The sequence below is a fragment of the Lichenostomus cassidix genome, chromosome 19 (assembly GCF_008360975.1).
Source record: "Lichenostomus cassidix isolate B80296 chromosome 19, HeHo_3.0, whole genome shotgun sequence".
Classification (NCBI taxonomy): Eukaryota; Metazoa; Chordata; class Aves; order Passeriformes; family Meliphagidae; genus Lichenostomus; species Lichenostomus cassidix.
In genome coordinates, this window is record NC_139499.1 from 7362528 (window position 1) to 8405261 (window position 1042734).

General features: G+C 45.7%; 52 protein-coding genes, 5 long non-coding RNA genes and 4 other non-coding genes across 140 annotated transcripts; 37 read left to right on the forward strand and 24 right to left on the reverse strand.

The window, feature by feature from the left end:
- Positions 1-582: 582 nt before the first annotated feature.
- ADORA2B (adenosine A2b receptor) lies at positions 583-16152 on the forward strand. The gene is made up of 2 exons (XM_085078788.1): positions 583-1224; positions 12508-16152. The coding sequence occupies exons 1-2, from the start codon at positions 860-862 to the stop codon at positions 13199-13201; spliced, it is 1059 nt and encodes a 352-aa protein (XP_084934914.1). The 5' UTR covers positions 583-859; the 3' UTR covers positions 13202-16152.
- Positions 16153-16628: 476 nt separating this feature from the next.
- Positions 16629-26562, reverse strand: ZSWIM7 (zinc finger SWIM-type containing 7). Of its 2 annotated transcripts, XM_085078794.1 has the most exons (6): positions 26380-26562; positions 25874-25974; positions 24160-24181; positions 21702-21804; positions 17421-17525; positions 16629-16902 (listed from the first exon to the last, which is right to left on the reverse strand). In XM_085078794.1, the coding sequence occupies exons 2-6, from the start codon at positions 25950-25952 to the stop codon at positions 16786-16788; spliced, it is 426 nt and encodes a 141-aa protein (XP_084934920.1). In that variant the 5' UTR covers positions 25953-25974; positions 26380-26562; the 3' UTR covers positions 16629-16785. The 2 variants fall into 2 exon arrangements, with proteins under 2 accessions (XP_084934920.1, XP_084934919.1); XM_085078793.1 differs by lacking the exons at positions 24160-24181; positions 25874-25974; positions 26380-26562 and adding an exon at positions 22103-23416.
- A 75-nt stretch (positions 26563-26637) lies between these two features.
- On the forward strand, positions 26638-29904 carry TTC19 (tetratricopeptide repeat domain 19). Its single transcript, XM_085078784.1, has 10 exons — positions 26638-26812; positions 26881-26957; positions 27067-27177; positions 27291-27329; positions 27818-27874; positions 28078-28139; positions 28285-28379; positions 28561-28715; positions 28992-29154; positions 29588-29904. The coding sequence occupies exons 1-10, from the start codon at positions 26638-26640 to the stop codon at positions 29719-29721; spliced, it is 1068 nt and encodes a 355-aa protein (XP_084934910.1). The 3' UTR covers positions 29722-29904.
- Positions 29905-31056: 1152 nt separating this feature from the next.
- On the reverse strand, positions 31057-86479 carry NCOR1 (nuclear receptor corepressor 1). Of its 4 annotated transcripts, none has more exons than XM_085078738.1 (47): positions 86244-86479; positions 72782-72959; positions 71256-71395; positions 69567-69762; positions 68400-68582; positions 66399-66512; positions 65076-65132; positions 64591-64643; positions 63803-63869; positions 63233-63405; positions 61489-61579; positions 60788-60966; positions 60268-60322; positions 59565-59666; positions 55395-55525; positions 54682-54899; positions 53012-53074; positions 52702-52841; positions 51913-52039; positions 50708-51260; positions 49884-50013; positions 49404-49599; positions 48689-48859; positions 48328-48488; positions 47836-47956; positions 47636-47737; positions 47052-47149; positions 46434-46602; positions 45858-45998; positions 44471-44554; positions 43708-43964; positions 43228-43588; positions 42498-42722; positions 41509-41718; positions 40683-40832; positions 39981-40154; positions 39406-39571; positions 38665-39161; positions 38091-38219; positions 37822-37979; positions 37353-37576; positions 36766-36903; positions 35634-35776; positions 35039-35092; positions 34554-34775; positions 34081-34263; positions 31057-33899 (listed from the first exon to the last, which is right to left on the reverse strand). In XM_085078738.1, the coding sequence occupies exons 2-47, from the start codon at positions 72887-72889 to the stop codon at positions 33712-33714; spliced, it is 7602 nt and encodes a 2533-aa protein (XP_084934864.1). In that variant the 5' UTR covers positions 72890-72959; positions 86244-86479; the 3' UTR covers positions 31057-33711. The 4 variants fall into 4 exon arrangements, with proteins under 4 accessions (XP_084934864.1, XP_084934863.1, XP_084934865.1 ...); XM_085078737.1 differs by lacking the exon at positions 86244-86479 and adding an exon at positions 86047-86173; XM_085078739.1 differs by lacking the exon at positions 86244-86479 and adding an exon at positions 85394-85809.
- A 1423-nt stretch (positions 86480-87902) lies between these two features.
- On the forward strand, positions 87903-138650 carry PIGL (phosphatidylinositol glycan anchor biosynthesis class L). Its single transcript, XM_085078790.1, has 7 exons — positions 87903-88241; positions 90872-90971; positions 120376-120466; positions 125660-125727; positions 132629-132660; positions 136796-136929; positions 138062-138650. Exons 1-7 carry the CDS (start codon positions 87986-87988, stop codon positions 138158-138160), a joined length of 780 nt encoding a protein of 259 aa, XP_084934916.1. The 5' UTR covers positions 87903-87985; the 3' UTR covers positions 138161-138650.
- Positions 138651-138949: 299 nt separating this feature from the next.
- Positions 138950-142089, reverse strand: CENPV (centromere protein V). The gene is made up of 5 exons (XM_085078792.1): positions 141842-142089; positions 140825-140923; positions 140007-140076; positions 139539-139653; positions 138950-139211 (listed from the first exon to the last, which is right to left on the reverse strand). Exons 1-5 carry the CDS (start codon positions 142072-142074, stop codon positions 139087-139089), a joined length of 642 nt encoding a protein of 213 aa, XP_084934918.1. The 5' UTR covers positions 142075-142089; the 3' UTR covers positions 138950-139086.
- Positions 142090-148384: 6295 nt separating this feature from the next.
- On the forward strand, positions 148385-151156 carry UBC (ubiquitin C). The gene is made up of 2 exons (XM_085078775.1): positions 148385-148528; positions 149457-151156. The coding sequence occupies exons 1-2, from the start codon at positions 148463-148465 to the stop codon at positions 150834-150836; spliced, it is 1446 nt and encodes a 481-aa protein (XP_084934901.1). The 5' UTR covers positions 148385-148462; the 3' UTR covers positions 150837-151156.
- Positions 151157-156038: 4882 nt separating this feature from the next.
- On the forward strand, positions 156039-170075 carry LOC146429187 (transient receptor potential cation channel subfamily V member 2-like). Of its 5 annotated transcripts, none has more exons than XM_085078755.1 (18): positions 156039-156474; positions 156661-156851; positions 157095-157212; positions 158078-158373; positions 158985-159118; positions 159419-159571; positions 160104-160244; positions 160726-161024; positions 161416-161592; positions 162019-162177; positions 162299-162394; positions 162900-162970; positions 163220-163385; positions 164060-164126; positions 164207-164514; positions 164830-164948; positions 165402-165496; positions 166207-170075. In XM_085078755.1, the coding sequence occupies exons 4-18, from the start codon at positions 158135-158137 to the stop codon at positions 166335-166337; spliced, it is 2355 nt and encodes a 784-aa protein (XP_084934881.1). In that variant the 5' UTR covers positions 156039-156474; positions 156661-156851; positions 157095-157212; positions 158078-158134; the 3' UTR covers positions 166338-170075. The 5 variants fall into 5 exon arrangements, with proteins under 5 accessions (XP_084934881.1, XP_084934880.1, XP_084934882.1 ...); XM_085078754.1 differs by having other exon boundaries at positions 156689-156851; XM_085078758.1 differs by having other exon boundaries at positions 156040-156474; positions 156689-156851; positions 166165-170075.
- Positions 170076-175010: 4935 nt separating this feature from the next.
- HASPIN (histone H3 associated protein kinase) lies at positions 175011-182050 on the reverse strand. The gene is made up of 3 exons (XM_085078748.1): positions 180340-182050; positions 179898-180219; positions 175011-179221 (listed from the first exon to the last, which is right to left on the reverse strand). Exon 3 carries the CDS (start codon positions 179197-179199, stop codon positions 176347-176349), a length of 2853 nt encoding a protein of 950 aa, XP_084934874.1. The 5' UTR covers positions 179200-179221; positions 179898-180219; positions 180340-182050; the 3' UTR covers positions 175011-176346.
- Positions 182051-182542: 492 nt separating this feature from the next.
- Positions 182543-196107, forward strand: P2RX5 (purinergic receptor P2X 5). Of its 4 annotated transcripts, none has more exons than XM_085078780.1 (13): positions 182543-182965; positions 183461-187051; positions 188942-189092; positions 189459-189578; positions 190160-190235; positions 190563-190659; positions 191029-191109; positions 191556-191694; positions 192286-192422; positions 192677-192770; positions 193255-193320; positions 193664-193746; positions 194146-196107. In XM_085078780.1, exons 2-13 carry the CDS (start codon positions 186915-186917, stop codon positions 194219-194221), a joined length of 1257 nt encoding a protein of 418 aa, XP_084934906.1. In that variant the 5' UTR covers positions 182543-182965; positions 183461-186914; the 3' UTR covers positions 194222-196107. The 4 variants fall into 4 exon arrangements, with proteins under 4 accessions (XP_084934906.1, XP_084934908.1, XP_084934909.1 ...); XM_085078782.1 differs by having other exon boundaries at positions 189459-189530; XM_085078783.1 differs by lacking the exon at positions 183461-187051.
- Positions 196108-196622: 515 nt separating this feature from the next.
- Positions 196623-197473, reverse strand: EMC6 (ER membrane protein complex subunit 6). Of its 2 annotated transcripts, none has more exons than XM_085078797.1 (2): positions 197274-197473; positions 196623-197173 (listed from the first exon to the last, which is right to left on the reverse strand). In XM_085078797.1, the coding sequence occupies exon 2, from the start codon at positions 197126-197128 to the stop codon at positions 196796-196798; it is 333 nt and encodes a 110-aa protein (XP_084934923.1). In that variant the 5' UTR covers positions 197129-197173; positions 197274-197473; the 3' UTR covers positions 196623-196795. The 2 variants fall into 2 exon arrangements, with proteins under 2 accessions (XP_084934923.1, XP_084934922.1); XM_085078796.1 differs by having other exon boundaries at positions 196623-197170; positions 197274-197472.
- Positions 197474-197557: 84 nt separating this feature from the next.
- TAX1BP3 (Tax1 binding protein 3) lies at positions 197558-201431 on the forward strand. The gene is made up of 4 exons (XM_085078795.1): positions 197558-197672; positions 199136-199255; positions 199545-199622; positions 199848-201431. The coding sequence occupies exons 1-4, from the start codon at positions 197634-197636 to the stop codon at positions 199983-199985; spliced, it is 375 nt and encodes a 124-aa protein (XP_084934921.1). The 5' UTR covers positions 197558-197633; the 3' UTR covers positions 199986-201431.
- A 280-nt stretch (positions 201432-201711) lies between these two features.
- On the reverse strand, positions 201712-208422 carry CTNS (cystinosin, lysosomal cystine transporter). 4 transcript variants are annotated; one of them, XM_085078779.1, is made up of 11 exons: positions 208307-208422; positions 207491-207564; positions 206627-206705; positions 206348-206432; positions 206153-206256; positions 205173-205304; positions 204472-204571; positions 204264-204383; positions 203044-203214; positions 202721-202838; positions 201712-202400 (listed from the first exon to the last, which is right to left on the reverse strand). In XM_085078779.1, exons 2-11 carry the CDS (start codon positions 207552-207554, stop codon positions 202270-202272), a joined length of 1104 nt encoding a protein of 367 aa, XP_084934905.1. In that variant the 5' UTR covers positions 207555-207564; positions 208307-208422; the 3' UTR covers positions 201712-202269. The 4 variants fall into 4 exon arrangements, with proteins under 4 accessions (XP_084934905.1, XP_084934902.1, XP_084934904.1 ...); XM_085078776.1 differs by lacking the exon at positions 208307-208422 and adding an exon at positions 207930-208233; XM_085078778.1 differs by lacking the exon at positions 208307-208422 and adding an exon at positions 207991-208116.
- Positions 208412-216103, forward strand: SHPK (sedoheptulokinase). Its single transcript, XM_085078773.1, has 7 exons — positions 208412-208624; positions 209755-209896; positions 212179-212362; positions 213468-213620; positions 214668-214843; positions 214940-215140; positions 215686-216103. The coding sequence occupies exons 1-7, from the start codon at positions 208412-208414 to the stop codon at positions 216078-216080; spliced, it is 1464 nt and encodes a 487-aa protein (XP_084934899.1). The 3' UTR covers positions 216081-216103.
- Positions 216104-216138: 35 nt separating this feature from the next.
- On the forward strand, positions 216139-228677 carry LOC146429194 (transient receptor potential cation channel subfamily V member 1-like). 4 transcript variants are annotated; one of them, XM_085078751.1, is made up of 18 exons: positions 216243-216972; positions 217868-218050; positions 218715-218745; positions 220255-220570; positions 221110-221276; positions 221565-221717; positions 222083-222223; positions 222694-222992; positions 223574-223750; positions 223955-224119; positions 224388-224483; positions 224793-224863; positions 225298-225463; positions 226170-226236; positions 226654-226970; positions 227538-227665; positions 227917-228032; positions 228369-228677. In XM_085078751.1, the coding sequence occupies exons 4-18, from the start codon at positions 220269-220271 to the stop codon at positions 228536-228538; spliced, it is 2535 nt and encodes an 844-aa protein (XP_084934877.1). In that variant the 5' UTR covers positions 216243-216972; positions 217868-218050; positions 218715-218745; positions 220255-220268; the 3' UTR covers positions 228539-228677. The 4 variants fall into 4 exon arrangements, with proteins under 4 accessions (XP_084934878.1, XP_084934877.1, XP_084934875.1 ...); XM_085078749.1 differs by lacking the exon at positions 218715-218745; XM_085078750.1 differs by lacking the exon at positions 218715-218745 and having other exon boundaries at positions 217907-218050.
- A 489-nt stretch (positions 228678-229166) lies between these two features.
- TRPV3 (transient receptor potential cation channel subfamily V member 3) lies at positions 229167-256697 on the forward strand. The gene is made up of 21 exons (XM_085078753.1): positions 229167-229530; positions 230011-230143; positions 233841-233985; positions 238049-238135; positions 242056-242178; positions 244827-244931; positions 246501-246587; positions 247265-247422; positions 247721-247897; positions 248082-248222; positions 248416-248696; positions 249338-249514; positions 249703-249864; positions 250298-250399; positions 250961-251034; positions 251651-251816; positions 252247-252313; positions 252639-252910; positions 253356-253468; positions 254065-254135; positions 254595-256697. Exons 5-21 carry the CDS (start codon positions 242060-242062, stop codon positions 254687-254689), a joined length of 2367 nt encoding a protein of 788 aa, XP_084934879.1. The 5' UTR covers positions 229167-229530; positions 230011-230143; positions 233841-233985; positions 238049-238135; positions 242056-242059; the 3' UTR covers positions 254690-256697.
- On the reverse strand, positions 256637-263316 carry ASPA (aspartoacylase). The gene is made up of 6 exons (XM_085078789.1): positions 262940-263316; positions 260910-261105; positions 259660-259753; positions 259114-259221; positions 258421-258530; positions 256637-257927 (listed from the first exon to the last, which is right to left on the reverse strand). Exons 1-6 carry the CDS (start codon positions 263164-263166, stop codon positions 257715-257717), a joined length of 948 nt encoding a protein of 315 aa, XP_084934915.1. The 5' UTR covers positions 263167-263316; the 3' UTR covers positions 256637-257714.
- Positions 263317-265416: 2100 nt separating this feature from the next.
- On the forward strand, positions 265417-271268 carry SPATA22 (spermatogenesis associated 22). 3 transcript variants are annotated; one of them, XM_085078786.1, is made up of 10 exons: positions 265417-265687; positions 266164-266205; positions 266293-266385; positions 266794-266922; positions 267650-267704; positions 267837-267941; positions 268374-268686; positions 269006-269135; positions 269498-269595; positions 269935-271268. In XM_085078786.1, exons 3-10 carry the CDS (start codon positions 266343-266345, stop codon positions 270124-270126), a joined length of 1065 nt encoding a protein of 354 aa, XP_084934912.1. In that variant the 5' UTR covers positions 265417-265687; positions 266164-266205; positions 266293-266342; the 3' UTR covers positions 270127-271268. The 3 variants fall into 3 exon arrangements, with proteins under 3 accessions (XP_084934912.1, XP_084934913.1, XP_084934911.1); XM_085078787.1 differs by lacking the exon at positions 265417-265687 and adding an exon at positions 266559-266653 and having other exon boundaries at positions 265775-266205; XM_085078785.1 differs by lacking the exon at positions 265417-265687 and adding an exon at positions 265777-266030.
- Positions 270614-328967, reverse strand: LHFPL7 (LHFPL tetraspan subfamily member 7). Its single transcript, XM_085078791.1, has 3 exons — positions 327314-328967; positions 317245-317383; positions 270614-273787 (listed from the first exon to the last, which is right to left on the reverse strand). The coding sequence occupies exons 1-3, from the start codon at positions 327599-327601 to the stop codon at positions 273561-273563; spliced, it is 654 nt and encodes a 217-aa protein (XP_084934917.1). The 5' UTR covers positions 327602-328967; the 3' UTR covers positions 270614-273560.
- On the forward strand, positions 277225-323481 carry LOC146429199 (uncharacterized). Its single transcript, XR_014855844.1, has 4 exons — positions 277225-277327; positions 305443-305558; positions 317896-318124; positions 319805-323481. It is a non-coding gene; the product is annotated as an uncharacterized LOC146429199 (long non-coding RNA).
- A 2996-nt stretch (positions 328968-331963) lies between the features above and the next one.
- AKAP10 (A-kinase anchoring protein 10) lies at positions 331964-350530 on the forward strand. Of its 2 annotated transcripts, XM_085078759.1 has the most exons (15): positions 331964-332310; positions 335777-335824; positions 337878-338060; positions 338333-338872; positions 340298-340396; positions 340826-340910; positions 341249-341372; positions 342420-342556; positions 343478-343622; positions 344326-344499; positions 345858-345967; positions 346783-346865; positions 347423-347475; positions 348055-348150; positions 349178-350530. In XM_085078759.1, the coding sequence occupies exons 1-15, from the start codon at positions 332151-332153 to the stop codon at positions 349181-349183; spliced, it is 2043 nt and encodes a 680-aa protein (XP_084934885.1). In that variant the 5' UTR covers positions 331964-332150; the 3' UTR covers positions 349184-350530. The 2 variants fall into 2 exon arrangements, with proteins under 2 accessions (XP_084934885.1, XP_084934886.1); XM_085078760.1 differs by lacking the exon at positions 335777-335824.
- A 582-nt stretch (positions 350531-351112) lies between these two features.
- Positions 351113-362740, forward strand: NLE1 (notchless homolog 1). Its single transcript, XM_085078774.1, has 13 exons — positions 351113-351147; positions 351420-351566; positions 351650-351867; positions 351963-352042; positions 352308-352384; positions 353628-353725; positions 355075-355267; positions 355418-355553; positions 355832-355878; positions 356014-356216; positions 357091-357250; positions 357338-357408; positions 357860-362740. Exons 1-13 carry the CDS (start codon positions 351139-351141, stop codon positions 357870-357872), a joined length of 1452 nt encoding a protein of 483 aa, XP_084934900.1. The 5' UTR covers positions 351113-351138; the 3' UTR covers positions 357873-362740.
- Positions 362741-364245: 1505 nt separating this feature from the next.
- On the forward strand, positions 364246-400570 carry ULK2 (unc-51 like autophagy activating kinase 2). The gene is made up of 28 exons (XM_085078741.1): positions 364246-364947; positions 366126-366218; positions 367426-367467; positions 375526-375558; positions 375932-375968; positions 377164-377337; positions 378427-378500; positions 379020-379121; positions 379464-379522; positions 379833-379915; positions 381898-381948; positions 382330-382415; positions 383010-383181; positions 384074-384134; positions 384379-384471; positions 387477-387614; positions 388610-388755; positions 388987-389067; positions 391777-392063; positions 392184-392377; positions 392866-392975; positions 393794-393946; positions 394585-394793; positions 395944-396122; positions 397010-397128; positions 397470-397627; positions 398482-398617; positions 398708-400570. The coding sequence occupies exons 1-28, from the start codon at positions 364855-364857 to the stop codon at positions 398773-398775; spliced, it is 3231 nt and encodes a 1076-aa protein (XP_084934867.1). The 5' UTR covers positions 364246-364854; the 3' UTR covers positions 398776-400570.
- Positions 400571-404421: 3851 nt separating this feature from the next.
- On the forward strand, positions 404422-411659 carry ALDH3A2 (aldehyde dehydrogenase 3 family member A2). 6 transcript variants are annotated; one of them, XM_085078765.1, is made up of 12 exons: positions 404422-404559; positions 405197-405370; positions 405749-405980; positions 406061-406146; positions 406991-407199; positions 407335-407452; positions 407570-407711; positions 407859-408025; positions 408158-408257; positions 408678-408913; positions 409806-409929; positions 410217-411659. In XM_085078765.1, the coding sequence occupies exons 2-11, from the start codon at positions 405209-405211 to the stop codon at positions 409884-409886; spliced, it is 1533 nt and encodes a 510-aa protein (XP_084934891.1). In that variant the 5' UTR covers positions 404422-404559; positions 405197-405208; the 3' UTR covers positions 409887-409929; positions 410217-411659. The 6 variants fall into 6 exon arrangements, with proteins under 6 accessions (XP_084934891.1, XP_084934892.1, XP_084934890.1 ...); XM_085078766.1 differs by lacking the exon at positions 404422-404559 and adding an exon at positions 404692-404728; XM_085078764.1 differs by lacking the exon at positions 404422-404559 and adding an exon at positions 404906-405046.
- On the reverse strand, positions 410308-413777 carry LOC146429204 (uncharacterized). Its single transcript, XR_014855845.1, has 2 exons — positions 413641-413777; positions 410308-413089 (listed from the first exon to the last, which is right to left on the reverse strand). It is a non-coding gene; the product is annotated as an uncharacterized LOC146429204 (long non-coding RNA).
- On the forward strand, positions 412880-416835 carry LOC146429205 (aldehyde dehydrogenase family 3 member A2-like). Of its 3 annotated transcripts, none has more exons than XM_085078770.1 (10): positions 412880-413041; positions 413252-413483; positions 413564-413649; positions 413737-413945; positions 414099-414216; positions 414323-414464; positions 414612-414778; positions 415334-415433; positions 415591-415826; positions 415917-416835. In XM_085078770.1, exons 1-10 carry the CDS (start codon positions 412880-412882, stop codon positions 415941-415943), a joined length of 1479 nt encoding a protein of 492 aa, XP_084934896.1. In that variant the 3' UTR covers positions 415944-416835. The 3 variants fall into 3 exon arrangements, with proteins under 3 accessions (XP_084934896.1, XP_084934898.1, XP_084934897.1); XM_085078772.1 differs by having other exon boundaries at positions 415591-415694; positions 416029-416835; XM_085078771.1 differs by having other exon boundaries at positions 415591-415694; positions 416033-416835.
- An 87-nt stretch (positions 416836-416922) lies between these two features.
- Positions 416923-423670, reverse strand: LOC146429206 (multidrug and toxin extrusion protein 1-like). The gene is made up of 18 exons (XM_085078761.1): positions 423304-423670; positions 422456-422615; positions 422275-422376; positions 422047-422115; positions 421630-421778; positions 421490-421532; positions 421341-421385; positions 420910-421007; positions 420658-420755; positions 420023-420136; positions 419868-419935; positions 419508-419616; positions 419292-419367; positions 419141-419210; positions 418726-418858; positions 418305-418399; positions 417801-417945; positions 416923-417457 (listed from the first exon to the last, which is right to left on the reverse strand). The coding sequence occupies exons 1-18, from the start codon at positions 423381-423383 to the stop codon at positions 417237-417239; spliced, it is 1875 nt and encodes a 624-aa protein (XP_084934887.1). The 5' UTR covers positions 423384-423670; the 3' UTR covers positions 416923-417236.
- A 134-nt stretch (positions 423671-423804) lies between these two features.
- Positions 423805-433028, reverse strand: LOC146429207 (multidrug and toxin extrusion protein 2-like). Of its 2 annotated transcripts, XM_085078762.1 has the most exons (18): positions 432863-433028; positions 430876-430977; positions 430356-430424; positions 429867-430015; positions 429680-429722; positions 429037-429081; positions 428559-428656; positions 428217-428314; positions 427832-427945; positions 427591-427658; positions 427212-427320; positions 426751-426826; positions 426393-426462; positions 425679-425811; positions 425322-425416; positions 425021-425102; positions 424772-424924; positions 423805-424655 (listed from the first exon to the last, which is right to left on the reverse strand). In XM_085078762.1, the coding sequence occupies exons 1-18, from the start codon at positions 432956-432958 to the stop codon at positions 424408-424410; spliced, it is 1848 nt and encodes a 615-aa protein (XP_084934888.1). In that variant the 5' UTR covers positions 432959-433028; the 3' UTR covers positions 423805-424407. The 2 variants fall into 2 exon arrangements, with proteins under 2 accessions (XP_084934888.1, XP_084934889.1); XM_085078763.1 differs by lacking the exon at positions 424772-424924 and having other exon boundaries at positions 432863-433027.
- A 5237-nt stretch (positions 433029-438265) lies between these two features.
- NXN (nucleoredoxin) lies at positions 438266-485210 on the forward strand. Its single transcript, XM_085078402.1, has 8 exons — positions 438266-438659; positions 471529-471646; positions 473011-473144; positions 473453-473553; positions 474019-474125; positions 479111-479290; positions 481782-481906; positions 484029-485210. Exons 1-8 carry the CDS (start codon positions 438342-438344, stop codon positions 484209-484211), a joined length of 1266 nt encoding a protein of 421 aa, XP_084934528.1. The 5' UTR covers positions 438266-438341; the 3' UTR covers positions 484212-485210.
- Positions 485211-486094: 884 nt separating this feature from the next.
- MRM3 (mitochondrial rRNA methyltransferase 3) lies at positions 486095-488557 on the reverse strand. Its single transcript, XM_085078403.1, has 4 exons — positions 488266-488557; positions 487361-487605; positions 486916-487083; positions 486095-486743 (listed from the first exon to the last, which is right to left on the reverse strand). Exons 1-4 carry the CDS (start codon positions 488532-488534, stop codon positions 486187-486189), a joined length of 1239 nt encoding a protein of 412 aa, XP_084934529.1. The 5' UTR covers positions 488535-488557; the 3' UTR covers positions 486095-486186.
- A 10-nt stretch (positions 488558-488567) lies between these two features.
- On the forward strand, positions 488568-492853 carry GLOD4 (glyoxalase domain containing 4). The gene is made up of 9 exons (XM_085078404.1): positions 488568-488703; positions 489010-489059; positions 489687-489807; positions 490245-490389; positions 490588-490724; positions 491018-491104; positions 491246-491359; positions 491441-491527; positions 491848-492853. Exons 1-9 carry the CDS (start codon positions 488614-488616, stop codon positions 491911-491913), a joined length of 897 nt encoding a protein of 298 aa, XP_084934530.1. The 5' UTR covers positions 488568-488613; the 3' UTR covers positions 491914-492853.
- Positions 492854-492996: 143 nt separating this feature from the next.
- Positions 492997-496417, forward strand: GEMIN4 (gem nuclear organelle associated protein 4). Its single transcript, XM_085078400.1, has one exon. The coding sequence runs from the start codon at positions 493102-493104 to the stop codon at positions 496333-496335; it is 3234 nt and encodes a 1077-aa protein (XP_084934526.1). The 5' UTR covers positions 492997-493101; the 3' UTR covers positions 496336-496417.
- Positions 496418-496862: 445 nt separating this feature from the next.
- Positions 496863-502480, reverse strand: TLCD3A (TLC domain containing 3A). Its single transcript, XM_085078405.1, has 5 exons — positions 502161-502480; positions 501500-501583; positions 499239-499452; positions 499051-499146; positions 496863-498697 (listed from the first exon to the last, which is right to left on the reverse strand). Exons 1-5 carry the CDS (start codon positions 502280-502282, stop codon positions 498428-498430), a joined length of 786 nt encoding a protein of 261 aa, XP_084934531.1. The 5' UTR covers positions 502283-502480; the 3' UTR covers positions 496863-498427.
- A 141-nt stretch (positions 502481-502621) lies between these two features.
- On the forward strand, positions 502622-561760 carry VPS53 (VPS53 subunit of GARP complex). 3 transcript variants are annotated; one of them, XM_085078407.1, is made up of 22 exons: positions 502622-502760; positions 505015-505095; positions 506091-506140; positions 506908-506974; positions 520131-520217; positions 520431-520546; positions 521665-521784; positions 526789-526867; positions 527754-527897; positions 529229-529371; positions 530009-530150; positions 531124-531228; positions 534304-534398; positions 538981-539223; positions 540636-540783; positions 541650-541732; positions 544675-544753; positions 549429-549577; positions 554397-554466; positions 556215-556352; positions 558895-558999; positions 559280-561760. In XM_085078407.1, exons 1-22 carry the CDS (start codon positions 502677-502679, stop codon positions 559448-559450), a joined length of 2499 nt encoding a protein of 832 aa, XP_084934533.1. In that variant the 5' UTR covers positions 502622-502676; the 3' UTR covers positions 559451-561760. The 3 variants fall into 3 exon arrangements, with proteins under 3 accessions (XP_084934533.1, XP_084934534.1, XP_084934536.1); XM_085078408.1 differs by having other exon boundaries at positions 531127-531228; XM_085078410.1 differs by lacking the exons at positions 549429-549577; positions 554397-554466; positions 556215-556352; positions 558895-558999; positions 559280-561760 and adding an exon at positions 545147-546068.
- Positions 561761-564534: 2774 nt separating this feature from the next.
- Positions 564535-570438, forward strand: RFLNB (refilin B). The gene is made up of 3 exons (XM_085078411.1): positions 564535-564832; positions 566225-566334; positions 567749-570438. Exons 1-3 carry the CDS (start codon positions 564629-564631, stop codon positions 568077-568079), a joined length of 645 nt encoding a protein of 214 aa, XP_084934537.1. The 5' UTR covers positions 564535-564628; the 3' UTR covers positions 568080-570438.
- Positions 570439-577073: 6635 nt separating this feature from the next.
- RPH3AL (rabphilin 3A like (without C2 domains)) lies at positions 577074-608872 on the forward strand. 6 transcript variants are annotated; one of them, XM_085078430.1, is made up of 10 exons: positions 577074-577205; positions 579971-580106; positions 583721-583837; positions 584878-585021; positions 586517-586646; positions 589745-589831; positions 596477-596648; positions 600940-601053; positions 601682-601837; positions 606496-608872. In XM_085078430.1, the coding sequence occupies exons 3-10, from the start codon at positions 583761-583763 to the stop codon at positions 606528-606530; spliced, it is 915 nt and encodes a 304-aa protein (XP_084934556.1). In that variant the 5' UTR covers positions 577074-577205; positions 579971-580106; positions 583721-583760; the 3' UTR covers positions 606531-608872. The 6 variants fall into 6 exon arrangements, with proteins under 6 accessions (XP_084934556.1, XP_084934560.1, XP_084934562.1 ...); XM_085078433.1 differs by lacking the exon at positions 577074-577205 and adding an exon at positions 577431-577451; XM_085078431.1 differs by lacking the exon at positions 577074-577205 and adding an exon at positions 578943-579079.
- An 84-nt stretch (positions 608873-608956) lies between these two features.
- Positions 608957-646742, forward strand: DOC2B (double C2 domain beta). Of its 3 annotated transcripts, XM_085078427.1 has the most exons (11): positions 608957-609039; positions 609292-617554; positions 618894-619436; positions 629444-629523; positions 634240-634314; positions 636362-636471; positions 641719-641845; positions 642028-642185; positions 643682-643763; positions 643954-644050; positions 644709-646742. In XM_085078427.1, exons 3-11 carry the CDS (start codon positions 619100-619102, stop codon positions 644843-644845), a joined length of 1203 nt encoding a protein of 400 aa, XP_084934553.1. In that variant the 5' UTR covers positions 608957-609039; positions 609292-617554; positions 618894-619099; the 3' UTR covers positions 644846-646742. The 3 variants fall into 3 exon arrangements, with proteins under 3 accessions (XP_084934553.1, XP_084934554.1, XP_084934552.1); XM_085078428.1 differs by lacking the exons at positions 608957-609039; positions 609292-617554 and adding an exon at positions 617602-617835; XM_085078426.1 differs by lacking the exons at positions 608957-609039; positions 609292-617554; positions 618894-619436 and adding an exon at positions 626754-627222 and having other exon boundaries at positions 644709-646740.
- Positions 646743-647402: 660 nt separating this feature from the next.
- On the forward strand, positions 647403-650144 carry LOC146429217 (pinopsin). The gene is made up of 5 exons (XM_085078879.1): positions 647403-647742; positions 648200-648382; positions 648828-648973; positions 649132-649371; positions 649810-650144. The coding sequence occupies exons 1-5, from the start codon at positions 647403-647405 to the stop codon at positions 649945-649947; spliced, it is 1047 nt and encodes a 348-aa protein (XP_084935005.1). The 3' UTR covers positions 649948-650144.
- Positions 650145-650349: 205 nt separating this feature from the next.
- On the reverse strand, positions 650350-680089 carry TEX14 (testis expressed 14, intercellular bridge forming factor). Of its 13 annotated transcripts, none has more exons than XM_085078420.1 (31): positions 679519-680086; positions 673688-673802; positions 673249-673414; positions 672778-672914; positions 672066-672147; positions 671493-671623; positions 670607-670720; positions 670199-670322; positions 669638-669816; positions 669051-669202; positions 668218-668408; positions 667898-668039; positions 666619-667553; positions 665865-665968; positions 664895-664974; positions 664057-664323; positions 663300-663400; positions 662907-663020; positions 662469-662559; positions 661656-661746; positions 660517-660579; positions 659380-659504; positions 658303-658490; positions 657621-657672; positions 657060-657131; positions 656260-656337; positions 654590-654707; positions 654316-654411; positions 653563-653672; positions 653180-653237; positions 651237-651370 (listed from the first exon to the last, which is right to left on the reverse strand). In XM_085078420.1, exons 1-31 carry the CDS (start codon positions 679694-679696, stop codon positions 651361-651363), a joined length of 4464 nt encoding a protein of 1487 aa, XP_084934546.1. In that variant the 5' UTR covers positions 679697-680086; the 3' UTR covers positions 651237-651360. The 13 variants fall into 13 exon arrangements, with proteins under 13 accessions (XP_084934549.1, XP_084934539.1, XP_084934541.1 ...); XM_085078418.1 differs by having other exon boundaries at positions 651242-651370; positions 653554-653672; XM_085078417.1 differs by lacking the exon at positions 651237-651370 and adding an exon at positions 651872-652912.
- Positions 674417-674630, reverse strand: LOC146429219 (small nucleolar RNA U3). The gene has a single exon (XR_014855883.1). It is a non-coding gene; the product is annotated as a small nucleolar RNA U3 (small nucleolar RNA).
- On the reverse strand, positions 675738-675951 carry LOC146429220 (small nucleolar RNA U3). Its single transcript, XR_014855898.1, has one exon. It is a non-coding gene; the product is annotated as a small nucleolar RNA U3 (small nucleolar RNA).
- LOC146429221 (small nucleolar RNA U3) lies at positions 677136-677349 on the reverse strand. The gene has a single exon (XR_014855897.1). It is a non-coding gene; the product is annotated as a small nucleolar RNA U3 (small nucleolar RNA).
- On the reverse strand, positions 678536-678749 carry LOC146429222 (small nucleolar RNA U3). Its single transcript, XR_014855884.1, has one exon. It is a non-coding gene; the product is annotated as a small nucleolar RNA U3 (small nucleolar RNA).
- Positions 680090-680274: 185 nt separating the features above from the next.
- On the forward strand, positions 680275-696958 carry RAD51C (RAD51 paralog C). Its single transcript, XM_085078451.1, has 9 exons — positions 680275-680430; positions 681102-681360; positions 681603-681769; positions 682795-682928; positions 685360-685491; positions 687593-687659; positions 690603-690663; positions 693044-693104; positions 696650-696958. The coding sequence occupies exons 1-9, from the start codon at positions 680313-680315 to the stop codon at positions 696755-696757; spliced, it is 1107 nt and encodes a 368-aa protein (XP_084934577.1). The 5' UTR covers positions 680275-680312; the 3' UTR covers positions 696758-696958.
- Positions 696959-697367: 409 nt separating this feature from the next.
- Positions 697368-705320, reverse strand: LOC146429224 (uncharacterized). Its single transcript, XR_014855740.1, has 3 exons — positions 704826-705320; positions 703727-703782; positions 697368-697516 (listed from the first exon to the last, which is right to left on the reverse strand). It is a non-coding gene; the product is annotated as an uncharacterized LOC146429224 (long non-coding RNA).
- On the forward strand, positions 705317-763890 carry PPM1E (protein phosphatase, Mg2+/Mn2+ dependent 1E). 3 transcript variants are annotated; one of them, XR_014855739.1, is made up of 8 exons: positions 705317-705795; positions 751413-751531; positions 755805-756004; positions 757369-757557; positions 758045-758188; positions 758435-758528; positions 758793-760517; positions 760768-763890. XR_014855739.1 is itself a non-coding variant. In XM_085078448.1 (7 exons), the coding sequence occupies exons 1-7, from the start codon at positions 705398-705400 to the stop codon at positions 759857-759859; spliced, it is 2211 nt and encodes a 736-aa protein (XP_084934574.1). In that variant the 5' UTR covers positions 705317-705397; the 3' UTR covers positions 759860-763890. The 3 variants fall into 3 exon arrangements, 2 of the variants coding, with proteins under 2 accessions (XP_084934574.1, XP_084934575.1); XM_085078448.1 differs by having other exon boundaries at positions 758793-763890; XM_085078449.1 differs by lacking the exon at positions 705317-705795 and adding an exon at positions 712039-712177 and having other exon boundaries at positions 758793-763890.
- Positions 763891-764668: 778 nt separating this feature from the next.
- On the reverse strand, positions 764669-786309 carry TRIM37 (tripartite motif containing 37). 10 transcript variants are annotated; one of them, XM_085078442.1, is made up of 27 exons: positions 786103-786309; positions 784790-784891; positions 783442-783482; positions 782782-782898; positions 782122-782209; positions 781155-781277; positions 779872-779995; positions 779098-779165; positions 778485-778609; positions 777754-777804; positions 777394-777475; positions 775937-776013; positions 775353-775532; positions 774691-774805; positions 774373-774585; positions 773848-773984; positions 773059-773156; positions 771847-772047; positions 769934-770245; positions 769162-769290; positions 768502-768685; positions 767699-767817; positions 766148-766300; positions 765954-766020; positions 765766-765809; positions 765525-765603; positions 764669-765259 (listed from the first exon to the last, which is right to left on the reverse strand). In XM_085078442.1, exons 1-27 carry the CDS (start codon positions 786121-786123, stop codon positions 765256-765258), a joined length of 3054 nt encoding a protein of 1017 aa, XP_084934568.1. In that variant the 5' UTR covers positions 786124-786309; the 3' UTR covers positions 764669-765255. The 10 variants fall into 10 exon arrangements, with proteins under 10 accessions (XP_084934568.1, XP_084934565.1, XP_084934567.1 ...); XM_085078439.1 differs by having other exon boundaries at positions 769934-770293; XM_085078441.1 differs by having other exon boundaries at positions 773848-773987.
- Positions 786310-787142: 833 nt separating this feature from the next.
- Positions 787143-796531, reverse strand: SKA2 (spindle and kinetochore associated complex subunit 2). Its single transcript, XM_085078456.1, has 7 exons — positions 796392-796531; positions 791692-791781; positions 790922-791098; positions 789640-789726; positions 788556-788595; positions 788021-788153; positions 787143-787605 (listed from the first exon to the last, which is right to left on the reverse strand). Exons 1-7 carry the CDS (start codon positions 796422-796424, stop codon positions 787479-787481), a joined length of 687 nt encoding a protein of 228 aa, XP_084934582.1. The 5' UTR covers positions 796425-796531; the 3' UTR covers positions 787143-787478.
- PRR11 (proline rich 11) lies at positions 795672-801500 on the forward strand. Of its 2 annotated transcripts, XM_085078454.1 has the most exons (10): positions 795672-795876; positions 797889-798000; positions 798415-798562; positions 798757-798879; positions 799172-799408; positions 799545-799643; positions 800148-800257; positions 800371-800430; positions 800518-800614; positions 800878-801500. In XM_085078454.1, the coding sequence occupies exons 2-10, from the start codon at positions 797891-797893 to the stop codon at positions 800941-800943; spliced, it is 1050 nt and encodes a 349-aa protein (XP_084934580.1). In that variant the 5' UTR covers positions 795672-795876; positions 797889-797890; the 3' UTR covers positions 800944-801500. The 2 variants fall into 2 exon arrangements, with proteins under 2 accessions (XP_084934580.1, XP_084934579.1); XM_085078453.1 differs by lacking the exon at positions 795672-795876 and adding an exon at positions 796470-796601 and having other exon boundaries at positions 799545-799655; positions 800518-801500.
- Positions 801501-801806: 306 nt separating this feature from the next.
- Positions 801807-806626, forward strand: SMG8 (SMG8 nonsense mediated mRNA decay factor). The gene is made up of 4 exons (XM_085078452.1): positions 801807-803532; positions 804278-804423; positions 804753-805628; positions 806186-806626. The coding sequence occupies exons 1-4, from the start codon at positions 801852-801854 to the stop codon at positions 806381-806383; spliced, it is 2901 nt and encodes a 966-aa protein (XP_084934578.1). The 5' UTR covers positions 801807-801851; the 3' UTR covers positions 806384-806626.
- Positions 806627-807693: 1067 nt separating this feature from the next.
- GDPD1 (glycerophosphodiester phosphodiesterase domain containing 1) lies at positions 807694-823409 on the forward strand. The gene is made up of 10 exons (XM_085078455.1): positions 807694-808135; positions 811947-811989; positions 815235-815370; positions 815964-816009; positions 816546-816664; positions 817271-817360; positions 818127-818260; positions 818753-818812; positions 819578-819629; positions 820171-823409. The coding sequence occupies exons 1-10, from the start codon at positions 808000-808002 to the stop codon at positions 820291-820293; spliced, it is 939 nt and encodes a 312-aa protein (XP_084934581.1). The 5' UTR covers positions 807694-807999; the 3' UTR covers positions 820294-823409.
- Positions 823410-827152: 3743 nt separating this feature from the next.
- On the forward strand, positions 827153-859019 carry YPEL2 (yippee like 2). The gene is made up of 5 exons (XM_085078458.1): positions 827153-827255; positions 838069-838381; positions 851828-851871; positions 852622-852730; positions 854039-859019. Exons 2-5 carry the CDS (start codon positions 838265-838267, stop codon positions 854126-854128), a joined length of 360 nt encoding a protein of 119 aa, XP_084934584.1. The 5' UTR covers positions 827153-827255; positions 838069-838264; the 3' UTR covers positions 854129-859019.
- A 10543-nt stretch (positions 859020-869562) lies between these two features.
- Positions 869563-887031, forward strand: DHX40 (DEAH-box helicase 40). 3 transcript variants are annotated; one of them, XM_085078461.1, is made up of 17 exons: positions 869563-869668; positions 875346-875491; positions 875764-875883; positions 876926-877156; positions 877375-877441; positions 877898-878029; positions 878595-878694; positions 879008-879094; positions 879554-879736; positions 880292-880372; positions 880974-881131; positions 882619-882733; positions 883005-883113; positions 883433-883527; positions 883762-883831; positions 884154-884382; positions 886104-887031. In XM_085078461.1, exons 1-17 carry the CDS (start codon positions 869578-869580, stop codon positions 886241-886243), a joined length of 2154 nt encoding a protein of 717 aa, XP_084934587.1. In that variant the 5' UTR covers positions 869563-869577; the 3' UTR covers positions 886244-887031. The 3 variants fall into 3 exon arrangements, with proteins under 3 accessions (XP_084934587.1, XP_084934586.1, XP_084934585.1); XM_085078460.1 differs by lacking the exon at positions 869563-869668 and adding an exon at positions 874565-874825 and having other exon boundaries at positions 886107-887031; XM_085078459.1 differs by lacking the exon at positions 869563-869668 and adding an exon at positions 874566-874825.
- Positions 887032-888558: 1527 nt separating this feature from the next.
- On the forward strand, positions 888559-917948 carry CLTC (clathrin heavy chain). 2 transcript variants are annotated; one of them, XM_085078462.1, is made up of 33 exons: positions 888559-888732; positions 896201-896408; positions 898485-898753; positions 899061-899222; positions 899983-900096; positions 900467-900640; positions 901248-901445; positions 902034-902234; positions 902805-902957; positions 903246-903368; positions 903544-903681; positions 903774-903938; positions 904025-904205; positions 904557-904720; positions 906395-906520; positions 907083-907225; positions 907598-907832; positions 908147-908269; positions 908357-908502; positions 908648-908831; positions 909131-909323; positions 909758-909915; positions 910114-910278; positions 910356-910463; positions 910569-910736; positions 910899-911048; positions 911144-911275; positions 911427-911537; positions 911863-912033; positions 912142-912363; positions 913428-913448; positions 916283-916358; positions 916916-917948. In XM_085078462.1, exons 1-33 carry the CDS (start codon positions 888691-888693, stop codon positions 917038-917040), a joined length of 5049 nt encoding a protein of 1682 aa, XP_084934588.1. In that variant the 5' UTR covers positions 888559-888690; the 3' UTR covers positions 917041-917948. The 2 variants fall into 2 exon arrangements, with proteins under 2 accessions (XP_084934588.1, XP_084934589.1); XM_085078463.1 differs by lacking the exon at positions 913428-913448 and having other exon boundaries at positions 888560-888732.
- A 1278-nt stretch (positions 917949-919226) lies between these two features.
- Positions 919227-920830, reverse strand: PTRH2 (peptidyl-tRNA hydrolase 2). Its single transcript, XM_085078472.1, has 3 exons — positions 920697-920830; positions 920354-920470; positions 919227-919862 (listed from the first exon to the last, which is right to left on the reverse strand). Exon 3 carries the CDS (start codon positions 919839-919841, stop codon positions 919329-919331), a length of 513 nt encoding a protein of 170 aa, XP_084934598.1. The 5' UTR covers positions 919842-919862; positions 920354-920470; positions 920697-920830; the 3' UTR covers positions 919227-919328.
- Positions 920724-979610, forward strand: VMP1 (vacuole membrane protein 1). 4 transcript variants are annotated; one of them, XM_085078468.1, is made up of 13 exons: positions 920724-920836; positions 924020-924150; positions 928282-928383; positions 930598-930733; positions 932812-932902; positions 934473-934583; positions 945531-945698; positions 949764-949895; positions 962558-962638; positions 965552-965668; positions 967720-967781; positions 977475-977577; positions 978815-979610. In XM_085078468.1, the coding sequence occupies exons 3-13, from the start codon at positions 928308-928310 to the stop codon at positions 978956-978958; spliced, it is 1221 nt and encodes a 406-aa protein (XP_084934594.1). In that variant the 5' UTR covers positions 920724-920836; positions 924020-924150; positions 928282-928307; the 3' UTR covers positions 978959-979610. The 4 variants fall into 4 exon arrangements, with proteins under 4 accessions (XP_084934594.1, XP_084934596.1, XP_084934595.1 ...); XM_085078470.1 differs by lacking the exon at positions 924020-924150 and having other exon boundaries at positions 920766-920836; XM_085078469.1 differs by lacking the exons at positions 920724-920836; positions 924020-924150 and adding an exon at positions 927729-927961.
- On the forward strand, positions 935103-939961 carry LOC146429236 (uncharacterized). Its single transcript, XR_014855814.1, has 2 exons — positions 935103-939244; positions 939721-939961. It is a non-coding gene; the product is annotated as an uncharacterized LOC146429236 (long non-coding RNA).
- Positions 979332-994539, reverse strand: TUBD1 (tubulin delta 1). 2 transcript variants are annotated; one of them, XR_014855742.1, is made up of 9 exons: positions 993580-994539; positions 993152-993299; positions 992750-992966; positions 991988-992219; positions 991176-991340; positions 990386-990517; positions 989709-989892; positions 989437-989620; positions 979332-988203 (listed from the first exon to the last, which is right to left on the reverse strand). XR_014855742.1 is itself a non-coding variant. In XM_085078467.1 (8 exons), the coding sequence occupies exons 1-8, from the start codon at positions 993749-993751 to the stop codon at positions 989518-989520; spliced, it is 1353 nt and encodes a 450-aa protein (XP_084934593.1). In that variant the 5' UTR covers positions 993752-994539; the 3' UTR covers positions 989287-989517. The 2 variants fall into 2 exon arrangements, 1 of the variants encoding a protein (XP_084934593.1); XM_085078467.1 differs by lacking the exon at positions 979332-988203 and having other exon boundaries at positions 989287-989620.
- Positions 994540-994803: 264 nt separating this feature from the next.
- Positions 994804-1009812, forward strand: RPS6KB1 (ribosomal protein S6 kinase B1). The gene is made up of 15 exons (XM_085078479.1): positions 994804-994992; positions 998269-998318; positions 998913-999033; positions 999359-999427; positions 999806-999953; positions 1000572-1000629; positions 1000943-1001043; positions 1001905-1001995; positions 1002196-1002286; positions 1002579-1002686; positions 1002975-1003037; positions 1003818-1003895; positions 1005176-1005283; positions 1005839-1005951; positions 1006486-1009812. Exons 1-15 carry the CDS (start codon positions 994921-994923, stop codon positions 1006721-1006723), a joined length of 1509 nt encoding a protein of 502 aa, XP_084934605.1. The 5' UTR covers positions 994804-994920; the 3' UTR covers positions 1006724-1009812.
- A 1687-nt stretch (positions 1009813-1011499) lies between these two features.
- On the reverse strand, positions 1011500-1019175 carry RNFT1 (ring finger protein, transmembrane 1). 2 transcript variants are annotated; one of them, XM_085078481.1, is made up of 9 exons: positions 1019080-1019175; positions 1016973-1017373; positions 1016576-1016652; positions 1015876-1015976; positions 1015128-1015281; positions 1013968-1014126; positions 1013141-1013206; positions 1012598-1012699; positions 1011500-1012411 (listed from the first exon to the last, which is right to left on the reverse strand). In XM_085078481.1, the coding sequence occupies exons 2-9, from the start codon at positions 1017331-1017333 to the stop codon at positions 1012277-1012279; spliced, it is 1155 nt and encodes a 384-aa protein (XP_084934607.1). In that variant the 5' UTR covers positions 1017334-1017373; positions 1019080-1019175; the 3' UTR covers positions 1011500-1012276. The 2 variants fall into 2 exon arrangements, with proteins under 2 accessions (XP_084934607.1, XP_084934606.1); XM_085078480.1 differs by lacking the exon at positions 1019080-1019175 and adding an exon at positions 1018611-1018704.
- A 291-nt stretch (positions 1019176-1019466) lies between these two features.
- LOC146429240 (uncharacterized) lies at positions 1019467-1041007 on the forward strand. 10 transcript variants are annotated; one of them, XR_014855745.1, is made up of 8 exons: positions 1019467-1020167; positions 1020912-1020987; positions 1022411-1022548; positions 1027380-1027550; positions 1033980-1034120; positions 1035782-1035984; positions 1036104-1036269; positions 1037834-1040023. It is a non-coding gene; the product is annotated as an uncharacterized LOC146429240 (long non-coding RNA). The 10 variants fall into 10 exon arrangements; XR_014855747.1 differs by lacking the exon at positions 1037834-1040023 and having other exon boundaries at positions 1019467-1019766; positions 1020128-1020167; positions 1036104-1037406; XR_014855751.1 differs by lacking the exons at positions 1036104-1036269; positions 1037834-1040023 and adding an exon at positions 1040037-1041007.
- The last annotated feature ends 1727 nt before the right edge of the window (positions 1041008-1042734 follow it).

Sequence of the window (1042734 nt, forward strand, 5' to 3'; positions counted from 1 at the left end):
TCTCTCTTCTGTGTTTTGATGGTGAACACAATATAAAGCCTGAAACCTCTGATGAAAAGGTAACCAGTTATTAAATTAGATTTATCGTCACATTCCCTGCTGGTTTAAGATCCACCAGAGCCGACAACCCCTTTCTTTGGTGATTGCATCAGGTATAATTTTGTTTTTAAGCTCCTTAGACCGAAACTCAACCACTTCAGCCCTTTGAGTAACAGCATTTGCTAATCCGTGGTATTTTGCCATTTCTTACATCAGGAAATGCCCCGCTGTGCGATAACCATCCCCAGACCGAGCGCTGCCAGGATTTTGTGAAATCCCTTACTTTTGGTCAGCGCTCTGCCGGTGGCGATTTTTTTCCATGTGGCAACTCCGGTGTGCCTGAGCAGCGGCAGCATCCGCAGCCCCCGAGTTTGGGAACACAAACTCTTGATTCCGAGTTGCACAAAGGGGTGCCCAAAGGCTCGGGGGAGCCGTGCGGCGCTGCGGGGCGCGGTGCCGGTGCTGCCCGGTCCCGGCCAATGGCTCCGCGCCGCGCTCTCCCCGCCCCGCTCGCCCCATGTGCAGAAATAGCCCCGCCGCCGCCGGCAGCGGCTTTTCCGCGGGGAGCGGGCGGCAGCGGCGGAGCATCCCGGGCCGAGCAGCCCCGATGGCCCCGCGGCGGGCGGCGGGCGGGCGCTGAGCGGGAGCCGCGGATGCCGGGCGGGGAGCGGGCGGAGCGGGCAGCGGGGGGCCGCGACCCGGGGCTCGCCGCGCCCCTCCGGCCCCCCAGCGCCAAGGGGAGCCCGGTCATGGGAGCTCGGCTGCCCCGGGGCGTGTTGGTACCTGCGGGAGATCGCCCGCTGGAAAGTCCCTTCTTCCCATGAGCAGCGCCTGCTCCTCGCTCCGGGCTCTCGCCATGGACACTATGAAAACCACCTACATCGTGCTGGAGCTCATCATCGCCGTGCTCTCCATCGCTGGCAACGTGCTGGTCTGCTGGGCTGTGGCCATCAACAGCACCTTGAAGAACGCCACCAACTATTTCCTGGTGTCGCTGGCCGTGGCTGATATCGCCGTGGGGTTGTTGGCCATCCCTTTCGCCATCACCATCAGCATTGGCTTCCAGGTGGATTTTCACAGCTGCCTCTTCTTCGCCTGCTTCGTGCTGGTGCTGACACAAAGCTCCATTTTCAGCTTGCTGGCGGTGGCCATCGACAGGTACCTGGCTATTAAGATCCCACTGAGGTAAGAGGTTGGAGAGGGAGCAGGCAGCCACATTCCCTGACAGCCTGGGCTCTGATCTTCCAGCTCTTAGCTTGCAGGAACTTCTGGTCCCTAGTGCTGCCCCAAAAGCTTTGCTGCTCACAGGTGATGAAAATACCAGAGGTTTTGCACTCACTCGCTGCAGGACTGGGATCAGTGTCTCACCTCTTGCTTCAAAATGCACCTGGAAGTTCAGTTTCTTGAGGATGTTTGTCTTGGGAGGGTCAGTGGCTTCTCAAGGGGGCCATGCAGTGATGTAATGCTGTGTTTGGGGTAGTTGTAGCTCATCTATGTAGGTATTTATACAGCCTCCTTTATTGTGGTGTCCAGGCATCTCCCAGGTACTTAAATACAGGAGCAGCCACTCTTTTCTCATTCCTACTGTGAAAGGAGAAGAGGGAAGCAGAAAAGATTCACACATCAGATTTTAGTTTTACAGTTCAGAGTCTCATCCAAGTGCAGCATCCAAGACAGGAGTTGGTTTCCTTCTAATTCATGGGAATTGAATTAAAATGGGGAAAACTGTATGGAATACAACTCACAGGCACCTCACTAATGAGCTGCTGCAGCAGCTTCATTAAGCTGAAGTGCACCAAACCCCTGGCTTTGCATTATGAACGATCTGAGTTTGTCAGTCTCAGTCTCCTTCACGTCTCATTTGTCCTTCCCTGAGAATAAGACATTGATGGAGCCCCCTGGGAGTGCAGGACAGCTCCAGGGACTGGCCAGGAGCAGAGGCTGGGGGGAGGCAGGGCAGATGTTGCACAGGGACCTCAGCTGAACTCTGGAAAGCTGCAGCTTTCCTGGATTCTGCTCATCCTCGGCATCTCCCTTGCACAAGCAATGAAGTCACCCTAAAACGACTTTAAAAAAATCCCCTTTCACTCTGTTCTGGCACCTTGCATCTGAGACCTCTCATGGGTTGAGCAAATATTAATTAGTCATCGGGCAGAGGTGGAAAAGTGTGGCTGTGTGTCATCAGAGCACAGCGCGTGGAAATTCCGGGGGATGTCGCGCAAGCCAGAGCAGACCTGCAGCAGAGCAGGGACAGGGACAGGGTGCTGCCAGCACCCCTCAGCCTGCCTCTGACCCTCCCATCCACCCAGCCAGGCTCACAGACCCTCCCTGGCTCCAGAAAATGCTTTGGTGCCTCTTCCATCCGTTCTTTTGGGGCTTTCTCAGGATGGGGGAGCAGCACAGCAGCTACAGAAGCAAGTCACATTTTCTAAGTTTCGGTTTAATCACACCCCTGGCCACGAGCTGTCAGGCACTGCTGTAACTCTATTTTTGTATCACAAGCACTTTCTGCAGCTGAGGAAACTGCTGTGAGGGGTTTTGCTCCACTGAGATCCGGGGGGGAAGTAGAGGATCAGAAATGCTCTGAGGGGATCGTTCTTCTGCTTGCAGAAGGGAAATGCTTTGCCAACTGACAAACCAGGCAGTATTTCCTCCACTCTTTTTTTCCCTGATTCTGGTCTCGAGCAGGTTTGCTCAGCTCTCCATGAGGGCAGTTCATCCCAGGGCAGTTTTGCCTCGCTTTGGGATTCTTTCCCAGCTTCTCTTTCCTCACCCCATCTCACGCCAAATCTTTTATTCCATCTGCACAAACTTCTTTATTCCTATGAGTGCTTTCAGCCTGGACACAAATGGAGACCAAGGAGTCCCATCCTGGGCTGGCTGAAGTGCGAAATTTGGATTAAACTCCACCTTGGCATTGAGGCCCATTTCACTGCTCTCAGGAGGGACCAGCAAGTAAAAAAACTCCTTTCAAAGGAGGGGATTCTCCCTCTGAGGAGAGCAGGACAATGGACAAGCCACTGCCTCGGCGACAGGAGATTTAGGGACTGACACTGAAAGGCTGATTTTAGTTGTGCAGCCAAGATCAAAAGGAGACAGAGGAGATTATAAAACTACACAGGCAAACCCCTTCTCTACTGCAGCAGGGTTTCCCCAGCAGGGCTTGGGTAGAGTTTTCTCATCAGCATCATTATTCCTGGGATGCTCCCCAGTGCTGCTGGCAGGGAGGGGAGAGGAACTTCTCCAACCACCCTCTCTGCACAGCACATGCTATGTCTGGGAGCAGGGTTGTGCTGTGGGAATGGGAACCTGGTCATCAATTTCTAGGAATGGAGACTGTAGGAAAAGCTTTTCTCATTAAAACACTCTTTCTGGAGGTCAGTGCAGAGGCTGATAGCAGGCCATGAAGTATTAAATGTTTAAGAAAATGATTTGTGCCCAGCCCTGTCCAGCAATCACAATAAATAATGTGGCTGTTGCAGAGCAGATGAGTGTCCCTGTCACATCCAGTGCTCCATCAGCTCCCTGTGGAAACCTCGGCAGGGACATGAAGGACTGGCTGTGCCACATTATTTAATACCCTTTCAGAGCTGTTTGAGAGGCTGGGCAGGCTGTGGGCTGGGGTGCACAGCAGAACTTTGCATTACAGCCAGGCTAATAATGGATTTTTCAGCTCTGTGGCTGAACCAAAAAATCCCATGGGGAAGAGGAAAATTGTTTCAGTGAAACTGGAACAGAGATGTTAGGAGGTTTCAGTGAAACAAAGTGATCCTGACCAACCTGACAGATTTTGGGTTGAGTTGCCTAACCCTTCCGATGGGGCAGTGCTGCTGTTTGAGGTCAAGACCTCCTCACTGGGGAAGGAACTGACAACTTCTCAGCTGGAGAATTGCAGAACAAAAATCTTATTTTAAAAATGGTGGTTTAGAACCCTCCCTCTTCTGGCTAAAAATATTTGCTGAATTTGACCAGAAGCCATGCATTCTTTCTGTCCCTCGAAACTTGTATTTTGTTCTTGTTTGCTTTTGATGAATCCACTGTTTGTGGAGAAGCCCCCACCCACGCTGCCCATTCTGTGCAGCTGCAGCTCCAAGCCCTTCCCTGGCTCCCTTCTCCCTTGGCCATCACCAGGATGCAGCTCCTTGCCCTTGGACATGCTGTGTCCCTGCCTCTCTTCCCACACCCTCCTGGACCCTGCTGCCTCTGTGTGCTCATCCCTGTGCCCAGGGCTCCATCCCAGCTCTCCTTTGCCAGCCTGACCCCCTCAGAAGCTCAATATTTAATATGCAAGCCAGGGAATCGAGCATCTCTCAGCAGCAAATCCATCCTGCAGAGAGCACTTGGCACAGAGGGTTTTGCTCTCTGGCTTCCTCCAGGGCTGGATTTCACCCCACAGTCCCGTAGCTGGGAGCCAAAGAAGATTTGTAGGTGGAATAAAACAGTTTCCTTTTATTTGCATTAACCCAAATCCTTTGGCCTGGCTGAGAACTGTAGGTAGGGATGGATGCCTGGAACAAATGTGTCAGGAGTTAGGGAGGGAGGAGAGAATTTGTATTTAGAGAGCAAAGGGAGAGTGAAACACTGAATAACATCAGGCTGTCCACTGGTAACTCCTGCAGGACAATTAATGTGCTGCTGCTGCCTTGCAAACATCCCAGCTGGGAACTGCTGAGGGAAAATATCCCCAGTTCCCTGTGATTTGAGCTGATCTGCTGCTTTTCCTTCCCCTCTGGATTTAATTCTCTCCCATCTTCAACTTTGTCCCTAGCAGAAGTGCAGGACTGATGTTCCAGGGAAGCTTTGCCATGACCTGGAGCAGGGTATCCATGGCCACATCCTGTCCCTTCCTGCACCTCTCTGAGTCCTTGCTGCCCCTCTGCAGCCAGAGGATCCCTGTATGGATTCACAGTCTGTTAATGGGATTGGGATCTGTTAATGGTGCTGCTCTGATCTGCCTCTGCTCCTGCCAGGAGCTGCTGCTCCCCTTATCTTTGACATGAGGAAGGCAACAGTGCTGCTCCTTCCTGCTGTCCTCCTGGGACAGATTAAATTTGGATTGTTGCTGCTTTTTCCTCATCCTTTCCAGAGGTAGCTTGGCTAATGCTGAGGCTCTGCCTGCCCTCCCTCTGTGCTCCCCAGCAAAGAATTGCTCTCAGATCCCTTTCCACTCCCAGCTAGTCACTCAGCAAAGCAGACTGGTGGGGTTTGGTATCAGGTGGGAAGGCTGGAGCCACTGGGGAGCAGAAAAAACCTCCTTGCTCTTCACCTGCCACTCTGTCATCACCAGCCAGAACTGCAGCTGCTCTTCCTCCTTGTGCCCTTGCCTCATTTCCCTAGTCCTTGCACTTCATCTGCACTCCCAGGTGTGTCCTGCTGCTCCTCTCACACTGTCCTGATTCCTGATTCCTGCTTCCAGAGCCTTCCCACCCATCAGGATGCTGTGCCTGGCCTTGGTTATCACTCACTGAGTTATAAACTTCAAGTGCCACAAACCCAAGAAGGGCAGGAGGGCTGGGGTGTTCTCTTGAGCAATGGAGCTGTCACATTTTAGGGAAGTTTGTGTCAGCCAAGCTGGACTCAGGGGACTTGGAGAGGTCCCAAAAGGCTGCCACTCGCTCCAGGCTTCAGATGCAGCCAAAACACAATAACAAAATCAGAAATAATCACATGTGCCCTCATGGCAATAAAGTGGAGAAGGGAAATCACAGCTATTTTTAGTTGTGAGCAGCCTGGTTTCCTTAAAATGCATGTCCCAGATTTTTATATCTTTCCCGCACCTCCTAGGCCACTTCCCTCCCAAAAAAACAAAAGTCCTGACAGGAAAAGGAATTGTCTTTGGGACCTCTGCCCTGACACAGCTCCTGCAGAAGCTGGGGGACAGCAGGGATGCTGGGCAGCATCAGGGATGTCAGGGTTGGTTCCAGGCTGTTGGCTGAGGGCGCTGATCTCCAGGCTGAGCCACAACCCAGACCTTTGGATTTAGGAGTTTTTTTCCATTTTGGCCAGCTCAGTCTGTAAGAATACAGGTTAATTTTAAGATTTTTTTTTTTAAAAGGCAGCTTTTGAAATCTGGCAAAATTTTGCTCCAGAAGATCTCTTGACCTCCCCTTGCAAAAAATACACAAAACCAAAATGTTTTGGCAGAAAGTGTCTTATTTTGGAGTTGCAAGTTTTTGCTTTGTTAATTATCGAGCTGCTGCTTGGAATTTTTATGAATTTGCTGTTTGTCAGAGCAACGAGCACAGACCACAGAACAGAGTCTTTGAGGAGTGTTCTGCCCCAGGCAGTGACGATGTGGGGTTTGGGGACTCCTCTTACTGTATTTGATCTGCAAGATGCCAGGAATTAGTGACTCCAGCTGTGCCTACAGATGTGTCAGTCCTCTCCCCACCCCATCAGCTCTCAGGCTTGGAGAAGTGACTAGGTTTAGGGAATTTGTGCACGCCAGAGAGAGGATTAACTCCTAATCCAATGGATGACATCAGGCCTGAGAATAAGCCACAAATAACCTGGGAGTGCAGCAGAGGGGGTGTGTCCCTTGTGTGTCTGTGTGTGTGTCCTGCTCTCAGAGCCTTCAGTGCCATGTAGGCACTGGTGGCACTGTGACCACAGCTGCTGGGCACACTGGGGACAAGGGACAGAGCACAGTCCCTGCAGGAGCAGCTCTCGGCCATGTCCCCCTTCCCAGTGCTCAAACCTTCCACGGATGTGTCCCCTGTGCTGCAGTGGCACAGCTGGCATAGGGGCTGGGTGCTCTGTCACAGCTGGCAGTGCCCAGGCCGGGAGGGGAGGACAGGATGGGCTCCTGGAGCTGCTGGAATAGGCTGGGATGAGGCACAGCTGGGCTCAGTGCTGACCCTGCCAGATCCCCCAGCCCCTGGTGAGGTTGGCCAGGGCTCTGCAGTGAGGGCAGGTGAGCAGCAGCTTGCTGGGGCTGGCAGGTGGAAAGGCAGCAGTTTGGAAACTTTGGGAAGGAGTTTAGCACCCATTTCGTTGCAGAAATAGAGATCCAGCAGAGATCTGCCATCTCCCAGCCTCATCTGTTATCAGGGCGAGCAGGGCACTGGGAGGGGCAGTGCTCAGCGCTGCTCTGGACACACACAGGATCACAGCCCAACAGCTGCCTCTCAATCGCAGTCTCTATCTCACCTCTGCCAGCCCCCTGGGGCTGCACGGCGAGCTCTGACCCTCGGGGAGCTTTGGAATGACAGCAATGCTCAGCCCCAGGCCCCAGCAGGCAGATAACGCTGCTGCAGAGCCCTGGGGGAGGTGCTGAGGAGGAGCTCAGGGAGAGCTGGGGGTTTGTGTTCTGTGGGACTCAGGAACACCTCATGGAGCACAGAGTGCTGCTGTCACACAGTATCACACACTCCTGCCGGCACAGGGACGTTTTAGGGCAGATGACAGGGGTTTTTTTTGCTGCTGTTTGGATGTCGGGGGATGCTGGAGTGTGAGAGCAGCGTGCGGGGGAATTGAGCTCATTTCCTTCCTGTGGTCCGGGGCTCTGCTCGCCTCTGTTTGCCCCAGCCCGCTCAAACCCCCGGGGTCTGAGTTCAGCTTTCAGTCACATTTTCTCACCCTGCCGGGCGAGCGAGCACAGCCAGGCACCGAGATGTCACATCAAAGCCCTCGGGGCTGCGAGAGGCGGGAGAGAGGCGCTCACACCTCGCCGGTGCTGCCCGCGCTCAACAAGCGCAGGGCTGCGAGCTCCTCCCAGCTCTGCTCCTCGCAGCATCCCCAGCTGCAGCTCCCCGCGTTAATCCCCCAGATTACCCAGCCATGTGCCATATGTAGGTTTTAGCCTAATCCCGCGCTGTCCTGCGTTCCTTCTCCCCACATTCCTGCACACCCTTTGGCTGCTCGCTGTCCTCGGGGCTCTGCGGGGATGAACTGCGCCGAGGCAGGAGCTGCGGGCTGCTCTCCTCTCCCAGCTCTCCCTCCCCACTCCGGCCAAGGAGGAGCTCACAGGGGGGAAAAACACAGATTTGGATATCTCAGATTTTAAACCCGCAGGTGTTTGACAGCCCCGGCTCGAGGCTAGGGACACGGGTTCCTCTCCACCCGCCCGGCTCATGCCAAGAGGAATCCCCAGGGCTGCCTGTGAAGCCCAGCCGGGTTTTGTCTATTTTTCCTGCCTCCTGACCCGTGAGCTCACCTGAGCCGGGGCTGGCGGGTGACAGTGGGACAATCCCCGCCCAGCGGAAGGCCGGGAGTGCTGCTGCTGTCCCCGCGCACAATAGGGACAGATGCGGGAGGAAGTGATTTGTCTGGCCGGGACAGGGACACTCGCAGATGTCCTGCTTCCCCAGCTGATAGCGTAACCATGATCAGATCTCTCGCCGCCAACTCCTTCCTGGTTAAACAGCACGGCTTTTTCTTTTTCTTTCTTTTTTTTCCCCCCTCCTCTCTAGGGTGCAATTTATGATTAATTTAAAATGTCCTGCCAGGTTATCACATCAATGATGTGATCACCATTCCGTGGCTGTGCATGGAGCTCAGTGGCAGCAATGGTGCTTATTTTGTTACAGCTCAAAAAAAATTTTTTTAAAAAGCGCAAGATGCAAAGTACAGCTGTGAGGAGGTGACAAGGACACAATGCTTGGCAGCCAAGCTGCTCTCACCCCTTGTGAATTGAGGTGTCTGTGTATTTCCCTTCACACTTAAAATAGAAATATATAAATTGTCACTGCTTGCTTGTAGCAGAGCACCTGCCTGGTCCGAGTTCTGCGAACTCCATGTGCTCATCTCCCTGCATCCAGCAGTCTGGGCACGGGGCAGAGTGGGCAGGGAGCAGGGAAGCACCAGTCCCAGGCTCCCTCTGCACAAGCCATGTGTGAGTTTGGGGTTTAAGCTCTGAAATTTTTCATCGGAGGCTGGTCTTGTTCTGGAGGCAATGGGAGAACCAACCCAAAGTCCTTGAGCAGCCTCTGCCCTGGCACAGTGACATGGATGGACAGGAGAGTGGCTCTGTGGCACCACAAGGCTTTGATCTATCCATCCTTCTCGGGACAGGCAGCATCCTTCCCCGTTCTGCTCTCTGAGATAAATCATGTGGGAATAACAGCCCCGTTCCAGAGTGCTTCCTCCAGGCTGCTGCTGGTTCTGCCCCAAGTCCATCACCCCAAATTCTGTATTTCTCCTGCTGTGCTTTCCTTGTGTGACAGAGCTCAGGGGCAGCAGGGCTGGGGTGACCTCCCTGGGGTGAGTGCAGGGGCTGGTGGCAGATGCCAGGGACGTGCAGGACATGACTCAGTTCCTGCCTTTTGGGAGCCAAACTCCTGCCTGGGAGAGGCTGGGCTGGCAGCGTGTCCTGCTCTGTGCCAGCTGTGCTTAGCACCAGCCTGGGCCACTTGGCTGCTTCCCAGCGCCAGGAAATAGCAGGAGAAATGCAAAAAACCCCAAACCATCCTGCTGACTGCCTGGAGAGCACAGCGAGCCTTCCTGCTCACTCCTTTTGGTGTTTGCTGGGATGCTCTCCCAGGAAAACTCTGGATTTTGGAGGGGCCACAGGGGATACCTGCTGTGGGAATGCCACCAGGAGCAGGGGACACCTTGTCCAGCCTCAGTGGCAGGGCTGTGGAGCCTTTGTGTCCCCTTTGGCTCAGGGCACAGCAGGAACAGCCCCAGCTGCCCACAGGGACACCTGGCAAGAGCAGCTGAGCTCTCCTTAAAGCAGTGACCTGCTGCAGTGCTTGGGACATTGGTGGCCAAGGCAGAGCTCCATCCATCAGGACAGAAACCTGACTCAGCCCATGATGGCATCAGGGCTCCCATGTGTCCACTGGGTGGGATTGGGATAATTAAAACCTTCATGGTGATTGCACCAGTAAAGAGGCTTTGCCTGGAGGTGTAAAAGGAACTAATGCATTGCCAGGTTATTTAATCCCAATAAATCATTTTAAAATATTCAGCTGTTATTTACATTAAAGCAACATTTGATGCCTCGGGGCAGAAATGCAGAGGTGATTCAATATTTGTTGTACATTAGTTGAGCAGACTTAGGTGAGTAAATTTACTTTAATAGGTTTTTTTTTTTTTGGCTAATAATATTAAGCCTAAAAGAGAATGAAGGAGGGGTTTGCTGGAGAATTCTGAGCCATAAAAATCTGTTGGTTCCTCACTGTCTGACCATGTTTTATAGAGACTAGGGAAGAGCTAGTGAAATTCTTCATACCTAGACTTGATGACAGTCATTAATTTCTTTTTTTAAGCCTGTGCTCGTGTTCACTTAAAGGGCAATACAGGCAGCCTCCCACCAAATAAGGGTATTAAGGCAGCAACAAGGTAATTAATGAACACTTCTAGGCTATCAGGCTATTCCAAATTTCACCTTGGGCTCTTCTGGCTGGCCACAGCAATGATCATCATCAATACCTGCCATCAGCTGAATGGAGAGATGGTGGGAGGGATTTGCAATGCAAATTCTGGGGAAATGAAGAGCTAACCTGAGCAGGGCAGTTGCTCCCTGTGAATAACCATCTCCACCTCTCCCTGGGCCTCCAGCCCTCCCCATGGCTCAGCTCTGGCCCTTGCAGACTGGGAACCCAGAATGTTTTTACATCTCCTCTCAGAAGATACAAAAATGCACGTGCCATGATCAGCTGCAGCTCCGCTGGGAGCGCTGGGAAGAGCGAGCAGCTCTAAAATAAACAGGCCACCAGTACAGCCACTGGAACATTGAGTGGCTTTTGACTGGTCTTGTAAACCTTCAAGCCAAGCCTAATCTTTGCAGAAGAGTTCAGGAGAAGAGCAGATGGAAGAAGTCTTATTTGGGGTCAAATGTTTCCAGCAAGAGGCAGCACCAAATGTCACCAGCCTGGGACCTCAGCATGGCCACAGAGGCTCCTCCTGCTCCTGAGCACACAAAGCCCTCCACTCTTTCTGTTTCTGAGCCATGGGCCCTTTGGCATTGTCCAGTCTCACCATGGTCATTTTTGGGATGGAGCAACTGGAGAGATCCTCTCAGCACATCAAGGATGAGCCACAGAGCCACCGTTTTCCCTTTCCACGTGCAGAGCTGAGGGTCAGCAGCAGCTCCTGGTGCCTCTGCAGCCCTGACTGACCTTGGCCAATGCTGGAGCTCAGGACTCAAACTTTGGAATTCTGTGGACTTGCTCAAACCTCAATGATTTCAGGTCCCACAACCCCAGAACAGCTCCAACTTCTGAAAACTTAATGGGGGCTTTCAAAAGCAACAGACTCGACCTCACTGATGCCCTATTTGAGAACTTCTCATCTTCTGAAGCACTGAAACCTAATAATAATGAGAGAAAAATTCAGGAGAAGCCCCTCAGTGGCTGGACCTGCCCTTTAGACATCAACCCATGGATCATGCTGACAATTCAGCAGTGCCCAAACGTGGCTGCTGCTCATGCATCCTCCCAGCCAGACCAGGTCATGCTTGAAGAAGAAACTGAGGGCTCTCCAGCTCCTCTTTGCCCCCCAGCTGGTGCTGGCAGACCCCCACTTTCCCCTCCTGTCTTTGCTCAGCTCACATGGAGGCAATGCAGTGATTCACAGGCACAGCTGCAGTTCTGTGGGAATAAAACCCTCCCCTGCCTCATGGGCCGGAAGAAAATCAGAACAAACGTTCTTAGGAAAGGAGGAGCAGGGTAGCCAAGCCAGAGTAAACAAGCACGGAGAGAAGGGTGTGGGAAGGAGGGACGTGTGTCAGCCAGCAGACTCTCACTGGCTGTGGACAGGACAGGAATGGGTTTCTCATGTTGTCTTCTGGCACTCGCTGGTTCCTCCTATCTCCAGGGTGATCTGACTGATGCTTTGATTTTGGCTCCTGCTCTGGTTGCACCCAACCAGACTTTTGGCTTCTGCTGCTTTAGGTTGCAGCTCTGCTTGTGTCTCTGAGCAGCTGAGGGCTGGAGGGGCCATGGAGGGACTCAGTGGGGTGAGGAAGGTGTGGGGAAGCAGAAAGCTCAGCACTGCACCCACTTGTCCCTGAGCCACAGCAGAGCTTCTCATAATTCCTGTGGGACTGAAGGATAGAATTTAGCACCAGCATTGCCCCAGCTGCACAGGGTCAGCCCAGGGGTTGGTGTGGCCCAGCAGCTGCCCCAACGTGCCCAGCAGTGGCTGCTCAGAGCCAGAGTGCATCAGGCACAGAGGGAGCCTCCCCTGTCCGTGCCCTCCCGGCAGCTGGTGGTTTATGATCACGCAATGATAGAGCCTTTTTTAAGACTTGGAGTCCTTTCCCTCCCCTTGCAGGGGGTTTGTGGGCTGGGGCAGTGCCTGGCACCTCTCAGGAATAGTAAATGAGTCACCTCCCCAAATCACTTGTGTGGGTGGAGAGCACAGGTGAGACTTTTTTCCCCCTCAGGTGATCACAGAGGTGAGGCCCCCGCGTGGGTGTGGGTGTGGCTTTTGTCTCATTAACACTGATGGCTTTCACTGCAGGGAAGTCACCAGTGCTCATTTTTGTAACATCTCTTGTGGTTTTGTCCCTGGGAACTGCAGGTACAACAGCCTGGTGACCGGCAAGCGGGCGAGGGGACTCATCGCCGTGCTGTGGCTCCTGTCCTTTGGGATTGGACTGACCCCACTCATGGGCTGGAACAAAGCCATGAGCGGCTGTCCCAACGCCACCAACGAGACAGGGGCCAACCCTGGCACAGAGCACCACGGCTGCTTCATCTCGTGCCTCTTTGAGAACGTGGTGACCATGAGCTACATGGTCTACTTCAACTTCTTCGGCTGCGTGCTGCTCCCGCTCGTCATCATGCTGGGGATCTACATCAAGATATTCATGGTGGCCTGCAAGCAGCTGCACCAGATCGAGCTGATGGGCAACTCCAGGACCACCCTGCAGAAGGAGGTGCACGCAGCCAAGTCTCTGGCCATCATTGTGGGTTTTTTTGCCTTCTGCTGGCTGCCGCTGCACATCTTGAACTGCATCACTCACTTCCACGAGGAGTTCTCCAGATCCAAGCCCGAGTGGGTGATGTACGTGGCCATCATCCTCTCCCACGCCAACTCCGTCATCAACCCCATCATCTACGCCTACAGGATCAGGGATTTCCGCTACACCTTCCGCAAGATCCTTTCCAAGATCCTCTGCAAGGCCGACGACTTCCCCAAGTGCCCCAGTGACAACAACCAGCACTTGACTGTCATCAACATCGACTCCCCGATGGCCTCGGTGACTGTATGACCCTGTCCCTCCTGCCCCCTGGGTCCCCAGCCTGTCCCTGGCACTGCCCTTCCCTGTGGGAACAGTCCCAGCGAGCTCCGACAGGAGTGCTCACAGATGACCACTATGCAGTTGTGCAGCTGTGTTTTTATTTTTATTTTTGTAATTAACGTAGTGCCTCGTAGAGGAGTGACCTGAGCGGGGACACTGAGTGCAGCTCACCCTCCTCTGTAACCCCAGGGGGTGTGAGAGCTGTGATCCTGTCGTGTTTCCTTTCCAGGTGTTTCCTTTCCAGGTTGGACACTGACTGGGGAAGACTCACCTGCTGGGGGGGTGTTTCCCCAATTGTGCTGCTCATGTCAAGTCATAGGATCTTTATTTTAATTATTATTATTATTATTATTTTTTAATATTTTTATTCATTTAGGAGTAATAATTTTGTGTCTGTTTTTTGAGTTGTTCTCTAAGTCCATACTTGACAGCACTTTGGTAATACCTTAATTATTCCATCAATTGTTTGATGCAGCTTGTATTCTCCGATGGGAAAAAGTCTTACTTAGCCCAGTTGCTGGTGTGAAACTGAATCTGTATTCCAGGCACTGAGGGGAGGCAGGGACTGTGTGGATGGGAAAAACAGATCAGAACTGGCCAGCCCAGCATGGAAACCCTACTTTGTGAAAGATTTGAGAAAAGCCTTGACCAGGGTTTTAGAGCAGAGGTTTTACTGCCTTTAAATCACTTGGGTGCACAGGATGGTGCAGCCCAGTGCTTCAGGTTTGCTTCCAGATCTGTCCTCAGCTATCAAAATGCAGGAGGCAGAAGTGCCCCAATGGTCTTGGCTCATCTGAACCAGAGCCACTGAGGTCAGTGTCACTCTGCCTGGGGACATGAGCTCTACAATTAGGTTTTTGCTCCCAGGTCAAAACTTGGCAGCCTTGCAGTGCTTCTAGAAGTGCAGATTTTAGCTGTGAGAGCTGGAGTTCATCTGATTCCTAAAGCTTGGTCTGGCCAGGGCTCCTCTGCAGCCCTGTAAGCCCCTGAAGCTGTGAATGCCTTTATTTTCCCCTAGTAGTAATTTTTATATTCTTATTTTTTCTAATGCTGGCCTGCATCAGTAACAAAACAAGAGACCAGAAGGGAGCTATTGTGTGTGAGAATCTAGAATGCCCTGGCTTGTGAGCCAATTTTGACCAAGCTCTCTGGGGAAGAAGCTCACCTTGCAGGTTGTCACTCTGAGTGAGGCCAAAGCCCACTCAACAGCAGAGAACTCTTAATTACACTGCAGGTTAATAACTCTGCCACCACAGCTCAGTAATTACTGCACCAATCCAATATAACTGTGGTATATGTATATGTAACAGTCAATATAACTGTGATATCCCAAACTAGGCAAAGGCAGAGAGAACAGTGCATTAATTTGGGAAGAAGAAGGTGATGGTGGAGCAGAGATGCAGCTGCTCTTGACTAGCTCAGACCTGCCACCACCTCGCTGTGGGGATGTCCAGCTCCCTCTGAAGCACTCGGTGCCAGCAGCATCACCATGCAACTGGTGACAGGCTGGAGTGCAAGAATTAAAGTATTAAACACACTTTTTGGCAGTAACTCGTGCAGGGAGGCAAAGAGAGGCAGCACGGCTTCTAGTGCCAGGCTGCAGGGAAGGAAGTTTAAACACAGCCAGTTACTGAAGAAAAGGGCCAGTGGATAAACTGTGATGCCTGGAGCAGTTTGTCCCTGAAAAATTGTACTTGAATCACACAGAAATCAACTTTATATTTTTTAAACTGTGTTGCACTAAAAGGGGGGGTAATACAAGACCCCAGGAGTTTCATTTCTCTGGCATATATAATGACAAATACAGTGTAAAATCAGTTGAAAAGCTAATCTGAAGAAATCTTGTTCCTGCAGCATTCCCTCTGCCAGCTGGCAAGACCTGCAGGCAGCAGCTGCAGGAATGACTTTGGGCCCACCATGCACAGGGAATGGTTCACTGGGAGTGCTGGATTTCACTGCCCTTGCAGCAGCTCAGCTGTGAGAGCCAGCCCCAAACCTGGGTGAAATCACCAGTGAGCTCTCAATGGCTTTGTCCATGTTTATGCAATGTCCAAATTTAGCTACAGCTCAGTGTATCTCCAATATGGGCATTCCCAACAAGAGCCTGAGTAGTTCAAGTCCCTGTCCCAAGTGCTTCTCCTTTAACAGCTCCATTCAGCTTTGCTGCATCTGCCTTGGTCAGGGTCCAGCTGACACAGGGAGCCACCTCCTGCCATTTGGGCAGGGCCTGACTCTCTCCTCCGTTCATTCCTTCCCTTCTGTGTTATCTTTGGCTGTGTTCCTCCTGTTAATCACGGCTGGAAACAAGCAGGGTTTCACCTGCAGGTCTGGCAGTGTTGCCAAGTGGTTGCAAGCCACATTTATCTTCACAACAAAAGATGTAATCACTCCCTCTGGCTGGCTGAAAACGACCCAAACTCTCACAGCACCAACAGAGTGAAACTCTCAGTGCTGTCACACCAAAAGAGAAGGTCCAGAACACTTGTCCACATATGAGAGCTTCCACTGCAGCTCAGCATCCACCACTGCTCCTCTCCTACACCTCTCATGAGCCAGAATTCCTGCAGATGGATGTGGTGCATCCTTAGTCCAGCTGTGCCATTGGGTTGTCAGGCATTAACTCTGGCTCAGGTCATGGTCACTGGGCACAGGATGTGCCTTTGTGGATCCGAGCCAAAGATATTTCAAGGCAAAATAAAAATAGGACACCTCCCTTGCCCCCCTCAATAAAAAGCTCTGAAGGTTTCTATAAAAATGTGAAGTAAAAATGGCAGAGGAACTTTCTGTAGCAAGTGCAGCTGTCACTGCTCACTGCTCTGATGTACATAGATGGATGTGTTTTCCTCATGTTGCTCAGATTTTGTATTTGCAGTAACTGTTATTTACATACAAAATGCTTAATTTACCACCCACACAACCTGGCTCAGCCTGTGCCCCTTTATTTCTCGTGGTTGATGCATTCACATGGTGCAGGATATGAGGCCACACTGCACTCAGGGAGGACAGAGCATGGACAGGGAATCACAGCTGGAAGGAGTTGGTTCCCAGCCCAGGGCTGGTGTGTGGACAGGGAAGCAGCCTTGAGGTGGTCAGTGTGCCTGAAAATGGTCGATTTAAAGCACAGCAACCACAATGGTGCTTCCCAGGATCCTGTGACAGTGGAAGCACAGAGCTGTCACAGTCTCAGGGTGCTGAGGGGTCCCTGCTCTAGGTTTTGTCACTGATGAATCACAAATTGCTCTAAGCTGCCACCTGCAAGGAGCCACAGCAGCTCTGTAATTTGAGGATCACTGCTGGCCTGTTTGCATCCCCACATCACAATTATTACAGATTAATTCAAACATCTTCAGAAATCCCAAGAACAGCATAAATCAATTAAACTGAAGTCAACACAGGCTTCTTAACACTTATTAATTAATTTATCAGTGCCAGACTGCTAATTAATGTCACGGCTGGCTGCAGAACAGGAAGAAATCTACCAGCCACAATGAGCATTTGACAGCCTTGTAAAAAGTAAAAATACCAGCTACACAGCCAGGAGTGATCCAAATCCTTCATCCCTCATCCTCTTGCTCCGTCAGTAGGATGTTTGCGAGCTGCTCCTCAGACACAGACAGTTCCTGGCAGGCTCCCATGGCCTGGCTGAGGTAGACAGCCAGGATGTGTTTGCACTGCAAAGTTAACAGCAGGAGCATAGCAGGGATGTCAGGCTCTGTCTGGAGCAGGAATCCATCCTCTCCAAAATGTGTTCAATGAAGTGCTTAGCCCTCCCAGGAACAAGACTCCCTCCTGGCACGCCCAGCCCTGGCACAGGGGGTGCTCAGTGTCCCCAGTTCTGCCACCAGGACAGTGCAAGACAGGGACCTGGTACACAGATCCTGACACTGTCCCCACCACTGCAGACCCCCTGCTTTCCCTGAGCCTTCCTCACCCCATCAGCCACACCACGGGGCAGTGCATTAGTGGCAGAACTTGTCGATTACAAATCTCTTGAAAGTCAGAACAGTAATGCATAATTAACAACAAAAGCACCTCCTAGGTCTGGATGGACCCAAACCTGGGGCTCTCAGAGGCCAATTACACTGTGTCAGGCTCAGCCAACTCCACACTCGTTTTTGTTTGGAAATTTCAGGTTCAAGAAGCAGAGCAGAACCTTGTCCCCAGTCCCAGTCTGAGGCAGAGAACTCACCAGAAGGCTCTCGCTCTTCTGCAGCACAGAAAACCCAAAAGCAGGACACGTGCAGAAGTGGCAGGAGCTGTAGCAGGTGTAGAGTTTGCCTGAGCTTCCAAGGACCTGAAACAAAGGAGATGAGGAGTCAGAGGCAGGATTCCCTTTAATTTCTCTGACTCAGGCTGGGTCTGGACTGACCCAGCAGTGACCAGGAGGTGTCACAGTACAGAAGTGTCCCCAAACAGTGCAGTGACTGCACCTAAGCTTGAAGCTCCTCAGGCTTCCCATGCTCTCTATAAGCTTCTCTCCCTGCAGGTGAGGAAGCATCCTGTACTGTGCTTTTTGGAGATCCCAGCTCCAGGGACTTGTCTGCTGCTAAGGGACCAGCAAAGAGGCCATGGCAGCACTCCCTGATCTCCCAGGACAGGTGGAAAGGACAAAGCCTCTCTTGTCACAAAGCCCAGGTATGAATCCAGAGCCACCACGGGCCTGGGGACAGGAGGAGAGCAGCACTGAGCACTTGCGGGGAGGCCTTTCCTTTTCCAACCACTGCAGGCTGTTCTGCTCCCAAACCCAGCTGCAGCTACTGGAATCCAGATTTGCCTGAATAAACAAAGCTGAAGTCTCCAGAGAAGCCTCCCTGCTCCATCTCTGCTTTGGGAACAGCACTGCCTGCTTTTCCCACATGCTGCTCCCTGCAAGGCTGGTACTGAGGCACATTCCAGCTGCACCAGGGGCATGGGGTGCAGCAAACAGGTGAGGGAAGCATTTGTTTCCAGCATAAAGCAATCTGTGAGCTGCTGGAGCTGATTGCAGGATATAGGAAAGCCAACCTATGGATTGTTATTTCTCTTTTGGTTTCTTCAAGACCAGAAAATAGCTTTTAGAAAACTACTTTAAGAGCCCAAGCAGTGGCAAGGAAAGGATCTGGAGGAGCAGAACAAACCTGCACTTGCAAGGGGAACCTTCCCCTGTCCCCTGGAGTTCTCCCTGCACCCTTTGCCCAACAGGAAACATTCAGAAGTTTAGGCTCTCCCACAGAAGTGCCAATGCCTCGAAGTCCCCCTCACTCCCAGCAGATCCAGGACACAACACTCACATTCCCATTTCTTTTTCAGTCTGGCCTTTACCCTGGGTCCTCCTTTCACTGCAGGCTGAGTTTGTTTCACTTGTGATAAGTTTGTTTTCCTCTAGCCCCTTTGATTGTTTTTTCCAAGATGAAGTATTCCGATGGTGCCTTTCCTTCAGAAGTGTTTTCCTTTGAGGAGGGGGGGAAGCCACAGACAGACACTGCCAGATTTGGGCTGAGTTCAGTGTTCCCCCATCCTGACCCAGATGGCAAGAACACAGCTTCTGCCTAATAAGGCAAAATCTAAAATCCAAAGACTGGGAGAAAAAGGTGCCTCTGTTCCTGGCCAGCTGCAGCCCAGCCAGGCACTGGGGTGCTCTCCTGGCCCTGAGGTGAGATTTCCTTCCTGGCTGCTCAATGAGGAAAAATCCCCCTGGAGGTGTCCCTGGCAGCCTGTGGGGACACAAGAGGGTCAGCTGAGGCACCAGCACAGGGACAGACAGGCAGCACCACAGCCTGTGCCAGGGCTTGCTGCTCAAACCCCTCATGGTAGGGCATCTGCTACACAGTTCTAGGAAATGAATGAAAAAAGACATAATAAAAAAGAAGAAGCCAATAAAAGTGCAGGATGTGAGCAGTGCAAGTGCCAGCTGGCAGGGCTAAAGCACCGCCTCTGCTCTGCGTCACTCCCAAATCTCAGCATTTCTGCCACTTGGACAGAGCTAAAGGGTGCCTCAAATGCTGCCTGGTCACCACTGTGCCCTTCTGCCTCATCCAGCACAGCTCCACCATCAGCCAGATCCACCATCCCTGCAGCAGGTAGGATTTATCCCCAGCCTGGGCTGACAAGGCTTGGCTTCAGTCTGCAGCAGGGCAGGTACCATCCAAGCTCTCTTGGGATAATTTCAACTCTGAGGCATTCAGCCCTTGGACTCGCCAGCAGTGCTACTCTGTTAAACAGCAAGGGCATTAATGCCCAGGCATTAAGAGACAAATCACAGCTTTCATTTGTCTGAGGGCTCTTTCTTCTCCCATCTCAGCTCCTGAGGGCAAGAGCTGCCTACACTACAGGGCCTGTCTGAGCAGAGCCTTCCTCCCTTGAAGCAGGACCTGAGATGTGCTGGGTGATATGGAATTATCAACAGCCCAGATTTGGCTATAATGACCCAAAGGAGTTTCACAACAGAACCAGCCCCGTGGCCTCAAAGAGTTCTCCAGACCCAGCTGCAAGTGGAAGCAGCACTTCACATTCCAGCTCAACCACATCTGGGTGCAAATGGCAGGGCTGACTTTCTGGGGGATAATTAAAAGGGATGATTGTGCAGTGTCCAGGCAGCCATGGATGCCCCTCTCCACAGGAGCCACAGCTGGGGTACATTTTACACATTTCTACACCACACAGGAATGAAGAGTCAATGACTCCAGTGCGTTGTCCTCACCCAGGGCTTCAGTTTCTAGACCCCAGCTCGTGTTCCTGTCATTGCTCCAGCCAGTGGCCTCAGGGTAGACTCTGCTCTTTGTCTTTGCATCTCAAACAGCTGTGATGAGGAAGAATTTCACAATGGAACCAACCTCACACCCCCGGAGAAAATATCTCCTCGGATTCCTCTGTTAATGAACTCATCAGTGTGGCCTTAATCAGCAATCAAGCTCCACTGAAGAGGAATGCAGCTGGAGGCACACAGGAACCTGCTTCCTGTAGGTTTGTCCTGCATTAACTCCTGGTGACCAGGGGTTCCTTCTCCACAGGGAAACCAGAGGCTCCCTCTCCCTGCAGAGGCAGGAGAGCAATCCTGACACTTGTTCCTTACCAGTGTGCACCAGCTGAGCCCATTATTAATATCAGGAGATATTGATGCCCAGCAAAGCTCTGCCTTAGCCTGCACGGCCTGAGAAAGCTCTGCAAGGAGAATGTGACTGTTCTCTGCCCAGGGGCACTTGCAGACAGGCAACAGTAAAAAAGGAAAAACCTTGGAGCATTCAATTAATCAGCAAGGCAGCTGCTGTCTAAGGGTGCTGGAAGCTTCTTAGGCTTTACCAAATATCCACAGGCAAGCCCTCAACTGGAATCCAAGGCTGTGTTCTTGAGCCCTGGGTATGATTCATGTCCCTCTGGAGGGGCCTATGTCCTCTCCATGGCCCCAGAAGTGATAAAGGCTCCATGTGCAAACCAAGCAATGCAAGCTCTGAACACGTGAGAGAGAAGGGTTTGTGCCATTAGCCAGGCCTGACTTCACAGCTTTCCTCTCACCCTACTCGACCCCAAAACATCTCAGCACGTCCTCAGTGGAGAAGTTCCTTTGCAGAGAGGATACTTGGAAATGTTCCTCTTGGCTGCTGCAACAGCGAGCAGAGACATTTCCCCTCCTCTGGTGCATGAAAAGCACAGAACCAGGCCCAGTCCTGGAGGGGCTGCACTACCTGAGGGGGTCTGGGGTGCTGAGGAGAAGGAATTGGGTGCTTCCTGACCAAAATCTTATGGGCACAAGCTCCCAATGCTTCGCCAGGGCACAGCAGGGTCTCTCTGATTCTGTGAGCCAAGGGCTGGATGCAGTTGGTCAATGGCTCCCAGCATGGACAGATTGTCCCAAAACTGATGTCACCAGTGCTGGGGGACCACAGAACAGGGAATTGTGCACAGCACAGAAAGGTGAGAGAAAAGTGTCAGTCGCTCCTCACCTGATTCCCACCCTGTGCTGTAACTGATCTTAGGGCTGAGGTGAACTCTTCTCCCCAGAATGCCATTTCATGGAGACATTTCTGTGATTCACAGACTTGGCTAAGTGAACCAGAATGAAACCCACAGCTTTGGCCTGCATTGCTTCCTCCCAGGCAGGAGGATCCCCTGCCAAGCAGGAGTCAAGAGGTTTGGTGCTCAACAGGGAGAGAAACTCAGAGATGGCAGATAACACTGAGCTGTGTACAACTGGTCAAGAGGAAGAACTTCCTTTGCTGGATAGGATGAGAGTAATAAAGCAAAATTAGCAATCCCTGGAAAACTTCCTCCTGACTGTGATGCCCACAAACACATAAATTGTATCTGGCTGGCTGGGATCCACAAAGAAAATGGTACTGAACTGTGCTGCTGTAATTGTAGCCCATGGCTGCTGCTCTCCAGTATCACTTCAGGAGTTCTCTTTGTGTTTATCCATGCTCTGCAAGTCAGGAAAATGCTGGCTCAAATACCAACTGGAAACCACCAGAAAGCAAGAGCAAAGAGGAGCATGTACCTGGTACAGAGTCCTTCCACTGGGGGATCTGACTCGGGTGACAGAACGCTGATCCACCAAATCCAGAGCTGGGACTGCACATGCGCCAAAAATGAACTTCAGCCTGGAAGAGAACATGTCTGTAGTTAGGGCACAGCAGAAAGGGAGACCACCTGGCTCAGCCTCAGTGAGCCCTGTGGAGCCCAGAAGGTGCCCATTGCAAATATAAGACATTTTTCCTTGTTGCAGCAACTGAAAATGTCCCCTGAGCACAAAAGGCACCAACAGGGATTTCAGTGGAGCACATGGAGCCAGACTTGCCAGTGCAAAAGGGAAAAGGGGCTCATGCTCTGGGACACCTCAACTGCACATCCAGGCTGTCCTGGATGTGTTGCCCTGGACCAGTTGGTCCTGAATCCCACCTCCAGGCATGGAGCACACATCTCCTTGGAGAGAGAGCAAGGATGAGACATAGTTCCTGGAGCAGTAGGAACTGGAGCTCCTTCCTCATCCCTTGGAAATCCGTTCAAACCCTGGGGAACGAGTGAGTCATTTTGTAGTGATCACATCTTGATCACAGTCACAACCGAGGGATGAAATATCCCTTCTCTACCCACCAAACTGCATCAGGAGGAAGCTGGAGAACAGCAGGGAATTACTTAAGACACTCCACTGCACATGGAGACACCAGATAGCATCAGTTTAACATCTGTAACAGCTACGAGCAAGGCTTGGAGACAGCCAAGTTATTCCACATAAACACCCAGGGGCAGCACGTGCCTCATGTCCCTCCACTCTCCCTAAAAACTCTTTCCCTTTCCTGCTGGGCAGGACACATACAGGGATTTATGGATGAGGGAGTGCCTGGGATGGGGATCACTGTACATCCTGCAAGGAGGATTTTATCTCCTGCTGATGCAGGGGTATGGGATAAGGTGTGTGTTAAATATAGACATCTGCACCTTCAGCCTATTGTCCAGACAGCTCATGGGCCTTGAAGTCATTCTAGACCTGTGAATGCAGCTGCTCTGAGTGTCTACAAGGAACTCAGGGGCAACTCAGTTAACTTTTCAGACCTTTCATCCACTGAGAAAAATCTGTGTAGTCTAGATTGGTTCCAAGGGTAAACAACAAGGAAATCAGCAGTGATGAAAAGATAGCACAGAACAAGAGCAGCAGACCGAGAGAAAGGGGAAAGTTTCCAAGCCCAGGGAGGACACAGCAAGGCTGAGTCAAGCTCATTGATAAGCAGCCAAGCAGACAGACAGATTCCAGGAAGACCAAAACTTGCACAAACTCAGGGCAAAAAGGTTTGGCTCCATCTGAGGGCTGCGAGGAGGTGGGTGGGGAACGCTTAACGTAAGACATTCCTTAATGATTAGGTTTGGAACTATAAGGGGGCTGAGTCCAGTGAGTTTCAGGAACTCTTTCAAATTTAGGGAATTCTTCTCTTGTGTATATAATTCAATCAGTTCAATAGGAAATGCCCACAGGAAGTTCAAGGACTTTGGAGATTTGCAAGAGATTTGGAAATTAATTAAGAATACTTCTGAGCAGCTGGTTGCAGGGAATTGATGGAAATCTGGCTGCCAAGAGTTACCACCCAACCATTATTAACTTAACAAGGGAATTTCTTTCCTCTTCTTTTCTTTAATGGTGAGAAGGAAACAAAAGCTTTCAGGAGGTTTGTCAAATCTAATTCCACCCTTCAAAGGCCACTGTGGTCCCAGGAGAGGAAGGCAGCACACCTTTCACAAGTGTTATGTCAGATAATTCTAACACAAGGCCATTAGGGCCTGGAGCATTCCTGGTGATCTCATCCTCTGACAGGCAGGAACACAAGGTTAAAGATGAATCTGAAAAGTCTCTTTCACCTTGACAGTGCCTTTTCTCCACCTTCAACACCAACTGGTGAGGGCTGAAGTTGTGAAACTTGGATCTCTTAGGTCACTGCTTGGGAATGACTGAAGTAATCAGGAGCTTCAAGGGTGACAAAGCTCATCTGAGACTTCTAAACAGAAGAAAACTCTCAATCTTCAAGTTAACAATTCCCTTGTGCAGGATGATGATAAGAACACTTCTCCCTCTCTATCACACGTGCCCATGACTCAAACAGCAGCAGTGACCTCAGGGTGCTCACAGTGATAGGAAGGCAGAGGGATGAATCACCCTGGAACAGTTCACTCTCACAGCAAACTCCAGATCTGAGGCTGGACTCAGAGCTCAGGTTAAATAGCCTGGGTTTAAATACAAGCAAGTCATCACAGGAGATTCAGTGGTACAGAGATAATTTCATGAATCTCTGGAAAAAACCCTTCAGAACCTTCATTTGCACTACCACCAAACCCGCACAGCATTTATGTGTTTCAGCAGCACTTGGTCAAGCACAGGAGAAAACCAGAAGCCTCATGATGAGAGGTGACCACCAAGTGTCCTTCAGCAGGACATGGGGACAGGACCTGGAGCAGAAGACACTCACCCCAGCAGCAGCTCATCAGGCACTGCAACAGAAAGAAAAGGAAACGTGATTTTGCAGAATTTCACATCATAGGGGAGTCAGTGTCACCCCAAGGTATCCCCAGAGATCACACAGGACTGCAGGGCTCTCATCATCCTCTCCAGCCACCAAAAAAGCAACAAGGAACAGCAAAATAATCTGTGATGGCAGTGCTAAGGCACTTACCCAGTACAGCAATCACAACCACAGGGATTAATTTTTAAAAGAAATGCAGAAGTCCAAATGTACTTTCTTTTATGACCTCCTACCTTTAAAAGTACACAACAAAAGGCATGAAGCTTCAACATCTTACTCTGTCACTTTAAGAAGCTGGTTAAAAATATATATATATTATTTTCCCTGAAACTCTTGGCATGAGTTGAGAACTCTGGCATCACAGCTTTAAAAATGTTGTTCTTTTCCCAGCACAGTCTTGCAGGGCGCCACTGGTTTATGGCTTTTAATACAGCCCACTGAAACACCATGTCTTCATTTATTGGAACTTCTTGTGAAAATGGAAAGTTACACTGAAGCAGAGCAGTGTGTTTATTGTAGCTAACAGCTCAGGCTCTGCTTGTCCACTCTGATCTTTGTGTTATCACCCAGGGGACACAGTGTACTGTGTCTCCAAATCCCACTGGAAGATCTGGATTTTTGACTTTAAAGTCCTTTTGTTCCAACAATTCAAAATGCTCTCTGTGACTTGCACTGTTGGTTTGAATTTTTCAGCTTTATTTGGATTTAATTCTGCAAAGGGATCAATAAGTTTGTCTCCACAGCTCTGTCTCAGTGTGTGCTTTAGTACCATCCTGGTGCTTTAAGAAGTACATCTTTAAAGGAATGTGAGCTTTTTTTTTTTTTTTTGCTTAGCTTACAACAGGATTCATAAAGCTCTTTTAAAAATCACATGTAGATTTTGGATCTACTCTAACCTGACAGGAGCCATACTGCAAGGGTGCCAAAAAGCTGTCACTGGAGTCACTCTGACAGTTTAGACATTAAGTTTCTGTCCATTCCTCACTCCCACGTAGTGCTCAGACAGATTTATCTGAACTCTTATTTGTCTGGGGTTTGTGCAGCTAAAAATATTCCTTCAACAGGCACTTTCCTTAGGAAGAGCCACTCTGTGTACCTCATCCAGTAAACACAAACATTAATATTCTCTTAGCACAGGTCACAGGTAATTGTTCTTAACTAGCTGCTGGAACTGGCCAGGATTTCACTGCTGGCTTGTGCTAACTTCACTGGAACACTGCGAAGCTGTTCCTTGCCCTGGGATCACCAGCACACTCCCTCTGCCGGTCAGTCAGGCAACGGGTTTGGGACATTTCCCTTTCCGACTCTACTTTTGGGATTGGTGAGTCTATAAACCCAGCAGTGCAGAGGGCACAGAGAAATTCCTGCCCAGAGGCATTAATTTATCACCCCTCAAGTGTGACCCTGCACACCAGAAGCTCTAAGAAGCAGCATTACCTCTAAGTCTCACACTCAGAAAAAGTGTCCAAACTGGTCTGATTTTTTAATTTGACTTTGAGAAGGGGCTGCTCCTCGTTATCTGTGCTTCACAGACAGGGACATAAAGGTGAAGGCCACATCTGAGACAACAGGGTTTGGTAAAAAAGGGGAGGCCAATGACCCTCGTGGCTCCCCGGGGTCTGACAGACCCCATTCCTGCCTGCTGGGATCCTTCACATACCGTGTGAGGTCTCCTGAAAAGCCTTTTTGATTTCCCTCAAAAGCTCTTCTGCTACTGCTGGCAAGGTGCTACTGTCCATCCCACTGGCACTGGGCTCACCCCTGGAAAGGAGACAGGACAGGAGACAGAGGGAAATCATCAGGGTCACCATGGATATGTGCAGCGGCACGGTTTATGTGGGCAGCGCTGCATTCCAACCCAGCAGCCAGGCCAAGAACGGCGTCCTCAGCAACTTGTCCTTTGTGGTTTTTCCACGTTCTGTAAACGCGGGATTCCTCACAGACACACGGGCTGAGATGCCCCACACAAACACAGGAAGGGGCTGATCACTGCACAGGGCAGATGTTCCTCCTGTCCAGGTGGCATTTCCTGGGTATCAGTTCCTGCCCGTTCCTCCTGTGCCACTGCCGTGTCACCCTCTGTCGCTATTCCCACCCACGGCTGAGGTGTCCCATCATGAGGGATGAGCTCCCCACAGCCCAGCTCCCTCAGCCTTTCCTCCTCACAGGGAAGCTCCAGCCCCTCGCTCATCTGTGCCTCCGCGCTGTCCCTGCGGCGGGCTCTCGGTGTCCGCCGTGCCCTGCTGAGCCCGCGGTGGGCAGGGCGGGCCGAGGGCCGCGCTCCGCTCCCGGCCGCGCTCCCAGTCCCTTCCCGCCGGGAGCAGCGCCGCTCCCGCCTCAGCCCCGGGGGTGACGTCACGGCGGCGCCCCGTACCCGCGGTGACGTCACGCGCGGCGCGCGCGCTCTTAAAGGGCCCGCTCGGGATGGCGGCGGCGCTGCCGCGGGCTCTGTCCCGGCTGTGGCCCCGGCGCTGCCCCGCCCTGCCCCGGGCCGCCTGGGCTGGGGGACACCGGGGACACCGCGGGGACGCCGGCGGCGCGGGGCTGGCGCGGCCGCGCTGGGCACGGCCGGCCGGCGCTGCGCTGGCCTTCCTGGGAGGTGAGAGGGGCGGCGGGCAGCGCGATCCGCGCCCCGTGCGCCGGGCACCCACCGGCCTGTCCCCGCAGGGTTCTCCCTCTTCCCGCGGGACGCCGAGGAGGAGGAGGGCGAGGACGCCATCGTCCTGCTGCTGAAGCGGGCCAAGGTGAGGCGCGGGGCCGTGCGGGCGGGGCGCGGGGCGCGGCGGTGACATCCCCGGTGCCCGGCGGTGACATCCCCGGTGCCCGGCGGTGACATCCCCGGTGTCCCCGCAGCTGAGCGCCATGAAGGGCGAGCTGGCCGAGGCCGATAAGCTCCTGCACCAAGCGCTGCGGCGAGCGCACCAGGACGAGAACAGGCAGGCCATCATCTACACCTACAGCATGGTGAGCAGCGGCACTTGGGAACAGTTCGGGGCACAGCGAGAGCGACAAGAAAAAACAGCTGAGGCTCGTCCTCAGTGCCTTGATGGAGCTTCAGCACTGTGTGTCTCTTCCAGATGGGGAACGTGGCCTTGATGCAGGGACAGCTGGACAATGTGAGTAACTGTGGTTTTTCCGTCTGAATTTTTAGAGGTTGACATCGTGTGCATGGTCTCGAAGGTGTGGGGTGCTGGCACAAGTGCACACTGAGAGCAGAGATCTCCCAGTGCAAAGCAGAATGATCCACCTCAGGACCCATGAGCACATCAGGTTCAGGAAGATGTTCTCACAGTTAAATTTTGAGCTCCAACACGATGTGCAAGGAAAGGAATACTTCCTACTGTGAAATGCTGCAGCTGAGCACAGAGCTGGCTGCTCCAAGGAGAATCTGGGAAAGGCCTGGCTGCTGCAGCAGTGCTCCAGAAAAAAACTGAAAGGACCCACTGGTTCAGTATCACTGGGCTCTGGTCAGCCTTTCACTTCTAACTGGTCTTGGTGTAGTACAAATATGACAAATTTAAGGCAGGTCCCTCCACCTAGTCTGCCTCTGTTTTGTTTTAAATGCCATCATTCCTGAATATCCTCTTCAAAATTCTCATTTCAGGCAGAAAAGCTCTACAAAGCAACTATGAGCTATATGCTTGCAGGGGACACGAAGGAGGTATGTTCAGAGAAAGGTTCCCAGTGGTACCAAATTCTGTTTCCTGTGCTGTAGTGCCTCTTCCTGGAAATTAGCAATACTGTAATAGATGCCAGGTCTGGAGGCAGCAAGATGGGGATTTTTAAGGTCTAAACTCTCAAAGTAATGTTGCTGTTGGGGGGATACAAGAAGAGTAACAGTTGCACTGTGTGTCCTCCTGGCAGGATGACAACGCCATCCTTGAGATGTCCCTCAAGCTGGCCAGTATCTATGCTGCTCAAAAACAGTGAGTCCTCAGCAAGAGGTGTCTTCTGCTTTCATCTCAGCTTTGCAGTGGTGGGGTGGCCAAGCAGAGGCTCTTTAATGAGGGATTTAAGGTGTTCACAGGCATCTCTTCAGGGATGGGAAGAGCTTTTCTTTGCACTTTGCAGGGACAAATTAGCTGTAGCTGGCTATCAGTTCTGCATCCTGACCTTAGAGGAGAAGGTTGCCAAGCAAAAGGACTTGCCTGAGGATGTCTTATCAGGTGGGCAGCCTTGTTTGCCAAAAGGCTTCTCATTTTTCTCCATTTCCCTGTCCCTGATGATGTTTCTGTATTGCTGTCTTCATGTCAATCCATTGTTTTCACACTGCCTGAGTTTCCTACTCTGGTAGGATGGAGGCTCATTCTTGATCTGTGGCAGTGATCACTTCTCTCCTCTCTGCAGCTGAAGAAAAGGCCAACACCCAGCTCCTGCTTGGGATGAGCCTGGACTCCTATGCCCGCTACCTCCTGAGCATCAAGGAGCTCCCAGCAGCCCAAAAAATGTATGAGAAGGCTCTGCACATATCAAATGATGTTCAGGGAGAGACTCATCCACAGGTGATTTGCACAGCAGTAGCTGGACACTAGGGAAGGAAAGGCTGATCTCTAGGGAATGAGGCAGCCTTAGAGCAGATCTGCTGACATCAGACATGCCCAGCACCAAATGAGGTTGTTTTCCTGCCAGGAAGGACGAGCATGCAAATACAGAAATACAAAACACTTCCTTACTGAAAGCTCTGGGAAATGCTGCTTTCACTAGCGTGACAGGGAACAGATGTGGTGCTTCTGCTGCCCCAGACTGCTCCACAAGCTTCCCTTTCCCTCCTGGTGCAGAGTGTGGTGCTGATGAATGACCTGGCGACAGTGCTGGACGCTCGGGGACACTATGAGGAGGCACACACCTATGTCAGGAGGGCAGCAGAGCTGGCAAGGGACACTCAGCACCCCGAGGAGCACATGGTGCTCAGCAACCTGGCAGCAATCCTGATGCACAAAGGTCAGTGAATAAATGCCCAGAGATCTGTATTGTATCTGAAGTATAGTGCTGGTTTTGGGTTTAATTTTAGTTTAAGCAGTGGGTGTGACTCTGAATTGCCTTCACAAACTGAATTCAGCTGCTGACCCTAAAGGTTGCCAGGGGATCTTGTTTCCCATGGCCTGTTTGTACAGTAACTGGTTCCATAAGGACAGAATATATGCATGAGATTTGTTTCTGTGAGATTTTAATGCTGAAGCAGCACCATGTCCCATCATCAGTGCTGCTCTCAAGCTGTTATAGCTGGCAACCTGTCAGGATGTTTTCTGAACCTCCCTAGATCTTGATGTGTTCCAAGTATTTCTTGTCATTTGGACATGATCAGCTTCAGGAGAGGGCTTGGAAAATGGGTAATGGAACTGGGTAGCCAGGCCTCTTTTCCTTCTTGCTACAGAAGACTTCCTGCAAGCAAGAAAAGTGTATAAAGAAGCTCTCAAGCAGGCACAGCAGAAGGGAGATGCTGCTTCTGTCCAGCATATCCAGGAGGAACTAGCTGAGCTGGCCAAGAGGAGAAAGGGCTCCAAATAAGTTTGGCCATGGAGTCCAACCTTGAGGTGGCTGAAGGAGCAAAGGTTGGTCAGCACAGGCAGCCTGGGACCAGCTTGGTGCAGTTCTCCAGAGAAACAGCCATGAGGAGTTTCAGGACTGCTTAAGAGGAAGGGCTGCTACTGCCTAGCAGCCCAAAATAAAGTGTGAAATCTTAACTGTGAATTTGTGGTGTAGTCTGTGGTTTGACTGACCTACTCTGCTAAGTGATTTAATTTTGGCTGCCTAAGTGCAAGTCTGGCCTGGCATTAATACCTTTGAGTTAGTCAAGGAGGAGTAGTTTGCTATTCCTCACTACTCACAGAAGTGTTCAGTTTCAAAACATGGCATGTTCAAAACATGTTCCTAGAGCAAATCGGGAAAAGGAACAGGCAGGAATTGTCTCTTTATATGTTGAGCAGCACAACAGGGGCTACACTTTCACCAGTTCAGCATCTTTGAATTTCTGTAGATCATTTCCCAGGCTGTACCTGCACTGCAGCAGAGCTGGAGCTCCCTGTCCTGGTCCAACAGGTTGCCTGAAGATCAAGTGTATTTCTTCATTTAGCATCCAAAGATAGAACTTGTCCTCGCAGAGGGGTGAGGCTGTTACCACAACAGAGCTGTTGTCAGAAATAAAACTCTTGGCTCCCTTAGGCCAGTGGAGAGGACACAGAGTGCCAAAGCTTCCTCCTCTCTTGGATAGGTCAGTGCTAGAATGCTGAGGCTTCCTGTTGGAAAAGATGGTGTGCACAAACCCAGCTTTGTCAGCTACATGCCTTCATGAATCGAGTATGAACAGCTGCTTTAGACAACAGAATTTCTCAGTTCTGCCCTGCCAGAAAGCCTGATGTTAAAGAAAAAGGAGAATTAAACCAGAAATTACCAAATCCATGTTTAGTTACAATAGTAAAATGAACTAATTCTGTCACTAACCAAACATAATTTTAACCTCTCAGCTGTCAGAACTTCAGCTGGCTGGTACAACCCTCAGTGTAATTACATCATTATTAATTTACTTACAGTAGCAACTCCATCTGCTGAACTTTGAGCTAAGAGGAGGAGGCACACAGGTTTTCTAGAGCAGAAGTTCATTGAAGCTGGAAAACCTCAAGCACGTACACAGCTTTGTTCTCAGCAAGCTAGAAAGCAAAAACATGGCTGTACTGACAGAAAGGCTCTGGCACATTAGAGCCAACCTTCCCTGAAGTGCTGGGTTTGGGGTTTGAAGTGGCAGAGCTTGGAGGGCAGCAGTGTTACCTGGGAACCCTGCAGCACCCCTGGGAGCTGGGTCTTGCCTGATGCTGCAAAACAAGAGGGAGACACAGGAAAAGCAAGTGGAGAACTGATCCCCTTTATTGATTGGTCTGAATCCAGAAGTCACTGTCTAGTGAAGACATTGTGTGGAAATTATGATGCATGGGTTTTTCAAGTCTTAAATGATTTCATATCAGAATCACGAACCATATCAAGATGAAAGCATTGTGAAAGCGCTGATCAGAAATCAGGTAAAAATTTGTAGTAAACTACACTTTGTAAACATGACTTACAAACACCTTCCTGTTTGAAACAGGGCAGATGTAATTCCATACTTGAAGATTACTGGAATTGTGGTAAACCCTAACTTAGGCTCTGGAGAGGTTTTTACACTGGAGAAGTTAAAACTCGGATAACAAACATAAAAAGCAGCAACATTTTATGTGCAAATGCCACTCAAGCTGTATCTCAGGAGATAGTGACTATCCTACTTTGGATATCTTGCTGCTGCTGCAGCAGTAACATGAAGCTTTGCAATGAACATGCTATACTTACTGTACAGGTAGCAAAGACATTTGTCTGTACATGCCTCTTTCACATTGTATTTGTTACACTAAGAAAGTGAGAACAGGTGAGTTTAAGAATGGAACTTAACTCTCCACTCCAAATTTAAATCTACAAAAAGGGCAGATCAACTTGTTTTCCAGTATATGTTGCTGTGGGAACAAAAGAGAAAGTTAAAATAATGAGCACAGGTCTACAAACAGGATGAAAACTTCACTGCTTCAAGCCAGAAGGGTAAAGGAGGGGAGGATGAGAGAAATCTTTCTCAGAGAAAGACTGCAAGGAGATTTAAGACTGCCAACGGATCTACTCTGGTGCAGTGTTTAAAAAAAGTAGCAAAATAGTTCTGTATTTTCAACAGTGTCAAGTTTCCAAATGAGTTCCTTTGGAATTTTGCTTCCCACACTTGGAGCAAAAAAGGCTTTCCTTAAAGGACTGAAAATAAATTTGCTACTGATAAATAGTTGTGTGCTTCTTCCTGTTTGTAAGAGGACATCACAGTCCCTCCATAGATGCAGAGCTCACACGACTCAAGGTTACACACTGCATTACACCTTCCATACAACGCATCACAAATACAGCGGCAAAATCCAAAATATTTTTCACTGGAAAATAACTCCAAGGCAAAGACTCTGTTGATCAATGAGATGCAAAAGCAGTTTGGAATCTGACAGACCACACCACCCCCCAGCTCAGTGCTATCTGTGAATCAGTCCTTCCACCCCGGAAGATTTGAATTCTCTTCCTGAGGGTCAGTGCAGCATAAAATAAAGATGCTTTTGGAGATGGATGTCAGGACACCCTGTGAAATTACTGCCCAGATGGATGTGTACATGAGCTACAAGCATACCATAGCAAGCATTGAGAGCTGAATGATTAAGGAGACTCTCCTAGTACCATATACAGTTTAAAAATAAAAATCACCCTAACAAGTATTGCACACTTCAGGAGTTAAGCCAAGCATTTGTAAGGACTTCCACCAAAAGCTTGCTTAGAGGGACAGGGACTGGGACGCCGACTTCAAAATAATTATTACATAAAGATTTTAAAATCAGATTGGAGGAAGGTAAAAATCACAGTACCTATTTCAAACTGGTTGTAACAGAAGCCAAGTAGTTGACTCGTGTGTTGCTCAATTATTCTATAAAAGCACTTTGTTTTATTTAAACTTGGGATGTAGAGGTTTTTCTTCTTAAAGGATTTATCAACCCACCCAGAGCCTCTGTTCAGAAAAGTCATTTGCTGTGGTTAAATACGACAGTAAAATTTAGTAGCCTGTTTTGACTGCATACAATGCAGAAACAGAGAACACTAAGAATAGGCTTTTAGGGCACAGTTAAAATTCCCAGTGTGCATAACAGTGAGGTATGCCTCCAGAAGCTGTTCTTTTTTTGTTTCTTTAACCTTTTAAAAATGAACCATAACATACCCATGCAATAATATTTCTGCAGTGTTGCTAAATAAAACCAACTGCACCAAAAATTTACAATGTGGCAGAATTTAAAATTCCGAAGAAATATATCATCTTATTCCAGTGAACCGGAGTATGTTAATGTACAGAATTCACTAAGGGGTCAGTCTTAAAAATCAACATTTTCACAAGAGCTTGAACACCACTGAGAAAGTGTGTCTAGGGAAAAAAAATTATATAAAAGCACAATGCCTGCAGGAAGTGGCATGGCATTAAATGGGCAATGATGGTTGGGAGGCTGGGGTTCTGGTTAGGCTAGGCTGAGAGGGAGGCTAGGGTTATGAAGAGTATTCTACACTGGAGAAAATGCTTAAAAAAAATTACAAAATGACCCCCAAAGTTTAGGCAATGATTTGAACATAAGTACACCAGATACTATAGCAAGGAAAAAAACACTGCAAAAAGTACTCTCTATTTACAGAAGAATGATTTAAAAGACATTATGGTTTTCTTTACAAATAGATGTAGAGCAGGAATAGTCCACATTTTTAAAAACTCTTTACATATTTATCTTTAGTAAGTCAACCTTCTCGACGACAATCCTCCAACACACAGCCTGTGCAGAAGGCATTTCATGGACTCTCCAGCAATTCTTCATTGTGTGGCCCTTGCTCTCTTGGAAAGTCTCTGTGGGCACAAGTCAAAAATAGATTTCTTTTTTTGACCCGCAAATTAAAAAAAAAAAAAATAATCTGCATAGTTCAGTCATCACTGTCAGACAGAGTCTCATATTGTGCTGAAAGCAGTGGTGCAGGCTCTCTCTCCCAGATCCTGTTCTGTGGGTGAGTGGTTGCTTGGCTCATGGACGGGGGGGCACAGGCGATGGAGGTCGGGGGGGTGCTGCTCAGCATCCTCATGGTCAGAGGGTTGTAGGGAAACTGGGTGGAACCTGCAGCAAAAGGCAAAAACATGAGCTGCTCTGAGAGATCTGTGCTGGTTGGGGTTGTGACAACTGGCAGAAAATCAGTTTCCAAAATCCCCACATGCTGGAAACTTCTAGCCAATATCCAGCATTGCAGAACAACATCTGAGCTCTCTGCGAATACCTTTGAAAGAACCCCATTTCTCACCTGTTGATGAGGGCCTGTCTTCCCAGGCCCACACTGGAGTCTGTCTGTGGTAGTCCCCTTCTGAATGTACAGATGAGACTGAAGAAGGTCTTTCAGTTCCCAAATATCCCTGCCCAGGAATTGGAGACTTTGACTTCCTACTGTTTGATTTGCCGATGAGCTTCTGCTTGCTGACTGCCCCACCTGGGAACAGAAGGGACAGATTTCACCAACCACATTTTATCCTCTGTGTCTTTGTTTCTACAAATTATCAGGTAGCACTGAGAACCTTCATGTATCCAACACACCCTGTTCTCCTTTTCCTGTTCCATCAGTGCTGTCACAGGCTCCTGGAAAAGCCAGGACAATAAATGCGAACACCACTTCCATCACTTCCAGAGGAAAGAAAGCGATTTTCAGTGACATCAAATTTATTCAAACCTTTGACTAATTAATTTTCTTTAAGGCCCTGGGATATTTGAGAGTTGCAATACCTGAATTTGGAGATGGATTGGCTTCTTCCCTCCGTGTCTCGTTAGTCGCTGGTACTGCAGCGCCAGAGCTGCCCGGAGCCACCGCGAGAGGTTGGGACATCACAACCCCGTGCTCCTCACTCTTGTCATCAAAGTTTCCCATCAGTGCTTTCCTAATAATGTCTTCCAGACCCAGATTACTGGCAGGATCTGCAAAGGAGTGACCCCTAGAACTGACTGCACCTGGGAGAGAAAAGAAAACACAGGGAAAAGTGGGAAGGGAGGCAAAAAATGCATCTCCAAGAAATTACAAAGGGATGTGGGAAAAGATTTGGTCATTTTGCTTTTCCTTACAGTGCAGGAAATAATTTTTCATGTAGGATGTTAGCTTTTAATTTTCCACCCTTTTCCTCTTTTACTGGACTCCCCAGAGAGTAAAAATGTAAGATATTTAAGACATTACATGTTTCTGAAACATATGTTGTTTCTTTTATTGAAGAACTTACCTGAGGTAGTGACTGCTGGCAAATTGAATATTTCAGTCCCTGGCTGAGCAGTTGCTGCAATTAAAACACAACATTTCATTGAGTTTTTCAGTACTGATGATCACTAAGTAATCACTAGTAGCCCTACTGCACAAGAAAAAAGAAAAAATACAGTTCTGGTATCATATTCCATCACATCAGTGTTCATTATTGGAACTATATTAAAATGTCATTTAACAGATAATCTTAAGGGCTGAGAAAACACAAACTATGTAGTTTCAAGACACCTTTCCAAATAGGAAAATGTATAGTATTGATACAAAGCAAATTACAGACACAGTTGGTTAGAATAATGTCAGGTTTGAACAACTCTCAATTATGTGGTTTTCATTTCTTAAACTAAGTATTACAAAGATGTGACAGTCTTACATACAAGATTTAAAAAAAAATCTAACAATCTTCTAGTTCTATGGTCATAAATTATTATATGTGTTTCATATCCATAGATTTATATTAATTTGCATTATATGATCACATTTAGGTCAGGACATCTGCAGGTGGAAGTCACATAAAGCTTAAGCTGGAAGAATTGAGTGAAAAGGCAAGTCCTGCATACCCATGTCAGAGTCACCTCCACCAGATGAGTTCAGCTTTCGAAATATCTCCTGTTTCTTGGATTTTACCATTGGTGAAGTGTTCTCAAGTTTGGTGAAAAACGAAGGCAGGTAACTGATACTGCCTGGAGAGCGAGAGTCAGTCCTGCCAAGACCAACATGTGTCAAAGAGACAGACCTTGTAAGATGTACATTTAAATCTTCCCAAAAGCAGTCAGGCAGAAACCATTTACAGTCATTAAAACATTGGGAGCTCAACAATAACTGAGTTTGCTTAAGCAGCAGCAATCTAAGAAATATGCTTCAATTAAAAAACCAAGCAACTTGTACTTAAATTAAAAAATAAAGTAAAAAAGAGTCTAGATTTTCTAGCCCAAGATCCTTGTATTTCTAAAAAGTACAAGATCCTCATGCCATGTTCCTGAAAATCCCTTTGCATCTACCTAACATCCATCATGGACTGTAACAGCCCTGCAGCAACTGCAGAGTGGAGAGGGGAAAAAAACTCAAGAAAATCAGAATCAATTTCACCAGCATGAGCCTTAAATAAATACTTTGGGTGCTCTTCCGTCCTCAGCAGGGCAAATACAGGAGCACCCACTCCAAAGTGCATCTCCTGTGAAGAGAGATGCACCCACCTTCACTCCTTCTGCAAATTAAGCTCCTTAGCCCTGTGATATTTCAAATTATTAGCTGCTCCAGCATCATGAGTGCTGGAAGCCTTGGTTGCTCCCCTCTCCACCAGAACAGTATCCAGGAATCCAATCAGGCAGGAGAAAACTGAACAATTTAATAAAAATCGTAGAAAATGGACCTTTCTCAAAACTCACTTCAATTTTACAGCACTGGCAATCACGAGGAGTTTCACTCCAACATGTTCTCTCAGATGTGACACAGAACACTCTGCTTGCACCAAGAAACTTAAGACAGAGCACCAACATGTGACCTTTCACTCAGCCTTCCCAAAGCACCCCCCAAATAGCAAGTTTTGGATGTTAGTGCAGAAGGATCAACAGTGATTAACAACTTGCCTGTGGCACCAGAGGAAGGTCACTTGAACAGCTCTTTAATAAAGACACTTTTTGCAGCACAGAGATTCAAAACAATATTTTTAAAAGTCAGTTTTACACCTACCTCTGTTCAGTAGGCTCAGTTCTTTGGGAAAGCAAAAGAACATTTTCCTGTTTCTCATGTACAACTGGGACCTGAGGTGGTGAGATTGGCTCGTAGGGCTCTGAAGGGACATGACTCCTCTCTGGAGATTTTCCAGGCCTACAGCACAATTCAAAGACAGATAATTACCCTAAATGCATGCACAGCAGTAGTTAATGAATGTAATTTTCCAGTTCCTACATAACTACTTCTGTGTAGTTATATATGACATGCTTTAGTAAGCTTGGATCTCAAAAAGATGACTATGAATTGTCCGTAACTACGTTTTGTTATGGTAAGTTTGGTAAGTTTTGTTTGTCTGGTAAATTTTAAGTAATTAAACATTTTCATCCCTGTAAAGACTGGAAATTAAGCAGAAGTAGCAAGGGGAAAACAGTTATGTTATGGAGCCCAAATATTGGCAAAACAGTAGGGGACAGACTTTGCCTAAAAATAAGACCAAAAGGCACCTTTACTTCCAATCTACACCAAGATTACTGCACTATTTTATATCAATATCCTATCTGGGCATCCATTAAACTTGCAGTTAGACTGAATGCATGCATTACCTTCCCCTGGCCTTGTCAGAGAGGTTCTCAGGGGACACTCTGGCCCCTGGCCGCTGGTGGTGCACAGGCTGTGACTGTGACTCAGGGCTGTAGCGGTTTGAGGTCTTTGCCCGGCCAGAAACAGGAGCTGGAGCAGGGGTGGAATTCTGGAATGTAGTGGTGGGAGGCTGCAAAGAGGCCTGAGAAGCTGCTTGGTTTCTAGCAAAGTCTTGTGTGATAATTTGCTGGACGCCACCAAAACAAAACAGAAAAGAGATCCTGGTTAGACATCAACCACAGTGTAGGTATTCATGAACTAGATGAGACTGATGGTAGCATATATAAACTCAGATACCATATTTTATAATACCCTCAAATAAAACTCATCATTCTAGAATTATGAGTTCCATATTCTATGTTCCAAAACATGTATTTTCATAATCATACCACAACTTTTCATATGGGAAAAGAGGCAAGTAAATAAACCTACACAGATGTGATCAGCAAGGGTGATGAGCCGATGGGTCCTGGGCACGTGTGCCATCCCCTCTGCCTGGGAAGAGGGAGGTGGAGGTTGTTGGGGTGAGGGGGGCTCCTGTGGTGTCCTGTAGCGGTGAATTGGGCCCTCATATGGCCTGTTGGGGTCAGCTGGTTGGAAAAGAAAAGGTCAGTCTGTTAAGCTTCAAGGTTTGAAACTTCTGTGCCGACAAATCTAAAAAAGGTATCTATGTATGCAAATATTCTCACAGTTAAACTTACTCTCTGCTGGGCTTGGTTTGGGTGTCTCTTGTTGATAGGGCTGTAGCTTTTCTTGAGCAGGTACAGGTGAATTTGCAGGGCTGATCACCTCAATGGCATCTCCAGGAGCTTCATACCGGTGTGAGGATACTGAGTATCAAGCACAGGTTGTGGAATAGGATGTAAATATGACAGAAAATTTTTGTTGCCTATATGTAGCAACACTGGTGCTTCCGTTAAAATGGCACCGTGAATGCAAGTCAAAAACACTGTTGCCTTCTCATGATAACCACAGTGATACAAATACTTCCATGAAACAGTGTTCCAACATAAACCAAGTAATTTTCAGTTTCCTGACTTCTGATAAGGTTACTCTTACAATCCTGCATTTCATGCTATAGCATGGAATCTGAATAAAGCGAACAACTCTGATTTTGCAACAGTCACCATATGCAAAACCTGTATTTGTCTTTCAAGTGTTTCTGCTTTACAGAGCTGAATATTTAATCATTAAACATCCAAATAATTTCACATCTTATTTCCCTAAAAGGCTAAGACAGACAGCAAAGAAGTAGAGAGTTACTAAGATACGTACAACTACTGGAAGAATCTGAACTTTGAGAGCCCCTATCTCGAGCATCCTTGTCTGAAGCAATCTGGCGAGTGATGATCACATCTATGAAGTTAGCAGCAGTAATTGTGGTCTTTCCTCGAGTTCTCAGCTCTTCCTCGTACCTGGATTTAGGAGGAGGTCCTTTCTCTTTACCAGCCTCTGAATAGACTACAGATGAAGTCTGTCCCTGGGACTTGCCACCAGAGTAATTTGCAGATGTATAGGGGCACTGCACAGGCCTCTTTTCTACCTCCAGGGTCTTCTGCTCCATCTGCTGCTGGTCAGTCACCACAGCTGACCGGCGTCCCATGTTCTCTTCTATCCTGGTTCCTTCGTGCTTGTTCTCCTTTGCTTTGGCAACTTCCATCTGAGGAGCAGAGGCTGCAGCATCCACGAGTGCTGCCAGAGCATCAGCAGCAGTGTTGTAACGGGAAGCTGGCAAGCCTTGAGTGATAGAGGGAGCTCCGGGGGTGAGCTGCCTGTGGGCAATCATTGAATAGCCTCAGTTACATCACATGGAAAGAAGAACTAAGGCCAGATCATGCAAACAATAAAGCAAAGCTTTTCTGACACTAATTTCTATCTGAAATGTATTGGTGGAAATGCTCTGATAAATCCAAGAGCAGTTATATAGTGGAATATCCTTAACCCTAAATGCACCTTTTAATAATAATCTCAAGTATTAGAACAGATATCCCAACAGCAGTAACTTGCAAAACATACATGATACGTAGCTGAGCAGCAGGATCCAAAGGTGTGATCACACTTGTCCCATTGGTTCCTTGGAAAATACTTGGCCTTTGCTGCAGGATGTTTTCCTGGCTTCTGACAGAGGGGGACGGGGACCGGACATATCCATGACTGCCAGGTCTGCCAGGCTGCTCTGCACCTGCAGGACACAGAGTGGAAGGGAACAAACAAAAATAAATGATTGCTCTTAAAAAATTGCAGCACTACATATGAGTGCTGTCTCCTCCACATCCCTTCGCAGTTGCCTCCACGACTCTGGATGTAATGGTATGTATAAAGATTTAAATCTGTGTACAATGCTCTACATGACATGCAAGCTGTGCCAATGACCACTGGGATTTAGTCCTTTTTAGGTGCTACATTGCTTGGGGAGAAAGTTCAAGAAGTTGCAGAAGTTACAATAATGACCAGAACTGCTCAGCAACAGGAAGCTGCCTGAGGAGTAGAGTAAAAGCAAACTGTAAACTGCATCTGCTAACAGTGACTGCATAAAATGAGCAGCTACAGTCTGTAAGAGAAGTGATCCAGGGGTTTCCATGGGCACTCACCTGGTCGGAGATAAAGTTCAGAAGGGACTGAGGTGATTCTCTCCCTCTCTCGCTCTCGTTCTCTTTCCCGCTCTCGTTCACGTTCCCTCTCCCTTTCCCGTTCCTTCTCCCTTTCCCTTTCCCGTTCCCTTTCAGCATTTGCAGCTGCAGAAGCTGCCAGGTGTGTGGGGTGTCCTGGAAGGTCCACAATGTGAAATAAGGGAGCAAAAAAATATACTTAAGTGAAGCATAATAATGCAAACACTTGCCAATATATTCTGCCCTCCACTTCCAGAAAAATTTCCCAAATACATTTTCATTTCACTCAAGACTATCCACTTATCTAGGAAGACAAATGTTTAATATATAGTGGAAGGCTCAACAGCCTTTTACTAAAGGGGTTTCTATACAGTTAGAAACTAGATAGCTTATAGACCCCAAATCCACCCTTCAACACATCTAAAAGGAGGTTAGTGAATTATAATCAAATTACTACAAATAAAGACCTGACAGAATGAGGCAAATTCAGAATTTGACAGTGCTCCTACTGTAACTATACAGGACATCATCAAAAACCCTTTGCTATCCAAGTGAGAGGTGCATGCAAAAAGCATCTCCTGAGAAAACATCAAAACATGGCATTAATGAGAGCTGAATAAAGATGGTCAATTATCTCAGCACATCAGACAATTAGAGACGTCACCAAGCCACGAGAACTCTTACCTGGTGACAGAGAAGCAGGATTGTAAGGCCTGGGGGGGAAGGTGAGCTGGGTGCCAGGGATATATGTGATTCTCTCCATGGGTGGGGTGCTTGTTCCTCCAGGATGAGGCACTAAGATAGTGGGAGCCATATTGTTCAGGTCAATAATTCCTGTCAGGAGATGACACACGTGAGAATGGTCACTCCAGGGCATGGTCTGCATGTTTATGTTCTCTTCATTGGTGACAGTCAGGAGTGAATGTTTAGTGGAGAAAATGTAAGAGCAAGGCAAGTGTAGAACTATACTCCAGCTGGTTATACTCTCTTAGATCTGGCAATCAGCCATTTAGGAACACACTAAGTCAGAATTTGCATTTGCAACACTCCCTTTAACTGCCCCTTGGAAAAATGCACTTCACCTCTACTCAATAATCCCATCTTTTAGCAATTTTGGGTATTACCCAAAAAATAAAACAATCAGCATAGTTTTTACAACATTACACTTTTAGATGTTGCTTTTATATTCTTTTTGAAGAAGCTGTCATTTTGATATAATTCTTCTTCCTGAAGTTTGACAATGAGCTAAATATGGTTCTGACCATCAATTTAAGTGAGCATAAAACAATCTGGCTCCTGAATACTAACAATTCTCAGAGCCTTCTCCTTAAAAATATTGATTACAGAGGTGGTTTTCCTTTCTATCCACAAAAGGCACTTTGCAAATGAGTTGTCAGACACACAGGATGAACACATTTATACACACGGCCTTGCATGTATGCATCCAAACCACAGCTGGCAAAGCCAAAACACACTTTTAAGAGCATCACAGAAAGACAGCCAGGCCCACCTCGTGCTCCTGCATAAGGGAGAGCTAAAGTTTGCTCCCTGGGGGACAATCCCCTGGTGACATCGGGCCGAAGGTTCACTTGCATCTGCTGGGAGGTGATGTAGTCGTTGAGGATGGTCTGGCGCGTGTTCTCCATGGCGTACAGCTGGTACTGGCTGGGGTAGCCTGGCGTGGGGGACAGCTGCCTTTGGAACAGGTAAGCAGCAGCAGCTGGGGGAAAAGAAGGGAAAAGTTGGCATTTAGGAGGCAGGATGATGCTGGATCAAATCAAACTTTCAGGTGTTTGTAAAGCTGCAATGAGAGGTGCTGTCAAGTCTCTCTAGCTGGTGCTAAACGAGTATAAATACCATTTTGATTCTGATGTTTTATTGAATTTTTGCACTGCATGTAGACTGAAAGAGATAAACAATCCAGATTGGAGAGACAACTTTAATAAACATATAAATTCTGAAATTCAGAAAATGTAAAAGGCTGAAATACCTAAAGAAGGTAGAAAATACCCCACAGAAGTAGACTGATGGATAGGTTAAAAGGAAATCTACTGTATTTAATATCACAAGGGAAAACCTGACAATCCCTCAGTGAGAATGAATCACAGTCCTGAACAGAGGACTTATACAGAATATATAAGTCTATATATAATTATACTTTTCTAGCCTCTTCCACATCCTTCTTTGCATAGCTTTCCTGAAAGCTTTTAATACATTTCACAAATACTTGTCTAAAAATAGTGCCTGAACTTTTTAACAAAACAGAAGCAAGTTGGCAGCTCTGAAGGGAGGTTACAGCATTATACAAGACTATTTTACTAGGCTGCCTGGTTAGGTATTAAACCCCCACTAAACTGAAATCAAACCACAACAATATATATATTTATAACCTTATAAATGGTATTTGGCCATCGATAATTGCCTTATAAGGTATCCTTTCTGTGCATCAAAGCACACAGTATTTCTAAAACTAGAAATAGCCAACATGAATGTATTTACCAGGATCCAGAGCCCTGTGAAATGGCATAGCAGGATCTAAATGAGGAGGGAGGTGACCCCTGTAGACTTCAGGAGTTGCTCCTCTGTGGTGAGGGTCAAAAGGACTGTGAGCCACGACAGGATCGACCCCTGGGACTGGAGATTTTGCTGGCACACTCTCCCTCTGTGTTGGAGTGAGTGTATTCTTCCTTTCATGATTTGCTGGCTTCCCAGAAGATATTCCAGCTAAAAGCAATGAAAAACTCCAAATTAATAAAATGCCTATTTTTCTATTGAAGATTTAACTGTAAAAATACACTGGGTCCCAAGGAACATTCTCAATGACTGCAATCTGACACAACAAAGCACAGACAACATTTTGTATCACAAAATACTTTTGCTGAAAGAACTATGTTTTGAATCTAAGATTGCTTATACTTCACTGTATCATCTTCCTCATCCTGAGTTAGACACCTCTAATTCAGGATTAGCTTCTGCCCTTAAAACATTACCCTTATAGGTACCACCTTCAATGTGATGCATAATCAAATGCAAATTGAGACAGAATTGCCTTCCCTGTTACATTACAGCAGATTTTCATTTTCTTATTTCAATTAATAGCTTGCAGCATTCTAAAATTCACTCTAGACAACTTCCAAATTGAGACAAGCCATTAGAATAAAAGAAAGAATGGAGTACATAAACATTAAAATAATAAAACTTTGTCTTACTGTTGATAGGAATGACATACCCTCACTAACTCTATTCATCATAGGTGAACTCCTGGACATTGGACTCTGATAGTTCACAGGTGTTCTCCGAGCATTTGTATCATCATAAATCCCAGGGCTCAGCTGTGATTTGGGAGTTTCATGAAGAGTTGACCTGAGAACAGAGGGACCAGAGCTGACTACTGACGTGTGACGGGACCGCACGGCATCCCCGGTCTTCACATCTTCGTATTTTCCTCGCTCCACCACCTTCACGTTTTCTGGCACCATTTCCAGCTGAGGCATTCCCCGGGGCAGCTTGCTTGGTCCAGTGATTAAAGATTTTACGTTGTGTTTGATGGCAGACTGGCCAGAGTTGCTTTCATATTTTATGGGTGTGCCCTGAAGAGGAGAAAAAGTTCAGGTTAAGGTCACCTCGTGGTAAAAAAATTCCCATTGCCTCACCTGATTCACTGCTGAGTCTGTAACTGTGTGAGTGTAGCAGTGATTTTTGTATTTACCTGAGATATGGAGCCTTCTATGATTGGCCTGGCTGTCTGCACCATTTCAGGAGTCTTGCGACTCTCTTGGCTTAGCAGGTCCTGCCTTGGGATCTCATGGATGGATCGACCCATTTCCTTTATGGTGGTGACCCCATCGTATGGTTTCCCCTTGGTGATGGCTCCTTCAAACGTCCTGATGGGAGGTGACTCCCTCTTGATCTGCTTGGGGTATTTCAAACCTTCTTCAAAGCTTTCAGCTGTTGCTCTTGGTGTGCCTTTTGTAGAAAGAAAGGGTCACATGAGTGGTATTAATAGCCGCTACATCTCTTTTTTTCATAAGCAGAGTAACTAACTACATATCATAAGGGTGGAACTTTGGTTTGCTGTAGTCTATGGTAAGACACTCTGAAGTCTAAAAAAATCATAACAAAAACAATACTGAACAAATACTCAATATATTACTCAAAACATCCCAGCTTATTTCAGATGCTGAAATAAAAGAATCTGCACAGTTGTTGGTGTTCATTTAAAAAAGAAGTGCTAATTGCCAAGTATTCATATTAAAAAGTCTATTTTCCAATAACAAATAAAATGCTATGTTTACAGACAAACTTTGAACACAGCATATCAGAAAGCTGCTGATTTATGCTCTGAAAACATGTTCTATAAAATAAGCTCCACCTTTAACACAGCTCCCACAGTCAGTAACAGCTTTAAGGTTCAGAAACCCAGATTTTTGAGGATTAATTAATGCTCCCTTTCTAAACCTGCAACACCTCACCTTGCATTATAGAGCCAGACAAGACTGTTCTCTCCTTTAGTTCAGCGTGTGGGCTACCCCGAGGCAGCGCTCGGCAGATCAAACCTGAAAATTAAAATGAAGGCAATTTAGAGAATTAAACAAGTGTTAAAAATTCCCAACCTCCAAACCAACAAACCCCCTCCTTCTTACACATGAGAGATAGTATCTGTATCATGGCAGTGCCCAGAGGGCCAAGCCTCAGTAAGTCAGGCATTGCAGCAACATGTCATAAACACCTCCTGCCCTAAAAAAATAATCTTTTGGTTCAAGTACTTGTGCTATTGCATAGTTGCAAGTTTTAACATATTTAGAAAACAGGAGGTGTTTTTTTATAATTAAGCTTAACCTTTGTTTCAAAAGCAGTCACTGCTTTTCTCACACTTCACTTTCCTTGCCTAGAAAGAAAGGTGTTCATAGTGGGAAGTGGAACAAAAAGAAAAAAAACCCAAAATACAACTTTGGCATCCTCCAAATTATCAAAGTTCATATTGAATCATTGGGGAACAGTGGAATTTACTGTTCCTACAGTATGAATCTAAACCAAGCCCTCAACACACTTGTAATTTTACACAGTTTGAGGACAGCAAATGTGCCAGTGATGAGACACAGCAAAAAAGTACCAGAGCAGCTTCTCAGACGCCAAAAGAGCCCAAAGATGAGCCAAATGCATCAGCAGCTTAGAGGCAACACTGAACTTCTATGTACAGCCTGCAAACCTCTTATTCACACTGTTCCATCTGATGAACATGTCCACAAAATAGCCTCTAAGGGCTCCCCGAAGATGGGACAAAATGCACTCAAGGAGCAAGACTCCATGGTAGAGGCAGGAAACATTTTCTTGCGTTTGTATTTTTACAAAACAATCAGAAAAGTTATATAATGACCTGGCTTGACCTCTGCAGGGTTTGTTTGATTACAGTTTATTAAAACACAACAGCACTAGGGATGCCCTGAAGCAGGATCCTGCAGTTCAAAGAGGTTTACTGCAGGAATGCAAAAGGTCAGGGCAGTGTAATACCAATATTTAACTAAAGGGTGTGGCAGAGTCTGTGGTGGTGTGACCCTGTGTTTGAGCTTGACAGGACCAGCTGGGACCATGGAGAGCCAGGGACACGTGTGAGATGTGCTGAGAGGAGGAAGTGCCACCTGAAGTAGCTGCAGTTGTGGTAACACCAGCAAAACAGAAAAGGGATCTACTCCAATTCTATTTCCAGCACACTTTAATTGCAGTGTTATTGCATGGATTTGGTCAGTAATGTGATTTAAATTGAACTTCTCTGTTAGTCTGCACCATAAGATAACTCTAAATACTCTTACATCGATGCAAAATGTTTGGATAAAACACCTTGGAAGCTGCTGTTTTTACCTTCCAGTGGTGCAGACCCTGGAGACTCCCTCAGTGACATCCCTTGCTTTATATTTCCTTCCATTGTATCATAAGTTCTCTTTAAACCAATTTCATGAGCAGTTCTTGGGCTCCTTGTTCCTTCACGGACATTTTTAATAGCTGGCAAATGTACAAGAGTTTGGTCAGGCAATGTGGACAATAAAAAAAAAGACACATGAATATTACATTAATGAGACCACAGGTCATTAATATTTAACACAACTTAAATATAATATTGCTATATTAAATATCAATCTTTAAAAGATCCTTTATAGTTTGTCAAAAATGTATTTGTTCCATTACTCATTCATCAGTATTTCAACTGAAGTTTAAAGTTACATGATACATTTATTTTTATTTTAATACAGGTCATTTAAAACTTGGTTATTTAACCTTTCACAATACAAACATTCCATGACAAACAGGAAATAAATGGCAAAGAAATAGTTTAACTACACTTTAAACACAAACATCCGCTTGGAAGCAGAAACACTTCAGCAATGGATTATCAAAGCAGAACCTGACTTTGACCAGGTAGAATACACAAATACTCACCATCATAAGACAAAATATGCCCACTTTTGCCTTCATAAATGACATGGCCCTTGGCTGAAGCCTCCTCTCTGCACTTCTCTGGGCTGCTGTCCTCTGTGGCCAGGCGGGTGATGGTTCCCTTCAGCAGGGCGTCGGCGGCGATGCCAGACTGGGACAGAGCTGGGGTACCCTGTGTTCAAACCCACCACATCAATAAACTCACAGGTTCTGAGTCATGACAGAATAGGGAGTAGTGAAGGAAAAGTAAAAAAAATTTTTAGGTCTGTAAAACCAACTGCTTTATCAGCAGAATGGCTTGAACTTCTGCCTCTGTTATAGACACTTAACATAAATATGAGTAAGGTTATTTCTGCTACCTTGTTAAAAAATACAGGAAGAAGAATAGGAAGGACAAGATTACCAGTCTATTTCACAACCTGGAACATTTACCCTATAAATACCATTTGGGAGAAGATAACATATAACATAAGGTGCCACATCTGATGGATTGAAAGTTCTTTTTTCAAAGCAGTTCCTATCCTGTGATAATAATTTACTTTTTCAGACATGAAAATACATTCACAGTGATAGTTTGAAGATGCTGTTTTGCTACAGCCTTCCCAGCAAAAGGCAAAATACCTGAGTTATGGAGCCTCTCAAAGAAGGAATGGTCTCAACTGAAACTTTATTGGTTGGAGTTCCTCTTGTTATACTTCCCTCCTGTATCGTTGTGGTACCTGATTTGAAATAATAAGATACCCTGATTAATAAGAGAATTTAAAAAATCCACCCCACTTGAAATAATTAAAAACTCTAGTGAGAACTGTTAGTTTACACTAAAATACAGCGGAAATTTCAGTTTAACAGCAGGTATTTGAGACAGTTAAGCTACTTTCTCTTTTAACATAGTCTTTTACAGACTATAAGTATTTCACAGCATTAATTCATGATAGCTAATTTATTTTCTTTTTAAGTATTTGCTCTAGTGAGCAACTTTATTTTGAAACTGGCATGTCTTGTAACAAATATTTTTAAATGAGCCATGCAGACAGGAAGAGCCAGATAGAAATACACATGCCTTGGAAAACAGGGAACAGATTAAACCTATAATCTTATGATACTTATATAATCACAGAATACTTTAAAATAACACTTCAGCAGTTAATTCTCTTGGTTTTCTCAGGCTCTGACAAGAGTTTCTTAATCTGTGCGCCTTCCTTTACCTCGCACCACACTTTCATGTTGTGCCCTGACCAGCAATCCTTCAGGTTGGGAATTCTGGCTTCTGGGTGAGAATTCTTCTTGTTTGATATAGGGCAGGGAAGCTAGTGAGGAGAAGAAAAAAGGTTGAGGTTTTTTAATTTTCTTTAATTATGAATCATTAAATGGCCTGTATAAAACATGTCAGCTTTTCTTTCCTTACCAGATTTGGCTGACTCCTGCTGCCTTGGCAGCCCAAGAGATATAGAACCCACTGATGGCTTTGCAGTTTCTTGGGCATAGGAAGCTTGACTGTGGGATGTTAAATAAGTGCCAGGTGTTCCCTGAAACAACAAATACATGTTAATTCTTGTTTCTAGAATGAAGATTCACATCTCTCTTTAAAGGAGAATGCTAAAACTACTATGATCCCATCTGGAAATGCTACAGTGTCCCAAAGCACAGAGCAGCAGGAGTGGAGTGTCACTGATAGTTTGGAGATGCAGCTCACCTAAACTGGATATCCATGCCCTTAAATGTGACTAACTGCAACGTTTTATTTTCTAAAGCTCCTGTAATTCCTGGACTTTTAGAAGTGGCAGGTACAGGTAGGTCTTAAGGGTTAATGCTGTGACTCCAGCACAAGAAGTTGAAGGTTGCAGAAAGGGAAAAAAAAAATGATGTAACACAGATTTTCAAATAATAATTCTCTTACTTGTGAGATCGAGCCTCCCATGATGAAGGAAGGTTTTTCTGATGGCACACTGGTTTTGGAGGATGGAATGAGTGGTGGTGGTGGTCTGGTGGGTCTGGTTGTGGGCAGGCGAACTCCTTCGGGAATATTGGTTATCACCTGGTGAGGGGCTGGCTGGAGAACTTGAGGGGAAAAATTGTACATTAAACATTGCAGTGTGCACAGAAATAGCACAGTTCAGTTGCAACAATAAAGAACAAAATACAGTCTCACTGGGCTAGAAAAACACCAAGCACCTCTTCATATGCACACACAGAAAATTATTTTTCTTCTATTAATTCACAAAGTGTTTAGAGAATAATTTGATCCTCCAAATCTTTACCTGGAGGGACACTGTAGCGAGCTGCATTCATCTCAGGCTGGGGAGAGGCTTTATTGACTTCTCTTGGAGATAACCTGTATGGTGATGCTGACCTTGTGGCTTGATTTTGCACTTGTGCTTCCTGTTCTATTCTCTTGACCTCAGCATAAGGCATATAGGCCACTGGCTTTCCTGGGAAGGTTGAAGGTATCAGAAAGAGAAGAACCCTGAGTTAGAAACTGGAGTCAAAAGGTCCAATTCACAGCAGTTTTAACAAAGGGCTTATTCCACTGCCAGATGTACCCATCAGGTACAAATGTTTCAATTACAAAGAAATATTAAAGTCAATCTGTCCCACCAAACTTTTCTGCTCTGTTTCAGTGCTCAATGCTCATGTATGAGCACAGTTAAAAGGAATGTTTTACTGCATGGAGTACATACTCCCACCTTCACCTTAATTTAAGGGCTCCCCTAGAATAGAGTCATCTGCTCCTCTCACCTGCATGCTCTGCAGGAACAATTTATTTTTGGGTTTGACCCAAATGGAACCAGTTTTCTGCCTTTATATAAACGGGCTACAAGGCAGCTCTTCAACAGTGAGTGCAGCAGAGTGCACAGGTTCCTTCCAGCAAGGAGTAGCTCATTATCAGTTCATCATCACACCAAACTTCCACTCTCCAATGAGGCAGCAGTGTAACACAGGGGGTTACCCCACCCCAGGGATGGGAACACTCACCTTCCCACTCCACACTGGGGCTCTTGGAGGTGCCACAGGGGCTCACAGCACTCCGATATTCCATGTCCAGCTGCTCCTGGCGCTGGCGCTGCTCCTCCAGCAGGGCTGACTCGTGCATGGCCTTGATGTGCCGCTGGTAGAGAGCATAGCCACTCACTGGGGTGCCCACGGGGACAGAGCAGGGGCTGCAGGAAACCTGGGGACAGACAGGGGACAGTGGCAGAGACACCCTCACAGACACTTCCTGGAGGAATTGTGGAGCTCAACTCCTCCCTGCAGTCTGGGTGTTCCAAAAGGTCCACACCACACTATTGGGTTTATACTCAGCTGTACTTAACCTACTTTCCCCCTGAAAAATACAGTAATAAAGCACATTTTATTTTTCTTCATTTGTGTAATGATTTTTTTCCTGCTTTAGTGTTGTGACTGGATTTAGGGGTAACAAACTCTCCTTCAAAGAGCACTGAAAACTGCCCTTACCATAGGTGGGATGACAGCAGCTCGGTGGTGAAGCTGTTGCAGGTCCATCTGCCCTTGCTTTATTGTGGATGATACCAGAATTGACCCAGTGGGATTTAACAGTGAGGGCTTTGACTCTCTGCTGAAGATACTGGAAAAAGAGATAGAAGGCAAAAATATCACCAAAAGGACCAAGATTACACACCTTAAAAAAATTCACAGGTAAAACTCTTAACTTCATAAAAAACCAACACATTTATCAGACTGGACAAATAGCTGAAAAGTCAGAATTATGCTGTGTTTTGTCCCACAGCACATCTGGTAGAAGAGGCAACAGATGCTGCTGTATTTTCATAATACACAGAAATATCAAAATATGAGCTCAGAATCTCCCACATCAGCAATTTATGTATGCAGTACTCCATCAAGTAAACCTTTATAAACAGTGCTTTGGAAAAACACAATGGATAGGAAGGACTACATGTATTTAGTGGACAGAAAATAAACAGTAGTCTACAACAGAATAATTTCAAATGGGGGGCTAAGACATTTGCAGAAAAATGATTTTTAAAGAGGCAAGAGAGTGCAGAAACACCATCACCTGAACTCTTCTAAAGCCCACATGCACTCCATGACACTGGATACTTTTGACATTTAAACATCTATCCCTGGTACTGTGTGTATATGAAACCACTGAGGGGGAGGGGGGCATTGGCTGGGGTGACACAGGAACTGCACCAACAGAACACTGAAAAGACTTCAAATACCCTCAGTGGTGTCAGCCATTCCCAAAAGAGAAACAGCTCCAAAGACAGGCAGCATTATCCATTTAAAGCCCTACTCACCCCTGTCTGTCAGGTTCTCCATCAACTTCCTCATCAGCACTACAGGTGGCACTGGAATCATTGTCTGAATGGGATTCTTGTCTGGCTGTAGTAACTTGCTGGGACAGACTATAATCCATTTCCTCTGGTTCTGACTTCTCCTTGGGCTTCTCCATCTCTCTCTCTTTGGTATCACTCTCTATTTTCACTTGAATATTCTCTGGTAGCCTCATTTCAGTCTCTACAGGTTCTACTTTGGTATGAACTGGAAGAGTGATCACAGGCTTAGCTTCAGCTGGATGGCTTCTATTGTCCACCTCCATAGGCTCTTCTGCCTCAGTGTTTATTTCTTCCTTGACCTGTGGCTCAGGGTTCTGAGTTTCAGCTGTTGATACACTTTGGGCTGTTAAGGAGGGAGATGTGCTGGTTGCAGGTTTAACAGATTCCTGCTCTGCTGGGGCCTCAGTGGTTACTTTTGGAGCAGCAGTCTCAGATGGAGTTTCTTCACTTGGTTTAGCAGGTTCTGCTGGAGTTGGAGATGGTGCACTTTCTGTATCAGAACTATTTTCAGCACCTGGGGAAAAAATGTTTTGCCATGAAGGTTCAACATTAATGAGATCTGACAAATTGGGTGCAATAAGGATCCATCAGTTTCAACCAACCCATCTGCTAAACAATTCATTTTGACTTATTATAGAAATGGACAATTTGCTGAATTACACACACACACTGCAACTAAAAAATACCACCTACTGAAAAAATGACACTTAGTCATATTCTCTCATTGTTTATGAATTCTATTGCCTTTTTCTCCACAAAAGACCAGCCAAGACTGACTGATGTAGAGTGTCTATAAATTAGCAGTTGCAACCAGCAAATATATATTAAAAAAAAACACAACACAGAAAGCACCATGTGAATTTGCTTCTCTGAAGCTTTACTGAGACTATCAACTACCAAAGGTTACATGTATTTGATTCAACTTGTTTCAACACTCTAGATGACAGCATAATCAAAGCATCTCAAAATACTAAGCAGTAACATCTTTAGGCTGCAAAATTCTAAAAATGCATCATCCCCTCCAGCAAGTTCAAATTGCTGAAATCCAACTGAAAGCATCTGAGCATTTCCACCGTGAAGTGGAACACAGCTTTCTGAGCATATAATTACCACAAAATTTAGGTTCCTTTCTGTGCACACACAAGTTGCCTTCCCAGAAAAGTTACCTTCACTGTCTTCTGGGTTTTCTTCTTCATTAGATGCTTCAATATCTTCATCCTCCTGAGCTGACACAGTCGAAGCCACACTCTCACACTGTGACACATCTCGCTCCTCTCGAGGTCTTCGTGAAGACTGGGAAAGACACAGCATTGACAATGCACTGAAAATTATTGCCTTTTACATATATTCTCATTTACCAATCTGAGGTTGAAATGAAGGACAGAGAACCTCTGTTGAGCACAGTCATTCAGAAGGGGCACTCTTCAACTTCAGGCCAACTTTTGCTGCTCCTGATCAAAAATAAGTTTGGGAACAAACCATGGAATATTTGGGGGACAACAGAACATCTGCAGCAAAAAGACCAGGAGACCACTGCAATTTAGAGGATTTCAACACACAGCATCCTACTTTAAATGCTCTCAGACTTTCAGTTCCTGGACTTCTACCACCTCTCCTGCTCTGTTTGGTAAGGTCAGTGATTGCTGTGTTTCAAGGTGCTGTTGTACATCTCATATACTGGTGAGAAACATGGCTTTCAGAGCACTGAAGAACTCTTCAGGCTCAAGTGTTTTAACTGGTACAAAGCCTTCTATTGCATTTTAAAGCAAGAAGTGGTTATTGTCACAGGTCAGTGAGCACCAGCCACCCTTTCTAGGAAATTTATGTACAACACAAAAACAAGTAGAAAAGGAAATGAGTGGGGGATTGCAAATCAGCCTTAGTAAAGTGTGATGGATGACTTCAGAAAGATACAAGTCTTCCCATACAAAATATTCAATGCCCACAGCACTCACCTTCTGTTTGTGCTGTTGGAGGAGACTGTCCAGGTTGTGTCTCCTTTTGTAGTTGAAGTAGAAGTTCTTACACTGAGCTTCACTTTTCGTCCCAACCATTTTGGCAATTGCTGCCCAGTTTCGCCCGTGTTCCACTAGACCTGGTCAAACACAAAAGAACCCATATTTACCACGATCAATAACTCAGCTATCCAAACCCCAATAAATGCAACACCAATGCCTATGGGAAGGTAAGACAGAGAAGTCCTGCTTTCCAGGACTTCTGGAAGTTAAGTATCCAGAAGGAAGTCAAAAGCTTTACAAGGTTTACCTTTCTTAGCAACTTCCATCTCTTCTTCTGTCCAGCGGGATGTCTCCACAGGCTCTGTAGAAGCTGAAAGAGAAACAAAGACACTGAGCACATTGGTGCCATTATGCATCCCACAGTCAAGAAATCTATTTAACTGATGGCTTGCTCAGGTCACTGGGGATGCTGCTCTTGTCAGAGAGAAGCAGTCAATCTCCATTAAACCAAGTTAGAGATACAGAAGGAAGCACCACAATTCTCAGCAGAGAAAACTGTCCAAAACTATTCTGTCTACAAAACTATGATTAATTGTCTGTCAAGGAAGATTTGTAAGTAACTTAGGTGTATTTATCACTAAAATTTTATTTAAAATGTCATTAATTGCCATCAAATACTAAAAGCAGCAATCCAACAGTTCAATGCTGTCTCACTGCTATGGAAGGGACTGGAATGGTTATTTATTGGTTAGTGGGGGTCAAGAAATCGACTGCTCCTGTGTTTACTGAGTCTCCAACTGGATAAATGGACAAAAAGAAATGAAAACAAAAAACCCCAGTAAGTAAAAGCAATCAGAAAACTAAGTATGATTCAGTGCAAAGTACTTTTCATTCACTCCTCTGGATTTTTGTCATCCTGTGTTAAATTTCTAAACAGCACCAAGCTGCATCAGCCTCCATTTCCTTTCCATAAAATCTGCCATTACACACAGCATATAACCCAGACCCTGCAAAAGCTTCCATTAACAAACAACAAAAGTAGGACACTACAAAATATCTGATCCACTGAATAGCTATTTTGGATTTTCCAGAAAACCCTGCAAAAATGTTTTAAAAATAAAACAAAAGCAAAACCCACTATTGCTTCAGCTTTATAAAAATCCACTGCTTACAAAACCCCAATGTATCAATGCAGCAAGAATGTTTATCACAATCTCTATTGTTTACAGTTATACAAGAACTGATGGTCCCACTTATTCTGCTCTTTATAGTCAGAATATCTGAGTAATAACTCTTATTACAAGCTCTAGAATAGCAGCTGCCTGGAACTACCCAGCTGAAGCATGAGGAGCAACAAATTTTGCCACAGCAGAGCATCACAAGGAAAAAAGAAAACAACCTGCCCTGCCATCCTGGATAATTATTTACCAGCCACAAGATATTCTGGTATTTCTGCACCACCACAAATTAGGTCAGCCTTTTCCAAAATACACTCAGAGACTGCATCGTCTTTTATAACCATACAAGCCAAGACAGTAACGATTTCTTTTAAAAAAAGCCTCTTGCCATCTAATGCAGAAACAACAACAACTTGCACAGATCTATTTCAGCTTATGAAACTCCCTGAAGTACTCAAATATCAGGCCAATTATTTAACAACATCCTCTGTGAGCTACAGAGTGAATCTGTGTCACAGGCACCTGGATCTCTGCAGACCCATCATTAACCTGCACAGCGAGACAAGGTGTTATCATAGAAGGGCTGAACTGCCTTTTCTCCCTTCACATCATTCTAACAGTCTAACTGCACATACACTATTCATGAAGTTATACTTGTGAAGTTTAACAGTTCCACACAGTCATAAAATTATAAGCAGCGCTAAGAATAAAGACGGAATATTAAACAGGAAAAAAGAAGTGCAGTGCATGCCTGGAAAACAGCCCTGTGTCACTTGGGAGTCCTGTAAATGCTACTCACAAGGTTCTGGTGGGGGTGGCAGAGGTGGTGGTGGTTCCTCAGTGGCTGCAGCTGCAGCAGCATTTGCTTGTGCAGCTTCATTTGTCATTGATCTGGTGATTCTGCCCTTACGCCGACCTTGGCTGTTGGCAGTTTTTCGGCCCCGAGGAGCTGCCTGCTCCCTTTCTTCTGTTTCCTCTGGTGCAACTTCAGTTTTGTCCTTTTCTTTGGTATTCTCTCTGGGAGTAGGTAAAATATAATTCAGTCACGTTCAGAGAGCCATTGTCTCTGAATGTGAAACTGAGATATTCCCAAATATCAATGTACAAAACAACCCCAAACCCCACAACCATAAAATCCAAAAGACAGCTTCAGTGAAACAGAATTCACTTATTGCCCACAACTTCCAGTTGCTAGAGAGTAACACAGATAGAAGATATTGTCATCTTCAAAGAAAATATGAACACTGTGATAGAACATATGAGAAAAGCCCACACCACCAAGATGTGGAAATCATTACATGTGCAAAAAAATCATCCCACTGCCTTTCCACCAGTTTAATTAGCAAGACAGAGAAATTTGTATGCCCAAAAAAAATTGTTTAATGCAAAAAACCCAACCTAAACAGAAATAGCTTTCAGTCCAGATTTCACTGTCAGCTAATACAAATTCTGATCTTTGCAAAAAAGTGCACTCTAGGGTGAATTAATGCATTTCAGGATGTATACACTTACTTAGACTCCTCCTTCTCATCCTTCTCCTCCTCATCTTTCTTTTCCTCCTCTTTTTTCTCTGATTTGTCTGATTTTTCCTCTTCTACCTTTTCTTCTACCTTTTCTTCTTGAGAAGGACGAGCAATCTGTTGCTGAAATGAAATGGGACGTAGATGATAACTTCATCACACAAAGGTGCAGCAACTTGTCCTCAGAGCAGCACAAACACTGATGCTGCCTTACCTCCCATTTGATAATATTTTAAGTTCCAGGCACTGCACAGTGATCAGCATAAGAACAGAATATCTCTGCCTTATATCTTATAAATTCCATGGAAGTACAGGAGGTTTCTGCAGCATGAGCATGGAGGTAATTGTGTAAAATCATATATTGGCTGCTGTGTGCCCCACTAAAAATGAACAGCTATGTTTTAAAAGTGCTTAGGGAGGTCTGACCCACATAGTAAGGGTGCTGCTCATCTCAAATTTTATTTTTAACTTCATGCATTTTATAGTGAAACATGATCTTACAACTGGGGAGCACGAGGTCTTGTAGCATGAAAATTATGGCCAACTCTAAGTCTACACTCTCAAAACTGTTCTTAGCATTTAAGAAATATAATTGTTTGACAAAAAATGGGTTAGGAATTTTAAATTTACATTTCCAGTGAGTTTACAGAAAGAATTATTAAAAAAAAAAAAACAAAAAACCAATAAAAACTCTTTTCTCTACTGAGATGACAGTTTTATAAGCACAGTAAGCATGGTGCTTGTATCAAACAGATACCCAGAGTACACTTGGCAATTCATGGAAAGACAAGGACACAGAACTACAAGACAAGGATAGAGAAGTACAAGATTGCTGTTCTAGCACTTCATGAACTCGGAGTTTACAGTCTACTGAAAAATTCCTCAAAATAGGCTTTTCTGTTTCACAGAGGAAGCAACCTCCCTGTGAGTGCAGCAGCAGCAGGTGTCACTGTTTCACTGACAAAACTGAGGCTGGAAATAAGTCACAAAACTGACTTGGTTTTGACATTTCAATCATGTGAACTGGAGCAGAAACCACAAACAATAACCACTATAATCTTGCTGCAAATTACTAGCAGTTAAGGTGCTGGTTATTGATTATGCAAAGACTTCTTTCAAGCAAGGTGTCAGAGACATGGTAAGATAAATTATTTCCATTGTGCTAGATAGATTGACTTGAAAAGCGTAGAGTTAAAACTGCATTAAAAAAAATTTAAAAATTATTTTACATCTAATCTATTTACAAAACAGTTGTTGAAAATCCTATTCTTACCTGGCCAACTTAACATCAGATGGTTCTCTGTTCCCCAGTAACTTTATTTAAGGTGCATAATCAATGCATAAACACAAACCTTAAAGGAGTCGAAGCCTCGGTCAGCGACGTTCCTGCACATTCATCTGCTGATTAAAACTTTGCCAGTCCACACAAGGGGATGGGCTTGAACTCAGGGAATGACTCGAAAGGACAAAACCCACCCCAGCAGCGACATCACAGAGCTCTTTAGCAGAGGCTGCCTGACCCAGCAACGTGTTTATTCCAGGAAATTGTGTCATTCTGCCACTTAAGCTGCCTGCAGCAGTGCTGCCCCTCTCACACAGCACCTCCTAATCTCCCCGGAGTCACCAGAGGTGATCCCCGTCACACACACGCAGCGAATTTCTGCCTGCTCACATCACTGCCTCCCACCTGCTGCCCAGCCACACACACTGCAGGAACACAGCCAGCACTGACCACTGCTGGGCTACCAAATCGAATTTAAAACTTCACCTAAAGAAACCTTCTTTCAGTGAGTTGAGGGATTCTCTGTAATCCTAGAATCACTGCATGGTTTGGTTTTGAAGGGACTTTAAAGAACATCTCATTCCAAACCTCCTGCCATGGGCAGGACACCTCCCACCAGACCAGGTTGCTCCAAGTCTCATCCTGAACACTTCCAGGGATAAGGAAATGAAAGCATCGTACAGCCATGGCTTTCTCTCAATTCTTGACAAACTTGCTCTACATTTGACAAGCTTTGGTTTAAGATGTGGTTGTTCAGTCACCTCTGTGACATTCTGGAACAGTTTAAGCAGCATTTTATAAAAAGTCCTTTTTAGAACTATTTTAGGACAAACACACATCACAATTTTATTAGCCTTGCATCTCTTCACTTCACATCCCTGATCCAGCACTCAGCTTCTCCCAAGTCAAAGCCCCCACACTGAAACCTGAGCCAAGTTGTGCTCACTGCATTCTCTGAAGGACTTCAACATCGTTACTGTGATTAATATCTCCTCCACTGCAATACTCCACTTGCTTGCCTTCTAATTTACAAAAATATATGAACTATTAAGAGTTTAAGCTGAAGCACCTGTTATTGGCCTAAGCCCATCCTGGAGCACCTCATAAATCTTACATGACTCATGTTTGCCAATCAGCAAAAAAGTTTCAAGTTGCTACTGAGAGATAGGAAAAATATCAGCTTCAAACAAAGCTGGGGCATGGGAGGAGGAAAGGGGTGAGTTGCTTTCTGCAACTGCAAGATAAAAGTTCTGGCAAGCCAGGCAGTTCAACCCTCTCAAGTTCTTTTTTACTAGCTGTTATAGATGTTGTTAATTAATCATTAATAAAATTATAAACACAAATATGATTTTTGGCACCATGTAGTTCCTTAGTATTAACACACTAACTGCAATACTTCTGTATTTAAACTTCCAGAAGTGGTAAAATTTCCCTTTCAGAGTGCTGAGAGTATTTCCTTGAGTTGGCAAGTCCAGCTCAACCCTCTCCAGAGCTAAAAACTTGGCACTTACTTGCATCCTTAACAGAGCACACATTAAGCCTGGCCAGCAGTTGCCCAGAGTTTAGGGATCTGCTGTAGCACTTAATGTGGATCAACAACCAGCAATTAAGAAGTACAACTCTGCTAAAATTCCAAGAGCAAGTAATCTGAGCTGAACAAACCTTCAGTGCTCCAACTGATGTATTTAGTTACTCCCACAAAAATCAGCACTCACAGGAGCAGTCACAAAGTCAGGCAGAGCACCTTGAGCTCAGCTCACCAAGCAACTCCATGCCCTTGTGTCTAAGGCTGGAATTAAAATCTTTCTGGTCTATATTCATTATCCAAGGAAAGCAACCATTTGTGGATTGAAAAGTCCATCCAAATTTTGAATTCTGCCAGTTCCAATATCTCTGAGTCGAATAATGTGGAAAAGACATTTAAATCTACAGTAATGACCTTCTAAATATCTCAAAATCTCCAGTTCCACTGCACTACAGCTGAGCCAGTTCTTTCTCCTCAGCCTTTAGAACAGCACCCAGCAAAGATATCCCTCAACATATGACACTTCCTATGATCACACCAATCTCCTGTTGATTTTCATCTTTTTTTCACTTGCCACACATCCAATTGCAATCCTTCCCCATCACTACTCCAACAATACCCTTTTCCTATTAAAAAAACATTATTAGGCTCAGAAAACTTTCAGTATTTGTGTATTTCAGTGCAATACTTATTGCATTTACAATTTTGCAGAGCAGCTTTCTGCAGTCCCAAAGTTTCAGGGTTATTTTGTTTTTCAATACCCACATTAACCCTGGTAGCCCAGCACATGTATTTATATGCTTTTGGTACATAAAATGCTGCTCTTTTCCTCTCCAAAGGAACACCTCCTGAATCAGCAGAATTTTTTTATTCCCATGCATTAAATTGGTCTCTTTCTTCTCGCTCTGAAGTTCCAGTTTGACTTTGAGCCTGACCACCAAATAAAGATCACTATTAATTTCTGCTCTTTGACAAACACTGACATTATGAACTGATTATATATTTTCCACTGCAAGTCACATGCTAAACCTAATTTCTCTTGGCTCCAACATAGGATTTAATGATGGATTCAACCTCAATGTCTGTGGCGGGTTCTCAAAGAAAATGAATTGTCATATGAAAACAAGTAATAAATGTGCAAAGGAAGAAGATATTTCACAGAATTAAAACCAAACTAACCAACAATACCTTTGAGGTCAGGATCACTTAAATTTTAAAAGGGCAAGAATGCAAAAAAGGAAAAATAATTGTTTCTCCTCCTTGCATATAATATGTTGTTATATCAGGTAATGAAACAGTTGTAAATATGAAGCAATAAAATAACAATACCCAAGTGATGAATAAATTCAAGATACCTGGTTTCTTCCTCTGCGTTTACCATAATTCCTTCGCACAAGGGCTTTATAATTTTCATTTTTCTTGGTCAAATAATAATATAATACACAGTCGGGAACATTCTAAAGTGAAAAAGCAGGAAAAAGTAGGGTTTACTCCTATTGAAAAAACAAGATTTTCGTTTTTAGTTTCTCTTAACACTTAAAACTATCCAGCCCCCAGATTAAAATAAAAAAGCTTCTGTTTATTACAAGAGGTGTACATATTCAAGGATCCTTAATCTCCAGTACTTCTTACACCAATTCTGCAAAACCAAGTTCTAAAGACTAAAATTAACTCCAAAGACTGAGCTGGCAGTAGGATCCCCCTAATTTGGAAGGTGGTGGGAAGCTTTCTCTGGATCAGCACAGCAGCTCAGCAGAGGCAATGATGTTCTTATGCTTGCAGAGGTAGTTAAAGCTTACCTGCTTCAATCAGAAAATATCTGAACTAAATGAGGTGCCACTGTCTTTTATCCCTGCCAATAGTGTCATTTCAATAATTTCTGTTGGCACACACTGATTGTGTTACTGATCAAGTATTATAAAATCCTGCCAAAGCAATAACTTTTTTGGACTTAATTTTTTTTTTCCAGAAAGAGAAAATGATGCTAGGGTAAGTGACTTACATTTGGAAAGTTAGAGATCCCACCCTAGGCTCTATTTATATTAAAAAATGTCTTACCTTTCGTTCCAAGTAGGAAGCAATTAGACCAAAGTTCTTGGGATGCTGGACAAACCTTTTACAAATCAGAAATGTAACAGTTTAACAACATAATCCATGATCAAACAAGCAAAACAATCTTGCAAACAATCTGTTCCCTTAGCAAGCCTTTCATTTGAACGACTGAAATTAGCCTAAAAAGCCCAGTTTTCAAACTGTGCAAATTTAGAACTAAGCATTTAAAATTACCTGATAAATTTATGATCTGATAAAATGAGATCATACCTCTACTCATTTTACTAAAGTAACTACAGGAACTAAAGTACTTCTGAGAGAATTTGGTATGTAAGGACTAAATGCATGTGAGCATACTCATTTGAAGAGTAAGTCTAAAACTTCTGCAATATTTATTAGAGCCAGCTAAGAACATTATCAAATATCATTGCACAAAAGCTTCATCATTCCTGATTTAGCTTTGAGGGGCTGGGCATTTAACTGTCACTTCAATGTAATAAAAAGAAAAGATAAGAAAGGCCATTACTTTTCCTTAAAAATCTCTTTCTCGTGGTCTGTCCAGACGTTCATGAACTGCCTGTCTTTATAAACTTTCATGGGATCCTCCATCAGACCATTCATGTTAATGAACTTCACCCGTCTCTGTTCTGCATCAAACATCATGGGAGGGATGACAGAGAGCTGACGCATTTGCTTCTCGTTATTCTACAGGCACAGAACAAAAGGAAAAGTAAAGAACACACAAAATGCTGCTACTGATGGTCACAGTGCTCGAATTACACAGCTCTTAAAGCTCCACATTCACAGTCAGCTTGGAACTTCTTTTTGTTCACATCTTAACTCTTGCAGAAGTTGTTGGTATCACAGTGAACATTTAGTCAGCTAAAGGAAACAGTGTCACAATTGATGAGAAACCAAAATGATGCAGGGGTTGAGAAGAGGAAGGGTTTTCACACGTTTGTTACAGATGTAAAAAACTAGGTTGCAGCGAGCCTGCAACGACAGCCACATGAGAAAAATCTAGGGCAGATACAATTAGAAAGCAAAACCCTCAAAAGGAAAGTATTTCTAAGACCTGCTACAAGCCACACTTCACACAGATTCTTTTAAAGAGAGAAGAGCTTTCTCTTATCAAAGAAACAAACCCTCTACAAGAGACCTTTCACTGCCAATGAAAGGGTATTTGCTGGCTGTGCTTCTATAGCAAAGTACAGCCATCAGCCTCACCTCCTGCTCAGAGAGTCCATCGATGATTTCTGAAATCTCATGTTCACTTCTTGCAATGGTTGCTGAAAGGCCAGCCCCTCTTTGGCCAACTCTGGGGTTAGGGGAAAACAGAAGGAGAAAGGATAAAGTAGGAATTAACTCTATTTGTAGGTTTAGCACACCACAACCTTCAAAATTCCTTATAATGTTGTTACCAGTCTCTCAAATCAGTTAGGACTGGTATTTCTTAAATAGTGTCAGAGCATAAACTCTGTCATGTCCTGCCTGGTTTTACAGTGAATTTTCAAAGCTCAGCAGGAAGGGCAAAAAAAAAAAAGGTGTTAACACCAATTTCACTGCAAAGTCAGTGCTTCAGATAAATGAATGTGCTTCTGCTGAGCGTGAGAAATGTTCATCAGTGGCAGAAAAATCATCACCCTAATTAGTACAACTGATACACCTCGCAGGAGCCTGTTGGGGTTTTTTTAAGAAAACCACACTGAATTTGCCTCCTATCCATTTGGTCAAGTTACTAATACAGCACTGAGACTTGTTACAACAAAAGAAAATTTTCCACTTTTGAATTGATGGGGAGAACTGTCATCTGGAAGAATTTTTCAGCTTGGGGTCTTTACCCTTAAGAACGTTGTATTAATATACTACAGCATGTGGGTCAAAAAGCATTTTAGAGGTAAAAATCACCACTAAATGGAGAGACAAAATACCTCAAAGATTTTACTAAATTAATCAATTTGCGCCAAATCTGAGGGAAAAAACCCTTAGTATTTACGTAGTAGTAGTATTACAGCACAGCTATAGACAAAGAGGCCTTTACATTAAAGAATGTAAATATAATGCAAAGAGATGGTCCCTTCCCAAGTAGTTTGCAATTCCAAAGACATTATATATTCTTAAAATGAAAACTTCTTATGCACAGGAATGCTGTTTCCATTCTAACAGTTTACCCTCTTCTTTTCTTGATTCCACAAAATCTTGCAGCCTTCACAATATATTGCAAACTCTCTGCTTTGCCCATGTTTTATGAGATAAGGTGATGTAGACAGATGGTTACCAGAGATGAGATTAAATCTTTATGGGGCTGGAACTCTCAAAGGTGTATTGAAATGATTTCAGATAACATCAGATAAACAGATTTCAACAGAACTGAATCAAACTTGACCTAATTCTAATTTAAATCCTATCTATCTACCTACAGTACTGCAAGGTGAACTCTCAAATGAATTGCACTTCACTCCTTTTAAGACTCCTTGGAGTTTCCATCTAACAAATGTCTGATAGATTAAAATTAAGTAATAGGGAATTAATTGTCGCACCTTGAATATTTTAAAATGCAAAAATGTCTGGAATAAAATTACCTGGCAAGTACAACAAAAGATCAGTCAAATTGTTAATTAAGAAGACAAATGGTTTTTAAGTGGGAGCTAATGAATACAGGGATCATGAAACACAGGAGTAACACAGACACCCAGTGACAGAAAAATACCAGTATAAATTAGGGTGTAAACCCAAAATGAACAGGCTCCAATTATCTTCAGACCAACTCCACAAACCCCTTTTTGAGCAGCTTAACTCTCATCTCACTGACACCACAATTTAACCAGCCTTTGCTAATTGGCCCTTTCTCAGTGTTTCTTTTGGAAAATATGGGGTTTGATGGCAGACCTAAAAAAGGCAGATGGGAAAGGAACCACATGCACATCACCACAGCAGCCTGAGAGGACACCAAGGGATGAGGCTGTAATACCTTTGGAATCTTTCCTGCTGTTCTCTCTGCTTCCGGATTTCTGGAAACTGTTTCTCATAGTACTCCCGGGTTTTGCTCTCCTTGGCTTTCCTGCGGGGATTATTTTCTATCCTGTCTACTTTCTTCTCCCATGCCTCCATCAGCTGATCATAACGTTGACAGATTTTCTGTTCCTGTTAAAATTCCAAAAGTAAACCTTGAACTAAGCCAAATACACCAAATGATCAGTACAAGTCACATGGAATGCACAGATTTTTCCTGCTCTAGTCCTTTCCATTTTGAAGATGACTTATACCAAATTTCCAGCACAGTGAAGGTGAGGAAGTGGATATAAAAATGTAGGTTTTGAATATTACACACTATTTCTTTGCTTTACTGATGCCAGTGCTATTTGGTAATTGTCATTACTGCCTTCCAGAAATATCCCATTTTTTGGTACCACACTTGTTTTAGCTTAAGGTCTAATTTTTCTAATCCATAGGAATTACATTACACACTTGGGAATGCAAGACAATGGTCCAGACAGAAAACCAGCCACATGCTCCTTTTAGAAAATCATGGTGGTCTTACCCGTTGTTTTCTTGCATGGTTCCTTCTTTTAAAGAAGAGGATCAGCTTTTTCCTCATCACCTGGTTTCTGGAGAACAAAATTAGGGGGAAAAAGTGAACTTCATAAGAATCAAGCACTTCAAAACTACTCAACAAAACCCATCTCAATCCTAGATGCCAGATCCTTATAATGAATAACAGTTTCAGGGTAAAAAATAGGGAAAATTCCCAATGAAGTCTAGATACAAAAAATACTGTATTTTTTCAGAGAGGAGACTCTTGAAGATGGCTGGAATAAGCAATTGAGACACAAAAGGTTCCAATTTCAAGACAGGTGCTCTCCTTTACCACAAGAGAGATAATATGATAAAATGAGAAAATTTGGTCTAAGCTATTATGCTTTTAGCAGGAAAAAAGTCTTTGCAATTCAGCCCCAAAGTTAAGAGTTTTCCAATCTATTATTCAAGAAATAAGTACTTAGGAATTGCTATATGAATCTATTTGATTAAGTGGAGCAAGAGTTACTTTTTTAAAGAGCAGTTTTTAAAGGACAGCCAACTAAAGTTTTACAAGATATTTTTTCTTCAAATGAAGTTGGAAAGCCAGGGCTTCCCTCTGCCTTCAACACACACAATGCATGTCTTGCAGAACTGTTTTACAACAAAAAAATCAGAAAGTTACATGGACTGGAAGCTTTCAATTATGGTTAAAACTCACACATCCTATTTGGAAATGACAGCAATGAAAAATGTCATGTTTATGTCCAGATCCCCTGACTAGCACAATGAACAGGATATTAAAGCACTCACGTTTTGATGTTTTCATGGTAGACCTTGGTGTCTGATGGCTGGTTGTAAAGTGGCTGCAATTTTGGATGAGAAAGGAACACTTAGCACTTTGCAATGCATGGAACTCTAAAAGTGTATGCTACACATTTAACAATATTTTAGTATTTTGACAACAGTGCACTCCATCAGAGCTGAAGGGACTACAAGATATTCAGCACAAGGTATAGATTTCATTACTTAAAATTAGATTATAACTAGTTATGTATGTAACAGTACTTCATTTCTTCATACTTCAAACTGTTCTCTTAAATAGATTCAAATCTATTTTAAAAATCACACTTAGGTAGCCAATGAACTCACTCAAGCCCCAACTCACTAGTGCACTTTAACACACATTTCTTCTATACATAACCAAAGAACTATAGCTATTCAGCACAACAGAATTAAAGTAACTGGCAACACAGGAAATAGAACAAAAGATAAAAAAACAGAATTCCACAACTTACCAATTCAACTTTTGGACCAAGACCTTCAAAAATCTTGTGAGCTTCTTCTGCTTTTTTCTGCAAATAAGATTTTTTTGGTATAGTCTGAGTAAATCCTCTGAAGTTCATGTCAAATGTGGATCTGAACTCTATGTTCTCTGCTAAACCCCTGCATGACCACACAAGATCCTTCTTAACCTACTTCTGCAATGTTGCCTCAGCAAAGAAAGAAACCTGGACTTGAATTGTGCGGTTACAACTCTGATTTCTGAGTCTGGAAGCTGATAGAGCATAAAAGCAGAAAAAGACCTCTGCAGTTCAAAAAATCCAACATTTAATAAGTAATACATGAATTAATTATAAAGTGGAAGAAATGTGCCCATAAAATGAAGTATAGTTAGCTTTGAAAAATGGAATTAAGGGACTAAAATTCTCCAATTGTCAAATCTGTGAGTGTGAATCCATGTGTACATATACACACACAGTGTGTCAAAGTTCCTGACTTCTAGCATGGAATGCTTGGGACACAGTTCTACTGTGTATTGTTTTGCAGGTATTTTTTTACCTCCTCAAATTTAAAAAAAAATCTATTTAATAGAACTTAGCTGCTCCTCCAAACTACAGAATAAAATTGGGAAATTAAACAAACATATACCACTCTCACTGAAGATCACAATACTTTCAGAACCCCCAGATATCTGATTCCCTAATCTCAAACTACCATGGGAAAAAAAGGCAGGAAGCATTTTTGCTATTACTGTTGGCAACATCACTGAGCTCCTGACTTTTCTCACCACTTAAACAGCACAAGCTCAAAATGCACCAATATATTACTACTTCATATCTGTAAATTTATAAAAATCTTAAATGCCAGAAGTCAGAGTTTATAAAGAAGGCACAAAATCCTAGAGAATATGCAGTTTTTTCCCTTCAGCTCATTTTAAAGTGGAGTCTTCAGCCAAGTTTGTCAGCTCATGTGAGAAAGAAAGAATTCAAGATAAATTTCTGAGGCATTTTTCATATCACACACTTAAAAATATATAGATGCGTGTGTGTATGTTTATATATCCCTACAATCCATGCATCTCAGCACAAGGGTCTAAGGATGAGTCCCACAGCTGCTTCCCTATCCTGCTTACAAGATAGAAGGAAGATTCTTGTGATCAAGAAAAAAAATGTCATGCAAGTGCCTTTCATTTAAGGAACCACAAGAAATAGTAAAAGAGGGGTGGGCAAATCAGAGAAACAGAAGCAGAATTTGCCCCAGGGAAGTAAATAAAGACCTAATGAATGTCAGCACTGTGTCAGTGAGAGCCAGCTTGGCGAGGTGCAGGGGACACTCACCCGATTCTCATCGTAAATAATCTGGACAATACTGCGGTGCTTCTGCTCCACGGGAGGAGGGGACACAGGCCTCTCTGGCTCGGGAGGCTTAGCAGCTTCTTCTTCGAGTTGTTGCTAAGAGACCAAAGAAAGAAAATCAGCCATCCATGTTCCCCCCACCAGTAATTAGTCACCAGAGATAAAATACGCAGCTGATCAGTCAGCACTGCCTCTTATTTTGCTTTTTCACTGGCAAGGAATGAATGAAATTGTTTTAATGCCCGCAGGGACAATAACAAGACTATTTTTTGTACTATTGGTAACCCAAATTACCTGTTTACAAGACTCACCTGCCTTGAATCAGACTTGTTTCAGCTTGACAGTTAAAGCCACTGTCAATTACTTTGTAATTTACAATTATTAACTTTAAACAAAAGTATCAACTTTGGAGAACAGTTACATCAGAGCTGCCTTGTCTCAGGGGAAATAAACCACAGAGCTGCCTTTCTGCACTGTAGATGTTCAAGTGTCACCATTACTGCTGTCTTATGGTTTCAAAAGGTACAAAAGTCCTTCTAACACTCCACAGAGAACATCATTCTAAAGGTACTTCAGAGCAAAAATAAACCACTCCACATGCATTAAAGTTCCAAGACGGTTACAATACCAAACAAGCAAAAAAAAAAATACCAAAAGCAAAAAACCCACCCTGTAATCCCTTCCCAGCTACTACACTGCTGTGATTTACTTGCACATCAAATAAATCTGGTTCAGTGATATCTTCATTTTTAAAATATCCTTCACTCATGCCTGCCACAAACATACAGCAAAGAACTTCTGACACCAGGGATCCATCCTGCCTTACAGGGATGTGCTACGTTGCTGTGCAAGAATTCAAACCCTAAAATTTTAGCAGAATGTCCTAAGAAATGGGCTCAAATATTGCAACAACAGTTTTGTAGTTTTTTGTAAGTCAAATCACATACAAATATGCACAAATGAACCTTCACAGCTGAGATGCACAGTACTTGCTGATTTTGTGGAAAAGTGAACAGAGAGATAAGCATCACTGACACACACACAGGTACTCAGTGACATCCTTTTTTGTTTTTCTGCTGGAGGTCACTTTACAGGTCATTAAAATTCAGACGTAATTCAATGCTTCCAGACCATACAAACACACAACTCCTATCTTGGACCTACAAGTTAGTAAATCCTACAGTGTAACTCTCATTTCCTCCCGAGTTCCACCTAAAACAGAGGAAAGCTGGCACTTTCTCTATCTGGATCTTTGAAAGTCAGAAAAGGAAAAGGAAACAAGGACTTTTTTTTTTGTCAATGACTAACAGATGCCTCGATTGAAGGGTGGGTTTACTTGGCTACAGCAGCTACTGGGAAAGCAACAACTTCTGCCAGCAAACACTTCCTTTGCTTCCAATGGCTGAAGTGCAGTTCTCTGATGCAAAGCACAGCCAGGACCATACCAAAAAAAAAAAAAAAGAAAAAAAAAAAACGTGGTATTTCCTCCTTTGTTTCTCTGCTCTCTGTGTTTATTCACACCCCCTCCTACTACACTTTCCCCCAAGGCTGACCTAGCACCACATATTAGGATCTCTTTCCCTTGGGAAAGCAGATGATCCAGGGACTTTTGTACAAGCTCTGGTTTTGGAGATGCATGCAAGGGGTTCTCCCCTTGCACAGACTGCAAAAGAAGAAAGATGATCCTCCCCTCAGCCAGCAAGCAGCTCTGAAGCTGAAATTACAGTCACAGTGCCCTTGTTTCACAGCAGTCTCAAATATAAACCCGTCTACTGCTGCCATTCCTATGTGGCTTTTTCCTAGTTTCAAAAATGTTCAAAACTATGTGATGGCCAACTTATTTAAAATAAAATCATACACATAACCTTCCATTTTGAACTTCTTCACCTAGATCATGTAACCAAAAAATTCACCACCACCAAATGAAGTTTTTCCACACCTTTTTCACTGGCACAAAACAAGAGCAGTGCCTGCTATGCTTACTTGCTTCTTCTTCAGTTTCAGGATTTGCTGTTCCACTTTCGCAATTTCACGATCTACACGGTCCATGCTCTGTATCAATTCTTCCTTTGACAGCTTGGAAGGTGAAGCATTTTGGTCCTCCCCACAAGGCTGACCAGAAATTGGAGAAGATGGTCCCTCATGCTTTCCTCCAAAAGCTGGGTCCTTCCATGGGGACAGGAGATCGGGGGGAGATGGAGAGAAATCAGTCATAACATGGGAATGAGTGCTCAGTAACCAAACACCCAGGAATTAACAACGATTTCCAGTTATCTGTATCTCTGTCAAGAGGCCAAGTTGAAGTTTTAATAATGCTCTAAATGTTTTAGAATTAACTGACAGCCTATTTATGATACTCTAATTTCAGAGTTCATCTTTTAAAAAAGCACCACACTGCAGTATTTACCTTGAAAGCAAAATATGATCAAAACATCTCCTTTTTAAAAATACATCTTCATAAATGTAAAGAGTAACTTTTATTTTTAAAGGAAGGGTTACTTGAGAGCCACTCCTCAATACTCTGCACCTATACTGAAAAGGATGTTCTTGAAGATAATCATGACCAGCCTGATAAAGCACATCTGGAGTTAGTTGTAGTCATAAATGTGAAGTTCTCTTGAATTTAGCTCTAATATTCAGTATCTACAATAGAAAATACCCACCCCAAACTAGATTGTCCTAGATTTAGCCAAAATGAGACAGTGACAAGTATAATTAGTGTTATGTAAATAAGCAGATTCATTTCAAAAGCTTAAAAGGGAAAAGGGGGTGGAAGGAAGTACTTTGACTATTTGGTATCAATGTTAATTACAGGAAAAAATGGACTTGCATTCATTTACCAGCAGCTTTCAATTGAAAAGCAGAAATATTTCATGCACCACACTATAATCATTTTACAACTGAGATTTGAGTGACTTAAGAGAGTAGTGGCAACTCAGAATTCCAGTCTATTTACTCTGTTTGAGTCAGACTGTATAAGAGAGTAACACTGACTCACAATCACAGCTTCTGATAATGTGTAAAAGTAAATTTTTGGGATTAAAGAAAGAACCTAAACAAATTAAAAAATTACCTAACACAAAAAAATTGATTAGCTCACTGCAACACAGAAACTTAAGTCCTCAGCATTGCAACAGAAAATGGCTTTACCTTCTTAATATCTGCAGATCTCAGCCCTTCCTGCAGAGGATGTACTAAAGGCAAGACAGTGGCTGCACTGACACGCTGGAAATGGGAATCAGACACTTGTTCAAGACGGGGTCGCTTAGATTCCAGTGAATCATGATCTGTCTGAGATGGACCTGGATGAAACTGCTGTTCATATCCAGTTCTCCTTTCCTGAGGCCTATACAGAAGAGATAAACTATTTAAATATACATTTTCAATACAAGAAAAATACTTGGGGCTCCTCGACCCTTTTCTATCATAAAGGAGATTCAATTTGGTGAAGCTCCTTCTAAGCAGTAAAGTAGAAAACTGTTTTTAAGTATGGCCTTCAAAAATACAACAGTTAAAATCCATTGGAAAAGAGAAAGAGAACTTGAATCTTAAATTAAAGGCACTCCTATCATTACAAACCCTTAAAGAAACTCAGCACTGCTACAAGGATATTGTTCAAATCAAAGGTCTGATTCAAATTATAAATACACAGAAAAATCCATGAGAAAAACACAGTACTATATTCAACTGAAGATGGCCACAACAGCTCCATTATTTAAATTTTGCAGTCAAATAATTTTTAAATATACACAGAACGCATGAGATGAGCCATGAGTCTGTTTGGAACTTGATCTCTACTAAAATGCAACTCCATGACAGAAGCAGTCATTGATTCAATCCATGAGTCATTTAAAGACTCCTCCTGCTCAGAAAAATGCTCAAGAACAGTTATCACTTACTGCTTCACAGTGCAGTGCACAGGATGTCCATAAAAGACCCTCATATGCTTCAACATCTTCCTATGAAGTGCCACTGAAGAGATGACAGCAGCAGTTTCCTGCAGTTTGCCAGAACTATCAAATAAGCTTTTACAAATTTACAGTCTGGGGGGGTGTGATTTACTACTGCTATAAACTCAATTTTGAGAACTCTAAAAGCTGCTGTGATTCTCAGCATTAAAACAGAGCCTTACTGACATTATGCTGACACAAGATGAAGGCAATATGGAAGCCCCAGATTTCACTACCATCAAGTTATTTCTGGGAATATCCTAATGAGATTTTAAGCCAGACCAGTATTTACATAACATTCATCATGGGTATTTGTTCAGAACCAGATCGGTCAGCTATAGCCAAAATAAACCTCCAGCAGTAATCCTGCATATAAAGTTGCTCCTAGCAGATATATTCACTAAGAGTCCAAGGCAAAAAAAAGGCTTTTACAAGCAGTGAGTGCAAGAAAAGAAAAGGTTGTTACAGGCACTAACACTTGCTCACAACTGGATACCAGCAGACTAATACACTAAATTGAGTACATAAACCATATTTTAATCTCTCCCCTAAACAGATGCATGTTCCTGCTAACTTACTACAATCCAGTTAATACTATTCTGATCTGTAGTGGGTTTTTAACCTCTAAATTTCATGCTCAGCAAACATTCAACATTCTTCAAATGAATGGTTGATGCTCTGTGAAAACTTTCTTCTACCAGCAATGATGATGCACATTGAACATCCCTCAGCATTCCCCATGCAGTGACCCATTTCACCAGGAAGGAAAATATTAGCAAACTGGAAGTAAACCCCAACATCTGATTCACTGTCCACTATCCTCAGGTAACCCCAGGGCAGCTGCAGGCACAAGATTGGTGTTCACACCCCTGCAGCTCAGCCTCCTCACCTGTCAGAGCCTGGGTGGAACTCGGAGAGCAGGGAGGGCCTGCGCCGGAGCTGCTGCTGCTGTTGCTGCTGCTGCTGCAGGAGCTGCGTGGCCTGACTGACTTCCAGGTGAGACGAGCGGTAATCGGGAACAGCAAATTCCTGCGGGAAACACCTCTCGTGTTAACAGCAGCAAAACCTCTCGTGTTAACAGCAGCAAAAGCATTCCGTGATCGTGAGCATTTCCACCTTCAAAGCCTTATTCCAGCTTAAAAAATGATGTTTGAAAATGGCAGTTCTAAGATTTAAATGAACTCTAAAGAGACTAAATATTTATATTGGGAATTCCACCTGACTTATTAACAACTTCTAACAAAACACAAGTGAGTCAGCAGCAGATGAATATTCTTTTAAAAAATATCCTTTAAAATCAGTGTTGCGCATCCAACTGCAAAGTGGTAAAACAAGAGCAACCTCGAGGCAATTACTTTTGTGATCACCTCAAGACATTTTTATATCAGACACTATTAATCAGAACTAAGAGTCACACAAGGTGCATCTTCCAGTTGATACAATTTACAATCCAAGTGTTACAATACAATTGACAAGACTATTTATTTGTATGCATGTGTCATCAACCACTTGCTTTTAAAAATTATATGCAGCTGGCACTAAACTGAAGAGAAGCTCTGCAAGACATGTAATAGATCATTACCCATGAGATTTAGTTTTCATAAGTTAGCTAAAAATAAACACAGAGCAAACCAAAAATCTTCGATTTTTGAATTCTTTTTGCTAACATGGAAGTAGAAGAAAACATCCAAAGTATCTGCAGCAGGAGGAGAATTTCATTCAAATGAGGGAAACCTGAACTGTTGTAAAGCCAACAGCTGGTCCTGCACACCCCACCACACCACAGAGCACAGGATGGCAGAATAAATGCTTGGCAGAAGGGACCAAGCAGGATATCCTTAGAAATCCTTTACTCCCATTTTGGCCAGCAGAACACAGCTGGAAGCACTTCTACAACTGCTTCAGAAAAAAAATCAGCATAACACACATTTTTATACATTCTCCACCTTGCACACAGTTTTGACAAGTGCCACATTTAACTTATAGTGATTCTAGCCTAATACTGCAACAAAAGTTTAGGAACAATCCCTACTGAATTTATTCAAACCATGAGACACCAATACTAAACCCAGGAAGTTTATATTAATAAATATAAATCTGTGGCGAAGATACAGAATTATAAAAGTCAGTTTTCTGTCCAGAAGAAAAAAAAAGGTAAAAAAGGAGACCAATACATAATCCTGAAGAAGCAAAATGCAGTGCAAGGAGGGCAAAACAAAAGAGAAGAAGCCATTCCACAAGTATTTATCTAAGCAGACCGGCAGCAGATCTCCCCAGCAGGGCACATGGATGTGTTTTCAAATGCAACCAGCTTGTGCCACCTTAGCTTAAAAAGCAAAAATAATCCCCTTTTGGCACTGCAAACAGCTGAAGTGCAGCCTGGCTGAGCCCCAGGCTCTGGGGTGTCCCCCTTACCTGCTGGTGGCGGGTGCTGGGGAAGGTGTACTGCACAGAGTGGGGCGGGTAGCGGCTCTGCTCCGTGCTGAAAGCTCCTTGGTTCGGAGGGTAGCCTGAACTTGACATTATCAGGGAAGGAGTCTCCACAAAGCTGTGAGATCAGGCCCAGCAAGCAATCATGTTTCTAGGAAACCGCCTAAAGGGAAAAAGATCGCTGATAAGCACTGAAGTACCAGATGTACTCACAATACATTACAGCCATAGTCACCTAAGCATAACAACCATTACCAGTAAAAGCTTTTTCCTGATGTATTTATTTAATAGGTTACTCCAGTCTGAAACATGTTAACGGGTCTTAAATGGGCTCAGAATGAGACGTGTCAGCATTGTCTACACAAAGATTTGAGGATTATGTTGTTGGAATACTTTTTTTTAAATATACATTGTTTTACCAGCTACCAGTTGAGTTAGAAGAATTTCGAAAGAAAAGTAGGTCACTTTAAATAAATGTTAAAGAGGTTATAATAGTCTATAGGTGCATTCTGCATTTACAGCAGGTTTCCCTAGCACAACATGAAGTTCACTTTCATTTCTTCTTCCAAGTTTTTGGATTCCATGAACTGTTGCTGACTTTCAGATTCAGGTAGTCTTAGGGCTGCTGCACTCAATGTCACCTACAGTCCATTAAATCCCAGTGTATTAGTCAGGCCCTGAATGCCATCACCATCCAACAGCAGCTTAACTGAAGTAGTCAGTAAAAAAGGCACTCACAAAGCAGAAAACCAGCTCAGCTTCAAATGCCAGCATAGTTTGGCTCCTACAGGATGCCAGAAACTGAATATACTACAAAGCCTTAAAACAATCCTGCTTAGTTGACAGTCAATGACTGCTTTGCCTCTATTGCATTCTCTAGCTGAAGATGAAGAGCAAACACTGAACTGCAAACTGACTGGGGAAAGATTTCAAATACTGCAAAAATCCAGACACGTTTCCATGTCAAAGTCTGAGCATGCCAGAGACTGGGTATAGTTTCAGCTGCTAAAGATCCAAATAAACTGATTAAACTCTGCACCCCCATCAGTGCTTTGAGCAGGTAGATGACAGCTCTAAGCAAAAAAGTAGGACATAGATACATTTTAAACAGAAAATATTTCTCTCTGATAGCTCAAAAGATATAATCCTTGGAGCCTATGTATTAAATACAGAATTCTATCAGATGTGGAGCAAACTCTCAATCTGTTGCCCAGAGCCCAGCAGACATATCAGACCTTCAAATAAAGTAACTGTTGATCCCTGCCTCAATGGCTACCTTTCAAAGCACATTAATCCACAACCCTTCACAAACGTCACCTGTAAAGTTATACTTCTGAACTGCATTTTCCATTAACAGTCAATAGACAAAACCAGCTCAGCAAAGAGTATGCTATACAAACAGATCTACAGTATATCTGACAGATTTTATTATTCCTGTTCTGGTCAAGGGATTTTTAGTCCTTAACTCTCCATCAAACAAAGCTTTATACACGTTGGACAACCAGAATAATGAGACAAATTGAGATGTACCTCTTAAACCTGATTTTCAGCTATGAAAAATCAAAGGAAAAACAACAGTTTCTCTTCCAAAGCAATAGTACAGCTCACTAGTAGTGTGCTTTATAGTACCTATACATCTATTATAGTACCTATAATTCATATCCAAGTGACAAGCTCTAACAGAATTCTTCACCATTAACATTCATTGTACTTCATCATTCACAGTGCATTCATTAGACTACAACTTTACCTACTATGTGATGGTCTAATGGGTCTGTCATATGATTTCCATTTAATCAAGGAGCAGCGTCAGAAAGGCAGCAGAGAGCTATGCCTGAGCACTCCAACATACCCCTAAACCCCAGCCAAAAGAAAACCTCTGATTTTCCTTTCTTACACGGACTTTCACAGGAATGAAAGCCATGGCACAGAGCTGTCAGCTCAAGCCAATGTTTACTGATGTGATAACTACTCCTGTCATGGCTGGTGCACATTCATCATTAAATGAACTGTTTCCATGGTATAGAGATGCTCAAATGCTTTAAGGTTACAAAAGTACAAATCTAAGTTTGATGAATTGCTGATGCCCCAACCTGTGCTCCCTAAGGAGCTTCATGTGCATAGATCTGAAGAACCTGAGGATGCAGAGGGGATCAGGAGAGCAACCACTTGAAAATCACACACAAATATAAGCCAACTACTGCATGATTCAAGGTCCTTTCTCCTTTCTCTCTGTCAAGTTACATCTACTCCTTATTTTCTCCATATTCAGTCAAACCTACAAGTTGATCATTAACCCAGGTGCTGAAAGTTCAAGTCACGCTCACTTTCTATGATGCTATAAAAGCAACTTCTCCATTCACAAGGACTTCAGTGTACAGTGTTAGGTTTGTGTTCATCTTGAAATCTTTCACAACCAGCTGCAGCGAGAGGGCCTGACCACCTCTGCAGATTCTGCACTGGACATGGAAAGATGAGAGAGAGGGCATGGAGCACAAGAATGTACATCCTGCATCCATCCAAAAATGTCAGCTTAAACCCCCTCATAACCCACAAGTTTTCCATAATACACAGGAAAACAATGAATCTGATGACTTTCCTACCGAAAACTACAAGTGTGATCATGTTCATGGTGGAATTTTTTTTAAAAGGGGAACAAAGAAAAGTTGCCAACAGAGGAAGGCAACAAGAAGCATCAGAGATTATAATCATGGTCAATATGAGAGGTGAGAAACACAGAGAGGAAAATAAGAAAACATGAAGTTATCAGCAGTGAGGGATCATTCTTCCTCCTCCCTATGGGAACTGGCACAACGACAGCAGAGATAAGGGGTAACAGTTGAGGAAATCACATGGTCACATATTGGCACATATTGGAAATCACACATTGGCAATTACAAGGTGTGGAGGAAACTAAAGGATGGAGATCCTGCATGAGATCTCATTTCTTTGAAGGCAAAATCAACCCTGAAGTACAACATGTAAAATGACACTGAAGAACAACATTCCCTCCCTCTAAGCCTCCTTTTCCTGTTACAGACACATCCACATGCCTGCACACTCTCCTGAACTGACCCCTCTATGTGCCCTGCAGACCCCCCTTATCTGCCAGGCTCCTACAGCATGAGCTTGTTTATCCTCTCTGCTGGGAGGCAGGAGGGATTTTTTACCAATTTTTGGCAGTAGAATTACCAGCAATATTCTGCTCATCTCTCCCTGTCTTACTACCTTAATTCTGCAATTGTGGATGTAAGTGCTTGACTTCAACTATTATTTCTCTGCAGGCAACCTTCTGACCTGTCAGCCAAAAGCATCTGCCTCTCTCTCTTCAGCATCTGCTCAGACCTTTGCAGCAGACACAGATTATTCTTCATCAATCCAGCTCTTGGTCAGTGAGGGCAGTGCCAGCCCCCTGCTGTAACCTCTCCAATTTCCATAGGTCCAGATGATGTTTAAATACAGCCATCCTTTTGCATAAAACTGTCACTGTGTGTGCAGACTGTAAACAACCTCATCCGGGCTTTCCTCCCTGCTCTATCCTTTCGTTAGTCATGACAAACCTCATCTTGCTCTACCCAAATCCAACCAGAATCCTCCTTTAAAGTTCCTCACTGTTTATTAACTCTCTCTGCCTCTCTGATTCTTGCTGGATCTCCCTCCTCTGCCAGAACAGAGGCTGCTCATCTTCATTTTCAGCATCCCTGACAAATCACACCATCAGAAATCAGCTTCCAACTCTGCTCAGTCAACGACAGCAAGATTCTATTTTTCACATGAGTATTTTCATACCTTTTCATATTATTCTGCAAATTTCACAGGTTAAATATAAAAACATTTAAAATAGCTGTTACAGACTTTGGAATTCTGCCTCATGTCTCACAAAAATAAAGTTAGGTCATGAATACTTTCATACAGCTGCCAACCAGGCTGGCAAATTGTCTGTCTCTCCAAATACTGACAATTAGAATGGGCAGAGAAAGAAATATTTCTTGTTTTGCAGTTCAAAACACAGACATTGTGCTATAATGTCCCATTTCACTGACATTCCCAGATGGGAAAACCCAGAGTATCATCAAATGCCTAACACTAAAAAAACAAAAATTACATTACATATAGGAACAAAGAATTAAAAAAAAAAAAAAAAAAAGCAGTTAAGTCTGAAGATATCGAGGGGAGAAAAAGCAACAACAAGAGTAATGGATTCAGGAACTGTGATGAGATACTTGGCCTTGTGTTAATTTGAGCTTCTTGGGCAAGGAAACGATTTAACAATGTTTATTTCTAAAGGTATGATGATATTTCTCTCTTTGGCCAGCTCCAACTACTGAACAGATCCAATTCACAATTCCCTTAAAATCTAATGTTCACACTTACATTCACCATATGCAGGGAATTTTGAGCAAGTTAGAAATAATTTGGAACTGAATATTATAATGGCAACAATCACAGCGTAATTTCAGTGTGATCTCCAGAACTCAAAATGTTTCAGAAGCAGAAGTGCAAACTATCTTCAGCAGACATGTGGGAAAATGAGTCACAGAAAGGTTAAAAAATCTATCAAAGACTCCCCAGGAAATAGTCAAAGTCTGAATCAGAAATAAGACTCAAGTCTTGCAGCACTTTGAAGGCACTGCCTGAGTAAAGTGGTTCTTCACTTGGAAAACACAGCAGGTTAAAAACTGGGACTATTTTTAGCAGGGCAGTTCCCCAAACCCCTTCACCACATGGCCACCCAGACCTGAGCCAGCTGTCCCAGGGCAGGGCAGTCACCTGCTGCCACTTGCTGGAATATCCTCTCTCCAACTCTTACCTTCAAGGATAAAAGACCAATCTCCTGGGTAAACTCAATTTTCCTTCAGCTATCCAAAACAAGCTGACATTTCTGCATTTAGAGTAATTTTCGTGCCATCTTGAAGTGCTTAACCAACATTTGCTAATTAAATTTCACATCCTTTTGGGAATTTTCCTCATCTTGTTTTTGAGCAAACTAAGTGTGATATAAAGAGTGCAAAGAATGAGATTACAGTCTAACTCAAGTTGGGGGATTTTGTTTTTAAATCAGCAGCTTTAGGAAATTGAGCTCTGATGTAACTAACCCATGGCAGAGCAAGGGAGGCTCTGCCTTGCACACGAGATCTACAATGAATCACAAAATTAATTCAGGGATATTTATTCAAAGTTTACTCTGGCGAGAAAATGAAGAGTGAAGGGAGCGTTTCAGCAGCTGGTTCGAAAGGCTTTATCCAAAGCATGATAACAATACTTGTGAATAATTATTTCTGTGATTTCACTTCATAAAATGGTAATGAAACTACCTCATGGAAAAAACCAAAATCAGGCTATATTTATCGACCAACCTATTAAACCACAGTAACCAGATTTCAGGAATTACAGACCCTGCAAGACACAACTCACACAAAACAATACAAAATTATTACAGTCACCTAAGTAAAACTCTGCAGTGTATTGCTAGATTTGCAAAACAAACCCTCCTAGTAGTATTTTTGTTTTTACCAGATAATCATTAACCTGCTCAAACACCCAAACAAAAACATCAACTTTGCATCCTGGCGATATGCCATACACCAGAAAATACTAACATGTCCATTTCTGACAGATTGCTAAAAACACCTTAATGGGTCCAACATCCATAGAAAAAGTTGTTTATTCAAACTCCTGGACACAGTACAAGGCTAGGTATCATCTCCCACCTGAAATCCCACTGCTCAGAACATTAACAGTAGGGCTGCAAGCTCAGACTGACTTAGCAGTGCAGAAAGTCTTCACTAACAAAGCACCAGACAATTCCAGAGCAGTCATTAGTCCTTCAGTCACTCCTCAGGGTCCACTTATCAGCAAAGTCATATGACAGTTATTCAGATGGCAAAATACAGTGACAAAGAAAAGAAGTTGGGGTTCAAACTGATCTTTGTCAGCCCTTAAGTCTGACTACAAAATCCTGCAAAGTATTGTGGGGTGGGATGGTGAGATACAAAATCAATAGAGAGGACAATCCTAAAAGATAGATTTTCATCCAAGAACATACCAGAAGGTTGATGCCTGAGCAGATTTAAGATAATGCTGTACTTTAAAACTGAACTGAAGGACGTGGATTCCAGCTACAATATCCAAGCTTACAGATGTATGAAAATCTGTTGAGCATCCCCTCCAAAAGATGAAAAATTCTTTGTGTGCTACAAGCAAAAAAATGTTCAAAGGTCAACACTAAAATTAAAGACAAGTTGACTAATGGTCATTTAAATACGTGTCAGAATACTGTGCTTCCCATTTCTGCAGAACACAGGCATCACCCTCAAAGCTCAGGGCCTCTTCCACACTTTTTCTAATCTTTTTTTCACTTTTTTTCACTCAGTTTTATGCTGCAGAATACTCAAAAACTTGTAGTCAAAGCACATGGACATATGCTACTGGAATGAATAGAAACAATGAATGTATTTTCTCCAAGTTGAGAACAACTAACTACTGAATTTTCCATGACAATTCCACATGTGCAAATGCCTTTTCTTCTTCTGTGACAGACAGAACCATAAATTCCCAAATACACCATAAATTCCCAAGAACTTTAATGTCACACAGTTGCACTCCCTCTACTCACAAGGTTATTGATGGAAAAATCATTATTTCTATCTTTGCTAGAAATACAGTAAAAAAGTTACATCTCTAAGGCTGTGTTTTACTACCAACACTGAACAACAGTCTCTCCATTAATTATTAACATAATATAAATCAAGCAATGGGAGTATTTGAAAAATAGATGCTAAGAAAAGGCCAAACATCTCAATTCAACCCTTTACACACCCTGAAATTTCCATCAGTGAACAATACAATTTTATTCCTAAACATCCAAAGCATTAACTCACAATGCCTGACATATTCTCCATGGCACATGGCAAACTTCAATTTAGCCAATTACAGACAAGTTAAGGAGCATTACAGCTGTCAATTCAAGATGTCACATTGACTCTGTACTAGGAAGACGTTTCCATTTCCATCAAGGGAGCCAAAAAATTAAAATAGATTTTTATACTTCATATTTTAATAGGAAAAGATTCCCCCTTCACAGGTTATGAGCTACTTAAAGTACTTCAAGTAATAGTTTTTGGAACATTAAATATTAAGTAAGTATTAAAGACTCATTCAAAGTCATTTCTGTTGCTATTCCAAAGGTGAAAATTGGATGTATCCTTATACATGTAATTTACACCCCAACTCTTGCAATATCTCAGGATCACATTGTTATGCTTCATCTTTAAATAACAGTTTCCCTCTCTCTCCTGCTACAAATACAAATAGAATTTGTGCTCTACCAAAACGGGGTTGATCAAATTCAGCTGACAAGATACTCTTCTCCTGGAAATTCTATTTTAATCCCTCCTGTAATTTATGATCTTGAAGAAAATCTGCTAATACATAATCTCGGGACCCAGGCCATGCACAACTTTGCTGCATTATATGGGGGAACATAACAGGAAAAACTAAGATCACATTAACATTTGGGGAATTTTCTGATCAATTACCCACTTGACTTACCAAAAAAAAAATATATATAGAGGGATGCTGAGCACATCCATTTCCAATAAGAGTCCATATTTCCAGCATCCACTCACCATTTACCATGTAACAGCCTGGGATACACAGAACCCCTGAGGGAGGAAACCTCCTCCTGGATTTTCATGGAGGAACAGCTCTTACACCCTGCCATGGAGCCTATCCAGCTCTCTTCTGCCAAGGAGGGTCACAATAACACCAAAACCAGCCAAAAGAGGTAGGAGGAAGTCCTCCCTTCAGAAATGGAAATTAAGGATGTAGACATTTCCTTGACTAAAAATACCACGGAGCGATGACTTAAACTGAGAAGGGTACAAACATTACAGGGTTTTCTGGTTTTAAAAGTATGTCATAGAAACAAAGATAGCTTCTTTCCTAAAGGCATTTTCCAAGGAACACCAGATTCCCGGTTATCCCAATATGGCAAATAGCATGCAGTTAACGCAGACCACAAAAAAATGTCATGAGCCAAAGAACCCAAATCTCTAGAACTGAATGTCCAAAGCAAACCCTACAAAGCCCAAACACTGCCCAGAAAGGGACTCTCATTCCCAAGGGGAGACAGTTTTTTTCTGAGGTGACTCCAGCAGTTCCCAAACCCCAGCCATCTCCCTCACCCCTTTTCAAGAGCCCTATCCCTGCCACAGGGGTAATTCCACTGGTTCTGAAACATCAACTGGAGCATTCAAATTTCACCCTGAAAACTGGAAAGTGAAAAAGAAACCAACCCAGGCATCCTCTGCACCAGTCTGCAGCAGGCAAGAGACTCAAGGGATGCTGCACAAAACCACAATGATAAGAACTGCAAAAAACCTTCCTCAGCAACTCATCCTCACTCATGAGTCTGTCCAACAACTCACTGAGGTTTGCTCCAATTCACCTTTCTTCTCACATTTCATCTATGACTTAGAAATGCCCATACCTCAAACTTCATATGCATCACACACTATGCATAAAATATTCTCCCAAAACAGCAACTTTTCTTCTCCTTTTTTGGACTGAAAGGGTAGATGGTTTAAGAACAGCTCCTGTGCGAGAATTTATTCCTTCACTGTTAATCCACCTGCAGGTAAAACTGCTTTTGACATCACCTAACATCCAAGCAATTCTGTGGTCACAGTTTTAAGTTTCCAGCATCTTCTTGTAGTTCATTGACTATCAAAAGTGGACCTATAGTGACAGCTTTTAAAAACAGCTTTGGTTTGGAAAAGGAAATATAACTTGACTAATCCATACTGACTAAATCCACAAACTATGATGGATTGTAAGAGAAAACACTTATAAAGAAAGGGTCAGGGCAAACCAAGTATCAGCCTCATAATTCCCCTCAGCTGACTGGGTTCAGATAAAATCAAGTCTAGATTTTAACTAAAATATATGAAAAGGTTAAAATAACTTTTTTTTAACTGTATCTATGAGCAATGCCTTGGTCCATTCTGATACTCCACAGGAAATGCACCAGGGCCTTCTGGAAACAAAGTTTATTGTTACTACATTTCTGATTACATGTAAGATACTCTATTTCACAGGAAATGCAACAATATATAAAGACATAACTCAAATTGGGACTCACACAACAGCCTCCAAGTCACAGAAAAAGGCATAGAATGGAAGAGATCTTGAACTACGAATAGTATAAATAATCTTTTAGAACTGGAGTAAAGCAAATTTAAAATAACACAACTTCAAGGTTTTAGATATGTTTCAGTCTGATCTTTGAGACCATAATGTAACACCAACACACAAAAAATAGCTATAATGGAACAGGTAAGTGACCCCATTTATTACAACAGGTTCTGGGAATAACATACCAAGAAAACTAAACCATAATCAGTGTAAACTGATCATATATTATTATATATAAGAATTCCCACCTTCCATATACCCCTTCTGTCAATCCAGCATCTCAGACACCATAAAAAACAGAACAAGAGTTGAAAAATATGACCCTGATGAGACAAAACTCTATAGGCAATTTTTAAATTTAAACTAATTTATCTCTTTTTTTCCCCCAGAATACTCCTGAAGTGAAGAGTGCAGCTGATCTGAAATCATATACCTGCCTCGTTTGCTGAACAGCACTTGAACTTGCCATGAACTTCTATGTTAACTCTCTAACACTGACAAACAGGACAGGAATCAGTTGGTTTCGAAGCTGATTTATATTCACATTTGTTAGACGTGTTCCCTGAAACGTGAACGCATTTTAATCCCTTCAGGAGAGCATTTGCTTCTGCAGGCAGCCCCGGGCTGTGCCCAGGAAGCCCAGCAGAGGTTTCACAGGGAGTGTGTGCTCTGTGCCCCACAGCCAGGGAATGCTCTGGGCTGTTTTCAGCTCGGGAGGGGACAGGAGCCCTCTGACATCATGAGGACATAAAAGAGAATTACCCAAACGCCCTTTCCCTGCAGCACAAGGCACAACTGAATGCGTGACACTAGAGGAGCACTAAAAAAAAAACATATTACTTTGAGCATATTTTACACTTAGCATCATCCTTTTTCATTTATAGGTGTCCTTTTGCTCAACATCTCTGTGACTGTATTTTCATTTTCAGTTTTACCCAACAGCAGTCACTCAACGTGCACAGAATTTTTAAGTCCTGACTAACAGTTTGTCCAGGTAATCTGTCTGCATTAAAAATTCATTTCTACATTTTTTACTGCTGGAAGTTATGAACAACAGGAATTTTCAGAGATGGCTGATGCATCTTTATACCAACGGAGTATCTTAATTTTGCAATAACCTTTGCAATCATAAGCAGGTGAAGTCACTGACTTCCAAACCACATAGACCAACATCTTCCTTGAGCCTGAAGAAAAAAAGAACATTTATCAAATCAGTCTGGGAGGGCAACATTATGAGTGGTTTAGACGTGGAGCTGGGCAAGGACATGGGAATATCTCTTAGGATACTGGGCAGAAACACATTTCCAAGGTAAGACTGAGCCCTCTGTCTCACACAACTCAGAGCTGAGCCCCAGCAGGCCCAGGCTGTGATTTAACAGATGGTGGGAGAGCACTGAATGAGCATGGAAGGGAAAGGGAACCTCCCAGAAGTTCATTACTAGATGGAGAATCACTGAAGGAGAGAGAAACTGAAATGCAAGATACATTCAGCACTATCCTGGCTATTTGCATAATTTAGAAGTATCACAGAGTAAATATTTATAGACAGCAGTCCAGCACAGGTCAGAATTTTTATCTGGACCAGTTAGAGTAGGGAGGGAAGGTACCATGTACAGTTAATAGCCCAACATTGAAACACTGATTCAGATTTGAGTAAAGAACATAAATGACTTGAAGAGCTCAAGACTGGCATCCAGGAAACGTTTGTTTGCATTATGAAACCACTGTCTGGTTACAAGTCTGTTCTTAAGATTGTTCTGTGTTGCACTGCACCTGCCTGAGGAATAGATCCATTCCAGCTTCAACAATTGTTAAAATCTTAAATGTAAGTCACTGCACACACTAGAACTCCAAATAATATTTTCAATCCTGCAAGATAACCTTCATTAAAACCATTTCGTAGGCAAAAGGCCATATGGAGGAATAAAACATTTCACCAAAACTTCGGCTCAGAGCTTTGAAAGAGTATAAATTTCTTACTTATAAGAAATATTGTTCTCTACTACAGAAGATTTTTTTCAGCTGCTTTCATGCATTTAACAGCAGCTGAAGCAGAGGCAGCTTCCCTTCCCTGCAAGCATCTCTCATTCAGGCTATAACTGAGAAATGAAAGAACTCAAAGGAGCACAAGAACTGGGGAAGGGAACTTGAGGGGGAAACTGGAAAGGAGCTTGAGGGTCTCTCCCTGCTTTTACCACAGTTTTTGGGAGACTTTTCTAAGTCCTTTTAGATCACAATGAAAATCATATCTGACCCAAAAGGGCAACTAAAATGAGTGATTATAGAAGACAAAGTATATTCAAAACAAAACAGCAGCAGCACAGTGTAGCAAAATGAATATACTCTGATTCTGTGCATGTAGTTTCAATCTGGAGAGTTACTTTTAATTGATGGGTGCAATGATTAACATGCTAGAGAAAAGCACCACTTGTAGAAGCAAGCACTTGTAACATCCTCTCCACACACTAAAAAAATCCACATTATAACTCTAAGAAACAAGATTCCAAAATGCTCCTCTTTCCCATGTTTTAGCAACAAGTTTAGGTATTTTAGTAACCAACATCGAACAGTGTACTTCAAACAGGCAAATTACCCTGCACATAAATCACAAAAGAGCTCTTTTTCCTCAGCAGCCCATACCATATCACAAAGAAAAGCGATGTAAAGAAAAAATTAACCACGCTTTCGCAAAAAGGGTCACTGCAGTTGGCTTCTTTCCCCTGAACTTTTGAATCCCTGGGCTGAGCACGAAGGTCTTTCATCCCCCAACACCAGACACCAGATCTCAGCTAACTAGAAATCCACTTCAAATATTACAGACTTCCTTTCCAAATGTCAAGGTTGTTTAGTTAATCAGGAATAACAACATTCTGCGGAATAAAATTCCAGTGCAAAACTGCAGCAGAGCTGCACGGTCCTCATGTGCAGTGACATAACTGTGTCCACTTCTTCATGCACTTACACTGTGCCTGAAGTGCCTCTCACCACCACAGTTTTTGTTATAATAGCACTGTTTTTTCCCTCTCAAACCATACTGCCTAGGATAAGAATCCGTATCTGAGCTCTAGCAGTTCGTAACTATAGTGCTGTACCAAAAATTAATAAAAGAATACTGTCACAAAAATCACATCATCAGGACTAGACATTCCCATTATAATAAGTTGCCTTAGGTTACAACAATATTTATAGTCATGGAAAGGTAACAGTCTTGTTAAAACCATATCTGTGAAACACGAAGAAGCAGGTTTTGGACAACAACATATTGTTCACAATATCTACTTGCTTACTCGAGCCTAACACTGACAGTTCACACATCCACCTCGAATCCTGCCTAACTGCAACCAACTCGATACCCCCAGGTTTTCCAAGCACACAAAAATCAGCAAGCACGAAGTTCTTTACCATCAAGTCAGAATAATTCTAGCAAAAGCCACTTCCATTGTGCCCTGCAGCAGCCCGGAGATGACAGAAGCCGGGGATGTTTACAGGTCCCATATGAATAATTCAGCGTCAGCATCAGCAACAACTCGGCACTGACAGCGGCCGCGATGCTCCCCCGGCACGGAGCTCCGGCCGCAGCACATCCTCAGCAACCAACGCCGAGCCTCCGAGGGGATGATTTTGAAGAACTGACCTTTTTTTTTTTTTAATTTTTTTTTTTTTTTTTAACTTGCACTTCGCCTGCCCGCAGCGCGAGGATGATCACCTAGCAGAGCGATGCTCTGGGATTTCTGCACAAAGTTCCCGGCGAGGGCGAGCTCTCCGCGCCCCGCCATCCCCCTGCACCCTCAGCGGCAATGGGGGAAAGCCCCGCGGGCACCGGGCACCGCCGCCCCCGACCCGCCCACTCCCCGCACCCCCGGCGGCTGCCCCACGGGCCCCCCCGGCCCCAGCGCCCTCCCCCCGGAGACCACAGGGCTCCGTCCCCGTGAGGAGGGAGGAGGACGGGATGGCCGGGCCCCCGCCTCTTCCCCCTCCTCCCCCTCCTCCTCCTCACGGCGGAGGCGCTCGGCCCGCCGCCCCCCGCGCCTTCCCGCCGGGCTCCCCGCGCTTACCGAGGCGCGGCGCGGGGGCGGCCCGGGCGGCGGGTGCCGGCGGGTCCCGGCGGGGCTGGGCGGGCGCGGCGTCTCACCTCACCCTCAGCGCCGCCGCCGCCGCCATCTTGCCTCCCCTCCCCCGGCCCCGCGCGCTCCGCCCCCTCCCGCCAGGTCCTGCCAGATACCGAACAAGCCGCAGCGCCGCGACTCCGTACCTTTCACCGGCTAAGGATGGCTTTCCCCTTCCTCCCGCTGTTCCGATGAGTGGTGATGCGCAGGCAGGAACGACCCGAGAGAAACCCTCTGAGAGCGCGGCGGTTGGCGGGCAGGGTGCTATGCCCCTTCCAGGACCGCTGGCCGGTGCGGCGGGGAGGGGCTCCTTCCCCCTCCCGCTGAGGGCCGGGGGGGGCGCGGCCGCCATGAGGCGAGCGGGGCTCGGCCCGTGAGGAGCCCGTGAGGGTTACCGGCGCTGCCGCGGGTCGGCCGCGGGCTGGGAGCGCGGGGGAGCCCCGCCGGACCGATGTAAATTGAGAATAACCCGTAACGTGCCCGCGCTGATGGACGCGGCCTCGGGAGTCCCTCACGGCAGTGCCGCCCCGTGCCCGGCCGGTCCCGCAGGGCTCTTCCCGCCCCGGCCGCGGTGCCTCCCGCGCTGTCCCTGAGGCCGAGCGACAAATGACTTCCGAAAATGTGAGAGAGGTTTAATTCTCGTTAACTGTCTGTTCATTCCTCCCCCGGAATGAGGGGTGTGTGATTTGTTCCCTGCGTTCTCAGGAGTTTCAAATCCGCACGGCGTTGGACGTGCAAATGTGTAACTCAGGCTGTGCTAGAATCACAAAAGAATCTCTGATTGTTGTTATTACTTACCACTAGGCAAGAATAAATTGCCTCATTGTCACAATTTCCTTTAAACGGAGAAGTCGTGCCCACATTTGCAGGTCGGATGCCCACAGAATTACTGGTTGTGACTAAAAAAGCTGGGGCTCACCCTGTGGCAAACAGCATCGCTCAGAATACTAAGGGTTGTGTTATTACACTAGTTAAAAGTGCCACGCTAAGGTGACACGGCACATCTCCTGGCTGATGTTTGCAGTCTAATCCCAACATAAACCAGTGACTCTTTAGGAAGTTAAATGTGTCTAAATAAGAGCCAGGGAAGGCCAGTCAGGCATACACCTGGTGAGGTCTGAGCTACTCTTCTGAATTGTTGTCGCCATTTATTCTTTAGCCCACCCAACTCCCACACTCCACTACTGCTCTGTACACTTGTGTTCCATATTGCCTGTTTGTCTGGAAAAGTGAAGTATCCAAGCCATTGTGCATCTGACTGACTGTTTTATGTTTATTTTAATGCTTCCTGTTTCCTTCTGCAGCTTTCTCCAGCCGTTGACTTTCCTTCTAAACCATATTCAAAAGTTTCTTGCCTTAAAACCACACTTGGGATAGTCCAAAGAATGTGTCTGAAAATAAGCTGCTCCTGCCCTGCTTTTGAGCTTCCCCTTAACCCACAGCTCTTCCACAGCAGGGGTAAAAGGTACCACACTCTGAAAAGCCCAACTTTTGTCACTATTAATCACTGCTGAGGTACCAGCAGGGTCAGGAGGTACGCCTTTAGCCAGAGGAACAGCCCGTGTTCAGCGCTCACCCTCAGCAGGTCTGAGCAGGGCAGGCTCCTGCTCCTCACGGGCGGCAGGACCGGGACTCGCTTCCCGCGAAGCCCTGGGGCGGCAGAAGCAGGACCCATTTCCCGGGTGCCCCAGAGCACCCCAGCCCAGCCGCATCTCCCCGGCAGCGGCGCAGCCCCAGCCCCGTTTCCGCGGCAGCGGCCGGGCGGCTCCGCCCCGAGGCGGGGACGGCAGGGGAGGGCCGTGGGAGCGGGGGAACCTTTCGTGCCCCGGAACCTTGCTGCCGAGGCTCGCGTTTCCTGGCGGCGCGGCGGCGGCGCGGGGCGGTCGCCATGGCAGCGGGCCGGTGGCGCTGGGGGACGCCGGTGGCGCTCGCGCTGCCGCTGCTGCTGCTGCTGCTGCTGCTGCTCGGGGGCGCGCGCCTCCTGCGCCGGGGGCGCGCGCGCGCGGCGACCCGCGTGGCCGCGCCGGGCGGGCGCGCGCTGGTGGTGACGGCGCACCCCGATGACGAGGCGATGTTCTTCGCCCCCGCCCTGCTCGGCCTGCGCGGCGCCGGGGCCTCCCCCGCCGTGCTCTGCTGCTCCGCAGGTGAGCGGGGACCACCCACCCGCCCCCGGGGCGCGGGAAGGCCGCCGGGATGTGTCTCCACGTGTGCGGCCTCGCGCGGTGACGCGGGGCGGAAGGTCCCCGGCTGCGGGGAAACTGAGGCACGGTGCGCCCGTCGCCCGTCCTTCCCCGTGCCTCGCTTCCCCTCTCCTTTACGAGAGCATGTCGTGACAGAACAGAGCGGAGTGCGTTCAAACTGAGAGCTGCAGCGCTGAGGCACTTCCAGACTGTGTGGCAGTTGCCAGTGGGGTGTAGAAGGTGCTGTCTAGCACTCTGTGTAATTCTGTCATCTCGCAGAAGCCTTTTTGGATGATCCAGTTTTAATGTCATGATCCATTCACTGTAACACATCCAAAACTAGCAGCTGCATTACAATCCGATCATGGAACAATAGCCCGGAAGGGAATGTGAGGCCGTGTTGTCCATCAGTTGACCTGGAGGCAGCAGTGATGTGTCTTCATTTGCTGCAGACAAATGTTTGTTCTCCAGAATGTCCGGGGAGGTGCCTCAGCGTGTGGGGTCTGTGTCAGCGCTGCTCTAGCTTTTCCTCAAATCACTTTTTCCTGAGTCACTGGTGTAATTTAAGCTTGTTTGTTTATTTTTTTCGTGTCTGACAGGAACATGGAAATCAGCATATCCCTTTGTAACAGCCTCTTACTTATTTTAGGACTGTTATCTGCCTCTTCTGCCTTATCTTCTCCAGACTAAACAACCTGATTTCTTGCAATCTTTCCTCATAGGTCATGTTTTCTAAACCTCTGATCATTCTCATCACTCTCCTTTGGACTCCTCTTGTTGGTTCACATAATTTTTTGAAGGGCAGTGAAAGCAGCAGTCCTGCTGAGGCCTTGCTGGAGCTGAATAAAGTGGAAAGATTCTTACAGGCTCTACTGTTTGCCCAGAACAAGAACTTTTCACAGCACATGACACTTTTGCATTCTTCTCATGATCTGCTAAAACTCCAGATTGTTCTGCAGAACTGACACCTGATCAGTTATTCCACTGTTCAGAATTTTGTGCATTAGAAACAACCTCATTTAAATTGATTTTTCAGACCATAATGCTGAAATAATGGCCATTTCAGTTTTGGGGACTTATACACTGCCTCTGTTAGAGAACTTCTAAAGAAGTGTTGTGTTTCTATTTTGTTGAATTCTCTTTTTTCTTTACTCCTGATTCAGTGACATGACACACAGAGTGTGCTTGACGTTTCCTTCTAGGTCCTCTCACTTATAAGGGAATGAGCAGCCCATGTAGGGGAGAGCACCTTTATGAGCTAATAGAGTTTTATTTTAAAAGCCTCCTATTAGTCTTGTGGGTGATTCAGATGGTTCATCCTCTCATTGTTTGAGTGATTGATGATGACAAGTGAGTTGATCAAAGTCACTGCAAATTGTTAACACTGAGACAAAATCATTACTTAAAAACCATTGTACTTGCAGTTTTCAGTTATCAATCAATTTGACTTAGAAATGAGTTAGAATTACAGCGCAGTGAAAAAAAAATCAGTCTTTGACACACTGAATAATCTTAGATTGAATTAATAACTCAGCCTAAATGTGCTTTGCTCTCTGTAGTAGCTGGCTCTATTGTGAGTGCTCCATGGATGAGGTCCAGCAGCATCAGCTATTCAGCTGGTTTTGCTCTCTCTCTCTGCCCATTTTTTCTTGTAAGCATTTACATATTCCTGATGTCCTGACACATCTGTCAAGCTGTGGAACTGTCCCTCTGACTTCAGTAGAAGTCAGGTATTTTGAGAGCAGTAGTGCTGTTTGGATAAAGCATCACCTGCAGTCAGCTATGACTCTGCATTGCAGCAAAATGTGTTGTTAATGGCCTGGTAAAAATCAGTCTGAAATGAACTCTCTTGGACTCATTGAGTCCTTCTAGAGAAGTTGCACACTTCAGTTCATTCTGATGGAGCTGGAACTTGCAATCCAAGGTTCATCCCACAGTCAGTCATTGTCAGTCTCCCAAAGTCATTCACTCACAGGCTGTGGGAAGAAGCTTTTTTTTTTTCCTAGTTACTCTTCCCCTCTTTGAAAATTTTACAAAGCCTGCTAGTGATGGCTCAGATTGCAACACAGCTCGAGAGAAATGCTAGATTTAGATGACTCACACCCACAACAATAAAAAGTTCTAGTGTAATTCAAGACAGCTGTCTACAGACTTGAATCACACATTAATACTCAAATGTATTTTTAAAATTTTATTGCTTCAAAGTTAAAATTGAGTTGCAAGTATTGCCCTGCACAGAGCAACATTCTGGAAGGGGCATCACAGCTCTGGCGGGGACTTTGCATGGCTGATGCCAAGAAAAAATAAGGAAATGTCAGGGCAAGATGAGAAGAAAATAATTCAGTGAAGAAGGAGGCAATATTTTAAGATAATGAATCCCATTTCCCTGTTAGCTGTTGATCTCTGTTACAACTTTTCCCAACTGCGTTATCTCGATTAGGTTTTCTATCTTTCATTCTGTAAGTTCTTTGCCATCTTGCCATATTAGTTCTGAGCTTCCTCTGTGAATGGAATGAGGAAGAGGATACTGGACTGTTTGGACCTCTTGATCTGAGCCTAAACTAAGGTGATGTTGCTTTGTTTGTTATTTTCAGGCAATTATTACAATCAAGGCGAGATTCGTAAGAAAGAGCTGGAACAGAGTTGTTGTGTCCTGGGGATTCCTGCTTCTGATGTCACAGTCATTGATCACAGGTAACTGGTTTTCAGTTCCAGCAGAATTCCACTGCAGTTTTAAATGGGAATGAAGTTCACTTTAATGTTCAGTAAAGCTGACTGTGTCATTCTAAAAAGCCTTGAGGAATCTCAAGAAAGACAATATTAGATAATTCTGTTAATTCTTCACATAAATCTAATTAATGCAAAAGACAATTCAAGTGTATAATGGGGATTAATTCCTTGGTGAAGCTCTCTTCATACAGCATTTAGAATAATGATAACCACATATGATGGAGTCTGGCAGGGTGTGATTGGACAGGATCATCACATTTTGTTGTGTAACAACTTTTTGCAGTGTCAGACAGACAGTTACAAATTCTCTGAATTGCCTGGGGCAGGTTTGTCTGTAGGTGGTCTTTGCAGGATTAGTGTGGAATTCTTTTATATTTATAATCTGATTTAGTCCTGGCTAGAGACAAAAGTGAATTGCAGTACTAAAGACAGTCCACAATAACATGACAGTAAGATTCTTGAAAATAAAGCCATGGAAGATTTGTTTTTCTAAGGTGTGGTGTTGTTTTCTTTAGCTGAGTGTAGCTGCAGAGGTAGGTGACAAGGCTAACATTTCTCTGTGCAGGAACTCTCTTCTGGGAAGATGATTTAACACTTTGAATCAGTGAAACTTGGAACTAACACTGTAAAGGCCTCTCAAATTGCCCAATCATGGTCTGTTTGTAGGAGCTGAATGAGATACTGATTGCTAGGAAACATGATACAAGTGGTTGTTTCACTTGTAAACAGCTATCACACAGCCTGTAAAGAATATTTCTGTTTATGAAGAAATAATAGCAACATATTGATTTAAAGCCACTCCAGCTAGAAGAGTCAGAGTTGAAAAAAAATCTGGCTCCAGGCAGGCCTTTTTCCCATGAACATATTTTCCCTTGAGCTAAGGCAACAGAAACCACAGTCCAGAGTATGAATCTTTTTGAGTCCTTTGCTTTTTTTAGCTTTAGGTTTCTCTCCAAGTTTTCAGCTTACTGAGGAAAACAGCCTAGGAGTTGTTTTTCCTTTGGAATGAAAAGAGATGTTTCCGTTCACTTCTTATGAGCTGGCTTTGGATAACTGCAAGTTTTGTACTACAAGCAGATGACAATGCCCAAAACATTCTGGGGAGGAATAAGGAAAAAGCTGCTAAGCTTTGCTAAGCATAAACTCTGCTCAATGAACCATCTTTTGAAGTTAACAGGGCCCAGAAGCCACTTGGCCTTTTATCCTCTAACACAATATGAGGTTGGTTAGTGTGTGATGCAAGTTCTGATGCTGCTCAGTCACCACACACACACACAGAGCCCAGAGAGCTGCTTTTTGCAAGTAAATCTTTGGTTTGCTCACCTGTGGTAGGAAGCTGAGGGCCATTTCAGAGAAGTATCTTGGATGATGCCTCTTTCTTACCTTCATTATTAGCATTGCACTCATTTCTGTGAGTAATGACTGATCTGTGATTTCTCCCAGTGAATGCAGTGCCTGAAATGACAGATCCATCCCATTGCCCAGAGCTGGGCTGGAATGTGCCCAAGAAACAGGCTCAGATTTGAGGTCTTTATCTCTGAGTTAGATTGCTGTGAGATAACCATCAAATCCTTCAACTTTGTTGTGCATTCAGGGAGTAAATGAAGTGAAGTTCTTGATGAATTTTGCTCCAAGCTTGTTTACACAGCGAAGTTAAGTGTGTTTACAGTGCATTACTCACTGTGCCATAACTCACCATATGGATGCTCTTTATGAAAAAACATCTGTGGGTCAGGTGTTAGCAAACTGGAAGAGGATCAGGATTAATTTCTAGATCACACTGAATTTTTAGTGTAGCTAATTTTTAGATGCTGTTTTCCGGAGGTTTAGACAAAACACTGGAACTCTGGGCTCTTGAAACTTACTCAAAGTTCTTGAATTCCTCAAGGTCAGTAGTTTTCCTGTGTCTGTTAAGAGTTATGTAATTTACATATTGTACAAAAATATTTGCTGGTATGGCATTATGTGAAACGTGCTAAAGTAATACATCATTTACCACTGTATTTCAATGTAAATTGATGCCTACAGAATACAGCTCAGGAGGCTGTTCCTCCTTAGCATTTTGTCTTCTGTAGGCACTGTTTGAGATCAGAGCCCTTTGGCTTTTTTGTTCCCTCCTGAACTCTTCAGAAGATAATTTGCCATCAATGTAAAGAAGGAACACATTGCTCTGGGAGAGCTGCTGGCCTGCTGCCCATCTACCATTGCTTACACAAATACTGCATGCTTTACATTAGCCAAGCTGCAGCTTTGTGTTTTGGTAAGGAAAGCCCAAAGGATTGCAAGGTCTGGATCTGCTCCAGCCATTGTAGTGTGGAGCTGAGTCATGCTGCTTCCTCTTTCTTTGTGTGATCTACAAGTGAGTGAGTAGAATTTTCAAGATGTAAAAGGGGAAATAGATTTGCACAGCCAGGTGATTGACTTGCTCTGTCATCTCGCTGGGCAGGCAGCTATAAAATCAACATGACATTTGGAATTGTGTGTGAACTTGTGAAGAGAAAGCTTCAGTCAGTCAGCCTATAATGAAGTCTGTGCTAAAGACCAAATCCTTATTAAGCTGTGCATTAAACAATTACTCTCTCAAGTATATCCAGGATTCCCATCAGGACCAGTTCAGTCTCTATCACACAACTGCTTTGCACTGATCCTTCAGGAGCTGTGCTTGATGCTGTCATTTTGTTTGTTATCTCAGTTAAAAACAACTCAAATATGGCTCCATACTGTACTGGCATTTCAGCCTTAGAGATTTGAGGTCCATACAAATCTCTTGCAGAAAAGATTTTTGCTGTATGGGGCATGTCCAGGAGTGGGAAGGGCAGGAATGTCTGGGCATGCAGATGTGTTCCAGACTAGTTTAGATTTGACTCTTCCTGCTTGTGACTAGCAAGATCAGGCACCAGATTTGCAGAGGTGTCCCCTGAGCTGCCATGTCATTATCATAGCTCCAACACTGCACCAACCAGCTGGTTTTTTGGGCAGAAAAGTTTCACAATCCACTTTTGTTACCTTTCTCACACACTTGGAGTAGCTCAGCTCAGAACTTGGACTTGTATTGTTCAAAGTTAATTTCTGGACTGTTATTCCTGCTGCTGGGTAAGGGAGGAGAAACAAGGGAGTGAGTTCTGAAATGCATGTAAGATAAAAGTCACTTCATTAATTATATAAATGTTAACGTAAACTCTGCGCTTTTGGTGTATTTTTAATATGTGCTTCAACAGTAGATTTTCTTTTAAGTTAAGCTCCCAGTAACACTGGGCACATCTGCCAATGCTCTGACTGTCTATTAGTCTGAAACACTGCACATAAACAGGAGATGATTTCTGAGCTACTTTCACTTTTTGAAGAGAAGCAGATAAAAGGAAGCCCAAATTATTCTTTTTTTTCTAATGTGTGTTTTGGGTTCATGGAAAGATAAATATCAGATGTTTTACTGCAGATTCTGAAGCTTTTGTGCACAGTTGTTCTGGACAGAAAGTAAAACTGAGTATTTGCATCTTTAATATGACAGAAAATATTTGGCCCAAGTTTGCACTGCAAAGAAAATAATAGCTGAGATCTGTGTAAACTGGAAAATTTTCCATTCACAGTCCGGCGCTTACGGCAAACAATGTTACATCTCTTTCCAAGTTTCCATGGAAATTGCACTCCCTTTGCTTTTTTATTATTATTTCACTGAAGTCCAAAAGGGCTCCGATCAGACACTGCACAGGAGAGAGGACATCTGCCCATGAACAATCACAGGCTATTTTTGTGAGGCTGCAGAGAGGCTCAAAATCTCTTTTTTTCACATTTTTATGTAATAATTCTGTGTTGTTGGACTCGGTTTTTCCTCCTATAAGATAAATAGGCTTTATTGCACTTCCTCATATTTAACTTCTAACAAACTTCCTTCCATGACCTCTCCATGACAGAGAAATGAGTCTGTAAGGTCATGGGAAAAATATATCCTTAAGTAAATAGTGTGTGTGTCTGGTTGTGATGATCACAAAGACAGAAAAACACTCAGGCCCTTCAGAGAATGAAATATGTAACTGGAAATCTGAGCCTTTTTTATTAGAATTTAGAAACATAGTCATTAAGTCCATCCCATTGATCCAGTTTGGATTTGCTGTCCTTGGATGATTTATTGATGGGAATTTGGTGAGTGCACGGAGCTGTGGGATTCTTAAAAAATGTATTTATCTTACTTATTAAGTGTTTCTATCACAAAGGTGATATTGTTCCCTAATATTTCTCCTTTCCTGTTCTCATTTCTCATAATTTGGGATCAGTATTTAATAGTTTTAATTCTGCTGAAGTAATTGTGGTAATGAGTTACATTTTGTCTTCCTAAGTTCCCTGTGGTATTATAGTTTGACATTTTATTTTATTGCTAATTCTAAAGAGCTGATCTGTGTGCTGATTAAAATTGCTGCCATGCTTTATTCTGGAAGAGCTGCATATTTCAGGAGTGAGTGATGGGATTCTCTTAATCTTCCTTATCCCAGCAATGCTGTAAAGGCCTTTATTTTTTTGCAGAATTTTCTTTAATTAAGAATGACATCTGTGGGACCAGAAATCTTACATGTAAATTGATCACATGCTCAGTGTGTATTGCAGGGAAATCAACCTACATCTCTTGAATCAGCCAAACATACTCAAAATCATCCTGAACACTAACAAGCTTCACCACGGCAAGAAGGCACTTTGTCAGTCAGGTGGGGACCTTGATATTTATCAATCTGTAGACAAATTTCACTTCTGTTTGGTATAATTCTGGAAATGTAAGTAGTTTTGGGGTTTTTTTCTGAGAAGACAATAAACTATTTGGTCACCTATTTTTATTTACATTTCTAAATAGATAATTTTTTCAAAATGCTTCCCCACATGGCAGCTCCTGCTGACATTTTAGGACCTCAGAACACTTTATAAAAAGGCTTATATCAAAGTCTGCCTTCAGGCATCTGCTTTAATAAATGTTGCTCTATGCAATAATTTAAGAGGAAATTCTTCTGGGGATTGAGCAGTCTCACAGCCCTTCAGGAAAGCTGCTTTCTGAAACAAAGTCTTGTATTTCACTGAGTTAGGTTTAGCTATTTTGTCCTCAGTTAGATATTTTTGTCAGTAAGCAAATCTGCCCTTTTGCTTTCCTGGAGCTTCCATGAACCAGATCCTTTCTCAGCTTTCCAGCAGGATGAACTTTTTTTGCTGTCCACAGAGAGGGGAGAATCTGTGGTGAAAGGGAAGATGATCCTTTCAGTGCCAGAGGGCCACATCCTCTGGATTCCCTCAGCAGGGCAATGGGCAATGGTACCTCTGAAAACACTCAAGGATTCTCCCTCAGATGTCAACAGAGAGCTGTCACAGTGAAGTCACAGCAGGGATTGATTTAGGGGAAGAGCCTGGCCAGAGAAGCCAAGGGCTCTGAATAAATGCAGGGGGAAATGAAGGAGTGCAGCTAGAGGACAAAATGTTTTATGGAAATCAAATCAAAATACTCTGCGTTGAAATTTATACTTTTAATGCTCAAGATGATTTTAGCAGAATAAAAACTATGAAATACTGATCTCAACACATGAAATATGAGAATAGGGATCCCTGCCATCCTCTGAAGCTGGTGAAAGTTTGATTTGACTTAAAAACCATCAGTACTCCTAAACTGATGGTAAGAAGAGAAATAAAGCTGTGATAATGGCTGTGTTTCAGGAGTCTGGGAAAACTGGCTAGGGCTGAAGATAGGGATATGCAGGAGAACAGGAAAATGCATTAAAAGTATTTTCTTTTGTTCTTTCTTAGTTCATTCAGAACTGCCTTTTACTATTCTTTCATGAATGATTTTTAAAAGTCCTCCACATACATTAAAGACAGGCATCATCTTTGGAGCAAAGAAAGCTCCAAGGAGCCATCCTGGATTTGCAGATGGTTCTTGTCCCAGCTTTGCTCCCTCCTTGGAGCATAGATTTGCTGGCTGGGAGCCATTCTGTCACTGAAACACTTGTGTCCAAGCAGAAGGAAGTGTCTTTGGGTTTGCTGGTTTCCTGTTAAACCATTTTGAGTGGACTTTCTTCACAGCTCTAGGAAGCTATAGAAAGATACAGTGTTTAGGTTAAAGCTATTTTCAACAGTTTTACCCAGGAGTCCCCTTTTAAACACAGCAAACTACAACAACCTCTTTATTTTGCTGGTTACACATGGAACAATTCAGTGTGTTTTGCCAACAATGACCCTGAGGAACTAATGGAGAATGACAGGCGTTTTCCCTTTGCTCCTGAAGGTTCCCTGCTTTGATAGCCCAGCAACATCTCTGTTAGTTCCTTTATTTGAACCTGCAGCTGCAAAGCCTTGCTGGTAATTATAGGCAGACCTAGGTCTTTTTCAGAGAAAATGCTTAACTCTTTCCCTTAAAGAGTAACAATTATATCAAATAGTTGCAGCAAGTTAATCAAAGAGGAGGAACAAGCAGAAAAAAAATCTAGCAGGGATTCAGCTTAAGCTTTTGAATCTCTGCATTCTTCCGAGCTTACTCAGGGAAAATATATTCTTATTTTTGCTGGGAATGCTCTTAAAAGCCTTCTCACAATAATGGATCGGGCGTTAACGCCTCGATCACAGGAACTGTGTGGTTTCTTTGTGGATTCTCATAATCTTATTTTAATTGTAGCTACAGTAGAAAATGTGAGTGCCTCAGTTAAAGTAAAGCTGTGAGATCTGAGGTTGTGACATGCTTTGGAAACATCCTGTTGTATCTGCAATGGACTTGCATTTTCTGCACATCAGGTAACTACTGGAAAACAGAGAAAGGGATTTTCAGTCTCTCTTGGACAAACTCCCCTTTGGGAACCAATCTAAAGAATTTCAGTTACATCAATTCCAGTGAGGGCTGACCATTGACTTCAGCACGCCCAGGAATTGTCACTGAAACAGTCAACAAGAGAAGACAAAGTCTTGTTTAAAAAAAAAAAGTCGGTATGGGGAAAGTTGGAAAGGGAACTGTACAATGGGTCTTGTGTAAAATGTGTTTTCTCTTAATGACCTTCCAGTTCAGATTGGCTCTGTTTACATACAAATCAAAAGCTGGTTTGTCTCTCTGCCAGCACAGCAAAGCTCAGTCTGGGATCTGAGTATCCAGCTGTGTCTTTTGCCTCTGACATCCTCCCAGTAATAAAAGTTGTGTGGCTGGGATTTGGCTGGAATTGCAGATGATGTGTGAGCCAGAACTGAGTTCAGCCTTCTTTTCCTCTGCAAGACAATGGAAGTTAAACTTGTTTGTGTCAATAAAAAAAGCATATACAACTCCTCTCCCCTCAGGGACCAGATTTGATGAATAAGACGCTCTTTTTCCATCATCACATTTCTAACTCTGACCAATGTTAGTAGTAAGTCTGTGGGAACTCAGATTTTCTCTTCGTCATTTCCAAGGTGGAGCAGAAGCTTTTGTGGAGTTTCCCTGTGAAGATGCAGCATCCAGAGAACAGATACAGTTGCAACAACCTTTGTAGTATTCCCTAAACCAGGTTCTTTGTTCACTTTCAAACAGCCCTGCAGGGTACAGTATATTAAGTGCTGTCTTTGCTCTGTAAGCCTGAAAGCTTCCCTGCAGACTGACAAAGTGACAGAGACAGGAACCTCTTCTCAGGTGAAGTGGCCTTGCTGACATGCCTTGTAGTTGTCACTTTCCTGTCTCCTTCTTTTCTCAAATGCTGTTGGAGGAAACTCTGGAGTAGTTGCAGGTCCTGGGTACTGTCTGCATGGAGGCAAAGGTCTCTCAGCTCATACAGGAGCAACGAGTGACTAAATTATTTAGTGCAGGGTCTTTCTTACATCAACTGAAAGCTCTGGCTGCAGTCAGCAATTTCACTTGCAGTTGCACATTGGTCGCCTCATTGTTAAAAGGCCACTTGTAAAGCTCCATAGCAGTTGTTTATCTCCACTCTTGTCTGAATAAAACCCTCTTTGACACGACTGAAAACTCCTCCAGTTGACAGTGTCAGTGTGAGCCAGCAAAGATGCTCTTACCAGTCTGGAATCTGAGGCTCCCCAAGTGCTCCTACCTGACTGCAGTGGGTTCTGCTCTGCAACAGCATGATCCAGAGCTGCCTTTGGAAGCATCCTGCAGCCAAAGAATTCCCATTTGTACTTTCTTGGCTGAGTTTGTTGTGACATGCCCTGTTATTTTTGCATTCTGGGTCCATTCTGAAGCTCCCCCAGGCATCTCTTCAAATGAAACATTGCATCACTGAGGAAGTGAAGCCATTACAAGTGAACACTTTCGCCAGACACTTGGAGCAAACACAATCAACTCTCATCTTCCAGAAACGGTCTTGCAAGTTGACATTGCAAAATTTGGGAGGAACAATGGTCCTTTCTTGAGTGGTTTGATGCAACTTTTCAGAAAGCAGAGCTGTGCTGTTGTTTTTTTGCCACATCATGAATGAAGGTTTTATATTTGCATAGAAGAAATGTTACCAAACAAAGCAGTTGCAGCATGCAGATTCACACTTCAAAATCTTTTTGAAGGATGAGAAATTTTAAGTTCTCCTGAATGCTGCTAAGGTCTCTGACCTTCTCTGTCTTTCTTTCATCCTGCAATAACCCTCCCTTTTGCAATTGCTGTTTACATGCTATTCTCATAGTGTGAGATGCTGTATGAGTGTTGAGGATCATTATTAGAGGTTTCCTTGCTAGTCAAAGGGTTAATTTTGAGATCTGATTTAGGTTTGGCACAGGAGGAGGGGAGACAGAGGATTTTGTTCTGCAGGAAACTAGGTCAGCAGGTTTTTATTATCGTGCTCACAGCCCAATGTGGTTTGCATTTAGGAATGAACTCGGCTGACATCAGGGATGGTCTGTTTCCCCTTCCCAGGACACAGCCTCAGCCAGTGCTCCATACATTACAGCTTTCCCAAATGGAATGCAAGGGAATGCTCAGCTGAAGAAGCTCAGGCCATTGTGAGTTTGTCAGTTATCTTTCTAGAGCTGTCTGTCAGGACAGCTGTCTGTCAGGAGTGCTCAGGGACACAAAATGAGGTCCAAGATGTTTTGGAGAGGAGGAGCAATAGCGTTGGAATATTTTGAGTCACTGAAGGGCATCGGAATCACAGAGATCTCAGTTGTTTTTACACCCTGTCACTGATGATTGTTCTTACAGCCTGTGGCATTGTCTGGTTTTTGTTTGGATCTGGTCAGATTCTGATCTTGGTCCTGCTGGTGTAAATTTGGAGTAATTCCCTTGCTTTCTGTGAAGATCCTGCTGTGTGTGGCTGAGTTCACTGTGTGGGCCTGCAGATAACCTTTAGGTGGGGAGTTTCCATTATAACTTTTGCACCATCATGACTGATGAAAGATCTGAATAATCCAGAACCTTTGTCACATCTTCCAGCTTTCTTGGCTGTATTTCCTGTTGTGTATTCTCTTCCCAGGCAGCTGAGAATACCTGTTTGTTCTTTACCTCTGCCTGTTGAAGACCAAATTGTGGCAGACATCATCTATATAGGACAGTTCAGACTGCCTTTCTTTGCAGATTATTTTGACTCTCCTGAATGATGAAAATCGGAGTAGTTATAACTTAAAAAAATATTCTACATTGTTTTGATTGTAAGGATCAGATGAGAGTGGTAGAGCTTAAAGAGAGTTAAGGTGGATCTTAAAAAGACATTACCAAAAGATTGGTAATGCCTAGGAAAATTTCTGAGTAATAGGATTTAAGGCTGAGCATCTATTTCCAGTTTTATGCTCTTGTTGTTTTATAGACTTTAATGTGAGTTAATGGCTTTTCAGCATAATAAAACCATCTAATTCTGTCCCGTTCTACTCTTTATTCCATTCTGGCATCAAGAAACCCAGACATTTTTGCAAACCAAGTTTGGCTTTTAAGGCTGAACAAGGAAAATACAGGCAATACTGAGAAGAACAGACAGCAGTAGGTTGCCAGCAATTCCTGGAAATAATGGAGTTTCACAACCATTGCCTGCAGATTGGACATTTAAGGAGGAAAAATATCCTTGTGGCTTCCATGGATAGAATAATGAGAATGCAAAGTCTGTTGAGAAAGTTTATTATGGTGAAAATTTAAATGCCATTCTTGGGTTTAAACCAAAGAGCAGCATATCAAATGCCTCAGAATGATGACTGCACAGAAATAACACAGGTCAGAAAATTGCATATGGTCTCTCCTGGATTGCTTTTAATGCTGTGGTAGCCTATACATTTTAATTGTCCAATTTTGAGTCTCTGTAAAACAGTTTCAGCTGCAATAAACGTGCTCACAGAATCATCTTTTGAAATAAGAACATGTTAAAGAGGGATGAAAAAAGGAGGTGTTTCTGCAATACCCCATTGTGACTGAGAGCCAAGAAAATGCCAGCGTGTGTCAGAATGAGAGGCAGTGACAGGACTTGTAGCAGGCAGACACGTCCACACAATAAACAGCAGAGCTGAGGCAGCATTCTCCAAATTGCCTCCTGCATAATGAAACAGAGGAGTTGTGGCAGAATCTCCACAGCTTCATTCAGCTTTGGCAAATTATTTCATTCAAATTCGGGAGCTCGGGAAATGTCATTGTGCTGCTGGAAGGCTTGGGTTGTGTTTCCTATTCCGAAATTGAACTAAGTTCAATTGAGCTCTCAGCTCAAGAAATGAGAGATGAAAAGGCTCTCTCTCTCCTGCAGTGGCTCTCCAGAATGTATATTATATCTCCTGAGGCTGTCAGCCGTGTGAGGCTTTCAGGATGTGACTCATAGGATAAATAAGTTTGGTCATTCTTGCTGTGAATAGAAAAAGGTAAAACCTTGTATTTTTATAAAAGCTTTTTCTTCCCTACAAGAGTTCAGAAACCATCCCGAGTTGTTAACATGCTGGAGCTGTCACTGAAAATCCAGTAGCTTCAGGGTTGAACAGAGCTGTTAATGGAGCTCAGCGATGCCATGTGTGTGAAACGTGTGCTGCTGAATATTTGTGCTCTTTCAAATGGATGAAGTCGAGTTTCCAGGCTGCAAACGAGGGTGGTAATGCAGAGGAGCAGCTCATGTGTGTCAGCACAGGAGCAGATGCTGGCAGGAGACTGGGGGATAAACAGATGCCGAGTAATGCTGGTGCACGGAATAAGCTGTTTGTGCCCGTTTGGGAGCTCTCTGCAGAGAGGATGCAGCCTGCAGATTTAAGTAGGTTATGATGTTCTCCCCTATGGCTGGGGCTGGAGGCTTGTCCAGTTAACTGCAGAGTGTCACTTTGTGGTACAAACATCAAAAAAATCATCTTTCGGAGACCAGTGGCTTCATATGGGTGCATTCCTTTTTTGTTTTTCAATGTAACCCTATCTTTACCAATTAAAGTAACTATTCAATGGTTAGAATATGATCTCTGAGCTATGAGCACAGATCCTGTTTATCCCTTTTGTGGGATAAAATATATTTAGCCTTGCTTGATTTGTAGTTATTATTCCTTTTTCATGTTTTACGTGGTAATTAACCCTCTCCTTTGATAGCTGTTTACAGCTGGAAACAGGCTGACAAGAATAGTGCTCTTTGTTCTGCAGTAGGCAGGGAGCTGTGCCAGGTATCCTGTGTCTGTTTCCCAAACTCAGGTAACCTTCTCCTGGTGCAATCCCAGTACCAGGAGAGAGGGAACAGCAATATCCCTAACATGGCGCTCAGTGCCAACCTTTTCAGAGAATGGGAATCAGCTGATGGATTTTATTGACAATTTATTACAGGCAAAAGGAGCCAGACTGGAAGTACTGGTGACTAGCAGACAAAGGCCCCTCACAGTAACTCTCACACCAGGGTGTGCTTGAGCTCTTCATCATTCCTGCAAGTTGATTGCTTGTATCTGCAAGAAGATTACTGCCCAGTGTAATACAACTTCTGGCCTCTTTCCTTGGACACCAATAAAAAGATTAATTAGAACTGGGCTAAAAATGTATTATTTAAGGGAGTTTTATTTTTGCTGTGCTGCCTCATCTCCTATTCCATCCCAATCCATTACACGTTGTGCTTAGAGTCCTCATCCAGCTTCTGCTGTTCAGTGCCCTCTGTACCTACAAGGAGGTAAGGAAGGACTTTTGTCTCCATTCTTGTACATCTTTATTTCAGGAGAATGTGTGAGTTCTGGCAAGAGCAGTCTGAGCCAGCACAGGATGTTTGATAGAGGAACATTCAACACCCTGTCCTACCATGGCTCACTGTGGGGCCACAGCTCACAGGTGCTCTGCTTCCACAGCAGCTCTAAGACTGAAGTGATTTCCAGCCAGGCTTGGCAGTTGGACTTTCCCAGTGATCTGTATAAACCAGAAGTGTCTTGGGAGGTTTCCCAGTTGCACCATCCTGCTTTTGGTGTTTACAGCTACAGTAACTAACTTCTGACATTTATACCCAGCTGGTGCTCTGCTTGCTGAGCTCGGTGCCTGTTTGCACATGGGGCCTTCTGATAAGGCAGGCATTTGACCTTTCTATTCTTAACCCATTAACATTTAGAAGAGTTGCTCTCCTCACCTCTGAGGCTGTGTTCCTCCCCCTCCCCCCAATACCCCTGTTCCTGCCAGATAAGATTACTCCTGGGTTATATATTGATCTAAAAGCAGAGTGCCAAATGCAGCCCACACCAGTTCAAGGGCAAACACTGAACCCGTGTGAGTGAGTCCACATGCTCAGCTCAGTCGTGGGAAGGAGATGACCAGAGGCTCTTTTTGCCCTCTTAGCAGAACCTGGGACAAGCACAGGGATCTCAGTTCATTGTACCACTGAAATGACCACTGTGACTGCAGTAGGAGCAGCCCAGCTTACTGATGCTGCACCTTTTTGTGCTCTCTCCTCTTCTCCCTCTGCACAGGAACACATGAATGGGTTGCAGTGATCCTTACCCAGGATTATCACATACTCATTTGCTTGATGCAGTGTATTCAGGAATCTGAATGTGCAAATGAGAGCCAAGTTTCCCTTGTTTTGAGCTCAAGGAATGCTCCACTGTGTCACTTGGACAAAATCTCTTCACTTGTGCATATGTATTTCTCAGTTTTTGAATATCAGACAGGAGTAAGGAGCTGTTATTGCCTCTTCAGGTGTTGCTTGAGAGTCTCTTGTTCAATATTGTGGTATAAAAGCTAGATATTGGCATTTGGAAAATACTTGGGAAGCTGCCACCAGAATGATGAAGGAAGTAGGAAAGAGGCTTAAAAATGGATGTGAAAAAGTCTTGAGCTATTTGCTTTATCCATGAGATGACTTGATGGTCATGCAGGAGGACTAGCGCGAGGAAGGGATTTGGTGGGTGGGGTCTGTTAAACTGTTACACAGCATTTTGTGTGAGAATAATGCCCACAGTGGTCCTGCTGGCTTTAAAAGTCTATGACATTGATAATAAGTACAATCAATCACAAGAATTAATTAGCTGGCAAGCCTGATTTTCCCCTGTAAAACCAAAAGCCACTGGAGCAGCATGGATCAAAATTTATTGCAATTATTAATATTTTATTATGTTACATTAAATGGTTTAAAATAAAACACTGTGATTTAATGTGCATTTATGACCATCTGTACTAAGAACTGAGCTCCATATAGTCTTAACATGATAACTTACATGAAATTAAAGAGGCAGGCATTGTGCTTTTTCCTGCCACTGTTTAAGAGAAAGTAAAACCACAGAATTGATGGAGTCCTCTCACTCAGCACTAGATTATTTTAGAGCGAGAGACTCCCTTTTAGTTGTCATATCAGACACTCAGTAATTCAGAGTTGAGAAGCTCATTCAAAGCTGAAGGAGGAAATCCTTTTTCATCTTGTGGTCCGTGCATAAAAATAGCTGTGAAAGTCTGTTCTACTAATTTTTTAGATGCCTGAAGAGCATGTGTGATCCAAAACCAACTGCTTTATCTCCTTAACTACAGTTAATATTATCTTTGTTTACTGCATGTGTTAGTTTTTAATACTGTGTTTTGATAAGCTTTTCCATGTATTTCTAGAAATTCTAATATAATTTACCCGGTTGTTAGGAAACAATTCTAAAATACTGTTATGATTTGGAGCTCCAGCTTCCATCTCAACTCAAAATTGCACAAACCATGACTAAAAGTTCATTTAGTAAGGAAAAACGCGTCTCTCCATGCCTGTTAATACAACAAAGCGGAGAAATTAAATTCTATCCTTAGAGAGAGAGTTGTAAAATGGGTGCATTGAAATCCACCTGTCCTGGGCTTGGGAATGCTCCTGCCAGTGCTTAGAGTCCTAATTTTCAGGGCTGTTGTCCTTTATTTTTTTCCCATTTCAAATGTTCCATGAAGTAAATTTTTTATCAGTGACTCAGAGCAAAAGAAAATTTCAGATTTCTCTGATAAGATATTAGATGTCTGGGCAAGCCTTCAACTGAAAATGTTTTTTTGGCTTATTCTGCATACTGTACTTGCTGAGATGGGAGTGTGTGAGCCTCTAGTTATGATTAAAACAGCAGAAGCATGAACATGGGAAGCAATGAAATATTATGTAGGAGAAGATTCATAACTTTTGAGACTTTGCTTTAAGAAAGCCCAGCTGTGGGAGCAGATACCTACTGAATCAATCATTTTCTAAGCCACAGATGACCAGAAAATTAATTAAACAGAAAGAAAACGAAGAGGTATTAGTAAAATAAACATGCAGAACTTAATGTTTAAACAATGTTGCCCAGACTAGTTTGGCCTGAAAGCGATCTGCATTAACAGTGATTTATTTGGGGATGTTTAACCCTCAGGATGTACATTCAGGAGATTGCTCAGTGGTTTCAATGACTGCATTGCTCCAGTTTGTTTCTGCTGCAGAGTCAGGAAACAGAATTTCTGCCATTGACTGCAGCTGTGCCAGGATTTTCCTGAGGGTGTGGGATGGATGAGGTTGTGGGATGTATGAAGGTGTGGGGTGGATGAGGGTGGGAGCTGCTCAATGCTGATGCAGCAAGACTGCTTTTCTCACAAGAGCTAATTATGCCATTCGAGTGCAGATCTCTGCACCTCCCTTCTTTGAGAGCTTTATGCATATTCTGTGTGGTCTTATGTGTCTGAGACATGCTCAGAAAATGTTCGTTTAGATGTTGATGTTGTGTTAGCCACAGGTAACCAGAGAAGTAAAATACTTGAAAATACTCAAACTTCCAGAACAGCACCAGGTTCAAGGTATTTTCCAACAGCTCAATAGAATTTAATTTAGTAATACCTAATAAACTTCCCTGGCTTCCTGGCCTATTTACAGTCCTTGTCCTTACCCCTAATCCATTTCAGAAGTTGTGTTTCCATTTTGACTCAGGGATTGCCCAGCAGGACATTTGTCTTAGCACACAGGGACAGCTGTGTTGACAGTCTCAGTGGCCTCGGGGCATTATAGGCTCTCTGTAATCAGATGAGACCTGTACATGCTTCAGTGCCTTGCAGTGAACTGAAACAACCTTTGTCTGCTTGGGATGATGAAGGAGGTGACCATGTTTAGGGGTTTGGCAGTCATTTTGTGAGACCTTCGAAAGGATACTTGAACTGCAAAACCAAGTGAAGGTGCAGGAGTCAGTTTTACTGCAGCAGTTCAGACAGGAAGAAAAAGGATGGTTTAGTGTTAGAAAAGTACATACAAGAAATGCAGAGGATTCAGAATTAACTTGTAAAATTATGTTGAGTTATTTTTTATATAATGTCTGTTCCCTGGATCCCTATCCACTGTTGTACATTTTCTGAAACGTTTCTTTGTCTTCCTTTGTACTGTGTGACAGAGGTAAATATGCAACTCTATTTGAGGAATTCTCAGAGTTACTGGTAGCAACAGTAGGTAAAAGTTAGACAGAAATGGCATTTTCAACTGCTGGCACACCATTTAAAATGCACTTTGCATAGCAATGACCAAATCCCTGTTGAACACTGGTCAGGAGAATCCATCAGTGTGTTTTATTCATGTGGTGTGACAGTGCAGTTAACTCAAGTCTGTATTGATTCTGTTTATTTCAATTTAGAGAACATCTCCACTGAGCATTCCATGTAATTATTATACAGACAAGGAGCAACATCTAGAGCTGACAGCCAAGCATATAAATACAAATCTCTTGCAAAACATTCTGTCATGCTGCTTCTGCAAGGAGAACAGGTCAGACTTAAACAGAAGCAGATTCTGCTGTCAAGATTTTTGCTGAAATTGCCTTTCCTCCAGCTCTGTTATGATTATATCAGGGCACCATTTGTTTCAGTCTCTCAGATGATCTCCAAAGCTTCATTATTGTACAGAGGGAGAGAAATAACAGGGTTTAAATGCGCTGAGTAGATAAAACATGCACTTTACATTGTAACTAACAGACTGTCAGTAAAACCCTCGATATTGACACAGTGTCAATAGGAGTTTATAACCTGCTGCTTCCTGAGATCCCAGGGAGTGGATAGGTACTGAACATACACAGATCCATGGTACAGAGTGCACAGTAAATGTCTGCAGGTGACTTGGTTGTCCCAGGGAGGTGCACAATCAAAATTGTTTGAATGCTTAGGCAGGCTAAAGGTTGTGAACGTGAGACACGAGCTTGAGGAAGTCCATTCAGGGAGGGAACCTACAGTAATTAGCTCTGCCACTTGTTGCAGTTGTTTCCTTCTTAGGATGATTAAGTCACACTGATCTGGTCAACCCAGGTCAACCACAATGTTCCCAAGACAACGAAGTAAACTGGTCACTGCCCTGGAGTGTTGCACAGCCCATGGAATGTGTCACAGATCCCTTCTCCAGCTTTGTCCTGATGTTGGAAAAGTGCTGTGGTGGAACACAACCTCAGTTCCTTGTACAAACCAACTCTTCCTACAGCTGGAGTGTTGTTCAGGGCTCCTCAGCAGCAACAACCAAGATGGATGAGACACTCAAAACTGGACACACTCCATCCCCTAACAGTGTCCTATTGAAACATCTCTCTGTATAAGTCTCAGTTCCTGCCTGCCAAGAATTTGCTTAATATCTACTGTTAGACTGGAAGGGGTGGGGGAAGGAGAGCCCTTGCTGTCATTATAAAGGAAAAGGAAAAAAAAGTCTAATCAAATAAGTCCCTGTAGTTCATTTCCTCTTACGAGCTCTGTGCTCTGTAATTATATTACCAAAGAAGTCTTTCTTCTCTGAGCTCACGTGAAACTTTAATGGTTTTATTCCCCTTGGCCCTAGTTCAATCAGTATACATGAAATTACAAAGTTTTTCCGTTCTAGTATGAGACTGAATTAGAAGGTGGTGGGTGTGGTACTTCAGATTACAGCAAACTACTAAAAAGAATTAATTCCTTAAAGGACATTTGGTAGGTTGGGAGTACATTTAACATAACCCCACGTACCAAGTAGGAATTTTATTTAAGAGAACCCAGCCTACCAACCAAGAGTGCCAGCAATACAGAATTCCCAACACACAGCAACTATTAATAGAACAAGATGTTTTGTTAGCAGGTAACTAGTGCTGGCAAGTTGTTAAACACATATTTAGGTATTTTCATATAATGAGTAAAACACTGTAAAAGATACTAGTATCTCAAAGTAGTGGGATGGATTTTACTAGTTTGCTCATTGAGTTTTACTGTTGCTCATGTTGGAGATACTGAATCCCATTTTCAGCACTTTAGATAATTTGTTCTGAAGGAAATGCTGTTCAGATGATGCAACACCAGCTTTTTAAAAAGGAGAAAACAGAACTTGATGAAGCAACTAGGAAGTGAATTTTTCATTTGTCACGTATTCACCTTTTTCCTGATGTGTACTAGATTAGCAAATGTGGGTGGAGTTTTATAATTTCAATTTTATTGCATCAGGAAGAAGGGAAATGAACACTTTGCGGTACATTGTTGAGCATCTTTTGCCTCTTGTAACTTCTTCAATCCATTTCAGTTAAAATGAAAAAAAGTATTTTTACTGCAGTGCAGGAAACTGAAATATCTTTTTAGAAACTGAAGTAGGATTTGGGGTGAATATTTTGTTATCTGATCCTTCTGAGCCAAGTGAAGCATTAAATGAAAACATTTTGATTACAGTTCCATGCCAAGTCATGCCCCCTCTTCTAACCAGTCACATATTAACTCTATGTCATTGTACCTGCAAACTCCTTGTACAGTAATTTCAGGACTTTCTCATTTCAGTGTTGCAGTTTATTTCTCTGCAATTGCCATTTGCACTGAAATAATTCATTACATATCCTCCCCTCTGTGGACATACATTCTGCATTCTTTTTATGTGATTGTAAGCATAACAAATCTTGTCTGAGTTCCATGCCATTTTTCTTCTTTAATTGTTAATAATTAACTGAATTTTGTTAAATGTAAAGTGCTTGGTCTCTTTTAAGATGAAGGATGGATGTTTTCCTATCAACCAGTTTTTAAATCCAAGCACTGAAAAGTCTGACGAACAATGCTTGAAAGAAGCAAATTTTGTTCCTATTTTTGGGGTATAAAATAGCAGGCGATAAAAGGGGGCAATTCAGAATTGAAGTTGGTTGAATTCTTCATTAAGTCCATTCTACTTCTTGTCATTACATTGCATCAGCAAGATTTAAACCCTTCATTTTGGAGAAAGGTCACATCTGTAATAAATTATGGTCTCCCTTATTTAAACAGTAGCATTGTTATAAATATTTTCTTCCTGTATTTCTGTTTCATAAGCCAAATACTCAGCATTTCTCTTCTTGTAAGTAGCCACACGAGGGGCTGCCAAGGCTGGTTTATCATTTGCCTTGGGAAAGGCATTGTATAATATTTCAGGATAAAACATTTGCAGGCAGAGGTTTGACCCGTGGGGGAGAGAGGTGAGGGGTTTGCAGGATTGGTGCCAAGAGACTGAGGCTTGAAGAACTCCCACAGCTGCTCTTACCAGTGAGGGTCAGAGAACTGCAACAAGCCTCTTCCTGCAGAAATGAGAATGAGCCACTGATTTAAACTGAAATTTGTGAGTGTTAAGGTTTTTAACCAGAGCTAACAAATTTCCTTTCTAGTTATTTTTAATGAAACTTTTATGTTTGGATGTAGGGATAACTGGATGAACCTGTCCAAAGGCAGTTCTGATATCAAGGCACTGTTTTCCAGTGCCATATCTGCAGGGCCCATTCTTGTTAAAATGAACCTGTCATCACAGCAAAGAAGAGAAATCCACACAACCTCTGACTGAGAATAACAAGGTTTTACTGGTAAATACAGTATTTTCGGGCAAGACATGATTTTTCTCCTAAAAGGAAGAGCCGCCAAGAGTGAGTCACCTAGAGCTCTGTCATAGCAGAGCACAATTAGGTGATGCAGAGGTCAACACTTTGGCCCCTGGCGAGTTTTGGGGGGTATGTTTAAGCAGCTCCTTTGATGTTGGTGTATCATTTGCAACTGTAAATGTGTTTTCTGCTCAATCCAAGTGCCCAGGAATACAAGAGGCTCTGCAGAGCACCAGTAAGAGGCCTGTTGAAAAATGGACTGTTGTTTGCCCCAGGCAGTGAAACATATTCCTGGAGTGTGTGTGGGTGCTGCAGCGCTGAGCTGGAGCTCAGGGCTCTGTTCCAGCCTCTGCCCCTGACTCAGCTCTGGTGCCTCGGGCTCTAGAGAGAGTTACCTGAGCTCTTCATTCTCTCATTAGAAAATGTGGAGGTTATTACTTGCTCACTTCCCCATACCAGCCTCACAGGGGTGTGAGTTAATGAACATCTGTTAATGTGTGGAAATAAATGCTGTGAAAGTGCCAGAGCAGTAGCAGCATTCACACAGTGATGTCTGCAGATTGGGAATCCGCAGCTTTTTCCTACGGGATTGTGCTGTACAACTAAATCACCGTTTTAGCAAGGCACCTGAGGAGCACAGCATCCTTGTCTGCAAATCCTGGTACTTGTAAGTGTTCCCGAACCCAGGGCTGAGATGGTTCTGTGCCACTCTGGGAGCTCTGTGCAACCTCATGTAACCCAGGTACGTGCAGCTCATAGCACACAGCTCTTGATGGGTGTTATGTGCCCAGCTCCAGTTCATTATCCTCACTCATCTGCCACTCATTAATGAAAAAATAAAGATATTGTTGTCTGCAAAAATCGTATTTGTTACCCGGTGTGCATCAAGCCAATAATGGCACACTCGAGACAGACATTGATTATTTATTTCAGAGCTGTGAAAGCCTCGATGCCCGGTGGAATTCCACAATCAACTATCAAAACTTTTTACTATTTATACATTTTATCAAACAAAGGAATTTTTACACATTCCACATTTTGCACCAATACAGTTCCATTCTTTCAAGCTTCTTGATTTCCCTGTCTCCTCGCTGGATGCCTTGCTGGGTTGATGTTGGGATGAACCCTTCCTTTCTCCAGAGCCCCCACTCTCAAGAGTTAATCGCTGCCAGCCTTTGGCAGTGCCGGCCGGTCCTAGAAATCCGGCTGGCTGCTGGAGCGGCTGCCAGGAGCCTCCCTCGGGCCGTCATGTGAGCAGTGTAAACAGCCCGGCCGGGCGAGTGGGCGGCTCGGCGCTCGCCAGTGGGGCAGAGTTCACTTGTGCGGCGGGGTCACTGCCGAGCGCCGCGGGTTGCCATAGCGAACCATTGCATAACGCTGGCAGCGGCCCCGGCCACCGAGGGCTCCTTCTGCTCCGTTGGTTCATTGTTGCCGAGGCCCACTTTGCTGTCGCAAATGGAGTTTCAGGCATAGCTCTTGGCTGGGCTGCTGTGGAAGGTTTTGCTGGGAGCAGGGAGGGAGAGGAGGTTGCTCGTGGAACTCTGTAATTGGGGCATTCGCATTGCAAGACGCTGCCTGCAGGAGGGTTGTTTGCATGAGCAGGAGCTTTGCATGTCAGTAAATTAAGATAGGTGTCTAACTTCCTGGTACATTGTCTTCTAAGAGGAACTCATCTGATGTAGTACTGAAATTTGTACCCAACTAGAGAGCTCAGGGCATCAGAACCTCAGTGGTTGAGAGGTGGGTGCTGCAGGACTGCAAGAAGTAATCATTGCATAGATCAAATGGATTGCAGGAGTTCGTGGGAGGCTGGGAAGTCAGGAAATTTTTTTGGATGGAGTTGGTAGAGGGAAGCTGGAACATTGCAACATGGGAAGCTGCATTTGGAATCAGGCCACCATCCTCTGGAGATCTCTGCTGAAGTTGCATCTGCATTTGCATAAGTTTTGGCATGAGAAATCAATGCACATGAAGTAGCTATTTTATGCTTTCCCTTTCTAGATGATTAATTAAAGTGGCTGAAGGATTGATTTGGCTACAAGCTGTCTCCTGAGGTTTCTGACTGTAGTATTTTTGTTTTGTGGAATAGACCAAGGTCTATCTCTTCAGTCACAGTGATTATGCTTTTGGCTCTCCTGCTCTGTGAGGGTCTGGCCACTGAGTCAGTGGCAAAGTCCTGTTTGGCTTCCCTGGGCCAGAATCAGAACTGCAGTTTTGTCTATACAGTGTGGTATATTTATCATTGCAAGAGCAAACATTTAATATTAAGGTTGTGATGAAGGGTCACCAAGTTTATTTGGCATATGAAGGTTGTGGTATTTCAGTCATTTGCCTCTGAAAGATTTTGCTGGCTGCTGTGAGAGACTTTTTGTTCCTTCCCCTTGGGTTTGTACTCTTTCCTCTGTGAAGTCCTGGGCATGTTAGGATGCATGTGTGACCTTTGTGTGGCAGAACTGCAGTGCAACTGTTGTTCCTAAGAACAGCAGGATATTGTCTTCTACCTGTGCTCTTACAGCTCTTCTGCCAGGAGAGTGAGACCTTCTGCCCCAGTTTGAAACTGGAAATCTGTCCTTTCGCCAGTGGTGCCAGGACTCATGTAAACTGGACATGGCTTCTTGGTGTATGGGTTAACACACCCTGTCCCAAGCTCTGTCCTGCTGAGCTCTTCTCTTTTTCAAAGCATTTTACAAAACAAAATAAAGTAAGGGAGGAGTGAAATCCTGTGGTCTGCTCCTCAGAGAGTCCTGGTTTTGCTGGTGATTTGTATTTCAGTCTTAAAACATCAGTTGTGATTATGGGATTGCTGGGCTTTTTGTTCTCAGTCAGGACGACTTAGACTGTCAGGACACAGATGAATTCCAAGGCTCTATGGCAAAGCCAACAATAATAATGAGGAAGTGAACATGGCTGTGAGCTATTCTGGGATCACTTCATATGGGCCTAGGGATGCTCATTCCTTACAGTGCAGATGGTGCTTTGGGAGAAATATGGTCTGAGTTCTTCTCCTGTATGTCTGAAATATCAGAGTGTCCAGAGGCATCCCCAAGTGGTACATAATGGAGCCCAGGGAGTTAGGTGTTAGTAGAGACCTTTTTTTGGAATCAGGTCAGTCTATCCCTGCTCTGGGAGATGGCACAGACAAGAGCAGATGGTTTGGGGAGTGTGGACCAAAATTCCCAAAGGTCACCAGCTGCTGTAGTCCATATCTTCTCTTCAGGCTTCCCACTGAGCATTTCCATCCATCTTCCTGGCCTTGGGAAGGTGCTGAACTGAAATGCTGCTGCTTTGCCCAGCAGTTGTGCTCCAAAGTCTCAGACAGCAGGATGTTTGAAGATGTTTCTTATTAGAGATCTACAGATGAAATTGCCAGGTGTTGCAAATAGATCTGTTAGTTTTCCGTAGTTTAGGACAAATACCAGAAATGCACTTTGCCAACACTCAGAAAAATGTTGGTGTATTCTTGTTTTCCTGAACTAGGCAGGGACTTCAATGCTTCAAGGTGTCCAGTCGGTGACACACCCAGCCCCTGTCACATGCTTTGGCAAACGGGGTCTCCATTGTTGGGATAACATTTGGCCCAAATGTCTCAGCTTTCTTATGTGCTCCAGAGAGCCTGGGGAATTTTAAACTTTAAATATTGCCGTGTTTTCTGCTAAAAAGGACAGGTTCCAAGGAGTATTCCTGGTATTTGCAGTAGAAATCAAAACAGTTTGTGATTACTTGATTTGGGAGCCCAATCACTGTTTGGCAGCAGCCCCTAAGGAAGTCCTGACTGCTTGGAAGTCCTGAAATGTTATCCTTGTTGCAGAGTTCCTCAGCTCCAAATGGACAGAACTGTCCACCATGCTCATAAATTTGGAGTTTTATGCAGTATTTTGTATATTTTGGGCCAGACAAGATGTTGAACTTGATTCAATACCCCAAGGGAAGACAATGCAAGGTTTGTGGAGTTCCCAGTACCCAGGATTGCTGAGACACGTTTTAGACTTCCATCCAGAAATCAGAGAACAGACATAACAGTTTTCTTAGAAGGATCCCAAACTTCTTTACATAGGGGTAAACATGTAAGTATTCCCGTTTCAGTGGTGTGAAGAGCAGAAGATACGAATGCTGTGACTAAATATAAATTCAGAAATAATTGAGTTGAATTTTGTTTCCTGTCTTACACAGCAGGACCTGATGCCCTCTCCAAACCGGTTTTTAAAAGCTACTTTTTAAAATTAGCTTTAGCCATTGTAGCTTCTATGCATTTCTGGTCTTGAAAGGAGCCATCAATTGTTTTTGTTTGAAGACATTGAATATGAACTTGTTCCTGCAGAGCTTTGTGCTGTAATTTATCAACAAGGCGCTGTGGCACAGACGTCAAATGAATACCAGATTTCAAATTATGATAAGCAATTGTGTCATCTCTGTGAATAGACATCAGTCTCTGCTGAGAAATCATCAATAATTCATTTTAAAAAATAAATGAGCACAGGGCCATTTGGATAGGTCTTTGCAAACAACCAGTCCTGTGTTCTGTCATAATTGCTTTGAATTGAAACCCAAAGGATGCTTATTTCTCAAAGAGAAACACATGATCATGCCCAAGTCAAAAAATGTGTGCCCTCAAGATCTAATGACCATTTACCTTCGGGGAGAATGGAGGAGATTGGAGTGTCACCTGCCAGAGGTGTGCTGGGTTTGTCTGTGGCTCAGTGGGCAACATGCAGAGCTCTCCCAGAGCATTTTATTGTTAATATTCCAGTCATTAACATCTTCCCCACTTCCTTTACCCTCTACCTACACCAAACCCTAAGATTATTATTTCCAATCTTAAAATACAACTCTCAGAATAATTTGTGTTTCTTTACTATGAGGAGGGGGAGGATGCTGCTGGTGTAAAAATTTCTTGAGCTTCCCTGCTGTAGGAGGCTTTTCATTTGACAGTTGGCATCCTGCTCGAGTCCATTTCTCTCCCAAATTGTAGGTTGTTACATTCCAATAAGCACACAGCATCTGTTCTCTGTAGAACATGATGTTGCAAGATGCTGATCATTTATCTAAGTGGGCTATTTTCAATTGAATCAGAGATGTACATGCAGCCTAACAGCAATCATTCCCCCCTGTCTGTAATTGCCCATTATAGGAAGAGAAATTTATAAATAGTTATAAAAGTCAGGATTTAGAGGCTCTGCTTCAAGACCTAGGGCTAGCCAGTCTTAGCTTATCTTAGCATAATCTCAAAAATAAAAATTCTCTGCTCTACTTTGGAGAGCATGAAATAATTTCTGTTTACACAGTTTTTTCAATTACTTTGATGCTGTGATATAAAGGTCACTGATTGCCTCTAGTCATCACATGGCTTTTTCACTAATTGTGCACTCACGTCATTTTGTTCTGTGGGATCTTTTGCTTCTTGATCCAGTTTCATTGCCCAGATGTTCATTTCATACAGTTATAACTTTATACAAAGGGCATCCTCTGTTCCAACAAACACATTGTGGTCGTTGTTCCCAGCTGGGAACCTTGTGCACAGCAGCTCACCTGCTTCCACCATCAGCCCACCGACCTTTGGGCTGATTTAATTTGAAATCAGTCACTGGGAATAAGGAGGAGAAGTTATGCAAAAATATTTCCTGGTCCCTAGTCTTTGACTGACTAAGGCTATGCTGTAGGATAAAGAGGCAATAAGAAGTGGGAAAGCTCTTTCATCCTGACCCTTTTGGTGGGTAGTGGGATGGAAAAGCACATCAGCAGCTTGAAAGTTTTGCTCTTGTGTCTTGGAATGTGTAAATGGAGACCTAAACATCTCCAAGAAGTCACTCTATTGCCCATTCCCTTCTCTATTGCCCACTCCCTATAAAAGCCACCCAAAAAGGTTTCATGTCAGGGCAGAGAGGTCCCTGCTGGTCCCCATGGGGTGACTCTCAGGTAACCAGAGGCCCCAGGGCCTGGGGATTTCCCAGCTCACAGATTTCCTCAGGGTCGGATCACAAGGTTATCCCATAGCCCATTTGCTGTTTGTGGAGCCACGTGGACATCACACAGACCAGCTGTTTGGTTTAACTTAACCTTTAGAGCAGTCATGGGAGCTTAGTTCATGAGCAGAATAAATTACATGGAAGGCTTCAAGAGAGGATTGTCCATCTGAATGCACTGGCTGCTGCTGAAAGGTCTGGGGAAGATGAGCAGTGGAAAATTGGACAGGGATTGAGCAGTCTATCATGCAAGAAGGGTATAACTTGGCAACATACATCTGTGAAGGTTTTTAAATCTCTGCCTTGGCCAGAAGTGACCTTCCAAATGACAGGGATCTGGTCATCTTGAGCCCAAACGTTCCTAGAAAGACGACCCTACACAACTGTGCTGGCTGCTGGCAGGGCCAGCAGTGCTGGCAAAGTGCACTGTGCTCTAACGGCCAGGCTGAGGTGGGAGAGGAGCTCCAGCCCAGGGCAGGCAGAGGAGGAGGCCTGGAGAGACGCTGGCACCAGGCAGTGATTTTTAACATCTCTCATTCTCAGCTGTAAGGCTGCTGGGCAAAACCTGCACAAGGTGGGATGGCGGCTTAACGTGCTGGTGTGATTTGCTGTGGGCTCTTGTAGCTCCCCAGAAGGGCCAGAATGTCCAGGACATCCACTGCACCCTTCCTGTGCAAACCTTGGGATGGGGAGCTGCAGGTGCCAGTGTCTGCTCTGCTCAGCCTGGCAGGGAGGAAAGCAAGGGAGTGAGATGGAGAAAACCAGGGGTCCTGTCTGGTTCTTGCTGCCGTCAGTAGATGGATAGATAGGAAGGTGAAGGGTTTTGTTTTCTGAATATAGAGGTGAAGGGTTTTGTTTTCTGAACACGATGTTTCCTGTGACTGCTCCTGCTGAAATCACTGAGCACAGACAGGCCCTTCTCCACACTGCAGCAACTGCAGCACCATAATTCTCCATTTCCCTCTCCTGAGGCTACAGATCCCTTGGCACAGCTGTAAATTCCCTGTACAGTCCACACCATGGCTTTCACTGAAAATTGCTGGGAAAACAGCTCTTCTGGAGCCTTATTCCATTTTTTTTTTTTGCTTCTTCTATGCATCTCCCCATTTTTCCCTACATCCAAGCAGCCACCTGCATTCAGTATCAGACACGTGGAATCCCATGAACATCCCTTCCAGACCATAATAGTTTGATGGAAATATGGCCAAGTGCCCAAACCCCTCTGCCCTTCCCACAGTCCCCTCCAGCAGCATGACCTGGGAGGCCTCCGGTGCAGGATTTATGTCTTGATCTGTGGCAGTGACTGACAGCAGCAGCAAGGAGCTCTCTGGGGCAGAGGACAGGGAGGGAGGGTGGGGAACGGTGTCTCCTGGGAAGAGCTCCAGTCTGCTCCAGGGAATGTGCTAATTTTCACTCCTTTATAGTCCTTTATCTCAGCCCTTCGACCTTGAGCTCAGAGGCATTATCAGCCTCAGCCAGAAAGGCAGCCTGGAGTTAACCATTGAAATGCTGAATGTTTCTTATCCAAAGTCCTGAAGGTAAAAGCACAATGAATGCAGCTTATTTCAATAGTGCAGCACATCAGGGGACTGTTCAGGTTTGGTGAGAACCTGTTCATGATATTAGGAAAAAGATTTTTTTCATATATGATTCTGTGAGCAGTTTTCAAAGTTTGATGTCCCTTCAGAATTCCCTGGGCATGTAGAGGCCTCCTGTAAGCCTGTGCTGTGTGCATGGCTGCACACTGTGTATGAACCCGATTTTCTTCATCACCTTTTCATTCTTATTGTACCCAATTACTGATATCTAGAACACAGGCAGAAAATTACTGGTCTCGTGTTTTCTGTGGGTCCCTACTATCATGGGAACACATTTCCAACTTCATAAAGTATTATACAAACTCATATCATAAAAGAAAATCACTTCCTGGAGCAGTCTAGATGAATGTATTTATTGCCAGTTCTGGTGCTGACTTCTCTGTGTGACTCTGGGTTTGTCATTTAACTGACAACCTGTAAGTTTTTGTGTTTGCAGAATGAGCTGGGAATATTTTCATGGGTCATCGTGGCTACTAATGAGTTAGGAATGTGCTTCTGTGCATGTGTCTCTTGTTTGGCAAGATCAGCTTCTCTTCTGTACCTGACAAATATGATGCAAGAAGAATATTTCCTTTTCCTTACTGAGAGTGAGTGGTCTCTCTGTAACCAGCAGTAACTGGGTAGAAGCAGAATTTTTGGTAGAATATTCCTGCTTAATCAGTTCAGTGTTGATGGAGTTAATTTGCTCATGCCTTCAGATTGTTTTGTTTCCAGGGATTCTAAACCGTTGCCTCCAGCTGTTCATTTCCATTGACGAGGATGATCTTTATCTGTCTAAACTAGTTAAAACCTGCTCCACTACCCAGCAGCCTTTTTGGAGACAGCCCAATAAAGCTGAGTGCAGTGGCTATGACACCAAAGCCTCCTGGACATCATAAATTCCAAGCCCTACTTTTTTTTCCTGACCTCTCACTGTTGGAGCACCCTTCCTGTTTTAATGGGACTCTTCACTTCCTCCATTTAACCCCTGTCCAAAAAGGGGAATGATATTTGCACTGTAAGTGATCAGTGTAAGAATCCCTGTTAGACTAATTTACTTCTTTAATATTATCAGATCAAGCCTTGACAGACCTCGAAGGTATCATTCAAACAACTGAAGCACTGTTAGACTTGCACTTGGACTCTGCTCAGTGTGTGTTGCTTGGGATTTTTAGGTGAATCATATTTTAAAATGTGCTCAGTTTGAGGCTTGTTGTGACATGCTGAGACTTGTCATACCTTCAGGGTCACCAGGGCCACTTCCTCCTCAGACAGGAGATGTGTGTGAGCAGATGAGATGCAGGTTTGTTAAGCTGATGAGACAGCCACCAGATGTACCAGGGCATCTTTCCAATGGTGAAATTCAGGTGGCTGGTGTACATCAGGCAGAGATGCTGTTTGTACCAGAGGGAATTGCCAACACCACAAAACTTTCTGTTGCTGTAGAACTGCTAAAGGGACCAGAGCTCCAATGTGTTCCCTGGGGTGGGAACTCCTTCCCTTGTATTGGGGTTTCTAATTCACATTATTTGGGCCTGAGCTGAACAGGAACACAAAACACAACAGGGAAAAGCTAATGGTCAGTTTGGACATCAGGCTCTTCCTTCCACTCCAACTACTGTTAACAGCAGTGGGAAAATTTGTGGCCAGAAGATCTCTGGTGAAGACCCAGGCTGAGCTTTATTTTGGAATGTGCCAAGGAGACATTTTCCGGTTGTTTTGTTGCAGATGTTACCGTCCCTGCAGTCTGGAGAGTGAGCAAGGTCTGAGCAGTGTTGGGATGTAGCTCCTGTTCTCTGCTGCAAACAGCTGGATCAGTTCAGTTCCAGGCCCCTGTGTCTGTGGGAGAATGCTGTGTAGTCATTTTGCTGCTGAACCACCTCACAGCAATTATCAGACTTCCAGAGGAGGAAGAAAGGTCTGAGAAAAAGACCAGTTTAACATGTCATTACTGGGCTTTAGCAGCTGTGTGTTATCCTATTGTTACTAATAACCTTTGCAACTCTGTGAGCAATGTTTTCTTGGCATCATTCAAACATAATGACTGGGGGGTCACATTCAGCTCTCAGTTGTGTAAATATGGAATGTTCTCTTGGCTGTCTGGTGCTATTTTGCATTTGGCTCATGCTCCCTGGCCCTAGAATCCTGCAATCCAAAATACCCAGGCAGGGAGTTCAGTCACAGTATGCTCTGCATACCAGCTGGGTATGCAAAGCAAAAAATAAACACATGAACAACTACTATCAAATCCAAGCCATATAATTACAACTCTGCTGTCCTCTGGTTGTGGTTAATGGATTATTCCTGAATAAATGAGAGCAGGAGTTTGCTTGGTACTTTCCCAATGTAGTTCACTGTTAGATTACAACTGGGAAGTCTTTCAGAAAAATGTGTTTTTAAAGGAGTTTTAAATTTGATTGGGATGAATCAAGAAAAAGAATTTACAAAATAGATGTTGATTGAAGTGAAGCAGTCACAAAGTCTGCCTTAATGGTAAGAGGAAAGGGAGACTGGCAAATCCATGAGGAGGGTGTTGGAACTGCTGTTTCCAGGCTTGTAAGACTTTTAGGTAAGGTTCATTGGTTTTGTATGGTAAATAAAGTTATCTTGATTTCATTCTGTGATTAAGAGGATCTCTTTTTCCAGCATGGTCTTTACAAAGTTCTCAGCAGTGGAGTGACTGATTGCTCTTCTCATTTTCAGGGATCTTCCGGATAATCCTGCTGTGGAATGGGACACACAGCTCCTCGCTACCCTTGTCCTAAAGCACATAGAAGCCAAGAACATCAACCTGGTAATGTGACACTTTGTGCAGCATAGGCAATTGCCACACTGCTTCTCAGTGAGTGTTCTGGGCTTTCCCTTTCCCTGTGGAAGCTTTCTTTGGAGTCTCTAAGGTTAGGATGTATCTTCTCCCTGGGGAGCTTTGCTTCTCAGTGAGAAATGAACAGTGGAGGAATTTTGCTTTTCTAACTCTTCAAATGGTTTCTATATTTTAAAGTCTGTGGTGATGGAGGGAGCCCATCTAGGGTTTAGACTTAGGTCTAGGCTTACATTTGAAGCCCATTGGCAGATGTGTGTTAGAGAGTTCGATTAGCAGGGTTATAGGTCAGGATTGAAGAATATTAAACTGGGGAGATTTCCTGGCACTGGTATAGTTTGGGGTTTTTTTCCCACAGAACAGGAATAAGGGCCTAAGCATGGAAAAGGTTGTGTTCTGTTCTTCTCTGTTGAACCCTGCTTTGATCAGGCATGGCACTGTCACACACTGATTAGCAGCAAAATCACAAAACTCTCAAAGCCTTTCAGCACTTCACAAAACGAGAAAACACATCTCCTGTAGCATGAAAGCCCCACGAGCACAAAACCAGCATCATGCATCCAACTTTGTATTGATTCTGAGGCTAATTTTGCATGAAATTCATTGCTGTGCACAGAGACAAATGCAGTTTTCCTGGACTCCTTTTGTGCCTTTTGGCCCCGTGAATAGATAGGTTTTAATCTAATCTGAAAGCTCCAAACACAGGAGGATTTGTATTGCATGTTTGTGGCTCTCAGGGGCACTGGGACAAGTGCACCAAAATCCCAGAAGAAATTCTGAAAACACCAGAACTCCTCTGGATGGTTAGGAAGAATTAGATCTTTGCCTCAGGGAAAATTAAACTCCAGCTGTTTGTGCTGGGGGAGGTTGGAGTCAGCCACTAAGAGAGCTGAGCTGAGCAGTGAAATGTGGGATTTGCAGAGCGGGAAACATTCCCAGGCATGGTGCTGTGGCCCTGTGAGGATGGGAGCTCCCTGCATTCCCATCAGCTCTTCCCTGAGCAGCACCAAGGACAAATCACTGCAGCAGGACACAGCAGCAGTACCAAGGGAACTGGAGCAGCTTCTCAGGGCTGCTGGAAATGTTCATTCTTTGAAGTGTCCCAAGCAATCACACAGGTCTCAGGTGTTTGCTGTAATACCATTCATTGCCAACAACAGCAAAAGAAGCACCTAATTGCCTTTGTTAAACATCCTGCAATTTAAAACTTCAGAGCTTGCTATCTGTGACATCTCTGCTGTCCTAAACCAACGGCCTTGTCTGGAAAGGTAGACTGAGTCCATTTTTCATTAATGTTGAAATCGATAGAATTGGCTGAACATGTTAAAAGAGCCTTGAAAAAACCAAAAACTAACAGGGTTTCAGACCAACTCAGTGGAGTCAACATGACTGGAAGATGTGTGTTATTTTAGCTCTCCCAGTGGGAAAACTTTCCCCAGTTCTCCCAGTAGTTACAGCATCAACAGTGTTATCTTTATTTACAGAACATGTTGTGTATCATCTGGCAGTGGAGCAAGGGCTGCAATTCCAGCATGTCTGAAAGGAAGGATTGCAAGGCAATGAGTCCCACCATGTTCTGCATTGTTTGCTTCTATTGCATGGTTACTCATTTGCTCAATTGCCCTGGAAGTCCAGGAGTAGCTCAATTTTTTTGGGACCTACAGGGACATATTTCATCCAAGCTCTACATTAAATAGTGCAGACACAGAAATTAATGGTTGGTGTACTCAAAGCCAAAACGAATTTATAGACTTTTTGGAAATTATTTCCTGCTTGCTGGATTTACAAGCAAAAGCCAGTGTTGAAGGGAGAGGCAGCCAAGGCTACTCTGTCTTGATCCAGATTAGAAAGTGTTTGGTGTGCAAAAAGAGAAGTTAGATAGTATTGTGGGAGCCCCAGGCAGGCTCTTGTTGCTCCTAAATCAGACACAAAAGACATCTCCAAACTCAGAAGAGGCTCAAAGGGAGTTTGAATCTCACTGGCCTCTGTGAGTGTAAGGAGTGATGCTCGGGGAAAGGCAGTGAGAAATGGGGTTGTGTGGTGTGGCATTTTAAGGGATGGCCCTTGTTAAAAAGCAGAGACCTTTGTGTCCCCACAGCAGATGTGTGCTGAGTTTGAAGCACTGCATGACACCAGAGGGAGGAGGGACACCTTCAGCTTTGAGGGCTGGTGTGGAGAGGGACCATGGACTCCAGACCTCTCAGGAGTTTTCTCTTCTGCTGGTAATTGAGTAATTTCCTCTGTGCTCTCCCCTCTCCGGAAGGAATTTCTGGACCTGTTTGTCTTGGCTGCTGCTCTGGCTTCCACCAGTGAAAGCTCCATTTCCTGAATACCAAGGTCACCCAGAAGAAAAACCAGCAACAGCAGCAGCTCCCATTTCAGAACAGGTGTGGGGAGGGAACTCCCTCTTGCCCTAAAGAGTTCATTGAGCAATAATTTCCACATGAAGTATATTTACTATTACAGCCTTTCTCTCCCAGAACTGGCTAAGCCTGTTTTTAATCCAGACACTTTCAAGATGTTCAGGTTTTCTCATCCTGGCCTGATTGTTTGCTTGATTTCATCATCAGCCTGGTTCAGGTTAGGAGTTAAAAGCCAGCACAGCAGGAGCTGCACTGTGTGGAAGGAGCAAATGCTCCCGTGTGAAAATACCTTCAGCATGTGAGAAAGAAATTCAAATTCCTTATCAATGAAATGAATCCCTGAAGCCAGAGGGATTGATTTACATGTGATTGCTGCCTGCTTTAAGTCATGAACAGCACAGTGGTGCTTTGGAATCAGAGCCCTGTTAGACACATATATGGATATTTAGATGATATATGATATATTTAGGGTGAGACATCCCTGCTGTCCCAGAGCCAGATGTGTGCTGAGAGGGATCAGATAAAGGGAATGCCACCGTGGCCAAGTCACTGTGCAGATACCTTGGGAATTGTACTTAAAAATGCCTTTATTTGAGGAGACAGGCAATTCAGGTGTAAATGTCCTAACAGTAAATTGGACAACAGCAATTGAAAATGAGCTCTGTGTAGTCTCTTCAGCTGGTTCAGATGTTACATAAGCTCAGCAGCTTCTATTTCAAAACTGATGTGGAGAAGAAAAGCCTCCAAAGGTGTTTCTGAACAGATGATTCCCATGTCAAGAATATTTCCTAACCCAGCCTTGTGCTCCCACAGTTGGCCTGAGCCAGTTTTGTGAAAACAATGATTAGTTTATTTAGTCTGCTCACTGTAGTCTCTTATCTCAGTCTTCTGGTTTGTTCTCTTGTAACCTCCACAGAAGGAAAAATGTGTGTTTTGGCTTGCCTGGGGTTTTTAGCTTGATTTCCTTAGGAAACAGGAATAATGCAATTGTATTTATATGTATGTGCATATGCATGTTTCAAAAGACTTCAGAGCCCATTGGCTAATTTCAACCACATTTGACAGCAGGGTACTACTCTTAAAAATGTTCTGTTTGTACAGGTTACATGAAAACCAGGGACCAGGCAGAAGAGACAAACCCTCTCTCTCTCCCCATTTATTAAAAAGGTTTAGTGCAAGTCCAGCCCTTATCAGACTCACACTGTTATTCACCTGAATAGGAATTTATTCTGCCTGCAGTGAGTGGGGTATGTTGTCATCTTAGGAAAGTGCCACTCTAGGTAGGAGTGACTTCAGAGCATGCTTTTTCTTATCTGCAAAGTACAGGGTGCTGTGTTCATTCCCTGTGCTGAATTTCATAATTTCCCAGATGAGCTCTTCCAAAAGCTGATATCCATAGGGAGGGCTCAGCACCCTGCAGAGCTCTCAGGCAGTGCTGATGGAAAAGTGGCAAGTCTAACTGTGGACTTGTCCAGGGTGGGTGGGTTTATAAGCAGGCTTGTCTGAAGTTTGTGGGATTTTAAATATTTTTTATCATTGCCTTTGTGTTTCCTCTCCCTCTTTACTCAATATCCTGTGTCTAAGAGAGCCTCTCCTGATGGAGGGTGGAGGAGCAAGTTGCGAGACGGGCAAGGTGGCTTTTGATCTTCCCTTGATCTCTAACCCAGTGCTCCAGGCCCTGCATATAAAACAGATTTTGAGATGGGAGGTGCAGTGAGTGAGCAAGGCTGTAGCATTTCCTTCCCTGAAGAGAGAACAAGCTGGCAAGGAAGCAAATGTTGCCTGTAACGTGGGAGTTGATGATTTCTTCCTGGTCCCAGGGAAGGGAACTGGGGAGAGCTCTGCTGCTGGGCCTCTCCCAGAGCAAACACTGAGCTTTGCACTGTGCAGGGACTGTCACCTTCACCACCTGGAAAGAGGATAGGTACACATTCCCTGTCCACTCTGTACTCTGTGCTGCCAGTTTGGCTGCTTGGTTGGAAGTGGGAGCCTTTAAGTGCCCAATGCACAACCCCACAGAGTGAGTGAGTCCCCAGGGTGATTCTTCACCCCTGACACATTGTTGGTGGGTGTGAGGGCAGGGAGCCAGGGCTGTTCTGTGCTCTGGACAGTGACTGGTCAGTGCTGTGTTCACCCTTTACTTCTGCATTTTGGAGTTCCCATTTCTCCCTGCAAAGAATCAATTAATACTCTGATCTCATTCAGCGAAAAGTCTGATTTGATTGCACAGAAGTGCAGTCAGCTGATTATTTAAAAAGGTTTGTTCTCCTATCAGATTATTTTATCACTGTGTTATTCTGTAGTGAAGCCTCATCACAACCAGGACAGTCGTACATGCTTGTGTGGCTCTTGTTGCAGCAATGTCCTGATTCACAGCACAGCAAGCTCTAGCTTCACCCTGTCATCCACAGGCACTGTAGGATGCTCTCACATCCAGGAGAGAGTGATTCATAGAGCTGGACCTCTCGGGTCAGGAACACATTTGCAACAGATCACTTTGGAAGTGACCTTTTGCCCTAGTAATAAGTAACAAGTGCATCCTGCCAGTGGGGACACGATCTTTGTCATCTCTCTGTTGTTCAAGCTGTTAGACTGTGTAGTCATCTAGTTCCAGAGTGGCTTGTTTGTTTAGTTGTGTTTCTGTGGCATGAGGAGTTCACACACAAGGCCTCATTGTGCAACTCATAAACAACTCATTAGACACAGCGAGCTGGGGCAGTGCTGTGTGAGATGTCAAACTTGGGGACTGCACAGGCTCCTCCTCCTTGTCCTAAATGCTTCTTGTTGTGTGGTTTTCTTGCAGGTGGTGACGTTTGATGCGGGAGGAGTGAGTGGCCATGCCAACCACATCTCTCTTTACACTGCTGTAAGGTACAGTGTCTGCACACCTCTCTGGGTGTCTCCCATGGGTGCTACAGGGTGAACGTGGTGCTGGTGTGCAGGCAGAACCAAAGGCAGTGTTGACTTCACTGCTCCAGCTGAGTGCCAGGCTGTGAGACACCACACTGTCTGGAGAAACTGCCACAGCTCTGGAAATAATCTACTGCATCTTTTAGTGTTCCATCAGCTGGTACTTTGTCAGTTCTCCCTTTCACTGGGCCCTCTTTGCTCTTGCTGTCCTTGATCCCACTAAAATATGCCACAGATCACTTTGTACTTCTGCTTTGAGGAGAGTTTGTGAATAGCTGGTGCCTGAGCTAGTGCCAGTTGGGTTTTGGAAAGTTCTGCACCACTGTTCCAGAGGATGTTGCCATCTTGCCCAGGTATCTGAATTTACCTCCCTGACCCAAGGACTTTGCTCTTTCACTAGAGCTTGCCCCTATTTTCCACTCCTAGGAAAAGTGAATTAGTTCCTTCACCATTTTATTCTGTACCTTATGGGACCCTCTGTCTCCATGCTGTGATGTGGTGAGATTGCTAGACAAAAATCCCTCTACTAAAATCACTCAAATTTTGCTGGTAAGACAGCCACTGGATTTTACTTTAACCCTCTGCTCATTCAGACCTTACTGTGCCCTAGAGAGATCTCCTCCAGAGCTGCCCCTGCCTTTCCCAGGCATGAGAAGAACTCTTTGCAAGTATAGCTTGTATTTATAGCACCCATTTGTTTTCTGAATCATCCGTGCAATTCAAATAAACAAATTCTTCTGGCTCTCCTTGCTTACAACATCACAGTGATTCGCCTTTCTCACTTGCCTAGAGAAAGCTGCAGTGCCACAGAACCCATACTGGGACCTCCAGCTCCTCTGGGGAGATGCTGAGAGCTTTGATGGCTGGAATTCAGAGTTAGAGGGGATCGTGGCTTTTCCCAGCAACTTCTGAAACAGCCTAACAGAGGAGAGGGGGTGGAGTGAAAGCAAACAGTGTCTTTGTTTGGGCTGAGTGGGGAGGTGGTTCCAGGCACAGTTGTTTGAGGAGTGAGCAGAGGTTGAGCAGAGGCTGATGACTGAGGGGCAGAGGTTGATGACCAGTGCTCACACCATTGGCACAGAGGGACTAGAGAGCTTCCAGCTGCCTGGACCTCTGTTTGCTCAGTCAATTGCTAAATGACCTACAAAGAGGAATGAAAGGCAGGTTGTTAGGTGTCCTCCTACATCTTGAAGAGATCATGGGAAAATAAGCTAGCAGCTGAGTTATGTAAGAGAAATGTAAGGAAAACTGTTGATTTTGATCCCAGTGTTACTGTTGTCTAACTCTCTGCCTGTGCAGAAATCACTTTCCCACCTTCATGCCTTAGCTTTCCCGTGTGTGCAGAGGGGTTTTAACCCTCTCCTTGTCCCAGAGCATCTTAGCAGGAAATGCTCATTGTCTACAATTCCCTTGAACTCAGAGCTTTGCATTGTCTGGGCTGATGAGATCCGTGCTGATAGGGACACCAGAGCACGAGCAATTCTCATTAACTAAGGGCTGGTTTGTGTCTTGTCTCCCTTCCAGTCCTGAATCAGCAGAATTAATCATGGTAGCCCCATCATCTGCATGTGGCAGGAGTGACACTGTGGCTGCTGAAAGGTTAAGTTTATTTTTAGTGGCTCGCTTGCCCTCATTATTTTTCAGTTTGTGTTATGGAGGAAGTAGAGCGTGACTGTATCACTCCTGACTGTCAGTGCCCTGATGAGTTCTCACATGTTGGCCAGTACAGGCAGCACTGGGAGCATAAACTGAGGCTTCTCCTGTCCCCCTGTGCCAGCAGAGCTCTGCAGAGCAGCAGTGGCTGCCCCTGGGGCCCCAGTGCTACAAGGCAAGAGAAAGGCAAACGACCTCTCCCTTCCAGGTATCATCTGCAATGTATTTATTAGCCATCTTTAAACAAGTCCTGCAGGGTTCTGCCTTCACTGTGAAAAGTGGGAGGAAGGATGGAGCAGAGGGCTGGTGTAGTGATCCTCAGCTCTTTTGGATGCTCTCTCTCTGGGAGACAAGCTTGTGCCCACTTCCCATGAGATTACTTTCTGCCAGAGCAGGGATAGAACAGGCTGACCCCTTCCACAACTCCTTGCTGCAGGAGGTACAAATTATTGAACAGCTTCAAGGAATAAAACCGTTCAGGAAGTGGTCATAGCTAAGCAGATGCTCAGTATTGTCTGCTAAGGGCATAAATATTCTTTCCAGTGTCTGGAACAGAGGTTATGTTCAAAGGAGCAGGAGCTACTCAGAAGAAATGAGCTCTTTCCCTTGCAGCAGCCTTCTTCCTGACAGCTTGCAGGAGTCCAGCTGCTGCTGTGTGCCTGCCTGGCCTTCAGATCTGGGAGGAACTGGGAAATGCCAAGGTTCGAGGGTGGATTTGTTCTTCTGCAAGGGAAAAATAAGAAAAAACAGGATGGGAGAGGAACACAAATTGCTATTTGATTTCTCTCTCCCCTGGGAGTATTTCAGTTCTGGCTTCCAGACGGACAAAAAACCCAACCCAAATCCAAGAAAAACCCACTGCAGCAAAGCAGGGAGAACTGGAAGCAATCTTCTGTAGCTTGATTTGGCAACATCATTCTCCCTTATCCTCCAAAACAGGAGCTTTCCCTGTGGCCAAGGGAGGTTGGATCCTTTCCACTCATCCACAAGGTAGAGCAGATCTTGAGTGACATCCAGGTCACTTTATTCCCCCCTCAGCATTAGCCAGTCACTAGGCTTGGTGGTAATGAGCTTGGTAAATATTGTGTACAAGAATATTGGAGACCCTCTCTTTCCTGCACTCTGAAATGACAGTGTCTACACTGAGATCACATGTAATATCAAGGTGGTTTAGTTTTGCATGAATCACTGTGCATTGTGATGTTAACAACCCCTCTTGCCCAGGAGCCTGGCAAATGGGGGGCTGTAGGGTTTGTTGTTTGCTTGCTTAGGATGGAGAGGAATCATCTTTGTGAGGAGGAGGAAGGACTGTACCACTTGTTTTCTTCAGTGAGCTATCAAATCCATTTCATCCCAGCTAGAACAGAAAAGAATAGTCTTGTCTGCTTAGGGCAGAGCAAACTGAGTGGAAAATAGGAGCTGCTATATTTAACCACTGTGCATTATGTTGTTATAGCAACTGCATCCATAAAACTTCTATCAATGATGCCATATAAAAAGCTACATCAAGGAATCATTAGCTGAGCCTATTCTTGTCAATTCCATTTGGAAAAACACCTCTCAGTCCTGCAGGATGTTTTTTAACATTTACCAGCTCTGTGCCAGGTTGGAAATGAGGCTGTGCAGAGATAATATTTGGGAGCTTTATCACTCAGCAGTTGATTAGGATGTAGCCTGAGTGCCACCAATGCCTTGTTGCACTTCCATGTCCCAGCCTGGCCATTGAATGTCCCATTCCTGAATGCCATGGACATTGTGCAGAAGGGCTGCACTGAGGCTCCCTGGAAGAGGAGGGTTGGTTAAATGCCAGTTGCAAATCTATGTATGGAAACAATGAGCAGAGCAGTGTCCAGCCAGTCCCACTCGGTGGGTGCCATTCTCCAAGGCCACCAACTGCATCACACCCAACAAAGCACAGTTCTGTCTCTGCTGAGTTCCCAAAGCCAGGCCTTAAAAAAACCATCTTTTGCCACTGCCCCATGTGTGAGTACAGAGTGCCTGAGCAGTGTTGTACAAATTGTTGCTCCATGGTGTAGTTCAGGGTGCATGGAAATGGAGCCAGAAAGTCCAGTTAGGGAGGGAGGAGGCGTTCCAGAGAGCAAATATCCAACATCTGGCAAGTATATCCTTCTAATGTCTCTGGGATTCCTAGGAGACTGCCTGTTCTTCCTCCTTCACATCTGTTTCATCAAATTAATTGGGCAGATTAGAGGCTGGGATTCTAAACGGAGCCCAAACGCAGCTTTAAGACATCCATTCTTTGCCATGCTCTTCAAAATTGTATTTCCCCAGTGCTCCACAGCAGCCAGCAGTCAGTTCAGAGAAGGGTTTTGCCTCTGGCTTGGGAAACTATTTGGAGAGTGAAGTCATTGAATTCAATGAACAACTTCTCATCAAACAGAACATCACCAAAACTGTAACACACCCACCCAGGCATGAGCCCCAGAGGAGTTCTGTTCTCCCCAGGACTGAGGTTTCGGCTCCATCTTGGCTTGTTCTTTCTTGGAACAGATTGGGAGATTTTACTGATCAGTGCCACATAGGAGCTGACCCACTCACACCTTTCCTGGAAGATGGCTGAGTAAAGACAGGGAATTTGGGAGCAAACTCAGTCCTGCAGTTTGCAGAGTGAGGGCATTGGACCATTTCAGTGTTTCTGCTGAGCAGATGGAGCTGATGGCTGCAGACAGCAATAGCCTTCAAAGCAGCTGGGCCTTGAGGGAGGAGCTGGGGCTGAGTTCTTGCAGGGCAGAAATGGTTGGAGCCTTTGGATGTCTCATGGCCTTCCCAAATTCTTCACTACAGAGTTTCACATGTGGATCTGAACCTACCACAGGCATAACACGGAGGGTGCAGGGAGAGGTGCCCTGTAATCACCAGCCTCTGGCACTTGGGGAGTGGGTGGGAACAAGCCACCTTAGGTCACTTTGTGTTTAAAAAGAATTATAAAAAGTCTCTCCGGGAAAAAAAAAAAACACCCACATGGAAAAATCTCCTGAAAAAGAGCCTGTTTGTGTTTTACTTTTTGAGATTTTATGCCAAACTCTTTCATTTCACCCAAACCACAGCAAGTCCAATCTGTAAAACAACATTCCCAAAATGGCAACAACTGAGAGCTGCAACCTCTCCCCTACTTGGAAGTGTCCCATGGAGACTCTCCAGCAGGGTGGAGATGGGAGCGAGACGGTGGATTTGGGAGAGGATTGGCTCATTTTGTGAACGTGTGCAGGAGGTAGAGCTTCGTGTTTCTCTCTCTCTCTGCAACCACAGAGAAATACAAATGAGCAAGGCTGCAATTCCTCTGCACACAGAGCTGGGTGGAGCCCATTCCCAGAGCTCTGCACTGAGCCTTGCTGAGAACTGAAGCATTTGGATTGGGACAAAAAGGATGAGGAGGGATGCAATTTCTTCATGTCTGTTCTTCCAGATGAGTGACAGCTCTGCTGGCAGCAGCTTTGGGGACCTTTCAGTTACCAAACACACTTTATGTCTCCCTGAACCTTTATACAAGCACAAACTCCTTAATTTGCTGCTGAATCAAACTTTTCTTCCCTGCTGAAGATGCTCCCTGCTCCTGCTGAAACGTTTCCATATGAGCTGGATCTCTCACTCCTGTTTCTAGTGACAGGAATGGTTATTATTAGTTCCCTCTTGCAGCAGCTCAGTGCTTTGAAGGTGCCTCTATGGCAGAGCAGTACATCCAGAACAGACACTGGGCCTTCAGAGAGTTTGCCAAATTTCACAACCACTCACTGCTTTATCTCTCCAAGCTTGTTCTAAAAGGTTCCCACCCTGCTAACTGTACCAAGTGCTGAATCACTTTTCTGGGTGGCCAGATTCCACTTGTGGGGGAAGAAACTTCTGGCAGAAGAGCAGTGCAGATATTAATGGAGATACTTAAATTACAAGGGAACATTTAAGAATCTTTGTTAGAGCAGTAAGACTTGAATGGTGGGGTAGAAGGTGGCCAAGTCAGTATTCCAAGGCCATTGTTTGGTAGGACATGGCATTGCTTTGGCTCTGGAGCAGAGGAGACCAGGGGCAGGAGAATCTGTTTAAGGCAAATGTTTTCTGATTGCTGTTTGAGTTCTGTCATGACCTGCATTTCTGGCTTGACTTTTGCTTTGTACTGCATTGGGTATTCATCACTCCGTGCTTCCTATTTTGTCTAGGCCTGTGTAGCTAATCCTTTTCCTTGAACTTAACCAATAGCCAGAGATAATCCTAGTTTGAAAGTGACTGGAGAAACACAGCAGTTTACATATAATGCATGTTTTATCCTGGTTGATTTACACATGAACTGGCACATTGTCCTTTGTTAGATACACCACTATAAGGTGATAACAATCTCTTTAAATATTACACAGGGTTAAATAACTTTTTTTTTATATTGTTATTTCCTTTCTCCTTTTGGCAAATGTTCCATTGTTTGGATTTCTTTTTCTCCTGGAAGAGCAGGACTGGGTGTGGGACAGCCCTGAGTGCCATCTGCTGGAGACCTGCTGCTTCCCAGCTCTGCCGTGGGCCAAATCCAGGCGATGCAGATGGGAATGGCAGCACAAGTGCTCCAAAGCCATGAGCAGGAAAAACAAGAGAATTAAAAAAGGAATTGAAGTTAACACCCTCTGATGCCTTCACCCTCTCAGGGTCACTTGCTTACACTTCTTGATGGAAGTGCCATCACCATTCACATCTTCCATACTGTCCTCTCATTCTGTTTTGCTGCAGAGACTTCCCAGGACCAAGTCATGAAGGGGTCAAAGTCTTGGTGAGCAAAAAGCCAGAGCAGCTTCTCAGATGTCCCAGTGCCAGCCTGGGTTAGAAAAAAAAGAGCTGGTGCCCAAATAGGAGCAGACAATGAGACAATGCCCCTGGCCAGCAGAGCCTCCTGGGCTTTAAACAGCCAGTGCTCCCAGAGGTGAACAGCCTTTGGCAGCCTCTTGTGTTTCCCTTGGGAAGTCTGAGAGTGAATTTGAATTATGGAGCTTATTTGTGATGTGGAGCAGCCAGGATGAGGAAAGGAATAGCAGGATAGTGTGGGGAATGAGGCTTAGCCCTGCCTGAGGTGCATCCAGTGTTGGCTCCTGAAGTTTCTCACAAGACTGGCTATTGTCAATGTGTGTGTGTTAGGGGAAAAGGGTTGGTTTAGTGTGCAGAGTTTATACCTGTAAAATCAGGCTTTGAATAACGCCACTCTCTTCTTTCACAGGTACCTGCATTCAGAGGGGAAGCTACCTGAAGGTAGGTGTGCATCACCTCACAGCCTTCACATCAATGTTGTGTCCAGAGTTCCAGCTGCCCAGCTCACCCATGCACTGAAATCTGCAGTGGCACAACAAATTGTAGGCAATGACTTCTTTCACCTGTAAACGAGCAAGAATCTCTGAGAAATTCTCTGTACAAGTAGGGAAAGGAAAGAAACAAAGCAGGGGAGCAGTTTGCTCCTGACCCCCTTTTCTAGAGTAGAGCTGCAGCCCTTATCTCTAGCAAACAGTGCCTGCCCAGGGACAACTGTGTGGATCTCATTTAGGCACAAAGCTGTCACTCAGCTGCTTGGACAGAGCATAGGAAGGTGGCTTAGCCAGGCCCACCCAGTCAACCTCCTGCTCCCTCAGCAACCATCCAGGCTGTGTTCCTTTAATGCTAATTCCCAAATCATTGTAGGATTTGAATGAGTCACAGCAAATCAGTTTTAATTCTCTGCTAGCAGGAAGTTGCAGACCTAATGAGAGAACATGAGCCAAGATGGCAGAATGCCCTTAAGCTGAGTTCTGACTCTAGTCCCTTCAATTCCCCAGTTTATGAAAGAGGAGTATTAGTGCCAGCTTCTTTCCTAGGACCTTTTCTTTGTTCAGCCTTGGGATGCAGCAGAGCTCTGTGTGCTGTGTGCAGCACAAAGGACAAGGACCTGCAGTGGTTGATGTCACTGCTGGCTGTCAGACCCCATCTACACTGAGCCACTTTCATGTGCTGCTCATGCAGGTTTGTGAGATTCACTCTGGTCCTGAATATGGGCTGTGCCTCCAATCTGTTCAGGTTTGAAACAGACCCACATATAGAGAACATTTCCATTTCTCCAGCAGCATCAAGAGGCTGCTGGAGCTCTGTGCAAGCCTTGCTGCTCTGATTACATCACATCTGACATGACCTACAAACACCAAAGGAACGGGGAGCTCCCATGCTGCTGCTTACGCTAAGCCTTTCCAAATATAGTTCCAGTCTCATTGAAATTCCCAGTATTTATAATTTGATCTGGCAGGCGTGCAGGGCTGTGCATCAGAGGGGCTTAATGAAACAAGAGTGATGCTGGGATTGAGGCTGTCTGGATGGAGCTGAAAGGCATGTTCAGGCCATGGAAAAGTGCTGCGCTGCTGTTGGTAAGAGGGAACTGTTTGTGGGTGAGCCTGTGTAAGCCCATGTGATCAGGGAATCCACAGAAAATCTCCCTGCAAATGCAAAAGCCAGCTAAGCCTTGCACTGCCTCACTGATATGCAAATGAGCACCCTAAATATCCTGCTTTCCTTTCTAATGCCTTTAGCCAGCATAAACACAACAGGCTTTTTATAATCTGTAATCAAATTCTCCAGCCCAGGCACAAGCACTTGTTTCAAGAAGCCAAGACAACTGCTGGATGTGCTTCCAGCTCTGCCATTGGCCCCTTCCAGCTATATCCACTGCTCTTCCAAAAAAACTGTGTTTCCTTCCATCAGGAGCAGTGCAGATCTGCAGCACACAGTGCTCACTCAGGAGCTCCTCGTTCTAAGCATCTTTGCTGCCTATGTGATTTGGAAGCAGCAAGCCTGAGCAGGCTGCAGGCTTCACACACTTCTATTCTCAGCCTAATCCATGAGCTATATTGATCCTGCCCTTTCTGCCAACCTGGAGAGGTTGCATTACACTCCTAATCCCATCCTGCCCAGGTCACAGGCACTACAGGCTCTGAAAATCTTCACCTGCTGGTGTCACAGGAGCAGATCCTCAATGGCAGCACTGCTCTCACCCTGCTTGGCAGGGAGCAACCTGTTTCTCTGAACCCTTTTCCATCTCCCCCTGGAGTGTACATTCCTTCCCTGCTTCATTTCATCTCACATTCCCATGCAGAGCAGGCTTTGCTGTCAGCACATGGAAATCCTGGTGGGATCACTGACACAGAAGGCTCTGAGTGCCCTTCTTTTTGGGGAGCTGAATGCCACCACTTTGCCTGATCTGACCGAGGACCGAGGAGGGCCCAGCAGGTCAGACCCATCCACACTGAAATCACTTGCCATGGTTTTGAGTGCTTATTGCTGAGCTTTGAGGGGAAAATGGGTGTAATTGCTGCATGAATTAATATTTCTCAGGGAAAGAAATTGAAGAAAGGGAGCATTTGGTTAACATATCAGCCCAGGCTTCAGAGAGCAGTGCTGGATAACCCCATGCCAGACCTCTCATCCCATCATTGTGAGTAGGAATTGATGTGGCACTGCCAGAGTCCATTAAAACCATCCAGGAAAGGAAAGATCCATTGTCCTGTGTTTGAAAAGCAAACAGGTGGTCAGTGGGAATGCTGACAAGAGCAGCACAGTACAAATTATTTCCTCTGAAATTACCCCAGCAGCAGCCCAGAGGATCTCTGCAGAGAAAGGGGAAGAGTGGTTCCCCCGCTCATGGCACATCACAAGTTTTCTTCCAAGTTTGATGTTTGGAAACAAGAAGTGTCTCCAGTGGGAGTAAAAGAAGTCTCAGGGCACTTCTGAGCGACGGCAGCACTTGTCCCTGCAGAACATCCTGTGGGATAACAACTGCAGCTGATGGCAGCTGAGCAGCTCTGCCTGTCCCTTGTCCCGGTGGGCTGTGAGCAGGACAGGGGCTCAGGTTCGCGGTCAGGAAGTGTCGCGGGCCATGCCTGTCGCACAGTCCCCGCATTCCCGCACGTCCCAGGGCTCTGCCGGGCGCTCCGCATTGCCCAGCTGCTTCTCCCGGCACCTTGCGGGGCTGGGGGCTGAGGCTGCGGCAGGGCGGCGCTGGGGACACGGCAGTGGCACGGCGGGGACAGGAGGCGCTGAGGGCAGCGGTGGCAGAAGGGCTCCGCAGTCCCGCTCTCCCGGTCCGTCCCGCGGCCGGCGGACGCCGCCACCTCCCGGCGGCTCCCGAGCACCGCCCGCCGCTTCCAGCGGGGATTTGCCCGGCACAGCACGGACTGTCAGCGTCTGGCCGCATGGAAGTGTCAGTGGTTGCCCTTGAGGGCTCTACCCTTGCCCACAGCAGGAGAAAATCACTCCTGCGAATGCTCTGTCCAACCTGCCGGGGGTCATGTCCCCTTGTCCCGTGTCCCATTCAATGGCAGGGGAGCATGGCCCTGGAGCCCTCTGTGATACTGAAATAATGAGTTACCAGTTTTGCTTTGGAGGGTGGGAGAGGCTGTTGAAAAGTTGGAACAACACCCTTGGAGAAAAGAAAAGAAAGAAAGGAATTGAAAGATCCTGGAGACATGCTGGAGGGAGTCCATGAGAGCTGTGTTGTCTCTTGTGTGTAATTTCACTGTTTCAGGGCTCATTGAAGGAAATCTCATTGCAAATTGAATTGCATCTCTGAACACCTGTGTAAACTGTGACTTTGGCCTCTTCTGTCGAACTTTAATACAATGTGGGAAGTGTGGAACATAATCACAGCAGCTTCCAAGCCCAGGAAATCCCAAAGCAGCTCCCTTGAGAGCTGCAGGCTCTTAATGGGACCATCAGTAGCTCTGAACTCATCAGTGAAGACAATTTAGCAATGGTAAAAAAAAAATAGCAATTAACTTTTGAGTTCAAGGGGATCTTTCAAACAGAAAAAAAACCCCTTCAACATCAGAATCTTTAAACATGTTACCTTCATCTTCTTCATCACAAACATCTGAACAATGAATTCAGGAACTCTGTTAAAATGTAACTTCCTGCCTGAGTTAATAGTTGATTGCTGAGGCTTGTAAATATTTATTCTGTAGCTAAGAATTGGAGTAGAAAGATGAAATTTCATTTTGGTAGCTGAACCAGAAACTACTGTTTTAAAATTCCATTATATGATACAGTGCCAGCATTCAGAGAATCATCTGCACTTTTTTTTCTTTTGAGCCATAGTATGTAGGAATTTAAATTATAAGCAGAAAAAAAACCCCACCCAGTTTTTGGGGTATTCATATACAGAGTAAGAGACAATACAAATGGTTGTAGATGTGTACTGGGCACAAAGAAATCCTGGTAGAAGCATCAGAAGTTGCCCCCCTTTAACACAAAAAAAAAAAAGACTCCCAAGGCCAGCAGCACAGGGAAACTGCACAGACCTGCTGGGCCTGGAGAAGAGGGCACCTTACAGAATGCTGTTGTTTTGAAATATTTATCCTCTTTCTCTGTGTAGGGTGCCGTGTGCTCGTGCTTGAATCAGTAAATCTCTTCAGGAAATACATTTCCTTCCTGGATGTCCTCATTTCCTGCCTCCTGCCCAGGGATGCACTCTTCATCCTCACAGAGGAGGAGACTCAACAAGCCAAGGTGAGATGTGTGGCACCTGCTTGACCTGTTTGAATGGCTCCTCATCATTGTGAACACTTTAGTCAGAAGGGTCACATTCCCAGGGAATGCCAGAAGTAGTTGTATCCACGGGTTATGTCACTAAGGAATGTCTGCAGTGATTTGTAAAACACGAATGGACAGGCCAGGTTACCTCATGTGCTGCGTGACAGGACAGGGCTGAGCAGATCTGCAGCCCAGAGATCTCCAGGAGTCACAGGGCACTGAGTTTAACACTGTCTCCAGGATGTAGGATGTATTTCAAAGGATGCCTTTCAAAGGAAACTGGATCCAACATAATACTCTGAACATGTGAGTGGCCTGTCAAAGACTGGTGTGATTGCATGCCAGGAACAGCATCCTTGGATCACAGCTCTAACTAAAAATGGAGACAGCCTGTGAACTTGTGGTCCAAAGCTCTTCACAAGTTTCCTTCACTGTATATTTTAAAACTATTTTGCTGCATGAGATCACTTAGCCCACAGTTCCCTGTATCAGAATCTGATTAGCTCCCCTTCCATAGCATGAAAATATTTACCCAGCAAACAGTGCTGTTCATGCACAAACTACAGACTTTTCCTGCTTCTGAGGCTGCAAAAATATTGAGTTACTTATGGAAACCACTTGGATAAAGGTGGTGATCAGTATTCCCATGTATTTTTGTTTCTAAAGTCTGACATTTCTAGGCTGGTGCCTATAAATAGACTCAGTTTCAGCTGGCAGTGTGGTCAGAAGGAATATGCAGAGATGTTCCCAGACACACCTATCAGGCTCCTGCTTCCCCAGCAGGTGAACACTCAGAGATATCACTTGGGGAGGAGGAGTTCAAAGTGGCACATAAACTGTCTCAGCACCAATGTGCAGCTCATAGTGTCCTTTCTAGCAGGACCCTCTGTACATCAGGCAACACAACCCCAGACTCAGGGGCAGACAGGCCTCTCCTGCCCTCCAGACCTGCAGCTTAGGCAGCCTCCCACCTCCCACTGCTTCTCCCTGCTCACTGAAAACAGGCTGTCCTAGAAATGGCACTGACCCTCGCAGCAGGAGAGGAAAGTGCCCTCACATCAGCTCTGGAAGGTTCCTGTAATGCTCTCTCCACTGTTTTGTCTCCTAGAGAGCCATGAGGTGCCACCGCAGCCAACTCCTCTGGTTCCGCCAGCTCTACGTGCTCTTCTCTCGTTACCTGGTGGTCAATTCACTGCGCCTGCTGTGACAGGACATCACTCACAGCTCCAGGATGAGCAAAAAAAGACTTTGCCAGGCCCAGGACTCAAGAAAACTCCTGTTAGGTGCTCAACAGGACGGGGTGCTCTTTTGTGTAGCATTCCCCACACTACAAAACCCAGGCTGGTTGAACTTCCTTCTGAATATCTTGTTGCATGATACATTGAGAACAGGGTTGACAACTGCTCTATTTTCTCACTGTAGAAGTTTAAATAAAATGAGAAATTTGGATTAACTTTAATTGGGAGTCAAGCCCAGGAGGATTCTGCATCGGAGAAGATATGGCACAAACTGTTTCCCCAAGAAGATACAGCTGCAAGGACTGCTTGGCAACTCTCTCTCAGTGCTTTTGTAAAATCCAAGTATCAGAGGTAACTTTTCAAAGAGCATGCTATCTCCACAGATACCACAGTCACAAGACCTTTGTTATTCAATCAGAACTTCAAAAAGCCAAAGCTTTTGAATAAAGCATCAGAAATGATGCAATTTTTCTAATAGCACTGATATTTGCTGCTGCTTCTTTTATACACATTGTGTTGCAGCCTCCACCTTCAGAGTATCTCTCCTGAAATATGAGCTCTTCTTCTTGATTCAGAACAGGGCTTGAGATCAACTCACAAGAGTCTCAGCAGGACATAGGAATTAGGTGCAAGAGACCCAGACTCTAACAAGGTCCTTTGTATTGTGAATTAAACTTTAGCACAGCTAAAGGCAAGGTGCCAACCCTGGAGTGGTTTACAGAGCAGAGGCAGTTTGAAAACTGAGCATCACAAAGCAGTGAGACAATCAGCATAGAAATGTTTATTTAAGAAACAGAGAACAGATAACAGTAATGTAGAGATTGATTTCACCAACCATCACCCAGGAAACCCCAGACTGCAGTTCCATGGCAGTGCTCCATGCTGGGAGGCTGTGTCAGGGTTTTGACATGTCTCTGATGGTCTTATGTTCACTCACTGCTTTCTCCCATTCCTTGCCATTGATATCCTCTGTGATAATGGTCTGCACGGTGCCATCATCCAGACAGTGGGGAGCTATTCCTGAAGAAAGACAGAGTACATAGAAACCTGCTTTTCATAAAATGTGGGAGATACCTGCACCACTCCGTGGATGGGGCATCTCAGGGAATAATAACTGCTGTAAGGCTGAGGAACTTGGATGAAAATCCTGTCACAGGCAGAAGCTCACACATTATAGGTAAGATTGTTTCTTATGGAGGAGCTACAGGGTCAGACTGCAGTTCCACATGTTTAGCACTTTAAGAACAAACATGCTGCTCACTGCTGTCATGCCAGCATCCAATGGAGTCTTTATCCAAGATTTGCTTGGTGGTTAACTCTGGTTAGCACAGCTTACTTTGTACCTACCATAACCATCGGGGTTAGAACGAGGAGTATAAAAGCTCTGAACACCACAGGTCTTGCAGAACGTGTGCTGGGCACGGTGTGTGTTGAAGGTGTATGTTGTCAAATTGTCAGCCCCCTAAGCAAAAGAAAAGCAGTATAAGTCTTCCAGAGAAATAGATGGATTCATTACTTTGGGCCTGTAGCTGAGAAATGAACAATTTAAAATGCCACCTTCCTGTTTTGAGACACAGAGTAGTGCATTCATGCTTTCCTGAATCCCCTTTTTGTATGTACATGTCCATAACAGTCAGGCCTGAGAAATGCAAGAGCTCTAAATAAGATGCACTAACACACCCACACCAGACAGCTTAAAATTCAGCCATTGCCCCCAGCCAGCCAAACTTAGGATGGAAAACTGGTTGTTCTTGGTTCTTTGAGGATAACACTGCTTGTGCTCATGGCCATGCTCTTACTGTGTTCTTACTCTACCTTCAGCAGCTTGAAACGCGACGCTGGCACAATGAAGTGTCTGTTCTGTTTCTTTGTGCAAATGCTGCAACTGTAAAAGAAAAAGCAGACCTTTCTAGAAGAAGTGGACAGGTTGTAGTGCAGCAATCGGACCTCTTGGCAACAGAAATTCCACTGACAGCTCGAATGGCTCAGAGGTAAGTGGCAAAAGTGCATTTATGGTGTCATTAATGTTTGGCTGAGCACACTCATGGAACAGACTGACCCTACACAGGTACCCCAATAAGGTATTCTCACACACAACACTTGAGGGCAAACTCTAGCCCTGAGAAATCCACTTAATGGTTCAGAGCACACTTGGCGAATTTTGCCAACATTCATTACCTTGCAAACAAGAAAGTAAAGTTCAAAAGTTCACTCATGAGCTAGAAGCAAACTAATTGCAGGCAAAGAGGGATCACTACTGAAATCAGAGAGTGTTTTAGTTTGAGGCACATGTGGTCAGAGCTGTAATGTCACTTGAGAAGAACAAGTTAAAAAAAGACACCAATGTGCTTTGAGCCCATTGCATGAGAGGAAACAGACAGCAGATGGCTGAGCACCTGGACTCATTAGATCTCTCCTGACACTTTCTGTGTGAGCCTGGCTGTGAGACATGAAGTCCTGCCCAAAGCAGCAGGACCAACACTGATCTCATATTGGATCAGGACATAATTAGGGGTAAACCCTGTGGAAACAGCTCAGAGGGTGTTCTGCAGCTGTCTCATCCTTTAGCTCTAAGGTTGGAAAAGCAGGTGAGATGATATTCATCTCTGGGAACAGGGAACAAAGTAACTCACTTGCAGTTAAACACGTGCAGATCTGCCGAAGCCCAGACCTCAAAGCGGACGGCTCCACAGTGACAGCCTCCTGTGTGCTTCACCAACCCCCTGTATTCACTGCACAGAGAGACAACAGAGCTTTTGGGATCATCGTCTCATTTTTTGGCCAAGAGAACAGTAAGGCTATATACAACGTTATTCAGTTCTGTCTTGAGCTGTTGCAGAACACCAAGAAATGTATCCACTCAAATGTATTTAATAACACATGTCAGAGTGAGGTAGAGGATGGCTTTTGTCCTCTGCAGCAGTTGCTTTTGTGGTTTAATTAGAATGGTGAAAAGGAAAGTACAGCACCAGTTTGAGGACATTCTCCTCTGTACCACAGTCCAGGTCACAGTCCATACACAACCCTACACAGAAACCAGGGCTATCACCTCAAGACAACCTGTTTGGAACTGAGAACTGAATTCCCCCACAATTTTCCCCATAGTTCCTCCAACACCAGTAATATTCCTCCATTTAAAAGCTGAGGAAAAGCAGAGATAAGCAGATTCTACGTAAAATTCGAAATGTCTTTTATTTAGGGTTAGAATTGCAGAGGAACTATGATCAAGGAATTTCTGAGCCTGTGCTTCTCCCTCTCCCCGAGCCGCCTCCACAGCAGCTGGGCAGGCACCGTGCGGGTCAATCGCAAAATGCAAAGGAAAAACATTTTTCTCCCCGATTCTGCCTCCCACGGACGGTTTCTGATGTGCCGTGCTCTGCACAGAGCGAGCACAGGAAATGGGTGGAGATTTAGAAGCTGATCCTCGCGGAGCCCCCAAGGGCATTTTTGATGGGAGAGCCGTAAAACACGGGAAGCTTTGGCACAGAAAGCCACTTTTTTTCCGCGGTGCGTGCACCCTCTCGCCATCCCACCCCCGGCCCCCTTCTCGGCAGCCGCCGGGAGCCGCCGTGCAGATGCCGCCCGGGGAACGATGCTCTTAACGGGACTGGGGCAGGAGCGCCGAGCAGCCGCCCGGCCAGGTTACTCACTAAGCGTCCAGCAGCAGCCGCGCCGCCTCCTCGCAACTCAGCCGGTGCCGCTCCTGGAAGGCGGCCCAGCGCCCGCTCTGCGCCCCCAGATCGATGGCGCCGGGCCCGGGGGCCTCCGCCTTGGCTCCGGCCGGGCTTCCCCCCGCATTCCTGCCCCGGGCCCGGCGCGTCCCGGCCGCGGCCGCGCTGCCCCTCCGGGAGCGCCGAGCGCCGCCCGCCGCGCCGCGCCCCATGCGCCGCCTCCGCCAGGGCCGCCGGGGGGCGCTGCAGCGGCGCGCTGGGCACGGGGGGCGGAACGGGGAACGGCGGCGCGGGGATGGGGGCGGAACGGGGAACGGGCAGCGGGGAAATGTTTGACTAACAGCTAATCGAAACCTCTCCGAGCGCAGCTTCAGGGCTCTCGGCCTTCCCTGTTAGCTAGGGAAGAGACTGATCGCAGCTCGCCGCACCGTCCTGGCAGGGAGTTGTGCAGAGCTACAAGGTCCCCCCGAGGTCCCTTTTCTGAGCCCCCCAGCTCCCTCAGCTGCTCGTGGTGCTCCAGCCCCTTCCCCAGCTCCGTTCCCTTCTCTGGACACGCTCCAGCCCCTTCTGTACAGAGCTGAGCCCCTCCAGCCCCCGTGTACTTCTTGTGCTGGGCCCAAAACTGACCCCAGGATTGCAGGTGTGGCCCCAGCAGTGCCCAGCACAGGGGACAGTCGCTGTCCTGGTCCTGCTGGCCACGCTATGGCATTGGAACAGGCTGCCGAAGGATGTGGTTGAGTCACCAGCCCTGCAAGGGTTCAAGAAACTGCTGGATGTGGTACCTGGGGACATGGTTTAGTGGTGAATTTGGCAGTGCTGAGTTAACAGTTGTGCTTGACAATCTTAAAGGTTTTTTCCAACCATAAAGATTCCATGACTTTATGATTCCAGGACTGAGGCCAGGCATGCCAGTTATCCACAGGCATGAACCTGAGGTTTTTCCCTCTCATTCTGAACATGATGCCTCACATATTCAAGGATGTGAAGGTGCTCAGCAGACCTGAGGTGTGCTGAAGTGTTTCATGTCTCTGCTATGAACATCCCTCATTTAGACACAGCATCACTGTGACAACACTGCCGTGATCAGGATGTGCCTTTGGAAGTGTATTTAGGCCTTCCTGAGCTTTGAAGTCATTGTGGCAGCCTTGCAGAGAAATGGCTTCTAACAGGATTGCCACTGGACAGCTGTTCACTAATGGTGTTACCAAAGTCTTGAAAATACGAGTGTACATACCTTAAAAAGCAAAAAACCCCAACCCAACCAAACGACAAAAAAAAACTCACAATCCCAAAACAATCAACCAAATAAACAACAACAAAAAACCCCTAGGACAATGTGAAATCACTGCTCTAGTGGCAAATATCTTGCAGGCTATTCTCGAACACCAAAATCCAGTGCTGTTTCTCAAGTAAAACTATCAACGCAGGGAAAAGTACAAAACTTGGAGGTGTCCAAGTCACATTTGGCTGGGGGAAAAAATAATCACTCCAAGGACAAATCTTTATTCTCGGTGTTGCAGGACTGGAAACTTCTTTTGTTTGACTTGTAATCAAGAATTTGTAGTCAACAGGACTTAATGTTTTGCTCTTTCCAAGAAGGGAAACTGGGAAAGATGTAAACAATAAACAAGTGAGCTGAGTCTTGAGAGGCAAAGAGGCACCAAAGGGTCCTGTCTCAGCCAGGAATAGGGCAAAGCAACAGGACAGTGATTAATAAACATCTATCAGCACTCTGGTCTGGAAAAGAGCTTTAAAAACATGTGACTCCAGTGTTCAGGCTGCCTCCTGCACATGCCAGGATTTGCATAAAAATCCTGTGGCTCAGCATCTCTTCTCCGATGATGGGAAAGGGCACTGAGTTACAATTTCCTGTTATCCCTGCTGTGAACCTCTGCTCTGGTTACTCATTCTGATGGAACCATGATAATACACCCTGCGTGACAAATTCATCTGGTCTGAGCCACTCCCAGACCTTTAGTCAAACCAGATTATATTTCAGTCACTTTATATTTTGGGAGGAAAAAGTCACTGAGGTGAAACTGGGAAGGCACTGAAACTGAGCCTGTGCTGGTTGCTGCAGGGGTTCATCTCCCCTCAGCCATGGCCAGCAGCACTGACAGGTTTCAACCTACATGGTCCTGTCCTAAAAACACTGAACTCAATACACTGAAAGCCAGAGTGAACTTTAGGAGCTCATTTTAGGAGCTCATTAGTGATCATTTCACAAAAATTACCCTTTCTGTAAGACAGGAGCCACCAGCACTTTGTACACCCTCAAAAAGCAGTTCCAGGAGAAAACTGGAGTGAATTTGTCCATGTAATATCTGCAAATCTGTCACTCTCAGTGCCTCTCCACAATTAGTTCAGTTTATTTTAAATGTAGAAGCTGTTTTGAGAAGCTAAATTCTGCTCCCCCGTGATGTTTCAGGATAAAGAACTGGAGGACAAAAATGGAAGTGCAAAATGCAGACTGGTTTCCTAAGACCTTAGTAAAGAAATTCTCTTTTTTAATTCGTTTCATATTTTATTACAAAAGACTCAGCACAAAACTGAGTCTCACATAAATAATCATTCTAAGAACCTTACAGTGGAACTCTGGATGATGATAAATGTCCCAGGCAGTCTGAGCTGAAAGCCCTAAATTTCAGTGATCACACCCTGTATTGTCAGTGTACCTGGGCAGGACCTTCTCAGTGCCCAGAGAGTTAACAGCTCTCATTTCACTGCTTCCAAAGCTGATGCAATGTTTGCCAGGCTTTAGGAGAGGCCAACAGCTTGATGAAAAATGCATTTGCTGTTAGGCTTGTGAGGCAAAATGGAAAAGGAAGAATTCTCCAGACAGATGATGGGATGGACAAGAGGAAAAGTCTAGTAAATTACAGTTGGTTCTGTGTAGGTGTCTTGTGATACTGAAAGGCCAACAGCAGCTGACGTGTTCAGTTAAAGTACAAAGGGGTTTTTCTGTGCCATCTCAGCTCTGCTTGTATAACAATGACTCAGCTCTGCAGCCCTGGCTCACAGCCAGCATTGAAATTCTGCCTGTAAGAGCTTTTTTATCCCCAAAGCAGCACTGAAAGCAGCTACATGTTTGTGGGTGAAAGAGAATTAGGAACTGTGGATGGTTTTTTTACATTTAAGAAGTAGGGAACTAGGAGTTGTTTACAGCTGACAACATACTTTAAAAACCTGAGGTAGTTAAAACTATGTGGTTTGTTCAGAGGAGAAAAATGTCAGTGCTTGGATTTTAGTCCTCCTGTGGTGGAGGGGGAAGCATTCTGGACGTTTTCCTCACCATCGAAGGACCCGAGGTGGATCTGAAAACAAAATGCAGGAGGTGACACCTCTGGGCTGTTCAGAACGGCCTTGACGGTGTTTGTTTTTGTTCACTGTTCCAGAGGTTCTGTTAAACATACTAACAATGATTAACAGCGTTACAGGGCTTGTTTCTTCTGTCTGCCTGTTTTCCAAGGTATTTCTTTGCTGTCGCGCTGAAAAACCTCACCCCAGAAAGCTAAATGTGCTCAGAGGCAGCAGAGAGGAGGTGAACAAAGAGCTCCCTCCCTGCACTGCAGCTTGGATCGAATCCAAAACATTCCCGGGCAGGAGGCAGAGCGGAGAGATGCAGACAAGGGAGCTTTAGAACAGACCTAGTTATTAGTTGGTGCTTTCACTGGCACAACACGCAGACACAAACCTGTGATTTCAGCCCAGTGTGGCTTTGTGAAATGCCCTTTGGATGTCTCCTTCCAGCAGAGCACAGGCAGTTGTCACATGTCCCTCTGGGTCATCCAGACCTTCAGGGAGAGACCTGCCCAGGCTTGTTTATCGTGGCAGCACAGATCTGAAAGCTGAATCCCATGTGTCCTACAAAGTTAAAATATGCTTTAGACAAACAGGGAGACAGAGGAGTATCACTCATTTTCCTCTTTTTACTACCAATCTGTTTCTCTTAAAAGTTATTTTTCTTCTTTCAGTTCCTGAAGTTGGTTGCTTCTTAAAAGCGTTGTTTAGTGAAGGTATTTTTAGCATAAGGCTATAAAAACAAAACTGAGGGAGTTGTCTTTTTTTGGTAATCTCATAATATCACAGTCAATCTCCCAGTACTTTGAATTATGACTCACTATTTGTGCAACCCTCGAGGCTGGCAGCACAGGGACAAGCAGTGACATGCCACTAGTCTGTTTGTCTCGTGGGTGGAACTGCAGCCAAGCCTGGGCCTTATTGCACTGGTCCAGGCTTGGGGAGACAATGTTTATCTCCTCAACTGTAAATAAGTAAATATAATCATGCTGTGTCATACACAGTGAGAGGTGTGACTAATGTTATGCGATAGGAATATATATGTATTTTTTTTCCCCTGTGGAAAGCAGCCTTATTTTTGTCTGAACAAAGATCAGTAACTGGACTTGCCACACAGCCTGACTGTCCCAAGCTAAACCTGGTAGCTAAAGATAAACAGATTGCCTCAGTCCACATTGCTCATGTAAAAGTGACACCTTGTTGCTAAGACATTAGCCTACATAAAAAACAGACCCAGCTTGTGTTCCAGAATGTACAGATTCCTTGGAAACATTTCCCTGACCCCAGATCCTTCTCTCCTGAAAGTAGGTTGCTCTGTACTACTGCCCAGTGACCTACTTCTGAAAAGAAGTGTGTGTTCCCAACTGCAGGCCCCACACCCTGGCAAAGGCCGGAGCCACCTGTGCAGTCAGAACAGTCACAAGATTCAGATTTCTGGGTTTTTCAGCTTTGCATTTATTTATATACAGCCCAGAGTCAGCTGCTCGATGGTTTTTATTCACCAAGAGCTACCAGAGGGAGAGTGGAATGTTTGTTAAATACATGGGCTTTGTGCAGCCCAAAAAGCTCACACATCATAGGATCTAGCCACTTTTAGGAAAAAACAGGGGAGGAATCCTGTGTTTTCTGGTTTACGTAGAAAAGAAAGAAAAAAATACAAAATTACTCCTTCTCCATCTACAGGGACATTAAAAAGAGAAATATGCACCCTAAAATCCTTAATGCAACTCTGATGTGCTCAAATACTGCCCATTAATCTCCAGTTTTACAGATGTGACCTTTCACATTGGTAAATATTAGTTACTCGTGGCCTTTCCTGTGGGAGCAGTGCCTGGGATGTGCAGCAGGCACAGGGCAGCCTTGGAGCAAACCCTGGCACAACCCAACAAAACCCATGCTGGAAACACTGAGCAGAACTGGCAGCACAAAGCAAACAAATGGGATATTGCCCAACTCTGCCTTTTGTCCTAAATTTATGTAGCCAAATAATATTTCCAAGGTTGGCTATTGCCATGGAGCTTTCTGAACTTTCCAGTTACAATTTTCCCCTCTTCCTGTTTCCACACTGAGAGCAGTTGTTGTTAGGATGATTTATTTCCTTTTTACTGCTCCAAACCCTGTTAGGAGAAAGGAAAGCGAAAGAGTTTTTTTGTTGCGGTGGGGGTTTTGTATTTTTGGATGGGTTTGAGGTTTTTTTAGGGGGAAATAGAGCAGCTCTGTACTGAGCCTTTGCAGTCACCCACGTGCTGATGCTTTGTGAGTGGAGGATTTAACAAGGTCATCTGTCTTTTCTGAAGGAGCAGCAGATAAAGCTGCAAAAATAACCACATAAAAACCATCTTGGATTTTGTGCAACCCAGTTTTAATACGATACGAGTTCAGAGACAGTCTGAAAGGTATCATGAAGCTTAATTAACCCGAGGCACGTTTCCACAGCAGTTCACAGAAGGTAGCTGCCCCATACCCCATCAAAGCTTCCTGTTCTGGAGGCGAGTAAACAACCATTTGAATTTCAAATGTCAGCATTTCATCACAGGGCTTGTTTTGCAGCCTCACATTAGAGAATTAACTCGTCAGCCAGCTCCAACCAGTTCCACAGGCAGCTGGGGAACCGGGCCGCGTGACTGGGCTAACTCGTGTGACGCACCAGGAGCCACCAATGCTCCTGAATTAAGCTGTTTTGCCAACTTTGCTAACTCAGGCCTGCTTTTCCCAGCTTTTCCTCTCGGCCTGACAGGCCAGGAGCAGCCCTGCAGCCTGATCCAGGCGTTCTCATGAAGGTTCAGCCATGCAGGGAAGAGGCTGGTCAGAGGCCCAGTGGGGCATAGAACACTGGCAACAAGGGTCATCTCGCTGGTTTTGGGGCACTTCTCCCCCAGTTGGTGCCAGGCTCGTTCCTCAGCACTGCTGGGGTTCAGGCACGGGCTGGAGAAGCCGCAGCATGGTCCCTGTCCCTATTCTCAATCCCAATCCCTCATGACCCCTGTCCCTGTCCCCTCACGGCCTGCCCCCCCCAGCCCAAATCTGCCCCGCCAGGCGCCTCCCCCCAGCAACAGCGTGACCTCACCGCGCACCAATCAGCGCCGAGCAGCGCCGAACCTTCCAGAGCTTTGCCTGCCCCCGCCCGCTCCGCCCTTCGCTAACTGACTCTCGGAGCAGCCAATCAGCGCCCGCGCTGCGCCGCACCCCGCCAATCACCGGCGGACTTGCCGCTCTTCCTACGAATGGGAGCCGCAGCGCTACGGTGAAAAACGGTCCAGATCCATCCGCGCCCTCGGAAATTTGCCGGTTTTTAAGGGTATGATCCCCCTCACTGAAAGTCTGGGACTCCTTTGCGCGAGGAAGAGGGAATCGAGCGGGGAAAAGGTGAGTATTTTCCAGAACAGCGACCTTTTCCTGGGGACTACTTTGGGAGGCGGAAGGACACGTTAGTTTGGTGGGCGGGGACTGTGTGGCCAAGCAGCCCATAAATAGGGGCGCGTGTGCGTCACTCGCCAGATCCCAGGTCGAGAACCAACGGATACATTGCTTCAGAGGTTATCGCTCAGGGCCGCAGACGTGAGTGCGCTGAGGGGAATTGGGGGTGCGGGGCGAGGGAAAGACGGGTTGGGTGTTCTGGGCAGGACCGCACCAGGCGGCGTGGGCGCTGCTGGCCTGGTCGCGGGGGGTTGTGGAGGGAGCGGGCGGCAGAGTTGCGCAGCATTGTGTGGCGGTCTGAACTGCGTCGGTGAGAGCTGCGGAGGAGGGGTAAAATCAGAATAATCGCTGTGCGGGAAGGCGGTTCGTTCCGGGGAAGATGGCGCGGGCTGAGCCCTCCTTCCCGGAAGGCGGCTGTGAGTCACTACCGGGGCGGGGAGAGGAGCGGCGGCGCCGCCGCAGGGCGGGTCTGTGGGGCGGGCTGAGGGCTCTCCCTGCCGCAGTGCGGGGGGGCTGGGGGCTCCATTGCCGCATCGCTGCCCTCAGGGGGGTCTGGGGCCTCCGCTGCTGCCCTGCGGGGGGAGAATGTAAGGGGGATCGGGGACCTCTGGTGCCGAAGTGCTGCACTGCGGGGATGGAGGCAGGGGAGGTCTGGGAGTCCTTCAGTGAGAGGAATCGGTTAAAAAAACTGAGCAGGCGGTGCCTCAAAACTAGAGTTAGTCACGCTGGGAAAATTCTTTTTTTTCCACTTTTTCTACAATCACTGTAGAAATTCTTAACTTGTGGGAAATAGCAACAGTAATCCTTTTGTTTAGGATTTAGTAAAGGGTTTACTTGACTAAGTGGCTATAGCTGAAATACTTGTGTGTCTTGGCAGGTCAACATGCAGATCTTTGTGAAGACCCTGACTGGCAAAACCATCACCCTTGAGGTTGAGCCCAGCGACACAATTGAAAATGTGAAGGCCAAGATCCAGGACAAGGAGGGAATTCCCCCAGATCAGCAGAGGTTGATCTTTGCTGGTAAGCAGCTGGAAGACGGGCGCACCCTGTCCGACTACAACATCCAGAAGGAATCCACCCTGCATCTCGTGCTGCGCCTCAGGGGTGGAATGCAGATCTTCGTGAAAACCCTGACTGGCAAGACCATCACCCTGGAAGTTGAGCCCAGTGACACCATTGAGAACGTGAAGGCCAAGATCCAGGACAAGGAAGGCATTCCCCCTGACCAGCAGAGGCTGATCTTTGCCGGCAAGCAGCTGGAAGACGGGCGCACCCTGTCTGACTACAACATTCAGAAAGAGTCCACTCTGCACCTGGTGCTGCGCCTGAGAGGTGGGATGCAGATCTTTGTGAAAACCCTGACTGGCAAGACCATCACTCTCGAGGTTGAACCCAGTGATACCATCGAGAATGTGAAGGCCAAGATCCAGGACAAGGAGGGAATTCCCCCAGATCAGCAGAGGTTGATCTTTGCTGGCAAGCAGCTGGAAGATGGGCGCACCCTGTCCGACTACAACATCCAGAAGGAGTCAACTCTGCATCTTGTGCTGCGTCTCAGGGGTGGCATGCAGATCTTTGTGAAAACCCTGACTGGCAAGACCATCACCCTGGAAGTTGAGCCCAGCGACACCATTGAAAATGTGAAGGCCAAAATCCAGGACAAGGAAGGCATTCCCCCCGACCAGCAGAGGTTGATCTTTGCCGGTAAGCAGCTGGAAGATGGGCGCACTCTCTCTGATTATAACATCCAGAAGGAATCCACTCTGCACCTGGTGCTGCGTCTCAGGGGTGGGATGCAGATCTTTGTGAAGACCCTGACTGGCAAGACCATCACTCTCGAGGTTGAGCCCAGTGACACCATTGAGAACGTGAAGGCCAAAATTCAGGACAAGGAAGGCATTCCCCCCGACCAGCAGAGGCTGATCTTTGCCGGCAAGCAGCTGGAAGATGGGCGCACCCTGTCCGACTACAACATCCAGAAGGAATCCACTCTGCACCTGGTGCTGCGCCTGAGAGGTGGGATGCAGATCTTTGTGAAAACCCTGACTGGCAAGACCATCACCCTGGAAGTCGAGCCCAGTGACACCATTGAGAACGTGAAGGCCAAGATCCAGGACAAGGAGGGCATTCCCCCCGACCAGCAGAGGCTGATCTTTGCTGGCAAGCAGCTGGAAGATGGGCGCACCCTGTCCGACTACAACATCCAGAAGGAATCCACTCTGCACCTGGTGCTGCGCCTCAGGGGTGGCTGTTAAGTTCTTGTGCATCTTGCTTGACACCAGGGTTGCCAGTGGCACTTGTGTTTGCACTGTAGTTCTTCAATGTCTTAATATTAAGTTAATGCAAGGTTAATGCAAGCTTGAGTAACTGCTGAACAACTGTCTGTTGAAATGCTAATAAAGTTTTCAGTTGCACATTACACCCTGTAGTCTGTCTCAGTTTAAGCAAGTAAAACTGGTGTGTTAAGTGAAATGCTTTGGCTTCTTTCTGTGGCAGTTTAAGCCTCTTTGCATGTATAATGAGGACCAACCTTGTGGTTAAAATGGATCTGGATTAAAATCTTTAAGAAGTGCTATTACCATGTTGTTTCTTCTTCCTAGAGTTTAGCAGCACTCTTTCCAGGTGGGATATAAAGACCCCACAAAAGGGCTTTGTCATTGCAGTGGGATGGGTTTTGCTGCAAGTTGTGAACTTGGAGTGTGTTTAATTTGTCCCTGCTGGTTCTGAGGGTGGGTGTGAGGGGTTCCAGTGCCTGACACTGCTCTGAAGGGACTTTTTGTGGGTGGGGGGTGTTTTGGACATGGGACATGGTCTGGGGGAGGACTGGTTGCAGTGGGAATTGTGTGGTGAGGGGGATGGTGCCCCTCACTGCCTCTAGTGAAACTTAAAAATGGTTGTGAGTGAGCAGTACAAGATCTGCCTGATTTGCTTAGTTCTATACAACCATTCAGTGCCAAAAAGGGAGGAAGTTCACACTGGAGGCTGGGTTGTCTTTTTTTTAGGGGGTGGGTTAAGGAAACTCAAACAGGAGGGGTTGGGCTGGGTTAGTTCAACTGCCCTGGTGGGGTCTTCAGAGGGAGATGTGATACCCATGTGCCCTTCCCTTGATTCTAAGGCTGCCTGTCAGTGTCTTCACCTGTTGAATTCTGGCAGCTGCTCACCTTGAAATGGGACTCCTGGCCCCATCCAAGCACACAGATTCTGTGCTGCTCCACCTCATTTCCCCCCCAAAATGTGTTAGGCACCATCTCGGTCCATTTCCTTTTTCCTACTGTAGTGCTGTTGGTAAACTTCATTTCTGTTTAATTTCATCACTGAGCATCTATGGTAAGTGTTGCACTTAATAGGAGATTAAGCCCAAAAAGTTGCTGTATTCATAGAAAACTGCACACTGGAACTAACTTCTGTGGGGGGTTATATTCATAATCGGATTTTTGATTTTGTAGGAACATGGCCTTCTTCCCTGCCTGCTGAGCTGGCAGAAAGTTCTGTTAACATTTCTCTCTGCTATGAGAGAGACTTCCCTTGGTTTGAGTTTCCCTGTGATTGCTGCTTTGATTTTAAGCCTTTTGCAGTTTAACTAGCTGCCAGGTGCCTAGAGAGGCTGTGCAGCACCTTCCTGTGAGGTACTGAAAGGCACTGGACAAGAACCATGGAAATGGTTCTGAGCAACCAACTCAGGGTGGCCCTGGCTGAGCAGGGGACAGCACAGGGTGACCTCCAAATGTCCCTTCCAGACCAAACCATTCCCTGCCTCTGGGTGTCTAGCCCTGCTCTGTGTTCAGCCCTGTCTGAAGTCCCTGAGCAGTTCATACCCCACAGGAGATTAAGGCACTGAATCAAGTGACATTCCTTACCTTTCTGCTGGGGTTTGGGATGCCCTGCAGGAAAGGGACCCTGGGGAGGTGACAGGAGGGCTCTGCACACACCCCACTGTTCACTCTGGTTTTTAGCCACAGCCTCCACTGCTAGCTGGGGTGTTCTATGTGTCGATGGTCCAGAGCTGCCCATGGAGCCTGCTTCAGTCTCCTGAGGTGTGAGCAGTGGGAAAAGGGAATATTCAGGCATTCTGTGGTTGTGGGGAACACTCAGGCTTGGCTGATTGTGTGACACTGAGTGTCCCTGGGCTGCCATGAGTGGTAAGAGATGACTGCAGGGATTTGATGACTGATGTTGTTAAAATACACCTTTTTTATTCTTAGAATATGGTGGTACCTCAAAAGTCTGCTTAGAGACAACTATTCATAGCTAAAATAAGAATTCAATAGGTTTTAGCCAGAATCTCTATGCTATTAAAATAATCTTAATGCTCCTATAATTACAACAGATTCTGGGGACAGCTTTTAATCCGGCTGTAGTCTGAGTTTTGCACCTGGCCTTTAGTTTTTTTCTTATTGCTTCAGTTAATTTCTAGTCTGCTCTCTCTTTAAAAAAATAAACCACAAATGGAAAGAAAAAACAGACAAGATTTCAGGAGTTTTGTCTTTAAAAAAATCACTTACACCTATAAGAGGAGAAATTAAATAACCTGTTAGGGTGGGGTTTGGATACATTTGGTGTTTTCTCCTTTAGCAACAGCCCCAAAACATAATCCTATAGGGCAAGTGAGGGTTAAGGCAGATAAACATTGGGAATAAACCCCTCAGTATTTCTGCAGCCTTGCCCACAGTAACAAAGGCTGTTTTCTAAGGTCCTTGGCTGCCCAATTTGGCTGCTCCAAAAGCAGCAGGAATTCAGATCGACTAGGTGGCCACAGGATGTCACTGTTTCTCCACAAATGGGTTATTTTCAATGTGCTGCTGGATTTCCTATTTTGCTGCTCTTTGATTGTCAGCAGAGCATTCCTACAGGCTGTGATCCTACAGAAAGGGATACATCAAGTAGAAAGATACTTCCATTTTAGGAATAGCAGAGCTGTATGGTTCCTTCAAAGGCCTGAGAAGAATATAGATTGCAGCCCTTATATGTTATGATAGGACTTGCAGTTCCAGAAATACTGTCATGTAGATTAATTGGGTTCTCTGGGCTATCAGACAAGTTCTGACAAGGGGATTATATTTAAGAATATTTATGTTTCAGATTGGGCACTGGCTGGTGTCTCTAGAGGTACAGATTTCCATCTGTAACTAAGAAATGAAGCTACTAAAATTCATCACTTCAGTGTGGCTTTTACATAACGGTTATGTGGAAAAAAAAAAGTCAGGCCTTGGAAAAACACTTGATATTTTACCAAGTGTGAAGGCACACCTTCAAAAGAAAAAAGGTTTTTCTTTTGCTGGCCTACCTGTTGTATTTGAGAAAATGTTAATTGTCCACTCTTGCACTTTACTACAGGCTTCCCTTCTCCTGTGAAGATGATTTTGAGCTGCTACACCTGAGAGTGGCCACAGATCAATCCTGTAGCTAAATTACAGACACATGTAAGTGACTTTGAACTTCTCTCTACAGCACACTGAAAACATGGTATTAATCATAAGACTATTATGCTTTTTGGTATTTGGTAAAAAATGGAACTTAGGTGAACACAGAATATTTATTTCAGGAAATGTGCTTTTTCCCATCTTTTCTGAACACCCTCATCCTCATGCTTCCTTTTGCCTCCTGCATAAGCAGTTTCCAGTTGCTTTTTCTGCTGTGAATTACTCATCTATAATCTATAATTATGAAAATATTTGATAATATTAATAAATTAAAAACATTTTATTTGAAATTTCACTTAGCAGTTTCACTTCTCTCTTCCCAGATTTCCACATAAATCCTGTCAGGATAAACTCAGGCACATTTCACGAGTAAAATAAGCATTTGTGAGATTCCTTCATGTTCCTCCACATAAAAAGCCTCAAAAAGCCAGAGGAAAATTCAGTTTGACAGACAGGTACAATGAAATTTCTGCTTTTATTCTCCCTACCCTGTGTTTCTGTGTTCCCCAGCAGCTCCGTGGTTCTGTTTGGCTGTTGTGACCTCTCAGCTGGCAGGGATTCCTTTCCCAGCAAACTGCACATTCCCCTTCTCCCTGCAAGCTATTAAAAGCAGATGTGCAGAGAGAGCTCTGTTATGATGCACTCCTGTGGGCTGATTTCATTCTTTGGCTGGAGTGGTGGGATGCCTCCCAGGAAAGCTGGAGAAGAAGCCCAAGAGGATTTAAATCCATAAGTCTGAGCTAAACTCCTGGGCCTGAAGCTCTGTTGATATCACAGTAAATGAAGTGTAACACAGCTAAAGCAAACTGAGCTAAATCAGAGCAAGGCTGGAATGAGGGAGGGGCTGGAGAGATTGGATCTGATCTTGCATTTATCTGTTTGTTCTTTATAGACTGTTCACTGGGTCTTAATAAATCATTAAGAAACCATCATGGAAAGAAAAAGCAACTTTGTGTAGTTCCTGGACCAGCTTCATTTTGAAATACGGGAATCTGGAGAAATAAGCTTGAAATCTCCTGCAAAACCATGAGGGGGAAAAGGCACTGTGCCATTTAATTGGTGTATTTATAGGGAGGTCGTCTCACAGGCTGCATCTGACTCAAAGTGGAAGCCATCTGGGAATGTTTCTGTGGGTGATGAGCACATTCCAGGGAAGAGTCACAGCATCCTGCAGTCCTGTGGGATGAGGATTGCTTCAGGCTCTGCTTTGGCTCAGGGCAGGTTTGGAAGAAGGAAGTCACAGCCAGAGTTCAGTGTGTCATGGTGTGACACCCCTCCCTCAGTGTTTTTGGGCCAGCGGTTAACAGCACTTCTGGGATTTCTCCTGCAATGTGCCCCTGCTATCGAGGTGTTGGTTGGAAGAGTTCTTCACTATTTTGTTCATCAATAATGTTCTCTAGTTGAACTCTAGATCACATGAATGGCTTTGTAAAGCATCAGGAGTATAGGTGAGAATCACTGGAGCAGCATTCCTTTGGGGAAGGCTGTCCAGGCAGTGGGTGCTGGGTGTTGTCCTGTGGGAAATGATCCTGCTGCCTCCTCTGGCCTTCAGGAGAGGAAGAAATAAAACACGAGGTGTGGGCTGATGTCCTCTGTTTCCCAGGGCTCCTGCTTAGTGAGGGGAAAGAGAAGCAGTTTTGGAGTTTGTGTGAGATCAAGGACAGTCATGAGAAGCCTCTCCCGGATCTGGCACTCCTTAGGAGAGCCCACCCCTTAAGAAAAGGGCTCTAGAGGCAAATTGAGTAACCAGTGGCCTGAGTGCTTGGGAACTGGAGCTGCTTTGTGCAGTCCCTGTGCTCGTGAGGAGCAGCTGACCCTGCACCTTGTGGGTTCTCTTTATTTGCTCACTCAGTTTGTGTAACTGGGGCTCTGCAGTCCTGTGGGCAGACCTGGCTTCCCACACAAAGTTTGCCCTCAGCTGTTCCCAGGCACTTCTGCTTGTCCTGGGGCTGCCTGGGGGAGCCTTGTGACAGCCTCAGGGGGGCTGTGGTTGGAAAGCACGAGGCGTTTCCTCCCCGTGTGCAGGCAGGGGTTAAGCATTCTGAATTTGCAATAGGCAGCCAGCTTTCCCATATAAGAGCACTGCACTCATTGGCTCTCCCCTTCACTGAGAAATCTATCTAGTCATTTCCTGTGCAAGCCCTCCTTCACTTTGCAAAAAGCCATACAGTTGGGTAAATAGCAGGAATCTGGGGTTCTCCTTTCTCACAGGCAGCTTGGATTCTCTCATGGACCACCAGCAACCAGGAGTTGAACACTGTGCCATTAACAGGCTGCTAAAATGATCATGGGCTTCTCTGCAGGAGGGGAGAACTCTCACCCATGGATGTAAATGATTTTGGGTCTGCCTTGATGCTAATTAACACTTCTTGGTACTTCACTTGGTGTCTGCTGGGAGGTTATTTCCCCTCTGAAGGATCCGTTGGGGCTCCTTGTCAGATCAGTTCTTGGGTGGAGCTTGCAGCAACTTCTGGTAAGTGCTGTGCTCTTCTGACAGCAGGGCTTGGTGCTGTGCTGCTCAAAATGGCTCGGGGAGGTCTCAGAGAGGAAGAACTCAGTTCTTGAGAAGTGGAAGTTGAGCTGTCACGCAGAGAGTGCTCCCTGTGCTTCCCAGGGATGCACAAAGTGGGTGGATTTATCACAGGGTCCTTTTTTATAGGACCGTTTTGCTCTTGCTTTTAACCCAGACGCTCTGTCTGTGCAAGACTGACAGTAAATAACTCTCTTGAGTGCTGTGGAGAGATGGAAACTGCAGCTGAGAGATGATTTTGGGGAGAGGAAGACAGAAAAGCACAAGCAAACTGTTATGGAAGTACAAATATCCTTCTAAAGGCTTCGGCAAATGTACCAGTAAGTGTTTTGGGGAGGGAAGTAAGTCTGAGATGGGATTAAAGGCTGAGTGCAGAGGAATGTTTGTCATTAGAGTGCAGACTAAACTGAGTGGCTGAATTATCATAACGGTTTGTCTTGAAATCAGCTGTGAGCAGCATGAAGATGTTTTGCTGCCGTTTTTTGCCTAGACCTGTTTTTTTTCACACCCTAACCTAAACCAAAATGCTTATGCTATGACCATTTACCTCTTTGCCTGTGCAGGCTATGGAGTCTGGCTGTAGTCCCAGCAAGGGAGATTTCTCTTCAAAGGAAACCTGTTAACCATTTGGAGGGAGTGCATGGGAGTAAGGAGGAGTTACTAACAAAAGCTCTGCTGCAGGTTGGTAATTGTGGATATTTAATCGCTGCCTCACAAACTGAGTGAATCTGTGACCACGCTGACTTCAGACAGTGTGCCTTGGGTGTGGTCTGAGATGTAACTAGACAGAGATGAAGAGAGGTCTCCAAAGAGTCAAAAAAGAGGGAAGGGAGCTGGCTGGGAGCTGTGCTGGGTGCTGATGCTCTCTGTGCAGCAAATCTGGTCGGGCTGTGCTCTGTGCAGGCTCCCAGGGCTGTGAGTGTCCACAGAGCAGGGGGAGTGTTTGCCTGAGCTGTGGAGCTGGGAGCTCAAATTCTGTGCTCCCATGGATAGCCAGCAGCTCCAAATGCTGGGGAGATCACACTCGTTTTGCCCCAGGATGAAATGTCAGAGTGCCTGGCGGGAATACGGTTTGTGCAGGTGTTTTCCCTGTATAAACAGCCTAAAGCTTCCCAGCAGGGAATGTGAGCACACTTATCACTGTTCCAAAGAAGGCCTACAGTGAACCTTTATCTCTTTGGCCACTTGGTGACCAGCCTGTGCTGTTGCACTGAGACAAGAACAGTGATCACAGACTCCTAAAGAGCCACTTTCCTTGCCTTTTATGTCAGGAGCCTGTGCTGCTGCCAACAGGTGAGGTCATCTCCCACAGGGGGTTCAGATGTGCTGCAGACAAGTTGCCTGTGCTTCATGAACTACTTTTGAACTTCTCTACTGGAACCTTGTTGAAGGTCCTGATCTTTTATTCAAATATTCCTTCTGTGCAGAGTTTTACCAAATTTCTCTCTCAGGAAATGCATGGTCAACCTGGGAATTTCCCTTGTGTCACACCAAACGCCTTTGGGGTTTGTGAAGGAATTATGTTAATTCTCTCCATCCCTCACAGGTTTAGTGCCCCAGCAGGGAACATCTTTGTGGATCTGCAGGACCATCTCTCCTGGCCATGGATAAGTTCACCAACGGGCAGCCAGGCCCAACTCAGAGGAACAGGCTCATAGGATTGCTAGAAACTGATGACAGCATCCAGGAAGACAAACCTGCTCCGAGTAAAAAGGAAGAAAGGTCAGGACATGGAAGGAAAGGACAGCCACAACCCTTGGAGACACCTTATCAGAAGGAGAGCAGTGACTTTGCCCCTAAAATCAAGGTTAATCTGAACTATCGGCCAGGACTTGTCAGCAAGTGAGTAACTTTTGGGTGTTTGATTCGGGTTGTGATCCACAGTGGTCCTGGCTGGTGGCAGCCTATGGATTTTCTAAAAGTGGCAATGTGTTAATATTACAGGCAGCTGGTGGGAGGTAATTCACAGCAGAAAGGGGATGTATCAGGGCCCTGCTGCACTGGAAGGTGTGCTGGGTGTGTTTTGGGTTGGTCTGAACTCCAATCAGCCACGTTGGGTGTCAGAGCAGCTTCACAGGGATCCCCGCACAGCCAAGCTGCTGCTGCCAGGCAAGGCAGTGAACCAACCCACAGAGAGCTCCCTCCATGTGATGGGCCTGACTCTGGTCCTGCAGCTATCTTGGGCTTCTCTCTCTCTGCTCTGGCTGTGTGCCAGGGCTGCACATCAGCCTGGATCTGGGAACAGCTCCAACTGATGGAAAGAGCAGCCACTTAGGAGAATTCTGGGAAATAACTGTCTCTATTTTTCCCTCGACTCAAAAATAAAATACTTGAGCTTTTTTCCCCAACAAACTCCTCTCTGTCTCCCTCTTTTCCACTGTCCCAGCAGAACTCATGGCACACTCTTGTCCCTGCTCTCCACAACTTCCTAACACTTTGCATTTGTCCCGCAGCCAGAAGGACCCAAATCGATTTGACAGGGAGCGGCTGTTCAGCGCCGTGGTGAGGGGCAGCCCCGAGGCACTGGATGGCTTGCTGGAGTACTTAAGGAGGAACTCCAAATTCCTCACCAATTCTGAATACACAGGTAGATTTCTGCTCGTGGAATTTTGTGGGATACAGGGAACACTTGTCAGTGTAGGAGGGGAGCAGGGGAGAACCTGCTTGTGGTTCTTTGCTTTCTCCAGCCCTCTGTCTTTTTTTATTTTCTTTGTGTCCAGCTGAGGATGGAAAATGCTATTAATTAAATATATTCTACTACTAAAATACTGATAAAAACCTTTCAAAGGATGATTGTATTTAATCCTAGAGAATTAAGTCCTGAATCAAATAATACAGTTGTGTGCAAAGCACACACACAACCCATTCAATACCCTCTCCCTACTAGATGCAAAGACTGGGAAGACCTGCTTAATGAAAGCCCTGCTGAACTTGAAAAATGGGAAGAATGACACAATCCCAGTCTTGCTGGAAATCGACCAAAAGATGCAGAATCCCAGGCCACTTGTCAACGTGTCATGCTCTGACTGCTTCTACAGAGGTAAGGATTCTGTGAGATGTGCAGGAACAAGGAAAAGGAGGGGAACTGGAGCTCCTGCAGCACTGCACCCCCAGGGTTCTAGCACAGCCCACTCACCTTGTAGTTCTGATTCTGGTGCTGCATTTTCTTCATACCCTCCTTGGTTTGTAAAACAGAAATGATACATGTTTAATAACCCAAGAAATGAGACAATTTGCTTGGGAAAGTATAAGAAGCACTTGTAAAAATGGAAAAAGAAGTGGTTAAATGAGTTTTGCTGTTTGGGCTTTGATCAGCAGCGTGGCCATGTATGTGTGTGGTTGTCTGAATCCTCTCATGGCTGCTAGGGATCTCAGTGCCAGGCAAGGGGAATTGCCTGCTCTGGTGTTGAATTTCTGGTGGTTTTGAGGCTTGTTGGAAGCCCTCAGTTGCCAGCCAGCCCTGCCCAGCCCTGAGGCTGCAGCTGCTGTGCAGAACACCAGCAGTCTCTGGTGCCATCCCATCCTGTCCCCTCTGACAGTGGCACAGAGTGACAAGTTTGCTCTTTCCTCAGGCCAGACAGCCCTGCACATTGCCATAGAGAAAAGGAGCCTTGATATGGTCAGGCTGTTGGTGGAGAATGGAGCTGATGTCCATGCCAGAGCCCATGGTGAATTCTTCAGGAAAAAGAAAGAAGGAGTTTACTTTTATTTTGGTGAGTCAGTGTGGAATATTTCCTTTGGGGTTTTTATTGCCCTGCTGTATGTGGTGCCACTAATTCTAGTTGGGTTTGCCCTTCTGTGCATGAGTTGCCATCTCCAGGGTCCTTTAATCAAGCTCTGGACTTACTTGAATGGCAAGATCCTTTCACATCTGGGGTGCCCATTGAGCATTTCCATCATCTTTGGGTTTATGTGTTTAATCCTGTCCGAGTGGCTTCAGACAAAAACCAATCCTTGGTTAGTTTGGATTTGAGAGATTAGTTTGAGATCTGGGAAAGTGTTTCAGCTGCCCCCAGAAACAGAGTACTTGTTTATAATAAAACCCTTTCTGAATCTAGAAACACTGAGAAAGAACTTGTTCTGTGTTTCAGTGGTAAAACTCTAAGCTGAATATAATTTTCTAGGATTGCTTTTGTAAATTCTTTTTCACCCCTTTCTGCTTCCCTCCCAAATGCTGTGTCCAAATCTCTTCAGGTGAACTCCCCCTCTCCTTGGCTGCTTGTACCAACCAGCTTGACGTGGTGGACTATCTCCTGACCAATCCCCACCAGAAAGCCAGGCTGCAGGAGCAGGACACCCAGGGCAACACAGTCCTGCATGCCCTGGTGATGATTGCAGACGACACTGAGGAGAACACCAAGTTTGTGAGCACAACTTACGTGGAAATCCTGAAGGCAGGAGTGAAGCTCGACCCGACGTGCAAACTGGAGGAGATTGTGAATTATGATGGATTAAACCCTCTGCAGCTTGCTGCCAAGACAGGCAAAGTGGAGGTATAGATGAGCAGAGGGGAGCCCTGGGGTTGCTGAGGAAGCAGGGAGAGTGTGACACACACCCTCAGTATGCAGGGGGTTTGGGGTTGGAGCAGCTTGGACACTGCTGACAGGGGCAGTGCCACAGGTGACAATAAAGGAGGCCACCTCCAAGCCACTTAGGCATGTCCTGCAGAGCCTCAGCTGCTGCTGCTGTCCCTGCCCTGTCCCTGTTCCCTGAACTGAAGCTATTTCCACTCCTGAGGGAGCCAGCTGTCATTGATCCCCTGCTTTTAGCCAGATCCAGGTGTTTGATGAGGCACACATCCAGCTGTGCAGCACAGGGAGGTGCTTTGGGCACATCATGCCCTTCTGCACCTTCCTCAGGTGAGCATTGTCCTGTTTGTGTCAGATCTTCAGGCACATCATCCAGAGGGAGATCAAGGACCCTGTGTACAGACACCTGTCCCGCAAGTTCACCGAGTGGACCTACGGCCCCATCCACGTGTCCCTCTATGACCTGTCCTCCTTGGACAGCTTCGAGGAGAACTCTGTGCTGGAGATCCTGGCCTACAGCAGTGACACCCCGGTGAGGCTCTCACCAACCCTCAGACAATTTTTTCCTGTCCTTGGTATGGCGGTGTTGTATAATTACGCAAATAATTTCAAGTGAATGTGGGCTTTCAGGTGATAGTATCTCTGGAAAAGAAATGCTTCATGGGAATGTTTGCGGATTTTGTTATTCAGCGTGGTTGGCATGGCTCTGATCATCTGTAATTTGAGGAAAATTTTGATCCTTTGGTTGTCCTAAGCCTTGGTTTGTCCAAATACCTTGATGAAGTGACTTCTATGCAATGGTTGATATATTTCATACTGAAAAGTCTGACTGAATAACCCCTTAATGACTCCCCAGTTGGAGCCACTCAGCTCCAGCCCTTAAAAAGACAATCTCCTGATGAATTCACATTCCTGTTGACGCACTGGTGCATTTTTTTTGCTTTTTTTCCCCCCACAGAATCGATACAAGATGGTGGTTTTGGAGCCACTGAACAAACTGCTGCAGCAAAAATGGGAAACATTTGCTTCCAAGAGATTCTACTTCAGTTTTGTCTCCTACTTGTCATTCATGATCATCTTTACAGCCATTGCATACTATCAGCCCTTAAGGGTAAAGGTAGGTCCAATATTTTTATCTGAAAGGCCTGAATGGATGGAGCAGAATTTTAAAGTTGTGAGTGGTTATCACTGCTCTGCCTGTCTTCACTGCTTTGGGTGTTTTTGGTTTTCTCTTGCAGCCTTCCTTTCCAGTGGAGTTCACAGCTGGAGGCTTCCTGTGGGTCTCTGGACTGATCATTATCTTGTTAGGAGGCATTTATCTGATCTTTGCTCAGGTAGGGGGATCTCCTGTCTGGTTTTACTGTGACACAGGGAAGAAAAAGGAAACTATCACTGGTATGGGGGCAGCAGATTCAGATCAGGATGTGCAGGAGGGAATCCTGCTCTGAGACACTCAGTGTGATCTGGCAGTGCCAGGGGCAGCCCAAGCCAGGTTGTTGGATAAGGGGAATCATAGTTCCACAAACAGCAAATAATTCTGAGAGACTTCTGTGATTTATGCTATTAAAATCCATCCCTGGCATTTAATGCAGGCTATTAATAAAGACATTGGGCTGAGCCATGATTCAGCCCTTGTTTATCCTTGCCCTTTATAAATAAAGCCTTTTTTCCTCTGGGAGGGATGATGTTGGGGATCTTGAAGATGAAAGCAGGAGCATATGGAGCAAAGCTTGCCCCTGAGCAAAAATCTATGCTGGGCAGGGCTTCCTCTCTCCCCTGGGCTGGTTTTGATGAATGGCCCTGCTTGTGCTGAGTGATGGATTGATTTTCCTCTCCCAGAGCCTGTACCTGCGGAGGAGACGTCAGTCCCTGAAGACCATGTGCTCTGACAGCTGCATCGAGATCCTGATGTATGTCCTGCAGGGGTTTGGCACAATCACAGCTTGGAATTGCTGCTGTGTGTGCAGCTGAGTTGCCCTAACATTGCTGCAGAGCTGGAAACAGTGATCATCTGCCACTCTTTCCACCCCTGCTGCCTTCACCTGCTGCTGCTTGTCTTAAACCTCTACCTTGTCCTTGTAGCCTCAAATGTCTTTGCTTTTCATTGCAAGGGGCCTTTTTGTTGAGCTGAGTCCCTGCCACTTTTTGTTTGTCTCCAGCTTCATCCAGGCCTTCTCCCTGCTGCTGTCAGCAGTGCTGTATGGAGCCAGCTCAGAGAACTACGTGGCAGTGATGGTGTTCTCCCTGCTCTTGGGGTGGGTGAACACCCTGTACTACACCCGGGGCTTCCAGCGCACTGGCATCTACAGTGTCATGATCCAGAAGGTCAGTGCTGGGGGGAAACCTCTGCAGGAGAAGATTTTGGGGTGTGAGGAGCTGGAATTGATGTCCTGTGGAAGCACAGATGTTGCAGAAGGAGATTAGTGTCTTCAGTTATAATTGCAGCAAACCACTCGTTTGCCATCACTGAACATTGCAGGTGACACCAGCTGACACTTGTGTGTTATAAACCAACTCCAAACTAGCACTGAAAACTAGTCTGAGTTCCCTGGAACTGCTCAGCTTGGCCTGAGAAGTGTCTCCAGATCTATGGAGAAATCTGTGACTAGAAGGGAAAAGCAGAAGTGAAATGAGGTGCCAGAGAAGAATTCTGATCACCACTCATGTAAAGCCAATGGAGATGGAAAGGAGAGGGATGTGTGTATTGAAACAATTTGGAAACAGCCATACTGGGGAGCCAACAGGATATTTATTTGTTTCAAAGATCTATTCATACAAGTATAGCAACAAATAAGTTCATAGTGCTGTCAGACTAAGCCGTCAATGACATTATTTACCTGTGGAAGTAATTTAACGTATATTAGTTTCTTAAACTGGATGAACAACACTTGCTGTCAGTGTTGTTCCTGGGGCTTGGTTTGTGATGTGTAACTACAGAGGATCACCCTGGTGATTGCATGCCAGATAAAGAGCAGCACTTCCCCTGATTTGTGTTTCAGACCATCATGAGAGACCTGCTGCGTTTCCTCTTGGTTTATATGATCTTCCTGTTTGGCTTTGCTGCAGGTGAGCCCTCTCTGTGTCACACCGTGGTTTGGGCTGCAAGAAGCAGTTTCCTGAGGACTCACATTGTGTTTTTCCCCCAGCTCTGGTCACCCTGATGGGTGATGCCCCCTCAGTGTCCCAGAACAAGTCCCTGGCTCACCTGGAGAGCCCCAGCAGCCACGCCATGTACGGAGGGCTGCTCAGTGTCTCCCTGGAGCTCTTCAAGATCACCATTGGCATGGGTGACCTGGATTTCCAGGAGCACGCCAGGTTCAGATACTTTGTCATGCTGCTGCTGCTGCTGTTTGTGATCCTCACCTACATCCTGCTGCTCAACATGCTGATTGCCCTCATGAGTGAGACTGTCACTGACATCTCTGGCTACAGCAAGAGCGTCTGGAAGCTGCAGGTGAGGCACAGAGTTCTGCTGGGGTCTCAGAATCAGAGGTGGCAGTCCCTGTCTGTCCTAAGCTCAGCTCTTAATGTGCCTTTTAGATAAATGTGTCACTCTGGGGGTACATAATGTTTAGGTGTATTTACAGCTCTCTTTGCATGATCCATGTGCACAGGGAGCTTGAGGCAGTAAGTGGTACCTTTAGGAGCACTTTGGGGTTGGGTTCCACAGTGATCCAAGTAGTTCTGACTGGGGAAGATTTAATTCAAAGGCTGGGCTGGGTTCTGCTGGTGCCCTGGTTTCTCTCTGACGTGGGTTTTGTTCTTCCAGAGGGCTATTGCTATTCTAGAAATAGAGAAGGCCTGGCTGTGGCGCCAGGGTGGGAAGAGGAGATCTGGCTGCTTCATGTCAGTGGGGCTCAATAAGAAAGATGAGAGGTGGTGTTTCAGGTAAGACAGATGCACCATTCCCCTCTTACACTCCAGCTTGGCAGTGGGGTCACAGCCTGGTAACCCTGGGCCACCACAGGGAATTTCAGCACTGACTCAACCACACATTTCTGGGTACACTCAAGTTTGTTGGTGATTGCTGGCTGGGGGTTTGAGAGCTGATTGACCCTCCAGCATTGTCCCCTTTGTATTAAAAACATTCCCTGAACTGAAGAATTTTAAATCAAACAAACCAGTGGACAATATGCAGGGGGAGAAGATATTTAACCTCATGGAGCTTAGATTACAGAAGATCTTTGCTCAAAGAAAAGCTCTCTAAGGTGCTGTTGGCTGCAGCCAAACCATTAGGGTGGTGTTGGCAGGATCAGCTGGGCTGGGATGCTGCAGGACAGAGATCTGGCTTGAAATGCTGCATTCCAGGCATCAGCGTCTTGTTGCATTTTGTCTCTCCAGAGTAGAGGAAATTAAATGGACAGATTGGGCAAAGGATGTGGGAGTGCTGAAGGAAGACCCTGGAAACACCAGTGATTCAGAAATAAATCCAGAAGGTAAATTAAATCATGAAGAAAGGTCTGCAGTATCTTTTTAGCTTCCTGCTCAGCAACTACTCTTGGCAGGTTGCTATGTCTTTGGCAACAGAATTTCAGGCAGGCCAACTTGAAATCGCTTCTCCAAAGTGGCAGCATCACTTGTGAGCTGAGAAAATAAAGATTTAGTGTAGGTCTGGACCTGGCCAGAGTTTGGGAACAAGCTGAGGATGAAGGAGATACCATTCCTACTGAGCTTTGGGAGAAATGGGCAGGAAATTCTGCTGGGGAAAAGCAAGGGCTGTTCTTCCTTTTGGCTCAGTAGCCCAAACACATGGTGCTTTTCCTAGGAAAGGTAAAATTCAGGCCCATTCATCCTGCACACATTAAAATCACAGGGCTTTTAGGGCATTAATATGAACATTAACTCTGGGAATATTGTCAGAATCTGACTGAGATAATTCTGTTTGCTTCCCTTGGTAGACCTGGGAGGAAACTCTGTGGAAAACAGAATTTTCCCTAGAAAGATCTTGTTCATCCTGGCAGAAGCTGGGCAGAAGCTCCAGTGTAGATTCTTCCTGGGTGCCAGTTTTCTGGGACTGGGGAGGTTGCAGTGCTTAAGACATTCTGTGGTGTGTGTTGGGTGTTCCCTGAACCTGCACCCTTCTGAACCTGGGTCCCTTTGTCAGCTTCCTGCTGATGAAGGGCTGTCCTTGTGTCCCCTGCTGCAGAGACAAGGTCCTGGAAACGGCCAGCACAGAAACCTCCCCGAGCAGCTGCCTCAGAGGAGCAATCCCTGCTGCAGCCACAGCCTCCAGCCACAGAGATGGTGCCTCTGCAGGGACAAGCCAGACAGCTTTGACAGGTTTTCTGAATTGCAACCTTGCTTCCATGTTCAAAGGAGTAGTTCTTCCTTTAGCAGCTGGAAGAATTGAAGGCATTGACAGTATTAAAGTGCATTTCGTGGAGGACTGTGGTTCAGCCTGTGGCTTTAAATATTGTCATGCACTTTAATGATTAATTTCCTCTGAAGAAACTCTTTTTACTCGACTTTCTCTGCCTGACACTTTCTTATTACTATGTGTAAAGATCCAATAGAGAGCAAGCTCCTGGGGCAGTGGGGAATGTTCTCTGGGAAGGCAGAGCTCTGAGCTGTGCAGGGATAATGCTCATGGAATGACCTAGCTGAGAATGGCTCAGCCTCTTCTTCTGTCACAAGGGACTGCACTGAAGTGCTTTGGAATAAAGAGCGTTGTAGAGTCATAAAAAGCTGCTCAGGGTGGAGTTGTGTTCTGTGCAAAGCACTGTTGGTGTGAGATGGGAGTGGACAAACCCTCACCCTGCCCTGGGCCTGGGGCAGCACCTGCAGAGCTCCATGGTGACTCCACATCAGGATTCCCATTTAACACTTTCAGAATTAAATTCTCTGCCATGATGGGGATTTCCTGGACCTAAATCTTCACATGTTGGATTTCTGGGACCTCTGTTTTTCCCAGGTTGCTTTGTCTCTGCAGCAAACAGCAGCAGGATCCTGCTTGTGGCCCCTGAGAGACTGAGGGGCCAACACTTTTCGTGTGGTTTTTGCTTCCTGTGACTCTTGATGAACATCCTGTCTTGCTGCAAATGTTTGCAAGGACCTCATCACTTTTTGTGACATGCACCCTGCCTCAGGCAGGAGGGACAGCCTGCTGTAAACTCTGTGGAAAAGAGATAAAAATGAGCTGTCTCACTTTTCACTGTATTTAACAGTAATAATATGTAATATTTCTGTAAACAATACAGCAAGTGTACTTAATTGAAAATGTTCATCTTTGGATATGTTTTTAGCCTTTCAGCCTTTCTCAGAAAGGGAGAGAAGGTATTTTAAGTGTGGACTGTAAGGTTTTATCAGATTCCTGATGGCTGCTGTGTGAGTTAACTCTTTTTTTTCAAGGCCTCATGTCAGTTGGTGCAGCCACATTTGAGCATTGATGCACCTTCCAATCCAGGGAAAGGTTGGTGACAATCCCAGGAAAGATGCAAACCACAAATGTTGGAAGCACCTTTCCTTCTGTAAGATAAACTATGCAACCTGAGCTCTCTGTCTCAATTCCACTCTGAGAGAGTGAGACTTGGAGGTTTTCCTTTTGGAGATCATCATCATCATAATCCTCTCTGCATGCGACTGGCAGCAAAATCTTGTTTTAATATTTCTTTCCTGCACTTCAATGGGTTCTTTCCCCAGTGCTGGGCAATTCCCCCTCCAGCTTCACTGCATTGAGGCTTTAAGTGGGAACTGCCTTTTCTTGCTCCAGCTTCTGTTGTTTTCTTGCTTTGTGAAGCCTTCAGCTGCTTTTTCCATCTATGGCTTTGTCCTAAGTGTTCCCAAGATTTGGCAAGGTGCTCATTTTGCACGGAAGGCTCGTCTGGCATATGATAAATCTATCGCTGTGCTTGGTGCTTTGCTGTGGTCTGAGATTCTAAAGAAATGCAGGATCAGATCTGCCATCCCTGCCTGGAGTCTTGATAAATTGACCTTGCTGGTGCTTTGGGGAAGCTGTGGGCACTGACAGCTTTCAGCATCACCATCCTCTTCAGGCACTCCTTGAACCTGCTTCTCTTTTTAAGATTGCACTTTCGTTTATCTTTTGATCTGCATCCAAAATGTCCTGCTGTGAGGCAGGGCTTTGGCATTCCCAGAGCTTCCCAGTGCCACCACAGCCCAGCAGTCTCATGGATGAAGGATGATGGGCAGCAGCCCCAACAGGATTTTGGGGTTCACTCTTAACAGCTGATAATGTTTTGTCAGGAAACACTTCAGTCATTTACACAAGTACTAACCAACAGATGAGCTGTGCTCTCCCTTCTCCCTCTGGTGCCAGGGACACCCTGCATGAGAACCCCTTCCTGGGCACATGGGGAGGCTTTGCAGGGCTCTGACAAAACAGAAAGAAGCCTTTCTCAAATGGCAGTGGAGGAACAGCTGCAGTTTCCTTCCTCTGTCTGAACCACAGAGGCTCTGGATGCCCAGCCATGCCATCACAAGACAGCAGCAACTCCCAGTGCTTCTCAAATGCTTTAAGGGGCTCAAACCCTCTGGATCTGCTTTGGTCAGAGTTCCTTGGCTCCTGGCAGCGTGTGAGATGAACTTTGGGCATCCAAACTTCTCCTTTAGCCCAGCACACTTTGCCTGGTCATTGCTCCCTGTGTCTTATGTGCAAGGCTCTGAGTGCTTTCCCCCTCACAGAGCTCCATCTCACAGCTTATCTGTGCAATTTTCCTGAAAGAAACTCCATGTCTGGTGTGTGTGCTTCCCAATTCCCCTTAAGGCCATTTTCTTCAGGGGCAGAGGTGGAATCAAGCCTTCCTTGTTACGCAGATCCTTTGCACAATTTTGGTTTTTTCCCCATTTTTCCAAAGCCTGCTCCAAAGCAGGAGCCAGCAGGAGGATCTGTATCCACGAGCTGATTCCCTCTCTCTTCATCTCCCTGTGACCCCACTTGCAACTGAACATACTTTCCATTGCCTCTGGAGCTCGCAGAGGGAGCCTTTGAAATGTGACAGCCCCAGGGCCCCGACAAAGACCAGATGCTTTCTGTAAGTCCCAGGAGCTGCCCAGGGCTGGCTCTGAAGAGCTGCAGCTGGTGGATTTTGCAGCTGGACTCTTCCTGGGGCTGCCTCTCCGTTTTGGGCTTTGCTGTGTTTAGGAAATTTCATTTCTTGCTCTGGGACTAAAAGAAGAATTATTTTGAGGTGGGGAAAAAAGCATTTGTAAAGAAAATTTTGACTTTGCAACCTCATATCTGCTTCAGCAGCACAAAAATAAATAAAAAAAAAAGGTGAGTCCAGACAGGACCAGGCTAAGGCTCAGAAAGATGTGACTGTGGCTGCCTTGTGGGTGGAACAGAATTGTTGCTAAATCTGAGTACAAGAGGGTTTTTTTTTTTTTGCTTCCTCTTTTGCCATGATCCTTTTTTCACTTCAGATTTGTGAGATGTGGAGGGTTACAGCATTTCTGGACTGTGAGGATTGTTGTCAAATGTTAAACACACAGAGGAAGAGAGCTGTGGAGGTAGCTAGAAAGTGCCCATGGGATTTGTTGCACTTTTTTCTGAGAATTCTTGGAAAATTTAAGCTTTCTGGGCAAGGAGAGCTGGGCAGAAGAGCTATTTCCAGTTGACAGTGTTGGTTTTGCTGGTGTTCACATCTCCAGCACACAAATCAGGGACTCCATCATTGCAGAAAAAAACCAATTCTACGCTTTTGGAGTCCTCTGGATTAAAATCTTGCTCCATCAGGACAAGAATGAATCCGCAGAGTGCCAGAGGCAATTTCCTTCTGTTCACCCCTTCCAGCTTGCAGTGTTTTACCCCTGCAGCAAATACATAGGAAGGAATCATGAAATTTGGAAAAAGACTGGGAAAAAAATTCAGCAAACTGGGCTGTGCTGTATTTCTGTCCCTCTCTCATGGGTCCCAGGGAGGGAGGTCACCAGCTGTGCTATTCCTTTTTCCGCTGTCAGGCTGTTGAATAATGATTTTGTTGCTGCTAAACTGGTTACAGGATCTGTCCCTGAGGATGGCTGGAATAAAATAAATAATAGGAAATGATCCACATATAAGTAGATATGTGATGTTTTGTTCTAAAAATTGCCCTTACTGCTGCAAAGGACACTAATTCTCCGAAGCTATATATAGAGAATTCCAGCGAAAGGGCTGCTTGTCTCTTTCTGGAGCACAGGTTGGGTCTTATTTGGGATCTGAGCTCTGCCCCTGGATGTGAAGGCTGATGGGCTGACAGATGTTCTCGTGGCTGCAGCTCCTTTTGATCCTGGCTGAGGGGAGAAGGGTTTACGTCCATCGCCTGGAGACAGAGGTGAAAACACTGGCAGCGTAAACACTCCATGTTGGGGATTTTCCAACCATGCCTAAGTAGTGACAAATAAAACATTCCTGCTTTGTGCTCCCTGCTGGATGTGCTCTCCCTGTATGGTAGAGGACTGTGCAGCCAGGGCTCCTGGCTTAGGCATTAGAAAATCAGAGAGAAATAAAGAAATCAAATTACTCTGTCCCTAAGGTGTGCATTTATCCCAGCAGGATCAAATACTGATTTTTTTGCCTGTGTGCAGGAATTTGTTGGTGCAGCCTTAGCCCTGCCAGGCACTTCTGTGCAACACACACGTGTTTGGGGAGTTGCTAAAACTTTGCTTCTGGGAGTTTTGTGGCCCTAAAGGATCTGTGACCCGATATCCAGGATAAAAGTGAATTATGTCATTTTGGACAGCCCAGCAGGAACGGCTTTGGTGCACTGCTGGGATTTGCTCAGGGTGGTTGGGAGCAGAAAGCAGCAGCCTGGGCACATCAGGATTCCCACAACAAGCACCCTCTCGTGGCTTATTCCTGTCACAGGGTGAAGACAGCAATGGGTTCAGTTGCTGGTAATTTAAGAAAAGATTGTGCAGTAACACTTATTTTATATTTTTTAAATGCAAGAGCTACTCATGCTCCATTTGCTATAAATCTTTCTCTGATGTTTTTTAGGCTGGTTCATTCACCTTGAGAAGCCACTTCAATGTGCAGGTGACCTCTCCTTAGGACAGTCTCTGATCATGGTTTGATTTCCCTGATGGGCTCCAGGACATTATAGGATCTCTGGAGGACGTGGTTGTGCTCTGGTAGGTAATAAATGTTATTTTTTAGTATGCTGGGGAAATGCTTCAAAGACAAATATAGAATCTGTGTTCCATGCAATGTGTCATTACTCTATTTTTAATTCAGCATCAGAGGGACATAAAAAAAAATCTTTCCCAGTGCTAGAAATTATCTAAAATATAAACCCTTCAGTCCAAGTTGCAAAGGCTTTTGCCTTTGTATGTCTAAAGCTTTGAACAAGTATGAGATAGTGAACATAAATTAACACAGATGTAAGGCTGATAAGACCTTGATGTCTGCAGTTCAGCACAGATAATTTAGGTTATTTAGACAAGGAATAATCTATTTACAAACTGTCCCTCATTTTCAATCAGACTTCTGGCAGCTGAGTGACTCGTGGGGTTCATAAAGGCTGAGGCAGGGCAGATGGATTTGATTTTCTCCTTGCATTTTGTATTTGAAAACAAATTCTAGATAAAGAATTGGGTAGATAATGTGTTTATCTAATGGAAACATAAATACCATGTTTAATTCTCCAGCTCTGCCCATATTGGTGTATTTTGGCTGTCTGCTCCTTCAGGCTCTTGGGATTTTGTGTGTTCTGAACATTCCCAGCAGAAACTGGAACTTCTGTAAATAGGCCAGCCTGGTCCAGGTGACACACCATGGAAACACTGTGCAGTTCTTGTTCTTGCTGCCAGGCTTCCTTAAAACGTTTTTCCTGTAACATTTCAGCTCCAAAATTTATATTTGATTCTGTTCCTTATCTGTTCTTTGCTGACTAACTGAAGACCAGCTGTCCCCTGTCTCTCCAGCATGAGATTCAAGCCTGAGAGAATCCTAATTTTCCAAAACAACAGCATTGTTGCAGCAAAATTGTGTTTTGATACAATCTGAGAATTCCCAGTGCCTTGGCAAGGAAAAAACTGGGAATTCTGGTCAAGTTGAAACGTGTTGCTGCTTTAGTAGCAATTAGGAGTCTTTAGCACAATTAAATATTTAATTAGGTGTTCATAAAGCAGAGGACACAGAAGGGAGGACAACATTCAGCCCTGAGCAGTAATGAACACTAATGACTGTAGCTGCAGTGCCCTCAGGAATTCTGATGTTGATGGTACATTTATTTCCTAAGAATAATTCATGAGATTCTGGAGTGTTGGTCAGCATTGTTTAGCACTTATGCACACAGCATCTATTTGTTAATTATCATTGAACTTCTCCAGAAACATCAGCCACAGACAGGAGGCGTTTATTGGTGAGTAGAAAAAGGAAGAAATCTCATCTCTACAAAGCTGTGTCCCTAAGCTGGCACAGCATGTGAATACATTTATTCAAGAAAAGCTTCCCATCACTGGAAAAAAAAATATTATTGTCCTGTGGCAATCCAGGGAAAAACAACTGGAGTTTCTTTAACAAGACCTTGTCCCCAGTGAAGACTTTTCATGTTGTTGCTTATAAACCTTTTCCTGGGAGCTGAACTCATCACTGGAGGATCTTTTAGCTTTAATTCTCCATTGAGGTCATGGAAATTTGGTTTTCAGAGGATGTATGTGTGCATGTGAAGATATTCTGAATCTGCTACCTTAGGAAAACCAGGAGTGTTTAATGTGGCCTGATCTGTGTTTGCTTTCAGTGCCCTCACAAGGGCTGCAGCAACAGACCATCTGCCCTGAGTCACAGGAGTTGTACTCTCCAGATTTGGCATTTAGAGTTCATATAAAATGTCATCTTTGTGCAGAAGGGCATTTTCTTCAAACCCTCAGTGGTGTTTGACTTTGCCTGCAATTCATCCTTTCCATAACATCACATCACTGTATGTGCTTTATCTCTGTGGCTATCCCAGGAAATCTCAGAGCACAGAGCAAGGTTTGAACAACTAGAATCATCCTAAAAATCCCAGTTCTGGCATTTCATTATGAGCAGATGAACAGCACAGCACTACAGCAAAGAGCTGCTCAGTTCACATCAAACAGGAGGCATCACTTCATTGTGAAAATCCACCCTGGAGATTGACTGAGGAGCTGATCGAGTGGAGCAGTGTTGAAAGTCAACCTTGAATGATAAAATGCTACATAAAACATGGAGGTGTCTGCCTTTGATACTGAAAAGGAAGCATTTCCATACACACCCTGAAGAACATTAAATAATTAATTTGGCTGTTGCATTATCCTGTGTGTGAAAGCATTTGGAGGGAGTAATTCCTCCAAATTCCAAGAACCAGGATGTTCTCTTTAAATAAAGACCCTTTTTCTGTCTGCTCCTAGGAAGGAATCAGTGGGGACCACACTGAAGTGACCACGAAAACACAGTGGAGATCACTCTGTGTGACAACTCTGGTCCTGAACTATCCCAAAAATCAACATTTTAGGAAGGTACCAGTCGAGGTGAGTTTGTAGAACAGCCCCACAGCTCTCAGCAAACTGCTGAGAGGAAACCCAGCACAAACACCAAGTAATTTACAACCTAAACAAACCTTGCAATGAGCTCCAGGGAAGGGAAAGAGCATTTCACTTGTTAAGAGGAGAGCCTAAATACTGGATTTATCTGATTTAAGACTCCCAAGCTTTTTATTGGGCTATTTGTACCTAATTTGTTTTATGAGAGCAGTCCCAGGCTGAGTTGAATTTCCCAGTCTGTTTTTATTCAGCTCCAAGGAGAATTCCTGCTCCCTTGGCAGCCTCCTCTCCTGCTGGGCACTGTGGCCAACCAGCACCATTAACTGCTGCAGTCTGGAAATGCAGAATTGGGCAGAAATTGCTGTTTTCCCTTTTCCCTGCCTCAGAATGATACTCTGAGTTGCTGCTCTTCATCCTCTCTCCCTACACTGAGGCCAGAGCTGCTCCTCCTCATTCAGCTCAGGTGCAGCTTCTCAAGGCAAGAGAGAATTTTCATATTCCTGCACTTAATGTCTCATTTTTTTCCAGAAGGGAATGAGCAAAAAAGACATGTTTTAACAATATCCTGGTAAATAACAGAGTATTCACAGTGTAATCTGTATTTTATCTGTCTTTTCCATCAGAATAGGCAAAAATTTCAGAGATTTGGCACTTAGATTAGTATCACCAAGTGAGTGATGCTATCTTCACCACACAATCCACAGTGACCTGGAAACACCAGAATTCCTATCTGGAATCCATCTGACTTTCCAGTTACACAAAACTGGGCTTGTTCTTTTCAGCCTCCTAGAGCCTTTGGTTCCATGTGAAAAATCTTTCCCTCCCTTAGGATAATTTTAGCTTTGCTCAAACTTCTTTATTTCAAAGATGGAGCACCCTGTAGGGCTCTAATTTAGGTGTAGTGTGTATTAAAAAACTTGTGTTTTCAGAAGGGGCAAACTGGGTTCTGGCATCCTCCTTCCTCAGCAGGGAGAACAGATCTTTAAAATGTAAAATCCAACTCTGTTCCAAGTAAAGCTTTCACTCAGATGAAAACATATGTTCAGGGCATTTTACTTGATTAGGGGAAATTTACTATTCCAATTCCTTTTTTGTCACCATCCTCCCATTAAAATTTATGAGGGCTGATTAGTACACACTATTTTTTCTGCATTTTTTTAATCAGAGAGCATCTTTAAAAAGGAAATGAGGGCTCAGCTCTGGCAGCTGCACTTCCTTGCAGGCACAGTTTAAGGCAAAGGTTTCTATATTAATTTAATGTCCAGTTTTATGGGGAGTAGAAGCTTTACATTTTGATTAATGAAAATTACTACCTGTTCACAAATCAGCAAATTGGTTTGCAGGGAAGCATTCCAAGGTTTCAGCTTTCAGAATCTCCAGCATTACTGCACCATGTCCCCCTGGGGCTGTCACCTCTCCTGGCTTTAATTCTGCCACTGTCCCTCCCTCCTGCACAGCCAAAATCACCTCTCAAACCACAGAAACAAAAGACCAAGGCAGGCAAAAAAATAACGTGGTTTCATCCATCCTTTTTTTTTTTTTTTCTTTAAAGCATAAATGGAATTAGCAACAGTGTGACTGAAGAACACTCCTTGATGTCAGATAAGCATTCACTGCAGGCCTTACCAAGTGGGCTTTAAGAATATTCAATTATAGTGCATTACTTTATTCAATTAGAGGGAAAAAAGGGTTGAGAGGATGCCTGGGAAGATTCCAGCACAATTTCCATCTTCATAATTTGAAGCACTGCAGATTTTCAGGTCACTTTCTGCAGTGTCTGGAAGGCAGAACAATAAAACCATCCCAGGGTCTCCTTGTTGGGTTTGTAAAAAGGAGACTTCAAGAGAGTCAGAGATGCATCTTTGTGATGCACATATAAAACATTTAATTATTAGATTGCATAGACAGCATTCCAGCTGTAAAGAATTTGATGATGCTGTCTCTTAATTTCCTAATGCATCTGCGTAATTTAATTCACTTTTCACTTTAGTTTGATTTATTGCTCTCCTTAGCCCAGTTTCTTTAATAAACATGAATGTTAGCAAAGGACTTCTTGAAAACTGGGAATTGGGATTTAGTGTAAGGAGAGCTTCCAGTTTAGGGCAGCTGGTCCAGCTGCAGGCAGGACTAAAGAACATTTATGACTTTGTGCATTTTCTTCTGCAGAAAAATGGAGAAATGGCTTCAGTGCTACCAACAGGTTACAGATTTGAGTTCCTATGAGAGTACAAGGTTATAACCATCAAAAATCAGGAATACAGGTACTTTGTCCTATTTTTTTCACAAGGTATCTCTTCCTTGGTTCTTAAGAAAAGTGAGAAAAATGATTAGTGCAGATTAGTGGGTTTAAAACCCTTTACAGAAACTTCACATATTTACATTTTGTACTATCATTCCAAGTACAAATTTTGGCAAAATTAAATCAAAGGGTGGGTTTTCCACTCTGTCTTCAGTGAGCCAAATATATTTACCCTTGTCCTCACTGTCCAGAACTAAAGGTTTTTTTTCCTTTAAAAAAAGAATTTTTAAGAAAGACAATACAGTAAGAAAAGAACTTTTAATAATCTAAGGCTAAAATGGTAAAAAAATGTATGTGAAATTCAGAGCATTGAGCCTGAAGAAGTCTTTTTTTCCCCTCCTTTCTCCAAAGTCAGCTCTGTTTTCTCCCCTCCAACATCCCTCAAAAACAGTAGATATGGAAACAGAGCAGAAGACATGGGGGGGATTTTTAAGATGTTTTTGGTATTTGTATTATACACATTGGGAACCAATCATCACACTTCATTGTGCCAACTCATACAAAAAGCAGATGAGAAAGGCAGTGGCTTAGTCCTTGGACTCCTGCTCACTGGAAGAGGCAGCTGTGGTGCAGAACATCAAGGGCAGACCCAAAGGTCAGCACTTCCTTGTGGAACTTGCTGAGCTGCATCTTTATTTTCTTCAGGGAAGTAGTTGATGCTTTTGTCTTGTAGCTCATGGCTTTCAGAAGTTTATCTGCCAAGTAGTGCAGCCAAAGGACGTTGCTGTGAGGGTGATAGTCAGTCCAGCTGTTGGAGTTCTCCTCTTTCATCTGCCTGTAGATGTCAAACTGGTAGTCCCCAGCACCTTGGAAGAGCTCCTCATCCGTGGAAAGGTCACAGAACACAGTTAATCCATCCTTCTCCAGCCGGGACAGGGTGTAGTCGATGATGTTGACTTGCATGCCTGCAGTGGGGATGCTGTGTGTTTCCCCATTCAGCACATAGTGCAGTTCTTTCTCATCTGTGTGTTTGACCAGCACGTTCCCCCAGTGCAGATCCCTGTGCTCGAAGTGCAGCTCCTGCTCTGCCACAGCCAGGGACGCAGTGACCTGCTGCAAAATGCTTCTGGCTGTTCCCAGCGAGGAGAAGCTGCTTCTCATGTGCTCCAAGTCCCTGCCTCCAAACTCAAACTCCAGAATCATGAAGAGCTGCTGGTCCCCGAAAAAGTCTGGCCGGTCGTTTTCTGATCCGGTTTCTGTGTGGAATTTGTCCCAGGCTTCCAGGAGATACCTGGGATAGGCTCCTTGGACACAGTGCACAGAGTACAGGCTGATGAACCCCACAGTTCTGTTCACAGACCCCTCAGACAGAAGACTGAGTTCTTTTGAAATTATAACCTCAGGCAGAATCTCCCCAAAGCTCTTCTGAGTTTCACCATTTACTTTCTCAGTCCCCTCAATGGGAATTATTTTTAAGGCCACAGGTCCTCTCTCGCTGTCAATCTGGAACACCTCTCCAAACACCCCTTCTCCAATTTTCTTGCAATCTTTCATCTTATCTAAAGGAATGCATTCCTCAAAAGCAATTGGCCCTTCCTGGTTGCATTCCCCAAACACCTTCTCTGCATCTGTAAGCAGCAGCTCCAGGACAGAAGAGGAATCCCTGGGAGCCAGCAGGACCATGGAGGAAGCAAACCAGGAGCAGCCCTGAGCTTTACCAGCAGACAGGCTGGCTTGGTACCCTGAAAGCTGGGATTTCCCTGAAGGGGTACACAGGATGCTGCTGCCAAAACTCTCATCTGTGGTCACTTTCTTCTTTTTATGGAAGGACAGAGATGCTCGAACTCTAGCCCAGGAATAAGAGCTATTGTGAAGTGAATAGTCATTGCCTCTTACATCTACAGACATCTCCAGAGCACTCTTCTGAGCTCGTTTTTGCCTTGCCTGGGGTCTGAAAAAGGAGTTACTGGGCTGCTGCTGTCTCTTGTTCTTGTGCCTTTTTGGCCGGAGCCTCGTGTGCTTGCCCCAGCGGCTGGCACTGAAGCCACTGACACAGGCCTTCCTGCAGGTGCTGCCCTCCCCAGGAACACCCTTGGTCCTTTTGTGTTTGTTCTCCAAGATCCCTTGGCGGCCCACGGGAGATGCTGGCAGCTGGCAGGCAGGTTGAACATCAGTCTGTTTGTTGAGCTTCATGCTCTTCAACCTCATCGGCACTTCCAGAGGGTCCAGGACCACCACTGGCACAAGCTGATACTCCTTGGCTATGTCTCTGTGACAGCTCGAGCTTCTTTTTGCTGAATCTCTCGTGACATGAGGTGGAACCTCACAGGGTTCCTCACAAGTGCCACTGCCACAGGGTGCAGGGGGCTGTGGCTCACCCTCAATGGGCGACAGTGCTGTCTCGGGAGTGCTTGGGGCTTTTTGTGCGGATGGGGGAGCTTGTGCCCGGCAGGATCCCCGCACCGACGACCTCAGACCAGGGCGGGAGCCCCGCAGCCCCGGCTCGGGCTCACGGCTCCCAGCCGCGCCTTCCGGTCGGAACCACTCGGGCACCTCCTCCCCAGCGCCCAGCAGCGACGGGCGCTGCCCGGAGCACCCCTCGGGCGAGCTGTGGGGCAGCCGGTGCGGCGGGGGAGCATCCTCCAGCGCCGAGCCGCTCTCGATGGTGGTGCTGAGCAGCAGCGAGCTGAGCAGCACGGCCGGGCCGCGGCGGCGGCGGCGGGGCGGGGGGCTGTCGCCGAGCCCCGAGGCGCTGTCGGCGGTGGAGCTGAGCAGGACGAGCGGCCCGAGGGCGGGCGGGGCGGCGCGGCGGGGCGGCCGGGCCCATTGCGGGGTGCTGCACAGCAGCGGCCGCCGCGCCGCGCACAGCGAGCCCTGCCGGCGGCACCGCCAGCCGCGCGGAGGGGACGGCGACGAGGAGGGCGAGGAGAGCGAAGGCGGCGACCCCCGGGGCTCCTCTCTCCGGCCTCGGGACTTTTTGCCCCGGCTCCGCTTCTCCTTCCCCGCCGGTTCCCGGTTCTCTTTCCCCCGGCTCCGGGTCTCCTTTCCCGCCGGTTTGCGGTTCTCCTTCCCAGCCGGTTCCCGGTTCTCCTTCCCTCGACGCCGGGTCACCTTCCCCGCCGGTTCCCAGTTCTCCTCCCCGGCCGGCTCCCGGTTTTCCTTCTTGCGGGTCCGCAGCCGCCTGGCCCCGGCGGGGCGCTTACCCAGAGCCCGCGGGCGGCACTCACCGGGCGGCGAGAAGTCGGGGTCGTCCGAGGGGTTGGAGAGAGCGCTGGAAACGGAAAGGGCGCTGGAGGCGGAGAGGGCGCTGGAGGCCGCTGAGGCCGCGCTGGAGGTGGTGGAGCTGAAGAGCCGCTTGCGGTCCTGCGGCGGCGAGATCCATCGTTCGGGCGGCGGCAGCGGGCGCAGGTAGCCGGCGCGGCGCGAGTAGGTGCGGAGCAGGCGCGGCTGCAGCGGCATGGCGGGCCGGGCGGGCCGAGCCCTGTGAGGGGAGCCGGCCCGTGAGGGGAGCCCGCCGCCGGCCGTTCGAACGGGTATCGCGAGAGCGCGCGAGAGCGCCGCGGCACCGCCCACACGGGGGCGTGGTTTGTGGCAGGACACGCCCCCTTTAGCCACGCCCATCGCCCGGTGTCGCTCCCGGCTGTCCCCAAGTGTCCCCAAGTGTCCCCAAGTGTCCCCAAGTGTCCCCAAGTGTCCCCGCGGTGCTGGCACCGGCTGATGCTGTGCGACAGCCGCCCCGTTGCGTTTCAGAGCCCCCGGGATGGGCGATGCCAGCGCCGCGCCGTGCGGGCTGTGACACGACACTGTGACAGCAGAATTAATAGTTTCATCCCTCTATTTTACACCTGTGTTCTATACCTGTGCGTGGGGTACACCTGTAGATGTGTACATATGTGGTATATCTGTGTACAGAATGTGTCACCTCGCTGTGAGGCTGGGGGGACACTGGCACACGTTGCCCGCGCTGGCTGTGGATTTTCAAAGCCAGGCTGTTCAAAGCCAGGCTGGATAAAACCTTGAGCAACCTGGGATGGTGAGAGGTGTCCCTGCACACGGCAGGGGGGTGGAAATAGATGATCTACCCTTCCAACCTCAACATTCTGTGATTCTATATATTCGTGTGTTCTATACACGTGTAAAAATACAGTGTATTTTACCTGCATTCAGCTGCCGTTCCCTGCACTGCAGAGGATTCTCTGCTTCACTGAGTGCTGCTATTTGCTGAGCCCGCAGAGCCAGAGGGATGTTTTATTCATGCCGCTGTCTCAGGAGGCACTCAGGGCTCAGCAGAGATGCTGCAGCTCTCCTGCTTCCTCCAGGAATTGCTCCTTGTGGAATGACTCTTAGAGCCCTCTAGGCTTTCGTGCCAGTGTCACAGCTGTGACACAGGGACACAGCTTGGTGGCAGCACGGCACCGGGTGGTTCTGACAATCCGAGCCAGGGGTTGCTGAAAAGCAGCTGTTTTGTTCCTGGTATTCCTGTATTGGTTTGAAAACAAACCAGCAGGAGAGCAAAAGTCAAGATTAAAATTAATAGGAAAAAAATTTAAAAATAAGTGAAATAACACAAGGAAAAGCAGTGATAGAGTCAGATACAACCTGACAGCCGGTTAGGGTGGTGGTAGCAGTCCAAGTGAAGGTGATCCTGTGAAGGTCTGGTCTCCAGCTGAAGGTCCAGTGGTATCTCTTGTCCTCTGGTCACTCACCAGACAGGGCTAGCTCAGGCAGTTCCCAGGCCAGGTTATATCCAGCTGGGAATGTTTGGCTTCTCCCTCCTGGGCAGAGCATCTCACAATAGGGTGAGATAATTCCATGAGTCATGTGGTGGGTCCTTAATGGCCAATTAACAGTTATCCGGGGTGGGTCATTAGCAGGTGATAACAGCTAACGGCCACAGCTGGTGGTAATAGAATACTTAAATATATTCCTGTATTGTATTTATTCCTATATTGTAACCTGGGACAATTCCTTTTCCCGTTGTTCTTAAAAAGCAGAACTGCTCTGCTGATCGCTGGAAAAATCAGGTTGAAATCACCTTCCACAGAGAACTCTACCTGGGACTAAAAGGAGGAAACCACAACACTGAGGTGTGAGGATCACACGGGAAGCTTGGTCCTTCCCTTGGGGCAGCAACAAGTGAGAAATCCAGATGGTTTTGCTGAGTCTAGAGAAGCGATCAAGTCCCAGATTAAATTCTGGACGTTTTGTTCTGCCACTGAATTTAGTTAAATCAGGTTTTGACTGTAGGACAGAAGCAGAGGGAGGATATTTGCTATTTCAGAGCAGATTTTTAGGGTTCTCTGTGGAACTCTTGTACTGATGCAGCTAAAGCAGAGACCTCCTGTTCTTTCAGGGATCTCATCATGAATACTCTCCTTTCTCTACTGAACACAGGGAGATCTTTAATTCTTTAATCTGAGAGATTGACACTGGTGATTGACCAGCTGCAGGTTATCAGGAATTGCAGTTTGGAGGGTTTGGGGGAAGAGGATGACTGGCCAGACCTTGTGTTCCTCCAGTGAAATGATCTCAGGACCCTCTTTCTGGATTCCAGAGAAGGTCAAGGATGGACAGTTGGTAATGTTCCTTTCTTTGTCCCTCTATTTGTGTGGTTGTTTTATTTATTTCTGTCACATTTGGCTGATCATAAACCCCACAGATCAAATGTGTGTTTATAGACAGCAGTAGATTAGACAAAGATTTCTCATTCAGACCTCCAGAAGACAAAAGAGTTCCTGTCTCCTTTGGCTTAACCAATATTGCCTTGTGGAAAAACAACAAACAATCTCTCTCTCCTTTGTTTTTCTAGCTTCTTCTCTGAATTAAGTTCCCTTCATTACTTGGATGCCTTTTGTTGTCCCTTATGGCTCTCAAGGAGGTCAGCCCTTGCAGTGGGTAATGCTATTTTCCTTTTTAGATGTTTTTTTCTCAAATGCATTACAGGGTTCTGTGACTTGTAATTTCCGGCGAGTGCCATCGACCATTTAATTCTTTGCAATGCCTGCAGCAGATGCCAAACACATTTGCACTAATTGGATGGCACTTAAGGGATTAGTCAAGACTGCCAAGACTCAACTCATCCAAACCACAGCTGGCTTTTTGTGCTGTTTCCATGGGAGCCTTGCCGGCTCTGCTTCTAAATTTATTTGCAAGCTCCATTTTAAATAAAACCCCCTGTGCAGAAGCCTCGTGGCCTGGCTGTGTGGCCCTGATTTGGGTGCACTGTGGCACAGCTGTGGCATCTCCCTGAATGCCAGAAGGTTTGCAAATGCTTCTTTTAGGGTCAGGAACCACCTGCTCCCCGCCAGGTGAAGGGGTTTTGGTGGCCAGAGGAGCTGCTGCAGATGGTTCATGACCTTTCTGCCTCATGCAAAGGTGGCAGAGGGTTTGCAGAGCCACAACTTCTCAGTTTCATCACCCCCTCACTTAGCCAGCTTTGCATTTCTTCACAGTTTAGTTCTTCCCACGGGAGGACAACACATGTTGGGTGATGCTGCTTTAATTAGGGCTGACACCAGCTGCTCATGGCTTTCTCCCACACCAGGAAAATTCCCAAACCTTGCCTTTCCCTCAGCACGTTCAGAAGCTGTCAGGTTTGTGTGTAGAACTGTGGGAATGCAGTGACCTGGAGGTTTGCAGGAGAAAGTGAATTCAGCTCATCAGGAGAAGCCATCAGTTGTTCTTCATTATTAAGTTCAGGGCACTGACATGATGGCATCAGAGATGAGCCATGGAGTGCTTTTCTGGGCTCCAGGGCCTGTTGGGGCAGCTTTATTTGGAGGGAAATTGAATTGCAGCTCTAAAGAGACATTTCCTGTCCCTCATTACAGCAGGGTGAATGAGCTGAAGGATGCTGCAGTGCCACAGATTGCTTTGTTTCCCCAAAGCTTGCCTAAACTGGCTCCAGTTGGTCTGTGCAGCACAGCTGGGACACACCAGCCTCTTGCAGAGCTGGTTCAGAGCATCAGGGTCACACTGGTTCAGAGCAGACCTGAGGTGAGCTCAGGTGCCAGGCTGAAGGGGCTGCTCAGGAGGCTTTTTTCTCTGGGAGTGACATCTGAGCAGGAGGTGGAGGTGACATCTGTGTTTTCCTATGGCTGGAACGAGTTAGCAGTTGGTAATTCCAGGGAGGAAAGGGTGGAGCCCTCGTTCTAGGCTTTCCAGCTGTTTCCATGAGGAAGGTGAAGGAAGGGGGTGAAGGTTTCTCCTCAGCACTTGCAGCAAGGTAAGATCTGGCAGATGTATCAAGCCAGGACCAATTTCATGTCTTTGTGTTACCAAAGAAGTAAATACTGATCTGTTGGGTACATTCAAGAGCAAGGTTTCACCTTTAAATCAGTGCTTAATGTGAAAACACATTTTATTAAACCCCTTCAGCCTTCAGGCTTTGATCTGGTGTTCTTCTCTTATTTCCCAGTGATGCTTTTATTGTCTTTATTGACTTTAGAAGGTGAATTCATTGCAGCACAGCACTGTTGGTCCAACTATCCTTGCACTCAGTCTCTTAGCAGCATTTTAGTGCACTTTTATTCATTTGTGTTACCTGATTCAGTGCCAGCTCTCCCACAGAACAGGGCATGATGGGTTGCTTTCATTAGATGTGCACTATTTTTCCTTCCTCTCTGCTCCTCTTCCTCAAGCACTTTCCCTTCTTGGGTAGGGGGAGAGGAGTGGATAAATGTTCCAGCTAATAATAACAGCACTCCTGCTCTCTGTGTAGGAGCTTCAGGACTTGGGAGGAGCATGGAACACAGACAGAGGCTGAAAATGGCTCTGCTGGAAATGGAGAAATGGAAAACAGAATGTATTCTGCAGCTTCAGGACTCTCCCATTTCCCTTCTCCTCCCACAGACAGTTCTGGATGCTCCTGGGGATAGTGACAGCAAGACTCTGCCCACAAGTTCCCTTTCCATGTGAGCAGTTGTTGTGGTCAGGAGGGCAAAAAGAGGCTGATTTACCCTGCTAAGTCCCAGCAGGATTACAAGAGAAGCTGAACAGAGCAGTTTTCACCGTGGGCTGCACACATTTCTTGGTTCTTGCATCCAAACCCATCACCTTCTGAGAGCAGCTCCTGCCTGATGTTGGTCTCCACATGCATGAACTGTGGTTTAAGAGCAACTTCCTCTCTCAACTTGTCTGACTCCTCACCTTGTGGTTTTGTAGATGTTGACATGATAGTGTGACAAGAAACCATTAATGTCTCCAGAGCTGACCTCTGCCTTTTCTCCCTTCATTTCCTTGCCAAATCCCCTGTTTACTTCCTCCCCATCTCTCTGCTATTTCAGGAGCTGCTCTGGCGCCTGTTTTGGAGAGATGATGGATTTGCATCACTCAGGCATTTGCTGCAGGAGCATTTCAGCATTTCTGAGTCAGCCTTGGGGAGCTGATGGGTTCTGTAGCACTTGGCAGCAGGGAGGATGGCAGGGTGGGGATCACAGGGACAGTCAGTGCCTGTGGGTGATCATTTGGCACTGGAAGTGAGCAGGACAAGTGCCTAAAACCTAAAACAGGCACTGCAGGAGCCGCTGGTGAATCACCACTGTCCTGGCCAGGGCTGGCTGACACTGTCAGGAAAGCACGTGCTCTGTTTGGGTGAAATTTAAAGATATTATTGGGCTGAAGCTTGAAATCTTTCCATGGCACAGCCTCAGATGTGACCTTGCTGTCACCTTGCTGCCCCCGAATCAGGGCAGGGGGTGGAAGTTGAATTTTCCCAGTGCCTTTAGGTGGCATTTAGAGGCTGAGATCAGCTCAGCACTGACAGGTGGAGGAAAAGTAGATGAGGAGCAGTTTGGGCAGACAGGATATCCTAGGAGTATGTGTGAATTATGAGAAGGCAATTACTGTCAGCAGTGTGAGGAATTAAGTACAGGTGTGACATGGCAGGAATTGTGGGGGGAAAAAAAGAGAGAAAAAGGAGGAGTTTCAGTCCTAGAGGAGAAATCCTCCCTGGGAGAATTTCCAGACTGAGCAAACAGCCCTCATGGGAATGGAGCAGAAGGGTTGCTTTTTTAAATGGGAAATTCGAAGTGTTGAACTCAAAAAGGGAAATACCTGCAGAGATTCAGCCTCAGTCCCTTGAGAGGGACTGAGACACTACATTATTTTTATCTTTAACTGATGACAACTAGGCTTCGTTGGGTTATTTACTCCCCTGCTGGGAACAAAACTGCTTTCATTTGAACCCCCACAGATACTTTGACAAACACAGCAGCAGACCTGATTTTCAGGCCAGGAAAAAAAAAACCCCAGGGTTGTGAAAACCGGGTGATAAAAACAATATCTGTAAGAGCATGCTACAAAGTACCAGCTAAATTGTTTTTGTGGCTCAGTACAGGCCGAATTTTTGCAGCAACAGCATTGTCAGCAAAAATTTGGCTTGTGCTGAGCAGTATTCAGACATTCTGGGGCACATTTTACACAAATGGAAACTTTTTATTCCAAAACAGCCATTGCAACTGTGCTTCTACTTGATGGCTGCAAAACCCCAAGAAAGTTTTACATTCTCTGTGTTTTTTCATTTCAGTGATCAAATGTGGTTTACATCTCCAGGTCACACCTTGTGCAGAACACTTCTCACTCTAAGGGACATTTTTTTTTTTCCCTAACCTGTGTGAATCCTTTCTCAGATTAATTGACCTGGAAAATAATTACAAAAGCTTAGGGCAGAGCTGCTCTGGCAGCCACCAGGTTACAAGGAGGCCACAGGCAGATTTGTGTTCTAGTTTTGCAGGTGCTGGAGAAAGGTTTCTGTCCCTTTGCAGAGGAGCTCTAGGGATGGCTCTGGGATGAGGCACAAAATGAGTGTTTTATTCCATATGACACTGATTTGAGATTCTCTTGTGATTTGGAGGAATTTCATTACAAACCAGCTCCATCTGTTTAAATTTGGTGTGGAATTTAAGGAGGACGAAGGACAAAATTTTCATAAAAGCCTGAGATGGTGAGAATTATTTTTCTAGGGAAGGGAGTTGTGCAGGGCAGTGGCTTAATTGTTCTGGCTAATAGAAATTAAAGGAGATAAAGTAACTGTTAATGGTAAACAAAGGTCAATTACAGGAAATTATATTCCTTCGAATGAATTTAGCCATTACTGGCTCCCTGTGTAATCCATTGCTGCAGTTAGCTGGAGAGCAAAGGCAGCTGCTGTGTCACTGGACTGGCAATGGCTTTGTGCTGTTGGTCCCTAATGCCCCAGGGTGGATTTGGGGAGCTCCAGGCGCCTCATGAAACTGAGATTTGGAGCTTTCACTGTATGGGGTAAGGTGAGACAGGCCTGGCTGGGAATACTTTTGCTTCCTGAGCCAAACCCAGGCTGCTGGTCCTGTCCCCTGTGTTTGTTTCTCCAGGTTCAGCTCCTGGAAAACATTGACTGATCCATAAGCAGATGCAGAATTTATTTTTAAGTTTCCTAATTTGGGTTTTGGTGGGAAGATGTGATAGCCAGGCAGGTATTTTGGGTGACTGTCGAGGACCTCATTGCTCATAAGAACGTTTAAAAAACTCAAAAATTTTATCCAAAGCATTGTCATTCTGTAAAGGCTGAAGAAAGGCTTTAATCATTAAGAAATTTTGAGAAACTATCACTGTGTCCCCTTGGATGCTGCAGCTGAGCTCTTCTCTCTGGTGACAGTGACAGGAGCTGAGGGAACAGCTGGAGCTGTGTCAGGGGAGAATTAGGATATTAGGAAAAGGTTTCTCACCCAGAGGGTGTTTGGGCACTGAACAGCTCCCCAGGGAATGCTCACAGCCTGACAGAGCTCCAGGGGTGTTTGGACAATCCTCACAGGCACTGGATGGGATTTTAGGGTGTCTGTGCAGAACCAGGAGTTGGGCTGGATGATCCTTGTGGGATCCTTCCACCTCAGCATATTCTGCAACTGTGTGACTTCACACTGCAAAATATTTCATTCCACACATTTTCTGGGGGAAACAATCAAACCTGGGGACAAAACTGAATGGGGAGAGGGACTTTCCCAAGGGCTGAATCAACTGGAAAGCAGCTCAGGAAGGATCTGACTTAGTGCAGCTGCTGAGTTCTGCCTGAGCTGCTGCCGGAGAGCAGCGCAGGGAGGAGGGAGGAGGAGATCAGGGCTGGTGGCTCAGGTTTCCAGGCGCTGCACGTGTGGGTGGTGCGAGCTGTGCCTGCTCCAGCCACCGAGCCAGCCGGGAGCATGGGGCAGGTGGCTTGGAAGGCTTTGTTTCTGTCTCTTTTCGATTATAAAACGGAGAAATACGTCATTGCAAAGAACAAGAAGGTCGGGATCCTCTACCGAGTGGTGCAGCTCTCCATCCTGGCTTACCTGGTGGGGTAAGAATCACCCTCTGCTTCACGTTTTGCTGTGATAAGGATGAGTTTTGCTGTGATAAGGATGAGTTTTGCTGTGATAAGGATGAGTTTTGCTGTGATAAAGGTGAATTAGGGTACTCTGCACACGGTGACAGTCTGCTGTGCCTCCTGATTTTAATGCAGATAATTAGACAGGTTGCTACAGCTGCATGTTGTAATGTCTAATAGATGATATCTGATTTTTCACCTGCTGGGAATCACTAGATTCAGCTCTACCTTTCAGATTAAGGTCGGATTAAAAATAGACCCAGTGACTATGGCTTTGTGCTGCATTATTTATGCCTTTATTTCTATATTCTGTGGGAATGGTGCCAAACCTTAACACCCCACTCACCAGGAACAATGAGCATTCATGGCCACGGTGCTGAGCCTTGGGCACACCTGGGGTTGTCTGCACAGCACCACGACCTGCTCAGGAATAGATTCAGGAATAGATAGGAGGGAAGCAAGCAGAAAGGGAGAGATTTCTTAGCTGGAGTGGGCTGCAGCAGCCGGGGCTGTGGGGGCTGAGGCAGCGGGAATGTCGGCTGCCTTGCATTCATTTTGGAGCAGGGAGACTTGGCTCAGGAATGGCTGGAGCACTCTCTGGAAAGGCCCAGTTCTGCAAGAGGCTGGGCATACTGGTGTGGAATGGGCACAGGGATGGTCCTTGCAGGCTCAGACCTGGAATTATCCAGCCTGTGCTGTTGCTGAGTTCCTGAGGCTTTTCAGAAGGCTATGCCTATGTCTGTCCCCTCACTGGCTGTGCTTCTGGGTCCCTTCACCTCGTGTTGCCACTGATTAAATATAGCAGAGTCACTTTTACGTGCTGGGTGTATTTATAGAAAGCTGTGCAGTCCCTGAGCCTGCTCCAGTGAAGCCTCAGCAGTCTGGCATGGAAAAACCCTGTGGATAACATTGCTGAGGACACATCCTCTGTCCAAGGGGGTACAGCATGGCCAGGGGCTGTGGGTGGATAGGGAACGGATATTTTCCTCCCTTGGCACTGTCACTGATGGTCCCTGCAGTGACTCCTCTGTGGCTGTTCCTGTCCAAAGGCTGCTTTGGGGGTCACCAAACCCCTCTGGGTTATTTCGTGGATGCAGCTGCCATTTCTTCATTGATTCACTGCAGAGAATGCAGGGGTTTATTTAGAGCCCTCCTGGGAGAGAAAATCAATGTTCTCAGGAAAACAGGAAAGTAGGGAACTTCCTGGGGTGGGGAATGTTCATGTGCAGGTTTGTCACACATGGCAGGTGCAGGGCTGTGGCTGCCAGTGCTGCTCAGCCCCTTCCCTGCCCTGTGTGCAGGAGAGCCCTGCAGAAGGGAGCTGTGCCACCAGGACAGCCTCTGTCCCTCTGCCAGCACCTGCCCCATCACACTGCCTTACAAAAGGCTGTAAGTATCCAGCTGAGAACATTCCCTGCAGGTTTCTGTTAGGGATACCAAACTCACCTGCAGAGGTTGAATCTCCCCAGCCATGGTATGTTGCTGTCTGGCAGCCGAAATGCTGGTGCTGAAATGAGAGTTCTGTGCTTGTCAAACCAACCACACTCTCCCCTGCAACCTGAAAAGTTTGTATCGTTTTTCATGTGAGAAATACACAGCCCTGCTCTTCGTTCCTTTTGCTGAGGTTGCTGAATGTGGCACTGAGGGAGGTGTGAGGCTTTGGGTTTTTTTTACCTCATGACCTGTTTTGACACGTTTCCCCACTGTGGACAAGCGCAGCTTGTGTCCAAGAGTTGATTCTGTATTCGAGGTAGCAGTTGCAGAGGGTTTGGAGCCATTGGCATGTTTTGATCTGACCTTGCTGTGACTCTTCTCTGTCTGACACCTTCCCTGCCTGCCCCTAACGCTGCTGTGTTCACACAGGTGGGTGTTTGTTGTCAAGAAAGGCTACCAGGACACAGACACGTCCCTGCAGAGCTCTGTCATCACCAAGCTGAAAGGGGTGGCCTTCACCAACACCTCGGAGCTGGGGGAGAGGCTGTGGGATGTCGCAGACTATGTCATCCCTCCCCAGGTTGGCATCACCCCCTGCTCCTTTCTCTGCCACTGTGGGTGCTGGACTGAGCTGTCCAGGTCTTCTTTGAATTAGCAGGAGCTGGGATACAAGGAAGTAATGCTGGGAGGGGTTTTCTGTTGTGAGGTTTTTATTTGGGGTGCTCTGCCTCCCCCCAGGGCCGTGGGCTGGCTCTCGTGGTTGTGTGAGCACCCACAGCATGAGGGAGCTCAGCCAAACAAACATCCACACAAAGGGTCATGTTGTGCCTCAGCCTGAAAAGCCTCTGGAGAGAGGGGGATTGTTCTCTTCTGCAGAGAGCTGCATCCTCCCTGGGACAAGGACTTTAAAAATAAACCAAATTTTCTACCTCTTTGTTTATTGCAGGGTGAAAATGTCTTCTTTGTCATGACAAATCTGATTGTGACCCTAAACCAGAGACAAGACACGTGTCCTGAGGTAGGAAGAACTGAGCCCCTTGACCCCCAGAACCCTCCAAAACCGGGGGTAAGAACTGACAGAGGACACTTCTGGAGCAACAAAGAAAGGAAGGATGAAAGACAAGTGTTTTTTTCCTGTAGTGTAATACCTCCGTTGGGAAATTACTGTAAACCTGGGAGGCTCAGCTGTCTTAATTTCCAGAGGCACTGATCATGTAGAGCCTTCCTGACTTTAGGTGGTGTTGGATTTCTGCCCAGCTGGAGATGAGACCAGGCAGGATTAGAAAAGGCCATGGGAAAATAACTTCGAGGTGACTTGGGGTAGTTATGGGTAGAGGAGACTTTTTAGGAGCCCCAGCTTTGTGGTTTAGATCCAAGGTATGGTTATCTTAAAGCACAGTGGCCTCCTGCCTGGTTTTGGTGAGTACCAATATTGTTTTTTTCCAGTCTGTCCCTCTCCAGACTGAGCAGAACCCAAAATCAGGACAGTGTGGCTGAATCCTGGTGCTGCTGGTGGTGGGATATGTTTGCAGGACCCCCATTCCCACTTGAGCTGCGTGCTTTTAGTGCTCACACAGGGAATTCACACCACTTTCTCACCCCTCTGGCTCTGGTGTCCTCTTAATTGAGTCCTTTTCCACTTTGCAGAGTGCCAGCATTCCTGATGCCCTGTGTGACAAGGACACTGACTGCCTGGAAGGGGAAGCAGTGGTGGCTGGCAATGGTAAGGGAAGGGTCCTTCTCTGTGCTGTGTCTGGTGTCCCTCAGAGGCCTCAGCCTCAGCCACCCCCTGAGCTCTGGTTCTACAGAGCACCAAGGCCTTTTTCCCTTTCCTCTCTTTTATGAAGATCCTTGCCTTGCTCACAACTCTGTGGTGGCTGGGCTGAGGCACCCTGGGCTGCCCAGAGACACGACAAGAGGGTGTTTGTTCCAGCTGAGAGGCCCTTTCACAGCTTGGAGGAGAGGGAAAATCCTCTATTTTCATGTGCCCTGTAGGCAAGGAGAGGAGGTGGCTGCTGGGTGTGACCTTTTCTGTGATGTCTGCTCGCAGGGGTTAAGACTGGCCGTTGTTTGAAAGACAGGGACAGCACCAGAGGCACTTGTGAGATCCTGGCCTGGTGCCCAGTGGAGAAAAGATCCAAGCCCAAGTAGGTGTCCTGTTTCCAAGCTTGAGCTGCTTGGCTTGTGTGTCACTCAGGGCAGTTCCTGTGTCCCCTCTGCTTGGGTGCTTGCTCCAGTGGTGGCTGTTCAGTGAAGAGGGAGCTCTGCAAGGCTCTCCTGGCAGGATTTGCCCTCTGCTCCCCCTGCTTCCCTCCCTGGCTGTTCCCAGCTCTTGGGGTGTCCCCTGAACCTGCATGTTCCTCACCAACCCCTTGCTGGCCCTTTGGGGGAAGTGGCACAGCTGGCCTGGTGCCATCCAACCTTCTGGATGAAGCTGCTTCTAAAATGGCAATTCAGGGTTCAACACTGTGGGCAGGGGATGAATGTGAGACAGAGAACAAACCCTTCTCTTCCAGGAAACCTCTTCTGGCCAGTGCAGAAAACTTCACTGTTTACATCAAGAACTCCATTCGCTTCCCCAAGTTTAAGTTCTCCAAGTAAGTGCACAGCTTCCTGAGCTGCTTCTGCTCAGCAGATATTCCCTCTCTTCATGAAGTGCCTGGACAAGGCTGGGAAAAATGCAAATTTAAAAATATTTGTTCACCTTTGCTGCTGCAACATGAACAAACTAAAGCAGAAAGGTGCATGTTCTGGCTCTTCTCCCATGCTCAGATAAGCATTTCTAGCATCCTCTTGTTTTTCCTTGAGAAAATCAGGTGGCTTTGGAGCAGTCTGGCAACCATGTGAGCCCAGATTCAGCTGGCCAAGTCCAGCCTGGAAGTAATTTTTTGGGGGACAGACTGCTTTCCCCAGGCCAGCAGCAGAGCCACTCTCAGGGTGACAAGGCTGGTGTGCCCAGAGGGTGTTGGAGAAGCCTTGTCTCTGCTGTCCTGGTGGAGGCTGTGGGGACACAAGGTGAATTTTTCCTATTTCCTCCATGCAGGATGAATGTGCTGGCAACTGACAACGAGTCCTACCTGAAGACCTGTCGGTACAGCCAGGAGCATCCCTACTGCCCCATCTTTGTGCTGGGGAACATCGTCCGCTGGGCTGGGGGCAACTTCCAGGAGATGGCCTCAGAGGTAGGAGTGTCCCTCAGGCTTGTGTGTCTTCCCAGCTGCTCACTGGGAGGCAATCAGGAGAATCACTGCCCAGGGAACTGCCTGCTGTCCAGGCTGCACTGCAGAGGTGCCAGGGCTTGAAGCCAAGCTGGTCCCATTTATCCTGACCCCAGGGAATGGGGGTCTTCTAAAAGAGCTGGTTGGGTCACTTATCTGTTATTCAGGGCTGCCCAAACTGCTGTTCTGCCAGCAGGGATTCTTTGTTTAATTTCAACATTACTGCAGCATTGGTTTAAACTCAGAACTCTGGAACTCCACCCTTCCATGAAATATCATCATCTCCACTGAAGCATGTTACAGCCACTTAAATGAATGAAATCAGAGTTCTGGGATGAGAAACTTCAGGGTACCAGCACAGGGGAAAATGGGGTTGTGGAGTAATAATGTGATTAATATCACACACCCAAACTCAGCCCAAACCTGTGCCCCTGTCTGTGACCAGAAGTGCAGCTGCTCCTGTCCCTGGGGAAAGCCTGCCCAAGGGTCTGAGAAATTTGAAGACACTTTAACTGAACTAAGCTTAAACAACTCACCCTGTCTCTCTCTTTTAAGGGTGGTGTGATAGGAATTCAGATTGAATGGAACTGTGATCTTGATAAAGCCCCTTCTGAATGTAATCCTCACTATTCTTTTAGCCGGCTGGATAACAAGTCTGCAGAATCGTCCATCTCTTCTGGGTACAACTTCAGGTGGGTACAGAGGAGGCCACAGTGTGGGACCAGAGCTGGTCTGGGCTGCTTGGGCTTGCAGGTTGGCAGTGGAGTGGCACCAGCCTGTGCCAGGCACTGCCACAGCCAAGCACAGAGCACTGCAGAGGAGGGAGGGAGGGAGGAAGTGCTCCTGGCAGGGTAAAGCTGATTTTGATAAGGGAATAAATCTGTTTGAAGAGATTTGTGAATTCAGAGGGGCAGATGGAGTGAAACCCAGCATTGCTGTATTCCAGGTTTGCCAAGTATTACCGGGATGCTGCAGGGGTCGACTACCGGACACTCATTAAAGCATACGGAATCCGCTTCGATGTGATGGTGAATGGCAAGGTGAGGACCCAGTCCAGAGTGTCCCAGGGCCTCCAGAGAAAAGTGGGGACATTCCTCAGTGGGAAGGCGGCTCTGGGGTGAGGACAGCCTCTCTGGCTTGCTGGAGGAAAGGGGTTTTCCCACTCATCCATGTGGAACTAACCCTGTGTAAGAGAGGAGATCACCTGGAGTGAGGCTGAGGCTGCACCTCTTCTGCTTCTGCTTCATGTAAAGCCCAACGTGCCCCAGAGACTCGTTTTCCATGTGTAAGCACTGCAGAAAAAAAAGAAGCCTAATCCAGGCATGATGCAAGCTCAGAAATGCAGCCAGGGACAGTCAGAGCTGAGACACACAGACCTTCAGCCTCCAAGATTATTCACTGCAAATCCCCCATGGTTATGTCTGTGAGCAAAACACACCCACAGGCAGCAGCAGCTTCCCTGTGTAGTACCACACCCTTGAGTTCGTTTTGTGCGTTGTGTTTTTATGACCTTTTTTTTTCCAGGCAGGGAAATTCAACATAATTCCCACCATTATCAATATCAGCTCCGGGCTGGCACTCATGGGAGCTGTAAGTGACTGTTATGCTTTGGAGTAGCCCGAGGGTTGATGGGGGGTTGATGGGTTGACAAATGGGATGAAAATGGGATGGGGTGTTTAAATCTTCTCCAGCAGAGTCTTTACTACTCAGACAGGTGTATGTCTGTGTCCTGTCTTAAAGGCATTAGTAATGTACCTGGCAGTCTAAACACCCCCACAGGGGGTATAGAATACATAAACCCCAGAAAATGCACGGAGAATGAAAGAAAATACAGCTTCTACAAGTTATACTTTAATTAGTGTTTATTGCTAACGAGATCAGAGGACTTCCTCTTCTGTTTCAAAGATAAAACACAAGTTCTTTTGCTTTGCAGGGAGCTTTCTTTTGTGACCTGGTGCTGCTTTATCTCATCAAAAAGAGTAACTTTTATCGAGGCAAAAAGTATGAGGAAGTAAAGTAAGTGGGCATGGCTTATTGTAATGAGTGATAGAAATTAAAGGAGATACAGGAGTCAATCACTATTAACGGCTAATGAAGGCCAATTCCAGGGAAATATATTCCTCCAAATTATTTTGGCCAAGTTATTGGCTTCCTCTGTAATTCATTGCTGCAGTGAGCTGGAGAGCAAAGGCAGCTGCTGTGTCATGGTTGGACTGGCAATGGCTTTGTGCTGTTGGTCCCTAATGACAGAGGATGGAATTGGAGCAGCTCCAAGAGCCTCATGAAACTGAGTTCTGGAGCTTTCACTGTATGGAGGCACCTTTGGGGTAAGGTGAGACAGGCCTGGCTGGGAACATTTTTGCTTCCTGAGCCAAACCCAGGCTGCTGATGCTGTCCCCTGTGTTGTTTCCCCAGGTCCAGTTCCAGGAAGTCCTTGTCGAGCCCCACGCTGAATGGGAATCAGAGCCCAGACCAGCTCGGTGGGCTCTAGGCACAGCAATGGCTCTGCCAGCTGGACTTGTGCTCCAGGAGAACCACAGAGGTGTGGAATCACACCAGCACTGGGGGTGGACATACCCCAGATCAGGCCTGCTATTATCAGGATTCCCAGAGGAAGAAACCTTCTACAAAGACTGCCCTTCTTCCCTGAGGTTTCTCTGGCATCCTGAGCTTGCAACAGTGTGTCATCACTATGGATTTATAAAAGGATTTTTATAAAAGGACGAAGAAGGCACCAAATGAATGTTTTTATATCCACTGACAGATGTATCTGTACTTATGCCAATAGCCAGCGTTGTCCTGTGGCTGTGCTTTGCTTCCACGTGCGGAAAAGCTGTGATGGGAACGACCACTGGCACTTTGGGAAGGGCTGAAGCTGAAATCCACCCTGTTCCCTGCTCTGCTGCCTCGGCAGCCACCACTTCCAGCTCGTGCCTGTGTGACGTGACATCAGGTGTGAAGCAGCAGGACTGCTCTGCTCAGGAAGGGCAGGGAAATGTGGCACTGGAGCAGCTCAGGGGCTGTGACCCTGCAGGGCCTGAGGCTGGGGAGGACACTCACTCTTATGGGGGTTAATGCACTGAAAAGCAACGTGGCCCTGGAAGCAGCTGCACAGGGCTGGGTTTAGGTTCTGCCTCCTTTGTTCAGTGCCTGGTTTCATTTGCTCAGGATTGTCCTTCCTGATTTCTTGTGGTGGGGAGATCTGGATGGGGCACTAAATGCTTCTGTTTCTCACACTACCCCAGGCTGTGCTGCAGACTGAAAAGGGCAGCTCTGACAGTGACAGGCTTTGCCAGCTTCTTCCAAATACACCAACGGCAGGAAAATTTAAAAGACATCAAAAATTTAAAAGACATCAACACCAGTAACTTCCAGGAAATCCAAGTGCTTCTTTGTTTCTCAGTAATCTATCTCTCTGCAGCCCAGTGTGTCAATTTATGCTCATGTGGGGATGTAACTCATCTCAGAAAAGGGCTCTGGAATATCATTGTATTCTGTAGATGCTGCCCCATCACCATTGACTGGGAGTTGTAGTGATGAAGATTAAATGAAGTTTCTGTGCACTCTTTGAATACCAAAATCTAAAGGGCTCCTGCTGCAGTATCTGGCCTTCAGGGAGCTGCTGCCATCGAGTGTCTGCACAAATGGCACCAGAAACTGCAACCACCTTTGCTCTAACTTCCTCGAGGTGGTTCCTCTAAAGTACAGGCTCATTCTAAGTTAAAATTCACCTCTGTTAGCAGTGGCAAACTCTGAACCCAGCCACTGATAGCAAACCCCACCCAGTCTAGTTCATTCCCTCTGCTTCTGTGCATTGAGTCAAAAATGGGGCTGGAAAATAGAATTAAACAGTGGAGTTAATTTAGGATAAGCCATGTACTTCTGGTGCTCTGATCTTGTCTAAAACCTCCTCTCCACGTCAGAAGTCTCCCCTCTTGGCAAACACAAGTCCCCCAGTGTGGAACTGCACAGGAGTTCCAACAGCCCAGGCTCCTGACTGTCAGGGTTTAACTCTTGCTGAGTAATTTCTAGATGGTGAAACAGATGGTGAACGTCCCACATGACATCAAGGCCTGGCACAACTCCTGGCGAGCAAGCAGCTCATCCTTACGTGCAAAGCTGACTGTGCTCTGCTGAAACCATTGTTTCAACTTCACAAAACATCCTCTTGTTAGAGGACCAAAGCTATTTCCTGAACCCAAGCCTTCAGGCCTCCCAGATTCCCTAGAATGTTTCCTTTCTTTATACTGTGTAACACAATCCCTACAACCCCTGCTGTTAATAAAACATAACCAGATTCCTTCTCAGGAGCTCGTTTCTTGAGTTTGACTTTTTTTTCTCCTTGTGTTTAATGTACAGCAATAAAATGTGTCACTTCAGGCCAATGCTCCCTGAGACTGTTCTCTACAGTGCTTTTTCAGGTCACACCACCTTCTCTCGGTGACACAGTGATGTAAGCAAGTCAATGAATCACTGTTTGTAGGAACAGGGCTATAGGAAAGGTATTACCTGGGTTGTGGGTGATGGAATTTTCCTCTTAAGTGACTTTTCTGATGAGCAGTGACAAGCAGCTGTGACAGTGTCATTTACTGATAGCAATTGTGGATGAGAATGGTTGCATGTACATTTCTGTACCAAACCTTTATGTACAGTTAATTACATTATCTTCTTGTGTAAATGGATTATTTTAAAGTAATTTAATTATTTCAGAGTGCTGTGTTACATACTGCTCCATCAATATTTGTGTGTACGGACAGACAGCAAATCCAGAAGGAATTGTAACTGTTGTATCCAAAACACAAATGCTACAAGGGATTACATGAACCAAATCCCTGCTCTTAGGGACAGAAATTACCCCTTAACACGGAAACAAATACAGGAGGCATCCAAGCGGTGCTTCACATTCAGTTTAATTAGAACAGTGCTACTGATTAATTTGTACTCGGACATAATTTACCAACAGCATTAACGACACGAGCCATGGACAACAGTTTGGAAGGTGAGCTGGCCTACTGTGTAGTGACTTTTGGCAACAGTCCTCCCGCTCCGCTAGCCGCGGAGCTGCTCAGTACACGTGGACCATTCCGTACAGGAAAGTCCAGAACAGCACGTAGGTGAAGAGCCCTCCCACCAGCCCCCCGGTGAACAGAGGCCTCCGCGACTTAAAGTACTTGTTCCACCGCCGGCCGGCCTTCAGCACCAGCAGCACGGAGAGGAGGACGGAGGCCAGGAAGTAGAAGATGAAGCCGTGCAGGCCGGTGAGGCCGAGGATCCCGGCCGTGGCGCCCGACAGCGCGGACACCGAGGTGCGGCAATAGTCCAGGATGGCCGCGTTGCCCCGCACCGCCGCCTCGCTGATGAACTGCGGCCCCTCGCGCTTGGCCACCACGGCGGCCATGGCTCCCGGCCGGGCTCGGGCAGCTCCTCGCTCGCACCGACACTGCTGAAGCAAACACACGCTGTACCGGCCCGCCCGCCCTCAGGCCGCCGGGACGGCCGGGCGGCCCCACAGCCCTCCCGCCCGGCTCCCCCTTCCTCCGTACCTCTCATCCACGGCGGCGCGCAGCCCCGCCGCTCCGTCAGGCCTCGCAGCGCGCCCAGGCACCCCGCACGGCACCCCGCACGGCACCCCTCACAGCACCCGTCACCGCGGGCCGCCCGCCGGGCCCGGCCTGCCCCGACCGCGCCGCCGGCACCGCCCGCCCGCCATCTTCCCGCGGGGGCCGACGGGACGCGGCCGCGCGGGCGGGGCGGCTCCGGATTGGCTGGCGGGGAGCGGGGGCGGGGCCGGGCAGGGCGCTTTTGTTCGGGCGGCGGAGCGGCGGGAGGGGCGGACATGGCGTTCGTGCCGGGCCAGCCGGTCACCGCCGTGGTGGTGAGCGGGGCGGCAGGGAGGGGCGGACATGGCGTTCGTGCCGGGCCAGCCGGTCACCGCCGTGGTGGTGAGCGGGGCGGGAGGGGCGCGCACCGGGCCGGTCTGTCGCCGCTATTCGCGGGATACCGTGCTGGGCGCTGCCGGCGGGGATGGCGAGCGGGATGCGGCGGTGCCCGGGAGCGCCCTGCGCGCTGTCAGCGGCGGAGGTGCCCGGCGGGGTGGAGGTGCCGCCCCGGGGCAGCTCCGGTGCGCGGCGGCGGGGAGGAGCCGCCGGAGGGTGCGGGACGGGACGGGGACACGGGTGGCGGTGGCGGTGCCGCCCGGCAGTGCCCTACGGGCTGGCACAGGGCGGAGGTCCCCGGGCAGTCCCGCCGGCGGAGGGTGCGGCCGCTCGGTCCGCAGCGCCGCCGGCCCCGCTTGCCGCCCCGGCGGCCGCTCCCCGCCGCGGGGCTGTCAGATTCACCGGCGAGCTCGGCAAACCCCGCCGCCCGTCCGCGATACCGGGTGGGAGAACCGAGGGGAAGATCCGCCGGGCGGAGGGAGCGATCCCCGCCCAGGGCTGCTCGGGCGGTGCTTGAGAAAACGGAGCGAGCCCCGCCGGGACGAGCGTTCTCCCGGTACCGGGAGCTTGCCGCAGCCAGGCTCGGCGCGGTGCTCTCTCTGCGAGGGCAGAGGAAGGATAAGCACCTGCTTGTCTGGGTGGGGTTTAGGAAGCAGAGCTTTTAAAGTGAGATAAGTGCTTCAATCAACACAGCGCAAGTGAGGGATTCTGTGCTTTCTCCTGGCTGGAGTGCTAAATGGAGTTGTGCTTGGGTGTGTGGCCTCAGCTAACAGCCCTGAGGATGCTGTGCTGCTGTGCCCAGGGAGTTTGGAATTTAGCGGGGAACTTCAGGGTGTGTGTGACAAGGCTGTGTGAGGAGAATCACAGAATGGTTTAGGTTAGAAGGGACCTTTGAAGGTCATCTCGTTCACCCCCCTGCACGGAGCAAGAACATTTTTCACTGGAGAGGGTAAAGCACCTTTTGAAGGGTTATTGTGTCAGTTAAGAGTGTGGATTTTCACCCTGGCTCAGGAATTGCACCAGCTGGCATTTCTACAATGCTGACATAATGCACAAAGCTTGTCAGATGCCTTTGTGCATCGGGCAGTGAGGAAGCTGCCCCTGGGTTACAAAAGTGTGTGGATAAGTTATCCCGAAAAAGAACCATCCTAATAATAGGTTGTTATTTCTGCTGATAGGACTAGCAGGAACATAAGGCATGTGGATAACGAGCAAGATGAGGCTGGTCATGAGTGACTGCTGGTTTATCAAGGCATGAGTCATGTTTAAAGAGACCTGCTCTGGTTCCAGTGTTGTTCCTTCCATCCCTGGGCAGGCAGGAAAGCTCTGAGTAATTGAAGTGCTGGGCTGTGTTGTGGGATCTCTGTGAAAGACAGTCTAACTGGATCTGAAGTATTTGTGTCTGAAATGCACTTGAAACTTCTTCCAGTCATCACAATACTCAGCTGTTTGATCTCTTTTTTTTTCAGCAAAGAATTGAAATACATAAGCTTCGTCAAGGTGACAATTTGATTCTGGGATTCAGCATTGGGGGTGGCATTGATCAGGACCCTACTCAGAATCCTTTCTCTGAAGACAAGACTGACAAGGTCAGATACTCTTTTTCTGTAGCAACTCCTTCTCCCAAAGGCTGAGATACCCAACTCAGCATCTGCCCTCTGTGCTCTACCACAGCCACTGCAGTTACTCTGTTGCCCCATTAGCACTTGCAGGCTGAGGTTGTTTAAGTGACTTTTTCTGTTTTCTGACATTGCACAAACATGTTTTTAACTAAAATCTCATCGTACACTACAAAGTTTTTTTTGCATTTACAGTCAAATGGCCCTTGAGTGCTCAATGCTCCCATATTTAGTAAATGAACACTTAATTTTTTCCCAGGGTATCTATGTAACAAGGGTGACAGAGGGAGGCCCAGCAGAAGTTGCAGGACTCCAGATTGGAGATAAGATCATGCAGGTAAGCACCAAGATAAGACAGTACTGATGTAGTGTCAGCTGCACACTGCAGAGAAACCTCTGCTGGGGGAAATAATCCTCTGGGTACTTCCCAGGACAGTTTGTGGGGTTCATAAATAAACTGTGGCACAAGCATATCTACCACAAGGTTCTGATACAACAGTTACAGGACACCTCTGAGTCCCTGCACCTGCCTCATTTCATGTTTGTTTGGTTTTTTTTCCAGGTGAATGGCTGGGATATGACAATGGTGACCCATGACCAGGCCAGGAAGAGGCTGACCAAAAGGAATGAGGAGGTGGTACGGCTGCTGGTGACCAGGCAGTCCCTGCAGAAGGCTGTGCAGCAATCCATGATGTCCTAATCCATCATCCAGCTGGGGAAGGGGTGGGGAGGGAGATGTATAGAGTGGTTATCAAAGAAAGATGCAAATACTAGACTGGAACAGGTTGTCTGGAAGGAGTGCATGTTCCTACCTGTGGTAAACACTACTTTTTTTTGTTTTAACTTCTGGTGTAACTGGCAGTAGTAAAACAATACTCCCCTCAGCAGAGTGCTTCTTTAAAGTCTGCCCTGCAGGTACATGGCAAGACTTTTGTAATCATGGCTTTCAGGGCAGGACAGACCCAAGTTATCTAAGAGCAACTGGAAAAGCCTTAACTTGGACAGGATTCTTCTGTAGCACAAAAGCCTCCTATTTTAGGGGGAAATGTGGTTTCTGCTATGGGAGACCAGAGGGTTTGCTGTGCCTAAGCTTTTAGAATTGAGCTGTCCTGTCCCCCCTGCTATCAAATTGAAATGCCAGAGTTAAGAGTTGCACTGTGCTGTGGGGAGGAGCACTGTACTAATTCCACACTGTGTGCAAAATAGAGTGGCTGAAGGGTTTGGGGCATTACAGTTTCCTGCAAAAATTCCCTGTACAAAGCAGCCTCTTCAGGCAAGAAATAACTGAGTGACACAAAAATGTTAGATCAATGCCTGTGAAGTACACTACAACTTCATGGACACTACAGTTCAACCTGACAGGCAGAATAAAACCTGAATTCTCCTTGTTCCCAATTTGTAACATCAGATGAATTAGGTTTTAATTTAAAGGAATATGGAGCAGGAAACAAAACAATGTTCCTGAACTTAGCACAAATACTACTTTTAGCTGTAGAGTTTTCAGTTTTCCATTCCACATCTATCAGACTTGAAATGGGAGGGATTTTGGTTTGTCTTTTAGAAGACTTTGCTTAAATCACTGATTTATTGGATGGAAGAGATGAATATGCCAGTAATTTGCAGAAGTGCCTCTTGACCAAATTTAACCTTCTAGTAGGATACTAAGTGGTTTAAATCAACATGCCACAGGACTGAAGAGTCTTGCTGCAACACTAAGTCCATGATCTAGCATCCTGTGGTTTGTTAGCCAGTTAGCTTTACAATTATCCAAAAACTGGAGTTTTTAATCCTCTTCAGTTGATCTATACATATCTATACTTTCCTTAAGCAGCCTTCAGGTAAGCTGTTGTAAATAGAGCATGAGGAGGTGGCAGACTAACTTATTCAGTACATTACTGCTGTGCCACGTACGTTGTGATTGATGCATCTCAGACTGTTCTGTGCACACCAGCAGATGCCTACTTACCAATTTTGTATCTCTGGAATTAATACAATCCTGCTTTGGAATTTTGTAACTTAAGGATTCAGTGGTAAATTTTAAGTCTTTCAAGTTGGAGTTATTTTTGTTACTATAAAGATACACTGCTATTTGTACTGCTTTTTTCACTTGATTTTACACACAATAAAACAAAGTTGGTTTTCCTGAGCTGTTTCTCCTTATGTTTTAGAGTGCCACATCACTTGGGTGCTTCCAGCTGAGACCTTTTTTTGGCTCAGAGTAGATTGTGGACTTACTGAGGTTAGTAAGGTCTGGTTTCACTGGGGTGGAGCTGTCAAACCTCACCTGGCCTCTAATTTTCCTTAGGTTAACACCTAAAAACATTAGGTTTTAAGCATTCAAGTATTTTTCAGGTTCAAATGCATAAATTCCCTTCTAATTCCTGTCTTAGCACCTTTGAAGAGCTTTCAGTGAAATAAGAATACAGTTTATTAATTTTTTTAATAAAGAGTTCAAATTCTAACATCTGTGCATTTGTTACAAACCTCATTACTGTGATGTACCACCCTGGCCAGCCTGAGTGGTGGTGTACTGTGAGCTGTCTGGGAAAGGTCAGCAGCAGCACTTGGATCCACAGACAGTCTTCAGTCATTACTTCAAGATATTAAGTGGTTGCTTAAATGTGATCTGAGATTTTTGGAAGACAGAATTCTGCTCTTTGTGCTTCACCTCCAATGAGAAAGACATCACTCTGGTCTTTCTCTTCCCTGTGGTTGGTGAAAGAAGAGCCATGTGTTGCTTGGACAGCTCCCCCTGAGCTGTGTGTGCAGCTTCAACATGTGCAATTGAGAGTTTGCTGTCCTTAAGGCATCTGGCAATCAGTGCTTGGCAAGGCAACAGTTTGTGTTCCATCCCAGAGAGGATCAAGTCATAGACAGAGATCAGAATCAGTATTCCTGGCAGCTGGCAGTAAGAATCTTGAAAGCCCTCATACAGGATAGGGACAAGTTCAGTTTAAAGTTTTGGTCTCCACAAGTGATGTTTGTTATTCACAAGGTTCATACCCTCGTCTCCTGTAAAGGCAGTAGTGCTGGACCATGAAAACAATGTCAAAGATGATGGAGAAGACACCCAGGCCAAACTTGGTTGGATCTCCAAAGACTAACTTCCACTCATCTGTCAAAATTAGAGGTAAGTTTGACTTTAGAGAAGTTCATGTCTATTACCCAGACTGCTTAGACACACCTGAGACTGACTGCAGTGCACATCTCATGCAAAGCTAATTAATAACTGTTCCTGTGGTTTCTTCAGAATAGCTACTTCATTTTATATCTTGAGGGAATATGGACAGATTCTTTATTCTTTCTGTAAGAACAGCTCCCCACAGCACAGCACAAACATCATTTTTCTGAGATAACCTACTGGTTTGTATCTGCTTTGTAGTGGGACCTCCCATCCCATGAAGAAAGGTTCCAGCACCTCAGTTCCAGGCTTACCATTGTTGTATGACTGCAAAAACATCTGAAGAAGGCTGAAGCTTCCCCCAGTGAAGTCCAGTAATACATTTCCAATACTCCATCCCACAGTACTCTTCCGACGGAAATTCATGTAGGCCTGGGAGTGTGACAACAAACCAGTCAATGTGTCATGAACAGGCATTTGGGATTAATTTTAAAGCAGCTTTCAGTACAATTCTGCTGCTTTTGTAATTATTAATAAATAATTATTGGTGGTTTAGTCTGTTCAGACTTTCAAGAACACACACTGCAGGCCTAGGGTGGTAAGGATATTGAATCCAAGCAGAATAGTTCAGATTTACCTGTGGGAAATATTTTATCAGTGTAACTGCTAACTTAATGTAGGAGAAGCAGAACAAGAACTGCAGCCACGTCATCTCCTCAGCTGCAGCAAGGAACAGTGTTGTGAAGGTGAAGATCCATGCAAGTGCCAGTAGTCCAACAACAACTTTGGATACTTTCTGCCCTGCTCTCTGAAATAGAAACACAATATATTTTGGCTTGGTCACACAAAGATACAGTTTGCTCAGGACTGTGCAAGATTACAGTCCAAACCTGTTTTACCAGTTAGGCTGGTACCACAGGAGAACTTTAAAATTAAGCAAGTGCTACAGCAACCAGCTGGAGGTCTGCAAGAGCTGATGAGCAATACTCATATCAATCATTCAGAACACTGCTGTCCCTGAGCAAGGTGGGATCAGTATTCTTGAGTATTTATGGTGCATAATCTGTAACAATCTCCAAAATTTAACCTGATGAGATCAAGAGTTCCTGTATGTGCAAAAAGCTGATAATGCCATTATGGTAAAAGATTTAAGGTTACTTTCTAATTCTTCACTAGAAAAGTCTATTGCACCTGGCAATGGTGACAGGTGGGCTGTTACAGTTTTAGGTTTAGCATGACCAAAGGAAAAACCCCGAGAGAGTTACCATCTAGAGAAAATTGGCTTGTTCTGATGAGAGGCTTTTACAAAGAAAATTAAACAAAGAACCACCTGCCTGGAACAATCAATAGGATTAAATAAGAACCACCTGACTGTAACAATCAGTCTCACTTGAAAAAGTGTGAATTCCAAAACGGCATTTACAGCTGTTTTAGCAGAGAAGAAGTTGAAAAAAGCTGCAAGTTTGAATTGCAGGGAGTCTCCAAGATGATGTCCTAGCTCGAAGAATGCTCCAAGCAGCAAGGAAACAGCAAAGCATTTGTGCTGTGAAGAGCTGTAATCTATGTGCTGGCTAGAAATCTGTTTATGAACTCCATGAACTTGGCTGTTTGCCTCTGTTGAGTCCCTAAGGAGTTTACTTATAATCTCAGAACATCCACGAGGCTGAAGCAGATAAGGTTAGCGGAGGTGCTGCTAGCTCAGGGAAGATGAAGGCCACTTGACTGTGAAGCCTGGCTTCTGGAAAGCACAGGAAAGAGGATTTTGGAGCCCAAAAGCACAGGGAGGAGGATTTTGGAGCCCAAAAGGAGCGGGGAGATGCCCGGCAGAGGGAGCTCTGGCAGAGCACCCAGACCTACCTCGTAAATGCAGCACTGAATGATGGTGAGGAGAGTCAGGGCTACTGCGTGGAGACTGAAGAAAACATCGTTGATAGCCACAGGGTTCACCCCGCTGGGATAATTGACCAGGAATTCCTCCTAAAGGTAAGAGAAAGCAAAACCAGCCACGTGTCTTCACTCCCTTCTCCACATAGCCAGCCCCCAGCAAGTGTTAAATCATGCTCACCTTAATCAAGGGAATCCAGAAGAGCCCAACATTAAACACACTGTATGCTATAAAGCCAGTGAGGTTTAATGCTATAAAGTCAAAGCTTAGTCCAACAACACTAGAGAAGAGGAAAGAAAAAAAAAAATAGAGAAACATGCATTAGAGTGTTACAGGCACTTCCAGGGACAGCTTGACCCTGGAATGTACTGATTTATAGTGATGTAAGCAAAAGCTTTAGGCATCATGAGAACACAACGCTGTGACTTGTGCATCATTGCTAGATCAAATAATTTCATTTTCATACATAATATTTATACTTAAAATCATTTAGTTCAAGGAGAGCTGGCCTAATGATGACTCTACAAAGGTGTCTGAGAAACAGCTCTCGAGGCTGGTTATCTTTGAAAGTGATCACCACAGTTGGCTCAGCCAGATGATTTACAACATGACACCAAAAGGAATGGGGAAGTATCTTCTATCACAAATTCATACTGGATGCCAAATCTTGGGATCAGGTGTCTGTAATATGCACTTAGTTCCCCTCTAACCTGCATGTGTATAAAAGCTCACTGGGGCTGCAATTATTCAGACCCTACCTTTGCCTTTTCCCCATCTTTCCATGGATGATTCCCAGTAACAAAGATGGATTTAACTGAAATTATGAACATGATTTGCAGAAGTGCTTTAGTGATTTGCAAACACATCTTAGGTCCCTTTACCTTTTCCGCCGCCAGTTCTCAAAGAGTTGAGGATAAAAGGAGATGGACCAGGCAATGAAATAGATCCAGCCAATCACTTCATCAGCATATCTCACTATGATGCTGTGGATCACATGGAATTGAATCCTAGGTCTGATGGGTAATGCAAAAAGAACGAGTTAATTCACACTTTTTTCAGGAGATCTTATCTTGTTCTGCTTTGAGAGAGGAAATAGTCTAGGTGTTGAGACAAGACAATAAAGATTCAGGTGGCTTCAGCTGAGTTGCTCCCCTTTTCTTTAGCAACCCTGTTATGTTTGGAACATCTCCCACTTCTACTTCCTTTTTGCCTGAGTCTTTCCCTCCCATCCTTTTACCACAGGAATGTTCCCAAAGATCACCTGGTGCCTATGGCTTCTACTCTGTCAGCACAAGGTCTGTTAGGCAAGAGCAGAGCTGAACTTCTCACGCCTCATGATTGTGCTGCCCTGTGAGCCTTCCACGTGCTCACCTCTGCCTTGGCCTTGAGTCTCAAAAGCAGAAGCAAAACAAGGAAGTAAAACAGGAGCATCCTGTTGCTCAGTACTGTCTAGGCTTTTCTTAGGAGGGAGAACTGGCATTTGTGGGAAGAGGGTTCCCCTAACTGATGCACCCCAGGAACTCCAGAACAAATCCTGCACAGGAAGAACAGTATCCCACTGGATACTGACAGCCAAATGCTTCCCAGATCAGAAAAGCTGACATGTAATTTTCATGCTTTTGGGAGGCACTATTAAAACCAGACTCAGGAGCCATGAGAAGTCATCTTGTAATTAAATCTAAGATACCAAGACACCACTCTGCTTTCATGCCCTCTATTTATCTGAATACCTGAGGATTTGCTGGAGGGTTACCACATCCTCCAAACTGCATCCACCCCCTTAGCTCCAAGGAGGGAATAGTTATCCCAAAGTTTAGGAAGCTACAGGATAGTAAGTGGAACAAGAAAACAGGTTTCTCACCTAGTTATGTTAGAATTATTGGCATAAAGGTAAACTGTTACTTGTCCCACATTGTCTGCTTTCACTTGAAAGTCTGCTTTACTGTGACCTGCAGGGAACTGTACCTGCAGGGCAAAGTGGAGGGAAGAAAGAGGAGTTGCATCAATAATAGCAGGAGCTTTTTGCAATAAGTCACAAGTCTGTTCTGCCACTTACCTCATCAGGCAGTTCAATGATGGTGCTGTTCTTTGAGGAGTGTGTAATATTAAGAGTTATCACCAGTGTCTCGTTTAGTGGAGCCCTGTGAAGGTACAAAAAACAAGTTAGGCTGGTGCCTGAGTTCAGAGGTTGCTCCAGGGCTGCTGGGGAGCATCTGCTGAATCCTCTCAGCAATGAGCAGCCCACACAATTTTTAGGAAGGAAGGAACTGTAAATTCACTTATGGAGGACAGCCCGTGTTCCAAAGGGAAAGTAAAGCTCCAATCACGATTTTACCTCAGAGAGATAGTGACATTTGTTGAACTTCCACTTTCTAAAGAAACCACTTCAGGGACTGACAACACAATGACTCCATCTGGGGGGGAAAAAAAACACCCACAGAAATCTCAATTACTATGGACAGCTCCTTCAGAAGAGCAACCTACTTCTTTTTTTGTGCCATAGACATTTTACCCATTGGTCTCTGCAGTATCAGATCAACCAGATTAGTACACATGATAAACAGCAAAAGGACTACAGCTTATTTCAAGGCAAACAAACAACTTAAAAGGAGAAGTAAATAACTGTCACTTGAACATGTTGCAATGAAGTAATTTAAATGCTTGAAGTGCAACAAAAGTTCATGCCAAGAGAAAGTTATAGGGTACTGAAAACCCACCCTGTTTCTTGATGTGATCCTAGTGATCTAGGAGTCATAAATGCCAAAAGTTTAATATAAAATTGTTTCTTGGGCCACAAATTCAAACCAGGTACCCAGATGTCCAAGGGAATGTACATTTACAGAAACAGAGAGAGAAACAGGTTGCACAGGTTGGCCTGGACACTTTTCTTTCTGTTGTCACATATTACAGTGTTCTCAAGAAATTAAATGCAGCAGAGCTCCCCAGTTCATCACTGACTGAACCCCAGGCAGCATTTAAACTGCAGAAGTGATTTTGGAGCATGAGGTGCACAGCAGTATCTCAGTATAGTCTAGGAGCACAAGAAGCCAAGGTAGTGTGTGAGAGAAGAGCCGATGGGAAGCGTGGCACAGATAGATATCCCTGGATAGATGTAACAGGATAACTGGAGAGCTGCCCTCTTCCTTCTCTCACCGGTCAGGAGCCCTGTGGGCCCAAGCTGGGCTCATCAAACACTCACCGCCAGGCCCCAGCAGCGCGAACGAGAGGCTCAGCAGGGCGGGGAGCAGATATCGCGTCCTCATGGTGGAAAAGCTGCAGGAAAAGCGGGGAGAAGCTTCGCTCAGCACCCACACGGCCACACAGCCCATCCCCTCCGCTGGCCGCCGCGGCAAACGGCTCTCGCCACAGCACCACGGCCCCAGCCCGGCCGAGGGACCCTCAGCACCCCTCTGAGGGCACCGATCCCCCCGTCCTTCTGTCTGCCCAGCCTCCCCGGGCACATCTTTACCTCAGCGCCGCTCCCGTGACGGACCCGCGCCACCCCAACGCGCGGGACTACAAATCTCGGCAGCCCCCGCGCCGCCGCCAGCCCCTTGCCGCTGGCGGCGCGCCGCGGTGCACGCTGGGATTTGTAGTCCAGCCGCCCTCCCCACAGCAACCCCGGCGGAGCAGGGCACCCGGTGCTTTGGGACGCGCCGCTGCTGAGGCGGCGGTACCGGGGAGCAGGCGGGAGCCCACCTCCTTCAGTGTCCAGCGCCGGTCCGGCGGTTCTTCCCTTTTCAGCTCTCACGTGAGGCGATCGCCTGTGGACTCCCCGCCCAGCGCCCACCGCACCGCCCCGGCCGCTCCCGGGGGCCATCTTGGGTGTGGCGGTGCGAGTTTGTGAGGGGAGCAGGGCTGTGCGGGGGACAGAGCGGCTCGGCGCCGCGGTGGTTTGTTTTTGATAAAAAGTATGGCTTAAAGCTGCGTCAGCGGGGAGCGCTGAGGAAGGGGCGGTTTGTCACCGTCAAGGTGGAGGGGTAGTGGCCAGGGAGCGCTGAGGGGAGGGACACACCTTCAGCCTGAGGGCGAAGTCCGGGTGGCACTGCTGCCCTGTCCCTGGCAAACCACACTGCAGGTGCCACACTCGGGGGGCACAAGGAGCTCTGCGGGGCTCGGCATGGTGGGTGTTGGTCCGCCTGTCTGGGCCGGGCAAGGTGACAGCCATCCCCTCATGGCCGGGCCTGGCACCACCTGGGTGCTGGGCATTGACCTGGGCACGACGTCGGTGAAGGCGACCCTGGTGACAGGGACGGAGCGAGGCCTGGCGGTGACCCAGAGCTGCTCCAGGGAGACGCGGGCATACAGCGATAGCCTGGGAGCTGCACCGCAGGTAAGGGCTGGCAGGGAAATTGCGGGAAACCCGCCTTGCCTTGTAGTGGCTGGGTTGTTTGGCACATTGGGCAGACTCCAGCGGCTTGCCTGGATTGTTTGTATGCCTAGATTGACGTCAAAAAGCAGAATTTAAACACCTCCCTGCTCACTGTTTAAGGAAGTCAAGTAGAGCTGCTTGATCTAAGAAAGACCCAGCTTTTGAAAAGTTGACTAAGACAATCTAAAGCTCTTCACCCATGAACCACCACATTGTCTTTGACACTCCCAGTCAGGAAACAACAGCCACTTGCCAACTGGAAGGGTATTTTATTTTGCACTTCAGTGTAGGGTGGAATCATAACTGGAAACTCCCCGTGGAAATAACCAGGAACACGTACTCCTGTTAAAGGATCTTTACATCCATTGTGTTGGTCAATTAAAAAAAAGTGAAGAATCATAAAAAGTATGGATAATTTCTGATACCAAACAGGCCAATCCTCCTTTCTGCAGCCAGTTTATCCAGCCAAAAGTACCTATGTACAAAGTTCACATTTATTTGTAGACTGTTTGAATAGTTTTGTTTGTAATCTTCATGCTGTTCTGTCACAAAGTAACCCAAACCTTTGAAGGTGTGAAAGCTTTTCCTGGGGAACAGATGGGTCAATTTGCCAGGTGGTTCTAGGAATAGAATATCCAGAAATGAGCTATCAGCATCATCAAAATTAACAGTGAGTAGACAGGGAGGAGCTTTAAGAAGATGTAGGGGAGACAGCACATCAGCCAGATCACATGAATAATTGTGAGGAAAATGAAGAGCAATAGATTAGGTGAACAAATGAAAGCATGTAGTCAGTGGTAATGGATTTTTCTTAAGTTATGGTTGAGTGTGGTAATTTAGGAAATTAAGAATTATTTATCCTTCAGTTTAAGAGGCTCAACTTGCTAGCATTGATTTTTAGTTTTTGTGGGTTTGTGGGTTTTTCTGCAATTTTTTTTCTTTTTACAGTTTAGTAGTGAATATTACTCTAATAAATGCTATTGAACTAAATGAATTCTGCCCTTCACTTCTGACTAAAGCAGCCTTGTTTAATAAATACACTGAGTGAATCCTAATGGCTTCATGCTCAGGACAATGCTTTGTGATTGCAGGGGATGGAGCAGAATGTCCAGAAAATCATAAGTGCATTGAATGAATGCCTTGCTGCTCTGCCTCAGGAGCAGCTTCAGCAAGTCACCCACATTGGTATTACAGGACAAATGCATGGGGTTGTGTTTTGGAAAAGTGATAAAGGTAACATTCGTTCTTTAACATTCCTGTTCAGAGTATTATGATGCAAAAAATCGAATTTTAACAGTGAAATGGTTCTAAGATTAAACTGCTGCATCAATGTGGTCTTTTGTAAAACAGAATTAAGATCTCTTATGGGAATTTTGCTTTTTTTTACTGAAATTTCAGCTCTTACTATAGTTAATGAAAAGGGAATTAGCATAATGATATCCCTGCAGAGTCAGCACAGTTATTAATATGAAGGAAGAGTAGCATATTTGTGTCTTAATTGTTTTTCCATCTGCTATCTGCTGCCATTTTAATTTCTGCATCATGTGAATAACTTGCAGGGGGATTTTATTCACCCCATGAAACCCTTACCTAAATGCTGTCCAGCATCTCAGTAACTTTCTGGGCTTTTCCCCCAAAAATCCCAAGACTTTTTCTTCCCTAGCAATTCACAGACTGTCATGTTGCCTTCATTTTGCTGCTTATGCTTCTTGCTTTGTTGCTTAGTAGGAGCTGAGAAAGGACTGTGGTCATGATTGTGGATGCTCAGCTGCTTGCCAAGACCTCAGAAACAAAATCAGCTGCAGTGAGGTAGTCATGTGAGGCTTCATTGTGCAAATACCCAGATAATCCTCGTGCTAGTGAGGATGTTTGAAGAATCCAGGCCTTGCATTGCCAGCCCTGTGAGATAGGGATGGATTACCTTCTTGGTCTAAAACCTTATAAACCTGCTGAAGTCTAAGGCTTCCAGAGTGTGGTTCCATGGCTTCTTTCTCTTAACCCTGAAATGTGCTCATCTGGACAATTCTACAAGTCTTATTATAACAAGAGTTATGCAGATTAACTAAAGATTTATTGTAAACCACAGAGTAGATTTCCCAGAAGTGCTGGTCAGAAGTTGTCAAGGTCTTAATTGCTTGAAGAGGCACTGGACTATTCATTACTGACTGTAATTTTACATTAAATACTAAAAGTGATTAGAAAGAAAGAAATCCAAAGGCTGATGGACTGAAGGAACTGTTGTTGCTTTCCAGTTGTCCCAGGAGCTGCATAACAAAGCCTTGTGGATTCATAAGCACATATTCTTATGTCATATTGCTAAATATTTTATGTCCTAAAGCCACATGCCACTTTTGTTTCATTTCTATCAAGTGAAAGAGGGTGTTTGCTCTCATTTGTTTTGAGTGGACTAAGTGAATCCAGGAGCTTTGGGACACAAATAAAAATTTTAATGGCATCCTTTAGGGTTCAATTTATGATTGATAATATTTCTTAGAATCCATTTAAAACTAGAAAAGCAAACCAATTGGAAATTCAGTTCAAAAAGATTTGAGAGAACAGGGAATTGAGGGAATAAGAAAAAGTATGTGTTTTGTTTTGCATGTTTCTCACGGCACCTCCCAGCTTTCAGACTGCTGTTTACTCTGTGAATGCAACTCCCAATCCCTGTACCAACCCAAGAATTACTCCTTTTAGCCACATTTGTGCAAGTCAGGCAGCCGAGTCTCTTCTCTGACCTGCAGGACAAATGGCACAGCACAGCTTGAAACTCTGCTCCCTGGCCAAAACCTGAGAGTTTGCCTCAGTTCCAGATTGAGTGGCCTGTCTTATTCCCTGCATTGTGTCCAGGGATGGCCTGGGAGAGGTCAGAGCTGTGCCGTGGAATGTGCTGGCAAACAGTGCTTGAGCCCAGCCTCCCCTCTTCAGTGAAAGAATGTGAAGGTTTCCTCAGAGGTGTGGTGTTCTTTGCTTGAAAGGAGCATGCTGGTCAGGGGAAACTGAATTAAACCCTCTCCTACCTTTGGTGAAGCTTTGTTGTAGTGCATGAGGATTTTACTCTTCAGTACTTTGCACTTTAGTCCATTGCTTAATACAGATCCAGGTTTCTTGTTGCTTTGGCTCCAAAGGTGATGCAGATTTGTGCTCTTTATCCTGGGCAGTTCTTTACTAATGCAGCATTCTCCAGGCCAGCTGAGGTTTTTGTGTGAGAGCTGCCATGTCAACTCCTTACCTCCCATAGCAGGACTGTGGTTAGAGTTTTTTTTGTGGCTCACCTGTTACTTAAGTTGTATATTTAATATCCCTCTTCAAGAGAAAGAAGGTTTTGGATACCATTCTCTGTTTAAGCAAAGGATGATTTGTATTATGACAGGGCTGAAAACTGAGTAATTTGAGTCTCTTCTGGTTCTGTTGCTGATGTATTTAACGAATTATCAAGTGTGTCCAGAAATGAGGAATGCTAAGCAGACTGTGCTGCAGGGATTCACTGGACTTCTTGGATTCTATTTTATTTTCAGGTTGCAAGTGGACAGAGAGTGGCACAGGCCCTGTCTTTGAGCCAGACAAGGTCAGTCACCTGGTCACTTGGCAGGATGGCCGCTGCAGCCCCACCTTCCTCTCTTCCCTTCCTCTGCCACAGTCACACGTGAGCTTGGCTACAGGATTTGGATGTGCCACAGTCTACTGGTATTTAAAGAACAGGTACATTGCTTCTCAAAAAGGCTCTTTCTCATCTTGAATTTATGTGACAATTAGTATTCCTGTAGCATGTTAATGCTGCTACGGGCTGAGGGGCTGCATTCCTGTGTAATCATAATCTTAATTAAGTAGTCAAAGAATATTTAAAATGGCAGTATTTCATATAAATGATATGCAATTGAGCATGCAAGAGTCTCTGACCTCATAAAAATACTACAGATCTCTAATAAAAAGAAAAGCTTATGACCATATAGGAAGAGAAGCCTTAAAGTATCATAGAATAATTCTAGTCTGTCATGCTGCTCAGAGGAGCTCTGCTAATGCAGTTTGAACACTGTCATTTTGTCTTGTGCTGCTTTGTGGAAAGTACAGACATGCCTAAAACAGTAACAGGGTTCCTTGGTCTGGTTGCTGCCAGATGCTGAAATGAAGAGTCTCTAATTTCAGTTCCTTCCTTCCTCAGACACTGAGACAGATCCTCACGAGGTGATACAAGTGCTCTGCTTTTGTGTGGCATGTTTGCAGAGGATATAATTTTTAACTTACGACTTGGCATCAGCAAGATTTGCTCTTCATTTTCATCTTTCTCAAAGAGCCAGTCTCTTCCTCTGTAATGAGTTCGGGTTCAATAAATGGGGAAAAATGTATTAGATCATGTTTTTTCCAGAAAATACGGAGCATGGTGTGATCATACTTTAGAGCTGCCTAACCCATGAGCCCAGCTACTTTTTTTTGCTTCACCAGTGGGAATTTCACTGCATTTTAGAAAATGCTCCAGAATTAACAAAGTGCTATTTTTTCTCATGCAAACAATCACTACTTCCCTGGTAACTTGCAGTGCTGTGCTTTTGAACATAGAAAACTCATTCCTTAAATCTGCTCTCTCTCCAGCTTCCATCTGGAATTAAATATTACTGCAGCTCAGAAAACAAATTCCATTTAAAAAACCAAAACAACAAAATGCAAGTAGATCACTGAGGTCGCTGTTTAATTTTTAGATGGGACCACATATCTGAGATTCCCTGTAGCAATGGAAGTTGTCTTGCTCTCACTGCCTTAAAGCAAAAAACCCTCACTGTTTTTGTTTTTCAAATGTCTTGTCTAAAAGTCCAGATTTTCTGAAAGCTTACGATGCAAGTGGCACTATCCAGGACTACGTGGTTGCCATGTTGTGTGACCTGAAGAAGCCACTCATGTCTGTCCAGAATGCTGCCAGCTGGGGATATTTTAACTGCAGGAACAAGAGCTGGAATACTGACATGTAAGTGCTAAAGTCATTCAGTGGGGTTTTTGCACTGCTTGTGTCAGGCAGTGTGAGCACCTCTGTGGGCCCTGAGTGTTGATGTGCTACAGATGAAAAGGGATTGAAAGTTACTCCTAATCAATAGAGGCCTGTACTGAAGAGCTGTTGGGGGTTTGCTCTGGCTTGCTCTGTTTAAATCTGGTCCAATGATTTTAGAAATACCTTCCAACAGCAGAGCTGAGAGATTCAGCAGTGACACCAAACTGTTCTCTCCACTTCTGTGGTGGGATGGGGTGGGGAAGTGCAGCCAGCAGTGTCACCTATGTGATGGTAAACACAGTTACCCCTCTCTAGTTCTTTGAACTGAGCTTCAAAACTGCTAAGACTTACTTGTGGGAATAGTTGAGCAATTAAGCTACAGGAAATCTTAGAATCAGTTTATTTATTTACTTACTTCTTTTAATGATTTGCTCTTTCAGGGCTGAGTGCTAAGGCCTTATATATTTCAGGGCTTAGGTTAGGCCAGGACTCCAAGGTGAAAGATCTTCTCATCAAGGTATGAAAGAGTGACAGAAATTTGCATTTTGCTGACTGAACTTTTACTAATGTGGTGGTGTTGCTGTAGCACCCACAGCTGATTGTGTAAGGAGTTTGTTGGACTTAACACTTTGTGATTTGGTTGTAAACCACTAATTGCATGACAACTTAAGTTCTTTGACACTTAGCTGCATTTTTTGCTGGTTTTGGGATTGTCCCTTTACCCAGGGCCTTCTTGTCCATGTGACATCAGTGGGCTAAACTTGCTGAACATGTACTGTATAATCTCAGGTACTCAGATTGCATAGAAAGGAAAACTATTTATTCTTCCAGACTGGTTTACCCAGCCCACTGGACTGGAATGCTGCCCCTGTCCAAGACAAAGCTTTCTGAATAGGTGAAAGCATCCATAAATCCAGCAGCCACAAATGTGTGGCCAGGTTCATCCGTGCCTTCAAAGAGTTTTTTGTAGTAATGCCAAACACATTGCCAAACTGCATTCCTCCAATAATGTTGTTCTGCTTCCAGACTGAAAAAATCCAGCTTTCCTGTTCACTTGCTTCCAGAGGTGGGAGAACCTGGCAGCATTGCAGGCAGCACAACCTGTGCCTGGCATGGAATACCCAAAGGAGCAAAAGTAGGAATTGCCTTGGGAGATTTCCAGTGCTCTGTTTATTCCTGTCTGACTGAGAGGACTGATGCAGGTATGGTCATTTTGGTATCTAGTTTGGTTTTCTCATTGTCCTCCTTCAGGGTAGTTTAGTAAAACACTCATTATTTTCTCTTTTCCTGTGTTTTAGTTCTTAATCTCAGTACCTCTGCTCAGCTGACCATCTCAATGCCCCTGGGTTTCCAGCCTCCAGAGGCACCAGATCCTTCCTCAGCTGTCACTTATTTTCCCTACTTCAGTGGTGACTACTTGGCAGTGGCAGCATCACTTAATGGAGGGAATGTGCTTGCAACATTTGTGGGAATGGTGGCACAGTGGACACAAGAGCTGGGTAAGTAATTTCAAGGAGAGTTGAAGATTAAAACTGAGATTGATCATCGAGGTAAAAGGAAGCTGAGGCAAAGGAACAAGCCTAGAGCTGTTCCATCATGCCATAAAGGGAACAAGGATGGAACTCCTGGGTGATGCTTCCCAGATCTCTGGAATTTCCTGCTGAGGCTTTTGAACATGCTGGAACAGTCATACTTGGACTCCACATTCACATTGCCTCTAGGTCTTCTATTGTTTCAAGAACAGAATTATTTTGTGCAAATTGATTTTCAAAAGGCAAGGTTGGCAGATTTGAGGACAACAACCTCTAATTTTGTGTGACTGCAGTCCAGAGGAATTATTTTGGTGCATATTTTGCAGCACTCTAATGGATTTTAAGACTCAAACTCATGGAATATCTTCTAAGTGCTTTAAGAGTGGCATTCAGAGTTTTTTTAGCAATCCCTTGGGTTTTGCCCTACAGAAGTAAGCTCTGAAATAATTCTTTCAGTAATTACTCAAGTAAGTACCCCTTCAGATCAGTAACATGATATTTCCCATCTGCAGGACTTCAGGTCCAGGAATCTGCCATCTACCCAAGGATAATCCAAGCAGCCTTGGCCCAAAAGCACATCAAACTCTCAATCCACCCAACCATATTTGGAGAGAGACACCTTCCTGAGCAGTTGGCATCAGTGACCAACATTGGTGGCTCTGAGCTGTCCCTGGGCCATGTCACCAGAGCCCTGTGCCGTGGCATTGTGGAGAACCTCTGCTCCATGCTCCCTGTGCAGCACCTGGTGGAGATAGGGGTGAGGAGGATCCTGGGCAGTGGGAGTGCCCTTGCCAGGAATGAGGTGCTGAGGCAGGAAGTGGAAAGGATTTTTCCATTCCCTGTGGTTTACGGGAAGGATGTGGATGCTGCTGTGGGGGCAGCTATGGTGATGTTTCGTAGTAAATAAAGTCATTATTTGGAATGGCCTGAGATGCAGCTTCTGGTTTTTTCCTGGCTGAACAGTGTTTTTTTCACTTTATCCAACAGGCACTCTCACTTGTTACAGAGGCACAAAACCCTCCCATTTAATGTCTGCTTCTCCTGCACATTTTGTTGCTCTGTCATTGCCATTTGTGAAATGAGAAGTAATTATCACATTAAATTTATCTGAGTGACTGGGAAAGATCCATTAACTTTCAGCATAAAAAGACAATTCTTGTGAGGCTCATTTTCCTGGTAGGAAATATGTTGGTAAGGATTGGGAGAGATGAGTTGCTGTCTGTAACAGGCTGATGCTTATGTGCATTCCCTTAAAATTTCCAAGTTTTTATTCCCTGTGTTATGCTCTTAGAATTTCTTTCTTCTCCTAATCTTTATTTTAGTGTTAAAACATTTCTATTTTTCTGTCTACATGTACTTTTTTTTGCTCAAATGACATTGGGAAGCAAGTAAGATGTTTCATGTTATCTGGATACAGTTTCACTCCTAGGAAGCATGTGTTTCCACTGGAATATGGACATGGATTCCTATTTTGCTCATTAGCAACATCAGGACTGACATTTTTATGGTGAGAAAGCTGTGCCAAGTTCTGAGATTTTAATTACAGAGATGCTTAATTTCCACTCCATGTCCTGTTAAGGGAAGTGTTGGCATATTCCAGAGAAAATGAAGACTAGATTAAAGGTGTTGTAAAAAGTCTGAATCTGTTATATGTTGTTTTCCCTCTTTCATTTATTACACATACAATTTTTATCAGCAGATCTGCTTTCATTTTTATTGAATAATAGGAAAGAGCTGATGATGCTGTTGCATCAAAAGCCTTTGGAGCATCTTGGATGCTGCTGAGGACCTTCCTATTGGTAATCTATATTTATGCATTAATAAATAGGCTTGTTACTCTTGAGTACCACAGGGTGTTCTAAGGAGCATAATTAGTTTGCTATTAAATAGGCAAATATATAATCCTTTTATACATCTGTGGATAGATGGCTAGAGTAGAGCAACAGCTACCTTTTCCAAAACAAAGGACAGATAATTTCACTGAATAATTTAATCATCTACTCAAAACCTCAGGAAGTTTGGGGAAGTTCCAGCCTAACATCTACAGCCTGATGCCTCTGGAAAAGCTGTTTCTCTAGACTGGTTTTTGTCAGATCTTATGTAGATTATATGTTTAACATTATATTACACAGCTCTGAATTTTTAAGGTTGTTAGATCCATTCTGGACTAGATATTTTTTTTTTCCTAATGACATTAGTATTTAGAAGCTGTTAGATTTATATATATATATACATGTATGTATATACATACACATAGTTAAAATCTGGGAGGAATGTGGAACAATAAAAAGGCTTTAGGACTTTCTGTCATTGGTTCTTCCTCAGCTCTGGTCTGAATCAGCTTATCTTTGAAATATTTATCTTTAAATCAGCCACTGAAGAAAGGTGTCCAGAAAGGTGACTGTGGCATATTTTACAAAGTTTTGTGAATTGAATTGAAACTCTGACCCCCAGAAACAATTGCTGTCTGGTGGTTTGAGTGGTTTTTTTTGCAAACTTGAGTGTATTTACAGAGAGGAAATCTGGAGAAGAATATCCATTACTAAATGCAATTAAAGGGGGGGGAAAAACAACAGCAACTTAGTGCAATTCTTGTAAAGAGCTTTGCTAAACCTCTGGGAATAGAAGCCACTGATGCTTCTGGTTCCAGAATTGTTCTTAATTACCTTATTGCTCTGTTCTCTGTTTTTCCAGTGAACTTCCCTTGGTTCTAAAAATCATTACATTTTGCAGACAAATGAAGAGGAGAAGCAACTCTGAGGGCTTTTCAGTCCAGGCACCGTGGAGGAGGAATATCTGGCACTAAATTCCTGTAGATCAGTGGGTGTTTACTGAGACTGGACTATTTTTCAGAAGACAGGATTTTTGTCAATATTTGTAAGTTCTGCATGTATATTTGAATAGCATGGTGATTAGTTATTTTTAAACTCTCTGTTATTTATTCTAAGTTGTGATGTGGCAAGGCATTCTATCAAAAATATTTCCTTATTTATAGTATCCAACTTCTGTGTACCTGCATTTCAAAGAGTTCAAATATGTTGGGCATTTTTTAAACTAGATAATACTTACTGTTTTTTTAAATAAGCCTTCCATAGATTTGTGAAGTTTATTTCCATTGCAAATTCATACTTGTGAGGAAATGCAGTTTTGTCTTCATTATCAAATATATTACCAACAGGGTTTAGAAAGGAAAGCACATATAATGTGGCTTTGAGCAATTGGCAGAGAGATAGGATTGAGCCTGTTTTGCACATTTTAATATTATATTTATTCTCTGGAAAATAAGTGATTCTATTTTCCAGAGCCATCTCGCTGATGTTTTTGGTTCAATCCGCATGAGTTTAAATAAGACGAAAAATTTAAATGATACATTACTATAGTCCCACTGTACTTTTTCCTGGTTTTTATATAACTGTTTTTATTCCTTTTTCATGGAAGTAATTATTCTACTGTAATTTTAGTATCTTATTCCAAATGGAAATATTTTTATTTCTTATTTATAGGACAGTTAAGTTAATAAGATACTACATTATTCTTTCAGAGTGTTTCTAAGGACACAAAGAACTTGAAAGGTGAGCAAGTTAAATTGCAGTCATTAGTATTTTGTGCTATGCTGGTTCGCTTCCAGTGGCCCTAAAAGTGCAAGCTTACAAATTGATATTTGCTTTATATGTATATTGTCCAAAATTATAGAAAATGCAAATGACAAAATTTTCTTTCCTGTCCTACTTTCACAGAAAAATGTGAGCCTTGATGTAAATATGAACTATTTCCATTGAACTGAAAATCCAACTTTAATGTACAATGTTTGCAGACAACCCTCAGAATGTTTCTCTTGTGGAGAGAAACAACCTTGAAGCATGTTTATGATGTTATTTTCACACTGACTGTACAGAAAAGATTACTGACCACTCTAATGTGGTTTATAATTTGAGACTTTTTAAAGATTTAGTGACATTCCTGTGCTCAAGGCTGTAAGATTTCCAAGCAATGTAGGATTTCAGAGTATGTCTCTCAGCCAGCTGTGCAGCAGTTCAGCTATGATCTGTTCCTGTCTCCACTGCTGGAGTTCCAGGATATTTTGCATTCAGTGGCACGAAGACAAAATTTGTCTGATTAAAACAGTTTGATAAGAAACCAAGCAAAAAAAAGCAGCCTGCTCTACCTTCAGTGGAGTGTGTTGTCTGTGAGGGTGGTAAGGCTCTGGCACAGGCTGCCCAGAGAAGCCTTCTGTGGCTGCCCCTGGATCCCTGGAAGTGTCCAATGCCAGGTTGGATGGGGTTTGGAGCAGCCTGGAGTAGTGGGAGGTGTCCCTGCCCATGGCAGGGGTGGAACAATATGAGCTTTAAGGTCTCTTCCCCTCCACACCATTCTCTGATTCTGTGTTTGTTGCTTGTGTCACGTTCTGTGTGGTTGTGAATCAGACAAGATCAGCTGTGTGGTGTTACAGTCACATCTTATCTGTGGAAACCTCTCCCTCTCTGTTTCCGTGCCTCATGTTTGAGGTGACACTCATCTCTCATGGATCACACACTCCCCTTTCCATCAGACACTGCCATAATTCTGGCAAAGCCCTTAAGGGATAATTTTCCTGGGTGCAGGAAGCCCTCTGTGCTCAGCATCCTGGAGATCAGGTTATGGCACAAGCAGAGCTTTTTCTATATGCCTGATAGAATCATGACAATGGTTTGTGGCACAAACCAGTCAGCAAGTAGAGCAGAAAAGCAGAGATTGTTGGGGTTTGAGGTTGTTCAGGCTTTACTGGAGGAGGATGAGGCACTGGTTTTAAGCAGAAGCAATCAGCTCTGCAGTGAGATGGACAGAAAGCTCTGGCATGCTCTGGTTTGCTTTCTCCATCCTGGAATGAGTAAGAGCAGTGGGAACAGGAACAAATGGGATAGAGGTAATGACCTACTAAACTGTTCTGACTGTGGGCACAGTGAATATGTGTCCATCTGCCTCATTTTTGGGATGAAAGCAACCAATCCACTCCCTGCTGTTTCTGGGAAACATTCCTAGGCAAAAGGGGACTCATGGTCCTGTAAAGAGCTGACTTGAAGTGTTTGTCTCCTTCCTCACAGACTGCTGGCTCATCATGTCTTCCATTCTTGGGAAGATGAAGAAATTTGGCAGTTTTGACATGGAGGAATCTGAAGTGACAGATGAGCACACGGATAGGGAGGACTCTGTTGAGGAAACCCCTGACAACCCCCAGGCCCCACTCAGCACCAAGGTGCAGCCACCCAAAAGCAACATCTTCGCAAGACGGGGCCGCTTTGTGATGGGGGACAGTGACAAGGACATGGCTCCCATGGACTCCTTTTACCAGATGGATCACCTGATGGCACCTTCTGTCATCAAATTCCATGTGAATCTGGAGAGGGGGAAGCTTCACAAGTAAGTTTGCCTTGTAAGATTTGGTGGTAATGAATAGTTTGATGACTGCAGGCTGTATTTCTCACACATTTGTTCTCTCCACTTGAGCCTGACCATTTTTTCAGTTTCACTATTTTCTATGCCAAATTAAGGAGTGTTGCAATTGAAAGTGACAATAACTGTTGTCTCTTCAAAAATTCAGTCCATGGATATTATGCCCAAAATTGGCAGTAGGCCTTAATTCACTTGCTTGGGGCTGCTCAGTGAATGGACATGGCTCAGAGTGAGAACAAGGGATTGCCTGGCTCCAGGCCTGCAGTTACATTGCCAAACTTCAATGTCTCTTTCAAGTCTTGTTCTCAGCTTTTCAGCAACAGAATCATAATTTTATCAGGAGAGTTGCTTGCAGGCTTTGTTGATGTTGTAGTCATTGCAGATCCATCTATTCTAATCTGCAGTGTTCATTGCTTCACCCAAGCAAATGAAAACCAGTATTCTGGTAGTTTAGCAAGAGCCTGCTAAATATCTGACTTTAACTAACTGACAGTTCCCCTTTTTAGGCTCCTATCTACAGATTCCATCACAGGCTGTTCAGAAAAAGCTTTCAAATTTTATGACCGTAGAAGGATCTTTGATGCTGTAGCCCAAGGCAACACAAAGGACCTCAGTGACCTGCTACTCTACCTTAATAGAACCTTCAAGCATCTCACAGATGAGGAGTTCAAAGGTACCCTTTAGTGTCACGTACCTTGAGTTGCCCTCTTCTTCTTCCAGTCGTGCTCCTGAGATGAAAACAAAAAAAGATAATTATGTTACATGTCTGCAGGAGGTCCTTTAATGGCCCTATTGATTGGGCAACATATTGATTGTAAGGTTACAGGAGCTGAAATTTTATGTGAAACACTAAATGAAGTTTCTTGTCTTCTGAAAAGAACCTCATTAATTCCTGCTTGCCTGGGTACAGATGGTAGGTTTGTAATCACTTCTATATACCTGCAATTTTTTTGTGTTACAGAGCCTGAAACTGGGAAAACCTGTTTACTGAAAGCCATGCTGAATCTACATGATGGGAAAAATGATACCATTCCCTTGCTGCTGGATATTGCAAGGAAAACTGGAACTCTGAAAGAGTTTGTTAATGCAGAGTATACTGACAACTACTACAAGGGTAAGAGAAACAGCTGCTGCAGTGAGTGCTCAGGGTGCTCAGGCTGAAATGGGGTCAGGCAGGGCTCTCAAAGTCTTGTGAATAAGGCCTTATGCACCCCAAAGTTCTAGTATGTGGTTAAAAATGTGTGCATTGTGCTGGGGCTGTGTCCTGTTAGGTGCATTATTCTGCCATTTTTTGGGTACAGTGATTTAATGACTTGAATTTGCAGTTTGTGTGGGTTTTTTCCTGTTCAGTTCTAGAGCTTTTTCGACTGCAGAGCTCTCAGTTTCACCATCGTACATGGAGCTGAGGGAATTGTAGTGCTGAAAGCTCTCAGTCTGTATTAAATGCTGAAGATTTCTGTCTGATGGGTGTCTCTGTAGGCCAGACTGCTCTTCACATTGCCATCGAGAGGAGGAACATGTACCTGGTGAAGCTCCTGGTCCAGAACGGAGCAGATGTTCATGCCAGAGCCTGTGGGGAGTTCTTCAGGAAAATCAAAGGGAAATCTGGCTTTTATTTTGGTAGGAGTGAGCACAGTATGGGCTTTATTGATTGAGTTGTCCTAGCAGCATCCCAAGTGCAAGCTGTTAAATAATCCTGTTTATGTGGGGCTAGAGGCTCAGAAGTACCAGATGGGCTGTTCCACCTTTGGGCCAAATATTTCCTCCCAAAGACTGAGCTTATAAAGAAACACAGTTGGTAGCTGATGGTGTTCAATGTGAGCTTGGTGTTAGCTTTCCTTTGTTCTCTGAGCACTCTATCCTTTGTAACCTTCTGCTCCTGTTCTGTCAGGGTTTTTTTAAGCAGCTGTGTTTCTGTGATGCAGTTAAACCAAAGAAAACGTTTTCTAACAGCTATCACAAGAATGGGTGCTGTTTCAGACAGAGAAATTAGTCTGTTCTCATGGTGAAACTGAAAACAATGTGTTATTTCTGTTTATGCACCTCTAGTACTGGACTTTCTGACAACTCCTCCTCATTGCTTGCCATAGGGGAGCTGCCTTTGTCCCTGGCTGCCTGCACCAACCAGCTCTGCATTGTGAAATTCCTCCTGGAGAATCCCTACCAGGCGGCCAACATCGCTGCTGAGGACTCCATGGGCAACATGGTCCTGCACACACTGGTGGAGATTGCAGATAACACCAAGGATAACACCAAATTTGTAACCAAAATGTATAATAACATACTGATCCTTGGTGCCAAAATCAATCCCATCCTCAAGCTGGAAGAGCTCACCAACAAGAAGGGGCTGACTCCATTGACTCTGGCAGCCAAAACAGGGAAGATAGGGGTAAGTGAACAAAGGTGTTTGACTGTTCCATTGTTGCATCACATAGAGAGAAGGTGTGAAACATTTATACAGGGTGGATTTTAGGATTTTTTAGTTAAGAGGAACTGATGCTGCAGTTTAACTGCACAGTCCTCAGAAGCTACAAAGTACAAGTGTGTCTGTGCCCAGCTGGTGTTATTCACACTTCACTGGTATGCAAGGCAGTCCCAGAGCAAACAGAAAGTGGGCTTTGGTATCATCTGAACCACTGGATCTCTTAATTTTGACTGGCTGATATAACTCATCTTCTGGCAGTCCCCATTCAAAGTGACTTGTGCTCAGAGATGTTACACATCTCTGCTTTTCTCTTGCAGTTTTGGAACAGACAATGCCAAGTCGTAAGAGGTATTTATATTTCTCATCTCCCAGCACACAGTGAGGAAATTAACTGTGTTTATTTCAGACTGTGATCTCTGCTCCAGTGGTTTGGCTTCAGCTCAGTTGAACTAGGGAGAAATTACCCTTCCTGTCTTGTGGAGAGGCTGAGGAATGAAAAGTCCATTAGCACTGAAACGTTGGTTGTATTGTTCTTTTGCAATTAGATTTTCGCTTACATCCTCAGACGAGAGATCAAAGACCCTGAGTGCAGACACTTGTCCAGGAAGTTCACTGAATGGGCCTATGGACCTGTCCACTCCTCCCTTTATGACCTGTCCTGTATAGACACCTGTGAGAAAAATTCTGTGCTTGAGATCCTTGCCTACAGCAGTGAGACACCAGTGAGTACTGCACCTCCTTGGCCAGGGGGGAGCTTCATGTTCCACACAGAGCAATTTTTGCCTCATTTCCCTAAAACAGCAACCTCCCACCCTGGGTTTAAGGGAACTAGAGGGATCATTTGCTGAAGATTTACACAATGTGGGTTTTTTCAGAGTCCAGTACATACTGGTCCCAGCAAAATTCTCTTTTTTTCTCCTGCTCAGAACCGTCACGAGATGCTGCTGGTGGAGCCCCTTAACAGGCTGCTGCAAGACAAGTGGGACCGGTTTGTCAAGCACTTATTTTACTTCAACTTCTTTGTCTATACCATGCACATCACCATCCTCACTGCAGCTGCTTACTACAGACCTGTGCAGAAGAATGAAAAGGTACATTGCTCATGTCATATGTCAGGGGAACCACCCATTGCATAACATCCCAAATTTGCCTGCCATTTGAATGTGTGTTCCCAACATCAGAATTTTCCTCTTTCCTGAAGGCAGGAGAGAGATTTGGACCCTGCTTGCTTCCCAGTCTTGTCCCCTTGCTGCACCACATTCAGAAAATTGAACTGTTCCCCCAGAAGTGGAGTTACTTCCAGCTGATGGCAAGGCCAGGTCTTTCTGATTAACATATCTATTTTGCTGTCTTCTACAGCCTCCCTTCACCTTTGGTTACAGCACTGGGGAATATTTTCGAGTAACTGGAGAGATCCTGAGTGTACTGGGAGGCCTCTATTTTTTTCTCAGAGGGGTAAGATACTTGAAAACTTCCCTTTTGCTGTTTGGGTAGGCATAGGAGAGAATCAAACAAGCTTTTCCTATTCATTAGCATTGGCTGCTAAGATAATCCATGTTTTAGTCAAGAGCTACAGATCATTGTCCTTGACCTGGTGTTACTGGAAGAGTCCTCCCTAGATCTTACACCAGTGTTGGTTTTGAGCTGTTCTTGTGAGGTGTTTTATGGGTACCAGCTCCCTGGTACAGTGGTCACTGCTTAGTTGATTCATTCACAATAGTTAGTATTTCCTTGATGCAAACCTGGTCTTTGTTTCCTTTTCAGATCCAGTATTTTGTGCAGAGGCGCCCATCACTCAAGACACTGATAGTTGATGGCTACAGCGAGGTTCTTTTGTAAGCTCCAATAGCTTTGATTGCATCTCAGCCTGAAACAGATGAGTTTGTGGGATCTGTAGTTTAGGCTGAAGCCACCTGTAATAGGCAGATGCTTTGCTGTAATTCCCTGGGTCTTTACAACAGAGTTGCCAGTGCATGTCATTAAACAAAAGGGTCTGGATCAGTGACCTCCAGTGGAGGTAAAGCAGATTAAATGTCTAAATGTTTAGTGACTGTGCCATGCAGCAGAGTTAGGAATAGATCTCCAGGCTGGACTTATGGATTGTTTATGCAGAAATCCTCCTATTGCTAAGGGAGCTTTGCCTCTCAAGAGCCCTTTTTGCTCCCAGCTGGAGAATCCCTTGTTCTGCTGGCCACCCCATGGGGCTCCTCTGTTCCCAGCACATGTGGCTAGCTCAGCCCTCTGCATTCACACCACGCTTCTCTTCCAGCTTTGTCCACTCCCTGCTCCTCCTGAGCTCTGTGGTGCTGTACTTCTGTGGCCAGGAGCTGTATGTGGCTTCCATGGTGTTCTCCCTGGCCCTGGGCTGGGCCAACATGCTCTACTACACCCGTGGCTTCCAGCAGATGGGAATTTACTCCGTCATGATCGCCAAGGTCAGTGCAGGGAACAGCAGAGTGCTCAGAGCTGCCAACAGCCTCATTTCCAGGACACACCTGGCCATATCTACCTCTCATATGACTCTGCTGTCCTTTGTTATTAGTTTCTGAGTGAGCAGATAAAATTTAAGTGATGTAGAAAAACCTCCTGCTCCTCATCCATATGTTTTATAGCAGTCTTGATAGGATGATGATGATGATTATTATTTTTATTACCTGCCATGCTTCAAAGTAACTACAGTTGGATAAGCATGGGTGAAAGGAGACTGTGAACAGTGCAGACTACTCTGGTGTGAAATCACCCAGCTTTCTACCAGCTGGAAATTTCTCTAGTTATAGTCAAAATGTTGCCAAACAGAGCAATTAGCTAAGAGGCAGTAGCTGGCTAATAAACCTCTCTGTGATGTAGCCAGCCAGCCCAAGAGGGGAAGAAAGATGCAACTGTCTTTATGTGGTTTGTACTCACAAAGAGGAAAATGTTCCCATGTGTATGTGTTGCATTTGTGTGAAAATTGTTGCATGAATAACAGAAAAATGTTTTCTGTATTAAAGTTTATTATCTGAGCAGGATAAACAGCAGTTTAATGCATCAACAGCCAGTTTACAGCAAATGCCTACTTGAGCTAAAGCAGTATTTTCTAGCAATTTTTGTTGCAGTTTACATTCAAGTTTTAAAATATTTTCATCTGTTTCCATGTTACAGATGATCCTTAGAGATTTATGTCGCTTCATGTTTGTGTATCTTGTGTTCCTCTTGGGATTTTCTACAGGTAATACTCTACTTGGAGTTACTTTTTGTTACCTTAAAGAATCTCAGAAAATTTCATTTTTCCAGTTGGTCAGACTTGTTGTTCCCAACTAAAAACTAACAAATTAACAAATTAACTTAATAAAGAAAAAAAAATCTCTTCAGCATAACAACTATCTATTGTAATTTCATACAGCTTTTCATCCCTGGGTTGCAAAGCTGAATGGAAAAACATTCATCCTGTTCTGTGTGGAGAAAACAGGGAGCACCCACTAAGGGGGTGTCAGTTATGGGGAATATTTTATTGGGCAATTTCCCTGGGTCAAGGTACCGTGTAGGGAACATGTGTCACCTTTCTGCTCATTTTCATTGCTTGCAATGAAATTATGATCTCAAACAGTGTTTTCCTCCTGTGAATGTGATTTTTCTTTTGCCACAGCTGTGGTGACTTTAATTGAAGATGACAATGAGGGGCAGGAGACAAATATCTCTGACTATGCCCGATGCTGCCACGTGAAACGAGGCCGCACCTCCTACAACAGCCTCTACTACACCTGCCTGGAGCTCTTCAAGTTCACCATTGGCATGGGGGACCTGGAGTTCACAGAGAACTACAGGTTCAAGTCTGTGTTTGTCATCCTTCTGGTTCTCTATGTCATCCTCACCTACATCCTCCTGCTCAACATGCTCATTGCGCTGATGGGGGAGACTGTCAACAAAATTGCACAGGAGAGCAAGAGCATCTGGAAACTCCAGGTATGTTGGTTCTGTGAGGCTGCTGTCCAAAAAAAAGGGTGTGGGGAATAATAAAATATTTCACAGAGGATCTTTAGGAGCTGACATGTTTTTAAATAACAGGTCACTGCTTTTTTCTGATTCACCTGAACAGCTCCTTAAAAAAAAGTGTATTAGTTCCTTTCCCATGTATATTTGATGTTTTGCCTAAGCAGATGTTCCCAGTGTTCCACAGATGTTTAGAATTTAAGAAAGGAAGTATTTTTGTAATAAGACAAAATTATTTGGGCTTTGTCTGATGGAAAATACTGATCAGACTATGAACAGAGGGATTATGCAAGGGGAAAATCTTTATCAGAATAATTTTTGTTTGAGGTAAGAAAGAGGACTTCGTAGTTTTATTCACAGGGCAGTAATTCTGCATTTTCAGTGACATATTAACAGAGGCTGATGTTGCAGAGTTACAGTATCCCCTCTAAGATGTTGGCTATGATAAAAGCTCAGGGTTTTTAAAACAAAGGCGGAATTCAGGATTTGTTTGACTTTGACCAGCTGCCTCTCAGTGCTCTGCTTTCTTTTATCTGGCAGAGAGCCATCACAATCCTGGATATTGAGAACAGCTACTTGAACTGTTTGAGGCACTCATTCCGGTCTGGGAAACAAGTCCTGGTGGGGATCACACCTGATGGCCAAGATGATTACAGATGGTGCTTTAGGTAACCTGTTTGTTTGTGTATCAAGCCAAGAATCTTTTGTAGACAAACAGCTTGAAGGTATCCAGGTGTGGGAAGCAGAACTCCCCCTGGAGGACTCTGGAAAGCAGATCACTAACAGTGTCTGTAATGGTCAGTTTAACCTGGTTTTGGGGACAAATTTGAGGCTTGACAGGTGGCAGTTTGTGATATGAACTGACCCTGGAGTTGCCTGGTGATCCTTAGAATAGATATTGGGTTTCTTGTCTCCCCAGGGTTGATGAAGTGAACTGGTCCACGTGGAACACTAATCTGGGCATAATCAACGAAGACCCTGGGTACTCTGGGGACCTCAGACGAAATCCCAGCTTCTCTCTTAAGCCTGGCAGAGGTGAGGCTTTCAGGGACCTAAATCCTGCTGTGGGCTGCACTCTGGTGATAGCAGCAGCATGGATTAATTGTGAAGTGCAAAGGATGAAATGGGCTCATTGCTCACAGTTTGGCTCTCTGGAATAAAACCAAGGAGCTGCTTTGGAGACCCCAAGCCCTGCAGGTTGGGAGTTCAGCATCCAGAACCAAAGCATTTAACTGTGCAGTCAAGAAAACCAAAAAGTCATTTCTTGCTTCTTGTTTCTTCTTCTTTCATCAGCTTCCTATTCAAACCATTTGTATATTTTCTTCTCTTTCTGAGGAGGAAAAAAAAATTAACCATTCTTTTATTTTTTAGTTTCAGGGAGACATTGGAAAACATTGGTTCCACTTTTAAAAGATGGAGAGAAGAGGAGAGAAGAGACTCACAAGCTGCCAGAAGAAGTCAAATTAAAACCTGTTTTGGAACCTTATTTTGAGCCAGAAGATTCTGAGGTGTTGAAAGAGTCAATTCCAAAGTCAGTCTAATTCTGGTTGCCTCACAAGCAGGACAATAGAGCACTTCATTGACAAGAACAGGGACTTCTGGAAAAAAGGTCAGAGGACTTAGGGAATTACCATGTGCAAGGATTCACTGAGTATGCTGAATAAACCACTTGTTGTTTAAGCTCATGTCTTCATGGTTATGTTAAAAATAGCCTTCTGTCTGCTTTCAGAGTCTCTTGTACTAAAAAATTATTTTTGTGAGCATGCACAGGCCCTGATTTTGTGGCTTTGCTGCCTCAAAAACCAACCAACCGAATTATTATGACATTGGAAAAGCACTCATAAAAGAGCAGAAAAAAATCACCAAGGGCCCAGAGAGATGTTCCTGTGGGGAAAGTTTCTTGGAAAGGAGATAAATAAATGGGGACATGGAAAGAATACAAAATCATGAATGATCTAAAGATGTTATTCTTTTCTCATAACACAAGAACAAATACTCTCTGTGAAATTTTAAAGGTTGAATGGTCAAAATCAATGAAATAAATGTTTCTCTTACACTGTCTGAGTAAACTCCAGAAATTCACAGTTATTTTACTGAAGCTAAAAGCTTAACAAGATCCCAAATTTGACATTTATTTAGATAACAGATGAACTTTGCACAAAGTAAGAGATAGTGGTTATAGAGAATATATGTTTCAAAGGTCAGATGTATAATAATGTACAACAATAATAATCTTGAAATTAGAAAGCTTTTGTTCTTGACTTTGGCAGCAACAGAGAAAAAAATCTGGTGCTGAAAATCCATCTGGCTGGATTTACAAGGAGAATCAGGAAAAATACCTGAGAGAGAAAATAGGCAGCTGTTCTGAAAATACAGATGGGAGCCTTGGGAAGAGAGGAAAGAATAGGAGGAACTTTGTCATCTTCTTGAAAAGTGACTGAGCATAGAGAAACTAAGGACAAGAGAATTTGTCTTACAGACAGCAGTTCATATTTCAGTGCTGGACCTGTGCAGCTGTGCTGGGTAAGAAAAGGTAAATAAATGGTTTTACCTTCTTTCCTTGTATCCCTAAAGAACACACAGTTAACAGCCTTTAACACCCCCTCAGTGCACACACAAGTATTCCTGAGGCAACAAGGTGTTTAACCAGGGCTGTCAGCTGTTCCTGGGGTTCCACCTGAAGTACAGATAGTTTTCATCAATAAATCTTAAAATTTTTCTGCATTTAATAAAATACAGGAACATTGACTGCTTTTAAAGAGAAGCAGTTGATGTGTTTGCATTCAGACTGCTCTGTGAGATGAAATCTTGGCTTGTGGGACATCACTTTTTTACTGGGGTCAGGATTTCTCACTGTGGTCCTTTTCATGGGGCACTACAGAATACATTCTTTTCAAGGAAATCGTCAAACATCCAGCTGCTTTATTTGAAATAGTAGCACCATCTAGAGGACTAATAATTCTTGTTTCTTTGGTTAACATCGCTCAGGACAAATGTAATTTTATTTTCACAGAGTTTGTAGGGTAAAACCAGAGAAACTTGCCAAAGGATTTGAAAGAATTGCTTGAAAAAAAGTCACAATTTGAACGGGAAATAATCAGAATTTAATGTCTCTGATGGACAAGAAACCACAGAAGATGTTTAAAGTAGGTGTGTTCAGTTTCATACCCTTACAAAGCTGTATCTCTAAACCCTTGGTAGCAGTCTCTACATTCCTCTCAAGGCTTCATTATGCTCCACACTGAACGTGGCAAGAGACAATCCACATGTCAAACAAGCACAGCCAAGTAGGCCAGACAAGCTGAGACAGTGAAATAATTTATTATTAAAATTAAGAATAAACATAGAAAGGAGCTGACCAGAAAAACAGTTGATTGTCTCCATGCCTTTGGAGCAGCCAGGGCAAATTTGTGCTTGGAGGGACACCAGGATTATGATATAGCTGGAAAGTATTAATGAAATTTCTGTTTTCCCTGGGAGGGATCCATTTTTCATGGAGATCTAATCTATTGCTTAAAGTCCACCCTGATTTATATCAAGTACCTGTCCTGAAAGATCAGTTGCCCTGGGTAACCTGGACACCTTCTACAGCTCTGCCTTCCTGTCCCTTCCTGCTCCAACAAGGTCACAAAGACTGTAGAGGACTTCTTAATGAAAACCAGAAATGCTGAAATTCAGGCTGAAAACATACATCAGAATAATGCTGTGGTTAAGAATGTAAATGCCCTATATTTGTGGGTTAGGGTGGTGCTGGTGGGGTTTTTGGTTGCATTTCTGAAATCCCTTAATCTTCTCTGGGAAGCAAACAAAATTATCCCTCTTTTCTAGAGGGAGTTATTACCAACCTCTCAGAATTTCCAGCTATATCATCACTTCAGTTTCTGCAGTGGGCACAGATTTATTTCCCACAGATGAGGAGGTTCAGCTTGGCAGTGACTCCAATTCAGGAAGTATTTGTCCTTTGGGAATAGCTCTGCCAGGACCAGAACATTTCTGCTTCTGCTGCTGACACCTCCACTGAGGAGGAGCGTGGCCTTGCAGTAAATTACCTTTACTCAGGTTGTTTTGTGGAGGTTCTGCTCACCTTGACATATTTTGCAGGTCATGAAAAGGTCTTTTAGTTTGAAGTTTGTATCATTATTTCACCATGAGCAGGGTTAGAGACAGAACATAGCTCCTGTGCTCTTCTTTGAGGCTTGCAGGTGGTAAAAATCTGTCCTCTCACAGTTACTAATTACATTAATTTGTGTCCACACTTAATATGAGATGATCAGCTTGGACAACTGGACATAAAGATATATATATATATAACCCCCAGCTCCCAATAACCACAGTGGAACTGGAGCAAGAGAAATGGAGGGTGTTGGTGTGTTCACCTCCCATCTGAGGGTGACAGCTGTAATTAGCAATGACTGCAAAGGTGTGTGGGATGGAGATGGCAGGAAGGGGTGAGCTGGGCTGCACTTCCTGGGAGGTGAAGATGGACCCATGAACATGTGGAAAAACAAAACCATGATCTCAGTCTTGACAGCATTTCCATACCTGAGAGTGGTGGAGTCAGCCATGAAAACTGAGCTCTTGTGCCTTTCAAACTCCAATAATTCCTGAATTAGTCGAGAAAAACACACATCCTGCCTGAAAACCTTGGAGCCACACAGGCTGTTGTTCATGCATGCCCTCTGTCCCAGCTGCCTTGAAGTCTGAATATCCCTTGCCCTAATTAAACATCAGTGTTAATCCCTTCTGAGGCAGCTCATGGGCAGTTTTTAGTGGGGTCCAGGGCAGAGCAGGGCCCACAAGAGGGCCCCCACACCATGTGTAGGGTGGCTGCTGGTCCCCCTGCCTTGGGGACAGCCTCCCTCTGAAGCCACTGTCTTGCTTTGCTGCCTCTGATCAAATTAATCACACAGAATCAGATTTATCTTTGCCAGGTGCAGCACAGACACCCTGGGTCTTCTTGATGTGGTTCTAGGGCTCTGAAGTGCTTTCCATCACCCACACCATGCAGACTGGGATTACTTCTCACTCTGGAATAGTTTCCACAGAGGAAATACGGACCCAGTTTCTCCTGTTAATCTTCTCAGATGTTAATATTCAAAATACATGGTGGGAAGCACTTATTTCTCTGGGAAGGAGGAGAAATCAACCAGCTGAGCTCACTGGACTTCTCTCTTCCTGCTGTGTTTGGGATGCTGTGGCTGAGCTCCCTCTCCATTAGTAACCCTCCCCATTTCCGTGTGCAGGGGGTGAGTGGGCATGAGGAGACGCCAACATTCACAGGATCATCGAGGTTTTTCAGACTCCATCATCCCCCAGAGCTGTGTTCCTCAGTCATGGCTATAATCAGCCTCTAACATCAACATTTTAGTCACCTGAATGTTGGTATGAAAAGTGGAATTGCCGTGTCAGGCAGCGGGAGCAGCTCCCAATTACAGGAACTGAAGGAAGTGTCCAACTCACTCAGCCAGAAAGAGCAGTTTCCAGCCATGTCACCAAGTCAAAGTCATTCCTTCCCAAGCTGACATAAGAGGTTTAGCCCAGGCAGTTCCTCTTCTTCCAAAGGAGAATGTGGATAATGAACCACCCAGGGAAAAGGGATCCTCAGTTCCTGTTAGTCAGAGCGGGAAAGCCTGGAGTTTTCAGCTGGCAAAGAGGAAGACACAAGGAACACAACATCCCTCATTACCAGACACAGGAGAGAGGAGTTTAGGGCTGGAAATAGGTAAAGCTCTCACAAGAGGATTATTTGCAAGATCAAACAGAAACTTTTTTTTAAAAAATAAGTGCTAAATAACTGAAAATTGAAGCGTTGAGAGAGAAGATGATGGTTTGCATAATAAAAGAGTTTTTAATTAGAATTATGGGTTGAAACTGAGGCAGGGAAAATGTATCCTGAAAAGATGCTGGGGCATAATATGTGTCTGCCCAAAGAACTTCCCTTTGGAATCACTGGAAGTTTCAACCACCAGCCTATGGAAGCAGATGTATCCAGTGTATCCTGACTGCAGCAGGTTTTAGAGCACTTGTTTTGGGGAAACAAAGTATCTGAGGGTTTGTTTCAACTGGTAGATGTTCACCTTCACTTCTGCTTCATTTATTTTCCAGAAAAACCTTGACAAATAGTGGAAGGAACTTGCAGGGATTTAATTTTGTTATAGTTCCTGAGCATCTCATATGCTGCTACAGCTGATGCAAAGTTTAGCTCTCAGTTTAAGACCTGATAGTGGGTGAATTTTTGTTCCAGTCATAGTTTTTACAGGTCTGAGCAGATCTTTAGAGAGGGAATGGAAATGAACCATTCCCTTGATTTTGATGGATGAGATAGATAAAAGTATTGCCATTCTAAAGAGGGAGGTTTGATGTTTTTAAAAATCAAATGACCGAACCATTAGTTCAGCCTGAAATCATTACAACATGAAAGTTCCTCCCCAGTTTTGGTGCTCACGCTCCAAAAACTATTTGAGTCAAACAGTGGCAGCACAAACTTGAGCCAAAAAAAAAAAAATGCAGCGTTTAGGTGGGGCCAAGCTTTCCTCACAGTGTATTCCTTGAGGCATTTTCATGTTGCTTCACTCCCTTGTGCTGCTCAGCGTTACCAGAAACTCTGCACCACAACTGAAGATTCACAAACTCACCCTGAAGTAGCTGGAGAACAATGCTGACCTAGTTGGGAATGTGAGGCTCAGCAGCCAGGAGAGGTCTGTGGTTTGGGAGATCTCACTGAGGTGTGATGTGCCACGCTAGAGACTTGGTTTCCTCCTGGGCCACTGAACCAAGAGCCAGTAACAGGAAAAGGTGGTCTTAAAACTGGTTTTAAAATTGGTTTTATTTTTGCCTCCAAAGGTTTTTTGCCCTTGTGAGACTCTCCCCTGCCTGTGCACAGCCTGTGACCCACAGCACCAGCAGCAGGACATCATCCCAGGACAGGGACAAGGAGCAGCAGCCACCACCCTGCACATCTGTACAGTGAGGGCTGGCAAAGGGCTTTGTGGGTTTGGGCTGTCACTTTTTGCCTCAAGAGTGGCAGGGGACACTAAAAGCAGCACAAATACAGAAAAAGACACTGGAAAAAAAGTAACAAATCCATTCTTCCCATTGCTGATTATTATCTCATGCTTAGGTAGTCCTGAAACTGTGCCAAGAGAAGGGATAACTATGACCTGAAGTCAAATATCAATGCCACTTATATAAAGTGGATTTTTACTGCACTTTTTTCAACTTAATCATTACAGAGCCCATCCCTGCATAGGGAATTGGCCACAGATGTGGGAATTAGGGAGATTCAGGTGGAAGTGAGCACTCTGTCAGGTGGGGAGAGGGTATAATAAGGGAGCAAGAGAGGGAGCTGTGGTTTTTATGGCTGGGGGGAGTAGGTAAAAGCTGAGATAGAGGATAAGGCTTTGCTCTGCTCTTCTGTTCTCTTGTGTATCTCTTAATGTGAGCCCTGGCTGTGATTCAGCAGAGCAGTGCTCAAATGGAGAATAAAAACGTTCATTTTCCCAGGCTCAGCTGTAGAAGGGAAGGCAACAGCAGAGACAGACTGAGGAGTGTCATGAGTGGAGCTCCTCACTGTGCTGAGCAGAACTCTCAGGGCAGCAGCTGGAGAGCTGCCTGAATTGGGTCCAGAAAATTTGGATGAATAGGAAATAATTGGGATAATTATTCTTTTGCCCAAGCAAAAAGAATAAACTGTACAGTGACACAGTTGCAGGGAGTATACTTGTGATGGAGGCTCCAGCAACCCTTCTCCATCCTCTTGTGCATGGGACTGTTTTTTCATGGCAGGGAACTTGGGGAATCAACTCTCCAGGCATGTGTGCTATGAAAATATGCATCACAGCATTGCTAAAGAGGCTGACTTGTCCCTGCAGTCCAGACTGCACCAACTGGTAAGTGATGTCCCAGTGTTTTCCTGGAATGACTTTCCACAAGGCTGTCTCCTGGTAGGTGATAGTCACACACTTACAGGCTAATTCATTTTCCTGTTGCTCAGCTGCATAAAGCAACCTCTTATCTTGTAATTTATGAGCATAACATACAAATATTTGCAAGTGCTACTCAGTTGTGTGGAGTGGTGTGAAAAGCTTTTTGTGTAGCAGCACACAGAGGTGAAACCAGGACAAGTTTAACTCCAAGGGGAGGGGTGAGGAAAGCAGAGTGAAAAATCATGGAAGACTCCTGTGAATCAATTAAACACTATGCTAAGGGAAATTGGGCTGCTACTGGTATGCTCAATGTTTTAATTTTCAAATTTTGAATTGTTTTTAAGGAGCTTGGGGAGCAGAATGATGAAAATAAGTAATTTACAATTATTCTTGCTGTTACCCAATGTTAAAAATGCATTTAGATAATGGCTTTTCCCCTCAGTGACTCTGTTGAGATACTGAAAATCACAGAATTGAGTATAAAATCTGAATAACTTCTAATGGGAGTTTGCCTGGGATGGTGTCATGTATCAGCAGAAGAGCAAATGCAGCTCTGACTCGCTGATGTCAGATGGCAGATTTCCAAATGCTCCTTCCCTCCCATCTGGGGCTTCCTCTATCTTGCTCATTTTAGTTTCTACTTAGTCTAACACTTGCTAGGAAAACAAACTAATGCCACACAGGGCCTTCTGCTGCTTATTTGTGCTGCACAGACTGTCCAAAGCTAAAGTTTTCAAGTAATTTTTAGTAAGAGATGCATGTTATTAATATTCTTGACCTTTATGGCATCTCTTCAGTAGCTGAAGCAGCTGGAGACTGCTATAAAACTCTATAAAATGGTCATGGTCATGACAGAGCCTCTTGCAAAACCCTCCACAGCTCCTGGAAAATGCTGGCCTTGTCAAAAACATCAGGGTGGAGCAGGGAACATAAAGGCTGAGCAGGTTAATGATTAAAACGGGAGGAAAATGTTTGCACAGATGTGACACTGTAGCTCTGCCTCTCATTTCCTGGCTCTTGAGTCTGTCCTTAGCAGCAGCTCAGCTCAGCTCCTTGCAGCACCCATGTGGTGTCTGTTTTCAGGGAGATCAGCCAGAAACAGGCAGGGCTCCTGCTCCCTAAATCTGAGAGCTGCAAAGGCCACACTGAGGTTCAGTGAGTCAGGGCTGTCCTCACAGTGCAAGGAAAAGCTGTTAGCACAGAGCAGGCAGGATGGAGAGGAGCTGCTGTGTGTGAGCTGCTAACAGCTCCTGCAGTCTCTGCACCTTTCCATGGGCAGGTTGGGCACAGGGCTCTGCCTCTCTTGCTGTAGCTTGTCCCAGTTTTTCCTCTTTGTATAACTGCTACTGCATTATAAATAGACCTTGCTGCTAGGTCCTGTATTCTGCTAAACTACACAGATCTGGGTGCTTTCAGATATAGCTGCTTTCTGAGTTCAAAGTCCTGCTTGCTGCCAAACTCATTTTCTCTCCTTAGCAAAAGGATTTCTATTGCTGTGCTTGATCAGAGGTAAAGCAAGTCCTCAAATGCACCTTCACCCAGATTTCGTTGGCTTTGCCTGTTTCCATTCCCAGAGTGACTTCAATGAAACAGTTTCTGGCAGTTTGTGTTGAGAACCAAGCTGGTGCTCTCCCAGGCAGGATGGAAGGGCAGCATCCAGTCCTTATTCCAGGTTGTTACAGCAGCAGCTAAAAGACCATCAAAGCAGTTCACTATGGGTTGTCACATTTTAGCTTAGGCACAGGCGTTTGGCAAGATGTGAACAGCATTTCCTGCCACAGGGTTTGGAATAGAACATGAATTTGTGTGAGGCAGAGCTGGATGTGTGCTCAGCACATCCAAGCAAAGGGATTCCCAGTGCCAAATGCAACCAGCCTGGACACAGCCCCTTTCCCCACACAGCTCCTGGGAAGCTGATTCATCACCAGGAACTGTGCAGTGCTCCTGGCATTTCACACAAGATCTGAGGCAAATGTAATACCCAGCAGACCTGTTTCTAAAGATACTTCAAGAACAGGAGGAGCTTACCTGCAATTTGTAGATGTATTTTAGTGCCATAGTCTTTGGATTAAAATGTCTGCATCTGTGCTGTAGTATCCAAAGATATTTTGGTTTTATTGCCAAATTTTTGAACTACCTCCTACCAAAAAAACTCACCTGAACTTATTTTTTTTTCTTTGTCTACAGTTGAAAAAACATTCCTGTTTTGCTGCTTACGTAGTTCCCCTTGAACTCCCATCTAATAATTAAGTCAAGACCAGCAGCTGTAAATACACCTTGCAAAGTCATACAATTTTTAACATTCTATTTCCGATGATAATGCAAAGACTCTATTAAAAGAGCAGAGGAACTTATGGTCACTCTTTTGGAATGTTCCAGACCAGAATTCTGCATTCACCATTGCTCAACAGCTCCAAAGTAGCAAAGCTGAAAAACACTGTGAAATGCTGAAAATGTCCCAAATGCTGAAAAATTCCCTGTCACAGGGATGTGAAACCCAACTGGTTGTGTTTCCACAGCCTCTATAGGGACATATTAATGAGAAACTACTACAGGCAGAGAACAATTTAAACATTTCCACTACATTTTCACTGACGTTGCAGTGAAAGCATAAGATTTTCTAACGTAGTTTGTAATTTTTCAAAGCAACACCAAAATTTTTTGCTTGCTGGAGCACCTAGGATCATTTCCCTGTTTCTGCCTTCTGAGCAGCTCCACGCTATATATTAAACTGAGCATGACATAAAGGGTGTAATTTACAACCCAAATTCAAGTGCATAACCATTTTCCTTTGAAAACAGCATGTAAAGTGCAGGAGCAGTGATCATCTGAGATACTCCACCGCTGCCATGAAGTCATCTGTGAGCAACTCAGCTTTAGTAATACCTCGGTGTGTAATTATTGCATGTGTGTCATCCCTCTTTGGCAGCTGGGAAGTAAAGAGTTGTTGTCTGGCCAGTTTCTCCCTGCTCCCTAATTTCAGATGGAGCAAACCCCGTACGGCCGCAGCTCCTCGGCACTTCTCCGGCTCTGCTTCCCAGCTGAGCGCACCGGATGCCTGGAGCAGGGTGGGTTTGTGTTTTTAGGGTAGTCTGGAGCCTGAAAGTGGTTTTGCTGCTTTGGCAGATGAGTTTTGGATGTTGGCAGAGGGGCACTGCTTTGATCTTCGCCGCAGAGATCTGTCCATGCCGGCATGGAGGTGTCGTGAGCAGGGTGAGTGCTCGGGGAGCTCTGGGGGTGTTTGGGGTGTGATGCTTCTGGAGAGAGGGAAATCTTCCAGAGACAAAGATGAAACCCATCCTCTACGTGGAGAATGTTTTTCTGTTGTGCTTGTTTCTGTTTTTCTGGTTTGGAAATCTCTCCCCTGAGCTATGCCACACTGATTCCTTGGGCATTCAGGAGTGAAGAGGGATAGGCCAATTTTAATTTGTATTTGTCAGCCTGGAACACTGTTGCACTTCCTAATTCCTGTGCTGAAGGGATCCAAAATATGATATCATACAAGCTAAACTTTACAGAATCACAGAATTAGCAAGGCTGGAAAAGACCTTTGAGATTGAGTCCTACCTAATATATTCATCTTCCACCAAAAGTTTCAGCTGCTGTAGTGACCATTGTAGGTAAAAGCACCAGCCTAGCAGAGCAAGTTTTTATTTCAACTCACTTAAATTTCTTCCTTTTATTTAATTCAGAAAGAGGTGGGTAAATCATCTCAAAGCATTTTTCTCTCAGCGAAAAATGTTGCTTTTCAGAGGTTTTAAAAATTTCTGTTAGGAAAAACCTTCATAGGAAAGTAAAAATTTCTCACCAAGAACAGTTTTGGTAGTGCCTGATGTCTACTGATGCCCCTCAAAAGTTCAAAAATCTTACAGAAAGATGAAACTCTCTATCAAGTGCAACTTCCTGCTGCTAGGTCTCCTAATAACGCAGAAAAGTCAGAATGAAGTTTTATCAGCTTTCCCCTCAGGGAGGGGATTTATTTTTTATGAGCCAATAAGAATTAGGTCGTAGGTGCTGGAAAGTGTCATGGTCTGTGAGGAGGCAGTGAATGAAACAGCTCTTGCTCCTGTGCCCCCAGGGAAGAGGAGACCTTTGTGCCCCAGTATCACAGCTGAGTGTTTCTTCTGATTTCTATGATTCTCTCTTTAGCCACATCCTGTGAACTGTTACTGAGATATAAAGATATAGATATGTATGATTTTTCTTCTTCTCAGATAAGCAGGTGAGTCTGTGATAGTGTTTCATGTGCCACTTGCTGTAGGAATGGCACAATCCCATTCACCATCACAGATTAATGTCCTTTTCTTATCCCCAGTGTGCTGGAGGTCAGATACCAAGCCCTCAGTGTTCTCAGATCCCCTTCAAAGTCATTCTTAATACTATAAATCAATGCAATGTTTTTGTCTTGCTGCCCACTTCAAACAAGCCACTTCTCTGGTGGCCTGTAAGTAACAATTAACAAGATGATGGGGGTAGAAAATAGTCACAACCAAAGACAACACTCTGTATCAGGTTACAAGCTGCACTACTTAGATCTGACACTTTTCAGGCTGTTGCACTATTTTTTCTCTATATGTCATAGATGACAGAAAATGATAATGCATTGGAAGCTGCTCATGAAAGCTCAGCTTAGTTTTCATCTTAGCACACAATTAATCATGATTAAAACTGAAACAGACGCTACCTCAGCAGTGTAACAAGGTACTTCTGCTGTTGTGCCTGCAGTTATTTACTTGGGCAGACTGAGATCTCCTTTTAAATAGACTTTTTGGCTGGGATACACTCACATCTCTGTGCTTTTGAAAGCACAGTCCCTCTATACTTAAGGAAATCTGTCCTCTTTTTCCTTCCCAAATTGCTTCATTACATCACTGATGGTCCTTCATCATCCAATACAACTCCAGTGCTATCTTTGATAATTTCCCACCTCTCCTCAGAGGTGCAGCCTGTTCTTGAGTCATTGCTAAAATCTCTCCTAACAGCAAATGGGGCTTGGAGCTGCTTCACTTGCAGGAAGGTGTTGCCATCTCTGAGCAGCTCCAGCATCACTCACAAATGTGAGGCTCTTCCCTGTGTGCCTTAGAAATTCAACCTTTATTCCTCCAGCTCCTCATTCCACTCTGCCACCCCTCTGACTTCACACACCTCCCAGCTGTGCCCCTCTCCACTTGGCAACTCTTAGTTGGCTTTTGGACTTTTCCATCTGTTCCCAACTCTTCTCTTCCTTTAAAGTCACTTCTTTTTTATATCTATTTCATGTCCATCACCACCATATTCTGATCCCCTTATATTTGAATTATGTCAAGTGTCCCATTTGTCTCTTCCTCAGGACGGGAAGTATCTTTGCCCACACACTGCTTTGTATTCTTTAAGTACTTGGAAAGAAGTAAATAGCAGAATTATTTATGAACTAAGCAAGACAACAGTCATTTGTTTTAGCTGTGTTTAGACTAAATGTTTATCAGTGTATTCACTGACACAACATGTGTCTGGGGACTATGTGAGTGGCATTTCCAGGGGCACAGACAAACCCCCTCTTCCCTCCACTGTGTAATCTCCAAGTTCAGCTCTTCTGTGCATTTACTAAAAGCTGTGGTGTACTTTGTATGCAAGTAAAAATATTTCCCTTTATAAATTATTTCTATGAAAGCTGTGATATGAATTCCAAGGGAATTCATCCAAACTAGGAATGTTTCCTAGTGTTGAACACACCTGCCAATGGTGGAAAACACAGAAAAATTTATTTTCATGCCTGTTTCTTAAGCCAACCTTTGCAAGGTAAGGAGTCCTTTCCAATGTTTCAAATTCCTATTCCATCCAGTGCCAAGAGATTGCAGCTGCACTTAAGAGTGTTTGGACCCTCTAAGTTCTCAGTTCTCTGTACTTGGGATTGAAAATTGCCATAATTAAACATTTGTTGTTTATGCATTAATAGACTTTCACTCAAATACCAATGTATTTGATATTCCTGGCTCCTCTCTCACACCAGGTGTCATGTCTTTTCAAACATTCTTCACAATCTGCTTTCTGTATCTTGATATTCCCATAATGAAGGAATCCTGGTGCTAAGGCCCACTTGACAGCACTGTGACAGGAGCAGAAAGTTTGTGTGTACGTTTGTCACATTAAGGAAAGTGGAGTAGGAGGGAAAAAATGTGTAGTTCATTTTGTTCAAGCTTGCAGGCAAATTATTTTTACCATTTGTCCTTGGGAATGGAGGGCACACCCCTGATTTCCTTGGGAATGGGTCCCTGACCTCATAAATCTTACTGGGTTTACCTTCAGTGAATTTTAATGTATCCTGAATTCACCTTCTTGCTTTCAAATTATCCTGGATGATTTAAAATGATGCCCTTGAGTATTAGATTGAGAAACAGGGAGAGAGTTATTCATTATTACTTACAGAATTCATGCTGTGGGTGTTCCTAGGCAAGTGACATGCATAAAGATCCTTTTGTGACATGTGCTGGTGGTCATTTCCATCCAGTAGTATCATAATTTTTTTTCTTTTTCCTGAACAAATGTTGAGAAATCACCAGGACCCAATTCCTGGATGTTATCCATTTGATGGTTTAGCTGAGCTCAGCCTGTTCATCATGTTCAGAGTCTGCTGCTTCTGCTGATCAAATGCAGTATAAACTTTCAGGCATTTTTCTTTGTTCACTTCTGGAAACTTCCTTCATGTGTTGTCTCTTGCACAGATCTTTGTGGAATTTACCCCTTTTCTGAAATTATCTTGGACAGGAGCAGACTACTCAGATTAACTGCAAAGATGCACAACTTGAGGGCTACTTATAAAAGTCATCGTGCTCTTTCTGTTTCTCTAAATAACACACACTGTCACTGTGATTGACAGGCTCCCTTCAGTTTAATTTAGGCTCACATTTATAGTTCTCCCGGTACCACTTTTAATGCCACTTTCCATAGACTGAAATTTAATGAGTCATGTATAACCCTCCAGCCTTGACAAATGAAATGGGGTCTGTGTGCTTAACATCTGAAAAATGAGAAACTGTGGGGGAAAAAGGATCAATATTAGTGTGTTTACATGGGAAGAAACTGTAAACAGGCAATTTGGTCACTACAGTTTCTTCAGGAGCAGGAGTCTAGTAACTGGTATCTTTCTGCTGCAGAAACATGATTAAAGAGAACAACGAAATTGTTCCACTAATGGGCAAGAAAACAAATCCACCAGGAATTCCCCCTCCAAACCAGCAAGAGAAAAAGGTGACTGAAGGCACTCCCACAAAGAAAAGGTAGGACTGCAGCTCAGTCTAAACCACTAAAACTCCCTGCTTTATCTCTTTTAGGAGATCTTTGCACTGAGATACCACCAACATCTTTGTTCTTGTTGCATTTAGGAATGAGAGAGACAAAACCACACTTACGTTGATTAGAAGTGGAAGAGTTAGGAAGACAGAGGATGGTGTTACCCTAATGGGACAAATATTTAACCCTCATCCCCAGAGAGGCTCATGCACCAGTGTTTAAAGTCAGTCTCACACCAGCTGGGCTTTCTGTACCCACTCCATGTACCTGTAAAACCTTACAAAAATGTGGTCTAATGATGTGGTTAATGTTTCACATCAAATGATCTGTTTTTAAGAGATCACATGCAAGAACACACCAGGTTTTATATAAGAGATGCTGGCCTGAAAAAAAGGGAGCATTTCAAAGTTAGCCTCCCATGGAAATATGACAGATTATGCAGAGGGTTGGGAGAGCAGGAGGTTTGAAAAATCCTATCACAAACAGAAACCTGGATTCACTCTATTTTTCATTATTCTGATTAACGAGACTTCTTTGCTGTTCTATAAAATATTCACTTTCATTCATAATTTATATTAGAGAATTAATAGAGGGATTGAGGGTCTGTATTTAATATGAATGGGGAAATAAAAGCTGTAGTTCCTGCCTGATATTATGCTATTGAAGTCAACCAAGTTACTGCAGAGCGAGGATGAATTTTCATTCATAAACTTTTCACTCTGGATAATTACTGGTTATTATGGCAATTTCTGAAACTCTAAAGGCTGGGCAATTGTGGGTCTTCTGACATTTATAATTCTCAATAATCAGAGGAATCACTTTTCACAGGAATGGTGCTATTAGTTATTTGAGATCCACTGCCTGGGTGGTCCAATTTGTCTTTTTGTCATTGGATTCAAAAACAGAAGCTCTTTGGTGGCACATGGGAGAGACAAGGTGTCTGAACAGCTCATGATACACCCAGCACTTCAAAAAGGGGCAATTCCATGTTCTTGTAGTTACAAGAACACTGCCAAACCCAAGCCCTCAATTACTTAACTCATATCTCACATTCATTGTGGCCTCAGGAATAGTAACCTTGGGGTTTTTCCCACCTCTCAACCCAGAGCTCAGGGTGTGGCTGACAGCATTCCTGTAATGCACAGCACCAAGATCACGTGGATTTTAATGCAGGGGTTTGACATAGTCTATTAATTATATGTTTCAACTCTGCTTTATCCTGTTCCTTCAAAACTCTCCTTCCAACTGCCCCACCAGCAGCTGCTGCACTGCCAGGGTGGCATTTCTCACTGTCAGAATGTGCTGGCAATAGTCACTGTCTTGAAAGACAGAAACATCCCCTTCTTGAAGGTCCCGGAATTCGGGTGGACAGCCAGTCTGTAATTAAGCACAGGAAATCCGAGGGGCAGGCGGGGAGGAGGCTGTCAGAGCCTGCTGATGGCTGTGGGCAGAGCACTTGGCCACATCAGCACCTGGCTATTTGGTGGCACCCTGCTTTGCACGGTGGCTTTTGGGGTGTTTTCTCCCCCTGTGACATCCCCAGGTGACCCTCAAGACAGGAGGGGTGAGGTCTGTCAGCCCCCAAACCAGGGCTCCTTTCCCAGCTGCTGCACAGCTGTTGGATGCCACAATGAACACCTGGATCCCCAATGAGATGAACTAGATCATGCTATTTTTAGCAAATATCAGCAGGTTGTTCTGTAGTGCCCTAATAATTCTCTGCTTTTTAGCATCAGTACAAGTATTTTACTTCAACAGGGTTCCTCGGGGAAGATGCAGTTAAAAAAAGAAATACCCTGTGGACTAAACCATAAATTGTAGGTGAATTGGAAAGGTTTTTCAGGTGACTACTGCAACATTTTAGAAATGTAAGACTTTCTGAGCAACAGTCCCTGTGGGAATTGCTGCATTCACCACTGAAACTCCTGTGCCTGTGGTGAACTGTAGCAGTGTTTTAGTGAGATCCAGTAGTACCAAGCCATTGATTTTTGCCTCTCAACTCTGCAGGCTTTTAAAAGATGAAATCTTTCTGTTCTGTTCGTGTTACCCTTTCTGTGTTGTTTCAAATTTTACTTGTTTTCACCATCAATATTTATATATGTAATTTACAGGGAGAATAGTTAAATGTCATGCACTGACAGGCAAGAGGACACATTCAGCCCTGGCTGGTGGAAATGCCTGATGTCACTTAACCATGTGACCTTTCAAACTTTCTGATTTAATCATTGTCACAGCTGATGGGTTTGAAATGACCCATCCTGATGGCTCCTGACTGGAGAAGCAGGAATTGGGATGCAGCAGATTAAGAAAGCATTTGTGTGTGGCTGGGCAGTGACAGGAGCTGGATGCAAGGCTGGTTCAGAGATTGCTGCTTACACATATCAGGATCTGATGCCATGTGTTCCAAAAATATATCTTGGGAATTTTGCCCATATGCCAACATGAAAGATCTGGGCACAGTGCTGGAGGTTGGGATCCCCTCAGGGGATAGCAGATAAGCCTCTGTTCCAGCTCAGTTAGGTTTAATGCCAGGAGAGATAAATTTTCAAGCTTGCCCTTGGTAGTTCTTTTCTTGGTTGATGGTTGGGCTTGCCTTTGATCACTAATATTTTTTTAAATGCACTGTCTTCAACAGTTCCCACTTTTTTCTGGAGATTGATGGTTTTGAAAGCAATGCAACTCCCAATAACACCTCTCCCCCTGTGTTTTCCAAACCGATGGATTCAAACATTCGCCCGTGGTAAGTTACAGATGCACAAGCAATGGTTCTGCTGCAAATATATCCATTTTCTTCCCAGCAGCTTCTCCTTAGTTCTCCTTGGACCTCAGTGCTAGGATTTCACATGACTTTTCATAGTTTTTGGTCACCTCAGAGACAGAACTTCCCTGGAAATTTAGCTTTGGTGTTATCTACTGCTATTGTTTGCATGGAATAAATCAGACCTCAGATTTGAATAAATTTAAAATCAGTATTTTTTTCAATCTTAGCCTCTTATTAATGATAAATTAGATCAAACTTCGTGCTCTCATTTGGGTGTTTCTGTGTGAAGACCACAGCTTAATTTGGCAAGCCCTGTTCCCAGCTGGCTGCTGACGTCTTCCCTCTATTGCTCATTAACAATCAAACATGGAAATGCTGAATCTGAAATATTTAAAGCAGCCATTTATGCTGGATGAATAGAGAAAAATTATGACTGGGGAGAATGCACTTAATTTTAAAAAAATATGTGGGGTGCTAACGGCCAATAATTATGAGTAAGGGAAATACATAAATCTGGCAGAAGCCCAGAATGGCCAAAGGTTTTTGTGTCTGATGAATGCCTGGTCAGCTTCTGGGAATTGGCTGACAGGCTGATTTTGGTTTCAGAGGAGTGGTGTCCAAGTTTCTCTCTCATTCAGGAAGTGAGCTGCACATGTGCTTTGTCACCACATCACTCATTTTTCAAGTGACAGATGGAAAAAAAATGGACTCAGAGCTCCAGGATTATTCCAAAGGAAAGGGAATACCTGCAGTGCTGAACCCTTGCTTTGCTGTCCATGCATCTGCTTTGGCAATAATGAATAGCTCAGATTCCCTAAATTATTAACCTGAGGTAGTTCATCAAACCTGAACCTTAGAGAACACAAAAGTACAAATAAGAAACTAATTTATTGTAATTTTTCTAAGTCAGATCTGCTTTTAGGACTGTGTAGAAATTATGTACAGCACTTACAAAATACCAATGCCATCTAAATCCTTTAAATATGTCCCCATAACATCTATTTAGGGTCCAGTCCTCAATTTCTTTCATTCAAGTCAGCCACAAAACACTCCTGAGTTGCCTACAGTGTTCTGTGTAGTAAATCTTTAGGTAAATCACTTTCATTGTGGGCTTGCAGCCCACTCACTGCTACTGATTTAGCACTTGTTTTGTGCCAGATGACAAATTAAGCATGTGAAAAGGAAGAATGTAAGCTTCAAGCATTAAGGATGATGCATAAAAAGCAGAGATCATTAAAAAAAAAAGAAAGAAAGAAAAAAGGTTCCCACAGTTTCAGGCTCTGTAGTGAAATAATAAAACACAAAGCAGATTGCTTTCCTAATGTGGTCTTTTTAAAAATATAATAAAATCCTGTGAGTCTCTTCATTTTTATCACTCGCTTTAAAATTCATGTGGGAGATAAAATGATGGAATGGAAATGCCATTGTCAAATTGGGCTAATTTAAGCTCTTGTGTAGATACTCTGTCCTACCACTGACTGTTTCTTCATGCAATTTGCCGAAATCTCTGCTGATATCTTAGCACATGGGCTTTTCTGTTCTCTGTAGTGCATCTGGAAATGGGGAAGACATGGATTCCCCACAGTCTCTTCAGGATGATGCCACTGAGTACAGCCCAAACGTCGACAGTTGTGGGTGAGTGGAGACACAAATATTTCTCAGTACATTTCCAACTATTTAAATCTGTGCTAGGGTAGATATTGCCTATTTTTCCTGCTATGTTTTAGAAAAAGGGTCATGTATGTGCATGCATTCTGATTCTTCAATAATTAAATGTTAAAATAAACAACTCTAATCGCTCAAATGTCATATTTAACGTGAAGATTCTTTATATAGAATGTGTGTTTTATATATAGTGGCAACACAGGACCTACACACCACAATTGAGCACAGAGTATTTCTGCTTGGGGAAATATGAAATAATTCTTTTTCTAGAATAAAGTATGATCAGAAAGCAGTGTGAGATATGAGGTGAAAAACTCTCTTCTCTTGTGAGAGCACCAGGTAACCTCAGCACTGAAGTCAATGGGCAGATCAAAGAATTATTTCTTAGCCACTTTCTAGAAGAATGGATAAACTGGAAAAAACACAAAATACTTGAAAAATGTGCTGTTTTATTATAAACCCCCTCTCAGTAGCCACTTACCTGCAAATAAGCAATGTGAGAAATGTTCAGAGATACTGATGGAAGCAGGGTAAGTTCATGTAGTCTGGGGCAAGTAATTGTATTTGTTTTTTTCCTCTCATGAAGAAAATAAAATAAACCCCAATAAATTGAACCAGCAATTTCATGATGATTTCTTCCAATTCAGTGCTAACACATCCCAAGGCCCTGAGCTGACAAGTGCCAGGAAGAAGCTGAAGAGGAATCTGTTCCGGGCAGTGTCCGAGGGGAACGTGGAGGAGCTGCAGCGGCTGCTGGCCGAGCTGAAGGAGAGATCGAGTGCCTGCACCAACCTGCCCGTGCCAGGTGAGCTCTGCAGGCACCTGGGGGAGGCTTGCCAGCTCTTCTGGCAGCTCAGGTGTAGTCTAAACCTGGGAAATAGCCTTATTTCCCTGTGAATTTGGGAGTTACAGCACTGGAAAATAGGAGTTCTCCAACAGGAAAACTAAGGGCATTGGTTGCCTTGGTGCTTGAATGTAAAGTTAACAGGATGGAGTGATGGTTTGCAAATAGTTCATGTTCATCTATATCCCTCAGGTTTCACCCCTAATGAACAGAAGGTTAATAAGTAACAATGATCCAATCTCAAAATTCACTCTTGCAGATTACCTGATGAAAAAGTTCACAGCTTCAGACACTGGCAAAACTTGTCTGATGAAAGCTCTGCTGAACATCAACGAGAACACAAACGAGATTGTGAATATGCTCCTGTCCTTTGCAGAGGAAAATGGCATTTTGGAGAGATTTATCAATGCAGCCTACACAGAAGAGGCATATAAAGGTATTGCCATCTGATAGCAGTTTCAGGTATATGGTTAAGCATACCATTCATAAAATAATGGTGGTTTAAATCCCTAAACCAACTTTTCTTCATTATCACTAGTGCCATCCATTGTGAGACATCATTTATGTTTCAGAGTGTGCTTGAGAGACTCAGTCCTAAATTCCTGTGTCTGTTTTTTCAGGCCAGACAGCTCTAAATATTGCCATCGAGAGGAGACAGTATGAAATCACCCAGAGCCTCATAGAAAAAGGAGCTGATGTCAATGCTCATGCCCAGGGTATTTTCTTTAATCCCAAACACAAGCATGAAGGCTTTTACTTTGGTAAGGGAATTGTGATATTTCTGAAAAGGTTAAGAAGGAATTCCCAAAACTTTCATAAAACAAGAGTTCCATCCATTACAATCAATATGTAGATATGCTTTCATATATTAAGATGCTTAACACAGTATTTTCTATTCTGATTTGAATGCTTGTAGCAAAACATGACCACATGTTGCATTTTATGATTCTGTAGGTGAAACTGCACTGGCTTTAGCTGCATGTACCAACCAACCAGACATAATTGAGCTGTTAATGGACAATGCCAGGACCAACATTTCCTCTCAGGATTCCAGAGGAAACAATATCCTCCATGCATTAGTTACTGTGGCAGAGGACTCCAAAACCCAGAATGACTTTGTAATCAGAATGTATGATATGATTCTGCTGAAAAGTAAAGACAGAAATCTGGAAACAACAAAGAATAAAGAGGGTTTGACACCACTGCAACTAGCTGCAAAAACTGGGAAATTAGAGGTGGGTGTGATTTCAGTAACAGTTAAGAGAAACGTGGTGCTCTGACCCATCTCTTTCCAGGCTGGTTAAGCTGTTTTGTATCAGTCTTTGATGAGCTATTTTTGTTCAAAACACAAATATTTCAATTGCAATGTTCTTTCTATGCTTCAAGGCTTCCCTGTAACTTCCCCCCCCCTGTACAAACTGCACAAGCTGTTTAAAACCAGCCTTCTGCTGTACAGAAATTCTGCATTTACCACCAAACAATTTCAGAAAACTCACTAGAACTTCTCTGTTATGCTGCTGTAGAATTTGGTTTTCAGAAATTAACTGTATTGTAAAGAATTGGACATGGGATTATTTAGAAAGTAATGAAGTTAAAGAAAGACATAATGAACACATGGGAAATTATGCTTTCATCCTTTAGAAAAATATCTGACAGAAAATCTGAAGGCATTAAAAGCACTGTCCTTATTTCTTAGAGGCTTTTGATCTCCAACACCCCTCACTGAATAACACAATGACAAACACATTAAATTGCACAACTGTACAAAATGTGATAAGCAAGGTAAAAGGTGGGAGTTTGGGCAAGTATGTTCATGTGCTGCCTGCTTTCCCATGAACAACACAGCTGCTGACAAATGATCCTGTTCATGTTTTAGATCCTGAAGTACATCCTGAGCAGAGAGATCAGAGAGAAGCCTCACAGGAGCCTGTCAAGAAAATTCACAGACTGGGCTTATGGTCCTGTTCAGTCTTCTCTGTATGATCTGACAGAACTGGATACCACTGCTGACAACTCAGTGCTGGAAATCATTGTCTATAATACCAATATTGGTGTAAGTTACCTCTTTTTCAAATACAGATACGTTTTTTCTAGCAGTACCCCCATTTCAGATATCAGCCTATGCAGCCAACTGAATTGCTTGTAAACAGTAATTTTTGCTTCTCAGTTTTTGTATCAGTTTCCTTACAGGCAGCAAGTTGAAACATTGCATTTGAAAAAATTTTGCTTTTTTCTCCTCAGAATCGTCATGAAATGCTGACTTTGGAGCCTCTGAATTCACTCCTGAGGATGAAATGGAAGAAATTTGCACGGCACATGTTTTTCATGTCCTGCTGTTTTTATTTCCTGTACAATGTAACATTAACTTTGGTTTCCTACCACAGGCCTAATGTGGAAAATGAAGTGAGTACAGCCGCTAATTCTTACCTAATTTTACTGATTTAAAAGGCAATAGTATTTCCTGAATTGTATTTAAAATGCTAAAACAAGACCAGATATAGGAATAGTTGAGTGTAGAGAGACCAGGTTGTCCCATATCAGGGTGAAAACATCAGAAAATTGTATTTGCATTTTGTGGAAGTGACCCAAAATACAAATATATGATACTAAGACAGGCTGTTAAATTCCTAAAGGTGTGGAGAGGGTATTTTGTTTTAAGAAAGAAACTTCTGATATTCCCAACACTGCTGTCAGGGGGCTGATTATGTAAATACATGAAGAAAATTCTCACTGGAAGGGAAGAAATTGTGAACCCAGAGAGTTACAGGTGTGAGGGTTGCTGTTGCTTTGCCTTTTACCCTTCAGGGAACTGAGATTTTTATTCTGGATCTTGCAGGCTCCTCCTTACCCACTCGCCCTGACCCGTGGGGTGGGGTGGCTGCAGTTGTCAGGACAGGTGATGGTGATGTTAGGAGCAATATTTTTAGCCATAAAAGAGGTAAGATATTTCTTTTTACTAACAATTATGCAGCTAAATTTGTAAAGAACTTTTCTAAATTTGTGAATATGCTGTTGATGATATTGGCAATACATGTGGGGTGTCTTTGATATGTGTAATTTTTAAGTCTTTGGCACAATACATCACTTATTCAGAGTAACCCTGGTTATAAATTTAAATACAGCTGTGACACAAATATGAAGGTGTTTTCTTTTCAAATTCTCCATGCAGAGATCTGATATTTGTATAATTTTTATAATATCCATATTGTCAAATTATTGGCTTTAAGGACAATTGAATTGCAAATTGTAATGACAAAACCCCATGGTATAATTTTGCCATGTACTGTAAGTAATTAAAAACAGCAACTTAAATTATGCCAGAGATGTCAGAATTTTAACCTTTGGATTTACAGCCCTATAAAAAAATAATTCTAGAAGTTACCATGTCTTATCCATAGATGGATTATTTTAGAGCACCTGTTATATTATTTTGAAAAACAGATTTTGAGGCCTGTTTTCTCTTCCAACCATGCCTGTTTTTCTGGATCTCTCTGCACAGAGTGTAGCCATCTTCCTGCTCAGGCCCTCAGACCTGCAGTCAATTCTCTCTGATGCTTGGTTCCACTTTGCATTGTAAGCCTGACATGCATATATATATATATTATACTCTATATAAAATCCTTTTGTATCTCAGGATCCCAGAGAATGTGCTCCTGTAGCAAATATTCACCATTTTCCTTGAAATTATCAGTGTTAGAGGGATGGATGTAATCTTATCTGCAGCTTCTCTGTAACACAAACTATCGGTTTCACTGTCAATAACAATACCAGGGTTGATGTGTAAAGAGTGGATTTTTCCCACCTGCCAATGTCTTCCCTGTTCTGGAAAATCTGTAATTGTTCTATCAATTCATTAAGATAAAGCTGCAATTAAATGGCTTTTAAGATGTTATTAAGGATTCTTAATTCTCTGACAGCAAAATCTGCATTGACCAGCTGTTTTGGGGAGAATTGTTTACTTAAATTAAGCTTTAATAAATATAATCTACATGTTAATATACTTATACCACTTGCACTGACCTATTTTAACATTAAACTATAATGCCAATTTCATGGGGAGAATAAAAAGCAGCATGAAATTACAAATTAAGCCTAAAGAGCAAAGAAATTTTGTTTACATAATTTTCCATTCTGTTGTTGGTTTTGTGCTAGTAATTTCTCTTTTACATATATGTTTGTTTTTTAACAGTTTTATACAAGCTTTGCTTGTGATCTTCTCTGTCTTTTTGTACTTGTTTTCCTACAAAGAACACCTGGTGTGTCTTGTTTTGGCAATGGCCCTTGGCTGGGCCAATATGCTCTATTTCACCAGAGGTTTCCAGTCCATGGGCATTTACAGTGTGATGATTCAAAAGGCAAGTTTTTCTTTTGTTTTACCTGCCTTGTTATGATATTCAATTGTTTTACAATCCAAATCAAGTATATTCAGCCATTATATCTATTTTGTAGATTGTTTTGAAATGTCTTATTTCCAGTTTTTGTGTATTATTTCAGCAGAACACACACTATGACATTAATGACATTAGATATGTGAGTAGCTTGTGTTTTTTCAGCTAATGTAGTTCTGCAATTTAATTGCATCATAATCTGTAATGTCTGTATTGTACAGAATTAGTCACTCTCAGAGAACACAGCAGGCATGAGATAAAAATTCAGATATTTGGGTATTTCAACCAAGCAAGCTAATGCTTTAGGGTGTTCTTCACCTATATCCCTGCAGAATTCATAAGCAGAAAACTAATTCTGCATTTTAATTTCTGTCAACTATTCCATTCCATTTTTTAGGTGATCCTGCAAGATGTGATAAAGTTTTTAGTTGTCTATATCGTGTTTTTGCTGGGATTTGGCGTAGGTAAATATTACTGGAGAAAAGCACTGATGCTCTGTGTGAGTAAAAATTTTAGCATTATTATGAATAAGAACCCTGTTTTCATGATGAGAGGTCACGTTGGGGTTTCTTCTGGATGTTAAGTTTAGATGTGAACAGATGAGTAATTTGGCTGGATTTTCATTTGGATGTGGGGCTCTTTCTGCTTCCTGGGACTCTCATCTGGCTGCTGTGTGTGGCTGGGCAGCTCTGGCTCTTTCAGGCAGCACACTTGGAATTCTTTAGGATGGAATTCCCTGTATTCCTAAACAATGATTGTGACTGAAATTTCCTTGTGCTTTCTTCTCAGCCCTTGCTGCACTGATTGAGACGTGCCAGGAGGATGGGGAATGCCATTCCAACAGCAGCCTGGGACCTGTCCTGATGGATCTTTTCAAGCTCACCCTAGGGCTGGGTGACCTGGAGATCCAGCAAAACTCCAAGTACCCTGTGCTGTTTCTCCTGCTCCTCATAACTTTCGTTGTGTTGACTTTTGTTCTTCTCTTGAACATGCTGATTGCGTTAATGGGAGAAACAGTGGAAGATATTTCTAAGGAGAGTGAGCACATCTGGAAACTCCAGGTTTGTTTGGGAGTTTGCTTGGTGGAGAACATCTGCTTGGGCTAAAATCCTCATGCTGACAGAACAGGTTGGGTATTAACAATGATCCCCATTTGTGTTTGTGTGCAAACAGTGGAAATTAATAATTCCAGTGTTAAAGGATTGTAGTAACTTTGGAATTAACAATTATTCTAAAGGTGATATCCTGGCTTGGATTTCCAACCCATGCACTGTCAGGCAACTTTATAACTTTCACTCCCTTGGATATGTCACCAGGGTGGTGTGTTTCACTATTTTCCCAGGAATCTGTGAATCCCACATTTGCACAAATAGTCAGTGCTGTGTTATTTGCTGTTGTTGGTGTTGGCTCTGGGTGGAGGCTTGACATGTGATAAACTGCTAACTCTCCATGCTGTGAAGTCAGACCATGGTTAATCATACTCATGTTACTATTTACTGTTAATAGAGAGCCAGGACTATTTTGGAATTTGAAAAATTCCTGCCAAAATGTCTGAGGAAAAAGTTCCAGCTGGGAGAACGGTGTAAAGTGGCTGAAAATGACACCAGAGTGTGTTTAAGGTAAAGCAAAGCTACAATAACGTGCTATTAATTCTGCTCTCTGTATGCTGCTTCAAGGGTATTTCTCCTCAAAACCCTCTTAAAAATATTTCTATTATCTCTAAAAATTATGCTAGGTATACAATTTTTTTTTTCAGTTGTGACCAGTTGTTTAAAAAGGGAAAATGTATAAATTTCTATGTAGACAATTTTTTTGTAAGAAAGCAGATTTTCATCTTCATATGTTTTTACTGTAGAAGCATCAAATCTGCTTGCAGTAAATGTCACTTTATCATAATCTCCTTTGAATGTCAACTTAAAAGCAATCATAGTTGATTGGTAATTGATGATTACCATAGTAAAGAACTGTGCTGTAAAATGAAAAATACTTTAATATTTCAAGACTGTATGAACAATGTGTGAAATTATAAAGGAGTCTTAGTATTATTCTCACCTTCATATAGTGAATTAACACTGCAAAAGACATTTAGCTTTTTAGTCCCAGGTGGTAAAGTGTGGCAATTCCAGGAAGGAATAAAGGGAAAAAAGGGGAAATGCAGTGATGTAGCTGGGAATTAATGCATAATGATAACACAATTTATATACAATGTAAACAGGATTAATGAAGTGAAATGGACCGAGTGGAAAACCCATGTTTCATTTATTAATGAAGATCCAGGACCAACAGGTACTGTGGAATATCATGACACTGTATTTGTAGAATCTTCTCTTCTTAGAAATGCTTTGAAACAGTTTTACACATTTAAAAATATTATACCATACTCTTATATTAAACCACACATTATTGCTAGAGAAACTGATAGTTAATATGGCAGTGGTGTTAAATTACTTTTAAAGACTTGGAGAGAGGATTGGCTACAAACAAGTTTTGTTATAAATATATTGGATAACATAAATGTTGGCCAGGAAATTCAAGACATCCATCTGCTGCCAGGGCAGGAGTGTCCTGGAGAAATGAGCTCCCTCTGGGGTGAACAATTTCTGTAGAAGATATGGTAGTAAACTGACAGCTTGCTATTTAAATAAATACTTTTTTTTAACAAAAAAAAAAAAAAGTGCAAAACTCTGATCTTGCCTATACAGTTTCTACCATATCCTGTTGTGTTTACAATGCATTTTTTTGCAGATCCAAGCAAAATTCAAGATAATTCAAGAACTAATAGCAAAAACACCCTGAATACGTTTGAAGAAATGGATGATTTGCCTGAAACTTCTGTATAGTTGTGCTGTGCTTGACACGTGGCTGTTCTGAAGGTGAAAAGCATCAGCAGTGGCTGAAAGCTTTGTGGCTGTTTTGGACAGCTGTAACCAGCTGGAACACAAACTTTCAGTGACACAGGCTGATGGCTTGTTCCCATTTATCAGAGCAGCTGAGCTGAAATAAATGGGACAATTCCACTGGTTCAGTTCTGAGCCTCTCAAACTGTTGCTGTCCAAGTTTGCCTGATGCTCCTCAAACTTGGCTCGAGCTGTTTAACTGGATGATAAAAAAGGTCAAATGTGAGATATTTCTTTCTTTTGTGGAAAGTTAAGGTCATCGTGATCCCAATCTGCTGGTTTTTGGAATCTCTAACTCATGAGAAACTGATTTCGTATACTGAAAAAAAGGTTAAGTTCTTGTTGTGGAGAAAAGCAAAGCATTTCAGTTCTGAAGACGACTAAATGAAGTATGTTATTTTGAAATAACCTTCTTCTGGGTACATTTGCAGCTTTTGCATTGACTGTCAGTGTTATTGGAGGCTTGATCCCACAAGTTGGAAAAAGCTTCTTCAGTTCCCAGTAGCTTTGCCTGATCTGTTTTCCTCTGTGCAACCCCCAGGGTGTAAATGTGGAGTTTACTGCTGTTTATTTATTATTGTGTGTCTATGGCTTCCCATCAAATAACAGGGCAGAAATATAATTCCTGATGGAGGATATTTCTGAGTTTGTTCCAGCCACATCTTTACTTTTCCTCCTTGGCTTTTCCATGCTGTTGCATCTTTCTACATAAAAAGTTACCACATTGAAAGTTCTTCTGAATTAATTTTTGCATTCAACCACTTCAGGAAAACAAGAAGTCAGTATTTCTTCCCAAGATAAACAAAACAAGTTCAATGCAATGCAATTCCAGACTTTATTTTTTATTCAGAGGACTTTGTAATGCATTTCTGCAGCTCTTATTTCAATACCTGTGATGACCTGGTACTATGAAATATATTTTTAGTTTTCTATCTTATGTGCATATACAAACATTTCTTCTGTGTACTTTTAAATTTCAATTAACATGTGATGTGTCTCCAGTGTCATGGCTTTTCATCAGGTCTGTTCACGTGGTGCCTGTTTTAAAGGTGCTATTTTAGGTAAGACTCAGGGCAATTCAGTTCTGTGTTTGAATGATAATAAGAATTGCATTGGATTTTGCAGCTGTGGGCAAAATGATCCACAAGACTTTCTTAAGACAGAAGAGAGCATGAGGGAACACTCCAGTGGGAAGGATAAAGCAAAGATATTTACAGGGATGGTGAATGTGTGTCCTGCTGCCCAACCAGCCTCCTACAGACGCTGTGTCCTGAGTTTCCAACCATGGCCTGGATGGATGGGAAGCCAAAGGAAACTTCAGTTGTGTTCTTACAGGGCAGAGGACTTTGAGGGGAAGGACATTCCTGTGTACCCACTGACCATGTAACACCCCAGCGTTGTTTGGCTTTCTCAGTAGCAGATGTGAGGATGAGAAGAAAAATTCCTGCGGTCTTGGAATCTTCCACCTCTGCTGGTTAATTTTGCACCGAAACTGCCAAGGAAGGACATTGCCTTAGGACTGCACAAGTCTGTTTGGATTCTTTTCAGTGCCAGTTTTTGTACAAAATAGGAAAATACCTCTTCACACATACTCAGGAAGCAGACTGAGCCACGGTGCTGTGGTCACTGCAAACACAGAGAGACCTCTGCGCTGTCCTGAGGTCACACTGAGCTGTGAAACAGGGAAGGCACAAAACCCCCTGAAACAATGTGTTGTGCTACTGTCCAGGTACAAAACTGTGAGGATAAACTCAGCAACAAGCTGGGGTTGTTTCTGAAAGCTCTTACTGAGGAAATACCCTCCTTGTGTGGCCACAGAGCTCAGCCCCATCACACATCTCCTGTCTCCAGGCTCTTACCAAGGATGCTATGAATAATGACTAAAGGTAATTCTGTGCTTTTTATACCATGTTTATTTAAATTAAGGAAATAAAGCTTGTAATTCAATAAACATTCTGTCCTGTTTTGTTTTTTTTTTTTATTTTATTGCCATAGGAGTTACACAAAGGCAAGGAAACGATACTTTAGTAGTAAATGAGGACAGTGTCACTTTAAAAATATATAATAATGGACAATTCACCTTTCAGTAAATAATTAATGTATCCTTATGTAAAGTTCTTAATGTTTATCACCAAATTGTCAAATACATTAAAAACAACTTTAGAAAATTAATTAAACCCCAATTTTCTTCTCTTTTTAAGATATTATGACAGACTTTGTCTCTACAGATACAGAACAAGTCTCCAAATCCTGAGAAGACTGCCCACACTGAATTCTTCTTAATTTCCGTTCTGAAATACTCAGGTATGGTTCGTGCACTGCTCTTCATCAAAACCAGAGTAATTGCCTAAATCTTGACTTAAATCAGAAACAGCTTGAATTAATTGTGTAATATACTAAAATGGAATGTAAAGCTTTTTAGAGTGTATTTCTCTGAAGTCCTGTTTTTAGCTTGTTTTTATCTTTGTAAGTATGAAAAGAAAACAAACTCCAAGGCTTCCACTTCAGCACAGTGGAGGTTAGTCACATATGCAGATAATATCATTTATTATACACATTCTTGCTCTGTTTCTCTCTCCCCAGTTCTTTCTTTGTCTCACGTTTTGTGTGTTTACCTGAGGAATTAATTTCAAGGATCAACCCATAGTAAAAAGTGTTGGTTATTGAGGTTTGGGGTTATGAAGTAGAAAAGGTGTAATTTTGATATATAATGTAGTATTGTGGATAAGTTTCTTCATAAAAACTTCATAAAAATATTTATAAATTCTTTCCATCTATAAGTCTATTAGAACAATAAACAGGAGTCATAATCGGCATTATGACAATAGGTCTCAAAGTGCTCAGCAAGGTTAATTAAATTACAGTTTAAAATTAGATTCTGCATTTATTTATCCCATGAGTTACTACTGAATGACTCTGGACTTCACAAAGAAACCCATTTTTTGCATGAAAAATCTGTAATAAGCTCTTAAGAAGTGCTCTGGTCTGGGACTGATGACCTGAGGTGTTTTGCAGTGAGTTTAATTTTCTCTGTTTTTACAAAAGCTTGTTTCTTTTCATAATATGCAGCTTCATTAATAAATGTTGGGTAGACTGTACAGTTCCCCTGATATGGAATTACTTCTCCATCAAGAGTCAAAAATAGAGGATCACCATTCTTCAGTGGCTGCCAGTCTTGATCCTTAGGGAAAGAAAATAAATAGAATATATTTACTTTTAAGTTTTTGTGTATTTTATGTGATTCCTGAGTTAATGCTAATTATGCTAATTTCTGCAGCTTATGGCAAAAGCTTTTAAAAAAATTCTTTTTAATTTTAATATATAATTTTGGGTGTCTGCCCTTTGTTCTCAGGCTTGTAGAGAATTCACTGGTAAAGTGAACTACACTCATTTTAGAATTTAGAATTAGATTTATATTTAAAAATATAAGCTATCCTACTGTCTTTTTCTTTTTAGTGGTTTTAGATTTAATGATTCCTAAGACAGTTACTGAAATAATGTCTGTATGACCTTAGTGAGAGAACTTGACCCTAGGGGAGGTCTAAAGCATTCAATAAAACCCATTGGCAATATTGGCATTTTAAATATTTATTACTAAAATATACAACACTGTAGCAAAAGCAACACAGGAATAAGCAGGAAATGTCACAAATGAAAACTATTCTAGAATTTACCTGCAGTTTAGGATGAATTATAGCAATAATTTCACCATTCTTATTCCTGGGATAATCTACTTTCTCCATTATTTTGAAAACCTCGATGGTGCATGGGGGAAGTTCCTTTCCTAGAAAGAATAAATGTAATTTAATGTCAAGATGAAAAACTGCCTGTTAAAAAGAACATTGCATTATTTATTCTCTGTAGAATGGCTCAAATCATCAGGTTGTCCCCTCAAAGCCAAGGTGCAGAACGATGGTCCAGTCATGGATGTGGGCATGTGAAGTCCAAGTCTAAATTTGCTACTGAAATGTAACTTTTCACTTTAAAAGACCTATTCTGTAGATGAAGAAATCAATGAAAGGTCTGTTTGCTAGTGTTGCACAGCACAGAGTGGTATCAGTGGTATTTAATCTTTACTATTCCAGCACAATAATGGAAATTCTGACATGCATAAACACATTATTTTCCTTCTGTTTCAAAAAAAACTCCAAACCCACTGACAAAACACACTCTGAAAGATTTTTAAATATCTATTTTGTCAGAATGTATTTTAGATAGTGCACAGGTCTAACTTCAGTTTTAGAGAACAATTCTCCCCCCACCTTTTACCTATTTAATAGTAAAATGTTACAGCCTGACCTTTTTTTTTTAATATTCTCCTGACATAGTAGACTGACATGATACAGGAGGCTATAAACTCTCATTACCTTCATTAAAAAGTTGCACAAAATCAAGGCCATGTTTGACAATCTTCCTCATTTTGTCCAAAACATCAGCTCTAGCAACACCTTGTGGCTGGGGCCCAACCTCAACACCTGTTTGGAGATGAGGGAGATTATTAATGTCACTTAATGTCACCATCAGACATCACATTCTTACACTGCACAGCAAAAACATGATGTCTGATAGTCAGTTTTTAATGTTTAAGAGGGATTGTAAAGCACAGAATTATGTGGGTTTTTTAAGGCAAGCAAGTCCTTTTCACATACAATAAATATTTTCTGCAAAAAATTGATTCATTGAGTTTAAGAATTTCCATCTGGCTCCTGTGTTTTGTAAGCCAGAACTCAGGTTCTGTAAAGCAGAACTCTTTAGAAGAATGGATAATCACATACATTTAATTTATTGTCACACAAACAGCTCCCGGTGATAAGAGCACCCTGCATAAGGCAGTGAACTGAACACATCTGAAAACAGCCATATCTCAAAATCATTTATGGTGGGTTGAAGGAGTCTTTAGGTTTCATATTTACCAACAGGGTGTTTTGCCACAGATCGAGTTGTTGCATATTTCAGGCTGGGGTGTTCAATCAGCAGAACAGGACAAGGTTCTGGAGCCAAAGCGTTCTGTGGAGATGGTTTAAAAACGCCTTTGTTATGCAAATGGTTTAAAATGTTGTGCCACAAAAGATTACTGATGCAGAAGTGATTTACACAATGTCTTCAATATGTTGCCTTTATTTCAGGGCCCTCAAGGAAGTAGGACATCTTTAGAAAATGCACAAAGCTGTGTTTGTTGGTGTCTGTTCCATTAACTGATGCCAGGCAACTCCACTGAACCAGAACTGAGCACAGTTCTAGTCTTGAACTGCCGGCAGAGAAAAAGTCTCCTCAGCACAGTTCCAAAACTGAGAATCAAAACACCATAAAGCAGATTTCAACTATTTTATTTGGGGTTAGACTCCAGTTCTCCTATGGGGACAGAGATTGTGAGATAAGCCTTATTTTAATAATCTTTATTGGCATTTTTGCTAACTTCTTTCTTGATGACTGCCCACCATTACTCTTCATATAATTTTAGTAATAAGCTTTCTAGATCTTCAAATATTTTTATAAGCATTTTAAATGAATATATGTAATTAGAAAAAAAAAGTTTAAAAAGACCTTGTTTCTAAGGAGAAAAAAAAATTAAAATTCTACACCATTGGCCTAACCTGGATTCCATCAGTCATTGTCCAGGTCACCAGAATTCAGCCAATTATGCTTAAACCAGCACTTCTGCAAACCTCACTCTGCCAAAACTTATCAGCTTCAGGGACAGCAGAATCAAACAGCTTCTAAAGACACATCACTGATAAGGGAACATTTGTCATTACCTACTTCCATTATTTTTTACGTATCTTTATTTAATGAAATTCATGTTTAACTATTTAGCATGTGTGACCCAAATCTATCCAAGTTCCTGACAGATCAGTGTGAAAGCAGATTAAACTGCATTAATTTTCATAGATGTTATTCCAAATATTCCTCTTTGCCCATCAGTCTTAATAATGCTCATTTTAATACATGAAGATATGATGAGTTTAAATCTGAATTACCTGATATTATCATCAAATTAATAATTGCCTCTGATTAAAAAAAACTCATCCTATGAGTAATGAAATATTTTAAACAGTTTTGCAGAAGAAAAAATAGTATATTTAAAGAAACTACAAAATAATATATAGTAACACAACATTACAACTAATAATCTATTTTAATAGTTCATTTAAATTAGTTTTACCTTGATATAATGAACCATTTGAATTGTAAAGTCATCCCTGGAGTTTTCAAGAATAAGGGTACCACCCATGTTAGAAGTGGTGTTGTGAAGGTCAAAAATAAGGTCATAGGCATCATCACTACCTTTGGGACCAAATATATGATTGATTTCCTGAGCCCTTCTCACTTCATATGGAATATCTTCCACCACTGGCCTGCTGTTAATATCAGCACAAAGAAATTAGTAAGCTCATTCCATGGCTTTACAGTCAACAAAATATTAGCCTTTTCTTTATATTTTAATTCAAAAATTGACTGGAGTTGAAATCACCTGTTTAATTACTAAACTTTAAATTGGCTGAATTTGTTGAAGAAAGGCAAGTATGATTGTGTTATAATTGTATTACTATTATGTGTCTTGTGCAGAAGGGTATTAGAATTATCTATCAAATTTTGGCTGGAAATTATTTATTTTTCCTTACATCCCAAAATCTCCATCTATGCATAAAACTAAAAACTTATCAACAACATAGAGCACCTCTAAGACTGGAGACCATACTCAGACATCAGTCCATGATGTTTTGCCTTAGACATCACCCTCAAGGTTTTTTGTCACTTGTTTTATTTCTTGTCTCCTCATAACCTGACAAGACTTCTACAGTCTGTTCCTTTGAGCCTCCTGATTCTCAAAGCTCAAGGAAGATTTTGTCACCTCAAATCTGCTCCTCCAAAGTTTTAATACTTGTAATTTCAGGTGGCTCTGTATATCACATAATCCACCTTTGTATTCTTTAGTTGTCACTTTGAAATTCAATGTTTCTCACATAAGATTGTTAATTAATATTCTTTATTGAAGCCAATAGGACTTCCACCATTGCTTTCAATAGTATCAGGATTTCACTCTCCTTTTTCTTATTTTGTAAAATCATTTGTAATCGTGAAGGTTCTATACCTAAGGGACTAGGGGATTGTACTCCAAACATGAACTAGTGCTGTAATAGGACCAAGCAACTTCATAGGATTTACTGAGAGATATTAGTTAAAAAACAAAGACAACCTGCAGGTGTCTTCATCCACTGTTTTCTCAAGTGTTCTGTGTTCAAAGCAGCAGAAAACAAACAAAACCACCTTCTTTTTGGTATGTTTTCCAAAGCAAACAACTAAAAGAATGGCCTCAATGCTTATGTGTTAACATCTGCTTATCTTAGATATAATAACAACAAAATTCTAAGATGAAAACCAGATGGAAAGATTCGTAAGGTAAGAATAACTGTGCCTGCAAAATACACACAGTAAGTATTTCTGTGATGTTCACCTTTACTATTAAAAATTTTTTGAAACAGAATTATCTGGTTAGCAACTATACTAAGAATGCTTATATAGCAAAGTACACCTCTGGAATAGATGTCTCAAAAGCACAGAAACACCAAATCCTATTAAAAATGTAAAATCAGTTACTATTTTACAGTAATTATAGATAGTATTTCTTTTAAAATAATGAGTAGGTTAAATTATAGAGGTTTTTGGCTACTCTTTTGCTTTAGAATAGATTATTTCTAACTTCAAGTTTTTCTAATTTCATGTTTTCACCTTTTACTGTACATAACTGGAATGAAACACACTTCCCTGATTTCTGTGCCATTCTTTCATATACTCAGATATCTATGTTTAAATTGCTTTTATCTGCTATTTCTTGTAAGTGTAATTGTATTCAGAAAAGCTCCAAAACTGAATTGCACAAGACATGAGAAATAATGACTTTGTGACTCTGAACGGTGATACTCGAATTCACACAAATGCAGCTCACCTAATCATAATTTAAAAAGCTGTTTAACATAATGTGTTGGTTTGAGATTCATTGTACCAGCAACAGAAGTGAATCTGTTAACACTCATGCAATTTGTTCTTTTTTTGGGTTAAAGGTCAGTAATTTCAGCTACGTGACTGCACTGTTAAAGTAGTAGGAGAACTTGCATTTAACATTTTAATCTGGGAAGGATTAAGTTTTAAAAAGGAGAAAAGCAAAACGACAGAAAGCACAACTGCTCTTACCCAAGATTCTCGGGGTCAAAAACCCGGTTGAGATCACAGTCAATGTACCTGGTGCACCTCTCCACAGCTCTGGGGTTGGTGAGGAATGGTTTCACTTCCACTCCTGCTCTGTGGATCTCAGCCCCGTCCTGCTGCCAGTGCCTGACCAGGAGCACCCCGGATAATTCATTGCCGTGGGTGCCCCCGAAAATCCCAACTCGTCTCACCGGAGCCCGCGGGGAACTCATGCTCTGCAGCAGCTCCAGCAATGGCTGAGGGCAAAACACAGAATAATGCTCAAGGAAAACTTCTGTCTCTGGGGGGAAAAAAAAATCTTTCCAGTAGGAGGTTCTATCTTCTGGTGAGGTCAGATGCAAAAGAAAGTGAATGAATTTCTCCCAACAGTTCTGGACTCTCGTTTCGAGGCGGGATTTTCCAACCTGACCCACCTCCCTCCCCAAGGAGCCTCCCCTTCAGTTTCCGTATTTAGCAACATCTCCAAGGCTGTTCATGGCACTGTTACACAGTCCAAAAGTTAACTCTGGACAGTCTTTATAATATATGATATGTAGGTAAATCCTCTACTAACGAACAGTATAAAAGGCATTTTTTTTAACACTTAAATATCTCTGGCATTTTTGCACTGCAAACTAGGTGTAACAGGTATTCTCCTGTATATTTGAAGTTACATAAGTATTACATTATATAAGGGCAGAATGACTTAAAGTGAGCAAAATAAGAATCATGTCTTGGCTCTAGTCCAGCATTCAATGCTGAAACATCAAGTATTTTCATCCAAAAAAAGCCAAGAACAGCTGAGTTCCTCAAAGCACGTCGTGGCTTGTACGACCTTTTTTGTTTTAGAAATCCGAAGAGCGGTGATTAGAAGGAACATGAGCTGAAATTACAGTGCAATTTATCCACGGCTGACTGACCCAGAGTTTTGGCTCCAGTTCTATCTCGGGATCTGCTAACACAGACCTCTAACACATTGAAACAACTTTGCCAGGGACAGCCCTCTAACTTCTGCAGTCTTTTATTAAAAAGGAAACAGATCTAGACCACGATGGGACAATAGTTCTGTTCTCTCCCAAAAAAACTTTAGTCAGCAACTTTTCTTCCATTTCCAAAAGCGTTCAAAAAGGCTTCTGAAGCTTAAGCCAGAGAGCAGCTGTAACTTCCATCCTGAGAATCAAAACATTTAGAATAAAAGGTCTTAATAACAGAAAAATATTGCTGTAAATGACACAAGTATTTGCAATTGGTATCCGACACATGATATAAACATAACAAATATTAGATTGCAAGAGAATAAAGAATGTTTATTGAACAATTCCTTTTTATTAGGATTATACTCCAGTGACTGAGAGAATATTTGGCTAATGCCTGGGAGAGGCTTTATAACCCAGACTGACTGACTGTAGTCAAGTTCTGCCAGGGAAATAATTTCTACAGAAGTTGCACTCTCTGTTTTGGTTTATGCTTTCAGATTTGCTGAACCTTACAACGAGTTAATACAAAGAAACTGTTTACTTAAACACTCAACTGTATTACTCTGTACTTAGGAGCTGTCAGATATTTAATCAGAGCAAGTAATTTATTAAACAAAGCAGTAAAGTTGCATTTTACAGCACTGGACAGTCTGTACTGTCCTTTGACCCCTGTCTCTTCAGCAGTGGTGCCAGAATGATGAGTGACACAACTGCCCCAAAACACAACTCACACTCTGAATCTGGGTTTGCTCAATTTAATCACGGCAGCAGTTAGAAGAGGAAACAGCAAAATGCAAACATGCAGGGCTGGAACATATAGTTTATCTTTTATTGCTGCTGGCACTGTAATGGTTGTAATTCCTTCCAAAGCACTGAATGAAACAGAGAGATCGCCTGTGCACTTTCCTCACTTAACATGCAAGAAGTTTGTCTCCTAAGGAAAGCGTTTTTAGGACAGAGACAGTGAATTTCCAAACATGAGTTTAGGAACTAAATCCGTGGAAGCTTCTTTTATCCCCTTAGAGCAGTTCCCATCCAAATACTTTTAACTCCTGCTCTCCCAATTCCTGCCAATTTGAGGATGGAAATTCACATGGAAAAGTTTTCACTCTTCAGGGTTAAACACTGGGAACCATCCCTTATTCCTGTGCTTCGCCAATACTCACACTCTGCAAAAGGATGTGGGATACTTAGTTTAGTAAGAACCCAGATTGGTTCGATGTGCTACATACAGATATTTGGGAGCACTTCTGAAAGCTTGGAGTGCATGCCATCAGATAGGAAACGTGTGCAGTTATAAAATTTAAGTGAAATGAAGCTTAGATATTAAAAGTCGTAAAGAGATAGACAGATAGATAGATAGATAGTGGATGGATGGATGGATGGATGGATGGATAGATAGATAGATAGATAGATAGACAGATAGATAGATAGATAGATAGACAGATAGATAGATAGATAGATAGATGGATGGCTATCTACACACACAAGAAGTGTAGCATGGCTCACCAAAGCCATCCAAGGCTGAAGGAAAAGGAGTACCAAAAGGATCTAATAGTGCCAAGCACTCAGATTTTGAACAAGAACCAGTCAGGAACCACACGGTTGAAGCCTGCCATGTATAAAAACCAGACTAGCGGCTGAAGAGACAAACAGCGTGAAGAATGCAGTTAGTTTTATTTACAGCCACGTTTGTGTTCACACGTTTGTAGAGATTGAACTCCTCTCCCGGCTTTCTCTGAGAGGGTGACACTGCACCAGCTCCTCGGGGGCGGAGGTAATTAACGAAATCCCACAAGGGATGTGATTAAAGGGTTCTTGTGTCTCCCGGCCGGGTCCGGCCGCTCTCACCGTCCCCTCAGCGGGTGGGAACGGGGCAGCGCCTTCCCGCCATTTCCGCACCGCCTGAGGGGCGAGCGCGCGGCCGAGTGTCCGTTATTTTTGGCGGGCTTCGCCTCAGGGCTGACCCTCACGGCTGCCCCTCAGGGCTGACCCTCAGCCCCGACCCTCACGGCTGACCCTCACGGCTGACCCTTAGCCCTGTCCCTCAAGGCTGCCCCTCAAGGCTGACCCCCAGCCCCATCCCTCACGGCTGCCCCTCAGCCCCGACCCTCAGCCCGGTAAGCGCTGCCCCTCAGCACGGCTCTGACCCTCAGCCCGCTCCTTCAGAGCCTACAATCTGCAAAGAGCACTTGCATTTTACGCGTGCACCTGTGAATCTTTAAATTCACTACAGCTACTTCTATGTTTTAGGGCTTGTGTTTGAAATGATGCCAGGCACTGGGGCTGCCAGAGGTAAGAGAAACTGCCATAAAATCACGTGAAATTTGGGGGTGTTCACAGCGCTAATCAGTTTGCTTTGTTTGTCTGACTTCCATGCAGCAAATTTGGAGTGATCAATACATTACTGGCTGTTAACATTCAGCAAGGAGATGAAAAGGAATTTAGCTGACACTTCAACTCGCAGCACAGCAGGTATCAGCCCTTCTTCTGCCCTTCAGCCCTTCCCGTTCACACCTCATTATACTTTTATATATATATGTATGTGTATATATATGTATATATACACACGTGTGTTATTCATACAGGACATTCAGTATTCAACCCTATATCCTCAGTGGACTTGCAGGGTTACCTGTTTATTACAGCACAGGACAAAATTTTGGATGGATTCGGGGTCACTCAGGGAAAGGTTTCATTCACGGGAATATGTGCAGGACAGAGGGCTGGGAATATAAATTGGGTAAGGGAATGGCCTTTTATGTGTTTATGAAATGTAATTCCTATGTGTAATGTAAAATAAGTAATTTTATTTACATGTTTTAAGTGTGGATTGTGTATCCTTTTGCTATTAATATTGTATTACTTAAATTTCAATTTCAGGTTGTCTGCCTGTACCACTGTTCAATCAGAAAAAAAGAACTAGACAGCCCCTCACTTCAAATCCACTTAAAAATGAGCCAGGTACTGGTTCTGGGACTCGTAGTTACGACTTCTCTCCCACATCATTCGGTAAATAAGATATATTTTATTTTTTTACTGGCTTTAAATCCATATAAATCTTAATTTCCTGATTGTATTCTATGAAATCAGGCATTGTCTCTATCAAGAACTGTATGCATCCTTTATATCTATTTGTGAAAAGTTCATCGTGTCAAAATTGTCCTCCAGGAAATGTCTTTCTCCTCTATACAATTGAGCTTTTTATACTTTGTGCCTGGAGGGAGTTTGACTCTTTGTGTGATGGAGAATGAAGTAGCACTGGCATTTAAATAGAGTCTCTTGAAACTGACCTTTTGTTTTCGGTTAATTTCAATCAACATTCAAGTCCTGTGTTACAAGAAGAAACATTTGTAAGATGTCTTTCTTGTAGGTCAGAAAGGAACTTCTGTTCTTCATACTGGGCTTGGAAAGAACAGTGCAGGATTCTGCTTTTAGTGCTTTCATTGGGTTTTACTCGTAATAAAGTAAAAAAGTTTTCTTGTAATAAAGTCTCTCTTACTAATAAGTCTAATGTTTGTAACTAAAGCATTGTCTGGAGAAGCAACCTACTTGTTAGAAGTTGTCTTATAATTGCAAATATCAAAGGATCACATTCCTTTTTTTACTTTTTTCTTTCTCCTTCCTGTGTGAGCCTGTTTGTGGGACATTAAGCAGAGTAGAAGGCCAACACAGACTTATTACCCTTCAGTCTTTTCTGTTTTTATCCATATTTAATCCTTTGTCTTTTGAAAATTAGGGTGGGGAACTGCAAACCCAGAACTACATCAACTGCAGAAAACAGTGAACAGTGGGTATGTAAGAAACAGCTTATTTGTTGCTTTTTTAATTTTTATTTGGATTCTGATTGTTTCACAAACAATCCATGCATGTCTTACAATGAAGTTGCTGCTGTGTCACTGATATTTTAAACTTGTCTTTGAAAGCTTTGAAAGCCAAACAGAACATCCAATGGCTCCTTCCCTTATGAAACCACCAAATGCATCAAAGTTTAATTTGGCAAATGCTGGAAAAAACTTGGCTGCCTGCAGGTTGGTGAAGCCTTTAATGTCTATTATCCTTCCTTTTTGTTCTTATGTGAAAATGCATCTTACATTTTCCCATATTCCTGTAGCATTCAGAGAAACCCTTTCCATATCACTCTCAAAGGAAACCTTGTTTATTTTATTTTAGAGTTAGGAAAATATGTGAATTTTGGGTCAGGAAAGATCCCTTACACAGGGCAGGATAATAGCTGAGCAGGGTTCTAAGGCCTGTTGAAGTTAGATGGATTTATGCACAGGTGTAATCACTGCCCTGTATATGGATAAATTTGGTGTATACTCAAGTGCTTTGAGTCTGGATTTATTTAAATATAACACAACAATATGTGGATTGCTTTTATCTACTTTAATTGCATATCTGAGTATTCAGAAGAGATACTGTGATACTGAATTGTGTCTGATACTGTATTGCTTGAACAGAAATGAGTATACTCCTTTAAGTAACACAGCAAATTCAAGATCTGATAATGGAACTACTCGAAAGTTTGAGAACTTTTCAAGCAGTTTGAAAACTGTCCAGCAGCAAAAGCATCCTGCCAGTCGTAACCCATCTCAGCTCATCAGAACAGAAACCAGCCAAACATACACATCCAAAGGACAGTGGCCAGGAAAACCCAACACTGTGTCAAGAAGTCTGCAGAAACATAGTCCAGCATATACATTTAACTGCAATGTTCAGCAAAATAAAATGGATGATAACCAATTTGATTGTTTCCCCGAAGAGAAAAGTCAGGTAAAACTTGTGGGGAGAGTTAATAGGAAAGACACAGTGAAAAAAGCAGTAAAGAAAGAAAACTGATGGAAATGAGGTCTTCATTAGCCAAAGCTGCCTTAGTAAAGCCTAAAGTTTCTGAAAATTTAGAATTGAGATTTTCATACTATAATAACCTACAATCCACCATGTCCTCCAATGCAACTTGTTTTTGTATTCTGAACAAATAATCTCATTTTAATGTAAATATTGCCTATTTAACATAATATATAAATGCCTGTGTGCCCTTTAAAATTGCAAGTGTGTATGTCTAACTTGAGCTTTTGTCTTCCTCTGAAAGGCAATTTCATCATCTCAAGTGAAAACTAAAATAAAAAAGAATTCTTTGCGAATCCTGTCTGCAGTCATTCAAAGTGTGAAGCACTGGAGCCAATATGCTTATAAAACTGCACTGTTATTTGAAGTTCTAGGTAAGCATAATAGATTATAATAATATAATCTGATAATAGTGGTAGGGCAACAACAAGAGAGAATTTTATAAACTGCAGGCACAGTAGCTGAAATACTTAAACCCACAAAATACTGCCATGAACACCATCTAATTTTCCTTCCATTCAGCTATCAAAGGTGACTGAAATAGGTACAAGATTATTAATTCAGTCATCCTCCAACATTTAAGTTTTTTCATCCTGTTTCTTTCCTTTCTTTCTTTTTCTAATGTGTTAGAATAAATTTTCCTGTTTAGTAGGAATCTTCCATAGAGGGATACAGTTTTACATAAATTTTTAATATAATTAATCTAGAAGAGATTAATTCTTGCTTAATGGAACAGGCACACTGGATTCTGCAGTCACACCTGGAAAATATGGGGCAAAGAACTTTCTTCTGAGAGATGGAAAGGAGACCCTGCCTTGCGTGTTTTATGAAATTGTGAGTATTTTGTGTCCACACATAACACAGACAGCACTAGCTCTGATCCTTTTTATGAATGCAATAATATGTTGTTATAAAAACAGAAATTTGCTGTGTAGAAGGCAAGCTGGATGTTTATACCAAATTGCTCCCAAATTAGATCAATAGTCACTGTTTAGGCATCCTCAGACTTCTGTTTCAGCAAAAAAGGTGAGTTTAGCTTTTAAGTAGTTGATAACAGCAACAAAGCTGATGTCAATGCCTTCTGTTTGATGTAGTCTTCAGAAAGCAGCCACGTAGAAAGCTTTTATGTTAGGTGATGTAATTGTTTTATGTGTTTATTATGCTTTGATGAAGGACCGTGAGCTTCCACGACTAATTAGAGGTCGAGTGCACAGGTGCATGGGAAACTATGATGCAAAAAGGAACATTTTCAAGTGCGTCTCTGTAAGACCAGCAACTGCTCAAGAACAGAACACTTTCCAAGACTTTGTTAAAATTGCAGATGTTGAGATGACAGAATATGTAAAAAATATGAATGAAATGTAAAAGTCAAAATGGTTGTCCAAACCCCAGTTTTAACTAATCCTTACCCATAAAGGCTGGACATGCTAAAACATTTACCAAAACTAGCAGTGAAAATCTGATTAAATAATTGAAAATATCACTGTGCTGTGTTATCCAACAAATGTTGTGTGGTATTCATGTTATCTGATTCATGTTTTCTTAAAAAAGTAAATAATCAGTATAATACCTGTATAAAGTAGTAACAGACCCTGAAGCTGTAGGAAGATTCCCAAGGACACAGAGGAAGTAGAAAAGAAAGAATTATTTTAACACAGAACTTCCTTGCCTTTGCTGTAGAAACATGAGGGATGGACCATGTACATGTTTATGTGCCTTTGCCTTCAAACATTAACTTTTGTAGGTTATTCCTGCTGTTTCTATTTCCTTTTCCCCTGTTCAGAAGCTTTGTAGCAGATCTCTTGGGAATTGCAAAACAAAAGAGTTGTCAAGAAAAATAGCAAACATAGTATGGATTTTTTTATTCTTTTATTATACAGTGTTGGCAATTGGAAATTTCACATTTAAAATAATTGAAATATTGTATCCAACAAGTCAAATACAGAAAACAGTTAATATTCTAAAAAGGAGCCAGCTAGTCAACGCAGAAACACATTAATGGAAAATACAGCTTTTAGTTACACTTAAAAAATTATATATTTAGAATAAAACTTGAACCTGGTCCAGCAAATTGTAACAGGAAAACGCTTTTACACAGTTTAACGCGCAGACAGTCTTTATTTAAAAAAAGTGATCTGTCAGTGTGAGCACAGGTATTGTCAGCAACAGCCCCCTCATGTTCCAGTCTAAAGGGTGTGCTTTACTAACTGCTGGAGGAATCACTGGCATCATCAGCTCTGCCTTCAGTGTGAAGTGGGTTCAGAGCACGGATGCTTCAAGGAGTTTTGTCAATTCAGTTGTAGAGGTCATGTACAAATGTTTGATTCCCTTTAGATATTATAAAATGTTAAAGGAAGTTCCAAATGGAAGCATTAGCTTGATTTATAAAGGTGCAGAATATTACAGGGTGCAGAGGCTGATGATTTGCAGAGCAGAAGTTGAGCTTTAAGAAGTAAAGGATTTGGTACAGCAGTGTTGTAAATTGTAAGACTCTGCTGTAATAGTAATTTAAAACTGATTCCAGTCAAGTGATTGATGCTTCCAGTTCTGCACATGTGCAACTTATGTTAATAAGTAATGACAGGAATAGGTTGTTTATCGACTAGGTGTGTTATGGCTGTTAATAAAAATCTAAAATAGTTTTACTTTTCAGGAAGTGTTTAGATCTTTGCAAAAAAAGTTTCTACTTGACACTAACAAATCACTTTTTCTAGTGAAACATTAAGTGAACAGTCGTAAACATTACACAAAACAGAAAAAAATCCTACTCAATACAGTTTATACACACTACTCAACATTTTTCAGTTGTTGGGTGATTTTTTTCCTTGACTATATTGATCCTGTCTTGTATAATGGTTCTAGTGTAAAGGCACAGGTTGGTTAGGAAAGAAAAGCCTGCATCTCTGTCTCTCTGCTTTGTGGTGATTATTTTCTTTTTGCATGTTGTTTGTTATTCCTCACTTTTCTGACTCTTACAAGAAAATTATCAATCTCAGCCATTCATTAAAAAAAGTGTAAGACATTACTGAAAAACACATTACTATACAGAAGTGACTGAAATATATTCTTCTTACTTTAGGGCATTCCTTCAACCTATTTTGTTAAATATTTGGAAGATTTCATTTCTCAGTCCCTGTGAGCAAAAGTGCAGAGCACCCATGCTCTCTTTCTTGGCGTACTTAATTCTGCATTGGAATCTGTATTTTTAAAGAACTTGCTAAGTTCATGTGCAGAATTTGCTTTTAGAGTGCACGGAAATATAACAGGACAATTATTTTGGAAAACAATGCCACATTCCATTGAAGTTTAGAAGGGTGAGGAACGTAAACAAGACTGCAGAAGTCTTTGATGTATAGTAAAATAACACAGTGATTGTTCTATCTGTTTGCATTTTCTTATACATCCTCAACATGTCTCCGTCTATCCCTTCATGTACACCTTCCATTAAAAAAAAAAAAAATTCAGGAATCAGTTGGACTCAGCTAAGTGAAGAATAATATATTTGATCACCTGGTTTGTGCCAAAATACAAAACTAAGAAGTACAGCTCTGAATTAAATATAATCTATGTGATTTTTCTTTTTAATAAATAATAGAAAATAAAAGATGATAATAGAATTAGAATTAAATTTTTATTTTAAATGAAAAAACACAACAGTGGAGTGAGATTAGAACCCAATGTTTCTTTTGCTTAAGGCAATCAAGTGCACTTATTTCAATGCTTGATAGTAATGAATTCAGTGCTTTTGTGGAAATCAGACCTCACAAAATTCCCATACAGACTAATGAAATATGGCCATTTTCTAGTTCTGACACAGCATCAGATTTTTATTAGTCATGTTCAATAGCATTTCAGTTCACTTTTTTTTTTTTTTCAAAATGGACTCTTAATTGCAATGGAAATACTGGAATTAGTTCATTCTGGCTTGTATTATCACTACAGATAAGGGCCATTGGGCACAGACATTTTTGTAAACAGAGATTTTTCTTTTCGGCCTTAAACAACAAAACCCAAAATCTACAATTGTAATAGTTCAAAACATTTTGTTAAAGTCCACCTAGAATTATAATTTAAGAAATACAGAAAACAAATTCTTAGGATATTTTTTTCCTGTTGTTAAACTATTAAATCATCATGAAGCCTTTGGAAGTACTTAGATCTCTCAGAAAAAAAATTTCAATTTTACCCAAGACTTCATGAAGATGTCTCTAAATCTTGGCAATTAGAGCAGAAGAAAAACTGTGCCCACAACTTACAATATGCAGGTGCTGCTAATATATATAGATTAAAAAGAAACTTTTTTCTTGTATACAATTCTTTTTAGCTATCAATCTTAATTTTAGGCTGTGGCTACTAGTAGGTGCTTTTTTCACTAATCAAAATAATTGTAACAAAATATCATTATTGATTTTAAAGTTACTGGGTTCATAAAAGTTCTGACCTTTAACAATATATCAAAAGTGAATTGAAACTTTTAAGACTCACAATTTTGAGACACAAAAGAAACTGGGAGGTAGACAGATGTTTTGAGGATAAACTGATTTTTTTTGTCTAAGGCATTATGCCATTTATATGTTTAGAGCAGTGTAAGGGCTGCTGATTAATCCTATTTCAATTCCAGAGTGTTCGCTGCTCGTGCTTACGGAAGACTTTCAATGCACTTTTGGTCTTTGTCAATGTGACCTTCTCTTCCCCATCTCCTTTCCTCTCTTTAGCAATACAGCCAACTGGAAGTGCTATAATAATTTCTGCCCGTTACTGTAGACAGGAATGTTCTGTTCTTAAACAGTAATAAAATACTATAAAATAGTAGGTATTGGAGTTGGAGATATGTGCTCTTTTGGTGCATATTTTGCAAAGAATGGTAAAAAGACAGACAACATGACCCCAACAATTGCCAGCATGTACCCCCATCCAATCTGGCAGTCTCCTGCATAGTAGATGTCTGAGTTCTCACAGAATCTCTTCACAGTAGCAGAGTTGAAACCAAAAGGGTAAACCAAAAGCCCAGAAGCCATTATGAACACTAGAGAGGAGAAAAAAAAATCACACTGATTATTATAAAATATTAATTCCTTTGGAAAAAAAATTTAGAAATACAAATATATATATTATATTAAAATCAATGGAAAAAGTCATAGCTTATAAAACCCCCTTGTGATTGGCAGATTATCTTCCTTTTCATAATTACCTCTTATGGACAGCAGTGGTGTGACAAGGCAGCAAGTTGGGATTTTTTTCATGAGAACTCTTGCCATTAAATAACTTCAGAAACGCTGTGATCCAAATTATGTAGCCATGTAAAAAGTAAGGTGGTTCAGATACAATGGAATCCAGAGGAGAAGAATTCCTAAGTTTGCAGATTCCAAACCAGCTTCACTTTCTTCTCAACAGCATTTTTGTGCTTGAGACAAACAATTACTTTGTTCTGCCAAATAGAAACTTTTAATGAAAGAGTTCAAATGTAGCTTTCCAGATTCTGCTGATGAGGTTCTGATAATGTGAGACTCATTAGTACAGACTCAAATTGTTTAAAACATCCTGCATTTGACCCATTGATGAAAAATGACATAATTTGTCTTGGTTTTGTTTATTTTATGTCTCTTGACATTGTAAAGCCAGGCTTGCCTCCTGCAGTTACCCTGCATTGGCTTTTAATAGAACATCACAGATTTTAGTCTTTAAGGCATCCATGTCATAATCAAATATCAACTTATGCAGATAATTGAATCAACAGCAGAACCACTTTTCCAACTTTGAAAATAAGACTGCCCAAGGTATAAATCATGACTACAATAAAGATGCATTAAAATCTTCCAAGAACAACTCTTGGAGCCTAATTCTGCCCACATTGGAAGTGAAGAGGGGCTGAGCCAGGCTGATGTGTGGGCTTACACCATCTCTTGTTTGAGAGAACGCTGAGAAACCATGTTTTCTTTATCCTTTCCACTAATCAATTACCTCTGTATTTAAAATCTCTACTGTATTTTAAAAGGCTTTATTTTATATACTGAAAAGGAGCATGGAGCAGTCCCTTTTCCTCTCTTCCCATTTTTCCAGGACAGTGTTTTGTTCAAATTCAGGGTAGTGAGTCAAGAATAGCAGCAATCAGAATTAACAGTTATGTTTGAGCTGATAGATAATTCATAACCAGCAAACATCTAATGAAACATTAGGATTATAAAACAAACACTACATGCTATTCTCTGTGTCTGTAATTGCCTTTCAGGTAGGGCATGTGCATATTACTCCAATTATAATATTGGAGAGGCTTAATCTTAAAAGTATCCACTAAAAAGGGTGGATATAATCACTGATTAATCTTTTTAAATTAAAAAAACACTTTAATAAGCTTGAGGGCTAGATGAAGTCAAAAAAGTTTAACACGCAGCCTGTAAAGTCCCTGAATAATTTGAATTAAACCTTTCCTTCTAGTCCAAATGGAACTGCTGAGTTAATCCCTTGTAGAAAACAAAAAGATGAAGAAAATGGAAATTCAAATGAGAGAAATTGGAGCAGCAGCAACCTTGCCAGTCTGTTTCCCTCTGGGTATCTCATGTATGGGTACAAAGAGAAGCTGCCTGCCAAGAAGTGGAACTCTCTGAAAGCCAAGAGTTTCACCTGTTCCAACAGTCACCCTCTTTCCTTTAAACCTCAGGAATACTTTTGCAGTGGTTGCTGTGGCCTTCCCCTCTTTCCAGGCATAACGTGGGTGAAGGTGCTGCAGGAGGCAGGAAGAGAAAGGTCCTTCCCAGCACAGCAGCATCCTGAGCCAGGCTCACAATTGCTGATCCTCAGGCAGATGCACCTGCTGGAAGTGCCCAGGGCAGGGGGAGCTCACAGATCTGAGCTCTGCGCAACTGCTGGGTAATAATTTCAAATTAAAAGAGGATGGATTCAGAGTAGATATAAGGAAGAAGTTTTTCATGAGGAGTGTGGTAAAATACCAGCACAGGTTGCCTTGAGAGGTGGTGGATGCCTCATCCCTGGAAGCATCCAAGGTCAGGTTGGGCAGGGCTCTGAGCAATCTCACCTAGTTGAGACATCCCTGCTCACTCCAGGGGGACCTTTACAGGTCCCTTCCATGGGACCCAAACTATTCCATGATTCTGTCATTTTATTCAGTAAAGGTCACTGAGCTTCCCAAAAGATGAAAAGCAGCTAAGGGCCAGCACAGCCTGAGAGTGATGTGACGTTCTTGCACACCCAGGAAAATTCATAGAGAAACATAGGAAACAACTCAAAAAAAGGGAAACATCTCCTACTGCTGTTGTAAACAGCAGTGAGAGTGTTCAACCATGGAGCTGTTCCACAAACTACACCCTGTGGATCCATGGACCTGTGCAGTTGTGGGTTCACTCTGACAGCTGGGATGTGGAACAAGGGGCTGCCCGAGAGCCTGTGGTGCACCCGGGGTGCTCAGCACAGCCCAGCTGCTCCACTGCACGAGGAATCTTGAAATAGCCCCAGGGTGCAAAACCTTCTGTGAAATGTTGGAAAAGTGAGCCGGTTTTGCTAGAAACAGCCACTGCTCTAAGCAGGAAGCAGGTCTAAAATTAAAATTTCAGTGTGTTCATATTTTCAAAATAGCATCTCATTCGGTGAAAAAAAATCCAGAATTGGAAATAATCCTTTTAGTTATAAAATACTTTCCTAACTGTTAAGTTTCACTGCTTTTCTAACACTGTCTCAACCCCTTGCTCTGCTTCACATATCTGTTCCATATATGTTTTCTTTTTGATTGGGTTACACAGAATTGTTTTGAAGGCTGTGTTTTACAGTGTTTTGATTACCACTCGGTGCTGATGTTGCATGTTGTGATTTAATGGAAGCAGCTTTATTTTTTTCCAAGGCTAGAAATAATCTGTCACAGCTGAATGTATGTGTTCACATATCAAACGGGCTAAAAAGTTACCCATGGTTTCATATCCTCAGGCATGTCATGGAATGACCTCATTATTCTCATTTAGGTGCCCTCTTTCTTACAAAGGCTCCGAATATTGAATAGCCCCGTTATTATCCGCAGAAGCCGAGCTTTCAGGCGTGGTGCTAATGACTGCTTAATGGTGCTGTCTGTCAGCAGCACAGTGAGCTGGGACAGCACACAAAGAAACAGTGGGGCTCCATTTAGGCTCCTCGTATAACACTTACTCCTCTGCACGGCTTCCCGACAACAAACATCACTTTCAAAGGTGTCAGAATACGGCAGTGAGTGCATCTCACTGTTCTGTGTGGTGTAATCCTGCTGTCACACAAGGTGATGAGGCCAGACAACATATTTGGGTCTGTTCTGTGGCATGAAGGCTCTGGAGTGTGAGGGGACTTGCTGGTAAAGTGCATAATTAAATTCTTTTTTAACATGATCATTGATTGATCATTTGATTAATCTCCCATAAGCTACTAGCTCTGGTTTTAAAAATGCTTTTTTTTGTTTATTATGTGCCACACAGGTGTTTGTTATTGTTGTTATTGCTGGGTCCTCCTCACCTGAGCCCTCTGCAGTAACTCACAGCTACTGCTGATGGCAGAGCAGCCCAGAGACAAGGCCAAGCACATTGGTTCAACAGTAAGTCATATTTTATTTCTGCTTTCTAATCCCAAACAGTTACAATCTCATCCTTGTCCTCTTTGCTTCTCTGGTGTTCTACAGCCAGATGGTAAATGGCAGTTTCTCCTCTGAAGGCTTTACTAGCCAAGGCAAATTTATCATTTTTAAAAAGTAGGTTTCTGAAATGGTTTATTTCTAAATAATATGATTTTAATAGGAATAAGATGTTATTTGAAAGGAGGACACTTCTTTTTAGGGAAAACAGGGCTTTTTGTAGGAAAAAAAAATTGTAAATTGTTGGTGAAAATACTAAATCGATGGCACTTCTAGTCGGGGAAAATAGCATTTTCTGCTATTTTTAAATTAATAATATATAACTCTTTGTCATTGCAATGGTTTATTGATTTCATTAAGCCCCCGTAATACTGTTTAATTATTTAAATCTATCACACCATTTTCAAGTTGGTTTTAAACCAAAGCAAAGCAATGCAGTTCTCTGGAGTGTGTGCAGAGGGCACCAATGTACAACACTCTTAGATACCATGACAAAAAAGACTGTTTCCATTCCACTTCTTTTGGCAAGACTGATGGAGTTTCCAACATAGGAAACACAATAATTGAATAGTTTTCTGTATTGTGAAGCAGGAATGTTTCAGCTTGGCTAAGCTGATGTTTATCCTTCCATACTGATGTTGAAATGGATGGAAATCCAAAGGTGGATCACGAATATAGAGAACAAAAAAAACTATTTTATTTCATTGTGTTCATTGATATGTTTAGGTGATGTGTAGTAGTAAAATATGCTGTGTGCATGAATTCTCCTCCTGAAATTACCTGCTGTAAGAAGATTAGTTTGTCTTAGAAATTTAATTTGCTTACTTTAGGAGTGTATTATATTCCTGATACTGGTGACAATGACGGATTAATTGCAAGCTTGTAGGAAATATCAGACAATCATTGGAATTAGGGCTGAATCATAGGCAAGCCAAGGGTATTATTCCAACCCTATTACAGATTATCACAGTCTTATGTCTTCTTGGAAGATTTTTATTGACAGAGCTTAATCTACCAAAGCAATTTTCACTCATCTCATCAAGAACTTTCCTCTTACATATAATCCATTACCTCCCTTATTAAAGCTGGCAGTTCTTCGTATGCACAATCAGTTGACTTGGAATAACACATTTCCTCTCAGGTTCATACATTTTATTAACCTAATAATTTTATTAGCTCCTCTCCAGCTTTTCTTTATGTTTATGTGATTTTACTTACATCATTTTAAATGAGAAAGCAGGTGCTGATCCCAAGCCATAGACAGCTACACAGCAAGCCAGAAATACAGGTAACAGGGAAAACCTAGCAGCCACTAACACAGCCAGACATCTTCAAAAAATCACCTCTTGTCCTACTGACCTGGCTACCTACACTCAATACTTCCCAGCACTCTTCCCAAGCAAATATTTTTGTAGTATGCCTGCAGGGTTTCTACATTTGGGGTATTTTGGATAAATTCTTTTGTACAAAAAGGACATACCTATATATCTCTTCTATGTATATCGCTTGAAGACGGTGCTAGGTAAGATCCAAGCTTTTTGTTAGTAATAGCTGCACATGGGTGTACAATAGAAACAAGATGGAATTTTAGGCTTGTCCAAAAATTAGTGATTTCCTTTTGACTACTTCAGGAAAGGAGGAATTACCCAGAGTAATCTGGGGAGAGCTGGAATATATCTAAAATCAGCAGGCATCGTTTTAAATGCCTATTACTATAAATAAAATAAACAGGAAAGTGACCTCTCAAAAGAAACAGACAAAATCCTACTGTTATAACAGCAGAACTTTGGAGGATGAGGCAAACAGGGACACTGTTAAGTGCCATTCTGCTCTGCTGAACTCGTGGCAGGTGCATGTCAGGTACCTGGAGTTCAAACTCTTGGAAGCAGCCCTAGCAATTACTCCTTCCAAGGAAACCAAAGGGAAGAGCAGGGAAAAGGGATAATAATGCCCATATGCTTGGTATAAAGATGTAGCTGCCTTCCTTTGTAACTGAATAAAGAGCTGGAACTCCTAATAATGGCACAGCCACTTCTAACATATCACAGTTTGGTTCTTCTTTGTAAAGAATTACTCCACTGGCGTCATTTCAGTCAAACATGTTGTGATTTGAGGAGCTTCTATCAGTGCTGGACTGTTGCCAAAGAAGTAGATATAGCAATTCCTTTTCTAGCTTTTCTAAATAGTGCAACTCACAAGTTAGCGCTTAGCAGCTGTAATATAAATGTAGTCATAACGAGAGCTGTGTAGCTTGTCAAACCCCTTTGTAGCTAACAAAGGCAATGGATTCATTTGTACAATATCTCCAAACTTTATGTTGAAAGAAATGCTGAGTCTGTGACTCCAGTTCACAAGCTAAGGAGCTGCATCAGACATAGTAACTTGTAGTTTTATATGTGTACATAGATGCAAAATTATGGGGAAATATGTGTATGTCAAAGGTGGGCAATGTTTTCCATTTCAGTTTCTTTGGCTTTAGCTGAGGTAGAGTAGGAACATATTAATTTAAATAAAGCTAGCACTGAAAGAAGGGTGTCCATGCACCTTTTTTACACAAATCTTTTTAGTGCCACTTAAATACCCTGTTCAGGTTCTGTTGGCACAGCTCCCTCACTCAGGCCCTCATTCTACAAATAGCCTCTTTCAGAAATGTCTAACAATTGTAGGAATAGCTGAATCTATCTCAGTTATTAACTGCAGGGAGTGGAATCTGACTATCCAGACTTTGGAAAAGAAATTCTCTGAAGCCATCACAGAGGTAATTGGGCTTGGTAATTACTGCATTAGCTGCAAGTTTATTAAGGGCCACAAAAGGAAATGCCATCCTGGTGACCTTTGAAGGCTGCATTTCACAGCGTGTTTTCTACATGAGAACAAATGATGAAACTTGGCTATTTCTGCCAAGTGAGTGGTAGCTATGGTGAAGATTTATAGCAGTAATCTGGTAATCTATGGGCCTAATCATACAGTTATAGAGTTGCGTGTCATTTACTCAAAAAGCCTGAAATGATCTAGCACTGTGTAGACTGTGGTGAAGGAGTGCATTTTGTCATCTGCAAGGTTAGGAGAAATACAGCCTCTTTAGCAGACTGTAAAAGAGAGACAAGAGCTAATGTTTCTCAAAATAGCAGTGTGTTACACAAAATTTTACAAGAGTCAGAGAGCTAAGAAATGGGGACTGTCAGATGCACTCTCATTTGGAAACCATTATGATTTTCCTCTTCTGTACTGCTTCAGTAATTACATAGATTTTCTATTTTTTTTTTTTTTTTGGAAATTATTTAAGTCATGCTCACTTCATCTCTCACAGAGTGGCAAACACAGAAGCAGACTAATAATATAATATTGACATATTTAAGTGTTGGATTCTTTAGCTGAGAGCAGCATGTTCAGAATGTATTGTGCCTGTAATGTGCCTGTATTCCCTTATCTTTATGTCACATTTTATTCAACAGTTAGGAAGTGCTAATAAAAAGTGCATATTTCAGTTGTTCTATTTTAGGTAAACATAACATGGTACACATTTTCTAAGCAATGCACATTGGCTAACTGTGTAACTCCATTTCTACAAATAGAAATAAGGGTGGCAAACGCTTTGCTTCTCTTCTTAATTAACCTATCCTTGCCAAAACTGGTATGTATTTCAGCACAAGCAGGGAATGAAACTGATGACTGAAAATTTAAATTAATGCCTTTTCTTGTGATCTTTTGGCTGAGAGGAAGAGCAGCTTCCACCCACCATCTGATGCATTCCCTAGCAAGGATCAGTGTCAGCCTGGGTCTGTGTGCAGCTGGAAGGAGGGAGGGAACAGACACATTTATATTGTCTTTCCTTTGGAGCCAGCTCACCTGGGAAGGGGAGATGCTGCCCAGCCTGCAGCAGGTCTTGGCTCCTGCTCTGCCTGTCAAATCCAAGTTCTTAAATAGCTATTTAGAACAGGGGCTGAGGTCCAAAAGACAGGCAGTGATGTGTAGATCACCTGAGATGTCATGATTTGACATGACACATTTGCTCCCTTCTTCTCCCCACCTGCTCAGCCCACAGGTCTGTTTTAAATCAATCTTTTCACCTCTCCCAAGACTCACAATTTAAGCAGAGCAGACGCTGATGAAAACAGATTTATAATGAAGCTTGTGGCCATTAAATACCAGCCTTCTACCAGAGGTGACCTTATTGTAAAGCGTTGTACAGTGAATTTATTTTGACTTTGCCCATTCTCTACCTTGTCTCGCACACTGGCAGCCGAGGCAGTGGTGGTGGGAGGTCTGAGAATAATGCCCACGTCTCACTTCATTACAGCTGCACTTCACATCCCAGCAGTCTTCAAGCCTCAGGGATGTCACATTCATTACCTCTTTCAGAGACATGTATTTTACATATATGGCTGAAAGGTGATTAGAATCCCTGACACAACAGCATTTTATCTGGAATGCAACCATGAAAAATATATGCCTAAAACAAAAAAGACATCCTACATCCTTCTCCTAATTGATTTAAGCTACAAAGACCAGCTTCAGTTTTCCCAGGGCACAGGGACTACCAGGAAGACACAAATTGCATGTTTTCAAATCTCCTCATAAAAACTGCTTGACAGGGGGTTGAAAGCTGAGTTTTCTGTTTCTCAGATGTCCTAGTCCTGTGAATGTCATCAGTCAGCAGAAGCTCACGTGCCACCACCTGATCATAAAGAACAGTTCTGTAACAACCCTCATTTCACGCTGCTGATTCCAGCCCACCGTAAATCAGCCACACCACGAGTAATGTTGGAAATAATTGTCTGCTCCAGAGCTCCCCTCTCTCCCAGCCCAGGTGCCACACAGCTGTAGCCATAAGTAGATCCTGTCCTGCTGAAGTGGGTTATAGCAGCACCTCCAGCAGTGATGCTCCCTGAGTGCCTGGAAGCTCTTTAATGCTGCACACTGGAGCAATGCAGGTGTACCCATTCAGTGCTTTTCCTGCCCTTTAAAAACGTTATAAATGGAATCAGCTCTGGCTTGAACTAGATGCTCTCTGCAGATGGAAAATGGGATAGCAACTGCTACTTCACTGAGAGCTGCCTGGAAATGCAGCAGGGCTGATCCTCAGGTGCTTGTTGCACTCTGATTCATCCTCTCCCACCCTCTTTCTAACATCCAGTTTTTTGTTTCCCTGAGCAGGATTTGCTGGCACTGATGGCTGGCTGTGCAAATGAATCAGCACAGCACACCTCATATTTTGACTCCAGCCATGTGTTTCTTAGCCAAGCCTTACACAGCAACTTTGAGGAATATCCTCTTAAAATGTGGTCAAAACTGTCCTGGGCTGGTTGTGCAGCCACCACTCAGTTAACAGCAAACAGATCTAACCTTAAGGAATCCTAGCCATGTCTCACACAAGAGGTTGATATAGTCCAAAGCTGCTGGAAAAAAAGTAGTGAAACAAAAAAAACCCAGTTGAGTTCTGAGGCAGAGCTACCTAGGTTAGAAAAGTCATGTAGAAATCCAGAGTGGTGATGGAAATGCTCCAAATTACCACCTAAATACAAGTGAATTGGGGTATCTGATCCTTCTTATCAGGTTGGCCCAGCTGCACAATTTCCCATCTCCAATTATACCAAAAGGCCCACACTTCCTCCTTCATTAATGCATTTGAAGGATTTAATGAATTACTTCATCAGGTTAATAAATCCCTTCAATAATTTTATTACACTTTGATACAATTATTCAAGTGATGCAGCTAACAAATGATCATCATTTATATTTCTTGACAAAATTAACTAAGTTAATAAATTTGGACCATGAAATCCAAAATGCATAAATAAACCATGGGGACAACTGAATGTCTGTGTGGAGGAGGGTTTTTTCCTATCTCTGATTAAGGTTGCATTACAAATCCTCTGTCTCTTGTGCAAGTAACTTCAGGCTAAGGAGAACTGCAGGAGATTGGTGCCTCCTGGCAATGTCCTGCTTCCCACTGAGTGCTTAGGGGGAGTCCAGCTGCTGCAGCACATGTGCCACTGGACACAACCCATATTAATTTGCTCCAGCACTCTCTGAGGTTTAAAATCCAGCTTCATAAAGGCTGTTCCATTCCTTGAGGCTAAGATCTTTGGCTGGTTTTGATCAGGTGCAGTGGCACCATCAGAAATTAGCATTCTATTCTGGAAATTATTTTAAAACTGAATTGAATTGGTTGCCATGCCATTTGTTTTTCCTGTGGCATCATAGTAAATGACATCATCAACAAAACAACCTTAGGGGCAAGGGTGTTTTCAGAATCTTAACCTCTGAATAGCCAGCAGTATTACAGCTTCCTATTACCAGATTAATAATATTTATGGTAGGTAGACTGCAAGAATGGGACCATACTATTTATTTACTTACACTTGAAAGCCACCTCTGGCAAGAACAAATTTCCCATTAATCACCACCTTATCTCTGTAAAAAAGAGTTACTCTCAAGGACATCTGTATTATTCCCATTGTTTTATTAATACAAGAATAGCTCTGCTGTGGATTTTTTTGACATTGAACTTTATTTATTTTCTAGATTTTCTTTTTTAAGGGGAGCTGAAATGCTTATATAAACATTGAACTTCCTTAATAAATGAACTACTTAAGACCCCAACAGCAGTGATAAGATCCCAATATTTCCCTGAATATATTTTTATGTAAAGAAACTGCAAATCAGTATCTTTCTTCTCTTTTTTATCTGCTGAAGCTCCAGATATGTATTCTGAGTTTCTTCTGGGAATGCAGATGACCTTGTTAACTTGTGAGAGTGCCAGAAAAGCAGTGCCCTTCAGTCCACAGGGTTAGGGAAGTGAAGCCAGTTTCTAAGCTCAGGTCTTGTAATCAAAAAATGCATATTTCTCTCTCCTTTCATGTAGGCTTGGGCAAGCATTTGAAACATTACCTATTATATTGAGCTCCAGGATGATTTGTTTTTTCTAATTTTTCAAGAGCACTGCATCATATATTTTCAATTTTAAAAAAGAAATCAATGTAGGCCCAGCAGAGGACAATATCAGACAAATTGTCTTTCATGTGAGAAAAGCATTAGTGGAAAGACTTCCATGAGCCTTATGCAGTACCAGAATAAGGTGGTTGTGCCACTAGAAGGGGGAGCCATTAATGTCAATTTGCTGTTTAATTAGGTGTCCAGTGCCATACAATGGTGAGACACTTGTTTGGGTGGGACAAACCCCCTGATTGTCAGGTTAGCACACAGTCACACCTCCCTCCTAAACTCAGGCACTGCTCCCACAGCAATTACTCTGGAGCCTGTCAGATGTGATTTAACCAGTAATTTGTTTGCAAAGTGAAAGGTGTGCTTTCAAACAGAGTAAAGGGCTCTATCCTCTGTCCTGGCCCTGTTCTGCTGCTCAGTCCCAGCCGTGGGGCTGTGAGGATGCTGTGGGAGGAGTGCCAGCCATACAGCTGGGTTTGGGTGACTCCAGCAGCCCAGCCTGGGGCAGCCCTGCTCAGCTGTGCCTGCCCAGCTCCTCCCCACCCTGCTGCGAGCTGAGACTCCCCACTTGCCATAGGCACTGAGACTGCCAATCCCACACCACAGCAGTGAGAAATGCCCCAGGCAGGCCCCATGACAGGGGCTTCCTTCAGCACTGACAAAAAAACCCCACAGCATTTCCATCCTCCTGCATTTAAATGTTTGAGTTAATAACATTTATGGGGCAGCATGAGAAAATGAACTTAAATACATCATTTGTCATCTCAGGGTACTGAATTACACCATTACTGAAAGAGATATGGAGAAATGTGTCCAATAAACAGGGCGTAGTTTGCACAATTTGCTTTGCATTTTCCACATCCTGCAACAAGCACAGGATAGTCAGGCTCCTTAATGATCATAATATATGTACAGAAAGAGCAGTTCCCTGAGGGCTCCTGATTAATCAGGGAAATACTCATTTGTTCTGGCAGAAGTGATGTGCATCTAGGCAGGGCAAATGACGAACCCTAAGTGCACACATCAGCCATCAGGGGCCAAAAGTTTCCATTCATTTAACTCATTTTCCCCACATCTCAGCACAGCACCAGGACACAACAGCACTTGTTCTTGGTCTCAGTTCCATTAGGGGTTTGTCTGACAAAGGCAGAAAGAGGCCCCACATCCATTTTAGAGACTACAAATGCATTGAGCTCCCAAACTAAGGCATCCCTGCTGCTTGCTCAGATGCACCATGCAGGGGAGGACACAAGGCCTCAGCTGCAGTATCCCTGACTTTGCAAGGGACTTGGGAACAAGTTAGAAGATTTGAAGGATTTTTCACCAGCTGATCTAAATCCCTGCCTGTGTTTTTAGTACCCCAAAAGCTGCCCACCGATTGCAATCCTTCCTCCACTCCATCAGAGCCATATTAATTCCGTGGTTTGGCACAGTTGCTGCCACCTAGAAGTTTGCAGTGTGGCATTTGAAATCTTTATTTCAGATTTTATTTCATATTCTGAGTTGGAAGTTTGCTAGTAATGAGGTGAATTCTCCGTGCCTGACACGTATTTCTCTTGGTGTTCATTTTTAAATTAGCCACAGAAAGGATAAACTAAAAGCAGATGTGCTATATTTTTCTCTGTGTGTTTGGAAGCTCAGCCATGGAAATATCTTTGTCAGATAAATGAATTCCAGGTTACTTGGATAAACAGATGCAATAAAATACTCGTGTGTAGAAGAAACCCTTACAAAAATGTGATCCAACAACTCTTCAAGGAAATTGCCATGTAAGAGATCCAGCTTTGAGGCTTACCTCAGGCTTTTGCATAACATGATAGTTAGTACTTTAAACTGGAGAAGATGTGATGGGATCTTTTGATATTTTTCCACTTGCTTTTTCAATTTCATGGGATCAGCAGAAAGGGAAGGGAACCAAAGCTGAACTAATGCTGTGCTTTTGCCTCCACCACTGCTTGAACATACGACAGGGATTTCTTGGTGGAGAACTGAGTATCAGTTACCCTTCTTATGGGCATCTCACAATTGCCAGAAAATGTGGATTTTGGACTTGTTTTCAACATAACATGAGAAAGAGGGAAACCAGAAATAAATAATCAAAAACCAGTAGTTATTTAGTCTGGCTACCGACTGATTAATGTATTATAGTTAAGCACTGAGGAATAAACCCTCACTTAAAAATGTTCCTCAGCTCTAGGCAGGATTATTTACAGGAAATAAAAACAGTTAAAGAATTAGAATGAAATCCTGCATGTACTGAGTCAACAGAAATGCTGCCACCAACCTCATTAGGCCAGTTTTCGGCCCCAGATATCTACAAAGAACCACAGTCCTCTTGCACTGTGACTGGCAGATTAATATTTGACAACACCAGTTTATCTTTCCCTACAGAATCTTTAATTTTTATGCAGCCAGCCTAAAAACTTTGCTCCACAGGTTTGTGTTTCAGTACAACACAGGCAATGTTCTATGCTCCTTTTAGGCTGTTTGCTCACTGTCACCATTCCCATTTGGCTTAAGCACCTCCTGAAATTATTATTTTGCCTCCATGTCCCTTATAAGTATATTTGTCCTCTGAGGTATCTGCTTTCTCAGCAGCAATTTTAAGGCATTTCAGGCTACAGAAGAAGTATAAAATAAACCCTGTGTTCATATATATCATAAAGAACATGATCCTTTAACCCTGTCCTCAGAAAGCCCAGAAGCATTTGCTGTACTTCAGTGACTCTCCATATGCTTTTGCAAGGAACATTTTGCACCTGCCACCAGAACACAGGACAAACGGCAGCTTTGCAGGAGGAAACATTAACTAATTTACACAAAGCCTTAGGTGGTCTATTAGCCCTGCATAAAAACAGGAACATGTAATTACTGGATCCACAGACAGAATAAAATTTGATGGACTACAAAGAAGCAATGAATGGAACAATTAACAACAAAGCCCAAGTAAACTCCTCTGATGAGAAGCCACGGCCTGGCTAAATGAGTCTGACAGCTCTGTGTTTACCTCTGCTGTCCCCAGGGAAGTGTCCACCCCTAACCTTTCACTCAGTGCAGACAGGTGAGCTCCTGTCAGAGTCCCTGCAGCTGCTGATCTGCTGTGGATCACGTAAGATACAACCAACAGCCTTACAACCTGCTCAGCACAGGAGTACCCTTCTAGCATCATTAATTTGATCAATCTGTTCTTTCTCCTGTGTCTCTGGACACGGTGGTTGCTCCTCCAAGCCTGATGCCATTTTGGGAGGATGCAGCTCAGTGGAGCACTCAGGCAGAGCAGCAGATGCTGGCCTGCAAGCCTGATGGAATAGCTGCTCCACAGGCTTTAGTTCATTAAGGTAATTGCAATTGGTCAGTGTCACAGTGCACAGCTAAATTTGGGATAGCAAAATCCATCCAAAAGCAAAGCATCCCCACTCTTGTTGCAGCTCTCCAGCCATGCAGGTTAATTGCAAGCACTTTGCAGTGCCTGTGGTAAGGCAGGAACCTGGGGGGTTTCTGTCACAGCTCCCGTCCACAACCTGATTTAATGCCCTCCATGAACAATTGCATCTCAGTGCTTGTAATAAGGAAATGTCATAAAGGTACCTGCTGCCTGGTCCAACAGCTTTTGGCTTTGACAGCTCAAATTTACAGCTTTAATTCAGCAGCCTGGAAGCTTGGTATTCTGTACACACTTAGTGAAGGGCTGAAGGAATAATGTTTTATAAAAGTTCACCTGTGTTCAGCGACTCATGGAGGATATAACCCCTCAGACCTTGTGAAATGACTTGCAGACAAATTCACAGTCCAGATTGTTCAGTGGCGAATTACAAGGTTCTAATCAAACCCCAGTGTGCCTGGATGTACTGACTGGAATGTTTTGCCTCTGTACCATAAAGAGTCAAACTTTCAGCAGCTTGAACAAGTGCTCAACTGGTTTCTCTCAGCTGTGAGCATCCACAGCAGGAGGAGGAAAGGGCCCTTCAGAGCAAGTCTGATCTCCCTGGTCCGGATACCAGGTGAGATAAATTCCCAAAACCAGCACAGCTGAAACACAGAGCTTAGTGTGCCCATATGAAAGGTGCTGCCTCACCAACACTGCTTGGGAGACTCTGGACAAAACAGCTGTGGGATTTCCTTCAGGAAAAGCCGCACTGTGCACGTGGCTGCCATGCCCAGGACAATGTCACCCTGCTGAGCCCAGCAGGGTGGCAGGAGCTGAGGAAAGCAGCGTTGAGGCTCTGCCCAGGCTGCTCTTTGACACTCTGCTCCTTTTGCAATCCAGTTTGCATCCCCCAGCTCTGTTCCTGCTGTGCTCCCAGGGGTCACGTTGGGGGCTGTCACAAGCTGCAGGCACTGCAAACGTCCCCAACGTGTGCAGGAGATGCAGCTGTTTAATGAGCCCTGCTGTCATTACAGCAAAATGACTCAAGGACTTTCTTAAAAAAGCCTCTTATTTATAGTATCATAGATTACCTTAATGCCTTTTAGCTGGGAGGTGCTTTGAAATACTGCGCAAACATTACAAGACAGTCCTGAAATAATGGGAATTTAAACAGAATCTAACAAGGAAAACATAAATATTGGATGGAAAGGGAAAGCATTTGTTGAAATGTTCAGCGAAGGAGTATTCTTAGGAAAAGTCTGCATTTCTGAACTGGAGTTTTACAGCACATCTTGCACATGGGAGTCAGTGCAAGTGTGTACTTTGGCACAACTTTTGTATTCTGCCAGTTTTTATTTTATGGCATTAGCTTTAGTTTGTTCTTTAATCTGTGATGGAAATTACAGATCACCTCTATGTGTGTTAGTGCAGGCTTTCTTGTGCCAGACAAACACAGTCTAGATGAGCTACAGCTACACATCCCTGTTTGAACAAGAAAAATATTTGAAGTATCTACATGGTGAATAAAGGAGATATCTGGGGCATGCTGATTTAAACCTGGCCAGGTCCTCATGTTCCTACAGGGGATAATTATAGGTGAAATCTTCAACGGAACTGTATTAATCAGAGTAAGCTCATCTGCCAGTGCCCTTCCCGTCAAAACTCAAACAGCAGTGAGGAAATGAAGCAGTAATGACAGGGCTTCCATTTAGCCTCTAAATCTCTTTTCTTAGGTATTCATATTTTAATGAAATTTATGTGCTTTTTAAAGTAGGAGACGTTTTGATGATCTTAGATAGTCTCTAATTAAACATTCTGTAATTAAACTTGGTTTATCGATGTCAAATGCCAAGGAATTTGAGCAAGCCAGGTTAAGCCCTACTTTAACTCAAAGACATTCTGGGAAGACAGAGTCTAACATCCAGGCTTTATAAAGCTGCCATGGAAGCAGAAGGATGTCCCTACACCACAGATCCCCCGTGAAACAGAGCAAAGCAAAGCCCAGACTGATGGAGGGCTGGATGTGCTAGCAGCCCAGCAGCCTCTTCCTCTAGCTTGGTTGGAAATTCTTGCTTCTCTTGACTCATTGAATTTTTTTCCCCAACCTTTGATGAGATTCCCATATGGGATGTGGCATCTGTGAGCCACAGATTACTTTCATCTGAAAAAGAACGCTTTGCAAAATATACAGATGACATAAGTATACTGAGTTTTGAATGTCTTCATTCTCACATGCCAATGTGTAACATTGCATCCCAGAAAAATACATTTAAAATAATAATTTTAATGAATTTGTAGAGGGTCTGGCTCCTGCCTTACAGACAGATCTGTGCCATACTTGCCTTTGCTTTGTACATTTGTGAAACATCCATTATTTTTCCGTGGTGTAAACGATCCCATTTCTGTTTCCCTGCAACACAATGCCACGTTCATTCCTCCTTCGAAAATTTCAGGAAGAGAAGCAATTTGTAAGAATGACAGGAAAATGGCTTCTCATCTGTGTACACCACAGCAATCTGACACACAGAAAAAGGCTCTGGCGAGATTCACAAATCCTAATTCCCACTGAGTTTCAAGCAGTCCAGATTAGAAAAAAAAAATTGTCATCAACCAATTTGATCATAAAGATTCTAATTCAGCACAGGTTAATTGAGAAGTCAGATTTACTGCTATCACTTCTGGAGAGGAGGGAGATAAGCGAACACAATGACTCTTTATCAACAATATGGGGACTTCATTTAAAGAGAGAGCATTAGGTTACAGGCTGGAAGATTAGTAGCAATCAGCCTGCTCTCAGAAAAGAAAATGCACTGGGTGATAAAGATAGAAGGCAGGAAGCTGGGTGCATAGAAATGAGGTTTGATGCCAAATATTACTGGTCAAATCTGAGCTATCTGTCAAGTTGGCACTGATCATTGCTGATGCACAATTATTACTCACCTGTGATCAGGTCATTTACCACTACCCAGTCAATGGCTCCTCCCACCCATTTCTTTTGTTAATGGCATTTTAATGAAAAAAAAGTCCATCTAATATCTCTTTGAGATGACTAACCATTGTATAATAGTACATAATGGTATATGAAATACATTTTCTTTTTCCCAATCACCCATAAAAAGATATCAGCTGTTATTCTGTTCCTTAGCCATAACCCCATAAATCTGAGTTCAGTTCTGCCTTTAAAGGTGGCAGGCTTATTTTTCCTTTTTCTTTGTGTGCCATGTGTTTTCCATACCAAAAAGTGCCTGTTTTGTTGCAACTGACAGAAGGAGAATTTAAAGGGATGCTGGAGGATCATAAAGACTCCCCTCCATCCAATCCCAAGCATGCATTCGCCTTATTGTTCTGCTGACTAAAGAATTAGAAACTATTAATATTGTCTCTGCTGGCAGGTCAGAAAAATACTTATTCTGTAGTTGAGCAGATTAATCCAAAGGGGAAAATAACCCTGCAAAGCCCTGCAAAAGCTGCTGTCTAACCAATCCACTTTCCAAAGCCAGATGTTTCCAATCTGTTTAACTGTTAATCTCACTAGATGTCTTTTTATGCCTATTGAAATGATTTCAACATGTATTGAACTACGAGAGGATTCATATAATTAGGGCAGTTCTTATTTATGAAGGAGCTTTTTGGATGAAGCCCTTACCAGTGAGTTTGTCAGTCCTGTGCTCATGTTAATTATTGAGGCGTGTTGGGACTTCTCCCCATTAGGTTTTTTGGTGGGGTCTGGATACTGCCCAACTTTAGCCACTCTTTTCAGAGACACTCACAGTGAAATCAGAGGCAGTATAATAGTGGGTAAATAGGCAGAGGTTGAGCAACTGTTTTTTAGAGCCTGTGATGGGTGCAGAAAATAGATTTGCAAATGAAGGCACTGCAACCCAGTCTGAGATCTACTCCAGCAAAAACAGGGTAACCATGAAATGTAGGTATAATTACCCATTCTTCCTGAAAACTGGAGGGATTTTTTCCTTCTTACACACACCTCCTTAGATCTTTTCTTGGCATGACTTTGTCTCCTCTGATAAAGAGCTGGTTTGAAATACAACAGCCAGACTGTGAGTTTTTAGCCAAGACCCTTTCCATGACAGGTGCTGATGGGCTCTGCTGCCAGGGCCCAGTGTGTGAAGAATAATGGCTTGTGAGAGGAAGGTTACAAGAAAGGTCAGGAGGCAGCTCAGGAAGCCTTGCATTTCACATCAAGGATCTTAAAGGGTCTGGTATGGCTGCAAAAACTTTCCTCTGGGGCTGCTGGCTGACAGATCAGTGTCGCAATTATAAACTGATTTTGATAAATCATGTTGATCTACTGTTTGCAAGTGGCTTTAGGAGAGCTGGTGTGGAGCCATGCGTTCCTATGGCATACTAGAGCAAATCCATAGGGAAAAAAAGTGGATTTTGCTTTCCTCTGTGTCCTGCTGGCATTTAGGACAGGAAGCAGGACCATCCAGGAGCAGGACCTCCACACCAGAAGCTGCCCAGCCTTAAAGTGCCGCTCTCTCTTCCCATTTTGTGAATCTCCACAGACATCCCAATTCCCCAAGGGCCATTTAACCCCAGAATCCTTCAGCAAAGTCCCTCTGCCTAATGAGCAGGCAGCAGATTTTGTCTGTGGGAACTAGCTGGCAGGGAATACGTGCAGTTGCAGACGTCTGGGCTTACCCACACAGGGTGAGGAGTTTATCGTGGGGCTTAAGGATGATTCCTTTATAAGTGTGCTCTGAGACGAGGAAGAGGAATTGGTTTAAAATTAAAATGAGGATTTTTCAACTCGTCCTTAATATTTATAAGGCTCCTTTTGCCTTACAGACAAAATCCTCGAGGAGAAGATGGAAAGCTGTTCATCCTTATTTCTTGTGCCTTTAGTTCAGCTTCTCATTGTTTATACTACTCTAAGCAAAATAACTGTTCTGGAAATGCAGTTATTTACCAAATCCAGCCTACTAAGCCTTAAACAGCAGAGACATGTCCTGCTATGTTTGTTCCTTTGTTGTTGCTATGGCATTACCACACATTTTTCCATGTAGGAAAGGAAATCCCGTGGAGACCAGATAATAAAGGCTTGAATTTCCAGGGCACAATGTCCGTCTCGCCTCTTGACCTGTTTGACACCCTCTTTCACCAAACCCGCATTCACTGAATCCAAACAAACACCCAGCCATCAAAGGAAATACTTTAAAAGGATTGCTCATGGTTAGCCTTGATGAAATATACATTGGAAAACCTGCATTTTAATCACGTTTGGAGTTCTGCATTTCAAAAATGGTTTTGTCTAACTACATCAGGCTTGTCATTCAGGGAAGTTTCCTTCCGTAGGATGCCTGTATTTAAAAGTCAAGTTAACCAAACCCAAACAAATTTCCCAGGAGGCTGCAACAAACCAGACAAGCATCTCATATGCTCAGCTCTGACCTCTGTGCTGTGGCAGGTGTATCCCTGTTATCTGCAAGATTCCAAGATGCTGCATGTTTATACAACATCACCAATTCTCAACAGGGTGTCATGAGGATTCATCAAAATCACTGCATGTCACTTGTTGGAACAAGCTTTAGCTGAAACTCCCCACTTGGCTTGACACTAGTTTGCAAAGATTAATCCTGTGTCCCAGTCAGTCTGCTCTGCCTAAATCCCCTGATCATCCTGGATTGCACAGAATTGTTGTGACTTTTTTTATCTTAAAATAACTATTTCATGGTGTTACCTGAAATTATTCTTTGCAAATAAGGTAAAATTGACATATCAATACAAGTTTGTTAAATGCTCCAGGATATTCATCCTATGTAAATTTTTCAGTACCATCATCTTCCACTTACTTTAATGAAAATCTAGCTATAACTTGAGCAAGTGTCACCTGTTGGTGCAGTTATTAGGGAAGAATATACAGTTCACAACTGACTAAAGAGCAAATGTCCCAGACAGAATTGTTCTGATGCAAAATGACATAGTTATTTTGAGCCAAACTTGTTGAGCTTCATTTGCTGTCTGTCTCCCACTGCTGTCATTTCTGTGTGACAGAGTCCAAAGGCACTGGCCTGGCCATCCAGGCAGATTGAAAGGGCCTGGTATCTTCTTCTCTTTCCAAAACACATATCCATATTGCACACAGGATATTGCAGCCAGAGGACACAGCCAGCCAGCATAGGATAATCTGCCACAGGCAACATACAGCTTGTGTCCTTCCAAATCATTCAGACAACACAGGAAAACAAACAGCAGCCTTACAGACTTAATGGACTTCTAATGGAATTGATGGATTCTGCATCAGCAGTTTCTAATGGAACATCTAAAGAAGAAAAATTCCCTTCCCATGGAGATTCTGAGGAGAACGTGAACTGACAGGGCAAAAGCTCCTCTTTGCAACACTTGGATGAGAACTCAGTGGCCAGACTCAAAGTCTTCATCTCTTGTGAAATATCACTGAGTTTTCCAGGGTTAGGAACTGAGCTGTGTCCGAGCCACAGGGTGGTCACCTACCACAGCAGGTAACAGAGGTAAAAGGCACAGGAAACTGTGACCTCCTTGATCAGGACCATTTAACTCAACTCCCCTGAGCTGCTGAAGGAGGCACAGAAACTGGAGCTGGAAGTCTGCTGCCATGCCCAGAGGGAAGCTGTGGCTTTAGACAGAGAGTCTTTCTTCAGTTATCAGGAAGAAGACAAAGCCTTAAATTCCTTTGTTGAATCCAGATAGGCAGCAGTGGTGACACATTCCTCCTAGTCACATATCCTTGACTTTGTTACTTTTGCATAATCTTTGAACTTCAGCTATTGATAAATAAATTGGTTTACAAAGCAGAGAGTAAATCACCATTCACTGCTGAGCTGCTATTGTGCCACTCATTTGTAAGGCAGCTTTCAAGCTTTTTTTTTAAATCAGTTTGGCTTGACATTTTGTTTTCCTACTATTATTTATGAGCTCTATCTTATGAATGGATTATGTAAAATAGTTTAATTCCAGTTGTTGCAGTTTCTCAGATGTCATCACACAAAAGTTTGCTTTGAGTAGAACACTCAGGTCCAGATTTTGTTCTCAGCCATGCCGATAACAAATTAGACCATCAGCCACAGAGATCTGCAGGGCTTTCCTCAGATTTACAACTGTTATGAGTATTTAGGAAAAACATCTGAGCAATGTTCTTCTCAGAGTAAGCAGAAGCACATCTCTGCCTCCCAGCAATGTTCTGCAGTCAGGGTCAACCTTAGCCACTGTCCTCAGCTCAGAAACTGAACCTGGTGATTCTTCTTGCAGGGAATTATGAGCTGCATTCAGCTGTGACTTGTCTGCTTTTATTATAAGGGCAGAAATGTGGATTTGGGTGGATTTTAGAACAGTTGCTTTCTAAGATGTTGGATGCACTCAGTTACTTTAAAGCAACTGAAACCTCGGCAGCTATTTAAAGCAAAGCACTTCAGTCCCCTTTGAATGGCAGGTGTTAGCCCTTCTCTGTGACAGCAGGCTACTACTGTAGTGAACCAACAGCTCTTAAGCCTTTGCAGATGCCAAAAATTGTGCCAATTATTACTCTCCATTTCACAGTTTTTTCTGATCTCTCAGCATCTGACTTTGCACCTGAGTGTGGAGCAGAGAATGTGTAAAAACAAGAGCTTTGTTGCTAAGGAGCACTGGGGATGTGCTATTGCTATTTATTTCGCTATACTAAATGCTACTTCATTTTCTGGGATGAAACGTGTGCTGTGGCCTGCAGCAGGTGTAGATAAAAGTGCAGGATCATGCAAGGGAGAGAGAAATAAGAATAACTACAAATTTCTGCTTTGTGTTGGCTTGCTTGGGTTGTTGCTCTGTGGTTGCCTGGACTTGGGGCACTCGGTCAAGGGCTCAGCTCCTGCACTCACCCAGTGTTTTATTGGAGCCCAGCCTGGCATCAGAGTAGGAGCTGCTCCCTGGGAATCCTCACAAGGAGCCAAACAGGTTATTTGTCATCTTAGCACACAGAACTGGCTGTTCTCATGGGAATGGCTCATTTCTGGGACATCCCTGTGACAGCACAGAGCCATGAAGATGACAGATGTCACCAAAGCCATTACAGGGCGGTTTTTCAATGGCTGCAAACACAGAGCAGGCAAAAGACACCCAGTTCTGTGTGTGTAAATGAAGCAATTACAACCAGAGGCATGGGGACTGCACCTTTCGATCAGCTCTCCTCGCTGAGCTCCGCAGGCCTTTCCAGGTGTGCCTGGCTTTGCATCCAGGCAAGGAGAGCAGGCAGGACCTGCATGGCCCAGGCTGATGCCTGAGGCCTCTCACTCATGGCCAACGAGTTTTGCTGGTGCTCTGCTGCACCCAGCACAGCTCTCCCTGTTTGAACTACAGAGGGCCCAAAGACCAGCCTGTTCTGGGAGCAGGGAGTAATCTGCACAAGGCCTTTAGAAGTAATTTATCCTTATTTAGAAAGGCATGTTATTCTAATGGCATCCCATGCTAGGCATGATACAGTTTAAATGTTCCTCACTGGTTACAAATGTGACCTTCATTAACTCGTCTTTGTGCGCAGAGTTCTACAGGAACAGCTCATTGCATTTTCAATTTAATTTAATTTGAATGATAATTTAAAAGTTGTTTGATGCAAATGCGACCATCTGCATCCTCGCAGCTGACACAGTTTTTAAAGATGGGTTTGGCAGCAGGGGTGGGGGGAGCTTGATGGGGAAGAAGAGCCACGAGCTCCCAGGAGTAAACTGGGAGTGCCTGGGGGCTGAGTTGGGAAAGGAGAGGAGCTGAGTCAAACAATTGCTGGTTATCAATGTTGTATGTGACTATTACAGTCTGGAGTGGTGATCACAAGTCATCAGACCATGCCAGCTCATGGTACTACTTGTCTGAGCCCAGGTATGTCCTGCTCAGACCTGTTGTGACACAAAACACAGGGAAACTCAAGTGCCAGGAGGGGCTGAGCCAGATCCTGCCTTGTGCACAGCAAAGACATCGGCTGTGCCTCTTGTTATGGCTTTAATTACTGCCAGTGACAACGCTGTCCTCAATCTAAGAGCTCACAGTGACTGTGATGGAGGGGAGGGAGGTGTGATGCACATAAAAGCTCTTGTTTTGCTATGACTAAATTTAAGCTGGAGGTTTCTGAGGACAAGTGCAAGCCTGTTCCTCCCCCCTGCAGCACTGGATGCTTGAGAGCAGTAAATAATAATAATAATAATAACAACAGTGCTAATGGCTGTTTGTTCACACATTGCTACTTGGCTGCCAAACTTTGCATAACTCGATAAAATTGAAACTCTGAAGTGTTGCACTGACTTTTCTAGAACTTGATCTGGGTTGACTGCTGATTTCCTCCTAAAGTGGAATGATAAAATGGGCTGTGTCCAATCCAGGCTTTTGAAAAGGAGCCAGGGGAAACATTTTGCCCCTAATGCTTCCCTGCTGGCAGCCTTGGTCAGGTAGGATGGGATGGAGCTCTTTGCTGTCCTCACTCTGCAGCTACAGTGCTTCTACCCCAGGGAGTCCTGCTTGGAGACTGGCACCAACAAAACCTGGTGAAGTCTGCTGCAAGGGAAGGGAGCTGCACCCCAAAAATCTTCTGTATTTTAAATAATGCTTTCTTTGGCACCTGTGTGCAACAGCCTTTGCACTGGTGCTTGTGGAAATGTGGTTGAAAGCTTTTAGCTAAATTTGCAAGCATCAACTCCCTTGCCAGTGTGAATGAGGAAAATGAGAAAAATGACCCTTTTTAATCAGGACAGGGGATTGGGTTGGCGCTGTCTGTGGCTTGGGAGAACTGGTTTTAATTCTTAGTACTACTCTGTGTTCCTGAGAGGCTGAATTCTCTCTTCTGATTTCTAGTGAAACTCAAACTGCTCCTGAAAGAGCAGACCATGCCAATCCCTGGCGCTCCCAAGGAAGACAGATCCCTTACTAAGATAAGCATGCAGGGTTTATTGTCTCACACCTAGGAACTGGATGAAATATTGTTGGAAAAACAGCACTTTCTGTTGCAGAGACTTAACTACTGGTGCATTTATCTAACACTTTCCTCACCCTTCATTTAAAACCATGTTTTCTGCTTTTTCTCTTTAGCTCCCTAAATTGGGACATGAGAGATCACAACACCTTTGAGAGCAATTGCCTAGAATTCCCCACAGGGCTCAGGTGTCTTATTTTGTTGTGTTTCAGGTGCCCCTGAGAGCTGTCTTAGCAGTCACTCAGGAATACCAAAGCCTGGGGATACTTGTGAGGATGCACAAATTGCTCTGTTAAAACTTGGTCCCATTTGAAGTTCACCTGACAAGCAGCCTGGTTCTCTGTCTGACAGTAGAAAACTAAATGTAGCAATATGATTTTTAATGGATGGGTTTCTCTTAAATATTTTGACTGTATTTATGGGCATTAGAATATTATTTAAGTCAGTTTTTGGGAACAAGCATGAGAGTTACCTGGTTTCTTACGAGAGATCAGACTGAGTGGATAATGTGAACAGAGAAGCTGGGAATAGAGGCTTTAAATTGTGACTGTAAGGCTGATTTCTGCTCTTTCTGCTCTGTGTCAGTGCTGCTTCTCTCCAAGCCCATTAGAGAAACACTTAACAGAAAAAGGCAACCCCCTGGGAGAGCCTTCCACCTCCTGGAGAGATTTGGAGGAGAGCTTGCATCTCTACCCATTAGAGAAAAAGTACTTTTAGCTTTTAAGTTCAAATGATGGATCCAAACAACATATGCTAGGAGTGAACACAGTCTTGCTGGGAGAGGACTTGCCAAATCTAAGGCTGCTCTAGCAATAAATAATAATCCTAATTAGGCTCTTTCCCTCAGGAGCACCCAATTTTGTGATATTGATACAACATGGCATTGGAGCCTCTCATCTTAACAGATATTCAAAACACCATTGAAGTGTTGAAAAAGCCCCACCACACAGAGAAAAACACTTTTCTTAAAAACAGACACTTAGAGAAAGCCACATTACTTATGACTGTATTTTCCTATCGCTGTACATCAGCTACTTCTGAAAAATAAGGGAAAAAATGAAACAGCAGCTGGTCTCACTACTGCATTGCTATGAAAGACAGGGAAAGCAGCTATTTTATATGGATACTGATTGCAGTGGGAGAAAACTATGGACACTTCAATTTTCTCACAACACTTGGTTTCCTGGTATCAAACATCTCTGTGATAGAAACCTTATAGTTTGGCTTTCAAGAGGCAAAATCTCTTTAGCTTGTGTGTTAGAAGGACTGCAGATTTCATCTGTCACTGAAAATCCTTCTGTGCTTCCTCTACAAACATACAAACATCAAATGGTGGAGCTCTTCCAAGGCTGTCAGCTCAAATATCCTTTTCTGGCCTGGAAGATGCTTAGAAAGGGAAGTTTCAGAAACAGAGATGAGAAGACTCATGTCCCAGCTTCTCCATGCTTCTTACAGAAACTCCCACTGCATGCATTACCCCTTGCTGCTAGTTCAGCTGCAAGGCTGGGAACTCATCTATTTTTTTCCCTCTGGATGTCTGAGCTTTGGCTCTCTGCTCCAGATAAACCTTGAAATGAGGGAGAGGAAATGAATGGTGCTTTTCCAGCGGCAGTTCTGCCAAGCCCAGTTGGGAAGCCGTGGCTGACATGCCATGAGCAGCCAGCAGTGCTGGAGCAAGGGGGCCTGTTAGTGCCTTTGTTGTAGGAGAATTTTAGCACTGCTGGGGTAGGAACCCCCCAACAGCTTGGTAACTGAGCCTTTACCCCCTCGTGTCCTCATAAATTAAACATAAAGCAGCCGCCCGCTCCTGCAGACAGCCATGTTCTAATAAATCATGTAAATAGTCTGGGAGATTCACTGCCCTTTATTTCACTTGAGTCCCGTAACTCAGCTGTTAATTGGATCTGGGATAAAATCTGTTTTACTGCGTGTTCCCTAAGCAGGATTCTGTGAAATTCTTTCTAGAATAACAGCCTATAGCACTGCCTGCTTTGTTTTGCTCCCATCCAGCACAAGTAGGAGAGTTGTAAAGCAGCACAGCCAAACTCAAGAGAATTGTCCTTGTGGCTCTCCCAGGCTGTTCCTGTTTGCCCTGGGAGTGTCCCAGGGAAGGTTCATCCTGGTTTTTGCAACAGCAGCACAGCTGCTGACACTGGGCTGCTTCTCCAGTCCCAAAGCAGTGGTTTCCAAGGGGCCTTGCAAAATGAAACCCCTTTGGAGCAATTATCCAAGGCTGTTCTAACCAGCAAATATTTCATCCTAATGGTTTTTCAGAAAGATCTCTGAAAATTCTGGTGGTTTAATTTATATGATCCACCTTTTCAGATGGGAATTTCATCAGTGTAACAGATGTGGGATGTACAACAAAAAAGGCATTTGGAGGGTTCAGTTTTTTTTATCTTGGGAAGGGGAACCCCAAATCTGTTTGTTCCTTGGTTTTCATGAATTGCATCACAGAAGAAATTTGAGGTCTTTTTAGGACAGCTGGTTAAAGAAATGAAAAAAAACCTGTACCTATGGAACTGAGGAAAGGTGAGCTTTTTTTTTTCCCCAGTATTTTCTCTCAAAACTCAAATCCTAAAAATTTTAGGAAGCAGATTTACTGTGAGGTCTCTTGTCTAGAGGTTGTCACCTCCCTGGTCCTGTCCTGTGTGTGGCATCAGCTCAGGATGCAGCCCCTATTCCCTGCAAAGCATCTGGTGTGTACCTTGCTGTGCACAGAAAGCATCGAGGGCACTGGCTACTGGGTTTATTGTTTACAGACCTAAACTGAACCAGTATCTAGGAGCAACAGCAACATAATTAGCTTTGGCAATTAACACTGCTTAACTGAGGCTGCTGCAGGACCAAAGGCACTTTTTTAGTCTGCAGAAGCAGCAATTAGCATTTCATTAAGGTAACAAGCCTAGCTAAGACTACTGAGCCTGCTGGGGTCTGCTGATCTAATTTTGGGATCCATTGATAAACCCTAGGGGCATTAAAGTGAGATGCATCAAGGCTTTCACCACCACCACTTTGGAAAAGCTGACTGGAAAGGGATGGGAAGGTTTTGTCTTTTCTGGGTTGGTTAACAGCCAGTGTGGGTTTGAGGTGTCACTGGGCAGCTCTGAAAAGCACATGTTGCAGTTGGGTCTCTTTGGCCCCAAGATTGAAACTTGGGGCCTCACAGGACCCTGGGAAGCAGAGGTGGTTCAGGGAGGCTCTTCCACCTTCAACTTTCAGATTTTACCTCTAATTTCCTGTCTTATCTGTATCCCCAAGCAAACATCCTTTTTGTTCATTTTCTGAAGGAGAATCTATTTCTGCACCAGCTTCACATTCAGTTCTTTAGTTTGATTCGAAAGAGATATCTTTATTTTTGGTGGCTTCCAGGGAGTTTCTGCCACTGAGCTGCATGGAGGGGAAGGAGCCTGGCAATGGGACACTCACTCACAAGCTGGGGACAGCTCCCTCCATGTGATGTTGGTGTTCAACGCCCTCTAAAACTCTGTGACCCCAGCCTGGTCACCAGCGTTTGTCACAGCTCATTACACAGCAGGAATGTGGAAGCCCAGTGACCTTTCCCAGAGGGACAGGCAGAAAAGCAGCGGCACAAAAGAGGGAAGAAAATGTTGTACAATTTAGAAGATAAATAACTGAATGTTACTGTGATGGAAAACACTGGGCTGACAAGGGGCAGGGACAAAAACGTTCCTTTTAGGGTGTTGGTTCTGAGATTTGGATTTCTATTTGTTCAACTGGGTGCAGCTTCCCTTGCTGCCCTGCTTGGTTATCAAGGAATTTTGGCAGGCTGGGGAATAACTCTGACGTCCAAGTTAAAGTGGGAAGTGGGGAATCTGAGCTCTTTGGTGTTGCACTGAAGCAAGGATCAGAGGTGGGAGAGCTGAGGATGTCTTTCATGGCTTCCTTCTGCCAGGCAAAGGAGGGAAGAGGCCTAAAGTGACATTTCTAAACCTATTAAAAAGTCAAGGCAAACTTTCAGCCTTTGTCCTCAAAGCTTCTGTAGTGGGAGAGTAGAGCCCCTGGGACTGCTCCCAGCTGTGACTCCAGAGTTTCTCCTTCAAACAGGTCCAGGTTTCCAACCATCTTGTTCCCCCTTTCATTTCACTTCCAGTTTTTATTTAATCTGACTTCTCCAGTCTCCTGAGACAAACTGATTAATTCTTTTCCCCTTCGTAGTCCCCTGAGTCCCTTGTTCAATCTTTCCTGCCTCAGTGAGATCTTAATAAATGCTGCCTGTGGCTGGAAGTGGGATTGGGTCTTGGCACTGTAATTAATTCTTTACTTCCTCCATGGCTTCAATATGCTATTTACAGCTGTCAGCCCCTGCAGGAGCAGAGGTTTCCAGACTGCCTCCAACTTTTGCGTCTGATTAATGTGTTACATCCACCTTGCTTTCTGCTTGCTCTTTTGCATTTCTTGCTTTGCCCTCTATCCAGTTTAGTGTTGACACAGGAAAACACTGATGGACTTCCAGTCAAAATGCAGTCTTGGAGACAACAATTGCCAGGCTTTTCTGTTTGCTTATGCTCTGTTATTTGAAAGCCTCTTAGTCCAGGCTGGCTGCTTGTGACAGGACATCCAGAGCCCTTGCAGCACCATGACCATGGTCTGACTGTAATCTCCCTAATTGCTTTCTGTAGCTTCCAGTAGCAGCTTGGGGGATTTTAACTCCATCACATGGACTGTCAGGGAAGTGAGGGAAGTGCCTTTGCCTGGGACCTGCTCAGGGTTTCAGCAGTGAACTGCAAAGCTGCATTCAATATGCCAGTGAGGAAGCGAATGCAAATTTCCTCCTTCTCTCTCTTTTGGGTGAGATTTATGCCACCTCCACATGCACAGCCTCCTGGCAGCAATAAATCACAGAGGGGGAGGGAATGCTGCAAGGAAATGGATACCCTGCAGTTTCTGTGTGCAGGGCAGGGAGATGGGTTGTGTGGGGATCAGCAGCTGCTTCCAGGCATCACAAACCTGGTGCAGCACACACTTCCACTCCTTCCCAGTACTACACTGGAGACCACCCACTAGAACCTGGGGAATTGCTTTTTAGTCATCCCCCTTCCCTCCCTCCTGAGCCAGGGTTGTATGTGACCAGTCTGGGATGGAGCTGTCAGCCTCATCTTGGCAGAGGGGACTGTTAGAGATGAGCCCTTCCCCTGCTCCATGCCAAAGTTCTCTCCAGCATGTGATAGATCCCCCAGGAGCCCAGGCCTGGGCTGCATAGCAGACCTACACCCAATAGTTATCCCCAGTCCCCTCACCCTTTGGGGTCCATGGAAAATACACATGGTGTCTGGGATCAGTCCAGGGGAAGCAGAAGAGCCACAGAAGCAAAACAAGCAAATGTGCCCTAAGAGTATTTCTTGTTTGGGGACTGGAGAAACTCCAGCAGCCCCCTCTCCTTGGGCACTGTCAGTGTTGTTGTCAGCTGTCTTCAGCTCTGCCCTGCACAAAAAGGCAGGGCAAGGCCATGGACAGGAGAGCTCTCTGCACTTGCACCAACCCTGCAGGGCAGCAGCTCAGTGCTCTGCCCCATTTTGCAACTCCTGCCAAAAATGCCCAACTGAGCTGAGAAACCTCCTTGTCTTTCCCCAGTAGCCTCAGCCACCTCCTGGCCTTACCTTGCAGCCCCTGCTCCTGGGACTCTGCTGGGCAGCTCTCAGGACTGGAGGCACAGGAGATGCTGAGTCCCTCTCACGCTGGCCACCAGCAGCGAGGACAGGAAGGCACAAGAGGAACAAGTTCCCTCCAGAGCATTGTGCCAAGCACCACTCTCCACCCCCCAGCACCCCTGCAGCTCGGCAGGGCTCAGCCAGGGGAATGAGCCCTGCTCCAGGGGATCTGGGTTCAACCTCTGGGAAAGGCATTTGGCTGCTGCCTAGGAGCACCTGACCGTGGTTTAATCCCCTTTCAGTGCAGAGCTCTGACTAGCCCCCAGCAGAACTAGGACAGCTGAAAATACTCGATGCACAAAGGAAGTAGTAATTTGGGCAGGATTGAACTGAGCTGATTGATCTCAAATCAAAAGGTTCAAGAGGTGCAAAACATGGTCTCATCAGGTCAAGCATCAGAAAAGGAGCAAAGATGTGACCCAGTCACAGAGCTCAACAAAAGAAGCAAAACCTGAAGATTTTGCTAAACTTCACAGCAACAGCAGCAGAGCCTGTACCAGCAGTGCAGGGAGGTGCCTGCTGATTCCCCACCATATGCTGACTTTACCTTTACTGTCAGTCTAAATTCTGCCAATTATTAAATTATCCAACTTGCAGCAGGAACGCAGTTAGATGTGATCCAAATGGTGTCACTACAATTATGGTAATTATCTGAAAACAAGCCAATTACTTCCCTCCTCCTCGTGCCAGTTGGTACCAAGATAGCAGCTGTTCGAGGCAAATTTGTTATCACGTTACTGTACATTTGTTAAAGGTTGAGGTTATAGATTCTAGCCTTTTAAATATTAAAGATGCTATAAAGTCGTGGAGTGTATAACATATTAGGATTTTTTTTAAATGTCGGGAAGGGAGAAATTTCTTTTATATGCCAAGAGAACCAGTGGGAAAGTGATTTACTCATGGTGGCTGACTGGAAATATGTACTTTGCAATCAGCATACAACCAAGCTATAAATTAACCTGTGTCAGCTTGTTACCTCTTCCCATGTAAAATGAACTGAATGCAGAGGTTTTCTGAGGATCTTTTACATTCTACATCTTCCTTCAGTTTTGGCATTTGGGATGCTCAACACATCCAGAGGAATCTTGCAGAATTGGCCCCTCTACTGGATGCACTTTCAGCAGTTTGTTCAGTTTGTCAAGTGTGTTGGCTCATTTAATCATGTGAGAATCAGCACCACTCCCTTATGGAGAGCGAAGGCAAAGAGAGTTGGGCCAACATTGAGCAGAGCCATGGGAAACACTTCACCCCTGTGAAGAGGCTTCTAAAAAGTCATGTTATCAAGGCATCTTTTACTTCTGAACCTGTTCATATTAAGGACAGCTTGAATTGCTGAAGGTGTCAACACAAAGATCACCACTTGCAGCTCCTGCAGTGGTGCAAATGACATGACCCCAGAGCACAGACCAGAGTGACCTCTTGTTTTGCACAGACCTTCCTTGTGGAAACCAGAGTCTTTCATCTCTTATTAGCCACCATATCCTCGCTTGGACTGACCTTAAGCTTTTTTCCATGTGATGTTTTGAAATCTTTGGCTTTGATGTGGGTAAAATACTTCTTTCAATAAATGTCAAGAGCAGATTAAAGAAAATTAAATGGCAGAAAGAAGAGATTCTGCCTTTTGGCTGGAACAGCATTTTCATGACAACTGACTGAATCGCCTCTGAAAAATGTGAATTTCCCTCTTTGTGCTCAAGGTATGTGCCAGTGGGATCTGTTTATATCCATGTGCATAACACACACCCCTATGCATCTGTAATTCCCTGCAGCTTGTGTGCAGCTATGGAGCCAAGGCACAGGGCAGAGCTCAGTCCCTGGGAGCAGGTTAGTGGCATTCGCCTGCTGCTTTGATTGAAATAATTAGCCATGCTCACAGATGACCTTCTCAGCAAGCCCTAAAGGCTGACAGATTTGGCTTATATTGGAGCAATAGAGGGAAGCACATTGCAGAGTGCTCCTCCTGGAGAAATCCTGCTGCTCACTCCCCCACCAGCCCCAGGAATGGAGCTGGGCATTGCAGCACCCACCCACCTGCAGCAAGGGGGTTTCTCCCTCCCACAGACAATGGATGCAGACACTGGGCTCCACCACTTCCCTGGGCATCCCTGGTACCTTCCACTATTCTTAACTGATACCATCTGCTTTTCTTTTCCTTTCCCAGAAAGTTCCTGTGGCTGTCAAAGCAACGTGCCATGACTCTTTCCTTTCTGCATATGGAGTTGTATCCAGTCCCTACTCCCTTGGAAACACATGAAATACCACCTCACACAGGACAGGGTAGGTTTTCTATTTTCTCCTGATCACCACTTGATTCTTCCTTAGTATCACTTAATATTTACTTATTATCTTTATCCTTTTACTTCAGGTTATTTTCATGTTTGTTTGTTACCCATTAAAACTGCCCAGTTCAGATTTCTCCCAGTTAAGCAGCAAAACATTCAGACAACAAGGATTACATTTGATAGGGGTTAAAAAAAATTTAAAAAATAATCCAGGCATCCCCCTGCCCAGTTGTAGTATTAGATGAGAGTAAGTGTGTAAACAGGTTTCTGCTTATCAGTCCTGCTGCTATCTGCTGCACACAAACTGCTCAGCCCCACAAAATCCAATTTCCAAGAGGTTACAGGAGGGAAATGTTTGCAGAAACACAGCAAAAGAAATCTCCAAAGCCACAGCCCTCATTACACTGACACTGAAGAAAGAAATGATGCTTGACGACTCCTGGCACTCAGAGTCGACATTTACTTCTGTGGCTTTGATTGGAATTGGCCCAGCTTTGCCACGGGATTGTTTCCTCCTGTTTTTCCCTGCTTGTGTGATGGGTGGGAGGAAGCAGCTGAGCAGACACTGGGCACAGGGGGTTTGCAGTGCACTGTGGTCCTGCAGCACAACCATCACCTTCTGTTTCCCCCTAAAAAGCTTGGAAACTCCACTTAGAAACACACTGGGCAGGAGAGACAGGGACAGAGTTGCTGCCTCCTGTGGAGTGCCTGTACCAGGCATGGAGAGAGTGAGTTTGTGTGTTCAAGGTACAATCTTTTGAGCTTTTTCCCAAGACCTGGATGTGGAGAGATGCTGCAGCTCAGTCTTGGAGGAGCTGAGCCCTCCACGTGGCTTCTGGCACTGGGGAGGAAGGAACACAGCACTGGGAATGCTGTGGGCTGGGCACTCTGGCCTGGCTTCTGTAGGTGACAGCAGGAAGGATGCAACAGCATCCAGTGGCAGCAGGGATGTGAGATGTGAAAGGAAAACATCCCTCAGCCCCTGTCACAGGCAGGAGCTCTTTGTTTATTCCCAGATAGAGTGATCGGGAGCAGCCAGCCCACCTCCCCTCCCCACACCTCCTGTAAAGGGCTGCTGCCCAGAAGTTCACTGCTTCAGTAAAACTGCAAACTGTGAGCTGATTAGATATTCATAGATACTCTTTCTTGATTAGCTCACCATTAATATTTCAATGTCAGAACTGGATGCATACTGCCTCCCTGCTCTCTTCCTTCCTGCTTAATTAATTTTGACCATCTCCAACAACAGCCTCCGACAGACAGCAGAAATTGAAGTTGGCTGCTCTGTGACTTTGCTTGCTGTAAACAGCTATTTGCAATTCCTTTTCATACATCACCCACCCGTGACAAAGAGATCACGGTAGCAGAAAATGAGTCTCCCTCGTAAGGACTTCAGAGCTCCGAGAGAACATTTGCTTATTCAATAAAAATAATCAAATAGACAATGCAGTAAGCACAGCTCAGCAACGAGATTGGTGTCTCACCTAGTAATCAGCTGGCTGTTATGCCATTAAATAAAAAGAAAGGGAGAGAATTGTTAATTTATCTTTAAAAAGAAAGGGTCTTTGATGTAGAGTAGCTCATAAAAGCTGTGGTGTGGCCTAGCTGCGAGGAGATGTGATAATCACTGCAGCCCCAGCAGTGGTAGGAGCAGCACTTCACAAAATGCAGGTTGCAATGGCTGCCTGATGCCCAGCACACACATCCATGGCTGATAACAGGACATGCTGCTAATAGTCTGTTTGATTTTATTGATGTGCTCGAGATATAGGGGGGCAGGAAGAGCAGTGAGGCAGAAATTATACAGCTGTATTTGTTCCAGCCCAGCCCATGAGACTGCCTGCCTTCATCCATCCTCCTCCTGGGCCTGGATGGATGGGGAGCTTTCCTATGTGACAGAAGGGAAGTTGTCACCTTCCAGATCCAGAGGGTGTTGACACAACACACTGGGACTGCTGTCAAGATGTGCCTTCCTGGGCCAAACCAGCACAGGATTTACAGAAACAAAATTTTTGCATTTCTGTGCTACCACCAGAGCTGCAAAACCAGCCCTCTGCTACTGGACATGCTCCACATCTCCATCCATTGCTGCAAACCATCCTGCCTCAGCCTCCAGCCTCTCCTTTTCCAGGGAATACACCAGGATGGTGACCCAAAGCAAGCAGGAAGGCAGGAGCAGCAGGTTGTAGCTCAGCTCCATCCCCTTCATGCCATAACTCAGGCTGTTAAATGCCTGGCCAGAGCTCGCCATCTGCTTCCAGTCTTCTAGGAATAACCACTGAGTAACTCAATCAAAAAGGAGAAGATCCTTGTTTCACTGAATCGTAAGTCACTCCTCAAGTAATTATAATTTTATACCCCTATCAGGAGCAACAGGGACTGTTCATTTTATGGGCTTTAGCAGCCAGAGCTGTGCTTCTGCCAAGGTTACGGCTGGGAGGAGAACCCAATTTAACATTTTCTCAGCCATCCAAGGCTTATCCATGTTTTTAGCTTTTAGGTTAGGCAAGTGAATAAAGCCCTGCAGGACCAAGGCCTTTGTTCAGGAGTGCTCTTACTGTAGAACATTGAAAATGCTCTGGCTTGGACCAAACCAGCAGCATGAAGCTGATTCCTGCTGATGTGAACATGCCAGTCTGCCCTTCCAGGGTTTCTGCAGCACAGCAGTATCTGCCTAACCAGGGACAAAAATCCTGCTTATCCCTCCCAGCAGCTGGAGGACACATGGGGCTGCATCCCTCACATGCTGCCTGAGAGAGGTCAGATGAGATTTGTCCAGGGGAAAAGCCTACCTGCTTGCTCCATCCAAAATGCCTGGGATGCAACTCATAGGGCTCAAAAAACCCAAGAGTCTTTAAAAAGATCCAAAAAGGAGCCTTTTCTCCTTTCTGTTATGCTCTTTGGGGTAATTTTTCCACTTAGACACTTCCCCTATCATGCAGTTTGTGTCCTCTCCATTAGCACCACTGTCCTTTCTGGGGTTAATGCTCCACCTGCTCTTTCACTGCCCCAGATGTTCAGTCTTTTAAACAGATTTATTCCCTTGACTTTGAAAAGGGCTTCACCACATTTCCATCTGTGTTTACACTCGGTGAAGGGTAAATTTCTCCTCCGAGCAGATCTGTTCCTTACCAGCAAAGGAATCCGGCTCAGCACACACTCAGACAGGAAGGCAGAGCAAAACATTTCCGAAGTAGAGCTCACATGGGAGCTGTGCTACGTGCCCACAGGAGGACAGAGACCTCTGCCAGACTCCCTGCATTCTCAGGCTGTGCAAAAAGGAAGTGGATCTGGCCCAGAGCCACTGCTCCTGTGTCTGTTCCCAGGGCTAGCTCCCCAGCTCACCCAGCACCACCTCCCAGTTACCCAGAACACTGAAGCCAAATCAGAGCAAGCAAAGCAGGACTGAAAGGCCCTGTGTCCCACCAAAGGGTCTGACCCAGGCAGTCAGGACCCCTACAGTCAGCTGAGGCTGTCAGCTGAGGTGTTGGAAAGACTAATTTGTCAAATCTTCATTGCTCCTTTCTCAGGGAAATCCTCTCTCTGTGCATCCCTGCTCCTAAAGCCAGACTGGCTGGTGCACGGACACAGCACTTCTAACTGCCTGGGCAATCTGTGACACAAAGGACAGCGAGCAGCTGCCACCCAGATTTATCACTGTGTTCACCAAGGCTGGGCCAACACATGTATGGCAACAGCCAGGCCCTGAAATTACTTCCAAGGTGCCTCTACAGAATGCATGAGCTTCATCTAATCTCAGGAAAACAGATTTTGAGGCATTGCGGGGCTCTCTGCTTCACCCTAAATTTGATATCAACCTTTAGGTTTGATATCAAACCTATGATAGAGAGCTGATGGCTTCTCTATTCACTGCCCTGCTCTGTGTCCTGACAGGTCCTTGTCCCCACCTTCAGGTGCCTTTTAAATTACATCTAGGATCCACCCAGCCCAGCATTTATGTCTCCTCCAAGGCCAAAGACTGCTCTATGCTGCTAATATTGGTATTAGCAACAGGCCAAAAACTTCCAGCATTGACAGAGAGAGGGCTGGGCACTGGAGCTGACCAAAACTCTGAAATGCATTCCTGAGCAGACTGAACTGCAAACTGCTCCTGACAGTCCCAAGCTCCCTGTCAGCACCAGAGAGGACAGGGAGGCTTTTTTCTCAGCGTTACGCCCTACGCTCAGTCCAGATGGATGAGTCAATAAAGATGATGTGGTGTCTACACAATTGCTCCAGGATGCATGAAATTCAGCTATGAGCTCCATCCCCACAGCAAGGGAGGACATTCAGGTGGCCCTGGAGGGGGGTTGTAGGGGTCTGTCTTCATCTTCTCAGCAACAGCCAACAAACATGAGCCAAGCAAGGAGGGAGAAAGGGAGAAGTCAAACCGTTTGTGAAAAGAAACATCAGCTGAACACATAATTACATAGCAAGGAGATAAGAGGATGTGATCCTTCTCAGCACTGTGGGCATGAAATGAGCAGGCTGGGCAGCCACTAATGACAGCTGTTAAATGATAAATGCTCTCAAGCTTTGCAGGATCTGGTTTATTATGCAACCTGAACTTGCAAGGGAAGGGGGACCCTCTCCTGCCTTAGTTCTCTGCTGCAACAACCAACAAGCTCAATTAAACATCATGAAAGGCAAGCCATTATCAAAGCCACCCCTCACCAAAAAATTCAAGAAGGAGACTGCTTGAAAAGATATGGCTTGAGGAGCCTTCTGGTAACACCCCTGAATTCCATGCTGGTGCCTTGAAAATGTTAGAATCCAAGTCAAAGTACTGTGTTGTAGAAGAAGGAACAACTGCACGTAACCTGAAGGGAGAGTCACAGGCAGAGGGAATCAAATGAAATATGGATTTTCCCATCTGAACCACGTGGCTCTGGCACAGTGCTGGGCTCCTTAGGCCTTGTATTTCCTCCGGGGGCAGCAGTGTTGGAGTCCCAGTGGCACTTGTTATTTGTAGTTTCCATTTATTACAAAGCACTGTTATTATTTACAGAATATACTTTTTTATGGACTGTTACTGTATCCAAGTGCAATAACCGGTCTAAGCTCAAATCCCTGGGAGAACTGTTGAAAGAGAAGCAATTCAGCCACATATTAATATGACAAGGATTTCCCCAGGTCTAGGGGAATAAAAAATATGTTTTGTACAAGTGAAATAGTTCTTTCTTGCAGTATAAAGCTGCTCTTTTCTGATGATAGCAATGAAAGAATATTGCTTCTGTCACTGATGCCACTGGAAATGTATTGCCCCTCTCAAAGAAACCAATGAAAGGACATGGCTGGTTTATTCTCTAAATGAGGCTACTGAGAAATACTCTGCTCCTGGCATTAGCCCAGGCATGCTGCTGCTGCTGCTGCTGCTGCTGAGACCTGGCCTGAAGGGAGGGCAAAGGCACCAAGTCAGCAGGTTTGTGCCAAATGGCAAAACCGACTTGGAGAGAATCAAAGCACAGTTTGAGAAGTGAGCAGAGGAGAGAAAACTGTCCAAATGTCAGATAGAAATGAATCTCTGTCTTTGGCTGGGGTGGAGCAGGCTCAGCTGCTCTACAGCACAGCCAGGATCTGACCCCTTCTCCTTCAGCAGCCCTGCACCTTGTATGAAACGAGCTGAAGCCCTGGGGAAGGCTGATCTGCACTTAACCTGTGGCAGGGAGCCTGGCTCTGAGGAGAGCTGCCAGCACCTCTCCCTTTCTCTGCTATGTTTAATGGCCTGGCTCTCCGATGAAGATTTTAGGTTTTGGAAGTAAAATCATGAAATTGTTCTCAAACCAAGATGATCTGTCACTCGAATGTATGCACTGGAGTGAGCACAGAGAAATTACTGTTTCAGCAGAAGTAAAAATTTCCTGAAAGGCTGAAGTTGATGTTTGTGGTTCCACTTTCATGCCTGTCGATCTGCAGATCTGACAAGTTCATTTTCCTCCCCTGCAACATCCTCCCAGGCGACACCTCCCAGCTGGGAGGTAGATGGGAAAAAAGCCAGTTGTTGTTTCTAAGACAGGAGTTCATCAAATTCTCAAGCACACAGAGATTGATGGAGTAACAGCACCTGGGCTTGGTGCTGGTGCCAAGCATCTCTGCAGGGTTCAGAGCAATCCCTGCTCCAGGACATGCCAGCCCAAGGCCCAGGATGGTCGTGGCTTTTACTGAGCTGAATTCTGGAGGAAATTGGCAAAAAATGCAGCAGAATAGAACTTGCATCAGTGCAAGGGAATAAAATGAGAGCACAGGTAAGTCAGGCGTGAGCAATACTGGCACTGAGCAAGCACTTCCCAGGCTGGGCTGTGACTGAGCCCCTCTCAGCTCCCTGGCAGCAGCTCCTACCCTCAGATACTTATTAGTTGTGTCAGGAATTAGTGAGAGTTCACTGACTGAATAATAACGTGCCAAAGGCAGTTTTTTGACTTTGCTAATGTAATTAAAGAAAGCAGGGGAAAAAAAGCCTTGCATCAGGAGAGGAGCCAGGGCTTCAAATGGTGTGAGTGCTGTGTCTATTGCAAGGACAAGATGTGAAATGTGGAGGGGACAGGGTGAGGATGGCAGTGAGGACCTGAGCAGGGAGGAGGATCATGCAGTTGCTCCCAGCTGTGATGGGAGCATTGCTCTTTCCAGAGAAAGACAAACGAGCTGCCCTTGCAATTCAGGAGCTGGACGTCTCCAGGCTCAGGTTTTATGCTGCTGTGTTCTGCTTTCATGCCCAAGCACCTTGCAGAAAGACCGGACTTTGCTTATTTTTGGAGCTTCTCTTGCTTAGCCAAATCTTGCTGTTTTGAGGAACCTTTCCTAAATGGGGAAACCGTGTTATGGCAACATTTTCTCTATGCTGCTCTGATGGTCGAACACATCCAGCAATGGCATTGCATCAGGACTGAGCATGTTTTTCAAGAATCTACTGCCACAAGAAGAGGGACTGCGTGGGCTCCACAATAAAAGCCAAGATGCTATTTTTAAACAGGGATGGGGGAAGCTTTGGGTGATTTTAAATCACATCAATGCCTGGACAACAGGGTGCTGCTTCCCCCCTGCCTCCACTGCCAAGTTCCTCTTCCCAATCCCAAGGATGTCTTCTGACAAACAACCCTCGGCGTCAACAGGATGGGGCTCCGGGGCTGCCGCAGCCACAAAAACGCCCATCAGGAAACTGGCTGTGGGTCTGCCCCGCCCCGGGCTGTGTGGGAGGGGGTGGGAAAGGCTGCACGGTGTGGGAACAGCTCCGACCCTCCTCTCCTTGGCCATTCCTGAACGTTTTTAGTGTCGGTTGCAGCACTGTCCTCCCGACCCCAAACTGTCCCCCTGCCTTGGGGAGTTGTCTGCTCCAGTTATGTCCGCTCAAAGTGGTGCTGTGACACTGCACCCAGGAGCAGAGCACGTCCCACTGCCCAGTGGCCCTGCAACATCCTTGGACATTGCTCTCCAGCATCCCCAACAGCTGCTGGGACCACAAGTGCAAGGAAAGGAATACTTGGCAGAGTTCCTTCCTCATGCCATTATTCCAATCAGGATTTCTTGGCGAGGGGCAGGATGGGAGAGATCCAAGACCTCGCAGGTAACTGCATGGGAGCAATGGCTGCAGGGAAGGGAAGAGTTTCAGTGTCTGAATGGCAGGTCAGCAATTAGCAGGCAGCCACGACCCCTCTGTTTGCTGCTTCACGGACACACTAGCAAAGGTCGGAGTAGCCAGGCAGCTCCCTCCTGGTGCTGTTTTTATCTAAGTTACTAATTACACATTACCTATGTGTCACCAGGCTGATCGATAGGAGTCTGAGGGATCAATAGGGATGTGGATGACGGTGCTGTTTGCCATTCAGAGCCTGCACAAGCTGCAGAAAACAGGGCACCATCGATCCCAAAGGTGGGCTGGGATGCAGGGTGGGATGGGAGGCATGGTGAGGGAGAAGAGCAAACGCTGCTTTCCTAAATAACACTGTGGCATAGTGACAGTGGGAAAGCCTCCTGGCCAGGAACAGCAGGTCAGATGCTTAACTGACCAAAAGCTGAGGCCATCTCTGTAATACCATCATGCTGCTGCCAGTAAGAGGGATCTTGGCTGCAGAATGCAATCAGATTTTCCAGGAAGAAGCTCTTGGGACTACTGTGAAACCTGGGATTATGGTGTGGCTAAATGAGGGAATTGCATAACTGGGGGTTTCTGCCTGTCTTGCTGGAGCCTTGTGACTGTTCTGATTCTGTCGTGGCGATGCTGGGAAATTGCTCTTTGAAACCAAAAGACCCTTAGAAAGGCACAGGCAGGTCAGGATCATTTGCCCTCAGCACTGGGTTTGTCTTGAGCAATGAGTTGATGGTGGTAGGATTAGACAGAGAGCAGCATGGGATGAAAGCAAAACTGTCCCCAAAGGCTTCCTGTGCTCGACTGTGCCTGTGCCCTCACCGAGGTGCAAAGCTCTGCAGCCTCCTCCTGTCAGGCCACTGCCTAGCCTTTGAGACCAGGGAAAGGAGCAGCAGCCATGGGGCCACTGGGGTGTTGGATCAGCCACCCCTCTCCAGCAAAGCAAGAGCCCTTTGCCTGAACAGCACACGAAGAAAAGCTTCCCAAAAGCAGCACAATCCTGGTTTGATTGAGGCTTTTAGGGCAGCAAAAGGAGCTGTGGAGGGAGGCTGCTCATCCTGCCTGTGAGGACTTGTTCCTAAGCAGCAGATGGAACCAGCTTCAGTGCTGGACCGTGGTCAGCTTAATCCTACAACACAGCCATAATCCTTCCCTTAGCCCCACGAGCCCCCAAAGCAGGAATCTGCCCAGATTTGCTGTTTGATGGGGTTTACTCAGCTATGGTTGCAATCTCAGTTTTTACCAGGAGTGAACCTCACTCCCCTGGCAAGGCCATTCCCATGGGACTGAGGATGCTCCTTGGCCATGGAGCAGACAGTCCATGCTGGAAACCTGTCAGAGGCTGCTCTGGCTCTCAGCACCTCCAGCTTGAGGACTCTCCTGTCAGGCAGTGACAGTGCTGTGACAGCTCAGAGCAGAGCCTTGGGGCTCCCCGGGGCATCACCCACAGGTCCTGTGGGTGAAGCTAGTGCCTGACACTCTGATGGCCCCATGCTCCTTCCTGCAGCTTCAGCACTGCCAGTCACTCAAAAGCTGCTCTGAGAGCTTCACAGAGATGAACTGTAATGTCCAGCCACACACCACAGGCCCCTGGCCAGCACCTGGCAGCCACCAGCGAGGTTGTACAGGCACAATCAACCCTGGAGAACATTCCCTGTCCTTCCTTTACAGCCCCATGCAGCAGGAGACATTTCTTCCTGGAATTAGCACCTATTTTTAAAACCACAGCAAAGAGGTCCCTCTCTCCCTGTTGCTCATTTAGTCTTTCATGAGGGATCATCCTCTTGTCATTTGTGTGGATATGTTGGTTTGTTGGGGTTTTTTTCTAAGGAATGGATGCCAGGCATCAGGACTCATGTGTTCAACGTATGGTGGTAATTAGCCCAGCTCTGAACCCTGATGGCCTGTCTGCTGCAATCTGCAATTAGTGCTCTGCTCTATCTGCGTGAGGATTTTATCTTCCTTCCTTCTGGGGCTGGAAAAGGCACAACTTGGATCTCTAAAAATACAGAAGCAAAGTGTTAAAGCTGTAGCTTGAACCTGATTGCTTTTGCTGTGGGGCTGCTGTCAGGATTGATTCCTGTTTGGCTCAGGAATCAGTCCTTGGCCTCTGCACCTGGATTTATGTGAGTGCAGCTTAGGGCATCTTTCTGAGATATTGCAGAGCCTGTGGGGCTGATTTTGGCTCTGCTGGTACCTCTGCTTGTGCACTTCTGGCATGTTTCATGCTCCTGGCTGAATGCACCTGGCTCTTTATTGGGGCATTGGATTGCCTGATGCTGTATTTTATAGTATTAAGCTTATTCACTCATGCCTTTGGTGCTCTTAAAAAATACCTCAAGTTGGCTTTGTGAAATAGGAAAATGGGAGCAAAATTTGGATTTCAGTGGGAAAATGTCTGGGCAGGCAGAAGAAAGGTGGCTGTGGGATCTGCTGTGCTTCAGGGAAACCTGGGGTTTGGGGAAAACAAAACCCCACTGCTCTGTCAGCATCTCAAGGGGTCCCCTGGCAGAGCTGCTCCCTCCCCCCATCAGAAAGCTACTCTACCAAACCTCCTGGGCTTGCTCTGCTTTCCTTCCCTCCCATACAAATTCATCTATCCTAAAATCCCTGTTTTTCTCTGAGATTATGTGATTTTTGGGGAGGAGTTTCTCTCCCTGTCACCTCGCTGCAGCTGATTTCAATTGAAAAGCTTCCTCCTAGGGAGGGAGGGGAAACAGGGAGAGAAATTATGGAGGGGCAGCATTTCTGAATCCAAATACATTAAACCATTTAATTCTGTTGACTCAGGGCTGCCTGGCTCTGAATGGGAATTAATCCACAGTGCACAAAATTAAAAAGCACAAGACAAAATGCTTAGCAGGCAATGCCAGGGTTTAAAGCAACCCATTAGCTTGCTCAAACGTCCCCAGTAAATTTTCATTTGTCAATAACGCTTAGAGCCTACAGTTTATTTACAGCCTGTTCAATATTACCAGAACCCCTCGCAGCGCCTCATTTGTATTTATCTGCCACAGTCAGTTTCCTTTCCAGGGACTCTTCCTAATCCTTTGCTTTGTATCTGCTCCAGACACAGCAGGGATGTGCCACGCCCCCCAGGCAAAGGTAATGTGGGGTTACCCTTTTCTCTACCCCAATTATCCCTTTCAGGGGAGACCACCTGCAAGGCCACCCTGAGCCACCTCCCAGTGACCCATCCCTGGGCTGGAGCTGAGATCTGCTGCCATGGGGCTCCTGAAGCCTCTGTCCCACACCCAGGGGACCCACTGGCCACCAGCCAGCATAGAGGGGTGATGGGAAACTGGGAGAAGGGGACAGGCACAAGCAGCTGTCTCTGTGGAGCCACAGCCTGGCTGAGCTGGAGCACTCATGGGTAACAGGCTCCTCCATCTGTCCCAAATCTGATCCCACAGGATGAGCCCTGGTGAGGAGAGCATGTAACAGGATTTCCCCCCAAAGCAGCTTGAATGCTTCCAGGCAGATAACAAAGCCTGGCTGGCCCTGAGAATTTCTCCAAGGAAAGGAGTTTATTCTTGGGCACAGACACGAACGAGCAGTTTAATCTCCTGTCATGGCTCCTGTCCAGTTGGGCTGGTTTGGTCCAACACTCAGACATGGCTCCCTGCAGTGGTAACCTGTCTCCAGTAGGGTTTGTTCCTCCCCAGCTTCCTGCCTTCTCCCTCTGCACTAGCATTCCCCCGAGGCAGAAGTACAGGCAATTGCAATGGAATTTTAAGTGGATGCAGCATCATGAGGGCTGCCTGGGGGAGATACAGGACAGGCTGGGCAACCACCTGTCTCAGGTGTAAAGCTCAGAGAGGGAAATCCCTCTAGAGGCTTACCCACAACGATGGAACTGCACACATCACAAGGAGCATCTACTGGACCGCAGGAGGTGCCACAGACCTGTGTATCTGGTTGGAGCTGATATTCAATACATTTTATGATGAATGCAGGAGGCAATTACTAAACTGAAGGCCACTTGCTTTTCTTCCACTGTTGATTAGGGTTTGCAAGCCCTTCACGTTGCTGAGCTCCAAGACACCATGAAAGGACACCCCACCTTTCCACCCCAAAGAGCAAAGCCCCCATCACTTGCCTGCTGCTGTCTGCATGTAGCCAGCCAGGGTGCAGACTCGGCGCTCGCAGGCTCCGCCGGGCAGCAGGACAGCGACGATGGCCAGCAGGGAGCTGAGGGCCAGCAGGGCACAGCCGCCTGCACACAGCACAGCACTCGTCTGAAAGGACACAGGGGGCTGTTAGAGAGCTCACCCCAACACCACACCTCCCCACAAATCCCCCTCTGCAAGTGGGAAGGGGAGCCCTGTCATGGGTGGCTTCTCCCACCTTTTCCCTTCCACCTGCTGTTGCTTCAATTCATCATTAAGTCTTGAGCCCACAGCTCGCCCACCCCCTGCTCCCAGGGGTTCCTGGCATTGGGGCTACAGTGATAACAGCAGGTGTATTACATGCATGAAGGCCCACTTCACTGAGACAAGTGCCATTAGATGTCTGTGATGTGTGTCAGTGCCTCTGCTGAGAGCTGAAATGGATCTCATGACAGCACCTGCCTCAGCAGGCCTGGCAATGAGGAGGTATTTTGGGGATCCCACTGCTGCTCTGCTGCCATGGCAGTCTGCTCCCCCAGCAGCCTGAAAACTGGGGAAAGCACTAATTCATGGCAAAACAGTTCACCCTTGGGTGCAGGTGCCCAATTGCTGCACTGTTGCTGTTTCTGTCTCCATTGCAGGTGACCACTTCTTCCAATGGGATGGCACTGGCAGCAAGGTGGTCCCCATACCAGAAGGGACCACCAGCCCAGCCAGCCCCAGGCGTGGCCAGGGACACTGAGGGGACCTTCCTTCTCCAGCACCCAGCTCTTGACAGCATTCAAACAGCGTGAGGACATCCCAGCACTGCGGCAGCCACGTCAGCTCCTGTCATTTCACAGCAAATTCCACGCAATGCTGCTGGCTCTGGTGAGTCACCCTGCAGTAACATTCGCCTCAGCTCCCTAAAGCAGCACAGCTCTAGGGCAGAGCTCACTCCCCTCTTCCTGAAGAGCTTTGCTTTTATAACCTGTGAGGGAGCTGCCCTGAGGAGGTCAGGTCCCACTTCCACGCTTGTCTTGCTTGATATATTCTGGTTAGAAATTCACAATTTTCCTTTTTTTATTTCCCTCCGTATATCTAAGCTTTTGGGCAGCCATGGTTATTACAGAAACTACCCCCAATACAGGTTTCCATGTACCTTCCCTCACCAGAGGGGTGACAAATCAGGAGTAAATAATCTGCTACATGTAAGTTATCCTGCAGGAACTAGAGACAGGCTGAACAGGGGAAGAGGAATCAGATTTACCCTGTGATGGCTATGGGGCTACAAACAGCTAAAAAAACCCTCCCATTAGTGGTGCTGCCCCACAGGTCTGGCACTGCCCCACATCTAGCTCTGTTATTTACTGCTGAACTGGACCAGCAGTATTTACCCAGCTGGACCAGCTGGTGCTGGGTGACACAGCCACTGCCTGCAGGGTCCTGCCCAGGAGCTGCCACTGCTTCAAGAAGGGACACAGTGGTGCTCGTGAGGGATAGGCCAGGGGAGCATGGGAATCACCTGACACCCTGGTGTGAGAGCTTCTCCTGGGGCTGTGCAGTGATTAGAAATCAGCATCTTATTTATAGCCTATTTATGCACCGAGCAATGCAAATGCTGTCCCAGCGATAAATTAATTCCTGACATGCAATGCAAAAGGAACAGCAGTGCAAACAGCTACCCAGGGAAATGGAGAGGCTGTTCCAGCAGGGATATCTGCCCCTCTCCAGAGCCTTCCAAGCCACTGAGACCTGAACAGACAAGTGCTGCTTCAGGGCTTAAGATTTGAGGTTGGGACACCCCCAACAGGGAACACCCTCCTGCCCTGACCCTACACCAGGAGGATCCCATGGGGTTTGGGATGGGATGGGTGACCCCATTGCACAGACACCCTCCCAGCCTGGGGCCCCATGGGGAAAGCAGTCACAGCCCTGCTCCCTCACTTCTCCCAGGGCAGCAGCATGGCCAGGAAATCTGGATTCATAACAAAAAAAAGGATTACTCTGCCTGGTGTCTGCATTTCACCTTCCGCCCGGCAAAACCATCCTCCTTTGCGAAGACCATTAATTATTTAGAGCAATGAATTTTTCAGCAGAAAGGGGTCTTGTGAAGCAGGCTGGTTCCTCTCTTGTGTGAAGCATATTATTTTTAATGATCTAGGTTCTCCTTAATTGTGGTAGCTCAAATCCCCTAAAAACTCACAGTTCCTGCTGGAAACAACTGATCAGCTGCTCCGACTGCTAATCCCCATGGAGAGGTGGGAAGGTCTTTTTCAGGACAAAGTGGCAGGAAAAAGGTACAATCAGGGAGGGTGTAGGTGAGTGTTACACTGATAGAAGAGCTGGTCTGGTTTGGGAGTTGCCATCAAGGTTTGGCAACAAAACTGAGGTTGTCAGCACCCTGATGTCCACAGGGGTGCCAAAACTCCACCAAATCCAACGAGGCCTTGGCAAAGGGAACAAAGGTCTCGTTGGGAATAAATGGGAGAAAATTCATGGGGGCAATATGTAAAGGTAAATGGTGAGGTTTGGAAATCAGAAATGTTGCTTTTGTCATAACCTTTCCAGGGCCTCGGCTGGGAATTATCCCAAGTGCTCCCACCCTGTACTGGAGTTGTTCCTGCAGATCAAAAAGCTGCTTTCAAAGAGAAATAATAAGGCTTAAGTTTGAAGAAGTCCATGGAGAAAAGGTACCAAAGAATAGCAACTAAAATTCTCTCCTTCCCACTGTGCTGTATCTCCCTCTCTCCACCCTGTTCGTGCCTGTTGCGTCTTGAGCAGAAAGGAGAGGATGCAGGAAACAGATGCAAAGGCTGAAACCCAAAAATAGACGGGGTGGGGAGGAATAATAGGGATGCAGGAGGCTGCCTGTGAGAGCCCAGCTCAGGCAGGGCAGGAAAAAGCCCATTCATCCCAGCAAGGAGCACAGCTCCTGGTGCAAACCCTGCCAGGGAGGAGCAGGGCTGCCCATGCCTGGGTACTGCAGACCCCATCAGTGCCCGGGAGATCCCCCAGGGAGCCCAGCAGCCCAGGGCTGTGAGCAATCCTGCCTCTGCCACGCTGGGAAAAGACATAAAACCGTGTCAGATTTTCTGCTCCCACTCCCAGGGAGATTAATTGTTTATCCCCAAACAAATTAATCGTCCCCTGGTGGGACTGTAAATATGCCTTTATGTAGCGTAATAAATTCCGATTAACAACAATCCCCTGCCCGTTATTTTAGTGTTTTACAGGTCTGACACACACCATGGCTGGGCCATTCACTAAGCAATAAATCTGCTGAAGATGCTGTTCCATTCACCAAAAAAATCAAAATTAAAATGTCACATAATGGCTGTCCTGGGAAGAATTCCTTAATATCCCTAATGAAAAGTTAAAAAAAGTTAACTCATCTTTAAAAGCCAGCATTAGAGCAGGAAGGGGGAAGGGAAAATAAACTGTCCATTCCAATGTTTAATGCTGAAAAACAGTAGCTGGTGTTTGGTTCAGCAGAGATAAACCCAGCTGGCAAAGCTCCTGCCATCACTATGAACTGGGTCATGATGCACATTAGTTTATTAATTCAATTTATTAATTGGCACTTGACCACCTCCCACAGCTGCCATCCTGGATGGGCCCTGTGGTACCCAGAGCAGTGGGCTGAGGGCAAGGTTACAGTCTGCTGGGGTGTTCCAGCCCTGCTCAGGTGCTTAAGCCTCTTTGGAAATAGGAGCAGAAAATAAATGCCCTAAATAGCTGGGAAATAAAGCCACAGGTTCAGTGAGAAAGAGAAAGTGAAGGTGAAAGTGTGTCTGGCTTTTTGGGGGTATCTGTTGAGAGAAAATGTCTGAGAAACCTCAAATGAGCTGGGGAAAAACTGTAAAGTCAACGGTAAGAGAAGAGGGGGCAAAATTAATCCAACCATTTTTATTTTTACATGCAGCCCTTTCCCATCAGAGCTCTGTGTGATTAAATATTCATTGTGGGAATATGTTTTGGGGTTAAACTGGATAGGGCTGTACCTGCAGAGGTAGAAACCGAATGGACACCGAGATTTTAACCTCGTTTAAAAAAAAAATCAGTGCTGGATGGAGGTGCTGAGTGGGGACCTGAGCTTTGGGATTTGCAGGAATGTTGGCAAGGACCCGGGAGGTGGATTTGCAGGTGTGGGCAGGTGCCTTCTCTGCCTTCTCCTTGAGCAGAGGCACCGAGGATCTCGGCAAAACCCAGGAATCTCCACCTGGGAACCAGAGAGAGGCGCCGCGGGAGCTGCTGCGTGCTCAGGGTGGGAGGATCGAGCCTCGCAGCTTGTTCGTATTTCCCCCACACGCGGCACAGAAACAAACATCCGCCATCTGCTCGGCATTACAGCGACGGCCAGGAAGAGGATCCCACACAGCCTCGGCTTCTCCTCCCCGGCAATCACCTTCCTTTTGGCGCCATCCGAGAGCTTTTTCCTCCTGCCTGTTTGATCTTCCCTCTCCATCCTGCTGCTCCCATGCAAATCCCCTGCCCAGGAGCGCTGGAAGTGCCCAGTGTTATCCCATCCCCAAACCAGGCAGCAGCACAGGGCTCCAGGTGTGATGTGTGATGTCCCAATCCCCTGAGCCAGGGGGGTTTGGGATGCAGAGAAGCCACTGAAGCTCCAGCCCTCATGTCTTCCCCTTCAAATGCAGGATTTGGTGGACAGGGAGCTGCCCACACCACAATATGCACCGTTGGTGCCTCTCTCCAGCTCAAATTTAGCTGCTTTTGCATAAAATTCAGCACCACCTCCCCTAAAACAAAGCTCAGCCAGTCCTGGCCTTCCAGGCAACTTTTTCTCTTTCCAGCTATAAAGGATATTCAGCAAGACACCAGAGGGGTTAATACCCAAACTGATTCCAGGTGGGGAAAAAAGGCATTTTTTTAATTAGAGAGAAAATAAGAGACAGATAGTATGTCTGATGAATTATGGCTGTCTCTCTTTCAGTGCCATTGCATCTGGGGATGCTGGAAAGCAGTTCCTAATGGCACTGCTTTATCTAAGACGATGATGGATAGTGGTGAAAGAGAGAAAAAAGGGAAAAAGTAAGACATTAGCACATCAATGGCGTGCCTGTGACCTCCATCAAGGGATTCGAACCAACTTAATGAAATTTTAATTAGGCAGCAAGCAGTGCAGTGTGCTGGGTACCCGATCAGCCCTTCTTCCCCTCACTCTGTTATTATCCTTCCCTGGGATAAGCCCTTTCCCGGCGCTGGCAGCCAAGCCAGGCTCATCGCCGCGGCCAGGGAATGCCCCGCGGGTCACACAACTCTCCCATCTGGGAGAGCTTTTCCTCACAAAGCCGGAGGAGGAGCCCGAAGGAAGTGGGATTTGCAGCCTCAAGAGGATGGAGGGAATGTCCCACTGGCAGAATGTCCCTGCCAGCCTGTGCCAGACTCTGCTCTGAGCCCTGCAAAGGGGAAATGCAGTGCTCACCCTAAAATGTCTCAGATACACCCAGAGCATTCCCTTCCCAAGGTGCAGGGTTCAGGATTTGCTCTTTGGGGAGGGGCTGTGTGGGCAGGTGACCCCGTGTGACCTGACCATCACTGTCAGGAGTGGCCAGAGCTCAGCTGAGCCCCTGCTGCTGCCCAGCCCCTGGCCCTGCAGCCCCAGGGCTGACCCCACTCTTTGTTTAAGCAAAGCAGCTTCCATCTCCCTTTGAGAGCAGTGGATAGAACTAATCCTGAGAGCAGCCTGGCTGCATTTTCAATCAACTTGACCTCCCATGGCCCATCCTTAAGCTGGTCCCATCTCAGCACCCCTTTCAGCCCAGCTTAGCAGAGAGCAGGTCACTGGTCAGTGAGTCCTGGTGATGGTTTGTGACTTGGGCACTGAAATGTGGGGCCACAGCCCAGGAATGACAATTTTCTCCAACACCAGGTATTTTCAGTCCTGTTAATGTAGGTCAAAAAACTCTGGGTGGCTGATGAAAGCAGATAAAATCTGCTGCGGGGTAATGTGCATGAAGGTGGTGATGTCAAGAATTCCTTACACTTAGCACTTACAACTCTTGCCAAGGTTGTGTAAGTGCAATTAAAAATCAAATGGACTGGCAGACAGAGTCTGATCTCTTGGGAAGTTCTTAGGATGAGGAGCTAAAAGTTGATTTCCTGATAATCCCAAATTAATATGCTGGCCTGATACATGACTCTGGAGGTGGAGCAGACTGTGCCCAAGAGGCAGCACACATACAAGTCCCTGCTTGGGTCACACTGCAAGCTGGGGGCTCCCAAACACTCATCTCTCCCTTGTGCCAGAGCCTGTGCTAGAAGAGGAGTGACAGATTTCTTCCCATCTCCATGAGCACCCCACGTGCTTTTTCACTGAGATCAGGGCTGCTGTGTAACTGCTCTGCAAACCTGGACCCAATGGGCAAACCCCAGATGACATCAGGGACCCTGGGCTGAACTGACCAAGTGAGAAACCAGCAATGAAGGTTTCTGAAACCCTTCAGCATTTCCTAATAAAAGGGTAAGCAGGTTGACTGTACATTTTCACTAAGCTTTGTTGAAAATTTTCAAGTCCTGCTTTAAAACCCAGAAAAAACCCACTCAAGGAGCTGCTGGGGCTGTGCAAAGCCTCCCCTCTGTCCTGAGCAGGTCATTTTGGACTCTGCTCCAGCATGGCATCATTGGCTCCATAGGCAAATAGTCCACGTGGTTTTAACCTGAATATCATGGGCTGATCAGCTTCTTTGTTATTTTAGATTACATACTTGGCAAAGCCTGAAAATAATTGGAGACTATCTGGAAAAATAAAAATAGAAATTTGAAATGTGGCAGCAGTAGCTTCCGAAGTGCAGTGCTGAGACAGGAACCCATGAGCCAAATGCTCCCACTGAAAGAAAAAATAAATTAGCTGAAGATGAAGCACTATTTTGCACGTACACAGTGATCTGGCACCAGGAAAAAGACAAGAAGAGTCGTGAGATGCAATGAAACAACTTGGAGCTCGAAAGTTCATCTGTTTTTTCCAGTTGGCCTCCCAAGAGCAATCCCCTCTCCCCACTGAGATGGTCCTCTCCACTCCTCACAGCTCCAAATCCTCCCACAACAGATTCTCCTTCCCATTAATTGTCTTTGTAAGAGCCTCACTCACAAATTGGCTGGGCAATATCACCACCACCATCCTTTCTCCTCTCTGGCTCCAGCCAGATCCTCTCCAGTTTCCATCAGCTCCTGCAAGGTCTCAGCCTGTCCACAACATCTGCAGCCATCAGGGGTATTTTGTTATATTCCAGCCCATCAAATAACCGTCACGATGCTGAGCACAGTGCAAAGCCTCAGCAGCACTGACAGGGTTAAATTAAAGGTACCCATGATATTACAGAGCTGCAAAGTAATTATGAAAGGAAGCAGAAAAAAACCAGCAACTCTAAGCAGACATGAAGGCCCTCTTAAGAGAAGAAAGGCATGTTAATTAACCTCCAGACATGATTCAAAGCATCATTTGTAGCATGATTAACATAATCCCCCAAGTGCACACACAACTGGCATTAACGATCATTTGCAGGACTGAACGCTCCCCCACCCCTTCAACAAATCGGCACAGCGGAGCAGGGAGAGTCTGGAACAGCACTGAGTCTGCACGCTGCAGGAAACAAAAAGGACAATGTTCCCCAGGGATGGACACCCCGGCTGCTCCCACCCTGTGCGCTGCAGGTGGGCATCCTCCCAGGTGTGCTCAGCATCCTCCCAGGTGTGCTCAGCATCCTCCCAGGTGTGCTCTCCTCAGCATCCTCCCAGATGTGCTCTCAGCATCCTCCCCAGATGTGCCACCAGCACACTCTAGAAGAGCTCCTGAGCCGCACATTTTAGCTCCCTTTGCCCCTGGCAGCCCCAGCTCCCACCCTCCTGCCAGCAAACACCACTTCAGCAAACGCTGGAGGCCGTTTTCAGGAGCTCCCAGATTTCTGTCCACGCTTGGCTTTCATTTAAAGAAAGAGCTGCCCAGCAGATCGGTGGAAAGATTGGAAATGAATGTCACAGCTCTGAAAGCACAGAAAAAAAGAGCTACAGTTTCCCCATCTCTCCAAAAAGGAGAGAAATCTCCTGCTTGAACTCGTGGACAGGGTTGCCAGCACTCGGCTCCCCCCGTGCTGAGCACCGAGGCGTGTGAGCTCAGAGGCTGCTCATGCAAGAAAGCCAAAGCTGTCGCCTGCCTCAGCAAAGCTGTCAGGACTATTTTATTATATTCCAGCCCATCAAATAACCATCACAACAGGTATTCTCCCCCTCATCATGGCAGAAAGCTGGTAATGGAGCACTTGTCTCTGAAAGCATCTGCACTGTTTGTTGTTCATTAATTATTTGGGTGGTATTAATAAGGGTGACATGGACATGTCACCAAAATGCCCTGTAAATTCCCCTCGGTACCCTGATAATTCATCTCTCCCTCAGCCCAAGCTCAGGAACTCAGAGACTTTGTGCTACGTTATGTTCTGGATCTCAGTGTTTTCAGAGGCTGAAGCTTGTTCAAATGAGTCACTGCTGAGCTTCGTTCTTATCTTTGAAGTTTGTTATTACTTGGAAGTGTTTATCTGCATCACATTTGCAAAAACATCTGAACAAAGGCCAGCCCATGGAAACAAGAGCATTTTTGCACCTTTTTATATAAATAGGAAGGAGTTTATACAGCTGGTTCTTTTCTTTGCAATTCACAATGTTTGTCTTTAATGCCAATTTTAAGGACCGTGATGGGATTCCAGCAATCACACGCAGACCTGGTGTCCTGGGAGAGATAACAGCGCAGCTCCATGGCAGGCTGAGAAATCCAAGTGCTGACACCCTTTGTGCCGGGCACAGCCACGACCTGCCGGGGATGCAGCCCTGGTTTTGGGGATTCTGTGACAGAGTGACCTGGAGCAAGTCCAAGCTCGTGTGTTCTGAGCAGAGGCGGGGAAATCACACTCACAGCCTCGGGGTAAGAAGCTAAGGATGAAGGGAGAGGAGGGAGAAAGGGGCAAGCGGGCGGTGGGATGCCGGGCCGGGCTTTGTGTGGTCCCTGCGCACACCCAGTGTGACAGGCGGCTCTTTGTCACCCTGGGACACCACAGCAAGCCCAGGCCCCATGGGGCAAGCGGGGAGCTCTGGGCCTCTTCCTTCCCGAAACCTGGCGAGGGCATCACCCCGGGTGGCCAGGCAGGGGGACAACCAGAGTGCCCCACAGCCCCCCACATCCAGGCTCCATTTCCACGTGTCCCAGGGGCAGCAGTTTCAGGCACCTCCCTGCTCCCCCCTGCACAGCAAACTCAGCCGGCAAGTGATGCTCACTGTCCCGCCGGGAAACACAAAACCCTCTCCAGCTTCTCCCTGAGTACCTCCCGCACACCCCGCAGGAGCTTGACCGGGCAGGGCGGGGGGATTTGGGGCTCTGGCAGGGCAGGTGGCCGGGTCAGCCCCGCGGTACCTCACCGCGGCCAGCTGGAGCTGCACTGACCACCAGGCTGGCACGGGGGGTCCGTGCAGCACCCCAAGAACAGCCAAGCATCCCAGAGAGGGATGTGACCCCACAGGGACCGCGGGAAGCCCGAGGGGTGCTGAGGAGATGCTCAGAGGCAGAACGTGTGGGATGCAGAGGGTGAAAGGGATGCTGGAGGGAGCACGGGGGGATGCAGAGGATGCTCAGGGCAGGACAGGGATGCTGGAGCAGGTCTGGAGGACAGGACAGGGCTAACTGCGGGGATGACAGGGGGACCTTAGGGACGTGAGGAGGACAGAGAGATACTGGAGAGCCTGGGGCAGGTCTTGGGAGATGCCAGGAGGTGATGGGGTGACGCCGGGGAGCCCAAAGCAGGCAGGGGTGATGCAGAGGAGGCAATGGGGGATGCCGGGGAAGTGATGGGAAATTCCGGGGAGCTCGAAGCAGGCGGCGGGGGATGCCGGAGAGGTGACGGGAAATGCCGGGGAGGTGATGAGGGATGCAGGAGCGCCAGAAGCAGACACAGGGGATGCCGGGGAGATGATGGGAGATGCCGAGGAGTCCAGGGAAGGGCAGGCGGGATGTCGGGGAGGTGCCGGGGAGCCCGGGAGAGGCGGTCGGGGGTGCCGCGGCGGGGAGGCGCTCACCTGCCAAGAACCGGAGGGGATGTCTCCGAAGCCGCCGGGGCCGGCGGAGCCGTGGCAGCCGCGGGGCGGCCCGGCGCAGCGCCAGAGCAAGCCGAAGCCGGCGGCGGCGCGGCCGGGCGGCAGCAGCCAGGCCGGCGAGAGGAAGGCGGCGGCGCAGGCGGCCAGGAGGCCGGCGGAGAGCAGCGCCCAGAAGCAGCCGACGCCGCTGCACATGGTGCGCCGGCGGGGCAGAGAGCCCGCGCCCCGCGCCGCCCCCGCGCCCGCCACCGGCACCGACACCGACAGCATCGGCGGCGCGGGGCGGCCGGCGGGGCCGGGCGCGGGGCCGGCAGCGCTGCCCGCGCCCCTGCGCGCTCCCTGCGCGCTCCCTGCGCGCTCCCTGTGCCGCCCCCCCCGCGGGGCGCGGCTGAGCACGGGCGCGGTTGCGACACCCGCGGCGGGCGGGGGCAATCCGGGCTGGGGGAGCGGAGTCACCTGCGCGCTCGGGCTGGGGGCTTCACGCCGTTTCTCTGCCCCCAAAGAGTCGGGTTATTCCTGCGGTTAATTATCGGTGATGTTTTAACCCTCCCCGGTGCCCGCAGACGGCGATGCTGCGGCTCTGCTCCTGCGGCTCTCCCGGACAGGGACACGCGTGGGGAATGCGGGAATTCCTCGCAGCCCGGCTGTCGCCGCGCGGGGGATTTAAAACCCTCCGTGGCAGGGAGGTCTCGTACTCGGGGCTGCTCGCCTGGGCAGTGTTATCCTCCAGTCCCGCAGGTTTCTGCAAGGTGTTGGAGGCAGAGCGGGGAGCGAGGCAGAGCGGCTGCCCGGAGCCTGCGCTTACTCGAGGTGTAAAAGCTGCGCCTCCCAGTGCAGATGGATTTTTATAACAGTCATCCTGAAACTTCATGGATCGCGTTTTATTCCTGCTAAACCTCACGGTAGCCGTGCAGAATGGGTTGATGTCTTATGGTTGTGCCTCGCAGATATTACGGGGTTTTCTCGATCTCCAGGCGCTCAGCTGTCCACCCGAGCGGTCCCACGTCCATCAGCCGCAAAAACCATCCGATCCTTTTAAAAATGTAGCAAAAAATATCTTTATCCTGCCCTAATGTCCTCAGGTGGTATTCGGGCACTTACAGCCAGTACCGCTGAAACAGTTAAAGACATTTGGGCGGCTCGTGGTTAAAAAAAAAGAAAAATAACAGGTTTTCCTTTAGATCCAGGGTGCGTTGGTTGGTGTTTTAAGCGCAGCGTTTGGAGAGAGCTCCGAGTCCTGGGAAGCCCGTGCGGATCCCGGCAGCAGAAGCCGAGGGCTTGGCACCCTCTCCTGGTGTGCGCCCGGAGTGCTGCGGCAGGAGTCGAGCTGCCCCGGGAGCCCCCCGATGGCAAACCACCCGCTCCTGCAGCTGAATTCACGGGCAAAGCCTCCGGGTAACGCGCTGCAGCTCTGTCTGGACGCAGCGTTTTGGCTTCACGCGGGTGTGTCTGTGTCTTGCGTTTATAAATGTCGCCGATGCTGCTTGTCCTGTGACTTCAGGTGAGTTTTGAAGGGACAAAATCACACTCAGCCTTGTTTTCAACCCGAAATCTCTGGTTCAAAGAAATACCCAACTGCTGTCATGTGCTGCATCACTTCTTGTACTCCTTGAGACATCTAGAAAAGCAAACGGGGGGAAAAGGAAGAATGGAGAAATAGAAGATGGTCTTAAACTAGATTATTATTTTTTAACATTTTAACTTCAACCAGATTGTTATTTTTAAGTATTTCTGACTTGAATTGCCAAGAACTTGGGAAAAACACTGTGGATTGGAGAAAGGTCATCTGAGGTGAGTCTCACACAGCGCTGGCAATGCCATCTGGGCAGTGGAGGTGACAACGAGCTCATTTGCTTTCAGTAATTCAGAATAATTCCAGAGTGGCTCCAAAGCCTTGCAGAAAAGGCTTCCCTCCTGCAGGAGCAGCCCGCAGCAGGGTTGGGAAGAGCTCAGGACCTGGTGAGGGGGATTTTCTGTTTTCTCCTGCTCAGTGCTGCTTCCCCAGAGCTCTGCTGTCGAGAGCAGAGCAGCAGCAGGTCACCAACACAACTCTTCCTGCTGGGGGTGAGCTTTTTTTCCCCTTTTTTTTGCGTTTTCCCCCCAATTTTACACTTCAAACGTCAAGTTTTAACTCACCCACTGAGAATCAGGCAGAGACTCTTCACTCTTTGCTTGTGCCCAGGCACGGAGGAACAAACCTCCCTCCTCGGGCATGTGCTCAGTGGAAGGAGACAGAGAGGCACTGCAATGTTTTAATAAAAGCAGTCAATTTTTGCCAGGCTGGGATGTGGGAGAATTCCCATCTTTGAAATGCTCAGCACAGTTGGGAAGCAAGTACCAACCTTCTCTTTCCCATGAGGGTTAATGGACTGAGGGCAGCCACATCCAAGTTTGCCACAGATTTTATGTGTGCATGCAGACACTTGTTTCCCCATTAAAAAAAAAAAAAGTAGGAGAAAAAGACAAGTCTCTAATTGAAGGTGCTGTGAGTTTCTGTGCAAAGACATCTTTGACTCCTTATGTGTTTAGGGCATTGTTATTTATTCCAGAGTAAGATCTCAGCTGTTAAAGTCCTTACTCATGTAATTGTAGGTGTTTGTATTCCCAGAGTAGGGAGAATTCTATATATGAGAGAATGCCAACATCATGGGGATAAATGGACTGTCCCAAAGATAGGAGAAATGGGAATGGGAAACACTCTAACGTGTTACATTTGTGGTTTTGTGCTGTAATTGAGCAGAGCAGTGCCCTGTGATAAATTATCTCAGTGAGAGGCAATGAAGTCTTGTTCTACTTTATTAGTTCTGTCCAAACATGATCATTCCACTCATATCTTTTAAAATATTACAGTTTGCTTATTTTTCTAGCTATGGAGAGGAAGAAATCAAGCAGTGAGACAGCTTTTTTTTTATTTGCATATTTTAATTCAGGGAGGAGTCCCTCAGCTTCTCTGACGTTGGCCAACCCATGTCCTGAAGTCATATTTAACTGATTGCTCAGATAATTAAACTGTCACGTTGTGCTAAAGACTCCAGAACCTGCTGTCACTCACACTTCCAGTTCAGATCCAGATCCAAGGCTGAGTGGGCAGCTCTGGTTTGGAGCTTCAGCCCTTCTGCATTCCCAAAAGTGAGAGAAAATTTCAGTCCAGGGAAGGTAATTAATGTCAAACTCTCATGTAAATCATTGCATCCTTGTTCAACCCAAATGTATACACTGAAACCCAAGAGGACTGGCTGCGAAATTTTTGGCAGAAGATGCTAATTTAGTGTTCCCTGAGTCGTCCCATTCTTTCCAGTTTGCTCATCTTTGGAACATTTTAGTCTATTAGCAGTCTCTGAGGTTATGTGCCAATTAAATAATTCCATTCATTACGCAGAAACCATATAGAAGAGTTCATTATGCTCCAGCCAGCCTCTGGGCATGTGTACAAAACTGTATCAAAGAGCATCAGTTAACAAAAATAATATCAAAAGAGAAAATGCAGTTGCTACAGGGTGTTGATCAGCGGCACCATCCCGCCCAGGAGACAACTCCATCCCAGCCCTGCAAGATCCCCATGTACCTTTTAAGCTATTTACAATTTATGTGTCTTAATTACTGAGTGTTTGTCAAGAGCTTTGGAACGCTTGGATGAAAGGCAGGGCAGAAACTCGCGTAATGATTATTAATTACATCATTTTCCCGTGGCTCGGGCAGCAAGGGCAGGACAGTTACACGGCAGAGGGGTGACACTGCATCGATCCGGCGTGACACGGGCATGGCCGAGCTGCTCTCTGGCTCTGTGCCTCAGTTTCCTCACACAGAACATCATTTATAATCACAGTCTTTATAAAGTGTCTGCCAAGCTTTTAGATCAGAGATCAACCTCAGCACTGCGCTACAGTGACAAACGTCCTTGGTAGGTGAGGGAAGAGCAGATGTGCCTGGGGAGGATAATTAAGAGGATTTTTGTGGCGGGATTTGGGACGCAGACGGAACTGACTTATCAGACATCGATTCGCACCGCCCGGCGCTGTCCTGACAGCCTGGCAGGATTGCTGGTCGCGCTGCTGTGTGCAGGGACAAGTGGCCATGGAATGCCGGAGCTGCTGCATTCCTGCAAGACAGCGTGACACGGCCTGCGGGACCGGCCCTGCAGAGCCCTCACTGCCCGGCGGGAGCTCGGACAGCGCCGAGGGCTGTCCATGTGTCCTGCTGTCCATCTGCCCGTCCGTGCATCTGTCCGTCCGTCCCCTCTGCTGCGTCCCCCAGAATGTTCCCAAAAGGGAACATTTTTAGAACCTCCCTGAGGTCTGCAGGGCGCCTCCCAGGGCACCTGGGCTCTCGCGGCGCTCCCCGCTGTCGCCTGTCCCCAGGGCTCGCTGTCCCTCTGCCCGCGGGCTGCACCCGAACTGCCGCAGCGTCCCCAGGTCACTGCTGCCCTCAGCCAACATGGCGGACGGCGCCTCACACCGCCCGGCGCCCCGTGCCCTCATCAAAGATGGCGGCCCCCGTCCCCGTCTGCCAGTGCGAGCTTCTTGCCCTCACCCAAGATGGCGGCCCCGCCCGGGCCCCCATTGGCCGGCTGGCGCGACGCCGCGGCGGCCATGTTGAGTGCGGCCTTATCCCGTGGTGCCGCGCGGGCGGCGCTGCCGGAAGCGGGCGCGGGGCGGTTGTTGACAACATGGCGGCCGCGGGCGCCGCCGCGGGAGGAAGAGGCGGAGGGAGCGGCGGCGGCGGGCGGGCGCTGCAGCCTCATTCATAGGGCCCGGCGCGCTGCCCTCCCTCCCTCCCGCCTTCCTCCCCCCGGCGGCCGCCTCGCCCCCTCCCCGGCGCTATGTCCTTCTTCAGGCGGAAAGGCAGGGGGGCGGCGGGCGGCCGGCCGGCGGGCTCATCCCCCGCGCGACTGCCGGGCCCCGGCCCTGCCCCGCCGGGCTCCGCCGCCGCGCCCCGCGAGGAGCTGCGCGCCCTGAGGAGCGGCCTGCCCGCCAGTGACGGTCAGTGACCCCGCGGGGCGGGGAGGGCTCGGCGGGCTCGGGGCTCTCTCCGGTGCGGCTCTCGGGCTGCCGGCGGCTCCGGCCGGGAGCAGGGCGGGAGCGGAGCGAGCTGCAGCAGCTCCCAGCCCCGTGCGGGTTCGAGCCTTCGAGCGCTTCACGGAGGGATTTTTCACAGCGCTGACATAGCCGGCTGTGTAAAAAATACAATGGGCTGAGGATGTACAGCAGCAGCTGGAAATCTCAATGGAAAAGGGACCTCATCGCGCTGAGCTCTCCGAGAAAACCGAAGGAGTCCTTGGCAGTTTATTCTCTAGTACATTTGCTAGGGAGCACAAGCTGGGATCTGAAATTCAGGGCTCCTGAAATATTTATTGTGCTCCAGCAGCACAAATGGGTGTAGTTTGAGTGTTCTCTGGGAGTGCAGCGTTCTGAAGGCACTTGGTGCTTGTGCTGCAGGGAGAGCCCTGTGCTCTCAGCCCCCACAGCTGTGGTTTGGGTGGTTTTGTTGAAAGTGGCACCTTTTCGGAAGAGCCCCTTGGGAAAGTTCTGTTACCTCGTGATGCTGCAGCTCGAACAATGCAACCATTGATCTGCTGCAGCACTATCCCAAACCATTCTGGGTTACTGAACCCAAAATCCACATGCTGGGAAGCAATGTGGTGTACCTGGGGTGATGCTGTTGCTCTTGTCTCACTCGTCCTTTTTGCTCGACCAAAGCAGCAGTAATTGTGATACAAATGAGTCTAAACTTCTGTTCCTGTTAGCAGATCTGAAGACTCCTGAAGCCACTGAGGGCTTTGCAAGTGGTGTAATCCTTTTTGGGGTGCTTATATTTATATACAAATGTTGAGCTGCAGAATAAAACTTTCATAGTGGTTATAAAGTCTTCAGAAAGAGCTGCTGCTGCTTTGTTGAGAATTGTGCAGCTGAGGTTCCATCCTGGTGTGGATCACAGGGACAAGGTCAGCTTGGGTGGAATCTTTCTCAGGGAGAAAGCAATGAAAGGTCTGATTATGTGAGAAGTGTAATTGAGGATCTGTGTTCCTTTGATTAAAGGATCTTTGGTCAGAGAGGCAAATCAGCACTAAATGCCTGAGAGAGACGCTGTGAAGGAGAGGAGAAAAGTAACCTTTCATCTGGGCTGTGCATAAAACACTCTTGGTGTGATCTCTGTTTTTAGATTTGGCTTTAAGAGAAGATTTAAACTGAAGCTGGGAGAAAAGCAGCAGGTTAAGGCTTAGGATAAAGCTCTGGACACGTGCAGTCCAAAATCCTACAAACACCAGTGCTCCTGGGGTGAGCTGTCATTGTTTAGGAGGATATTGAAGTGGGTAAAAATTTAATTTTAAATTAAACCGTGGCGAGGATCATAAAGCTACTGAACTGTAAAAAAATCAAAACAAAGAGTAAAGTGTTTTTATAGCTTGGGCCTTAAAATAAAGGTCTGGAAGGGTGGATAATAGGTTGAGAAATCAAAGTCTTAACAGGTGAGCTGGGCGCTTGAGGGAAGGTTATGAAACTGCTGCCAGTGGAACAGCTCATCCCTGGGGATATCTTGGGAATAACGTGCAGTCCCACTGCCTGGCTGACCTCAGCAGCTCCTCGTTGCTTTGTGTGCACTGTTGACACACTGTGGACAGTTTTTTTGGGTTTGTTCAGAGCATTCCAAGATGTGAATTAAAGCTCCGGAATGTCACGTGCCGCTTTGGCACCCTTTGGGATGGGATTGGCCACTGGAAATCTCACCCTCAGTCCCTGTCCTGTGGTTCCTTCTGGTTTCACACAGGCACCACACAGCATCCGCTTCTTTGGGGAAGTGAAAGTGAATTCATGTAGTGAAACTTCACTCTCTACAATTCGGTCTTGGATCGGAGCTGGTTTTGTCCCCTGCAGTTGCTGATGTCCCTTGGTTGTGCTCAGAGCTGCTGGGGACACAAGCAGCCTGTGTGGAAAGGGTTGGGACACAACCCTGGAGTTTGTATTTCCAGTAGTAAGTAGGTATTTAGGGAGGAACTCGCTTGGTAAGAAGGAACAGAGGTATTTAAACTGAAAATAGGCTTATGGAGGACTTTTGTGTGAAACTCAGGGATTACTGCTGATAGCTAGGAACTGGTTTGATGAATTATTGGGGTGATTTGGGAAGGATAAGGGTGTGTAGATATTTCCTCGTTCCCTTTGTGCCTCAGTGTTACCTCAGACATGCAGCTTTTCTCGGTGATTTCTCTCCAGTTATGTAAAGGCTGGATACTCTCCCTGCCCAGCTGCATCGGACTGCAGGAGGTCAGTGTGGAGAGAACCCACCTCTTTAATGAACACTTAAACCCCTCTGTCAGAGAACGTGCTCCCTGGCAGCCTCAATTTTTGCCAGTTTGCAGCCCTGCAGTGTTTGTGCTCGCAGGAGAGGCTGGCAGGCAGTGCTGCAGCCACCGGGGCAGGGCAATTATGTAACCGGAGAGCGGAGTTCCCCTTTAAAATATTTAAAACCCTTCGGTCGGGGTAGGAATGCTTTGGGTGGGTTTTTGTGATCCGCTCGTGTTTTGTGATGTAAATGTGTGATTGTGCTGGGCTGTGACTCGTGGCTACCTCTGGAATGGCTCCACAGTCGGTGTTCAGGGATGACCTATTTGTAGTAATAATCCTTGCCTGGAGCAGCCTCCCTGGTGGATCACGTTCTCCAATATCACCACTGCTTTTGTTTCTCTGCCATCCTGTTTATGTGCTGCTTGGGCTTCTTTATTTTTGTTTTGAGCAGATCTCCTCATTCACTTCCTTTAGGAGCTTCCTTTAAAAAATAGTAATATTAAAAAATAAATAAATCCCCAAAGTGCTTTCCATCACAACTTTTTACAGCTATCTCCCAATCAGCTGCTCACTCGAGGTTTGATGATGATTAAGCAAAGCTATTTGTGAGAGAATTAACTGTTTGCAGGGAGTTTCCAGGGCATTTCTGTGGTATCCATCATGTGCATGGGAGCAGCTCCATGGAGCCAGAGCCAGCCCACATCTCCTCACTGTTGGGTGTTGTGCTGCTCTGCCTGGAATACAAAGGAAATGTTGTTTTTAGGTGATTTTTGGTTCACAGAGAGCACCTGCCAGTGCCCTGCACTTAAAACACACCTTTCCCACTCTTCCCAGGTCATGCTGCTTATGAAATTAATCCTCCTGGCTTTAATTCTGTAGACAGCAAACATCTTCCTCTGTGGGAATTTTAACAGACTGTATTTCATTAAACTTATTTAATGGATGATAAGGTTTTGTTTTTAAAACTAAGTCAACAGAAAAGCTTTCAAAGCCACTATCAGTTACTTGATGTGCAGATTTACATGAGAAATCAGTTTTAACAAAATCATAGTTTACATCTGCCTCTGGTACTTGCTGATGTTGGGAATTCTATGGCCACTCTCAGGTAAATGCCATTAGTGACCCATTATAAAATAGCATTAACATTTTCCCTTGTATTTTACAGTGAAAGGCAAAGAACAAGAAAAGACCACAGATGTGAAAGCAATTAAAAGTAAGATCAAAGTTTTGTCTGTAAATTCAGATCTCTGCCATCATCTGCCGTTTTTATCTTACCCAGCAGGATCATTTCCTTACTCCTGAGCACAGATCTGACCTGTGCATCAAACCCAAACCAAATCCAAAACTTAATTCTTTTTCTGGGTATTTATAGTAACTAATCTTTCCTCCTCATCTTGCTGAATCTGTAGGTGCAGAAGGTTATTAAATTATCTGAGGCATGAGCTTTAATTCAAAGTGATCAGACAAATCGGTCACCTTGCACATGGCAGTTGTTCCTCATCCACCACAAATTGCTCCTGAAGTTTCTTGCTCAGGTGTTCTTTGGAGTTTGGAAAGTGCAGCTTCAGGATCTGATTTAACTTAGTGTGATGTGGCTTGTGAGGCTGAAGATCCAAATTCTGAATGAGCCATTCAGCTGCTGCTCTGTGTGGTCCAGAGATCTTGTTGCTAAATCTCTTAGGAAAGGAGAAAAGATCTTGGTGGAAAAGAGATTTGTAAACTGTGGGAAAACAGGTTTGCTTCTCCTGTCAGTTTTTATTGCAGTACTGAAAGGAGATAAAGTGAATGCCTGGATCTGATCTGTTACTTTTATACCCTCAGACAAAATCATGTTTCTGTACTTGTCAATGTGTTATCTGCATATCAAGAGAAAATTAAAGGTTTTTTTCACCTTGGTGGTCTGTCTTACAAATCAAATGCAGGAAACAATGAGTTGCATCCATTGCATAGCACACCTCACCTTCCAGTGCAACTACCAGGATGGTGACCCTGAAAATAAAAATAAACTTGAAAATGTGTAGTATTGCATGTTCAGAGCACCTTTGTTTGAGCCTTGGAGAAAATAGAACATTTTTTCCTCAAATGTTCATAATAAATTTAAATTTGAATCTAATTGACAAAAGCCCAGGCTTTACTGAGGAGTGTGGCTCTGGCTCTTTATAAGTAGCTTCCACCAAGTTTTCCCATTGCTGCCATCCCTTGGGCTTGGAAAAAAAGGTATTTTCCCATTATTGCTGGTATGAAATACCCAGAGGCTTTGTGAGAAGCAGCAAGTGGTGCTTTGGTGTCAAACCCTGCAACTGCACAAACACTTAGCAATAACTGAAATAGTTTAACTCTCCTATACCATTGCTCCTGAGGTATCTCTGCTGTGACATGCAAGTGTGAAATTGTCAACTGCTGTCATAAAATTGGGAGTAAAAATAAAGTGATGCAACATGGAAGTCATGAAGCCCAAGCTGTTTGACACCTTGATGAAACACATCCCTGGGAAATGCTGAGATAATCAGCTCATCTGGCATGCTTTATTTTTGAGTCAGAGCTGTAAGATGTCCCTGCACGACATCCTCATCTAATGCAGCTTCCTGAGAGTTTTGGAATTTGCTATGAGCATGGTTTGGGTTTTTTCAGCTTTGTCATCAATTAACAATTAGCAGAGTTTTGTGTGAGAAAGTTCTTATTTGTTCTTTTTGAGCTCCAATAGCTAGTCAATGTCCTAAAGCAACCAGAGGGCGTTAAGTTTATAACCTGGGTTTCATCAGAGGTATTTCCTTATTGCTTTTTTTTCCTCTTGCAACCAAGCAGAAGCAACAGAAATATTTTTGAAAAATACTCTTATTAAAACCTGCAGAGAGCTTTGTAGGATCTTTTAACTCATTTTAGCCTTCAGAAAGGCATGGGAATGGATTGGCAGGTGCATAGGAACTGAAGTAAAGAGTTGACAGAGTATTCAGCTGTTATAATAGGTTATCAAGGAAGCAGGAAGACTCAGGAATATTTCATGTGTAAACTTAGACGTGGCATCTCTTGATTTGCTGCTGAATAAGGAAAATAGAGGTGGGTGGGAGTGAATTTATTCTTGCAATAATAAAACTTGTGGTCCTTGATTAGACCTTTGATCAAAGATGACACACAGTGTACAGTGAGGTTTTAGTGAGATTGACTCTTGCAAATTCCTTGGCATATTTTGGGCTGCTTAGCAATGGGCAATGTTTAGAACAGATCTTGGGGTCCTTGTGCTTTAACAATTCCTGTCTTGCTTCCAGCTCCAATCCCAGTACATTCCCCTCAGAGAAGCACGAGAAATCATGCCTTGCTGGAGGCTGCAGGACCAAGCCATGTGGCCATCAATGCCATCTCTGCCAACATGGACTCTTTCTCCAGCAGCCGCACAGCTGCCCTCAAGAAGCAGCCGAGTCACATGGAAGCTGCTCATTTTGGAGACTTAGGTAAGGCTGGCATCATGTCAACATTTCCTTTTATTCTCTTGTATTACTGATGCACTCACCATCCCTTGGAGTAAATAGGTAATAAAAGTGTGGCTGCTGTTACAGTAGCATCTGTGTTGCCCTGGGAGGGTTTTGAAGGGAGCAGACAATTCCTTCACTTTGTCATTATGCTGGAATTGCCTCTTCTCTGTTCCATTACAGGACACTTTTGTATCCAACCCCCTTCATCTATGGTACTGTATGGACTCATTCCCTTTTATGCTTTCCTTTAGGCAGATCGTGTCTGAATTACCAGGCTCAAGAGACCAAATCAAGCCTTTCCAAGACCCTTGAACAAGTCCTGCAGGACAGTGTAGCCCTCCCTTACTTCATCCAGTTCATGGAGCTGCGCAGGATGGAGCACTTGGTTAAATTTTGGTTAGAGGCCGAGAGCTTCCACTCCACCACCTGGTCCCGCATCCGCGCGCACAGCCTCAACACGGTGAAGCAGAGCTCCCTGGCAGAGCCTGTTTCCCCCTCCAAGCAGCAGGAATTGGCCTCCTCCCCTCCTGCTGGGTGGCTGGAGGAGAGGCTGGAGGGCTCTGGCACAGCGCGGCTGCTCCGACCTGAGCCCGACAGAACTGCCCCCAGCCAGAACCATGTGGTGCTGCCGGGGCAGGGGAGCCACAGCACCAGTGCTCTGGGTCTGAGGAAGCCAGAGACAGGGACTCAGCCTCTGCCAGCTGATCAGCAAGAATCTTCCAAGCTTGCAGTATCAAATAGAAACAGCCCCTCCTCTGCACTAAAGGACTTGTCAGGAAAACTCATGAAAAGTAAGTGCTGTGTGTTGCCTTTGGTTGAAAAGGTGGGAAATGGGGAATGTTTCCTGTTGCTGTTGTGTGCAGGGAGCTGCCTCAGTTCTCAGGTTCTTAGCAAGTGTGATGCTGAAAGGAAGAAAGTTTTATGTATCACTGATGTTAACTTGCTGCTGGTCAGTTTGAGCTGTGTATTGTTTGACTTTTTTAAAAATAAAAAAGCTGCTAAAGAGACTTCAAAATCATTGTGTACTCAATAAGCTTAGGTTGCTTCTGTTCTTCCATGTGTAATTGTAAGAAGTGAAGATGAACATTGCAATGTCCTGTTCTTCCCTCACCCATCCCATCCCATCCCACCTTAAAAGAATTGCAGAGAGGTTGGATGATGGGGCTGAGAATTTATAATTAATTATAATTGCCATGGAAGGTAAATATCCTGTATCACATAGCATGACATAAGTAGTGGTTGTAAAAGACTTGTGGAGATTTGTGTGTGGAATGTATTGTTTTTATTCTTGGATTTATTTGATAGACTTCATCCCCTTGTAACTGATTTGTTATCATTTGGATTCCACCTCTTCAGAGGCTGCTGGAAGTAAGAATGAAATTAAAATATTTCCTTTTGGTAGTAAGCTACATGCACAGTGAAATGTTACTCTACTCTGCATCTGCTCAGTCCTCCCTCATTTGTGCAAGTCTGCAGGCAAAAAGGAAACACTTCTTTCTTCATATTGGTTCCTTTTGTTTGCCCAACTGTTTCCTCATGTTGCATCCCCTTCTCTTGCTGTTTGTCTTTCTCATGTAGTTATTTATCATTTATGCCTCCACAATACATAACCTCAGCCCCAAAGTCATTTAAACAAAGGAAATTATGTTTTAATCATTAAAGCTCATCTGTTTTCTGATTTCTAAAAAGAATTTGAAAACACAGGGTCCTTCTTGAGAAATCTGAAAAGAATCTGAGTGCAACTTTTTTCTCTTTTCCAGACCAGAGTCCCAAGTCTCAAAAGAGGATGTGTAAAGCACACAACTTGTTTGAGGCATCTCATTTTAAGATGTTTGTTTTTTTCTTGTAATTCCTATATAATGCAAGTAATTTGTCTGTGATGAGAGCTAAAAATTGGGAGCTTCACTTGCTGGAAGGTGTTGCTTCTGAGACTAAGGTGTGCATCTGAGGAAGTGGGTTCTGCCTTGTGTGGTGGTAGGGAAAATTTGGAGCTCCATTGTTTTATTCCATCTTAGTGAGTCCATGCTGGGTTTATTGTGACCTGGCTGGAGCTCACATGGTCACTGCAGCTGGTCAGGAGCAGAATATGAATATCCTGCAGTGGACTGGGAGGAAACATCACTGAGAATTAGACACTTGCTTTTCTGAAGAGCAGACATTAGTTATTCACTTATTCCAAGGAATTCCAGGTTTGATTCTGTGTTTCTTCCCCGCAGGTATAGAACGAGATGCAGTTAGTACTTTTACCAAATATATTTCTCCAGATGCTGCTAAACCAATCCCTATTACAGAAGCAATGAGAAATGACATAGTTGGTAAGAATAAATAACTGCTTCCTCATTTCAGAGCTGCTCTGTCCCCATAAAAATGTGTCTCTAATATGTCACACACTTATATTTATTTGTATTTTTATGAATTTTAAAGGCAGCTGTAAAAAGATAGTAGATTACAAGACCTTCAGCAGTGCTGTGCAATATGTCCAGAAGAACTTCCAGAGATTTTGTTTAAATTAGGGGAAGAATTCTTGGTGGTTATGGAGGAGATCCAGATATGAATCTCAATCAAATATTTTAGCAGTGTTATTATCATTTGGCACCTGCAGTACTTTAAAAGCTCTTTGCTCAGTCACAACCAGCTGATTCTGGTGGATTTGAACTGCAATTTCTCATTAACTAGCCCTTGCTGGTGCCTTTCAGCTCCATCAGCCACATCCATGTTAAAATTAACCTGGTGTTTCTTTGCAGCAAAGATCTGTGGGGAAGATGGCCAAGTGGATCCCAACTGCTTCGTTACTGCACAGTCCATAGTGTTTAATGCAATGGAACAAGAGTAAGTTGGTGGAATGCTTTGGGTTCTTGTGGCTCTTGTCCTTTTGCTAAAGGTTCTGTTAAAAATGTTTATCAAGACATACCCATATCAGCACTTTTCTGTGCAGTCTTCTAAATTTGAAACTGCTCAGATCCCCTCCTCCAAATCCATTCTTGCTGAACTTGGCTGTTCACACTGTCGTGTTCTTTGTCTCTTTCTCATGCCATTTTCACCTGCCCTGTTTCTTGCTAGTTTTGCTTTTATCCAACCAAAAGTATCAGAATTCTGGGCAAGAGCTCATTGGTTCTGAGGGTGCCTGGGATGCTGCTGACCCCTGATAACTGATTGTCTCTCTGCAGGCACTTTAGTGAGTTTTTGCGAAGTCACCACTTCTGTAAATACCAGATCGAGGTGCTGACCAGTGGGACTGTGTATCTGGCTGACATTCTGTTCTGTGAGTCAGCCCTCTTCTACTTCTCTGAGGTGAGTGTCAGCATTTGGGTTTGCTTTTAGATCCCTTTCTAGCAAATAAAAAAAATCTGTTCATTCCCTGATGGCTTTAGATTAGTTGTTAGGAAGGAATTGTTCCCTGTGAGGATGGTGAGGCCCTGGCACAGGGTGTGAGAGAAGCTGTGCTGCCCCTGGATCCCTGGCAGTGTCCAAGGCCAGGATGGACAGGGTTTGGAGCAACCTGGGATAGTGGAAAGTATCCCTGCCCATGGCAGGGGGTTGGAACTGTATCACTTTTAAGGTCCCTTCCCACCCAAACAATTCTGTGATTCTATGATTCTAAATATAATAAAAAACCCAAGGTGTATCTTTTCTGACAGAAAATTGAACTTTTTCCTGCCCCCATGTACAACTAATTCAAATGTTCAGATCTCTCCATTGTGTTGTGGAATGAGTATTTGTAACTTCCTCATGAGTGCTTCTGAGAGTCTCTTGGCTTTGTAGAAGCTTTGACAAAAGTCATCTTGATCTTCACATCACAATGACTCTGAAAGCCTTAAGTGTTATAACAGATAACAAATCACTCACCAGTGTTATGTAGAGAGAGCACCTTTGGGGATGTGATAGGTTAAATGTAAGATTTCACAGTTTCAGGCTCCTGCACCTTAAAGGAATCAGTTTTTGACATACTTGTCCTGACAGTCTAACAAGCTGATGTAGTTTGAAACTGCAGCTTGGGAAGCTGAGACAATGTGCTGAGCTCAGTGCAAGCTAAATGTAGCATGAACATGGTGCTTCCTGTCCTAGTGTGAGACAAATAGTTTTTTGGAAACCAAGTGTGAAAACGAGTACAGAAAAGAAATATCAAAATTTGTGTGGGTTTTTTTTTTTCCCAAACAAACTAAATCTGTCTGCAACAGAAAAATTAAAAATGTTGTGTCTTGGTGACAGTTTAGCATCACTAATATATGAATTGTGTTTCTTGTTCTAAATAGGAAGTAGGAAGTTTATCTATGCTTATTAAAAGTTTCTTGCTAAAACTTTTTTAATCTCTCCTTTTTTTTCTGATTTCCCTTCCAGTACATGGAGAAGGAAGATGCAGTTAATGTATTGCAGTTTTGGTTGGCAGCAGATAACTTCCAGTCTCAGCTTGCTGCCAAAAAAGGCCAGTATGATGGGCAAGAAGCACAGAATGATGCCATGATTTTATATGACAAGTGAGGGAGTTCAACAATCCTTTGTTTCTGTGCTTGTGGTTTTGTGTTGCTGTGCAAAAGGAACTTCTCTGCAGTCTTGTGCTGTTCTGCTGAGGTGCATTTTATTAAGGTGGTATTTGATGTGTTTGCACACATGAACTTTTCCAATTTTTTGATATACATGAGGAGAAATCCTTACAAGGTTTCCCTTCTTAAAAGCAACTCAGAATTTTCAGGGCTTGATTGCTTGAGTTTGTTTGGTTGTGAAATATCAAAGCTGATTGGTTGACATTTGAAAATGGAAAGGGTTTAAGCTTAATAGCAGATACAGCACTGCAGAAAAACCTTAATGTTCAGCTACTGTTATCCATGTAAAGTAGGCTGTAGGAACTGCTCTCACACATCATAAAAGCCAAATAGTGCTTGTTCTTAGTATTGCAAAATATTTCCTTTTTTTAAGGAAGCAATTAGATCCTTTTTAATATCAGACTTTCACTCTCAGGAGAGGAACTTTGCTGTATTTTGTGCTTCACCTTAGCAATAAGACAACTGGGAGACAGACAGCAAAACTGCTTCCAGGAAATGTTTGTTCTTAAGCTTGAGACTCTGCACCACAAGCTTGAGTTATTACCCAAGGAGGAAATAATAACTGGGGAAGAAGCAAACACTCAGAGGTTCATCAGTCATTCCCCTATCCTTAAACTCAGTTTGCAAGGATGTAGAGCCAGTGCTGCTCCAGAGTTCTGGGTGTTTCCTGTTTCCTATTCTCTATTTTCCATCTGTGTTGCAGGGCAGGGCTCTCAGAGCCCTTTCTGGGAGGAGTGGTGTCTCACCTGTAGTCAGGTGTGTGCAGGTTTCTGCAGTGTCTGGGGGACAGGTGGGCACTGAGCACTCACAAAGGTTTGCAAATCCTGTTTGTGTTGTTTCCTTTGCCTTCCCCAGGTACTTCTCCCTACAGGCCACACATCCTCTGGGGTTTGATGACTCTGTGAGGCTGGAGATTGAATCCAACATCTGCAGGGAGGGGGGGCCTCTCCCCAACTGCTTCACCACTCCCTTAAGGCAGGCGTGGACAACCATGGAGACGGTGAGATCCTTCTTCAGAGTGGGGTTCACACCTAGTGAAGGTGATGTGGAGGTTCCACAGTGTGCCATGATTTGTCCTGTTCCTTTACTGACTTCCTGTTTACCTGGATAATAGAGCAGCTTCAGTAAAATCTGCCAGACTCTTTTCCCCAGTCTGATTTGAAGATACCACCCACTGGCTGCTGTTCATGCTCTGTGAAATGTTTGTCTCGGATCATTATTGCAGTTTAATGGAAGGAACAGAATTTCCTCCCATGTGAATTGCTATCAACAGCTCATTTTATATCTTCAGAAAATTTTCCTTCCTCCTAGTAGGAGTTGTTTGCAAGTCTAATACAAAGTGATGTGGTTAATAATGTAACTGTGGCATACCCAGATACCAGAAATTAATGATTTGATTCTGGAGCTACAGAGAATTGTGAACAGTGAAGCAGAATAACTGTAGAGCTGTCAAGCTTGGTTTCTAGGGGGGAAAAAAACTGAACTTCAGTTCCAGTTACTGAAGGATTTGGTTAATAGGCAATTGGGTTTGTTCATTTTGCAGTAGGATTAAAACTTAAAGCAGTGCAGTTGCTAATCTACAATAATTCCATGTGTGGATGCTTTTACTTGTGTTCCATCTACACAAGGACTGAGATATTTGTTTGTTCTTCTCTAACTGTGCAGACCAGCCTTGATTAAAGAGGACTCCTTCTGTCCCTCAGGTTTTCCTACCTGGTTTCTTGTCCAGCAACCTTTACTACAAATACTTGAACGACCTCATCCATTCAGTACGAGGAGATGAATTCCCAGGAGGGAATATTGCACTGAGTATTCATGGCCCTGGTGGTTCTCCTGACAGTGATTCCATAGGGAGCACGGATGGCTCTGCCTCCCAGGTACCAATTTCTGTGGCAATATCCAAGTTTTTACCCTGTAAGGAAACACCATTCAATTTCATTTAAAGCCTGTGTTATATTAGGGTGTGTTTAATCTACCTGCTGCTCAGTTCTGTCAGAAGAGTGTCTGTGGTATTTGTTGTATCCAAATTCTTGTTATTTCTTTGCATCAGTGAAGTTTTTATTAAGCTGTTACTATCACTGAAGGCTTTTTCATACTGCCATAACATCTAAGAAAGCTTGTTATTAGAAATAACATTATTTTATCAATACCATAGTTACAACTTCAGGTCAAAATTGACATTTGTGAATATACTATCCAATTTAAATATAAACATGCAAGTTTTGTGTGCTCAGTTCTTTTAGAGTGCCAGATCTTCTGTCCTGAAGAGTAAACCCATTTCCAGGGCTGAAGGCATCAATCTGCTCAAACACAGAGCAGATTCTGGCTTACCTGTAACCAGGACAGCTTGGAAACTGCAAGCCCAGCTGAGAACAGAGGAGCCAAGCGAGAGCTGCTTTTATTGAACTCTGCAGGGCTACCCTGAGCTTCAAATCCACTATCCACACCAATGTTAGTCACATCCTGGGTTTCCAGCAACTTGGAAGCTGTACTACCTGCTTGTACTATTTTTAAACCTCCTAATTTGCAAGGAGGGAATATTCCTCCCCTAGCTGCAAAGTGGGAAATAAAATCTATGTTCTGGAAGCCTCCTGCTGCTTGATCCTCTGAGCTGGAGGAACTGCTGGTAATTGGCTGGGCAATTTAGGAAATGAGGTGCTGCTTTCTGTGGTGTGCATTACTGCTTGTGTGAATAGGAGAATCTCTGGGTCTCTGCATATTTTTGCATAAAGAGCAGCAGGAAGGGAGCAATGGATGTTTCTGTTCCGTGCTGAGGCGATAATGGATCGCTGTGTGTTGTGCTCTCCCTGCTGTTGCTCTGATGTTTCCTTGGCTTTTTTTCATAATCTTGTATAAATACTCCAGGCCAGAAGATAAATGTTTGCTCTCTGTGCATGGGGGAGGCATCTGTGTTTGGGAATTGCCTACCAAGTGCAGGAGAGGGATGTTCCAGACTCACAACAAATGATTTGTGAGCACTCATGGCTCTGTTGAGCTGATAATGCTCAGGCAGCAGTGTGTGCTGACCTGGCCATTGTGTCTTTGGCTCTTTATCATCCACAATGTCCTGTGTGTTGGGAATTCAAGGCTGTGCAGACACTCTCTAATTCTTTTGCTCTTGCTTAGAGACTTGATGGAGGTTTATCTAAGTGTTAAAAGCATTAAAATTGCAGTTTTGTTAAGAAGCTGATAGTTGTCTGCATTGGGCACTAATACTTAGAATTTTTATTTGTAGTCCAATGTCAAAAAGGCTAATGTTAAAATCCTGAAAAATTTTGATGAAGCAATAATTGTAGATGCTGCAAGTCTGGATCCAGAATCTTTGTATCAACGAACATATGCAGGGTAAGGTTCATTTCAGTGTATTGTTTCCTTTCTGGATTACAAGTTTCACCTCTGTTTCATTTTTGCTGTGTCTTCCTTTATGGAGAGTAGGCCTAAATGCAAGATCTTAGTCCATATCTTAATATTTGAAACCAAATTTATTTCAGTAGTGATTTAACACTGATAGTGAATGTTTCTCTGGCCAGAATGGCAAATGAAAAAATATTTCTAATTGTTTTTTCTCTTTCTCCTAGTTATTCCTCTCTGATTCCAAAATATAGCCAGGTAGTTCCTATTTGGAGTTGTAACAGAAAAGAATAATATTGATATATTGATGGGCAATGTTGATTTCTTCCCACCCCAATGGAAGAGAAGGGCTTCTACTTCATTTCTTTAGCTGTTCTTCTGTTCCTAAATTGCTCTTTGTTGTAAAGCTCTTCTGCTCTGTGGATCTCATACAGAAATTGTTTCTGTAGCAACCTGGCTTTTCTATTCTCATCAGTCTTCTGTCCTTTTAGGACCTCTGAACTGTTTCTCCCTAATGACATGTTTTTGTGGTAGTGCAGAGCACTTGCCAGCACTGCACTAGTCCATGATTGAGTCACTGAAGCATTTGCCTATTTCTAGTTTCTAAAAGGACTTTTAAGATACTCCTCGAGTTTAGATCCATGAGAAGAGGTGGAGGTTTTTCACAGTGTATCAATTTTAGGTGCAAGAGGTGGTGATGGGTTAAAGGAGTCTTCATTGTGATGCCTTTTTTGTTTTTCTGACTGGTAGCTTTCCATAATGCCAAAGTTCTTTTGATCACTCACATGGTTCTTCACTCCTCTCCTCAGGAAGATGACGTTTGGAAGAGTCAGTGACCTGGGGCAGTTCATCAGAGAATCTGAACCAGAGCCTGATGTCAAAAAATCAAAAGGTTTGCTTCCCTCTTTCTCTCCATTTCTGTAAACATCTGCAGAGCTGCTCTCTTCCCTACTGCAGTTAAGATAGGCAAAATGCTTGATTCTTTCCAGATCTGTTTTAAGCCAAATAGAGATGCTTAGGGGATTGGCCTATTCTGAGGCAAAGCCCATCTCTGGCCCAATTTCCTATCCAAATTCTGCTTTTCTGGTCCAGCTGGACTCTGGGGAGCATGAGCAGCCTGTGGGAGTTGGAGCTGTCGATGGAACCTGGCAGGGATGGAAGCCATCAGCAGCTGACCTGGTGATCAAAGCTTCAAAGCTTTGGTCTTGAGATGAAAAAGAACTGCAGCTCTCCACATGCTTCCCACCCAGCCTGGGACCTGCTGCTGGTGCTGCTTTTCAGCTCTGGGAAGGGTTCAGTGTCCAAATGGCTCCAGGCAATCCCTTTTCTTTCCTGCCACTCCTCCATGTCCTGAGTGCCAGCAGAGCAAACCCTTCGGAGGGATGACAGGAATTAGCTTTGTACCTCACTTTGCTGAAATACCTTGCTTGCTGTTTTTGTCTCAACCAGGGTCCATGTTTTCACAAGCAATGAAGAAATGGGTTCAAGGAAACACAGATGAGGTGTGTCCCCTTTCATGTTGTCATTGTGACTTTATGCTTTAGATCAGAGAACTAAAATACTGATGTTCTTAATCCTGGCTGTTCTCTCTCAGTATCTTTTTGCTGCACCAAAACCAGGGACACTCTGTGTGCTAAATATAATTTGATTGCATGTATGTGTGAAACTAGTTTGATCTTTACCAGTGCTTGCTGGTTGAACTAATTAAGTGTGTGCTTGCAGTCAGGGTTTTTCTTACTGTGGTTTTATGTATCTACAAGTAGGTGTGGAAGTGCTGTTTGATTTTTATGGTGAAGTGACCACTGCACATGGATTACAGGCTGCATTTTTCCCCCTCAGAAGGGCTTGGACAAATCCCTAAGAGATAAATCTAAAAACTCCACTAACCCTCTTGGAAATTGAATTGGCCAAAAGTACAATAATTGAAATTAACACTGTACTTGGAAGCCTGGTGCATTTCCATCGAGGTCACAGAGTTGTGAGGGTTCCCCTGACTCCAAAGCTGTGCATTCTGCTGAGAGCACTGTGTTCTTATTTTAAGAACCTGAAGCTATCTGTGTTTTGGGCTGTGTTTTTTTCAGGCTCAAGAAGAGATGGCTTGGAGGATAGCAAAGATGATCGTCAACGATGTCATGCAGCAGGCACAGTGTGAGCAGCCTTTGGAGAAGGTCACCAAGGTAGGGGGGTGGAGAGGCTGCCTGTCTTCATCTGCCTGCAGCCAGGCTGTGGGAGGAGCAGAGCTCTCACTTGCCTTCCTCCTGTGGCTGAAACCCACGCTGGTAAATGTTCAAACCAGCAGAGCATGAGATGAAGAAACAAAGGTTGGAAGTGTTTCGGCCTACGTGTGATGTAGGAATTTCTTAACAGATGCCTGTGGTGGTTCTCCTGTGCAAGCATGAAACTTGTCTTAGTTTGAATCTACAAACTGCCTAATTAGTTAAAAGGGTGATCTGTGCTGCAGGATCAAGAAACACTTGCTGTTTCCTCTTAGTCAGTAGTGGTATTTCTGCTTGAAGTGTCAGTAAAACTCAACAGCTGTGAATTTGTCTCGTTGGGTTCACCCATTTACACAATTCTGTCTCCAGACTTTCAAAAGACACAGTAGCCCTGTCCATAGGTTGGTGTAGTTTTGTTTAGTGGCTCTGTTGTTTTACAGCCCTTGTGTTTTCTGTCTAAAAAACCCAGTTCTCTGTCTAAAAAAACCCAGATATTGTGAAATATTGGTGACAGCAGGTTACCAAGTTAGTGTCTGGTACTTCTGACTTTCAGGCATCTGAGTTTCTAAAAATTAACTTGCATTATGTTCAGTTATTGGAGGTAAGCATGTGCCAGGGCCCAGCTGTTCAATCCAAATGGGTGGATCCATAGCTCCACTATGTGAGTGTTTTCTTTCTAATAGAGCAGTTAAGTGACTTGTATAATGATTTCACTTAATAGCTTGGCTGCAAATGATATAATTCCAGTCTGCCTGGATGAAAAGGTCACTCAGCACAGTACTTAGCAATATCAAGTGGCTGCAGATGCTCTGGATTCAATTAAGCAAGTAATCAAAAGGTTGAGTGTGTTTGGATTAGGTTTGGGGTTTTTTTCTCCCCCTAACTCAAACATACATGGCTTCAATGTTTTTAAACACAAAAATGTTTTTCTATCAAGCAATTACCTTGCATGTTTTAGGGTAAAATGAACTGTTTTTCCCTTTTCCAGCTATGATTTTAGAAACTCCAGGACAGGAAGTCTGGTTTTCCACTTTGAGAATGAGTGAACTTTCCCTATTGGTGGATTCTTTAACACAGCCAATAAAAACAAAGCACTGTTACTCCAACCGCCAGAATCTCCCTCATTTCTAAGGAAGAATGAAAAAGAAGCAATCCTGGACCTCCACTGTAGAGGGTGAAGAAACACTTTTTTCCTGTTGTATGTGGCATTCACAGTAATGATGGTTCTGAGATGAAGATGCAGTTTACAAATGTGTCACTGAGAAACTGCGATCAACTTCACAAATACTTGACCCTGTCTCAAGAAAAGACTTTTAAGCAAAATATCTGGAATGGGACACAGAGGCCACAACAGAGGGGAAGGTTTTGCTGTAGTTTCTAGTTCTACTACTTGTAATTTTTGAACACAGAATTGGAAGGGCCATGGGGCAAATCCTGGAAGGGTGAATCCATTGGCAGTGAACGACCTGGAAAGTTCTAAGTTTAATTTTCCGTTACTTGAAATAGATGAGTATTCAACTGTAAGATAAATGTATTTTACTTCATAACTGCATTAACTTTGAAGGCAGTGTAGAAAGATCAGGAACTCCTTGTTGAGCTCCTACACCTGCACACACACCCACACACACCTCCCCTGCTTCCACCACGGAGCAGATCCAAGGCTGATCCTGCAGCCCCTCTGCTCCCAGAGCCACCTTCCCAGCAGGTTGGACCCTGCAGACTGCCCCACTTCTGTCCTCACCATCCCATGAGCAAGGAAAAAAGTAATTGCTGCCATTCTCCATCGCTTGTTGTCCTCCACCCAACATAGTATCTAATTCCAGATGTTTGGTTTACAAAGAAAAACAATTTTTAATGACCTCTGGCCTTCTTCCTGACACTGTCAACACTTACCATGTTACACAGCACATCTTTTTTTTCCCCAGCAAGTTGACTTTGCAGGGTAGAAGAAGTACTCAGTGTCTCACCGTTACATTACTGCTGCATTTTTAGTATACAACACTTTTATTTGGGGTTTTGTTTTTTTTTTTTACTCTAATGATTGCTTTTTTCCTCACACTTGTGCAAAGAAATCACTATGCGAAGAACTCAAATCATTTCCAATGTTCAGAATATCTTGATTGACTAGAAAGTGTTATTCTGTTGCAATATTTGATTGTATAGAGACACACTGTATTGTTATGAAAAAGCAAAAAAAGGCTGTGTATAGGTTTTTGGTACTATGTACCACCTCTTATTTCTCTCATACCCAAGCATTCATGTACTTAAAACATACTATATTTAATTGTGTTTTGATTTAAAATATATAAATATTAAAATTTGTGTTGATTTTCTGTTTTCATGGGGTTTGAAGTTACATGGGGTGTTTTTTTTTAATGTGAGTTTAAGGGTAATTTTGCCCATGTTTCTTAATGGGCTGTATTAATGGCAGTGTGATGAATAAGATTAGATACTAAGTAAGTAGATAGTTAGATACTAAATAAGGTGTTTAACCACAGGACATGGCAGAAGTTGGGCTGGAAAAGGTAAAGGGGCAGGTTTTGGTCCTGGAGTACAGTATTGAACCACACTTTTGAATTCTCAAAGCTAAACTCTTGCCTGTTATAGTGCACCTCTGGGCAGGATCCCGACTAACCTGGGCATGTTCAGGGATTGCAAGGCACAGCTTTGAGTACAGGTATTGCTCAGGGTTGTGTTTCCTTAGGGATTTGGCCGGATCGAGCCTGCAGGCTGTGCTTACCTTGCGTGGTTTTGGTGTCAAACGCCCGAGGTTTTAGAATCGCAGTGAACTCCACCCGCGTGGGCACCGCCGGAGCTGTCCGGGAGCAGCCTCGAACCCGCGCTCCCCGGGCAAGCGCGGCGCTCACCGCCGGCCGCTAGGGGGCAGCAGCGCCGCGCTCGGGCGCTCGCGGCGCTGCCGCTTCCGGTGCACGTGGGGCGCGCGCGCACATGGCCGCGGTGAGCGGGAGCGGGAGCGGGAGCGGGATGGGGATGGCCGGGAACGGGGCCGGGGCGGGCAGCGCCTGGAGGCTGGAGGGGTGGGAGTGCTGGGGCGCTCCAGGGTGTCGTCGCCCCGCTGGGGTTCCCCCGTCCGGCTCCTGCTGCCCCCATCCCGCGCGGGGTGTTCTCCCTCCCGCGGGCCCTATGCCGGGTCCCCCTGTAGAGTCCCCTTCTCCCCGCGCTGGTCGCTGCCCGGTGGGATTCCCGGCGCTGAGCCCGCTGTCCCGCAGAGTATGTCGCCGGACGAGGAGGATGTGCAGCGGCTCCTGATCCAGTTCCGGGATGAGGCTGGCGAGTGCCTGGGTTCCCCCTTCGACGTCCCGGTCACCATCACCCCGGACAAGCTGCAGCTGGTCTGCAACGCCCTCCTCCAGAAGGTGAGACCCCTCCCGAGCTCCTCGGCACCCCCAGCCCGACCCAGCGCCGCCCCTCGCTACCTCACCTGCCCCTTCTCCCGCAGGATGAGCCGGTGCCGCTGGCCTTCTTCGTCCACGATGCCGAGATCGTGGCGTCGCTGGAGAAGACCCTGGCAGGGCAGAGTGTGGAGACAGAGAAGGTCCTGGACATCATCTACCAGCCGCAGGCAGTGTTCAGGGTGCGGGCTGTGACACGCTGCACCAGCTCCCTGGAGGGACACACCGAGGCTGTCATCTCCGTGGCCTTCAGCCCCACCGGAAAGTACGAGGGTGTGGCTTGGAGCAGGGACTCAGGGCAAGGTAGCAGCTGTTGTCCTGTCCTGGCGACATGGCGCTGAGCTGTTCTTCCACTCTCAGGTATCTGGCGAGTAGCTCTGGAGACACCACTGTCCGCTTCTGGGACCTCAGCACAGAAACGCCACAGTTCACGGCCAAAGGTGGGTGCAGGGGTGTCCCAGGAGGGCAGCTCCTGACCCCATCCCTTGTGGACCCCCTGTCTGCTTGGGGGGACAGGCAGAGCAGAGCCTGGTGCTGCCTGAGCCACGTACTCTGGGACTGCAGCCTGGGGAGGGAGTAGCTCTCTTTGGCAAAGTGGAAAAAGAGGGGCTGGCCAGGAGGAACACGGAGTGGCTTCCTGCTGGGACACCAGGGACAGTCACAGCTCTCCACTCACACCCACTCCCCTGGTGCTCTCTCTTCCAGGTCACCGGCACTGGGTGCTCAGCATCGCTTGGTCACCTGATGGCAAGAAACTGGCCTCGGGCTGCAAGAACAGCCAGGTACACATGGGCTCCCTTGGCGTGGGGCTGGGAGGTCTGTGGGAGCCTGAGGACCCTCTGCAGCCCCATTCTGAACTGAAGCAAAACCTGCTGAAGGGCTGTGGGGGATTAGGGGTGAAGGCTTGTTTTTTCTGGGGTGTGAGGGGTGTATCCTATTGTTTTGAGTAGGATTCCCATTCCCCAGAGGAGCTTTGTGTGTGGATGTGTCACAGTATTGTGAGAAGCATCTGTGTGCCAGACAGAGCTCTGCCGTTGTCACCTTGTGGAGCTCTTGCTGCTGAGTCCTGCTGTCTTGTGGCAGACGCTTTTACCTCCATGCAGGAAAGAGATCCAGACTTTGGATGTGGTCCTTGGCAGACAGCTCCATCACGAGGAAGGTGTCTGGAGTGAGGATGGGTATTGCCAAGCCAGGGCTGCTGATAGCTTGACCCAGACATGCAGCAGCAACCTGATCACAGTTGTTCCCACACAGACACAGCCAAATTCCCTCTTGCAGGAATGTGAAGGACACTCAGCCCCCACTGTGGGGCAAAATTCGTGTGCTTGAAGTGCAGAAATGCCTGGGGCAGCAGGAGCATGTGGTTATATGGGAGCTGAGCTGCAGAGGGGCAATCACTGACCTTTGAATGGTCTGGGAGCAGTGAGAGCAGTCACAGAGCTGCCAAAATTGTGATGCCAATCCCAAAGAAATGCTGGGCCAGGGTGGTTCTGCTGTGGTTTGGTGCTGGTCTGCCTTTAATTGAACCCAGAGAGCTGCTTGTCCTCCGTTTCCCTATTTCTCCCAGGTTCTTAAGTAGGAGATGACTAATGCCTTGGCTCTTAGGATGAACATTTATGTAGAGAGAGAATCAACAAGAGAAAACGAGCATGTGTCCCACCCACAGGATCCGATAATCAGCAGCGTTTAGCGCGCTGTGGCTTTCGCTGTGCTCTGCAAACACTCACTGAGTCTCTGGCACAGTGTGGCTTTTTGGGGACCTATCTCCCTTTCGAGTTGAGTCAGATACTTTTGTAGCAGCAGTGTTGTAGACAGAGAGGAGGGCAAGCAGGTCTCATTCTTTTGAGTGTCAGCTGACTGCTGCAGGGATTTGGAAAGGCATCCAGCCCCCTTCCCTTGCTGCTCGCGGCGAGTTCAAACACAATCCCAAGGACACCTCTGCTTTCTAAATGGAGCTCCAATGTCTCTGGGATTCACATGATGTCTGTGGCCTGACGCAACCCTCATGCTTTCTCTCTTGGACAGATCTTTCTCTGGGACCCAGCCACTGGCAGCCAGATCGGCCGGGTGCTCTCTGGCCACTCCAAATGGATCACATGTCTGTGCTGGGAACCGCTCCACATGTAAGTGAAGGGCCAACTCAGCCCTTCGCCTTTGCTCCTATGGAAAAGAGCAGCCTGACCTGAAGGACATTGCTCCTGTTTGCCTTTCTCCTGTTACGGGAAAAAGCTCATGTAGGAGAACAGCTCCCAAGGTGGGCTGGGGAAAGTGTGTGCAGCTGGGAGCCTGGAGTCCCAGCTGCTGCTCACAGTCCCCCTGGGTTGCTGGGGAATCACTGCCAGGCTGTGTCTCTTTTCCCCTGGGAAAAAGACACACCTGCCTGTGGAAAACACTGCTTTTGTAGTGCTGGACAAACACTGATGTGCTGCTCCAGGCATGCTGAGGTGGGAGCTGGGAAGCCTGATGATGTCCAAGGGCAGAGCACTTCTTTCTGCTCTCCTGATCCTGCTGGCCTCTGTCATCCCGTTTGTTTATCATGAGGGATGATTAACTGTACAATCCCCTTATCCCTTCTATCAGCTAAAGCTCCCTCTGGGAGAGGTGGGTGGAGGGGGACAGTTGCAGCCATTAATCCATGATGTTACAGAAATAATTAAAAAAGAAAGAAAAAGGTCCCTTCAGAGCAGAGCCCTGCAAATTGAATTTGCCAGTAGGAAGCTCTAGCTGTTTGCAAACAATTAACTGGGTTAGCAAAAAATGATTGTAGAGGATGAGGAAATGGGGAGGAGAAACAAGACCCTGCCAGGGCTGCAGTTCTCTTTCTTCAGCCAGTTCCAGTGCAATGGGAAGGGCTGTGCTCTTCCTCACTGCTGGTGTGATATGCAGAGTGATAAAGATGTGCAAGACAGAGGGTTGTGGCTGCCCTGTCCAGCTGCTTCCAGATGTGTTCAATTTGCCCCTGAGCTCTGTGGATGGACATTGCTTCTTTCAGCTCTGCCAACACAACAGCACTGTCCATGGGCTGGAGATGAAGCATGGCATAGGCAGGGGAACATCCAACACATTCCCAATGCCATGGATCTGTGCTACCTGCAGGAGGCTGATCCCCTGCCCAGGGCTCTTTTCAGCCTGCACCCAGGGAAGGTTCCAGTTTGTGGTGTCCTTGTTAGCCAATGGGTTAGAGCTGTGCAAACAAGGTCATTGCCAAGGGCTCAGCTGCCAGGTTTACCCTGGATTGATTCCTCCAATGTGCAGCCCAGGAGTCAGTTTGGAGGAAGCATTTGTCTGCCTCTCCCCCACATTGTGGGACCTTGTTCCCTGTAGGTCAGTGCTCTGCCCTTGCCCAGCCTCTGTCTGATCTTAAGCCAAAAGAAAATTGTATTTTATTGACTGCTGGGCCCTTGAATCCTCTGGGGCTGGTGGGGAAGGAGCTCAGGGGAGCTGCACAAATGGATTTGATCTCTTTGCCCAGAAACCCAGAGTGCCGTTACCTGGCCAGCGCCTCCAAGGACGGCAGCATCCGCATCTGGGACACACTCATGGGCAGGTGTGACAAAATCCTCACCAGCCACACGCAGTCGGTGACCTGTGTGAAGTGGGGAGGCGATGGCTTGCTCTACTCCTCCTCCCAGGACAGGACCATCAAAGTCTGGAGGAGCCAGGATGTAAGTGAGGGGCTGCTGCTGGCGAAGGGGGCTGGACACACCATGTGGTAGCTTTGTCTGCTCTTCGTGGCACAGCCCGGTGGGTCTGGTGGGTGCTGTGCAGCCTGGGTGTGTCCTGCCTGTCCCTATCTGAGGGTGTTTTGTCCCCAGGGGGTCCTGTGCCGCACCCTGCAGGGCCATGCTCACTGGGTGAACACCATGGCCCTGAGCACCGACTATGTTCTCCGCACTGGTGCCTTCGAGCCGGCCGAGGCCACCATCAACCCCCAGGATGTCCGAGGCTCCTGTGAGTGCAGCACCCGTGTTGGAGGCTGGGGGAGGATTGGTCATGCTGGAAGTCATGATTTTCGTTGCCTGTGCCAGGGTGGAGCAGGCTGGGACATGGGGAGGCCACTCTGTTTTCAAGGACTTTTGCTCCCAAATTGCCCTTGGCAAACTAAGCAGTCACAAATGTTCCTGCTTAACCCACAGAACCATGATTGGAATTGGAATTGCAGGGTTATAAAGTTTCTTTTCATCTAAGGGTTGCAAATGTGTCTTCCCCTCTCATTTTCCCTTTTTCAGTGGCAGAACTGAAGGAGAGAGCACTGCAGAGATACAACCAAGTCCGGGTAAGTCCCTTTTGTCCCTGCTGTCGCTTCTAACACTGCCACTGGTGAAAGCAGTGGACACCCCAACACTGGTGTGCTTCTGAGCTCTCCACACCTGGCTTGTATAGGACTTGGGCTCTTTCATCCCTTTTTTAGGGCCAGGAACCAGAAAGGCTCGTCTCGGGGTCAGATGATTTCACCCTGTTTCTTTGGAGACCAGCAGAAGACAAGAAGCCACTGGAGAGAATGACAGGCCACCAGGCATTGATTAACCAAGTCCTCTTCTCACCAGACACACGGATAATAGCTAGTGCTTCCTTTGACAAGTCCATAAAGCTCTGGGATGGTAGGACAGGAAAGTGAGTTGGTTTGTTCTGCTACAGAGGTGGTGCTGTAGAGGCTGTGTGTAATGCTCAGGGTACACAGGGATGAGCCCCACTGTCACTGCCAGCAGCTCCCTGGTGTGTTCATCATCTCTGTAGGCTGAACTCATACAAAGTCATTCTGCTGCCTCTGCCTTTTTCTGCCCTCGGGAAGTCCCTTGTCTGGCTCTTCTTGTGTCAGGGTGTCTGTGCTTGGCTCTGTGTGTGCAGCCCCACTGTGACTCAGCCACAGCACTGCCTGGCACCTGTGTGCACACCCTGTTGCTGCAGGGTCAGTTCTCCGGGGCAGGCGCAGCTGTGGTGGGATGGGATGTTCCACTCCACTGATCTCCTGAAGATGTGTGTGTTGGGAACTGGAGACTGACCCAGTTTAAACAGTTCCTGTGCCAGGGAACAGCTTGTTCTGGATGATGCAAATCCTTGTAGTTACAAGTAGTGCTGTTGGTATTTGGATGCTCCTGTGATCCAGCATTTAACCTTCAGCTGGAGTACTGGTGAGCTCTTGGGGGCAGCAGTCCTCCCTTGCGAACTTAATGCTCATGAGCTTGGCTTTCATGTCAGTGATTTTAAAGGTCCTTCTAAATCTGGGTTGCTCAGCCAGAGAGGGGAAGGACACACCTGTGCAGTGAGGCTGAAGTGTTGGATAAGGGTTTTTTGGCAGAGGGGGTGAGATGAAGAGTTCTGAGCCCTCTTTGGATGCTTTTTAGATGGACTTTGTCTATCAGTTGAGTGCTTGGGGTGTGCTGGCCATCCCGTGACTGTGCTGGCTTGCTCACAGGTGAAGAAACATGAAGGCAAGGGCAGGTTTGGAACAAAGCCTGCTGCTCTAACAGCCTGTCCTTGTCCCCAGGTACTTGACATCACTGAGGGGCCACGTCTCGGCCGTGTACCAGATCGCCTGGTCAGCCGACAGCCGCTTGCTGGTGAGCGGCAGCAGTGACAGCACCCTCAAGGTCTGGGATGCCAAGACAAAGAAACTGGCCATTGATCTGCCTGGCCATGCAGATGAGGTGAGGTGCTTGGTGGAGCTGTGGTGTTTGGGAGGTGGGAATGAGCTCTCCTCTCAGCAGAGGTGACTGTGATTTCCATCACACCAGGTGTATGCAGCAGATTGGAGCCCGGATGGACAGAGGGTAGCAAGCGGAGGGAAGGACAAGTGTTTGAGGATGTGAGTAACCTGTTTGTCCATGAGGATGTGCAGCTCCTCCATGGGTCCCTCAGAGCCATGTGTCCCTCCCCTGGCAGAGACCTGTGTAGTTTAGGGCATGATCTCCTTGCAGACAGCACAGCACTGGGTCAGATTCCAGCTTGGAGACCTGACCTATCTCAGGGCAGGAACTGTTGCTGGGAGATAACTAGAAAGCAGAGCCCCTCCAGCTGAGTCAGGGTGAAATTTGACTCAGATATTTTGACTCCTGCAGAGGGGAGGGAACTGTTGTACCAGTTGGTCAGGCCTTCCTTTCTAACCTTCTTCCCTCTCCCAGTTATGCAGACAAATTCCTGGGAGCTGGTTGCCATTTGAGCATGGCTGGTGACCCCAGGTCCCCACTGTGCTGCTGTCTGGTGCCTGCTGAGCCATGTGGGGACCACAGGGACACAGCAGCTCTTTCCCTTTCCAGATGGCGTCGATAGGAGCAGTGACATGGAGCTGCTGGTCCTGCCCTCAGCACAATCCTGGGAGATCTCCAAGGTGATGGACGACGGAGGTTGACCCAAGCACACATCCATGTTCCTGTTGGCAGCCCTCCCTCATGGACTCTTTCCTTATATTTATTTAAGGAAATCTCAATTTTAGTTCTTATTAAGAGCTGTGCATTGCAGGATGATTTCCTCTGAACATCACAGGAGGGATATCTCATCTGCCTCCATCTCAACTGGCTTTTTATTGGAATTTCAGCCTCACAGTAGCTGCTGTCCTGAAAGGGGCAAGCAAAGGGCAGAGGTGGCTTGTGCCCCTTCTTGCTGTGTGAAGAATTGTGTGGAGAAGAGGGTTTTAGTGGGAACAGGAAGGGTTGTCCTTGTGTGGCCTTCAGAGAGCAAGAAATGGGAAAATTCAGCACATCATTACACTGCAGAATTGTGCTCGGCTGCATGTCTGGGACAAAGATCTGCTGAGAATAAGGACTTTGGGGCTTCTCATTATCCCAGTAAGATTTTGCCTTTCCACACAGCCTGTGGGCTGTGCTGAGCATTATCTGCCAGTGATCCTCTGCATCCACAGCAGATAACTCCTTCATTAATCTGTTCAGGGTGCAACAGGCATGGACTTCAAATGACTCCTGGAGCTGTGCTCAGCTTTCAGTTCTCAACAGTTCTTGGGAATGGGGAAATCAGACACTCGTGCCTCTGAACAGGGGAGAGAGTGTCCATTTCCCATCCAGCACTGGCTCGAGGGGAAGGAAGGATAGGGTGGGGAAGGGGAAGAATGGAGCAGCCGTTTTGGGTGGTGTGGCAGTCCCTTGCCCTGGATATGTGCTGACAGCAGGGCTGGGACTGCCACAGAAAATGGTAATACTTCATTGCACAGAGCTGGCTCTTTCTGGAATTTCTCAAGTGCATTTACTTGCCCAGTAGGTGAGAGGGATTCACACTGTCAGTTGCATATTTGTATGTTTGCTTATGAGCCTTTTTATCAGTCAGTTCAGGCTCCAAGCCATCATGAGACTAATAGACCTGGACTTTGTGTTTATTTCCAGGATGCTTATGAAACTGAACACCAAGATGTGATTAATAAGGAGCAGAAATTATACTGTCAGGTTTAGCTGCAGCAAGTTACCATGAAGGTCAGAATATTCTACACACCCCTCATACTGCAGTTGCTACTCAAGTGATTACTGCAGCTCAGAGCAGGAGTTTGGGTCTCAGATGCTTCCCAGCTGCAGAAGATGCATTTTAGGACTTTATTCCTTCCAGCAGGATTGCTTTGGAGAATTAAGGATGTGCAGTAATGGTCGTTTGCTTGTTTGCAAGTGTTCAGATGAGCAAAAGGCTGGAACAAAGGGTTAAATCTTTACTATAACTGAGAAGACAATTTGTGGTTCTTGTTGCTGTTAGTGTCCCTTTCTGCCAGCCAAGTCAGCAGGGATCTATCTTTGTGGGATCTTTTGGGAAGAGCTCAGTATCCTGTACCTGCTCTTTCATTAGGGTGCTTCTTCCAGCTGGTTCTTGCTGACATGAAGACCATGTTGCATCCATCTGTGTAAACAAAACCTTTCGTAATTCCCTAAGGTAAATGTTGTGGGACAGGGTGATTATTCCAGGTGATAATTCTGCCCTTGGGAAGAAGAGGAGCAGGTCAGTGGTAACAGCCATGAAGCCTGCCTGGTTTCCAAGTTTTTTGGGGTGCCTATGCTAAAGGAAACAATCCACCCTTGAGAGTTCAGCTCTGTGTCCCCAAGTCTGACTTGCTGAAAGTGACAGCTCCTGGTTGCCCGTGGCTCTTCCTGAGTGAAGAATTAGCATTCTCTGCTTTCCTCCCCTGGAGTGCTGTACAGGGTCACTGTGCCCTGTCAATCCATGGTGTGTTTTGTGTTGGAGGCAGGGATGTATCAGAGCTGAGGAAAGCAATCCTGCCTGTGGGAACTGCCTTGGCTCTGCATGTGTGTAGGTGTACCTAAAAAATCAGTGCACCTTGTCCACTGATTTCCAAACCTGAGCAATCGCTGTGCCCTCTGACCGTGCTCCTGCCATCCCCGCAGACTCTGCTTCTGTGACATAAAGCCTGATTAAAACCCACCTTTCTAATGCTGGAGCAGAAAGGTTTTCCAAAGGGAAGTGAGACCTCCAGAAGAAAGAGAGGGCCTTGCAACTAAGTTCACACCAAAATAAGCTCTTGGCCTTAATCTTCCTTTGATCTGATAGCGGGTAGATTTTTGAACCACGCTCTGTGATGGGTTTGCATGTAAACCAAATTGTATTTTCTTATCTAAGCATCTGCTGCTATTTTTACCATTCATACAGCACCAGCCTCCATGCATACTAAGTGCTGGCCCCGCTCCAGCTGTATTCCTAAGCAATTCCGTAACACTCCTCCCTCCCAGTTTTATTTGAATGCGGCATTTCCCGGGCCTGGCTGCAGTCTCCTGCCTGCTCAGGCACTGGGGAAGGAAGAGCTGCTGCCCTTCCCTCCAGAGCTGGCTCCTGCTTGGCAGGAGCCGCAGCGAGCGCGTGACCTCCCTCGCTCCGCCGGCGCTGGGGATGGGAGCTTTAATTAGCTAATTTGGGGAATTGCAGATGCAGATTTGGGTTGGTGGCATTATTATTAATGGGGAAGACGTTACTTCTTGTTAAAGGACAAATCTAAGAGGTAGGCTGGAGCTTTTCTGATTGCTTTTCTGGGATCAGCAGCACCAATCTTACAGAAAACCTACTGAAATGCCTGAGCTGTTCCAGTGCTGCGTGATAGGAATCTCGGGATCTGCTCCCATGTTTTAGTCCAGTTCCTCCTGAGAGTTCCTCATTAATCATCCCACACAGGTTTTCTTACCACAAGGGTGTTATTTTTCACTGGTAATACAAGAATAATTTAAAGCATAGCCAGAAACTGTCCAGCAGAGCCCTCTGACACTTTCTCCTTTAAAACCTCAGCTGGTGCCACCATTAATTTTGTTGCAAATCCCAATGGGAGGACAGTAGTGATAAGGACTGGGAAGTGTGCCAGTCTTCTGAGGAAGGTTTACCTGTCTAATGAAATCCTGAGTGTGATGGAGGGAGGGAAGGAAGGATATGATAAGAACACCTGGAGTGAAGTAGATAGCACTGAGGTGAGCAGAATGCTGCCAGACTCCTACCTTTGGGAGGTGATTTAGATAAGTCAGGCCTTAGAATCCATATGAAAACTGTTCTTGGGGCTGTCACCTGCTTTTCCATGCAAGTGGAGTCTGTGTTGTGCTCCCTGGGTCCTTGGAGCCACATGTTCCTGTTCTGTTTGACTCAGATGATCTCTTGAATATTTTCCCAGATCTGTAATTTAATTTCCATGTGCAAGTTTATAGCCTGGGGAGAGAGAGACAAGAAAAATCTTTCAATGAATAGGAAGAAAATGAACTTCATTCATTGTTCTGCATGAAAAGTAGGAAAAGCAGCCTTGTTCTGCTTTATTTTTGGGTCAACCCAGGCACTGTTCAGGTGATGTTTCTACCTCAGGGCTGCATTTTTGGTGGTGTGGTATAGCAGTAAAGGGCTTGCTGTGAAGTCCATTAGTGCTTTTGAGGATGAAAGGTGTTAAGAAAACTCAGGACAGTGATGTCTGTGTTCTGTGGAGCTGCTACCAGATGAAAGCATCTTTGTCTGCACTCAGACAAGCAACCTGGAAGTTGCTAATTCCTTCCTAGATGTCTGGTTCTTGTGATCAGAAGTCCTGGCTCATAACTGAGGGACTAATTTGTCTGACACAAAGCAGTGCAGCTGGGAAGGAGCCCCAGAGGTATCTCCAGAACTGCTGTTTTGTTCTCTTCACTCTGTGAATGGGTTGTTGCAGAGCTGAGGATTGCTGGTGGTCGGGCTGCAGCTCCTGCAGGGTGGGATATCAAAAATGAACAAACTCAGGACATAGTGCTCTGTTTTTGAAGGATCACTGGGGTCGATCAGGCAGGGTGCTGATGCCTTGTCTGTGCTTTTGGAGCACGCTGGGTGCTTTAGCGTCCTGCTGCATGGTTAGAGCAGAGCATCCCCCCGGGTGCTGCAGGATACAGGGCTAAATGCCGGATATCCGTGTGTAGGAACAGCACGACCCCCGTGGGGTTATCCTGCATCGCTCTCCTCTAACGAGGCTCCCTTTGGGAAAAGGGAATTCAGTCTACTCTTAATTCGGAACTCTCAGCAGCAAAAGCAAGTGAAGTTGCCGTTTGTAGGTTCACGATAGGCTGGACGCTGGAGTTGGTGACACCCAGAAGCTCCGGCAGCCGCCAGTCAAGGACCCAGCTGGAAGGAGTGACCCGCATGCAAATCCCGCAGCGAGCGCCGTTTCAGCCCTCGGATCCCTCCCGGATCGCAGCGCAGCGTGTTTAGTTATTCCGGTCAAACCTCCCTGCCGCTCCTGGCTGTTTGTCCTTGCTGTGCTGAAACAAACCTGCTCCAGGGCTCCAGCCCCATTACGAGGACAAAAGGACATCAGGCAGTGCTGCTGCCGAAGGGAAATGTGTCGGGAAATGTGTCTCGGTTTGCAAGTGTGATGCAGAATGGGTGGCTTGGTAATGGCTGTTGTGACTTTTGTCTGCTCAAAAGGCATATTCTGAATGAATTCTTTTTTTTGTTTTTCGCTTCCCTAAAGTGTAGCTTGTGACACTGATTTGGGGTGAGGATACCCGCTGACGCTGAGAGGATTAATACTGAAGTGAGAATTGGTGGTTGGCAATAAACAACCAGTTCTCAGGGAAATTATTTTTATGAATCAGAATATTTAACGCGTGGAGGCTTGTGGGCTTTTTCCTGGTTTAAAGGGGCACTGTGAAGCATATTACAAAGTATCTGTTACTACCAACACTTCAATTTATTATTAACTTGGAATATTTTTACATCTCATTTATTCTTTCCACAGGGGTGTTCTGAGCTGTTGAAATTATTGGTCAACTTTGCTTTCTTAATGTTGTTTGTTAGGGTAATGCCATGGATGGATTTTGGGTGGGAGCTCAAAAACTTCAGCAAATACAGTGGGGATTCAGTTTTGAGGGGTTTTTAAGCCCTTTGATTCTCTCTGGCACAAAACAGTTTCCTCTGATAGCCTAAAATGTCACTTCTTAAAGTCAATCTCTCCTTAAGAGTCTCTAGGTGAATTTTTTTTTTAATCTAAGTGCGTTGTCTTTGGAGAAGTCTTTAGCCGTGGAGGTACTGACATGGCACATGGCTCCAGTAGTGCCTGGTTTTGAGTGCTGTAAAGCCAAGGGAGATAAGTGAAGAATGGGGAGAGGCCCAAGTGCAGAGCTCTTTGCTCAGTCTCTATTTTGATCTGGTGACACTGAAAGCAGAGCCTGTGTCACATCAGGGAAGGCAACTCTGCCCGGTGTGACCCCAGGGCACACCCTGAATCCACTGGGGATACTGGGGAGGCCTGAAAGGGTCTGAAACTGGGATGTGGTGTGATGGAGAACATGGATAGAGGGGGGAAGAGTGCAGTGAGGAATTGAACACAAGAGGAAAGGAGCGTAATTATGAAAATCTGGAGGTGAAGGTCAAAGGCTCCATGTGACTGTTGTTTGGTGGCTGGTTGGGTTTTTAAAATGTTTGTACGTGCTGTAAACAGCTCCAGGCTGATCTAAAAGTGCTGGGAGGCAGGGGCTGTAAATTACAGGCGTTGTTCTTCTAAAGGGACCAAACAACTCCAAGTGTCTTTGGCTCACTGCACTTTGTATGCCCGTTCCTCCATCGCTCCTCCATTCATTGAAATTCCCTGTTTCAGGTTTGAGGGAGAGTCTTGCTCACTACTGGAGCAGGGAGAGGGCAGGGAGTGTGTGACCTGGAGCAGGGACAGGGCTGAGAGTGTGTGACCTGGAGGTGCTGTGTGAGCAGTGCCACTGCCTTGGAAACCTGCCACGATCCAATACCTGCCTTCCAGCTCTAGCTGCTGACTGTCCCCGCTCTTGTCCTGTGCCCCTCCGGTCCTCCCTCTTCTGGTGGCCCCTCAGCGCTGTCCTCACTGGCCGGTGGGCCTGAGGAAAGGGCTGAAGTGATAGCCGGGCGCGGCGGGCTGAGTTTGGCCTCTCTGTCCCGGCTCCGGCGTGAGGGGAAGGGTGGGCCCAGGGGTCTGGGTCACCGTCCTCCCTGAGGGGGCGACCCTGCCGGGCCTCAGGAGCCGTGACGGGGCGGGTGCGGGGCGCCGGGAGGGTTGTGCGGGTTGCCGGGAGGGCTCGGTGGGCTCGGGGCCAGGGCCTCGCTCCGACCCGCTCTGAGGCGCGGCTGGCGGAGCGACCGCCGGGTTACCCGGGGTGAGGCACTCTTTGGCCGCCGGCGGAAGCACCCGAGCGCGCGGACCTGCGCACTGCGGCCTATAAAAGCCGCGGGGCGGTGCGGAGGGCCGGGCATTCGGAGCCGGGGCTGGTCGAATGCGGATCTCTGTGGAGGAGCTGGTGGAGCGGCAGGAGCCCCGGGAGGCGCTGGCGGCCTGAGAGATCCCCCCACCGTCCGCACCCTCACTGCTTCATCCCCTCCCGCCGGGGCTGCGGCGGCGACAGCGACAGCCAGCCGCGGGCCGCTCCTCCCCCCGCCTCGCTGCATGCTCTGGGGTTCGGTCCCTGAGCGGGGCCGCGGCGCCGGCAGCCCCGGCTGTGGCGGGGCCATGGGGCCGGGCAGCGGCAGGGCACGGAGCCCCCTTCCCCGCTGAGAAGGCCCCTCGTCCCGGCGCCGATGCCGCGCTGTCCCCTCACACCCTGCTCCTGAGACTCCCCCATTTCCCCTCCCCATGCCTGACGGAGCCCCTCGCCTCGGTGACGCCCTGCAGCAGCCCCGCCGGCCCGGGGGTCTGCGGCGGTATGAGAGGAGCTGCCCCCGCCGCCGGGGGCAGCCAGGACCGGGGCAAGCTCCCACCCCGCCGCCGGCTGCCGTGAGGCGGCTGTAGCTGGAGGAAGAACCCCTTTGTTTTCCCTCCGTCCTTCCCGGGGGCTTCATGCCCCGCTGAGGGATGATGGAGGTGGTGGGGGACTTTGAGTACAGCAAGAAGGACCTGATAGGACACGGAGCCTTTGCTGTGGTCTTCAAAGGTCGCCACCGCAAGGTAAACAGCGAGCGGGGCTGGTTACACAACCCGGGGCCCACAGCAGCCCCTCGGGTGGGTGACAGCTGCGGTGGTGGCGGTGGGGTTTGTGTCCTCTGCGGAGTTTTGACGTGCTTTGGGTGTTCGGGGAGAAGAAAGAGCCGAAGGGAGGTGCGGGCTGGGCTGAGGCCCGGGGCTGCCCCGCGGCCCTGAGCCAGGATCCGGCCCCGGCATCCAGAAACGCTTGATTTTCTCCCTCCCCTCAACCCCACCGGCCTGCCCGCGGTCCCACCGCTCCTCCCCGCTGTTGGCAGCTCCCTGACATAGCGGCGAGGGGAGAGTTGCAGCTGTAGGAGAGGCTGAGCCCTTTGTTTGTCGGGAGGGTCATGTTTATCTCGCTGGATAACGAGGCATCTAATGGAAAATTGTCTCCTTTGGGATTGGCTGAAGATTTCTTAAATTCAGAGGTGTCTGGTTTCCTGGCGTGACTTGCTAATCGCGCCGGATATTCATAGTTACGTTATGGTTTCTTGATGCTGTGAGTTTATTCTGGTGCCTAAAGAGCTTTGCTTTCCAGAAAACAGCCCTTCAGATTTAGCGTTTTGGAGGATTAAGGCAACGCTCACAGCTTGGGAAGACACGGTGCAGTGATTTTGGGGTTAAAAAAAAAAAAAAGAAGGGAGAAAGGGAAGCAGAAACTTTAAAGGCCAGTGGAGGTGTTCCTACCTTACAAATAAATAGTCAGTTTATTTTTGGATGATATATAAATAGATAATATATAAGCTTACTTAAAACAGGTGGGGTTTTGTGCAATTTTCATCTGCAGAGCATAAAAAGGCTGAAAATGAGAAGTCCTTGAAGGACACTAAAAGTAACTTGATCATTGTGAAGGGGTGAAAAAGCAGATACATAGCACTGCTACCAAAAAATAAATGGGATATGATTACTTGATTTTTGTTTTTTGGTTTTTTTTAATGCTTTGAAACCCATTAAAATGCAGTGTAGCTGAAGCTGGATTTTAATAGCTGTCTAAGCTATTGTGGAATGAAATAGTTCTTGATGGTGTCATGTGATGTAGTAATCACTGGTGGGTAGAGGAGGGGTCATCTTGCAACTTTTTCTCAGTGCTTTCCTCGATAGTTATTAGAAGATAAAGTAAAAAAAAAAAGTAAACTGACAGTGCTTTTGTTTGTTTCCAGAAAACTGATTGGGAAGTAGCCATAAAGAGTATTAACAAAAAGAACTTGTCAAAGTCACAAATCCTACTTGGAAAAGAAATAAAAATCTTAAAGGTATGTTAATTTGCAGTGATTTTTAAAGCTGCTTTGCTTGAAAAGGAAAAGAGACTTCTGACCTAGTTCATTCCAGGTCATGGGTGGTATCACAGTAATTGCTGTTGTGCTGTGTGTTTCTTTGTTGGTGATCCAGAAATAAAAATACTAAGAAAAACAGAAAAAAAATACATATTTAATTCTGGAAATGCCTCAGAACAGGTTATGGACATGCTTTTGTAGTTAAAAGTAGAAACTTGCTGTGGAACAAGTCTCTGTGCTTTGCCTCTTGCACATGTGTAAGACTTTGGCCTTTAGGATGGCCAGTCTGGCACCTTTTCCCAGCAGATCATAGCTGAGGGTGAAGCATCAGTCTTTGATCTTTCTTCATCTTTTTTGCTCAAAGCTGCCTTGAAAGCTGAAATCAGTGAGCTGACTGATTCCCAAAGCAGCTGCCCACTTCTGACTTGTGATAATTGCCCCAAGAGGTGGAGTGTGGCTCTGAGGGAAAAAGTGTAACAGAGCATCCTTCAGTTTTCCAGTGTTATTTTATGGAAACATCTCCTTGGGTGGTCATTTAGCATTGCCTGCTCTCAGAATTTCACATCTTATTTCACACAGCTTTGCAGTAATAATGAGTGCTGCTTCTTGAGATACATCACTCCTTTACATACTATTATATACATATTATTTTCCCATTTATTATTATATACCAGAAATTGTAGTGTTGGGTGTATTAATGTGCTGCAAGTAGTTAATAAACAGAAGTTTTTTGAGCTGTGGCAAATAATTAATGAGCTGTCCTGTGAGTTTTATTTGATGTTATTTGGTTTGATTTTCTTTATACTATAAAAGCAAGGTTGACTGGGACAAGGCATAGTTGGTTACTTCACAAAGCAAGAAATTGTGTAAGAGTAGAAAATTATATCTAGTCAGTTGTCAGTGCTCATTAGAGGATCTTGTGCTGTGGTACTTTCTGTGACAAGTTGCAGACATTAAGTTCTGGAACCAAATGTTTTTATGACCTCTGAAGATATTGCCTAACTTCCTATTCCTCTAAATATTGTCTAAATAGCTGGGATTTCATCCAAATTCCATCAGACAGTCTAAAAATTATTCTCTTTGATTATCACCAAATCAACATTATCAGCAAATTAAATTAATAGTAATACTAGTAGTAGTAATAATAACAACCTATTTCCATAATACACATATTTTTCTTTTACAGGAACTTCAGCATGAGAACATTGTAGCTCTTTATGATGTCCAGGTAAAATATATTTTGATGCCTTTTTCCTCATTAAAATTTATTTATGAAAATATAATGGATATACATAATGTATGCCAAGTGGAAGATTTTGAACGGCCATCTATTTTGTTGCTGTCATCAGTTTGGTATTCAACAAAAACAAGTGACACCAGAGCAGCATCTTGGAGATCTCTGTGACAAAGAAATGTGGTGTTCAGCTCTGTGTCACCCTGAGGAGGAGCTGGAGGAAGTAGAAAACCACAATCACATGTATCTATTGCAGTTTGTGTGTTCAAAAGGACAGGATACAGTGAGAAAAGCCAAGCAGACATTTGGATCTTGTCAAATAAGAATTAAATTGCTTCAGATTGTCTTCCTGTCTTTATTCCCAGGGTCCTGCCTGATAAGGTGGAGGAATTAAGTCTGCAGCCTATCTAGGGTAGTGTATTCTGCTTAGTGGGAAGTACATTTTTGTGTCCTAAGGGCTGCCAGTGTTGAGCAAAGCTAAATAAGACGTGAGGTAGCTCATACAGCCATTTGTTCTGCTTGAATAAGAACTATACATTTATCTCCTGGGCTCGGTTCTAATTTTAAATACAGAGTTACACTGATGAAAAAAAAATTACTGAGAACCACCTTTAGGGCACTGCATAGTTAAAGCAACACAAAATAGAGATTGTGACATTCAATGTTTCCTGCCTTTGCACATTCACATCCTCTAAGCTTAATTTGTGTAGATTTGTATCTTTAGCTATAGAAATCTGTGTTCACATGACTTAAGTTAGGTGGGCTCAGGTTTTCTAGGGCTGTAGGAATTAGTGACTTTTGCTACTAAGCAGTGATGTTCATGTAGCAGCTGAGTGTGCATCATAACTTCTAGTGTCAAACTATAGACTCTCTGGATCTTGACTTCACAATTCCTAATTTTGAATGACATTATCTGCTCTGAGAGGGAAAGTACTGTCTGTTGTGCTCCTTCAAGGGTCTGGGTTTTCCTTAGTTTTGCTAAGTGGAAATAATCTCTCAGCATCCTAAATTTAGTATGTCCAGACAGCTCAAAAGCAACTGGAATTGTTGACTGAGGGTGTTGGTGTGTGAGTAAGCAGCTGAATTTCAGATTTATCATTTACAGTTCTTGATTTGTGAAGGTTCCTTAGTCAGCTCTGCAGCTCAACCTGGGGGTAGTGGACTAGTTAAGTATTTTGATGATTTAACATCTGAGCTTTGGTGAGACTCTTGTTCTTTTGATTTATCCACAGGGAGAGGACAGAGCCCTACCCTTGTCTATGGTTTCTTTACCTAAAGGTTATTTATAAACACAACTTTTAGGCTTTTCTGTTCTGGTACAGGACTTTGTGAATGATCAGTGCTGCTCCATTTGAGAAGGGGATGTTGCTGCTTGTCACCAACTATGGGGTTTAAATAAAATGAACACTTAAAGCAAAGAGAAGGGCAAACCCCTGTTTTGTACCTTCATATATTCCAAATACATTCATGACAAACACAAAGCTTGGCAGCAGGATGCTGCTCCTGTAGAAGGGATTGCTTTGCAAAATGTGGTATAAAGAGTGTGACACTTGCACAAATGAGCTTTTCCCTTTCTGCTGTGTTTGTGAAGTAGCAGATATCATTAACTTCTGTGATTACATTAATTTATAACCCAGCAAGAATGCACACTATGCAAGGCATTCACATGTCTAGTAGGCTGTTACACCTACTAATTTTCTTCAGCGTTTCATGTTCTAGCATGTGCTGCCCTTTTTGTTTGCCAGGGTATTGTGAACACAGTGATACAGTCCAGCAGATAAGTCTTTAGGACTTCAAGCTATTTCTAAGTTTACAGAAGGTATTTTTTTCCCCTCAGTGCTGGAGCCAGTGGAGTCTGTGTCACAGTAGGAAGTTCTCAGTGTGAATAGGAGTCTGTTTTATTTTTGTAGTTCTGTTGGGCTGAAGCTTTTCTTAACCTTAGACAGTTTGAAATAAGAAAACGCTCCTGTTTCAGATGCAGTTTGACAGATCATTTAGCTGAATAAGCCAAGAGCTGATTGTTGCTCTGAGTTTTGAGATAGAAAACATGGCGTGCAGTGAAAGTGGCAAAATTTAGTGAAAAAAGTGTAAATTAATTGTGATCAAGGATAAATACTTTCACATCTCATAGTATTAAATTAAATTATGCTTTGAGATTAAACCTGTGTCCCTGCATAGCAATTTGAAATTCATCTTTTGAGCATGAAAGGTTAGTTATTTTTCTATATATTGCAAAAATCTTCATTTGGACTGATCTTCAGGAAGTAGTTAGATTCCTTCTCTTTTATCTCTCTTCATTTATGATTGTGTTCCTGTTGCATGATAAGTGACACAAGTCAGGGGAATAAAGATGGATACACCATGAAGGTTTTAATTTAATCCAAGAAGAACTTGTGGTCCATTCTGCTGATTGTACATGAACATTTTAAAACCTACACTGCTGTGAATACCATTGTGATATGTTATTAGTGTGTCTGGAGTTAAATTACTCGAAGTGCCCATTCATCTGGAGACACACCCCGGTGAACTGCTGTGTGTTAATGGTGGCATAAAAATGTTTTGTTCTGCAGCCAGCAGGATAATTGCCCTTGATTTCCTTGAGGTGGACGTGCAGCTCTGGCAGGTTTGAGCTGCAGATAAGCATTTTATGTAAGCAGGGCACACCAGTGTTGTTGGTGCCACCTCACAGGGCTGGGGAGCTGCACACACCAGGGTGTGGAGGCCGTGGTGCTAAGGCTGAGGGAACTTGTAGAGAAATTTAAATATTATCTGAGAGAGACAAATGTTTTTCAGTAGTAGTGCTCTGGAAAATAGCTCACCTCTACATGTGAAATTAATTTTTTTTATGAAGTGCTTAAAAAAACTCAGATACAGCAGATGGATAGCAAGAGAGAATTTTTTCACTTGTCTTCTTGGGCAAGAGTTTGACTGTCTTTCATTCAAGAATAAAAAAACTCCCAAATCTCTGAAATGGTTTAAGGATGCAGCTCTTTTCCCATGGTGGTGCTGTGGGATGTCATTCATCCTGCACAAGAAAATCAATCTTGGATCCTGTTAATTGAGGAAGTAGAGCCACTCTTTCTCAACAGCAAAAGGAGTCTAAAATAACCTCTAACTCGCCAGCATAAAATACACTGAGATCCTTGGATAAAGTATTCCATGGAAGTATGAAGGTATCAGTAAGTTATTTGGAATGTTCTATATTTAGGACATGAATTTACAGTTTTGTGCAGTTCATGATCCCAAGTGTGTGCTGAGTAGAACTAATCTCTTACGGAGTGCCAGACAGTGCCTGTTTTAGCAAATAATTTAATTCAAAACCTCTCTAGAATGTCAGCCCTCAGAATGAAAGCCTGTAATGTATCTTGGAGATAGCATTTTAGGAGAGTGAATTAATGTCCTCACTGTATGGAGTCTGAAGTTTGCTGTTTGGACAGTAGTTTAGGGAGAACTAATTTCTAGAGTGTTATTGGAGAAACAGTATCTGGATAAAAATTGTTTCTTGTCTTAGCTTGTTGGAACAGAGCAGACAAAAAAGCCCTGCAGCTGCTTCTGCTGTCCTTGGAAGCAGTGAAAGCCAGTGGGAATGGAGCCAGAGATCCTTCTGGGACTTACAGCTCAGCCTTTGCTTGTACACAGAGCCCAGGAGTTCTGACTAGGGATGCTGAGGGGAGGAACTGTTGTTTTAGCAGCAGGAATTAAATACCTCTGGTTTACCTGAGGATTCCAGTTGGTCTGGTGATGTTGCATGTGTTTCTTGTGATTCTTGCTTCAGGCATCCTCTGTGTGCTCCTGATCTCAGTGTCTCTCAGCTTTCATTGCCTCCCATCATTGCTCTTTCTGAACAGGGATGTCTCAATATCTTTATTTTTGTCCCCTCAGCTCCTTGCTTAAGGCCTTTGTGTTTGTCTATATCCATCCTCTGTGCATGTGTGTGTGTAGAAATAATCACATGAGAACATGGTGTTCAGATAAAAAGAAAAATCTTGCCCTGTAGCAATTGTAAAGGTTTTGAAACACTACCTGGCAGCTGATGCCAGCTGAAAGGTTGGTTATGACAGTGCAGGAATGGTGCCAAGGTAGGTGTTGGGAACAACCAGAATTGGAATTTGTTCTGGCCCACAGAACCAGAGCTGGAGTTACTACACAGTTCTTAGTTTACCTGCTGGGCCTAGATGCTGTAATTTGAATTTCAGAACTGTTTCAGAAGAGTTACTACACAGTCCTTCACTTACCTGCTGTGCCTGGACACTGTAATTTAAATTTCAGAACTGTTTCAGAAGAGTTACTACACAGTCCTTAGCTTACCTGCTGGGCCTGGACATTGTAATTTGAATTTCAGAACTGTTTCACAAGGTTTTCTGGTACACAAGTGTGCTAAACCTTTGGTGTACTGGGCAGTAGAACAGCCCCTTTCCCCACTTCCCATATAGTGGTTAAATACAGCATTTCACATAAGAGCAAATGAATGGTCCAGTTCTTGTGGTGCATTTCTCCATGGCTGATTGCTCTTTTATGTGAATAATTGGCAGCATGCACCCTGTTTGAATCCTACAGGCACATGTCAAGTGACATTTAGTCTGAGATTTAACATTTAGTCAGAATTAACAAAATGTTCAGTCCTTTAGGTGAGAGGAGCTGAACATGGCAGAAATTACTGCTGTGTTGTACTCACAAAATAAACCAAAAGTATCTGTAATACAGAGAGAAACAGCCTTAAAAAAATATCTGGACCAGCCCTTTTTCACTATATCATTAGAACTTTTGCCAAATGTATTTAAAGCTGGGGGGAAAAAAAGTGTGTTCCTGGCCAAAAAATTATATCCAATATAGTACAAATTAACATAGCAGAAAAGTAATCAGATAATAGCAGTGCACAAGCTGTCAGGGTAACTCTCATGCTTTTGGGACTCCCATCATAAACTGCAAGGAAATAAAATCTACAGACCTGAAGCAAAAAGAGAGTAACTATTTGCCACAGTTTCTGCTTTGGGAGCTCAGTAAGCTCCTTGCAGACCTTCAGCTCATTCTAAAGGAGGAATTGTGAACCAAAATGAAATCTAGGGAATGTTTCTGTCAGTACTCCAGAGATCTAGCAACAGCTCTTGGAAGTAACCATGGATGTTTTGACTTCCTTTTCAATTAATTTTTTTTTAATGGAATTACTGTGCTGAGACTGTGATTCAAGCTGGAACTTCACATCCCCCAAGACAACTGCTGGAAGCCTTTGATTAAAAAATAGCAAGTTTTGGCAAATATGTTGCCTCTTAACCTCTTTCTCTTAGGTTTATCTGTTTACCTTTCAGAATTGTAAAATGGTTTCCTATTATTCATTGCTATCTTTGACTTCAGCTTGCCTGTAAAACTTAGATTAAGAAGGAGCAAAAGTAGGATTTTGTTTAGAAAACTTTGAGCGGCAAAGCTGGTAGTTGTTGCAACACAGCAGATACTTGTTTTGCTTATTTATCTAGGTGGAAGTGTAGGTCAGAACAACTCCAGCTGCACTAATTTTGTGATCTGTACATCAATGCAAATTGTTGCAAGCTTTGTTATCTGTTTCGAGAGGCAGTTTAAAATAACTTGCTAGATCAGCTTTATCCCTGAATGTTAGATCTGAAACATGCTGGTTTTCTAATCTTTCCATTTTGAGCACTTTGCTCTGCTTAGCAAGTTCAACAGAAATCACAAGGCTGGGAAAAGTTGATAGGGAGAGCTTTATTGTTCAGCAAAATAATTTAGAAGGGAAAAATATGTCTCCGGAATTGATTTGTCTTTCCTGAATGTATTCCCAAAATGGAGATCACATTCCCAGTCAGGCTGGCCAAGAACTGCAAAATTTGAGCAACTCTGAAGGGTTGAACAAGTTCAGCTGTTTTGAAGTAAAGCTTGTGTTGGTGAGAAATTTGAATGTGTTTGGTTATGAGTTCAAGTTGGGACAAGTTGTGGCTGGGGAGGTTGGTATCAGTTCTGTGCAAACTATTACTTCCTCACAATGAATTGGAGAGGACTTTTGTGCCTGGGAAAATGTCTTTGTGAGATCTCTAATCTGCTCTGCTGATTTATTAAAAAAGGATTATCCAAGCTACATTAAGGAAACACTCTATTTCTTACTATGACTTGACTTAGTGACTTGATTTGTTATTTTCATCAAGAATATCAGTCAAAAAAAAAAAAAAAGGATGAGTGATGCTATTTGAGGGCAATCCAGTGTGGTCTGCAGGAATGACTTCCTAAACAGGTCCAACAGGGCAGATCACCAGCTCTGTGTTTCTGAAGGGAGCAGTTCATTTGAGAGAACTTTGTTTCCAAGGGAATCCAGCAAACACATCCTCTTAGTTCTGTGATGAATAAATGTCTGTCATGAGCTGAGCATTACATGCTGCCATAAGCTGCTGTTTTGGTGCAGTGGAGGCTCTGACGCCGTGGAACATCGTTCTGATTCATGGGATTGCAATGCTGGGGTGGAAATCCAGGAGCTGAGCTGCTTTCTTGTCACTGGAGAATGGACTTTCCATGCTTCTTAGCTGGGTTGTTATTTTCTACATCACAATTGTCCTTTTAGTGAAATGATCCTCAGTTGGCAGAACTTTCATTTTGATAAATTGGGATCTCAGTGTTGCTCTTTGGCCTTTCTGGGGTTCCTGAAAGAGAGTTTCTGTCTTGGAAGGTGTTGTTGCAGGGGAACACTGCAGAAAGGAACAATTATCATTATATATTTTAGTAATTTGCAAAACAAGTAATTACTAATGGTTTTTTTTTGCTTTGTTGTCTGCACTGAGGTTTTGAGGTGTTTATAGGAATGTAAATTATGGTTCATGTTGGCCACAGCTGTTACAGAAACATTGAATAATTGGGACTTCCTGAAATGTGATGTGCTGCTGTTTTAATATTCTATATTGGTTGGAGTTTGCCTTTCATTCCCGAAAGATTTGACTCATGTTCCTAGAAACTTGCTTTCTTTGAAGCTTATTTCCAAATGTAAACAAAACTGCAAAATGTGCTTGATGTTTTGGGCTGGAAAGAACCTCAAATGCATTTGTGTACTACAGACAGGAGTGACTAAATGCTTCTCAAAACCAAAACAGCCTAATAAAGTCTTGAAATAACCTTAAATCAGCCATTTCATCCTGAACTGTAATTATTACCATTATCTGAAGTTGTCTGGATATTTGTGATGGTTTGGTAGAAATTGGCTTTGATGGGCTGTGCTGTGTGTGGTGTTTAGGGTCACTGGTTTCTCTAGCCTGGGCCCATGGTCCATTTTTGCTTTTATTTCTCTCTTTCAAGCTTTATAACATAAGCTGTTAGTGAGCCCTTGAAAATGGCACCCTGCTGGTAATTCTTGCCAGAGTGGTCAAATTGAACATCTGCTGAAGTTTCAGTGCAAGCACTGAGGAAGGTGGCTGAGTTCACAGCATTTATTTTGCTGTGCAATGTCCCTTTTGACTTTCTTGTGACACTGTTTAGCAGAATTTAGTCAGACTGTCTGCAGTCCCACTTCCCACTGGGGCATGTGCCTGGCCTTGTCTGGTGCCATCTCACTTTTCTCCTTCAACTGTCTTAAAAAACAGATTTTCCCTCAATCTGTCACCCCTTGTTTAAGTTTATTTTTAAAGGGAAAGGGAGGTAACATACTGTGTAACTAAAAGCATCATCCTGTTTACTGTACACTTCCTTTGTGTTTCCTTCCAGCTCTCTTTGTGTTCTTTCCTTTCAGTCTTAATCAGCTCAGAGGGAGAAAAAAATACTTCTACTTTATAAAAGTTCTCAGAATCTTCAACTTTGTAGGCCTAACAGAACTGTTTTATGCAGGACTTTGTAGAAAACAATGTTGGTTATTAGCATAGACAGGTCAGGCCTTTCTTCCCTCACACAAAATAAATATTTGGAAAAGGAATGAATGTTTTTCTTGCAGTCAGGTTTAAGCACGGTTTGAGTTTTTTAACTGCATTTTTGTGGAATGTGTAGATAATTTACAGTAGAAGTTAATCTGTTAATGCAGGTACAGACTTTGTCTTCTCACACTCTTAAATCTGTTTTCTTCTCTTTTAGGAAATGCCCAATTCTGTCTTTTTGGTCATGGAGGTATGTGTTAACATGTATGTTTGTTTCTGGTTGATTTTAAAGATTTTTAGACAAAACTACTCCTTTGCACAGCTGCAAACTAACCATGGCTTGCTAAAACAAGCAATTCTGAAAAGTAGATTATGAATTTCTTATGCTCCGCTAAATTTATCAGCAATGTTTGATCCATAAATTATTCTATTTCATTTTATGATACTGTAAGCATTGATGAAGTGTTACACCTCAAATTATTAATTACAAATAATTAACAAAGCAATTTTAACACAAACAGCTGGAAGGATTCTAATTTTCTTTAAAAGATTACAAAGTAAAGATGACGTAGCAACTGTTTCAGTACTTGTGTTTTGAATAAAACCTTTTTTTTTTTAAACAGTACTGCAATGGTGGGGACTTGGCAGATTACTTACAAGGTAATTGATTACTGTATTTCCCTATTAAGAAGTTACTGCTTTACATGTTTATATTCTCTATTCCTTATATCCATTGGTGTTTCTTCTGCTTGTGCTTTAAAATATGGGTGAATGAGAGTGAATGCAATAAGGCACAGACAGAAAATGCTTTTTTGTGTTTTTTTTTGCCTTAACTGAATGTAACATTCCCTTATTTGTCAATGAGGGAGAAGCTGTAGTTAACCATAAGTAGCATGCTGACAAGTGTGTGGGTTTCTATTTCTAAAACTGCATTTTGGGGGCTGTTCCCAGTGTTTGGATTCCACCTGTTTTTCTTTTCCGAGATGTGAACTTAAAAACCACTGATTTACTTATATAATAATGCTCTCAAGAAAGAGGCAGTGCTGGCTGCAGGGAGATTTTCCATGGCTCTGCCCAAAGTGAGGACAGAACTTACAGAATAATGACAGTGGGATTCTTATTACAACCAAAATTTTGAGCAGAGATGTTAATCTCCAGATTTTTCATGATGAAAATATTCTTCTACTTGCCCTTGTATCTCAGTCTGTTTGAAGGAATCTTCTTTGTGCACAGCTATTGTTATGGTAACTGTGTATATTAAAAGCCTAATTCACTTGCCATTAAAACCTTTGGAAAGACTCAGACAGTGAAATCCAGCTCCTGTGTTCAGTGCTTTTTGCAGGCTGCAGAATGAGATAATACCTTCTGAAGAGACTTTCAAAAGTACATCTCATTTTTTTTCCCCTTCAAAGTAAGTTTCATCATGGATGAAATTTCTGAGCAGAGTGGTTCTCAGCATCCCTATAATGATTTGTTTAAAGAACAAGTTTTATGGCTTCAGGTTTTAACATGATTTTTGGATACGCTTAATGTGTGAAGTTCTTTTATTTTCTTGCCTCCTTTGCCTTTTTAGCCAATTTAGGATTTAATGGCAATTGAGAAGTTTTACAGCTATGATGCTACCAAGTTGAATAAACTTCTATAAAAACAGATGATTCAGAGTTCTGTAGCTGCTGTAAAACTATGGTGATGTCTGTATGGTTGAGAATATTTACATTTGTAGAAAAACACCGGCGACTGGATCATTATGATTGTAATTCACTATATTTTCAGTTGACCACTGTGAAGTTTATCACTTTCACCCAAAGATATTGATATTTATTCTCCCCACTGCTCCTGTGTGTGTCATTCCCAGCTAAGGGGACTCTCAGTGAGGACACCATCCGAGTGTTCCTGCAGCAGATTGCAGCAGCCATGCGCATCCTGCACAGCAAAGGCATCATCCACAGGGATCTCAAACCCCAGAACATTTTGCTGTCCTACGCCAGCCGGCGGAAATCCAGTGTCAGTGGCATTCGCATCAAAATAGGTAAATCTTCTCTGATTGGAAGGGTCAATCAGCACTGTTGGATTGTTTCCCTCCTCAGAAATGTCTCTCTAGTTCAAGTGCTGGATGTGGTGTGTGCTCAATTGATGCAAATCAGACAGCAAGTCAAGAGTGATGAGCTTCATGCTGTGGTGCAGATTTTCAGGATAAAAAAGATTGAATCATGAATCATAATCATTTTTTATTAAATCTGCAGGACAAAGAAATCTATTCAGCTGGTGTTTCTAATATTAAACTATTTTAATTAGACATAAATCTCTAACTTCTGAAACTTGGAGTAGCCTTTAGCCCATATAAAAACTGTGTACATGCAAGACTGCAGTTGCAGTTCCAGCTGTTTACTTTATTAGTGGTAGACCCTCCTAAGGGTTATTTAAGAGGTTTAGAAATGAAGGTTATGACCTATTTTTGGCATGGCAGAAGGGAGGTTTGGCCTTGTAACAGGGGAGAGATGTCAAATATTCAGAACACTACCAAAGTGCTCTTCAGAGGCCACTTCAGGAGTTCTAATCACTCCTTGTTATCTGTTAAATGTCCATCTAAAAATACCTTGTTTTTAACATTCTTTCCTATGCTTTTGCTCAAAAACTGCACAGAGGAGACAAAACTTCTTCCCTTGCTGTCCTTCCTTGATAGCTTCAGATGCTTTTGCTTGCATGGAAAATTCAGGCACCTGAAACTTGACTTCTTAAACTTGTACCTGATGTGATTTCACTGCAGGCAGATTGTATATTCATCACTCTTAATGAGCCATTTATATTTAGCCAGCGACTTTAATCCTTTCCTGCTGACGCCAGACAGGCTGTTCTGCAGCTGGGGAGGTGGCTGAGCAGCAGTTTGTGCAAATGATGTCACTGCTGTTTCTTGGCTTGCTCATTTGAAAGATAATACATTATTCTTTCAGCATGACAAAGATTCTACTATTCCATGTAGCTGGCTATATATTAAACCTGGCTTTTTTCAATCTCACTGTTAATTGGAGCAGGTTTTAAGAGGAGACAGGTGATTTCTAGACTGTAAAAATTGGAAAATTATCTTTCTTTTCATTGACCAGTGTTGTTTTTTATGCAGCTGACTTTGGGTTTGCTCGTTATCTGCACAGCAACATGATGGCTGCAACTCTGTGTGGTTCCCCCATGTACATGGTAAGGGACATTTCACATTATCTTGCTTATCTCAAACATTCTCCTGCCAGAACAAAATAATTGACTGCTTGCAGATTGGCAAATGCCTCATGTTGCTTTACAAGTATCAGGGACAGAGTGCAGTTCCCCTTTCCATAGTTTTACTACCTTTTTTTCCCTTGGGATTTGGAGATCATGAGTGTTAAAATCAGGGAGACATTGAACATTTCTTAGTGGTTCTTTGTCCAAAAGGAGAACTGCGTAAGCCAAGTGAATAACACTTTCCTCTTCTCCCAAACATGCCAAATGTTGGATGCTTTCTTCAGAACATCAGCATTTCTAGTTTTTTTGCAGTTTTGAAACACAGCTTTCATTTTAGATGGAGCTGTTACCTCTCAAGCCAAGTGATGCACATGGAAAAGTGAATTTTCTCTTAGACTAAAGTGGTCTCTGTTAGTACTGTTCTGACAGTAGATTCATATTGCTGTGGCTTTGCTTTTTTTTTTGTTTTCCCTTCTGAGACTTTGCTGTTCTTTCCAGGCCCCTGAAGTGATTATGTCTCAACACTATGATGCTAAAGCAGACCTGTGGAGCATAGGAACTGTGATTTATCAGTGTCTTGTTGGAAAACCACCTTTTCAGGTAACACATCTCCTTTTCCCCTCTTCTCAGTCTGAAGGACATTCCTAGGGCTCTTGCTTCTAGTCAGGAAAGCAGAAGCAAGTCTGAGTGTAGTGTTGGTGCTGCAAAGGCTTGAGAATACCAAGGGAGAAGTTGTTTATGCTTAGTGTGCATGATCAGTGTGTTCAATCCAGAGGAAATACATAAATAAGGCTCTTCAGTGCTGAAGTCACTGCTCTGCTTGGTGTTTTCTCCTTTAATGCCCATATGCAAAATCCTCCTTTTTGTGTATGTGTGCTTAGGCACAAAAGCTATTTCCTCCATGAAACTGAGCTTTAATTAATGTACATTTTTATTTGACAGGCAAATAGTCCTCAAGATTTGAGAATGTTTTATGAAAAGAACAGGAATTTGATTCCTAGGTATGTCACCATGGCCTTTCCTGTCGCTTACACTTGTTGATTGAACACTTTTTCATCTTGGGGAATGCCTGGGATTCATAAAAATACTTGCTGTTGCTATCTTGACAAGGATGTAGTGTGATACCAGTGAGTCATGTTGCATCTTGCTTTCATTGTACCTAGCTGAAACTAAGTGTACTAAGGCTATAAAGCATGGACAGTGATGACTTAGGGATGTGGCAGAATGCTGATTTCCTGAAACTCAATGTGCTATGCATTATTCAATGCATGCATTAAATTTAATGCATGTTTTACTCCCTCTTGTGTGCAGCATTCCTAGGGAAACATCAGCTTACCTGGCTGACCTGCTGTTGGGTTTGCTTCAGAGAAACCAAAAAGATAGAATGGACTTTGGTATGTATTTTTTTTTCCCCTCTTGCTCTCTTGACTTTCCTTGTTAGTTGTATTCATGTGACCAGAATAATTATCTTGACCTTTTGTCTACAGCCAATTACATCAAAAGTGAAGTGTTTTTTTTCTTCTGTGTTTTCATAAGGAAGGCAGAGTAGCTAAAATAAATCACTGGATAACTACTGTCAGTATTAAGCGAGGCACATAAATCATTACCTTGTTGTTGAGTAGTGAAATACAAATCAGTTTAATTCTTTCAACTGTGCCCTTTCCTTCGAGGGTTTACTGCTATACCTTAAATTTCATGTTGAAATCTGACTCTTACCTTAACTCGTGTTTTGGCATCAGACTGGGAGCAAACATTTCTGATCTCCATGGGGTTTCAGAAATGTAACAAAGTACTGTAAGAACCCACTTTGGAAGCACGTTATTGAAAAGTTAAGTCTTGATTAATTATTCTTAGCTGCATCTTGTATGTCATGATATTCATGTTAGTTATTTAAATTTTATAGCACTACTTGTTAATGCAGTTTTGTCATAGCTGCCAGGAAATCTTAATGTTAAAATTCTAGTTCAGATCCAGAAAAAGTTCATTATAATCAGGTAAAATGTCCTGAATTATACTGACAGTATCCAGAGGTCAATATATAAATCTCTATGTGTAGGAGAAATAATACATCACAAACGTGAACTGTGAGTAATTGATTCCACTCTGCACTCTGGGCATGCTGATCCCTACAGTTTCTTCAAACATGGGAAATTCACTGTATCACTTGTGGTGGTGGGAGAAAGCATTTGTGCTTAGAAAGAAAAATAGAAAGCAGAATGGCAGTGATGAAAGTCATGTTTTCCTTGGCTGAGCCACTTAAAGGGCCTCAAAGGGGCTGCTCTGGAATGTGCTTAGCAAAGGGAGTGAAAGGGAGAGTTTATAACTGAGCTCAGTTGCCTGTTTTTAAAGTAAAAATAGCACTAGAAATCTTGTTGATCTTCCAGCAAATATAAAGTAAAACAGCAGGTGTTGTACAAAAACTGGAGAGCACCTGATCCTCGTGTTAAAGTTAATAATTACATTGTTCAGGCATTACAACTGGATTCCTTCCCTTATCAGGTCATGGAGAAAAGTGTTGCTGAAGGGAGATACTACAGACCTCAGATTCTTTTTCTTTTTTTTTTCCTCCTTGTTATTTGCTCATGTCTGAGGCACAGCATTGTTTTTCCTTGAGTGTTAGGACATTAAAGTTCACCCAGCTCAGCAGCTGGCTCCCACCAGCCCTCAAATTCCCTGAACCAGCTGAACAAAACTTTCCATGTAACCTGGTGGCCAACTGGTTATGCTCAATTAAAAGTGCCTCAGCATATCCATTTACAACAAAAGCAAAGTGTTTCTATTGTAACAGCAGCTATTTAACTGAGGAAATAGTTAAAGAAATGGTGTCTAATCCTGTTTTATGACAAGAACTGGCTGCACAGGTTGTGTTCTGCTGTTGGGAACTGGAAAGGAGAATGGCTCTGCTGTGCTTTTTTTTTGCCACCTAAGGTGGAGCATTCATGGATTCAAAAATAAATGTCAATCCTTGGGAAAGGCAGAGCTGAAAATACTTTCAGTGTCTGATGTGAAAAATGCTCACTGTTTTGAAGAGCAAACTAAAAGTGAATTACTACCACAGAGAACAGAATTTCCTCAGCAGTATAGGAAGGTTTCCTGTGTACATGGCTTTAAGTGCAGTCATAAGATGTCTTCCAGTGATTCAGTCTGATTTGCCTTGCTGACTGATGTTTGAAGTTACTCAGTTGATTCTTGTTTCCTTTCCAAACTCTATAGCAGCACGTAACATAGAAAGCTTTAATCTTTTATAAGCTCTTCACCCTCTGGCTCTGCAATGTTGATTCTGGGAAGGCAACCATTTATCACCATCTGCAACATAGTCTGTAAATTCTGTCATTTGTACATCTACTCACAATGGTGCTTGTTTCTTGTGCTACAGAAGCATTTTTCAACCACCCTTTCCTGGATCACGTTTCAGCAGTCAAAAAATGTAAGTAGGGCTGGTTTTTTTTTTTCTCTTATTTGTGTAAATGATGATTGTTAAGGGCTGGGAGGGAGAAAGATCTGCCAAATATCACACTAAGTGTTTATGAGACATTTTCCTCAGCCTGCCTGTTGTTGTGCTTTGTTATGAGCCTGAGTGTTGAATCCTTTTTTGTATTATGCCAGACTGAAATGTGATACTTATTTACTTGTTCTTTTGACGTTTCAACTGAACTTAAATACCCTCGTGTGATTGAGGATGTGCTGTTCTTACAAGCTCTGTAAGGGCTTATGAATGAGAAGCAGTGAGGAAATTTGTTTGAAATTCAGCCTTTTGAAGTCTTAGTCCCTCTTTTTTTTTTCTCCCCTCTGGGTTTTTCTCTTCTAGCTTGTCCTGTACCAGTGCCCACGTACCCAGGCTCAGTCTCTGGCAGTTCCTGTGGCAGCTCTCCTTGTCGCTTTGCTTCTCCTCCAGTAAGTTCTGTGTTACACAACCATCTCCAGAAAATATTTTCTGTAATGTTTAGCCAAGAGTTCATGAATTTTTTTAGACCTTTTAATTCTTGAACACTGTAAACTGTCATGTTTAGGAGCAAAGAGCAAGGAACACCCCTGTCTTTTCTTTAAATACCATTAACATTTTGGTGCTCTCTTGCTCCTTGTGTTGTACCTTGTGGAGTTCTTGTTGTTCTTTTTGGTTAAGGTAAAAAATACATATAAGCATCAAATGCCAGAGAGCAAATCTTTAGATATTCTAATGTGGTTTGCAATGTAATGGCTGTTACAGATAAATTTTGAATTGGCCCTTTTGGCTAAAGCCCCTTATTACAAAGCAGTGACTTCAATTTTATGTGTCATTTGGAAGAGGTACATCTGTGTTACCAGGAATAATTGGATAAATCACAATTCTTTAAACTCACAGCCTAATCAATACAGAACTGTCTAAACTGACACTATACACACTATCCAGTAGTTGAAATTCCATAGTTAAAAAGCATTTCTAGTTTCTGAATCACTGGATTCACAGTGGGTTTTCTTTACTTTCTTTTTCCCACCGCCTCCCTCCAGTCTCTGCCAGACATGCAGCACATCCAAGAAGAAAATTTGTCTTCCCCTCCACTGGGTCCTCCTAACTATCTTCAAGTCTCTAAAGACTCTGCCAGTACCAGTAGCAAGAACTCCTCTTGTGACACAGATGACTTTGTTCTTGTCCCACACAATATCTCTTCAGACCACTCATGTAAGAACCTTTCTTATTTTTACATCTCAAAGCAATTGTCATTCACAGCATACTTTTTTGTCCTGTTATTCTTTGGCTCTCTTTGCTCTAAATGTGTCTGAATTCACATTGAAATTAATTTCTGTAGTTTGATTATTCTTTGGAGGGAAACTCTTTGGTACTGCACATCCATCTGGGACATTTTCATCTTCAACTGAGCAGCCAAATATGCCATAGGGGTGGTTTAAAGTAATGCAAAATAGTGGGGCTTGGCAGTAGAAGAAGAGATTCAGTTGTAAACAACTGCTGATAAGAGACCCAAGGATTCTCTTAGAATTCTTTGTGGAAGCAGACACTTCGTTTCCTCCAGACTAAGTGAACATTTTTATCTTATGCTCTAGAGCTTTAAGTAACAAGTGTAGCTAAAAACATAAAACACTTTTAACATGAAAGGTAAAACATCAGCCTGGGCTTATACAAAGGAAAGACTTGGATGTAGCACTTTTATGACATGGTCCCAACCTCAGCTGCACAGTCAGTTCATTCCTGGACAATGCCACCAAATTGTGGTTAATATTTGACTAAATTACTGCCTGAAGGGTTTCTGTCATTCATTGTTGTAAACATCCCAGTGCTGATACCTTGTACTCTTAAACAATGGATTTTATTTCAAAATTATTAATATGTCAAAAAACCACAAACAAACAGCAAAATAACTTGGCAAAGAACTCCCTTCCCCAATTGCATTTTTGTTGGTGGTCACATTTGAGCTATTTTCCTGCACAGAGCCATTTATGGAAAACTTTCCTATGTTTGCAGAAGTGTTTTTTCCTACAACAGCAATATTGGAGATTTAATTTTTTTGTATGATTCTGCTTCCTGATGTGGGTTTTCCATGTGTTCCATCCTGCAGATGATATGCCTTTGGGAGCAGCTGGCAGGCGAGCTTCCAGCGAGTTCTTGATGTGTGGAGGGTAGGTGTGCTGAGCTTCATCCAGAAGAAAGCTCTTCTTCTAAAATTGATGCTGCAGCTGCAGAAGGAGGTTCTGGGGTTTTGGCACTGCTGGGTTTTCATAGCTCTGTGGACTTCCTTAGGGATTAACAAGAATTGGATTTAATATGACTATGAAAACAGCTTGAATTCAGGAAGTTTTGCTGCCAAGTAGAGAGTTACACTGATATGAAGATGTCTTTTGACAGTGGTTTTTGTTTTCACAGGCAGTCACCATTAACTATTTCTGGAAGCTCAGGAACTGTACAGAAACCATCCTCAGCCTCTTCTCGAAGTGCAGCTTCTGGTACAGCTAACAGGTGTGTGATGTGGCCTTAGTACTTCCTCTCTTTTATAAAGGTTCTCTGCTATTACATGTTTTGGCTTTTTTAATTTATTTTTTTTAATTGTGAAACTGGACTAAAATAAAAGCCAGACCTCTTTTTCAGGCCTCTCTACTCTCCATGCCTTCTCTGGTGCATCCCCAAAAGATTTCTTTAAAGAAAGACAGCATTCTTTGTTTAAATTTTGAACTGTTTAAAAGCAGAAATTTAGGGGCATAGTTGATTGTCTTTTTTGGTGTTGTGAAGCACAGCACAGTCTTCATGTAGTGAGTCAAGACATTGAATGCAGATGCATTTTAAGAAGTAGTTATGAGAGAAGAGGAACTCTGAAAGCCCAGATTGCTGTGGATTTATGTCTCATGGCTGGCTTGCTTTGTGTCTGGTCATTGGGTGTGGCTTTGTGTGAGTGATTATTGTGAACTTCGTGGTTGTGTCTCACAAGATGCCAAAGTCACGTGGAGGAGCTAAACATGTATTGCAGGTTTTCTGTCAGCAGGACTGGAAATTAGTCCCCTTTCTTCCATATGGCTGTAGGCTTCAGTTTCTGCTGGTTTAAAATAGAACAGATTTTCATCAGTGGTGCCTGAAATCTTTCCTGTGTTATAGTGGAAAATGTAAAGCTTAATTATGGTGTTTAACTACTCGTGGAAAATCTAAGCAGAATTTGTTGAAGTGATGAATTTTGTGATGTTTTTAGTACAAACAGAAAGAGGATGAGTGGCTAACTGGGGAATAAAGCTATTATGTTGGGTGCATTTTTGGCTTGTGCCAGTACTAGAGGGCTGCAAGTCAGCATTATTTGTTTAGAAATGCTTGTCACAAGAAAAGTTTGCTACTTTGTGCTGGTCTTTGTGCAGTTGGTGAAATCTGCTGACAGGGGCTGTCGATACAGCTTTTAGCTTTATGTTTAAGGGCAGATAATGGGGATAGTTTGCCTGTAGAGATCCATTTGCTCTGAATTGGCCATGTACAATGTAGTATAAATACACTGTAATTGTCTATTTTAAATTGTACCAGGCAGAGTTTTTAGAGTTGGATGTTTTATGAAAATATGCCAGTTATGTTATCTGTACATTGCTAAGAGCTAAAAGGTCATGTGGTTAGAAACAGGTGCCTACTGTTCACACTCTGTGTTTGTACTGTAATAGTTTGATTTAATTCTTGGCTGAGTTAATTCAGTAACTGCATTTGGGGCTGCTTGGGGCATAGTCTGAAGAAAGCAGAGTATGTGTCTGCTATTCTACAAGATGCTGGTTTTGGTTTTGGGGTTTGGTTTTTTTATTTCCTGACAAATGTTCTCTCATTGTTTGTGGGTTGTTTTTTCTAGATTTTTGGTGTTTTACAGAAGGTTATGCCCTGTGAAACAGTGAATCTCTCTGATTAGCTGATGAAACTGAATTTACTGTGCCCCCAGTTATGCTGCTCTATGTTGTATGTCTTTATAGACAGTCTCCAGTCAGAATGGGCAGATTAGATTGAGGTGGTTCACTCTCCTGTGGTTTATTACCAATTTTATTCTCTGAATCTCAGAGAAACAAGACTTGCATGCAGCTCTGCACACATCTGTATTGTATTTTCTCTAACTGGTAACAAACCCCATGAGACTGGAGGATGCCTGGCCTGAGCTGGGGAGCCCCAATGGGGCTGTGCCTCTGCACCCCACTAACAGCACTGCTGCCTCCTGTTAGCTCCCAGCTCAAGAGCTTGCCTGGACACACGTGCAAGGCTGTGTGAGAGCTGGGAAAGGCATTTTCCATGCTGAGTTCTTTAAAAGTTGAAGTGCCTTCGTGGTGTCCTCAGTGTCACTGCCACAGTTTAAAGAACATCTGCTTCCCTCTCCTGGGGCAGAGGCTCCCTGTGCTCCCTGAGTGTGCTGTGTAGTCATGGCAAGTTGCCCACAGCCTTCCTGTGGTTTCCACTTGGGAGTCCTTCTCATTGCCTGGAAGTTTTTGGGCTTTCTGCTGACTGTGTGCCCACAGCAGACTTCCAAATTGCTCTGTGGGATCCAGAAACTGGGTGGCAACAGCAGGATAAACTTAGTTTCTTTTGCTAAGGAGGTTCTGTGCATATTAGGAAGTAATATTTCATTTTTAGATGTAGCAAAGGGAATAGGACAAATACAGTAAAAAACCAGATTTTTGTTCAGCTGGAGCCATGCAGTGAGTCCTGTAACTGCCTGTCTTCTAGAGCTTGTGGTAGAATTTTTTTTCCACATTTCTTCTAAGAATTTGTAATCTTTCTATAAAGACATGACCAATAAAGGACCAGACAGTAAAGCGATTATCTTCCAAACAGCCCATTTGTTTGAAATTCTTTCAGTTGAATCCTGTTTTCCTTTAAAAGTGTTGGTTACTGATTACATGCAGTGGTTGGTGTCCCTTATCAGAACCACACTGAGGCCAGGCAGGTCACTGACACTCCAGCTGCACTTGGGCAATCTGCAGTTGGAATCTGTGGATTAATGTTCAGGTGTGTGGTTTTGCTCCTGCTGTCAGGGCTTGGTTATTACATAACATGTTTTCCTCTCGCAAGTTCTCGATGTCTCTCGGGATATCTCTGCCTGTGCTTTGGTGGCTTTTGTCCACATTCCAGCCCTGCTCTGAACTTCCTGTCCCTGGCGCACGGGGTTTTCCTAGAACGCTATTTTCAAGTGTGGTAAACACAGCAGGCGGCTTGGCAGGGAGTCAGAGGGATCTAGAGATCTCACTGATGCGTGACCAAGGGCTGACTCCCAGCTCCATGTGATCCCAGCCAGTGCAGGGAAGGCAGGTAATCCTGAGCTGTTCCTGATTTTCCTCAGTGCAGCGTTGGAGCTGGACTAGGACAAACTGAGGTCACAGCACACCCGGGGAGCACAGAAGTTTATTTGCCTGTTTCCTAGATTTCCTTGCAATTGAGACAGTACAATTCTGAGAAAGAGAACTGCCTACCTATATTCATCTCCTGTCTCCATCTCCTGTCTCCACACTTTCCAACTTCAGGCACTGTCAGCCTTCCGTGTCCCCCCGCAGCGAGACGGCGCCGATCCCAGTTCCCACCCAGCTACGGAATTACCAGCGCATAGAACAGAACCTCTCCTCCACTGCCAGCCCCGTGTCAAACCCCCACGGATCACCCAGGTGAGCCTGGGCTTTTCAGCTTCTTTCTCTTGGGTCTGCTTAGTGTTTGTACCCTGGCAGATGTCTCTGCTTTCTTGCTGATGTCATTTTTTTTCCACGCTAAAGAGACGTTTCAATGATAACAAATAATAGCCCTTCACAATCTCAGATTGTTGGATGGGCACTTGAAATATTTCATGAAAACAAAATGAGCTTGTTCTTTCACTCAAATACAGCCCAAGAAGGTAGAAAGATGAAGTCCTGATTTTTACTGTTCTTTGTGTATTGCGTGGCATTACATCATGAACTGGAATGCCAGTAATAAGTTATGTTTTGTTTTCACACATGTAGTGATGAGATGAATGCTTTGTTCTGTAGAATATCAAGGAAACAATTTTTGGCATGCTAATTAACCAGCTTGTCTCATTACAAAGCTGTAGGGAGCCAGGCTTATTCTCTGCCTTGTGGTCTTACAGGATCAGGATGGTGAAGGTCAAAGACTCATAAATAGACTACTCAGAACTCTGGAAATCTTTACAATAACAAAACCCAGAGTTTCTGGCATATTTTTTCCAGGATCTCTGATTTGATTATAGTTACTACATTCAGGGAAATGCCTTCCCCTTAAATAATCTGTTTTCAGTTAATCTGACATGTATTCCAGACCCAATGTGAAAACTTTGCTGATTTAAAAATAGCAATTTGCAGTCATACTTGGTTGCAAAATAAAAAAATTATGATCAAGTTGTTTGAAGATTAGGGTACACCAAAGGAAATCTGTTTTAATGTTCTCCAGTTAACAGAGTATCATGGCATTGAAAGTTTCAAAGTGTATGTGAACACAGGAAATTTAAATCTTGATTATCATCAGTATGGAAAGCTTAGTTTAAGTTCTTTATTTTCTCTTTAAATACCAGTATTTCCTTTAACTGATCAGACTCCTCAGGGCATTCTGAAGCTTTTTTCAGGGCACCAGTGACCCTACTGTGTGTGTGACCATTCTTTTACCTCCTCAGAGCCGGAGTTGTGAGACGCTCCAACACCAGCCCGATGGGTTTCATGAAGATGGGCTCGTGCTCTCCAGTGCCTGCTGACACTGCCCAGGGCGTGGGGCGCAGGTTATCCACAGGATCTTCCAGACCATATTCTCCTTCACCACTAGGTAAGCACAGAAATCTTTAGCAATTAGTAAAGCTTTATTCAGAGCGGTCACTCGGAGCTCTAATTCTTGCTTGAAATTAATCTTAAACCACAATCTGCCCAGCTAGGTCATGTGTGCTGAAATAATTTCTGTTAAATGGCTCACAGAAGTAAATTGATCAGGTTTTCACTTGCTTTATCTTTGTAAGTGCAGTATAAACTGTAAATCCACGTTTTGGTTTTGTTTGCATAGTTGGAACCATACCTGAGCAGCTTGGGCACTGTTGTTGTGGACAACTCCAAGGCCATGAGTCAAGGAGTAGAAACTTCTCAGGTGAGTGGCTTTGGACGATGCAATCAGTGTTATTTTGATACTGCATTTTGTGAAGGGGAGGAGAGCTAACACAGATTAGGATGAGTTAATAGGAGACACTGAGTAAGTGGTGCACTGAATTTTTGGGGAAACAGCCCAGTTGTGGCCTGTGTGACACCTTTGCCCATAACTAACTCCCTACACAGTAAGACAGTGACTGAAATCTCTTATTCTGAAGATGAAAAAGCAACTCTGGTGAAGGCTGTCTTTAAACAGGGGTGGTTTATAATGAATGGTAGCAACATGCTGCTCAGAATCTGGTTTTGATAGACCAGCTCTGTCATGCCAGTTCTCAGAAAAGGGAGGAAGAGCTGCCAATGTTCAGCATGCAACACGTTTTCGTCATTCCCTTGGGAAATCGGCTGAGATCTGATGTTCCTGTTGCTAAGCAGTCAGCAAGCTTTGCAAGTCATAAATTATTATGGCATGCCATCAGGGGAAAAAAAAGATCAGGAAGAAGTAGGACTTGAAGATGTTCTGAGACTGTTAAAGATGGAATTGCACTGTAATGCCAGAAGGACTGGGGATAAGAATATGCAATTCAGCAACTTGTTCTTCTGCCCTGTGCACATTTTGGGTGCATTTTCTTCTTTATCTAAAAGACTTTTTATATTTTTTATTTTGTCTTTCTAAGATGTGGTGTTGAAACTGCACTGTGAGTTTTTCCCCTATTTCAACACCTGTCCAAAATCACGTGGAGATGATAGAGCCTTCATTTCTTGGGGCAGCCATGTCTGGGAATGCTTTCATCCCTATGAAAAAAGTTCTATGATGTGTCTCAAAAATTACCTTTATAGTTGCTGTGCCATTGGCTGGTTCAACAAAAGGCATGAGTGAATCCTTAGATTGGAAATAGTCTCTTAAAAAGTAAAAAAGGGTGTGTGTGAAGAGAATACAAAGCACTGTTTGCTTTTCTTGGTGCAACTTTTCTTTGGATAGAATTTTGTCAGGCTGTTGGTTTAATGCCTTTTGCCAGTATCAAAGTGACTTGTAACACACCACAGCACTGTTTTTATGGCTGGCAGAGGTTTTAATGTTTCATTTCTTCATATGTTTTCTGCATTCTTTTCCTACTTGGCTTCATTTCTTAATTTCAAATTACTGCTATTTGTACAATACCACAAATTGCAGCGAGTCTGTTTCTCAGCATTTAAGTGGGTATGGGAAGCAGTTTTTTGCTTTGGGTGAGGTGAGGTCATCTGAACTGAGATTTTTCTAAGGACTGAAAAATCTTTCGTAATGGAACTTGTGAACTAATTGAGCTGTTTTTGCTGCCAGTGGCAGCAGAGGAGACACTTTTAATGCAGAAGCCTTCCCTGGGGTGGCAACAACACTGAAACAGTAACCAGAGAGATTTCAGGCTGATTCTAGAACAACAGGTGAGGGCTTTCAGTGCTGTGAGACAGACAAGCAGAGGGATTTCAAGCAAGCAAATTCTTGGCTGGAAAGTTAATGAGGAATAGACTTGATCCCTCTGCTAGAGCTGCAGGCAGACAGGCTGTTCTGCAACATACTGCTTAATGGAGTGGAATGAAATCAAGATGAAGTAGCTCATATTCAAAATCCAACTAGCAAAAATACATGGGCTTGAGAAGGCTGAAAGATGTGTCGTAACAGCTGGGCATTTGCTGAGCTAACTGTGAGAAGTTTGTGGTGGTTTTTTTTGAGCAGACATTTATGAAACGAAACCTATCTCAGAAGGTTGTCATGGCCTGCATTTATAAACCTTTTCTAGCTGTATGGTTCATTTTCAGTTTTGCCCTCTTTCTTTTTTTTTTTTTTTTTAACCTGAGTGGAACTGTCACTTCAGTGTCAGTTCTTTGAGGTTACAGACAGGCATTTTCTCTGGGAAGCTGTGACCATGAAGCTGAAGTTTTATCTGCTGTTTGTAACTGCACAGTTCCTTAACATGAGACATAAAAACATATACAAGGTGCAGAACATTTCATCAAATTTTGGGTTCCTTATTTTGAAAGAGGAAGGGCACCTTTGGGGAGGTGAGGTTTTTATAAGAAACATTTCCCCAAAGCCCTCTGTTTAAATGACAACTCAGAGCTCTCCCATTTGCTTTAGGAGAAACTTTGCACTTATAATAAGTGTGGACTTCTTTCTCAGCTTTTAAAAAAAGATTGAGTCTGGTTGCTCAAAGTAATGTCCCCAAACTCTTCCATCTGAATAATTTGATTCTTTTTAGTACCTAGTTTTCTTGCAGGAACATGAGCTGCCTTTGTGTCTGCAAATGAAGTTATTACACACAAAACAAGTCGTTAACATGCAATGTCTCATTCACGCACTTGTTTGCAAGAATATAATTCCAGGCCTTGAGAACCTCTATTCAGCTTGGAATTTCAGTGCTGGTTGTGCCATTCCTGCTGAATCCAACCACTTTATTTGTCTTGGTGCAGGTTGCCAGATGTACTGCAGCTGCCAGGACAGCTGTCAGCCTGAATTGGTGCCTATTTGGCAGCTTGAGGGTCTCATCAGTGTGGTGTAGCAATAGTCCAAATAATCCATGGGCTAATTCCATTCTCCTTGCCATCTAGTGAGCTAATGATCAAACACATCTCAGTGTTTGCAGTTTCATGTTGTTCTCTGGAAATCTGGGCTTCATCAATACGCTTTCCAAGCACTGCAAGCAGAATTTTACCTTATTGTTTGTCATCTCCACAGGTTCTCCAATACCACCATCTCAGTCTCCACAATCACTTCTAATGGGAGCAAGGCTGCAGAGTGCTCCTACTCTCACAGATATCTACCAAAACAAGCAGAAGCTCAGAAAGCAGCATTCAGACCCAGTTTGCCCATCCTATGCTGGGTATGGATACAGCCATTCTCCACAGCCAAGCAGGCCAGGTAGCCTGGGAACATCACCTACCAAGCACATGGGATCCTCACCCAGGAGCTCAGACTGGCTCTTCAAAACCCCACTGCCAACCATCATCGGCTCTCCCACTAAGGTTTGTTCCATTTGCTGTTCTCAGGAAGATATGAAGTGGTAACACACTGCCTGAAATCAAGAATATTTTGGGGTTCTAACTTTGGGGTTTTTTGTGTGTTCTTGCTCTCGATTCTTAAAGGCAACAGCTCCTTTCAAAATACCTAAAACTCAAGCGTCCTCCAACTTGCTGGCCCTGGCGAATCGCCAAGGCTTGGCTGAAACCCCACTGCAGCCTAAAGATATCACAGACCCAAGGGACTTCACACACTTCCACTCCACCCAGGCAGCTGACAAACAGGCAGGAGAACAGCACAGCAAAACCACCTTTGGCAGGTAGGCACTGCAGGGTTCATAACCCAGGGGAGGCAGCTGGGCAGCAGAACTGCACACAGCAGCTCACAGAGGCTGAGCGAGCTGTGAGGGGATGCTGAGGTTTGGTGTGTGCAACAGAAACATTTTGTACTGGCTATAAATACAGCAGGGACTTCCTGGAGCACTTTGTGTTGCTGTCTAGTTCCCTTTTGTTTTGATTATCTGAATCTGGAATTTCATTGCCTCTATAAAGCTTCTTCAGCTTTTGCTTGAAAATCTCTGGGACAAAAATTGGGATATAAATTTTTTAAGAGAAAAAGATGTCTTTATTTTTATGGTGTGCTCTATTTTAATAGATCCATCCTAACAAGCAAAATTTCAATGCTTTCTCTATTTTTGCTGAAAAATTCTCTGTAGTAAATACCAAGAATCTTAGTCATCTTTAGCTGCAAGTTGGATGACATTACCGAATAACTTTTATTTGGGAATTCATGTGTTTTCCTGTCCAGGTCTGTTAGTACTGGGAAGCTGTCAGATCAACAGGTGAAAACCACCCTTGGGGGCCAATTATACCAAGGCAGTACAGACAGCCTCAACACAGAGAGGCCAATGGATACAGGTAAGGATCAGAGTGATACATCCAAGCTGTCTCAGTGTGCCTGGGTTTTTATGGAATGCCAGCTGGATCACAGTTCTGCTTCCAGCTTCGATAATTGGTTCTGACAATTTTTAGCCTCAGCACAGAAGGCTTTTTCTAATGTTTAAGGGGATATGTTCCATTTCTTTAGCATGGCTTTAAAAATAACTGAGGCAGGAAAATATCTATTTCTGTGCTAAACACAGAAATAATCTTGACTGCCTATACTGGCTGGGGGGGTTTGGGATTTTCTGGTTTGGTTTTATTTTTAATTCAGCATTTGTGGCTTTTCATTTCCTAATTCCACCTTGGTTTTATATTAAACCCAGTTTATGTTATTCTGGGTGTTTGGTTGGTTTTTTTTTTCCTCCTCTTCCCTGAGCTTGTCTCTTGCCACCAGTTCTCCCTTGTGAGCAGAAGGAAGGAGTTCTGCAAACAGGGCTGGTCTTTAGCCTCCAGACCTGTCATGATCTGCCTTCAGAATTTTGCAGTTGTATCTTTCCCTGCAAAACTGACATTTTCAGGCTCTCAGGGAGTCTCTGTTGCTCTTTTCTGGGTGAGAGTAGAACTTTGAGACACTTAAAGTAAAAAGATATGTAAAGTGCATCTTGACTCTTTTTGTGTCTCACCAGCACTGTCCACTCAGCTTGTTTTATTTCCTGTCAGAACTTCTAACTAGTCCAGGGCTTGGATCTGCATCAAAGCACCTTGTGTTGCAGTGCTCCAATTTGCTGCATATAATTACTTCTTAGTGTGATTATATGGAATAGGGACTAACTAGCTGAAATGTTCTCTCCCAGCTCCAGCAGGAGCCTATGGAATTGCAATGGCAACTCCATCCATGGGAAGTGGGGCAAGTTCTCGGGCTGTCATGTTCACTGTGGGGTCTCCTCCAAGCAGTGCCACCCCTCCTACCTGCACCCACATGGTCCTCAGGACAAGAACCACCTCAGGTAAGACTTTCCTGACAATTGTGTGGATATTTCTCAAAGGCAGCACTTGGGCTTGTCCACATCTTGGGCCAGTAGCCTCATTGCTGCCTTGCACAGGGCCTAGAGTAAAAGTGCTTTAGAGAGCAGAGATTAATATCTAATTCCTGCCTTTTTCCTCCTAAAGAGGGTCAGAGGCACGGATTTACAATCCAGCAGTTTGTAACCTGAGTACACAGCTTTACTCCACCACAGGGAGTATGATTTCTATGACAAAGGTGGAGAGGAAAAGTCAGAATTCTGATTTTTGCCTGCTGCTGTGCATTGTCCCAGAAACAGCACACTGAAGGTGGGAGCTGACTTTGCATTTTGTCAAGTGTCTGCTATATTGCCAAATGTCACAGACCTCAAGGTTAAAGGCTTCACCTGCTCCAGTGTGAACCACAGCACCACCTGAATTCCTTGTCAGCCATGAATCCCAGAATCTGCTTGGAATTGCCAGTGTTGTTACAGCAAAGCCTTTGCACTCTCCACAGAGCCATGCAAGGAGCAACGATTAGAGCCTTCCATGGGGGTCTCTGCTGGCTCCTGATGTGTCACTTGCTGTCACCCACAGCCCCAGTGCTGAATCAGACTGAATGTGTGTGTTATTTTCCTTGCAGTTGGATCAAACAGCTCTGGAGGGTCCCTCTGCTCCACCAGTGGCCGTGTTTATATGGGTTCTCCTCCTGGTATTTATATGGGATCCTCTCCTCCGGGGGCTGAAGCAGCTCCGAGTCTGAAGTACATCCCCTATGGCACTTCACCTCCCAGCCTGGAGGGCTTTATCACTTTTGAAGCTCCAGAATTGCCTGAGGAAACTTTAATGGAGGTATAGAAGCAATCATTTAATGTTTTCCAATGTGTGATGTTGTTGAAAAAGAGATGTGGTAAAAGCAGGGCTCCTCTGTGCACTTCGTAGTTTCCTCTGCGCTGTCTCACATGTTGGTTTTTTTGTTTAAAATCTTGAAAATATTGCTGTATAAGTAGTTGCCAGTTTCTCTTTGGTAGTTATTATTGGCATTTCATATAATTGAATAGGTAACCAAAGGAACATGACTGCTTTTGTCCACCAGAGCCTCCCAGAGAGGCCTCTGTTTAATGCCAAGCCTCTGCATGTGGGTGCTGACAGCAACAAAGCTCCTCTGGGCGTTTCATTGCTTCTTCACAGTCAGAGAATGACGTTAAATCTCACTTAGGACAGATTGCTGTTCTGTTTTCTCATTCACATCTTGCTGGAAGGTGTTTGGGTCTCTATGGAATCTCTGTTATAATGTGAATGCTTAACAGTACACTGTATTCTTCCCACAGATGGAGTTTAAAATGTATTTAGAGTGGTATTATTAATGAAAATATTATAAATATTGCAAATATATGTTTGATTTGTTTTGAAGGCTTGTTTTTGAGTAGAAACTCTGCATGTGTAGTGTGTGTTTTACCGACAGAACAGCAGTGAGTTGTTCACTCCAACTGAATTTTTTAATCTAAAGTGTAAACTCTGATTACAGCCACCTTCTAACACAACATAATTCTAGAGCTAAGTGTATATTAGAGTGAAGCAGATGAGTTATTTTGTAGGTTAAGTCCATTACGTAATAAAAGCCAAATGTTCCTCCTGGCTGCTCATACAAGTGCCAAGCATACTTTTGCGTTGCTGATAATACAATAAGTAATTTGTCCCACTTGTGATTCCTTCAGTTCCTCAGGTTTCAACAAACACAGAACTCCATGTACCAATTCCCATGGCTTTGTTAAAAGACTCCTAAGTATAACCTACAATATCTTGAATTCATTAAAAAAGAGAGAGCAAGTTCAGATCTGTTCAGGCCCATTTGGTTCTGTCATCCCCAATGCTGCCTCAACCACAATGTGATTCCTGCACAGAACTGACATACCAAGAAATCCTTAAACAATTGACAACAGTTTTAAATGTGGCTGATGGCTTTCAGTGGTTAAATTGCTGTCATCTTTCCCTCTGACAGAGAGAGCACACAGACACACTGCGTCACCTAAACATGATGCTGACATTTACAGAGTGCGTTCTGGATCTGACAGCAGTGAGAGGAGGAAACCCAGACCTGTGCACTTCTGCTGTGTCACTGTACCAAATCCAGGAGAGCATAGTTGTGGATCAGATCAGCCAGCTCAGCAAAGAATGGGGGTGAGTATGCAGTCAGATAGGAGAATTAGTGAAGATTAAACATATCAAAAATATATTGAAATTCTGTCCTTTTTGCTGGGAGTGATTTTTTTTTTTTTCCTGTCTAGAATCTTCATAGGAATGAATTTTTTAACAATTGAAGACAGATCAGAAAGAGCAAAGACAAATAAAAGATTATTTTCTGGTCTGTCACTTTTCTGGGGAAAGTGGTGAGGCTTGAGGTGCAGCAGTGCATTTTTGAGCATGGAAACTTGTGTGCCAGATTTTGTCAGATCTGAGCCCTCATCCTTTCCTGTTGACTGAAGCACTGAGGTGGAGGTTGGGAAGGGAGAAGGAGTGTCCAAATTTGGTTTCACTGGAAAAAAAAACAGTCAGTCAGCCCTAATGCAAAATCAAAAGCAAGGAGAAATATGAGAAATTTGAAGTGGTGGGAAAGGGCAGTTCTACTTACCGCCTTCTTCCTGAAATAATTTAAAAAAATCCACAAAAAAAAAAAGGACTGCAAACTGTTTGCTTTTCAGAAGTGAGAATTTCAGGGGGATAGGAAATGAAAAGTACACTCAGTCACTTGTGGTGAGACGTTGACCTCGGGCAGAGAGTCCCCACAAATAAGTGCTCCTTTTGAAAATGTCTGCATTTAAAGCAGTTTGTCTTTGCTGCTGCAGCTCCTAAATGAGCAGATGTCCCCTCGCCCCGTGACAGAGTGTTTGTGAAAGGAAGGGAGGGGAGGGGTGGAGCTGCATTTTAAACATCTGTCTTCCTTTTCTGCTGTTGCTGGGCTCTGTGCAGTGCTGTCATTAAAAAGTGGTGTCTGCCCGTGGCTTGAATGCATTCAAGAAAAGTATTTTGATGCATAAATTACTTTTTTTTTCTCCTTTTCTCCCTAGGCAAGTGGAGCAGCTGGTGTTGTATATGAAAGCTGCCCAGTTATTGGCATCTTCTCTGCACCTTGCCAAAGCACAGGTCAAATCTGGGAAACTGAACCCATCCACTGCTGTTAAGCAAGGTAAATGCAACATCATCTAATTTGCTTTGCTGACACATCACTCTGAAAGTTTTACTTGCAACATTAGTTTTGTTTTTCTTCTCTGCAGGAGAACTGTAGATATGTACAGTTGCACAATTTTGATAGTAAACAGCCAGAAACAGTTAGGAAATGGGTATTTATTAACTTGGAATGGAAATTATTTGATAGATGGTCAAGTCATAGGAGTGGTGGAGTAAATAAACACTAAAAGCACAAGTTTAAACAAGTTTACTCTGGTGTTGCTGGGCAAAGCTGAACTTACGGTTGTTTGGGTTTTATTTGTTTGAGTTTTTAAAAATTTCTTCTTACCTTTCTCCCAGTTGTGAAAAACCTCAACGAGAGATACAAATTTTGTATTGGAATGTGCAAAAAATTGACAGAAAAGTTGAATCGTTTCTTTTCGGACAAGCAAAGGTTCATTGATGAAATCAACAGTGTAACTGCAGAGAAACTCATCTACAGCTGTGCTGTGGAAATGGTAAGTCCCTCCTTTTCCCTAAACTACAGGAATTGCTTCCTTCTCTCACATACCTCTTCTACACAACCAGAAAACAGAATTTATATTTCCAGAATTCTGTCCGTGGTAATTTTTTGTTTAGTTTTTCACTCTTTCCTGCCCTGCCTTAACTCTGTGGCTAAAGTTCCTGGCAGATGCTGTTCCACAGTGATGTTTCCCCTACATCAGCATGTTTGGTACATAAACACTAGGAAATGAACTCCTAAATCCCACAGCCCTGGGTGCCAGGTTTCTTCCAGGAATAGCTTCATCAATTTACCAGGTGCATTTGCATGTCAGTCTGTTCACACAAAACAGAGCTGGTGGCAAACATGGGGATGCTCTCCCATGTCATTGATGTTTTCAGTAACCACACAGGAAACTTAAGTGCTTAAGTGATGAGAGGGAATTCTACGTGTCACACAAAAGATTCTGGCAAATGTTGGGCTTCACCCTATAATGGTGTCATTGTGCACAATTAATTTGTTTCTTTACAAGAGGTGTAAGAATGAGCATATTTATTCATATGTTGCTGTCACACACAGAAACACAGAAGATCAAAAAGTGCTTTTATAGCTTTTTTTGTGCAGAATATTCTCAGAGCTACCACAGCACAGGTGCTGTGTCCTCTCAGAATCCTAGAATGGTTTGGAAAGGACCTGAAAGATCATCTAGTTCCACCTTCACTTAGTTGTCTTAGTTACAACACCACAATCAGCTAAATTAAAGCTCAAAAATAGTTTCTTAATGACACTTTTAGATGATTAATTCTGAATGTTTCATTTTGCTACTTGCCTGAAGCAATTTCTGAAACCGAATGTCCTGACTGGTTGCAGGTGCAGTCAGCAGCTCTGGATGAGATGTTCCAGCAAACTGAAGATATCACATATCGATACCACAAGGCAGCCCTGCTGCTGGAAGGATTGACTAAAATACTGCAAGACCCTGCAGATATAGAAAATGTACACAAGTGTAAGTTCACATTGAATAACGAAAATCACATGGAATTAGCACTTTGTAAGATAACTCTGCTCATCACCTGGTTTGTGCCTCTCTCTGCAGATAAATCCAGCATTGAGCGAAGGCTGTCTGCACTCTGCTACAGCACAGTGGCTGTGTATGAGCAGTAGGAATATCCTGAGGACCAGATGGTGTGAACATAAGGGACCACATCAGTGATACTGCACTTTTTTCACTACAGCTCAATTGTTGTCCTTGTTCTGCCCCATGTGGAAGATGATTCTTACATTTCTGTGGTGACTACCAAAGAAACAGCAGCATATTCAAAGAGGAGAAATTCCAAAAGTACACTTGCCTTACCGATCCAGCAGCTCCTTTTCCTTCCTAGCAACAGAATTTAAAAGAATCTCTCTTCACATTTCAAACTGATCCTTGCACGTGTGCTTTGAACTCGAATGATCAGGGTTTGTTGTTTTATCCTCGTGAGGTTTTTAGAGAGCGGATCCTTCTGCATCAGGTACAAAAAAAAGACATTTCCCTCAGAAGATTCCCTCAAGAGTTTTTAAGTTGTTCAGTAAAACGTGGCCGAGTGAATTTGGGAAACCCTAACCATGTGCAAGTGCTGCTTGAAGCTTTTTGGGGCTCAGCTGCCTTGTCTGGGAGCTCACCTGTTGTACACAGGGCTCAGGTTGTCATATGAAGGGATGGCAAACACACTTTTACCCCGGGGGAAAAGTGGGGGTGGAAGAAATTCTCTCCATCTGTGCAAAAGCCCCAGGGGGTTTTCAGCTGATGTGGATACAATTTGATGATCTTCTTCCAAAATATTTTGTTTTGCACTAATTTACTAAAGCAACTGTATATTCATTTTTGAAGAACTATATAAAAAAAAAAAATCTAGAGAAAGAAGGCACAATGGACTTGGCTGAATTTCATTTCAGTGTACATAAAATTCTTTTCAGAATTTCAAATGTAGCTTCGAGAAGACTTTCAAACAAACTGTGTAAAAACTTGTATTCATGTGAACCTTTCCATTTTATACCTATTTGTCTAATACTTGAGTAACTACTGCTTTGGACTTTCTCAGTAATAGCAATGTTGAGTTGCTGGTTGTTTGCTTTTTATATAGATTTGGTTGCATCTTTTGTTGTGCATGCAATATGTGCATTAATGCCTGCAGTCTTTAGGGGTGTAATGACAGTTCTCTGTAGTTTGTTTCTTGGGCAGTATTACAATAAATACTGTAAACTGAAAGGTTCTGCAAAGAACCAATGCAAAAAAAAGAAAAAAAAAAAACAAACCAGAAAATAATGTTGTGGTTTGAGATGCTGATAAAATTATGTAGAATCTCTACATATAGAGTGTGTGAAAAATCAGGATTATTTTGTGTGCATTTTGGGGGAGAGGTGGGAAGCTTCATTTAGCCTTATAGGCATCATCATTTCAAGCATCCCATGAGATCATCAGGACAGCGATTTGCAAAGTATTTAGGCAGATCAGCTTCTCTGGAAATGGTTCCTATACTTTATTTTTGGGACTTTTTTGTTACTCAACTGCTTGAATACTTGAATAAACCATTCTCCAGGACAAAATCATTTTAATCCTCTTAAAACACAGTGGTCTGAACTATTTGACAAAGTTGTACAGGGCTTACACATCAAAAATATTGTTTCAGTGTTGGGATAACCATGTGTTTCCTTTACTTTGACAGAGTAATGTACTTTTTACCTTATTTATCTGTATGAAATTCCAACAGTTAATTTGAAAGTGTTTGTTTATATAATGTTTGTATTTTTAGGTCTTTAATACGGTGTTTCTACCTCTCCTTTGTAATTGCATGCATTATTCTTGGAACTAGGTAATAACTCACTGAACTGTTGCGTAATAGCCTTTTTATTATGGCCTGTATAAATGTATATTAAGGTAAAAATAAATACTGACACTAGAAGTGTTTCTATGGTACAACTGAGTTGCTGTGTCTCTGTGAGCAGAGGTGTTAAATTTAGGAGAAAATCTCTACTTGCCTTGGTAAAGAAGTTGTTGAATGTTCCCCTCAGCAGCTGGACCTGCCAGCAGGGCAGGATGGGGCAGAATCCTTGAGTTCATTATCTCTGGATAGCTCTGGCACAAAGTGTCCCTGAGTTTGTTTTCCCTGGCTTTGGGAAGACAATTTACCCTGCTTTTTTTTTTTTTTTTCTTTTTTTTTTCCCTAACTTGGATTAGAAAATGAAAATGCTAAGTAGGATCCTGGGTAACAGCTGTATGATCTTTCAACAAGGTGTTTATTTGTTGCCTCTAGCAAAGAGGAGCTGTCTGGGCTGCCAGAACAGCATATACAGAGCTAATTGACAAAACCTGGCAGGAAGTTACAATTTCTATCCAAAGTTTACAAAAAATGGGTTTTGTTCACCTTGTAGCTCATCCCCTCTGCCCACCTGAGGTGTGCTGTGGTAGCTGCTGTGTGGATATTGTATTTTTGAGTTGTAACATCAAATTTTTCCTGATTTATTCTTTAAAAACCCTCCACTTGTGAGTGGCACATAAAGAGGATGAGGAAGGAGTGAGCTGGGAATGCTAATGATATGTCTGAGCCCAAATCTAGGAACAAAGCAACAGCCTTAATGCACAAGTCTAGGAGATAGGCTGCTTTTCTCAGAAACTCACTGGGTTTTGTTGGTTTTCTTTCTTCCCTTTCAGGATTCAAGCTCGTTCTCCTTCCCCTCTTGCCATCAAGGCTACAGCTGCACAAACAGGAGGAGAAGAAAAGGGCTATTCTTGCTGGCTGTTTCCAGGAGGAGGAGACCAATGTTCATGGCCTGTCTTTCTGCATAAACTCATTCCACAAAGATCCTGAAGCTGTCCTCTGTCTCTGGCTCTCCGTGCTGAACAGCAGGTGCTTGTTTCTACCAAATACTTCTTTTTCCAGCCTTTGAAAGATAGAACTTGAAAGGAGAGATTTGATGTGCTTTTCTAGCTCAGCTCTCCAGCATCTCCTCGAGTGTTCTGCGTTTGCTCTGCTCTCTCCATAGTGCAAAATGTCAGCTGGAGAATCTAAACCACATTTTGATTCTGACATTTGCTGCTTTTTATAAGCAAGAAGTTGAACTCTCAGCCCTTCTGACACATAGGAGGAAATCAAGTTAATTTAACTTGCAACTGAGCTGCTACAAGTTATTCCAAGGAGCATTTTGAGGGGTGAGCTGTTGCTGGGACTCCCTGGGTTTTGCCCAGTTCTGCTATTATCTTGTACAGCTACATCAAGTTATTGCCACATCACCTCAGGGTTCAGAGGCAATAACTTGTGATTCACCCATGTCACAGTGCTGTGCCCAGCTGCACCAAAAAGGGAAGCTTGCTTTTCATCTGGAGCAGGGAAAGGTGGATCCTGCTGCTTCCAAAGCTTGCTGAGGCTTTGAAATTCAGATTGGCTGGCTTGTGACCCACCTCCTTTTTGATTCCTGCTTCCTCTCCTACTTTTTGGGGGCTTTTTAATTTAAATTTTGATCCTGTGACTTTTTGTCTTCTGTGAGCTCTGCTTGCTACTGTCTTGACTATCCAGGATGCCTCTTAAGTCTTCAAGCAAATCTCTTTTTATCCTGAACTTCCCTGTCTGACCCGAGGCACAGCCTGGCTTGTGGCTTTTTCCAGAGTGCCCCCACAGCTCCTCCTTTCTGCAGAGGAGTGAAATCTATCAGGGTAACCCCACTCCTGAGGTCTCCAAGTCAGCTGGAGCCCAGCTGAAGGAAGCCTTGGCACTGCTCCTTTGGACAAACGCCTTTTCAATAGGCTTTTGTGCACGGCAGGCTCCCCCCTCCCCTCTGCCCGAAAGCCAACCGAGTGCCAGTGGGGCTGTTGAGTCTTGTTGCAGTCCTTGTGCCAATCATTCCCATTGTTTCTTTGTGTCCCTTTCACATTTTCCATGGCCTGAACTATGTCGACAATGCAGCCCACAGACCAGGGCTCTGTGTGACACAGTATCTCCCTTCTTGCGAATGTGAGATCAACCACAGCTTTCAAAACAAGTGATGCCATAAATGAACTGAGCTGCATTGATTCCTGTGGGTTCCTTATAACCTTTCCCCGTTGTTCATCTTCTGAACCCGCTTTTATGGTTGAGTGCTGTTTGGGCTTTGTATCTGCCCATCTTCTGCCACTGACTTCTTGTGTGACTTCTGAAAAACACTTGGAATTTGAGACCAGGCAGACATTTAAGCAGAGATTGCAGATTGTAGCTGAAAACGTCAAGTTCTGTCAGCGTGGTGTGCCAACCTAAAAGGACATTTATTGATTAGCTGTGTTATTTGGTGGACTCTTGAAACCAAACACTGCCCAGTTTATCTTCCAAGCCAAAGTCCTCCTTCCCCAGGCTCTGGTGGATGCTTCTGGGAGCAGGGCAAGGACCAGCAGAAAGGGCTGTTCCCCAGGGCAGGGCAGGAACCTGTCTCATTAATTGACTGCAGTTAATTGACACCAAGAGGGGAGCAAAGGCGATGAGCAATGAGGGGAATCTTGAGCTCAGCTTCTCAATAAAACACCTCTTGCTGCTGTAAGTACATCCCTGGTATTAGAACCCCCACCCCAGCACTGCTCACCTCCCAGTTCCTTTGGAGTTCCATTGCTTTCCCATAAATAGCTCCCTTTATTCTTTCTTAGTGATTGAATTAAAATAGAAAACGCTGCCAGCTCCCAGGCGTGGGGAGCACGGGGTATTCCTCTGTCTCACTCGGGATCCCACACTTCCCTGAAATCCACGTGCCTCACCCAGCTGCTCCAGGGAGACTCAGCTGAGACTTTGCAATGCTAAAAACACCCTCAGCCGTGTTTCCTGTCCCCAGCTGGCCAAAAGATGTCCCTGAGAAGGCCCAAAATGGAGTGTCTCCCAGGATGCTGCCTCATTTCTGTGGATGTTGTCCCTGCTGCCCACTGGGATAAGTGGGAGCTGGGACATTTGCTTCCAGTGTGTGCTGTCGAGTACAAGAAACACTGTTGTGACATGAAAACCCTGCAGGCTGATGGGTGAGAATTTTACAAGCTCTGGAGCATCCATCCACCTCCCTGCTCCTGCTGCCATCCTGGGTGAGTGCATTGCAGCACTGTTTCCCCAGGCACAATGTAATCCTCGGATTTTACTCTGATTGCAGTAGCATTAATTCCTCATCTAATTTCCCCTGGACCTGCAGACAGTGTGGTGCCTGGACAGAGCTCCAACCTGCACTGCCTGCAAGGATGCTGACAGGATCAAGGAGAGTGTTTGCATCTGGTAATGCTCCTGTGAAGAACATTATTCCTATTTCTACCAGTGTTTTCTTCAATACAAACTCAGCTTCTTTCCATAACAGCACCATACATACTGCCCAGGCCAGCCTGCAAGGGCACACGGAGTTTGCAGAGTCCTCAGAGGGCTGTGTTGATGTGGGAAAATGGGATTAAACTTAGGAGCCGCCAGGTGCCAGCCCTGTGTGTCACGGAGGTGTTGTGGGCATGGGTTTAGAGGGGTGCAGCTCCAGCTGAGGAGCTTTAATAATAAATTGCCTGGGTAGCTCGTGTCCCAAAATGAAGCATGTAACACCGTGCGCGTGATTTTTAAATAATCCCCAATGCCTTTCTTGGAACAAGCTGCGACAGGTCTATTTTTAACGGGAATGTGCCCAGCCTTGCCTCAACCCCTTTCCTTGCGTTTATTTGTTTTTTGGCTCGTTTCCCACGCCAGCACCGTATCGAGGTTAATTCCACCATCCCGGCCGAGCTCTTCCTGCCCGGCTTTCCTCCCCCTGGCTGGCAGGGCAGGGCAGAGCCACCCTCGTTCTCTCCCCGCTCCGATAAAGCACCGAGGGACTCTGCCCTCCTCCCCACGCCCGGCAGCGCCAGCCCCGCCGTGCCGCCACCCCCGGAGCCACTGCGGCACCGAGCGAGCAGCGCCGCTCCCACCGCGCAGCACGGCAGGAGCACTCCAGGTACCGGCAGCACCCCCGGGGTCGCGGCTCTCATTCACCCCGCTCGGCTCTTTCCCCGTCTCACAGCGGGACCCCCGAGCGGCGCGGGGGGAGCCGCAGCCCCGCAGCCTCGCCCGTTCCGCTTCCGCCATGTGAGCGGAAAGAGGAAGCGGCGGCGGCGGCGACCCCGGTGGGCGGTGTGGCCGCGGGGGCGGAGGGTCCTGCCCGGCCGGAGGGCAGCGGCCGGGGGGACAGCCGCGGTTCGGCCAGCACCGTGCCGCGAGCACCGCCGCGGTTGTCGCCTCAGCGCCGGCGGCGCTCGGGGGTCCCCGCGGTTCCTCGGGGCGCGGGGAAGGTGCCACCCCGCCGTGTCCTCGCCGGCTGTCGCTCGGTGTCGCGCGGTGTCGCTCCGCCCCGCCGGGAGCTGCCCCCGGGTTCCCCCGTGACATCCCCGCGCTCCTACCGACGCCCTGCGCTGCTTCCCAAACTTTTCTAACTCGGGAATCACGTAAGGTTTCGGAGAGAATTTGGGACAAACGCGTTCGCAGCCCGGAGCTGGGGCTGGGAGGGGGTGGCAGCGTGTCCGGTGCTTTTGGGGACAAGCTGTGTGTGGCGGAGGGAGGGAGCTGTGCTGAGCTGGGTGTTGGTGTTTCCTCAGCGCTGAGCAGCCATGGAGAGGATGCAGCAGATCGTGGGGAGAGCCAGGGCTGCCTTCCAGTCGGGCCGGAGCCGCCCGCTGGAGTTCAGGATCCAGCAGCTGAAGGCCCTGGAGAGGATGGTGCAGGAGAAGGAGAAGGAGATCCTGGCAGCCCTCAAGGCGGATCTGAACAAGGTCTGGGGCGGAGAGTTTCTCCTATCGGCTGTGCATGGACAGTGGTCAGCCCGGAAGGGAAAGTGGGAAGGTCAAAGGCTGCCTTTGGTGTGCTAAATGGCTTTTGGTGTTGTTCCCCTTGTCCTTAGCTCCCACTGTGGCCTGCAAGGGTCTGCTGCCAGCATTTCTAAGGAGTTAGTCTAAGGCAGGACTGCAAAGACAAATTCTGGCAGTCAGGTTTTGGGTTGTGCCTCACACACCCAGACTGACCCTCTTGGGCCAGGGAGCCTTTGGGGCAGCACTGCCAGTGACAGACACTTTGGGGCAGCAGGGCTGTGATGGTGGGTGTGGGAGGTGGGTGGCTTTGCCATCCCCTCCCCGAGCTCTCTGTCCCTGCAGTGTGGGCACAATGCCTACAGCCACGAGATCCTGGGCGTGCTGGGGGAGCTGGCCCTGACCATGGAGAAGCTGCCATCCTGGGCAGCCCCTCAGCCTGTGAAGAAGAACCTGCTGACCATGAGGGATGAAGCCTACATCAACTACGAGCCCCTGGGAGTGGTGCTGGTCATCGGGGCCTGGAACTACCCCTTTGTGCTGGTCATGCAGCCCCTGATTGGGGCCATTGCAGCAGGTTGGTTCAGCCTCATCCTTGGTGGGGCCATGGGGGAGAGGAGGTGATGGCTCAGTGTCTGTGCTGTGTGTGCTCTGCAGGCAATGCTGTGGTGGTGAAGCCATCAGAGGTCAGTGAGAACACAGCTCAGCTGGTGGCTGAGCTCCTCCCGCAGTACCTGGACAAGGTGAGTGTGGCCCTGTGCCTGTCCTGCTTCCAAAGGGCTCCTGCAGGTTCCTAAATCCATTGCCTGCTCTTTTTAAAGGAGCATAAGCAGGAGGCACAGGAAGGGTTGGGTTAGAGTCCAAAGGTACATTGACAAATTCTTTCTGTGTTTGAGTATGTGCTTACATAATGCTGCTGCAACCTGACAGCCTTTTTGATACCCATGGCCATGTGGAGAGGTGTGTGTGCACTTCTCACTGCAGGAGCTGCTCTTTTGGAGCTGTGCTGGGGATGCCCTTAGGCCAGCACAGGTTGTGTAGGGTGCTGGCTGTGCCTGGTTCTTTCTTAGAATTGGGCACTGTGTGTTCCGTGGCAGTATGTCCTGGGATTTTATGTGCTGCTGAACTGCACTCGTAGGAGGGAGTGTTGTTTCTCCTCCTCTTGCCTGGCAGTTCTGTCATCCCTTGCACTGTGTCACTGAGATTGCTGTGACTGCACAGGGCCCTGTGGAGTTTCCTCCAGGGAGTTAGCGCCTTCTCTAGGTGGGAGGCAGGAGCAGAGGAAGGACACAGCCCTTGGGAGAGCCTGGCAGTCATGTGTGTCCTGAGGCTTGCTATGTGGGAGCAGTTCCACAGCCAGGCTCAGCCCTGGCCTCAGCCTCCATTTCTTTTGGTTCATGTGGCACAAAGTGGGAAATTAAACTTCATTTCAGGGGAAGAAGCAGATCCTATCTCTGTTATCACTACATTTTGTTCCTGTCATGAATTAGCCCACAAATAAGTCTGCTCTCTGCCACATGCAGAGCTGCTGCCTTGATATAACTTGTTTCAACCAAGGTAACTCTCAGGCTTCTGTTTGCCCTGCAGGATCTCTACCCTGTGGTCACTGGAGGAGTTCCTGAGACAACTGATTTGCTGACCCAGAGATTTGATCACATCCTCTACACTGGCAACACCGCAGTGGGCAAAATTGTGATGGCAGCAGCTGCCAAGCACCTGACCCCTGTCACCCTGGAGCTGGGTGGGAAGAGCCCCTGCTACATCGACAAGGACTGTGACCTGGCTGTCGCCTGCAGGTCAGTCCACTGCACCTCTGTGGGGCCTCAGCAGTGGGACAGGGGACAGGGGGACATCTCTGGGCCAGTGTTTCCAGCTCAGATGCTGCCAGCTGGGGACTGACCATGGAAAAACCATCTCCCACTGTCCTTCAGGCGGATAACGTGGGGCAAGTATATGAACTGTGGGCAAACCTGCATCGCCCCAGACTACATCCTGTGTGACCCATCCATCCAGGGCAAGGTGGTGGAGAACATCAAGGCCACTCTGAAGGTGAGGGAGGAGAGCCTGGTGCTGTGGGAATTGCCCTTACTGCAGCCTAGGTGTGATTTGCTGGAGCTGTGGCTGTTGGAAGGTGTGTTGAGCACTTTGTGTTGTGCCCTTTGTCAGGAATTCTACGGGGAAGATGTGAAGTCGTCTCCAGACTATGAAAGGATCATCAACAAGCGCCACTTCAACAGGGTCAAGAGCCTGCTGGAAGGGCAGAAGATTGCTCATGGGGGAGAGACTGATGAGGCTTCCTGCTTCATAGGTGCTCCTGGCAGCTGCAGGGGAGGGGAGGTGGTAGTGGGTGCTTTTTGGGGTTTGTGTTTGGGTTTTGTTGAACAGACTGAGGTCCTGTGATGCACCAGGTCTTTGTCCTACTCATGCTGTTCTCCCATTCTCCTGTCTGCCTCAGCACCAACCATCCTCACCGATGTTTCCCCGGAGTCCAAGGTGATGGAGGAGGAGATCTTTGGACCAGTGCTGCCCATTGTGACTGTGAAGAGTGTGGATGAAGCCATTGAGTTCATCAACCTTCGGGAGAAGCCCCTTGCCCTGTATGTCTTCTCCAACAACAAGCAGGTGGGTCTGGGCTGTGCCAGAGGAGATGAACATTGTTGATATGTACCTCCCTTCTTAGTGTCCTCAGTTTCATGGTCTGGTCTCCTCTTTGAGCCTTTGTAATGTTTTGTTTATTTTCGTTTTTTTTCCTAGTTAATCAAGAGAGTCATCTCGGAAACCTCCAGTGGGGGTGTGACTGGAAATGATGTCATTATGCATTTCTTCCTGTCCACTTTGCCTTTTGGTGGTGTTGGTAAGTCAGTGGACTTCCTTAATTTTGGGACTTACTACACAGTATGACCTAGGGAGCAACAACTCGTGGTTGGTGTCTGGGTATCCCTGTTACAGCCCAAGGATCTCTGTGCAGCAGATCTTGATAATAATGATAAATTTTGGGAGTGCATTAGGACAGGAGCCAGAAGGGAGAAACCTTTGGGTGTGTTTTTGGAAAGACTGAAGCACTAAATGCAGTCTGGTGTGAAAGATGCATTAAAACCATTAGCTGCAATCAGAGCGAAGGGCAGTAATTGCAGGTGGAGCAGAGGCGAGGAAGAACAGGATTAGAGTACAGGAGGACATTGTAGAGACTGGGAGTTGCTGCAGGAGAGGGTCAGCTGTCCCTGAGTGACCAAAGGTGTGCCTGAGGAGTGACCTGTGTGGCTGTGTCCCTCAGGTCACAGCGGGATGGGCGCCTACCACGGCAAGCACAGCTTCGAGACCTTCTCCCACCGCCGCGCCTGCCTCATCAAGGACCTGAAGATGGAGAGCACCAACAAGATGAGGTACCCACCTGGCAGCCAGAAGAAGGTGGATTGGGCCAAGTTCTTCCTCCTGAAGCGGTTCAACAAGGCCCGGATTGGGCTCTTTGTCCTGGCCCTGCTGGGGGTTGTGGCAGCAGTGATGATTAAGGTGAGTTTGGGGTCTTTGCTCTCTGTGGCAGTGCATGTGTAATTTATCTTCTTTGCAACTGCAGCCCTTTAAAGCCTGACCTCTTTTTCTGTCTTGAGACTTATGATATCTGTCCCACCTTAAATTCTTACCTTCTCACTCTTGCAAGTGGTGTGTAGAATAGGAATATCCCCGGAGAGATCTGCCAGGCTGCTGTACTCCTTGTTGCTCCTCTCTGGTAGGTGACACCCGTGGGATGCTCCCTCCAGAGGCAGAGGTTGGTAGTTTTGGACTGGTTAGGAGGGGTTTCAATTCCAGCTTCCTTCAGCAGCATCTGAGCTGCACTTTGTGCCACAGCACCCTGGGAAGGGAACTTGTGTCCCAAAGCCAAGGTCTGCAATGAGCTCTTGTTCCTCCTCGCCCATTTCAGCCCCTGTGTGACCTCAGCTTATTATTCCCATTTCCTCCCTTGTTTCCAGCTGGAAGGGTGGGATGTCCTCTCCTCTCTGCAGGAGGCAGAGGCTTGCTGGAGGCTTGAGATGCTTGCTGAGGTGGTGGAGCAAGATCTAAATCTCTAAGCGTGCTCGCTGTTGGTTCTCCATTTCTGACAAACCAGGCATTACATGCACCTTCACTGGCTGCTCCATGGGATTTAGTGAGCCTGAGGGAGCAGCTCCTGAGGGGACAGGAGGTGGCAGGATGGATCAGGACTCTGCCCTTCAGTCTGTGTAGTTAGTGAGACTCTCAGGAGCCCAACACCCCAGGGGAAATAGCCTGCCCACATAATCCAGGAGGAGATTTAAGAGCCAAAAACTGGCTCAGGCCTCAAGGCAGCAGCGAGGGAGGCAGGCCTTGTGTAGGGGAATGAGGGGGGGGAAACTCACGGCATCTTGAAATCATTTGGGTTTCTCAGAGCCACCAGTCTGTGCTGAAGAGAAAAGCCCTGTTGGTTGTGCTGGCTGTGCAGAGGCTGGGCTGGCCCAGAGGGTGGTAAGGAGGAGCAGGTTTCAGAGCACTGCTGTGGCTGTCACAGTGAGGTAGGAGCCTTTTTCTTCTCCTGTGTGTAGACCTAGTTTGAGACTGGGAAAAGCTTTGCAGATGAGTGAATGTGGGGCTTGGAGAAGGTTTTCCTCTGAACCAGAGTGTGATGCTTTCCTTAGCATCTGAGATAATCAGTGCATGCTGAGGGGCTGGAGGCAGGAGAGCTGCACCCTGGGGAAGTCACCAACTGATGGGGCTTTGCTTCAGGCTGTTCTAGAAAGGGAGTTGGTTTTATCTCAGCAAATCCTTCACGGGATGTTGGTGTTGTGTTTTGCTTTCCCAGGTGGTTTACTGATGAAGAGAGGAGAAGGCACCATGTGCAAGTCATACTCTGGGTGCTCGCTTTGTGTCTGTTTCCTTAAGCTGGGAAGTCATTATTTTCTTTTGTTCTGGGTGATTTCAGTGAGCTGTCGAGCACACAGAGTAGCCTTAGAGAGGCACTAACCACGAGAAGGCTCAGATTCCTGTTTACTTAAAAGCCATGCTGGAACAGAGGGACCAGTGGGGACAAGCTTTCCGAAGGAGGACTGCAGAGCAAGAAATTCCAGTCCCTACCTCCACCCCGTGCCATGCAGAGCTTCCAGGGACACACCAAACCACTCACCTTCCTTCAGCGACCAACAGGAGCTGAACTTTCAGCAATCCTTGGGCTGACAGTGTTTTCCCTGCAGGTTTGGGGATGGTCTGTCTCCTGTTGTGCTCTGAACACCAACCCTCTGGGTGACAAGCCTGAGACAGGCTGTGCTGCCTGATGCATTTGGCCAAGAGTGTTGGCTGGGAATAAACCCAGAGAGGTTCCCTTTGCCATTTAATTGAGGTGAAACATTCGTGGATCTCTGCAAACTGGAATCATCCACAGCTGGTCAGGGGATGCTTGCTGGGTTCTGGGTTTCATCATGTGCCTTTAACAGTTATTTAGCAGTTAGAAAATTCCAAAGGTGATGCCTGCACTGCCTGTGTTGTGCTGATGAGTGTCTCATGCTGGTGTAAAAGAACTGTCAGGCCTGTTCAGAGAAGAGGGAATGACAAATACCTTGTGGATTAGCTCAGCCCCAGGCAGCTGCTTGCTTATTCCTGGTAGGATTGGGAAGAGAATCAGAAGAGTGAGGAAACTTACAGGTTGAGATGAAGATAATTTAATAGGTGAAGTGAAAGCTGGGCTTGCAGGCAGATTAAAGCAAATTAAGGAATTTGTTCATTAATTCCCCTCATCAGGCAGGTGTTCAGCCATCCCCAGGAAGGCAGGGCATCATCACACCCTGATGGTGACTTGGGAAGGCAAGCACCAGCTCCCAATGTCACAAATCCCAAACAGCACCATCCTACTATGAAGGAACTTAGTGACCACCATGAAAATTAACTTCATCCCAGCCAAAACTGTTCCTGGTCAGATTCCTCCAAGGGAAAACAATTACTGGAAGAGTGTGTGTGCTCCTTCGTGTTCAAGCTTTTTGGGATGCTGTAATCTTGCACTGAGGGATAATGTGGGGCTTGTTCTAGCTTGGGGGAAGGATGCTGAAGGAATTGAAGGTGAAAGAGCCTTAGAAACATTAATGTTAAAGCAAGTTAAATCATTATCTCTAAATGCAATTAATATAGAGTAGAAAATTATATTTACTGTGCAATAAGTGGGATTTCTTCATGTCTGGTGAAAATCCATGTGCTAAGCCTTTTTGATGATACATTTTGCAAGCACTAAATAAACACTAAGAATTTAAATAAGAAACTGAGTGTGGTAAGTCCTTGCAGTCTCCTGAGGAATCCTGCTCTGCTGGTCCCAGCTCTGTCCATGGCTTGGCTGAGTGGCACACATGAGGTGGGGAAGGGTCCCCAGAGCTCTGGTGGGCACTGAAAATTCTCCTGGAGCCAGGCAGGGAGTGGGGTGATCCAGCAGAGGAGCCGGCCTGTTTCTCCCCTACAAATCCACACCTGGTTGGGGTTTTTCCCTGCCTCCCAGCTGCCTGGTTGGGGTTTTTCAGATCCCAAATCTGCGTGTTGTGTCCCGACAGCAGCCGTGGCACTTGTCATTAATCACTGCACACATGTCCCCAGCCTCGTGTGCCTGGCGTGGGCAAATCCACGTGGTCCCTGCCATCCCACACTGGGGCTGAGTCACTGCCCTGGCTGCATGCAGCCACCCAGGGCTCCCCAGCCTGGGACAGAGTTGGGTAAAGGGCATCTTATAGCCAGCAAGAGCCCTGGGCTGGGCCAGCTCTCCACTCGTGGGAGGAGTGATTGCCCCCAGCCATGGCAGGGGAAGGGCTTGTGCCTGCTTGCACTCACCACGGGAGGCTGGTGGAGAGAGAAGCTCCTCTGAAGGTAACTTGCTTTTTTCCTTCTGTTTTTTAATGAGTCATTAGCTTTTTTGGGCTGTGTCACGCAGCTGTGGCAGTGGGCAGGATTTAATCTTGGTAAGGGGACCTTGGTGGCTTGTTTGGTTGGGCAGGGATGCAGGATCAGATCTCTGGTACTGAGTAAAAAGTGAAGTGCTGCTCCTGGGAAGCAGGATGAAACCTCTGCTCTATTTTGTCATGTTTCTCTGGAGACATGTGAGGGCCTAAGCGTTATGAGGAAGATGGAAGCAGGACAGCTCTGGGCACACAGCTCTGCTTCCAGCTGGCTGCCCACCCAGGCCATGGTCATATCTGTGTTTTTTCTCCTTGGGAGCATCCCTGTGAGCAGAGGGTGGAGAGGCTGGTGGCTTTGAGGGTATCCCCAATCTTAGGGAAATCACCCACAGAACAGGATCAATCAGCCAAGCCCAGATTGCCATGAGAGGTGCCCTGTGTTGGTGGGATGGGGATGCTGTGAGCCCTGAGCACTCAACATGGGAGCAGGAGCTCCACTCCAGGGAGGAGAACATCTCATGGTGGTGTTCCCAGGGCTGGGCAGCCCCACAGCCCTGTGCTGAGCTGGGTGTTGGTGTCTCCTCAGCGCTGAGCAGCCATGGAGAGGATGCAGCAGGTCGTGGGGAGAGCCAGGGCTGCCTTCCAGTCGGGCCGGAGCCGCCCGCTGGAGTTCAGGATGCAGCAGCTGAAGGCCCTGGAGAGGATGGTGCAGGAGAAGGAGAAGGAGATCCTGGCAGCCCTCAAGGCGGATCTGAACAAGGTCTGGGTTGGCAGGGGTTGCCACCTCTCCCTTTTGCTGTGGGTAACCCTGGGGAAAGCAAGCAGGCCAAGGGCTGCCTTTTGCTGTGACAGGTGGTTTTTCCATGTCACCCACTGTGGGACTGCATAGCTCTGACTGTCTGAGGTGCCACAGCAGCTGGGGGAGGTGGGTGACTTTGCCATCCCCTCCCCAAACTCCCTGTTGTTCCAGAGTGGACCCAGTGCCTACAGCCACGAGATCCTGGGCGTGCTGAGGGAGCTGTTCACGGCCATGGAGAACCTGCCATCCTGGGCAGCCCCTCAGCACGTGAAGAAGGACTTGCTGTCCATGAGGGACGAGGTGTATATCAACTACGAGCCCCTGGGAGTGGTGCTGGTCATCGGGGCCTGGAACTACCCCTTTATGCTGGTGATGATGCCCCTGATTGGGGCCATTGCAGCAGGTTGGTTCAGCCTCATCCTTGGTGGGGCCATGGGGGAGAGGAGGTGATGGCTCAGTGTCTGTGCTGTGTGTGCTCTGCAGGCAATGCTGTGGTGGTGAAGCCATCAGAGGTCAGTGAGAACACAGCTCAGCTGGTGGCTGAGCTCCTCCCGCAGTACCTGGACAAGGTGAGTGTGGCCCTGTGTTGGTCCCCAGGTTTCTCTGTACCACGCTGAAGCCCTGGGTTGGGTGACCCTGACACCCTTGTCCTGCAGGATCTCTATGCTGTGGTCACTGGAGGAGTTCCTGAGACAACAGAGCTGCTGACCCTGAGATTTGATCACATCCTCTACACTGGCAGCTCCTCAGTGGGCAGAATTGTGATGACAGCAGCTGCCAAGCACCTGACCCCTGTCACCCTGGAGCTGGGTGGGAAGAGCCCCTGCTACATTGACAAGGACTGTGACCTGGCTGTTGCCTGCAGGTCAGTCCACTGCACCTCTGTGGGGCCTCAGCAGTGGGCCAGGGGACAGGGGGACATCTCTGGGCCAGTGTTCCCAGCTCAGATGCTGCCAGCTGGGCTGTGAGATGTAGAAGGGACCATGGAGAAATCATCTCCCTCTCTCCCTTATCACAGGCGGATAACGTGGGGCAAGTACATGAACTGTGGGCAAACCTGCATCGCCCCAGACTACATCCTGTGTGACCCATCCATCCAGGGCAAGGTGGTGGAGAACATCAAGGCCACTCTGAAGGTGAGGAAGAAGTCTCTTGTGGCATGGGGATTGTCCTAGGTGTGATTTGCTGGAGCTGTGGCTGTTGGATGGTGTGCTGAGCACTTTGTGTTGTGCCCTTTGTCAGGAATTCTACGGGGAAGACGTGAAGTCATCTCCAGACTATGGAAGGATCATCAACAAGCGCCACTTCAAGAGGATCCTCGGCTTGCTGGAAGGGCAGAAGATTGCTTTTGGGGGAGAGACTGATGAGGCCTCCCTCTTCATAGGTGCTCCTGGCAGCTGCAGGGGAGGGGAGGTGGTAGTGGGTGCTTTTTGGGGTCTGTGTTTGGGTTATGTTGAACAGACTGAGGTCCTGTGATGCACCAGATCTTTGTCCTACTCAAGCTGTTCTCCCCTTGTCCTGTTTGCCTCAGCCCCAACCATCCTCACTGATGTTTCCCCGGAGTCCAAGGTGATGGAGGAGGAAATCTTTGGACCAGTGCTGCCCATTGTGACTGTGAAGAGTGTGGATGAAGCCATTGAGTTCATCAACCTTCGGGAGAAGCCCCTTGCCCTGTATGTCTTCTCCAACAACAAGCAGGTGGGTCTGGGCTGTGCTCCCCTGCAGAAGCATCTCTGCACAGCTGGATCCTGAACACGGCTGATCTCAGATACAGCTGCCTGCAGGGTCTTTGTGGGTTCCTTTCCCGTGTGAATTGCAGCATTTTAGGGGCCATGAGAGTCCCCAGAGCTGCTGGAGGCTCCCAGTCTCCTGCTGGAGGCCTCTGGGTTTGTACATCTCCACCCACTCAGGTGGGTGCTGCCTCCTGCCCTGTCTCCTGCCCCCGCCTCCAGGCTCTGTTGTGCCAGCTCAGGAATTCAGGTCAGGGCTTTGCCCTGGAACAACAGCCCCAGGCAGTTTGGGTGGGAGGGCTGAGGAGCACCCTGGGCTGACATGAAGCCTTTTCATTCTGTGGCTGTTCCAGCTGAGCAGATCCTGTGCTAAGTGGTGTAAACTGGCTTCTCTCATGGAACAAGGCATGGCCTGTTCCCCCCACGAAGGGGGATGGAAGCATCATCTTGAACCCTCCCTGCTCTGGTACATGGTGTTGTGTCCCATCTTGATTTGTTCTGTGCCCTCTCCCATGCTGGGTAGCTGATCAGACGGGTGATATCAGAGACCTCCAGCGGTGGCATGACAGCAAACGATGTCATCATGCACACCGTGGTTCCCAATCTGCCCTTCGGCGGTGTGGGTGAGTCCTCACTTCTTTCTGCATATTCAAAAAGCTGCCCTTTCCTTCTCTGCCCTGAGAAGCAGCGTGACCAAGCTTTTTCTGGGGGCTGCCAGGTTGAATTTGAGAACACAAGTGTCCCTGTGCATGGTGTGACCTGTGTGGCTGTGTCCCTCAGGTCACAGCGGGATGGGTGCCTACCTTGGCAAGTTCAGCTTCGAGACCTTCTCCCACCGCCGCGCCTGCCTCATCAGGGACCTGAGGCTGGAGGTTGTGAACAAGGTGAGGTATCCACCTGGCAGCATGGAGATAATGCATTTGGCCAAGTTCTTCCTCCTGAAGCAGTGCAACGCGAGCAGAGTGGGACAGTTCATCTCAGCCCTGCTGGCCGCTGTGAAAGCCGTGCTGGCAAAGGTGAGCTTTGGGTCTCTGCTGTCACTGTGAGTGTGTGCTCCCAGCTCTGCTCCCTCCCAGGGACTCATCCCTGTTTCTGTGCCTCTCTAGGTGTTGTGCCCCCAGCGAGAGGGGTGATGGGCAGCCAGCCCTTGGACCCACTGCTCGCCCCTTCCAGTCCTACTGCTGAACTTTTCTTTGCTGTAATTTAATTTCTTCCAAGGCAGCCAATGCACTGGAGAGGTAGAAGACAAGAAAATGCACCTAAAGCAGTGACACTCCCTGCCCCTCAAGTTGAAGGCTCCAGCTCCTGCTGAAACAGGGATTGATCCAGGCATAGGTCATGGGTCATGCCTGAGCAGTGAGTGGCAGATGAAAGGAAACAGCATCCACCCTGCTTTGTAAACAGGATCTGGTCTAAAAATTCCTAGGAACGTGGGAGTGTTTGTCCCAAGGGTATCTAAACAAAGCCAGTCGTTACTGAGTGTGTTATCTCTGTAATGCCTCACCTGATCTCCACAGGAAGCTGGCTCATCACAGCAATAAGCCTGGCAAATGTGGGTCTCACTGTAGGGGACAGTCCAGACTGGTTGTCCCCAGGGCAGAGGAAAGGAGCTTTGAAGAACCAAGAACCTGCAGCATCTCATCCTTGAAGGGACTCATGACTAAATGGGTGATGCTCATTGCAGGGAAACTACATTTAGCTATCCAAGGTGTGCAAAAGCCACCTGAGGTGATGGCAGAAGCCACCTGAGCTGTGGCCACACTGTCCCAAGGACTTGAGAAGCACCAGGGACTGTTGTGCTGCTGCATTTAGGGCTGCTGGGGCAAAGACAGGGGCACTGCTGTGACAGGAGTCCCAGGTCTGGGACATCCTTGGCCAGAGTGGCAGAACAGCCACAGCCACCTCCTCTGCAACTGAATTTCAGGGGTTTATTGGTTTATGGATAGTCTTTTTACCTCCAAACTTGCAACTGAGAGCTGACCTTGACCCTTACTGAATAAAACCTTGGTTTTGCTGCAAAGGCCACCTGGGGCAGGGCAAGACCCATGTGTGGATGTTCCCTGCTCTGGCCCAGCCCTGCCCTCAGCCTCCACCCCAAGGAGCCAGCCCGACTGCAGCCGGGTTTATTCTTTATTGGGCATTTGTCACGGAGCAGCAGTGGGAGCTGGGCTGTGCTCAGCTCTGGTGGGTGCTGGCAGTGTGGGCTGGGGGGTCAATCCCACACTCAGTGTGTGCCAGGCAGCATTTTAGGCACCAGAGCAGCCTCAATATCAGACCAAACACTGCCCAACGCTGCCAAGCGCCCTTTGTCTCCTGAGGGACAGGCGTGTCCTCAATTTTCTCGCTGGCTGGTCCGTGCCTTGTACATCTGTCCCTCAGGAAGGGCTTTCACCCCAAAAACAAGTCCCCAAAGTCCTTGGTGCGAGTCAGGCATTGCTGGTGATCAGCTTTATGGCAACGCCGAGCCCGAGCGCGGCGACGGCTGCGACCACCGCCAGCGCCCGCCGGACAATCAGCCCCTTGGTGACCACGGGGGTGGCCGGACCCGAGGTGCCAGAGGTGGCTTCCCGCAGCTCCAGCTGGTACGTCGGTCCCTCCACGCTGGTGATGCCCGTGAGCACCACGTCACTCTGCGATTCTAGTCCGGCTGTGAGGAGAACAGGGCTTGAGGGGTTTGGAGGGATGGAGGGGTTTCTGGGGAGGGTTTTGGCATGGGGCTGGAAGCACATCATGAGCAGCTCAGAGCGGGGAGGTCTCCTGCTATCCCACCTGGTGGGACCAGGTGTCTGCAAGGTGAGAGCTGCCCACTGGTTGTCCCTCTGTCACCACCCTCCCGAGCCCATGCTTGTAATTACTGCTCTCCCAGTACCTGAGGGTGTCACCAGCCAAATCCCCCCAATTTTGGGCTTGTTGCTGGTTTATGTGAACCCTCAGGGACCCTTCCCAAACCCAAACCCTCCCCTGCATGCAGAGCCCAGCTCCTGCCGTACCGACAGACCCCAACACCGCCCTGGCAGGGAGGTAAGTGTGGGGCTGGGGGGCTTGTCCCACATCGAGATCCTTCAAGGAGGGTTCCTGGCCCAGGCTGGGCAGCTCCGGCGGTGGCTGCTGGGTCACTCCTGCGCGGCACTGAGCCTGGGGAGGGAATGTGTTGGTTTGTTGGGATTCCCACTGAGCAGAGCTGTGTTGCCTCTCGTGGGGGCTCCCTGGAGCTGTTGAGACACAAGGTGATGCTCAAGGCTGAGGTAGCCCATGTCACCCCATTGCCCTGAGCTTTGTATCCCCAAACAAGGGTGGCACCAGGGGCAGGGGGAAACCTTGAGGCCACTGAGTGCATGTGCAGGAGGGAGCTGGACACAGGGATGCCATGGGAGTGCTGGTTTTGCTCCAGGGCACTGGAGGACAGCACAGGACTGAGATTGAGCCCTGCTCATCCCAGTAGGGCACTGAGGACCTTCCCACTGCAGGGCACGGTGCTGCAGCGCCTGGATTACCTCCTCAGCCTCCTTCTTCCAGTCCACACGGGAGATGTAGGTGATGAAGGAGGTGCAGAGGATGAAGACACAGACAAGCATGGAGATCCACAGGCCTGCGGAGGGCACACGGTGTCAGCTGGAGCAAACCCAGAATCCCAGGACAGCAGGTCCAGAACGGGGATGTCACACAGGTCAGGGGGACACAGGGATGGGATGGTCACAGGTGCCTGCTGCAGGGCTGCCTGGCACACCTGGCACTGGTTGCTTTTTCCCAGTTTGGGTAAAAGGTCCCAGCAGTGGCAGGAGCCATTCCAGTCCACCCCAGTGTCCAGGCAGGTTGTAGGGAGGGCAGAGCCAGGTGTGAGGCTTATGCTGAGCCCTCAGTGGGGCTGCACCTGCCCGTGGAGGGTTTGGGGCTGCAGTGCCCAGGGCTCAGTACCTATGACTCCAATCTTGGCCACGAAGAGCAGCACGGCTGCCAGGGGCATTCCCACACCATAGTAACTCACGGCGTTGAGGATGGCGCCGAATTTCTGCTTCCCAATGCCTCGGAGCACCCCACTGCAGGCACCCTACCAGGAGAGGGAAAGGGGCAGGGAGCATCACCTCAGGCTCTGCTGCCTGGAGATGACCCAGCTCCCTGTCTCTGCCCATTATTTCTGTGTCCCTGTGTGGGTCACCATCTTTTATGTGCTCAGTGTTTCCTGAGAGATGATCCCAGGAGCTCTGCAGGGTCCTGGTGTGGGCAGTGGCACTCAGCTGCAGCTTGAGGGACCCTTGACTGACCGACCCACGATGCCACTGCTGAGCACCAAGGTTCCCTATGGAAAACTGCAGCACTCCCTGGGACTTACAGTCATGGCTTCAAACAAGTGGAAGACAACGTAGATAGGCATGACCCACGCCACCAAGTCAACGATCTCCCTGAGGATGGAGGAAAGCCAGCAATTTTCACTTTTGGGAACTGACCTCCACACCCCGAGGCCAGGAGCTGGGGGCACTCACTTGTCTGAGGTGAAGATGTATCCCAGCACGTTCCTTGCGGAGGCTAAAATCGCCCCCACGATTATGCAGAACACCCCTGAAAACGCAGCGAAGGGCTGAGCCCAGCCTGGCTGTGACAGACAGCAGGGGGAGAAGAGGCAGGCAGAGGACTGCAAACCCTCCCTGCTCCACGGGAAGGAACCCATGAAGAGGTTTTCCAGGAGGTTGTGGACTGACCTGTGCAGATCAGGCTGGTGGTGGAGGATCTCTTGGCCGCCTCGAAGTCGCCGGCGCCCAGCGCATTCCCCACCTGCACACTGGCAGCTGTGCCCAGCCCCAGGGGGATCTGCAACCACAGGGCTCACATGTGTCTGACAACGAGGCTGGCACAGTAACAGTGGGATAATCACCCAGCAGAGAGGGTGGTGGAGCTCAGGATTTGATTTAAAGCATCTCCATAGGAAGGGTAAGCAGGAGCAGGGAGAAGTTTAAGTGAGAGGGGGAAGATGGAGATTTGCTGGAGCTGATTTTTGCTATGTGCCTGTCTTGGGACAGTCCCTGTGGAGCCCTGGTCTGTACAAATAACCCAGGCCTTACCATGAAAGCCACAACAGACACTTCATAGATGATGGACTGCACGGAGAGCTCGACGACACTCAGCAGGCCTGTGGGTCAGGAGGGGTCAGTGCTGGCTGGGGGTGCTGCTCTGGGTCAAGCCTGGCCATCTCCTGGCAGCTCCCCTCCCCACTGACCTATCAAGAAGCTCCCAATCTCGTAGGTCCACCACTCAATGCACATCATGAGCATGCTGGGGATAGCCAGGGAGGTGAAGCTGTCCCACTCCAGCAGGCACTCGCTGGACCAGCCTGCAGAGGAGAAACAGCACCTGATGGATGACCAGGCTAGCCATGTGTTACATCCTGCAGAGCACCTGAGGCAGCTGGAGGTGCCATTCTCAGAGCCAGCAGGTCCTCATCTCCACAGGACCTCCAGAATCACAGTGTCCACCTACAACCCCTCTGCTGCTGTCCCATCGGCCACAGAGCAGCACAACCCTCAGCTCATCCCACTCGGAGCACAGAGTCCAAGGACAACCTCCTGCTCATGCCTGTGCTCATCCAGCTTTGGGGCTGAACCTTCCAAAGCCTCAGAGGAAAGTTTCATTTCTCCAGAATTAACGTTTAGTGCTGAGCACAGAGCTCTGCCAGCACTGGCGCGTGACGAGCTGCCACTGAAGCAGCACTGTGGGACCCGGGGCACTTCAGGCTGGGGTTAATATTTCACCATCAGGACAGACAGAATTCCTCTTCTATCAACACCTGAGGGAAGTTTTATGGACTCTTTTGGGTAAAGCAGGAAGCAGAGGGAGCGGGGGAGATGTCCTTACCTCCCCAGGTGTCCACGTGGAGTTTTCTGCCTATGATGTACAGGAACAAGAAAATGGTTTGTGAATACTGAGCGATAGTGTTGGCCCAGGCAGAGCCCCTGCAGAGGAAGTGAGAAAAGTCATTGGCATCCTGCTTGTGCCTCCCTCAGGGTGCTGGAAAAGGACATCCTGCCGTGCCCCTGTGAGCTCAGTGTTCCCTTGCCATGGCCAGGTGCCCTGTTTTCCTCTCCAGGGGACACAGGTGCCACTCACGTGATGCCCAGGTGGAGCACGTAGAGGAAGATGTAGTTTGCACCCACGTTGACAAGGTTGCCAATGACCCCACTCAGCACCAGCGGCCACATGATCATCTGCAAAGAAGAGGAGATGGAGGTCTTCACAAAGGTTTTGGGAGGGAGGTGTGAAGGTCCCTTCAGTCCTGTGCTCAGCGCCTTTCCCAGAAAAAAACTCCAAACTTCCAATGATGTTTCCTGCTTGCAAAAACAGTGTATTGGAGGTAAATTCCTGATGTGGGGAAGTAGGAAGGGAGGTGGATGGATACACCTGGCTGTGGGATGGGGTGATCTAGAGGGCCAGAGCTGTTTTGGGGCACCTGGGCACTGGTAAGGGTGAGCATGGAAATGCTGGATCCACGCTGGAAGGGAGCCCTGAGCCAGGGTGGGTGTGAGGACTTCAGGACCCACCTGGTTCTGCAGGTATCTTGTCTCCAGGTTATACAGAAAAACCACCTGCAAAGGAAATTGGTAGGTAATTCAAACCAGTACTGAGCAGTAGGATGGGGACAGCCTGTCCCCGTGTGCAGGTGACATCCAGGGTGCCCAGGGGCACTCACCGGGAGGGCAGGGACAAAGGCGTTCACGTAGCGCTGGGTCAGCCTGGGGGCACACAGGGGAGGGGTCAGGGAGGGGCATGGCCATGGCCACCCTCCTCTCAGCCCCACAGCGCTGGGGAGGGATGAGGGCACCACCCAACCTGGAGACCTCGGGATCCTGCTGCATGAGCAGCATCATCTGCTCGATGTTGATGAGGATGGCCCAGCAAGGGAAGCAGCAGAGGAGGATGATGATGGTGGCTCGCTGCAGGATCACCCCCACGCGCAGCAGGTTCTTGCTGCCGTAGGTCTGCAAGGTGAGAGGGCAGCAGTGGAATCAGCTGGTGCTGGGGAAAGGGGGAATGGGGACACTGCAGAGCATGGAGCAGCCCTAACCACCCTGAAGATCACCTGGGAAGGATTTGGAGCGCAGACCTCCTTGTTATGGGATTGTTAGCTGGGGATAAGCTTCCCCAGCTCGCAGGAGCAGCCAGGGCTTCATGTGGTGCCTGGGCATCATCAGCTCATGCTGGGAATCCCCTGTGTCCCCAGGACAAGTGCCAGCATGTCCTACCCACCTGTGATATCAAGGTGTCACACGCCGAAGTCAAACCGTAACCTACAGAGATGGCAGTGACATTTATAACCTGTGAGTTAAAAAAAAGCAAGAGTGAAGGTGAGGATTTAAGGCTTTCAGGTGGGGAGAGGGGCTGAAAGGAAAAGTGGGAGTTGAAATCCCCTCTGTCCTTTCCCACTGCCATGTCCCATCCCAGTGTCAGCAGGGAGGGAGCACTGGAAATGCTTACAGCGATGGCCAGTGTGACAGAGGCCAGCTCAACCTTGCCCAGGTGGCCACAGAATATGGAGCTGACAAGGTGGATCAGGAAGATCAGCAGCTGGATCAGGATCTAAGCACGGAGGAGAGCTGAAGGTTAGGGATGGAGGTGAGCAGGGGTGGTTGTGCTGGGGGGGTCTCTCCTCCCTTACCAGTGGTCCTGCCAGCACCAGCAGCTTCCTCACATCCTCCCAGAAGGTCTCCGGGATCCAGCGGCGTTTCTTCTCGCAGCTGCTGGGTGTGACATTGTCCCGGCCGGCGGCCCTTCCCTCCGTGAAGCCATTCTCCTCGGGGAAGTTCTCCGGCTTCATGCTGCCCTGCCAGGAGAGTGGAATAAAGCCCTTCCTCCGCGCTCTGTTAAACCCCGCTGGGTGAGCAATGTGTAACCACGCTGCGGTGAACTTCAGCCGGGGCCGGGCGATCCGGACAGTGCCGTGGCGAGTGTGGGCAGTGGGTCAGGGCAGGGCACGGAGCCCAGGGAGGGTCCTGGCAGTGCAGCGGACAGCGCAGAGGAACCCAGACGCACCGTGCAAGGCATTGCTGCCTGTCCTGAGCCAGAGCAGGGGCTGAGCCATCCTAAATCCACCCTGTGAACCCTCCTACCTCTCCTGCTTCACCACAGCTCCACCGGCCAGTGGGCTGGAGGGTCTTCCTCCTTTTCCAGCAGCTGTGGAGGGTGGTTGGGTCTGTGTGCGGCTCTGGTGAGCTGCTGCCGGCAGTGGCGGGGCTGTGGCTCCTTCACTCCCATCACAGTGGCCAAGACAAGCCGGCCCCCTTGGCTCCAGCTGTCCCTGGCACAGCCCCGCTGGGTCGGGTTTCACTGGCACAGCTCCCCCAGGCCAAATACAGAGTCCTTGGCCCGGTGGGGAGGGAGGGGAGGGGAGATGCTGCCCAGTGCAGACCCCACCTGCACGGGTGGGACAACTCACGGGCCAGAGTCACCTTCCTCACAGGCCAGAGTCACCTTCCTCCTCTCCCCACACTCCCATCCCAAACTTACCGGGATTCTGAACCGGGCAGAGTCTGCCACGTCCTCTCACTGACGGCAGTTTCAGGCTTGCTCATGTCATATTTTTTCATTCCCAGCGCACAAGTCACCAGCACCAGGAGGCTTCTGGGGTACCAGGGAGGTGCCACAGCTCTGCTGTATGAGGTGTTGACCCCCAAGGGCCCAGTCTGTGACACGTCACAGTCACCCAGCAGCAGGTAAGAGCCAGGGCCAGGCCCAGAGGGACTCAGTGCTGGGGTGGTTGCATTATGACATAGCTCTCTGATGGCTCTGTAGGGCTGTGCAACACAACCTCCCTATTCCGTGGTGCTCAACAGCTGTGCAGAAAGTGATTGAGGGGCATAAATCTGGCTTTTGTACCTGAGGGGAGCAGTGATAACACTGTGTCTGGAGCCAGCCCCAAACCTCAGGGTCAGGACCAGACCCACAGCATTCCTTTTAACAGCACAGCCCTGCCAGTGACCAGGGTCACGCTCACACCATATTAAACAGTTCAACATTTACTCAGAAAACTTTATTGTATAAAAATCCCACCTTACAAAAGTGCAAAAAGAGTTGCTTTAGGCCCTGTGCCCACCCTGCAGAGGGAGAGCAGGGTCAGGGCCAGCAGCCAGCACCCAACAGCCCAGCAGCAGTCTGACATCTTCCAGCAAAATCCACTTTGTTCTGTGGTGCCACAGTGGCTGCAAGTGGTGCTTGCCATGCCAAGATGCTGGTACAGGCTGGTGTGTGAGGAAGTGTGCTGTGGGTGGCAGGGACCTCTGCCATGAGCAAATGACATGGACCAATGTCCCCAGAGAGCAGGACAGCAGCACCAGGACCTGGGTCAGCCCCAGGACACACTCCCACCTCTCACAAGTGGCACCCCAGTGCAGTGCAGGAGAGGACCCAGCTCTCAGGCACTGTTTTTCCCAGGTGCAACATCCTCACCCCCTTTAAGAACTCTGTGTGGGATAAAATATCATGAGTTAACCAGAAACTGTGCAAAGGGACTTGTTGTATAGCACTGAGGGGCATTTCCTTCCCCACACCATCCCCCTGGGACATCACCACGTGCCCTCCTGCTCTGTGCACAGCTCCCCAGTGTCACTGGTTTTAACCATTGCCTGTCAGCAGCCGGACCAGGACTCCCACCAGCAGGACAGCGATGGCAGCGGCAGCAGCAAACACACGGCGCATGATCACAGCCCTCCACTCCACAGGGGGAAGGACAGGGACAACAACAGGGACAACAGCAGGCTCCTCCTGGGTGGTGAGCTCGTGGTCAGGCTGCCTCTCGCCCATCACGATGCTCTCATGCAGCACCACGGTGTCCCCAGGGTCTGTGTCAAGGGAGGTGTAGCCTGTGGGACAGAGGTGAGGCTGCAGGGAGGCTGAGCTCCCCAGCCAGGGGTTCTCAGGCTGGTGCTGCACAAGCACCAGGGACAGTCCTCAGGGGCTTGGGGACACTGGGACATACAGCTGCAGCTGTCCACAGGTGAGGCAGGTATGGAGTGGCAGTCCAGGCTCTTCCCTGGAGCAGCCAGCATGTCTTGTACCCCATTATGAAGTGCAGAAGTGCCACTGGCCCGGGGCCAGCACCAGGCACTGTGCTCTTTGCAGCCATTTGAGCCTGCAGGACAGGCATGGCTGCCACAACTGGGATGGAAAGGAAGGGGTTGGGTGGGGAATTTGGGCTCCCTCCCTGGTGTCAGGCCCTGTTACATACCCACAGCAGGTGTTTTGTTAGCATCTGTGCCACTGGAGTTCACATCTTCCACTTGTTCTTTCACTCCAGCTCGGACTTGAGCCTAAAAACACAGGGAAGAGTTGCTCTTCTGAGGGCAAGAGTGTCCTGCCCAGCCCAGAAAACCGTCCACTCTCCCAAGACAAGCATTCTCAGCTCCACTGCTACAGAAGGACAGATCCCAGTTCCCTTCTGCCTCCTCCTAGAGGGCTGTAGTGTTGTACCAAGACAGGAACTCACTCAGCACCTTTCAAGAATCACCAGAGAAAAGCACAATTCTCACCTCCTCTGCAGCTTTCCTCCAATCCATGCGGATGACAAAAGTCATGAAGGAAAGGGCTTGCACGGAGATGCAAATGATCATCCCAACCCACAGACCTGCAGCAAGGGGAAGTTATTTCAGGGAGGGCTTGAGGAAAACCTGCCTTTGCCAGTCACTGCCAGAATGCCCAAGGACTTCAGCCCAAGATCTTTCAAGGAAACAGCTCCTGGGGGAGCTGGGAGTCAGCCTGGATTTACTGGCACACACTCAGTGCCTGCCCCAAACACAGCAGGGTGCAATCCAACCCCATTGATCCAAGAGCAGATCCAGGCACGAGTTCCAGGGCTGAGCCTTCATCCAGGAGGAGGACAGACGTACCTAACACCCCCATCTTGGCTGCAAACATCAGGGAGATGCCGATGGGGAAGCCGATGGTGTAATAGCTGACGGCGTTGGCGATGGCACCCAGCTTCTGCCTGCCCGTGCCCCGCAGCACCCCGCCACAGGTCGCCTGAGGAGAGAGGGCAGAGGGGTCACTGCTGGGTGACTCTGGGGCATGGCACAGCCCTGGGGACAGGGAAACCCACAGCACTGTCTCACCAAGCCAAGAGGGACCAAAGCTGCATTCTGGAGCATGTTGGTGTGGGGCTCCTCTCGCTCCAGCAGCTGAACCAAACACTGAGCAGATCCCAAAGAGCCTCCCCACACTGCCCAGGTCCCTCCCCCCGGGACATGACAGGAGGAAATGTGCCAAAATTCCTATCTATTCGGTATCCCAGTGTGCTGGGAGAACCTGATATCTCTGAAGAGCCAGCTGCTCACTTGTGTTGCTTGATAAAGCAGTGAAAAGCTGAAGCCTTGGCCAGGGGAAAAGAGGAGGAAAAACTGGGCTGTTTGCAGCAATGCCAAGGGGCAGCACAAGCACAGAGGACACTGACGTGCTCCAGGCAGCACAAGCAGCTTTTTTGACAGTTTCTCAGTTTGCTTCTCTGGAACATTTTAATAGTTCAAGAGTGAGTTACAGGCAGCTTTGCACCCTCCCTGGCACCCCGAGCTGCAGAGAGGGATCTCTCCACATGCTGGAATACTCACTGCCGTTGCATCCAGCAGGTGGAATGGACCTAAGATGAGCAACACTTTAGACACCAAGCTGACAATCTCCCTGTTGGGAAGATGTATGGACTGATCAGGGGAAGCAGCACCAACTGATCCCTGGTTCTCACATATCTTCCCTAATCAACCACAAAGGCTGACCCCAGTTCCATGATCCCAGCCTGCTACCATGGTAGTGTCCCAGTGTTAGAAGCAGCTGTGCTGCCCAGAGACACCAGAACATGGGGATGAACCTTTGAGGAATGTTTGACAGATAGGGGTTTATGAACTCTTATCTGTCAGCAGCTTCTGGGGTATAAATAACGTAATAATACTCAAAAGAAAGCTGTTGACTCACATGTCATTGGTGAAGATGTATCCCACCACGCTCCTTAGGCTTACCAGCAGTGTTGCAACCACCACAGCAAAAACTCCTGAAAGAAAAAGAAATAGTCAAATTGCTTCAAGGGCATCCTGTTCCTGAGCTAGGCTCAGACCTCAAGGGCTTCATGTGGTGGGGACTGGACTTTGCTGACCTCAAGTGATACTGCAGAAGAGGAAAAGTCTATTTTTCTCACACTGTCCCCAGATACTCCCTCTAGCCTCTGGAGTGTGAGGACAGAACGCTAAACTGCATTTTTAATTATCAAAGCCTTTGCACCAGGCTCATAACAGAGAAGATGAGTCACAATCTCGCCTTGCCCAAAGCGTCCAAACATATGGTTTGGGTTCCTATGGGGAGTCCCCAGCCCTGTCAGAGGGAAACTGAACCATCTGCTGATAACTGCCCTTTATTCTGCTCTGCAGGACTGGACTGACCTGTGCACAGCAGTGCAACGATGCAGGAGGTCTTGGCTTGCACCACATCCCCTGCTCCCAAGGCATTGCCCACTCTGACATTCGCAGCCACGCTGATGCCCAGGGGCACCTGAGAGGCAGGAGACAAGAGGAGGTGAGTGGCAGCAGAGCCTGCAGTGGCAGCAGAGCCTGCAGTGATTTTCTTCTTCCCCAGTGGGGAATTTGGGACAAACTGGCATTGCTGCAGTGAAGAGATTTTCCATCTGCAGCTGCATGGCAGGCTTGAAAAGCATCCCCTGCCTGGTACCAACCCCTGCTTCCCACCTCAGCACTGATCCACAGAGCCACTGTTTTGGGGTTCCTCCCAGGCTGTTTGGGGTTTCACAGCCCCAGCCCTTACCATGTATGCAGTACCAGCGATCTCGTAGATGATAGATTGTGTACCCAGCTCCACCACACTGATCAGCCCTGGAAAAGATTTGCCACCTCCTTCACTGGGTGAAAAGGAGACATCTATTCCCATGGAATGGATGGGAACACCTGCAGACCCAACCCTGTAGGTGAGGAGGCTGCTGGCAGGGAGGCTCTGGGGACATGCTCAAGTCACCAGGAACCAGAGGGAAAAGGGGATTTGGACTCACCAGCCAAGAAGGTTCCAATCTCAAAGGCCCACCACTCCATGCACATCATGACCATGCCAGGCACTGCCAGCCAGACGAAGGAGCCCCAGTCCACAAGGCACTGCCTGCTCCAACCTGCAACAAGGAGGTGAAGCAGAATGAATGTGTTCTCCCTCTCCTCCTCCAAAGGGGAACCACATCTCCTGGACACCCTCTGAGGACAACTACCCTTGCAGCTCACAGGAGAACCACTTTAGATTGCTGCTGTGCCATGCTGCATTCCTGAGATGGAATATTCGACAGGAATGTGTTTGGAGTAAAGGCCTTGGGGACAGCTGTGCTGGTGACAATGCCAAATTCCCAGGGCCAGACACTGGTTTTCTGAAGGATTAAGCTATAACAGTACCTTCCCAGGTCTTCACGTGGATCTTCTTCCACCATATGTAAAGGATGAGGAGGATGACCTGGGTGTACTGAGAAATCGTGTTAGCCCAGGCAGAGCCCCTGAGGAGAGAGACAGGCATGTTATAAGTGACATCCTTCCCCACCTCCTCAGCCACAGCAGGAGAGACCTGGGAGAACCCACAGGAACCTTGCTGCAGATATGGGACAGACCCTTCCAGCCTCAGCTTTCCAGACTGGGGACTGGGGGGGGAGGGTGGGAAAACTGGGCACCCAGGGCATTCCCCAGCCCTGAGCAAAACCCTTTACCCAGGGAGAGACTGGCACCAGCCCTGCTCACACTTACACCAGGCCCAGATTCAGAGCATAGAGGAGGAAGGCGTTCATGGCTGCATTGAGGATGTTGGCTGCAATCCCCGTCATCACCTGAGGCAGAATGATCTCCTGGAAGCCAAGGAGGAACTTTGGAATTTGCTTCCCCAAACTGCAGCCCAAGCCCCACTCAGTGAATACAAGGGAGAGCTTCAGCAATGCCCAAGGAGAAAGCCAAGAAGGCAGCTCGTGTTCTAGGGGATGCTGGGCTGTGTTAGACAAGCAGAGTTCAGGAGCTTGTGCAGCCCATAAAACACACAGTTGGGACATAGGGAATGGAGCCAGCTAAAGGTGATTCCCATGACCTCAGCTAGGGCTGGCTGGGGAGCTGTGCATCACACATTCCTCAGCCCAGCTCTGCCCAGAACAGGGTGAACTTAGATCCCCAAGGTTATCCATGTTCCTGGGAATACCTTTGTTCCATGGCCAGAAGCTGGCTGATTATACAATACCTGACTCAGCAAATATCTTGTCAGCAACTGGTACAGAAACTCCGCCTGCAAAAGTCAGGATTCAGTTCATCACCACACTGTGGTTCAACAGCCAAGAGACCACTGAACACTGACAGATCAGTCCTCCCACCACCTTCATCCAAAACCCCTGTGCTCCAGCTGAAGCACTGCCAGCACCCAAAACCAAGAGTGACAGAAAACACATCCCATTCCCATCGGGAAGGCAGATCAGTCTCCAAGTGGGAAATCTCCAATGCTTCCTCCTCAGCATGAGAAAGCCTGGAAAGCTTGGAAGAAAGGATAAACCTACAGACCCTTATTCCTATGGAATAGTACAGAGGTACTGCTCCCTGCCTCAGAAGAGCCCAGCAGCTGTGAGTGTGGGAACAGCTCCAGCCTCTATCTCAGGCCTAGGAGCAAGCCAAAGTTTCCAAAGTCCACAGTGGCCACAGCAAAACCCTCTGCACAGGAGGATGAGAGACCCCCTGTTTTCTGGTCAGTGCACATCTGGTACAGCACGAGGTCAAGGGGCACATCGTAAAACCCTAAACCTGCCCTGTGGGCCACACAGCAAAGGCTCTCCCTCCTTTCCCTGGTGTTACTAAGGGATACAGAGCTTCTAACAGCTTTAGCAGAGACTTACAGGAAGTGCTGGAATAAAGATCATCACGTAGAGCTGAGTTAACCTGGAAAGAGAGTTGTTTCTCCAGTTAATGATACAGCAAAACAAGAGCCAAGCCAAACAACATTGCACTCAAGCTCCAGAGAGCCTTGATTTCAACACTACATGGCAAATGTCTGATCCAGAAGGGCTGGATCTCACCCCTGACCTGGAGACCTCGGGGTCCTGTCGGATGAGCAGGAGGATCCTCTCGGTGTTGATGAAGAAGGCCCAGCAAGGGAAGCAGAACAGCAGCAGGATGAGGATGCCTCGCTGCAGGATGGTGCCCACCTGCTTCAGGTTCTTGCTGCCATATGTCTGAGGCAGGAGAGAGGATCGAGGTGGGCATCACAGGGAGCCAAAGGGTCTGGGCAAACGCTCAGGGAAACAACAGGACAGTTAAATGCCTTTCCCACGCCCTGCAGCCGCGAATGCCAGGCTGGTTTGGTGTAACTCTGGCAGATTGCAAATCCTTTGGTACCCAGGCATGACCCAGGGCTCCTCAGAGAGGAAACAGGCTCCAACCAGGGTGTCTGTAACCCTGCTCTGTCTGGCAGCTGCCACCCCCCTGCCCTTTGTGCCCAGATCACACTGCACAGGAGGGGAGACACCCCCAGAAAACCCCACCAGGCACAGGAAAGGGGGAGCTGCTACTGACCTGGGTCATCAGCGTGTCACATGCTGAGGCTAAGCCAGTACCAATGGAGATTCCTGTCACGTTGATAACCTGGAGGAGAGACAGGGAACCTGGCCCACAGCACCGTGTCCCTTCCAGCTGGGTGGGGAGACAGTTCTGCTACAAGTTTTTGGGAAGTTTTCCAGTCCTTCTCTTTTTCTCAGAATAACACAGTCTTGTTAACCAAACAGCCTCCTCTACCCTCTGGTGGGGGAAAGGATCCTCTAGAAAGGGGAGAAGATCTAAAGGACCACAACAAAGAGTGTTGCTCCTGGCTACAAGCCCAGGTCTGGTGGGTTCAGAGAGCTGGCCAGAGGCTCTCAGGTGCTGGCCTTGCACTGGCACAGGCACTGACTGCTCAGCTCCCCTCTCCTGCCTGTGCTCAGGGCCAAAAAAAGAACATATACATTCCTACAGGTTTGGCTTTTTCTATTTCTTTTTTTTTTTTGGTGACACGTAATTCATATGTTTTAAATCCAAGGGAAATCGGAGCAATACGTACAGACACAGCCAGGGTCACAGCATCCAGCTCAGCTTTCCCCAGGTGGCCACAGAAGATGGAGCTGACCACGCTGATCAGGAACACCAGCAGCTGGGCAAAGAGCTAGGATGGGAGGAGAAGGAAAAGGAGAAGGTGAGATGAGGACCTGTTAGGGCTTGTGGAACACCACCCCTCCACCAAAAGCAGGACTATGGACACTTAGGTTTCCCAGTGTAGCCCTGCTGAGGTCCTGGGAACCCATTCCTGTTTGCCAACACTGCTGGGCAGGAGTGGCAGCTCCAGGATTCACAGAGGCTCTTGGTGGCTTTGTCTTTTAATGCAAACATCTACCTGCCCCGTGGTATTTTGGTGTTACACAGCCAATCTGCCAGATGACCTCGTTTAAGAGAGGCTTAAGGGCTTCACTAGAAATCCTCTTTCCCAGGATGAAGGCTGCACAGAGAAGGGAAAATAAAACATCCCAGTGCACTTCCACATTTGCGTGCATCTGTGGAAAACGATCCTCCAAAACCACAACATCCTCTCCTCCTAGAGAGGCACCAAGGCCATTCTGTGTGTTCCTTGCCAGCAGTGTGTCATGATGCTGCAGCAGAGATTGCACTCCAGACCTCATTTAGCCTTGGCAAGAGGACATCCCCTCTACAGGCGTCCAGGGCACAGAGTCATGGCACAGCTCGAAGCAGATGGTAGGAGTTAGGGACATTTATACCCACTGAGGGGTGGGTACAGCTGGAAACCATGCCCAGGAGCTGTTCATGCTCCTTTCCACCCAGCAGTTGGCAAGCCAAGAGCCCAGTGCTGCTGGAGAAACAGCTCTGTGAGGTCAGAGGAAGAGCAGAACAATCCTTTTTCCTCTGCAGACCTCCCACTGCTGCCTGCAGATGCAGTCCTGCTGCCAGGCCTGGGCATGTCTGACCTGCTGCTGTGAGTAATCCCCACAGGAGGGGTCTGTACCTCCACCATCATCCCAGCACGGTGTTTATCATTAAATGATCATTAAACAGCAGCTGTAAGTTTGGGTTTGAGGTGTCTGTGCACGTGGGGGAGCAGGCTGTGCTGCTTGGAAGGACGGTGTAGGGGATTGAGAGGGCTTCTTGTGTTCAGCTACAGAAACTGAAACTAGTCTAAACTTCCTTTGCTGACTGAGTACAGCAGGTGAGGCATTTCATGCCTGTGAGAAGTTTAACAGTTGGTACTTATTTACCAGATACAGCAGAAGACTAAAAACACAACATTTCACACACAATTGGTTAAGACCAGGGCTGTGGTGCGTGGTTCCCCTTTGCGGAAGCCTCGGCAAAATGAGCTCAGCACAGTCACTGCCAACTACCAAAGGGTCCATTTCCCCTCAAAGGGGCCAGACAAATGGCAAACGGCAGTTCCAGTCCGGGGAGGATTTCAGGACAGCGATTCATAGGTACCTTGGCACCCAGAGCCTGCTGGAAGGGCTGGCCATGGCCGTGGCACTAAGCAAAGTGACTCGCTTGTCGCCTAAGGGGTGAGTGGCGGTCGGGGCTGCATTCTGGTTTCACAGTGCAGTTTAACAGCTTATTCCCCCTCCCCGAGCCACCTCTCCTCTTCCAAACCCTTGCTGCAGGGAAGCAGGGACCATGCTGGGCAACAGCAAGAGCTCCCGGGGCAAGGAATAAGGATTCGGCGCCAACCCGGGCATGGAGAGTGGCAGAGGAGCCGCGTGGCCCCGACCTGGGCGGGAGGCACATCCCCGGTCGCAGAGCCGTGCCCAGGGGCTGGAGGCAGCCGAAGCCCGGAGGCACGGAACCAGCCGAACCCGAGGTCTCCCTCCTCGGCATCCCGGAGCGCCCGGGGAGTGCTGCCCAGCTTCGTGCAGCCAAAACCCGCCGCGATCCCCATCCCGGAGACGCGGTGCCGCGCGTCCGGCGGGAGGTCACCGCGTCCGGCGGGAGGTCACCGCGTCCATCGGATCTCCCCCGTGTCCCTCCGCGTCTCACCCCGCCCAGGCTCTCACCACGGGCCCCGCCAGCCGGGCCAGCTCGAAGCACTCCTGCCGTGCTCCCGCGGGCAGGAGGCGCCGGGCGCCCCGCAGGCACCACGCTGTCGCCATCGCCCGCCGTTACCGCCCGTGCCTCCTCCGCCGCCGTACGGGCACGGCCGGGCCGCCTCCGCCCCCGACAACGCGGGCTGTGGGCGGGGCGGCTCGGCTCGGCACGGGCAGGTCCTTGCTCTGGTCAGGGCTGGGACCCTCCGCCGAATGGGAATGAGACCCCCACGGCTGTGCTCCGGCCGCGTGTGGGCAGCTGGGGATTCCCCACACACACGTGTTGGCCACAGACAGAGCCCAGCGTGGGGTTTGCGATCCCCTGTTTGTTCCCCGACGTCTGGAGGTCTCCTGCTCATCGGCTCTGGGATGGGGATCCCCTGAGGAGCCATATGTTGACCAGGGGTTTACCAGAGGTCCAGAGACCCTAGGTGGTGTCTTTGGACTGGGGAACTCCTTGTGGGGCGATGGTTTAGGACTCCCTAGGTGCTGTCTGTGAGCTGCAGGGACTGTCAAAGGCAGGAACCGGACATCTGAGCAAAGGAATGTCCCCTGTGCCATCAGCATCATGGAAACAAGGGAGAGCAGCCGGCTCTGCGCAGAGTCCCCTTCTCCTCTATCCACCCAGCTCACCCTCATGAGCAGGGATTGTTCCTGATCCAGGGATTCCCACCCAGCAGGCTGGTGCTCAGTGGTGCAGCTGGCAGGATGAGGAGATTGGAATGGCTTTGCTCGCCCAGCACCTGGCAAGAAGCAGATTTGGTTTGGGTGGGAGGCTGGGTTGTTACAGGAGTGAAATTTTACCTAAGCGTAGGTACCGTAACCAGGTAGCTGTAACCAAATCTATTTCTAACGCACGGAAAATTGCAGTGGAAAGTGGGTCTCGGTTTTCCAGCTGTTTAAATGCTGCCCTGGTGCCTTATCGCTGTGGTGCCGCCGGCCAGAAATGTCGTCTCTTTAATGTTTCACTTATCCCCTTGTCCCTTCAAATATGATGTGGCATCACGAAAAATTGTAAAGTAGCAGTGATGAGTCAGAGTCACAGTCATTCTGATTTTATATGCCCTGATGAAATCAATGTTTTTCAGGACAAAAGAGTGCTCCTCTCAACGATCCTTCCCTCCTTCCCTGAAGCCAGCAGAGCAGTGGTTGCGGACTGGTGCTGCAGGCGTAGCTATGAAGAAACAGAAATGATTACCAGAAAAGGTGATAACTGGCTGGCGGTGTGACTGTCACCAGCCTGGCTGCGAGATGGCCGGAGGGTTCCTGCAGTGCCGTGATCTCCCCTGGAGGCAGAGGGGAAATGATAAGGCTCAGATGGTGCTATTCGTGGTCCTCAACGAGCAGTGCAAGTGTGAGTCCCTTTGAAGTTTACTGGTGACCCTGCTGAGATCAATACCCCGGGCTAGTGAAGAGCAGGGAGAGACTCAGGCAGAAACCTGCGGAAAAGGACTTTGAAAATAAAAAGGACCATCTCTTCAGCCTTGGGGGAGAAAAGTTCCCTCCCAGCACCAGGAGCCAGGTCCTGGGCTAACCCCCAGAGAGCCAAACACACACAGAAGGGCTGTGATTGAAACCTCTCTCCTTGTGTTTTGCTGGTGCTGTTTGAAATCAACTCTGGTCGCTTTCAGAAGTGCTGTTTTGTGTTTCCGTGGTGACACGTGGATCCAAGTCCTGCTGGAAAGCTGCAGAATGGGTACCACAGAACCTGGCTGCATGAGCAGGGGTGCCCTGAGGCCTCTCCCACCACTGGTACAACAGACCTGGTGCTGCCTCAAGGGACAAGGACCTTGCCAGCTGCCCGATGGGATTCACCAGACTCATCTTCCAGAGCCCACAGACAATGAGGAGGGTCAAAGGTGCCATCAGCCATCCGGATATTAACAGGATTGCAACACCAGTTAGAAGAATTTGAAGGGTCAAATTCCGTTATGGAGAAACTCAGACATTTTAGACCTCCAGTGCATCTGGAGCAGAATTTTTGGAGGCTGATACCTTAACACAGACTTGTTTAAAGGAGTTAATGTGTGACCAGCCACAAACCAGCTGGAGCAGGCAGATGGCCTGCCCTGCTGGAGCTGCTTTCAGCAGCCGGGACCCTGTGCAGTGCTCAGCAAGGGTGATTTGACTTCAGAAAGAAAAAAAAAAAGCTGAGAGGAGGATTGCAGTTGACTTGCATCATGTGCAGAGCAGAATTAGCCTGTTTTTTTCCTGCAGATTCCCAGCAGGATGGCGACCCTGGGTTTTCTCTGGATATGTATGTCCATATTCTGAAATGTAGTCAACATCTTGCGGGTAGAATACACCCCATAAATGTACTCTTGATTAAGAGCTAGCAAATAAGAAAAATGTCAGAACACAATGGATTTATGCCAAACACGGAACTGTTTGAAGTGTGTCCCTTTCCTTTACAAGACCTTGCTGCTGGCTAATATCCACATATTGTGGAAAATCCACTCCCCTCAGTGCAACGTTGAGTTCAGAACGCAGATGAATTAAAAACTAAAGAGACTTTTGCAATCTAAGTAGTTTTTTACAGAAGTGTCATGCAATAGTATCAGATGATCAGAGCCATCCGTGGATACTTTAGGGTAACTCAACTGTTTAAGTGCCACATCCAGATGGTTTTTGAACACTTCCAGGAATGGTGACTCCACCACTACCCTGGGCAGCCTCTCCCAGGGCTTGACCACCCTTTCGGTGAAGAATTTTTCCCAAATATCCAACCTCTTGCAGCTCGAGGCCGGTTCCTCTTGTCCTGCCGCTTGTTACCTGGGAGAAGACACCTGGCTACAGTCACTTCTCAAGGAGTTGTGGAGCGCAACAAGGTCCCCTCGAGCATCCTTTTTTCCTGGCTGAGCTGCCCGGTGGCGGTCGCTGTCCCCGCTTGCCGTGCGCGGTGTCCCCGGCAGATGGCACCGGAGCCCTGCGGGTCCGCTGTCCCCCAGGCGCTCCCGCAGCACCGGGAAAAGCGGGAGGGAAACCCGGATCCCCTTTTCCACCCGTTCTGGTCTCCGCCTCTCGGGCTCAGCACTTTTAATCCTGCCTCATTTCGTAAGTGTTTGTGTTTTTCCGTGCCGACAAGACCTTAATAAGCACCGGGTGTCTATTAAGCATCCGGGGAAATCCCGAAATTTGCCAATCGTTTGGCAAATATACACCAAATATTTGGCAAATACTTTGGAAAAAATACTTTAGTGAAAAAATATAGTATGTACTAGTCAACCCAGATGCAATTAAAAAAACACCAAAAAACAAAAAAAAAAAAACCCCAACAACCAAACGACAGAGCTTATAAAAAATTAATAGGAGCTAGAAAAATGCAGATAGGCACTGGGTCTATATAGACAAGAAACTGCTTATTAGAAGCCCTGGGATGCTGTCCTGACTCTTTAATTCCAGTGTCTCAAGCTGGATTTTAAATGAGCATCCTGAATTTGTGATTCTGCTGTAGAACCAGCATCTGGGCAGACACTCACCCACCACATTTTAAGTGCTCTCATGGAGTAACCTCAGTTCAGCCACACCTCACCTTGTGATTTTTTTGCTAAGAACAGCCATTTCCTCATTTTGTTTTATTGTTCTTTAAGAAAGAAATGCTTTTGCCTTGTTCTGTATTTCAGAGCATCTTCCTCCTGCTTTGTTCACTAAAAATGGGGCCAGATGTATTGACTGCAGCTGTAAATATTATTTTTACAGCAGAATATTTATCTTGCTGCATGGGTTGGTTGAGTTCAGAGTTGCAGACTTAAAAAACAACTTCCCTGCCCTGAAGAACCCAGATACTTAATTAAGGCAGATAAGGCAGGACAAATAAAAAACAAGACAAAACTTCTCTTGCTTTGAACCACCTCTAGGGAGCAGGTCTTGGCAAGAGAAAAGAGAGATTGTAAAGCTGTAATAATAATAATAATGATAATTAATTGTATTTATAAAGCATCCCCTAATGGCTCTGGATGCTACACAACGATTTTAAATACAATTGAAAGCAGCAATGATAATGAGATGCTAAATAAGGAAGGGCTGTAAAAATGAAGGTGGTTTTTTCAGTAGATAGTAAGATCTAAGTGCTGTTTTGGGGCTCTTCTGCAGCATGGACACACGGACATCAGTCGGGAGCAGCTGAGGATCCTGCGGTGAATTCTGCAGGCTTGCAGATTGCAGACTTTGATTACAAGGAGGAATTACATTTTTACAGCCTGGTTTGCATGTCACTGTCTCTGCTTTATTTCCTTTCTGTATCCCAGCCAGACAGACGGTGAAACTCAATGCAGCCCAATTTACGTTTATACTTCTGGACTGGTTTTCAGGTTTTTCTGCCTGCATTTGATAGGGGTAAATATGGATTTATGTTCGGTTTTGGAAACAAAGCAGGGAACCACTCCGTGGGCTTTAGGAAGGATGGATCTACTTTCATGGGGCCAGTGGGAAGTCAGAATGGTTTGGGTTGGAAGGGACTTTATAGAAGAAGTCCTTTGAGAAGCAGCTGGGGTTGGTTATCCTGGAGAAAAGGAAGCTCAGGGATGATCTTTTCACTCTCTACAAGTGAAGCTGTAGCCAGGTGAGGGTCGGCCTCTTCTCCCAGGCAACCAGGGACAGGACAAGAGGACCTTCCCAAGCTGTGCCAGGGAAGGTTTAGGCTGGACATTAGGAAGAACTTCTGCACAGAAAAAGGGATTGGGCACTGGAATGGGCTTGCCCAGGAAGGTGGTGGAGTCACCATCCCTGGAGGTGTTTAAGGAAAGTTTGGAGGTGGCACTCAGTGCCATGGCAGTGTTCGGTCATAGCTTGGACTCGATGACCTCGAAGGTCTTTTCTCAGCCTGGCTGGTTCTGTGTGATCCTGTGTGTGATCCTGTGTGTCCCACGGGCTGGAGGAGCAGGTTGCCCAGATCCACATCCAGCCTGGCCTTGGACCCTTCCAGAGATGGGGCACCCACAGCTTCTCCGAGCAAGTTGCGCCAGCGTTTCCCCACCCTCCCAGGGAAGAATTCCTCCCCAGTCCCGCACCTCTCTGTGCCCCGGGTCAGCGTGCAGCCCTTCCCCGCCGCGCCGCCGCTCCGTGCGCTGCTCGCAGCCGTGTCCCCGGGCTCTGAGGGCTGGGGGGGCGCTGAGGGCTCTGAGGACGCTGAGGGCTCGGAGGGCTCTAGGGGCTGGGGGGGCTGTGAGGACTCGGAGGGCTCTGAGGGCGCTGAGGGCTGGGGAGGTTCGAGGGGCTCTGAGGGCTCTGGCGCGGCTCGGGGGGCTCTGAGGGCTCGGAGGGCTCTGGCGGGGCTCGGAGGGCTCTGGGGGCTGGCGGGGCCGGGCCGGGGCGGTGCTGCCCGAGGCGGGGGCGGGCACGGGGCCGAGCGGCGCGGCAGCGCCCCCTGGCGGGGCGGGGCGGGGCGTGCGCGGCCGGCGGGCGCGGAGCGGAGCGGAGCCGAGCGGGCGCGCAGCGGGAGCGGAGCGGGATGGCGGGCGCGCTCACCGACGTGCTGGGAGAGGTGCTGGTGTCCGCCGACGGCGAGGAGGTGGCCGTGTCGGCGCTGGCCGCCCGCGGGGTCTCGCTGGTGGGGCTCTACTTCGGCTGCAGCCTCGGCGGCCCCTGCGCGCAGCTCGGCGCCAGCCTGGCCGCCTTCTACGGGCGCTTCAGGGGGGAGGCGGCGGCGGCCGGCGGGCAGCGCCTCGAGATCGTGTTCGTGTCGGCGGAGCAGGAGCAGCAGCAGTGGCAGGAGGCGGTGCGGGCCATGCCCTGGCTGGCGCTGCCCTTCGCCGACAAGCACCGCAAGGTGAGACCCGCGGCCGGGCGGGGGGCGGCGGGGCGCGCCCCGGGCTTTGTCTGGGGGCCGCGGGGCTCGGCCGGCGGTGGGCGCCTTCCGGAAAGTTCCCGGGGGAGCCGGGGGAGCGGCGGGGAGGTGGCGGCTGCTGTCCCGCGGGGCGACGCCGTCTCGCCCGGCTCCTGAGGGGCCTGGGAGCCGCAGCACCGGGGGAGCCCCGCAGGAGGAGAGCCCTGCACCGGGCGTCGTGCTCTGTGCGGGCGGCCGGAGCCGCTGGCCTCGCCGGGACTGCGGGTGAGGCGTGAGGGGAGCAGCTCCCCCGAGCCCAGACACGGGCACGGCGTCGCTCAGGTGGGCGCCCGAGCGAACCGGACCTTGGCTGGTGGAAACCGGACACGGTGCCCGTGGGCTCCTGCGCGGGGTTTGGGCGCAGAAAGGAGCCGTGGCCTCCGCCGGTTGAGGAGCGAGTGAGCCCGGCTCGGCTGGGAGCTGCTGGCGGAGCTGCCCGGCCAGTTTGCGCGATGGGGTTTGCTCCTCTCGCTTGGTGTGTTCGATACTCTGCGAGTTACAGCCTCTCATGCGTGGAGTTTAATCTGAAAGATGATGGGCAAAAAGCACGCTAAGACCCAGACGGGGGCAGGCTGTGAGGAAAAGGAAGGCACAGGCTGAGCCTCCAGTTCCCAACGATGTCGAAGGGTTTAAAAGGAGAGAAAAAAAAAATCCTCTTTACAAATCTAATCTCTGGAAGCAATTCAGTAAGAATTGAAAAGATGGTGCCCCACAGTGCCATTTCTAAGCATCTTTCCGGCGAGTGGTTGAGGCTGCGGGTGTGGAAGCAGCGGGCAGGCTGTGGATCGGCTTTGGCTGGGATTGGGATAACTCTGGTACCTGCAGGGCTGGGCTGGCTGAGCCCCTTCAGACATCCCCTGTGCCTGGAAACCGAGAGGCTGTGTTGGGATAAAAGGGATGAGAGGGATGACGTCTTCCTGAATGGGTCTCTGAGCCCTGCTCTGCCAGCACTCCACTCTTCATTAGGCAAAGGAATCGTTTAGGGAAAAGTTGGCTCTTGTCTGGCAGCGCCGTGTGATGTCCCTGCTGCTAAGAGATGTAGCTTTGAAACCCGGATTTGGCTTTTTCTTCCCCCCCTCGTTTGCTGCAGGTTTTTGTCACTAAGCCCCCAGTTCTGCAAAAGCTCTCATGTGTTTAATGCTGTGCATCTGGATGATAATGCTGCCCAAGGCCCCCAGTTTGCTCCTTTGAAGTCCAGACAATTCTAACTGGGAGCTTGCCTGAGTGGTCGGGATCTGAGCAATTTCATTAATCAGAAGAGCTGTAACAGAAGCTTCATCCTTCAGAGAAACTACGGTTTAACTCAGGTTTCTTTTAAACCAAACCCTCTTCCTACAGGGATGTGAAAACACTGTGGTTCCAATTAGTAGCTTACCATTTCCCTACAGAACATTTCAGATTATTTAGATGGTGGGACTTCTGCTTGCCATATTTGCTTTAAAAATTCCACTGCAATGTAGTTAAATGGTTGGGAAATCGTAGAAGTGGTAGGTGGCATTAATTTTACATGCTGGCCAGTGCTTCCATCTATTAGATTGCAAGAAAACATGAAATAAAAAGATTATGGGGTCTTAAACTCTTATTCCAAGAAGCCCTGAGTTAAATTCAGGATTATTTTTGTGTGGAGTGTAAAGTAATTGAAGCTCATGCTGTATATTTTCAAAACTAAGCAGATGTGATGTGGCTTTGGAGGAAGCTTAATCTACGGATAACAGAGAACCTATTTGTAAGTTGTAAGGGCAATTATGTCAGGATATCAGATTTCTAAACAGGAGATTTATAACCTGTAGCTCAGGCAGTTAGAAGTTTCCTTGCATAATAGGCTGATTTTTTACATAGTCGGGTTAATGACCTGACTCCCCAGAAAAGCACAAACTTTCTATTTTTCAAAAACATGCCAGCGAGAGCTGGGGATGTCGAGCATATGTTCAGTACCTCACGGGCTTAATTTGTTTTAAAACAAAAGCATTAGAGGAATGTAGGCAGTGCTTTTGAGTTATGGTTCCTTTGCACTGAGGGATACTCCTAAACCCCAGCGAATTATATAGATTTATGGGAAGAAAGGGATATTATGGATGCAGAGTACAGACAGCGAGAGAGGTGGGAACACTAAGAGCTCTGTCCCTGAGCTCTCAGCTCCCTGAGCCCCCATCCTTGGATGTTACAGGGCTTGTCTGGGAGAAGCTCTGCCCAGCAGGGTTGAGTGTGGGTGATGCCCAGGCTCAGAGACCTCCAGAAGTCCTTTCTAGCCAACACTTCGCTTTGTGGGTTGGTTACTTTATGTACTGAGGCCATGAAAGCTTTGGGAGAGGTAATGGCTTCTTATCCTCTGTAAAGGCATCACTTTTATTGCTCAGAATTATTGAAAAATATGACTTTTAATGTCCATCTATCATTGTGCACATTGTCCTTCTGTGGCATACTCTACATTTTTCTACATCTCTCCTTCTTCCAAACCCTGGGCACCAAGCGTTGATAGATCTTAAAACCCAGGCTCCTTTCTGGGTTTGCAGTAAAATTCCCACAGTCCTGAAAGTAAATTAGCATCTTACTCTGATGGTTATTGGGGAAAGTAGTACGAATTGTCAAAGCAAACAGCCACTCTTCGTTGAATACCTCGGTAACTCAATAATGCCGGGGTGCAACTACCAGGGACAACCAGTTCAATTGGAGCAACTTCAGCACGCAGCAATTTCTGCCTCCAAACCAGTAATAAAAGAGAGCAGTCCAAGTCAGCAAACATCTGGCCGTGGGGGAAAGCCTTTGATTAATGAGGAGGATGGCATTATGCCTCCGTCTGAGCCACAGCCAGACCTATTATTGGGTGGGTTTTTTCAAGGACAAAACCGGAACGCGCCAAATGAGATTGGAGGCCTTTAACTCGTGGTGCATGTCCCTCAGTTAAGTTGTTCAGCCCTGAATTTGGGCAGTCACAGGTAGCTTTTCTGATAATGCCTAGCATGGCTGAGCAGAGCATGGGGGAGAAGATGTTGCTCTGTGTCTTCGTTTTGTTTGCGGTTTTGGTTTAACATCGCCCCGTTGTTATCTGTTTGCACGGACATCTGCTCAAGTTCTGGAGGGTTGATTTAATAACAGCTTTAATTCCTGATTCCTGCTGAGAACCTCAGTAGTGTAAACAGCCCCCATCTGCCTACGTGCTCTGATGTCCCCCGGTGCCCACAAGGAGGTATCTCCCTTCCTGCTGTCGGAAGGATCCCAGACTTCTCCTGGTGAGCTCCACACCATCCCTGCTGCAGAGTCCACCAACACTCAGGGTGAATTTGGGTGCTCTTCAACAGCTTATGGCACACAGGCTGTTGGAGGAGAGCAGAGCATGCTGTGCTGCTGTGGGACATCTCTGCTAAAAAAAAAGAGACAAATTTGCCACATTCTCCATTGAGTGGATCCTTTCACATGGTTTGGTGTAGGAGTGGGAGAAAAGAGGGTTGGGGTGCTGGAAGAGAAAAAGCTCTGCAGTGAGAGAGCAGCAGTTTATCTTTCACTGTTGTTTATTGGCCTTTGCTTTTGTTTTTATTTGTTACTTTCTTGGCCCATTCATCTTCCTCATTCCTCATTCTTTTTAATCTTGAATTTTCTCCCAACGCTTGCTTGGTGCATCCACACAGCGCCACAGTCGTGCTGGGGCTGTGCCTTGCCTCTCTTGTGTTTTGTGTTTGCTGTATTTGTGCATCTGCTTGAGTGTTGACCAGATTCTTCTTGGGAAGGCTAAGATGCTTCTGTTTTGGATTTAAACAAATGCAAAACATGTTGATTGTTTTTCTGTGATTCTTCAGTCATGTATCTGAAAGCAATTTGAGGATCTCCCTTTGCTCACACTGGGTTGGGACAGAGTGTTTTCCCTTTATCTTAAAAGATCATGAGCCATGGGAGCCTCTCCTAATAAGACACCAGGTACTAATTTTGTAGGTAGACTGTGCAAGAAATAGTGGGGATAAGATAGAAATGTCGTTAAATTAGACTGGACACAATTTTTTTTGTGGAGGAAAAACCTTCAAATCCTTGACTACAGTTTAAGGTACACCATGATTTTCAGGGACTCAGAACTTTTCTGTTTGAAATTGCCATCTGCTGAGATCTGGGAGGCAAGTGGTCAGCACAGATGTGGGATTTGCCTTACAGAAGATTTTGTAAATCACTTGAAGCAGCTTTTGAATTTCATCATATAAAAATATCTAAGTAATCACTTTCAGCTGTATTCCTGACTTTATATTTCTGGGCTGGGAATGTATATGAAATCTTTGGCTCACGGAGCTGTAGATTTGAAAAATATGGTCTTTTCATGACATCAGGCTATTGAGTAAGAAGCAAGGCATTAGCAGCACCAACTGATTCTTTGTTTGCTTTGAAACTCGCTGGTTCTGAAACGTAAGAATGGGAGATGTCTGAAGGGAGCAGAGAGAAGCCTGTGTGCTGTTTTTCATTGTGGCATCTTAATCCAGATGTTGAAATGAAAACGTTCGTTTAAAAATGCACGGTTGACAATTTCATTTGTTACTCTCAGGTTGCAGGACTGAGCAAAGGAACTTTACTCTGTAAAGTAATCAGTGCATAGTTCTTCTCCAAAAATGCATTCTTTAGAGGCTGAACACGTAACAGCTTTACAAAAGAAAGTGCAGAACAATGGAGCATTTTTCCCTGTGATTTTGGAGACATTCAACAGTGAACTCCAATTATGAGCGAGGAATAAGCTATTCAGTATTTCCACATTGTGCAGATGACATCGAAGCCAAAACATTTTGACTTCTTGGTGTTGTTGTTGATGCCTTTTTTCCAAATTATTTCTGTGTGTGTTTTACACAGCTTTGCAGTCACCCTCCATACAGCTAGCAGTCCTCTCTCATGCCAAGGCCCTAATCCTTCTGTGAAATCCCTGTAAGCGTCAGTAGACTGCAAGTCTGGGGACTGTGTCCTGGTCCTGCAAGAGCTGCAAAAACATCACTGCCGTCCATGGAGGTTGGATTTCCCCCCATATCCAAACTGTTGCCTGCCTGAACGCTTTCCCTGGTGGAGAATTAGTATTTTAAAAGTCTTGCTGACGTGTTGTCTGCTGTGGTGTTTATTGCATCCTCCAGTGGGTAATTGCCCAGGTTTTAGGACCTGCTCTGAAAGTCCTGGGGCATCTTTCCATTATCAAATCCTAATGGCTCCAGGGTGGGGACAAGCAGTTTGCTGATCAAATGATTGCTTCTTGAGCAGGGCTCTAACACATCCCATCCCAAAAAGTGACATCAGGTTTGCATGGCCTTTGGGTAGTGGCTTCTTCAAGTGGTTCAATAACATTTTAGTTTGAAACGCAATAGCTGTCTCCTTGTTCAGTACTCTAAGACAGTCCTTTGGTAATGTTGCCCACAGGTGTTGTTTAGTACTAGAAAGTTTGTGTGAGATTCACAGAGAGCTCATTGCTGGCAGGTTAGGGTTTTGGAAGAGTCCAGGGTGGTTTGGAGTTTTTTCATCCTTTCTCATGGACAAACTGTTCATGTTTCTAAGTGGCACTTGGTGGGGTAAAGTTTCACTTCTGAATTGCATCTGGGTAGAGCTCTCTGTTTTGCATTCCTGTTTTGTTCAGCCAAGCTCCCAGCATGGAAGTTAGGGCATGGTTTTAATCTGAGTCAAGTCAGAAAACACTGCACTTTTTGGTGACCGCACCATGGGGATTCTTTCCCAACCCTCCTCCCCAGCAATCCAGATTCAACATAGTGATTGCCTCCTCCTTATTGCTAGATTTTGATGTGGAATGTAGGGATCTAGGGAAACTAGAGGGCATGGGAGGCTGTGATACAGCAGGCTGAACTCTGAATTCAAGAAAACAAAGTTGAGCAGCGTTTGCCTGAGCATTTGTTTGATGAGAAGCTCATTGGTGTGTGTAGATTGCTTCCTCCTCCTTCCCCTCCCCATTTTTTTATCAGGGAAACAAGTTCCAAGCAAAATATTCCAAAGTGATATTTAATTACTCTTTAAAATGCAACTATTTGTCTTATCAGCCATGTGGATTTCTATTTGCTGCTTTGATTTGACAGTTAGTAGTTTGTAATTTTTGAAAAGCTTACACGCTCCAGGAATCTGTGATTTTTATGCTTTTGAAAGTCGAGATGTTGAATTAACTGCAGCTTTGAACTATTCACGGATAATTTCAGGCCCCCCGCTTTCAGCAAATAACAAGCTGACTCCTGAGCTTTCAGGCTGGGTTGAATACTGAATAATCACGACTTTATAGCTGCGTGTGCTCTCTAAACTGGTTCCATGGCACATCACAGCGTAATGCACGATAGGTTTGAAATGTTTTTGTAGACAGATCACTTTGTGCTCGTGCCATCTCCAGATAATAATGGTTGGGAAAGGAGGGAGTACTGCCAGCCTGGGGAGGGTGCTTGGATTCATTACAGCTTGGGCTTTGGGCACATTAATTCCTCTCTGTTCTTGGGGTGGGAGCCCAGATGGGGGAACTGGGGGTGTTCTTGATGTCCTCTGTGCTGGCTGGAGCTGCTGCTTCTCAGCTGATGCTCTGTAGGCAAAAAAAAGCACAATTAGAGTTAAATCTGTAGGTTGTAAATTAAAGACAAGGTCAGTGCAGAAACTGGGAGTGGGATGAGTTGACAAGTAAGCAGATAGACCTGGTAAATTCTCTCATGGGAAAGTGAATTATGTGAGTGTTTCAGATTACAACACGAGCGTCTTGTCTGATAGCTGATCACATTTTTGTCCTCTCAGTTTTCCAGGGAAAATGCAGTGCCTTATTGATTTGGCATAGAGTACACACAACTAATGGAAGGGTGGAACTAAAAAGATGCAGGAATGTTTTCTGCATGCTCTCACGTCTGTCTTTCAGCACTGTGAACAATTGCAACCAACAATTAATATGTAAAGAATTTGCAGTCTTTATTTAGTGTGAGTGACTGACTGCTGAGTTGCGTCAGGGCAGTAGCTGAGCATCTGCAATCTGATCAAACCCATGCTGGGGCTCAAAACAAAGGGATGCGAGCTCTCAACGAGGCAGAGGGCAGTGTGGGGGAGTGCAGGCTCCCTGCCCAAGTGGGGAGAGCCCATACTTCACAGAGAACCTGGCTCCTAAAGGATGCCCTCCGAGTGATTGGTGCTGTTCCAGCTGTGGAGACCAGGAATGGTGCAAACCCAGGGCACAGCAAACCTGGAAGCTGAAGGCTTGTGAGGAGGAAGGCAGGAGGAATACCCTGGGACAAGGCTTGGATGCCTCTCTGGGCAGACAAAGCACTGTAGCAGCAGGGTGGTGTGAGAAATTCATTGCTGGGCGGTTTTTGCAGCATTGGAATCTGTCCTGCCCAGCCAAGGAGAGAATTGGTCCACGGTCCTCCAGCAACATTTTGTCTGTCTTTGTAGCTGTAGTTAAATCCAGCCTGACTTTAAAATATTTTAATGGAGAAAAGGTGCAAAAGTCCCTATTTAAAATGCATTTGCCAAGAGTAAGCAGATTTTAATTTCACATCTGAGACATAAAAATTAGCTGGTGGCATCCTCAGCTGCGAGTGGGGGTTCAGTGTGGCTGAACCCCAGGGAGTGGGTGGCAGCTGGCACAAGGGGTCAGATCCCACCAGGAGGGATCTCAGCAAGGCTGGGCTTTGACAGCTGAGAAGGGAACGCTGTTCTACGTTTCAGGGCAAGGATTTAAAAATCTGGGTGAGAATTAAGTAATGTTTGCAGAAGAGAGTATAAGGCAACTGAAACGAATTGCAACTGCATGAGCGAGCCAGAGAGAGAAACTCTAGTTCTCCCTCGTTCCCAAGAGATTCCACTGGAGAGATGAAGTCATAGCTATTACTTCATTAGTGTTAGTTCAGGATGCTGACAAATGAGTGCAGGGAACACTGCATTGCCTCTCTCCCTGTGCCCCAACAGTTGCTGCCCTTGCCACAACGGTGGCAGAAGCAGGCTCTGCTTCCCCAGCCAAGCAGATCCAGCTCAGCATTTGCTTCTGAACTGCCACCACTTCATCTCTCCTACCAGCTCCAAGCTGGCTTTGATAAATCCTGCTGGGCAGAAGGCAGCAGCCCAAGGATGGGTGAGCAGCAGCCTTGTATTTGCCAGAATGTCTCCATCAATGAGCCTGTGCCTGGTGTGGGGAGCTTTAATGGTACCCAGCAGTTCCAGTCTGGCTTCCAGAGCAAACAGAGGGGTGTAGGATCTCACCCTCATGACTCTGAGCATTGCTGTAGGAGTCCCTTCTGGAAAAAGTGTGAAATTTATTGTAATACGTGCTGAGGATCTTATGGCGGATCTGAGCTGCTAAATCCTCTAAACCTGAGCCTGCAACTTCATTGACAGGGCCTCTCACTTCACTCAGCTCCAAGCTTATGGTTTCACTGCTCCAATATTTTTCCATACATGGAAGCATTCCTGCCCCAGCCTGGGCTAATCCTGACATGCCACTGCATCTGGATGTTAGCTCATTTCTCGCAGCTGACACTGTGCAAAGGCAGATATCTGAACTTACTTTTGTTTAAATAGATGTAATTCAGCCAGCAAGAGTCTCACTCCATAGGTAAGCATGAGGAACAAAAAAGGGAGAAAAAAAAATTTTTAATGTGTTTTTTCATTTTCTGAAGCTTCCAGGACTTTTGGGTGGATAAATTGGTCACCAGGAACGCCATACTTTGGAAATGTATATTTTAATTTGCAGATGGGTAACAAACCATGGATTTGTTGTCTCTAAACCCATCTCCTTGCTGTGATGCTGTCAGTGGAGAGGGGCCCCTGCCCATCCCATCACAGGATGCTCCTGGTCTCTCTGCTCTGCTGGCTCTTCAAAGTCTCTGGACTGTTTGATGTGTATTCAGCAGCTCAGTGGAGCTGGAACTGCTGCACTCCTGCAACTGAGCCGAACGCCTCAGCCACACCAGAGAAAGAGATGCTTGTGCTGAGCTGCTGCTTGAGCCGGGGGCCTGTTTATAATCCCTTCCTCACCAGGGCGGGCTGTAGGATTTAATTAAATATCTGTGAGGTGCTCTGCGAGCCTCTGCTGAAAGGCCCTGCGTGAGGGCAGTGCCTTTGAATAAAAGCTAGCGACCTTCCCCACCCGCCGGGAAAGAGTTGGAGCCGAAGCAGTGAGACCCAAGCTGTTGAATCCGAACAGATGTTGGTTCTCCCCCACTTGGATAGTTCAAAAGGATTATTCTGCCTCTCCCAAAATAAAGGAGTAACACCAGGGATTTTAGTAGTGTTGCCAGGGATCTCTGCTCCATCGGCACCTCCAGTGCTGGCTGCTGGTTAAAAGGTTGCACGCTGGGCTGGAGGTGTGTGGAGTGTTTTGGTTGTTGGCTGTGCCCTTGTGTTTGCAGTTCAGCATCCACTTGCCTGGCCCTCACTGGGGGTCCCAGTTTGTCCACTCTTTGCTTGGCTGCTGCTATTATGTGCAGGAATAAGACAAGTTGAACTGAACCAAGATAAAACAGGTTTCAAATGAACCAAGCTGTGTGATGGCGTGGGAAGGAGATGACAATTTCCAGATCTGCTGTCAGATCTGTGAAGCAGACGAAACTTCCTTTGTGTGACTATTTGAGCCCCTGAGAGCCAAGTGAGTCCAATAAGCTATTAGGGTCTGTGGTGCCCCCAGCCCCACTGAGGGACCTCTGTTCCTCTGTTTGCCCTTCTAAGTGCAGCTCAGGGTCTGAGCAACAGCAGCACTCTGGTCCTTGTGCACAGTCTTGGGTCTGGTGGGATTTTCAGCATCAGATGGGTCACCAGGGCATTAGAAATGTTCTTTATGTTTTTCTGACTCCTGTTCTATCTCTCTCAGAGCAAATCAAAGGGTACCAGGCTACAAATCCTGCCTTGCGAATACTGCCTGGGTGTTTGGCTTGCAGGATTGCTCCTCTTTTATCAGCTGATATCTGGTGTTTTAAGAGGGCAGGGAGCTGTGCTTATTTGCTTCGAGAGGCTGATGACTCTACGAGCTGATTTTTTCAGGATGCTCCCTTTTTGATTCAGGTTTGTGGCCACAGAACAGAGTTCCCTGGGCTGTTACATTACAGGCTGCTTCTAAAGAGCTGTTCCCTATAATCTCTGCTTGGAGATTTGCAAATAGATGCGTTTTTAGGGAAGTCCTGCTGACTTCTTCACCCCATGGGTGGGGAAACAGAGGTGAGAGGGGGCTGGATGAGTGACCAGAGTGGGGCTCTGCCACTGCCATGATTTCCAAGACCCAGCACTCCACACTCCCCAGAAAAGCCCCATTTCACACAGCACATGAACATGACCCCCAGACTGTGCTCTGCTTCCCTCAGCCATTACCCCCTGCTGCCACTGTGCCGTGTGCTTCCAAAATCGCTTCGTTCCAGGGTTAGAAAAGACCCATTTTTGTGTCCTAAAGCGCTGGATTTCACAGATAGAGCAGGGGAAAGGTCTTAATGCCTGCAGCTTGATCTGCTAATCTGAAAGCATGGGAAGTTGTTCCTAGGGAGATTTGCTGCCCGGCTTTCTCAATGCGGGTTTGCACAAATAGGGTTTGTTCCTACAATGAGCCGGAGCAGCTGGATGCCTCCCACCAAGATTGCTGATATTTAGGTCTTTGATTTCGGCAGAGACACACAGCAATAAATTAAATGAGTAGGGGAGTTTCAGAGAGTAGTGCAGATGGTGGGAAACTGAGGGTAGGGACTACTTAAGTGCTAACGTATGGCACAGCTTCCACTCCTTCTTTCTTAAAGGAATGGAAAACGCTATGGGCTGCTGTTCCAGGGATTTTGCCTCCTCCTTGTCTTCAGGGATCTGCAGACCACCTCTGTTAGAGTGTTTTCTTGATGAAAAAGAAAGGAGTGTCCTCTGTGCTCCTGCACATGGTACAGCAATGCCCTCTGTGCTTTTCTGTCTCCATCCCAGCCTGATCCTGGTTTGCTGCATGCTTGGTTTTCTGCTTTTCTCTCTGGGAAAGGCAATTGTTAAATGAGATTTCTCCTGCCTTTTGCTTTTTTCCTCGTTAGGTCTGACCTGGTTTTGGTTTTGTTAAGCTGTGAGGATTTGAGTGAAACTATTTCATTCCTTTATCCACCTCTGTCTGCATTAATTCGCTGTGTCCTGACTGATGGTTTAATTATTGCATGTGACAGGAGCGTCGATTGGCAAAAGGTATTTATCTCTTAGGTGGTGCACAAAGAAGCTGTTTGTCACTCTGGTGTCTCCCAGGATGGGTTTTTGCCTAGAGAGGCGATTTTTAAAGCAGCTGATTGTGAAGCAGAAGGGTAGGTGGCTGCCTTTGCTTGAAGGCACATCCCTGCCAGCTGTGTGGGACCAGTGTCTCTTGAGGTGGGAAGATGGGGATGTGATAGGTTGGGTAGAGCCTCCTAGGTTGGAAGAGGTGTCTTACAGAAGGATGGTGAGTGTGGGAGAAGTAGATGCATGGATTCATGGATGGATGGATGGATGACCAGGCTGGAGCAAGGAGTGCTATCTCACCTGTCAGGTCACTTTGCTTCAGACAGCCCAGATTTGAATCACAGGAAGGCTCCAGATTTTACTCCATTTTAAAAATTAAACTCCCTCTGAGCCCTGCATGTTTTATGTTGTTGTTTGGCTTGGGCTGACCGAGCAGTGGCCTTGTGTTGAGTCACATCCAGATCCTGGTTTGATGTTTGTCCCCAGGATGATTTGCTGCAGGCTTTGCTGCTGAAAAAGTGGGCTCATCTGCATAAACCCCAGTAAGTCCTTAGCTTAAGAGGCCACCAAATACCACCTCTGTCTGTGGCCATCCCTCTAATTATGAAAATAATGACCCCAGGCAGAGCTTACGGCCCTGCTGGCAGCTCAGGGTCTGTTGTCACTTGAAAAAGATGGTCCTTACCCTACAGCTGGTTATTTAGGGCTGTGTGTTACCTCCCCCTCACGCTGTGGGAAGAAGGGTGGGTGCCTCACCCACAGTGACAGGCCAGGCTTCATGCCTCCTGCCCTGTGGATGCACAGGTTTGGGATCTGGAAGGGGAAATGCAGACTTCCCACACCTCCCTTCTGTCTCCCTTCTCCAGGCTTGAAACTGGAGATTGGATTTACACCTGGCAGGTAGCTGGGGGAGAATAAGTTCCCAAAAAGTGGTGGTTGCCATCTCTGGCTGAGTGCATCTTCATCTGTTTCCTCCCCTCCTGAGGGCTGGAGCAAGGATTATCCAGAACAAATCCTGTTACCCAGCTGCCTCCTCAGTGAAGGAGTCGCAGGACAGGAGCACCCCATGGAACATAAATCTGTTAGCAGATGACATCACAGGTGAAGGTTTTAGGGTTTCTTTGCCAGAAAGTGGCAGTGTTGATTGCCAGGCTTAGCAGCAAAGAATTTAAAGTTGTGATTCATCCCTCAATCTATGGCTTAAGTATGGAGTGGTAAAGCTTAGGAAAATCTCTGCATGTATAAAGTGTTTCCTCTTAGGGAGCCGAGAACCCCTTAGGTGCAGCAATTACTATTTTACTTAATTGGAATTGAAATACCAAACGCTCAGAACATGCCAGCTTGTGTCTGTTGTGGGGAAAACCCAATTGCTCAAGAGAAAGGTCTTTTCATCCTGCCACGCTGGAGAAAACCTATTGAATAGAAAAATTCCTGACATTTTTTGGTCATCTGCTCAAACGTCTGTCCGGTTCCATGGAGGTGGTTCTTGCTGGGGAAAGTCATTTGTGAGAGGTGACTCCCAGAAAGGAAAGGGGTTCTTTGCTGATTCTCAGACTTGTGGTATTTAGGTTGGTATTTTACTTTGTAATTACTCCAGCAATTAGCACAGCTGCAGATTTTGTCTTGCCTCTGTTGATCTGTGTGTGCTTCTCGCACGGCATTTGCTGGCCCTGAGGATAAATCTGCCTTGTGCAAAAGCACATGCTGGCCCTGGGGAGGCTGTGGTGTGTGTCTGGGAATCAGGATCCATGTGGATGTTTGCTCTGACCCTCTGCAGTCAATGAGAGGGTCAGAGACAGTGCCTGGCCCTGAGCAGCTTCTGCACAACTCAGTGCTTTGCCTGTAGTGTCCACCTACAACTGCTTAGTGACATACAAGTGAGGGGCAAACAAGCTGTACCTGTGTTTTCCTTCAGCTGTTCAATAATTCCAGTCATCCTTGCAGTAGCTGAAGATGCACAGAGGCCACCAGTGACACGTGGAGTGTTGGTGCTGTGGGCTCATGGCCAGAGCCACGCTGAGGAAATGAACCTTGTGGAAAGAAATTAAACTTCTGTAGCTGAGCAGATTGGACACTGTCACAGAGATAGAAAAGGAAAGCTCCTGCCTGACACGAGCTTGGGCACACACTTTTAATGCCATTTTGTGTTTTTTCTCCACCATTACTCACAGCATTTGCTTTGTTCAGAGCTTCAAGCTATGTGAACCGGTGTGTAATTGCCCTGGAGGGTACATCACACTGACACAGAGCTGCCAGACACCTTCTGATTTCAAAGTGCCACTTACTCACACATTTTCAGTGTTTCTTGTTTGTGCTGGTGAAAGCAGCTCCCGACAGAGAAATGGATATTGGTGTGAGCAGCTCCTGCTGCCATGCTGAGGCTGTTCAGCTCCTCGGGTGAATGAACAGCCTCATTCCAGCTTCCCTGTCAAGAGCCACTGAAGAGCACCACAGGGTTCTTCCCCGCTGGCTTAGCTAAATGTTACTAAAGAAAATAAGTTGATAATCAAGTCCAGACCTTTTTGCAGGAGTTGCCATGCTCTTCTCCCACCCTGCTCTCCTTCCCCTCTAAGCAAGCAGAGGGCCCCCATTGTGTTGGAAGATCCCTGTTGGCTTGGTGGGGTTCAAAGATCCCACAGTGACCATCCAAAAAAAGAGCAAAATCCCAGTGGTCTGCTTGCTGTCTCTCCACTCCCCTGCCTGTAGCAGCCCATCTGAGCCCATTTTTTGCTTAGTTATGAGCTCTTCTTCTTTCTGTTTATGCTCCACTTACCAAAAGATGCTGGAGCCAGATGATTTTTCTGCAGAGGATTTAATTTCATTGGAGAGAAGCAGCAGTGTATAAAACAGTCCATGGGATTAGTGTCACCTCAGCTCCTACACGATATTCCCACCCCCTTCTTGAGTATTATTTCTTTGAAAGCTGAAATTTCCATTGCTGTTGATGCCCTGCCAGGCACTCCAGCAGGGTTCTTTCCCTTGGATGCAGTTCAAGAAGCCATCATGCCTTTTCTCTTATCATTTCTCATCAAAGGGAGAGGAGCACCTTCCCTTCACTGCCCTGCTGCCTGCAGCACTGGCAAAAGTAGACAGGCATGGATGTCCTTCAGTCCAACCATGCTGGAAGTGTGAACTGGAAATTATTTTGGTGGCACGGAAGCTGAAGCATGCAAGTGTCCTCAAGAAAATAGACTTCAGCATTTAAAAATCCCAAACCAAAGTCTATTCAGAGTGCCGGCAGAGGTCTCAGTTAAAGCCTGTGCATATTGGTGGGATATCTTTAATTTTGGTGATGTATTATTTAAGTAGACTGTGTTGGGTGAACTGGTGTGTGTCTGCTTCCTATATGTCCACCTGATTCACCTGATCTCTCCTTATCCCCACCTTGCCTTGTCATAATGAAACCACAATAGCTGAGTTAGTGGAGGAAAACCCTTTTTCCTAGAAAGAATATAGAGATTTGCTGGATTTTCAGAGAAAACACACGAGCTTCACTGGCAGGAGAACCAGCCAAGCAAGTCAGCACTGGGTTTGAGATGATGGCTCTGTGGCTTTTGTCTAGCAGAGCCTGAGCAGCATTTGGTGTGTGGACATGTTTTCAGACATTTCGCATGGAGAAGGTGTTGGCAGGTCTGTTGTTAACACCCTTGCCTTTAGGCCAAACTATTGAAAATTCAAGTTCAGCTTGAATCTCATTTCAATGGCTTGGAAGGCTGCAATCTGATGGGCTGAAAAAATCTCATCCAACTCCAGCCCTTATTAGGAGCTTAATATGAAGTGCAGCCAAAGCCCAATAAGGGAGAGAGCAAAAAAAATAAAAGGGCAGTAAAATGGAACAAGAAATGTGCATCCAATTTACAGTATTCCTCTGCAACCTTAATTCATCCCCCTGTATACATTACGATGCCGTTTCTAATTACAGGATCCCATATGGGTTTTTTCCATGGCACCCCTGCCCTTGCTGTTCCTGGAGGGCAGCTGAGGCAGCCCAGTGAAGGATGGAGCTCCCAGTGTAGGACCTCAGCCCTTCACGGTGCTGGATTTGGAGGCAAGTGATGGAAAAAGAGAGGATAAAGTGCTGGTATTAGAGACGGGAGTTCCTGCTCTGCTGCTGCCGCAGGGCTCGGGGATGGTGCTGGGTAAATTGCTTTTCATGCACAACGAGGGACTTGATTTCCCGGGTCCCCAGGGTGAGGGTTGAGTTGCAGGAGTGCCGAGTGCTCCTGCTGCAGATGATCTCATGGGAAGTTGTACGTCAAACATTTAAAATGCTGCTCCGTGCTATTTATTTTTTTAAAAGGGGGCTGGAGGCTGATTCTGGAACTGGATGCCCAGAGTTTCTCTGTAACTCTTTTCTTCTGCTGTGAACCCGAGGTGTTGTGAACGTAGTTCTCTAGGATTTTATGAAAATAAATTCAGAATCCTTTGAGAAGAATCCCAGTCTGCAGTGGCAAGCCGCCTTCATTTTTGCCTTGGAGCAGCAGATGAAAAGTGTGAAGTGAAGAGAGCTGAGTGCTATGCATGCACAACCAGCTGAAACCCAGAACTGAGTAATTCTTCTCCTCTTGAGCATCTATTCTCAGTTCTGAGTGCGTCAGGACTGTGTGCACACATGGTATGTGGCCATGCTGTAAAGACCCCTGCAAGTGGACCCAATTAAAACTACAGAGACAGCATATTATTTCCAGCACATCCTTGCTTTCTAGGGCTTGGCAACTGTACTGTTTCCTTAATGCAGCCCTTCGGGTGCAGTATGGGATAAATTACAGCACTGGACGGACCAGGAGTTGTGTGCAGAAGGTACAGACATCACTTTCCAGCAAACAGTAACAAGGAGGAGGCTGAACAGCTCAGTCCTGAAGATGGTAATTCCTTTGCATTTCTGACCTGTGGCATAAAGCAGGAGGTTTTTGGATCATCCAGGAAGTGTGTAGTTTAGGCTGCTAATGCCAGATGTCTGCTCTTGGCTTATCTGAACGTGGGCTGTGTTTGATCTTTAGGCTGGACCAGCGTTGTGTGTTGGAGCCTCACTTGCAAAACAACTCCTTGTGTCCATTGAAGAAGGAGGTCGAGGGAGTTTTGGTTTTTTTTTCTGTGGTTTTATGGAACTCTATACCGTTGTCTGTCTCCAAGGAAGATGTGACGCACGATGGCTTTGCAGCTATGCAGCTGATGGAGAGGCAAATAACTGTGGATGCTGCCACAGGGATGCTCCAGCAAGAGGGTTGGAGAGCCAAGAGGCAGCCAGCATTCCTCCCCCTGCTTCAGTACCCTTTGGACTTTGTTCCAGCTTATCTCCTCCCTCCCAAAACGTGGATTAGGAGCTGCAAAGCTCTCTGCAGGAGGAGCAGCAAGAGGAGCCCCATGAGAGGTGCCGTTGGGAAGAAGGGCAGTGCTCAGCCCTGCTCCTCCAGGCTGTGCAAGGGTTTGAGCAGAGCTCGCTTCCATCAGCAGATGTTGTCAGGCGTGCACAGGCAAAACCTTGCTCTAATTCAGTAATTATAAAAATTCCTGGCAGAAGCTGTGTGTGAGTCAGCTGCAGAAAAATTACTTAAGGAAAAAAAGTTTATAGAATTAGGCTGACTTTAGCACACAAGAAGGGAAGCGGAGCTTTCTGTAAATCCAGTTGCTGGTCCAGTTTTAGCCCACCATGTCTTTTCCTGGAGAGAGATGAGACGGGAGAAGCGGAGCAGTGAAAGCCCAGGAGCTTGTCCTCTCCTGGCCACAGCTCCCTGAGGCTGACAGAAGAGGATGGATGAGGAGTTCCCTTTCCACTGCCCTGGCAGAGCCAGTGCTCAGCCCCAGATCTGGTGTGGCTCTGGCTTGTGTGAAGGAGGGCAGGGCAGCCTCTCTCTGCCAACCCTGAGATGGGAGGAGGTAGCTGCTGCCTGCTCAGCATTTGCCTTTGCCTTTCCCTTCACTTCACACACACACTGGCACAGGAATCTGAGGAAGCCTCAGACAGGTCTTGACTTATCTGCAAAGGGTGTTTGCAGCACTGTCTCCTAGGGAAGCTGCCTTTTTTCCCCTTCGTAAACATTGGATTTAATTTTATTTTTGTTAAAACCCACATAACTAATTTCCCTTGGAATCTTTTGCAGGCGTCTGCTCTCAGTGTGTTTTGGCCTCGCTGCCCAGTGCTGGTTTTGAATCCCAGTCCCAGTGGTGGGAAGTTTTCAGAATGAATGCCAGTTGTATTTTTTTCTTCAGCAGAATCACAGTGTCCGCCTGTGGGTTTTAAACAAATATCCTTGGGTTTATGTTTTACTTGCAAGAAGCCAGGATCCAAAGGGTGTGTAGTTAACCACAGAGATTCGGCAGAGATGCAGCACTTCCCCATTGTCAAAAATGACTGCATTTTTGGGTTTTTTAGCATGCACCTCCCTGACCCTGCTGCTGTGCCTGGCTGTTCATCCCCTGCAGCAGGCAGGATCTGTGCCTTTGAATGGGCTGTGGTGAAGGCACCCAAGAGAAGTGTGTGACACAGCAATGACTGACTGTTGTTCAGGTGCTTTTCAGCATTTCCGTTACCAAATCTAGTTGCAGTAGCACTAAGTTGTCTGCAAAATTACTGTTATTTGATTTTTTGGGGTTTTTTTTAATACAGCGTTCTCTGGGGAACTTCTAAGAACACACAGCTCCCTGGTGTCTCCAGCGCAGCAGTAAAACTGTAGCACTCATCAGCTGTACTTTTTATAGTTCCTTCAGTCTGCAGTTTTCTTAGTTCTTTTCCATTTCATGTTGGTCACTGTCAGAAAAGAAGTTTGAAGCTGGTTGGATAGGTGATAGCTGATAGATACTATAAAGTATTAATAAAGAAATGGGAAGTGAGCAGAAGACTGTGTGGTGGTGGTATCAGCAAGAACACCCAGTGAGAACAGTTGATTTTAGTGTTGGGGAAAGGCAGTATGAACTTGTCTTTTGCCTGGCATGGGAGAGGGAAGCAGAAGTCCTGCAAACAAGTTTGTAACTCCACGAAGCTTCCATAACTGAAGAGCTGTCTATATCCTAGGAGAGGCTTTATTTATTCCATGGAATCGTGGGCTTTTAGAGCATGTGTTGGCCATGCAAACTCTCAGCTTTGCCATAAATCTATGTTTTGGCAGTGCTTGTCCAAATGCCATATTATCCAGAAAGGAGTAGATAGGGGATTAGAGCAGAATCCTTTGCTATTTATGGACTCCCTTGGGCAATACATTGTAATATTCTTTTGAATGGGCTAAAAGGTAACCACAACAACCCAAAGCTGCTCGTGGTAAATCTTCCCTGTGGCCCTCCTGTAGATCTGCAGGTGGGATGGAGGGGGATATTTCAGCTTGCAGATCTGAAATAGCCTTTTTCTGGCTTTAACAATTTGCCACCTGCTGATTCCCCGGGATTCAGAGCAGAATGTGGGACTTGTGCTTATTTATTTATTTCTTTTTACAAATGGGCTGGGTTCGGAGCTTTAAATCTCTCCTAAGCAAGCTCAGATTTGACAAGCATTAATTTTGTACAACCTGTAAAAGCATCTTTCTTGCAGAAGTTGCTCATCCCTTTCCCCCTGCTTCAGAACTGCCGTAACCAACGCAGGTCCTGCGTATCTGGGTGTCCCTGTTGGCACAGGAAAGGAGGAGCAGGCTGAGTGCCAGGCTGCCAGACGGAGCCTGGAAATGTTCAGCAAAGCTGCTGGCTCAGGCTGTCCTGACGCCCTTCAGCAAACTGAGCAGCAAGAGCTTCCCTGAGAAGGGCTTTTCTCCCTCCTTTTGAAGCTGTCAGTAATCCTAAGTGCCACCAGTTCTGTGTCCAGAATTTAATGTGTGGGGTCCAGCTCTGCCCAGTGGAGGGAGGAGCTGCTCAGCCCTCTTGGAAAAAGCACCAAATGTGGTGTCAGAGCTGCTGTAAAAGGTTCTGTGCAGGTGGACTTTTTCCTTTATCTGACCTGGACCCTCAGTCACTCCTTCCTTTGTCCACCCCCTTGCAAAACCGCATGTGTAGTTTATAATGTGCAGAACAAACTCCATGAACTTCATAACGTGAAGACAAAGCTTTTCTGTAGGGTTGCAGCCTTTACAGACTAGCTGGCTCAGGTTTGGTTTCTTAGGTTTGGGGATTTCCTGGGTTTGGGTGTTCATCCCAGCTGCCCAGCCCCTGGGGTGTGAATCTGCAAGAGGGCCAAGGTGTGCTCCTTCCTCACTCTGTGGTGGGGGAGAGCAGTGCAAAGACTGTGAAATGCAGGTTTCTTTTGCAAAACTCTTTTGGTTATTACTAGGAGCAGCAGGTTTGTTCTTGAAGAAGGAAGCATCTCCTTTGTGCAGGGCTTAACATGGCCCATTTTTGTGTGTGTTCACTGAGAAACAGCAAAAATCAGGAGCAAGCACATGGCCAGGGCTGCCTTCTCCTTCATGTGCCTGTTTAATTGAATAATATGCATGGCCTTGCCTTTGTGTTTACCTTAGGGCTTGTTATGACATTGAAGATGGATTTTTCCTGGCTCTTGCACACGCAGCACGTAAAACCAACACAGCTCAGTACATGGTCAGTGTGTGAAGCCTGATGCAACCTGGGAGCTCAGGCTGTACTTGGATGCACCCCATTGACATCAGCTTTGATGATCCTAGTGGGTCCCTTCCAGCTCTGGGTATTCCATGATTCTGTTCCAGGATTCATTCCTCAGTTGCACCTCTCGGACTGGGAAGCTCATCTCTTCCCATGCGTGTAGCCACTTGGTACTGCTTGTTTCAGATTGTTTTTTCTGGAAATAGGGACATTTGGGAGAAGAGAGACCTTTGAGGTATCTCTGTCTTCAGCTGTGGACCTGGTGAGTTCTTGGTAACCATGGGGAGGGAGTCTGTCTGCATCTAGAGCTGGTTTTGCTGTCTCCTTTTAGTACAAACAAGTTGCCTTCTAATCTTGGGATGATTTTTGTACAGACTTTTCTTCAGTTCTCAGTTTCTAAGCCCTTATTTCCTACCTAGGGAGTGGGGCTTCTTTTTTCCTCCTGTGCATCATAATTCCTGGGAGATTATGTAATTTATCGATGCTGGCTTGTCAGGAGAGACTTGAAATAAAAAGCTTTGTAGTGTGCTGCTTAGCTGGCTGTATAAACATGAAAGTACCAGGTTTTTAACTGGCTTGCTCACACAGCTTTCCTCTGCAGAGCTTTAGCCAAAACACTCCTCTACATAAAAGAATGCTGAGAAAGTCCAGGTCAGGCAGAGTTTGTCTGAGAAGGGGTATAACATTGATCTTTGGTTTAGTTTTATTTCTTGTAACCTCTCAGTAAGAGCAGGGAATGAGGATAAATTGTTTTCATCTCGCAGCGGTCAAAGATTAAGATGGATGAGGCAGTGGGTTGCCTGGAAGAAGCTGTTAAATAAGAGCCTGGCTGTGACTCCTCTCTCTTGGATCTTGGATGAAGCTGACTTTGTGCTTCCTGCTTCCCAGGCGCACTTCCCCACGCTCCTCCTTAAATATCCGAGCTGGTGAGTGATTGCCTTGAGTTTTCTGAGGTCTTTGAACTAAAATAAATGAGAAGGGCTCTGGGAATGAGGCCTCTCCTCGGTCACTTGCCTTTCACCTCTGAGCACAGGGGTTTGAATCAGGTGTGGCATTAAATGCACAGGGTTTGGTGCAAATCCTCCCTCTCTGGTCACACTCCCGGGTGATTTGGGGGCCCCTGGCACCTTCTGCAATGCTCTCTTGATGTTCTCATTTTGCTAATGAGTGTTTGAAGAAGAGGCTGGTTGGATCTGGATGGGGGTTTGCCAGTCTGGGACTGGACTGATGGTCCCTTGTGTTCTGCTCTGAATGCTCAAATAGTGGTAGGGAAGGAATTTTAGAGAAATACTCAGTTTTGGGGCTCCCCAGGGTGCTTCAGTAGCTGGAGTTGTTCTGAACCCCTAGAGAATTCCCTACAAAACACAAGGCTGCTGTTTGCTGCTGTTGGAACAGCCCCTGGTTGGCGTCTTTCATGCTGTCACTGAGTGGAGACTGAAGCTTGGAGAGGTATTTTTACCCTCAGTGCCTTCTGTACCCCAAGCCAAGGATTTTTGGGGAGGGGAGGTGCTGCTGGGCTGGGCAGGACACAGGGCACTGGTGCATGGCAGGGTGGCTGCCTTCCTTCTTTTCCTGCCCTTTGATGTGCTGTGGGATATGTAATGAGCATCTGCCCTCTAAGAGAAAACAGATTTGAGTTCTAAAGTTGAAAAAAGAGGGAGCAATTTTGTTTAATCATTTTCACACAGATCCACAGGCGTTTCTCAGAGAGCAAGCAGCATCTGGTTCAAGGACGGCCTTGGCTGCTTTGAGCTCTCCTGCAGCTTCTGCAGTCTCAGACAGGGATTGATGTTCCAGATGCTGTTCTCAGCAATCGGATCAATGATGTGCTTATTTAGACTTTTCATTTTTTAAAAGGAAAAAAAAAGGTAGATTATACTTTTTAAGCTCATCTGAAGTATCAAAGATCTCTGAGGGTGTTTTGTTTGTTTTCCAGAGCAGGGCCCTGCAAACTTTTCCCTTTTTATTAGCACCACACAGAAAGCAAAATTAAGAGAGCTGCCTGCCTTGGTACCTGGATGTTCACCCATTCCCTCCCTTCAGCTTCTAGCCACTGCAAGAAATACAGGAATTTTTTTATTCCAAACACGGGGCATTTGTTTCAAGGAGAAAGTACTTTTAAGTGCAGTGATGTGCTTGTGCCCTGCAAGCTGCACTGGCTGTCCTGGTGTGTGCTTTGGGGTGTCTCCAAACTTGTTTGTGTATGTGGGAAAATTACTGAGTGACAGGGAAAGTGCTGGAAAAGCTTTGGGGATTTGATTTAAATCTGATGAAAATGCATGGCTGCTGCCTGATCTCTGCCAGCCCCCATTGGGGCAGCTGCAAAAACGGCTGCTGTGAGTTTGTTGCTGTGGTTTCCCGAACCCAGGCTTGTTATTTACCCATTTCCATCTATTCAGCATCAGTGCTGCCCTCCCAGAGCCTTGTGGTGGTCGGTGTGTTGTTTTGGAGGATGTCACTTGCCAAAGTCCCTGGATTTGGCAGGAGTGCTCCAGGAGTCCCATGGGAATGAGAGTCCTTAACCACTGTCCCAGCCCTTATCTGCCGCCTTGGCTGATGAGCTTTAATGACAGAGATCACAAATGCTGTGGGTTCCTTGGGAGGCTGAGGCAGTGTTTGGCTCCTGGCATACCTTGGGGCTGTCCTGGGATGAAAGTCTCTGATGGTGATCAGGGAAAGCTGCTCACCAAGAGGAGCAACAGCATCTTGTCCATCTCAGGACGAGTTTGGCTGGCTGCTGGGATGGACCCTGAGCTCCAGGCTTGGCTTTTGCTGACAGGAGCACGTGGTGTCCAAGCAGACTTGAGGTCTTGGCCAGGGTAGGTGTCACATGTTAATTTTCGGGTTCTGCTCACAGCGTGAGATACAGAAAAAAAAATCCCACAAAGTAAGCCGGAATTAAGCCGCGGGTTTTGTTCTCATTAGTGTAAAATCAGAAAATCTGGTGTTTCTGATGCCTCTAAGGAGAGAAGGAGAATTAACTCCCGGTGAATGTAAGCAGAGGATACTTAAAAGGCAAATTGTTCACATACTTCCTTTAAAATTTGCATGAGTGTAGCAAAAGGTCATCTCAACTGCAGTCTCCTCCTCAGATCCTGCCTGCCGGTGGCTGATTGCAAGAGCCTGTTGCTAAGTGTTCCTGGAAACGGAATAAAGATGAAGCAAGATAATTGAACAAGAGGAGGGAGAGGGAGAGAGAGGAGGGGAAAAGCTTGGAGCTCGCAGCGGAACCGCGGGGCTGCCAAATGAGATGAGTGTGTTGGAGTTTGACTCGGTGGCTGCATTCAATCAGTGGTGATCCAGGGGTGGGGAAGGGGTGACTGAGCCTGAGACTTCATGGCAGCTCCTTGGAAAAAGTCACTTGGACACAAGTGGATGATTTGCTTGCGTTTCCTGTGGCTCATCCGACTCCAAACACGTTGCTTCCTAGCACTGAGGCTGGAATGGGGATGGGAAGATAGACAGTGCTCCCATAGTGCTTTTCCTGGATGAAATCTCTGTTCCTGCAGCATGGATTTAGTTATCTTGGGATCATCTGGACAATTCAATAATCATGGAAAGCAACGGGATGAAACCAGAATGCCAGCATACAAGTCCAGAGCTTGACTAAGGCAGAAAGGCTTCATCTCCAGGTGACTAGAGAGGTGTTTTCTGTCCATCTCAAGTCAGGCTTCCCTCTGAGGAAACAACTGATGGTGGTTTTGTATCTTGCAGAATCCAATAAATCTCAGTGCAGCTCCTTTTTATTGCTGAAAAGACAAGGAAGCAAGAATTCTTAACTTTGGTCTTTCTCTAGTTGAAGGTCTTGTGTGCTTTCTCCAGGCTTTCTCCAGGCTTTCTCCAACTCCATGGATCTATTTCCTGGAAACAGTTTTAGTAACTGTTTCTGGAGTGATTTTTATCTGGAGTGATATTTTACAAACTGAATATAGTAACAGCTGAAGTACAGCCCCATCTGAAGAAGGTCGCTGCCAGAGCGCAGAAGTTTTCAGCTTGTTATAAAAGAACACACAATTTGCCTTTTCTTTGCACAGAAATCTCCCTTATTCTCACCAAAAACATGAGGTAGCCCTCCAGCCACCCAGCCCTCTTTGTCACCTCCTACTTTGCTCCTGTCTCAGAGATTCAGTGGCAGAGCTGGTGCTGAGTATCCTTGGCTCGCCGAATCCTGTGGTCTCCCAGCCTCCCCCTCCAGCTGGGGCTGGCTGTCAGCAGAGGGAATTAATACACTGCATCTTATCTGACATTTTGAACACCCCCGTGGGATTCACATTTCATCAATTCCTGGCAGCAGCTCCTCCACGACTGTCTGTGCCATGCTCGGAGTGGCAGGAGGGACACGGTGGCCAAGGCTCTCTCTCCCCATATCCTGCCTTCATCTGTATGCAGACTACAGGCTCTTGCCCCTTTGGGAAACTATATTTTCTGACTTTCATCAGTGGAGCTTTTGACCTTGCTCTGATTTTTCACTGTCCCTGTTCATCTTTTTAATTGGCTTGGCTGTTTCACGACGCCTCAAAATGAAGAAGAGGGAGTTGCAGACTGCTGTCCCATTCCTCCCCGGTCGATGGCTCTGGAGCTGGGGGCCTCCTGTGGCTCAGTGCTGGGTTTCGGGGACAGATCAGGTTCCCTCGCTTGCCCTGCACCTGGCCCACCATGTGTGTGTGTCAGAAACCCCTCAGCCCTGTCTGTTGGCCCCATACTGGTTGTCCCTCCCCTTCCTTCCCTTCCTCTGTGCCCAGCCCATGCCATGACTCTGCTCCTTTCCCTGTCTGCCAGCTTTCCTGGAGCACGCCGTGATGGAAAAGCTGCTCTGCAAAGGAGTGGGTGAGGAAATGGCTTCTCCAATTTCCCACCTGCTGGTCTGTGCTGCACTTGAGGTGTTGGTGTACCTGAGCTGTGCAAAGCTTTGTTCTGCCTTGGTTTTTCATGTGTGCAGGTGATTAATTGCAAACGTGGGACTCTCAGTGGTGTTTGCCCATTTAGAGATCATTGGCTGGGGCAGGTTTACATTTCCAGCCTTTCTGCAGAGGGGCTGAGTGTCACTTTGGGGAGCAGGAGGGAGAGGAGAAGTGCTCAGCAGGAGAGTGTTTTCCAGCAGCCTGTGTTACATCTGTCCTGCCTGTATCACTCAGATGGTCTTCCCCACAGGGCACCCACTGCTCTGGGGCTCAGCTGTGCTGGTGAAGTGTGTCAGAAAGGCACAGAGGCCATGAAAACACATCATCATCAGTGGTTTAGCCCAGAGCAGTTTTGGTGGTGTGATGTTTGTTCAGAATGGACTTGGGCCTCCAAAGGAGAAGTCCCTGTGAGCAGGCTGAGGGATCCTTTCCATCCCAAGAGCTGAGGAGAAGCAGGATAACTCAGAGCTGCCACTGGCAGGGATTGCTCTTTCCAGCTGGAGCTTGAGAGCACCTGGCTCTGGTTAGTTGCTGGCATATTTCGATCTGTGGTTACAGAGTGAATCCCCTGAGCTGTGCCGCCCTCCCGAGCTGTGAGCCGAGCCTGTTGCATGCAAAGCCCAGAGCTGCCCCCGCAGCTGGGGCTGTGGTTGTGGCCTTTGTAGCTCTGCAGCTGTGTAACCTTTGCATGAAAATCCTCCTTGGGTTGCAAACCAGGAGTGCTGCCAGATGAGATTCAGCGCTGTCAGCTCTGAGACACCGAGATGGATGCAGCTGTAGGGAGGGCCAGACCAACCAGTGCACCGTCTCCTGAGAGCAGCTGGAGAGAAGTGGCTGCTTTTACACAGTCTGAGTGTTTGCAGGGATGCAAGAGCTGTGTTGAGTGGAGGCTTTTGTAAGGTTTTGTAAAGAAACATCAGCAGTGATGCGATGGATCAGCTATTGCATTTCAAAAGGTGTTGTGAGAAGCAGGTTTCCCATCCACCCAGTGGGTACCTCAGCAGCAGTGGGCACAAGAGGGTATCTGAGATGTCCTGATAGTTTTACAGGAATCTTTTGTGTCTGGGGGATGTCCTGGTGCTGACTTGTCACTGCTCAGGAGGCTCCTGGCTTCGGCATCCTGGAGCCCTCGCTCCTCAGGGTGTGTTACAGTGCTAACAAATACTCCATTGTTTTCCTGGATTTTGTTGGTCTGATTGTGTTAGGTTCCCTTTCAGATTAACCACTGAAAACAAAACAGAAACCCCACTAATACCTCATTGTGTGCATTAAACAAAACAGAAAAAAAACCCAAATCCCGATTTCCCTGCTGATTTAAAAGGCTTTTGTGTTTGGTGGGAACTCTGTCTAAACTCAAGGCTTTTTAGAAGTGTTTGTTTCTTAATGATCCAGGATTGTAAGGTGTTTGACCTTGAGATTACTGCCAGCACTCAAGTGAACAGTAGCAGCAAAGGCAGCGGGTAGGAAACCCATGTTCTGGCAGCTGTCCCACTTCCAGTGACAGATGAGACATGGGACCAAGAGAGGCCCTGAACTTCAATTCAACATCTCAGAGTCCCTCCCCACCCCTCGCCTTTCCTATAAACAGATGGAAAAATAGCCCTTCCCCACAGAGAGAGACAGAAATTATTGGGTTTTTCTTATTACCTTTGTGTTTACACAGCTATTTCTTACTCAGTGTTAGTCATTTGGGGGCGTAATTTATAGGGGCCATGGATTATATGCTTCTACATGTCTTAAATTTTTCCCACATACTCTTTAATTCCTGCTGCCTTCACTGCTTTTTATGTGTTTGCAGAGAGAAAAAATGTTTGTGAAATGTCTTGCTCACATGGAAACCTTCTTTTAAGAGGTAAAGCAAGGTATGCACATAGAGAAAAAAAGCCCCATTTATTGGAAACGCATGGAGGTGTATTTCCTAGTCCTGGGTACAATGCTGCATCCTTGAATTCTGCATCATCTCTGGGCTTTTGCATACAATTTGAGAAACACTTGGAAAAAAAGGTATTTATAAAAGACATCCCCATAGTGTTGATAGACCAGCCTGTCTGGTGGCATCCTCCCTGCTTGATTTCCTGCCTTTGTTGTTATCTGTATGTTTAGTCAAATGCTGCTTCTTCCTGATCCTGGGATCAAACCAAGCTGCCATCCCAGCACCTCTTTGAAACCTGCACATGTAAAACAACCGGGGCAGCTCCCGTGTCTGCTGCGGGCCCTGGGGCTTTGCTCTCCATAGATCATGTTAACTGCTCTTCAGCTCTGCTCAAATTAAATGTTTTCCTATCAGATGTGGGCTGCGGAGGATCCAGCCTGTCAGCCTGCATGTGTGTCAGGGGGAGAGGAGGCAGCTTGTGCTCGGAGCCAGCCATATGCTGCCTTGCCCTCAAATAAAACGCTCAGCTCTCAGTCCCTCGGGTGGCACAGCCTGGGAAATTGCAAAGAACAGCAGCCAGCGCTGGGGAATCAGGGTGGTGAGAGGAAGAAGATGGGAGGAAACGCCAGGATGTGAAGTTGGGCTGGCCCAGGTCCCTTATCCCAGGCCTTTGGCTGTGGATCTCCTCAGGGGAACAAAGAGCAGCCCTCGGCTGGTGACTGCTGCGCCAGAAACCTGTGGGAGAGGATTTCCTTCTGCTTCGCCTCCAAAGCTTCTGCTGCTGCGTTCCGTGGATGGGAAGAACAAAAGCCCAGGGTCTCCCCTGTCCCCCCCAGCAGCTGTGGGGTGGTGTGGGCAGCCACAAGCTGGAGGTGCTGTGCCTGTCTCCTGCCGTCGAGCTGCAGCACGGAGAGGATGGAAGTAACAAGCAGAACTTTTGGGTTGATTTTTTTGATTTTTTTTGCTTGCACCGAGTCATATTGCTGGAATGTCCACAGCAGGTGCTGCTGGGCTAAATGCCAGGGGAAACTGGTGCTGAGGTTGGTTTTAACTGGGCTTTCAGCCATTGCAGGCAGTGTGCACACAGAGGGGAGCGATGGGGTCCGTATGGACCAGCAGCCCTAGTGCCCTGCGCTGTCCGTCTCAGCTGTTCACATCAATCTTGTTTATTACAATTCCAAATCCTCCCTCCTCAGCTCATTAACGTTCCCGAAACAGACGTCTCTCACACCATTGTATTTTGTAATTAGATTTTGATTTGCTTTCAGAGAGAAGCAGCAGCACAATGGACATTAATTTATCCCGAGCCTCGCTCGATCTCCTCCGTGTCACGGGGTCAGACCTTGGCGTGCACCATCTGGTCTCCCCCCGCTATTTGGCTGCTTGTCGTTCCCTCACCGTGTTCCCCTTCTGCTGAGGGGCATCCCTGATGCACAAAGGAAAAGGAGCACTGAGGGAGGGCTGGAAGAAGAGCCTTTGCCCAAGCTGAGCTTGAATCGTAGGGACAGGCGTGAACTAGATTTAAATCGACAGGGAGAGGGAGCAGCCTGTTGTCTGCAGAGCCTGGGTGGCCCCTGGTGCTTGTAAACCCTTTAAGGCACGATGTAAAAGCTGCAGTTTAACACTGTCAGTGAGTGAGGACAGAGGGGATCCCGCAGCGCCGGAGCACTGGGAATGGCCATGGATATCTCATCAGCCTGGGGCTGCTCTGTGGGGTAGAGCTGGGCAATGGGCTCTGCTTGTCCCTGCAGCCCTGGGCCAAGAGCACTTTTCCACCTAAGCACTGCTCATGTGTTCCTCAAACAGACTTCTTATTTCAGCCCATGGCTCTTGAATGAGAGACCAGCAAGGGCCAAGCTCATGCTGTAATGGAAACCCTCTGTGCTCTCACATGGTCACTCATGGGGGCTCTTGGAAGGTAGGATCTTTCCAGTGCCTCACCAGAATTCTCCAGACCCTTGGGGGTTTTGCCTCCAAGAGTGGATTTTTAGAAAAGTGGCTTTGCATTTGATTTAGTAAAAAGCAACAGCCATCCACAGCAGGAACATGTTCATTTTATTGCTGCCTTTTAGTGTTTAAATTGGCTTTGTCTGTCTGTCCGTGGTCAGGGTAGAAGCGTGAGTTGCAAGATGAGCATAGACAATGTCTGCCCTCTGCATCTCTGGGCAGAGTCAGCTCCATGTGCTGTGAAAGAGGGAAGCATGAGAGCTTTTATGGTCCAGTTTCACACCACAGCAGAGAAATGCAGCCCCCAAGGAGGGTGGGAGGACCACTTTCCCAGCAGCCAGGGCTCAGTGCACTGCAGGCAGTTGTGCTTTATCTCTGCCAGCATTCACTGCTGCAGCTCAGGATTTATGTTAGCGAGTGAATGCGACCAGGACTGATAAATCAATCAGCACAACCAAAAATAGCGCCCGGCAGCTGTTGGAAGTGGGGGATCCCTTCTCCAGCAGAATGTGTGCAGCAGGAGGGGATTTCATCCACCCCGGCTGGGTGCCAATCCTGAGCAGAAACAGCTATGGGCTGCTGGGGAGACCTCTCGTCTGACACCTTTATCTGGAAAAATTACTGTGGTTGTCTGCAGACTTCTCCCCAGCCTCTCAGCCAGGCATTCCCAGTCACCAGGATCAGGGGAATAATGGAGCCAGTACCAGTGGGAAGAGCAGCCTTGTGCTGCTGCACAGCCAATATCTGGGGGTCACCCCAGCCCTCAGATCATGAATGATCTTTGAAAGCCTCTCACAGCTGGTCGTGGATGGAGTCATGGAGGGAGCCCAGGCCTTGTGGTTTCCAGGACAGCATGGTGATGCTTTTGGGGAGGGATAAAGTTACCAGAGGAATCTGGTGACTCTGGTTTTTCCACTGGACGGCTGCACAAAACCACCTGCACAGGAGCCAGGGAAGTTTCTGTAAGACTGATCAGCCTGCACAGAGTCTTGTGAGGGACTGTATTTCCTCACTCCTTCTCCAGTGGGTGTCCCGGGGTGAGCAGTGACTGTAGCAAGCCTGCAGCCTGAACCACGAGAGAAGGGCGCTGCGAGAGGATCAGCTGCTTTCAGGCTGAATAGTCCGTAGATTATTTCCACATCTGTGTTAGCTTTGGCTTGATCCCACAGATTTGCAACAGCTGTTGGGAAGCAGAGCAGAGATCCCCTCTTTAAATGGATGATCAAATCCTTAGAGTGTGTGGAGTATGTTATTTCTATGTCATCCTCTTCACGGCAGGAAAAACAGCTTTTAAGAGTTGCTGAGGCAGCACTCTGCCTTGCTGCCTGAGCTATCGTCCCATCAGCCTGCGGTCTCACAGCAAGTTGTAATTTGCTTTCTGCATCCCACGCCCAGCCTGACACAGAATCCTTTGTGAGGTGTGTGGTTGTGCAGGTACCCATACCAGGGATACCTTTTCTCTCCTGAATTTCCCTTTCTGCATGGACCACAACCAGTGGGTGTAAGCTGAGCTTGTCCTCTTTCCAGAACCTTCACATGTGCAAATCCCTGGCATTTTACCCTGAGAAAAGCTAACCAGTACAGTAGTTTGCCACAAGACAGGTTGGGTCATCCTGGTGTTCAGAGGCTGTAGGTGGAGATCAGATGTCCTTCCTGGAAGCTGTAGTTTCGGTGCTAAATAGTGGCGCAGCGTGGGAATCTCACAGGGAGTTGTTTTTAGCCTGGCTAAAATGAACCAGCCCACTTCCTGTCAAAGTTCTGCTCTTTCAGGTCAGACCTGCAGTAAAAAGAACCATCAGGTGTCTGACAGGCTCTGGGAAGGCTGGAATCTGACTGATGAGGGCCAAGGTGGTGGGATCGTGGTAGATCCTGGCACTCCTCCTGCAGCGCGTGCGTTTCTCATTCCCCATCAGCTTTCCTGGCGCACAGGGGAATCATCAAACCAAACTGCTCCCACTTTAAACAGCACATTCCTGTTTGGAATTAATATGGTTAGTGCATCGAGACCACTAACTTCAATTCAAGGCTTTTATAATAGGCTTCCAATGGCAACCCAGTTCCAGTTGCTTTATATGCTATTGTTGTGTTTGTTTGTTGGTGCTGTGTGATGGGTCTCAGTGATAACCCAGGCAGCAAACCTATTGCAAATAGGAAGTGCTGCTCAGAGCTGAAGGAAGCTCTGAAACTTGGTTTAGTGTTACCTGGGCTGGTGGGTTGGGTCTGGGAGCTTTTGCACAGGTGCAGGGTAAAACCTTTCAGTTGGAATTGCTTTTTCTTGTTCACCCAAGGTGTGACTGAGTGTGACATGATATTCTTCAGGTGCAAATCTCAGAGCTCAGTGATGGACGTGCTCCCCCAGCAGCAGCAGATGTCAGATTGACCTCTTTTGAAGCTTTTTGACCCTTTTGACACACACCTGGCTTTGTGCTTGCTTGAGGCATTCTCCTGTGGACTCCCAGTGATGAGTTAGAAGTGCAAACTCCCAGTTTGGTGTGAACAGAGTGTCTGGATTGCAGATTGTCCATGCTGTGGGTGTCTGGGAAGCCAAGAGCAGTGCCTGCAGTTTGAGTCCAGTGGGGCCTGATGGTTTACACATCCTGAGAAGACCCAGGACCAGCTGTTGGCAAGAGTTGCCACATCTGCTGGACCTCGTAGACTGCCTGGAGCCAGCCATGCCCTGCTTCCTGCAGTGCTTTGAGCAGGTTTGGTTTGGTGTTATCCCCTTATCTGGGGTGTTCCAGCCCCATCCCTCTGAGCACAGCAACTCCATGCAGCCTCTTGGCTCTGAAGTGCAGACCCTGCTGCTTCCCCAGCCAAGCAAAACTGCCAGGACCCACCGTGATGGCCCGGGGGAGCTGCTTCTGTATACAAAGGACTTGGCAAAATGAAGTGTAATGTAAGCAACTATTTAAAGAGAACGATCCGATTGCTAGTTGTAATTTCCTTATTGTTTGCAGCACCCTGTTAAGTGCCTGTGATCCTTATAAAGAGCTTTTCCCCACCCTATAAACTTCACAGAAGTGGATTTTACCTTCTGTGATTTGAACACTGTCATTGTGAAGGGGCTGGTGTGCACTGAGTATGATTTCTTTTATTGTTTTCATGCCTAAGGCCATTTGGTTTGTGAATCCGTTAATATGTCTATTGGAAATGGAAGGCTGGTGGGTAGGACATGAAACCTCACCTCTCTCTACATCCCTAGATCAGTTTCTAAGGGAGAAACTGGTGGAAGCAGCAGCACATTTTGTGATGGTTTCTGTGGCTCTCGTGCTGGCTGACAATGGTGGGCCCTTTCTATGCTTCTCCTGTGCCTGGGTTTTATTCTCCAAACTGGAGCAAGTTGTAAACACATGAAGCCCAAAGGGCTTTACAGAGCAGAGCTTGATGTTAGGGGAAGGTGGAGATTAGTTTTCTCCCCCTTTGGCTCTTGGGTAGGGTTTGACTTTTGTTTGAGAGTTTGATAATTCACCACTGGGCTGTTTGGGTTGAAATGCTTGGAGAAATGTAAGGAAAACGAGGTGATGGCAGCAGCTCCTCCAGGCGTGGTGGGGAGACCTGCTCTGCCAGCCCACACCTGCAGGCTGGGCTGTGCCTGTTCCTCCTCATCCCATCCAGCTTCCATGCCTGAGTTAAACTCCAAATTATCCTGTGCCAGAAGCATATCCTGAGGGATGTCAGCCCTGGGGTGTGTGACACCCAGAGCACTCTGTCACCGATGTTGTGTAGAGCCAAGCTCGCTACAAAATGTAGTGACCAGCAGACAGGACCATCCAGACTGGGATGCCCAGAGTGTGGCCATCAGCCTGCAAAGCTAGCAGTGCAGGATGGATGAGCTTTGCCCCCAGGCTGATGTCAAAGCCCTTAATCAGCTCCTGGGAACAAACCCGGGAAGCCTTGGTTACAGAAGAATAATTTTTTTGTGTGTTGGCCTTGTGCTCAGCCTGGCTGTGTCTTGGCAGGGGTTGCTGGTTTGTTTAATGAACATGGAAGTGGGAGGGGAGGAAACAGCCAGGGAAGCATTACAAATTGCTTCAGAGCAGTGGCATTAAAAGTATTTGTGCTTACCATGTTTTCTAAACAAAGGGCTCAAAGCATGGCGAGTATTTTCGCCATTTTATTTGCAAAGATGTAAATGCAGAAGGAGATGTGCTCAAAGGCAAGCCCACAGCAGGTGTGAGACACATGGGGGTCTCACCTGAGGTACTGAGGGGATGGTGGTGATGGTGAGGGTCTCTCTGGGCACTGGCCCAGGAGCTCTTCCTCACATTCCTTCACGCTCATCCCCGAAGCATCAGCTCTGTTTCTTTGCTCACCTCCGACCTCTGCTCTGAAAGATGCTAATGCTCCATAATCTTCCTCTTCACGTTGCCAAGTTTACCTTCCTTATCTCCCCTCCCAATCTCTTTTACAGCTGAAGCTGTGGAACAAGTACAGAGTCTCCAACATTCCTTCCCTAATATTTATCGATGCCTCCAGTGGGAAGGTGGTTTGCAGGAACGGCCTCCTGGTCATCCGAGATGACCCGGAAGGTAAGACCTGGAGTCCCCTGTGCCACAGAAACATGGACACACAGCTGCCTTTTCATTTCAGTTCATTCTGAATGGCCTGGGGGGGAGGGAACAAAGAGCTATTGTCATACTTGACTATTCAAAGCACTGTGCTATTTTCGGCGTAAAATTTTCTGCATCATTCCTGCCAGATCTTGTGTTTTGGTTTTGCTTACTGTAAAGAACAAAGAATTTCCCTCCAGGATTTTTGTCTGGAGTGCTAATGAGGAAAAGGTTAGGCTAACTGAAACATGAAGTTTGGATTTTTCCCTGATGGAGGCACATGGACAGACAGAATGAGGGCCCTGACCTTCCATATGTAGGGAGCAAAATCCTTCCAGGATACTGAGTGGGACTTTTATCACTGACATCACAGTCAGGTTAATGAATTTCCCATTATTTACAAATTAAACAGCAAAATGTTACTATTCTCCCTGGTTGAGCTTTGCTGTGCTGGGAGTCCATGTTGAATCTATCTTCTTCCAATTTGGAAACACTGAAATGAGCCAAATGTGTCCCCTTACTCCCAGACCTTGCAGACCCATCAGTCATCTGCTGTAGCTGTCCATCCATTTTTTTTATTACTGGCTCATTATTTCCTCCTGCAGTAAATACTGAACACGGTGACAGAATCTTTAATTCAGTGGCAGGAGCTGTACAGCAGGAACATGTTGTGGCCTGAGCCATCTGGGATGTTTCCTCCTCTCTGGCTGAACACATGGATTGATTGCTCTGGGAGCTGGCAGCAGATGATTCAGAGCGTGTTTGTGTGTACACACACAGCTTGCTTTGGGGTGCAGAGGGTTAGTGTAAGATATATAGAGAGAGATATGAATATAAACACACCATCTTTTACATATATATAGCTAAGGTTTATATATAAAGACATATATGGGTATGGTTAAAAATATATAGTTAGTATCAGCTTAAGGGACATAGTCTGACTGCATTCCTGAGCACGTATCACCTTGCCCTCTCTTGCTAAAATAAACACTGTTGATAAGGAAAAGATACCTCATCAGGCACAAAACTACAGCAGGATTTGTCAAGCTGAAGGTGCTTGGGTTTGGGTGCAGCCTGCCTGAGAGAAAGAGGTGACCCTGGCTGCAGTGCAGAGCTTGGCTTCCTCACCTCAGGGCAGGGGTGTGGTGGTGCCTGACAGCTGAGGTGTTCTGCATCCCCCTTGGATGGGAGTAAACCCCAGTGGATTCCTCAGACAGGATCCCCTGTATCCCTGCAGAAGGTGGGATTGTTCTTCTAGTGGAATTCTCTGAGACTGTAAAAGCTGCCATATGCATGTTACTGTCTTGTGTCTTCTTTCCACCCCTATCCCAACCCCTCCCCAGGTCTGGAGTTCCCTTGGGGGCCAAAACCCTTCAGTGAAGTTGTTGCTGGGCCTCTGCTAAGGAACAATGGGCAGACACTGGACAGCAGTGCCTTGGAGGGCTCTCACATCGGGGTCTATTTCTCCGCACACTGGGTGAGTAGGAAGTGCTGTGCAGAGCAGATGGAGTGGGCTCAGGGAGGGTAAAGACCCCAGGCTGTTTGGTGCTGAAGAATTGAAGATGCTTTGATCATCAGCACTGCAGTGGCCTGTTACCCTCAGAGCGGTCAGGTTTTAAAAACGGAAGAGGTTTTGCTGGTAACTTACAAACCATAAGTCCCAGCCACGTTCAAGCACTGCAGCAAAGATGAGGTCACACCAGTTCATGGTCACTGGGTCACCTGGCCCTGCTGGGTGTAGATCTGATCTTGAGGAGACAATGTTCTTCTGCTTGTGTTTTGCAGTGCCCACCGTGCCGAAGCCTCACGAGGGTGCTGGTGGAGTCCTACCGGAAAATCAAGGAGGCAGGGCAGAAGTTTGAGATCCTCTTCGTTAGTGCAGACAGGTGAGGCAGCACTCACACCCTGTGCAGGCAGAGCTGGTGAGCACTGCTGCTGTGATTTGAGGAACAGATTTGATGTTGGGCAGAGCAGGTTGGCTCTGGCATTAGAAAGGCTGCCTGAGTCCTTTCCCTCTGCTCAGTGGGGAAGTGCAGAGTGGAGTCACCAGGAGCAGGTCTGTGTTTCACTGTGCCTTATGGCTCTGAGGCCTGAAGGATGCTCAAGCTGCTGCTGTCACCACGGGTTGGCATTCAGATACCCTGGAGAATTTGAAATATTTTACTGGGGCAAAATACACCATGGACTTCTTGAAGGACTGGGGGCTTAAATTTGGTGTCTCTCCCAAGAGCATTTCCCGTGCGTTGTGGTGGAAGGGATAAAGGGCTTTGCAAGCAAGTTTTTAACGAGGAAGGAGCCTGGCAAGTGGAGGGAGTGTCCTCTGCATGCCATGCCCTGTTCCACCCCCACAGGTCAGAGGACTCCTTCAAGCAGTACTTCAGTGAGATGCCCTGGGTGGCTGTGCCCTACGCTGACGAGGCCAGACGGTCACGCCTGAACCGACTCTACGGCATCCAAGGTAGGAAAGGCCATGCTGAGGCACAGATCTCCTTCCCCCCCTCCTTTTTTTTGAGTATTTGTAATGTCTCCTCTTGTTTAACTAAACCAAGAAAACAGCAAAGCAAAGCACAGTGCCCCAGGCAGAGCCGCTTCATGTTTCTGCTCTCCACAAACTCACATTCCTACCACCTGCCAGGCAGGCTGTTAGTTAAAACAGGACTTCCATAAACAACCTAATTCTTCCTGGAAACTTGGAAGCTGTTTTTGGCTTGGATGTTTTTTGTCTAATTACTGATTTATTTATTTTTGCTTTTTCTTGAAGGTTTAAATTTCATTTTCTTGCTGGTTTATGTAATGCAAAGGCAGGCCATCATTCTGTGCAGGGGCTGAGGAAGATGGCATCTGGTTTATGTTAGTGACATGAATTACAAAAGAGAGAGTGTTTGATGTAAACCATGGCTTTGCTTTTACTGTACATGCCAATGCCAGAATTCCAGCAGGCCTGGCTGCTCGTAGGGGCAGGGAGAGACTCTGTGTGTCTGAGTGGCTTCAAAGAGTCAGAGAGATGATAAAAGCTCACAGCAGCCTTCCTGGAGGCTGGCACCTTGTTCCTGCAGGGGACAAAGAGGTGTGCAAGGTGACTGTCTGGTGAGATCTCATTTTTGTACAAATAGTTTCTCCCTGTGGTTAAAGGGTCTTGCTGCAATGTGGCTGCTTCTCATCTGTTTCTGTGTTGATGTCACAGAATCATAGAATGTGCTGAGTTGTTGAGACCCATCAGGATCACAGATCCAGCTCCTGGCTCTGTATAGGACACCCAGTAATCCCATCATGTGCCTGACAGCTTTGTCCCAACACTTCTTGAACTCAGACAGGCTTGGTGCTGTGAACACTTCCCTGGAGAGCCTTTTTCAGTGCTCAGCCACCCTCTTGGTGAAAAACTTTCCTCTGATACCCAACCTAAACCTCCCCTGACTCAGCTTCATGTCGGTCAGGTGGGTTGGCAGAATGTTAATATGGTCTGCAGGGAAGGAGGAGTGTTACCAAAAGTGGTTGAGGGCTTGGGAAGAGTGACAGGAGAAATAATCCCTCCTTGAGGTCCTCTCTGAGCACCCTTTCTGGCATGAGCTCAGGTGCTGCCTCTCAGCTCTGTTCCCTGACCTTAGCCCAAGAATAACCATTTGCCTGCTTTAAATAGCCATCAGTTTGCTGCTTAATGACCTTCCCACGAGGCAAGAGCTTTCCAAATTCATCCGTCTTTCCCCCAGCCTGCTCACAACCCTCTCCAGTGCTGGTTTCGGCTGAGCGCTGCAGGACTGCTGCCAGTTTCACTGGGACTTTCTGTAAATAAGGTGTCCAGACATGGATACTTGAGCACCAGGCATGCTGTAGCCAGGGAAACAGTGACAACAGCTTTCCCTCCAGCTCCAGCCGCTGGCTTCTTAAAGGTATCTCTCTTTGTTGTGTGCCGACCTGAAAATGTAAATATTGGCTGCTCCCTGCACCCCAATCCCCTCCTGTGCCCGGGCAGCTCCCATGTTATCCCTGAATTTCAGCTCCATGCAGACTTTGGGGCTGCCTGCCTGTTTGCAGTCAGGCTTTCCACACCAGGTGGAACAAAAGCTTCCTGCCAACAGAGCTGGATGTCGTGGGCTCTGCTCATCTCCCCGTGTGGTTATTCCACCTAAATGAAAAATCAGATCTGTGTAACCTCATCTGCCTTCCCCCAGATTCATAGTTCTGATGCCTCTCTGAAAGCTCTCTTTGGAGCTGCATCTATGATCAGTGGGAGTGTCCAGGTTACTATCCTGGTGCTTGGGTTGTGAGCACAATGTGGGAAGGTTTCCCACTGTTTTTTGAAGGCTGGGTACTGAAACAACAGAAAAGCTTGTCTTCCCTGTCTGTTTTAAGTTCCTGAGTGGTGGCAAGCAGCAAGAGAGTCAAATCTCTTGTTGTTTTAGTCCTGTGCTGGCCCCTGCAGCATTCAAAAACTCAGTATAAAATGTAAGTTGAGTTATTGGCCTTTATTTGGGTTTACTTGAATGCCTCTATTCATAACTCATGTGCAGTCAGGGGCTGTACCATACCACCTCTAGTAAATTGCTTCTGGGTGCAGTGCTGTTCTGAGAAAGAGTCATGTCTTGTGTTGTGGCTGCTTAGAAATAATTCCCTTTTGTGCAGGCAGCTCCCAGTCCTGCCTTGGGTGAAATCCCCTGGCTTTAGCTCTCTTTCAAATGGGATGGAGAGCAGTGATAAACTTTATGCTTTGATAGGAATCACCCCTTGTTGTGTATCTCATGAGACCTTTTGGTTTCCTGAGAATTCCACCTGGACTCTGTGGTGTCTCTTTGGGATTTGCAATGCTTTCCAAAAACTGTTGTTTCTCCCCTTCCCTATGCTTTAGCCCAGACACCCACAGTTCATTCTCACAGCCTGGAAGTCACTGTTAGAGGGGATTTCTGGAGCTTTCTTCTGAAAAGGTGGAAAACCAGCAATAAAATGCACTGCCTGTCCTGCGGTTGGTGTGGGGTTTGCTTCTCATAGATTGTGATTACACCCCCAACAGACTTCATGCAGATGAGATTTCCATGTCGGGTCTGGGGTTTAATATAGAAATATGTAAATGCCTTGCCAGGTTCGGTAACAAACCATTTGGCCCCTGTGTTTTTATAAAATGCTGGCCCCGTGGGAGCCAAATCCATTTTCTAGTGCATAAAATCCAACCAAGCCTGTCTATGCTAATTCTCATCCAAGCTTATACAATATTCATTGCAGTGTCTGATCGCTGATTCTTCTTGATAAGTAAATTCTGGTGTTATGACTTAAGGCAATTACCAAATCCCCCAAAAGGATCTAAAATAACAAATAGTGGCTGGGAAGAGCAGGGAGGGGGAATTATTTGGGTTAGCAGGTGTGAATAACATTAAGGATGGTTTTTCCTGGTCCTGCAGGTCTGTGTCCCCTGAAAAGAGGGTGTGTCTTTTAGGGAAGTAGTCAGAAAAGTCACCTGAGACCACCGGGATGTGAATTATCTTAAAAATATTCTCTTTTCTGATTCAGTTTGGTATTTGCAGTTGGAGGTTTGACGGCTGGGTGGTTTTGGGGGGGGGAGGGGGCATCTGCATATGCAAATCAGGTAAAATCTAAAGGAATGCTTTGACTAGTGGATGAAATCCTTGATAGCTGCAGAATCACAGCGATCTGTGCCTAAATTGGGCCCTTAATTTTCCCAGATCAGCAAAGCTTATTTGAAACCTCTGCCGGGGAGTGCTGCCTTGCTCAGGCTGACTGATGACCTGAGCGTCTCTAGCCTGTCCCTCATGTATAATGGATGGAAAAGCAGGCGTTTGGGGCGGGGTTGGGCATCGTAAATGGATCGAGATCCGAATCCTGCGTGCTGCTGGGCACCGTGTGCTTCTCCTGGTGTCAGTAGCACTTGGTGCCTATAAGGGCAGGGCCAGCGTGAGATTTCCCAATTCCTTCCAGTCTGTTTAACCCATCCCTGCCCTGGGGCTATGTGGAATTACCAGCAGGTAATGAATAAGCCTTTTTGTGATACAAAATGGTTTTCTTGGCGTACCCTTAGGATCTGCAGGCGCAGCCATTGGGCGGGTTCCTGCACTGCTGCTTAGCACCAGCCCCAGCGCAGGCAGGAATGCGCTGGGCTGGAATGACGGGAATGCGGCCGCTCGCCTGGACCTGCAGGCAGGCTGGGACACACAGATGGCCGTGTATTTCCTAGAGAAATGCCTCCAATTCAGAGGGTTTGTGAGAAACCCACTGTTGGACAAACATGGGAGCACAGTGCCAGCAGCCTGGCAGGGGCGAACGCATGCTGCGTGTCCCCTGCTCAGGGAGTGGCTCTGCAGGGTGTTTCTGAGGAATGAGCTTTAAAATGAGACTTGGGATGAAGGGCAGGAGTGTTTCAGTTGCCTCAGTTTGCTGGGGATGTTGTAGGGTGAAGGAGGTGTTGGATAGGGAGCAGGTCAAAGCCTAGGTGATGAGCAGTGATGGCAGCATCTGGCACTAATACTGGTCACTTCATTTGTCCTTTGGGACCTGATCCCAAACTGTCCCCTCTTCCTTCCTTGTGGGATGTTTCTTTGTCTCTCTGATGAGAGATGAATGGTGTGCTTTCCAGATGAAGTCACCATGAGCCGCTCCTGTTGACCTAGTGGTGACAGTTTTGTGGCCGGAAAGCCGGTGCCTTTATCAGATGGGATGGTCACCAGCTGGTGTCCACCCTGCCCCACTGCCAGTGACATTGGAGTGGGTGCCTTGTGCTGTGTCTCTGCTGCAGCTGTGTTCACCTCCTGTCGAAAGCTTCTCCTTTATGACAAAGCTTTTCAGCCCCATAGCTCAGGGCAAAATGCTGCTTTTTCCCAAGGGCCAGACCATCACTGGATGTCCCCCGAGCCACATCCTGCCAGGATCCTGTAGCCCTGGACATTCCTCCACAGCTTTGTTAGTCTCCAGAGGGATGTGCTGTGGAATGGCTGGGCCATTAATGCTGAGTGCTGGAGGGCTTTGGGGGCTAAAATACGTGGTGTTCCTTCTGGGAAGGAACACACCCTCCTTCCTGGACACTGATTTCTGTGATCCACATGTGTTCCTGCATGCTGGGCTCTTCCAGAGGCAACCCCATCTCAGCACTGGGATGGAGATGCACAGGGGGCACTGTGCAAGAGGGAGGGTGGCATGGTGGGATTGGCACCCGTGGGCACCAGACAGCAGCAATCCCAACCTGCACTCCAGCAGGGAAAAGCAGGCAAGGCCAGAGCTGTCTCTCAGCTTCCTGCTCTGGCTCCTGAATTGCAGTGTTCTGCTAGGATGGAAACAGGATCCAGGGAGCCTGATCCCCACTCCGTGAGCTGTGGAGAGGCAGCAGGCTTGCTGGGCTGCTGCCAGGGCCGGAGGCCATAAGAAAAGGCCTTTCTCCCCACACCCTGTCGCTGGCCAGTTCATTCTTTGGCTGATCCCCCTACTTGTTTTTTTCCATCGCAGGCATCCCGACTCTCATCGTGCTGGACTCCAAGGGAGAAGTGATCACGCGGCAGGGCCGGGTGGAGGTGCTGAACGACATCGAGTGCCGCGAGTTCCCCTGGCACCCCAAGCCCGTGCTGGAGCTGACAGACTCCAACGCTGTGCAGCTGAATGAGGGCCCCTGCCTCGTTCTCTTTGTAGGTATGGATGGAGCATCCCTGCTGTGGCAGCACAGCCTGTGCTCGGGAAGGGGGCTGGGCAGCCTGCCAGCTTGGCTAGAGCTGGCCGCAGGGCTGCGAACCTGCTGCTGGTGATGACAGTGTCTGTGGGAAGGGATATCACTTCCATTTCCATTTCCCATCACTGTGTGCTCACAGAGAGGCCAGTGGGGGGGAGAGCTCCCTGTGGAAGCCTCTCAGGACAGACTTGGAGCCTTTCCTGTACCAGAGCAGCTCGCAGGGGTTTGACAGAGCCTGCTGTGCCCACGGGGCTCCCACAGCTCCCACCCACCCAGGGATACAGAGGAGCTGTCGTATCAAAGGTGTGGTGGCTGTGGACAGGAATGCTGATGAGGTGTTGGGAGGATGAGAAATACACTATCACAGCTGATGGTGGTGGAGAAAGGAGAAGCCTTTCTGGAGCAGGGACTTGAGGCACATGTGATGTTATGGAGGAAGCAGAGGGATTATAGATCTGTGCTGGAAACTACAGCTCAGGGCTTGAGCAGGGCTGAGCAGGGCTGTGACAGTCAGAGCAGCCTCTTTCATGCTCTGCTGGTCCTTGATTCCCCTTGAGGGGCACTGGCTGCAGGACAGGGCAGGCTTTTCCCCAAAGTTCTGTCCCTCTTTCTCTGCTAACCCACACAGGAAGTTGCCCTGCAGTGAGAAACAGGTCTAGAGCTCACCCAAAGCACAGATGGCTCATTCCTCATTGCTTCCCTGCCAGCAATGGACACAATAACTCAGGAAGGGGCATGGCTGGCATGAGCTGTGCTGCAGACTGAGCCCTAAGTGGGCAGCACTGGGGTGCACACAGCATCCCAGCGAGGGAGTGAAGGGATCCTGGGCTCTTGGAGGAGTTCAGCTTTCCCTCGTGTGCAGTGTAGAGTTTGCTGAAGAAGCCCCCCTTGCCCTGAGCCTGCTGGTGCTGTGCCTGGCCCAGGGCAGGGCTCGTGTCCCGCTTCCCCTTGTGCCCTTTGTGAGCAGCACACCCTCCTCTGCAGCACTGATAACACAGCCCTCGCTCCTTTCCTCCTTCCCTTTCAGATTTCCTTTTGACCCTGGTTATTTATTCAGCAGAGCCCAGTGGGGGATGTGAGCACAGAGCCAAAAATCCTCTCCTCACACGGGAAGGACTGGCTGGCCATGCCAAGCCTGATGGATTGGGGCTGGCGCTGCAGGCCTCTGGAAAGAGTTATTTTTATCTTGCTCTGAGCAAAGTTTTTCTATCACCTTGCTGCAAACAGCTCATCAGGAGAACAGCTGGGGCTCTTGCTCAGTGTTTTTGGGGGTGGATGGTCTTGGTGAAATCCACCAGTGATGTGCTGGGGCAGAGATGCATCTGGTGCTGGAGCAAGGCAGGCACAAGGAATGGGGGCTCCTGGCCAGCTTTGTCCTGCTGAGAGACCCCCCCAGCAGACCAGTGCCTGCCCTGCACAGGCAGCAACACCCCCTGGAGAAGGCAGGCTTAGCAAGTGCTGGTGGTGAATAAATCCTGGCCGATCTACCTCCTTTCCCTGGAGAGATTAGGGCTGGGTTAGCCAGAGTGTGCAGGGCTGCCTGGAGTGCCGCCAGCAGCCGATGTTTGTAGGAAAATCAATCCCTGCAGACACCCTGCAACTCGGCGTATTTATCACTGCCCTGCACACAGGACAGACCCTGAAATCCAGTGTGCAGCGTCTGTGGAATCTCCTGCTTTGCTTGAGAAGCCAGAGAGGAGGACAGGGAGGTGTGGAGCAAGGGCAGAGAGATTTTTTTGTGCATGGGCATGGCCTGTCCCAGCTGGAGGCTGGACCTGTCGTGTCGGGTGGTTACATCAGGGACCACAAGGGGAGACAAAGGGCTTCTCCTGTGCCTTCTTCCTTTAATGCCTAAAAGTTGTCCCCGAATTGGAATCTTTTAATCTCAATGCCTCCCAAGGATGCAGACTCTCCTCTTTCCAGCTCACTATTTGAACTTCAGTGGTAGCTGGTATTTGATTGATGCTGTCATCTCTTTCTGCTCTACCTCTGTCAAATCAAAGCTGCCTTCAGAGCACTGAGACTGGAGCAGCAGAGCTGCAGCTCAGCCATCCCGAGGCAGAGAGATGGTGGGTGGGGGGCAGGAGTGGCAGCAGCCTCAGATCAGTGCCTTCATTTGGTCTTCAGAACACGCTCAAACCACAAAGCAGCTTTTTTGTGCCTGTTTTTCCCTGTGCATCACCAACAGCACAAGGGAGCGAGCAGTGGAGGATTTGGGGAGCAGGAGTCGCTCTTTAGTTGCATGTTTCCCTGTAGTGCATTTCAGCTGCTCCCTGATTGCTCCAGAGCTGTGTGGCTTTGAAGTCCATGCCTCGCATCCGGGCTCCAGCTTCCTGCATGGTGGTGCTGTGGGACAGAGCTGCCAGCGCCCCGCCTGTTTGCATCCGTTTGATCCTAACCTCCTTTTTTTGCCTTACCTCTTTCTTTTTGTCTCCCCAACCCCGTGCCCTGCAGATTCAGAGGATGACGGGGAGTCGGAGGCGGCGAAACAACTGATTCAGCCCATAGCTGAAAAAATCATAGCCAAGTACAAAGCCAAAGAGGAGGAGGCACCGTTGCTCTTCTTTGTGGCGGGTGAGGTAAGTGAGAGGAGAGCACAGGGACTGAGCTGGGTTGGGTACCACTGTTATTCAGTGGGTAAACTGAGGCAGAGAGCTACTGCAGCTGTGAGGCACCATGAAACAAAACTAGACTTAAGGCCTGGCTCAGTCCGTGCTGTCCTTGCTGGATATTACTCCTAGCCAAGGATTTTCTCAGAGGGGAAAAGCCTGAAGGCAAGGAGAAAAACAGCTAGAGTGGGGCTGTGGGAGGTGGGAGGGAGCAGAACCCCCATGCTGGGGCTGCTGACCTCTCAGCCCCAAGGCTGTGTGAGCAGGAAAGTGGCTGGGCAGGGGGAGAGGAGCAGGGTTGGGATTTTAGCCTGGTCCAGCCAGTGAAATTTCAGCTGTTTCCCTGAGCTGACCACACTGTTCTTGGCTGGGATGGTACTCGAGGCATGTGCAGGCTGCGGTGCTCCAAGTCAAAGATCTGGACAGAATGTGAAATGGGAAAACGGGACTTCTGGCCGCCCTTTCCTGCTCACAGGCAATTTTCCCTGCTGCAGCCTGGCAAACGAAGATTTTGTGTAGAGGTCAAAAATGCTCCCAGCACCCCCAGGCCTGCAGTTCCCCTCCCACATCGCTGCTCAGGGCCTGGGCAGGTGGCAGTGGCTGCGCCTGCTCCGTCCCTGCACACCCACGTCACAGCCGCAGTGTTCCATGCGCGGAGCCCTCCGGAGCCGCCCTGCGACAAAAGGGTCCCTGCTGCCACACCCAGGACCCCCCAGCCAGCCAGGCCCCCACTGCCACCTCCCACAGCCCCGTTGGCCCCCTCCGTGCAGCCGCTCCCGCTCCCACTGCCATGACGGGTCTCTGAGCATCCCAGCTCAGCCCTGCACCCTTGAATAAGTCCCTTGTTGGAGAGGGCTATTTTGGGAGGGTCTGGGACCTTCCCCCCTCCCCCAGAGCCTGCGAAGCGTTTTCCTCCCGCTCGCCGGCTGTAGCTGAAACATTGCTGCTATTCATGCAGCTCCCGACGGCCCTGCGGCGGGTGGCCCGAAGAATGGGGAGCGTCCAGCACGTCCCATTCATCCGTCACCTCAATAGCCGGGAGCGCTGGCCCCGGGGCTCCGCTGGCCCCCACGCACAAAGCAGCCCGGCCATGGCCGGAGCAGGCGCCTCCCATTCCTCTCCCAGCGCCGTCTGGACCGATTTTGCATTGATTAAAAATATTCCTCGGTGCCTTTGCGGCGATTAGATAAAGGACGAGGCGTCCCGACACCTGGGCTGGGAGGCGGGAAGGGTGGGGGGCGGCCGAGGCGACGAGCCCAGCCCTGCTCGCCCTTGCAGCCACGTGGTCCAGCTGCGCCAGAAACCCCTGCAAAGGAAGGGGAGGCGCGACCGGAGCTCCCCAGCGCTGCCGCCACGCGCTGCAGAGCCTCGGCCGCCAACCAGGTGGATGGATTCCATTCCTGCCCCTCGGAAGGGGTGCGTGGGAACGCCCCGTTCTGGGTGCGGCATCGTGGGCTTGGTGATGAACGCGCCAGTGCTGGCTTTGTGCATCCCACAGCCTTGGGAGGGGTAAATGGTTGCCATCGCCCAGAGCTGTGCCGTGCCTGGCCTAGGGGAGGGCAGCCTGCTCCCCCTGCAAGCAGTCTGCTGCTCTTGTGTGTGCCCACACACTGGGACCTGCTGGTGGGGCCTCGTTGTTGGCTCAAAGCACTGGTCTTCATCCCTTTCCGGTTCTTTGCTTTGTCCTGGGTGTGCACTTGGGTCCCTTTGGAATCCACCCCTGGTGAGCAGCGAGGCCATGGCTGTGCAGTCCCCACATTCAGCACTTGTCCCCAGTTCCTTGAGCTGTGGATGTCCCAGAGGCTCTGGGATGGCTGGGGCAGTGGGTTAGTCTGGAAGCAGTGCCTCTGGGTTTGACGAATGTGTGTCCCCTTCCAGCCTGGGATAAACCAAATCAGTGTGGTTTTGACAGAAACCTCGAGCAGAGCAGGCATCAAGGTGAGCGTTGCCTGCTGTGCTCGTGGTCCTGCAGTGCTGGTGCAAGGCCCAACCCCTTGGGATGCACTGTAGGCTGGATCATGGAAGCAGCAAGCTGCTCCTGATGTCCTGGCTCCGCTGCTGACTCCTCTGTCCTTCTCCTTTTGGCCTCCAGGACGACATGACCGACTCCCTGCGGGATTACACCAACCTGCCCGAGGCTGCACCCCTGCTCACCATCCTGGACATGTCAGCCCGGGCCAAGTATGTGATGGATGTGGAGGAGATCACACCCGAAATCGTGGAAGCCTTTGTCAGCGACTTTCTAGCAGACAAGCTAAAACCCGAGCCCATCTAAGGGGCCTCTGCGCCAACAGACGTTATTTAAAACTAGGTCTCTCTTCCGCCGCTTGTGGATTCTCCAGCGTGTCCTCACGCCCGACCCAGTATCCAACCTTCTTGTGGTGCCTTGTTTTACGCAGTGAATCCTTCTCCTCAGCAAACTCCTTGAGATGCACTTTCGGCAGGGAGTAGTTGGCGTTTGGAGACTTCGCTTGTGCTTCATGGTGATATATTCTCTAATAACCAGGCCAGAACTGTTACCGTATCGTTATTTTATACACGGCACTAGCTAGCAGGCAAATCTTTTTGCATGGTGTTCTTCCCAACGTATGCATCAAGCAGTGGGTGGGGTTCTTGAGGCTCTTTTCTTTCTCTTCCTTCCCCCTTCTTTCCTTTCCTACCACCCCTGCTGGCTAAATGACTTCCAGGAAGCAATAAGGAAACTGTCCCCATCGCCCCTGGCCAGTCCTCTCCCACGCAAGTGCCCTGACAAGGCCAAGACAAAGTCTTAACTGCTGACAACCTCTGAAAGACCACAGCACAGCCAAGCTCTTCCTCCTGGGGGTGAGACCTTCCCTCGTGGGTTTCCCACCCCCCACTCCAAGCACCGACAGCCTTAGGCAGCGCTGGCTGTGCGTGTCAGGGTCCATCCCCCTGCCATGGGTGGGTATTCACTCTGTCCCTCCCACTCTGAGCCAGGAGGAGGATCACCACCGGGCTGCCCTCACCTCTCGTCTCTTCCTTGTGCTCTCCCTGTCCCCTCTTGTCCCTCTCTCTGGTATGAATTGTCCTCTCCCCTCTGTGTTAGTTGATCGAGCTGTTTTTCGTAGGTGTGTCCCAAACTCAACGTTAATGGTGCTGTTCTTTAAAAAAATAACAAAAAAAAAAAAAAGAGAAAACCCTAAGAAAAAAACCCTCCCTCCCTAACCCAAGCAGCACAGCCGAGCCCTTGAAAAGTGACATTGTAAAAACTGTACATGGTGATTGGAACTTTGTAATAAAACTGTTGCAAAGAGCTCGTCCCCGGAGGTGCCGATTGTCCTGCTGTCAGGGAGAGGGAGCCTGTGTGGGAAGAGTCCCCAGCCTGACCCCATGGGTAGGTGGCTCCTGGGATTGTGTGTTCCCCCCCTGCTTGTGCCTGGTTTGCCGGGGTGGGTCAGAGCTCCCTAGGAGGGAGGGAGCCCTTTTGGCAGCCACTGGGGCGTTCCCAGCCTGATGTCCCAGCCTGAATAGCGCGTGTTGTGCAAGCCACTGCTTTTCCCTTTCAGCTCATTAGTCAGCCATGGCAGGATTATGGCCTCCCCTTTTATCCTGCTGCAGCTTCCCACCCTGCCAGGAGCTGGGAACAGCCGCCAGCTCGGCCTGTATAAATCCAGCCTGTGTTTTGCACATTTCAGAGATTCCCGTGTTGAGCAGTGATGAACTGACTGGTGAGGAGTTCCAGGAACAACCCAGCACCTCCTGGCAGTGGTGTGGTCAGGAGGGCTGGAGCTTGGACATCCCACATCACACCCAGCCCTGGCCAGCCTGACCCATGGAAGGCTTAGAATGGGAACTGGAGCATGGGGTTTGGGTAAGCAGAGGCAGGACCTGTTCAGCTGGCAGCAATCTGGCCTTTCTGACCCCAAAACCACTGCCAGCAGCCAGGCTGGGAAGGACATGCTGTCAGCAGCAGCCTGGCTGGGCCAGCACGGATGAAGGATCTGAGGTCTCCACGGATCTGCTGGGTGAGAAGGGCTGGAGCAGGGGGGAACCGGCTGAGGTGAGGCCAGGGCTGCTACCCGGCCTTTCCCTTCTCACTGCCATCACCCTTCCCTTCTCTCTAGCATCACCATGTGGCCACCACAGCCACTGGGAGCCACACACTCATCCCAGCACGGCTCCAGCCTTAAATACTCATTTACTACAAAGCAAACAGCCCGAGCTGCTCGTTTATTAACTCTCAAGGGAACCAAAGGGAAGAGGTGCTCCTTCAGCACCCAAACTGCAGTTCAGCCTGGTACAGGCAACTTGTGCCTGCCATCCTCCTGCTTGTGCCTCCACAGCAGCTGCCTCTTGCCCTCAAACAGCATGATGCCAGCAGCAATAGCAGAGTTCAAGCTGTCCACACCTGGCACCACAGGAATGACCAGTCTCTTCCCCCCCGTGCTGGCTGCCAGCTGAAGTGCAGCTGGACTCAGGCCATGGGTCTCCCCACCGATCACCACGGCCACTGGAGTCTGTGCCCAGTCCTCGTAGTAATACTGTGCCGCCAGCTCTGGGATTGCTGCTGCTCCCTCCTCATCCTCGTGCTCAGGAGCAGCTTTGGGGGTGGATTTCACAGGAGCTGTTGGGCTGTCAGGAGCAGAGCCAGCCCTGCCAGCCCCTCTGGGTGTGGATGCGGTCCCAGCAGGAGCTCCTGGGTCGTTGTTGTCAGCCACGCAGACCTGGATGCCATCAGGAAGGTTGGTGGGAACAGATTCCCAGTCCAGGTTGGCGATGATGGGCACACGGAAGTGAGCCCCCATTCCTGCACGGAGCACCTTTGGCTCCCACGGATCCACACAGCCTGGGAAGGAACAGGGAGAAACAATGACAGCACAGGGACTCCCACCAAGATGGGAGCCACAAAGATTCAGCAGCCACAGCAAACCATGCCAGACACTCCTTACAAACTCAGGAACATCTTCAAGCACCTCATTCCCTGCCTTACCCCCACATCACTCAAAATTTTCTCTCACCTTTGGTGAGCAGCACTTTCTCACAGCCTGCTCCTGCTGCAGATCTCAGAATAGTCCCCAAGTTTCCTGGATCTCGGATGTTGTCGCAGATGAGGAGCAGTGGCAGGGAGTTGGTGAGCTGAGCAGCAGGGTAGGACAGCTTGGCAGGGTCAGGCTTGGAAAAGATGCCTGAGGAAATGAAGTATGACAGGTTTATGACTGACCCACCCCAAGGAGAGGCTTGCTCTGAGAGAGTTGCTCCAAATCTCACTGAAGATGTGCTGGAGGAAAAAAAGCACCACCTAAAGGAAGTGTGAGCAGGGTCTGTCACTTGGCAAGGAAAACTTATTTCCCAGCAGAGCTGGACCATCATGCTATGTCTAAGGAAAGATTATTAAAAGTCATTATCCTAAATATGAAAATTTTCCCTTTGAGCAGCATTGCAACTGTTTCAGAGGCAACTCACCTAGAAGCCCTTGAGGAGTTACAAGGTCAGACCAGGTTTTAATGTCTTCAAATTTCACCTTAATCAAGCTGGCTCGTTTTATCTCTGATTCAGGCAGCAGCTTCAGGTGCCCCACGGTGCTGAAGAAGAGTGTCTGTGGCACAGCTCCTGCTTCCAGTGCATCCTTGATCAGCCTGTGCCCCTCCAGCAGAACCTTCCCGTGATTATCCCGAAACTTCTTTGACTTAGCAATAGTCACCACTTTTCTGTGGAGAAATTATTTAGAGAATGTGGCTGTGATGCTGACAACACCTTCAGTCTGAGCTTTGCCAGCCCCCAGGAGCTTCACTGGGAGGTCACAAAGATGATCAGAGGGATGGAGCAGCTCTCCTAGGAGGAAAGGCTGGGCAAGTTGAGACTGTTCAGCCTGGAGAAGGCTCTGGGGTTACCTCAGAGCACCTTTCAGTACCTGAAGGGGTTCCAGGAGAGCTGGAGAAAGACTTCAAGAAGAGCCTGGAGTGACAGGACAAGGGGGAATGGCTTTAAACCGCCACAGGACAGGGTTAGCTGGGATACTGGGAAGCAATTCATCCCTGTGAGGGTGGTGAGGCTCTGGCACAGGGCGCCCAGAGATGCTGTGGCTGACCCATTCCTGAAAGTGTCCAAGGCCGGGTAGGAGTGGGCTTGGAGAACCTGCGATAGTGGAAGCTATCCCTGCCCATGGCAGGGGTGCAACGAGATGATCTTTAAGATCCCTTCCAACCCCACCATTCCCGAGCTTTATGAAGCAATCCCGCTACCTTCAGCCCGACAATAGCTGCCAGCCTCCCTCATCATCCCCAGGGGCAGAATTTCCCTCCCATTCCCACATCTCAGGACTCGTTCCAAGGCGCAGAACACTGCCCGGCCCCGCTCCCCGCGCTCACCCCAGCCTGCGGTCCCCGGGCGCCGCTTTCTCGTACCACAGCCCCGGCGAGGCCGCGCTGCGCCCCACGGCTGGCGGCGGCGGCTGCGGGCGCTCCCGAGGGCTCTGCGGGCTCTCCTGACGGTTCTGCGGGCTCTCCCGGTGGCCCTGCGGCTGCAGCACCCTCACGGGGCTCCGCCGCAGCGCCCGCACCCCGCGCCGCCCGCCCGGCTCGCCGCGCACCTCAGGGCGCCTCAGCAGCGCCCGCCAAGCGCGGCCCAGCGCCGCCATCGCGCCGTGGCGTCACCGCGGCACCGCCCCGCCGCGCCGTGCGTCACCGCCCCCCGTGACGTCACGGCCGTCCCTCACCATGGCTGCCCGCAGGGCGCTGCACTTCGTCTTCAAAGTGGGCGACCGGGCCGGCACTGCCCGCTTCTACCGGGAGCTGCTGGGCATGACCGTGAGCCGAGGGGCCGCCTGGGGCCGGGGGAGGCGGGCTGGGGCTGCGGGGAGCGGGCGGTGCTGCTCTCTCCGTGTCTGTGCGCCGCGACCTCCGTGAGGGCTGTGAGGGGATGGAGATGGGATGGGGATGGGGATTGGGATGGGGATTGGGATGGGATGGGATGGGATGGGGGCAGGAGGCACGGCCTGCCGCGCTAAGCCCGTTCTCGCCCGCTTCCCCCGGCCCGGGGAAGGTGTCCCGGGTTGGAAGGAGGTGATCTCGGAGGTCACCTCCCAACCCGAAGCGTTTTCTGTGATTCTCCAGGTGCTGCGGCACGAGGAGTTCGAGGAGGGCTGCAAGGCCAGCTGCAATGGGTGAGTGCCCTGCCTGCCGTGACCGCCCGCGTACAGCATTGTTCATAGTAAAATAGGGATTATACTGTTTTTTATTAAATTGCTTCCCTTGGAACCAACAGCCCGCCATCCTGGGTAGGTGTGATGCTTACATTGAACATAAATATTACTCCTACAGAATGACACCTAACTGTATCAAATTATTTCTAAGATCACCAGGAACTACATTCAGTGCCACTGATTATTGTTATTATAGCCATGGCACTATCAAGGTTCTTGAGTTAATAATCCCTCTTGGTAGCCCTAAAGGGACTTACATTCCTTTGTCTTGTAAAGGCAGAAGAATGCAAGAAAGAAGAAATACGAAGGCCTTTCTTTCTGAAATGGAAGGAATCTTACAGTTTGGTGCCCTTTCCTACTTAGCAATAAGGAAGTGATGATGTAATTCCAGCTAATGAGCAGCCTGTGCTCTTAAAGCATGAGGTGGAATTGCTGTTATCATACAGCAATGAACAACAGCCCCGGGTCAAAACTGCCATTATTTCACTCTAGAAATGCAATTCCTCCTTGAAACACAAATACTTGCAGTGCTTGATGGTTACTTCTAATGCTCATGCCATTAAAATATGGATAATCTGGATATTCCAGCCCTTATGATGGAAAATGGAGCAAGACCATGGTGGGCTATGGACCAGAGGACAATCACTTTGTTGCAGAGCTGACTTACAATTATGGCATTGGAGAATATCGCCTGGGCAATGACTTCCTGGTGAGTTCCACTCCAAGGAGGCAAACCTACTCATGATAAGCTTATTTACTTTAATAATTAGGGGCCTGTTTGTCATATAGGTTGTACCAGCTGCTTTTTTATGCTGTTTGGTCCCTTAAACACTTCAGTCTTGCTCTTGTGGTTGTCTCCAAGTTGGAAGAGCAGAAACCAGAGCAGATTTGTGCTTATTTAGTGTTCAGGAAACATCCCTTGAGCTCTGCCTTAGCTGTGTGTGTTGGACAGCTGGTATTTGCTGCCAGATCTGACACTGAATGCTGACCTAGGGAGGATCTTGCTGTAGGAAAACACCTCTATATTTATTATTAATTATTTTTGGTGATTTAGTGGCTGGCAGCAGATGGAGATCTCGTGTTTCATGCATGAAAACAGGTGATGTCTCTGCATTCACCCCATGAATTGTGTTGTGTTTTCTGCAGGGCATCACCCTGGTGTCCAAGCAAGCTGTGAGCAACGCCAAGAAGATGGGGTGGCCCCTCAAGGAAGTCACCTCTGGTGTCTTTGAAGCTGAAGCCCCAGGAGGATACAAGTTCTACCTGGAAGACAAGGAACAGCTCAAGCAAGGTGAAACATTTACCCTCACTCTTGAGGGTGGTCAGCAGAGATTTACCAGTGGGATAGCAGAGTGGGCTGTGTGTTTATTTTGATGGCATTTTATGAAACAGAGCAATTTTTCATCATTTGTCGCTTCTCAGGAATGTAAAACTGCATTTAAACCTATAATACATTTGTAACTAATTCTGAATTATTGCAATCCTCAAGATCCTGTGTTAAAGGTAACCCTGGGTGTCTCAAACCTGCAGAAGTCTGTGAGCTACTGGTCTGGTTTGCTTGGGATGAAAATATATGAGAAGGATGAGGAGAAGCAAAGGGCTTTGCTGGGATATGCTGATAACCAGGTCAGTCCTTGGAAAATTCACCTTAAAAGCTTCTTGTTTCCTGAGAACAGAATCTTAAAAGGAAAATAAATTCTTAATTAAGCAACTGTGCACCTAATTTAAGAGCTTTTTAACTGAAGCTTGTGTATACTCAGCTCTGTTTTTAAAAAGGCAAAGCTGTGGTTTGCTCTGTGCTTCTGGCTTGTTGGGAAATACAGGAATGGGGGATTTTGAAATCACCACATCCTGGGGAAAAAGCTGCAGCCTGGAGAACAGTGTCCCTCCAAGCCAGGCTGGGTTTTCCTTTTTTCCAGTGCAAGCTGGAGCTGAAGGCTGTTGGAGGGGCAGTGGATCATGGAACAGCATTCGGGCGCATCGCCTTCTCCTGTGCCAAGGAAGAGGTAACAACCACACTTTCCTCACCCCTTTCCTCACCCTAGACCTGGGGAGGGCAATTTTTAATGGTAACAAAATATCTCCGAGCAGATAGTTTGTTTATCTTCCTTGCAGTGGGATGATTTTGCCTTGTTTTCTGTTCTAAGCTGCCAAACATCGAAGCCTTGATGAAAAAGGAGAATCAGAAAATTTTGACACCTCTGGTCAGCTTGGACACACCTGGCAAAGCCACGGTGCAAGTGGTTATTCTGGCTGATCCTGTGAGTAGTGTTGAAAACAATTATTAAATTTGGTTTAAACTTCTCCTTGCTATTTGTTCTAACTGAGCTGCTCCTGTTCAGGATGGCCATGAAATCTGTTTTGTGGGAGATGAAGCATTCAGAGAGCTGTCCAAGGTGGACCCTAAGGGTGACAAGCTGTTGGATGATGTAAGTGACACCACATGCATTTTCTTCCTGATTAGAGATACCTGTAGATTCCAATTTTCATTCTGAGTTTTTCCTAGGAGCAAATTGCCCATGCTTGATAGGGAAAATAAATCAGTTTTTAAAGCTCACTTAGTGCCCTGGGTGGAGTTGTCCAGCCTCACTCTTGGGGTGTGGTTGCATTATTTGCTGTGGCAGAGAACATTGTTTTTCAGTGTCTGTTCTCCTCACTAGTAGCTAAAAAATAATTTATTATTTTTTAAATTAAAGCTCCAGAGAGCTTTCCTCCTGTTCTGACCACATTCCCACTTGTCTTTGTGCAGGCCATGGCTGCAGACAAAAGTGACAAGTGGTTTGCTGATCACAACAGGAAGAAGATTTCAGCTTAGCTGCAGGAATGGACTGGACTGCTCCTCTGTGCCTTGGATTTCTTCCAAGAAAACGCCAATCCTCTTTAAAGTGTTGCACTGCCCTCCCAATCAGAGGGTGCTGGGATGCCCTGTGGTGGTCAGTTGGTTTGACTGAAGATGATGTCTCTGGCTGCTGCTCTCTCCTTCCCAGCAAATCACATCTTCTCCTTCCAAAAAATCAAGTTGTGCAGCAAAGGCTGAGCCTTTGGCTTCAAAACCAGGGATCATCAGTCAAGAAAACGTCACATTTCTGTGTTGCCCTTATACTTGAAAGAAAGATTATCATGTTATTTTCTAATCAATTAATTAATTTCCTGATTAATTTGCTTTAGCTGTCCTTCATTTGCAGGCTGGAGAGGAAATTTTGAGGTGGCTGTGCATGGGGAGCTGGAGCAGAAAACAGGGAGTGCATCCCTTTATGGGGAACAAAGAAATGATCTTGCCAAACTGCGTGAATATTCTAGTCCTTATTTTCATTCCAAGGTGTTTCCCCAGCTTTCAAGGTGAAATTTTCCCTGTGGTGTGTTTCTCACTGGGATCCTGTTATTGATGAGGTGATTTCCACATTCCAGGAGGGAGCTGAGGCTGTGCTTTGTGGTTTGCAGCTGCACTGTCTGCTGAGTAAACGTTGCAATGAGCTTTTGGTGAGAAGCTGCCTTTGGAAAGAACAGTTCAGGTTATTCTGGGATGAAGTCACTCTGCTTTTGCTGGAGGAATAAGAGCTGGGAGTGCAAGGAGTCATTCCTGGCATTGTCCATGCTGGGTATTCCTTCTGTTTTATCATTTTCTTGATGAAAACCTTAAATGAATTACCTTAAATCAGGTTTTTATCATGAAACTTATTCAAGTTTCACAGAGAAGACAAGGCAGGATCAGCAGTGTTACCACTTGTGAACATTCTGAATTGAAACTGGAAAAATTCCTCACTGCGATTTTATTCGGCCAGGTTTAATGACGGTTCTGAATCGTATTGCGCAAATTAAACGTATCGATACTAGGGCGCAGTAATTAATTGATTTATTAATTGATTTATTAATTGATTTATTAATTGATTTATTAATTGATTCCACCCACACCTCCGCGCCGCCAGGGGGCGCTGTGGGCGGGGGCGCGGCTTCGGAGTGACGTCAGCGAGCCGACTGCATGACGTCATAAGGCGACGCCGCCATGGAGGCGGTGGAGCGCGGGGCGGCGGTGCCGGTGTGTCCCGCGGGGCCGTGGGCCGTGGGCGAGGAGACCGCCATCCTGCACGGCGGCTTCCTGCTGGCCGCCCGCCTGCTGCAGCCGCGGCCGCTGCGGGAGCTGCGCAAAGCCGACTGGCCCCGCGCCGGGGTGCCCATCACGGACGCGCTGCGCGAGATCGGCGAGCGCTGCCCCTCGCCGCTGGGCCACGAGCGCTGGAAGAAGGAGGCCGTGGCCCTCGTGTGGGCCAAAATCCTGCTGCCCGCGCCCCCCGCCGCCTCGCTGGAGTGGGGCTGGAAGGATGACGGGTTCTTCTCGGTGGGCGCGATGATCCCCGATGTCAACCACACCGCGCTCTTCGAGCTGGTCAAGGCGCTCGGCGTGCCGCGGCTCTTGGTGCAGCTGCTGCTGGCGCTGCCTCCCGATGTGTGCCGGGGACAGCTGGAGAGCTTGGTGGAGTACATCTCCAGCGAGACATCCCCGTCGGACATCAGGTTCTTCCTGGACGTGTGGTGGGAGGTGATGAAGCACAGGGAGGGACAGGAGGATGTGACGGTGTCTGCCTTCAGCGCTCTCATCCATCAGCACGGGGGCCAGTCCTGCCTGGAGGATGGTCTGCAGCCCCCTAAGAGGTTCAAGGGTGACCCCGGGAACCCCCCAGCTGCCCCCGGGCTGCCGGTGGTGCTGCTGGAGGGGTTGAAGCAGATCCGCGGCAGCATCGTCCAGCCCCGCCTGAGGTGCTACAGCCTGGCCAACCTGGCTGAGCTGCTCTGCCTGTCTGCTGGGCTGGGGCCAGGGGACAGCCCCCTGCCCATCACAGAGTACCTGGCCAAGGCCAGTGCCATGGTCAGCCTCTGGAGCAGTGACACTGACAGCCAGTACCACTCCTGTGGGCTGGCAGAGAAGGTGAGGGAAGCAGAGAGAGCCATGAGCCTCCTGTCCGTGACCAAACTCTCTCGTGAGGAGCTCTTTGTTGGCTTGGACTTGCTCTGCAGCTTGCTGCAGGCGTGGGGAGAGGAGCTGCAGGACACTCTGAAGGGTTCTGAGGAGCTCTGCTATGAGAGCTACCGGCTCCTGGAGACTCTGACCACCCTTGGGAAGAACCTGGATTTCCTCCTGGAGACCAGAGACCTCGGGGAGGGTGACACACGGCTAGTGTTAGAGCTGTCACAGCTCACCAAGGACTTTCTCAGGGACACCAGTGCTGTCCCAAAGGGTTTGGACACCAGCCTTGTGTCTTCAGTTGCCATGGCAATCATTGCACAGAGGCTGGACCGCCATGAGGACACGTGCTCTGTTTTTGCATCTGAAAAGACCTGGGCCTTTTCAAAGGCCTGGGTTGAGTGCCTTGTGAAAAACAAAGCTCTTTTCCAGAAACCAGAGCTGGTTTTGAAACTGCTGGAGACTCTGGTGAGCTTTGCCACGTCCTGCCAAGACAAGGAGGCCAGAGAGCTGCAGATGCAAGTGACCAAAGCTATCGTGGAGTGTTACACTGAGCTTTCATTAACTGACAAAAACGAAGTGATCTCAGGTGTCCTGGCATCCTGGGGTGGCCCAGGTCTGTCCCAGAGCTTGCAGGTTGTCAGGGAGGGGTTCCAGGAGGATCTGAATGTGACTTTCAACCAGATCACAAAGAGTGTGTCTGATGAAGGCTTGAGCAGGGCTGTGGCTTCTGTGGCCAGGCTCACACTGCTGTACCCTGAAGCCACAGTGAAGCAGGTTTGTCACCTTGCCGTGGTCAACCTTGGAGCACACCAGTTCCTGGCCCAAATCCTCTGCTCCTTCCCAGCACTGAGCTTCCTGGAGAGCCACGAGGATCCAGGCAGACCACGCAGCCTGGTGGTGAGGTGTCTGGAGGAGGCAGTGTGGGGGAAGCTTTCCACTGCTAGGGAAGAGGAGCAGTTCCTTCAGTTCCTGGCCTTTCTCATGCAGCCAGGCTCAGCCACCCCACTTGTGTCACCTGCAGAGGTGACCAAAGCCTTTGTCCTTCCCTATTTGAAGTCAGACTCTCCCCAGATTGAGCTGAGCCTGCAGATCCTCAGTCAGGTTTTGGCAACACCGTGCTGTTCAGAAGAGCACTGGATCAAATCCTGCCACCCCTTCCCACTCCTCCTCAGCCTCTGCAAACTTCTGGATGGTTACACCAACTACTGGCATCAGCCTAGTGAGCAGCTCTTCCCTTCCCTGGAGACCAAAGACCTCATTCTGAGCATCCTCTGCCAGCTGTGCGAGGTGGTGGGACCGGAGATTGTCCCCTCCCCGGAGCTGTGGGTGCAGTCCCTGGCCTGGCTCCACAGGAAGGTGGCATCACTGGACTGGACCGTCGGGCTCCATCTGAAGAAGCTTTACGGGGACCACTTCAAGAATGAAGTCCCAGCCACACTGTTTGAGATCTGCAGGCTCCCTGAGGACGAGTGGACATCGCAGTCCCTGCCAGCCTACGGGCCGGGCAGCGGGCTGCTGGCGTGGATGGAGTGCTGCTGCGTGTCCCCAGCGCTCAGGGACACCATGCTGGCACTGCTTGCCGTCAACGTGGACAACCCCGAAGAGGTGAACCTCTTCAGCAAAGGCTTCCTGGTGGCTCTCATCCAGGTGCTGCCGTGGTGCAGCCAGGGCCAGTGGAAGAGGCTGAGGGCCGTGGTGGAGCAGCTGCTGCAGAGGCAAGTGCTGCACGTGCCCTACACACTGGAATACGTGCAGCACATGCCGCTGCTCAACCTCCGCCCCTTCGCCCGCCACCTCCAGTTCTCCGTGCTCCTCCTGCGGGGCTTCCAGCTGCTCTGCAGCTCCAGCTGCTCCACCTGGCTGCCTCCAGAGGCTTGGCTCCACGTGGTGCAGCTGTACTGCGCCAGCCTCACCGACCTGCTGGCCTCTGTCAAAGCCACGGTGGGAGCTCCGTCCCACCCCGCCGAGGACGGCGCCTGCGCGCAGGAGGTGTCCTTCACCTGCATCCAGGTGTTCTGTCACCTGCTGCACGTGGCTGCCATGCTGCCAGCCGGGGGCTGCGGGGAGGCGCTGCTGGTGGTGGCCCTGGAGGTGCTGTCGCAGTACGAGGCGTTCAGCAAGGCCGATGTGTCACCCTGCGCGGCGCTGCGGAGAGCCAACGAGAGGCACTTCCTGGAGGCCATCACCGACAATGTTGGGGACGAGGAGCTGCGCAGCACCCTCCTGCAGAAGCTCAGCAAGCTGGGAGCACACTCAGCAGGGGAGCCAGCTTGAGGAGCTGGAGAGGAGAGCGCTGACAAGGGACCCCTGATCTGGACGTTGTAAGAGCTGTAATAAACCCTTATTTTTCTTTTTTTGAATTTTGTTTCCTCCCTGCTGTTTTCCTCCACTAAGCGGTGGATGTAGCCATATAAAGATGGGTAGGAGGAGCCACTTTGGTTTTCCAATGGAATAACTGGACACAGCTTTTCCTGAGCCAAGCTGCCAGTTCCGTGGCTGCAGCCTTGCCTGCTGGCAACTCTGGATTCACACAGCAGCCTCCAGCATCGAGGAAATCACTTCCCTCTGGCTCCTTTGCCACCAGCCCTCTCCTAGTCCCTGGAGAACTGCTGGTTTTGCCACGTGCTGCCTGAGGCTGGAAAGCGAGTCAGAGGCTGGGAAGCGAGTTGGGTGAGTTTAGGACAGGCAGGAACTTTTGGGAATCCGCGTGTGCTGCTCCTGCCCGGAGGTGGGGGTGCAGCAGTAACCCCACATGTAACACCCCCACCCAGCAATGAACGGCACGTGGAAGAGCCAGCCAGTGGTGTGACTCAGAGAGGAAATCTTTATTGGTCTCCTGATAGTAAATAGGGCAGTGTTAGTGCAAACTGAGGTGCCTCATTGGCTGGGTTTTTTTTTTTGTCCTTACATAAGGCACGTTATTCGCAATGAAAACAGTGAGATACAACATCTGTAATGAGTTGCAAGCAGTTTGTAACATCAGCTGGTCTCGGTGGTTACTGTGACAGCAGCAGTTCTGCAACAACCACAGGTCGGAAGAGGCCCTTTTTTTTTTTTTAAACTCTACCCAGAACAGCAGCCGTGGCTGGGATGAGATCCAACTCCCAAAAGATTCAGGTTTCCCAGAGCTTGGCCGCTGGTTTCAGACAGAATGAAAGGCACAGAGTGGTCACAGGTCTCCGGGCATGGGGGCTGTGCCGGGGTTGTGCCAGGGCAGTTCCCTGCCCTGGAGACTGCAGGAGGAGGTGGCTGCCCTGGCTTCTTCTGGCTGCAGGGAATGAACTCAACTGTGGTCTGATTGCACACAGCTGCAGGGCTCCTGAACCCTGTGCTGCAGGGCAAGCTGGGGAGTTTGTATCCATTTTTCTGTGAGTAAAAGTGGAAACGGGCTGAACTGGTAAAGGACCAGCTCAGTGCCCTGCTTTGGGGTTGCTGGTTCCTTCTGTGCAGCCCCAGTTCTGTCCCTGGCAGCCTCATGGGGGTGGGATGGGGCTGGAGGGATGGACTGTGCAGGTGTTTCCAGGGTGTGGTGGTGCCAGCTGGAGGGCAGAGCAGAGCAGGGTGTGCCAGATGGTTTTAAATACCTGCTGAGGGGATGCAGGCCAGATAAAAGCAGCTGTGCTTAGGGGAGGGGTGTGAAATTGCCGGGGAAAGGCTCTGCGTAGTGCCCTGTGTGTTGGTGAGACGCTTGGCAGGTTGCTGTCCCCATCCTGCCCTGGCAGCATCGCTGAGACAGCAGAACCATTCCTCTGTCCTGGCACAAGCTTCTGCCCTCCAGCCCTGCTGGGAACACGGAGCTGGGAACACAGGAGTCCCCCAGGACTGTGAGACAGTTGTAGTGAAAAGCACCGTGGGGTTAATTGGAGCTTGAGCCCAGCAGCAGCAGCAGGAGGTGAGGTGCACGTTGGAGTTCAGAGGCCGAACAGGGCTGTAGTGTCGAGCTGGAGCCAGAAAAGGTCTGGAACGGCTCTGCAGAGCTGTGCTGCAGCTCCAGGCCCGGCTGGGGCTGCGGCAGGTCCGGCACAGGCTCCCCATCCCCGCGCTGGCCACAGGCTCCTCCGCGCCGCGGTGTCCGGTGTCAGCCCTGGGAGACGCGCGGGGGGGCTGGAACAAACCCCTCTCGTGTAACCCTCAGCCTGAATCCCAGAAGGAACGTGGTGCTTCCACGCCGGCTCCCACCCCGGCAGGAGGACACGCGGCACCGGAGCGGCGTGGGAGGGAGGAAAGCCTTCCTAGCCCAGGCTGGCGCTGCCTGGCACGGCGCTGGAGACGGGAGGCTGCTTCCAGCTCCGGCAGCCCGGCGGAATCGCCGCTCCCGATGGAAGGGGACTGCTCCTGTGCCAACCGCTGGCCCTTATCAGCTCTGTTATCTGCTCCGGTGGGCGGGAGAGCCGCCGTAGAGCCGGGCAGCCTTGCGGCAGATGAGCCTGAACCAGTAGAGCTGGGGGGCGATGAGGGAGGCGTTGGCGATGTTGCAGTGCAGGGGGATGCGGAACGGCACCAGGTACACCGGGATGCCCACCTGGCGGGCGTAGGCCAGGTACATGAAGGGGAAGAGGAGGATGCGGCACAGGAAGAAGGTCACCAGGATGAGGATCCCGTTCACCTTGTGCAGGAGCGTGTCCTGCATTTTGAGCTGGGGGAGAAAGGAGGTGAATGTGGGGTGAGCATCCTGGAGGGCTGGAGGATGGGGAGCAGGAAGGAGGGGTGGGAAGGGAGATGGGGCAGAAGGCTGGGCTGGGAAAATGTGGTGCAGGGGAGGAGCAGGCAGGAGGGGGCAGCACCAGCCCATGGCACAGCCCCTGGTTCTGGAATCCCCACTGGTTACTGGGGGAAAGAGATGGGACACTGGGAGGAAGGCAGCACTGCAGGGGAGACTGGTGAGATCTCCCCTCTCTGAGACCCCCAGTGAACAGGGGAGCCTGGGCAGGGAAAGGGGATGAGCTGCTGTGGGGTTCCCAGCCCCGAGCCCCATCCCTCCTCACCTACCTGCATGAGGATTTTGCCCAGCGATACAAAAGGTGTGCTCAGCTCTGCCGTGAAGATGCAGCCCACGAAGAAGTCCCCCAGCTCTCCCCTGAAGTGCTGTAAAGAAAGCCAGCAGTGAGCACGAGGCTCTCCAGAGAGGTGGCCAGGAGCCAACACCCAGCATGTCCAGGGGCTCCTGGACTCCTTACCTGGGTGATGGGGGTGAGCACGATGAGGATGAAGAGGTGGTGGGTCACCATCAGCCTCTCCTGCAGGAGGAAGCTCCACACACTGGCCAGAGAGTGCTTCTTCTCCATGATGCCCTTCTCCTGGCTCTTGTGCCAGTGGCAGAGGTACATGACATAGATGTCATAGGTCATGTAGGGAACCAGGACCCAGATGTACTCCACGGCCAGCCAGTGCCTGGGGAGGAGGAGCACACACAGAGGCATCACAACAGCTCTGAGCACCTCACCATGCTCTGGAGGGGGGAAGAGAATCTTTAGGACTGAAATGGCACCATTTCAATGGGTTTTGAAGCTGAAAGGGGAAGGATTTTAACTCTGTTTGACTGAGCAGGTGCAGACTGACCCAGAGAGAAGGTACCTGGTACGTGTGGAGTGTGGCTCTCAGTGCTGCCTGCTGCTGCTGGGCTGTGCCAGGCACCAAGCTCAGCCTGGCCAAGCACAAACACAGCACTAAGGAAGGATCCTGATTAGCCCCACAGCCAGGTATGTGCTGCACAGGCCAGAGGTACAGCATTTTTTGGGATCCAGTGTCAAGCTGACACCTCTGCAGCAGGTGATCTCCTCCCTTAACCTCTAGGAGACCCAGATCTGGTGCTTGGTGGTGGAAAACCCCCAATTCTGGGTCCATCCTGCCTGTCACACTGCATCAGCTGGCTGCCTAACCCAGGGAATGTTTGGGAAGCAGTTGGAGAACTCACAGTTAACCAGGGATAACTGACCTGGAGTTTGGAGAGTGAAACACAAACTGTCCAATATAGGCAATAAACCCCCATGAGGCGTTTGTCAGTTGGGAAATAATTGCAGGCAGCTGCCTGTTCCCAAAGCATGTTGGAATCCTGGTTGCACAATCTGGGCAGCAGCAAGCCCTGCTCTGCAGGGACACTGGCCTCCTTAGAAAAGTCCTGAGTGAAATCACACTGATAAAAAATAAAGACAAAACCACCCTACTGTTTGAAGAAACCTAACTTGGGGCTCAAATCTCTTTTTGCTCTCCTGCCATCCCAAGACAAATTCTGTTGCAGGAGTTCCTGTTCCAGATGGAAAGATGTAAGTGGTGTGAGGCAGGGGTGGCAAGTGATTGTGTTTGCAAAACTTGCCCAGGGCTTTGGAGGGCAATTACAGCACTGGCAATATAACGATTGTCTGCCTCTGTAAATAAATTGGCGAATTTTACTGCAACCTTTGTGATGCTTCCTGGCTCGCTGTCTTGCTGTCATTCTCCGAGGGATTCCCTGCTGAGCACTGGGCTCTATTTCCTCCAAATTCAAAGAAAATCTAGGTCTCTGCCCATAAAGTGTTTGCACAGAGCCCTTGGCCTTGAGTACACCCGGGCAAGCAGACAGCTCCAGGGGAAGGAGGGCTGCTGGCAGCACCTTCCGTCTGTGTGGCTCTGGGATTCATCATCTGCCTTATCTATACACCAGAAATTTTAATTTAGAGCAAAATGAGAACTCACAGGCTGCCTGGGTTAAGCAGGACTGGGCAATCTGGATAGATATCACTACCTAGAGCAAGGTAGGACAATTCACATCTATGTTTTAAAGACAAGTCTGCCGTGGCCAAGGTGGCAGCCTTTCCTAAAAATCAGTATGTGATGGTCGAATTCCAGCTCAGCATAATTATATTCTTCCCTCCTGCAATCTTCTCTGCTAGTCTGGATAATAGCTCTGTTTTTAAATCTTCTGACCCAGATTACACTATCACTCCTCCTGAGAGCCACTTCTGGGCAGTTTATCTGGGAGCATTGAGGACAAGGCAGCAGGATTTTCCTTCAAACTCCATTTAGACTTTACCATTTCTGGACTCTTTCTGAATCCCTTTGGCAGAGAGAAGGCAGTGCACCTCTAAAATCAGTTCTCACCAGGTCTGCTTGACTCTGTAGCAATTTCAGCTTCCAGCAAGGAGACTCCCTACTCCTTCAGAGCTGATGATGTCTATATTTTTGTCTCATATACAGCCCATGTTAGAGCCCATCCTCTGGAGGAGACTGTGCTGGCAGAACACCCCCAGGACTGAGCAAGCTGGTGCTGTTCAGGGGGTGTACAGCCAGCACATTGCCCAACTCTTTCAGCCCAAGTGGAGGAAAGAGGAACATGAAACTGCTTTTCCTCTCCCCTTTGTACGTGCAAGCCTTTGGCAGAAAACTCTCCAGCCCGAGCTGGCTGAGCACATCCTTGGCACACTCCCCACGGGGCAGGGGGACAGGGTGGGCTCTGGGTTACCTGTCATGCACCACGTTCTTGCAGCTGAGGACAACTGTGATCCCCGACACCGTTGCCATCGTGGCTTGGACCGTTGACACCAGCCTGAAACCGAGAGAGAGGAAAAGGGTCACCCTAAATGTGACCCCAGGAGGGCTGGTGGCACTTAGACATCCACACCGTGCACACCCCAGCTCCTCGTCACGGAGAGGATGTGTCGGGGTGGCTGTGCCAGCCGCTGTGCTGCCGAGGGATTCTTGCCAGGTCTGGTCCCTTCCAGCCCGGCTCGGGGTCGGTGTGACGCTGCCGGTTCCCCGCGGGCAGAGGGAGAGCTGCTCTGGAGCATCCCCGCTCCGACAGCGGTACCACAGTGCGGGGTCCGGCCGGGCAGGGCCGGGATGAGATGCCCAGGCTCGGGGGATGATGCCCAGGCTCGGGGATGATGCCCATGCTCGGGGGATGCTCCTGCCGCCGGTCCTTGCTCCCCTCGCGGGATCTGGGCTCGGGACAGCCAAGGACCGTCCCCCGGAGCGTCACCGGCCGGGGCACCTCCGGGTCCAGCCTCACGGCCGGAGGGTCTCGGTGCTCCTGGCCCGCCCGGATCTCTCCTCTCCCGTTCCCCATCCCCGTCCCGCCGCGTCCCGCCGCGATGCGCGTCACCTTCCGCCGCTCCCGCCCGTACCTGCCGCTGAGGAGGATGCGCTCCTTGAGGCTCCATCCCGGAGCGGCCCAGCGCAGCAACCGGATGCAGAGGATGAAGAGCCCCGGGAAGAAGGCGGAGGCGAGGGCCAGCGTCCGCCACATGGGGACGACCGCGCTGTCTCCCGCCGCCGCTTGTCAACAGCCGGCCGGGCGGCGGGAGGGCCCGGCTCGGCTCGGCTCGGCTCGGCTCGGTTCGGCTCTGCTGGGCTCGGCCGGGCTCCGCTCGGTTCGATCCGGACCAGCCCCGCCGCTCCCGCCCCCGCCGCCGGGACGCGCCCCGCTCCGCCGGGCGGGAGGCCACGCCCCCATCCGCTCAAACCCCGCCCACCCGCGGGACCACGCCCAGACAAGCCCCGCCCATAAAAAAAAGCAAACCACGCCCGAATATGCAAATCAAAGTATTATTTAGGACACGCCCCTCGCTTAACCACGCCCCTCACGCCGGCCCCGCCCCTCTCTCCCCGCCCCTCACGCAGGCGGCGGAAGCGGCGCCGCCATGGAGGAGGACGAGCCGGAGCTGGAGGCCGGGCTGGAGGCGGCGCTGGAGCTGGCGCCCGCCGTGCAGGCCGCCATCGAGCAGGTGCGCCGGGCGGGTCCCCCCGCTCCGGGGACAGGTGCGGGCGCGGCCCGGGGCCGCTCGGTGAGGGCCGGCGGCCTGCTCTGGGCCTCTCCCCGCCGGCTGCGGGCCTTGCGCTGCTGGGCCCGGCGAGCCCCGGGCTGGCCGTGCCCGGCGGGCGGCAGAGCCCCGGCAGCCCCGGTGAGCTCCGAGCCCCGGGCCCGTGCTGGGGGCTGGGCCTGGCTCGCCGTGTCCCTGTCGCTGTCACCGTGCGGTGCTGGCGGTGCTGCGGCTGCTCTGTGGCTAATTGCAGTCGTGTTACGTGGTACGGAAAGCACCCCAGTGCAGCCCGGTGCCTGTGGCTCGGTTCACATAAGGATAGTCGGAATGTCTCGGTGTGACTTGTGGTGAATGGTGAATACACGAGGGTTTTTTGTCACCCAGAGGGTGTGGGGCACTGCCCAGGCTCCGCAGGGAATGGTCACAGCCCCGAGGCTGCCAGAGCAGTATCTGTCTCACAAAGTATCACTCAAATAAGTTTTTGCACTTTCTTGAGAGTTGAGGCTTGTTGGGTCACTTTTGGTAGCTCTACTGAAGAGCAAGGGGACATCTTGGGAACTGGTAAATTAAATGGAAACTTCTAAAGGGAACCTAGCAGAATCCTCTGCACTTATAGACATGAATTTTTGAGCAGTGGAGAATCCACCACATGCCTGGCTGAATTATTTTACCAGGCAGTGAAGTTGTGGGTAAATATTCACATCCTGAGCACTGGGAGATGTTGAGGGTGACACCACCTGATGCATTTCCTCACTGTCACTTCTCAACCCAATAATCCTGTTGTTCCCATCAGTGTTCCTGACTCAGTTTTGGGCAAAACCTGCCCATTTCTGGTTAAATGAGCAGAGCTGGCTCAGCTGCCCTGCAGGAAGCAGGGTGGGGAGCACAGGCAGAACTGGTGCTCCACCAAACCTGGGGTAGCATTTCTGATTAATAGGTTGTGACAAACTCCTGGGAGTGACAGCTCCTCTAGCTGCTCCAGCTGCCTGCAGCACTGATCTCTATCTGCAGTTCGAGTGGAGTTCCTGAGCAGCCTTTATCTTCCATCTCACCTCTGGTTTCATCTGCTCCTCATACTTGTGGAGATTTGGGGTTTGTGGAGAGTGATTGAGTGTGAGTTGTGAGCAGGACAGGCTGGGTGTGATGCTGCAGTTGTGCTCTTTACAGTGGGGTGATGTCAGAGCATTTTCCTCACTCACCACAGCCTCATGCATGTTTAACTGCTGCCTGCTTCTCCTTGGCCACAGGAGACTGGGAAAGCTGCCCAAGAGGGCTGGTTCAGGCAGAATTTGCTGATTTTGCAGTGCAAAATGTGTAAATCTGTGTAAATGCTTCATGTGCCCAGGTGATGCAGGTTGGTGTGAAGGCTTTGCTGTTGGCTGTGGAGTGCAGAGCTGATGGCTCTGTAAAAATTGAATAAATAGCACAGAACCATGGGATGCTTTGGGTTGGAAGGGACCTTAAAGACCTATTTATTCCTTCCACCGTCCCAGGTTGCTCCAAGCCTCATCCAAGCTGGCCTTGGACACTTCCAGGGATGGAACATCCACAGCTTCAGTGTGGTAGCAGAGAAGGGAAAACACAACACTTTACTCTGTGAGGACAAAAAGCAAAGCCTGGCAGTCGTGTTTGTGTTGTTTGAACTTCTGAGGAGAGATGAGATCTGTTTGCACCACAGCTGCTCCTTTCCCCCTTCCCAAATCACTCAGCAGGTTGTGTTTCTCTCCCTCTTCTGTGAAAAGTGGCAAAGCCAAGTCTCCAGAGAACTTGTACAACCACTCCTTAATTCATCACGTTTCCTATTACACGGCTGTGAAAAGCAAACCCTCTGTCTGTCACCACAGGGCCTTGCAAAGCTCTTGCCAAGAGCAGGGCAGGTTCTCAGCTCTGGAATTTGTTCCCAGACATCAGCAAAAGCATCAGGATGGTTCAGGATACCATGATTAATGGCTCGTGTGCCTTGGGAATTCCTGGATGGATTGTGCCAGGGCTGTGTGTGGAAGCTGGTGTGGAAATTATCTGTGTTTATCCAGGAATTTTGGTAGGTCAGAACCCTGCAGAGCACGTAGCTGCTTTACTCCTGGGCAGAGCCTGGCCACTTGTTAGAGAAATGCTGTGAAACACAACTGGAAGTGGGTGCTGAAGGAATTAAAACTGTGTAAAGTTACAGAAACTGTCAGTGATGGTTGATTTTGTTTGTTTTCCTCCCTCTCTGCAGGTATTTCCCAGCCAAGATCCACTGGACAGAGCAGATTTCAATGCTGTGGAGTATATTAATGCTCTCTTCCCCACTGAGCAAGTAAGTAATGCTCCAAATACTCTCAGACTTTACTTTCACACTTTTTATTATCAGATTTTACTTCCACCCTTTACTGTCAGGGTAACCTGATAGCAAATGACCAAAGTAGTACTTAAACCTGTACCAAAGCATTTCTTTCAAACAGCAGCACAGGAAATAAAGCTTTAACAATAATCACTTCTGAAGTTTGCATCTCACAAGGTTTGCTGTCATTATGTGGTCTCTTTCCACCCACAGTGCTTGCTGCAGTTAAAGTCCTGCTTTGATCTGTAGAAATAAGTTAGTTTTCTGTATAGATGAATTTCTTCACTTGCCATATATCAGTCATTGCTGGGGTTTTTGGCCAAATCAGGCAGGTGTTGCCTGAACAATGTCACAGGAGAGTTGGAACCCTGTTGTTGCTTTTGAGATTTAAAGAATGAGATTGCTGTGGATTCACATCCATGCTTTGTGTTCCTAACTTCAGCCCCGGGGGGAGTTTTGGATTAACCTCTTGCAAAACAGAGATGTTTCTACAGCTACAGTTTGTGTTGTGAGGCTGCTCCAGCATTTACCATGCCAAAGATCCTCTGCAGCACTGGTGGTTTTGGCCTGCAGCTTTAGCTAGTGGTGTGGCTTGGCTTTTTTCCCTTTGCCAGCAGCGAGGAGCTATTTCCCCAGCAGTGCCTTCCCTGCATCTCCTCCAGCCCATTTGCTGCTTGTCTGGGCTCTGCAGGGGGGTCTCAGCCCGAAGGCAAAGGCTCTGTCCCCATCCCCACTGCCCACTGGAGGTCACTGTCACACAGTTTTGCTGACAAAGGACAAGGCACAGCTCAGGGATGGGGGAAACCCTGAGCCTTGACCTGTCTTTTTCTGCACTTTGTGATGTGACAGAGAAACAGCTGAGTTTTTGTCTCAGTGTTCAGGATCACAGCTGACATATTTCTCTGTTTATTCATTCACCATTCAAACATTCACCATTTCACTTCTGATTTTTTTTTTTTTTTATGTTCCAGTCTTTGGCAAACATCGATGAAGTTGTGAACAAAATCAGATTGAAAATAAGGTAAATATTTTTCCATTTCCTTTCATCTCAGGTGGCCTGGTCTGATTGTCACCAAGGCTTCATAAATGCAGCCTTTGTAGTACAGCTGATAGGATTTAGTTTGTTTAAATGGATAGGATCAGCCTCAAGTCTAAACACAGAGACAATAATTTTTTATATTTCACCACTATTTTGTGCCACTCAGGTTATTTAAGCTGATGGATTGCAAAGTGCAGCTTTGAAAAACAACTAAGAATCAAAAACTACCAAATTTTGGTACAGTTTGAAGTCTGAGAGAGAGCAAACTCCCCAAAAGACTCAGTTGCCAATAATTTATTGTTGGTTGGGTCAGAACATCAATTGTAAAAACTCTCACTGTGTGCTTTTTAATTGTCATTATTGATCCTAAAAGTACAAAATAAACACAAGTGTGCATGAAATACTTGAATTTTCTGTGCTGGCTGGTATAGCCAGCATGAAATGATTGAGACAGCACTTCAACATGTGGGAAGTTGAAATGCAAACAGACAAGGGAGAGCTGACAATATTGCTTAAGGGAACAGGAATGCAAGGAACCCTGCTTAAATTAGGAAATGGATTTTCATTTTTGCAACAGGAGTTTTAAATTATGCAAGATAGTGACATTGAACGGGATGGAGGGGGAGAATAGTAAGTTTAACATTGGTAACATCATATTTTTTTCATTTTAAATTGGTTCTGTAGCTCTCAGGATTTGCCCCAGTTGTTTGGGTCAGGCTGGGTTTGACACTGTGGGTTCTTTTCTGCAGGAGGCTGGATGACAACATCCGAACTGTGGTGAGGGGCCAGACCAACGTGGGACAGGATGGCAGGCAGGTATGTGCAGCCAGGAATTCCAAGGGTTCTCATCTTGGGATGCCCCACTGAGGAATGGCTCTGGCAGGCAAAACTCCACTGCTGCTGTTCCTGGGATGTTTCTGTTCCTCTTACACTGCTGGCACTGTGAGCTGTTCTGACCTGCCTTCCCATCACCCTCTGAAGGGAAGGGAATGAGGAATTGATTTAAAGATCAAAAGCAGAAGCAGGAGGCCTGTGTGCCACTCTGCAGCTGATGGTAAATGAGCAGCACTGAACAGGTACAAGTACATTTGATCCTGGGCAGGGATCAATACAAGGCTGTTTGTCCTTTTTGCTGAGTTGTTTGCTGAGTTGTTGGTCACTGCTGATCACTGGCTGCCACTTCCTCTTGCAGCTCCTGTTCAGCTCTCGGATTCTCTCTTGTCCTTTGCCTGACAGATGTGTTTGCTGGGAGCACAGCTGTGGTTGCAGGGGTTGTGAGCACTCAGCTTGGCTCCTGTGTCAGCTGATTTTGGGGTGTCACCTGGCATGGCTCTGTTTCCTGTCCTGTTTTAGAGCAGGAGCATGGAACCTTGAACTGTCAGTCAAGGTTCCTCACTGGTTCTTAATACCAGACTGAATTCTGGCATGGGGTAGTGACTCTCTGTTTTCCCCTTCTTGCTGTCACAGCCATTAGCATCTATTTCTAATCCTATCTCTGCCACACAGCCTGTGACCTCGAGGGAATTACTTAACCTGTCTGTGCTTTTTGTATTGCTTGAGAAAAACGTGAGAGATGCTCATCTCTCCCAGCAGAAGCAGTTTAATCATGGTTGTCTGAGTACTGCTATTAAACTGGGGATGTGCTTGGGATGAGGCTTACCTGGGAGTGGTGCTGCCTGTAATTACTGTGCAGGAGTGAGACAGGAAATCAAGTGGGGAGGCAATTACAGAAATTGAGGAGGGAGTAGAAACTGGTGCAGCACTTGGGGAGATTGTGTTTGGAAAGCTGGTGCTGTTTTGGTTTATTGGGCCCATTTGAGGGGATAAATTTGGAGAAGACCCCAAAAGAGTGGGATGGAGAAGAGCTGTGGGTGAGAATTGCCTGGAGTGCTTCAGGACTTGGAGAAAAGGATGAACACAAGCAGTGCCATGGCCAGCTGTGCCTGTGGGATAACAGGAGCATTTCTGTGGTGTGGAGATGGGTGAGCTTTGTTTAGAGCTCTGTCCTGTGTCTGTGCTTTCTCACTCTTCCATCCCTTTGAAGTTCTCCAAGGCATGTACAGATGGACCTGGACAGTGTCCTGCCCTGAAGCACCAGGAAGGCAGAGCTGCCCTTCCTTTAGTTTGGTTGTTAAACTTACTGACTAAGTAAAAACCTTCAAGTGTCACATGTGTGTCTGTGCAGGACGTTTCAAATGGCCTGGAGCTGCAGTTAATCACAAATATTCCTTTATTTAGGTGTGGATTTGCCTATTTTCCCTCACTTTGCTGTTTGCCAGATAGAAGCAAACTTTAAGGCAGATGCCAGGGCTTGCAGTTGCATGGGCTGAGGCCAGACAATCTCCCAGGAGCACAACTGTAGATTTAAAGTGTTGTTTCTCTGGGAAGGAAAATAGTTTGATTCTGAAATGCTGTGAGCTTTTTCTTTCTCCATTTCTAATCCAAGCCAATCATTTCACACCTGGAAGTGCATTTTTTATGTGACTTGCTGGAACCAGACTGTTGGAGTGGCAGGACTTGGCTGGGTCTTGAAGTTTAAAGCAGTGAAGGAGCATCAGCAAGGTCAGATCTTGGAGGTCACCTCACAGTGCTGGGGAGCTCTTGAATGACATTTCAGTTTGAGGTGGAATTTGATATTTGTCTCCCCAAAATTAGAGGAAGCCTAGGGGAAACATTTGTCACCCTGCACTGTGTCCCCTGAGTATCCTGGGTGCTGTGTGGGGGAGTGAGGCAGCCCTTTTCACATGACCACCCTGCTGATAGCAGATTGTGGGGGTGAAAACCTTGTTTTCCAGCTTCAGCTGCCTGTTGCTGGGCTGAAAAGTGCCTTTGTTTTACCAGCATATTCTCAGGGGAATCAAGGACACTTGGAAATGTTTTTATAGAGCAAGAGGCCTGACTTCTCCCACTTGGAGAGGAAGGGTTTTATTTTCCAACGCATGGTAAGAAATTGTTTTGGAACAACTGAAAACAAGGCTCTGTTAAGGCAAGTCAGTTCTGTGCTTGGAAGGGAGTTGGTGCTGCTGTTTTCCTTATTTACTTTTTCTGGTAGTTTGTTCCCACAGCAAAATTAGGTTCTTTTTTTCTCCTGATCTTATATTTTTATTTGATTTATAGGAAGCTTGTATCCTCAAGACCAGTATTTCCCTGCAAAATTGGATTGACACATCCACATGGATAGATAGTATCATCCTGTGAGCCTCTCCCTTAGGCAGCCCAGGATGAAGATCATTATTGCATTTTATGATCATAACCACAACTGCAAACCACCCTTGATTAGTAAGGAAACAGTTGGCAAGCAGCTTTTGCAAGAGGTTTGAAACAAAGCTTGAAAGCAGCCACATCAATAAGTTTAATCTCAAATCTTTTCCCATTTGTAACCCTCACCATAAGAGATGTCTATAGCCTGTAGTGCACAGTACTTGCAGCAGGCTGGCTTTTGGAAAAGCCACAAGTTCTTGAAAAATTAATTTCTTTTGATTTCCATCCCTTGACACAGGGAGATCCAAGAGGAACACTGCAATCCATCATCTCTTTGAAAGTCAAAGTGCATCTGAACTCTGATTTTGTAGCTGCTTGAATTTCAGTGGGAGCTCAGGATCCTGTGTGTTTAATTGCAGGATTGGGCCTGGAAGGTGTTTTTCAAAAGCCTCTTCCCTGGAGTCACATTCTCTCCTAACAACCCCTGATACAAACTGCAGTCAGTGTTTGCCAGTGTTGCCTGACTGTGTCGTGTTGGAGATGTCCTTGTCTGAGGGGTAAATAATAGTTTGAATAAACATCCTTTCAGTCTCTTGACTTCCTTCCAAAGGAAATACAAACCTTGGATGCAGTGGTAGAAGGAAAAAAAAATGGTTTAAGTCAAAGAGGAGCCAGGAGGGCATTCTTTGCTGGGTCCCTGCCCTGTCCATGCTGGTCCATCCCTGCTGACCTCACAGGTGAGGGAGAACCTGGAAAGCTCAGCCTTGGCTTTCCCATCTCCTGTCACTCATAGCTGCCCAAAAAGGGTTGGGAATCTCTTGCTTCAAGTGCTGCCCAAATTTCTGGGGCTTACTATCAACCTACCCAACCTTTTTTTTAGAGACCAGTAATCCAGGCAGGTTCCTAGAAGCTGAGGATATCAACCTTGGCAGCTTGTTTTCCTTTTGGAGAAGGGGTTATTTACCACCTAAGCCCAGCAAAGAGCTTTCCCTGTCTTGTGAAGGAGCCTTGTTGAGAGCTGCACCTTCCCAGCTGTCCAGGAGAGGGGAGCCCAGCCTTGGTTTTGAGAGCAGAATAACATTTTGCTGATAATTATTGGCGAGGGAGTGCTGCCAGCAGAGACAAATCTGGGTAGTTCTGCACGTTCTTGTCCCACTCAGAGCAATCCAAATCCCAGCCTGACCCAGTGGGGAATATGGAGTGTGCAGCTATGGAAATGTGCTCTCCTTAAGGAAAAGGAGACTTTAGGGATAGGAAGTCCAAAATCCTAATTGCAGATCCAGCTGCTGTGCTCCTTGTGATGGAATCTCCTGTCCTGGCTGGCTGGGATAATGCTTGGGATAACACTTCTGTGCCCCCCTGCCTACTGAGCATGGCTTTGAGGTGAGTTGTAGCAATGAGAGGGCATTCCAGTGAGAAAATTTCATGTAAGAGTAGCTTTTTATAGCCTATCAGCTTTTAAACTGTTCCCCAAACAGTCTTGCTCACGTATAAATTAGCAGCGAGGTGTCTGAAAAACCAGATTCTGAGTCTAAAAATAAAGGCCATCAAATAGATGTGGCCCCAAAAGAGTTATTTAAGCAGCTCTAAAGACAGGAATGCTCCCTTCTCCACAAAGCATAACATTTCCCAGTTCAAAGCATCTGCCTTTTTGAAATTTTGCCCTAGAATTTCCTCCAAATGCAAAAGCCTTAAAATAGTCTGGCTCATTTGGCTTCCCCTTCCTGGTGCGATATTTCAGTAAAATCTGCAGACAATGCCCTGAACCTCAGAAATTATCTCACTAATGATCCTTTTATGGGAGGAAACAGCAGCCGTGGGTGGAACATTCCTCTGTAGGGCGTAACAAAATTTTCCTTGGGAGTCCCAGACTTGGACTATTTTGGATGCCTTGGGAGAGGCTGGGAATGCAGGAGCTGCCGTGGTTCACTTGTAACAGTTTCTAGGGGAGCCAGTGCTATGCGATTTTTCCTCTGTAAGGTTTTTTTTTCTCAGAGCTGCTGCTGCTGCTGAACTAGAGTGTGGGCTGACCTTGCTGAGAGCTTGCAGTCCAGTTGTGGCATAATTTCCTCTCTGCCCTGGGGTGTAGTAGAAAAAGTTCCCATAGATTTTTCCACCGAGCGTTTAACGCACTCCGGCCAGTTTGATGTGTCACTGCTCAGTTGTGTTTATTGCTGAAGCTTCTGCATGGGCTGGCTGTAATTTTTCTGACAGTTGCTGACATGCCTTTACTGGTTGTTTGGCTGAAGCTGCTTCACCTATCAGGCTTTTGTCCTTGTAATGAGTAGCCTCTGCTGGTTTAACCCTTGACAGTGTCTGTGCAACCAGGATGAGGTAAAGGGGAGGTAGCTTGAGCTGAAATCCATTTTGGAAAGAATCAAGAGTCCCAGAGGAGTCCCAAGATCCCAAATGGATTTGTGGCTTGATAGTTTGAATTTAAATAAAGCCCAACAAACTTCTTTCTGTTATCTCTTTCCATCTTTCACTTCCTGCCCTGTGCACACAATGTGCATAAATTACTGAAGTTGCATCAAATAAGGACAGTATTTCAAAGAAAAATGTGGTTTATTGCTTAATGTGTCTGACTGCATTAGGGTCTGGTTCAATTAGTGCTAAAACCAAGTTAAGTGTTAACTAGAAGAGCAAATGGATGTGCCTGGGCTGGGAAAAGCTTTGGATGTTTCTCATGGCTGAAGATACTTGCTGATAACTTGGATTGCTTTGGTTGGCTCCTACTTCTTCGTTTTGCTCCATGAAAACAGAGATATAGATTTTTCTTTCTCATAACTCCAGCAGTACAAGGAAAGGGATGGCAGCTGCTGTGGCTAAATAATAGGAATATATCCTTGCTGCCCAGCCTGAGCCCAGACAGTTCAGTTGGCCATCCCATCCTTTGGTCCTTTCTCCTGGCATGTGGAAATGAACATCTGGGCTCTGCAGCTGTGGGGAGACTCCGAGCCTGCCCTGCCCTGGGTGTGCTGCACTGTCTGGCAGTGTTAAGCCTGTGGAAGGAGGAGGCTGTGTCTGGCAGAGAAAAATGCCCACAGGTTGTGGGTTTGACAAGGTCATAGCTGGGAGGACGTGAAATACTCTTCTGGTTTTCTTTAAAGAGAGACCAGGAAACACTTTGCAGAATCGATGCAGGGAGGAAGGAGGAGATGAAGATGGACAGTGAGCAGAAGGAGAGAGGGATGCAGGTGCTGCACAGGGCAGTGGGAATGGAGTCCTCTGCTGCTTTTCTGAGCACTGTCCTGACCCCCAGGGCAGCTGGTGGGTGGTGTCCCCAGAGCCAGTGGCTTGTCCCCTCCAGCTCTTCGAGGCTGGAGTACAGGCAGTGTCAGCCTGGCAGGCAGGGAGGTGATTTTGGGCTCCTTGTGTGGAGGTGGCTTCTCTGGCTGCAGGTTGTGTTTCACACTGAACTGAGGCACTCTGTGCTTGCAGATCTCCTACCCTAGGCACTTTGCTGTCGTTTGTTTATTTATTTAAACGTGTGCTCACTTCCAGCCATCAGATTCCAGTGCTGCTTCCTTGGCCACAGTGCCCAGGCTTGGCTCACGTGGAAGGTGTTGATGTGGCCCTGCTGCTGAGACAGCACTGACTGTCATAAGCTCTTAATAACTAATTAAACCTAAGTCTCTGAAATATTTGGAGGCTATTTTGTGTCCCAATCCCTGATGTTGTAAGCACCATCTTTCAGTTATATTCATTCTCTCCTGTCTGGCTGAGCTTTATCTCCTGGATTTTTTTTTTTTTTTGTGAATGGGTTATTATTCTGAAATGTGAGCATATGAAATATGACTTGTGTTAGATTTCAATACCTTTTAAGATGGTGAATGGATTGGGGTTAAATATGGCGTTTTAAGCTGTGTGACTTTATATATTTTATGAAAAGTCATGCCACAGATTCTGTAAGACTCCAGCTGAGTGATTAAAGTCCCATAATATTCTTTTCTAACCCATGAATAACAAGCAGGACCTGAGCTGCCAAAATAAATCAAAAGTGAGTTTCATTCAGAGTCATTTCCCTAGTGAATTGTGACAGTTGGACAATGTCCTTCCCTTGTAGAGACACTGAGCTTTTTCTAGCCCAGAACACGTTCAGTGAGCAGGGTTTCAGGTGAGTGGCATGCCAAGAAGAAATAGTGCTGTTTATTCTCATTCTGGCATAACTTTTGCCATCTGCTGCAAGGCAGAAGCAAGTCAGAGCTTGACCTTGCCTTGTGCTCCAGTGGGGATGTGCCTGTTGTGCGGCCTGAGGCTGGGATGGGGTTGTGTTTGTGCTGGCAAGAGGCAGGTGCTGGTGTTGGTGCTGTTGAAGGCACTGCAAGCTGCAGACTGTGACCAGTCTGATGCCAACAAAGCCAGAAACTCAGCCTGAAAATAGAAATCCTGACAACAGGCAGATTATGCTTTACTGTGCATATTTAATTTTTTTTCCCTTTTTTGCTTCATTTTTTTGGTGTGTGGTCATGTTTATTCCAGCTGTGTTGCTTCCATGCTCATAGCAGGTAAACTGACAGCAATTCTACTTGGTAATCTCTACTTGGAGGGTTCCTGGTGTGGTTGTCCTTTTCCCCCACTCATATTTGCCATTAAGATCTCAACCTATTCTGGTTTTGGCTGGGGCAGAGAAAGAGCTCCATACTTGTGATGAAAATTAACTCTATCCCAGTCCAGCATATGAACCTGAATGTGAATTAATCTTGCAAAAATCTGCTGCAGCTCGAGTTGCTAAACTTACCCCCCACAGAAGTCAAGCTTTGATATTTCAGATGTGTCTCTGATACTGCAGATGTGGCTCTGATACTGCAGATATCACCAACTGCAGTGTGCAAACCCATCAGCAGGCAAATCAGCTGGAGTCCCTCAGTCATTTCCAGAGTTCCCAGGTCAATTTAATGTGTTTTGCCTCTGATCAGACAGAACCAGGCAGCTCCAGGATGGAGTGAGGGTGAGCAGCACTGCCAGGGCCACTCAGTTATCCAAGGTGTGTCCTGGGCACAGGGAGGTGCAGCAAACACCTGCAATCAGGGTGTCAACACAAACGGGAGGGCACAGACTCACCGCTTGGCTATTCTGAAATAGATAAGGAGAATAATGAGTGGCTGCACTGGGAGGTTTACCTGCGTGATAATAGTGTTTAATGTTGGGTGTGGCTGCTCACCTGCCAGGGATGAAGCTGTAGTAACCCACCATGAGGTCATGATGAAGCTGTAGTAACCCACCATGAGGTCCAAGCCTGATGATGAAGCTCTAGAAGCTTTTAATTTTTTAGGTTGTGCAACTGCCACAATTAGCATTTGAATGGCCACACTGCTCTGGTGCAGATTTGTGACTATAAAACTCGTGTAAAATTACTCACTGGAGCAAGACCACTCAAACCTCTGTCACCAAGACCACTCAGACCTCTTCCTGGTGGTGTGCAGGGCTGGGTGATGCAGTAAAAACTGAGGTGGTGCAAACACCCAATGTGCAGGGCTGGGCCATGCAGTAAAAACTGACAGCTCAGAGAGGTGCTGGACCAGCCCAGGGGTGCAGCTCAGGAGTTAAACTGCAAGGTTTTGACCGGAATTTCGTGGAAATCAGCTCTCACTTCACCCTGTGTGCCTGTCAGTGTTTGTGCAGCTGTTCAGAACGTGGGGTTTGATTTCTAAGCACGATTTGGGGTTAAGTGAAGGGGTAGTTGGAGCAATTTTGAGATTCGTGCAGTGTCGGGTGTAATCTGCTGATAGGAAGTGTCCTGTGCTGCCTGAGTGGTTGGGATTGGAGCTGATGACACAAAACTCACTTCCTCAGTGACAATTGTAGTAGTTATGTACTATTTGCTGAACTCCCAGGGTGGAAATCTGCTAAATTCAACCCCCAGGGTGATGAGCCCTTCAGGTTTGTCTGCTCAGGGAAATCAGCTGGCACTGTCCTGTGCTGAGACAAGCCCAGGCTTCAGCTGCAGTGATTTATCCCTGGCTGTAAAACTTCAAGGTTTTCTCTAAAATGAAATCAGTCTGAGAATCAAAGTATATTTCCACCCTCTCTCAATCTGGAGGCACTCGTTTGTATGAGGTTTCAGCAGCAGAATTTGTGAGGTTGGTTCCAGTGTGTGAGGATTTCTTTGAAATCTCCACAGCTGAGGCTCCTCAGAGAATTGGGGATGGGAGCTTATTTTTAGTCGTGGTCTAGATTTTCATTGATCTGGGCTGGAAGTGTGGCAGCAAATGAAAGAAGCATTAACACTCGGAATTCAAGAGCAGGGGACCAGTCCAGGAGCATTAAATCCTCAGCATCATGACCACAGCCCTATTTGTAACATTAAAAATACATTTGGATGCTGTGCATTTGGCAGATGTCAAGTGTCTATAAAACACTTGGTAGAGGGCAGCTTTCTGATGTGAATAACAACATTGAATTGAACTGTATATTGGCCAGAATCAAATAAAAATAACACGTTTCTAGCACAGCACCAGGGAGCAAATAGAAACCATAGAGGTATTTTAACCATTTCTGGGGAAAAAAAAAAGGTTTAGTTCAGTTAATCCCCAAGCAAGGAAACTTCATCTGAAAATTTGTTTTCCCCCCAGTTCAGTGGCATTTTCCAGTGACACACAGGCCTCCTAATTCCTATTTGCATATTCCCTGGGACTGAAGTATTTCCCTGCCCAAGATTCCTGATAGGATGAATAAAGAGGTATTTAGAAATTAACACACCCACTAATGAGCTGCTGGTTGATGGAGTGATGTGACAGCTCCTTACCTGGGCTGGGAGGGGAGGAGGAGGCTGTGTCCATCTGCAGCACTGCAGGGATTTGGAGAGACTGACTGTAACTCACTGGGCTGGTTTGTTTTGGCTGGAATATTGTTGCTAACACTGTTTTTGTGTGTATGAATGTCAGCCTGGTACTGTAAGTCACTGGAACATGACCTTTTAAAGAATGCATCACTTCCAAATCTAACAAACAAGTCATAGTCTTGTCCCACCTCTCTCTTGGGTTATTGTCTTCCTTCTTTCTGCTGCTTGGAAGGTCTTGTGTGAAAAGGTGACAAAAGGAGTGATGTGCAGTCTGACCTTAGGAGTTGCCTGGGACAAAGCCAAGGAAAGCTATTTTTCAGGCAGTCTCTCAGTGATTCATGATTTACCTCTGCTCCCCATTGTTTTACACCTTTGGACTCTTTTCCTGTCGCATCTCAAGGTGAAGGAGGTTGCAGAGCTGCAGCTGATTCATGGGCTGTGTTTTTTTCCCCTCCAGCTTTGGAGAATTTGGCAAACAGCAGTGTAATTCTCTGCCTGCCCAGCTTACCTGGGCTCTGGCTGTGAGCTGGGCTTGGGTTTTCCACCTCCTGTGAGTGGTGTCTGAGCTTTCTGCATTTCATCTCTGCTGTGTACACAAGAGCTCCCACTGTGTAAAAACTGGCTGGGAAACAGGGATGGCTAAAAACACGTTAAACTGGGGGATCCCCTTGTGTGTTCCTCTCCATAAATTGTGTTTTGGGAACTTGCTTTTGATGGGGCTGGGAAATGCCCATCAGGCACCCCTGGAACCACCCCACATCCCCTGCTCCCCTCCTGCATCCGGGGTGGGTGGGACACACTACACCACACAAGAAGCAATGTGATCCGTGGCTGAAGCCTTGTCCTGAGCACTCTATCTGGAGCCTCTCCCCCTGTGGCTGGTCCTTCCCTCTTTGCCAAATTCACAGTGGTCAGAGCAGTTGGGCAGCCTGGGGTCAGACGTTCCGGAGAAAGCCTCGGACACCACTGCCCACTGGCTCTGCCTCCCAGCAGCCAAGCCCTCTCCACACCGTGTTCCTCAGCTGCTGGTGGGACTCAGAGGTTGCATAAAGCTGAATAACTAATGCTGATGGGTTAATTGTAGCTTGCAGGCTCAGTTGTTGATTGGAGTCATATGGTGTTTTTCCAGCACGTCGCAACCTTCGTTTCAACATCCTCGTTCCGTACAACCACAACAGATTATGGCTCCAGCCTCTTTATTTATCCCTGCTCCTCTGCCCCCAGAATGAACTGCTGCTGGAGGAAAGGAAATGCAATAACTCCACTCCTGGTTGCTGTTTGGGGTGTGGATATTTGCATGTTTCCCGGTTGCAGTGATGGGGAAACCAATAAATTAGAAAGGCAAGGTGAACCCTGCATGAGGCCACAGCTGGGAGATCACTGCCTGTCATCCATCATGGGAACCAGAGAGGCTGAAATAAATGCAATTCCTATTCTCTTGGTATTGTTTTTCCTTAGAATTTCTGTCCAAAACAAGCCTATTAATAAAATAGTAACAAAAGCACTCAGAAAATGCTTTTGAAATTCATGATTTACTGTTCTAGCAGGAGCAGAGTGTGAAGGGAAATGCTTTTTTTCCAATATTGTGTAGCTTTCAGCATAACTGTGTTTTCCCCTCTCCTTTTACAGCTGAAAGAATTGTCATAAGTTACATTAATAAACTCCTATGTTACACCTTGAGCATTTAGACCTACTTTCATGCCCTAAATATTCATTTCCTATCACCTAATAAAATTTAAATTATTTAAATTACTCATTATTAAATATGAGGTGTTCCGTTACATTTGAAATTTGGTTTTCCTTCATTTTTAAATTTGCTTTACTCTGTCTTTATAGTGACCGGGAAGGTGATGGGTTTTCTTCACTATTGGTTAATTTTCTTTATTTCTTTCCTCTACAAACAGTATTTTACTTTCAGGTGCTACAGTTAAAATGCACAGCAGAAAAGGTTTCATTAAACTTTCTTCTGGCTCTTTTTGATGGTTGATGTGCAAGAAAAAACATTTTTTATTCACACCAGATCTTTCTGACAGGGCCCTCCTGACTTAAAAAAAAATAGATTTTCACAGTGTCACTTTCAGCAAATGTTGGAAGATATGTTTTCATCTCTAAATGTAAATTATACAAATTATATAGTCATTATAATAATATATATGTGAAAAAATGAATTAGTGTGTTCTGACTCATGTAAGGAATATGCAGCTCTCTTTTGGGAGAATAGATAAAGATTTATGTCTTACTGGCTAAGCAAATATATGGAAGAAAGTTTTAAGGAATGAAACAAGTGTTTATGAGCAGTTCTGATTTACTCAAGTTTGCTGTTGAGTTCCCTGTGTATTTTTTTTTTAATTATTATTTTTTAACAGTTATGGAAATGTTTCCCCTTCTCTGAGAGATGGTCAATGGAGAGACATCAAATGGTCTCTGCTATTTTTTATCACAGTATTTTTAAATATCACCATTAGAGAAATAGGTTCTTTCCAAGAATCTCTGACTTCCCTGGGATCGTGCAGAAAAACTGGCATTTCACATCAGTGCTGAAGCAAAGGCAAATACAGCAATTGGCACCTGTGAGGAATTTCAGGCTGATTTTTTAATTTTCTCCAGACCTATCCAAAGCTCAGACCATGCAGGACAGTTGCTGCTTGCTTAATAACCCACTTGAGTAATGTGCTGCAGGCCTGAGTACAGAGACAGAGCTAAATATGTTGAAAGGAGCATTCTTTGCTTCTTTGCTTTGCACTTAATCCACAAACCTTTAAATGGAGGAGAAAATTTAACTTTCCAAGGTGGCTGGAGCCCAAGGAGAGGCTGCTGGGGGTGTTGAGCCCTGGCACAGCCACCCTGCAGCACATTTTTGTGTGTTTATATCCCTCAGTGCACTTCTGTCTGACACCAATCCATCAAGTGTTAACTTCCACATGATTCACAAAATATTTCTGAGGAGACTTCCCCCCCCACCTCCCCAATCTGGAAAATGAATTATAAACCCTCTCCAGCTTTTATACTTTTATTATAACCCAGCCATATTCCAGCAAAAGCTGCTGGCAGATAGTTTCCTCATCCATTTCCAAATGAAGATGTGTTAAATTTATTTGCTGAAGGAACTTGTAGCTTGTGCTGTAACCTTGGTCATGGGACTGCAGGGATTAAAACAGAGGGATAGAAGCCCACTGAGCAGCGGGGAACAAAGTGGAGCTGGAGCTGGAAATGTTATCAGCCTGGGAAGGCAAAACGTGTGGAATTACTTGAGAAGGCAGATTTGGGACATGTGATTTTGGACATGTGGCTTCGCTCATGGAATCCACGTGTGGTTCCCACTGGTTGTGTGAGGTCAGAGTGTGCCATGCTTGTGGAAAAGGGGACCAGGTGCCCCCAAGAAAATAGCAATAAAATCCAGGTGAGATGCATTTCCTGGGCTTCACCTCTTTACCTGCCAAAGCTGTGCTTAGAAAGAGCCATTCCTGCTGCAGGTGGGTGGGAATTCCCATTCCAAAGGAATCAGCATCATGTTTTCCACCAGGATAATATCCTGCTAATTCAGCAAGGGGTTTAGGCAAGCACTCAGTGTTCTATAGGTAACCTTGTGTACTTTGAATTTATAATTAATGAGGAGCATAGAGATCTTGTGGAGGTTTCATTTTTCTGCTCTAAATGTGTGTTGATCAGGAGTAAGTTCTACCTCTTTTTCCACACTCTGTCAAAATGTGTTCCAGTAACCTTAAAGACCTGCTTTCATAGAATATCTTGATGAAATTTTGCCAAAGCATTATTGTAAAATGGATACAGAAACCCTGGTGCACTCAGGTTCAATATTCCAATATGGTACATTGACTTCTGTTGTGCTGCTGATATTTTCTTTTTAAGAAAAACTGCTCCCCTCTGCCTCCCCAGCCCCAGGGACTGTTAAGAGCAACTGTGTATTTCTTAGAAAGGTGAAAACTGAATGCACATTTTCTTTCCACTCTGACCTTGTTTCTTTTCCAGGCCCTGGAAGAAGCCCAGAAAGCCATTCAACAGCTCTTTGGTAAAATCAAGGATATTAAAGACAAGGCTGAAAAATCTGAACAAATGGTGAGCAGCACTTTCTTTCTGGCCTTTCAAAGGGAGGGGACACTGACTTCTGCTGCCAGTAACATTTTTGTCCTTGCTCCTGACTTCTTGGTGATTTCCTACTGAGCCTGTGTTGAACCTGTAATGCTCACAGAGGGGAGAGTGGCTTCTTATCTCCTGAAAGTTTTATTTCTGGGGCTTGATATTCAGCCAGAATCTTTTTCCATTCTCTAGGTTAAGGAAATCACCCGGGATATCAAGCAGCTGGACCATGCCAAGCGTCACTTGACCACCTCCATCACCACCCTCAACCACCTCCACATGCTGGCTGGGGGTGTGGATTCTCTGGAGTAAGTGTGGGAATTTTTGGTGATTTTTTGACACCACTGCTGAGCTGTGAGGTTTGTGCAGTGCTCTCAACGGGGCTGTCACAGCTGCCTGGTTTTTTGGAGGGAATTTTGCTTCACATCTTTTCTGTGTAGCTCTGAGTGACCCTCAGCCTGTGTTGTTGTGTTTAATAGTTTGCAGCATTGATTGCTTGAATTTCTGTGTTGATCCTTGATGGTAAGGAATGAGTCTGGCTTCATTAAAGGAGTAAGGCAGCTCTTCAGGAATCCTTATTAGGGAGGTGCTCTTGGGAATTTGGGGGGATATTTATCAGTCTTGCATCTAAAACTGCAATGAGTTCTCTTTTTGGTGAAGATCTCCTCTAGTTTTCATTCTAGCCTGAGTTTAAGGAAACCCTGCAGCTTGTACTGTGTATGAATTGGGAGTTAAATATTTCTAATAATCCTTTGTGGGTTTTTTAAAAATGCTTGAGGAACACACAGTCTAAGAAAACACAGTTTTTTACATGTTGCATCTGTGAAGTTGCACAGCCTGTTCTTGGTTTGTAGCAAATCCTGCACGAACTCCAGGTTGCGAAGCATTGAAAATAAAATTCCACTTAGCCTGCTGTCTCCACTGGAACGATCCTGAAGGATGATATAAAAATAAATTAACTTGATTTTCTTTTCTCCCTGTCAGTTCCCTGTGAAAGTTATTAACAGAGAAGTCAAGGCTAATGGCTTTTCAGCATCGTTCTCCTCCCTGAGAAGCTTTAACTCACACTTTGTGTGTGATGACGAATGGCTTCACTCAGGTCATTACAGTGAAATAACATTTACTGCCTCCGGACCCATACTGGGAAGCGGATGCATTCAGTAGTTTACATGTTCCTTGCCAAGTGTTGCTTTTGACATTTATGTTTTTTTGAGGCATTGTTAGATGTGTGCCAGATTGGTTTATTTTAGCATCGCTTAACTGAAATTTTAATGCCGCGTCGGAATGTTAATGAAGAGCTGTGTGTTTTAGAAAAATAAATGTCAATAGGGACCAGCGTGACCCAGTGGGGGTGAAATAACCTGTGGAATTACCACCCAGGATTTTCATTGAATCAGCCTTTGTAAATCTTTAATTTCCTCTGCAGGGCTATGACCAGGAGGAGACAATATGGGGAAGTTGCCAACCTTCTCCAAGGTGTTGTGAATGTGTTGGAGCATTTCAACAAATACATGGGGATCCCTCAGATTCGACAGCTCTCTGAAAGGTAAAAGGTTCCAACCCTGAGCACTTCCTCCCCTGCTGGGAAGGAAAGGTAGGAAATGTCTTAGGCAGATTCAGTGTCTCAAGGATGTGAAGTCTGGACATGGTCCCTGGAGCTTCTTGACAGCCAAAACAAACAGGTTGAAATTGGACAGAGTTTGCTCAAATCTGTAGCAGCCCATTCTGTTAAATAGCAGTAATTAGTGTAGATGTAACTTGCTCTGTGGAAGTGCAGATTGTTCTGTGTGATCTTCCCATGCAGGTGTTCATGGTGAGCCCTGAGGTGACACTTTCTCCTGCTCCCTTCAGCTCAGTGATGGAGCCCAGCAGCCTGGCAGGAAGCACAAATCTATTCATGACCATGGTGTTATCTGGGGCCTCTTTGTGCATCACCATGAACGTCAGTGGTGCTGAGTTGCTGTCAGCCTGCAGTGCCCCAGGGCTTGGACAGGCAGGAGTTCTCTTTGTGCCTTTGCCAGACTCGGTTATTCTGAGCACCTGAACTTTGTTCTGCCAAAACCTGTTCCCATTGCCCAATTCTGCTGGGATTTGAGGCTTACAGCCAATCTTCCCAAACTGGCACCTAGCACAGGTGCTCTGAGCATTTATGCTGGGCTTGTGCAGTTTTGATTTTCTGAAGTGGAGTTACACTTCAGTTGTCTGGGTTTTGGTGCAACTCCCATGTCAAGTCCCCACAACCCCCAGCAGGGGCAGGTGAAGGCTGAGTGGTGACTAAACCACCATTTCTCCTCAGTCTTGGCTTCATTTGGGGTGTGACAGCTGGGAGTTGAGGGAGCAAGGCCCTCCCTGATCTAGGGGACATTGCTGTCCCTGCCTGAGGTGACTTTGCTCATTACGGATGTACTTGAAGGAGTCTTCCAGGCACAGTAATGCATTTTTTTGGTGACTCCCTTTGCTAAGGCAGCAGCTGGCTCCCTGTGTTGTTTAGTGATGGAAACAGAGTTTGAATGATTTGTTTGTAATGTTTTAATTTAAATCTGTTAGACTTTCTTTATGGTGTAGACACCTCTTCCAGAAAACACAGATGGAATCCATGAAACAGAGCGAAAGAAAAATCCTTTCTGAATCTAGAGAGAGGGATGGAGCCTTGTTTAACAAAGCATTTGACCATAAGCATTTGCTTAAATGAACATGAACATCAAGAAAATGTAAACATATGTCAGTGCTTTTCTGAGTTTAGGCTGTTGTCTATTCCAACCTTGTGCTCAGAAACATTGTTTGCTTCGTTTTCTTCCAGAGTGGTAATGCCCTGTGGGCAGAAACCTGCTGTCATTGGCCATTTTAAGGCCAAATATAATTTAATCCTTGATGCAGATTTCTGGCTGGTTTTCCCTTTCTGGTGGATGATTATTTAATACTTTTGCAGTTGCTGGTTGTTGTAAAAACCACTTCAGGCTCCTGCTAAAAGGCACGGTGGTTTCGAGTCACGCCAGCAAGACTGGCAAGGACGTGGAGGAAAACTTCTTTTGTTTTATTCTCCCTTCAAGATAAGGATCTGAAAAGCTCAAGCAAGTCTGTTCCTCCTATTTTTAGAATTGCCTCGGCAGGGTTTTCCTTCCAGTGTTTATACAGGGAGAGCTGCACCATCTGGTAGTGATAGAGGAGGCTGCTTGTGGGGCAGAAGGAGCTGCTCTGGGGTGCTGCTGGGAGCTCTTTCCTCCTCTCACATCCAGGCAGAAAATTCCTACAGGGAGGTCCATGGCACTGTAATTCTGCTTTGCAGTCTGACTGCCTGTCTTTGGAGTTGAGTTTTAGGGTTTGGAGTTGAGTTTTCTCTCTCTTTTGCTTGGAAATCCCTTCGTGATTCATGAAGCATCAGAGGAAGTTTGCCTGGCTTCTTGCAGGGATATTTTTAGACTGTGAAATTGCTGGGGTTTGATATCTCATGGATTTGTTTTAATGGTACAAGTGAAGCCTCTAGGATGTTTGGGAAGGCAAGAAATGCTTTAGTAGATGCTGGCACAGAGCTGTGACAGTAACCAATGTCTGTTATATACAATAAGTCTATTATATACACTGCTCAACAAGCAGATTCTGCTGCTTTCTGAAATAAAAAGCCTCATTTTTCTCGGTGTGAATGGAGTGAAGCCAAGAATGAATGGGAAACCATGGGAAGGAGAAGTGCCTGCTCAGTGGTGTTGGATGTGCTCTTTGTCATGGGGTATTCAATTTAAGTTCCTGCTCCTGGATGCTGTGAGAAGTAATGATGTGTTTTTAATGTCGTTTTCCACCTGTTCTGTCCCTTTGAAAATAACCAAACAAAAATCCCACTGTCAGGAGTCATTGGAAACCTGGACTGAACTCTCAATTAGTTGGCTTCATGGGCTGACCCTGTTGAGTATTGATCCAAAAATGTCACAGTTCAGATCCAAATGTAAATATTTCCCTAAGAGTGTTCCTAAAACAACTTCTAATGCGGTGCATTGGAAGTTGTTGTAGTAAATAGGAATATTTTCTTATCTCTCAATCCTCTGCTGTTTTCTGCCTTGTGAAGAGAGGTACAATTAGTGGTCCCAAACCCACCCCTAAAAGTGGTCTTGCAGGCCCAGCAGATAGTGGAAAAAAGCCTGGAAAGTATTTAGGAGAAAGATGATTATAAGTTTGCCACAGAAGAACAGGCTGGCTCAGCCTCTTTTTATCTCAGCAAGCTGCCAGGCGTGGTTTAAGATTTCTGGTAGCTTTGGCTAAAGGAATTGTGGTTTCTAGTAATTGAATGTCATTTGAAACATAGCAGTGGGTTTTCTTGTTTTGATTTTTTAAAGGTGGGGGAAACTGGGAACAAAAAGTCACTAATAATAAAACAAAAGTCAGAGGAACAGAAATCATTAATAGCTGGATAACCAGAGGGTTTGGCAGCCCCAGGAAAAGGCAATTCTCCACTGCATGGGATGTGGGATGGCTGCTGGGAGAACCTACCCAGGCAAAGAGACCCTTATCAGACCCACCTGAGGCTCTGAGAGATCCTAAATCTCTTCTCTGAGATTGCTGAGCCAATTCCCTGTGTGCAAGTGGTTGCACACACACACTCAGGCACGTGCAGGGAGCTCCTTCAGGGCTTTTATCGCTGCACTTTCCACTGCATCGAGCATATTCTGAATTATTGAAAAGCTGACAGTTTTCCACAGGGGCAATAATCTCCAGTGGCTAAAGCAAGTGCTCCCCATGTTCTCAGGGCTCTGCCCTGTCCCTCTCCTAGAAAATATGAAGGAAAAAAAGATTCAAACTTACTCTCCCTGTCTGCTTTTGAGAGATTTTAATGCAGGACCTATTTTTAAAAAAATACATATTTTTATCATCCCACTTGAGGAAGGCATTCCTGCAAGTTTCTTAATTTAAGGATATGAGAATCCCCATTAAGACTGTCCTTAAGTACTTTCCTGAATCAGAGCCTAAAACAACAGAGCCTGTGGACAGGGCTTTTAACTGCTTGACAGAGCCTCTTTTAAATTTGTTGAGTCTTTGGGAATCTGGCTGCTGCTCTTTTCAGAGCCTCCACTGTGCTGCACTGCAGCTGTTGTCAAATAGGAAGGTCCCCACAGCTGCTCAGGAGGAAAGAAGTATCACTGCTAACAGCTTCCAGTTGTTTACACAAACTCATTAATTTCTGTGGTTCCTAATTGTACAGACTGCTTGTTTCTTGATTATTCAAAAAAAATTTTTTTCGGAGTCTTTTTTTTTTTTGTCTTTTTTTCCATTTCTTCTCCTGGAGACTCAAAGGGTTTGGCTCTGTGAAGCTTTCTCACATGAACTGCAAGTGCTTTCTTGTACAATTTAAGCAGGAGTAAACCTGTAGTTGTGGCTTCCTCCTTACTGATTAAATTTCCCACTCCTATTTCAACAGATTAGAGAATTCCTTTTGTTTTCCAGTCATGAAGGTGTTAACTGGGGATTTTTACCTGGAAGAGTAGAGGAGTTTCTGAACATTCCTGTGAAACAGAGAGCTTAAGTGGGAATTATATTTGACATTGCAGGCAGGAAGCTTTTCCAACAAAATCCCCATAAATAAATCCTGGGGAAGGCAGGTTGTACATCCACTTAAATCACAAACATAAAGTTATATTTCAGCCATCACTTTTAAAGGACTAGAATTTTCTGCATTTGGCACCATGAAGGAATCCAGCAGTGTCAAATCATCTCGCAGGGTTTTGCCACTAATGGAACTCAAATGGGAAGATTAAAGAAGCAGATTGTTCCTTGATAAGGCTGAGGAGTCTTAAACAAGCACGAAAAAATTCCCAAGTCTTCTCCCCACAGTCTGAACAAACATTTTCACAACAGTAAATGTCGCCAGTCTTGCTAAAGTATCAATCTCAGTGGAAAAATCCACTGCTTTGAGTGATCAGTTTAGACCTGAAAGTGTTTCCAGTATAATAAAAACTGATGGAAGAATTCAAGGGCTGCAGAGGGATGTAAGTGCCTCACTGTTTGCTTTGGCACTTTCCAGTGTGTGTAGGCATTTCCATTTCCCTAGAAGTATCAATTAAGCTGTATTGACTTTTATTTCTGGAAATTGGAAGCTTTCTTCTTCCAGCCAAAGAAAGAGCAAGGTTGTGGTTTATTCAAAACTTCTACACTCGTTTCATACCTTTGTTCTTTTGTGCTTCTCTAAGACATGGAGAATTTATAGACTAAAACTGCTGCCAGCACTATTCATTTAAAAGTGGCTCAGTACACCTGGAACTGTGGAAGGTTCATGGTGAAGATTGAGACATTGTGAAGCTTTTTGTATGTTAAAAACATATTTCTGATGAAACGTGATCAACTTCAATGAATTTAAACGTAGATCACATTGGCATTAAAGGAACCCTGCTGATTTCTCAGCTGATTACCTGGCCCTTATTGAACTATTAAATGGCAGCAGGGCAGCAGAATATCCTTTTTATCTCTTACAAACCTTCATGCAGCTGGTGGTGTTTCAGTCCTGCTTGCAGTGATGTTTGCAGTCAACAGCTGAGCCACCAGCAAAGCCTTTCCTGTGTCCCCCCAGGGTGAAAGCAGCACAGAACGAGTTGGGGCAGCAGATCCTGGCTGACTTCGAGGAAGCCTTTCCTTCTCAAGGTACAAAGGTAAAGCTCTCACTTTCCCTCTTCCTCCCATTGAAAAGTGTCTCTGAGAACTGTTTGATGTGGTTGTCGTTGGGTTTAGTCTCATTTTCCCTCTAGGTTTGGTCTCTCTCTGTTGCAGGAGTTTCTTTAGGAAGCAAAGGGTGTATTTCTCATTGTTCCTGTCAGGAATGTGGGAGGGAAGTGCCACCCTTCCCCTGTCACACTGCACACAGCCAGTCATGCCCCAGTAATTCATGTGTGGTCCTGGGGACCACAGTGGGGTTTCTTTGGGGTCTCCCCCAGTCCCTGGTTATTTGTTTGCCACAAAAATTGGTGTTTTGTTCAGAGGAAGCCAAGCACAGGCTGTCTGTTGTCACACTGCCACCAAGTTTGTCTGTGGTTTACTCAGCACAGATACAAATCTGGGCTGGGGCTAAGGCACCAACTGTGCTTCCCCAACATTGTGCATCCAAACATTTGCAAACAGTAAGGGGAGTAGGTGTGAATTTGAATTTACTTCCAAGACAACACCAGTTCTGCCTTTCAAAGTACCAGCTCTTCTGGTTTCTTCATACAACTGACAAGTACATAAATGAGGAAACTTTATGGAACAGTTGGTGAAGGGCAAATCTGTGTCCATGTGAAGCAGCACCAAAACAGCCTTTTTTAAAAAAAACCTTTCTAAATTTTCTGTCTTTACTATGGAACAACTTTATGGCCAGTGCAATGGAAGCAGCTCAGCTTTCATCCAACAGAAGAAAGAGGCAGCAATAAATAAAGAGCAGCAGCAGAAAAGAGAATAATAGGAAAGGACAAACCCAAGATAACCTGGATGCAGTGCAGTTTACAATCACCCACTATTTAACTATTTAACCTGAAATAATTTTCTTCCTGTTTATTTCAACAGAGGACTGGTGGACCCAGCAATGTCCTACGTGATGCCTGCCTGGTGGCCAACGTCCTGGATCCCAGAATCAAACAGGAAATCATCAAGAAATTTATTAAACAGCACCTCTCGGAGTATCTGGTCCTTTTCCAGGAAAATCAAGATGTAAGGGAAGCTTAGCAAGCTACATTTGGATTTCACATTTTGCTCTGCTGGCGTTCACGAAATTCATGCTTCCACAGGTTCCTGTGGGGAGAAGTTTTTATCCCAAGGGTTTGGAAACAGTGATGGTGGGTGTGATCTGGAGTGGCTGAGCTGGGAGTCAGGGTTAGCTCTGCCAGGGTGACTTCCTCCCACCTCAGACCTCAGTTTCTTATAGCAGCGCTAGAAATGTTTTCTCCCCTCATGGAGCAAGTAAATAAATTAATTCATATTAGATTTATTTTCTGCCCTCTAAAGGGTTTAAAAATGAAGCTCTGAAAATTGCAAAAGCAACACCACCTTCCCCCCAGACAAACAAGAGACACCCCAAAGGGCTTAGAAGGCTGAGGGGGAGGGATTTCTAGGAAGTTAATTATCTTTGTGGCTAATTTTTAAGCTTCCTGTCCTGATGCTAACAGCTTTTAAAAAATTTACTGTAGCTTTCTTGAATTTGGGAAAGAAACCCCAAACAAACCAAAACCACCTTTAGATCAAAATGAATTTTATCGATTTCAAATGTTTGATATAGAATAGAGAAAGGCTAAAATGCCTAAATTTAAATAGCATTTTTCCATCAACTTTTTTTTTATTAATCTTTCTACTTTTTGACCAGAAAGCACAATTATTGAGGGAAAAAAAATCCCATCCTGCTCAGGTTGTAAGAATTTTTGTAGGAGTTTTAATGTGAGCTGCTTGTAAGAATCCAGGAATTCCTAAATTCTCATTCCACTGTTGACTTAAACCTCTCTGTCTGTGAAACAAAGAGGGTGGGATAAAATGAAATATTACTGGATCGAGTTTTCAATAATCTCTACACGATTTAGGACTACTGTTATCCTCATTTTCAACAGAACTTACTCTCTTAATTCACACAAGATAGGATTTTCAGTCTGGCATGCATTTAAGCACTTGGAATCCCAGAATCATTTAGGTTGGAAAAGACCTTTAAGATTCTTAATTCCACCCATTGCCAAGTTCACCACTAAACCCTGTCCCTGAGTGCCACATCCACACATCTCTTAAACCCCTCCTGGGATGATGACTCAGCCAATTCCCTGGGCAGCCTGTTCTGGTGCTTGATAACCCTTTCAGTGAAGACATTTTCCCTAATATCCAATTTATCCAATTTATCCAATTTCAAACCTCCCCTTGGTGCACTCAGAGGATGTTAATAGATCTCAAGCCACCTCTCATTGATTCTGCTGACTCTTCTGCAGCAGCACAGCCCTCAATATCAGCAACTGCTCTGCCAGAGCTGCTGCTGGTGCTAAAATCTTGCTGTCCACGGGATCTAGGTGGCCTGGCTGGACAAGATTGACCGGCGCTACGCCTGGATCAAGAGGCAGCTGGTGGATTACGAGGAGAAATACGGGAGGATGTTCCCGCCGGAGTGGTGCATGACGGAGCGCATCGCCGTGGAGTTCTGCCACGTCACCAGGTGAGCCCCACGCAGCTCCTGCTGCCTCCCAGCACTCCCAGCTTCCTGAAATTCAAAGGAGCTGGCTTGGCTCCTGCCACGCTGATCGATGTGGAAAGGAAGGCTGCAGGCATCTCTGTGGGATTGGCCGTGATTAAAAGGAAGCGAGGAGTGAAAACCCTGAGAAGCGTCGCTGAAATGATGAGGAATTGAAGCGACGTGGAAATCAATTTTCAGTGTAACAGAGGTAAAAATCAGGAATATTTCAGGCTGAGTGGAAGATCTGGCTGTGGTGTGAGTGTCTCTTTGCCAGCCAGAGACAGGGAAGCAGAGGAAGGTGCCAGGTGGAGTCCCAGTGGCACCATTGCCTTTGTTCCTGGACCCCAGCGGGAGGCACTGTGCTTCCCAAGGTTTGATACTGGGGGATTTCCCAACTGGCTTCCAGGAGATGGGGTCCTGTTACCCACAGAGCTCAGAACAACTGTGGTTGTGTTTGAAATGGGATCTGCAAAGCAGTTTTATGTTAGAGAGCCTCTTAGGAATTAGCCTGAATTTTGTGATGAAAGTCTCTCTGGGGAATGGACTGAGTTCCAGTGTTAGGTTTCAGATCTTTACAGAAAACCACATTTGTTTTTTCTATATCCCCTCTGTGTTGCAGGGCAGAGCTCTCCAAGATCATGCGCACGAGAGCGAAGGAGATCGAGGTGAAATTGCTTTTGTTTGCAATTCAGAGAACGACCAACTTCGAAGGGCTGCTGGCCAAGCGCTTCTCAGGCTGCACTCTTGCTGATGGCACCGTGGTAAGGGGATTTCTGAAGAGCAATCCTTCACTCAGCAGCTTTCTCAGGAGAAAGAAACTCCCTCACACATAGCTCAGGCAGTGGAGACTCCAAAAGGTGTCACCTGCAGCCTCTGCTTGCATTGGGTGTTTAATGTGACTGTGCTCAGTGGTCTGTAGCTGGAAAAGTGATTTTTGGTCATGAGTACTGTAGAGAAGGTGGCACAGGACTCACAAGAACAAAAACACACTGCTTGTGTCCTTTTTTGGTTCTCCTGGGGCCCTGTGGTGTTCGAAGCCACACAGCTATGGAGAACCACAGAGTGATTATGGTGTGGTGACTGCGTTGTGGTGTTTGTTCTCTGCATGTCAGTGACACATTATAACTCAAAATCCCCTCTTCTTTCCATTTCTAGTCACCACACATTCACCACAGCTTTCAATCCCACATTGGCTGTTGGGTCACTCTGCCTTGCTGGGACATTGGTAGCTTCTACTCCTGTCTCTTTTGGTGTAGTTTGTAAAGGCAGAACCAAGAGAAAAGGCTCAGGGAATACCTCTGGAGCCATCTCTGAGCTTTTCCTGCCTGGAAGCTCAGCCCAGAGCTCTGCCAGCCAAATTCCCTGGGAGCCCAGAGCATGTGTGGCTTTGAAGGCACTGGTTTGAGGTTGGCTTCTCTGTCCTGCTGGTGTCTTGGAGCCTACTTGGATGTGATAGTTCAGCCTACAAGGAAAGCCTGCTGGACCCACTTGTCATTTGCTATGGGTGCTGCTAATTAAAAGGAGAAGGGAGGATTCAGGCAGCCTGGGTGCAAACAGAGGATGAAGTGTGCTGGGGAGGGGTGGAGAGGGAGCCAGGATCTGATCACCTCTGTCCTGGGAGAAGGCAGATTGCTGGGCAGGGCTTTGAAGGGCTCAGGAAGGCAAACCATGGATGCAGCTGTGTGCCAGAGGGCACAGAACTGCCTGTTCTCTAAGGAGCTTCCTCTTTTCCAGCAGAAGAAGACAGAAGTGCCACCTCCCTCCACCAACCCCTTTCTGGAGGATGAAACTGGGGCAGAGACAGATGAGATTGTGATCGAGAAAAGCGATACGGACAAAGTAAGTCTTTGAAGTTCTCATCTGTCAGCAAGGCAGCCTCTGTCAAAATCTCCAGTGGGGCCTCAGCTTTTCCCATCCCATTGATTTGAAAAGTTTGTTTTCACAGCAATTAATTTAGTGCAGTTTTGATCCTTTGTGCAGCATCCAGGCTCCTAGTACAACCATGCTTTGCTCTGGCTCACTTCACTGAAACCAAAGCAATCTTTATTCCAGTTAATAGTGCGGAGACAATCCTGCCACGTGAGAGTGAGCTGGATTCTGTTCTAGCCTGTACAGCAACAGCCCAAATGTAGCTACAGGATTTGTGTCAAAGCAAGATGAAATAGCTATTTGGGTTTTCAGATCCCAAAAGAAGCTCCTCTACAAACAGTTGCAATTCATATTTTGCCCTGTCAGCCAAGCAAACTGTCTGGAGTCACCAGGCAACTCATTGAACTTTCAAGTGTCAGCTTTAGATTTTCACTCCAGATAAATCACTTCTGGGATTTTTATCTTTCCAGTGCTTTTCATCCATTACCTCTGCAAAGCAGGCAACACCTAACTGCTTGTACAAGCACAGGGCTTCTGCAAATATTAAAGGGTGAATGGTAAATGCAATTGTTTTAACTGGCAACGATATCAAAGCCTGTATTTTTTACACACCAGATGGATGTTTTCTAAATGTCCAATTGTGAGTTACTTGAAGCTGGTGCTCTCCTTGTTTAGGGGATTTACAGCCCTGTAAATGGGCCAGGTACAGGTGTATCCTGATGGATGAGCAGGGCCTCAGGACCTAGTCCAATCCATGCCCCTGGGAAGATGAGGAGGTGGTAGCTCTCCACCAGCACAGTCTGGTGCACGACATCCCCTCTGCCCACATCCACAGCCAAAATCCTGAAACTGAATTATTTAAGCCAAGTTTTGCTGTTTTCATTAAAATACAGCCTGGACAGTTGATACTGTGTGGACTTTATCAGTGAGACAGAGATTGGGAACTTGGGGAGACACATCTGATGCATTTTTTTGGGAAGAGCTTGCTTTCCAATATCTCCTGGCTGGAAGGTTGGCTTTGATGTGCAGTGTTGGGATGAGAGGACATCCTTGGAGAAGTCAGTGGTGCTAGAATGCAGGTGAAGAAGTAATTGCAATAATTAGGGCTGGGTTAATTGAACAGCAGAGAGGAACTGCTGCACTCTGTGTGAGTCTGGAAGTGCTGCAAGTCTCATCTGCTGTCACTGTGTGAAGAACTGAAGGGACACAAAGAGTTGGAGATGAAGGGTTTTCAGTGGAAGAGCCCTTCTAAAACACCAGTCCTGAGAGTTCAAGACGCTTGGGAATCTAAGAGGGAGCTCAAGAATTTGGGGGGGAAAATCCTTGTTAAAAAAGCACCTCTTTTGGTAATCCTAGCAGTTCGGTTTAATCTGTTTACTTTGGATAGTAATGAAAGGAAACTGGGCCAGCTGCAGACCTCCTTACTGTGACAACAGTAACCTTTTATTATTTCCATCAAACTCAAGGAGGAAATAGCTTAAACATCTGCAGCTTTTGGACAGGATTGCACTCTCAGAAATACAGCTTCACTGCTACTGTTAAAAGATTTAGTATTCCCTCCACCAGCCACGCTGGGAGCAGCTTGATGCAGAGACATGCAGAGAGCCAGGCCTGCTGCAGGAGTTGGCTCTTCCAGCCTGGCAAATGGTAAACATGGTGAATCTGCAGCCTTGTGCTGGCACTGCCATCCCAGGGACTTGGCAGCTTGTGCTTTTTAGCCATTGTTGTCCTCCCAGCTCCAGTGACTGTGCATCTGGCAGACATGGGCACAGGCAGAGGATTTGGGAGGAGGATGCCTGGTAATGGTTCTGTCCCAAGGCTCTGAAAACTCACATTCTTCTCTTGGTGATGCCAGGCTCACAGAGGTGGTTTTTTCTCCATAAAATTATTTACTCACTTTAGGTTTGCAGCCGTAAATTGGGATTTATCCTGTCTTTGGGGCTGAATTATTGCTGAGAAATGTTTGCCTTGTCACACTCTGTTATTCCTGCCAAGTTCTTAGTGCCACCTCCTCTGTTGTTTAGGAGAGAAAGTCCTTCAGGCTCTCTCGTTTTGCTTCTTCTGTTTGGCTTTTCTTGCACTAAAAAGAAAAAAAATTCAGCTGGAAAAATTAATATCTTTATTGGCTGGGAGCTGATCTTGGCTTTTTGTGGAGAGAGAGAGAGAAGAAAGAATTCCATTCCCGAGTCACTGCAGCCCTCTTTGCAGCCAGTGAAAAGTTGCTGGTTTGCTGGGGAGCAAGAAGAGAAATTATCCATTAGTAAAAAAAAAATAATAATAATAACAATAACAATCTAGCTGCAGGGCAAAAAAAGATCTTAAAGGCTCTGCCCAGCCTGGTACTTAAACATGCACAAATTTAAATGTGTGAGCAGTCCCAGTGGCTTTGGTGAGCTGTGCCTGGCTGTGGTTAGAGTGCAGCACTAAACTAAAATGAGGGTGAACCGGATGGCTCCCAAATGGCACATGTGCTTAATGCTCTAAATGTGATTTAAAAATAGAAATCTTTGCATCCCCAGAAACATGTTTCGCAGTGCAAGCAGGCCTGTAGTGTTGCCTGTATGATTCTGGCTTCTCCAGTAATTACATGCTGTTTATCTAAATAAAATTCATTCAGATGGAGCCTGTAACTTTGAGTTATTACCCTTGATATTCGAAAATGTAGGGATTCTTCAATCTTGCTCCCAAATAACTGCCACATTTAATTTCAGAGGGGACTAGTGGAGCCTTGTTACTGCTTGAAGGATTCAGGGAGGTTTTATTTGCAAACTGTGTTAAGATTCTTCAGCTGAAATCTGTTAGCAAGGAGCAGCCTTCTCTTTGAGGCTAAGAATATTTTACAAGTGGAAAGCTAATTCCTTGGATTGCTAACAGCTCTCTGAGAAGGAGGAAAGACTTGGCTATACTGACATTTACATGCTTCGATTATTTGACAGCAAATTTCTGTGTTGCAATATCACTAAAGATTTATATCCTTCTGTGCTGTTGCATTGCTGTTCCTTCAAGGTCAAGGTTTGAACCAAAACTCTAAATATTCTCTTGCAGCCAAAGAAGCCAAAGGTCCCTGACAATCCTTTCCATGGCATTGTTTCCAAGTGCTTTGAGCCTCACCTTTATGTGTATATCGAGTCCCAGGACAAGTGAGTAACCAGCTTGAATTTTGGGGTTTGTTTGCTATTGGACGAGTTGGGTTGTACTGGATTGTGTCCTCAAGCTGCAGGAAATTAATTTATTGGAATGCTGCTGTCTGATTTCATCAGGAGCAGTGATTGTGGTTCAACAAACTTTGAGTGGGACCTTTGCTTGGCCAAAAGGAGTGTTCAGAGGGCTGTGGAGGTTGGTTTTGTGTGTAATTGCAAAGGGCTGCAGGAGTGGTGCTCGCTGCCTTTCTGTGGAAGAGCCTTAGAGATCCTGAAATTACTTCTGTTGCCTTTGCAATTCCCACTGCAGACATCTGTCTTTCTTTCATCTCATGTCTTTCACAAATAATAGGGTTGGGTTTTCTGTAAAATACACACGTGCCTTTGTGGCAGAGGAGTTGCAAGATTTGCTTAATAGAAATAAGTTATTTGAGATTGTTAGATGAAAGCTGCTGCGGATGAGCTGGCTGTAAGATAACATTATCATTGCTCACAGATTGGGACTTTGTCAGGGGCCTTAATCCCTGGCACCCTTCTTCATCTTCCTCTTTGACTTGCAGCAAAACAGCTGGAATGAAAGGAGCTTTCAGCTTGGAGCTCTGAGAAGTTTTCTGAGCTCTCACCACACTTTCTTGTGCGCCTCGATTCACACCAGGGTTTAAATAACATCTCAGTAGCAACTGCAGTGCCGCCTGGGAGAGGAGATAGCTGAAAAAGGTTCAGTTTAGTCTTTTAGCACAGATTAGTGGCTGGAAAGGAGAAGGAGGTGCCTACTTCATGTGTCTGATCTATCTGTGCTCTTCTGTCTTCCAAGGCTCTACACATGAGAGAGTGTGTAACTCGAGGCTTGTAGTGTCCTGATTTTGTCCAAACTCCTTGATAACCACCTTTTCCATGTCCCATCAACTTTTATGCTGAAAAAAAAAATCATGAAATAAGTGAAAGCTTGCCCAGTGGTGTGTCCTGCTGGGTTGAGGTTCCGCTCTGCAGTATAACAAAGGGAAACTGATATTTCCCCCCTGCCCTCAGCCAACTGAGCACTGACTTGTTGGAGTATTTCTTCCCTTCTCACTGGGGGCCATTTTAATCCCCATTTTGGTAATTCTACCCCACTGTGCTCCTAGCCCCTTCAGTTGCCTTTTTTTTTTTTCCTTTTCCTTTACAGTCCTGAGATGTTTCATATTAGCTTTATAGCCACAGGCTGCAGGGAGTTCAAAGAAAAACTGCCACAGTATTCCCCACGCTGCCCCTGACTGCCAAAAATTGCTTTCCTTCATGATTTTCTCATCTTTCTCCTTTGATTGAACTTTTGAGGAATCTGTTGCTGATGTCTGAAAATGAGATGTTGCTCAGATCATTAATTGTGTATTTGAGCTCTGACTAGTGAGAGTAGCGTGATAGTTTTGTTCATCGTTGCCTTAAATCTGTGGTAGAAAGCAGCCTGGACTTCTTCTGCCAAAAAATTGTTTCCATACCCATTTAAAGAAGCCCAGTGCCAAAATCTGTAGCAGTTTAAGAGGAGACACCTGAAAGAAAGAGTTTAAAGATGCTGCTCTCCACCCTCAGCTGCGGAGTAAATATCAGATTTCTGAGCAGCAAAGCAGATTTCATTGCTGCCCCTTTGGGATGTGTGTCTTTAGCTCTCCTTTGTGGTCAGCTGGAGCAGCAGGAGCACACAGATGTGAGCTGAGCTGTTCTGCTGGAGAGAAGGAAGAGCTCTGTCAGGTCTGCAGGGCTGAGAGTGTGCAGAGCTCTGCTTAAATCTGCTCAAAGGCACGTCTGAGTCGGGAGTGCTTGGAAAACTGGCACTTTGTGCTGTGTGTTTGCAGCCTCGTCGGCAGAGGGGCTTCCAAAATCCCAAAACTCCATGGAAACTACTTTGCAATGGTCCAGGTGTGTCAGGGCCACTGCCCTTCCTCACTGCCCAGCACTGTTCACATCACTGAGGAGTTTCCTGAGCATTCTGCTCTTCCCTGGTGCTGCCCAGGAGTTCCTGATTCAATCTCACATTTGCCAGAAGTGCAGAAAAGTCCTGAATAGGTTGAGTGAAAGGGAAAAAAAAAAAAAGGAAGAGGAATTCAGGAATGAAAAGAACCAGAATAAAATTCCCTTTATATGATTTCATTTCATGCTTTCTCTTGGTTAGATTTGGCGAGTTCTCGCTCCCAATAAATATGCTACTGTTAGGAAATACCACATCTGCACTACCAGAGAATTTTCTTGGAGCTTTTTCCGCAGAGTCTGTGGAGAAAATACTCATTTTCTGTAGCTCTCCTGCCTTCTTCATGTTTCATCTCCTCTCCCAGCAGCTTTTTCTGCCAGACTCTCTGTGCTCCCATTGTACCACACAAAGATTCTTGGCCTTTGTATTATATTTGGGCCAACTGAGACTGATGTGAAAGTTTGCCACCAACCAAGGTGTGCATTAATGATGTATTGGTTCTTTTTAGTGTACAGTATCCTGATGTTTTGCTTGCACCAGTGCCATTCTGAAACAGGAGCACAAACCAGCCCCACAGCCTGGTTTGCTGGGCAGTTTTGTCCAGGTTGGGATGAGAACAAGCATGAAACCCCAGCACTGCTCTCCCAGCTCTTGGGAACAGCTGCATTTTCTCCTGCATCCCAGTTGACAAGACCCTGGGGGGGGACCAGGAAAATACAGATCCATTTCACTTTGCCTCAGAGAAGAGGACACCATGTGGGCTAAGCACAAAGAAACAAAAGCCATCGACATTCCTGACCGTGCCTTGAGACTGAGAGAAGGCAAAAAACCCCAAGTGACTGGTGAATGCTAAGAAAGCTCCACTTTGTTGCCCAGCTGGAGCAAAGCACAGATGCAGAGGTGGAGATGCAGCTGTTAAATTTGACAAGGAGTGAGCCACGTCCGCTTTCCTTGAGAAGCTGCAGGAATCTGCAGGCTGCAGCACGTGTTGAGCCCTCCTGCAGCAGCCATCTGTTTGGCTCTGCTACAGCTACAGAGGGAGGTAAATTCTGCTTCTCTGTGGCCCAACACAATCAATGCTTCGCTTCAGCCTTCAATTGCTCCTGCCAGTGGGCAGATTTATCACATCAGCCCAGCAGCCTGATGTTTTTACAGGGCTTGTAACGCAGCCGAGGAACTGTGTGTGTGGAGTCAGGGCTGTGTGCAGTGCTCAGGCAATAAGCATGGAAAAAGGGGCTACTTGTCTTTGCAGCAGCCTGGCTGAAGTCAGAAGGTGTTGCTCTGTGATTTAGAGTTCTGATATTCCAAGCACATTTCTGTAGGTCGCTTTGACCCAGCAGATCACCCATGGTAGGAGATCATCCATTCTGGGGCAGCAACTTCTGGGTTTATCAGGGAGGAGACTTGTGGGTTCTTTGGTAAACTGGAATCAGAGAGGTTTTCTCTTTCACAAGAAGGAAAGCAAAAAGGGATAGAAACTGGGGGAAAGTTGTCATTATTGGCATTATTTTTCCCCTCTGGCTGGCAGAGATAAGTGAGAATGCTCTGCAGAGTCTCAGCCATTCTGCTGAGGGTTTGGCTTTCTCCTTAGGAACCTTGGATCATGGCACAGCACAGCCATTGCACCCTCAGCAGTGAGAGGGGTGAAGGTTGTGCCACGGGAAGGGGAGAGCTGGAAGAAGTGGAGCCAAGACCATTTTGGAAATGGGAATATAAAATACAGGACCTCCTTTTGGTCAGCAGAGCACCTCTCTCATCTGAAAGGCCTATCTACTTCCCAAAAGAGGAAGGCTCTGTGTGTCTGGGGGAGGAGGTTTATTGCTGGAATTCAGCTCATCTGGCAAAGGTTATACCACAGAGCTGAGCTCTGATGTTGGGAGAGCTGGGCTTGCTCTCCAACACGGATGTGCTCTCTCTGGAGGAGAAGGACCAGAGGAACTCCCCAAGATCAGAAGATTCTCTGGTTCTGTGTTGATGGCTCTGGCCCTCAGCCATGCTCAAAAGCCTTTTTGTCCTGGTGAGACGATGGAGTGAAGTTTATTGTTGCCTAAAGACCGAAATATTTGAGTAAGGACCAGGCTCTAATGAATCACTGGAGACAATAAGAGGGCTTTTTGTGCTTTTAAAAAAGAGTCTAAGTAGGAAGTGCACTTTGTGCTCACGCTAAATAAAACTTCTTTAAAGGATGTGTGAAGTTGTGCAAAAGCAGGTGGTATCCAAATGGGACCAAGAAATGGCAAATGGCACACCATTTTGAGCACATCCCTTTAAAATCCATATTCCCCGAGGTCTTCTCCGGAGGCTGCTGAGATGGGAAGCCTGACTGTTCCTTTTCCTGGTGCCAGGAATGAAACTTGAGCTCAGGCTTTATGCACTTGCATCAAATGTGCTGAACCGAGTCCTGGCAGACCTGGGAGCTTTTATGTGTGACTGGAGAACAGATTTGGAGCTGCCACTAAAACTCCTTGAGCACAAAAGGTTGGGGGCTGTGGAATTGTGTGAGCTTTGTGCTGGGAGGGTGCAGATAACAAAGGGCTGCTAAAACCTTGCTGGTGTCACAAGACAGGGCATCTCTCTGTTAGCATGATAACCTTTTCCCTCCCCAGACAGACTGAAATATCTTTGTTTTCCCTCCATCAGGAATCTGGGTGAGCTGATTGACAGGTTTGTGGCTGATTTCAAGGCTCAGGGTCCCCCCAAGCCCAACGTGGATGAAGGAGGAGCCGTCCTGCCCAGCTGTGCTGACCTCTTTGTGTACTACAAGAAATGCATGGTGCAGTGCTCCCAGCTCAGCACTGGGGAGCCCATGATAGCCCTGACCACCATCTTCCAGAAGTACCTGCGGGAATATGCCTGGAAAATTCTCTCTGGAAACCTGCCCAAGTGAGTTTGGCTTCACCCCTGCTGCAGACATTCCAGTGGGGAGCAGATGATTTGTAAAGATAATTAATCAATACATCCTTGTGAACACTTGTTTCCCTGTCAAAACACCCCAGGCAGCAGCAGTATCACTCCATTTACTTCATGGTTTTCTCCCAAAGTTCAGTTTCTTGCACTGAGAAAAAGCCAGAGAGCAAATGGGCAGTCACACTTTGTTTTTCTCTTAAGGGCCCCTGGAGAATAGCTTCATATTTGGCTTTGATTAGCTGCCAGGTTTGCAGTTTCTTGAAGTTCCTTTTGAAATGCCAGCCCAAGTCTCTGCAGAGAGGCCTGGCTTTCAGAATTGCTACTTGGGTAACCAGTTCATACTGTGATTCTCAGCTGCCTGAGCTCAGCATCATCTATATGGTAATTTAGGGTGAAGGTGGTTTATTTGTGTGATGCTGAAGTGCTTACCTGTACCTCCCTCTGCTCTGGAACATTTTATCTCTGTATAAATAAGATATGTAGATGTAAATCCATTGAAAGTAAAGGAAATCATGATGAGTTTGCAGCAATATGTGTACAGGCTAAAGGTTCTCCTGAGATGTTGCCACTGCAGATAATTTTATTTGCTATTAACCATCTTGAGTTTGTCTCCCTTGTAAACCTGGGAGCAGCAGAATGACTTTCTGAAACCAGTAAAATCTTTTACAGATGGAAGGGGGAGAGGGTTCCATCCAGACAAGTGGAAAGATAAATTTAATGTGTGTTCTCCATCAGACCTCAGTTGCATTCTTTATCCACATTTTTTTGAGTGCTCCATTTTTGCTGTCCAAGATAAATATCACTGTCCTATTTTTTTTTAATGGATTTGGATTATAAAGAGTTGAGAGGTAGGGAATTTCCTGCTTCTAAGCTGCTCTGAGTCTTTCTTTGTTGATACATGAACGTTGATCACTGGGAGGCAGTGGAGGGGAAGGCACATCATCCATAATTTACTTTGTTGATACCATCAGCTTTTAAAACAGGTAGCCAAAGTCTCAAATGCACGTGGACAGCTGTTTAGTGCTGCAAAGATAAATATGACAAGTTTCCTGATCGTTCTGAGATTCTTCTGTAATCTTTAATTAGATTTTGAATAACTGGCAGTGAAGGTGAAGCTACCTGGAGAAGGCTGTGTTCCACTTGCATCCTAATCTATCTTCTTGTCAATGAGGGAGTTGTCCTTTGCTTGAAGAGCTGGTACAAAGCTCTTTGTAAAAGGAATTCCTTCACCAAAATAGCACTTGTAGGTTTGATGTCCTGTGTTGCACAGGGCTTTGTGGTCATAAGGCCTTTATGTGGCATTAAAATCTAGCAGTAATTTTGCGCTCTGTGCATCTGTACACCCAAAAATCTTACAGATTTTGTCTTTTTTTTTTTTTCTTTTCCAGGACAACCAGCAGCAGTGGTGGGCTCACCATCACAAGTTTGCTGAAAGAAAAGGAAGGCTCTGAAGTGGCAAAGTTCACTTTAGAAGAACTCTGCCTCATTTGCAGCATCCTGAGTACTGCAGAGTATTGTTTGGCCACCACCCAGCAGGTGAGTTTTCCTCTGAGGTGACACTCAGCCCTTCTTCTGTGCTGCTGTGGACACTGGGAGTGCCAAAAGTACTAAAACACCCATTGATTATTGAGCTGTACATTAGTTAATCTGTATTTTGAAGAAAGAAAAGTATTGATTTTGCTGTTTCTACCTGAGAAAAGCAATTTGCTTGTAATCCTGCTTTGCAGCATCAGTTTGGGGTTCAATCCTTCTCTACTTGTTACGTAATTTGTTTTGGATTTGGGGACCAATTTTTTTTTTTTTAATGTCTCTCAGTTCGTGATCTCCCCTTCATAAAAAAACCAAGCACACCAATAATTCAAAATACTTTTGGGAAAATACTTGCATGAAATATTGGGGCAATGTGGAGTGAAGAGAGCAGGAATTTATGCTGATGTGATTTGCAGCCGCGCCGCTCGTTACATTCAGGTGCTTCCAAAATGCCACAGGTCAGCAACGAGCTGTGATGTTTGGCTGCATCCAGGCCTCTCCACCACTAGGTCTGGCAATCCTCCTCCTGCTCTGCAGTTTGGGCACAGGCAGAGTGTTGAGAAACATCTTTATTAGCAGGACAGATGCCACAGTGTTAAGCTACTACGGTAGCATGTCGTGCTAGAGTTACATATTTGACCTTGGAGCTTTAATTCTTTGAGGACGTGGAGCCACCATGGCTCATCCTGGCAGATCAACAGGGCTGGGATGCCAGGAAGGAAAGATTTCCAGTGTCACTGGATGAGTTTTGGATATAGTTTGGTCACAGATTAGGTTTTAAGGAGCTGACCTTTCCAGGGCATAAGTTTTCAAGAATGATTATTTCAGGTTAGAAACCTGATCTCCCTGTTGCTTGTTTTGTTTCCCAACAGTTGGAAGAGAAACTCAAAGAAAAAGTGGATGCAAGCCTAATGGAGAGAATCAACCTGACAGGAGAGATGGACACTTTCAGCATGTATGTTCAGCTTGTGCCTCCTCCCACAATTATCAAACATCCCCTTTTGTCAGGCAGATGGTGCTGGAGGAATAACAATCCCAAGATCCCAGTGGCACAGGATCCACCCAGATCCACAGGCATTTCCCTGGTGAAGGAATGGTATCCTCTGGCTGCTCCAAGAGCAGCACTAGTGCAGGCTTGAGCTGCTCCCCATGGTCCAAGCCAAAGGAACAAGAGCACTGGAAAAGGGAAAGGAAATAGTGAGTTTTCCATTTGAAACATCATTTGCATCTTGGCAGCTCTGCGAGGTGGCTGTTACATTTCAAGAAAGGAAGCTATTTCAGTACATTCCTTCCTGCTTTAACTTCCCCCTGGTAATCAGCAGCCTTGTCAGTATGATCAAACCCCATTTCAGATGACATAAAAGACTGATCCAATCTTATATTTGGGGATTATAATTGAGAGAAGATTATCATTCATTAAAATAACTTTTCATGTAACGGTGCTAAAAATATTCTGCTCTAACATCCTCTCCACCCCTGACAGACAGATTGAATATTTTTTTTTGAGGGAAGAAAATTGAGGCAAAAGTTGTTTTGCCTCATATCAGACAAAAGGAAATCTTGGCAAGACTGGGAAAATAATCCCTATCACCAGCTCTCCCTAAAACTGAGATTCAGCCCAGATAGCAGTGAGATATTTTTTTCAGAAGACTTCCTTCCTGTGGTTCCTCCTCTCCTGCTGCAGTGGACAGGATCCCACTGAATCTCCATCCAGCTCTTTCACATGCTCTCAGGCTCCATTCCAGGCTGCAGAAACTCCCTTCCCTTCAGACTCTTCTCAGACCTTTTTAACAGTGAATCCCTGCCTGAAATCCAGGGTTGCTGTGTCCACTAAGCCAAAGCAAGCAAGGTAGCAGGGAAGGAGAAATAAAATATGCCAGATGATGGGATTTTCTTAATGTGGACCAAGTGGAGGGTGAGTTTTGCCAGCAGGAACCAGCAATCTCCAGTGGCTGCTTGGTTTCCACACGAGGTGGTTGGTCCCAGACAGCCAATGTGAAGTGTTTTGGGAGTTGTTTAATGTACAGTTCACTTTTGCTGGTTTGGACAGCTTTAAAGTCCAACTGACAGGGCTGATATATCTTGTAACAAAGGCTTTTAATTGACTTTCATTCTGTTCCAGTTGAGGGCTTTGTCCAGCCTTCTGTCAGTGTAAGTCAGAGCTGTAAACCTCGCTGGCTTTCACTCATTCAACATCAAAAAGTTGTTTCTTCTGGGATTTGATGTCTTGTTAGGCACAGCCGTAAAATAAGCGATAAAATGCTGTTTATTCACCCTGGAAAGTGTTTCTTTTAGAGAAAGGCAAGTGCAGAACCACCCCAAATGTGTGGCAAAGGAGGGTTTTCCCCCACACACGAGTGATGGAGTCACTTTCCATCCACTCAGGGCGTTGTGTTTCCCTTTGGTGCAAACCACAGCTCTCCCTGGCAGGCAGTGGCAGCAGGTGCCCTGCAGGACTCAGCAGGGGTGGTTATTTCAGTCTGGCTCCCTTGGCCTGGTGGAATCCCCCAAGGGAGGAAATTCTGTAGTGCCCAGCAGAAGCAGAGGCACCAGCAGAAACAGTCACAGGCTTTTTTTATCCCAATGCAAGTTTTAGATCGTGTAACCCGAAGCCTGCAGTCGCTTCATCTCCCATACTAATTTTTCCAACTAATTTTGGATGTGTTTGCCTTTACAAACAAATTAATTGCTTTGAAGGAAGTCTTTTGCTTTGCATCCTGTTCCAGACTTTATGTGCTGGAGCTGTAGGAAAGGGAACAGGAAATTTTTCTGGGTTGTGGTGAAGAACAAAACCCAGGTCAGAGTTAAGTGTGGGTGACACCATATCTCAGTGAGAAGGTGGACACTTAAAAATATTTTGAACAGTGAAGCCCAGAGCAGTATCCAGAACTTCACAAAGACAGAAGGAAGGAGAAGGAAAGATGGTTTGAGGGAACATTGCTCAGATTTCTCACAGTCCTGTGATTCTCATCTGTGCTACCATCATGAGAAAGAGCAAAAGTAAAATCCACTTCTTACAAACATAATCCTGAGGTTGTAAACAGGCATCTGTGGCAGATTTAAAGCTGACACTGCTTTTAAAACCCGTGCTTAGTGGAACCCAGTCAGTTACTGCTTCTAGCAATAAGCTGTCTGCAGTGGGAGTGCTGGTTCTGTGCCCCTGAGGGAGGGCTGAGCTGCTGCAGGCAGAGTTTCCTGGCTGTTGTTTTAGGATCAGTTGCACCTTTATGCACATCGTAATATGGTGGCCCTAAATATGTCTCTAAGCAATATCATGCTGTTTAAAAAAAAAAATGGGAAGGGAGGGAGGGAAATGTGTTTGCCTAATGTGTCCTTTAGTCTGGTATATGTCTCAGGAACTCAAACAATGGATGGCAGCAGTCCTAGACATAGTGTAAATAAGACATCTGCCTTCATCTTCACACATGGGAGACACAGAACTCATGCAGATGTCATTCTTAAAATCCTCTTTGCAAGTTCCTGTGAGCAGTAGAATATTGACTGTGAATAAATGGAGAGATGATAAAATGTTGGTGTTACGCAGACTGGATTAAATTTGAAGCTGAAATCAGTCTGGGCTTGATCCTTGTGGGTTTCTCCTCTTCATCATCTGCCACCTTTGATTCCCAGCCCCTTATTTGTGTTAAAACAGAGAAGGGTCAACTCGAAAAACATCCTCTCTCCACTGAAATCCATTGTGCAGCTCCCTGAGGAATTTCCCAGCTTCTCCTCCTACAAGTTGTAGCCATGTGCATTCACATCATAGTGCTACTGTCAGCCAGTAGAGGATTTTCCTCCTCTCACAGTCAAATGCTCCAGTTCTGGCACTCTGTTACTCTGAGTGATTCTAAAACTCATGCTTGATTCTGTTTTTTTTTTTTTTTTTCTCTTTCGCAGTGTGATCTCCAACAGCATCCAGCTGTTAGTGCAGGACCTGGATGCAGCCTGTGACCCTGCTCTGACTGCTATGAGCAAGGTAGGGCTGGGTTTTTGGGAAAAGGTCACCTTAAGATCCATGTGGAGCTCTTGTGTGCTTTGATTGCTTGATTTCACTGTTGATAAATCCTCTTACTCTGCCTTGAGACTTAGCCATGCCTTGATTTATTTTTCTCACTTTTTTTAAGGCAGCAATTGCTGTATTTATAAACACACCCCTCACTCCAAACCCTCCTATTATTCACATTAGAACTTCCAGGCTTTTTGCAGCACATTAAAACATACAGACAACGAAATACATTCAGGAAGTCCATAAGGCTTTCTCTTTCCACTCCCAATGCCAGTGAGAGCATTTAAAATTGGGAAAACTTTTGTTAGCATGAAATTTCAAATACACCTTCACGTTCGCTCTCCCCTTTGTCTCCTTTGGCAGGGAGTTTTACCAGCCTGCTTGTTTGGGGCTCTTAAATGGAGTTACTCCAGTGGAGGTGATGTGGAATTGAGATTGAGCCTTATTGCTTCTGTGATCCTCTCAAGGACATATGGAGCCATTCCTGGAGAGGCCCCTAGGACTGCAGCTTAAGGATTTTGTTGCAGTTACACTGCTGGCTTTTATATGTTTGAAATGCAGAGCTGTGCTCTCTTGCCAAAGTATTGTGAAAACCCAGACTGCTTTAGACAGAGGTGAAGACAACAAAAGTGGATTGAGCTTTTTTTTTTTTTTTTTAATTAGAAATATTAAACATAGAGCTCCGTTTTTTGTAGGATCAACACACTGTCCCGCTGCCATGAATTTTAATAGCTTTCTGCTCTATGATGTATTCCAGCTGTAACCAGCCCCACCACCCCCAGCTAATATTTGAAGTGGAATGCAGCTGGTAATAGAGCTTGTGCAGGTTCCAAATGGAAAGAGGGATTTTTTTGCCCAGTAAAATAACACCACTAGGAAGGGCTCAGCACTTCAGGTGTTGCCTGTGTGCTGTGGCAGATCTCCTGAACCTGCAGAGTACAGGAATATTGGAATCCCTGAGCTCTGGCTGTTTATACCCAAGTAAACCACAACCTTGAGAAAGCAGCAGCTGGTAGGCCATTTATTTTTGTCTTTGGAGCACTGGTAAAATGCAGCACATGTGATGGGACTGATGATTTATAAACAAGTTAAAGTGTTATGAAATTAGCTAAATAAATACTTGTCACTTGTGCACACACTCCACTGTTTGCATCAGACAGAGTTGCTTTTATGTGATTTTTATTAGACCTGGATTTGGTGCAAGAGGTTTTTTCCTTCACCCTCCTCCTCCCTTTCCTTCAGGGCTGGGTTATTACTCTGACACTTGAATAAAAAACGCGTGTAATTATTTAAACACGGAGTTAGTATTTGGAAATGTAAAATTTCAGTCTATATTAAAGAAATAAAGATTGTGTGGCTGATCCATTCCAATTTTGCTCTCTCAAGACCCATACTCCATTAGGGCTTTTCCTTTGTTTAGCTTCTTTTCATTTACTTCAGTCTGATGTCCTCCAGGATTGAACATTCCCAGTCCTTTGTTGGAGTCTGGCTTTGGGGTTTTTTTTTTTCTTTGCAAAAATGTTCAGGAACTATAGAGGTAAATTATGAAATGCTTAAACCTCTCAATCCACTTTGGCTGCAGGCCACTTTGAGAGATTTAACACAGAAAACAGCATCAGGAATATTGCTTTCAGCTGGGAATGCTGCTCAGTTTCCACGATTCTTTACTTCGTGTGTCCTGAAAGAAATGGTAAATGATGAGAAAGCCCCATATTACAAAATTTGGAGGTGATAATCCTTACTCAGATTTTACAGCAGGTGTAGAATGATTAAACGTGGCTGGAGGATGTGGAGCTGGGTTGTGAGTGGGAGGAGAATTTGCCCTAAACCCCATTTTGGGATATTCAGGATAGCAAAGAACTGGTAATGTGTTTGTTCTGCTCTACAGCAGGCACTTCCATTGCCTGGTGTGCTTCCTTTTCAATCACTGGGATGAGGGAACTGCTAATCTTAATTTTTGCCCCAATTAAGTTTATGGATTGCACTGGATAAAGCTTGATTTACTTGCTGAATTAAGCATCGATTTATATGTAAAACTGCCTGCAAGTGGGGCTGGGGGACATTTGAGTGACTCACATTGATCTCTTGCTGGCTTTTTACATTTCCCTCCAACCTTTTGGCACAGCTGCAATTCCCTGTGTCCTCATGGCTGAGTGGACAGCAGCAAGCAGGGCTTGAATCATTTCTCCTCTCCACACGTGGAAAACCCCGAGAGCAGAGCAATCAGAGCTGCCAGCTGCTAATGAAAAGCCCCCAGGAGAACATTCCAGCCCTGGAAGTGTGCAGAGTGACAGTGCAAAGCCCAGCTCGTGTTCCCAAAGCTGGGACTGGACATGGAGGAAGGACCTGAGCTGATTTTTGGGCAGACCTAGGAGCACTCTTGAGCCCCTGCTATTCCCAGGGGACAGCACAGCTCTTGTTAAGCACCAAACCAACCAAGTTTTGCTCAGGGTTTCTCTTTTCTCCTGCCTGTTTTAGCCCAAAACCTGTGTTTTCTTGTGAGAACCAGAAGGTCTTCCAACCCTTGCAGACACCCCAAGTCCTCCCAGCCTGCAGGTGCCTTTCAGCTTCTCCCTTTCGGTGAAGTCTCACTGCTCCTGTTCTTTGGATTCATTTCCACCCTGTGTATGTAAACTATGTGGATATCCCAAGAAAAACACAGGACAAGGGGAGAAAGAGGAATAAATTTAAAACGACAGGAACAAAGCTTTACCAGCAGAGTTGGGCTCATATTTCTTGTGATGACTTTTCAGTATGTGTGCTATTCCTTTCTCTGCAGCTACTGGGTGGGTTTTTTTTGGGTGAAACACACCCACATCCACACACACACACACACAAAAGGGCTATTTTTACTGTTCATGCTTTAAAGGTTTGGTTGTAAAGTATTGCTTTTGGAATGATGACCAACGAAATGAAAAAGCTACTGTTTCATTGTTGGTGCAATAATTCAACTCAGCAGTCCCTTCCCACTTTCTGGCCGTGGGGATGGTGTGTTGGGTGAGGATTGCTCTGTCAAGAAGGGAATGTGAGTCCATCAGAAAGGCACAGAGCATTTTGTTTGGATATGATCAGCACCACGAGGAGTAGAAAAGCTGGTGACAGTGACAGGCCTTGAGGGAATGGCTGGAGCTGTGTCAGGGGAGGATATTATTATATTGGATATTATTAATATTCAACCTATGTCACAGGTTGGATGTTAGGAAATGGTTTCCCCAGAGGGTGTTGGGCACTGAACAGCTCCCCAGGGAATGAGCACAGCCCCAAGGCTGCCAGAGCTCAAGGAAAGTTTGGACAATGCTCCCAAGCCCAGGATGGGATTTTGGGGTGTCTGTGCAGGGCTGGGATTTGGACTGGATGATCCTTGTGTGTCCCTTCCAGCTCAGGACATTCTGTGATTCCATGAAAACCTGTGGTGCAGGTGATGAGAGAGATATCCCTTGTAGGCACTGCTGTGAGATCAGCAGGCTGGGGGTTGATTTGTTTGGTTTAAATAGAGGCAGCTTTAGTGGGACATGTGTGGACTCAGACACTGTGGTTTTGCAAAGAATTTGGCTTCTCTTTCCCACTAAGTCACTTAGGCTGCGTGTTGTTTGGATGGAATTGAGTCAGCTGAGTTGCAGGGGGCAAAGTAGCCATATTAAATTAAATTAAAGCCAGGAATAAAAATACTTTATATGCAAAATCCAGAGCTTGGGAAAGCAAGTTTGAGGACAAACAGCTCCTCAAAGGAAAAAGCTCATCTTCCATATGTGCCCAGTTTCCTCTCCTGATTTCCTATGAGTTTTCCTCCTGTCTCATCTCCAGAATGTTATTGGGAGAACATTGCAGAGTTCTGAGCAGCAGCAGAACTGAGTGTGCTTTTCTGGAGGCTTGTGATCCTCAGTGAGACTCTGAGGACCTCTTTTTTGGTTTTTCCACTTGACTTACACTGGGAATACCCTGTGTACTGCAAACAAGGCTCAGAGAAAGTCTAGGCAGTCACACATCTGGCTCACAGGGGCTGTTCTCTTGTGGTTCTGCTGAGGAAAAAGGAAAACAAAACGGGAGATTGAGTAACTCTTCTTGTTTTGTACTTTTTACATGCATTTAGAAGAACTGGAGTTGGGCATCCTGGCTTGTACACCAGCAGTGTTTTCAGTGAGCTACACTGGTGTAGAGTGCTTTGGACTTTAAGACTTTTTACCTCTTCCATCTATCTGTCATCAGTCTTACCAGTATTAAAGTCTTGGCTGCCATACAGGAATCCAGACTTTGCAAGCTTGCAGATATTTTCTCAAATGCCTGTAATCAGGATTTATATGGGCACTTCATCCCAGCAAACTGGAAACTGTTAAATATTAAAGCAGCCTGGTGTTCTCCAAAAGCTTTTTTAATCCTAGTGGTCCCCACTTGTGTAGCTTACTGGTCCCAGTCTCTGCTCTGGTGCAGAAAGGGCTGCTCTGGATTTTCTTTGTGTCTTCTTGTGGAAAGGTTTTGTCCAATCACTTTAATGATGAACAACTTGACCTTGGTGGTGAATTGCAGAGGCAGCCCCTAAATGATTCCTTAGAGATCTGGCAGGAAGTTTGTACAGTTTCCCTTACCTATTGCTCGAATCTTGATGAATTCAGCAGTCATTTGTGGTTGTTTTTTCCCCTTGGTGCAGATGCAGTGGCAGAACGTGGAACATGTCGGTGACCAGAGTCCTTATGTCACCTCAGTGATCCTCCACATTAAACAGAATGTCCCCATCATCCGTGACAACCTGGCCTCCACGAGGAAGTATTTCACTCAGTTCTGCATCAAATTTGCAAAGTAAGTTACCAACATACACAGTTTATGGAGGTTGTCCCGTAAAACAGTGTGATGATCACTTTGTGTTGTTTGCCAAGTGCAGAAGTTTTGTGTTGGACATTTTTAAAAGACTGAATATCTGACTGTAGACACAACTCTTGCTGTGGGAAAACCTCCTTTTCTCCATTGGGGCTTCCAGGTGCTGAGAAATTTGCCTCAAAATAACATTTACAACAGCTCTGGCGCTCTGAGGGCATGTGTGAGAAGTGTGTTCTACCTTAACAGTCTAAAAGCCGCTTTTGTGTGCAAAAATAGCTCAGTCAGGAGGGGAAATTCACATTTAAATGTTGGGAGATATTAAAGTGTCTTCCTGGCAAGTCACTGAAAGTTGAGCAGCATGAAAGAAGTGGCAGATAAGACAGAAATGCCCCTTGCTGTTGGATTCGAGGTTCAGCCTCCAGCATCTCTTGGACATCCAAACTTTCAGCTGGGAGTCTGAAACAAAAATCCAGCTCTTTGGGAAGATACTTTGAGCTCTTCCCTGTGTCCAGCTGAGCTCCACATGGCAATGCCCCAAGAAAAACCCTCGGGAGGGCTCTGCCAGTCGTAGCTGCTGCTTTTGGTGTCCCATGTGATGTGCTGGTGGACTTGTGAGCAGCGGCGTGCGTGTCATGTGTCACTCTGAAATACCTTAACGTTTCATTCATCTCTGATAAGGTAATCAGCCTGAAATAAGCCTTGTGGCCTGGCAGGGACTGTGTGGGCTGTGCTTGAGCAGGGTGGGATGCAGCAGCTATCCTGGGAACTGGGAGCTTTCCCAGCAGGGAGGCTGGCGTGAGAGTTTCATCCCCCTCTCTGTCTCGGGGTACTTGTTGGTTTTGCCTTAAGGAGCAGTTACTGATAAATCATGTTATGATGTTGCCCATAATCACTGTTTGAAACGCTGCCTCAGTGGAAATTTATTGCATGAAAACCTTCTGTGTGGTTACACTTGAATTTTATGTGATAAATAAAACCCCCCATTTACTCAGCTGTTCACAGCACACTCTTAATACCTCAGCTTAGTTGCCTCCCTTTTAACTTTATTGCTGAGCACATACCAAGTAAACTCCAGATGAAACTCTCAGCTCTCTGACTTGAGTGAATTTCCAATCTAATATGACTCTCCTCATCCATGAGCACAGAAGCCACTGCTCCTCTCCAAAACCCTTTTTTAAGAGAACTGCAGCTCTGATCTGCAGCACATTAAAATTAAGACCCAGTCCTGAGCTCACTGTGCCATGGATCAGGTGTAGAAGGGGAAAATGGGTTCCTGAAGGCTGGTTTTGCTGGGTCTGTGCAACTTGGTGTTAAGGAGAACCAGCCCAATGGTAAGGGAGCAGTGATCTCCTTAAAATGCATTTTAATGCCTACAAATATTTTTATTTTTTAAACTGCGAATTCTTATGGAACATGCTGGCTGGGCCAATATAAATACCTGGCCTTTTGTGTGCCCCACAATGCTGAAAATCCTTTTAACAGGCCTTGTGCTTCTCCACATGTTAATGCCTGTGTCTTTGTGAGCTGCCACTTCTCAGCCCTAATGGATTGTATAAAGCACGAGTGTTGAGTTACAGGACCACAGGGGAGAAGGCAGCTAAAGTCACTAAATTTAAAACAGCGGGATCCGAGCCAAGTCTGGAGAGAAGAAAAATGGCCATCAGAAATTGCATCAATCCTCTAACCTAATTTGTCATTTTTGCTTTGTTTTGACCGATGTGTGAGCTGTGCTCCCTGGGGATGAGGAGCAGCCCTGGGCTTTCCGGGAGGCACTCGCAGGCAGCCTGGGGGGCTCTGCTCTCCCTGCACCTTATCCTTTGAAATCAAACCCCACAGCAGCAAAGCCGTGGCTGGCTATGCTGGGATGTGTTTGGGAAGTCTGTGACCTGACCTCAATGAGGAAGAGATTAGAACTGAGAGACAGGAAAAACAAACAAGTTCTCCCCCTCGCTGGGGAAGCAGCTCCTCTGTTAGCAGCAGCCAAGTGTGGTGGGTGCTGTGTCTTTCCAGGTGCTCCAGATAAACAGTGAGGGGAGTTTGGTGGGGAGAAGGTTGTGATGTGGAGGCTCCTGGAGGTTTCAGGGCTGAGCTCAGCCTGGGCAAATGCTGGTCACCACCTTGGTAGAGCAAAAACCCTCCTGGGCTGCAGTGACTCAGCAACACCAGAAGGCTGTGAGGGATGTCCTGCAGTAGCTCAGCCCCTCAGACAGACAGACAGACAGACTGTGGTTGCATGTCTGCCTGTGCCTCACTCAGCAAGGCATCGTGTTTGATGCATCATCAGTGCAGGGGATTAGGAAAACTCGGGCTTTGGCAGAGCCACTCCCGTTGGATGGGAGCCTCTCAGATGCTGTGGTTTCTGTGCTTTAGGTTCCTCATCTGCCTTGCACTGCTTTATTGTTACACTGGGGACTTCTCTGCTTCTAGGGAAGGTTTAGCTGGTTTCAGTTTTATAGCTGAAACTGTAAATGAATTCTGGCATCCAATCTAGCTGTGATTGTGCAGGGAATAAAGGCATTCTGAGCACAGAGCCCCGTGCAGAGCATTACCCCTGAACATGCACGTATTATTCACATCAGCATTGCCTGCTGTACTCTGAGAGCACCAGGCATCGAGTCCAGCCTAGGCAAGAGGCTCAAGTGCATTTTTCTGTTAAGTGCAACTGCTCTTGATGGTCTCTGCTAATCCAAAAAAAAAGGAAAAAAAAAAATTCCAGAGCAGCCCTTGGCTCTTACAGTTTGTCTTGTCTGTCCTGCTGGAGTTGGGAAGCTGTTTCCAATAAGGCAGCGTGAAATAAGAGGCATGTGGGGATGGAAGGTCGCTTTACCCCTCTGCTCTGATGGTGGGTGGCCATCCAAAGGGGCCTGGGAATTGCTTCATGCAAGACAGAATGCTGTCTATGGGAGGTTGAGTGGTTATAGAGAAAAGAAGATTAAAACCAACAGGGGAGGAGGTCCTTGGGCTGCCAGTCTGCCACCCTGCAGAAGGAAAGGCTCACCCTGTTTCTCATACACAACATGAGCTTTAGCTCCATGCCTGACCTTGCAGAGGGAGGGACAATTGGATCTACCTGCACTATCAAAGGTACAATTAATTTCCTGCACAGTTCTTCCAGCAGCGAGCTGCTGCATCCAGAGTTGCTGCCGATTTATCATTTTCTAGGATCACCTAAGCTCCAGCTGTGCTCATCACTCTCTAATTGCCCTCTGGGAATTAGTTATAGACCTGAAAAATGGACTTTTAAAACAGATAGGTTAAATCTTTGCTGTAATGCTTCTGTGCAAGAGGAGACAGAGCTCGTTTTCCTCCTCCTCTTTCTGTTTTGTTGCCAAGGTTGTTTCTCTGGTGGCCAAATTCAAAGCGGCTTGGGGCAGCCCAGTAGCTGCTTCTCAGCAGCAGTTTGAAATTGTTCTCCTGGACATCTCTCCAGGACAAAATGATTCACTGAGAGAGGTAGTGACTGTGTCTGAGGGAAGGGGAAGGGAAGGAACCTTTACATGTGAGGGCTCTTCCTTGAACTGTTCCTTTTGGTTTGCTCAGCAGCTTGGCACGCTCCATGCCTGAGTTACACTTTTGTCATTCTTCCATGGGAAAGGATGAGAAATGAATGTCCTGGCTTGGAAAACAGGTGGCAGGACAAACAAGATGCTGTTCATGCTCCTTGCTTTGTGGGGAGGAAACAAATAGCTTAACAGATGCAGGGGGGAAACCAGGCTGAATTTAGATCATCATCACGAACAGCCTCAGTCCAAAGGACACAAACCAGACCGACTGATATTAACTTAGGAGAGCCATTAAAATCCAAGACCTGCCACCAGGTCATGGACAAGGTCCTGGAAACGTGAGCCCTGCAGGCATTCAGCCAAAGGAGGACATGTGGAAGAAGCAGAGCACATTAAAAACAAGGCAGCAAGAGGAATGTGAATCTGAGCAGTGTGGTCCTGACAGAGTTTGTTGCTCATTCAGCTCCTGAGCTTTCCTGGTGCTGCTCCTTGGTGGAGGAGCTGTGCTGGAGCTTATCCTGCAGGTGCCCAGCCAGTGCTTTTGCTGGGAGGGAGCATCTGCTTCCCCACTGAGGAATGAAACTGCCTCAAAGCAAAGGGCAAAAAGCTAAAACCAAAGCTGATGCTCTGAAGTGGCAAACACTGGCCTTCCATCCTCCCCAAACTCTCCCTGCTTGGGCAGTCATTTTTCTGAGTCTGAAGTGCATGACAGTAAAATATGGTAGTGGTGTTTTCCTTTTCACAAAACTTTTTCTTGCCTTGATTGTGTTGGCCAGGAGCTTTCTGGAAGGGTGCCTGTGTGTGAGTGTCCAGGGCCCAGCAGACCTCCAGCCTTGGCTGGACCTCAAGTTCAGTGTGTAATATGCATGTTATGGAATTACTTGTGTGCAGGAAAATGTAGGTTCTGGATACAGTCAAGATACTTCCACTCATGAACAGTGAGACTAATCCTGGTGTTTTACTGTTTTTGTGATGCACAAGAGTTTGTTTGCTGACCTTGTACTGTAATACTTCCTAGATAGTTTATAGCAGTTTATTTACCCAGAGGATGTGTGCAACTTCTCAATGAACTTTAGATTAGGAGGGATTAATTAGAGCAAAAGAACTGTGCCTAGGGGTTGGGATTTTTTTTTTTAATATAGTATATTTAACACGTCTGGAATCCACTTGGGAAGCTGGCACTCAGAGTGTCTTTGTGGAAGCCATTCTGGTTTGGTTCTGCATGCTTTGTCACCACAGAAGACTGTCTGACTGCAAATATTCTTATGCAACTGTGTCATTTTATATCTCTCCTGCAGCTCCTTCATTCCCAAGTTCATTAACCATCTCTTCAAGTGCAAACCTATCAGTATGGTGGGTGCAGAACAGGTAAGAAGATGTTGGCTGTCATATTTTGTTTTTGGACTCAAGAAACTGAGGCAGGGACCCTTCATCTCCCACCCTGCCCATGGGCTTGGACCCTGCTGCTCTGTGAGGATGAGATTTGAAGAGGCAGGGTTTCATCTGTCCCCTGCAAGTAGAGCTTATTAGCCCTGTGGGCTCAGAAAAAAAAAAGAAAAACCAAAAAAAAACCCAGAATCATCCCTAATGGGACCGCCGTGAACTTCAAATGGGTGCCTTCAAAGCTGCTTGGGTTTTAGGCATCAAAGATGGTTCTGAGCAGTGTGTGTCTGCAAAATGAAACAGGAGCTTTACATCAAAACCTTCCTCATCCTTAATGGAAAGCAAATGAGTGAAGCTCGCTGCCTGCTCGTCTCGAGTGATGAGCAATAACCTGAGAGTGATTAAAGGGAGTCTTTTTTAAATAAGCTTCTAAAGTGATTAACCAGCAGTGGGCTTGTGTCTAATGTTAAAAGGTTTTAATATTCCTGTATGGGAATAACAGGCCCAATTTGCTTCTTTAAAGCAGCCTGGGAAGGTTTTTATTAGCCTGATTCCCAGTGAATGCATCTCATTAGGAGTGGGACATACCTCCCTGGGGCTAGGGGTGCAGAGGTCTCAGCAGCTGATCTCTCTCTGCATCATGTAGAACCCCAATTCCTCTAACATCTTTTGAACCCCCCTGGTCTCCCACCAGCATCTTTCCATGCCACTTTCTCTCCCCTGGTGCAAATGTTGCTGGGGAATACATTTCCCTGGCCTTCCTGGTCCTATGCACTGCTTTGCCTGCTGTTTGCTAATAATTATGGTTGGAACAGGGGTACTGGGGTGGTATATTTGGAGGTGTGCAGTGCAGGGAACGAGACCTGTGGGGTTCTGCTTTGTTGTGCTCACTGCTGGGGGTCCTGCAGTGCCCAGAATGCTGTGTGTCCCTGCAGAAAGAGCTTCCACCAGCTCCCTTTTTGAGGGAATGCTGTGGGTGTGCTGACAGCCCAGCAGGCTTTCACACTCACTGCTGTCCAGATAAATTGTGCTGCTCTTCCTCTAGTTTGAGTTCACATTTCTGTTCTGCAGTGGTCTCGTCTCTTCAGACATACTTTGTGCAATCAGAGGAGTGTGGCATTTGGGATCATTTTGCTCTAAGGAGCCCTGACCCACAGCATTTTGTCATCAGACAGTGCTGCTCTGTCTGGGCTTAATTTCATGGCTGCTGCTCACTTATTTGCTGGGGTAGGAACAAACAACATCCAGACTGTGAGCAGTTCTCAATGTAGCTGTATTGTGTCACAGTTTTTAAGGAAAGAAAGCCAAACCAAGTGGCTGAGTAAATGCAGAAAGGCTGACACTGTGGGTGGCTGGGTGCAGGAGGAAGAGTGGTGTTAGTTCATTTGACCTCGGTATCTCAATCATGGTACAGCTCCAGGTAATCAAGATTGTTTCACTTTATCCTCCTGGGGGGAAAGACTGGAAATCTGTGCCTGATGTGCCAGATGTTGGGCTGCCATAAGTCATTCCCAGTCAGCAGAGCAGTGCTCTGTTAAAATCAACCACGGTGCTGATACATAGCCACAGGTGATCATGTCTCCTGGAAGTGTCATTACATGGGTCAGTCTCTCCTGTTCCTGCAGTCCAATTACCAGGATATTTTCCAGTGTGGGAGGTGTTAAACTTTTAGGGATGTTGGGTTATAACAGCTAAAAGGGGCTTGAATAACAGAGTGTGGTTAACTCTTGCAGCTGCTGCTGGACACTCACTCTCTGAAGATGGTTCTGCTGGATCTGCCCTCCATTGGGTCCCAAGTGGTGAGGAAGGCTCCTGCCAGCTACACAAAGATAGTGGTGAAAGGCATGACTCGGGCTGAAATGATCCTGAAGGTAACTCAAGACTTTTGATAACCTGCCAGCCAGACTGCTGGACTGGGAATCGCAGCGAGCAAATTCCAGGGGGCCCTTCCTTTGAATGCAGCAATCTGCAATTGCACAGGAACGTTTGTGAGCTGGGCTGGGGGCTCTGCCAGCTGCTCCACAGAACTGGCTCACTCCCCTTGGGTTTGCCCCCACTCTCTTCTAACACCACGTTGGAGTTTTCACCTCACTTCTCAAGGCAACCGAGGGCTCAGGTTCTGCTTGCTGGGAGAGCTGAGGCACCAGGTTCCCTCAGGAGCTTGTGAAAATCAGAGTTTGCATCCACGAGTGTCTGCTGTGGGGCAAAACCCGGGGTTCAGGTTACTCCAGGCCTTTGTGCAGACTCCGTCACGCAGGGGAGCCAAGCCGTGCTTGAGTCACCTGTTTACTGTCTAGTGTAACAGCCAGTGCAAACATGTCTGGGTTACTGTATTCACCAGAGCCCTTTTTCATTTTCCAGACCTGGTGCCTGGAAAATGACCCAAAAGCAGTGTGTTGTCTTCACAAAAAGCAACAAGCATAGCGATCTGCCCTTCCCAGTTGGTGCTGGAGTGAGAAGTCAGGTTGGATCCCGGGAGAAGCCGTGGGAGCTGTACAGTTGTACCCTCCTGGGTGATGGGATTGTCTCCTGCCCGCCAGCAATGCTGGGAAGGCATTCCTGTGAGGGAATTAGTGGGACCTGGGACAGGCAGCTGCCAGCCAGAGCCTCCTGTAAACCACAGCCAAGCCAAGGGGGGGTGAGGAGCTTGAGCTGTCCCTCCCTGCCTGCTGCTCAGTGTGGCTTTGCTCCCATGCCCAAGGGGATGTCACAGCTGAGCTTGTGTTCTGGATTCAGACATGAGTCCTCCAGCTCCATGCTTTTGGAGTTAGGTGATTGAGGTGTTAGTGAATTGTAGTCTAAATTTTCTCTGAAATTACCTGAATGAAAATATCCTGCTTTGAGCTAACGGGAGCAGGGAAGATTGGTGCCTGTTGCATACAGAGCAGGTCTTTCCTCGGAGCTTGTGTGTGAATCAGGAGAGTAATGGAGTTAATTTGTCTGCCCTTAGCATCACACTGGAGAGGAAAGCAGCGCAGAGAGTGCTGCAGGTCCCCAGGCTGTGCAGCAGCAGTGGCACTGCTGTGTCACACAGCCTGTGCTGACCCTGCTGCTGCACAAAGCACTTCTGGCCCCAGCTGAGGGCTCTGTGTCAGTGTAGCTGGAAATCCAACAGCCTAACGGCACTGGGAGCTGCAGTGTGTGTTCCCAGGCTTGTTCTGGGGCAGGTAATTCAGGGAGACAACCTTTGGGCTCGTGGACAGCACAAACAAATGCGTTCAGCTGAGCCCCACAAAGCACAGATGGAGTGGGGAGGAGGGTGCCAGGCTGTGCACATCCCGCAGAGCTCTTCCCCTTCTCCTCTGGCTAGCTGTCTGAAGCTCCAGCTTTTCATCTTGGCAGAAGATTTTTACAAGGGCTGTAAATTAAGGATTTATAAGTGTATACATGGCTATGATGTTTCATTGGTCTGAAGTGCAGGGAAAGAAAGAAATGTCTTGGTGACAGAATACAGTGTGGGGTGAGCTGGGTCAATGCAAACATATGGAAATGTTTTTGGAGACAGGGGAGAGTCTGGTCTGGTGCTGTTTCTGCCCATTTACACACACACATACACACACATACACACACACTCTTCCCCAGAAGAATGCTTTGGCTGCCCAGCATTATCAAAAGACATGTTCTCTGTGGAGCTTGCTGCTTATGTGAGAAAAGTACATCAATGAGGGATCATCTTTCCAGCTATTTTGATTTTTTTCCTGTTTTTTTACCATTGCTCCTGGGCAGATGTTGGTGGGGGTTCACATTGTTCATCCCAGTCTCTCCAGAGGAGTGTACAAGAGGAGCTGCACCCCAAGGACAGGGTGGCTTTGTGTGGCACTGCTCACCCATGGGTGACATGTCAGGAGAGCTGCAGAGCAGAGAGCTCTGGCCCACACTGTCCTGGGGACTGAGGGAGTGACCACAGAGTGTTGTCACATTCCCCTGTGACACACTGTCTGTCCTGCCTGCAGTCAGGAGGGAGCAAGAGGGACACACAGCCAAAGGGAGGGTCTGGATGGTGTCCAGGCTGCCTGATCTCTGGGGACTTTGTGAGTGTCACCACCACCGCCAGCACTGTCCCCTGAGCACCTCCCCAGCTTGTCTTCCTCATGCCACAAGATAAAATCTTGAGCTTTAACAATACACCAGTGCCTGCCAGCCCACAGGCCACAAAGTCCTGCTGCTCTTTGAAACATGATGCACAGCCCTTCAGGTCTGAGAAGTGCTGTGCTGAAAGAGACCTGACTTCCTCCCTGCTCCTTGCTCTGCTTCTCTTCACTCACCTTTACCTCTCCTATAAGCAGCCTCTTTTTTTTTCCTGAAGCATTTTATTTTAGAAGCCACTCTGCTGTCACTCCTGTGCCAGAGTTAGCTGAGCACTGGCTTGGAACTCATGTTATTTGTCTGATCTCCTTTTCCTTGTCTTGGCAGGTGGTGATGGCTCCACACGAGCCCCCAGTTGTGTTTGTGGACAATTACATCAAGCTCCTCGCTGACTGCAGCACTGACACATTCCAGAAGATCCTCGACATGAAGGTTAGAACCTGTCCAGGGCTCCTTGCTGCATTGGTGACTTTATTTCCATATGAATTCAGAGGGGTGGGAGAAGCACTGTGAGGCTAGTGTATCTTTACTCTGAGAGTTGCTACTGAAGAAAAAGTTTCCAGTTCATTTCACATTTTCATACCTGCTCTGCATCCTGGGGCTGAGCTTGGAGTCATCCACAGCTCCGTGCAGCTCCTGGTGGGTGAGCAGGAGGTCGAGGTTTGAACTGCAGCTGCTCCCAGCTCAGTTCCTGCTGTCCTTTCTCCCTCAGGGCCTGAAGAGGAGCGAGCAGAGCAGCATGTTGGACCTTTTCCGCCTGCGCCTCCCTGCTCCTCCCCCCGGCGGCGACAACTCCGGCTCCCTGTCGCTGAGCGCTCCCACCCCCGAGCAGGAATCCTCCCGGATACGGAAACTGGAGAAACTCATCAAAAAGAGACTCTGAGGGAGCAGAAGGAAATTCCGTGGCTCGGGGCTGGCGGCAGCGAGTGGGAGCAAGGCTTGTGATTTCCAGTGTGCTGCTGAAAGACCCGTGAGCTGTCACTCCCAATCCCTGTGATCTCTTAACCGTCGCTTTCAGACCGAGGAAGGATCTGACCAAGGTGTTTGCCCTTAGCTTAGCAGGAGTGAAACTCAGGACATTGCCAGGTCCACGTGATGGAGGAAATGGAGGCATCTGGAGGCTAGCAGCTACAGAAACAATTTAGGTGGATTCAGAGACTATCTGGCTGAGATACACTTGGTGTTGCAGCTTTGATCCTGGCTGAGCTCCTGCTGCAGCTCTGGGGGTTCTGCCTGAGTTCTGTGTTAGCTCACTCCCTGCAGCAGAGCTGTTCCTCTGATTATTTATTATGGGACTGGGGGGAACCAACCCCAAACCATCGCCACCACCAAAATCCCAACTCTTTAACAGCTGCCATCCAGGCATCTGCAGCTCCACTGAGTCAATGAGATGCCCAGGAGGAAACCCCAAGGCAGCCTTCTCTTCTGCTCCCAGGACAGGCATGCATAAAGCACCGTGAAACAGCAAGGCAAATCCTTTTGAGAACAGGAGGAAAGGGCTGAATTAATGCCTTTTGCACCTTGGCAAAGCTCCTGCCAACCAGCTGGCATCCTCGGCCGCTGTTACAGCTTAAAGGCCAAGCAGGGCATGTGTGGAGCCATCTCCAGCTGCTTGGTATTTCCCTGGCGTGTGCTGGGCTGTCCCCAGTGGGAGTTCCCATCCTTCCTGGCCAGCATCTTTCCCTCTGTCCACAAAGAACCCTTCATGGAGCAAGTGTCAGACAGCTCCAGCCCCTTGTTCTCACTCCAGCAGGGTTGTGCCACCTCTGCACAGGGAGAGCTGCTGGAAATGTTGGCTCTAACAGGGAGCCAGCACTGCTTCCAGGGACAGGAGGCTCCCAGCAGCCTCAGGCTTCAAGGCCCTTCCTCTTCTCCTCCTCTTCTGAGCTTCATCTTGCACCAGTTCAGAGGGGAGGACAACCAGTGGTGAAATATTTTGGATAACCCAAGCCCCTCTTCCCATGGCCCAGCTCCTGGCTCCCACTCAAGAGCCAGCGTGGAGCAGGGCTGGGATCAGTGGATGCTTCCCCATGCAGGGAGGCTTCACCTTGTCATTAGCACTGCTGGATTTTTCCCAAACTCCTCTGTACCCTTTCTGGGAGACTTTGAAGGCCCAGCCATGAATGAATCCCACATGGATGTAGGGGCAGATCAACCAGTTGTGCCTGTGTTATTTAACTCAAGCTTCACTTGCACGTGCAGGGAAGAGAAGTCCTGTACCAGTGTAGCTGGTGAGGAGCAACCATGCTGTCAGATGCCTTCCTGGGAGGGTCATGCTCCCCACCAGGGCACGTGTGGGCCTTAGGACTGTGTTTATTAGGGGCTGTACTCCCAGGGATTGTAATAATCACTGCTGCACATCGGGGAGGGGCAATCAGGCTCCAGGAATGTGAGCTCCATCCACCCAAAGCCAGAGCTTCACCGGGACAGGGCAGTGAAGAGCAGCAGCAACACCCATGGGGAGGGACAGCAGTTTCTCATCACTCCAGTTTTACAAATCTGCTGTTGCCTCATTTGTTTCCTGTCCTGATTTCACGTTGGGTGACAAAAGAAGGAACGGTTGAAAACACATTGGGATTCTGAGCAGCCATTCCCCAAGGACAGATTATCTCAACGTGCATGTGCAAGATGGCTCACGAGTTACCACACTGCAGAGCTGGAGAGGAGGGAACATGGGTTTGCAGAGACTCATTGTTCCCATTGCTGGATGAATAATTTATTTTAGATTAATTTTTCTTTGCTTTGTCTAAGGCTAAGTCTCTCACTAAATTATGAGTGGCTGAAGATGATGTTGAAGTTATCATCGTGTGTCTTACCCAAAGGCTTCTCCCATTTCATTCTCTGCATTTCATTCCGTAGGTAAGAGAAATGAGTAAAAAGAGAAATGAGTTTTTAGTTTCAGCCCTTGAAGAATGCTACAGGGCTGGGTGTTTGGAGTTCCACTTTCAGAGAGCAAGTCCACAGTTTTCTACTTCTGGTGTAAGAGTTTTGTGCTCCTGGCTCTTGGGTGTGTATTAGATTTGGCAGGTCTCTATTTGTGCATTAGCTCTTTGGAGTTTACAGCTTTGGGGAATGAAGGATGATTATGTGTTTTCTGTATAAAATGCCACTTTTTATGGTTTCAGGCTGGGGTGTAATTCTGGCTGTATGTGGGGTGTGACACTAAAATGAATTAAATGGTTACTGATGCTCATTGCTGGGTGTTTTCTGTACGGCCAGTGGCCAGGATGGACCTCACCCAAAACGTGCTGGACACAGAGCTCCCTGCTGTCCATCTGCTCCTGCAGCTCCTCTCTGCCTTTCCCACCTCCTCCTCTCCGGCAGCATCAGCGTTCACAGCAGCTCCTGCACCGCGTGGGTGGCTCAGCGCTCCCGACCTTGTGCCCCTAAATAATCACATCATCCCTGCTGTCTGCCACTGCAGGAGAGATTGCTGAGAGATCCTAATTTTTCCTTTGCAGCTAATTAAGGGGTAGTGCCTTTTTCCACGCGCTGCATGACGCTGGAGCAGCTCTCCTTTCGCTTGGAGAATTAATGACTCATTTGCTTTTCTCCTGCCCTCTCCACCCTTGGGCAGGAGCAGCCTGCGCCGGGCGCTGGGTGTTCCTTTCTTTCCCCAGATTTACAGCCAGGATTCAGCATCCAAGTGACGATGTCCAAGCCTCCACGAGCCTTTCCTTGGCTCCACGAGGGCGGTGGCAGCAGGGCTGTAAAAGCTGAGCAGACCTCAGCAGTTTCACCCGCGTGCCGTCAGCGCTCATCCCCGCAGCGCTGCCGTCAATCGCAGGGCTGGGTGAGCACAGCTCTGTGACACAGCCTGGCATTCCCCATCCTTTGCAAATAGCTTTCCATCGTTGTCAAATAACGCAGGATCCTTGGGATTTGCTTCTCCCAGCGACAGCTCCAGCACGGCATCGCCTGTGGTTCAGTTGCTGATTAAGCCGAGCGCTCCCGGCTTGGTGGAAAGTCCTTTATGGAGGGAGGATCTTGATAAGAGACTTGTATCTGCCCTGTCCTGCCTGTGTGTGGGCAGTCACAGATTAAATAATGTGGACAAACAGGCTGGGATGTACAGGCAGGGGAAAAGATTTCCAATGCCATCAGGGATGGCACAGCTTGGTACGGTTTGAGAGGTTTAAAAAACAGTCAGACTTTCCGAGAGGGCAGAGTACACGTCCTGAAAAGCAGAGCCCCTGTACACAGTGACTCAATAGTAATTGAGTTATTGAGCAGTTAAAATTCTGGTTAAACAGCCTAGCAGGCAGATTTGCAGGTCTTGATGTTGGTGCTGCAGGAGATCCTCGGGTGGGCTGTGAAGCCCAGAAATGAGAGCCTAGAAAGGCACAAAAAGGCATTTTTTTGTGTCAAGGCATGACAGAATGGGAGTTTTTTTGCTTGTAAATCAGGAGCAGAAAGATTTCCAGATGCCTGTGGGGCACTGAGATCCCTCTCACTCAGACCCTGATCCCCATAGGAGTGTTTTTGGGAGCACCCTCAGCCCTTGGAGGTGACTGCTGGGATGTGCCACAGGTTCCCCTTTCCTAAATTGCACTCAGTGGGTTGTTGGCAGCACGGGTTTTCACCCAGGAGCTGCACAGCAGCTCTGAAATTATGATTGTGTTCATCTGGAAACTGCTCCATTGCCTTCTGAGGCATCTGATTTCATAAAGGGCTTTTATGGGAGATTTTGGAGCGAGGAGTTTTCCTATTGCTTGCAGAGACCAGCATCTCTTTTTTTTGGGGGGGATGCATTTAAATCAAAAGGAAGAAAACACCTGTCCAGCACATTTGCTCAGACCCCAAAGATTTCAGTCAAAACTTTTAACGTTCTTTTTCTTTCTATCTGCATTTTTCAGCAAAGACAAACAGCCTCATAGTATTTCTTCAAAGGAATGTAAATTCCTTGAGGAAGTCTCCGGAGTTCCCAGCACCGCATAGCTGCAAACCACAGACGCCTACGGCTGAAAGTTCTGCTCTGCTTTTAATTTTGGGGCAGGGAAGGAATTTTTTTCAGAGGTTTGGGTTCACTTGTGCTGGGCCCGTCAGCCCAGACTGCTGCTTTCTGTGCAGGGGAGTGTTGACTTTGGCCGGCTGCAGAGTTGCTTTCCCTCCACAAGAGTATTCCCCCACCGAATCTGATGACATGGCGCAATTATTTCATTAGGATTTTCCAAAAAAGGTTCCCTCGGTCTCCTGTAGTGCTAGAAAGACCTTTTCCTTCTGTTCTCTTGTTTCGGCTTCGGCAGTTTTTGCCTGAAAAATGCAATTAGGGGCGGCAGAGCTGCTGCCTGAGCCTGAATGCTTGGGAGTGGGAAAGAGCAGCCTGGAGGGAAAAGTTGGGGCTGCCAAAACCCCCCACTGACCCCTGCTATTGGGGGAAGCAGCACTGGAGGTGGGGACAGCCCAGCAGGTTCTGGCAACTCTTTCAGCGCTCCCCAAAATTCATTTGGGAATTGGGATGGTGAGGTGTGGGTTGGACCGGGGATGCATCGAGGGCAGTCCGTCGGGGCTGGTTCCACAGAATCCCAGAATCTTTTAGGTTGGAAAAGACCTCCGAGATCATCAAATCCACCCGGGGACTGATCCCCACCCTGCCAGCCAGCCCAGAGCATCCGAGTGCCACGTCCAGTCTGTCTCTAACCGGTTACAGTGACTCCGCCACCTTCCAATGCCTAATTCCATGCGGCTGCGAGCGAGGGAGCAGCGGGCTGAGATACAGCACGGGGGTACGGGAATGGGATCACCGGGAGGACAGGGACACCGGCAGGATGGCGAGAACCGGGAGGACGGGGAGAATCGGGAGGACGGGCACAGTGGCGGGACGGGGACACCGATAGGATAGGGGACACCGGTGGGACACAGGGACTCCGAAGGGATACAGGGACACCGGAGGGACGCGGGGACACCGGTGGGACACGGGCTGGGCCCCGCCCCGCCGCCCTGGCCCCTCCCCGGCCCCGCCGCCCCGCCCGCCGCCGCCGCCCGGGCGCAGCCGGCGCAGGGAGCGCAGCGCGGGCAGCGCGGGCAGGGGCCGGGCCGGAGCAGCAGCGGCGGCTCGGCCATGGTGGGGCGGCTCAGCCTGCGGGAGGTGCCCGACCTCCCGGACATGAGGAAGCGGGGCGACTCCGGGCTCGACAGCCCCGACTCCGGGCTGCCCCCCAGCCCCGGCCCGGCCCCGCCGCCCTGGCTGCTCTCCTCGGGCAGCCCCGACCGCGCCGCCGCCAACGGGCTCCCGGAGCCCGAGCCGCCCGCGCCCTCCGCCGCGGTGAGTATCGGGCTGTCGGGCCCTCCCTGCGCTGCCCGGGGCCGCCGGGACCCTCCGGGATCCTCCGGGATCCTCCGGGACGGCAGGACCGGCAGCTCGGCGCTCTCGGAGCGGCCGCGGCAGGTGCGGAGCCCCGGAGGAGCCGCTGCCCTTCGGACCCGCCGTGCCGGGCTGGCGGGCTGGCGGCTGCGGGCATCCCGGGGGCAAGGAGGGTGGAAACCCGCGGGGTTACCGGGACTGGCCGGCCTGGGAATGGGTTGGGAACAGCCGCCCGCCGTTTCTCTCCGTTGTGACGCTGTCGTGTCCCGGGTCTGCACCGGGAGGGAAGGATCCCGTCGGGAACTTTTTACAAAGCCTCCAGCTCTGAGCTCCGTTCTCGGTGCAAGGGGAACTCCTCTCCCTCCTGCCCCAGGTCGGGGTTGGCACGGCATTGCAGCACACCTTTGAAAATCCCTGTGGAAAATGAGCTCCCGCTATTCCGGAGTAGTAACTTTATTGTGTATAAACCATGGTTTCAGTTAATTTGGTTTTTCACCAAATAGTTGGTGGATGTTGAGCTGTTGGCACAAATACTTTGGAGACTGCGGATTTAGAAGAAAAACCCTTTTTCTACATTCTGCTGTGAAATTGGAAAAGGCCGTGGGGGGAAAGATGCTCACAGCCATCTCACCCCTTGACAGTAAACACACGTGCAGAGCTGGCTTCAAAAACACACATGGTTTGGGTTCCATCCCTTCAGGGCTGCTTTGGTTTCCTTGGGCTGTGGGATTTAGCATCAGCTCTCAGTGCTGGGTGTCCAGGAGAGGAGCACAGGGACAGTCCATGAATCACCGCTCAGCGGGAATGAGTTAATCCTTCCCAACACGTTGTGTGTGAATGAGGTTGGATTTCATGCCTTCAAACAGGAGCCAGGGCGTAGCTGTGGAGAGAGGAGGTGGCTCACGGCGAGGTGCTCTGTGATAATTTCCTGCCGCGGTCTGTCTGTGGGTGTGTGGGATGAATCCAGCAAGGAGAGAGCTCTCACACACCTATAAAATGTTGGTCATGACTTGAGCATGGGTTAATTCAGGGAACAGACTACACTGCACCGAGGGGTTGCATTCCTCTCTCATTTCCCAGAGTGGCTTCTCTGAATTAAACTCCTGAAGTTAGGATCTTGTCTTCAGAAATGCCCCTGGCCACCTCTTGGATGCTGCAAACCAGTGTGGTGTCAGGCCTGAAGGATGCACCTGTAGGCACATCTTGGACCAGCAGATCCTCCTGCACATAACTGTGAACCTCAGCAGCTCAGCACCAAGGGATGAATAAATGTGTTTTCCTGAGAATGTTCTGAATTGTAACATAAAAGTTACAACAAAACGATAACATAAAACATTTTGGTTTTTTTCACAGAGTTCCGTGTTCTCCCCCAGCCCTGTTCTCTCCAGCTGCCCGCCAAGATTGTGTCCTTTATCCTTTGGCGAAGGAGTTGAGTTTGACCCTTTACCACCCAAGGAAATAAGGTAAATATTGTGTTACAGTCATCTCCTTTGGAAGGAGGTAGCCTGTAAAGGAGCAGTTAGGCCTTATCGGTGCCTGTGAGTCAAATTAATTTATTTACAGAGCCATTGTTCACCGCAGCTGTACATTCCTGGACCTGGACATTTGTACAAGCTGAAGGAGTGTTCAGCCTCTTTTAATCCCACCCATATGGTTGTTTCACTGGGTTTTTTTTTCCAGGAAGACTTTCTTATATTTTATTCTCCTGCTCTTCCTTCCTTGCACTGCTCCAAAATGTTGCTTTTCAACTGATTAACCAGGAGGTAATCGTGAGGGAAGAGATTCAAAGATCTTTCTAGGGCTGTTTCATTAAGGGAAAGGAATTTTGCTCTCGCAACCTCACGGTTTTATAATAAGCACTTTCTATCTTAACAGCTGTGGCTGGTTGTGTGAACTAAAAGAAATGCTAACATCCAGAGCAGTGCATAATGCTTTTTTTTTAATGCGCTTAATCACTTCACAGCTTGTGAATTATTCCTTTGAACACCATGATTTGCAATAATGAGAAAAGAAGGCTCCTGGTTGATGACTGTGCAATTAGAGGGAGGCTGATAAAATCAAACGGAAGCTAATGCAGGGGAGGGTAGGGAGAATTATGTCCTGGTGTGGGGAAGGAGTCTATGCTGTGGCTGAATTGGAAGCAGTTAACTCTTTAGTTAGTGGAAAAACCAACCCAGAGTTGTGACAGCGTGAAGGAGAAAAACTTCCTTTTGCAATCCAGGCGCTGAGAATTTGGGTGTACAGACTTTGCAGTGTTTTCCTGCCAGCTGAATCTTCAGGAGTTTGTCTTCCCCCCGTGCCAGGGGTGATAGCAGAGCGCTCCCGCGTGATTCCTGGCAGGGCAGAGCCGAGGAGATAACGTGTGGATGTTTGTGTGCCCAGCCTAAACGTGGATCAAGGCCTCTGGGCTTGGGAATTTGCAAGAATTTGTAGTTCCACAAAGCTGAGGGCTGAGAAGAAGTTCAGTGAGACAACTGGCCTAAGCAGCGATAATCCTGGGAATGCTGCTAACATGAGGCTCTTTTCTCATCTGTAAATGTGTAAGACGCCAACAGATGGTTCTGTGTGAGGTGGCAGAGCTGCCACCTCAGGGCTTCAGGGCCGAGGAGCCACCTTAGACCTTCAGGGCTGAGGAGACACCTTAGACCTTCAGGGCCAAGGAGACACCTTAGACCTTCAGGGCTGAGGAGACACCTCAGGTCTTCAGGGCTGAGGAGCCACTTTAGACCTTCAGGGCTGAGGAGACACCTTAGACCTCCAGGGCTGAGGAGACACCTTAGACCTCCAGGGCTGAGGAGAGACCTCAGGTCTTCAGGGCTGAGGAGACACCCCGGTCCCCGCCAGCTCCTGTTCCCTGCCACGTCCCCTGTGTTGCAGGTACACCTCCTCGGTGCGCTACGACTCGGAGAAGCACTTCATCGACGACGTCTACCTGCCCGTGGGGCTGAGCGTGGCCTCGTGCAGCCAGACGGTCATCTGCGTGCCCAACTGCTCGTGGCGCAGCTACAAGGCCGAGGTGCGCTTCGAGCCTCGCCACAGGCCGCGGCGCTTCACCAGCACCACCATCATCTACCCCAAGCACGCCAAGACTGTCTACACCACCACGCTGGACTACAACTGCCGCAAAACCGCCCGCAGGTTCCTGTCCAGCGTGGAGCTGGACACCTCGGAGTGCCTGGGCAGCGACGGCGGCCTGGATGGCTGCTGACCGCTGAGCGATCCGATCGTCCCTCACGCACTGTGCTGATTCCACCCGCTCAGAGCGGGCGCAGACTCTCTCTCTCGGCTCTCAACTCCTGCTTGCAAGCGTCAGAACGGCGGTTTTTCTGTGGGAACATGGTTTAGTGAGGGGTTTGTGTCTTCGCCTGTAAAAGCTGTGAGTTCCCTCCCCTTCCCCGCGGTAATCAGGTAATAAAATGAGAAAAAGAACGGGGAGTGCTTTCCCGGGTGAGGAAGAGTGTGGGATAGTGCCTGGCTGGTGGAGATCCATTTGATGCCTCGTGGTGATGTGCAAGAAATAAGCTCACTGTCCAGTTCTCTTGCAGAGAATCCACCAGGTTCATGTAGAGCTGTCAACCATTTCAGTTTAGATCATGTTTTCTCCTGGAAATTGCTGGAAAAGGCTAACAGAGAAAAACCCAGAATTCTGCATTTAACACATACAAAAAACGTTAACATATGGCATTCACGTCTTGTGAGAAGGTGTAAATTGGGAAGGAGTTCTGAGCGGAGCAGGAGATGAACTGCTTTTGCAGCTCCAGGCAGCAGAGAAAGGATTGTGTGATTCCAGTTCTTTGGGTGATGAGGAATCCTCTGTGCTTACAAAACCTGTGGTCCGTGTGACACACGAGTGTTGGTCTGTTGTGACACACACAGGGCTTGTAACAAAGAATATCAGGCCAAAAATTATCCCTGTGTTGCTGGAGAGTCAGATCTTGATGATGTGGAGGTGGAAAACCACAAGTGCCTTGTTTTTTAACCAGACTGATTTTGTGCACTAAGGGAGCTGCAACCAAAGTGAAGTTCAGATAAAATGCTGGACACAGGGACCCAGAATGGCAGAGGAGGTGCTGGGCTTTGAGATGCTGTTGTGGTGGAGCTGGGAGGAGAAAAATAGTAGCAAAGGCCAGGCAGGTTTTTAGTGCACAGCAAAATCCACAGCTGCAGCTCTGCTTCCCCGCTGAGCTTGTCATGGCAAAGGTCTGTATCCTTGGGGTTGGGGATGTCACTGGGATGGGGCAGCCTCTGCCTGTCTGCAGGCTGCTGAAAACCTCTCCTGAGTGCGTGATGAGTTTGGGGACCAAAGGGAATCGCTTCAGATGCTATGGAAGTCTGTCTGGATGTTATGTGTGTTAGTTTATCGTGTGCCTTGATGGAAACTAGGCGGAGAGGTTTCCTTCTTTTCCCAGATTTTCTTTTCCTGTGCTGACAGAGCACAGTGTGGAGAGCAGCTGCTTTGGGGAGCATGGGCTGTGCTGGTTTTTTGTGTGGTGTGGTCACTCAGGAACACCTGATAGACCTGTCCCAGCTGGACACAGCTTTCCCATGTATTCCAAAACTCCTCCGAGGTGTGCAGCACCAGTCCTGGAGCAGCTTTGAAAGAGGATTTGGCCATGCACAGCCCCAGGGGTGAGTTTTGTCAGTGGCAACCTCGGGAGCCTGTTCTTGAGCTGTGCTTAACGTGTGTTTGTGCAAGTGGGATGGATGGTGTGGAAGTGTATTCAGAGAACTGAAAGGAGTTGGGAGATGAAGAGTGCAGCAGGAAGGAAGCCTTGAGTTTGTATGGTTTGGGGGCTTTTTGTTGTTGTGGTTAGGAGTTTTTACTTATTTATTAACTCAGAATAGAACATCCTTCACCTTTGGTAGCTGCCTCAGAAAGGCAGATCCTAAAACAATCCTGGGATGAGAGAGGACACAGTCGGGCAGGCAGCGCTCCGGGGCTGAGAGCAGCACAGTGTCATCTTTAAACATTTTGCTCTCAGGCTGCAAGACTGGGGAGATGTGTCTCAAACAGATGATGCAATTCTGCCCTAACTGCTGCCCCAGGATGTCCTGGTGGTGTAACAGCAAGGCCAGCTCACCCCACAGCTCACCCCACAGCCCCTGGGGTTTCACACACTCCTCTGTGGGATGGGGTTGCTCCATCCCTCGCTCCTGCAGCAGCTGGTGCTCCACTGTTGGACACAGGACTCTGGGAGAACACAGACCCTGGATTGCTCCCACAAATGCTCTCCCAATGAATCCACTCGGAACAGGTCTGAGAGGAGACTGTTTTAAGTTGTAGCCATTAGTTGTTCCTAGTTAGAAGCGAAATAACCCACAAAATACCCCTCACACTCTGGTTTTAGGTTCAAGCACCTGATTTTTATAAAGCAAGCAAACTTAATATGTACCTCTTAAGAATATTTTAATTGGTAGAGATGCCTTTTAAATTATTTATGTTCCAACATTTGCAAAGCTCTGATTAGCTCTGTGCAAGTGTTCTGGTGTCTGTGATGTTTCCCACCCCCTCCTTCTGATTTTCGATTTGTCTTTTACTTTATTGGTAATAAATGATCTGAAAACCATCCTGCAGGGAAGTCTCTTTATTTCTCATTCAAAGCTTTTCAGTGTTTATTGTGGTAGTTACTTAGAAATAAATGCATAATATTTCCTGCCAATTCCAGCTCCCCTCCTTTCTCCTCTATTTGTTGTTTACATATTCTAGGAGGGTGTTTCCTATATAAACCCGTCTATATTAAAAACCAAACCAACACCAAATGTTGTGGCTTTGTCAGTTCAGTAAGACATTGACAAAGTGCTCTGGAGACAGCTGAAAATCCTCTCTATAATGTGTTGGAGTCGTTCATCTGGTACAGTTTTATTTTTAAAGAGAGTTTCTGGGATGGATTTCAGCATATCCTACAAGTGAAGACACAATCCCTTTCAAATCAACTGTGTATTTAACCAGGCAGGAATTTCTTTTTAAAATATAGATGCTCAAATGCTACATTAGTAAACAGCATAAATATAAGACTAGAGTGTGTTATGCATTAAAATTTACAAAACCAAAATAGATGATTATAAGCTATTGTGTCGAGAGAAACGCTGTGGTGTTTTTCTGGATGCTTTAATCTGTTCTTTTAACCTTTCCACATTTTGCAGGCGTGCTGATTTTGTTAGTGACTCTGGCAGAGCAGGAATGGATGCAATTGAACATCAGTTAATTAATTCCTAATGGGATTTTTTCCTTACTTTTTTATTGTTCATCTGGTTATGTGCTTGTGGAAGCTCTAGAATTGCATGTAATGACATTATTGGGGTCTGGGGAGCTGCTCTGGAGCTGCTGCTTCTCAGAAAAGCTCAGAGAGCTTTTGGGTATCCTGGAGTTTTAAAGTATTAAACAGAAGAAAAGCCAAATATAAACATCAATTCTCGATAAAAGGGTCTATTTGAAGAGCCATTAAGAAAAAACTTTAAAAATCAGCACAGTGTCTTGCAGGGAAATTTTCAGAAGTGTCACCAAACTTTTAAATGCTTCCCTTAGTGAGGCCTAGGCTTTTTGCTTTGAGAATTGCCATAATATTTTCTATTAAAAATGTTCTTTTGCCATGAGAATTTGAAATAGAGGAGTACAAGGTCTGTTCAATGTGATTTTAAATTCAAAATTAGTACCATTCCAAGGATAACCCTGTTGTTTTGGATGTGCTGTTTCCCTTCCACCCGTGCAGTGCTTCTCCAGAATGTCACATCTGAGGGTCTGAGAGAATGAATTTTTGCAACAAAATAAAACACTGAATATAACAATCAGATCAAAAGCCAGGAGGTGAGGGTTGGATTGCCATCCTGATTTTTGCAGCTCGCTCAGTTCCAAGGAAGGTAAGTCTTTGTGCCTGGAAATGATTTCAGCCTCCAAACAAGGTGTCTGTTCCCTCCATCTGCTCCCAGACCTGCAGTGTGCAGTGTGAATACCTGGAAAGTTCAGGAGTATTATTTGGAAATAAACCAAAAGCAATGATTAGAGATACTCCACGACAAACACTCAAAATGTGGAAAGGAACACTTCTAATTGCTGATGCAGTCTGAGTTGCAGCTGTATTTTAACAGGTTGGTTTGGTTTTTAAATTATAAATGCCCTGTCCTCCACACAGACACAGACAGTGAGTAATCACTGCAGAAATACAGCAATTGCTGGCATTTTGGGTGACTCCCCTGGTGCAGCCCACAGGCTCCTTCAGCATTCAGTTCACCCTTTGCTCCTCCAGCAAATCACTGCAGGAATCTCCTTTCCCCACTCTCATGGGATGGTGGGGAATGCCTGGGCAGCTGGGAAGTGCTCCTGGATGTACAATTCATACCTTTTCCTCCTGTTTGCCCTATAAACACTCAGCCTTTCCTCCTCTGCCTCAGGATCCTCCAGAATCCCATCCCATCGGAGGCTTTCGCTCAGCTGAGCACAAAGATCTTCCTCTGCTCCTCTGGAACCCAAAATGCTGGGAGTTGATGCCACAGCCTTGTTTGGTTTTGCATCTTCCTGATTCTCCTCTGCAGTGTTTTGGGCTGAGTCAGGGTTCCTCCCAGGAGTTGGGATTTGAAGCGCTGGAGGGGAGTGGGCCTGCTGCTTTCTGCTTTTTTGGTGCTGTTTTTCTGTTAAAATGAGAAATGCCGTCAGCAAAAGCATTTATAAAACCTCTGTTGCCTCTGAAGCTCTCCTGCTTATTTAATTTAAATATATATATATATATATATAAAATGAGGCAACTGCTTGCTGTGCCTTAATAAAACCTCAAATCTACAGGAAAAATAGTAATAGCCCAAAAATCTTATTTTTAAGTAGGAAATGTATATTTTTCCGATTGGCCAACGTAGGGATTCTCACACCTGTAAAATGTATTTATTGAGGCTGTTAATGCATTAATAGCACTTCTGCACTGGCATCGAGTTCACTGTGTTTGCCTGACTCAGTTTAAGCAGGAAATTGATTTAGTTGTTGAGGATATTTTTTAAGCTTTAAGGATTTTTTTTCTATACAGCAAACCATGTGATTTTTATTTTTTTTTAATAGAACAATTTCTGGAAACTTTCCGGCGCCTTTTGCACTGAGATACTGGAAATGAACAGAATTATTCCTTTACACAGAAGATTTTTGGGAAATATGGACATTTTTAGAACTCCCTTTTCTGTAGTTTTACCAACAATCACCCCCACCGATAGATCAGGGTTGTGTCCCACACCTGTGGAAGGGTGAACACTTCAATATTCCCTAAATATTTACAGCATCCCAGATCCTGGGCAGCTTTTGGAATTCCCTCTCCCTGGCAGGTGCCTTATGCCTCCTACTGCTTGCTCGGTGTAGTTACATGTGCTCCATCGCTGGGATTTGTAGCTGGAGAGGAAAATCTGTGTACAAACAGCGCTCAGGGAAGGGGTTTAAAACACCATCGATGGTTTCCTGGGAAAAATTGGGTTTTCCTCCCAGCTCACCTGCCCTGGTGCTGCTGCTGGTGGCATTTCTGCGTGGTGGCTTCTTCCTCCGTGGTGGCTTTGTGGTTGGAGAGGGTCCCTTGTGCTGCTGCCTCCTGCCCACAGCTCTGTCCTGCTCAGGGACAGTGGCCCTGGAATGGCCTCGCCGAGGTGGCACCGAGCCTGGCAGGAGGAGGGGAAGGAAATTCAGCAGCCCTGGCATGATCTCCCTCCTGTTTGGGACCTTTCTCCATCTTCCATCCCTCTCCATCTTCCTTCCCTCTCCATCTCCCCCCATCCTTCCTCTCCTCCTCACCTTCTCCCTTCGCCTCTCGTCCCTCCAGCCTTTTCCCCTCCATCCCAGGTTCTTCCCTCCGCCCTTCCCTGCAGCTCCCCGAGGTCTCCAGGGCAGCGGTGGCACAGGGACAAAGCCTGGCCTCGCCTCCTTGTCCTTGGGAGTGGCTCCGTGCCCTTGTCCCCTGCTGGGAGTACCTTGGCTGGCTTGTCCCTTGTCCCTGCAGGATTTGTCCCTGCAGGATTTGCAGGGGAAGCACCAAACCCCAATCCTTTCCAGGGAGAGAAGCTCCCACCCTTCCATATAACTCAGCCCCATAAATCAAAGTGCTGAGGGAAACTTGTCTCTCCCTTCCTTCCCCTTCCCATTTCCCTTCCTTCTTCCTTTTCACCTTTTCCTTCCCTTCCCTCTCTGCCTTTAACCCCAGGGCTGGCAGTGCTGGTGATTGCTGATGCTGGGCAGCAGCCAGAAGGTCCCCAAAGCCTTCCTGGGGACAAAAGGAATGGTGACACTGGGCAGAGGACAAGGAAAAAGGCAGCAGCAATGCTGGGGTGTAAATAATTAATCCAGACTGGAAAGGGAGTGTGGTATTTTTGGAGAGCAGCTGAGGGAAGGGGATTACTTGTTGTTAATGACAAGTGGTGGTTGTTGTTAATTTTATTATGATAAAACCTGAGTCGCCAGCCAAAATCAGAGCCCAGGGGGAGCTGCTGGCCTGAGCTGCCTGTAAAGAAAATCATCTTCTGACAGCTTTTCTCTGGAATGCCAGGACAGGTAGCAGTGTTAAGTTGCCCCTTCTGCTGTAAAAGGCTGGGATTTGGGGTGTCCCTGGCAGCAGATTATGTTATCCCAAGAGGGCATCATCCCCAGGCAAGCCTTGGGGTGCTTTTTGACTTTGAATGCAGCTACACTGAGAAATTCCTCTAAATTTCCCCATTTATTCCCAAATATGCATAATTTTCCAGTGCCACAGAGGCACAGAAGGTGTGGAGAAACCATGGGCTACGAAGGAAGCCTCATGAAATGGAATTGTGGGTGAACAAGGAAAGGAAAATCAGGCCTGATCCTCACCCAGGTAAGCAAAGCATGGATCAGAATTGGGAATTTTTCTTCAAAACAGGTTAAAAGAGCAGCTGAATTTGCCACGAAGCATCAATATTCTCCCAGCGTTTGCTTTGTCTTGTACATCCTTGAGCAGGTGTGCTCTGTAAACAAGACTTTTCTTGGTTCAGATTAGGGATGGAATCATTGACCTTTCTATTAAGGGGAGGTAGTTAGAGGGACGAACACAAATTGAATCAGAGGATTGCAATCAGAGGAACAGCTTGGAGAAAAACCCTGGACTTCTGGCTGTGAATTGTGAAGCAGCTGAAGCAAGGGGGATGGGGAAGCAGTGCCAGCCAAGCCAGCTCCTTGTCCCTTTTCCTGGGGAATTCAGAGATATTGATCCAGCCAGTTTGGCCTTTGGATCCTCCTGGTGTTTAAAATAGCTCATCATGAACATTATCAGTTGAGTATTAAGTTTTTAAGCACCTGTGGTTGCTCTGGAGGACACCACAGCCACGAGTTTAACATCTCTGCAAAAACTGCTCTTTATTTTCTTTATTCTCAATTCCTTGAGGAACATCCCAGCCCGAGGGTGACACAGGAGAGATTCCCTGCGTGCTGTGCTGAGAGGAGAAGGGATCAGCTCAGGGCACCCACAGTGCCACTGTCACAGCCCTGGGAAAGCTGCAGGAGGAGGTTGTTATCCCTTATTGTCCTTGTCACGGGGATATTTAAAATCTCCGGCAGCTGCGATCTGGTGAATAATTCAGAGAAAGCCATCATCGATAAAAGAGAGGCTTTGAAGGGTTCTTTGGGTGGAACTGCAAGTGCCTGCCTTCTGAGAAACGAGTCTATTAAAAAATTGACTCTGTGCTATCAAGGATAAAACCCGTGTTTAGCCTTTAAAAATTTTTAATGTAATGTCATATTTATTTTCTCGGTGACACCAAGGCCCAGCCTCGCAGGCAGAATCCAGAGCATCTCTGAGGATCCTGACAAGCAAATCCAACAGCAGGATGGATTTCTGAGATGTGTGTCATTTCCCTGCCAGCACAGCTGGTTAAATAAGGTGATTTATCTTTTTTTCCCCGAAGTTGGCTGAACTGTGAGTGTTTAATTTATTTGTATTATTGACTGTGTGGAAGAGCTACCCCTGGTGTGAAATGTCATCGTCAAGTGCTTTCTTCCACAGCACTGCAGGCTCTGCCTTCATGCAAAATGCTTCCTCTGATGTATTTTTCAACAGCTGCCTAAATCAAAAAGCAAAATATGTGCTTAGACTTGAATTTGATTTAGGTGAAAGGTACCTGAGGGTTCCTCAGCTCATGCTGAGGGCTGGTGGGTGTGTGGAAATGAAAGGTCTTGCAGAACCTGCAGATTTCTCAAGAGCAGGCTCTGAACAGGCAGTGGAAACTCAATTTATTCTCTATTCCTTTCTCTTTTCCCTCTCTCTCTTTTCCCCCTTCCCTTCCTGTCACATGGCAAATTCACTCACAGCATCCTCTGGACTTTCAGACAGTAATGAACCCAAATTTCTGTGTTCTAGGGCAAAGGAATAATTGTGTTCCTGTGATTTGCTGTTGACTCACCAGGCTGTCCCTTCACAAAACCAAATTTTACTGCTCTTAGCAGCAAATGTCTATTGTAGGGGTCACTCAGCACCCCTGCAAAATTCGTTTTTATGTTGGGGTTGGGTTTTTCTGGGATTTTGTTGTTGTTGTTTTGTTTCTTGAGAGTTTTTTGTTTGGGTTTTTTTTTTCTTTAGAGTTTTTGTTTGGGTTTTTTTCAGTTATTGGAGGGTGGATTTTGTTTGTGTGGGTTTTGTGGTGTTTTGTTTGGTTGGCTTGTTTTGTTTATTTTGTTTCCATTTGGGATGGTGGTTTTTGTTGTTTTTATTCGGGGAAATTTTTTTGTTTGGTCTTTTGGGGTTTGTTTGGGGATCGTCTTTCCTTGTTGGGTGTGTTTTTCCGGTGGGTTCTTACTCTGTTTTGGGATGATGCACATCTGGCTGTGCCCACAGCGGGTTCTGGGGCACATCTGGCTGTGCCCACATCCCCATTAGCCTCTCCTGGACCACATCTGGCTGTGCCCACAGCCCTATTCTGCTCCTGGAGAACATCTGGCAGTGCTTTGGAGCCCCACAGAGCTCCTGGACCACATCTGGCTGTGCCCATATCCCCTCCAGTATCTCCTGGACCACATCTGGCAGTGCCCACATCCCCTCCAAGTTCTCCCAGCGCACATCTGGCAGTGTCCGCATCCCCTCCAGCCTGTCCCAGTGCACATCTGGCGATGCCCGCATCCCCTCCAGCCTCTCCTGGACCACATCTGGCAGTGCCGCATCCCCTCCAGCCTGTCCCAGCGCACATCTGGCGGTGGCCAGCGCCGCTCGGGATGGCTCGCCGGCGGCTCCCGGCACCAGCAGGGGACGCGCGGCCCGCGGGGCGCGGAGGGCGGGCGGAGCGAGGCGGGCTCAGGTGCGGCTCCGTTTCCGCCTCGTCCCGCCGGGGCAGCGGCTCCGGAGCGGCCGCGGGTGAGGCCGGAGCGCAGGTGGGTGCGGAGGGGAGCGGCTGGGGTTCGCTCGGCTCGGCTCAGCCCAGCTCGGCTCGGTTCGGGGAGGAGTTTGAGGCGACTTTCAGCGGCTGTGTGGCACCTGTAGGACAGGCGCCGTGCCTTTGCTGGGAATACGGAGCAGCTTGGAGGGGCTCGGGGCAGCCACAGCCGGGTGGGAGAGTTCCCTGGAAAGCTGCGGAAGCCCTCCGGGATCGCCGGGATGTGTCCTGTGAGCTGGACACGGTGAGCTCCACACGACGCTTCCCACCGCAGCCATTCGGGGAATTTAGGGCGAATCGGCTGTAAGTGGCAGAGGTGTGGAGGGAAACGAGGCAGAGCTGGGAGGTAAAACGTGCTAGGTGGAAAATGATCAGCCACGTGGTGATTTTGAGAGCTGCTCTTGGGTTTTGGGGTGGGAGCAGCCACGTGCAGCTGGTGCAGGATGGAGTGCTGTGCTTTTTGGGCACTCTGGGTGTGGGATGTGGGGGGAACCACGTCATGCTGTGCCCACCCCTGGGGTTTTTGGGGTGCTGCAGGTTGGCTGAGCTGCTCTCCAGCACCTGGTCAAAGTCCATGATTTTCTTTCTGCTCATAGCAACGACGTCCAGGGTGATAAAGCCTTGGAGTGGCCGCGTTTGTGGTGTTCAAAGCATGCCGAAAACCAGCATTACACCTTAAGGATGCTGAGAGAAGCTGTTCCACCCTCCAGATGTGCTGCAGCCCTGTGGCTCAGAGGGCAGGGAGTTTTTGACAAGGCCTGGCTGCTCAGCACAGTTTCTCCACTGGCCACGAGGTGTGCTTTTCCTGGTTCACTCGAGGTTTCCCGTGGAACAGCCCTGGCATGTGGCTCCTTCACCCAGGATTCCCTGACAAACGCTGGCACTTCCCTCCTGTATCCCATTCTTTCCAAGAAACTCGATGCTTCTCTGGAGGCTGGGAGGTGCCACACGCCAGCCAGCCCTCACCCTAAGGCCTCCCGAGCTTTTTAGCATATCAGACTAGCGAAATGAGTTTCTCTAATTGGCCATTTAGATGCTAATTTGCTTCTCTCAGACCTACGCCAGATCAACCTGCCCCGGAACGCGCGCGGCAGCAAAGAGCCTGCTGTCTTCATGAATTATTCACTTTGCATAACGCACCTGCCTGGCTGGGGATCAGCAGGAAATGGGTCCAAAGTCTGATAAATTGAGATACACCTTGGCAGGTGGAACAGAGCTGGCTTTCCTCCCCGGCATCATGGGGTGCTGGGGCGCCCGGGAGGCTGCTCTGCTTTGGCAAAACCTGTTTTTTGTACAGCTCACCGTATCTCAAGTAGGCACACTAACGAGTGGCTCTCGTTAATAAGGGATTGTGGGTGCTGCATGTCGGCTTCCCTGTAGAGCTGATTTTATCTTCCCACTCACAGCACTGGCATGGACCTCCAGGGCATTGTGTTTTATAAGCTCTTTATAAGCTGCATCTTAAAAACAATTTGGCCTCTTGGAAAGCACTGCTGGTGGATAGGAAAATCTTGGGTTTTTTCCCCCCCAAACCTCATCCTCACTCCCTCCTTTGCCAGCTTGGCCTGACATGATAAGGACACCTCCCAGCTGGTGTTTAATTTGGGCTGGGCCAACCAGAATCCACTAAATGAGGATTTAATGAGGTTGTCCCCATTTCACTGGCGCTGATGCTACTTAGATTGAGCTTTCATGGCGAGACAGACTGGGAAAAATCTGTCTGATTGGGTTCTTCACTTGTTGTCCCAAAGCTTGCCAAAGCTTTGTGGAGTTGATTTGGACACTATGTTTTGGCCCAAGCTGCAGAACTGCAAGTCAAATCTCATCCCATTAGATTCCCTGTGTCTCCTGGCTCTCCCTGTGCTGCTGAAGGTTGGTAAGGAATGGCAAAAGGCTGTTCCTCAGCCATCCCAGGTGTGTCTCCTCCTGAGAGAGGGCAGCAGGAGGTGTGGGGATCCCCTGGCTCTGCTGTACTTGTGCTTCTTCTCCCTTAACCCTTATAAAATCATATTACAGCCTTTCCTTGGTGCCCCCAGCAAGCTCCCGCTGAAGGGGCTGACAGCCTGCTGGATGTAGGCGTGAATGAGCACCTCAAAGCAGTTTGTGTGTGAGAAAAACTCCTCCAAAGCCCTGATCCAGCCAGCACTTGCACAGGCACAGCCCTGCTCTGCCTCTGAGACTTGGCCAGACCTTCAAAGTGCAGTGTGCGTCTTCTGCCACTCCAAAACAGCTTTGAAATCCAGCGGCGGTGCTTTAAAACATCGGGGGAAGGGTTGTGTCTGGAGAAAATAACCTTTCCCTGGAAAAGGGACCGGCCAGGCTGGAGGGAGGGAGGCAGGCAGGGGCTGGGTTAACCTTATCAATCCGGTAATTTACCCTCTGTCATGGCAACACGAGCAAACACTCACTCAGTTGCCAAGGTTTCCCGGGGATAATGGGGTCTGGCGTGCGGAGCAGGGAGTGATTACACCGCTGAGAGGGAAAACGGGCCAGCAGGTAGCTGGGGATCCTGGGGGAGGTGACGCCCTGCGAGCAGGAGAGTTAATTACACCGGCACGGCTTGGGAATTGGGAGCTTGGCTCTAGCCAAATCTTTAATTTTGATTATTTTATTTTTTTTAATGAAGTATTTTTTTTAAATTTGCCTAATTAATTTCCTATGAAAACAATCCAGACACGAGCTGCTCGGCTGAAATAAGCAGGAGGATGAAAGCTGACTGGAGACCTCCTCGTGGGCCTGTGTAGGACATTTTTATTTTTGCAGGGCTCTGAGGAATTGATGCTTCGTGGGCACCTGTAAGGAGCTCAGCTGCAGGCTGTGCTGTCACTGCAGGAGAAGGTTTTTCTGCTGCCATGAGTGCCTCAGCAAGACCTTCGGTTTTGACTTCGATGTAGTCAAGGTAAAGTCAAAATGTGGAGGACTGGGGGAGAGACTTGGTGTGGTGAGGATGATGGGCTGGCAAAGCAAGCTGGTAAATTCGGGACAGGAAAGTTCATGGTGATGTTGTGCTGTGAAACCTGCCTTTCTTTCCCAGAAATTGCTGAGAAAACTGCCCTTCTTTCCCAGAAATTGCTGAGAAAACTGCCCTTCTTTCCCAGAAATTGATCAAAAACTGCCCTTCTTTCCCAGAAATTCCCTGGAGAGCATCATGCCCAAGGGCTGTGTCTGCCTGCCATTGTTCCCATCCCTCAGGCCCCGCTGGAAGGCTTTTCCCTCACAGGCTGAAGTCGTGTTCTCAGTTCTGGTTGCCAGAGTACAACTCTTATCATGGAGACAGCAGAGGCAGAGCCACGTCAGAGCTGCAGGAGGGATGTTCTGCATCCCCCAGGATGGGCTTGGCTCTGCAGGACAGAGCTCCTCTCCTGTGTTTCTGTGCCAAGGGCAGCCAGGTGGACCTGGATTTAATGAGGTTTTGTTTCACATGACTTCCTCCAGCACAGGAAAGGAATGAGCAGGTGGAGTGGTTTTAAAGCAGGGCGTAGAATATCAATAAGAGCTGTGCTTTAATTCTGAATTCGGGAAGAAAGCAGAATCCTGGAGTGGGAGGTTTGCTTTCTGTCCCACTGGGTGCCTGTGCTTTGCTGTCACCCTGAGGGCAGAGCACTTGCAGGGTGGCCAGGAGCTGAGGATTTCTCTTGCTCCCTCACTGGCAGGGACTGGCTATACTGGTTGGTATTTTGTGGAGAGGAGGACAGGGGATGGCTTGGTGCTGACTGGAGTGTTTCTGAGAGAAAATGTGAGGCTGTGAGAGAGGGATGTTTCCTCACTGCCCAGGCTGGTGTGGTTTTGCTATCTGGGTGTTTCTGATTTCCCTGGACTTCTTGTCCTGTACTGAGATAAAAGAGAGGATGCTTCCCCTTTCCAGATATTGGCACCACTCCTCTGGCATCATTCCCATGCCCAGGACATTCCCTTCCCTTCCCTCCAGTCCTGCTTTCTCCCCAGCAGACTGTGGCCTGCAGTCCCACTCTTGTTCCCTTCTCCCAGGGAAAGTCCCCACCAGGCTTTTTCCAGAGGCAAAGGAAAAAGACTCCATCAGAGGAGACAGCACATCCCGACACCTCTGAGAGAAAACACTCCTGTAAATATTTCAGGGAATAATCTCTCTGAAGACTCTTTTGGGATCTGGTGGCTCTTCAGGCTGTGTTTTGTTTGCCTTCTCTCTTTGCAGATGCTGCTCAGGGAAGGGTGGAGGACAGAAAGCGTATGCTGAGTAACAAGAGGCAAAGGACCATGACATTGCTTGTTTTTGTTCAGTCACGCTGAGCAAAGCTCACTGCTCTGTGAGGCTGCAGAATGCCTTTAAGCCTCTCCTGAGAAAAATGCTCAGCTCATGTGCTCTGTTCTGCCTCGCCTTCAGCTCTGCTAGAGCAGATAAAGCTCTGCTGAGGAGGGGAGATGCTTCCAGCACAGCTTTCCACGCTGAAAGCACAGCTGCTGGCAAAGCACACTGCTCTGCCCTGGCTGGGCTGTGGGGCTCATCTCCAGCTCCAGCTTTATTCCAAAGGTCCCCCAGGCACCCCAGGCTGCTCTCCTGGAGCCCTGCGTGGCCACAGAGTGTGGGTTGTGCTTTTCTTCAGGTGTTCACGAGTGGGAGGGAGGAATACATGGTGCAGCTGAAGAGTAATTTAATATATGCATCTGTGTGGGGGGCTCCATGTGCATATAATCCTGTAAACCACACATCACAGGCTCGGGAAATCTCTGGAAAATCCCAGGTTAGCCATTCTGTGTGAAATTGTAGCTTCTCTGTGCTCCTACCCCAGGCCCGAGGGTGGGAGCCTCTGTGTTCTCTCTCTGTTCATGGCTGATTGCTCCCCTGTGTGTGAGTGCTGTAGGATGTGTGTGGGGAAGGTGTTCTCAGTGTTCTCTCCTCGCCTGAGATCGTGGAGAAGATTAAAAGAGCAGGAGGTGTTCTGGGTCCCAGTGGGAATGCAAACCCAGCGGGTGGCACTGAGCAGCTGCTGCCAGGGTTCAGGGATTTCTCCTAGGGATGATCTCTTTCCAAAGCCATCACCTTAACTCGTGCAGGAAAGGCTTAAAAAATCAGCTGTGACATTTCTGTCTGTCCTTCCTGCCTCAGCTTTGTTTCCTGCAGTTTCCCCATCTCCTCCATGCCTCACTTTGCTGAACAGTCAGACTGTGCTGAACCCTCACCCTTTTTACACTCATTTCCCCTTGCACTGGTAGAAATCTGTGTGGAATTTCCCCTCTTCCCTCCTGCCCATTGTAAGCACTGTGTTTTCAGGCTCTTCCCAGGAACTGGCTAATTGGAGAGGAGGGAAATTGTTCATTTTTTACCTGGTTTGACAGGAGGGAAGAGGGGAAACCTCAACCTCCCTACCCCAGGTTGGTGTTTCCGTGCTGGGGGATGTGTGAGGAGGCAGAGTTTGATGTCACCAGCTCTGTGACAGGGAGCCAAGGCCATCAGGCCGTGCCTGGCACAGCAGCACAGAGCTCTGTGTGGCAGCAGCAGATAGCAGGGGCAGGCAGAGCACTGCTGGCTGAGCGTGCTGGGATTGGGACTGGAAAAAAAATATTTGCTTGGGAACTCCAGCACAGCTGGCAGGTGAAACACCTTGCCTGCCATTGCATCTGATTTCTGGTTGCCAACCAGCATCAAACACGTTATCTCTGCCCAGCAGGTATGGTTTCAAAGCTGGCAAGTGTCTGTGCTGGGGACAAGCATTAATACCTGGAAATTTATGCATTAGGAGCTTGTGAGACACTCGCTCTGCTGGAGAGCAAATCCAGCTGGTTGAAAGCTCAGAACATCAAGTCTGCTTCAGCAACCATTGAAATCTCTTGGCTGTGCCTGTCCCTGGGTGCTTTCCATTCATCTGAGCTGCTGGTGGGACTCAGAACTGCTCAGAGAGTCTCTTTGAGGGATGTTTCTCCCATGTGGAAGTTGGTTTTTGCTGCCTTTGCTGATCAGTTCGGTGGAACTGTCACTGAGCACAAGGAGTCACTGGGGTGGCCATGGGACAGGAGATCTGCTGCAAGAGGTGCTGTCTTAGGCATCAGAGAATGCAAACAAGCTGCTATTGTAGGCTGCAGTTATAAATATCAGGCTATTATGGAGGCAGTTTTAATGAAGGAAATGACTTGCCTCTATTCATGCTGATTGTCGCGTGGGTTTTTGTTTGTTACCCCATTAAGAGGTTAAAAAAAAAGGCAACTGGAGCTTCTTTGTGTCCTTTGGAGTGGTTTTCTCTGTCAGAACTGCAGCGGTGGGGCTCTGGAGGTGGGGAGGCAGAGATTATTCTTACAGACAGCGCTTTTCTTTAGTTTGAAATGAAAAATCAGGGCTGACAGAGAGTGTCTGGCTTTTTTTCTTCTTTTTTTTTTTTTTTGAGAGTGTACCATAAAATCTAAACTTCCAGCCTTGCCTCCAAGGTATCTGAAGGTATTTATTGGCTTATATTTTACGGGGATGCTGGTGAGTTTTTATCGCTGTCTGTGGGTGAGAAGTCTGTGAGATGCTGGCAGATCAGCTCTGTTTGCTTCTTTCAGGTGTGACCCCTGCCTCTCCACCCCTCCCCAGCCTGGGGCCATGGCTGATATGATTTTTGGCAGCGGGACAGGCCCCTGGGTTTGCCCCAACGACCGGCAGCTGGCCCTGCGAGCCAAGTGAGTCTTCCCCACCCTCCTCCTCCTCCTCTCCCCTTCCAGCTCTGAGAGCTTTCCTGCTGTCCCTGTGGCTCATCCTGCACCCCTGAGAGTCCACAGCCCTCTCCTGGGGGAAGATAAGGCCTTGGAGGCAGCCTCAGATCTCTGCAGCACCCGAAATACAATTGATGGCATCCCCCAGCTGCCAGCACCCTTTTGTTTTAGGAACTTGTCATTCGGTCTCATTTTCCCCTGAAGTTAAAATTACTGCACAACCTGAAGACTAAAAGGATGGAGATGAGTCAAGCAGCAGAACTGCATTTTTCTTGGAGGCTTTCCTTCCCTGGCAGCTGGGACAATTCCACCTCTGCTCTTGGCTGAACCCCTGGGCTCAGCTGTGTTAGAAAATAGGGGAATATTCCACGTTTTGTGGGGACTTCACTGCCACTTCCCCAGCCTGCCCTGCATTTGGGATCCTGAGGAATGCCCTGCATTCTCCTTGCAGCCATAAGTTTACCCAGTGACCTCCAAACCCCTCCTGAATGGTAATTAATTAATTGAGCTGTGAAAGCTCCTGCCTGTCGCTGAATGAGCCAAGGAGAAACATCAGCTGAGGTACAGAGGGTTTGCTGAAGTCCTCGTGTGAACCTGGGCTAGACCAAGGGAGGATGCTGCCAAATTTATATTTCTAGGCATGCCCAGGGATGTGTGATCTGGAGGGAGGAGGGTGCAGGTGATCCCTGGGTTTGGGATTTTACTCCTGGTGGTTTTGGTGTCTGGCACCAGCAACCCTACTTGTGAAGGAGAACCACCCCAGGGGTGCTCTAATTTTTTTTGGGGAAAATAGGGATGGAGGCTTGGAGTGGGAAAACACAAACTGGAGCAGAAAGGGCAGGGAGAGGGTGATGTGGAGATGTGGTCAGCGAGAGGACACTCCTGCTTTGGGCGTTGCTCATGGAACAGAATTCGCTGCCGGAAAGCTGCCCTGGGGCTCTGTGCCGGGGCAGTTCAGCCCGTGCTCGCCTTCCCCAGCTCAGCTCTGCCCTCCACCCCTCCCACAGGCTCCAGACGGGCTGGTCGGTGCACACATTCCAGACGGAGAAGCAGAGGAAGATGCAGGCTCTGAGCCCCAAGGAGCTTGAGGTCATCCTGGGAGTCATCCGCAAGGCAGAGCAGTTGGACATGGCCGAGCAGCAGCGCATTGGGTATGGCAGTGTCCCCTGTCCCCTTCCTTCCCTGCCAGGGAGAGGCCAGCAGACACAGGAGTGGCTCTCCCAGCTGCCTCCATCCCTCAGAGCATCCCTTAGCTCAGTTATTTTGCCCTCCCATTGCTTGGAGGTGGTGACCATTGGGGACAATGTCATGTTTTCCTTCTCTCTTAAGTCTTTTCATGCCTTCTTCTAGCCTTGGGGATTGCTGAGGCTGCAGCCCTGGCTCAGTCCCTGGAAAATGCAGGCTCAGGGAGAGGCTGGGAAGATGCTGAGCTGTGCCCAGGGATGGTGCACGGATGGCTCAGCATCACTGCTGGCAGTGCAATCATCTTTTCCCTTGTCCACACCAGGCCCCTGGGATTCTGCCTGGAGCAGAGAATGAGTTTATGTTCTACTTGGCTGAGCCCTCTGGATGGGGTTTGCTAGCTTGAGTTATTTAATTTACAGGCATCCTTTTGCTGCTGCAGATTCCCATTTGCCCTCAGTCCTGAGCTGTGTGATCATCCCACACTGACTGCCTTTAAAGCCAGGGAGCTGGGCAGTCCTGCAGCATTTCCCAGCAGAGTTTTTGTTCCTGAGACAGGAAACCCCAGGGACTCCCAGCCTGTGGCCAGCACGTCCAGCTTCCTGCTCCTCTGCTTCCCCGTGCAGAGCTCGTTAGCAAGGGCTAATGAGAGGTGGCAGGGATGTTTTTGTGATAAATGGGAGACCCCAGCAGCAGCAGTGACTCCGAGGGCCTGGCTGTTCCTGGGTGGTTGTTGGTGGAGCTGCAGCGCTGCAGCTCCCGTGGTGAAGCATTCTCCAAAATGCCTTTGTTCACTCCCAGGAGCTCTTTCCTGCCAGAGTCCGAGTCGAGGATCATAAATCCACTAATGATGGCTCAGCCTGGCTGTGCAGCCTGACCTCCCCACTGCCTGCAGTGCCTCTCTCAAGCAGCCCTTGCCTGGCTCTCAGCAGGTCCCTGGAGGATGGGACGTCAGCTCTGATGAGGATGGGATTCATGGATAGCAGGATCACTGCTGCTGATGAATGGCCTGGCTGCTCCTGCCCCATCTACAGATGGAGGCCTGGAGGTTGCCCAGCAGTGATCTCGTGGCAGAGCAGCCTTGCTCTGCATGCTCTCCACACCCTGCATCCTAATTGCTCATCCCGCCCTCCTCCCCTCTCCCAGCCCTGCTGCTGCAGGCGTCGTGCATACATTTGTGCTTCCTGCCTTCCAAATGGGCTGTGGAACAGAGCAGGGAGAAGTCACTGGCATTCCTGTGCCACAGCCAGGCTCATTTTGGTCTCATGGCTTCAGTCTGTCCTTCCTGCTTCTAATGGGATGTGGGCAACTCAGTGCCTGCAGTGCTGCTTTCAGGGAGATGGAAATATGGAGAAGGCTTGGCAGGTTTAACTCCTTTGCCCTTTCCCAGTGCTTTCTGACTTGCCCTGAGCACTTCAAGCTCTTCCTGCAGTGCTGTGATCTCTGCTCTGCCTCTTCCTGCAGGCGCCTGGTGGAGAGGCTGGAGAACATGAGGAAGAACGCCATGGGGAATGGCCTCTCGCAGTGCCTGCTCTGTGGGGAGATGCTGGGGCTGCTGGGCAGCTCCTCTGTCTTCTGCCAGGACTGCAAAAAGGTGGGTTTAGTCACACATGGCTTGTTCCTGGCAGCAGATTTCTTTAGGAAATGCCAGCACGCCTTTTGGGAGCTGGAGAGCTCTGCAGGGTTAGCTTATTTTATTAACTTATTTTATTAACTTATTTTATTCTCATTGGTGCTGTCAGAACAGCGAGTTTTCTCTCTCATCCTGGGGATAAGAAGAGATTCCTCAGGATCCTGAAGTGCCTGAGCTGCTCTCAGTGCTGGAATCTTCTGCATTTCCACCTGGGGTTTGCAGGGTGGGACAAGGGGCAAAGATGTTGTGAGGCAGCCCAAAACAGAGCCTGGGAGCTTTGCTGGTCCTTCCAAGAGGACTCAAGTCCATCCTCAAGCTCCCAAGCAGTGCAAGTTTTCCCTCAGCACTGCTGTGTTGTGTGTTGTTCCCAGCACTGGGAGAGCCTTGCTTTGCCATCATCACCCCAGGGATGATCCCTGCTGCTCTTGGCTCCACGGCCAAGGGGTTAATCTGTATTTCTGTGGAGATGATGATGATCTCCAAGGCAACCACCTCATCCTGCCTCTGCTGGGAGGCTGGTTTTCCTGCACTTGAAGCCCATCTTTCCCTGGGGAGTCACCTCTGGGGAGTTCCTTCATCTCCGCATGCTGCCTGTGGAGAGGTGAGGGCACCTGCTGGGTGCTGGAGTGTTCCTGACCGAGCAAAACCTGCAATTTTACCATGAACTGCTTCATGCTGCCACCTCTGACATGTGGGGTCACCTTCTGTGGCCCTGCTGGCTTCTGTGGGACACAGTTCTTGTGCAGAGCACGAGCTGTGAGCTCTGCTGCGGGGTGGGTTCCTCCACTTCGCAGGAGTCGCTTGGCTGCTGCAGGGATTATGCAGAACATTCCTTCTAAGGAAACACAAATCTCAGAGCCCCTGGGTCCTAAACCACGGAGAAAGCAGGTTTTGAGGAAGGGGTGTGGAAGGAAGCAGGAGTGGGGACGCTGGGAAAAGGTCTGGTTTGGGTGGGAGCAGCGTGGGCTCTGTGCACGTGGGGAGTGCAGGGCTGGGGACAGACAGGAGCCTCTTGGCTGCTTCCTGTGTTTCAGGCATGTGGAATAACAGGATGTGCTCTATTCCTGCCTCCTTCCCGTGGCAGGGCTGCTCTCACCTTGCCAGCAGCCAGCTCAGTCACGTTGCCACGGGGCTTTTTAACCAATTCCCTGTGAATCCTGTGCGCTGCTGAGGAGGCAAAGGCTGCTCCAGACACTCCCCAGCCCTGTCCATTTGCAGGCAGTGACCCCCAGCTGGCGAGCCTGAGGGCTGTGACCAGAAAACCCCAGAGAAAAGCTGTTTTTTCCCCATTTTTTTGCTGTTTATTCCCTTTCTGTCTGGAGTCTCTTGGCCAGTTCAGCAGCATTCATCTCCAGGTTGATTTCAGTGAGATCCTGCTTTTCCAGCATGTATTTTGCAGCTTCTTGCAGACTGGCTGCACTTTTTAGCTGTGTGCCAGCCCAAGGCAATGCTGCCTGGGTGCCCTGGGCTTCTCTCCTTCTGTTTTTAATGTTGTGAAGTGAACTCAGGGAACAGCCAACCCTTCAGCAGAGCACAGAGTGAACTGCTTGTTCCCTCTTGTCCAGGAAAATCCATCACTCATGCAGTGCTGTGTGCAACGAGCAATTTGTCAGGGAATTATGGATTTTGAAAGTTCGTATTTTTCTCGCAGGTACTGCTCCTTTTCCGTGTCATTGCAGCACATTTAATTCAATAACAGGAATTGTAATGATGCACCTGAAACACAGCAAAGAATTTCCCTTCTGCTGAGCAGTGGCTCTGCATTTCTGATGGATCCTCTGAGTGCCACTTCCTGCTTTATAAAGAATGCTTTTAGTATTAGTTTTCATTATTTTATTATCTGGGGAATGAAGGCATTGTGGAAAGACAAAGGTGTGTGCAGAGCCAGATGTGTTAACAAAGGCAGGAGTGAGACAAAGCCCAACGTGTGCCATTTACCATGCAGAGGGGATTGATGTTGGAAGAGGTGAAGGATGAGTGGGAGAACAAAGTGCTTTGTCTTGTGTTTAATGAGAAATGGGGCTGCATTTAATGCCCTTGATTTTTATGTCTTCTTCCGAGGAGTTGTGAGCGATGCTCAATTTCCCTCTGCAGGGAAGGGGAGGAGGAAAACACCGTTTGAATATTGGGATTTTTTTCAGAATTTATGGCTGGAAGGAGTGAACTCGGTTGGGAACTTCCACTAGAGGGAGCGTTTGAATGTGCAATCCGTGTGGGGATTGGGATCCTGGAGGGTATTTTGGGCTGAGCTGCTCGCCCAGGTTTTTGGGTTGGGGGAAGGAGAGTTTGGGGTCGTTTAGGTGGTGCCTGTGATTGAATCTGCAAAGCTCCCTTGGCTTGGGGAGCACCAGGCTGAGGATTGATGCACCAGAGCCAATAGATTGTTCATTATTTCTCTGGGAGGATGAGGGCAGGAATAGTGGGAAGGAGAGGATGAGACCTTCATCCTTGGCCACAGGAGCAGCCTGGTGTGGGGGATATGTAAAACCTGAGGACATCCAACCCTCATGTCTACCTCAGCAAGGCTTTTCTCTCCTCTTGTAAGTAGCTTTTCCTCTGTGAGGCTCAAAAGGATTCATCTGATTTCTCATTCAAGCTGATGGGCATCAGCTTCATGGTGTGATATTGGGTGATTCAGGTTGTAAAAGGCTCAGGATGCCAGCAGAGGCTTGAAAGTTCCCTCCTGTAGCAATAAAGGCTGTGCAGGACCATCAGACAGCCAGGAAATGTGTGGAGCCATGGCCATGGGGAAGGATTCAGAGAAATAAAAAACTTCTCTGGCAAATACACCAGTGGGTGATGGGGTTTGGTTTGTCCAGCTCTCCTCTCACCCCAGAGTCAGGGACTGAGGATTTGCCTTTGTCTCTTGTCCATGCAGACCTGAAGCAGCTTCCTGCAATTCCTCCAGGATAAACAGGAAAATCATGCCATGGTTTGGGTTTTTAAGGAAAGCAAAACAGAGCTGTTGCCTCTCGACCTTCTCTCCCCCAAGGCCTGTGGGGAGTTGCTAACACCACTTTTTTTTTTTTCTCTCTCTTTTTCCTCTCTCCTTGTTTCAGAAAGTTTGCACCAAGTGTGGGATAGAAGTTCTTGGAGCCCAGAAACGCCCTCTGTGGTTGTGCAAGATCTGCAGTGAGCAGAGAGAGGTAAAATCCAGCTGAGGGGAGATGGGACTCAGCAATGTTCACCCCAAATCCATGAAGAGCATGTGTGGGCTCTTCCCTGTGCCTTGGAAGGCAGAAAATGGGATTTGGGAGGCTTGGCTGGGGGCCAGGCAGGCTCACAAGGGTGACAACTTTGTTTTATGAGAGGGTGAAGGGGAAAAACCACCCCTGAAAGCCTGGCTTTATGGGATTTTTCTGGCCATAAAGAGACTGTTTCCTTACACCCTTTCCCTCCTCACTCTGGCAAATAAACTTGGCTAACTGGTATTTTATAAATACAGCTTTAGAGATGTAAAGCATAACTGCAATATTTGTCCCTCTAAAAATAACTAGGATTGCAGCCTTTAAATCTGTTTTCCTCCCTGTCTGCAGAAATCCCATAACTTGCCAGTGAGTGAGACTTTCTAATGCAGGTCTCTAAATTTTTATATCCTTCAATCTTAACTTTACACTGCAAAAAAAAAAAAAAAAAAAAAAAGTAATGGGTTGCCTCAATTCTTGTCTGCCAGGCAGCATCCACCAAGATCAGCTGCTCTGTGCTGAAGTCTGTGAATTTGTTGTGTGATTGCAGATGGATTTTCACTTGTTCCCATCAATTCATTTTGGGCTTTCACTTGTGGTCCTTCAGCATCAATCCAGTGCAGCTCCTTCTGACCAGTGCAGCCAGCTGGGTGCTCTGCTAAATCAATTTTTGAGGTGTGGTGAGGGTGCTTGTGTAGGTGTGAGAGGTGCTGGAAGTTTTCTGTATTAGTTGTGGAAACTTAGGTTTTGCACTGGAGGGATTTTTTTGGGTTGGATTTCTCGCAAAATCCATGTTCAGGTAAGATGAGGGATACAGGGATGCTGCTGGTCGTTAAATTAATCAGCAGCAGTGTGGGTAGGGCAGGAAGAGAGCATTCCAGCTCCCTGGATTTTGATAATAATTTGGTACACTGAATCATCCAGATGTTTTGAATTCCAGATAGAGATCCCAAAATAGAGAGTGAGGCAGGTGTGGGTATTTTCTGTGCTCTGCGGGGAAACGCAGGGACTAAAATTTACTTTATTTCTTTTATTCTGTTGGTTTTGTTTTGTTGCTGGGTTTTTTTTTTTAATCTCTCTGTACCACTGTGGGGGTTTTTTTCCCTATTTGTTAAAAAATCATAAGTAACCTGGTCCCTGGAACCTGTTTGTGAAGCTCCTGACTCTGTGAGAGGTGGGGAAAGGGAGGTAATTTGGAAACCCAAGTGACTAAATGATGTTGGCTGGAGTTAATCAGTGTCATCTAGCTGGGAGGAGAGCCTTGCACTGGGATTGTCCCCTTCAGCCACGTGCTGAGGGAGCACATGGGGTTTGTGGCCCACCAGGATCCCATCATGGTGGGGTTGGATGGACATAGTCATTGCTCACATGTACTGAAGCTCCCATCCCTTCATTTTCCACATCATTATTTATCCCTGCAGGCTGGATTCAAGCCAGCAGAAGTTCAGTGACACGTGGCTGCCATCTCCCCCTTTTGCTGCTCAGATAACATCCATGCTGGCCTGGGTTGGGATGAAATCACCACCCCACCTGGGTCAGAATTAACTCCAGAGTACCAAACTGTCGTTTCCATCAGTTCTCCAGTTGGAGTCGAGTGCCTGGTGCTCACAGATCCCTCGGGGAATGCCAGCCTCAGCTGCTGGGGAACGTTCTCTGCTGCTTTCAGTTTCCTTGAAAACCTCCTCTGGGAAGGCTGTGCTGCATAGCGATGAGGAACGAGTCTGACTCTGGCTTATTTCTGGAGAGTGGAGGCGATGGATGGGCTCTGCCTGCTGTTTCCTGGGATTCTGACTGCATCCCAGCCATCCCAAACAGAGCAGGGTGGGATGGGCAGGGCAAGGGTCTCCCAGGGACCAGGGAGAGCTGGGAGGGATGAAATAACCTGTTCTGGCTGTGTTCTGGCAGAGGCTGGATGTTCCTACTGGCAAAGGGAACATCCCCAAGGCCCCACAGGTACCTTCAAATCAGCAGTGCATCCTGAAATCAAACATTCCTCGCTTGCTTTAGGACAGAACCTCTTGTCCCATCTCTTTCCAGAGGCAGCTGATGGAAAACCCTGCTTTGCTCTTCCAGGGTTCTGTGGATGTTTTCCTTTGCCATGTCTTCGGATGGCAGTGGAATTGAGGATGATGTGGATTGTGGTTTAGTGTTCCTGCAAGCAAGGGTGGAAGCGAATTCAGCCACGGTCATGTTCACTTTTCAGGGCAAGAATCTCCCTTCCTCCTTCCCTGAAGGGAAAAAGGGACCTGCAAATCCCTTTTCAAAATTTTTCGGGATTTTGTCAAATCCCCGCCCAGCCCTTTAACTCTCTGCACAGCCTTTTTTGGACTGATCCCACCACGTTCTGCAGAGCACCTTTCAGAATTACCCGTTTTTATATATATTTTTCATATATATATCCATAATTAGCGATGCTATCATTGTAATTAAAATCCTCTTGGAAGCATTCGTGCACATTTACATTTGAATTGACACATCCAGAATTGTAGGGATAATGAAAGCAGTTTCGGTGGCGTGAGGGGAGAGAGAGATTTTTCATTTTTTAAATTCCATCGAGTATGAAAGGAAGTGTCAGCTACCAGGGACCTGTTAAAAGTTTTAATTTGCCCCCTCTGCTTCACCTTCCTTTTAATCCCTTCTCCTTCACTACACAGCATTTTCATGGCTGGCTGCATTTCTCAGTTTATCACAACAAACCACGCAGGGGAAGAAGATTTTTGCGCTGGAGGAACAGAGTCATCTCCTCCCCTTTTGCCCCCGGGGCTTCCCTTTTCACACATCCACTCCTACCACTTGGAACATCCTAAAGCATCATAGCTCGGGGTTATTCCTGCCTGGCATGCCGATTTCTTGGCAAAACACCCCACGGGTGGGAGAGGGGGGTTTATTTTGGGTGACTCTGGATCGGATCGAAGCGATGTGCACCTGTTTGCAATTGAAAGGACTCATCAATAGCCTCTGCCGTATTATTTCGGGGGTGGCAGCAAGTAGTTAGACTCAAAAATAGTGTCCTCTAGAATAGAGCCACGGCGAGGGGGGAAAAAAAAGAGGCCTGATTGAAAGGGGAATGATAAATGGTTGAAGGCTGGCAGCCACCGCAGCTCGAGAAACGTCGGGGTCAGGGGGGCGATGGATTTTGCTATTCCGGAAACAAAGCTCCGAATGGTAATTTCACTGCCTTTTAATTCCCTTCATCCTCAAGTGCTGGATGTGGGAGTTGACAACAGATTGCTGTAAATAATGTAATTGGAAATCTCTGTGTTATGGAAAAGCAGATGAATGCAAATAACGAGGCTGAAGAGCGCTCGCTCTCTCTGCGCTGCCAGCGGTGCTTGCGGCGTGCCAGGGACAGAGGGGCTGTGTGGGAATGTGGGATGCCAGCGAGGTCCTCCCGGGGTGGCTGCATCTGCAGGTGCTTTTTTCTTCACTGGAGCCCACAGGGAGCTATTTTCCCACCTTTTGGTATTGCTGGTGGCAGCATGGGGAGCTGAAAGTGGTGGTTTTCCTCTCGCTGTTCTCAGGTTGCTGTGGGCTGCAGGGTGGGAGAGCAAAATGTGGCTTTGCAGCAAAGATCTTCTCTAAGCAGCTCTGTTTAGGGGATGTGGTTGGGTGAGGAGAACTCTGGGGGGGCTGCAAGTGTTTGTTATGATTCCCCCAGCTGGGATCCACCTCTTCATCAGCAAGTCCTGATGTTTTCCTTGTTCAGGAGCTTATTTTAGCACTTGTTTGCTCAGGGAAGTTGGAGCAGCAGCATGGGTTTCACCAGGGCCCAGGGATTCTCTGGTAGGTCCCATTTCCAGGCTGCACTTGAAAATGCCCCATAAAATCCCCATCTGCTTCTGCATGTGTCTCTCTATAGCTGCAATGAGGGCTTGATGCAACTTTAATGGGAATATTATCAGGGTTATAAAAGGCATTTATCTGTCATGGCTGTGGCTGTCCCTCTCCCTGTGGAATTCCAGCTCCACCCAAACTCAGACTGCTGTGGGGAATGAATTTCACCTTAATGTGCCAACTGGACTGGTGGGAGCAACATCCTCCCCTCCTTGGCAAGAGTAACTCCTGCTAATAAAGCAGGAATTTTATTCTCAAGGCGCTGTTACAGATTCATTAATTCAAAATCAAGCAAGAACTTTGCTGTCAGGCCACTCTGGCCATCAATCAAATGCCATCAATAGCAGCCAGCAACATCGACCTGTTTTGATCCAGGGATGCTCAAAGTGCCCCATGTGCAGAACAGGATGTGATCTGTGCTCCTTTGGGATGGGATGGGCTGTGCTGCAAACCTGGAGGGGCACAGGGACTGAATCCCTACAGGGGGAGAGCATCTCGCTGCAGCTATTTTAGAGCTGATTTCAAAACAATTTCCCATAATAGGACCCAACTCTATTAGAAGCACCAATTTAAAGGGAATATGTATGCAGAGAATCAATTTTATAGCAGTGCTACCACATCAGAGCTGGGTGTGTTATGTCATTAACTCTTTCTGTAACGACTTGCTTTGGGGCAGTGAGGAACCTGGGGGTGACCAGCCTTTGTTCCAGCCATCCGTGCTGTGTCTGATTGGTTTTATGGTGTGCCTAAATTGGAGCTCGCCTGAAGATAATAGGTCTCTCCAGTGCTTCAAATTAAATTACAGATGTTGCAAGGTCTGTTCAGAGAGTGACTGTTCCAAAGGGCTGTTTCCTCCCCAGCAGTTTGTCCAGGGAAGGGGTGTGTGCTCCAGATTCCCAGTGTGGGTCAGGGATGGATGATTTCCAGTGGGTACCAACCCTGTCCTGTGGGTGCAGCTGCTCCTGAGGCCTCCAGCCTTCCTCAGGGAGAGCAGGGCTTGCCCAGCCTGCAGCTCCTGCATGGAATGCATTTCCCTGAGTTGCAGTTGGTTAAGCTCTGTGCAGAGACGCTGCACTTTAAAAATCTGTTGCATTTCAATTCTCAAAAACCAGAGGCTGTTCCTGCAGGGTCCCTGTGCTGTTGGACACACTGTACCAACTGCTGGGCAGCCCCACGTGCCAGCAGAGGGGACAGAAGGAGCTGTGCCAGCTCTGCCACGCCTGGCTGGGTCACTTTGGCTGTTGGCACAGCAATGAAGGAGCTGGGGAAGTGTTCTGCCTGCCAAGACCCCCTCTGTAGAAGTAGAACTTGCATTCCTGGGGAATTGGCTTCCAGCTTTTTGCCTGGATGGCAGACTCTCCATCCTGCTGGGTTGTTGTTTCCAGCAGGAGAATGTTGGTGTGACTGCAGGGTGCTCTCAGCTCGTGGTTTGCAGATCCTGCTGCGATGCACGAGCCTTTCCCTCGCACGTGTGCTGAGGCTGCTCTGCTTTCTCCTGCTGGCTGCTCTTCTTTTCAAAACCATTTCACCAGGTTCCCCTCTGAATTCTCATCATCTGCACGTGGCTTTCAAACAGAGATTTGATTTCTCCCTTTTGGTGGCTCTGGACTGGGAGCCATCAGTGCTGCTGTCCTGCTTTTTGTGCCTGCGTGAGAAAAACTCCTGGATGCCAGGTGTTGTCACTGCCCTCTGCTTTGATTAAGCTCTAAATGCAAATTGCAAAAGTATTTCTGCAATTAGGGATGTCTGCATTTGCACCCATTGCCATCATGATGAAACTGTGGGTAAAATGCTTTGGGAACTTGGGGTGGGAATGCTGATGATCTCCTTCACTCTGAACAGAAGTGCAAGGAATAAAAAATGATATTTTTACTATATTAACTTTTTTTTTTTTTGCCCTGGCTGTGTCATTAGCTCATTATCAGGCTGCTGGAAGGCACACAAGAATTAGGTTTGTAAGAGGCCATTTTTCCTTGTCTGAGCTGCCACCCTTTTCCCTTCCCCTGGCTTACAGCAGGCTTTATATTAAATATACTTAATAGAGTGCCTTCATCATAAGCTGCATTAAAGCTAAATTGGAGAGGAGAGGCTGTTCTTACAGGAGATATTACAGTTTAGTGCTCGAGGTCCATTTCCTGCTGCAGGATCAGGTTATTTGAGTGTCGTGATCCTCGTTCTGGGGTTCTCAAACTCGCCACATGATCTGACTTGGCCTGGATTGCTCTGTGAGATGGACACTGAGCTTGTGCTCGTTGTGATGGCAGCACTTCTGATATCCCATTCCCCACCTGCTGCTGGGCTTGGGCTCTCTGAAATAAAAGGACCTGGCCCAGGAGGAGAGATTTGTCAGGGCTATTTCCCCTCCTGGCACCTGCCTGCTCTCTCCAGGGAGCTTTTCTTTTTGTGCATTCCCAGTGGGAAAGCAGCAGATGCAGAATCTGAGCTTGCAGCACAGGGAACTTCATCCCAACGTGGGAATGTGTGTTTGACTCGGGCATGGCATCAGGGAGATTTCCAGTTGTGATCAGAAGGATGTCAGGAGCTCTGCATCTTCTGCTCCTCCTTCAATCTGTAGCTGCTGCTCCTTCACAGCTGGGATATTTTTAGTGGTGGAAGAAGGACCAAGATGAGGCTGGGCTGACAAGGGCTGGGGAGGAGTTTGGGGTCAGAGGGAGTAGCTGGGCTGAGCTCCTTGGGGAGCTCATTTCGCGATGGCTGTGCTCTCTTGCTGTAAAAACCCAGCTGAAGGTGTCACGTCTGTATCTCTGGCAGGTCTGGAAGAGGTCTGGGGCGTGGTTCTACAAAGGGCTGCCCAAGTACATCCTGCCTCTGAGGAGCAGCAAAGCCCTGGAGCTGCAGCCCCAGCCCTGGCAGGGTGAGGTGGCTGTGCCGGAGCCCGAGAGCGTCGGGAGCAGCCGCTCCTTCACCTGGGCCAGGGGAAAAGGTTGGTGTCCCACCCCAGAAACAAGTGGGAGAAGATCCTGGCTTCTCCTGTTGCTGCCAGGACCCAGCTAATGGGGGAGCTCTCTGTTGGAGGGGTTATCCCACAAGGTGTGGTGTGTTTCCTGTGTGGATGTTGGAGTTTGATGCTGGATTTTTCAGGATTCACTGGTATTTAAGTGCACAGTGACCAGTCCCAGTCCTCCTGGACTCCCCAGCCTCCAGTCCACCCCTGTGAGATGAGTTAGAAATGGCTCTGCCAGCATCTGAGTGCTGCAGAATCAGAGCTGCTCCCAGTCTGCTTTGATTTCTCTTCCTTTCTTTCAGTGTGGATTAGCAGAACTGTCTGGCCTCTCTTCCCTTCTGTCTTTTGCTGTTAGATCCCCTCAGTTGGAAAAGACCTCTCGAGTGAACCAGCTGCCTGCACTCTTCCACTTACCAGAAGTGCAGGGGGAAATAACCTTTTAATAAAGAAACCTCAGGAGGCTTGGGTTTACAAACCTTCTCTTCAGGGCCCAGCTAAGAAAGCACTCCCAGCCCGACTGTAACTTTTGTAATTAAAGACAAATTAGATCAACAATAGATGGTTGTGTTTCCCTCCAGGAGATGCTTGGAAGGAGTTGTCTTAGTAAAGGGGCTGATTGATGAGGTGTTTTTTTTTGTTCACACGATAGAGAAAACATTGAGTTGAAGCTGTTGAGCCCAGACCTGGCCTGCTGCTTAGTTCAGCTTTTTAGCTGAGTTTTGTTTTTGGAGAAGGCTTCCCCATAAATACAGGCAGGAGCAGGGGGAGGACAGCAAAGTGACCTTTGGGAAGCTCTGATGTGGGGTGGTGAGCTGCCTTCCTCCCTGCCCTCTGATGTTTGTTTGGCTGCTGCTTTATGGCTTGGGCAATATTAATTTATGGCTTTATTTTCTTTCCCTGATGCCCTTCTCTGTGAGGCTGCCTGTCCTCTGGACAGCTTTCAGTGGGCACTGCAGGCTGGAATTCATCTCAGGAGCTGGCAGCTTGTGCATCTCCCTGCTCCTTTTACCTCTTTTGAAGCTGCCAGTGCTGGGACTCCTGCTGTTAATCATCTCTGATGTGAGCAGGGCAGCCTCCTTCCCCCGTGGAGATGTGGATCCATGATTTTGCCACCGTGGATCTGCAGCTGGAGCTGGGCTGATAGCATTTGTCAGCTCACACCTTGTCCAGCCTCACCCAAACTCATCCTTTCAGCCTGAGCACAGCCTCGGTGCTTGTTTGCCAGGATGTTCCCGGGAATGAGCTCTGGCATTTAACACGCCTGGCTCTGACAGGCTGCTCTCCATGGGGCTCCCAGCCCTGTCCAACCCCTCTGCTCATCTCTGATGTCCTGAAGGAGCCATCTCGGAGCTTTTCAGGGATTCAAGGTGGGAGAAGCCAAGCCACAACCCCTGGACATCCTCCATGCTGTGGGATAAACTTCAAATGTCCCTTTTCCCCCTCAAAAGCAAGAGTTCAGTGGCAGAACCTGGGTTGGGAAGTCAAGAGCTCAGTGGCAGAACCTGGGTTGGGAAGGCAGCAGGACCAAGGGAGAGCAGGAATGTTCCTCTAGGAAGAAAACCCAACCCCAGCAGGCAGAAGTTTTATTTTTGCACACCCAGTGTTTCTCCTGCGCTCGCTGACACTGGGGTTTGCTGGTGCCTTTAGTTTTTCTGTTATAAACAAGCAGTTGCCATGGGAACCCTGCTATTAGTTAAGGCACAAATGTATTGTCAGGAGGAGAATAGCAGCAACATTTCTCGTGCTGGGCAGCAGCTCTGCTCCATGTGCTGGAATGTGGGTGGGATTCTGTGCCAGGTCAGGGGGTGAGAGCAAGAGCAGCAGGGCTTTCCTTCTCCCAGGCTCTGAGTCCTGCAGGAAAAACATGGATGTGAGCATGGATGTGAACATGATGCCCTCAGTGGGACACTGGGCTGGAATAATTCTCATCATCTCTGACTTTCCTACCTGCACTGACCAGGAGCTGTTGCCCTCCCTGCTCTCTGGAGGTGGTGTTTGCCAAAAATCCGGGTGCTGCAGGGATTGTGCTCAGGGACTGTGCTCACCCTGCTCATCCCAGCTGTGCTGGGGCTGCGTGGCTCTTGGAGCTGTTATTCCCATGTGCTTTTCCTGTATTTTTGAGACAGCTCTGCCAGCAGCTGCAGGGCTGCAGGCCCTTGGTGAGTGACCCATTCCCTGTGGGAATGCTGCTTTTCTAGCAAGTCTCCTCTCGGCATATTTTATTTTATGAGCTTTTTTTCCCAGTCAGCTGGAGATAGGGAGGGATAAATCTGTTCTGTTCTCTGAAAGAACAGCTGTCCAACGACTCTTATTGATATATCAGCAACTGCTGGAACGCCAGATTTAATACTTCTGGGCTCTGGGAAGTGCCAGCAGAAGGTCTGGGAGCTTTGGATGAAGGATTACCTGCGAGGGAGACATTGGTGCAGTGAGTAAAATACTCTGTTATTGGCAGCAGAGGAAATGAGAGCAGACAGGGCTGGTCCTGTGGTGCAAGGGCCTTCGTGTCATTAATATTTTCCTCCTCTTGTGCTGCTGAATGGCAGAAGGACAGGCAGCTAAAGTCACCTCCACTGATTCACTGGGGCCTTCTGTAAATAAATCCTGGCTCCCAGCGTTTTTGGAGGATTCATGGAGGAAGGAGCTGTTCTAAAGCAATGGGTTTTGTGAATCCAGGAGACCAAAAAAAAAAAAAAAGATAATGACCAAGTGGAAGAGGACTTTGTTTTATAAGAGAATTGAGCAATGAGGTGGTCAGAATGATTCTTACAGCTGAGATTTGGATTTTATAGGGGAAAAAAACACACTCTGGAATGGATGGATTGTTATTAACAGTGTTTATACAGAACTCCCCACAGTTCCCAGGCAGTTCTGGGGAAGGAATGAAGATATCTTTTAGACAAACCTTTGCTTTGAGGACTCTTAGCCAGCTTTTTTCTAGCCCCTTTTCCTGCAGGTGATGAGAGGTCCCATTCTTGATGATGCCAGGAGGAAAAGGTTGTGCTGGGTGTGTGTGAGGAGCTGCCTGCCAGGGCAACTTCAATAAGCTTTGCAATAACACTGGCTGCCAAATTTAATATCCTCAGAGATGTTAGCACTGCTTTAGGTATTCATTTCTGGTTTTTTAAATGAAATATTTTGTGTAGTACAGATCGCTGCCTTGAATACAGGAGTGCCTGCAGAGGTCCTTGGCAGGAATATTTATTTGACAGCTCCTGCTCTGTGCAAGGGAAAGGATTCCCATCCTCCTGCCCTGGGCAGTGGGAGGAATGTGAGCTTCTAAAGATGTCCTGATGAACCTCAAAAAATAATTGGGGGTTCCTTTTTCTACAGAAGAGGCTGTAAGTTGCAGTGTTCCCTACTTTACATCCCTCCTGGGCCAATTTTGTACTTTCTAGCAGGAGTTGTGACCTGCTGTTTGAAGTGGCTGCTGAGCTGCCAGCAGAGCTGGTATCTCCCTGCTCAGCTGGAGAAGTGCTGTAGGTGCAATCCCTCAAACAAAAGCCAGATTTTTTTTCCCATTACCTTCCTCCTCAGCCCCACCATTTCTGCTCTGAGCTCAAACCATCACAAAAACCCAGGAACTGGGAAGAACACCTTTCTCATTTTACCCAGAGCAGCTGGCAGTCGAGTTATCTTTTACACCAGTGTAAGCAGGAGAGGTGTTTGCATAATTGCATAGAAAAGTGAAAAGAACCTGCCAGTTTGGGGAGCTGTGTCTGGCAAAACAAGGCTCCTTCAGCTCTCTTGGAAACTATGGGGAGTGGAAAGCAGCAGGACCAGAGCCAGGAATCAGAGGGAAGAAAAACACAGAGGAAAAAAAGCATCTTTGAAATGGGAGAACTTGAGGAGAAGGAGTGACCCTTGCCTTTGGAGCTTTGGGGACGTGAGAGTGACACAGTTCTGGGCAGTTTGCTGATTTGGGGGACGATATGACATGCTCAGGATTTATCTGGTGTTTTCCTCTTAGATCCTGGAGCCTCCACAGGAGCACTTTGGTCCCAGCCAGCTTTAGCAGAGAAGCACTGGTGCTGTCTGCACCTGCTGCAGTGTGTGATAAATCATCTGTAAAAAATAAAACCACATCATGTTTGGGAGGAACAGCTGTAGGGGAACCGCAGGTAGGGTCTCCTTTGGAGAGGGAGAACGTGAGCAGCGAGTCAGCGTTTGTTCCTGTTTCATTTGGCTCCATCTGGCACCTCTTTGGGAAGTGTTATGAACATTGTGAATAACTGTCTCTCTCCTCTCCTCCCCCTGATCCTCCCTGCAGTGGTTTCCAGTGACAGCGAGAGCGACTCGGAGCTCAGTTCCTCCAGCCTGGATGACAAACCCATCCCTGTGGCACCCAAAGGCTCTCAGGGCAGGCAGCTCCAAGCAGGAATGGGTGAGGAGCTGCTGTTCCTTGGGGCTGGAGGGTGGGGAGTGTGAAGGGCTGGGGTCGTCTGAGGGGTGCTTAAAGGGGCTGAGCCTTTTTCCATGGAATTTCTCCCTGCGTCATGCTGTGGCTGTGTCAGGTGAGGGTCTGGGCCTTTCTCCCTTGGAATTTCTCCCTGGATCAAAGAGCTGCTGGGTCATTTCATGGTGTTGGCTGTGCCAGGTGAGGGTCTGGGCCTTTTTCCCTGAGATTTCTCTCTGGGTCCAAAGCTTCTGGATCATTCCGTGGCCTGCAGCATTCCAGGCCTTGAAGCTGGGAGCTGCTCCTGGCAGCTCATCCATGGCCAGCTCCTCACTCCTGGCTTTGCTGGGATCACCAGTGGTGTTTTGGGAGCAGAGCACAGGAACTGGGTGTGACCCTGCTCCTGAGGGCTCCCGAGATCTCCTGAGGGCTCCCGAGATCTCCTGAGGGCTCCTGTTGGCTCTTAAGATCTCCTGAGGGCTCCTGTGGGCTCTGAGGGCTCCTGAGATCTCCTGTGGGCTCCTGAGGGCTCCTGTGGGCTCCCAGAGCTGCGAGGTTGGTGATGTTCAGGCCCAGGCCTTACATCCACACCCCGTTCTCTGTCGTGTCCCCACAGCGCCCATGAGGGGACCCAGCAGGACCCTGGGGACACCCCAGTCCCCCCCTGTGTCGGGGAGCCCCAGCAGCCTGGGCAGCGAGCAGGGGGCCGAGCTCAGCCCCACGGACAGTGGCCACAGTGACCAGCCCTCGGACAGGCACCACAGCCACGCTGGTAAGCTGCGCCCCTTTCCGGCCACATCCCTGCTTTTTGGAGGGAATTCCAGCAGAATTCCCTGGAAGCACAGCTTTAAAAGGGGTTCACAAAGCTGTGGTGAGCCTGGGATCACTTTTCCCTGCTTCTTTTATCTATTGGCAGATGCTGGCACAGATTCTTCCCTCTTTCAAAAATGCAAGGTCTTTTCTGCAACATGAGTAATGGTCTGGGGTGGGAGCTTCCTCTCCTCTCCTCTCCTCTCCTCTCCTCTCCTCTCCTCTCCTCTCCTCTCCTCTCCCACCAGAACAAACTGACCTTTTACTAAAGCAAAAGAAGTCCAGCAGCTTCATGAGACTGAGTAACATTTTTCCTGAAGTAAGGTGGCTCTTAAAGCCGAGTGTGGCTCTTTCCAGAACTCTGCAGTGCAGAAAAAAGACACTTTTCCCCCCTCAAAAACCTCAGAACAATTAAGTGACTGGGAAGGCAGAGGCTGCTATCACACCTGATCAGCTGAGAGCGATGCAAATGTGTTCTCTCTGCAGTTCCCACTAATTTAGTCACTAACCCCTCAAGTTATCATTCAGCACTGCTCCCTCCCGAGCATTCCTGCCCTCTGAACTGCCTCTCCTGTTGTTCCTGAGCCTGGCTGGTGCTGGGCATGTTGAGGAATAAATTGGATTAGAGAGAGCAGGTTCATCCTTCAGTGCAACAAGGAGTCGTGGTCCCACTTTCCTCTGGAAACAGGCAGCATAAAATTCATGAAACTGTTTCTGTGCTCTTCCCTCCCTCCCCAGGTTTCAGGGAACTGCAGTTTTCTTTCATTTTAGTCCAAATCAAACAAGTGATTCTTCTGCTCTGTCTTTCCTCCCTTTGGATTAGAGCCTGCCCTGGACTGGGTGGTTTATTTTAAGCTCCGGTTGGGTGTGGGATTAGAGAGGGAGGATTCCTGCTGTGGGTTAGCTTTGCTGCAGATTGTCCTGGGATGTGGGATTGTCCAGATTGTGGGATGGGAAAGGGTGAGGATAGCAGGTGTGACCCCTTTGGGTGCTGCTTCTGATGGATGGGAGGATGGATGGATCCACTCCTGGATGATGTGTCTGTTCTCAGCATTTTGGAGCCTCTCTGCCTGACCATGACAGTGCAAACAGTATTGCAGAGGCAGAAAAAAAGGCTTTTTTCCTGCTAAAAACTCCAAATGCAAAGCTTGGCATGAGGGGTCAAAGCTTTCCGATGGGACTTCCCCCTGTAGGTGGGAGAGAGCTGAAAATGACAGGCAGCATGGGCAGATATTTGAAAAGGAGAACTTCAGCAATCTCCTGAGCCCACTTAGAGTTGGCCCTGAGATGTAGAGAGGATCCTGCTAAGGAAAAGGTTAAGCCAGGTTGGCTGACTTGGGAGTTTCTGTAAAGATCTTTGTTTTGTCTGGGGTGATTTTTTCCCAGCCTTCCTGCAGAAGGGGCTGCTTTGTTCAGACAAAAGCCCAGGCTCAGGGGGCTCCATGGCCTCCTAAATCCAGGGCAGGGAGGCAGGAAATCAGCAAGGAATATTTCAGGATGGATCCCTTTGGATGCCTCTTTTTGCCAACAAGCAAAGGCTGCAAAGGGGCAAAGACCCTTTCTCATTTCAATTGCTGATCCTCAGCTGCAGGGCAGGCCTGTTAAAAGATTTTCTGTGGTTCCTCTGAAAGGCTCTGCACCTTCAGAACACCGTGACAGGAGCAATTTTTGCTTCATATTATCACCTCAGGTGTTGTTTGTTTTCACTTCTTTTTCTCACCTCTGCTTTCATTCCTCTCTCCAGCGTGACTTTGCAGAGCACTCCAGCATCCCAAAATCCCAGGCCACCTCCAGAACAGGGAACTGGGGAGTGGTTAGGAATTAGGAATGTTCTGCAAATGCAGCTGCTGAGTTCTCCCAGCCTGCAGGCCAAGCTAGCAGCATGGTGGTGGCCAAGGGAAAACAAGGAGCTGTTCAGGAGAGGTTGGAGGTTTCCAGTGCATCGCTCCAGCTCCGGCTGGGGTTTGCTGAGGCAGATAATGAAGCCTGGAGTTTGTCATAAAATGACTCATTGTCAGAGCTGCGTTGGGATTTAGGCAACTGCAGCCAGTGAGCCAAAGTTTCAGAAGAGTGGTGAGTTGAGAGGCTGCCAATTTTAATTTTTTTAGATTTTTTTTTTTTACCACCTGCTCTCAAAGCTTTTCAAAAACATCGTTTTCTGAGGGGCTGGTGTTTCTTCTGAAGCTCCAGTTCCTGCTCTGACGTGATAGCTTTCAGGAGGAAGGTCACACTCTCATTTTCCTGAGGAATGTTTTGTCCTAAAGAAAATGAAATTTGCACACAGGGAAGAAGCACGATTTTCCCTTTTCCTCCTCCTTGCTCACAGCTAGGGCAGGTGGCTCACCTTGTTCTGGCTGCACAGCTGATGTTAAGAGATGCCTTGAAAAAGAGCAAAATCCTCACTTGTGTTGATGATGACATTTTTTTAAGGAAGGGGAATATGAAACAGAATGAAACAAAGAAATAATCGATATCTTACAGTGGTATTCATTAGCCCAGGGAGAGCTTTTAATGGAGATAACAAATTAGAGCTTGGGACTGCTGCAGGGGGTAAATGAAGCAAAAGGTATTTCCCCTCAGATCAGCAGCAAATTCTGCATTGCTGGGTTGTAGCTCATGGGGCTCTCAGTGTGCTGCTTCCAACTGTCTTAATTTGGGGAGATTTTTGCCCCAACTTTCAGGAACTGACTGGATTTAGCAATGAAAAAAGGTTGTGTGTCTGTGGCTCAGTGGCTCCCTGGCTGGGGTAAGCATCCACTTTTCTCATAAATATTCAAGCTGTTAATACATGAGGCAGGCAGAGCCATTCAGCATTATTTTTGTGGCAGAAAATTCTCTGGGCATCTTTGAAGTTAAAGCATTGACTTCTATTTTCCCTTCCTTTCTGCTTCTCAGAATTCTGCTTTGCTCCCTCAGGGACGATGAGGAGGTAACATTTTGCTTCACTGGGTCTGACTACTCCATTCCATGTAGGAAAAAAAAAAAAATTGTCCTAACAGTAATTAGGCTCCAAATGGGGTAGTAATTTCTTTAATGACTTTCTTCATGGTAGTCTTTGGGGAGCTGACTTTTGTTTTCCTGTGCTTGGTGAGAAAGTTGCTCAAATGTTTTCAGACTCATCCCTTGTTTGTGTGAGCCAGGCTGGTGTGGTTTTCCAGTGTGGAAGAAAATTCCTGCTCTTCCTCCCTCTGCCTTCAGCCTCTGCCTGCATTTAGGGCATGGATTAGGAAGGACAGAGGGATCAGATAGAGGGGACAGACCCCAACCCATCCAAGCCTCTCTTCCTTCACTTCCTCATCAAATTTCGGGCACTGCTTTTTATCCCACTTCGCTCAGAGCTTGCTGGGATTGAGTTTTCCTGCCGCCAGGGAGGATAAGTTGTCTGTCTTCCCCAAAAGTGAAAAAAATGAATTGTGCCTTCATGGCTGAGGAGCTTTGAGCTGTCTGTGCCTCCTCGTCTCCACAGAGCACCGAGTGGTCCTGCTGTACTTATAAATAAAACATAACTTCGGGTAGTGGCAGCGTTAGGAAATGATTCAAGGTTTGCATTCCAGATACAATGCATTTGTAAATATGGACCTCGGGAGAAGCCTGTGCCCCCTTCCATCTTTGAGGGAATTAAAATATTTTCATCCTCAAGTGGGAGAACCAAAACACTTTCAGCTCTTTCAAGCCCGCCTTGAAGTTAAGTGAATAAAGGCTCGAGTAACTAAAAAATAAATTACTTTCACTTCTCCTGTAATTCTTTATGGAGTTTTAAATTGAAGGCTTCTTCCTTCAAAATAGAGGGACGACAAAGATTCATTCTCTCGGCTCTTTCACTCAATCTATCAGGAAACAAGTCTGCTGCTGAAGATGAAACTCCTATTTTTGTGCCTTCTTTCCCACTGCAGAGCTCTGGGCTTTGGTCTTTGATCAAGCAGCCTGTCTGGCCTCCTGCCCCCACCTCTTCAGACTTTTTCTCTGCCCTCTGCAATCCTTTTACTCCTCATGCTCCCAACGCTCTGTTCAGCATCTTGCACAAAGCGGTGAGGGCAGGAGTGGATGTCATCCCTCCAAACAAAGCAGAAAGGGAAGAGCAGGGGAAGGCAGGGAGATGGAAGTGAAAAGCCTGGATTTTGGAGTCTTTGTAAACACACTGAGAGGTTTTATGGCCCAGGAGGTTATCTTTTAACAGGGATGTCAGGCAGCAGCTGCTGGGAGAGAATTGCTTTGGGATTCCTTGAGCTGTTCCCATGAAATGCTGTGAGTCCCCTGTCCTTTCTCCAGGAGGTGCAGTGTGTCCCAGCAGAGCCTGAGTTTGGCCAGAGGTGCTGAAGGGATCAGCTCAGGGTTTGTTTAATCAAGAGAAGACCAAATATCTTCCATGTACTGAAGGACAATTCTATCAGCACAACTCCTTATTTCTCCTTCTTCCCACTTTTCCTTCCCCTGGCTTTTCTTTCTTTAATCAAGTCTAATGGGCCCTGACTGCTGGACTAATGATGCATAGATGTTCTCTTTATTATTTTTAGGAAGCTCTTAAAATGGCACTGAGCACGCAAAAGCAACATAAAATAACTCAATAAAATCTCTCCACTGCTTTCCAAACAAAAACTTTTGTCTTTACGTGTTTTGCAGGCAAACGACGAATCCACAGCAGAACACGACTCTGACAGAGGTGCAGGTGGAGCTGCTTTTCCTGGGTCCAGCACTTCCCCATTCCTTGGACTTCACTCCAGATTGTGATGGCAGCTCTTCCACAGGCATTGGCAGCATGGTGACACCTGGGGAAGCACTGCCTGTCCTCTGTGACCCCAACACAGACACTGGGGCTGGGATTTGCACTTGGCTCCCACGGGGAGGGTGTCACTCCTTGGTTTTCTTGTCGTTGTTGTGGTTGGAATGGGTTTGGTGGGGGCATCAGGTGAAGCTGTGCTCCTGTTCCCTCCCTCTCTCTCTCTGCTCAGGGAAAAGAAACACTCCAGGGAGTTTTCTGTGGTTTTTTTCACCCCTCCTGGCTGTGCCCTGGCTTGTGTGAGGGTGTGGGGTCAGGGGAAATGTGTGTAACACACTCCCCACCCCTGGCCCAGCTGGCTGCCTGTGAGTACCCAAATTGGATAAAAGCTTTCAAATGACTTTATCTCATAAAGCCCTGCAGATTCTCCTCCCACGTGCACACCTTACATGAGCAAGGGCCTTTTTTTTGTCTTTTTCCTGTAAGTCCTGATCATCTGGCTGGCTGTGCTGGTGTCATCATGAGTCAGGCTGTTGAAAACTGCATGCCCCGGTCCTGCTTATTCTCCGGGATGGACAATTTCCCTCTAAGGCCTGACAGATGAGAAAAATCAAATTACCTCACATCTCTGGGGCAATTAGATCTTTGAAGACCTGAACAAAACCCACACTAGGCCGGTAGGAGTCTGTGGATTTTATTAAATGCTTTGGAGCTGACCTGTCTATTGTGAAGAAACAAAGGATTCCAAAAAAGTTCCCTCTGAAATCACGGAGTTAAAGGCAATTTGTGCCCATTAATGTCAGCTTTCTCCCTGGTTATTACTCTTTTGTTCTGCTTTCCTTTGCACTGGGCACTTTGTGTGCATGTAGTGTGTGTTCTTACAAATGGCTGCAGGATGAAGATAAATGAGATTGGGTGCTGGAACACTCCGGCAGGAGATCGGAAATCAATCCTCGACTTTCTTTTTAAATGAACATGGCCCAACCGAGGACCATTCCCTCACTGCTCTCCCAGTTAATGTGCTGTGGCAGGTTTTGCTGGGAAAATGCTTCCAACCCTTCCTCTGTGATCTGTTTCTGCCCTTTCACAAATGAAAACGAAACCTTTGGGCCTCGTGGGCTCTCTGAGACGGCGGGAAAGGAAATCACTGCATGTGGGGTCTGCAACATCAGTGTTGGACAGAGCAAGGGATGAGGTTGTTCTCCACTGAAGGATATTTTATGGCATGGTCTTTGTTGTTAACCTGACCACTGAGGCATCTCTGGAAGGGGCAATGCCAAAATGATTTGCTGTTTTTGAAAAAGTAACTCCAGCTGTCAGCTTTTGCTGAAATACTGGTGTGATTTCAGAGCTGTTTCTTCTGAGAGCTGTAAGGTCTTCAATTTCCGAAGTGCTTTGCCACCAAAAAAAGTTCTGTTTTGCCTTGAAGCTTTTGACAGTGCATGTGAGGCTTGTCTTGCTCATTACTGCAGTGCCTCAGACAGCCTGGCCTGCCAGCCTAAGTTAATTCTGCAGCAGAAGGAGAGGGGAAAAGACTTTTAGGAATTGACTCTATTTTCTTTAAACCTGTTACTTTCTCATCACTGACTCTACACTGAGTTGGAAAGAGCTTTTAAAACTAAGAGTGACGTTTCTGACTCTTCTTGAGTTCCTTGTGCTTTGCTCCCGGGCAGTGCAGGCAGGTCAGTTGTGTTCACATTCCCATTCTCACTTCCCACAGCATTTCCCACTGTGGGTTGGCAGCTCTGCACAGGAGCCTGGGAATCCTTGCTGTGCCACTGTGAGGCATCAGCTTGATTTTTAAATGAGGCCGACTTTTGTAAAACACTCTCAGAGATAAATGTGGGGCTGCTCTGGTACCAGTCAGACTGGGAACTTTTCTTTTTTACCTCTGTGTTTTAACTCCATGGGATAATTCCACCTGAGTTCAAACCAGAACTGTCCAGGCAGCTGTGGAAAGACTCCTCTTGGGTTGAGGGAAGGATCTGGTCCTGGACAATGTGGTAGAGGAACATCTGCAGCTCTGTGTACTATTTTATGTTGAAGACCACTTTTCCCTTTGTGGCAATTCTCTTGGTTGTGTTTTGCAGCTTTTGTTGGAATGTTATCCTAAACCTGTCTCTGTCTTTTTGAGCTGGCTCAGTGTGGGCAAGAAGGGCTCAGTGAATGTTCTCAGTCCAGTCTTTTGTGTTCATTATTTTGTTGTTCTCATCTCCATTCCTCCCAATTTTCATATGGTGTTTCACCACTGGAAACAATAAAGCTTTTGCTCAGGAACAACTCCTCACCATTCTTGAAAAAAGTATTTTTTGCAGATACTCTCCAAATCCTTGGGCCAGCTCCAGCAAGGCAAGACAATAACCCAGCCAGTGGAGTTGTGATTCACGTGGCTGGAGTTTAATTGAATTCTGCACTTGAAAGTCATCTTTTGTCTTATGGGTGCACAGGTTTGTTCCTCAACCCCTCTGTGAAGGTTTTCCACGCTGCACCCACACTCACAAAGCAGCACCAATTGTCCTTTTTTGCTGTCCCCATAGCCTCCCAAGGCTCTCTGACAATCAGGATCCATTTAAATTGGCCCACAGAGAAGTGAATCTCTGTGTCTCCTCATTGTTTGCTCCTGTTCCCTCCCCTCAGCATTCAGCCTCAAGGTTTCAAATGGCTTTTTAATCTGTTTTTCGCTTTCCCCTTTTTAAAAGCACCTCGGTAATTGCTGTTGGGATTGTTCTGGGGAGCTGCTGATAGCCCAAGGATGGAGCATGTCAAGGACTGAGCAGCTCTTGTGTTGTTCCTTCCCCTCTCTGCTTGCCATGACAACAGCCACCAGATGGGAGAGTCGGCTGGGGGATCTCTGCGAGTCAGAAACACCAGCCACGGATTGCCAAGTTTGGTTTTTACAGTTGTGTTTTGGAAGGGAGGGCAGCACTTCCCCTGTGAGAGCTGTCTGTGCATTCAACAGAGCAAATGGGCTACCAGCTGGTGTTTGGACAACGTGGTTGTGGCCATTACTGAACCCAAATGTGACCAACTTCGGATCTCAGAGGTGACAAATTACCGCAGGACTGTGGCTGCTTTTAGTTTTTTGCAATTATACAAACTTCTGTTGCAGCTATCCTGTCCCATCCTGTGGGAGCCTCAGGTTTTTGGGACTGGGTGGAGAGATCACATTTCTGAGACTGCTCCCTGCTTTGTAGGAACAACCCTGCACTGCATCCTCTTCTGAAGCTGTCACCCCCCAAAACAATCCCCAGACTGATCCCCACCCAGCCCCTGCATAGGGACAGCAGCTGGATCACCGAGAGCAGCTGAGCCCAGCATTATTTATTTCTCAGCTGGTGAAGCCGAGCCCGAGAGACCAAGAAAATCTCGGTGAACAGCTGAGCCCCACTGCGGGAGAGCAGGGGCAGGAGGGGCTGCTGATGGGACAGACCTTCATCTTCAGATGACACTCGTGCAAAATGAAACTCCTCCAAGCAATCACACCGTGCCCGTTCCAACGGCGCCTTGGAGGAAAGGAAAATAAACCGAGCAATGCAAATTAGAGATGTAAATCTTCCCGGCTGTGTCTGGGAGGTACCTCTTTAATTAGCATCGTTGAGCAGCCTTGATGGAGTAAGTGCTAAGGAGGAAACTTGCCAGATTTGCCGAGTTTTGAGAGCAGGTGACTTGTGTCCTGTTTGAATTTCCACCTTGTGATTGTTTTCCTGGAGCAGACCCCTGTTCCTTTGCTGTCACCGTGGGAGATGGTGGGATTAGGATGATGGAGTGCCTGGAGGGGATAAACAATAATGATTCTACACCCAAACAATGCCTTTCACTTCCATCTTTTCTTTTCCTGTCGGTTCCCCGTTCAAGCTTAATAAGATCAGTGCAGATAATTTCTGTCTTCGTGCAAAACATCATTTTCCCTCCTGTGCTTCTCCAGCTGCACTGCAGTCGGGGAAGGGAAACACACACTTTGCCTCTGCATGGTTATGGATGGTTAGGAAGGTGAAAGGACTGGAAAGAGAGGGAAGAAATCAAATGTACATTACTTCTGTGGAGAGAGAAGCATGCAGGAGTCAGATTTTTGCTGGGCTCATTGCTTGTGACACGGAGTCATCAGGCATTAGCAGCTGGCTTTGGCACCTAATGACACAATCATCTGCAAACGTGTTCTTCCTCCAAAGCAGGAAATTTTTCAGCCAGAAATTCTGATGCTGTCCCTTATTGAGGTGAGAATCCCTCTGACCCCTCTGCTGGGTTTGTTTCCTTTTCTTACGTGCTTTGTGAGTCCTAAAGTTTCCAGTTGTGGGAACAGCTTTGGAGTGAAATACACTGCGCTCCACTTAAAATAAGAATAAAAGTTTCCTGAAGGGTTTTGACATGGCTTTACAAGTGAAAACGGCCCCATTTAACAGCTTGAGTGGCTGAGGCAGAGATGTGCTAAATGCCAGGCTTTGAAGCTGTGCAGGGAGGGGAGAAGGTGGTGGATTGGAGCCAACCAAGGCAGGGACAGTCTGCTTTCCTCACCTTCCTCACAACAGAGCTCGGCTCTGAATGAACCCCCAGGCTTGGATTCACCCAGGTGAGCAGCTCCTCAATGCTCCTTTGATTTCTGATTTCTTCAGGAGAGGAAACAGCCAGAAACCAGCAGGTGTGGGTTGGTTTGGGTCAGCAGATCCCAAAAACCCCATTTGAGTTTTTTTGCCGTGGCAGCATCGCTGTGTGCACCAGGTGAGGGGAGAGAGGGCTGCTCCAGCTCACAAAACCTCCCTGCAGGATTTGCTGCTTTCCTTGCTGTTGATGGGTTCAGGTAGGTTTAATCCCAAGGGCGCTTTGGGGTTTAGCTCTTTGCATCTCGCAGGTCAGCCCTCGGGGATAAATCGCTGCAATTTCAGAGCTTTCAGGGGCAGTGAGGCTTGTGGTTCTTTCGAGTCTGGATGGAAATTCTTTGGACACCCCCGGGCTGGTCCTGCTGTTTTCACGGCAGTGTTTGGATGGAGCCAACAGCAATTTCTGGGGCTGGACATGCCTGGGAGTGAGTGTGCAGCTCCTGGTCCCTCCCAACTCCTAATTCCTGGGGCTGGGAAGGGATTTGGTGACTCCCTGAGCAGCTCTCCGTTAGGAAAGCACTCAGGGACACTCAGCTGCCACCTCTCACCCTGTAATTTTTGCAGGACTTTGTGCTCAGATATCACTGCACTCCTTTCATGCTGGAGCACGTTCTGCTGTGGAGCCCAGGAGGGGAAAATGCTGATTTCTTACAGCCCTGTAAATCTGATGTTGCCACCGAATTGTTGTGGTGCTGCTTTGAAGGGATTTTTGCGTTTCTGTGGCCCGTGCTTGCAGAGCCCGTGTTTTTGTGCTAAGAAATCAGGAGTCAAGTAATTGAATCTCCCTCCCCTTTCCTATAAAATCAAGTAATTGAATCAAAGACCACGTGATTCGAGAAGAAAGAGACAGAGGAAGGAGTTCATTTTGGGTTCCCTTTATTGGCCTCTTAAATTCTGAGCTTTGCAGCCCTGCTGGGAGTGTTTTATCGATCCCTTTTCGCAGCTGTGAGTAGGATGGACTTAACCACCCGTTTTCCTGGGACCTGGGAGGCAGCAAGAGTTTGTGGAATTGGGAAAGGGATGGGTTTAGCCTGGGTGACTCCAGGGTTGAGGCTGGGGGTGTTGCTCCTGACCGGGCAAGGGGCACAATGAGGTGTGGGGAACACTCTGAGAAGGGGAAAATGTACTTTTTTTGGCACCTGAGAGGCCTGGGATTGTCCCTTCCAGCCCCTGGGGTGGAGCTGCCCATGGCCCGTGAATGGTCACCGGGGAAGCCACTGAGGATGCAGCTTCATTGGGATGCAAATGGATGTAAATTCATGTAAACATATGTCTCCGCGCAGGTAGCAGCTCGTGCCCAAATTATGCAAATGTTCTAATCCAATAATGCTAATGTCATGATTATCCAGCAACACGGGGTTCATTAATATGGTTCCCTGGCTCTTACACCCATCACTGTCAACACCATTACGCTGAGGCAGAGGCTTCCAGCATCCCTGGCAGGTGGAGGGAAGAGGACACCCAGGGCATGGTGGCACCAGGAAGGAGCCTTCACCTGCCTGGTGATGTCCCACGTGTCCTGGCCAAGGTCCCACCTCTCCTCGGGAAGTCCTTCCTCCCTGGAGGAGACCTGGAGGAGATTTCCCAATTCCTGCAGAGCAGCCGAAGCAGCATTTCTCGATATCCGTGCTGTGATCAGATGAACAGGACTAGCAGGGCCATCTAGTGACTCCTCTGGCTGCTAAATGACCTGGGAGGTGCCCCCTCGACAGGGATCGTTTTGATGGTTGTATTTCCAGGAATGCCACCTCTCCCTCTGCCTCCCCTTTTTTCAGCCGCTGGTTACCCTTTGCTCCAAAGTTTTATTTTCCCTGCTTCATCACAGAGCTGGAAAATGCTTGGGCTTCCCTGCAGTGGAGTGGAACTTTGTCCTGAGCCGGGTGGCATAAGGTCAGGCAGCTGAACAGCCCGTGGATCCAAGAGGATCTGTGGGATCGCCTCGTCTTGCTCCTCTTCTTGCTCTTCCCATTTGTGTCTCTTTTTGCCATGTTGGCCTGACGCTGGGATTTGTGGATGAAGCCAGGAAAACCCCGTGGCATCCACGATGGATCATTTCCTCACAGCTCCTGGCTGATCCAGGGATGGGCGGGACATCTGCCAGCCCTGGGAGGAGCAGCAGCCAGGCCAGAGCTGCCCCAGAGCTGCCAGGTACAGGGAGTGCACGGGGATTTTGGGAATATTGCTTCTGACAGGATGTCGTTAGCCTGACGTGGATATGGGAGAGGAGCAGATATAATGCCCTCTTAATGCAGCCAAATTGCTCTTTAATACTGCAAACCCAAGATGTTATTTTGTGAATCCCTGGAGCTCGCTCTGCTGCTGGTTATTGGTGGCCTTTTCCCTCTGCTTGTATCCAGCTCTGAATTCCTGGAGCATGGGGTGGGAGCAGTTTTCCCCCTGTGCCTCCGTGAAGCTCAGCAGCTTTCTGCCCTCACTTGGCTTCCCTGTGTTAACTCTGGGAGCTGGTGTGACTCCCGAAATGCCTCTTCCCACCAAAATGTGAGCAGAAAGTCTCTCCATTTCCATGGCAACGGGGCCGGGCCCTAAATGCTGATGGGAACTCTTTCTGGACATCCATGGAGCAGGAAGAGCAGGAGGCAGCAGTGCCCAGCCCCAGCACGGCTCTCCAGGCCAGAATTAATGTCCCAGCCACCTCAGGAGAAGGTGCTGCTGCAAAATTGCCACCAGGCTTTGCTCCTGCCTGCCTGGGAAGTCTCGAGGAGGAACGTTGTCATCCTCCTGCAGCTGGGAGACAGTCGGGAAGAGGTAAAAGCAGGGTAAAACTCCTAAGACAAGTCAGCTGGATAATCTCAGAGGACGTTGACTCCAGCTTGGAAAGGCACTGAGAGCAGATAAAATTAGTCTAATAGGAGTTGATGCTGCACAGAAGTCTCCCCTCCCTTGATTGCGAGGGAGTGGGTCTGCATTTATCTCCCAGGCACACAACAATCAGTGCCCGCGCCGTGTGAGAGGGTGGCTCTGCCTGGCCTGGTGATGGCAAAACTAAGGCTGAGAAGAATCCAAAGACCATTACAGAAATCAGAGAAAAAAAGTCCAAAAAGGCTCATCCCTAAGAAAATCCTCCTGAGGACTGGGCCCTTGGCAGTGCTGTGCCCCAAAATTGGATGTCACTCTCCTCCTGGGTGGATTTTCCTGCAGCTCCCACTGTGCACAGACCCACCCTGGTGAATCGCTGTGTGAATTCACTCTGTGCTCCACAGAGCCGAGATTTACAGCAGCTGATTATCCCCTCTGCTCGATTTCCAGGTGCCTGGAGTGCTGGCAGTGGTGTCAGGGCACAGAGGCAGAGCACATCCCCTCCCCAGCAGGAGGGCAGACGCTCCCCAGGACTCCAAAATACCCAAGTGCATTCAAATTACAAAAGAAAACGCCAACTATTTTGGGACTCACACCGAAATGGCAACATATGCTACACGTTAAACATCAGCCCCTGCCGAAAGGAGAGCTATTCTGGTCCCCTCCTGAAGATGCAGGGAGAGCAGATGCCTCCCTCCCTCCTCCTGGAATGTCCTTTCCAGGTCCATCTGCAGGTAACAAAATGCTGGTCGGGAAGATTCCATCCACCTTTGCTACTGGTTGGGCGTTTCATAAAGTCTCTGGGAGCCTTAAGGAATATTTTGAGGGGAGAAGGCTCTTCCCTGCTGGCATTTGGCTTTCTGCAAGGGTTTGTTTGTGTCTGCGCCGTAATAGGATGTGGGTTGTGTTTCACCACGGTGATTTTGTTCACAGCTAGTAATTGCTGGTTAAATCTGGTCAAATGATGGTTGTTAGCAGGGCCTGTTGGAGCACAGATAACCTCAGATATTATCCAAGCAGAGGAGCAGTGGGGGCACTGGGATATCAGCCCTGCCGGGGAGCCCTAATCGGCACAGCCCGGAATAAGCTCCTTAGGATTATTTTTGCCAAGTTTCCCAGTTATCATCATTATTATTATTGCTTTACTTAGCAAATGCAAAGGCTGTTTGACCAGGTAAGGCCTGCAATCCACGGGATGGGCTCAGCCAAGCCTCTCCAGCAATCGAGGGCAGGGATCTTGGAGGGGAAGCAGCCTGGCTGCCAGGAGCTGTGCGTCAGCCAGGAGACAGTGCCCTGAGCGAGCCAAGGAGCCAGGCACATGTTGCTTTTCAATTAACCCCCTTCCCATGCATGCAGCCGTGCTGGAGCTGAGCTCATTGGAAGAAATAAAAAATATGTTTCATACCTCCCAGCCAGGGGAACTGAAGACAGTGTTAGTCCTGAGTCACCCCAGAGGGATGGAGGGGTCTCTTCCAGCAGGGTTGGCATTGTGTTGATATTCCCCAATTCCTGCCCCTGCAGCCAGATTGAGCTGGCACCTCTCCTGACTACAGTGTGGGTTCTTCCAGGCTTAAAAATGGTTGGGGAAAAGCAAAATTCCAGCTGGGGCTGCACGGGCTGGTGCTGCCTGTGTCACCTCCCTGGGGGAACTGCAAACGTCCCTGTGCCACCCCTCCAAGTTCAAGGATAAGATCCAGAGCTAGTTTCTCCAAATGAAAGCTTGAATTTGGCATCACCTCTTTGTGCTCTCTGCAGGTTCTTCACCTGGGGGGTTCTGAGAGGTTTTGAGTTGACAAAGTATTTAATAAAAAAACAGTGGGTCAGGCATTGAATCCCTGGTCAGCAACGGGTTGTGCCGTCCTGCTGCTGTGCTTGTGCTTTGGAAAGGAATTGATCCAACTGGGATCAGCCCCTATTCTCACTGATTTAAACCTGGAACAGCAGAATTTGATGCTTAGCATTTGCAAGAAAATTGGGTGAAGTGTGTCCTGAGGACAGCCTGTATTTTTGGATGCATGTTTAATCCGTGTGCCGCTGTTTTGGGGGCTGTAGGAACATTCCTTGTTTTCCCACTTGCAGGGCAGTTCCAGAAGAGGAAGCTGGGCTGTGGCAAGGGAAGGATGAGTGCCACAGGCATTGTCTGGATGCACTTGTGCCTCTGTCCAGGACAACATTTCAATAAAACCTGGATCTTTTCTGAGCCTGGGCTGGATCTGGAGCGATGGTTCCTACATCCCACATACAATGTCACGTGTGCTGAGCTCAGGATCTTGTTTTCCTGGAAGAAAACATGGTTTTTGACAGGAAAATTGCTCTTCCTAATCATCCCATCCCTGCTTTGATGCTGGAGGCCCCCTCCCCCTTGTCTGAAGGATGTCCCCCCTTGCAGCAGGGATGGATATTCCCTGACAGAGCTGCTTTGCCTCCTGCCGGGCAGAGCTGTGGGTCCCGCTGTGGAAATTGGCATTTTAACATTTCAACTCTCTCTCTCTCCCCGCTCCTGGTGGGGTTGCTGAGGAAGTCAAATTCCCCCTTTTCAGGGCAGCAGAGGCCACGTGCGTGGGCACAGCAGTGGCTCTGGATCGCCCTGGCAGAGCCAGGGATCAAATCAAGTCACATTCCAGGGCATTAGACAGACGGTGGGAATTAAGAGCTTTACCTGGAAACTGGCTTTGTATCTCCAAGCCCTGCTTTTGTCTTCCAGCCCTACTCTCTATTTTTGTCCCTTTCACCTTCTGTGCTGTCGTGTGTGGCAGTGAGTGGTGCCAGCCCCAGGCACGTGTAGGGAGCATTGGTAAATATGGGGCTGTGCAGCCCAGAGGAAACACTCAGGCAGCATGGGAAGGTAGGGAAAGTGTGATTTGTCAAAGCCAAACTGCTTTGGGACTCATTAAAAGCTAAGAAAAGGCTCCAGCTGCTTTCAGCTTGGGATCAGTCAGGGACTGGAAAGTCCCATCTGGGCTATTAGCAGTGAGTTTGGGTTTTGTTTCTTTCAGTCTATAAGGCTGGTGGTGGGGTCTCCCTTGGGGCACCCCTGCCCTGCTTCAGGGAGTTTGTCTGCTTCAGTTCTGCCTTTTTTGTCCCCTCGTTGCTGTGCTGAATCCCGGGGTGAGCTGAGCATCTCCCAGCTGGTGCTGCTGGGCCCTGATCCGGGCTGTGCATGCAGGAGGAGGAAGAGCTCAGAGGTTCCCCTGAATTCCCAGAGCCTTGATTTTCTGTCCTACGAAACAATCCTTGCCTATTTGGGTGTTGTTCTCTTTGAGGAAACATCTGAAGTGATGATGCTTTCGCGATGGTAGTAACGGCATTAGGCTCTCGCACGTAACTTGATTTTATTTATTTATTTATTTGCCCTTTCTCAGAGGAAATTGCTGCTATTTTCTGGGCATCAGGCCCAATTCCTGCTTCATTCTGTGTGAGTCCACACCACATCCTGGATGCTGTACCCAAAGATGGAGCCTGTGTGGATGAACACACCCAAAGCCAGAGGCACCTCCTTGCACTTGCCGTGATATTCCACCCATCCTCAGCCCACCTGCGAGATTTTCAGGTCTGAATTTCAGATTTTCCATCTGTATTAACGTCGTGGGAGTCCTTGGATATGGGGAGGGGGTTAAACTGTCAGAGACTGGATCTGCTGTTGGATCTGCAACAGGCAGGAACCACCTCAGAGTGACAACGTGGCAGGGACACAAAGGAGCAGGGAGCTGTCTCCTGCTCTCCTAGGTCATGAGATCATCCTCAGACGTGCATCATGTCTAGTCACAGAGCAATGACAAGTTTGGATGCTTCAGGAGAGGAACATTCACTTCCCTGTGAGGAGTAAATTAGGTGAGTTTGCCTGGTGTCAGTGTGTTATGACTCAGGGACGTGCATTAACATTTACCAAAATTTGAATGAAAACTGAGCTCTGCATCAGACAGAAAGGTTGGGTGTCATTTTGTTGGGATTTGGGGGAAATCCTCTGAAGAGCAGAGCTTTGGTTTTGCCAGACACCTGCGTGTCAGGCTGCAGGAGACTGCAGCTCCGTGTGCTTTGCTGAGGGATCTGTCAGGTTACCTGGTGGTCCTGCCTGTGACCAGCTGGACATGGCAGTGGGTGACCAGAGCCCCTAGAACTGAGCCAGCAGAGAGGCTGCACTGGGGGAGTTGCTCCTCTGACATATTTCAGACACATTTTCCTGGGCAGGGTGAACTACTGAGCAGGGTGAGTTACTGGGTGGCTGTGCCACCCGGGCCACGGGCAGGGGACATGTGTTGCTTCAGTCCCTGCTGTGTCCCCAGCTCCAGGAGCTCATCCAGCTGGTGCTGAGCTCCGGAGGGGACATTGCTGTGGGCTGGGGCAGCCGTGGCAGCAGGGATCCGAGTCTGGGCTGTCCCTGTCCCCGTGACCCGTGGGCAGTGGTGCCATCCGTGCCTTGAGCTCGGGATGTAGCACAGCATCTCCGTGGCACAGCCTGCGGTGAGCAGGCAGGGTTGGGGGCTGTCACGGTCCCCAGGAGCTGTCACGGTCCTTGGGGGTTGTCACGGCCCCATGTCCCTCTCCACAGCACGCCGGGATGCGACACAACACCACGATGGCTCTTGACACTGCCTGGTGACCTCAACCCCCCCCGGAAGATCTGGCAGTGACCACCCCTGCTTGGGCAGGGAAAGAATCCAAGCCCACATCCCCACACCCCAGCTCCTGCCGGCTGCCCCCGGGGCCGTGCTGGGGAAGGGGCTGGGGGCTGGCTGCCCACGCCGGTGGCCGTGTGGCCGGAGCAGCAGGCCGGCCACAGCCCTCATTCCTCCGCTGCTGGGTACCGCTTTGTTGCTAGCTGGTGACATCACCCGAGAGCCCACCCCCTGCCTCTTATCCGTCTCTCCGTCTCGCTCATTTATTCCCAGGCAGCGCTGGCAGGAGCAGGGGCCGTGCGAGCGCCAGCAGCAGCAGCATGCGTGCGGCCAGCGAGGCTCAGGGCGCCACAACCACGTAAGGTGCCCGCCGGAGCTCCCTCCTCACCTGCCGCCGCATCCCCGGCAGAAACTTCCCGGCTCCCTCTCCCGCGCGGTCCGGGCTTCTCCGGCGGGGCTCGGCAGCGACAGCCGCATGCATGACACTCCGAAAAGGAGAGAAAATGACCATAAGTATCCAGGAGCACATGGCCATTGACGTCTGCCCCGGCCCCATCAAACCCATCAAGCAGATCTCCGACTACTTCCCCCGCTTCCCCCGCGGGCTCCCCGCCGCCGTCGGCCGCAGCGGCAGCGCCTTGCGCCCCGCGGTCAGCCAGCCCTCCTCGGTCAGCCCCGCCGAGGGGCCCCGCGAGGATGATGAGGATGTGGATCAGCTCTTTGGAGCCTACGGAACGACGCCCGCCGAGCAGCCGGCCAAGAGCCAAGCGCCCGAGGAGGTGGTGGACCCCGAGGGCTATGAGTCGGACGATTGCAGTGAGTTGCTAAGTTTCCGTGGGAGTTTGCTGGGTGCTGAGGGTGAGGGTGGGTGTTAGGGCTGGTTGCCCATCCTGGCACATCCTCCCAGTCGTGCTGGCCATCGCTGGGATCATGCTGCAGCAGCGAGAAACCCCCAGGTTTAGCTGGGGAGGCTCTCCCGGGATGGAGGGGAGCCCTGGGAGTGTCCCTGCCGCAGCCAGGCTGGCTGCTGGACCCAAAGTAGGGAAGTCTCCCAAGAGCCACCAGTTGCTGTTGTGCTTGGTGCACTTCTCTGCCTCGTCCCTGCTCGGCTCCGTGCCTCCGAGGGCTGCCAGCCGGGCTCAGCCCCTGCTAATCCTGGCTGCTGGTGCAGGCTGCTCCAGCCACGCTGCTGATGAGCTGGCGACACGCTCCAGCATCGCCCGGCTCCACATCGGGGAGATTTGTTGGGAATGACATCCACCCGGGAGATCTGTGCCCTCTCCCTCGGCAAACTCGGGCTGTCATTCCTCCATTCCTCAGCCTCCGGCTGCAGGCAGAGCCCTGCGGGAGACCAGGGGGCCTTGGGAGCAGAGGGCTCTGGTTCTGGTGGATGCAGGTGTTTGCAGCAAGGGTTAACCCCTCCCCACCCAAAACGTCCTTCCCACCCGGCGCCGTGGAGCTGCAAGGCAGCGGCCGCCTGGCTGTGCCAGGGATAACACGATTTCCCTTGGAGTTCGACAAACCCCAAGGGCTCCATTCAGCTCAGCCTTCGGGGTCCAGATCCTGCGAGGGGCTGAGCACAAAGTTTGGAGCCGGGAGGTGCCGAAGAAGGGAGTGGGTGCTGCCGAGCGGTGCTGCGTGCTCGTCCTGGGGGAAGGAAGGGGAGGCTGAGCTGTTTACGGCCCAGCGCCGGGCAGGCGGTGGCTCTCCCTTTGCGGAATGTCACAGCCCTGCCTCGGCGTCGCTGCCTGCCTGCTGCCATCTCTGCCAGACCCCAGAGTGTGACCCCAAGGAGGGTTGCCCTTCTGCTGCAGGGTGGCACGGCTGTCCCCGTGTCCCCTGGGTGCTGGGTGCCAGCCCCGAGCTGCCACAGCCTCCCTCCCCACGCCGGTGTCGGGGTCACGCTCTGTGTGGAGAGGCGACAGCTCTGGCACTCCCAGGGAGAGAATATCTCTGCTAAGCCGCGTTTGTCCCAGCCAGGCAGTTAACGGGGACTTTAACCGGCTTGGGGTCATTTGCTGCTCTAATTATCCCATCGCCTTTGCTCACCCTGCCAGTAGAAACAAGAGCAACCAGGCTGCAGGGCCAGGGGTGTGCGGGAGCCAAAGGACCCCGAGCTCAGCGTTTTCTCTGGGTGACTCGCATGAAGATTGCCCAGGGCGCTGCATTCTGCATTTATCCATCGGCTAGATCCATGGCTGGATGCTGGAGGCAGCTTGGCTCTCTGCCAGGGCCGGCGGGTGTTTCTCTCACCCCGGCTGGTGTTAGGAAGTGTTTCTCGCAGCGTAACAGGTGTCAGGCAAACTGCTGAGGCTGTTTGTGCCAGATGTGGTGGGGTTTGGGCACAGCGGTGCCAGGAGCAGAGCGGGGAGGTGGCAGTGCTGGTGTCACCTCTCTGGGGACAGCACGGGGTGGCCCAGACACCCTCAAGACGCTGGTTGGCATGAATGTGCAGGATGAGGCTGTCACTCCCCCATGTTTAGCAGCCAAGTTGTAAATGCAGACAGGAGCTCCCTGTACCCATTCCCCAGGCTGGGAGCAGGGAGGGGATTCGTGCAGCCTCACTCGAGCCAGCAGCTGCACTGGGGAGTGTCGCTGAGCTCCCCCACACCTCTGGAGGGTGATTCAGGGCTGCTGCATTAGTCACCTGCACTAATTTTCCCCTGGGGAACCTGTCTGTGCCTGCACGTCAGGACAGCACCGGGGTTTTGGGGGTGTCTGTCCCTTTGGGTGACACAGGGAGTTCAGGATGGTGGTGTTGGCCCCTGGGTGCAGCACACACAAATCGAGGTTTTCCAGGCACATCTTGCCTTGCTTCTCAGAGATGCTCCCAGCCCAGCCCTGGAGAGGTGCAGGGAGAGGGATTTTGCCATGGCAGGATCCGTCAGGAGGAGGAGGATTGAAGGGCTCCCTCCCGTTTGTCCCACCTGCCTGCAGGTTTCCCTCCTCCAACGCCAAGGCGATGCTGCTGCCTGGCTGGGTGGGAGGAGGAGAGCTGCCCCTGCCTGGAGAAATGCAGCAATTGTCTGGGTTTCCCTAAGCTCCTTCCCACCTGGAGTTACTGCTCCAGCCTGGGGTTTCTGGGGTTTTTCCAAGGGGTTGGACCAGAGCTGCCATCTCTGCCCAAACTCCAGAACCCCATCAGGGCTGTGGGGAGTGGGCAGGGTGGGTCTGCCTGGCCCTGCTGCACCCTGTTTTTCATCCTCTGCTGAGTCGTGCTCCAGACCCCACAAACAAACCTTGGAGTGTCTGCAGAGCTGGTGGGAACTGCCTTCTCCCCAGGACAGGGCAGCCCTGGGAGCAGTAACAGTGTGAGCTCCCATCCAAGCAGGTTGGCCCAACCCAGAGGTTTGGCATCTCAGGGAAGCAGGGATGTGTGTCCATGCATGGAATCTGTGCTTTGGAAGACTGAGAACCCCCAGGCTGCAGGAAGCAGGTGGGATCCTTGCGGAGATGGGAGGGCAGAGGGGAGGCTGCTGCAGAGGTTTGTGGCTCTGGACACCTCTCCAGCAGCCTGTTGAATGCAGGGAGCAGGCAGGGCCAGGGAACCAACACAGCAGATAATGTGTGCAGACATCTGGGCTGGCCCTGGGATCGCTGGGAATTGCATGGAGCCAGTTCTTCCCATCAGACCTGCCAGCAGTGCTGCCGTGAGGATTTGCAGGGTTGTGCTGGGCACCTGCTGCCATCCCTTGGGAGACTCTGGGAGAGGAACTCAGCACTGCCCTGGGCTGTACCAAGCAGGACTCTCCCTGCAGCAGGTTTGTGCCCAGCAGAGCTGCTGAGGAGGTGGAAGGAATGAGGCAGAAGAAGTGGGAAATGTGGATTTGGTGCAGAAGGGTGGTTTGGTGCTGCTGTGAGCTGGGAGGAGCAGGCAGGAGGCTGGGAAGGGGGGATTTGCTCCTGCTGCCTGGGGACACCTGGCTGTCACCTCATCCTTGGCTCCCCTGGTTGGTGCCCTGGGACAGCAGCAGATCCCTGGGATCACCAGGGATGCTTCCCACCCAGTGAGGCAGCACCGTGCCAGGGAAACTTGGTTTGCAAGGAAAATAAGAAATGCCAGCTAGATGGCAATGTGCCACCTGCGAGGAGCTGCCTCTCGCCTCCCATCTCCACAGATTTCACCCAAACGCTGCTGCCCCTCCACTGCCTGCACCTTCCCCTCTGCAGCACCAGCAGCAAATTGGACCTGCAGGATTTTTAAAGGTCTCTGGAATCTCTGCAGGAGCAGAGGTGGAGACACAGTCCTTGGGAGGGAGCACTGCCAGGGCTTCTCGCAGGGCACAGCTCCGGAGGGAGCAGCCATCCTCCTTTCACAGGCAGTCAAGTTTCCAGCCTGGAAATGCCCCGTTCCCCTGAGCTGCTGTTTGGCTCTGGAAGGAAGCTCTGGTCACACTGGAATTCCTTCCCTCCTCCAGATGTGTTTGGCTCCAAGTTTTCAGATGGGGAGAGAGCCTGAGATCCCGGCGCTGCAGCGGGAGCCAAAATGCCTGGAAGTGCTGCCCCATCCTGCGCATCCAGGGCTGTTCCTACATGCACAAACCCAGCCAATTCCCAGTTTTATTCATGGAAGAGCAGTCTCCTGAGCTCTGGAGCTGCAGCAGCATGAAAACCACTTCTCCAAAGTGCAGCTGAGAGGCCAGTCCTGGTGCGCGGCGGCTCGTGACGCCTGCAGCGCCGCACAAGTTATTTAGGAAGACTCTTATTTTGAGCAAAGAAGATAATTAGGCAGGCAAAGCCGTCATGGGGATATTAATTGCTGGCTGCTCAAAGACGTAAAGAAAAAGGAAGGTCTGAAGGGGTGCAGGGTTTGCAAGTCACCTGGCAGTGCTTTTGGCCAGACAGGGGGAGGCAGAGGAGACGGCGAGGAACGAGCAGGGTATTTACTTCTGAAATGCAGCTCTTCAGCATATGCTGCATCTGCTATTTATAAGCTTTGAATCGTCTTTTCAATCCAGATAAGGCCAAGAGAAGTATTCTTTTTTTTTTGCCGAGGAAACTAAACAAACCACCGATGATTTCAACAGAGCCTGGAGCATGGCTTCGCCAGCAGAGCACAGCCTGAGCTGCCTCTGCTGAAGGTGTGCAGCTATGGGGCAGTGTCAAACTGAGGGAGCCTGGGGTGTCCCACAGGATATTAACTGGGGTGGCTCTGGATTAGCTCCTCTCTGGTTTCCCGTGGGATAGATGGGTGTTGGGAATGAGATCTCGTGCTTTCCTGCTGACCATCCCAGCAGCGATCCAGGTGGCTGCACATCGTGTGTCCCTCGTTCCCCAGGGAGTGACCACAGCCAGGGACACCCTGAAGTGCTGGAGATGAGAGGAAAGCACACGAGGGCAAGCAGGGTCTCTCCAGACATCCTCCAACATCCATGGGAGCAGCATATGGGCTTTGTCCTCCGGCATCTCCACTAATGAAGAATCCACACAGCTAACGAGGTTCCCTCCTCCCACCAGCCTGCCCAGCCCTTCACCTTTCCCAGTTCCAGGAAAGACCCGGAGAAAGGAACTGGCTCCCCTTGTTCCACCATGCTCAAAGGGTTCCCAGATCTCTCATCTTTGTATTTAACACTGAAGGCAGTTTTGGGGGGTTGTTAATTGCAATGCTGTATTTCATTAAAGGAGGAGAGCGGGAGAGATTTGAAGGCCATCTCCAAATTGAAATTGCTGAAAGTCTAATTGCTGCTGACATCAGGGACCATTTAGTGCTGTAAAACATAATTGCATCTCTGAACTGTTCTGAGCAGATAAGTGTTCCTCTGAACACTCCTCCTAGAGAAGACAGAAGAGCTGATGAGCATCCATCAACCAACCTCACAAAGGAGCAGCTCCCTGCTCCAGAGCTCACCAGGGGCTGGCGCCGTGTGTCCAAAATGAAGAAATATTAATTGCTGCAGATTTTAAGGGAAAAACCCATTGCCAGGCAGAGAACAGCTGCAAGAGAGAAAAGTTGTGCTTGTGTTGAATTCAGCCACATCCGTGGATCCCCTGAGGAGGGAAGGTGTCCTGCCAGTGTGCTGCATTTTTGGTAGGACTGGGAATGTCCTGCCTTGCCAGCAGTAGCAGCTCAGAATCCTGTGATGCTGATGGCAATGTCCATGTTCCAAAACCTCCCACAGGATCCACTTAGCTCATGGTAATGCCAACTTCCACAAGTGTCCTGTTTCCAGCTGCCTTGCCCACCTTCCCTGGCTGATACTGAATCCCGCAGCGATGCCAAAGCTGGAGCTTCATGCCAGAGATCAGCACTGCCAGCAGGAGGTTTGCAGCCCTCAGGGCCTGCAGCTCCTCAGCTCAGCACCTTTGGGATTCATCCCTGACCCCACAGCAGCCTCCTGAGTGCAGATTGGGAATGCTGCAGGTGCTGGGTGAGCTCAGCACCAGCCATGGGAAGCTGCAGAAACTGATGATTGTTTTCCAGGAATAACCTGGAGGCTTTTCCAGACCTCACAGAGCCACTCCTCAAGCTCTGCCCCACCACTGGACCAGGTCAGGACACCAGGGAGGCAGCAGCACACACAGCCACCCCCCAAAATGCTCTTCAGCACTGGAAATGGCAGGAGATAATTTCTGTTCCTCCTGAGGAGTCATTTACCAACATTTTATACAGGGCTGTAAGTGCACAGAATTACTTGCTGCCTTTCAGGACCTTTGAAATTATCTCCATTGCAAGGGAAAATTAAAGCAATGGAAGAATAGGGACCTATCTTTTATAGTGCATTAAAAAATACCCAGTCTGAAGGTTACTGAACCTGGGCTTTCTGTAAGGGAGAGCTAATCCAGACAATCCCCAGCAGTCTTTTTACTGCTCCACTCTGATCTCCCTGGCACAAAATCCGTGAGCAGATTATCTTGGGAGCGGCAATGCTGATAAGCAGAGGGACTTAAGGCTTTTGGACTTCTTTTTAATTAGTTCTCTAGCAGGGTTTTGGTGTGCACACCTCAACTCCTCCCAGTCTTCTTCCCAAGGTAAGGAGTGTTCTCCAGCATCACTTCCAGGCTTTGCTGGAGCTTTTCCCGTGAGTCTCGGTGGTTCTTCCACCTCTTGGGATGAGAAACTCTTCTCGGAGCATCCCAGGTTAGAGAAGGGGTGGATCTGCCACCCAGCATGGCTGGGGAAGGGAGCAGAGCACAGATTCATCACCACATTTCGCCTCTCATCCCCCAGGTATAAATAGAAGCTCCTTCAGCCTCGCCTCACCCTGGGCGCTGCCGGGAAATGTCAGCAATAAACAATTCCTGCCGACTGCACCGGGCTGGGCTGGGCTGGGCTGGGCTGCCTGCGGGCTCTGCCTGAGCCCACGGACACATCTGCTGCTCCTGCTGCCCTCTCATAATTTCCTGGCCCACTGGATTAATCAAAATGCTCAAAGGTCAGTGGGAGAAGAGGCCACCGTCCCGTGCAATGGGATTTATTTTTCCTTTTAGAGCCTGTGTGAAAAGCCAGGCCCTGGCCAGTGCCTTCCCATCAATCTCTCCCAACTCGTGGAGAGGAAAGAGGGTCAGAACCTGCTAATGAGTTCAGCTTTCCTAATGGTTATTTTATCATTGGAGCAGAATAATTGTAATAATAATGATACATCCTGCCTGCTGTCTGGAGAGCGCCAAGCTGCCTTTGTAACGCCTGACAAAGGCATTTATTTATATTTTTTATTTGCAGCCTCTCTGATTAGAGGGCAGTGTTCAGAATAGCCCAGTCGAGTTAAATAATCCTGGTAACAGCGCTTTGAGTCTAATTGCTGCCCTTTTCTTTTTTAGGTACTTGCTCCCCTAATTAAGATCACAATGGAGCCACGTCTCGTGTGGGAGGGGGAAAGCAATCAAAGGAGGGGGATTGAGCTGCTTGCAGAGGTTTGGGGCCCAATCCTGCCAGCTGGGGATGCAGGATTCCCACAGGCAGGGCTGGATGTGCTGCTGGGGGGTGCAGGAGTGGGAGCAGTGGGACAGTGCTGGTGTGGGGTGGTGGCTTTGCTCGGTCACTGTCTGGGTGTGCTGACTGTTCCAGGAGCACAGGGCTGGTTGTCCAGCTGGGATGGAGCTCCTGGGGGTTCACATGGGGCTGGTGTGGGGGTCAGGGGTGGCTCCCACCCCTGGTGCAGCTGGAGGTCTCCTGCCACCTCCTCAACCTTGCTGCAGCCTGGATCCATCGCTGGCTGTGCATCCTCAGGGTGTGACAGAGGCTGTGGGGCTGTGACCATGTCCCTAACGTGTCCCTTGTTTCCTGGCCATCTGCTGGCTCTGGTGGCATTGCTCCCCTCCAGCCCCACAGCAGCACCTTGGCTGCCAAACCCCAAGTTTTCCTCATCCCATTTATCACCTCCATTCAGCCCCATCAGCAAACTGCTGATGTTTCCACATCCCTCTGCCACAGGCAGACCCTTCCTTGGGAATCAACGCTCACCATCCCCCAAAAAAACCCTGTTTAAAGGAAAACCCTCCAGGGCTGGAATGCAGGAAAGCCCTGCACCTCTGCCTGTGCCCTCCCAGCCCCTGGCAGCTCCGAGAGGAACAGAAACTGCTGGATGTTTGCTCCTGGACTGCCAGTCCTGGGAGCAGGACCTGAGTCCCCACCTGCAGAACAAACTCCTGCTGCTGTGTTCAGGTGCCTTTAGTATTTGTCAGTATTTTTTTTGTCAGTATTTCCCAGCCGAACTCCGCTTGCCAGCCGAGCTTTTTAATTTGTTTTATAAATTGCCCAATGCAGCCGGCTGAACCGCAGACCCCCTCCTGGGATAAAAATAAAATAACAGCTTGAACTCGGAGGGCCGAGCAGTGGGGCTGGCAGGAAACGCTGATTAAAGGGCAGGTGGGAATGATGAGGCTCCGAAACCGGAGGTTTCATCTTCCGCTCTTGAGTGAAAACTGCAGATCTGGGGAGTTTTGCTGAGTTGGTTGGTGGAGCTTCACGCTTCACACGCTGCCGTCCGTGAGCTGAGAGCACCCAGAGCACTGCTGCTCCTTCATCCCTGCAGGAATTGCTCTGGAAATTCTCCTTTCAGCCATGGCCAGAGATGATGCACACGGTGCTGCAGGTTTGGCCTCACCCCTCATCCTCCCCTGGCAGGTAAAACCCCACTGATTTGTGGCTTACCCAGAGCAGGAGCTAATGTGCCATGAAATTGCTCCTCAACGAGGGGGGTACATTATTCTGGCAGAAATCTCTCCGGGTATTTACTCTGCTTTGAACTCAAGATATTTGCTTGGGAGAATGATTTTTTTTCTTTTTTTTTCTTTTTTTTTCTTTTTTTTTTTTTTGCCAACAGGCAAACCCATAGCTGCTTTACCTTTTGGGCTGGGAGCTCACTGTGAAATTGCAGCCGAGTATCCACCAGCTCAGTGGGTGCCTTGCTGCTGTCAACTCTGAGGGCAAAAAAACCACCTTATTTCCTGCCATAAAGTTTGTCCAACTCCCCTCAGGCAGCACAGCCTGCTTTGATATTAAGCAGAACTGTTCTGGGTTTTATTTTGGATTTTTTTCCCCGTTCTGAGCACGGCGGGAAGGTGCAGTTACCTTGGAAACGGCGGTGGGATGCTGCTTGGTGGCAGGGCAGCACTCAGGAAAACCCCTTTTGGGAAGGTGGGCATGGAAAAGTGGAGTTTGCTGGGTGCAGGAGTTCAAGGTTGGTGGCAGGAGAGATGCTGCTCCAGGCCCAGGAGGTGTTTTTGGTGTGCAAATCAGGCCTGGGAGCCTTGGAGAAGGTTAAGCCATGTTTTTGGAAAGCTTTCCTTTTTAAGGCTTTTCCCCTGCTTTGGATTAGTAAAACATGTTCAGATCATCTGAAAGGAAAGAATTTCTCAAATCAAATGTACTTTTGCTGCTGAGGCCCTTCTGGTTTTGTTCTGGTCCCCTTGTCCCATCCCTGTGTCCCAGCCCAGGAGACACTGCCATTCCCGGATCCTGCAGATGCCATAAAGGAGCTCTGCGCTGATTAAAAGCCATTGGTGTTTTTCATTTTAACCAGAAAAGTATTTCCATCCTCCCTGGGTTTAATTTACAGTTTGCAGCCAGATTGGAGCTGGGAAGAGATCCCACTGGTGGCTCATTTGTTTGAAGGTGTCACTACACAAATACACGCTCTGGGAATGCTGGAGGGGAGGATGTGCCAACAGCAGGGCTCAGCTGTGTCCCAGCCATTCCCAAATTTTCCCAGAGGAGACCCTGGGGGACAGGAAGCTCCTGGCTGCAGTGAGGGTTGGGAACAACTCAGGTGAAAACCAATGGAGGCAAAACCTCTGGCTGCATCCCTCTCCCAGGGGAATAGCCACCAGCCTCCCAGCACAGAGCCACGTTTCATAAGAGGGCTCCCAGCAGGATGCTTGATGTTTTATAATGTCTTATCGTGTTTTATAATGTTTTATAATGTTCTTTAGCATCTCCATGCACTCCTTGTGTGCTCAGAGGGAGAGCAGCCCGTGCTCTGAGGCCTTAAGAATTTCTGGTTTTTATTCTTCGTGTATCTGTGGCTTTGGTGTCGTATAAAATGCTAAAACCTCTGTTCCCAGCAACTTTAGCCAAAAAAAATGCCTCTGAATAGAAATCCAAGGATACATTCATTGCCCTAGAGCCCAAAAATGTGTAAAAAACAGTGGACTGGGGGGAGCAGGCCTGGGGTGATTAACATCATCGCCTGAAGGTGTGATTGGGGAATTAAAGCCCAATATGCTAATACAACAGAACTTACAAAAGGTGAGGAACTCATGACCTGGCATCAATTCTGGATGCAGTTTAATAAATTTGTCCGCTTTTTGCTCTCCTAACTTGGTCTCTGTTTCAGGCAGCCTGTTTCAGTGCTGCAGGCTAACACCCTCTCCTCTCCTTGCAGCCGCGCTGGGCACGCTGGATTTCAGTCTGCTCTACGACCAGGAGAACAACGCTCTGCACTGCACCATCAACAAAGCCAAGGTACTCCTCAGCCCCAGACTGGGGACAGGCCATGGAAACCCAAAACATGGCTGTGGAAAGGATTCCTGGCTTCCATCAGGGGCTCTGCTGTGTCCAACCATTCCTTTCCCACCTCCACTTCCATCCCCAGCACCTCTGCCCTCTCCATCCCCTCCATCCCCTCCATCCCAGCCTCTCCGGGTGTTTCCAGCAGTCAGGATCTGGCTGCTCATCCCCCCGTGACGAGCCGGTTGCAGCGATTGATGCTTTTTTCGAGCAGCCCATCCCGATGTTGTTGTTGATGTTATTTGCTGTGACCGGCTGTCAGTTTATAAATGGCTCTTTTAAATGCTGCTAATCACGGCCCCAAAGTGCTGCGCCTCAGCGCCTTTGCCGTCTGCGTGATTGAGGCAATTAGGGGCTTTTTTGCACGTTTGGGAGCAGAAATAGGGAGCTGAGGTCCTGGTTTTGCCTCCTCCGGGGCTGGGGAAGGTGCTGCTGGGTTCCTCTCTGCCTCACTCAGTGTGAGGAGCAGAGCAACGAGGGTTCCAGGTGGGTTGGGGGGAAAAGACCTCAATCTCTGCAGATCTTGGACAGGATTGGGGGGTTTTTGAAGAAAGCAGGAGAAGAGGCTGTGGACTGAGCTCCAGAGGGTCACTTCCAATCCTTTTTTGCCTTCATACTATGCTCCTCTCCCCTCCACGGCTTGCTTGCAACCCCAACCCCTCTCCCTCTCCCACCAAAACTCAGCTTTGGGGACGAGCACGGAGATATTTGGCAGCCCTGGAGCTGCTCCTGGCACCCACATCTCGCAGGGACAGCCAGGGCAGGGCTGAGGCTCTGCTCCCCTCCCTGTCTCCCGTGAATCCTCTGGGTCAGGCTTCCCTTGGTGCAGCAGGAGCAGAGCCAACAGGAGATTTCTAATTGGGTTTGGAGTGGGTGGAAGACAGGGAGCAAGGAGAGCTGTGGGCAGCAATTGATAAATCTCCCAGCAGCCAGAGCACAGGCAGGGCTGGCAGAGGAGAGCTGTGGTCCCTGCCGTGCCCACGGGGGTTGGAGGTACCCCAGCATCACCCTGACATTCAGCACCCTGGTCCTGTTCATTTCCATTCTGCTCTCATTCTCCCATTTTTCTCTTTTATTTACATTGCCATCTGCTCGCTCTCATTTCATCTCTCGCCTGGGGAAAGCTGCCAAAACTTGACTACAGAAAGGTAAGGGCCAGGACCCTGCTGCTGGCAGGAGAACCTCCGGGGATGGCTGGAGTGGAGCTGTAGAGGAGGAGCTGGGGGAGAACCCTGGGATGTGATTTACCCTTGGACAGGTCTGGGGTACCTGTCAGCCTCCAGGGAAAAGCCCTCAGGATGTGGCCAACTAACTCCAGCAGCTCCTGGAGTTGCTGCCAGCTCAAACCTGGGCTATTCAGCCACGTGAGACACGTTTTTCCTCCTCTCTGATAACCCCAAACAACCCCTCTCTCTCCCTTTATTTTGCTTCCCTCTATTTTACTTTTTTCAATCTCCAGCACTTTTCTATCTGCTGCTGTTCCTCAGGAGTGCTGTTATCAGCTCCTGGGGAGCAGGAAGGAGGGAATCAGGAGCAGCTTCAACCCCATCTGCTGTGTTCCACCCCAGCCCTCAGCTGCTGGCGGCTGGGATGGCCACACCACGTGGGAATTGAGCCTGCTGGGGACACCTGGGGGGTTTCTGGGTGTGAATTCACAGCAGGATCTGCGAGATTCTGGTGGGAGCAGGCAGGAGGAGACAGGAGCAGCAGGAACAGGCAGGAAAAGGCAGGAAGAGGCAGGAGCAGCCTGGCTGCCAGCAGCCACCTGGCACTGATGGCTCTCGGTGCTGGCAGCAGCCCTGCCTGTCACACTTCAGGCATGGCTGAGCTCAGACACGGTGGAGCTCGGCTCGGATCGATAGCAGAATAAATCAGGGCGTTGTGGAAGCTCATTCCTGGATGGCAGAGCAGCCGTGTGTCCGGCTGGCAGGAGGGTTCTCCCTCTTTCCTGCAAGCCCTGGGATTGGATTGTGTGGATCTGGGCTGCCCTGGGTGGGACAGAGCTGGGATGTGCTGAAAATGGGATGGAAAAGGATTTAGTGAACGTGCAGGCACCTGATTTTGTGCTCTGCCATGGCTTTGCTAAGGGTCTTGTCTTATTCTTAGTCCTACAGAGCCCATGCAGTGAGAAGATCACCTCCTATAGGGGATTTATAGAAGTACAATATATATATTATACAATATATATAGGAGTAAAATATATATATTTTATTTATATGTTGCGTGCAGCAATACAGTGGGCTGTGCCATCCCATAGCTCCATTATCCATATCCTTGGGCTGCTCCCCTGCACCTCTGGCCAGAAAACACCCAGGAGTTTCCACCCCACTGAGCATTCAGCTGCTCCCTCCCTCCCTTCCACCCGGAGCGAGCGCTGGAGTTCTGCACTGAGCATTACTTATGGATTGACTCATAAATATTTATCACTGCAGGGAAATTCCTCCAGCTGTCTGGCTCCTCTGGGCTGGCAGGGTGGAAAACACAGTTTGCCCCCTTTCAGAATGGGCCTGGGGATCATCCAGGCTGGTTTTTGGGCAGGCAGCTGGTTGTGGGGTGAAGGATGGAATGAATCCATCTCCTGTGATTCCCCAGCGCCTCCAGCGCAGCATTAATCGGCAGCCCGATTAGCCCAACTTGTAATTAAATCCTATTGATTAGCTAAATGTCACTGGCACGGGGAGCAGCTGGCAGAGCTGGGGATGCAGGGAGCTGGAGGTCTCTGTAGGATTGCAGCAGAGATTTTGGGGTTGGGGAGAGGAAGAGGAAAGATGACACTTCATCTGAGCTCCATAAATCAGCGCAGCAGCAGGGAAGTTGGAGATGCCCCAGTCAGATCTCAGGGGGGATTTTGCCTCCATGCTCTCTGTGCCTCTCACCCCTCTTGGGAAAGCTCCAGGCTGGTGGTCCAGGAAGCACTGTGGGTCCTCCCTGTGGGATGGATAATCTCCCAGAGGAGCAGCTTTGCAGAGCAGAGCCCTGTTAAATTCAGCTGTTTGTGCCAAACACGTCTCGGGTGACACGGGAGGGAGCTAGCCGTGACATCAGGAGCCATTTTCCAGGCTCCTGTCACTCCATCTTCCATAGCACATCTATTAAAAAAGCCTTTAATAGCCTCCTCAGAAGGTAATTTAATTGAGCTGAATTGATGGGTGAATTACAGAGCTGCCTGTCATTCTCCATCCATTTTCCTGGGAATCTGCCTGCTTGGTTCTGATGCCATTTGCTGTGCTGCCCGGGCAGCTTGGGCACCTCTGGGGGCCAATTTCCAAGTAATGTGGGGACATTCCTGTCCCTTCCTGCCCATCCTCAACATCTCCTGGAGCAGGGACATCACCTGAGAAACTGCACTTAAAGCAGAGCTGTTCCACCTCCATTCACTGCTGGTATTTTTATCCTTTTGGCTCTGCTTTAGAAGCAAAATCCTCTTTGCTGGGCACCATTTGGCCTCCCTGGCCCCAGGGCAGCACGTTTGTGTGCAAAGCAGAGCTTTTGCTCCAAACCAGAGACTCTCCCAAGGTCAGGAGCATCCTGGCCTGTGCAGCTCAGAGAGGATCCTGTGGTGCTGGGGTTAGGCTGGGTGAGTTATTCCATCCCTGTGAAGTGTGGAAATGGTTTCCCCAGCATTTCCCTGCTCGATTTGCCCAGATCCTGGATGATTCCATTCCTCCTGCACACAGCCATTCCACCAGCACTCCATACAGATTTTTCCCTGCCGGTTGGATCCCTGGCAGCTGCACACACTCATTATCCAGGCTCTGAGTGCTCTGCTCATCACAAAAAGGGTGTGAGAACCCTTCAGCATCAGCCTTGTCTCCTGCAGCCAGGATTGGATGGATACCTCTGCAGAGAACTCTGATCCAGGCACAGGATTGCCTCCAGCCAGCCCAGCAGTAATTCCTGCAGGGATCCCACAGCCAGGCTGGAAATAATCCAAGGACTTCCACCATGGAGCCATTCTCATTTCTGCTTAGGATTGGTGGAAATTAGGCTGCATTTTTCATTCTCCTGACTCTCTTCCCTGCCCTGTGGAGTTTTTTTCCACTCAGTCTGTGCAGGAATTACTTTGGGCTGGGTTTGTTCATCATCCCTGGATAATTTTCAGGTGGTTTAGAAGAGGAACAGAGGCACAGCTTGTGTCCTCCCTCAGCCCAAAGCAGGGCATCACCATAACAAACCTAACACTCCTTTAAGAGCTGTGAGGGTCTTACAGAAAATCCTTGGATTTTCTTCCTCAACCTCCTGCAACCCCAGATTTCTCTGCCAACACCAGGCTGGCACCATCCTCCCACTGGCCTGGAGCTGTTCCTCCCCAGTAACTCGGAGTAGGTAGGTGCTATCCCACCTTCTGGGAGCGCTTGGAAGTGGCACCACAACAGCAGAGGTGTGTGTTGGCTCAGCAGCAATTATTAAATGACAGAACCCTGTAATTTCCAGCCTGGCAAATCACTGCACTGATTCGCTTCACCCCCAAATTAATCGTGTTGAGGGTGGAAGGGAGGAGTGGATGGTGCCACGTGCAGGTGAGGAGCTTCCCACAGCCCCTCCTGGGATCTGGGGAAATCCAAATTACTCCATGGAGTGATGACATCCCAGGGAAACAGATATCCCACCAGTGAAGCCACAGCATCCCACTGTTACCCTGATCCCAGCTTTTTGCTGTTCCCTCTGCAGGGCCTGAAGCCGATGGACCACAATGGTTTGGCTGATCCTTATGTCAAGCTGCACTTGCTTCCTGGAGCCAGCAAGGTGAGACACCTTTTTGCTTCTGCTTTTCCTGGGGAAATCACCTTTTCCTTGGAAATCAGGCCTGGGAGAAGCTCCTTGCCAAGGAGCTGTGGGATGCTGCACCCAGAGCTTGAATTTCTTGAGGAAAAGGTGCTCAGAGAGAGCAGCAGGTAAGAATTGGGGCTGAATCCCAGGATAGAAAATGCCTTTTTGGGAAACCTGGGGGCCAGGAGCCAGCCCTGATTCTTTACCTTGGGAGCAGGGGGTAGGAATGCTGCACTCCAGGAGCTCCTGGGAAGCACTGAGTGAAACAATCTCAGCTCTAAACAAATCAGACCCTTTTAATTTTATTTCCTTTTTTTTTTTCTTGCCCTTTTCCTTTTGCATTTAAAACCCCTCAGATCATAATAAAACAGAATATAAATCATAAGGGAAATATTTCCATCTCCTTAGGTTCAGCGCTTGCTGGAGAGAAGAGTAATTAAAGATATTGATGTGTGGTGAGAGCTTGGTGTAAGTGACGGGGATGTGGAATTTAAATGCTCAATGCATGTGTTAGGAATATTAACTGCACTCATTCCACATGAAAGGAAAGACCTTTTTTTTTGGGGGGAGCTTTATTTACTCGTTACAGTTCAGTTGGATTAATTCCTAATGTTCAGGGCGGCAGAGGGAGTTTTAACCACATCCCGAGTTTTCTCTGGAAACAGAGCCAGGAGCGCTTTCAGCAGCAATATTATCAGTCATTTCCATGGTTTGCAAATCCATTGATTAGCATTTCTGCTGGAGGTGAGTGGAGATGCAGGAGGGGAGGAGACACAAGCTGCAGATCCACAAGCCATGGGGGGATCCTCGCCTTGGATTGCTCTGTCCCTGTGCTTTGTTTCCAAACAGCTCTGCCCTGGCAGAGGGGAGCAGCTCCGGGGGAATTGTGGATTTGTGCTGGGCTGGATGTTCCTGCACAGCTGTCCCAGCAGCAGGACAGTCCCTGAGTCCCTCGGGTGCTGCTGTCCCAGATTTGGGCTCTCAGGCACCTGTGGGAAGCAGGGCTGGATCCATTCCCGTGCCGAGCTGGCTGCTGGCTCCTGAGTCATTCCAGATGGGAGGCAAAGGCACTCCCAGAGCTCAGCTCCTCTCATCTCACTCCTGCCCCTTCCCAGGGCAGCTTTAGCTGCTGGGTGATGCTCCTCATGTGGCTAAACCCACTTTCCCTCCCAGTCCCTGGAGCCCCTGCCCCGGGATGATACCCACAGGCTGTGGGTGCCATCAGGGCTCTTTCCCTGCTGTCCTTGTCACCTCAGGGCTGCTGAGCCCAAGGTGGGGAATGCAGCAGCTTCCCATAAAGAACCACAAGACAACTTAGAGGTATTAATGTGCTGAGAGTTCCTTATGCCCAGCAGCAGCTGAGGCAGGGATTGAGTTTTCTGACACCTAATTAGAGGGAAAATTGCTGCTCTGCCAGGCTGGGAACCAGTGGAGAAGCCTAATCTGCAGCCTCAGCCTCTTTTTTCTGCTCTCCCAGAATAGGGAGGGCTCAGGGAGTCAGGAGATCAATGTCCCCTGGGCCAGGATGTCCCATCCCTGCAGGGGACACAGAACCTGCTGTCCCTGTCCTCCTCCTCAGCAGAGCTGCTGGCGCTGACAAAACGCCTGTCAAGCAAGTTGTTTGGAGCCAGGCAGGATCAAGAGCTGTGCTGGGAGCAGGAGTGCAAACCAACAGTCACAACAGCAAATCAGCATTTTTTATTGTGTCCAAAAATGATTTTTTCCCCCTCTCATGCTCTCTCCTACTACTGAAATGAAATCCCAGTGTGTTTTGCCAAGGCTCCCATCTCTCTGGCCGTTTCCAGGATGCAGGATGTGGGGTTGGGTTGCTCTGGAGATGAGTGAGTTGCTGTAGTGTTCCCCCTCTGTTTTTTGCTGGATTTTGGTGAATTTTGGTCACCCCATCGAGCACCAGCCGGGTCACAGCACCCACTGTCCCTTCCTCTCCAAACTGGGCTTCCTCTCCTGCCCAAACAGCCTGCTGGGGCTGACCCCACTGACCCCAACCCCTTTGCTTTTCCAGGCGAACAAGCTGAGAACCAAAACGCTGCGCAACACGCTGAACCCCACGTGGAACGAGACCCTCACCTACTACGGCATCACCGACGAGGACATGATCCGCAAGACCCTGCGGTAGGGCTGGGGGACATGGATCCCTTCCTCCCCATCCCAGGGACAATTCCCAAAGGCCCAGCCCCACAGGAGGGTCCTGGAGATGCTCACAGCACAGCAGGGCAGTTATCCCCATTTTTTTTTTGTTTGTGTGTCCTGCCATCCATCACCCCAAAGCAGGGTTTTCACTGGGATAACCAGTGGGATAACAGAACCAGCCTGTTCCTGCTGCATCATTCCCTTCAGAACTCTCTGGCTGCCTCCTGCCAGCCAAACCTGTGATTTGGGTTTAACCTTTTCATGCTCAGCTCTCCCAGGCACGTGTTGAGGCTTTGTGGTCATGCCTTGCTGAGAAAATCTCCTCAGGGAAGTTCTGGGCCCCTTTCAAAGCTGAGCTTTCTGGGAGAAAGCTGGAGGCATCTGTGGATTATTGTCCAGCTGAACAGAGTGTAGGTCTTTCTTTTATTATTTTATTTTGCTGGTTCAGTCTGTGCATTCAACATCTCCCAGGGGCTGGGAGCAGACACCTGGGAGGGCAAAGATTTCCATGTCTTGGCCTCTGTCCCAGCAGGATGAGGGCAGGAATTGTGGTCAGCCTTGGCTGCTCCATCACCACCTTGATCTGCAGGATTTGCTGTAAGATCCACTGTCAAACAAAGGAGGATTTTTCATCCTTCTCCCAGGACTCAGCTCCGTGGCTGGAATCCCACCCTCCTCATTCACAGGATTTTGTGGTTTTCCCCATGCCAGGAGCACAAATCTGCCTTGTGGAAGGTTCTGCTCAGAGGTGAAGCAGGCAGAGCCTACCTGTTGTCTGCACTGTGCAGGGAGATGGGAAATTCAGCACCGTGGATTATTATTTCACTTGGAAAACATTAGTCACACTGGAAGTGCTGCAGGCTGGTGGGGCTGGGAAGCCTCCAGTTTGTTGTTATTATTGGTGGGGAATATTTCACTCCAGGGGGTTTGAAGTTTGCAGCCTCCTCGAGCGTGGAAATCAGTTTGTGGGGAGGTGTTGGCTGAGTTGTTTGCTGGAAGGTGACAGGGAGCAGGAGGGCTCAACCCCCACATTTTCAGGGCCCTGGGAGTTGCTTCTCCCTGGGGAAAAGCTGTGATCCCAAGGGCAGCAGGGAGCTGTGGGATGGGGATGAATGGGAATACGTGTATTGCTGGATTTGCCCTTCTCCCCACAGAAATCCTGTGCAGCCACAGCTCCTCTGGGCACCCAGGGCCTCCCCACCCTCACAGGGAAGAATTCTCCCCAATATCCCATCTAGACTGACCATCTGGCAGTGCTTTGGTGTGGCTTGAGCTGCTTCTCTTCCATGAGTTTGCCTTTCACTCTTCCTGCAGGAAACACCTCCATGTATTGTCCTGCCTTGTGCTTTGCTTCACCTGCCCACCTTCTCCTCAAAATACCTCCTTTTCCATGAGGAAAACCAGCTTCAAAGCCAGGAGGATGCTGGTTTTCCCTGTGCTAATCAGGAGAGGCTCCTGCCTGGCAGCTGGTGCTGCTTGAAAGAGCATCATTGATGCTCCCTCAGTCTGGGGAGTGACCATTCCCTGGGAGCCTCCCTGGTGCTGAGCTCCGTGGAGGGGCAGGGAACTCGATTCCAAAGTCTCTTTAATGTGAAAATAAAGGCAGAGATCAAAGCTGCCGCCAGCCTTCCCCTCCCTGCAGCCTGGGGAGGCATCAGGGAAGCTGGAGAAGCACCCAGAAATCTTCCCTGCCCACCTGGCAGGACGTGTCCAGCATGGATTGGTGGTGTGGGACACTCTGCCAGGGCCTTTTTGGAGGGGACAAGTGGCATTTGTCACAGCAGCTGGAGCAGGGACATCCTGGAGAGCTGGGTGATGGATCCCCTCCTGCCCAAACCCCCAAAACCCCAAAACCCCATCTCTTGCCCCAACAAATTCTCCCTCATCCCCATGTGGCTTTGTCCCACCTGGTTGAGTGGCTTTGCTGTGACAAACCCCAGCTCCCCAAGGTGAAGGAGAGGTGAAGGAAGCCCTGCTAATTGCAGTGGATTTTGTTAATGAATCAACCCCCTCCAAACCCACCAGATATTCGGGATTTCGTGGAGCGCAGCAGGTGGGAGGATCTCGAAAGGTCTCATCCATTCATTGAATTAAATATCCCTGAGTGCAGCCCGAGGCTTAGCAGGGATGAATCCACCCACCAGCCTGGGGGAAGGCAGGTTCAGAGCCGTGCAGAACACTCGAAATGCACAGATGGATGGGCTTGGGGGTAAATTCCCTGCCAGAAATCCCACCCTGGAGGCTCCATTCCCACCTGGACTCTGACCACAGCCTTGTCCAGCAGTGGGAAACCAGGAAATACTGCAGGGAAAACTGGAACAGGCAGAATACAATAGCCTCCGTTTAAATAATACATGTAATATGCAATAAATAAATTGTATTCATAATAAATATCCGAGCTGGCCAGATATTGGATACAATTATTCATATCCAGATATATTGGCGAGTGGCTGCATTATTCATGGAGTGCTCAGCTAGCCCACGAATGCCAGGAATTCTTTGTTTAATCATGTGTTTGACAAACATCATGACTCATTAAATATATTATTCAGAAAATAGTATTTGAGCTGAACTAATAGGCAGAGTGCAGGCACTTCAAGGTTTGGGGTCCTGAACTGCTTTACTCTGGAATTGCTGGATGAGGTTTGCTTGGAATTATTACTCACTTCTGCTGTGGTTTCTGTGCTCAGACAGGCATTTTGTGATGGAGTCCAGGATGGAACCCTCTTTTTTTTTTCTTTTTTTTCTTTTCTTTTTTTTTTTCCAGAACTGGACTTTCCCAAGATGTTATTTTGTCTCCTTTCTTGCTGTTGCCTGTCCTTAAGCCAAGCCAGCATCCCCTGCTCCTCATGGAATGAGTAGTAGAATGATAATGAAGTATTTGTGTTTGAAATTGTAGTGAAAATTCTAGGGGTGGATTTTGTGTAATTTGTCCTTTCTGTTCTGTACTGTGCTGTTGTTATTTCTGGATCTGGTGTGGGAAACTTTTTACTTTTCTATCTGTTTGGTTCAGTTGTTTTTTCGTTGCTCTGAGTGAAGATTGGATGTTGAACGTTGATTTTAAAGCTTCCCAAATTTGCCATAAGAGATCTTAAACACACAAGGGATGCATCTCAGGCTCTGCTGCCTATCATGGGTGATTTTTTTTTTTGTGGAAAAGGGTCCTTTCTGACCCCCATTCCCCCTTTCCACACCAGGAAAAAGGCCGAGGAACTCGTGTGAGAGAGCAGAATTTGTGAGTCAGCCGCCGGAGCTGCGCAGTGAGTCAGGACTGTAACCCAGGAGCCAGGGCTGAGTAGGAGGGAGGAGAAATTTAATGAGCACTGATTGTTCATTTGCTGCTGAGTTTTCTTCCAAGGTGGTTTTCGCAGCTCTTCACATAAAGATCAGGACCCCGCAGTGAGGATATCAAACCAAACACTGGGCTGGAGGGGTTGGGATTGATAAGGAGAGATGAGAAAGGGGTGATGCTCCAGTCACAGCTGCCAGGGCAGTTCCCAGGTATTGCAGAGGTGCCAAAATCTGCTTCCCAAGGGACTTCCCATGTCCCTGTGGGCAGTGGAACAATGCCCAGCGGGGTCTCTCCCAGTGTGACACTGGAGATGCTCTCCCTGCCACCACCCCTGGAGTTTTCCACATTTCCTTCCTGGCCTTTTGCCCATCCTGAGGCTCCTGAGTCTCCACAGCCAGCAGGACATTGTGTTTGGGATCTTGCAGCACTTCTGGGGTGTAGCTGGACATTGCCAGCAGTGTTAACTCACATTTTTAGGAGTTAAAACCCTCCCAAACCCTGTCTCCCTGAGTGCCCAGGAACCTGTGCTTTGTTGGTTTTGTTCTTTAGGAGAAAGACAAGAGGAAATGGGGAATTTCATGCTTGCATTTGAGATTCTCTTTGAGGATTTCACTGTTGTGGTGGGGTGGTTTTTTTTTCATGGGTATCTATAGTAACGCTGCATCCAGCCACAGTTTTCTGGAGAGCAGCATTCCCTGTTTTCCTGCTCCATTTTTTTTTTCCCAAACCCCTTTCCTCTGCTGCTCCATGGCCCTGCTGACCCTTGTGCTGTGGCATTGTGGCTTCCTTGTCATTCACTCGTGAGGGTGGCCAAACCATCCTTGGATAAATCATCCATGGATAAACCAGATGCTGAGCAGGCCAGAGGTGTGCTGAGCAATTAGTTCCTCTCAGGTGGGACCACAGGGCACTATTTAATTACTTTTTTCCCCTCCCTGTGTGGTCCCTGGAGGCAGAGGTGGGAGATGGACGCCAAAAGTGAAAGAGAAAACCAAAAGGATGAGAAGGCAGTGTAAGAAATTTTTTAAAAAAAGAATAAAGGATGGAATGGAAAGGAAATGCCATTCCTTTACAGGCAGGGAGCCCAGCCAGTCCCTGCATGGCTCCATGGGGATGCAGGATGCTCCCTTTGGAGGGGGCTGGGATGGCTTTCCCCATTTCCAGGTGCAGACAGCACTGGGAACAGCTGGTCCCTCAAGGCACCCTCCTGGCCCTCAGGGATTTGGGGAGCTGCATCAGAGGCTCCCTGCAAGCCTTAACTTCGCTCTCCTGTCGTCTCTCCTGACGCCCAGAGCAGGCTGGGAAGCAGCAGAGGAATGACTCATTAGCTGCCAGCGCAGGGAAAGGCATTTATAGCTTTTCCATGGCAAACAGCCTTGGCTCAGCACCGCTGTCACTGCCCTCGAGCCTGGCGTCACTGGGATGCATCCCGGGATCCCAGAGCTTCACCTGGCCCGGGGGGGATGTGGGAATCCCTCGTGGCCTTGTCTGCTTGGTGGCACAGGAGGTGGCAGGCCTGTGTCCCAGCCGGGGTCACCCTGGGAGCTGCTGTGCTCCCAGCAGAGCTCCAGCCCCTCAGGAAGGAGGGAATTGGCTGTGTGGGAAGCAGGATTCTCCCAGCCACGGGAAGGATGAAGAGCCTCAGTGGCTGTGAAAATGCAATTCAGAATAATTATGCTTTAGCCACTGATGATTTTGATGTTTTAATGGAATTAGGGTGGTTGAGGCTCCAGCTTTCTTTTCCAACAGTGCCCAGGCTGGAATGTGGGTTAGACACAGGGACTCACCCTGAGCTGCCCTGGCCAGGTTGTGCCATTCCAGCTGTTCTCCAGCTGCAGAGGAGCTGCTTTGTCCATGGGCTGGGGAAGGGCGAGCTCAGCTGTCCCCTCCCTGCCACCACCTCCCCGGTGTCCCCACTCAGCCTGTGCCCCTTGCAGGATCTCGGTGTGTGATGAGGACAAGTTCCGCCACAACGAGTTCATCGGGGAGACGCGAATCCCGCTGAAGAAACTGAAACCCAACCAGACCAAAAACTTCAGCATCTGCCTGGAGAAGCAGCTGCCGGTGAGTGGGGAGCATTCAAAACCTCACCCCACCGTGGCACCACGGGTGCAGCAGATCTCTCTCTGTTCTGTGGAGCTGTTTGGCCCCTCAGGGATGGGGGAAGAGCATCCCTCAGCTGGGGACACGTCTGGCTGTGGCTGTTCCCTGGGACATCCCCTAGAATGGCTGAATTCCCTCCCCAGATAGATAAAACAGAGGACAAGTCGCTGGAGGAGCGCGGCAGGATCCTCATCTCCCTCAAGTACAGCGCACAGAAGCAGGGGCTGCAGGTGGGCATCATCCGCTGCGCCCACCTGGCCGCCATGGATGCCAACGGCTACTCTGACCCCTACGTCAAAATGTGAGTGTGACCCGCGGCCCTGCTGTCCCCTGCTGTCCCCTCCCGCCTCTCCCTGCAGCGGGAATTAATTGCTCTCATTAGGAGAAGCAAATGAGGCCGTCACGGCGGCAGCTCGCCTCGCCCGCAGCGTTATTCCCTGGCAGTTCTTGTGCAGAGCATCCAAGGAAGGTGGGCGCAGGGCTTGGTGCTGTGGGGTTGTCCCCGCTGGGTTGGTGGCCACAGTGGCCACTGAGAGGGTCTGCAGGAAGGATGTGGCCCTGGGGACAGAGCTGGTGGCCCAAAGCAGGCAGGGACAGTCGGGTTTGGCTGATGGGTCTCACTCAGTGCCCAAAGGTCTCAGACCTCACTCAGCACCTGCAGACTCCTCTGCTTCTCTTCCTAGCAGCATTCCCAGTTTTCTCACTGTTTGCAGCCTGCAGTGTCCCTGTCAGGATGGGGACAGCTGCTGGCTCAGCTCTGGGCCTCCTGGCCCATCCCAGCCCCAGGGAATCACCTTCCTCCCCAAGGAGAGGAGGCTCCCAGCCTAGCTCCCAGCCCCACTTTGGGAAAGCTCTAATTACAACGTGTGTGTAATTAGGCCAGACAGCACTTTAATGTGCATTTTCCAAATTCACTCCCTGCAAAGAAGGGGTGGCCATGGCAAGGAAGGACCCTGTGTCTGTCCTACCTCCCTGTCCCCACTGTGCTGACTCAGCCTTGGGCACTTTTAAGGCTGGTATTTGAAAAGGCAGAGCTACTGGGATAAGCCATGCCTGGGAGGCCAATAAAGGAGTTTATCAGCAACACACTTGCACCTCTTTATTTAGTTGTTCCTTAGGGGAGGAGGTGTTTGTATAAAAATCCCCTCTTGCTGTTTTAAATGCCAGCTGGAGGCTCAGTCCTCCAGCCAGGTTTGGGTGTCCCCTGTGCCACCCTCAGGAGATTGGAACTGCAGGGATGGGATCAGAGCAGATAGAAAAGTGATGCTTCTCAGTACAAGCCCTGATTTTTTAATTATGAGCAAGATCTGGAACGTGCAGCAAGGAAGCAGAACTGATGTTTAAAGGTGCAGCACCAGCACAAAACCACAACGGATTGGCTTTGGCCCACATTTTGGGTCCCCTCTGTGCCTGATGACACTTTAACCTTGTTTGCTGTCCAGCTCTGGTGCTCTGCTGCAGAATATCTCAAAGCTGCTGCTCTCTCCTGCTCTCTTTTCCACCTTCATGTGGTTCCTGTCTCCTGGAGAGGCTGTGGATGAGCAGAGCAGTCACACAATCCCCAGGCTGGACTGGGCCCAGGTTGGCAATGACAGGTTTTGGGAGCATGTGTGCAGTGCCAGTGTCCCCTAGGGACTGGAGGTGGCATAATCAGTGCTCTTGATGTGGTCCTAAGGTGGGGAAATGCTGCCTCCTCCCAGCCAGCCCCAGCATTTTGGCAGGGCAGGAGGAGCTGGAGGTTCAGGGGGAGATGTCCCCACCGGTGGCACCCACTGGGCTGCTTGGGTCTCGTTGCAGTTACTTGAAGCCAGATGAGGACAAGAAATCCAAGCACAAGACAGCGGTGAAGAAGAAAACGCTGAACCCCGAGTTCAATGAGGTGGGTTTGGGGTGGGTGTGGTTCTCTCCAGGGGGTTTTTCTCAACCTCAGGCTTAAAAGACAAAAAACCCCACCTTAGTCACTGTGTGAGGAACCAGGGTTGGGTTCCCCACGGGCAGCAAAGCCTGAGGAGGAGGATGGGCAGCCCCAGGCTCTGTTTTATCCTGACTCTGCCTCTGCTCCCCCGCAGGAGTTTTTCTATGAGATCAAGCACGGTGACCTGGCAAAAAAGACCTTGGAAGTCACCGTGTGGGACTATGATATCGGGAAATCAAACGATTTCATAGGTGAGTGGGACACTCCAGAAGGTCTCCTTGGCCTCTTTTTTTATTTATCTTCCCCATCTGTACCTCTTATTTTTCCTGCACTCCTCCAGCCTTGCAGTTTCTCCATCCCCACATCCATTCTCACTGAATTTCAGTTCTGCTTTTATCCCTCTCCTGCACCTGAGCCTCTCAAGGAGCATCCAAGCAGGGAGAAGATGCATCTGCCTCTCCCCTTCTGTTTTCTGCTGTTTTCCTCTGAGTAAAAACCAGCTTGAGCAGGGAGAGGTTTCATTTATCTCTGTTGGATGTCTGGGCTTGTTGTGATTTTGTTCCTGGTCACTGTGATTTATCACTAACAAGTGCCTGGCACCTCTGACTGCTGCTGGGATTGCAGTGAGCCTTTAGCACAAGGGACAGGGGGGACAGGGGACAACCAGAGACAGGGGGGACAGCCTGGGGCAGGGGACAACCAGGGACAGGGGACAACCAGAGACAGGGGGGACAGCCTGGGGCAGGGGACAGCCTGGGATAGGTCCCTGGTCACAGCCGTGAGGGGATGGGGAGGATGGGCTGTATTTCCCACCAGTTTGAATCACCTGGCTCCCTCCAGCATCTCTCAGCATCCCTGGCAAGGCTGATGCTCCACCCCAGCTCTCCCTGTGTCTGTCTCTCTCCCCAGGCGGAGTCGTGTTAGGAATTAATGCCAAAGGGGAGCGGCTGAAGCACTGGTTCGACTGCCTGAAGAACAAGGACAAGAAAATCGAGCGCTGGCACACGCTGACCAACGAGCTGCCCGGCGCCGTGCTCAGCGACTGAGCCACCCAGCTCCTCCAGCCACAGCCTTTGGACTCCTCCCAGCTTCGGATCCGGGGGATCCCAGCCCGGCCAGGAGAGCAGGACACCCCTCAGCAGGGCCTGGCTGCAGGGAAGCCCTTCCCAGGGAAGGAGGCAGTGCTGGATCTCTCCATCCAGCCGCTCCCGGCTCCCAAGGCTTTTCCAAAACGCCTCTCCGCACTCTCAGCCCCACTCTGGCATGCAGTGCACACCAAACACACACAGCACACCCAGTGTGCACCCCTGCATGCACTGCAGCCTGGCTCCTCTCCCAAATCCTGGCTGTCCTCACTTACCTTCTCGCTGCCTTGCAAGTCAGTGGCAAAAATGAATGCGTCCGTCTGCGTCCGTCTGTCCGGCATCGGCAAAAGGCGTCCCCAAAAAACACACTGAACCCGGAACTGTCCCCTCGAGGCAGCTGTGCCATATCTCTGGTGGTTTGTCAGTCTCTGTGGTTTGGGCCTAAACAGTTTTTATCTGCATTTAAAGCTCCTCTGTCGGAATGGTTGTGTGTCCCTGGTAAACCTGGAAAGAGTGTTTGCTGTCCTTCCAGGAATGTCGTGCTCGTCCTCTCCGGTTGTTCTGCAGGGCTGTGCAGAACAGATTTCCTCCTGGGATCAGCCAGCTTCCCGTTTGGGAGGTAAAATCCAAAGCTCAGTGGAGCAGCCTGGCTGTTCCTGCTTCCCAGGATTGGCAGCAGCCTCTCTGCTAATGAAACCATGCCATGCAGCAGCACGGCTGTTTTTCCAGCAAAACCAGCTTTCTGCCTGAATTTTTCTAGCATTTTTCCCTTATTCATCCTTTTCCAATTGGAGTTGTGTTTGTAGAGATGCTCAGCTCTGGCATGGCTGTCAGGCAGGTCCATTTTCTGCCTCAAACAGCATCCAAACCAAATCAATTTCTGTGTAATATTAATATGGCACAGTAATAATATAATATATTATATCATTATAATAATCCCAGATAGCATCCTCTGTGATCCACCTTGGCTCATCTCTCCATCCTCATCCCACCTGACGCTCTGTGGGATGAGCTAAAACTTCCCACAAAATGCTGCATCTTTCCCCAAATTGTTTGAAGCCTTTAAACAATGATTTCTTAGGAAGAGCTGCTCTTTCCCCACGACTCTCAATCACCCTCAACTACGTGTTGCCAACTTCTTTTCTCCTTGGGAAGCAATGGAATCTCTGGAATCCTAAGTTTACTTTTCCAAGTGGTTGTTACACCTTGTTTGATATGGGTGGGGGGATAAAAGAAAAAAAAAAACCAACATTCATAGGGTTTTTTTTTATAATATTTATAATGCATCCTGCAGATCTGCATGGGTTTTATTTGAATGCTGGCAGCCTGTCAAGTCAGATGTTCCCAGTAATCCTTTCTGCACCTTAAAGCCTGGTTGGGATCTGAGCTTCCAGGGAAGCTCCACGAGCACCAGGTTGGCTGTGCCTCCCTTTTCTGGCAGATTTCCTTTCCATCCATCCTTCCTCCCAGCAGATCTTGCTGTGAAACTGGTTCATGGCTGAGGTGGAGCAGGACGTGTGTGTGTGGATTCCTCCACTCTGTATCCCAGTCTTTTCTAAGTGGACACTCTGTCCATCCATCCTTCCATCCCAGCTGCATGCAGAGTTGGTGGTTGTCATGCCAGGCCTCGTGAAATGTTTGATACCAATGTTTTGCTACCATGTGAAGGCTGCAGAAACCGTCCTTACCTGCATCCTGAGAGATTTTTGTATTTCAGTATTACCTATCTGTGTACTTTTGGTCAGATTTGTTAATATTTATAATGAGAACCGGAAATAAACAGGTTGGAAAAAAATAAGTTAAAAAAAAAAGAAAAAAGTTGATGCTGGTGGTGCAGCTTTTGAATTTGGGGGATGGTGAGGATTTGGGGAGAAATGGTTTTAAACCAGAGCATTGGGGGCTGCTTGGCCCAATGTATTATAAATATTACATATATATTTATAAGTATATATAAATATTTATATTTACAGATTTATATATTTATATTTAATTTACTTATTCATTAATTAATTTATTTATATACACTAATATACATATTTATATATACAAATATATATATATATGTATATAGACATATATGTATGGAGAGAGAAAAGACATAAAAATGGCCCAATGAAGTATATATACTACATGCATATTTTTATATATTTATATTTGTATTTAGTAGCCTTGATGCCTAGCAAGCCCAGGGCACAGGGAATGATGTCCAGTCCCAGGTGCCAAGCCCAGGCTTACAGGAAAATACAGCTGGAAAGCAGGAGGAAAAAAATATTTATTCAATTAAACGATGCTCTGTTCAGCCATCAGATTTTTGTTTAAGTCACTCTTTATCCCCTCGGGAATAAAGAGCTGATTATAAAAAAGGGGGAGGGAGGCAAGGATGGAGGACAAACCCTCCAGATTAAAATAAAGCTTAAGGTATTTGATTGCCAAGCTGCTCTGGGGCACGTCAGCCCCTCCTGCTCTATAAAGAGGCTCTGCTTTTGGGGAGCCTCACCTGCCCAGGTGCTGCTGCTCCATGCTCAGCTCCCAGGAGCCCCCAGCCAACAGCACCCCAGGGCCCTTCGATGGCCCCCAGTGGCCCCACCAGGCCCCCAGGGCCACCTACCTGGCGGTGGCCGTGCTCATGGGGCTGGTGGTGGCCTCAGCCTCGGTGCTCAACGGGCTGGTCATCGTGGTGTCCATCAGGCACAAGAGGCTGCGCTCACCCCTCAACTACATCCTGGTCAACCTGGCCGTGGCCAACCTGCTGGTGACGCTCTGCGGCAGCTCCGTCAGCCTCTCCAACAACATCAGCGGCTTCTTCGTGTTTGGGAAGCAGCTCTGCGAGCTCGAGGGCTTCATGGTGTCCCTCACAGGTAAGGAGGTGACCTCCAGACCTGCCTTGGGCTTTGGGTGGTGCTGCTGGGTTTGGCAGAGGGGCTTTGGAGATGTTTCACCACCATGGGGAACTCATGTCCAGCTCTGCGTTAGCACAGGGGAGGGTTGGGGTGATGTTGGTCACCACGTGTCCAGTCTTGGTCTTCACAGAGTGGGAGATGCCACTTGGGGACATGGGGAATCCTTGTTTGGGATGTATTTTGTGGGTGCTGACAGCTCTGCACTGGGCAGATATCTGGGTGCAGATATCCCAGTTGTCCCTGCTGGGAGAAAAGCAGTGCCAAATATCCCAGTTTTTAAGGGCCAAATACCACAGCTCTCCCTGCTGTGAGAAAAACATTGTTAATATTTCCTCCAACTAAATCATCACCTACCACATCCCAGCACAGGCAGCAGAACCTGTCCCTGGGACACAACCCCTCCTTGTCCCCCCAGGCATCGTGGGGCTGTGGTCCCTGGCCATCCTGGCCCTGGAGAGGTACCTGGTGGTCTGCAGACCCCTGGGAGATTTTCGGTTCCAGCACCGACACGCTGCCAGCGGCTGTGCCTTCACCTGGGGCTGGTCCCTGCTCTGGACAACCCCACCTCTGCTGGGCTGGAGCAGCTACGTGCCTGAAGGTAGGGGAGGTGGCAAACTCCACTGTGTTGTCTTTTTGCTTCTCGTTTGCAAGCCTGGGGTAGCTGGAGGGTGTCTGTGCTGGAGTTGAAAGGGTGAATATCTCCTGTTAGTATCTCCTGTTAATATTTCCTGCTTGCTCAGCCACTAATCCTCTGCTGGAGGATGTTCCTTGCAAGTTCCCCACTCTGCAGCCCTTCTGATCAGAGCCAGGAGCTGCACCCAGCACCCACCCAGCCCAAAGCTGCTGTTGTAGGGGCTTGGCAAGACCCCACAACAAATCACAGAGGGCATCTGGCCAGCCAAAACCCCACAGTGCCCGATCTCCAGGCCCTTGGGAATGGAACAGTGAGAGGTGCTTGGGTACCACGGCTATTTCAGAGCCTATTCCCAAGCCCTTCTCCAAGCCCCTCACAGCTTTAGGCTCATCCCCAACCTTTATTCCAGGCCTGAGGACCTCCTGTGGGCCCAACTGGTACACAGGTGGCAGCACCAACAACAGCTACATCCTGGTCCTGTTTGTCACCTGCTTTGTGCTTCCCCTCAGCCTGATCCTCTTCTCCTACACCAACCTGCTGCTGACCCTGCGGGCGGTGAGTGAGTCAAAGCAGGGATAAAGAGCCTCACGGTGGCTTTTTGGGACAGCCAACGGGGCTGGCACCTCCTGGTGCTGCCATCAGGGCCCTCAAGGGATGGAATTGCTGTCCCAAGGTGCTGCCAGGTGTCACCCTGTGTCCCAAACTCCCCGCAGGCGGCGGCGCAGCAGCAGGAGTCGGACACGACGCAGCAGGCAGAGCGGGAGGTGACACGCATGGTGGTGGCCATGGTGGTGGCTTTCCTCACCTGCTGGCTGCCCTACACCACCTTTGCACTGGTGGTGGCCACCAACAAGGACATTGTCATCCAGCCAGCCCTGGCCTCCCTGCCCTCCTACTTCTCCAAGACGGCCACGGTGTACAACCCCATCATCTACGTCTTCATGAACAAGCAGGTGAGAGAGAAAACTCCCAACAAATCAACCAACAACTACAGCTTCACTGGGGCTGAATGAAAACAAATTAACAGCCTCAAAAATCCTGGAGGAACCACCTATCCCATCTGGAAGTGGTCACAGGCTCGATCCCAGGGTTGCTGTGTAAGCAGCAAGGATTTGGGGAATAAAAAGGGAAGAAAGGGAGCAGCCTGAGAGCTGAACAGGAGCTCATTTTCTGCTTCCATGGTTTTATGGGGTCAGGCAACTTAATGTTGGATCACAAGCTGCTCGTTGGAGGCACAAAGCAAACAGAATGAAACTTTTATTGTCCATAAACCACAAAGAGCTGGGCTGGGAACAGGCAGAGATCTTTCCCAAAATATAACCAACGTCCAACCTGCTCGAGGTGACGCCAGATTCCTGCTGCCACAACTAACCTGTCCCCTCCCTGCCCAGTTCCAGAGCTGCCTGCTGGGAATGCTGTGCTGTGGTCACCACCCCCGGGCCATGGGGAAAACCTCTCCTGCTGTCCCTGCTCCCCGTGTGGCTGCAGAGGGACTGAGGAACAAGGTGACACCGTCTCACCCGGTGTGACTGCCACCAGACCCTGCCTGCACCAGAGCCAGCAACAGCATCTACCTGTGCCACCCACAGCAGCACCGAGGGAATCAGGAGCCTTTCGAGAACAAAATAAAAAATAAACAGTGATTTTTCCTCAGTGCAAAACATCCCAGGTTGCTGTTTGGCCCAGGGTTAGGTGGAACATGCTCTGTCACCATCCCAGCCTGCACTGCCTGCTCCTGTTGAGAGGTTCGAGGTGATGCTGTAAATCTCAAATCAATCCTGCAGGAATGTTTAAGAGCCAACTGTATTAATAAACACTAATAAATACTAACCAGTTCATCTGTTTTATGGAGAGGGTTTGACAGGAAACACATCCCCTCCTGCTACCAGAGCTGGCACATCCCTCGTGGTGAGTGCCACAAACATTGCTACAGAAAGCCAGGAAAAAAAAACAGTGCAAAGACAAAAAGTTAGGATTTTTTTATAGTTAAGGCAATAAGGAAAGGTCTTAGTCCACTGATTTCCCAGCAAGGGTGAAAACACAAGTGGGAACAGACCCTGAGGCACAGCAGAGGCACCACTGCCCACTGACAGCAAACAAAAGATGCCAAAGCCTGTCAGGGTAAAATAAAAGATAAAAAAACCTCCGTGGGGCTCTGCAGCTTCACACCTTATCTTGAATCTCAAAGCTCAACGTTTATCTACCCCAGCTGCAATCACACTCCTGGCTTTGCAGGCAGATTCTGGCATTTAGGAGCACAGGGAAGGTCTCTAAAGACAATATTGAAGAATACCGAGCAGGGGGTGGAATTAAATGATCTTTCTGGTCCCTTCCAACCCAAACCATTCCATGATTCCATGACCTGGCAGGGGGAACAGCACATCCTTCCCCATCCCCACCCCTGCTGTGCAAACCAGCTCAGCTCACCCAGCTCAGAGAGGAATTAGAACAGCTCAGCATCACTGTTTTAATTTAATTAATTGGCCTTTCATTCTGCGGGAAGCTGAAAAGCAGCATTAGATGGGCCCCTCTGATCTCCTCTGCTGTCTTGCACTGGGCCTTGTTTAATTGCTCCTGTTAATTACAGCTTTTGGGGCCATGCTTTGTTATCAGGATGATTTAGGCCCGTGCTGAACTTAAATCTGGGGAAGTACAAGGAGCTGAGGAACTGAAATCTCTGTTGTGTTCTTGCCCTGATAAGGAGATCAGACAGGCTATGGGGCTCCTTGAAAGGCTCTCCCCCGACAGGAATAAAAATTCTCCACATTGAGATTCAAAAAAGATAGGGAAATGGTTCACAGGCTGCTCACCATTTGGTCCCACAGATAAAACAGAACAAGAAGCTGAGGAGATTTCACATGTTGCAGCGCAGAGTGATGATAATCCTGTGCATGTCAAAATGCTTTGCTGCTCCCCACGGGCTCCAGCTACTTTTAATTTAATTAAACAAGCCTGAAACACAACAAAAACACTGCCCAGAGTGAGGGGGATGACCCTCAGTTCTGAGTCAGATCCAGCAAGGGCAGCATCACACAATAAAAATGTGCAATTTAACTTCTGCACTGTCCCTGCAGGTGACACAGCCCCAGGGCCACCAGGAGCAGGAGCTGGTGACAGCAACTCCCAGCAGCAATAAAAACCCTTCTGCCTGGGGCACACCAGTGCCACACAGAGAATCCAGCCTGGTACAAGGCTGGGTTAGGAAATATTAAAGCTTTTCTTGGACAGAATTGCCTTGCTGTCATCCTGAGGTGCTTCTGCTCCAGCTCTGTCACAACCACCAGATGACAAACACATGAAAGGTTTGGATTTGCTCTTATCTTGCCTCAGAAAGCTCCCCCACCACTGCACATCTTCTCTGGAGCAGCTCCATCAGGATCTGGTTGGATCATGGGGAAGCAGAGTTAAAACCAAGTGAAAAACCCACCAGAATGACCCCAAAAAAGAGCCAGAAAAAGCACCACAGCAGCACAATTACCTTGCAAACTTTTAATTATTGATGCAAAACCAAATTAACAGTTACAGAGTTGGAGCATTTCCTCACGAAAATATGAATGAAAATGCAAAACTTGGCACAGCCAGGTGTGCAAAACCAGCTAAAATCAAATCCCTGAGTCTGTCAGACAGGGAACAGGACAACCTGCACTCCTGCACCTGAACTGTATTTATCACATTAAAAAAAAAAAAAAAGTTAAAGATGAGTTGCTGTGCCCATCAAAATTCTAATCCAAAGCTCAATTATATCCAGGGATTTTAATTTTTTTTTCCCTTAATGAGGCCAACCAGAAATGTGGTTGAATTATACAACAGGTATCTTCATAACAACCACTTTTTTTTTTTTTTTTTCACATTCTTGTCTGATGCTGGCAGGGAACACATTGCTGCACTTGCAATCTCTGGAGAACACTGCCTTTTCCTCATTAGCTTTTTGCACAGCAATTAATCCCTTTAATCAGTCAAATCAGTTCAACACTAGATCACAAAAGCACTAAGTAAAGAGAAAACAAGAAATTACCTTGTTAAATTTAATGAGCAAGGAAAAACAGACACTACATGGGCTGTAACACTCCAGCATGGAAACATTGCAGTGCCTGAGCAGCACCAGCAGCCCACAGAATTACAATCATTTTGTCTTTAATCTGAAAACTGCACAAGGCAACAGAGCAAGAAATTCTTTGGCTTATGAAAATGTGCACAGGAGAAAAAAACCACCAAGCAGCCAGGATGTGACAGAGAACAGCTCCTTTCTGCAGTATTGGTGCTGCCTGTGCAGCAGCAATGGCACAAAACCAGTTCAAACCACACCAGAACACAGAGCATTCCATTTGCTGCTCTACTTGCTGCTGCAGTTAAAGGAAATCTGAGTTTTGCAGTTGTTATGTGGCCAAAAAAGGCTGCAATTCACAGGCCAAACACTGTGCAAGCAGCTGATGCACAGAACTTATTCAGTCTGTGTTTTAATCATGGAGAGAGCTCTCATCCAAAACAATTATCCTGTAAGGGGGGAATAAAAAACGGGGGGAAAAAAGAGGGAAAAAAAGATTATGCAGTTGTTTTTCCTTATATCCCTATATATTTTTTTTCCTTACATCCCTATATATATATATAGGGATATAAGGAAATTTTTTTTTAAATATAAAAAAATTTATATTAAAAATATATCCTTCCAACTACAAGTTGAAGGGAATGGGGTTTGCATCTTCTTCATGGAAAACAGGAATGAAGCTCACAGATTTCTACCACAAGTCCAGTTTAACTCACCTGAAGGGTGGAGCTGGAGGCTGCTGGGGGTTGGATTTCTGATCCTTGGGGTGCTCGTCTGAAAAAACAGGGAAATTCAGCTGAGAACAGGAACAGGAAAGCCACACAACCCTCCAGAGCAAGCAGGGGAATCAAGAGCTGCAGATTTCTCTGTTTGATTCATTCAGAAACCAATCCTGATTTCAACCCCTGAGAAGAATTCCCAACCCCTGTGGGATTCTGCCAGCAAACAGGGGTGTAGCTGCTGCTGCTGTGCCAACAACAGGCACAGAGGTGTCACCCCCAGACTCCTGCATTGCAAAAATCACCATCCCCATTCCCAAAAGGCACAAGAGATTGGGGATGTTTGAAACTCTGGGTGCAGCTCTACAGACCAAGAGCACCTGCTGAAGTCCCTGCACAGCCTCCTGGTGCTCTGCCTCCAGCCCTGGCTCTGCTCTCCTCTACTCCATCCTTCCTTCCAGCATCTTCTGGATCCTGCAGGCTTGCAGCCCTTGAATGACAGAGTTTTGTGGATCATCCTCCTTTTTTTTTTTCTCTTTTAACAGGATGAAACAGAAAATTCTGATGCCAAACACAAGGATGTCTTATGTTCCTTGGGGAGGCAGAAGTTGGGGATGACTTATGACCACTCACTGTGGAGTTGTTCAGAGTTACTGTGCTCTGATTTTCTGAGAGGAAAAATGTTATTTGGGATATGAATCTTTTCCTTAAAATGATGTTTAAATTACCTCTGCCATGTTTTCAACACTGCCATGAAAGCAGAACCATTTTCACAAACTTCCTCACAAAGAGCTCTCATGATTTTGTTCTCTTAATGCACCATTTCTCCACCTCAAAAAAAATTCCCCCATTCTGTCAAATTATCTCTGATTTCTGTGAAGACCAAGCAGCACTGCCTTCCGAGCCTGTTGAAATATTTGCTTTCCACCTACAGGAAATTGTATTAACAAAACATTCTTTTCCCTCTCCATTTAGTGGGAGAGTTCACACTGATGTCTCCAGGCAAAGTTCCCTGACATTCCACTCCCTGAGGAGTGACAACCCATTTTCTGAGAAGTCCTGCACAGGTCTGCACACAGCACAAAATAAACACAAAATAAACCCTGCAACACAAATGTAAACCAGCAGCTCACCCCACAGTGTGTCCCTGGGGTTGTTCTTGGATCTCCTCCTCTCCAGGAACTGCATGGAGCATTCTTTCCAAAACATCATCGAGGCTAGAGTGAGCCCTGCTAAATAAAATATTTTAGTATTATGTTGACAAGTTTCACGCTGGAAATATCCAAATAAACAGTTACCATTATCAGGGTATTTCAAATTTTCTGTGAGAATTAAATTTTGTTCAAATAAAATTTTAAATCTTTGCAACTCAAAGCCAAACATGCCTTCCCATCCTTTTTTTCTTACCTTTCTGTATCCTCTGCCAGATTAAACGACTCCTTAGTCCATAAACTCTGATTTGTCTTCTCATTTCTCTCAGATTCTTCTTCTGGCTCTCTGTTTTCCATCTTCACTTCATCACGAGCTATTCACATAAACCAGCAAGATTTTAGCACCAAAGGAAGATAACAAAGACATTAAAATGTTGTTTTCTTTACTGCACTTGGGAAATTTCCAGTTGCCCACTTCTCACTCACTCTTTCCTCAGCAGCCTCATTTCCTAGCAGTTCAGCAAATTCCCATTATCTCCAGTCAAAGGTGGCCAGCAGCAAAGCCCAGATAAATATTTCACTCCAACACATTTCCACATTCTCAGGACTCAACATTTTGTTTCCCACCGAAATGAAAAATGGATGTGGAAATGAATATTTAATCTTTTCCGTTACAATCCCAGATATGGGAGAGAAATCCAAGGGAAACCTGTGGATGTGAGCTCTGTTAGCCTATTTACCAAAATCCAGTGATTTCCCCCTCAAAGACTCATCAGAAAATCCTGTTCCCCACAGAAATTAGGATTAGGATTGGGATTTAAAGAGAGTTAAATGCCCTACAACTCCAGAACATGGGGCTGGAAAGGACATCCCATGGTGATCCTATTAAGGTCCCAACATTGCTGCTCCCACAACTTTCTGACCTGGAAATTCACAGTGATGGGGCTGAATTTAGGCTCAGACTAATGGGGAATATTCCAGCCCCTTCTGCTGGGCTGGGAGAAGCAGGAAGCAGGAGGCTGTCACCAAAAATGGGAGTCTGAAATAGCTGTGCTTTATGCAAATACAAGAAAAACCACAGTGAGTGAGCAGCTGCTGCAGTCCTCCCCACCTCAAAACAAGAAGCTGCAATGAATAAAGCCACAGGAGCTTCCATGCTTCAGGAAAAGATCTAACAAAGCTGGGGGATAACCAAATATGACTGTGCTATTTAGCTTTTTACAGACTTAACTCATGTTCTGCCTTTTTTTTTTTCCTCTTTTTTTTTTTTGTCTGCTTTTTTTCACTCGCTTTGTGACTCACTGGGGGAAAAAAAAAAGCACAGCCTATAAACATTTAGGTTTCCTGCTCCTCTGACACGACTTGTTGTACATCTAAAAATGATTCCCACTTAGCACCATTTGCATTTGCAGCAGCACAAAGATTCACCACTCTGCTGCCTTTGTAACAGAGCAGCAAATACAATATTCATTACCCCAGTGGAAGCTATTTCGCTCCTCTGTGAAATCAGAGGCATTATTTCCTGCTGGAGAATTAGGAACATTAACAGGTGGGGGTGCAGTGGCCACTTTGTGAACTGAATCACCCTCCCAGGATGGAAAATTCACTGGTTTTGACATCACCTGCCCACCACCTCTCCTCCTGGGGGTGTTGGCACCTGTGTTTGAACACAGCCCGAGCCACAGAACAACAGCAGAAAATTCATCCTCCTGGTTAGACCTGCAAGCCTCCCACACCAGCTCCCCCTGGACTTCAGAGGGAACACACAGGGAAAGGCAGCAAACACTGGTGGGGGGAACCAAGCTAAAAATTGCAGTTTATTGTTACAGCTGAACACACAGTGACGAGGATTCAGAGTCATTCTGCAGCGAGGGAAAAAGGGATTTTCTATTTTTAATCTCTGCATTGGGACTATTAGCAACTAACCATTCATTTGCACTCCAGAGTCTTGCAATCCCATCCCTTTCAAGTCTGGGGTGATGGAATCTTGCAGCTTGAGGTGTTCTGTTAAAAACAGCATTATTTCCATATTGATCTAGGTGCACACCCAAGTACCATATGATTTTATTCATCCAACCCTAGAGGAAAACCTTCCCTTGATCTATATTTTATATATTAACCCACAAACTGCCCCTGACCATTATTAATGGCATCACTGATGATGCCAATCCTCACAGGCTCTCCTTTCAGAGAATGAGGAAATATATTCAGGATGTGTCTGGGTGTCTCATTTCTGAAAGAACCACTGACATCCTAATTATCCCAAAGCCTGCTGTTAATTCTGGAAGAGCTGAACGAGGAATAAGCCAAGCAAACTCTTCCGTAGCACATTTAAGATTTTTTACACTTTCTGCCTGGAGATGGGTGAGAACACAAAGGGAAATGTAAATCACTGAGCTCTGCACAGACACCTGGGGGGCACAGCTGCCTCTCCTAATGGGGAACAAGAATTGCTCCAGGACACCTCTGAAAAATTCAGTGTACACTAAATTCCTCTTGTGTTCAACTCCACCTGCACTCCATGCTGCCAGCAAGGAACCAGCCAGTGAGATGCAAGAGGCTTCAAGAACTGCCAGTTAATTTAAGCTGTTGATGCCCAACTTCCTAATCATTGACTGCAACTAATTTGGAGGCTCTTGTGTATTTTGGCAGTGAATGGTTTGGGAGAAATCCTGATTGAGCACAGCTGGAAAGCCTCCCAGAGTTTGGGGTGAAGTGCCTCTTACCAATTTCATCCAGCAGCTCCTGGGCTGGTGGAGGCAACTCATCAATGGAGGGGGGAGATGCCTGTGAGAGTGCTGAGACAGAAAAAAAAAATAATTTCTAGTTAATTAGCAGTGATTAATCCTTAATAAGTGTGACATAGGCTTACAGTCTGATAGCATCTTGCTTACATATTTTGTTTAACAGCCTGCACAAGCCTGGCTCATTCACATTTTATCAAACAGCCTGAAATAATTCCATGGTGGAAAAATCATTTCGAGCCAAATTTGCAGGTTCAGCTCTCAGTGCTGTATCAGGATTTGAGGCCACTGATATTTACACTTCAAACAGGGGTTGATTTAGAGGTCAGAGTTCTCAGTCTGCAGGGCCAAACACAAAATCCATAACCTAATTAGCACCAGCAATACATGGTTGAGTGCAAAGCTATTTATCCCTCTAAAATGAGACATGCAGGAGCAAAAAAAAAGAAGGAAAAAAAGGGAAAAAATTAATAAACTGCAAAGTTTCCTTTCAAATCTGTCTCTCTGTTTATTAATCAATTTATTTTGGGATAAAAGACTTACCAGGTGCCTGCCTGGTGTTTCTCAGGGATGAAGCAAGTGGTGGCAACCCAACCTGTGTGAGATCAAACAGAATGAAACACGAGAAGGTAAATTGGAAAACCCAACTGAATTTAAGTCTTCAATCCTCCCCTTAAACATATTAAATCCAAACCGAGGTAGAGCCTTCAATTAAAGCCTTAGCTGACCATTAAATTTTAAAATAAGCTTTTCAATCAGTTCTGAATATGAAAATAGACACTTGGAAACTTTGCACTCCAAAGGGAGGATTTCTGATAGAACAAAGCTGATGAATTGTCACATTTTATGTGCAGAAAGAAGCCAAACCCCTGATAAAAGAGCTCATTCAACCCAAGCTTTTCACAGGTTTTTATCACTTTGGTGTTCCAAGATTCCCAAGGCTGGGAAATAATAATTCCTCACAGCCAGAGGAGGGATGGAGGGCAGGGAAGGGCAACTCTGATAGTGGCAATATTTACAAATAATCAGGTGAAAGAGGAACCCAACTCTGCCTCAAAATCAGTCAGGACTTTCATCATTTTACCAACAAAGCCACAATTCCAAAACACTCACTAAGAACTGCAAGCATTTCTCTGCTTGCATTTATTCTGAGGAAAAGCATTTTCAAAAATACTTTAAAGACTATTTAAAGAGACTCATGGCATAAAGTTATTTTCTGACTTACAGGCTCTTTCAGTCCAAATGGGCAAACTCTTGAAGCCACCACTGGAATTTCCACACTCCTCTCCCCTTCCCAGGCTGTGGTGAAAGTCTTGAATGCTGTGGAGGTCTCTTGAGAGCCACAAAAGGAAGAATCTGAAGGAAACTCACGGCTGTGCTTGTATTTCTCAAAGGATATTGGTATTTTTTCTTCTAGGATTAAAAAAAGAAGGAGGAAAAAAAAAAGAGAGCGAAGCTGGAAAATTATTTTTGTGTCTTTATCGCATTTTAACAGAAGTAGAAAAAAATTTAAAGTAGAAAAAAATTTAAAGGGAAAAGGCACCTGCACAAGAAACTCTTAAAAATCTGTTAGCCATAAAAGAGCAAACTGATAACCCAGAATTCCACCCCAGACTTATTTCTGCAGAACTTTGCCAAGTGAGAAATTTCAGCTCCTGGGTTACACCAAATTAACGAAGCACAAGGCAAATGTTCATTCATTACTCTCAAGCACTTCAGTTCAACAAACATTCATCATATTATTCAACTTATTACCCACACTCAAACCACAGTGAGTGCTAATTGCAGTGCCTTTGAAATGCTAAAATCCACAGGTAGAACTTCAATTTTTAATGTTATCATTTAATAGATAATTTGGTGTAATATAGTGTAATGTAATGTAATATTCTGTTCTATTCTATTCCATAATATAATTAATATAACATTATAATATGGTACGATATGACATTATATAATAATAGTAGAATAATAATTGTAATATAGAATTAATTAATTTCTGATTTCTCAAGGCTGCAATTAACCACCAAGTGAACATCTCCCAGAGACCTTTCAGGCAGGGTTTTTTTAATCTGTTTCCCCACAAATTCCCCTTTAATTCCATGTCTTTTGCCAATGAGATTTCAACCAGCAGGCAGATTTCAGGTCACTCATTCCAAGCCTGGCATTTCTGCACGGTGTGAACTGAACTTCCACCATTCACCTGGATGACTTTTCCATCAAAAAGCCCTGGAAGAAAGGTCTGGATAGCCCAGAAAGGAGAAATAATTCCCTGGAAATCCTCCTTTTTCCCTCCCTGCATTACCTGAGCCCAGGGGGGTGCTGACCCTGGTGGGAGCATAGCTCAGCCGAGGTGTTTTCCACTCCACATCCCTCTGGAAATTCTGCTCACAGGGAATGCTGGACAAATCCTGGATATCTGCCACCGAGCTGGATTATTGACAGAAGTTCTGACAGTTAGAGTAGCCACTCCCTGCACCTGGGAATCACCAGATCCTGCTGTTTTCAGGGTCTTGAAATTTTAATTTTGTGGAGTGTTATCTAGCTGGGCAGAACGAAGGGAGAAGTTTGAAACTTCCCACGGGAATCATCCCAAAATCACCATCTTCAGGAATATTGCAGAGGCAGAAAAGGTTAATTATTTGCTTCCCCTTCCTTTAAAGCATTTCTTAAATAATCTTCTAATGAAAGCAGCTGAGGCAGCTGCCTCCAGACAGGGCAGGAAGTACAAATGTGAACCAAAATCTACAATAAATCCCCCCAAAGCCGAGGGAAGACCTGGAGGGTTAATAAAAATTAATGAGCCGTTAATGAAGACTAAATGAAAAGCCTTGGGAGCATTTAAAAGACCGACTCTGATAAACTGAGATCCCTGAGCCCCAAGTTCCAAAAGTGAAATCCAAATTAATCACACCAACATTTTGGGAAGATTACATTGTCCTCAAAAGCCATGGAAAGAACAGACACCTCCTGTAATCAGGAATTTCATGCAAATCTCCATTAGCTGTAAAAATAAACTAACTTTATCAGTTGAGTCACAAATATATTCTGCAAATTTATTTTTTTTTTCCTCCCTGAAAATCGCAGGACTATTTCAGTAATAAAATTTATTTGGCTCCACATGAACGATTTGCTCTTTAAAGTGATTTTATTTCCCTCCCTGTGCCATATGGAGAGGAGAAACGAGGAATCCTCACACTTTCAAGGGAAGAAGCACACCCAGATTAACACTGAATTAATTACTTAATTACCTTGAAATATGAAAATATTTCAAGCTAAGCACAACTCTTTTACACCAACCTCACAACTTTTCACAGGGAAACACTCTCTCAATGCTCTGGGGAGTTTGCTCTTTGTCTCATCTCCCTGTCTTGCAGCAACACAAGATTTTGCAGTTAATGACCAAATTTGCTGAAGTTTTGCCATAAAATGTGGTTCTTACACATCTTTTTCTTGGCATTCTTCCTGTGGCTCCCACACCGTCGCTCCTCGTGCTGCATCCCCACTGCAATGAGGGAGGAAAGGTCAGATTCACCCCCAGAAAACGATGGAAATAGGAGTATTTGGATTCCTCTCTCTCTCAGGAAGTTTAAGCACTGCCTTCTCTCTGAGGCAGACTGCAGCTCAGAAAAACCTGTTGCTCAAAACCTTGGGAAGTGGAGAGTGGTAGGAGAAAAATGGCATTTAAAACAGATTATGGAGTTGTTTTCAGGAAGGATAACATTTCTAACAGAGATATTTAAATTCAAAACAAAGCTGAAATTAAATAAAATCAATAAAAACACAGGAATATATATCACCCCAGTGTTTCATCATCCTTTGATCTGTCTCAGGTTGGGACAAATCCACTCAAGGTCAAAGAGGATTTGGCAGATGGAGCAACATCCCCTCTGTCCTGCTGGCAAAAGCTCAGATCCTCAGTGAAAAGGAGCAACCAAAACCATTCTTTTTTTATCCTAAAGCCAAGTGATTCCCACTGCTGGTGCCTCCCTTTGAGAGCACAGCCCTGCCAGCTCTGCACTCTGGGAAAACACCAAATTTACACGACATAAACCAAATTTACAAGACATAAACCTTGCTGTTGGACAGAGGAAACTGAAAAATCTCCAATCCTGAGCTGCTGTTACCCCCAGGCAAGATGCAGGGAACGTTCCTGCACGGGGCTGATCCCAGGGGGAGGGAAAAGGCAGCAGGATCTTCATGGCACTTGAGCTCCACAGCCAAAGCACGACAGAATTCAAGCAGATGACTGAAGCCTTAATTCGAATTATCTTTGCTCTGTTTGAGGCTGGGGTTTATCAGTGGAATTGTGATATGTACATGGGGTTTTTTTTTTCCCTATTTTAGCTCCCTCATTAAGGCAAAAAAACCCCACCAAACTCTGCAAAAGACAAAACCCCCCTGGAGATTTGAGAAAACCCTTTCAGTATTCCCTCAGCGAGGAGCTGAGCTATGTAGATCATCATTAAAAACCACCACTGGCAGCTTATTTGAATATTAGATCTATAAGCAGAATTAATGAAGAGAGCACACTTTATAAGCTAATTTATGCCTGAAGGAACAGTGGAAATGATTCTCTACCTGGCTACAGGCTTTGGGCTCAGCTGATTCACTCCCAGCTTGTTGCTGCCACAGCTCTGTGGTGTTGTGCTGCAGAATAGTATTTTTCCTCCTGAATACAAATAACAAATGTTCCCTGTTATTGGCTTTTGCAAGTACAAAAGGAAAACAACACAACTCATTGAACAGGAAATTGCAACTTTATTAAATTTTTTAAAATTTTCTTTCTTGCTTTTTGTTTTTTTTTTTTAAAGTTCTTGTGACCTTTGCTGTTATCGAGAGACAAATGTGTTTTTAAAGATGCATTTTCATAAACGTGGCACAGCTGCCAGACAGTCACTGAAGCACTGGGGAATATCACAACATTTACAAATTTGAGCTAAAAGAGACAACAGAGTCAGGGAACAACAATGATTCTTCCATTATTCTGCACACGCACTCTGTCAGCTCTCACTGTTTTTAAGCCCAAGATCCTCCCAGCAATGAGAATATTAATGTGTAAATACAACTCTAATTCAGTTTTCAGCACCACAGCAAGTTGCATAAAAAGATTAAACGTAGCCCCAGGGTAAAAATAAAAAGGTTTCCAACAAGTTTTGTTTTGGCTTTTGAACTGAAACACAGCAAGTGCATAAACACTGCATTTGAAAATTTTTTCAGGCAATGCAAAGCCCAACCAAAATCCTGAGTGTGTTGAACTCTCCCAGAAATAATGAGGAATAAAAGACCAATGTCCCCTGAAGAATGAAGGTCCAGCCTTGTGACAGGAGAGCTGCTGGGAGAAAATATCAATGCAACAACTCAGAAGTGCTTCAAGAAAAAGGACATTTTTACCTGGAGCCTGAATTCCTGATGCTGCATCTGCAGGTGGTTTCTGTGAAAATCCTTCAGAAACATTTTCTGCTTTGCCCTCAGTGTTTGAGGTCTGAAAAGGGGGAAAAAGGGAATTAATTTAATTTTTGACAGAGCAGCTGCAAAAGGAAGGAAAACTCTCCAGGAAATTTCTCCCAGCAAGAGAAATTTTTTAGGAGCTCATCAGCAAACAGCCCAGATTGGATTTAACAGCAACACAGAAAAGTTCTGCAACTTCAAGAAATGAATGAAGATTAATTTCCTCACTCTTATCTAAATCTTTATTTGCAGGTACTATTTCAAAAGAAAATAACTGTAATTTAAAAAAATCTCCCATTTTCCACAGCTCCTTTCAAATCAAATGGGAGCACAATTAAACCACACCTTGTGTAACTTATGTGCAAAATATGTTATTTTTACCTCTGGTTCTGAACTTCCCTCAAGAGCAGGAGGAAGGAAATAATCAGGAGTGAAGAATTCTTCAGTCACATCAGGAGGTGAATTAAGGGAACAATGCAATTCCCTTGAATGTCCCTGTGAAAGACATCATCACCTGCAATGATCTATTAGTAAAAAATACACATTTCAGCCGAAAAGACACCGAAATCCTGAAATTCTATTTAATTTGCTCACTGACTTTCAACCCACCTCCTGCTCCTAGCATTACCCTGGTGTTTTACAGAACAAAACAACAAAAAAAGTCGGAAAAAGGAGGGAAATTGTTACTCAGGGTGGCTCAGGATGCAACACCAGGCTGAACTTTTCCAGGGATAAGCAGCTGCAACTTAAATTCCTTGGATTTTCTGTACATACTCTAGAAAGATTCTCAGCTCTCTGAGGAAGGACTGAACTCCTATGAATGGCAGTTCCACACTTTGCTGGCTCATCTGGTGCTGGGGACTGGCAGCTCCTCCCTAGGATGTCAGAATGGAACAAAATTATTAAAAAATGATGTGAAGTGAGTGATCTGAGGCACTGCTGGAATATCAATGAGAGCAGACAGTGACACTAATTGTCTGTCAGGAACACGGGGAAATAATGACATTTAAATGCTCACCTCGTTAATTAAGCTAAGCAGGGGAACCTTTCCCCGTTTCTTTGTCCATAACTTTTTCAAAAAGCATTACCCACTGAGCTGCTACAGAAAAAAGCAGCTCCGTGGTCAGACTGGAAGAAATAAAGTGTGAAAGCACACCCAGGGGTCTGAGGGCTTTGGATTTCTCACGCTGATAACAATAATCAGTGATGATGAAGAGCTCCAAGCTCACTCCCTCCACTTATTAACACCTAATACTCATCTTATCTATGCCCATCAATGACTCAGTGATTGACCTGCTCTGAGGGCAAAACCCTGGAAGATAAAATTGACTGTTCTTGGAAAAAAAAAAATCACAGAAGCTGCAATCTGATTGGGAATGGAAAGAGAGAAGAGCAGAAGAGCAGAAGAGGAGCAGAAGAGGAGGAGAGGAAGAGAAGAAGAGGAGAAGAGGAGGAGAAGAGAAGAAGAGAAGAAGAGAAGAAGAAGAAAGAAAAAAAGAAGAAGAGAGCATTTTTTGTTTCTCAGCCTCACCTCTGGAACTCCTGAGCTCAGCCTCCAGGTCACTGTCCCCAGATTCAGTCCTGTCCTCACTGCCAGCATCCCAGGGCTCAGCCTCATCACCTGGCTGCCACCCACACCTCTGCTGCCCTTGACTTCCTGGAGCTCCAGCAGGGATGTGCTGGGAGCTTTCCCTGACACTTTCTGCTTCGCTCTCAGACGTGCACTCTCCGGCTGGGTATGGACAGCTGAGCCCCAGCTGGCCTGAGGCAACTCTTCTGGCCATTTGCTTGACTTCAACTGCACAGAAAGAACAGAATTGCCACTCACAGCACAGAATCTGCACCTTCAAAGCATCCCCTGCTTCTCGTTGTGCCTGCAGACTGGGAAAGGCTGAGTTAGAGCTGGTATTGTGACAGCCTTTGTCATGAAAAGAGCTAAACGCTTCCTTCCATTTGAAATAAAGCCTAAAACCTGCATGAATTGATATGGACAAGCCTTTCCAGGAAGAGTTTTTGCGAGTTGGATTCTCTATTTTCCATGCCCGTGCTGCCATCCACTGGGCACTGCCATCCTGCCCTTCCTGAATCCAAACCCTGTCCAAAACCAGCCTAGAAATCCCTTCAGCTCCACAAACCAAACCATCCCAACATGCCTGGGAGTATTTTATGCCCAGAATGTGTAAAACACAGGATCCCACTCATTTGGTTTCCATCCAAGAACAACCTCAGAGCTTCAGCAATTAAGGCAGAGACCTTTCCTCGTGTGTGAAGGTTTAATGCACTGCACTGCAGCAAGATTTCTGACATTAACATTGATTTAATATTGATTTAACATTGATTTAACACTGATTTAACACTGATATACTCACTCTTCCATCCTGACTGCATCACCCTCCTCTTCTCGCTGCTTTTTCTGCTGCAGAACTCAGCCCTTGGTTTTGAGTGGCACCTGCAATAAGTGAGTGTGAAATGCACAAACTCCTCCAGAGCACCAGCATCTCGTGCTAAGTATTCCCCAGCCAGCAAAAGGCTCCAAGTTGTTTGAACATTAATTAGAGCACGTGTGCTCTCAGCCTTTTAACAACCCGGCAGAACCAGCAGGCTGAGCTGCCAGGAGCTTGGAAAGCCCAGACAGTTATTTAGGTCTATTATAGATTAACCAGACAAGCTGCACATTCAACTCTGCATCTCAGAGCTGTCAGCTGCCTTGCTTTATTGAGGTGATCACCATTTCAGATCAGCAGCAGAGCTCTCCACCCCAGAGAGGTGGGACAATCCCTGACCATGTCAGCACCTGGAATATTTCTGTTCTAACCTTTACCAACATCTCTTTCTGATCCAAATGGGTCGTGGATTAATTAGAAAACTGCAGCAGTTTTCTGGAGATGTCTGTTCCCCTCTTTCCAACAATAATCTGCACAAGTTTTGCCAGGTAATTTCAAAATTTGCTTTCTACTGATGCTTAGAAACACAAAGAATTGACATTGAAAGTCTTTCTCCTGGGAACTGAAGCAGGCTGAGCCCAGAGAGGAGAACCCCCTTTATTAATATCTCCCCAGATTGCTCTCCTTAGGCACTGGCACAGTTCAGGACCACTGACCTCCACCCCAGAGGCATCTGAAATCCCTTTTACCACCCCTCCTTACCACCAACTGCCCTGCCCCAGCAGCTCTGCAGCTGCCAGTGACTCACAGCAGCCTCCCCTCTGCACAGATGGCTTTTTGCCTCGCTGAGAAACACTTAATGCCAGCCTTGATCCTGACGTGCCTCCTTCTGACAGCCTCTCCCTCCAGATGAATGTCAGAATTAACTTCTTCTATGAATAAGATCAAAACTCACCACTTCTCCTCTCTCCTCCTCGCTGCAGGATGTGAATCAGCTCCTCTCTGACACCGCGAGTTGAACTTTTTTTGGCACCTCGCCGACACGTGGGGGAGGAGATGCTGAAATGAGGCCAACAAGGCATGATTCAGCACACGCTGGGCATTCTGCTAATTGCTGCCTGAGCTGGCTGGGAGAGAGCCTAAGAACAGGGCAGCACTAACTTTATTTTGAGTTGTATTTCAGCTGCTCTGCGCAGGAGAAAGGATGGTAACTCCAAGCCTCAGCCTGGCAAAAACCCTGCCCTGGATTTACAGCAGCTTTCAGATGCAGGCAGGCAATCAAAACTTGCAGTTTCCTGGGGGATGAGTGGACCTGAATGATTCAAGATTATCCCCACGGGAGATATGCACTTGAATTTCTCTCTTTCTCTTTGGTTTGTGTATTTAACAATGAAAGTGATCCAGAAGCCTTTCCTAATAATAGCTTAGGCCTTGACACAAACAAAAGTGTTTCTCCACTTGGCCTTTTCCCTGAGAGTCCCATCTCCATTTTAGAGCAACATTTGGATTTTAACCCCACCCTGAGCCACTGGATCAGCATTTTCCTGGAAGGAGTGGAGAGAAAGAGGAAATAATACAATCGCACTGCTGAGCTGTTTTCTTTCCCATCTACAACACACGTGAATAGATTTTAAAGGACAAATTCTTCCCTCCTCTTGGACACCACCCATCCCTACAACTCTCTGAGACAGAAATGATCAACACTTTACCTCCTGGTTCTGGCTCACTTCATCACCCAGGCCTTTCCCCACACTGCAGCCAGGATCACGACGGTTGTTGGCAATTTTGCTCTTCCACTTTTCATTCTGAGTTGCCTCTATTCCCTTGGCTGTCTTGGGCACAGCCTGGAAACTGTCTGTGCCTGGTGCCTGAGGTGTCCTTGCTGGTGGGATGTAGTCCCTGGATGGTGGAGCTACAGCTTCATGTGAGAAAGTATCACCTCCAGGAAAAGGCTTCTTGGTATTTTGGGAGGTAGCATCAGACTCATTCCAGTGCCTTCCTTGAGAATCCATCCTGGTTTCCTGGGGCAGCTTCTTTTGCTTCCCAACAGCCTGTCCAGTCAGCCTGTCCAGCTTCTCCCCTGTCCTGCTCAGGGAATCTCCTGCCTGCTGCAGGATGCTCTGGCTGATCTTGAGATCCAGGATGCATTTGCTGATGTGCTGCTCGCTCTGGGAAGAGCTGCTCAGCCTCCTGCCAACATCTCCTCTCAGCTGGGGCTGGCCAGAGGCTTCTCTCACCTTTTCCTCTTCTTCCTCCTCCTCATCCTCATCCTCCTCCTCATCCTCTACAGTGAACCCTGTGCTGGACCCTGAGGATTCCCCTTCCTCCTCATCCTCCCACTGACTCTGATCTCCTTCCTTCTGCTGCCTTCCTGCATCTTGTACAGCTTGACCTAATCCAGGTGCTCCTTGCAGGATGTCTTGGGGACCTTCTGGATAACTGGCAAGGATTTCATTCATTTCAAAGCTGCACAAGCTCCCATCCACATCACTCTCACTCGAGTGAGAAGCTCTTATTTGGAGTTCTGAGGAGACATCAAGGCTTTTGTCCTGCACAGCTGGCTCTGCACTGGCTGATGCCTCTTGGACCACCAAAGCACTGCTGTCCTCGGGAAAAACAGAGTCTTTGGGGGCAGAAAAACCACCTGAAAAATTCAATTTGAAGCATTAAAGCATTTCTCCAGAAGTCCCACGACCAGGCTGCTTTTGCACGCTTGGGGGTTCATTTTAGAAATTTAGAAATGACATGAGAGGCTTTTGACACCTCTGCTGGAAACTGGGACTGAACAAAACAGGTTTAGAGCCTTGAGTCCATTTGAGCAATTCAGTGGTAGCTAAAATGCCAAGCCAACTGCTTTCTTTCTTTCTGATTTTCAACCCACACCACCAAATCTGTGAGAACTCCCATTTTAATGATTTCTCAGACTGCTGTGGACTGAGGAACACTCCAAGTGAAGGACACAGTGACACTTTGCTCCCAGAGACTCACCAGCCTTGGTTATCTCTTTCTCCTGGAATTCCACAGTTCTCTTCTGGAAGCTAAAAGCTGATGCCCAGCAGATGTTCACGTCTGCAAAAACAGCAGGTCTCTGTGATTTGGACACTGCACCACTTCCAGACTTCACCAAGTCCTGTAAAACAGAAAAATGGAATAAAATACAAATAGATTTGATAGTTCAGTGTCTCTGCCTTCTCTTCTGAGGGGGTTCAGCTCCCTGATCAGTGTTGATCACTTCCCACCCGGATTTAAGCAGAACAACTTAAACCTGAATGGCCACAAAACTGTTCCATATCCACCAAAGAAATCACCTTTAGGTCATTTTTCAGGACATATTGAATATCCTGGAGCGTCGTGGAGCGATTCCTCTGTTTGGGCTCCAGCCCTGCCTTGACAACTTCATAATAGACCAGGGGCAGTCTGGCATCTGCTGCCAGCTGCTGCTCTGAAAGGATGAGCTCTTTAATTTCTGAGTCTTCCACACCCTTCCAGGGAGGGCTCTCTGCAAGACACAAGGACAGATTTTATGCTACCAGCTGGAAATCAATGCTATTAGAAATTAAAAAAAAAATCACTTTATTCGCTGTTCATTGCCTAATTTACAACTGAAAACAAGCTCTGGTAGCTCTTCCCTGTCTTATTCCAACAGTGGATGTTTTAAAGGGAGAAATATCTAGATGAGAGTGACACTGCAAACAACCCTGCTTTGGATTCTTCATTGGGATTAATTTTTAGAGTAATTGTTTATCCCATTTCGCTGTCAGAATAGTCAAAGTGAACACAAACCAGACATTCTCTGTAACAAGAGCAACAATAGATTATAATAATGGAACAACAATAATTTACCTCAAAGTTAGCACAGTGATTAAAAACATGAAATGTGCACAAGCTTGTTTTGAACACTGGAAAGACTTAACTGTGCTGGCAGGAAGGAGAAAAAATAAACAGCAGAAAACCACTGTATTTATCCAATCTCAACCATTAATTTCATTCTTTAGCCACACAATTTTAAATTTTCAGATCACATTTTATAGCATTTTCCAGTAATCTTTGTTATTGTCATTAATATTTGGGTTTAGGGTTTTTTTTTTGGTCTGATTAATTTTTTTAATTAAACCATCCCAGCCCAAAGCTGCAGATTCACCTGTCAAGGTCTCCTGCAGCACTGCACAGAAGCTGTACACATCTGATTTGACTGTGCCAGGCTTCTCCAGGATTATTTCAGGGGAACACCAGCGAAACAGCTGGGCTGGGACAGGAATTCGGGTCAGGTCACTGTGCTCTCCACTGTCTTTGCTGAAAAAAGGGGAAAAAAATGTAAATTGGGACATACAACACATTCAATTATGAGGTTTATATTTAGGAATTAAACACCAGCTTTGAGTTTAAATACCTTAAGGGTTCAGAGCATGTCTGCAAATAGAAATGTGCAATATTTCCACAGCAGTAAATTTTGGCAAAGGCTTTCTGGGGAAAGCAGCAACACCTTTAATGAAATCACACTAAAAAGAACTGAGAAAAAGCTGAACGTTTCCCAACAGCTTTACAAACAACCCTTTAGCTCTGACCATGGATAAAATACAAAAAAAAAATTATTCTAGAGGGTAATTTCAGTAATAATTTACTGGGATGAAAAGAAATACTCTTTGTCTCACTGGTGCCACTTAATTCCCATGAATCCAGCAGGGTGTTGGATGTCCCAACATGGATTTCACCGAGGGAGTTTTTTACCTCTCTATCATATATTCCAGATTACAGAGCTTGGCCTCCCCAGAGGACACGATTTGGATGGCGTAGGAGGAGAGGGAGCGATGGAGAAACCCTCGGGAGTGCAGGAAGCGCAGGGCGTCGAGGATCTGCAGCAAAATGTGCAGAATGGTCTCCATCTGCAGCACTGGGAATTCTGCACGCTGGGGAAAAATAACCCCAAGAGCATTGAATTTGCATGGCAGGTCTATAAACTCGATGGAAGAGGAAGTTGTTGTTATTTATTGCGGTTATTGGTTGCTGCAGAAGGCAGCAAAGGGAGCAAAGGTGAAATTTATTGGAGGGAAAAGATGGAATTGATTTGTTTGTTCTCAATACCAAACCAAATCATAACACCTTAAAAAGTGATTAAGGAAAAAAAAAAAAAAGAAGATAAAATTATCAAATGACAACGATAAAACACAAATAAATTGATTAAAAAGAAAAAGAACCACAACAGAAACTGAGGATTTTGTCTTCTTGAGTGAAGATGCAGTCATTAAACTAGTAATTAATTAGTATTTCAACCCCAAGCACTGCAGTTACCCTTTCATGAAGGATGCTGTACAGAGAGCCAAAGTGAACTCTTTCATAGACCAAACGAGATTTCTCCAGGTCTCTGGACAGACAGACAGACATCAACTGCAGCAAGTGAGGGTGGCGCAGTTTGCTGCAAAGGGAGGGGAAAAAGCACATTTGTAAGGCAAATTTGAGATTAAAAGAAGAAAAGCTCTGGCCTGCTCAGTGCTTTTGTATTTTCACTGCAATATATTTTAGCATTTTTTACTGAAAAACTCAATTTTCGAAGGCGTGGGATGACCAGAAAATCTGCATTTCTTATCCAGAGAGAAACTGCAACCCCAGCCTAACACTCCTGAGGTTCATCCCATTCCTCCCATCCCTGGAGATCCCAAATCCCAGGAGTTTCTGTGGCTATTCCAGAGCCTTTCCCACCTGCTGTGCTGCTGCTCTGCCAGGAGGAGATCAGCCAGGCGCAGCTTCCAGGTGTTCCTGCAGGGCTGGAAGCTCAGCTCCTTCACTGTCACTTTGCTGCCTCCCCACATCAAGCTAGAAAAAGGAGAGCAATTCAGACCAGAAGCTTCCAGCAGTGGTTTTTTCCCAGTTATGTGGTTGTTTACCGAGGGTTTTGTGGTGTTCTGGTGCTGCCTCCCGCTGTCAGGAGCTTTAAATTGAGGATTCTCCTCGTTCAAAATGACAATAAACTAAAAAATGATGGAGCAGGGCAGAAAAATCAAAAAATCCCAAAATCCCACCCCTTCCACGCCAAAATTCCCTTCACAAAAAAATTCCCCTGTGACACAAATCAGAGTTTTGGGGAGATTAAATCACCCATTTGTCAATTCTCTGCCTGCCTCTGAGACACAGCTTAATACACAATAATGAATAAACAATACTAAAGATTTTTTTAAAAAATTCTCAGCCTGTCCTTGCAACTCTCATTTCACCAGAGCTTTGAGCAAGTGGGCAGCACATCCAGAAAACATCCTGGACTAACATTTACAAGGATGAAATACTGAACAAAACACAATCTGTGCAACCCCAAACATATTTCCCACCACAGGGGGATCAATACTGAAACCCTGCCATCAGTGATTAGCCATAACTGGGTTAATATTGCTTGCAGGTTGCTTTCAGACACCAGAGTCTGACTCAGCTATTAATCAATGAACAGCAGAAAACAAGTTGCAAGCAGGAAACAGGGAATAAATACAGAATTGACATGGAAAATTACCCAAACAAAGCACTGCTACAACGATTTGCTGTGTAATAGTGAGAGACAGACACTGAGAGGGGCTAAAATCTGTTTAATTCCACTTACTTGGTCATGATCATGTAGGGCCCAACGGGGTAAGAAAATGCTGGTTCATCATCTGCCTGAACCACATCCTTCTCCCCAATAATTGGGAGAGAGGCCAGGTAGCCCAGGTGGCCACTGCCTGCCAGATGGAACTGAAACAGGGAATAAGCACAAGGAATTATCCAACTCTTCCCAAAATCCATATATTTTAATTCATTAACAACCTGGGTGTGATCACTGCAAAGGGAGAATCAGCTCAAGCATCACCATGAAATGCTGATTATCAGTGCCAAAACCTGAATTTCCCAGTGAAGCTGCAACAGGGAAAGCTTTTAGGATCTCCCACAGGTGATATTTAAGAGGAATTTAACAGGAATGTCTACTGTTGCAAAGCAGCTCTCTCTGGCAGAGCTTGCTAACCACCAAAGGCCTAAATATTTCTGCCCTTCATGGGTTTTTTCCTATCTTTTCATCAGAAATAAGAATGCACTAAAAGTCAAAAACAGCACAGGTGGGATAGTTATTGTGAGGAATATGAGATTCTGGAAAAAATGTTTTACTATCATTAGAAAATCACTGCCCACAGTATCTTACCTTCCCAAAACCAAAGCTGTAAATGTTCTTGGCCACACTGGGTTCTCCTTTCAGTAATTTCCCCCGAGGAGTGTCAGCATTTCTAAACATCAAAAACAAAAGCAATGAGAGCAATTTATTTACTCCAAGGCTTGGATTAAAAGACAAATACAGAGACAGAAGGGGAAAAAAAAAAAAAAAAGCAGAATTTCTGCCAGAACCATGTATTTGACTGGTCCAACACAATGTGGATGTTAAAATTCCAAATTATTGTGCAATTCATTCAAGCTTTTTAGATGCACTGTTATAATATGTATTTGTTTAAAGCAAGAATGATAATAAATGCATAAATATATCCACAGACATCCTGCACTGCTTTTTTTGTTCACAGGTCTGTATTTCTCCCAGCGAATATCTGATATAAAAGCTCCTGAAAGAGCTGGGAAAAACCCCCCAAAAAATCTGCAGCAACCTCAAAAAGTCAAAACCCAAACTATTCCATGTTACCATTTTAATGCTACTAAAACCCACTGTTTTTAATGCTGATTTCAAGCATTTAATTGATTAAAACTTCTCCTAACATACTGATATTTACAACTATAAAGTTTCTATTTGGAACTGTCACAACAGAAATCAAATTTATCACAGCAGATTTAAACCTGCTATTGGGAAAAAGACACAAGAAGTGGTTCATTTGAAGAAAATAGGTTATGGAAGGAGAATTTCTCGTTACCCTTGGATGAGGCCAGCAAACCTCGAGGGGCTGCAGATCAAAGCCTTTGAGGAGCCAACCTTCCTGAGCAGATCAGAGGGGAAATTCCAAATGGCAGCCTGCATGTGCAGCAGGCACTGCTGCATGAATTCCAGCATCTGGGCACGAGGAAGAAGAGGGAAAAACAATAAAAATATGGTTTCAGAACAAGGTAAACTATTTCAAATTAATAAATCAGGAGTACTGAAAAAACAACTGGTGATTTGCAGTATTGAAATGGGCATTTTGAGCAATGGATTCATGGAAACACTTGAAGAAAATCAATTACACAAAAATGGGGGAAAATTTGGCTTCAAACAGGTGACAAACTTTTGAAACTTCACCCAGGGGAAACTGTAATTTAAGTTTCTTTTTGAGAGGAATGTTGTGATGACAGGAAAGAGAAGTTTTAAATCAATATTGCAGTGAAGAACAAGCCTTCCACACAAATACCTGAGCACTGCTTTCCTTCCTGCCTGACAAAGCCCAGGACTGGGGAGTTTTCCCCTCTCTGTCGTGGACTCTGAGATCTCCTCCTTCATCCAGTAACTTGCTGAGGATCCACTGGTTTCCAGAGAAAGCAGCTGCATGCACTGGGGTGCTCCCATCATAGCAGCGACTGGGGAACAGCAAGAGACAGACAAGTCAGCAGTTGTGCTTTTGGGGGAAAAGGGGAATATCTGGGATGTCTATGTACTCCCAAGTAACCAAACCAACCATGGAAAAAGGAAAATTATTTATCTGTTGAACTCTGAGAAGCTTTGGCTAAAATACCAAATGGCATCTTAAGCACTTCCTCATTTATGCACAATAAATATTGTGTTTTACTCTAACTAAACCCACTCAAAGATTAATTTCAATTAAAAAAAATATCAAATGTTTGATACTTAACTGATTAGCATCTGAGCCATATTCCAGCAGCACATCCACTATTTTACTGAGCCCCAGCAGTGCAGCAATGAAGAGAGAGGTTTGCCCCATGGAATTCACAGCATCGACAAAAATTCCTGCAGGGAAGCAGAAAATCCCGAGGTGGTTCATCCCCACTGAACTGACTGCTCTGAGGTGCTGCAGATATGGAAATACAGCAGCAGAAATTGAGGAAAAAGAGCAAACAGTGTGACTTGGGACCTTTAATAGGTATTGAATACACTGCTCGTCCACAAGGATTTTAAATTACGGATTTAAGTAATAAATGGTAATTTGCGTAAGTAATAAATGGTACTTTTAAGTATTCTGTAAGGAAGTAGAAAGTGCTTATATGGAGTGTTTACATGAGATTAGAGATGGGTGAATGAATACAGATGGATGAGCACAGATCACACTGGGGGATGGCATTAATTAATAATTATTCTCAAGTAATTGGTCAGAGCACGGTGCTCATAACTCCAAGGTCACAGGTTCGATCCCCACATGGGCCATTTCCTTAAGTGATGAACTCGATGATTCTTGTGAGTCCTTTTCAACTCAGAATCCTCTCTGATCTGCAATAGCTTGTCACTTTGATTTTATTCTAAATAAATAATTCCAAGGGCGATGAGCCTGAATGGGAGAGACATGGGCTGGGTCTCGCTTACAAGGGTTATTCTATTTTTTAACCATGATAAATAAAGGGCCACAAACCACTCAGCCCGTGTTCTCTCCCTCCCGAGCCCCACCAGGAGGCCCAGGAACGGTCATCAATGGCGAGCGGCCCCTGCCCAGGCAGCACCGCTCACCCGCTTCGCGCTCAGGAGAGAACACCCTGCTCCTCCTCGTGGCTTGTGACGCCGACCAGGTGCGATCACTCTCCTCTAGTGACCAACTACAGAAATGATCCCTGAAAGTATAGTCTTGACTCCTACCCCCCACCGACTCACGGCCCACCCGCACACAGCGATACACAGAACACGGTGATCCCCAAGTACCCGCAGCGTCCACAACGGAAAAGAGCCGGCACGGCCCCGCCGATGCCACGATGCCGCGGGAGCGCGCCCCGAGCCCCTCGGGAGCGCCCGCGACCCCCGGAACGGCCGCGCGTGGCGGAGCGCGGGACACGCCCCCTCATTTGCATGTTCCACCTCCGCTGGCCAATCAGACGCGCTCCCTCCGGCCCGCTCCGCACCGCACCGCGAGTGACAGTGACAGCCACACCGCCGTGCCCGCGGCCGCTCCCCGCGCCGTGCCGCAGCCAGCAGCCTCTCTCCGATCCCCGGCACGGTGACACCAAGGACAGCCAGCCCCAGGGATGCGGCGAGCGGCGTCAGCCCGAGCGCGGGCTCGTTGCCCAGCGTGCAGAGCCATTCCCGCAGCCAGGTGGGGGATTTCTGCTGCTTTATTCCAGTTTGCGCCGAGCACGGAGCGCGGTGGTTCACACAAAGAGCCAGCTCCCCGATTATCAAGACTTTACACTATTTATATATTTTTACGAAGGCATCGGTATTCATTGGTTATAAATTGCGTCGCTGTATCAATCAGTACTCAAACCCTTATTTACTAGTTGTATCTCGTTTGCCATGCTAATTAGTCCGCTCGTGCTGTTCTTCCCTCCACTGGGGCCGGGGGGTTGTTACAAATAGGTGGTCAGTGGGTCAGTGGCCGTGATGTCCCACTGCTGATTTACCATCTCCCAGTTACTGCTCAGTCCTGCGGACTTCTCCAGAGCCCTTTCCTCTCGGGATCGCGATCCCTTTTCCTTTAAACAAAGTATTAACCGAGCCTCCAAGGTGCACAATGAAATTGTTTAAGCGTAACCGGCTGGCTATAGCTACTGCTTTAAAAAATGGGTCAGTGGGGTTGAGATGTCAGCAGCTCTCACATCATTGCGCGGCTCTGCTCGATTCAGGCTCTGCTGTAGCCGATCTGAGCAAGAAAAAAGTTTTTCGCTCTATCTTACACTTCCTCTGAGGACAGAGGAATGCCAACATCTATTTTTTAAACCAGTATAAAAAAAAGGGCCACAAACCACTCAGCCCGTGTTCTCTCCCTCCCGAGCCCCACCAGGAAGCTCAGGAACGGTCATCAATGGCGAGCGGCCCCTGCCCAGGCAGCACCGCTCGCCCGCTTCGCGCTCAGGAGAGAACACCCTGCTCCTCCTCGTGGCTTGTGACGCCGATCAGGTGCGATCACTCTCCTCTAGTGACCAACTACAGAAATGATCCCTGAAAGTATAGTCTTGATTTCCAACCGCCACCGACTCGCGACCCAGCCGCACACAGCGATACATAGAACACGGTGATCCCAATTACCCGCTGCGCGCACACCCGGGAAGAGCCGGCGCGGCCCCGCCGATGCCATGATGCCGCGGGAGCGCGCCCCGAGCCCCTCGGGAGCGCCCGCGACCCCCGGAATGGCCGCGCGTGGCGGGGTGGGGGACACGCCCCCTTCATTTGCATGTTCTGCCGCCACTGGCCAATCAGACGCGCTCCCGACTGGCTCCGCCCCGTCCCCCCTTCCCTACCAGTGACGCAACCGCCCCGCCCCGCGCTGGGGCCGCGACACGTCACGGGACGCGGAAGCGCGAGCGGGTGTTCCTTTGTCCCTTGTCACACGCTGATGGCTATTTAGTCGCAACCCCGTGTTGCGGCTTTGGGAAGAGTCGCTGGAAAGCTCCCTGGAGGAAAAGGACCTGTGGCTGCACAAGAGCAGGCAGAGTGCCCTGGTGTCCAGGAAGGCCGATGGAACGTGGCCTGTGTGGGCAATGGTGTGACCAGCAGGACCAGGGCAGTGACCGTCCCCTGTACTCGGCAGGGTGAGGCCACATCTCGAATCCTGTGTCCAGTTTTGGCCCCAGCACAACAAGAAGGATATAGAGGGGCTGGAGCATGTCCAGAGATGGGAACAGAGCTGGGAAAGGGTCTGGAGCACAAATCTGATGAGGAGCTCCTTTCCCTGGAAAAAAAAAGGCACCGGGGGGACATTCTCCCTTCCCTGCAACTGCCTGAAAGGAGCACGTAGGCACGAAGGGTCTATCTCTCCTTCCACCTAACAAGTGACAGGATGCAAGGAAACAGCCTCAAGCTGCACCAGGGGAGGTTTAGGTTGGATATTTGGGAAAAGTTATTCACCACAAGGGTTATCGAGCACTGGCACAGCTGTCCAGGGCAGTGGCTGAGTCCCCATCCCTGGAGGGATTTATTGGATATTTAGCTCTGGCACTTGGGGCACGATTTACCTATAACAAGGCAATGCGGGGTTAATGGTTGGACTCAGCAGGCTTTTCTAACCTCAATGATCCCGTACGGGTTTTAGGGTGCAGCAGACAATCTAGTCCAAGCTCACAAGGGACTGCCCTTGCCACTACTAGCACTCTTGCTACACAATATCTGTTTTTTAAACCAGTATAAAACAAAGGGCCACAAACCACTCAGCCCGTGTTCTCTCCCTCCCGAGCCCCACCAGGAGGCTCAGGAACGGTCATCAATGGCGAGCGGCCCCTGCCCAGGCAGCACCGCTCGCCCGCTTCGCGCTCAGGAGAGAACACCCTGCTCCTCCTCGTGGCTTGTGACGCCGATCAGGTGCGATCACTCTCCTCTAGTGACCAACTACAGAAATGATCCCTGAAAGTATAGTCTTGACTCCCAACCGCCACCGACTCGCCCCACAGCCGCGCACAGCGATACATAGAACACGGTGATCCCCAAATACCCGCAGCGTCCACAACGGAAAAGAGCCGGCGCGGCCCCGCCGATGCCATGATGCCGCGGGAGCGCGCCCTGAGCCCCGCGGGAGCGCCCCCGACCCCCGGAATGGCCGCGCGTGGCAGGGTGCGGGACACGCCCCCTCATTTGCATGTTCTTCCACCGCTGGCCAATCAGACGCAACCCCGCTACCTTCCCTACGAGACGTGACGCAACCGCCCGAGCCCGAGTGGCGGGAGCTGTCGCGACACGATAGCAGGGACCGTGTCAGCCCGTGCTGAGAGAGGACAAGAGCTCCGGGACCCACAGCAGCAGTGCGGCACGACTGTCGCCTGCCGCCGAGGCGGTGCACTGGCTCCCAGCCGCTCCCGAGGCTTTCAGGCACTCGCGTACCGACCTCAACAACCCCACAGGGCACTTTTATCAACACCGGCCTTAATCTCTCTGGATTCTGCCCGAGTACCACGGAGCCCCACACCACAGCCGACAGAATGACGCGGAGCAGTTTGTCCCTATTCCAGCAGACAGCCCGTGGCCCCGGGATCCAACCGGGAACACTCCATTTTCCACGGCACTGCACGGTATAAAGATAGAACATGGAGCAGTTTCTCCCTAACCCGCTTTTAGAGTCTGACCAAACGTCTGTAGCCTCTGCGACAGGGACTTCCACAACTTCAAGAGAATCCTGAATAAGCTCTCCTTAGTCCCGTGCCACTTTCGGATCATCACTGCTCATCAGACACAACTCCACCGCAACCTCCAAGTCCCCCTGCCCTACACAACAGATGGGCTCGAGAATATTATCGGCCTGAACACCCTCACCGGGCAATGAACTCTAAATCTGTCTGGCCGCTCTCGCCTACTGGGGGTCGGTATCAGTGTGACACTGCAGCGAGAGCTGCGAGTTAAGCAATTCGGGAAGCAAGCGCCCCTGGCAGAGAATTTCCGGTGTGCTCCACCCACATCTATTTTTCTAACGAAGCAAATGCCCCTGGCAGAGAATTTCAGGTATGCTCCAACAACAGATGTTTTATTAACGAAGCAAGTGCACCTGGAAGAGATTTTCCGCCATACTCCCACCACATCTATTTTTTAAACCATTGGAAAAAAAGGGGCCTCAAACCACTCAGCCCGTGTTCTCTCCCTCCCGAGCCCCACCAGGAGGCTCAGAAACGGTCATCAATGGCGAGCGGCCCCTGCCCAGGCAGCACCGCTCGCCCGCTTCGCGCTCAGGAGAGAACACCCTGCTCCTCCTCGTGGCTTGTGACGCCGATCAGGTGCGATCACTCTCCTCTAGTGACCAACTACAAAAATGATCCCTGAAAGTATAGTCTTAACTGTGCATCGGCAGCGACTCGCGCCCCAGCCGCGCACAGCGACACATAGAACGCGGTGATCCCGAAATACGCGCTGCGCGCACACCGGAGAAGAGCCCGCGCGGCCCCGCGGCGGCGGGAGCGCGCCCCGAGCCCCTCGGGAGCGCCCGCGCCCCCCGGAACGGCCGCGCGTGGAGCTTGCGGGACACGCCCCCTTCATTTGCATGTTCTGCCTCTGCCGGCCAATCAGACGCGCGCCCGCCAAAAAGCGCCGACCACGCTGCTCTGGATCGGCACAACCCGCCGCGCTGAGAAATGGGATTGAAACCCACCTAAACCCACCTAGAGCTGAAACAGAACTGTACCAAATACTGGGTTTCGTTTACAAAATCCCCCGTTGCCATGTAGCTACGATTCCGGTTGTCAAAATCCCCCGTATCTTAAATATCTTATGCATTTGGCAATCCGAATTAAAATGCATCTGAAGAGAATATTCCTACAGCAAACTTTTAGAATTTTAGTTTTGCAATGCCGCAATCATTTCCTTATGAGCACTTTACTAATAATAGATTCGTTTCCTTTTTAATTAGCTTATTCTACTATGCTTTTTTGATTCAAGAACTTTTCCCACCTGACAGAAAAGGGCAGCTATAAGTCATTCTGTAAATATATTTCGCCTAGAAAACTGGATTCTCCAAGCAGTATGCTGACTATTTTTCACCAGAAATAAAAGCATATAGGGAAAATTAATTCCTTTCATCCAGTACTTGTCTAAACTTAGCTTTTACCTTTTTTCAGAAGCTTCTTCACTTTCTCATAGTTCCCTTCCCTGACGTACTCATGCAGGTCATCCTCCAGGGAGTCACCTTTCACACTTCCAAGCTTGACTGGGCATGGGAATGGGACAGGGATGGGATGAGCCATCTTCTTTCCTGAGCACAACTGCGAAAAGGTAGCAAACGTCATCCAGCTGCAAACCACCGCAGCTTGAAGAACTGATTTCTGACTTCAGAACCTGCGGCAGCTTGTTACGGCAGCTTCCCGCAGGAATATCCACTAATAGAAGGGGAAAAGAGCCTCCTGCCCTCCCTAACTGCGCCCTCTCGGAGCGGCAGGTGCGGCAGCGCAACGAAGCCACGACAGGCGACAGCCGGAGACATCACAGTACCTGCTAGGTGCACCGGCCTCTCCGCGGGGGCACAGGCAGGGCACATCCAGCGGCATTCCCGGGTCGGCAGTGACCTCTCCAGTCCCTTGGGACACACTGCGACACAACTCCGCGCTCACCTGCCGCTCGAACGGCCCCGGCACGCGGGGACGGCTCTGCGCATGCGGGGAATCGCGGCGGGCGGAGCGAGCGGGGCCGACGGGCGGGGCCAAAAGGAGATGGGCGTGGTCGGTGGGCGTGGTCGGTGGGCGGGGCCAAGACCTATGACCGCTCGCTGGGGCGTGGCCGGAGCGGGACCGGGGCGTGGCCGGAGCGGGACCGGAGTGTGTCCGGGGCGTGGCCTGGGCGGGTCCGGACCGGGGCGGGTCCGGTGGCGGTGGCGGTGGCGGTGGCGGTGGCAGTGTCGCCGCCGCCATGGAGCGGGAGGTGGGCACGCTGCCGCTGGCCCCAGCCCTGCTCGCCCGCCTCGCCGCCGCCGGCTTCCAGACGGCGCAGGAGCTGCTGGACACCGGCCCGTGCGGCCTGAGCAAAGGTACCGGCGGCCTTGGGCCCCGCGGGGCCTCCTCGGCATCTTCCGGGCCTCTTCCCCTTTCCCTTCCTGGCACCGGGAAATGGGCGCAGTGAATAATAAAAAATGACGGTTCTGGTGGAAGGTCGTCTTGCACTGAGCGATGGGTGTAAATGGGATGCAGGAAAACGAAAGGATTCTGTCAGGCTCGTTCCTGTTCTCTCCCCAGCTTCCCTCTTCTTTTTTTTTCCATGTGATTTAAACAAAATAAGCTTCTTTGAAGTTGGAAAATTGCCTTTTTTAAGGAGTGTGTCGTGATTCCTCCCTGTGAGGGTGGGGAGGCTCTGGCACAGGGTGCCCAGAGAAGCTGTGGCTGCTCCTGGATCCCTGGAAGTGTCCAAGGCCAGGATGGATGAAGCTCTGAGCAACCTGGGATGGTGGAAGGTGTGCCTGCCAATGGCAGGTATTGGAACTGGGTGGTCATTCAGGCCTCTTCCAACCCAAACCAGTCTGGGATTTTGATTATCAATAGTTTTATTATCTATGATAATAAATTTTTTAAAATCCCATAATTAGTGCCAGAGCTATGTGCATGATGTCCTGAGAGGGTGAATAAGGATCATTTTGTGTTATGCTGCAGAATCAGTCACTGTGTATAAAACAAAGGTCATGTTCTGTGGTTTTGACTTTTCCAGAAATTGGAATCTCCAGGGAAGAGGCACTGGAAGCATTACAGGTGGTGAGGCAGGAGTGCCAGGGGGATGCAGCAAGGACATCTGGGGGATCAGGTGCCACCAGGAAGTGCACAGCCCTGGAGCTTCTGGAAGAAGAGCAAAGCCAGGGCTTCATCATCACCTTCTGCTCAGCACTGGACAACATCCTGGGAGGGGGCGTGCAGCTGACAAAAATCACTGAGATCTGCGGAGCTCCTGGTGTTGGCAAAACACAGCTATGGTATTTTAGTGTTCTGTGGCTTCTGTGCAACCAACAATCACTTTTTGTTTAACTCAGCTATGCAATAAGTCCATTTTTCTTGTTGTCGTGACCACAATCTCTGATTCTTCTCCAGCATGATAAATACAATAATGGTTGTGCTGCTCCCTGTTCTGTGTATTCCTCAGAAATTCCACTCCAGGAGTGAGCTGGGAGAGCTCTGGGGTGTAAATACTGATGTCCATTTCTGTTTCCCATGGCAGCATGCAGCTGGCAGTGGATGTCCAGATCCCGGAGTGCTTCGGGGGCGTTGCTGGAGAAGCTGTGTTCATTGACACTGAGGGCAGTTTCATGGTGGACAGAGTGGTGGACATTGCAGCTGCCTGTGTGCAGCACTGCCACCTCATTGCTGAGGCTCAGCCAGAGGAAGGTACATTGCTAAGTGATTTCTTTGTGCCTAGGAGGCAAGGGTGGAGTGAAACAAGTGTCTTGTAGGCTGCAGTGTTACTTTTTGGGGGTTTCAGCAGCAGGGCTGGTTTAGGGAGGGTTTGCTGACAGCCTTCTATTTCCAGCTGTGTGTATCAAACCCTGAACTGCATCTGTGTCTGGAGCAGACTGAGCTGGTCTACCACAAAAATAATTATTTTTCTACATGGTAATTTTGTGATCATTGTGATCTCGAGGTTTGGGGTTTTGATGTTTGCCCTCCCTGTTTTCCGCTCTTCTTTCCTTCCTTCCATTTTTTTAGCACCTTAATGATCAAATTTGCAGCAACACTCAAACCCAACTCTTGAGCAAAACTGAGTGTTTTGATTCAAAACACAGGAACAGGTGGGGAAAGAAAAGAGGAGCAGCAGAATTTTTTGGGGCAGTGTTGCTGCTGAAGGCCCATAGTAAAGGCTATAGTAAAACCATGGCTGGAATTCAGCTCCTCCATGAGGTCAATATAGCCTGGCTGCATTTAATAAGAGTTTGATTCTCTAAGTCATCAGACTCTTGGGAATGAGGACAAAACTTTCATGTTACTCTTGGAGAAATTTATGCACCAAACTTGTGTTTGAACTGAGGTAAAAAGACACTGTATTAAATGAGCTATTGCCTGTCTATTAAACAAGGGGTGATTAATAGTCCCTGATGTCTTCTGGTGGTGTTCTGGCTTGAAAATGATTTACTGGAGAAGTTCTTGCTTCAGAAATAAATTTTTCATTGTTGGAGGCCTCCCTTGGAGGCTCCGGTGTGTCTGTGTGCAAATGCTGGGATAGCATCTGCTCACCACCTTCCTGACTTTCAAGCCAGATGGAAAATATGTTTCCACACTCCTTACCTTGCCTGTTCTGTTTCTGGGGGCTTCGCTGTTGCCATGTGTGGAGGGCAGGCTTTGGTGGGATGATGAAAGTAACAATATGCTCGTACAGACTTCTGACTCATTTACTCATCTGTTTGTTTTGTTCTCAGAGCATGGGAAAGCTTTGGAGACTTTCTCTCTGGAAAATATCCTCTCTCACATCTATTACTTCCGTTGTCGTGACTACATAGAGCTGCTGGCTCAGGTCTACCTCCTGCCAGAATTCCTGTCAGAGCATTCCAAGGTAAGGGTTATTGTCAGGAGGTATCACTCATCTTCACACTGAAGATTTTTTGTCTGCTGTAGTAACACGAGGAAACACCTTGGTACCTCGTCAGCTTGGCAGTGAAATATTGGCTGATAGCAGAGTACAAATGTAAAGCCTTCTGCTTGTTTGCCTTTTCGTTCCCATCCCAATTACTCCGGAGAGGGATTTGCTTTTGCCATCCTCCTGAATTTCCACTCTGAGGCGAGGACACTGGGTCTGTGCTGCCACACATTCTGTTTCTGGGAGCACTGAGCTGTGGATCCTCACAGAACTGCTCCTCACAAGAGCCTCTGAGCCAGAAGGTGTGTGGTGACCACGAGGGTGCCATCAGAAAGGCTTTGTGCCATTTTTTTTTTGCCCTAGAAGAGCACTGAGGACCAGAAACATCCTGCACCATCCAGAAAGTGACTCTTCTCCTTCTTTTCAGTGCATCTTCTGTTGCTACAAGCAACCAGAGCCTGCAGCTTGACTCTTGGGTGGACTGCAGCCAGAAAGTTTCCTAGTACCTAATGTCTTAGAGAAATGCTATTGTAAGGCAGATTTTCACCACCTCCCCTCCAGATTTCTTGATTCTGCACTGCAGATCACTCCCTGTCAAGATTTGGGAAAAGATGACTCTGCCTTGTTCTATCACAGCACAAATCAGTGTTGGATTATATTGCCTTTTGCATAACTTCCAAAATTTTTCATTTATGGAAGCTGCTGTGTTCTTGCAAACACAGATGGGAGCCTCACTTTTGCTGGGTGTAGTCTGGTATTTCCCTTTCCCTGCCAGGTACTAACGGTGCCCTGTTGTGTTTGCTCTTGTGGAAAGTACATGGCTTCATTAGCACAGTTCCACTGGGCTGCAGTTCCCTGGAACCATCTGTGCTGATTAGCTGGGCTTGGCCTGCAGCCTGAAGGACTGAAGGTTGCAGGAGAACCACAAGAGCTTCTGCTGATTCCTTGGACAGGCTAGAAGTGACTTGACAGATTGTTCGTTGCTGTCCAGCTTGCGGTAAAATTAGTCTGATCCCTCTGGAGCTCAGTCTGGGACCACAGGAAGCCTCCAGATTTCAGGGGGTTTTGTGAGGGAGATGAAGTTGTGGAGATTTAGAGATTAAGATGTAGAGCTAGAGATCCAAATGTGCCATTTGGAAATATGAATTAGTTTGAGATCTTGTTAATAATATGAGAAAGACTGATTAAAAATATTCTTGTCATAAAAGAACTAATTCTTTATGGTCTGCTATAGCCAAGCTGGCATGGACAAGGCAGGTGTTACCAAGCTCTCTTTTTACTTTAAATACTTTTTTTTGTTTGCTGCCTTGAAACAAGTTAGACTGGGAGAAACTTAACTAAATTGCATCCTACCTGGACATATTCGTGATAGGCAAGTTATACAACCATGTATACATTCCTCTCTAGCATGAGTCATGTTTATGCTGTTAAAGTGATTGTTCTTGAAGAAAAGAAATGGTACATGGGGAAGATGTACAGACTCATGGAAAATAATTTGTAGGAAGGAGGGAAAATGAGAATACAGGTGAATGTCTTCTTTTAATTCCAACCATTTAATCTTCTTTTGCAAATTAAGGGTGGGTTTTTTTCAGCTGGAGGCCCAGGACCATTTCATAGTGATGTTTGTGCAGTTTTGTATGCTCCAGTCATAAAGAGACTTCCCAGTAACGAGTTAAATCTGTAATGTAGAAAAATCAGGATTTTTGTGTTGTTTCCAATTTGTTATCTTGTGCAGTAATGTGAGAACTTGTAGACACCAAGGATTTGAGTGATATCTGAATACACAGGCATTGTAACACCATCCATCTCCCTCCTCTATTTCAAACTTGGGTCATCAAAACAGCCACAACAAATGAAGTTAGAATAAATCAAAACCCCAGACTAATGTTTATACAGTGTCTTGAGGGTGATGAGCCAGCAGCTGCAGCGTGCTCTGACTTCAGCTAATGATTGCTACAGAAGAAATAATTCAGCAAAGCAAACATCTTGAGGCAAGATAGATCCTCAGCTCCAGTGCAGTGTGCCTGGAATATCTTGAGGCATCTGTTAAACTCCATGTTTCCAAGAGAGATCACTGATAGGAGCTGAGTTTTCTCAGCAGTGGCTCCAGACAGCCTGAATTCGGATTTGGATTTGGGTTTTGGTTTTGAGGGAGAAGGTGAAATAAATTACTGTTTGTGGCAAGTTGACTGAGGTACAATTCTGATGTTTAATTATTTTCTCCAGCTTCTCCTCTGCAAGGCTTTAAGTCCAGCTTTGTTATTTTGTATTCTGCACCTGCAGAGAAGTCAGAGCGAGCTGTGAGGGAACATTTGGGAGGACAGCCCTTTAAAATGGCTCTTGCTGCTTTTTGTCATTTTTTATAGGGTGGTAATGGCAGTTTTTTTCCCTTTTCTCCTGCATTCAGGTCCGGCTGGTGGTGATTGATGGAATTGCCTTTCCTTTCCGCCATGACTTTGAGGATCTGTCCCTCCGCACCAGGCTGCTGAACGGTCTGGCACAGCAGCTCATCATCATAGCCAACGACCATAAAGCAGCAGTAAGTCCAGGGCAGCTTTCAACCCCAAAAGATGCTGCTTTTTTTTTTTTTACAAAGAATTAAGGGAATGTGGTTTGCTTTTGTTTGTAAATAGCAAAATTAATCTGCAGTGGTGTCATCTGCAGTCGTTCTTGCCAGTTTAGTTGGTAATTGGAGATGGATCACACAGGCAAAATTCCTTGACTTGCCAAAATAAGTGAAGTTTGCATCAACAGCATCCTGTGGATCTGAACTGGTGCCATGTCATTTGTAATGCTGTTTGCCATCATCTTGGTTGGGCAAGGAATGCTCTTCTGCTGACTTTACCTACAAAAACCTCAGAGCATTCAGCAGCTCCAACACAACTTTCCACTCTCTGAATAAAAATAAACGATGGTCTTAGTGTTCCTAGGGAGGAAAACCACTTGATGTGCTGGTCTGGCCTTCTCTTGTGGCATCCATGGAAACCCAGAGCTTCCTTCCTGGGCATTGTCTCCACGTCACTGTCGCTCTGGAGGCAGCAGAGCCGCAGCCAGCAGATGGCACTGGGAAGCTGCAGCTGTTCCAGAAGTTGTTTTGGAAGTCTCTGACAGCTCAGAGAAGCATTGTTCAGGAATTGGAGCTTCCCCAGCCCTCAAAATGGTGCTTGTGGCTCTAACAGCGCCCAGGTGATTTGTGACCTTGTCACCCACAGCTCTCTGGTGCAGCTGGCTTTTGTTCCGAGCTGCTAAAAATAAAATTCCCCCTGTGCTTCCTCTGGGAGCTGTGGGAAGGGAAGAGCCCAGCATTCCCAAAATGTGCCCTCACTGCTATCCTGACAGGAGCTATGGAGCTCCTTCCTGCTGCTCTGGGGATGTTCCAGGGTTTGCACAGCCTCAGTTTTCCTGAGTGCTTTCTCTCCCTCTCAGCTTGGTACCTGGTGACCTTGAACAGCAGCAGCTGTCATTGGACAGTGTTTTTCTTTGGTCAGGGGAGAAATATGGAAATTGTTTCTTCTGAACCAGGGAGTAGTTTAGTACAAACCTGCTAAATAAACTGTTGTTTAAGGAGTCAGAGCTCTAGGAATGGTTTTACTTGGATTGGGCCTCTTGTTGGTAGTGTCTGAGTTAATTCCATGAGCCCTGAGCAGGCTAAATGCAGCCTGCATGCCAGGGATTGCTTGTCAGGCAGCTCTGGATGCTCTAATATGGTAGGAAGTCAGATCCTAAAGCTGGGCTCAGAGTGAGGATGCCCAGCCCTTCTCCAGCAGGGAGATGAGGAGGCTATTTGGGGCTGCTAGCATCCACTTGTGATGAGTTACTTCTCTAAAATGTGCAGTACATGTGGCTGGCTCTCAGCTGTGGAAATGTTTTAGGGTGTGCTCAGTGGAACTGGTTACTCTCACACGCTTTTTCTGAGCTGCTCAAGCAAGAATCCTCCGAGCACGTCAAACAATGGAACCCTCCAGGGTCTAGGATGGGTACAATTTTTCATTTTTAATGAACTTTGTGATTAATATTCCTGGCTCCTTCCTGTCTCACCCACCCCCACTTCTACCAGGGATCTAACCTAGACTGTCTGTGAGCCTCCCACGAGTGACTGGGGCTGCGAAAACACTCCCCCGCTCTGTCTGTTCACTTCCATTCTGCTTTGTGTTGTACCCACTGCTGCATTTTTAGACTACAAGGCACAGAAACTCAGTTAATCACCAGGCTAATGCACGTTGTGAGCATCACCACCGAGTTCATTTACCCCCGTGGCTGAGAGGGCCAGTGCAAGTCACGTGCAGCTAAACTCAGATCCAAACAGTGTTCAGGACAAATGTTGTGGGTAAACAATTGGTGTGGGGTTTGCCTCCCTTGGGAAGGGAGAAATTGAGGTTTCTTTAAAATGTTAAATGAAAGAAATGTCCCATTCAAACCAAAAATACACTTTACAGGGTTCTCTTAATTTGTTTGGAAAAAATAAGGCACCTTTAGAGTTTTCTCATTAACACAGGAGCTTCATCACAGTTGCCAGGTTTTGCCTGAGTAGCTGCTTCATCAGTAAAAGCTTTTTTTGAAAATTCCCTCTCTTCCCTCCCACCAATATGCTGCTTTTCAAGGAGATTTTCTGATCTCTTTGCTTCTGTTTCCTCTTTCAGGTAGTTCTGACAAACCAAATGACAACAAGGATTGGACAAAGCCATTCCACATTGGTGCCTGCTTTGGGTAAGCATTTAGCTTTGAGTTGAAAATTGATATTTGACTTCCTTTCCTTTGGCTTTATGTACAAAGAAAATGAAACTGCTGAATCTCTGCACTGTTGCAGAATCCATGGTGAAAATAACATCTGGAATTGCTGGCATTGTGAAACTCCACAGTAGTGCTGATCTGTGGCAGCCTTGTGATTATAATTAGCAACTATCAAGTTTTATTCTAGACTGAAATGCGGTATGTAGATTAGGCTCCTGGTTAGATTTATGAAAAGAGGTTATAAATATGTTTTAAAGTCATGACATTTTCAGTTTGCAGAGACTCACAGGTTCAGAGGGTTGTTGGATTTTTTTTTTTCTGCCAAAAGTGGGCCAAGTAAGCTTGAGCTATTTAAATAGGTAAACCTCTGATAAATCAAATAATTTAAACCAAAATTGGCTGGTGAATGAACATTCAAAAAATGCACCTGGGAGGAGTAAACCTCCAGCAGGGACGTGGTGAGGAGAAGGTTAAATCACTCAAGAAAGAACACAGCTTAATGGCTGCATACCCCAAACTAAGCTGCAATTTCCTAAATTCCCTGAGAACCATTCCCTGCCTCTCCCAAACTGTTTAAATTGTTTATTTTCCCATTACCCTTGAACATGTTCCATTAATTATTTGCAAAGGCATTTCATATTTGCTGCATCACTGGAATTCTCTGCAGTTATGATGGAGAGGGAAGTTCTGTGTGGGATCCTCAGGCACAGCCTGCCCTGAGCCAGGTTCAAGAGTTTTTTTCCAGGCTGCTCAATTTTGCCCTGTAATGAGCAGATACTTCATCCAGGCCCTTCTGCTGCAGTCACAGGGGAAAATAAAGCAGTTCTGAAGTGGAGATTTCTACAAATTAAGGAAAAGTTCAGCGTTTAAATCTTATTTCAGGCTGTAGCTTTGCATTATTTTATGATTCACTTAAAGGGCACAAATTCTTCAATTTCTGTGAGCTAAGTAATGATTCCCCTGTTCTGGAGAGGAGGGAGAAGGGGACAGAGCAGAGGCAAAGATGTTTCCAGAGTCTGTACAGCACCAAACCATTTGGCACAGATAGAGGGTAAAATGAACAAACCCAGCCCATCTCCTGCAGGAACGTGAAGAATGTGGAATTTGGAGCTGGGCAGGCAGACCCAGCTCCCAGCATCTGACCCTTTTTGTCAGTTTTGCCTCTTGCTCTCTGATGGATTATTTTTGGCAGCCTCTCTGGCTACAAAACTCAATTAAAGCTAATAGAGTCTGTCTTTTTTCACTGGCCAGCATTGTTTGGGAGCTGTTGTGTTTATTGAGTCATGGGGACAGTAAAGAATGTGAAGACATTCAGGGGAGGTTATAATTCAAAGCTATCCTGCATTGTCTTGTGCATATTTCCTTTCACAAACAATTAATTTGACATGACCTCCTGTGGAGCTGACTGTGCCTCTCCCCAGTGTGTGTGACCACAGTATTGTTAAACTGAGTAGTGTGAACTCTTCCAAAAATACAACTTTGTACCAGTTGGTACAAAATATTGAAGAAGTGATTTTGATGCCCTGCTCTGAAGAGATGGTATTTCAAAAGTTCAGCAGCAAACCCCCAGGTAAAATCAATCCATCCTATTGCCTCCACTAAGTAGTTTTTTTTTCTCCCATTGATTGGTAAGCCTGAGAAACAGCTTTTTCTAAGATTTCATGAGAGCATTAATCTCTAAATTCTTATTCAGCTCCTGAGCAGAAGGGAAGATCTTAATTATGGGGGGAAAAAAAAGAAAAAAGCACAGATGCTGCAAGGTATTAAGTCAGGAGCTTTATGAAGGGACAGCTTTCTTCCCCACTAGTGATAGCTAAGCTGGGTGTTCCTAGACATTTCTACTAAATATATTTAGAAAGGAGGTCAAATATTAATCTACAGGCAGTTCAACTCAGAAATATCTCATTTTGCAGGAGCATTTTCCACTCACATCCAATGCAGTCAGAAAGGTGCTGGTGTGGAATTTGTAGCCATTGTAAAATGTGTTTTGATCTCAGCCTCAGAGCTGTATCTGAGAGCCAAAATCTTTATCTCTACTCAGATATAGCAGAGCAAGGTTTGGCAAGATGCCCAGAGGGTCTAGGTCTTCATTACAGTGGGATCATTTTTTTTTCCTTCTCTGTGCTCTAATAAATAGCAGAGCACAGGGGGCATGTGGGTTGGAGATGTGGTGGAGACCAGAGGGATGGACAAAAAAGAGCAGGTGGACAGGAGAGACTTGACTGGTTTAAAATTCCATCCATCCTTGGACTGCTGACAGGGATAAACAAGAGGAAAAAACACCCAATAAAACTGTCTGTACACTAACTTGTGGTCAGGTGTGAGCTGAAACAATGGGACTGAGCCCTTGAAGCAGGAGAACAATCCAAACTTCTTCTCTCTTTCCACCACACCTCCCTGCTCCTTGCTTTGGGTTGTGTTATTTTGCATTTTGCTGTCAGAAGCAGCAGACTGCTTCAGGGCCCCTTAATGCTTTAATAATCATTGACTTTCTCCCAAAGCTGGTGTCCCAAAGGGAGTGATGTTTGCTCATAATTATGCCTGAGAGACTGAATATTGCAATTCTCAAGTAGGATTTAGGCCTCCTCACCAGACTTCTTCAGTAATAATTAGACAAATCTCTTCTTCAAGCTGCCTCTATCTTCGAGATTTGTCTACTACCTGTCCTTTATTAGGCATCCATGAAATTGTTCTACAAATATGGAAGAATTGCATCAAGATTTCTGTGAAACACACTGTGAGTACAGAGGTTGTTCCTTGCCTCAGTGTATTTGTTTAAAAAGATGTGATGCATCACTGCAAGAAAGGCATATTTTGTTTTAATCATGAGGGGGGTTTTGAAGATGAATTTCAGTTCATTTTGCTGCTGCTGGTGGTGGTGGTATAAGAGATAATGATCTGTCCTTTTGTGTCCCTCAGGAGAAAGCTGGGGACACGCTGCCACCGTGCGTTTAATCTTCCACTGGGACAGCAGTCAGAGGTGAGTGAAAATGGCAGCAAAATCCACATAATAACAAGTGTGGCACTGCAGAATCTTTCCAAATCTTTTGAAAGCCCCAAGGAGGGCCTTGAATTTGGCTCCTGGCCTTGGTCTGCCACATCCCAGCCTCCCAAGGCTCAGGAATTTTCTTGTTCAGGCCTGGACAGTGTGGCTGAACTGTCTCCCCACCGTGGTGGCTTCTTTCTGACAAGCTGCCATGGTTTGTCAAAGTAAAACATCCTAACAGCAGTTGTTTACACTCAAGCATTTAGGATCTGGTGGCTAAGTGGAAAATACCTTTTACTATCTGCAGTTTGCAAGGTAAGGTTGGGGGGTTTTTTTGAGCATTTTGGAGTGGAACAAAACTCTTCTCATTTTAGTGAGTTTTTAATTGCACTCTGAAGAGGTGCAATTTCAACAGTCTCATTAGAAAGAACCTTCTACTCCTCCATGGTTGGTTGTAGCCACTATAATGTCTTTGAGTAGAATTTTTTTGCTTCAGTGTTTTCATCTCCAGTCAGTCCAAAGCCAGCTCAGGGCTGAGCTGTGGAGGGTAGGTTGACCCTTCTAAAAACAGTGTGAAATTCTGTCTGTTGCAATGAGATCCTCCTCTGTTTCCTGGTTCTTTTTTTCCCCCCTCTTTATATTGCAAGGTCATTTCTCTTTCCTGCTCGGTTAAATTTGTCTTGTATATAATATCACCATGCAGCAGCTTGAGATTAAGGAGCTGTGCTGCAATTCCCTAATCTTCTGCAAACAGCAAGCAAAAATGCTGCTGGTATGTTGTTGTGCAGAGTTTTGCTTGTTGAATTTGACAGAGAAACGCAGTGACAACTTTCTTGGGGAGTTTTGTTTTTAAATTCTAAGTTTGAAGGCAATGCAGAGTGATTACAGCAGGCTGTTTAATTTGGAATTAAATTAACATCACTGATTAGTTAACAGTCTTTTTAGGACAAGTTGCATCAACATAATGATTGCAGAGTGAACAAAAGTTAATTTTATATATGAAAAGAACTTTTTATTTCTTCTGCAACAGAGCTAGGAAGGCTGCAGATAGAAGTTCCAGAAAACAAGCCAAGGATAGACAAACATGGCTTATTTACTGATCTAAATCTGCAGCTAACAGGGAGTGGGGCCTGCAGAAACACCAATTCTGGATACAACTGTAAAAGCAGAAATAGCTCAGTGCTGTCTTGTTTTTGCACAGGCTGCCTATAGCTGATGATCCATTGCGGTTTTGTTGTTTTTATATCAGGTTATTGAGGCACAAAGAGCATCTGAGGATCCATTTGCCTTTTTTCTTTAATTTTTAAATGTGCTTTGGCCAACTCTGATACCTCCTTTCCCTCTACTACTGCAAATGTCAGCGCTCAATTCTAAGGGTTCTCTTTGCTGGGAGAAAAGATCCTGTTGAGTCAGAGGCTCCAGCTGAGCTCTTGTGAAAGCCTGGCTTCTGCAGCTCCAGATTTGGGCAATTTTGTCAAGTATAACCCAGCACTTGAGTGTTCTGAGGAATTCCCTGTGTAGCTAACATGAAGTGGCAGTGTTCCTCAGGCTGTAATTATGTGCTCTCTAATAGAATGGCACCTCAGGGAGGAAAAAACCCCCCGAAAATAATTAACAGGATTTTTGGCAGGGTGTCTTGCTACCGAGAGCAGAAGACTTTCTAGAGTGGCTTATGGAAGTGTGAGTTGTGGGGAGGTGGGTGCAGACCAGGGTTGAAAAACCCTTTGCTTTTGAGCTGCTTTGCAATTTTCTCTCTGTGTTATGTAAGCGTTTTCTGTAGAACACAAATCAAGGTGTATTGCTTGGAGTCTAAATGCACCAAATCAGGGAAGTGTCAGAGGAGAAATGAAAGGGAAGCTGTTTTCTCAAGGTTGTGCTGTGTGTCAGTGGCAAGGGCAGGCTTGGAAATAGAACATCTCCTCCAGCCTCTGGGTTATATTGACAGGCTTTGGAAATTTCTGGAAAAAGCCTCCCTGGAAGTATGGGAATTCTTGAGGGTCTCCCACAGTTTTGAGAGGTCAATGAACAAATGATTAATGGAGTAGGGAAGAGTTGTGCTCAAAACCTTTCTCGTTTGCGTTTTAACAAAGTGACATTTGGAATTAATTCATAATGAATATTGTTCCAAAAATGTCATCAAATACTGTGATGAAACAAGGCTAATTAATCATTCACTCTTTTTAGTAGGTCTAGATTGTGTTTGAGCTGACAGGTCATGTAAGGATGGGAATCCACAGTTTAAATGACCTATATGAAAATACATCTGTAAGAATTCCACTGGTACTGTAGGAAACCTTGGGTCTGCTCACTGGGCTGTTTGGAATTTTTATTACTGTATTAATTGATCCTAATTACCTGGGTTTTGTTTCATCAGGTTGGCCACGTTGTACAAATCACCGAGTCAGAAGGAGTGCACTGTATCCTATCAAATCACAGTGAGTATTCCTTTGGGGATGGAGATTCACAGATGGGAACACATTGGCAGCTGGAAAGGAATTTTCAGACAAACCTGAGAATGGTCTTTGCTTTCTTAGTGTTGCTTTTCAGCTGCTTTCTGAAGGGAACCAGTAATACTGGGATATCTCCAGATTTTGGGGTAATTTGCACCTTTTCTCTTTAGAAAAGTGACCCAGCATTTTGTCCTCTCAGAATTAAAACACTTGGATTTCTATATCAAACTTTCAGGCAGCCTGTCCCCATCTGCTCTGCTCCTAGTGCTGCTTATTTTATCTGCCCCTGATGCTAACTTTTGGCCTGAGTGCAATTACCATGACCTGACCTGAGCCCTCATTTTGGGAGACCTGAACTGTTTTCTCCCTGCTCAGGTAGCTTGTTGTTTCTCAGGTGGCTCTTTGTGTCTTTTCCAGCTGAGTTCATCTTTTTAGGATCAGGGTGAGCTGCTATTCCAGAGGCCTCACCAGTGCCTTTGTTCCACACCAATACCAATACCAATACCAATACCAATACCAATACCAATACCAATACCAATACTTTGTTCCATTCCAATACCTTTGTTCCATAGATATTTCCCCACCTCTGCTTTATGTGTTTCTCTCTCCCATCCTACACTGACCCTACACCCAGCCAATATACACAGATTTTTCTCTTCTGCCACTATCACATAAGGAGCTTCCAGCTTATGGCTGGAGTCCTTATTCATGCCTAGTTAAATCCTGTGATTATTTCCTATTGTGGAGTGCTTAGATACATATTAATGAGCAGAGATGCTGTCTAAGCTGTATTTAGGTTTAAAAAGACAGCACCACTCAACTCTTACATCCTCAAATCTCAGATCCATAGGTACTATTCCATAACTATTTGCTACGTGTCCTCATGGAAACACGTTGCCATAGCACTTTCTGCAGATTTTAATGCTGCCATCAGATGAGATCCTCAAACTTTCAAACAGAAATCTGATTTTTTTTTTCCCCAGTCCTGAATGTATTCACCTGGACAGAAGAAATAGTGCAAATGTATACTTTATAAAGACTGGAAGGTGAAGTGGGGCCACATCCCAAGGTTGTTTGGATCACGTGATGTGAGTCCTTTTTTCTCCAGCTGACAAACAGATGGATTTTATCTCAGACAGTTTAATTGCCTTTTCCTTTCAGTTTTATAAGCATCATAAAGCAGCTATGCTGTCTTCTGTGGGAATGCACACAATCTTGAGATAGAGTTGAGAGTGTATCCTCAACAAAGATTAGTTAAAATATAAGATTATCCCTGTGTTTTTTCTCTTAATACCAATGAACTGCTTCAGCAGATGGTTTCTTTGAGTAAAAAGTGTATTATCCCCATTTCTTTCATGAAATTCAGGTCTGATAACAGGCTGTTGTTATCATTTCTCATTCCATAGTTAAACTGAAAGATGTCAATACGTGTCCAATGTTTCCAAGTCAGATTTGTGTATAACCAGCATACAAAAAAAAAAAAAGAAAATTAAAAAAAAAAGTAAATTCCTTAGGATGGAACTGGGCAAATGAGGTGCTTTGGTACTATTGGCAAAGTGGCTCTTCAGTGCCCATGAGCTGATGAAATGTGTAAATTCATGACTGAGCTCTGGGTTTTTTTTATCCCTGTCCTTTCCAGCACACTGGAGTCACTCACCACTCTGAGGGGGCTGTGGAACTCCTCTCCCATGAAATCCTTTCTTCCACAGGCTGATAAGGATTCATTCTTAAATGCAGAGCATAGAAATGGAAATTGATTTATGCACAAGGGAGTAAGTAGCTCAGCTGATTCACCTGCTTTTCCCAGGAATGTGACCTGATTATTTCATAGTGAAAGACAGAGACCCAGGAGCTAAATTCCGGGTAGGAATTGTGTTTCCCTGAGCTGTGGAAGGTCTGCCAGGCCAGCAATGGGGGCACTGCTCAGGTTATAAAGCCATCTACCTTTGCCAGCCTTGCTCCACAGGGTGTGAATCCAGAGGACATCGAGGGACAATTCAAAAGGACAGGAGACTGAGTTTGTCCTTGGTTCCAGCAGCTGCCTCCTCACCATCTACCCACTACCAAGCCTCACAAATAGACACAAAATTCTTGTATTTTCAAGGTGCCTGCCTGTAACCAAGTGCAAGACATCCATCCTGGGCAGCCTACTTTATGTTCTGGCCCTTAAAACCCTTGGAATGCTTTCACTGGGAGTCAGCATTCTGGATTAAGTGGATATTTGGCTACAGATCCACCTTTGTGCCTCAGGGAAATGGCAGAGATTAGATGCAGTGAAACATTAAACTTGAAGATTCCCCATTATGCTCTTTAGAATAACACTTGAGTTGTTTATAAATAGCAGAGGGGCTGCACAGATCCTGCCCTTGTGGCACCTCTTGCTGTTTGTTCCTTTGAAAAGCCCGGGTTGGGTGAGGTGAGGCATTCAGAAATAGAAATACAGGGATGGGAGACTTAAACAAGACATTTTGCTGGGGTTTGGGATTGATCTTGGTGTGGGACACACTGGCATTTGGGAAGAGTCACGTCTGATGGTAATTCTGCCTGCTTTTTTCACACTGCACCAACCCAAAATGTCAGCGTTCCTGAAATGCTCTTGTCCCCACATTGTCTCTACCTGAGCATTTTGGATCAGCAAAGCAATTTTGTGTTCTGATTAATGCCTTTTCCTCTCCAAGTCTGCACTGAGAGTCTTCACTGAGCTGTCAGCAGTGCTCTCTGCACACAATTTGTCTGGAGATGGGAATTCAGACAGTTGCAGGCTTCACACAACATCTCATCATCTCCATCTGCATCCATGACACGTTTAACTAACTGACTTTGAGATCTTTCATGTTTTAAAATGGTTAAAAATTAAATTGTGAGCTACAGTAACAGAAAATACGAGTGGTACTAGGCCAGATAGATCACTTCAAGCACTCTCCTGAGTAGCAGCATGTAGTTTTCACTTCTGCATTTAGTTTTTGGCAGTCAAAGGTTTTCATCCCATTGTGTCCCATAAATTACTATGCTGGAACAGTCTTTGCAGTCTAGAGGCAGATTCAGCTCTGCTGTTCTCTTACAATGTCTCATTGATGTTTTCAGTTCATTAAGTAGGTACACAGAACAAAAATATCCTAGGTTGTAGAAATTCACAGTTTTGTTTCTGAAAATGACTGAGGCAATTAATCCAGTCATCTCCTTGCTTCTGTGGGAGCTGATGGATTTGTCTTTTGATTTATTTACATAGGCAACATAAGTTAATTTACAGAGAAGCAGTTTTTCATAGCCATAGGGGTGATAAACAGTAAAATGAAAGTGATAGCCTGCTTGGTGAAAATCAAATATCTTTAAAAAACAAAATGAGGAGGCATTAGTTGGCACATGTGTTGAAAAGTTCCCAGTGCTGAACTTAACCCAGTCTATAAACATTCCGTGGCTTCTCATCCAAAATAAATGGCAGCATCATCCCTCATTCAGATCTGGGAACCAGTTACTCATGTTTTATATCCCTATGAGCCTTAGCACATGATTTTCCTTCCATCTTGCAGCCCCATGGCTTCCGAGATGTGCAGCCTCCAGCTGGCACTCACAGCACAGAAGGGACTGAGGTGAACCCTCGGAAACGACCACGGTCAGAGGAGAAGGAGCACCAGTGATTCCAAAGTGCAATGTTAAAAACCTCCAGGAGAGCAGTGGCAGAGTCAACATGCAGCCAAAGGCAGCCTGAGAGACTCTCCAGTTCCTGCTCTGGATGTTTTAACGTTAAGACTACAATGTGCCAATTTCTGTGGCAGAAAATTCCTTTGTGTATGGCATAGTTCTACTTTTATAATAAAAATCTATGTTTTCTATAACAAGTGGCTTCAGCTTTGGTGGGAGTTTTTTTTGTTTGGTTTGGGGTTTTTTTGGGGGTGGCTGTGGGGGCTACAACCCCATCTTTTCACGCTGGGTAAAATGACAATGAAATGAGAGCCTCTAGCACAGCACATCTAATGACAGGCGTGTGGCTCAGTCATCTGGCTTTGTGTGCACCTGAATTTTAAGGAGGTTGGATGCAGCTCTGTGCTCACCACAGGCTCAGAGCAGGACACAGGCAGTGGATGCTGGAAGAGAAATGCAGCTTTCAGTGCTACACCAGAGTGGGGCTTTAGCCCTCACCTGCCGCAAAGTCCTTGGTCAAGGACAAGCAAAGCTCTGCTTTGAACTTCTCATTTATCCTGTACAGGCAACAACAGAGATGAAAGACTGGATCTGAAGGACAAAAGATCTAATCCAGCACGATAATTTTATGTTCCTGTCTCAGTAAGTGGGAATATTTTACCATGACTCAGGCTTGAACCAAACTGCTGCATAGCCCTGACTTCCATGTTCTTCATTTCATTTCATGCTGTAATCAGGATCTCCTTTGTTCGTGGCTGTAATAAAGAGGAAACCCAGACTTAGGCACCAGCAATATCAGCAGCTCCAGAGTGTAAAGCCAGAGAATGAATGTACACTGAAAGCACAGCAGCTTTTTGTCCTCTTTTTATTAAGAGAAAACAAATCGAGGAGATTATTAGAGGAGAAGAAAGGTGCTGCACTGCAAAATAGTAATTACTTCAATTATGAGAAGTGTTTGTACACATGCACAGAGATGACCCCTTTTGGCAGCGCACTCGGTAACGTTAGAGCTGAGGAAACTCAGCCAGCAGCTAAATGGAGAATTCAAGTTGTGGAAGTCACTATCTTAAATTTTTAATTTAGTATACACTAAACTGACTTTGCCTTGAGACGAAATTCAGTGCTGAATCTGAGTCATAAAACCTCTCTATTCAGAAAAGGCTGCAAAAAAAAAAAAAGATTAAAAAAAGGCAGGGATTTTTGCATCAGTATAGGGTTTAGATAAAAATTACGTAATAAAATATTAAAGGGAAAAGTATTGAGTTGCCATGCAGCAAACTGGGGCTGTGTCAAAATTTAAAAACTGTGAGTCAGGGAGAAGCTCTGAAGCAAGCAGCATGACACAGGGGAAAGGAGGCAGCGGGATCTGTGACTCAGACAAACATTTCAATGCAGGAGACACAGGCAAACAAAAGGATCCTACCGCATGTGATGTCAGCAAGCAAACGCTCCCGTTTGGGAATAAAAGCTTCCTACGTATTGCAGAGCAGGAGGAGGGGGGAGCTGGCACCGAGCTCTTGCCTACGTAGCCACAAGGAAAACCATCCATTAGGAATGTTGGAGCAGTATTTTCGGGAGCTCTCCTGGTTCCTGCCGTCTAAGGGGTTTGGTAATTATGGAAAAATCCATTTCTCTCAATGCGCTGTGCTGGGATTTAACACCCTCCACACGTCCTTCCGTGCATGAGGAGAGTAACAGTGTGGCTCCCATATACTATTAATTTCAGCTGACTGTGGTTTTAATTTTGTTTGTAGTAGAGTAGCATCCAGAAGCCCCAGCTGAGATGCTGATCCTGTTATAGCAAGATAAATGGTTTTGGCTGAGTAAATGTTAGAGCTTCCAGTGTTATGGGCATCATTATTCAAATAAAAAAGATGCACAGTTACTGGTTAACAGTGGGAGTTACAAAATGTCCAGAGGAAACATTGGAGGCTCTCTATGCTGAGATTTTTTAATTTTTCTCTCTTTTCTTCCTATTGAAGCTATTATAAAAATCAGCTCTGCAGACCAGAACTGAGAGAAGGATCTGTTGGCGGAGACAAAATTAGATTAAATGAGCCAGATTTCGTTCTCATCTGCTGGAGACAAGGAAGCTGTTCCAGGCTCAGAATTGCAGAGAGAAAAAATTTGACCGTTGCCTCACCGGTAAATCTTCCATGGCAAGTTGATTTTTTTCCACATATGCCTGGAATTCTCATGCATGTCACAGCATCAGTGCCCAACAGCGAGGGGCAGAGGAGAATTGTATTGCTGCACAAAAAAGTAAGAGTCTAACTAGCCAACCTCATGGCACTGCATCAAAAAGAAAATGGGTTGCTTGATTTGCTGCTTAAGTCCCAGTTTGCTGAAAGCCAAGGGCTTTAGCTGTCATGCTGAGTTTGAAATTATTCCATTTTGTGGGGACGACATTTACTTGTGGTGGAGGAACTTATTTAGTCACCACAAGAAGGATCCAGATCCCACCACAGGCCTTGGCAACAGGCAAACACTGCGGTCACAGGATAATTCTCAAGCCCTGAGTCCTGCTTTGAAACTCTTTAGTTTGGACAGGGAAAATAACAATTTATTTATTCCTGATTTGATGTGTTCTGCACCTTTTCCATTATGAAATACTGAGGAACTAGCTAGTCTCTAACAAGAGTAAATTTAAGAAAACATGGAAAAGAAATAGCTTAACTGGAGGTGCAAAGGTGTAGCCAAGGTTCAAGGCAGGAAATCAGACTCCTGTTGAAGTCAATCACAAAGTGATTGATTCATGTGGAAAGGGGATTTGGCCACTAACCTGAGTGTTGAATACAGAGATGAGAAAAGTACATTTGAAATATAACAACCATTTTCCTGTTGGATTTCAGTTCCTGTTCCTTTAGTTATTTTACTGGGGGACTAAATTTAGAATCAGATTTATTCTCAGGTATTTCATGGATTAACAACAAAGATGAAATCTTTACTGCCTGCTTTTGAACCCCACCTTTTCCCTGAACAAAAGAAGATAGGAAAGTTGGAAGGGCAAGTCATTGTGCTCCAGCTTCTGAAAAGAGCTTGTCTTTACCATGCTCAGGGCAATAATTCTTTAGGAAAGCACATTAAGATGTGTTATACTGTTTTAACACATGTAATTCTATGTGAAATATATGTGGTAAGTTTTGAAGTATGGTTTGATCCCTTCTTGTCCTTGAGGGAAATGGAATAAACAGAACGCTGACATGGCAGTAACACAAGTATTACAGCAGAGCACATAAGGGAAATAACACTTTTTTTTTTAACAGGATGAGACCCAGGGAGGTCAGCCTGTGTTCCCAAAGCAGCTCAAGCACAAGGGCCTGCTAAGAGCTCGCCCAGGGAGCCTGGCTGCAGGGGAATGTGGAGCTGGCAGTGTCCTGGAGCAGCCTGGCCAGCCCTCCTCTGCAGCAAGCAGAGCCAGCTGCTCCCTGCTCCTGGGCTTCCCTCCACCCTGCTCCCCAGGCTGGGCACTCGGTGTCTTGTGGCTGCTGGCCATGGACTCATTTGGGATGATTAGGGTCAGGGGACTTGGCTTCCCTTGGCTAGAGCAAGATGCTTGCATTAATGTTCTCTCCTGAAGAATGAAATCACCGGGAACTGGCCCCTTTCCCAGTACTGAATTTCACCCACAAATGCACCCACTGTTAAACTGTCAGCTCCTGTCTCGCTTCCCACCAGCAAGAAATATTCCTACAATTTCCACTATCTATCTATCAGAGAGCCCCAGCTCTACACAGGTTTAACTCTACCTATTGAAATAATAAATGGCATTAAAACCAATAGTTCCGTCGTTACACAAGTAGTAAAAATGTTAGATTATGTGCCAAAAGGATGCATAGAAAAGTCTGTATTTTACTAAGTCATCCTTCAAGAGTTATAGCTAATACTGCTCATTTTATTACAAGAATTACTTGCCATTGATTTTAATGGAGCCAAAGAAGCATCAGGGTATTAAAAAAAAAAAATAAAATTACTCTTCAGTTTCAAACAATGAGAAGGGGGAATGTTTAAAATATTTATTAACATATATAAGAAAGTAAAAAAGAAACTCTCCAGACCTCAAGAAATGTTTCTAATTGGGTCTGGATGTTTTTCTCAAAGGCCACAAACATGTTGTTTGAGTATTTCTCAGTTTGCATTATTTTGGAGGTTTAAATTTCTGACACATATCCTTCTAATACCCTTAATTTATTTAGCGTGAACTGCTGTAATTTTAGCAACACAGTTACAACTACACTGACTTAGTAATTCTTTTTGTATCATATATGTTACCAAAATAAAATGCTTTGGGCCAAAGAACAAGTTGTCTTCTTAGCAAGAAAATAATATCTATAAAGTGCAGCGTGTCAATATGAGATTGTAACACTTTTTTTTTTTGCTACTAGACAAGCTTACTGCTTACTACACTTTTGATAGTAAATGTGTTGCATCATATAAAACTATCTCTTTAAGAGTTATTCATTCATTAATTGTAAAATGAACACAAGTTTCCGTGGCTAAATCATAGGGTTTGAGACTGCTGAAAGAAGTTAGAATCAGCTGCATACATTCTTGGAAGTCTATGAGTCCTACCATTCTATTTTATCTGTACTCTTATAGCACATAAATAACAAAAATAAAGCCCAGAGTTTGGACACTTTGGACACAATAGTGCTTGGTTTCTGACATCCATGGAAGTGGCTGATTTTTAATTATTTATTTAAGAGACATTTCTAAGTAGGTGAGTGTAAAATCCAAGGTCTTGTGACTGGAGCAGGATATCACAGAACCAGGAACCCAATCTGCAGCAAGATGATGAACAAGTCAGAAAAAGTAAGTCTGTGGAAGAACCAACACAACTTCTTTTAAATCCCAATTAGGAACCCAACTGAAACTTTGTTCTGGTTTCAGGATGGACTTCATGCTCCATCCAAAAGGGCAGAATGTGCACCCACTGTTGAACACCTAAATGAGAGCATCAATGGGATTTGAGGGGGTCACTGTGCTATTGCTTCCTCTGAACAAAAGTGGGCTTCAGCCTTAATATCCTGTTCCTCACTAATTCAAAGCACACCCTATGCTAAACAGGGGTCTGAATGGAAGGATGAAAATGGAATTTTCCTTTGGAATGGGACTGGAAATTTCCATGACAGCTGGAAGTGGGATTCAGGCCTGAAATCCTGTGTTTTGCAATGGATGGGGGATATTTCAGAATAATCGTTGACTATTAATCTGGAAAAGCTGACTTGACCTCAAAAACTTTAAAAAAAAACAGCAAGAGAAAGAAAATGAGAGAAGGACTTTGGTGCTTAGGAACTACCCCAATACAGTATTTATTATGGTGAAGGAGCCAGTAAAACTGTGGTGACAGAAGTTACTCAGCTTTTTAAAACTGCAGTTGAACAGACTGAACCTAAGAAAATGAGCTGGGGCTTGATGGATGTTGACTCTGTCAACAAGAGCCTTCCTGCTGTATTCCTTACAAATTCTTGCTGTCTTTGGTCTTAAGCAAATGGAATTATTAAAACTGAATACAGCTTCTAATATTAATTCAGGTTTACTGCAAAAGCCCTACTTTTTAAAGAGATCCCTTTGGAGAGGCATTTACCATTGGATTTTCCCCATTAAACTCATTGTATGGTATCAAATAATATATCAGAGATATATTAAGTATTGCCAAAGCATTCTTCGTGTCACTCATGTTTGTCTTCTGTTTGTCAGCCCACAGGAGTCACTTCCAAAGGTTACAAAGAATTAAAAAGCACTTCTTTTTGCCCTCCATACAATTCAGGCCACCTCCCCAAGGCCTGTTCAAATCCTCCTTATTTCTCAACAGCAAATGAGAAAGAGGAAGGCATCATTTTAAGGCTAAAATAAAGCAGATTTCTTCCAAAACAACACTGTAAAAAGTTCTTTAAAAAAAAAGAAAAAAGAAAAGCAACATGATTAAGCTGACAAGGATACAAACACCTGTGTTTCCTTCTCAAGTCAGCTGCAAGCCTCATCCTCCATATGATTGCAACAGTCTCAGACTCAGAATGCTGTGAATTGTGAGTTTATTCCATCCACCTCCCCTCATCCCAGCAGAACCATCCACCCCGCTGCTACCCAACGATTTCCAGAGTGCAGCCAGGCATTCTAAATTTAGCTCCCAGAGTTCCTGAACACTCCAAACATTTTGTAACAGCACCGAGCACACGCTCTGAGGGATCAGTGGGTAGCACATTGTGCTCAGAGCTTCCTTTTCTGGGCAGCACTGAGGAGCAGGGTGGCTCCTCCTGGGGGATTTGGCCACCCCAGTGGCCCCACAGAGAGCAGGGCCAGCAGGTTCCTCCTGCCTGGCTCAGCCACACCACCCACAGCGAGCGTATGCTCCACGTTCCAGCTTAATGGGAATGGTTTTCCACCTTTCCCTCCCAGAAACAAATGTCAGCATGGCTGGGAGCCATCAGCTCTCTATTTAATATCAGAGCAAAACAATCCCGACTTGACCGTAGTGCCAAAAGTTGACGAAGTGTCCTGAGCGTGGAGTTCTACTCTATTTCATTTTAATTAGTGTCTTCTGCCACGAGACAAATGATGAAAAGCACATGGGGACTGCCAAGATGAATCAAGGACATCTGGTAACTTTAACATTTCAGCATGAAACAGAGTAGGTATTACTCCCAGATACTCTTCTGCGCTGTTAGAAACAACTAAAAATATATAAAATTAAGAAATCTTTTTAGAAAAAGGCTGCCTGAATGCTTTCAAACCTCTTCTTAGATATTTTTAATTGTTGTTTGTCAGACAACATGATGTTTGCCTTGCATCTTGTTGAATTAGCTGTTACTTCCTTAAGATATCGTAATAATAGGAATTTTTAGAATTCAGATAACATTACACTAAGATTATCTGGATTATAGTTTCTTAGAAACTCCAACTGCCTCTGGATTCGTAGAGAAAAACAACTAATCATGAAGTTAGAACTGCTTTGTGATACTTGCATTGATATGCATCCTCCCGGGGCTTGTGACTCACTGATGATGCAGAACACACAAACCTAAAAAAATAAAAAACAAAATCCAGCAATGACATCGTCAGCTGCAACTGGGAGCTTTCCACTCAAAAAGAACTGCAATGTCTCTTACCCTTCAAACCCACCTGGCATTCCCTAAATAAATGAACGTTAAATTGAAAATATAGAAATGGTCTAAAGAAAAATATTGCTCAGAGATAATCTTCCAGGAGAAAGGATGCGATTTTCTGTCACTGTTGGCTGTGAAAGACTAAGACTAACTGTGACAATCACATTTTTAACTCTCAGGGCTTTTACATATTCACAAGATTGCAATATGATCAGTCGATGCAGTTGCCGGAAATATTCTAAAATTAGTTTGGCTCTAAAATAATTCACCAAAGAGAAGACAGATTTACAGGAGCACCTGACATGCAGAGGTAATTACTACAATGCAGAGAACAACAGGTTTCAGCAAGATACTGTCCTTGTTACAATACATAAAAATTTGAGGATATTTTTGTTTATGAGGCTCGCGATTTGGCCATTTTTCAAGGTATATCTGACATTAAGGATATCGTTCCCTCCCATGTGTACAAGGTATTTTAAACGTGTGGCAATTATACCTGTTCATTATTGGTATTCATGAACCCGATAACTCGGAAAATAGCTCTCAACCAGCAATGAATAAAACAAGCCAAAATGCCTTTCACAAACGAAAGACATTTATCAGACAGCAAGAGAATATTCACTACAGTTTGTCTCCCACTGACGGGTTGTCTTTTAAGTTTTGGTTGATGTAGCATCCTCAGTTTCTCACGAGTTCTCCTTCGCCAGAGCATGGAATGTGTGGATATTGTGTAATATACAATTTATCAGAGGATCATGTAATGGGTTGGGTTGGAAGGAACCTTAAAGATCATCTATTCAAAGCCCTGCCACGTGCAGGGATGCTTTCCATTGAATTTGAGTGTTCAGAGCTCCATCCAGCCTGGCCTTGGGCAGCCACAGCTTCTCTGGACAGCCTCCGCCAGGGCCTCACACCCTCCCAGGGAACAATTCCTTCCCAACACCTGAACTAAACCTACCCTCTTCCTTTTCCACGGCCACTTTCCCTCACGCTCCGATGCCAAACCCGCTCCCCGAGGCTCTCCCGGCCCCGGCCCGGCCCGCGGCTCGGCGGGACAGCGGCGTCCCCTCACGGCGGGGTGAGCCCGGGCGGCGGAGGCGCCGGCGGCGGCGGCGGAAGCTCCAGGGAAGCCCCGAAGGAGGCAGGGATTAGGTAACAGGCGATGTGCGCTCAGGTTTCCTCCGGGTTCCTGTGAGGAACCTACGCGTCTGGCTGCCTTCGCATGACTCATCACAGCGGCGCGGCTGCCGCCGCTCCCCCGCCGGCTCCGCGGCCCGAGCCGCCCCCTCGGCCGGCCGCCGGACCCCGCCGGGCCCCCTCAGCGCCGCGCGCGCTCCCGCCGCCCGGGCGCGCCCCCCCCCTCACACCCCCCGCGGCGTGCGCGGCCCCGCGGGCCCGGCTCGGGAGCGCGCGCGCAGGCGGCGGGAGGGAGGGAGAGGAGGAGGAGGAGGAGGAGGAGGAGGCGGCGGGCAGGGAGCTCTCTGCGGGCGCAGTGCTGATCCGCCGGCGGGCGGCCGGGAATGCGAAGCGATGGCCGCGGGCGGCTCGGGCAGCGGCGGCGGCGGCAGCGCGGAGGAGAAGACCTACCGCCGCTTCCTCGAGCTGTTCCTGGGCGAGTTCCGCGGGCCCTTCGGGGTAGAGCCGGAGCCCCAGCCGGAGCCCGAGCCCGAGCCGGCGCCCCCGCCGGCAGCTGCCGAAGCCGCGGGCGAGGCTGACGAGGAGCCCGGGGCAGAGGGAGAAGCGGGAGCGGCCGCCGAGGCGGAGGAGGGAGAAGGCGGCGAGGGCGAAGCCGGCGACCCTCAGCCTCCCGCCCCGCCGCCGCCGCCCCCGCCGCTGCCCTCGCTGCCCCGGCCGCTCTCGGAGTACATCACGGAGGAGGAGGTGGAGGGCGAGTGCCTGGACCTCTGCCTGCAGCAGCTCTACAAGTAGTGAGTGCCGGGCTGAGGGGAGCGGGGCAGGGCGCGGGGCTGAGGGGACCCTCAGTGTGAGGCCGAGGGACTCCTCAGTGTGAGGCTGAGGGACTCTCCAGTGTAGCTCTGAGGGACTCCCCAATGTGGGGAACAGGAACCCCAGTGTGGGGCTGAGGGGAGCCCCCAGTGTGGGGCTGAGGAACCCTCAATGTATGGCTGAGGAACCCTCAATGTGAGGCTGAGGGATCCTCTCGTGTGAGGCTGAGGGGACCCCGGAATGCGGGGCTGAGGGAGGGAAGAGAGGACAAGGATCCCTGAGGCAAAAGAGTTCAGGACTTCGGTGGTGCTGAGCAGCCCGGGGTCACAGCGTCCTGCTCTGTGCTGCTGCCCCAAAGAATGCTCTGCTCGGTGCCCTCTGCTTCCCTCCGGCCGGGACAGGGAAAGGGAAGAGACAAGGGAGAGCCACGAGCATCCATCTGGAGAGCAGCTTGCTGGGGAGGGCGAGCGCTGGGGGAAATGTCTCACGCTCTGGTGCCAAAGCAAGAGGGGGCTTTGCCTGTGGTTGATTGTGCTGGGGTTTGAAATTGAAATGCTCCCTCTGTGAGGGTTTGTAAATGGGGAAAGCTCTGCCAAGAAGGGGCGAGGAGAGAGAGGCGGTGCAGCCCCTTCACCCTTCCTAAAAAACCACCGCACATGGAGGAAACCACACCGCTTATTCACAGACCGGGGAGAAAAGAGTAGAAAGCCTTGGGAGAGAGCTATCCATAATCATGGGGATTTTTCTGCCGTCAGCTGGGGAAAGCCGGCTATACTCGGTTCTGTACGGAGGCAGTTTCCAGATCTGTGCTTTCTAAAGGCTGGTGCATAAAGAGGAAACAGATGGGATCTATTCCCAGTGTGGAAAGTCTGTGGACTGAAACCTAAAGATCAGTTCCCAGTGCCTTGCATTGTGCTCAGCTCCGGCTTTGAAGGCTCGAAATAGAAGCGGCTGTTAGTGGCGATTCTTTAGGAACCTTTTTAAACTGATGCCACAGGAGGAGACAAATGAAGCTGTGAAAATCTGCACAGCACACCGGGGAGCTTTTCTGCCATTGAGCCGGTAATTGTAATGAGAGGTGTTACTCAGTCGCAGAAATAAATAAATAAAGAGAGAAAAGAACGGGGTTTTACAACTGCACAGTCTGTTTCTATCCAGTTCTCCTCTGCCCTCTGCGTTTGTGGACGAGAGGGAGAACACAATGATAGCTGCAGAGGACAAAGCTCTCCTATTCACACATGCTCGCCCTGCCACCTTTGGAAAGTCTCTGGAATACAGCAGCACATTCATAGGATGTGGTAGAGAGCAGAGAGGCAAGTCCCTTCTACCTATTTAGGACGTGTTTTGTTGGGTTATTTTTAAACAGACTTGTGAAATCCAAAGTCACGTTAGTGGGAATAAAGTTTTAGACGTGGAGCAGATTATTTGGAAGGATTATTTGAAGTATAAGTATGAAATTATTTTGAGCTGGAATTCCTCCCCCCACCCCTTCTCTCTCTCTGCCTGTCCCCATACCCCAGATTCCCCAGTTTCTGAAGCTCATATTCATGGCTGAAATTAGTAAGGATTAAAAAAAAAAAAAAAGAAATTTTGAGAGGATTCTTTTTATAGAGACAGCTCCTGCCAGGTTGTGGTTCTTCGGGTTTTGCCAGCTTTCAATATAAATCTTTGGATGGCCACTGAATGGAGCATCTCTTGGCTTTGTTTGTGGCAAAATCAATGCAGGTTTCCTCCTCTAGGCAAAAACCAATGTCTATCTCAAAACAGGTAGGAGCAGGGGATCATGTTGCAAGAAAATACTTTCCTGACAGCTTAAATAAGACATTTAAAAATATTGTAAGCCAAATCTAATGACTCTTAAGACAGAACTGAACTGAAATAGCTTTTTCTTGAATGATGGTGGAAACTGAGGTAAGTGCAAATATGCAAAAGTATTCTTCAGGTAAGGTACTGTATTTTTAGTACAATCTCCAGTCACCAGAGAAATTTAAAATGTGACAAGACTGTAAAACAGGCAAAAGCAGAATGTTTTCACTCTTTACAGCCAAGGGCTCAACTGGTCAGTGGTTCCAGAGGTGGGAAACTTCATGCATATGAGTAAAGCTGCTCTTGTGCCAAACAGCTATGATAGTGTTAAAAAACAAACAAAACAAAACAAATGAAAAAGCACATGAAAACTCATGTAAAAGGGAATATTTCCTTGGTTTGTCATTAGCAGGAGAGACTCTATTCTGAAAGCATGTTTTCTGCAACTATATATTAGTCAAATGAGTGGTTTGCATTCTCTGTAGCATGAGGATAAAACCCATTGCTGTGAAAAATCCAACAGCTGTTTTTCAGCTATTTTAAGCACAGAGCTTTAGATCTTTTTGAGGAAAGTAAGACCATCTCAGAAATGAGAACATATTGCTAATCATGAAAAAATATAATGGTTTTCTGCCACTGTGTAGATCAGTGTCGAGGAGTTCTTATTTATGATATTTTCCTGCTATTTTCCAAAAGACTCATATTCCCCTTTGAGGTCTCTAGTTCCTGGTTTGTTTTTTTTTCTAGAGGGAACATATGCTTGGAAAATTAGATTAATGTAATCTTTCTATCTGTCTAAATGCCACAAAATGGGCACTGTGTGTTTTCTTAGTGACCATCCACAGAATGAAACCCATCAGTAGGAGGTGCATTAGCTGAAGGAAATAGCCAAAAAGGGATTGCCTTGGAACATTGGCTGATTACCACAAAATGAACTTTCAGGCTATAGCTGCAGCATCTTATTCAAGAGAAAAAGATACAATTTACATAGTTTCTCTGTGGAAACAAATCTACCAAGGCATTAATCTGTTAAATATGAGACCTCATCACTTGTTCCTGCTGAATCAGGAGCAGCCCTGATTTCTGACTCATCTTAAAGGAAGAACTTACTAACTCGATGTAAGGAAGTTACAGATCATGCTCTGATCTCTTCCTACTGATACTTTTATTAAATATGATGCATTTTAAAAGCTGCTTCTCGACAAGACCTCTGAAAAACCAATCAGCAAAGTTGTGCTTGCTAAGGGAGACCAGATTCTTACAAGTTGTGTCACTAGGAAGAGCAAATCTGCTTTGAAAAATTCAACTGTATGTCATTCTTGCTTTTCTTTTCCTCTTTTCCCCCAAGCTTTGCGTTGGTATAATTTCTAGATTCAGGTTTACTTTTGGTAAAACATTTTTGCTTTCAAGTGTTCATTTAGGAATTCAAATTTCATTTGAACAAGCTTAGGAAGTAAGCCTCCTTCTCGTGTGTTGAGTTTGCAGAAGATGGTAAGTAAAATAAAACTAAAATTTCTTGTTGCATCATCTGAAGTGCTTAACTAAGTCCCTGATGACAACACGATTATTTTAGGGATTGCAAAAATCTTGCTTGGACTTGGAACGTGAAAAGAAAAACTTCTAAGCACTGTCCTTTAAGAATTCTTCACAGAATACTGTGCAACATTCACAGAATACCTTAGATTCCAAAACATTGCAATATTTGAAATGACAGAATTCTCTCCCTTGAAAAAGCAGATGTACATGTTTTAAACTTGCTCTCTGAACCTCTATCATGTGAAAGCTGTAACTGCTGTCACTTGAAGTTGGAATTCATATATGATGCTGGATTGGCTTTCTTAGCATCATCTTAAATAGGCTGTGATGTTTTACTCCTTCATAATTTGTCTTTTTTAATCAATTCTATTGATTGCAATCTCAAAGCCCTTTTAAGAAATATAATTAACTGCTTGCCATGTCTAATATTAATCACAAGGACCAACAAAAAGTCATTCCAGCCTTTTTAACACGGTGCTTTTTTCATCATCTCTTGTGAGGGTTTACAATAGAAATGATAATATTGGCCTGTGCCCACATTGAATGACAGGAGTGGATATTGGCTGCACCTGGTTGGGGCATTTTCTAATGGATAATGAGATTGGACAGAGAACATTCAATTTAGACTCGATATTAGGAATATTTAGTCTAATCTAGGGTTAGATGGGATATTGGGAAGAAATTGTTCCCTGTGAGGGTGGGCAGGCCCTGGCACAGGGTGCCCAGAGAAGCTGTGGCTGCCCCTGGATCCCTGGCAGTGTCCAAGGCCAGGTTGGACAGGGCTTGGAGCAGCCTGGGACACTGGAAGGTGTCCCTGCCCATGGCAGGGGTGGCACTGGATGATCTGTAAGGTCCTTTCCAACCCTAACCACTCTGGGATTTCCCACCCCCAGGCTGTAGCTGTGTTAACATCTCACAGGAGCTCCTCCAAGGTCAGGAATCCCTTCCAGAGGGTGTTGTTGAGCTGGCTGGGTATGGCTGAGGCTGCTGACATCAGAGCCAAGGGATTTGGGTGCTAGAAATCCTGGTGTTCCTCTGTAAAGAAATCCTAAATCATCCCACAGGAGTGTGCAGAAAGCCAAGAGAGCTTCAGTATTGCTGTTAGTGCCTTGTCACTCCTGAAAAGATCCCTGGATGATGGGGATGTCATGGCACACACATTTCATCCCCTTTAGCCTGGAAATCATTCTAATCTACAAATAAATGGTGTTTAGACATAAACATTTTCAAAAACACAACAAATTCTCTACACATTGAGGGATTCTTCTTGTTGCTTCTGAGGCACATTCAGCTCAGGCTCCCACGCTTTTAAAAATACTGAAGGAAATCAAATATTTTGATACTCATTTTGAAAAAGAATATCAGCTCAAATGAGCTATCTAAATTGCAGATTTACATTTTGTAATGGTTAACATATAGGTTGACATTTCAAAACTTACTACTTTATGATTAAAAGGATGCTGAGTTTTTCAAGCATGAGGGTGACTATGCTTGGAAGTTGCTTTATATAGCGTTAAAAAAATCATTCTTAGAGAACAGATTATGGAAATATATTCATTCCAGAGCTTTTATTTCAATGAACGTTGCTGGTAGTACAACACATTAAAGGGAATTAATGTTGTTAGGAGCTTTGCACACCAAGATTTGTTTTGACCCAAGAGCAATTTGCACAGATTCTGCTCCTCCTAAGTGAGGCTGTTTGCTTTTGAGGACAAACTGACTGAAGGATTAGATCTGTGCTAACACATTCTTCTTTTGGACCTTGTACAACCACTTTTGAAATTAAAACCTTATTGGCCATTGTGTGGAACTACTTTTGACTCTAGCTTTTGGATGTGATGAGCTTCATTCCTCTGGAGAGTTTGTTTGGTAATTCCTTTTTGCACAAAACATTCTGCCCAGAACACTTTTCTCCTTAAAATCCCTCATTATAATTCCCTTCAACAATGGCAGAGTATTTCTCCACCTGTTCTTTGAAGAACTTGGCTGTGGTTCTTTTCACAGAAGGTTTAAAAATAGTTTTCTGGATGATAAGGCTAAACTTTTATTTTGCTTTGCATTATGAGTAGAAGTTTCAGTGCCTTGGCTGCTGTGTCAGTGGTATTCACTCCCATTCATTTCTGTTCTCTGCCTAAACTGCTTACATGATCACATTGAAAGCAAAAGCAACAGGGCATGCAGTACAGAAATAATGAGAATGCTATTTATTACTGTATTTGATACTCTGAAATATTCTCTGTTCCACACCATTTTCTTTCTTCCCATTGTTTGGTGCTGCTCCTTTTTGATTTGTTTTCTCCTCGCTGTCTAAGAAAGACATGTGAGAAATGGGCTGAAATGGAGTTAGCAGTTTAAAACATTAAATGTTCTTTGAAGCATGCTGCAAGACCATCTTATGCAATGCAATCATGATTATGTAATGCAAATTATTACCAAAATAAATGTATGCTGGACAATATGTGTGTGTGACATGTTAGGAACCCATTACACTGCTAAATGGCCATTGCTACATGTTGTAGTGCAGGGCCTCCTGTTTGCCTTGGCTGAAATCTCAATTACTAACCAAATATTCCAGATTTTTGTTGTTATAACACACTGGTGATTAGATAAAATGATTGCAGACTGTGGACTTGTTTTACAGAAACATTTCTGCCGTGCCTTTGTACTTCATTAAGAAGAAACAACATTACCCGCCTTTAATAAGACATTTTATAAAGAAGTAATCATCAGAGCCATAAATTAGGAGTGCGTGGGAAATAGCTGCCCTTGGGTACTTCTATAATTAATACAGAAGTTAAACAAGTTAACCAGATTGCAGGATTACCTCAGTTTGTGTTTATATTGGATGGAAAACAGCTGAGGGCAAGTAATGATTGAGTAACTGAAGCAGCATTTGAAGCTGTGGTGTTGCTCCCAGCTCTGAACTCTCTGTGCACTCTGAAGTTGGATGGGTTTTGTTGGAAGAGCAGGATTACAAACTTTGATCACGGGAAAATGGCCTTGGATGCACCCAAACCTGAGGTGGGAAAGTGTAATGACAAGAAAAGGAATGTTTGATTAATTGGGTAAAATTGTGGAGAGCTCCTTAATTTTCTCGGAGGATATGATTTTGAAGCTGTTTTTGCTGGCCTTTGATGATCCAGCAAATCCTGTTAAATTGTACCTAACAATTTTTTTCAAGTTTGGTTTCTTCTGCTCTTCATTTACAGTAAAGAATTTGGGTATTTTCATTTGAGAATATGATTTTTTGATAGGCTCTGTACTTCCATCACGGTGTGACTAAAAATAGAAGCAGCATGTAAAAATAGGCCCTTGGCATTTTAACTTCTTGGCACTGTCTCGAGGGCTGTTCCTTTCACCTCAGGCTGTGACCTTCTTACTGAGGTTCAGAGCTCTGAAATGAACGTGGGGAGTTGTTCCTCGTCAGTGTTACAAACACAGTGCTCTGCATGTTGTATTAATTAGCTGCCAGAATGGTTCTGTTCCTTTCAGCCCTAACTCCAAGTTCTGGAAGGTTGAAACCCTCATGCTCTTGTTGAAAATTCAACAAATTTTTGGGTTTTTTTGATTTTTCTCAACTAACTAAATATTGGAGATAATGTATTGGGTTTATTAGTCTGTAACAGATCACCTGAAAATCCAGGGAAACATTCAGTTCCTATTGAAACCTCTGGGCCCAGTTGACAACAATGATAAATTATCTAAAATTCCACCCTGCATAAAAAGTAGGAATAAGTAAGTTATAAACTAATGGTACACACACAGAGCATGACATATATTTTAAACTAAGACTTTTCCATGCTTTTCTTATAAGTAGTGTTTGTTATCTGTTTATCTCATCATTGTGTTTGAGGCAAATATGATTGAATACATGTATTTGTTTATAAAACTCTCTGTCTTAAAAGAGTTTATGCTCTCAGCTCTCTTACTACCATTTTTTTCTGAAAAGCTGGGTAAAAACCTACATATTTGATAATGAGAAATCAGTAGCTCAATATTTGTAGTGATTAGAGGAACATTCCTGTTTGGGACAGATGCACTTTGTGCTTGCAGAGCATGGGGTGTTGGGTTGTTCTTAGTTCTGCTTTCTCACTGGAGTTTGATGCACAGAGAGTGAGAGACTTACCTGGTGTAACATGAACTTCATCTCTCCTCTTCTTGCCACTAAAAAATTCAAATTTAAAAATATACAAAGTATTAGATTCTAGAAGAAAATTAATTTATCTGAACATTAACTGAATTGTTGGTGAAAGTGCCCCCAGTAGAAATGAGCATTGATAAAACAGAACTGTGAGCTCTTTTCTCTGGCTTTTAACCTTTTACCTCAGTGGTACAAACCATGTAAATCAATGGAAATAATGGTCTTCTATCTAAACAGAGAGTGAGAGTTCTTTCTGTGTAAAACTAGTGCAATTCCCACTGGGATGAGTGGGGAAAAGCAGCTGCAGGCTCTGGGGTTGTGTGTCCAGGCTGGAGAGGAGCTGAGCCTGCATTAAGTAACTTCTCCCCTTCCCCAGTGCATTGTTCAGCTGAGAACCAATTTGAAGTGCTTTCAACTTTCCTCGTTGCTGTTAACCTCTCTCCGTTTGGCTGATTAGGAATGACCCAAATGATCACACAGGATGCCTTAAATCTCACTAATTACATTGTATACTAATTTTAGAGAAGCATTTTTTTGCTTTTAGGTACCTCTTAGCACCCCACAAAACCGAGTTGGTGCAATTGACATTCACTTTGTTTTTATAAATGCTGATGCTGTCCATGACACAATAGAGGAATCTCCAAAAACATGAGCTAAGCCACAAAGTTCTAAATCTGGCTCTGGGGATTAGAGAAAAAAATAGTTTATCCTACAAAATTACTAAATATCCTAAAAATATTTCTCTCCTCCCCTCAAATTTTACAAACTCTTCCCCTGTCTTGGGAGATGCAAGTAGAAAGGTTTGTGAGCAGGGAGTGTATAGAGTAGAATACAATAAATGTGAGAAACACTTCTTAAATTCATCCTAGCTAGTTGAAAATTTAATGCAGAAACCAATGACCTGTAAAGAAACCAATTACAAGAGATATATGTTCTACAATACAAAATATATGCTTTACTTAATAAAAAGCTAGCTTTGCATTGACATATTGAAAATTATCTAATTTAACTTAGTATCCTCTGAAAACTAGTGAAGTTGTCCAATTCCTGTTTCCATGCTATGTCTGTGCATCTTAACAGGAACAAAACCCTAAAATATTAACTCTGGAATTTACATCTTGTGGTGGGGGGAGTATTATTTTTCTTTTTAATTCTGAGAAATTTGCCATCTGAAACAAAGAACATCTGTTCAGGAAGTAGAGAAAGAAAAACGAAAGCACTTTGAGGAAGTCTGCTTTATATTTATAAAGGTACTAAACCCAGCTCTTCAAGGGAGCTTGAAACAACAAACCAGAAAGAGGAAGAAAGAGTTAAACAATACCACAAACCTGAGTGAGCCACCCACGTTCCTCCCATTCATTCCTTAGAGAATCTCTGTGAAATGGGTTTGCAGAATCGAGAAACTCAATTTTTTTTTCTCACAGCCAAGTTTCTGAGCTGAAGTTATTTCCACAGGGCTGTGTTTGTACCTTGACGTCACTGCAAGGTGTCAGGGCTGTGCTGTTACTTTAAGTCAGAGAAAATCTGACTTAAATCTGAAATCTGGTGCTTTCTCATGCTCCTGCTTTCATGTGGGTTTGCTATTAATATCCTGCTCCCAGCTACAGATGCTTTTCAGGGTTTAGGCTGCACTCAAAGGTTTTTTGGAGAGACCGAGGAAATAATTCAACTGTCTCCTTTCAGTGGTGTATGAGGTATGACAGGGTTCTTCTTGCCTGTGGCTGTCTGGCAGAGAGAAAACATTCAGAGGTGTTAAACCTTGGTAGTGATCCTGGTAGCAACAATAAACCTGGGAAGTTCCAGGGAAATGCCAAGTTCCACAGTGCACATGGAGGTTAATCCGAGTTTTTTGCATGTCAAGGACTTCCAAGTTCTGTCAAAGGAAGTTTAGGCTAAATAAAAAGGCACAGGATATGACCCTCAAAAATTGCTGCTTTTAAATCCAAGAATAAACTAACACATCCTCCAGTTTTATAAACCGTTATGTCTCAGAATTGAGTTAATTAATTTACTCTATATTTATCCTTTATTTTAAGGGAGATGATTTGTTTTACTTTTCTAGGAAAAAGGAAGGATAAATACATAAGGCAGGGGAGGAGGTTGGAAAAATTTATAGGGGAAAAAAAAAGAAAAGAGCAAATCACTTTTGGTTTAAAAGTAAACATTAAAATATTTTTCTCCACTTCAGAAAATCCTTTTCACTCCCCACCCTCTGCCCTTTCCATGACAAAGTTTTCATGCCTTTCTGTAGTTATAAATTAAATTATAATTATACTGTGCTGCTGCTACAAATACAAATCCGGTTGGGAGTCTTGTTTGACAAGTGTTTTCCTTGTGCCCCTAGAAAAGTCCCATCTAAAAATGGCATTAAAAATGCCACTTCCTACAAAAAGAATATGCAGAAGAAAAGGTGAATTAGAAAGTGCTGCCAAACCAAGTAATCATTGTATCACTTCAAGAAGAAAGGGGCAGAATGAGAAAATGTAACAGACCCAGTGCCAACTGAAAATAATTTAGAAATAAAATTGTGAGAGTAATTAGACCTGAAACATTGGATCAGCTCAAACAATTAAAAGGAATTGCCAGGATGTCCACTTCAGTTACTTGCCAGCTTCCCACCTAACCGGCTGTGTTTAAACCTCCCAGCAAAACACTGATTTAACCTAATCACCCAATCAGTTCCAGTTAAAGGCTGGACAGCTGAAATCGATACAAACCACAGCACTGCTGCCCCTTCTTCCTCTGCAAGGTGAAAAAGTGTATATTCTGTTTGATTCCTTGGGGAAAACGGCACATTCTTAACCATACTCCCTTTTTTATTCAATAATGTACAGAACAACAGCTGAAATATCCTAACCATGGATTTATAGAACTGTCATCTTTCCCAAGTTTCACCTCTCTCTTTTGCCAGTGTTAAGTGTTTCTTCCATGACAAAGAAAGTCTGACGAGGTAAACAGTTGATCCAAATTGTCTTGTTCATCCAATATTTCTGTGGTCAAACCAGCTATAGATGCTTTTATGTTTCCAGGAGTAGATTGAAAAGATAAATCTATCGTCCTCTACCAGTTCCTATTGTTGTTTTATAAATGGGAAATAAGAATTTCTCATATTTTAGAAATCCCAAAACAAACAGAAGGACATTGACATGGCAAAGTTACCCCTGAATGTGGTGCTGATGAACTTACACTGATTTGGATGGGATTGGTAATGAGTAGATTTGTCCTTTCTGATATCCAAGAGGAACTGGAAATTATTCGATTTGTTCTTTCTCCTTTCTAAGGCATCTGGTTCTCTGCTTGTTGCTGGCAGAGTTGAAGTGTGAAGTGATGTTTTGATTTAATATCAAAATTAGGAATTTGCAGTATTAACCATACTTATATAGTATATACACCATATAGTATAGTATGTTAAGAATATTTGTAACTCCCCCATTTCCACGTTCCAGCCCACATGCTTGGATAGCCTGTGAAAGAAAACATTCCACAAGTATTATTCTGTTCCACAGATTCATCTGTTCTTTCCCACCTCCTGGATCCAAAGATAGTTTACACATCTCTGTTGTGTGAACACAGCCAATTGTATGAGGAAGATGCCTCTCTCTGTATTTCCTTGCAAAGGTTCATTATTCATTTGTTATAATCCTAACCTGAGGAAAACAAAAATACATGCATGATAAGGCAGTATTTTTAAAATAGATACAATGCTGATTAATTTTACTGTTATTTTTACTGTTGCTTTCTGTGTGTAGTTATAAAACCATTGTAGTACTACCTGTGAAAAGAGGAGAGACTACTACTGTGAGTGTGAGTAGCAAATACAAGCTGCTAGTCTCACTTAGAGCAAGGGGAAGTGACACGAGAAGGAAATTTTACACTGGAGTGCCTGAAATTGTTGTCCTCATCGCAACACTGGTGGGAACAACAATCCAGGAAAGTTCCCGAAAAACAGCAACATAAAGCACTTGGAGAAGTGTTGCCTTGATGTCAGGCTTGAAAACAGAATTCTGATTATTTTATCTCTGCAAAATATTGGCCATGGTGTTCAATAATAATAACAAAAAAGCACAAAAATTCACAGCACAGCTGTCTATAACAGCTTTTATCTGTAGCCAAGGAAGAAAACAATTTTGTCCATGAGCCACCAATAAGATCAAATTAGTTTTCTTAGTTAAAAAGAACGTGATTGTAAGCTTACTAAAAATACAGAATTGGTTAAATGATGTGTTAGTGTGTGTATGTGTAAGGTCTTGTGATGATTTGGTTTGTTCTGAATTAAGAATGCAGGAGAATTGTGAAGTTTTTCCCTGGATTGTGTCTCAGAGGCTGCCATAGGAACTGAAATGAGCTGTCCATGCTCTAAGGTGACTTTGAGTAAAAGGGAGGGAGTGAAGGGTCGGAGGTGATGGCTCAGTCAGGAGTTAGCCCTTAACACCTGCAGGGAACAAATCTCTCCCAATAAACTGTAGGAGGGCACCTTGTGGAATGTCCATTTATGTAAAAAACAGTGACAATATGTGGGATTCTAAACCCATTTCCTGTGCTCTTCAACTTCACCAGATCTGCTCCTGTGATAACTCTGAGCTGTCATCTCCCTGTTTCTGAAAAATACCTCAACTTGAAGGCTCCAACCTGGCTGGCACAGAATCCTAAATGGCCACATTGGATATGGATTCTGCCTATCAGTTCTCTCCCTCTTTGTCTGGATAAGTTTCATTCAAGCCCTATTGATCACAATTAAGGGTTGAAATTAGAAATTGACTTTCATTAGCTCAAGGCAAATTAATCTCAAGGCGCTGGAGGAGGTTGTATTCACTTTCTGTTAGTGAACTTGACAGTCAGGTTCAGCTGGAATCCAGGAGTGCAGCGGGAAGGCTGTATCCCAATATCTTAATGTGACAGCTACCAAGGGAATTACTTTCAGAAGCAGAAGAAGGGAAACTGGAAACACTGAGGGGGTGGATGCAGACAGATATGACAGGATTCTAAGAACCTGGGATTCCTGACAGCGTAGGCCTTCAGAGCCCACCCACTGCGCTTTGGCAGGTAATAATCTAGGAAATTATAATACACTTATTTTAAGAGAATCTGTTGAGATGTTTGATCTGAGATCTTCATTACACATACAGCAAGGCTTTTGCTGCTGGGGCTCTGTTGTTTTACCAATTATATTGAAGGCAAGGAGAGATTTCAGAATGGATTTCGTACTGGTGTAGCATCCGGTGAAGTGAGTACAAGTCTGACCAAATTCTGCAGAACCTCTCATCGTGATATTCCTGTAGGAGAAAAATGTTCAGTCAACTTAGATCTGCTGCTTCTGAATGGAGCTGGCTTGGCTCCTCGTGCTCTGCGTGTGTGGGTAATGCTATTGCAAAAACCTGGCACGGGGAGCAATCACTGCAGAGCTGAGAATTAACCCCCCCAGCTGCAGTGTTTCTCCAGAAACTCCTCATTTCAACACAGCAACCCCGTGCAAACGATGGGAATGAAATGTTTACAAACAGTAGAATTTGTGTTGTACTGCTCAGCTCATTCCTCTGACACAAAGCCACCGGACAGCTTTGTCTTACAGCTCACCAGATTAAGCACTGGGGTTGGATCTCTGTGCTCATACAAAAGCCTTCCATCTTCCCCCCCTGCCAGCCCCCTGAATATATTGTGAATCTGGAATATAAAGCAGTGTGTATGTAATTGGGGAAAGAAATGGAATATATTTACTGGAGGCAGGGGAGTTCAGGCTCTGGTGGGACAAATGGCAGCTCCTTTAATGAGCTTCACGGTGCAAGATTTAGTGGCATCGTGGAGGAATTCCTGTCAGAGTGGGGCTCTGATAGGACTTATCAAAGAGTACATGCTACTTATCTATCTTAGGCAGGGAACTCTAACTCCCTTTAACTGTCAGCACATCTATAATCCTTCCAAGGCTGGAATTGTTGATAGAGTGCCAAATATCTTGGGTTATGGATTGCCAGAAAGAGGGAGATCTGTGCTTGTAATCTCAAACAAAGCAAATGTAGCTATTTAATGGAATTCTGCTGAGCTTTTAATATGGCATAATGTAAGCAGGGTTTGTTGTGTATTTTTGCAGTATTGTTTTGGAGATAAAACAGAGGGATTGGGATAGAGAGAGATTTGGGGATTATAGCTACCTATCTACAGATAAAGAGCACAGGCAAACCCAGCCATTTATTATGTTACTTTTGCATGATAGAAGTCTTAATATAAACGCTGGAATGTTCTGGTCAATTAGTACCTTTGTGGCATTATGAACATGGTGTTAAAGGACATTGGAGATGAGACAATGTTGTAGCATTCAGCAATGAAAAAAATAACATCAAATAGGACAAAAAAGCCTTGTGCTGAATGGTGTAATCAGCAAGGAGGCTATTTTAATTCTAACTATCCATGAATCAACATCTGTCTGCTTGCTGGTTTATCTTTAAAGGCATACACACACAGACATGTGCGTGCACAGGCTCTGGAAATAAATATATTTTTATTTAGGGCTGATTGAGGCTGTGGTTTGACTCCTGAAACCCAAGTCCTGTGCTAAATCTCAGCACAATTCCTGCCAGCTGCAGTAGCAGGGGTTAGCTCAGGGTTCCTGCTCCCCTTCCCCAGTCAGAGCTCATCTAAAATTTCACACCACTGGCACTTTTGCTGGTGATTTACGTGGCAGTGACAGTGGCACATGGAGGACCTCAACAATGTCACCAATTCCTGACATCTCGGTTCCTTGCCAAGCCAGTAGAAGCTTCATCACTTTCAGTTCTTTCGATGCAGCTCCCATTAACTTTGGAGATCCTTATCGTGAGGGGAACAGCACCTTCTGCCCTTACCCTGCTGGAAGATGTGGCTGTTAACAAGAATCATTAAAGCAGATGAGTAATTCTTGTTCCTGACAAAAACAGAAAAACAAAACAAAAGGGTTATCAAGCGTTGGCACAGGCTGCCCAGGGAAGTGGCTGAATCACTGTCCCTGGAGGGATTTAAAAGACATGTGGATGTGACTCTTGGGGACATGGGTTAGTGGTGGCCTTGGCAGTGCTGTGGAACAGTTGGACTCAATCTTTAAAGCCTTTTCCAACCGAAATTATTCTATTACTTTTTTTTCCCCCTTCATCCTTAACAAAGCCCTTGGGCGAACAGCTCCTACAAGCCTACATTTTTCTTCATTTCCTTTTCAACTCAAGGGTAATAGCAGTTAAATCTAGTAAAATAAATGTTGATTGATGGAGTTTATTCATCATGCCAGGCTAATGAGGCATCATAAATATATTTGTGAATGTGTAAAATCCATTGGGGGCAATGGCTTCAGTTGGATAAAGGATACAAAGTCTTCTTGTTTCCCTTGTCTTGGAGGGAGAAACCAGCTGAGCGTGTCACTGTTGTTTCAGATTTTTTTCAACCTTCACTGGTGCAAATAGGTTCTTTTTCAAAATTCTCCAGAGGAGAAACATGACAAAGCAAGCCTGTCTGGTTTGAGTTTAGCCCCAGAGATGCAATCAAACAGCGGAATCAGAGCTGGAATTTCAAGAAGGAAAATACATGAACATTTCCATTTTTTCTTCTGCTGACATATTTTGTTTACAGAGTCATGGCTGACAGGACTTTTGTGGCTCATCAGTGTCCCTGGTTCATTAACCCATGTTTGCTACAAAACTGGTTTCTGTTCTAAAGGAAAAGGGTTCCTACATATATATATCACGGTGTGTATTGATAATAAACCAGGGATCTTGACCTAAAAAAATCTGAAAATCTGCACTTAATGGTTAGAAAATGTCTGCCCGTGTTTAGAAATGTTTGTCAGAATACAGGAAATTAGAAAGGCAATTGGTAGGCTGGAATTCCTTTCACATGGGCAGCTTGTTTGCATCTTAATGAGATACTTTCTCATTAGTCCAAGAGATGCAGGTCAAAGAACTCGGGAAACATCTGGTAATTTTGCTTCTCTGTACCCCTGTTCATCTCAGGAAATTTGGTTTGACTGAGTGAATGTGGACTCTCTGCTAATTATCAATACTATTTGTGCAGAGAGGAGCAAATTAACCTTTCCTTGCAAAAATACCTCACCACGGTGTCTGTGCATTAAATCAGTGAAAGGTTTGTTATTTGTGTTGATATCTCACTGTGTTTTGCAAAGTTCAAGAGAATAATATTTCAATATCGTATTCCTTCGGGGATGATGATCGTGCTAGTTAAAATTCCCTGTAAATTGAAATGTTACTTTTAAGGTCATTCTTCTTCATGCATAAGAATGGAAAGAACATGATGCATTTGTAATGGAAAAGAGTATTGCTGTGGAAAATGTCAGGGTAAATTGTTCCTCTCGTGTATACAGAGGTTCTGATGTCAAAGGTAAATGTTCTGCTATTAAATGGAATTTCTTTAGCTATAGAAAATGTTCTCAGACTCAGCCATTGTCTTCTGAGGATCAGCTTGTCTGATTTGGGACTCAGCTCTGAGAGCCTGACACTCACATTCATCATGAGCAGCAAAGCCAGAGCAAGTGGCAACATCCTGACTTGCCAGAGGAAATTTTCTTCCTCTCCTTCTTCCATTCAGGTTTTTAATGACCCTTTTATCCTGGGAGAAGTGTGCAGCTTTCCTTCTGACCCAGACACAGAACAAACAACAGTGCAATAAACACAAGGTGAGGGCTCTTCTAGTGGATTTTAAGGTACTTCAGGTGATCCTTTTCCATTAGCAAAAACTGGAATCATATCTGAGAGTTTTGACCCTCATTTTCCTGGGATGCTACCATGAAACTGAGACATTTCCACTGAGCTGTGCTAAGTTCTGTGCTGACTGCCCTAGCTGGGCTTTGCCACCATAAATGGGCTGCATCCCACAACATCTATGACTGGAAAAGGCCCATGGCATTCCCACCCAGCTTCCTGAGAGCTGCAGCCTGAACTTGAATTATTGCACTGGCTGAAATACAGATTAAACCAGCAATTCATGTGATGGGGTGAGCACAGAGGAGGGAAACTGCATTTTTAAGCCCTGAAAATGTTCTCGAGACCTTGGTAAATCTTTTGTCAGTCTGTCCAGTTGAAACATTAGCTCTTAGATCCCAAAATTTGTTTCTGCCAAATTTCTATTAGCATTTATTGAGGGGAAAGGTTGAATTTTGGGTTTGCCTTACGAAGGCATGCAAGAGCACACAGCATATCCAGTATATTTACTTTTTACACAATATAAACTCTTAGTTCTTCCTCCAAGAGCAGATGTTCTATTCCTTCCATGGGTTTTTATTGCCTTCTGTGTACTTTTTCTTGTTTGTCTGCGCTGGGAGGGGAAGTTTTAAGGAGAGAAGCTGGACTGAGATCCCAACCAGAGACAATATTCACACAGGGTTTATAAAGCAGGATAACAACATCCCTGTTTCCAGTAACTACTGCATTCTCTTGGCTTTATTTTCCTTTAGCGAAGAGTAAACTGTCTTTTTAATAGACCTATTCATTATAACTTACAAGAATCCTCCTCCCCAGAGGCAATAGTCTGTTCAGAGCCCTCTGTTTTGTATGTGAATTTAGGATGGATGTTTCTCCCCCTCATGCATCCCTTTAACATTAATTTAACATTAATTAACAGTGTGGTTCTCCTGCCACTTTGTCACCCTCACCCAACAGCATGACATTGTTGCCACGAAGTTTATTCTACTCTGAGTAAATATTATATTATGTCACTTAAGAGAAGGTGTGTACAGCACTGTTAAACTTTTAAATGCTTAACAGATCAAAATAATGAAAATAAATTGCTCCTGAGCTAAGCAAAGGAGGAGGCCCATGAATTTTAAACAACTGGCCTCAATTATGCTTCCTCCTGTGGTGCTTTCATTCAGATAAGCCTGCAGCAAAGCACTTGGCCTAAAGATGTTCATATGCTGTGGTCTCTCCATGGAAACAGTCTTAAACCAGAGAAAACAATTCCATTTTTAAAAAGGCTGAATCTCCTTTCCAGTTGGCTCCCAAAATAACTTTGAGCTCAGCCTCACACGTGCTAACTGCGAGTTAACTCGGCAAAGGCTGAGAGATGTTGTTAGAACCATTTTAAGGAGAAAGTTGGGGACAATGCAGTGACAATCACTTCAGCTGCCAGTGTGGCCTTAAAGAATGATCTGTTCCTTCACCACTGCATTGCAATGTGGCAGTCTTTTTGGCAAGCTGAGGATTATAAGCTCTACTAAACTCCTATTGTGGAATCCTGCCATCAGTTAACCATTTACAGTCTTTTCCAGAGGCAGAAATTACAGTTCAGGTTCTTTCTTCAAGCTCTTTCACCTTACTGAGGGTGAATGACCTTGTTTGTACTTCTTTCTTCTCTCCAGACAAACCCACATTTTCTCAAGCACAGGGGAAAGGGAAAGAATCACCATTTTGGTTTAGTCATAATTAGCGTGAATATTAAGCCCAGCAGAGAGTTTCAGTATCTATTAAAATTAAACATGTATTATAAGTTCCCTTGGAACTGAATACTGATTCATTTTGCATCATTTTCCCCTCCATAGCTCTTGCACAGTAAATTTGCCTTGAGAGAAGGTTGTATTTAAGAAAACAACCCAAATTATTCTGGCCATATGTTAGGGATACCCAGCAAAGTGTATTTTGCAGAATGACAGCTTGATCCAAAAGACATAAAAAAGTCATTCTTGTTCTGGTGATTTTGGGGAGTGAGTGCTGTAGTGAACAACCTGGCTGTTTTAGCAATACACTGGTGGCACACAAAGCCCCAACTGTTCCCAGGGTTGGGAACTGGGACAAAAAGATAAGTCAAGACTTTCCTGACTGGATGCCAAATCCTTTGTGAACTGCCTGAAATGCCCAGATTATGTTGATTCCTTATCACCAGGAAAAACAGCAAAAGCTCTCCTATTGCTTCACTCCCAGTGCCAGGACATGACATCCTTTGGGTAAACCACGATCTCCTTTTGGAATCCAAATTATTTTTATCCTAATTTTCAAGGCTCTATCTTATTTTAGGCGATTTGTTTCCTCTTTGTTGATGGGCTGTGCTGTGCCAGCTTCCTGCAGGCTGATGTTCCCTTGTGCAGCCATCAGTCTGTTCACCTTTCAGACCCTCTGTGCCCATTATATCCTCTCTGATCTCAGATGATTCTGTTTTCCTCTCATCCTTTAGCTTTCTTCAAGATTAATGTTTCCATCAGCCTTCCAGTGCTGACTCATTCCTGATCTCCTCTCTGACCTGCTCCCACAAACTGTAATATGTCAACCGATGAAAATAATTGACCTGAGGGAGAGAATGACCAGGAAAATATATGGATAATTAGATAATCTTATCATTTCCTTTGCTGTTCTCTGTCTGCCAGGTGTCCTCCCCATAGAGCTTAAAGCTACACCCTGTTTTTACCTATATTATTTCACATATCCAGCCATGGGCCCATAGAACTGAGGCTTTATTTGCTCTTTTTTTTGGAAATTATTATCCTTAGTTCAGAAGCTGCACAGCTCCTTTCCTTCCTGACAATTTTGGACATTTTTAAAGTGTTTCTCATCCAAGAGTTTTCAAACTCATCATTCATCTCCATGACTATCCCTACTCACATGGATTAAATTTTTTCTTGAGTTATTTCTTAGCATGGGGAAAAATGGGATTCTGGAATTGATTGCTTTACCAAAGAAAACCTGTATTAAAGCTGAGTACAAACATGAATTTTCTTGACTTCCGATCCTGGCTGTTGTAATTTCTTCCTATGCCAAGCTAAGACAGAGCAAATAAAATTCCAAAGGGTTTCTTGGTTTTGGTTACACAAATTATAGCATCATTTTTGTCTTGGGGGAATATTGTCTTTATAAATAGCCTGGCCTGTGAATAGAGGAGGAGGTAAGAGGAAACCTGTCCAGCTGGAGTTGCCCCTCAAATTGATATTTCACTCCCCACACCAGTGCTTTCCACATGCCCTAAAATTTAAAACAAATTGGAAGTATTTCAGAACTGTGAGTATACACAGTCTAATCTGTTTAATTGCTGTCTGACAATATGAAATCAGTTCTGAATGTATATCATTCAGTAAAATAATAATTACCATAGCAACACACACTACATCTGAAACATAGCTCTTCCCTACAAAAACCCAGAAACAGAAAGCCTGAACTCTTCACACAGCTCTGAGAGCAATTAGTGAGGTTTCTTCTCTCCTTTCAAATCACTGTATTTGAAAGAGGCCGACAGATGTCGAAAGGTAAATAACAATCAAATGTCGTTTCTCTACTTCATCCTTAATTAGGGATAAATCAGTGCATTGTGTCTTTCATGGCAGGGATTGTAACTAATCCTGTGCACCGAAGAAATAAGTGCAGGGAGGACAGGATGGCAGCAGGGACACCATCCTGGTGCTTTCTCAAGTCCTGCTCCCACTTGACCTGAAGGAAAATACATTTTCTGGGACCATTTCTCCAGGTTCTTTGTTGCAATTATTCTGCTCCTGGCTCAGAACTGGCGGTGAAGCTCCTGAGCAGGAGCCTACCAGGCTGTTCAATGGGAGTGTTCACTGCACATTAGAATTTGTATTTCTGGAGGTAGAGTGGTTCAAATGGAGAGGTGACAGCATTTTACTGGGGCACTTTCATGTTCTTAAATATATAAAGCCTTGGTTCTGTGTGTGTGTGGCTAAAGAATATGGGAAAACAGGGTGGCTTTCTGTGAGTATTCTCACAAAATGAGGTAAAATGCTTCAGTTTGAAAAATCACACGAATTTTGCTTTAGCTGGTGTTTTTTCTCCCACAAAAAAAGTCCTGTTAGATCCTGCTAAGATCAATGTTTCTATTTCTGAAATTTATGAGAAGAATAACAAGGCGTTTGACAGGAATTTGGAGCTAAAGGTATGTGCAAGAGGATGGAATCAACAAGCCAAAGTTAATTCCAGTAATTCAGTGCAGTTCAGTCTCTTTCTGTAACTACAAAGATAACATCTCTGCGAATATCACTTGATTTTTATTTATTTCTGTACAAATGTATGTGCATGAAGAGTTCAGTGATTTTCTTTAACTGGTACCATTACTGTCAGATCTCTGAGTTCAGACTTCCCAACCACAAAGTGATTTAAAAATTTAGTCTGAGAAAGAATAAACCCCCAATCTTAGGTGTGCCATTTGTTCCCTTCCGTGGTTTCAAATGGCAGAAGTGAGGATGAAGAGACTTTGCCCTGCAGGGAGGAAAAGCTCCTGAGCTGGGTGAGTGATGGATGACTGCAGTAAAAATGGTTTTCTTTCCAGAATGGATTTAGAACTCACTGGGTCCATAATGTGGACTCTGTGGTCTGCTGCCCTTGGCGGATGTTTTTTTGGGTTTTGTTTGGGTGAGGAAGAGAAACTGTTTTCAAGGATTAGCTTATTTACAGAAGTGCTTACTGCCTGTGCACTTCATTCCCTGCCTGTTGTTCCAGCAGGAATTGTTCAATAGGTGCAGTTGGGATGTTTGGTGCTGAAACCATTGAGGATTCACTGACAATCTACCCCTTGAATATTTAGAATTGATGACAAGCTCTCTGTTGTCTTGTTGATTTACATCAGCAGGCGATCATTTTAAAAATCAATTTCTAAAAAATCCATTTTTTTCTTTCTCAAGCAGTGCAAAGGCATTTTCAGTGCAGCACCTCTGTCCTATAGGGAAAAAACCACTTTTGGGTTCTCTTCCCCAAAGGATCCTTCCTGCTCCTGAACTGACAAGTTCCAGGATACCTGAGCAGAGCAGATTATCCAGGTGCATAAGAGCATTATGCCATTAGCAGGACTGAGTTGTGCCATTTCATTAAGCATTACCTAATGACAGAATGAGAATTTTAAAGCCAAAACTTGGTTATATCTGTGCACTTAATTACCATTATTTCTCGATGCAATTTAGGACTGTGTAAGGAAATATATTTAAATTAACTTCTCATGAGCAAAGGACTATAGACTAGCAGATAATGGACATTTTTTATATTCTATTCTGCATATTCAGAGTGGCTTCTTATAAAACAACCAATTTTTCATAAGTAATTCATGTTCAAAGAACAGAATTATTTCTTTGCCTACCTGCTCAAAATGTATGAAATGCAAATACAAATGTGGGAGAGAAGCAGAGAACTATTTTTCTGCAGATAAATACAGAATCTTGTCCTTTTTCACCACTCTATTGATTACTTAAAACAGAATGTCTGAAGTTTTCTGCATTTTCAGCAAACTGCTTCTTTGTGGGTGTGAAAACAACACTTTGATAACTCCATCTGGTTTTTTATTCCTTGCCCTGTTTATTATTTTGTTACAGTGGATTTCAGTTTTTTATCTGGTGTTTTTCTGGGGAAGAATTTGTAGTTTTCAGTTGCTTGGATGCACAGCATCAACACAATCCTTTGGAAGGACTTTTTCCGGGAAGCAAGGACATGTTTATATTTGCAGCTCAAAATTGCTTCTTTATTCGCTTTTCTTTTTCCTAGCCTGTGCTTTCTGGGTTTCCATAACAACAGAAAAACTCTTTCTATAGTGCCTTAGTATTTTTTTCAACAAAATACTTGTTTTGTTTCCCCTCTTTTCTCCTGTTTTTTGGATTCATCTCAAAATGAGCATAAATTGGAACCAAAATGGGAAGATCTCCTTTTAGTAAGGAACTCATAGGTCAGGATTGCTTCTGCCTTCCTGTGATCAAATATATTTTTTCCAGGGAACATGCCTGCAATCTTCACATATTCCACTTTTTTTTTCCCCCCCTATTATTCCATAGAAATATATCATAGCAACCCAACCTCCAGCCAGAGAGATGTGGGCAGAACAGGACAGGACAGACCCAGGAGGTTTAGGAACATTCTCTGCTCATTTAGTGGGATCTTTCCCAGGCAGAGTGGCCAAGCCTTGGAATCAGTGCTGGCCTTCACTGGATGCACCTTTTGGCAATGCTTGCTGATTAAAAGGCCTTAATTTTATTATTTTTAACCACTCTTGTCAGTTTGAAAGCATTAATTGAATTTTGTGTGTGTGTTTCTATCTCCAGAGAGATTATTTGTGACGTGAAGGTTGGAACACTGAGAGATTTCATGGCTTTCCACTGATTTATTTTCTCCCCCAAGCTATCCTCTATTGTTATTTCTGCTTTAAATTTCTTTAAGCCCTACATTTCTTAAATAGCATTAAATTTATGTAGCAACTTTTGATTTCAGCTTGAGGATCACATAGCAATTGGGAACAGAGAGCAATGTCATCTTGAAGTCACTAGGTTAGAATTTTTTTCCTTGGTTTTGATATTCAATAATTCATCTGGAAAAACAGTAGAAAATAGATTTAGTAATGCTTTGGTGTTGCTTTGATCCTGTTGTTTAAAGGTAACTTTTCAGAATTTCAGCACGTGGGGAATCAGTGTCACTCGTGTTTTGAATGTTGATAGTCTGGAAATACAGAAAATACAAGTTTTCTGTCATGTTGAGGCCTAATTCAAGGTCAGTCACTATTGGCAGAAATCCTCTCTCTGCAATTGAAACCCTCACAGGGAAGAATTTCTTCCCAATATTCCATCTAAACTTTCTTTCCATCCCTTCCTTTTTTAACAAATATATTTTTCTAACATTTGTGCATAAGGCTTTGACTTTTTAAAACATCCATAAAGTTACCAAAATGTTAAACCCAAGGTATTTATAGCACCTGAAGGAGTTTTGTATTTGTGGGTGCAAATCCTGATAGCTGAGCAGATGGTAACACCTGCAGGGTTACAGATGTTTGCATCTCTCTGTGCAGAACCCAAGCCCTGTTGTGCTTCTAAAGATTGATTGCTGAGAGTTCACTTCCAAAACCCATTGTAACAGCCACAGTAAATATAAATAGCAGGCAGAAAAGGCCACATGTTTTGGAAGGTTATCCAAGAAGGTGTGTGTGGAGGTTACTACAAAGAAAGAACAGATCATTTTCTCTCTGTTTCGCTCTCATTTTGTGTGTTAAAGCTGCAAACCACACCGTTAAAAGTGTTTTGAAGTAATTTGTTTTACAAGATGTGTTAAAAGGGTTGGCTGCATATAGATTTTCTTTCACGTGGTGTTAAAATGTTTCTTTCAGTTCCTCAAAAATTCGGTGTGGTTGTTGTTGAAGACTTCTCCACCAGGCTTTGGCTCTGATTGTTATTCCTTCCTCCATTTTATTTCCCACTTTCACTAGGTTCATTAAGTATCTCGAGATGAGGATTTAAAAGATGGGTTGGAGGTCACATCATCCTCCCCAATTTGTAATTATGTCCCTATTATCTCTAAAATCAAGACTGATCTTATTAAGTAAGGAGATTTCCCTCCCACTCCCCTGGGCATGCTAACCTGATTAACACAAGGTCATTCTCCAATTCTTTAAGTTGCTTGAACTACTTGTTTTTTTGCCATATCCTAACAAATAAGTTGCTTTCCACTCTGTGCCCATCCTGTCACATCCCTACACTGTGTTGGCCTCGTACCTTGAAGATCAGCAATCAATTAATGAATGGCCCTTCAGGTGAGCCTTCACATGGATCATGAATCCTGGAGCAGAATTTCTCTGCTTTTTCCTGGCTGCATTCCAAGGCAGTTTTATTCTCTCTGTTATTTTGCTTTATTCCCTCACTAACAACAGCAAAGCATCCAGGTGCTCCTCAGCCTGGCAGAGTTCAGATATTGAATTTCAATTGTTTCATATCGCTGCTCTTAATCTTTTTTGAGGGGGGAGTTGTTCTGTTCAAGAATTGTGAAAAAAAACCACTATTGCCTTGGGCCTTTTAGCCTCTACTTTCTGTCCTCTTTCCTGCACTGTGGATAAACCTGCATGGAAATCACTGTGTCCAATTCTCCAGCACAAAATTTAAGCACAGACTCCAGCAGGCCTGAACAAAAGGTCACACTTCAAAGCCTGGAATTCCTGTCCAAGGGAAGAACAGCAGCACCAAGCATGTTCTTTGATAATTACTGGGTAAATTGAATCCTTCTCCTCTCTTCAGGAAGCTCTCCAATAAATTCAGCTTAGAAAGTGTCAACAAAACTATTGTCTGCCACTGGGCTGTAAATCTCCTCGACATCCCAGCCATACTCAGTCCTTCTGCTCTAGGAACTCGTACATCTTAATGTGGTGAGCAACCAGCTGGAAGCAAATTATGAAGAAAAACTTCAGACTGGTTTTGCCTTTTGTGTTGCAAACTGTTGCCTTTAAACTGTAGGCGTCTGTCTGAACACGAAATGTCCTGGGGTGAAGCGCTGGCAATTTACCTGTCTCTGCATGAAATTGGTAATTATTGATCAGCACATGCAATAGGAACAGTTCTGGGCTGGTTTAGAAGTCGTGTAGGTGTTGAATGCATTTACAGTAATTATGTATTTACAGCGAAAATCAGAAAGAAAAAAAAGATCCAGGACCCTGCTCACGAAATGTCATGCCCTCCTCTTTTTTGTTTGAAAAATAAAGCAAATATTCTCCTAATCCCTGTGCCCCAGGCATAGGTGCAGTTCCTGCTTTTGTATAATGCATATATTGTGTATTTCCAACATCCCAGAGGAGTCTCTGTGCTATTTCTGCTTGTGATTTCAGTTCATCAGTAACAGGTCTTTTTGGAAACAGCAGGAGGGAATTTTTCAGGAATCCACGCCACCTTTTGTGACTCCTTGTCCTCTGAAAGGCTCTGCACCACTGGAGGCTGCTGTGCCTGGGGGTGCATAGCTGCAGCTTCCAGCAGGCTCTCCCTGCTCCTGGGAGCTGTGGTTTGTAATCAGCATTAGGATCCAGCTCATTCTTCCCTAATCCTCTAACAATTCACCCCAGGGATTCATGCTAATGATCCTGTATTCTGAATTATGTGCAATAATAATAATAATAAATACATCCTACACCACATAAAGTGGAGTTTTAAACTAAAATGGTCTTCTATCAATGCCAGTTTGGGTGTTGCCTGGTTTTGTGAACCCCAAATTTCTCTTTCCATTCTTACAGATATCAATAATCTGGGGGCAAGATTACACATGGGCTGATCCTGCAAGGTGCTGAGAGAGCTCAGTTATTTATGGAGAAATCTGTATGTTCACCACTGGCTTGATTTGCTGCTTTTATTGTAAGAGAAAGTTTGATGGAGAAGGATGGGAATGGTTGGCTTACCTTTTCCCATGGATTTGGGGATTTCAGGTGCCTAACACATCTCATTGCACAGGAAATTGCAACTCAGACTCTTGGTCTTCTCTATTGGTAAATTTTAGATGAATTTCAAGTCCAAAGGTGGCATCTCCTGAGATCAAAGATCTCATTTCTAAAGACTTGTTGTGCCCTTGTTGTTCCAGTGCTAAATCTGGGAGGAGGAGGTGTCTGTGCATGGGGGGAGTGTGAGCTTCTCACTGCTTTTAACCAAATTGTTGCCTAATTTACAGTTTTGCCATGTAATACATGTTTTGTACCAGATTATTCAGCTAGTAAACCTGCTGGGCTCTGACATTTGTCATTATATTAAAAGCTTGTTCCAAGGCAGCAAACAAACCACTTTTTCTTACAAGTGAAATTCAGGCAGACAAATCCAGCTGTTGCCTGTAAAAATAGCTACAGATGTCCTCAACAGGAAAAAGGTTTTCATGCGTTGTTATAGCAACAGAAATTCAGGAGAACTTTAAGATTAGATATTGGCTATTTTTTTTCAAAATTCCCATTAAAAATACCCATCGCAAATAATTTGCTTTTGAAAGAACCACTCAGATTTAACAGGAAGAAATTACGCTGTATAAAATTAATTCCAACTTTCAGGTTATATCTACTACTTTTGGATTATATGAAACATGTTCTGTTTTTAATAAGTGGTCCAGTGTCAGCTTGAAATATTCTTCATGTTACCTGTCTGGCATTTTTTAGATCTCTTGATGTGGGACATCTGTTACATTCTACTCTCACTCATGGCTAACACACACACACAAAGTCATGGAACCACATTTTTCACAGAAATAGTTGTGTTGTGGCTGAAAGTCTGGAAACACAATGAGGAATTTATGCAGATATTGGGTTTTTCAAGACTAGTATTCTGACTTGAAAGCATAAATATTTCTCCTCTGATTAATGGACTTTTTTTTAGCAAGTGTCAAATCAGCTCATTCTTTGCTTTGCAGCTGCTTTTGCCTTGAGCCCAATTTGTATTCTGGGTGTTCCTTTCCCTAAGTTTAGGGATTGACATGTGTGGCAGCAAGACTAATATTTCATTAGAAATCTTATCATTCTGAGTGCTCCTTATATGTAGCACAATTTGCTTTTGGTTTAGACCTCTGTGTTTGGAAGTTGCTCTTCTTACCTGTCCTAATTTAATAATAATAATAATAATAATCCAAACAATATTTGAATAGAAATCTCCCTCCCAGACGGTGGAACTAACCTGGGTGGCAAATCATCATTCTTTTCATGCCTCTAATGCTTCACTTCTCTTGCCCTTCTTTCCTCTCCTTTTGACTGACAATTTCAATATTGAAATTGTAAATTCTTCGGGTCAGGGAGCATTTTCTGCAGGGCTCAGTAGCCACCACTTGAAATTCCAGTGGAATGCAAGAAATGACAGCCCAGATCCTGAGACTTCCAATACCTATCAGAGCATTCCTGGACTTTTATGGGTCCTGGGGCTTTCCATCCCCACCTCCTGCTTTGCTTTTGCTGTCCCTTTACCTTTTGACCACTTTCCAGCATTTGCAAAGTGCTGTTGCACTTGGTGTGCTCCTCATTAGTGTGGAGGTGACAGGGACAGTGTCCTGGGAAGTGCTGAGTGACAGAGATGACATCATTAGGATTCTTGTCACTGCCGCTTGCCAAGCTCATGGACAGAGCTGCAGAAAGGCTGCAAGGGCACAGGCAGAGGTAAAGAGGGTGAGGAGGCAGTGAAAGAACCAAGTGCTGCTCTGTTTTGTTCATACACAGCCCAATTTCTCTGTGGTGACCTTATTTACAGAGCTACCTCAGGAATTTGTACGAATGGTAACAAAAAATATATGGCAAATTCATACAGAGAATTCCAGTTAAATATTCAAGTGCTGTGCCATTTGAAATGTCTTTCCTATTGTGTCCAAACAAACAATGATCAACTACTCAATACCTTGAAAATTAATGTAAGCAGTATGAAACCTAATTGGAGACTATTAAGCAATTTTTGTGCCACTTCTGTGTCACATTGCAGCAGCAAGTTTGTGTATTTCCACTGTTTGTTCCTTTTCTTCATTCAGATTTGTTTCCATAAGAGACTTTCTCTTGGAAAATTTTTATGACTAATAAAAGTATTGTTACTCCTTAGGTCATCACCTGAGAGAACTTAGGTCAGCCTTATACACTGTAGGAACATTAAATTGAATCATCTGAGCAAAAATAGATCATCAGAGAGCAGCAGATGAATCCATTACCAGGAAAATCTGCTGCTCTTTCCAGTCTGGACAGGAGAGTATCAGGAATCTCAGCTGAGGGAATTTTACAAAGCTGAGACAGGAGAGAGATGAGGGCATGGGAGAGGAGATGCAGAGAGAGAAACACCAGCAACCGATGTGAGAAGGACACTGGATATATCATTTTAATAATTATATATCCAGTTTTTATCCTGTTTTAATAAACCTCTGTATTTAGAGGAAGATAATGCATCAGTTCTGCTAAAACCAAACCTCATGAACCTCTGGGATCAGCTACCAAGAGCAACAATTTATGGCAAACAAAATCCACGTGGTGCTGGTTTTCTGACAGTTCCGTGGTGTTCTACCTGTGTGATGTTTGATTTCATGTAGAAAAGGAAGTCGAAATGGTAATTCCATGTTGACTTTTTGGATTGTGAGAGCTGCTGCTCTCGTGTCTGGATACCTTCATGAACCAGCAAAAGGCAGCTTTTTTTCCAAGAACAGAAATTGCTTCTAGTTCTTCCTTTTGAGAGATCTGTGTGTTTGTGGTTATCTACTCTCAGGATCATAGAGTAATCCTGGGTGAATCAGGAAAGTGTTCCTTGTGGCCCTCAAGTCCAGAGAAGAACTGGCTTTGCAGTCAGGCTCCTTTCAGGTAATTCTAAGAGTTTTGTATCTCTGCAGTTTGATTCCCTTTCTGTGTCATGAGGACATGATGAAGGCAAAAACAGTAAAAACTTGAATTTACTTCTTCCCTTGCATCCTTGTGTAATTATCTCTTAAAGCCTTTAGCTTAAAATAATACAATTAATTCTTTTTTCCACATAGAGCAAGTGGTTAAAAATAACAACAAATTTTCAAATTAGTATTGACCATGCAGTGAAATAAACAGATGAGTTCTAGGCCTGTTGAACTATTAGAAAACAAACAGTTAATGAAAATGGGGAGCATAAAGGAAGGGGATATATAAAACCCACAGTTACTTGACTACTTAGCCTTATAAATAGCACAGAAATCATGTTACACGGAGTTGCATACGAAATAGAGCAAAAATATGCAAATGCTTGCCTTGAAAAAACCCAAGCATGAAAATAGCTTTCCTTTTCTTCTGTTCCCTCCTATCCAGAATGGTTTTTTTCTCCAGAATGTTTACTCTCTTCCACGTTGCACATCAAGGCTTTCATGAACAGCATGGGTTTTTCTATTTAGATCTGGTTCACACGAGGATAGTCCATCAGAGACATCCTCCCTGGCATGTAATTAAAACAGTGTCCTACCTGAGAAAGGATCCAGTCCTAGCTGAGGGATGGACCTGATCCCATGGAATCACTCTGCACCTTGGGAAGGATGTTGCCAGATCCTCTTCAGTGTCATATTCTCAGTCAATGGCCTTTTGTGCTGCTTTTCTCATCCCCTGCCTTTATTAGCAATTAATGGTTCCGTTTAGAAATACTGGTAAATATTCCCATTAAAAAAATCAATAAATACGCATTAAAATCTACTTACAAATAAATATTGAATGCAGTTTCAGTTAATGCTGTCATGTTCATTCAGTGGGACCTTGCCTAGTGCTTAGTAAACAAATCTAAACAAATGGATGTGAGAGCTTTCAGAGTGAAACTCTCCTGGATTGCCTGCCAGGCTTTCCATTAATCATAATCGAGATATTTTTTTAATAAGTTGACCTGTTTAATGATAAAAATGCCTTTGAGTATAATTAAATTGAATTCTGTGCTTAAAGTGACCCTCTGATTCATGGGCATTTGCAGCAGAAAGAACAAAAATAAAATTAAATCCTTATTGAAAGGTGCAGTAATTAAGTCTCTCAGTTCTGATTCTCAGCAGCTGGGATGAGAGCAGGGGATGAGTAAAAGGTGTTGCCAATGTAACGCACCCAAAAATCTGCCTAAAAAATTTTCAATTTTTTTTTAATAGGGCAGAGAAATCTTAGAAGAATTGAAATCATTACAGAGGCATTCCTTACAAACAGATGTAGAAGAGCTGGTTCTTCATCCTACAGCCTTTTACAGCCATAAATGAGCAGCCCTGGCTGAGAACAGCCCCAAAATGTTCCAGCCAACTTAGACACCTCGTGGATTTTGCTTTCACTGAGGCTTGTCTTTCCTTAGTTCAGTGGAAATGTGAGGCTCTGAGCCTCAGACAAAGCTGCCTTTTCCCAGGCAGTCAATATATTATTGGGTGCCTGTTTTGAATTATTAAGCAGCTAATCGGATTCCGAAGGCATGTCTTTCTATTGCTTTGGATTAAGGGCCTGATTACAATTCCTAATTAGTCACCTCAATTCCCATTGATTTCCCAGAGAGTCAGGACACACCACTCCTTGTGCTGAAGCTCCACATTCCACAGAAGAAACCAGAATGTAGGGCAGGAGCTGGAGGGGGCAACCACACAACACTGCACAATGTGACTGCAGGTTACGTTATGAGGTTAATTAATTAAGGACTATGCTCTGGAGATCCGGTGTCTCTTGAATTACCCTCCTTCCTTTAAGGAAAAGAGCTAAGGGAGATTTCACATGTTTTTAATAGAATAGAAAAGCCATAGAAAATAGGGCTGAAAAGCAGCTCAGGAGGTCATTGAGTCCATCTTTCTGCTCAAGGTAGAACTCACGAAATCTAAACCATATCCTGGGAGCTCCTTTCCTGACCTCGCTCAGCTCCTGGCAGTGGAGTTCCCACAACCTCCTTCTGCAAGGCTATTCCAGTTCTTGGTGGTGGGAGTTACAGGTGGAAAGTTTTCCTACTCAATCCCTCCTGTTAATTTTTTCAGTAATGTTTATCCCTTCCTCATCAGCACAGGAATCAACATCAAGTCTTCCTCGACCTCATTGCTCCGTGGGTGAGTTCTGGTGTTTCCTCAGCCATCATCATTTATTCATGAGCAACATTTTCTAAACTTTTGATCCTTCTCACTGCTCTCTGATTTGCATTTTTACAGTTAAAATCTTTACTGCAGCTGCAGTAATTTGGTCGGGGAACAAATTATGAGAAAATAGATATTATCCTTGAATCCTGTAGGCACTAGAGGATGTAGTGGATAAATGAATCCTGTAGCCACTAGAGGATAATGGCTGCAGGAGTGTTTGAGGTGAGTAACCACAGTGTTTGAGTTTGAGGAGTGTTTTGGTGAGTAACCACAGCCTGTGCAGGATCTCCAGTGCAGCACATGTGGGATAATCCATGATCCTTGGGCTGGAACTCACTGGAGGGCTCTGCTGGCGTCACAACAGGAGCAGGGCCCAGCAGTGAACTGGGGCGTGCAGTCACTCCTCAGCCATCTGCTGTTTGCTATTGCAGCCTCCAAAGCCTTCATACATTCATCTTACACATTTCTCTTCAAATCTCAACGGGGTTTTCCTCTTGTTCCCCCAAAGGGAAATTAAATTGTAACCAGAAAAAAAAGATAGGAATGGCTGGAAGAACACACCTTGCCTGGGAGTCATCTGGCTGTGAGAATTGTGGTGCATATTTGGGTTTGGTTCTGCCACTTTGCCCTTTTAGTAAACTCTTCACCAGGCATTGCTTGGTGTGCTCCTTGCTATTCCCATCCTGGATCTCTCCAGCTCATGGATATTGCTCATGGAGCTGTTTTGATTCTTTTTTTTTGTGCCCAAAAGGCAAATGGATGATTCTTTTAAATCTCTTCTGCATTTGCCAAGCTGAGAACCTCTGTATCTTCTGGTGAGTGGCTTATGCTTCATCTGGGTCTTTAGCAGATGAATTTCTTATAGAAGAATTATTAGATTTTGAATTTAGTGGCCATTATGGGGAAAAAATCTTAAGTTATTACCTATTCCACTGCATGATGGTGCACTATATCAAGTTGAGTCTAGCAGAACTCTTCAATAAATTCCACTATCCATTTTGAAAATTGTGTGTAGTTTTACACTAAATTATATTAACTGCTGAGTTTTGCTGTGATATGTGTACTGTTCCTTTTAAAAGGGGGGAAATCAAGTTATTAGGAATGGCATGGAGTCATATTTAAAATGTGTGTGGCAATGATAAAATGGACTTAAAAACAAGGTAAAATAATAACTTAGAGTTGGCATATTGTGCATGAACAAACTGTAAATATGCTAAAGGGGAGGACAATGACTGAATTTAAGGATGTACCCTGAAGTTAATCATGAATTTTGCCTGAGACTCAGCACTGTGTCTGTCTGCAGCCTGGTGTAATTTCTACTGCAAGACTCAATCCCAACCATGCAGTGCCATGGACTTACTCTAACAGCATTTTTCTGTCTCAAATTTATGTAAATCCAAGTGTCTCCCTGAGTACTCCCACTTACTAAGGGTTTCATCAGGAAACAACCTCGTATTAAATACATGGAGTGAGAAATCTGGGGGATTGCTTTCTTTTTCTTTTTTTTTTTTTTAATTAGTTGCTGCTTTAGTTTTTTTTAAATATGATATTGCAACAGGCATTTTATTTCCAATAGGGAGAAGTTTTGAAGGATATATCTATATCTATTTTGAAGGAAATAGATATAGACAGATTATTGGAACAACCTGGAGTACAGCCAGGGATTTTATTCCTCTATTTCCCCCTATTTCCTGACCTTTTCGCATTTCCTGTCTTTTTCTGCACCTTCACTTCACAGCAATCCCTTTTGGAGGAAACAGTTCTACCTGGAAGGGTATCCAAGGAAAATGCTGGGAGGTCTTTGTTAATTGTCATCCTTGGAACCAGAGGGGTTTGTTGGAATTGAGTGGGCAAGGGCTGGGATGTGGGAGGGTGAAAAGATCCACAGAAAAGACAGAGAGGAGAAATATCCAATTCGTGCTGCCATCTTGGTCCTTTTTCCAAGGTGGATCCAGGATGCAGAATTCTCTGCAGTCCTGACTAAAAGTTATTCACTGCATCTTCCCCTTATCAGTCTTCTGCACTATTTTCCTTCAATATATTCCAGAGAGTGGCTGCAATGGAAGAGAAATCCATTCTAACTGGGAAATAAAATATATCAGTGTGTCAATCTCCCTCATGAATGGGATGCCCGAGACATTCACATGATAAGAAAGAGGTCTTTAATTATTGCAGCAGCAAGTACTCAAATTAATCTCAATCATTCCATTAATTTTTTTCCCCTTTCTTTGTTTTTCTTTCTTTCTCTCTTGGTCAGGTTTTGCAGATATCAGAACCTGAGCAGTTACTCAGACGTGTCTTATTGTACTTTATTGTTCTTTTCCCTGCAAATTTTTCATGTCCTCTCTTCTGTTCCTTGCTAATTTTTCTTGTTCTCTGCGTCAGAGAAGAGCTTTGATCACTGAGGTGTTAAAATCAGTAATATTCACTTTTGTTTTCAACTGAGATCACATTAAATTGAACATATATACTAAAAGAGCCACATATATTCCTTTTTTCAGCCTAAATAAAACCTGCTATCAAAATGGACATTTTCTTTGTAAGAAGATTAGATCTGTATTTAAAAAAATGGGTCTAAATGCTAATATTTCATTCCAGTTTTTCCAGTTTCCTTGCTAGGAAGATTGGGACAATCCATTTTGGAGGAGGAAGAATACTAAAGGAATATTCCTTGGTTCCTTTAAGCCATTCCTGCAGGAAAGTACCAGAGATACAAAATTCTCCATGCTCAGGAATATGATTGATCCCTGTGAAGATTAATGATATTTTCATGGTTCTTTTAAAAAGGGGAAGATGTGAGAAATGCAACATTAAATAAATAAAAAATATGGTCCCATAAGGGCTACATGAGACCTTAAAAAAACCCCATGTAATTTACCCTTCTGTGTTGTCCAAATGCAGCTCACCTTCCCCATATGTGATGGTGACTCAGAGCTGCAGGCTCAGGAGGAACTGTGCAATTGTTCTTGACAAGTTCTCCTAAATATCAAGAATTAATATCCAGCTGGAAACAGGGAGCCTGGGAAGTTTCCCTAATTGGATTTCTCAGCCCTCCTGCCACAAGCTGTCCCTGTGGGTGAGAGAGCTTGGGCTGTCTGGGCTCTGAGTGCCACTGGGAGGTCAACTCCATTCTTGTGGGCATCAGTTTTTATTTTCTTCAGTGGTTTCTTATGTCTCTATTTTATTGCCATGAGCATTTTCTTTTGCTGCCATCTCAGCCAGGTGAAAGTAAATCAGAGCTCAGGCTCCAGCCTTGCTGAACTTTATTTGGGAATGAAGTGATTTTCTCCCTGTCTTTGGTGCTGCTAAAAATCTACAAATCAAATGAATGATTTCAGCAAAATGGTGGGATGGCTGATGATGACATAACCAGCCCTGATCAAAAAACCCATGTTGAATATTAGAAGACACCCAGTTTTGGTAAAAGTGAGATGTTTGCCATCAGCTCATTATTTTTTTACATCTACAAATCAAGGAGTCCTGTGAAATAATGAACTGAATCAGGAGAGAAACAGACGAGGATTCACTGAAGAAAATACAAAAATATTTTATGAGGTAGTCCTAACTTTGTAAATACCTTATCCTTCCCCAGCACCTTCCATCTGAGGATTAAAGCACAGTTTTCAGGTATTAATAAATTACATTTCGTGGTACTCTTCCAAAGTTTTAAGGCAATAAACCTCTCTGACTCCTAGATAGATGGCAGTGCAGGGATTAAATGATTTGCCAGCAGAGGTGTCATTTGTCAGCCCCAGAACTAGGAGCAGCGCTCAGCCTCCTATCACGTTACATCTTCCAATTTACCACTGCTGGCTTATTATAACCCAAATCTTGCTTTACCAGTAACTTCTCTCGTGTTATCTCCCAGCTCAGCTGGTGTTCCTAATCTTTATTTTTCCCCTCGCTATATTATTTTCAATCTAACCCGTTGCGGTTGTGTCTCTTCTGTCGCCTCCATGCCTCATTAAAAAGCTCACTCAGGCGGGTGCAGCACCTGTGTTTGGATTTGAAAACTCTCTGCCCTTGAGGAATCTTGGTGCTGCCTGACTGTGCTTCTGATAGATCCAATTGTGTGCCATTAGCAGGCTTTTACAGATAAACCTGGCAAAAAGGATTCATAACAATTTCCAGGGTGGATTTTGAATACTGTCCTTTTTTTTTTTTTTTTTGGTGCTTTGTTTTCTTGCACTTTTCTGGCTCTTCTCTAAACTCTGTCAGAGAATTTTCTGTTCCTGCTAAGAAAACCTACTTGTATCTTTACTTGATTGCTTCCTCCTGAATTTGTTCTTTTGTGGTTATATCATTAGTCTTCTAATTTACCACTACCCTCAGTCCAGAGCTGTGCCTTGCAGAGTTCCATTTGTTTCTTTATTTATTCAACCATTGGTAGATATATTTTTTTTACCAATATCATTACCATTGTGTGTTTTGGAGACAGAATTGATTGAATTTGTTTTCAAACCATTACTTGCCTCAGGGTTTTAATGATTTCTGGGTTAGCTATGTGTTTTTCTTTGATCTTCTACCTGTTCCAGGAATTTTCCCTCTTTCTTTTCCCAAGAAATATGATGTGATTGCTCATCTTTAAGCACACATGTGTATATACATATTTAAAAATGTATTTTAGCTGCAGATGTTGAGTATTTTCCTTCAAGGCAGTGTCTCAGTGTGGTGAGAGAAGGATGATGGAGACTGAGGATGAGATATCAAGACAGACAGTTCTCATTTTTATCCCATCACAGGTGTAGAAAATCAAGGTGATATTCACATTATTCTGGTTAGATTTTAGCCTCAATTTCTGTGTAGAGCCCTGCTGCTCTTTCCAGCATGGTCCATTTCTTGCTGTTTGTTCAAAACAATTGTGTAATGTTGCTATCCATGGTTAGCAATTTGCTGCTTTTCATCCAAGGTAGCTTGGATGTCAGTGCTGGTACAAGTAATCATTTATTTTTAGATTCTAAATCCTTTGGGAATGCACAAAGCACTGTAGACATAGAAGATAATAATTTGTCTCCCAAGGTTCCTTATTTTTTATTAATGTTTTGATTTGGTATTCTCTGTGTCTGCTTATCCCTGCCTCCCTGAATATGTATTACCAGGGTAATTGATAGTGTGGCTCCTGAGGAACTCTCTTAACTGCTGATTAGAGCAGTGACATTGCTCCATTTGAAGCAGCTTTGAGCCTCCTCATCACCGTGGGTGACTCAGTCCTCACCAGTGCATTATTTACAATCCACCTTCAGGCAGCTTCAAACAAGTCCTCCTTCTGTTTGAGGAAGATTTCTTCTGATCTGAGTAAATTTCTGCCACATCCTGAATCGACTGCCAGATAATGTCACCTGTTTGCATTTGTTTCTCTTGCACAGAGATAAACCCCCAAGTTTTGCTCATCATACCATGTTCTCCGGAGGTTTGGCTCTGCACAGGATGGTTCTACAAAGCCTGGCACTGGACAATGACACAGATTTTCCTCTCTTTTCCACTCCTCTTTGGCTCAGGCTGTTGTGCTGCTTCCTTGCTCAGGGTATTATGTAACAGATTCTTTCTTATATTTAGAGCTCGTCCCTCCTCTGAAGAGATCACAGGTTTGATAATAAGCTTAGGGGAGAAGTTGACAATCTTCTTTGTGGGGGGAGAGGGAAAGCAGAGCTGTTGGGTTATTCTTACATGAGCTGCACTGTCACCTCTGAAATGGGTGATTTTATCTCATACAAAATCAAATGCAACAAATCAAACTTTAAGACAAAGAGTGATTATGCTGCATAAACAAAGCCCCAAGTTTTGGTGAATAGGCAGAGTTTGTGAGAGAGAATTTGTGTTGTATTGGGAAGTCCATGGTGGAGAAACAATGTCCATAATCTGCTGAGATTTGTAATGTCACAGCTATAAAAGGTAACAGATTTTTAAAATTTTTTTTTACCTTATAACAGACTGGGAAATGTACACAGATTTTTTTATCATTTATTTATTTATTTATTTATTCCTTCTCCATTTCACTAGTATTTGGCAGGAGAAAGCCTGGTTGGATTTTTACCTCTCCAGAATTTCTCTTTTTTCCTCCTTAGAAATGCTACAATTTGCAGCATTTCCTGCTGTAAATAGACCCACATAGGAAGTGGAAGGTGAGCTATAAAAGGAAAACAGTTTGGTTGAAGCTTATGTTGCTACAACTACTCCCCCAGTTCCTCTCCCTGCAGCATCTGAGTGTAAATCTCTCCTTGGCATTTGTGGGCACAAGTCTCCCTGTGAATCGACTGTACAGTGAATTTCCCACTGCTGAAGTCCCCTGTGATGTCAGCACAAGGTGGGAAAGCCAGATATTCCCACAAATTCCCAGCCAGCCAGTGCCCAGCAGAGGCACATTATCCCAGCAGCCCATCAGGACAGATATTGGAATGCATTTTTTAAGCTACAAAGAGCATTAAACCCAACAGCTGTGTGGAACATCATTTGTCAAGTTAATGTCAAGATAATTTCTGTCCCTGTTGTTTTTTCTGTGTTCAATGTTTCATGATGTGACCTCCTAAAAAGGAGTGGCAGGGGCTGGGATTTCTGTGCTCCAGCCTGGAATGTGAAGTTGGATTTGCCATTGTGAAATGCAGGTAATATCTTTGCATTTTTCCAGCTGAAGGGAAAAGGATTATAGGCATAGGGAGAAGAGAAATTTTTGAGTTCAACACGATGAGGTGCTTTTAAATAATTTACTGGAAGGCACAGAGCCATGCTAAATAGTATGTAAGTAAATAAGTTCTGCTTATTTATAATAATTTAGGATTAATCCTAAGTAGCCATTTAACCTGTCCAGTGAAATCAAACTGTGTGCCAGTGCCATACTGGGGAGAGTCTCTCACCTGCTGTTCATGACAGTGATTATTGAAGATGGATAGCTGGAGGTTTGGCTGCTGCCTCTTTAGGAAATCTTTTAAACCAGGATTGGAAACAGAATATTTTACAGCCTGGTGAAAAACATCTAAAGGCTGCCATTGTGTCGTTCAGGCCAGAACAACCCAAAGCCCTAATGTATTTTATCTGCTGTTCTGTTCCTCAACACTATAAATAATTCAGATCTGTTGGCTTAACTACTACTGGCAACTGTTATTTATTAAGAATGACTGAAATAACTATGTGGCTCAGTAGAACAGAATGCATTAGGGACTTTAATGTGAAACAGAATAGCTAAAACATTTTGATTATCCTTTAAAGAAAAAGCCTAAACCCCTAAACCTGCCATTATCCTTTGCAATTCTGCAAAGGACAAGTGACAGCAGGAATTAGGATGGGATCTTCCTGAGTAACTAAAGGGTTTTTCCTTTAAAAGAGCACTCACCCCAATCATGGAGCTCCTTTTATCCCTCCAGCCTCTTGTTCCACAGGCATCAATGCCAGTAATTGTCAACTTGAGGTTCCAATAAAATCTTTAATGTGCCCCACTGTGTAATCTTTGAATCTGCCTGTAGTTGCATGCCTGCCTGTAAAATTATTTTTAAAGGCACTGCATTGTTTTCCATGTTTGCTTTGGTTTGTTTCTCTTTCACATCATGCACAAGAGCAGCAGGATTTTCTGGGAACCAGAATTGCTGTTCTCTTGCTCCATCCCCACTTTAGGCTTAATTAATAAGATCTGGCACTTCATCATTGGCTTTGAAATTGCTTTCCAGAGGTCAATAGCGTTGTCCCTATTTTGCAGACACAAAATTCCATGCTGGGAAGAGCTGACACCAGGCAGGGCACTGGTGCAGCACCAACACAGAATTCCTGCACGGAATTACATCTCGAGATGGATCACTGCAGAACACCAGAATGCTTTTGCAAGTCAACTGGTTACAAATGGGGCATTCGGAATAAATTTTTTATCACCAAAAAGAGTTGACATCCAGGACTTGGATGAGTAATTATCTAATCTTACATCTGGCATAAACACCCAAGCCATTTGTGTGATGAAGTGCATTGCACAGGAGTGAGAAGGCAGCGAGGGAACATTCGCTGCTGACTCAGTGGCCATAAATCTTCCGGGCTGTGTTTTGCCTTATATTTGATATTTGTTCAATGGGTTGAAAGAAGTTAAGTGATCAAATGTCATTTGGAAATCCTGGCCTGCAGCTCTTAGTTTTTTCTCAGTTACATGAAGAGAAATGTTCCAAGAGGAGCAGTGATTTGGGGCCTGGCTCTGTGGGGTGTTACTGTGAGCTGAGCAGTTGAAAAGGCAACATCATCCTCCTTCTTTAAAGAAGTCATTTTGTATGTGTTTGTCTTAATGATGATGTGCAGGAGAAAGCAGGGTTTGTGCTGCTGTGCAGCATTTTATTTCATTTATTTGAAATTAAGTCATTAGCTACAACAGCAAAATGCATTTTTCTTTTTGACAGAGGACTTGGGTGTGTTAATGTGTTTTCTAATAAAATAGAGGCTCTGCATGGGGGGATTCTTATTTATCTTGTACTTCTGGGTACATCAGATTTGCTTGGTATATCTCTTCCACTTAAGGGAAGTATCAATGGAAGTTTATTTATAACAGAGAGAAAAAATTAGGGCATGAATCAGTGGTAAGTAAAGGGTGTGCCTGAACTCTTCTGCAACTTTGCTGCAACATGAACTTTTCTAGAGACTGTGTCATCAATATTTTATAGCAAGGAGAGAAATCATCAAAAACTCCAGCTAGGACATAAAATATCTGAAATAAAAAGAATATATATAAGTACCTTCAGAAGGAGCATGGACACTCTCATTGATTTTAGACAGCATCTCATTCTGGCTTGACAAAATGCAGAATTCATAAATTAAATCTGATGTATACAGTGTACGCTTTTATGCTGATGTTGGCACACTTTCAGATGTAAAATTAAATTACTTTTTCCAATAAGGCAGCATAGATTGAAGCATGGATTCCTTTCTTTGCTAATGGAACCAGGAGAAAGATATTGAATTATGCTGACTTTCGAACTGACTGAGCGCCAAAGAGAGAAAAATCAATGACATTTTTAATGTCCTGTAGAGCTTTTAAACAGGCCTTGCTCTGGCAGGGAAACTCACTGTGAGGTAACTGCTGTTGACATTGTTTCCAGTGAAGAAATTCACTTCTCCTGTAAGTAGCACCTGGCACTGAGGTGGCTTTGTCCCCATTCTGCTCCCAGCGGTGCCAAGTGGGCACTGAGTGGATTTTGGAGGGCTCTGCTCACACTCACATCCTGAGCAGAGAATGTGCTCTGTAAACATGCAGGATAATCCTTGTAAAACAACAACAAAATCCAGAAGGATCTTTCCTCTCAGTATAAATCCCTGAAAGTCACATGAGTGGGTAATACCAATAAATTACCTTTATTTTGATGCATTAATGATAGGGTAAACACAGATTTGTTTTCACAGTGTGTTTGCATTTGCAAAGCTGAATATGAAAGAACCAAGCTGCACAATCAAAGCCCATCAAGTAAGTGACTTGTTGGGGTGTTTTATATTTTATAATAATATTTTTATAATTTTGTAAGGTGCGTTGCATAGCAGCAATTCAGATTTTATTAGAAAACTATCCAATCCCTCAGAATCTTCCTCCTCAAGGCAGAAAATATTCTGATTTAGATGGGGGTAAGTCTATGTAGCTACATCCTCAACATCTTGGTGTTATACCAGAGGTTCATGGATTGTGGTCCATTTCTCTCTGCATTTCTTCAAAGTCCAGTTTTCCCTTCCTTTTAATAACAGATGGATACAATCTGGCTGTGAAGTGCTGGGATGTGATTTTCAACAGCAAACTTCAGATCTTCAGCTCTTCGCTGTAATGAAGAAAACCATCCCACAGTCACTTCTGGGAATTCAATTTCTTGCAGTTATTTGGCTTCCAGCTCCTGGCAGATCCATCCTGGATTTTTAGGGCTTGTTTGTGTTCCAGGAGGTGATTTCTGTCGTTCCAGAAGCAGCCACGGCATCAGCTCCAGAGATTGGAACATGAGTAACCTCAGAACTGCCACACTGTGAAGTGATGAGTGAGAGAAAGAATAGAATTTGGTTTCAAAGATAATGCCCAGGCAGTTTATCCAGCCAGGAGCTCGGGAAAAGCTGGTTTGTGTGGTTTGGATTGCTCACAGTTCACCCCTGCGGTGTCAATGGGGTTTTATTGACAGTCGTTAAATCACAAATGCTTATGAGTGCTTTGTGGTCAGCAAGCATTTATATTTTAGATACACACTGCCCTTCGTGACATTGTACCTCATCAAAGAGACAAAGGTGACCTTTTTATTTTGTCTTGCTGCCTTTTGGGTGGCTTTATGTCATGTGCACTTCACCCTCTGGAGAAAGGAACAGCGACTTGCTACGCAGCAGAAAATGCATCAGAGCCTAATTCATGTTTTGAGAGCAGAGTGCTAAAAGCCAAGGGTTTCCCTGGTGAAGCATCCCAATCCAGCTGTGGCAGAGGTTTTCTGATGAGCACTGCACCTCTGGTTTGGGTATTTTTTAACATCCAGTTCAGACAGACTTAACTACAGGAACGTATCTCTATCAAAATGGTGTAGAAAATGTCAGCGAGCACAATGCAAAAGGTTAAATATTTGGTAAACGCAGTGTCTGCACAGACAGGGGGATGATAAATGTATCTGAAACTGTGTCTTTCTGCAAGGGTTGTGTATTATATTTCTGCTGCTTACAACTGTCAGCACAAGGACAGGATGGCTGGGGATGTGAGCAGGCAGCTGTCTCTGTGAAGCCTATAGATAGCAGCTTCCTTGGGTAGCACGTTTGCAGCTCCTTCAAACAGATTTATCAAGCATCTTTACTGTCTCACCACTGCCAGCTCAAATGACTTCTCAAGGAGCTTTGGTTATGCAAGCTTTTAAAAGGTGCATTGTTTTTTCTGTTTGTTTCTTTTTTTGGTGTGTGTGTGTGTGTGTATTCCGGGGTTTTTTTTAGTAACTCACTGCAGCAGATAAAATCTAGTGCAGGGTTTCACCATGTGTTAGGAAAAAAATAATAATACTCCATTTGTCCACCGTGCCCAGGCTTTAAATAAGCATCAAAACTTCCACCAGCTGTGCAGAGCAGCAGAACAGCACAGGTCAGAGAGATGCTCTGGGAGGGAGGAGAGGAGAACCTGCAGAGACAGGAGCTGGAAATAGCATCCTCTTGGCAGAGTTAGAGGATACATCCATAATCATTTTGGGGTCTTGGAATGCTCCACAGAATATTCCCCTCAGGGTCCTGGGTGACCTAGGAGACAAACAGAAGCCCCTCAGCTGGCTCCAAGTGCCTCTGGATGGCCAAGGAAACAGGAGGTGGAGGAAGGGAGGGCTGGGGAAACAGCCAGAGGAGCTTCCCAAAGAATTTCTCTGCTCGTTACTGCTGCACTTCACAGCATGGGAACTCTCAATAATAAAGACTTCTTCAAAGAGCTTCCAGGCTGTATCTGAAGCTCCATCTGGAAGAAGTCTCATGAGACTTTGGAATGTTTTGTAAATACAGGCAGGGGACAAATGAGGTTTTTCTCAAATTGAATCTGGCAAAAGTCGCTTTCTAACGAGAGCTTGCAACAGGCCACATGAGCAGGAGTGTTTCCCAAACTGCATCCCTGGTGTAATGTCTTTTGGAAAGGGTGCAGTTAACTTGTCATCCCCACAAAGTCTTTTACTAACACAGTAAATTATAGGCCTTTTGGGAATGTGCTGTACTTGGTTCTTTTCAGGTCATGTTCTTGGTCTTGGATTGCTGTGCGAAACCAAATATGCTGCTTTATCCTGTTTGCCTGTGGATTTGTTTTGTGTTTCAGCAGATTGAATAGCATTTCTATTTAAATCATTCCTCATTCTAACTAAAACAATTGCTGTTCTGTGGTGTCAGGGGATTCTTGAGGTAACAGGAACACTGTACATTCTGTGATTTACTGCCCAGTTTGGCCCTTGAAAGCCCCAGTTCGTTTCGGTCCACTTTCCCTGCTTTGTTTGGGTTAGTGATGCCTCATCAGCCACCCCACACCATGACAGGGTTGGGGATTTTCAGCACTGGTGGCCCTCTTTGTGGATGTTGGGCAACAAAAATGGGGCTGCAACATCATTTTCCCATCAGTTACGCTAATGCTCCAGATTACTGAGTTTTAAGAACTCGAGGTTTCTCTTTGCTGGTTTTCCCCTTCCTTGCAGCTGTTGGTGACACTGTGAGTTATCCAGAGCTGTTGTTTGCCTCTGTGTTCCACTTAGCACTTCTGGCAGTGTATGAGAATAGAGCAAGGAAAAAACTATGAAAGCGATCAAAAGCATGAAAGTAAAAATCTTCTATAGATTGAAAATATCACCCACTTTCATCTTGGTATTTTTCCCTTCAGTTGGGCTCTTTCAAGAATCCCAGAATACTTCACAAACACAGATTTAGGCCTTCTGCAGCCTTCCTCCTCCTCCTCCTGTCCCCGAGGGAATGACATTCTCATCCCTTGTTTGCAGATGAGGAATGAAGGTCTGAGTGGTGAAGTGACTCGTCCAAGGTCAGCTGCTGAGTTAGTGGCACAGCTATGAATAGACAAAGGCATTTGAGCTCTCAGCTCTCTGCTAAACAAGACTGTGCCCTCCCAGTTTCAATTTGTCAAACTTCATGAGTAATAATAACATTTGAGCAACTAGAATGTGGCAAAAGAATTTCTTTCCAGCAGCCAGCAGGTAATCCCTGATTTCACCAGCAGCAGGGTGGAAGCTCCTTCCCTGTCCCCAGAGATCCTGGTGATTCTTTTTGGGATTTGTGAGGAGAGGGAAGAACTGCCCTTCTTGGATTGCTGTTTTGTGGGATGCTGTAGTTTCTCACCTGAGTGCTCACTTTAGTGATGAAAACAGAGATCCCAGAGCTGCCTCTCCATTTGTCTTGGTGTAGCAGTAATGAAGTGTCCTCAGAGCAGTTTGCCTTCAAAGCTATTTTAAACCTCCAGTGCAATCTGCTGTTCCTTGAAGGGAAAAAGTAATTCAACTCAAAGTGCTCTGAGGAGCCAAGTGAGAGAAGTAAATGTTGACTTGTGCTAATCAGGAAGAGGAAGTCATCTGTCTGCATGTGGTCACTTCCCTGCTCACATGGCACAGTCTGCAACAGCCACATAAGAAGCTTTGTGATCAACAAATGTCAAGGGCAATTAATTCTTCGGCCAGCAGCTGTTATTATTAGGACAAAGAGTGGCCAGACATAGAAGGAAAGCCTTCAGCTGATTTATTTCCTCTACCTTTCCCCTCCAAATTGATCAGTTGCTCAAACCCCAGTGGTGAATTCCCATGCAATATGAATTTTAAAATTGCCATCTCTTTTTTTTTTCTTTTTTTTCCGGTAGGAGTGTTTGTATTAGATTTAGAACACAGAATAATTGCACAGGGAAGGCGTTTCCAAAGTCCTCCCCACTTTAATGCTATCAGGATGGAGAGGAGTTGTGTGTTAAGCTGGTAACATAATAATATGTGGGCTGAGTTAAACCCACCTCAGACTGGTTTTCTCAAACTTAATTGATGGAAGCAGAGCACTTTTAGGCTTGACTTAATACCTTCCCAGAGTTATTCCAGGATTGCTGCAATGCAACTGTGGGTGTTCTAAACACACCTACGCTGCCAGAGAATCAGGAAGGATGTACTTAAAATCCTCTGATTTATCTAATAACATCTTTAGCAGCTTTTTGTGTAGGTTTAGCATTGTAATGGAAATGCACTCTCTGGCTGCATAAAGAGCTGCTGTGTGGAACTGCTGGCTCTGGCTGTGAGGACATGTAAATAGCACTTGGAGCTGCTGGGGGAAATATTCTGACCTGCTACACCCCTGAAAATGCACCTTTTAGTTTAATATCAAAAATTTACGGTGCAAATGTTCATGGCTCTGGGTATTCACAGACATTGCTGTCCCCCATCCCAAGCCCAGGCAGAGCAGAGGTTCCTCATGTCAGGGACATTTTTTCTCTGCTGTTTGGTTTTTCTGAAGAGTTTGGGCACTGAGCAGGTCAGGGGAAGCCTTGGATTTGGAAATGAGTTCAGATTCCTGCAGGTGCCCTGCTGGTAACTGCTGGTCTAATTATTCTTAATAATACAATATATAATATACTTAAATATAATATACTTGAATCATTTATAGTATGTTAAACAGAAGAAATAGGTTAAGGAAGTGTTTCTGTTCATCGCCTGTTTGCTGGACTTCTGAGATGGAATTCTGTGGTTGAGGGAGAGTTTCTGGACTGAAATTGGCTCTGTGTCTCTCTGTGACAGTAGAATGAATGTCTTGGGGATGACATTGTCACCCCAATAATTTCTGTGGAAACAGGAAGTTTCAGGCTGTGCCAGCAGTGACCAATGGGAAATGCAAAGTCACACATAAGTTAAGAGGTATTAAATTCCTTTTCAATGAGAGAATGTACATTAAAGTGGCCTTGGTTTGCTATAGATTAATTAACTTTGGGGGATACCAGGTTTAATTAAACTCCAGTGAGTTAAAGCCACTTCACTCTGGATAGAGATAATTCCTGAGGGAGTTTTTTAACCTCATGCACATCAGCTCCATATGGGTTAACCTTAACTTTCAGTGCCCCTTGGAGAGGCTTTGGACACTTTGAAATCTGAAGAATTCTGGAATCCTAACTCCAAATCTTAGGAGGAAACTGGACTTAGCTTGAGTTAAAAGCATATCATACATATGTAAAAAATGTACAGTTGTGCGACAGACTCTGGAGGCTTCAAGTCTAGATTTGAAAAGAATTTAAATAGAGGTTATGAACTGAAATATTAAAACTTCAGAAACAGGGAACATAAGAGTGAAACAGGGTGACTCAAATCCATCAGTGGGTTCGAGGTCTTGCTGCAGGGTTGAGGTGCTGTCTGGCAAAGGAAAACCTTAGCAAAAAATACCCTTACGTTACCTTGCTGAATCACACTAAAACATCTTTTTGTGCCTTTCTCTTTTTCTTTTCCAGTAATTGCCCTTCATTCCTGGCCTCTGCTTTAGCCAGAGCAACTGCAGATGAAGTCCTGCAGAGTGACCTCTCGGCGCATTTCGTGCCCAAGCATGTGGAGAACGCCGACAGCATCATCCGTAAGTGCACCTCAAGGGAGCTGGGCAGGGTTTCTGGTAGAAAAACATCTCATATTGATGGAAAAATGTTCATGGAGAGCTCACCACCACTCCTGGTAGAGCTAGAGGTCTAATTTCTCAGGCAGAGCTTCCTCACCTCTGAAATCACTCTTTCAAGTGCAGCTTCACGGCTGCGTCTGATGGCTCTGAATTTCTCTCTCAGCACTTTATACAATGTGGTTCTGCTGGCAAGTGCCAGTTGTCCTCCCTCATCCTTGGAGCAAAGTCAAATATATGTGGGCAGAGATAATTTAATTCTGAATTATTTCAGTCAGTGTGGTTTTTACTATGGCTTGTAAGTTTTTTATATGGTTTTAGCAAAAGGTAGTAGAAAGAGAGTTCGTGATTAAAAGGAAGAAAATTCCTTTTCCTCATTTCTCTGTGTTGGCTGACAAGATTTTTGCAGTATCCAGCTCAAGGTCATGCACCCTAAATCATTTCAGGACTCTGCTGGCCTAAATAACCTTGAAAATTTGCTGGGCTGTTCATTACAACAAAGACCAATGTTTATCACATGTATTGACAGGAATTCTGCCATTTGATCTTGAAAACACAGTCCCCAAACCACTTTGTCCATTCCCTCCTTTTTTTGATTAAAAACACTGTGTAAATTATTCTGGGGATAAAGATGATCTATAAATCTGGCTCTTCAAAAAGGAAGATTCTGCTGTATTCCCCAGAGGCCCTTGGAAACCTAAGAAACAGGAAAAACATACTCTGGGTTCCCTTTCTGTAGGTATTGCTGCCTCCTCCTGCCGAGCAGGTAAATGGAATAGATTTGTCATTGTTCTGGCTGAGCAGCCTTCATTAATCTCAAATTGAGATCTCTGAAACTTGCATAAATATTTGACAGTCTCCAAGGAAATGTTGACTAAGCCTCCATAGAGAATATCTACAGAATTCAACGAAAAAAAGGGGAAAAAAGAAAAGAAAAACCCCACCACAAAATCCTCACACCTACAGAAACTGCCATTTAAATATATCTAGGTCTGTAAGGCACAGATGCAAACATAGATTGAGATGGGAACAGACTGGAGCAGGCACTAAGAATAGGACTCCAGATGCAATTTGTTGAGGTGAATTGTCATAATGAGGGTACTTGGAAATAAAATATCCCTTTGCTGATGCAATGTGAAGTGTTAAATTGTGAGGATTTAGGGGGAGAGGAAGAGAGAGAACATCGGAGGAAAGCAACAGTTTCACACAAACCCTGCAATTTCAAATAATATAAGTGATAATTTTCCAAAACACAACATCAGCTCAAGTGTCATAGAATGCCAGAGTCACTGAATGGTTTGGGATATTAAAAATCATCCAGTGCCACCCCCAGCCATGGGCAGGGACAACTTCCACTGTCCCAGGTTGCTCCAAGCTACATCCAACCCGGCCTGGGACACTTGCAGGGATCTTGCAGGGATCCAGGGGCAGCCACAGCTTCTCTGGAAACCTGAGCTCCATCAGTGCTTCATCAGCCCTGAATGCAAGCTTTGGCCCAGAAAACCATGACAAAACTGGGGGTGGCAGCAGCTCCATCCTCGAGAACCTTCCCAGGGGAGTCCCTGGAGAAACCTGGGGTGGGTGGTTAGAGATCTGCGCTCAGTGGTGCCACACTGGGAGAGTTTCATGCTTTGAAAGAAAATAGAGAAAAGTGTGGCAGGTGGTGAAAATGGGATTTTTTCCATCTTGAAGTTTGATGCTTTGAGTTCACTGTGCCCTGATGCTGTTTGAGCTGCTGCAGAATGTGAAACCGAGCTGAATTTCGCTGCCTGGCTTTAATATCCAGTTCTATGTCAGTTTTTTTTATGAACCCAGAAAGATTTTTACTCTGTGTAATACAAGGAGACATTTACCTGATTTGCCTCAAGTTTGAATTTGCTGGAAGATAAAAAAAAAAGCTATTTCAAATTTCCTTAGTGGCACATTTCACTCTGAGAATTGCAACGTGACAAATCATGTCCTGTACTTAGGAGTGGTAAAAGCAGTTCTTGGTGTGCTGGTGGAAAGGAAATGAGAAGCTCCATGACAGAAGAATGCAAATCTTAAAAGAAGAAAAACTGGTTTGAGTCCACAAATATAGGATTGCAAGAATAGGGGTCTGTTGTATTTGGGGTGACCTTGTGCCAGTGGATAGCTGAGTCACAGACCATGACTCTTCTCTTCCAGCTGCACTGGAGAGGAGCAAGAGATTTTCCATGAGAACTGAATGATGTTGGATCTCTTTTTTGAAAGGTCAGGTTAAGGACATTTCGGTTTGGGATTTTTTTGTGGAGGAAGAGAATCACATGGAAGTTTGGCTTTGTTAAGGAACCACCAAAGGAGGCTGGATAGCAGCACTGTGTGACCTGCTGGTGGCATCAAATATCCAGGAGATGTCACAAGCAAATCACAACATCCCATTCCAGGTTCTAGGAGATGGATCCTAGAGGCCTCCAAAGAGATCTAGAGTTCCTAGATTAAGGAAAACCTTGGCCATTGATTCTGACCTCTGTTTTCACACTGACCACCTTTTCAACAAAGCTCGCAAAATATGGCACTAAAAAGCAGGATCTGATTCCTGGTATTGCTTCTACCCTGCTTCTGCCCTGTCATCTTTGGGAACAAAAATTCCTGAGCTGGATTTCCCACTCACTGTGGTGCAGCTGAGCTTTACTTCCAGCCTTGGGGATTTGGGAGCAGCAGGAGGGAAATGAAATTCTCCGTGACACAACCGCAGTGACAGCTGAGTCAGCTCAGCTCAGCACCGCAACATTAACAATTGATGAGTAATTTCCAGCTGTGAGGGGGTGGTTTTTATTGTGGTATTTTATTATTCTCCTGTTTTAACCTCACGAGCAGCTCCTGATGATGCTGACACCACCATGGTCCCCTGGGAAGGGGGGGCAGGATCTCAGCAGGGCCACTGGGGTCACTGCCATCCTCCTGCAGAGGTGCAACAGCCACACTGGGAGAGCAAAAGCTGTGGGCTTTCCTCTGGAAAATAGAATTTGGACACATCAGGCTGGACCTGTTCCCTTGTCAAATATATTCCCCAGCAAAGAGCTTTCTGGTGGCACTGGTGAGAGCAGTACAGGTGAGGTGAGGAGTTCAGACACCATGGCAGTGCTGGGATGACCCAGCTCTTTGATTTCCACCCCTTGGTTTTGAAGCTGTGTGATCAAGGAGCCGAAACTCCTTTTGGTTATTTATCCAGTGTTATTTCCAGCTTAATGCCTCTTGATTGAACCAACTCATAATCAACAGAGTTGGGACAGTATCTTGTTCCTAAGGGTCTTGGCCCCCTGCTCACTGTAGACAGAAATTAGTAAATGCTGCTTTTAGGCTCTTCACAGAATTCCTGTGAACCAAGAGACGCTGTAACGCTCTCCTCTCCTCCCTGCATGAGAGCCCCTCCTCCTCTAGGAGTGATTGGCACTCCTGAATTGCTGCTGTGTAGCTTTGAAGATCCCTGGCTTTGGTGAGCGATCATGAACAAAGAGATTTGGATGTGTTCAGCTCTGATGCTGACTTCCTGTTTTCCTCTCCTGAATTTCGGAACAAATGTCAAGTGCCTGACTTTTCACGTTTTAAAATGACAATTTCTCAGGGGTGACAGTTCAGCATTTTCTTAAATTTGAGGCCTTTATGGTTTTCTCATTTGCTCATGCAGATTTCTTTGACACACCACCATCAGGAATACGGGAATAATAGAAAATCTGGAAATAGCTAAGAAGGCACCTGTGCACTGCTGAAAGTGCACAAAACATCCTGAAACGACTCTACTAATTTCTGCAAATTATTTGCACTGTCTTGCCTCAGCTCTGCAGTGAAATGGTGCTTAGAATAGAGAATTTGGTTCAAACCCAGTGTGTCATTGTTATGGAGGGTGGGTTTTGTACATGACACACTGTGCCATGACAAAGTCCCTGTCAGAGCAGCACCACCCTGAGCAGGGCCATGCGAGGCACCCAGCGCTTTCCCTGCCTTTCATTTTCTCTGCTGCTGCAAATGAGTTCCCCAAAGGCATGGGGAAATGTTTAAGTTAAAAAGACAAACAAACAATGAGCTGCTTACTGATGAATGCTGATTATGGTGAGTTTGGCTTCCTCTTTTCATGCATCAGAGCCCAGAATTTCCCTGCTGACATCAACCGCTCGGCAAAAATGGTTTTGTTTCATCTTTGTAATGTATGCAAGGGAGAAAACTCTCACTGAATAACACTCTCAAGGCTTTCATTTGTGCTTTGTGCCTTCCCCAGAGATGGAGACGGTGAAGTTGGCCCGTTTAGTTTACAGCAAACTGCACGAGATCTGCAGCAACTGGGTGAAAGATTTCCCCCTGCAGCCCAAGCCCCACCGCTACTACGAGACCTCCATCCACGCCATCAAGAACATGCGCAGGAAGATGGAGGACAAGCATGTCTGCATCCCTGACTTCAACATGCTCTTCAACCTCGAGGTAAACACAGAGATCCTCTGATCGTGGCTTGCTGTTCTTGGGGAAAGCAGGCAGAAGTGAGAGGTGATGGACGTGAGGAGGGTTGGCTGTTGCTGTTGACCAGGTCACCTTACAGTTGCCACTTGGCAACAAGAGGTGGCTCTGTTCTGCTTTTTCCCTCCTTCCTCTTGGGGAGAAGAAGCCAAAAGCAAAAACAAGGAAAGAAAGTAAAAAAGCCAAACTGAACACAAAATTTGGAGGACGATGGGGTGAAGCTCACACAAGATTCTAGCAATGTCAGTAGTTTGCTGGAACTCGGGCCTGTCTTCCCTTGCATTAATTTCTTGATGTGGCCATTGATCAGAAACTCATTCTTGCCCTTCCTTGAGATATAAAACTGGACACTGAGGGATGGAAAATAAAAAGAAGTGACAAGAATTTTACCTTAAGGATCAAATTGCTGCCTAATTGCTTCTTTATTACACTCTGTCACTTTAATAACTATCTTCTGCCCCATCCACATTCTTGCCTTTAAATGATACTAATGCAAACAGAGGCAGATGTTTCCTTTGCCTGTCAATTGTCAGCTTTCTTATTCCAATTTGTGTTGGAGCCCATTACCTAAAAATTACAATGTGCAAATATTCCAGTCACTGAGCTGGCTGTCAAGGTTGAATTGGCTCTGTCAGTGGGTTGGTGTTGTGTGTGTGAATAGGCACAGGAGTTGCTGTCTCCTGGTACTGCGTTGTTTCTCTGAACAGAGAAGGGGAAGCTGAGAAAACTGCCTTGAAGATGAGTGATTTTGCTGTATTTGATTTGTGAATGTAATCACAATTTTCTGATGAGAGAGCACATGCAGGTTTTTTTTTTTAAACACGGGCATCTAAGATGACATGTTTTAGATTTAAGAAAAAAGAGTGAAAGCAGAGGCTGGCTGGCTTCACATTTCAACTGTACTGGCATTTTATCCCTGGTGGATTCCAATCATGATGTAGACTTCATGCAAACTGTATTGGATGTTCTTCTCTCTCTGTGGTTTCTGCAGTCACAAAATCTCCTGCACAATTTGATGAGAATGGCACTTCCTATTTGAGTTGTGTGACTGAGCTGTAACAAATGGGACCCAAGGAGCACTGAGAGCACTACACAGGGGATTCTGGCAGGGCATCTCTCACAGTTTGCAGGTAGAATTCAACAAGGTGGAAATTTCCCATTGATGCAAGTGCAGGTGGTGAAGGTAGTTTGCTTTTCCACTGGAGACTCTGTCCCTAACTGCAATTTAATGAGGACAGCACAAATCCCAGGTTCACAGGTTTAAGACAATCCAAAGAGCTGTTTGCATTGCTTTCTCCTGAGTTCTTTCCTCGCTGTGTTTCCACTGGCAGGACCAAGAAGAACAAGCTTATTTCGCAGTGTTTGATGGCCATGGAGGAGTGGATGCTGCCATCTATGCCTCCATCCACCTGCACGTGAACATGGTGCACCAGGAGATGTTCCAGCAGGACCCAGCCGAGGCTCTGTGCCGCGCCTTCCGCGTCACCGACGAGCGCTTCGTGCAGAAGGCAGCCAGGGAGGTAAGGGACTCTGGGAGCATTTACCCAAAAATTCTGCCTCTGCCAGGTGCTCCAAGCACAGGCCAGGGTCAGCACAGAGCTGTCCATGCTCTGATCCCCACTGCTGGGTTCATATCCGTAGATTGACATCCCATAAAAATGTCAGCTCCTGCTTCTCACAGCATCCAGCTCCTCTGAAGGGTGCTGCTGCCATTCCCATACACATCTGCTGGCGAGGCTCAGTCCTTGGGTTCACTGACACACTACAGCAGGAGGCAGCCAGAGCAGTGCCCAGCTCCTGGCAGGTGGGTCCCATGCCAGGGATATCACAGGGCAAATTTGCATTCAGCCAGGTTGCCTCTGAGGGGCTCAGAGTGAGCAGTCATAGCTGCAGGGAAAGCACTGCCTGTTCCTCCCTGGGAATAGGCTCTGTGCTGCAGTTCCAATGTGTTCTTGTCCCTGAGTTAAGGAAGAAAATGCTTTGAAATGGAAATGTATTTTTTTGCAGAGCCTGCGCTGTGGAACCACCGGGGTGGTGACTTTCATCCGAGGGAATATGCTGCATGTGGCTTGGCTTGGGGACTCCCAGGTGATGCTCGTGAGGAAAGGCCAAGCTGTGGAGCTGATGAAACCCCACAAACCAGATCGAGAGGTGAGAAGGGCCTGTCTGAACACCCCTGGGCAGTGACCACCACAGGTACCAGCTTTGGGCAAGCACTGCCTTGTTGGGATCTCTTGGAGCAGCAGCCCAATCCTGGTTTGTTTGGATCTGTGTGCAAATCCTTTGTCTCATCTCTCAGGGCCTGCCATGTTTGTGAAAACACAGATATTTCTGGGAGTGTTGAGTGTGTGCTGCAGCTCTGACTGCTCTGTCCAAACCACTCTGTTTGCTGTTTAGGATGAGAAGAAGCGCATCGAGGCCCTGGGAGGCTGTGTGGTCTGGTTTGGAGCCTGGAGGGTGAACGGGAGCCTCTCTGTCTCCAGAGCTATTGGTAAGAGAGAGCCTTCATTCCTTTTTGAGACTTGCTTTTTAATGATAAAATTTTAATTTTCTAGTCATCAAAATTTGAAATACAGCTGAAGATAGACCTATGAGCAATAACCTCAATTTTTCCCCCTACAGTTTGAGGGAATAATTATAAAATACTTGCTTTAACTTGGGGTAAGAGTCATTGGCTCCACACTGAGTTAATAAAGGGCTGCTGGATGTCGTGGCTGCAAACCCACAGTCATGTCTCTGTGCTGTTTTTCCACAGGAGATGCTGAGCACAAGCCATACATCTGTGGGGACGCAGACTCTGCCTCCACAGTGCTGGATGGCTCTGAAGACTACCTCATTCTGGCCTGCGACGGCTTCTACGACACAGTGAACCCCGATGAGGCAGTCAAAGTGGTGGCTGACCATCTGAAGGAGAACAACGGTGACAGCAGCATGGTAGCACATAAATTGGTGGCATCTGCTCGGGATGCCGGCTCCAGCGACAACATCACGGTCATTGTGGTGTTTCTCAGGGACATGAACGCGGCGGTCACGGTCAGCGAGGAGTCGGACTGGACGGAGAACTCTTTCCAAGGTGGCCAAGAAGACAATGGGGAAGACAAGGAGAACCATGGAGACTGCAAACGGCCGTGGCCCCAGCACCAGTGCTCAGCACCGGCAGATTTAGGCTATGAAGGACGAGTGGATTCCTTCACCGACAGAACTAGCTTAAGCATAGGCTCCAGCGTTAACCCCTTGGATGATCAAGGCTATTTAGACCTGACAAAAACAGAAACTAGTACACCTCAGAGTGCCAAATGTCTGCCACCAGTCCAAGCGTTTAGTCCCGGCATACCAAAGAGTGCGGATTCGATCAGCAGCTCCCTGGCAAAGAGCGATTCCCCGGAGCTCAGCGCGTCCTCGGGCTGTGCACAGGGTGATCACAGTGTGAGCTCTGACCTCCCTGTGAGCTCGGGGGCTGCAGGGCAGGGCATCTACAGGGTCAGGGGTTTATCCCCCGTCTTCTTTGGGCTGGAAGATGAACTGTTCAAATCCTTGGGGAAGAGAGCTGCGTTGCCTCACTTGCGGCTCTGCAGCGGGAAGAGGCGGCGAGGAGCCAGGCTCAAACCAAAGTTTCACACGCCGCTCTCGGCTCACGAGCCTTCCCAGGGAGAAGGATCCAGCCTGGCCTTCCCTGCCCGGGGCCGCAGGAGCAGGAGGGCTTTGGCCAGACCTTCCCCGTGGCGGAGGCTGCCCGGCCGCGGCTCTTACAGCGAGTGCTTGATGCGAAGACAAAGTCATTGTATACCAGACCCACACCTTCATCAATGCTGTAAAATGTAACCACCCCCTCGTGTTCCCCTCTCAAAGTAGACATTCCCAAAATAAAACTGGCATCATCAGAAAGCGAAAAAAAAAAGAAAAAAAAAAAAAAAAAAGAGGTGGGCATTTCCGAACTGTACTCCAGTCCCCTGCCGAGCTCAACCCCTGTGTAAATAGATCTAGGAATTAACCAATGTAGTTGTTTCGATCTCTAATAAAGTTTGGTGGTGGTGCCACCCCGAGCAATGCCGCAGCCGCCCGACCACCCGCACACATCCAGCAGGGAAAGTGTCCAGCACATCCAGCAGGGAAAGGCCAGCAGCCGCTGCACGTGGACAGACAGCGCCAGGGCACAGTCCTCAAACACGCAGAAGGTTGCACCTGCCTGAGAAATGTCTGTGGAGCAATACTCAAAAGAACGATCTGGGTTAGAACTGCCAAATTTTTTTAGAGCGGGGGGAAGTTTCCGTAGAGTTGAGGTGTGGAGTTGTTTTTTTTTGGTTTTTGGGGTTTATTTTTTGGTGTTCTGCTTTCTGTTTATTCCAGGTGAGCGTTAAGATGAGTTAGAAAATTACATCCACTTTTGCAGGTAGACGACTAAAAGCCATACAGGGTTTACCAGGTACCTTAGGAATGGACACACTAAGCTCCTGCTGCTCTGTCTCAGACTCCCATCGAGGTACAAACTCATAATTTACCTTTTTTTTTTTCATGTAATATAAAATGCGGAGTATGAAGAAAACTTTTCTTGCAGTTTAAAAAAAAATTATTTCCTATGGCTGGAGGTGCAGTGTAGGGAATTTCGTATCTTTCTGGTGCTTTTGTGGCATTTTTCTCGTTTCTCAGTTTAGGAAATTGTTCTCAATGAGTTGAACATGATTGTGCTTAATGCTTTGAGCCAACCTCTTCCCACCTTAACTTCATCTCAGGTCTTAAGAGAACCCAACCCGTGGAGGTGTCCAGTCCCACCCTCTGTCCCTGCACCCGTCCCAGCGGAGATCAGGAGCTGTTGGATGAGCTGTGTGGTTCTGGTGAGGATTCCCAGGTGGCAAAGGCAGCATTTCAGGTCCAGTGGCAGCAAGAAGGATGCAGCAGGAAGGATGCAGCAGGAAGGATGCAGCAGTGTGGCTGCCAAGTGCTGTGTTCAGGGTATGTAGGGATGGCAGCCGGAGCGATCAAAGAGGATGGGGATGCCGAGGGTGCAGCAGAGCAGGGGCTGCGCTGGGATTCACCGCTCTGCTCCGGCTTCCCTGGGTCCGGGAGGGCCAGGGAGGAGCTCAGCTGCCCTTCTCTGCATAAGCAGCGCCACCAGCCTCTCCCCGCTGCCGAGGTGAGGTGACACCCTTAGGGGAGCCGCTAATTGGGACGTAAATAAGCGGCCGATTCCCATCAGCTCCGCTAAGTCCAGATACTGTTATTACCCTTTGTTACAGCGATGCGTTGGGAGGAGTACGAATAAAGTAAGTCTTCATAGGCACTTAGCGAACAATTCATATCATTTTAGCGGTAACAATAGCAGTATTAGTGTTTAGCTAGAATTTGCAAAGTATTTTAATATTAAGTAGTCGAGAAAATTATTCAACACGACGAGATGGCGAGGCTTGAATTCTGCCAATTTCTGCTGCTTCTATCTTTGATGCACTATTTTAAAAGCAATCTGATGAACAGCAAAAGGCTTTGTGAGCAACCAGGAGTTGGAGTGTGGCTTTAGATTCCTTTGATCTTTTTCAGACTTTGTTTTAATCTTACGGGATCATTGGCTCTTATCTGCCATCTTATTCCGCCTTAGCTGTTGTCAATGTTCTCTTTAGCTGCAGCTTCTGTTCCAAGTCAGATTTACCGAGGAAATTTGAGAAACCATGAAATGGTAAAATATGCAACTCTGGGGCATCTCTGCGGTGCCTTTGTTTTAAATTATTCACAGTAATAATGACTCATTGAAAGTCCATCTTTAGCTGACTGTCGTGTTCTGGAGAGAAAGGTGGTGTAAGTGCAATTCTTGATGTGAGTAAATTAGAATGAAAACCCATCATGGATGATAAAACTTCTTCCCAGTCTGCAGGAGCAGTTGAAGAGCACTGGACTGCATGTGTGCTGTTTTGGGAAGGATCTAGCTTTTTAGGTGTGGATTCATAAATGGTAATTCTGCGACTCATCCCATTTATCTTGCTAGGAGAAAAAAAAAATCCACCATCGTAGTTCCAGTGTGGTCAGGTAAAACCATTGTATAGATAGAGCAAGTGTTCATTTCTTCACTAACTGCATATTTATAGAGTAGATAGGAACCATTTGTAAGGTAAGTCCTTTAAAGTTCTATAATATTAAAAGTAGTGGTTATTGGTCTGATTATGCTGCTCTTGATTCTACACACTAGACAAAAAGCAGTGCTTGTGAAATGCAGTGTTTTCTCTTAATGCCACTGGTGATAGGAAGTAGTTCCTTCAGTTCAAACTCCTGTGCCCTTATCTGCTGCTTGCTGACGTAAGCAATAATCCCTCTCTAACGGTATCTAAGTGTTCTGTATCTCGTACCTTGATCGTCTATCTGGTGACAGTGTACAATATTAGGCTAATAGAGAAGTATCTCATTGTATTTATTAACTGTTGATACTGAGATTCAGTCTGTGACCTGTGTTTTGTATTTTTATCGTGTATCTTAGTGGTGGTGAAAATTTGTACAACGAATCTTTCCAATAAAGAGCTGAAGTATCCCTGTTCCGCGTTCACACAACCCCGCCTCCCTCGCGGTCGACGTGGCGACCGTGGTTGCAGAACCAGGAGGTAGCAGTGACAACATGACTTTATTTATTTTATTTTGTTTTTCTGTTTCAGTTGTGATGGTTTTGAGGAAGGGGCTCGGGGCTGTTTTGCCTGGAGCTGCTCAAAACTCGCTCGTAAGCTCTTCACTGTGAGTACGGCGGGGCTCCTGAGCCGGGAGGTGCCGCTGTGCTTTTCCAACTCTGAGGAATGTCTTCGGTGCAGAGAACAGAATAGCACCAGAGCAGGGAGCTCTTAGCCCATTCCATTTGCACTAGAGGTGGGTGGAAGTGCACGTGTGGGACTTTTCTTTATCTAGAAGTGCCATCCATTGTCCTTGAGAGTGCAAACCGTTCCGTGGCTGAGTCGTTGGGTTCGGTGAAGGACAATGTCCAAGCAGACTTTAACTTACACCACGTTTCTGGTGGTGCATCATCCTAGAAACTCCGCCTGTTTTTGGAGCACTGTGTGTCAGTTGGCCCGTGGGCAGATGAGGCACAACGAGTTGTGTGCATAGCATGGCTGCTGTAGTTCAGGTCCACTCTCTCCTCGCTCAATCCTCCCGACCCCCAGATTCTGCGGGAACAAAGCAAAATGAGAAAGATTGGTCTAAATTAGGGGCTGTTTTAGCACAATTTCTTCCCTCGGCACTTATAGTCTCATAAACAAAGCCATCCAAGGGGATACTGCAGCTTTGTTCATGGCTGTAATTTAGGGCAATCTTTCTTTAATTCACATCCTCTTTGCGACAGGAACAAAACTTTCTACCCTCGTATCATGTGCAATAATAAGGAAGCATTAACACGACCTCCCACTCTAATATCCGTGCTCCTCTCCAGCCCTGGCACCCTGGCCATGGCACTGCCCTTGCCAGCATTAAAACTAAATTAAAACAACCCCCACCTGTCCGGGTCTCGTACAACCCTTGTCGTGTCCGGTTTTTCCTCTCCTTCCCTCTGGAAGACACCTCGGGACAAGATCAGGGGAGGTGGCTGAGCTCACCCCCAGTGCTGCTGCTCGTGGCCAGCCAGGCTCGGTCTCAGCTCCTGGGTGCTCCTGCTGACCTTTCTGTAGTACCTTGTTCATGAAACATGTTCTTTATCAAGTGAATAAATTCAAGCTAAATCATGTACCCGTGTTGGGACTTTTCCATTTGCAATCTTGTTCTACAGTTCACCCGCGAGTTTAGTTCTGACCATGTATTAGTCATCCATATTTTATTTATGAAAACTGTTTATACAGGAAAAACTGTTGAAGTTTTACCAATATCTTAATAAAACAGTAATTTAAACCACACTCCAGCTAGTCTGGTTATTTAAGAGCTAACAAAGCAACCAGCTGTGCCTTTACTGTGGTGAAAGGGGGTTTCCTTTGTGGGATGTGGAATTGGAATTACTCTGTTGAGCTCTGGCTTCCATGTGGTTGCCCAGGGCCAACTGTGGCCCAGCTCTGCTGTTTTACAGCCCAAAAGGGCTGAGGCTGTTATGGCACAGGCCATGTAGGTCAATGTTTTCCAAGCTTTTTATCTCCTCTCCTTACAAAGCAGCTCTGTATTGTCCATAAGGTGAGCAAATCCACAGCTCCTCTCTTGCCCCTGGAGAGCTGGACACGACCTCCAGAGCAGCCCCTGGGGCTGATCAGTCATCTCTCATGGAGAGGAAAGCAGCTGAGTGCTCCATGATTACCACAACTGAGCTGTGAGCAGCAATCACCACCCAGCCCTGCACAGCCCCAAACACTCACAAGGCACCTCCAGAGTGTGGGGTTCTGGCCTTGGCACCCTCCAGGCTCAGCACTGAACAGGCTCTGCTCCCTCTGCAGCTGAGACAAACCAAGTTTGGGAAAAACTATAGCTTCTTCTCCATTCCTGTTTGAATCAAGGAGATTTAGGGATGGGGTCTGGCTTCTACAGAGAACCCCAGAGGGGTTTAAGTGCTTTTCACTGAATAATTAAGGAAAAATGTGACAGGTGAATGGCAGGAAGAAGTCCCTCCATGAGCAGCCAGGCATTGCAGCTGGTGGAGCTGACTGACAGCCTCCACCCTTTTACTTATTCACACAGAAACATCCAAACTCAAGATTTCAACATTCATTTTATTAACAAAGTGCAAACAGTTTAAAACTAGGAGTTGTACAGCACATTCACACGGACACAGGCAGCCACATGAGGACAACACCAGGCAGGTACTTCCAAGGCTCATGCTTTGTCACTAACCAGGCATCAGCTCTCACAGGAGCTTCACAAGGAGTGAGTTTGAGTTTAGCAGCTCAAAAATGCAACGAACACAGAGTTTGGCAATGGGTGTGGTTGGTCCACGTCACCAACTGGGGAAAACAATGGGAGTTTTCCCCCAGCTCTGGAGCCACGGCATTCCAAAGGACAGTCACACACTCGTGGTTATTCCAGCGGCACAGCAGGACTCTCATCCCCCTGGAATGGGGCTCAGCACCTTCCCCACAGCTCAGAGAATGTCACCGTGCAGAGCCAGGCCTGCAGAGGTCACCGGGCCCCGGGGACAGGGTTAAGACAAGGCAGAAGAACCACGTTTGACAGAACAGAGAGCACACAGCCATTGACAGCAGCCTCGGCTCAGCTCCAGGGAATGCACACACCTCTCCCCAGGGATGCAGCCGTGGGTCTTCAGGCCTCCAGCCTGCGCTCTACCTGCTCCAAACAAAACCAGTTGGTACTGAAAACTCTCCTGCTGGGGCAGCTTTAAGGCTTCAAACAAACACAGTCTTACAAGTCAAAATTTTATGACAGCTACTTCAGCCCAGTCAGTTTTGCACTGATTATGGAAGTGTTCAGAGCTCAGCCCTCCCTCCCTCAGAACCAGAGGGAGCTCAGGATCCTGACACAGGATGAACCTTGGCTCCTGCAGCAGCTCCTGCAGCCCCCAGGGCTGGCCAAGGAGAACCATGGCAGTTACCTGGTGCTGTCCTCTCCAGGGACAAAGCTGAGATCGTCAGAACTGGCTTGATCCCCATCTGGTAACACCGAGGAGTGATCTGAGGGTGAAAACAACACCAGCAAAACCCAGTCACCTCACAAGTGAGCACTGCAGCAGCCAGGGAAAGCTCCCTCCCCTTCCCTTATTCAGGCTAAAGCTTCACCCCTGTCAAGTTCACCCTCACAGCTTTGATCCACTGGACTGGAAGTTAAAGCTTTACCAGAGGACTTTCTGAAGCTCCACAGAACTGCTGGAAGCACATTCCTGCCAATTGAGATGCAAATCCATGTCTGAGGCAGTGGTTACCTCCCTGGAATTAGCCTACTTACAGTGCCAGTCCTGGCACACAGGGAGTTCCAATTGGGAACTGGCTCTATGGGTATTCCAACCCTTCCCCAGGAGACTTACCTAAACTGACTTCTCAAGGCTAGCAAGAGTTTCCCGCTCCTGTTTTGAGCTGTTTTAATTGGGATCCCTAGAGAGGAGTTCCAAATCTTACTGGCAGTTTCCTGAGATTTAACACCTCCACAGTTCCCCCCCCCGGGAACTGGAATCTGAGGAGCTCTGGGAATGTTTGGGAAGAGGAGCTCGATCAGCTCTACCTTCACTGGAGGGCTGCACTGAGAAGGCGTGGTTGAACACCTCTGAGGGAGAGGTGGCATCTTCCTGCTCCTCATTCTCCGTGTCACATTCGATGTCACTGTCACTGCTCATCCCTGGCAGGAGGTGAAGGACGTGCTTCTGACACACCCCAGCTGCAAGAGAAACCAGAGACACCCAGGGCAAAAGGATGGCAGCGAGATCTGCGCAGCTGAGACGGCTGAAGAGCTCCTGACATCAAATCCCAAGAGCTGGCAGGAGAACAGAGGCAAGGAGCACTTTCCAAGCACTCAGGGGTCTGACAGAGCACTGGGTGCCAGGCCTGAACACAGCTGGATTTGTTCTGTGTGTCGCCAGCTGAGCTGCTCAGTCTACTCTGCAACTGGGACAGAAAATAAAAGTTGCTTTTCTAGGAGCTAAAAGGCAGCACAGCCCACTGTGGGGCAGATGGATCTACCAGAGCCTTCAAGCAGCAATAGTGTATTTGAGTCCCACAAAATAAATTTCCCCTCCAAAGCAGAAGCAGAGCTGTTGGTGACTCCCAGGTGGTGACCTTGGGTGTGCACTGGGCAGCAGAACTCTCTGAGGCTGACAGAGGGTCTGCTTGGCTCTACTTCTTAAAACCTGATACTCATTGCTAAGAAAAAGCAAAGTGAGGGGCCAATTCCACTGTAGTTTTGCCTCTGTAGGGAAAAAAAAGGTAATATTTGCTTCCTGGGGTTTTTAACAATGAAGTATTTCAGTTTGATAGCGTTTTCCTATTGGGCTCCCTGCTCTGAGAGCAGAACTGCAGGAGCACATCATGATCACGCTGCAGTGACTAAGAGCAGAAATTCAGTTTTGTCACTGAGAGACCTTCTGTAAATGCCAACTCCCACACAATATTGCACACTGCAGCTCGAGATGGATGCTGGCACCTTAATATAGGCTTTGCGCTACAATCCAGTCATTGAAATTCAAATTAGTGCAGGGGTGGAAGGCAGGAGAGTTTTAGCAAGATAAGAAAAACTCGATGTGGACTTTCAGAAGGAAAAAAGAAAAAAAAAAAAAAAGCAGTGTTATTTTTTTTCCAGCATGGAAAGGATGCAGGAAGGGAGGGGGAAAACTTTCCTTCAAGTCTCTAAGGAAACTGGTTTATGTACCACAACAGCCGGAAGGAATGAAGTGCTGGAGAGCTTCTCATGTGGCTGTGGAGAAAGTTACCACAGAGGGTTGTTGTCCCTGAAGGCAGCAGAATTACAAGCCAAGGTCACCAGCTACTATTTTAATTAGATATGAAATTCTAATTCTTCTCAAGGCCACTCCAGTGAACAGCAAAGCAAAGACCTGCAGATGTCTCAGGGTACAAAAGCAGCTGTTTGGCCCCACAGGACAGCAGCGACACAGAGATCTTCTCTCCTCACTCAGATTTATTCTGCAGCTGCCACGTTACAGCAAAGTTCAACAGCCATGGAAGCAGGTTTTGGGGGTTGTTTGCTCTTGTTTTTTCCTGCTCCAGAGGCAGAGCAGCAGTGCTGCCACACTGCACCTGCCCCCCACAACATCCAATTTACCTTCCTCTGGTCCTGCAGAGGCACCTTCAGAACTCATCCCCTGCAGCTCCCCAGGCTCAGAGCTGCTCTCCAGGCCACCAGATTGGGCTCCTTCTGTCCGACATCCCTTGGAGTTTGAGCTTGGGAAGGAATTTAGGAGAAATAAAAACCCCACGTTAGAAATTCAGCCTTAATTCACTTGTGGGAACAAAGCCTTGTAGTGCTACATTTAGTTTTACTCCTTGTTTAAGTCTCCTGCACACCCACTTAAACTTCCAGCTTTGATTAATTTAGAAATATTTTAAATCTTTAAAAAAAAAAAAAAACCCTTGAAAAGTTTGAGCATTTTTCAAAAAAAAAGGTGACTCTACTTATTTAGAAAAAATAACTTGAAAACTCCATTGCTCTTTGCTTAGCTGGCCAACAGAGAATTATCATGAAACAGCTGAAAAATTGAGTTAGAGTGAAAAACATCATCTGAAACAAGGAAATCAAAAGTGATTAAATTTTAGTTAGAGGGTATTTTGCATGGAACAGTGGGAAAACAGACCTGGACTTCCTTTCAGTTCCCAATGTCAGACTCTAGCCAGAGCTGATCAAAATAAGAGAAAAATGGGTAAAAAAAAGGAAAAAAAAAAGACAACTTGTAACCTAGTTATAAACCCAAAAATTGCTGTCCAGAGGGAACAGCAGCAACCAAGTAAACTTCAAAGTAATTTCTCTTTCATGCTACAAGCACCTGGTTTTAGGAGATTGTGGCATTTTTGTAGATCAAGGCAAGGTGGGGGAGGAGATAACAAGAGGAAAAAAGAATCAACCCTTACCCCAGAGCACCAACTTTCCTGTTCTTCTCCACAGCAGCCAAGCCATTCAAGCCAGAAGCTCCCAGCTCAGAATCTGATCCCTCACAGGGTCTCTCCTCTGGCTTTGGCAGAGCCTCAGCAGCCCCAGGGCCAGCCAGGGCCCGAGCGTGGGGCCGAGCAGGCAGCTTGGAGCTCCCCACACCTCCTGAGCAGAGAAAACACAAATGTGATCCATGGGGCACCTTCCCTCCTTCCCTGAATGCTGGAGAGGGGCAAAATACCAATTCCTGGGCCAGGGGTTGCCTTGTGCTGGCACTGAAGGAAGGGCATTGTACTCAGGAGCAGCACTGCTGTAACATTCTTACAGGAGGTTTCCTGAGTTCCCTCGAAACAAAATCCCAATTTAAACCTGGCTCAGTGCTGTGTGATCCAGGATTTTCACTGTCAAGTTCACTCCAAGAGACCAAAACATAATACATACATTTATGTTCTGGTAAATGACTGTGAGGTGCTGCATCCCAGATCAGCTATCAAAGGTACAGTACCACTCAGTGTGGTGGAGAAAAGATCCGTGCAAGTTTAAGGGAAATTCCAGATGCCAAATAAAAGCCTCACTGAGAAGCTTTTGTACAACAGACACCAATGCCATGCCCTCCCCAGGTGCCAGTGCCCCTCAGGTACCCTCAGCAGCGTGGCTGTCCCCCTTCAGGCGCAGGTTGCCATCCCCACCATCCATGGCTCTCCTCAAGGACAAACTCCCTGCTGCTCCCGAGCGAAGGGGCTTGGCTGAGGTGCTTTTCTTACTGGCAGCTGCAAAGAAATGTAAAGATGTGCCAAGTGTTCACACAGAGCACTGCTGGACCCTTTCATCATGCTTGTTGTAAGTAAAGCTCTGTGTTATTCTCATTGCTCATTAACTCCCAGTCCTGCACAAAACTCCTTCCACACCTTTCCTGCCAAAGGCCTGGGCTGGGGAGAAGCTTGGCCAAGACTGCACAAGTCATGTTCACTTGCTTTGCACAAAGATATCCTTCAGAAAGCTTCACCCACATTCCTTCAGCCAGCATGGAGTATGAAGGATAAAGGAAGACAAACCCAAATCCTGGCTTACTTGTATTTTAGATTTCGGCAAGTCTGGACTGGACTGCTTCCTGCAACAGCCTCAAGTTCCCAGATGGGCCAAATGCAGAACAGTCAAGGGAGTGACCTCCAGCTCAGACCAGTCTGGCACTGGGTTAAACCTCAGAACATTCTCACTGCATCACGTTTGTCACTGGCTGTGGGGTGAAGTTTTTGTGTTTTACAGAGAAGGGCAGTTTCAACAACACTGACTTCCTCAAGGGCAGGGCAGGTTTCCATTTCTGATCTCAGCTGAACGTGAGCACGAGGAACTGCCTTCGTACACAAACCACCTGAAAGAGTGATTTAAATCCCCACTTCTCCATGCACTTACAATTCCTGATGTAACAGCTGGTGACTGAAGACTTGGTCAGGAGCTCCATCCCTATTTCCTGCAGTTTGCTGCAGCTGTCAGTGCCACAGGCAGCCAGGGCTCCCTGCTCGATGGAGAAGAAGCTGGGCTGTCCCTCTGCTGAGCTAGCATTGCTGCTCCTCACTTCAGACAGCTGGTTTTTCACATCAGACATTTTGCTTCGAACTTCAGCCATCTGGGTTTTGAGTCTTTTCAGCATCTTCAGGTCAGGGGGCACCCTCCACATGGCCTGGTGCCTCCGCTGGTCTCGATCCTTCAGGGAGTACGATGAGGCTTTGCCAAAGGGAAAGGCAGAGAACACAGCAGGTAAGGAAAACCATTCTGAAACAAACATAAAGATCTAAGAATTGTGCCTTTTGTCCTGCTGTAGAAGTGAGGGACACACATTCTGTCCTGGCACAGCAGCATACTGAGGCTGCAAGCACTGCTGGGACAGCAGGGTTTTGTTCCCTATCATGGAGGAAGGTCCCCAGTCCAGGCTCCCAGTAGTGCTGCAGGAATTTTGGAGACACCTGAACCACTACCTTGCCAGTCAGGCTGCCAGTTCATGTCCAATTTGTTTTTATAAAACCTGTTGACTGTGTGTATAAGATTCTCAGACCACTAACATCTCATAACACAGAGAACTCAAAGAAATCTGAAACCAGAGAAGGAATTCCCTTAAGTACCTCCCAGCAGAAGATCAGGTTGAGCAGCTGAATAAGCCTCAGCTGGAATTAGATCAACCTGGATCTACCTGAAGTGTTATAAATTCTGTGTTTCACTGTAAATTCAGCTGTTCCAGACTGGAAAGTCAAGTGGCTCTTAGAAACCTTCACCTCAGCAGGTGAGGTCTGGCAAACTCCCACGGGAACAGCAGCTTTGTCTTTACTGACCAACTTCAATAAGCTCTGGGAACAGTCAAATCCCAAGGGAAGCTCCACAAAACAGGTGATTTTGGCTGTGTGTTCAGCAGCTAAAGATTCACACAACTCAGCACAACAGGAGAGCTTCACCTCTCTTGAGCTCCTTTTGTCCAGGGCTTTTTCCAAAAGCAAAACAGAACTGGGACTCACAGTTCATGTGCTGTTCCTTTTTTTTTTTTTTGGTACTTCTGGAAGTCACTTCCATTTTTGGAAATATGGATTACATTCACTGAAAATTCATGACAGTTTATGTAACTACATCTAAAAAGCTAATGACAAAGGAACAAAAGGATTTTGAGCCAGCTTTTAAATTCAGTGCCACCAATGGCATTGTGGCAGCAAACCCAAGCATCACTTGTAGCAAAGGGACATTTATTTCTCTTCTGTTCTAGAAAGTCACCAAATGGTTGTTACAGAATGACCTGAAATAAGATGCTGTGCTGGTGGCCAGCAGCTCAAATAAGTGTCAATCATGACAAAATTCATTCAAATCTCAATAATACATTTGATTCCTCACTAAAAGAGGAAAAAGCAACCTCCAGGAAGAGCCAGGGGTGCCAGGACTGCCAGCTCTGCTGCACATGGAGTTAATTGGTGTTTTTGGGTCAAGGGTCCCAACTGAACCACAAATACTCCTCAATTATTTAAATATCATCACTATTTTTGGCTCCTGACATTTTGATCCTTTTTTTTTTTCTTTTCCAGCCTTACAACCACTCAAACTTTTCTAGTTCCAATTGCCTTTTTCAGGCAGAAGTAAATTTCAGGATTTATTTTGTTGGTTTACACCGTGCTCCAAGTACTCCCAGCCACTCCAGTTGTGTGCAGGGAGAGGTAGAGCTGCTGCCTCAGCACAGAATTGTGTGTTTGTTGGCTTCCAGTGCCAACCCCTTCCAGAAAAGGGGCTTTTCAGTCACCCCACTGCCCTTCCAGGCTGCAACTAAACCACCTGCCACCTGCTGTAGTTACCTCTGTTCTGCAGAAGAGAAGCAGGAGGACGTGGCTGAAGGCCCCAAAGGTTTTCCATGCCATTTCTGTCTTTCAGGTCCAACAAGTGGATTAAAATTAAGGGATCAATGTCCAGCAGGCTGCTGCTGGCTGTGGAGCCCAGGGCAGTGGCTCCTCGCCGGGAAGGTCTGCCACTGGCACTGCTGTAGCTGTGGTTGGTACCTGAGGGGGAGAGACACAAAGAAGGATGTGTGTGACACAGGGATGCAATATTCCCTGGAGAAAATAAAAAGATAATTATATAAGAAGATTAGGAACGAGAATATCCCATGAAACTTAACCAGACGTTGGTATTTCATGGATTTCCAGATGCTGAAAGCAATCAGATATGGTTCTAATTAAAGCTTGAGATAAAAAGTACTGGAATGGGGGAAGTACTTCACTTCACACCTTTTATAAAATTCTCTTAATAAACAGATTTGTTAACAAATCAATAAAAAGATTAGACACACTCTAAAGGAGTAAGGAGACAAACATGTCCCTCCCTGAATTTCAGAACTTCCAAACAGGGAATTCTGTGTTCCAAGAACCAACAGACTTGTATAGCAGCACAAATATCACTTCCAGAGAATGCCACTTCTGGCATCTTTGTCCTAAACAAATATACTTCAATCCCATAATATATATCTATATTCCATATAGACACACATTTCTTTCAGAATCTTATAATCCATGGCTAATCTGAGCTGTGATCATCTCTAGGCAGCAAGAAAACCTAGAACAGCTTTTTGTGTTGCATTTAAAACGTATTTCTGCTTGACTTGTGAGGATTCTTTACTTCACTCCCTCCACATTCTTTGGGTTTTGCAGTGCACTAAACCCCAAGTGAATGTGTCACACACTCAGAGGTCACACAGACATCAGTAAAAATTCCTTGTCAGTCTCCTATTGATTGGAACACAGGGAATTTCAAAGAGGCACAAAGCCCTCCAAACTTTGACATCATTTTTAAACCAGCACATTCAGATAATTCCCCCCCCGCCTTTTTTTCTTTATTGAACCAATGAAGTGTTTCTGCTACACTGCAATAATCAGTACAAACCACATGATGCAGCAGTTCCAAAAATAGAACTGCCTGCAGAACACACAGCTTGGCGTTGCTTCCAAGAGGAGCAGAGGAAGGAATCCAGCAGCGTTTTGCATTTATGGGAATTCTGGAGTCGTTTTTCATACCTGATGCTCCAGGAGTAGCAGCAGCTGCTGCATCCTCCATGAGATCTCCATCTTCCAGCTCCATAGTGCTGCTGTATTCCACATCATTCTCTCCAGACCTTAGGGGATGATCAGGGTGGGAAAAGGAGAATGCAACTGTTAGCTTTCCTCAGCTCTTGGTAAATGTTATGACACAAGCCTCAAAAAACAACATAAAGTGCTGCAAATTGTATCTCCTGCATTCCAAACTGAACAAATGAAGTGTAGTAATTAAATGACTGACTCATTAACCAAGAGGCCAAAGTGCCATATGCACCTAGACTGCAAAATCTGATCCTGCACACTCCTACATTTGTAAGTGTTGCAGCACATTCTCATGTTTTAATGAAGATCCCAGGATTTGACATCAGCTCTGCTCAGTCTTGAATTCCCCAATTTAAATACCTGTCCTTATCATCACTCTCCTACTACTACAACACTTCCCAATTCCAGAGCACTACTTTGTTACAGTGCTGAGACAGATTTCTTAATAGTGTTTTGGGAAAGAACCTTCACAGATTATCACTTGTCAAAGACAGAATGCAGCACTAATGTAAATAAAGAGATCAGAAAGACAGTAATTAGCTGACCAAAAATTCAATGTTTAGCACTAACTCTATGAGTTCATGTTGTTCCCAATATAGGAACCACCTCTCAAATCACACTGGAATCCCACACACCCCAGCAAATGACTCAGTTTCCACTGGAATTAAGATGATTACCCTGGGTACAAGGTACAGGATGATCTGAAAGGCATTTAAAGTTACTTACATAGTTTCTTCATCAATATCATTTTCCTCAGTGTTACTGGTTGCTGTTGAACTTGCTGAAGAGCTGCTGCCATCAAGGTGGTTCACCTCATCTTCTCCAACAAGATCCATATCCAGGTCACCATCTGAGAGCTCATGCTGCTGGAAAAACACAAGTTTTTTGATCAAGAAACATTCAGCTGCACCTTGATGCATCCCCAAAAGCTATGAACAGATACTCTCTGTCCCCACTGTCACAATCACACAGGACTGAGGAGGCTTTCAAAGCACATTAAAGGCTGGGAACAAACACAAGTCAGATTTTTCAGCTGCAACTTGGAAGGTTTTTTGTGGTGGGATCTTTTAGCTCTGTTCTGGAACATCTCTCTGGAGTCACCTCTCACTCACAGCTTTCAAGTGTGTCATCTCCTATTTCCACAGCAAGGATAATAAATCTAATTTACAATTCACAAGCTCCCCTATGTTTCTATTGCTACCTTATCACAGAAAGCTGTACACAAACAGAGGCAGGAAACAGAATTCTTACATTGAAGTCTTCCTGCTGAGTCTTCTCTTCCTCCTCTTCCTTGTTCTCCCGCGCTAATCCCGGAGCAGTGAAATTCTCAAGCAGTGCCTCAATGCTTTGTCCAGGTTTCTTTGCTCTTGTTTCTGAGCCCTCATCATTCTGGGGACTGAGGTGAGTGTCTGGAGGGGAAACCCCTCGGGATTTCTGAGTCCGGGACAGTTCAATTGCAAGCCTCTAAAAAAACAACAAAAAAAAAAAAATGGAGCAGCAGCGTCAAATCAAGTACCTTTGGAGATACACTCTAACAGGTGATTTCACATTCACAAACATCCCACTCACCTCTTTTAGGTTATTTATTTGCTGGATATAACTTGTCTGAGCTGCCTCCAGTTGAGCAATGTACCAGTGCTGATCCCGGCACTTCTGGAAGAAGGTTGGTGAGCGCACTTGGAACCTTCAAAAGAGCATTTGAAAAGGGGTTTTGGAGGGGAGTTTGGTTTGGGTTTTAATGTCTCTCCTTCCATTCAAAAAGCCCTGCAAAAAGCCTTAAAACCTATAATTCAGTGCTAAAATAACAGCCAACAGGTCCTTATGGACTCAGTGTCCTGAACACCCTGACTGGCCACAGTGAGTTCTGTAGGAGACACTCACCGGATAGTCTTCATTTATTCCCAAAATAAAGGAGACACTTCCTTTATTCCCAAAATTCTCCAATGCTCATGACAACTGTTTCTAAAGAGGGGGAGAAAGCACCTTTTTCCTTTAATTCTGGCAGCTACAGGTCTCTAACCCTTATTTAGTGACAGGAGTAGCTACTCCTCAAAGAAAGATACACTTAAAACTTCCATCCCTCCCTTCAGCATACTTCCTTCTCTTAGGCTACTGACAGTGAAATCCATTTAGAACAAAGCATGCCACCAACATTTTAAATCCAAACTTGTGATTATTTCCTATTTCAGTAGGAGTGATGATATTTTGGAAGGAGAGCAGGGAAGGCCCACCTGAGGATGACAGTGTCGTTCTGCCGGTTCAAGTAGCCCTCGTTGGCCAGCAGGTCCAGGCGGAAGAATCTGTTGTAACCCCAACATTCCCCAACTTCAAAATCAGAGGCAAACTCGCGGATGATGTTTTTGGTGGGATCATTGGTGGACTGGTGCACCATTTCCACACGGTACTCATACCTGCCCAGGGGAAAGGCACAGGGATTAGGACCAAAAGGTGTCAGAATTGCTGAGCAGGTCAGGTTTAATAGCTGCACCTTCCTGCCCAGCTGAATGGGTGAGACAACTTTAAAATTTTACTAAATGCTTAAATAAGCAGTGAAAAAAGAAAAGCAAGCAGGACTAGGGAGTAGAATGAACTCCAGGACTGAACTACCATACAGATACTCCCATCAGTCGTTTTGCCAGCTTCCTTTTTATCTCAAGAGAGCCACTGAGTAACAACTTTAAAATATTATCTTTGTGCCTGATTCAAAGCTCAAGGGACAACAGAAGTCTCACCATTCTTTCCCCAAAGGGTTCCACATTCTTTGCAAACACAGATAGAAAAAACCCCACCATTTGTTCTTACTGCAGGTTCTTACTTGGATGTCTCTGGCAATCCAGCAGACAGCTCCAGGAACACAGACAGGTAGTAGCCCCGAACTACTCCATTTCCATCCTTGAAATAAAATTGAGGAATTGATTAAAAATAGAATTGAAGAAAAAAGAAAAATTAAAAAAACCAAACCAACAAACCAAAACACTTTGATATAAAAGGCTTAGAGAAGTTTGGAAAACAGTTTCAATCAACACTGGATTTGCAGCAGGAATCTACTTTGGATGCTACAGTTGTGATTTTTAGTCTTCAGTGACCTCCTACTGTAACATGAATCAACAAGAAGCACATACACAGTGCAGTATTGGTATCTCAGATATAAATCTCAAGACAAAGCTTTCATTACTCTATTAACACTTGGGGGCTTTGATTAAATAGAAGTCTGAATAGACAAAATGTATCAGAAAAACATTATTTCAGGTTAAACATTAGTTCTGAAATATTTTACATACAGCCACATTTCAAAGCTCCTCAATTTTTGAGAAGAGAGCAATTTGTTCAGAAAAAAATCCCATGCAACATGAAAAAGTTAGGGCAGTTAACTGAGAAACAATATTAGAGTCACCAGAAGTCAAGAAAAAATACAGCAAAACCTCCATCACACTCACCTGAACCAAGGATGAAGAATGGCTCAACTTGAATCCTCCAGCTTGAAGAAACATTTCAACTTACCATTGAAAAAATAAATTTTAATGCCTTCTGACAGCACAGCTCATGTAGCTAATCCTGAATTTACAATACTCTGGAAACTTCCACACAATTCCACCTCTGCACTGCAATAATACAGTTCTGGGCATCCATGGGCTTAACTTATGGAGTCATTTCTCCAAGGATGCTACAAAAATCACTAAGACAGAGCTGGTGCTCCACCACCAAACTCCTCCTTCTCCACACAGCTGCAGGAGCAGCACTGACCAGAGCAGGGAATGTAGGAAGATCCCACCCTGTGGGTCAACTTTCCAACATGGATAAAGCTTCAAAAACGGGAATATTCAGCCCACTGAATGGACATGAGCAAAATACAGATTTTAATGTCCAGTTTGAGAGCTGCATGCAGAGTCAATTAATACCTGGTCCTCCTCCCACCTTCCCCACTAAATATTATTCACACAGACTAAGTTACTCTGTCTCAATTCTGTAAGGAACACCTGCAAAAAATCACTGAGACACAAAAATATCTATTAAAGCTTCTATGCCATATTAGTAGCACCCATCTTTAATTGCTTTTAAATTAACCAGACAAACTATATGAGAATATCCTCACTGGAGATCTGGAGGCAGAAAGGGAATTCTCCAATGGTTGGTGCTCAACTCTACAACCTTATAATGTTCTTTTCCTACAGCTTTTCATGTACAACATGAGACAAACTGGTGATTCCTTACTGGAGAAGCCTGGGAATGAACTGGGGTGGGATACCAAGTGCAGCTGAAGGTGTAACTCACCGGGTAAACTTTTAATCTCCAGCACAGTCCTGACACCTGCAGGGGAGGGCTGTACACAGGATCTGCTCGCTGGCGCAAGGTGCTGGTGAGAGAGGAGAAAACATTTGGTTTTTGGGACAAAGCAAAACCCTCCTTGGAACCATGAGCTGCAGAAATGATTGCCTTCCTAATGGAAAATCTTTTAAATGGGGTTAGTTGTTCACTCGGTAAACAAGAGATTTTTAATGGAATTGCCATAGCTTAGTCAAGACCTCACAGTTTTCTGTAGAGATTATTCTGTGTTTTAAGTAACACTGATGAAGTACAGAGGAAACAGAAGGAGATTTCCAATATTCATAGTAATTTAAGACACATTCTTACCTGAAGTTTTCCAAGACAAATGTAGTTGAGTCATAGGCTGGAACCAATTCACTGCGGGGGAAGGAATAAATATATTACACTTGAATAACGTGGCATCAAATATCCAAACTTTTGCATTCTGTAGAAGCATTTTGGATGATTTAGGTCATCAGAGCCACTGAAATTCACGAGGACTACACTGGGTTATTGCAGTATAATTCCATTTATAAGCCTCCTTAGGAGGCAACAGCTTGGTGCCATTGGAAAATGAACATTCAGATTTAAACCAAGACACAGCCAAACCAATTTTTGCTAGAGGAATTCCAGAGACTTCTCTGACTTTCCCTTTTTTGGAGAAATTTTTCAGCACAGGCTCCCTCAGCAGCCACCAGCAGTGCTCTCCTGATGAAGAATTGTGCTATGAAGTGATTTTGGCTGCATATTCTGAATTAAGGTGACCTACAGAGGCATCTCATGAGAGCCTGGCAATTATATACTGAATGACCCAATAATAAGAGAAAAAAAGGACAAATCAGTAAACTAAGTGTAAAAGAGAAAAAAAAAAAATTATGAGCTGGAACCAACTGTCCTGACTCCCTAGCAGGGACTACAGCCACAAAATAAGCCCTGCTGGAACAGAAAAGCCTAATTGCAGCACAGGTTACTACAAGGAGTAAGCTAAGAGGAAACTCTCAGGTACTTTAAATATGTTTTTAAACACTGACCAAACAGAACAGAAATGCAGCACTCACCTTGTGAAGTCTGGGGGGACAGGAGTGGTGACAAACGAGGCCATGGGCTTCCGATGGACCTGCTGGAACATCATCAGGATCTCTGAACTTTTGGATATCAGCTCACTCTTGCTGCAGGACCGTAACTACATGGGGAAAAAAGGAGGAAAAATGGCCTTAGCTCAGGAGAAATCAGAGGTTTTGTCCACTTTTGTTTTCAAACAGCTAAATTGCATTTCTGTCACAGCTTCAGAAATTTTGCCCACAACACAATGGAAAATGGAGCTTGGAGGTTTTGGGGTTTGGTTGTTTTGTTCTCTGGAATTCTACAACGAAAGTTACAACTGCTGTGTACTTCCCTTAGGTTAAACTAATTTATATAGAACTGGGTAGTTTTGTGTGATGTTGCTGTTAATCCCTTTACTAGTTTTTCAAGCAACAGAACACCTTTGAGTATTTCTAGAAGACACACTTGTTTTTAAGATGAAATTGTGCAACCTAAGGCCACTTCAGTGAAGAGATATCCTCCAGAAATATCTGCCAATTAATAGTTTTTAAATTAAAAAAGCAAATGAGAAAGGCCAACTGAGGAGGGATCTGTGCAACACAACATTTCATCTTGTTTAATAATCACCTGATGTTCTACTTCTTGAAGCAGCGTTTCCAGAAGTTCTGTTTCTTGAGTAAGTGATGTCTTTTGACCTGTTTAAAGAAAAGCCATGGTAAAAAACCCCAAAACACATACTCAGTTTTTAAAGAAACTGTACTTTTCTTTTTCACTTGGAAGCTGCCCCAGAACATACTAAGGTAAAGGATTTCTAAATATACCAAGGTTGATTGAGAAAGCATTTGATAAGCAAGTCTACATTTTTAATTAGAGCTGTAGTGAAGAACTCATTTGAGGTTAAGTCAGTAATGAAACACTCTGTGTCCCAGAAATGGCAGGTTTATTGTTTTGGGGTGATTTTTTGAACAAAAAGAACAGCAAGCTTGACTCTTATCCAGACAAGCCTCTCTAATATTAAAATTACACTAAAAGGAGTATCTATTACATAATTTTCAAACTTTCCAAATTAGAAAGATGCACTTCTTGTCGAATATAAAAGGATTTTAGTTGAAAGGTACTAAACATTTTCCAGCCAGATGGGAACATTTTTCAAGTTATTATACAGGAGTTTTTAACAGAACATAACCAGGTTATCTCAAATTTAGACTGTATTAGAACTTACCCCAGCAACTACATCATTAACCAACAGCCTTGCTGCAGGCGGAGGTTTTCTGCCAGCAGTGAACTTGCTCAACACCGGAGAGTATAAAGCAGTCATGCTCACAGGAAACAAAGTTTCTCAATGGATTTACACATTGTAAATACATTTCTCTGGGCCTCTGGGAGGAGGAGAATACCCACCCATCAGAGTGATGAGCTTGTTCTTGAGCTGGGTGTCCAGGCGGGCGATCATCATCTCCACGGCATTGCGGATTTCCCTGACGCGCTCATCCTTGGCGCTGCGCACAGCCTCCACGTTCCTCTCCTGCAACAGGGCAGGAAAAAGATACAAAACCAAACCTTCACACGGCATTTTTCACACCTTGACTCCACACTCTGAGATCCCAGAAATGCCCAAGTGTCCCTAAACCCCCCGTGAGGAAAAACAGGAGTGTTGCTCTGATGAGGTGTGTTCCAGATTGTTCCTGGAGCAGCCAGGATTTAACTGGATCCCTCAGCATGCCCTCTGCTGGGTGCCCAAAGGTTAACTGGGAAGCTGAGCAGCATTTTCTCATCATGCAGGGATTTGTCATGTAGGGATTCTTTAGTATCAGACCTGTAAATGCAGCTGCCAGGTTCTCTTCTGCAATTTGAGCAGCACAGAAAAGTTATCTTTGTGGTAACAGGAATAACGTGATAAAAGCAGAGAAGTTCTTTGTGGTAACAAGAATAATGTGAGATAAAAACAGCATCATTCTCTCTGGCCAGTGAAGGTCAGAAACTCTCAGCATTTTATAAACACAAGTGGCCCATGTGGTGATAAAGTCACATCTGAGCTGGAGCAGAGCAAATCTGTGTGGCAAACAACCACCTGAACAACAGCAAAAAACATACAGAAACTTGTTTAAAATACCCTGATTTTATCTGCACAAAGACTACACATAATAAATATATCAGAACACAAAAGTAATCCTTCCTGGGATACAAGAAATTGCATCAAATTGCTGGAATTCCCACTGAAACTGCCTAAGCTGAACACATTGATGCTTGGATTTTTGACATGTTTACCCCACATGGAAGAAAAAGGAGGTAAACAAACAAATCTCTAACTGGTGAGCTGCACATCCTGCAGGCTCAAATACATTTACAGCTTATTATCCTTTAAAAAGGGAAAATAAGCTGTTAGAATAAAGCATTTTTATACTTATTTAGCATGACAGACTGCTCTTTAGGTGTTGATAAAAACACATCTTTCAAAGAACTGAGCAACTCCAGCTTTTAAACACCATGCCCCAAAAGAAAATCTGTTACCCAACTCTAAACCCAAACTGAGACTATTTTGACCTTTCTACACTGTATAAATAGTGTCAAATAAAAAAGCAAAAAGATCTCTCTATGGGTAATCTCACCACCTTCTAACAGGTTCTACTTCCACTTCCCACTTTACAGTTTGCTAATGGAATACTGCAGGAAAACTTTCTTACCACTTCCTGCACCAAACTGATCAATTCCATGAGTCTTCTCCTAAGCTTTGCCACTTCTTCATTTACTTTTGTGACGTGCTGCTCGTAGATTTCTGCCAGTGGTTTGAAAGTATGTCCTCCATGCTGCTCAAAGAGAAAAAGGGGGAGGAGGAGGAGGTGGTGGTGAATAACAGAACATCTCTTTTCCACTTTATTCTACTCCTATTAAATTCCTGAAAGAGAAGGGAAGAAAGCCTACGAGTGTATCACTCATTCTGGAAAAGTTCCAAAGCAGATTGTATGTAGGAAGTCTGTCTTTCACTTCCCTTTGTAAGAAGTCATGAATTTGGCTCTTATTCCATCAAAGCTTCCTGTCAGGAGTTATTTGGAGTCTCAAGAGTCCTCCAAAAATAAATTGCTTCATTCACTGTACAATCCTTTAACAAATCAAATATTGATAGAAGGTTTATTTTTATCATTATTATTAAAACACCCTTCCCAAATAAGGGCAGCACACTGTTAACCACTTACATTCCAAACAGCAATTTTGTGTTTCCTGGAAATACTCAACTGAATGGATAAACACTGGTGATTTGTGCTACAGGTTTGGAGATACTCAGGATTACAGGGCAGGACAATTAAATAACAAGTCTGATCTATATTTTCTGAGCAAGACTTCTTCCTTTGCCCATAAAACTCTCCCCACCACACAGAATTTGTCCAAGATATCACTAAGGTTATAACAAGGAAGGTAATTCCAACCTGCTTTGGGCAAAAGCTTAATTTTCTTCTCTAATTACAAACAGGAAGTATCATGTTTCACAAGCAATGTTAACTAATTACAAATACACCTACAACTGCAGTATTTGCACAGCAATCCAACAGGCAGAACAGCAGTTTTACAGCATTTCTAGCTCTTCAAAACCACTGTCAGGCACAAAGCTTGAAGTCCTTTACACCACATGCATTCAAGCAAGTCTTCTCTTACCATTCCTCCCCAAAGTGCACACTGGTGGCAAATGCACTTCTTGCAGGTCCAGCAGAACACACTGAGCTTTTCATGATGATTTTCACACCTTTAACAAAAAAATACACATATCACCAATAGAAAATAGCTACGAATTCTCTACAAACTCGGTTTAACATTTTCACTTGTTTTGCTACATGATCCTGCAAGTAAAGCACAAAACATCTTTTGCAAAGAAAACAGTTACATTCATTAAAAACCTTTTGTAAGATAAATGTTGCCTTTGGTATTCTCTCAGGAAGCACTTCACAGAGATAAGAGAGTACATTACTCAAATTGGATTTCTACTCCATAGATAAAGGATATGATCACAGAATCAAATTCAGAGTTTTAGAAGTTAACATTACACATTATTAAAATCCTAATTATAGACTACTGAAAGTACTGCTTTTTGGGGGACTTGATGTATTTTCTTTGCTCTCCAACTGGCTTTATCAATTACATTTTCAGGACTAGAAAACATCTCAGAACAGCTTCTCTGTTTTCTTCTGCCCAAGATACCAACTCAGCACCCCCAGTCTTACTGGGACTTAATGCCAAATGAGCAAATCTTTAAGCAAAGCCTTTTATTTCAGATCTGTGATCACTGAAAATACTTCATGCAAAGAACACTCCATTTACTTGTCCTTTTCATTTTCTTCATGCTTTGTGAGGCTGCAGAGCTGAAGTGTGTCCAGCTGCTGGGTGACCTCCTCTGCCCAGCGACAGTTGACGAGCTCTCGGAGCTGCAGGGGAGCTCTGCAAGAAGGATGGAACAGTTAGAGCAGCAATTTGGCTCCAGGAGCTCAGAAGAGTCACAGGCAAAGAAAAAAAGCAGAAACTGGACTAGTTATTCCAAGAAAAGAAAAAATTAAGTCAATTTGATCATTTGGGGAAAGCGGAGAACTGCACCCGGCAATGTTACACGGAATGGCTGCATGGGCACATCACACAAATTACAGGCATAAAAATGGATACTTTTCACTCTGGAAAATGAAGCTTCTGGGCTCTAACCTTTGTAAGAAGAATATAAAGAGTTCTAAGAGGAATTCCCTCTAGTTACTGTTATTACACCAGCTGTGTGCACAGCAGTGTTACGTGGGAAGAACAAAGATCCTGCTTAGCTTGTCACAAAACCAGAACATGTTTTAGAATAAGTATTATACCAGGGCCAATTTTTATAGAAACACCAGGCAGGTCTCAAAAAAAAAAAAGCTTATAAATTTAGTGTAACCTGCACTGAAAAAGAGATTGATCAAAACAGGACAATCCACCCAATTCCTGATATTAAAAATACCTTACCTACAATGGGGGCACTGAGCTCTTTGTTCAGTCAGCCAACGCTGTGATGGAAAAAGGAAAAACCTTTTTAAAGAGACTGGAAGGAAGGAACTGCAGGCAAGTACATTCTATCATTAATTAGGAGTTACATATTCTTATTACAGTCTACCTATATCTTTTCCTTTTTTTAAAACAAATTTTCAATTTAACTGTTCAATTACTTAGTCACAAAAGAAGCTGCTATTTGCGTCTTAGTAACAAGCAATCACTTGTCTTTAGATGTCAGAGATACTTCAGTTAAAATTACACAGAGAATTCTGAGGTACCAAATATTGCATTAGAAACCACCCACCTGGCAGATTCCCTCAGTCTTAGACTAAAGAGGATGTTTCAATAAAGGAAAGAAAAAGACACAACAAGCATCTTTTTCAGAGTCAAACTAGTCTTCAAGGTAATTCATTTCTTCCTCTAGGGTTATTTATAGACAAATTAAATACCTGAAGTTCAATGATCAAATCCACAAGGAGCCTGTGAATGTTTCTCTTCCAGAAAGCTCCAGGGACAAACAGCTGAGCAAAGAACTTCACCTGCCCACTACAACTCACAAGTGTAAGAGCTCAGCAGCTGATGGGTTTATATTTGTCAGCTCTCTACTACATTTAAAGAGTTTCATGAATAATCTCTCACCACCCAGCAACAATATGTCATCCAAAATCCTTAATATGCAGCACGAATCCTTCACCTACAGCTCTTGTCAGGGCTTCCAGAGAGAAGGATGAATGTCTGTTCCAATTTCTGGAAATACTACTGGAGGTCTGGAAACCTCAGCTGAACCTTTTGCTGCTACAGCAACACAAAACAGCAGCTGGATTTGGAACTGGAGTGTGATACATTGACAACCACGACCTTAACAAAGCAATGAGGATCCAGGTGCTTCCTCAGAATCCCCTGAGAAAGATTTAGCTGCACCTGATCACACCACACCAGCATTATAAAACATCTCCAGGATACAGGAGGTGATGCTGTGACCTTCCCAGGTGCAAAGTCAGCATCTGATTTCTGTCCCAACTTTTGTCTTCCATACAGGCATCACCAACTCTCAGGAGGTGCTAAGGAAGGGATCATTGTGTGTCTCTTCCTTAAAGCAATTATTCCAGATGGTGCCTATAATTAGCACCACTGAAGGCAATGCACAGCCTGCCTACTTCTTCCTCAGGGTGTTATAAAAGGTTTTGAAAGGGAAACTAAAGGAGGAAGGGAAAAAAAAATAAAAGGAATCCTTGGAACTCCAGGAAAAGAATGTTTTCATAAGCTCAGTCAGTTTTCAGTTCAAACATTTGAAGGAATAAACCAAACCAAGCAAACTCACCCGGATACAGCTGAAACAGCACAGCTTGGAGCAATGAGGGCACAGGCGGGCATCCCGCAGCTTCTCCATACAAATAAAACATCGGAACACCTCGGCAATGCTCTGCAAAGGGGGATTAGCACTATTGTTAAACATGTTTCAAACACAGCAGAGCTGCATTTGTTTGCCAGGCACAGTGCCAGGTTTCACTTCAGTCCCGTTCCAAACGGGGAGATAAAACCTAGACACCAAAACTCTCCTCCTCAGCTTCTCCCACACTGCACCACCTCTCAGCACCCATTTTGTAATTCCTTCTTCAAGGAATAGTTTCTATTTGTCTTCTCTTTTTCAGAGCAGGCCTTTTTGTAGCCAAGGTATTCCTGCTTGTGTTCACACGGGATTGAACAGCTACCAGAAGAAATGATGTTGTACCTGCAGACAGTGGATTGGCACTAAACTATTTCAAGATCATGGTAAGTGCATGTATATGTTATACCCAAGAGGGGCTGAATTGATTTGGGTACTTTTTTGACTTTCATAATACTTATATTTAAAAGAATGTCTACCATCAGCACTCTCTCCACCACACCATTTAATCAATCTTGGATGATAAAAACATTCCCCAAACGAAAGAGGTATTTTGAAAGCAACGTTTGCTTTCCACATTGATAATTTATAACTGATAAGGAAGTTTTACATCCTGTATCATACAGGAGTTATAACCTTTCTGGTCTCAACTATGGAACTTCAGAAGGTTCTTCAGGTGGGCTAATTCTTTTCCCCACAGCATTGGGATTGTGAATCAGCACAAAGGCAAGACACCTTTATTTTTACAGTTCTCCCACATATTAATGCCTTCTTTACCAGTTGCAAGCCGTCGAAACCCAACATATGTGTTTAGCGGAGGTGATCACAGCCGGTCTTTTCCACTTTCCCCTGTGCCACAGCCCCCAGCAGGTGTCTGAGCTTACAGCCATTCTGCGCCTTCGCGCTGCCAAGGCGAGCTCCGTGCGCGCCAGCTCTCCATCCATCCCGAATCCATCCCTGCATTTATTTCTCCCCCTCCGGAACTGGCACCTCCGCCAGCTCATTTCCTACCCCCTCCCCACCTGCTGCCTCCCTGCCCAGCCGAGCCAAGCCCCGCAGCGCCGCAGCCTGTTCCCAGCGCCCGGCCCGCCTCCTCCCGCTGCCGTTCGGCCTTTTTTCCCGTCACACAGGGGACAAGGACCCTCCGAGTGCCGCCGGTGGGACGGGCGCGAGCGGAGGAGAAGCCGCAGCCGCTGCCCCCTCACCGCCCTGAGGGAGCGCGCGCCGCCCGCCCGCCCGCCGCTCACCTCCACGCTCTGCTCGTCCATGGCTGCGGCTCTGCCGGCGGGCGGGAGGAGGGACGGCTGTCCCCGGCCTCCCTCTGGGTGCCCGGGAGTACGGAGCGGAGGCTCCGGGAGCGGGGTATGAGGAGCGGACCGGGCTCTCCGCCGCCGGCCCCGCGCACCGCCCGGCCGTGACCGCGGCAGCGCGGCCGCTCCGCCCCGCCCGAGCTGCGCATGCGCGGGGCCGCCCGCAGGGGGCGGGGCCTCGTGAGGGGCGCGCGGGAGGAGCAGCGCCGCCTGAGGGGAGCGGTGCGGGGAGAGCCTCCCGCTGGGGTTTTTCTTTATTTTTCCTCTATTTTCCTTTATTTTCCTCTATTTTCCTTTCTTATCCTCTATTTTCCTTTTAATTCTTCTTCGTCGGAGAGGTTTGAGGAGCGAAGATGGGTTTCTGCGCCCCGCTGACGGCTGTTTTCAGTTATTCTAGCCAGCGTTCACCGATAAATGAAATACTTCACGTTCACTGGTAAATGAAATATTTAACGTTCACTAGTAAATGAAATATTGAATGCTGCTGGCAGTAGTGGCACAGCAAGGATCGAGTCCTCCATGGGAAGTAGATCAATGTGATTTAAGACTAAATCAGTTTGTGGAGCTGGTTAATTGCTGGAAGCTGATTTATTCGTAGGTAAAAGGGCACACTTGGCAGCAAACATCCTAAAATCGAGTTGTCCTTGTGTTTTCCTCTTCAATATCCAGCCTGTGTCTCTATTCCCATCAAACACAAACCATGGATGAATTCAGGAATCAGCCTTTCCCTCCCTAAAAGCACTAATTTAACTTTCTCTCCTTTGGCAGATATCATTTTTCACAAACCCACAGGAACTTAATAAAAAATCAGGTATCTCACTCTCTCAAAATAGGCTGAAATATAACAATATAAATGTGAAAAACAAGCAGAGGCTTTGAGAGGACAGAAATCCCTTCTGAGCCTGGCTGGAGTGTAAAAAACCCAAGGGAATTCACATAAAAGGAAAATGAAGCAGGTCAGGGAGCAGAGTCAGGAGTCACATCAACAAAAGTATAATCAATCTTTATTCAGGAATGCAAGTACAATTAAGAGGCTGGGATTATTTGCCTTTAAAACCCCCTCAGGAATGCAGCAAGGAAATGGAAATGTCACATGGCTCACAACATTCCTCAAAAATGCATCGGATATAATCCTTTAAACAGCCAAGGTAAAGTGCCAACCTCTAATTTCAAGTATTATCAATAGCATTTGTATACAGAAACATGAACAACTTCCCAACAGTGGACTTGGAACTCTTCTTCCATAGAAATCCTTGTTCTTTAATATTCCAGGAGCTGTGACCAAGATGCTTCAGTGTCAGATGAGCTTTTATTCACACAGCTAATTTAACATTTCCTTGTTTGTCAAGTTCTACAATCCCGAGTTCTTTCAGGATTTGAATTCTTGCGTCAGTGGCTCTCATATTCATCTTGTTCATCTGTGAAACACTCAATGCTGCCCTGTAGAACAAAAATAATTTAGCAAAACAGGGATCAAACACCAGGTCTGGCAGAAAAAGGCTAAAAAGCACTTGCTGTTCAATCAATGATTTTTGTGAGTGCTCTGTAAATCTCAATCTTATTCAGATTACCATCAACTATTCCTGTCCTACTTCACATCACAGCTAATCTTAGGGTTAAAGAGAGAATTCCTGAGTTTAAAACTTCCTCATTTGTAACATCAGCCTGTCAGAAATCCCCAGTACTCATCCCAAAAAGGGGTTGGTGAGGCTTTGGGGGTTATGGTTTAGTGTCAGGGCTTTTTGAAATTACAATATTGCAGTGAATGCTTAACTAGCTGGTTTTGTTGAACTTGAAAAGGCTGAAATTCTTTACAGTTTATAAAATTCTTTTAATGAATGGCTTCAAGTCTTACCTGTTCTTCTTTACAACGAAGTGGTTAAATAACCCCTTGTACAAATAGTTCACATCTGCTAACTTGACAGTGCTTCTGATGCTCCTTGGCACACACATAAATGTTTCCTCAGTCAATGGTTTATATTGGGGCTCTAAAAAATTGGAAATAGAAGATATTTGTTAAAAAAAAACAACCTAGAAATGGAAAATATTTGTTTCTTCAGGAAACACACATGGAAAATTCTTTTCTATCAGCAGGGGAAAATGGATTTTAAAAGAGCTATTTCTATGGTAAGATGAGTGCACCATTTCTTCCAGATCACAGACACAACAATTTCCCACTTCAATCCCATCAAAAGTAAGGAAAAAAAATCCCAGAAACACGTCAACTATTCATGGAATGTAACTAAGGGGTCAGGTCCTTATAGCAAAGTCTAAATTCTTCACATAGAAGCAGTAGATACTGATGCTTGAGAGTGAAAACAGTGAATTTACTGCCTATCACAGGCTCTGTGAGAAGAAAACAGGGGGAAATTTATTTTTTCAGCATTTACCTTCAGGTGAGGAAGAGACTGTAGATCCTGGACAGGACGGCTAAAAATAAACAAGGGATAATGTCAGTATTTGTTAGTATTTTGCCTAGGAATCACTTTTTACACTTTCATTTCTGCAGGAAATTTACATTAATTGCATTTTACCATTGGATAACACAGGACCTTGCAGCCACTGAAGTCAACAGCAAAATCTTAAGGATTAAACACAGTTTAAAATAAATTAAGTTTAAAATGGATACAGAAGGATTTATATGCAAGTCAGATGAGCCTCTCCAGCTTTCCAGTGTGGATCTGAAAGAACTGCACATTATTTAGAATTAATAATGGACATAGATTAAGAGCATTTATCAAGGGAGGAGCAGATATTTGCAAACAAAGAGTGAGTGAAGCTGCATGAACTGGACAAGTTTTATGAAAACCAGCTATGGTAATGGGACAGAAAATGAGGTGTCTGTGACAGTGGGCAATGGGAAGGAGTAGAAAAATATGTCAATCAGATAAATACCCTCTATTAACCTCCTTTAATATTTTTAATATGAGACCCAGACCAAATACTTAAAAGATAATTATATTGGATAATCACATATTGAGCTATGGGAGAATATCTGGCTTTTTAAACAAATATTAATTTAGATCTAAGTTCTACTGCATTGCAGTTAGAATAGATTGTTACTCATATCCCAAAATGTATTTAATATTTTACAGGAAATTAAATTTCTCTCGACTTTGAGATACGTTGGTTTGAATCAATGACAATCCTCACTCCCACCCAAATGTTTCTTATCAAAAAGATCAACAAGAGCAACCAACTGCATCCCTGACAAGAAACATAAACACATCCCAATTAAAAACTAACAGGAACAAAGCCTTCCATCAAAGCTAATTTTCCCTTTGTGGACAATCTAATTGCAACAATTAAGAAAAGCTTAATCTGTACAGAATAAAAATTAAAAGGTTCGTTAAGAAACTTAATCCCATTTCTGAAAAATTCCATTCATTTGAGAGGTATTAAACCACCAAAGCAGCCCCTTCTGCATTCAGCTGAGCTGCACTCAGGATTAAAGGTTTCTGGAATTCTAATTACCTCTTCCACTGGCAATTCCACTTCTTTCCCAGTTTGGAAGTTTAACTGCTGAGCTGCAGTCTGTTCTTCTGCTGACAGAGGTAAACTCTGGGAAGAAGAAAAAAGCAAACACAGAGAAGTGTGATACTTCAGTTCCTGAGGTGATGATATTTACAGAAGGACTCAATGTTTGTGCAGCTCTTTGCTCATGGAAACTGACAGTAGACTCCTAATTTCCTCCCACTGAAAGCAGATGTACCAGCACAGTATTTCTGAAAAATTCAACCATCATCTTCCTCTAGCATCAATACTATAAATTAGTCAAGTAAAATAATTTTTTTCAATTTAAAAAAAGTATTCCATTTGAAAACTTCTATTTCTTGGAGCACTTTCATCCATCTTCGGTTTAGGAAATGTAAAAAGTACAAGAAAATCTTTATCTAAAGCTCTACATATAATTCAAGAAAAGGGTCTTCCACTTTAAGAAAATGCCAAGTACAAAATTATTCTTGGCAGAATATCTTGAAACACACTGAGAATATGACATATTTTCCTTTCTGTGACATATAACTACTGTCTTTTAAATCATAATCCAGCCCATTTTGTCTATAAAAAGTTACCAGTAATTTACCCAGAGCTGTTGAGAGATTAAACCCACTCTCCAGGCACTGTCATTAGAACATTGATCTAAATCACCTTATTTATAAAGGGACAAAATTAGTGCTTTCACAGCCTCTTCAGTAATGAAGCAGTCTGAAGACCACTTCAGAAAATGTTGTTTAACAACACTGGGTTTTTTAACAATTTAAACATTATCTTAGGAAAAATTTAAGACTTTAGAGCAACAGCAATCCCAGGGCGTTTGTTACAATGGTTTTAACTTTCTCCATTTAGACAGAGAAAAATATTTGCCATTCAAAAGCTTTTTAGCTCTTTTAAACTGGTTCCACTTTCTATTTTTCTTTAAGGTGTTTACATCTATAAACTGTCAGCATAGCCCTGAAACACAGCTGTGCACAGAGGTGTTGATTCCTATGGAATTACCCAAATTGTGTCACTCCATTCACACTCCTCAGGTGTTACTGCAGCTCCAAATCTGAACACCACTGGTTTCAACTGCTAGGGATTGGGATTTCCAATCCAAGAACAAAAAGAGCTCCAATCCTGCAAGCATTCCTCCTGGAAAAGTCTCCTTATCTCCTAACAGTCTGCACAAACAAGTTTCCAGTGGAACTACATAAAGGTTACAAAGTTCATATTCATTCCCTGAGTGAAAGCAAAGTGATTAAAATGAAAATACCACCTCCAGCTCACTGCGTTGCTGTAGTGCCTGAACTATCTTCATTGTTTTCTCCAGGGCAGCACGGATGCTCCTCATGGATTCCTTCTGCTCCATGGAAATTTCTTCCATCTGCACACACAGCGATTTGTAACGCGATTTCAGCACCGGCAGCTCCTTCAGGAGAGCAATTGGATTCTCCTGTGTAAGTAAAAATACATTTAAACTATGTAAGATGATTGAATTATTGTGGCCATGTATCAGTTAAAAGTGCAGGTGTTGGAGACACCAAAATATTACATGAGCTGTTTCTTTACAGTGAAAATATACAGGAAAAAAGGACTTATTTGTAAAATGTCCTTTATTGTTTTCCTCTCATCTCTCCCGAAATCTGAATTAAGTCACTGCTTGTTGGCAAGTTTATCTTGGATCTCAGAGTAAGGGTGAGTTTTAGCTCAGACTGGAATCTATAACTTGAATTTAGGTGTTAACACCACTAATTTCTCAGAGCAGAACATGGGAGAATTTCACTATACCAGAAACCAAGGGAGTTTGGTTTGAACTCATATTAGGCCACTTATCTTGATATATAATGCAGGAAATACTTTATAATAATAATAATAATAATAATAATCAATAAGAAGAACTTCATCATCATAATAATAGTAATAATAACAACAATAAAAGCCTGACAATAGATGAAAGAACAGCCACATATATTTCAAGTTTAAAGAAAAACATTCATTTATAACCAACTTCATGCAATTAAATTGAATTCAATCTGAAAATACTACCTCTGCTGCTGTATTATCAGGAAGACTTTTCATTATTTCAAACTCCACTCTGTGCTGAATGTAATCCAAATCAGATTCTGCTTTCTGGAACTGAAATATTTAAGGTCAGGCATAATAAATTAAAAACCAAAAACTGCAGACAAACCCTAACCATTTGCCTTTGCTGTGTTTCAGGAAAGCAGGAGGCAGCTGCCTCCCTTTGAAAGGCTCAGGGACCATGAAAGCTTTCAAATTCAATTTTCTCAAATATTAAAGAGTTCTGTTAGCAAAACTACAACACTCAGCTATTTACACAGAGGAGGTTATGAGTAAATTCAGGATCCAAGAGTATCATCAGAGCTTTTATTAATAATCATACTAGGGATGGGTTCTTTCAGATGGTTTTAACACCCACAATACAGTTTATTATTCCCCAATAAACCAGACTGACTAGCAGCTCATAAAATTGATGACATCACTTTTCTTTCCTTGGGATAAATAAGCCACCAGAGAATTGTCTAATTGCCTTGTAAAACAGTCTGCTGATAGCATTATTACTTAATTAATTTTAGTCTGCAATTTTAGTATCTATTAAAGACTTCCACTTTCAAGAAAGGCAGTTTCCTCTGTTCCCAAGCAACTCATTAATTCTTTGACATAATAATTCAGTGATTTTACAGTCACAGAAAGAGACAATGATGAGAGCAAGTTGAAAATGGTTGTGACTTCCTTTACTTGGTTTTCACTGTTTATATTGAGATTAACCCAAAGTGACCATTCCAATTTTTTTATTTTTAAGCATCAAAGTAAGGCTGTATTTGTTACAGGCAGTGTTATAATGGCAGCTGAAGTGACAAATATCCACAGTCTGGGGTCAGGCTGGGATTCCAAAGGGATATTTATGTTTTAAACATCAGCCTTGGGATCCACCTTAGCAATGGCCCTTAATGCCTTTGAGGATCTGGAAATTCAGCTTGAAGGAATAGATTTGATGCAGGATACTCTCCAATAAAACCCTCTTTCTGAGGGACTGGAGATGGATGATGTTTCACACACCTCCAGTACATTTTCAAATAATAGTTTCAGAAGAGGAAAATAAATCTAGTGAAGAGCTTGAGCATCTATAAATCAAGGGGAAAGCTTTCACCCAGAGCTGCCATAATTCACCATCTGCCCAACAAAACTCCTTCCCACACCTGCCCCAGAAACCAGCCAGGACACAATCCAAGAATAAAATACTTTTCAGTACACTGTACATTTTTAAGGAGTTCAGGAGGGATTTCTTCCTCAACTGCTCAATGGTTTCTGTTCTTTTCCACTAACAAATATTCGTAGGTTTTCATTTCCACAGGCAGGCACCCCAAAAATTTGCTTTTCTCCACCTCCTCCATTTGATCAGTTTTTGGGAAAGCACACATTTCAAAATTATCCATGAATTATTCAATACTGATAATCTGAATAAGGAGCTAACTAACCCCACGTTACTACTATGATTCAGGACATTAAAAAGTGGGTGTGAAGCTAAGTGTGGCTAGAATTTTCAGATTTGTGACAAGATGAGCACAGTTCATTTATAAACATTTATTTCTTGTTGCATTTCAGGAAACATCCACCTGCAAAAACCTCCCCATAACATTCTAGGTCAGAAGCATTTGTAGGATGATTATTTTACAACGACCACATAGAAAAATTCAGGTTTTGAGGTGTAAATTTGTGATTTACTCACAGATTTGGAAGAGTTAGAAAGTGAGGCCAGTGCTGAGGGCTCTGCTCTCAGATGCTTTGACAATACTATTGCACTGCTCTCTGTATAGCACAGTAGTGCAATAAAGTCAGAGCACTCGTTAGCAGCAACAATTCTGGGCAACAATCAATCATACACTCACCAAAAAAAGGGAAAAAAACACATCAACTCAGCCAGAGGTTTCTGTGGATGGGGAAGAGTTGGATATGGTTAAAGCTCACCAAGTCCTCACACACACACAAGAACTCACATTGTTATTGTTCATAATCTGTCATTTCACTGACCAAAAGGGGGAAAAAAAACCCAACCACCTAACAAAGTGCTCAGCAGATCTGTCAGAAATTCAATTGCAAACTGTTTGGTGCTTTTTAAACTGGAAACTCCATTTCCAAGTGTATGTATTGCTTAGGTTTGCCTCATAGTGAGCAAAGATTCTAAACTGCTATCAGACAGATGTTCTTAAATTGCATTACAGGGAATATGTTCTAGACAGAAGAGTTTATTCTTTATAATCTGCAGGTGCTGAATCACATTAAAATGGTCCAAAATACTAATTTCCAAACTCTGGGGATGTCCTTTCCCACTGGGGTGTGAGAGCACCATCAGAGGGGGGTGTATTCCACAAATCTCAGTGAAGGTGAGTTTTTTTACCATAACAGCAATTTCATATTGAAAGTTTGAGAACTCTCAGGGTTTGCAGGTGATGAGATCTTTCTCCAAAGGAATTGGGAATGGAGTGGAGAGAGTGGGATGATTGCTGATGTACCCAGAGCTGAGTCACCTCTAACATTTCTAAGGCACAGAGATGATGGCATTTGTCATTAAATGACCAGTCAGTGTTCCTCCTTGGCAAACAGGTAGAAGACAATGAGTAATAAAAATTAAATTAGTGGTAATCTCATCTTACAGCTGCTTTGCAAATCACCTCCTGGTCTCAGTGACTTCAGACAATAAGAACAATAAAGAGAAATGCAGATTGTATTGCTGGCCAATGCCCTTTTAACATTGCACTGCTTTTTGTGCATCATCACCAGTAGTACAACATAAAAAGGGCACTGGACAGACACCACTCAGGGACAGAGGAGGTCAGGTGTACCAAAACCAGTGGCAGAAATGATCTGAATTGCTCTGAATGAAGCCCTTGCAGCTCATGTGACAGTTTATCCATTTGTTACCCGATTTTATCAAATGGATGTGCACAGAGTTTTCCCTCAGTGAGGTCTGGGCATTGAAAGTAAATGAGATGACTGTGCACAAGGATGCCCTGTGTGCTCATTCCAGCTCTGACTGTGCCTCTTGAAGCTGCTGAAAAGATCCCAAATCCCAGCTGACACCAAGGAACTTGTGCAGTCCAGTCCTGAGTGCTGAAACACACCCAGTGGTGATGGAATCATGGAATGGTTGGGTGGGAAGGGACCTTAAAATTCAACCCATTCCACCTTCCACAAGGTTGCTCCAACCTGGCCTTGACCTATTCTTATTTAAATTGGCAGCTTTATGATCTTTTCCATAATTAATCTCACACTGTTATGGTGCTCCTGTCAGAAATCAGCATTGATTACCTGGTGTTTTCATCCCCATTGTTCTGTTTGAACTCACACTAATTACTTTATTCCTGCATCCATGAGACTAAAAAAGGAAGCTTTCCATGAAATTCATGTCAAAACCTCCGGGGAAATAAGAAGCATTATTTTATCACACTTCTGTGGAGAGAGCTGACTTCACAGGAAATCCAGGACGAGGAAACAACAAAGCAGAAGGAAAAGCAAGAGACACAAAGCTGTGAGATGTGAGATTTTTCTGAATTCCAGAATAAAAGCCCCTGCTAAAGGGCACAAAACCACCTCTCTATTTACGTGTCCTAAAATAAGAATCACTTGAAAGCATGACTTTCAATGAAACACAGAAATAAACCATGACAACAAACGAACAAATCAATAAATAAATACATAAAACTTCTAACCCAAGTATCTTTAAACATTTTTTCTAAATTAAACTAGGCTTTTAAAAAAATAAAATACTAATATATGGGGAGATCAAACTTACACCATGGGTAAAAATGTAAAAAAGATTGTGATGAGTGAGTGAAAAGATTATACAGAAGCGAGCTGAAGGTTTGAGGGATGGCACAAGGAACTTGGCTGGTTGGACACAGATATCCAGTGCCTCTCCAGTGTGAGCAAACACAACACAGCTCCGATTTGGGAGGTTAATTTTTCCCTTTTTTCACTTTTCCAGGAGTGGGGCAGGCAGAGAGGCGATCATTACACACGGGAGAGCCTCGCCGTGCTGCAGGGGCTGCTGGGAGCGCCGGAGAGGAGCGAAAGGCTGGAAAAACTGCGGGAATTTGGGGCTCAGCAAGGGAGAGCCGAGGGGGCCATCGCCCCGCTCCCCCCGCGCGCGGCGCCAATGGACCGGCCCAGCCCGCCTCTCCCCCCCGCCGCCACAATGGGCCAGCCCAGGTGAGCGCTCCACCCTCGCCCCCCACCGGGAGAAGATGGACTAGTCCGGGAGCTCCACTCTGCCCCGCGCCCCCCTCCCGCCGCGGGAACATGGAGCGGCCCGGCCCGGCCGCGTCCCCCCGCACGGCGGGCAATGAGCGCGCCCAGCCCACCGCCCCCCCCAGGTGCGCGGGAAATGGCCGCGCCCTGCCCCGCGCCGAGGGGTGAATGGAGCGGCGCAAGCCCCGCCCCTCGAGGGGGGGCGGCGGAATGGACCGGCCCGGCCGAACCCGCCTGACCCGGACGCGGCCGGCGGGCGCCCCGTCGAGGGCGGCGCGGGCCGCGCTCAGGGCCCGGATGGGGAACGCGGGCGCGGCTGAGCGGCCGCTCTTCCGTCGCGCCGCGCCCGCGCCCCCGCTCTCCTTCCCTTCCTCCCTCCCTCCCTCCCTTCCGCGGCGGCCCCGCGCCCTCCGAGGCGCCGCCGCCGCCGGTCCGCGGCGCGGCCGCCCCTCAGCGCGGCCGCCGCCCGCCCTCACCAGGGTCTCGAGCCTGGTAACCGCCGTCTCCATGTTGAATAGTTGACATTCCTCAGGCGGCGGCGGGGAGATCCCCACCCCCCGCGCCGCGGCACGGGAGAGTCGGCGGCGCCCATTGGCCAGCTGTCACTCGCCGCGCGCCTCCCATTGGCTCGCGGCTGGCGGGGCGCGCTCGCCATTGGCCCGGGGAGAATGTAAACCCGCTCCGAGGTACGGCCGAGCCCATTGGCCCGGAGTGAGCTCCGGCGGTGATTGGCCGGGGCGGGGCGCGCGGCGCTGGCGGGAAGCGGCGCGGGTCTGTCCGCTGCGGCCCTGAGGAGGCGGGAGCGCCGCTCCTTCCCTCCGGCCCGCTCCCGGTTGCACCGGTAGTCCCGGCCGGGCCGCTCCTCGCACCGTTCACCGCACCGGCCTTCCCCGGCCGAGCGCTGCCCGCAGCCCATTGGCGGGACCGAACCCGCTCGTCCAATGGCGGCGCCGCTCGCCTCAGCGCGCCCGGGACGGGGCGGGGCAAGGCCGGCTCCGCCCCCGGGGCGCGCGGGCGCGCCTCAGCGTGCTGGCCAATCAGCGCGCGGCTTACACGCGCCGCGTGGGGGGGCGGCAGAGAGCGGCGCTGCCATTGGCTGGGCGCGGCGCGGGGAGCGGTTTGAATCGGCGGCGACGGGCGCTGAGAGAGCCGGGGGGACAGGGCGGCCCGGGGACAGCCCGGGGACAGCCCGGGACACTGCCGGGGACACTGCCGGGGACACTGCCGGGGACACTGCCTGGGACAGCCCGGGACACTGCCGGGGACACGCCGCAGCTGTGTGCAGGTGTGTGTGGGGGGGAGAGGCCTCCCCGCTCGTGGGGCGGGGTCCCGGTGAGCGGGGCTGGGCTGTTACCGGTCACCGCTCAGGGACCGGCATCGCTCCGTGCCTTCCTCGTGTCCTTTGTCACCGTTCCACCCCTGCGTCGCTTTCCCCAAATTCAGTACTTCTCACGTCAGCATAGAGAAAAACTGAACGTTCGTTTATATTTATTATGTTTATATATTAATAGTTATAATATCTCTGTTTAATTTATAATGCTTCTAATTACTTTCTTATTTATTTATATGTATTTATACTATTATTTATAATATATTTGTCATGCATATATATTTAATTCATTCACATATATATTATATTCACAATAGCTATTTATTAATGCTGTTTATCTATTATATAAATAGAAAAGGAAAAAAGAAGCCCATATAGAACGGTGCTTTCTGCATACACTACTCGTGCACAACGTGCTGTCCACATTCCTGTGCACCATATGAAATTAAGGATATCTTTTTTACCACGGGTGTGTGATAATTCCACCAAGGCAGCTGTGAATAACCTCTGACTGTATTTCTGAGGTGCAGCCCATGTTCTTCTCTGTGGTGGCAGCTCTGTCCCAACATGTAGTTTGGTTTATCTCTGAATTTGGTTTATTGGTAATTTGGTTTATTCATTCTGAATGTGTCTTTTCCAACAGCAATGGCAAGGTATAAGAAATGCAAACGAAAACGAAGAGCCAGAGCAAAATTCCGACTGGAAAAAAAGAGAAATGCTGCAACCCCCCAGGGCTCAGTTTGTCCCTCTCCACGGTAAGAGGCTCAGCTTGAACTTTGCCTTCTCACTCCATTTGTGGTTTGCTGTTTGCTCCCAGTGTCTCTCATGGAAAAGAGGAAGATTTGTGCCAAGTAGACATAAAACTTCATGATACAGTTTGGTGTTATCCAGATGAAGGTTGGACATGATAGAGGGCTTTTCCAACCTTAATGTTTCTATGATTAATAACCAGGAAAAGCAACTTGAATTTAAAAGTATTTCAAATAGGATTTCCCCCCTCCTTTATTGAAATGTATCTTGGCCTTTCCAGGTTTCTGTGATCACATTTACTCTGTTGTTACTTGCTGGTACCTACTTGTAATTTCCAGATGATTGGTCACAGTTAACTTTTTTTAATGGCTGAAATGATAAATATAACTCTGTCCTCATTCTGAAACCTTCTGTTGCAGGTCACCAGCTCCTCTCCCTCTGAAGACATCACCAGTGCCAAGATGCTCCCTCTGGTCTTTAGCTTTGCCCAGTGTAAAAAATGTGGTCAAACCCTTGACAACAGCAGCCTCATTTCTGTATTGGTGGTGCCAGTACAGGGTTGCACAGGTAAATAACTTCCTTTGATATTAGATTTTTCTGTTTTAAACTGGGATTAACACTGTTTACTGAGTGGGAAATATTTTATTGCACCAATTTCTTTGTTCTGTTAGTACTCCCCCTAAAAATCAGATCGATCTTCAGAAATATATGAAGAAAGTCAATATACAAAATCACATAATCTGCTTTCTTTTTATGCTTAGAGCTTTAAGGTGGTTAAAGACACCATATTCCCATCACAAGTCTACTTAAGGGAACTAAATACGTTCAGGGAGAAGCTGGAGAAGTTGGAAAGTGAATTTTCCAAGCTACAAGAAGCACTTCAGGTCAGTCTCAGTCCAGCTGGGGCAGGGTGATGTTTGTCTGGGTGAGCCTGTCAGGAACTGTGGTCAGTGCAGATGCACTGAAATCTGAACAGCTCCTCAGGGATTCTCTGCTTTCAGAGTTGCTAAACTGCTGCTGCCTCACAGCAGGAGGGAACTGTTTTGCTGGTGAGCCTCACTAGAGGCTCTTTAGATCTTTATAGCTCAACCTTAGCCAGGACCTTTGTTCTCTAAAATCCCATATACTTTTGCCAGTGGATTTAATGTCCTCTTTATTTATTTATGTCGCTTTCAGGTGAACAGAGCTGCAGCTTCGTCTTCAGAAAGTTCTCTCTGCCAGAGGTGTCATAAGCCAGTCCTGGATGCTCCTGTGGGGACACAGATGGACCTTCCAGTGTCAGGATCCATGCCTGTGTCCATCCCTCCTCCTCCTCCTCCTCCACCTCCTCCTCCTCCACCACCACTGCCTCCACCCAAACTGCCTCCAGCACCTCTCCTCCTCCAGCGGCGCACTGCCTCAAAACCACTGCCGGTAGGGAATCACAAAGTTCCTCTGGTTTTTATTTCATGCCTCAGGAGTTCTTTTTGGATGTGAATTCATCAGGAATGAGCCTCTCTCTGAGTCACTTTCCAGTCCTAATTTCCCTTCCAAACCCCTTTGCTTCCAGGAGCCACCAGTGAAGAAGGATGGCCCCATGCACATCACCCTCAAAGACCTCCTGAATGTTAAACTGAAGAAGACCAACAGCAGCCTGAGAATGGACAAGGTGAACTGGAGGGTAGATAGGTGGTGGTGTATCAAGGGAAAATCCACCCTGGAATTGGTGTATCTCCTGCAATTTTTATTCAGTAAATTGATTCTCATCCAAACACATAGTGATCAGTTTCAAGTAACCATTTTAATTCTGCACCTGGGCTTTGGAATGGAAGAAATAAAGTGACAAACTCCAATCTCACCTGGCACCCAGACCAGCTCTAATTTTATATTAAGGCCATGGAGCTTTCATGTAGCTCTGTGTGTTATCAATAGAGTTTGGACTTTTTTTTTCCCCAGCTGGAATTTTGTTTGCAGAAGTTTTTAGGTTTTTTGGTTTTCTTGATTTTTTTTTTCTTAAATAAATCTATTTTTATCCAAGGAAATCTTAATAATTCAAAAAAGCATAAAAGCCATAAACCACAAAAATCTTTCAGAGTATAAATATTAAATAGATTTCAGGTTAGTGAGGCTTTCTGCAGTTTTATTCGTGGTAACATTTCTTTCCTTGCTTTAGGAACAATCACCTCTGAAGCCACGCAGGGCATTAATTACAGTCACAGATCTACAGAGTGTTAGTCTGAGACCTAAATCCAAGCCATCAGCTCATGCTGTAGAATCTTTAATGTAAGATGCTTTCTTCCTTATTTTGATATAAGATTTTTCTGTTTTAAACAGTGATTAATGTTGTTTATTGAGTGGGAAATATTTCATTGCACCAATTTCTTTTGTTCTCTTAGTACCTCCCCTAAAAATCAGATTGATCTTCGGAAACATCTGAAGAAAGTCGATATACAAAGGTCTGTTCCTTTCTATTCTCTTGAATTCTATTTTTTAATCTAGAAAAAATAGAGAACCAATCAAACTAATCATAATTCCCCTTTCAGAAGTCCTGGTGGCACTCCTCTGAATAGTAAAGAAAACATTGAATATGGCTCTGGGCTGACACCAATAATGACACGGGCACTACGGAGGAAATTTCAGGCAAGTCACTCTGTCTCTTTTTGAAATCATAAGGTGGCTTTAAAATTCACAGAATTTGGATTTGTGGCAAATCGAGTGCCTCAATGCAACTTCAAAATTCACAGTTCCACTTTGCAGAAGAATAAAATCCGAGGGTTAATAACATCTTTTATTTGAATGATTTGCTGGGTCTGCTTTATGGTGTCAGCTAAGAATGGCACTGTTTTATCTCAGTGATAATTAGTTCAGATATCCAATTTCTGACTCCTTTCTTCTTTTGACAGATGGCTCACCCGAAGAGCCCCTCGCCTGCACGGTTGAGTGCTGCAAACAGCTTTGATGAGAAGTAAAAAGGAAAGTAGGTTTATGGAACAATGTGTTTTCCATTTGTGGTCAGGAAGCCACTTGAATCCCATTTTTATCACACTCAGGCACATGTACTTGCAAGGAAATCTAGTGCACAGGAGAACGGGGCATTATGAAACCCTGTAAAGCAGATTGTGCTTTTTATATCTCTCTAATGGCTCTCAATTTGGTTGCATCTTCATTCATAATAGGAAAAAAAAAAAGAAATGTCCAAGTCTTTTGACACCTGGGTGCTGCTGAAGCAGGGACTATTATGTTCCCAGCACTGGTGCTGCTTGTCATACAAATATGTGTGTGTTTGCTGAAATTCAGTATTTTTATATCTTTTATATCTTTTTTTATGACAAAAAATATCTTGACGGTATTTGTACAGTTTCAAAGAAAAGCAACAGTTTAATGCACTAATGTTACTGAAGTGGAAAGCCGCAAGATTCAACCAACAGTTGGAGTCTGTGGCTACAAATGTATGAGGCAATTGCACTGTGTATCACTGCTGGCTGGTGTCCGATCACTATTAAAAGGCTGCGTTGCTTAAACACAAGGAACTCAAAGCTTCCTCCCACGTCCAGTTCAGGGGGTGGGCAGGGGTTGTGCCTGCACCGCGGCTCAGCTCACACGGACCAGGACATGGGCAGATCCTGATCCCGGTGGCACAGCCGTGACCCGGCATCCCGGCACGGTCCGGGGAACTCATCCCGCGCCCATCCGCACAGAGCTGAGCCCGGGGGCGGTGGGACCAGAGCTGCCCGCGGCGGTGGCTGTGCTGTCACACCCTCGCCATCCCGCTCCCGTGCCGCTGTCCGCGCCCTCCGGGGCGGAGCCGCTCATGCGCGGGGCCGGGCGGAGCTCCGCCGCTTCCGGGCGGGAGCGGAGCCGCCAGCGGGGCCGGGCCATGCCGCTGCCTGGGGCCGGGCCGCCCGGGGCCATGGGCACCGCCGTGGGGCCCATGAGCCTGCGGGAGCTGCTGCTGGCGGCCGAGGCGGGCGGCGGGGCGGGCGGCGAGGAGGAGGTGTGCGTGGTGGGCATCTTCGGCAAAACCGCGCTGCAGCTCTGCTCCGAGAAGGAGGCCCTGGTGAGCACCGTGTGCGACCGGCAGGTGTTCCCGCTGTTCCCGGAGGAGGATCCCGAGCTGGACGGCGCCGCGGGGCAGGACGGGGACCCGGCGACAAAGGACTACAACCATCTGCAGGCGTACTACAGCCAGGAGAGCCGCGTGCTGTACCTGGTGCTCACCTCCATCTGCGACACGCCGCAGCTGCTGCGCGCCTGCGGGGACCTGGCGGCGGCCGAGAACAGGGAGGCAGGGCCCGGGCACCCCTCCGGCGGTCCGGCCCCGCTGCCCCACGCCGAGGCGCACGAGTTCTGGAAGCACCAGGAGAAGCTGCACTGCCTGAGCCTCCTCTACCTCTTCTCCGTCTGCCACATCCTGCTGCTGGTGCATCCCACCTGCTCCTTCGACATCACCTACGACCGGGTGTTCAGGGCGCTGGACGGGCTGCGGCAGAAGGTGCTGCCCTCCCTGAAGGCTGCCATCAAGGACTGCCCGGTCGGCAAGGAGTGGAAGCTCAACTGCAGGCCGTGCCCTCCACGCCTCCTCTTCCTTTTCCAGCTCAACGGGGCTCTGAAGGTGGATCCGCTTCCAAGCAGGGGCCAGGACCCCTGTGGTCACCTGGAAAAGCCACCCCCGAAGAAGCATTCCCCCAAGAGGAGGCTGCAGCACGCTCTGGAGGATCAGATCTACCGCATCTTCCGCAAGAGCAGGGTGCTGACCAACCAGAGCATCAACTGCCTGTTCACCGTGCCTGCCAACCAGGCGTTCGTGTACATCGTGGCTGGTGGGCCCCAGGATGGAGATGATCCCGTGGCCATGCTTCTCGACCAGCTCAGGAGCAACTGCACCATGAGAGAGACTGACTCGCTGCTGGCTCCCACCCTGTCGGGACCCAGGAGGTATCAGATGATGAGGCACGGCCGGCAGCAGCTCTCCTTCCACGCAGAGAGCAGCAGCTCCAGCTCCAGCTCCTCTGGGCAGCTCGTGGACTGCACTCTGAAGGAATTCTTGTGGCAGCACGTGGAGCTGGTGCTCAGCAAGAAGGGCTTCGAAGACAGCGTGGGGAGGAACCCACAGCCCTCTCACTTCGAGCTCCCGACCTACCAGAAGTGGGTGGCTGCTGCTCTAAAACTGTATGAAGTGACCATCGAAGGGAAAGACGATGATCCGACCTGTGGCGAGCTGAGCTCAAAAATCATGAGCAGCATCAAAGTTTTGGAAGGCTACTTAGACATAGACACCAAGTTCTCTGAAAACCGTTGCCAGAAAGCTCTGCCCATGGCCCACAGCGCCTACCAGTCCAACCTGCCCCACAATTACACCATGACGGTGCACAAGAACCAGCTGGCCCAGGCTCTGCGTGTGTACAGCCAGCATGCCCGGGGTCCAGCCTTCCACAAGTACGCCATGCAGCTCAACGAGGACTGCTACAAGTTCTGGAGCAACGGGCACCAGCTCTGCGAGGAGAGGAGCTTGACCGACCAGCACTGCGTGCACAAGTTCCATCTGCTCCCCAAAGCAGGTAAGGATGCTCACTTGTAGTTGGGTTTCATGGGTTAATTTTGTGTCTGCTTTAAAATCTTAGGCTGAAAGCTCTGACTCTGAAATGCTGTGGAAGGTGAAAGTTTGCAGCTTTTTAAAGTGTCATCTTCAAGGACTGGATGTGGCACTCGGTGCTCTTCTCTAATTGACAAGCTGGTGACCAGGCAAAGGTTGGACTCGATGATCTCAGAGGTTTTCCAACCCAAATGATTCTGTGGTCACCTTTGTACAGTGGGATCATAGCAGAGCTGCTGTGCAGGTTTCCTTTATGTTGAGTAACGTTTAAGAGCTAGTCCACTGTTAGTAGTAACTGTGATTTGAGTGGTAATTCTGATTCCATCTTGATAATTAGAAGCATTACAATGGAGTCCCTCTAACAAGAGGTGCATAAGAAAGTTCTCTAAAAAACATAAGCATCCCCCTTTGTTTTAAATAACTTGGGTTATCAGGGAGTCAAAACTGACTTAAGCACGTTTATTGCAGGCAGGAGAACTTTGAGCCTGCCTCAGGAAGAGGTTGTGAAAACAAATAAGATTTGGTTTAGTGGTGTAACCTCCACTGGAACTTTGTATTATTAAAAGTGGGAAAGGGAGGGGTTGCTTGACAAACTGGTGTCAAATAATTTTGTGTATGTGTATAGCATGGAGGAAGCAATGGACGAAGGGAATACAGAAAATCTTGAATGGTGAGCAATTTACCCAAGGTTTGATTGATTTTGCTTTTAGGGGAAAAGCCAGAAGCAGACAGAAATCCTCCAATTCTGTACCACAACAGCCGAGCTCGTTCCACCGGTGCCTGTAACTGTGGAAGGAAACAAGCTCCTCGGGAGGACCCCTTTGATATCAAAGCAGCTAATTATGACTTTTACCAGGTAACTGTTAGGTCTGTTGTTGCTTCAATCGGTATTTTTGTTTCATCTGCAGAGTCTGTATTCTGAAGTGACCACAAGTTTCTTCTTAACCTTATCAAGGGAAGACATTTATGGGAGCATAAATGGGCTGACCAGGGCAGGAAGTTCTAGTTTTCACCAGTGGACACACACAGTGTTGATGCACCTGTTTATGCTTTGAGTGTGTTGGTTCATTTGAATTTTAAATAATCAGTGCAGACCTCTTGAATCTTAGTTGTAGCTGCTGAATGTTGTGACTCCAAGCTCCCTCATCTCAGGGTGGATACTAAACCACATTTTCTTTCTCGTAGTTGCTGGAAGAGAAGTGCTGTGGAAAGCTGGAGCACATCAACTTTCCCATATTTCAGCCAAGCACACCTGACCCGGCACCTGCTCGGGACGAGTCATCGCCTGCCCCTCCGGAAGGCGAGATTGAGAAACTCAAGGAGAAAGAACCTCAGACTCAGGGAGAGAGCACAGGGCTGAGCTTAGCCCTGAGCCTGGGCCAGTCCACGGGCAGCCTGGGCACTTACCCAGCCGATGCCCAGGGTGGAGGGGACAATGCAGAGAGCCACGGGCAGAGCGGGGACTCCAAGAGTGAGAAGAGGCCAAGCCTGGTAGATCGCCAGGCGTCCACTGTCGAGTACCTCCCCGGGATGCTCCATTCCAATTGCCCCAAAGGCCTTCTGCCCAAATTCTCCAGTTGGTCACTGGTTAAGCTGGGGCCTGCCAAGGCTTACAACTTCCACACAGGCTTAGATCAGCAGGGTTTTATCCCAGGAACAAACTATTTAATGCCTTGGGACATTGTCATCAGGACGAGAACTGAAGATGAAGGAGATTTAGACACCAACTCCTGGCCTGCACCCAACAAGGCTGTGCCTGGGAAAAGGAGCTCCGTGGTGATGGGAAGAGGCAGGCGGAGGGACGACATCGCTCGAGCTTTCGTGGGGTTTGAATATGAAGACGCACGTGGGAGGAGGTTCATGTGCTCAGGGCCTGATAAGGTGATGAAGGTGATGGGAGGAGGGCCGAAGGAATCTGCTCTCAAAGCCCTCAATTCCGACATGCCCCTCTACATCCTGTCCTCGACCCAGGGAAGGGGCCTCAAGCCCCACTACGCCCAGTTCATGAGGCTCTTCGTGGTGGTTCCTGATGCTCCTCTGCAGATCACTTTGACCCCTCAGGTAAGAGGTGCAGCAGGGAATCTGGGAACAGCAGAGGAAGGGGTGGTTGTGGAAATTAAAAAGCATTAATTGACAAGGGTGACAGGAAAAGGGTGTTAAGAAACTCCCTCCAGCTCAAGCCAACTTCAGCCAAGAGAGTTGTTTCCAGAAGTATCTGTTACATAAACACTTGGGATTTCTTAAACTTCAAGATGCCAAATTTATACTTCGTATGAAGTAAGTTTAAAAAGTATTTTATCAAGGATGAGTTGTTGGCATTCCCTACTGTAATAATGGCTTAAAAAAAAAAAACCCAAAAGCTAACACTGACTCTGCAAGGATGACTTTGTCATTTTAAATGTCATGGAGAAAAGCAGTGACTCATTACTCAGAATAATTATTATTAGTTACAATATGAATCTAGGAGCTGAAACGGTGTTGGGTTTTTTAACTGGAGAACTCTTCACCATTTTCTCCATATTTTTGATAGACATTTGTAAAAGCCCAATTTGCATTTTTTTACCTTTTAAGGTAGTAGTGATATTTGATTACCTACTCATGTTTTCTTTTGGTTTTAGGTTCAACCGGGGCCACCACCCTGTCCTATATTTTACCCCGAGAAGCAGGAAATCACCCTTCCCTCTGATGGACTCTGGGTGCTGAGGTTTCCGTATGCATATGTGACAGAACGGGGGCCCTGCTTCCCTCCCAAAGAAAGCCAACAGTTAATGAGCTACAAAGTTCTCCGAGGAATACTGAAAGCAATTACACAATAAGAATGATTTTGGGTGGATCTGTTTCAGTTTAAGAAGGCTGTCTTCAATCCAGTTGATGGATTTTGGTTCGTGTTTCCCGACAGTTGTCACTGCGATCGTGTGAAGCCCCCACTGTATTTCACTGGAACGTGGTCAGATTGAAAATAAAGCTGATGTCAAAGCAGGAAAAGCAATCTGAGGCATGTAGATTTTCCATTTATGAAGTTTTCATATGTAAAAAAAATAAAAGCTGGTTTTCATAAAGTGCTGATCCTGTATTACTAGATTTTTGATGGCAGTGTTTTTCCTCATACCTATTTAGGAATATTCAAAAATTAGCATTGCCTGAAATTGAGAAATGTATTGAGGCAATGATGAACAAAATCTTTTCTGTTTTTCTGAATAAGCTATTTGTATGTAAATGATGTTTTTAATGTAATGGTGGGAGAATAATTTTGTCTTTACAAAAAAAAAAAAAAAAGATACTGCAGTTCTGATGTGTATTAATAGCAAAGCCAGAAATTCTTCTCACCTAAATCAAGTGACTCTTGGTACCAAAAAATCAACCCCAGTAAATCAGCTTTTAACTGCGGTAAGATGTATTAGTGACAGAGGCTGTATGCTGAGACCTAATTTAATTTCTAGAATATTTGTTTCTAATTAGCATGCACACAAAATTTAATATGCCAGTTTGCTATAGTACAGTAATTATACTGCATGACCGGAGCTGAGACCTGGTTTCTGCTCAGAATACAACATCTCTGAGGGGCTGGGTGAGGAAAACACATCCCTTCATTTGGAATACAGTATTAGGGGTTGGATTAGATGGTGTTGAAAGAAGATTTCCAAGCATTCCATGATTCTGTGGTGTCTGAGGGGCTGGGTGAGGAAAATGTGTCCCTCCTATTTGTAATGTGACATCTCTGAGGGGCTGGATGGAGAAAACACATCTCTTCCTTTGGAATATGAGATCTCTGAGGGGCTGGGTGTGGGAAATCTATCTCTCCTCTTCGGAATATGACATTATGGACTGAACTAGGTGTTCACTAAAGATCCAACCCAACCATTCCATGATTTTATGATCTCTTAGGAGCTATGTGGGGAAAACGCATCCCTGCCACTTGGAATATGACATCTCTGAGGGGCTGGGTGTGGGAAACACATCCTTCTTCCTCTGAGGAGGGAGCCGGGACAGCTGGGTGGAAAACGAAAGAAAATTGAAAATTACACCACAGCATTTGCCAAGTGGTTTTTGACAGCGCCAGCCCCGCCCTTGAGGCGGGCGCTGGGCGGGGGTGTGGAAAACACATCCCTCCACCTGGGAGCGGGCAGCCGGCACGGCGCGGTGGGCAATTAAATCACCTAATTAAGAATTATCCCCACACACCACCTTCGTGAAGCGGCGGCGGCGCGCAGCCCCTCACGGCAGGGCGGGAAGGAAGGGCGCGGGGCCGCCGCGCCTGCGCGCTGCGCTCCTCCCCGCGCCGGGGCGGTTGCGCGGGCGCAGAGCTCCGCTCCCTCAGAGCCTCCGGCGCCCGCAGCGGCTCCGCCTCGCCGCGAGCCGGCTGCGGGCTGGGACAGCGACACCGACACGGAGCTCCGCGACACGGGCCGGGGCGGCCGGCGACGGGAGCAGGATGTCGGCCACGCTCTACGTGCTCTCCACGCTGGGCGGATACGTCCTCACATCCGCGCTGCTCCTCAAGTGCCCCGGGCTGCTCCACCGGCCCAAGCGGCAGCGCTTTCGCTGCCGGCACATCTCGCACCGCGGCGGTGAGTGAGGGGGCGCGGGGATAAACGGGGTGGTGTGGAGCCGTCCTGCTCTCCGCCGCTCCTGAGGGACGTTCCCCGCCCGGCTCTCAGGGCTCTGAGGCCCGCGGGCGCTGCTCCCTCACGGCCCCTGGCCAATGGTCCCTCACGACCCCCCGGGCAATGGTCCCTCACGGCCCCCGGGCTCTGCTGTGGCCCCCGGGCACCGGAGGGTCGTGAGGGGCTGCGCGGTGTCCGTGGATAGCAGCGAGCTCCCTTTAAACCTTCCTCCCGCAGCCTAATTTTAGGTGCCACCTGCTGACCAGTGCCTCGGTTCAGCGCGGCATTAATCGCCGAAGTCCAGCAGCGACAGCCGAAAATCAGCTTTTTTTTTTTTTTTTTTTTTGCGTGGGGCGTGATGTTTTCCTTGTCAAACGCGTTTATTTATTTATTTATTTATTTATTCTAACGATTCTTTGTCCTGGTATTTCTCTCCCCAACCAGAGGGGCGTCTGGCTGTTGCTTAGATTAATTCTAAGGTACAAGAGATCAATGTGCTTGCCTGTGACCTCCTGTTTGCTTTTCTTTCTGCTTTCAGGGGGAATAAAATTTGCTGTGACCCTGTTCTTGCTCCCCTTGGTGTTGCAGACAGATAGTGAATGGCTCAGTGCCCTGCTAAAACCCTGATAAAACCATTCCTGTTTGAGAGTCAGGCATGTTGATCTTGTCTAAAATAGCTAAAAGAGGGTTTTAAGTTTCTTCTACCTTTTCCAAAGCTTTGGGAGGGAAAAAAATGCAGTAAGTTGTGTTTTCCTGCTCTGTGAAGATCAGTTCTGTGCTTTTCCCTGCTGCCTGACTTGATTTTTTTTTAAATAGTTGGTTTTCCAGTAAATATTTTTTGATATTCTGTGGGAGAGATGCCTGAAAAATTGATGAAGTTTTCCATATCATACTTTGTGTCAGTTTATGCAGGGGTTGATCAGTTTTAGCCAGCAGTCCTTAACTAGTTCTGCTGCCTTGAATTATCAAAATATAAAAAACAGAGCTGATCTCTTAATGATTTTATAACTGATACTTCTTTCATTTGGTTTATTCAACAGTTTTAAGTTTCATTATAACTATAGTCTTAAGTACAGCATAAAACAAGTCTTTTGGTGTGGAATGTGCATATTATCTGTTTCTTGGTAGGTATATTATTCCTTTAGTGAAAGAAAAGATGCTTAATTTTGAGTGTTTCCTGGTTTTTTGGGGGTTTTTTTTGTAAGCCATTAAAAACTTTCAGGCGACTTTGTTGGAACTTGGTATGATCCCCTTAATCTTCTGTTCTCACTCCTTTGCAAGGACTTTGGTTAAGATACACAGCCCTAAGCCTTGAATTCGAGTGCTTGGGCCACTTGCTCTAAGCTCCATCGGCTCAGCAGGAAAGCCTCACTTAAGGGAGGATTATTCCTCAGGCGTTCAAAGTCCGTGAATTGTTCTGTGTCCTGTGAAATCCACCGGAGGCAGGAGGGCAGCCCTGAACATTGCAGCAGCTTTTCGCTTGTCTGAGGCTGAAGATCACTCACACTTTACTCTCTGGGGTGTTTACCCTGTAACATAAATTCCTCTGGGACTTGAGCTCTCCTCGGGCTTTGGTCATGCTGTAGCTTTAGACTCAGTGTCAGGTTTCTTATTGCATTACTGCAATTAACTTTGGAGATCAAGATAACACTTAACTTGTTTGGCTTTTCAGTCTCTGAGATGAAACCTTGTAGGTGAAGTTTTTTTCAGTCTGAGGGGTTTTATTTCACTTGCTTTTTCGTTCAAGAATTTGATCTCATTTTGTGGAATCATCTCTGAATTATTTCTCCACTTCTGCATAATTTTAAAACTGGTCATTTCGGAGAACAATTATTGAGTCTTGATATTCTGTGTTGGAGTCCTCTGTCAATGGCAGCAGCCCAGCACCCTCAGTCTCTCACCCCTTAATTTTCACAGCCCTTCTCTTCATTTATTCCAGTAGATCCATGCCAGTCTCGTGCTTTGGAGCCCAGAACTAGACATGGTGTTCCAGCTGTGGTTTCACCAGTGCTGAGCAGAGGAGAACAATCTTGACCTGCTGGCCCCAAAAACTTCAGAGGGTCATGTCTGTGAGCCAAGTGCTTGGTGTTGGCTCCCTCTTGACCATGGTGGTGCTTTCAGAGTGGCAATATGCTCTCTGGATGTCTGGATGTGCCCGTTTTGACTGGGAAAGATCAGTTCCACCTGGGACATGCAGCAGCACATGAAGCTGGAGGTGTGTTTGAGGAAGTGTCAGAAGCCCTTTGGTCAGCCCAGCCTTCTCACTTTGCAGGAGAAAAAACCACTTGGATTAAACCACTTGTCTTGCTCCCTTTCCTGTGTGGTTGCTGATTTAAAATTCTTCCTTCAGCTGATCTCTTAACTCTGTTCCTCATTTCCCCAAAATACTACAAGTCAGGCATTTGACTCACCATCCCTGGTACTTGACCACCTCCCTGCCATGTGATTTGTTAAACCAGCCACTTGAAAGTTTTATTTTTGCAACTTTCTGCCTAGGGATGTTAAGATACTGTTGCTTTGTTCACAAATCCAACACTTGACTCAGGTGTTTTGCTCTTCCCTCACCAATCAGCATGTATGGGCTGTATTGCCACAGCTGATAAGTTATCAAAAAACCTCAATTATTATTGCAGTTAATTTGTAACTAATCAGCCAGGTCCTATGCAGGGGTTTTCCATTTGTTAGGCAATCAGCAGGTGGATACCATGAGGTTCTGGTGCTCTCCTTTGTCCCTTGGTTCACTTTTACAATAAACCCTGCAGATTTTTGTCATTATGGTTCTAACTCTTCCATTTTGTAAACCTACCTGCGAACAACAATTTTAAATTGCTGGTTGTGCATTGCTTTAATTAAGTAACTGAACACAGGCTTAGGTAAGTATGTCGTGGTGAGGTCTTCTTAATAGGCAAGGCCTTAATTGGAACCTCTAATTGCTGTTTACAAAGTCTGTCCTTCATTACTATCAAAGAGTAGTTAAAATTTGCATAGATATCTTCATCAGCACGTGGATCTTCATGAGCTTGTTTTGTTTTTCAGTCTGCAATATTGCCTGTTTTCTCAGGTGGGGAGAAGGACAACATTTTCCAGTCCATGATCAGGTTGATTTTCAAAGATTTTTTTACATAGAGAATGGTGGCTTAGGAGTTGCAGAGTTATTCCTGCCTGAGAGGAAATTAAATTTGCTTGCCCTTTCATTTCTTAACTGAAATTGATGTGTGTTTCATTCCTCCCTTCTCCAGCAGCACAAACCTTTATTGACAGATCTGTGCTATTTGGGGAATATCCTTGTACTGAAGGAAGAGGTTGTCACCTCTCTGAGCATCTGCTGGGTTATACATTTAGGGAGTGTCAGCTTTAGAGTGTCTTGGGTGCTTTTATTCATAGTTGGTTTTTTTTTTGTTTTGTTTTTTTAGAATTTTTTTTTCCCTCTTGTTACTCTTCCCACCAACTCTCAAATAGACTTTTTGCATATATTGTTCACTTGCCTGTGAGGCTTATTGTCCTAGCTAAATACCTCTGGTGAAATAAACACTTTGTTTTGTATATTCAAAGTGTTACACAAATCCAAGATAAGTTCTTTTTTTTTAATTATTTTACCTGGAGAAGGTCGTGTCTCTTCGGTATGTTGGTGGCAATGGGGATTTCTGCCTTGAGTTTCATCCTGGTTTCTCAAAATATACACGTTTTAAAATCTGTTATTTTTAAAATTTATTTTCAGTGGGACTGAGGGGAGGAGAAGAATTTTGCACATGTTTTATTTTTGCTTTTTCTGTAGGTGCTGGAGAGAACCTGGAAAACACAATGGCAGCCTTTCACCAGTGAGTACAAAAGGATGATAACACCTAAATTAGGCGTTCTCAGTGAATGAAGCAATCAAGGGAGGAGGGACTTTATCAGTTCTTTGGGGTTACAGTGTCCTATTTCTCAAAGTCATCTCTCCTCTGGATGGCTTCTGTGGATTGCCAAACATCCACTCCAGTTTCACCAGAAGGAGTTGGGATACCACAAATTATGGTCTGTGCAAAAGAACAGATGGGAACACACCCCTGAGGCCTTATCTGTGCTAGCCAATAAAACAGCAAACAATACTGTGCTTAATGGTGATTACTTCTATTAATTTATTTATCATTATAAAGCTAAATATGCTGCTGTTTATGTTTTTTTCCTGCACACACACTCTGCAGTCACGCAATGTGTGAAAGCCTCTTATCCAGGGGTTTAAAATGGGGTTGGGACCAGAAAGCCTTTTAAGCCTCCAGCATTTAAGTAGTGAATTTTAACAAGGTTCTCAAAGGCATTTGAGAAAGAAGCAGCATATCTAAAACTCCAGCTGCTGCTGAGAAGGGACCACATTATGTGGGCTCCTCTTTGTTTTGTTTGGGGTTTTTCTAAATTGCTTTGTGCTAAGGAGCCTCATCAGTTTGCTGTTTCCCTGCAGCCTGAGGGGTGCCAGCTTTCCCAACCAAAGAAAAGAAAGTACTGCACTATTTTCTATCTCCATGGAAGCTCAGCATAGTTTTGTGTGGCTTTTTGTTGGGATTTTTTTTTCCTGCTGGCCTGCCTCTTTTCAAGTCTGCTACCAGACATTTTGGAAAGTGCTTCTTACTTTTTTGTTAACCATTTCTTAATTTTCATTTCATATCACACTCATTCTGTACATGAAGGGCGCTTGCAAAGGAAGTTACACCATAACTTATTTTTATTTTACTCCCAGAAATAAGCAGAAGTACTTAGAGTAAGGATTATGCTAGGGGTAATACATTTTGTGTAAATGTTTTTCTGACTCTCCTCTGCCCATTTTAATTATTTTACAGCTGTGGTGGAACAAATGCATTGAGGTCCAGTTTTTTAACTCATCACAGCTGTCAATAGCAAAGTTCAGCTGAGTAAACAGAGCCATGGTACCTCTGCAGAAAGCAGAGCAATCTCCTCCTGTAAGGCACTGGAAATCTTCTGGCTCCTTCTGGGAAGGAGTAAAGTCTTTGTCCTTCCCCTTTGCTCATTCCCATTTTCACAAGTAAAATAGCAAACGGAGTGGGGTGGAAAATCAGTGATCTGGATGGTGAAAAATGACCAGGATTGGCTCAAACAGCTGATCTGAGCTGATCAATTCATACTCCATCAGATTCTGCATGAAACCAAACAGGGTGTGTCTGCAGGAGCTGTTCCTGCAGGTTTGCACAAGCAGGAACTTTTGGCTGGTGCTGTACTTGAATCCAGAAGAGAATGTGTGGAGGCCTTTATTGGCAATTACAGTTTCTATACTGTCTAATTTACAAATATTCTAGAAAGCAATTATAGTAAGATTTTTGTACCAAATAATTTTTTTTGTTTTGTTAAATCAGGTAAAATGCATAATAGATTAGGGGGAGGACTATGATCTTGTTCTACCCTGTTTAAATGCTTCTGTGGTGGTTTTAGATTATAAAATAACAGATTTTAAGCCAGAGCACTCTCATTCTAATCTGCAAATGCGAGCTTGCCTCACAGCTTGAGTTCTGGAGCAGTTGGATCTGAATCCACAATGATGTTCTGAATCTGGAGCCTTCTCTGGAGCAGTGTGAATTTGACAGAACAAACTGATTTCCAGCTGGGCAAGCTCAGCACTTGAGGAAGCTTATTTAGCAGTGAGCTGCTCTAAGGGCCTGGCAAAGTCTCAAATTTGTTAACAAGGAAAGTTCTTGTTCTCCCCTTTCCATGCAGCATCAGCCCTGGCTTTCTTAAGCAAGTAATATTGCTAATGAAATTTGCTGGTGACATGATAAAACATGGTACTACATGGGAACATCTCCAGTTTTGGCAAGTCTCCTGCAGCAGATTTGGAGTTGCTTTCCCTCAGGAGGAAAAAATCACCCAGAACAGCCTGTGATTCTTCCATATGTAACAGGATTTTGTTCCTCTCCTAATTCTTAATTAGCAGCACTGAAAAACAGTTCACAAATTGGCTTTAATTTGACAACCCTCCTCTTGATCATTATCCCAGCTGGACCAGAAATTGTGTTAAACACTTTGGGGAGTGTGTTCTGATTTTTTTTTTTGTTTGTTTGTTTGTTTGTTCCTGCATTTGTGGATGTTCATGGCCTGTGTTCAGCAGCCAATAAAGCCCATGAGGAAAAGGCTGCTAGTGAATTTACAGAGCTTTGGGTCCCATGTAGGCACAGCTCACAGGTGTTGTAGGTTTGCTCAGAGGTGGATAAAAGGAAGGTTTTGAAGGAAGGATTTAGGCTTTTATCTGGCTGCTGGAATGACACCTCTTTTCTAATTAAATGAGGAATTCACTTCTCATTGCAGTAAAGCTTATTTTTTTTTTCCAGTGTGAGGTTTCTTGTACTTATTTTTTATCAATATCATTATTACTTTCTGCTGCCTTTACTCCTGATATAAGCTAAGCTACTATGGAGTGGATTTGGGATTAGATTAGAACTTTTCAGAGCAGTGGCTTGGAACAGTAATAACTATTTTTCTTTGAGAAATATGACTGGATGTTTAGTGGTTTATTTCTTTTTCAATTTAAAAAAAAAAAAAACTTTCTGTGTTAAAATAATAATTTAAGGTGGTTTTGCTACCCAGAAAAGCCAAAAGCCTGAAAGCCCCACTGCTAATTTCCTGATCCATCCCTTCCTAATTAATGTAAATCAAGTGAAAAAAAGCTTTCAACCCCCAGTCATTTGTAGGTTTTTACCACAAATTTACTTACTTTTTTCAAAACCTCACTTCCTCCAGTGGGCAGGTGTGCTGCTGCTAATAAACATCCCACTCCAAATTCTGACCCAATCCTTCAGGAGCAGCTTTCTCAATCCTGAGCTGCCAGCCTGCAATCCATAGGTTCACTTCCTGATTCCTATGGGAGACAGAGCCAAAAACCCCATCTCTGCTTCATGAGACATTGTTTATTCTTGCATCAGCTTCCTACTGCTGCAGAGTTGTTTGCTCCTTGCTTTGCAGCAGGATTGTGAGGACTCCTTGCGCCATAAAGCATCCAAAGTGGGGTTGGTTTCTGGGATGTGTTGGGTTTGGAGCTGCACGAAGCACACAAGGGGTTCAAGGCAAACTTTCCTTGCAGTGCTGTTAACTTGGGGACAGACATGTTGGAGCTGGATTGTCACCTGACCAAAGATGAGCAAGTGGTTGTGTCCCATGATGAGAACCTGAAGAGATCGACAGGGGTTGATGTCAACATATCTGACCTCAAATACTCGGTGAGTTGAAGAGAAAATGGGCTGGGGGGTGTTGAAAAATGCATTTGTGGGTTGTGTTGAAAAATGCAGGGGGTTGTGTGTGCCTGATGCCCAAAACCAAAGGGGAGGATTCATCTTAATAAAATCCAAACCAAAAAACCACTCTCAAAGTTCACTAAACTCCCTGTGCAGTCAGAGGATCCAACCTAGCACATTCCAGAGGGTGATTAACTCCTCCAGGATCAGGTTGGATGAATGGATTTGGAGCTGGGATGTTTTGCCACACTGATGACAGAGATTAATCAACAAGCTCTTCCTGGTGTTATCAACTTTTTAATGGGAAAACTGGTGGATGAATCCCCCCTGCCTTGACAGTGGAATTTTCAGAGTTCTCAGGCATCTGGCAGTGTTTTGCCTTATTCAACTACAGGTGACACAAATCTAAGAATGCCAAATAGTTCAAGTAACAACTGAAAGTGACACTACTAAATCACTTTTATGGGTGAGAAGATCTTAAAGATAAGTGGCTTATAATTTAAAAAAAATTTTTTGGAGAAGGGTCATGATTATATCCCTGCATTTGAATTAATGTTCCATTTCTCTTTCTTTTGAAGGAACTTCCACCCTATCTCTGCAAGTTGGATGTCACATTTCAGAAAGGTGAGATGTTTCTCTTGCTCTTTGAGTTTTGTTTTGTAGTGTGGCAGTTTGCTGCTTTGGCAAAGGGAGTAGAAAAGTGGATTTGCTTCTCTCAATATCATAAGAGAAGTTTTAAAAGGAAAACATAATCCTGGCTGTATAAACCAGTACAGTAGTTACTTAGGGTTCAGAAGGAAATTTTGTTCTCATTTGGTCTTTCTCACATTAATCTCATTGCATTTGCTGTGTGGCAACTGAGCCTGTGTTTGCTATTTTAGGATTTTAACATTGCCTGCACTCCTACTGTTGCTAAATGAGTGAATTTCATGAAGTTAAAACTTAAATGTACAACATGCTCAGGGCATTTTCATTATGGAAATGAGCTTGTCATGATTAATTACAGCTGAATGGAGTAATTTTTTTTTTAAAAATGTGATAATCCTAGCAACTTTGTACTTTTTATAATGTTTTAAGGTCATGAGTGCTCTAAGATTTCTGCTTTTATCTATGGTTTGTTAAAAGTGGCCACAGCAGTGACAAGTTTCTTGTTCCCCCAGAATGTCAGTGTGAGGGGGAGGACAACCGTATCCCACTCCTGCAAGAGGTGTTTGAGGCATTTCCAGAAACTCCTGTCAACATTGACATCAAAATGAACAACAACGTGTTGATCAGAAAGGTATGTGAGAATTGTGCTGAATTGAGAGTGAAGGCAGTGCAATGATGTTGTATTCCAAAAGAGAAGTTTCTTGGAGTTGTGGCAGTCTGTGATGCCAGGATGTGTTCTTGGACTGCTTCACCCTTCACATGTTGGATCTTGCTCCCTGTGTGAGGTAATACAGGAGACAGAAGAGGGATCTTGTGCAAGATATTCAGCAAAAAGCTCTTTAGGATGCTTCATTTGGATGAGAAACTGCTCACAGCACTGCAAACTGCTGCACTACAATTTGGTTTGTACTTCTCAGGGACTGTTGCCCCCCAAAACAGCACAAAAACATGATGTTATTGTGTAGATGTGCTCAACACAGACAAGGAAATCTGCTTGCCAGCAAATACTATTTTGTCATTTAGGTTTCTTAAATTCTATAGGGCTTTTTGTAGGTATAATGGTATTTTATCATTGCCTGTTTATTTCCCATCAAAGCATCACAACCCTCTTATGATGAGACAGAATAGGAAACTCTCTTTTCTACAATGATTTCCAAAGCAAGTAAAGTCTCAATTAAATAATGCTGCACTTAATTTCCAATGAATCCATGTGAGAGCTGTGCTTTCTGTGCTGCAGGTCTCAGAGCTGGTGAGTCAGTACAAGAGAGAGCACCTGACCGTGTGGGGGAATGTCAATTACGAGATTGTATCCAAGTGTTTCAAGGAGGTAAGGCTGAGTCCAGCTAAGCTTTGTTCCTGTGTGCTGACCAAACCTGCAGAAAATCACCCTGAAAATGAAGATTTAACCTACCAGGCCAGGCTTCTACTTGTGCTGAGAAATTCTGTGCTCAGATTGTATTCTGCTTGCTGTACTGCTAAAATAAGACAAGCACAGTTAACACCCCTCTACCCTGCCATAAAGTACTTGAGGAATTCAGCTTAGTCATGTTTTATTCTTGTTTTATGAAATATAGGGCATTGCAGTTTTATGCCAGGAGTTCTTAGAGCCTGTTTTGCACATCATGTATCTGATAAAAAGCAATTTTTTCAAGGATTGCTTACTGTGTTTCTTTGCATGGAAATAATGGATGTGGCCACTAGTGGACACAGTTGCATCAGCATAAAGCTGTTGTTTCATAGCTATAATTCTACTTCTTTTTGTGCTGAGGAATTTCCTAATTTAGAATTAAATTAAAATTGTGCTTAGTCCACGGGAGTTTGTCGGAGGTTGGGGAGGCACCTCTCTTTCAAACCAAGACAGAGTTATACACCTGAGTGAAACTAATTTGATTCACAGTTCAATCTAGTTGATTTTTTTCCATTTATCTGTGCAGAACAGCACCACATTTCCTACCTGAACAGCAGTTAGATTTATTCATATAAGGCAGCCTAATCTTAGCTATGAGTGCTAGATTTCAGACATGCACTGATGAGTAAATTTAATTGCAGCAGACTCCACATTCTCCCAAAATAACTGAGAATCTTTCCTGCAGAACTCTGACATTCCCATCATCTTCTGTGCCCAACGTGTCCTCCTGCTTCTCGGCCTGTTCTACACTGGTCTGCTGCCCTTCATTCCCTTCAAGGAGGAATTCCTTGAGATTCCCATGCCTTCCATCATCCTCAAGTGAGTCACAGCCCATTGTGTAAAGCAGGTGAACCACAGTGCCTCCTTGAGCACTGGTTTTGTTGGTGTGCTTTGGCTGAGGTTACTCTGCTGTTGGTTTAGGCACTTCTGGGTGTTCCTGAGAGAATTCTGGATGCAGTAATACATAGCAGTTCTGTGCTTAAAATTAATTCTTCTTGCTCTTTTCTCCCTTTTTCTTGAGAACAAATTAGCCTGATTAGGGCCAAGAGGCAAGTCAGCAATAGGGTGGATATGAGATTCCACAATCTTTCTCATTCTTCACTCAAAATGCTGCAGAATTCCCATCTCTGCTGCTTCTCTTAAATGTAGCTCATTTCTCTTGTGTAACCCAATTCTAAGTCACTGTCTTGAGCAGTGAAATTACTGCTCTAATTTGAGCAAGATTAATTCTTCATGTTCCTTTTGCAGGAACATCTCAACTAATATTTTAATCTGTGCTCTGATAACTTTTTGTTTCCTTTTCCTCAACAGGCTGAAAGAACCAGAGAAGATGTCAAGAAGCCAGAAATTTATTATCTGGCTGGCTGACACGTAAGATCTTCATCTGATTAAATTTTTATTTATATTTTGCCTTTATATTAAAAGTTGGCTTAAGCAACTAAGATCAGCTTTTGCTATATCTATAAATTATATTTTTTCAGTTTCTTCCAGCTTTTTGTCAGTGCAGGATAAATCATATTCAAATCTTATGTAGCTGTGCTTTATGCTTTTATTTTCCATACACTGAAACATCCTAAGGTGCAGTAACAGTGGGCATTATTCCAATTGTGTCTGTTAAGCTTCTGTCCTTAAGTGTGCTCAGCTAATTAACATGCAATTAGATGCAGAATGCAGATTTCATGGATGTCTCTGTTTCATCATGTTGTCAGAGGAGAGACACTGTTTGCCTTACAAGGAACACTTTGCATTTTAAGACTATCTGTGCTTCAGAGGGAATTCAGTCATAGGTTTTAGTGACTGCAGTGTCTCCTGATACTTGCTCCTGTCTCTGACATCTGTTAGTTTAATTTCTTCAGTGGCCAGGACATTTTCATGTCTTTTGGTGGGAAGGATAAAATCTTTTCTGAAAGCACAGTGATTGGTTCATCAAACATGGTATAAAGTACCTGTAAGATGAAGGATTTATCTGCTGGATTTGATCTTTACATCGGAAATTTTCTAGAATTAGCTTTCTAATCACTTGTGGAAAACATTGACTCTACACACTGTATGGAAATTTCATTGCAGGACATCAACAGACACTGAAAATTCCATATATACCTGAAGTTGTTAATTAATCTCCCTCTCCTTCCCCAGGCTGCTGATGAGGAAGGCACTGTTTGACCACCTCACAGCTCGAGGCATTCAGGTACAGTGGAGCAAAGCTAAAGTGAGAACTCAAACCACACAGACACAGCCTTAAAATGAGTTTCTGTTCTCCCCAGCATGTTCTTTGTGTTTCTGGGACCATAAATTGCTGTTCAGTTCCTGAGCAAAAGCTGCTGCTGTTATATTTGCTGTGCTGTGGTTGCAAAGGAAGATTTGTACACCTGGTAAAAGACTTTGTCATTTAAATCCCTTCAAATTTGGGGGTTTTTCCCACTTTAAAGTTAAGCCTATAAAATCTGTGAAACTCGTTATCTATTGTGGGATTTTCACAAAATAACATTTTGACTTTTAGAAGAATTTGAAGTCTCAGGTAATGCAGTTGGTCAGCACAAAAAATATCCCTTGGAGAAGGTGAGGGGGAAAAGTTTGGTATGTTTGTGTGCAGCATCACAGTGTAACTAATTATCATTTTAAATATGCAGCAGCATCTCTTTCAGATTAAACAATTTGAGTCAAAAATTGCCTTTTAAAAAAATTTATTATTTCCTATAATAACTTGATTCTTGTATCCCATTTCATAGGTGTACATTTGGGTGCTGAACGAAGAACAAGAATACAAGAGAGCATTTGATCTTGGAGCTACTGGAGTGATGACAGACTATCCAACAAAACTGAAGGAGTTCTTACATAATTATCCAGCATAAAGGAATAAAACTGAGAAAGTTCTTCCAGGATAGATTGTGAGCCAAGGATTTTCCTCATTAAGAAAATAATTTGGGGCAGCATGCGCAGATCATTTTTGTTGGAAAGATGTAATTGATGATCTGTTACCTTGTTGTCAAGTCACTACCTAATGTAAAGGCTGTCTATTTATTTTAAAACTTCAGTGACATAGTTTACATTTGTAAATAGCTCATTTAGCAACAGCACACTTCACAAATGGTGGTGATTAGGAAGCAAGTTGCCTGATAAGGTACCTGTAGATAATAATATCTGTCACAAGTGTTCCTAAGCAGCTGTCAGGACATGTCAGTTATTCCAGTTTTATATTCTAGTGAGCAGAAACTGAAGAATTTCTGAAAGTGTAGCCTGTGTGTTTGCATTTCTTGTGTTGCTTTTAGATTTCAGATAACTTCTAGAGAAAAAAAAAAAACAGGTTCAGGAGAAATAGCAAAGCAGACTGTGTCTGGGCAGGAAGTGAAGTGTAGTCAGTGAAGGTGGTCACTTTTTAGCCAAAATTAATTCAGGGTAGATTGACTCCATAATTCTCACTGACAAGAAAGCTGAAGTTGAGTTGGAATTGGATTTAGACCCTTTCTGAGGTGATGGCAACACTGTGACTTGTTGGTCTAGGTCTAAATACAGTATTTAAATCTGGGCTTGGCTTGACTTTGAGTTCCACTGCAGGGTCCAGGTTTGCCCCTGGCTCTGGTCTGCCTGTCAGGCTACCTTAGCTGGATTTCCAGGATGGGAAATTGCACTTATTACAGATTTCACTCACTTTGAAATAGCCTTTTCACAATGTCCTAAAAGTCTTTTGCACATTTGTGGTTCTTGTTGAACGGGGAAGTTGTTTTTAGGGTGAGGGACCAAAGAAGACTTCAGTTTGGTCAGGAATTTTGGGGACAAATAAAAATGTTCCTATTAAATGAATTCACCCAAAGCAGAATTATGTGTATATTTATAAAGGGAGGAAGTGTCAATCTAGAATGTGTGTAGACTTCAGTCTTTTCTCTCCACAAAAGTACATTCAATATCCATTAAGTTTATGTGCACAGACATGGAAATAACTGGCAAAATCCAGGAAACCCCAGGTATGATGGAATGGGGGTTAGGCAGGAAGATATTTCTGGAAGCTTCCCATGCTGTTCTGTCCTTGTGAGCAGGAGTTGTCCATGTGTCAGACAGGTTGGAGCCTGCAGTGCCCATGTGCCTTGGCTGGGGGTTCAGGAGTTGGATTACTGTGGCTTAATTAGACCCAATGTATAGAGCTCAGTCACTGAACCATCAGATGCTCTCACTAAACAAGAGTTCTGCTCCAGCAGTGTCTGTTTCTTGAAGGAACTTCATGTGAAAATGACAGATCTTAATAATCAACACAGTAGCCAGATGTATATTTACAGCAAGGTGTATCCACTGTGCTCAAAACTGATTAAGTATTTTTTCCCCTTGGTAGCTCAGATTTGGGAGGGTTTGTATTTCACCCCCAGCTCCTGTGCCATACTTCTAATTGTGGAGCATCTTTGCTGTTCCACTGCCTGTCGGGAGGTTGTGAGAATGCCAAATCCATCTGCATGGAGAGTGTTTGTTTCTGCAGCACAGTTCCTTTCTGAGGAATATGTCTGCATGAAATGGAAAAAAACTAGTGCATTTCGAATTCAAGTGAACATGTGGTGATGGGGGCAAATGAGTTAATGTTGTCCTTTTGAATATCTGCCTGGTGAAGATGACTGCAGATTCAATTTCCTCCTAATTTAATCAGCCTTGTTGCTTATTGAATGGCAGAGAGGAAAATGTAACTTCCTAACTGTTCACGGGGGGAAAAGGATGAAATTATTTATTAGGTACTAAGCTTTCTGTTTCCCTTCCAGACCAGTTCTGTCTGGTCACATAAGTGCTAATAATCAGTCAAGTCACAGCTCTGCCTGTTTGTAGAAGCCACAGGATAGTTGTAGAAGATGTTCCACATGCAGCTCAGTAAGTGAATTAAAAAATTCCACCTTTCTGTTCTAGTCTGGGTTATTACCAATCTGTACCTCCAGATAGTTTTTATGCAATGTGGAGTTTTTAAACTCAATTTTATTACTGTTGAGTTTCCAACACGTGCATCAATATTAAGAAACAAATATAATTCTGGTTTAGAGAATACCATCAAGTAGCACTTATATATTAGTTTTTTTAAATTTAGGTTAGGTAGAGCTAAGTTTTAAAATACCAGTTTTGATCTCTGACATCCTTTATCTCAAGTTTCCCTCGTCACTCAATAAATAATCTATTTTCCATTATTCTGTATTGAATGACAAAACACAGGTATTGAAACGACAGTGTTTTCCAATTTAATTTTAATATTTTTCCTCTCTAGTAGAGTTGGAGAGATCTGCCTTCAGAGATTCTCAGCACATTTTTCAACCACATTTTTGTCAGACCACCAGTGTCCCAACATCTGATGTAGCCTCTGACTGTGCTGTTCATACATTGACCTCTCTTGGATAAATCTGCTGCTCAATAACTGAAATTTGATTGGGAGGGAAAAGGTCCAGTGCTGGAAAAGCTGCTGGATTTATTCATTCACCTGTTTGGGCTTTATTACAAGAGCTCAAGTTAGATCTCTTGAGGCGGATAATGTTCCATAGATGAATCCCAGCACCAATGCACAGGGCTTAGGCCATGATAACTGTTTGTAACAAAATAACATGGAAATGAGGTAACTGTTAAACATTTGTTGTAGCAAATCCTTGTTTTGAATATTCCAGAACTGGCTGTGTGATTTTTAAACCACTTGTACAGAAAAGCTTTTGTTGAGAACTTGCACAGCTGTCCAGGAGGATGTTCAGTTAATCTCTCTCCAAGGAGAGATTCCTTTCAGGTACTTTTAACTCTAAATATTGTTTTAACACTGTGTTCTCAACCCTGTTGCAAACTGTTTTATGTATGAAGGATGATGCATGTATTTCATGCACTTTTAATTTGCTGAAAGTCTCGTGGACCTCTCTAGCTCCAAAGCTATGAAGTGATTTTTCTTTCCATGTGAAGAAAGATTTGATGCTTTTGAAATGTGGCACATTAAAACATCTTTGCTCATAAAAGATCTAAAACTGAATGCTTGCTAGTTGTGACTTCTTTCCCTAAAAACCTAATTTCTGAGACTGATTTATGTATTTACAGTGTAGTTGATTTGAGTTTGTGTTCACAGGAATTCCACTTGCAGCAAGTTTTTGTCCTTTCTGATGATGAGCAGGATAAAATTTCCTCTAGTCCAAGAGGTAAATTCAGTTTTACTACTGGATTGTCATTAAATTACATTAAATATTAGGTTTTAAGGTCAAGTGTAATTTTAAAACCTTGAGAGTTCATATTTAGCTAAGAGAGGTGAAGTGAGGGTTTGTATGTTACAATATTTAGTAACTTCTAAAGGATTTTTGCAGGCTGATGAGAGGATTCCCCAGCTGGCTCTGTATGGCATTTTATTTCTTACAGCACATCCTAAATGTGTAGTAAACCAGAATTGAGGAGCATTAAGGAATGTTCACATGTCTTTTAACATGGAAAGTATTTCTCTGTGATCACTTCAGGTGCTGTCACCTCTCATAAATCTGCAGCTCAAACAAAACACTCAGAATTCCCAGCAGTTTATCCAAAGCAAGAAGGCTCGAGATTCAGGTATTTTAAGCAATTTTCAGGATACACTTCCTTTACATTGTTTTGCCCCTGGAATTCCCCGCGGCCCTGGAGAGAAGGGTTGAAATTTTGTAGCAAACCAAAGCCACAAAAGCTGAACGAATCGCGAATATCCCATCTCTGCCGCGGGATGTCGCCACAGCCCGAGCATTCCCGATGGATTTCCAGAGGGATTCCCGGAGCCAGGCGGGATGGGCAACCCGCAGTGCAGAGCTGCATTTCAAAGCTTACACATTCCGAGTTTTGCCATCGGATGGGGGAATGTCTAATTCTAAAATCGGGAGTATTGCTAGGGAAAGGGAAACGAGGGATCAGCTGTAGGGATTGAGTTTTACAGTCGTTTCTTGGTGATTTTTGGGGCAGGATGGAGCACTGGGGGGTGCTGGCTGGTTTCTTGTTGGACCAAAAGTAGTGATGCTGCAAATTGGGGGGAAAAAACTACTTCTGTTAATGGTGGAAACATCTGAAATGCTGAAAATTTCAGCATTTTTCCTCGTGTCTGAAAAAATTTAGAGCATTCCCACTTTACAAAGAAAGAAAAAAGGCAATATCAGCTGATTTATCTTGATCACAAGGCCATTAACATCTGTTGCAAATAAAATTTGGGAGTGCCAAGAAACTGAGATTTTTATCAGATTTAAACACATTTAATTCCCAAGATGTTGAGGCAATACCTCAGTGGGTGATCTGGGACTTTCTCCCCTTGCAATATTGCTTGATCAGTTGGGTTTTTCTTGTCTAAATGATAAATAAGGTTTAAAGTGATGTCAGACTGAGCAGGGCAAAACAGTAGCTGTGCTGCTCAGGCTCCAAAAAATGAGTGTTTGCAAATAGTGAAATTAAAAATCCTGTTGAGCTGTTCAGTTGAAGCTAAATTGTCAAATGTTGCAGAGCCAAAATTCAGACTTTTTAAAAGAAGAATAGATTTCCCCAAAACTCAGCCCAGGAAAAGTTTTCATGATGCTGCTCAAGCTGTCCTGGCAAAGTTTTTTTAATCAAACTCTGTTTTCCACAACTTCCAAGCTGTGTGAGCCCCCAAATTTCCATGGTGATGCTGAATTTAAAGCAATATAATTCCAATTAATCAACGCCCTAATTCAATCTTATTACAGTAGAAACATTTGTGTATGTCTAAAGAATCTTCATGTTCACCTTATTAATAATAATAATAATGTGTTTTTATCAGCAGACTGAGAATTCTCCTGCACAGATTGGGGAAAAAATTAATTTCACTGCTGTGCAGCAGCCTCATGATGATATAAATTTGTTTTGCCGATGGTTTCTTGCGGTTTCTGGGCGATTTAAAGTTCAAGTAAATTCTGTCACCACTTCCTGCTGATAACCTCGTCTAGATCTGTTAAACACAGAGCTTTTAGCAGCGGGGAGAGGGGCTGGAAAAAGTGTTTGCTCTTTGCTGCTGGCTGGGGAAGGAAGGAGGTTATCTAAGAAAAGAAGAAGCTTAAAGTAAGCCTTCAAAGCAGCCTCCTCCTGCAGCTGGCTAAAGATAACACAGCAATTTTCCTCTTTATTGGGTGTATTTAATAGCTGCTAACTACCCTGCTGCTTGGATCTTTGTTAACAGCGTGTTTGAATTGTGCCACGAGTGTACAGGGTGGGGGAAAAAAATGTCATTTAGTATTTAAAATCCGGTTGTGGAATCTCTTAACCAGCTGGCAGCTGGCTCAGTAATGTGAACAGAGGGGTGGGGTTTGCTTGTGTGGAAGAGAAATGATTTGTAGCACAAAGGTAGAATGTTGTTTTACCCGCAGAAAATATCACAATTGATGGAAATATTGCCTTGTCTCACCCCATATATTTAACATTTGAACCAGAGCATTGCTCTTATCGTTACCAGGAATTAGCAACTAAGGAATTCTGCAGTAAAATATCATTAAGAATTTGCTTAAGCAGGGAGTGTTAGAAGAATAATCTCATAAAGCAAATATATTTCAGCCCCTAAGATGTAGAACATTAATCCTTGGATGTGAGGAATGGACAGATGGAAAATATTAATTAAAAACTCCATCCCTGGAAATGTCCAAAGCCAGGTTGCAGCAACCTGGGACGGTGGGAAGGGCTGGAATGGGATGGACTTCAAGCTCCCTTCCACCCCAAACCCTCCTGGGATTATTAAACCTGTACTTTATCCACTGAATTACTGTTATTAGCACTCAGAGGCTGAGCTGGGACTAAAAACGTGCAGGGAGAAACCTTCAAATTACCTCGTCCTGAGCTGCTGGGTGCTCTGGTTTTAATGACAGAGCTTGGAGGGGATGGCATTTAATTGTGCCCTGGCACTCGCCGGGTGCTCAGGCTGGCTGAGCACATCTGGTTGGGTACAAAAGTGCCACTGTCACCGCTGGAAAAACTCATAGCAAGGGCTGGGATGGAGATTTCCTGGGGAAATATGGGAAATCCTCATTTGTAATCAGCCCTGCGGCGGGTTGGGGAAGCTGGGTTAGTGCTGGTGGATTTTGGGGGTTAAACGGGTGGATTTTGGGATTGCTGTTAGTGGGTTTTGGGGGTGGATTTTGGGGTCAGTATTGGTGGGTTTTGGGGTTAATATTGCTGAATTTTGGGGTCAGTATTGGTGGATTTTGGGGTTAATATTGCTGAATTATGGGGTCAGTATTGGTGGGGTTTGGGGTTAATATCGATGAATTTGGGGCTAGTACTGCTGAATTTTGTGTCTGTACTCTCCCCCCGCGCACCCCACACCGCTAATTACGGCCGTTCATTAACGTGCGCTAATTACCTGCGCGGGGAAAGACGGAAACAACACGCAGCCATTGGAAAGTGACCACAGCGGCCCCTTTTCCCCGCGGCACGGCCCCGAAACCCGGGAGCGGCGGGACTCCCGGGGACGCGCAGCGCGCCCCGCGCATCCTGCGTGCGTCCCCGCGGGCGGCGCGGCGCCTTTAAGAGCGGCGCCGTGTTTGTTGTGCGGCCGCGCGAGCCGCGCTCCCATTGGCTGCCGCCGCCGCAGCCGCTGCGTGCGGGCCCGGCGGTGCGCGCGGGGCGGGGCGGGAGCGCCGCGCCAGCGCCGCGCTCTGACTGGCCCGTGAGAAATGGGCTGCGGCCGGCGGCGGCCAATCGGCGGCGTGTTGCTATGTGCCGGAGGGAGGTGATTGGCTGATGGCCGCGTCGCTCAGCGGCGGCAGGGTATAAGGGGAGGGAGCGGGCGGCGGGCGGGGGAGGCGCTGCGGGCTCTGTGCGCGTCGGCGGCCGCCGCGCTCGGTCCGGCCGGGACGCGCTCGGTGCGGCCGCGGTGAGTGAGGGCGGCACGGAGAGCGTGAGGGCGCGAGGGGCGAGCGGCCGCCGAGGAGAAGCGTCCCGGGCCGCGCGCGGCGGGGCCGGGGCCGGGCGGCCGCGCGCAGCTGCGCCACAGCCGCGTCTGTGTCCGTGTGTCCCCGTGTCCCTCCCCGCACCGCCCCGCGGCCCGCGGAGCCGGCGGAGCATCCCCGGGGGGCTCCAGCGGGGCCGCTAGAGGAGGTGGGGGAGCCCCCGGTGCTGGCGGTGGGAGAGCCGGGCTGGGCGAGCGGCGGCCTTTGTGTGCGCGGCCGGGCGAGGGGATGGAGGCGGGGGCAACAGGTCCGGCCGGAGGGGCTCGGTGCCCCCGGACAGGGGAACGAGGAGGAGGAGCAGCAGAGATGTTCCTTCCCCGCCACCCTTTCCGCCGTGTCGCTAAACGCCCCACAAGCGCTGACCCCGCAGGTGGGACCCTCGCCCGGTGCAGGGTGTGCGGGAGATCGGGAGCTGCAGCATCTTCCCCGGGGGGCTCGGGAGCTGCAGCATCACCCCGCGGCACCAGCTCCGTTCGCCAGCAGCGCTGCGAGTCCCCGGAGCCCGGGCCGTGCCCGGCTGTGGCTGTGCCACCGCGCTGCCATCGCGCCTGGGGGGACACAGGGATTGCAGGGCAGTGTTGCCCCTCCCAGGGCAGTGCTGGCGCACGGAGCACCGAAACCGGGCGCGGGGTAACTCAGCTGGGCTGTGTTGTTGCTGTCGCACCTGATAAGGGTGTAGCTGCTTCCTCTTCTGCAGAGCTCCGCCGAGGTGCAGGGGTGAGGGTGAGGTGCTAACGGGGTTCTGCATCTCCATAGAAACTTCTGGGTTTGAGCCAGAAAAGGCTGAGAAGTTCCAGGTGACAGAGGTAGCCATGGGTCCGCAGCTGCTGGTTTTAATGCTGATTTTTGAAGCCAGGCTGATTTGAAATGTCCACGTTTAAAAGCTGATTTTAAGAGGTAGGAAAAAAGGAAGTGGAATCCTCACCCCCTTACCCTGGGATTTACTGGCGTGGCTCTGTCCCCACCTTTTTGTGTCTTAGAAAACAGCCCGAGGAAGGCCTGTCAGACCAGTGTTCCTCACGTGCAGCTGGGCAAGGGCGGGACAGAGCACAGCACCTGCCTTCCTGCCCTGCCTGCCCGCCCCTGCCCTCCTCAGGGCCCTGCTCCCCGCTCCAGATAAGGATTTTTCCTAATGCGTTTACAGTTACTTAAAGCTGGGCAGTGCAGGGAGGCCTGTGCTGAGTGAGAGGGTTGTAAACAAGCAGATACTGAGGGAGCTCGCCTTGTAATCCGTGAGAGGATTCTGCCTGGAAAGGATGTGTTTTGTGACTTCATCCTCGCAGAGCACTCCCACTGATTCTGTTCAAGATCTCATCGTGCTGGATCCACGCCTCTGGTTCCTTGTAAACATTGTTTGCTGTGTAACGGCAGTGCTGCAGCAGGGAATTGAGATGTTCTCCTTTTCCCCCTGGATCCCTAATTCTTGTTTCCTGCCGAAAGGCCGTGTAAAAGTGAGGGCTGTGCTTTGAAGCTGAGCTTGGCAACGCTGTAGGGAGGGCAGAGACGTTGCTTTCATCTGATGGAGATGTCAAGTGCTTCTCTTATTTATTTCTTATTTTAGTTTCCTTTGCAGGTGTGTCTTTCCCAGTGCCAGGATTGGACTAACTGGCAAAACTGTGTTTGATCCGTGAGCTCCCTTGTGTCCTCTGGATCCATAGATTCTGAATAAATTGTTTCCTTTCCTTGCTGCTTGGTGTGTGCACTTGAGTCAGGGTTGTGTCGAAGAAGACAGCATCCCTACCTGTAAATCCACATTCCCTCAAAGGCTCCTTGACTCATGGATTGAATACCTGTTGCTGAGAGGGAATTTAATTAAGGAACTGGTCACTCTGGTGTAGGTCCTGGCTGGCAGTTTGGAAAGTGGGAGCTCCTTCATCTGGTGTGGTACTACAAAAGCATTGCAAGGATTGCAGAGGAGTGAAAAAATAATTTATTTCTTATTCTTGCATCAACGGTCTTGCCTTTGTGTGTGTAGAAGGGACACCAATAAAGCCAGGCTTTCATTGGGCCGTGGTCATTAACTGGCAGAGCTTTGTTTGCTTAAGCAGAGTCTTCATTAGAGGTCATCTAGGGAGTGCTGGAGCAGAGGGATCCCAGAGTGGAGTCTGGAGTGGGGAAACTGAGAGCTCAGTTCTCTGGGCTGTTTTGAAGCTGATCAGGATGTCCAAGGTGTAGCAGAGTGAATTTATTGCTTGGAAACCAGGATACACAGCTGCCTTTTCCCCTCCTTGACAGAGACCTGTAAGTTGGTCTTTCAGGATGTTCCCTCTTCTCTGTGCCTCTTTATTTGAAGGTCTTGTCTTTTGGATCTCATCACAGTAAATAATGGCTAAGGACAGGTTTCCTTTTCCTTCCAGAAGCTGAGGGAAGTCCATGGAAGAGAGGGAACTGCTCTGACTCAAAGATTTTTCATTTCTTCAGTGCAGATCTTTACCTGATAGATCAGTGTCTATTGGTGGTGCCATGCTGGTTGTGGTTCTGGATTTCTTTTTTCCCCAGACACATTATAGTCCATCTTTTTGGGGGGGATAAAAAGCCAGTTTTCCAGGAGTGCTGTGCCCTGGGCCTGAATCATATTCCCTGTTGCCCCCATTCCTTCCTGCTCTTCATTTCCCTGCATTTTGGCATTCAGTTCTCTCCAAGCCTGGATTTTGCCATGTCATTTTGCCTTTCTGTCCCTGTCTGTCAGGCTCTGTGGCTGTCCTGCAGCACATAAGCTGATTGTTCTTGATTCCTCCTCTTCTCCACAACCCTTTACTGGGCAGCCACATCTTCCAGGGCTGTCTGGGAGTGTTTTCCACCCTCTGATGAGGGATGTGTTGGACACTGGGAGCAGCTCCGTCTCCGGAAGCGTCACTGGACTGGCCAAGCCACTTAAGGCTGCAGGAAATAACATAATTAATGAGACTTAGTTCTCCCACATCTTGTACCTGACAATCTCAAGGCACTTGACAATGCTAATTAAAGCTAATCACGCTCCTCTGTTTTTAGTAAATAGCTATTATGCCTGCTTCACTCTTGCTTTAACAAATGATAGTGCCAGGCACTGTGAGTCACTGGAAGTTATGGGAATGCAGCCTGGTGGAGCTGCCTTCCGGTCTCCTCACTGGCATATCCAGCTAGGGACTGGTTTTTTACACCTGCCCAGGTGTTGGGGAATGTTAAAACGTGAGATGTTTTGCTGACTCACAAAAATACATCGCTTTTAAGCTCTTTTTTTTCACCATCATCGTGGCTTGTACAGAACAAAACTCCCGCGGTCAAGTGAAGGCTGTGAAAGTTCCAAAAGCTGAGGATGCTTTGAATTTGCCCTTCAGAGAACTTTCTGATCTGCTGAGAGGCAAGGCAGGGTGGTGTCACTTCTCCTGTTTCACACTGGCACCACGAGGACAAAACGTAGCGTGGTGTGACCTGGGCATTGCCACAGAGCTCCGGAAGAAACCTCTGGGGTTTCACTGATGAAATATGGCTGGAGCAAGATGTTGCTAAAAACAGACTGCCCAGCATCACAAAAAAAATTTAAAAAAAAAAGATGGGGTTAAGTATTAACTGTGGGGAAATAAGAAATCCTGACGAGAATCCCAGGAACTCCCAGCTCAAACATGCGTCAGTAGGCGCAGAGCTGTGCGAGGTGAGTCAGTTCACCTACCTTGGCAGGCTGGAGAGGATATCCAGGAGGAACTAATGACAAAACCTGGCAAGGCAACAGCTGACTTGACCTTCTTAAACTACATTCAGTTATAAAGTATCTGTCATGTGAAGATTCAAGCTCTAAATCCTCCCCTGACTTTGCCCCCTTGACACACAGCGCTGCTAAAGGGGAGGGAGAAGCGTGGTGGCTGAAGTGCCACGGGGTTTGTCCCTTTTTAATGCAAAAACTGTTGATATTAAAAGTGTTTCTGGCAAGGATGGGTCAGAATTCACCACTTTATCCTCAGCTTGGCTCTGAAAAGAGTCAGGGTAGAAAATAAAGTCACTGTCTGTCCCGTGACAGATGAGCTGCTGGGCAGAGCAAGGCCAGGTTAAAGATGTTTTTCTGAGCAAGTGGGGTTTGTGGGCAGTGAAAATTTAGGAATTTGACCAGGGGAGCTTGTAGTAGTGAGTCACAGCAGGCAGCTAAAGCAGACCCTTCTGTAATGTCTTTGAGGATATTGGAATGATCCTCGCAATAGATAAATGTTCTCTCTCTGTTCCTGGCTTTATCAGGGAAACAGATGATCCATCCAGCACACCCAGGTAATTGAATCCTGGTCATACCTGCGTTTGGCAGAGAGGGAGATAATAAAGTGCTCTGAGGAGCACCAGGAAAATGTGATGATATGAGATTTATTTGGACAGCCAGACTGTTTTGCAATTAAAACAAATCAAGATGAGAAGCTGGGATGATGAAGAGCGTTTCCATTTTGTCAGTGAACGGCCAGTTGGATGGGAAAAGCTTTTCCTTGCTGCCTTTACTTCAGGATGGTGCTAGAACAGCAATCAAGGGTCTTGATTCATTTTGTAGGGCTCTGTGTCTCTAATACTGGCAAAGTCCTTGATCTGGGGCTCCACCTGAGAACGTGGGGCTTTGTTCAGCACGAGGGTGGCTCTGAAACGAGGAGAGCTGCACCTCAGCCAACTCAGCTGCAGCACTCTTACCCCTTCCTGAGGCTGCTGGAGCGAGTTTGCAAAACGTAAAGGAGGAAATGGAGTCACTTGTGTGTTAAATTAGTCCAGCCTGCAGCTTTTATTTGCGGCACGAGTGGGATTTGCTGGTGGGAGCAGACAGAACAGGAATCGCGGTGCTTCACCAGGCGACTTTCCCTGCTGGGTTTGGCACCTCTGGAGTGGCCTGGGCTGGACTTGGGCCCTGGATTTGGCTGGAGGGAGCTGAAGGTGGGCAGCTCACAGCTGTAATCTCGCCCTGCTGCTCCTTATTGGCAGCACAGGCTCTTCTGCATTGCAAAGATATCGCTGCCAGGCAACTCGGGAGAGTGGGAAGAGAATTCAGCCAGAGGTGTCAGTCATTCCTTGGAGAGGCTGAATCTCGCCCTCCCTGCTCGTGTGGTTTCAGAGACAGGCCTGGAAAAAGTCATAAATCATAATCTTTCAATAATACCTTGGAATAAAAAAGGGTTTAAATAAATTTTCTGTAATAAATGATGAAGGCAGGTGATGTCTGTCCTAGCTGGTGCCATGCCTTTTGAGATGAAATTGTAAAGGAAAGGCTTTGATTAAAATATCCAGAATTATTTCCCTTCCCTGCTTCCCAGTGTTGTCTGATGGTGCTTTGAGGTGTGGGGAGAGATGAATGAGAAGTTCTGACACTGAGTGGTCCAAGCACAGCCTTAGGCTGTAAAGAAACTCAGAAAATTGTCATTGTCACCTGCTCTCTGTAGTCAGGAGACAGAAAGGAGCACCTCTGCACCATCTTCACTGAGTTATTTTAACCTGTTCTTTCCCTTTCCAGTTGGCAGAGTGCTGTAATTCACACCAGAATTCCTGCTTGGAATGCAGGAGCCTTCTGGACTTGCTTCTTGCATTTGAGAACCTGAAAATGCACTGGTGTGGGTTATAAAAATGAGTGAAACTTTTAAATTTGATTTAATCTCCAAATTGACAGAAGGTAAATCCGCTGTGTAAAGAACCATTTAAAAATATATTTTTAATATTACTTTATTTTTAATAAGTTTAATGGGTTTTGACTGGATTACAGTGACAAAGCCACACAGACTTAAACAAAATTCTAACCCCAAGGGGGTTTGCTGTGGGGTGCTGTGTGTGTTTTTGACAAGAAGGGTTGTGATAGAAGTGGAGTGATGGTCTTAAAGAGGAAAAAACCGACCAAAGGCCAGCCTTTAAGAGGTGATTAATACAACCACGGTGGCAGTGCTGCCGGGTTGGTGCTGGGAGCTGTTGAGCAGGATAACGCTGGGGTTTTTCCTGCCGGGCTGGCTGTGGAATGTGGAGCACGGCAGGTGCAGCAGGGTTGGCATCCTGCCTGTCCCGGATTCCCTGTGGAGAGTCTGGGATTGCCTCCTGCTGCAGCTCTCCTCATGCCCTCTAGTGGTTTCCTGGCACGGCTCTGGAATGCTGTTTTCCACCTTTTTCCATCCATCCATCCATCCATCCATCCATCCATCCATCCATCCATCATCATCTCCTTTTTCCCAAAACCACGTTCAGTGCAGGAAGAGATGAAGTGACTTGCTAGGAGATACCCAGAGGAGGAAAAGGGGTTAAATAGTATGATTTGTGTTGTAATTGTGTCCATGCAGCTGATCAGAGTAAGTGCAGAGGGTTCCTGCTGGCTGTTCCCCACGTTTTCTCACGTTCTTTTCCCATTTCCAGGGTTTGGAGGGTGAGCTGGAGGAGTGCAGGTGGTAGAGAAGGACAGTCAGGGATCAGTGGCTGCTACTGCTGCTGCTGAGCTCTTTGCAGTGTCACCTCAAGGTTTGAAATTGGTGCATTTCAGAGACTCGATGCTGAAGGTGTGAAGCACATTGTGTTCACCCATCTGCTCCTTTCTTGGCTTTCCCTCGTGTTCCCTGCTTAAATTCAGGATGCTCATCCTTCCTCCCAGAGCTGGTGCAGCACTGAGGATCTCCAAAACTGTCCCAAAACAGGATTTTTTGTCACCATCAGGGTATAAAATGCTTCTTTAGCAGTGCCAGGTGTCCCTGAGAGTCCAACACCTCACACTCTGATAGCTTTTATTCCACAGGGAAGCACAACTGGGCATCAAACCCAGACTCCAATTAAAGACCAGCCTTCCTCCTTCAAGCTGTATTAAGGAATGTTCAGGCAGTTTTTGTCAGGAAAACCCTGATAAGTTGCTGCACTTGCCCTGAGAATTTCCTTAAAATCACTCTCAGAGCCTGGAGAGCCCAGGCTGCCACAGTTCAGGCACAGAAAACTCCAAACCCAGTTCCTTTAATGCTTTCCTTGCATTGGGAATCAGCACATCTCAAACTCTTTCCATATTAATGAGACACACCAAAGAAAGCCTGGGTTGGGTTTCCAAAGAACTGGATTATTTCAGAGCTGCTGCAAACAGCTTTCTGTAGCATTTGCTATATTCTAATAAGTATTTTGCAGGCTGAGGTTTATCTTTAAAACTGAATAATCCATAAAACAAACCCTCAGCCCCAACAAACCTGTTGTTTGTCCTGCCACTGTGAATATTTGCATCTGAGCTGCATTGCAAATGGATTTTATTCAAAATTAGGCTCATGTGTGATGGTTTTGTTCTCTGGCAGATGGACTTGTACCCACAGTGGCCTTGTCTGGCAAGTGCTTGGCACAGACTTCCTCCCTTTTTTTGTGTTTCCTGAATTGCTGACAGCTTCATGTGGAAAGTGGGTGTTGGACACCCACAGGTGGAGGGTGGATTCTGAACCAAAAACTGTCCAAATGGCAAAATGTGTGTCGTGATTTTTCCATCAGGAAGTTGATAATCTGCTCCAAACTCAGCAGGACAGCCCAACACACCCAGTGCAGGCAAGCAGAGCATTCAGCTGATTGTCTCACTGATAACCCACAATAAATGATGGTGAAAGCTTTTTCTTTAGAATTCTTTCCTTTTGTCTAAACCAGTTTTCTGACTTGTGATTTCATTAATAGAGGCACAAATTTCTCTTCCATTGAATCGAGTGTGTCCATCCCAGAGATAAATTTCTTGTGAATGAGAAAAGGAAAATAATGGATGATGGAGCTGGTGACAAATCCTCATCTCTCTGACAGTACTGGGCATGATGATAAAGTGAACAAACCTTTTATTGTTCTGTTTTAAAGTGAGTGGAATGACTCCACTGCTGCCCACTGCCTGTGCTGCTGATGAACATGAACTCATCATTCTGAAAACCAGAGGCACAGCCCAAATTCATCCTCATCCTTTGTTCTGCAGCAGAACAAATGCACTGTTAGCTGGCAATTGTCTTTTAATTCAAATGGAGTTGTCATTAGGACATGAAAAATCCAAGGGGTTGGGTTTTGCATTGCTGGGAGCCACTGAATACATTTCAAAATTCTATTTAAGACCCAAATTGGTCCTCACAAGCTGCTGGCTGTGCTAGTAGGATGTCAGAATGCATTTCCTATAGGTTTTCCCTCGTCTCCCATCCTATGGTGAGGACAGAGCTCTTGGTACACAATGCACATGTGATCAGACTCTGTGAAAGTGGTGTCTTGATAAATTAGAGCTGCCACAGCTGAGCTTATCTGAAGTTTTTTATTCAAGGCATTTTCTTAACAAGGCTTCCCACCACGATCTTGGCTCACAAATCTTTATTCTCTGCCCTGCCTTAAGCAGAGAGATGGAGTTTGCCTTCTCAGCACAGCCCTGAGAACAGGAATTGCAGTTCCTCTGATACCATCTCGCTTCAATTTTTTTTTTTTTTGTCTGCTTTTAAAAGGTCAAATGTTTTTGCTGACGTTCAGTGTGTTATGAGGTCAAATAAATGAATGCTCATGAAATGCTTTTGCAGAAAGCTGTGTGCAGCAGATAATTCCTGTGTGTGTTCATTGCTCTGTCAGATAAATGCAGCTGTAGTATTTCCTGGTTTATTCATTGTTCTGGAGCATTGATGCTTAGCAGGCCTGGACAGAGGGGTCAGCAAACAACAGACTAAGGGATTGCTGTGACATTATTCTGGTTGGGGTGTATTTATCTCCACTGGGCTCTGGGGCTGCCTGTGGATTACCTTTTCCAGCTGATCAGGAAAGGAAAGTTTGGCATGACTGGATGGAATTGGTAAAACTGGTGATTGTTCTGTTTACTGATCCATGCTGAAGGGAAGGAGAGAGGGAATTGCACCATTTGATTACAAGTCAAGTCTGAGGTGTAGACAGTCTGGATTCTCATTCAGGAATGAGTGATTGCCAGTCCTTCCTCCTGCTTTCCTCCAAGGGAATCTGTCTCCAGACAGGCCTTGGTGCCTTGGGATCCAGAAAAAACACACTTGGTCTGCTGTTCCCTGCTCTTGGAGGCTCACAGATTCCAGCTTTGAGATCCTTTAGGGCTGGGATAGACCACATCAGCTGCTGGATCAGGACCTTTGGGAATGGTTTTGTATCAGCAGAAAATAAGGATTCTGCTTTGTTTTACATCTGGTTCCTTCCTTGTGCTTGAGTGCTTCTCACCTTGGATGGGAAAGCAATGCTGACTAATGCAAAATGAACTCTGTTCTGACAAAATTCAGAGAACTGGGGCAGGATACAGGTGAAGGCTGTCTGATTGCTTTGCTCTGATGAGTGTAAAAAGCAAATCTTGCTGAGATGCAGAGCTGCAGCTGTGGAGCAAGCAGTGCTCAGGGATTCTCCTCAGCAACTGGCCAGGTAAATTCCTGGCAAGACCCACTTTGGGCTGGACAAGAGAGGGGTGAGTTCCTAACAAGCTGGGAAATGAACCCTTCTGTGTCAGGATGGGTCCTGCTCAGCTGGGGCTGTAACTGTAATTGGAAAAAGGTTAATCTGATTAGTTGGTGTTTGCAAAAAGCTTTAGGAATGAGCAGTGCCATGGAAGTGCTGAGTGTCGTGATGGTGATAGATATGCTTTGTCAGCAGTTTGCCTGATGAGTAAGATGCTTTTTTCCCATTTGACTGTGAGGGAGCTGCCTCCTGAAGAAAAATATTTCAGAAAAAAAGGGAAAAAATGGGGTATCCTGTTGTTTAGTGGACTCTGCCTCCTGTTGAGCACTTTGTGTGGTCGTGGTCCCTCTGACCATGATGCCTTGGAGAAAGTGTTGGAGGCAAGTTGTTCATAGATGCCTAAGATGTTATTTCTTTATTTCTTTATTTTGGGGATGGGTGGTAGTGGGGAAGTTGGTGTTGTTCCATGTTTGATACACACAGTGCAGGCTCAGAAACTGAGCAGAATCACATGTTTTAGGGAAAGGAAAATCCTCCTGGGAGGAGCAACCAGAGTTCATGATTAATTTGTAGAGCGTGCATGCACGCCATGGATCCAGGAGGGAGGGGAGCTGCTTCCTTTATGCTTCTCCATCCTCAAAAGAAACATTTGGAGTGGGAAGACTTTTGTAGGTGTGGGATCTGAAAACCCCATTTCTGCCAACAAAGAGAGACCCAGACTTGAGCTGCCTTGCAGGTGCTGTCAGATGATGTTGGAGTGTGAAATGGTGTTTCCATCCTGAATAGGGTTTTTAACTGTCTCTTGCTGTCAGGAATAGTCTTCAGAGGCTGTGCCTTGCTTTGGCTGCTGTCAGATGTTCAGATAAAAAAAAATAAAATACTGGAGTGCAGTTTGTAGAGTAGCTTCTACCTTCAGAGCTTCTGGGGAGTTACAAAGAGGAGTGTAATGAAGGAATTCTCTATTTCCCGTGTGGAAAGAGGGGCAGAATGGAGAGAAAACCTAGCTTGGTGACTCGTGGTCCTGCCTGGTGGCTTAGAAAACCCAGATTCATCTCCCTGGGGTGGCTTCTGGGGTGTCAGAGCTGTGAGTCAGCCAGGGCTGGCTCTGCTCCCCACTTTCTCCCTGGGGGAGTTTTGAGAGACCAGGCTCGATGGAAATCATCCCAGCATCTTCACACCTCTGCAGTCATTTCCAGCTCCATTAAGTGCTGGAAGAATGGATGGAAATAGCAGCAGGGAGGTGTGAGGGCAGCCAGCAAGTGCATAAATACCTGCCCTCCTGATCTAATCCACTCCTGTCTGCTGCTCTGCACCAAACCCCAAATCCCCTCCGATCCGTCACAGCGCCGTCACCTCTGCCAGCTGAACATTCTATCCATTTCACCGCAGGTCTGTGCGAAGCCCCGAGCTGCCTGTGCCCAAACCTCCTCCTCTGCAGCATCACCAGCGTGTGGAGCCTGCCCCACACACCCCTCCACACCGAACCACGGCCTTTACCTGCGTGTTCCGGTGTTTCCCGTGCGACCCGTCCTGCGGGAGCGCCTCCTGGGCCACCCCGGACTTCAGCCAGCGCTCAGTGGCTCCAATGGTGAAGATGACAAGGTCCAAGACTTTCCAGGCGTACCTGCCTTCGTGCCACAGGACCTACAGCTGCATTCACTGCAGGGCTCACCTGGCCAACCACGATGAGCTCATTTCCAAGGTAGGTGCAGCCTTACCTAGTTCCTGCCTTTTTCACTTGTCTCTCAGAAGGATCTGTTTGTGAGCTGCTGGGTTTGTGTTAGGTGGTTGTGGGGTTTTCAGCATCCTCCTGAGGGGCAGTGGAGGGGCTGGTGGTGATCTCTTCACTCTCAGGAGCAGGGAATGGCTGGAGCTGAGTCAGGGGAGATTTAGGTTGGATATCTGGAAAAGGTTTTTCATCCAGAGGGTGGTTGAGCACTGAAAGAGGCTCCCCAGGGTTTGGTCACAGCACCAAATCTGTCTGAATTCAAGAAGCATTTGGACAATGCTCTCAGGCACAGGGTGAGGTTGTTGGGGTGTCCTGTGCAGGAGTTGGACTCAATGATCCTGATGGGTCCCAACTCTTGAGAGTCTTGGGATAAGCTAAATTAAAAGCTTTCAGAGCCAGTAAATGCTTTGATGGAAGCCAGTAAGAGGAGCTTGTTCTGAAGTGGGAAAACTAAACTTTCCCAGTGTCTGCTGGAGCCTGCAGTGCCTGGCTGTGGTCAGGAACTGAGTTCCCAGGTCTCGGCTGCCTTGGAATAACTGTTCCAGAAAGTTTATTCAGCTTATAAAATCTGTGTTCAGAAAAAACAGGCACAGCCAGAGATTTACGAGCTGAGCCGAGTGGAAATGGTGCTGTGAGCTCTGTGTGTGCAGCTTGAACTGTTCAGCTTCTTGGAGCAGCCTGGGGAGGCCTGGATCACCAGGGACAGAATGCTGTGCCCTTTGGAAAGGGGTTTGAAGTGGAAATGGAGCAGCATCTGTGCCCTGAGGTGAAATGCCTTCACCTTTAGGGTGACTCCAGGCTGCTGTTCTCAGCTGTGATGGGGCAGTGACTCCCTGGATTTTGGTTTGATACCCTGAATTTTGTGTTGGGACACAGAAGGTGCTTTACTGGATGAGGAGAGAGGTTTGTTTTGCTCGCTGTTTTTACAGTACATTAGAATTTGTGCTCTGCTTTTTATTTTCTCCACTCAGCTGGTCCCTATCCAGGGAAAACCAAGGCTGTGCACTGCCAGTGCTTTCACCTTTGATGCTTCCTTCCCCTCCTTGTTCCATGTCCATGCTCCAGTGCAGCCAACTCTGCAGGTTCAGGAGCTTCCAGCAGGGCAATGCCAGCTCTGCCAACTGCTTGGAATTTGAGCTTCTAGCCCTAGGCAGGCAGAAACTGCCCAGGAATGCTGACTGCTAAAACATGGACACAGAGGGAAAAGAGGGGAAGCACAGTGGGACTTGTGTAAGTTAACTCCAGTGTGCTGGGGGATCTGCTCCTTCTGAAACTGTAGGTTGAGGTGTAAATTAATAGTTGGGACCACATCGCTGGTGGAGCCACTAGCAGGTCGTGGAATTTGGATGCAAAGGGTTTGGGGTTTCAGGCTTTGTCTCTCAGGGTTGTAAACACGAATAAAAACACATTCTTTGTGTAATTGGAAACCTTATAAAAGCAGTTGTGCAATCGTGGCTTGTACAAGTGGCTGTTTGACAGAACAGAAGGGCAGTCCCTGCCTCCAGGGGCTTCCAAAATGTGGAGGAACTTTCCCAGGCAGACTTAAATAGTGGCTTTTTTATCTGTTTGAGTTCAGTTTGCAGAAGGCCCCGGGGAGATGTTTCAGTCCTTTCATCACAGCCTTATGTTCTCATCCCTGATCCAGGCAACTGCTTGTTTCCCATATGAAGATGTGGCAGAGGGAAAGGGAGGATGGAAAAGGAGATTCTGAACCTGACTGTGCCACTTGCATCCAAACAGCCCAAGTGACACCACCCCGGGGAACATTCCCAGAAAACAGGCTTTATGTAACAGCAGGGTGGTGTGGTTTGACTCCATGGAATCAATTCCTCTGCTCCCTTTGCCCTGGGTTGTGCAGAGACCACAGAGAGCTGAGCTGCTCTGCACTCCAGGAGCTTGGAGCTCCTTTATGCACACACCTTGCAGCACTGGCTTGAGCTGCTGGATGAAACACAAGCTGGAGCTGAATCCCAGGGTTGTTCTGTGTCCCTTCATGCTTTCATTTCCTCTCCATCTCCCAAATTTCCCCTCTCAGCTCTTCAGCACCAGTGGTAACTTAACTCTGGTTTCAAAGTGTTTTGCCAGCACCAGGTATCCAAAACTCTTTGACAAATATGCCTTGGCAGGGCAATTCTTGCTCCCTTCTCTACTTCAGGAAAACCTTGTGCTTTAAAAGGGGTAGAAGGTTTCTCAATACACCATTGCTATTTAGAGAAAACAATCGATGCTGAGGCTTTTAAGAAAATCCAAAGCTGTTACATGAAGCCTGTTACCAAAATGTTGCTCACTTGGCCTTTTATCTCCTGCAGCCTGAGGGAGAAAGTGGTTTAGTGTGTCTGATTTGTAACAAGATCTAAATTGTAGGTTGGACTGTCTGGCCAAGAAAGGCCTTATTGACTGAGGAAATATTAAGGTGATCAGATAAATTGGGTGGAGTGAGTAGTTTTCCTTTCTGTGTTCCTTTGGTGTCTGGGTTAGCATGAGTGGAGGTTCTTGTTCCCTTGGAGCAATGCATCATTTAAAAGGCTGTGCCAAATTTAGTACATTCTCCTGTTTCATTGCTTTTTCCAGTGCCTAAGTGGGCTGAGACTTTGGGAACTCAACCCTGCCCTGCAACAGATTCCTCTGTGACCTTGAGGAACTCACTGGATGTCTTTGTTCCTCTTTTTCCCCACCTGAAATGCTGCTGCTTTGTCCAGTCTGCTTGGAAGGTTTTGCAGCAGGTCCTGTCTGCTCTTCCAAATTAGTACAGTGTGTCCCAATCCTCTTTGACTTTACTGTAAAAACAAAAGTACTCTGCCAGGCAACTGTACTTAAAAAGCATATTTCAATGCCAAAAAAATAAGTGAAAGGTATTTCTTGTTACAGGGAAATATCCTATGATTTTTAGAATGTTCAGGAAAAAATGTATAAATTCCATAATCAATGTCTCCAGGAGGGAGACACAGGAGTTTTTCTTGATAAATATGCCTTTTGCATCATTTTCTAGAGGGCCTGGGGAAGCAACCAGCAAAATAGACACTTAGCAAGGTAAAATTCAACAAGTTTCCCAGACTGGAAAGTTGCTGGTTTGATGCTGATTTGAAAGTTGAGGTGATGCTGATTTCTCCCTGCTCTGTGCTATTCCATCCTTTCCTGTTTGAACCCATTTGGTGCCCTTAAAGCAGGATGGCAACCAGAGCACAAAGGCACAGACCAAAGATGCCACCGGAGTGTCTTGGGTGCTGATTTTTTGTGCCACATGAGCAGTAATTCAGCAGAAACGTCCCCATTATGGAAATATGTGGAGAATGTCTTGTGGGCGTCCTGCAGTTTTCTTTTTTTTTTTTTTTTCCCCATGAATTACTGTGATCCAACTGCTAAACATTATGCAGTGATGTATCCTCTGAAGTTAGCCCGAGGCTTGCCGGGGAAGTTTAATGTTTTCCTTTGATGTCTGCATGGAACCTCAGCTGAACATGAATGGGAAATTCTTCAGCACAAAAGGCTGCAGCTCCTCCAGCACTGAGCATTTAGGAAAAATAGAACTCCTGTGTGCCTGACTTTCTCATTTGGGGTTGGCTTGCTAATGAGGGAGCACTTAGAAGCTCTTTTTGATCTTCCCAGTCGGGAGCTGGGAGGTTTCTCAGGAAAATTCCCTCCCCATGGTTGTGTTTCACTCTTCCCTGGCTGCTGGAGGCTGAGCCTGGTGGTTCAGCAGCCTCTTGGGGAGATTTATGGTTTGCTGAAAGCAGCAGACTTTGCTCCGTGTTGCAACTGGAGGATCTGAAAAGGATTTGAGGCTTTGGTGCTTCCAGAGAAGCTGTGGATGAATTCAGCTGCTTGGAAGCATTTCATGCTCCACATTCAGGTTAAAACAGCAGCAATCGTTGGGTTTTTTGGTTTGTCTCTTTGCTTTTTTTTTCTTTTTGCTTTCTTTCATGTGGACAAGACAGTGTTTACTGTTCTGAAAACTTCTCAGGAATCAGCTGATATTTGTAGTTCAGTTCACTCTTAAGATGTGAAGTTATTTGCTGGGTGGGGGAAAATGCACACGAGGTAGAACAATAATCTTAAAATTACAACGTGGTAATCTTTAACCTAATAGAAAAAGAAAAAGGCACTTAGAAAACATCCAAGACAAGTCTGATGAAAATCCTACATTTCCATCATAGGAAAAAGTGTATGAGGTGAGATGGGTATTCCCTTCTCGTGGGTAAAGTTCTTATTTTTCATTACACAGGTTTTATTCTTGCTTTAAAGTAGACCTTGTTCCTTCCCAAATCTGAATTTAAGTTCTCAGCTCCATGGTAATGAACTCTTAAGGCCAGGAGGAGCCATCACTCCATCACATCTGACCTCCTCTGGAGCATGGGCCAGTGCATTTCCCCAGGATTGCAGCAATTCTTTCAGGAAAAGCATTTAGTCTCCATTTGAAGCCTTCAAGAGGGAGAATTCACTGCTCCCTTCGGTCATTTTTTTCCAGTGGTTAATCATCCTTACTATTAAAAATCAGAAGCTTTGATTTTAGAGTTGTCTGACTTGTGCTTCCTGTCTTTGGCCATTATTTGATTTCTTTAGCTAATAAAACACATCTCTGGTCCCTACTCTTCTCCCTATAAAAGGTCTGCAGTAACCAAAGCCACTCTTGATTTTAGGACAGACTAAACAGCTTCAACTCTGCCATGGCGCAATTTGATTTTTTCCAGTTCCACGCAATTCTTGTGGTTCTCTTCTACATTTCTAGCATTTCAGTCTCTTTTTTTAGGGATGGAAACAGGGCTGGTCTCATTGTTTCAGCCTCAGCCTCAGCAGCAGCATCTTTCCAGCTCCCACATTTCCTAATTACATCAGTCTCACTGCTCAGAAATCCTCTGTTCATTTATTTGCTGCGAGCTCTCCACGCACCAGATTTATCCATTTTATGCACATTTCTAGAAGCTGTCCTGTAGCTTTTGGATCCTGCTTTCCAGCTCTTGTTCCCTAATGAATTCCCCACTTCCAGGCATTATTCAGAGCTTGCTCTTAATTGCAACTATTAGAGTTCAAGCAGTAAATGATAAACAGCAAAGCAGCTCCGTGAGAAGGCATTAGGAGTTTTTTAGCTTCCCATTTCTCTGCAGTGAACGTGAGGGGAGAGGCACCTTGTGATTCTTGGCTTGCACGAGGTTTAAAATTAAAAGCAGGTCGAGAGGATTTCAGCCCTCAGTAGAACAATGTGTCATCAGAGCTGCTCAATGAGCCTTTTCCTTCAGCGTTCCAGCAGGAGATGGAGCCTTGATTCGACTTTTCCAGACAAATCCATCCCTAGAATCTTTTCCAGGCAGGTTGGATTTGCAGGGAGGAGGGTCTGAGGTTGTTATTTGAGCCTCTGGGCTCCGTGTTTGGGAGGGAATAAACAAACAGCAACGCCCTTTGCAGGAGAAAGTCAGGATGTGAAATCCGAGCTGGGAAATGAGAATTTGTAGCGCCCGTTCCATAATGGAGACACCTAAATTAGATCCTTCTGTCCCGGGTAATTGCTTCCTCTGGGGTTTACCCTACAGGTGGCTGTGTTCCCTCAGATCCTGCTGTCCAAAATGGGATTGGAGAGAGTCAGAACCAGGCTTTTTGATTGAGTCAGGATATGGTTGTTTCAGAGAACAAGCCCGGGGTAATTTGTACCTCCTTGCATAATTGTGTTTATCCAGCAATTAACTGCCGTGCGATTTTTGAGATACTTCATTCTGTTCCAAAAAAGAAGGGGAAAGGTAATAAATCACAAGAGTTTAGGATTCCCTGTCAAGCAGGAGGAACAGGGTAAAAATGGATTTTTCTAATCCATCACTTTCTTCGTGGAAACAGCTCTCCTTTCATCTGCTGCTTCCTCTGCCTTAGAATTGATGACCTGGGCATAAATAAAATATTGTTCCCATTTATTATCCAGGGAGCTGCCAGGGACGAAGGACAGTTGAATCATCAGGGTTTTTGCTGCAACTGCTGCAAATCCTGAACCGCTGGAGCTCGGAGCTGGGGAGGTCTGAGCCCTCCTGGGGCTTCCAGGAAAGGAGGGAATCCCAGCAGAATCCAGGGCTTGCTGCTTTGGGGAGCTGCCCTGGGAACTCCCCTTGCAGGTGTGTGGTTTTAATCTGATTTATCCCTGTGAGAGCAGCCCAGGAACAACCCGGAGCTCTGGTTTAATCTGTAATTTAATCACACACACAAATATGGGGGCAATGCAGGGGAGGCTTTTCCCACCTGCTGCCTGTGGGGACAAAACCCTGACGAGGCTGTGGTGATAATTTCTATTTTAGAGCAGCAGGAAATGCTGTCAGAGAGCTTCACATCTGCTCTAGGGGAGCTGCTGTGTCGTCTGTCCTCCGTGGAGCTGCATCTGCAGTTTTCCTCAGCCTGCAGGACTGGAATGGGCAAGGATTGAGGCTCAGGCAGGCAAGGAAACTCCACCCTGAGTCTCCTGTATTAAAATACACAATGGAAGGCACAACTGGTAGGATAAATAGCAATAACAAAGGTGGAAACTGAGGCTGAATACCTGGAATTGGGAGATTTCCAGTGATCTCTGCCCTTTGTTTCCATTTGCATTTCCATTGCCATGGAAATAAATTAATTAAAATCTGATTGAACTGGAATATCTCAGATACAAACACCTCAATTCCAGCCCAGCTCTGAGGATACATCCACAGCAATAAAACAGATTTCAGTACCAAACCTTGTTTTGACAGGAGGCAAACACTGAGAATTCAGGTGATGGATTAAAGAATGAAAAATAACTCAACAAAATCCTCAACCATGAGGTGTTTGGTGGCTTCATCTCCCTGCAGTGGATTTTCTCCAGGGCTGCCCTGGACAGATGTGGTTTTGCTGGGAATCAAGTCTGCCCTCCCTGTCAGCACTGCTGCTATTATGGGCTGCATTCATGGCCAGCAGTGCTCCACTGATAGCTGGACACTCACTATTGTGCTGCTAATTAAATAACTTGTTGCATTGGCAGTTTCCATCTTCCAGCCCAGCTCTGTGTTTATCTCCAAAACCCATGCAGCAGCAATAATTAATGTGGAAATAAAGGGCTTTATTCTGCCCCTGCCACTGCTTTTTAAAATGATTGGAGCCTACAGGAAGAGAGCAGCACTCAAAAGTGGGGGATAAAAAACCCACAGCTGCTGCTGCTGGAGCAATTGCAGATCCACCAGCAAAAATATTAAAGTCAACTTTGGCAGCACAACAGCAGCAGCAGCAACCAGGGAGTGTGGAAATCACAAGAGAAGCCCCAAAATATTGTGAAGTTTTATAGAAGTAATAAATTTGATGTGTATTTTTTTTTTTTTTAAATTTGCCTTCGGTAGTTTGCGCCCTTAGCGTTCGCATTTTGAAATTTCGCTTTGAAGTCTGTGAGCTGGAAACTCATTTAAAAATAAACAAGAACAGAGTCCAGGAGCCCAGGGCTTCAGGAAGGAGGGGGAATGGCACAGGGCTTGTGATAACAGCAGGAGAATTCAGGGTTGTGATTGAAGTGAGTCAGGACAGCCTGGCAGGCACGTGAGGGACAAGGAGACAGAGCAGTTTGCAACCATTTTGTGAATTTTGACATTTTTTATTGAGTTTGGCTCAGGATTTAGCTCAGCAGAGCAGCGTTTTAATCTGTGTCAGAAACCCAAGTGCTCGAGGAAAAACCACCCCCTCGATTTTAGGCAATTTGTATTTCCCTGAACGCTGCTCTTCATTAATTGCAGAGCCTCAGAAGAGATTCTCTCCCCATTCTGCAATTGCAACATGAAATTTCCCCACTGAAAGAAATCCCCTGCCCTGCCCTCTGGTTATGGATTAATCACTGGGAATGTGGATCCTGACCCATTTCAATCCATTGGTTTCCATCTTCCTGGGCAGAGTGACATTCCAGAGGTAATGCTGGATGTCCATTGTGGTTCGTGATATTTCAGCATTTTTGGGAATCTTGGGAACAGTGAGGATTTTTCTTGGCTTCAGTTCCCATAAATGTGAGAATCTCACTTTGAAAACCAAACCAAACTGGACTGAAAAAACCCTTACTGAAAAGGATTTTAAAATGAACCATTCCTTATGTTTTCCTGAGGATTTTAAGGTGTGGCTGTCGTGTGGCAATGGAAAACTGGGATTTTGGAGCACAGGGACTCTTGTAGGTTGGAGTGGGACTGGGAGGACTCTTCCCTGAATTCCTTTGGGGTTTCTGGGCAGGGCAGCCAGAACTTGGCTCAGAGGGAAACATTCCCAGGGGCTAAAGGTTCTCCTCTGACAGCAAAGCAGGAATTGATGTTTTCCCCACAAAAGTGGGATGTAACAGAAAACTGAGGATCTTCATCACTGATGATTTGCCTTGTTACAGTGACCTCTCCCCTGACCATGTCAGCATGAGCCTTTTCCAAGCAGAATTGCACTGCAGCAGGAGTGCCAATGGACTAGGGAAAGGGATGAGGATGGGGAGAGCCTGCTGGTGTTTTTGTGGCTGTGTTCAAACCCTTTGTGTGCAGTGCCTCCCCACCTATCCTGTGTGGGGAAAGTGCTGAGTGGGTTCCTGTCAGGACAAAAGGCTCTTATCAGAGCTTGGCTCAACCCTGGAATGAGGGCTTGGATCAGCACCTGCGAGGCAGAATCAAAAATGGCAATGATATCTCCCATCTGAACAAAACCAGACAAAAAGCCTTTCATCTGTGCACCTTCCTGCTCACAGACTGAGCCACAAAATCCCTGTGAGCTGCTGGGATGGAGCTGTTGCATGGATGGAATGCATTTATTCCCCCTGTTTTTTGCACAGCAGCATGAACTGCAGGGGAATAAGGCTGTGCTGAATTAATTGAATTATTTCAGAGATGAGTTTGGTCCACTAATTCCGTATCGACTCCGGGCTTTAAATAGCATTAAGGACCCGTGTTAAAACTCAATTAAAACCCAGGAATGCAGCTGGAACAGGGAAAGGTCACATCTGTGCACGAGGTGGAATAATGGGACCTGTTCCCTTGACATGGCTCTGTGTCTGCTGTAATCGGAGCAAAATTGAATCTCTGTTTAGTCTGATCATCGCCTGCCCCTTCTGCCAGGGAGAACAAGGTGGAATTAATGAACCCTGAGGAGCTCCCTGTGGTCTGTGTGGATACAGGGAGTGAGTAATTGAGCTCCTGCTCCCGTGGGAAACGCTGGGAGTGGATGGTTGGAATGGCTAGAATCTGCGGCAGGAATTTTCACAGATTTATTTTCCAATTTTCTCCCTGCTGCTCAGTGACTCACAAGGAAACTCCTTGCAGATCCATCATCCACCTGGTGCTGTTACACCAAGTGGTTCCTCTAAACACATTCCAGGGCTCATCTTTTGAATCAAATCAAATCAAAGAGGGCTTGAAAGGTGCTGTTGAGGCAGAGCTTTGTGTGGGATGTTGGGAAGCAGCAGGTAGGAATTGGGATTAAGCGGGTGAGCATGAGGAAACCTGGGGTTTGGGGCACATTTTGGTACTCAGACTCGTGTCAGGTTGGATTGACATCACATTTTGTCTGACTTAAAGGTCTCCTCTCCCTGTCCAAGCTGTATTTTATGAGAACATCTCATCCTTGGATGTTTAAGGGCTAAATCAGCAGCAGGAATAGATCAACCTCACAGTCAGCCTTGTGCTGTAGGAACTCAAACCCAAAAGCAGATCTCTCTGGAGAGGAACTTGGGTTGATTTTCCAGGCACAGCCTCAGTGCCTGAGGGTTTTCACCATCCCAGAGGGATTGTACCATCCCTTCTCCCTGCACCGCTCTGCCCCAGTGGGGATATCCCAGAGAACATGTCCCTTTTGGAAAATCCCTGGTTCCCAGGATGTGCCATGGCTCTCAGGGTGCCTTTGGGCCCTCAGCTCCATTTGCATCCCTGCAGTGGGAATTATCTGCAGCTTGGAGAGGCACAGACTGTTCCTTTTCCCTCTTGGACCTCTTTGGGCCCAGTTGCCTTTTCATTTCTGTTTTATTGGATTGTCAGAAGGCTGCCAGCTGGATATAGGTAGTGGGGGTTTTCTCTGCTGCACTCTGCAGGGAACAAGCATCACTGTGGAGCCATTTAGTCCTGGCAACTGCTTCCTCTTTTTCCAGATGATTCCAGCAGCTCTTTTTGTGTTCAGCCTATTGTCACACAGTGCCACAAAGACTTGGGGTGTTAATCCTGTCATCTGTGCAGACAGTGGGACTGCTGAGTGGGCTGAGCAGGATGGTGTGGTCAGAGCCTGGAAGGGTAAAGATGGAAAAGCCATTTCCCTCAAACCCCCCCCACAAAGCATTTGGGTTTTTGACACAACGATTTCACAGCTCTAATTCTGGATCAGCACAGCTGAGGAGCCATAACGAGTGGCTGCAAATTGGGTGGCAGGAGCTTCTCAAAGCACAGCAGCTGCCAAGGCATCTTAACACGGAGCTTGTGCTGCGAGGAGACAGCTTGGCAGGCCAGGATCCTCTCCAAATTAACGACTCCAGGCTCGTGGCTTCCCACCTGGATACTCCAGCCAGCATTCCCAGGGCTCTGCAGCTCTTCCATGCCTCTCTGCTGAGCACCCAGCAGTGGGGAAGATTCCTGAGGAGCAATGAGCTGTCGTGCATCCCAAATCCCAAAAGCTGGAGGTGTTTTTTGTGGGGCTCAGACAGGATGGAGAGGGAGGGTTGTGCTGCTGGCACATCCAGATGTGTTTCCAGCCAGACACTGAGCATTAGCAGTGCAGGGAAAAAATATGTGCTCAGGCTTCCAGTGGGAAACAACAACAGAAAGATCCTTTCCATTTCTTTCAGCTGGAAAGTGATGCCAGGAGCTGTTGTTTCAGAGAGCAAGAAGTCTGGATTTCTGAGGGGGTGGGGGTGAGATGCACCTCTGAATGTGTATCAGGAAAATCTGCACAAAGAAAATGCAGAGCACAGAAAAGTAGGTCTGGCTGCTGACTGTCACTTCAGTGAAAATCAAGTGTGTTGTGGAAATCTTTGCGTGTCTCTTAAAAAAAAACAAACAAAAACCAACAAAAACAAACACAAGAGCATCTGCTTGTGTATAAATATACCTGTTTTTTTCTGATTTTGTAGTTCCCATTACAGCATATGGCAATTTTTCTGGAGTGCAAGAGCAGGAAATGCTCTTCTCCAGGAAATGCTCAGGTTACAACACCCAGATAAAATCTGCCTGTGCCACCTTTATATAAAGTTCCAGCCAGCTTAGCCTTGCAGAGGACAAATGCACTGGGGAACTTGTGCTTACCCAGACTTCCCATCCTTCTTTTTATATGTTTTGCCAAATCCTTTGCTGGCTGGAGGGTGACTGTTAAGAAAGCACTGAAGGCTGAGCAGTGGATAAATAATGTGATTTTTCCCCAGTGACCACCCTTAGATACCCTCAAGCCCTGGCTTGAGCTGGAAGGAAGGGCAGACACCTCTGGAAGGATGCTGCTGTCCCTGGGAGTGGAACAATGTCCAGTGAGCCCCAGCTGATGGGATTGGCTTTGTTGTTTATTAAAGACAGATCTTCGTAGAGCAGGGATGGAAAATCCTATTTCTGTACCAATAAAAGCTCTGCTGCCATCGTTGTTGTTGTTGTTGGCAAGCCTCAGTCACTTTGGTGTTTATGGAAAAGCATTTAGTGGGGAGGACTGGATGGTGAGCAAGCTTCATGTGCTTTCATTTTGCTCTGGTGGCACTCAGTTGCTGTGGGACTTTGTGGTTCATCCCTGAACCCTTCCCAGCTCATGTTCCCATGTTCCCTGTCCTGCTCTGGCTTGGGCTCTCCTTCCTGGCCAGGGAATCATCATTTGGGGTCACACAGGACACTGGGATGGGGCAGGGTGTGTTTGGGGACAGCCAGGCAGGTTGGATGTGAGGCAGCAGCAGCACTGACACAGAGCTGGAGTGCTGCAGAGGGATTAAAAGAAGCTTCTCTAATAAATGCAATTACACAAACATGCTTGAGCCATGTGTCCTATTTAATTCCTTCCCAGGAAAAGAGGCATTCCTCAGGGCACTGCTTTTGTCTGAGTCAAAGAGATATCCCAGTGCCTCGGGCATCCTCTCTGAATCCTGAGTGGCTCCTCTGTGCCCTGGGTGGCAACTAATATTGGGCTTCAGATTCCTCTGAAGAGTGGAGGGAATTCTGTGCCAGGCAGGGATTTGATAGCTGGCAGAGCCTTTGCTGCCATGCAGACCTCACAGGCAGCTGGCACTGCTGCTGTGGCTCCCTGCCCGTGTGCCCTGTGGCATTTCTGTCCTCGGAGGTGCCTCTGCTCTGATCCTTGTGCAGTTTGGGATCTTCCCAGGGAAGCTGTCGGGGGTTTGACTTTGCTTCTCCACGAGGTGAAGCTGGGCAGGTGCAGCAGGGGACTGATGGGACAACCCAGAGACACCCCAGAGATTGTTCTGTGTGATGTGGGGTTGCTCTGAGCTAAATAAATAATCGTTGTTAGAGGGCCAGGGAGGTAAAACCCTCAATGTTTCTCTTTTCCCTCGAAACCCTGTGCCCCTCCTTTGAAGGGTTTTTGGTCTGAAATCATCAGCTGAGGTTTTAAGAAAACCACTAAACATTCCAAGGTTCCTGGTGAGGTGCAAAGTAAAGGATTAAATGGTCCAGAAAAGCTGCTTTTTGAGTTGCCCAGCTCCTGCCCCTCGGTGCAGCCATTCCCTGAGGTGTCCCACGAGGTAAGCTGTGCACAGACAGCCCAGCTCTCTCTCTCACAAGCACCAAATGTTTAATTCAGTGTGTGCTTGTCAAAGTGCATTAAAAATGCAGGTGGCACTTGCTGCCTGTCAGCCAGGCTCTGTCCCAGGGTGATGCCACAGCCCTGGCACAGTGGGATCTGCTGGGAAGTGCTGGGAATGCCTACACTGTCCTGCCAGGCTGGCACTGCCCTCATCCCTCCAGAATGTTTCCTTTCCATGGTGATGCTCAGAGATCCTGAGGAAATGTGGGGCACTGAGGATGTGCTTTGATCCTCTGGTGGGGTTTGGCTGCTCTGTGTTCATCTCCATTTCCTCCTGTCCAGTCCTGAAGGTCTCCCAGTGGGAATATGGGCTGGCAACACCTCAGGGTGTGTCTTTTGTGAAATCCCTGGAATTGTGTTTGTGCTCACAGCTCCTGGCACAGACAGATCCCAATCCCCCAGTTTGGTTCAACCTCTGGCTGTGCAATTCCTTGAGGGAATTCATGTGCAGTTTGAAAAGAGATTCAAACCAATGTTTAGCAGCCTTCAGGTGAGGCTGAGGAGTGAGGTGAGCTTCATAAACATGAAAAGGGGAAAAAGAGACTTTGCTGGGATATAAGAGAGAAAACAGCTCAACTGAGCAGCACATTGGGCCTGAATGAACACACTGGCAATTCCAGGTGTGTCCTGGGAAAAGGGCAGTGTTGGAGCTGGAGAAGTTACCTGTTTCCTCTCAAGCAGCCAACTGAGCTTTGTTTTCTTGCCTTGCAGTCCTTCCAGGGCAGCCAAGGACGAGCTTACCTCTTCAACTCCGTGTGAGTACCCTGCGGCGCTCGGGGCAGCTTAACAAAACCCTCCTGAAACAGAAAACAAAACCACAGCTTCCTTCAGAAATCCTCTGCCTGGGACTTGGGAGCTTCCCCAAAATGGTTGGAGAAAGAGGCAGAAATAGCCCCTGATTCATGTTTGAGTTGTGTTGAGGTTTGAGATAAGCAGCAAGGAAAAGGTGATTTTTTTCGTCATCAGGTTGAGGAATCAGAGCTATTGGCTGAGTCATTCTCTTCTCCCAGGATGTAGTTGGACCAAAGAGGCAGAGATTTGTAAATGGGGAGATGGATGATATCTAAATATGCACTTCATAAAAACGAACTGTAATTTTCCCTGTAGCTGAAAATAGTTTTGGAGAGGTCACTGCTGGTCTGTCTTTTAGCAGAACTGCTGATTTCCGTTACATTTTTCAATTTTTCCATTTGGGAAAGTAAAAGTAGCATTTTATCAATTTGAGAATGAAAATCTCTCTCAAATGCCTAATTAGCACCAGCTACTAGAGTGTTATTAATCTCCTGTTCAAAGCTTCCACAGAGTTTCTTAGTCGAACAAAAATCCCATTTTTACCTTTTCATTCTGCTCCGGAACTGCGAGAGCTCTTTGTTCAGGGCACAGCTGGGAAACTCAGAACCTCCTGCTCGTGTTTTCAAACACTGCAGTGAAATTATTGTCAGCTTTCTTGGAGCATCTTGATGTGGAAAAAGCACTAATGGGGAGCATCTGTGCTTTGTCCCCAGAGTTAACGTGGGCTGTGGCCCTGCAGAGGAGCGAGTGTTATTAACAGGACTGCACGCCGTGGCAGATATTTACTGTGAAAACTGCAAAACCACGCTGGGCTGGAAATATGTGAGTATTTGTGTGCCTGGCTTTGCCCCTGGGCAGCTTTGCTCCGGCTCAGGGGGTGGAGAGAGCATTTTGGGAAGCTAAAATGCAGGTTTTCAGCTGTAAGCACATCTGTTTTCCTCCTGCCTTGTGCAGTGGAGCACCAGCTTTAATTCAGTTTTTTTTGGGTGTCCCTCAGTGACATTTAACATAAATGAGGATAACTTCAGTCTTGTGGTTCACACTGTCTTGTTTCTATTATTCTGATAGATGTTATCAGAATAATAGAATGCTCCATTAATCCCATGTCCTTCCTGCTGGAAATGCTGTTGGACATGAGTTTATTTTTTTGCTGTCTCTTGCTCTTCATAAATTCAATTACCTTCAAATAAAGTCTAGTGTTCAATTACCTTCAGATAAAGCCATCCTAATTTCTGCTTCTGGAGGCCCACACCATTTTATCCAAACGTTTTCTCCAGTGTCTGAGCAAATCCTGGTTTGTATCTGTGGCCTCTGGGCAGAAATATTCTTCACTAAGTCAGGTGAAAGGCTATAAAAAGGAAAGCATCAAAAATGGATGGGGTGGGAATCCATGCAGAAACACATTGTGGGTCTCACAAATGTTGCAGGACACTCAGGCATCAGTTGGGTAAAACAAAACACACAATTCCATGAGCAGCAGGAATCCCAGGGCTCTCCAGTGAGGAATAATCTGCCAGGTGAGTTAAAGGAGCACAGGGAGTGAAGAGCTGAGCTGGTTGGAGGATTTTGGGGATCCCAGAGATTTCCTTCTCCAGGAAGGAGAATCCAGACATTCCTTGTCCAGGAAATCTCCCAAGATTTTCCTTCTCTGTGTTTCCATAGCTGCAGGCAGGGATCTGTTCAGAGTGGGATCTTCCCATGGGACTCCATTTCCACACCAAATTCACCACAATCCCAATCCATCCCATTCCCAGTGGTGGTGCTTATACAGCACATTCCATCAGAGCACCACTGCATTCCTAGCAAACTTCAATAAATTCCCACACCACCCTGGAGAGAGGTGGATTTTAGCACCAATGATCCCTAAATCCTGGTTCAAGGAGCAGTTGCCATTGACCCACAGAAATCTGCACCTTCCATGCTGCCAATTCCTTTTTCCCAGCCTGGAAAGACAGCTAGAAGCAGGAATTCAGATTTTTTTCCCAATAATTTTCCTGAAAGCCAACAGGAAGTTGACTTTTCCCCCACAGTCAAGACTCAGACTTCCACCAACATTCCCAGATCTGCTCCATAACATGATTTCCCTTCTCGATCTCATCCTTCCTCCTCGATTTTTCTTCTTTTTCCCAGGAACACGCTTTTGAAAGCAGCCAGAAGTATAAAGAAGGCAAATACATCATTGAACTAGCTCACATGATCAAGGATAATGGCTGGGATTGAGTGGGAAGAGCCCAGCCCTAGCAGCGTGTAAGAGAATGCCATCCAACCGAACATTATATCCAAGAGTGAGAGAGTGACTGAACGCTTGGTTCCATGCATTTAGAGGCTCTGCAATCCGGGAGCATCTTCACACCCTTCTCCATCTTTATTGGTGACTGGCCTCTAAATTTCTGTCTCTCTGTCTCTTTGCTTTGTATCTGTTTGTGAGTTGACCCTGGCTGCTTCTCTCTCTGTTCTGGCATTGGCTCAGAGAATGCACCGAATGCCCGACAGCCATTCCATGTGCCGAGTGCTAAACCCAGCCTGACCCAGGTGGGCTCTCCTGGCACCTCCCAGGAGGTCTTGGTGCAGAAGGAAGACCCCGAGGTTTGGGCAGGAGGAGGTGGGAGAGGGGTGGGGAAGAGGGGGAAATGGCACAAGTTGATGCTGTGCTTCTCCTTTCGGTCCTGGTTAAGCGAGGCTTGAAACCATCTCCTTGTCTAAATGGACAGAGAAATATCTACTTGTCTAAATGGATAGAGAAATATCCACTTGTCTAAAAGGACAGAGAAATATCTCCTTGTCTCAAAGGACAGAAATTACCTCACGGCTGCGTTTTCTCTCCGAATCCCAAATCCATCGGCGGAGCCTCAGCCCGAGCCGGCTGAGCCCGAGGCAGAACCAGTTCCCCCCACAGTCTGTGTTTTGTTTGCTATTTATGAACTTGTTGTGTGAGGGGGCAGCCCCTGGAGGCTGGAGAGATTCTCTGCCTCTCCTTTTTCTCGCTGTTTCAGGGTAGGGAGGCTGAACATCCCAGCTGAGCTGTGGGGAGCATCCCCACGGCTGGAGAAACCAAATCCTGACTCTTGAGCCCTCCAGAGAGGAGGAGAAAACCACTGCAGGCACGAGGAGGTTGGAGCTGCAGCTTGGGGAAGGTGGCAGGGGTGAGAAAGGGCAAGGAAGAGGGAATTCCCTAGGGGAGGATGGGGACAAACAGTGACAGAGGGCACCCCTGGATTGCCTGGCCTCCCCTGAGCACCCTCGGGGGTGTTTTACCAACTTTTCTCGAGTGCAAGTAGGAAAATGCTGTTACAGAACCTTTTTCTGGAATGCCAGGCTCCTCTGGGGGAGTCTGGCAAGGATATGGTGCGAGAGTGGGGAGAGGAGGGAGCTGAGGCACTGCTTGTGGTGCACAGTGGATATTCCAAGCCCTGAGGTATCCTCCCCAAATCCTTCCCCCTTTTCCCACTCCCTGCAGCCTCTTGCAGGCACAAGGAGAATGGGAAAGGGAAAAAAAAAAATAAATAGAACATCTTCCCACCACCCCTGGAATTATCTATGCCTTGAGGGGTAGATGTGGGTGTCAGAACTGCAAGGGACAACGAGTCCTTCCCATTTTAATGTTTCCATTGTGATTCCTGAGGATTCCTGAGCCTTTTCCCGGGGTGGATGGTGGGGAAAGGGTGCTGTGTGTGAGAGGGGAACTGTGTTAGGCCAAAATGCCAATGTGAAGTTTGCTCTGCAACAGTCCAGCCACTACCTGGTGCATAACCCAACACCATGGAGCTGAATTCGTTTGCTCTCTCCCCGAGTGAATTTTAATTTTTGTTTGTGGAATTCTTTCAAGTAGGTTAATCCATTGGGGGAAATCTTTCTTAATCCAGAAGGAAAGAGTATTGTGCAGGGGGTGGTGACTCCTTACGAAACAAAGCTTTGGAGGTCTAATCTGCTGTCACTGTCCCCCACCCCTGAGAGGTTCCAGGGGCTGAGAAGAGTCCCTTGGTGTTCCATGGGCAGGGAATGGGAATAGAGGCTCTCCTTAAGGATCAGGGTGGAATTAAGTGTTGGATCCTTGCGCTGAAATCCAATCCTGATGAAGCAAATGTTTTTTATTCTCTCAAACCTCTGTTCTTGACAACCTTGGAGCAATGAGGTGGAGTTGGCCAGGCTCCAGCAGGGGATGGAGTTGGATCTGTTTGTCACCAACCTGGCCAGAGGTGGCTTCTGCCCTCAGCCTCCTGCTCTGGCTGTGTCACAATTGCCTCAGCTTTTGTTTTGGATTGTCTCTGCTTCCATCAGCCACGTTCCCTCCAGTGACAAATCCAGCTGAAATCAAAAATTCCACAGCACCTGCTGCCTTGTGGACTCTGGCACTGACCTGGTGCCATTTCCCTGTCCTGTGGTTGAGGATTCGTGACAATTTACTGGGTTTTGACTAGTGGGAAGTCATTTCTGTTCCTCAAAGAGCTCTTTAGTCTCTCACAGAGCTCTTTAGTCTCTCACAGAGCCTTTCAAGAGCTCTGGCTGGAGCAGTGAGAGGTAAAGGATCATCCCAAATCCTGTGAGGCTGAGAAGAGCACCCAGGGCTCATGGTTTGATGTTGGGATTTGGAGTGAGTGCTAATCAAAAAGCCATACAAAAGGCAGGGCTGTGCAGAGAACTGCTCTGAGAAACAGCAGCTCCAGAGAGCTGGAAATGCTTTTATTCCTGTATTTGGGACAAAAATAGTGCTCCATCAGAGCTGGCTGGTTTGAACTGATCACAGGTGTTGGGCTTTTAATGGCAACCAGTCCAAGCTTGAGTAGGGCAAGGTCTTAATCTGCTTTTAATTGGTTTTGTCCCATCAGCATCTGCAGTCACCTGCAGGGAGCCTGGCCTTGAGCCCTGATGGAACCAGTGTGTGAGACTGGGATTGTCCCTGACACCCAGAGAATTCCCTGAGGAGAGGCTGGGATGTCCTGCAAAGGGGGATGAGGAGAATATGCAGCTCCTGGCTGTGTCCAGAGAGCTGGAACTGCTCTGGTTGGCTGCTGGATCCCCTCAGTGCTGAGGAATGGGGGATCTGTGGGGCTGTGGGGGAGGCAGAGGGACACAGAGATAACCAAAGAACCTCCTGTCAGCTGAGCTGAGCCAGGTGGCACCTTTTCCCAGGAGAAACAGAGGTGTGGCCCATGGAGCTGCTTTTTCCATCCTTGGGAAAACATGGACAGCAGTGAGTTTTCCTCCTTTTTTTGCTGTCCAGCCTCGTGCCTGGGCAGCTGCACCCTCGAGTTTACATCCCCCCCTCTACCCCAAAGCTCAGACTTGAGTAAGTTTTAAATTGTTGCTCTGGTGGATTATCTGGTGTGAAATCCTGACCCCTGTAATAAATATTCAGATGATAATATATACAAAGCAGAAAAAAATAACCCCCAGACGTTATCTTGTGAAATATTATTTTGTAAATAATATTTAATTTTAAAAAAATAATATATTTGGTGCTGTTTTCTCAGAGCCCCTCCCTGAGAGCACTTTTTTTTTTCTTGGTTGCTGTTTATAATGATTGTTTCCTTCTGTATTTGTTGGAAAATATGTTTAAAGGGAAACAAAAATGCTAATCTCCGTTGTCCTCTGAAGTCAATCCGTGTTTCCTCTGGGTGTGGTGGGAGAGGGGAGTTGCTCCCACTCCCACCTGGCAGATTTGGTGGCTGGGCTGGGGACAGCAGCACCCAGGGGGGATATTTGGGATGGGAGAGGCTGCAGGCACTGCTCCCCTTTCCCTCTGGGTTTCCCTCCCAGCATCACCTCATGCTCCCACCAGGAATCCCCTGCAGCCCCTGGGGTTCCCAGCTTTCCCTGGTTTGTAGGATCCAGTCGGTGGGACTTTCTCTTGCACCAGTATTGGCTGGAGTGAAGCAGATGTGGAGCTGTAGAATGGGGATTGAACCTGAGCTGCAGCCTTGAGTTTGTTGTTGCTCAGGGGCAGCAGGGATGGAGGATGGAGCTTTTGAACTCCATGTTGTTTGTAACCTAAACCATAAATCCTTGGACATGGATCCTGGTTTTATTTTTGAGGGGAGGTTTTATTTGTTATTTTATTTCATTTTTTTTCAAACCAGGCTGCTACATAACAAATTAGAGTAAAAGTTTACCTCTCTGGCAGTGAAGTTCATTTATTTCGTTCTCCTTTCTGTCTTTAATCTCCCCCCTTCTCGCCCTTCTTCGTTTTGATTTCATGTGGTCTCTTGTTTATCCCAAAGTGGACCAACAGCACAAACCACTGGACTGTGTTTTGCTGAGCAAGCTGTTCCCAGAGCTCTTTAACCCCCTGGCTTTGGTGCACAAAACTTCAAACCCCACAGGAGCAAAACAACCCCGCGAAATCAAACCTGTTGTTCTCGTGCCGATCAAGTGAGAATTTTCTCTGTATGCATTTTTCTACCTGGTCTGTGAGAGTGTGTGAATCATGCATTTCACTGCACTTCCTGGTTTCGGGAGGAGCTTTCCGTGGGAAGCAGTTCTGGGATGAAGAGAGGACACCAAACACCAAGCTCAGCTCAGTGGGAAGGAGCTCTTCCCACCACGGGAGAGGCCTCAGAAGTTCAGTGCTCAGAAACAATCAGGTTAGACAGAGATTTGCTGCAGAAATCCTGGTTAAAAAGAACAAGCAGAAGAGGGGAAACAAAATCATCTTGAATTCAGAAAAAACCGACAAAAAGTAAAAAAATCAACATATTTAAATGCAAGCAGAATGGCATTGTGTAAGGTACAACCACAGATAAGCTGTTCTCATCGTTACAACTGTGTGTATCCTTTGTTTTGTTCTTCCTAAGGAAATGGGAATGCTTTCCCCACTGACAAAACTAAGGACAATATTTCCAATACCAGCCTGTCTATGGATGCTCTTGTGTTTACAAATTGTGTATACTTTTATTTCTTTGATCTTATTTGAATTTGTTTTTTTGGCATATTCTTTCAGGTCATTTGCTTCAGTCATAAATGCAATTGTTTGTTTTCAAATAATTGGTTTTCACCTTTTCATGTATTTGTACATTGTATATAGTTCTTCAGTATTAGAGGGAGGCGTATTGTTTGTCATATTTACAATATGTGTTGGTGCTCATTTGAGAAAATAAAATTTTCAAGTACTAAAGCTGCTGGTCCATGTTTCTGCTTTATTTTCCTGTGCAAATCCCTGAAATCCAGAGCTGCTCCCTGGGGATGGGAAACAGCAATTCCTGGTGCTTTCACCTCAAATCTGAGTGCAGTGGGATGGAATGGGATAATGGGATGGGATAATGGGATGGGATAATGGGATGGGATGGGATGGGATGGGATGGGATGGGATGGGATGGGATGGGATGGGATGGGATGGGATAATGGGATGGGATAATGGGATGGGATGGGATGGGATAATGGGATGGGATGGGATGGGATAATGGGATGGGATGAGGACCAGAAGATGTGGCTGCTCCTCTGCGATGGGAACATTCCTTATTTACCATCCTGGTTGTGTCTTCACCAGCACAGCTGTGAGTCCTGCAGGGAAAATCCCCCCAGGAAAAAGCCTTGTGCTCAATATTTCCCACCCCAAGCATCCGAGTGACCACAGGAGGGGACGACTCAAGGCTGTCCCTGAGCAGTGGCCTTGGGAAGAGCCCCAAATCTCCATCAGCGCTTTGGCTCCGCTGGGATGGAGATGCAAAAGCGCCAGCCTGGGCTGTGCTGTGCTGTCCCCGCTGTCCCTGATCCCAGGGCAGTTCCCAGCCGGGCCGAGGGGGCAAAGCTGCAGGTCGGGGTGCAGAGCAGCCTCTCCGCGGCTTTTAGGTTTCCTTAACCTGCAATCAGAGCAGGGCCGAGGCGAGCGGTAGCTATTAATAGCGCGGCAGATAGAGCTGACTCAGGCACAGCAGCCCCGGGCTCCGCTGCGGCTCTCTGCCCGGCCCGTGGCTCTGCAGGGGAGGGTGGCTGTCACCCCCTGTCCCCGCGAGGTGACAGCGCTGCAGGAGTCACCGTGACCTTCCCCCGTGGCCAGAGGACAGCCTATGGATGGAGCTCAGCTCCCGACTCCCGTCCCATCCCACCGGCCACAATGAGGTTTGTTTTTTATCCAAAGGATGATCACGAAGCTAAAAATAAAGCAGCACCAGTGGCCTTTAATCCCGGTTTAAGAGCAATCTGACACTCCGGCTTTGCTTCCCAGCCGGTTTTTGGGACGCCGGCACTGGGCAGGGATGCTGCCAGCTGCTGCTGCATGGTTCACTCGATCCCTTTGCTCCTCCACTCGGGGTCTGAGCTCAGCGCTGCTCCTGGGCTTCCCCAGAGCTCCTCTCCCAGCGGGACCCCTGCTCGAGCCGAGCGGGAGGATTTTCTTGCTGACAGAGAGGATTTACAGTAGCACGTTCGGGCTGCCAAGCACGCCGGGGTTATTTTTACCCGGCTCCAGGGTGGGGTATAAATAAAGCTGAGACCGTTCGCTGTTGCTGACCGAGAAATGTCCCCCAGAAGCTGGCCAGGCACGAAGGAAATGTCACCTGGAACGTGGTCAGCCCGGGGGTGGAACTCTGCCCTGGCTGCAGAGAGGGGAAATAACAGAGCCCTGCTGCCCCCAAAAGCCACCAAGCCAGGCAGGTTTCTGCTCTCTCAGGGCTGTTTTGGGGAGTCTGGGGGTGTTGTGAGCACAACACTTTGTCCAGGGGATGTGCACACACATAAAATCCCTGCAGGATTAAATCCCTCCATCCCTCAGAGCACCCCAAACCTGTAAAGAAGGAATCAACCCTGTGAGGGCAGGCACTGGGGGACTCAGGGAAAAGCTGCTGGAAGGACAGCAGGGACAGGGGGTGACAGACATCACCAGCTCGACTTCTGTGAAAAAAAAAACCCCATGGAGCTTTTCCAGCCTGGCCTGTTATTTATGGCTCGGGATCAAGCAGCTGCTCCCGGCGTGGGCTGCCCTGCTCTGCTCCACAGGGAAGGTTCCTGCAGACGGTTTGTTCCCAATGTATGGAAACTTCTGATGAGGTGAAGTGAAATGCTGGGGGGAAAAAATCATAAAATCCTTTAGCAGGGGCCCGACCTCGCCCTGTGGAAATGTGCCCCTTGGTGAAGGGCTTGGAGCGAGGCTTTGGACGCCTGACAGAAATAGCAAATGCTATAGGAGGGCTTTTATGGAGCTCTGCTTCCTTGTGAAACCCAGACTGGTGTTTTCTTTTCCACTTGGACCAGGATTTTCCCAGAATTGTGCTATTTTTATGGAGGTTTCAGACAGAAAGAAGGGCCTCTCCCAGCCAAGCCCTGGTGCTGGAGGAGCTGGAGCACTGGGGGGTTCAGCCTCTGACGCAGGTTCCCCAGCTCTGCCAAGTCCCTTTGCTGGCAGATCTCTCACCCTGTGGAAATGGGGGATTTGCTCCATCTTTGCCTCACAGGGATTTTTTTTTTTTTTGGAGTTTCCTGCCTGGAGATGAACCATGGTACAGATGCTGCCTGAACCAGGGGGAAGCAGTGGAGCCTTTGTGGCACAAAACAGGGGCTCAGGTGAAACTCTCACTCTGAGGACACAAAAATCAACAGTCCACACCAATTTCTGGCAGACAGAGAAGGGGTCCTTATCCACCCTGATGAGGTACCAGCTGTGCCCATCACCAGTGCCTCCCCTAGCCCCAGGTTTTGCTGGTTTCTGGTGAAACCATGAGTTTTATCTGGACTGTTGGTGCTACTGAATCTCAGCTGGGTTTTGCTGCTCGATCTCATCGCCCTGCTCTGGGTGCTGTGGCAGGTCAGTGGGAAGGAGCCAGGTGGGAGCAGTTTTACGGGGAGGAAATGAAGTGGCTGAAGGGATGAGCCTGTGTTATCTTTCATTTCAGGTGGGATTCCTGTCTGACTGCGGGATTGGAGCTGCTATCGAGCTGCTCTCTGTGGTTATCGGGGCGGCAGGAGCAGGCTGTCACCGTGCCTGTGATGGGGGACTGTTAATGCAAATCCTTTTGCAGCCTTGTGGAGGTGAATTTAATCTTTAGAGCACTGAAGCCTGGTGGGAATGAGCTCTGCCGGGCTGGGAGCTGCCAGCAGCCGGACGGCTGTGCTGCCAGCGCCTGGAGCCATTAGCAGGGCACTAATAATGTCCTTTATTAAATCATAGCCACGTCATCAGCTGCACTTGGGGATGTGACTGCTTGCACGTCCCTTCCCAACCTGCCTGCTCCTCTGGGTGCTGGGGGAGTGGATTTTTTTCTGTGGGTTTTCAGCAGTTTTTTGCTCTGTGGATCCATCCTAGAGAAGGGGCTGGTTTTTCCTCAATTCATCCCCAGCTCCTGATGGTCCCAGATGCACAGGGAGTTTCTTTTTGCTGTCAGCAGGAGGGGGTCTGGGAACTCCTGAGTGAAATCCCTTGTGCCAAACCCTAATTTCCCCCAAATGGAAATTATTCAGCCCAAACTGAGCTCTTGTGCTCTCTGTACCTGCCTTGCACCAGGCCAGGCTTTGCCTGGGTTTCCTGGAGCTGTTTCTATCAGTCCCCATCACAACCCAGCTCTGAACACGTGCATTCCATGTCCTGGGTTCTCCATCCAAAAATCTTCAGGAAGCAGGCAAGGTTCAAGTCTTAGGAAAACCCCACTCTTGCTGGAGGTGCTGCCTAACAGGGACAGAGCTCCTTTTGGATTAGTTACCCCCAAGCAAGAAAAGCTATTTTGAACCAGAGGCTGGGAATGTTTGAGCTAATCCCAGGTGGAAGCTGATTAAGGGCTCGGGGTGGGGGAGATTTGGAGCAGATCCTGGTGGCACAGGGAGCTCAGCCATGTCCCCCAGCTGCTCCTGCAGCTCTGCCCGGCCAAACCACCCCTCTCTCCAATGAGTGAGAGGAGGTGAGGCTCAGCCCAGCCTTTCCCAAGGTGTTGGAGGGGATTTCATTGCACAAACCGTTGCCAAGGTCTGTGGAGTTTAATCCTGACCTTTGGCAGCTGCTGGGTGCCAGGAAGGGGAGAGCTCTGTGCTCCTTTCCAGGCTGGTGAGCAAAGGGATCACCTTGCTGAGCCCTTCAGCTCCATGGCACCCACAGCAGGGAGCTGGCAGGAGGTGTCTTCACCCTGTCATATCCCAGGGAAATATTTGGATTTTGGCCACCATTTTCAGGGGCTTGTAAGTTTTTCTGTGGGAGGTTCCCACCCTGAGGTGGGTGGCTGTGCCAGGGACCAAAGGGTGCAGGATTTGGGTGGGATCTGGAGGATCCACAGCATTCAAGTGTCCAGATGGAGCTTTCCCCAGGGAAGGTGCTGCATGGCTGATCCCATTCCCATGGGTCTCACTTTGGCAGGCACGGGGATGTCACATGGGACACCCAAAATTGCTGCAGGAGGGTGACACAAACAGGGAATTTTGGGTCAGGTGCCTTGAAGCACTTGGAGGAAGAAATCTCAAAGGCAGCCATGGGGGATCTTCCCAACAAGTAGAGCAAACCCACTGTGGTGGGAAGAGTCCTGCAGAGCAGAGGTGCATGTTGGGCCCTTCAGAATGAAATATCTGGGTTTCATCCACCTTGCCCTCTCCAAGTGGCTGCACAGCCCCAGCCCAACAGCAGCCCCTTGTTTGAGACTCACAGAAACATGACCCAGTAAAGAGATTCCAGCTCCTGTGCCTTGCAGCTCCTGAAACCACAGAGCTTCCTCCACACAAACCCTGAATTCTTCCCCACATCCTGCCCTGGGCAAACACGGAGCAGGACTGAGAGCAGCGCTCAGCAAATAGCGTCAGGTGTAAACACGGCGGTGTTTCCTCTCCAGGAAAATATTGACTTGCCTCTCTGATCACTCCTGGACTGAAAGCCCATTTGGAACAGCTTTTAAGGAATTGCTTACATTTGATTTTCCTTATTTTTTTTCCCCACAGCGGCAGCATTATGGGTGAAGTCGGAGGTGTTATTAACGACCCTGTTTCAGGTGTTTATGGGCTGCTGCACGTAAATCACACCTCAAACCATGAGCCCTTGTCTGCTCACAGGCCCTCAGTGCTCTAAATATTCCTGGGGCTGAGCCCTTCCTGCCCAAGCACCCCCAAAACGTCTTCCTGCCTCCTTCCTCCAAGCCTGACCATCCCCAACCCCCCACCCCAAACTTAGCTGCTGTGTGTGTGGGAAGCACCAAATCCTGGGCTTGTTCTGGGAATTAAGGGAGTTTTCCTCCCAGCACAGAAAGAAGTCCCAGGCGAGCTCTGGATGTAAATTTCGCGTGCATATATTTGCATACATCTGATCAGTGGGGAAGCTGGGAGCAAAGTTTCTGTTTAACGATGCTGAGCCCCCCCCGTTGTGGGTATCTGGGAGAGGGGAACTGCAGGGACAGGGTTTAAGACACATTTCTGGCACCCTACACTGAATCCTGTCGCCTCCTGCTTGCAGTGTGTCCATTTTCCTTTGGAATGCACCCAAATCTGGGGAAGCACAACTCCAGGGTCTGTCCATGGAGCTCAGCTGTGCCCATCAGGGGTGACGTCACAATTTGTGTCCGGATTAAAGGGAAATTAAAATTAATCCTCAGAGTCTAGGGAGATCTCTGGGGTTTAGCATTGTTTTCCCTGATTATTCAGTATTTTTAGCAGATGGTTTTTTATTTTTAGTTGCTCACAGAGGCAGCAGGTACTGGAAATCCCATCCCTGTCTCATCATCCTCATCATCTGAGCAGCGGAGGATGGGAGGAAGGATGGTTTCAGGGAAAATAAATCTGGCTGGGGTTGGCTGTGTCACCTAGAGCTCCTCAGAAGGGACAAAATCAAAACCCACCTGGTAATTAATCAAGTGTAAAGAACCTGAGTGATGCTGTGCTGTGAAACTCTACTGGGAATGTGAACTCCCAGACCCCAGAGGATCTGTGGGATCCTCTGCAAGGAGCTGCTGGCTCTGGGCTGGAGTGGATTCCAACAAAACCAGGGAAAAAGAGATGGATCAGGGTTTGGGTCAGGCTGGGAGCAACCAGCAATCCTCCCCAATGAACAGGAGGTTTGGATAAACACTTTGCTGCACTCAGCCTCGCAGCATCCTGAAAAGTGGAACAAAAAAGTGAGGCTAATATTTCATTAACTGCTCTCCTTGGGATCACAGCAGCCATGCATGGTGTCACAGCAGAGCAGATCCCAGCTCTCCCAAGATTTATATTTAATTCCACAGGGCTTGCAGAGGCAGGAGGTGCACGAGGGGCTGTGTTGGTGTTGGTGAGAGTGGGTGAGGCAACTTTGCTGCAAATACAATCCTTTCCCAGGGTGCCCAGCCAGGCACAAGGGCACTAAGCTGGCACATGAGGGGCCACTGTACCTGGCATCTGTGTCAGGAGGCTGAAAAACACATGGAAAAACTGTTGGCTGAGCAGGGCAAAGGCACAGGGCAGTGCAGGGATCTTAATTCAATCACTTGCAGCAGGATTTGGTAACAAGCCCTGGCATGCACTGCTCCCAAATTCCACTTGTAACTCACTGCTCCCACTCCTGGTGAAGGGATAAATCAGTGGGGTCCTGTGGGATCAGTGGGTGGCCAGGGCTGCTCCTGATGCCAGCCCAGGGTGTGGATGAGGGCAAGCAGAGCAGCACCAGCTCTGCTATCACCGAGGGAGTGCAGGGGGAGGGAACAGGTTTGCCAAAAGCCAACGGGCACGGAGTGAGATCCACTGCCTGTGGAACAGGTGTGCTGAGGAGCAGAGGATTTTGTGGGGTAGCAGCAAAGGACTGAGATCCTGCAGACCGTTGCAGTTTGGGTCTCAGGCTACCCCTGTGTGCTTGTTTCTGTGCATTTGCAAACAGGGATCATCCCAGGCTGTTGCTGCTGCTCAGGACGGGAAAGCCCTGTGATCAGGGAGTCCTTGGGCTGTGCTCAGCCGTGTGGGGATGGTTGGTGGCACTGCAGGGATGTCCCCTGTGCAGAGAAGGGACACTCCAGGTCTCTCCCCACCCAACACGCTGCACCCGCGGGTTTGGGGTGGCATGAAAAATTGATTTCTTGATTAAAGTCTAATGCGTGCTATAATTAAGGAAATCCTCCCGGTTCAGAAAGTCATTAGGAGATGATTAATTGGGATGAGGCTGGGAGCTGTGTCCTGCAGAGGAGCAGACTCATGGCTTTTGTACCCCCAGGACCCCCAGCCTTCCTTGGCAAACCCACCCTGGGTTGATGCAGACACCAGGAGGTCCTGCTGGGGATTGGTGTCTGCATCACAAACTGGTTTTAGTCCTGAAATGGTAATTTAATACTAAATGGAAGATCTGTCAAATAGATTGGGTGAAAAGATCAATTTGCTTTGGATAGAGGAGACCATATTTCATGGCAGAGAAAAGGAATTAGGGAGAATCAGTAACTCAGCCTGTCAGTGTGCACCAGTGAGAGTTATTATGTGTGTCTCAGACGTGTCTGAGGAGTTTGAGGGTGAAAATCATTATGGTTGAAAGAAATTTTGGTCACATAGGTGCTTTTGTGACTTGTTTGTAAACAGTTCTGCTATGCAGGTTAGTTTAGGTTCAATGGGTGAGTATTGAATGAGGGGGGAAATGTTATTCTGCATTTCTCTCAGTGAGAGTTTTCTATTTTATTTTCAGTTCCTTCTCTTTTTTTTTTTTTTTTTGAGAGGGGAAGCAAAGCCTAGAGAGCTGGAGAAGTGTCCAACCTGGCACTCATAGCACAGGGGTGCTGAGGTGTTTTATTTATGTCCACACTGAAATTGTGTTTTGAATGTTTTAAGAAATGGGTTGAATGAGCTGCATGCACCCCAATATCACCCCACAGATCAGGTGCTGATCTCTCCCAGGCACTGATTACAATTTGCTAATTAACTCCTCCAGGAACTGGAGGGGAGAAGATGCCCTGCATTGCCAGCCTGCCCTCCCCATGCCCTGCAGGGTTGTTTTCTCTGTGCAAATTAGAGAAAGAAAAAAATGAATTAATACAGGTAGGGCACAATGATCCATCACACCCAGCCTGGACAGGGAGACAAAGATGTACTTTCAGGTGCCAAAGGTACTCTGAGGTTCAATGTGCTCAGCTGTGCTGAATACCAAGATTCTCACCCCAAAAAAATCTCTAATCTGAGCAGTTCAAGCGCTCACCCTGTGCCTGTGAGCACATGGAGGGAACAGAGTGCACTGCATCAGCTGTCAGGGAGCAAATCTAGTTCAAACACACAGTTCTTATGCTGAAGTCGTTAAATCTTTGGCTAAACTAAAAAGGCAGAGTGAATAATGTTTTTAATATGCTCAGGAAATCCTCCACACTGGATGAGATCAGAAGAAGCCATTAGTGAGGATGGACAGGGATTCTTCTCCAAACAAAGGCCAGTACTGAGTAATTGCAATCCTATAAACAGAGCATCACTTCAAAAACTCAATGGCTGCCCCAGCATCCGGGGAAGCATCAAACCCTGAGGTTTAATGTAAAGGTAGATGGATGGAAAATAATTAGGAGCCTTACAGTTCCAAGCTTATTTTTCCAATCCACATTGTCCTCCAGCCATTATATATTTAACGGGTTTGCTCTGCACTAATGGGAATGGAATTGCCAAATTCCATCTGCACTTGGGGAGCAGCCTTCTCCAGCTTTGTTCTTGGGAATTAAAGGACAGAGATGAGGCTTTTTCTTTCTGAATATGCTCACTTTTAGTTTTCACAAAGCTCAAAAGCTGCTGGCTTTATAGATTAGGTTTTTTCCTGACATCAAATTGCTGCAAAAAAACCCCAGCAAAAATTGTAACTTAATATAATAACTAAGAGAGTTAGTGCAGGGTTTTATTAGCTCCCAACAGCTGAGGAGCATCCGAGGGGTTCTCAAACATCAGTTAACCCTCAGAACACCATTAACCATGAGTGTTGTGATAGGAATTTTATGGGGAGCAAAGAGGTGGGCCAATTCATTCACCAATTTATTCACCAACCCATGAATTTCTGTCTCCAAGTGCCTTCCCAGATTAGCTGTTAGTCACCCTGCACTATGTCTCCTTCATTTAATGTCGAGCTATAAATCCCAGCCTTCAATTTAAGGAGTTGGGTCCGTGCTGGGCTAGCAGTCATCATTTGCTAGTAATGGACTCAAGCTGCAAAATTTGGCTTCAAAGCTCAGAGCTGTGTGGATTTAGGGTTTTAAGCTTGCCCGTTATAGAAATAAGAAACAGATGGGATTTGCAGGCCTGGTTCGGACTCCACGCTTCTCATCAGGTCAGTGTTGTTTAAGTCAAATCAGATTTTCTGCCCGATTCATTCCTGCCTCTGCCTGGTGCACACACACCAGCACAAACTATCCCCAGGGCTGGAATCCTTACAACACTGAGGATGTGCTGTATATCTTGGAAAAGAAATATCACCACTGGTTCTGCGAGTTGTGTGGGATTAGGGGCAATTGGGAACATTTGTAGTCAGTGCCAGCAAGGCCCTCAACATGCATTTATATATCAAAGTTCTCATATTTTTAGAACTTTAGAGATGAGAGCTGTACAATATTTCTTTTTCATCTAATAAGGGTTCTGTGAGACATATGGAAGGGTAGGGCTGGATATATTCTTAGCAATTTAACACAAACAGAGCATCTTGCCTCAATTTCTTGTAGACTCCACTCCTCAAGGCAGACCTGGCAGAATGATTCCTCAGGGATGGTTTCCAAGGGAAATGGTGGCTTCTTCCTATCCAACCTGAGTCTGGGTATCTTCCCTCTGGAGGCATCACTTCAGCTGAACAAATGGGTCTCCATTTGTCTCTCTCACTGCTTATTACATTTAGCAGTGAAAGAACAGGCTTTTTGCAGAAGGTGAGATTAGAGTATCTCATGGTCCTGTCTGGTTTTTAACCTAAGTTTTTTAAAATGGGGCTGTTCAGTATTTTAGAGTTTATGGTGGTGCAGAACCGTCTGTGGTTTGCTCTTGTGTGCCACTCATCAGTAATTCCTTGGAAAGGAGAATTTCCTGGAGGGCTTTCACTCCTTCCTGATGGCTTGTGGAGATGGTTTTAGCTGGAAAAAGGGATTTACAGAAGCATGGTGCTAAAGACTCACAGGCAAGTGTTGTCTCAAACAACATTTCACAACTCTTATGCACACCACGAGATTGCCAAATCGGGGGCAAAATAAAGAGCTGCTGTTCCCAGGCTGCCTGTGCAGCAGCCCTGCTGCTTCTGCCAGGGATGCAGAGAACTGGAGGATCTAATATGAAAACACTTTCATGTTGGTTGAACTTCAGTGCCAGCCCAGCTGAGACGAGGGCAGTGCCTGGGGAAAGGCAGCCGCGATGCTGCTGCGGAGCATGAAAAGCGAAGGAGGGCAAATGTTCAGTCTATAAAGGCTTCCAGCCTAATGCAGGATTAGTGGAAAGAAAATGGACTGCACATTAAAATTCATGAAGGAGTACGATTTAAGATCCATGAATAACAGAGCCACAATTATGCAGGACCGGGGATTTGGGTTTGTTTTTGTTTTTTCCAGCGCTGGTGGAAGAAATGAAGTCATTACCAGGACGTGTGCGGCTGCCGCGTGCTCTGCCCTTGTTGCTGGGTGTTGTGGACACACAGAGCTGGTGGTACCAAAAGGTTCAACACAGGGACAAGAGGGAATGGAGGAGGTTGTAGGTCCACAGATGAAATATGAGGGTTTTTTTGTGGACACAACTCTGTGTCCTTGTCCCTGGGTCTCAAGGCTGTCTCTTGTAAGGAGAAGTTTTAATTCTTGCTTGGTCTGAGCAGGTCTCTCAAGCAGGGGATGTGGCACTTGGGTCTCTGTCACTCTGGACACCCTCTGGGACTCCTTGGTCAAGCCTCTTCATCTCCTGGAGCTCAGGGAATCACCACAGGTGAGCCTGGGCCTGCAGTGTGTGGTGAGGGCCACAGGAAGGCAAGGAAGGCAACCTCCAGTTCATCCTTGTCTAATGAGGGAGGGCATCAAGGAGATCTGGCTTTTCTTAATGACTTATCATGAGAAAAGCTCATGCCAGGGGTTAATTCTTCATCCTGCTCCCCTCCACGAGGACAGAGGCTGGGAAGTCAGCTGCTGTTATTCCATGGTCTTAATATAGAACAAAAGAGTAGTATTTTGTCCTAGATCTAACAGCTGGAGAAATAAAACTACTTTGGAAGGCAGGAGGTGCTGTCACATACAAGAGGACATTTCCAGGGTAGTTTTGGATATCTGCTTATTCTACAGTCACAGAAATATATTTAAATCACAGCCATGGTGCACTCTAATGGGAATGTGGAGCCTAAGTGAATTATTGATTGTTTTGCACATTTGATAAGGAAGCCAGAAGAGGAAGGATGTCTAATATACAGAAATAGATTAGAAGCCTCCCATGGGTTGTAAGAGCAGTGCAAGCATGAGAAGGTCTTAAAATAGCCAACAGCTTTCACTCCTGAAGGTACAAAAGGCCTTGAATCAGTGAAATACTTCAGGTGGAGATCCAGGGAGATGGATCTGCTCCATGCCTCCTGGATTTCTTCCCTGCTTGCTCTCAGTGTATGTGCTAAGTGCCCATAAACTGCCTTCCTTCGTCTCCTTAGGTAAGCGTGGGAAGAAAATGTTCCAATTTAACATGAAAATCTCAGACACCATTTAGAGATTTAGGTATTTTCCAATCTGCCCTACCCCAGTCTCCAGGGAGACTGTTCCCATGCCATTCTGCATTTATATTTCTGCACAGATAATTTCACTGATCCAGGGGCTGCTTGGAGGCTTGCTGGGGGAGCTTGTTTTCTGAAACCACAGACACTGTGGAGTGAATTGTTTCCAATATTCAGCTCCTCACCTGTCTGGATGGTGCGTGAGGGCTGACAGACAGATGGATGGACAGACCGTGCTCTGTGTGAGAATGCAAACAGCTGAGCCAAAGCTTAATCCTCTCCCCAGCCAGTGACCTTTTTATTCATGCTTGCACCTGGCAGGAGCAGCAATCATTCATGAATGTGGCCTCGGAAACAGCTGCAGATCTGACACTGGAGTTAAATTTAAAAAGGGTGATGCAGGCGTACGTGTGAGGGGGGCAAATGAACAAAATCACTTCCCAGACCAACTCTGAAGAGAAAACAGAGCTTTAAGAGTATCAGTGGAGGCCTGCAGTGAGTATGCCAGGTCTCTTCTGCTGAGTACAATGTTTGTGCAGAGCCCTTTGCAGAACTGGGGCACGGAGACCTGAGTGTGTGCCTGTGACTCACTGCAGGTCCATGTGCAGACACAGCTCCAGCACCCTTGGAGCAGCAGGGAAGAGGAATGAAATCTGCCTCAGCGTGAGGGGAGCAGGGTTTGTGGCCAACAACAAGGGGATGAGCAGTTGCTGTAGCAGTTCTGTCACCCTTTGTGCCGGCGTAGCTCAGTGAGACCTGGCTGAGCAGCTTCTCAACGCTGCAGTTGTTCTCTCAGCAGAGAGATTGAACTGCAAATCCCTTTCCAGCACAGAAATAGCTGTATTGTATTCCACCAGAGCAATTCCCAGCCTGGATCTGGCCGGACACTGTCCACCTGCGGAACAAACCGAGATAAACCAGGGCAGATTTCTGCCAGTGCAGAATTTCCTGCAGCCTTTTTTAGCAGAAACCTGGGAGTGCAGTTAGGAATAACCTGGCTGCCCTGGCAGAAGGCTGCACTGTGGAAATTGTTGTTTTCCATGGAGCTAAACACAAGGAAAATATGTTCATTATGGAGGAGAAAGGCTAAATGTCTGATTCTGTCTTCAAAAAGAAGCAATTTTTAACAAGCAGAGCAAGATTTGCAATAAAACTCTTTGATTTGTAAATGTTTGGTAGCAAGGCACTGTAAGACAGCAGATGGAGGTGTGAAAGGGGTTTGGGTTTTTTCCTGTCTAACACCTCCTTTCTCCAGCACTCTTCCTCTGTTTTAAGAATAACACTTCTTCAATAATGACTCACAGCCAGTGCCACAAAAATCCTGGCTGTCAGAAAAACTGCTGGGTGTCTGACAGGAGTGCAGCTTGCAAGGGAACATTGGTTTCTTCTGTCTCTGCTGAAATCACAGCTCAGGATTGTTCTTCTGGAAAGTGGCCTTACTTAGAGATTCCAGGCACAAGGCGATTACCTGTCTTTCCTTGCTGGATGTAATTAATAGATGTGGTTTTCTTCACAGGCACCGAGGGATGCCATGTTTGTCATGGAATGGACCACATTGTCCAGAGCTAGGAGATGAAAATTCCCTAGGAAATCAGGCCTCTCTTCTGGGAAGATGGATAAACCCCATGGTGTACCAGTAAGGACTGGAATATTCCCCATATCCTGTTAGATCTCTGCTAATCAGAAAAGAGGTCCTCTGCTCAGGAGGGAATAAAGACATCCTGAGGGATAATCCAGCAGAGGAAGCTGGCAGAGCCACAGCCCTCTGTCACCTCACAGAATTTGCAGTTGTGTGGGAAGGTAAACCTCAGGAAAAGAGCAATTTCAGTCCTCCTGGATGGCCTGAAGGTAACAGTGCTGCCCTGTGTTACTGCCAGAGCAGCTGCAGGGGTAGGAACACATTTTTCAGTTATTGGAGCAGGGAATTGTGCTAGGATCCCTGGGTTCATCCCCCAGCTCTGCCTTTGATTTGTGGTGTGTGCAGACCCCTTTAATTTGTTTCTGTTTTCCCCATCTGCGAAAGCGAGATAAGATCACAGGGGAATTGTAAAGTGTGGTTCATTAATGTTTATTAGACAGAGGGAAATCCTTAAATGAATGGCACTGTATTCCAGGAGGACAAAGTTCGAGACTGCAAAGGGGTTGATTAAAACCAAATCTGCTATTCCCAGGCTGGGAGGACAGAAAAAAAAAAAAAAAAAAAAGAGAATTGAAAAACCTTACCTAGCCCTATGTCTGCCAAAAGCAGGATGTGATTTAAATAAAATCAAGCAGACTGTGTGTAAAAATGCACGTCTCTTAAAACCATTAAATGCTTCTTGGTAAGTACACACAAAAATTGTAATGAGGGTGTGTTTGAAGTTTCCAATGTGTATGTGATCACCATTAATAATAGTTACCAGTGGCAACATGACATTAGTAAATTGTGAGGCAATAAATATGATATTTTCCATAAAGGGGTGTACCAACAAAAAATGTATTGGCACATCCCACTAATTTTTGTCAGACTGTTGCAAAACCAGCTTATTGTGGGATTTTACAATTATTTATAGTTTAGACATAGCTGAAGGTGGCCACACTGGGAATATCTTGGAATATCTTCCAAGCTTCGGAATGCCCATTCCCTGTGGGGAAATATTCCTCCCATGGTGCCAGAGATGAAAATTCAGGGAATCTGTGATAAGCAGAGTCAGTGGGTGGCCTGGATTCGCTCTTGATGTGACACCAAATTTATTGTGTCATTCTTGTCTCTGATAGAGCCTAATGGAGGGTGAAACGACAGGGCAGCAAACTACGAGTTAGGGGCAAAATACACCACAAAAATCGTGTTTTGGGGAAAGCAGGGGAGCTGGACTGCTGCTGGTTTGTGTTCTGAGTTTGCCACCTTCAGGTCTGCTGTGGATTCACAGACGGTGCTGCAGCGCCTTCGTTTGTTCATCACAGGGAGTTTGGGGTTATTAATGTCCTTAAAAATCATTTGTTACCAAAGTGCAACAAGGCAGTAATTGCACCCTCCAGAAAGATATCAATGATTTATTTCAGCCTTGCAAAGCCTGGGTGGCCAGCTGAATCCCACAGATCAGGCACCCCAACTATCAAAACTTTACACTATTTATATATGTTAGCAAACAAAGGAATTAGTGTTCATTTGTTACGAGTTACATAGTCCTCTTGTTAATTAGTATTCTATCTTCTATTGGTAAATGATTTGCTCCTGATGCTAATTAGTGCCATGCTGAGTCTTTCTCTTCTTTGGGTCAGTGGGTTTCTTGGGTCGGTGGTCACAGAATTACTTTTTACCCACTTGGAGCTAAGTTGGGTTTATCAGTTTCTTCTGTATTTTGGCATTTCTGCCAGATAGCCCAAAAATTCTGCATTCTGTGTCTGCTACCAGAGGATATGTTTTTTTTCCAAGCTTTGTCAACCTGCCCCTAAATCTGAGATCACTGAAGCATGTCCAGCGCTAAACTTTTACAATGCTCACAAGTAATTTGGTTTTTTTAACACACCATTTAGAACTTGTGGGCTGCCCTCTTTCACAGATTAAATCTCCTTTCTTGTTGATTAGGCTTGAAAGCATACAAAGATCAAACATCGATGAACTTTTTCTTTCTTAGGAAAAAGGTTTTGGTGAAGCAGGTTTGTTTATCAATATTTTGTTATTTTCTGTGAGTGTAGAATTGTGTTACGCTTAGTACTGTGTAATGGTCGAATGTAACACAATATAACACAATGGAAAGACAATATTGCTGTGATTTATGATAGAATCCGAGATCATTTGTTGTCCCTTAGATTTTAAAACATGCGGCAGGACATTTTCTTCCTAATCAGAGTCATTCAATCGGGATATTAATGTCCGGACTCGAAAGTTAAGTTTTGTCAGGAAATACATCTGAGCAACCTATTCTGGTGGGAGGAATCCTCACCCATTAATTTCTAGGTCCTTCCAACCCTTCGCACTTTGTAATTTTTGCGATTTTGGAGATTTTTATGGTGTTTTTGGCGATTATGCAGCTCTGCCGCGCCGTGAGGGGCTGAGGGGAGGGCGGGGCGGGCCGATGGGGGCGTGGCTTAACGAAAGGGCGGGAAGCCGTTGGGGGCGTGGTTCGCGTGGAGGGCGTGGCGCGCATGCGCGGGGCGCGCGAGCGGCGGGCCCGGGGGCGCGCAGGATCCCGCCGGGGGCGCGCTTAGGGGTTCCCGCCGGGAGCGCGCACGGGCGGGGCCGCAGGTGAGGCAGGTGAGCCCCGGGAGCGCCATGGACTCTGCCGCCCTGCCCATCCGCCGCTCCCGCCGAGAGCTGGTGGAGGCCGTGCGGGAGCGGCCCTTCCTCATCGTCACCGGCGAGACGGGCAGCGGCAAAAGCACGCAGCTGCCCAAGTACCTCTACGAGGCAGGTAACAAAACCCCCCGCGGGTGTGGGGCACAAGAGATAAACTCGTACAGTAGTCCCTCTGCCCCCTCGCTTCGGGCCGGGCTGTGGTGACAGGAGGCGGCTCGATTAAACTTTTTAATAAAGAAAAACAGACTGGCCATGTGTGCGTTGTGTAGGTACGTGTTATAAGCTGATCTGGGGCAGCACAGCTCAGTGTCCCTGTTTGTCCCACAGTCACTGGGGTGTTCAGACTGGAGATGCCTCCAGAGGTGAGCTCAGAGCCCCTTGCACTACCTGAAGGGGTGTGGAGTGACAGGAGTGACATCCCAGCGACAGAGAGCAGGGTTAGGTGGGACACTGGGGAGGAATTATCCCTGGGAGGGTGTGAGGCTCTGGCACAGGGTGCCCAGAGAAGCTGTGGCTGCTCCTGCATCCCTGGAATGCCCAAGGCCAGGCTGGATGGAGCTCTGACCACCCTGGGCTGGTGGAATGATGTCCCTTTAATGTCCCTTCCAACCCAAGCCCTTCTGTGTGTCCCGCAGGCCTGGCCAAGCACGGGGCCATCGGGGTGACCCAGCCGCGGCGTGTGGCCACCGTGTCGGTGGCGCAGAGGGTGGCCGAGGAGCTGGGCTGTGAGCTGGGGGCTCTCGTGGGCTACCAGGTCCGCTTTGATGACTGCACCTCCGAGGTGAGACCCTGGGGACTGCTCTGGGCTGGGCTGGGCTCTGTGGGGTGCTCAGAGCTTTGGGAGGTGTCCATCCCAGCTGTTTGTATCCTGTAACTCATTTGAGGGAGTTTTTTTGGCACTTTACAGGTGAAATATTGCTGAGCACCTGTGCTGTGAGCATGAGGGGCTGTGCTGGAATCTGAGAGTGTGTCCTGGACAAATGTGCGATCTGTGTAAAAGTGTTCACTTTGAAATAAAACCCCAGCAGCTGAATGTCTAATTAAACCTTTCAGGACACTGCCATCAGGTACATGACTGATGGGTGCCTGCTGAGGCAAATCCTGACTGACCCCCTCCTCAGCAAGTACAGTGTCATCATTCTGGATGAAGCCCACGAGCGAAGCCTCAGCACTGTGAGTGTCACCTTTCTCTGTCCTTTTCTGGGCTCTGCTTATACCTTCCTCTCACTTGTGCACGATCCCCAGGGATTTGGACTGACTTTCCATGGATGTGCTTTATCCTTTTGCTGTCCTAAGAGCACAGAATTGCTGCTTTGTTTATTACGTGCTGCATGAGTTGAAAATAAGATGTGGCCTCTAAATAGTGTTAAAATTTTGATAGCTGTTAGAATTTTTGTAGTTGTGGTATTTGAAAGCAGGTGGAACTTTGCTGGCTGTTGGATACTCTCCCAAAATTTCCACGAGTGTGAAATTTGAAACAGAACACAAATTTTCTAGAATATTCATTTAAAAAAACCCCTGAAACACCTCTCTTGCCCCAGTGTTTCTTAGGGTGTGTATATGACTGTGCAAAGAGATTATGGCTTTTGGGACCATGGAAATATCTAGACCTGAGTCCCAAAAGCTCTCAAAGGTCACCCTGCCCCTTCTGTGGCCATCAAAGGGACATTCAAGTCACTCAGACCTCAGGAGATCGTGTGGTGTGTCAGACAACCTCCTGCTCCAGCAAACAATCTCCCAGTCCAGCTGGGAAAGGGGAAAATGCTTTCTGAATCCCAGTTTGCCCTCAGGCATGTGAGGGTATTGCAAATAACTGAGCTGAGGTGATGGAAGGAGCAGATTTTTAATTCAGAGCACCTCAGAGTGAAATAAATTTGCTGAGGTCATGGCAATAAATAAAAACAAAGAAAATGGGATGAAAAATGGGTCTGAGGTAACCTGTCACAAATGACTTGACCAAGAGAGTATAAAATCAAAAGCAAAGGAGTTTAAGTTACCCTGGTGCTGTCTATATGCTGTGAGAAGAGCTGATAAAATTAATTAAACTCTAGAACCCAAAATGTCCAGGGTAAATGTATGTTTTCTTCAGAGTGCCTAGGCCTGGAATATTGTGATTTTCACTATTTCAGTGGGGTAAAATCAGTCCCTTCCAAGTTTGTAGGCACTTCTAATAAAACCAGGATACTAACATCAAGTTTTTCTGGTTTTCTGCTAGGATATTTTATTTGGTTTGCTGAAGAAACTGTTCCTGCAGAAGAAACCAGCAGGCAGGAAGACAGACATGAAGGTGGTGGTGATGTCAGCCACCCTGGAGGTGGAAAAGCTCTCAGAATTCTTTGGGAACTGCTCAGTGCTGCACATCCCAGGGAGAAGTTACCCTGTCAAGGAGATATTCTGCAACCTGCTGAGCCCCAGGGATGTGGGCAGCTCTGCCTATGTCACAGAGGTCTGGTTTGCTTTGTTTTCTCTGGTTTTGGGGTGATTTTCTCTGTGTGTTCTCTGGTTTTGGGGTGATTTTCATCTGGGGGAGGCCACAAGGATCAGCTGCTGTGTGGTGCTCACAGCATCTCTGCAGGAAATAGGGGAGCACCAGTTGGTGTGATGAGTCTTAGAAAGAATATTTGGGATTTCAGCTGGTTTTGACTTGTTTGTTGTTTGTTCCAGGCTGTGAAAGTCGCCCTGGATGTCCACTTAAATGAGCCAGAAGGTGACATCTTGGTTTTCCTGACAGGTGAGAATTTTCCTGGTTAATCCAGGTGGATCATGGCATTGCCAGCAAAGCAAAAAAAGCTTCCAAAACCTGTCTGGTTTCTCCCAGAGCAGTGAGAAGGGAAAGGTGCAGATGGATGCACAAAGTGAAATGAGCATTTTAGGAATAGCCTAATTGACTCTGTTGTCTGCATGGTTTAGTTAGTAGTTAATTCTGGGAGGAAGAATTATTTTAGCTATAAAACCCTCCATCAGTGCATGGGCCAGGCCCTCAGCCATCTTTTAGGGAAAATCCTTGGTGAGAGACCCTGGAAAGGCTGGATGTCACCTCCCAAAGCACCTCTCATTATTTCCCTATTGCAATGATGTTGGCAGCTCTGCATATTGGCAAAACAAAGATCTTGCAAGCCAGGGAGGCAGAGTTGCAGCTACTTGAAGTCCTTAAATGTGACTTTAAAAGCTTTTATGTGTCTTTTAGGCCAGAATGAGATAGAAAGAGCTTGTGATTTGCTTTTCAAGAAGGCAGAATCCATCGATTACAGGTATGAGGTCCACGACCAGGCTGTGGAAGGTCTGCTCATCCTGCCTTTGTATGGCTCCATGTCCACAGGTGAGAGCAGAGAATGTCACTTTAATTACTTAAATCTGAACTGCAGGGGTTGTTACAAACACCATCCTCATCAAATTTGCTGTTGTGGTTGGGAAAAGGGTGTTAAGTAACCCTCATGGGGTTTTTTTGAGGTCTTCGTAAACAAAGTCACACTTCAGACTTCTCTACTTGCAGAGAAGCCTCCAGTTAAAATATTTTATTTTTTATTTACTTTTAGAAACCGTGGGGGGGCTTAATTTAATTTTTTGATGTTCACACTTATTGTCTCTGATTGTTAAAGCCCTTCAACTCTTTCTGGAAGATTCTGTCTAGACAGAATCTTGTTTGTTTACAACAACAGGAATCTTGTTTGTTTTACCTAGCTCTTGGTTAGGAAAAATCCAGGAGAGTTGGCTTTTCTCCATTTCCAAATCTTGAATATGTGAGCAATAAAGAAAATATTCTCTGATTTCTGGCACCTGCTAAAACTTGTATTCTAGAATTTTACATGATTCACTTTTTAATGTCATTGGAATTACTTTCACAAGGCATTTGGGGCTGTTTGACTGAATATCTGTCATTTTAGATCAACAGAAAAGGATATTTTTGCCAGCTCCCAGGGGCATCAGGAAATGTGTGGTCTCCACAAACATTGCTGCAACATCTCTGACCATTGAAGGAGTCAGGTATTGATTTCTGTCCTTCATAAAAGCTGCAACAGAGACAATAATTCAGAAGGGTCTGGATTTGGAAAAACACATTATTCTGCTGCTATACCTCTCCTGTTGCCTATTTTTTGGGGTGTGTAGCAAGAAAACTCTTGATATTATTATAGTGTGAGAGGCAACCAATATTATTAGACTTGAATTTGAAATCAAATCTTGGCTCCACTAAATAACCACAGTTTAGGTGGAGTTAATGTGTTCTTTTTGATGAAATGCACATTGCAGTTACCTGCTGAGCTCTCTGTTATTTCCCTCTCTGGATTTTTTTTTCCAGATATGTGGTGGACAGTGGATTTGTGAAGCAGCTGAATCACAACCCCCGAGTTGGTTTGGACATCCTGGAGGTGGTTCCCATCTCAAAGTGAGTCCAAAATGTCACCTCCTTGGTGTTTCTGGGAGTTGCCCTGGCAATAATGCTGTGTGTTGGTTGATTTTTAAAAAAATAAATAAAAAAAGATGGGCAGCAACCTCGAAGCTCCACGATTTAAATCCACTTTATTTGCTGCCAGGTAGAAAGTGATTGAGGGCAGAATTTCCTAAAAGTTGCAGGCATTAAGGAGGAATTGGCAGTGCATTGTCTGAGGTCTGAGCAGTGTTTGCTGAATGGAATACCTTAAGGAAAGCTTAAAAAAAATCTTCCATGCACAGAAACTATTGAATGGCTGAATTTTTCAGTTGCTGCACACAAAACATCTCCTCCCTGCACAAGCAGAGAAATTTCTGTTATTTGTCAAAAACAATATCTGCTTCTTTGGGTGGTAACAGAAGGGATGGGAGGTTTGGATGTTATTTTTATTCCCTGATCTTTGGTTTTGGGCAGGAGCGAAGCCAAGCAGCGAGCCGGCCGAGCCGGCCGCACGTCATCCGGGAAAAGCTACAGATTGTACAGCAGGGAGTTCTGGGAGCAGTGCATGCCTGACCACACCGTGCCAGAGATCAGGAGGACCAGCCTGACATCTGTGATCCTGACCTTGAAGTGCCTTTCCGTGCATGATGTCATCAGGTGACCTCCCTGCGGGGATTATCCCTGGCTGGGGTCTCGCAGCCCAGGCAGGGCCAGCAGGCAGGATTAGGTCCCCAGCCAACTGTGACACTTCAATCAGCTTTTCTGCTGTTCTCCACAGTAATTCCAGCTTGGATCTGCAGCTTGAGTCCAGTTGGAGGCTCTGCCAGAACTCCCATCTCTCCCAAATTGAATATGTAGTTTGTAGTGCGTAGCGTTCCTTTAAAACATTTATTCATACAGTGTTCCTTTAAAACATTTATTTATACAGTGATCCTTTAAAATAATTTAAAACATTGGGTTTTTTATATCCAAAAAGCTTAATCTCTGCGGAATTTTCTAGTTTTAAGGTCACACAAGTGCAGAAAATGCAGTTTAGTGTGTGCCATGCTGGGATTTGTCATCAGAATTCCTCTGCTGGAGGGTATACAGGCAGTATATGAGGATGATTATTATGATTATCTGACTTGGGTCAGAAAACCTGCATTGGGAGGTTTAAAAAATATTAAAATAAGTATGAAAACTAACAAAACTACTTCATATTTTTTACCATAGATTTCCTTATTTGGACCCCCCTGAAGAAAGACATATTTTGGAAGCTCTGAAGGAACTTTACCAGTGCAGTGCTATTGACAGGTAAAAACCAAAGGGGTGTGGTCAGTACAAGAATTTAAAATCTAATGGTTAAGCTGATGTTTTATGTGGACTAAAGGACTCTTCCATCCCAGCAGCAGAATGTGTTTCCTTATTTAACTTGCAGGAAGTTCACTGGGGTTTAATATACTGTCTATAAAAACAGGGATAGAGCCCAGTTTAGGGCTTGGGAGATACAGATCAAGTTCTCCACATTGTCGTGGAGTTCCTAAGTGACCTCAGCCAAGTTACCTCAGCTCTGGAGTTCCTGAGGGCACATCCCAGACTGTTGTGGCTCAGGAGCTCAGGCTCTGGCTGGGAGGTCCATCTCAGAGCTCAAGACAGGAAGAGAGGTCTTATCCTAAGCTTCCAGGAATTCTTCTTGTTAATAAATATAAAAAAAAAGCAGACACAAGCAAGCTGGGGAGATGTGGTCTGTTCTTCTGCTGGTGACACTTCTCCATGTCCCCAGCACCTGTCTGGGCACTCACAGTCCAGAGGGAAATGCTCCATAGCTGACATTCCTTGTGCACATCCCAACTGACATTTAAACATAATTCCATTGAATCTGCTATTTATATATTTTTTCTCCCCCTGGGATAAGGAGAGGCCACGTGACAAGGCTGGGTGAATTCCTGGTGCAGTTCCCCCTCCCTCCCAACCTGTCCTGTGCTGTCATCAAAGCTGCTTCCCTGGACTGTGAAGATCTCCTGCTTCCCATTGCAGCAATGCTGTCTGTGGAAAACGTCTTCATCCGTCCAGGTGGGAAACCCCTTCCCAAAAATCCCCAAAAAAAAGCTTTCCATGGCCTTGGAGTCAGGAACTCTGCGTGCCAGGAGTTGGACAGCAGCTGTTCCAGAGACCTCAGGGCAGCAGGAATTGGGTTGTGTTTGTCCCAGGGCTGTTGAGCTGGAAAGCAGCATATGCCTAAGCTGAGAGGTCATGAGGGGAAAACTCTGTTGCAGGAGGGAAAAGGAGGAATAAAACCACCAGAAAACCCAAATGCACCACAGCAGATGTGTTTGCTGTTGGTCTGAGTACAGACAGCAGGGACTGATTGTTTTTAACAAATGAGACATTGCCTCTGGATTATCTTTCCTGTTCAATATCTGGTTCTGTTCTTGTTTAACCAAATAGATCCTTTAGGTTACTGTGAGAAGCTTGACTCGTCAGTGCCTCATTTCCAGTGGTTCTCTAAATGGAAAATGTAATTTTGTGGTTCCCAGATAGTTTCACTAGAGCTGAACTTGAGTCTCTCCCATCCCCTTGTCCCTGCTGCTGCCCATCCCAGCTGTGCTGTGCATGCACAGCCGTTGTGAGAGACCTTTGTCCTGTCCCTCCCTGGCTGTGCTCCAGTTATCTCTGTCCCCACAAGCTGTGCCCGTTGGAGCAGCAGCCACAGGCCCTGCTGCCAGCCCTGATAACCTGGACACTGCCCTGGGCTCCTTCCCATTCCCACAGCTGCCCCTTGGCTCTCCCATCCTCTGTGCCCTTGTTGTCTGCACAGCCTGTTACCCTCCAGCATGAGGCAGGAAGCACAGATTCCCATCCTCCAGGCACTTTTTCCAGTGTGGGATGAGGCTTCCCTGCTTCATCCCTTTCACTTTAGTGCTCACAAACTTCTGACATCCTCCACAGCAGCAGCAGTGCCAATGGCCTTTGCAGTGCTGCCTTCCTCTCCCAAGGGGAATAGGCTGTGCTTTGGGTGTTTCAAACTTGAAATAACACTTTGGAAATGTTGTTTCTGCCTGGTGCATTCCTAGCATTTAGCGAGGGTGAATTCCTACTAAACTCACAGATCCACTGGGTTTTTTCCTTATTTATTTTAATACCTGCATTGCTGTGGCAGTAGGGCAGAGCTGAGTTCAGTAGATCAGAGAGTGCTGTGATGAGTTCAACAATATTGTTTTTCCTCTCACTTGATCCCTGTGAGCAATTTAAGTTCCTGTTCCTTTCTATCAGCCTCTGGATTGATTGTGAGTGAGAAGTACTTTCTAAGAGGCTGGAATTCCTCATCCCTGGTGCTGACTGATGTGATTAATCATAGATTTAATAGCATCTGTGTGCTCTTGTTCAGCAGTAGTGGAAGGAGGAAGACCTGTAAATGCAGCTGTAGGAAGAGAGACATTTTAGATTTACACACCTAAAAATAATAGGAATAAAGGGCCGAGGCAGCCAAACACACACTAACAAAAAATTAGGCAGTGATAAATAAAAATGACTAAGTGAGATATAACTCATTTCCTCAGGTGATCCTCAGAAGCAAAAGGAGGCTGAGCTTCAACACCAGGAACTTGCCTCACAAGTGGGAGGATGCAATGACTTTGCAACCCTCTTAAATATTTTTGAACAGTGCAAAGCAAGGTATAAAATGCTCTCTTTACAGTAAGTGGTTTTGCATTGCTCATAACTCCCAGTTTTTAGATATGCTGCAGGCACATCTAATAACAATAATTCCAGATTTATTCCTTGTTGTGATCTGTAATTTCTATCAGGACATATTTTATTTCACCCAACAAAGTATCTGCCTGTGTAGGTTGTTGCTTTTGTATGACCATAACCAAAAAATAGATGCAAGTTTCTTGCAAGCAGCTTACAAAGGGCTTCTTTATAATTCAAATATTCCTGTTCTCAGCAAGTCTCCTTCAGCCTGGTGCCAGAAATACTGGATCCATTGGAGAGCTGTAAAATCTGCTTTTAGTGTGGAAAGGCAGCTTCGGGAAATAACCACTAAACTGAAACAGGTAAAAAAATACAATTTCTGGATATGGTTGAGCTGTATAAGTTTATATTTAAGAGATGTAGTGAATACTGAGCCCTTTCCAGATGGCTGCTGCCTTTTTCCAGTAAAAACTAATCCACTTAAATATTTTTTTAGAGCACCCTTGCTTGTGGAAGGCACAGGTACAGTGGTGGTAATGGACAAAAAAAGGAGTTTTTCTCCTTTCCTCATGATTTCTGTGCAGAGAGAAACCCAGAGTTTAAAATCCATGGAATGAAGTGGGTTATAACTGCTTTTTCTTGAAGAAAGATCCTCAATCATGTTGTTTTTTCTTTTCACAGCTGCCAGACTTCCCTAAAGAGACCTTTGAAGGCTCCAGAACTGAAATTCTGAGGAGATGCCTATGTGCAGGATACTTTATCAACGTTGCTAGGAGGTAGGGAATGAAGCTTTTTGAATTTATTTTTTACACTTTAGTTATTTAATCCTTTAAAAAGGAACCACCTTTCTCCAGTCAGATACCTAAAAATTTTTTCCTGTGCTGCTGCTGATTTGTTTAGTTCAGTGCTGCTTTCTATGTTGCTGTCTAATCACAGCAACATGTGTTTTGTTTTGTTTTGTTGTTGTTTCTTTTTTAATTTCTTTTTTTTTTTCCCCACAAACTTTTCAGATCTGCAGCCAGGACATTCTGCACAATGGACGGACATGGCAGCATAGTCTACATCCACCCTTCATCCACGGTGAGTTCCCAAAACCTGCTGGTAAAGTAGCAAAGGGATCTCTAAAAGGAATAAGATGCAGATCCCTAAGCTCTTCCTGGTGTTTGCTTTGTGCTCTTGCTGCAGTTTTGAGAATGGGGAAAAGCCTCACTTTTTCAAACTTGGTAAATGTTGGTGATATAAGTGTGACCCAGGCTGGACTTTCCAGCTCTTGGAATCTCACGTGCAATTCCAAATCATCTAAAAATTCAGGCTAACATCTTCCATCCAAATCACCGACATCCCAATGGAGGGAAGGCTCTAAAACTCAAACCATCTATGACCCAACCTTTGAATTTCTCAGCTCTACAACCAGGAGACCCTGCTGGAGTGGATCATCTTCCACGACGTGGCGGTGACCTCCAAGATCTACGTGCGCACCGTGTGCCCCGTGCGCTACGAGTGGGTCAGGGAGCTGCTGCCCAGGCTGCACCAGCTGGACGCCTATGAACTGAGCAGCGTGGCCAGGGAGGAGGTGACTGAAGAGGAAATAAGCAAGTGGGAGCAGAGGGAAGAGCTGAAAAGGCAGTGTGGTAAGCTCAGTGTTCATCCCTAGCTGTGTGAGTGAGATTTTCGTGCCTTTTTCGTGAGAGTTTTGGACCCCTGCGTGTTTGTTGTGTCACATTTTGGGCTAGGAGGTGTTCATTTGTGTTTGATGGGTGTAGTTCTGGGTGGTTTCTTCTTCCCACAGCTCTGCAAATTCTTATTTTCTGTCCCAGCAGTGTGAATTGTGGTGTTTGCTTGCTGCTTCTTGCCACGCTCCCCCACCTTCTTTTGTTTTGCTACAGCAGAGCTTGAACAGAATTGAATAAAAGCATTTTGAGTCTGGTAATTTAAATTTGTGAAGGGTATTTAGCCATTGATGCCCAAATAATGCTGCCCTGGGAGAAGTCCTAAGTGTTATGGGGCAGAGGGAAGGAAAAGAAAAATCAAAAAACCTCACCCAATAAAAAACACAGAGGAAAAAGTCTCCCATTTTGGTGAATGTCTCATTCTGACAATGAATTTAATGCCATATGTTGAAAGAGTCAGTTTTAATTAGAACTGGTGCCTGCTAACTGATCTGGCTGCTTGGCATTCTTGGAATGCTTCTGTCAGCAGGTTCCTAAAGCAGCCAAGTATTCAAAGGGCTCTTTACTCCTGAGCTGAACCTCCAAAGCATCGATTCATTGTACAGTAAATACAGATTCTCTTCCATTTCCTTAACAAAGGAAAAAAATGCAGACTTCTGGGCTCAGACCAGCATCTCTTTCTGCCCTGTATTATTGTATAAATCCACCATTTTAAACATGAATTTGATTTGGTTATAAATAATGCACAGGAGCCTCATCAATTTATCTGAAGTCCAAGGAAATGTTCTCCATGTTCCCCTCTACATTATGACTTCACCAGGCAATTGCCAATTAATTTGAGTTTCATATTGACCTTACAGATGTTGTATTTCTGGGACCTTCATGAAAATAGGTGGCTGAAGAGCTGACAGAGGTTTCATTCACGCCCAGGAAAGGCTGCAGCAGGAGCTGAATTATTATTCTTTGACTCCAAGACATAATAATTACAAATATTCTAACAGTGGATGTTGATTAAAGCTCCTCTTATCACAGAACCTGGTGCCCAGGACTAGGCTGCAGCAGCTGCTTCACTCACACAGATTTTAGCCTCTCAGACTCTTTGATTATTTTTTTATTGCTTTTTCAGACTGAAAATATTTCTTGCTTTCCTTCCCTTCTGTGAGAAGCAGTCCCAAGGTCTCAGTGCTGTGGGATAATGTGCATTTCTGATGGTGTCTGATCTGCAGGATTGACTTCTCCCACTCCCTTATCTGCATGTTTTCCTCTCCCTTCCTCCTGCCTCCGGAAATCTTTTAAAGATAGTTTTTCCTAATGTTTTTTCCTGCTCCCTGTGCTGCCTGAACCTGAGTTTGGGATGTGCAGTTGGGAGAAGGAATGGGTGTGTGGAACACAGGATGCATATTCTCTGCTACAATAAAAAGTGAGGTTTGGGGATGAGATGAGCCCAGCTGCAAATATTGACATGGGAGCTAAGGCATGATTTTATTTTTAATTATTTTTTTTTTCCTCCCTGCTGTGGTACAGTCTGTCCTCTCTGGAAGTCATTCAAATGGCTGCTTGGGACTTAGGAAAAAAATATTCTGTTAGGGTTTTTTTTGGTATTTAATAAACAGGAGGACTTGCAATGCTGTGGAGGGGCTTTGACTCAGAGGAGTTGATTTCTTTCTCTCCTCTCCCTCCAGAAGGAGTCACAGACAACTCTGCAAGGAAGATGGAGAGGAGGAATGATGAGCAATCCATCCAGGATGCCCGAGCTCGGTACCTGGAGAGGAAGCAGCACAGAGCTCAGGGCTGGAGTGGCTCAGTGAAGGATTTGGGGTAACACTGGTGGCAGCTCTGCTCCCACTGGGAGGAGAGGCAGTTTGTGCAGCTCTGGGGACGTTTTCCTGATGCCAAATGACTGCAGGAGTGCAGGAAAACTTCTGCTTTGTGTCAGTTGGAGTGCCAAAGAGGACAAACACAGCCTTCCTTGGCTGCATCCAGCAGGGAAAACAAAGCTTCCCAAGCTGGATTGTGTTGCTGCAGGTCAGTGGCAACAATTTAGTGGCTTCACCTGTGGGTGAGGCTGTGATACCAAGTGTTTTGCCAATTCTCTGGCATTTATTTGACTTAGAAACATCTCAGTGACGTTATAAATAAAATTTTCTTAGAGGTCGGTTGGGTTTTATTTTTTTAAGGAGTGGAAGCACAACTTTTTACCCATTTTATTCTGTCTGATGGTGGCCACACAGTCTCCATGCTCAGGCAAATGTGCAGGAAGGGCTCTTTGAAGGGTGGAACCAGCAGGATTAAATAAAAAATTAAATTAAACACCTGCATTCTGTGTTGTCCCTGCCCTGTACCACATGTCTTTGTGTGCAAAGTGTTTTGTAAATTTTCCCATCCCTGCTCACAAGGCATCACTCTTGTCAGGGATGACTTAGCACTGTGTGTTTTCCACTTGGCACCTCAGCCAGGTTCTGAACCTGCTGCCTAATGAGCTCTTTTGCTGAATTGGGTGACTGTGATTTTCAAGATTATATGGGTTTTGATCTCAAGAATGGCAGTTTCAAACGTGGAGGAAGAATACATGAGGAAATAAAAGCTTTTTTTCCTTAAGCTTCTAAAAGAGCAAGGAGATGTGGTGCTTTGTCATCATAAAGTTTGTTTCCTTCTCAGTAAAGAAATAATCCTGTTTTATCACCATAATAATCCTAAAACGTTCCAGGGCTCTAGTTTGGAGTTTGTATAAGAATTTCCAAATAACTGGAAGAATTTGCTGTCATTTTTCCTTCCTCACTGGTGTTCTCTGTGTCACCCTGCTTCAAGTGATGTTGTAGCCTGGATAAAACATTCACCATTCCAACTCTGCCCAAGATCACAAACTCTCCAAAACCTTAGGATTCTTTGAATATGATATTATTGCTCATGAAGAAATACGTGGTAATTGTTTTCCTGTTTTTGTGATTGATGGGAAAGGGTTTTGCTCTTTCACACTGCTGCTCAGGCTCTGCTTTGGGCTTGACTCATCCCCTGCCCTGAATTCTGCTGTTTAATTTGATTTATATTTGCAGTGTCACAGCCCCTCGTGAGTCAAATGCCATCTGCAGCACACAGTGCATCTGAAATGAGTACACAGAATGCCCACTGTTCCTCGGGGCTAGAAATCTCTTGGCAGATCCTAATGCTTTCTGATTTTTTTTTCCACTTTTTTAATAGCAAGAAGTGAGGGATTTTTTCCCCCCTGTGTGGTCCAGGGATTCTCAGAGGTTTGGAGATTGGGGATTTAAGGGAGAGTAAAAATGATCTGGGGAAATAATGAGATGAAAAATAAGATTTAAGGGGTTCAGCCACCCCAAGTGTTACAACACACACAGCTCTGGAATGCTGCAATCAGGAAAAAGTGTAAAGTTTTACCTTTTAAAGTTTCTACGTGCTGGAGGTAAAGTGTGAGTTAATAAACACAGAAAGAAATGTGGAGCTTCGTTAATTCACTGCACTCATTAACAGGGGCCGTGGGAAGAGTGCCTGGGAGCATCCCGGGGGTGAGCCAGGGGGATGGACAGGGACAGGGTGACAGGGACATCCAGGGGGACATCGCAGCCTGGTGACAGGGACATCAGGGGGGGAATCCATGGGATCCCGGTGACAGGGACAGCCTGGGATGGGGATGAGATCCGCCGCATCCCGGTGACAGGGACACCCGGGGATGGAGCATCCATGACATCCCGGTGACAGGGACACCCCTGTCCCCTCGGTGTCCCCATGGGAAGGGGGGATCCCTCCCGTCCTGGTGACAGGGACACTGCCGGGGTGACCCAGGGCCACCCCGCTGTCCCCCCCGTCCCTGCTGTCCCCCGCTGTCCCCTCACTGTCCCCTCACTGTCCCCTCGCTGTCCCCTCGCTGTCCCCACAGTGTCACCTTGCCCCGCCGCGCCGTCCTGCCCACGTGACCCCGCGGGGCGGCGCGCGCGGGCGGAAGTGACGCCTCGTCCCCTCGGTCGCATGATGTGGCAAAAAAAAAAGGCCGGGGAGGGGAGGGGAGTGATGCGTCCCCAAATAGTCCCTTCCGGCGGCGCATCACCCCCGCCGCTCCCATTGGCGCGGCTCGCCGGGATCCCTCCGCGCGGCCGGCGCGGTTTAGCCCGGCGGCGGCAGGTGTGGGTATCCTTCCGCGGCGGTATCCTTCCGCCGGCGGGGGCAGCTTCCGCACGGCCCCGCTCCGCCATCGCGGCCCCGCTCCGCCCGCACCGCTGAGCCCGGCCCGGCCCGGAGCGCCCCGCCGCCGCCATGGCCCAGATCCTGCCCATCCGCTTCCAGGAGCACCTCCAGGTGGGCGCGGGGGCGGGCGGGCCGCTGCCTCGCTCAGCCGGGGAGCCGCCCGGGGCCGGTGGCGGGGAGAAGCGGCGGGCCTGGCGCGGTGCCGCCGTGAGGGCCGTGAGGGCGGCCGGGCTCCCTGGGCGGGGGGTTGGCGCTGCCGCTGTCGGGCTGGGGCAGCGCTGCCGAAGGGCACCTTCCGGGAGGGCCGGGCCGGGCCGGGCATGCCGCCCTTGCCGTGCCGGGGCTGTCCAACGGGGTGGGCGAGGCTGGCGCGGTGCCGGGCGGTGCGGGCTGGGCGCGGGGAGCTCTCTGCGCTCCCGGGGGAAATCCCGGCCCGGCGGGTCTGTGAGGCAGGGCAGTGAGCCGGGCAGCCGGCCGAGATGTGTCCGTGCGCTGCTTGGGTGTATTAATTTGAATGATGTTAAAGCCTCCTGCAGCTCTAAGGACGGGCTGAGCCGCTTTGCCGGCGTTCCCGCTGGTAATGTCATGCTGTGGAAGGAAAAGCGCGTATTGCAGGGAGATGTGGGAGCTGCTGCGGCTCCCTGCAGTGCAGCTGTGGCAGTGCAGGTGCCCAGGTGCCAGCCCTGCTGTCCGCTGGCCTCTCCCCAATCCCACCTTTTCCTCCCCTTGCACCAGAACCTCACGCTAATAATTCATTTCCGACTGGTGGCCTTTAATTTCTCTAAGTTGACTTCCTGGAGGTGCTGGCGGCACATCCTAAATGGGTTTCGGTTTGGGAATGCAGGGTTATCTTCACAGAGAACTGTGTGCCGTCCGTGTCCGTGGGTGAAGCTGGAGCACAGGGAGGGTGTGGAAGATCCAGTTGTGCAATGGGGACTTCCTATCTGACAGCTCTGAAGGGCGAAGTGCTACGAGCCACCGTGGTGTTGAGCTTGGTTTCACTGCTGAGGAGCGGGTTTTGAGCAGAATTTGTGTGATAAAAGCTACCTTGGCATGCCTGGCCGAGGTGTTCTGGTAGCCTGCTGGCCTGTGATGCCAGTGTCTGTGTTTAGCTCACTGGGCACTAATGTAGTGATGGATTTGCATGATTTATAGTGACTCTTTCCCAAACTCGAATGGGAAAAGTATAATTTCTAGGCATCTTGTTAAAAGAACCACTGCAAAATACTTATTTGAAGGTTACAGCCGTTCATAGTGTCTCAGAAATGCTGCTGCAGTGGTTGTTTAGGTGGGTGGCTGAGCACTGAATGATTTTACTCCAATATCCCTTTAAAGCCAGGCCAGAATTCACAGTTTAGGTGTGCTTGTAGTGAGCAGCACCGAGAGGAGAATCTCAAGAGTTGGTTAGAGCTTCAGCTCCAAGCAAATGCCATGTCCTGGTAGTGGCAAAGCCCAGAACCACCGAGGAGGTGCTGTGCACTCAGGTGAAACTCATCCCTCTCACTAAACTCTCACTAAACTATTGTGGCAATGCACCTCTGATCCATTATTTAAGACCCAAACCTTGCATGTGACCAACTGCCAGGTCTCTAATGACATGAGTACTGTTACATAATGAAACTCATCTGCTTCACGCCACAAGTGCTGGGAGCTTTCAGGCCAGCACCATGGTGGAACAGGACTGTTCTGCCTACAGACTGATTATCTGTTTATTTGGGTTTTAATTTGCATTTTCTCTCCCTGTGCCTATTCCCTGTGGAACACTGGCTGAACCAGTATTTTTTCCAGCTGCACATGGGAGCTGCTCCTTTCTGAGATGGGTGTGCACCCCTCTGAGCCTGGCTGCACGTGGCTCTTGCCCTTAATGCTGCAGTTGGCTGCAGCTCCTCAACTTCCTCATTTCATTTCATTGAAAAAAATGTCACAGGAATTTGGATTCTAGGAGTTAATTGCTTTTCTGCTGAAGTTTCTGATGTAAAATTTTGAGAGCAGAAACGCTGATATTGCAGTGTTTGTGTTGTCCAGAACTGCTTTAGCACGCTCCAGGCTGCCCCTAGGAAATCCTCATGGACTCAATAATACAATTTCTTGAACTGTACCTGACCCACATTGTCTAGGAAACTTGTTGTGCAGGTGTTGTGCAATACTTTCAAGTTTGTAGTGATGCTTACAGAAAGATGAGGTACCCAGCTGGAGCCTTAGCCATAAAAAGATTTGAATGAGAAAGTTTTTGTAGGCTATTACTGAAATCAATCAACACACACGGTGTGATCCCAGTTCTCCATGGCTCCATTACTGGAGGTTAAAAAATGGTCAAGTACAAAGCTTATCCTGATCTTCAGCATTAAGCCAGTCCATTACCTGTTGCTGCTGGCAGCTTGGCTGTGTGATTTGGGAATAAAGAGGTAAAAGCTGCAGAAACCTTGCTCCTGAAAGCCTCATCTCTTGGGTGCCCTGTGCTTTGTATTTGGGAATTGCAGCTGAAGATGTACTTTGGACAAGTAGTTGGGTTTGCTAGGGAGAAGGGAGCTTTTTGGGTAGACTAAAACCAAAAGGTGGTGTCAGGTTTCAGGTTTTGTTTGTCTGAGTCCCGTCACATGCTCTGCAATCTCAGCAGCCCCAGGTGTGCAGGCTGTTATCTGTGTGGTGTCTGTTGTACATCCCTGCCTTGCCACCAAAGAACATCAACAACAGGCTGGGGAGAAACTTTCCTTGGGAATTTTCAAGGAGGAACCTGATTCCTGTGCTATCAAAACTCGTGTTATAAAACTTTGTGTCGCTACTTCTTTTTTTTTCCAAGAGGCTATGAGGAAACAATCCACTGTGCATGTAGTGGGAGATCAGAGTTCAGTGTGTGGGATGGTTGCAAATCTGGTTGCTCCTATCCAGGCTTCAGGGATTCCTAAAATGTGCTTGTGTGTGTTTGAGAGTGAAAGCAAAACAGCTGCTTGCTGTGGTGGGGCAGTGGAGCTTTTCTAAGATGACAGGTTCTTGATGAGTGAGAAGGAAACCAGACTAATTAGCAGGTGATGAGCTGTGATTGGCAGTTAATTTAGCCACACTATCCTGAAATAAATAAAAATTGAACTTGGACCAGGCCCACTGCTGTACTGAGTTAAGGCATTAATAAATACTCTTCTGAATCTAAATAGTTTTATAAGACAATGTAGACAGTGCAGAAAACAGTCAGCTCAGGCTGTGCACTTGATACCAAGACAGAACTGCTTTTTAAAACTAGGAAAAGGGGGTTTGTATCTATTGTTCATTGATGGAGCAAACCTGAATGGCAGCTGTGCTGTACTGCTGTGGTGGTGCTTGGATGGCTCTTGGAATCACAGCTGTGCCAAAGAATGAAACAGGACAGCCAAGGCATCATAGAATAAAACATACACATTCAATACTTTGCTCCAAAAGTGACAAACAGCAAAATTCTTCCATGTTTTGTGCTGACAGTGAGTTTAATACAGCCTAAAACACTAAATCTCTGCTGTAACAGCATTAGTTTGAAGCAGTTACATCCTTTGTTGATAATACAAGTCTGGAATTAGAGGACTGCTGTGCCTAATGCTGTTTTGGTGGGATTCTTGCTCTCTGCTTCTTGGTGGATCTGAATTCCTAAATAAATGAGTTTAGAGTATTGCTACAGAGGGAAAATACGTGACAGAGAATTGAAATGTCTTGTGGAGAGAGAGATTGTGTGTGTGTGTGTGTGTGTCAACTAATTGGATAGGAGCAATTAGTTAAGCAGTTTATAAGCTGTTCTGGGCATGTCCCTCGCAGCAGGCTCTGAGGTGCAGGGCCTGCCTGCCTTGGTGGCTGTGCTGATTTAGTGCTTCCTGCTGGGACTGGGGCCTCAACCAAAGATGAGGAATGGGATTTCAGCAGGTACAGCCTCAGTGGTGGAACTGAAACAGTCCCACAGCAGGGCTGTGGCTGCTGAGAGCGAGTGGTGCCTCGGCCTGCTGACGGTGAGGCAGAAAATAGGAAGGATATAGAAATAGGAGAGCTCTTGAATGTTAGAGAGGTCCCTTATCTGTTGAAAACATGACTTCCTAGCCTGTCACAAGCTGTAACTCCTACCTTGCCCTGGTAAATATGAAATACTTTGGAGCCCTGGGCTGGCTGTGGGACTCTCAGAACTGCAGGTAGTAACTAACAGAGCAGCACAAACACAAATGGTTTTGTGTGACTTAAGTTTGCTTTTCTAATTTTCATACATGGGATTGAAAGAGCAGCTGAAATGTAGCCTGGTGTCTGCCTTATTCAATCAAAGCCTGCTAAAGCATGGCTGGGATAGAGCTAATGTGACTCATTGCACATTGGGGTGCTTCTCAAAATAATGGGAATTTTCCAGTTAAGTGGCGTTTTCCAGCTACGTGATTTCTGGCAGCATGAAGATAAGGAGTCTGTGGGCAGAGGCTGAGCAGCTGCTTGTGGCCACAAGAACAGTGGTTATATCCTGTTGAGTGTGAGAGTCGAGGTGAAATGTGTGCTCAGCAGTTCTGTGCCCTTCCTCGTAGGCAAGGAGAAATTATCTGACAGCTAAGCACTGTCACAAGAAAGGGAACATTACAGGAAGGGGTCAACAAAGAGACTCCTGTCAGCAGTTTTACCATTCAGTTTGATGTCCCATACATGTGACAACTTCTCTGGCTAAGTTACCAAGAATGCACTTGAATTATCTTCGAGTGAAAAAATAATTCTGGTAATCAGACATCCTCTTACTACATTACAATGACTCACATCTCGGTGCTGCTCAGATAAATGCCAGCACAGAATTCCATGGTTCAGCAGAGCCTGCAAGTGACTGAAGGATCTGATCTTGGGTGAGATGAGTCCTTTGAGGCGACATCTCTGCTGAACACAAGAGTTGCTGCTGTCCCTGACAATCTGTTTCATGGTTCCACTCTACTGGAGCAGCTATTTCACAGAACACTTTATTCCTAACAGGAGTCTGGTGTAACTGATCTTTCCGACAAATGGTGGTGTAAAATAACTCAAACTGTAAATCAGTTGCCTAAGCACAGTTAGCAAGTTCTGCTTTCATATCTTCTTGAAAGACGGGGAAGTGAGTTTTGTAGTAAAATGGGGCAATATCCTAAATTCCTTCTTTTTTTTTGGTTGTGAATCAGTGAAATGTAGTGGACCTAAATGAGTTCAGTATTAAATATTCGGGGCTTTTTCCCTTTGCAGTCAAGAGAAGGGGTAGAAAATCTGCCATAAACCCCTGTCCTCCTTTAGTTGTAGTTTAACTCATGAGTTTGCACATGGAATAGCATTGAAATTTTCAGAACAAAAGCCTTCAAAGAAATACTTGCTGTCATGTTTCCTAACAGTAATCTTCATCTCTGTTTGCTCTGCTTAGCTTTATAAACACGCCTGTCTCACTCACCTGAACTTTAGCCTGTTTGGGCAGGAAAACAACCTATATTCCAGGGAATGATCTCTGCTCAAGAGGTCTGGTGCAGCTAAGAAGAGTTACTGTTGGCTTTACCAGCTGGGCAAGGCAAGTGCCACTCTTGGCTGGTGACACTCTTGTGTAACCACACACAGAGACTGGCACCGTTAGAGCTGACTTCCTGACCCTTGAAGCAGATGTGGTTCACACACTTGGTTTGTTGAGATGAAAAGATGAAATGTTAGCAGAATGTTGTGTACTCAGAGACCTTGCTGGTGGTTGCACCTCCATCAGAAAACTTCTCCAGGCTTTCTTCTCCTGTGCCAGTCTTTGCAAAGAAATACCTCACCTTTGAAAACAGAAGTTTACAAAGTCTCCCACCTAGGGTTAGTACCTCACACCTGGCTCTGGCAGATGGCAGTTTGCTGGTGATTAAGGTAAATCTGTCTTGCAATATCCAGGCACCTTTGATTTGGTGGTTTTGTCTAGACCTCCCTAAGAGGTCCTGCCATCTGCTTGGACTTGCTGCTCTGACTTGTTCTGTCGACAACCTTTGAGTGTAGTGCTGTGAGTTACTGACAGGGAGAGTGCTTGGCACTGTGCAACTACCCCCCTTCTACCAAATTAACAAGGAAATTTAGTGCTTGATAAATGATTTTGCACTTGTTAAGCCTGCAGGCCAACAGAAGGAAACGCCACATCCCAGTAAGTCCCTCCAGCTCTACCAGATCAAACTCCCACATCTGCAAACCTTCCCTCCCTGCAGGGGTGTGATTGGGTTGCATATAACCCTGCCTAGCTCAGGTGCAATGCCAGATTGCCAGGTCTGGAGGACACTGCTCAAAGGGAGATTTGAGCTTGAATCTAAAATCTTTTAAGTGGCTGGAGAATATGTGGTCAGGTTCTGGGAGGCTGGACTTCAAACACTTGCTTAAATCTAAGTAAGAGTTCTGACCCATCAAGGAGGTAGAGTTTGATTTTATTTTTTTTTTAATAGCTGTCAGACACTGTCACCTGGAAATTTCCTGGCTTTATTGTGTATTCCCTGGGTAATCTAGATCATCTATCCAAGTGACTTCAGTGAAGCTTCTTCAGTTAACTTGGTGTGCCATTGCTTGGATGTTACTTGTTCCCCACATGTTGGAAAGCCTGGACAAAGGGGAAGTGGAATAAAATGCTCTTTATCAGGAACTGCAAACAGGCAGGAGCAGAGCAGCTGGGGCATGGCCTCCTTGGAGCTGCTGCAGAGCACAGCTGATAAGAGCTGAGTGCTCCAAAGCAGCACAACCATCCTAAAATGGCTTTGAAGGTCTCACCCTTCTTGGCACACCTTGGGCTTGAAGGTCTTCCAGAAAGAAAAATAGCAGAATATTAGAAGTGATAGAAAACTGAAGTTCTTAAGGTATGGACAACCTGTGTGTGAGGTGAGCTGACCATACTGCATTTTCACTGTTCAAAATGCAATAAACTTTGTTTCCCTACTGACATCCTCGTACAGCAGCTTTGCAAAAGTGCTATTAACTAAACAGTTTTGTTGCAAGCTGTGCAAGAAACATCATTTAAAGGTAGGTATTGAAGGGCTTAGGGGAGCAGACTGTGGCTCAGCAGAGGAGGAAGTGGTTTATTGATAACTTGTGTGTTAAGTAGGGCCGTGGATGAGCCATTGCTGATTTCAGTAGTGCCCAGCTTGGCCTCCTGCTGTGAGACAGGCCTGAGCTAATTGCTAGACAGGCAGCTTTTTTTAGCTCCACAAGGATAAAGATAAAGCTCAGACACCTCACGTGTGATGTTAAGCTTGAAATAGTGATAGCTGTCAAACTCAGTGGATGAGTTCAGAGAGGAAAGCTGGTGAGAGTGAGGACTGAGGCTGCAAGGCCAGCATGGCGAGTTCAGTGTGCCTTAAACCATGTGAGGGGGCTCAAAAGTTGAGTTCTTAATGGTTAAGTTGTAAATGGACTTCGAAGACAAGATACCAAGTGCTTGAATGCTGCAGGGCTTCTCCAGGAAACCTACTGGGCTTAGCTGAAATCAGACAACACTGTGTGTCATGCAGGTTTGGGGTAGCATGGCTGTTTTGTCGCAAAAAAACCCCAAAATCTGATCTTTCCTGTGACGTTCACAAAAGCTGTTTGTGGCTGTACCAAGATAATAACTTAATGTTAAACCTCTTTTCTCTTCCAGCTCCAAAATCTGGGCATCAACCCAGCAAACATTGGGTTCAGCACTCTGACAATGGAGTCTGACAAATTCATCTGCATCAGAGAGAAAGTAGGAGAACAGGCTCAGGTGGTGATCATTGACATGAATGACCCCAGCAACCCAATCCGAAGACCAATTTCAGCTGACAGTGCTATCATGAACCCTGCCAGTAAAGTCATTGCATTAAAAGGTATGAAGTCCTGATAAAGGGCTGTTTGAAGTGGATGGAGAGCTTTCTGTAGAACTAGTTTATGAGTGACTGAGGTCTCTCAGTAATTTATGTGGGAGGATCCTGTAGCAATTTTCCACAGCTTAATGGGAGTTTAAGTTGAATTCATTTTCAGTTCTTCTGGAGGCAGCTGGGGAGGGAGCTTCAGCTGAGGCTTCCTGCCATTTGCTGATCATTAGGATGAGTTTTTTCCTTCAGTCCAAATGCTTGCAGCTTCTGAGCAGGGAGAGCTGGAAGCCAAGTGTGGTCTTTAAGGAATGATTTAGAGGGAAGTGAGACCTGATCTAAGAGTGTAAGGTCTGTCAACTAGACCTTTCCTTAGAGAAAGGAAAACTAAGGCTGGGAAGGGGGGAACAAATATTCCTGAAGGCCTTAGTTTGGCCTTGCTGAAAGAGACTTGTGCATATTTATTATATCAGTCAGTGATAAGAGGAGTAGAGCTATGCAGAGAAGACTTGTGTGGTGAAGGAAGTACAAGGTCAGCCAGCTTGGTATCTCTGATGATACAGAGAACAAGCATTCCTCTGGAGTCTCCAGAAATGTCCATCTCTTCCCCTAAGAGGCCCCAAAAGCCTAAAGTGCAGTCATTCTAGAAATGCATGTATTGCTGATGGAAAGATTTGTATGTATCCAATGTTACCTAACTTTGACTTTAATACTGTGCTACTGTTTTGTCACAACTTTAATGCTTTCTTGTGTGTGCAGATGGTGAGTTACTTCAATTGACTGTACTAGTTCCTGTTGTGTTTTATGACAAGAAAAAGCAGAATAAAATGGCTCAGATTGGTGGTGCACATGGCTGAACAGTGGTGTTTAAGCAACTGAAGGCCTAAAACTAGAGTTTTTTCATGCCCTCCCAAACAAGGGAGTCCTTAAGATTCCAAAAATTAATCCACTCAAGAACCCAAAGTGTACTTAAATCGTTGGGATCTTGATACTGAGCTTTTTGTGAGCAGGACTGACCCTTTTGACTCAAATCTAGATTCTGCCTTGTAATATACCTTGCCTAGCATGTAGGAATGTGTTACCTGAATGTCCTCTCCTGTGACCCTAAAGCTCCAGCTGCACTAGATGTGGAAACAAACTGCTGCCTGTAGCCTGAGTAACTCTGTAGTAGAGAGATTTCTCCAAGTTCTGGAGAAACTCCTGACTCAGCATCTTGCACCAATTGCTGAACTAATGGCTTTGAGCTAAACTAGTCCTTGGTGAGTGCAGGCACTTGGCCCTGTGGCACTGTGATTTCCTCAAGCTGGGCTACAGTTTGCAACTGTAGCAGATATTCTGACCTGGGTCCAGCTTTGTGGGATCTTTTACATTCCTCCTGGGCTACACTTGTGTCTGCTTAAACAGCTCTCTCCTATGAGTAGTAGAACTGGTCAGAACCTTTCTTCTCAACAGAGAGAAATAATTTCTTAGGTCACTGTATTATTAAAGCTGGTAGAAATGACTGCAGGTGGCTGTTCAGGATGTTTGTATGCACCATTCTCTGTGATTTGGAGAACTTTTCCTCTTGCCTTCTAGAGCTTGTGTTGGTCACTAGATTCCTTCCCTTGCACAGTTCCTGTCAGTCTGGTTTGCAGTCAGTAGCTGTGTATCCCATTAGTGCAACCCCAAGGTTTTGGTTAATAAGCCTGAATTACAAAAGCCCTCTGCCAACCTGTTCCATGTTGTACCCTTTTAATATTTAAAACAGATGTGGATATAGTTTTTAATGACACTGGCATAGCTTCCCCTCACAACTCCAAAGAGCCTCAGCATGATTGTAACCTGGTTTTGGTGTACGTGAAGTATCCTCCAACCCGTTTGTGTGGCTGAAGCTTTTGTCTCTTACCAACCTGTTCTCCGCATCTGTTTGATTGCTCAGTAGTGGCAAATTGGTAAAATCAGCCCTAGGAGTGTGCTCTGGTTCAAAGTAAAAGCAGACCCTGAAGGTCTGCCAGTGCAGAACAGCTTTTTCTTGAAGGAAGTCCCCAGGGTTTAATGTCCTAGTGCAGCTCTTGTGCTTTGCCACGTGGCTAACGATGCTGTGTCTTCTAGCTGGGAAAACGCTGCAAATCTTTAACATTGAAATGAAGAGCAAGATGAAGGCTCACACCATGACAGATGATGTCACCTTCTGGAAGTGGATCTCTCTGAACACTGTTGCCCTTGTGACGGATAATGCAGTTTACCACTGGAGCATGGAGGGGGAATCCCAGCCCGTGAAGATGTTTGATCGCCATTCCAGCCTCGCTGGCTGCCAGATCATCAACTACAGGACTGATGCCAAGCAGAAATGGCTCCTGCTGACTGGAATATCTGCACAGGTACTTTACCTCCAGGGAGGTGTGGAAACCCCTGAGCTTGTCTTGTTGCCTCCTTCTGTAGGAACAGGACTGATGTGTTTGTTTTATTAAATGTAAATGCTTGTCTCCATCTTCAAATGACAAACTTAACTGTAGCTGAAAATCTCACATTAATATAATTGGATTTGTAATGATATAAACACCCAGTGCAAGGTTAAGAGTCTGAAGTGATGCCATTGTAAGAGGAAGCTTGAAATGGCAACATATTGACCAATATTAACTTAAATGAAATTACTGTTCTTCCTGACACTTGTTTTGTCTTGTGTAGCAAAACCGTGTAGTGGGAGCAATGCAGCTGTACTCTGTGGATAGAAAAGTGTCACAGCCCATCGAGGGACATGCAGCCAGCTTTGCGCAGTTCAAGATGGAAGGAAATGCTGAAGAATCCACTCTCTTCTGTTTTGCAGTAAGAGGGCAAGCTGGGGGTAAGGTAAGGCTTGGTTCTAAATATACTATAAGCTTTAGTGACTCACCCTGGTTCTCTGCTTCCAGGAGAACAAGTGGTTTAATGCAAAAAATTGCATTTAAGGAAGAAAGTGGAGGACTGTGTCAGTCTGGATATGACATATGGTGCATACAGAGCTTGGACTACCTGGTGTAGCAAGAATCTGTGAGTGGAGAAGTTAAGTGGCGTGTCATGACCAGCCTAATTAGCTGCTTGAAGCATGTGACTCTCAGCTTCCCAGGCTAAGCTTGAGGGAAAAGCTGTTGTAATCTTTCTTTGATGCTGATCCTCAGCATCAGACTCAACTAATTTCCAAATTATTGGATGAAAATTTAAAAATTAAGCACTACTGTTACAAGGCTGAATAGTGGTCCAATGCAAATAATGGAATTATGGGAGCTACAGCTAAACCAGAGTAAAACCAGAACTAGATTCAGACAAATATCTTCAGACCTGTCTCTGTAGAAAGTGAACTAGGTTAAATCTGAAGTAACCTAACTGAATCCTGAAACTTCCAAGTAATTAGGGGTAACTAAAGATCGTATTTAACTGTTTTCCTCACCCATGGTACATGAATACCAGATGCCACACCTTTAGCCAGTGAAAATATTTAGGAAGATTAACTTAGTTTGTCTTTGCATAAATTTGGGATTAAGGCTGAGCAGCAAGAGAATTGCTGTAACTTCATTGTTGAATCCATTGTTAAATGAATCAGATGCAAGAACTAATCTTATCTCTTGCACAGCTGCATATCATTGAGGTTGGCACACCACCCACTGGGAATCAACCCTTTCCAAAGAAAGCTGTGGATGTCTTCTTTCCTCCTGAAGCACAAAGTGACTTTCCTGTTGCTATGCAGGTATGACAGCTTCAAACAAATCTGTAGCTTCTCTTGGTGGATGTGACAGAAACAGGGCACTGGGAGCCATGTGGTTAATGTAGACCTGAAGGTTGGCCCTAAACTGGTGTGACTGCTGCTTCAGTAGTGATAAAGTAGAGGTGGAGACAAGCAGCATTCAAAAGCAGCATGTTCTTATTTATAGAAGAAATATCCATGTGTTTTAACTGCTTTTCAAGCTCTTCAAGCATCATTCTACTGTGATAGTACTCAAGTAAAAATATACCAGTGCTTCTGGCTGTCCTGAAATGGCCCAGCTGTTTGCTGAGTCTCAAAAGCACCAACTCATTTATCCAGTGCCAAATTTGAGTAATCTATTTCTGTTTTGCAGATCAGTGACAAGCACGATGTGGTGTTTCTCATAACGAAGTATGGCTACATCCACTTGTATGACCTGGAAACTGGCACCTGTATCTACATGAACAGGATCAGTGGAGAGACCATTTTTGTTACTGCACAGCACGAAGCAACTGCTGGAATTATTGGAGTAAACAGAAAGGGACAAGTAAGGAAGCTTGGCCTGGAAACCACTTCTTTAGCTACTGCCACTGGCTCTTCATGATGCCCTGCAGGGTTCAAATCAATGTCTAAAAGATTCCAGAAATGTTAACTTTGAGCTCTGTTCAGAACATGTGAGGTCTGACAGTGTTGTGAGCTCCAGAATAAATTTGCTGTTCTATCTCCATATGCATCTAGCTTAACAACTTTCAGCAAGTTAATTAACGTTGTGCAGCCATAGTTTTAGACTAAATTGATTTTGGATGATGTTGCTTGTTTGGGGTAATACAGGGCAGAAGACTTGTTCCTAGTATCCTCTAGGATTGGTTACTTAAGGCATTGAGGTTATAGAAAGATCTCTTGTATCCCTGTGTTTCTGACTTCTGCAAATACCTCAGTTAAACTATTAATTACCTGCTTTGATGCAGACAGGGGATGGCATTAGTCCTTTCTAACCAGAGGTATCTTACCTAAATAAAATGGCAAAACTCTGCAGTTATCAAGGGATGAAAAATTTTCCATGTATGCCATAAGTTTATCATTGAAGTCAGCTTAGCCTTTGTCTCGCTTCTGAATTTGGACTAATTGGAAGTGTCCCTTGGTGATTTATTCAGGTGCTCTCAGTGTGTGTGGAAGAGGAGAACATCATTCCCTACATCACAAACGTGCTGCAGAATCCTGACCTGGCTTTACGGATGGCTGTCCGCAACAACCTGGCCGGTGCCGAGGAGCTCTTTGCCAGAAAATTCAATGCACTCTTTGCACAAGGGAACTATTCAGAGGCAGCAAAAGTGGCAGCTAATGCCCCAAAGGTAAAGTGTTCAGAACAGCACTGAACTCTACTGGCTTCAGCTTCTTCCTTTAGAAAACTCACTGAATTTTTCAAGTGGCAAGGCCATGGTCTTGTTGCTACTTGTGTCTTAAGGTGCTTCACAGGGTGCTGAGCAGTGATTGTAATCTGGGTGATGTTAGAGTTTGTAAAGCCCACAGAAGAGGACAGGAATAAATGGTGAAGTAATGGCTATGAGTCATAATGTTTCTGGTACTTACCTTTACTTCTCCAGCAATGCAAAAAGGTGTCTGTGAAAAGACAACCTCTAGCAGGGGCTGCACCTGGAAACAGGATAAAAAAGTACAGACTAAGGCTAAATTCAGATGAGAGGAGCTTGCTAGCAAGGCCAAGGGTGTTGTAATTCTGAACTTAAATCTGCATTGCTACTGAAATAAATTTAATGGGCTATTATAGCACATTTTCTGTCAAAGCATCTCAGTGCCTGAGCTGATGTTCAGCAGTATTGCTCCTGACATCCTGGGCTGGCAAAACATAGAAATGCTTGTGACAGAAAATAAGCCACAGTAGCAGAAAAGAAAATTGAAGTGCATCTCTCTCTCTCTGGCAGGGAATCCTGCGTACTCCAGACACCATCCGCCGGTTCCAGAGTGTTCCAGCTCAGCCAGGGCAGACTTCCCCTCTCCTGCAGTATTTTGGCATTCTGCTGGACCAAGGGCAGCTGAACAAGTATGAGTCACTGGAGCTCTGCAGACCAGTGCTCCAGCAGGGCCGCAAACAGCTCTTGGAAAAGTGGTTAAAAGAAGATAAGGTGAGTTTGGGTTGATACCTTCAGAGCCCTGGGAGGGAAGGAGCAGCACTGCTTGACAGCCTCCCCCCTGCCCAGGAAAACTCAGCTGGGAGCTCAGCAGTGACATCAAACAGCTGAGCAATAGGTGCTCACTCTGGCACTGTGACTCGAGTTACTGCAGGAGAATTGATCAAATACTCAGAGCTTCAGTCATTCTATGTAAAATCCCAGCAGGATGTGCAGAGCATGGGAAGCCTCTGAGCTGCTGCTGTGCTTTGCCAAAGCACTCCTTTGGATACTGACTCCAAGTGCTTTGAGCTGTGGTTACATCTGTGTAATTAGCTGAAGAAACACGCTGATACAATGTGTCACCTAGCTCTTTTTGGCTCTGAAAATGCCTTTGACTCGTGCAGAACAGCGTGAGGAGCAGAACGCAGTGAATCCCTGCAGGGAGAGTCAGCTAAGGCTATCAAGCTGGGCCTTAATATTTTTAAGACAAGTCCAAAAGGAAGATAAATGAGGAAGAGGGTGGTAGTGCAATTCAGCATGGCCCTGTCAGGGTGGACTGACTGCATTTCTGTTTTTAAACAGCTGGAGTGCTCAGAGGAGCTGGGAGACCTTGTGAAATCTGTAGATCCTACTCTAGCACTTAGTGTCTATCTGAGAGCCAACGTTCCAAACAAAGTCATCCAGTGTTTTGCGGAAACAGGACAAGTCCAGAAGATTGTTTTATATGCCAAGAAGGTGAGAGAAAATTAAATTGCTATATCTATCTTGTATTAAAGAATAACTAGTGCATTTTCCAAGTAGCTAAAAGTAACTGGGGAAATCTGAGAGCCTGTATAGTACTTAGTTTTGTCTCAAGTTTTTTATCTATAATTACTGCTAGACTTCATACATGGGTCTTCTGCTTCCCCATGGAGTCTTTCCCAAAAGAGGGAATCCTGACAGGGTTTTTTAAGCTTTTACTGAGCTCTGTATTGACCAAGGTATATGCTCTTGCTGAGTTTTCACTTTTCATCATCTCTTCAGGTTGGATATACTCCAGACTGGATATTTTTGCTGAGGAATGTAATGAGAATCAGCCCTGATCAAGGACAGCAGTTTGCACAAATGCTCGTTCAAGATGAAGAGCCTCTTGCAGATATAACACAGGTAAATAACTTGATTGCTGTGAAATACTAACTTCAAAGCATTAAATTGGTAAGAGGAGCTACACTCTAACCATCAGAGCCATGAGTTTGTATGTAGCTTTGGAAGCTGTCCTTGATACTTAAATATGCTTCTAGTTCCTCATCAAAAACCTAAATTTCTTTTTCTTCTTTTTCAGATTGTGGATGTCTTTATGGAATATAATTTAATCCAGCAATGTACAGCCTTTTTGCTGGATGCACTGAAGAATAATCGTCCCTCAGAAGGTCCCCTGCAAACACGTTTACTTGAGATGAACCTCATGCACGCTCCTCAGGTACATCCTCAGAGTTCCTGGAGCTGCACAGTGCAAATACTCCTGCTGGTAGTGCTCAGGAACTGAGTGAAAATGCTCAATATTCCTTGTAGGTTGCAGATGCCATCCTGGGAAACCAAATGTTTACTCACTATGACCGGGCTCACATAGCTCAGCTGTGTGAGAAGGCTGGTTTGCTGCAGAGAGCACTCGAGCACTTCACAGACCTGTACGACATCAAGCGGGCGGTAGTTCACACTCACCTCCTCAACCCTGAGGTAAGGCATCAGCCACCCTGCAGCCACAAATCCAGCCAAATCCTGCTCTTCTGCTCAGGTCTAAAATGGCTTGTGTGTCTTTGCAGTGGTTAGTGAATTATTTTGGGTCCTTGTCAGTAGAAGACTCTCTGGAGTGTCTGCGTGCGATGTTGTCTGCTAACATCCGTCAGAACCTGCAGATCTGTGTCCAGGTAGCTTCCAAATACCATGAGCAGCTGTCAACACAGTCACTCATTGAGCTCTTTGAGTCCTTCAAGAGCTTTGAAGGTGAGTTGGTACTTCTGCAAGAGGAGCTGGTGCTCACCTCATTACAGATGTGTCTATGAAGGACTGTCTCTGCTCAAATCTAGAAAGCCATAATGAACTTCAGTAGTTAGGCCTCAAACTGTCTTGAAACCTGACCTAAACCTTAAAGTTTTCCTGTTTAGGATGGATACCATTATTCAGTTGCATAATTTGTATTTCTGGAATCCTGGGAAATGTTTGAAGCTGTAGAAAAACCTAGAATGCTGGCCTTTTTTCCTTTGTCCAAAATGGTTGTCTTAAATTTCTGTAGCCTTTGGAATTTTGCACTTTTCCACGAGATTAGCAAATAATATGTTGACTGTTTCTCTCCAGGTTTGTTTTATTTCCTGGGCTCTATTGTAAACTTCAGCCAGGATCCAGATGTGCACTTCAAGTACATTCAAGCTGCATGCAAGACAGGACAGATTAAAGAAGTGGAAAGAATCTGCAGGGAAAGTAACTGCTATGATCCAGAACGTGTTAAAAACTTCCTCAAGGTAATGTTTGGGTAACACTGGACAGTCTGGGGCTGTTGGGGGTTCTGATAAAGCACGGTGTGTCACTAGTGAAATGAGGCAGCTCTGTGAAAATAGATGAGCTTTAACCTTTGCACTTAAGGATCCAAGTGTCCTCAAACCAGAGGTATCTGCCATGTTGATAGTGCCTCCTAATGGAGTCTGAGCCTGGAATATTGTCTGAAAAAAGGAGAATCTGTCAGATCAGTCCCTCACTGCTCTTAGTAAGCCTGGTCTGGCTTGAACTCTTAACAAGTACTAATTGCACCAGCTCACCTAGAACTTGTTCCAAATGTCTGCTGTAAAGTAGGGAACAGTTTGCTGGAAGGTTGAGAACAACCCTAGTGCCAAATGAGTTGATAACTTAATGCTTATTTACAGTGTAATCAACTCCAACTGAGCAACCGCAGAAACAACTGATGAATAGAGTCAATTAATTCCGTAAATGCTTTCAGATTCAGGGCTGGTCTGTCTGACTCATACACACTGAAATTTCAGCCAGGTGAGCCATGGTTTAGCTCTGCTGGGAGATGCCAGTCAGTGTGAATGTATCCTGACTGATCCAGAGCATTGCTGAAGAGTAGGCAAAGGTGGTGTGCTCAAAGTTCAGATTTTATAGTCTTAGGCTGAGCTTATTGACAAACACAACACTACCAGAAATAGCTGAGGATCCGTGTGGGAGGGGAAAACTTTATCTGGGAACATTTCCTGCCTTCATGTTTGTTGGTTACATAGCATAGTCTTAGATTTTGCTGATCATATCTGAAGATGGCAAAACTCTTCCCAAGAGAATTCTCTAAATCTAACCTGGTGTCACCGAGGTGTAAGGTATGTAATTTGATCAAGCCACCTAAGATATGTTATCAAGCTGTCAAATTCCTGATGAAAGTTATTGTTTTTTGTGCTGTTCCATGTCTGGAATGTGCAGGACATGTACCAGGTAAATCTCCCAGTACAGGCCTCCCTGTGTAAAGTCCTTAAGTGTAATTTATATGTAGGATTATATTCTGGGATGTGCATGTTGGAATAAGTGATCTGAAATATGCATCCGGAATACTGTCTGCCACATAGACTAAGCTTCTGTACTGTAACCATTGTAACCTTATGCTGAAAGTTGGAATGCTTTTAGATAATTAATCTGATAAGCAATTTAAGTAGTACTGCTATAGAACTTAATTCTTAACTGTTCTCTAAATCCATAGTTAGGAGGTATCACAAGACACATGGCACTCAAAGTCAATTCTGTATATACATTTTACATTATGAACCACAACTTAATCTAGTCTTGGTTAAATTTCTTTTGAAATCCCAGAGTGCTAATCCTGCACACCAAACACCAGTGGCAACTAAAAATATTCTCCATAGCCTAGGCTTGTAATAGTTGTATTGTGTTGTAAAATTTTGTAGAGTCTGCCATGCAAAGGAGCAGGGTTAAACTCCAAAAAGCTTCTTGCTCTTCACGCCCTGCAGTGGGTGTGAGTGCTCCCACTTGCTACATATTGCAAACAATTAGCTGAACAACAAGCTGTCGTTATTTGGTTGACTGTTGAGTTTTGGCTTTCCAAATTCAGCTGCTTTGACAGTTTAAGTGACTGTATTATTTGTCTGCTTAAGTCCAAGAGCAAAACCAAATTACTAAAGCTCTTCTCTTTCTAGGAAGCTAAACTCACTGACCAGCTGCCTCTCATCATTGTGTGCGACCGCTTTGACTTTGTCCACGACTTGGTGCTGTATTTGTATAGAAATAATCTCCAAAAATATATTGAGATTTATGTACAGAAGGTAAGTGATGACTTGTCCCTTGGCTTCAATGAGTCAAATTCATCAATCCTTCCAGCATTATATTCAGCTCTAGGCAGCATGTTTAAGTATTCTGCAAACAGCTTTGTACTTGAGACTGACATTTAAGTGATTATTAGTGGCCTCCAGTAAATTAGCCCTGATGTGAGTCAGATCTCATTCTTCAGTCAGGGTGAGCAGTCACTCCCACTCATGTGTCTCTTGAAGCGGGAAGACTTGGTAGAATAACTTTGGAGTTCTTGGGGTGTTTCTTTCTCCCAGCATTTTGGAGGGGGGAGTTCTCCTTCTTATTTCCTGCAGGGACAGAGGGGATTGCTCAGGAACTCTTCCTATGGGAACTGAGTGAGCCACTGAGCTGGGATGGGAACACCTGTTGACTGAAGAATTGACTTTCAAGCTTATTCAGAACCTCAGGAAGCTGGGAGTAAAGGCAGGAAAATGGGGTCAATCTTCACAAGTGGCCTTCATGTGTAGTTCTAGGGATAAATACTGTCTGCCCTTGCTCCCTGACAACACACTGACTTCTTCAAATGCTCCTGTTTAGGTGAATCCAAGCCGTCTGCCAGTTGTTATTGGGGGACTGCTTGATGTGGATTGCTCTGAAGACGTGATAAAGAACCTCATCCTTGTAGTGAGAGGTCAATTTTCAACTGATGAACTTGTTGCAGAGGTTGAGAAAAGAAACAGGTATTAAACTTGTACAAGTCTCCTAACAGCTCCCTGTCTGGCAGCGTTTGCTGCTCATCCATCAGTGCATGTCCTTGTCACACAGCTAAAGCTGGTATTGACACAACCAGAAGCTGCCACTGGGTGGAACCAGCTTTAGTTCTTGGCTGATGTGGGGATCTCTCCAGATAGCTTTGGTGTGTGACGTTCTTCATAGTGTCACAAAGTTACATCGTTATAATAATGAACCAAAATGGAGGTTAGAACTGAGCACTGTCACTCTGGGTTAGTTCCTGACTCTATCCTACACCAAGGCTGCCTTCCAGAGTGTAGAAATTGTGCAAGTGGATTCTTAATTACTCAACCTCTAATGTGAAAATCCTTTCCTTCCAGGCTGAAGCTGCTTCTGCCCTGGCTGGAAGCGAGAATTCACGAGGGCTGTGAGGAGCCTGCCACTCACAATGCACTGGCCAAGATATACATTGACAGCAACAACAACCCAGAGAGATTCCTGCGTGAGAATCCCTACTACGACAGCCGTGTTGTTGGCAAGTACTGTGAGAAGAGGGATCCTCACCTGGCCTGTGTGGCTTACGAGCGTGGACAGTGCGATTTGGAGCTTATTAATGTATGTATGCCCAAGCAGCTGCCTTGGGGGTTGAGTTCTAACAGCAGTGTCATGGGGTGGAGAGAAAGGTTTATGACAAAAGCATGTGTTTCCTAAAAAGTGTGAAGCTGGGAAGTGCATGTTTCTAACACAGAAAGGGAGGTAGCTGTTTAATGTCCTTCTGCAGCTTAATGAGAAGTGGGAAACTCTCCTGCCCATCCTAAAATGGGGGGCTGATGAGTATCAAAGGCTGAGCTTTCTAGTCTGCCTCTCAGTTTAGACTTGCAGTACAATTAGCTGTGCTTTCTCTCTGACCAAGCTGTGCCTTTCTCCAGGTGTGCAATGAGAACTCCCTCTTCAAGAGCCTCTCCCGCTACCTAGTTCGTCGTAAAGACCCCGAGCTGTGGGCCAGTGTGCTGCTGGAAAGCAACCCCTACAGGAGGCCCCTGATTGACCAGGTACAGCTGGCAGGACATTCAAAGCCTTGCCTGCCCTAACTGGACTTGCAAAACCTGAATTTGCCCATGTCTTGACTCTGCCTGCAGGTTGTTCAGACTGCTCTGTCAGAGACCCAGGACCCTGAGGAAGTCTCTGTCACTGTGAAGGCATTCATGACTGCAGATCTTCCCAACGAGCTCATTGAACTGCTGGAGAAAATAGTTCTGGATAACTCTGTGTTCAGTGAGCACAGGTGTGTAAAATCAAAGCTAAGCCACAGGAAACTTGGAGTTATTGCTGTCATGTGAAACAGCAGATAAACTAACACCTTCTCCAGCGGGGGGAGGGTGAATTTCTTGATCATGATTTGATAAGTATTATTTTCTTTCCCTGTTCAGGAATCTGCAGAACCTTCTGATCCTCACAGCGATCAAGGCTGACCGCACTCGTGTCATGGAGTACATCAATCGCCTGGATAACTATGATGCCCCTGATATAGCCAATATTGCTATCAGCAACGAGCTTTTCGAGGAGGCATTTGCTATCTTCAGGAAGTTTGATGTCAACACGTCTGCTGTACAGGTATCTTCAATTCTCAGGCTGTAAAAACTCCCCACACGAGCACTTTGCTGGTGACTTCAGTGCTTAACACCAATTAGCAAAGTGCCCAAAGCTACTCAGTGTCTTGTCTTATGAAGTAGAACAAATGTTGTTTATTGATACTTTGTAAGCCTAAAATCTGTCACTCTGTGTGGGTTGTATGGAGTTAGTCCCTATTTTAAAAGCTATGAATCCACTGAGTAACTTAAATAAACAACAGCTTAGTGTCTTGTAAAAGTGACCTTTCTGAGAGTGGCTGATCATGGTTATCCTTTTCCCAGGTGTTGATAGAGCACATTGGGAACCTGGACCGTGCATATGAGTTTGCTGAGCGCTGCAATGAACCCGCAGTGTGGAGCCAGCTGGCCAAAGCACAGCTCCAGAAGGGGATGGTGAAGGAAGCAATTGACTCCTACATTAAAGCAGATGATCCTTCCTCATACATGGAAGTTGTTCAAGCTGCTAATGCCAGCGGTATGTTAAAGTTTTATTTACATCTTGGCTGTTGATGTTGCTCAGCTGTTTTGCCTGGTCTGCTCAAGCTGCAGTTCTGCCAGACCTGTATATTGATGCAAGTAGAGGAATCTGGCCCTTGAAGGACTGCCCTAAGTAAGAATGGGAAAAGGTAGTGTATTATTTGCAGATAATCAGTGGCCTTACAATTTTCTTCTTTAGTTACCTGACGACTTCTTTCAGAATCTTTGCATGAAGTTAAATAGCAGGATTTTAGTTAGGCCCATTCTAAGATGGTTTAATTAATGCATAATGCAATGAAGTTGCATTATTGGGTTGTTGATTGTTGGAGAATAGCTGTAGAAATAAGTCAAAATTAGGTTGGGCTGATAGTTCAGCTTAAGCACAAGTGTCCCCAGTGGTGGGAAGTAAACATTTTGAATTCCTTTCCATAGGAAACTGGGAAGAACTGGTGAAGTATCTCCAGATGGCACGCAAGAAGGCCCGGGAGTCATATGTGGAAACAGAATTAATCTTTGCTCTTGCTAAAACAAATCGCCTGGCAGAGCTAGAGGAGTTCATCAATGGACCCAACAATGCACATATCCAGCAGGTGAGTGAGACAGACTTTGTTCTGCTGAATTCCAGCACGAGGCTGAACAGAGAGGTGTTGGGAATTCTGCCTCCTTGGATATGCAGATAGATCTTGGACTTCAAATCCATTCTGAGAAGAGCATGAATGCCACACATTCTCTGTAATGTGTCACTGGCTGAAAATGTGCAGGACTAAGCTGGCTGTGCTCTCCCCTAGGTGGGTGATCGCTGCTATGACGAGAAGATGTATGAAGCAGCCAAGCTGTTGTACAACAACGTGTCCAACTTCGGCCGCTTGGCCTCGACTTTAGTGCACCTCGGCGAGTACCAGGCAGCTGTGGATGGTGCTCGGAAAGCCAACAGCACTCGCACATGGAAAGAGGTACATTTACCTAAATGCAAAGCTGTGGCCTGTTCAGAAGCCTTGGTTATAAGCAGTAACACAACTCTCGATTCCAGGTTTGCTTTGCTTGTGTGGATGGAAAAGAATTCCGCCTGGCTCAGATGTGTGGGCTCCATATTGTAGTGCATGCAGACGAGCTGGAAGAGCTAATCAACTACTACCAGGTAATTAAGCTGACTCCTGTTGTACAGTCAGTTCTGTCATGGCAACCCTGTCAAAATCTGGAATTCTGGATGGTTGCTGATGTGCAATGTCTCTGTGTCTCGAAGGATCGTGGCTACTTTGAAGAGCTGATCACCATGTTGGAAGCAGCGCTTGGACTGGAGCGAGCACACATGGGGATGTTCACAGAGCTGGCAATTCTCTATTCCAAATTCAAGCCACAGAAGATGAGGGAGCACTTGGAGCTGTTCTGGTCCAGAGTCAACATTCCCAAGGTGAATGTCTGAGGATTTCAGTGTAGCTTAAAGCACACCTTTTTGGGCTGTCTGTACACTGGATTTTGCACCACCAGCTCTTGAAGTTATTAATGGCTCTAAAGTCTGAGCACTGATGGAAATTCCAGTTAACAAATATTGCTAATTCTGCCTTTTGTTTAGGTTCTGAGAGCTGCAGAACAAGCCCATCTCTGGGCGGAACTGGTGTTCCTGTATGATAAGTATGAAGAATATGATAATGCCATAATCACAATGATGAATCACCCCACAGATGCTTGGAAAGAAGGCCAGTTCAAAGATATCATCACTAAGGTATTGCTTTCCTAGTGAAAATTATGTCTGCTTTTCATTTGGATTTCCCCACAATCAAACTTCTGCTCTGAACATGCATCTTTACTCCTCTCTAGGTGGCCAATGTGGAGCTGTACTACAAGGCAGTTCAGTTCTATTTGGAATTCAAACCTCTGTTGCTCAATGATCTGCTGATGGTGTTGTCCCCTCGGCTTGACCACACTCGTGCTGTCACCTTCTTCACAAAGGTAATTTCCCTGCTACCCAGACGAGTACAAAATCTGGGAAAGCATTGAGTTGTAGTTTTAAAATGCTTAGCTACTCCCCTGCCTGCCAGGGACGGTGCTAAGAGAGTTCCACAAAAAGTTGTCTTAAATGTATCTCCCTGATTCCTTGAAGGTTAAACAGCTGCCCCTGGTTAAGCCTTACCTGCGCTCTGTTCAAAATCACAACAACAAATCAGTCAATGAGTCCCTCAACAACCTCTTCATTATTGAAGAAGATTACCAGGTATGTCTTGTCTCGAAGCAGTTAATTCTGGATTTACCTCATATTGTCAGTCTTTGTTTAATGTGTGGAAGCACAGGTTTCTTTCTTGTTTTCAGTAGTTTTTACCTGCTTGCTGTTAACTTGAATTCCTTGAGTGTATGTTCTCTGACAGTCAAACTGAGTTAGTGATGACGAGCCAAGGATTAGGTGTAAAAGTGTTAGTGGCTTCCTGAGAGCTTTTTGTATCATTCCTACTGGTGATAGACTGGCTACTTCATGTTTGCATTTTGTGGATGCACTTGCACATCTGAGATATGAGTTTATTTTTTTTTTCTGCTTCAACCAGGCTCTTAGGACTTCTATAGATGCTTATGACAACTTTGACAACATCTCTCTTGCCCAACGTTTGGAGAAACACGAGCTAATAGAGTTCCGGAGAATCGCCGCCTATCTCTTCAAAGGCAACAACCGCTGGAAACAGAGTGTGGAGCTCTGTAAGAAGGACAGGCTGTACAAGGTGAGGCAGATCAGCTTTAGCAGCTTGTTTGGCTCTGTTGGGAGCTTAGTTCACAGCACATTGTGAGTTGTTGTGTGGCCCTGAGGCTGAGGCTCTCTCCCTTTGCAGGATGCAATGCAGTATGCTTCTGAATCCAAAGATACCGAGCTGGCAGAAGAGCTGCTGCAGTGGTTCTTGCAGGAGAACAAGAGGGAATGCTTTGGTGCTTGTCTGTTCACCTGCTACGATCTCCTAAGGCCGGATGTTGTCTTGGAAACAGCGTGGAGGCACAACATTATGGACTTTGCCATGCCATACTTTATTCAGGTCATGAAGGAATACTTGACCAAGGTAAGAGCAGGTGCCTCTCCAACACCCAGAGCTTGTTAGTCACTGTGGTGTATGCCTTGAGACTGTCTGCTTGCTACTAACATTGATTTGGGCTTTGTCCAATGTCTGTCTGTCCATGTCCACACTTACTTTTCAGTCCATCTGGGGAGAGACTTCGCCCTCTAAGAGGCTGAAACACTTGCAGGCTCCACCCTCTCTACCAATTACAGAACCTACATCAGTAGTATTTGCCTGACCCTGGGCAGTGTCTAAAGTAGTTCCAGGCTCCAGGCTTTTCATATGCTGTGTCAGTCAAGAATCCCAGCTGGGATCAAGCTTTAACTAAATTCTAGGCTGTGTACTAAAAAAGCTTTACAGATAGATCTGGAGATAACTTACTCTGCTGTGCATTTAACTCTAAAATGTGGCTCTGATACTTAATGGCACTAATTATGACTCAGCTCCTATTTGAAGTGATTCAGTACTTGGTAATGCTCTGACAGACTTGAACAGACTTGAGTTAAATCCAACTGTCTCTAGCAAGATTTGCCCAGCTGAAGCTTTTGGAGTATCTTCCAGTGAAATGGTGTAAATTCCTTAATAATTAAGACTCTTCCAAGCTTGAGTTCAGCTTTTGCTTTCATGCAGTCAGTGAGGACTTAGGGTGCCTGTTTGTGAAGAAATTTGCCTGGCTGTTCCTTCTAAAGGCAGGACTGCCCTGTAGTTCTGTAGCCAGTCTGAAATGGTGTTTTGGGGGAGGTGGGGAGCTGGCTGAGCAATACAACTGTTTGTCAGACATGCCTGATGTACCAGGCCTTTGGTGGGAGTCATAGGATTCTGAAAGATAAAAATTTCCTGATCTGCTGAAGGATTAGGATCCAGCTTTAGTGTAGCTAATGAAGTGAATGCAGTAAGAGCCAGCAACAAGCAGAGCTGCCTTTCTAAAGCAGATACTTCTGGTGTACCTTTGTTTTTACTCGCCTGTACCTTAATTATTTCTTCCCTGACGCTTTTGTTTCTACCTTTTTATATGCTAAATATGGAATTTGATTTTTCTAAGCTGCACCTTCTGAATTCCTTTGCAGGTTGATGCAATAAAGGAAAAGGTGAAAGTTGATTCTTGTTTTCCATCTTTAAGTCTGGAGGACTAAGTCTAAGGATTCTGCATGAGTTTTTTTCTTTCCTATGTTTACTACACTGCTGCTACTGCTTTTTCCCCAAACAAAATATCACTAAAGCATATGCAATTTGTTTAACTCTCAGTAGCTAGTGCTGTAGGAGAAAAGTAGATTCATTTGCTACTAATAAGCTAATAGATCCTCAGGAAGGGCATACAGGTGATCAGTTGGATCACAGTCAGCCTGCTATTGAAACAACACACAAATACTTACATAAGTTCTATTATTTGAAAGCCAATCTGATTGCAAGAACCTCCTACAATAAGAAATAAGTCTGTGAATCCATAAATCAGTCTGGCATTTGCTGGTTGAAGGGCTGTGATCCAGTTCCTGATCTCTGGACCATGACTAATGCGTGCTGACCGTAGGCAGAGTAGATACTGGCTGCTTCCAGAGGGACTCTTCCTCACTCAGGTGTCAGTTCTCATGGTGCTGATCTAATCCACACAGTGCTCTAGTTCATGTAGCAACTTAAAACTTCAGCTGTTACACCAAGTCTGTGGTTCTCCTCCATGTAGTAAATTTCTAGTAGTTGTCCAAAAAAAAGACTGCATTCCAAGCTCTTCAGCTTCACTAAACTTCTCTTGCTACCTCATTAAAAATTATATAAAAATGGTAATGCTTATTGCTCTTCTGAGGCTACTCTAGGGCTTGCCTTTTGCTATGTAACTTTGACCTTCAGAAGGGCAATGCAAGGTTTTCTGTCCATCTGCTTCCCTACAAATGCCACTGTGATCCTCCTTAGCCCAGGGGTCAGCCCTAGCATGAGTTTTCCATTAATGTGGTTCAGCAAAGGGCAAACCAAAGTGACAAACAGCTTTGAAGATGGACTAAATGCAAAAACTGCTGGTTGTAAAGACACCACTGGAACTCAAGGCTAACCTAAGACACATAGTGTAAGGTCCTTCAGCAGCTAGTAAGGAAAGTAGGAGAGCGTGTGTGTGAAAAAAGGTAATTGAACTGCAGTGTTTGCATAAACTACGCATGTGTAGCAGTCATTGCAATTACATCCCACTACTCCTGAAGCTCCAAGGCATTGCTGTGGGCTGCGTGTGGTTTTTTTGGGGGGAGCCTGTATGGCAGTCATCTTCAGACCTCACTCGTGCTTCAGTACTTTTGCCTCTTTTTCATGCACACATAACACGATAACATTGAATGCATGTTACTTTTCCTCTGCAGCTTATTGCAGTACCCCGTGGAAAAGCCTTTAAATCAATCTTGCTCCAAGTGTGTAGGGCCCTGAAGCTGGTGATGCTCGAGCAAGTGGTGTAAGAGCCATCCTGCAGGCTGGGTTCAAACTTGCGCTTGTTCTTGTCAATATTTGTTCAGCTCTGAGGGGAGGCATCAAAACTGGGTCCAAAATGCATTGAATGTCCCAGGCTGGAGGCTTTCCAAGTGTGAGTAAGCCAAATGCCTCTGCTTAGTAGCAAACTCTGCACATTCTCCTTGGATTTGCATCTCTAAACTTGTGCTTCTGTGTTCAGTGTGTCGCTGTTTTGAGTGAAAAACAGTGCAGTTCCCAGCACGGTGTCTGGAAATGATTCTTGGAGCATTGGATACGATCCTGTGCACTTTGGCAGCAGCAAGCCACATACTGTGGGAGGCAACAACCAGGCTGGCCATGGAAGCCCAGTCAATGAGGGAACTCGAGCTCAGGACTTCTGCCACTCCCTGGAGTTGTGCCTCAGCTTAAGGTTACAGAGGAACAGGTTTATGGAACACACATAACTCACAGCTCTCGGAGCTGCCAGCAGGTTTTTGCTCATGTAGCACAGCTAAGCTGAAAACTCACTGGTGGATGTTGTAGCTGAATAAATAACACTGACCCTGTGTAAGTGCAGGAAGCCTTCAAACTCCTTTATTAAGGACACGAATGAAACATTAATCTTGTGAGTTGTCTTACTGTCTTTCAAAGTAATTGGCATGATTATCTCTGACTTTTGTTCTAAATCTTATCACCCAGGTAAAATACCAATACCTCATTTGGTGGTTTTAGTTTCAGGGCCTGTCTTAAACTGTAGTAATGCTGAGTTCCTTTGGATCTGTCTTAGTAATGAGCAGTATTTCACTACAGAAGTTTCTTTTACCTTTCTGTAGGGGTGGGCAAACAGCACCATTGCACTCGCAGTGCGGCAGTGAGGCTGGCCAGGCTTGTCTGTGACTGTGTGTAAAGCTGGAAGAATTGGAGTATCTGTGGGTTTAGGCTGACTGCCACACAGTTCTGGAGTGGAAAAAGCAAGTCTTATACACATGCATTCTCTGCATTTGAACTTAAATTGCATGAGTGAATGGGTTTGGAAAGTGAAATCTTGAGGCTCAAGTGACATGTCGGATGCTATTGCAGTCTGCTCGATCCAAACAAACCAGATTACTTTGCCTCAATGTCACCTCCAGGGAAACTTCTCCAGGTCTGGGCATTATCTTGGCAATTGCTCCAGTGCCAGAGGTCTCCAATTGACACTGAGCTCAAATCTGTGTCCAAAGGCTGTCCAGCTCCAGTCCAGTACAGAACCTTTTGTACAAAGCTTCAGCCTGGAGTGAGCTTTCAAAGTAGTTGAAAATCCCTCAAGGAGGGTTTTTTTTCAGGAAACAGACAATCTTGACTGCACCAGTACCAACATTGCTACTTGAATTGATCTTAACTTGTAAATGGTCTCCTTTTCTTGATGGGTGTTAACATACCACTAAGGCTTTTCCACTTCTCTGCCACGAATAAGTACCTGGTTTAGAGGAGATTTTTTAATTGTTGCTCTCAATTCCAGGTGGATAAACTGGATGCATCAGAGTCTTTGAGAAAGGAAGAGGAGCAAGCTACAGAAACACAACCTATTGTTTATGGTAATGCTTTAGTTCATGTGTTATCAATAACATATTTCAGTTTTAAAACAACCCTTCCCTAATCTTGTTTTTTCCCAAGGAAGTCCTGGGAAATGGGAATGTTCTTCATGTGAAATCAAGTCTTAAGGAATGTGTTCCAAAATACTAGATAAAGTGTCACTCTGATGGTGTGAACTGCAGAATTTAAGGTTTTCCTGACTCCTTGAGCAAAGATGTACAGGAGCTGTGCAATTCCAGACTTCCAGCAAGTGATTATTTGGATCTTGTGCAATATGCTATATATCTAAAGCATATTTATATCTACTCTATATTGAGTATTTTCTTTATATCCAGGTTATCCTACTAATTCTAGTAGGGGTTTATTTGTATCCTTTACACTGTAGTATTTTTAGCCACGTGCTGTGCTCTGAGATTTTGTAGGAAAATATGTGAAGAATCCCAGTCCAGGTCAGCAGCGACTTAGTGATGAAACATAGAAACACACAGAAAACTGTCAGCAATTTTTCAGGGTGATTTGTGAGTGGAGGAGGAATTGAAATGCCCGTTGTGTGTTGCAGGCCAGCCGCAGCTGATGTTGACAGCAGGGCCCAGCGTGGCAGTTCCTCCGCAGGCACCTTTCGGCTATGGCTACACAGCCCCTCCCTACGGGCAGCCGCAGCCCGGCTTCGGGTACAGCATGTGAGATGCAGCACAAGTCAGTCTGGAGCAGCAACTTTTCTTACTGAAACTCCACCGTCCCTCCCCGCTTTAACTCATAACAGGGAAAAGCAAAGAGTTCTGCCTCGTGTTCTTGTAACCTTTATTTCATGAAGGACTGTTTTTTCTAGCGCAAACTATTTGAATCACTTCTGTTAAATCTTTTTCACATTCCATGTCATTTAGACTTTTACTTTCGAAAGGGGAATAGTTTAAACGACTTTGTTCAAGTGGGCTTTTGCAGGACTGCTTATTACCATTAAGTCTATTGTGAAGATTCTGATTTGCACTCTATAGTGTTACACTCTAATATTGAATCTTAAGTTCATTGTATGTGAGCAGCTTACGGTATGTACTGTCTATTCTAAATGCATTTAAATCTCACTGTATATTTGGAGAAAGCTAAAGCCAAGATACTTGTATTTGACCTTGCAAGACTGCTGACAAGAGACAACACTAATCAGCATATCCTCCCTGGGTTGGATTGCATAGCTCTAAAAAAATTTAAAATGCGTACAGACAACCTTGCCTGACTTAAAATGAGTAAAAGTTTTGGTTCTTTTTTTTTTTTTCTCTTCCCTTAACCTATGCAGGTTTTTCCAGTTATGCATATAGAAAATGCTAGTGTCTTTTTGCTCACTCCATATGTAACAGATGACCTTATGTTGTGCTGTATCCTGTGCTTTCGTGGGACATTCCATTCAGGAACAGAGCACCATGATTCCAATCTGTGTATTTACTAACCCTGCCCTGAGGTTTGTGTATGTTGGATATTGTGGTGTTTTAGATCACTGTTTTGAGTGTACAGAAGAGAGAATTCAAGCATATTGCTGTTCAGTTTTGTTTGTGCAATTTGAAATTACGCAATTTAAAAATAAATTACTGGACTGTGGACATGCTGCATAGTGGTAGCTTCACTTTACTGTCTTCAAGAAAAGGACCTTTGGACTCAAAAACCAAGTATTCCAGTGCTGGTAGTGGGGGGCAATGCAGGTGTGTGCAGCCAGGGGTCTGAGGGGCCAGGAGAGCAGCAATGGGGACCAGTAGTGGGGTCTTGCACTGAGGGGGCAATACAGGAAAATATGTAATGCTTTTTCTAGAAAGAGATTATGCCAGAGAGAAGAAAATAGCACTTTTCACCAGTTGGCTGCACTGTGGTCAACTCCAGCATATTCGACCAGATGATACATTAGGATTGTAGTAGGGTGTGCCAGTTAAATTGAGATCATGTTCTAGGTATGTAAATTGCCTTAAACATACTTAGCTTCAAATAAAATTGACTTAAATGTTTCTCTATGAATACTGTCATATTTGAGTGTGACGAGTCTGACAGCACTGGCCAGATTTCCAACAGCTGTAGAACCTCCTGTCTCTTCACCAGGAGCCACACTGGGCATCAGGATCCAGCTCTGAGGCCAAATCCCCTTCCCTGCTCCTCCTGTGAGCTCCACAGTTGTGTCCTGTGATCCTGGGGTTGGGCACTGCAGCACTGCTCACCTGCCCCAGGCTCTCTGAGGTCAGCAGTGGTGGAGTCTCTTAAAAAATGATTATGCCTCTAAGTAAGAAGTGCAGTATAAAAACTTGTCCATTCTCTGTGCTTACTGACATTTCTGCCCCTCTGCCATTCCCTCTGGGTCTGCAAATCTGACTGATGTAAAGCCTGTTAATCCCAAAAATCCCAGGATTTAAGTGTCCCTGAGTGCTCAGTTGTTCATACAAGGGTTAACTCCCCACACCTTGGCTCAGTTGCACATTTTTGTGTGTGTAGGAGCTACACAGACCCTCCAGAGGGAAGCTCAGCTTACAGCTGCTCACCACAACTGCTTACTGGTCTGGGCTGTAAATCCAGTTGAACTGGTCAGCCTGGTACCAGTTACACGTTGTTGCAGCAGTTGTTTGGGCAGGACGTTAGCTACCCAGCTCCAGTTTTTCACTGCTTCAGCAGCTGAGCCTTTCTGAATAAGGGAATGTATTCACTTTAAAAAAGAGGCAGAAAGAGGACACTTAAAATCAACCAACGTGCAAAATCCTCAAGCAATTGCACAAGTTCTAAATTTACTGAGTTCCTTCTTGTGCCAGCTCTGCTTTCCACAACTGCCCTAAGCCTAGAATTTTCTTTTCCCCTTTCAGAACACAACACACAAACTAGAAGAACTCGTTTCCAAATCAAAATCTTACAAAACTTATTTTATTAACTCTGAGAGAAGACAGAGAAAAAAATCTCCCAACCTCGTTTTTCATACACAAACACCTGCAGCTCTTTTTGGTACCAATTTAAAAGAGTTTAAGGTGACCAGAAACTTTATCTATGACATCAGCTGGCCCTGGTCCGATCCCAAGGACTGTCCTGGAGCCTGGAGCTATCTGAGTACGCCCAGCATCCTGTATCAAGCTCACAGTCAGCCCCAGGCGCTTCGCCTCAGCCAGGAGCTGCACCAGAGTCTCTTCATCGGGAGCTTTGAGCACCACTTTAGGTTGTCCACAGTATTCCCACTGCTTCAGCAGCTCGGGATTCCTTTTGTGAACCTGCTTGTAGGCAGAGACAGCAGCATGGGAGCACTGTGCTGCTACTTTGCCCTTGCCCATCTTGAGGTCGTTGCGGACGATCAGCACCAGCTTGAGCTCCCCAGACTCTCCCATGATGTCAGCCTCGCCCTCCAGGCTGTTGGAAGGTTCTGGAATTCCAGGTTTCCTGCGGAGTCTCCCCCGGATTCCCCATCCAAGGCACACACCACACACGACACCGATGATGACATTCAGGAACTCGGGCTCGAAGAGAGAAATCATGGTGGATTTTGGAGAGTGGCTCTGAAAGGGGGGAAAGACAGAATTTACTTGAGTGTTTTGCAGTTTCTGAGAGCACTGGGTGTGCTCTCATCCAGTTTGCACTTGGTTATTGGAAGACAAATAACGTTTGCGATAAACACAAAGGAACAGTTCCCCAGACACAGCTTTCTGACTGCAAAACATCTCACTGGTGATGGGCTTTGACTCAGCATGCAGAGCTAAGATAATATAGCAAATTATCATAGAATGGTTTGGGTTGGAAAGGACCTTAAAGTACATCTGTTCCACCCTCTGCCATGGGCAGGGACACCTTCCACTATCCCAGATTGCTCCAAGCCCTAGCTTTGGACATTCCAGGGATCCAGGGACAGCCACAGCTTCTCTGGGCACCCTGTGCCAGAGCCTCCCCACCCTCACAGGGAGCATTTTTTTCCTAATATCCAGTCTAAACCTCCTATCAATTCGATCCCAGTCCCCCATGTCACCCAGGCCTTTGTAAAGCCTTGCCCCACCTCTCCTGTGAGTTCCCTTCAGGCACCGCAAGGCCGCAATCAGATCACCCCGGCGCTGGTCTTCTCCAGGCTGAACACTCCCAATTCTCTCAGCCTTCCCTCATGTCAAAACCACACCTAAAAACGGGGAGAGAAACGGTGCAGTGGTGGGGGTTTTAAGTCAATAGCGCAAATTCAGCCGATTAGCGGGGCCGCCTCCAGCCCCACCGCCTCACCCCGCCAGGAGGGTACACGGAGGGCAAAGACCGAGCGGGGACAGAGCGGCGTGGGGCCCTCGGGGGGCCATGAGGGGCCGTGAGGGAACCGTGAGGGAACCGTGAGGGAACATGCCCTCAGCGCTCACCTGCCGCTCCGCCGCGCCCGCCCGGAGGTGACGAGGCTGCGGCGCTCGGGAAGTGACGAGACGGGGGCGGAACGGGGCGGGCAGTGCCGGGCCCAGTTCCGCGTTGTGCCGGGCCCGGGGAGCCGCCGGCGGGGAGCGCGGTGAGTGTGCCGGGCCCGGGGCTCTCTGGGCGGGCGGGGGGCTCGGCAGCGGCCCCTCAGCGGGACCTCCCGGTGCTGCCCATCGCCGTCAGCGCTGCCCATCGCCCCTCAGCGCTGCCCATCTCTCCCTCAGCGCTGCCCATCGCCCCTCAGCGCTGCCCATCTCTCCCTCAGCGCTGCCCATCGCCCCTCAGCTCTGCCTTTCTCCCCTCAGCGCTGCCCTTCGCTCCTCAGCAGGACCTGCAGGTGCTGCCCATAGCCCCTCAGCGCTGCCCATCGCCCCTCAGCGCTGCCCATCTCCCATCAGCGCTGCCCATCTCTCCCCTCAGCGCTGCTCTTCGGCCCTCAGCGCTGCCCATCTTCCCCTCAGCGCTGCTCATCTCCCCTCAGCTCTGCCCATCGCCCCTCAGCGCTGCCTATCTCCCCTCAGCGTTGCCCATCTCCCCTCCGCGTTGCCCATCTCCCCTCAGCTCTGCCCATGTCTCTCTCAGCTCTGCCCATCTCCCTTCAGCTCTGCCCATCTCCCCTCAGCTCTGCCCCGCTCCCCTCACGGCCCCTCGGCTCTGAGGTGACCCCCGGCCCGGGCGGCTCAGGAGCCCCGGAGGGATTCCCGATCCGGGCGGTGCTGTGAGACTCGGGGGAGCCGTATGGGGAGCCGGGTTTGGCCGAGAATGCTGTGGAAAGCAGGGCGGGAGGGCAGGCTGCTTCTCGCCGGCCTTGAGGGTGAGAAAGGAGCCGCTGCCATCTCACCCCGCTGGAGAGAGCTCTGCTCTTCCAGAGCCCCAAGGGTGGGATGGACTCGCCCTGCTCCGGTGCACACAGGGGGAAATCCACCCTTCTCCCTGCGGAGAGGCAGATACCGATGGCCTTTGTCTGCTTTTCCACTAGGAATGTGCTGTGCTTTCCCGGCTGGGTGCTCCCTGCATCCCCATGGACTGCCTGGGGTTTGATAATTTGTTTGAGGCCCAATTCATTCCTGCTGACTGGGGTTAAGCACCTTGGTTTTTATTTCTCTAGCCAATGTTATCTGTCATCTCCTGTAAATGATAAATCAGCAAGATTCCTGTTTAATTCCAGTCTTGCCTCCCAGATATTTGCCAGGTCATGGAGGTGACCTGAGGGAAGGGGTGATAAGTGTTTGATAGCAGCTGTTTATCTACAAAGTGCTGTGAATCCAGGTTATCCCCTTTCAATTGCACCTATGGCATTTCTGCAGGGTTTTCTGCTGCCCTTTTTTTCTCTGTTCTGTGCTTACCAACAAGTGGGTATCCTGGTTTAGTTAAGGGTGGCGATGTGGGTTGAGGTGGAGAAAGTGTGGTGGTGCTCTTTCGTGCCTTGGTGGTGTGTTTGGACACTGGATTTTGGTGCTGTTTTACTGTTGGGAATTCTGCTGTTTTGGAGATTGTTTCACCTCAGTTTGATTGAGAGTTGTAATGCTTCATAACACCTTACAGTAACATATATCAGCTCTTCTTAATGCGCTAATTTTCCTATTGAAACAGTTTGTTATGTCAGCCCTCTTTCTTCCAATCCATTATTTCTGCAGCACGGAATAGACTTCCCTCTATTCCTTATTGGATTAGTGACATTGTAACCATGGCTTCATCCCCTGTTTTCAGATGAGGCTTTCAAAAGCCACTTTCCACTTGTGCAATGGGAGGTGAGCTCCACTTGCTAGTTTGAGCTTTGTTTTGTCCTGCTGAGCAGCTGAAACCAGTGGTGTTTGTAATTGCTGTGAGGAAGGCTAGGAGGAGACTCAGCAGCTTTCAAGTGGGTGGTAGCAATGAGGAAGGTGAGTAGGCTGCAGCAAATTTTCCACCTCAAAGTTTTCTTTCTAAGTTGTTGTTTTGGAATTTCTTCTGAATGTCATAACTGCTTCTGACTGCATCTCGTGAGCAGCTCTCCTTAGGATGATCTGTGTAATTAGTGCACGCCTGGAGATTTCTTATTTCTTAAAAAACTGTGGGTTTAAAACAGAAAAAAAAACCCCTGTAATTCCTGATGTACAGCAGTGGGAGACATGTTATCTGCAGGTTGGAACTTTAACTTCCCTTCCTTGTGGACAAGTGGGAGCTGGGTGAACTTTGCCATTCCCTGAGGACGAAGGGCACAACCTTGAAGCTGTTGCAACACTGAGCTTTTTTGTACCCCTGTACCAGCTTCAAACACAGTCATGGAGTAGCACCAAAACCAACCTTGCTGGTTTTGGTGCTGCTTGGATCTGAGAGCCCTAGGAGATGTTATTAGTGAGGCAGGCAGTGGTTCAGGGTATTTCAAGCTCATTAAAATAATATTTTTCTCTCTGCCAAGGCTCAGAATTGGCCTATGTGAGCCTTTTCTGGGCAGTGTGTCCTCACTGGATGGCCAGGTGTGAAATCTGAATTTGCTCCACTTAGAGACTGTTCCTGTGAAAAGCAGAGCTTGTTATCTCAGGAGCTGCTTTCAGCCACTCTGGGCTTTGTCAGGTCCTTGTGTTCATCCCTTTTCATCTGTGCTGTGCCTCCTCTACATATCCTCTTATCCCTGCATCTCACCTTTTCATCTATTTATTGCATGGTGACTCTGCTGCATTATTATAGCACCTGATTCTACTGCTGGATGTAATCAAAATTCATGTTTCACCTAAAAAATATACTAAAAAGAACAGTTTAATATATGTGGCTTTAATGGTAGGGACAAAACTTCTAGTAAACTCAGAAGAAGTTTCATGGCATCCCTGAAGCTCATGTTACAACAGTCTTTCCTAAAAGGCATCCCGAAGTATTTTTGGAAAAAATGGGAATTTTAACTCTAAATTCTAAGATGATTTATTTGGGTAGAGATTAGAAAATAGGTCTGGTGTACAGAGGCATAACCCACAAAATGGAAACCTGTGGTCTTTAACTGAATTATTTCTCCTTTGAGGGATTAAACTGTTTTAGTTAGGAAAACATTTTTAGTATGGGAATAAATGCACTCATATCAAAATAACCCATTATGGCTAAATCTGTGGAGGTTTGGAACATCTTTCAGATGTGGCCTAATTTATTTTAATTGACTGCTTCCCAGGAGTGCTGAAGGACTGGAAAAAATCGAGCAGTTCCTTTTTTTCTATTTTCTATCATCTTCAGGAAAGTCATTAACCTCCAAGTGAGGGTCTGTGTCACTTCAGTGTCACATGAACGGTGTTATCTTGCTCTGTAGGGGCAGCAGGTTTGCAAGAGGAGTCGCTTTGGGCTCGAGTGCTGCAGAGCTGAGGACGTGGTTGGCTCTTCCACTGCCTTCAGATCCTGGAGAAGTGGTGGAGAGGGAATAACTGTGAGGAGCTGAAAGGGGTAGGTAATGTTTCACTTCCAAACTGATCCCATCCTTCACCTAAAATGTGTTCCTGTGCCAGGCACTCTTTGATTTTCGAGGGAAAGTGCTCTCCAAGCTGTTTCTTTGCCAGGAAATTGTGAACTTATTCTCTCTCTAGAGCATTTGATGACTGAAACCAAACCCTCACACAGATGTGCAGTCTAGCTTAGTGCAATTCCTTACCCACCTGGAAAGGCTGGATTTTAATCCTTCATTCTCCTTTCTGTAACTGTAGAACAGTGGTGTAGAGAAAGGAGGAGGAATATCAGAAAAGTTGAGGAGAAAGAAGCAGCAGGATACCAGCAGGGTTGGAACATTTGGCTTAAAATGCAAGAAATAATGGGAAATTATGTGTTGTTGAGGTGGCTGGGGGAGCAACAAAATGTTCTAAGCTCTAACTCTGGTTCTGGGAGCTGTGTGACCAGGAACTGATGGAGATGAGAGTCAGGAGCCCTTTCAGTAAGAAGTGGTAAGAATTAGTGATTCAAATAATGGCTGGGGAAGCAGTGAGATCATGGAAACAGCTTCCTTCTTGTTCCAGCACACTGGAAAGGAGTCCTCCAAAAATCCTCAGTACAGAGCACGAGTCCACATTCTGCTCCTCCAAGTGAGAGTGCAAACACCCAACTGCCTTGTCCAAAACTGTTTCCTTTGCATAAGTGCACCCAACACTTGGGTGCTTCCACAGCTTCCCCAGAGCTTCAGAGAAGAGACTTTTGTCCTTTTTTCTGACTACAGAGAGCAGATACTGCAGTGCCCAATTTTGTTGTGTTCTCATGCTCTGATAGCTTGTTTTGCTTTGTCTCACTTATGCTGTGAAGTGCCAGTCACAGTTACCATAAACCCTTCTTGTTGACCAATTTGCATTTTTGACTAGCAATAATTGTCTTTTTATACTTCATGTTTTGGGTTGCACTGAAGCTCAATGGGGCATTGTGGGCTCTTTGTTCAGCCCTACAAAGCAGTTCTTGTGTGGGCACAGCTCTAACAAATGATCTAAGCCACCCTGATACAAAAACTGTCCACACTTGTTTTCCTCGCTCTTTTAAATAGTTTATTTTTATGTTTGCTGGTAACTACTCCATGTAGTAGGCAAATTTATTTTTAGAGATGGGCTCTGTGTCTCTCCCAGCATCTGTCAGAAGTGAAGTTCTGTTTAGCAGATGGAATTTAATTTCCTGTGGTGAGCTCTCATGGATTCGGTGTAGACTTCAGAATATGGAGTGAGTTAATGAAGGATAACTCCATTTTGGGTCAGACTCCCACTCCAGTTAATCCCTGTGGGGTGGCATTAGTGCAGGACTAGTGACTCTGATGGGCATCAAGGGTGCTGAGCTGAGGGAATGTGCATCCTCCAGTCCCTTTGCTAAGATGCTTTAAGTATAATTAGACTTGAGTAAACCAGGGAGGTTTTTTTCTGGAGCCAGGAAGGGTTTGCAGCCCCTTCAGCCTTGCCATGTGATTGGTATCCAATCTCTAAGCTGTGTTTTTAAACAGCCATTTTTAGAGCTTTCCTGCAGAATGGTTGAACTTTAAGACCTTCTTGACAAGTATTTGTCCTACAGAAGTGTGGAAGGGGATTATTGATCTGCTTTGCTGCAAACGTTGACTTGTGTACTCGAGGTGGTGTTATGCAAAGCTAATCCTGGATTAGTGCCTTTCCAAGCAGCAGGGTAAAAGTGGCTCTGGCAATTGAGCTCCTGAAAAAAAGCTCTCGTGCCTAGGGAACAACACACCTGAGACCCCCAGAGATGCAGGAGTTTTATGGATTGCACTGGAATTCAGTGCACAGCTTGGGTTTTAGCATCAAACATGGAGAGCAGTTGGCATTCCAATAAATGAACTTCCTTGCAGTGTGATTAAGCTGAGAGCAGAGATCAAACCAATTGAAGCTTTGATTTTGAAGGCTAGACTTGGACACATGAAAAAAGATGGACTTCAAAATGAGGAACGTGCAGCTTCCACTGAAATTTGTGGAGTACTTTTTCTAATCATTGCTATATTTAAGTTAACAAAATGTGACTGAAGTTCCCTAAATCAGAACACTTTTTTTGGGGTGGCTGAGTATGCACAACAACCCTGGATGGCTTTTGCTTCCTAAGCAGCTTTCTGTGAACATCAGGCTTGCTGAGTGTGGGGGTGTAATTTAAATATTGCCCTCTGCAATCTGAGCTGTGTGTGTAAATTCATGTGATATCTGTGTGTATATAAACTTACATTGTGCATGTTCATAAATACATATTTAAATATGTATAAAAATAAGCACAAGCAAGTGCAGTCAGTAAAAACAAAACACTCCACCATCCACCTGGACTCGTTTTCCTGATGGAATGAAGGGGTGGCTGAACATTTGATCCTGATATCACCATGGCAACTGGCCAGTTGTCCTCAGCTCAGGATTAGGGTAGCTCCTATGACTCCCAGAGTGTCAGGCTGCTCTAAACTCACCTGGGGAGAGGGAGAGCTTCACATTTCTCTGGAGTTTGAGCAGTGCCTGGCTTGCAGGTGACTGCAGAGTGATGCTGTAGAGCTCCCACTGCAGCAGCTCAGGCCTCTTGTCCTTGGCTGACTGTGGAGCCCTTGGCATTTTTCTGAAGCCAGCTTTAGCAAAGGTGTTTTATTCATATTTTTGGGTATTCTGGGGCTCAGGTTGCAGTGAATAAGAACTGTAACACGCATTACATGAATTTCTGCTACCTTATTTAACTGGACAGATTTCTGTTTCTGCACATTTTGTGTCAGGGGGAGGTGCTGGAGAAAGGACTTCCCAAGACCTTTTTGCTTTTGACTACTGGATTTTAACTAAAACCTTGAATAATTAGATTCTAGCTAGCAATTTTATCTGTATTGCAAGTAATGCACAAGGCTTGTACCTGTTTAGAAAAACATCTGTCTAAAACTGACTTGTGAGACCCTGGAAGTGTCAAATACACTATCTGAAGTCTTTGAACATTTTTTTTTTTTTTAATTTGACCAAATTATTGCAATCTGAATCCAAGGGGTGATCTCACGCCTGTTTACCAAACCTGAGTTGCTGCTTGGCTCTTAAGCCTAACATAAATCAAAAGGGAAGTATTTTTTCTGTAGAACTCTAATTTCCTCCACTGGGCAGTTTTATATAACCTGTCATTTTAATGTTGCACCACTTTTCTTTCCAACAAAAGCAGCGTATCGAAAACTGTAAATCAAGTTTGCACACAGGGAGAAATACAGTGCAAATAAGATACTTGAGCTTTGTGGGACTCTCTTTTACAAACTAAAACTCCAGAAACTGTTTTTAAGATTCAGGAGAGGGTTTTTAAAACAACGAGTCTGACTGGTTACTCTCTTTGTGTTTGATTGCATAAGAATTGTCAGCTGTTCAGGTTTGTTGGTTTTTTTTAAGGCAGAAAAAAAGAAGCTCTTGCAACATTCTGGTTTATGCTGGCTCCCAGTTCTTGCATTATTTACTCTCCTGGATAAGGCAAACCACATCTGTTCTTTTGGGGTTGTTTTTTTTTTTTAAGGGCTGATCTCTCTAGAGAGGGGCTAAACCAGCAGAGAGTATGGACAGTGTCAGCAAAGCTTCCCATCAGAGAGCTCCTGTCCTCTGAAGAGTTTGCCTTTTGTGCTTCAGAGATCCCAGACTTTGCAAAACAGGAGATGCAGCTCTGTATCTTGGTTACCACATTGAGGGCTAATCTTTCAGCCAGGGAGGTTTTTGAGGGTTGCTTGCATAGTAATGACCTGCAAAGCTTAGTGCCAGCATGAGGAGCAAACCTGAAGCACCAATTTCAGGATGGAAGTGAGGTTTGTATAAAGCTCTGCTTCTCCTGGAGCCCAAACAGTGGGGTTGGGTCGTGGAAGGGGTTGTTTAATGAGCTTTTGTTCAGCTGTTAGAAGTGAGGGAGTTTTGTCATTTGAGCGTAAAATTTAGAATTATGTAGGTGGAAATGTTTTAATCTTTGTCACTGTGGGAATTGAATCACTTTCTCCTGTTTGATGGTGTAATGCAGGATGACTGTGAGTTGGATTTGGAGAGCTGCTGGGTGTTTGCCTGTATCCTTTGACTGTGGAGTCCTCCTAACCAGAAACACACATTGTGCTTTTTGGTTTTCTTCTGCTCTTAGATCCTCACACGTGACTGATCTATGAAATGGCAGAGAATGGCACAGATTGTGACCAGAGACGCATAGGAATGAGCAAAGAGCAGCACAATGGAAACTTCACAGGTAGGTGGAAAATCACTTGGTGTTCTCAGCTGCTCTGTTTGGGGTGTCAAATGACCAGCACAAGTTTGGAAATGGATTTATGTTGGTTTTCTGTTCAGGCTAGGTTGGATGGGACCACCTGATCTAGTGAATGGCATCCCTGCCCCTGTCAGGGGGTGGAATAAGATGAGCTTTAAGGCCCCTTCCAACCCAAACCATCCTGGGATTCTGTGACTTTATGCCCCCATTATGTGAAGGGCCTCAATGCCTGAATTAATCTTGGAAACCTCAGTCACTTCTAGGGCTGAAACCTGGAGGATTTAGGATTTCAAAGCCATGGAATGGATTTACGCTGTGTATTTCCATTCTCATTTCCCTTCCACTCTTTTCTCCTCCCAAAGAATCTGTGGTTCACATCCATTTAAGCTGACCTGGTACCAACAGGGGCTGCAACAGGGCTGAGCTAAAGAATTAAACTGCGTTGGCAAATGTGTGGCTGTGGAAGTCAGGCTGCACAACCCCACCCTTTGGCACTGAAAAGTTAGTACTTGGTAATAAAAGTCTGTTTTACTCTGGGACAGATCCAGTTATTAGCCTCCCAATTTCTAGCTGTTCTGTTGAAATTCAATGTCACCATAATTTATTGGTTTCAGTGATAAATTACCAACAAAACAGTTTTTAACTACTTCACCTTCTGCCTCTCCTCTGTTTCTCCTACTGGTACGTCTGAAGTAGCCTGGGGTTAATGTTTAGAACTCATGAAAAATAACCTGAAAACACTTAATGAAGATTTTTGTGTCACTGAATTATCTGTGCTGCGTAGTAAAGCATGGAAACCATAATCATGTCTCTTTGTTTCCTGTCAGCTTTAAATGTGCCAATTCCATATTTAATTAAGTTTTGTAATCAAGAGATTTCTCAAGTTGTGTGCAGTCTTACACCATTGTCTTTTACGACCTTTACTGAAAACAAGGTCATAAAAACAAGGTTGAAGCATTTTTATTGCACATATTAAGCGAGAAAGATTAACTGCATGTTTGTATGTATGGAACAAATTAAAGCCTTTTACTTAAAGACTTAAATCATTCTGCAGCTCTGAGGGAATGTGGATGTTCTCCAGTGTTTGCCATTGTAGGATTTCTGTTAGTTCATCTGAAGCAACTGATTTTACAGCTAAGGAATACAAAATTAAGTGGGCTGTGTGACTAATGAGATCTGCAGTTTCTATGTAAATATCAGCATCTGATAAGGCAGAATGTTTCAATTACTGGAGTAAGACTGAAATAATACATCTCGGGTTACAATATGCTGGAGATCGGATTAGATTAATATTTTAAATGCAACAGCTTTTTAAAAATTAAAAATTTATGAATATTATTAGAATGCAAAATAGAATACATGTGACTGTGTAGTAAGTGATGTTTAAACAAATTTGGTGCCTGTTTGGATACAAGTGTATTTTTTCATTGTTTACTGGTATTATTTTTTTTCCCCTGTTATTCCAGAAATCTTTTTCTTTAAAAGTTTAAAAATTATTACTGCTCAGTAGCTTTGAACAACCCATTCTCCTTCAAAAACCAGCTCAGGTTTGAGAGTTTATTCATCTTATTGGGAACACAAAATAGCATCTTGATTAGAGGAACATTTAGATTAGAGCAGGGCCTGGGCTGGGTGTGAGCTCAATTCCAGACAGGGCTCTGCCCCAAAATCAGCTCCTTTCCCCTGGAGGAGTTTGGGAGAAGCTGGACAGCCCAGAGGCTCCTGCCTGGGAGGGCAGGTGCTCTTATCCAGTTACACAGTGACTGAGCACCACGTGTAATTCCATCCAGTTCCAGCAGAGGAGTCTGGGAATAGCTCTCCTGGAAGAGAACCAGCTCAAAAGTTCCAAGTGAAATATCCCTGCAGCAGGTGCTAAAGTCACCTTTGACCTGGGCTGGTGGCTGTTTTAGCTCCTCAGGCAGTGCCTTGCAGAAGGGCTGCTGGAGATGTTGCACCCTGGTTTTCCTGGAGTGCCTGTCAGCTCCAGGGAGGAGCAAACCACTGCATTTCCTGAATGTCACCTCATTCCTGAGGCACTGGGAGCAAAAAGCTTTGGGATCAGGAGAAAAGATGACTGAGAGCTCACATTAACTTCCTAACAAAGAATAAAAACCAACATAATTTTGGGTGGGATAGAATCTGACCTGCCAGCTTGAATTTTTACTTTTTTTTTTTTTTTTTGCTTTTCATTTGCAGATTCCTCTATGCTGAGCGAGCGGAAGCGAAGGGAGCGAGAGGAGAGGTTGAATATTGTACTGTGGAAAAAACCGCTTGTTACCTTGCAGTATTTTTGCCTGGAAACTCTAATAAACTTGAAGGAATGGACCATAAAGTAAAGATCATTTCTTTAACTTCTACTAAGCGTTCTGGGGAAACCCATGCTCTGATTCAGTAGGTCATTCTGACATCTCGCTTTCCCTGATGATTCACAACTTGAAAATTGGTTTTTTTTTTTTGGAGAATGTGTATTTTTGTCCCTTAAAGGTGGCTGCTGGAACATCCCACACTTGTAGCTGTGCACTCAGACTTTCTGCTTAAATTAGTGCAGCAAGGTGGGAGAAAATGGCAAACTTCCTTTCTGAAATTTGAATATTCCAATTTTCAGGAGTGGGATAGTGTTTAGGGACCCTTAAGGCAGGGGATATTGTACTTATGGCTGCAGAATTAAGCACTGACCTACTAATGTTGGTTGGTGTCACTGAGTAATCTTCAAATAGCTCAGCCAGGGCAGAGATCAGGGTTATGTGGAGCTTGCAGTGATGTTTATGATGCTGTAAAGAGGACTTTGCTTCCATGTGGGCCCTTTTACAGCGGGAAATGATTTATTAAAGCACTTTCCCTGAGTGTTATTTTCACACTGGTTTAAATCAGCTTGTATTCCAGTGAGAGAATTTGTGAGGAGCAGTCCTGCCATTCCCTGCTAGTGCTGAAATGCAGAGCCAGTCCTTAAGGCACAAGGCCCGAGGGTTTAGGCTGCCAAAACATGAGCATATTTTCCATTTTCTTTTGAAATTATTTGTATGGAATACCAGGTTTATGTAGTGTAGTCTTAATTCCCTTTCACAACCCACCCCCAAAAAAAATCTAACCCCCAAGCCTATTTATTATGTGCATTCTTTCAACTAGCACTAGGAATTGTCTCTGAGAACTGTTTTATTGGGGCTGGCATCAGTCATTTCTGACAATCTCCAAGCATTTATTTAAACTAAGCAGAAATAACATTTGAAGATTTATTTTAAGACCTCAAATCTTATTTGGCTTCCTAGAAATCCACTTCTGTTACAGATAGCATTTGCCTCATCTGCTGAGCAGCACTTTTAGTTGTCTGGCACTCCCTTGACAGAATCTTTACAGAAAATAACCCTGACTATTATAATCTATGAAGTTGAGACCTCAGATTGACTCTTAATGATCTCCTGTGTTCCATTGCATAAACTGTGTTTTGAATGACAATTGCTTGAAAATTCAATTGTCATACTAATATAAGCAGCAGTAACTTTAATTTTGAAATAATTTGAGTGCTTTTTTTCAGTTTGCTTAATATGAAATATTTGTGACTGTTTTCCTCTATTATGTCTCACATTTCTTATCTTTTTCTGTCTAAATAAGTTGTGTTCATAGTTTGCTATTATAGTCTGGGAATTTTAAGTGATACTAGCACTTGATTTTTTACATATCATTAGGTGACAATGTAATATTGTTTTCTGGAAAATATTAAGTGTATTTGTTAATCTACTGTGTGTGGCCACATGCACATCAAGCAGAAAAAGACCAGTAAAATGAAATGTGCTTAAAAGTGATTTGGCAGCAAATTACATCAGAAAACACTTTTCTCTCCTTATTCCCCTAATGCTTCATAGTTACCTAAAATACATTTATTAAATTCGGAGCTGTTGCAAGATACTAATTTTAATAGATATGTGGAAACAAAATAATGTAAAGATTTGTTGCAGTGACTGCCACTGGTTCTGCCCAGCAGCCCAGCTGGAAATCAGCACTTCTGAATTCCACCCAGCTCATCCTTGCCCAGGGCCAGTGCAGGGCCTGCTTTGCTCTGTGCTTGGCCACAGCTGCTGCTCAGGGCCTGGGTCTGACTCTTGGCTGCAGAAGCTGAATTGTTTGCAGCTTGTGTTTGTTTTCAGACAGTTGCTTTGTTTTTCTTCATTAAAAAAAAAAATATGCGTGGCTGAACTTTGATCTCACTTGACAGCGAAGACGAGATTTTTCCCTAAAGAGTAGAGGCTCCCCAGATATTTTCTTGGGAGGTTCACACTTTTATTAGAGCAAACTTTTCAGCTGCCATTGTCCCTGCTGAGCCCATCCAGGCTGCCCCAGTCCCTGGGGATAACTGAGTTACTCTGAAACTCACCCTCAATGATGAAAAACCCTAATTTGCTGTTTGTCTTTAAGGTTGTGGCATCGGCGAGGCATCCTGGTGTGTGTGTTGCTGTCCCTGGCTGTGCTCACAGCCATGTACTACATCGAGGGAGCACATCAACAGGTACCTCCCTGTGCTCCCCTTGTGACCCACACTGCTGGGGATGGAATCACTTGTGCTGGGATCTCCATAAATCTATAATTTATTTTTTGAAGTGCTTGCTAAGGGTTTGTTTCTCAAGTCGTGACTGCTCTGTTGGCTGTGCGTGAGTTGTGTTTCCCAGGTGGGCAGGGCTGAGCTGTGTCATTTGATCTGTTCTCTTGGATCTGGAGGTGTCTCATCTATTCCTGAGTAAAGCATTTCATAAAGTAAAACATTTCATCTATTCCTGAGTAAAGCACACCTCGGGTGCTGCAGCACTCCTTCTCAGCTGCTGTCAGCAAGCTTTTCACACTGGTGGGAGCTCTGGAGGGATAATGTGATCCTGAGACCTGGTGGAGCTTTGTTGTTCCCAATAAATGGTTCTGGTTCTGTGGAAGGCTCTCCTGCCCAGCTAGGACAGGTACATATAGAGATATAAAATGGTTTCATGGTTCAGAGCTGCTTCTGGGATGCTTCTCATTGTTTCTAAATGGTCGTTTCAAGGCTGTGTGGAGCTGTGGTGAACACAAAGCCTGGTGCTTTTGCAGCACTGGAAATGTAAGATACTGTTTAATAGTGATGGTGGTGTCTGCACCTTTGCCCTCCCCATTTCTCCTGGAGTTTCAGATTTTCCTGGAGGATTTCCTGGAGAGCCCTTTTAAATCCATTCCAGCTGAATCACCTTGCAGCTCTGAAAAGAGCAGGTTCCCAATTTCAGAGAACTTGCTTCCATCCCTCCTGCTGCAGTTGTCACTGGCTGCCTGAGGGATCTGCAGGTCTGCAACAGAAATCCTGACTTTCCAGGTTTCCTTGAGACTGCTGGGAAGAAACCTGATCCTCTGGAGCTGCTGAGAGCAGTGTCACCCTCAGGTGACAGCCAGTGCAGGATCTCCCTGTTGAGGGAGGTGTCAGCCACGTGCATGTGGCATTTTCAGGATGTTTTTGGCAGGTTGGAGCTTGGATAAGAATGGTGTAAACTTTATCTTGGTGCTCTTGGTCCATGGATGGTGTAAAATAGTGTTCAGACCTTGCTGTGCCTTTCTTACATCCCCTCATTTCTGTGTGCAGCAGACAACCAGCATTTGTAACGTTTTCTTAAAAATAACCAACCTGCTAGTCACTGCTCCAAGGTACAACATTCAGCAGACTCACTGGGACTGCAGCTGATTTTATTCTTTTATTTAATCTGTTCAGACAATTCCCTGGGCTGCTTGGGCTCTGCTAGACACTCTCTGGGGCTTGCTCCTCATGTGTCTGTTTTGGATTTCAACCTCCTGCTATTGAACCTGAATTTTCATCTATCTCCTTGGAAACTTGCTGATTCCAAGATGTGGGGGCTTTTCTTTTGGAAATGTAGTTTTTTCTTTTGGAAATGTAGTTTTCTCTACATATCTGTGCTATAACTGTAATCAATTGCAAATAGAGGTATTTAGGAGTCTACTTCAGTTGTTATAATCCAGATAAATGTCTGTGTTAGCTTTTAGCTTAATTTTCTCCCTTGGAGATACCATAATTTATATTTTTTCCCTCTTTTGTGACTTTCCTTGCTCAGTATGTGCGGTACATGGAGAAGAAGTTCTTCTGGTGTGCCTACTGGGTAGGATTGGGCATTCTCTCCTCTGTTGGGCTTGGAACAGGTCTCCACACCTTTCTGCTCTACTTGGTAAGTCAATTTCCACTCCATTGTCCTTTCTGAATTGAGTATTTTAATAGTTGCATAGCTTCAAATATATGAATAAATAATTTTCTGCAAGTTCTACACATTAAGTACTTCTAAGGTTGGTGTTCTGGTGAGTGCTGTTCATGTTCTCCACTGCATCACCTTGTTTTGTAATTTGTGTTTGTTGAGCAGTGGATGTTGGCCTGCTGTTGGTTAATCCTCACTTTGAAACAATTAGCCAAATCTGCAAGCTCTATCCTCTAGTCTCCTCATTTCAATGAAGTGTTTTCTACTGTGTGTGTGCAGCTCAAATGTTTCCATTTAAAATGTTTCAGTGTATTTTTTTAGTAGCTTAAAATGATCATTTTTCTAACTGAAACCACCAAAACAGGCAGCTGGTTTAAAGTTCAGTCTGTATTAATTTTGCTTTGAAAATAATAGCAAGAACAATGTTTTTCTATGAAGATAAAATATCTTATGAAAATTTGCATGATGTTGTTTATCTCAACTTAGCTATGAAAGTCAGGGGAATGTTTGGGTGTGTTTTGCTTTTGGCCATTGGATTAGTTCCTGGTTTATGAAACCACTGTCCTGGATTCAAGAAAAGGATTCATGGCCACAAAATAATTAAAACCAGTTTATGCAACAAATGTCATCTTGTATTTGGAACAATTACAGATGTTTACTTTCAGAGCTGCTTTAACCATTAACAATAACACAGAAAACACTACAAAAAACTCCTCCCTTTCCCCACAGCAGGGCACTGCCTGGGAGATGGGATGGCATGGGATGAGTAGCCTCAGATTTACTCTTAGTGTAACTTCTGTCCTAAAGCTGGTAGAAGGAATTCCTACTTAACAAAATCAAGTTTGTGCATCCAAGAGCACTGTTATCTTATACCCCAGGCCACTCCAAGGTGCTTTTGGCACATGAAATCTTCCTAAGACAGCACCACTTCTTTTCTTAAAGAAGGTGGAATGAGTTGACCTTTCTTCTGCTCTGCATTTAAAAATCCAAGTGCTTAAATAGTTCTAAATTCCTTCAATGTAGAAAAATTAAATTCCATAATACATCACTTTGATTGTCCTGTGGGGCATGTGAACCTCGTGGAGGTATTTAGGCCATGACCTGAGCTGACACTGAAATAATTTATAGAAAATATAAATTCTCAGTTGATTTATCAGTGTAACTTATGGTGGGTGTCTAGGAGGTGAACAACCTTCCAAAGATGACAGGGATGTGCCAGCCAGAAAAAAACCTGAGTTTAATATTGTTAGGGAAGATGTTTATATGGAACATAGGAGGGAAGGTTTCTCATAACTTTGTTAAGAGGGGGAAACAGACTGAATAAATTCCCTTGAATAATTAGAAGGTGGTTATAGAGTAAAATGTAATAAAAATGTAGCATCAACATCTAAAGTGTAATGCTACAGGAGAAATACTGGTTGCTTTGAATATATGAGGCAGATGAGCATGTCCTGTTTCACTGAGGGAATCCCGTGAAGGCAGTGAGTGCAGGAAGAAGGAGAAGCCAGGATTTGCTTCCCTTTTCTCCTCCTGTGCAAGATTTAGTGATTAGCATGGTCTGCTCAGGTCAGTTAACACCGTCTGGGCACTGTCTGAGCACCTCATGGTTTACACCTCGGTGGAACCCGCGCGGTTGTTGCCACTAGATGGCAGAGGGAGTGTAAAAAGAGCAGCTCCTGGCCCTAGCAAGCTGTGTTTTCTTTTAACTACCTGAACTGTTCATATTCTTATCACAGCAGCTGTATCAGCAAGGTGTACATGGAATATGTTATCACTGTAGTAAAACAGTGCTGATATCTGCTCAGTTTGAGCCTCCACCTGGTGTGAGAAGGAACACACAGTGCTGACAGAAGGCTGCTGGCACAACTTTTCGGGGTGAACTCTTTCAGAGAAGTGTTCTGGGTTTAACCCATCTGCAAACAATGCAGTTAGAAGCTCCAGCTCTCAAAGGGAGGAGTTGTAACTAGTTTGCTTTGTTATTTGTACAGCAGTTCCCTCTAAAAGTAGAAATATGGCACAGTAAGTGGGGCTCTCAATATTAACTTTGGCATTATTGTTGATCTACTTTTTATGTTCCATATCCATTAATTACATTTCTTCATTATGGTAAAACTTTTACGGACTTAAAGAAATGAGAAGTTACAAAACAAATCCTCCCCTGCTTTAGTGCCTGGATTTGCTGGCAATAGAGAATAGACCCAGTAAGTGCTTTCAAATTGCTTTTAATTAATTGCTCATCTTAAAGCTGTATGTAGAGGGAGATTGTTGGGAATGCAATTACATGCTGGGAGAACAATGCCCTTGGGCCCACCCATGTGGTGCTGAGCTCTGCTGGGACTTGCAGCATTGTCTGTGCCACTGAGGGCACGTGGAGGAATGGATGGCATGTGGGCACCTGCTCGGGCTCCTTCAGCTGTCACACAGGTGCATCTCAGTGAAATACACTGCATTTTCCATCTCCTGCATGTGGCCATTCCCATTCCCAAGCCTGCTGGGCAGGCCATGGCAGTGGTTATGAAATGGCTGCAGTGTGTGAATGACTGATGTTTGCTTTCCCTGGCCTGCTTAGCTGTTTCCCCAGTGTTGAAAACTGTCATTTGTCTGGATCCTTCAGAACATCTCTCACCAGCTGCTTTTTGGAGCTGCACTCCAGTGCCAGGAGAGATCCCGGGGCTAGCTGAGAAAAGAGGACTTGGAAACAGCCTGCTAAAAGTAGAGTTGACAGTGTAAAGCAGCCTCAGTGTGGGAGGAGTGTTGCTGCCTCAGGATCATTTCAGTTCACATCTGATTGGGATTTTTTTGGTCACCAATCCTTGGTGCAGGAGGGGACAAGTCGAGCATATCAGTTTGATAACCACTTTTTATTGCTGTTCCTGTAATTCAGGAGCTTTCTATATGTTACAAAGGGCCTGAGCATTGTCAGTTCCTAGTTCAACACTGCTTCCTTCACTGTTGCCAGCACTAGATGTAAAACCTGACATGGCTTTTTGGGAAACAATTCTCATGCTGTACTTGGCACTGAGCTGAGGGTTGGCACAGAGCAGATCTTCAACGCAGGAACAGGGAAGCAGGCCACTCTTCCAAGAATCCTTTCCATTCTGACACTTTCAAAACAAGTCTGCTGGCTTATTTTCCTGAAGCCCATTAAAGGTTTTTCACAATTCTTTAAAAACAACCCTTAAAAATAGTACTCATGATGTGGTTCTGTAGGAAATAAAACTATTATGATTAATGACACTAAATACTGGTTTTAGCAGCACATGGCTTTTTCCTCAGTCCTGAGATGTTTTCTGTTGGTGGTAGATTAAAATATGAACAGCATGAATCACCTCATTACCAGCAGAGGATGGCTGAGGGTAACTCATGAGGAATTTCTTGTGTTTGTACATCTCTGAAAGATCTTTGCAGCCGAAAATGAATGAATGAGGTGGCGATGCCGGAGGGCTCCGGAGCAGGGGACAGTAGGTGGAGTGCTGGGTTGGGATCATGGGCTGTGGCCATCCCCACCCAGCCCTCTGCCTCGTGCTTCGGTTTCACTTCAGCTCTGAAAAACGGATTGTCAAAGAGGTGCCTAGAAAAAAAAAAAAAAGTGCTTTAAACGAGTGCTTGTGGCAATGTCGTGTCCCTTTCCCTGTGGATATAAAATCCCTGAAGGGATGAGTGGCAGCGAATTCCTCACCGGTCAAAAGCTCAGGGCGAGCTCTGCCTGTTTGCATTGTTTGTGTTTTTGTTGTTTAAGTGGTTTTGTTGCTTAAATGTGGATTCTGCTTGCTGCTGGAGCCCAGGGGGCAACTGCTGAGGGGGTTAGTGCTGGTGGCCAGGGTGAGCACAAACAGGAAATGTGAGGTACAATAGCAGGGCTTGTGCCGAGGTCACTCACACACCAGCCCGGATATTTCAGCCCTGGAATATGTGGGTTTGTCAGGAATTCCTACAGGGCTGCTCGGCAGCAGAGTGGAAGAGGGCACAGCAAAAAATTCAGGCTTGTGAAAAAGAGCAGAAATGTTCTTTTGAAGAGAAAAGTGAGTCAGAAAGGATGTGCTCTTTTTGCCAGTGCTGCCCTTTGAGCTTGTCTAGGTTTGAGGGCTCAGCATCACACTTTCATTCTGAATTGGTTCCCCTCACCAGGGATCACGTTTTGCCTCCCCAAACCGTCCTAGTTTGCAGCTGAAATGAGTCCTGTGTTGGCCCAACCCAAACTGGTTTAGGTTAGAATTTGAAGATTTAAAAGCCAGACACTTGTGCAATAATGAGTCCATTATCTGGGGAAAAAAATAATGTTGGTGGTGTAAATAATTTAAAAGAAAACAAACCCACACAAATAAATGGTTTCCTGTCAGGACTACTGAAAACTTGTTCAAGTCAAACCTAATTCCTTTTAGTTCTCTTGTTCCAGGAGGTGAGATTGCAAGGAGACTCACGATAAAAATTACTTAAGTCCTTCTTAAAAGAGAAATTCACGAAACAGGACTTACTCCACTTTTATGAGGTAGACAGAATAATTTAGAAACCCACACAACTTATTCCTTTTTTTTTTCTTCATTTACTTCCTCATGACTAACACAGGAGTATTTTTCTAGTGATTATCAGCTTCAGGAGAGGTTTTGCTCTTTCCACGCAGATCATTCAAAACTATTGTGAGTAACCCAGAAAATGATGGTTCTGTGTGTAAAGGAAAAAGTGAGAAACAAAGGCTGAGCTGCCTCAGCCAGGTGGGAGGTGCAGCAGTGCTGAATTCTTTTTGTGAAGTGAGGTGTTCATTTCCAAACCTCGCTGTTCTCCAATTCACATGTCAACTTGCAAGCCTAAAACAAAGGAAATAAAAAAGGGTTCTGTCTAATACTTGTGCTCAAATTACTGCTATTGAATTGCTGAGCTGGTTGAAAGAGAAATATGTGGAGGGTGCAGAAGGCAGAAATTAATTCTAAACTAAGTTGAAATGGAGCCTGTTTGTGTGAGGGTCATTTGTGTCTCTGTCATTTGTTTCTTTCCTGTCTTTAAACTACTTCCTCCAGCTGTCCTAGGCTTTCTACAATAAACTGAAATATCCTGGGATACTTGAATCAACATAAAACTTTTTTTAAAAAAATCACTTTTTCAATTATCTCACCAGAAACTCCTGCTGACAGCTCACCTGAGCTCTGTTCTGCTTGAAACCGCAGCGTTGATATTAATAATGCACTGATGAACTGGGAGGATCTGCCGAATTAACTGGACACTGCTGCTAAATCAGTTGTGCAATCTGGGTGGTTCTTAAATCTTCTGGTGGCTCGCTTGCATTTTAAAAAATCTGAGATGAAAAGTGTTGCATTTTTAAGGAGAAAAACATTCATTTGAAGTCTTGGTCCTTCTAAGTGCTCCTTTGTGTCAATGCCTGTAAATACCTATAGAGAGTAAACCCAGCACTGCTGGGTTTGCTTAGACTGGGCAGGAACAGCCCCGTGGGGTGGTGGAGGGGTTAGTGGGGTGGTGGAGGAGTTAGTGGGGTGGTGGAGGGGTTAATAGGACGGTGGCTGCACCCTTTTCTTCCTCCTGAAGGTTGATGGACTTTACCTTCGAGGAGCTGACGCCCTGTTTTCATTATTGCTCTGCACTTCCTCAACGTTTGTTCTGTCACATCTCTGCCGGGAAAGGCACATTGTGCTTTCCCCTCATTTGCTCCCTTGGAGTTTCTATTTTTTATTTTTTTTTTTAATGCACAGCCTGAACTTTATACCTTTCGAGTTGCTGCTTCCTGGAGCAGGTTGGAAATAACGATAATGGTGAAAAGGATCTGTAATTGGAGATTCTAAAGCCAATCAGCACTGCTGGTGGCAATTTGAATAGATGCTGAGGTTTATTCTTCAGAAATAAGAGAGTGGCTAGGGAAGGGCAAGGAGAGAGCACTGATAGGTTATTTTATTATTAATTTTCTGTCAGCACCAGAAGATAAACTTGGATTCTTCCAGTTGTGCTTCCCCCTGACATGAGTCTGTCTGCTCCTATAGAAAGTAATGGGGGCAAAACCTGAAAAAAATCTGCTTTTCATGTTGCTCCTCAGAGCAGCACCGTGGCCCTGTTACACAGAGACTGCTCCCTCAGTGGCTCTTGTTTAGTCAAATTCAGAGTTTGTGGCCAATCATTTGGAATTTCCATCAGCTCTGCCCTGTGGGGCAAGGCTTGGCTGAAGTGGGAATAGAAACTTGCCCACAGACACGTGATTGGAAAATTAATCCATGGCCTGAGATGCTGGGAAGGTCTCCTAAACCCAGCCCTGACCACTTGGTGGATGTTTGTGTCACTTGAGGATGCTCTAGGTACAGAATCCTCCATCCCCAGCACCACATACCAGACGTTCTAAAATCATGAGACATTTTAATCTCCCAGCACAGACAGACAGACAAACTGGACATGTTTACCAGCCACCTCCAGACCGAGCTTTTCCCTCTTAATCACGGAGCAGTTCTCTTGGTGGGAGTTATCCTCTCAGAGATAAAAAAGATGCTGTAAACGTGGTGTGACTTTCTGGAGAGGTGTAATGACTTCATGGATAAGTATGGGATGAGTCGTGGCCTGGGGCACCACTTGGAGGATGTTTCCCATGAGAAGCAACTTTTGTTTTTCCAATTTATCTCCATCAAATACAGCATGACATGTTCTCCCCCTGTGCAAGGGCTGAGTCTTGAACCCAGTATGAAAAGCAGTGTATCCATGGAGGAAAACAGATTTTTAGTGCATTAAGTTCAGCGAGGAGTTCAGGGTAATATTTTTCTTGCTGGCAGCCATATCACTTTTCTTTGAGAAATGTTGCTAAATTAAAACCAGTCTAAAATTATGTCTTCCCCCAAAATAAAAGGTTAAAATTAGATGTGGTTGTTCTTGAGCAGCCTGGCTGTTCTGTGAAGGGGAATGTGAGAAAGGAACACTTGATACAGGATTTGTTTAGAGCTTTAATTGACTTCCCAGTCCAGGTGCTCAGAATGATTAATAATGTGAAAATATGATTCATTTTTAATTGGATATTCAGTCATTTTTCCTTATGGTAAAGACTTTCTGCTGTAAGAATTATACAGATCAGCATGTTTTTAAGGATTTGAACTCGTGATTTTTTTTACATGTGCCTGCTGTCTCTTTCGACTTCCACAGATGAATTTCCAAGCATAATTTATAGATAAAAAGATTTTACTTTCTAGAAATTTCATCATACATCATTTTAAATCACTTATTTCTGAGGATTAGCTTTGCCATTTTAACTTGGGTGCCTTCAATCACTGGAATAAAACTCCTTTGAAGGCCTGTGAGTTCAAGAGTTCGAAATTACCTTCTCCGAGACATTGGGGTCGTGCAGACAGGGATTTCCAAACCTCCCCTAAACTGCTGTTGCTCAAAAATAGATTTATGTTGAGTTCATCTCGATGACCAAATCTTGTCTTGTTTGATTTGCAAATTGTACAGATATTTCTAGCACATCACATTCCATCCTGACCACAGGCTCCTTCTGGTCGCCAGCAGTGGCAAACGAATGCTTCTCACCCGAGTCAGCAGAATGTTTCTCAATTTCTTCTCTGCTATCCCTTGTTAGTTGCCTCCTGCAGCTTAAAAGGGGGAAAAAAAATCGTTGGAAGAGGGTGAGGGAAAGACAGTTGGTGTTCAGGATCTTACATGCCTTGAGTTTCGGCGACTTTTCCTGGTTTGGCAAGGAGCACATCTTCCAGATCGCCTGGGATTTAGTGTTTGGTGGGATGGGGTTTGAAGCAGCTTTGCAAATGCCCTTTTCAAAGGTAGAGCTGCAGTCACAGTCCAAGGGGGAACATCTGAGAGGACTTCCCCAAGTGTTGAAACAAACTGAACTATTGCAGGGAGGCGAAACACTCAGTATTTCCTGCGGCCCCACGCGGAGAAGGAGGAGGAGGAGAGGGTGGAGGAGGTGTTATTTGTGAAGAGGATTAAAAAACTGGATGAGAACGAATCCTCCTGGCACAGGGAGCAGTGCAGAGAAAACATCTGAGGGTGTACAGTGGGGGGTTTTCCAAAGGTGGCACCTCGAGCCTGGTTGAAGGTGGTTCTCTGCTCCATTCAGAGTTCAACCATCACTGAAATATTAATGATCACCCCAACCCTCCTGCTCCTCCTGCCAGCACTCTGCCTGTTGAGCCAAGCATTGTTTGGAGGTGCTTGGTAACCAGGGCTTTGGGGAAGCTCAGAGCTGGGCTGGGACAGCAGCAGATGTTGGGGGTGTTGCTCTCAGCCTGCCAAGCCTGTCACAGTGTCCCTGTGACCCGCAGGACACTGCAGGAGGACACCAGAATGCTTCACTTCCATCCCACACTTCATCCCTCTGACCAATCCATTTGTGCTTTATTCCTTATTCCAGCTCAAGTGTGGCTTCTGTGGGTTCTATCACTCCAACTTTTTTCCATTATAGAATTGTTTACATTGCCCTGGGAGAGTTCTGTTCCCTTGGCCTGGGCTTCAGGTGGCTGCTTGCAGCTGTTTGGTGAAATGCCTTTTTTTTTTTTTTTTCCATTGGCTACTCCTTGTGAAATTTTTCCTTTTGCAGACATTTGTTGAGACTGGGAGAGCTCCCAACAGGAGAGTTTGGAGGTTGTTTTGAGGTTGTTCAGCCACTTCCAGGGTGGCAGCTCTGGGAGAAGCTCCTGCAGCATCTCCAGTTGGGGCATTTTTTTCTTGTGTGCTCCTCTGGGATTTCAGGATCTGCTTTATCCACTTTGGGAAGGAATTTGGGTGATGCTGAAACCTTGCAAGGGCTGAGGGCTCCTAATCACTACTGACAGAAGTGATTAAGTTTGTCTCTTGCTATTCTAAGGGAGCAGCTGGCTGTAGTTACACTTTGTGCCTCCCAAATTTTTGTGGAAGTGAAAGCCACACCTCTGGATTCCCTCAGGTACCTCACTGCCTTGGCCATGATCTCAGAATGGTCATTTACAACTCAAACAGGGGGAATTTCCTCCATGCAAATCTGCCTTTCAGGAGAGCTTCACTGCAAATGTGTCTGCAGGTGAAAAGCATTCATTTTAGGATGATGGCTTGAGATGGATGATGGTTTTTTGTTGGTTTTTTTTTTGTCCCAAGGTAGCTGTCAGACTTAGAGAGGGGCAAGCAGGGGATGAGATTAAATTCCCCAAGTTTCAGAGTGTAGTGGAGAAAAGAGGTTTGCCATAAATATACTTTATAATATTAGGGAAGTTTCAACTCTCTTTGCATCTTCCCTCGATGAGTAAAATAGAGAGATGGTTTTTATTTAGCTGTGAAGCTGTTGGGGACAGGGATGATCTTGCTACAAGTACCAAGAAGTTATATTGCCATTGGGGCCTACAGAAATATTGATAATATAAATTATTACTCATTGCTTCATTCACCCAGTCTTTGCTCTCCCTTCCATATCAAAATCACTCTTGTGTATCAATTTCTGGATCCACTCTTTTTCACTTTTATTTCAATGAACCTTTTTTTCCTCCCCAAGAGAGTCTGTGCCTCATTTATCATCTCACAGGCTGTATATTCCTGAAATCCAAAATACACCCAAACACTTGGAACTAGTCTCCTGTAAAGTAACGAGGAATAAATAAAAGAATTTTCTTGCTATCAGAGCAGCTTGTCCTTTACCAACTGCATGCCAGAAGAATGGGTTTATTTTGAATTGTTTGCATATGACAACAGTAGCTGCAGCTGCCGTACAGAAAATATAAATGGTATTTTATTTCAACATCCTTCGTTCACTGCCACTGAAAAATTACAGTGCTTGGTCCCTTCAGTGAGACCTGAAATGTTGCTGAGTGAACCTCATCTTCCCAGCAAATCCAGAAGTGCTGGAGCTTCCCTTTTTGTGTGGAATTTCACCCTTTAATGTGCAAATGAAGCTTTTGGGGCTCCTGCATTTCAAAGGAGCTCTGCTCAGGTCTGTCACACTTTCCCTCTGTTGTCTGATAAATTTGGCTTTGATTTGAGGGGGTCTCAAGCTCCCTTATTGCTCTAATAAAATGAAAATAAATGAAGATTGCAGATAAAAACACAGAATAAAATTGCTGGCAACATTTCCCAACACGGTGTCAAAACCCATCAAATAATGAATAGCAGAAGTTAAGCTTTGTGTAATTTGTTCTGCACTTAATGAAACTTTTAGATTTGTTTAAATCTGGGGTTTTGACATAAGGACCTCCGTTTAATGCAGTAATTTTATTTTTTTTCCTCTTTTTCCTCCCTGGACAGTGTTTCCATGACCTTTGTTGAGTGATTTTTTTTTTGCTACAATGTCTGGTGTTCAGGCCATAGATTGTTTGAATTGCTTCTCAATTCTTTTGTATTAAAATAATGGCAATTCTTTCAGGTTTTTAAGCTATGTAGCAGTTCATTTCTTGAATAGATTTTTATGCTCGTTTTATTTGGTGGTCTGTCCAAAAAAACCTTTCAGTGTAAGATAGAGACTAAAATAAATTCAATTAAATGGTATTTAAATAATGTTTAAGTTCTGAATTACATTTCAAACCATTTATAGCAAACAGCAGTGAGGTTACTTTCTTGTTTACTCAGAAAAAAATAGACACAAATTAAACAACTGGCTTTTGGAGAAAAATCCAGAAGTTAAACAAGTCTGCTGTAAGTTGTCATTAAACCCAGTCATTAAAAAAAATCAATATATAATTTAAATACCTAATCCTCTAAAAGCAGCAGTAGGGAAAACACCTCCTCTCATAAAGCTGTAGGTCATAAATACCTTAAGGAGAGCATTGTAAAGTATTTTAAAAATTCCTGTTTTTTTTTAAGAAGTAAGGATTCTTATTTCTCCTTGGCAACCTCATAAGTGGCAGGGCAGAAGCTGAAAGGCTCCTTAATATTTTAGTGAATCAAAAGAAGGATTTAAATTTTTTTTTTAACTCACATAAAATACAATTGAAATCTCTTTGATTTTTTTTTTTTTTCCAGGGTCCACACATAGCATCAGTCACTCTTGCTGCCTATGAATGTAACTCTGTGAATTTCCCTGAGCCTCCTTACCCTGATCAAATCATCTGCCCTGACGAGGAGACAACTGAAGGCTCCATCTCCTTGTGGGCAATCATCTCAAAAGTCAGGCTAGAGGCCTGCATGTGGGTAAGGCCTGTTGGAAAATTGGAAAATTTATGGTTTTGGAAAATTTATTATGTTATAAATATAATTTATTATGTTATAAATTTTATACATTTATGTATTTAATTTCTGTGACCACCAACAGACAAAAAATCCTGAATTAGCAAAATAATGATGATTTACACTGCCCAGGGTGATATGAAGAGTTGCCTTCCTGGTGAACCTTTTAGCCCTGATCGTTTTAATGCTCTTTAAAGAGTAGGAATAGGATATTCCTGGGATACTTTTATCAGCTGCAGTGCTGTTTGCTCAATATCAAGAGAAAACTTGAAGGCTGCTGATGGAAAAGGGAAATTTTAGGAAGGGTTTCTGCAGCCCAGATGATCTGGCAGCTCTCAGGTCTAAGCAAGAAATAATTCCAAAAATTTGGGGGCTGTGACAGGAGTGAAGCTGCAGTTCCTTGTCTGCAGGACTCAGGGCCTCATCTCACTGCTTTTTTCTGGGATTCAGTTAGGTTGAACTCAATTTAAAAGTGTTATTTTGCACATTTTTACACATTTTATTTCTGTTTCTCTGCCTGTTTCCACTTTTCACCTAAAAGTTGACCTGCTTTTCCTGTTTAAGTGAATCAGGGTCTTAGGAAACGCTGTCATTGGAACTTCCTTTCTGTTTTCCTCTTTTTTTTTTCTCTCTCTCTGCAGCTTCTTGTAGAAGTTTAATTTTTGGAGGATTTTGGTCAGCTAAGCTGCTTTTTTCGTTACGTGTAGATCATTTGGAATTGCAGTTTACACAGATGCATCTGCTGTGTAAAATGCCAAATTAACTTTATTTTGCTGCTGGCTTCCTGTCCTAGCTGATGATTTAATTACTAAATTCTTGGTTGTCCAACTCAGATGTAGAGAGAGGAAATTCTAAAAATACATTTAAAAATACACAATATCTGATGTCTGCCCTGGTGTTCTTTAATATCTAAGGCAACCAATCACCACAATTTTTTAAATATCAGTAGTTGTGTTAGTTACAGAAATTCCAATTCAATTGTGTGAATTTACAGACTAAAGTCAAATAGTAACAGAAAGTAGACTCACAGCCCTGCCAAAAAGCAAAGTACAACTTAAATTTCTCTCCTAATGAGAGGCCAGAATTGCCTGAATGCTCCATAAGCACCTAAACATTCAAATACTCACAAGTCTATAAATACAGATAAGATTTCTTTTTATTTTCTTCCTCATCCCTTTCAGCTGAAACCTCTTTAGTGTCGACAAGCAATAAAAATGGCATTTACAGCTACGTTTCTAGGGTTGCAAAATAAAAATGCAGCTGAGGGTAAACATCTCTTGCTTCATCTGCAGCATGTAGGGACTGAGCTACGATGAGCACGAAGCTCAGAAACGAGAAGTTTAGAGTTGTTGCAGCCTCTGGAATCTCCTGGAATCTCAATTCTCCTCCATGAGGGAGAACAGGCAGTGCCTTCGTGGTCTGAGCTGCGTTCCTGGGATGAGATTAGGGAAAGGACAAGGGAATAGGAACATTTGCATCCCATTCTTCCACCCTTTCCCCCCCTTCATTTTCCAATTCCCTGTCAGCTACCTTTGCACTGAACTCTGTCTCCGCTGGCTTTTCCCTTGGGAGCATCCTCTGTCTACCAGTGGTGTCTAAAGCAATGTTATGCTTTCTTGGAATGTTTCATGAGTACATAAACATTGCTTGCTAATTTCCTGTAAGCCAAATCAAGTTGGCAATTGCTGCTGCTCCTTCCAGCCTGTTTCTTTTGTCCTAATTCCAGCTCGCTTCTTATGGAAGCTGTCGGAGAGATTTATTTTTGATTCTGTCACTCTTCAGCTCAATGTCCACTTAGCAAAGATAATGGTGACTTCCAGAATCATCCCAGGATGACTCTGCAGAGCTGGGACTGTAAAACTGCCCAGGCTGAGTGTCCTGTGGGGTGAAACGTGAGGATTTATCCGCACAGGAGATTTCATTCAGGGCACAAAACCATCAGCAGCCATCTTCAACCACTGGTTTCCAGAGATTAAAATCATTACCAGTCCCCAGCGTGTCAGTGATGGCCATTCCTGCTGGTAATGAGTGTTACAAGGATTAAATATCCCTGTGCCCAAGGAATTATGAGGTGGAATGAAAATGATGCCTTTTTCAATCCCTGTAAAAGTTGGCTCCAAGCAGCCCTGGCCTGCAGAAGGACTCAGAACAATCTCTTAGGTGAATGCCAGTTTTCACAGCCTCCCATCCCACAGGGACAAGGAATTCAATAGTGCCCTATATTTTTAATGTGTTGCAGCCTTTTTGGTTTTTTACAAGAAATAAGGGGAAAGAATAAAAATGTTTAATTGCTCGGGATTAGCAGAACAGGCGGCCTGTGTCCCGAGCAGGATCAAATCTGTTTAAAAGACTCTTTCTAGTGGAGTAATTTCCCAGTTTCCTTCTCTGAATGTATTTGTGTAAAAGAATTTTGATTAGCATTTGCCTTTCCAGTTTGTTGTTAGTCCAAGGAATCTCCATGTAAAACTGGCATTCAGAGTTAAATGGTGAAAAATGGCTAATGTTACAAAAAGCAGTTAAATCGTTACTAGTTTGGAGCCCTTAATTGCTGCTGGTTTTTTTTTTGCTTTTATGCACTTAAGGAACCTATCTCCAGCAGACATGAAATCATATGATTTTTGTTGCACTCCTGAAATGTTTTGTAATAATGAGCATGTGACTTATCCAATTTAAAGAAAGTTCATGTCCAGTACACACATGCAAACCTCTTCCTCAGTTCGCAGAACGAAGCCAAAGCAAATTGGCAGAGCCTGGAGGAGCAATGTGACTTTTTCTTCTTGCATCACCCTGAGAACATAACCTCAAGTTAATTTTTCTGAAGTGTTGTTGCTACTGTTTTCAGCCTTATCTTCCCCTCGTGCCAGAAATATGCAGATTAATGAAGTTCAGCTTGTTGCAGTCTTTTAATTTTTTTTTTTCTTCTGTGGAAAACAAGGGCATAAACATTGGAGGCCATGCACTTTGGGTGCTTAAACTGAGAATTTAACAGCTTGGGTAACTGCGGTGGTATTTAAAACCACAACCTGTTGATTTGGAATATCCACAGCAGCTGGAATTCTTGCTCGCAGCTGTGTGTAGAGCAGGAACAAAGGAAATGGAAAAGCTTTCACGTTGCTTCAAAGGAGGAGAAAAGCATTTGTTACTCACTGCTGACCCTGGGAGAGAAAAGCCATCTGCAGGGAGCACATTCCCGTGCAGTGCCCAACTATTGTCTCTTACCTGCCCTAAATTTAAACCATCCTGAGTTAATTCCAAGTTCCTGTTCCATTAGCCTCTGTTTATCCATATGTTCAATCTTAGCTGTCTCTCTTTTTTCCCTTGGTTAAGCTAAAGCTGCCTTTACCCACAAGACTGAAATGAGTCATTTGATGTCCTGAGAAAACAAATATAATTTTCCTGCGGTGAGAAAGCAGCCGTCCTTTCATCTGGGGTCTGCTCCAGTTATCCCAGCTGAAGGAGAGGGAAAACTCGAGCTCAGGCATTGCTTAACTTTTTTTCTCCCTTGCTGTAGTAAAACCCGAGCCTGTTTTCTAGCAAACACTTGCCCAGAGTCTCATGACTGAGCAAGCAAACTCCGGGACAGCACTGGGGAGGAGCTGCTGGGTTATTCTGAAGTCCCCTCGGGATCAGGGGCTGTCACATGCTGGGGAATGTGTCTGGCATCGTGCAGTGGGGTGACACACAGCAGTGCTGACTCAGGATGTGTGGGACAGCAGGGATCTGTGGGACAGCAGGGCCACCAGCTCCAGCCTCCCACAGCTCCAGCCACGCGCTGCTCCACAGGGATGCACAGGTCATTCCTGACCCAACAACCCCCAGGCTGCCCTGAGAGAAAAAGGGAAAAAGGGGAAGTAGGGATTCAAAGGGAGCAGCGTGATGCTGGAAATGATGGGAATTGTGACCTGATGGATGAAAGCAAACTGCTCCAAACAGCTGGGCTCATCAGCTCGGGTAATGGGATCTGTGCTTGTCACGTGTTTTGTGTTTGGGAATAAACAGGAAAATAAATCAGGATTATTCTTTTCCCAGGGTGCTGGTACAGCCATCGGGGAGCTGCCCCCCTACTTCATGGCGAGGGCAGCGCGGCTCTCGGGTGCTGAACCTGATGATGAGGAGTACCAGGAATTCGAGGAGATGCTGGAACATGCAGAGACTGCACAAGTAAGGACAGTGTGCAAAACAACAGAGCTAATAAAACACACAACAGCTCCCTTGGAGTAAATAACCACTCCAATTAAACCAGAAGGGGCCGAAAAGGCAGTTGGTGTGAGTTCACAAGGGACTTCCCAGGGATGGAAAAAGATCCTGTGCTGGGGAGAGATACCTGTGGTGATGTAGGACAAGAATGCAGCTTGTTGGAGCAGATAAAACAGTGCAGCCAAGTATTTGCTACAAGTACTGCAATTATTTAGATTTCCAAGAGAAGCACAATAAAGGTAGGGAGACACTGGGCTGGGAAAACAGGTAGAGGAGCTGCTGTTCCATAATCCTGCCTGTTCTGGCTGCATTTAAAGCCTCCCTGGGCCAGAAGTGATTTTCAGCCTCAGCTCATCCCTTTCAGATGACTTTTGCCTGCCTTTTGCCTGCCCAGTGTGTGACCCATTCATCAGCCCAAGGAAACATTTTCCTGATGTGGAAATGCAGCAGAGCTGCTCTGAGTCCCTTTTTGTTGGTCTTGTCATTCATTTTCTCAAGGGGTTAAACAGTGCACAGTTTGCAATGGAGCTGCACATCAGTCAGGTACTGCTGTGCATCTGTGGATGATTTTCCCTTCAGGTCAGAAGTTTGCACTCTGGTCACAAGTTATTGATAGTGTTTTAGAAGAAATTAAACATTTTTTTCCTCGTGCTCCTGGCCACTGGATTTTTCCCTCTGTATTTTTCCTTCTTATCCTGTTTTGTCTGCCACTAAGTTGAAACTGGTCATGAGACTGCTATTAAAAACCAGCAGATGCTATTTACCATGCACTGATATCTTCAGACTCTTCTGCCAGGGTATTTTCTAGAGATAAATACATTCTTTTTTTTTTGCTTCCTTCAATAAAATGGATGAAGCTTTTCCATGAAAGTGGTTTGTCTGGAAATACTGAATGCAATCTAGTAATTCTAACAGTAAACCCTGTGTTTCCTGAGAGCCTCCCCCTGCTAGAAGGTTCCAAAGTGTTCTTCTGCTATTATAAATAGTAAATTCTTCTATTTTTTTCAAAGATGCAGCAGGGGGAAAAAAAGAATCTTCTTTGTACTTTACTCTCTCATCAATCTTCGCTTTGCAAAGTAATCCCCTAACTGCACAAAAAATCAAGTTGTGGTGAAAAAAACAACAAGGAAACGAGTTCAATACATGACTTAAGTATCAGTGTTTACTGAAACCCTCCCAGTAAATTATATGTGTGTACAGTTGTGGCAGCAGCCAGAGATGATTTCCAGAACGCACAGTGAGATTCTTGGGAAGAAAATTTTTTGCTAGAGAGCATTTTGTCAGGCCAGGCCAAACTATAGCTGTATTGACTGCCCGGAGTAAACAAATGGCCTTGTGGAATTAATGAAGAAGAATGATGGTGTTATTTACCAGTACTTTTGATTTTATTTTCTTGGCAATTGAGTTGGGATTGAAGCGTGTTGTTTTGGGGATGGATGGCCAGGAAAAAAAAAAAAAAAGAAATCTTTTCAACTCCACTTGTGGTTTGGTTTCTATAAACTCTTTTAACATGAGGCTTTGACAATCCGATTAAATTGTATTGTGCTCATAAAACTGACAGTTCAGTTTTTTCCATTTGCTAATGTGACTTCCTTTCTGCTTTTGGCTTCGATCATGTTTTCTCTGGATGTCTGTGGGAGACAAGCCTGCCTTTCCTATGACCTCTCTAAATCCCAATCTCCAGCATAGCTTATCACTCTTTGCCCTGTAATTTGTATTCATCAGCAGCGCCGGTGTCTATTTTTAAATTGCTCATTAACAATTGTTATTACCTCCATCAGCTTTCTCCCACTCTCCCCAGCCTGAAGGCTGTGACAAGTGTCCTGTGCCTTGGGGATGCTGCAAATGCTCCATGGCAAGTGACAGCAGCCTTCTTTCAGCATGAAGCTCTGGTTCCAACCAGCCTTTTTGGATGGAGAGCCTTGGGGATGGGTGTTGGATTTTGAAGAATAGCTGAGCTGCTCTTTGCCTAGGAGGCAGAGCCAACTGCTTTGACGTTTCTGCTGCGTGTGTGTTGTGCACAGAGCTCCTTGCTGCTGTTGCTCAAAAACAATGGTAGTTTGGGGAAACAGATGAGGATCTTCTCTGGTGAGGATAGGTCATGGCTGTAGCATCCAGCCTGAAGGATCTGAGAGGGGGAATATGCTTTCTGCCTGGGCACTTGAAAAATAAGATGAAAAAAACAGGCAAAAAAGGGACCTAAGAGGATTAAACAGCGTAAAGGTTTAGTGCTCCATTCAGAGTTACACAGAGTAAAATGCCATTTACTTTCAAAAGTCTATTGATGGATTTTGTGTCCCGAATCTCAGATCTGAGTGACCTGTCTCCTTGTGCTGGGTTTTGAGAGAGCTCATTAACCTGCAGCCGAGGTGTCCTGTACTTTCCATTAGCACACTTGAGAAAAAGCCCCTTGTTTTAAAGGAACACTCACTTCTCCTTCCTCCCTGTCCCTTTGTGTGCTCCCAGTGAGTCCCAGTTCCGTGCAGGGAGTGTCAGAGCTGCCTGTGGCTGTGCCCTGCAGAAGGGAGGAGGTTTTCTTTGTCCCCAGAGCAGCTCTCTGGGGTTTGCTCAGACTTAAGGCAGCATTTCAAACCCACCAGCCTTTCAAAGGGCATCTCAGCTGCTGTTAACTCTCTTCCAGTCGAATTGCAGAGTGGAGGAGTGTTTTATCAGAGCTCCCCTTTTAGCCACAGGGAGTATCTGCAGTTCTAAGCAACCTCTCAATTAGGGGAAGTGAATCCACCGCTCAGTGCTGGGGCAGCACTTTGGTAATGACACAGTCACAGACACTTCGTGCAGTTTTGTGTCTCCACACACATGAGCAGGGACTCTCTTTTTGCCAGTTGAAGAGTTGCTGGTTGTTAGTTTCTCTCGGTTCTCTGTCATGCTCAAACACTTCAAGCCGAGGAGTGAAAAAGCAGCTTTTGGTGCCAGCTTGCCTCAAGGTACTCAGTGACAGTGCGTGGGCCTTGCTGTATCCTGGTACTCCTTGCTAAGAGGGGAAAGTACTGATATCTTTGCATATCTAATCCTTAATGGCTGGAAGTGTTTGGCTTCATTAAGTGGCATTGCTTTAAGAACTAATGATTTAGTTCTTTGCTTTGCTTCTGTGCAGCCTCACTGCAGCCAAATCTCCATGTAAAAATATTTTCTAGTTGCCTATGTTACTATCAGCCACTGCTGTTTGTTTACTTCCCAAGCTGTGTCCTGCCTGGGGAGGAATACAGGCTTGCAGAAGGGTTAAATCCATAGAAATGCCGAGATGCAGCAGGACTGGTTTGGAAAGGATCGAGTGCCATGTGCACACTGGATGTCAGTCGTTGCTGGGACCTGTTTTTGCCTCCACTGAACCTTTACTGGTTGTGGTTTGTCTGGCCATCACATGACTTCTCTGAAAATTCCCCCTCCCCTCCATTTCCAGTAAACTGTTTGAACAGGAGTGACTCAGACTGAAACCAGCTTCCCTGTAACCACAGGGCTTGTTAAAGAATTTGTCAACGTGGACTCGAGAGGGTTTGTATTAAACCGAGCAGCAACTGCCTGCCTTTGGTCGCGGCAGGCTTTAGCTTCCTGCTCCCCCAGGGCTGCAAGGGGTTAAACCCGCGGGTTTGGGGACGGTGGCACTCGAACACATGCTAATCCCATTTTTCCAGCCTTTCTGGGTTGCTTTTCCACGGCTTCACGTGGGGTTGCTGGGAGCAGGAGCAGAACAAAGTCCGTGCCACACCCGGGAGAAGGCAGCGCTGTGTTCTGACACGACACTGACTTCACTCGCGGGGAATGATTAGGCTCAGCTAACGAGTGAAATCTCACTTAATTAGCAGCGTTCGAGATGGCCAAATTAAAAACGGATCTCTGCCGTGATTGCATTAGCAGCTCCCATCTGATAAGTTCCTGCTTGAAAAGGCTGCTGGCTTGTTTAATCAACAGCGTTTCAGGGTATTTGGTACAAGAAAAAAGAAGTTAAGGCAGACCACAAGCAGGTTTTTATAAAGCATTTATCATAAAAATGGAAGTGGAAGGGTCATGTACAATAACTGGGAAACCTTCACTTCTTTTTTTTTTTCCTTTTTTTTGCTTTCCCAGAAATCACTTGTTCAAACTGAACATCAAATTCCACTCATCCTTTCTCAGTATTCCAATCACCCCCTGTGCTCCTCAGTTTCATGTTTTAATTGTTGCTGCTGTGGGTGGTCAGGAGCTCCTCACACCCTGCATTCCTCCAGTTTGATGCCTGTGTTTGTTAATAGCTCTAGGGGAGGTTTTCCACCTCTTTTATCATAATTAAATAGAAATTCAGAACTAATCAAACCTTGAAGCTTTGCTTTAGAAACTCCCCAAGAGTGCTGGGGAGTGAGGTGGCAAAGTGGCAGTGGTTTTTCACAGATAATGTAATCAGCAGTGGATACACTGAATAACAGCTCAGTTTTGAACTTTTCACCAAAATTACCGAGTTTGAAATACATTTTGGAATGAGTCAAATGGCAGCTTTAAAGAAGGGAACTCGATCTAGAGCACTTCCTGAGAGAAGAGGCAGCAAAGAGTTAAACCAGGCAGGGGGTAGACAATAAGAGCTGTGAGTAAGGAATGTGTAAACCACCTCCTGGTTGGATTTCTTTGGGCACGGGCAGGAGAAGGTGCCCACATTGTTCTATTCATTTGCACACCTGCTCACAGATAAGGCAAAACCAGCACAGAGCATTGCACTGATTCCTGGTGGTGACTGGAGATGACTTTGGGAGTTTTGATTTGAAGGGCTCTTTGGGTCTGTTCCCTGAAAAATGATTTAAGTGTTTAGTGTGTGAGTACATAAATCAGAAATCACCCAGGCAGGGAGGAAACCTGGGTTACTCTGCAACATTTTTGCTCAATATTAGGTCAGGAGAATTTTGTCAGTAACAAATTTCTCACTTTGTAGCAGAAATGAGAAATAATGTCACCAAGTGTGCTGGAAATTTTGGAAACCTCGTTTGCACGGGAGTGGTGGAGAAGCAGATGGTTGAATTCTGCCATTGGATTATTGCATGTCCTGTCCTATGTGTGTTGGGAATGCTCAACACAAGTTTCCAAAGGGAAAATTTGTCCCTAAATACTTGATTTTTCACTCCTCAACGTTCTGAGAAAGACCACAAATGATAAAAAGGTGAGTCAGAAAAGCTGTCTCAAGGATTTTTTTCAGGGACAACAACCTTCAATAACAGATAGAAATTAATTACAGCAGCATAATCAAGAAAATGGCTGCTTTTTTTTCCCCCAGCTCCAGACACTGTTTAAATATCTGTGTTGTACAAGAGTCTGGTATGCAGACCACTTCTCAGAGCTGTCTGGGAACCTCTGTCCCTTCCAGGGAGAGCAGGGCAGAGCTTTGCACATCTGGGCTGAGAGGGGAGAATTGTGTGTGCTAAAGGCTTTGTCAGCTCTGTAAGAAGTTCCTCACTTCCATTCTATTTTAGTCCTTAACTCATGTCTAAATCCTGGGTGGAGAAACAGGATTTTTTTTGTTTCAGTGCTGATGGCTTTGAGTTCTCAGATTTATCAGAGATTGAAAACGTCAGTCTTCGTGCCTGGTTATCAAAAATTCCTTCATCGCAACGTCTGCATCTTAAACCACCTCAAAACAGGGCTTGATTCTTCAGAAGGGATTCTTAAAAATGAGCCATGTCCCGGAATTGGCAGAGCTGTGGCCACAATGACTAATTGCAGTTGTAGCTTTGAGATAAACGAGCACTTCAGTGGGGTTTTTGGGAGGCAATGCCAGCCCAGGCTCTCCAAAGGCTGCAGAGATCCGTGGGTGATTTCTGGGAAGTGCTGGGATGTTCCTTCACTCCACTCCTCTCCCTGCCTGTGGCTGTAGTATCTTTCCATGGAAACACTCAAAAATTCACCTTGAGAGGGACCTGAGGCAGTTTCTAGTCCAATTTTTTTTTTTCTAGTCCAGCTCAGGTTCCTCAGAGCTGCTCCTGGAGCCCTGCAGGGCTGGAGGTTCACAACCTCCCTGGGAAATCTCCAGTGCTGCTGCCATTCCCACTGACAGCTCCTTCCATGAAAATGGTTTGCAGGATCTGCTGGCTGCCAGGTGTGAATCAAAGTGGCTGTTCAGCAAGGAAAGAAATCATTTGATTTCATATTCCTGTGCAGGGCTGTAAAGCACAGAGTGTCAGAGTGGACAGAGCTGCTGTGAGGAGCAGAGGTGGCAGGGGATGTGGTTAAAGGGGCTACAGCTCTGCAGGACAGATCTGATAAGGCTGAAAGGACATGCTCCTTCCTCTTCCTTTGGGCTGTTTCCTTTAATTGTGTCTTATTCTTTACGAAATTTCTTTATTCTTCCAGCGTGTGAAGCGAAAGGACTTTTCATGTGGCAGTCTGAGGGTTTCGCTTCTAGCTGTGGAAAAACTGGCATTAAATTTGAGTTCTAGAGCTCACTGAGCCCTATAATCCATATTCCTTTTGGTGTTTTTCCTTTCTGAACCTGAGTGTGGTGTTGGGTTGGGAGAGGCTGAAATCTCAAATTGAGGAATTTGGTTGTAAAGAAACATTTGCTGGTTCTTCCCTCGAGAAGGGGGTGGGAGAAGGGAGGGAAATTAAATGTTGCTACCATGGTACAGATGATTAATGAAATGCAGAAAATACCTGGAAGTTCCCAGTGGAACTAATGGACTCATCCAGAGCTGGTTGACTTCATTCCTTCTCCTGTTAACAGTGAGATCTTATTTACCATAAAATGGACTCATAATTTGGGAGTTTCACACTTTTACTGCAAGTCAGGCTAAAATTAAATGATCCAAGGCTGCTGTTGCAATGGACACTTCACTCTGCTGCCTCTGCTCCCACAGGATTTGCAAAGGGTTCAGCTCCTCACACAGCTCTGGGGCTTCTTTTGTCTGCCTTTTCTAACATCACTTTTAAAATCTGGTATGAGGACAATGGGTTTAATTGTATTTTCTATGGAAAAACTTCAGGTTTTCTGACCCAGGAGCTAATTGTAGTTACTCATGTCTGAGTTTACAAAGTCCCCAAAGATGAGCATCCTCCTGATTATCTCTGGATTGCAGCATCACCCCTTAACATGCAACCAACCTCAGGAATTTGAAGACAAGCAGATGTGGAAATAAATCCCTCACAATCTGTGTCCAGCATTCTCATCCTCACAATGGCCAGGAGAAGAATCCACCTGTATATTTGATTTCTCACTATATGTAATATATTCTGTGTGTCCATCCTTGCCTACAGATATTCTGAATATTGAGCTCTTCCCAGTTCCAAGGCCTCAGATCTCCAGTTTAATGAGGCTTTGTGGGTGATACTCTCTTCTTTCCACAGTTCTTTGGTGAAGCCAAGGCTGTTTTATTGCTCTTTGGTTGCCTTCATTTTGGACATTTTAAAACTGTTTTCATGTTCCACATCGATGTCTTTTTCTCTTGCAACTTTTCCATGATTACCCAACTCCTTTTCCAGAATTTCATGTCTCAGAAAGCCCAGACTTCTCATGAAGTGAAACTCACTTAGAATCTGGAATGTCTGTGGTGTGTAAATCTTTTATCAACCTTAGTGCTTGCTTGGTTCTGCCACTTTCTATAATCCCTGAAAACTTTTTCCAGCATCCTCTTTGGGGGTCTGATTTCCCAGATAGGACTTTCTCTCCCAGATTTTTGGGTGATAAGGAAGTTATCTCCAAGCATCAAGATGGAAATATCCCCTTTCAGTTTGCCCCTTGTTTGCATTTAATATTTTAGAGAAAGCTGGACCAGAGATCCATGAGCTGCCATCACAATATTCCTGCTTGTAATTACAGATGAGATCTGCTGCCTTTGATATTTTGGGGAGGTTGGGAAGTGGATTTTGGTCACTGAGTGCTGAACCATTTGCAGGGATGTGCTGTGACCTCCCAGCCTTGGGTACCTCTCTTTGCCACTGCTCCTCTGCAGGCAATCCATTATTTCAAGGAGTTAATAATTCTTCCTCTGAAATCCTGGAATCCACTGCCTGACCACAAGTGGTCATTCTCCCATAAGTTGTGTTTGATTCCATTGTGTTGGGACAGAAAGCCAGAAGAAATGAAATACTGTGCAGCTCATTTTTAACATAACTGGGATTTTTACATAAAGAGGGGCACTGTCTTTGTAGGCAGCCCTTTAAATGTTAAGGAATCTATAATTTTGGTCATCTAAATGGTAGTTTCATAGTCTTCAATCTTTGGGGGAAGAAAATGTTCTCCTCTTGAGGTGATTATCTGGATAATTACACTTTTTTATCATGACAATAATAGAAATAATGCTCATCTTGATGTTAAATCTGCCAATATTACCAATGGGTTTGTAAAGTGTTTCAGAAAAGAAATAGGAGAGTGGAGAAGTTTCTCCTCAAATCCCTGGAATCTGGATTGTGTCTTTGAGAGACTGAGTTGGGATGTGATGGGAACCTCAATGCTCCTCAAATCTGATTGCAGCTGTTAGAAGATGAATTGTCACATTGAATAATCTGTGCAGGCTTTAGAGAGCAGACCTGGGGAGGTGTTGGAGGTTATTTCTGTGAGATTCTCTCCAATTCTGATTATCCAGAGCTCTGTGGATCCATCAGCCTTCCCAGAGTCAGGAAAAAGAGGTTTCACCATTTCAATGGGAACAATTCATTGTGACTGTCCTGCCACAGAGGGAAATGATATAACAATAAATAATTATAGCAGTGATTTCTTAAAATGATATTTTCCTTGAACTCGTTAGTTAAATCTAGTGAGGTGTTTGCTCTTCCCCCAAACACAGAGCACCTCATGCAACTTTACAGTGAAGGGAGAAAGAGAGATTGAATTATAAATGGAAACCAAATAAAACAGAAGGATGAGGCAAAGCTTTGTGATTTGGACAAGTTGTCCATTCCCTCCTTCAGGAAGGACTTTTCCAGGGATGAAAGGTCCATTTTCACACAATGTAAATTCTCTTTACCATCCCTTTAGGTGTGGAGGTTTGGGGGGTTTTTTTACCCTATGGGGTCAATAAATGATCCAAAATTCCCTTTTCCCAAGCAGCTCCAGGCCAATTCATCCCTGACCTTTCCATGCCTCCTGTTCCATCGCAGCTCTGGGGATCTGATGATTAACCCAATGAAGTCATGTTTAATCATTTAACCTTCCTCTGCCTGCACTGTGGCACTCACAGGAAATCTATGTCCAAAACCCCCAAAAATAAATCATCTCTGAAAGGGACACAGTGAGCTAAAGCATCCTGAAATGTTATAAAGAATGAATCACAATTAGCTGAGAGGCCAGTCGTGTCTAGAAACTTTAATTTGGGGGGAAAATGGTTTGCCTGTAAGTAGCTGAACTTTTATCTATTTTCTTCCATATATATATAAAATAATACTATTTTTTAAAGCATTAAATTATGAAAGTTGTTTCATTTCAAATGAGAAAAGATTGTTCCCTGTGCAGGCTTTTAGAAAAGAGGGAAAAAAAAATTCTGTTGTGAAATAGGTAAAAGTTGTGAAACTGGTGATTGTATTCTCGGAGAAATGAAACTTTTAAGGCTTTTTTATTGTTGCAGATGTCGCAAAGATTTGTCAAACAAAAGTTAAGGAAGGAACCAAAGAGAAACAATTCTGAATTTGTTTTCACAGGGTAAATGTTGAGGCTGGAAATGCATAATTTTTGTTGCAGCCCTGGTGGGTTTATTACCCTGCAAATTATTCATAGCTGTGATTATATTAGATTAAAGAATAGGTAAAAAAAAATCTTGAATTTGTCTTTTGCCTTATTTAGAAAGTTTGGAAAAAAGGAAGGCAAATGACAAGTTTTTGAGTGAAATTTGTAGAATTTAAAATTGTGCTTTCCATGAAGTACTTTGTGACAGGCGATGAAAAAACAAAACTTAGAGAAGAAACAAGCTGAGTAATAACTCTAAAAAAATTAATTTATGGATTAATAAGACGAGAAAATTGCTCCTACATTGGTTTTGTTTGGGGATTTTTTTTGGAGACAAACCTGTTACACTTTTTTTAAAGACTTCCATAATTAGTTTTATAATGTTTTATGTGGTTTTACCTGGAGGGGAAATATTACTTTCAAGGCAGCCTTGAATTTTGCAGAAAAGTGGGTGAGGGAAGCTGTTTCTTTTTAAGAAATTTGGTTTAAAATGTGCTTTACCCTAAGTTAACACAGTCAATTCATATATAATTATAATAATATATTTTATTAAAGCAGCTCTGCTGCGGGTATTAGTTTATAGGTCATTTGCTAGAGAGTTTATTTCCAATTCCAGCTTGTGAAAATGAATACAACACTGCATTAGCAACACAGTAAAAGATAATGGGGGAATAAATTAAAATCGGAATAGAAACAACTTCCATGCAGATAAATCAGGGAACCATTTGAATAATTGTCTTGGAGTCTTTTATTTTAAAGATACTTTATTTTGAAGATACTTTGCCATCAGATTTATGGAGCTGCGAGAAAAAAAAAATAATTTATTGGCTTATAAAAGTGAAAATATTGCTCCAACCCCGTGAGGTTTGGGAAATGGGGGAGAAAATAGGAACTGAAAATGTCCTGAGCCTGGGGGGAGAACCTTGTGAAATCCCTGGGGAAAGAACTATTCCAGGTCACCTTTCCCTGGATCTAAATCTGCTTTAGCACTTTTTGGTGTGAAATCAATTTGTAGATAAATCCTGAGGAGTTCTTTTCACTGCTGTGTTCAGCTGGGGAATTGGGAGAGCTGTTCTTTCCCTGGGGGAAAATCCCAATTTCTTCCCTCCATCCCAAACCCCGAGGGTCCCACAGGTTTGGGATCCCCTTTGGGTTCTGTTTATTTGGGAAGAACCACGAGGGAATTGGAGTTCAGCAGAACTGCTCTGGATGTCGCAAGATTTCTGGGCTTGGCTCTCTGAAAATCGCCATGTTTTGTTGTTTAGAACAATTTCTGTCAAAATTCTGTCTTTTAATGAAGAAAAAAAATTTTAAAAAAGAGAAAATTAATTGTATTTTTTAGATTGTTTCCTAGCAGAATAAGCTGGAAGGTTTGGTGTCAGTCTAGCTTAATCCCTCGTGTTCTGGGTGAATTCCGTGAGATAAATGATAAAATATCAGGGAAAATTGCATTAAAAGAATAAATATTTGATCTCTTCCATTTTGCAGTGACGATCCCAAGGTGTAACTCCTGGTGAAAATGTGCAAATTCACCCTTATGGAATATTCTAGAGGGTTTTTCTATTCCCCTGTGGTTAAAAATATCCCACCGTAAGAGTTAGGAAATCTCATTTCTTTGGCATTTTTCTTTCTGTTTGAATTTATTTTTCCAGGCATTAAATACAATAAATAGAATTATTTTCACTTCAGTAAAATTTTTTTTCGTTTTTTAAATTTATTTTTAAACTGAGAATTTCACTGTTTGAAAGCACAGTAATAAAGAAATGTTACTGCTTGAAAAAGAGGTGTAAAAAGAAGCAAATGGCCTTTCCACAGATTCTTTTTTTTTTTTTTTAATCTGCCATAGAAAATTTTGTCAATTCTACAGCTCAAAATTTAGATAAAGTGCAAGAACATTGTCAAATAATTGTAGTTTCCTTGCATTGGTGTGTAGTGTTTAAGGTTTCAACAGAACTTTAACAAAGTTAAAATTGCATAAATGTAATTTTTCTGGATTGCCCTGGAGTTGCTTTAATCAATAATTAATGATATTCTAAATTCTACAATTCAATAGTAAAGGGTGGAATTTAGAATAACATTAATTATAGAATAAAGTAATTTCCTTGTGTCATTTATTGCGTTGCTCCTGGAAAACCAGAATTTTATTGCCTATTTCTAAGTTTTTAAAAAGGAATTAATAATTATTTTTTAATGTTTTTATTCCCAAGGATTCCCAGCTTTCTGTAACTACTGTGGCCAAACCTCAGTAGGGAGCACTGACCTTGCTTTTGTCTTTCTAGACAGAAAAGAATTTAAAAGAATTTAATCTCCTGTAAACTCACTTCTCACAACCAAACTGCTGGGGAGAATCTTTATTTTTGCTTTTTGAAGGGCTTTCCTTCAAAAAATTTGAAGGAAAATTTGGCACATTTTGAGTCTCAGGAATAAACTCTGATCAAAAACTAAAACGAGGCAGCTTTGGACAGAACAGGAGCTGCACCTTCCCTGCTTTTAAAGTCATTTAGGCTCAACTTTATGGATTTGAATGGATTTTACAAGTGTGTTTTAGGCAATACCTGGAATTTGTTGTTTTGATTAAGATCCTGGCTTTGGGAGAACAGATCTGAGGCTATAATGGGATTATTGTGCTCCTTCTGTTCTCAGAAATTACCTTTTTACCACTGGAAGTGGCACTGAAGGAATTAATTCCCTCTGCTTGTTTGAGGAAAAAGGTATCAGCAGCACTGGCATTCCAGAGAAATGGGGAAATAAATCCTGGAAAACCTATTTCCATGGCAGTGGGAGTTTAGTGCCACTTGCAGGGGTCTGAAAAACAAAACCCAGAGGATGTGGGTGGTCAGATTGTCCCTCTAAACTAAAGGTTTCAAACTAACCTGTTTGGTTTAAAATTCCTCCCAATTCCTAGTTAGGAAATCCTGCAAGTCACACACATTCTGAGCTCTGTCCATGTGGGGTTTGCCTCGTTTAATAACTTTATTTTTCCTGTTTGCAGGACTTTGCTTCCCGGGCTAAACTGGCAGTGCAGAACTTGGTGCAGAAGGTTGGATTCTTTGGGATCCTGGCCTGTGCCTCGGTGAGTTTTTCCCCCAAAAAAAAGGGGTTTATGGGATTTAGTTTTACAAACGACAACTTGGATGTATTTCCACGAAATTCATTTTTATTTGCAGTTTCTCTGAGCTCTGTGGTGCTCAGGGAAATGGGACCTGCTGGAATTGTGTTAGGATTGCTTTAGGTGTTGATGTATTCTATCTTACATTCCTGACATCCTCAAATCCCGAGGTGGGCATGGATTGGAGAGTGGAAAACTACCTGCAGAAATCCTGCTGAGGATGTCCAGCCATTGCAATCCTCCCAAATCTGCTTTTTGGGTCATCAGGAAGCAAATTTCAGTCGTGGCTGTGGAGCTACAAATTGCTTGTGGCTTTTTTTGTTTTTTTTCTCTCTAAACAAGAGGGGAAAGGAGCATCTCCAGTGATGCTATTTTAGTTTTGAGTAGGATAAAGCTGGTTTTTCAGAATAAAAAAATATTTAAGGTTCAACTCTCTCTGGAGCTGGTAGGAATTGTATGCCTTGTTGTTCATCCCACACACAACCTGTGGGATGTGATTGCAGAGAAGGGAAGTGTGGGACCTCTCCAATCCCATTTTTCTGCAATAACCACAGCATTGCTGAGCTTTTCACTCCACACTCACCCAGCATCTCCTGGTTTCCTAAACTGTAAGGATGACACAGCCAAGTGTTTGCTCCAGTGTAGCTAACCTGTGCTAGCTGGGGAGAATTAATCTGATCAGAGCTGCTGACACAAAGCTCCTGCTCACTAATCCTTTGAAATGTCTTCATGTTCAGAGTGGAGTCACAGCCTGCAGGCTGCTCCTGAAATCCTCCCAGCTCTGAGGTGCTGCTCCCTGCTCTGACTCACGTCCTGTGTGACATCCCTGCCATCCCCTGTCCTGTGTCCCCAGCACAGCGTGGAGGTGGCAGGGATGACTTCCTGGGCAAGGTGGAGTGTTGGATAAATGGAGAGCAGGAGGAAGGAGCTGGTAAACACCAGAGGTGACTGTAAACACTGCCGAGTTCCTGCTTAGTAATACTTAAACATTTGCTTAACTTCTTCCCCACTTTGCTGCCCAGTCCTTCCTGGGGCTGGGGGAGGGATGAGGAGCCAGCAGGGCACACTGGAGGGTGAGCACAAGTTTAAATGTGCTCACAGAACTACTGCAGCAGAAAGGGAGAGCTGAAATGAACTGAAGTTTTTCCAGAGGCTTTGGAAAAGCAGGGATGCAGAGCTGAAATGTGCCAGAGGCTCTGGAAAAGCAGGGATGTCCCTCTGTGTGGCACCTCTGGGTGAGGCAGGAGGACCAAGGCAACTCCCCACTTGTGCTCCTTGCATTTTGGTTGTGTCCCCACAGCCATCAAGGCTTGGATTCAGGGCTTCCCTTGCTTCTTGCTGCTTCTCTATTCCCCTCTCTCATAATTGTGATCTTACTTCTGGATTTTAGGCTCTGATTTGATGTGTTTTTCATGGCTGCAGAGCTTGCTGCTGAAGTGGTAATGACTGTCCCAGCTGTGGGTCCTTGTGTGTTAAGTGGTGGCTTCTCAGTGCTGCCCAAAAACCCCATCAAATGGAAATTAAGAAGTCTGCAAGTTTATCCAGTGAAGTCAACTGACTGTCGTGTTGTTTAGTGGCAATAAGGAAGTCATAGGATTGTCTGGAGCTCATTTCTATATAAAGGCAGCTCTGGGGAAGGAACAAAGCAAGAATCAGCCCTGAAGTTCCTCACTGCGACTTGTGAGAATTTGCCCTCTTGAAGAGAGTTTCGCCTCTTGCCTTTGTGGGCTTTTTTTGGCAACTTTCAGTCAGAAGCAGAGAGAAAACCTCTCTGGCTGCTCAGACACCCTCCTGGGGCCTTGCTGAGTAACCTCTCCCCCTGGGCTGCTCAGAGGCACCCAAGCAGCCTCGCTGCAGGGATTAAAACATTCTGTGCGCAGATTAAAACGTTCTGTGCACCTCAAACAGCCAGGAACAGCCTGGAGCAGCCTTGGCTCTGAGCAGCACAATCCTGGGGCTCTGGGGTCAATCATTGACCAGCTCTGTGCCCCAAGCAGCTGTCCCAGGTAGGGAGGGAGCTGGAGCTGCTCAGGGAGCGTTTCGGGCTGTGATTAGAGCCCGGCTCAGATTTCTTCCTCTGCAGGTGCTGCTGTGGCTGCTCATAAATCTGAATTGCTGCTCTCCACCAGCCCAGCACAACCTTTTCTCTCAGATTGCACAGTGTCTTTTATCCTTTCCCAATCCACGCTCTTGGTTTCTTTATTCCTGTCACAAAACACCAGCAGGGCTGCAGTTTGTCACCCCAGTGCCACACTGACCCCTGTGCTGCAGGCTGAGAGGGAAAGGTTTGGAATTCGGATACTTTCTTGGTTTCGTTTCAAAAATATTTCGCAGATAGTATCACAATACCATAAGTCAGGCCAGCAGTTTAATAATAATAAAAAATTCTTTTAATTTTAAATGAAATGCACATGCCTAATAAAATCTAATCAGTGCTTTTAAACTGGATACATATGACTATAAATGCCAGTTTTTAATGTAGTTTCTCAGCTGGAAATCACTGGGGATCAGTTGGAGCACTGGTTTCCAAGAGTGATGTTCTTGTCAGCGAGGAAATTTGATAAATCACTCAAAATGGCTTTGCTGTGGTTTTTCTGTGCATTTCACATGGAAAACTTCTCATTGGCTTTTTTCAGGATCCAGGGGTAAGGAGGGACCATGAGAATGGAATTGTCTGGGACATTGTCTAGCTGAATCCCAGAGACTTAAGTTATGTGGTGCGACATCAACATTTTTGTAATTACTAAGACACGAGAGGTTTGGATCAAAATGGGAGAAGGAAAAACTCTTCATTTGTCAAAATTTCCAACTCTGTCCTGTTCCTGTCCATCCAACATGTGCTGCAATTCCTGAACTTCTCTCCCTTGCCCTCCACAGATCCCAAACCCCCTGTTTGACCTGGCTGGCATAACATGTGGGCATTTTCTGGTTCCCTTCTGGACCTTCTTCGGTGCAACCCTGATTGGAAAAGCCGTGATTAAAATGCACATCCAGGCAAGTACTGCCCCTCCCTGGGGGCTTTTTGGGGTGAAGGCTTCCATTCTTTCCCTGCCTGTTCCTTGGGACTGAATCCTGGAGTCTCCTCGCCCGACCTGAAGTAATGGAAATTAATTTGGTGCGAGGGATTTACAATAAAGGAGCTGCTGGGCTCCTCCAGGCTGAGGCAAGTGAGTAATTTATAGCTGCTGCCCCGCTCAGGAAATTGGTGGTTAGCCAAGGTATTTACCTACGGCTTCCACCAGACTGCCAGGGCTCCCCCTCCCAGTGAACTCCCCTTTTTGGTAACAAACCCTCGTTTGCACTTTGCAATGCCCTTTTGAGCTGCCTTGAGAAAACCCCACTGAGCCCTGTGGGGCTGGGCCAGCCCAGCCTGGGTGGATTTGCCTCACTTTTGGGGTCAGAACAGCAATTTTTGGGGTTCCAGCCCAGGTTGTTTTGAAAGGCCCTGGGTTTGGTGGGCCTGGGATGGGTTTTTTTTTATCCTCATTCAGGGCTGTTCCAGATGTGCTGAGTTTGACTCTCAGAACCTGCAGTTGTTTTCACAAAATGTTGGTTTTGCTTGTAAATGCGTCACCGTTGGGTCCAAGGAGAGATGAAGCTCTGATTCCCTGGGGGATTTTCTGGTGTGGTCAGGCTGTATCACCAGCTACGTCGCTGTTTGGGATGTTTTCAGCTGAGTTTGGGTTTTTACACTGCCTGTGCCTCTGTTGTTTGGAAATCTGCTGTGACTCTATCAAAATAGCAGAAGCTTTTAGTATAAAATAACATCAACAGCCTCATCAAGCTGTTTTAAAATCTTTATTTTGCCCTAAACACAAGATTTCAATCTTCAGCTTTTTTCTTCCCATCATTTTTTAAATGGTTGTTTTATTTTGCCCGGTGCTTAAACAGAAAGCAATAAATAGATTTGGAAATTCTTCCATTTACTGGGATAGAACAGCTTTTTCTCCACACTTACTTCTGTATTATTGATTTTTTTTGTATTATTGAATTTTTTCCTGCCTGTTAAAATCTGTGTTAAAATGTCTTCTGGCAGCATAGAAAAGTGAAACAGCATTAGATCAATATTCCTTTTATTATTTTAATTGCCTTGTTCAGCTACCACAGTGTTTGCTGTGTAATTTATAGTGCTCCACACTCCCATCACATGTAAGCGAAAAAACATTTCCCAGTGTCTTGTACAGTTGGTAAATCATCCGATTTTGTAACAGGGAATTACAAATCCCCTTTTTTCAAGCACACCCTTGTGCAATAGCCTTGATTTTTTGGAGTGATCTGGCTGGACATGGAATTTAGGAAATGTGAGAGTCATGGAAAAGGCTTTTCATGAGATGTTCTGCAGACAGGAAGTGAGTGGCTGGTGCAGTGACCATCCCAGGCTGCACTCCCAGCCCTCCTTTCCAGCCTGGGGAGGCCAGCTCTGCCTAGGCCAGGCTCAAATCAGTCTGAGGAGGCTCTGTGTGTCCTCAGCCACCAGCCACAGGCTCACTCTGTGGGACAGAGGGTTTTAAACAACATTTGAACTGCTTGTGGCAGTGCTGAAATCATGGCTGTTCAGGTTTGCTGCACAAGATGTGTTACAGAAGGTTTTTATTGAAATGAGTCTGTCAGTCTCACAGGTGCCCAAAAGCTCTTCCTTTGCTCTTCACTGAGGATTTTTTTGGTTGTTTCTGTCTGAATCAGGGGACTAAACCCCATGGTTTTTCACTTCTGCGATCTGGAAGCCCCAGGTGTTGGGCTCTGAGTTTCCCTGGCTGTTTTTCCATTCAAACATTGCTGAGAAAGTGAAGTGACCTTGAGCTTCTGGGAGTGGGAATTTGGGGAGGAGGAGAATGGGCAGCAAACAACAGGCTGCAAAAGCACTGCAAGAAATTCAAACCGTGAGGAAACACAACCATAAGATGAGCAGCTTTGCTCTTTTCTAGGAGAATATTGAAAAATAAAGAGGAGGCAAAGCTGGAGGAGCTGCTTGGGAAGGAACACAAAGTTGGCTGTGCTTCCCCTCAGCTCCAGGCTCTCTGTAATTCCTCTTTTCCTTCCTGCAGAAACTTTTCGTTATTATCACCTTCAGCAAACACATCGTGGAGCAGATGGTGACCCTCATTGGGTGAGTAATTCCTAATTCCCCTCCCAGTCACTCATACCTTCACCCATCCAAGTGGAAAAGTACTGCAGTTGTCAGCTGGGATGTGCTTTGTCCCAGGCTTTGCCCCACACTGAGCTTAGGGATCATTTCAGATTTTTCCTGGAGTTCTTGGGGGAATTTGGTGGCCTTGAGGCTCAGGGTTGTGGGATCAGCACTGAACCTTCACCCCAAAGCAGGATCTCTCCACTTTTAGCTGCAAATGGGCTGTTTGCCCTGGATTTTCTGTAGATCCTATGGCAGAAAAATGAGAAAGTTGATAGAAAATTATATTTATAGAGGAAAATCATAAAATTCTACTATTCCACATTAAAAACTTTTAGATTTTATGCAGCATTCCATGATGAAAATAAACATCTTCTTTAACTGGAACTACCTTACAACATTAAATCTCTCACAAAACATCAGAATGAGAAATTTGGTCTGTAGGGTTTAATCCCTATTCTGTTAAATTTGGTAGAAATGAGTTTTCGTGGATAAAGTGTCCTGATTTTGAGAAAGTTTCTTTTCCTTTTTGGCTGAACTTGAGTAATTGATAACTATTTTATTTTTTAATTTAAAATCTCAGTGTAAAACAAGAAAACTGAACAAAACCTCAGCTGGCAACAGTTAGTGGGGAAAAATAGACAAAAACCAGATTTACACATTGAAGGAAGGTAGGACACTAATGGTGAAGAGTTGGATTTATTTCCCTCACATTTTACCTGTGGATTCATTTCATTCAACTGAAATGAATCCAACCTAATAGAAATCCATAAAATAAATTCCAGGGTATTCCTGCTTTTCCAAGGTTTATTCTGTAGGGCAAAAGGACATTTTGCTTCCCAAAGTGCAATAACTATTTTCACATCAAATCCAAAAAGCCACACTCCTGAAGAGCAGTTTCAGGGCAGGAATGTCTGGAAAAATAATCCTTTAAAAACAAAACTCCAAGCAGTGATGCTGCACAAAGAAGGAGTGTCAGAAGAACCTTGGAGGACATTTCACTGATGAAACAAATCTGCCTTAATTATTCCTAATCTTCTCCTTGAGCATCTGCTTTGTACCAAAACTCCAAATCAATTTGTTGCTTTGAACATTCATTTTAAAAAGGGAAGGAGAGAGAGAGAAATGTGGTTTCTTTTAACCATCCTGAGCTTTTCTCAGTATCAATCACTCCAGCCCATTTGATCTGCCACTAGCTCAGGTACATTTCCAAGGATTTCCTCTCCTGGGGATGCTTGGAGCCAAACCCAGTAGATTTTTCCTACTTCATCTGTCTTGGAGATAATTTTGCATTGAATTACTTCGAAGGCATTCACAGGAGCTCTGCTGGGTTCGGGTTTTATTGGAGGGTTGATGTCAGAGTTAAAAAATGTTCCTGGGAGACAGAGAGATTTTTGGAATGTCCCGATATCCTTGACTTTTCTCAAGCTGTCTCCAGCATTACCTCATCAATTTCTGGAGAGTGGAGCCTCAAACATGTTAAACAATACCTTGCTCTAAAAGCCCTGTTATTGAATTAAAACAGAGTTCTGGTTAATGGGCAGTAACTTTATTTTAATCAAATTCTATCCACCACAATGACTTTGGGCTTCCTTTGTCTGGGCTGTTGCTCTTACACAATAGGAAATATCTGAGCACAATACCTGAAAATAATGAACATATTGATATCCAGGATAAATAGGACCTAGACAGGAGATTAAGCTGTGAGATAAAAATCTGAGAATATCTGATTTTATAAGCTGAGGAGAATTTCTTGACAATTATGTGATTTTTTTAGTCAAAATGCAAAACTGATTCATGTGCAGATCTTGCTCTTTATTGTCACTGGATGCTGCTGTCCCACACTGAGCCTGCCTGCCATAACCAGGCTGCTTTCATAGCATTTAATTTGATTTTACAGTTTTGTCTAGCTCTCCATTACAAACAGATCATGAAATACTTTTTATATTAATTAAATAAAAAAGGGAAAAGGAAAAGAAAATGTGGCAGGAAATTAAGAAGCTGTTTAGAGAGAGTTTTTAATTTTTTTCAAGAATTTTTTGGTGGTAGCTGGAGAACGAAAACAGGACAGAGGCTGAGTGGTGACAACAAACCTTGTTGGGGAATGAGGAGACACAAGTGGAGTTGGTGTGAGGTTGGAATCCAAGCTGAGGAGGATTTCCAGAGGTGCTGGGAATGACCAATCTGAATTAATTACCAATCTGAATTAATTACCAATCCTAATTAATTACCAATTAGAGTTCCTGCTCGGAGCTGTTGTGTTGGTGCCTCAGGGCTGTGTCACCTTAGTTCTGTGTTCTGTCACCTCGAGAAGACTTTAATTCTGATTTAAACCAATCCCAGCCCAGTTCAAATACTGAATTATCCTGTGTGTTGTGGGGTTTTTTAGCTCCTCAATCTTTCTGTTCCTATTTTATACCTACAGCTGCAGGGCTGTTGGTGGAGTGCAAAACTCTTCAAAGCAGGGTGATGTTTTCTGGGAAGTTGCAGTTTTAAATATGGATTAAGAATTCCCAGAAAACTGCTGAAAAAAGTAGTTCTCAAAGCACACAGCATCCACCAAACTGCTGCCATTTATTCTGGTGGTAAATGGTCAGAAAGAAAAAAAAAATTAATTTTTTTTAGGGAGAAATCCCACCTTGCAGGCAGAGATTCTCTCTGGCTGTGGTTAATGATGAACTCCTGGGCTGCAGGGTCTGGAATTGTCCCTCCAAGAGGTTCTCAGGTGAATCTTTCAGCAAAAACAGGGAATTCCTGCCTGGAATAAATCAGAATTAGGAACATCTTCAGTATCCCAGGTTGCTCCAAGCCCATCCAACACTTGGACACTTCCAGGAATCCACAGCTTCTCTGATGCCTTCCTAATTTTAAGATTCATCCATTCAGTTAATTAACTGAATAAATAAACCAATTTGAAGTTAAAACACAAACCAGTGGGATTTTGCTGCTTCCATTTTTCAGTCCCTCTCTGCTGCCACATTCCTTGGGCGTCACCTCTGAAAATCCACCAAACTCTGGAAATCCACCCAAAAATCTCAGTGCTCCTGAGGTGTCCTCAACCCAGTGTTTTTTGTGGAACAGCTTCCCACCCTCCCCAGCCCTGCAGGCCATGGGGAATGATTGCAGAGCTGAAAGAAAAGCAGTTTTTTGGTCCCAGCTACTGGAAGCTCTGCCTGGCCAAACCAGTTTGCTGCTGTGCCATAATTCTTTGCTTACAAGTTAATCTCAGTTGATGCTGGTGAAGGGAGCGTGGTGTTCCTTGCACCAAAAAAGCACTAATGAGGTCATGGGCATTGATGTAACTGGAAAGTTTGTTTAAAAGGTTGTTGGGGGTTTTTTTGGTCAAAAATAATTTACAATACAGGTTTGGGTTGTTTCTTTAGAGCACAAGGTGGAGTGAGAAAGGGCTGCACCAGAAATCCTGTCCTGGGTGACTTCACAGCTTCCTGAGAGGGATTTTGGAAGGTTAAACCAATTCCCCTGGCTCTGTTCAAAACTCAAAACCCTCCTGCCACAGCTCCAGCAGAAACCTGGGGGTTTCTGTGCACAACACAACAAAAATGGCTTTAGTGCCCTGAAAGGGACACAGATGTGGGTGAAATTGGAGGAGCTTTGGTGTTGAAATCCTCCCAGTGGATCACAACAGAATTAGAGGAGTTTATTTGCAAAAGCCTTGACGGATTTAACTCTGAATAAGCAAAGTTTTTTTTCCCCTAAATTGAGTTTTTTAAAAAAAAAGAATCTTTAAAAAGCAAGCAGAAGTTTCATTCCACAGAGCAGCAGCGAGCAGGGCTGAGGACAGGCAGGTCAGAGATGTTGCAATTGCTAATTTTGAAAGCATTGATTTCACATAACACAATGTCCCAAGGAAGAAAGCCCTGGAGCCTCCTGGGCTGCCTGGGGCACTGGAGCATGGCTCAGGTAAAAACCACATCCAACCTGAGCCCACTGAGCTTTGCAACCTTCACTGAGATCTTTCCTTTCTTCAAATCCATCTGCCAAGGAGCCTTTTGACCCCAAAACCTTGTTGATTCATAAACCAGATTTCTTTTGTGCAACTTCAGAGCTCTGGGCACAGACAACAGCTCAGCTCTGGAGCTGTGCTGAGGCCCAGGGGTGCTTCTGGGTGCTCCTCCTGGACTAGGGAGCCCAGGTTTGGCTGGACAGGGAGCTGGGATCCTGATTTGGGAAGCCCCAGCTCCCAGGATCCAGGTTTTGGGCAGTCCCAGCTCCCAGGTTTCCCTAAACCTAATCCAGGTTTGAGCTGCCCCAGGTTTTCCTAAATAATCCAGATTTTGAGCAGCCCCAGCTTTCCCTAAACCTAATCCGGGCTTTAGGCAGCCCCAGGTTTTAGCCCCAGGTTTCCCTAAATAATGCAGGTTTCCCCAAATACTGCAGGTTTTGGGCAGCCCCAGCTGCCAGGGCTGAGTCAGGCTCAGGCTGAGCCCCTCTGAGTCACTGCAGGGTCCTGCAGTGCTGCAGCCTGGGGGAAATGGATGGTTTAAATACTGTGAGAATCTTTATCAGCACAGGAAATGACAGCTCATTAAAATACTAACCGTTAAGCCAGTTTAGATCACTGTCTGGAAAAAAATTAACCATTGAAGGCTTGGAGGAGTGACAGGAAGAAAGGTGTCCTGTTCAGACAGGGGACATGCTATGCAAATGAATCAGCTTTGCTAATTGCCCGGTGGTGTAACAAATATTTCCACTGAAACCTGGTTTTCAATGCTTTATAAAAGGTCAGACTTTTAAAGAAGTCGATATCACCGTGCTGGAGTGAAACTTGTGAGGGAGGGGTGGCTGAAATACCTAAATTCAGTGCCTCTTCTTAAATATTTTATTGATTTGGAGGTGCAGGATGGATTTTTCTTGTGCTCTTACTGAGGATTGGAGGAACAGGAATTTCATAGAATAGCAGTTGGTGGGATTGTTTAATGACGTTTTCCGTAATTGTTAGGAAGGTGAAAGCCTTTGCCTTCCCCCTGTGGCCTGGCTGTCAATATTCTGATTAAAATGAATTATTTTAGAGGAGTTGAAGGTCCAGGCAGGGAGGAGGCTAACCCAGCACGTTCCCTTTCTCTGCACATCCTTCCCTCCCTTTTCTGCAGCAGCAGATAATCCCTGGCCTTGGGCAGTGCAAACCCAGGGGATTTGTGTCCAACAGCTTCTCCCTGCTGCCTTCATCTGCAATTGTGGTGGAATTTCCTAAAGAATGTTTTCCTATGGTTGTTTCAGCCTCAAAAAAGCTGAATTTGGGCAAAACCTGCTGGTGTTTGCCCTGCATGTGTGGAGTGTGAGGGCATCAAATCCTGCCGGCAGGGAAAGGGATTTTCCAGGCTCAGGGCTGTGGATATTGGAGGATTATCCAGCAAATGGGGCTGTGACTCAATGCTGCATCACCTTCAAGGTGTGCTCAGCCTCCTCTGCACCTCCTGCTCCCCACGGGGCTCTGCTTTCCCTCCAGGTGATCATTTCCACGAGAAAAATGAAATATATGCTGTGTTTGTCACCTCCCAGTTTGCTGGGATGGATCCCAGTTGTGCACAGGGTCACTCTGAGTGCTCTGAGGTTCTCATTTACATTTTGAATTTCCATCAGGATCAGTTTAGGAACAGCTCAGGGTTAATCAGCTGCTTCAGCATCACTCAGTGTTCAAGGCTTCTTATAAATTAAAACTTTCATTAGCACTGAAAAAATCTCATGGTTTTGTCCCCAAAATCAGAGTCTACCCTGGCTTTTTCCTTTTGTTGGAAACACTTCTGAATTCTAACATTTCTCTCAGGAAAAGTGAACAAACATCCAGATGTGCTTTGATAAGATGAGGATTTTATCTCCTGATTTATGGTCTGACAGGTTTGTTGTGAGATGTTGGTGCAATGACACCGAAAGGCAGCGTCTGACAGAGATCTGCACTTCAGGATTTGGCACAGTTGGAATTCATTCCCTGAGTGTTCCCAACCTCTCCAGGCACAGGCTGAGAGATTTCAGTCACTCAGGAGCAGCCTTTGCTCCTAAAGATCCTGCAAGATGAAAATTATGCCTTTCCAAACCTCAAATACCATAATTAAATAGCTATAAATAAGTATTTTTAATATTAGTAAAAATGCAGATGACTGGAATATCAAACAACTCCCTACTTCTCATAAGGTGGCCAAGAGAAAATACAATTTTTTCTCCTCTGGGTTTGGTGCTTCATCCTGCTGCCTTGGAGAAGAATCCTCCTTTGTAGTTCCAAAGTTTATTTTAAAAAGATTTAAAGTTTCCCAAAAAAAAAAAATCACTTAACGAGCAGTGAGTGTTGACAGTCATTCCTGGAAAAGCAAATTAATAAGTTGTACAGAGTATTTTAAACACAGATTTGCTGTAAGTGCAGTGGAAGTTTTTGGAGTCAGACCCTGCAGGTTCTTGGTCTAATTTTTAAAATAATCCCAGAGCAACTTTGCTGAATTGCTGTCATGTGGTGCTTCAAAGAGATGGGAAATTTTGGGTTATTTATTGGAAAAAGAGCTTTAGAATTTTGTCATTTGGATAGAAATTGTAGCTCTGAGTTAGAAAATAAATCAATGTGCATCTGTTTAATTACAAATACCAGGTGATAGTTCAGAAAACAAACTCCAAGAGTGGGTTGTCAGTGAATCAAAATTTTTAACAGTGTTTCTGTTGTAGTATTAGAATACAAATCATGTTTTTGACCGAAATGTTATGATTTTCATGAATTTAGGATTACCAGAGGTTAGTCCAATTTTTGAAAGTTTGTTCTCAATTTTAATTCCCTGTGAAATGTTCAAATTTAGCAGGCAATCACAATAAATCCAAACCAAAATTATGTATTTAACATTAAGATTTCTAAAACAACTTCGGAATTAGAATTTCTCCTGAATCAGAATTTCTCCTTCCATATTCTTGATTTGAAGGGTTTGAAGGGTTTGAAGTGGGTTTGACTCCCGAAGGAAACTCAGGGAATTGGGTTTGGATTATTTCGGGTTTATCTTCCAGCATCTTCCTCCTCCAGCCCGAGGGAACTTTCTGTCCTTTTGAAGCTTAAAGTTCCTTAAAATTCCCTGCTGAGAGCAGGAATTGTGATGCAAATCTGTCCCACCCTGATCCCCCAAAATTTATCCCAAAATCCTCCTTCTCCTCCTCGATCAGCATATGGGAAAGAGTTGGATTTCGGGAGGTTTGCAGGGACACAGAACTCGCTTCTTTCTAATTAAATTAAATTATTTTTAAGATTTTTAGATTTAAGATTATGTCTTTGGGTATCGGGTGACACATAACTGGGTGATTAAATGGCTTAATTTTGTCCAAAAAAGCACCAGGAACCAATACTGTGCTGCTGAAATGGGATTTCAAGGATTTCATTCCTAAGGCTGTGGATTCCTGATTTTCTAGGTTTTTCTCTGCTTCATTTTACTCCCTTTTTAAATCCACGCATGTTTTTTTCAGAATTAAAGCCTTTACAAATAATTGTATTACAATTTTGTATTACAAAATTATTTTTTGGTAAAGTATGTACCAAAAATTGCACTTTTAGAAGCGGAGATCCTCGCAACTCAGGACCTTGCAGTTCTTCAAAATTGCTTTCCTAACATTAATTTTATGCCCTTAATTAATTGCCACGCTCAGAAAAGGAACCAAAAAAAGCGAATTATTTAGTGAGAAAAATGTTGAAATATTCTTTTGCTGCACCTCAAGCCTGTGAACTTTGATTTCATGGCTTTGTGCAGTGTTGAATTCAATTTGGGTGAGCTCAGTTCTCGGCGCAGCACGGAGTCATTTGAACACCATCCTGTTAATCATTCATCCCTCATCATTTCGATATTCCTCATTTCATAATCATGCACGAGTTGAAAAGTAAACCATTACCTTGCAGTGGCTCTTCGGGGCTCCCAAAGAATTGCTTGAAAAAAGCAAAGAAACCTCAAAAGGTTGCTCACGTCCCGAGCCTGACTCGTCCTGGAGTCCCTGGGAGAGCTTTTCCCAGGAAAAATCAGCTCTGAGACAACTCGGGAACACTGGGAATCCTCGGGAACATTGACACACTTTTGTTAAAATGGATAAGGGACGTGCTGTGGGCTCCACAGGTTTTTTTTCCCGGAATTTTGACACAGAATTTCCTCACCCGTTTGCCTCACGGGGTGGTGAATCATGGGGGAAACGACCTTTTGCTGGGAAATGGCTCCAAAAAAACTCCTTTTGCCCCTGGCCATGAAGGAAAATAGATCTGCTGCAGGAGAATGAGGCACTTTGTTTCTTCGTTCTGTGCTTTTGGTAAATTCCTAAAATTAGAAAGCTGTTCGTGTTGAATTGGGTTCGGCCTGGAAAAGGGGATATGGTGTGAAAGGAGGAGGCTGAGGGAACGGATTGGAGGGATTCAGTCCCTGGGAGAGAGATGGTCAAATGTCCAACTTGTTGGAGGTACAACTGGTGTATTTTGGGGTCTGAGGTGTATTTTACCAAACCTTCCCTGGAGCAGCAGCAGGAGTAGTGGAAATACTAAAACTGAAGCACCAAAATTTAGGTGAATTCTTTAATGTAGAAGAACACAGAGATTTCTTAAAAATGAAACAAAAATGAAACAAAAATGAAACAAAAATGAAACAAAAATCTCCTTTCTCTCAGAAACTCAAGTGGTGAGAAATTCAGCACTGAGTGCTGGAGTTAGGAGTTCGGGTTGGGTGGATGTTGTGGATCCAACCCTGGGATGTTCTCCCCACCCAGCTCGGGCCATGGGGTTGGTGATCATTTATTGGGGGTCATATTTGAATTTTGGCCGGTTTTGGAGGGTTGTGACATTTATTAAAGGGTTTGGGTCCCCTGCTCAGTGGGATTTAAGGTGAAACTCCCCGGGTTGGTTTGCTGGCAGCCTGGGCAGCACTGCCACCTTCCCAGGAGCTGCGACACAACTCCCGATCCCAACCCGGGATGTCCCCAACTTTAGGAACACGGTGCTGAGCTTTGGTGCAGTTCTGAGCGAGTTCCCTGCCTTAAAGCCAGCCCGGCTCGGGGCAGAGTTCAGAGTTCTCCTTTGTTCCTTTGTTAATCGCTCGGGGGAGGCGCTCAGGATCTGCTCCCGCATTCTTTTTGGGAAGGGATGACGCACGGATTGTCCTAAAAAGGACTTTGCTGGGGAAAGGGGCAGAGCCGGCCGGCAGAGGGGAAGGCACAGGGCGAGCGGTTTCTTTTTTAACCGAGGGATGACACAAGCAGCAGTCATTTCCTTATTAATCGGTTCAAACCAGTTCTTACAGGAACTGCTGCTGATAAATGTGGGGCTTCTCCGAAGTCATTCATTTGCTTCTCAGCGCTGCCCCAGCGCGCAGCTCCTCCTCTGCCTCTCCTGCTCCAAGGAAATGCTGCTGCTGCTCTCGGCTCCTTCCTCTCTTCCCAGCGCTGCTCTGCTCACAGAGATTTTTCTTTTTAAGCGCTTTTTGAGGATCTGGGGAAATACATCCCTCGCGAAGTAGCAGATCAAAAGATGAAATGTGTTTTAGTCCGTGGGGTTTTCTGTTTGCTCGAGTAGTTTCAAGTTCCCTGCTGAGCTGCGGCTCAGCCTGAACTTTGTTCTGATTAGGTAAAGTGGTAAGTTTAAAAAAAAAATGTTTTTTGTTTTTGTTTTTTTTTTCCTCCCCTATTTTGTCTTGTTCTCTGGGATGAACTTTCCACCAGTGCTATTCCAAGTATAGGTCCTTCTCTTCAGAAGCCATTTCAAGAATATTTGGAAGCTCAGAGGATAAAACTTCACCACAAATCCGACAGTGCTGTGCCACAGGTAAGAACCTCTTTGCCTCCCTCCCTCCCTCCCCAGCTCAGTTTTCCCTTCCCTGCCTCTCTTTGACTTGTAGTTTTTACCAGTGGAACTCTCGATTCTGTTTTTCAAAGATCTGGACGATCTGACCCAGGGAATAGATAAAAATCTCCTTTCAAAAGCATCCTGGGAATTAAAAGTTACTCTGTAATTGTGTGCAATTGGATTTAAATCCTTTAGAAAATAAATGAGAGTATAAAGCAGAACTTTATACTCTTGCCTTTGCATTATCTGCCTGTTTGGAAAGTTAAATTTAAGGAGAAAAAAGTTGCCTTTCCGTGTGAAATGGTAACAAACCGGGCAGCACCGATGCTTCAGAAGTCAGTGGATCTGTGGCTTAATGGGCAGTAAGAGAAATAAAATCCCCAAGCCTTTAGTCTTTGAAAGGAAAAGAAATTACAGTGTTTAGAGCAGGTAAGAGGGATAGAAATGTCCTTTCATATAGGGAAAAGTATTTAAATTTTTTTAAATTATTTTTTTAAACTTACCCTGAATTTTCAATGGGACAGAGCATCTTTGACATAAAATTCCTTAGGCTGCCGAGGCGTTTTGAGATCAAATCCATGAACCCAACTGCAATACTTGTAGCTCTGGTAAATGTCCCTTTGCCCGTTTCTTCCCACAAAAGAACTGGAATTGGGAACTGGGGAGGCTCGGGTTGGAGTCAGAACTGTGATTTCTGGGCAGAGCAGTGCTGCCCTCCTTTGGCAAAAAGCACAATTCCCAACCCGCTCTGAAAAACTCTGCAACTTCCAGGGACACCGAAGAGGGGAGATAACCCAGAACTGGCAGTTTAGGGAAAAAACACATTGTTAACCAATGACCTGATTGTTTTCTGGGCAAGGAACATGACAGGGAATGACAGGCAGGGGTTGCTAATCCTCAACTCCACGAATTGTTAGCGAAGCCCAAACAATACTGGGAATAATAAATCTCTTTGGGAGCACACTGGGAATGGTCAGGGATTCGTCATCTGCCTGCCAGTGGATTTGGCAGCTCCTCCTGCATTGTCTTTCAAGGGACTCAAGTCAGCTTTGCAGAGGGACCTGCAGGAATCCTGTCAGCTTGCACTTGGTTCCTGGGTTTAATTTGATTAATTGCAGAATAAAGTCCTGGTCAGGTTTTCCCCTTTCACCCAGAACTCTCCGTTGTCCTGTCCACTAATTTTCATTCTCCTCCTCCTTCTGTTTTGTCTCTTCAGGGGGAAAACTGGCTATCCTGGATGTTTGAAAAATTGGTGATTGTCATGGTTTTTTATTTTATCTTATCTATAATCAACTCCATGGCCCAAAGCTATGCCAAGCGACTGCAACAGAAGATGTACTCGGAAGAAAAAACCAAATGAGCTCGGGAAAAAACCCTCAGGATGGGTTTTGGCAGACATGAGAAATGACACATCTTTTCACATGTTTAAAAATCAGCATTATTCAAAAGGGGGGGAAAATTTTTAACATCAATTTTCAACTCTTTAACAAGTTTTTTTTTCTTGTTTGATCTTGAAAGTAATTTGGATATTAGAGCAAAGGTTTCATTGGCAAACTTATAAATGTAAAGGTAAGGTGTAAATGCTTCACGAGTCTGGGTTGTGTTTTACAGGATGGACAATGGGATGTTAAATGCAGTTTAACACAAATGTTGTCCATCCAAATTACTTCCAAAACGGATGATTTCACACTCTCCATCTCCTGATTTAACTTCAGACTGACCTGAGGGTAACGTTTTTCTTCTGAAGGGTGGTTGGTTTGCTTTTCCCATAACTTCCAAGCCCATCAAAGTGTAAATAGCTGAGTACAGATTGGGTACAAACTGTTGCATGTCCCTCATGGTAAGGCTGTTCTGTCTGAATTCCTGGTGTCCCATTGCGCTGCACGTTGGAAAAGCCACCCTTTCCGACTTCATGGTTGATGTCAAATGCTGAAGCCAACATTTTTTATTCTGTATATTTAGAATGAAGTTAAGATAAAAACTTTATAAAGTCATCTTTGATCATTCCAGAATTTCTTGTGTCAGTCTTTTGAAGCTGTTTCTTTTCTTCTCTCACTTTTGGATGCTCTGTGCATGTTTTGCTCATCTTCCTGCACTAATGGTGCTCAAACCCTTTGTTCTTTTTGTTTTGTTCTTTTTTTTTTTGTTCTTTTTTCTTAAGAACTTCTTGCTTAGCAAAGGAAGGAGGAAGGCTGTGCTTTGCTTGAAGCACTGGTTAAATAGGTTAAATAGAGAACGAAATTGGTTATCCTAAATTCTGCTCAGGTGTTTGTCCCTGAGCCCAGAACTGTGGGCAGTGGAGAAGAGTGGGGGAAGAGTTAAGATTTGAGCTAAAAGCAGATTTTATGTCGACCCAGCAATGGTGCAGAGAGCTTTAGAGAACCTTTAACCTTATGCTTTTAAAGTCGGGTATTTTTAAAACCTTGTTATGATCAGTGTGTGTCAGTTGTGATGTACAGGAAGAGAATTGATATTCCAATGGCTCTTTTCCCTCTTTAGTGCTCAGCTCTCCCCTGCTGTACCTGCATTGCTGCTCTAATCACTCGTGAACGATTGTTTTTGGTTTTTATCCCAGGGTTGGTAAGCAGCAAGAATTAATTTGCTTTTCAATGAGGTGTCCCAGAGCAGCTCAGCTGCTGCTGGTGCTTAGCTCAGGCTGCTCTGAGCCCCAGGCTAGGGCAGGGCTGAGCCAGGGCTGTTGTGTCACCTGCCCGAGTGTCCTCTCCAGTGTCCTCTCTGTGCCAACGTCGTGCCATGCCCATGGCTGTACCATCCTGTCGGATAGCTTATCAGACTGATGTTGACTGTTGGATCTCATGGCAACAACAGTCGGTAGGCTGTCTGACATTTTGGTATCTCTCATCTGACCGTTGCTCATCCATCCCCAGCTGTTTCCATTGAGCATCAGCAGCGCATCAATGTCTGTGGTTGAGCTGGAATTGAGCTCAGAGGTTCTGAGGGGTTTTTTGCTGAGGTTCTGCAGAGCTGAAAGCTCCACCTGGGGGGAGGGAGGTTTGTGCTGAATTCTCTTGGCTGCACAGGGAGCTTCAGACAAGGGAGGCTCTGCATCCTGACTGCTCCGACAGATTCCATCCCAGTCTCTCAAAGTGCAGGATTGGGATGAGGGAGTTAAAGCACAAAGGCTGTTCAGCTGCTCCTGGTGAGTTTTAAAAGGTGAACAGGGTCTTCTAAATCTTTTCACTTTTTGCCCTAAATATGGCCTTGGTCAAAAATGTCACAAAGAACTTGTACAATTCTGTTTAGGATATTTTCATAACACATTTCATTTCTGTTTCTGGTTTTGAAACTTGTTCCAACTCCCACAGCTCTGTTTGGTACTTCACTTTTTCAGCCCACAGACCCCTAAGTGTTGCACTTGGTAAGAATCACCTCAGAGTTCCATTTCCCCTCCGTGGCTCAGTGACAGCCCTTGGCTGCTCTGCCCTGCTCTGGTGGCAGCTCTGTCACCTGAGGGACACAGGTATTCATTAACCTCTCACACTTCTGGGAGGGGATGGCATTGAAGCCATGCTGGGGTCTCTGTGTGCTCTCAGGACACTGTAACAACCAAAAGAGAAGAAAAAGCTTTTCCTAGAGCCTGAGCCAATAAACTGCACCTTTCTAAATGCTTTAGAGGTCTCAAAATTCTGCCTCTGGCCTGCTGGAAAACCACAAGGAAAACTGAAAGTTTTCTCCCACTTTTAGTTCAATATGTTTACATATATATACTGTGAAATATATATATCTATATCTATTGTTCTTCAGCTTGTGTTTCCATGTGTCCATTCCAATAAGCTCTGCTGTTATTTTGAAGCTTTCTAACACTATTTAAAGAAGGAATTGATCATTCTACCTGCTCAGCTGCTGAGAGATAAGACTTGGTAAAAGGTAAAAAAAAAAATAATAATAGAAGCAAAAGCGACACAAACATAATGAGATTTGCAATGGATAGTTTTATGTTTGCTTAAATAAAGAAATAACATTTCCCAGTGTTTATTTCAGCTGGATTGTTTCCATTCTCTGTACTGAACTCTCCTGGTAACACTGTGACATTTGCTGTCCCAAACATTCTCCAGTGTGCATGCAGAAGATTCAGCAGCAGTTGCATTTTGTGCCTTCAAAGAAAGCCTCAGCCTTTAGCATTTGACCTGCAAACATGGATTTTGCTCCCTTAGCCCAAAGTTTCCTTTTGTTGCACATATCTTCACTACACATTGGAAGTAGTCAGTTCAGTGTGTTAGAGACAAATCCAAAGGGAGCTCTTGCAAGAGGAACAGTCTTGGCACAGATCCCTGTTTTTATCTGCTGTTTCTTGCAGTTAGCACTAAATAAAGTATCTTTTTTTTTTTTTTCTGGGAATGACTAAAAATCACACGGAAGTAACAACCCTCTAAGAACAACTAATGACTTCAATGTGACAGAGATATATATTTTTTTAGTCTCATTATCAGTGGAACGAGGTCAGGTAGGGCTGCAGCTCCTCCTCCTCTGGGTTCTCTCCTTGTTTTCCTGCCTGCCATGTGGGTTGTGCCTCCCCACACCCCCCGGAGGGCACTGGAGCTGTCAGTGCAGCGATTGTTGGTGTAAGCAAAGCTCAGGTCAGCCCGGCCAGGTCAGGTCAGAGCGCCCAGTTCCAGCCTCACATCCATCAGCAGTCAGGGCACCTCCTGCTCGCTGTCCCTGCAGTTCCTCCCCTCTTGCCAATGTCACGCTGTGTTTCTGTTCAAGCAGCTCCCTCTGAACTCCCCCAGCTGCCTGTTCCTGCTAAAAGATTCTTGTCATTAACACTTGACAGGGGCTTAATGCTGTTCCAGAAAGTCCTTCCCCGCTGTGCTTTTGGGGTTCATTATTTAATTTGTTCGAATCAGCCTCCCTCTCACTGCAGGCACTGCTAAGTGCAAGCAAAACACTCTGGATGTTTCCCTGATTATCAAGGAGAAATATAAATATTAGTGAAGAAAATTGATGGCAGGTGTAAAGATAAGTGGGGATTGGAGTTCCTTGGAGGTAAAAGTAATCTGTTTTCTTTGGAGCACATGGTTAAAAAATACTTTGTAATCAGCAGTTAAAAGGCTGGATGTAATTATAGGTAAGGTAATTGAAATGACTCTTCTGAGATTTAAAATTCTGCCTTTTTGCTGTAAATTTGGTTGGGTTTTTTGAGGAGAAGGAGGAAAACCAGTAAGTACTTCACCCAGCTCTCTCCAGATCGCAGCCCTCGGTGGAGTGGAAATGGGAGAGGATCGTGCTGGGCAGGTGAGGGATCAGTGCTGGATCTCTGTAAGCTCAGGAGAGGGAGTGGAGCAAATTCCCTTCCCTGAAACACCCTCTGGTGCATTCAGAGAGCAGCGTAAATATTTGCAAATGCTCTTGCAAACTCCTTTTTAGAAGGATTGTGCTGAAAAGCTCAGAGCCTGCTGTGACTTTGCTAATTCGAGTGCCTAATTGAGAGCATGAAATGCTGGGATGATTTTCTTTCTCCATTTCACTCGTTTATTGGTGCATCCATGAAAGGCAGCAGAACATTGTTCTGGCAGAGGTGGCACAGGGAGGGGCTGGAATAACCTGGGGCAGTTGTCACAAGAGGGGAAGGAGCTCAAACACAATGTGGCACTGCTGTTATGTCACCTCCCAGGGACAAGGAGAATCCAGCAATCAGTGACTGCTTGGAACATGTTGGGAATTCAGGAAAAAAGTGGTATGTTGTCAAAAAATGTGATTATTGCCCCATCAGAATTAAAAGAGGCTGTTAAGGCCATTCAGCCTTTTGGTGATATCCAGGTGTGGTAAAACAAAGTGAGAACCTGTGGAATAGGCTCAGCTCAGGTTTAATTTGCTTTAACTCTGCCTTTTGTTATACCGAGGGGGTTTTATTAATTTATTATTATTATCATCCCTGCAATGAGTCAAAGAGCAGTGACTCCATTCGCATTAAACCAAAGGTCACCTTTCCTTCGAGCTCGTTTGAGGAGCTGCTCAGAGCTGGTGAGTTTGGCATCTTCCGTGTTCCAGGGAGTCACTCCCAGTTCGTTGTTCTGCTCCGAGCAGCTCCCGGGGTTGCCCGGGCAGTGGCAATGAGGAAACTGGCGGCGATTTCCTGATGAAGGGCGAGAGATAGGAGTTGTCAGCTCGGGCATTGTTCCTGCTCTGATAAGGGCGCTGCAGCCACACCCTGCTCCTGGAAACGGCTCCTGTAGCCCTGCAGAACGGGTTGGTGACTCTGACTGGCACCACCTGCAAGAAATTCTTAAGACAGCCGATGTATTTCCCAAAGGTTGTTCTGTCCACAGGAAATGACCTTGCGATGCCTCTTTCCTTCTGTGCTGTCAGGAAATAATCTGGCAGTTCTCTTGCAAGAGCTGCTGCTAATTAAAACACATCAATAGCTCATGGCTCACACTTTCAGGGACTGTGGCTTTCCTCAGACTGCATGTTTATTAGGATCTTTCCACCCTTGGATGGAAAAAACCAGGTTTATGTGCTCAGCACTGCTCAGAGAAAACACACATTTACAACATTGTGCAAACCTCACCACGGTCACAAAACCTCTCTGATCTGCTTTAAAACCTCACTGCTCTCAGGGCCTCGTTTGCTGCAGCTGTTTTCTGGAGAGCTCTTAACATTTAGGATATTTTCATAACAACACATTTCATTTCTCAGATTCCTGGATCTGTAGGTCTCTCCTCAGCCCAGCTGACCTCCTGTGACACAGTCAGTGCATTCCTGGGTGTTGTGTAAGGCTCGAGGTGGGGAGCAGCAAGGAAGAAACTTTTAAGATGCCTGAAGCTGGTAGTTACTTGAGGTCCAAGTAATGGACGCCAAAACCATTTTCAAAGCAGCATTTTGCTGCTGCAATTGGTGATTTAAATTGTTGGCTCCCTTAACTTCTGTACAAAGTGCCTCATGCACTTCTGCCTGTGATAAATCCCACTGCAGCCTCGGAGCACCAAATCCTCGTGGCTGCCCAGGTGTTTGTGGGAGAAGTGAGGCAATCCTTGGCAACAGATTTCAGTTGTGACTGAGAGATCCAAATTAGTGAATAAGGAAAGGGTTGAAGTGGTGTTTGGCAGAGCCTGAGAGTTCTTGCCTGAAACTGTCACTGCTGTCCCCTCCCTCGGGCCTTGGAGCTCTCATTGCCCTCGGTGTGGAGTGATTTTTGGCCGAGTTCAAGCCTGTTCCCTGCAGTTCTGTGCAGCCTGAAGAGGACCCCACGTGCTGAGGTTTCCTTCCTGATGTCACTGAAGAGCTCTCCTTTCACATCAGGTTTGTGTCTGGTTTTTATATAAAAATACTTCTCTGTGAAAATACTGGGTTTGAAGAGAAGCCTGACTAAATCTTTAGAGAGTGAAATAATGTGAAATGCTGAGCTGGTGGCTGGTAGGGAGGGAATGGAAGCTTTTTTCTTTGGAGAAGAGTATTTAATTGGATTTTTGTTCTTTGCTTGCCAAATTGATGGTTTTGACTGTTTTATAAATTGCATTAGATTTCTTCACCAAATTTGGCCTATAAAGGAGAGATTCACAACTTCAAATCACTGCATCAATCCAGTTTGACTTGACTCACAGTCAGGTAACACAGGCTGGAGCTGCTGAAGTGGGCTGGGGAGGAAATTTCCCAGTGTTTTCTTTGCAAGTGGCAGAAGGACAGGAGAGCCAGCAGCACTTCCATGGGAAGATGGATCCTTGAACTCAGGATTGTTCCAGGCCATCTGGAGCTCTGAATTAGTGCCCAGCTCTCACCATCCTCCCTGAGGATATTCCAGGGAGAACCACAGCTGCCCTTGCCAGCACAATCCAGGCAGGGTTTGATTCCACCTTCAGCCTGGGGGATGAGGCCACTTCCCTTTGGCTCCTTGGGCTCTGCTCTCCTGTCAATGATCCATTACATCTTGGAGACTGCTGGGCAGGAGTTCAAATTCAGTGCTGCCATCTGACCACAATGACACCATGCTCAGGCAACTGAAGTGTATTGCTGTGAGCCTTAAATAAACATGACATTGTCCATGTAACCAAATATGTACAATGATCATTTTTGCAGAATGCACCCATTTCAGTGCAAATCCAACACGGATTTGTTTCTCCTCATGTACAACCAGTGAAACAAAAGCTCAAACAATATTTATTCTGTCTTTCTTCTTTTGGTTTAACCAGTGGTTTATTCTAGTTTCTTCACTTGGTGCTTTTACTTTTAAAATAGGAATTTTGGCCTAGAGAGCACCCTCATTTTACTTACTTTAATTTTACAATGTAACATTTGAGATTTTTAAAAGTTTGGTTTTAAGACAAGGTTTCTAGCACCTAATTCACACAGATAAGTGTGACTCTCTTAGGAGTCACTGTTCGATTGAAAGGCTTGCATGAACATGGGATTAAAATTTACATTTCTTCCATGATCTTTATCACGGAACACATTTACTTTAAAAATCACCTTTATTGCCTGGCGAGCAGCTTCTCCAATCTCTTCTCTGAGGCCATTTCCACCTTTTCCTGTGGCTGGCAGCAGTATTTTTTTGGCCACCTCGCAGCCATCAGCAGCTGCTGGGAAAGGGTTAAGCGCTGCTTCAGGGCGGGGGTGAATCAGTGCCCCACCCGGGCAGGGGAAGTGGCCGTCTGGAGGGACAGGATTCCCACAATGTGAGCTCAGAAGGGACCATTGTGAGCCCCGCTTGGGCTGAAAGGGCCGGAAAGGCTCTGCGGTTCAAATTCAGGATTATCAGCTCCACTTCCAGGCCCGTTACAAGCTGTCCGGGCTGTGCCTCCGCAGCGTGGGCAGAGCTGGGGTAGGAAGGCAGGGCAGGAAGCGGCAGGGAATTTGCTGCCTTGGAAAAGCTGTGTCTGGGCTGCCCTTGAGGAAAGGCAGCAGCTCAGTTCCTTTTGGAAGTTTTTTGTGCTATATCGGATCCATGAATCACTTCCCTGATTCCTCTTGTGTCCAGCAGAAAGCAGACTTCCTTAAAGTACATTTGCTCCTATTTCCTTTTGGATGTTTGGGCTCTCATTTCATAATATTTATCCATACGAAATTTCTTAGCAAATGCAGAAAGTGAATGATTCATTCAATACCCTTTTGTACCTTAGTGTTTCTCAGTAGTGTTTCAACTGGTAATTTAAATATAACTCCCTCTTTTCATTTATTAAAGCCTGGTTGTTTTAGGAACCACAGATTTTTTTTTTCCATCATATATTTCTATCCTTCCTGTACTGGTACTGAGTTTAACTTTAAAAGCACCAATATCTATTTATGCCCAAATTAATAAATAGAATCTGTAACTACACCAGTGCCCTGTCAGTTGCCAAACACTTTTTGTGTTTAAAGGATTTTAGGTTATTAAAGGTTATTTTTATTCCTGGGTTGGATTTTGGTGGGTTTGTCTGTGGGTTGTTTTTGAGAGGGTAGGGTGAGGAGTTTTGTTGGCTTTTTGTGGTCAAATAAATGTTCTCCTATTCACGAAATGCCTGCTGCAGTTGGAGTCCTTGAATCAACTTCCAAGTGAGCTGCACCTGTCCATTCCAGTGAACAATGGTGAGCTTGGAGCATTGTTCCTGCTTTATGGACATCCTGTGGGGACTTTGCCTACAACAAGCAAGGTCAAGGCCACTGATTCTGCTCTTCCTGTCTCTGAGCCATTGGCTTGTGCTGACCTTTGATCCATCTCATTAATTTTAACTGTTAATGAAATAAAGGCCCTCTTCCAGGCTCTATTTACCTAATTAATTTTATTAATAACATCGAGAATTACTCTTCCACCTTTTAATGTAATTGGAAGTGATGAATATTTGATTGTAGCTATTCACTTCCTGTCACTTTGACCCTCTCCACATCCTGGGGAAAAAATAAAGGAATACCACCATAGATCAAAAAATGAAAGCTTGGTTTGGGAAAGGGTGTGAGAATTTTAGGACTGAAAAACACTCACAGGAAGAAGCTTAGGGATGCCTAAAACAATGCCTGTCACCCCCTGCTCCAGAGCAATGAGGGATTATAACAGCTAAAATTTGAATTTTTGCTTTGGCCTTAGACACTTTACCTGTGTTTCCTGACGTGGCACAAATTCTGCCAACAAACAAACAAAAAAACCCCAAAACCAAATATCCTGCTCCATTAGCTGGAAGTGCCATAAATATTAGATAATAAATATGAACCTACATCATTCCTAGGTGCACTAAGCACCTGCTGTGCTTGCTTCATGCTCAGAATGATGAATAGGGAGAGATAACATGAGGTTATTTCTGCAATAAAGTTATTTATTGCTATAGCAGTACAATGACCCGTTGCTCTCTTCCTTGTTTCTCAGAGAACTTACCTGTCCTTAGCCTTTTGAAAATCTCTTTTACCTGTTCAGTGAATGAAGAGGAGAAGGATTCCTGGGACTTGGCCATTTTTTCAGCCATGGAGTTACCTATTCTCATCTCTGATACTGGAAATTCTGTTTGGGATCTCTTGGAAGCACCAGGGGAATTTATTTCTGTGCTGCTGAACATCCTGTGCCTTTTGCAGGAGGCAGAAGCTCCCCATGGTCTCCTTTCCTGACCCTTTGTTCCTGCAAGCTTGAATTGCCTGTGTTGTTTGTCAGAATTTCTTGTGCAATCTTTCCTGCCGTTTCTTCTGTGAAAATACCCAAATTAGACAATGGTTGAAAGTGACAGAAAGGCAGCAGAAAATCCCTTTTGACCAACAGCAGGCCCCAGCTCTAAGATGCCAACTTTAGAATGAAAAGCTCAGAGGCTTGGAATGAAATGCTACTAAAAGCTGAAGGTGCATTGTGAAATTTGTTCATTTTTCAAGGGAAAAGTCCTTGAGACTGATTGAACTCTTTGATTTTTTGGCCTGGGGGATTATTTCTGTGGGAGAACGGTGTGAGATCATTGGGAGAATATTCCCAAAACTCTCCCTACCTTTAATGAAAATCTAACAGAGGCAGAAGAAAGCTCAGTGTTACAAGATAATATCTAATTCTACTGCACTATTTTATTTTATTTTATTTTAATTCAGTGTGTACCTTCCCAAGCCATTCTATCCCTTCCTCCTGCCAGGAGGGAGCTGCATCTTCCCAGGGCACCACCTTGTGGTTGTGGTAAAATGGTGCAAAAAAGAGCCAAATCCTTAAGCTGACTTTGGAAATTACAAAATGTCTTGTATTAATTATATTATATCAAATAAAGGCACTTATATCTGCAATCTACCAGCCATCCTCCTCGCAGATATGTTTAAATAATTGATTTGTTAATTAACTTCTAACTTAGAGGGAGAAGAACAGGAGTTGTGGTTTTCCTTAGTGCAATGGTCAGAAAAGGATGTAATTAATTATCACCTCTAATGTAAATTGAGAATGACATGAAAACAAAGAACTCTTCATCTTTCTTTTAAAAGATGGTTCAAAACGTTTGTTGTTTTGTCAAAATTAAGGTCCTTTAAATAGAATTTAATCTTGCTTTTCTTTAAGGGAGAGCACATTGTTGTATCTTGAATGGCAGCCAGATGGGCCTTGGATTAATAATTGTGATTCTCTAAATTTTTATCAATATTAAAGCATTCTTAGGGCAAAGTGTTATAATGAAAATTTGGAGGATCAGGAATGCCTTACTGCTGCAGTCAAGCACTTTTAATTTTTATCAAATATTAGTTCATGACAGTTTAATATTGAACTGCCAAAAATGATGTTCAGAGACAGCTACAGCATGTAGCAAATGTATTGAAAAATAGGAATTTATTACATATATTAAATAAGAATAATACCTGCCCATATATATTCAGTTCAGATTCTGTTCTTGCTATTCTAACACAAGCACACACTGCTCCTAAGACTGGAAAATAACTCCAGTCCAATAATTTACATACTTCAGGAAGTTGATGGAAGGTTTTCCAGCTTGGTTCTTTCAGAAAATCTCCATTTCAGACCATTTGAATAAAAAAATAAAATCAAAGATTGGTGTAACTGGAGATAACTTGTTCCAGGGTTGTGAAGCAGTCCAGGAAATCTTCCTCTTGGATTCCAAATTTTGTGTACTGGTGAATGTAGGCTCTGTGTGTTAAGAATGGGTCAGATATTAGAAATCAGTGAAGATGTTGGCAATTATTAGTGAACTATCAGCATAATTATTTTCACTTACTTGGAAGCAAACATATTCCAAGCCTTTCCTACGATGCTGTCGAGAGGTTTCAGCAGGAATTGGCTGTTACTGACCAGAGAGGCAGACTTTTCATACTTGTTAAATGCTCTGGGTGTTTTCCAGGCATTAAAAGCATCCTGAGGGTTTAGCCATGATGTGTATAAGGAGGGATCTCGGAAACTTCCTGTAGCAGAAACAGGACAGCCCTTTGGACAAAATCCAGACTTGATCCCTCTGTCCCCTAATCAATGCTCTCAGATCTGTTCAGGCCTGGGAAAATATCTGCAGAGTGGTCAGCCTGCTGAAAAGACAACCTTTAAACAGATTCTTTAGATTATCCAGAAGCACTCTGGTGTGGATACTTCAGCTGCCAGCAATGCTCATCACTCCAGAAACAGCTCAATAGATTTTCAGACATTATAGCCAAGAATTCCAGATATACAGCCTTGAGTCTCTTCCTCCTTCCCTGAAGGACTTCAGGAAACACTGAAGTCTGCTGGAAATACAGCAGCCCTGAGCAATCACACAATGGTTGTGGATAGTAAAATGTTTCTAAAGGGAATATTGACCTCAGGAGTCAAACATGTGCTCTTGGGGTTTTTCCACTTTGATCAGATATGGTTTCAAAGACAGCAGTGAGATGTGAAACCAGAATCCCTGAGTTTTTTCCCTCTTACCCAAGTCTACGCTGTGCACATCTTTTCCTCTCAGGATAACCAGGTTGGCAATGGAAGTGTTGAAGTGCAGAGGTTTGTTAGTGGAGGGGATGGAGGAGCCTGGATGTGGTGGTCGTACTTGCCAATCAATACCTTTGGGATTTGGGAAAAAAGGTAAAAAAGGAAGTTAATGTTTTGTGCAGATGCAGATGGGAACTATCTCTGTGCCCCCAACTGAGACCATGCTGCAGTTTGTAGCTGCTGCAGATTAATTAAGCAGCAATCACACCATTCCCAGAGAAAACCAGTGCTAATCCAGCAGGATTTGCCTGGTAGTCACTCTGCCAGAGAAAATGGATACCTGTTTCTATACTTAGCAAGCCTCAGCTCTCATTCCCTGCATAACTAGGAGCTGTAACTGAATTCTCCATGTAAATGATACGGGAGAGCTCAGCCTGATTTTTAGTAGTAGGTGTAAAAAGAAAAAGCAGAACCCACTATCCAAGGAATGTTCCAAATGAATTATGTGAATTAAGTGCACAGCCACAAACTGTTGTGTTGGTTTGCGTATTTTCAATAGTTATAATTAAGTGAGATGTCTGGAAGCAGAGCAGAAGCAATCTGGGAGCTGCTGGGGCAGCTGAGGGAATGGTGAAAGGAGCAGCTGGTTTTGTGGGGGCAAATTCCTGCTGAGAGTAGCAGCTCCTTTCTGAACTGGGAGCTCCACAAACATTCAGCTTTATTCCATCTGTAAAAAATAAATGTTTAAAGAGGGATGGAGACTGCAGGTGAGTGAATGGTGTTTCTTTACCTTCCTCCATTTTAGCATTAGCAATGAGCATCTGCCTGAGGTGTTTGATGAGGCCAGGCCAGCTGAAGGAGCTGTAAGGCAGGGAGTTCTCAGCCATCTGAGGGATGTTCCTCAGGCCCAACATCTTGAACTCGGGATGTGGAACCAATGTCTCCATTAAATCTCCTGAAAGGAGAAATCAAAGCTGCTCATGTTTGACAAAAATATTGCATAGAATAGCTAAAACATTAAAAGAGTGACTAAAGTTCAAAGATTTAGCAATTTCAAAGTCATGCAAGCTTGCTGCGTATTACCAAATTCTATACAGGGTGTTAGTATTTTATTTTACAAGTTAGACTTCCTCACTTCAGTCTGCCTCAAAATCTCAATGACTCTCTGCACTCCAGACAGATGTGAAAGTTTAGTTTTACAAGCAGTATGGGCAACTTTCTCCTATTCCTTAAAGGTACAAATGTCATCTGCTATTACTATCAAGTTGTCTGCTCGTCTCTTCTGCCTGAGCAAAACTCAAAACTCTCAGCTTGTTTCAGTTTATACAAACTTCTAACCCAAAGTGAAATGGGAAATTCAGTCCAACCTTATTGTGCTGCACAAATTTCCTCTGAAATGTAAATAGGTACAAAGGTGTCTGTGATCACTTGAAAAAGGAGAAACAGGATTCTGCTACAATAGTGGGATTGAACTTCTAAACTAGTTTTTTCCTGTCTTAAAACTTGGGATGTATCCAAATACTTGATACTGGAGACTGAAAAACTTCAATTCCCAGATGAACTGAGTCCAGCAAGGTATATGAGGATGCTTGGCTTTGGTACCTAGTGGGTTCCTGCTGTAGCCTGAGCTCCCTCCTGCTGGGTGAGTGGGCTGGAAAACACTGCCCAGCTGGTGTGCAATGACTTGATTCACATCCCTGAAGGAGATCTGCTTGATATTCATCAGCTGGGCACAGATCTTGTGGATGACATCATTTTCATGGACAAGGAGGGCATCTGATGACTGGTACAGATGGGACAGAGTCAAAACAGAGTTGTAGTTTTGAACAATGACCTGGAAGCAAACAAAAGACCACACACAAATAAGAGTCAATCAACTTAATCTCTTTCTAGTTTATAATCCTCTGGCTCCTGCGGTTTCCTCAGTTATGATTTAGGAAGTGATTCATTTTCTTTGCCAGAGTGCAGAAGGAGGTCAGGAGCTCAGAGCTTTTCCATGGAAAGAGGGCAAGACCTGTGAAAATCAGGTTATCAATCTCTCTCTGTACAAACATGCTGGAACAAATCTGCCTGGGAACTGATTATAACGCTGAGATAAAATCTTATCAAGAGATTTCTAGTTAGCTAACAGAGCTTCTTGTGAAACTGCATCACTTCAGCACTTAAATTATCAACAAGGTTTTTTGGTGAAAACTTTTTTGCAGTGTTACTGAGTTGCTTGAACTCCTTCAAAGTAAAATGAACCTAATTTCTAGTTTATTTCTGCTGTAGATATTTGGTTTAAAAGTAAACAGTGATTACAAACTTACAAACTCTACATAATTATAAGCTACAATGATAATAAAAAGGCAATATGACATTCACCTCCCCAGTGCCATAGGGCCAGATAACGTGGTTTAGTATGAATGAGCTTGGAAAAGCATCTCTCAAACACTGGGTCACAAATGCTCCCAGGCCTGACCCTGTGCCCCCAGCCATGCTCATTATGGTGACAAATCCCCCGAGTCGGTCACATTTCTCTGCTTCTTTCTGCAGCAGATTCATGATTGCTTCTTTGTGCCTGGGCCCATGAACAGAGTAACTGTGGGGTAACAGACAGAACAGCAAGACAGGGCAGGTTACATCGAAATAAAAGCAGAAAGGTGAACCTATTCATAAAGGAAATTTTCCTTTAACTCTCACAGCTGCTGTATTACCACTTCCAGGTAGTCTGAACAGCTCACCAACCTCCACAGTTCCCTCAGTGAAGCTTGAAGCTGTTCCTACCCGTTGGCCCAGTTGTTCCCAGATCCTTGCTTCTGACAGAAGTGGGAGTGGCTGCTGTATTTCCAGTGGCCAGACCTGGCAGCCATGGATAAGGTCTGGCTGATCACTTTGGGCTCCATGTCAACAAGCACAGCCCGGGCAACGGGTACTGCATGGGAAGGAAAACAAAACTGGGGAAAATGTGCCAATTTTTAGGTAAGATGGATGGACTTGGATGGATACAACATCCCAAGGTTATTCCTCCCACCCACATTAGCACAGGCACAGAAAGGATTTGGCCATGCCTTGATTTCTGCTGAAGCATTTAATTGTGCCAAACACAAATCTGAATTCAAGAGTCCACAGATCTCTCATGAAAGAAAGCACTTGATGTTGCTGTGTCCTGAAACCAGACCCTGAGTAGGAAAAGAAGCCCTTTAAAGCTGTACCTCCAGATTCCTCCTGGCAGAAGAACCTTTCCATGCAGGAATCATGGTAGGATTCGTTCTCCTTCTTGGAACACAACCCGTGGGTGCCACGGATGTCACTGCAGAGAGCACTGAACACCTCATGCCCAATCTGGTTCCCACACTGCCCGAGCTGCACTGTGACAATTGACATCCTTATTCACTTGGTATTTAAGCCTGAAAGAGAAAATTACTTGTTTTCTTACTTTTGCTTAGTAAAGCTGCATGGAAACAAGTAATTATAACCCAGTTACAGGGCTAGGATGCAAAAGCACAATAACAAAGTGCCGCATGCCTCTGGAAATCTTGAGCCAGTTTAAAACTGTAGCTGATTTCCAGCTGGGAACTGCACCAGCCTGACAGTATAGCCTGCTGAGGTGACAAAAGGATTCCCGGGAGAATTCCGCTTGTTTCCACCACACAGAGCCAACCGTTTGACTCCAGCCTGGTATGTTTTGACGTTTTCCCCCACTCGGCATTTTACAGCAGCTCTGCTTTCTCACTTTTCTGTTCTTCCACAGAAACAAGGTAATTTTATCTTATTTTTATTTTAAACTCGGTTATTCCGGGCTGCTGTTCCTCATTCCCATCCCAGCTATATTCCATTCCCGGGCCTGATTTCAGCGCTGCCGCCAGCCCGAGTGTCGCTACGAGACCGAGTCACTCCTCACGCGGAAAATAAACAAATATGTGAATTACATACAGGAAAGATTCCTGTCCGACTCGCGCGCGACACAGACTGTCCCGTGCCCGATTCTGTGTTTGGCAGCCCCGCTGGGCTCCCCGCGCCCTCAGCATCCCCTCAGGGAACGCCGCCATGTTCCCGGGGCGCCCACCCTCACTCCCGAGCCTCCTCCCCGAGCCCTTCTCCTCGACAGCCCGTGGCGCCGGTCCCGCTGCCCTGCCGGGATCCCGCTGTCGGTGCCGGTTTCACTTTTCCCCCCGACAGCCCCTCAGGGCTCCCCTCGTCCTCCCCTCACCGCCCGGCTCCGGCCGCGCCTTCGAACCGCCCGCCTCGCGCATGCGCACAGCGGCTCCGGGCAGGCGGGCAGGGCGCTCCGCCCTCAGCGGCTTCACCGCGCCCTCTGCGCACGCGCGGCGCCAGCAGCGGGTGCGGGTTGGCGCGCGGCGCGCTCACCGCGCAGGCTCGGCGGGGCAGGGGGGCGCGCTGCGCGTGCGCGGCGGGCGCGGGCGGGGCGGGTGCGCAGGCGCGCTGCGGCCGCGCAGCCGGTGATGGCGGCCGCGGCGGCGCTGCGGGGCGCGGGCCCATGAGGCGGCGCAGGCCCCGGGCACCCGGCGGAGCCAGCGAGGGGCGGCGGCGCCATGGCGGGAGTGTTCGACATCGACCTGGACCAGCCCGAGGACGCGGGCTCAGACGAGGAGCTGGAGGAGGGGGTGAGAGCGGCGGCCGAGCCGGGAAGGGAGCGGGGGAGGCCGCGGGGCCCGAGGGAGGGAGGGAGGAGGGCGCGGGAGGCGCCCCGGGGCCGGGCGGGGGCCGCGCTGAGGCGGCGGCGGGAGAGCGGCCAGGCCGTGGCTGTGCCCGGGCAGAGCCCGAGCCGCCCGCAGTGCCTCGGCAGCGCCGCTTCGCCCGGAGCGGCTCGGGACTGCTCTTCCCCGCGGAAGTTCGGCGCTGCGATCCCGGCACGAGCGCCGCAGCGGGGATTTTTATTATTTATTTCTTGTCACATGTCCGAACGTCAGTGCAGAAATGCCGATCTTTCTGGAGCCGTGCACAGTCGCTGCTCCCGCGCCAAAATTAAAAGCAGAGGTTGGAAATGCTGCGCTAGGCGCTCAGCGCTGCTCGCATCTCGTGCTTTCGGGAGCGCTGCAGCTGAGAACGGGCAGTTTGCAGCTCGTCATGTTCGTCTAGGTTCTTTCAAGGCTTTACGGGGATTTTACCGCAGTATCTCTGGTTATGTTTTTCTAGGTCTTCTGTTGGTTTTTTGTTTTGTTTTGTGTATTAAATGTTTGCTGTTGTTCAAACGGCCGCTGCATTTATTTTCTGGTCTTTAAATACTGATGGCGTTCTTGCAGTCTTTGAGATCACAGAATCGTAGGACGATTTGGGTTGGAATTGACCTTAAAGATCATCTCAAGCCGTGGGCAGGGACACCTTCCACTAACCCAGGTTGCTCCAGGTTGTGTCCTTGGACACTTCCAGGGATCCAGGGGACAGCCACAGCATCTTTGGGCAACCTGTGCCAGAGCCTCACCACCCTCACAGGGCAGAATTTCCCCCTAATTTCTAATCTAAACCTCTTGTAAAATGTCCCTTCCATGCTTCCTGTAGATTGCCTCCAGGTACTTCCCTCCAGGAGATAAGCAGATATTCTGTTACCCTCACTCCATGTAACCTGTAGAGACAACTGTTTGACACCTGAAGGCTTGAAAGCTTCTCCATCTGCAGGAAAAGCTCTGTTTAGCACCTCGATAATCAATAAAACACTTGGCTTTAGAAAATGTCGCTTGCATCACACTGCTAATGCAGCCAAGAACAGGTTCTGAGCGAGGTGGCAAGAAAGTTGAGTGTTCTCTCTTGTGTTCCTGTAGTTCAGTCTCGGGGAACAATTAAGCCATTGTGGGTTTTAAAACATTGCCATGATTGATGTTTTTATGGACATTGGCAGCCTTGGTTGGTCTCAGGTGCCTTTTGGCAAACAGATAAAGGAGGGTGAGAATGGGCTTGAGATTAGAACAACTGAACAGCAGGAAATTTAAGGGCAAGGAAGGAGAGGAACATCAGGATTGTATAAGGGGAAAACATTCCAGGGAAGTTATCTCTGTAGGCATTGTGTGTGTCCTGCAAGGATCAGAGAGATGATGTAGCCAGAGCAGTTGACATCATTAACTTGGGATGGGGGACAATCAGGACTGTTGTCTAATTTCTGCTGCTGCTCCCTGGTACCTCCCGAAAACTGTGAGCCCAGGAGGAGCCCAGCCACATCAGGTGTGAGTTTGAATAGGCACAGCCATCCTGGAAAGTCTGAAGGGTTGTTTGAATGGAATTTCCTCAAAAGCTATGTGGTTGTTTGCACTAATTACTATGGTGAAAAAAACCTCATTCTTAATTTACGTGTTTGTCATGAACAAAACAGTGTATGGACTGAAGGGCTGGTGGCCTCCCAGTGCTTTTCTTGGTGTTGCAAAATGAGAAAAAACCCTGAAAAAATACCAGAATGATATCTGAAGTGGATTTTGGTTAACTTAATACTGAGAATGAAACCAAAGTTCACAGGAGCAAGAGAAGAACATGTAAACTTTGCCAGAACCATTGGGTAACAGGAGGAGTTGCTCTGGGAACTGAGGGGTGTTTATTCTCTGTGTTTGTTAATTTTTTTAAAATTCATTTGTTGGCATCTAAGAGTGGGGTCAAGGGCAGCTTTAGTGGGTTTTATTGTGAAACATGTCAATAAGCTGGATTTCTCTAATAAATGTCAGCAGGAGGACATGAGCTGGCAAATCTCCTAGCTGGAAACAAACCTGATCTTTTGGACTCCCTAATTGCCTGTGGTGTTAGTAGGTGGAACCAGGAGTTAAATTCCCCTTTAGATCACCCAAAATAAACTAGCCTCTGTAAACGTTAACGTTTAAATGGTTTGGAAGCTGTTGAAAGTTTCAAGTTTTCTTTGGTTAGTGTTTTCACTTGGATAATGTTCTAAAATGCACTCCTTGACTTGGGCTGATTTTTGCAGATCTTGGTGGTTTTTCTTTTTCTTCTGCTTCTCTGAATTTCACAGGTCACTCAGTATATTTATATTCAGCCTGTAAGTCCCAGGCTGTTCACCACTAACCCGCAGTTGTTATTTTGTGTCCATGTTTTTAAAAATAAAAATGTGAGGCTACAGTCTGAAGCTCACTAGAAGCTTGCCCATTACATTCTATTTGTATTCATTCCAGCTGTCTGCTTGCTTTGCACTTCTTTTGCCATGTGGAGCCACAGTTAGAGGGAAGTATTATCTTGCAGAAGGGATCAGGTTGGAAATTCTTTGAGGAAAATATCTCTTCAGAATTAAACCACATTCCTTAATGGTGACTCGTTCTGATGCTGAAGTACAGGAACTTTTTCAGTGCTGTGTGCATGCATTAATGTATGGAAGGATTATTGGTCTGGAAAGATGTTTAACGTGAGAGTAAAGCTGAATTCTTTCATTACAGTTGGGATTTGATTTACCAATATAAAATAATAAAACCACCTCAGTAGATTATTTGTTTCTAGTGCAGATGAGTCCCAGTTCATCTATTCACATAATCTTTATTATTGCTTTAATTTGCATAGTACTGCAAAAGGACTTAAAAATTTCTGTGTAAGAGCAATTTTAAAGAAAATTGCAGTACCTTAACATTTTTCAAGTTCACCTGGGGATGTGAAGTTGTACCTCTAATATTTAAGTGACTGAATAACAATGCAATAATAATAACAGATAAGACAGTGGTTCCCTGTTACTGTTTCAGCTATGTGGCACTACAGCAAATCTTGCATGGAATTTTGTAGGTTTTTTTAATCTTCTGCTGCTAATTTATTATTCCTGACCTGTTCAATTATATAATACAAATTATAATGATATAAAGATTTTGTCTTTTCAAACTTCAAAAGCTCTAAAGCACATCAGTGCATTTATTTTAATGCTTTCTTTTCCTAATTAATCTTTCTTGTCCCCCTCTCATCCCCAGGGTCAATTAAGTGAGAGCATGGACCATGGAGGAGTTGGCCAATATGACCTGTAAGTTGCTGCTAGAAAATATTCTGTATCATTCTTGCTAACCACATATAACTTGTAATTTTGTTACATTGTTAAGGTAAACAGAAAATTTTGTCCTTCTGGTTCAATTTTGAGTCATTTCTAGATGTTTCACTATTTCCTCACATTAAGATATGTCAATTGTATCTTGAAATATAATAATAAAAAATTCTGGTGAAAGCTGCTGTTTGTCTTTTGATCCTTGCTTCTCCTGACAAATCTCTTGTGTTTGAATAATATTGGTAATATGGATATAATCATATAAAGAAATATCTGATTCAGTTTGAGGCTTTCATCCTCTAAACTTAATTCTGGTGAAATGCACAGATGTACTGTGCATTAAAATGAAGGGGTTTGAAGGAAACCTTGATACTATAAATGCCCCATATTTGCAGGTAACCTTTTTAGTGCAAGTTGCAGCTTTGCACACAGTAAATAACATTCCTGGTGCTGGGAGTTCTCCAAATCTCCCAGGTCACTCTTAGGTCAGACAGACACTTTCCAGGGAGTCATTGCTTAAATTTGCTCAGTTCTCAGTACCAGGTAGACTCACAGCCCTGTTCTGCTTTTCTGCAGTGGAATGGAGCATTGTGAAAAGTTTGAGATTTCAGAGACCAGCGTGAACAGAGGCCCTGAGAAGATCCGCCCGGAGTGCTTCGAGTTGCTGCGTGTGCTCGGCAAAGGCGGCTACGGCAAGGTCAGCAGCTCCTCCTTCCTCAGCACTCCATCCTTCACACCCTCAGTGCTCCCTGCCTTTGCTCTGATCTCCCCTTCCCCTTCTCTGCAAAGTTCATTCTGCCAGAGGGTAACCCCAGCTGCCAGGTTGGTGTCGTGGCACTGAGGTCCCTGCAGAGCCTCACCTGCTGGAAGCACCAGGAAATGTCCCAGACTCATTCTGGATCCAATCTCTGACTCTTGCCTTGTAGTTTGTGGGTGATCTCCTCTTGCACAACTTTGCTTTATAACTTGTGGCAGTTAATGCAGCTGAAATACATGATTGGCACTGTCTTGGTGTTGTGTAGGTGTTTCAAGTACGGAAAGTAACCGGAGCAAACACCGGGAAGATATTTGCCATGAAAGTTCTTAAAAAGGTAACCTGAATTTCACTACTCTCTGAATCTAAAAAAAAAAAAAAAAAAAAAAAATCTATCCCTTCATTTACCTGTTACAATTATCTAATGATTTAATATATCTTAAAATAAGTTTAGTGTAAATTGCCTAGGTAGAGTTGGAATTAGAATTAAACTTGAAATTTTTCTGTCTGAGTAGTTTTTAGCAGCTCATTTAAATTATTGTGTGATTCCATGAAATGCAGATTTAAACTTCTGCAAGAAACCTCTCATGTATATACTGTGGTGAAATTTAAATTTTTCATGTTGTTGCTAACTCATATGTAGTGTTGTGATTTAATAAACTCAGAGTTGAACTCATTTTAAAACTCTTGTGCTGACATATCCCTGATTTTGCAGGCAATGATTGTGAGGAATGCCAAGGATACAGCTCACACGAAAGCAGAGCGGAATATACTGGAGGAAGTGAAACATCCCTTCATTGTAGACTTAATTTATGCCTTTCAGACTGGTGGAAAACTCTACCTCATCCTTGAGTATCTCAGTGGTCAGTATATGACATTGTTACCTGCTTCTTGGGGTCTTACACAATCAAGACTTTGGGGTTCTTACACTACAAATAAAAGGCCAGTTAATGATGAGTTGTGTCTTAAAAGGTGAAATAGGTTCATATTAAAATTCCATGGAACAACAGAAATAAATTTTCTAATTTGATACAATAAAAGGGAATGAAATACAAAATAGTTGTTTTTCATGACAGTACAGAAGAGGAAAGGATTAAATACTTTTCTTCCACTAGATCTGTCATTTTTGTGTGTTACCCTTAGCTTCTGTGCAGTCCTGCAGAGTTACCTGAGGGTTTAGTCCTTGCATGTTCTTTGTGATAGAAGTGTTACCTTTCTTTCATGGTTAGGGAAACAAATTACAGATTAGAAATAATTTTTTCAACTATAACAACAAATGCTCTTGTGTTTTAAATGCTAATTTCTTTAAGTTGCTGGAATCCTGAGGGTAACAGAATAGTGGCTTAGTTGTTTTTTTTGTGAAGCAGCCTGTTGTACAGCAGGAAAAAATACCTGTTGCTTATAGTTTTCCTAGAAAATAGACCTTTGAGGGACTGAAAATGATACTTTAATTGAGTATAATCTATTTTTTCTCATGGCAGGAGGAGAACTATTTATGCAGTTAGAGAGAGAAGGGATATTTATGGAAGACACAGCTTGGTAAGTGAAGCTATTTTTGTAAATTAATAGTTTGGGGTTTTTTCCAAGTGCCTAAACTATATATAACTACCCTATAAAATGAATGAGTAGTGAAAAGAGCAGTTCAGTGGGTTTGGGGAGGATGTCCATGTGATTTACTCACCACTTTGTGCTGCTGGAACTCCAGTCTCACTGCACAGGAAGGTCCCATGCTGGCTGCTCAGTGAGGCTCTGTTCACAGGGCTGTGCTCAAGGTTTGGGGGTTGAAAAGACTGAAAGACTTGCTGAAGATGATTGAATCTGTCTGATTTTGTGGCATTATGTTCCCTTTCAGCTTTTACTTGGCAGAAATCTCAATGGCACTGGGGCACTTGCATCAGAAAGGAATCATCTACCGGGATCTGAAGCCAGAAAATATCATGCTTAATCATCAAGGTAGAGCTCTAGTAATGAGTCAGGCTGCCAGACCTTTGAAAATAATTCTCCAAAAGGTCACAACACCTCAGTTTTAGTGTTGAATTTCCTCAGAACAGTGGCAGGGTTGTTAGCACTCCTGGGATAAGTGAAGAGCTGCCAGAGCTAATTGCCCTCAAACACAGTTTCCTTGGTTTAATAGGCCACAGCAAGGTGGTTCCTTGGACCCAGGCATGGTCCAAATGGCTGACTTGCTATTTCTGCACCTCAGGAATTTTTTCTCTTCTGGATCATTGTAAAGTAGAATCTGGGACATTTTAGTCAGCAGGGATGACTGATGGTAGCAAAGGTAGTTTGGGTTGGGTGCCAAATCATCTGTGGCTGAAATGACTTAGCCAGCAGCTGACACTTCCCACTGACAGCAGTTTCAGTTCCTGATTGCACTGTTACAGAGCCTGTGTGACACTGATTAGTCTGGCAATCTGTACCACCCAGAATTTTCATGTTTTCTTAAACAACTTATTTACTTAGTCTGAGGCTTTGTACTGAATTATTCAGGGCACTTTACAGTTTGTTGAAGATTGTTCTGTGCATTCTGAAGCAAGCACTAAAATTCACTAACCTACTTTCTTAGCTGAATGATGCTTTACAGTCTTTATGTTTAAACACATTTGTCTGTATTTGAATAAGCTTTAGTAGTTTGTCAAGTGGCAACACTTGAGTTTTCTCTGTTCTGTTCTCTGGCTGTATTTCTTTGCCAGACCATTGAAGATATTTGGAAGTCATTCAGAATTATTACATATCCATGTTAAAATTCGTATTTTTTTCATTGTTATCTCTACAAATGGCAGAATTCTGACAATTTGATCTATTTAATTTCAGGTCATGTAAAACTGACTGACTTCGGATTATGTAAAGAATCCATTCACGATGGAACAGTCACACACACTTTCTGTGGAACAATTGAATACATGTGAGCTGCATGATGAAATACAAAAGTATTACTCTGCTCTGGGGGTAATGGCTGCATTTTGCCTTTTTTAACTGATGCTTCATGTGTTCAGTCACTGTGGAAAAACATTACTTGATACATTTTTGTTTAAAAACTAGTAGTCAGAATTGGTATTCAACTTGTTAAAAAAACTTCCATATTTTTGATTTTTCTGCTTCTAGGGCCCCTGAAATCTTGATGAGGAGTGGGCATAACCGTGCTGTGGACTGGTGGAGTTTGGGGGCATTAATGTATGACATGCTGACTGGAGCAGTAGGTGCACAGTTATAATTGCATGTATTTCCCTTTGTAGCTTTTCTGTTTCCCTTTCCCCTAACTCAGCTGCATGTGTAAATATATATCGTCTATATAGAAACCGCAAATGAAAAATAACCAAAATACAGCTCAACTTGTGTTGACTGCAGACATGAGCTGCTTTTATCCAAACAGTGCCTATTTGCAGTAGTTTTACCTGCTTTGTAAATGACTGAAGTGAGTTCTGTGCACACAAATAAGAGATCTGAACAAGTCCTGTTTTCCTTCCTGTTTCAATGGTGCTTTCCAGCCTCCTTTCACTGGGGAGAACAGAAAGAAAACAATTGACAAGATTCTCAAGTGTAAACTCAACTTGCCTCCCTACCTCACACAAGAAGCCAGAGATCTGCTTAAAAAGGTAGAATTTTAATGAATGTCAGTACTTCATTTCTAGAAAATAGAAATATAATGATACCACTGTGGCTGTTCAGTCCAAGCTTGGTTTAGTACTAAGTCACTTTTTTGTTGAGCGGTACAGAAACTGATTTCCCTTGAAAATACAATTGTTTTCAAGTGAATGCAGATTTTTCTGATCGTTCTGCATTCATTCTGCATGGTACTCATTGAAGTGATGATTCATGGCAGAACTAGTCTAGTCATAACAGCATAACTAATTCTGCTTTTTTGGATGTTATTTCTCACCAAGCTGCTAAAAAGAAATGCTGCCTCACGTCTAGGAGCTGGTCCTGGAGATGCTGGAGAAGTTCAGGTAACTTGAACTTGAGAATTCTTAAATTACCTCGTTGAAAGTAAAACAACTTTGAAGGTACCTCAAGGAAGGAGAGTGTCTGTCTTGAAGGGTATTGAGCAGAAAGGCAGCCACATGTGACAGCTCATCAAAACCTGAACGCTTTAAAGCTTAACAAAAGCAGCTGTCTGCCTATTTGATAATTTGAGATTTGGAAAATAACTGCTATTCTTTAGCTCTGTCTTCCAGTAGATCTTTTCTAGTAGTTGCACAATGCTAATTGTGCAGCCCTGGAAGAGTGAGGATACTCTGAAAAGTCTGATGAAAAACCTGCCAGCCCTTGCATTAGTGCAGCTCTAAAGGGACAAGTGTGGCACAGTTAAACACTAAGGCAGAGGCTGAGTCCCTTTTGCTTCCAGCTTGACTTTGTTTTTGTGCTGAGACTGACAAAGTATTAGTTCTCAGTATATCACAGTTCTGGTAATTTGTCATTAATGCAGTGTTTTGTCGTGATTTAACTTTTAAAGTTAGAAAGTGTAGAGGTATTTTGCATGTAAAGTGGCTTTTTCTAACACTTCCAAGGAAATGGGGACATGTTCTCCAACTTGGAGGTGTGATCTCAATTCTCAGCTCTTCCAGCTACTCCGAGGTAGTGCTGCAGAACATCTTACACTAGACCCAAATGTGATTTTGGAAAGACAGACACCAGAAAAGGGGTCTGGATAGACGATATTCCTAGTTAAACCATGGGATTTGTGCCCTAAGGCAGGTGCTGACCCTGTGCTGTTGTCACTCCTGCAGGCTCACGCGTTCTTCAGACACATCAACTGGGACGAGCTGCTGGCGCGCAAGGTGGAACCTCCTTTTAAACCCTTATTGGTATGTACTGGGAGTACTGGGATGTAGATATTCCCTCTGTGCCTTTAGGAATAAAACCTAGAAACATTCACTTTACAAACTGGAGTGCCACTGATTCCTGGTACTTGAGTTCTATCAGCTCAGGGGTCAGATTCACTCTTGTCAGTTAAAGATGGCAGAGCAGATCTGCTTCAGTTTGAATTCCTCCTGCTTCTGACCCATAGGTTAACCAGACCTGCAAGTGCAGTTCACTCTCAGATCAGCTTCTAAACCCTGTACAGTAAGTCAGTACTTAGTTTCAACTAAAATGGTAGAGAGTTGCTAAGCAAAAATAAATTAAATCACCTAATTAAGCATTTTCTATGATTGCTTATTAATATTTACAATGCATCTTGTGCATTATGAGCAGTAGTTAGAGTTTATCTCAAACCAGTGACGAGAGGAACAAGTTTTTATTATCCCATCTTATATTTTGATGGTGTCTGTTTTTCCCTCTGGGTACAATTAGCTACAGCAGCAGTGGGTATTGTCAACTCTGTAATTCCCAGTTACCAAAATTCTCACTTTAAACTGGCTTAGGCATCACTAATGTCAAGCATTTTACAGACTGGGGACTCCAGACCTTTTTCCCCTCACCCTTTGGAATGAAATTCAGAAAGATTCAAGACTGATATTTCCAAATTATTTATCTAGAGATGGTTTGGGGTTTTTCTGTTATTAGAAATTTATATAAAGGCCTGCACAAATGAATACCTTCTGCCTTTCCAGTTACACATAATGAGAGAAGGGATCTTGGAATTACTGATTTTCTTTGACCAAATTAAACCATATTCTTCATAGTGACTTGTTCCAGAGTTGTCCTCTGTCCCTCAGACTGTAAACACTTCTGTATCTGCAAAAATGGGACAAAACTATCTGGAGAGGCTTCCAAAAACTAAATAGTTGCAACTGTTCTATACTGGTTGTGACAAGGGCTAAACTTGCAAGAAACTGGCATTGTATTTCTAAAAGCTTTTGTTTGTAATTTGAGAATTTTTTTTTTAAAGGCATCTTTTTAATTTGTGTTCCTTTTTGATCCATGATTTTTGCCCCTCCCCCTTGCCTTTATTTCTCAGTGTCAATGCCCATAGTGACCTCCCACTGGCAGCGACAGGATTCCGACACAACTCCAGGGTTTTACTCCAGCAGAGCTCTGCCAAAAACCTATGGAATGAACTCCACCCAGAGGCTGCACTGCTCACCGCTAAGGCATTTGGTTGATATCTGTAATATAAACCCTTAATCATTTTGTTTTTGCAAAGCAATCTGAAGAGGATGTGAGCCAGTTTGATTCAAAGTTTACACGTCAGACACCTGTTGATAGCCCAGATGACTCAACTCTCAGTGAAAGTGCCAACCAGGTCTTTCTGGTGAGTGAGGAATGGCTGTGGAGTGGGAGGTTTGCTACTGGAAATGGGGGCATTTCAGCTAAATTCATTCCACTGAATCCCAGCACCTCATACTTGAAGCAAACTCTCATAACAAAACCCAAATTTTATAACAGGCCTGAAATGTTTAAAGGCTTTGAAAATACTTTGGTTATTGCTGACATTTTCTTTAGGCAGCAGCCAACAAACAGTGCTGCCTTTCTGGAATGTCAGCATTTTGATTCAGAGTTGCTTTGTGAGCCCTGGACATGGCATTGCTTTCACAGTCATGCAGAGACAACAATGGCCAGTCTATAGAGCAAAATTAATTAAATTGAGTGTGCCTGTGGGAATGTGTGATCTGAGGAGAAATAGCTGGCCTGTAGCAACTCCCTAAAGTCCCACTGTTTGCTTCAAGGAGTGAGTAGAAGTTCATCTGTCTGCATTTATTCTTCTCTTTATAATTTTCCTATAATAATCAGATTTTACTAACTGTACAAATGATCCTGAATGCAAGCCTTGCCTGTGAGCTGCAGTGCCTCTTTTCCTGTTTTGCAGGGTTTTACGTATGTGGCTCCATCTGTACTTGAAAGCGTAAAAGAGAAATTTTCTTTTGAACCAAAAATTCGATCACCTCGCAGATTCATAGGTAGCCCTAGGACACCAGTCAGGTACCTCTTCTTTATCTTCTTTTTCTTTTCTTTTTTTTCTTTTTTGTAATACACTTTTTCACAAGTAGTTGGAGTACTAGAAATAAAAAATGCAGCCTTGCTTCTAATGGAAGTGCTGGGCTTAGTGAGAAGTGATCCTGTTCTATAAATCACATTAAAGACACATGTATGGTGTTGGGCAGCACAAGAAGTTCTAGTTTGTTGCTTTTCGGGGATCATACAGCCTCAGAGTGGTGACTTTGATGCACTTAGAACTGTTTAAACTGATGCACTTAAAACTGAAGATCCTAAGCACTTTGTGCCACTAAAGAATCGTGTTAGTACAGAAGAACCCTTCTAGAAATGAGAGAATTTTACAAGAGACTCTGGTAGAAGCCAGACATGGAAATTTCTCCAACTCCTGGAAGTGGAAGGAAAAATCAGAATTGCTTCTCAATAGGGTCCAGTTTCCTGCAGAGTAACTGTGGAACATACCTTGGTGCTGTGCATGTCTCCATCTCTGATTTTTTTTTTTTTCTATTTCTTGTTTTAAAGCCCTGTAAAGTTTTCCCCTGGGGAATTCTGGGGAAGAGGTGCTTCTGCCGGCGCATCAAACACTCAGCCACCTGTGGAATACCCCATGGAGACCAGTGGAATAGAACAAATGGATGTGACAGTCTGTGGAGAGGCTTCAGCACCACTTCCCATCCGGCAACCAAACTCTGGGCCATACAAAAAACAGGCTTTTCCCATGATTTCCAAACGACCGGAGCACTTGCGCATGAATCTATGACAACACCATTTTTTTAAAGCCTCGGAAGGTGGAAAACCAAGAACGGACATGAGCCCCCTTGAAGTTGAAATTTGGAGGGCTTGTTTGGTTTACTTTTAAAAAGTGACAGTATCAAAGAGTCGGTCATTGCACAGAGAGACTTGGAAAGCAAAGAAAAACGGATTTTTTTTTCCTGTCAATCAATGGTGCATAAAAAAAAAAAGAAAAAAACTTTAGCAAATGGTATTGCAGAACTCTAGGCACATCATCTTACTGATTCCAGTGACATCTTCTCACCTTATCAAGGATCTTTCAGCTTGAGAGCTCGAAACTGACAGTATTAAGGGGCAGGATGTTGCTTCAGAATCACTGGTGTAGTCGTGAATGTGTCGAGGAGGGTTGGCCCTTTCACTAGGCAGAGTTTGGAATGCCTACAGGCTTGCAGCTGAGGGGTAATTAGCATGCAAGCTTCGTTAAGCGGTTTCCTACAATGGGGTGGAATCAAAGAGGAAAGCTAAACTTAATTGGTGTTTCACATTCAAAACGTAATGAGGTTTTTTTATATATATATATAAAAATATATATTTTTCAAATAGATTTTTTGATTCAGCTCATTATGGAAAGTATCCCAAAATTCAAAAGGCAAACTTAATTGGTTGCTGTGAAGAAAGTTCAAGGCTCTAGTTCTGATTCTCCTCCTCATGAACCAACCAATCAATAAGCGAATCACACCCTGACCAGCCTGGCAGGGTGGGGTTGGGAGAGAACTGTTTATTTCCCTTGCTTCCCCAGCTGAAATCCCTGTTTCTGCAAAGACAAACGGATCTAATCAAACAGCAGTGCTGCTATGTTCTAGGCTTAACTGGAAGCCATGGGCTCACACATGTCCTGCTTATTTCATCCCTGTCCTCAGCAGACATTTCACTGGGAAACATCACTTTTGTACACGCTGGTCCTCAGCTGGACACAGCTGAGCAGCTCAGATTCTTACCCACAGAGAGATCAGCAGTGCAGCAGAACACGAGGTCAGTAGAAATCTATAGCAAGTACCACAGGAAACACAGACAAATCCTCCAGAGTATAAGGAAAGAAATATTTTTATAACCAGTGGGTAAGAATTTGAGGATTTTTTTATTATTATTATTATTATTAATAAAATTTTGCTTATGGTAGTTCCCTGCCATTATACATTTCTAAATTTATCAACATTTTTTTCTATGCTGGGGCAATAAATTTGCTGATTGTATGAGAAAAGTGTTCAATGGCCTTTCAGTGAATGTCTTCCACAGTGGGTCAGAACTTTAGCAAACTTTTAATTTAGCAAACAATGTTCTAAGGACACTATTTATGTTTTTAAAATTGTCACGATCTGTACAACTGACTTACAGGTACAAAGAATAAAAATAAAGGTAAACTTTACCTTACTTTAAATACTTCCTGCCTTAAAGAGAAAGCATTTCCATGAACATAGCTGGTGAAAGGGTTAATATCTGCAGAGCTTTACCCTAGAGTTAGAGTGTGGGTGGTGTGTGTGTGTGTGGAGATGATCATGCAGCTGCATACAAGTCCTGTCACTTTTTGCCTGCCACACGTTGCATTATCTTTAGTCAAACTGTGCAAAGTCTACTTCTGGTGTTTCACAACAGTAGGGATTTTTTTATTCTAGATTCTGCTTACTCTGTGGATACTGAATCTTTTTGAGCCATAGGATCCAAGCCATAAAACTCTCTCTAAGCATTGAATCCGATCACAGTGCTCTTTGCTAAAATTGGCAAGGCAGAAGGATTCAGTGATACCTTGATGCTAACAAAGAACCAACAACAAAAAAAAAAGGCTATGATTGAGCAAAAATTAGTATTTTTTTTCTTCATTTTGTTGGAAAAATTGATTTTTTTTTTCTAGTTCTAGCAGGAAAATCAAGTTACCTTACAGTGACATGCTGGAAGGTTGCCATTGTTCAGTTGGTGACGTGGCTGCCGGTGATTTTGTGGAACCAAAATCCAGGTGCTCCAGGAGTGTTTGCTTTGGGCTTATCTGCAAACACACAGCACCTGGACTTTCCTGACATTCACTGAGGATAAAGGAACTTGGTTAAAATTCAAAAAAAAAAAAAAAAAATAGAACTTTTTAGAGGCAGATCTCTCTTGGTTCTAGTTACAGCTAACAGTTGCTTTTTGCTTGGCTGGATAGAACTGTCCAGTGGAATTGGTTTAATGGCTGGCAAGAATGGCAAGAGTTGTTTGTCTGAGTTCACTGATCAATTACAGATCCAACCCATCGGTTTTCCAAGGAAATTCCATGTACTGTCAATGTATCACCCCGTAGATTCTAAGTTGAATTCCCTACCATAACTGTGAAACTTTTGGAGTGTGACTCAGACAGCAAGCACACACTATGCAATATGGTTTATCCTGTATTTATTTGTAAAAATATCAGACATAGATCCTCTATATATATATATAATAGTGTCAAAATTACTAGTTGTGAACTAAGGGGAGTGGAGTTCTAGCTCCTGTCTGGCTATTTCAGATAAGTGCAGAATGCATTGAATATTGGAGAGCTTAACAAGTGCTTTCTTTTGTTCATTTAAAAATGTCTTAAATTTTTCATTAGAGTATAGAATCTTATTTTTTTTATTTTGTACAAGCTGCGCTTTTTTAATTATAATCACTGAAAAATTCACTATAATTTGATTTTATAGGATTTTTGTAGCATTACAAAAATATAGTAAAACTGAGGTTAATACCTGTTGTGGCTAACCATATAAAAGTATTAAACTTGAACAAAAGTCATATTTTTTTTACTAGATGTTAAATAGGGAAATATTTTGTTCTGCAGGTCATTATCAGAAAAGGTTTCTAGGTCAGCTGTGTTACCAGCAGTTTTTCTTTTTCCCATTTGATGCAGAAACTATTCTGGTATAAGATATTCAGAATTCCATAATTTTTCTCTGTGGGAGTGATGCATACATTTGATGCCATTCGTGTACTAAATTGTAATTTTGGGAATGCTGGAATAATTCCTACCAAGACTGTCTTAATTGTGCCATCTGACATTTGAATGTCATCCTGGTATTAGCTCATAATAAAAGATAAAAATCAACGAGTCAATTGTTCTTTTGAATATCCCTTTTTTTTTTTGGTCTTGATGTTTAAAAGCTGAACTGCTGGAGAACATTTAATATTTGAGTCCAGTCTAAGTGTACAGTTGAAGTTTATTTTGGGTCTGTTCTCTTTTTAGTATTAGCTCCCAACCTGCTCTCACTGTTACTCAAAAAGTGCATCAGACATTGAGGGAGGCTGTTCTGGTTTTTGGGTTTGGTTGCAGTTTTGTTGTTTTATTTTCATTCTCTCCACAGCAGGATTGTTGCTGTTTCATTTTCCCAGTTTAAAGGGAAAACCTTTAGCCAAAGGAGAACTCATTAAGAACAAGGCAAATTACTTGCATATTTTCCCTGCAGATCCTTGGATGCATTTCCCATATATGAACTTCTCCAGTTGTTCTCTTCTAGACTAACTGCATTTGCAGCTGTCTGCAAGAACACCCTTGAGCTGCCTTAGTAGAAACAAAGGTAATCCCTGTCCTGCTTTTCATCTCTCACAGTTTACTGCAACTAAATATCCTCAAGTGCTGAATAAGATGGATGTGAATAGCAGCCAAATGCAAATTTAAACATATGTTAATCCAAGTGACCTATTTCTTTTTATTTTAGGAAGTAGGTAGGCCCTAAGTAGAACAGTAAATGTAAATCATTGTCTTTCCTGGGAGCTTTGATGGGAAAGGGGAGGAGGAATTCCCTCAGAACTTAAAGGACCCGAGACAGGTTCCTTCTGGTACTTTGCCCTGGATTCTTGGGCTCTTAAAAAGTGGCTTTTGATTGTAATTTGTCACTCTGTGTCCCTGCAGACTCTGACCTGGCAGTAGGGCAGTAGCCCTGGCCTGGATCAGGAGGAATTCCATCCCAAGACTGGATCAGAGGATGGCATTCCTGGAGGTGAGGTACTCACTTTCTTCCCCTCTCTAACTAAGATGAGAATGACCTGTTTCATCTATGAAGTGTAAATCTAAACCAGTTGATCAAAATCTCTTTTTATTCTTTGTTTTTTTAATAAAACATGTTTGTTAATATTACTGGGTTTGGATAGAGAAACCAACAGAGAGGGAAAGAAGAGCAATTGTTCCCTGATCCCTGTTTTTGACCAATCTCCACAGTTATTCCAGTTGTTACCACTATGTGGTACACAAAGGATCAGCAACAAGGCAGGGCTGACTTAAAGCACTGACAGTTTGTTGTGCTCCATAAAATAATCTTGGTGAGCTTCACAGGCCAGATGTGATGATATTTTTTAGCTTGGATCTTCCACCTCATTAGATTTTTATTCTGAATACTGGATTCTGCCCTTGGAGCTGTACCTTTAAGGGTATTCAAGTGAGTGGTTCACTTTTTTAAATTCTGTTTTTCCTGACTTTACAAGTTTTCTGAATGTCTTTAGTCAAGACAAGCTCAAGTTAGGTAACTAAATGTAACTTTCCTGTAACAGAACAATTTGAGTCATGTTTTCAGTCCTATTGGAATAGCAAGGTGAAAAGAAGCAGGGAAAAAAGTGAGGTTACACAGAAGTTAGTGCTGGAAATAACATAGAAACTGATCATTAATAAGTTGTAACTTTTAAAGGGTTTTTGTTTTCTTTAACAAGAAAAATATACCTGGCAGTGAGCAGCTGTTATGTGCTTACATATGAGTTAATACCAAAACAATAACAAATCTTTCTTTATTCAACATGCACCAAACAAATGGATTCAAATGCATTTATTCTCTCTGATTTTTATGCAAACTACAGATTGCAAATAGAGTATAAAATAGATTCTCCCCTGTAAGAAAATCTGGTTCCTGTTATGACAAAAATATAGTATTAAAAGATTTCTTTTAAAAATACCAGCTTTATAAAATGCTAAGTAAAAAACTAACATCAGTGGTAGGTTTAAAACGAAAAGATGAAGCCAAGGATCCAAGAACCTAAAGGGGAAAAGTCTTATTCTTGTGCTTATCTACAGGTGCAGTGAGAAATAGATGCTGTTCCAGGTGCATTAATAAGCTCATTTCTGTCATTTACTGGCAAGAATTAAAGATCTTTAGTGCCAAGAGTGACAAGCAGCTCTAATTCTCACTGTAGTCCAGAGTATAAAATCTGCTCATAATCTTAATAAAATCAGTAGGTTGACCTTTTGGGTTGAGTCATGTTAGAAGGATAAATACAGTTTAGTACAGTCTGGAACTCTACTTAAACTTTCCAAATAAAATGTTGAATTAAGAAATAATGTGGCACAGTTGAAGGAGTTGACTGTTTCCTATGAGAATCACAAGTGAAGCAATGTTGGCTTTTCTGCATTTATTCTGAAAATGTAAGTTTTCTCTACTTAAAAAGGTCAAGTTACCATTTTCTGCACTGCTTTAAACACGTGATATCTGGAATTTGGAAACTCCTTCCTTGTGCCACCTACAGTTTAATCTGCAGTAAACTGAAAAACCTTAGTGTGAACAAACAAACTGGAAAGCAAATGGTTTGACAAGCTTTAGAAAATCTGGAGATGCATAGATGTGGCTCCATCCCTCCACTTGTTAACATGGTCAGAAATAACAGTTCTGCAGAGTGGACAGGTTTTTTCTCTGTTAAACCATAAAGAGATGCATTCTTCACAAAATGTGTGCTGTAATGAAAAGAATGACAACTTAGAGCTTCTAAGCTCTTCCATTTATAAGGTGGTATGTTATTTGTACAGGCTGATTTCTAAAAATAACCATCAAACATACACTTATTTTATGTAGTTTTGTTTACCAGTTGTTTATAATAGTATCTAATTTTCCAAAGAAATAATTGGGATTATGTGTATTACCTGACAGATCAGCAGAATAGGCTTCTGAAATTCAGCTTGGCAAATGGGACAAATATCATCAGATTCAGAGCACTGTCTCTTGCTGGCTGGCACCCCATAGTGCTGGAAAACACAGGATTTTCAGCAAATATTAGTTTTGAGGGGGAAGAAAAAGCCAAATCCAAATACCAGGACAGAAAGGAATTTGGAATAAGGGCTGCTATGTCTGGAAAACTTAAATCTCTAATCCAAGGAAACATTGCTAATTTTCAAGTTTTTTAAAGTAGAAGCAGGAGAAAAAGGGTTATTTCACATCCTTTTATCTGAAGGGCTGTGCAGAGCAGATTTTGTTTTGTAAGTGATTTTGTTGTTGTTGAGGTGACAACATTTTCATGCAGTCAAGAAATTCAGACTCTGAGAGGGGAGAATGTGTATACAGGGGTTAATTTAAAAATGCATTTGTTTATTGCTAGAAGAATAAAACCAATAGGGATGAGACATTTCTAAAAGGATTTGCATGTAAATTGAGGTTATGGTTTTGTCATAAGCAAATTCAGTACTCACTGGGCGTGTAAAAAATATCCGTAAGATCTGCCTGAAGTTTCTCCATTGTCCAAAAAAGCTCAAAAGCTGAAAGGGGAAAGAAAATTTCAGTTATGCTTTTTCACTATGAACTAAAAAGTTTCCAAGCTTTTGATTTCAGCACTGGAAGTCTCACTGCTGGCTGGATGTTGGAAGAAAGATAAATACATCTATAGTTCAGACTGATCCTATTTCAGTTGTTTGATATGTAACCAAACTAAGAATTTAGGCTGAAGTTCTTCCTAGTGGGTGTCTGGTTTTTTAAAGAAAGAGTGTTGAGGTTCTGAAATGAAGTACTGGAGTGCAAATATATCAGCATTATTATCATATTTGCAGTAGTCTTTAGTCCTGTAATTAAGGTACCAGAGTGTGATGATGTTTTTGGTCATGTTCAAAGCCAAACTCATCCCCAAGTCTGGTTACATTTGGGGCACATGAGCTCTCAGGAGAAGCAGAGAACCAGTATGAACAGTTTAACTTGTTTAGCATCACACAGGATTCTCCTGCAGAGAGAAAATTTAGTTTCCTGGAAAACAGTGATTCTCTTAGCCATTAATTTTTGCAAGTTCCTCAGTATCTGCTGATGGTCTGTGGTGCTTTGCAATCCCAATCCATTGCCAGAAAAAGTTGATTTAGTGTCCTGAGCCAGTTTTCCTAGAAGGCTGGATCAGTTTAACTGAAGCACCAAGTTTCAGTGAGTTCAGAAGGAAAGCGTTAATTTGTCTCTCTGACCCTGCAGTGAATATTCCTGCAGAATAATCCCTGGAGAAGTTTATCTAAAGTTGATACAGAATATAAAGCTCACATACTTTGAGGATGAGGTAGAGAAGGCCCAGCAGTATCCCAAGGCTCCATCCCAGTGCAGTGTCCAGCTCCCCATAGGCAATGAGATAACGGAACCAAACTGGGATGGGGACAAACATACGGTAATACTGGCAGAGTTCTTCTAACAGCATGTACCAGTAGCCCTAAGCAAGACATGCAAAGGAATAGCTCAAGATTTAAAACACAAAGGATTTGCAAAAATACACAGAAAAGATGCATTGTTATTCTTTTGAGTAGCTGCTTCTTGTCGTATCTTGAAAAAACTAAATGTAAAGCATGAAAAAAAAATCCCAGATGATGACTCTCACCACAGCTGTTCAAGTAATAGTAACAGAATTCACTGCTGAACTGCTATAGAAAAACACAGAGATCTTGATTATATATCTGTATTTAGAGAAGCCAGTTGTACCTGAGAAGAACTTGTTCTGGTGCATTATAAGAGATAAAAATGTCCCAAAACATCCTGTTCAAATGCTACCACATCAAACTGTACTTGTTAATTTAGTTTTTATGAACCAGCACTAGTAATTGCCAGTTTAAGATAAAATGTAATTGGTTTTGCCTGCTTCACCTTGGGAAGCAGATAAAAATAAATACACCACCAATCAGTGTAAGCTTCTGAGAAAATTATTAAACCTCACTGATTTGAGAAATTAAGCTATGAATCAAATTCCTTAATCTGACACAAATATTGCTTAAATTTATTAACAAGAATATTCAGGATTATTTTTGAAGAGACAGAAAAAACCAGCTGTTTGCATGAGCAGATCTTAAAATCTTGACAGTTCTTGTTGAGCATGTAGCAAATTTGCTGTGCTTCAGCTGCTCCAGGCCAACTGCCTGCATACACATTCCTACAGTGCAGAAAATAAAAGGTTTCTTCAACCCCCAACTTGGAGACAGAAATAAACCCATTTATCCAATGATATAATACAAGCAATTGTTTCAGATCAGACTGAAAACCTTTTTTAGCACCAAGCAGAGAAGAACATGAAATCCACAGGGTTTTCTTGCCCACGGTGTAGTGGTGGATTATATACAGACATTTAATTAAAGACTTTTCTCTGGGTAGAATTTAATAATTAGTTACTTTTACCGTAAGAGAATCTTCACAAGGAAGCAATACTATAGCTTGTTTCCTTACCTTGGATTTAAAGGACATGATAAAAGAAGGCACCAGGAGAATAAAGCACTTCAAGCCCATGAAGAGGAATTTCAGAATGAAGTCTGTGACTCCCACAATCCAAAGTACCTCCCAGAAGTTCATAAAATCCACAGTGGGGCTTAAGAAGATTAAGCTACAAAAAGAAGTATCAGAAGTTACTGGAGCACCCCATTTAGAGGAAACTGTAACCTGAGATTATCACAGCAGGTTTAATTAAAAAAGGAAACCTGGTTTACACAAAGGGAGAACATTTGGTAAGAAAATGAACTGCTCATTGTAAATGGATCATTGAGGATCTCTGACAGCCTTTCCATTTTGGAACCTCCTTTGCTGTATCTTCATCACAACCAGAGCTCAGTTTCTGTCTCAGTTTGGCATTTAGCCTTTGGTTTCCAGCCAAGACTGCAGCTACAGAGTGGTCAAGGGGGAAAAATCAACTCCACAGAGCCCCAGAATGCCACATTTGGTATTCCCAAGGGTCAGAGCTGGGAATCAAACCCAGGAATGTTCCCTGTGGTACAGTAGTGCCATTAAGTCGAGTATGGAGTCTAAGAGATTCCAACATACTGTTTTTAAGGACAGCACCTGTTGAGTTTGGCAGAAGGGGAGGAATGGAGATTAAAGTGAAAGAGAAACCAATGCCACAATTAAAGAAAAACAGCAGATAAAATGTCCCCAGTTAATGTCTGAGTAATTAATGATGGGGTAAAGCTGTTTCTCTCCTTACCTGCGATACAGGGACTGGGAGTGGAAGGTGTAATACAAGAGGAGAGATGATCCAGTTAGGTAGAGTAGCAACCAAGTGCACTGCAGCTTGGAGCACCGTTCCTGCAAGGGAATTGTGAAAACACATTGCAGGCCTTGCCTCAGAGTCAGTGCTGAAATACATCCCCAAACACCAAGTCTGTTGCACCTCAACAGTTAATGCCAGAGGACTTTATCTTAGTGGGTTTTGGCCACAGAAAATAGGAGAACTCAGAGGAAAGGTAAAGCAGTAATTTTAATGTTTTCAACCTACCAATTTCTAGTTGTACCAAGGTTTTTTTCTAAAGACAACCCAAACCCACCCCACTCTGAAGAAATGACAGGTTTCCCTTAGGGAGTGAATGCAGAGCTGAAAATTTAAACTATCAACTGCTATTTCATTCCGCAAATATTATTCCGTAAGTTATTCCTTAAAAGCTTTTTGTAATTTATCAGGCAAAGTGATTTCAAATAGCAAGAGGGAAAAAAACCCTTTTTTTGAATTCTGCAAACCTCATTATCTGAGAAGCTCCCCTGTACAGAAGCATTAAGACTTTACTTCCATCTCAATACCTAATACTATTACTAAGTAAATAAAACACTATCTCCATTCACATTTCTGTCAAAAATGGATTAACTTCTTGGTTAACTTAAAGAATTTTGTTGCACAGGGTGATACTTACTCTCAGAAAAACCTGATTTACTATGCTTTTGTTTGCATACGCATAAGTTGTTAGCAGCCCAATTCCAAGAGAAATGCCTATTAGGAAAATAGGATCAGTTATAAACATGAAAAGGAAAAAAAAAATCACTGAACTGGGTTAAAAAGCAGCCACTTCTAATATGTCTTTGTAATTAGAATTAATAGCTCAGACTCTCAAGCCAGGATAATTAAGCACATTGTATATATGCCAGCAAAGGAAACAGAAGCCACTGAAATGTAGTTTAGTAAATCTCTCTTTCTGACAAATAAAGCAAATAAAAATAAAGCTCTAAATAAATTGAATTACATTTCAGGCATGGTTATTACTACATTTTTTGGGCGGGGGGAGGGAGGAGGGTCTGTTTGTTATACTCTACCAGTGATGTGCTGCATGATGAGTTTGACACACAGGATCAGGAGGTAGGGCAGGCTCTTGTGCAGCCACTGCAGGAGGTAGCGCAGCTCCGACAGCGAGCTGCCGCCCTGCTCCTCCAGCTCCGGGGCAGGATCCTCCAGCCCTGCCGCTTCCCCATGGGTGTGTCCGTGGGAGCGGCTCTGCGAGCCCGCCCTGGAGGCCCTGGAGGTCGCGTTTTCCCTGGATTCCCCCGCGCTGGAGCTCAGCTGGATGCGCACATCCCCCGCGCTGGGGTGGCAGGAAACCTCGGAGAGCCTCGGCGAGGAGGGAGAGTCATCGCTGGCGCCCTGGATGTTGTGGAGATGGCCGCAGTTGGGTTGCATGGTGGGGTTTTTGCCTGGAGTTTTTTCTAGTTTGTGTCTCCTAAAACGGGATATAAACGGGAACAGTTGAAGAAAGAGGTAAATAGTTCAGGGAAATAAAAAGAAACCAATGGGTTGTACTGAGTGCACGGAGGCAAGATTCTCCGAGATCCTGCCTGAGTTTGTTGTGTGGTTCACATCCCATCTTCACAGGACAACCTCCCATGTTAAAAGTCCCACATTAAATTATTTCCTTCCTTCTTGCTTGTCCCATGTTAAATGATTTCCTTCCTTCTGGCTTGTCCCATATTAAATGATTTCCTTCCCTCTTTCCTTTCCCTCTTGCTGGGAAATGTGCACGTTTCCCAGCAAGAGCTGCTGAACAGGAGTCCAGCACTGGCTTGTACAGGAGAGATCTTGGAAGCACAGCATAATTTCACAAAAATAGCAACAGCAGTGGGCCAGAGAAGGAGCAAACACTGATGGGAAGGAAGCAAGGAGTACATTTCCATGCATGCATTAATTGGTGAGCACTGGTTCAGACACATCCAGTCAAAAGCCAGTGCATGCTGAAAACTGAGGGCCATTATGAGATTAATGAGATTATCCTGTCTGGGGAAGGGAGCAGAACCAGGTTAGGCCATTTTCTAAGAAGCATTTAAAAGAGTGAAAAATGAAATGCAGCCAAATGAGATCTGATTTATCTTTCCTTTGGCATCCTTTGGTTGTCTTCTGGGCAGTTTTTCACTTTTCTGTCAGTCTTTACTCTGATCAAATAAGAGTTAACTTCTCTGGACTGGTGTGACATCAGGGTAATGATTTTGGAGAATGCCTTGAAGCTGGATTTGACACAATACTTGTCACTACAGTTAACATTATTGAAACACTGAGAATTTTGTTATAATCCTTTTCCTGTTGTTCAAACTCTTACAAGTTCCCCTTTGAAATTATTTTTTTTCCACAGCGAGTTTCACTGGGGATACAAAAATGTTAAAAGCAAAATTGGTTTTGCACAGCAAAAAGTTCTGGATGCATTTGCACAAACCTCAAATCCTTTAGCCTTTAAAATGAAGATTAGGAGTAAAACCATTTTAACATATGAATATGAGAATTTAGTAATATTTACAAGTGCTGCTCGTAGTATTTTTTTTGCTGGCCAAAGATGACCTCATACAAAAACAGCCAAAATCCTCACTCTGTATTGTGCACACGAATAAAGCCCATGAACTGGAGATGGTATTGACTTGTGTGAACAGTGTTACTGAGCGATGTTTTAAGAGGAAGGAGTAAAACTACACCTCATGTGCACTGCAGTTGGTGTTTCGCGGCCGAGAACTGACAGCTCGCTGTTTAAAAAGCTGGAGGATCGCAGCCACCCCTGCGCCGAGCAAACTTCCAAACCGCCGAGTTATTAAACGAGATTTCAGAGAAGACTCCCGCACGCACCCAGATTTTGTTCTCCCTAAAAAAACTAGCTAAAACACAGCTCTTGATAAAGGCCCTTCAGACATTCCCCGGCTCTCCCAGGGCCGCTGCTCCCCCCGCACTCCGGCAGCTCCTCCCGCACCTCGCCGGGACCCCGGCAGGGTCTGAACCGCCGGGAATTGCTCAGGAAGGTTTGTACCGAGAACCCCTCGGGTGTTTTGAGACCCCCGGGACCCCCAGACCGGGAAGGGAGGGCTGCTCCCGGCGCCGCGTCCCCGTGTCCCCCGCCCGCCCCGCCTGTGAGGGACAGGGCGGCAGCCCCTTCCCGCCCCTGCCCGGTACCTCACGGGGCGCCCAGCGCCTCCCGCCCGCCGCCCGCCGCCATCGCCGGGGCCGAGGGGCTGGCAGAGGGCGCGGCGGGGGAAGGAAGAGGAGGAGCCGTGAGGGGAGGAGGAGGAGGAGGAGGAAGAGAAGGAGGAAGGCTGCGAGCTGGGCGTTGCTCTGGCAACGTCGCGGCCTTCGCCCCGTCACGGCCCTGAGGGATGGGGGGGGGGCGCCTCCCTCAGCTTCCCCTCAGCCTTCCCTCATCTCCCCTCAGCCTCCCTCATCTCCCCTCAGCCTCCCTCAGCTTCCCCTCATCTCCCTCATCTGCCCTCAGCCTCCCTCAACTTCCTCACAGCCTCCCTCATCTCCCCTTATCTCGCCCCAGCCTCCCCTCATCTCCCCTCATCTCCCCTCAGCCTTCCTCATCTCCCCTCAGCCTCAACCCCGCCAAAACGAGCGGCGGGTCTCCTGTTGCTTTTCACTGAAAGCGTCAATTAAAATTAATCGGGCAAGGCAATAATAAGGAAGGAAATGAAGGGATGTATATAAATATATGTGTACTGCGGTATCATTACTTGTCGGTGGCGATTAGGGGAGTCCTGCTGTCTGGAAATTGGCTTTGCCTCCCAGGAAAGCTGAGGAAAGCTCTGCCCTAGTTAATGCTGCTGGAGCTCTTGGGAGAGGCTTGGAATGAAACAGATACAGGTTTTTCTTTTGAAATATGCTCTTGAATAAATTAGTTTTTCGTCCAGAAATGGCATCTGTTTTCCTTGGCTCGGATATTTTTCTAGAAGTGTTTAGGTATGCGGCTCACACGGAAAGTGGGGCTAATATCTGAGCAGCTTTGCAAATCGGTGCTGTGTTGTTTTGAGTTAGAGCAGAAATGCTGGTTTAATTCCAAAGTTTTAATACGGGAATGCTGTGGGGTCAGTAATCCCTGGAGAGGGAAAGGATGAGCCCTTAAACATAGATCTCATGAGGTGGAAAATTAAGTGTTTGGAAGAGTTAAGTGGCCTGGTGTTCAGTGACATCTTCTAACAACAAACCTTCCTTCTTATTTTCAAAGGAGCAGCTGAAAACCCTGGCTGCATCCCTGCCTGTTGGAGGTAGGTTTTGAGGAGGCAGTTTGGTCTACTTTCATGATGTTTTTGGAAACTGTGCCTAGAATTTCCCTGACTGGAAATTTCAGGTCACATATCCTCTGCGTTTCGCTCGGGCTGTGGCTGATGGATTGGAAGAGACCTGGGCTGATTATTACAGTTATTACAAATACACTTAAGTATTGAACATATCCATAGACCCCCTGTTCCTGTAGGCCCTCTGAACTCAGAAAACCTTTCTCATTTGTATATTTTTTCTGTCTAATTATCACAATACTGCTCAGTAGCAGTACCAATGCCTGGCAGGAAGCACTCGAAGAATTTCATGACCATATCCCTATCCTTCCAAGGATAACACAAACCTGTTGTGTTTGACTTATGCTGTGCCATATTGTTCATTCTCCCACTCTTTGCTCAGTCAGTCACTCGCATCGTGTTTGGATTATGAAGGACAGTGTGGAAAAAAAAATCTTAATTTGATTCTCAAATCAGGAAAAGCAATTATAAATCTTTTATTTTTAAATAGTGTTTTATGGTTGGAAATTATGCATGCCTTCTGTACATCGCTTGGAAGGGTATAAATATAAAAGATTTGTTCAGCTGTTTCTTTTTTGTAATTATAAAATGCATTAAAGTATAAATGTAGCTTTAAATCCATGTTGTTCTCAAACTGTTCCTCGTTGTTACGTCCGCTGGAAATATGAAATTAATTCGTGGCAGCTTATTAATCAATGGTGTTTGTTCATGCAGGTCACTTGCTGATTTATCTCCAATTCACAGCTCATTAGAAGGTGTGTAACTCTTCAGAGATGTTGTTATTTAACAGGTATGTTTTCCTAGTGCCATTAATGTCCTCTGGATTTAGTAACTCCTGACACAAGAAAGATTTGGGAGATTATTCACATAAAATTGGAAGCCTTTTCCCATGGGTATTGCACATATTAGGTCACAAAATACCTGGTAATAAATATACCAATCTCTATTTGGATTCTGCTCCCAGGATGCCAATAAATTTCATATAATGCCCAGGCACATTTTCAGGTGTTTGTACACTCAGAAGTATCCCAGACTTTCTCATCCTCCCAATAATAGGTGATACCTCCTTAATTGATGCAATCAGAACTTTTCATCAGTGTGTTCCTGTTTTTCCTGGGGTTGTCCAGTGCATGAAAACATTGGAACAAACTCTGATCCTTGTGGAATTCTGCCTGGGATGCCCTGGCAGCTCAGTATTTATCTCTGCTGCAACAGTTACTCTGTGCTAAAAGTTTCTGAGAGCTTGTTTTGTAGACAGAAGTATTAGAAGAATGCATTTGGTGTCCTGAAGGAGCCCTGAAGAAATCTTCACCCACAGAGCAGGTCAGGGGATTACAGTCTTCATCTTTTGTGTCACCTTTTTTTCATCAGAAGGTGTGGAAGGAAGCAGTGTTTGAAAATAAGGTGTGCAGCATCACCTGTGGTGGAATTTAAAGGAGCTGATCTCAGATACAGGGAAAGCAATTTTAGTTAATGATATGATAAAAAAAAAATAGTTTTTTTGGTAAGAGTCTGTAGAATAGCAGAATGTCCTGAATATTCAAAGGCTTTATTGGTTGTCTTCATTTTACCCAAAATGCTGCTTGAGTATGGAAGACTTCTGCAAAATTAAGAGGGTTTAGTTTAAACTGTTTGAAGGATTTGAAAGTCTTGCCAAGAGGCTCAAATAACCTTTCAAATTCCAATGTTTCCTGAGCTTTGAATGCTCAATCTTTTTAAAAACTGCAACTCTCCAGCCCTGACTTCAGTTTGTATTTCGAGCACAAGAAAACAGCTCCTGTGCTCTCGTGTCTGAGACAGCAAAGAACAGAGCCCAGTTTTGAAAACATCCCTGAGGTGATGGCTGAGTTTCACTGCTGAACTCTGATCCTCTAAGCTTTGTCAAGGAGACTCGCAAGGAATTCGAAGCAGATATTTTTATATTGCAATGACATCATCCCGTTCCCCGAGGTTTCCAGAAATCTTACAAGCCCTCTGTGTACAGCAGTGTGCTCATTCCTGTGAAGTCATTCTAAACCGAGAGTAATTCCACTGCAATGGTGTCATGTAATTGTTTCAAAGCTGCTGAATTAGATCCCGGAGTCTTGTCTTTTTGGGTTTTTTTCATGCAAAGATAAAGCCTTGAATGAGAATCAGCCAGCAGAGCCACAAAGGGCAGCTGTAGTTTTTGCTCTCTGCACAGGAGGGTGCTCAGCCTCTGTCTTTATCTGCAGGAAGGAGCGATTCCTGTGGTCATCAGAGCCAAGTGGAGAAGCTGTTTCCTGAACTGGGCTTTTCTCGTAGTGACACTGGAGGGTCTGTTAAACGCAGTGACTCAAAAAATATATTCAGCTGTTAAAGAATTTCGGGAGGTGTGTGCTAATTGCCTCTGTAAGACAATTATGGAGGTATTTAGGTCAGAAGATGTAATGATCATGACGTTGGTGTTCTCTAATAGGTCCTTAAAGGTGCCAGAATTTTCAACAGAATCCTCGAAGTTTCTCAAAATTAGGGTTTTTCCCCATTTAAAGTGTTCATCTGAACGTGTGAATCCCAGTGTGAATCGTTCAGCTGAACAATGAATTCTCATGTGTGTAAACAGGAGTGGATTTACCAGGAAGGAGGAGATGAGTTTGTTAATTTACATTCCATTTGTAGTACCTGCTAGTAGTTATATCCTTAATTATTCTGTGTTTTCCTTGTTAAATCATAGAATATTCTGAGTTGGAAGGGATCCACTGGGATCATCAAAGCCCAGTTCCTGCACAGGACAGCCCCAAGAATCCCACCATGTGTGTGATATTTAGCAATATAATTTATGTTCCAAACTCAAATTAATCTTCCAGCATAACTCATAAAATGGAATTTGACTTTCTGTTTACCTTTTTAGGGATCAAAGAGGGGTCTTGGATGTTGTTATCTGGTCAGATTTTAGTTCAGTGAGTTTTCTGTCTGAAAGCAATTTGTCAAACCTGCGTGTTGTACAATATTCCAGCCCTCTGGATGCATATCCAATTTAGTCACTGAGGAAAGACAGTTTTGTTTTTAAAAAGCAGATGTCTGGAAAAGGAAATATCTCCTTTCAGACCCTTTGGAATAAATACAAACCCAGAAGTGTAGTAGGCAAAATCTTGTTTGCTGTGGTGAAGGGGATTCGTCCCTGTCAGCACAGAAATATTTGCTCCATTTCAGTCAATATTTACCTCACAGGTCAATAAAACTTGTTTTGCACCTCACAAAGTTAATATTTACTTGCTGTTTTTAGCCTGGTGACAATGTTTTAAATTCTCTTAGGGGTATGGGGGGCTTTTCTACTTCTTTTGTAACAAAAGAAGATTTTGTTTTAACAGGGGTGTGTTAGTTTATTAGGAAGTGTTATCCACCAGTAAGACCATGTTTGTCATGTAATAAGATTATCCAGATTATGCCTGTCACACTTTACAAGTATGGAAAGGATTTTTTTTTTTTGTTTGAAAGGGTCAAGTGACTAAATGTCTTACCAAATTTGAAAGTAATTGCTTGTGTCTGTAAAATGGGGCTGTAAAAATTAGGATGCAGACACTGATTCAGAGCGTAAAGGTTTCTGGAGGGAAATTAAAGCATTCCTCCTTACTTTGAAAATGCTTTTTATTTTGGAAAGCAAGCACAAACTCAGCCATTCTTCAGTTAAATCAAAGCACAGGTGATTTTGTGATTGATACAATTAGAGATGAGGGTGAGCTGATTTAATTAAGTCTTCAGCTGAACTAAAATCTCTCAGCTAAATCACAGCACACCCATATCCCTCAAACTGTCAAACAAAACATCTGTTTATGATAATGATTATCTTAATTGAAGAGTTCTAGCTCATGTCACCCTTTTCTTCATTACTAGAAAGAATTAATGGCAGAATATTTACAGAAGTACTTACTGCTTAACTAAGAACTACTTCTGAAGGAATATTGGAATTCATCTTAGACTCCTATAGAAACTTCCTCCTGGTGAACTTAACCAGATTAACCATTTTCCAGCCTCCAGTGCTGCAGTAAAAATGTGCTTCCTTAAATCTGGCTTGCTTGCAGACAGAGTCTGACACACTGGATTTAGTACAGCTGCAGAATTAACATTCAAAACTCCCATGCTGCACAGTTTTCCCACGTGTTACATAAAAATGCTGTGCAGTTCCTCACTCCAAGGCTCCTCTCTTAGGGCTTTAGCTGCTTGTTTGCCTCCCCTTTGGTTCCTCTCTGAATTTATACACCATCCAGTTTTACACACTCAGCCAAATTACTATTTATTGCGAGATAAACATGGTAAATTAATAATTTTGCCCAATATTGGCTTAACATTCAAGGTGTAACAGCTTCAGAACATATTTTGAAGGTATTTTGTGTTTCAAAAGGTGATGGAAGAAAATGTGGATTTCTTTGAACACCTGAGCTGTAGAGCTGTGATGGTTTGGATGTTGTTGAGTTTCCACTCAAGAACAAAATGGAGCAAAAGAAGATTTCAGTCTCCAGTCTCTCCTTCTGCTCCTATGGGATGGGACTGTGTGCCTCCACAGTTTTATAAAAATCCATCTCCATCTGGTTTAACCCTTCAAGGCAGAGAATGGCTTAGATTCCATTCTGAAATTTTCAGGATTTCTTTCAGGGTTTTTCATCCAGAGACTGAATTTCATTCAGGAAGATTTTTGGAAAAGTGAATAATTTGATTTAGGGAGTAAATGGATTTAAAAGTACTGTGGTAGGTAAATAACATCAGGAGTACCTCCTCCTCTATGTCTTTTCATGGCAAAAGTAGTTCTGTTATTTTTATATTATAACATTTCCTAACCTTTATTTTATGAAGAATCCCTTATTAGCAAATTTTTTTTTTAACTTTTATCAATTTTTCAGCCCAGACTTGTAAATCACTCATTCCCTCTTTATTCTAATGGTCCTTCCCCTCCAGGAAAATCTCATCTTTGATTCCTATGGAGTCAGCAGTGAAGGATAGATTGGGAACAGTGTGAAGTTCTTGCTGGTGCTGCTGCATCTCCTGACAGGAGAGCAGAGCCACGGAGGAGGAAATAGCATTAACATTCTTCATAAAGCAGAGAAAATAGGTGCAGGCAAATACTTGAAATTGAACTATAATGAAATTATTGTTTATGGCCCAGCTTCTCCCTTCCATCCAGAATCTGTCATTTAGGTGATTGGGCCAGCAGGTGCAAACATAATTGAATTCAGGGAAATAAATAAGGAGGGAGGCTGGGGATTGTCTGCTAAAAAGAAGACATCTAGTTTACTAATTAGGAGGATTTATAGGATGCTGCACTTAAAAATAGATGATTATTGATAGTTCATCTTAATCATGAGAGTTACTTTATGGTTTGAGTTTCTTCCAGCCAGCACAGGGCTGTGACTGAGGGAGGTGTAATGACTTCAGAAAATAGTGGGCAGTGTTTGAAGGGAGGTTTGTGTGTTGTGTTTCAAAAGGCCACGGAAGGAAATGTGGGATTCTTTGAGCTGGGATGGTTTGGGTGTTGCTGAGTTCCCATTCAGGGTGAGCTGGTGTCACCCCCTGCAGCCCCAGGACCCTAGGCTGGGTGACACTTCTAGGGCAAGGTGGGCACAGGGTGGGGAAAGCAAGAATTGTGTCCAGCTCTGGGTCAGCAAGAACCAGAACAACACCCCCTGGGCACTGCTGTTTGCAGCTGGAAACTTTCTGAAAAACTGCACAGAAACAATGCTGTCAGTTAGAGAGAAGGTAGCAAAAAATATGTGTTACATCTGTCTTTGAATGAGTTACAAAGAGGAGAGAAGTTGGAATTGTTTTTAATTATAAGAGCATAAAAAGTTATAGGACTATAGGAAACCAAGATGAAAATTGCTTTTGATGTTCTCATCTAAAGGTATTTTAATGGAAATCAGAGGTAGATATTAAACTAAAATATTTGTCAGTGGACACTGCTGAAGTGCAAGTTAAATATTTTTAAAATTTATTTATTTTTAATGCAGTAGTAGTGCTGATAACACTGGCACTTAGGTCAATATAATTTCTCATTAAAGTTCTTTTAACACAGCTTTATCAGTTTGCAGTGAGCTCATCACAGCAGCCAGGTATGAATTACACATTTCCCATGCCTTTATTGAATTCATTTCTCCATTATGCACTTCAATAATTTGAATCTGAAGTATATCAGGAAAACAGAGTTGTTTTCTTCTCTGTGGAGAGTTGGAGCAGAACTATTCCTCACAAAGAGTAACAAACAGCCAGACTGAATTACCATGGAGGAGGTTGCAGCTGAGCTTGTAAATATTATTTTGAGACACTTACATTTCCTTCTGAAAGGAAAGAGCATTAAGGAATATTTTGAAAATACAGAAAGGGAATAATAGCAAAAAAAACCCCAAACCCATAAGATAAATTTGGCTCAGCAGCCTTTTTGCTATTTCATGTCTAACATTCATTTTTGAGATATGTCAGTTCCATCAAGCTGAGGCCAGTTTAGTTTTATGGGCCTGGTAAAATGGATTCACAAGGATCTGGCCCATTCTCTTCTCTCACCTCATATTTCTGTTACTGTGTCTGTACATTTTTTTAAACAATTTGGAGAAAAAGAAATGAAAGTTTCAAAGTAAATAATTTTACATTCCGTTGCTCTATGGAGCTTCTGTGTTGTGTATTCCTCCAAGTAATTCATAATGATGAAATGCAATGCTGAAGTAAAAGAGTTAATTAAAATTTAGGTTGGAAATTGAAATACCAAATGAATTGAATCTGAGAATTATGTTTTAAGGTTTTTCTTATGGCCAGCAACAAATGAATATCCAAGAGTGGGACAGCCATGGCCTCAGGGTTGGGGCAAACACTCAGCAGGAGCTATGGAATAAGAGGATCCTTGGATACAGAAGACTTGCACTTTGCTTTTGGCAGGAAGGGGCTTATGACACCCCAGGAGATTGGATTTTTCTGGATTTGGTAGGAACCAGTAGCTCTAGAGGTGTGTTGATGTATTTACCATTCCACAGCTGCCTCAGGAAGGGCAGAACTTTTCTCCTACAACTTCCCTCTGGGTGCAGAATGATGTGTCCCATGCAGTCCAACTTAGTGTAAAAATTATTCTATGATTTAATTGCAAAATTATTTTGACTTTGTGTGTTTTCTCTGTGAGTAATCCAAATTTAGACTTCAGTGTTGGTGCTACCTGGATTTTGTGTGTGTTTGTGTTTCACGCAGCTGAAAGTTATTATGTAAAATGGGTATAAATTGGAGTCTTTAAAGGAGCTGCCAACATGCATTTGCCTGAGTTACTTCAGCAGTGGAGAGGAGAGGAAGAATTCCAGACACGTCATCCTGATTTCACAAGTCTGCAGAGATCTCCAAAGTGGACTTTCCCATCTGTGTGAGGTAGGAAATAGCTCTGTGCTTTTGTTACTCACAAGTGCCTGCATATGTGTGCTCCAGCCATGAAATCCATGGATCCTCCTGGCTAGACAAACATTCTCCATCCACTGCTGGGCACAGCAGAGTCCTTCAGGTTGGCAAAACTGGGCAGATGCAGTCAGAATCACCCTGCAGGTGCAGGACTTCCTCTTCAACCTTCCCCCAAAACACAAAAATTGGCATCTGAACATTCCTCCCTCGCTGCTCAGGGACAAGACTCAGCTCATGATTAAAGTGTTCCTCCCAAAAATTGACATTTCCCTGTGTTCACTCACCCCGAAGTGACGAAAGGTAGGAAGGAGGGGAAAATGGAAAATTTGCTTGCTCAAATTTTGACTTTCCTCAGAGAAAGCCACCCTTGTGTCTGGGTTTCCAAACCAAGGCACCAGCATGGCCAGCTGGGGACAATTCCTGTCATGGATGTTGTTCACAGCTCCCTGCTCTGACAGGTCTGAGCTTTGTTGTTCAGTTTTGTCCATGGATCCCCTGGCATCATCTGGCACTGTGGGAGAGCATTTCCCCCACTCCAGAGTTCCTGTTGAATCTCCTCAGCACACACCAATTGTACCTTTCAGGGTCCCACAAATCAAAGCCTCCTCGTGGAGCAAAACCACATTCCCTTCATTGCTGTTTCACATTGTGTACCCATGAAGGGTCCTTCTGGACTCAGTTCTAAAGGGATAATTATACTATTTAAATATTAAACGTCCAAGTTCTTTTTTTACTGTTAAACCAATATTAAAGTAGGACAAAGCTGATTTACAGTTTATGGCAGCGCATTCCAGAATGGCTGGCATTGCAGCTGATGTCCTGTTCCAGCAATATTGGCGTAGCCAGGAGGCACAGAAATGTAGATTTGAGTCAAAAAAACTTTATTTGAGATCCACTTCAGTTAAATTAGAAGTTAATCTTCCCTCGTGAACTTTCATGCTGTTAAAAAGGGCAAATGGCTGCAATGTCCTCTGAAACAATTCAAACCCCATTTTTCATCAGGAGATGATTCCACTACCCTGGAACTGAAAGTTGGGTGTCTTTTCCTCACAGATTGGTATTTAATCACTATATATTAGCTTTCATTGCCCTTTTGATATATTTAGCCTCATAAACTTCTCATTGACTCGATTGAATTTACCACGATGTTGTTACTTTTTATGAACAGAATGAATCAATAGCAGATCTGTTGGTTTGCACTGAGTTGTTTATTTTAAGGGATGTTAAACTTCACTGAGGGAAAATGGAAGGGCTGATGCCCAGTCCTCCTCTTTAATTCTCATTATTTGCTAACACTGAGTACAGCCTGCCTCAACCAGCCAGTGCTGTTCACATTATCCAGAGATACAGGGCAAATAACATTTCCTAACATTCTTTGAAATGTAATATATTTTGCAGTATTCCCAATATATGGCATTTAATACTCGCAAATCATTTTATTGTTGTGATAAAAAGTTTTTGTTTCATTACTAGGGAATATTCTAGACTAAGACTATTTTTTTTCATTGAAACTGGTAACTGTCTTGAAAATGTCTGTCAGATATCTCCTTGTATATATGTTTCTATATGAGAAAATAATAACTTATTTCACTGTAGTCCTCAAATAATCTATACAAACCAACTGACTTCGCCCATGAATTTGAAGCACACTGTTCAGAAATATCACTGGGTTCATTTTATCATTGAATTTTAGGGATGTTGTTTCTTGCTTTTTATTTGTTTAACAATAATTAAAACCATCTATTAATCAAGTTCCACATGGACAAAACTCTGCCTAGAGGATCTAAAAACTTGGGAATTCCTACATCAGTGTAACCAAGTGATAACAGCCCAGACTTTGTGCTTGCTGGAGGGATTTTTTTGGATTCACTGCTGCCTCTGTGGGCTTCCTCACCCTTTATTTATGCATCTTTATTATTGTATTAAGTGGTTAATTAGATCTGGTCAGGTTAACCTTTCTTGATGATTAGAAGTAGGCATCTCAGCCACTGGAAAGCAAATCATTTTGGGTGGAACATCTTGTTCTTGTTTGAATTATTATCTTTGTTTACATTCACACAGCATTAATCACTTGAAGCAGACGTTTTTTGGGAAAGAGGAGGAGTGCCCAGAGCAGGTTTTCAAATGCTGTGAACAGAAATTATAAAGGAGATACATTTCCCTTCCTTCTCCTCTCTGACCAAAATGGGGAAACATTTTGAATTAATAATCCAGAATTCAAAGTCCACAAAGAACTGTAATTTGTTGTCAAATAACTTTTAAAAGCCAAAGCTCCAGGCTGACCAGCTGAACTGAGTCCTGTTTCTTCAGTGAGAATTCTTCAGCAGTAGCATTCCAATATTTCCTGGTGGAGTATTTTTCATTCTTTTCCAATTATTACTGTTATTATTTTATAACTCTATTTGTCTTTGTTCTGTGGTCTTTTTCTGAGTGCTAGCAAAAGCCTCTTGTCATTTTCCCTGTCCTTCCCCTTGGTTTGATATTTTCTGCCAACTCCTCTGCCCTAAAGCCTTTTTTTTTCCCCTTTTTTCTCCATGCAATGGGATTTTGCCTCCATAAAACCATTGCCTTCATTGCTCATGGAGGAGTGAGTTTATCCCAGACAAATTCTCCAGATTCTGTGCCTTCTGCCATCAGGGCTGGAAAGACCAAAAGGAGAGATGGCAAAGTGACCTCCTGGCAGATTTTCTGATTCTCCTTTGGGAAGAGCTCAACAGCTCAGTCTAAAGATATTCATTCTGAGGACTATTTTATTCTGATCATGAAATATTATTTATAAAGTGGTGCTTCTCAGGAACCAAACTGTGGGATCATAGGAGATCTGTAAGCTCAGTGTGGTCCAGAAAGGAGCATGGTAGGAATTATTAGAGAAGAAATAGAGTAAAAACACAAAAGATTTCTTGGTACCACTATAAACTCATCATATATCTGTGTGAATACTGTCTGCCTCAAAAAGGAGATGTTAAAGCAGCAAAAGCTGTAGAGAAGGGCAAAAAATGCAATCAGAGATATAGCAGATGTGGGGAATGTGAACCACACTCCCATGTTCCTTCTACAAAAAGGCCTCACAGTCATTTAAAGATGTAACTTTCTTTAATGCAATTCCTTTTCTGATGAAAATGGTCTTCTGTAAGTGATTTTATGATACATATAAATATTATGGTTATCAGTCTTCACAGTTAAAATAAGGCTTTTTTTCTTTGGCAAGAGGAAGGCTATACATGCAAATTCAGATTCCTGATGCATTCCCACTAACTCTGCCCTTCTGTTCTGGCAGAATTAGGAAAAACTGTGGGGTTGGTATTTTCTTTTATCTGTTTCTTTATGTATCGTGTGCTCTGTGATTCCCACTTTATTTCTCATTTCACTATCTTTCCTGTTCATTTTCTGTTCTGTGGTTACATTTGTGGCTGCATTTTTTCCTTTTATTTGTTTACTTTGCCTTGAACTTTCTCCCAAATCCTTCAGTTCTTTTCTTTTTAGCCAGACCTGAAGCATCACTTTTCTCTCCTTCCATTTCCACTTCCTTATGTGTCTTTTCCCCTTTCTCCCCTAACATGACCATTTTCCCTCAGCATTTGTTGATGTTTTTCTTTCCCATGAACTTTCCAGTCCTTTTCCTGGTATTTTGTACTTTAGCTCAGGGGAGACTCCACAAGGATTTGGGTCTTTTTTCCTTGATGGTGCAAGACTGGGTAGAAACTACCTTAAAAATGTGTGGGATGAACTCTGTCCTAACTGTCCTGTGGCATGAGGATGACTGGGAGCAAATAAATTCCTGCTTAGCAAATTTAACTTCTCCTAAAAATTCAAGCTCCATCCTTCCAGCTGGAAACTGGATCACATAATGGGTTATTACAAGCTGTTAAAATTTGAGACCGAAGAGGGGGAATAGGCTGAAGTTATTCCATGGATTGTTCTGTTCTTTGTGGGAGGCTGTTAAAATAAAGCAACAGTATAAAAGATGAATTATATACAATTTAATGTAAAGCTGTTGGAAGTCATTATGATATTTCTTCCTTGATTGTCTAACATTTGTGTACTTTTAAAAAGTTTCCCGTTTTTTGGTCCTTTCCGAACATTATGAAAATTGTACTGAGAGGAGTAAATTCATCTGCATAAAATTGACTGCAAAGAGCAATTAGTCCTTCATTAATATGCAAATTTGGTCCAGTGCAGATTCATCTATATATGAGGCTTAAATATGCAAGTCAGTCTTGCTGTGAGAGAAGCCCAGATGCTTTTATTTACTTTGAAATTGAGGGATTTGGTTAATGATGTTGTTGACAGGAAAACTTGAATAAATTTGATGATCACCATCTTTCATATTAGACGAGGCCCATGGAAAAAAAATTACCAAGTAAAATACCAATTTTATTTGGTAATTTCCTATTACCAATCTTGTAATAAAATGTAAGATACAAAGTAATAGAGTTAGATTTCCTAACGTAGTTATCCTGAGACTTAAACTGTTCCCCAAAGATAGAGCCATTTTTCTTAAACTTTGTTTTTCCAGAGGGTAAAGACATCTCCATAAGCTGTATGAATAACATACCGCCTGGAGATTTAATATTGGAAAGTTGGTTCTGTGACTTGTTTCAGTTGGTGAGAGGATATAAGCCCGGGAGTGAAAAAACAGGAGCTCTGGAAATGGTTCTTTGTCATCTTCCATGATTTATCTGCAGAGCCTTTCCAAGAAATTAGTGTTGAGGCCTTTGCCCTGAACCTGTGGAACCACCCTGGAATCTGTCTGAACACACAGCCAATTCTATTTGGATCACCTAAACCCCTTAATAAACATTTCCCTAAATATCTTTAAATCTTTACAGCCCTCAGTAATGAAACTTTCTTCCTGCTGGCACCCACCATGGGCTGGCTCAGAGAGGCAGGGTTTTTCCTTCCCAATAAATCCAAGCTGTGGTGTTTCTTGCCTCTCTCCTGCTCTCCTTGCCCTGTGGTTCTCATCCAGGATTCCCTGGTTTTGTCCAGCATCCATCACTCAACCAGGTATGGGAAGTTCCTTTTCACTTGATTCACCTGCAAGATCCCAAAAGTTGTTCCTCCTCATGTTTCATCTTTTTTCTTTCTCTGCAGATCCCTCAGGCCTAAATTTAGCTTTGGCTTAAGCAAAGCTGGTCCTTGACTTCAGTCATGCCCATTTTTTCCTGGATCAAATCTGGTCTTCTGTCTTGCCTGAGCGAGGCATTGGCACTTCCAAAATAACAGAGGAATATGGTTTGAAAGGACTGAACTCTGTGGTAATTTATAAAGCTCTAGTTGTAACTACCTGAGGACAAGTTAATAGATGAGACCATTTGATTCCTCTGACTTCTTGGCACAGCTGTTTGGGATATAAATCCTCACAACTGCTGGTTTGCAAATCCTTAATGTGCTGCATTAGGCAAAAAGTTTATACAACCATGTTCAGGAGAGAAAAAATTCAACGAGACACCTAAATTGACGTGCTTGTTCATGTGGTCTTGCAAGTGAATCCAAAAGCAGGAAAATCAAGATGGAATAGAGTATCTGGGGGGAACAGAGAAAGGGTCTGTCAGTCTTGTAAATGCTCTGGTTATCCTACAAGGGAGTCTGAGCTTTTTACCATCAGAATGAGGCACTGGCAGTGTCAGAAGAGTTTATTTGCAGTACTTAATAGTTTAGGAGGCGATAAATTGATTAAAAGGTGAAACTTTAAAACCACACCATCTGCTGAGACTTAAATAGCCTTTGCCTTTCAGAGCACAGAATTGTTGGACAGTTTCTAGTATTTTTCAGTACCATCCCCAGCAATCTTGGCTTGCTGATCTAGCTCCCAAAAGGAGGAAAATATTAATTTTGAAATATATAAACAACAGGCATCTCAGTACAACCTGAGGTTGTCTCCTATCAACTATGTAATCTTTATATTCTAGATTAATAAACACTTCAGCCTTGGAGTTTATTAGTCCAAAATATATTTATTACCTCATAAATTCAAACCCCCTCCAGTTACCATCTAATTAAACTGCAGCGCTGTGCATGCTATCTTTGGGGATGTATTAATAATGGAATTATCTTGTGAAACAGTAATTACATACTTTGTGCATTCTTTGCCACACTCTTTCTTCAGTGTCTGTGTGATGAGTGGGGCACACAGTGCTCCATTGTTTGGAGCTCCTCCAAACTCTCTGTGTATCCAAGGATAAGCAGATTTTTTTTTCCCCCCTCTTAGTAGAAGAGGAAGAAAAGTTTGTGCATTTTTTTGTACTCAGGAAGGACCAATACCACTAGACTGGGAACAGTTATGAAACATGATTGTGCAAGTGATTTTAGCTCATGCTTTCTCCTCACTCTTTGGGGAGATTACTCACAGGAGTAAAACTTCCTTGCAGGATATGTTTTGTAAGGCATTTCTTATTGCAGCTGCTAAAAGGTGAAGACAACCACTTTATCTGCAAGAGAATATTCATTTATGGGACTTTGCTGGTGATGTAGATTTATAAAAAGGAAGATAGTCTTGAAGCCTTCCTCAGGAGAGACATTTACTCACAGCTTTCTCCAGTGGTAAGTGTCCTTACTGTATTCTAATTTATAAATACATTGAAAAGAATTCTTTTGCTCCTTTTTTCTCACTCACTGCAGAATTAGGTGTCTGAATCCTGCCTGGTGTTCCCTTCCCTGCATGCAGAGAGGCACAGGAGGCAACACCTTCTGCACATAACTTCCACAGAATTCTGAAGTACCTTATCTCTACTTCAAGTACATCTGTTGAGCAACAGTGGCAGCGTGTGGTTCTTGTTGACACAGGTTCTGCTCTACCTGACAGGAGGGGGTTTGTTCCCTGTTGGACTCCCAGATGCTTTATTCCAGAAATGTGTGGTTTTGGGATCCATATGTTGTGGTTTTTCTTGCCTTTTGTTTGTTCACTGCAGTTGCTGGGGCTGTGCAGTGGCAGTGTGGAGAGGAAGGGCTCTTCCCACCAGGTTCCTCACTGAATCTTTTAGATCTCTTTTGTTTTAGATCTCTCAAGCTTTCCCTTCTCCCTGGTTTTCTGCCCTACAAGTCCTAAAGTCTGATTCCAAATACAACATTGAGTGGTGGTCACTCCACACAAGGGGGTTTGGTTGAACTTCCAGCTGGAACTCCACTCCTACACTGTGATTGCAACTTAATGTTTTATTTTACTTGCATTTTGCAAGGGCCAAGTTTTCAAGCCTTCCAGATTTGGACTTGTTTTGATTTCACTGTAAAATCCTACAAGAAATCTGCCAATAGCAAGGCCAATATGTTGGAAAGCAGATGGCATTTCTAGTACCTAAAGCTTGGTCAGGTTTGAGTATCTCAGTAGTAAGAGTGACTCAAACTTGTAGCTTTGATTTCCAATAAGACACTATTTGCTTTATCCAGTAATTTTCATCTGCCAGCAATCAGAGTGATTTAAATCAGACTGTTTTCATGGATGAGTGTTACTCTTTGAAAAGAAAGAATGCCTGACAAGCTTCTGTAGTTTCATGAATGGATTTTTGTAAACTACAAAATGAAATGTAATTATTGTGTGATATATATTTCACAGAGTCTCAAAAGGCTTTATCAGCCCAATGCCTAGGAATTCACCTTTTGGTATTGAGCATCTTGTACTTGGTGTCTTAGTAAAAATGGTGTCTTATACCACTTGGCCACAGTGTAGAACAGAACAGAACAGTTTCCATTGAATTAAATAGCAAACATATGTAAAAAATAGTTACAATTATGCCATATTGCTCAAACATGCATTATTATTATTATTATTATTACTGGTATTATTATTATTCCTGGTTTGTCAAAACCTGCTGATCTCAAACTTCTGGCTGTCTAATATTTCTTGGGGCTGTTGATGAAAAGATGGTCTGTGTGTCCCCAGAAGGTTTCCAGGTTGTGTCTTGCCTGTTCTGTCACTCTGTTTTGCTTGTCACTGGTGCCTGATTTGGAAACTTTCAAACTAGACACCTTTGTGATGTGTTTTTCCTGATGTGAATAAATTCACTGCAGAATACTTGCAGAGCAAGAGATGTTTGTTGTCAAGCAATTATATCAGATGAAACATACAGAAGGGTAATATTTTAGTCTGATTTTTTTTTTTCTTTGCTACAGGCATAAATCTGCAGATGAATTCTGGGAATTTAGGGAAGGAAAAAGACAGGGCTTTTATTTTCTTAATTTTTTTCCTTGTCCTCTGTATTTTGCAGTGATTGCTTTGAGTCTGTAAGGTCATCATGGTTGAAGGGATGAAGATGAGGACATTAAAGCCTTTGCCCACTTATGACAATTACTCTGGAGAAAAACACAGCTCAGAAGACAAATGTTATGAGCTACCTGTAAGTTCTGGTTCACAAAACAGATGAGGAGCTTGGAAACACTTCTGAACCTGGAAATGAAATTTATTCTCAAGGTAATGGTTGAGCTCATTATCTGCTGCTCTTTCTAAATGTAAAGTAAGGAGTGAAATGCCCATATATTCCATCTATAACAGCTGACATGTTTTCTGCATTCCTGTGTTTGCCTAAGAAGTCATGGATAATCAATTTGATGTGCAAAATACACTGCATGGATGAATTCTGATACATATCACTTGCCATGGCTGTACTGTTATGAGAGGCAAAAACTTCCAGAAAGGAAACAGCAAGGAAAATCTGCCTGATAATTTTCTCATCAGTTTTTCTCCAAGGACATATCAGTAGGTGGATTCCATAGACAGTGTTTGGGGTTTTTTCCCCCCTTGAGTGGCTGCTTCTGTGGGTGTTGGTTATTTTCTCTTGCTCTTTTAAAAAATCAAAGCTACCTTATCACTTCAGGATAAATATATTTATGTCTCTATCTCTCTATAGATCTATCTCTTAGAATCCTAACTAGGAAAAGCTGACCTGAAACATTTAATTTCCAGTCTTTGTTATTATTTAAATATATGTTTAAATATATTAAAAATTCCCTACATGCATTACAATTAACTTCCCATCTTATTGGGAAGCAGAATAGGCAGGAACCAGCAGCAGACAGATGTGATTATAAAAGATGTTCTGTTTTATAAATAATTGTCTGGTTGTCATGAGACTTATGGTCTTAATAAACTCTTAGAATGTTTTTAACACAACCAAATTAAGGAAGTTTTAAATCTGATTTTCTAGTGCTAACTCTACCAGATCACTTTTTGCCTTCTTTTTGAGGACAAACCCCAACATTTTTTCTTTTAGAGAATTTCTCACGAAATAGAGTCTCTCTAGTTCTAGCAAAGAAAAAGGGGAAATTTGTGTGGACAAAAAGCATGAATGACAATCCTGATCATGTGGAAAAAATCAATCTGTGAGCTTAGACATAGTTTACATTAGTCTCCTCCTTTCTTGGAAATCCATATTTTCACCAGAATATCCAGCACTGTTACGTAGCCTATCAAAATTTACTCCTCATATTTCCTGGAGCTGGTGTCTCCTTTTTTGCTGGAAAGAAACAGCTGGATATTTTGTGTCACGATGTGACCAATCCACCTCTGTTGTTGTCATTTTAATTGCCGGGGCTGTTTTTTTAAGTCCTCCACAGAAGGTCTTTGTAGTGACAAGCGAACTGTTCACGCTTCGTAAGCAAACATAAAGAATGCTGCTGCTAATTGGAGAGGGAGTAATGCAGTTATGAGTCCATCAACATTTAAGTTACGTTGGGAAAGGACACATTTTTTGGTTGTGGTTGTATTGCCACGTGAAATTTTATTTGGGGTGGATTTGGTGGGGAAGGCTTTGGAGCAACAGATTAATCCTAGAATTACACGGATGGGGGAGATGGAAGTTAAATTGTTCTAAGCTACATTTACAGTGTTAGAGATCTGCATTTTATTACTCTCTTTTTTGAATTATAGGTCTTAATTGCTGGCTTGTGAAATAGCTTCTCTGTGAAAATGGAAAGAATGGACAGCCTCAAACCAGCTCCCTTTGCCCTGCCCTGAAGAACTGCAGCCACAGTGGTTCATGTGGAAGAGGACTCCTCAAAAATCACCAGTTTCCCAAAGGAAGGAGGTTGTTACTCAGTAATTCAAATCTTTTGGGTGTTTTCCACTCAATACTCTGCATGTTGTACCTATAGAACTCCCAATTTCTAAGTCTGATGGACCTTGTGTTAAACATTGGCTTTTTTCCTACATTACTTTTCCATGGAATACTTGGCTATGGATTGATAGTTTGACAATTATCTGCCCAAAATTCTTTCCCATTAATGCTGATTAAAGTTTTATCCACTCACATCTCTCTTCTCAGATGGATCCCCATCTTGAATAGCCTTGGGAGGGCCAAAGGTGCTTCCTTTCCCATTTCACTGCCTGCATTCTAGAAGATACAATTTTTTTTAACACCCAAACAAGGAAATCACAGCTATTTCCACGAGAAGAATCACAGAGATGACAGGGCTTTCCCCCCAAAACACTGCCTGTGTAATTGCTGAAGACATTCCAAGCCACTCTAACGAAGTACTGTCTGCCAGTCATTATGTTCTCCTTGGAGGACCATCTGTTGCACTTCAAATATGGAAAGGTCTGCTATCATTTATTGCTCCAAACAAACCCAGGCCTTTGTCTGACGTGCTGGAGCTGCTGAATGGAGACTAAAGGTGGTTTCAGGCACAAAGGGCAGGATATTCCCTTTGGTTGCACTCTAAGGGAAAGGTGCTCCTTCAGCTCAAATTGCAGAGCACAGTGATTAATCTAATTGCTGAATAGTTTCAGTTTATTTAGAAATTAATTGTGGACAATGACAACTGAAAATACCTGTTTTCTCTTAATTCAGCCCAGGAGGACATTGGAAGATTTTTTGCTTCTGGTGAACAAACCTTTCCATGCAGTGCTATCCAGATTTGATATATATGGAGATTGGAATGAAAATTGCCTTAACTGAATTCTTTAATTAGCTTATTTTCATCTGAAATTAGTAATTCAAGGAAGTAGTAAAAAATAGAATTAGCAGCTCAAAATGCTCAAACCTTTCTTAGCATGTGTCCTTTACAAGGCTGTAATACTTGGATGTACAATCTTTATTTGTAGGTTAATTAGGATCCTTTCCATGAGTAAAATGAGCAAGACCAGGCATTAAATGATGCTTTTTTTTGTGTTTTTTCTGCTGCAGATTTTAAAGAGGGCTGTACAATCAGGTTGGAGAACATGAGCACTGTATTTTCACAGCAGAAAAGTTCTGTTCAGAGATTTCCAGCCAGAGAAATACGTAACAATTTCTGCCTGATTAGGGAGTGGTCCTATCTTTTTCCTTTTCTCTTCTTTCCCTTCTCCTTCCTGCACAGCAGCTAATGTTCTGGTCAGAAGTAATAATATGTTAGATCTTGAATGTCAGTAGCCCCAGAGATTCTGACAAGACTATTCATGTGCATTCATACGTCTTAACCAAAGCTGACACTAAAGAGAGCAAGAATTCTCATATTCCTCTTTTTATTGCCATGCATTAAACTCAAATCTTCTCTTGGAGACCTGTGCTGGAAATGACATATTCACCATTTGAAAAAGGAATTTTAGCAAGATCCAAACAAAGCAGCTGGACATCAATCTGGCACAGGGCAGAGGTTCCTGTGAAAGCTTGCAGGGCAAAGCTAAACTCTGACAAAACACCTTACACATGTTGTGAGATAGATACTAATGGGAAATAACCATTCCTCCTAATCTTTGTAAATGTGTATTAAAATTCAAGCTGTTTCCTAAATATTTTGAAATTGTCCCTATAGGGATACTTGGATTCTGCTAACTTGAGGGAGTTGTTTTCTGAGAAACACAGGCTGAGTGAATATTCTGCTCTACCTTTTACTCTGGACATATTTTACACACACTTGTAGTGTGGTGCACAGCACATGTTTGGGTAATTTTGCAGGGATCTGATTGAGCTGTTAAAGCCAGGTAGGCAATTTTCCCAGCAATGATATTTTTAATCTTCCCTTTTAAAATGGGTTGGTAGTAGTGACTAAGGCAGACTAGGTGGCTCTGGGCATCTCGCCATTTTTAGGTAGTTTAATTTGTTAAAAATTATCTTTCTTCCCACCCAAATCCCCTTGAAACCATTTGGAGAAGAGAACTGTTGAACAGTTGCCAGTAATAAGTCCTGCTGAGACCTCTGTATCCTCCTGACAGAATTGTTGGTGCCAACTGGAGACTGACTGGCACGAGTTTGAACTCTACACTACTTGATATATTTACTTCACATGCACCAATTACAATAATTACCACCTCTGCAGCTGAAGTTTAAGCACTTCATACCTCAGGTTGTTGGCAATATGTTCAATCCTATAATCTCAATTTTCTTGGAATAATTAAGTAGAAAATAAATCCTTAAAAAAATCAGGAGACAGTCTGAATGGAAATTAGAGGCTGAACAATAGAGTTGTTCTTCATGTTGGTATTGTTAAGCTGCATTTATTTCTGTTTAATCTTTCTTTCTAAAAGGCAGCATCTTCTTTTGTCTACAGAGATTCACCAGGAGATGCTGTAGTCCATTGACTTTTATATTCAACAGTGGAGTACCTCTTAATGTGAATGACAAAGCAACATGAACTCCTATTTCCTTTAGATGTTTTAAAAATGGAAATATTCCTTTCAAAATAAATGCTTTTGACTAGAAGGGAAAATCCCCCTTCCCTTGCTCCTTTTGGCTGGATGTTTCCAAGTGAGAGTGAAGGGATATAACCCCATGAACTGCCCAGATCCTGACAATTCCATTGGTTTAAATCTGATGCAATTGGGAACATTTCTCCCCCACTCCTGGTGCTTTTCCAAGAGACCTGTTAATTTTTAAATTGGATCAGCAGCATTTTTTTTAAAAGCTGGTAAAGTTTCTATTTCACAAAGATAAACCTTAGACTGAGCACAAACTGACTTGCCTGTAGCTTTCCTAATATGATTGCACTGCACAGAGTAGATACTAAAATTTATATTAAAATTTCTTCATGCAGTTTCCCTCTAGGGAGAGGAAGAGGGAAGGAAAAAGCTTCATGTGACAGATGCTAATTATGCAGCTTAATGCACTTGTGGAAGTTGCAGAGATGAGAACTCTATAAGAACCTAGCTACAAAACAAAGCAGATTTCCAACAGCATTTTTTCCTTTTTTTTTTAAATCTGCCTCCTCCCTGTTTTTCAAGAGGTTTTATTTCTCAAAGAGTACAAAGGGCAGCAGTGTCTCAGGTCCAGAATTTGCTAGACATGGATATGATTGTTCTCCATTGTGTCTTACTGTTCTGAGGTTCTGTACATGGAACTGGGAAAGCATCTAGGTTCTGAGTCAGGAAGAGTTTGACTTCAAAATTCCCTCGTTGGTGTGTTAGGTTTCTTTCCTCTTTTGTAGGTATTTTAATTCTTTATCCTGTATTGGTGTTTGCTGGGCAAATTATGTTGTGTCTTTGACTGTGGTAGGATCCTATAGAAGGATTTATTGTGGGGATGTGTCAGGACTGATCAGAACCAGATCCCAAAATGCATTTTAGAGAGAAGTGAGCTGAGATGCACGAGCTGAGCTCCTGGAAACTGTGAGGTGCATCCACCCCAAACCCACTGTTAGACACTAATCCTCACTTCCAGCCACTGAGCTGTGATGTTCGAGGGAAAAGAAATGGATTCCCAGCCAGGGAACATTTGGTGTCATCCTGAAATCTGTGGCAACATGCAAGAGCCATCATCCTGAATTTCCAAATCCACCAAATCCCTTTTATCAAAGGATTCTTTTCCACTTAGTGATAAATCCATACCAGTTCTTGTGTACTTAATGCTGCTTTCCTTAATTTCCTTCAAATATTTGGGGAGGTGTGACTCCAGAACCTCCCTCACGGGGACATCATCCCACTAACGACACGCTGGAACTTCCAAGGGCCTTAGCCTGGCCCCGGGCACCCAGGAATCCTCCTCTCACCGCCGGGAAAACCATCTGTTCCCCTTGGAAAGGGGTTTGCTTCCACCCGGAGCCCTCCCCCCGCAGCCCAGCTCCGGCCCCAGCTGCCGTGTTTCGATGAGCACCGAGGGAATGAATCTCCTGCGTTTAAAAATACTCTGCTTCTATTTAGATGAAAAGAAGAATCTTGCTTGCCTACACTGGCATACAAAAATAGGCTCAGTGTGAGTAAATCTTCAAAGTTTCTCTTGGTGAATATATCTAGCCTGGCCTTTTTTTTTTTTTTTTTTTTTAAACTTATCATATAAGTTTATTTATAGAGTGTCCTTCTTTCCTCCTACTCTATCAAGACATTTGCAGAAGGTTGTCGCTCGTCTTGTTCAGGAGTCCTGAAATAATTTGCAGGGCCTTTGAAACATCATCGTGTTGCATAGTTGTGATCAACGTGCTGCTGTTGCATGAACATATCATATTTTAATGTGAATGTCAGGTTGGCTGAGACATTCAGGGCTTTCTTTTACTTTAGGTGCTCTACACTGGTTTGTGTTTCCACTTGATCGCTGCAGTAAAAAAATTCTGCATGTAGTAATTTAAAATTTTCCGTTCCACATGCAAGGCATTGCCTAGAAAATTAATGTGTAATATGAGAGGATTAGTAAGATGCATACACTTTCCAAACATCTCTTAAAAATAGCTTTCACTGTCACTGTAGCATCTTAATTCTGAATAATCTCACAGTCCTTCTGCAAATCTGTGCATATAGTAACAGAGAAACCACCTACTTCATCCTCTTGAACTGCACAGTATGGATCTGGGCATGAAAAAACTGGGTTTTGGAGTAGGGTTCTGCTTTGGCAGAGAGGCTTTCTGTGGGACTAGTGAGAGCATTAACGCTGGCATTAAATATTAAAGTCAGCTTTCACAATCCATGCCTATCTTTCCAAAAAGGCTGCAAGATCCTTAGTTTGGAATTTGCCCCATGGTGCAAAGCGCAGATCTCGGGAATCCTCTGCCAAGAGGTGGAAGTTGTGGAAAGGGGGCCAAGGCGAGTGTTCCCTGTGCTGGGGGACACTCTGTGCCCGGACTTTGGCCCCAGGCTGAGCAGCAGTGCCCTGGATGGTCACAGAATTACAGGATACTCACAAGGACTATCCAATCCAACTCTGGAGTGAATGGTCCATGCAGGGGTCAACCTCACCCCTTGGTGTTGATGCCTGGGAATAGATGGGAGCCTTAGAGGGGATAAGGAATGGATGAGCCCCTGTAGAAATACACAGTGGGGTGC

Bases quoted from the DNA above. Each gene is read 5' to 3' on its own strand.
- PIGL (XM_085078790.1), top strand. From the start codon at position 87,986: ATGGCAGCGGGCCGGTGGCGCTGGGGGACGCCGGTGGCGCTCGCGCTG. The intron at 88,242-90,871 runs GTGAGCGGGGAC...TGTTATTTTCAG, and splicing joins CGTGCTCTGCTGCTCCGCAG to GCAATTATTACAATCAAGGC. The intron at 132,661-136,795 runs GTAGGTGTGCAT...TTCTCTGTGTAG, and splicing joins AGAGGGGAAGCTACCTGAAG to GGTGCCGTGTGCTCGTGCTT.
- EMC6 (XM_085078797.1), bottom strand. From the start codon at position 197,128: ATGGCCGCCGTGGTGGCCAAGCGCGAGGGGCCGCAGTTCATCAGCGAG.
- TUBD1 (XM_085078467.1), bottom strand. From the start codon at position 993,751: ATGTCAATTGTCACAGTGCAGCTCGGGCAGTGTGGGAACCAGATTGGG. The intron at 992,967-993,151 runs GTAGGAACAGCT...GTTACCCCACAG, and splicing joins GGGAACAACTGGGCCAACGG to TTACTCTGTTCATGGGCCCA. The intron at 992,220-992,749 runs GTGAATGTCATA...GTTTGCTTCCAG, and splicing joins GGCCCTATGGCACTGGGGAG to GTCATTGTTCAAAACTACAA.
- NXN (XM_085078402.1), top strand. From the start codon at position 438,342: ATGGCGGGCGCGCTCACCGACGTGCTGGGAGAGGTGCTGGTGTCCGCC. The intron at 438,660-471,528 runs GTGAGACCCGCG...TCTCTTTTACAG, and splicing joins TCGCCGACAAGCACCGCAAG to CTGAAGCTGTGGAACAAGTA. The intron at 471,647-473,010 runs GTAAGACCTGGA...ACCCCTCCCCAG, and splicing joins CATCCGAGATGACCCGGAAG to GTCTGGAGTTCCCTTGGGGG.
- SMG8 (XM_085078452.1), top strand. From the start codon at position 801,852: ATGCCGCTGCCTGGGGCCGGGCCGCCCGGGGCCATGGGCACCGCCGTG. The intron at 804,424-804,752 runs GTAACTGTTAGG...TCTTTCTCGTAG, and splicing joins CTAATTATGACTTTTACCAG to TTGCTGGAAGAGAAGTGCTG. The intron at 805,629-806,185 runs GTAAGAGGTGCA...TTTTGGTTTTAG, and splicing joins AGATCACTTTGACCCCTCAG to GTTCAACCGGGGCCACCACC.
- TLCD3A (XM_085078405.1), bottom strand. From the start codon at position 502,282: ATGTGGCGGACGCTGGCCCTCGCCTCCGCCTTCTTCCCGGGGCTCTTC. The intron at 501,584-502,160 runs GTACGGGCGGGA...TCTCGGTTTCAG, and splicing joins CGCATCCTCCTCAGCGGCAG to GCTGGTGTCAACGGTCCAAG. The intron at 499,147-499,238 runs GTAAGGAGTCCA...CTTTCTTTACAG, and splicing joins TGCTCACCCCCATCACCCAG to CACTTCAGGGGAGAGCTGGG.
- PPM1E (XM_085078448.1), top strand. From the start codon at position 705,398: ATGGCCGCGGGCGGCTCGGGCAGCGGCGGCGGCGGCAGCGCGGAGGAG. The intron at 705,796-751,412 runs GTGAGTGCCGGG...TTTCTTTTCCAG, and splicing joins CTGCAGCAGCTCTACAAGTA to TAATTGCCCTTCATTCCTGG. The intron at 758,189-758,434 runs GTGAGAAGGGCC...TTTGCTGTTTAG, and splicing joins CCCACAAACCAGATCGAGAG to GATGAGAAGAAGCGCATCGA.
- MRM3 (XM_085078403.1), bottom strand. From the start codon at position 488,534: ATGGCGGCGCTGGGCCGCGCTTGGCGGGCGCTGCTGAGGCGCCCTGAG. The intron at 487,606-488,265 runs GTGAGCGCGGGG...ATTTCTCCACAG, and splicing joins CCCGGGGACCGCAGGCTGGG to AAAAGTGGTGACTATTGCTA. The intron at 486,744-486,915 runs GTGAGAGAAAAT...GTTCCTTCCCAG, and splicing joins GAAAGTGCTGCTCACCAAAG to GCTGTGTGGATCCGTGGGAG.
- PRR11 (XM_085078454.1), top strand. From the start codon at position 797,891: ATGGCAAGGTATAAGAAATGCAAACGAAAACGAAGAGCCAGAGCAAAA. The intron at 798,001-798,414 runs GTAAGAGGCTCA...CTTCTGTTGCAG, and splicing joins TCAGTTTGTCCCTCTCCACG to GTCACCAGCTCCTCTCCCTC. The intron at 800,615-800,877 runs GCAAGTCACTCT...TTCTTTTGACAG, and splicing joins CACTACGGAGGAAATTTCAG to ATGGCTCACCCGAAGAGCCC.
- SHPK (XM_085078773.1), top strand. From the start codon at position 208,412: ATGGTGGGTGTTGGTCCGCCTGTCTGGGCCGGGCAAGGTGACAGCCAT. The intron at 212,363-213,467 runs GTACATTGCTTC...CTTGTCTAAAAG, and splicing joins TACTGGTATTTAAAGAACAG to TCCAGATTTTCTGAAAGCTT. The intron at 213,621-214,667 runs GTAAGTGCTAAA...TTCTGCTTCCAG, and splicing joins AAGAGCTGGAATACTGACAT to ACTGAAAAAATCCAGCTTTC.
- GDPD1 (XM_085078455.1), top strand. From the start codon at position 808,000: ATGTCGGCCACGCTCTACGTGCTCTCCACGCTGGGCGGATACGTCCTC. The intron at 811,990-815,234 runs GTGAGTACAAAA...CTTTCCTTGCAG, and splicing joins ACAATGGCAGCCTTTCACCA to TGCTGTTAACTTGGGGACAG. The intron at 817,361-818,126 runs GTAAGGCTGAGT...TCTTTCCTGCAG, and splicing joins TATCCAAGTGTTTCAAGGAG to AACTCTGACATTCCCATCAT.
- DOC2B (XM_085078426.1), top strand. From the start codon at position 626,817: ATGTCCCTAACGTGTCCCTTGTTTCCTGGCCATCTGCTGGCTCTGGTG. The intron at 634,315-636,361 runs GTGAGACACCTT...TTGCTTTTCCAG, and splicing joins TGCTTCCTGGAGCCAGCAAG to GCGAACAAGCTGAGAACCAA. The intron at 641,846-642,027 runs GTGAGTGGGGAG...TTCCCTCCCCAG, and splicing joins GCCTGGAGAAGCAGCTGCCG to ATAGATAAAACAGAGGACAA.
- ADORA2B (XM_085078788.1), top strand. From the start codon at position 860: ATGAGCAGCGCCTGCTCCTCGCTCCGGGCTCTCGCCATGGACACTATG. The intron at 1,225-12,507 runs GTAAGAGGTTGG...TGGGAACTGCAG, and splicing joins GCTATTAAGATCCCACTGAG to GTACAACAGCCTGGTGACCG.
- NCOR1 (XM_085078738.1), bottom strand. From the start codon at position 72,889: ATGTCAAGTTCAGGCTACCCTCCGAACCAAGGAGCTTTCAGCACGGAG. The intron at 39,572-39,980 runs GTGAGTGCCCAT...TGTGTCCTGCAG, and splicing joins TGAACTTTATCTCCGACCAG to GTGCAGAGCAGCCTGGCAGA. The intron at 34,776-35,038 runs GTAAGTTCTTCA...TTTCTCTCCCAG, and splicing joins GCCAGCAGTCACTACCTCAG to GTGCAGTCAGTTCTAGGGGT.
- PTRH2 (XM_085078472.1), bottom strand. From the start codon at position 919,841: ATGATTTCTCTCTTCGAGCCCGAGTTCCTGAATGTCATCATCGGTGTC.
- AKAP10 (XM_085078759.1), top strand. From the start codon at position 332,151: ATGTCCTTCTTCAGGCGGAAAGGCAGGGGGGCGGCGGGCGGCCGGCCG. The intron at 340,911-341,248 runs GTAAGTTGGTGG...GTCTCTCTGCAG, and splicing joins TTTAATGCAATGGAACAAGA to GCACTTTAGTGAGTTTTTGC. The intron at 343,623-344,325 runs GTGAGATCCTTC...TCTGTCCCTCAG, and splicing joins CGTGGACAACCATGGAGACG to GTTTTCCTACCTGGTTTCTT.
- GEMIN4 (XM_085078400.1), top strand. From the start codon at position 493,102: ATGGAGGCGGTGGAGCGCGGGGCGGCGGTGCCGGTGTGTCCCGCGGGG.
- DHX40 (XM_085078459.1), top strand. From the start codon at position 874,687: ATGGACTCTGCCGCCCTGCCCATCCGCCGCTCCCGCCGAGAGCTGGTG. The intron at 883,528-883,761 runs GTAGGGAATGAA...CAAACTTTTCAG, and splicing joins TTTATCAACGTTGCTAGGAG to ATCTGCAGCCAGGACATTCT. The intron at 884,383-886,103 runs GTAAGCTCAGTG...CTCTCCCTCCAG, and splicing joins AGAGCTGAAAAGGCAGTGTG to AAGGAGTCACAGACAACTCT.
- SPATA22 (XM_085078786.1), top strand. From the start codon at position 266,343: ATGAAAAGGAATTTAGCTGACACTTCAACTCGCAGCACAGCAG. The intron at 266,923-267,649 runs GTAAATAAGATA...TTTGAAAATTAG, and splicing joins CTTCTCTCCCACATCATTCG to GGTGGGGAACTGCAAACCCA. The intron at 267,705-267,836 runs GTATGTAAGAAA...TGTCTTTGAAAG, and splicing joins CAGAAAACAGTGAACAGTGG to CTTTGAAAGCCAAACAGAAC.
- LOC146429206 (XM_085078761.1), bottom strand. From the start codon at position 423,383: ATGAAAAAATATGACATGAGCAAGCCTGAAACTGCCGTCAGTGAGAGG. The intron at 418,859-419,140 runs GTAAGTCCCAGG...CTCTCCTGGTAG, and splicing joins ACTTGTTTGAAGCCATGACT to GGTGCCTGCAGTGGGGTGCT. The intron at 417,458-417,800 runs GTACGGCAGGAG...TTCTCCTCACAG, and splicing joins GGCGGTGTTGGGGTCTGTCG to CCGGACTAGAATCGCAGAGT.
- RPS6KB1 (XM_085078479.1), top strand. From the start codon at position 994,921: ATGGCGGGAGTGTTCGACATCGACCTGGACCAGCCCGAGGACGCGGGC. The intron at 1,000,630-1,000,942 runs GTAAGTGAAGCT...GTTCCCTTTCAG, and splicing joins TTTATGGAAGACACAGCTTG to CTTTTACTTGGCAGAAATCT. The intron at 1,001,996-1,002,195 runs GTGAGCTGCATG...TTCTGCTTCTAG, and splicing joins TGTGGAACAATTGAATACAT to GGCCCCTGAAATCTTGATGA.
- LOC146429194 (XM_085078751.1), top strand. From the start codon at position 220,269: ATGTCTTCCATTCTTGGGAAGATGAAGAAATTTGGCAGTTTTGACATG. The intron at 224,484-224,792 runs GTAAGATACTTG...TTTCCTTTTCAG, and splicing joins TCTATTTTTTTCTCAGAGGG to ATCCAGTATTTTGTGCAGAG. The intron at 226,971-227,537 runs GTATGTTGGTTC...TTTATCTGGCAG, and splicing joins AGAGCATCTGGAAACTCCAG to AGAGCCATCACAATCCTGGA.
- LOC146429207 (XM_085078762.1), bottom strand. From the start codon at position 432,958: ATGGCGACAGCGTGGTGCCTGCGGGGCGCCCGGCGCCTCCTGCCCGCG. The intron at 429,723-429,866 runs GTCAGGGGTGAG...CTCTCTTTCCAG, and splicing joins CAGGACCCCGAGGTCTCCAG to GTTAACTCAGCTCTACGTGA. The intron at 424,656-424,771 runs GTATGTCCCAGT...TCTGTCCCACAG, and splicing joins ACCTGTGGACAGCTGCAGCT to GCTACACCTCCCTTGACACA.
- TAX1BP3 (XM_085078795.1), top strand. From the start codon at position 197,634: ATGGCGTTCGTGCCGGGCCAGCCGGTCACCGCCGTGGTG. The intron at 199,256-199,544 runs GTCAGATACTCT...ATTTTTTCCCAG, and splicing joins CTGAAGACAAGACTGACAAG to GGTATCTATGTAACAAGGGT. The intron at 199,623-199,847 runs GTAAGCACCAAG...TTTTTTTTCCAG, and splicing joins TTGGAGATAAGATCATGCAG to GTGAATGGCTGGGATATGAC.
- ZSWIM7 (XM_085078794.1), bottom strand. From the start codon at position 25,952: ATGGACAGTAGCACCTTGCCAGCAGTAGCAGAAGAGCTTTTGAGGGAA. The intron at 24,182-25,873 runs GTATGTGAAGGA...TTTCTGTTGCAG, and splicing joins TTTTCAGGAGACCTCACACG to TGCCTGATGAGCTGCTGCTG. The intron at 17,526-21,701 runs GTACATGCTCCT...CCTTTGTTTCAG, and splicing joins GTGGAAGGACTCTGTACCAG to GTCCTTGGAAGCTCAGGCAA.
- RPH3AL (XM_085078430.1), top strand. From the start codon at position 583,761: ATGGCTGATATGATTTTTGGCAGCGGGACAGGCCCCTGGGTTTGCCCC. The intron at 583,838-584,877 runs GTGAGTCTTCCC...CCCCTCCCACAG, and splicing joins CAGCTGGCCCTGCGAGCCAA to GCTCCAGACGGGCTGGTCGG. The intron at 589,832-596,476 runs GTAAAATCCAGC...TATCTCTGGCAG, and splicing joins TCTGCAGTGAGCAGAGAGAG to GTCTGGAAGAGGTCTGGGGC.
- GLOD4 (XM_085078404.1), top strand. From the start codon at position 488,614: ATGGCTGCCCGCAGGGCGCTGCACTTCGTCTTCAAAGTGGGCGACCGG. The intron at 488,704-489,009 runs GTGAGCCGAGGG...GTGATTCTCCAG, and splicing joins GGGAGCTGCTGGGCATGACC to GTGCTGCGGCACGAGGAGTT. The intron at 491,360-491,440 runs GTGAGTAGTGTT...GCTCCTGTTCAG, and splicing joins TGGTTATTCTGGCTGATCCT to GATGGCCATGAAATCTGTTT.
- ASPA (XM_085078789.1), bottom strand. From the start codon at position 263,166: ATGAGTTCCCCGCGGGCTCCGGTGAGACGAGTTGGGATTTTCGGGGGC. The intron at 261,106-262,939 runs GTAAGAGCAGTT...TGATATTAACAG, and splicing joins TTTGACCCCGAGAATCTTGG to CAGGCCAGTGGTGGAAGATA. The intron at 258,531-259,113 runs GTAATGAGAGTT...TATTCTTTCTAG, and splicing joins TGTGCAACTTTTTAATGAAG to GAAAGGAACTTCCCCCATGC.
- LHFPL7 (XM_085078791.1), bottom strand. From the start codon at position 327,601: ATGCTGTCGGTGTCGGTGCCGGTGGCGGGCGCGGGGGCGGCGCGGGGC. The intron at 317,384-327,313 runs GTGAGCGCCTCC...GTGTCCTTTCAG, and splicing joins TCCCCTCCGGTTCTTGGCAG to ACGAGTGCTGTGCTGTGTGC. The intron at 273,788-317,244 runs GCAAGTGATGGG...TCTCCTCTCTAG, and splicing joins CTACATGCAGACAGCAGCAG to TGTTCATAATGGCTTCTGGG.
- VMP1 (XM_085078468.1), top strand. From the start codon at position 928,308: ATGGCAGAGAATGGCACAGATTGTGACCAGAGACGCATAGGAATGAGC. The intron at 930,734-932,811 runs GTAAAGATCATT...TTTGTCTTTAAG, and splicing joins TTGAAGGAATGGACCATAAA to GTTGTGGCATCGGCGAGGCA. The intron at 949,896-962,557 runs GTAAGGACAGTG...TCCTGTTTGCAG, and splicing joins AACATGCAGAGACTGCACAA to GACTTTGCTTCCCGGGCTAA.
- ALDH3A2 (XM_085078765.1), top strand. From the start codon at position 405,209: ATGGAGAGGATGCAGCAGATCGTGGGGAGAGCCAGGGCTGCCTTCCAG. The intron at 408,026-408,157 runs GTGGGTCTGGGC...TTTTTTTCCTAG, and splicing joins TCTTCTCCAACAACAAGCAG to TTAATCAAGAGAGTCATCTC. The intron at 408,914-409,805 runs GTGAGTTTGGGG...TGGGTTTCTCAG, and splicing joins TGGCAGCAGTGATGATTAAG to AGCCACCAGTCTGTGCTGAA.
- TEX14 (XM_085078412.1), bottom strand. From the start codon at position 679,696: ATGACGTTTGCTACCTTTTCGCAGTTGTGCTCAGGAAAGAAGATGGCT. The intron at 672,915-673,248 runs GTATTTGTGTGG...CCTCGTGCCCAG, and splicing joins GGAAGGAAAGCAGTGCTCAG to ATGCTGGAATTCATGCAGCA. The intron at 663,021-663,299 runs GTATGTACAGAA...TGTCTTTCACAG, and splicing joins GAGCTGAGAATCTTTCTAGA to GGACATTCAAGGGAATTGCA.
- CENPV (XM_085078792.1), bottom strand. From the start codon at position 142,074: ATGGGGCGCGGCGCGGCGGGCGGCGCTCGGCGCTCCCGGAGGGGCAGC. The intron at 140,924-141,841 runs GTGAGTAACCTG...CTCTCTGTGCAG, and splicing joins CGGCTGCTGCTGGACGCTTA to TGAATACAGGGGGTTGGTGA. The intron at 139,212-139,538 runs GTAGGTACAAAG...GTCTTTCTTCAG, and splicing joins TTCTAACCCCGATGGTTATG to GAATAGCTCCCCACTGTCTG.
- LOC146429187 (XM_085078755.1), top strand. From the start codon at position 158,135: ATGGATAAGTTCACCAACGGGCAGCCAGGCCCAACTCAGAGGAACAGG. The intron at 163,386-164,059 runs GTCAGTGCTGGG...TTTGTGTTTCAG, and splicing joins ACAGTGTCATGATCCAGAAG to ACCATCATGAGAGACCTGCT. The intron at 165,497-166,206 runs GTAAATTAAATC...CCCCTGCTGCAG, and splicing joins TTCAGAAATAAATCCAGAAG to AGACAAGGTCCTGGAAACGG.
- SKA2 (XM_085078456.1), bottom strand. From the start codon at position 796,424: ATGGAGACGGCGGTTACCAGGCTCGAGACCCTG. The intron at 791,782-796,391 runs GTGAGGGCGGGC...TAAATATTTCAG, and splicing joins TTACCAGGCTCGAGACCCTG to TTCCAGAAAGCAGAATCTGA. The intron at 788,154-788,555 runs GTAAATGCTGAA...CCAATTTTTTAG, and splicing joins AGTCTCTTCCTCACCTGAAG to AGCCCCAATATAAACCATTG.
- ULK2 (XM_085078741.1), top strand. From the start codon at position 364,855: ATGATGGAGGTGGTGGGGGACTTTGAGTACAGCAAGAAGGACCTGATA. The intron at 379,122-379,463 runs GTAACACATCTC...TTTATTTGACAG, and splicing joins TTGGAAAACCACCTTTTCAG to GCAAATAGTCCTCAAGATTT. The intron at 396,123-397,009 runs GTGAGTATGCAG...TTTTCTCCCTAG, and splicing joins CAGCTCAGCAAAGAATGGGG to GCAAGTGGAGCAGCTGGTGT.
- CTNS (XM_085078776.1), bottom strand. From the start codon at position 208,111: ATGGCCCCCGGGAGCGGCCGGGGCGGTGCGGTGGGCGCTGGGCGGGGA. The intron at 207,565-207,929 runs GTGCCCTGCTCC...CTTTTCCTGCAG, and splicing joins GGCGCGTCCCAAAGCACCGG to CTTTTCCACCATGAGGACGC. The intron at 204,572-205,172 runs GTAAAGGGACCT...CCTCTTCTCTAG, and splicing joins GAGAACTGGCGGCGGAAAAG to TGTTGTTGGACTAAGCTTTG.
- NLE1 (XM_085078774.1), top strand. The intron at 351,567-351,649 runs GTGAGACCCCTC...CTTCTCCCGCAG, and splicing joins GCAACGCCCTCCTCCAGAAG to GATGAGCCGGTGCCGCTGGC. The intron at 355,554-355,831 runs GTGAGTGCAGCA...TCCCTTTTTCAG, and splicing joins CCAGGATGTCCGAGGCTCCT to TGGCAGAACTGAAGGAGAGA.
- TRIM37 (XM_085078437.1), bottom strand. From the start codon at position 786,123: ATGGACGAGCAGAGCGTGGAG. The intron at 777,805-778,484 runs GTGAGTGCTGCA...CTTCCCCCGCAG, and splicing joins GTCCCCCCAGACTTCACAAG to TGAATTGGTTCCAGCCTATG. The intron at 769,291-769,933 runs GTAAGTGCATGG...ATTTCTTTGCAG, and splicing joins CAGCTGTTACATCAGGAATT to CTGCCAGTAAGAAAAGCACC.
- VPS53 (XM_085078407.1), top strand. From the start codon at position 502,677: ATGGAGGAGGACGAGCCGGAGCTGGAGGCCGGGCTGGAGGCGGCGCTG. The intron at 520,547-521,664 runs GTAAGTGTGGGA...TTTCCTCTGCAG, and splicing joins GGGGGTGTGGATTCTCTGGA to GGCTATGACCAGGAGGAGAC. The intron at 530,151-531,123 runs GTAAGGGGATTT...CCTCTTTTCCAG, and splicing joins CTCTTGCTGATGGCACCGTG to CAGAAGAAGACAGAAGTGCC.
- RFLNB (XM_085078411.1), top strand. From the start codon at position 564,629: ATGGTGGGGCGGCTCAGCCTGCGGGAGGTGCCCGACCTCCCGGACATG. The intron at 564,833-566,224 runs GTGAGTATCGGG...TTTTTTTCACAG, and splicing joins CGCCCGCGCCCTCCGCCGCG to AGTTCCGTGTTCTCCCCCAG. The intron at 566,335-567,748 runs GTAAATATTGTG...CCTGTGTTGCAG, and splicing joins TTACCACCCAAGGAAATAAG to GTACACCTCCTCGGTGCGCT.
- UBC (XM_085078775.1), top strand. From the start codon at position 148,463: ATGATCCCCCTCACTGAAAGTCTGGGACTCCTTTGCGCGAGGAAGAGG. The intron at 148,529-149,456 runs GTGAGTATTTTC...GTGTCTTGGCAG, and splicing joins GGGAATCGAGCGGGGAAAAG to GTCAACATGCAGATCTTTGT.
- RNFT1 (XM_085078480.1), bottom strand. The intron at 1,015,282-1,015,875 runs GTAAGGAGAGAA...TTCTTTTTGTAG, and splicing joins TCCCAGTCCCTGTATCGCAG to CTTAATCTTCTTAAGCCCCA. The intron at 1,014,127-1,015,127 runs GTAAGGAAACAA...TGTCTTGCTTAG, and splicing joins TCATGTCCTTTAAATCCAAG to GGCTACTGGTACATGCTGTT.
- TTC19 (XM_085078784.1), top strand. From the start codon at position 26,638: ATGGCGGCGGCGCTGCCGCGGGCTCTGTCCCGGCTGTGGCCCCGGCGC. The intron at 26,813-26,880 runs GTGAGAGGGGCG...CTGTCCCCGCAG, and splicing joins TGCGCTGGCCTTCCTGGGAG to GGTTCTCCCTCTTCCCGCGG. The intron at 27,330-27,817 runs GTGAGTAACTGT...TTCTCATTTCAG, and splicing joins TGCAGGGACAGCTGGACAAT to GCAGAAAAGCTCTACAAAGC.
- HASPIN (XM_085078748.1), bottom strand. From the start codon at position 179,199: ATGCCGCTGCAGCCGCGCCTGCTCCGCACCTACTCGCGCCGCGCCGGC.
- TRPV3 (XM_085078753.1), top strand. From the start codon at position 242,060: ATGATTAAAGAGAACAACGAAATTGTTCCACTAATGGGCAAGAAAACA. The intron at 248,223-248,415 runs GTAAGGGAATTG...ATGATTCTGTAG, and splicing joins GCATGAAGGCTTTTACTTTG to GTGAAACTGCACTGGCTTTA. The intron at 252,314-252,638 runs GTAAATATTACT...CTTTCTTCTCAG, and splicing joins TTTGCTGGGATTTGGCGTAG to CCCTTGCTGCACTGATTGAG.
- P2RX5 (XM_085078780.1), top strand. From the start codon at position 186,915: ATGGGGCAGGTGGCTTGGAAGGCTTTGTTTCTGTCTCTTTTCGATTAT. The intron at 192,423-192,676 runs GTGGGTACAGAG...GCTGTATTCCAG, and splicing joins TCTTCTGGGTACAACTTCAG to GTTTGCCAAGTATTACCGGG. The intron at 193,321-193,663 runs GTAAGTGACTGT...TTTGCTTTGCAG, and splicing joins GGCTGGCACTCATGGGAGCT to GGAGCTTTCTTTTGTGACCT.
- YPEL2 (XM_085078458.1), top strand. From the start codon at position 838,265: ATGGTGAAGATGACAAGGTCCAAGACTTTCCAGGCGTACCTGCCTTCG. The intron at 851,872-852,621 runs GTGAGTACCCTG...CTTTGTCCCCAG, and splicing joins GCTTACCTCTTCAACTCCGT to AGTTAACGTGGGCTGTGGCC. The intron at 852,731-854,038 runs GTGAGTATTTGT...TCTTTTTCCCAG, and splicing joins CCACGCTGGGCTGGAAATAT to GAACACGCTTTTGAAAGCAG.
- LOC146429217 (XM_085078879.1), top strand. From the start codon at position 647,403: ATGCTCAGCTCCCAGGAGCCCCCAGCCAACAGCACCCCAGGGCCCTTC. The intron at 648,383-648,827 runs GTAGGGGAGGTG...CCTTTATTCCAG, and splicing joins GAGCAGCTACGTGCCTGAAG to GCCTGAGGACCTCCTGTGGG. The intron at 648,974-649,131 runs GTGAGTGAGTCA...AACTCCCCGCAG, and splicing joins TGCTGCTGACCCTGCGGGCG to GCGGCGGCGCAGCAGCAGGA.
- LOC146429205 (XM_085078770.1), top strand. From the start codon at position 412,880: ATGGAGAGGATGCAGCAGGTCGTGGGGAGAGCCAGGGCTGCCTTCCAG. The intron at 414,465-414,611 runs GTGCTCCTGGCA...TGTTTGCCTCAG, and splicing joins TGAGGCCTCCCTCTTCATAG to CCCCAACCATCCTCACTGAT. The intron at 415,827-415,916 runs GTGAGCTTTGGG...GTGCCTCTCTAG, and splicing joins TGAAAGCCGTGCTGGCAAAG to GTGTTGTGCCCCCAGCGAGA.
- RAD51C (XM_085078451.1), top strand. From the start codon at position 680,313: ATGGAGCGGGAGGTGGGCACGCTGCCGCTGGCCCCAGCCCTGCTCGCC. The intron at 681,770-682,794 runs GTACATTGCTAA...TTTTGTTCTCAG, and splicing joins TGAGGCTCAGCCAGAGGAAG to AGCATGGGAAAGCTTTGGAG. The intron at 687,660-690,602 runs GTAAGCATTTAG...TGTGTCCCTCAG, and splicing joins CACATTGGTGCCTGCTTTGG to GAGAAAGCTGGGGACACGCT.
- CLTC (XM_085078462.1), top strand. From the start codon at position 888,691: ATGGCCCAGATCCTGCCCATCCGCTTCCAGGAGCACCTCCAG. The intron at 902,958-903,245 runs GTGAGAGAAAAT...TCATCTCTTCAG, and splicing joins TTGTTTTATATGCCAAGAAG to GTTGGATATACTCCAGACTG. The intron at 903,939-904,024 runs GTAAGGCATCAG...GTGTCTTTGCAG, and splicing joins CTCACCTCCTCAACCCTGAG to TGGTTAGTGAATTATTTTGG.